We start from the raw sequence: 1153433 nt of genomic DNA, 5'->3' as shown, positions 1-1153433 counted from the left end.
GCATGAAATGGTCACAGCTCCAACTGACCCTGCACAAGCGATTAGAGTCCGGGCAGAAACACCCAGGTACGTTAATTATACACCTGGGAGGGAATGATTTGACCACTTTGGGAAGAAAGGTACTCCTGAATGACATCAGGGGAGCTATATGGAACCTTACCAGGCTTTTTGGGAAAACCACCATCATCTGGTCAGAAATAATCCCCAGAATCACTTGGCGGGGAGCAACATCAGACAAAGCGGTAGACAACTCCAGGAGAAAGCTAAACATCGCGGTCGCCAAGCACTGCAAAATTAACGGTTTGGAAAGCATCCGCTATGGCTTGATCCACCCCAGGTGACCAGAGATCTATGCGCCGGACGGCGTCCATTTTTTTATCGTCAGAAGGGATGGGAATTTTCTGGTCCAATCTAGCAGCAGCAATGGAGTAAAAAAAAAAAAAAGGGTGATTGTGGAAACTGGCGGAGCTGCCATGAGACGTGAGCCTCTCTGGCAGCGTGGCGTAAAGAAATGAGGTTTTACCAAATAATTGATCAGAAGACACACCTAGTAAGGGGGTGTGTGAACAAAAGCCAGACACCTGGGGATGCCTTACAGCAGGGTGTAAGATGGCCAAACATGGGGAGTAAGCGGAACACGGAACTCGCAGCCCAGACCCGCCAAGTCGAATGACAGGGCATAGGACACGCCAGGTAGCGAGTTGGGCCTAATCCAAAGAACTTGAAGCTACCCCCTAAACAACATGGTAAAGCAAAACTCTATTGGAGTGAGCCCCTCCAAAAAGAAAGGTGGGACTGCCTAAACAATCGAAGGGCAAAAGGAGGCGTGAGAAATGGAGGCCAGGACTTGAGGGCCCACCAGTCACTCACTGCAATTTGTGAAAAGTTTTGGACTTTAGATGTGTTAAAGGAATAAGCTGATTGTAGGAAGTTGGCTCTGTATGTGCTATTTCAAAGTAAGGAATAGCATGCACAGAGTCCAAGGGTTCCCCTTAGAGGTAAAATAGTGGTAAAAATAGATAATACTAATGCTCTATTTTGTGGTAGTGTGGTCGAGCAGTAGGCTTATCCAAGGAGTAGTGTTAAGCATTTGTTGTACATACACATAGACAATAAATGAGGTACACACACTCAGAGACAAATCCAGCCAATAGGTTTTTGTATAGAAAAATATCTTTTCTTAGTTTATTTTAAGAACCACAGGTTCAAATTCTACATGTAATATCTCATTCGAAAGGTATTGCAGGTAAGTACTTTAAGAACTTTAAATCATGAAAATTGCATGTATACTTTTCAAGTTATTGACAAATAGCTGTTTTAAAAGTGGACACAGTGCAATTTTCACAGTTCCTGGGGGAGGTAAGTTTTTGTTAGTTTTACCAGGTAAGTAAGACACTTACAGGGTTCAGTTCTTGGTCCAAGGTAGCCCACCGTTGGGGGTTCAGAGCCACCCCAAAGTCACCACACCAGCAGCTCAGGGCCGGTCAGGTGCAGAGTTCAAAGTGGTGCCCAAAACACATAGGCTAGAATGGAGAGAAGGGGGTGCCCCGGTTCCGGTCTGCTTGCAGGTAAGTACCCGCGTCTTCGGAGGGCAGACCAGGGGGGTTTTGTAGGGCACCGGGGGGGACACAAGCCCACACAGAAATTTCACCCTCAGCAGCGCGGGGGCGGCCGGGCGCAGTGTAGAAACAAGCGTCGGGTTCGCAATGTTAGTCTATGAGAGATCTCGGGATCTCTTCAGCGCTGCAGGCAGGCAAGGGGGGGATTCCTTGGGGAAACCTCCACTTGGGCAAGGGAGAGGGACTCCTGGGGGTCACTTCTCCAGTGAAAGTCCGGTCCTTCAGGTCCTGGGGGCTGCGGGTGCAGGGTCTCTCCCAGGCGTCGGGACTTTGGATTCAAAGAGTCGCGGTCAGGGGAAGCCTCGGGATTCCCTCTGCAGGCGGCGCTGTGGGGGCTCAGGGGGGACAGGTTTTGGTACTCACAGTATCAGAGTAGTCCTGGGGTCCCTCCTGAGGTGTTGGATCTCCACCAGCCGAGTCGGGGTCGCCGGGTGCAGTGTTGCAAGTCTCACGCTTCTTGCAGGGAGCTTGCCGGGTTCTTTCAAGGCTGCTGGAAACAAAGTTGCAGCCTTTCTTGGAGCAGGTCCGCTGTCCTCGGGAGTTTCTTGTCTTTTCGAAGCAGGGGCAGTCCTCAGAGGATGTCGAGGTCGCTGGTCCCTTTGGAAGGCGTCGCTGGAGCAGGATCTTTGGAAGGCAGGAGACAGGCCGGTGAGTTTCTGGAGCCAAGGCAGTAGTCGTCTTCTGGTCTTCCTCTGCAGGGGTTTTCAGCTAGGCAGTCCTTCTTCTTGTAGTTGCAGGAATCTAATTTTCTAGGGTTCAGGGTAGCCCTTAAATACTAAATTTAAGGGCGTGTTTAGGTCTGGGGGGTTAGTAGCCAATGGCTACTAGCCCTGAGGGTGGGTACACCCTCTTTGTGCCTCCTCCCAAGGGGAGGGGGTCACAATCCTAACCCTATTGGGGGAATCCTCCATCTGCAAGATGGAGGATTTCTAAAAGTTAGAGTCACTTCAGCTCAGGACACCTTAGGGGCTGTCCTGACTGGCCAGTGACTCCTCCTTGTTGCTTTCTTGGTTCCCTCCAGCCTTGCCGCCAAAAGTGGGGGCCGTGGCCGGAGGGGGCGGGCAACTCCACTAAGCTGGAGTGCCCTGCTGGGCTGTGACAAAGGGGTGAGCCTTTGAGGCTCACCGCCAGGTGTCACAGCTCCTGCCTGGGGGAGGTGTTAGCATCTCCACCCAGTGCAGGCTTTGTTACTGGCCTCAGAGTGACAAAGGCACTCTCCCCATGGGGCCAGCAACATGTCTCTGGTGTGGCAGGCTGCTGGAACTAGTCAGCCTACACAGACAGTCGGTTAAGTTTCAGGGGGCACCTCTAAGGTGCCCTCTGGGGTGTATTTTGCAATAAAATGTACACTGGCATCAGTGTGCATTTATTGTGCTGAGAAGTTTGATACCAAACTTCCCAGTTTTCAGTGTAGCCATTATGGTGCTGTGGAGTTCGTGTTTGACAGACTCCCAGACCATATACTCTTATGGCTACCCTGCACTTACAATGTCTAAGGTTTTGTTTAGACACTGTAGGGGTACCATGCTCATGCACTGGTACCCTCACCTATGGTATAGTGCACCCTGCCTTAGGGCTGTAAGGCCTGCTAGAGGGGTGTCTTACCTATACTGCATAGGCAGTGAGAGGCTGGCATGGTACCCTGAGGGGAGTGCCATGTCGACTTACTCGTTTTGTCCTCACTAGCACACACAAGCTGGCAAGCAGTGTGTCTGTGCTGAGTGAGAGGTCTCGAGGGTGGCATAAGACATGCTACAGCCCTTAGAGACCTTCCTTGGCATCAGGGCCCTTGGTACTAGAAGTACCAGTTACAAGGGACTTATCTGGATGCCAGGGTCTGCCAATTGTGGATACAAAAGTACAGGTTAGGGAAAGAACACTGGTGCTGGGGCCTGGTTAGCAGGCCTCAGCACACTTTTAATTGTAAACATAGCATCAGCAAAGGCAAAAAGTCAGGGGGCAACCATGCCAAGGAGGCATTTCCTTACACTGATGTTTTATTGGCATATTTACAAATGTTGATTGACAGTGATTTGGTCTCATTCTCAATATATGCAATCAGGGGCAGTCGCACGCTTGTCCATATTAATAAAGTGGCAAATTGTTATCCACTACATAAGATGTTGTCAAAGTCTGTTTTCATGCATGTAATGCAGTGTGACATATTTAAGGAATTGCATGATATCTGCTTACTCTGTAGTGTGCCATGTGCAGGAGTTAATGAAATGCTTGCTTTTGTCTAGACCACTTGGAGGCAGGCCCGAATTGCTGTTTTTTAAGACTGGGCATTTACCGAGTGAGCGACGGAGCCTTTTGAGGGCGGTTAGGGCAGATGCCACTGCTGACGCATCTTTAACGTATCTAGTTACCCCAGTGCATTAGAACAGGCAGAAAGGTTGCTTCAAGAAAAAGAGAGAGGAGAAAGAGAGATGCGAGCGTGAGGAGGACGGGAGCAGGGATAGTTTGACATTTTTGCCGGGGCTGCTCTTGGTTTCCATACCTGCCCTGCTTGCAGGGGAGTTGAAATGCACTCCGTTTGGCAGGGCATGACTAAGAGACGGCATTTCTAAGCATTGGTAAGTACATGGGTGACGTGCTCCACATGACAACGTCTGATATCACTAAATAAGTCACTGAGGGGCAGGCGGGCACAAGGCAGACACTTTTCTAAGGCGAGGAAATCAAGTTTGCGGAACAAAGCCGAGCAGAAAAAGTTGGAAAGCACAGACCGAGAGCTGCCGCTGGAGCCGGCACACCACAGGAGGAGCGCGTGGGCAGAGCTGTGAGGCAAGAGCTCTCCAAAACCACCAGCAGGCAGCACGTCAGTCTGCTCCAGCGCGCGCCGGAATGCGCACCTTCACCCCAGCCCTTGTGCTGCTGCACCTTCAGGCGCTCCTCTTGTGGAGCCTCGCGACTGGGAGGAGAACAGACTACACCGACGAAGAAATACAGATTTTGCTGAATTTACACAACACGTACCGAGCAAGAGTTAATCCTCCAGCTGCAAACATGCTAAAACTGGTATGTTGCTCCTCATACTTGTACATATTATAAATAACTAGTTTTCTTATATAACATTTCATACTGCACCCTACTCTTTTCTAGCACTGAAAATAACATAGCTCCCTATCATCACATTTATAGCACTCAATTTACCGACCTCGAAAGTGTGACAGGCTAGGTCTGCCTTGTCACGTTGGAGCTCGTGACCTCTGGATCACTGTGCCTGGCAGTGACGAGCGTCCCGCACCACGTACTCATTGTATTACCTTTTGTTTCAGAATCTTTACAAACGTTTAATTAAGAAATAGTCCTTGCCTTGCTGCTTTATCCCGCAAGATATTTTCTCCATAGAGGTTTTTAAAATACGATCTTGCAGAGGTTTTCCATTTCCAGTTGATTTGTTGTTGCTTAAAATTAGCAAGTGGTGGATAGTCTCATCATAGTACTCCCCCAAAATTAAATATATATATATATATATATATATATTTTTTTTACAAATATGAGTGTTTTGTACAATCTGTGGAAACGTTACCCTTCGGCAAATATTTCGTTATTTGTATGTCAAAGTGCGGCTCTTAAAGAGCAAAAAACTTCTGCTTCCAAAGTTTGAGTGTTTCACTGATGAGTCAACAGAGTCACACTTCCGCATGGAAATCACTTATATACCAGTGTATACATTTCACACATTAAAAACTGTGCTTGGGCAAAAAGTACAGTTTTTACATTTCTTAGATTCGTAAAATATATTGGTGCTAATTCATTGTGAAAAACGGAGCAAAACAACATCCTGGCGGGAAATTTAGTGCATGTGCTTCACCAATGTAATCAGCTCACAGAGTCGGCTCATAATAAATCCTTGCTTTTACACCTCTATGAAATAGAAACATTTGTAGCAGCTAGGACAGCTGCAGTAGTAGAGGAGTAGGGGGTAGCAATCCTACTGGTTTCCTTTCTAAATTCTGGTGCTCTTTTACACATGCCCTACCACCTACTAAACTTATTGTTTTTTCAACACCAGGCCTCCTCCGAGGTTTAGCCAGTAAGTGATATTTACCGCTCTTATTAATTGATGTAGATTATGGGTGGAGCCAGAAACACAGCCAATTATTTTGCGGCCACCGAATGCAGATTGGCTGGTTTGCAGTGTCAGTCACACTACGTTATTGTGAGAGAAGCACAGGGCATGTCATGCAGGGCCGAACAGGGAACCCACAGCAGCCCTGGCAAATTGTGTCTGATCTGCCCTCATAGGGTGCATGGTGAGCAAGACTCACAACTACAATGGAGCTTGTGAAGTTCTCCACTGCAAGAACATTTCGGAAAAATGGCAAAAACTGCGCATTGTACGACATATGTTTCATTGTATATTCAATTGTATTAATTTTGAAAGCACAGTAAATGATGACCTTGCAGAGCACCAGGATACAGCAATCTATACTGGGCTTTCAATGATTCCCTCACCATCACCCTCTAACAGTGCCTCCATCATTCTGTAGCCCTTCTCTCACATGTACAGTATTTCATTTATTTTTTATAGCACCTCTCTTGCCAGCCTCGGGTGTTGCAGCACTTTACATCACACACACTTACAGAGACAATGAATCGTACGTGTGTAAATCAGTGTATAGAAAATGTTGATGAAGGGGACTACAAGGTGTAGGATTGGGGAAACTCTGTGAACGATGACTCCGTAACAACGAAGTCGTGGACAACGAAAGCGGAACAACGCTTTCCTTAACCACGACTTCGTTGTTTTGTGCCTTAACCACGCATGTGCGTGGTTAAGGCACAGAACAAGGGAGTCGGCTGAGGAGGATGACGTAATGAGTCAGGTAAGTGGGGCAGGGGTGGGGGTTGGGGTTTTAGTTTTAGGGGCGGGGTGGGGGGTCAGGGTATTTTTAGTTTTAAGGGCGAGGGTGGGGGGTTGGGTTTTAGTTTTAGGGGTGGGGGTTGGGGTATTTTTAGTTTTGGGTTGGGGGTTAGGTTTTAGTTTTAGGGGAGGGAGCATCGGGGCAGTTTAGGGGCAGGGGAGGGATGGGCAGGGGAGGGATGGGAGGGGTATTTTTAGTTTTAGGGTTGGGGGTAGGGGTATTTTTACTTTTAGGGGCGGGGTGGGGCATTGGGGTTTTAGTTTTAGGGGCGGGGTGTGGGGTCAGGGTATTTTTAATTTTAGGGGTGGGGTGGGGGTCGGGGGGTTTTAGTTTTAGGGGCGGGGTGGGGGTAGGGGTATTTTTAGTTTTAGGGGTGGGGGGTCGGGGGTTTTTAGTTTTAGGGGCGGGGTTGGGGGGTCAGGGGGTTTTAGTTTTGGGGCGGGCGGTCGGGCTATTTTTAGTTTTAGGGGCGGGGGTGGGGGGTTGGGATTTTAGCTTTAGGGGAGTGGGCATCGGGCGGTTTAGGGGCGGGGAGGGAGGGGAGGGGTATTTTTAGTTTTAGGGGCAAGGGTGGGGTGTTGGGGTATTTTTAGTGTTAGGATTGGGAGGTCAGGCGGTTTAGGTTTGGGGGAGGGGTATTTTTAGTTTTAGGGGCGGGGTGGAGGGTCGGGTATTTTTAGTATTTGGGGGTGGGGGTCGGGGTGATTTAGGTTTTTAGGGGTGGGGTGGGGGATTGAGGTGGTTTCGGTTTTAGGGGTGGGGGTTGGGGTGGTTTTAGGGGCGGTATGTAGAACCTATTGGTCTATGAAGAACCTTTCTTTTTGGAATCGTGTGTGCAATTTTGATGTGCATTATATTGGGAACTTCACACACGGGACCAGGAGTCTTTTCTCCGAATATCCCTTTCTTTTGCCCCTCCTTTGTTGGTTTTTGATGATTTAGCGTAGTTCTTTGACTACGGGGCATTTTCAAGCACACTCCGATATAAATTATATCTGGTGGCGGACATGTCGGACCTACAAGGTCTTAGCTATGATGACAGTATGGTACAGGCCATACTACAAACTCCGTCCATTCTAGGAGAAGAAAATGGCGGTCCCTCTAGTGGCACGAAAGAAGACTGGACAAAACTGTCTGCTTTGAAGAAGGAACTTATAAAGACCGTCCTGCACGGTACAATAATGACAGAATACCTTAGGGCCAACATTTCACCGAATGGACTAATCGTCTCCAACGTCCCTAGGATCTTCCTACAGGACTTACAGTTTCGTCTCGATTGGTCTCAGATCTCATGGAAGTGTACTCGAGACTGGCTGATCTTGATTATTAACACTTCTAAACGTTTGGCCGACTCTATAACCATCCAGATTTCTATCACAGAAGCGGCAATGAAAACCACGATCCAACTGTCTCAGTTTAAGTCCCGACTGGCTGAGATCAATCTGGAACTTAATGAGACAAAGGAATATTTGACAAGACAGAAAATAAACAAACTACAGAAGGACATAAAACGTTTTAGTAGAGAAAAGATCTATCCCTACACGAAGGATGACTATCATTATGAAGGTACTTCAGAAACCTCAGATGACTCAGAGACCCCACAACGGAAATTACGCACACCACAATATAGCTCAAGCTCGGATGATTGGAGTGGCGATGAGGCACCAAGACAGAATCGTAACCGCTACATTCCTCCAACCCATTATAACCCTCCCTTCCCGTATCAACAGATCCCACCTTGGCAGTCTATGCCTATGCCTTTCTTTCAACCACAGCCACAGTATAACTTCAATCCTTTTTTAGGAAGAGGCCGGGGCAGAGGCAGAGGCAGAAACAGAAGGAGAGGAAGAAATGTCCATTGGGCACAGGAAGAACCTCAGATGGTCACCAGGAGCCGCGGGATGACAACACAAAAGAAACCCTAGTGGTCAACCTCTCAAAATCCATCCTTTTACCTTCTGAGATGGCAGTTTTGGAGAAAGGCTTGGGGTTTGTACCGACCCCCAAGGAGGACCAATTTAGATTAAATTGCGAACTATCAGCTTTATTTCGGAAAATCAGATTACATTTTTTCTTTAAGGATCGTCCAAAACCAGATGTGAGAGGCGATACTAATCTAAGGAATCCGTCCACCTTTACGCCACCCGCCTCTACGGTTCCACTAGAGGTCCTTACCTTTGAAAAAGCAGTTTGCCACGGAATCCAACTCCTTGAACCTACACGAGCCTTCCAGAATGTTTCCAAATTGGAACGTGCAGCCCTGCAGTCCTTATCACATAACCAAGACATCACCCTCAAACCCGCAGATAAAGGGGGCGCCATAGTGGTAATGGACACCATTGAATACAGACAGGAATGCCTTAGGTTGCTTAGTGACGAATCTTACTATCAGAAGATTACGACTGATCCTACTCCACGCCTACAACGTGAGATACGAGGAATGATTTTGGAAGCAGAGTCTGCTGGATGGATTACTCACCAAGAAGCAGATTTCCTGGATGCAAAGAACCCCAGGACTCTGTACTTTTATTGCCTTCCAAAAATCCACAAGGGCATTCCCCCTCCGGGTCGACCGATAGTCTCTGGCATCGGTTCATTGTTAGAACCTCTCTCTAAGTTTTGTGATTTCTTTTTACAACCCATCGTACAAGCAACTTCTACCTTTTTAAAGGACACAAAAGATACTTTAATTTTACTAGACAATATTAACAGCTCAGGGACCACTGACATATTGATTAGTCTGGACGTAGAGTCCCTTTATACCAATATCCCCCAAGAAGCTACTCTGATTGCGGTGGAAAACATACTCCTGACCGACACCTGGCCTCACAACACTCCTGTGAGTTTTATCATGCAATGTGCCAGCATAGCATTAAAAGAAAACTTTTTTCAATTTGAGAAATGTCTCTATCACCAAATACAGGGTACTTCCATGGGGAGTACCTTTGCTCCGAGTCTGGCATGTCTATATATGTTTTCTTTTGAGCGACATCACATCCTTACCCCTGACCAACCATTTTTTTCCAACATTAGACTATGGCGTCGCTATATAGACGACATCTTAGTGATTTGGAAGGGCAATATCGACCAAGCAAAGGCCTTTACACAATGGGTTAATACGTTGGACACGCATTTACGCTTTACTTCTACCATCTCTAAGAGTGATATATCCTTCCTTGATTTACAAATTACACTTAAGGACGGGCAGCTTCACTCTTCTGTGTTTCACAAAACCACAGACAGAAATAGTCTATTGCTCTATAACAGCCATCACCCAAAGGCTTTACGAGATAATTTACCTGTTGGCCAGTTCCTTAGGATACGACGAAATTGCTCTGACACCAGTGATTTCCATACCCAAGCAAATGTGCTATGTCAGAAACTTTCAGAACGTAACTATCCACTAAGGAACATCAAGCTAGCCAAGAAAAGAGCTAGTAACATTCCCAGAGAATCACTATTGACCAATTATGTCCGTCCTCAACAATCTAGGCTTACATGCGTGACCACATTCACTCCTTTGAGTACTCGGATTAAGAATGTTATCTGTAAGTCTTGGCCGATTCTCACAAGTGCTGGCGAATCTTTGGAACGTCCCTTATTTTCATTTAAAAGAACCCAGAATATCAGAGACTTGTTAGTTCACACCAGACCTGTGATGCACCACAATGTGGACCATACGAATCCTAACCAATGGCTGAGAGTCAAAGGACATTACCCTTGCGGCAGTTGCAATGTCTGCCCACTGACCAACAATATACAAGAAGTGGATTTAGGTGAACAAAAGATTTGGCAATTGAGAGCACACACCAATTGCCGCACCAAAGACTGTATCTACATGATCACATGCCCTTGCAAACTTAGATATGTAGGTATGACAACCAGAATGGTGAAAATCCGTATTAATGAGCATCGTAGCACTATTAGATGTAAGAGGTCTTCCACGAAACTGACCAACCACTACATCGATAAAAAACATACTGCAGATGACATGAAATGGTTTGTTTTAGAGACTGTCAAACATAACAGTCATTGTACGGCCAGACTTTTTGAAAAAGAACAGCGGTGGGTGTTTAGACTCCAGACCCACATTAATGGACTGAACGATGACATTCAGTGGACTAGTTTTATCCATTAACTACTGTTATTTATATGGACTGGTTTATATCTTGACATACCCTAAACATCCTTGGGTGCCTTATTACACTATTAGCCGAATCAAGTTAGTCCTTTGCTTTAGCGAAGTATTTGGATTACGTTTGCTGGATTTAAATCTTTACATCTACCCCCTCTTTCAATAATTTCTCTAGAATTTTTCAGGCCACATTGAGTTATTCGGTGACTTGATTCACCACTTAAATATGGCCGACACATATCTGGCCTCTTTTTGATTTTTACCTTTGTAGTCCTTCTTTTGTGTTAGTTTCTCTCCCTACTTATGGGCAACTACTGGCGTCCCTCCTGGAGTTCCAGGGAGTGTTGATACCATTAGGTCTTCCCACACGATTCTATCCATATCCAAGTAAGTGCCTTTGTTGTCTGTAGTTTATGCAGCTATAGTTATGTTGCTTCCAGTCATGACCGACGTGACTATACTATGGGCTCTTTCTAACTCCGTGTAAACTTTATTGTTCACGAGATGTGCGATCGCTCTGATCGCGACCGCGCTTCCAGCGCGGCTCTCCTCCAGCTCGGGCCGCCCTTTACAGGGCGGTACAATGCTTGTATCTACCCCGACACAGGCACCTTCCTTATCCCACACCCCGGTTGCGAGATTAGCGATCGCACTGATCGCGTCCGCGCTTACCCGCGCGGCTATCCTCCTGCTCGTGTCGCGCTTTATAGGGCGGCACGGTGCTTGTGCTCACCTCCATACAGGCACTCTCCTTATCCCCTCCCCGTTAGCTATTTAGCTACCCGGAGCAGGGTTTAGAGGCGCTGACTAGCGCATCTCTCTTCCAGCTCCGGCCGCCGTAACAGTGCGGTCCGGGGCGGCATTCGACCCTTATTCAGGTTCGCTCTCAGCCCCGGTTGCTTTTCGAAGCCACCTGGAGCCGGGTTTAGACACGTCGCGCTCAGATATTCTTTACTGGGTGTTTACATACGCGCTGCTATGCGCCACCCAGTGTTGACTTGAACCTAGCTGTTCTTTTGGATTTACGAGCACTTTTTTGGCTCGATTAATGTGGGGTTGTGACGGTGGTCACATCCATATACTTTGTTGTTATAAATCACTTTTATAGGCCCACGTGGCTATATTTTGTGAACCTTCATGTTTTGCAGTTTAAGATTAATTGTTCTGACTCAACCTTCTGGTCATAACCTCTGAATTTGTGTCTGATAAATGTCTTGATTACTAGATTATGATGTCCTCTTTATAATTTGTCTGTCTTCTCACTATGTGTCCATTTTCGATGTATATTTAGGGATAGCTTCAAGTTATTACTTTCCCTGATGAGGCCCTACATATAAATTATGAGGGTAAGCAGTGTGATATACGTTCTTGATTTATCCGTACTATTACACATCTGTTTGTTAAGCACATGGCACTTCTGGTATTTTTCACGAGTGGTTGTGGTGTTCCAACAAACAATGAGCACGAGTTATGTTTAATATTAATGATGTGCTTCGATCTCTTTTTTTCTTCTATTTCCTATAGGCTCTGTTCTCCCTAAATAAGGGTTTTCCAAATATCTAAAGGATTAGGTACGTTTATTAAGGTCCTGACGAATCGCACTAAGATCATTTTTGACTACCATTTAGCGAGAAACATGTTGACCTGTGATGTAGAGTAGCACAGGGGACCCTGTGTCTACTTGCTTCATTTATACTACTCCCCAATGTGAGAGTCAGTAATTGCTATTAATAATAATTTCTCTTTTTATGGGGAGCGTAGACATTATTTTACCATTTCCCTATTTATTGTTTTTAACCTTGTCAGAGGTATCTACACCAAATTAAAGACGTATTTATTTTCTACCTCTAGACAATTTTAACCACTACTATACCAATCCTCCACACTTCTTTTTGACCGGTTGTGCATTTCTCCTTAAACAAGATCTCCGGCAAAGAGCCCCCTCGTGGGGCCCGTCAGGCATTGCAGCGCCAGCCTGACGAGGAGCACAGCCCTATGATGAAGCATGTCACCGTAAGGTGAGTGAGGGCTTGTGCTTTAAAAGAAATAACTTTTTCTTTTCTGTGGTATGTAGAACCTATTGGTCTATGAAGAACCTTTCTTTTTGGAATCGTGTGTGCAATTTTGATGTGCATTATATTGGGAACTTCACACACGGGACCAGGAGTCTTTTCTCCGAATATCCCTTTCTTTTGCCCCTCCTTTGTTGGTTTTTGACTATGAAAATGTATCTGTTTCTCCACCATGCACTATCCCTCTCAGGATCCATATTTCTGGTGCACCATATACTGGGGGATTTCTGTATTGATGGGGCCCACAGTTTGCGTAATGGAGGCAAATTTTAAAATACTGTGCGCAACCACATTATGATACTGCCCATCCCTGCATAATAAAGTTTGTCTTGACATAATATTGGCAATACATAATTAGCATATTGTGAGCATTCATGGCATGATGGTCACCAACCCCGGCATGCTACAGCATGCCCTTGCATAGCAGTGATAATTCTTGGTGTGCTGTGAGCATCCATGGCATGATGGTGACCAACCCCAACATGGTACTGCATGCCCTTGTATAACAGTGATAATTAGTGGTGTGCTGGAAGCATCTATGGCATGATATGAGGTATTCCTGTATTCTTATGTTTATATTGTGTGTATTACACAGACAGCAGGCAGTAGTACAAGTGAGTAAATGATTCAAGCAAAACATGGATATTTTGGGATTAAACATTTATTTACTAAAAGTGAAAAACACCTATATGAAAACAAACCATTCATGTAAATGAAGTGCCTGTGCTAGGGGGATTTAAAAGTCTTAATTAGAGAGCAAAATGTCTATATTTCAATAAAATGACATCTTGATTTTTGGGGACAAAATGATTGCACTTCTAAAAAAATGTTTAACGTGATATTTCAGTAATAATTCATGCCTATTTTGGGAGAGTTATTGCTAGTGTCTCGTTGGTGCCCAAGCACACATTCAGTTATAGCAATTTTTTTATATATAATGTGGAAGTAGTTTATCCTATATATTATTGTAGATTTTAATGACATTATTATTGCTGCTGTTTGATGACCCGGGCCTGATTTGTGGTTTGGAGGAAAGGGAACTCCACTGGAAATGTCACAAGCAGATCATTGTCTGCCTAAATGACAGACTACCTGCCCATTTAGGGTCAGGAAGAAGATCAGCTTTCACTCGACAGAGCCCCAATTGCTTCCATTGACGGAAAGCTTCCTCTGACAGCCTGACGGTGTAAGACTCATCCTATCTAGCGTGGACAGTGTGATTCCTTTTTCTGTTTGTTACAAACAGGTAAATCCTAGTGGCCAGGGACGAAATAAAACACCAAATTACCTCAGCACCCAAGAAAACACTCACTGGGTGTCGGGGTCATTATTTTTTGGTAGATGGCCTTTTCTTTTTTACAGTCACAGAAATTGCCATGATGGCGATTCCTATTGCGTTAGAGAGATCACAGGTAATAAATTACCACATTTGGAGTTTTGTTTCTTGAAAGGCAACGTTTGTTAAAGTTTGGTGGGTGGCCTTTTTGTACCGTCACAGAAATTGCCATGATGGCGGTTCCTGTTAAGTTACAGAGATCACAGGTAACAGTGCTTAATCTGAGCCGGTGGTTTCCAGTGCTCAGCACCTGCATTTAATTGTCAACACTAGCACTTATGACAGTCTGCCACATGGTGGCGCTGTCTCTCTAACTTAGAGTTGAACACAGCAAGCATTGTTTATTAATCCAATTTACATTAAAATGGATAAACCTGCCGCCCAAACTGTCCTTATAGCTTTGGAGGACTGGACTAGTCTGAATTGTCACACTTGTAGGAGTGTGATAGTTAGAAGTTGTGTTGGGACAGTCATTGGCAGCGCTGGCAGAGGTATGGGGGATACAAGCTATAGTGGGCTCCTGACAAGGTCACTGACACCTACTTTTTCACAAATTAAGGACTACGTGGTAACCTCTAAATCTTGCAGATGGTAGTCCATCAGGGTGGCAGATGTAATGTCCTCTGCCACCCTGAAGGACGGAATAACATTCAGGAAACTCTGTATCTGGCCCGGAGTCTGTAAGATTGGTCTAAACTGTTGTCTGAACCTGTAAGGTCTCTGTGAAGTGAGGAGTAGTTTTGTTGTATGCGATTGTACTATCTGTCATATTGTAATATCTTCTTCTGTTGTCGATAGCCTGAGATTGTGAGTTTGATAGGTTATTATAATTTCTACCCTGCTCCTTACAATTGTGATGAAGAAACTACTTAAAAAGGGCAGTATGGAAACATGAAAGGAAGTGGAATGAAGATGTAAAAATAAATGCAATATACATTTTATAAAACTGTAAGTCGTGCACATGCAGACCGAGAGTGTTTGAACTACTTCTTATACCAATGGCTTCGAAGCCCATGTACATAGAAATTGTGCTGACAATGTGTGTTTTCATACAATATTTTCAGAGTTTTCATAATGAGAGTGAACCTGGCATATTCATACGGAGGGCTGTAGGAGGGTGAGCCTTGCTTTTTTAGAAGTTTAAGCTTTTTTAGACAATTTAGGTAACATTATATGCTAAAATTGTCAACTCCCTCAATTTTTACCACATTTCCTTTGGGGAGGCTGAGTAGGTAGAACTCAAGCTTACTTGGTGCGTTCCCTACATGCAGGCCTTTCCTGCAGAGTAAGTCCAATATAAATCATAATATACTTGTATTTAATTAATTACACTTGGCATTCATTAAATTACGTGTAATGTGCCCAAGACAGTCATTTAATGGATTACAAGTAATGTAATGCTTGCACTGTTAATGTTGTTAGTGATGCCATGTTGTGTACACAAGGATGATTGTTTTTCAGTTTCTCTCATTGTTTGGTTGTAATGCTTTTATCTCAAAGAGTCAGTCCTTTCTGATGCCTCTTTGTATAACTGTACGTAATTATTGCATTCGTTTTCCACTTTTTTTTTCCAGCATGCCAAAATCTCCAGGTATTATATTTTCTTTAGTCTCTCTACGTCAAACTTCTCTGAGACAGTTGAATCTAAGGGATCTCCTTGCACTGGAGTCGATCATCGTGGCCTTGGTCCCAATGGATTCATAATAGTGTAGGGTGACCAGATTTTGAGGAGCAAAAACAGGGACAGGTCAGACATAAAAGAAGGACTAACGACTTCACACTCACTTTTATATCTGGCATGTCCCGTTTTTTTGCGTAGCTTTGTGAATGTGTGCCTATACATGTGTGTATATATATATATATATATATATACATATATATATATATATACATGTATATATATATATACACATTTACAAGACTACACATATAAAATTAGTTATGGCTTGACCTCCCAACCTACATCCCCAACCCGCCCACCACCCACCTCTCTGTGCCCCCCACTCCTTCTCTCTGCTGGGAGCAGACAGTGAACTGTGTTGCCTCACAGTAACAGATAAAATACTTTAATTATTGCATACTCTGTAGGCGCCTGTTAAAGGAGAGCATACCTTGAATTTATGCTTTCCTAGATAATCTGACCTTTGTCCCAAAAACCGGGACATTTATGTAATAATTTGGTCTTTGTCCCAAAAACATGGACATTTGTTGAAAATTAAGAGAAGCGTCGGGACACCAGGACAGTCCTCTAAAAACCAGGACTGTCCGGGGAAATCCGGGACGTCTGGTCACTCTATAATAGTGCCATTACAAATCTATCATGTATTCCACATAACAGAGTGCACTTCAGAAAATCATGCTTTAGTGCTTACACATCTTGTAACGTCAACCAGCAAAGGTAACTCCCAAGTCCAGGCCCAGATCAGGCCCCTGAATATCCCTTGGCAGGATGGGTAACACTTGACAAACTAACACGTCTGTATGATTAAAACTAATACATACTCCTGACTTCCTATGCATTCATAGTAATAAACCATATGGGACTGATTCCCAACAGTAAACATACATGTGTAGATTTTCTGCTGCACTTAGGTGTAAATTTACATATTTTGCTATTCTTCATTTCCCAGTGTACATTTGCATCTATGTTTAGACCTACATGTCTCCAACCCCTCAGTTCAAAGGTGGAAACACTTAATACAGAATTTAGCAGTGTAACGTTACTACTACTAACTTTTCACAGGTATGCATAAATCTTTGCCACAATATTCCTGGAGTAAAGCAAAGAAAAATAACAGTTTGTTAATTTTTTCAAAAATATAAAAAATATTAAAATGTAATCTATGAATATTATATCAGATTATGCCACTACATGAGATGTTTAATAAATAATTAAATAATTCAAATGCATTAATTACATTTCTAACTATAATTTTTTTTCAAAATTAAAAAATAACACTACAATTTGTATTTTAATATTTAATTAATATTTAATAAATTTGATGTAAACTTATGCAATTTGTATTAATTTAAAATAAGTTACATTTTTATTAAAAGTTGAACAGTATAATTAATTTTCAAAGTAATACGTTAGTTATTTACAAAAAACTAAATATTTCCTTTTCAACAAACTATTTTTTTAACAAGTTATATCATTATATGTAGATATATTTAATTTAAAAATCTAAATATTTTAATTCATTTAATAATATTTCCTGCTGGGTGTTATATTAAGTTCCTGCCTCTATTATTTTCCATGGGGCGTGTGCTGCAGTACCTGTGAGTGACTTACTCCAAGACAGGGCTGGAGTACATTTACTACTGTTTTGGGAATTTTTTTAACTGTAGTAACTTTGAAAGTTCATTTTGTGAATAATAATGGTCTTACTCTTTTGTGGGTGGGTGATTTAGTAGCCTGTTTATTGCTCAGCTGCTCCGTACACTACCATAAACCCTTCCTTACTCCTACCTTAACCCATCCCCTTTAGTAGTAAATATTTTGTATTTTCCTGCCAATTCTCTTGATAGCTCCCACATTTACTATAAAAATGTAGGTTTATATGTATAGACATCTCCTCACATGTAGCATAGATGTCCATATAGGTCCTAAGTAACCCCATGAACATGAGGGTGATGTCAAGACGTTTAACAGGTAATATGGAAGAATATCTTTTCATGCACTCTGGGAAATCTAAAGATACACAAATATTACAAATAAATATACACAGGAGCACACCTCCTGGAACCAGCAACTGGGGTGGAAATTTCCAAAAACTGTTGAACAATGGTGTTCTTGACCTTAAATCATAAAATGCAATACGCTGTCAGAGGCAGATTGGGAAAGTAGGTCATTCCTCTTAGGGTGATAACCCTGGGCTACACTTGAAATTCCTGTCCTCTGTTAAGACAAAACAAGGAAACAAAACCTTGAGCTTTCAACAGCTCATCTACAAATCATATACCATTGCTCATTATTTAAACGACATGAGCAAAGGAGGCACTATCAAGTATCCATTCCTGTTGTGAAATTATAACTGTTATTGATAGCTCCTTTGAAATAAATAAAAAAGTCTTATATGGCCTGATGTAGATCTTGACGGTAATATCACCGTCCCACAGTGGTGGTGGTCACATATACTCTGTCAAGCTGTTGGAGTTCCGATCACCATGCCATCCGTGCTAATGGAGTGTACTCTGTTGCACCAGCTGTATACCGCAGCCGACACAGCGGACTCCAATGCTGGTGATTATTACTCCTTCACCTTTGGTATGGCGGGCAATGTCTGATCATAACCCTGTGGTATTAGAGATAGCTGAGACTAGCCTGGGGTCAAATATGCGGGATTGGACCTGTGAACGAGCTGTGCTCATAGATGAAGAGTATGCCCGACATATTGTTTGCTGGATTTCTAAGTTTATGGAGATCAATAGAGGGGTCGGGTCAGTTGGGGCAAGGTGGGATGCTTTTGAAGCAGGGGTGCAAGGGGAGACGCTCAGATTCAGCTTAAATCGTCAAAAGAAAGAGAAGCTTAATATAAAAGAGCTATACAGGATCATGGAAGAGGCTGAGCTACAATTAATCTCAGCTGCCTTTGGAGGACAAGATATTGATGAGGCTCAATTTTAAGTAGCATTAGCCAATGTGGCGATCAATAATTTCTCAGGTAAGAAGGCAGCGGAATAGTATGTAACTTGGAAGGGCGAGTGCCAAAAATATAGCAAAAGGGTAGGACATCTTCTGGCTGTGTGGATCAGGCAAAAAATTGTGCAGTCTGAGATAGTACGGATAAAAGATTCTTGTGGAATTTTGGTGTCCAACCCTGAGGGAGTCCAAGAGGTTTTTCGGGAGCACTACAAAAGGCTCTATAGAGAAGAAAGAGAAGAGGATGATTTAGAAAGGAACCTAATACAGTTCTTAGAATCAGTCCCTTTCAAGAGATTAAGCTTTGAAGATAGTGATTTTCTAGATGCCCCTATATCTTGGGAGACAGTGCAAGCCGCAAATAAAGATCTGCCCTCGGTGAAAGCAATTGGGGTAGATAAAATCTCATTAGAATTCTACAAGCTCTTTCCTCGCAGTTAAGGCAGGACTTGCTGTTTACCTTTTTCCAAATCCAGAAGGGGCAGCAGGCTCCAAAGTCGTGGTTTATCGCTAATGGAGTTGTATTCCCGAAAAAAAGGTAAACCATCGCAAAAACCAGGGATGCACAGGCTGACAGCCCTAATTAATAGTGACACATAGATTTATTCTAAAGTGCTCGCCACACGTTTGAGTTTAGTTATCAAAAAGATTGTCTCTCCAAGACAACATGGTTTTATGCCCGGAAAGGGAACCACGGACCACATTTATCACATTACTACGCTTTTTGATGCCTTGTCAGTATCTGGGAATCCTATGGCATTGCTTTTATTAGATGAGGAAAAGTGTTTGATAGGATTTCATGGAAATACCTATGAACAGTCATGAGTCTGTTCGGAATAGGATCAGGATATAGCAAAGCAAAAAGATCACTATATCATAGAACTATCGCCAGACTTCAACCGATGGGTGCACAGTCAGGGGAAATTCAAATACAAAGAGGCACCAGGCAGGGGTGTCCGTGTTCCCTCCTCCTTTTTGCGTTATATATTAACCCCCTTACATGGAAATTAGACGACCCCCCCCCCCCCATACACAGTCAAGGCTGGAAATTCTTGTCTATGCTGATGAAGTGGCCATAGTTACAATCAGCCCTGGGATTGCTATATCTGAGATTGAAAACGAGGCCCAGGCCTTTGGGAGCTTTTTCTGGGTATCTGTTCAATCGACGTAAAACCCAAGTAGTCCTTAATAGGTATGCTTGGTCTGAGGATGAAAGAGTAGTTGAAAAGGCAATGTATCTAGGGATTATTATGGTGACCAACCAGGATTTATTGGTCAAAACTAACTTAGACCCTGTCATTGGCAAAGCAAGTAGAGACCTGCATAAAATAGGTAATTTACACCGATCCATAGTGTGACGGAGCAATGTAATCAAGATGATCCTGCTGCCAAAAGTGTTACATCTGTTTCGGGCTATTCCCCTCAAATTTAACAATCATTGGTTTAAGGCTATAAATGGCGTGGTCACACATTTTATTTGGGTGCTCTCAAAAGCTAGAAGGGCGCTCAAATATTTAACTTTCCCCAGAGGTGGAGGGGGCTGGGCAGTGTCAGGCTTCAGACTCTATTACTGGATAGCAGCCTGCCAATACATGTGTCCATTACTGAGAAAGCAAAGGAGGGGATGAGGGGGTGGATGGGATTCCTATTATCTTTGAATTACTACTGGGGAGAAGGCCCGTGGCTGCTTTCTGTGCCAGGTATTTTTAAAAAGTACAGTTTAAGGCTCTGCAGGGGACTTTTAAGGTATGGACTTCACTTTGAAAAACGATAGGGCTAGGACAGGTTCATTACTATACGTCAGTCCATTGAAACCCATTACTCCTTGATCTTTTTAGGGGTCCCCCTTTGAGGGGCTGGGAGGATCAAGGGTTAAAGAGACCCGTCGGCTTTTTTTTATTACTGAAGGAATAGTTTTTTTCGACGAATTATGTTCTAATTTCGTGATTTCTCAGAAAGACATCACATTTGTGATTTCCTAATCAGGAAAGGTGGAGGCCCATGGAGATTCAAGAAAGTAGAACTGCTGGACCAGCTTGTCGGGAGCGAATATTGTACTATAAGCCAACTCTATAAAAATCGAAATACTCATTAACAAGATGATATGAAAAGGCAAGGTAAGAAGTGGCAGACTAATTCAGGGTCCTCAAATGGTTCTTTCTGGGAATCGCTGAAATTAGCTCAAAGTATATTACTCTCGGCCAATCTGCAATCCCAGTATTATAGAACTATTTACAACCTTTATTATACCCCGGGAAAATCGCTAAATGGTGGGGGGGAGTTGGTATTACTTGTGCAGGTTGTCAACATCTTAGGGCAGATTTGGTTCATATGTTCTGTAATTGCTCCAAATTAGAACTACACAGGGATGAAATTCCAAAGTTCTTTCCATCCTGCATATGAATTAATATCACTCTAACTCCTCAGCTGAATCTGTTAGTGGTACATAATGAATTGGTGCCAGACCCCGCTTAGAGATTTACATTTAATGCTATGGTGGTGGTTCATCTATGTATCGCTTCCACGTCTTGACAGCACCTCCTTGAGTTTCCATCAATAGCTAGCACGTTTGCTAACTACATATAATATGGAAATAGCTTTATATTCAAGCAGAGGAAAGAAGGCTAATATAAAGGGGAAACATATCTGGGCTCCTACCATAGGTTAGTAACCAAGGTTCACACACAATCCCTTAAATTATAACAACACCAGCTTCGGAAAACCAACTGCCTGGATGGTGGGTGCAGGAAAAATAGCAAATAAAGGGGGATGTGCGATTACACTTTATATTCTAATTTATGATGGGTTGTAATAGAATGTTTTAGAAATAGATTGTTGAAGTTTGTTACAGTCCTTAAATCCCGTGAATTTTAGTTGTGGTAATTGATTGGAATTAAGGTCTGGCACGGCTGCACTTTAGATACTTGGGATTTTGAAGACCAGGGCCCTGTGGGAAGGAATACAACGCTTTTCTACTGTACACTGTGGCAATAGTTAGATGATCTGTTTGCACTATTTGCACTTTATTTTGATGATTGGGATTGCAATTTATGAATTCACATATGATAAGATGAGACCCCGTTACTGGTCAAAATAACCTGTCATGTTTTATGTTGTATAACTTGCCTCGTATTTATTGGTGTAAATGTTATATAGCCCTTTTCTCTTGTATTAAATTTTTTGGCTTCAAAACTGCAATAAAAATGATTAAATAAATACATGAATATGTAGTGCTTGATTTAGATCTTGATGCTACTACCGCCTTCCCGCCATGGCAGCAGTCCCAAGTATTCCATCAAGCTGATGGAGTTCTGACCGTCATATTTAGATCTATTGCTGTTCAACCTCTATCTGCATCAATGGAGTGTACTCCATAGCAACAGCTGTATCCCGAAGCTGACACAACAGACTCCAACACTGCCGATTATTACTCCTTGGCCATTGAGACGGCAGCACTGCACTGACCATAATTAGATAACACAGTAGTGCTGGTGGTGTACCAGCAGCAGTCTCATGATGATGGGAGTCCATTGCGGGACCCGCTCAGCACTGTACTATGGCTGAGGCAATTGGATGGCTGCTAGCAGCCCACACTTGATGTCTATTGGACAAATGTGAACACCTGCAAAAAAAACTCTGTTTTAGGTTTTCATCATTTGCCATTCTACTGCAGCAGTGCATTTTGGTGTAGATTTTGAAGACAGAAGTCTGTATTGTGCAGTTTCTGTCTCCCTCTGTCTTTTTTCCTTTCCTTTGATTTCATTGTTTCTTCACAAACTTCCTGAGGAGGTTGTACTTGGCAATGCAATTAGGAGGCAAGCTCAGGGCCTTGAGCCCACTTGTCAAATTGTGAATTATTTGGAAATTGCTTTATATATATATATATATGTATATATATATATATATATATATATATATTGAGAGAGCAAGCAAAGTGAAGGTATTATATGGTACAGCTAGATGACACGACTCAATAGAAATCCGACACCAATTTAGAAAAATAGAGTCAATTTTAATCTTAATTTAGACACCAAAATGAACTTTGTAGCTTTTGTACAACCAGAGTTGTGAATTTTTAAATCCTACAGTACTTTGTAGGTGTAAAGGATTTCCATTGAAGTCAATAGGGGAAAATAGCAGTGTGCACTCGGGCACTTGTAGAATGAGTTCAGATGAACCCATGAGAACGTAAGGTTCTGCGGGGACCTAGACCAAGATTCAATAGTCCAACATTGGACGGTCTGACGTGGCTGGTGTGTTTTGCACTCCACTGCAAAACTGGACTTGGGGGTGGATGCACACTCTACCCTTTAAATGTAGAGGTTAGAGGTCTTTGGGGGGCCAGGACCCAGAATCGGCAGTTGGGTCTTCACCACCCCATCTGGCGGCTTCAGGTACAGAGGTGGCTTCTGGCCATCAATCACATGGCTGGTTGTGCCAAAGATGCTTTGCTGCTCCAGTTGAAGACACTTACATCAAGATGTAAACCCACAGGAGAGGGGTTGCTTGCGATGTTGGTCTCTATGCTCCGGGGGGGCGCCTGGAGTTGATGAAAGTCATGTGGCCATTGGTTTCCAGGCTGGTGACAGTCAAGCCTAGGTAGCTGCAAGGTTGGTCCACAGGTTTTCTGGCAGCTAGAGGTTGTTTGGTATGGAGTAGAGGCTTGGAACTTGACACAAGCCTGATTCCTACTTTTTAGATGCTGGGCACTGAGTTTCTTTAGGCTCAGGCAAACAAAGACTGTTGGGTCGCAGTTCTTCGATCTCAGTCTGTTTTTGCTCCTGCAAATTACAGGGCACTGGTAACCAGTCAGGGGAGTCTTCCTTGGATTGGATTATGGGTGTCCACTGGGGTCCCTCTTGCTGGGAACAATGAATATTCACCTCGGGCAACCGTCGGGCACTCGGTTCCAGTAATGGTCCCCTTAGGTCACTCTGGATCCTCTCTTTGCGCTGGGGCTAGAGACCAGGTCCTGTTGTCGGTGCCAACATCTCTTTGTGCTTCTTTCTTCTTTTCCAGGTAAGATCTGAGTTTTGGTGCCAGGGGAGCCCCTTAAATCCTGGTTTAGGGGGTGTTAAAGGGTGTGAGGGACAGAGGCCAATGGGCTACTAATCCCTGCGGCTAATCCGCCCCTTAAGTGATGACTTCCTGTGGGAATGCGTCATTTTTCCACCAAGAACACATTTTTCTTAGGGTCTGACAAGATGGCAGAACTGTCCCTCAGCTGTGCAGACCTCCTAGCCCGCCTTAAAGGTGTGGCGAGTCTTTGGGAGGTGCACGCCTCCTGCATAGCTAATTTTCTGCCTGTCTCGCCAGCAGGGTGGGAAGGGCTTTGTTCTCCACTGGAGGGACAGCTACGTACACATCAAAGGCGAGGGAAGTCCTTGAGGCTCACCACCCTGATGCTTTTCTCACTAGCCAGCCTGAGAGGGAGGAAGTGTGACCGATTTCCTGCTCAGGTCCTTTGTCTTGCATCCTGCCATGGTGCTAGCACCACCAGCAGGAGGCCAGACTCTTGTCTGTGGTGGCAGAGGCTGAGGAGAGCCTGCCAAAACAGTGCAGGACTCAATACCTTAGTGGGCACCCTCTAAGGGTGCCACCTGGGCATATGCTTGTTAATCCTAAACATGGGCATCTTGTTCAAGGTTAAAAAGCTCAGTGTTTGATACCAAACATGTTGGGATTCGGCCAGGCCATTGCAGAGCTGTGCATCTGAGCAGTGGTCAGGTGCCAGTCCATGTTATTCAATGAACCGCCACTTACTCTGACCAGCATCGCATTTTAAATGCCATCACAGGAGCATATGTGCTCCTGCACATATGTCCTCACTCGTGGGACATTGCACCCTGCCTCCAGGGTTAGAGGGGGCCTGCCTGAGTGATGACTGACCTGTCCATGGACAGTAACAGGGACTCTGCCTGCACCTGGTGTGGGCAAAGTCTCACTCGAGCAGGCGGATGCTTGTGCATGCTGACATGGCATCTCTGCAGTCTCTCCTTTACTTGGATTAATCAGGGTGGCAAAATCCGTGCTGCAGCCCTGGTGAACCCCTTTACCACCATTGTCCTAGGTGGCCTGGGTACCATTTACTAGGGATTTACAGGGGTCGTAAGGTCCTTGCCAATTGTCCTATGCAATTTGACATACAATTTAAGGGGAAGAGCATTGGTATTGGGGCCTGGTTATTAGGCCTCAGGGCACTGACAGGTCAGAAACAACAGGATCTGACAGCAAAATTCAAAAAGGGGTTTTATATATATATATATATATATATATATATATATATATATATATACAAACACTGCAAGAAGTATCTCATTCTCATAGTAAAAATGTTTATTTTGAATCCCTTTGTCCTGGCATTAATTTTAGATTATTAGTAATCATTTGCTGATAATGTTATTTCTGCTAATATGTGTGGCATGCTCTTATTCTCATTTCTGATAGTGACATGCACAGGTTATAGTTTTGACATATTTATATAGTGTATACATTAGTGTTGTACATTTCTGACATGTTAATTTTGGTGCAAGCGTTCATCATGTTACTAGACAGTTACACCTAAATTATACATGTTTCTATTTTTGTGACTTGAGAATGCATGTGTCATTATTCCAACATGATGCTTTACGCAGAGATTATGACACTTTAGAGTTAAATGACTTCTAATGTGTAACAGAAATTGCACAAAACAAGGGGGAATGTGACCTTAATGCATCTCTGACACGTTTGAAGTTTAGGGGATACATTGGTTGTACATTCTGTGTAAACCCACTTGTTTCATTATGTAGTGCAAATACTACATTATGTTGGCTTTATTTAGAATGATTTGTACTGTTTATATTTATGTTATGGTAGTTTGAGTTAAATGATTACACACACCTGTATGGTCACATTTAGGAACTGTTGTGACTTTTTGTGAAGGTGTCCATTGGCATGCGGGCAGTTGCCACCAGACTGATGATTGTTATTGATATGTCGAGGTGTTTTATTTTAAGTTTTTGTAACTACCACATTACACACATATGCAGTGCACATCATTGTACTATTGTTTACACGTTTTTAAACATGCACAAGTCCATTGCTAATGTACACACACAATGCCAAGGATGACTGGTATAACGTGACTTACCTTCAGTTAAAGAGATGCAGGAGTTGACTTTCGTCTTGTTCCAGTACCAGCAGCAAAGTTAGGACTTGTATGATTGGCAGGAAATGAGAAAAGTAGATAAAAGTTTAACACTTTTGTCCTTCCCAATTTGCCAACTCAGTTGTGGCAAGTTAGCTGCCACAGTTGCATTGTCGGGAAGGCACACCATGAATGGCTCGGCTGTAAAAGTGGTTGAAATCCGCTGCCAGCCTCTTTTGCCTATGGCACTGTTGACGCAGGTGAAGAATCCTGGTGGTGACTGTGGTTTGCCGCCTGTCTTTTGTCTATGCGACCTCTCACATCTATATAGAGCGGGCGGACCGCCAAGGCAGTGGATGAGAAATCCAATGGTAAATCAACAGCGAGACCGATTCCGCCAATATCTAAATCAGGCCCATAGTTTTAATATCATCTGTGGTGTAAATTAAAGGGCCCTTGACACCAATGCAAAATACATTAAAATGAATTACTTACTCTTTCTTTATTCTTCCTACATTTTTCTAAATATGACATGATAGTTTTCTAAATATAATATGACTATTGCCATTCTCCTATCATTTATATTTAGTGATCAAAAAATCCAAAATGATTTATTGTATTTCATATATATATATATATATATATATATATATGTATGTATCCAAGAAAGAAGTGACTCAAGTGACTCAAACAGATGGTCTTGCCAAAGAACAAAAATATATTTCCACTGCAACGTTTTGGCTTCCGCCTTCCTCAGATAGTACAGGATGGTTTGCTCTGTGGCTGTACAGCTGGCACTGCTGGATTTTCAAAAAGCATCATGAGTGAATAAAATGTGGAATCAATGCAGTCCTGAGAACTCATCAGATATGCAGAAATCAAGTGGTATTGTCCGTGATGTTCAGTTCATGTGGATGCAGTGACTTTAAATGGTACATCCAGAAGTTTTCTCTGATGTCCAGTAGTTCTTCCTTTAAGACACGTTCCACAGGGAAAATCTTCAAATCTGATAATAAATTCCCACAAGGTTAAAATGACTGGCTACAGGCTTGGCAAGTTTCTTAATTATTGCTGATTTGTGGTTCCTGAATCATGTATGAGGTCATTCACTGTTTGGCCTACATATTGTTGTTTACAGCTTTGGCGTTGGCACTGAATCACATAAATGACGCATGTGGACATGTAAGTGACATGTAAGATGTTGTCTTTTTCCATAGGTCCTTCTCGTAATGGAGCTAGTTACTGATGATGCTCGTAAAAGGTATTCACATGTGATGCACCTTTTAGAGTCATAGCAGTAAACCCCTGCATTTGTTACAGCTTGCTTAAGTTTAGCTCTCACAATAAGCGATCATCATCAGCAGCTGGCATCTGCGGAAAGGTCCTACAATGGATACGCACCTTCGTGTCTGGCCGAACATAGAGAGTCAGACTCACGCCTTACCTGTCAGAACCTATGGAGATCAGCTGCGAAGTTCCACAGGGCTCTTCCCTGAGCCCCACATTCTTCAACATCTACATGGCCCCTCTCGCATCCATCATCAGGGGCCACAGACTAAACATCGTCTCCTATGTCGACGATACCCAGCTGATCATCTCACTGACCGAAAACCACACTACTACCAAGAAGAATTTCCCCAATGGGATGGAAGTCGTTGCTGCCTGGATGAAGGACAGCTGCCTCATGCTCAACTCTGACAAGACCAAGATCTTCATCCTGGGACCATCCACATCAGCCTGGGATGATTCCTTGTGCCCATTGACCATTGGCATCCCCCTACCCCAACAAACCACGCACGCAACCTCAGCGGCATCCAAGACTCATAGCTCACCATGACCCGCCAAGTCAACTCAGCCATATCCTTCAGCTTTCACACACTCTGACATCTCCGGAAGATCTACAGATGGACCCCAAAGGACTGCCACAAAACTGTGACCCATGCCCTGGTTTCCAGCAGACTCCACTATGGCGATGCCTTCTATGCCAGTACCACCCAGGAGAACCTCAAGAAATTACAGCACATCCAAAATGCCTAAGCCAGACTCATCCTGGACATTCGCTGCCACGAACATATCTCCAATCACCTAAGAGACCTCCACTGGCTACCTATCGAGAAGAGAATTGACTTCAAGCTCCTTGTCCATGCTTACAAGGACCTCCACGACCCAGGGCCCACTTACCTTAACCACTGCATCACCTTCTACACGCCCACCAGACCTTTCCACTCAACAAGCACTAGCCACTATACCCTGCTTATGGTAGACCTCGGTTGGTGGGAGATCGTTTGCCTACCTCGTGGCAAAGAGCTGGAACACCCTGCCCTCAGGCAGTCACCATTGCTACCCCAATTCAGGAAGGACCTTAAAACCTGGCTCTTGGACTGAAGCTCAGAGGACAAACCCCCTTAGCGCCTTGAGACCCTTACTGGTGAGTAGTTGTGCTTTATAAACCCTGATTTGGGTTGCGGTTTTGGAAAAAACATTCAATTTTTTCACAAGGAAAAGGTTGTTTGCATTATATTTCTGTAGTTGGGAGCTGATGGATGATAGTCAACTACAAATGGGATTCTGTCACTTTTGTTTCTTCAGTTGGTATTCCAAATAAGTGCTTCCCTGGGTAACTGCGAAGACTTTGTTGCAGTATTATATGCAGAGGATTGCCTTGCTTTTTAAAAAATGTAACAAGCAACTGTAGATGGTCTTTACAGGTGACTTCATTGCTGCAGATGCGTCTTATTCTGAGTGCTTGGCTTTAGATGATGCTGAGTTTAGTGTGGCGTGGGTGACATGAATTCCAGTTTAGATACAAATGAACATCTGTAGGCTTGTAGAACAGATCAGTTATAATTGTTTGTTCATGAATGGTGAGTAGCACATCCAGAAAAGGGAGATGACTCTTCTGTTTAGTACTGCTGGTGAATTTGATGGTAGGATAGACACTGTTGATAAAAGCTGTAAATTGTTTTTATGTTCTGCTTCCTGCATTCCATATTATAAATATGTTATAAATATGTCATCAATGTATCGTAGCCATACCTATGGTTTGATGCTAGAACTCACAAGTATATAGTTCTCCAGTTTGCCAATTAAGATATTTGCACAGGAAGGAGCCATCCGAGTGCTCATGGAAGTCTTTTCCATCTGCAGATGGTGTTTACCATTGAAGTAACATTTTTGTATTTAAGGATAACTCTTGCAAAGTTTGTAAGCATATTTGTTGATGGTTTTTTCTCAGTTCTTTTATTAAGAGCTTCAGATAATCATGTGGTATATTTGTGTATAATGATGTAACATCAAATGTAGCCAGAAGAGTGTCATCATCATCATCATCATCAATTGTGTAGGTTTGGTTTAGTTTTTCAATAATCTGAAGTAAGTAAGTGACTGGTGTCCTTAACAAATGATTGAAGTTCCTGGACAATTGGCTGGAGGTGCAGGTCCACAAATAAAGATAGTCTCTCCGTTGCTGTTTCATTGCCAGAGACGATGGGGCGGCCAGGATTGTTCATTTTGTGAATTTTGGGAAGCATATAAAATCTCCCAGGTCTTGGTTTGGGATGAACAAGTATATCTGCTGTTGTTTCATCAATGAGGTTTAAGCTTCTGTTCTTTACAACCATGTTCTTAATTTCTTTGTTCAAGTCTTCTGTGGGATCAGTTTTTAAAGGTTTGTGAGCGTTCGTATCCATCAGTTGTCTCAATCCCTCCTCAATGTAATCACATAATTTCATGGCAACCACTGGGCCACCTTTGTCTGACATTTCTATAATGACATCTATTGTCTGTTGAAGGTGGTGGAGAGCTTTTCTTTCCTCTTTGGTAATGTTATCAAAAATCCTTTTAGGTATTGTTTCTTTGATGAGTTTGTTAATGGATACAATGTATGTATGAAGACCAGGATTTGTATCACATTGAGGAGTCCATGATTTGGGATGGCGGAACTGCTTCAATGAATCTGAAAGGTAGCTTGGCAGATCAACATTAGAATTATTGTAAAAGTAGTCTGCAAGTCTGCATCTTCTCTCAAAGATTTTTAGGTCTCTCATCATGTTGGTTGTATTATGGTCTTTAGGTAAAGGACAGAAATAGAGGCCTTTGTGCAAGAGGTTTAATTAATCTGGTGATAGCAGTCCTCCAGTTGAGTCAAAACCTATATCTGATGTATGTGATTTTTGTTCTTGGTGAGACCATCTGGTTGAGTTACTTCTTCCCTGGATATTTAATTTTCTTGTGACTCTTTGTATCCTTTGGGATCCGGATTTTTGCCCTGGCTGGCTGTTGTTTTGTTGTGATCCTTCAGTGCCACACAACATTTTGGACTTAAAAATACACTGAAATTGCCAGGTTATAGTTATCTCTAGTAACTATAAATCATGCCCTAAGGTAACTATAACTCACAACCCCGCCATGCACAGTTTTGTCATCAATGATGTAATTTCAAATTTTGCAGTAATGTTGTCAGTGATGTCATAGTACATGCCATGAGTGTTGTAATATGTGAGGGAATTAGCAGTGCAGGGTGAGGGCACACGTTATAGTTACCATGAGGCATGAGATATAGTTACTAAAGATAACATTGGCACTGACATTTTCACCTAACTAATACATCACCTTAACCCTTTATTTTTAAAGTGAATTTCTATGGTTATTTGAATGTTAGGTAATATTTTATTACCATACATAAAGCCATTCCCCTGACGTGCAGCAGAGGGTTGGCCACAGGGCCTGACCCCCACAACCTATGGCAATGTTCAGTGAGGGGTTGGCCACAGGGCCTGGCCAAAGGCCAGGTCCTTTTTCCAACACCCTCCTTCGTCCAACACTCTGTAGGCAGCCAACCTGCCACCAAGCAGCACAGTCCCCCTCTCCAAGCCCAAATGGGTCCCATGGGTCCCATCCTTGGGGCAATTTCATTTAATTATGAGAAGGGAATGTGCAGTCCTCTGCTCTGGCCTCTTTGGGCCCTGGAGACCCCATCCCTGGGCCAAAAACATAGCTGCGGTTGCATTCTTGGATTCTGTGGTGTGGCTGTCCTCGTGGTCCTGGAGGATTCTTTGGCTGGCTACCTGCAAAGAAAACGAAAAGAAAGTCAAAATCGGTCTTAACAAGGGGTAACACGCTGCATGCTTAAGAAAGTATACTTATCTGAGGATTCATTTGCCATAGGGTCTCTTGTGGTACTGGACAGCTTCTTGTGAAGGGCTACCTGTGGGACTTAAAAAGACTGGGATTAGTGACTGTTTGGTTCAAGGATTTAGCACATAAGCATCTTGTACAACAGAACATTGTGTTTTGTCCACAAACAGATTATTTATGTTATGCAAGTCTCAAGACAGAAGTTATGAACTAGGCTTTTGGATGTAATGCATTATGAAATATACACGGTTATGCATTTGTTATTATTTCTCCATTTGAAGTTGTGTTACCTTGCAGTTTACTTAGCAAAACATATTCAGAAGAGGCATTGAGAGAGTATAAGGTAGGCTCCTGTCTTATACAAGTCATGGTAAACCATTGTACCTATTGCGTTTGTTTTTCAAGTAACAAATGATTCTTCTTTTATCCTCAAATATGACAGTAATGCCATCATACCTCTATTCAAGTTCCTACAACGGGAGAGGGGGATCATCAGGTACTTAAAGTGAACTCAGTCCTGCACAAACTTAGGAAGGAACTAGGGGGTATATATATATATATATATATATATATATATATACATATATATATATATATATATATATATAAAATGTAGTTTATTTTTGATTTTCAGGAAGAGCACTTGACAAACGTGTGTGATAGACATGTAGCCATGTAGCCTGCAGGGAAGTCATCCATGATGTCATCAGTTTCTCTTATCCCTTCCCCTCTTCCCCATTGGGCAGGATTGGCTTTGACCTTTCTTAGGCCATCTTGTTTGATCAGGAGGTTGGGACCTTTCATCGTAGTCTTCACTCACTCCCATAGAAAACCCAGGTGAGCTTCCTGACAGAACAGAAATCCCATGCAGAGTTTTTGCCTGAGTGAGATGGAGGAGTAAGATATTACATTGGCAGACTTGGCCCACATGATATGCTACTTACAGAAGGAAACACAGGCATTGACTCAAAGTGTCAATGCGATACAAGAACTTGGGGCTGGTAGTTATTTTCCCCACACATTCACAGAAGGGACTTTTCAAGGTATAGAAGTCCCTGTCATTCATGTATCTGCCCTTCCCACCATACCTTTATCTTCTCCAGAATGGTTTACTTGGGAGTGTGTGAAATACACCACATTTATTAACCAATGTCAATTACATTTCATGTGTAAATCGGCCTGATTTCCCGATGAACAATTGAAAGTAGCATTTGTGTTATCGTACTGCAAGAGCGCAGCAGCTACTTGGTCCATTCTGTCTGTCGAGCGAGACGATCCCCTATTAAATGATTATTGAGCTTTTAAAACTGAATTAATAAAGTTTTTTAATCATCACTTGTTTATGCACTTGGTGGATACTGAACTGTTAAACGTACAACAAGGCAGCAAAGACCTTATAACGTATATCAACACATTTAACAGATTAGTTGCTTAAGCTGGTTGGCTAGAAAATGAAAAAATTACTCTATTCTATAAAGGGTTAAAAGATTAATTAAAAGACCTGCTAGCTAAGTTGTAGATCCTCCTGATACCCGTGGTGACTTAATAGATTTAGTAGTGTAGCTAGACCATTATTCTTCAGAACGACGAAGGGACAGAAGGTGTTCAGATACCAAACTGGTGATGTATGTGTGAAAAAAGGCTGAACCTGAGAAAACCGTTGATGAGCCCAAACCTATACAAATAGGTAGTCTTAAGGATTCACTGAGTGAGGAGGATAACAAAAACACAGGGACATGACATTTTGGGGGTCATTCCTACCCTGGCGGTCCGAGACCGCCAGGGTAGGGGATGGAGGAAGCACCGCCAACAGGCTGGCGGTGCTTCTGGGGCTATTCTGACCGCGGCGGTAAAGCTGCGGTCAGAAAAGGGAAGCCGGCGGTTTCCCGACGGTTTCCCGACGGTTTCTCGCTGCCCCTGTGAATCCTCCACGGCGGCGCTGCTGGATTCCGACCCCCTTCCCGCCAGCCTGGTTCTGGCGGTTTTCACTGCCAGAACCAGGCTGGCGGGAACGGGTGTCGTTGGGCCCCTGGGGGCCCCTACAGTGCCCATGCCACTGGCATGGGCACTGCAGGGGCCCCCTAACAGGGCCCCACATTGATTTTCAGTGACGGGTGCAACTGCACCCGTCGCACACCAGCAACTCCGCCGGCTCCATTCGGAGCCGGCTTCCTCGTTGCTGGTGCTTTCCCGCTGGGCGGGCGGGCGGCCTTTTGGCGGTCGCCCGCCAGCCCAGTGGGAAAGTCAGAATGACCACCGCGGTCTTTTGACCGCGGTACGGTCTTCTGGCAGTTCCCGCTTGGCGGGCGGCGACCGCCGCCCACCAAAGTAGGAATGAGGGCCTTTGTCTATATTGTGGTAAAAAGGGACACTTCTTGCAGGACTGTATGCTTAAGCCAAAATGAAAAAGGGAGTCGGGAAACTAGAATCCCCAAAACGTACTGAGACAAAAGTTTCGGTCACCAGAGTATTGCAGTCTCAAACACTTTGGTGCAGATTACTTCTATGCAAATGTATCATCATTTTGTGTTAGCACTCAGCTGACTTGGGAAGAACACTCCATTCACTTTCAGGTTTTAATTGATTCTGGAGCAACAGGAAATGTATGGATATTTCCTTAGCCTGCCAATTTGATTACCAACCTTGTCCAAAGACACTGTGGATGAGGTATAAACCATTGATGGTAGTGCCCTCAAGTCTGAACCCATTAGTCATTCCACAAGTGATTTATTTTTATGCATACAGGATACTCATAAAGAAATTTAATCTTTTTACTTAATACAAGTCTTGCATTCCAAGCAATTTTAGGGATATCCTGGTTGGAGATACATAACCCTGATATTGACTGGCATAGACACACCTTACCTTTTCACTCTGCTTTTTGTGAAGAACATTCTTTGACTTCTATTCGAGACAGGTGTTCAAGAAGGAATGTGGAAACCAATGAAGTTACAACTCCTTCTATGCCCATGCCCTCTTGTTAACACAATCTTGCAGATGTTTTGATAAACAGGAGTACTCTGTTTTCCCCCCCATCAGCTTTATGATTGTCAAGTTGACCTTCTACTGAGGGCTCGCATCCCATGTAGCAGAATATATGCTCTGACTGGAAAAGAAAATCTCCATCTTCGAAGATATCTTGACAAAATGCTTCACATAGGCTTCATCAGACCGTCTCGTTCTCCAGCCTCATCTCCCTTACCCTCTGTAATGAAGAAGAGGGGAACTATACACGTGCATTGACTTATCACTCGTAACAACGTGGTGTTTAACAACCAATACCCCTTGGCTTTCATACCAATGTCGTTTGATCAAGTCAAGGATGCTAGGGTGTTTACTGAAATTATTCTGAGAAGCACGTACCATTTGGGGCACATCAGAGAGGGAGACAAGGAGAAGGTTGATTTCCATACTAAATAGAGTTTATATGAATATTTAATTATGCCCTTTGGGTTGTGCAATGCAACAGCTGTATTTAAATTTAGTTATAAATAAGGTATTAAGGGACTATTGGTACATATGTGCTGTAGTGTTGTTAGAAATGGAGTCTCTAATTGGCTGTGGTTGGCACCCTGTCCAAGTAGGGACCATCACTCTAGTCAGGGTAAGGAAGTCACACAGCTAAGATAACCCCTGCCCACCCACTTGGTAGTTTGGCTCAAGCAGTCAGGTTTATCTCAGAGGCATTGTGTAAATTATTTGTGTACACACACACACACACACACACACACACACACACACACACACACACAGAGTAACACAGTGAAAACACTACAAAAGGATTCCACACCAGTTTAGAAAATAACCAATATTTATCTGAATAAAACAAGACCAAAACAACAAATATCCAACATACACAAGTAAAGATATCACTTTTTAAGGTTTAAATGAGTCTTAATCCCTAGGATTCAATGGTTGTATCTTTTTAACACACAGTACCTGGGATGCATCAAAAACAAAGACAATGCAGGCTGCAGAGGAGGTGCGGCGCTGAAAAGCTGCACAGGGGAGGTGATGCGTTGATTCTTTCCTTGCAGGGGAGGTGATGCGTTGATTCTTTCCTCCCAGAAAGGAGGAATCATTTATTTCCAGATATGCAGCCTCGGTTCCTTACTGTGGTGTGGAGTTGATGAAGAATTGATGTCCCAGGGATGATGCGTGGAAAATCCAGATGTGCTGCGTTGCTGGGGCGGCGGCAAAACAGGCACTGCATTGGTTCTGCACCCACGAGACAGGTGCTGCATTAATTCTTCAGCCGCGGGACATGCGCTGTGTCGATTTGTGTGCTGTAGCACGTCTGTGCATGCATTTTCTCCTTCAGGTCACTAGCTCCCACTTCCAAGCGCCCAGGGTCTTGAGTTGGAACCACTTGGCAAATCAGGACTCTCAGCAGAAGAGCCCAGGCACTAGTAGGTGAAGTCTTTGATGTCCCTGAGACTTCTTAACAGGAGGCATGCTCATTTCAAGCGCTTGGAGAACCTTGGAAAGCAGGATGTAGAAAGCAAAGTCCAGTCCTTTCACTCCCAGGACAGGAGCAAGCAGCAAGCAGTAGGCCTACACAGCAAAGCAACAGGCAGAGTGGCAGTCCATCCTACATCATCCAGCTCTTCTTCCTGGCAGAATGTCCTCAGTCCAGAAGGATTTTAACTTTGTGGGGTCAGAGGTCCAGGACTTATACTAATTTCTGTCTTTGAAGTAGGCACACTTCAAATAGAAGTCTTTTGTGTTACACAAGACTCTATCTTTCCCTACCCTGGCCCCAGACACACTCCAGGGGGCTGGTGGCTGCTTTGTGTGAGGACAGGCACATCCCTATTCAGGTGTAAGTGTCAGCTCCTGCCACCACTCTAGCTCACGAAGACCCATCAGGATATGCAGGGTATACCTCAGCCCCCTTTGTGTTAGTGTCTAGAGTAAATTCACAAACAACCTAACTGTTATCTTTACCCAGACATGTTTTCCAGAAGACAGGCAGAGGTAAAGAATGCTTAAGCAAGAAAATGCCAACTTCTAAAGGTGGCATTTTCAAACTTACAATTCAAAAACCAACTTCACCAAAAGTTGTATTTTTAAATTGAGAATTCAGAGATCCCAAACTCCAGATCTTTATCTGCTCCCAATAGAAAATTACACTGAAAAGATATTTCAAGGCAATTCCCATGTTAACCTATAGGAGACATAGGCCTTACAACAGTGAAACTCGAATTTAGCAATATTTCACTATTAGGGCAGGTAAAACAAATCAGTACATGTCTTACCTTTTACATACACTGCACCCTGTCCATAGGGCTACCTTGGGTCTGCTTTAGGGGTGACTTACAAGTAATAAAAGGTAAGGTTTGGGCCCGGCAAGTGGGTGCACTTGCCAGGTCGAAATAGCAGTTTAAAACTACACACTCAGACATTGCAGTGGCAGGTCTGAGATAGGGTGACAGGGCTACGTATGTGGGAGGCACAATCTGTGCTGCAGGCCCACTAGTAGCATTTGATTTACAGTCCCTGGGCACACATATTGCACTTTACAATGGACTTACAGGTAAATCAAATATGCCAATAATGGAGAAACCAATCAGCAATACAATTTGCACAGGGTGCACTTGCACTTTAGCACTGGTCAGCAGTGGTAAAATTCCCAGAATCCTAAAGCCAGCAAAAACGAACTTCAGCATTGGGTCAAAACCAGGCGGTCAGAAGCAAAAAGACAGGGGAAATCACACCAAGAGCGGACAGGGTTAGCAAGCATATATTGATGACATACTAGTGTACTCTTCTGCTATGAGTGAACATGAAGAACATATCACAGCTATATTACAAAGACTATAAGACTATAAGCTGTTTGTTAAGTTGGAAAAGTGTGAAGTTGATGTTCCAGAGGTTTCCTTTTTGGGTTATATACTGTCAGCACAAGGAATCAGAATGGATCCTCAGAAGGTGTCAGAGATTGCACAATGGAATACACCTCAAATAGTAATGGAAGTGTAAAGTGTTTTGGGATTTGCTAACTTCTACTGTAGATTTATTAACCACTTTTCCATCTTAGCATCTCCCATTACCAGGTTATTGCACAAAGGCGCCAAATTTCAGTGTAATGAGAAAGCAGAGAAAGCCTTCCAAGAGTTAAGGAACACGTTTATAAGTGCACCCATTCTACAATGTCCAGATCCCACACAGCCTTTTATCGTTGAAGCGGATGCCCCTCAAGTGGCCGTGGGCCGGATGCTGTCACAAAGAGACAAAAGAACAGGGAAGCTTAATCCAGTCCCATACTTCTCACACAAATTAAGTCCTACTGAAGTAAAGTATTCAGTGGGTCCCAGGGAATTGTTGGCTATCAACAGAGCCTTTGAGGAATGGAGGCATTATTTGTTGGGATCCTTACATGCTGTCACTATATGAACAGACCATAGAAGCCTGAAGTTTCTGAAGTCAGCCGAGCCTTGTCCATGTGGCAATTGATTTGGACACAGTTTCTTAATGATTATTATGTTGTTATACAGTTTAAGTTGGGCCGACAACATGGCAAAGTCAATGCTCTTTTTCACTTGCGATACAAAGTACATGAACAAGTAGTGGCACAGCCACATATTATTGCTGTAGAATGGATCCTTGGGGCTTTGTATTCCGAAGAAAGTTTTACAGTATAGGTGGCCAGGGCACAAAAGACCAGAGAGGCAGAAGCTAAGGGTTAATGATTTGGTTTGTATACAAGGGGTCTTTATGTTCCCATTAAGACCTCACAACAGCAAGCTCTAGAGTGGTATCATACACAAAAAATGGCAGGACACCTGGGGGAAAAATATTGGAGGTGCTTAAATTGCTGATGTCCATCTATCACTGCTGACACAAAACAGTATGTACACAGATGCACCATTTGTGTTTAGAATATAAACACTCATCAAGTGTCAACTGTGTTATTAACTCCTTTGCCCACTCCTTCCACCCCTTGGCATACCATCTCCACAGATTTCATAGTAGACTTGCCTAAGATGGAGCAGGGTTTTACCATGGTATTGGTAACAGTAGATCTCTTAGCCAAAATGTCTCATTTTACCCCACTGAAGGGTTTACCCATGTCTAGGGAACTTGCAGATATATTTTTGCGGGCAATTGTCCATAACCATAGCCTTCCTTCTGGTGTGATCTCAGATCGTGAGCCTCCATTCATTTCTAAGTTTTAGAGGGCACTTTGTGACTAACTGCAAATTGTGGTCCATCTGTTCTCTAGCCACCATCTTCAGACAGATGGATAGACAGAAAGGGTGAACCAATGTTTAGAACAATGTGTACAGTGTCAATTGTTACATAGCACAGCAGAATGGGATAAGTACTTATGGGTGGTGGAATTTGCATATAACCATGCTGTAGACAGTTCCACTAAATACTCTCTGTTCTATTGTACTATGTTTTTCACCCTCGCTTTGTATTATTCCCCTCCAAACCAACATCAGGGCTACCAGCAGTGCAAGACTTTATTGATCAGGTAGAGGAGATTCAAAAGATAGCACAAGAGAACCTAGATCAAGCCAAGGATGTCTACAAAAAGAATGCAGATAAACACCACTGATTTAGCCCAGACTTCCAAATAGGAGATGAAGTATGGTTATCCACACACCATATTGCCTTACAGGAGGCCACATAAATTCCAGCTGTGATTCCTTGGACCTTACAAGATCAGAAAGAAAATCAATGATGTAGCAATGAAAATAGACTTCCCCCTAATATGCGGATACATCTAGTTTTTCACATTTGTTTGCTGAAACCTGTTACCGCTGGAACTGTCTGCCCCAAGAACTCCTCTGCTATAATCATAAACGATGAACCTGAGTTTGAGGTTGAAGCTATTCTTGATTAAAATAGTATGCAATGTAGACTGCACTATCTGTTATATTGGAAAGGATATGGTCCAGAAGGCCACACCAGGAACTCACAATCCGTGTCCATACTCCCCGTTTACTGCAGCAATTTCATTGCAGATACCCAGACAAACCCAAACCAACAGGGGAACTATAGGAGGGGTGTACTGTCAGGCTTGCCTGGTGCTCAGCTCAGGTGCTTGTATTCCAATGAGGGGTGGAATGCGTAGGCAAATGTGCTACACCACAGGAAGTTGCTGGCTGTTCTACTGTTCATCGGCCAGCATCTTCCTGTTCTCATACATACCTTATGTTGCGTTCCTTTTGTTCCAGTGCTTTTGTAGGTTTCCTGGTCCTTTTGCAGCATCCTCCTTCGTAGTCGCGGTCGCATCCTTGGATTCTGCTGCATGGACTCCCCTCTTGTGGGCTTGTAGGATTTCTTGGCCAGCTACCTGCAAAAGAAAAAGAAAGTCAAAATTGGACTCAACAAGGGGTAAATTGGACTTAACAAGTGATAAAGAAAATATAATTATCGGAGTATTCATTTGTTGACCAGAGGGTCTCTTGTGGTACTGGAGTACTGGACAGCTTCTTGTGTAAGGCTATCTGTGGGGAAACAAAAAGACTGATATTGCTGACAGTTTGGTTAAAGGATTTAGCACATAAGCATCTTCTACAGCAAAACATTGTGTTTTATCCACAAGATTATTTATGCTATGCAAGTCTCATGACAGGAGTTATGAACCCGGCTTTTGGATGTAATGCATGATAAAATGCACAAACTTGTGTATTTGTTATTATTTCTCCATTTGAAGTTGTGGTACCTTGCAGTTTACTTAGCAAAACAGATTCAGAAGAGGCATTGCAAGAGTATAGGGTAGGGTCCTGTCTTTTACAGGTAATAGTCAACCACTGTACCTACTGTATTTGTTTTCCAAACAACAAATTATTCTTCATTTATCCTCAGATATGATGGTAATGCTGTTATACCTCTATACATATTACTAAGAAGGTAGATGGGGATTATCAGGTATTTAAGTGAACAATATACAGGTAGATAGATAGATAGATAGATAGATAGATAGATAGATAGATAGATAGATAGATAGATAGATAGATAGATAGATGGACAGAAACATAGGTTTGTAATGTTTTTTGTTTTTTATTTTAGGAATAGAACTTTAGAAACGTGTGTGATTGACATGTAGCCTGCAGAGCAGTCTTCCCAGAAGTTGTCAGTTTCTCTTATCCCTTCCCATCTTTCCCATTGGACTGAATTGGCTTTGATCTTTGTTGGGCCGTCTTGTTTGATCAGGAGGTTGGGACCTTTTATTATAGTCTTCACCCACTCCGGCGGAAAACCCAAGAGAGATTTCTGACAGCAATCCACTTCCCTGAGCCCAAATAGGCTCTGTGGACCCATATCCTGGCGCTATATATTAATTATAAGGGAGGGGGCGCATGGCTCCTTTCTGAGCCTTAAGAGGTCCAGGAACACCATCCTATGGGGCCAAGCATATATACATTAGGAGAGGGAGGTGCATGGCTTCCCTCCCTGAGCCCAAATGGGCCCTTGGGACTCCATCCCCTGGGCCCCAAACTAACTAAAGGGAAGGGGATGCTTGGTCCCTCTCCCCAAGCCTTATGAGGCCTGGGGGACCCATTCACCATGGCCAAAAACATTTTTGTCAGGGAAGGGAGGCACAGCCCCCATCCCTGAGAGCAAATGGGCTGAGGGATTTCATTCCCCGGAGCCATACATTAATAATAGGCAAGAGCATGGCCCCCTCCCTGAACCTTAAGAGGTCCCAGGTATCCCATCTCCTGGGGCCTAACATATTTACATTAGGGGAGGGGGGCACATGCCCCTCCTCACAGAGCCTAAATGAGCACAGGGGACCCTATCCCCAAGATCATAAATTCAATATGGGGGGCCCAGATGGCTCCCCACCCTGAGCCTTAAGAGACCCAGGGGAAAATATTCCCCTGAGCATAATTAAGTTGCAGTGGATGCCCCAGACCCCACCAAGGCCATTCACAAAATGAGGGCCCCTGCAGCCCCACCTGGTGGGAGCAGCTATTTGTGCATTTTCAAAGCTCATGCCAGGTGGGAGCACACATCTTTCCCTGCAGGCAGTCCTGCGGGCAGAGAACCGTACTATGTCTCAGGGGTAGGCTGCCCGGGACATTTTCAACAAGCCAAGCCCTTGTAAGGTTAAGAGAGTGGGATTGTGCTCTTCCTCTACTCTAAATAGTAAATGGCCTGGGGGAATGAGGTCTCTGCGGCCAGTATGGGCTTGGGAAGGAAGGCCATGTGTTCTCTCTCCTAAAAGTAAATTGTTTGCTCCCAGGGGATGGGGTTTCCGTGGCCTATTATGGTTCAGGGAGGGGGTCCGCGCACCCTCCTCCCCAGTTGTTGTTCATTTTGGGCCTGATGGATAGTGTCCCTGGGACCTCTTAATGCTCGGGGAAGGGAGCCTCATGTCCCCCTCCCCTATATAATTAATTTGAAATGCCAATGGTCATTTAATTATTTTTTCAAGAAAAGTCGCAATCCTGCGAGTCCTGGGGGTGCCTTCGGTACCCCTACTCCCACACGGCCTAGAGGACAAGGTATCCTTAACCATGCTCCCTTGTGTATTTATTAATTACATGCAGGACAGGGTACTAAGAGCCTGATTTAGATTTCAGCAGAGGGGTTACTCCATTAATATGGTGATGGATATCCCGTCTTCTGAAAACTAAGGGCCAGATGTAGCAAAATACCAAATTGCAACTTGCAATTTGCGAGTCCCTGCGACTCGCAAATTGCAAGTCGCAATTTGGTATGCAGAAAGGTGTCTCAGACACCTTCTGCAACTCGCAATGGGGTCGCAAAGACCCACCTCATTAATATTAATGAGGTGGGTCGCAGTTTGCGACCCCATTGCGAGCATGGGCACTCACGGGGATGGTGGCCTGCTGGAGACAGCAGACCACCATGTCCGTGACTGCTTTTTAATAAAGCATTTTTTTTTTTCTAAGTGCAGCCCGTTTTCCTCAAAGGAAAACGAGCTGCACTTTGAAAAAAAAAAACGAAACCTTTTGTTTCAGATTTTTTCAGGGCAGGTAGTGGTCCATTGGACCACTGCCTGCTCTGAAAAAATATTTTTTATTCCAGTCACAAAGGGGAAGGGGTCCCACGGGGACCCCTTCCCGTTTGCGACTGGGTTACCATCCACTTCAAGTGGATGGTAACTGCGATTCAATTTGCGACCGCTTTTGCGGTCGCAAATGGAATTGAATCGCATTGCGAGTCGCAAATAGGAAGGGAACACCCCTTCCTATTTGCGAGTCGGAAATGCATTTTGCGAGTCGGATCCGACTCGCAAAATGTATTTCTGCATACCGGTGAGGCTTTGCGACTCGCAAACGCTTTGCTACATCTGGCCCTAAATCCCTTAGGAAACAATGGAGTTTAGATTTGGGTGGATGGGATATCTGTCACCATTATGACCGAGTAACACCTCTGCCAAAATCTAAATCAGGCCCTAAGTCCCTCAATCCTGTAATAGTTGCCTGCAACATTTTTCCTCATGTTGCAGGCAGCTAATCAGAGCCTTGCTCCTTTGAGAGCAAGATTGGCCAAGGGCAAAAAAAGCCCCCTGGGACAATCAAAGGCTCCATTTTTTAAACTGGGTTCGAGCCCAATCATCCAGATATGCAAATTTTTTTGTAACCAATATATGTATCAAAGGCTGGTGAACAGATTTAAACCGAATCACGAAAAGCTCACTTTATGCAACATGATCCAGTTTTCTTTCAGATTTGCTGTAATTTCGTTCATCAGTTTTTGCTGTGGCGCTGTAAAAGAAAAGTCTATGGAAAATGCATGGGGAAATTTGTTTTAAGGACTTCCCTTTTTTCACTACCCTGGCTTGACAGATCACCACTCCTTTACAGGAAGGATCTGTAGCATCTTCCCCAGCCCTGGAGCACGCAGATAGATTATGTCACACACAGGGGCTGTGGTTGAGCATATCTTTATTCTTTAACATCCATTAACACACTGTGCATTGCATCATACTTCCCAGAACCACACCCTAGAACCTCCCCCATGTTGTTCCTGTTCAGAGTCTCCCGAGAACCACAGGAGTCCTAGTGCGTATTACATCAATATGCTAAATCTCCCCCTTTGTTAAATGAAAGGTGGCAGGCTTCATTTGAAATCATATCTCCGCAATCAGTCTGCGAGGAGCCTACACTGTCTGCTGATTCGAGTGATCTGAGGTGATCGAGGTCCACCCTTATAAGGTATTGGCGGCACTGGGTCAGGAGCTGGACCTGTGGGTGTGGTTGCCTCCACCGTAGTTGTGAGAGCTGGTGAGTCCTGAGGTAGGTGTTTAAAGTGTCATGTGTCCAAAGTGATAGACTTCTCAGGATGATGTGCTGTCACCATGTGTCCCTTGCCAAACATCACCTGTAACAGGTCAGAAAAAACCTTCTTGCAGGGTCACCCCCAAGCTTTTGCCTTCCTCCTCCTGTTTTTCTGAACTGTTTTTGTTGGCTCCAGGTCTCTGGGCACTTTATCATTGCTGCTCTCCTTTGATATGATTGGCGTATACCTGATTGGCACCTTTAATTTACCTATAAGTTCCTTGTATAGTGGTACTCCTGGTAACCAGGGCCTGTAAATTAAATGCTAATAGTGGGCCTGCAGTACAGCTTGCGCCACCTATAGAAGTAGCTATTCAAACCTGTCTCAGGACTGCCACTGCAGGGCCTGCATGCACAGTTTACTGACACAGTGGCTTGGCATCTAAATGTACTTGCCCGACCTGGAACTCCCCTTTTTCTACCTGCAGGCCACCCCTAAGAAGGTAGGCCTTGGTAGCCCTGTGGCCAGGGTCCTGTGTAGGTAAGAGGTAGGACATGTGACTTATTGTATGGCCTGTGCTAGTAGTGACAAACAGCCTATTTGGTTTCTCACTGCTGTGAGTGCTGCCTCTCTCATAGGCTTGCATTGGAAATTCCCTTTCATATGTTTAAGTGGTATTATCTGATCTTAGAGGAGCAGAGTGGGCATGTCTGGTATTGTTGGAATGCTAATGAGAAATTCTGCTACATGTGTATGTAGATTTGTTATTACCATTGTAGGAATGCCACTTTTAGAAAGCGGACATTTCTCTGTGCTTGTATCAAATCGACATCTGGGAGCCACAGTGACAGCTGTGCATGCTTCCCAGACAGCCATCACATAGGGATGGTGGAGGTGTAATAGGGGTACATCTGCATACTGAGTGGTCTTCCTGGGCTGGGTGAGGTAGAGGCTGAGTACACTTACATTTGTAGAGGCTGTGTCCTGCCCTGACACAAAGGGCTTGTTTACCCCTTACTGATGTGTAGGAAGTTGGCTCCGTATATATTATCTCAAAGTGAGGGATAGTGTGCACAGAGTCCAAGGGTTTCCCTTAGAGGTTGATAGTGGCAATAGTAGATAATACTAATGCTCTATTTGTGGTAGTGTGGTCGAGCAGGTGGCGTATCAGAGGGTAGTGTTAAGCATTTGTTGTACACACACAGGCAATAAATGAGAACACACACTCAAAGACTTAACTCCAGGCCAAAAGGTTTTTACATAGAAAAATATTATTTTCTTAATTTGTTTTAGAACCACAAGATTCATAATTCAAGTAAATACATAAATTGTAAGGCACTTGGCATTGGTAAGTATGGAACTTTGAAGTAAAACAGTAAGGTGCACAGTTTTGGAAAAAATGGCAATAAGCTATTATAAAAAGTGGACACTGCAAAAATCAATAGTTCCTGGGGGAGGTAAGTACAAGTTAGTTCAGCAGGTAAGTAAAGCACTTACAAGTTCAGTCTCTGGGGCATAAGCAGCCCACCGTTGTGGGTTCAAGACAACTCCAAACACCCAGCAGCACAGGGCTGGTCAGGTGCAGAGGTCAAAGTAGGGCCCAAATAACATAGGCGCCTAGGGAGACTAGGGGTGCTCTGGTTCCAGTCTGCTAGCAGGTACGTACCTGTGTCCTCGGGGAACAGACCAGTGGGGTTTTGTAGAGCATTGGGGGGGTCACAAACAGGCACACAAAAAACACCCCGAGCGGCACAGGGGCGGCCGAGTGCAGTGTGCAAAGTTGGTGTTGGGTTTTGTGTTGAAAGCAATGGAGGTACCCGGGGTCACTCTGGCGATACAGGCAGGGCACAGGGGGGCTTATCGGGCCAGCCACTGACTGGGCAACGATGAGGGCCGCCTGCTGGTCACTCTTGAACTGGTAGCTGGTTTCTCTCTGGCCTGGTGGATGCGGATGCAGTGCTTTTTCCAGGCATCGGGTTCTTTGTTACCGGTCAGGGAGAGCCTCTGGATTCCCTCTGCAGGCATCGCCGTGGGGGTGCAGAGAGGTCATCTGAGGGTGTCCACAGCATGGGAATCACCTGGGGGTCCTTGCTGCAGTGTTGGTTTCTCTGGACATGAGCCGCGGTCGTCAGGCTCAGAGTGTTAGGGACTCACGCTTCCGGAGCGAGGCTGGAGTCCCTTTAAGGATGGTTTCTTCTCTGTAGATTAAACAGAGCCGCTGTCCACAGGAGTTTCTTGGTCCTTTGGGTTTCAGGGCAGCCCTCTGATTCAGCAGAGGTCGCTGGTCCCGCTGGATGCATCGCTGTTGCAGGTTCTTTGAGTCTGGAGACAGGCCGGTAGGGCTGGGGTCAAGTCAGTTGTTGTCTCCGTCGTCTCTGTGGGGCTTTCAGGTCAGCAGTCCTTCTTCTTCTTTAGGTCATCAGGAAATCCAAAATCCTGGGTTCCGGGTAACCCCTAAATACTAAATTTACGGGTGTGTTAGGGCTGGAGGGCAGTAGCCTATGGCTACTGTCCCTGAGGGTGGCTACACCCTCCTTGCACCTCCTCCCTTTGGGAGGGGGCACCTTCCTATCCCTATTGGGCTAAATCCTCCAAAACAACATGGAGGATTTTCCAAGGGGGCGGTCACTTCAGCTCTGGTTTTTCTCATTATCTCCCCGGACTTGCCGCCAAAAGTGGGGGCTGTGTCCGGGGGGGGGCGGGCATCTCCACTAGCTGGAGTGCCCTGGGGCATTGTAACACAATGGCTGAGCCTTTGAGGCTCACTGCTAGGTGTTACATTTACTGCAGGGGGAGGTGTGAAGCACCTCCACCCAGTGCAGGCTTTGTTTCTGGCCTCAGAGAGTACAAAGGCTCTCACCCCATGAGGTCAGAAACTCGTCTCAGTAGCAGGCTGGCACAGTCCAGTCAGAAGGATTGGGTAAACTATAGGGGCCATCTCTAAGATGCCCTCTTTGTGCATTTTTTAATAAATCGAACACTGGTATCAGTGTGGGTTTATTATTCCGAGAAGTGCTGCACTTCCCAGTATTCAGTGTAGCCAATATGGAACTGTGGAGTTCGTATTTGACAAACTCCCAGACCATATACTTAATATGGCCACACTGCAATTACAATGTCTAAGAAAGGACTTAGACACTTTAGAGGCATAGTACTCATGCAGCTATGCCCTCACCTGTGGTATAGTGCACCCTGCCTTAGGGCTGTAAGGTCTGCTAGAGGGGTGACTTACCTATGCCACAGGCAGTGTTTTGTGGGCATGGCACCCTGAGAGGGATGCCATGTTGACTTTGCCTTTTTCTCCCCACCAACACACACAATCTGCAGTGGCAGTGTGCATGTGTTAGGTGACGGGTCCCTTAGGGTGGCACAACACATGCTGTAGCCCTTAGAGACCTCCCCTGGTCACAGAGCCCTTGGTACCACTGGTACCTTTTACATGGGACTTATCTGTGGGCCAGAGGTGTGCCAATTGTGGGAACAACGGTACATTTTAAGTGAAAGAACCCTGGTGCTGGGGCCTGGTTAGCAGGATCCCAGGGCACTTCTCAGTCAAGTCAGCATCAATATCAGGCAGAAAGTAGGGTGGGGGTAACTGCAACAAGGAGCCATTTTCCTACAGAGGCGGGGCACACTTACATTTGTAGAGGCTGTGTCCTGCCCTGACACAAAGGGGCTTGTTTACCCCTTACTGATGTCTGTAGCCAGTGTGGAAGAGGAGGGGCATTCCTGGAACTGGTTAGAGTTGGTTGGAACCTTCTCCCAACTTCTAGAAGCTGAGCAAAAATGAGCATAAGTACAGGGGATGTTCCCCATGTTTTAGGGACACTGGGACACTGTGTGGAATGGACACTAGATGCTGCTGGAAGGTCTCACTAGGAACCATCTTGGTTCTGTCCCGCTGTTGTGTTGACCTGTGACCTGCTAGGTCACTATAAGGATTGCCACTTGCTTTCATCAGAACCTTTGTGCTGGCCTGCTTGCATGGACCCTGCAGCATCATGCCCATCCACCTGTCTCTAGGGGCTTGATGGTGTGCTCCCTTTGCCCCTGTATTTATGTTTCCCTAGTGCAAGAAGAACACTGTTTTTTGTCTGTGGGCAGAGCACAGCAAGAGTAGAGCGCTCCTTGCTTTCTTGTTCTCAGTGTGTGACAAGCCACACGAACAGCTATTTGGAGCACAGGTGCAGCAGATATCCATTGTAAGGAAGATGGTGCTATGGCGGAGGATCGTGGACAGGGTCAATGCTGTGGGACAGCACCCCAGAACAAGGGATGATATCAGGAAGAGGTGGAACGACCTATGGGGGAAGGTACATTCCATTGCAGCAAGACACCAACTCGCTGTACAGAGGACTGGCGGTGGACCCCCACCTCCTTCCCCACAACTAACAACATGGGAGGAGCAAGTCATGGCAAAACTGCATCCTGAGGGCCTGGCAGTAGTAGCAGGAGGACTGGACTCTGGTAAGTCAAATCTCTATTACTTTCACCCCCCTACCTGCATGCCATCATATACCCCCACCCCTACCCTCACCCCCATCACCTCACCACCTTACATGCCAGCAACATCCAGTCCCCCCGCAGAAGAGGCCCACAGTGATGACAGCAGCTCTGGACACCTGGATCTGGATGACCAACCTGGCCCATCAGGGATCTCTGGACAGTCGGTTACCCAGTCACAATCCCATACCACCACAGAGTCTCCCCCGCAGGAAACCCCACCACAGTACCCACCCAGTGGGCCCATTTCTCTGTCCCCAGGACCCGTCAATCAGCAGTGTGTCCACCACTACAGGGACCCCAGGCAACCCCACAAACACAAGACGATTAGGGACCTGGGGTCAGTGGCAGTGGGCACACGGTTCAGGGGACAGAGGCACAGGATAACAGGGAAGCTGGGAGGACTACTGTGCGACAGGGGGAGGACAAGCCCAGGGAACCGACTCTCCAGAAGGCACTCACCAACATCCTGGGAGCTTACCACCATTCGCAGGAGACGATGGGCCAGATACTGGACAAGTTGCAGGAGACCCAGAGGCTGCAGGAGGGACAGTACCTGGGGATCAGGGAGGACCTGAAGGACATCCACACCACCCTAGTCACCATTGCAGGGGTACTGGCAGACATGGCCAACACCATGAGGGAGGCAGTGGCACACCAGCAGGCCCCTGACAGTAGCCAAACTGATGAACAGCCTTCTACCTCTCCGCTGCCTCTAGTGGACAGGAGGCCCCGCCACAGGACCAACAGGCCACCAGCACCCCTCCCCTGCAGAAGGAGAACCACCCCGCAAACCGTCCCTGCGACCCAAGTAGAAGACAGAGAACATTGCCAAGACCCCACCAGTAAATAAGACTCTCCTGATTGTCACCCTTGTGTCCTACTCTGTCACCCTGTCCACCTTGAACTGCCATTGTTCCACTTCCTATGCCCCTTTGGACAATGCACATGTAATACCAATAGACAGGACTCTATCCTGGACTTTCCTCCACCATCAACCCAGCCCATTCCACTACCCCCTCTACGTTTTAGCACTTAAATAAACACCATTTAAAAAATACAAGTATGGAGTCTGCCAAATGATTGAACAAAGTATTTGTTCAACAAGCTTTAAACACTGCAATACAACTGTACAGGAATAAATACATAGGAATGACCTGTAGTAGGCTGCAGTCAACAAACCAGGTGCCAGAGTGGGGCACAGATATCGGAAAATAGAGATGCTAAAGGGTACAGTAAGTGTCCATAGAATTGGGAGAATCTGCCTGCCATGTACAATGTCAAATACAAAACTGTCAATGTAAAATGAAGTTACAGTGTCTTACCTGTTTGTCACTGGAAGTACTGTTGTATAATAGCTGTTCTGTTGTCCTCATCCTCATCCTCTGCCTCCTCATCTTCACTGTCCACAGGATCCACTACTGCCAGACGCCCAATCTCCAGCCTCATCCTCCTGCAGAAAAGGCACCTGCCGTCTCAAGGCAAGGTTATGCAACATGCAGCATGCCACGATGATCTGGCACACCTTCTTGGGTGAGTAGTACAGGGATCCACCTGTTAGATGGAGGCAACGAAACCTGGCCTTTAGGAGGTCGAATGTCCTCTCTACTATTCTTCTTGTTCGTCCATGTGCCTTATTTTAACCTTCCTCTGTCCTTGTCCTGGGATTCCTCACAGGGGTCAGCAGCCATGAGAGGTTGGGGTAACCAGAGTCACTTGCAAATATCGATGGATACCTGTTAGCCAAACACTAACCCTTATGGCCAACACCATTCCCACATACACCAAAATATACTGGGTGGGAACCATGGGCTCACCTATTAGCCACACCCGGTGCCTCTGGAGTTGAGCCATCACATATGGGATGCTGCTATTCCTCAGGATAAAGGCATCATGCACAGACCCAGGATACTTTGCATTGACATGGGAGATGTACTGGTCTGCCAGGCACACTATCTGCACATTCATCGAGTGAAAGCTCTTTCGGTTTCGGAACACGTGTTCATTTCTCCCAGGGGTGGGGACAAATGCAATATGTGTACCATCAATAGCCCCAATAATGTTGGGGATATGTCCCATTGCATAGAAGTCAACTTTCACTGTGGCCAAATCCTCCACCTTAGGGAAAACAATGTAGCTGCGCATGTGTTTACTTAGGGCAGACAGCACTCTGGTCAGCACTATTGAGAACATTGGCTGAGACATTCCTGCTGCCAAGCCCACTGTCACTTGGAAGGAGCCACTTGCCAAGAAATGGAGCACTGATAGGACTTGCACCAGAGGGGGGATCCCAGTGGGGTGATAAATAGCAGATATCAGGTCAGGCTCCAATTGGGCACACAGCTCTTGGATTGTGGCCCTGTCCAGTCTATAGGTGAGGATAATGTGCCTGTCCTCCATTGTTGCCAAGTCAACCAGGGGTCTGTACACCGGGGGATGTCTCCATCTCCTATTCATCTGCAGCGTTTGTAATCTAGGGGGCAAAACGGTGAGTAGCTGGTCAGTATTACACATTTCCAAACAATACACTGCATTGCATGTTGTGACTGTAACAGTATGTCGTTGGATAGGCCCAAATGGTGCCTATGTGTACTGTGATGCAGTTAGGTGCCATGTCCTGCCCCACCCCTGAAATGGCATCCGCCTGTCCTGTGTGGATGGACATGTGGAAATGAGGTAATGCCGCTGACGTTGTGCTCCGTTCCGGGAGGTGATCGAGTACCGCTGTGCAACTCCTCATTGGTTGTCATTGGGCTCTATGGGTTACAGTGGCCAATTGTGATTTACGCCAGCGGTGACGGTATGCACTGCCGTGGACGTGACCGCCATTTTCTATCTGTTCACTCACTTGCTACTCGACCTTCAACAGGAGAGGACCTACACTGCAAGTGCTGCTGTGACCTGTGTCTGGAACCGACCATGGCTTGTGTCACTAGTGAAAGGGCCCCTGCCTTCACCGCTGCGGAGTTAGAGAGACTGGTGGATGGGTCCTGCCCCAGTACCGAAAGCTGTATGGGCCTCCAGACCAACACGTGAGTACATTGTGAGCACGTTGCATGGGGCATGAATGCATGGAGTGCTGTGTGTGAGGGCCACGTGTAGGGGGGTTGGTGGAAGGGTTCTTGGCAGCGTGATGCATGTATGGTGGGCAATGTCTGTGCTTAAGGGGATGTGAGGGCTATGGTGGGCCATGAGTGTAACAGGCTGGACAGTATGACTGATACCTTTTTCTATGTTTCTTTTTCTGCAGGTCAGCACCCATCAGAAAAAGGGTCTTTGGCGTGCCATCGCCAAGGACGTGCGGAGCCTAGGGGTTTACGGCAGGCGGAGCACCCACTGTCTCAAACGGTGGGAGGACCTGAGATGCTGGGCAAGGAAGACGGCGGAGGCCCAGCTGGGATGCCCGTTGAACCCTGATCCCCCTAATGGCCCGCTTACTGGTATTGGCCTATCTGGAGCTAGATGGGCACTTGAGGGCATCACAGCAGCCAAAAGGGGGTGAGTACAGTTTCCCAATATACTACTTGCGCGTGGTGGGGTGGTCACCGAATGGAGTATGTGGGCCTGTGGGTGCCCCTAGTCCAGGCTGGACATTGCAGGGTAGGTCCCATGCTGGGCAGGGTTCTGATGTAAAATGCTTCCAACCAGACTAGTAGGCATTCACTACTGGACAGGGGTCTGTGGGTCTTAGGCATGCTGCTATTGGCGTTAGGTATTCCTGTCCATGGGCTGGTGACTAGCATTGTGACTGTTAGTGCATTGCCTAGTGCGTAGGGCTGTTCCCTGTGTGTGTGTGTGTCGTGTACGCCAACGGTGGTGTGGTTGCTGCCATTGACCAAGTGTATCCTTTGTCTCAACCCCCCCCTTTTTGTTTTGTCACCCTGTCCTTATGTGCATTAGCATCATCTGGCGGAGAGCAGAGGCACTGGCGACAGAGGGAGCTGCATCACACAGGGGCCAGGAGGCCGAATCCACTGACGGTGAGGGCACCAGTGGGACAGAGGACGAGGGGAGCACCACGACAGAGACAGGTGGGGACAGTTCGGACAGTGATACCTCCTCTGATGGAAGCTCCCTGGTGGTGACAGACACCTCTGTGCCCACCCCAACTACAGGTACAGCCGCCACCCCGTACCAGCACCGCCCTCCCAGCAGCCCCTCAGCGGGTTTCCCATGCCTGCTCACCCAGGAGGGTGCAGTCACCTCAGGCCCTGCCCCAGTTAGCCCTGCTGCCCTGAGTGAGGAGGCTATTGACCTCCTGCGATCCATCTCTGTTGGGCAGTCAACCATAGTGAATGCCATCCAGGGGCTGGCAGGCCATTTGCAACAAACAAGTGCATTCCTAGAGAGCATTCACCCTGGCATGCGGCCCAACAGAGATCAATCCAGGCTCCGGCCTCCTCCCTGATGGCAGCCATTGTCCCTGTCTCTAGCCTCCCCCTCCAACTTCCTCTACCCAGTCGCATTCCCCTCAACCCCAACCTATCCCAAGCACGCATTCAGACCAGAATGCACTCAAGACAACACACAGGAGTGGCTCAGGCAAACACAAGCACCACACATTATCCCACAGGACCTCACACAAACACTATTCAGATGCAGACATAACAACATCCACTGCCTCCACTGTGTCCCCCTCCTCCTCATTCTCCACCACCCTCCCAGTAGCGTCTCCACTCACACCTGCATGCACTACATCCTCATCCACTACCCCATCACCGTCATGCCTATCACTACACACCCCTCACTGGCAGTCACCACCCCCACATCCATGCACACGCCCCCTGTGTCCTCTCCCACTGTGTCTGTGCCCCCTCCTCCCAAAGTACACTAACGCAAGCACTCAGACACCCAACAGCCATCCACCTCACAGCGGCATCCAGCCCATTCACCTGCACCAAAACACAGTAGACAGACACCTCCTACAACCACTCCCTCTTCCTCCACTCCCAAACCTTCACCCTCTTCCAGCCCCAGTGGCCCTAAGAACCTTTTCCTCTCCGCCGTTTACCTCCTCCCTACACACTGGTCCTTCACGTCGGGCCAGTGTGGTCAGAACCCAGGCGAGCACCTCAGCCACCCAGTCCACGGCCACAGTAGTATCGGCAACTACTGCAGGTGGGAGATGCTCCAGGGAACCAGCAATCAGCACTGACAGTGCAACTGTGCCAGCTCCCAAAGGGAAGGAGGCACCACCAGCTGCCAAGGGGAAGGGCAAGGAGGCACCACCAGCTGCGAAAAGGAAGGGCAAGGGGCCTTCAGGCAGGAAGGACAGGAGGCCTGATGCTGGGACTGATTCTGAGCCCCCACCATCAATCATGGTGGTACAGCTGTCCGAGGCTGCAGGGGGAGGGCTGGAGCCTCACCCCACAACTGGCATCCCTGACACCAGCACCGCCACCAGCACCACTGCCAGCAGCAGAAGCCCCAGTGGGCAGCCATGCGAAGCTGCAGGGGAAGGGCTGGAGCCTCCCCACACCGCCACCAGAACCACTGCCAGCAGCAGCAGCAGCCCCAGTGGGCAGCCATCCGAGGCTGCAGGGGAAGGGCTGAAGCCTCCCCCCACCACTTCCTGCACCGCCACCTGCACCGCCACCAGCACCACTGCCAGCAGCAGCAGTCCCAGTGGGCAGCCATCTGAGGCTGCAGGGGAAGGGCTGTAGCCTCCCCCCACCACTTCCTGCACCGCCACCAGCACCACTTCCAGCAGCAGCAGTCCCAGTGGGCAGCCGTCCGAGGCTGCAGGGGAAGGGCTGGAGCCTCTCTCCTCCACTTCCTGCACTGCCACCAGCACCACTGCCAGCAGCAGCAGTCCCAGTTGGCAGCCGCCTGAGGCTGCAGGAGAAGGGCTGGAGCCTCCACCACCTGCATCCCCGACACCAGCACCGCCACTGCCACTACTGAGAGGCCGTCACCGCCGGCGGGCAGTGTGTAGTCCTGTCTCCATGGGCTGTAGTTCATCCTGGACTCTGCAAATCCTGTAAGTGTGACACCCAGGTGAGAGACTGTGACCTTGCACTCCCCAGGGCTGCATTAAAGGGCACACGGTCCCGCCCAGAACCAGTGAAAGAAGCCGTCCGCTCAACCCCTCCTTGCCAGGATGAAGCACACTGGGCACAAGGCCCCCTCCAGAACCAGTGGAAGAAGCCATCCACTCACCCCCTCCTTGCCAGGATGAAGCACACTGGGCGCAAGGCCCCCTCCAGAACCAGTGGAAGAAGCCATCCACTCACTTGAGAGACTGTGGCTTTGCACTCCCCAGGACCAAGCAGTGGGCAAACCACCCACTTGAGAGACTGTGGCTTTGCACTCCCCAGGACCAAGCAGTGGGCAAACCACCCACTAGAGAGACTGTGGCTTTGCACTCCCCAGGACCAAGCAGTGGGCAAACCACCCACTTGAGAGACTGTGGCTTTGCACTCCCCAGGACCAAGCAGTGGGCAAACCACCCACTTGAGAGACTGTGGCTTTGCACTCCCCAGGACTAAGCAGTGGGCAAACCACCCACTTAAGAGACTGTAGCTTTGCACTCCCCAGGACATGGCATAGGGCATGTTGCCCCCTCCAGGGCCAGTGTTGTACCATCTTCCGGCTGAGGTGCCCTCCGTTCCCCGTCCCCCTGAGGTGCCTGTGTATTTTCGACCTGATGCCCCTGCAGTGTTCTCTCCGTGTTGTTGCAGGAGTCAAGTGGGGCCTTGGCCTATGTGTAGTGGCCCCATGGCCCACGCACATTCGAGGACTGGGCAGTGTCCCTCCATTTGTGTATATGTATATACTGTTTTGATTTTGAAGCACAAATTTCTAATGTTTTATCTTATTACACTCACTTTAATCTATTCCTTTTGTCCTTGCATTATTCCTGAGGGGTACAGGGTAGATATGTGATGTTATTGCCTCTGTTTGTGTGTATGGTATTGGGGGTGGGGGTGTTGCGTGTAGGTGTCACTCTCTTTTTCCCCCCTCCTCCCTTGTGTGCTAGGCGGCAGTACTCACCGTGGTGGTCTTCGCCGGCGTTGCTGTTGGTAATGCATGAAGAGGTATACAATCATTGGGAAGATGTGCAACTTGGTCTCCAAGGCGTCGTGGTTGTTCCCTGAGTCTCCAGAGGTGAGTCCTTTGCCTTCTGTGTACTGTTTCCGCCATACTTTTGATGTCGTAGGTACCGCCCCGGAAAAGGTGGCGGATAGGCCTGTTGTAATACTGTGGGCGGTACATTGTCTTCCGCCTTGCTGTTAGCGGTTACCGCTGCGGTGCTTGTTGCTACGGTGGCGGTTGGTGTGTTAAAGTGGCTGTCTGTGTGGGCGGTTTCCGCCGTGGTCATATTTCCATTGTTTTTACCGCTGGCCTGTTGGCGGTATTACCACCACTTTATCACCGACTGCCAGGGTTGTAATGAAGGCCTCACTTTCCTAATTTGTGCTCTTTTTTCATTTTTTTTTTTAGCATTAAACACTTTAAAAGGTTACCCAATTTTTCTAACTTCCTTGTTTTGGCTCTTATGCCTCACAGTTGCATGATGCCTTGTGATGTCTATCTATTAATGGCCAACACACACAAAATTACAACTTCCCCATTTCCCTCCCTAGCATTCAGATTCTGCGTGCAACGTTGAATGTTTCCATTTGGAGACTGATGATAGAACACCATCGCTTTTTACTTCTGTTTGCTTCGATATTGTAAAGCAATGGTGCTGCTGTTATTAAACGACGTGGCTTACTGGATATATGTCATGTGTATTCATTACTGGTCCACAAGCGCTTGCTACTTGACAGGTTATCCCACTGCGATTCATTAATAGGAATTGGCGTGATTAGGGCCTCCCTTCCTAAAACCGAATTGCAATGGTATGTTTGAATATTTTGCAACCGAAATGTGGTCACAAAACATTGACAGGTTACCACCAATTTCAAATCCCCAAGGTACTCCTTTCCCATAGCGAATGTCAGGAAAAACATTTTTTAAGAACAGGCAGTGGCCCCACTGCCTACTATTAAAAATCGAAAGAAAACATTTAATTTCCTTTTTAAACACATCCCATTTTCCTTTAAGGACCGCTGTGGCAGTAGCGGCCGCCAAAAGACCGCCATGTTGCCGCTCATAAAGACTGCTGTAATACGAGGTACACAGGCAGGACCCCCTAAATCCAGCCAAATGTCCAACAATGCCAGGACTCTGGAGGGCGGTAAAGAGGTGGTTCCACCACCAGTACTGCCAGCCCACCAAAAATCCTCCAAACCACCCGTTACCCACTCACAATACAGCACCCACACCCCACCACCCTTTTTTAGTACCTTAATGTGTTGTCCACCACTACCATGTCCCCACAAAAACATCCCCGCTTCACATATGATGAGTTGAGGGTCATGGTGGATGAAATCATCTTAGTAGAGCCACACTTATTTAGAGTACGAATCCCAAAAAACTCTATTTCCAGGAAAATGGAGATGTGGCAAAATATAGTCAACAGGGTAAATTCTGTAGGCAGCTATCCAAGCACAAGGGAGGACTTCAGAAAGAGGTGGAACGACCTCAGGGGGAAGATACTTTCCATGGCTGCCAGGCACCACCTGGCGGTCCTCAAGACTGGCGGTGGGCCCCCTCCTCCTTCCACAATGTTCACATCATGGGAGGAGAAGGTCTTGGACATTCTGCATCCTGAGGGCTTGACAGGAATACCTGGGAGAGTGGAGTCGGGTAAGTCACACAACTGAATATGTCATCCTAAAGTTCTGTCTTGCATGGTCACTGATCACCTTTCGATGTCAACGCAGCCAACACACTCACCACCCCTGTGTCTAACTGTCCAAATACCCCTCTTCGGCATACCACATGTCAACTTAACTCACTTGGGGGCACAGTGTCTGTGTATGGGGTGGGTAGTACAGGGACAGACAGCACTACATCTACCAGCAGGCACTGTTCTACCATTAAGAAAACCTGAACAGTGTACCATAATGAAAATAGCCTTGCATGTCAACTACACAATCGAATAAACCCACCTGAATGATCCACAATTTTAAAGTCTAGGGCAATGAAAGCAATGCCATGGGCATCTGCCAGTACAATCCCACCAACACACAGCTACAGGTGGGTCCTATGCTAAAATTGTCCTTTTACCTCCCATCACCCATCGAAAGCTCCTCATCTGGGGGGAAGACACATATCTGCAGTATGCTGTACTAGGTATAACCTGATATATATGGCCAGGTAGAATGGTTACTCCAAAGCTGATGTACAGGTCTGTTTCCCCTTCACATCCTGCAGCTGTCTGGTGACTCAATACTGAACTACTGCTAACTGAGAGGTAACATCGATAGTGTAAAGCTACACAGCAGACAAGATATGAGTTTATCAACAGACATTCAACTGTGAAGCTCATCTGAAATCCCGTAGAAAAGTGTATGTTGTAGGGATTTCCTGTATCCTATATAGCTGTACCCCAGATTTAAATGCACGTATCCCTGTCATATCAGGGAATCAAGCTCAGCCTTTCTGTACATGGCCCAAAGCATATTTACCTGCCAAAGTTTGATATCACATGTTGCATTACAATCTGTAACTGTCTGTTCCACTTCTTCAACAGGTCTCCTGCCCATTGTGACCAGGGAGAGGACATCTGAGGCAGGCAATTCCCCCTGGATGAAGTCCTCGGTGAGGAGAACATCCCTGGATGTGAGGACATTGAGGATGACTCTGGCCCATCTGGGACACCTAATCAGTATACAACTTTTAGCCTCACCCTACCTACATCGAACCCTCTCAGTCCTTTTGCATCTACATCCCAAGCAACCATTTGCTCCCAAACCTGTGTTCCAAGGTCAGTTACAATCATCATATGCCCCCAGTACAAGTACAGGGGTTACCACTATAAAACACTGACAATGAAAGACATGCCACCAGTGGGAGTGGGCAAACTGTGCCAGGGGCACAGGCATGTGGGGGGGTAGGGTGCATGGGACGGATGGTGTAGACCAGTGGTTTCAGGCTACTAGGGATACAACTGGCTAGGACACCATCTCCCAGGTCTTGGGAGCTTACCAACAGTCCCAAGGCATGATGGGCCAGATTTTGCCATGAAGGGCGAGATTAAGAAGCTGCAGGAAGTCATGCAAAAGTGAGGGGCCTGCAATGCCAACATGGCCTCCCTAACAGGGGTGTTAAGAGACATTAATACCAACTTAAGTAGGTTGTGTCCTTAACAGCAGAACCCTTATATTGGCCATGTAACATCAGTCCCTTCTACATCTGTGGCAGCAGTGGAATGGAGGCTCTGCAAGGGAAAGGACATGCTTCAGACACCCCAGACTTTGTAGCTGAAGCCCCCGCAAATGTGGATGTCCACCAACACATCCAGGAGGAGCAGATGCCAAGACCTCAACCACTGCCAGGAAGTGATCCTCTACTCATTGGTTCCCCTTGTGTGTCACAGATATACCCTGTTGACTGTGTTACAGCCACTCTCCATTTTCCAGTGGCACAGGAGCACTGGACTTGAGACTCCAAATGTTGTAGCAGCTACCTTGATGATTACATCCACCATGACTGAACCCTTCACTGTTTGCACTTAGGGCCAGATGTAGCAAGGGTTTAGCGAGTCGCAAACGGTGAAAATCGCCGTTTGCGAGTCGCTAAAGCCTCATTGCTATGTAGAAATGCATTTTGCGAGTCGGATCCGACTCGCAAAATGCATTTCCGACTCGCAAATAGGAAGGGGTGTTCCCTTCCTATTTGCGACTCGCAATGCTATGCATTTTCATTTGCGACCGCGATTGCGGTCGTAAATGAAAGCACAGTTACCATCCACTTGAAGTGGATGGTAACCCAGGCGCAAACGGGAAGGGGTCCCCAAGGGACCCCTTCCACTTTGTGTCTGGAAAAAAAAAAAATTATTCAGGGCTGCTTTGAACAGTTAACTGTGAAAGTTGTTGCTTACATATGATATTCACATTTGTTCCAAATGTGTTAAGTCCCATCTCACATGTACTGTCGAATATGGGTCAGAGATATGTACAATTACATACATGTACACACTCTTAATCCTATTTATTGCACTTTCCTGCATATAGGTTGACAACATGCCAAATATTACACAGTGGAGCTTCAAAATTGAATGCTTCAGCATAGGTGTGAATAACAAGCACCCCACAGACTATTGAAGTTAGAGACATGTCAGTCTTAGTCTGTACAAATAGGCAACATGTTCAATTAGTCATGAGATAAAGCCTTATTACATACCCATACTGTATCTCCCAAATGACCACACCCCATAATACAGACAGAGGTCAGTACAGCTGTCCCCAGTCAATGAACCTTCCACTTACCATGGACAGGTATCTGTAGGCATGCTACTTACCTATGTCAGTCTTGACACACATGCACAGTGGCCTGCAATGAGGAAACACAGTGACAGCTACACACAAGTTAAGTAGCATCATCATCAAACCAATTAAAAGGTTAAGGTTATGGATTGCACAGGATGACATGTGTCAGAGACACAAGACCACACATATAACACCCTTGGATCCAGATAACATGGCACACAGGTCAAATGTGTGGAACAGTACACTACCATCCCCACTGTCCTGACAGTCTGGGCATGGAACTCATACAGCACCAATATGATGCCATACAGTACCTTGATCTATCCATGTTCATTTCACATATCAGACCTGCCTATGACACAGTTCAGAATTGACCACATGAAGATGACCTTGTGAAGAAATCTACAAAGTAAAAATGTAATGCAAAGGGTATAGTCAGGTAATGGTAATGAAGACCTATAAAAACATATCCCAAATACAATAGTAAGACTGATTGTACAGTGTGACAAACATTAAAAAAGGAGATCTTCACGATAAGCACAACTTCAAGTACAATTTGGCATGCACACCTGAGCTATGTACTGCTAAGCAACTAATGAGCTGTCTAACAAAGACCCTTCTCAAACATCTATAAGCCCCCCAGTAACCCACTGAGTCAAGTATTTAATAGAACAATGCATACCTACAGTCATTTGAAGTACTGATAAATGAGATCTGCCCGGCTGTCTCCACCTTCCAGGGCCGGCTTTAGGGCAGTGCGAGCAGTGCGGCCGCACGGTGTGCTGACCTGAATTGTGGGCGCTGACCTCAGAGGGGCGTTGTGTTTAGCAATAACTTAGAAACTTGCAATTTAAAAGCACCTGCTGAAAAGTTTCTTATATGTCCAGCCTTCGGGAAGCAATTAAAATGTATAGGTACCTCTTTTGATTAATGTTCTTGCTAGAGAGAGATGTGAGTTTTGTCTAGAAGCAGCTTCGACTCTCCATAAAGTAGGGTAGAGGGTTATTGGCCTGGTGCAAAGAACAGAACTGTATTTTTATGTGGATAGCTGAGTGGATTAGTAAAGCCAGCCTTTACAAGCGCTTTAAAACAAATGAATGTATGTGAAAGGGGGCTATGGGGGGATGAGGGGCACATTTATCAGGGGGTAGTGAGAGAATCCCAGGAGATGGTCATGGAGTGGGGGGTGTCAAAAAAGACTGTCGCACAGGGCGCCACCAGCGCAAAAGCCAGCCCGGCCACTTTCATCCTCATCACAGTGATCCTCACTTGGTATTTCTGCATTCTTACCCGCTGGAACTGCTAGCTCCCCCTCTTCTATTATATATTGGGTCTGACGTCTCAGGGCTAGGTTGTGAAGCATGCAGCAGGCAACACTGATTTGACACACTTTGGTGGGTAAGTAGAGGAGGGCTCTACCAGACTTATCAATGCAACAAAAACTAGCCTTTAGGAGCCCAAAAGTCCACTCCACGCTTTGTCCTTCCATGGGCCTCATAGGAGAGAACTTCCCCTGCATGTTTGGGTACCTCACTGGTGTCAACAACCAGGGACAGTTTGAGGAATTGTTACCTGTGTGCAAACATAAATATTTGACATCCTTACAGTTGGCAGCAGACATAAGGTACTGACACACATCACATATATCACTTACCAACCAGCCAGGCCCTCTGTGTACTGTGGTGTCATCAGCAATGGGATTTTGCTGTTTTGCATGATGAAGGCATCATGAACTGAACCCGGGTACTTTGCACATACTTTGGAAAATGTAGATGTCCACCAAACAGACTACTTGGACATTTATGGAGTGGAAGTTCTTCCTGTTCCGATACACCTATTCATTGCATTTGGGGGAACCAATGCTACATGTGTACCATCAATGGCTCCCACCACATGTGGGTTGCATGCCAAAGCATAACAATCTGCCTTCCCATGGGCCAAATCCTCACGTTGTGGAAATCTAATGTTGCTGTCCAGGTGTTTTAACAATGCAGAGAGTATATCCTTCAAGACCAGACTGAACATAGGTTGGGACATGCTCACATTTAGGGCCACAGATTTCTGAAAGGACCCTGTGGCTAGGAAATGCAGCACTGACATGACTTGTACAATGGATGGTATGCTATTTGGATGATGAATCATAGGCATCAGATCTGGCTCCAACTGATAACAGAGATCCATGATTGTCTGCCTATCCAGGCAGTAGTTCTGGATGACATGTCGATCCTCCATGGTCTGCAGGTCTGCTAGTGGACAGTACGCTGGAGGTTGTCTGACCCTTCTCATTTCAGGGTAACTAGAAGAAGGAATAAAAGAAGGTATGTCTATCATTCAGTGTGTCCGTTGTAAGTGTGAAACTACATATGTCACACATCATGCTTGGACATGCCATCTGAAATAGTTAAACATGGTACACAGGACATCCCTACGGAAAAAAATGGCTAATTGCTGCATTGCCATCCCCTTACTTCGATTACAACTAGGAAATGGATACGCATGTCACTGAAAGTCTCAGTGATAATGACATATTATAGACACTAATACCATCTATCCAATTGCCATGGGGGTGCGGACTGTGCTACTAATAATATATTAATATATTACTCACATATCATGAATATTACAACATGTCTATTAACCAGATTTTAAATACCTGGCTGCTCAGAGCCAGCACTGAAAACTATGGCATAGCTATGTTTCTGACCTCGTGATGCATCTTTATTTTAACTGTTTCGACCATCTTAGGACCTTAAAATGGCAGCTGCCGGACCTACTTTACTGGACATTAGGAAATGACCTACATCCGCCGGCAGAAGTTGTCATGGCGGTAGGCAGATACTACCATGGTGGATATTTCCATTGGAACACAGTGCTGCCTTTGGCGGTCTTGGACCAATGGTGCGATGTCCGCCGGTAGTGACAATGTCATAAGTGGCAGATGTGCTGCCATCTCATACTTCATCTCTCACTTGACTCCTGATACTGCTGCCAGGAAGACCTCCACGATTGGGATGAGTTCCTGGTCATGTACTTATGTTTGGTAACAGATGGTGAGTCCTCAGACATTGTGAAGACAGTTTGATGTATCTTCCCTGACCCACCTTGTGACTGTTGCACAAGGTTAGTGGAGTTGGTATACCAGACACCTCCTGAAATACCATATTTGCACATGTGTTTGCTGTATGGTCATGTGTGATAACATGCCAGCTGGTGCTGGAGATGTATGTTGTCTGCCTGTTTCCTCCTCACCTCTGGCCTGACTGCATGTGCTCATCTATCAGTGGAGGGGATGTTAAAGACAGTATGTGTTTGTCTTGTTGTACTAACTAGTTAGTAACCCTGTTTTAGTATGATACATGTGGACTTAACATAATTTTTTATTTATGTCATCCATGCAGGTCAGTGCCCATCAGAAGAAGGGGATTTGGTCTGCCATCATGAAGAAAGTGCAGACCCTGGGGGTTCACAGCCAGTGGAACGCCCACTTTCGGAAGAGGTGGGAGGACCTGAGACACGTAGCCCAGATTACCGCAGAGGCCCAGCTGGGGATGTCCTCCCAACTAGGATGGGGTGCCCATTGGACCATGACGCCTCTAATGGCCCACATTTTGGCAATGGCCTACCCTGAGTTTGAACATTTGAAGGCAGCACAGCAACCACAAGGGGGTAAGTACAGACCTTACTCATGTTTGTCCCTTTACCAGGTGATTGAGTGAAGGAACAGAATGTTGGCTCTGACAATGTGGTAAGTGCAAAGTGTCACAGATCTCCTGTGTACATATTGATGTACCGTAGTCATCTATAGCACTCAGGTGTACACATACAAATTTATTTTGAGGCATGTTACTCAACTAAGTTGTCCCCTCAGTACAATAGCATATTATGGTGCACATATGACTGTGTCATATGTTCACCACTATGCAGCGTTTTCTACTCTTATGGTTGTTAATACCCACCAACAGGTCAATCCTCCCAATGTCATGGTGGTAAGGTGTGTAGGTCATTGATCTCTGTCCTCTGAAATGTCTCCAGATTCTTACCTATGGGCAACATAGAGTCTGACATATTCTATTCATCACTAGTTTTCTAATGATTTCTGATAAGTGACAGCAGCATCTGAGGCTCTGATGTCCATCTGACATGCCACATGACATACAAGATTAACATCTTCACACCTGTTATAAGGTAATCCCCCGTGGTAAGTGAGGGATGTACATAGACATTTGTGAAGACTTATCAGAGCAGACAATATGCATGTTGGATACCATTGAGGCATTCCAACATTTCTATGGGCACACATATATTGTTATCAGAAGCTAGGAATGTTACAACCTTGCTAATGTTCTGTTAGTGGAAAGTGGCCACACAGCATTGTCCCTGTCGTAGGCATAACACATAGGCAATGGTAGACTATTCACAATTACATTCTTGACAGATATGTATCAACATCATGTATCAGTTGAAAGGTTCAGTAATGAATCAACATTGCAAATATTTATGTCTACTTGCTGTTGCTATGAAGTATGTGGCAAATGAGTCCTGGCTGTCTGGGAGCCTAATGTTGGCAATGATACCTATGTGGTGCAGGAGTGGTAGTTCACATACACATGTGAGTAGTAGTGATGTGAATGTATCTGGGCTTGTGGCTTGCATCATGGTAGGTGTACCTGTCACATCACTTTGACCCTGAGAATCCTCCACAGACAGATGTAAGACCTGCCATGTCTGATGTGTGTGTAATGGTGTACCCATTCAGTCAGTGGCCCAGTGATGGACTAATTGCATGATTAGGTAGATCTGATTGTCATCTTTCTGCACAGTATAGTAGTCCATTTGTCAGGTACACTCTTTTTGACATCCTGTGGTTGACTGATGATGTGTTTTTTCAGATGACCAATGACCTAGATGACTTGGTTTACATCGTATTTTCAATCTTTGATACATCACTATTGGTGCATGTGTGTTTGACATGTGTTCTGACTCAATCTTAAATTGAAATGTATGGCAATTTGAGTTGTTACAGGTTTGCATATGTCCATTGTGTATGTGAAACGAAGAAGGTTTGGCATGTCTACAATAGAATTTCTTGCCTTTACTTTACAGCAGGTGTCATAGCCTGGTACATGACATCAGAGTAAAATATTTGTATGTGTTGAGTATGTGTTTTTGATTTGGGATAAGCAATTTCACATTCCTAAACTATTGTTTCATTGATGCTTGACCATGTTGTTGTGGATAGGGAAACTGTATCATGTGGCAAAGTCACCTTCTCATGGTATGGTCAGTGTGACTGGTCAACTTCATTAATGGTATTGTAGTTGTCAGTTAGGTAGCTTAGCTGGTGTTTAACAATGTCCATATTGAGGGGCATACATCATATTTTGTTGTGACATGATGTTGGCACTTTACTGGCACTACCTGGTGGCGTTGGTGAACAGGATGTAATGAGACTTATGTGTACTGTATGATGGAAGTGTTATCTTGGGAATGTGATGACGATACCTGACTTTCTGTTTTTCAGCACCAGCAGGTGAAGGAGACGTGGAACAGCTCAGTGGGGAAGATTCTGGCCACGTGACCTCCAGTCATGAGAACATCAACAGCGAGTGCCCGAGTGGCCACAGGATAGACAAGTTCCAGTACATTTTCTTCTGAATCTTCCTCCAGTAGACACTTCCTAGTGGTGGTGGACCCATCTGGGAGCACCCCAGCACCATCTCTGTCCACCACCCACCCCATTCTATCACCGCCCTCCTTGTCCTTCCCACCCAGTTGGCCGTGCCCACCCATCCAAGAGAATGGGCATCTCCTTTGCAGCAGGCATCTCTGCCTCAGCCCCTGTTAGCTCTGCTGCCCTCAGTGAGGAGGCTATTGACCTTGTGAGTTCGATCTCTGTGGGTCAGTCGACCATCGTGAATGCCATCCAGGGACTGGTAACTCAAATCCAACAAAGCAATGCATTCCTGGAGGGCATTCACGATGCACTGGCAGATCTACAGAGATCATTTCAGGCTCGACACTGTCGGCAGCCAGTCACCCTATGTCTACCGTCCCCTCTCTACCTTTCTCTTCCCAGTCCAAATCCCCCCTTCCCCGACCCCACCAAAGCACAGGAACAGACAGACATGCATCTACCTCAACATCTAAGGGTAGCACAGAGAAACATAAGCACCACAAGACACATCACCGGCATGCACACAGACAACAGCCACCTGCAGCCCCAGCAAGTCATGACCTGCCCTGACACCCTCACTACCCCCAGCATCACAGACACAATACCTGGCACACCTGCAGACACCACACCAACATTCAGTGGTCCAGCCACCACACCTATCCTACCGGCAGACAGCACCCCAGCAGACCATCAAAAATCCACCGTAGTCACTACTCCTGCAGACACCACAACCACTGACATGCCAACATGCAGCACATCCACCATATGTGCAGTCACCACCCCAACAGACAGCTACCCACCCACCACTGTATCCCCAGCACCTCCACCCCCTCTCACCCCAAGAAACATAAACGCCCACACTCACCCACCCAACAGACACCCACCACCCACAAGCACACCTCCCACAAAGACGCACCCAAAACATCCACACTGACACATCATGCAACCATTCCCTCACCCTCCACACCCAAACCCGCTTCTGATGACCGTCCCTGTGTGTCCCAAAAAACTTTCCTTGCCAAGTTTGACCTTTTCCCTATTCCTCCCCCATGACCCCCTCAAAGAACAGTTTCCCTCCCTAAGGACATCCCTTCCACCTCCAAGGCCTCCCCTACCCCCATGCCAACCCCCATGTCCCTCCCCCACCAAAAAGAAGTCCTACCTCCCAAAATGATCCTCCCCCTCCCAAGCCAAAGCCTATACACCCCCTCCCAAGCCTAAGCCCAAACCCCCCCTCCCCAAAACCCCCAAGGATCTCTGAGGTACATGCCTGCCCCTTTATGTCCCTACTTGTGGAGGTTACATGGCAGTCACGAGTCATGTAGGGGCACTCTTTAGTGCATTTGGTACTGTTTTTATACAGCAAAGGACTGGCCTCTGCAGTCTGTGAGGTTGTGTGCAGATCTTTTATCCCCCGGGATAGGGTGTGTTTGTGTGATCGGTATGTGTATGTAGCTGAATTGTTGTTGTCAAGGTGGTGTGTTGTGTTTGTGTTGATATGTTTTTGTGCTGTGTGACTTTGTATGTTTACACTGAGTCTGCGTGTATTGTGCATGGCATAATAGATTTGGTGTACTGTGTGCGTGTGTGATGTGTATTTCGATTGGTAGGTTGTATGATGGTGTAATTGTGTGTGTTTCCTCACAGATGGTTGTATATTGTGTTGTATGTGTGTGGAGTCCCTGGCCAGTGTCGGTTGTGAGTGTTTGACATGTGTTCGTATTTGTGTGATTGTGGTGTTGTTGTTACGACTTCGTATGTTGTATATGAATTTGTGAGGCCTGGTCCTCTGCTGTGTTGCCGTGCATACGTGTGTGTTATTGATGTCTGGTGTGTGTGTGTGTGTGCTAACTGCAGAGTGGGTGCTGTGTTTGCATGGGTTTATTTGCTGCTGTATGTGAGTGTGTGTCTCACTGTACTATTACGTGTGAGTATAGCCCTCGCACCTCCCTCTCTATGTTATGTAACAGTTCAAAAGTATATATTTTACAAATGTAACAAGTGAGTGTGTGTACTTACGGTTGTTGTCTTCCACGTCGGCGATGATTCTGTTGTCTTTCTGTGAGCAGGGGCAGCGGGATGACATCTTGTTGTGGTTCCATGGTGGCTCCGGACGAGTATGGCTTCCTGGAGGACAGTATCTCCTTTAATACTGTTCGTTTCCACCTGGTGTTCCATGGTGGTTCGACTGTGGCGGTTATGTTTGCAGTGTGCAACCTCGTAATGAGTCAGGCGGAAACATGGTCTCTGCCGGACTCTCTGATGGTGGCTCCAATCAAACACTGCGGTCTGTCCGCACTGTCGGTGCCAGTGGTGCCTTAACTCCACTTCATATACCCCAACAGCCTTTTTGCCTCTGCTGGGTGGCAGTCAGATTGAGGAGTTCACCCTTGATTTGCCAGTCTGGGGGAGGCAGAAAGCTCACTAGAACCAAGGATTATTACAAGTTAATAATAATAATAATCATGGGGTGAGGTCAGCATGCCCTGGCATCTGGCCTGACCACCACTAAAGGGCCAAATAGTCTTTCTGCCCTCTAAGGGGGAAGATTGAAGATTAGGGGCTTTATTCCAATCAGTTCCACCGGAGGACAGAAAGCCCACTAGACACCAGGGAATTTGTTTTTGTTATAAAAAAAGAAATAGGGTAGGGACAGCCCACCCAGTCTTCAGGCCATAGGCCACCATAAAGGGCCCAACTGTTTTTCTGCCTCCTGGGTGGGAGCAGAAATCCTAGTAGATACTAGGGAAAATTTGCTTCTTTATATTGGTTGGGGACTGGCTTGCCCTGACATTGGCCAGTACTCTCAGCTCTAAAGCCTTAACAGTTTTTCTGAGCCCCTATGGCATTTTAGAGGATTTACCCTTATTATGCCCTCTAGCACCAGGCCACATCTTGACCCCTTAAAGCCCCAACAGTCTTTCTGTCCTCCTGGGGCCAAGATCATCCCCAAAGCAAGTGAGAGAAAATGTTGATTATTTTGGATGCTATTTTGATGTATGGGCCAATAGATAGGGGCAAATCCCGATTTCCTCTCACTTGTCACAGTGAATGGCTGTGCTATTTGGGCTCCCAGTCACCCTGCGACCAGGGAACTCTACCAGTCCTGGGCATTTTTAAAACCTAGGGATGCAGGGGAATCGAGGCTGATGTATTGCGTGTGGATTCCAGCACACTGTTTTACCCCCAAATGCCCTGCAAATGTCAAAGTAAGGCTCACAAAGCCTATTTTTTTCCATATTGATGTGACAGAATTCTCAGGCACTTCCATATAATAGCCAATATTTTAACACCCTGCTTATCCACACTTCTCCCAATTCACATGCTGCCTTTCTTCTGTGGGTAGGCCTAATTTACGTCATTGGCATGGACTAAATCAATTCATTTTAATTCATGGACTAAACCAATAACTATGTGAAGACCTTATTGACTCCACACTGACTTCACATAGACTAAGGAGAAAATTAGGAGTCTGGTGGTTGGACCATCAGACCGCCATGGTGGCGGCCGGGAGGACGCCACCTAGCCGGCAACCTCCTGACCGACATGTTATGACATCACCGCGTGGCTGGTAGCGCAGTCAGTGCAGCCGGCATTGGCTTCAGCTGAAGGAGCCAACCGACACCAGTGGGTGCACTGTTGCCGTGCACCATGTCGTGCATGGCAGACAGTGCGTGCTGCGATGATCCTGGCAAAGGGGCCCATGCAATGCCAATAACATTGGCAATTGTGGTCTTGGGGCCCCCTGTGGCCCTCCTTCCCTGCCATTCCACTGACCTTTTCATGGAACTGTCCCCACCATGAAAAGGTTGGCGGAAAGGCAGGTCGGAATGTGAATGACAGTGCCACTGCTGGCACTGCCTCCATTTTCCCCAGCTCTCTCAACCGTCGCCACCCCGGTGAGGCAGGAGTTGATGGTGGTCTGACCGCCACCATCCAAATCAGGCAGTCGGACCACCAAGAACGTGGCCAAAGTTGGTAGGGTGGCCTTGGGACTGCCGTACTTGTGATTAACCCCTGTTCTGACTGGTTCCTGTGCTGATTTAGATCCAGCCACACAAATCTGTAACTTTCCCTCACAGAAATGTGTGATTTTAGCCAGAGGTTGTTTGCATGGAATTGTGAGTAAAAGAAGCTAGTGGGATCCTTACAAGTCACAGCACCCTGGACACCCCTGGTGCCTAATTTTCAGAAATGTTTGTGTTTGGTAAGTTTCCCTTCGTGCCAGCCAAGCATGGATCCAAATAATCACTGATGTCTCCATGTTGCATTTTTGGGCATTTCCTGATGTGGTCAATTGGACCAGCCATACAAGTGGTATACTCTTTTTATCAGTTTTATCAATTGAATTTCTCTCCATTTTGGCTTCCAAATATAAGCTAGCTTGCAAGAAAGAACACATTTTGCAAAATGCCATATGAATCAGATGAAAGTATTGGTAATTCCAAAGTTAGAGATGCACAAATTACTGCTATTCCTAAACTCAGTACCCCGGGAACATTTCAGAAATTCTTAGTTTTCCTTTTTAGAGATTGTTAATTTTTAATATTTTGCCAGATGAGCTGATACATGAACGATAAACAATGAAAAAAATGGAAGCTGAATCTCAGTTGTTGGCTCTGGGTACCACATGTTTTAGGACAACCCACAAACCTATGACCTGAAAGATCTGACTAACATAATGGTATATTGTAAATTGGCTATCAGGGCAAGCAATGACAGATGAAAGTGTTGTTAGGTATCTCTATTTTTTTAACTTATTTTAATTGGTTTTTTTTTCAACACTATGGGCCAGATTTAGATCTTGGCGGAGGGGAATACTCTGTCACAAATGTGACAGATATCTCATCTGCCATAGTTCGATTCCATTATATCCTATGGAGATCGTAATACTGCGGACGAGAGATCCGTCACATTTGTGACGGAGTAGCCCATCCACCTAGATCTAAATCAGGCAGACCCTTAGTTTTTAGAAAATAAATTGTATAGTTCCTAATTGAATATTAAAAAAACACTGACATTTTGCTCAATGGCAATCCACAGACCCTGAGTACCTCTAGAATACTAAACATGGGGGAAAAAAGAACGCAAATATGAGCTGGATAACTTTTGTGGAAAAAAGTTATGAAGGCTAAAGTACAAACTGCCATAAACATCAAAAAAGGCCTCAGCATTGGGTGGGGTTGAGGGACCCTCAACAGTTAAGGATTTATTTGGATATTATGGTTCAATGTATTAAAGAGACTATCATGCTTAGTGAGTAACATTGACAAGCCGATGAAAAGGAAGGACAAAGTGCAATATGATGTAACATTATGTGCAAGTATAGATAATGAAGCAAATGGCAAGGTCTTACTTAGCGTAAATGAATTCCCACACAATTGGTTGAGTTAAGTTGTTTAATCCTCTCAACCACCAACCGATCTGGGTAGCAACTAAAAACCACCGACCAACTGACCACTGTAGAACTTCTCTGCCCACAAGGTTCTGTATTACATATATAGATTTCACAACATAGTCCCCATAGCAACAGGGAACCCACAGCATATTTCCCAATAGCAAGTCATTATTTTGATTTACAATACTTTGCATTTAGGAAATTTTGAAAAACACTGCGTTTTGGATATGCAAAATACGATTGATTTGAAACAGGTGGTAACCAGGGGCAAAGTATAAATGCTGTTCAAAACGTCTTTCAGAATGGCTGACAGCATGTTGTAGTGAGGAGGATATTCAGATAGAAAGTGACACATGGCCTGATTTAGAGTTTGGCAGATGGGTTTACTATCAGCTGTATTACAATTTCATTATAGCCTATGAAGATCGTAATACAGCAGGTGGGATATCCGTCACGTTTGTGATGAAGTAATCCGTCTGCCAAACTATAAATGAGACCTTTAGTTTGAACAAACTGATGAAGACGGTTATGTCAGATACAGGTTTACCAAACAGGTCATTTTGAGCCTAATGAATAAAGTAAACCCTGTATTAACCACAGAGGTGTTAGAAATAGGGGTGCAGTATATGCTGGAGCGCCCCTGAAATAACCATACTTGAGTTTAGAATGTGAATGAGCAATGAAGATGCCTTTAAATATTATTTCTATCTTGTCACTGTTCAAAGACAGAGGTCCAATGTCAGGCTATGTCTTCTGACAAATTGCTGCTTATTATTTTAACATGTGGACTGGTGTTTACTTTTTCATCTCTGACTCCAACGTTAGAGGATTATGCAAAGAAAACTATCTAACAGTCTTGCTGGGGTACAGAGAGTGTGGAAAAAATGGCTTTGGGATGTCAGTTTTTTCCTAACACACAAAAAAGGTAAATATATGTAAATGAACAGTGCACACGTTTCAAAATATGCCATCAGTTGGAAAAGCAAAATGAAGCACATTTTTTGTAATTCTGAAGTGTGACAGGAGCAAAGATTTTAATACAGTCAAAACAAATCAAGACATATTACCTGATTATATTTGTTGAAACCCTATTTCCACACATAGGCCCTCATTCCAACCCTGGCGGTCTATGACCGCCAGGGTGGATGTCGCTGGAAGCACCGCCAACAGGCTGGCGGTGCTTCATTTGGCATTCCGACCGCGGCTGTAAAGCCGCGGTCACCCAGCCGGGTCTGGCGGTTTCCCGCCGGATTACCCCCGGCTGGGAGAATCCTCCATGGGGATTCCGACCCCCTTCCCGCCAGCCTGTTTCTGGCGGACGGGAACGGGTGTTGTGGGGCCCCTGGGGGCCCCTGCACTGCCCATGCCACTGGCATGGGCAGTGCAGGGGCCCCCTAACAAGGCCCCAGCATGATTTTCACTGTCTGCATAGCAGACAGTGAAAATCGCGACGGGTGCAACTGCACCCCTGCAACACCGCCGGCTCCATTCGGAGCCGGCTTCAATGTTGCAGGGACTTTCCCGCTGGGCCGGCGGGCGGTCCCTTGGCGGGCGCCCGCCGGCCCAGCGGGAAAGTCTGAATGGCCTCCGCGGTCTTTTGACCGCAGAGCGGCCAAGTGGCGGTTCCCGCCAGGCGGGCGGCGCCCGCCGGGGTTAGAATGACCCCCATAGTTAGTAAGCTATACAGTTTTATCAATAAAACTGCATCTCAGTTTGAATTCCTTTGCCAGTTTAATGCAAAATGTGCTGTCTATAAACAAACGTGTGCTACCACACCATGCCAATAGTACTATATTACCACACCATGCTAATAGTAATATATTTGCAACAGTGTACTTCAAAATGCACCACTGTCTGCATACCACACCTTTGCCACTCTTCTTCTGAATGGACATGGCTCATTTACTGTAAAAGTTCTTTGTGAAATTGTGGACTTTTTATAGTCCCTATGGCTTCAGTGATGTAACATTGATGGCAGCACCCCACTCTGAAAATTGTTCCCACACCACAAATTAGGCAGGTCTACCCACCGCAGTGTATCAACATCTACACATATTCAGGTATTGTGTAGTTTATGCCTTCTTACTTTTGTAGCTACCAAGGCACTGTGGCTGTGCAGGTGGAATTTCGCAAAGTACTTTATTAAGGGTTTTCAGGAGTTTTCTAGAAGCAATTAATTTCCACATTTCTTTCTGTAGCACGCCTTCAGAGTTAGAAAATATAAAAATTTTATTTTATGCAGTAGAACATTTCTGACAAGTCCTTAGTTGTGTAGGTGTTACTCATATTTTAATTTGCACACCCTCTGACGCAGAGTATGTGTGTCATAACCATAAAAGCCAACTTTCAATAAACATACAAGTAGCATGTATGTAATGCAAAACTTCTGACCACAGACCTAGATGCATGATACCCTGGAGGCACTCATGACTCCTATATATTTATTTACTATGGACTATATGAGTGGCTAACCAGAGGAGAGTTTGGAAATGACTGGTTGCTAGATAATTGTATTAAAATGAATAGGGCATATCTTTTAGGTGATAGTGCATACTCCTTAGGGCATTGGTTAAGGTATCTATATATACAGCCTAGAACAGCCTGAAACCCCTAGACAAATGATATACAATGCTGCCCACAGACACACAAGGAGCATTCTAGAGACAATGTTTGGACTTCTTAAAGGCAGATTCAGATGTCTCCATAAAAGTGGGGGTGCCCTTGAGATTGGCCTTACATTGTGCTGTAAAATATAGCCACACATACTATGCTACCAAACGTAGCTCTGCATAAAAGCCTACCCATGGGTGCTGCAGGAGCTACAGAAGGGCATGTACAATGAGATGATGTACTTATTTGTAAGGAAAATACATTTTTTTTTTTACAAATCTAAATAAAAACAAAAATAAAAACATTCTGTTCAGTAAACAAAAATCCTATGAGCTTGTCCACTACATTTTGTCCTTGTCCTTTGGAAGATGAGCTGCTGCAATCAGACACAGTTTGAAAACTAGGGGTATTCTTTGACAATAAGTTATCTCTGGAGAATCATGTGACCAAACGGCTGGCACATGCTGTGCGCTCCTATGTGGCCTTAGGAAGGTACTACCTCTGTTACCTACCCAAGCTAGAATGCTTGTAATGCGCAGTGTTATACTTAGTCGACTGCATTATTGTAATGCCTTGTTGCTGGGAGCTCCGGAGTATTTGTGTAAGAGGTTGTTTAGAGTCTAAGTGGCAGCTGCCAAGCATGCTTTAAACAGACCACGCAGATCCTCTGCAACCAATGCCTTGAGGGAGCTGCACTGGCTGCCCCTGAGGCAGAGAATTTTGTTTAACACCATGTGCATTGTTGTTAAAACGCTTGCAGGGTTCAGGTCCCTTACTCTTACAATAAAGACTGACGGTATACATCTCAGGACGACATCTTTGTTCCAGCACAGCGAATTTAGTCTGTATTAACAAGTTTTAGATATGGAGGATGAGCATTCTCAACCAAGGTGGCCCAAGCATGGAATAAGTTGCCACCATTTCTCAGGTCAGTAAAAGACCTGTTTCAATTTAGGAAGACCTTGAAAACCTGGTTTTTCCTTAAACAATAATGTCCTGTGTATCATTTTAGTAGCTATGTCGCTACTTTAGCTATCCCTCTTATATGTGTATCAGTGCCAGAATGCCAGTTTGGTGATAGCCACGCTCAATAGATAACATAAATAAAATTAAATAAATAAATAAAAAAACATAACTCAAGATATGTGATGCACGCTACTCAAAAGTATTCTGTTTGTTTTCAGACTATGATAAAGATGGACACAATGTACATTATAATTTTTTTTAATCACGGGCATGGCCAGGCTGGCTGGCAAGATAGCCGTCACTGTGTGAGGCTCTGCCGGGCTTTGGGCCTAATTTTTATAATTCTCCTTCTGAAGCGGCTGTCCGCACGCAAAACTTGCTTAGAGGCCCCTCGGAGCCTTGAGTGCTGCTTTCTATCTAGGCGGTGGGTCCCGGTGTGGGCCGCTTGCTGTGCTTTCCTCCGGCTCGGGATAGACGGGCCTTGCCACCAGGGTGCGGCCTGAGGCCCTGGTGGCCGCCCCGTCTCCTGGTCTTGTGGCCCTTGCTGGTGGGCCCTGCGGAACGACGCTGCTGCCCACTGTGCTAGTGTCTGTTGGAGGGTGGCGTTTGAGCCCTCCCCCGAGGCGTGATCGGCGGTCGATCGGACCGCGGCCTTGCCATCGCTGAGGCGCCGGAGCGCCGCGGATCTTGGTCGGAGTGCCTGGAGGGGCCGGCCGGAGGAGTGCGTCCGGGACTGGTCTCCTGGGAGCTGGGCACTTGCGGTGCGGGCCGGGGCCGAGGATCTCCGGAACGTTCCTGGGCCTGGCCGCGCTGGATGAGATCTGTCAGCTAGCTGTCTCCCCGAGTGGCTGGAGAGCGGGTAGACGGCTTGCGGGGTTCCTTTTGTGGGTTGGTGGCAGCGTGAGTATGCTGCTGTGTGGGCTCGGCGCCTGGCTCTGCAAGCTGGGTGGCCATCGCCGGTCAGATCGGACCGGAGGACTTCATCGGCGCTGATGGGACAGTGGAATCCTTTTTGGCCACGGGATTCCTCGGCTTGCTTACGGACCTGTTGTGGGCAGTTTGGTGCAGTTGAGAGAGGGATGTGTAAAGGGTGTCCCTGGCTGCTGGACGTCGGGCTGTTCATGAGGTTGCCCCATCTGCAGACCTCTGTGTGAGCCCTAGCTGTAAATTATTGGCTGGGGCTTGGATACCCCAGGCAGGCATGATTGGTGGGCCTGTGCTACGGACCGGAGGCCCGTTTTTGCTTGCCGGGATCGTGCCGTTCGGTTCTCCGGAGCTCCCGAGGTGGCCTTTTGGCGTGAGGATTTCCCGGGCTGACCACCTTTTGGACCTGTCGAGGGCAGCACAGATTCCCTTGGTGCCTGGCAGCTGCTGACATTGGCAAAGCCGAGCAAAGACAGTCTAAGCTCACCTTCAATGGTGGGAAGAAGAGAGGTGGCACTTATGCCTTTCTGCGCGTAGATGAGCATGTTGAGGAGGGGAGCCCGGATGCCTCGGTCAAGGCTATGTTCCTGGACCTTAAGATCAGTCTTGCAGGCATTGACACAAAGCTTGATCACATGACTGAGCAGCTGGACCGGATTAAGGCCAGGGTGGATGATCACGACTCCAGATTTGATCACTTGGAGTCGCGGACATCCGATCTGGAGGACCAATGTAATGGTGAAAGAGAACAATTACTTCAAATGGAGCGAGTATTGGAAGTTATACGCAATAAAAATGAAGATTTGGAGGCGCGGTCCCGCCGCAACAACATCCGTATAATTGGTTTACCGGAGTCTACGGATATGGGCCGAATGGAGGATTTTGTGGAAGGCATGCTCTTTGGCCTCTTCCCTGGAGAACTCTCCTGGCTGCTGGTGGTTGAGAGGGCTCATAGGTCCCTGGGACCTCGGCCCCCACCTGGTACTCCTCTGCATTCCATAATTGTCTGCCTGCTGAATTATCGTGATAGGGGTGCTCTCCTCAAGCTGGCCAGGGTGCGGAGACCCTGGTATTTAAGAACACTGAACATAACTTTTTTCCGGACTATACCCCTGGTGTGCAAGCTGCACGTCGTGTCTTTTTGCCGATTAAGCGAACGCTGAGCCAGACAGGTGCTAGATTTTCTCTTCTATACCCTGCCAAACTAAAGGTGCAGCATGGGGGAAAGCTGCTCTTCTTTACAGACCTGAAGCTGGCGGCCAAATTTGCCAAAATGGTACCCACGCGGCCGGAGGTTTCGGGCCCGGACGGTTCTGGGTCTGATCGCTCAGTCTTGAGTGACAATGACTGATTGGCATGGTGCTGTAGGCCGGGAATGCTTTAACGTGATTGTTGGGTGGTTTACATGATGTGCTTCTTGTACTTTCGGCCGCTCTGCTGTACAGTTTTTCTGTTTGGCACTTTGCCCTCCTTCCCCAGTCCTGTTTGGGATGGATGGCCTGGTACTCGCCCTTTGGATGAGTCCTTATTCCATTCTATTTGTTATGAATGGGTCTCTTGTTGCTCTGGGGGGTGGGACTTCTGCTCTGACCCGTTTAGGGGGTCAGCGTGGGTGGGGGTTAGGGCTGTTAATGTTCTGTTTTTTTCTTCCCCCTTTTCTTCTCCACTTTCTCTTTCCTTACTTGTTTGCTGCTGGCAGGCAGGTTGAGCCATTGTGGACGCGCAATATTCTTGTTGGGAAGTTGCGATGGAGTCGAGAAATGTGACAACAGTTCGTTGTCTTACCTGGAACGTGCGTGGCTTGAATGATGGACGAAAGGTGCGTCTCATGTCTGCTTATGTCAAATGCCATGAAATTGATATATGCATGCTACAGGAGACTCATTTAGTGGCTTCTATGCAAGGTAGGCTGAAGGCTGGCTGGATTGGTGAATGCCACTGCTCGGTGTTCTCGCGCTATGCTCGTAGTGTGGCAATATTGCTGCGTAAGGGGTTTCAGTGGTGCACTCAGAAGGTTTTAGCTGATCCTAATGGCAGATACCTCTTGTTAAGCGGCACTTTGCTGGATAGAACCTGTAGGCTCGTCTCAGTTAATGGTCCTAACACGGATGACCCTGAGTTCTCCGCGAGGTGTGGCGCTTGGTAGAGTCGCTGGGTAGCGGTGCCGTGATTTGCGGTGGGGATTTTAACGTGATTTTGGACCCGGCGGCAGATCGTAAAAGTTTGGCCAGGGTGCAGCACGTTATGGCGGCAAAGGCACTGATGTCGGTGATGGCTGAGGGTGCTTTGGTGGATCTGTGGAGGGCGAAACACGGAGCCGCAAGAGAGAGCACGTGTGTTAACTATGTCCATAGCAGCTGGTCCCGCATTGATCGGCTGGGTACAAGAGACGTGGAGCTCTGGACGCAGTCGGTGGATCATATGGCTAGCACCTTATCGGATCACTCGCCGGTGAAGTTAGTGCCGGCGGTGCCCTGTGGGTTGGAGCGCACATTTATGTGGATGCTGCCGCATGGGGTGCTTCGGGACAGGGCATTCCGTGAGGAGGTTCGCAAGGCCATAATTCACTTCTTTGCCGAGAATTGTGGGTCTGTGAGCTCCGCCGGTACTTTATGGGAGGCTTTTAAGGTGGTAATTCATGGTATGTGCCTCTTGAAACAACATGGTGTATTGAAGACGTTGCGCTGGGAACTGGCAGATCTGGAGGGGAAGATAGCGGATTTAGAGCAGAGCTTGGTGGGGGACTGGTCGGGCACAGTGCTTGCGGCTCTGTGGAGTGCTGTGTCTTTGGATGAGGAGGCCTCTCTCTGGGAGATTTGCTTTCTGGGTAAGTTTGCCAGGGTGAGGCGATAAGGAGGGGGGAGAGGGCCGGACATACGTTGGCGAGCATGCTGCATAGGCCAGGGGTCAGCAATTATGTTATGGAAATAGGCAGTGCAGAGGGCAAACGTGTGGCTGGGACTACGGGAGTAATGCAGGTTTTTACCAATTTTGTTTGCGAGTTTGTACGCCGAACCTTTCGGGCTAGATGCTGCTGCGGCCCAGGCTTACTTCTCGGAGATTGCTCTACTCTGGTTTGATGATGCGCACGGTTCTTATTTTGATGCCCCCTTTTCGGTAGAGGAGGCTAACTGCTGCGATTCGTAGTCTGCCCGGAGACAGGTCCCCTGGGCTGGATGGCTTGACTCCCACGTTTTACAAGGAGTACTCTAATATTCTTGCTCCTCATCTCTTGGAGGTATATGCGGAGTCTATGGAGACTGGGATCCTTCCCGCCTCCCTCCAAGAGGCCTTGATTGTTACGATATTCAAACCTGGCAAGGACCCATATTGCTGTGACTCGTATTGCCTGCTCTCTATGATCAACATTGATAATAAAATCTTGGCCAAGATGATTGCGGCGCAGTTACAGCCGCTGCTCCTGAAGTTCATGCTACCGGATCTGTCCGGGCTTGTGCCTGGCAGATCCACATCTCATAATTTGTGCACGTTCTTTGCGGTCGCTGGTTCTATCGAGGCCGAGGAAGATGGGGCGGTGGTGTTTTTGGATGCTACTAAGGCTTTTGACTCGTTGGCTTAGGAGTACATGTTTGCGTTGTTTGCAAGAGTGGGACTGAGTGCGCGCTATGTGAAATTGATCCGCTTGCTGTATTCGGCCCCCACCGCCAGACTGCGCTTAAACGGGAATATTTTGGAACCTTTCCCAGTAGCTCGGGGACTCGCCAGGGGTGCCCTTTGTCCTCATTACTCTTCGCTGTCGCGATGGAACCCCTTGCGGCGTGGCTGAGACAACACCATAATGGCAAGGGCCTGCCGTTCCGGCAGCGGCCTATGTTAATATCCATGTACCCTGATGATATTGCGCTGTACATTCGCAAGCCGCGTAAGAATCTTGATGTTCTGTTGGATGAAATAGTGCGCTTTGGCACCTTTTCTGGGATTGAGATTAATTGGTCCAAGTCAGTGGTGATGCCTTTGTCTGCGGGTGTGGCGGACTTCCCTTCCTGGTACCCAATCGGATGGTCGAGTGGCCCAGTACGATACCTGGGGGTTTGGTTGAGCTTTGATGTGGAGGCTCTCTGGTTTGCCAACTATTGTAAGGCTATATCGTGGTTGGAGGATAAAGTCGAGGCGTGGCGCTCGCTGCTGCTCTCGCTTATCAAGCGTATTGTTATTGCAAAAATGGTGGTATTGCCAAAATTCCTGTACCTGTTTGTAAACCTTCCTCTTCTTCTTCCGGTGAGCTTTCTGCTGCGTCTTCGCTCTGCTCTGATATGTTTGGTTTGGGCCGGCGGGCGGCCTAGAATTGCCTGGGAGAAGCTGACATTACCATTTGAGCTGGGTGGCCTTGCCGCCCCTCACCTGGAGCTTTATTATTACTGTGCTCAGGGTCACTTTGCGTATTATTGGCTGCTACTTACCACATCTCGCACCTGAGAGTGATGCGGTGTGGCCGGATGGCTTGCCCTGTGTCCTTGGAAATCCCTCCTGGCCTGGGACGCGGGGAGTTGACACCGTGATGTGTACCGCTCGAGCTTGGACTGCTTTGATGCATCGCTCCGGAGTGAGTGCACCCTTTGCCCCCTCAATGCCGGTTCTCTCTGTTGCGGATGTTGGGATGTTTCGCGATGTGAGGGTGCACGACTTCCTTCACGATTCAAATCTAACTGAATTGGGAGACTAGTTTGTGGATGGTCGACTGATCTCCCCTGGGGATGCGCTTGGTGACTGACAAGCTACTGCACTGCAGTGGTTGTATGTGCTACATGTCTGCACTATGCTGCGTGCTCGCGTCTCTTGCCTTCCAGAGATTCCATTGGTGTGTCAGGCTTTGGAGGTGCTGTGCCCCGCTCAGTCACCGTGTAAGCTCATTACTAAATTGTATAATTGTATGCAGGATCAGCAAAGTGGCACCAGAATGTCTGCTAGAGCTCGCTGGGAGGCGGATGTTGGAGAGACCATATCTGAGAAGGTGTGGCGGAGATGCTGTGCGCACATGAGAGTTTTTTCCCCTATATAGGTTGCGTCTGATTCATTTCAAGTTTCTGCATTGCCTATACTATACCCCACACGGCCTATGCTCTATGGGCCTGCGCGCAGATGCGAGCTGTGAACGGTGTCGCGCCCCTGATGCTGGCTTTCTCCATCTCGCGTGGGATTGCGCTGAAATGCATGACTTTTGGACGGAGGTAATACATATGATTGAGGAGATGACTGGTTTGGAGCTGCCCCTTTCTCTTCGATTAGCGCTGCTTGGATGTGTTGATGAGGTGCGGCTGACCTATTGGAGACTGGTGGGCCTGCTCCTCCTGTTGGCTAGGTGCAGGGTTGCAATGTGCTGGGGTCGGGGTCAGGCCCCCTGTGGATCTGATTGGCTGTGCGACGCCTCCTTTTGCCAAGAGCAATTGATGATTTTCTGGGAGTTAGCTCCTGAGGGGTCCCGGCCAAGGGATATATGAGCTCCACTGCACTCCTTTTTGGAGGCCTTATAGTGTGGCTGTGTATGTATCATATGTCTGCCTACGCGCAGAGTGGCTTTGATTGCCATCGCTCCTCTCCTGTGATGTGACCACTGTGTGAAGTTGGTTGGCTGTGGTGCGCCCCTGCGTCCCTTCTCTGTCTGCCTTTCCTCTTTCCCTTTCTTACCTTGTTGGTTCTGTACTAGGTTCCTAGCCCTATGAACGCTTTGTTTCATGGCTCTCGTCCCTGGATTTATGTTTTGTAATGTACACATTGCTGCGGTTGGGGCTCTTCCGGTGGCGCTGGATGACTCTGATGTAATGCGTTAGCAGGGATTAATGCCCGGGTACTCGGGCGGGGACCGAATCCTTCATTGCCTTTACTTTCTTGTTCTGCTGGCTTGTCTTTTGTTGGCATTTGTTGTATGTTTACCTTTATATAACAATAAATAAATACATTTAAAAAAAAAATCCTCAAAAATGTGTTCTTTCATTTTCAATAATAAAATTCTGCATTATTGCAATGCAAGGCGTTTCAAAGTTTATGTCACGATTTATGCCTAACTAACCTTCATTATCTGATGCAGGGAGAGAAGTATCAATAGTAGATACTCTAGAGATGGCTTCTGGTTACTCCACTGGCATTTATTCTGTCCTGTATCCAGGTCCATTTTTGTTTTCTGTAGACTCCGGGAGAGACAGGGAAGCCTTCCCAAAGAGCATAGCATGTTCTCACCCACTCTTCCACCAGAATCTCCAGATCTGCATAATTAAATTTGTGTTTCCTCATCTTTACCATCTCCTCCTGTGGGTCCTGGCTTGACATCTTCAGTGTTGAATGCGGTAGGCTGGAAGGCAACCGATGATTGTGCTCTGCTGCTCACAGGAAATTTGTGCTCTGCTGTTCACAGGAAATACACTTCCTGAATAGAGTGTTGTTTTCATGTCCTCCAGGTACCACACTCTCAATTTTAAAATATTGAATCATAACAAATCGCTATTTTCAAAAAGTAAAGTTACATAGATCATCTTTTTCATTTCCTGTTCTGCATATCGCTCTGAGCCACAATTTAGGAATGAGTTAATTTGGTTTTCTCAAAGCAGGCCCTAAATAAAGTCTGACAAAAACACTGCTAACTCCCTATTAGGAAGGGAGTTCACATTAGGATCGTTGTTGACCTGATTTTCTTAGTTGATTATTCAATCACGCCTTAAATGACAAAAATTAAATGACATATCAGCAATAGTTGTGTTATTATGTTGTTTAACCTTGAATTTGTCAGTCTCTACGATTTCTACAATGTTGCAAAAAATGCATGTTCTTCAGACTGAAGCTGATTCTGTTTGCCTTATACTGTAATACAAAGATTTTGGCCGATTCTTTACACCAGTGCAACGTTTACCATAATTGCTCTAGTAGTACTTGTTGGCTTTTAGTTTGTGCAATAACACCCCAGGGTTCTTCAGTGTCGGTCATGGAGAGCAGGATCCATGCCAGATTTTAAGATAACTACATTCATCTCAATGTGGATATGGTAAAACCTGGCATGGATTCGGCTCCCCAGGACCGATATTGAAGAACCCTGCACTAGACCACAAAAACTCTAGAGAATTGGTTCATTTTACTTCCTAATGTTTACAATTCAGAGATTAATGGAATAGTGTGTTTCTATTTACAGGAGTGGCATGACGACTTAGCCAGCATGGCGCAGGACTGGGCAGACCAATGTACCTTTGAGCATGGGCAGCCAGATCGAGACAACCCACCATTTGATGACATTGGGCAAAATCTGAATAAATTCACAAGTTCAGACCTAGATCGGCTTGATTCAGTAAGAATACCTTGTGAGTCTTTGCTTCAATTCCCGACTAACTAGAATTTTCACTGTTGATTGTATGCATGCTTGTTCATGAGAACATTTTAAATTAAGCCCCTATTTTAATCATGTCAACCTTTTGTAGCATACATTTCCTCAAGCATTTTGGCATATGTTCTAAATGAGGAGTGTGAATCTTTAGCATCTTAGAAGGTGAGAATTGTGTGGGAACATTCAGTGTACAATGGTAGGTCCAAAATATTTCCTACATTAAGGCCCTGATTACAACCTTAGCGGAGGGGTCACTCCGTCCCAAACGTGACAGATATCCTGCCCGTCGTATTACAAGTTCCAATATATCCTATGGAACTTGTAATACTGAGGATGGGATATCCATCACATGTGGGACGGAGTAATCCCCTCCGCCAAGGTCGTAATCAGCCCCTAAGTCTTTTAGCCTCCCGAAAGCCAAAGCAGACTGCATGTTTTTTTCTGCCAAACAACTACTTCTAGGAGAATGTAATGGGGTATGTTTTTGTACTGTATACCTTTTCTACATAAATACTCATGTTTTGTAAAACAAAAATTGTGAGTGTTCGATGATAAAGTTAAACCTTCCTTATAAAAACATTTAAAAAAATCTGAAACTTCATCTAATGTAAGTTCTTCAATACAATTGTATTCCTACCTCTTTGACAGTCACCTATAATGATGACAGATCTCATATTGTTTTTAGTCGCTAATGTGGTCTTAGAAAATCAATAGCTAAACTCTACCATGGCTTTTCAGATTACAAGTATTCTTATGATCCTTTGACTGATTTTAAAGATCAGATCATCAAAATACTTTAGCAATCAAATCAATGACACATGGCCACCAATACATACCAGTTATATTGTGACAGACTTAGCCAAATTGCCTTTTTGACATTTGGAGATACAATCTAGTCATACCTAAGAAATGTATTCCCTTTGCAAGAAAATTATTCCTTGTCCTTCCATAGCACTTGTATCTCAGGTATTAAAGGTTTTTTCCCAAGGCAACTACTTATAGACTTATCACTTGACCTCCCTCACAATGGTATGTGACCTCATGGCTGATAACCAATTACTCTCATCAATGTCTTGCTGAAGCAAACTTTAGGTATCACTTTAGGCATCACATGGTGATGCCACAACACAATCCTTAATTCTAACATGCTTATCCACTTGATCATCACAAACTGGTAAACAGGATGAGCAATAACGTAGGGATATATGCACTGAACTCATCAAGTTCATATAGTTTCAGCAAAATCCTGACCAATCCGGAGGTAGCTTTGGCAGTTGTACTGCTCGCCGGCATAAATGTTTTAAAAAGCTTTAAAATGTTTCACAGCCCAAGATCCTCTTCCTCTATAAAAGTGTATCTTTGTTCAGCTGACTTTGACACTTTTGAGGCAAAAGCAAGTTTCTCTATGCTAATGTTACAATCTTTCTCCCTTTTAGATAGAACAGCTCCAATACCTACTCCACTGGTAATAACACATAACTTCCCTTCTGAAAGTGGGAGGTAATGCTGGCACCATTTCAATTTTTTCCCTAGAACTAACATAAACACTGTCATACTGCAGAACAAAGCTTTGATAGGTTTAGTCAATGAAGCAAACGTATCCACAAATTACAAGTAAGAGAGATCTAAAAATGATACCAGATGCTCCTTGTTCTTAGTGCATTCTGTCAACACCAGGACAGTGCGCGCTCTACGGGCATCTAGAATGCAAAAACCCAACACTCGCAAGATAATGTAATTCATGCATTGTGATGATATGTTATTGTTTAACCTTTTTGCATTGCAGAATTCCATCCAAAAGATTCATTTTTAAGGTGCTTATAAATACTGTACATTTGCAATGTATTGCTGCAGACATTCAGAGTGTGTTAGGGTGTAGTCCCTTTCCAGGGCCTTCTAGAGACTTTCCCTGCAACATGCCTGGGCGTGGTTCTAGCCTGGGCCAAGACTCTATAAAAGAGAGTCAGCCCAACTTCCAGTGCTCACTATTCAGAGGTCCCGGTGCAGAGGAGCAGCTTCTTCCTGAGCTCCTGTCCCGGCGGCCTATTTGGATTTTCCAGTCTTCTGCACTCATCTCTCATTGGTGATCACTGTTTCCAGGCGGTAAGACGGTGTTTGGACATTTCCCAACACCGTAATTGAGAATTTTCATATTCTTGATTTTAATTCTTAAATGAATAACAGATTACTTGTGTGCTGCCATTTTTTTGACATTTGTATGGTGGTTTGCAAATAGGGAGGACGGGCAATTTATTCCATAAAGATTTGACTTCGTTATTACATTGTTGTTCATTGCGTGCTGATATTTCTTGACATTTACATGATGTTTTACGAGTTGGCAAGACGTGCAACTCGTTTCATGAGCATTTAACTTTGTTGTTCATTGCGCGCTACCTTTTCTTGACATTTACATGGTGGCATTCGAATCGGCGAAACGCGCAATTCACTTCTCGTGTGTAATTCATGCTGTTCATTGTGCGCTACCATTTTCTGGCATTTACATGGTGGCATTCGAATCGGCAACACGCGCAATTCTTTCCTTGAGTGTTTTTTCATGTTATTCATTGTGCGCTACCATTTCTCGGCATTTGCATGGTGGCATTTGAATCGACAAGACTCGCGATTCTTTCCCTGAGTGCTTTTCATGTTGTTCAATGTGCGCTACCATTTCTTGGCATTTGTATGGTGGCATTTGAATCGGCAAGACGCGCAATTCTTTCCTCGTGTATAAATAATGTAAATTACTGTGCGCTACTATTCTAAGACATTTTCTTGGTACCATTTCAAGTTGACACGTTGCGTGATTTATTCCTTGAATCTACGTTGTGTGATTTCATGGTGCACAATCTTTTATGGTGTTTAATACTCATATAAAAATCTGCAATGTGCGCAATTCACTTCCCAATGTTTTTTCTGAGATGAACACAACAATACCAGAGTTCTAGATGTAATGCTGTGTGTTCCTGATATATATTCTTAAAAGGAGATTCATATGGTTGTTTAGAAATTGCTCAGAGTGTTTCCTGATTCTCATGCTAAAGAAAGTACTCAAATCTGAAAGTCCTATTTAACTTTTCCTGTTTCCTCCTCAGGCATTCGGTCATCTAAAGCCTAGTCAGTTTTAGGACTATTTTAGGGTTGTTCATGTTTTTTTCGGAAAAGACGAAGCTTAGAGTTGTAGCATGTTACTGATTTCATGAGATATAATTTTGATGTTGTGTTTTAACCTTTTGCTTCCTTCAGGTCTCCTTCCCAGCTGTTCCCGTCCTAATCCCCTTTTCCCCACTTGGACTCTCTTAGACTCTGTGATAAATCTAATCAGAGTATTGGAGCTGTCTTGTGGTGGAAGTGTTGGGAACGTGCACAGACCCCGAGGATCTGGTGACTCTGACACATTCTGAAATATTCAACACCTTCTCATAAAAATTTGCATGTGTCCATTTGAAGAGTCATACTTTTGTTCTGTAACATTTCAAGCAATACATCATGGCGACCTGATCTTGTAGATTTCATATCCACTAAAATATCTTTGTTTAAAGGTCTCAAACTGTCACGTAAACTCAGTTTGCTAGTTTAGTTTTATGTTGCTGAAAATAACAGTAGAGGACACCCATTCAGTAGAATGAACCAGCTCTATTATTTCCCCCTTTTCACTTCTCTATCAACATTTTCATTAAGGGCTTGAGTTAGAGTATGGCGAGGAGAGTACTGTGGTTCACAACCTAAACCAGTCCCTAAATCATTACAAACACTCTTTAGTATAATAAGGACTTGTGTTACTGGTTGTGGGGGCTAGGCTCGCTCCTGTGGAAGCATGTCTCCTGTGAGAGTGAATTGGCCCAAGGGAAAATTGCCCCTTGGGCCAATCAGATCACTCTGTTTTTTAAAACTGGGTTTGAGGCACTTTTTCAGGAGTCCCTCAAACCCAACCACCCAGATATACAAATATTTTTGATTCCTAATTTCTAAAAAAAACCAATACTGAATGGATTTACACCAACTCACAAATAACATGCTTTCTGGACCAAAATCTGGCTTCCTGACAAATTTGGTGTCATTTAGTTCAGCAGTTTTTGTGGTAGTGCTGACCAAAAAACATCTATGGAAAATGCATGGGGAAACTTGGTTTTGGGGCCTTCCTTTTTTTCCCTGCCCCACTTCATGGACCACCCCAAACCTTTCCAGGAAAGAGTAGAGGTGGACAAACATGTTTTTGGAAAGTTTCCTGAAGATTTGTCAAATGGCGGCTAAGTTATAGGCAAATCACAAAGCACTCTTCCTATGAAAATGCAGATCTAGGTATAACTACCCAGTGCTGATTGCCTCTGGGTCGTCTTCCAAAATACACTTTTTAAACTTTGCGACCTGTTAAGCAACTATGATGGTATGTAGGCTGAGTAAACAGATGTGAAAGGGGATGCTGTACTTATGCAGCCGTCTCTCTTGCTAACTGTTTTCAGCCCCTTTAAAAATACATTATGCCTCAAAACCCATAGCCTCTCTACTCACTTTTTTAACCTTCTGGTTTCATACCTGCATTAACAACTCAATGCTCATTTACTCCAGCCTGCTCTACGGGAAAGGCTTTGAATTTAACAGCTGCTATCCCAACCAAATGGTGTTCACGAGTGCCTTACTTTTGGCTTGAATATAAAATGTTAGCGCTTTAATTGTTTGTTAGAAATCTGTGGTGATGCTGCATTTGATTTCTAGGGAATTAACTGAGAGACTACTCCTGGTGTTGGAAGTTCATGTTTCACTCTACATGTCAGACGTTTTTACTGAAATAGCTGAGGAAGACATTTTGGGCCAGATGTATGAAACTTTTTTGCATTCGCAAACGGTGCGAATCGCAAAAATCGGCCTTTTGCGAATGCAAAAACGTGGTCTGCGATGCATGAAAGGCATTCGCAGACCAAAAATAAGGAATCACAAAAATTTAGATTTTTTGCATTGCGACCTGGTTTTGCGAGTCACATTTTGCGATTCGGTATTTCCAGTAGGAAATTGCGAGGTGCAAAATGTGATTCGCAAAATCCAAGTCGCAAATCGATGCACCAAAAAATCGCAAATTGCGATTTTTCACAGAATGGCATTTTGCACATGCAAAATACCACTAAGTGAAACCAGGTGTTAACCAGGTGCAACCTATATAAAGAGGCCCAGAATGCCTCAGACTCTTTTCCACAATGGCTGCACTCTACGTCATGGCGAGGAGGATGAGGAGCTTGGCAGGTTTGAGGAGAGGAAGGAGGAGACAGGAGCACATTTTCAGAGTGTGCATTACACTTTTTGACAAGACTGAGGAGGAAATATTTGAGAGGTATAGGTTGAACTCAGCCATGATACTTGATCTGATAGCTGAGCTACAACCCATACTGCGCAGAACACATAGGACTCATAGTATCCCCACCCATGTGCAGGTATTATGCTCCCTCCACCTACTTGCCTCAGGGAGCTATCAAGGGGTCATAGCAGCAGCTGGAGGGGTCTCACAGAGTACCCTCTCTAGATTTTTCAATGCATTTATTAACGCCATGCTGAGCAGGATACACCAGTACATCAGCTTCCCCCACACCCCACAGGAAATACAGCAGACAAAAATAGATTTTAAGCAGATAGCACAGTTCCCCCATGTCCTAGGTGCCATTGATGGTACACATGTTGCAATATGTACACCATCAGCTACAGAGTATGTGTACCGCAACCGTAAATACCAACATTCCATGAATATACAGGTGATATGCAATGCCTCCTACATCATTACTGATCTCGTGGCCAGGTACCCAGGGAGCACCCATGATTCATACATCTTTCGCCATAGCGGCATTCACACAAGACTGCTAGCTGGGGAGTTTGGAGAAGGATATCTACTAGGTATTGTCCCTCTGTACACTGGCGCATTGATGGCGTGCTGATGTCAGGTGGCACAGTTACTCAATATACCCTCTGTCCCTTCCAGGAGACAGTGCCTACGCAGTGTGCACCTACATGATGACGCCCTATCTAAATCCTGCAACACCAGCAGAACGGAGAAACAATGCAGCACACAGGGCAACCCACAATGTGGTGGAGCGCCCCTTTGGACTGCTGAGGAGTCGCTTCCGGTGCCTCCACAAAAGTGGAGGGGCACTACAGTACAGCCCAGAGACGACATGTAGAATAGTGGCTACTTGTGCAATCTTGCACAATATAGTTACCACCAGTGGCATACCTGTAGAAATATGTGATTCTGAATCTGATGAGGATGATGATCCCATACCACCCCTACAGCCAGCAGACAGGACCAGTGCAGCAGAGGGAAGGCAAAGGCGTGCTGACATCACACGCAACCATTTCAGATGTAAGTATGAATATGACAAATGCACTGACAAATGTACCTGTAGTGAGTACATTTATTACCTTAATGTCAGGTAATGTTAGTCCAACGAATACCAACAAAAGTGAGTTAAAAAAAAAAACAATAGAAGTTCAGAGTAAAGCACTATTCCTTCATAGAGTACTCATTACCCCTCTGGCCACTACAGTCACTTCTTGCGGCCACGCACATCACTCGGGTGCCCAGTTGCCTCACTGGCACCTCGATTGTCTGCCTCAGTGGCAGTGCTGTGCCTGGCACTGTGCCGTCTGGTGTCCATTGCGGGCACAGTTAGGCTGCTGAGGCTGGAAGTGTCCTCCGTGTCCCCCAGTCATAGCTCGCTAGATGTGGCTGACCTGTGTCCCATGATGTTGTCAATCACATTTGTGATTTGGACTAGTCCGTGAGCCACATCCCTGCTGCTTTGTGCTGCCTCCACCTGTGCAGCCACTGCACGACGTGAAATTTGGGAGGTGGAATTAGCCAGCCTAGTGACAGAGCGACAAAATTCCCCGAACATGTTCATGAAGCGTTGCTCCTGCCTGCGGTGGCTTACCCTGTCATGGTGCAGCTCCTGACAGAGTTCCCGCACAGCAGAAGTGAGCTCCCTTGTGTCCTGCGATGCCTGGACCTGTCCCTCATGCAGCTGTTCAATATTTGCATTCAGCATGCAGGCCCCCCATGTTGGCATTATGTTGCTGCATCTGCATCTGTTTTTGTAAAGCAGTGATCTTTTTATTCTGCAGGCGCTGCTGCTGCAACATAGCCGATTCCAGTCCACCAAAGAAGGAGGTTCCCTCACCTGCCTCATATGCCTGTGCACCTGCATTTGTAGCCATCCTGCGGGGTGCTGTGGTCTGCTGCGAACTGGGCTCCTGCATCTGGGTGCATCTGCCAGTTGGTGATGGTGTATGTGGGCCTTCCTGCTGCTCATCGGAGTCCTGACTGAGCTCTGGCAGTGGCAGTGCCCTGGGCCTGCGTCGGAGTGGCGCAATGGTCAGAGACCCACTCGTGTTGGAGTCTGAAGCTGGATGGTTGTCTCCCCTAAGCTGGCACATGCTGTGGCTGCTGGGCCTGGCCCACCTGCAACAACAATATGCAGCATGTCAGTTATGTTTGTTACAATTACGGTCACACAGTGGTAATAAAGGTACAGACGCACTCTTCAATGTGTTGTGGGTTTTGGGTTCTTCTGGGTGCCGCTCTACTTAATTACATTGTATGTGCTACTTTCAGCTCTGGGTTGTGGACTGCCACTCCCATAATGCATTGTTGTGCTGCTTCTAAGATGTGTAATGGACTACTTCTCACAATGTTTTCCATTACTTGCTAATTCCTAAGGGGCTTTTGTGCATACAGGGAGTGCAGAATTATTAGGCAAATGAGTATTTTGACCACATCATCCTCTTTATGCATGTTGTCTTACTCCAAGCTGTATAGGCTCGAAAGCCTACTACCAATTAAGCATATTAGGTGATGTGCATCTCTGTAATGAGAAGGGGTGTGGTCTAATGACCTCAACACCCTATATCAGGTGTGCATAATTATTAGGCAACTTCCTTTCCTTTGGCAAAATGGGTCAAAAGAAGGACTTGACAGGCTCAGAAAAGTCAAAAATAGTGAGATATCTTGCAGAGGGATGCAGCACTCTTAAAATTGCAAAGCTTCTGAAGCGTGATCATCGAACAATCAAGCGTTTCATTCAAAATAGTCAACAGGGTCGCAAGAAGCGTGTGGAAAAACCAAGGCGCAAAATAACTGCCCATGAACTGAGAAAAGTCAAGCGTGCAGCTGCCACGATGCCACTTGCCACCAGTTTGGCCATATTTCAGAGCTGCAACATCACTGGAGTGCCCAAAAGCACAAGGTGTGCAATACTCAGAGACATGGCCAAGGTAAGAAAGGCTGAAAGACGACCACCACTGAACAAGACACACAAGCTGAAACGTCAAGACTGGACCAAGAAATATCTCAAGACTGATTCTTCTAAGGTTTTATGGACTGATGAAATGAGAGTGAGTCTTGATGGGCCAGATGGATGGGCCCGTGGCTGGATTGGTAAAGGGCAGAGAGCTCCAGTACGACTCAGACGCCAGCAAGGTGGAGGTGGAGTACTGGTTTGGGCTGGTATCATCAAAGATGAGCTTGTGGGGCCTTTTCGGGTTGAGGATGGAGTCAAGCTCAACTCCCAGTCCTACTGCCAGTTCCTGGAAGACACCTTCTTCAAGCAGTGGTACAGGAAGAAGTCTGCATCCTTCAAGAAAAACATGATTTTCATACAGGACAATGCTCCATCACACGCGTCCAAGTACTCCACAGCGTGGCTGGCAAGAAAGGGTATAAAAGAAGGAAATCTAATGACATGGCCTCCTTGTTCACCTGATCTGAACCCCATTGAGAACCTGTGGTCCATCATCAAATGTGAGATTTACAAGGAGGGAAAACAGTACACCTCTCTGAACAGTGTCTGGGAGGCTGTGGTTGCTGCTGCACGCAATGTTGATGGTGAACAGATCAAAACACTGACAGAATCCATGGATGGCAGGCTTTTGAGTGTCCTTGTAAAGAAAGGTGGCTATATTGGTCACTGATTTGTTTTTGTTTTGTTTTTGAATGTCAGAAATGTATATTTGTGAATGTTGAGATGTTATATTGGTTTCACTGGTAATAATAAATAATTGAAATGGGTATATATTTGTTTTTTGTTCAGTTGCCTAATAATTATGCACAGTAATAGTCACCTGCACACACAGATATCCCCCTAACATAGCTAAAACTAATAACAAACTAAAAACTACTTCCAAAAATATTCAGCTTTGGTATTAATGAGTTTTTTGGGTTCATTGAGAACATGGTTGTTGTTCAATAATAAAATTAATCCTCAAAAATACAACTTGCCTAATAATTCTGCACTCCCTGTACACATATGGGGTTACAAATCAATATTGCACTTACCTTTGCTGGTACTTGGTGTGCCGGAGGTGTCTATCTCTGTGACCCCACTGACCCCACTGACTGCTTCAGGGAGGAGTGTGGACTCCACTAGGTCCTCTAACAGGGTGGAGGGTGACTCTGTGGGTGGGCCACCTCCTGTGCTCCTGGCCTCCTGCAGTCGTCTTGCCACCCTCTCCTTGGCACGGGACCGCAGGTCGTACCACCTCTTCTTAATTTCTTCTACCGAGCGCTGTGCCACTCCAACAGCGCAGATCTTTGTTTGTATGTCTGCCCAGAGTCTCCTTTTCTCACTCTCAGGCACCTGGAGTGAGCTTTTGCCAAAAAGCCATTCATGGCTCCTGACCACCTCCTTTGTCAGCACCTCCAGCTCTTGCTCGCTAAATTTGAGCTTACGCTTTCTTTCTCCCTTCTCCTTTCCTTGGGCTGAGGTGTCCATGGTTGTTCTGGTGTGCTGCCTCCTTCAGAGTGTTGCTCAGTGTGGCTGGGCTGACTCTCTTTGGATGCTGGCTTGGGTGTGGCACCTGAAGCTGCCTGGGATGACTCACTTCCTGCTTTTGATGTCATCAGGCTCCTCCAGGTGTGCTTTTTTTGCAATTTGCGATTTTCAATTACCGAATCGCAATTTGCGAAAATGCAAATTGCAATTCGGTAAATCGGCCTCGAAAACCACAAATAGCGATTTTTAAGAAATCGTTAATTCCGAATCGCAACTATGATACATGGCCTACTGCGATTTGCAAAGCCATTTCTTCATACATCTGGCCCTTTGAGAGCTCATATAAAATGTATTCTTGTTCTAGCTTTCTTGAGCAGTGACCATACTACTAAGATAACAATAAATCCCTAATTTTGTGCATTTACGGCAGTATTCTCTGTAAGATGTTCCTTTCAGTTTCACAGTTTGACTTCCATCAAAATGTTTTTAAGGTGTGCCACACTTTTGTCACACATACTGTTAGACACTGGATTTCTGGTTGGTAGAGGTATGCACCCTGTCCAAGCAGGAACCACACTCCTAGTCAGGGTAAGTCAGTTACACACCATAAAGTAACATGTGCTCACCCTCCGGTAGCTTGGCACAGAACAGGCAGGCTGAATTCAGAGGCAATGAGTAAAATATTTGTGCACACAGTAATACATTTAAAACACAACACAAGAAGGATCCCACATCAAATTTAAAAAGGAGTACATTTTAATAAATAAAACAAGACCCAAAACAACAAAAATCCAATCAGTAGAACCGAAGATATGCAATTTTAAAGATTTCAGTTAAAATAGAGCCAAAAAGCACAAAGCGCTAAATATGGATAACTCATCGAGCTGGACTGGAAGAAATTTACAAGTTCAGGGCAACTGTGATGGAGTGTGGGACGACTTCAGGGACCCAGTTAGGCTGGCTAAACATGAGTACCTTATATCCTGTTTGTGGGACATTGCGAGGGCCTCTATCAAGGATACGTCCCGCAGCCAAGGCGACACGAGATTCAGGCCAGGCATGCATCACTCAGCCACATTTCTGGGGAGTTGCGAGGCTACGATGTGAGGTCCTGTATTGTCATTGAGGAGTCCATTGTACAGGGGCCTTGCAATGTGAAGTCCTGCATCGAAAATGCATTGTGTACCAGCTGGCTCTGAAGGAGCTGCGGAGCTTGCAATGCGGAGTCCTGCCTCGTAGTCGAGGATGCCATCAACGAGGGGCTACGATGCAGAAGCCTGGGTTGGAGATGTGTTGCACAGCGGCGGTTCCGATCGGGCTATGTCAGTGATGTGAAGTCCTTGCGATGGGAGAGTCCAGGCATCAGAGGTGATGCATTGGTTCTCCCTGAGGTTGTGCCGAACAGGAAAGGAGATGTGTTGGTTCTGCTACGTCCACAGATGTGATGGGAGAGCACTTTTAGGCCCACTTCCAAAGTCCAGGACTGGGGTGGCACCGCATGACAGGGTAGGACTCACAGTTGCTGAGTCCAGGTGTTGGTTACAAGAGACTAGCCCTTTTAGTCACTCTGGTGGTCCTGCATACAGGTTGCATGTCCAGTTCTTCTTACCCAGGCATGAGGGCAGCATGGCAGCAGTCCTTCAGGTCTGCAGTCCAGCAGAGTGGCAGTACTTTCAGCAGCACAATGGTCCTTCTTTCTGGCAGAGTCTTCATAAGTCTAGAAGTGTACTCAAGAGCTGGTTTCTGAGGTCCAATATTTATCCCTGGTATCTCCTTTCCTTAAGCTTCTAGAGGTTTTCCATTGAAGTGTACAGGTTTCCTGCCTCCCTTGCCCCTGCTCCAGACTAAGTACAGGGGGGTTGCAGCCCTGTATGTGAAGGCAGGATACTGCATCTTCAGGTGTAGGTGGGTCTGTGCTTAGCTCCGCCCCCCTAGCCTGTCAGAAATGGCCCATCCAGGCACACCTAAACATTCTATTGTATCCCTGTCTGGGAGGAATACACAAAGATCAATAGCCAACTGCACCTAGCCATGTGACAGAAAGACAGACTGCAGGCATTAAATGGCCAAGGCAGTAAAATGCCAACTTTCTAAAAGTGTCATTTTCAAAATTGTAATTTGAAATCCAACTTTACCGTAAAAGAGGATTTCTCATTACAATTCCAAAGACACCCAACATGAACTGTTTACCTCTTCCCATTTGGAAGTTACAGCTTATTAAATACAATAAAGCACCTCCAATGTTATCCTATTGGAGAGCTAGGCCTTGAAGAAGTAAAAAGTGAATTTAGGACTTTTTCACTACCAGGGCATGCACAACTTAAAAGGATGTGTCCTACTTTTTAAATACATGCACCCTGCCCCCATGGGCGGTTTAGGGCCTACCCTAGGGCTGATATATATGTATTAAAAAAGGATTTGGATCCTGGCAACAGGTTGATTTTGCCAAATTGAAATGACAGTTTAAACTGCACAGAGGCTGCAATGGCAGGTCTCAGACAGGTTTGCAAGGCTTACTTCAGTAAGTGTGACAAAACGTGTTGCAGACCACAAGTAGCATTTAATTTATATGTCCTGGGTATATGTAGCCCCTTTTCACTAGGGACTCATAGTAAATGAAATATGCCAGTTGGGGAGAAACTAATGTTACAATATTTTAAGGAGAGAACACACACACTTTAGCACTGGTTAGCAGGGGTAAAGTGCACAGAGTCCTTAGGCCAACAAAAATGAGATCAGAAAAATATGGAAGAGCAAGGCAAATTGTGCGGGGGAAGACCACCCTAAGGCTTTCAGGTCTAACAAGTATGTCATTTAGCTTGTTCTAGTATTGCTTTATCCTAACTTGATTTAATGTGAAAATCACCTCATACTACCAAACTCTTTGAAAATAGGTTTATACTTTTGAAAAACATGTAACACTTTATTGTTAACAGTAGAGACACAACATATCTGGGAAGCATTTTCTGGTCTTAGAGATTTACCCAAGTTACCTTGGTATTGTCAACTTAACAAATATTAGCCCTTTTTTGCTATGAAATTCTAGCCTTCTTCTATCATATATAAGAAAAGAAAAGATAATCATGTACTACCAGGATAAGCAAATGTTCTGACATCAATTTCCTCAAACTGTTTGCTCTTCCAATACTTTCTTAAATATGCATTCAAAATGGTTGTAAATGGTGAATCAGAATCAACTAATACTTATAGGGCTTTTTATCACTACATATGTTGCATTCAGGAGGAACAGATGTTTTTTCTCCAACACCATCCAACTTCTTAGTGTCATCCTGTATGTCTTCTTCATAGTCAGACATGCACAAGACTATGTTCACTTTAAATTCCCTTAATCATGCTCAACTTCTTGAACAACATTCACTTTTCTAATACTTCTGTGCATTTGCTTGAAAATGATCTACATTTTCACACCTAAACATTCTTAACTATAGGCTTGATAATTCCTGCTACTTGAGACATGGCATCTAGCCACAACTGTAAAAGTTTAGCTTTTGTGATGCTTTGATAACCAGTGTATCTTTTTCTTGACTCTGATTATCAAACATTTCTTGCACTTGCTTGATTCAAACAAAAAAAAATACCCAGAACTTCATGGATCTCACCACAATTTTGCCAGGTTGTGTGTGTACAAAAGTGTTTGGCTGTACTTGAAACTGAGAGTAGACAAAATGAAAGGGATGCCAAGAAATGCAGCACTCTTAGTCTGAGTAATGAATGTATTAAGGGACTTCTCAAGGTTTGTATAGGGAAAGTATAATATGAGCATTTAGGTCAAATGCAACAACCCAAGTTCACTTCTGAAAATAATCACAGCAGTGGAATTATAAAGAAAATACACTAGTTCAGCCATGGATAATATATCTACATATAGTGATTACATAATCATGCACAATGGAAAGCTAAAAATAAGGATTAAAAATGCATCACCATAGGGCTTGACATAGACATCATCTCTTTGCCAGCTTCAAGTCATGAACCCAAACGACCATGAAAAGAAAGAACTCCTCACAATGGGATCCGAGCAAGGCGTCCTCTCCCAGAAATGAGTTCTGTCTTCCCGGTCATCAAGCTTCCCTCTTATATACTTTAAACAAGCTGGAGAGGAGAATTCTAGAAACTTCCCCTCTCATACAGTAAGTTATTGTTCAAACACTGGCTGTTCCAGGTCATCGTAAAAAGAGCATATTTAGAGATTGACCACATCCCAAGGTGCGCTCCCAAGTCCTAACTGTTCCCTGCTGTACCATAAACATTCTCTGGTACATCCTTATCTCTCCCTCACTCCTCCATGTTATGTCCCTGCCTTGGTGAGAAAGAGATCGAAAGGAGCAAAAAACATGTTGCACAAGTTATGTGTGGAAAAATACCTGCAACACCAATATGACGGTGTTTATAGCTAAGCTAAGCACAAAATGGAGTCAGTGGTCAAGATGAAGCAGTATTTAAATACAGATAGCATTACAAACAGAGCGCAATGATAGACAGACAGGAGAACTCCAGGAATCTCCACACACCTTGCCACTGCTAACCTCAGTTGATCCAGGTGCACCTCAATGCAAGAACAACTGCTGACGCTAGAAGCATCTAGAATGTATATATGCCCTTGCACATAATGTTAAGGATAATGGAGGAATGGGTGGTGGCTGTCACCTGGTGCTCAAAACGCTTGTCGCCAAATATGAAGAGGAACACACATACAAGTGTGGAGAATTAAAATGTTAAACTGAAAAGCAAAAGCTTAACACCATTCAATATCAGCAAGACAAGCCATCTGACTCAAGCACTTTGGGGAAAGCTTCCATGATCTACATTCTAAATTTCACACATTAGAAGATGAAGAAGTAAGGATAGCACAGTACAGTCATAGGGGGTCATGATGCCGCTCGCCAAGATCTGACCGCCATGCGGCCGCCAATGCGGCCGCACACCCGCCGCGGCCATTTGGAGATCCCCGCTAGGCCGGCGGGCGGAAACCTGGTTTCCACCCGCCGGCCCAGCGGGGATCACGGCCGCAACATAGGAGGCGGCTCCAAATTGAGCCGGCGGTGTTGCGGCTGTGCGACGGCTGCAGTTGCACCAGTCACGCTTTTCACTGTCTGCATAGCAGACAGTGAAAAGCTGCATGGGGCCCTGTCAGGGGGCCCCTGCACTGCCCAGGCCAGTGGCATGGGCAGTGCAGGGGCCCCCAGGGGCCCCACGACTCCCCGTTCCGCTAGCCTTTTCCTGGCGGTGCAAACCGCCGGAAAAAGGCTGGCGGTCGAGGACTCGTAATCCCCTGGGCAGCGCTGCGTGCAGCGCTGCCCAGGCGGATTATCACCCCTGCGGTCGTAATACGCCTGGAAGCACCGCCAGCCTGTTGGCGGTGCTTCCGTCGTGTTAGCCCTGACGGTCCCGTACCGCCAGGGTCAAAATTACCCCCATACAGTAAAAACAACAACTACAACAGAACAGTAGATCTATTGTTCTAATCACCAACCAACCCGATCAGAATATGTAAAGCCCCAGAATTGTGGCAAACTGTTCATTTTTATAAGGCAGCAGACCCTTTTTTCCTAGCCCTACAGACATTTTGAACTAAACAGACAGTCACAAGTTGTGCTGAGATTGTTGGGGCAGTAATAATCATTCAAGGAGGCAGGGGCATAGTTTCAGGGGGGGGTTTGGGTTGCTACACCTCCTCCTAATAAATGTATTTTCTGATAAAAAGTTGGGTACATGTGCTTTGAATCGGGTATTGTGAGATGTCAGTTGGATTTCAGCAGGAATTTTTACATACCAACAGACAAAAACACACACATTCTCTCACTCTCTGCTTTGTAAATCATAAAATATATTGGTTATTTAACAAAATACTGTGGGGCAGATCTAAGAGCCCCTAGCCCCTTTTTGCGCCACATAATGTGGCCCAACGAGGCCAAAACCGCTGTGCCAAATTTACAACGTGGTGCAGTGCATGTAACCCTTTGTGCAACATTATGCCTGTGCCAGGCATAATGTATGCAAAGGGGGCCTTCCCCCTTAGAGCAGGCGTTAAATGAAGGTGCACCATTGTTTACTATGGGCCTCAATTGGCTTTGCAGGATTAGCATAAAAAATGCTGGCGCAAGTTCCCCTAACTACCACCATGGTGCGCAGTATCTTAGATACGGTGCACACATGGTGGCGTTAGGGGGGCGCTGAGGGGCACAAGTAAAGTGGCACTGAATTGGGTGCAGCGCCACTTTTCTTAAATCAGGCCCTGTGTTTTCTCTCTTAGTACTCCTACCAGTCCGTATTCCTCTCCCTTTCCAATGCCCCGCAGGCCCCTCTCATACACCCTGCTTGTTGTATAATGTATTTAAACATTATGGGGGTCATTCTGACCCTGGCGGCCACCACCGACCACGGGAGCACCGCCAACAGGCTGGCGGTGCTCCCACGAGCATTCTGACCGCGGCGGTTCAGCCGCGGTCAGAAGCGGAAAGTCGGCGGTCTCCCGCCGACTTTCCGCTGCTCGGGGGAATCCTCCATGGCGGCGGAGCGCGCTCCGCCGCCATGGGGATTCTGACACCCCCTACCGCCATCCTGTTCATGGCGGGAAACCCGCCATGAACAGGATGGCGGTAGGGGGTGCCGCGGGGCCCCTGGGGGCCCCTGCAGTGCCCATGCCAATGGCATGGGCACTGCAGGGGCCCCCGTAAGAGGGCCCCGCAAAGTATTTCAGTGTCTGCTTTGCAGACACTGAAATACGCGACGGGTGCAACTGCACCCGTCGCACCCCTGCAACTACGCCGGCTCAATTCTGAGCCGGCGTCCTCGTTGCAGGGGCATTTCTGCTGGGCCGGCGGGCGCTCTTTCGGAGAGCGCCCGCCGGCCCAGCGGAAATGTTTAAATGGCCGCCGCGGTCTTTTGACTGCGGTGCGGTCATTTCACGGCGGTACCTTGGCGGACGGCCTCCGCCGTCCGCCAAGGTTAAATTCACCCCCTATATGCCAGTCTATCTAAAAATCTGACGTTCACCCCCCACCCCCAATCTTACAGACCAAGCTACACCCCTGCAGAAGGGAACTTCAAATCCCATTTCTGAAGCTCCTGCCTGCTGTAGCATCTTGTGATAATTTGGACGGGTATGCATTTCTTCTCCCATGTTAGCTAAATCCAGCTTGGAACTGATTAGGTATCACCACAACTCATTTAACCACAGTCATAGAAATCACATACACTAAAGAAACTACATAGGCAACGCCTCCAGGCCTGCTTTATCTTGAAGACTCGCTGCATCACCAACATCGCTATCAGGACTAGCGCTCTGGCATATATGGGTATGAAACAAACCACCTCAGACAGAAAGAGATACACTAGCAGCCAAGACACTGCCAGAACGTAGATGAAGAACTGCAAGAAGAAAAGATCCAGAAGACAGGCCTTCTACACTTATGCAGCCAGGATCTGGAAAAATGTCTAATTTGACATCAGAACCAGTCTGACCCCCTGCAAAGTCTGTAAGAACTTCAAGACACACATCTTCAAAGACTGCTCCGAAGCAAAATAGGATCCTGCATGTTAGCTGCCTGTTGTAAATTATCAAAGATCGCATTGTAAGGCTATTACAGATTGTTTAGTGCTCAACTGGTCTCTATTTAGTTTCACTCTCTTCAAATACATTTACAATGGTAATTCATCAGAGCTGGGATGGAGTAAGATTTTATGGCATCCAAACCAGTATCAATGTTCAAATAAATCTGTGAGACAGTTAAACAAAGAAGCCGGGAAATGCACTTTTAGGATCTCAGTGCAAAGCGCTTATGCACTTTATATAAATCTATATAATTGTTCAAACAAATCTGTGAGAAAGTTAAACAAAGAAGTCAGGAAATTGATATTTAGGATCTCAGTGCAAAGCACCTATGCACTTTATATTTTTCTTAGGTCTGGGTTTGGTTTTGGCAGCACAGCAGCCATACAGATTTATTGCTAACAATGTAATTTCTCTATTCTGGGTTGGAATAAGGGGACCAGGAAAATCTACTGATCTGAGGCTGTAGGGTCAGTTATTGATCTTCCCATAAAAGTTGGATAAGTTGCAATTTAGATACTTTGGTGACCTTAGGTCTTTGGACTTGGCACAGAAGGGTTGTCACAAGCTGCATTGTAATGATGAAGTGGTATCTTGGCATCTGGGCTTATCGGTAGTGTATACAGTAGTATCACCCAGAGTTTACTATGCATTTTTTTAAGGTTGATGACACAATTTCGGGGAGTGACGTGCAAGATACAGAATTACCATGTGTGTCTCTGCATGTTTCCTTATTACTGGACCATTTGTCGGCCATGACTTCCACACGTTTTTGGTAGGTGGGACGGTGCCTGGGGTTTACTACATCCAATAATGCTGTATAGAATTTTTTTGAAATGTGTAATATAGATTTTGCTGGAAACTGAAGTTTATGACTGTGCTAGAATTACTGCTGCCCTCATGTCTGGGCCCTCAAGGGTGACAAACCAGAATGACGGAGGGCAGACAACTGTCTGAACTACAGTGATGAATGATGTGTGAACCAATAAGAAAAAAGAGCATACATTTGGGCCACTGGGATCCTTCTCAGGATCTTCTAATTCGGGTTAGTGTTCAGGCCAACTGAGTGTTGGCACTGACTATGAAATGGAAGGGCCAAGGGTTACAAAAACAATAAAAGATTATTGAATGAGGAAATGTGCTAGCCAGCTACTCCATTCACATTCGATCTCAGATGATTGTTAGGGTTCTATGCAATCAGCATGAAAGGTTTTTGCCCAATATCTCACGTGACTTTTCTGGGGCATACCTCACAAACAAAAGCTACTCTAACTACTGCAGTTTGAATGGTTCCAATGGAAAATTACTTCAACTGAGTCATTTTCCAATCAAACTAGTCTCTTACTGCCAAAAACCATGCAAACGTTCGAAACGGCAAAATCTTCGCATATTTCACGATGCAAAATTATATCAGAGTAATGAAAATGACGAATGACTTGACGACGTGCATGTAAGCTTCTTTCAGGCTTCTTTCAGGCTTATATTTTGTTTGACCAATACAACAGTCCACCTAAACACCCGAGGTACCCAACGACACACTCTCCCTGGGCATGATTTTCGAAGATTTTGCTTTGTATTTGGTGCTTTTCGAGAGTAAGTCACATCAAAATCTTCCAGATCAGGGCCCTAAATCACTTGGTCTGCACAGTAAGGAGGAACTATGAGTGGCAATCTCTCTGTTAAATGGGATCCAGCCCTAAGGCATCCACCAGAGTGTGCCTGAGACCTTGCCCCATATGGAAATACTTGAAACCCCTCATGTGTAAGAAGCAACTGTTTGAGGGGGTCCTGGTATAGCACTATTACTATCTATTTACTATTTAGGCTGTTTCTAGTTTTTTCCAAAAAATAAATAAATAGGTGCAGTGACTCAAAATGTTTTTAGGAGCCTGGTGCTAGAGGTGCCGTAAGCAAGTGCTGTGGAATGTCAAGGTCTAAATTAATTTATTTCACCTTGTGACTTTCTTCCATCATCCTACCTTTCGTCTTTAATTCACTCTTGTGGTTTCTTTTCATCCATCCTTTTAATCTTTGTCTTTGTTTTCCAATTTTTTTCTTCCTTCTTCTTTTTCTCTGTCTTGTTCGGAGCTGGTGCTGGACTTACTTCAGCTCTGAGCTAGAGTAATTTACTTCCGTTTTAGGTCCCTTGGTAGCTGTAGCAGCATTAAAAGGAGAGTTTGTGAATAGCAATGGGCTTACTGTTTTGTGGGTAGATGCATGTCCCTCCCTAGCCTTTCCTAAACTTATCCTCTTTACTCCTCTCTAATTCCCTTCACATTTGTTCCCCTCTGACTCTTCCAAATTTACTACTAAAACGTACTTCTGTGTATGGAGACTCCTCAGTTGGGGCAGAGATCTCAGCACAGAAGCATAACCTCTGTACGGAAGTTTGTGAATAGCATTTTGTGGAATATTTGTTGTACTGTTGTAGTAGTACAAAACATAATACAAAATAGGTTTGACTGGGCCTCACAGTTAATTATTTATTACTAGAAATATCAAAAGTGGTGCATAAGTATTGAAGCAGCCTCCTAAAAGTGACTGAATTTTAAGGTCTGTAAAATGTATAAAAAAAAGTAAAAAAATGAATATCTTTTAAAAGCTGTCTGAGAATAAAGCCTGCAACTAAATCTATATATCTGTGTTTGGTTCTCCTTTCAGTTATATTCTCGGACTTATATTGCTTTGAAGACCTGGTGGGATGAGGTCACCTGGTATAATTTCTCCAGTGGGCTCTGTTCAGGCCCTATTTGTGGACACTACACACAGGTAAAACGCCATAATCAAAAACTGCTGATGTCTTACAGTACATTATGTGTTAATCTTAATTGATAATGGTTAATTTCCTTTTTTTCCTTTGTAGCTTGTTTGGGCTAGGACACAGTATTTGGGCTGTGGGTATTTAAATGGGTCAAGATGTCCTGGAGCATTCACCTATGTTGTTTGCAACTATGGACCCACGTAAGTATGATTAACTATTGCTTTAAACAAAAGTGCCTGAATTAAAACACTATTTTAGGAAATTTGAAATACATTCATTCTGCTCTATTGCCGAGTTTGACGTGCAATGGCGCTTGCATCATCCAAGGCTAACTTATTAAATTCAGTAGAAGACCAAACAGGTTGTGCCTCTCCTTGATAAACCATTGGCTTGTTTGGAGCAAGAACATTTAGCCATTAGCTTCAGACATTGTCAATTACATCTTGAGTCAGCCCATAGGAGTAATTTATTCTTATTTTCTTTTTATTGGCTGTTACAGTGTATCTTTCCACCTCTATTGGAAAACATAAGGGGCTATTTCATAGTTGAAAAGTACACTCTGGCCCTCATTACGACCTTGGCAAGGTCGGACCGCCGGGCGGCCGCCAATGCGGCCGCACTCCCGCCGCAGCCATTTGGAAATCCCCGCTGGGCTGGTGGGTGGAAACCGGTGTTGCGGCCGTGCAACGGGTGCAGTTCCACCCGTCGCGCTTTTCACTGCCTGCCTGTCAGGGGGCCCCTGCACTGCCCATGCCAGTGGCACGGGCAGTGCAGGGGCCCCCAGGGTCCCCGCGACTCCCCATACCGCTGCATTCTTTTCCTGGTGGTTCAAACCGCCAGGAAAAGCCTGGCGGTAGGGGGACCCGTAATCCCCTGTGCAGCGCTGCTAGCAGCGCTGCCCAGGCGGATTACTACCGGCAGCCATTGTGGCGGGAAACCACCGGCCCCGGCGGTGCGACCGTGGCGCTTCCACCACGGTCGTAATGACCTGTGAAGCACCGCCAGCCTGTTGGCGGTGTTTCCATCATAACAGCCCTGGCGGTCTTGTACCGCCAGGGTTGTAATGACCCCCTCTGTCTTTACACACTTAATTCCCTATTCCATCCATGCATTGCATATATAAAACAATCCTTTTGAATTGTTTTTCACTGCAGCAGAGTTTTTTTGCTGTTTTCGGCACTCCTGAGAGAGCATCACACTTATTGGCTTTGCCAAAGCTTGTTTAAAGTAGCACGTATCAATATGTAGCATGTTCATGTCAGATTTAAATTTACAGCTACTTTATGAAAAGCTTGCCTAGTTTACCTTGACTATTGGCAAAATGGACATGGAGTTTGTTGGGAATGAATGAATCCATTGCACCCTACATCACTCACCTCTTGATGGACTGAACTTAATCTTATCTGATGTCTTGCATTTGCAAATCATAAATCTGTCTCTCTTCCATTGAATTTGATAGTATTTTTCAAAATCACAGTGGATTATGAAAGCCTGACTATAACTAGGGAGATGTACTTATTCCACACACCATTGGCAGCTGTTGAAAACCTGTGCCAGTATTACTTCTGAACTCAAAGTTGTGAAAAACCTTTTAATACTAGTTGGATTCTTTGTTATTATAATTTGACTCTCAGAAAAAGATTCAAGCTTGTACCTAGCACAGAAAATGTTTGGATGTACTTTCTGTGCCATATTTAGAGTAGGAGGACTGAGCTAATGCCAGATCTCTATTTCAGAGGAAATCATAGCTTTCGCTTAGCTTTGGAGCACTGACCACCAACTGAGAGATCTATAAGAAATATGATTCAGGTAACAGAAACCTCGAACTCAAAGGGGCCAATTCACAAAAGCACTTACTGAGTACAGGAAATAGTACTACTGAAGAACATTTTAGCATACTCTTACATGTCTTTGACTCCAAAGTTTCCAACTACCTATTAGAAAAAGTGCAAAGAAGGCACAGTCAAAGAGGGTACTAAATGTGTATAAAGATTCCATAAATATTTACATTTTATTTCCACTTGACATTTTCTAGGGCAAGCACTAATACAAACAGTGGATTATTGTGGATGCTTTTCTGCAAGCTCCTCAAAGTACTGTACCCAAAGGCTTGATTAGTTGACTTTATCCACACTAATATTCACCTGAAACCTTTGCACCAACAAATAAAAAGTCCCAAGGCAAACTTGTCAAACAGATTCAAATATTGCTGCATGCCAGTTCTAGTCTTGCCAAGCTCCATAGTCAGCCTTAGCTCCCTCAAGGGTTCTTTTCACACTTAATACTCTTTGTAAAAAGTTTTCACATCCTAAACTTTAATGGGTGCTATTTTATCATTTTTGGGAAATTAACCATTTAGATGGTGTATTTAAAAATGTTTAACAAATTATTTTGACTCAGAATTTTGTTTAATGTTTGCTTTCAGGGTACATTTGAGATATTCTGTTGTTATTAAGAAATATTTTAACATTATTTTTATTAAATTTTTAATTATTTATACATTCAAACATAAATTACTGTTTGAATGTATATCTTAATGGTTTTGAATGTTTTTAGTTTTAAAATATTTTTAATGTGATAAATGTATTATATGGTGTAGTGAACGTGAACCTTCAAGTATATACTCTTTGTTAGACTAGAGTTAGAATTATACATCTCCTGCTCCCCCCATAAATACACATTCCCCAATGTTTGTTGTACTGGAGGTAGAACAGTAATCACAATCCCATTCAATGCATGCACTTTCAGAAGTTGACTTGTGGAAATCGAAGAGATCTAGTTGCAAAGAATGGGGAGATAAGATCTCTGCTCCTCGGAGGTTTCTTATTATTCAGTGCTCTATGTGCCATGCAAAGGGATTTCGTTTTAATTGTGGCTTCTATAGGTAGCCAGTGTAACGTTTTCATAGCTTTGTTCACTGTTTCGCATCTGGGAATATTAGGAAGAGTTTGAGCGGCCATGTTTTGAACTACCTGTAATTTTTTTGTCACATTTTTCGGTGATCTGAGGTAGAGGGAGTTACCGTAGTCCAGGCGGGATAACACCAGAGATTGAATCACAATTTTTCCAGATATCTGACATCAACCAATCCAGTTCCTTACCCTTCACTCCAAGCTCCTTCAGTCTCTCAATTAATTGAGTGGTCTACAGTGTCAAAGGCAGCACTTAAATCTAGTAGTATAAGTGCAGCAGCACCTCCCTGGTCAAGTCGGTGTTTAAGTTCCTCCTTCACTGCTAGAAGAGCTGACTCCACACTGTGTTGAGCTCGGAAGCCCACCTGAGTGGGTGATGGGAATGGTTATCTTCGAGGAAGTTCACCAGTATTTGGTTGACATGTTTTTCAAGCTGCTTCCCCAAAGCGGGCAGGAGAGAGATTGGTAGATAATTGCCCAAGACACCAGGATCTAGATGGGATTTCTTCAAAAGTGGCCTAATCACTGCATGCTTCCGTTTCTTCAGAACTCTCCCTAAATTGGGGGAGAGATTTAATATTTCCTCAATAGTCTGGAGCAGTACTTCCCACCCCTTGACCAAAATATGTGAGGAGGCAGGGCAAGGGGTGAGCCTGATTCAACCTTACTCTGGTACGCCAGTACAATCTCTTTATTGAACCTTGACAAAGTTGTCAGAGTCACTGAGAATGCAACCATAGGGAATTATAATTTTGCGAAGAGAGTTGAGCTGGATTGCCTGAGAGGGATTCATAACTATCCATCACTTATTTTCTGAAAGAAACCTGTTATCTGATTAGAGTGCCTCAGAGAAGGCGGAGGAAGGGGACTCTCCTGGTCGGAGTTAATGAGGGAATTAACAATCTTGAACAAATCCTTTGAGGAATTCAAGGCCTGTCTTATTTTCTCCTCATAGTAACTATCCTGAGCCTTTTCAATGTTACTGTGATATTGTCTAATGGCAGATTTCTAGTCATTTTTTTGTTGTGGGTGTTAGCGCGCCCAGTCCTTAGTAAGTAAACTTACAAGGGGACGCGTATAGGTCGATGAACCTTTTGATTCGCATGGAGTATCCTAGTCATGCAGTGATCACTGAACCAATAATCAACATCAATAAGCAAGATAGACAATTATGAAACCACAATATAAACCATACTAATCAGAAATAACCACTACTCAGGAAAGGGTAAACAAGTTTTATTCCCTATTGCTTACAATTCTAAGTCATTTGCTAGTTCAAAGTTTATTCAAATCTACTCTTTATTAATTCATTAGTTAAAAGACATTGGGGGTTATTACAACTTTGGAGGAGGTGTTAATCCGTCCCAAATGTGACGGATATACCACCAGCCGTATTACGAGTTCCATAGGATATAATGGACTCGTAATGCGGCTGGTGGTATATCCGTCACTTTACCGTCACTTTTGGGACGGATTAACACCTCTTCCAAAGTTGTAATAACCCCCATTATCTCTTGTAGAAAACATATACGACAAAGCAACACCATAAGCTATGAATATCAGCATTAATAATGTAACTCAGCAATTAAGTTCGTCAGTCATTTTTCACCGTCAACGTTCCCCCCTAACAGCCTACCTAGCCAAGATTAGCATTATCATGTGGGTCTTCATGCAAAAACAATTTAGAGAAAACATTCATTTGGAAAAATCTACCTAAGTGTGAATCTCTGTAAAACAGCACAGTTGGTACCTAGAAGAAAAGGCACAAAATTGTCAGTCACATTTTCATAGCTACCTATCCAGGATGGATAAGCAACAAGTAAGTCCTTGTCGTCAGGTCATCAATAGTCAGCTACAGATCAGGATCACAGAGTATGAGCCTAATATCAGCACCTCGGACAGCGTCTCCTGACGTCATCAAATTTCTCCCCGCAGTTCTGATTCCTCACCCCTTCTCATGACTTTTTATTAGGGTCTCCCAGTCCATCCCACTAATTACTAATTGGTCACTCAGTCGGAAGATATGATTCTAACCTATAGTTTTTATTTACCACATCATATTCTTATATTTCACAAAATGCTGATTGGTTCTTCTTGCGATGAGGACATCATCAGGCTCTTCAGGTATCAAAATTGTTGCACAGGGTTCTCTAGTCAGTGATTCCATTGTTCATGTCCTGGGAAAGTACATTTAGCCTACATTACACATAATTGTTTCAAATTGTCTTCACCATCTCCTGCCCGTTGGTACATTTGCAGAATGTTCTAGCTAAGCAAGTTGAACTCTGAGCGGTTCAAGGTTGCAATCCCCGGTTATCAGTCCTTTGCAAAGTGTTTGAATTCTTCATGCTCAGAGCAAACAAGGCCCAGTGAAACTAGGCCTCTGGTACGGCTAACTTCAACTATTGAAGTAATACAAAACATAGGTTATACATCTCATTATGATATATTAGTACATTTTTCTCATATATTTTTCTTTATTTTACACGTTTAGTCACTTTAGTACATGTGGTGACCACTCCCCGAGGGCACATTTCTGAACACGCACATTATTTTCTGCTATTAATTTCTCTATGCATTTTCTCATTATTTTACACACATATAAGTAATTAGAAATTTCTTAATTAACATATCTGCTCCAACATGGGTCATAGGTTTTCCTCCACTTCCTCTCAAGTTGCTTACAGTTTTATCTCAAAGAGAAAAGATGCTCATTGAACCAAGGAGCAGATTTAGAGTGTTTTACCTGTTCTCTTGCATGGAGGGATATCTTCATGTAACACTTGCACTATCCAGTTTTCCCAGCATTCGTAGGCATCATCTATTTTTTCCCCTAAAATGGGTAGTGAGTTTTGAAGAGTAGCCATCCAGTCAGAGGGTGAGAGTTTGGCCCATCTTTGCTCTATTCTTGAGGTGGGCTTGATTGCATTTCTAGCCTCTGCTTTCTTCAATTTAAATGGGATAAGAAAATGGTCTGTCCAAGGAAGAGTGGTGGCCATGTAAATCAGGATCTTCAGGTCGTTACTAAAAAAAAGATCCAGGAGATGTCCCTTCTCATATTTGGGGGTGGTCACTTTTTGAAATAGTTGAATGCCCTCCAGATCTATAACCATTGGATATTGTTTATATTGAGTCACCAATAGTTATATGAAATCTGCCTGATTTCGTTTTTGCTATACTAAGGCCTCCTCATAAAAATTCTTTCTACTTTTTTGTACACAGGTGTGGGGTGGCAAGGGTAGGTGGGGTGCGTGGTCCTGGAGTTGAGATTTCACAGTGCTGTCTTATCAGATGACAGCACAGGGGAGGGATCATTCCTTTCTGTGGACACAGGTGGGAGGAGGGCTAAAGGGATGTGGGAAGGTATGCAAGCCATAAGTTGCTTGATGAATGGTCGTTGGTTTTGGGGGAGAGGGGTCTGCAGGGATAACAAGAGTCAAAATTATCAAATGTAATTTGTTTTATGGCATTGTTTGGAAGGTAGCTTAGGGGTGGCTGCATCAAGTACTTATGACATATGGCAATGGCTGGGTTGAAAATCATGTTCTGGAATGTGGCTGGTTTGAATCGAGCAGGCAAGCGCCAACTAGTACAAGAGGTAAAATACAAGGAAAAATTATTGTGTTTTACTGAGATGCACTTAGCATATAAGGATCGCTCATTGTTGAAACAATTGGGCTACAACACAGTCCTTAGCACCTCACAGCCTGTTTCCATTCAGGGGGTAGCAATAATGTCTGTCAAGTACATTGAGGCTAAGATACTTAAAATATCAGTGGATGCGAGGGGAAGGTAGGTGATTGCTCAGCTTTTGCCATATGGCTATATGTATGTTATCTGTGTAGTATATGGCCCGAATACTGATATTTTTGATTTGCTTTGTCTGGAATTATTAGATTGGCGGGATAGGTGACTTTAACTGCGTGATAGACGATGAGATAGATTCAATTGTCATGCACACCGACGCATGGCCAAGGCAAGAGCATCCATTCTGGAAATTGCCCGCTTAGACAGGTTGATTGATGTGCGGAGGGTTTTGCATCCCTTGAGTCTTGGGTACACCTTTCATTCTTCTCCTCATAAACAATATTCAAGATAGATATGATCTTTGCAGGGGCACAACTACTAGTCCAAGGTGCTGAGGTTGAGGTATTCCATAAGATTGCCTCTGATCATAATTCTGTTATTCTTACACTCCAGGCACTGGCTGGTACAAGGGAGAGCAGGAACTTTATGTTTTCTTGATCTCTCCATGCCAACTTAGATTACTGGAGCTAAAGGGCAGGTTTATAAAGAGGATTTAAAAGGCTGAATACTGGAACGGCCCCACTGCAGGTGGTTTGGGATGCTATGAAAGCATATATATATGGGGTCACCTTGCACTTTATTCTCACTAAGAATCAGGCTATGCAAGAGGGTGTAGATCAGTTGTGTCAGAGGGTGAGGGATTTAGAGTTTTGACATGTCCAGGCAATTGCAAATGGAAATTCTGGCGAACAAGCTGCATACCTTGAATTAATCGAGAGCTGCAGCCTCTTAGATTGAGGATTCAGGACAAAAGTGGCTGCTAGCTATCACAAAAATAAACTGCTTCTGTATGAATATGGCTAGTCTGTTGGGCGACTTCTGGCATTTCAGATTGCAGATAAGAAATCTAGGTGTACCATTCATAGTATTCAAGGGACAGACGGAGTGTTGAATACAAGCCCCCAAACAATTGCAGGGCAGTTTACACTTTTTTCTCAGGATCTTTATAGCCAGCCTCAATTATTCAACCAGCCTGATCTGTTAGAATATCTACAGGGCTGCAGACTGCCACATTTAGATGACACCCAGGATGTAGCTTTACATGGGACATATCTGTGTCTGAGTTAAAAGATGCTATTAAGGCTCTACCTTCTGGGAAAGCTGCAGGGGTAGATTCTAGCCCACTCAAATTTGATATAAAATTTAGAGATATTATAGTGCCAAAATTCATGAAGCTGATCGGGCATGTAGATAAGGGGGGGACATAAATACCCCGCACGTGGAATCACAATAACATTGCTGTTTTCCTAAAGAAGGGTAAGCCCCCGGTGGATACAGGCTTTTATTGTCCTATTTCTTTAATAAACTCAGACGCAAAGTTTCGTCTCTATATTGACCCTCATTTGAAGACCCTTCTTTTAAATGAAGGGATGGCGCCAGTAAGATCAAATGCTAGCCAGCTCATAAATTGCTGCCTATGTCGATGATGTTGCTGTCTTCTCATAAAACCGATGAAGCTAATAAGTTTGGTGCACCTTCTGGCTATAAACTAAACCTGGCTAAAACACATCTTTTACTCAATTTCAAGCTGGCAGATACAATTCTGGGGGTGGTTCCAACTGCTACTTATTTGGTAGTAAGGGTCGCCAGTCAGGATGATAGTATCTTTAAATTGAATTATGGGGCTCTACTACATACTGTCACTGATGACTTATGTTTTTTGGACTGGCTTTCTATTAGTATCATAGGCCGATGTAATATTATTAAAATGAATATCCTCCCAAAATTCCTGTACTTGTTTTGTACCATCGCACTTTGAGTTCTGAGTTTCATTCTTCAGGAGGGTTGAGGGCTCTTTAGGCAGTTTCATATGGGGGTATAGCTGGGCAAGGCAAGACCGGTCAGCTTCTGAAACTGCCGTACACTCAAGGGGGGGGGATTCAATTACCCGACTTAAAGCTCTATTTTGGTACAGGCTTTGAGGTCACATATGGAATTTGCTTATTGGTTGGGAGCTGCAACCAGTTATTTTAGGGTGTCAAATGGCTTTAGAGACAGGCGCAAAGCTCCTCCTTCATAGGCTCAATGATCCCAACTACTTCAAACAAGTGAGATTTAAAGTCATTAGGGACATTGCTTGCATATGGCAAGAGATCTGCGGTAAGTACTCACTTGCCACCTTAAATGCATATATTCCGCTTGTGGAAACCAAGCATTTCCTGAGTTTTTCCATAACCCAGTGGGGAAAGCTTGGGCAAGGTGGGGGTGCTGACTCTTAGACAGATATAAGATAGTGATGGAGGTTGCTCATTTGCCTGTCTGCAGAAGTTATATGAGCTTCCTCATCAGTTCATTTTTTAAATACTTGCAGCTCTGAGGCTACTTTTTGCATGTATGCAAGAAGAAAATCTTGATGAGTCGGGGATTCTGTCTTATTTGTATGAGGCACCCGGAAAAGCCTTGATCAGTGCGTTATATCTGAGGTTTAGTTCATATGGTAAAGATGATAGTGTGCTGCTTACTACCAAGTGGAGCAGGGTGCTTGCAACTAAGATTTATTTGGATAAAATTCAGCGTGCATTAGAGATTGTTGACAAATCGGCCCTGTTCGGTAAGTCTTAAATTATAGCAGTTCAAGACTACTTGTATGTCTCCTAAACAACCGGCCGCATTTCTAAATGGACAATTAACCATAATTCAACTAAGACTGTATGTCCGAAGTGCGGTTGTCATGCAGCTGATAAAGTACACATGCTTGTGAATTGTCCTGTGGTATGTGGATTTTGGTGTAATTCAGTTAGTCATAGACCACTCAGGCTATAATTTCGAGCTATCTGTTAAGGAGATCATGCTGGGCTATTAATCATGCACACTGATAGCTTTAGTACTCTGATGTTGATCATTATTGTTTTTGCTTGGCTATGTGTAGCTCCGACGTGGATATCTCCTTTATCCCCAAAGGTGGCGGCAATCATTTGTCAAATATATGAATGTGAATCAGCTATTGCTAAGACTAGAGGCCCTTGGGCAGTGAAATCACTTAGGAAAATCTGAGATGGCTTTAACTGGGATCAAGAGTGAATGGTAAATATGTATCTCGGGTACTACTTAAGTAGGAGGTCATTATCCTGAGGTGGGTATTTGTAAATGTAAGGCTAATTATGCCCAGATCAGTAGTTTTTCCCTCTTTTCTTGGTTTATTGCAACTACATGGGGCTGGGTTTGGTGCAACTTGAAGAACTGTTATGTAATATTTGGTGTTACATACCTGAGTTTGCTTGATTCTTTTTTTTCTTTTTGATATGATGCCTTTGCTGCATTTTCTATTGTCATGTATACACATTTTGCCACCATTAAGGTATTTAACTATGCTGTATACTTTTATAATATTTTGCTGATCATAACTGACTCTAAATAAAAATACTTAGATACTAGATTTAGTCACTTATTTGTAAAATGTATTTATACTTTTAAAGTTATATAGTATGGTTTAAAAAATAATTATACGTCTTTATATATTTTTTACTAATATCAATTGTTAATTATATCTTTAGTTTGCAGTTGTATTTAATTACTTAATACATTTATTTTATTTGTCATTTAATTTTTTAATGCATTATATCTAATAGCTGAGTGGTTTAAATATACAATTATAAAATTAATGCTTGCATGATTTTTTTAAATTGTATTACATGTGTTTTTTTTTAAATTGTGTATTTTTTAAACCTGCAATAATGTAGAATACATTTAAATATACACACCTAACCTATGTAATGTCGATATTTTGATCAAATAAATATTTGTAGCCAATAGTGTTGTACTTTACACATCAAGTATGTAAAAATTGCACTAGAGACAACTAGAGACTGGAGTCCTACCCCCCAAAAGGTTTGGTGCGTCACTGACTTGACCAGGGCCTTCTGCCTTTATTGTAAGATTGCACATGGACAGGAAAGTACTCCATGAAAGTCTGCACACACATTCGATGGCTAGATCTTTTCCAGGCAACCCCCTTCTCTTTATTGCAGATATGATTAGGACTTTGAAGTGGTTGGATCTCTAAACAGTTGGACGTTACTGGGATCATTTTATCCGAACATCTGTGATTGCGTCACTATCTGACTATCGTTATTCTGCACTTGGAATTTTGCCTTTCATTTCCAGACATCCAATATAAATAGAGGCTTACTGCCCTTTAAAACAATGGTCAGTAAGTTTCAATCTGCTTAACACACGTCCACAGTTAAAAGCATAAAGCAAACCTAACACTTTGTTTTATGAAACTCTCAGAAAGTGGCATTGAGCTCCATATGAATGCTTTGTTTTTTGCATCTGATTCAGTGCACATACCCGAAAATTAGACACCCACCAGCAGGACAAACTTGAAAGCTCGCTATTTGATTGAGACAAAACACCATGCTATATATATATTTCATCATGCTCACTTTCAGATAAAAATCATTTGTTTGTGTTCGTTAACCTTGTAATGCTTTTAGAAGTAAAAATCAATGTCCTACCTATTCAGGCAAGGGAGAGGCATTTTCAAACTATTTCACTAGGGAATTTAATTTCCATGGCTCATTTATTTCTCCACATTCTGAAAAGGGCATATTATCTGACAAAAAGAAGGCCAGTTATAAAGTATGGGGCATTGCTAACAATCAACTGGCTATTACAAAAACCCTATTAACATTAGTTAACCTAATGACAGGTACAAAAGCAACAGCCTTGACATCTGAAGGCTGGAGTTTAATGAATAAAATGAATGAAAGGCACTTGTAAAGCGCACTGTCACTCAGAGCATCGTGTGCTAAAACATAATGATGGAGTGACCGTGGCTTTTCCCATGATTCGTGAGGGTCTGATTTAGGGACTCTATGATGGAATTTCCTGCTCGCCATTGTGGTGGATATGCCCTCCATGCTAACGCCTCTTTCGCAGTTATCTGCTGAGGCACCAGAGTTTTGTCCACCAAAATTGTCTGTATCAGGTAGGGAAACAGCCAGTTTGGGATTGGGACCTCATGTGGAAAATCGGTCACTGGGCGTGGCAGTACACATACGGTGTAAAATAGAGTGACAGTTGCACTAGGTCATGTAATAGCGATGCGGTCCTTTAGCACATACGTGTGCATGTATCGCAATTGTATGCAGTGTGCAGTGCAGGTCATGCTCTTTATTGTCCGTTTCTCAGAATAACGAGTGCACTCCAATGAACTGATAGCCACCTTATAGAGTAGCTGTGGCTGGATTGTGCAGTACATAAGGGGGTCAGCAAACTACCTATCAGAAACTGGTCTTCTCAAGAGGCTCCCGCTCACTCAGAAGCTCAGAAAATCCTCATCGCCAAAAGTATTTCCCCCCATTATAAGGATTTACAGATCATATGTTACCTTTAATAATGAGATTAAAATCCTTATCTCCCAACAACACTTTCCAGATGTGACTTGCGGCCAGATAGTTCTATGAAATATTTTTGCAGGATAACAGTTTTGTGGCCAATTTTCTGTTATACCACTGCTATGGGCCCTAAGGTGAAGTACGCTGAATGTTTTCTCCCTCCCACAAAAATGTTTTCATACTGGCGATTTTCTGTCTTTCTGGGTGAGGGAACCTGTAACTCTGAACCTGAGAGGGGCCTGTAGCCAATGGAAAAACGGGCAATCACGTACCCCACCCCCAAGCCCCCCATAATCTTAAACCATTTAACTCCTCAAAGTAAGTTTCCAGTGATGACCTTCCTATCTTATCCAGCCCAGATAGCAAGATGCGTCCATGGAGCAGACAGTGGGAAGGCACCCTTGCAGCACATTTGCCGGGTTGGGAAATAATTAATCTACACAAGGAGGGTTCATATTACGTTTATTCAAGCGACCAGTATAATTCACAGTGTTCTTAATAAACTTGGACTCTTTGAGATCTCCAGTGTTATATTAACATTACTGTGAATATCACTGATCCCATTTTATTTATATTACAGATATTTATAAGATACTAAAACCGATAAAAAGGTCGTTTTGTGAAACAGTTATATGTCATCCGGGTGGTCAGAATTCCACAATGGATTGCTGTTGGAGGTTTAAAATGTGTAAGCACCCCGTATGTAGATATTTATAGGTATTATACAGAGTGTGAACCAAGCTGGACAGCAACGGAGCCTTCTATAGCATACTGAGACAGGCTTGGCCAGTCAGAATGCCTAAAATGCTTGTACTGATGGGTGCTGTTAATGCCCTGACCATAAACCAATAACGCCCGTTGAATTAATAGGTATGTTATCAAGAATTAAAATTAATTATTTTGTTGTTTGCTTGGGAAATCGTGGAGTAGGATATTTAGGGCCTTATTACAACCCTGGCGGTCATTATGCAGTGGTGGTCGGACCGCCACCAACTGCCCATGCAGTTATGGGCAGTGCAGCGCCCCGCGGCCAGCCCCTGTCGCAAAGTTAACTGTCTGCTTTGCTCCCTACACACTACAGCATTGCCGCCAGCTCTATTATGAGCAGGAGACAATGCTGTAGGCTGTTTCTCACTGGGCCACTGGGAAACTCTGTTTCCACCCGCTGACCCAGCAAGAAACCTGTGATGGGGCCGGCGGGGAGGCGGCTGAACTGGTGGCAACCTACCCGTCGGAACTAAAAAAGCCCATCTGCCGAAGTCGTAATGACCCCCTTAGTCTAAGAAAGAACTTGCAACAATATTTAAGTGAACCATGTACAATCTGAACTGTTAAATGTGGGGCTATGTTTCTATTGTGTTTGCAGAAAATTATGCCTTCCCATATATTTTCTGGATAAGGCTAATGAAAGTGACACACTACTAGAGGTCTCACACTTCTGTCTTCCTGTATCAAGGTTTGCGACAGTGTTAACTAGACAATTGTCTGTTGGTCGTATAAGTTGAGGGTAAACCCGGTTGTAAGCTAAAAGGAATGTTACACAGGCCGACATACTGAATAATCACTTCCTATTAGGCACCAGCTCATTATGATTGTATTAAGGCTTCATTGAGGTCCCTACTCTGAAATAAGAGTAAATATATCACTGATTTTCAAGCTGTTTCGCAAAATCATTTTTGCTTGTAAATGTACATTTACGTCTGAAACTGGCTGGAGTTATGCCTGCTAGGTAGTCACAGCAGTTGTACATCCTTTTACTCCTACATAATTGTACCCAACGACAACATACATTTATGCGGGACTTCATCCGACGTAAAAAGGACACAGACGCCCTGCAAACCCACAAGGTGTTTCGAGTATTTTATTCCTGTTTTAGTGCTAGAAAATTGTTTCAAATCTAAAGTTAAGAGTAAAAGTCCCATTTCATTGAATAAGGAATTGAAGTAACCAAGGATACCAACCGTAGTCTACCGGTTCTAAACTATTCTACTCACACATGCTTTCCTAAATCTGAACGACTGCAAAAAAAACAAAAAAACACTCTAGTTCCAGAAACAATCAAAATATCGTGTAAACTGTGAAACTGAAGTTAAACCATTTGAGGCCATATTCGTAAGTGTTTGCTACACGTATGAAACCACCAGATCGCCCAAGAGGTCTTAATGTGTTAAGAATCCATGACTGTTTTTCTCTACTAATATTTTCTATTTTCTAATTACTCACTAATAAATAGAAATGTTGAAGCTAAAATGTGAGTTAGCCAGAAAAATAAACGTAAAATATTTCTGTTGTAATTAGGTTTGAATCCATTGTTCTAGGCACAGTGCTTGTGCGATCTGGTACACCAAGGAACGCTCCAATGTGGCTCCTGCAAAGTGTATCCTATCACAGAATCATTTTTATTTTTTGCTTTGGTACAGTGGCAACAAAGGCTTGAAACCGATGCAACCCTATATCCCAGGAGAACCGTGCTCCAAATGTGACTCGGGGCACGGCTGGTGTGAACACAGACTATGCAGTAAGGAAATAGCAATTTATAACACAGTCAGTATTTTAATAAATGGTTTAATTTTACAAAATTGTAAGGTTTTACATCCACTATGTCAGCATGCTTTCTTCTTTCTTGTTTGTGAATCCTATAGAAATATCCTGTATCTCTTTGCTCTTTTTAGCATTTTAGCTCACATAACGTATGGCCTGATTAAGATCTGGGGGATGGAATACTATCCACTGGATTACGATCACCATAGGATAGAATGGGATCATGCTACAGTGGATGGGATATTTGTCACATTTGTGTTGAGATCTAAATCAGGTCCTTAGTCTCATCACAAATGTAGTGCAATACCCCTCAGGGGGAAACAATGCAGTTAGTTGGGCAGGTTCACTGATAGCCTTCTATGTCATGGGGCCCTATGTCTCAATCTGATGCTTTGTTTTTAATGTGATTGATGGTGCTCTGCATTATTGAGTGTGAAAGAAGGAACGAGCAATGCCCTCATGAAGCCTCGTTCCAACACCAAAGACACTTTTTCATAGTCCATGCACCAATATGCCTCTTCATGACATTTCTCACATTTTATTTTGCTGATGTGCTGCAGGTCTTTTGTTCTTTGACACACTCCTCCCCACTTCATTTTGATCATTGTCACTGTTTTTGCTCCTGATATGTTCCCACATTGCAGCCTTGGTATGACCCACCACCTACCACAGTCTTCATCAATGACTATAATGCTACTCTCCCCTTCCATGTGGCATGCTTATCAATGTTTCAAAACAAATTCGGGAAAGGGTAGAAAATGCTTTGTCAACAGGAAAGTAAGGTTTCATTTTCACACCAAAGTGATGAATGCTGCTTTATGGGTAAATACATTTTAAGTGTGTGTAATAACACTCTGCTTGTGTATTGGTTTTACATATAGTTCTTCTTGTTGTGGTGCCTCCAACATCCTAATCAATTATAAATCCATGTGCTTATAGGGTTACATGTAGACTCAGGTAATCATGGCAGTTCCAAAATCAGATCCCAGATCAACCACATTATTATGTGAAATTCCAAAACAGTACAGTACGGGTGTGCTGGACGTTCTGTATGGTAGTGACCTGAAATGAACAAAACCATGGCATTGGAAGGACATTCAGAATTGTTTAAATGATCCTCCTCTCCATCACGTAACTGCGTAACAGCGTAATAGCATAGAGCACTGTTTGTGTAAACTTTACTGTTACTTTTTATGTATATTCATCCATCTCTCTTGCAATTAGATTAGTTTCTCATTCAAGAGATACATTGTGATTGGTACTTTCCAGTTCATACTACTTGGAATCATTGTGGACAAATATATAGCTAGGCATTCCTTAACTTATCAAACACAAATGATGGTCATTACCAGTGATTGGAATGTAGAAAATATCATACTTGTAGTACAGAAAATTATTATTTGGGGTGGAAAAATGTTCACCTCAAACAATAAGGCCACTACCTGCTATATGTCACACAAATTACATAAAGTAAACCTGTGATTAATCCCTGATAACGTGACTGGAAGCAGCCAGCTTAAACCAAAGGCAATGTGTCAAGCATTTTATACCAAACACAATAAAACTCTGAATCCACTTTAGTATAAAGAGAAATAAAAAATGAGTAAAATAAGACTAACATGACAAACATCCAACAAAGGGAGCTGGCTGTATGGCTTTTTAAAAAAGAATTAAACAAAAAAGACCCATGAAAAATAAAGTGGCCCATGTAAGTCAATAGTTGCGAAAGACCGGGACGAAGGTGCAATTTCTGGCCGACGGTGATGGAAGCTCCATTAGATATGCCAAGTGGATTGGTCTTGTTGGAAGTCTGGAAGTCAAAAAACTCCAAAATGTTTCAAAGTCTCACTTCAGAAAGGGTCATGTCACTTTCTTGAAGAAAAATGTTAAAGCCGGTTGGTCCTGCTGATGGGAATTTATGACTTCACAAAGCATGCAATTACCACACATGCCTTTACCAGGCATGTTAAGTATATGTGAAGTGTATACTATTTGTATTTTTCACATTTTAAATAACTTAATTTAAATTATTGTCAGGGACACCCTAATCCCTATATATATATATATATATATATATATATGTATATATATATATATATATATATATATATTTATATATATATATATATCCACTGTGCACATCCCTTAAACTCTAAAATCACCCTTACCACCCATTATCACTACCCATCCTTAAAGTCTAAAATTACACTTACCTTCCTTTACCACTGCCCATCCCAAACCATAAAATTATCCTTACTTTCCTCTGCCATGAACCACCCCTAAAATCTAAAATTAACCTTACCTCTATTTATCACTACCCACCCTAAACTCAGTTTACTTAGCCCTCCCTTTACCAATACCCACACCATAATCTTTTTTTTAAAATCACATAATCATTTATGTTATTTAAAAAAATACCTGCGTGGTAAAGACATGTATGGTAAAGGTACAAATATTTACTTGTGTGCTAAAGGCCGTGTGGTAAAGGAATTGCATGGTAAAGACTGTGTTGTAAAGGCTGGTCCCTTGCTGGTGCACTGGATTTTTTTAGATTTCTCAATAAAAAAACTTTCAAGTCCTAACTCGGAATGGGACTTAGTTGTGTTTTTGGAGGTGCGGAGATCTCTGTATGGGATGGAGCTGAAAACTAAATCATTGCAGTAAAACTGCGGACCGGATGCTTTTTCTGGCACGTCCTGCTGAAGCTCTGGAGGAAAATGTTTTTAAAAATTACAAACTTACTTCTTGTGCCCACAACAAAAACATGCTTCCAAGGCTTCAGGAAATGTACTTGGAGATTCTCAGAGAGTCAGGCAGCAGCCAACAGCAATTTTCAGTCCTAGTTCAGTTGCCCTGGTTCACTGGGATTCTTCCCAATGATGTCCTCATCAACGTTTTATGTTTATGGAGCCATCCAGGGAGTCAGCATCATGATAATTGGGGCTATTTTTGTCCTTGGATTTCAAATGGAAGGGGGTCCAACCTCATTAGGCCCTTCTCACAGGTCACAGATTCTATGTGCAGCAGATCCAGTCTATCAAGTATCCTTTCATAAGTCAAGCAGTGTTATGAGGAAGGCTGGGTGAGGCTCTGACTTTGTAGGGTTTGACAGCCTAAGAGTGGAACACACCCTAGGACAGTTGTTGTCCCCTCTAACCAATCCAGTAAGTGCTCCCAGATCCTGGCCTACCTACATTATTGCAGTAGTTTCTGTTTTCCTTTCTGCAAACAGGCCCAAAATGCAATGTGTCAGGTCATACTAAAATGTCCAAAGCCTTCAGCCACACCAAAATTGGGCTTTGAGAGCTGGGTGTGTGTAGGGGAGTATACTATGGAAATTACTAGTGTCCTCCCTAATGTAACACTAAAATATCCAGTTTGAAGAAGGCCATAGACCCACCACATAACACAAGACAAACGTCTAGTAAGGCAAAGCAGAGTTCTGCAGTAACCAGGCAGGGGAAACACACCAATTGTGATATGGAGCTGTGACCCCTTTCATGAATGTAGATGGTTTGCATGTGCCTCAGAAAGGCGTGTCATGCAGGACACTATGGGGGCAGCAATATTCTACTAAGCTTAGATGGGTCTTTTCAGGTCAACCACCCAGTCAAAGTGGTACATTGTGCAAGTCCTGGAACAAATTTCACTCCTCTAGCCAGCAGCTACAGACTAAGGTAAATCAGCCTTTAGTGGCTCAAGCAAGTAAACATAACTTTCTGGAAGTTATATTTCATAACTATTTAAAATAAATTCAAATTTATTATAGAAATGTTTTTTTTTAAAACAGTTAGGAAAAGTTATTGGACGTTTTATGTATCTATTTCCTACTGGCTAATGCAGAAATGGTGATTTGTACATGTCACTCGGCAAATACGAGAGCTTGCATGCTGCAGGAGACGAGTCATCAGTATAGGTCTGTGTCATGATTTCATTGAACAATATAGTGCCTCAGTGCACATGTGACATTTAATTTTACATGCCATAAGTTTAATTTTAGTTGTCATATACAATGACCTTATAATAAAATTAAATATGCCAAATGGTGTTTTAAGCCATTTTCAACTTTGTTTTAGGTGTTTATAGCACATACACAGAGCGCTTGGCAGCAGTGTCAAAGTGTGTAAGAAATTGCGTTATTGTTTGAGGGGAGATGAAGATCCACTCAGGGAACAACCACAGTCCATGGGTCTCATTATGACTTTGGTGGTCTTTTCAGAAGTGGCAGGTGCCAAAAGACCGCCATGTTGCCTGTAACCCGACTGCCACATTATGACTCACACACCGTGAAAGCCGCCAAAAAAACAGCCACGAATCCAACACCACCAGGAGACAGGAGGGAAAGAGGCAGTTTCACCACCAGCACCACCAGCCCGACACAATTCCACCCACCAGATTACGAGCCACAAATCACCACAGCAGTTCTTTCATGGCAGAAAACCATTGGCGGTGTGAACCGCCGCACTCAGAAACCACTACTGTCAGAACAGAACACCACATTGGACAGTTTGAATTCCCCACAGCTGACACACATGCACATACCAGGCACACCTACTCTCTGCACTATGTAACACACCCCCACACAACCCAGAATCCTTTGCTAGAAGGTACAGGTACACATACACCAAGAGCAATCAATTACACTTATATAGCACCATTACACCATAGGCACGTATACACATCTCACTCAGCACACACCACACAACTGCACTACCAACACAAAACACATATAATGACCACACACACCACAAGCGTCCATCACTCACCACGCATCACCCACGCCCCATCAATTACCCTACACTGCACCCTTACACATACAACACCCCCACCCTCAACACAACCACTACCATGTCCCTACAAAAGCACCCACCGTTCACAGGTGACTAATGAGGGTCATAGTTGATGAAATCATCAGGGTAGAGCCACAACTGTTTGGAGCACAGGTCCAGCCAAATGTCGATTGCCAGTATAATGACGTTTTGGCAGAGAATAGTCGACAGGGTCAACTCAGTAGGCAACCATCTACGCACAAGGGAGGACATCAGGAAGAGGTGGAACAACCTACGCGGGAAGGTGCATTCCATGGCCTTTCAACAACAGATCACCTTGCACAAGACTGGCGGTGGACCCCCACATCCTCCCCCACACTTAACATCATTGGGGCAGAAGATCTTGGACATTCTGCATCCCAAGGGCCTGTCTGGAATACCTGGGGACTCTGGTAAGTATCTATAACTTCCATGTCACACAATTGTCATGTCCTGCATGTTTTCTAACCACCCAAATACTCCCAAATTCACTGTATGTCTCACTTCAACTCCCACCTATACACCCAATGCCCTTCTCCTGCATGCCACACCTCCACTCAGCCCAAATGCCCACTCAGCCCTTGGCAGAGGCACAGATGGCATTGGCTAATTCTATCACTACGACTCCCACAATGCACTAGACCATCTATGTGAATACCTGGAATGTGCACATCACATCATTTGCATGTATGACTATTGTACTAGCTATACCAACTAGATGCTACGACTGAGGACCACTAGATGGCAATGACAGCAATGCAATGACACAACACTGTGGTATACAAACCTAAACACAGATACAGCACCATGACTAATCCAATTGGCCACTAACCAGGATCCACAACCCAGAAAATGACCCACCATGGAATGGAATGTAAGATGGCAGCTCCATGCACACGCACAACATGCACAGACAGCACAATTAACCGTGCAGACACACATACCCTCCTCTCACTGGGACACCATGCTGCAATGTACAGACATTACTTCTCACAACTAGCAAGCCTGAATAGTCACTAGCAGAACAGTCATGTGAACTGTCAGACTGTACCAGAACCCATCCACAGAGCTAAAGTTACTAAACCTGATTGACACCAAGTAAATGGAGTATGGTACACACGTCACAGACCACTAACTACCACCAATGGTATGCTGTGCAACATCTGTCATTGTCATTGCTGGGAATCATGTCTAGCCACTGTATACATGTGATCAAGAGAGAATCAAACACACGTTCAACATTCAATTCCCTCTCTCACTCCATCTACAGGTACCCCTACCAGTGCCACCATGGAGATGATACCAGAGACTGCCAACCCTCTTTAGGATGATGGCCCCAGTGAGGACAACACGCCTGGATGTCAGGACACTGGTGACCTACCTGGCCATCTTGGGCACCTGGCCAGTCTACGACTCCCTGCCTCACCCTGCCCACATCTATCCCCCCCAACCCTGTGGCATCTACATCACAGCCAACCCTTCTTCTCCAAACCTGTGTCCCAAGGACTGTCCCAACTATTGTGTGCCCCACATTACAGGGACCTGAGTCGACCCCTCACATCTCAGACCATGAAGGTCCTGCAAACAGTGGGAGTGGGCACACTGTGCCAGGGGCACAGGTACATGGGGTCAGGGGGCATGGGAGGGAAGCAAGAAACCATCTCTCAAGTCCTGAGACCATACCAAAAATCCCAGGGCAGGATGGGCAAGATCATCACCATGTTGGGGGAAAACTAAAGGCTGCAGAGGGAATAATACTAGGAGGTCATGCAGCATTGGCAGGCACACAAAGCCACCATGGCTTCCATTGCAGGGGTTCTGATGCATATTAACACAACCCTGCGTGCTTCCATCATGCACCAGCAGACCCCTTCTGCTAGCAACATGACATGAGAGCCATCCACATCAGGGGCAGTTAGTGGAATGGAGGCCCTGCCAGGGGAACCACAGCCCTCAGACACCCCTCCCTCTGTAGCAGAAGAACCCCCCGCAAGCATGATTGTCCATCCAGACATTTGGCTGTAGCAGATGCCATGATCAAACTAATTGCCAGGAAGTGAACCTCACCTGATTTGTCTCCCTTGTGTGCCACTGAGACACCCGGTTGACTGTTCAGTGCCATAACTCCATCTTCCCATTGGCACATGGACATAGGGCCTTTGTAACCAACTGCTGTACCACCTACTCTGATTATTCCATCTACCATGACCACATTCATCACCTGTTGGACAATGTATGCACCATACGTTTTGTATCCACACATTCATAATATGCACAATAAACACCACTGGAACACAGCAACTGTATATTGTCATCATTAAAACCTCAACAAATGTAATTGTTGCAAATTGTGATGTGGCCTTGCCCCCCTACATTCAACAGGCAGTGTATAGGACAGCAGAGGGAGGCACCCTCAGCAGGAGACACAGTATAACAGAAATGTTCCAGTACAGATGTCAGAGAATCAAAAATCCAGGGCCACACAAGAGTTTAGTCAGTATTCCAACCTGCAAAAAGACAATGACAGATAGTACCATGAGGATGGAAGGCATGGAGCCACACAAAGCACATGCAGCTCATAGATGTCATGCCCAGTGTAAAATACCTCCTCAGCATGGGCCCCCAGAGATTACCTATACATCCCCAGTCACAGGATGTTCATCAAACATCACTTTAGCTGCCATCTGTCATGTACAGCCCTCAATCCTTAATTCATGTAGCAATGTCCAACGACTATGAATGCCTCAAGCCGTAGGTAGCATAGGCACATATTTCAATACCACAGTCAGTGGGTGGAATGTAAAGAGAACAGGAGGTTGCAGCAAACATGACTCAATAGTGGTCTGTACAGTGGAAATGTAAATGTAGGAAACTGCAGTAAGTTCACTTTTAAGAGTTGAAAAACGTTCACTGTGCATCTTACATGCAATCAGTCAGCTCCTCCCCCAACACATACAGAGGGATAGGACTAGAATACACCCCCACCGATGAGTCAACTCAGGAGGAGTATTCACAGTAATTCACGTGGATATACATGACTTGAACACCCACACTCACCATACCTGTATGTCACTGGAAGTACTGATTGATGAGCTCAGTCCTAGAGTCAGCTGCACCTTCCTCCTCTGCCTCCTTATCACTTGCCATGTCAGCATTACCAGCCTCTGGTCCAGCTCCCTCACCCTCATCAGCTAGCAATGGTATCTGACGTCTAAGGGCTAGATTGTGGAGCAAGAAACATGCTACTATTACCTGGCATACCTTTTGGGGAGAGTAAAGGAGAGCACTTCCAGATAGATCTAGACACCTTCATATGCATACATACCAAGGAGCCAGGCCTTCTCTGTGTGTAGTCGTTCCACCATATGTGGGACATTGCTGTTCCTCAAAATGTGGGAGTTATGCGCAGTTCCAGGAAACTTTGCTGTGACCTGTTTGATGTACTGGTCTGCCAGACACACCACCTGAACAGTTATGGAGTCATAGTTCTTCCTGCTCCTATACGCCTCTACATTGGCACTGGGAGGGACCAGGACTATAAGGGTGCCTTCAATGGCCCCTATCACATGAGGTATGTGTCCCATATCATAAAAGTATTCCTCCGCATAGGTCAGTTCCACACGTTGGGAGGACCTGATTTAGCTGTTTCAACAATGCACACAGTATATCCTTCAGCACAAGACTGAATATGGGCTGTGACATCCCTGCAGCCAAGGCCACTGTATTCTGAAAGGAGCCTGTGGAAAAAAAGTGTAGCACTGACAGGACTTGTACTGTGGGAGGGATGCTGTATGGATTGTGTGTAGCTGGTATGAGATCAGGCTCCAACTGTGTACACAGATCCATGATGGTCTGACGATCCAGACAATAGTTCTGGATGATATGCCTGTCCTCCAGATTGCAAGGTCAACTAGTGGATGGTACACTGGTGGTTGTCTCAATCTCCTCATGGCAGGATATCTAGGTAGAGAGAAGAGAATGTACATTGACAAAGGCACTCAACACATGTAAGCAGAACATGTAAATGTCACACACACCTAACACTGTATGACACGTGTAGCACTGCTGAGACATACTATACTGGGCATTCTGAAACCAATTGGACACTATCCTTGCAGCACATTGCTGAACTTGTAATTCAGATGAGACACATATCACATGTGAAATGTACCATATGTTGCACACTGAGCTGTCCTGCACTGATCAATTGAATTGTAGTGGGATTACCAATATAGTTCCACCGCCTATGTGCCTCCGAGTATCTAAACATGACCATCATCAGATATACTACCACATCATGTCACTGTGTCATGTATGTCACATGTCATTGCACTACCATGATGGCACAAAATAGGCTTACTCTGCCATTTGAGCAAATATGTGTATGGCACACTTATTTAGGCACATCAAATCATGATATATGCACAAAATGGCAGCCGCCTGTCACTGTGCATGTACATTTGATGAGCTCTGATTGCAATCATCATGCATTTCTAAGTGTTAGACTTGTGGGGATGAAACCTTGAAGCCAATTGGACAGTACTAGAGGTGCTGAGTGCCTAGGCATACCTGGTCATTGTCAATATGTTATGTATAAGTTGTGTATGCCAATGCCCTAGCAATTACAGTGCAACATAGCTTTGTTACTGCTTACATCATGTCACAATGGTTACTTGGGGGCATATCTGATGGAGTGGGACAATGTCTGCTACCCTTGGCCTAGCTGATGTGACAGATTATGACAGGATTGGGTATTGCAAGACTGATGGGATACAGATGTGATTCAAATATTGTATTTTCTTGCCTAAGGCTGCCCTATGTAGTAGTGGGATGTGCTGTCAGTGCAAAGGTAGCAATGTTGGTCTATGTGTCCATGATGCTTACATGTATTTAAATTCTGATATGTGTGTTGTCTGGACGTAGGTACAGATATTGACAAATCTGGAATGGTGTGTGTGAGGTTGGTGCTCGCATGTTGTGAAGTCCTGCTGGTGACACTGCATGTTTGGTGGTATTGTATATAGACCATGTTGTCATATGTGTGTTACTGACGTTCATCAGTTATGACACTGCACTCAGTGATTGAGTATGGATGTGTAATATGTGCAATATGGACTATTGTAGATGCAGTTAGATGTATGACAATTGTGACATATGCGTTCGGTGTCTGCAGATTTTCCTCTGTGATTGGGTCAGACTAATCACATGGCTATACCCCAGACGTGCATTGTGCACATCAGATGCCACCTGTATGGGTGTCTAACTTGTACTGACTAAATCAGTTATTAGATCTATATTGGCATTACTGTACAGAGTGTTAGGTCTGCCGTATAATATGGCAGGTGAATGTTGTGTGGTGTGTGAGTGGAGTAGTCTACACTGTCATGGACATTTATCAGAGGACATGGGCTGATCAGCTGTTGTAACTGTAGAAGCTTGATGTGTTATGTTCAGTCTGCTGTATTTCCAGTGGGTGATAGGGGTATGGAGAGGTTGATGTGAAATTAGGCAGTCATCTGTACTTCATCCAGGGCATGATGTGCATGCAAACATGGCTTTAGTGGTGATGATGTGGATGACTCCAGTTGTGCTGACCTACTTTGATATAGATGTAGGTGTGAGGGTTGGCATTTAGGGGTGGGTAGTAGTGATGTGTTATGACATGATGTAGGAAATGTGTATTGGCACCTGAGATGGCCTAGCCAGGATGTGTAGTCTCACATATGTGCATGTTTACATGTGTTTATGTGAGGTATATGTTAACCTTCTCTCTCCCTATCTCTCTCTCTATTTATGTGTCTCAGCATTGGCAGGGGAAGGCGAAGGGACACAGGTGAGTGGGGATGCTGCAGGCCACAGGACCCAGGGTACTGCTACCAGCGACAGCGAGGGAGCCAGTGGCACGGGGACAAGGGGAGTGCCACAGCGGAGACTAAATCTTCTACGTCATCTTCAGAATCCTCCTCCAGTGGACACTCCCTGGTGGTGGTGGACCCATCTGGTACCACCCCAGCACCATCTTTGTTCACCACTCCCCTTACTACCGCTGCCCTCCTTGTAGCTCCCCAGGCGGTTGCCCGTGCCCTCTCACGCAAGAGGGTGGACATCTCCTTCACCACAGGCACCACTGCCCCTGCCCCAGTCAGCCCTTCTGAACTCAGTGAGGAGGCTATTGACCTCCTGAGGTCCATCTCTGTTGGTCAGTCGACCATCATGAATGCCATCCAGGGACTGCCAGTTGAAGTCCAGCAGAGCAATGCATTCCTGGAGGGCATTCGCGGTGCACTGGTTGGCCTACAGAGATCCTTTCAGGCTGTGACCTCCTCACTGACTGCAGCTAGTCACCCTTTGTCTACATTCTCCCTCCATCTACCTCTTCCCAATACCAAACTCCTCTTTCCAAACTCAGGCAAAGCACAAAGACATACAAGCATACATCCACCTCAACATCCAAGGGTAGCGCAGACAAACCCAAGCACCATAGGACCCACCATTGGCATGCACAAAAACAACACCCACCTACAGACACACCAACACTCACTACCTTCACAGACTCCTCCACCAGCCCCACCTTCACAGACACTGCACCAGACACACCTGAAGCACCTGAAGCCACCACACCAACATTCACTGATCCAGCCACAACTCCTATCTTAACCACAGTCAGCACAATATCAGACCCGCAGACATCCACCTCAGTCACCACATCCACAGACACCACATCCTCAGACACCACAACACCTGACACACCCACATGCAGCACATATTCCATACCTGCAGTCACCTATCAAGCATGGCATCTCCCAGCACCTCCTCCCAAGACACATAAATGCTTGCACACACCACCCAACAGACACCCAGTACCCTCAAGGATTCCTCGCAGGCACATGCACCCAAAACATTAACCAAGACACCTTCTACAAAAACTCCCAAACCTTTTTGTCATGACCGCCTGTGTGTCTAAGAAGATGTTACTCTCAGAGTTTTCACTGTTCCCTACTTCTTTCGCACCCCATGATACCCTTAAATGGCCTGTCTCCCTCCCCAAGTCCAGCCCTTCCACCTACATGTCCTCACCCTACCCTCTGCTAGTACCCATGCACCTCCCCATGCCAAGAAGTCGACCCCTCCCAAGACCAAGCCCATGCCCAAAGCCCCCCTCCCATGCCCAAGCACAGAGACCCCCCTCCCAAACCCAAGCTAAACCTCCCCCATCTGACCCCCAATCTCTGAGGTGCCTGCCTACCCCTTGATGCTCCGAACCTGTAGAGGTAATCTAGCAGTCAGGAGTCATATGGGGCACACAGATGTGCCATTTGTACCTTGTGCACTTTAGAATTTAGACTGGCCAATGGCCTTATATTTGTACATAGTTATTTATTTATTATCATATTTTTATATTTCTATTTATTATATCTGGGCCAACCAGTTGTTGGTTCGATGTTAACATACTTGTCCTGCCTTTCTTTCCACATGGCAGTTTTGGTCTTGCCTGCTTTGGTTTGTGTATGAGTGATGTGTGTATGTGTTGGCTGTGCTAGTTGTTGTGTCTGGGCTGCATGTGTGGGTGTTGCCCTGCCATGTGACCCGCTGTGGTAGCTGTGTGTTGTGTGTAGGATAATGTTTGTTTGGAACATGCATGTATGTTGCTAAATTGTGTATTGTTTGTGTTGACATGTGTAATGGTGGTATTGTGTACTCCTTTGTGGTTGTCATGTGTCCCTTCGTGAATGTGGTGATGGGTATGTCAAAAGCTTTGTGTGTTGTGTTAGTGTAGTCTGACATATGCTTTGTATGGCTGTGTGATTGTGTATATTGGTTGTCAGATCTTATAACGTGTTGTTGTATATGCGTAGTGTCATGTTGTGCTGTGTAATGTGTTAGCTAGCCGTACCATTTGTGATGTTGCAGTTGTGATGTAGTTGTGTGAATCGGTGGTGTTATATATTGTTGTGTTGGACTTTGCTGAGACTGTGTGTGTGCGGGTTGGTGTGTGTATTGTACGTGTGTGTTGGCCGTGGTATGTGTAGGATGGGTGTGCGTGTGTGGGGTGTGTATGTGTGTGGTTAAGTGTGTGTGTCACTGTTGCCTACCATCCCGGATGTGTATGTTGTGTTGTGTGTGTGTGTACTTTGGGTTTTCCCTTCAGTGTCATGTAGGTGAGTGTACTCACGGTTGTTGTTTGTTGTCGTCATCACTGGTTCTAGAGTCATTGTGCAAGCAGGAGCAGTGGGAGGATGTGCAGTTCAGGTTTCATGGTGGCTCCAGATGGGTATGGCTTCCTGACGGTGAGTGTCTCCTTCTATAGAGTTGGTTTCTGCCAGGGTTTTCATGGTGGTGCAACTGCGGTGGAAGTCTTGGCGGTGTACAGCCTCGTAATATGCCCAGAAGGAACATGATCTCCGCCGGCCTGAAGATCGCTACCGCCATCCATGTCGGCATGACCGCACTGGTGGTATAGGCGGTGATTTAACTGTCTTCTGTTGGGAAGACCGCCATGGTCATAATTTTGGGTTCTTCTCCGCTGGGCCATCGGCGGTGCGGCTGCTGTCGCCAACATGGCGATCCTGGTACCGCCAAAATCGTAATGACCCCCCATGTCTGGGTGAACCACAAAAGTTACCAAATTAACATGTGCTTAACCCTCTGGTAGCTTGGCACAAATGCAATCAGGTTTAGCTTAGAGGCAAAGTGTAAAGTATTGTACAGCACACAAACAGTAATAAAGTGAAAATACAACACTAGAAAAATCCCAGATCAATTTAGAAAAAATAAAGTAAATTGTGATGACTAAGATGATACCGGACAAACAAACATCTAATTAGTAGAACTGGAAATATACAATTTCAAAGTACTAGGTAAAATTAGCACCTAACAGCACAAAGTGCCACTCACAGTTATCTGGCTGTGCCAGACTGGATAAAGGTCAAACGTTCAGGCCAACCGCAGTGGAGCATCGTTCCAATATAGTGACCAGGTTAGTTCCACTGACTTGTTACCTTCTGAGTCCAGTGCAAAGAGATCTGTTTATGGTGAAGGAGGCCAGGCTGAACAGGGAGAGCGTCACAGATGGTCATCACTGTAGCGCATAGAGCAGGCCAGGTTTTGCAGACTGTCATCGCTGTAGTGCAAAGAGCCAGTTAGTTGTTGCGAATGGTTGTTGGTAGAACTTTGTATTGTTGCTCACTGTGGGCTGTCGTTGCTGTAGCCCAAAGTGCAGATCTGGTGTTGCCAGACGTCGCTGGTCGTCACTGTAGCACGAAGAGTAAGGGTCACCAGAGCTTGGTGTTATCGGTCATTTCAGGGGGGAAAGTCTTGGCGTTAAACTGACCCATTCAAGGTTGCAAAGAACCGAAAACTTCAGGATTTGACCATTCTCCTTAGGAGAAGCTCAACTGATGCCATCCATGTCTTGGGGAGGCACTTCTTGGAGAATAGGAGCTCACTCCAACAGAGACCAGCAAGACTCAAACAGGATTAGTGCCAAGTTCAGGCAGGCCCAGTGCAGCAGGTTGGCTGGGCAGTTGCAGGGAGACCACCGGAGCTTATGTTCCTGTAGCTCAGACAGGAGGTCAGCCAACTGACCCTTGGAGTCACTCAGGTTAGCCTGGGATGAAGGGAGCAGGCCTAGTGTCCTTCTCAGAGAGAATAGGCGTCTTCCGGTAGCAGCAAAGCAGTCCTTGGGTGGCAGGGCAGTCCTTCTTTAACTCCCACAGGTCCATGAGTGTTCTAAAGAGTTGTTCTGAGGGTCCAGTATTTACACCTGGTACCAGCCTTTGTTTGTCAGGGGAACAATCTGTCTTACCCCCACATATGGTTTTGGAAAGTTCTTCTCTTCCCCTGTCAAGGATCCAGGAAGTCTGGGTTGACAAAAGGAAGGCAGGCCTGGTGTCAGATTTCTTCGTGTGTTCTGGAAGCAAAGCCCTTTGAAGTGTAAATGGGACAGAGCACATCTCCAGCCATCCTGGCAGGATGGCTCATCCTGCCCAAATCCAGACTCCTTTGTGTCAGTGTTTGAGAGGAATACACAAGTCCAAACAGCAGATACAATAAAATCAGATTTCCGAATGATTTCCTTTTATTGATTACTTTTTTATACCAACAGCATTAGTGTCCTACAACAATGAACTACAGGTCTCTAATATTATTTCATTGTTTGCTATAATCTAATAGGGTTTTGGTTTGGCTGTAGTTTCGTTAACTTTGAATCATCAGATTAGATTGCAGGGTGAACTTGACATTTTATTCATATTATCTAATTATTTGTGAGTGACTGTTGACCACATGTGTACTTTGAGCCTTGAGAATTGGGGTTTCAATAGTATTGTCAATCGTGTATTCGATTTCCACCCACTTGACAACATGTCTGGCTGACTTAGCTACATGCGATTTTCCCAAAATTGCATGTATTATTGCTTATGATTTCTTGAGCTAATATGAAAAGAGTTAGATTATTATTTCAGGAAAAAATCTATTGACTCAATTATTTCTGACTAGTCTTAGTTCCTCACATCGTAGAAATGTTTTGACTGTTGATTAAACAAGGTTTCTGATGAAGGGGCGCATAAAGCCTGAAATGCGTATGGTCCAGCTAGTTTAGCTAAGAGTCTTGCTTGATTGCAAAATTTGTAAAAAACACAGAATTATAACTAAAATTACAGATGATGTTGGAATAAAAATTCACCTTGGGCCTCCTTTTACTACATTGGTTGCCCCTTATTCAGTAAGACATTTTAATGGTGATTAGTCACATCTATCACATTATGATGCTCTGCCCCTCAGCACCTGATTATCCAAATAGCTTCAAGCTTGTATATTGTTTAATACATTGGTCTATCCATGTCTTCATTGCTTTGCATGTATATGTAAAAACAATTATTGTTAAATACTTCAAAAAGAGATTTTCATCATCATTTATTTATTTTGCTTTCTTCTCCCCCACAGTTAAGTGTCATGATCAAAACTGCGGTAAGAGCAAATTATTAATTTAAAACTGTTAATATGAACATTAGTAAAATAGCCCAAACACGATGTGAAGATGTTTGGACACATTAGTACATATTAAGGAAAAGACTAGGGATTTCAAGTGAGCCCCGCTTGGGGAAAAATATTTGTATTAAGAATTCTCTATTGGGAATACATTTTTTTTCATTTCTGGAAGAAGAGTAAAGTTGCAGAGCTTCACTCCTTCATCCAACAAACAGCAGAAATAGAAAGAGCAGTAGTTCTATGAGACAAGGAATCGCTGTTGCAGATGCCTAAAAAGCCAGATATGAAGAAGGAGAGACATTAGAAAAGTGGCCATTAGAAGAAAAATGCTGTCAATATTTTGTTTGCGATGCTTAAAATGTTATTTTCCTAGATGCTGACAATTGAATCCAACCAACTTTCCACCACTTTCCTTAGCTCAACTATGCCATTACAAAAAAAAGACTAAGTATATGTGACTCAGTCTTGCCGCCTCTTACTAGCAGTTGAGCCAAATTTCTAGTGAGGTACTCTGTAGCGAATAATTCTTTTTTTCTTCTAGGCTTCAAATAGCCTGTGGTTGTCACTTAATTGCTGTAAATGACACGTATTACTATGCCCAATTTAATGATATTCTGTTAAGTGCCCTTGAAGGATGAAAGTCTGAGTTAGTTTCTCTTTAATTGGAACTTGTGACCTGAACATCGAAGCAGTTGTCAGCTGCACATGTTGAAATCACTTAGCAATCCTGAGGACTGTCAGAACAAAGGGGAACAACAATAATCTACCCAGAGACCCTTCTTCTTCTATTGTATTTGACAGCAAGCTGTAGCTTGAGTCACTCTGTAGTGTGAGCAAGTAAACCTACATCTGGATACTTTGTCACAATGAAAGGTACAAAATACATGTCAGCATGCTATTTGTATAATTCCAACTTCTTACCTCTGTGTAAAAACGCTTTGAACAATATTTCATGTCTGTCTGTGGTCCAACTGTGCCTTTATGAGAGACGATCAACCATGTCACTCACTTTGGTCTGCCATATTTAGTTGTTTGGCCAAGCTGCCTGTCCCCGTAATAGCCAAACAGCATAGCAAGCACTCCCCATGCATTTGTGCCTCAATGCATATCATCAGTGAGAGACCGAGAATGATGCTCAAGGAAACCTTCTTTTGGATAGGTGCTCCTGGTCAGTAGTAGAAAACAAAAGTAAAATTGTGTTGTCAATTCTTGGGAACAATTTATACAAAGATAGCAGAGCTTCCTACACATAACAGTTCAGAACCCCTAATTAACTTCTTAAGAGAGGAGATGTCAATCCCATTGACTCTGTAGTTTCCTTCACCCTTGTAGGACGTTCCTGTGTATCACATTCACATTTTTATTTTATTCAAAGTGAACTCTTGGTTCAGGTATCTGTCATGGGTTTATCTTCAATGATAACACACTTTGGGGGTGATTCTGACCCCGGCGGTACAAGACCGCCGGGGCCAGGGTCGGCGGGAGCACCGCCGACAGGCCGGCGGTGCCCCGCAGGGCATTCTGACCGCGGCGGTTCGGCCGCGGTCAGAAGAGGCAAACCGGCGGTCTCCCGCCGGTTTACCGCTGCCCTTAGAATCCCCCATGGCGGCGCAGCTTGCTGCGCCGCCATGGGGGATTCTGACACCCCCTACCGCCATCCTGTTCCTGGCGGTTCGCCCGCCAGGAACAGGATGGCGGTAGGGGGTGCCGCGGGGCCCCTGGGGGCCCCTGCCGTGCCCATGCCAATGGCATGGGCACGGCAGGGGCCCCCGTAAGAGGGCCCCGCAAAGTATTTCAGTGTCTGCTAAGCAGACACTGAAATACGCGACGGGTGCAACTGCACCCGTCGCACCCCTGCAACTCCGCCGGCTCAATTCTGAGCCGGCGTCCTCGTTGCAGGGGCATTTCCTCTGGGCCGGCGGGCGCTCTTTTGGAGAGCGCCCGCCGGCCCAGAGGAAATGTCTAAATGGCCGCCGCGATGTTGAAAATTGTATAAGTACAAACTCTCTGTCTGAATATTGGATGTGAGTCTGAGTTAGGAACAAACTCCTACAACACATAACTTCATTCACATCAAGTTGTATTGGTGTTCCGTCTTGTGGGATGGCAAAGTACAACTTTTGTTCACTTCAGAGGCAGGAGACTGGTGTTTGAGTTTTGAGATGGACTATTCTTTTGGGCCAGGGTTCTGTAGGTTGATGTGACTTATGGCTACAACTTTAAGAACACACGTTTGCCCCACATAAGGGTGCTAGATGGCCATTCAGTGGGAAAACTATATAAGAAAGGATTAAATCCGTGGAGTGAGAAAAAACCTCAGTGTACAAATGTCCATGTGGTATGCTAAAATAGACCTTGAAACTAAGCTTCTGTATTCTTTATCAAACATGTCTTTTTCCCCCCACAAATAAGGAAACAGTTACAACGCTCAGAGCCTGTCACTGGGTATTTTTGTTGTGGCAATATAGTATCATCTGTGGGGACTTAGATAGATGAGTATACTACCTGCAACTTCAGCCATTCAGAAAAGCGAGAATTCGTGCACAGCATCCAATATCCTTGCCCCTTAGACCTTCGGACGCAGCCGAAACAGCTGGCTTTCCGCACGCAGTTGAAGAATTGGATGTTTGTGGGTTCAAGGATACTTTCTAGTTATCTCATCTTTGGATGACTGTTTTAAGGGCAATCAGCACTAAGACGTCTGTGGCTACTCGTGTGCTTTACAAACAAAATAGCTAACTATATAAATAAAACCAAAAATAACAACCTCTGAGATAACACAAATCGCTGGAATAGCGCATCACAAAATTTGAAAATGCAAACTACAAGGAGCATGTTTCAAAATTATACAGCTCCGTTTGGTGGGGGGACTAATGTAACTCTCTTGCATTATATTACATAATGTTTTTATTATCACTAGAAAAATTGAGATGTAACTATGATCAAATTACTTGTGGAGAATGTTAATAACTCTAAATGTTCTGCTTTTTCAAGCTTGTTCTCTGAAATGCAAGAACTGCGGGACCCTAAACAACAAGACCTGTACATGTGCCTGTGCTGAAGGGTGGGATTATGCCGACTGTTCAGGTACACACTGAAGGATCTGAGTTTCGGCTCCCCATAAATTTGTTGCAAATTATGTAGACAGACTTATCATTTCATACTGTAATATTTACATTGCAATTTATGGATAGTGAAGACAATGCCCAATTGCAAGATTTAGGGAGGCCATGAAAGTTTTTCAACTTTGTCACTTCTAGTCGTTAGCTTTAAAAGGTGCCCTTTTGTTAACAGCAGCAATTTTCCCTTTCTGCCGTAAACGCTCCCCAAATCAACCATCTTTGGTATGTGGTGCATTACGAAACTCCCTATTTCAGATCATCTTCGACTTCTTAATCTTAACTACTTTCACAACAATTACCTCCTGTATGAGCCAAAAACCAACGCATTTTACAATTAGTAATATACACCTGTTTGTATTAGGCAGTATTCGGTCTGCACAAAATTTCCATAATTCAGTAACATATTGCATGTCGATTGGCCTGCATGGTTAATAACAAAAGCCTTTATACCATGTAGGTAATTGTTCCTTAACATTCTATTGGTTACATTGCTTTTGTTGTCAATAACTAATGATGTCTTCCAGTAAAAATGTGCTCCGTTATCACCACAGCATCTTACTTGTTCATCAACAGGTATTTACTTGTAAGACTCTTTATTTGAATGGTCCCCAATTTAGCTTTGATCGCTTCCCTTTCTCAAATGTATTCCATTTCTGTTAAATAATTCGTTTGAATTTTAATTAATGTAGACCAGTTGGATTTTTTTCAGTTTTTTTTATTTATGAGGCAGACTATCCGTATCTACATTATCCTCATCCTAGACTTGCCCTCTTTGTGTTTTCTTTATTTCTTTTCTGACTCCTTTCTTGTCTCTTAGCGTTTACTGTTCATTTTACTTTAGGAGCAACACGTAGCTTTTTTTACTAGATAATGTTTTCCACACCATTTTTCCCAATTTTTTGTCCTGTAAACCTCACTTGCGTTTAAAAATGTAACTAATTATTTCAAAGCAATTGCTGCAAATCTTTCGCTGATTGCCTTCCCTCTACAAATGCTCTGAAATGTTATGGGTCGTTGCTTGAACTTGACACTTTAATGTCACACAGTGTGCCACATTTACAACCTGGCTGCATGTCCCAATTATGCATGTTTTCCGAGTGTAAGAAGAGTTAATAAAATGTACCTAACGTTTTTTACAGTGGCTTGTGAGAACTCGAACCAAACACTTTGCATGGGGATGCATCAAGCAAACTGTGCCCTGATACAACCGGACTGGTGTAGAGCGAAATGTGGGCATTGCAGTAAGTAGATTCTCATGTCACTTTTGAGTGAAGAGTGGTGCGCCACAGATGTGTCTTTGTCTTGCCACAGGAATATTCTTACTTGTGTACACATACAGGTATAGCTCTCTCTAGATATCTATATATATTATTCCTTGTGTACACATACAGGTATAGCTCTCTCTATATATCTATATATATATTATTACTTGTGTACACATACAGGTATATCTCTTTCTCTCTAGATAGATAGGTAGATAGATTGATTGATTCACTGAAAAACCAAACGTTGAAGGAACGCTATAGTTAGGTGAGATAAAAAAATCTTTAAAAAAAAAAAAAAACACGCCTTAGAAATTCCCTGAAAAAAACAAAGGTTAAAGCAACGTTATAGATAGGTAAATATGACAGTGACAACATTAACGCTTTGAACCAAAAAATGCACAGAAATTCACCAGTTATAGTTAGCTAAGCTAACTATAACTTGTGCCTCCGCCATGCACTGCTTAAGACCTCACATATCACATCACTCATGACATGTTCTATGACTTGATTTATGACATCACTGAGGACATCTCAAATGACATATTTGATGACATCACTTATGACATCAATGATGACATAATTCAAGCTTCTTTTGTACACATTGTTATATACACGATTATAGCATTAGAGCTATGAAAGTAAGTGTAAACTAGCTCAGAATAATATGAAGCACCATTACTACTGTCATACATACGGCTACTCTCATAATACAGCACTCTTCCCATGTCTTTTTGGGCCTTCTGGACCCTAGTCCGCAGGGATGAGATACTTATACTACCCCCAATGGGCTGAAGCTCTATTTTCATCTGTTTCTCTGCCCGCATCACTGCAGGCTGGAAAACAGAACAAAAGTCTGCTCTCAGTTGCCTAGAGCATTTTCAAAGCTTCCACCTGCTGGGAGAAGAATTGCTGTTTGCTCCCGTATGGTAGGAGATTAAAAAATGCTCCTGCCAAGCAGGAGCAAACACATGTTTCTGCCCGTGTGGGCATGGAAACTGCTGTGTCCCTGCAATGGGCTCCTCAGTACACAGCATGTGAGCCGGCCCGAGTGTAGGCCATAGAAGGTTCAGGGAGGGGGCCACATGCTTTCTCCCTCAGTTAAGGTAATCTTCCCCAGGGTTGGGAACCCGTGGCTGTTGAAGGCTTTGGGAGAATGTCCTTCCAGCCCCTCTCCTCCACTTCCCTCAACATTTTAGCCCTGGGGAGGGCTCCATGGGCCCTTTGATGGCTCATGGACGGGCCACATGGTCCCCTCCCCTTTATTAATGAAATCAGCCCCAGGGGATTGGGTGCCTAGGGCCTCTGGAGGCTTGAGGAGGGAGCAGTGCAGCCCCCTCTCCTTTTATGCAAATTTCAGTCCCAGGGGCTGGCTTCCCAGTGCCTTTGATGGCTTGGGGGGGGGCAGTGCAGCCTCCCTCCCCTTATTGAATAAGGCTCCAGGGGTTGGTTCCATGGGGTCCATAATTTAACAAAGTGGCCCTGGTCGCCATTTTTTTTTACCCTGCAGCAATCTCTGGGGATCACTACAATTATTGCCTTTTTTGTTTTTGGCCCCAGGGGGTCCCTCTGGGTGACCACCATGGGCCTGGGGGGTGGGGGGGGGCGGGTATATAACCTTGCTCCCTTATATTATTATTCTTTGTTTTTACAGGTTCAGGACAGGGGACTATGTTCCCGAGTCCTATATGGCTGTTAGCAAAAATTTTCTCATGTTGCTGGCAGCCAATCAGAGTGCTCCATTTTTAAACTGGTGCTCCTACAAGTGTCTCTCGAGACTATTGCAGACCCAACTGCCTAGATATCTATATTTCTTTTGACACTTAATTTCTCAAAAACTACTGAATGGGATTACACCACATCACAAAAAGAACAATCTTCATATCAAGACTTCCTGTCAAATTTGGAGTCATTCCATACAGCAGTTTTTGCTGTAGCCCTGTCTATAGGAATCTATGGGAAATACATTGACATTTTGGATTTTTGGATCCCCTTTTTTTCTCAGCCCTCACTTGATGGATACCCTAAAACCTTCTGTGCACAAACTAGTCAAAAAGTAGAAAGTTTTTGGAAAGTTTCATGGAGATTCATCATATGGGTCCAGTTAGTCAGTGATGTCATTTGAGATGTAATCAGAGATGTCACTGACCATGTCATGAGTGATGTAATAAGTGAGGTCATAAGCAATGCATTGTGGGGCTGTAAGTTATAGTTAGCTCAAGCAACTTTAACTTCTGAATTCGTATGGTTTTGTGTGTGTAAAATCTGAGCCTAACTATAACATCCCTGTAACCTTTGTTTTCTTTCAGTGAATTTCTAAGTTTAAAAAAAAATCTATTTCCTAACTATAATGTCCTTGTAACCTTTGTTTTTTTCCAGATTTTTAAGTTTTTTTAAATTCTATTTCATAACTATTACTTCCCTGTAACCTTTGATTTTTTCAGTGCATTTCACTGTTTTTTAATATATATATTGTGCTACAATTTCACCCATACGTTCAATTTAGTAATATACATTTTCACAAGTTTGTAAATACATTTTAACACACATATTCATATTATACAGTTTAAAAGTAACAATTAACAAAACTATGTACGGTAAATTATGTAAACTTTCTATAAATACAATAGAGCTAGTCATTCTCCTTATTATATTAATTTTATGGATCCACGAGTTCACTGAGATGCCACCAGAAATCTGCTGCAATTCCAGGATTGCTTCTAAACATGATCTTCTCATTGGATACATTAAGGCCCCCATTATGACATTGTCAGTAAATCCCGCTTACCGCCGCAGTGACGGCTGCCAACATACTGTTGCGGAAGCAAATATTTGTTCGCCATATTATGACACACACACACTAAACTGACAGAATACTGCCACAAACACATATTCGCCAGACCAAAGGTTACTAAACTGTATGTACAAACACCAACACCATTATGCCAACAAAACAACGCCCTCCACATTATGACCCACAAATCACCACGGCTGACAATCAACGATGGTAAACCATTGGCAGTACACACTGTCGCAGTCAGAATGGCCACCCAAATTTATAACAACACAACATTGGCCAAAATTAAAATCACACACCTGACACTGATACACACCCACCCACCCACAACACTATAAAATACACACCCACATTACCCACAACCCTTTACGAACACAAAAAAAAGCCAAGAGATAGCCACGCAAATCAGAGACACAACTACACACACACCACAAACACCCATCCATCCGTCATGCACCCCACACCCCACCACATTACTCAACACCCACTGCACAACACACACCACACAACCCACATGTTCCCACAAAGGCACACCGTTTCACAGATGAGGAGTTGCAGGTCATGGTGGAGGAAATAGTCAGGGTTGAGCCACAGCTGTTTGGAGCACAGCAAATCTCCATTGCAAGGAAGCTGGAGCTATGGTGGAGAATCGTGGACCGGGTGAATGCCATGGGACAGCATCCAAGAACAAGGGACGACATCAGGAAGAGGTAGAATGACCTAAGGGGGAAGGTATGTTCCATGGCAGCAAGGCACCAGCTTGCCATCCAGAGAACTGGCGGTGGACCTCCATCTCCTCCCCCCACAGCTGACAGCATGGGAGGAGCAACTCTTGGCAATACTGCATCCTGAGGGACTCACTGGCTTTGCCAGAGGACTGGACACTGGTGAGTCAATATTTACTACCTATACCCCCACATACCTGCATGCCACCACCACCCCTCACCCTGACACCCATCACTCCACTCCATCCCACACAGTGTACCACCACAATTGACTAACCTGAATGCCAAGCCCTGCATGCCATACCCACTGCATGAACATCCCTCCCAACCCTGCATGTACACCCACCACTGATGCATGCATTGCATAGCGAACTAACAATCCCACAAGACATCACCATACACAAACAAAGGTGGCAGGGCAACAGCAATGATATAGGGGAAGCTAGGGATGTATAAAATGTCACAGACATGTAGCATAATACACCACTTACATCCCCACAGGTGCCCCAGCCAATCTCAGTGGCGAGGAGGTACCACGGCTACCCAGTCCCCCATCAGAAGATGCCCCCAGTGATGACAGTAACTCTGGACTTCTGGATCTGGATGAACTTCCTGGCCCATCAGGGACCACTGGTCAGTCAGATACCCCAGCCCACACCCATTTCACCACAGAGCCTCCCCCTCAGTATCCAACACTACCACAGCCACCCAACGTCCCCACACCTCTGTCCCCAGGCCATGTCAATCAGCAGTGTGCACACCTGTACAGGGACCCCAATCCACACCTCACAGCCGAGACAATCAAGGTCCTGGGGTCAGTGGCAGTGGGCACACCGTTCAGGGGGCACAGGCACAGAGGGACAGGACACACGGAGGACAGCTGTGCGCCAGGGGGAGGACAGGCCCAGGGAACCGACTGCCCAGGAGGCACTCACCAATGTCCTGGGGGCTTACCAGCAATCCCAGGACAATATGGGTCAGATGTTAAACACCATGCAGGAGAACCAGTGGCTACAGGAGGAACACCACCAGAAGATCAGGAAAGATTTGCAGGCCCTCAACACCATCATGGTCTCCATAGCAGGGATGCTGGGTGGTATGGCCAACATCATGAGGGACTACACAGGAGACCAGCAGGCCCCTTCCACCAGCCAGTCAACTGAACAGCCCTCCACATCTGCTGCAGCTAGTGGACAGGTGGCCCTGCCACAGGACCCATTGGCCACCAGCACCCCTCCCCCTGCAGAAGGTGAACCACCCTGCAAACGTTCCCTGCGACCCAGACAGACACCAGGGACACTTGCCAAGACCAAGACCACCGTTAGGAAATGAGACCCTCCTAAATGTCCCCCTTGTGTTCCACTCTGTCACCTTGTCCACTTTGAACTGCCATTGCTCCCCTTCCTATGGCCCCTTGGACACTGGACCTGTGCTACAAACAGACTGGACCAATACCCTGGACTTACCACTACCATCAACCCATTCCATTGCACTGTTCCTTCTATATATTTCACTACAATAAACACCCTTGAACAGAACTTGAGTGATAGTGCTTTATGTGACAAAAATGTGCAATAATATTAGCAGTTTCATCTTGTGCAATTGTCCCGAACTTTCTGATTGCATACAAATAATGGCCTGTAGCTGTCTGTAGTCATCACATCAGTACACAGTTATAACCACACCAACATCTGCAAAATAAAAAGGCATAGGTGACAGTCAAATTGAGCCACACTGAAAAGATAAATAATCGGAGGAATGGTCAGTTCCACTGTCTTACCTGTGTGTTATTGGAAGTACTGCCGTATGACTGATGTCCTGTTGTCCACATCCTCCTCCTCTGCCTCCTCATCCTCACTGTCCTGAGGGGTCACTGCTGCCACAGGGGCATTTCCAATCTCCTCTTTATGCAGATAAGACACATGTCATCTGATGGCCAGGTTGTGAAACATGCAGCATACAACAACTATCTGGCAGACCTTCTCAGGAAAGTAGCAGAGGGATCCACCGTTCAGATGGAGGCATCTGAACCTGGCCTTCAGGAGGCCGAAGGTCTGCTCAATTATTCTCCTGGTTCGCCCATGAGAATCATTATACCTATTCTCAGCCCCTGTCCTGGCATTCCTTACAGGGGTCAAGAGCCACAACAGGTTTGGGTAGGCAGAGTCTCCTGCAAGAATTGAGGAATACACATTAGCCTTGAACAATGGTATGGGGGATGACTCCTGAAGGCATACACTGACATGCATTGGGTGGGGACTCAGGCTCACCTATTAGCCACACCCTGTGCCTCTGTAGTTGGGCCATCACATTTGGGATGCTGCTACTCAGCAAAAAGAAGGCGTCCTGCACCGACCCAGGATACTTGGCAGTGAAGTGGGAGAGGTACTGGTCAGCCAGGCACACCATATGCACATTGAGTGAGTGGAAACTCTCTTCAGATTCCTAAATTCCTGTTCATTGTGCCGGGGGGAGAACAAATGCTATATGTGTTCCGCCAGTGGCCCCAATAATATTTGGAATATGCCCCATTGCATAGAATCCAGCCTTCACAGTGGCCAAATATTCCACTTGGGGGAAAGAGATGCAGCTGCACATGTGTTTGAGCAAGGCAGACAAAACCCTTGCCAGCACTATTGAGAACATTGGCTGTGACATTCCTGCTGCCAAGCCCACTGTCACTTGAAAAGAGCCAGTTGCCAGGAAATGGAGCACAGGTAGCACCTGCACAAGAGGGAGGATCCCAGTGGGATGACGGATAGCAGATATCAAATCAGGCTCCAATTGAGTATACAGCGCTGTGATTGTGGCCCTGCCCAGTCTATAGGTGAGCATTATGTGCCTGTCCTCCAGTGTAGCCAAGTCCACAAGGGGTCTGTACACGGGGGCTTGCCTCCTCCTCCTATCCCTCCACAGTGGTAGGTACCTAAGGGACACAAGAGTGAGAAGGGAGTGATAAACTGAACAATGGAACCACCACATCAGTGTACATTGAGCTTGTATGTAGTTGGACTATGTAAAAGGCAATATATATACAATTGACAGCAATGACGCAGTTTTCAATATTAGAATGTTGACCAGCACCATAAAATGGCGGCCGCCTGTCCTGTATGTAGGGACAGGTGGAAGTGATGTAATTCCGCCGTCGTTGGACGTCATGCGGAAGACGATCTTGCACTGCTGTATTATTCCTCATTGGCTAAAATGGGGCTCTAGGGAGTACAGTGTCCAATGAGGATCACCGGTGGCGGTGACGGTGTACACCGCCTCAGACGTAACTGCCATTTTCTGACTATGACTTCACTTGATTCCGGACTTTTCACAGGATAAAACATCCACAGCGTGTGCTATTGTGACTTGAGTCTGGAGCCTGCCATAGCCCGTGTGACAGGGGAAAGGTCCCCTGCCTTCACTTCAGAGGAGGTGGAGCGCCTGGTGGATGGGGTCCTACCCCTGAATGTTCAGCTGTATAGGCCTCCAGACCAACAGGTGAGTACAGCATGGGGACGATGCATGCAACAAGGTTGCATGGAGATGTGTGTATGCTGGCAGTGTGTCATTTGGGTGGGGGGTATGGCTGGTGGTAGTGTACATGGAGGGCTCTGGGTGATGTGTGTGCCATTTGAGGGGAAATGGTATTTGTGGGCCATATGTGTGACAGGCTGGATTGTATGGTTAATGGTGTCCTCCTGTCTGTATTTCCTCTGCAGGTCAGCGCCCATCAGAAGAAAAGACTGTGGCGTGCGGACCCTGGGGGTCTATAGCAGGCGGAGCATTCACTGCAGGAAATGGTGGGAGGACCTCAAGCGCTGGGCCCGGAAGACCACGGGCCCAGCTGGGGATGACCTCCCAGTGAGGGAGGGGTGCCCTGTCGGAACCTGACCCCCTGATGGCCTGCATACTGGCGGTGCCCTGTCCAGAGCTGGATTGGGGCTTGAGGGCAGCACAGTGGCCACAAGGGGGTGAGTACAGTATGTGTAATAACCATCATTGTCGCCTGGCATGGGATTCTGGGGGTGGGTTTCAGTTAGTGGGTGCCCCTTAATGCCAGCTCAGACATTGCTGCGAGGTCCAGCTCAGGGTAAATGGCTGAATGGCAAAATCGTGTTAACTAGCTAGGTGGCATTCTATGTCAGATAGGGCTTAGTGGGTCCCAGAATGGGTGCAGATGGCAGTGGTTTGCTTTCATCTTGCTGTGGTACCTAGCCAATGGAATGCCAGTGCAGTGCATAGTGCTCAATCTTGATCCCTGTTTGTGATGGTAATGTGTATGCCATCTGTGGTGTTGGTGCTGTAATCGACCCAGTGCTCCCTTTCTCTTCCCCCACTATTTTCTTCTGCCATCCTGTCGATGTGTGCATTAGCACCATCTGGTGGAGGCGCAGGGGTACCAGCTACTGAGGGAGCTGCAGCCCACGGGACCCAGGAGACAGAGTCCACCGATGCCGAGGGGACCAGTGAGACGGACGGCGAGGGGAGCACCACAGCGGGGAAAGGAGGTGACAACACTGACTCTGATTCCTCCTCCGATGGAAGCTCCCTGGTGGTGGCGGGCACCTCTGGAACAGCCACCACACCCTGTACCAGCACTACCCTCCCAGAAGCCCCCCACCGAGTTGCCAGTGCCCCCTCAACCAGGAGGGTGGGCATCTCCTTCGCCCCAGGCACCTCAGGCCCTGCCCCAGTGAGCCCTGCTGCCCTCATTGAGGAGGCTATTGACCTCCTGAGATCCCTCTCTTTAGGGCAGCCAACCATTGTAAATGCCATCCAGGGGCTGGCATCCCAGATGCAGCAATGCAATGCCTACCTGGAGGACATCCACTGTGGGTTGGCGGCCCTACAGAGGTCGTTTCAGGCTCTGGCCTGCTCTCTGATGGCAGCTAGTGTCCCTGGTCCTACCATCTCCCCTCCATCTACCACTTCCCAGTCCCAGTCTCCTCAACCCCATCCGATCCCATGTACACATACAGACAAGCATGCACACAAAACATCACACAAGAGTGGCCCAGACAAACACAGGCAGCACACTTCAAGCCACAAACACTCATACAAACAGACAGTTGCACACACAACATCCAGTGTCTCCACTGTCTCCTCCTCCTTCCTCATAGTCACATCTGCACTCACACCTGCATGCATTGCATCAACAGCCACCATCACCATCAGCACATTGTGCAGCACACACACCTCACTTGCGGACACCTCCACAACATCCATTCACACGTCTTGTTTGTCCTCTCCCACCCTCTCTGCCCCCCTCATAAGAGACACAAACGCTCCCACTCAGACACCTAACAGTCATCCACCTCACACACACACTGTCCATGCACCTGCAAACTAGTCCAGCAGACATACACCTCCTACAGCTACTCCCCCTACCTCCACTCCCATCCCTCCTCCCACATCCCACCCCAACGTCCCTAAGAAGCTTTGTCCAACTTGACCTCTCCCCTCCCCCTCCACCCCCCGTCCTGCCTGTAAGAGCAGTGTCCCAATGGCCCAGCACCTCAACCAAACAGTCTGCCACTGCTCCCACCAAAAAATCAGCTGCTGGCACAAAGAGGCCCATGAGCAGCCACTCCTAGTAAGTGCACACCTCCACCTCAGAAAGGGAGGACTAGGGTGGCGAAACCCAAGGGACAGTGTCAGTGGAGGGGCACCTCCTAGACATGGAGGTAAGGACACCAGTCACATGTCAGAGGCCAAGGGGGCCGCCACAAGAGGGAAAACATGGATCCCCCTCCACCACCAAAGAAAGACAAAGTTCCCCCTCCACCACCAAAGAAAGCCAAGCAGCCCCCACCACCACCAAAGAAAACCAAGGAGCCCCCTCCACCAGCAGAGGGCAAGGAGCCTTCTCCACCAGCAGAGGCACCCAAGGAGCCTCCTCCAGCAGCTGAGGGCATGTAGCCCACCCTCCAGAGTCTGTTGGGCAAGGAGCCCCCTCCAAAACCAGTGGGCATGCCCCCCCCAACACCTCCTTCCCCATGAGGTGCCTGCCCATTTCTAAAATGATGCCCCTAAACAGTAGAGTCTGAGTCCGGATTATGGCCCTCATTCTGACCTTGGCGGTCTTTTCGCAAGACCGCCGAGTTACCGCCGCGGTGAAGACCGCCGACCGCGGCGGTATGCCGCTGTGCGCATTCTGACCGCTGGGAGCGTTCCGCCGGAAAACCGCCAGCAGCCACACTGGCGGTCGGCGGGAAAGTGGAGACTGGTCAACCTCCACCGCCACGCCAGCAGAACACCGCCCACAGAATTACGACCCACATTTCTGTGTGGCGGTCTTCTGTTGGCGGTCTTCTGTTGGCGGTCACCTCCCCATGGCTCCCGTCGCCTCCCGGAGGACCAACGCACAAGGTAAGTTGACCGTCCGTGAGGGGAGGGGGTGGGGGGGTGTTGTGTGATGTGGGCGTGCATGGGGGTGTGCGTGTGAGTGTGTAGAGGGGGTGTGTGAGTGCGTGTATGCGGGCGGGGGGTGCTGCTGTGTCTATGGGTAATGTGTGCTGTTCGGCAGGTGCGCATGTCTGCATGTATGTGTGCGGGTATGTGTCCCCGTTGTGTATGTGTGTGTAGGGGGTGTGTATATGTGCATGTTGGGGGTGTGTGCATGTCGGGGTGCATGTATGTGCATGTCGGGGTGGGGGTGGGGAGGGGGTTCGTACCACCTCTGGGGGGTGGCAGGGGGGTGGAGGGGGTGGGGGGAGGACTCGGGTGGGTAGTGGGGGGTGGGGGAGACCCCTATCAGTGCCAGGGAAGGAATTCCCTGGCCCCGATAGTGCTTACCGCCATGGTTCGCACGGCGGTTCCCGCCCGCAAGAAACCGCGGCGGTAGGCAGGGTCATAATACCCTTGGCGGTCATGGGACGACCGCCGGGCCGGAGTGCGCAAACTCCAGCCCCGCGGTCATGACCGCCGTGGCGGTCGGAGTGGAGAAGTGGCGGTCGGTCGCGGCGGGGACCGCCGCGGTCAGAATGCCATTTTTAATACTGCCGGTCTGTTCGCGGTCCGACCGCCGTCTCTCCGCCGACCGCCAGGGTCAGAATGAGGGCCTATGTCAGGAGTCAAGTTGGGCCTTGGACTGTGCCCTGTAGCCACGTGGGCCTTTGGTACTTTAGACTGGCCATTGGCCCAATCTCGACATTAACGCCTGCATTTACATTTCATGTTTTATTATGGTGGCTGTTGGCAGTAAATTACAGTCTTCGTACCAGTGCCTAATTTGTAAATAAAAAGGTGCTGGTGCTCAAAGCTCTCCTCTTAAACACGTGGCTGCTGCAATCAAAAGTGCGAGCACATAGTACTGAGGCAGCGTAATCCTGAATCCACATCGGGCCTCTTCAGTCCATCTATAGCCACTCCCTGCCCCTTCAACTCACTCTGTCAGCTTCCTGCTTTTCCCCTTACTGACGCTTATTTGTTTTTCTCTTCCTCCGTCTTTCCCACTTGTCTTTTGCTTGCAGTAAATTCTTGTGACAGAAGACTAAGCGCCGGCCCTCAGAATTAAGTGCCGGTGCTCCGCACCGGAAACAACAAGCACAAATTAAGCACTGGTTTGTATATCAGAATTGTTGTCCGTGCATTATTTCCAGCTGGGTCCTGTGACATTCATTTTGCTCTGCAGCTGGTTCTGTGTATGGTGTGTGTGTGAATGGTGTGTGTTTTGTGTGTGTGTGTCACACACGCACCCCCGACCCCTGAGGTGCCTGCCCATTTCCAACATGATGCCTCTGAACAGTGGAGTCCGGATTATGTCAGTGGTCAAGTTGGGCCTTGGACTGTGCCCTGTGGCCATGTGGTCCTTTGGTACATTGGACTGGCCATTGGCCCAATCTGGACATTGACGCCTGCATTTATATTTCATGTTTCATTATGGTAGCTGTTGGCAGTAAATTACAGTGTTTGTACATCAGAATTGTTGTCCTTGCATTATTTTCACGTGGGTCCTGTGACATTTGTTTTACTCTGCAGCTGGTTCTGTGTATGGTGTGCGTGTGTGTGTGTGAATGGTGTGTGTAAGTCCCTGGCTGACTGTGTGAGTAGGTGCAAATTAGAAAACTATTAAATTACATACTATAAACAAGAATCTACATGTAATTTTCAAACATATTCATTCATACTGGCTTAATAAAACAACTATATTTTCAGTATAACAATTCATCTTCCTCCTTTGCTGCTTACTATTTTTTAAATTAATGTTCTCATCTAACACCCCTTCTATGTTGCCTTTTACTGTAGTGTCTTGAAGCTACAAATCTTCTTTCAGCTTATGTACACTCATAGTTTTTGTAAACCTAATTCACATAACTGTAAAATCTCTTTGCTGTTGTCCATCTTTTAATTTAATATCTGTTAACATTTATTTTCCACTGCAAATCTCAATTCAGAAATGTGGCAATCCTCCTCCACTCTCTGTAGAAAAGTACCAATAATGGCGACCCTTCACACTGCGCTGTCACGTGTACTCTTGTACTTTTGTTATACCACTTCTAAATAGTCACTATTTGTAACCCTTTCCTGTAAAGAAGCCCAATTTGGTAGGTTTTTTTGCAGATTCATGGACCAGCCCTTAAAAACATTCAACAATCTGCTGTCAATGCTTTTCATTGATATTGTATTTTGTAATATTGTCAATTACAAGGCATACACTCACCACTGAGCAATTTTTGCTCACCAGTCTGCTTTTCAGATTTACACTGCAGTCTCTTTTGTTCCATGCCCCCTCACTTGTTTCCATATTTTTTCATATTAACCATGATTTCCAATAATCTCTGCCTACTAGTCAAAAGTACACAAGACTTTCTCTCAGCAGCATACTAGCTCCCCATTAGCTGCAGCAATTGTGGTTGACTGCAATTCCAGGTATATCCCAAACAGCATAATTTTTATTTATTTTTATTTTACCAAAGCCAATCACAGGGTTAGTTAATTATTTTCTTAAAGTCACTACCTATTATTAGTTCCCTGCACATCCCCACCATCCAATCATATATGTTCTGTTACATTTCACTTGCTGCCCTCCGTTTTAACGGCCTTTCATGTTTGAAATTGCCTCATTCTGCTGCAACCTTTTCCTATATGCTACTCCTGCTTGTCAATAAAATGGTCAGCATTTGGATTGTGGAAATAGTTTTGGGTTTTGGGTCAGAGAGAGTGCTAGAAAGAGTGGCATTGACAGTCAACTATGTTTACCTAATGTAGACATTACTTGGGTTGGCCATAGAGAGTTAAAGTGGCATCAGTTGATACCTTTGGTGTGTAGCCATTTTGGATGTAATTGTACACATGTTATTGTAGCAAACTAGGCCAGCCACTGTGCATTTCAACCCAGATATATTTTATTTAGCTTTGTTATATTATTTTAACTTTAGCCACATTTGTGGTCTTGTTTTATTTTCTCTATCTAGCTGTTCTTTTCCTAGGTCAGCACTGCTTTCTCAAACAAGACATTTCTTTCACTCTGTGCTTTTCTCAAGGCTGCAGTGAGATAGGTTGCTGGCAAAAGTGGTATGTTTTGTCTCCAATGTTCACAGAAACATACATACTCTTATGTGGGGATCCTTTCTTGGAGCATCAGATGTTTTATTATAAAAAACACTACTGTGACCCATGTACGTTAGAGGGAGATTCCAGCCAGATGACCACGACTGTATGCTGATTGCTGATTGTTTCGCAACAGCGGCTTATGTAGACTACAGGCCTTTTGCTCAGGTATGAGGGATGATGTCTTTCCATGGGGTACCTGAAAGGCAGAATTAGAGCTTAACATGCTCTGCTCTAACACAGCATAGGTAGGAATTATTTCTACAGACCTTGGTGACATTATGGTAGTGTTATTCTTGTGTTTTACTCTCCTTGTCACAATTTTGTTCTTATTGTGCTTCATCGTCCTGGTTATTGCAGTACATGCTTTATTATCTAACATGCAGTTACTTCAATAAAACCTTATTGAACTTTACTCTGCTTCTGATTGTCCTTGCATATGTGAGACTAATGTACCTGAGAGAAATGGATGAGATCTGAGTGACCATAATTCCCCTGAGGAGTCATGTATGTCATATGCCTGGTTGCCTTAATCATCCCTGCTCTGGGGTAGGGATGAGGCACTGCTAGTTAGCCGAAATAAACACGGATTAGGCCAACAGGTGTCACATGGTGTGGGATCAGACTCAGTCCCCACAGTACAGGTGATTCTGCCGCCCAAATCCAGTAGTCTCATTAGGATATAGAGAACCTACGCAGCAGGTGAAAAGCATTGTGAGTTGCCAACATCCAGACCTCATGATTGTTCCCTTTACCCACATACTGCCTTGGTGTTCTCCAACATCAGCCAAAGACAGAAGTGGCAGCGGTCAGGTGAATTTTGTCAGCAGATAGAGAAATCCAGCAAACATGTCAACAAAATTGTTTCTGCATTTCTCCGAGACCACAGCATGGGGTCTATAGAGCTTAACAACTTACGCTCCGATATGGACAGAATAAATTGAAAAGACAAAGTCCATTTCACAGACAGAGGCAACAGGGTGTTCAATAAGAATTTAAAATACTGAATCCTGTTCTATGTGTAATCATCATCTACACATCATAAACACAAACGGCCTCATTAGGAGTGTGTCGTTCTTTAGACTGCCACACTCGCGGTGACAGTCAGGACCGCCACTGTTGTGGCGGTCCGACCTCCAATTTAGAATCCTGGTGGTCAGACCACCAGGGTTCCACTAGCACTGCCAGGATCAATGGTCCCGGCGGACTGGCAGAGGCGGAGAGCATAATTCTCCAGGGCACCAAGTCATTGGTGGACTGCTGTTACTATTTGTTTATTAATGTGTCTGTGTCACTGAAGTGGGGTGCAGGAACTCGGGGGTTGGGGGGGAGCAGGAATCTGCATCTATAAAAGTATAAGTCAAAAGCCAAGTATGTTTCCAATGTCAGGTAAGAGTACCTGTAACATACTAGAATGTTACAAAGCACAGAAATATATACAAATGAACTACTAAATCCATATGCTATACAGGCAATAAAGAGTTTCAATTGTGTGAAATAACTATCATAAAGAGCAGAGGATAATCAGAGGATCTTGTCTAAGCAACAGTCAATGAACAGGATATGTTCTCTATTCTATGTTTTTGCATACCGGATAAGTTGTGTGCATATTAACGCTTCCATACTTAATGTAGGACATGAAACAGGATGAACACAGCTGCTTATCCCTGTCCGCGAGACAGGTGAAGTATTCTGTAACACTGAATCCTATTGCCTACCCAAAGGGTTTGTTCAGTATTTGAAGAGTGGTGAAAGTGAAATTTATGTGGCGCACCTCGTTTTTACAAAGCAATAACAGGTGAAATAGTAAAGTAGATGGGCACCTTGGAGTTCTTCCCAAATATCTCTGCTCTCTCCGGTGTTTTCAATGTGAGAACCCCTACTATGCTCACATTTCCCTACCCAACTAAGCAATCAGTGCATAAGTATTCAAGATGTAACTGTAATTACAGCGTTGCTCTGGGGATTAGGAGTCCCCATCCGCCAGCCTTTCCATGGTGGTTTACACCGCCATGGAAAGGTGGGTGGAATGGGCACATCGGGGGCCCCTGGGGGCCCCTGCAATGCCCATGCACTTGTCATGAGCAGTGCAGGGGCCCCCATGCACAGCCCTGTTGCGCATTCCACTGGCCGAATTACGGGCAGTGGAATGCGCGATGGGTGCTGCTGCACCCGCCACACCGCCACATTGGCACCGGCTCCATTAGGAGCCAACGCCAATGTTAAGGCCCTGTTCACCGCAGGGCCGTCGGTCAGAAACACTGTTCCCACCTGCCGGCCCTGCTGTGAAGTCCTCTTAGGGCCTTCGGGGTTCATGCCGCATAGGTGGTTTAAAGGCGGGAAGAGTTTGGCGAGCAGCCTCCACCGCCCGCAAAACTCTTAATGAGGGCCTATATATATATAGCAGGCATACACACACACACATATATTTATATATATATATATATATATATATATACATACACACACACATATAAGTGTATATACACATACATATTTTTTTCACTAAAAAAACAAAGGTTACAGGGACGTTATAGTTAAGTTCAAAATTTACATGGACAAAACTCAGTTATAGTTACAATTATCCCAAGTAACTATAACTCATGGCCTAAAGTAACTTTAACTCGCGCCCCCACCTTGCACAGTTTTCGCATCAATAATTTTACAGCAAATGTTGCACTGATATTACCAATGATGTCATAGAAGTCATGAGTGATGTAATATGTGGGGAACTCGCAGTGCATAGTAAGGGTGTGTATTTTAGTTACCTTATAGTTACTTGAGATAACTGTAACTATAACTGCTGAATTTCTATGGTCTTGTGCCTGTAAAATGTGAACCTAACTATAATGTCCTTTTAACATTGAGTTTTTTTAGCAAATTTTTAAAGTTTTGCATATTTCATTTTATAACTATAATGTCCCTGTTTTTTTTAACATTAAGTAATATTTAATTACCATACGTTACTCCAACTTCTGCCTGGCAGGCCTTCGACCATGTGCACTGGGAGTTGGTCGCAGGGTCTGCAACCAGGCCCTGCACCCGACCCTGCTCATGCAGCCAACCCCACATCGCACACGCCCCTTGGCTGTGCAATGTTGGGAGTTGGCCCCAGGGCTTGGCATGCAGCCAACCTCCAAAGGCAGTCAACACAGGGGGGCATGCATCCCTCCTCCCAAGGCCATTTTGGGCCCCAGAGACCAACCCATGGCCTGCTTCCTTTTTATAGGGGGGTATGTGGCCACCTCTCCCGAGGCTGTATTTGGCTCAAGGGACCCCATCCCCGGGGCTCACCACTTAAATTATGGGGGAGGGGGGCAGGCAGCTCCCCTCCCAAGACTGATTTCAGGCCCAGGGACCCCCAGCTCTTAGGGCCACGCCTAAATTATAATTGGGGGGCTTGTAGCCCCACTCCCCAGGCCAATATTGGCTCCAGAGATCCCATCCCCCAGGGCTCACCACTAAATCTTGGGTGTCCTGGGGGATGGGGTCACCAGGACCACTGATGGCTCTGGGAGGGGGGACGCATGCCTTCCTTTCCTTTCCTTGGCACAGCTAGGGCCTGGGGTCCCCAGGACCCTAAACAGCCGAGGGAAGGGGGCCACGTGCCCCTCTCCCTCTCATTGTGTATTGCCGGGCCTTGGGGTTGCAGAAAGTGGACTGGGAGGGGGGCTGAGTACCTCTCTCCCCCATTTTATTTAACAGTCCCCCTGGGACCTGGCCCACCCAGGGGGCATATACTAAACAAGCCCAGGAGCTTCCTGGGCTGAAGAAGTCTGCACAAGTGTGAGTACTGATTCATTCTTTATACCCTAGGTGCTTCCCCACACTGTGTCTCTCATTCCCACTCAGCATCATATTTTTTAAGGGGAAGCCGCCATATATTACTTTCTGCACTCTCTCTGCATTGATGGTGTAGTGACAGCCCTTCAAAAATACCTCTTTTTGAGCAACTCTACCATCCCTTCTTTCACATTACCGCTTCCATTGCCCTGTCACTCTTCTCCTCTTCTCCTCCCCTCCTACCTCCTGCCACAGGCCTCCTTGCTGCTTGTGCTTGCCCTGTGGCCTATTGCTTACCTTACCTTCTAGGTCTCCATTATCCATCTTACATCGCTGATACTTTTCTTAGTTTCCTGCCACTCTCCTCCTTTTCAGATGCCACTGTTTCTACTGCAAGTCTACCTGGAATTATGTGCAGCTCTTGTTCCCTTCTATTGGTCTTACTGATTGTTATAGAAACAGAAGTTTTTGACATTACAGTTTGCTATGCAGTTAAATTATATCATCCTTTTATTTCTTTGGATTTTTTGCAAGCTTTGGAGTCTTTTTATCCTTTTTGCCATTTTATTTGGAACTAGACAATGCTTTAATGTATTCTTGCTTTTGATTTCTAAGGCACAAGATACACCTATATGGAAGCAAGAACAGAGCACATTCTTAGGCTCATTTAGGGGAATAGTTGTACTCTGTTTGCACCGGATTCGCGTCATTTTTTTTTTTTACAAATCCGGCGCAAACTTAACTCTATATTTATATTTTGACGCTAGACCCTTCTAGCGTAAAAATATTGGAGTTAACATAATTTTTGCCTGTGGAAAACTACCTTGCGTCAATGAGATGCAAGATAGGTGTTCCCAGGCAAAAAATGACTCTAAGGCCTTTGCGCCTTATTTATCGTCCCCTGCATAAATCACGCACGGGAGGAGGAGGGCCTTATATAATGGCGCTAAGCTTGCTTAGCCCCATTATTTAACGCCTGGGTCAGTGCAGGCGTTAGGGGACCTGTGGGCTCATTTCCATTTCAGAGACCATGGAAGCAGCACACAGGTGCCCTTCCCTGCCCCCAAGGACACCCCCACCCACCCGACCCACACCAGGAGGACACCTAAGGATGGGGGACCCATCCTAGGTAAGTCCAGGTAGGTATTTTTTATTTTTCATTCATAGTGCCATAGGGAGGCCTAACTTGGGCCCCCCTACACGGCGCTGTGCCCAATGGCCATACCCAGGGTACATAAGTCCCCTGGGCATGGCCATTGGGCTGGGGGACATGTCCGGGGGGGGTGTGCATCAAAAAAATGACACTAGTCAGGTTAGAGTATTTTTTTTTACTCTAACCTGACTAGCGCCATTCTTTGACGCCCAACCTCCTGTTACCCCTACGCCTACCCCACCCGGTTAGCATCATTTATTTTGATGCTAACATGGCATTACTGCCAGCTAGCTTCATTCCTTAAATATGACGCCTGGCTGGCATCCAGGAATGGCGCTAGTTGGCGGTATATTTTTTGACGCAAACCTGCGCTAGCGCAGGTTTCCATCAAAAAGAATAAATCATGGCCTTACTGTTGACCATACACATCGTTGAGTGCTTGAACTATTCATTTCATTGTGCATTCTGGAGGCTAAAGGCATGCTTCAAGTATGGCAAGCAGCCTGCTGGATCCCCTGGCCCATCAGAGGTCTTGCATTTGCCCACTGGACACAGATCTGCCCTCTTACTTAGATATCACTGCATTGTTAGCCGGGATTGCCTTGCAAAATGTATACCTGGCAAGACATTAAGGGGCATATTTATACTCTGTTTGCGCCGGAATTGCGTCGTTTTTTTTTACGCAATTCCGACGCAAAACTAACTCCATATTTATACTTTGGCGTTAGACCCGTCTAGCGCCAAAGATCTTGGAGTTTGCGTCATTTTTTAGCTTGGACACCTACCTTGTGTTAATGATATGCAAGGTAGGCGTTCCCGTCTAAAAAATGACTCCGAGGCATGTGCGCCGTATTTACACTCCCGGGCAAAAATGACGCCCGGGAGTGGGCGGGTCAAAAAAAATGACGTCCAGCCGTTTTAGCGTCATTTTTTAACGCCTGGTCAGGGCAGGCGTTAAGGGACCTGTGGGCTCGGAAGGAGCCCAGAGGTGCCCTCCCATGCCCCCAGGGACACCCCCTGCCACCCTTGCCCACCCCAGGAGGACACCCAAGGATGGAGGGACCCATCCCAGGGAACTTAAGGTAAGTTCAGGTAAGTATTTTTTTTTTCTTTTTTTTTGTGGCATAGGGGGGCCTGATTTGTGCCCCCCTACATGCCACTATGCCCAATGACCATGCCCAGGGGACAGAAGTCCCCTGGGCATGGCCATTGGGCAAAGGGGCATGACTCCTGTCTTTGCTAAGACAGGAGTCATTTCAATGGGGGTTGGGAGTAAAAAAAAATGGCGCTAATCGGGTTGAGGCGAAAATTTTGCCTCAGCCTGACTTGCCCTATTTTTTGGCGCCCAAGCTCCATTTTCCCCTACGCCGGCGCTGCCTGGTGTAAGTCATTTTTTTTGACGCACACCAGGCAGCTCCGCCGGCTAACGTCATTCCATAAATACGGCGCCCGCATGGCGCTTTGGAATGGCGTTAGCCGGCGTTACATTTTTTGACGCACAACTGCGTTGGCGCAGTTGTGCACCAAAAAGTATAAATACGGCCCTAAGTTGTAGAGGTCCATTTAGCATTGTTTTTTTTGTTTTTCAGAAACAAGCCCCTGAAACAGCAATTTCTTTCTGTGATACAAAAATACCAGTCCTAATGTGAAGGGAGTTTTCTCCATGTGCAAAAGGGCCAATGCCGATTTGCGAGGCCCTGTTGAAATAGGGTGGGCTTCCTAACACTGTAAAGGCAGTGACTCCATGAAGTTAGAGCACTGTTAATTAGTGTGCCCCATTGGAACCAGTGGAGGTCTCACTGGCACACATTCAGGAGTTCCCCTATATCTAAATGGGACTGGTATGAACGGGAGGAAACACCATCAATTTATAGAGGGATTGCTACTCTGCCTCTGGAGAAGTGTCGCCCTCCCATGCTGCTAGCACAGCAAATATAAAAAATTAAATGATAATCAAATGAATTTATTACCATTTTATTTTTAATGCTGGCACCCGAGCCGAGTCTGATGGTGTGTCTAGTGCTGCTGATTGGCAATAATAGGAGGATTGGAGGGGACTCCGGTTTAAAATGTGCAAGTCACTTTGGCCGGCTGTCTTGCTACAGCCAGCCTGACATTGAACTTTAAATCGCTCCAACCTACAGTGTCTTAGACATCTGGATGGAGAGCAGGCACTGGCCTCCAGTGCCTGAAGAAGCAGTAATACAGCCCATGCCAACCAGTCCTGTTGCTTCTCTCATACTGCTTAACTTTATCAGCAGCATGAGCACAGTGGCTGGATAGGTAGAGGGGAGCTGGCTGAGGCTCTGGGAGCCTGTGCTGGAGCCACAGACTGCTGAGAGTAGATGGAGAGGAACATCGAGGCAGTGGGTAAGTAGACTTTTTTCTTTAACCTTTACTGAATTAAAGAAGCTTACTTTGACTCACTGATAGGCACTGTGAAAAACGTGCACTGCCTTTAGCCCAGCTCCATAGCTCTCAACTGTGGCACATTATAAACACTGTTTAAAATCGACCACTGCTGAGAGCTTTTGTCGTTGAGCCTAAGGGCCATGCTGTTTTTTTTATCAGTGCCTGTCAGTGGGACAGAATAGTCACCCCAACACTTTAATTTTTTAGCAGTCGCCTCTGATGAACACAGGTTGATAGTCCCATAAACATCTAATAAAGGGAAGGAAAGATTGCCCTAAAGTGAGAACCAGCTTACAGTGGCCAAATGGCCATCACCCTCTATTCTAATAAATGTATCTTTTAAGTTTGCTCAACTAAAAAGCATTTTTATTCAGTTATTTGTTTTCCTATCATATTTCTTTTTACAATAACTGAGACACAAAAGGAGAATTTTGTCAGGCCCATAGGACTGATATAGGCTCAGGTCCCTTTATGAAGATAAGTGAAAATAAATTAAACAGAAGCTAAAAATCTGTTGCTAGCAAGCCCCTCCATTGTGATGATATAGGCTGGGAATATTGAAGTCGAAATTTCAACGAGTCACAATATTGTGACCACACTATTAAATTACAAAATATTAAAGTTAAGTTTGCATACATTTTCTATACCTAAATCCACACATACATTCCTTGGCGATATATATATCTTTGAGGTATGTAGATGTTGAATTAAGAATAATAAATCCTTACAACTCTCTTTGCACTTACCTGGTCAGCATTTTGTCCCTCATATCCTGGTCATGCAATTGAGACCCGTGGACATTTCAAATTCACGGGTCAATTGCAAAATCAGCTCAATTGGTGTTCGGCACCACAATCGTTGTGATACTTGTATTACACTGAGATCATAATTAGTAGCATGTTTCATCAGGTAACCTTCTGGTTAACCTTCTTTTTGAATCCCATGACTCAACTTTTGTGATGCTGCTTGTTCTTTCATGCCATTCCTAGATATGTCATTATTTGGTATCAATAGCGTCTATCTGTCTGAATTAGGATGGCCACAATTTCTTTGCAGTTTATGAAAGAACAAAAATCTGGCCAACAGCCAAACCAGAAGATTTCTATGTTAATACCTTTACCCCATCAGAACAGTTTAATCCAGATTTTACCAAAATAAGAACTCAATACAACTCATCGTGGACACAGTCTACAACCACTAGTTAAATCTTGATCAGAATGACAAAACTTCATATAATACTGCCATGTGTGCATTCCAACGTCTCACATTCCAGTATTACTTTTTATGCCCTTGCATCTGTTCTTCATTTCCAGGTTACACTTTTAAGAATTCATAAAGAAACAACCCACAATGAGATCATCTCTATCACAGAATCATGATAAACATGATAATGGACAAATTAGCAAGCAGTGACATGTTTCTCAGTGCTTATTGTCTTGGTCTGGTACAAACTGATGACCTCCAGGTAAACTATCCTGCAGCACTATGCAAAACGACTCAGCTATCCAGTAACATTGTATTGAAAAAATTCATTGAAGCATTCCATACCAACCTAGTGCCAAAGCACTGAGCCATCCAGTACAAGTCCTGTGCCATAGAACCAACCAGCTCCAACATTGTACCGAACCATCGAGTAGCCCAGTTCCAAAACTGTCTCTAACCATTGAACAACGTAGTGACAACATTCAGCTAAACCTTTCACCCACTATAGCACTGTCACAGATCATTATATCTGTCCAATACCAATATTCGGCAAAGTATTATGGCATCTCGATTAAACACTGTGCTACACAGTGGAGTCATCTAACAGCAACACTGTCCCGAAACATTTAATGATTCAGTATTAATGCTGTGGTGATCATTGCACCACAAACTCAAGAGCCTTCTACTGTGACAAACCACGAACATATACCTTTATGTGTTTGATAATCCATTCTGTGATGTGGTATGAATACTGTGATTAACGTTAGGGGATTCTGTAATCAGAAACCAGTCAAGCTACTGTTGAGCCATCTAATGCCAAATATTGATAGATATTTGAGTGATTACAGAACTAAACTAAGAACATACTGGAACATCTGAGATATCCAATACAGTGCCAAACCACGGTCAATATTGACAATGCAACAAGTGGTTGGGCCATAAACGATATGTCAGACAGGCAGAACTTCTGTTTATTTTTGTATCAAAGTATTCTATTGCACCTACTGGCATTTACTATTTTAGGGTCTTTGTATTCAGGGACATCAAACATTGACAACAATCTTTGGTGTATGAGTCCCCCCAAGCATTGTTGTGTTCACTGAGAATTAGGCTCAATTGCTGTGCACACGTCCCTGAAAGTGACTTCTGCAAAAAATCAAACAATTATATATTTATGGAACAGCACCGTAGGCCCAGATGTATCAAGGGAAAAGTCACAAAAAGTGATTGCAAGTTGTGCAACCTCTTTTGCAACTAATCTTTATTTTTGAGATGTGATCTATATACTAGTAGGCCGCTTTGCAAAATGTCCAATTGTAGGAGGATGCAGAATAATCTGCCTAATGACTGTTAACTAGGCTATTCGTTATTTGTGACCCTCTGTGAATGACTACAAATACAGGGATGGTTCTATACCAGAACAACATACCACCATCCCTGTGTTTGCATTGGCTGCATTGGGAAAGTCTTTTTAAACCGTCTGTGTTACTTAAAGGAACCAATGACACTTTAAAAAGAAATCCCATTCAGGAATACATTCGGGGGAGTTGACATTAGTCCCCTAGACCACTGTCTACCTTCCATACCCCTGTGAAACTGTTGACACAATTACCCTTTGCAAATCAGTTACCACTTACTTTGAGGTGTCAGTAACAGATCAATGGTTTGCAACCGAAATAGCAGTCGCAAAACATAGAGACATACTGATATGACTCACAATTAGGAGGGGGTGACCACTTTCATGCCCCTTCCTAATTAAGATTCACAATAGAACACAACACCAATTTTGTGAGTTGGGAAGGCTTTTCTGGCTTGCAAAATGGGTTTTGTACATAAATAAACCAGTGGTAGCTCCTCCGCTAAGGCGGAGAAACGTCGCCCCACTGTTTTATGCAGTGAAGAAAAGGGAAAAATAAAATGATATTAATGCAACATTATTATCATTTTAATTTTCCTTCGGAGTTGGTTTAGAGTGGGTTCAGGGCTGTGCTGGAGGAGGAGGGCTAAAGCAGTGGTTCGGGCACATAAAGAACCGTCTCTCCCAACATAAAACGTAAGTGTTTTAAAAACATTTTATTTATTTTTTTATACCCCCCCCATTACTCTTGTTGAAAGTAGCGACCATTGAAATAAACCCTTTGGGGTTACAAACCCTGTAATTTTTCTAATTGCAGGGTTTGTGATTGCAAAAGGGTTTTGTACATCTGGCGCTTAGAAAAGACAACAAAAGGAAATGACAATGTAAATTGATGTTCTTTTTTTAGTTAAACATGAATTACTTTCTGAATTATTACAGCTTTTCTCAGGAAAGGACCAAACAGAGAAAAATGTTGTGGTGGGAAAATTTGCCATAATAGAGGATATCTCGACAGTGATCTTTGTGAGTGCGTTTGTCAAAGGGGCTACTATGGTAATTATTGCGGTAAGTATTCAGACCCTTGATACTAAATCCAAGCCTATACCTATCCTGCATGCTCAAGGATCCCTGCATTTTGTGGAAATTCAAAGTATATTTCTTGACATGGTCACTTACATTTACATTGAGAAGTTGTTTTTCATAAATTATTTTATCCATGATTGTGCACCAGCTACTTCTGTAAAGCATTGGTGAAGATTTTTAATTAGAATAATATTTTAAATAAGCATTTGAGATGTATATATATCATGACGATTAGCCAAGGGTTAAGTTAAACTAAATAAACTATATACATCACAAACAAATACCATGTAAAACAGCTGTATTCACCAAAAGTAACCCATTTTTTATGTTTTGCCAGAACAAAAAATATATATATTCTGACACCGTCTACATAAGGCCTCTTAATCTGCAGAGCATTAAGTGAAAGTGTGTTCTGCATCTGCACACTTTGCCTCACTATCACACAAATAAGTTTGGTCTTTTTGTGTTCCCTAACGCTTGCAGATTTAAAAAACATGTTTGTCTTACCTCCAGTTATTGTCATGAAGGAATTTTTATAACAACGAAAACTAATTCTTTGTTTTCTTAGTCACTTGTTTCACATACTTGTCTTATGAATAGTTTCTTAGTAAGAGTTCCAATAAGTAGGCAATTGTTAAATATTTCCTATGGTTGCTATATTAAAAGGTGTGACTGTTGAGTGCAGGCGAGTGTGGCCTGTAACGCAAAGAGGGAGACTTGTGAGTTTGAGCTCTTTGTCGGCTGCCCTACACTTTAAAAAATCCTACAATTCTAACCTGCCGGTTTATCCTCTTCAGCTGCAGACTGGCGGGCTGCTTGAATGGTGGAGATGATGGTGTAGAGTGTAGGAGCTGTCACAGTGTCACCTGCAGGATTCTTGGGGGCCTGGGCAAGACATATTTTGGGACCCTATGGTCGGAACAACATTGTATTTTATGACATATTGCTTAATAATTCAAACTTGCTTGATGCCAAAAACATTATATTATATTTAATTTGTCACTAAAAACAGCTGAAATGTTTCCTGTCTGAGGCCCAAAAACCCCTAAACTGACACTAGATAGAAACAGAGTCAGAAGTAAGGACAAGAGGTGAGAGGGTGAGGGGTTCTGATAGTGAAATCAATAAAAGTGATCAAAACAGAGAAATATCCCTTTACCAAGGGTCCCCTTAAAAGGTGGGGGTCCTGAGAAATTTCTCACTTTGCCCATGCTTTAAACATCTCAGGGAGCTCAACGAACCATTTGGCTGGAGACAAAGAACCTCAAAATGGTGGCACAAGCTGGGTGGGAACAACTGGACTGACTCCCCCACTGCAGCCCCATGGAAAGATAAAGAGGAACTGAATGCTGGGGCTGGTCCAAGGAGCAGAGATCTTCTGATGGTCATCTTGGTGATTGCAAGAGAATAAGGTTAGAATGACTGGGCTGACAAAAGAGGTGAGGGTGTTGTATAATAAAGGGACACCAAGCTAGTGAAGCAGAGCAGAGGAAGGTAAAGGAGCCAGGCGAGTGAGGCATCAGTTTGAGTCGCTTATGAGAGTCTGGAGAGTACTGGAGCCAGCGCAAAATAAAAATAAAAATTACTCTCCTATCTAATTTACCAAAAAATATCTTTTTTATTCATTACGAAATGCAACTTAAACATAAAAAACAAATCCAACAACTATTTACAATGGCAGACCAATCTTAAAGTTTCAAGATAACAAATAACATACAAGAGAGATAACACTATACATATAACAACACAACACAGACTTACACCAACAATCAGTCAGACAACATGTAACATAATCTATGCACAACAAACCAAACAAATCATAAATCCAAATACAATAACATATATATATACACACAACAAATAAATATGTTTGATAATATACAGAAAAATATCACATAAATAATTTTTGATATATGTTCATCAACATCAATTCTCTGTTGACCACTTTAGCACTCCATGGCCATCCTAAACTTTTTAGATCTTAAAGACAGCTCCACATCACAATGTTGTCTGTGCTTTAAATAGTCCAAGTATAACAGTCCGTCCTTGGATCTATCAAACATCAATTTTCCATTGACCGCTTTGGTACTCCTTAGCCAACCCGTGTTCGGTGGACTCCAATTTTCAAATGTGTATATGGTCACACAGCCACTTTCCTCAGGGCATGTATAACAAAGCACCAAAAACAAAATTTGCTTTATCTATACCAAAAGGATAAAGGGAATGTATTATTCAATAATATCAGAATTTAAGTAACAGCTGAGTTGTTAATCACTATAAACAAATAGTTCAAACTCTTCAAATTCAATTGATCACCCGAAAAAAGAGAGTAAATAAATGTGAGTATCCTTACCTTAGCATCAATAAGAAACAGGAAAAAATAAATTAAAATAAAAAAAATAAACAAAAAACCAGAGACAGAGATAGACAGTATAAACCATTCACCCTGTAGTGATTACCAATAAAAAAATACAAAAACCAAAGCAAGGTGTGAACAGCCCGAGAACCACAAAGACACCAAGTGTGAACAACATTGTGCCCCAAAGAAAAAACAACACTAACAAGCTGTATACTGTACCTGGCGGGATTTCGCCTTTCTAACTTACATAAGCATTCCTTTGACAGTCATTCTACAACAAAATTAGAAAATATAAACCGCACTGAGGCCAAGCCAGGTAAATCGCTACTCAAACAAGGGAAACTAATCAAAATCGAACTTTCAACTCCATTGAATGTCTGAAGCTTTATCTATATAATTTCGCTCTTAATACAAGAGAAAACGGATGCACTCACTCGCAGCTCTTAATTCACAAATATGCATGCCTGCAGAAACGATAAACATGCAGCTCGAAGTAAAACACTTATACGTTTCTGCAAAAGCGCTACCGTCAAGGACCCACTTGGAGTCCGTGAATCAAGCAAAGGAAACTCCCTAATGCCAGTTCCGATGCTAAGTGAAAACAAGGAAACACAGAAAGACACCCGCCGGTGATGCGTTGTGCTCTTCCCATTTTGCGCAGCGTGTCTACTCTGCCTAAATGTGAAAAAAACAAAACACTATACTATCTTCTAAAATAGCAGTACTCACCTTGTCATCAGAAGATGATAGAAGTTCTGTTATAGCCTGATAGAATACATTGGCGAAACAGCAAGAGTCTAAACTCAAGCCGCTTTTGTAGCAGCCCAAAAACACTACTCGAAGAGATCGAAAATAGAGAAAGGACTCTTCACAAACACAGGCTAACCAACATACAGACGGTGTCAGCATATTTAAACGGAGTAACCAGATTCACCTAATAGTAGCAAACAAAGGCAATTGCAAGTCAAAAAAGTTCAAAGAGAACTTTTAAGCATACAAAGACAAATGTACTACCTATATTGCACTTAAAAGGACAATACAGCAAGATACCCAAGGTGGATATTAAATATAAATACATTTCATCTAAGATAAAAGATTTAAAAAACCTTTGCTATAGGGTATTAGGCCAAGGAATATCCTCATTCAATCCTCTATTAAAAGTGTCCAAATAAAAAATCCAAAAAACTTCAAGTTTTTTTCTCATCCTGTCTGTATCAAATCCACTTTTATAGATGATCTTTTCCAAGATCTTCCATCTGATGTCATCCTCTTTATGGGCAAATTCAGTCCAATGTGCAACTAGTGGAGCATTATGTCTATGGGTCTTCAGAGATTATCTATGTTCGTAATACCTTGTTCTAAATTCTCTTGATGTTTCCCCAAAGTATCCCAAATTACATGGCCAGAGAATCAAATAGACCACATTCTTTGATCTACAATTTGACATTGTTCTCAAATCAATCGACTTGTTATTGTGTACAATTCTATCTGACACAATAGCTTCCTTGAATGCTAAGCAGTCTCCACATTTATAGTTACCAGTAATCAGTTTCAAACCAAAGAGAGACTTTTGTGTAAGTTCCTTACAGGTATTCATTCCTGACTTAACCAGAATATTTCTTAAATTGCTATTCTTTTTAAAGGCAAAGATGGGTTTCTCTATTTGTTCTGAGTCTGACCTCACATTGAGGATATGCCATTGTGAGCTGATGATGTATCTGATTTTATCATTGATGTTTGAATGACGAATAGTGCATACTAGCCTTTCATTAATCTTCTTGCTGTTCGTTTGTAACATGGATTGACGATCATAATATTTCACTCTTTTCAAAGAATCCTTAATCAATTTGTTAGGCTAGCCTCTTGCTAGGAATTTCTTGGCCAAACATTCAGAGTGTTCCAAAAAATCCTTCATATCAGTACAGTTTCTCCTAATACGCAAAAACTGGCTGAATGGAATTCCTTGCATCTGACTTCTAGGATGATAACTGTCGAAGTGTAAAAGGGTATTCCTAGCTGTAGGTTTAACATACAATGATACAACAAGACATCTATCCTTATGGATGATGCAAACATCCAGAAACTCTACCTGATTTCTGTCACTTTTCATTGTAAATATCAAATTTGGATCACATAAATTGAGCCACGTGAAAAACTATTCCAAACGTTCTTGTTCACCTGTAACTGAAGGTGTCAGGTAAGATAAATAACAGACAGGGAAATCAGGCCACCGAGAAATAAGGGCATGCCCTGCATGGTAGAGGAAAGAAGTTGTGCAACAGCAGTAAGAAGGTGGCCATTAAGACCACAAAAATCAGCCATTTGCCGGAAAGGCATAATGAACATACTGAAATGACCCAGTGCCAAGAGAAAAAAAAGCCCATCATTAATATGCAGGTGAGCTTTATCCATTTGGGAGAAGGTTTACTAATGAAGCTAACCGGAGGGAAAAAGACCACACAGTTTGTGTATGGGACCCATAATAATGATAGGCGGGGTTCAGAAACAAGCTAGTTGATAATGAAGGATTGAGTTTCTAGTTTAGAACACCCAGAAGTACAAATCCACAAATGGTGCCACGTAGTTAACTGAGTTGAGTGAGGGAAACAGCCCTAGGCGCTGTAACTAACACATTGTGAGCCACACGAAACACAAGATAAAGATATGGATCCCCTCTTCATAATAAAAATAGGAGGCAGGACTATATACTTCACAGTTTGATCCCCTACTGTCTATAGCATCATATCAAGAAGGCAGAGGACTCAATAGCACTACAGGCTACCACAGAAGATCTATGTTAGAAATGCAGAATTTGATGTACAGAGAAAAAAGTAAATCTTGGACTACATAGCTGAAGATCCAGAAAATGATGCTAGAAAGAACAATATTCACATTTCTAGCTTATCAGAAGGAGCCTAATGTCATGATATGGCACTGTACCTGGAAAATCACCAAATAATGAAGTGACCCCTCATGAAGTAACTAATTTCCACTCTATAGAAAGGATGCACAGGGTACAGATACAACTTCCAAAACTCACATTGCCCCCGAGGCCAGTGTTGGTCCTACTATTCAGTTATGGAGATAGAGACCTGAAACTACAATGATCAAGGGGGGAAACACATTTTATAGTAGACAACAACAAAGGACTGATATTTCAGGGTTACACCATTGCTGTACAAAACCAAAGTAACTATTTCACAAGAGTGAAAAGGAAACATAAGGCACTTGAGGGGGTCATTCTGCCTGGGGGGAACCGCCATTTGATCGCTCCGCGGTCAAAAGACCGCTGGCGGCATTCCGACCTTCCCGCTGGGCCAGCGGGCGCTAACAATGTTAGCGCCCGCCGGCTCAGCGGGAAGGGGGCCTGCAACATTGAAGCCGGCTCCGAATGGAGCCGGCGGTGTTGCAGGTGTGCGACGGGTACAGTTGCTAGGCAGACAGTGAAAAGCAGGCTGGGGCCCTGTTAGGGGGCCCCTGCACTGCCCATGCCAGTGGTATGGGCAGTGCAGGGGCCCCCAGGGCCCCCAGGACACCCGTTCCCGCCAGCCTCTTCCTGGCGGTGTAAACCGCCAGAAACAGGCTGGCGGGAAGGGGGTCAGAATCCCCTGGGCAGCGCTGCTTGCAGCGCTGCCCTGGCGGATTTGCCCAGCCGGGGGAAATCCGGCGGGAAACCGCCGGACCCGGTTTTCTGACCGCAGCTTTACTGCCGCGGTCAGAATGGGCAGGGAAGCACCGCCAGCCTGTTGGCGGTGCTTCCTCCATTCGCGGCACTGGCGGTCTTTGACCGCCAGGGTCGGAATGACCCCCTTGGTGTCCAGTACATGCTGTTATTCCCAGCTTAGTTAAAATTCTTCACTATCTCTTAGGAGGCTTAAGATTGAGCTAAATGACAGTAGTCAGAAAAAGGAGGGGTGTATTTTATTAGAAACATGCAGCAAAGATTGATAGAAAGAAGTACATCCGGATGCAAGATGCCAAAGAAACACATCCAAAAGAAAATGTAGGAGGAAAAAGATGTGGGGAATCCTTACATTCAGCATGATGAAGATTGTCGATCCTGAAAGTGGCAGTCATACTTAGATAATGCATCTTCATCACTAGACTCTGAATCAGAACAGTCATGGGTGGACAGCGATGCAATACATCAAGTGTCTTCTATGATAAAAGGAAATGTAGTAACAGGTAAACTGCAGCACATGGATGAAGGATACACTATAATGAAAGGTTGCTTACCTTCTATGTGAGTACAGTCGGTTAATGACACTGAAGTTATGAACTCCCACCCCATCCTACTCCACTAGATGGACTGAAGGAAATGGATAGTTTTATATAGTTTGTTATTGGATGGGATTATATTTTTTATGAGTTGTTGGCTCACTCTTATGGGGCATTTTACGTTTGGTCTACTAACAAGCTATTTGTTATAAACTGGCCATTCGGGGATAACTACCAATTACCTGGGAAGTGATATAAAAGGAAGAGGTTCATTCTGACTAGGCTCATATAGTTCTGCTATATCATGAGGTTTCATATGCACAGATGACACTAAACCCGAAATACGTGTTTCCCACATGGAATTTAAGGCAGATGAAGCACTCGACAAAGAGATTTAAGGTACATATATTTGAGAAAAGGGGCTTTCAGATTACAAGATACTCATATTCTTCCAAATAAAGACTCAGGCTAAACGAATGATGAATAGGGCAATTATATAAATGTGGATGTTTGGCATTTGCAAGAGGGAATGTAATATGCATAATCCCTGGAGTACCCCTTGCTGACAAGATAATTAACAAAATGAAACACATATAAGTCATAATAGAGAGTATGTTGGACAGGGAGAATGTATTACTAGTATGTATATGTGTTCCAAAGACAGATCAGAGTGGGTTTTGGACACACACACACACACACACAACATGACATACCTATAATTATGAGGACAGGCCATTGACCGTAATGAAGTGTGTATTTACTATTCTAACTCTATGCAGGCTTTGATAGTAGGGAAGGTTATCGAGCCGACCAAGGCAAATATAATACACACACACACACACTCAGTTGACGGGCTTTCTCTCACGATTCTGTCCCCCAACATAGAGGTGGCTCTCATGTACACCTTGTAAAGTCCTGCCTTTAGGCCTGACCTTGCCAGAACAGCTGCCATCACCTTGCTCAACATTAGATTATAATCTTGATTTTTTCACTTGTAGTTTCTTTTACTGCTAACCCCTACTCCAATCATGTCCTAGTGGTGAGGCTCGGTGCAGCATTATGTTTCCTAAGACCTACCGATATACTGACTTATTCAGACTTGCTTCATTAACTTGTCACAACTTTATTCACAACTTTATTCCACTCTCTGTTCCTGGTTTTCCTGTTCCCCTTTATGTGCCTGTGGTATTCTATAATCTTTCCATAGTCTTTCCTTTTCAAGGTTCCTGTGCAGTTTACACTTCATTTGTTGTTTCCTGAGTCACTGCACCTTTTTGATGCCAGCATGTCTCCCTCCAGCATGTGTCCCTCTTCCTCCAGCATGTGTCCCTCCCGTGAGCTTCTTGCTGTTATTAAAATAGGAGCTCAGTCTTTTTGCTGAGGTCCTGCTTGCATCAACTTAGCTTTGCTACCTTGTTTTCGTGCATGTCCCTTAATTTTCTGTGCTTTGGTTTGCCTTATCTCTTACTCCCCACTTCCTATTTTATTACTTTGACTTAACCGTTTCTCGTGCCTCTTTGTTCCTTCTATATATCAGTGTTTAGTTATGTCTGTACACACTCTCCACTTTGAGTTCAGTCCTGCTCCTCATGTTAGAATCTGGTTCTGCTTTTCCGTGAGCCCAGTTCCTGTTTTCTGTGATTCTTGTTCACTTCCCTTTTGTCTTTTGCTCTCTCTTGTAGTTGTATTGAAATATGTATTATTATTATTATTATTATTAATATTATTATTATTATTATTATGATTACCAGTGAGATTCGAGGCTTTGTGCCTTTTGCAATGAGACTCGCCCAGTGCTCTTCCTCCATGAAATCTGATGTGTGTGTTTGCAGACAACAGCAAATTAACTGCTCTTTGCCTTTTGAACAACCTTATACCCTCAGAGCTCGATCACTTTCCAAGGAGCAAACAAATTCTCATTTTTGATAGTTTGTTTATCGTTCTTCTGTTTGCAATGTCACATTTCCTTCTTATTGTTTAGCGGATTCTTTGCCTGTGTAGTTGTATCTTTGCAGGCATTATTCTATTAATTTCCATTGTCCCAATCCCAGCCCATTCCAACCTGTTATAGTTCAAAGTTTCTGGTGGTGTCCTTCTACTTACCAACTTTCAGGTATTGTCTTCAGTATACTAAGGCCCAGATTTAACAGGGCCTAGTGCCATTCAAACGCCACATTAGAGTAATTTCTTTGCGTCATTTTGTTCCCGGATTTCTAATGCCTGCTCAGAGCAGGCATTAAAAGGAGGCTCCCATTGACTTCAATGTGCCTCTGGGTGCTTTGCAGTATTAGCGTGAAAGAGTACTTACTTTACTGCCTGGTGTATGACCTACATGTCCTTCTAAGTGGGCTACTGTGCACAAGTCAACCTACATCACCAATCCATCATGCAGAGTACTTGGGGATACCTCTATCCATCCATAACCTATTAATTGTAATGCTGTGTTGGAGAAGCTACTAAATCAGTAATACTTCATGGCGGCTGCAAGCCATGAAGCTAGAATTCCCTGGATTCAAAGGGAGAATTAAAGATGGAATAGTATGGTACTTCATAGAGCATGAGCGCACAGTGAGTGACACTTGATAGAATGTGAAGCATTCAAGGTGATGTTTAGGCCTCATTGTAATAAAACAACATGTGGTGTACGTAAGGTACTGATAAGATAAATGCTTGCACTAGAAACCAACATCAGAGACTTGTTAAGAAAGACCACTCAAGACCCCACTGCACACGCATTGTTATTACAGGTCCAAGAAAAATATGCCACAAATGTAGAGAAATTAAGATGCTTAGAAAATGAGGAGTACTTAAACAGACAACACACTGAGGGAGATCAGACAGGAAGACTGCTGATGAGCTGGTAAAATCTAAACCAAAGGAATCCCTGTTAGAAATGGGGTCTTTGGTTGGCAGTCAGGTTGCATTCTGTCCAAGCAGGGACTCTCACTCAAGTCAGGGCACTGGAGAAACACACTTAGATAAACCCTGCTTAGCCCCTTGGTAGCTTGGCACAAGCAGTCAGGCTTATCTCAGAAGCACTGTGTAAAGTATTTGTACCAACATGCACAGTAATACAGTGAAAACACTACAAAATGGACACCACACCAGTTTAGGAAAATAGGCAATACTTATCTAAACCAAACAAGACAAAAATGACAACAATTCAACATACACAAGTCAAGATATGAATTTTCAAAAGAATAAGAGTCTTAGTCCATACAAAACAATGGAAATGTTCATTTTACACAGAGTACCTGGTTAGCATAAAACATAAAGCTGCACAGGCAATCGTGCATCGGAAAAGTCAGGGATGCGTCGATTCCTTACTTGCAAGTGAGGCTGTGTATCATTTATTCTCCAGTCGGGTCAGTGATTCGTCATTTTTTTCCCTCGCAAGAGAGTGATGCATTGATTTCTGGACAGGGCACCTCGGATCCATGCAGGTTCACAATTACTTTAACGCCCAGGGATGATACATGAGAAATCTGGTCACATGGTGTTAGAAAACCATGTTGCATGGGGTTTGCATCATTAGCTGCAAGTGGGTGTTGTGTAGTTTCTCCAGCCGTGATGCGTTGATCTCCCAGCCGCGATGCTGGTGGAGCATTGATTCTTGCCGTGAATCTGGTGGCACGTTGTTTAACAGCTGTGTTGCAGATGGTGCGTCGAAAATTTCCCTGCACGGTATTCTGTGTGTGAATTTCAGCTCTTGTTCTCCCAGCTTCTCCTTTCAAGGGCCCTGAGACTGGATAGGGCACCGCTTGGCAGGGCAGGAGTCTCAGCAGAGAGTCCAGGTGCTGGCAGAGGAAGTCTTTGATGGCCCTGAGACTTCAAAACAGGAGGCAAACTCAGTTCAAACCCTTGGAGATTCTTCTTCAAGCAGGAATGCAAAACAAAGTCCAATCTTTGGCTACTGCAGGATAGCCTAAAAAAGCACAGTCATATGCTGGGGCAGCACTTCTCCTCAGCTCTTCTTCTTGGCAGTGGTTCCTTTTGGTTCCAGCAGGGATCTAAAAGTCTGGGGTTTTGGGTCCACTACGTATACCCCTTTCTGCCTTTGAAGTAGGCAAACTTCAAATTAAAGTCTCTATTGTTCACAAAATCCTGCCTTGCCCAGGCCAGGCCCCAGACACACACCAGGGGGTTGGAGACTGCATTGTGTGAGGGCAGGTACAGCCCATTAAGGTGTAAGTGACCACTCCTCCCTCCACTCCAGCTCAGATGGCTCATCAGGATTTGCAGGCTACACCCCAGCTCCCTTTGTGTCACTGTCTCTGAGGAGATTCACAAACAGCCCAACCGTCACTCTGACCCAGACAGGGAATCCAGAAATAGGCAGTGTCACAGAATGGTTAAAGCAAGAACCTACTTTCCAAATGTGCCATTTTCAAACTAACAATTTCAAAAACTTTACCAAAAGATGTATTTTTAAATTGTGAGTTCAGAGACACCAAATCCCAAATTTCTATCTGCTCTCAAAGGGAATCTGTACTTCAAACATATTTAAAGGCAGCCCCCAGGTTAACCTATGAGAGAGATAGGCCTTGCAACAGTGAAAACCGAACTTAGCAATATTTCACTATTAGACATGTAGAACATGTAAAACACATCAGTGCATGTCCCACCTTCAACATACACTGCACCCTGCCAATGGGGCTACCTAGAGCCTACCTTAGGGTGCCTTACATATATAAAAAGGGAAGGTTTAGGCCTGGGAAGTGGGTACACTTGCCTGGTGGAAATGGCAGGTTAAAACTGTACACACAGACAGTGCAGTGTCAGGTTTGAGTCATGTTTACAGGGTTACTAATGTGGGTTGCACAACCTAGTGCTACAGGCTCACTAGTAGCATTTGATTTTCAGGCCCTGAGCACCTCTAGTGCAATTTACTAGGGATGTACTAGTAAATCAAATATGCCAATCATGGAAAAGCCAATTACCCATACATTTTACACAGGAGCACTTGCACTTTAGCACTGGTCAGTAGTGGTAAAGTGCCCAGAGTACCAAAAACAGCAAAAACAGAGTCCAGCACACAGTCAGAACATGGGAAGCTGAGGCAAAAAAGACAGAAGAGACCACGCCAATGATGCCAGGTATAACAAGCCCCAACTACAATTGAATACAATAGGCAAGAAGTAGTCTACACACAAGTTGACATAAACCAGGGCTGGGCATAATTTTCTTAATTTCACGTTCCACTCATTACACAAAATTCTTGAAATTACACCATCACACCATTTTGTGTAACTATGCACTATTTGCATTACAAATTTAGCATTCACAGCAAAAATTTACTTCAAAAGCATGGTGAACAACAGAACATGTGACAGTGTTCACAGTGCTTTTTTGCACTTTTTTAGTGTGAAATGCATTCTTATATCAAAAATTGACACAAGGGTGCTTTTTGTGCTAAAATATAGAGCTAAACCACAAATCTGAACTTCACATAATTATGCATAATTTTGCAGAATAGTTAGGGAATTACGCAAATGCAAATTATGCTAATTTTGCAAATCCCTAAAATAAACCTGGAATTCAATTATTATTATTATTATTATTATTATTATTATTATTATTATTATTATGACCTATACAGCAAGAATGATGAGGTTAATGTTGCAGAAAAAAGAGATATCTGTCACGTTGGCAACTCAAGACTGTGGAGATATTGAGGATCTGATTACCACAGTGGAAATTAAGAAAGCTATCTTGGCTCTAACGAACAGAAAGATCAAGGTACAGATTAATTACCATCCACATTTTATTATCTCTTACTCTGACATACAGGTGCCCTTTTGGAGGCCATGTATTTTGCACGGAGACAGGTAAGCTACCATGTATGACTAGGTGGGTACTTTTTATCTCACTCCTGAAACAGGGCAGATATGAGCAAACATTTTTATGGCCCTCTTCCCATGTTAAATGAGGATTACAAAATGATAAATAAGGGTTTAGGGGACTGAATTACTGGAGTTCTCCTATGCATGGTTTACATTGATCAGAGGGCATTTGGTTTGAAGGGAACACACCAGCCAATCTCTTGAGAGTGAATTACATGATCAGTAATATGCCAGAGGCTCTTACACTATGAGTGGCGATATTCATAGATGTGAAAGGTGGCAATACCTGTTTGCACTCCTAAGACGGTTAGGTATGAAATCTGAAATTTGGTCACAAATTTCCTTGCTATGTATTCTGCTGATGGCAAGAGTTAAGCAGGGGCAGATAGTATTCCACGAATGTGAGACTTGGATGAGAACCATGCCATGGTTCCCATTATCCACCCTACTGTTCACAATGACCATGGAGCCTTTGGCCAGTAGAATTTGAGCAGTTGGCACTTAATATTGAACAGAAATAGCAGATGTGATGAATGCCACATATTATACGAGCTGATGATGTTTTATTATATTTAAAGGATGTGGAAATCCATTAACAGATGTTTGACATGAGTTTGGCATGTTCCCAGGACTGAAAGTTAACTGGGATAAATCTTGTATATTTCCCATATGACTGGTCACAGACGTGGGTGACAAACATGTTCCATCAGATCTAAGATGGGAACATCAAATATTCAGAACTCTGGGTGTTCAGATATATCAAGGGGAGGAGGATGTCATATCAGGACATGTTTGTAGGACCACAGCATCACTGAATTATGTGAAAGTTAGCAACAAAAATGGTGGCACTCCGAACATTGCTTTGTTACTTTGTCACCCTTTCTGTGGTATTACCAACATTTTTAAATCAACTAGATTTAATAGTTGCTGATTTAATATGTAGCCCGGCTGTTGCTGGGCGGCAATAAGCTCACTTAAGCAGCTTACAGTTATAGGGAGACGTAAGAGCTGTGGACTTTGAGCTATGTTTTAGATCTGGGACAATAGCCCACTATCCTTCAGGACTCCACACTCTGCTCCAGTTTAATAAAGAACTAAAGACTCACTTTCTTAAAGAACACTGCATCATGATGCAGTAACAGTCCACAAACCGGCAACCTTCATCACATGTTGACTTTGCCTTTGAACCTATACAGCACTCCTCTGTCTAGATTTGTGGTATACAAATACTACAAACAACACTTACAAACATAGGATCTGGCTGCTGTTATAGCATGGTTCTTGATGGATATAAGAGATTCTGTCAGATGAGCTTCAGATGCTTCAGGCAGGAAATGGGGGTAACCTAGAAATGAACTGCTTCTAGCAAATAAACATATGGAACAGATTTATCAAGAGTTTGTGCCACTGCAAAATGACGCAAAATAGTGAAAAGTCTTGATATGTTATTCTCCAGGGCATAACTTTTGCTGTGTAACAGTGGTGAGTGTACGTTTAGTCACTAGACCGTTTTTAACTTTGTGTGGTTTTTACTGTCAGATATTTAATTCTGTTTTTAACAGGTCCCTGCTTTATGCCTTCCCATTGGCTGCTTTAGGGAGTTCTTGTTCTCGCTAACCTTGTTTGGAGTGTTATTGATTTTCCTACCAGGCGCCTTCTGCGTTATGATATTTTTGTTACTGAGCACAATTTTAAAGGAGTGTGGGCCTGTTAGATCCCTCCCTTTTGGAACATGGACAACTACCATTTTGAGGGAATACAGGTCAGCAGTCTAGCTGCTGACGTGTAGTTACCTGGTAATTGAGTCTGCAGCTCTTATTCGGGGGGAGATGCGGCCGCGCAGAAGTAACAGTGTGTGAGTGCATGTTTATTCACTAGACCGTTTTAGACTTTGTGTGGTTTTTACTGTCAGATATTTAATTCTGTTTTTAACAGGTCCCGCTTTATGCCTTCTCACTGGTTGCTTTAGTGAGTTCTTGTTCTCGCTAACCTTGTTTGGAGCATTATTGATTTTCCTACCAGGCGCCTTCTGCGCTCCGATATTTATGTTACTCAGCACATTTTTAAAGGAGTGTGGGCCTGTTAGAGCCCTCCTTTTTGGAACTTGGACAACAACCATTTTGAGGGAATACAGGTCAGCAGTCTAGCTGCTGACCTTTGGTCACGTGGTAATTAAGCCTGCAGCTCTTATTCAGGGGGAGATGTGGCCGTGCCTAAGGCAAGCCTGTCTGAGCGCATCCGCGACCAATCGGGCCTGGGGGCCGGAGGTTATGTTCCTTCTCGGCCAATCCTGGCCTGTATTTCTTACTCCTCTCATGCCCTCCTCTCATTAGCAGGAGGAAAGGGATGTGAGCATAGGGTTGGGGTCACCCAAGAGAATTTAGAAGGGAGGAGTTGTGAATACTGTAATTGGTCACTCAGGACAACATCTGGCACCACTTTCCCTCACAACATATTACAGGTGGTGCGTTAAAGCCACAAAAAAAAAGAGGTCATCAATATAAATTTTTGGATTTGTGCCCTGATCAGTGCATGCTCTTTGGTCAAACATAAGACTTAAATAGAAGATCTGATCGTCATTCAAAATTTAGATTGTCTTTTCATTTCTGAAACTTGGGCTAGAGAAGACTCTAGCCCTGATTTTATAGCAGCCACTCCATCCGGATATTCATTTCTAAAAATAAATAGACCTACAGGTAGATTAGGCGGGCTGGCAATCATTTTTAAGTCCAATTTCTGTTGTCAGTGGGAAGCCATAAACTTTGCATCAGAGATTTGTAAGGGTGTCTGCTTTAAGATTCGTCAGAAAAATACTGTGCTTTTTGATGGATTATTGGTCTACCGACCTCCGGGATCCTACTCTACTTTCCTTCATCACTGGCCAGAGATAATCGAGCCAATAACTATGACTTCTAAATGTATTGTATTGGGGGACTTCAACATTCAGTTCGATGATAGTCAGGACCCTCATATTAATGAGTTCCTGAATCTCATGCCGAACCTTGACTAGAAATTAAAAGTTACGACAGCCACACATAGGGCGGGCCACCTACTGGATGGGATATTTGCCCGTCATGATGATCTTGTTTTTCTACAGAATAGAGCTCTTAACTGGACCGACCACCATCTCCTTACTTTTAGACTGACTAATTTTTCTTCCCCTCAATATGTCAGTTCTTCTGTGAAACCAGTTAGACATTGGAACAGCTTTAATGATCAACAATTAAGACCGGCATTGGTTTCAGGCTGGAAAGCAGCAAAGAAACTCACCTTGTCGGCTACAGACAGGTTCAATCAGGGGATCAAAATAGCTATTGATCAGTTGGCCCGCTCAGAAATCCTTGCTTTTTAAGGAAGTTGCCCCTAGTTTACCAATGACTTCAAGAATCTACAGAGAAAATACCACCAACAATAAAAAAGGTGGAAACTAGACTCCAACTCTAAGGAAAAAGAAGAGCTTAGAGCCACCCTTAGTGTCTATAAAGACACGATTCAGAAAGCTAAAACTGAGTTCTATTCATAGAAAATTAAGGAAGCATCAAATGCCCCTAGAGAACTATTTAAAGTGGTATGTTCCCTTACGACTCCTTCTATACCTCCAGAGTTGGAGAATTCTCAAGAATTCTGCAATAAGGTTGCAAATTCAAAGCCAGCTTCGTTCACTCTGAGGGGATATTGGACCCATATGAGTTTTTAAACGGTTCTATAAATGATGACAGTCCCATGCTGACTAATTTTCAGCCGTTTCGGCCGGAGAGGATTAAAGAGCTCATGATGGGAATTAAATCAGGAATCAAATACCGAAAAGACCCCTGTCCTCCCCACATATTACAGCACGTCCCTGAATTAATATCCACAGCTCTCTTTCTGGTATTTCAGGAGGTCCTGACTACGGAAGTTTTCCTTCCTTTGTGGAAGGAAGCGACTGTAGTGCCTCTGAAAAAGAAATTAGATGGAGCAGCAAACAATGTTAAGAATCTTCGGCCTATTGCCTTGCTGCCTTTCCAGACTAAAATCTTTGAAAAACACATTATTGAAAATCTAGTCACATTTTTCCAAGATTCTGGCGGCCTAGATCCTACTCAATAAGGCTCCAGGAAAGCCCATAGCACAGAATCCGCCCACATTACTACATCAGACACTATCCATAGACTAGTTGATGAGGGGCAAAGAGCCATTTTAGTTTTATTAGACCTATCAGCTGCTTTTGATTCCATCTCTCCACACATTATGGCACACCATCTCTATCAAACGGGTGTCAGAGGCACAGCGCTGAATATTTTTAAGTCTTTTCTGGGGGAAAGATCTACCATGATAAGTTGTGGGGACTTTAGAGCATCCGCTTATCAATTACCGTGTGGGGTCCCTCAAGGCTCCTCGCTCAGCCCCACACTATTCAAGCTGTATGTAGCACCATTGGCCAGACTTATTCGATCTTTTGGTTTTCTGGCCACTTCCTATGTGGACAATACTCAACTACTCATTTCCGTCCATAAGAATTGGGAGGAAGTTGCTGATCGATTTCACCGCTGCATGAGTGAGGTTAATATATGGATGGGCTTGAATTGGCTTAAGATGAATGGCGACAAAACAGAGATTTTGCTCCGACTCGCAATTTGCAACCCGCAAACTGGTATGCAGAAAGGTGTCTCAGACATCTTCTGCGACTCGCTATGGGGTCGCAAAGACCCACCTCATAAATATTTATGAGGTGGGTCGCAGTTTGCGACCCCATAGCAAGTCTAGGCACTCACGGGGATGGTGGCCTGCTGGAGACAGCAGACCACCATGTCCGTGACTGCTTTTGAATAAAGCAGTTTTTTTTTCTTTTTGCAGCCCGTTTTCCTTAAAGGAAAACGAGCTGCAAATAGAAAAAAATACCAAAACCTTTTTGTTTCGGTTTTTTTCAGAGTAGGCAGTGGTCCATAGGACCACTGCCTGCTCTGAAAAAATATTTTTGTGTGCATTGACAAGGGGGAAGGGGTCCCATGGGGGCCCCTTCCCGTTTGCGAATGAGTTACCATCCACTTCAAGTGGATGGTAACTGCGAGTTGATTTGCGACCGCTTTCGCCGTCACAAATCAACTCTACATAGCGATGCGGTCGCAAATAGGAAGGGCACACCCCTTTCTATTTGCGAGTCGGAAACACATTTTGCGAGTCGGTACCGACTCGCAAAATGTGTTTCTGCATCGCGTGAGGCCTTTTTGCGCCTCGCAAACGGCCTTTTTCGCCAGGAGAAAGGTATGTTAAGACAGTTTGATGACATCAGATTGGAACATAGAACACTGATGGGGCAGTTCCTCTTGTATGTAACGCTAATTAGAAGGAAATACTCAGTATGCTCAAATAGTGTCCTACGTAAACTATTTAAACAAGGGGAAGGGCGAAAGGCAATGTCTTTTATATACAAAGTATTGGTGACAGTGACTTGTACTGATCTGGTAAATCAGAGAGAAAAATCATCTGAAGATTTGCAGGGTGAACTCACCTATGGAGCTTTATATTGAGTTGCGCACCCATGGTGACAGTGGAATGCTTAATTCAGATTGTTCCACTGTAACTACTGTCTACTTGAAAAGCCAGGTCTTCAGCTTTTTGAGGAATTCAAAAAGTATGGAGGAGGCTCTTATGTGTAGAGGATGTTTGTTGCACGCCTTAGAAGGCTGGATTGCTAAATCAAGTAAAAGTCCGGATGAGAGGTGTCTGGAAGGTCTGTGAAAGCATACGTGAGGGTTGAGGTATGCTTGGCCTGTGTTATTTAGTGTATTGAAAGTGTGGGTGAGGAATTTGAATTGTGCTCATTTGTGAATGGGGAGCCCGTAGAGCTCCTTCAGGTGTGTGTGATGTGAGTGAGGCATTGGAAGTTGAGGGTGATTCTGACAACTGTGTTGTGAATGGTCTGTAGCCTTCTGGTGATTTTTTTTGTTGATCCTGGCATAGAGGGTGTCCCCATAGTCCAGCTTGTTTGTGACCAGGGCGTGTGTGACGCATTTCCGGGTGCTGATTGGGAGCCACTTGAAAATCTTCCTCAACATCTTGAGAGTATGGACCCTCATATAAACTGGTTTATAACTATGATTACAACTCATATAAACTACTCTACATCTGATGCCCGCCTGTCTTAAAGTAATTTTTTTCAAATGATCTGCTTCTTACATAGCTCCCTGTAATGGTCACAAATAAGTTGGTAATGTGCCACAAAGAAACTGTAATGCATCGGAGGGTGTCCTTTAGCATGCACGACTATCCCCAATTACCAATGGACTGAGCACCAACTTTGGGCTCTCACGCAGTGTGCTGCTTGCCATAAAGCACTTCAATGCTTCGCCAGGGGTAGTAAGCACTATATGAATGCAATTTCAGTTTCAATTATGTGCACTGGGACTGATGCTGCAAATTATTTGTAGAAAATAAATGGTATTATAAACACCCACAACCCCCTGACAGGTAACCATAATGGTGTAAGGCTAGAAAACAATGATTCTGAACAAAAATACTTTCGAACGATATGAACACAATTGAAATCTCACGTTAATATCCTAAAACAGGATACCCTGTGGATTCAGAAATATAAATCATTTTCAAAATGAAATGAACACAGAAGTACACCCACACAGGTTAATTGTTTATTTGTTGATAAATTGTTTTTCAAGTACTAAAATGCTATTCACAGTGTAACGTTGTTCTTATGTCTTATAACTTATGGGATAAGTCAATTGTGCAGACCTATATGACTAATGAAATGTGTTTTAAAAACAAAAAGGTGTGCACATTTTATGACACAGTATACTTACAAGATTCAATCCAAGGAGTTAATTTGTGTACTGATGAAAACAGGAATTTGAAGGTATTATTTGCTAAATCAGCAGATTTGTTTGTGCATGATAAATTCTATGATAATTTTCAATTTTCGGAGTGGAACTGCAGAATTCCAGGGACTTGCACTAATACAATGGAATAATGTATAAATAATGTTAACTTATAAAAACTTTTTATATTTCGAGTGCTTGCGCATGAGGAAGGCTCATGCAGTGTGCAGAAATGATACCCAGGGAAGACACAAGCCCATGACCAATGCAAAGAAAGCGGGAAAATACGAGCAAATTGGACATATGCATTGAAAAGTGGATATGATATTTAAGGTTCATATCTAATGTAGCTCTAAAAAAATTTAGGCTGATCTTCAATACCTACAACCCTTTAAATGCGATTATCAAACACTAATGATTATAAATTGGATCCTTGTTTATTCTCTGATAGCAAAGAAGGCACCTTGATGGCCTTGACTGCCTTACCACACAACTCAATTTTGTGTTATTGAGCCTCAGAATTAGACCAGTTTGGATGTACCTCGAGTAATCATGAGCTCCCATGTTGTGTGGTTGAGCACACCCATTGATTAACCACACCATTGAGTTAATATGTGCCTGCGGACTCTGCGAAGTGTCCCACATGTTGAATACCTGCTATAGAAAACAAAATATATTTGTGTACATGAGTAGAGTAGAAGATCAATAGTGGGTGTGAGACAGGTCTGGCCATTTCGATAGTGGAGAGGACTGTGTTGGATATACGGTGGTGTCTATGTAAATGTAATCTCTTCAATGGCTGACAAAAATCTGCTAATTGTGATTGTGGTAGTGTTTGGACTGATTCCTGTGTGTGCTTTCTCGTGGCTGGGCCTGACTGCTCTGTCCCTATTGGAGGGCCTGTGGCATGGATCAAACCAGGCTTAGAGACGTAACTTTTTTTCAGAGATAGTTATCAGCCATGGGTGCACTTGGCTTTGGGGCGTGCAGCGGCTGCCCATTAGGGCTGAGCACTGCCCGAGACTGCTTTGCTGTAATAACATGGGTGACTTTCCTCTGCACTGCACCACACTGTGAGTGGGAGGTCTAAATCCCTGCTTAGTGCTGGAGGTGCTGAACTGTGGAGCCAAGCATGCCCCCAAACTGCACAGCTATTATTTGGCATCTTTTTTATGTTTGGGACTGGGTGGGCTGTTGCTGTTAATTCAGATTGCGCCGAGGCTGCCAGGTTGGGAGCCACAGTGTAACAAATCAGTCAGTGAAAAAACGGGTAACCTCACAACACCTCACATTGGATAAATCAGATTAATTAAAGTAACTCGTTTTTATAAAGCACTTCATGTCTCATTGTTTGCCATTTATAAATTCTTGTTTTAAAATATTTCTTCTCTCATCAGTTTTTACCATATAGAAGCACTGTGCTTAACTGGTATTACCAATAATGGTGCTCAGTGTATTGATCTTGGATGGATAACATATCCTAAAAGGGCACCAAGATCAAGAAATCTCTATGATGCAATATTAATGGTAGAAGGCTGTATGCAAAGGCTGATAACATAACATAACTTTGCCGGGATTCATTTTTGTGACCGCAGTTCCGTTATGCCTCCTCCTTTAGCGGACCTACCATCATGGACATTTCTTCCAAAATTTCTGTTGCAACGAAGGAGTTAGTCACTTTGTCAGGTATCTGGTAATGTGGTGCTGTGCCTGACAACTGCATCCAGTACATCTGTGGTTTGGAGGGACTGTGTAAGATTCTCATACTTTATATGGCACACGATTTAGCGATTTGTTGAACTATTTGCTACAGAAGTTTATGTAATCATAAATACGACAAAATACTCGTTTCTGACTGTAATCTTTTACTTTCTTCTCATACCAGCTATCTGACGGTTTATCTCGCAAATTCTTTTTCATCCCTGCTTTCTCCATTTGTCACTGTTTTCCCGTCTTTTTCTTACCCCTTATTTCTTTCTTTTCTGCTTTTTTCTTGTCCATGGAAGAATGATGAACAATAAGCGTCGCACCTCGAAAAGAGGTGCCAACTACCTACGATCACCAGCACAAATTAAGCACTGCAAATATTTTGCCATCTGTAGGCTGTAAAGCCACTTTACCCATAAAGCTACAGAGAAATGTCACAGGAAAATAAATGTGCTAATTAGGGATTTGCTGTAAACCCATCCAATCCGCATGGAATTTCCTGTTAAAAATGTGTGTCATGTAGGGTTTATATAGATCTCTATCGTAACACAACTTGTTTTCTCTTTCCTTTAGAAACATCAACTGGACAGAAACTCAGTAGTAACTGGATTTTGACACTTTTAGGGCTTTCTTTCATGATGATCACCAACTCAAATGAACGGAAATACTTGCACTAAGAAATGTGTCACAGTGTACCTGGCGTTTACAGCACGTTCTTGCAAACGCTCAGCTATGTGCCGAAACCTACTTCTTGGTCATCTGAAGAGTGCTCTCATAAAGACTCACTATTAGTCTCTACAGTGATTTCTTACTGAGACTTCTACAGTGGCTTTATTTAACTAAAGTCTTTGGACATCGCTTCACAGGAAGTGGAAGCACATGGCCATTAAATCTAACGATGGACCAATGTATAATTATTTAGCAATCCTAATTAACATCTGTGATTGATAAGGGGGACAGCCATCCAGCTTCAATGTCAAAACTAACAATGTCTAAAGTCAACTTTCAAAACGTCTGTGGTCAGTTTGATTAAAACACAGGGGTTTCAAGTAGCAACACCTGGGATCTCCATCTGCTTGACACTCCCAAGTAAAGCTCCCTGACTTTTACTCATTTTCAGAATAGGACTCAATATTCCTATTTTGGAATGATAATGTAATCAATAAATCATATATCACTGCAATCTTTAGAATTTCTGAAAATATGGAATGAAAGAACTTGGGTTTGAATTAAAATCTACGTAGGTAATTGTTTTGAAGTTTGTGTTTATTTTCTCTTGATAGACAGATTATGTCAAAATGTGCGACTGTACAGCATACACAGGAAGCCTCCTTAATCTTCAGTAAACTTCCAATCTTACTGCAATGTTGAAAATGTAACTAAAATGCTGGCTTTCGACCATGGTGAGCATGTTTGTATATTGTGGATGGTTGCCAGGTGCAAAGAGAAGAAATTATTTCAACATCAAAAGACATCTCTTGTCTTTGTCAATGTATTTGCTCTATAGAATATTGATGGTCCTGGAATGTCTGTAACATTTCAAAGGAATCAAGTGCTATTTACTGTTGAGGTGCACAACCCTGTTTACATTGTGTACCGGTGCTAATTCAGGTAACCCACGCCTGATATCAATTGTCCAGAAGGCGTCATTTTTTATTTTCTTGATTTTCTGCAAACTATGTCAGTGAGAAAAGAGTTTAATATCTCATGGTGCATGAGGGTTTGATTTGTGTTAGGTCCTCCAGTGGGTTGATTAGTCTGTGAAATGTACATTTGAAATGTAATTTAGGTCACTTCCCAATGAACATTTATAGGAAGGTTGTTTCTCTTATTTTTAACTGTAACCAGATTCTGAATTTCATTTAGTTCTACTTTATTACAAGTGTATATGCATTTCATCATACTGATTGAAATCCAGTGGAAATCTGGTTCTTAACTTTATTATGTATTTAGATTTTAATTGATGCAATTTTCACATACAATCTCCCCCACAGATGTTCTTCTTATCAACACCAATTACGAAGTACAGCACTGAGTTCACATTCCATTCATGGAACCTTTCATTATGTTATGCTACTGATAACTGTGATCATTTTTTATGGCACACATGTTCCTATATTCTTTTTTTGCAGTTTCCAAGTTGTTCAAGATATGCTTCCTACTTTTTAGTAAGTAAGAAAGTTTGTTATGGATAGTTCCTCATAAAAATCAGCACAATAAACAAACATATAAGTAAACGAATTATACAGCAGTAGTCTCCAAACAGGCAACAATTAATGATTAGCAATTAACAATTCATTTATTTTAGCTGGCATAGACATTCAATTACATTTACCACATCACCTGCATATAATTATTAGTTTGATCACATATTTCTTTCCATTAACTTCATATTCTGTTAAATCGTTTCTATGTTCACGTGCTTTGTATTTATTGCACTGCAAGAAGCCCTTCTGGAGAGCACTCAAAGTGTCCCGCATTTTAATGTTGTGGACTGATATCAAGAATTACACTAATGAAGTAGTAGGTGTCATAAGGATACAACATATTGTAAGAAATCTAGATAAAGAATTAAGAACTAAACTCCAAAACAAGAGATATAAAGAGAAATTGAGTAGATGCTAACCACACAAAAGAAGGAAAGCGATGATAAGAAATAGGTATCTGGATATTAGGTTACAACATGTCAAACTGCAATAAAATTATGAAATAAGTATGGTTCGGGCCACACCAAATTCATAAGAGAAATGTATAACTATCTACAAACACAATAGTGAAGGAAGGCTTTAATCATTCCTTTGAAAGCCAATAAAATCAGCGAGTAACATGGGCTCTGTGTGACTCAATACACGTTTATGAGGAAAGAGAGATCACAACTTTAGGTAGTAGCTTGAGCCCTTTGAGCAAAGTTACCTTCAAACTATCCTTTTTTAATAGCAAAATGTGTCTTCTTTTAAGAAGCGTTTGCCATGATGTTATCGAAAGTGTTATACTAGATTTCAAAAAGTTTATTAGTGTAAAGATCATGGCAAAAACATTTTAAAAAACTTCAGTTCTAACAAACATGTCCCTCAATTACAAATGATAAATGCAAGATTTGCTGTATGCGTGGGTCATTTTTCTTGGTTTGACCTTTCTTAATGGCTTTTATGGAGTTTTCCTCTCTTTAGCTGGCAGAGACATTAGGTTCATGCCAAGCAAGACTCCAAGGTATCAAGTATATCATGCGGGACACTGTGTCAGAGAAGCTGGGGAAAGTTGAAAAATATCTTGCCAGTTGGTGGAGCATGAGCAGGCCTTTGGCACCATGTCTTCACTGGGTTGGTGCAGGCACTGCACTCTTGTCGTGCAATGGAAAATCTCTCCAAATATGGAGTTTTGCACAGTATAATTTCTACAAAACATGCATGCACGATTATTCCACTTTTCTTGCACAGCCACCCAGGCAAAGGTCGTAAGACACATACATGTCCTCAAGGTTCTTAAGAGCTCACTACAGGTTGTGTGTTTTCTTTTTTAGTCTCAGTGCAACCGAGCCCCATAGATCCCAGGCACTTGGGTCTCCCGTTGCAGCAAGTAGTGTAAAGCAGCGGGCACGATCCCCACTGGTCTCAGGGAGAGTGTTGGGATCTGGCTGGCTTATATCTACTAGTCAGTTTCAGTTCTATAGGAACTTCTGCACATGACTGGATACTTCCTAGTTACCTCAAAGAAATCAGGAAAAGACTGCATGAAGTAGGACTGCTAAAAATTCATTTGGCGATAACAAGACACTAGATAGGCAAAAGCTGGAATTGCATTTTTGCATTTTCTAAACATAATGTAGAAACAGTACATTACAAACCTAACACCATGTTCACAGCAATGTGACCTCACCACATTCTTAGGATAGTTCCTCTCAGTCCACTAAAGTCTTCCATGTGGATCCTGTAATTCCAAGGTGGCAGAATGCTCAGCTGATCAACAAGGACTTCTATTTCACAATTTTCTTGTTATGCCTACATCTCACAAAGATCTGATGTGGTAAGGCAGAGCAGAGGAAGAGGCCTCTCAGTTGGACGTATAGTTAACAAGATTCACCAGCGTCCAGTGATCATAAAAGATGCCTTACTTATCTAATTAGAAATAATTAGTCTCCTGGCTGAAGCTACAAGTTTATGATACATTAACCCCTTGCTAACTGCACTCGCCAGATTATGGTAATCTTTATTCATCCCAGTTAGGGAGGCCCCAAGAAATGAAATAAAGATTTAGCAGCATAATCTTCCAAATGTTTTCTTAGTTCAAAAAACATCAATGTACTTTTCAAATTTCAAGATGTTTCTGGTATCATAAGGAAGATAGATATGGATGTTGACTTTAGTTGGTTTATATGTATCCTATGTATCTAAGTCTAGGACAAGAACTTTAGCAAAATGTCCTTGAAGTTTGAAGGAGAAGAATATTTTTTCAAGGATTTTACAAAGTAACACACTATTGTATAGGGCTTGTCATTTGACATGCACTACCCGCGTAGCTGTTCTAGCATTAAAGACAGAGGTATAATTAGGCTTTGGTCACCTGAATGCCAAACCACTGATGTAGCTTAGGCACCAACTCCACATACCAGTGGCGTCTGGAGTGACATGTCTAGAAATGCTCGCCCTTGGAACTCTCACATGCAATGGAGATATGACCACTAGGATATGGTGGCATGCCCAAACTGCTATTAAGAATGTGTGTCTTGAAAATACCCCTCCCCACATTAGGGATCAATTTCCAAGACCCACATACAAACTGTTTCTGATGCACTGAGGGTTGTCTTACAGTGCATGGTGGCTATTTTTAAATATTTTTGTATGGAACAACCATAGCTTAAATGATGGTCATGCACAGAAGTGCACCTTTACTGCTGGTGTCAATTCTGCCCATTGGATGTTACTGGAGAATGGGGCACCACCGTTTGTCACCCACTAAACAGGGGGGGTGAGCATACAAGAGGGCTAACACAACTGTTGTCTTTTTAATGGATGTCTTTTTACCTATAAACCAGGTCATTTGTCTTTATGTGCACACAAAGGTCTTGAAGTTCAAACTCACCTTTACCTTTGTGATTTGCAGATAAGAGAAGGGTTAGCCAACTAAACAGAAGCACTTTCAGTTATGAGGCAGGTAAACCAGTAGCTTTTGGGAGCCACAAAGTGATGACAACACATTACTACATACTCCTCTATGGGGAGCACTCCAGCTTGCAAAATAATGGTTTACCGGGAGGACTGAAATTCCAGACAAGTTCCCAGTAGGGATATAGGCATTTGGGCCCAGGGAAGTCAAAAAGTGAAATTCAGAATAGGCAGAAACATTAAGGATTGCCGAGAAAAGGAAGGTGGACTCTGTTATACCATCTGGCACTATACCTTATTTTGTAAAACGCATCACTACTGTGAAAGTGTTTTAAAATCTATATTTTTCTGCAATAAATAATGAGTATTCATGATTTTTATGATGTATCCGATATGTAAATGATGAATTAATATTATATTATTACAGTTGAAACAAATGTAATATGAGGTTTAAAAGAGTGATTACTAACATAAACTAGATATACCACACTTAAGTGAAAACTCCAGTTTGGATAAAATGGATTCTGATTCTGTCATTCACTCCTTTATTGATCCCCTCCCATCAGGTACCCCTGCTCATCTTCTCTCTAACAATCTCTGCAAGAGTGAAGACAGCTCATGTATTGTTTTCCAGACTGTTAAGAGTAGAAGCCTTATTAATGAAACTTCTAGTGTTCCAGATATGTTGACATGTTCACATTTTATTCCGATGTAGTTTAGTTGGATAAACAAGTTCTGATTATTTGTGTGAACTGATATTTTGAAAAGGATTCATATTTTTTTCGAGCCTCTCCGGGTGGTAGTAGCACGGAAGATGCAGGATCATTTATTTGAATTGGTATAGTGCTAACATATCAAGGAACTGAAGTTATTACTTCTGATTTGCTAAAGAGTTGTTACACTTGTGATCATGCTAGGATGAATCTGCAGTTTTAGGTCATTTGCCAAGCTAGAATTGTGTATAAGAACTCATTTATTCCAGGGTTGAGCCAGATTTTCCTGAAGTCTTTCCTGTTTTATTGGAGATGCTGTCTGACCATTTTTTGATTTTGCTTATCTTTTGCAACTTAGAATGCTTTCTGATTTTTTACTATTCTGTGATAATTTTGCATTTTAACCTTCATGGCATTTATTCTGTATCACTAGAATTTTGTAATAAAATCATTTAACTTTTCCTTCTGCTCTAGAACTCATTTATTGAGGGGTCCTATTTACTTATTTTGATACTTTGCTAAACCTATGTCAAGTAGGGAGCCTTTTGCGCAATTATTTTCCATGGGAGAACTGCAATAGGTAAAATGTAGTTGTTTTTTAAATTTGGGGTGCTCTAAAATATTGGGGTACAGTTTTTGCTCCAGACATAGAATACTGGCTAGGGGGTTCTCTGTGACCTTGCACTCCCCAGGACAAAGCAATGGGTATGATTCCCCCTCCAGAACCAGTGGGCAAGTCACCCACTGAGAGACTGTGGCCTTGCACTCCCCAGGACAAAGCAACGGGCATAGTGCCCCCTCCAGAACCAGTGGGCTTATTGCTGCAACCAGCTGAGTTGCCCCCCCGAGGTGCCTGACTATTTGCCACCTGATGCCCCAGCAGTGTTCTATCCGGATGTGCTCAGGATTCGAGTTGGCCCTTAGACTGTGCCCTGTATCAATGTGGGCCCTTTGAACTTTTTTTACATGTGTACATATTTGTTTAGTTGCCAAATCGATTTATTAATTATGATTTTGATCTTATTACAATCACTTTACTCAATTCCTGTTGTCCTTGCATTATTCTGCCGATTTTCGGGGACAAATTGTTTTTCGTGTGCAGTTGGTTGTGTGTATGGTGTGTGTGTGTGTCGGGTGTGTGTGGTGCATGTGTGTGTCACTCTCATTTTCGTCCCTCCCTTGTGTGCTAGGCGACTATACTCACCGTCTTCGTCGTCGTTGTTGTTCCAGGTGGAGCATGACGTAGAAGATCATCAGGAAAACTTGAAGTTCAGGTTCCATGGCGGCGTGGTTCTTCGCTGTGTCTCCAATGGTGAGTCCTTTCACTTCTGAACTCTGTGTCCACCAGGGTTTTGTTGGTGTTGGTACTGCCCCAGATAAGTTGGCGGTTTGCTGTGTCTTAACATGGTGAGTGGTACTTTGTCTTCCACCTGCCTGTTGGAGGCTACCGCTGTGGTGGCTGTTGTTTCCGTCCTGGCAGATAGTTTGGTACATTGGCTGTCTATGCGAGTTATCACCGCAATGGTCATAATTTGGAGGTAACTACGAACAGCCTGTTGGCGGTATTACTGCCACTTTATCACCCACCACCAGGGTCATAATGATGGCCTTAGTGTGCTCCCAGGCCATTCCTGGAATCTTCAGCCATCTGGCCGGCTGATCGTTGCAGCAGCTCCGTGGAGTTGAGGTGGACCTGTGGGACACTGGCTGGACGAAGATGGACCCATATATGGCTCAGTGATCGCTCCCATGGCAGCCTGCCAGCCTGAAGGAGATCCAACCGCTAGTCACATAATTGACCTGCTGGAGGCTCCGGTGACTGAAGAAACTGGGGACAGCTGTGAGCCCTTTGGGCCATGTTGGCTGTCTGAGACGTAATTGTTTCAAGCTGGTCTCTGGGGGCCTCAGACGGCTCATAGAGTAGACTGCCGGGAATTGGTGTGGCCCACCTCCTTCCTCACTCTCCCTCCCCTTCTGGATTTGAGGGTTTTGATGCCACCCTCCTGGGACTGGGGGGCTGCTTGAGGTTAAGGAACCAGACTTGCAGTGACATGACTGGATCTGAGGAATAGGAGGTGAGAGGTATGGGGGGTGTCGACTAGATGTGTCACATACCCATCTGGATTCTTGGCTGGCCTAGCAGGTTGGGTCTTGGAGGCTACCTGAGGCAGGCACCCCTCATTGGTTGTGCCAGTGTGGTGGGCACCTGGAGGCTGCCTGATGCAGGGGGCCATCTGGCAGTGTGGGGGGGCCTCCCCTGAATTTACTTGTTCTGCCTGCTGTGGAGGGTGGCCTCAGCCTGGGAGAGGGGACACTGCTTGGGGGAGCCAATGTGACATGGGGTGGGCTTGCTCCTCGTTTGGCCTTTGGCCTTTAGACCCCAATTGGTATGGGAGTGCACCATCCTGGTGCTACCTGAGGCATTGCCCACAGAGGGCAATTTCTTTCCTGGTGATGCCCACTCCCCTTGATACTTAGAAGATTGGATATTCTTGCTTCCTCCCTTGGCTGGCCTGATTGGATTCTCTTGACTGCTTGTGCTTGCCTCTGTTCTCTGAAGCAAGCGGGTGAAAAGGAGACCTGATCTTGGCTCTACCTTCCCCTCCCCCTCCCAGTAATGGACACCTAGAGATCCTTGATGTTCCCCTGAACTATCCAATTTGGATACTCTTGGCTGCTTGTGCTGCCTCCCCATCACCAGGGCACCAGGAGGCTGCTTCGCTGGCACAGAGGTCAATGGAGCCCACCAATATTGCAAGTATATTGCAGGCAATCCACCTCTCTGAAGACCAAGGTGGCCATGCTAGAATCCCTTACTGTCACCCTTAAAAAGCGGGCCAAAGATGCAGAGAATAGTTTTTGGCAAACAACCTGCGCTTTGTTGGATTTCCAGAAGGATCTGAGTCCTCAGATTCCATACGCTTCCTGCAGAACTGGTTGCAATCATGGCTTCCTGACAACTCCCTCTCATGGTTGTTTGCGGGGACGCCTCACCAGCCGCTGATTGCCTGATTCCCAAACTACTGCAATAGAGATGCCATTCTTTGTGAACCCTGCAAAATGAGGGAGCTACAGTTTCACTCATCCTGGCTACTACTATTCCCAGACTATACCCGGGAAATGCAAAGGCAGAGGAGGTCCTTCGATGTGGTAAAACAAAAACTCTTAGGTTTCAACCTGCAACATACACTCATCTTCCCGGCAAGGCTTAAGGTGATCCATGAGGGCCATTCTATATTTTTTTACACTCTGAAGGCATTGTGGGAGTGGGCAGCTGAACAGCCATTTCAGCAGGGTTCAGTGGCAGATCATGAGTGTAGGAAGTTGGCTCTGTATGTACTATTTCAAAGTGAGAAATAGCATGCACAGAGTCCAAGGGTTACCCTTAGAGGTAAGATATTGGCAAAAAGAGATAATTCTAATGCTCTATTTTGTGGTAGTGTGGTCGAGCAGTAGGCTTATCAGAGGGTAGTGTTAAGCATTTGTTGTACACACACAGGCAATAAATGAGGAACACACACTCAAAGACAATTCCAGGCCAATAGGTTTCTATATAGAAAAATATATTTTCTTAGTTTATTTTAGGAAACACAGGTTCAAGATTTACAAACAATACTTTAAATATGAAAGGTATTTCACTCAGGTATCTTAGGAACTTTGAATCACCACAATAGCATGTACAGTTTTGTCAAAAATGGCAATAAGCTATTTTAAAATTGGACACAGTGCACAATTGAACAGTTCCTGGGGGAGGTAAGTATTGGTTAGTTTTGCAGGTAAGTAAAGCACTTACAGGGTTCAAAGTTGGGTCCAAGGTGCTGAGTGAGGGGTCCCCAGGGTGGCATAAGACATGCTGCATCCCTTAGAGACCTTCCCTGGCAATCTGGGCCCTTGGTACCAGGGGTGCCAGTTACAATGGACTTACCTGGATACCAGGGTGTGCCAATTGTGGAGACAAAGGTACGGGTTAGGGAAAGAACACTGGTGCTGGGGCCTGGTTAGCAGGCCTCAGCAGACTTTCAAATCATAACTTGGCATCAGCAAAGGCAAAAAGTCATGGGGTAACCATGCCAAGGAGGCATTTCCTTACAATGAGGCTTTCCTGAGGTTGAACGATTCCATGAGACCTCAGGCTTTGAAATCTAAACAGTGACAAAGTACCAGGTGGAGCATGGCACATGGATGATCTGATGGTTCTCCAGACCTCTCCAGCATGGAGTCTTGGGCGATGGCCATCTTCTCTGAGCTGCAGTTGCTGGTGACTCATCTGAATGCTGAAGGAGGACCTGACATTGCTGAGGGCCATACCACTGGAGTTTCTGAGTGTAGGGAACTGAATTCTGGTTGCAGTACCACCCCCACATTTTTCCTGTTTTTTTAATGCAACTTTGACTGAGGTGCACTGGGTTCCTACTAACCAGGTCCCCAGTGCCAGTGTTCCATCCCCAAAACAAGACGCCTGGTCACTTGATCCCCAAGTGACCAGGAATTAAGCACCTCTGTAAGTCCGTAGTTAATAGTACTCCTGTTAGTTCATGGGTACTGAAGGGGGGCCCTAAGAGCTGCAGCACAACTTGTGCCACTCTAATGGACCCAGCATCAAACTCATGCAGACTGCCATTCAGGCTGTATGACAAGGTGCACCCTAAAAGTAAAAACATGACATGGCACACACTTTGGGTACCATGTCCCCTAAACACTGCACGTAATATTCCCAAGTCACCCCTACAGCAGGCCTTAAAGGCCTAAGGCAGGATGCATTAGATTACATGTGTGGGCATATGTAAGAGCAGATATGCCCCTGCTATGTCTTTGTTGATTCTTAGACATAGTAAGTGAACAGGGAAGTCATTTTAAATACATGTGCTGGTCACTGGTCAATACGAGTTCCCCAGCTACATGATGGCTTCTCTGAAGACAGGCATGTCTGGTATCAAACATCTTGTATTAATAAACCTTTGCTGATTCCAGTGACAGATTTATTAATACATGCACCCAGAGGACACCTTAGAGGTGCCCCCTGAAAAGTCTACCAATTGCTGTTGAGGTCACTGAACGATTCTGGCCACTCTGCCACCAACAGATGAGAATCTGACGGACGTGGCTTCCCAACCAAGATGGCGGGCACAAGTTCATAGTGCTCCGCGGTGACACCCCGCTTATCCTTCATTTTATTGATATTGGGGGGCAGTCCGGAGGCTGCAGCAGCGCATACCCGATCCCTCTGGAGCTGGGGGGGGGAGTGGCTGGGGGTGTGCTGGGTCCGCATGGTCGGCGGAGCGAGCTCCCTGCGTGGGACCCATGGAGTGCGGCTTAACCTGCTGACACTGCGCGGGCGGTCCGCAGGCGACTGGCCCCTTGTGGGGGTTCCCTCTGCTGCGCAGGTGACGATTCCCTTTGGCGAAGCCGTGGGTGCCACCTGCTGAACTGGGAATCGGGAGAAGACACCGGGCTTTGCCAGAGCATGGGGTGGGCGGCGGCCTGCCTGGCGGCAAGAACTGGATGTGGCATTACTGGGATGGGGGTGACTGGACGTGCGGAGCCTGTCAACCCAGGTTGCCCTAGATGACGAGGCAGCCTGGGAGACTGCAGTAAATCGGAGGGCGCAAAGTGAGAAGACCCTCGGATCTATTGGCTGGTACGGGCCTGCAGTGGTACAATTTATTACCCCTTCGGCGCCAGGAGGAGGGACAGCTGGGTTGGTACCTGCTTTGAGATCTAGAACTTTTAGTCGAGGTGAATGAACACTGCACTGACAATCCGACTTCTACAACCAGTGCATTTTTAACACACCGGCTGGTGTAGCAGGTCAAATGAGCGGCGAGCCTGTGGTGTTGGTGGACTGGTGGTGATCCTGTGCAACTGAACGGGACGGGGAGGGAGGCTGCTCGTGGTGCTGCGCCTGGACTGTCACATCGCGTACGCAAGCGGGCCTCCTATTTCTACGGTGAAGCGCGAGCAGGTTCCATGGCGCATAGCCTCCTTCTGGACATCAACATGGTGAGTACGGGTCACCTCCGCTCTGGTACCGGCCCCAAACTTCAGGCACCGCAATCGGAACCTATGTCCCTGGATGACACTAAATTGGAGGCAGTGCTGGCAGCTGTGAAGCGCATAGGCACCTCACTGGAACAAGCTCGGACCTCGTTGGAGGGCAAAGTCGACAAAGTGGCCAGCGATCTCACCCTCCTACACGTGGACCATCGCAAATTAGCAGATAGAACCCGCACGCTAGAGGAACAGTTTCAGGACCTCACGCCTAAGTCGAACCAACTGGAGGCCTCACTGCAAACTGCACTGGAACAGATAGAGACACTGGAGCACTGTGTGGAGGACGCAGAAGGTCGAACAACCTCAGAATATTGGGTCTACCGGAAGGTGGGGAGGCCCCATATGCGGTTGCTTTTGCTGAGTCCTGGCTCCGAGGGCTGCTGTCGGAGGGCTCGCTGACACCCTTTTTCTCGATTGAACAAGCCCACAGAGTTCCTACTAGGGCCCGGCCACCTGGCGCTGGACCATGTCCATTCCTCCTCCGACTCTTAGGTTATACGGATAGGGATATTATACTACGGGCGGTACGAACACTACCTCCGATTAGTGTGCAAAGTGCCCCGGTTATGAAATTCCCAGATTACACCATAATTGTACAAAAGGAACGGGCATCCTTCCTGGCAGTTAAACACAAACTCCGTTCGCTCAACTTGTCATACTCTCTACTATTTCCGGCTAGACTACATGTGGTGGCAGGCAATAAAATGCACTTCTTCAACACGCCAGAGGTGACATGGGACTGGCTGGAATCTTCAGAACTGGTCAATCAACGTGATGCCGTCATGGCAGAGCGGGTGACTCGGGACCTACAGCCCCGTAGACGTCAGAATCGCAAAAGGAGAGTAGCTGTGTTGGGGGAGGTGCGACACGCCCCTGACCTGGAACAAATTATACAGGAACGTCATTGTGCATTGCAAACCGCAGCAGCCATTAGTGTCCTCTCAGTGACTTCGGATGGTGAAGCAGACCCCGCAGACTCTATTGAAGATATGGGCTCCTCCCTTGAGACATCCTCTGAACTTGGATCATCCTGCCGCCCGAGGTGACGCCTCAGACAGCTGATGAATTACTTTGAACACACCCACACTTTGAACACTTTCATTGTACAGCAGTTTGTGTCTGGGTCAAATGTCGGCTATGCTGGTTGGCTGCCCGCCACGGATATACTGTGTGGCAGCCTGGAGGCCGCTGGGCGTTGTGCCACTCTGTGTCCTCTACACTTCATGCTGCGCTCTGCTGTAACTGCTTCCCCGCTTTCATGCTGGTTTCGGGGTCCCGACCTGAGTACTACTGCTTCTCTAACGCCTGGTCTACCTCATTCTCCCGCTAGAGGGGATTCCCTCCTTTTTCTTTACCCCAGAATTGTTTGTGCTTTATAAGCACATTACCTGGTTTGGGCAGACACCTGTTGTTCCTCCGCCCTTATGGTATTCATTCATTCATGTTACTATTGGGCCTGTTATTGGTCCTCAGTTGTTTTTGACATGTTTTGTGTGGAGCCTATGCCCGCCCTGCCTGCTCTCTCCTTGGGACCCAGCTGTCCTGCAGTTCACTCTCCCTATCCCTCGAGTTGGGCCACCGTCCTTCTGTCCACTTACTGATCCACCATGAACCCCTTCAAATTTGTTACATGGAATGTGTGTGGCATACACTTGCCAGCACGCGGATATTACATCTATTCATATCTTAAGAGGCATTCAATACACATAGCGTTCCTGCAGGAGACTCATCTGGCGCAACCGGAAGTGGCTAGATTACTACAGCGCTGGCGTGGGCACCTTTACACAATAGGTTTCTCCTCTTACGCCAGAGGGGCACTTATCTGGGTTAGACCGGGTACCGCATTTGCAGTTGACGATTATACTGTAGATGACCAGGGGCGCTATGTACTATTGCGCTGACGCCTTGCTGGCCGTGCTGTCCTGCTAGGATCTGTATATGCCCCAAATACCGACCAAGCCTTTTTCTTCCCCGCATTCTCTCCCCTCCTGGCGCATTGGAGCGACCTCCCCTGGTTTTTGGGGGGCGACTTTAATTGTGTTCTGGACCCCTCATCGGATCGCTCCTTCCCGCCATTGCCCACTGCTCCCACAGTTACAGCTGCACTGGCATTGCGCGACTGGCTTCGCCACTGGTGGATGGTGGATGTGTGGCGTCAACGTCATCCCACTACCAGGATATACTCATTCTACTCAGCACCACATAGTTTGCATGTCCGTCTTGAGAGGTTGGTGTGCACTGCTAATTTATATTCTGCGGTACAGTGGTCCGACTATCTGGGCCGTACCCACTCGGACCACAATCCACAACTACTGCATCTGGGATGGGACTCATCCCGCCCTGCCATCCCCACTTGGAGATTCCGTCCGGAGCTCCTGGAGGATGTGCCATTTAGGTCCTCGCTGGACAAGGCAATCCCGAATACTTTCGTCATAATATGGGCACTGCGTCCTCTGAATTAGTTGAATGAGAGGCATTTAAGGCATTTATCAGGGGCCACTGCATGGGCACGCAATGGAATCTGCGGAAGTCTATCAAGAGTGACTTGACTAGAGTGGAGAGGTCCCTGATGGGATATGAATGCAGGCAATCTCATTCTGCGCCCGACCCACAGCAATTAACTGAGGCCAGAACAGAACGCATCTCCTTGTTAGAGAGACTGCGCTGCTTAAACTATGCAGCTCACTCGGCTCACACCCATGCTCTGGCGGACTGTTTGGGAAAATTGCTGGCATGGCTTATCCGTCAAGACCATGATCGAAGCCCCATTATAGCGATCCATTCGGTAGCTGGGGATATGCTTCATACCCCCAGGAGATTCACTCTGAATTCACTGAGTACTAGCGGTCACTCTTTGGGTCTGCCATGGTAGATGACCGGGAGATGAGAGCTGATTTTTTTTTTGGCACTCACCCTACCCCGATTGTCAGATGATCAGTGGGCAGAGCTAGAGGCCTCCCTGACTTTGGAAGAGGTGTGCGAGGGAATACAAGTCCTATCAGCCGGTAAGACCCCCGGCCCAGATGGACTCCTGTCTGAGTTCTATAAGTCTTTCTCTGCGACGCTTGCACCCCATCTTCTCTCTCTTTATGAGCGGGCACTGCGAGGGGCGATATTGCCGGCTTTACAGCGCAAGGCACTGTTGGTGTGGCTCCCTAAACCGGGCAGGGATCAATCTGAACTGGGCTTCTATAGGCCATTGGCGATGCTTAATACGGACTATAAATTTCTGGCCAAGATTCTAGCAACTCGGGGAGGAGCCAAGATGGCGGCCGGGACGGTCGCTTGATCCCAGCGCTCCGTTCCCGGCCACTTCAAGATATCCTAACAGGCGCCCCCCCAGCGGCCTGGCAGTGACGGCCGGGACGGCGGCGAGGCTGGGGGAGACCGGGGCACTCAGCGCGCGCTACGAGCGCTCTCCGGACCTTGCGAGGCGAGTCTGGGACTCGTCGGTCTGCGTCGGAAGTAGCGCGAGGCGAGGGGAGCTGCGGCTGCAGCCCCGGTCGCGATCTCAACGGGCGCGGCCGCTGCCTACCTCCCCGCCTACCCGCGACTGGGAGAGCAGGGGAGGCGCGTCTGGAGGAGGCTTGAGCAGTGTAGTCCTGCTGGGCGCTCCGGGACATAGACTTGAAGAGGTCGGGCGCCATTTTGGATATCGGCGGCCGGCAGGAATGAAAGCGGCGAAGGAGCAGTGAGGAGGCCCGGTGGGGCAGACGAGAGGCGGCGGCGGCTCAGCAGGCAGCGGGGATTCCAGGACCAGAAATATTTCAACTTCAAAATAAAGGAAAAAAAAAAAAAGGGGGGAAATAAAGAAAAGGATAAATTAAAGACTACGGTGAGGAGGGCGCCTACGAGGAGGGGAACACCAATCTACACAGAGGAGGTAAACCTAGGGGGCGGCAATCGACCCCCCCCCCCTTTTTTCACTCCGCCGCTCCATCCACGCAACTGGACAAGACAGAAGCGCATTACGTGCTCCTGGGAGCACAGCTTATTCACCAAAGGCAGAATGGATGGCTGGGCCGGACTGTGGATGAGTGGACTGCCCTGGACTTCCTAGCGGAGGGTCCCTGCCGCAAGTGTTCCTAGCTGCTCAAGATATATTTGCAGCACCTCGCGTGCGCCTCCACCCAGGATCTTTCCCGCGCCTCGGCGCCTCACCTGGCCGCCCAGCAACTCTACCCTCTATCTGAGGGAAACCCCTGGCATCAAGCCCTACCGCCACACAAGAAGAAGCTAGTGTTCTCCCCCAATGACAGTATCCTCTACATACTTCAACATGCCCGGTGGACAGCTCCACGGGAACGCAGAGTTAGAACATTGAACTCATCAATGACTGTAGTATTTGTCACTGAACACACAGGCCATAATTAACCAAATTAGGACTGGATGCTCCTTTGCTTTGCTGCCTAACCGCAAGCCCATCAGTGCGAAATCCCTGTGGATCGGGAGGCAATCTCATAACAGCCAAAATGGCCGGTAGAGCCAAGTCAACCAAGAACCCAGATCGAACTACGCAAGCGATAACGCCTACGGATCAACAATTTGGCCCATCCTTACAATCTCTAGAAAACACACTTCTAGCGCATTCAGCCCAGTTCGAGAAAGTATTGCAGGCAATACTGGACACTAAGTCATCACTGGAGGGCAGAATTGATGCAGTCGTGCAAGACCTGAACCTCCTACGAGTGGATCATCGTAGCCTAGCCGAAAAAGTAAAAACAACTGAAGCTGAGATAGCGGAATTAACCCCAATGGCGCAAGGGAATCAAAAACAAAATCAGCGCATGGATGAAGAGCTGAAGATACTCTGGAGAAGATCCGAGGAAATGGAGAGCAGGGCGCGCCGAAATAACGTGAGATTTCTGGGATTTCCGGAAAGTATGCACCAACCGGAATCAGAAATTTCCCTAGAGCAGTGGCTAATTAAAGAGGTGTTAAGTGGGGCTCCATCCAAGTTTTTCTCAGTTGAAAGGGCTTACAGAGTCCCGGGTAGGCCCCCGGCCCCTGGCCAGTCCCCCCGACCATTGATCGCCAGGTTCTTAAATTACAGAGATGGGGACGCAATATTGCAACTATTCCGCAATAAGGGCCCGTTCAAGTATGAAGACTCGAACATCAATGCCTACCCTGACTTTACGCAGGAGGTGCAGAATCGGCGTAATTCTTTTGCTAAAATCAAGCAACGCTTACGAGAACAGAACATAAAATATGCCCCCCTCTTCCCAGCCAAGTTAAGAGTAGTGATGGAGGACCGTACCCATATATTCACCAGCACCGAGGACGCCTGGACATGGCTCCATGCCAAGGGCCTTGCACACCCCCGGGGAGACGCAGAGGAGGACGAGAAATGGGGGAGATCCACTGCACGGACGAGATCCAAACGGCGTACCAGAGGCCAGCCCAATGTCAGGCAAGCAGCAGAGGAAAGAGCAAAAGTGCTTAAAGAGACGCCGCTACACATGCAAAGCAGAAACATAACTCCCGGTGGGCGTGTGGAGCTGGAATTGAATTCAGACACAGCCAGCTCTGCATCCACAGTAACAGGAGAACTAGGTGGGCCGAAGGTCACCCCGAGATCTGCTGATGAACTATAACCTAGTGGATCAGATCCAGAGTGAACACAAGGGATGGCGATTGCAACTGGAAAATCTGCAGAGACTCCACGACACTGCCGAGCTGCGGGGATGGAGTGCTTCCAACAATATACATCTTTGATATAAACACTAAGCTAAGTGACTTGGGGCACAAACAGATGGCAAGTGGCGGGCGGGTGGGGCCAGAGGGAACGGAAACATGCCAAGGGGGGGCGCCTGAGGATACTGACAGACTTGGTCTGTGGCATGATGTGAGCCCCTTATAAGAGCCACATCTGTAAGATATGAGAATCCCACTAAGCAAATCCAACTGGATAAAAGTTATGTTACACATTTTTAAGTTTTGTAGTTTCACTGTAGTTGTAAGTAGCATAGGGGGTTTAACTAGGGAGGTGGGGATTAGTAGTTTAGTAGAAATGCAGCGATCGGAATCACTTAATGCATTAAAGATGGATTTGCACCCGCTATATCTAAATATTAGCAGCAGAAAGGCAGAGACCAGGTGGGCCAACATTAAAACCCAGGCCCACGACATAGCAACATATCTCCTGCAACCTACAAGATGTCTTCTAGAAGTAACATGGGGAACCAGTATATTATATTAACATGGAATGTCAGGGGCCTTGGGACGCCGAACAAACGGGCTAGAGTGCATGCTCGACTTAAGAGACTAGGAGTGCATATTGCTATTCTGCAAGAGACACATATGCTCGAGGGGGATTTACGAGACATGCGCGTGAAATGGGGGGGCCAGCTGATAGGCACAACATATTCGACCTTTGCGAGAGGGGTGCTGATTTGGATAGCAGCGGGAGTTCCATTCCTCATGTCAACACACAAGATAGACCAGGGAGGGAGGTACGTAGTAATGGAGGGCAGATTAGATGGTAGACAAATGGCTGTGGTCGGGGTATACGCCCCCAACAGTGGCATCATAGGCTTTCTCACCACCCTCACCCCAACGCTGCTGACCCACCCTATGCCCCTTGCCATCTGGGGTGGTGATTTTAATAGCACCCCAGTGGCAGCATTAGATAGAACTAGCGCCCATCAGAACGCATCAATTAACAGGAAGCTCGTAAGTCCCCTGCAAGAATGGGCAAATGTTATGGGCCTATATGATGTATGGCGGTTAGGCCATCCAGAGCAAAAAGAATATTCATTTTATTCGGTCCCACATAATACCCACACTAGAATTGACATAATCTGGGGCACTCGCGAAATGGGGGCGCTGATAACTGAATCCGAATACTTGGCAAAGACAGTCTCGGACCATGCGCCTCTGCGGGTAACCCTGAACTGGGGTAGGGCACGTCAGGTAATTCCCACTTGGAGATTCCAGGCGGAGGATCTACAAGACCAAGCATTCGCTGCTTCACTGGGGGAATCTATAGGCCAATATTGGGAAATAAACGCTATGTCTGCAACAACCCGGGCGATAGAATGGGATGCCCACAAAGTAGTGGCCCGTGGAGTATGTATGTCCACTACGTGGGGAGTGAGACGCTCCTTACAGACGGAAATTAGCAAACTCGAGAAGGAGCTGCGGATTGCGGAAAAAGCGGTAGCACGGGGGGAAATTACCAATATTGTCCTTAAAGAAAAGCGCTTAAAATACAATGAGGCAGATAGCAGGCTCCGCTGCCACGACTATAAATATTACTTAACCAGGTTGCAAACGGAAGGAGATAGATCAAGCAGAATGCTAGCGTGGCTACTCCGCGAGGATAGACAGCAGGCTCCGATAGGGGCCATCCGGGTGGGCGCGCAAGAAATGGCTACTACACAAACAGAAATAAACGAGGTCTTTAGGAATTACTACTCTAACCTATACACTAAACGCACTTCGTGCACGGCTACACAACTAGAGGCCTTTCTGGCGGACTCCTCCCTACCCCAACTACCACAACCAGACAGAGATGGAATTGAAACCCCTATAACAATAGCAGAAATAGAACTAGCCCTTGCACAGCTGCCCAGGAATAAAGCGCCTGGCACTGATGGCCTCCCCTCGGAGTATTACAAAGCCTATTTACCCAGTCTGAAATCCCATCTGCTAGGCGTGTTCCAAGAGGCGTGGACTACAGAAAGCTTACCCACATCTCAAAGGGAAGCTATGATAGTGGTACTCCCTAAACAGGGTCGAGATCACACGGATGTGAAATCTTACAGACCACTATCGCTGTTAAATACAGACTGCAAAATATTAGGCAAAATATTGGCCAACAGGTTAGCCCCCCTCATGCACTTACTGATACACGCAGATCAGAGTGGCTTCATTCCCAAGCGTAACACCTTTCTGAATATTCGAAGATTGCTGGGCATAATGGGAGACACCCCCAAGAATGCACAGGAGGAAATGGTGCTCTCACTAGACATAGAAAAGGCCTTTGATACGCTCGAGTGGGACTTTCTGTTTGCCACGATGGCCCGTATGGGAATAGGCCCTAATTATATCCGCTGGGTTCGGACATTGTACTCTAACCTGAACGCGAGGGTGAAATCAGGCGGGGTGATCTCTGATAGTTTTCCGATTTTTAGGGGGACACAGCAGGGATGCCCCTTATCCCCGCTACTGTTTGCCATAGCAATGGAACCGTTAGCGGCAAAAGTTCGCCTCATGGAGCACGAATGGGGAATTATTAGGAATGGGTTACATCACACGATTTCACTATATGCAGATGATGCGTTGATATATATCAGGAACGGTTGCGCAGCTATCTCACCTGTAATATCTTTATTGGCGGAATTTGGAGGCCTATCTGGCCTTGTGGTAAACTGGGAGAAATCGTGTGTCTTTCCCCTGGCAAAAAGGGCTCCCAATAATCACGATCCCCCGGAGATAGGACATTTTAAGTGGTGCCCTACAACATTTAAATACCTAGGGATAAACATATACCATGCCACGGAAGACTTAAGAGACGGGAACCTGGGGAAGGCGCTAACATCTATAAAAGGCTCCCTACAATTCTGGAACAAGCTCCCTCTCTCGCCACCCGGCAAGGTGGCGATTGCTAATATGTTGATTCTACCTAGGCTTTTATATTACTTTGCGGCCCTACCGATAATTATTCCCAAAAGCTTCTTCAGCAATCTAAACACAGCATTGCTGCAGCTCATCTGGGGAGGCGGCAGAGCGCGAGTGGCGCTACCCACACTACAACGCCCGCTGGATAACGGTGGCCTAGGAACTCCGAATTTTGAAAAATACTATGCAGCCGCACAACTTCAATGGGTCCAATATTGGATCCACAGACCAGAGCAAGCGGAACCTATGAGTCTAGAGCCTCGGCGGAACGGGACTCCCCTTTTGAATTGGCTGTCGACGAAGCCCCCCAAAGGGGCACTGGTCAACCCATTGCTTGCAGCTGCGTACGCGTGCTGGGCCAGATATGTGCAAAAAAGAGCGGATAAGCTCCCATACTCTCCACACGTACCGCTAAACTATTTATTGGTGGGAAACGCAGCCAGAATGCAAGCTGTAAAGCTATGGAATGAAGCAGGAATACTGACTGTAGGGGATTGCTATGAAGACGGTAAATTAATGACGTTCGAGGCCCTTCAGGCCCTCACGGAGATAAATCCGGGACAGTTCCTGACATACCATGCCGTATGTCACGAAATCAGGAAAATTTGGGGAATGGGCACCTTGGAACCAGAGATCTCCCCTGTGCTTCACCAGCTTCTACAACATAGCGATCAAACAAAAACAATATCCAATCTATATAGAATCCTCAACAAGACCCCTGATTCACAGACAGGGAAAGCATGGGATAGATGGAATGCAGTACTCCCCACCCCGATCCCACTGGAAGACTGGCCCAAGGCCCTGTCCCACATCAGAGGTGTGTCAAGGAATCCCAGATTTAGATATACCCAATTCAATTACACGCATCAAACATATCTTTCCCCAGCCAGAATAAAGCCCATGTTCCCCGATGCAGTATCAATGTGCCCCAGATGCAGATTGCCGTCAGCACCCTTTTTCCACATGGTATGGGATTGCCCGAATATACAAACGGCCTGGGTGGAGGTGGTAGAGGAGGTATCTGGACTTACGGGACTGGCACTGGTAGCAGACCCTGGGTCCTGCCTGCTGGGACTTAGGAAGAGACCAAAAAAACAAAGACATTTACATAAATTTATAGACCTGGCCTTTTTAATGTATAAAAGGTTAATAGCAATGCATTGGAAAGCCTCTATGGCTCCCGATCTGAAATCCTGGCACTCTCTAATAACACGCTGGGCGCGCACTGAATATCAAGTACTAAAAAGAATGGTGCGTGAAGGGCGACAACATACAGGATGCTCTACATGGGAGGATATGGTAACAAAGCTGGAGGCCAAAAACGATGAAAAGCCTCCTTGAATTGGGGTGCGCGTACTCGCAACAACCATAGCATAAATTCCCCTGCACCCCCCATCACGGAAACAGAATTTATAAGACACCCAGGCAACACAGTGCACATACATCATCTCCTCCCATCTCTCTAGTAACAATCGCCCACTTAAATTATGTCACCACAGTGTTAGCGCGGCACGGGGAGCAGTAAACCAGGGGAGCCACCCGCATACACTAATCTAGTTGATGCCCCCCCTTCAGACATTTAGGGAACCCATGCACGTAAAGTAAGGTTCACACTGGTCTCAAACGAATGCCTATATAAAATAAACAGTGTAGGATAAACCTATGGAGGGTGCAGCCAGGAATGATACTGCAAGATTAGAAGTGTTCCGTGATGTGCATATTGGGGGGGTGTGTATTTGTTTCATGACTTAGATAATTAGCCATTGTTTTGATTTATCCTGCGGTTGCAAACTGAACAATTTGTATCATATTTTGAAAAATAAAACCAATAAATATATTTGAAAAAAAAAAAAAGATTCTAGCAACTCGTTTGGCACCCTTGGTCCCACAGCTGGTGCACTCAGACCAAAACGGTTTTGTACCTTCACAGGTCACCTCAAGCAATATCCGGCAGCTCTTTAGAGTTATGCAATATTCAACGCGAGATTGCCCTTGTGCAGGATGCCTGATCCTTGATCTGGAGAAGGCCTTTGACTCCTTGGAATGGTCCTACCTATTTGATTTGTTGCGTCATTTTGGGATCGGCCCATACTTCCTACGCTTGACCCAACTGCTATATACTTGGCCACGCTCTAGGGTTAAAGTCGTCACATATATGTCTGAACTAATAGAGGTGGGTAGAGGTACCAGACAGGGCTGCCCCCTCTCCCCGTTGCTGTTTTCTCTGCCTCTGGAGCCTCTGGTGGTAGAGTTCCGTAGGGCGGGGCGAACCTGGGGTATCCCATTGGGTGATGGTCTGCATGTTATATATTTATATGCAGACGACCTCCTTTTATACGTCCGTAATATTGACAATGTCCCACCTGATATTACAGACATCCTACGCCGCTTTGCTGCATTTTCCGGCCTCTGTGTTAACTGTGCAAAGTCATGCCTCTTCCCTTTTGATCCGGGGCGGTCAGACCCGAAACTAAGAATCTCTGGCATAGATGTCCCCTGGCAGCCGAGCTCGTTCCACTATCTGGGCATACAGATATTCCACACAGAGAGGGACCTACATGATGGCAACCTCCGCAGGGCAGTGTCCTCCATCCGATCACAGATGACCTTCTGGCAGACTCTGCTGCTCTTGGTGGCCGGTAGGATCGCCCTCTTGAAAATGGTAGTCCTCCCTTGCCTTCTATACTACTTCTCCAATTTGACTCATTATGTTTCAGCTGGTTTCTTTCGTAATTTGGAGACTAGAATAAGTGAGTTTGTCTGGAATCGGGGCCGCTGTAGGGTGGCGTTGAAAAAGCTTTATTTACCCCATTCCAGAGGTGGCCTCTCGGTTCTGAATATGGAACATTACTACCTGGCCTCCCAGCTTCAGTGGGTGGCGCGTTGGCTAACGAACCTTCAACTGGCTGACACTGCAACCAATTCTCCGCCCTGGACACTAACCCGGATTGCACAACTCTTTCACCCCCTCACTAAACCGCGGCCCCCTGCGGAGCTCCTGCTGAATGTAGCTCATCGCTGCTAATGCAGAACCCTGCAGCTCACAAGTGACACTGTTCCCTACGCTCCAGCAATGGCGTTGCTGGGTACACAATGCAGCGCGCGACTCACGACCACTGCGAAATTGGGTCCTTGGCATGCGGCTGACGTACACACTGGGTGATCTATACAGGGAGGGTGGTCTGATTGGGTTTACGGGGCTCTCGCTGGAGGCGGGACTGCTGTCGGGACAATTTATTTTGTATAATTAATTGCTGCGTGCACTATCGCGCGGATGGGGAGATATGTCCTTTGAGCCCCCTATGCACCTATTGGTGCAATACTTACAAGTTATGTGGCAATGCGCTTAGAGCACTTGTAGCGGGGGGCCTCACTGCATTGCAAGCTACTTGGGAGGGTGATTTAGAGGGACACTTCACTGAGGCCACTTAGTCCGGAGCACTGTCCAGCCATACTAGTGTCCCCCGTAACGCCAGATTCCGTCTTATTCATTTTTACATACTCCACAGGGCTTACCTCACACCAGCCCTCATTAACAGGACTCCGCTTGCCCTCGCTGCAATGAAATTGGGGCGGACTTCCTCCACATGTTCTGGGCTTGTCCCTCCTTAAACGCTTATTGGCATGGAGTTACAACATCCTTATCCAAGTTTACATCATGCCCGCTGTTGTTAGATAGCGGCTCCTGCCTCTTAGGTCTTTCCCGAGAGCCAAAAAACTTAAAGCATCTACAAGATTCCTGGACTTGGGTCTTTTGACAGCTAAGCGTCTAATTACTAAAAGATGGAAGGACACTGTGCCCCCATCGGTACTAGCTTGGAGGCGCTCCTTTATGGTATGGGCGGAGGTGGAGGGGGCTGCACTGCGGCGAGAGGATGCGATGGGCTTGCGCACGTATCCCCTTTCAGCTAGTTGGGATGAGATGTTGACTCAGTTGCGGGGGAGGATCAAGTCGTAATCAATGGTGATCCACTGGCACTCGACAACGTGCTGGCGCCAGCTTAGCTATACTGTGACACACCACTATTACCAAGTCATCTATTTGTATGTTTTCTCCTCTAAGCTTCTGCTGCTCCCGCATGCTCCTTATTTAACTGATGTTCATGTATTGCTCTAACCGCAAATGTGGCTGTGGGAATACTATCTTGTGCTGGGTCCCTTGGTCTCTGGAGGCATGGGGGTTTTTGGATGGGCTCCAGTGTTTTGTTATCTGTTCTATTGGTATTATGCAATATTTTTTCTCTCATTATTGTTGCTCCTGTATACGTATTAAAATCTGCCTACATGTAAGACCTTACTTATGTTAGAGATGAGCTGACTCCAGACTTGCCGGAGATGGGATTACCCGGTGCATTTATTATCAATCTATTTCACTGCATGCAGGTTACTGGTCCATCCACATGGAATTTGAATATGCAAATTGTAATCCCATGATATGTGTTTGACTGGTGGCATTGCTACTACAAAACTATATAATAGTAGGACTGTTAAATGGATAAAATGAATAAAAAGATTTGCCCAAAAAAATACCCAGATAAGAATCTGACTCCCAAGGATGAGAGTCTTTTCTCTCTGGAGGTCAGAAACCAAAGAAAGCTCTAGCAGAGGTGTTAACACGCCTCTTCCAACAGGATGACCCTTAAATTTGCATTCAAAGGCAGGGAGTTTCAAAGAAGCCCACTATCTTTAGTATGCAGATCTGGCCTTCCTTAGAGGAAGATGCCAAACCCATTGCCCAGGGCCCTTCTGGTACCGGGACAGGCAGGAAAATTAGGTATGCAGGAGGTGTTGCCCCTGCAGGCCGGAAACACCCTTTGGGTGACCAGCCTGAAGTAGGCATGACTTAGGAAATTCCACCATCTTGTGTGTGGTGAAATTTAGGAACTTTGGACAGGGTGATGCCCACTCTCCAGAGGGAGTGTAGTGACCCCAAGGGCTAGTAGCCCATTGACTACTACCCTTCACTACCCTTAACGTCCCCTAAGTTGAGTATTTAGGGGAACCCTGGTACCAAGAAACCAGAATCTGCTGGACACAAAGGGAGTGGACAAGAAGCCTGCTTATCCCGAGAACCAAGGAGCACAACTGACTTGGTGCCAACCCTGTTGGCCTGCCTGCTGCACCTGACCCTCGAGGAGCAACTGACCTGTCCTGTAGCTGCAGCCTTCAAGAAACTGGGAGAGCTAACAGTACTTCTCAAATTACCAAGAGGAACTCCCTTGGAGAATAGGAGCTGCTCCCCTGCATCTGCAGGCACCCAAGAAAGAACTGAGGGGGCTGGGACAGTCACAAACCGGATGTCAGACATCACCACTGCACCCGAGGTGCCTAGCCCATGTTGAAGTAGGCTTATGGTGTCAGTGTGGTCCCTAGATTGTTTTTTAGATTGAGTTTGTCCACTGTGGTCTTTGAGACGGCGTCTGCAGCTTGTTTCTGCAGACTCCTTTGCAACCGTCAGTGACCAGGAGACAGAAACCCAACACCTCAGGACATCTCTGCACCTGTCTGCCACAGACCGAGGAAAAGAGACCCCAGGGTGTCCCCATGTCTCCCTGACTCATGAGACCCGAGCCCACTGGTTGGCTTGGTCGGACTGGACCCCCAGTCAATGCCTGCAGACTGTTTCTGCAGGCCCAACTGCAACCGCGAGGAATCCCAGCACCGGACCCGATGCCAGAAGACACCACTGCACCCGCAACCTAGAGCCCGAAGAGGAGTGGACCGATGGTGTTTAACGTGCCTGAGTACCTCAAGGGAGGAGATTCCCTGTGGGTTTCTCAGGACGGGCCTTCCAGTCCGTTCTTGCAGAAACTTTGTGACCGGACCATTGCCCATTGATGTGAATGGGACACCCAACACCGTAACACACCTCTGCATTGAGATCCACCAGAGCCTCTTGAAGTAACCTGTTGGTGTGGCCTTTGACCCTGGCCCATACTCACCTTAAGACTTGGAGGACAGTCCTTAAGTCACTGTGAAGTGTCCGAATGCAGTATATGTTTTCCCCCCATAGGATAACATTACAGCATCCAGAAATTATGGCCCATATTTATACTTTTTTTAGCACTGCATTTCTGTCATTTTTTGATGCAAAAGTGGTGCAAACATGCACAATAGAATTGTATTTTGTAAGTTTGCGCTGCTTTTGTGTCAAAAAATGACGCAAATGTGGAGCTAAAAAAGTATAAATATGGGCATTTGTGTGTCAACTTTTAAAAACTGTAAAAATGTCTATCTCGAAAAGTACTCACCTGATTCTGGTGAACCTGGTATCAAAAGTTATATAAAAACACGTGTTATTTTTTATAAACTGGTGTCTGATTTTTTTTATTGAGAGTATGTCTTCCTAACTGCATGAGTGTGTGCCTTACATGCTTAGCACTATCCTCTTATATACCTAACTGCTCGACCACACTACCCAAAAAGAGAGCACTTGGGATGTTGTTTGTGTCACTGTGATACTTCTGGGGATCGAACCAGTTTCCTACACTGAGGCACGGGATAGTGATCCACAGTAATTACTATGGAATCATCACCAGCCATGTTACGCCAGTGCTAGATACAAATGATCCATTCACTGCAGGAAGGCCACCATTTGCTAAACACCCAAAACTCTACATTTCTATTTTGATTCACATGTATGGTTTGTTTTCATTTGTTTGGGGTTTAAGGGTGACAGATGCTTCAAGGGAGGCAGTATGGGGGTAGGGAATTTTGTTCAGCTGGGTTATTGTTTGGTTTGTCTTGCCAAAGTGCTGCTTTTGACACACACTGCATATAAGAACCTGGGCCCTTAAATACACCTTTAGGGTCCCTTTCACTTAACCCCACCACAGTTGGCCGTCCCTCAGTGGGAGGGTAACGTACTTGCCAGTGAGCAAATCCCTATGACAGCTCCTTGGGGTTGTAACATGGAATGTTAATGGCCTGTTGGACTGGATTAAGGGATTGGCAGGCTCCGATATACTAAGCATCTCTGCTCCTTCATCCTTATGTTACAGGAAATGCACTTGATGGGATTGAACTTCTCCTTCCTAACTTAATAGGGTTACACTAGAGTTTACCATGCAGGGTTTGACAGGGGCTCCAGGGAGGTAGTCATACTATGCCTAAATCCTCTAATCCCGCTTTTCCCAATATGGTCATAGATCCCCTGGGTCTGTTTGTGAGGGTAAAGGCCTGCTTGAAGGGCACCCATACAATCTCTTGAGTGTGTATGTCTCACCTCATGCTCACCTAGACTCTTGCAGCTCTTACAGAGACACTTCCAGCCTTTGCTGCAGGCATCATCATTGTAGGAGGGGATTTCAATTCCATGCTCAACCCCGACATGGACAGTACAGGAATCCCCTAATAACACTGTATTACAAGGATGAACCAATTCAAAGGGTGACTGGACTCCCTGGGCTTCTAGGGTGTGTGGAGGGTATGGCATCCAAATGTGAGCACCTACACCCACACATCAGCGGCGTAAAATACCCTTTCCTGTATAGACTTCCTATTTTTGCCTGCCATGGACACCCTGCACACCACCAGAGTGGAAATCCTCCCCAGAAGCATCTCAGACCATTCACCCCATTGAAATTCATCTTTGGGCCATGGTAACCAGAGTATGTCCCATGTGGCACCTAAATGCCTGGAGGTTTCAGAATGAGCATTGCATAGATCTCCTAACGACCAAGCTGCAAGCTTATTTTGAGCTTAACAATGGGACAGGGGACTTGGCAAGCATGCTTTGGACTGCTAGAAATGCCAAAATTCAGGGAGTAGTCAAAAAATACATGTGCCACACTAAAAGGGACTGAAGGCAAATACTAACAGATCTGGAGGCCCGCATTGTTACTCAAGATTGCTGCCACACTTTCAACCCCTCTGAGGCCACACAGTGCCAGTTGGCACTCGCTATGTCTACTCTCGGGCAGACAGCCCTGGAGGAGGATGGGCATTGCTGGAGGGCCTCCACACAACCAGTGTATGAAAGCGGGTATAAGTCCTATAATGGCTGGCCACTAGAGACACAGCCCAACAGGATGATCCCTGGGGTCCTCAATCTAATGGGTGTTCTACGTTCTACCTTAGCGCAAATAGCGGTGACGTTCACCGAATATTATCGAACCCTGCATGAGGGCCGACCTTGTCCTCTGAACAAGCAGAGCCAGCCCCTCCTGGCGGACATACCATTCTCATGCCTCTCCTCCATGGAGAGTGGGGATCTGGACAAGTCCATCTTAATATAGGAAATTCAAGAAGCTATGTCTGGGCTACAATCAGGGAACACCTCAGGACCAGACGGATATCCTTTGGACTATTACCGTTGTTAGACTTTTCATCCTTGGCGTAGTCTCCCTTAACTTTTTGCCTCTATTTCCCAGGTTGTTGAAGTGTGCTGGACTCTGTTTTTGCTGTTCTTGTTACTCTGGGCACTTTACCACTGCACTGCTAACCAGTGCTTAAGTGCAAGTGCTCCTTTACAAGATGTGTATGTGATTGGTTCATCCATGATTGGCATATTTGATTGGTTCATCCATGACTGGCATACTTGATTTACTGGTAAGTCCTTAGTACAGTGCACTAGAGGTGCCCAGGGCCTGTAAATCAAATGCTACTAGTGGGCCTGCAGCACTGGTTGTACCACCCACATTAGTAGCCCTGTAATCATGTCTCAGACCTTGTGTTCAATTCGGCTTGACAAGTGTACCTACTTGCCAGGACTAAGCCTTCCCTTTTCTTACATGTAAGACACCCCTACTGTAGGCCCTAGGTAGCTCCATGGGCAGGGTGCAGTGTATGTTTAAGGTAGGACATATACTAATGTGTTTTATATGTCCTAACAGTGAAATACTGCTAAATTCGTTTTTCACTGTTGCAAGGCCTATCCTTCTCATAGGTTAACATGGGGGCTGCCTTCAAATATGATTAAAGTGTAGATTCCCTTTGGGAGCGGATAGACATGGAGTTTGGGGTCTCTGAGCTCAAAATTTTAAAATACGTCTTTTAGTAAAGTTGGTTTTGAGATTGTGTGTTTGAAAATGCCACTTTTAGAAAGTGTGCATTTTCTTGCTTAAACCATTTCTGTGACTCTGCCTGTTTGTGGTTTCCCTGTCTGGGTCAGTTTGACAGTTGGGCTGTTTGCACCTCTCTCTAGACAGTGACACAAAGGGAGCTGGGGTGTAGCCAGCATATCCTGATGAGCCATCTGTGCTAGGAGGGAAGGGAGGAGTGGTCACTCACACCTGAAAGGGCTCTGCCTGCCCTCACACAATGCAGTCTCCAACCCTCTGGTGTGTGTCTGGTGCCTGGCCTGGGCAAGGCAGGATTTCACAAACAAGAGACACTTCTTTGAAGTAAGTCTACTTTAAAAAGCAAAATGGGTATAAGAAGGGCACCCAAACCCACAGGCTTTAGATCACTTCTAGAAACCAAGAGGAACCTCTGCCTGGAGAAGAGCTGAGGAAGAAGAGATGCCCTGCATGTGACTGTGCTTTGTGGAGCTATCCTGAAGTTGCTGCTTCTGCCTGTGCAAGAGGACAAAGACTAGACTTTGTGTGCCTTCCTGCTTGTGAAGAACTCTCCAAGGGCCACAAATTGAGCTTGCCTCCTGTTGTTCAAGTCTCAGGGACAGCAAAGACTCTGCCAGCACCTGGAGCCTCTGCTGAGACTCCTACCCTGCCAAGTGGTGCCCATCCAGTTCCTGTGACCCTGAAAGGAAAAGCTGGCAGAACAAGAGTGAGAAATCCACGCACAGACCACCGTGCGGGGAAAAGATCCACGCAACTCCGAGACACGGCTGAAAAATCGATACGCTGCCAGCTTCGCGGCTGAAATTGACGCTTGCATGCAGCGCGGCTGTAAGATTGACGCATGCGGCTGGAGAAATGACACGCAGCATCGCTGACGGAGGGTGGTGAGTTCGCAACTCATGCTGTGTGGTTTTTTAATCATTGTGCGCCAGGATTTCCGACGCAAAAATCACTGGGTGTGTAAAAAAAACGCAAGGCCTGCCCGGACCCGAGGGTGCTGTTCGGATCAACACATCGCTCTACTGTAGAGAGAAGAAATGACGCACGCCGACCCGCCTGAAGGAGAAATGACGCACAGTCTCACTCGTGAGTGATATTGATGCATCGCAAGCCCCTTTTGACGCACACTCGCCCGTGCGGGGTTATTTTTGACGCGCCCAGGTACATTTCCATTCTTACAGTGTTAGCATTGTATTTAAAATCACATGAAGACTCTTTTGGTTTTTTATTGATAACTTGACTTGTGCATGGTGGATTTTTGTTGTTTTGGGCTTGTTTTGTTTAGATAAATATTTTCTATTTTTCTAAATCTGTGTTGTGTCATTCTGTAGTGTTTTCATTAAGTTACTGTGTGTGTTGGTACAAATACTTTACACCTAGCACTCTGAAGTTAAGCCTGCCTGCTCATGCCAAGCTACCAAGGGGGTGAGTGGGGGTTAGTTGAGAGTGTTTCCCTTTTACCCTGAATAGAGTGAGGGTCCTTGCTTGGACAGGGAGTAACCTGACTGCCAACCAAATACCCCATTTCTAACAACTGCACTTTCTCAATTTATACCTTGAGGTGTCATAAACAAGCCACTTCATCTCAGAACTAGACACAGTCACAATCATGGTGCTCCCTAAGGAGGACTGTCACGGGCTGCATTGCAATTCCTATATACTCATATCTCTCATTAACATGGAGGTTATGATCTTTATCGCCATTAGGCTCCAGTGGGTCATATCGAGCCTGGTCCAACGAGACCAGTGGGGCTTCATGCTTCACCGGGGTACCTGGCACTGTACACGCTGGTTGCTTATAGCACTGGCATGAGCTCATGCGATACCCAAACCCTTTGTGCTCTTCCTTGTTGATTTTGAAAAGGCCTCTGACACAGTTAACTGGAGCTTTATGAGGCTGGTCTTGGTAAAAATATTGCTAGGCTACAAAAAACATGGCTATACTGACCTTCGTTACTTGCAGCCTAGAGCTCAGGTGTTAGTTAACAGAGTCCTTTTTGACTCAGTTCCTATTAACAGGGGGACCTGGCAGGGGTGCCCTCTGCCTCTCCTCTTTTTTGCCCTCACTATCGAACCATTAGCTTGTTTGATGTAACGTGATTTATCTGCAGGGGTAGGAAAGGGAGAATTCCACGGAAGAGAGAATTGCGCTCTATGAGGATGACATGTTCATTTATTTAGTGAGCTCACATGTAACAGGGTTACAATGTCTCCAACTCCTTGAGCTCTATGAAGGGGCCTAGAGTCTTAGAGGGAATACACACATGTCCCTCCTAGTGCCGGTTCATGGCAATTGTTCCACTGTACAATAGCAATCCTCCATACCGTTTAAACAGTTGAGCTTCAAATATTTGGGACTCCATATCTCCCTACTGCCTGCGTTGACCTGGAGCCTTAATATGACACCACTGTTATCATGGACAAGAGCAGACCTCTAGCACTTGGCTTCCCTAACACTCAATATATTAAGGCGTATGGCCCTTTTCAAAATGGTGGTCCACCCATCGTTTCTTTATATCCTTCAGAACTTCCCATTAGTTATTCCAAATCTGTGGTTCAAGGACCTTTTCTCTATTACTCGCACCTTCTTATGGCCTTACCACCCACCCTGTATTGCCTTAGTCTAAGTGCCAACAATCGGTGTATGATGGGGGCATGGCAATGGTGGACTTCCAACTGTATTATTGGGCAGCACAGCTGCTGGTGGTCAATGACTTTATGACCAGTGGTTAGGTTAATCCTATGTATAGTGCCAAACTTGACATCCTGGACAAAATCATGAGGATCCTATACGGTGCCCCACTCCCTAGGCGTTTCCTGGAAATAACCAGGGTTATCTTCTTGACCTGGCATGGGGCGCTCTGCTTTATGGGGTGGCATGATTAAATCACCCAACTGACTCCGCTGTCACCATCTCTGGCACATGGCTGACCTTCAGGGTTTCCAAACCTGAAGGTCAGCCACAACCTTAGGTGATATTTGGCAGCAGAACTGCATTAAATCCTTTCAAGATCTTCAGACACACGTTGCCCTTGCCTATGCCCAATTCCATAAGTATCTGCAACTCAGACACTTCCATGCCATGTACAGGGAGCAGCTTGACACACTCCCAGAATTTAACCTGCTGGAGGCCCAAGTGCTGATGGGTAAAGTAAGATCCCACATATAACCACACCATGATGAACAATGCACATGATGCCCTTACCTCCTTGAGGTGAAAGTGGGAGACCTGGATTTGACCATTTAGATGATGTGGACTGGCAACTAGCCCATATGGCTTCTCACAAAACTGCCTTGTCCTCTTGACTGAGGCTAGTCCAATTGAACTACCTCCACTGTACATACCTCACTCCTAGGATGCCCTGGCTGGAGGGGAAGATGACTGTACCAACCTGCTTCCACTGGCCCAATACAGGCGCAGATTTCTTCTATATGATAGGGTTATCCCCACTAATTGCTACCTACTGGAAACAGATAATGTGCCCCCTGTACTGGATTTTGGGCTACATCCTTACAATGACTCCCAAAGAAGCCCTACTTTAGATACTACTACTTTAGATATTAGATGATCTGAGGTACACAAATTGGGAGAGGTACCTCAATGATTTGCTTACAATAATAAACAAAAGGGACATTGTCTGCAAGTAGAAGATGGCTACTGCACCTATGGTGAATGAATGGAGGGCTGGAAGGACTACTGTAAGCCTTGGAAAAGCCAATTTGTGATATTAGAGAATATGGGGAAATGGATGGACTACTATGGCCTGAAGTCTCTTAACTTAATGATTAAGTCTGTTTTATCACAAGGGAGCATGTGGGTGATTACAAATTATACTGGCAATTGATTTTTTGCACAGCCAATTTAATAAAATTGGTTATCAAAAAAGGGGGTTGGAAAAACAAGGAAAATATTAGTAAATTTTTGTGATACACAGTGATGGGGCCGATTTTAACCCTAGCGTTAGAAGACCATGCTTGAACAAGCCAGGGCTTCACCTATAGTATTAAGTTGGACATGTGTAAGAGCACAGAGCAATAGCAGTGAGAACTTGGATAAGGGATGGACAAATTACTTAAGTGGGGGGCCAAAGTGCAACTAAAGTTCTCTACCATGCTAAGAAGTATGTGGAGGAATGAGATGTACAGCTTCAGAAAGGTGCAGCAGGTAGATAGACTTTTAGAAGTTATATGCAATGCAGTTTAAGGGGGAGCATGATGTTACACAATGATTCATGTTTTAGGCATCCTGCAGGAAGGGCAGCCATTAAGTAAGCAGCAGGTCATTAGGGAACTAGAGTGTTTTAGGGTCAGCAGTTAGGTATTTCATATTTTGTGGGTAATACCCCATGGGTAGAAATGCAAATAAGCATAGAGAGGTCGGCAAGGTTGGATGGGTGGGTTCACATGGGAGGAGGAGTGGGTGGGGAGCATGACTAGAGAATACTTAAAAAATAAGAAGTTCTCATTCCTAACATAAAACTATGGCCATCTTAATAAAGAGGGGAGAACGGAAGAAGAAATAACCAGATGACATGAGATCAGGAGATAAAATGGTAGATGTTCGGTTCCTGACTTGGATTGTAAATGGGTTGCTCACCATAAGGAAACAGAGACTAGTTTGTCAGTATCTCAGAGACTGTTCAGCTCGAGTTCTAATTCTGCAAAAAAAACACCTTTTCTGTAAGCAGGAGTGGGTGAAACAGATAATGTCCTCGGACCAAGATGTTAGCTCTAGAGGAGCAGCGGTGGAGATAAAGAAGAACGCAGGAGTTGAGGTTTTAGATTATAGAACTGACATCAGGGAGATGGATAATATGAGACTTTCTGGGTCTCGGGCTATTTAGATGTATGGGCCTCTATAGTCCAAACTATGATGATACAACTCGCTTATTGAAATGGCAGCTAAACTTCTCGGTTATCCTCCCTACATTCAGGAGTAGACTGCAGGACTTAGGTTTATGTGACATTTGGCGTAAGAGAGTTGCCACCAAAAGATGGTACACATTTTATAGTAAGATGTATAGGCAGTTTTTTAGAATTGAGTTCTGCTTAGTAGACAGCACAGTTGCAGAAAAAGTAAGCAAGTTAGGCATATACCAGCCCACTGTTAAGATCACTCAGCCGTCATGATAATATGGCAGCAACACAGTACTTGAATGAGATAAACAATAGATAGATCCCTTTTATTAGACAACGAAGCATTGCATGTTTTGAAAGAAGAGTCCGAGCAATTATTTAGGCTCAATGAGAGAACCTCCACCTGAAGTGTTGTCTGGGATACTTATAAGGAATACTACATCAGAGGGGCCCTATGCAAGCTGAGAAGTCATAAGAATAAAATAAGGCAAGAGGAGGTCAGGGAACTGGAAGAAGCACTTGGGAAGTCTGAGAGGGAGTTAACCGAATCTACTCAGGATAACAATCAGGAGATATTGTGGAAATCAGTAGAACTGCAGTATTCCACTAAACAGGTAGTAGAGAGAAAATGTAGGGAAAGGGGAGGTCAAGTTAGCTAAGACATTTTGAGTACTGGGAAAGTAGTAGAAGGTTACTTGCGTGAAAAGCAAGGGCTGATAAGGTGAGGAATGCCATCACAAAGCTAATTATTGTGGACAAGAGGAATACACCCCATATTCTAGAAGAGATTGGGAAGCATGTCTGTAACCTATTCCAGTGATTGTGTACAGAGGAAACAGCACTTGACCTTCGCGAGATAAGAGAGTGGTTAGAGGTTATTCACACACACGCACACACACAAACACACACATGTGTAATCCTAATGTCATTGAATGAGGCCACTATGTCTCTGATCTTAAAGCCAAAAGAAATCGAATGGTGGCTGGAGTCATACAGACAGATCTGCCTGTTGAATCATAACTGCAAACTGGAGGCAAAGATCCTATATTGCTAAAGTAATCAGTCAAGTTATACACACATATCAGAAGGGTTTCATCCCAGGCAGTCAACTCAATGACTTTACTCACCTACTAATATCCTCAATAGACATGTCCACTGCGAATTCTAGCCCCTCACAAGACTAATAATCAATGCACCTAATGCATTTGATATGGTAAGTTGGACTTACCTGTGGAAAGTGATGGTAAAAGCTGATATACCTACAACATTTACAGAGAGAATAAGACAGCTGTATGAAGTGTCCAGAGTCAGAGATACTTGTCAAGGATGTCTGCGTCCCCTCTTTTGTCTAATCTCCTTATTGAAACGCTGGCACAGGTTTTCAGAAATTATATGGGCATTGTTCCATTTGTAAACTCGATGTTAAAAAATAAATTGCTTTGTATGAGGACTGCTAGACCGGGCATTCTTGGTGTGGTTTTACTCTAACTTTGTGCCTTCAGTCCTCCTGTTTTGGTTGACTTCATGTTTGTTGGCCTTAGGACTCAGCGCACTTTGCCACTGCTAACCAGTGCTAACGTGCTTGTGATCGCTCCTTGAAACATGGTAACATTGGATTATACCCAACTGGCATATTTAATTTACTTTTAGGTCCCTAGAAAAGTGACACTATATGTGACCCTGTCCTGTAGGTTTAATGCTGCTAGTGGGCCTGCAGCACTGATTGTGCCACCCACTTAAGAAGCACTGTAAACTTGTCTCAGACCTGCCATTGCAGCCTATGTGTGCAGCATAAACTGCAATTGTCGACCTGTCAAAATAAATCTTCTGCCAGGCCCAAGCCTTCTTTTTTAATACATGTAAGTCACCCCTAGCTTAGGCCCTGAACAGACAAGATGGCAAGGTGTGATGTATTTGAAACATGGGACATGCACTTTTAAGTTTTACATGTTCTGATAGTGAAAAAAGTCTTACATTTGTTTTTCACTACTGCAAGGCTCACCTCTCGCATAGGATAACATTGGAATTACCTTATTACATTTTATAAGTGTAATTTCCAAATGGAAAGAAGTAACTGGTTCATGATTGGTGCCTCTGGAATCCTAATTGAAAAAATAAGTTATGGTGGGACCAGATTTTGAAATACAGTTCTGAAAATGCTACTTTTAGAAAGTTGGCATTTTCTTGCTTTAAATATTTGATGCCTGCAGTCAGTCTCTGGCCACATGCCTTGGTGTAGTTGACAGTTGGGCATGTGTGTTCCTCCTAGACAACCACACACACTGGGGAGCTTAGGTGTGACTGGATGGGCCATCACTGGAAGGATGGGAGGGATGAGCTGGGCCCAGGCTCTGGAATATGTGAATAGGCTGTATACAGGGCCCACACAAAGGGCTGCATACCCCCCTGTAGTTAGTCTGGAGCCAGGGCCAGAAAGGTTGGGCATCTGTGCATTTCAAGGACATGCCTCTAGAAGCTTCTCTCCACTTCAAAGGCACACCTGTATATAAATACTAGACCTCAGGCACTGCTACTTTAGGACCTGTGGATACTCTGCCAGGAAGAAGGACTTTGGTGCTGCTACGAGGACTGTTGCTAGACTGTTGCTCTAAAGGAAGTACTGCCCAGCTGTGCTGACCTGTTGCCTGGTGCCCTCTTGCCTGGGGAAGAAGAACTGATCCTGCAACTTCATCTTCAACGCTAGCTCACTGGCCTGTTGATCGGAGCCTCAGGGACATAAAAGGCTCCCCAACCAGTTCCTGGACCCGGCTGCAGCAAGTTCCAGACCCCCAAGTGGTGCCCCTCAAGTCCTTGACCCTTAGTGTGGCACATAGCTCTTAAATCAACCTTTTTGGCTCTTTGTGAATGTAATTGGGTCTGTTTGCAATAAGACTGAGCTGCTTGTACCGAGCGTGAACCACCGCCAGCTCATCTTTGCACAGCAGCCTAGACTACTTGAGGGGGACCACCAACACGAGGCACACCCTGCTCTTTGTGCCACACTGATAACTGTCCAGTGGCATCCTAGATACCTATGTACAGAGATGGTTTGAAAATTAGAGGAAATTCCTAAAGTTATCTGGGTAGAATAATTGGAGAAATTCATATCCAACTAAGCAATTGGGAACACCTCAATTTAGCGATCTATTGTAGGGTGAGTCTTTTAATGAGCTTTTAAAGATGATAGTTTTGTCCAAGTTGACTGTCCATTTTGTTAACATCTCTTTACTTTTCCCAAAGGACTTGAGAGATAAGATCCAGGTGATGCTAGTATCCTCTATTTGGGCCTCAAAAGTTCTGAAACTGGTGTGGAGATAATGAGGGAGGAAACTGGAGAAGGGTGGGCTAGCATTTTCAGATGTACAGATATACTACTATACATTCCAGTTTAGAAATAGTAGTTTATTACTGGGAGTTCTCAATGACACCTGGAGGTGGAGGATATGCTCATGCATTGTAGGTAACTTGGGTCATGAAGGCTTTCTATACAAGTTTGGAAACCTGAAATCTTTCAAGAAAGGATGATTGAAGGTTCTCAGAGATTATTTAATAGTATGGAGCATTATAAGGAGACTGTTGGGTATTATATATTATTTAGCATTTGCCCCTATCTGGAAGTCACCAGTGACCCTTAAACTTCTAGATGACAATTTTAGCCTGCCATTGTTAAAGGCAGGGATATAAGAGTGAGACAGCTGAAAGAAGGACCAGATCTTATCTCACAGGAAGCTATAAGAGAGATGACCGATGACAGGATCTCTAGAGTCAAGTATTGATAGATGAAATCATGGTGGGATGATCAATATTGGGCCTGTAAAGAGACTTGGGAGTATGGGAAAGTATACATGACCCCAGGCCTCTATTTAGGGCAATCACAACCTGGTACTGGGAGCTGGTGAATGTTGACAACATGAACGGGTCGATTCTGGAACATGCATGGGAAGGATACTTGTCAACACCAGAGCAACAAAACTTATGGCAAGAATTCTTGAGACTCCTTTATGCAAATGGAAAATTCCCTACTTTAAGGAAAAAGCATTTCTACACTTTGCACAGGATCTACTGGATGCCAGATAAACTGTTGTGAATAGATAAGAATAATGCTCCAAGATGCTGAAGGGTTGGAGAAGTTGGTGCTAATGACATCCATAGGTTTGTAAGATTCCTTACTCTTGAGAACTACTTGAAGGTAGTAATTGATATAATACTGCAAATTCTGTTGTGGAGAATGACAAAACGCTTCAACTTAGTTGTTTTTGGCACTGATTTGCAACTAAACAGGCATATTCTGGCAAACTTTAAGAGGTTAGTATTATATTTAATGCTCATCGCAAGGAGGGATATCTGTGTAAAGTGGCTGCCATGTAATTCTCCTACTGTTCACGAGTGGCTGACCTTGGCTGATAAGATTCGTAAGATAGACAGGGGCATCCACACCAATAGGACAGCAATGGAGCTCTGGACTGGGGTAGCTGATGTGAAGGGAACTAAAGGACAATGGTTAAGCCAGTTGGGTTGGTATGGTTCGGGTACAGTGCACACATGTTTATGTGTAAGTAGCCAAATGCAACTAACCCTAGGTGGGTCACTGAAGTCTTATCTTAAGAGGCGGATACTGGAGGTAAACACATGAATTCCATTTACCATGTGATTACCATGGGTGAGACATAAGTAGTAAGACCCACCCACAATAAAAAGTCTTAAACCGGGTGATCAAGACGCAAACAAAAATCTGGGCACACTAAATGGGCGGAACCAATTTGCAACAATATCTTTGATGGTCTGGTAAAAAATTGGGCGGTCCACTGAAATCCAGAGACATTTTCTCCCACATGAATCACTAGCTATGGTATGTTATTCTTCATGTTCTGTTCCCAATCCCATCCTTGTTGGCAAACTGTAGTGGCAACAAATTACGCAGGTGTCTTCTGCTCACATTGAAGAAAATTTTAATTTCAGAGCAGGGAGTTGTGGCAGCCCAAAGTCAGGCACTACAATCCAGTTGACCCAAGATTACAAGTCAACACTCCAACGTTGAATAACACATTCAGCCATTTTAAAAGTGAACACTAGCGTTACCAAGACATCAGTCATGGTCAATGGTAGATATAACAGTACCATAAAGGGACTGACACTTCTAGCAATCTCCTGATATACTCAAGCCACCCAATGGTCAGGTAGCCCAATGTGACAGGGATGAGGAAGGACTAGGAATTAAGAAATAACCAATAAATAATGTGCCCATTACCTCCAAGTCCCTATTCCTTGCCCCAGTCACAACACTATGAGGAGTACCAAAGCAGAAGAGACTGGCCAGTGGGAACCTTCCTGAAGAACACACTACCAGAGACGCAGCAGCTGTAACACCAACTGCTTTTTTTGCAACTTAGATAGACAGAGAATATAAAAATCATGAGAGAATGAACTGAAGGATCCCCAACAATGAAATTCAGCCATTCTCTCCCAGACACTAATAAAAGTGTGATGTGAGGACAAGTCACAGAAATTGGAATCTGTCAATCTTCAGACCAACAGCTGCCACACCCCTGGTAGAGTTCCTGTGAATGCTTGCCTGAAGAGGAACATCTGCCAGAAAGTAAGCCAGAGAAACCATGGAATGAATCAAATAACTGATGGGGACTCCAAAAGCCTTCTGACCATGACCTGATCTAAACATCACAAATAAATGATCTTGCCTGCCAAATGGCCAGAGATGATCCTGATAGATCAATTCTGTCTTGCATAGATCTTGTGAGTGCTAAGTTATCTCCTCTGACAAAGAAGAGGAAGGAAAAAAGGATGGAAAGACCACCTCTCAGGAGTGATGAAAAGAGGACATAACCTTAGAAAGAAAAGGGGGGCCTCAGAACTACTCTGTAGGAAAATATAGATGACATGGCTCTCTACAGAGAAAAACACCCAACTCTCCATTGCAACTTGGTGATGTAATGGACACCAAGACGACCAGTATGATTTTAAGAAAGCTCGGATCCAGTGAAGACAGGAGTTCAACAGGGTGATCTTGAGGTGCTTGAGCGGTATGATTGTATGGGTGAGAAAGGTAGCAGACAACTAGCTGTGAAAGTGAGCTACTCTTCAACAAATATGAAGTCAACTGTTCTCAGGCTCCAGTCCACCCGAGGCTCCTCGTAAGGTGGAAACTGATGGATCCATATATAACATATGCTCAAAAAATTAAAGAACAGCCTGGAAACCAGAGGTTAGCAGAGAAATGTCTTTAGTAGTACGCCAATTCTAAACAATGTTCCAATGGTGTGAATAGGATTTCAGAGCATATGCTCTACATGAACAATGAATAAAAAAGCTAGGTGGAGCTGTACTCCTCTGCTCTGGAGCCCATACTTTCAACCTTGAGACCGATAGAGCTAAGTTCCTAAGATCCAAGAATGTCAGGAGAAGTGGAGAGTTGGCTGAGTTGGCAACAAGTGTAATAGAAGAAACCAAGATAAACGTTGCTAATAAGAGGCCACTCAGATTATCTCCACTAATTCCCCCAGTCCTAGCCAACAGTGGGGATAAATAGAAAGGGATAAAGTAATTTCTGGGGCCACAGAATTGATAGTGCATCCTCTTGTCATGCTGCTCAGTCCTAAAAGTGGAGCAGAACCTTTTCACCACCGTATTCCACCAATGGAAAACAGATTAAGGTTTGGGCTCCTGAACCATCTACAAATTCCAGAACACTGAAGGACACATGATCAAGTCCTGAAAAGCAGGGAACACCTTGATCTCTCACCCTAGAAAAACATTCTTAGAGCTTGAATGGATCTGCAACCCAGTAAGAGTCCTGTGCTAGAAAGCTGGTATCTATCTTGACCACTGCCAGGAGAGGAAGTTGGAGTGGAGCCCATTAGGTCACTGAAGGTGACATCAACATGGCAGTTGTGTGTGAAGTGATGGATTTACAGAGAGCACATGATTGTACATCTATGATGCTGGGTCCCACTGAGCATGAAAATGATTATGAATGGTGTACCTGTGCTGTCAGGTCCAGGCTATTCTAAGAATAGACAATACCATATGTCCTATGATCGTAGGCAAAATCCTTGCACACGCTGAGGCTGTAACCAATAGATGCCTTAACAAACCCTGTAATTGATCCGCTTTGTCATACGGAAAGAACACAAACCCCAGGAAGGTCCAGAATCGTACCCCTATGATTGTTGTTTCCTGGGAAGAGGTCAGTTTTGGTTTGAGCAGATTAAGTAGCCACCCATGGTTTGTTATACCATCAGCTCTGCTCCACTATTTCCATCAAGTATCCTAAGAGTAACCAATCCTCCTAGTAGGATTCAGGCACCATCCCTGCAGATGTAGGAGCAATGACACCGATCTATGACATTGGTGAAAACCACGGAAGCTGACCTAATGTAAAAGAGAAAAACTTTGAATTGGAAATGGGATCTTAAGTAAAAAACCTAAGATTAAGCTAACACTGTGGGGTTACAGGCACATGGAGGCTGGCAAACCTTAATTCCAAAGTTACCTTAAGTCCTCTCGAAATATCAGGGGATCGATTCATTGGAGTGTGACCATCTTGAAACATTATGCATTGTGCTCACTTATTCAATGATTTCAGATCTAAAACAATTCAGAATCTCACTGTTACCTTGTTAATGAGGAACAAAATAGAATACAACCTCTGACCTCTGTGCTTCCATGGAACATGAATAGCGGCATTATTGTCCAATAAGTTCTGTAGGGCCTGATTTAACATCAATCTGTTTTCTCCATTTCAAGACCAGGCAAAAGGAATGACCCCTGATTCTGAAGGTGGAGCAGAGGATTTTCTTTTACATCCTGAGCAAATCCCACTGAAAACCCTTGCGTCGGAAGTACATGTGTCCTAAACCTTAAGGAACCACTTGTTTCTGCTATCCTCCAACAAGTGAGGGCTAGACAGGAGTGCTGACCTTGAGCTGGAGATTTCAGATGCCATTTTTGAAACCCTTGAACAACTTTTGCTGTGTCTCACCTCTCTGACCTTTTGGAGCCTTCTGTTGATGAGACACTTGTCTGAAGGATAATTGTTGACCAGAGAAGGAAGATAAAAACCTTGACTGGTTCCCAAATGAATAACAATGTTTTGTCCTTTGAAAATCCTTTGTGAGAATTTATGACAGTTCTACTCCAAACGCATCGGTGCGTCAATCACATTGAGGCAATTGCATGATGAGTCACAATTAAAGCATCACCAGCCATGCTAGATGTCCTCACACAATCAAAGGCCAAAGGCTACAATAATTCCATATGTCTTCTCGTGCATTCCAGAATAATATAAACACATACTGCCCTCTTCAACTGCCTTAAATAAGACCTTGAAGTCTGATAAAAGATAAGGCAGTGCAAGCACCATAGACTGTTGCTCTCAAAGCTAGATGAGTCACGGGGAACACCTTGCACAAAACAGAATCCACTTTCTTTTTTTTAAAATATATTTTTATTAACATTTTGCTGTTACACAGTTACATACTTGTTCGTTTCACATGCCTGCCTATGTGCTTCCATCATTTGGTTCCATCCTCGGTGTGGATTGGATTTCACTGGTTTCTCCTACTGGGCTTGCCAGCCTCTTATTTATACTTTCCCAGCTTGTCATTAAATTCTCCCACCCCGGAGCTATAGGAACCTGGTGGATATTCCTGGCTTCTTCTGCTTTTAGGACCTGTAGTTCAGCTCTAGACCATGTTGATATATCCCTTTTCCAGTCGGTCAGCAGAGGGTGATCCGCGGCCTTCCAGCCCCTCAAGATTAGTCTCTTATAAAGGGCCAGGGAGAAGTCCAGAAAGCGCCCCTTCACTTTTCCGCAAAGTGCAGCTGGTCTGAGGCCCAGCAGGCACATCTCAGGGGTGGGTCTCAACTCAAACTCAAACAATTCAGTTAGGGTGGGCAATATTTCCCTCCAGCCAGTCTGGATCACCGGGCAAGTCCAAACCATGTGGTCAAAAAACCCCTGTATGCCTGGTCTTCTAATGCCGTCGGGAGCATTTTCCATGACGGTATGGGGGGTCTGTCCTGTGATACCCTCAGTGTCAGTAATAGGGGGTTGTGGTCTGATATTGTGCGGGCAAGGTACTCCGCATGGGTCATACTTCGGGCCAGTCCCGCAGTGCAAACTATCCTATTGATTCTAGTGTGTACCTGGTGGAGGCCCGAGTAAAACGAATAATCCCTGGTCATTGGGTGTTGAAACCGCCAAGCATCTACCAGCCCCCAGGCGTCTAGCCACTCAACTAGTTTTTTTGCTGTTTTGATTGATGTTGCTCCCTGTAGTGGGGGGTTAGATCTATCTAAGTCAATGTCGAGCACTGCGTTAAAGTCTCCTCCTATTAGTACTTCCCCCATGTGTTGACGAGTAAGGTGTCTAGACAGGCCCGTCATGAATGATGTTTGGTCCTGGTTGGGGACGTATATACAACTCAGGATCAACTGGAGCCCCTGTAATTTCCCGTCCAATACGACAAACCTTCCCTCCCTGTCTATGTTGGAGGAATCAATCACGAAGGGGACCCCCGCCCTAATCCAAATCAGAGCTCCTCTTGCGTAAGCTGAATATTCTGTGGCAAACACCTGTCCCCTCCATCTCCGCCTTAGTTTCTCTCCCTCTCCGGGTGCGAGATGGGTCTCTTGTAACATAGCTATCTGCACCCCTCTCCTTTTTAAAAAGGAAAGAATTCTATGTCTCTTAGCAGGAGTACCCATCCCCCTAACATTCCAAGTTATGATATTGTAGTCCGCCATCCTATTCTCAAAGCCTGTTGTATGTAGGGTCGGCACGCCCATGGCCCAACCGACTCCCCCATAAGCTTGTACCTTCATTATGTTCAGTCCATTTCACACATGTAGCCGATATAACTAGTAACAGCAAACCCCAAATCCCCATCCCCAGGGCACCTCCGGAACTGTAGGCTGCCCAATAAGTTCTGCAACGCTGCAAATTATACAAACACGTCAATGCAATACTCGCCAGTCAGGACCGACAGGCGAGAGGCAGGTCCGGGGGAGCGGCCAGGTCCGGAGGGGCCATTTCACTACTTATCTTGTCTCGCCTTTCAGCGCCGGTGCGGGTTCGATCTATGCAAGTTCGTCAGCGGTCTGAGGGGTCACTCTTGGTGCGTAAGTCGAGTCCCCAGAGCCATCAGGCGAGGACACCACCGTATCGTCCGATTCTTCTTCAGAGACTTCCCGGGGCGATGACTCTCCGCCCACCTTGGCCGCCGCCTCTAGGGCCTCTCTCTTGCCAGTCTCCCTCTGTGTCCGCGTAGGCACCAGTCGCTGGCGTTCCCTGGGCCTTTTCCCCTTCGGGGCACGCCGGGATCCGCCCGCCCCGCGATTCTCCGGTGCAGGTCGCGCCGGTCGTGTCCCAAATCGTTCGAGCGATTCCCATGCCTCCTCTGGAGTTTTGAAGAACGTGGTTTTCCCCTCCACAATCACTCGTAGCCTTGCTGGGTAGAGCAGCGAGTACTGTATCCCCTCTTCTCGCAAGGTTCTTTTAACGGCTAAGAAGGAGGCGCGCTTGTTTTGGACCTCCAAGGTGAAGTCAGGGAATAGTGTCGCTTCGCCATTGGCTACTTTAAACGGGCCCGTCTCCCTGGCTTTTTGTAAGAGGATGTCTCTGTCTCTGTAGTGCAGGAGTTTAGCAATTACAGCCCGTGGTGGCCTGCCAGGAGCGAGTGGTCTAGCTGGCACTCGTGTGCTCGTTCCAGTGAGTAAAAGGGGGTCAGACATCCTGGTGCGACAACTGTGCATAGCCATTTCTCCAGGAACTCCACTATATTCGTCCCCTCGGCCCCCTCAGGGAGACCCACCACGCGAATATTGTTCCTCCTATTTCTACCTTCTGCGTCTTCAGCTCGCTGTTCGAGCTTCGCCACTCTGCCAGCCAAGGAGGTCACCTCCGCTGATACGTCTTCTTGTTTTGGGACGACTTCCGCTAGCGTTGCTTCCGCTTCTTTTACTCTGTCGGCCAATTTATGGTGATCGGCTCTCAGAAGGCCCACCTCTATCGCCACCTGATTGATGTCGCGCTGTAATGTGGATTTGGTGTCCTCAATGGCACCCAGTATCTTGTCCAAGGTGTCTTGGTCTTTGATTTGTGACTGGCTTTGCATGGTCGGCTCATTGTCCCCCATTGGTGTCGGTGTCAGGGGGTCCATGGCTTTGTTCTTATGCCTGCCCTTGGGGGGCAATGGCTAGGCAGGGATGGGCGTCTCAGTGAGTCTGGCGCACAGTTCAAGTGCTTATGCTGTTTGCTGTTGATTTGTCCACTAGTCCAGGGCACTGTTGTTGCAGTCTCAGGGTCCGGTTGCTCCAGGGAGAGCCACAGGCACTCCGCCAGCTACTCCCAGCACGATAAGCTGAGGCAAGCGGCCGGGTCGAGGGCCTCCGCCAACGTTGCGTAGTCCGGCTCCGCCGAGGGTCCCTGCCGGCGCTGCAGTCAGGTCCCAGCAGCCCCCCCTCGTTCGCACGGGCCACCGCGTCCGTCCCTCGTTAGAGGGTAACCTGATCCAGTGTGCTCAAGCCTGGGTCCGCCGGTGGCCCCTCGCGGACCAAACGATCATACGTGTACTGTGCCCAGCCCCTCGGTCGTGTCCCATCTGCTCCATAGATGAGAAAACTGTTTTGGACTAAACCGGGGCTGGTGTGTTTTCGTAGAATTGCGTCGTTGTATGTAGAAGGGGTGGGTGCAGCAGGCCTTCAGTTCGGCGTTGTTCTGGTCAACCAAAGGGGGCCCGCACCTGGCAACAAGGGTACACGGTCTCCAACCCTGGCAGACGACGGCGACCGGCGCAGGGCGATTCCGCGTTGCCACGCCCCGCAAAGGACAATCAATGTGCATCCTGGGTTGCCCTGGGCATAGAGAGTCTCAACGTCGGCATCCGGGGGCTCCCAGGCAGCAGTCGCTGGCGCTCCGATTGTGCGTTCCCCAGGGGGCTTACCCAAAGGAGACTCCCCACCGGGCAGCGCCGGGGGGCCCCTCGTCCCCGCGTCTCTTCAGTGCATGTAGTCCCGTAGCCAGGAGGCACCAGGCCCCGCCACCCGAGTAGGAGGCCGATTCTTCAATGGCAGGCGCCCACACCAGACGCTCCGGTTTGCACCCCCCCCCCCTCAGGGTGGGCCCGCGTCCGACTCCGGTGCTGGGCGCAGCGCGCTGCCCAATTCTGGGTCGCGGCCGCAATCTGGCGGCGATTTCTTGGGTCAGGTCCGAACGAGTCCACCGGAGGCCGCCCCCGGGGTCGCGGCCGCGCTCGAGCGGCCGCGCCCGTATCAGCCACTCACCTTCACTGCTGCTCCGAATCGGGGAGCCTCTCGGTCCAGCACGTCTCGGCCCCGCCCGTCGACAGGGCCGCGGCCTCTCTGCAGTCCCGGGTAGCCCCAGTCACTCGGGTGTCCGCTCCAGGGGCGAGACCGCAACTCCGCAGTCCCCCCCGTCCGCAGCGGTCGTGTCACTCTTCTCCGAGTGCAAGACCGCCCGCCTCAGCGCGTCCAGGCACCAATTTAAAGTCGGCCCCTCCGGAGCCGATCAGTTAAGCGTGCGCCATGCTCGGCTCCGTGGCCACGCCCCAAAAACAGAATCCACTTTCGTGTTTGATGGGTCCTTTAAGACATCATCCTCCACCATGGACGATCTGTCCACCAAAGTTGTCACGAAAAGAGTCTATTGGCACAGGAAACCCCACATCACCATCCACCAGTGGATATACTGGTGTACCATTATTCCAGGAAGATTGGGCTTTACAGGATCTTGCAACTCCCACAAAACAACATCCTTAATATATTGGTGGATGGGCAGCCAAAGCTGCGGTTTCTGTTGAACCTGATTTATTAGCACACAGTATCTGTCTAATCGGGTACGGTAAAATTCACATTGTGGTTGTGTCAAGAGTTACTGCAAAGCCTCTTTTCCAATGTATCTGCCACCTTACTCAGAAGGATCTACACCAACATTGTCTTCTTATGACTCATCGGTGTTGCCTGTCTCAACCTGGCCTGTTTGCAACACAGCCAGAGGCTCTAACATCAGTTTTTATATTTTTGCCTCTATGGGAGAATCTATAACATACTTCTTCTTTTGGTGTCAGCGAGCAAACGGAGACTAAGAGGAAGGAAGTGACAACTTCACTTGTCATTGTTTACTAGAATGTTTGCCTATTATTGACAGAATTATGGAGCTAGGTTCCACCGGAGCAATGAATATCCCTCTGAAATGGTACTTAACTGTATGCCCCTACTTGGTCAAATGTCTTCTCTACCTGAGAAAATGAAAGTTCGCACATGGGCAATTCAGGCCAACACATTGCTTGCTTGTTGGCTCGCGCATGCTAGAACCATAACCCAAGCAACTGGGCATAAGACCCAGGGACAAAAGAGCCTTGCTAGACATATGATCTACCCAAACCCAAGCCCTCTACTCCACAGAAACCGGCACAGTGAAGTCCCTCCAAGCTAGGAGCAAATCAAATACTCCCATGCTGCTGTTCCCCTGTAGTGCTCCCAAGCCCAACAGGAGACCATTGCCCAGGGACAAAAGGCATGGTCAGTACCCAGCAGTGACCTCAGACTCTAAAATCTCCTTCCTTCAGTGACAGAAAAAACAGGAGGCTGTTGGGAGTGCCAGCCCTCTTGTGGCAATCACCAACTGGGTGGGGCTAGCACTCGCAGCATTTTAGACTCTGTAATTCCTGTTAGTGAAATGGAGCCAGCTCATTCGTTTATAAATGAGTTGAAGAAGAGGGATGTGGAGTAAATTGCGGTCCTAACCTATGCTTGGTCCCTGACAAATTCCTCCAAGTTGTACAAGGAGGAATTAGAACCCCGTTCCAACTTTCAGAGGCTGAAAGGAAGAAAATATAGTTTTTAACATGTTGTAAAACTGAAAACGCATGCAGAACTCACAGTGTGGAGGTAAAATAGCCCTGGTGAAAAACACACTGTTTTACTGCACATTAGTACCACAATCGTTCTCTCCTTCTGGCCTATTTTCTTCACACACCTTTCTCCAAGTAATCCATGAAATGATTTGCGAGGGAAAAATAGCAGGTCTATATATAATTTTGAGGCTTCTCAGAAAGCAGATTAAGGTGGAAGCACCATTTCCAGCCGAGTCTGTATTAACTGCAAACCTTTGAATATCTAACAATTTGAAATGATTATACAAAGGAACATTTTGAATTTCTGAGATCTGTGTGAGTGATTACCCAATTTGGGGTCGAGGGGGCTACAGCACACCAATTTATGATTAAGTTGTTTGTTAAATATGAGATTATATTCATGAAGGCTCTTCCCAGCAGAAAAATCGAAACCTCCTAGCATTTCTTTTAATAACGCCGCGGTGAAGGAATAAACGATTGTTAACCCAGCCAGGGCGGATTGGTAGGTTTCCTCGTGTTGGCATACAAAACACTTTTTCTTAAAAGAATAATCTATTACCGCAGTCAGTGAAGTATATCCTATTGGGATATGATTGCCTTTCGATGCTGTTTCCTTCCCTTCCCTGCACTGCTTGGATTGGTTCAGACACATTCCATAGGGTAGAGGAACCACCATTTGGCAATGCTAACATAAGATGGTGGTTTCTTTTGTTTGCACCTAATCACAGAGATTCGCAAATAGTCCCCTGCCTGATTAATATTCATTAGGCAGGTAGTTCTGCGACTCCTGACGATGGAGTTTTGCAATCCAGCCTATTCGTACACAGGTCGCATCAAAAAAGAAAACACTGGATGCAAAAATTCGGTGCGCAGTTTGTGACTATTGTTTTGTGGTCAGCCTCATAGTACCTTGGAGCTATAGTTTATTTAAAGAAGATCTGGTACTCTAAGGGTCTGATTTATACTTTTTTAGCGCCGCATTTGCGTCATTTTGTGTCTAATTTCCAAAATATTATTGAATTCTGTAAATTTGCACAGCTTTTGCGTCAAAAAATGACGCAAATGCGGCGCCAAAAAGGTATAAATCAGGCCCTAAATGTCTATGCCGAATCTTATTTAATAGTCTTGTGATTACCCATGCACTGTCTCTAAATGTAACTGGAGCACTCTAATGCTGGAATCAAAAAGCACACAACCGAAGCACAGGAGCCTTACTGTAGGCGCACCGTGCAGGACCTGATGCCTGCACACAACCGCATGTCAGAGCAATCTCCTGCCTAGGCCGTGGCAATACAGTCTGCTTGATGAAGCACAGTTAATGTAGGGAAATTGTTCATGTCTAGACATTTGCTATTATGCAGCAGTAATAGATGCACAGAGGTACGCTCCTCACTGACATGTTCTATTACTGCCGCTTCAAGCCAATAACTATTACAGCAGCAAACTTAGTTAGGAATGATTTTACAACCACTGGCCAATTACATTTTTCAGAAGTGGGGCGCTAGATCAGAAAGACTTTAATGCCATTATGGCAACGTGCTCAGCTTCACTGTGGCATCTATGAGCTGCAGTTGCGGATGTAATTTAACTTGCAATTCAACTCTGTCTGTATCCGCCATTGATCCAGTCTCTCAAACCCCAATGTGAAACCTTCGCAGGCAATGATTAATCTGATGTTTTATTTATTTTGCTTTTATATCGCTAAATTAGCACAACGGGAGGAATAACACTGAAAGAAGATGGATACAATTTCAGGATTGGACATACTTTGAACATCAATATACTTCTAACATTAGCGAATAGTTGCAGTTTGAGTTTTTAAGATACTTCAGAAGTCAATGAGGGAGCAAAGATCCACTGGCAATTTGAGCCCTCGGACCGTACCCTGAACATCTTAAATCCTTTCATTAAATCTTATTTTTCCATGCCATTGGAAATATTATTGAATTTAAAGATCTCACCTTCCTGCTCCTGTGCATGATATGTAGGTAATATGGGCAAGTGCTCAGTTAGACCTTTTGATAGCAAGATTCTGCACTTTTGGTAACCAGCTTTTTGATTTCTGAGGCAGTTTTGTTTGTTACCAGTTGACTAATTCATCACTATTTTGGTTGCAACCCTCTATACCAGTTGAAGTCTATTGGTGGTGAGCACCTTGAATATTGACCCAGAATACTGATGGGACAGAAAATAGAGGACAAAATATTGAAAACAAAATTGACTTCTCTATACTTAACTCCACATTTATGTAACTATGTAGTACATAAATCTTCAAGGTACGTAGATGTAGAATTAGGAATAGTGAATCTATACTTCCCTTTATGAACTTACCTTTGTTATTTTGTCCCACTATAGTCTGTTCTTGATATTTTCATACCGGAAAATTCTGGTGAGTTGATATTCAGTAGTATATTTGGTTTGGCTTGTAGGGTTTCCTTAGTAGACTGTGTACAGCAGTTCAGCCTTACCAGTAACATGAACCAGACACTTGCCACTTTCTGAATTATGTTCAGGATGGGCAACAGCTTTTACTCTATTGTTTTTATCTCAAACATAGTTGTTGCAGCTGTCTTTGTTTCATTTGTAACTCAAAAGACATATCTTTGTGAAGCAAAGACTGATGGTTTCTGATCTTGGGTACATTGGTGTTTTGAGGGCACATGGTTTCTGATCTTGGGTACATTGGTGTTTTGAGGACCATGGGCTCGGATCATTGAAGCAAAACTCTGTCTGTGTATTCCTGTGTCTGCCCACCACATTGGTGGCAATTCATGTAATTGTAATTTGAATGAAGACATGCCAACACTTGCTGGTAATGCGTTCATAAAATATATATATGCATATCTTATGCAAACATCTGAAACTGTAAATACAATTTCCTAATTAGATAAATCTTCAAACATATGCAAATCTTCAATTCTGATAAAGCTGAGTTTTTATAAACTCTGTCGGATAGTCAAGAACAATCAGATGTGAAGGTTCCTAGTCTGGGCTCTGGGTAGATGCAATCTCAGACTCACAGCAGCGACTAATCCTGGATACCAGCAAATGGGTCATCAAGCCCTTCAGGGTGGAATTCTTCTGTGAGCTGTTTTCTTGCTTTAGCCTGCGGGTTTGAAGAAAAGGTTTATGGGTGAGCATTGTAGGAAGGAGACATGGGGCTTCCAGGAGAGTTGGGGATTTTGGCAGCAAGATCTTTGAGAGCAGGTCTGTCTACATCCATTGGGACATGAAGGCAGTTACGCAGAGTTTGGGAAAGGCAACCACCATAGATTCTCATGGAGTGATCTGTATCCATGCAGGAGTGGGATAGTTTTAAATTCTGATGCTGACTAATGGAGCTCTGACTGTTTAAGAAATGTCTGGTTTCAGACTTTAAGGGGTGACGAGGTAATGGTGGAGGGCTGTGGTGGGTATGAGCCAGGGAGCTTGTAATTTAATTTGCGGCACTGGCTATGGCTTTACACTTATAGATGGCTAGTTGATAGTAGAGGGTTGTGAGGCTATGAGGTGGCATGCTGGCCCCGTCATTGCCATCACTAGTTGTGATTGAACTTTTGCTGGTATTGTCTTTATCCATGACAGAAACGTTCAGCATTTTGACAATGTCCAATAGTGTAGTACAGATCTGCAAGTTAATGCCAGAGTATTGGATCATGATCTCTACATTAGGTTTACATGAAAGCAACATTCCTGACTCTAGTAACCAGTGACGGTCACTTTTTGCAGTAGGAAATGTTAATATTTCTTGAGACCTAGGAAAATGAGAAAAGTACGTTGGTCCTATTTTTCTTTTTTAATAGCACCCAGGTTGAGACCGCAATACTGATGACTCATCAGAGTTTCGGTTTTGCACTCAAGAGTCAGGCCCAGATTTCAGAGGGCCTAGCGCAATCTACCGACACATTAGTGTAATTTTTTTAACGCTAATGTTGCGTTAGTTGGGCAAAAATGCTGTGCCAGATTTACAAAGTGGTACAATGCATGCATTGCACCACGTTGTAACCGCTTGCGCCACATTAAGCCTGCACCAGGCATAATGTATGCAAAGGCAGTGTTTCTCCTTTAGAGAGTTGAAAAAATAGCACAAAGAAATCTAAAAGATTTCTTTGCGTCATTTTTTTCGGCATTTCTAGCGTCTGCTCAAAGCATTTTGGAGAGACCAGGAGGGAAAAAGATCTCTGAGATGTTGTTGCCCAAAATCTATATCTGATGCTCTAGGACGAGCTCTTGGTTTTTAGTAGACTGGCCATGTTTCAATTTGTCTGGGGGACAGATTTTCCGAAATGAACGAGCGGATCCAATGGATCAAGTCACCTGGAGAAGCAAGTGACAAAGGAGGCAGATCACAGAGCAACCTATTACAGAGGAGAAGATCATGTGGAGGAGTCAATCACAGTAAGGACTTCACATGGAGGAGCAAATACCATGAAGCAAAAATACAATGAACAAATCACAACGGAGCACATCACAAGGGGCAGCAAATTACACAGAGTAGCAAATTATATGAAGCAAAATAACAATGGAGAAAATCACAATGGAGCAAAACACAATGGATCAAATCACAGTGGGGGATATCGCAAGGTGGCAAATCACATAAAGTAGCAAGCCACATGAAGCAAAATCATTGGTGGAGCAACAAATCAATTGATCTACAATCATTATGGAGCGGATCAAAGTGGACCAAATTACACAAAACAAATGACACAGTGCTGCAAATCACATTAAGCTAAACACAATGGAGTAAAGCACAAGGGAGCAAATCACATGGAGGTGCAAACCACAAAGGGCATATGCTTTATGAAGCAAATCACATTAGGGATTAGAGTTCTGATGTATGCACTGAGGGCAGAGGGAATAACAGAGTTCTGTGTACAAAAGGGAGTCGCCTACTGACCCTACTGTCCCAAACAGATTCAAGCAGGTAAGTTGCTCTTAGAAAGATGCCCTTTGATAGCCAGCGTGGCTATGTAATCCCTGAGGGTGGTATTTACATAGCAGAGAGACGCTCATGGCAGGAAGATTCCTCTGGGTAGGTTTGTGTGCTTCCGTTCGGCAGGCCAGCTGACATGAAAAGGGACATGGTGCTCATGTCTACCCCATGATGGCTGCAGCCTGATTCCTGGACATACAATCTATGTTATTTCTTGCCTCTGTGAGAGAGGAGGCTCCAGGGGACAATGGACTGTGGAGGGGGGCCTGGGCCTAATCCCTCAGTACTTTCTCCCTTTTCTTCTTCGGTCAGCTGGCCCACTTCATATGATCTGGATCCCAGTACCAATTCTTTTGACAAAGCCTTTACATCTCTGGTCCTCTTCATCCCAGATGGTGCTTGCCAAACATAGGTACAAAAAGGACCGGAAGCTTAGACAGTGCTTAGTGTATAAAGAAGTAAGTGCCAATTCCTAAAACTCTGCAATTAAATGTTAAAGTCCAGAATACCAAGCGGTGCCATCTTAAATTCACTTCATGCCTTTTAATTCACTACCATACACTCCAAGCGTTTTTATTTTAATCTTGCAGGTCTCTGCCTTGTCTTTTTGTGATGGTTTTTCCTAATTATCTTGCGTCGTCTTTCTGCTTTGTGTGTTTTTCCCAGTTTTGTCTTTGTAAACGTCTGGTGCAGAAACATAAACGTCTGATGTAGAAACGTAAGTGCTGGGGTAAACAATAAGTGCCGGGGGCCCCCACCAGCTACCACTGTCTCAAATTAAGCATTGGGCTAAGAGTTTATTTAAGTAGCACCATTTGACATACTAGCTGATATATGTGTCAGTAGGCACTAGTTATGCAGGTTTGATGTGTGGGCCATCTGTGCAGTGCCTTCTGTTCTGGTGGATGGCTGTACAGAATTTAGGGGGTCATTCCAACCCTGGCGGTCGGTGTTAAAGCGGCGGCCAAACCGCCAACAGGCTGGCGGTAAAAAAAATGCAATTCCGACCCTGGCGGAAACCGCCAACAGAGACCGCCACTTTAACACACCGCCCGCCATGGCGGGACAAACAAACAGCGCGGCGGTCACCGCCAACAGACAGGCGGGAGACAATGTACCGCCCACCCTATCACAACCCACCAATCCGCCACCTTTTCCGGGGCGGTAGCCCCGCCGATAAAAACACGGCGGAAACAGACATTTCAAATGGAAAACGCTCACCTCCATACACCCCACGAGGAATCTGGACAGCATGGAACCCGAACTACACATCCTACCAGCCATTGTCTTCCTGCTCCTCTACCAGGAGCACGAACGCCGGCGCAGAAGACAACGGTGAGTACTGCACCTACGACACAGGGGAGGCAAAAAATTATGGGGACACACATATGCGACACACCCACCCTCACCCTCACCCACTACAACACACACATCAATGCATAGCAACACATCACAGTTACATCCCCAAACCCCCCGGAAGAATGCAAAGGCAAAAGGAAATGATTATAAATATAGAATTATATTGTAAGACTGAGTATAAAATATATCACACATCTATAACTTAATATACATAAGTTGTCCAGTACGATATGTCCATCAGCCATTGTTCGTGGGCCACTGGGCCAAAAGACATGGGCAAAGCCCACACAGGATACCTGCCTCCAACGGAGAGAACACTGCAGGGCCATCAGATAGGAAAACTACAGGCACCTCAGGGGGAAGGGAAGGGGGGGCACCTCAGCCAGATGAGTCCACAACGCCAGATCCACGAGGGGCCTCCATGGCCACTGTGCCATCCTGGGGAGTGCAAAGCCACAGTCTCTCAAGTCTCTACAGTGGGAGGGGTGCCCACTGTGCCCTCCTGGGGGTTGCAAAGCCACAGTCTCTCAAGTGGATAACAGTCTCCACTGGTACTGGAGGGGGACTAGTGCCCAGAGTGCTTCGTGCAGCCCTGCTTGACACAGATGCGGGCCTGCCCCTTCCGCCAATGGGCCAGCGGTGCTTGAGATGAAGGGCCCTGTTCAGCGGTGCTTGAGACAGCGGTGCCCAGCGGAGCGGTGCTTGAGATGAAGGGCCCAGTTCAGCGGTGCTTGAGACGGCGGTGCCCAGCGGAGCGGTGCTTGAGATGAAGGGCCCAGTTCAGCGGTGCTTGAGACGGCGGTGCCCAGCGGAGCAGTGCTTGAGATGAAGGGCCCAGCGGAGCGGTGCTTGAGATGAAGGGCCCAGCGGAGCGGTGCTTGAGATGAAGGGCCCTGTTCAGCGGTGCTTGAGATGAAGGGCCCAGCGGAGCGGTGCTTGAGATGAAGGGCCCAGTTCAGCGGTGCTTGAGACAGCGGTGCCCTGTTCAGCGGTGCTTGAGATGAAGGGCCCAGTTCAGCGGTGCTTGAGACGGCGGTGCCCAACGGAGCGGTGCTTGAGATGAAGGGCCCAGTTCAGCGGTGCTTGAGACGGCGGTGCCCAGCGGAGCGGTGCTTGAGATGAAGGGCCCAGTTCAGCGGTGCTTAAAACGGCGGTGCCCAGCGGAGCGGTGCTTGAGATTGAGGGCCCAGCGGAGCGGTGCTTCAGATGAAGGGCCCAGTTCAGCGGTGCTTGAGACGGCGGTGCCCAGCGGAGCGGTGCTTGAGATGAAGGGCCCAGTTCAGCGGTGCTTGAGACGCGGTGCCCTGTTCAGCGGTGCTTGAGATGAAGGGCCCAGTTCAACGGTGCTTGAGACGGCGGTGCCCAGCGGAGCGGTGCTTGAGATGAAGGGCCCTGTTCAGCGGTGCTTGAGATGAAGGGCCCAGTTCAGCGGTGCTTGAGACGGCGGTGCCCAGCGGAGCGGTGCTTGAGATGAAGGGCCCAGCGGAGCGGTGCTTGAGATGAAGGGCCCAGTTCAGCGGTGCTTGAGACGGCGGTGCCCAGCGGAGCGGTGCTTGAGATGAAGGGCCCAGTTCAGCGGTGCTTGAGACGGCGGTGCCCAGCGGAGCAGTGCTTGAGATGAAGGGCCCAGCGGAGCGGTGCTTGAGATGAAGGGCCCAGCGGAGCGGTGCTTGAGATGAAGGGCCCAGTTCAGCGGTGCTTGAGACGGCGGTGCCCTGTTCAGCGGTGCTTGAGATGAAGGGCCCAGTTCAACGGTGCTTGAGACGGCGGTGCCCAGCGGAGCGGTGCTTGAGATTGAGGGCCCAGCGGAGCGGTGCTTGAGATGAAGGGCCCAGTTCAGCGGTGCTTGAGACGGCGGTGCCCAGCGGAGCGGTGCTTGAGATGAAGGGCCCAGTTCAGCGGTGCTTGAGACGCGGTGCCCTGTTCAGCGGTGCTTGAGATGAAGGGCCCAGTTCAACGGTGCTTGAGACGGCAGTGCCCAGCGGAGCGGTGCTTGAGATGAAGGGCCCTGTTCAGCGGTGCTTGAGATGAAGGGCCCAGTTCAGCGGTGCTTGAGACGGCGGTGCCCAGCGGAGCGGTGCTTGAGATGAAGGGCCCAGTTCAGCGGTGCTTGAGACGGCGGTGCCCAGCGGAGCGGTGCTTGAGATGAAGGGCCCAGTTCAGCGGTGCTTGAGACGGCGGTGCCCAGCGGAGCAGTGCTTGAGATGAAGGGCCCAGCGGAGCGGTGCTTGAGATGAAGGGCCCAGCGGAGCGGTGCTTGAGATGAAGGGCCCAGTTCAGCGGTGCTTGAGACGGCGGTGCCCTGTTCAGCGGTGCTTGAGATGAAGGGCGCAGTTCAAGGGTGCTTGAGACGGTGGTGCCCAGCGGAGCGGTGCTTGAGATGAAGGGCCCTGTTCAGCGGTGCTTGAGATGAAGGGCCCAGTTCAGCGGTGCTTTAGACGGCGGTGCCCAGCGGAGCGGTGCTTGAGATGAAGGGCCCAGCGGAGTGGTGCTTGAGATGAAGGGCCCAGTTCAGCGGTGCTTGAGACGGCGGTGCCCAGCGGAGCAGTGCTTGAGATGAAGGGCCCAGTTCAGCGGTGCTTGAGACGGCGGTGCCCAGCGGAGCGGTGCTTGAGATGAAGGGCCCAGCGGAGCGGTGCTTGAGATGAAGGGCCCAGCGGAGCGGTGCTTGGGATGAAGGGCCCAGCGGAGCGGTGCTTGAGATGAAGGGCCCTGTTCAGCGGTGCTTGAGATGAAGGGCCCAGCGGAGCGGTGCTTGAGATGAGTGTCCTGGTCAGCGGATCTGGCCCAGGCATGGATGTCACTCGCCACCTGACATGTGGCTGGCGGGGCCTTCCTGCCCATCTGTTTGGTGGCTTGCGGGGCCCTCCTGGGCTGCAGTACCGGGCCTGTGTGTGTCCTCCTGCACACCTGGGCTGGGGCTGGTGGGGCCCTCCTGGCCAGCTGGTCTGCTGCCGGACTTGTCGGGCGTGCTGCCCTTCCCACCCTTCCCTGCACGCTTGTGGCCCTTTCCCACCTTTGGCGGTGTGCCAGGTGGCACCTGACTTCCTGCCGGAGCCAATGTAGGGATTTTTGTCCCTGGGGTCTTTGGTCGCTCGCGCCGGGCACTGGCAATCTTAGGATGCTTTTCCGGTGGTGGGCTGGCCGTGCCTTGGCTCCTAGCTGAACTGGATGCCCTTGAGGGTGGGGGACTCCACAGTCCATGGACAACAGTCTTCACTGGTCCCGGTTTTGTGGTGGCTAAGGTGCTGATTGGAGTCTTATGAGATGGACGGGGTGGGGGAGTTGTAGGAAAGAGGTCAAGTTTGGAAAGGAAAAGCAATTTGGAAAGAGAGGGACGGGTAGGTGTAGTGGGTATGGGAGTGGAGGAAGAGGATGTGGTTGTAGGAGTGTGAAGTCTGGTGTCTTTGGGTGCAGGTGCTTGGGCTGGAGGCTGTCGTGAGGTGGATGGCTGTTGGGTGGGTGGCTGCCTGCGTTTGAGTAGTTTGGAGGAGGGGGTGACAGACACACTTGGAGAGGACACAGGGGACGTGCAAATGGTAGTGGGGGTGGTGACTGCACGTGTGCGGAGTGTTCTGATGGGTGTGCTGGTGATGGACGTAGTGGCTAAAGATGTTGTGCATGCAAGTGTGAGTGGAGACGTCACAGGGAGGGAGGAGGGAGACGAGGAGGATGGGGACACAGTGGAGGCAGTGGCTGTTGGTATGTCTGCATGTGGATGTTGCTTGTGTGAATGCTTGTGTGATGTGTGGTGCTGATGTCTGGATGAGCTTCCCTTGGGTGTTGAGGTGTGTGCATGCTGGTCTGTAGGTGTGTCTGGGATAGGCAGAGGTACAGGGGATTGGGTCTGGGTGGAGGAAGTTGGAGGGGGGAGGCTAGAGACAGGGACAATTGCTGCCGTCAGTGCTGAGGCCAGAGTGTTGAACGATCGCTGATGGGCAGCCTGACCCGAATGAATGCCCTCCAGGTATGCATTACTCTGGTGCACCTCTTTTTGTACACCCTGGATGGCATTCAAAAGGGTAGACTGCCCAACAATGATGGTCCTTAGGAGGTCAATGACCTCCTCACTGAGGGCAGCGGGGGAGACAGGGGCAGGGCCTCAGGTGCCTGGGGAGAAGGAGATGCCCACCTTCCTGGGTGAGCGTGCACGGGGCAAACGCTGAGGGGCTGCTGGGAGGGCGGTGCTGGTGCGCTGGGTGGTGGCTGTACCTGTTGTTGCGGGGGGCACGGATGTTGCCGCCACCACAAGGGAGCTCCCTTCAGAGGACGAGTCGCTGTCACTGACATCAGCACGAGTCCCCACTGTGGAGCTCCCTCGCCCTCCGTCTCACTGGTGAAATCCGATTCTGTTGCATGGCCCGGCATGGCCATGTGAGATGCAGCTCCATCGTGCTCCAATGCCACTTCTCCTCCGCATGATGATGCTAATGCACACATGAACAGGAAGACCACAAAAAAGGGGGGGAGGAGATATAAAGACATGTTGAGTGCATGGATTACCACTACCGTTGGCGGACAAGACAGACACAGAAGCCCCCTGCACTACACCGCGCACTTGGGGTCCACTACGCAATCCTTGGGACATGGCCTACAAGCCTATGGACGACAACTGCACACATAGATGACACAGGGCCATGGATACCTGTACTTGGCACCCTACAGAGGTGGGGGGCAGGGGCACAGGGCCATGCCTTACGGAGGGGCCTAGCCTACAGAAATCGCCCTGGCCTAGGGATACCCACAGCCCTCCTCCCCCACCAAGACACCTCCACTGCGCGCAAAGTCAGCAGAATGTATTTGTACTCACCCCCTTGTGTCTGCTGTGATGTCCTCACGCGCCCATCCAAATCGGGGTAGGCCACCGCCAGGATCCGGGACATCAGGGGGGTCAAAGTATGACTGGCACCCCTCCTACGTTGGGAGGCCATCTCCAGCTGAGCCTCTGCCGTCTTCCTGCTGCAGCGTCGGATGTCCTCCCACCTCTTCTGGCAGTGGGTGCCCCGTCTGTTGTGGACCCCCAGGGTCCGGACGTCCTTGGCGATGGCACGCCAAATCGCGACTTTCTGGTGGGCGCTGACCTATGTGACATGTACAGGGAGAGAAAAATTGTCATCACCTTCTGCATGCTCGATGTGAGTGGCCCCCCATTCGCACCCTTGCCATGTGGCACATGCTCTCATCTGTCGTTTGATGCATGCCTCAATCGCTCCCCTCCCCACCATCTTTCATCCACCCCACTCAACCCAGGCATTGCCCACTAAGCATGGTCCCAGTGTACTTACCTGTTGGTCTGGAGGACCGTAGAGTAGCGCATACTGGGGGAGGACCCCATCCACAAGTTTCTCCAACTCCTCCGCAGTGAAGGCAGGGGCCCTTTCCCCAGTCGCATGAGCCATTGTCTCTTCCAGACCGAGGTCACAGCAGCACTTGCAGTGTAGGTCCTCTCCTGTCGAAGATCAGGTATAGAGTGATTAAGCAGATAGAAAATGGCGGTCAGGCCCGCGGCGGTGCGTACCGCGACCGCCGGCGCACATCGTCATTGGCTCCTGAGACCCATAGGGTTCAATGTTAACCAATGCGGCATAGCGCCGCGGTCTTCGACCGCCTACTGCCGCAGTGTGCCACGCCAGCGCATTGACCTCACATCCCACTGTCGCACTTCACAGGTCAGGCAGCCGCCATTTCAAGGGCCCACATGGCCTAATTACCAACTGCGTCACACATACCTAGGCCATTCACCAACACTCATACAAGCCATTCAATGCATTGGGAATCGTGTTATGTGCAAGCTGTGGTTACGTACCTGTGGGTTGCTTGACTCTGTGCTCGCTGTTGTCCTTCATAGGCACCGTCCGCTGGGACATGCGAGGAGATGGAGGAATCTTCCCGTGTACAGACCGCTGGTGGACCTGTCGACAATGGAGGAACGACATGTCATACTGACATACAGGCTTTACCGAGCCACTATACAGGAACTGTGTGCCCAGCTGGAGCCAGACCTGATGTCACCCATCTGCCAACCCACAGGGATCCCCCCTCTAGAGCAGGTGCTGTCAGTACTCCATTTCTTAGCAAGTGGGTCATTTCAAACAACAGTGACCATATCATCAGGGATGTCCCAGCCTATGTTTTCCAAGGTGTTGTCCAGAGTGTTGTCTGCCCTGCTGAAACACATGCGGAGCTACATCGTTTTCCCTGAGGTGGGGATTTGCCTACAGTGAAGGGTGATTTCTATGCCCTTGGACATATCCCCAACATCATAGGTGCCATTAATGGGACACATGTTGCTTTGGTCCCCCCCAGCAGGAGTGAACAGGTGTACAGGAACCGGAAGAGTTATCATTCCATGAATGTACAGATGGTGTGTTTGGCTGACCAGTACATCTCCCATGTTAATGCCAAGTTCCCTGGGTCAGTGCATGGCGCCTACATCCTGTGGAATAGCAGCATCCCGTATGTGATGGGTCAACTCCAGAGGTACCGGGTGTGGCTGTTAGGGGACTCTGGTTACCCCAACCTGACCTGGCTACTGACCCCAGTGAGGAATCCCAGGACAAGGGCAGAGGAACGGTACAATGAGGCCCATGGGCGGACTAGGAGGGTGATCGAGCGAACCTTTGGCCTCCTGAAGGCCAGGTTCCGGTGCCTCCATATGACAGGTGGATCCCTAATGTACTCACCAAAGAAGGTGTGCCAGATCATCGTGGCCTGCTGTATGCTTCACAACCTGGCTTTGCGCCGCCAGGTGCCTTTTCTGCAGGAGGATGGTCCAGATGGTGGTGTTGTAGCAGCTGTGGAGCCTGTGGAGAGTGAAGAGGAGGAAGCCGAAGAGGACGACATAGAGAACAGTAACACAGTAATACAGCAGTATTTTCAGTGACACACAGGTAAGAGTAGACACCGGCATATTACATTTACTTAATGACTCCTACCTCTCTACTGTCTGACTTTTTCCCCCAGTGTATGGTAACTGTGTTGTGACTGTCCCTTCCGTTTTCAGAGATGTGGGCCCCACTGCGTGACATCTGCTTTGTTTCCCCATGGACTACAGCTGTGTGACAGCGGTTTGTTAGCATCACAATGTGAATGAACATTTTGGCACGGTCATGTCTAATACATTTGTTCTAAATCACAGCCAGACTCCAGATTGTTTTGTGCAATAAGTGTTTTTATTCAAGTGCTCTAAATTGGATGGGTGGTTGCAAATCGGTGAGGGGTGATGGTGGAGGATTGTCCATGGCAGAGTCCAGACTATCAGTTTCACAGGTGCATTGTCCAAATGCCTGTGGGAAGTGGAGCAGGGGCAGTTTAAGGTTGGACAGGGTGACAATGTGGGACAGTGGGATGACAATCAGGGCGGTATCCTTTGCTGGCGGGGGTCTTGACATCTTACTCTGTCTTCTTCCTGGATCTCAGGGCCCGCTTGCGGGGTGGTTCTCCTTCTGCAGGGGGTCGGGTTCTGGTGGCCTGTTGGTCCTGTGTCGGGGCCTCCTATCCACTAGCGCCGGCGGAGGTGGTAGGCAGTTCTTGGTGCATGCTAGTGTCAGGGGCCCTTTGAGGTCCCACAGTGTCCCGCAATGTCGTGACTACCTCATTCAGGGCCACTACGAAGGTACCCATGGTGGAACTGATGTTTCTTAGTTCCTCCCTGAACCCCATATACTGTTGCTCCTGCAGAAGCTGGATCTCCTGAAACCTGGCCAGGACCGTCGCCATTGTCTCCTGGGAGCGGTGGTATGCTCCCATGATGGAGGAGAGGGCCTCGTGGAGAGTGGGTTCCCTGGACCTGTCCCCCCCCTGTCGCACAGCAGCCCTCCCAGTTCCCCTGTTTCCCTGGGCCTCTGTCCCCTGGACCGTGTGCCCACTACCACTGCCCCCAGGTCCTTGTTGTTGTTGGGGTGGTGGGTTAGCCTGGGTTCCCTGTAGTGGTGGACACACCGCTGATTGACGTGTCCTGGGGACAGAGGTATGGGCCCGCTGGGTGGGTGCTGTGCTGGTGTTCCCAGAGGGGGGAAGGTCTACTGTGGCCTGTGGCTGTGTGAGGGGAACCGACTGTCCCGAGGTCCCTTATGGACCGGGCTGGTCATCTAGATCCAGGGAGACAGAGCTGCTGTCCTCACTGTGGGCCTCTTCTGGGGGTGGAGTGGACATTTGTGGACCCTCCTGCGCGGTGACGTGGCGTTCGGGTCCTGCAGGGGTATAAAAGTATGGTTATTGCTTCTGTGTGTGTCATAGCGTGCAATGGGTGGGTGCCCGTGTACCCCAGTGCTGGCATTCCTTTGTGGGTGCTGTTGTGACGGTGGTTGGGGGGGGTTGTATGTGTATGTGCAGTGGGCATGCTTAGGTGATGGGTGTCCATGCTTTGTGGACGCATGCAGGGCTAGGTGTTGGGATGGGTGGGTTGTGATGGTGAGACAGTTGCAAGGAGTTGGTGTGATGGGGGTGAGGGTAAGGGTGGGGGTATGAGTTGGCATGCAGGTGGGGTGGGGGGAAGAAGTAGTTAAGATTTGCCTTACCAGAGTCCATTCCTCCGCCTACTCCTGCGAGGCCCTCAGGATGCAGGATGTTCAAGACTTGCTCCTCCCATGTTGTAAATTCTGGGGGAGGAGGTGGGGGTCCGCCGCCAGTCTTCTGCACCGCGATGTTGTGCCTGGATACCACGGAACGCACCTTCCCCCGTAGGTCGTTCCACCTCTTCCTGATGTCGTCCCGATTTCTTGGGTGCTGCCCCACAGCGTTGACCCTGTCCACTATTCTGTTCCATAGCTCCATCTTCCTGGCAATGGTGGTGTGCTGCACCTGTGCCCCGAACAGCTGTGGCTCTACTCGTACAATTTCCTCCACCATGACCCTGAGTTCATCATCAGAGAACCTGGGGTGTCTCTGCGGTGCCATGGGGTGGTGTGGGTGATGTGTAGGGTGGATTGTGTGGTGCTAAGTGTGGTGATGTGTATTGTTGTGTTGTGTGAAGTGCGTGCAAATATTGCTGGGTGACAATGAATTGGGCGTCTGGGTGCTCGGATGTCTTTTCTCAGTGCGTGTTCACGAATCTCTAGGAGTGGAAGTTTGTGGGTGATGTGGGTGTGTATTTTATATTGAATTGGGTGTGTGGGAGTGGTGTGTGTATGTGTCTCAGGTGTGTGTATTTTGAATTGTCCAATGTGGTTGTATTTTGTAAGTGTGTGTGTATTTTGAGCGCGGCGGTCTGTACCGCCAATGGATTACCGCGGTTGAAAGACCGCCGCGTGGATTCGTGTGTCGTGATAGTGTGGGCGTATTTCTGTTGGCGTGACGGTGGAGGTTTGGTCATCGCCAGTTTCTCGCTGCCCTTTGGTGTGGCGGACTTTTGTGGATGTCTGTATTTTGGCGGTTTGCCTGTTGTGGGTCAGAATGACCGTGGCGGTTTACCGCGGCCGCGGCGGTGTTATGGCGGTCTTCTGAACGGCGGTAAGCGCCTTTTACCGCCGAGGTTGGAATGACCACCTTAGTGTCTAACTGCAAGTTTCAAAGGGACTGTCCCCTCTGTGAATATTGGTTCTGCCCAACCAAATCCTGAGGGAAAAGAGAGCTCCATCCAGCAGATGTCATGGTTACCTGAGAGAACAACCACCCCATTCCTAGTCTGTCACTGTGATATTGCTTGACCAACATTCTCCAAACTTTTCTTTAATGAAAGCTACGTCTGACTAATGGAAATAGTCTCGAGCAACTAACCTACTGCATCACTATTACACGTGCACATATCAGACATGATTACAATGGCAACCTGACATTGCAGAATTAGTTGTAGTGACTACCCAATCAGGTAAGATGCTCACCAGTGATGTCATATAATGTTTTATTGGCATGACATGCCTTTGCATGATTAAATAACAGCCATAGTAGCAAGTGCCTTCTGGGATGGAGGAAATATCTTCAGCAATAGGTCTACATAAGTCAGCGTGAATTATCATTCAGCGGCCTGCCTTAAATACATTTCGTAAATGCAAACATTTTGACTTCAAACATCAGCAAATTTGCGTATGAAAATACACACAAATTGCTATCAATCACAAGATTTTCATTTTTGATAAAATAAATTATTTTTAAAAAACAGCTTGTCAAAAAACTCACTATGGTTGCAACATCATACCAGTGTGCATTTAGATAACTACACGTTTGGTCCCCTTCCACCAGTTTGTTACATTCATGAAGTTCTCACATGTACAATTGCCTCCAAGGAGCGGATTCTGACTTACATAACCATGTATGATCCTTTAGTATCTGGAATAGACACCATATATCAAGGATGGCCACCATTATTTCAGGGTTTTCATTATGCCTGGCCTGGGCACTATAATGCCAAAGAGGACGGCAAAATGTCAGGAATGATGAAAATTATAACAGGATGACCACCACTAGCTTCTAGGAAAGTCAAGAATGCCTACAATTTACCAGGAATAGCCACCATTATGGCATGGCCATTATGATTCCTAGTCTCGACAATGCAGGATAAGTGACAAGATGACCATCATTCTGCCAGAGATGCACACAATTTTGCGTGATGTTACCACATTTTTCCCCTACCCACAATTAGGTCAAGGCTGCTCAAAGTATGGTGAAGATGCACATGGAAGCTCAAACAAAGCTAGTAAATATACATATTATGCAGTCCCCGCCAGCAGCAAAAGAAACTCGTGGAACGCATATTTAACCCACTGACAGGCACTGGTAAAAACAACCAGCAGTGCCCGTAGGCTCAGCGCGAACGTTTTCAATCATGGTCTGTTTAGTGTTTATAACGGGCCACAATTGAGAGCTTTGGAGTTGAGGCTGAAGGCACTACAAGTTTCTCACAGTGCCAGTCAGGAAGTTAAATCAAATTATTATTAAAATAAACAAAGATTTACTTACCCACTACTCCTCTTTGTATCGGCAATTGTGGCTCATCCAGCACAGGAAGCAGGCTCTCAGAGCCTCTTCTAACTCCCCTCTACCAATCCTGATGCTGCTCTCATGCTGCTCAGGCAGCATGAGAGAAGCACCGGGATTGGCTCATGCACCCTTGTCCGATGCTCCTTCAGTTCCTGGAGGTCTGTGCTTGCTCTCCACCCAGCTGTCTCAGACAGCTCTGGTTGGAGTGTTTAGAGTGCGCATGTCAGGCTGGCCGTACAAGAAAGCCGGCCAAACTGACATGCACACTCACTCTGAACTGAAGTGCACTGTGCCCACTGTTCATCCTTTCTGCAGAATACACCCTCTCAGACTCCGTCGGCCGTTGCCAGAATGCAAGGTAAAATGGTATTTCATTCTATTAGCATTTTATTTTTCATGTTTCCCTTCACTTTCAGCCGAGGGGCGATGCTCCATTGCCCTCATGGAGGCACGCTACTGCCATTATGCCAGGATCACCATTCTTCAAGAAGGTGTCAGCATTATGCCAAGGAGGAACATCCTTGTGACAGAGATAACCAATGTGTGGCAGCTTTAGTCTCTAATTGATACATTGGACTTCATGTGGAGACCTACTTCCTGGCAGCTATTGAGCACACTCAATCTAATGATCTAATGTCAAGACAAAGACTTCTCTTTCTGCTGGAGCGAGCCCTCTGTTCATGTGTGTTTGGCTGGCCCGAGACAGCCGGCACATGCGCTCTGAGGGGAGTGCACTGTGCACTCCCCTCAGCTCGTCACCCCCAATGCCCGCCACTTTCACATGGAAAGAATAATAAACAGAGGTTGTTATCCTTTCCATTAAAAGGATTTGCAGGGGTTGCTGCTGGCAGGGGGCGACGCTCCTCTGCCAAAACTGAGGAGCCGCGCCTGCTTAGAAGCCATATTTCAGTCACACTCACCTTTCGTCTTGCATTCAGGGCGAGTCTGCCCTGTGGTGTCTTTCTTTGTTTTCAGGGTGATAGTGCAGCTGTCAGGCAGGTACCCCTACAGGGTGGCCTATCCACATTTTTGGGGGTTGATCCTGGGGCTATAAAGCCTCTAACCTGCATTTCCACAAGGATGTCAGGAGTTATATACATACACCTCATCCGATCCAAAAGCTAGAATCAATAATAATTATTGGGTTGAATTATTTGTGAAAAAGGGGAAAGAGAACAGCAGCTAGTTGCAATTGGTGTGAAAGGTCAATATACATATACATATATATATATATATATATATATATATATATATATATAAATAAATATGTGTGTGTATATATATCTGTGTGTACACATAACATATATATATATATATATATATATAGAGAGAGAGAGAGAGAGAGAATGTGTGTGACAGAGGTGAACAAATTCCTGCCGATCCGCATATTCGTATTGCTGTTTTAAGAACTTGTGATGGTTCACACGCTTAAAGATGGAGGTGATATTAATTTTTGGGAGCAGTGATTAGTGTTTTGACCTTTGCCATTCTCTAGATAAACATTTGCACATGAAACCACAGGAGTACATTTATGGTCAATAAATGGAAATGGAAGAAAGAAAGCATAATATATCTGATAAATCTGATACAGGATGTGAAACTGCCTTCCCACCATCTAAGAAGAGTCTCCAAGGAGGGTCATAGTTCTTACAGTCCAGCAATCCTGCATCCGGTCTAAATGTAAAGCGCACGTTCTCTTCCGATCAATGTGGCAGAATCCATAATTCCCTTTCAGGAGTTATCCTTCGCTCATGCCTGTTTGCATACTGTACGATGTTCATGAGAACCTAATACCAGTATTTTACAATACATATGGATGTTTGCAGTAGTTTTTTTAAACAAACTTTTTTTATGCATTTTGTGGGTTTGGTTTATGACACAATAATGGGTCAGCGTCAGTTTCTTTAACAGCCTTTGTCATTATGTTGACTTGTTCGTAATGTCCTGCTGGACACATACTAGGGTTACACAGCCACTCCCTGACGGCTGGCCATAGCACCCACCCCACACCAATCCAACACAGGCGCCACCGGTCAGGTGTTCCTGCCAATCAAAAGAGCCCGAGTGCTCGTGGACAGTTGTTAATAGCATACATGTGTGTTTGTGTGGTCCCTTAGTCATGCATGAGGTTCCACGACATGACAATGGTTATGAAGTGTCTGACCTAACATGCTGTGCCACCTCGCATCTCAACTGCAGTGAAGGAGGAGGAAACATCCCCTTAGGCACTGCACACAACATCGACCCTAGAAAAGGGTGAACCTGGCCCGCAGGAGAAATAGGAATCAGAGACCCTCCAGCACCTAACTGTACATCTGCTGCCCATCTGCTGTGAGACTGTGAGGCGGACAGATCAGAGAAGAGCAACATCACTACACTCTAGCCCCTCGAGGTGAGAAAGAGCCATTAGTAAAGCTGCGTCAAGTGAGTGCAGTGGCCCCATGAATGTACAAAGCGCCTGGACTGCACCCAGAGTGCCGCAGCAGCTCCTGCAAGTCGGCGCTCATGGGGTGCCTAGCCATTGCCTGCTGCGGTGGCTGTTTGCTGCCCCGGCCTGCCATCCTTTTATCCCGGCGAGGAGGAAGAAGAATAACCTGGTGGGCACAAGGAGAAGCACTAACCGGTGCTGAGAGCACCACAGGTACTGAGAGCACCGCACAGCCCTGGCGGACACCTGCCTGCAGCTGTGAGGAAGAGAAACGAAAAGATCTCCCGCAGCAGCCCTTCTGGCTGAGAGCCGATCCTGTACTGTGCAAATCCCCGCACCAGCATCTACAGCGCCCATGAATCTACTCCCTAGATGATGGAGCACCGTTGGAAAGCCGGGAGAGTGCTGTGTGCACCTTCAGTTGTTCACCTACCTGAGTGACTCATGTGCAGCGCCCCTGGCCAGGACTAATGTTGCTCTGCAGGACCTGCATTTGTGCCCCCCTTCCGCACCAGCATCTCCACTGGCTGACAAGGCCTGTGGTCTGAAGAAACACTGCTGTGGCCATGTGAGGAGCGGTGTCTGCAGAACCACATAGTGGTCACTCGCTGCACCACAACCGGCCCCTGTGACTGCAACTTTGGACATGAAGCAGCCCAGAGGGTCTCACACTGTTGAAAAGACATGCCGCCCTGTCACGTGGCAGGAGAGCCGGCAATAACCCTGAAACTCACCTGAAGCATCAGACCACACACATGATGTGAGAGGCCCATGGTGCTGACACTAATTGCCCAACATCTAGAGGAGAAAACGCACAGTCCTACAGATAGGACACGACCAGTAAGTAGTCCACACAAAGGGAAGTGGCGACACGTGACCGGATGCCACCTCCCATGTTGTGCAGAGAAGACATTCCACATGTGGCTGGGCACCACATCAGAGCAAGCATTAAAAACTGACTATAGCACGATGACACATCACAGCAAGCAAGAAAAAAATGAAGGAAAAGAGAGAAGTGGGTCTGAACAGACCTTGCCAGAAGACGAAGAGACTATGGCACTATGCCACATCGCAAAGAAGAAATAAAAAGGAGAAGAGAGAAAGGTATGTGACAAACCTTTCACACTAAAGAACCTGACGACCACAGGTGTGCAGGAGAGAGGAACAGGGTGACAAGACTGAGGACTAGTACCAATACCTGAGAGTGCATCTACCAACACAAGCCAGCCACCAGGGTGCAGCAGTTGCACTGGAGACAGCCCAGAGGGAGTACCACGCTTCACAGTGAGACTGGCCAGCCACCTGTCACTGGCTGCTTGAAGCAGATGGCATCCCTGCTAGCAACTGCACATGTTGATGAGAAGAACTGCACCAGCTATGCAACGAGCCACGTGGCTGAGAAGTCCTTCCAGTCAACCTCAGTCCACCAAGTCATCCCCACCTGTCATACAGGTTGTCAATTGGCAACAACACTATCATTGCCATGTGCATCACCATAACCACCCAAGGAGCACCACACCACCAGAGTGGAGCCTTACACCTGCAAACCACCAGGACACCAATGATGCACCTGTGACATCATGAAGGACCAATTGTCCAGAGACTATCTGCAAGCCCCACCCGCACTTGGGTCCTGTTGCAAGCACACCTGAACATGTGTCATTCACCCGTTTGGTTGCACGAACAACTTGGCCACGATTTCTGTCGGTGATCTTGCAGTGGTTTCCATGTGACCCACATGCAACCCTGCACAGTCCCATGGTGACTCATTAAAAGGGCCTCAAGGAAATCCCTGCACGAGAGATAATCTGGAAGCTGCTCCACCGACAAGGTAGGAAGAGGCACTGGAACTCAAAGGAAGAAGTCTAAACATTGTCAATGTCATCACAGTCTTTGTGGGGTTGCCCTTCATGGGGTCCGGATACCCTCTGAGACACTTCTGCATCGGACTCCACCAATGTTCCTGATGCACCAAGGTTGAACTGTTTACACCAACCAGCAGCAAATGCACGGGTGCCCCCAGCTGCATCTGTCCTCTGCTTTTCTGCAGACTGCCTCTCAAGGCTGAGAGACTGAGTTGGTGTCTAGAGTGTTTTTGGTTTATTCTTAATGGTTGGACTTGTTTCATTTTTAAGAAAGTTTGGAGGAATGTAGTCTCCTTCTGGACACATTTTAGTGTTACCCAGCCACTCCTTGAGGGCTGGCCTTTACACCCACCCCACACCTATTCAACACAGGCGTCACCAGTCAGGTGACCCTGCCAATAAAAGAGCCTGAGTGCACGTGCCCTGGCCAGCTCTTGATAGCATAAATACATGTCCACGTGTTCCTTTTGTCATGCATTATGGCCCATGGCAAAACATTGTTTTGCATATAGTGAAACTACGGCCTTGATTTAGTAAGTTTTTGTATCGGCCTAACACCACTCAAGGGGACCAAACGTGACGCAAAACCTGGAAGAAGATTTATCAAGCCACACAAAGCCACCTGGCATGGCCATTCGTGGCTTGGTAAATCTGGAGTAATGCAAGGCAGGATGAGCCACTGCCTAAAGCTACTCTGCGTAGTGGGGGCAATACATGGTTGGAGTGTGAGTGTTCCCACACATCCACCCATGTATTCTGAAGCATTTCCAGATTTAGCAACACTGGCAGACCTGGGAATGTGTCAACACTGTATGACTGCCCACCAGAGGAGAAATATCTTTATGTGTCCTCATTGTTTTCTTAAAAAGAGGAAAAAGCAGCTAAGGATTGTTTTTATTGTGTAGGAAGGTGCTCCTTCCTGCCTAAATACAATCCTCCTTATAACGAAGGCCCCCTTGCTCCATGGCACAAGGATGCTTGCGTTGAAGCCAGACCGCAAATTGTGCACCAGCGCTGCCAGAGAGCAGGGATGCGACATATCTTGATAGATACGGCGCAGTCCTGCCCTCTCCTTTGTGAACAAATGTTAAATCTGGCCCTATTTTTTCTGCTCTCTGCCTTGTCTTTAAGTCCCATTGAATATGGTAAAAATTAAAAGCAGATATTTTTTTCCTGCTGCACTTCTTGTGGCACTAGCTGCCTGACAAATTACGGGCTAGTCTGGGGTTATTGGATTTGCATCGATTTTCACACAGCCAGACTGTATTCGTGCTTTTAGGTCTCCTGCCCTCCTTCCCCTCCTCACGCTGCCGGCAGGTTCGGTTTCCTGCCCTTCCTGTGAACCACCACAAACATATAAGTCTCAGTAAATTCAAATCAGACTTGCTTGTGTTCTCAGGTTGCAGCGTGTTACTTAAATCCAGGTATTGAACAATTTAACAATCCCTTTGAAATGTTTGACCAGTACCCCATGCTAGGGCCCGTGGACTGTGACCAAGGGCTATGATCTTAAATCAGAGGTGTAGTTGGTTCAATAACAAGCACTGACAAAGCCAGTAACGTCCGCTTTTGGACAGTGTAAAGCTGTTCTTGACTTAGACCGATGCATTTCAAAATGGCGGTTGTACGAGTGCCATTTGTTGCAGAGCTGTCTGAGAGAAGTGTCCCTGTTCAGGATTGGGAAACATTAACAGTGCTGTTTGTGTTTCGCATTAACAGCAGAGAGTGTAAGGCTTCATGCAGTACTTAAGCGATGCGGTAGGAGGTGAAGGTAAACTATACATCACAGTATTTGCTACTTAGGAAAAGTGCTGTCACTGTCCTATTAATTGCACAGCAGCTCTTGGAGAACTGCTGACACTGTCTTAGTAATTGTATAATCGCCCAATTAAGAACTGCTGATTCTATCCTATTAATTATAACAAAAGTTCTACCGCCGTCCTGTTGTACAATCAGCTGTTGAGAAGTGCTGGTACTGTCCTACTGTAAAGTAACCACTTTAAGAAGTGCTGCTATTGTTTTAAGAATTGTATCGTCACCCCTTTATTTAACAAGTATTGCTTCTGTCCTAGTAATTGTATAGTCTCCCCATTATGAAAAGTCGATATGTCCTATTAATTGAACGTGTGACACTTTAAGAAATGCTACTGATGTCCTGTTGTGCAATCGCATCTTTGAGACGAGCTATTCCTAGTTCCTTTAAGAAGTGCGGGTAATATCCTATTAATTGTGCAGTCCCCCTTTGGTCCTGTTAGTTGTACAGCTGGTACTTTAAGATGGACAGGTGCTGCTCCTTGAAACAGGCAGCTGCTCAGAGAATGATGGCTCATGAGCATCTACCTTCAGAATACAACGAATATTAAGCATAGCCTTGTAGACAGAGCCGCCTTCGCAGGCAGAAGACGCAGGACTACATTATGATATGTCAGGCATGAACAACCTTGTTTATTTTTATTAATACTTAACAAACTGAAGCTTAAACTAAGTTTAAGTTCTTCAATGTTCAGGTGCCTGACTGAAACAAATAAAGTTCTGTTTTGCAAATTAACATACTACTTTATTGTCACATTGACTTAAATGTTCAATTGTCAGGATAAGCGGTGGGTCTTGAACACCATAGAAATCCCCATGCACACCACATATACAGGCCCTGGGGAATTGTGGAAGTCCACCTGGCCTCCTTCCATTTTCATATGCAGCATAAAACCCTGAGACGTAAGACACTTCTGTTACTGGAGCCTAAACTAAAGCTTTTTAGGATTATAAATGAGGATCACATGGCTTTCTCAACTTTTCGTAGCACTGTAGGTGTCTGTTTGTACGGAGACTATGATACAACTACTCCAAGTTCAAAATAATGCAGAACTTTCTTTCTGGGAGGCACCAAGAGTGAGGCAGAGAGCTGCATTTGGACAAACTCAGATAACTTCCAAGTTGTCTGACGAGTCGACTGCTGAGAGGAAGATGAATTGCAAATGAGAGTGCTTAGCTGCAGTTACCCAGGGGAACTGAATAGCCACTTCTTCAGGTACCACCTGACCTGATCTAATATTTCTCACGTGGAACAGGCGGCTAAGGAACGAGGTTGTTTGCTATAATAGGTTATTCTTGTACCGTTTCTTGCAGTGGACACTCACGGGTTGTTTGGTGACAACAGGTGGGCATGTGATGAACCTAAGAGCGGTATGGAAAAGACCATAAACAATCTGGTAAGCTTCTTTACAGTAGACCTCTGTGCTTCCCTATATTGTCTCCAAAGCAGTTGTTTCTAACTTGATCATTGTGTAGACCTTTTCTCAAGATCCTAAGCACAAGCATGTGAATAAACTCTTTCTCGTGCTTTGTCCAGCTTATGTTTTAAAGTTCAAAAATGTGTCTAGGCTCAGGTTTGTTGCTCTGAGGTGTTTCTCGCGATTCTGCTTAAAGAAATGTCGTTCAGACTTGCAGGCTGCCAGAATACAGGCTCTTCTAGATCTAGAGGATTACAATTCTCTTCTTGATATCTTGACGTCTCTAATTGAATTGTGAGACCTACCTATGGATTTGTAGGTCCACTGGTAACTTCCCAGTCTCTGGGTATGTCTTTGCTGTACTCTATTGATCAGGAATACAGATGGTTTCCCGTACAAGGCCTCCCTAAGTAGGGTGACCACCCGTCCGTAAATTTCACGGACTGTCCGTAATTTCGCCCTGCTGTCAGTTGTCCGTGATGAAAGCTTTAACGGACGGCATTTGTCCGTCATTTTAGCCTTTCACCTAAAGGGCAACGGAGGCAGGGCGAAATTATGGGCAGATCAGTTTCCCCAGCTGGGCTGGAAGGCAGGGGGTCTACAGTGCTCTGAGGGAGGGGCAGACAGATAAGAATCAGACCTTATTGCCAGGGAGTCTCCTTCCCTAAAGACATGCAAATGTGCCCAACTGGTAAATCTGCAAATACAAAAGGGCTTGAAAACCTGCATTGACTTTACTAAAAGGAGTCACTTGAAGTTTTCTGATGGCAAAGACATTACTTTTAGAGAGGTGTTGTAATGGTGTTCCAAGGTGAGCTGTGGAGTGTGTGGTTTTAATGGAGTGTTATACATTTTTTTAGTATTAGGTATAAACTGTATATTATTCAAATCTGTATTTCAGAAGCACTTTTTTTTTATTTAACCAAAATGTAATTGCACATTTTGTAGTAGCCTTTATTATGATGTAATTGTATTTTTCACAGTTCTTTCAGGTACTTCGGTACCTCATAGTACTAACAAACATTGGCAAAGCAATAGGTCTCATCTACGAAAGAGTTATTGGCTTTGTTAATGTGTTTTAGCCATTAGCCATGTTATACACCAGAGTAGCTGCTGTTCAGCATGGCTTAAAGTTAGTGGCATAGTGGTGTGGAATAGAGTAGCATAGGAGCAGTGGCGTAGAGCCCAGTGGTGCAAAGTACAGTGCAGTGGGGTACAGTGCAGTTGTTTAGAGTGTGTTAGCATAGAGTGCAGTGGTTTAGAGTGCAGTGGCATGGTGTGGCGTGGGACAGAGTAGAGTGGCATAGAATGCAGTGGAGTAGAGTTGCATGCATTAGAGTGGCAGAGAGAGCAGTAGCGTAGAGTGGTGCAGTGGCATAGATTGCAGAGTAGACTCACGTTGCAGGGAATGCAGTGGCGTAGTGTAGAGTGGTGCAGAGTAGCGCAAAGTGCTGTAGAGTGGAGTGATGCAGAGTAGAGTGGCATAGAGTGCAGTGGCATACAATGCAGTAGTACATAGTACATCGGTGTATAGTACAGTGGTGGAGAGTGCAACGCTGCAGAGTAGAGTGTCAGTGCAGTGATGTAGAGTGGCACAGAGAGCAGTGGCGTAGAGTACAGTGGTACAGAGTAGAGGGCAGTGGCGTACAGTGCAGTTGTTTGGAGTGCATTGGCGCAGAGTGCAGTGGCATAGAGTGTTGAATGGGGTAGAGTTACATAGAGTGCAGTGGAGTAGAGTGGCATACAATAGAGTAGCAGAGTGCAGTAATGCAGAGTGGTCAGTGTCATAGAGTGCAGAGTAGACTCATGTGGCACAGAGTGCAGTGGTGTAGAGTGGTGCAGAGTGGAGTATTGTAGAGTGGTGTAGAGTAGAGTATAGTGCCTAGAGTGCAGTGGCATAGAGTAGAGTGGTGTAGGGTGCAGAGTTGCAGAGTAGAATGTCAGTGTAGTGGTGTAGAGTGGTACAGAGAACAGTGGCATAGAGTACAGTGGTGCAGTGGCATACAGTGCAGTTGTTTAGAGTGCACTGGTGTAGAGTGCAGTTGCATATAGTGGCTTTGGGCAGAGTAGAGTGGCATAGAATGCAGCGGAATAGAGTATATTGGTGCAGAATGCAGTAGTACAGAGCAGAGTGGTGTAGAATATAGTGGCGGCCAGTGCAGTGTTGCAGAGTGTCAGCGTGCAGTGGTGTAGAGTGCATTGAACTAGAGTGCAGTGGTCAGAGTGGTATAGAGTACAGTGGCATAGAATAGATTGTTTCAGAGTAGAATGCAGTTGCATAGAGTGGAGAGGTGCAGGGAGAGTGCAGTAGAATAGAATGCAGTGACACAGAGTGCAGTGGCATAAAGTAGATTATTTCACAGTAGAGTGAGGTGGCTTAGAGTGGAGAGGTGCAGGTTATAGTGGAGTTGCATAAAGTGGCATAGAGTGTGATGGCGTAAAGTAGTGTAGAGTGCCGTGGCATAGAGTGCAGGGGTGCAGAGTAGATTAGAGTGATGTACAGTGTATTGATGTAGAGTGCAGGGGCATAGAGTTGAGTGTTACAGAGTAAAGTGCATTAGCATAGAGTGTATTAGCTTCGAGTGCAGTGGCGTACAGTGCAGTGTTGCAGAGTGGCAGAGAGTGGAGTTGTGCAGATTAGATTGGTGTTGCCTAGACTGGAGTGGTATGGCGTGCAGACGAGCAGAGCGCAGTGGTGTAGAGAGGCATAAAGTGCAGTGGCGTAGAGTGGTACAGAGGAGAGTAGAGAGGCATAGTGTGAAGTAGCATAGAGTGGAGTGGTTCCGAATGGAGAAGAGTGCAGTGGCATGGAGTGGAGTAAAGTAGAGTGATACAGACTAGGGTGCAGTGGCGTGTAGTGGTGCAGAGCAGAGTGGAGTGCAGTATGGATGATATGCTAACACACTGCCATTACAGACAACACATTTTTTATTGAAATGACCATTACATTTGCACAGATTTACAGTTTTTCAAATCAAACTATACTGTGCACAGATGATGATGTGTGGAAATTGCATCACCTAATGCAATGATTTGTTTTAATCATGTAAAGGTATTTGTTTCCAGCACAGTTCAGAGTTAACAAAAATGTGCTTGATTTGTACTTCTAATTCTGATATATTCTGAAGTTTATTTAAATGTTGTCATGTGATAGAAAAAACTCTTTCATAACCCCAGTATCCATCAAGATTGTCGCATAAATCCTCTCACTTTGAAGTCAGAGAAAGGAAAATAAACACTAAGTTCCCCCCGAAGACAGAGCCTAACATTTGACTTTGTTCCTTGAATGCACAGCAAATATGATAAGATAAGAACAAGATTTACAGGCCTGTTAACAGAAAGGGAGCACTCGGCAGGATACTGTAAATAAGGTTTTGGCAAGGGAAGGGACGAATTCAAGCTGCATAGCCTAAAACAAATAAAGCCAGCAAATTGAAAGCAACAAATTGTGAGTTACAAACCACAAGGTCAATGGCAAGCAATGGGCAGAATGCATTCACAAGGAAGCACTATGAATTTACTTAAAGTGACAGCTGTGGAGTACTTTGTGGGGAAAGTCCAGTATTTGAGTCCATATCTTGCAGAGGTTTGGCTACATCAATCACCCAGGTAGTATGACGAGAAGACCTGGAGTGGTTTCCATGTTGCAGGATAGGTCTGTACACCCATTCTATCAGTCTGCCACCATTTCCTATGGTACAGAGATTCTGGCACACCTCTTGTAGGGTTAGTGCTAGGTGGCAGACACAAAATAGGGCATTTAATGATTATTTAAGGTGGTTGTAAGTAAGGAGTTGACCGGGGTGAAGATGGTAGTCTGCCACAAGGGTTTGGAAATTTAGTAGCTCACTGTTCAGAAACAAAGTCCCCAATTTTAAGACACCTGCAACAGGCCACTGATGGAGTTGCTCTGAGCACAGCCATCCTGTGCGAGTGGGAAGGCTTAGCAAAGGTAGTGCAGGAGCATAGGGTTTCTTCGTGTCAGTTTACAGGTTCTGGCAAGGCAAGAGAAAGCTGTGCATGATAACCCCGGATGGTGATCCGTAGAATGGTCAGTAGGAAACAATGAGCAGTGCATTAAGCCTTCCTTAAAAGTCTTTACTGGTAAACCCCATCTCATGCAGGGGGGTTGGCAGAAAGCCAGTGAGCCACCCATTGGACCTGTGCAGCTGAATAATAGCATTCTCAGTCCAGAAGACCTAATCCACCCGCAGTCACAGTTAGCTTTAGAGTGGAAAGAGCTCCCGATGGCGCCACAGTGACCAAATCAGATGTTTGGCCTATCTGAAGAAGGAATGAAGGACGAGCAGGGGAAGGTTTGCAAAATAATACTATCATTGGGGTAGCACACCATCTTCACTAGTGCCACGTGGCCTTTACAGAAAGCAGAAGAGAAGACCAAAAAGCAAACTTGGCTTGGAGGGACCGTTCGCTATGCCGAGATTTTCATTCTGGAAATCAGTGTAAGAATGGTAGATATTAATCACTAGGTATCAAAAGGTAACTGGTTCCCAGTTCAATCTGAGATCTAATTGTATATGAAGGTGAAAACAGTGCCATATGTTAAAGAAACACTAAATACATTTTACAATTTCTAAATTTTGTTTGTGCAATTTACATCCCAAATATTTTGAAGATTCTATGTGTACTTGACACTTAGGGAGAACCCAGATCTCTAGTTTGGCTTTTGCTCAATTTCAAAACCATATAAAGACATGGACAAAGCGGGCAATTGCCTTGCACAACCTTGCAAGGGGTCTGGCCCCTGCTCACCCTTCAAAAGCACTAACAGCAGACCATTGCACCAGAAGAGTTTGCCAAGGTGGATGGGTGTTGTTTGTTCAACCACTTGACAGTGCCCCTTCTGTTTCGCTCCTGTGTGCAGAGACAACTCCCCAGGTACCCAATACCTTCAAATAGTCTTGGTGGACCCATCTTGTCTGATTTTAGGAATTGTCCCACCTTGTTCTTCTCTTCTTTATTTATCCAGTTCTTAGCAACAACCCTTTGAATTACTTGCAGTGGATCTCCCATTTGATCTCAGTTTCATCCTCCTCTTTGATTATCTTTGATTGGTAGTCCGGGCTCCCATTTCTGAGATAAATGTAGAGTTCCATTCATACACTCTAGTGCAGTGAGACTACAGACAAGTTATGGGTACATCACTTCCTGACATTAGGTGTGAGACTGTTGCCCACACCATCTGCCCTGCCTCTTTAAAAAAAATTAGGTTGAAAGTCCATGGGCGGTTGGGGTAAGCCAGATGTTTTTGTTCAATTTGTTTAAACTAGCATAAGGTTAATTACCTTAATGTGTCCCAAACTGTTTGCCAGGGGTTTTAAAATGTTCAGAAACATAATCAAAATTTTGCTGTTACTTTCTCTTCAGGAAAGATCGGGTAGATTTGGGTAGGGGTGATGGCCTTGCCGCAGTACTGAAGGGCATTAATTTACTACTGAACAAGGACGTAATGTGACACCTGAATGTAGCATACCAGGAGGCAAACACAAAAGGTCCACAGTGAATAAATAGTGCTATGTTAAAAAATAGTAAATAAATGCACCGACAACATAGTGAGGCATGGCCTCTCTTGCGCGTGTCTGTAAAACTGACGTTTGTTCTTGAATTTATGTCCTGAATTTTGACCCTTTGTCCTGAATTTTTGTCCTGAATTTGGACCCTTTGTCCTGAATTTTAAACAGTCCTGTCCAGAATTTGCCTCAATGCCAGGTGGTCATCCTATCCCTAAGTAGGGTTCTCAATGTTAAAGTGAAGGTTACAGCAATGGGTGTTGTAGTAGTATTATGCTTCATTATCGCATTTGTCATTCTATCACACATCCTGAAAACTGGAAAACAAGAAACATTATTATTCCCTTTACAGCTTTTTTTCTAGTTTCATAAGCTTTTGGTGCACGAAAGCCTTAAAACACCAGCTTTGGCAAAGCCAAAAGGTCTGACTCTTTTACTAAAAGTGCATTGGTCGATTTGTATATGAGGCATTCCGTTGCAACATATGCCTTAACCATGCATACGTTACAATGCGAATGCCATTACCCCGCATAACCTTCACCAAACATATCCAACAACGAATATACTTTACCATGCATGCTTTTGCAATACATTTCGTTGTAAAAGCATGCATGTTAAAGGCATAAACATAGTTAAGGTTTTCCTTAGCCCCTGCCTTAAACACTAAAACCATACCTTTGTGCCCTCACCCCATCCACAGCACTTTGAAAAAAAACACTGGCTCCTGCCCTGAACCCTAAAACAGCCCCTTCAAATCCTAAAGCTGAACCCCCCAACCTGAGCCCTAAACTCTCACCCCAGCACGGCCCCCCTCCCCTTTAAAAAACAAAAAACCTACACCCCACCCTGATTCCTTACACCGCCCCCTATATCCCAAGCCCTAAAGACATACCCCCACCCCAAACCCTAAATCATAACCCCAGAGCGACACTTCTCCCCGACCCCAACTCTTTAAAAAAATATTGCCCCCCCCCACCCTGACCTTTAACACCGGCTCCCCTGCCCCAATACTAAACTATTATACCCTCCACCCCAAGCCCTAAAACAGTACCCCAACGCGGCATCTCCCCCTGACCACTAACCATCAAAAAATAAATACCCACCCCACCCTAACTTCAACCCTGCCCCCCCACCCCAAGCCCTAAAGCCTAACCCGACAAAGCCCTTAATCCATCCCTCCTCTCCCTTACCTCACTCTCCTCACAACGGCAAGTAGGCAGGTAACTGAGAAGCCTTTTCATTTTCTTCTAACAATGCTGATAGCCCAAAGGAGAAGGACCCTTGGCCCAAGCAATTGAGGGAGTCTCCAGTATACTGTGCTAGAGAAGAGGCGCCACCCCCATCATCCCCTCTCGGTGGCGATCAGGACTGGAGTTGGACACCCTGTAGAGGATCTGGTGCCTCCTGTCCTGTACTTGGGAGGAGACGGTGTCCCTTGGGGCCAGGTGAGGCCTGTGTGCCTGGTTGCGGGGGTGTAGAAGAAAATATACGTAAGGGAAACGGAAAGTCCGAGGTCATTGGAAATTAAGCGGAGCATCGCAATGACAGGATGCCCCCCAGCCTGAGGCCTGAGCTGAGTGAGGGGAGGGGAGGGGTCCCTTGACGGCAGGGGCCACACATAAGCTCTCCTGCAACGCATCAACTGTCTGAAACCTGCTGATGATGCTACGCTTTGCTGCCCTGGAGTAGGGCCCCCAGACGAACGGCACAGAGAGGAGCAGATGAGAGTCTGCTGTCGGGCGTCACTGCCAAACTTGTCAGTGAGGCGGTAAAGGTGCATAATAACAATGTGACGCAACAAGATGACCCTTGCCCCATCCCGCCTTGTGGACTCTGGACCTTACCAGGAATGGAGTAGTTTCTCAGCCTCTGGGGATTACATCCATCCTACCAATCCTTCTCCCCACACGGACAAACTGGACCTAATCCAGCAAGAAATCCATGAGTCGGGGTGGCCATTGAACACTGTCTGGACACCATTGCTACAGATCTTGGCATCTTAAAAGACGACCATAAGAAACTGGTAGATAAAGTGCACACAGCAGAGGAAACCCTTACTGAGCTGGCCCCGAGCACACCCGGAACTCAGACACCATTGCTGACCTCCAACGTCGTATCCAACAACTAAATGATCATGCAGAAGATGCTGAAGGCCGAGCGCAGCTAAACAACGTAAGGATAGTGGGCCTGCCTGAAGATGAAGAAGGAACCAATCCCACTCAGTTCATCGAGAACTGATTTTGCACAACTGTCGCACCTCAGGGCCTATCTCTCATATTTGTTTTTAAGAGAGGCCACCGAGTGCATTCGTGTTACCCACCCCTGGAGCGCTGCCCCGCCCCATTGTGGCACAGGTCTTGAACTTTCGTGATTGAGACCACTTATTGCGGATGGCGCAGAAAACCTCACACATCAAGGTGAACAATGCAACAGTTTCATTATTCCCGGACTACACTCTGGAAGTGCAAAGACACCATGCATCATACCAGTCTGTGAAGGAGAAACTCCGAGAGGAGGGCCTTAAATATGCCCTCTTATTTCCAGTATGACAATTGTTCACTGTTCTTTGAGACCCCTGATGCTGCCTGGGACTAGCTTGAACGAACATATCCTATGGCCTGCCGACAAGCGATAGATGGAAAAGCTCAGACCCATGCCCGCAAGAAATCTAGACAATGCAAACGCTGACAGAAAGGAGCATCAACAGTGGCCCCCAGGCCCCAGGAGGCCCATGAGGGTAGAGTGGCAGCACTGCAGTCGGGGAGAAACATAGAGGCCCGAGTCAGCCGATCGCCGTCGTGTCACTCTACTACATCCCTCTTGGATGCCGAGTCAAACTCTAGTATGGCCCTGTTCCCTTCAATTACCCCGCAGACCTCAGACACTATTATCTGACTGCACCAGTCCCTTGCTTTGTATCACACATGAATATAAATGATTTGGCGTTTCTCCCAGGGGGCTGAGGAATTACTCCATGGCCCATGCCTCTACACGCTGTGGTGGCAAAGGCCCTGGATTTCCAATAGATATGGACTCACCAGGGCAGATGTTGTGGAGCTGGATCACTGTTAACTCCATCAAGGGCAAGCTTGGGCCCATCTGACCCCGACTCTGCTTGCCCCCCCACGTGCAATTGCACCTATGGTTATACTCTTAAGTTATTTGGAGTTAAGATGAACGTTTGGTTGAACAGATGTTTCATGTCCGACCTAAAAGTTGGGGTTCATAAAATGTTGCTTTGCCTGCCACGTGGCACTCTGCTGAAGTTGAAGGGACGGTTAGGGACGCAACCGATCGTACATTAGAATGATGGCGGCAACGCCATATCATTATAAGATTATGACATGGAATGTTAGAGGTTTGAGTTCCACTCAAAAGAGACACAAGGTTCTAGCCCAATTACATCACCCTAAGGCATCTATTGTCTACCTACAGGAAACCCATTTATCATTACCAAGATGGCCTGGCTTAGATCAAAGTGGAGCGGTCAAGTAATAGCCACCTCCTACTCGGGCTTTACCAGAGGTGCTGGAATCTGGATTAGAGCAGGAGTCCCCTTCCAGGTCATGCACATGAGAATAGAGACCCTTGGTAGATATGCCTTTGCCATAGGATATCTGGATGGAATACAGATGGTTTTGGGGAGCATATTTTGCCCCAACACAGAACAAGATTTTTTTTGCAATTCTTATCCGCAACGCTAGGAGAAGGGGCACATATACCCTGGGTTATAGGAGGGGATTGTTATGCAGTGTTAGATATTACCCTAGATCATTCACATCCACCACTACCTCACACCAACCCAGTAAAGCAGGTGCAGGCCCTCTTGGCTTGATTTGCCCATTGGGATCTTGTAGACATAGGGAGAACACATCATGATGGGATGAGGGAATATTCTTTCTTCTCCCTCCCGCACGGTTTACCCACCCACTTGGACCGCATCCTCTGCTCAACCCAAATGAGGCAATTCACAGACACATCATATTCAGTTAAAACCTTCTCAGATCACAATCCACTAGAAATGACACTCCAATGGGGTCGCGTCCCCGCACCAATCCCCACATGGCACATGCAGCCAACCCAGATTGGGGAGGTGACCTTTCTCACTGCTGTGAACACAGCTGTAGCAAAATTCTTTACCATAAATGAGGGTACTGCCTCAACCACTTTGAACACCACAGGGAGGTGTTCAAAGTGGTTATCAGAGGAGTAGCCATTAAAACCATGGTGGGGTCCAGAAGCCAGATTTTACGAGAAGTGACAGATATAGAGAATCAAATGGGTAGTTTAGAGTGGGGGTCGACTGATGATCCTAATCGTTTACCCAATTTATTAGCAACTAAAAGACTGCATGCATAACTCATTGAGCAATTGTGGGTCTATGACTACAGAACATACACTCACCGGACACACGTAGACGGGGATAAGGCCGGGGCCTAACTACCGTGTATGATACAACCTCCCAGGGCCTCTACCCCAGTTCTTCAATTGATATTGCACTCAGGTCAGCAATGCTCCACGCAACTAGAGGTGAATCGGGCTTTCCAAGAATATTACAGATCCTTATTCACTGCCACCCACATTACCCCCCCTGATTATTGTGCAGAGTTTCTCCAAGACCTCCAACTTCCTCACCTGTCTAGTGACTGTTGAGCACAATTGGCTGGGCCTATAACAGACGAGTAGGTATGTCAGGCAATAAGGGAGATGCCACGCAATAGGTCCCTAGGTATAGATGGGTTGCCAATTTAAATCTACTCGACATTCGCATCACAGCTCACTCCAAGTTGGTTGCAATGTACAAAACTGCACTAGAACATAGGGAACTCCCCATCACCTTTATTCAGTCACTAGTCACCTCTTTATTAAAGCCAAGATGAGCACCCACCAAGCTTTTCTCTTACAGACCATTGTTGGTTTTAACAACTGATTATAAAATTCCCAGCAAAGTCCTTGCACAGAGGCTATTGCCGCTCCTTTCTCAATTGATCAACATTGATCAATGTGGCTTTATACCACATAGGAGCACTTCCTTAAACATTCGCCGTCTGTACCAGGTGATGGAGGTAACAGAGCCTGTCTACCCGAAGGTGGCATGCTATTCCCTAGATCTGCAGCAGACGTTTGATTCATTAAAATGGGAATATCTCTTCACAGTACTTAGGAAATTCAACATACCGGCTGGCTATATTAGATGGGTTAAGGTACTACACTCCCGCCCTGCAGCCAAAGCGAAGACAGGGGAGCATATGTCTCCATCTTAACAGATATCCCAAGGGGCACTCGGCAGGGCAGCGCGCTGTCCCCATCACTATTCACGCTGGCAATTGAACCCCTTGCCCAAAAGCTGAGACAAGAGGGAGGCGGATGGGGGATTCCTGACGGGTGCCGAATGCACACGGTGTCCCTATGTACGGACAACATGCTTCTATACGTACACAATATGAGCAGGGAGAATGAGCTAATAAGCCATACCCTTGAATAATTTGGTGCAATCTCAGTCCTGAAATTAAACAATTCAAAGTCACTTGCATTTTCATTCCAAGACAGGTTATTCCCCTCTGATACAGTCCCATTGGGCATGCTTGAGATCCCAGTAGCCCAACAGACATTTAGATATGTTGGTATACAGATATATCGCTCCCCTACTGCCCTACTAGAGGGTAATTTGAACAAAGTGATTTCATCATTGAGAGCACAGATCAAATTCTGGACCACCCTTCCCCTCTCAGTGGCAGGGTGCTTGGCACTTGCCAAGATGGTGATACTCCCCAGGTTATTGTATTTTTTTGTGAACCTCCCAATCCCAATACCGCAGTCGACCTTCAAAACACTGAACATCTTACTGACAGAATTAATAAGGGCCACAGGACATCACTGTATTAGTCTACAAAAACTACAGCTGCCCATGGATGAGGGGGGGATGGGCATGCCCGACTTTCAGACATACTACATTGCAACACAACTGCAATGGCTGGCCCACTGGCTAGCAGGTATTCATCTACAGGAGATAAACTACACATAGACACAACTAGATAGTGGGGAATTACAATCACTGCTCTTTTCTGGGAGACTGACACTCACACGGTGGCTGCCCCTACTATTGCAGAATGCACATTGGTACTGGGGCACGGTGCTCAGGTTAATCAAACTACAGCGCCATATGCACCCAATATCCCCCTATGTGGCTTTCCCACCCCAGCTAGAGTTCTCTCCACGACACAGCTGAGGTATTTAGAAGAGAGTGGATTCTCAACCTTGGGGGATCTCTTTGAGGAGGGTCACCTCTTTTCCCATAGGGAGTTTATAACCCAGATTCAGCAACCAGGTACCTAACGCAGGCCAATTTGTTGCATTTTACACACCAACAATGGACCCCATCTGGGGAACAGCCCCAGACACATTCCTTAGTACAAACACTTTATGATATGTGGTAAGGGAGGCAGCTGGCAAAATTGCTATATAAAGCGCAGTGCTCACATTATCGTATATCACTGTCCCCTCTGCGGGGAAAAAGGGAAACAGACCTAACACGCCCTTTACATGATAAAGAATGGAAATTCCTTACGGAACATGCATCCCATATACCACACAATGCACAATATAAATTTAGCCAGTTTGCAATTTTCCATAGAGCCTACTTGACTCCTCAAAGGGCGCAGTCTCTTTTTCCAAACACAAAATCCACATGTCCCCGATGCCATGAGGAGGGTGCCGATCTCTTCCACATGTTGTGGATCTGTCCGTCCCTGAGACACTACTGGAATGGCATTCGCAACACACTTCGTGAAATCACCGAGCCCTCTTATTGGGATTCGGCTGATCACTGCAGATTTGACCTTTATCCTAGGCACGAGAAAGCGATAGTGACTTCTAGTTTTGTTGACCTAGCACTTATACTAGGCAAGCGAGTAATCACAATTCTTTAGAAATCCTCGATTCCTCCGTCGGACCTAACATGAAGGACAGACTTGCTCCGTTGGAGGGAGGTGGAGGGTGCAGCCTTACATAGGGAGGAATACCGGGGACTGCAGAAACGCCCCATATCAGCAGAATGGGAGACATTGTTGGAACACCTCCGACAAAATGGTTTAGATGACACCCAAGAAACTGTAGAGGGTACAGGAATGAACCTGGCAAGCTGAGCTGTGATTCCTTAGGCTTGCAATTTATGAATGCCATCCCTACTCTACACCATGCACATTAAAAGTCCTAACCGACGGGCAGATCTGTTGGTTCCCCCCTCGCTCATAAAACGGTACAAATATAGATACTAATTCCAATGGAGCACAGGGCAGCTTAAGGCTAGTTGGGGGTGGGAGTAGAGGGCTATTTAATTCAACTTTAATTAGCAACAGGTGCCGCGGAAGGCATACATGACAGGGATTTGGAACACATGCAAGCAGCAATGAGAAAATAGTTGACCAGTTCTACATTCAGCTTCGATATGGGGTTAATTAATTGCTAGTGCACTCCAAATCTGTAATGGCTCTATGACAGTATGGAGGCGACTCTTTGCAGATGGACGGTTGTTTTTACAATACCACATTTAAAAAAACATTAGGTGGCACTTAGGAACAGTTGTAGAGAAAGGAATGTAAGCGGAACTGCCATAGTCAATGATTTATGTAATTACTCTTACCTCACTTGTTGGCTTGGGCAATGTTAGATTGTCAATTATGTGTATGTAGGTGAGTTCCGATGGGATATCAGTAAACATGTCTCTAATGCCAAATGTACTGCAATGTTGCGACCACACTGTAATAACTGTTTTAAAAAAGTTAATAAACATATGTTTAAAAAAAAACATAATACATAGATTGTGACATCAAGTTAATTATTTTCTCATCTATTGCATGTGTAAACTTGAGACCTCATTAATTCTTATTCAGGCGTTTACAGTAGATCCTTAAAACTACCATGTTTTTAATTTTATCCTAACCTTCTTTCACCACTACCCACCCTAAACCATAAAATTACCCTTACCTCCGTTAACACTACCATTGTGTCCCTTTACCACTGCCCACTCCTAAACCCTAAAATTACCCTTACCTCCGTTAACACTACCATTGTGTCCCTTTACCACTGCCCACTCCTAAACCCTAAAATTACCCTTACCTATACCTCATTTTACCACTGCCCACTCCTAAAGTTGCCCTTACCTCTACTTGTCCCCTAATCCTAAAAATACCTTTACCTCCTTTAACCTCTACCCACCTCAGAACCCTAAACTTATGCTTAACTCCTTTTACCAGTGCCCACCCTTAAATCCTAAAATTACCTTTACTTCCTTTTACTACTGCCCACCCTTAAACCCTAAAATTACCCTTACCTCCCTTTACCACTGCCCATCCCAAACCCTAAAATTACTCTTACCTTCATTTAGCACTACTCATCCCCAAGCCATAAAATTACTTAGTTGTCTTTATCACTGCCCACCCCTAAAGCCTTTAATTACCCTTACCTCTCCTCACCACTACTCACCTCTCAGCCCTAAATTACCCTAACATTTCTTTACCACTACCTACAACTAAATCCTTTTAAATAACATAATAATTACCTTATTAAAAATACATATGTGGTAAAGGTACAAATACTTATCTGCATGGTCCTTACTTGTGGGGAAACGCTGTGTAGTAAAGGCACTTTGTGGTAAAGTCTTTGCTGTAAAGGCAGTTTCCCCAGTTAGATTTGATCTTATTAATAATATGCTATAATTTCCCAAAGGCTGGACATCTTTGGAGGCATGTCCTCTCTGGTGACAAAGTGACAATACAAAATAATAAGTAGTTGTTTGTTCTTCAGCTCTAGAAGCAAGAGTTGTGCTGTTACTTTGTTAAAAAAAATGCATGGTTCAGATTTACAGATTTCTCCAATGACTAGCTCGTGAGCTGATGCAGCTCTCCAGCTCCCTGTAAGTAGCTCTCTTATGTGCAGCCCCGGGTTCTACATTAGAAGCTTTTGCTTGGTTCAAATAATATATCTCTACCAAAGTGAAAAGTGTGTATCCAAGACAAAAAAATTGTGTATTTTCAGAATTCATAAGCTGATGTTTAGAGAAAAATGGTTGAATTTCCAAAATATATTTAAAGCTGATATTTGAGTGATAAAAATCAAACGGTGTTGGGTAGACTATTACTAATATTATTAACTTAGTCATATAGGCATTGCAGGTGGCTAACTTGCCTTTACGACGTAGAGGCATTCCATATTGACAAAGTAGTTTGTACATTACTGCTGGCAACCATGTCTGATGCGTTGAGGGGATAGCTTCTGATAATCTTGCATATGGTAGCTACTAATGTAATCTTGTCTGATGATATCTGTTACAAAATTGGTAGCTCTGGAGGATTTATATTTATTGTAAGTAACTCTTATTATTACAGAAAAGGTTGGCGACCCCCTGGTTTAGAAACTGCAGGCCTGCTATTTTGTATCTTTGGTTACTCTGAAGCCCACTCAATATGTGTGAAAGGATACATGTTTTATTTCAGCAGACAAACGAATGTTTTTCCAGATGTACTGGATTATTTGTGTTTAGGTAAGCACTGAACACTAGAGGAATGTGTATTTTAGGTAAATGTGATAAAAATGTAATTTTCTACAAGATTTGGTTTACTGCATTTGGAACGTTAGGGGTGTTTTATTACTGCGCGTTTTTATTATTGTTTGATAGTCTTGTTCCCATATGCTGTGTTTGAAAGGAAGGGTTTAGTTTTTGCTTGGACAGAACCTTCTCCTTATGCTATAGTTTTGTTTTTAGAGTTTCCTTTTCAAATTGAAATAAACTTGATTGACTGATGGAGCCTAAGCAGAAGCATTCCAAATACCATAACACATTTGTGTTACTGGCCATAGTATCTTAATCATATTGAAAGTTGTATATTGTATTATGAAAAAGAAAAACTACCTCAACATTACAGCTATTATAAATAAATGATACATGTGCATACTGAATTAATTGTGGAACCCCCACACTACTCTGCAAGTGTAAACCTTGACTCTTTGACCTTCCTGCCCCCGGAAAGTCAAAGGTTAATTAGAAGATACTTTGCATTTCACTGAGTTCACAGTAGCATCAGGCTACTGTGTTCCCATCCTTTTCTCAAAGGTTGCCTAATTCTCTTGAGTTACAGAGGCCCTGGAGAATGGGCGTAACAGAAGCAGTGTCTGAAACCCTTGCAGCCTGGTCCTGGAAGCTCAGATGCTGTTGGTAGGACTTCTGCTGCCTGTATGCACACTAAAGGTAAAGCCATCAGTTCGGAGAGTAATAGTGAAACGGGATCTCACGTGGTGGAAACGGGTTGGTTTGTGGGAAAGAAAGCTTAACAGGAGACATTCCATAGATCAGTGATTTCATGGCGAGGTTGGCATTCCAAATCTAGTCATTTAAGTTCGGCAAGCCAGTGGAAGGCATGTAGAAAAAAGCCCCAAAGTGCTGCATGGGCAAAGATTATTGCAATGGCGCAACATTTGTCTCCAGGAGGGACGGGCAGCACACAAGTTGTTTTTTTCTCAGTGTCAGAAACCTGTATCAGAAGGATTAAGAATAAGGTCAGTGGGAATGGTAAAAAAATCTGAGCATAGAACAATACAATGGGGGGCCCCAAAAGAACCAGATGAGCAATGGGCAAGTAATTGAACATCAAACAACACTGTGCGACTGTCTATAAAACCACAGAATCCTTTCTATCTGAGCTACAAATGGTGACTGTCGGAAACAAACACTAGATAGAACTACCCCGTCAGCAACATGTGCTACATGTGGAAGCAAAAGTGTATAGTTGGCAAATCACTGTGAAATTGAGGCGGCTTTAATGCACACACCAAAATACACCTTAGAAATACACAGATAAAACTAGCATTAGCATAACACACCCTCATGGGCACATCAAATCATAAGGCACCAACAAGGGTTGTGATGCATATATAATTACCACTTTTCCTAGGCCTAGCAGTAGATATTTGATGCCACAACTGCAAGAAAAAACAGAAGATCCTTCACAACACTGAATAGATCTTCCCAGATATAACTCATTTTACTTTCACGCAAACAAATAATTTCAGAACAACGGTGGATAGTGTTATAAAAACGAGAATAACATAACAGGTGAAGATAGGGCTGGCTTTAGCACTGGTGGTGCCTGGTGCGATGATCACTTTTTGGTGCCCTCCCATGACCTCCTCCTCTGATTCCCCCACTACCAGCGAGCAAAAGTGCCCCTCATCTCACCACAGCCCCTCTCTCACCTACATTTTATTTATTTTAAAGCACTGGTAAACTCTGGCTTTACAAATAAGAAGGTATATCTACCCAAGCAAACCCTTTTTGCCAACATAAGGAACTGATAAGGAAGACTGGGAAAAAAACTAGGTGTGGGTGGAACTCCCGGAGTTTCACTACACGGAATTCCGCAGAATTACATAAAAACCCTGTGAAATTCCGCAGACTTCCCTAGATGGGCAGAAATCAGTACATTGCACCGTGTTTTAGCACCAAGAGCTTGTTCTGCGCTGAGAAATCAGTGTGAACTTCACCATGTGGTGAGCCAGAGGGCACTGCTGCTTGAGTTCGTTTTACTGCCCCTCGAGTAGATTTTCTAATCAAGCGGCAGCTTGACCAATGCGAAAGGTAGCAACCACCCGCATTGGGCAAATATCACTGGGTGCCCTCCTAGTGTCTGAAAATCATGCCATGGGAGGCCAACTCTCACTTGGGTTTGCCAACTTACCGCTGGCGAGCCGTGCTAAAAAAAACAACTCCTCCAAATGGCAGTCAGTGGAATTTGGACAGAACTCTGCATTACATGATTAACACAGTGGCATGATTAAACTTGAGGGGGAGGCCTGCAAAGTCCTTGATGGAGGACCTCTCCCCCTGGACCCAGTTAGAGGCTTGTCGCCTGTGCACAGTGTAGTGTGCTGAGGGGTCCCCCTGCACCAGGGGAGGCTGTGGGGGCCTTTGTTACACCACTGGCATAATGTGGAGTGGCCAAAACTCTGTAAACTCCACTGGCAGAGGGGGGTTTATTGCCAACCCCTAAAAAAAAACATAACATCCTAACCTATTTTATGGTGTTTGGATGCAGCTCTTTCATGATAGTTTGTAACAGTTACTGTTCTATAGTAGAGTTGTATCTTATGAACTGTGGTAACAAAAGAATCTTTGTGACAAAAGCAGTAATTCACTCAGTTATCACATAAAATACAGATCTGTGACCTGCATGGTAAGCACACTTTGCAGCAGGCATATTAACCTTCTACGCTACTTTATGGTGAGTCAAAACTGCAACTAGACAAACCTCCCCTCTAGCAGAAACATTAATCACAAGTTATCTTGACATTTTTATTTCTACCTCAAGGCTGGACGCACAAGAACTCTGGAGCAGCTGTTTTAAAATCATAAGGTATTGCTAAACAAAGCACCTCCTTGAGGTCAGCACCCCACTCCCCATGACATTGTCTAGTGAGGCTGCACCAGTCGCACCACCCTAAAGCCAACCCCGGCTGAAGATAAGCAGAGCATAAATTGCAAATGGTTGCAGGTGCACTAAGTTCCCTCCACTATTTTTAGGAAGGGGGTTCTGTTCCCCTTAGCCTGAGAGGTGTTGCATGACTAACCACAAATTTGAAAGCACTCTAGTGCTTTGCAGCTAACTAAACAACATCAGCAGGAAACAAATTCACGTTACCCCCAGGTCCCTCAGTCTTCGTCCCATTTATCACTAATTGGAGATAACTATCTCCACGACAGAAAAAAGAACATGAAGAATACTGGGATATCCCCCCACCAGCCCCTCCCTCTGGTAGTACATAAGCTGTACTTACCTAGCGTTACACCTGTTCTTTTTTCTGTCTTTGGACAGTCCATGGACGTGAGGATGTCGTCCCTGCTGGGCTTGGGTGACAGTTGTTCCTGGTGCGCTCTCTCCAGTCTGCTGGGCTTACTGGGGTGCACCGCTGTTTGCCTCTCGATGGCCGCTGGGTGGGCCCTTGTTTGGGATGGCTCGCTGGTGCGGTGCTCCCTTGTCCTGCTGGATCATATTGCTCCTGCTTCCGGGCTACGGCCCTCAGGGGCGACGTGGTCCTGTGAATGGGCCCTCCCATTGAGGGTTGAGGGTCCTGTTCCGGTTGGTGGCGTTTTGCTTTTCTCGTCTCCTGGCCAGCTGGGTGGCTGGGAGATGTGTGGTGTATGCAGGAAGCATGGAGCTTGTCTGACTTCCAGTTCGAGGCACTGTTGTTACTGCGCATGAGCGAGGAAGTGCGCTTTCTGGATGAGCTGCTGGAGGTTCGGGGGGTGAGTACCGCTTGGCGGTTTCTCTGTTTCTTTCCGGGAAGGCTCGCTTTTCTTCCATGCTGATATCCCCTGAGGCGTCTTGCTCCTGGTTCTGGACCCTTGTGTTGTGAGGTCAGGGTCTGTGCAGGGCGTCTCTAACCCTGTTTGCCTGCCTTCATTTATGCTCTCTGGCTGTTCTTGGCTGTTGTCAGTTCCTCCTGCTGCAGGTTGGGGGTTCTGCTCATGAGGTGCTTGTGTTCTTGCTTTTATGGGCCCTGCCTTGTGGGCACTGGCCCGGCAACCTTCATCCTGCAGGGTGGGCGGGCGTCTGCCAGGGCCCATGCCAAGCTCTGTCCTCCCCAGCTTGCCCCAGGCAGGGGCTCCCCCCCCACAGTGTGGTGCGAAGGTTGGTCCGTGGTGGGGGTGAGGCAATGCCTGCTGGTCTTTGGGTTCCTGGGCCCGGTTCTGGTTGCGGTATGCCTGTTGTGGTGCCCCCCCTTTTTTCTTTTGTGCGGCATTGCGCTTCTTGATGTGCCGCCCCCCCCCGTGGGTGCCAGTCCAGGCGCCTTTGTGGGTGGGGCGGTGGTCTCTCTGGTCTGCACTGCGGGTGCTCGGTCCGGGGTCATTCTATCCACGGTTCCTGTGGTCTCTCCCCTCCTTGTGGTGGTTGTGGCTCTAGTCACAGTGGCTTTTTCTGTGTTTGGTGGGCCTGTATCATGCCCCCCCGTCCATTTGTCTTCTTGGTTTTGTTGCCTCTTGCCTGGCCATTGTGGCTTTTCTTCCTGATCCTTTTTGGGGTCACGGTCTTTCCAGTATGGGAGGTGAGGGTACAAGGGTCTATGTCTGTGTCCCCTCCTTTCCCTCCTGTTGTTCTGGCGCCGTCTCTACTTCCTCCTTCCTGTTGGCGGATGATCCTGTGTATGGGTTTTTTCCTTGCCTTTTTTTGTTGGCGTCCTCTGGCTGGTCCCGTTTGCAGGCCCTCACACGGAGGTATGGGGGTTCTGTTACAGGTTTCTCTGTGGTTTTTCCCCTCTTGTGCTTTGCAGGCCACGGCTTTTTCCCTTGCTCCCAAGTGTTGAGCTGCCACAGGTGTTGTTTGCTTCCTGTTGTGGTCATGGGTCCGCTGTGAGGCTTCTGTCCTGGTCTGTTTTCAGTTCTCAGTCCCTCACGTGGGAAGGAGGGTTCTGTTCTGCCCCTCTCTGATCCTATATTTTCTTGCTCTTTTTCCCTGGAGCTTGGGTGGTTCCCTGTGGGGTTTGGCCCTTGGCCACTGTTCCTCGCACCTATAGTGTAGGTTCTTTTTATGGTATACTCAGTGGTTGCTCTCTGTGTTCCCCTTTTTTTGAGTGCTTTTTGCCCTTCCTGGGTCGCTTCATGTGACCTTCGGTTGGGCCTCCTGTGCAGCCCCTGGTGCAGTCTCTGCTTAGCAGGGATTGACAGGTCGCGCCTGGTATGTGCGGCCTAGGGTCACCTCCTGGGCATGCCTTGGGCTATTGTGATCCCTTGGCCTATTGTGTGGCTTTCCTGTCACCTGTGGCTCACTGTCCCAGCCTCTTTTGCTGTGTGTTTGTGGTTCCTCTTGGGTAGGCTTTCGGGGGGTTATGTACTTTTGTGGGCACTACTCCACTTCTTTCTTTTTCCCCTTCTCCTGGTTCGGGCTGCTTCCCAGGTGGTGCTTGCTGTGTGCACTGGGTTTGTGTCCTGTTATCGGGGTGCTGTGTTGTCGCCGGACCCCGCACCCGGTGCGGGGTCCAGCCCTCTGTTGGGGCACATACGGTGTGTGGTTGTCCTGGGTGGCTCCCCAGCATGGCTCTGTTCTTTTTTTATTTGTGGGTCATGTTGGCTTCCGTCACATCTAGGGTGCGTTTTGCTTCTTGCCCATCCTTCAGGAGACTTTTGCTGGCCCTTCCACATGGGGTTCTTTTTTTCAGTGGTCTCCTGCTATGGTTTGGTTGCCCACCTTGGTACGGGGTAGGGTGTTCGGCTCCATTCTTCTGGTGGGTCAGCCATTCTGTGTTGTTTTGTCTGGTTGCTGTTTGACAGCTATGGGCTTTTCTGTCAGCTGTGTCCCTTTCCGGTGGGGACTCTTGCACCTATTCTTCCCTGGCTGCTGTGGGGCTTTTCCAGGTGGGGATGTTTGGCTTGTTGCACATTTTTGGATTTCTCTGTGTCGGTCTCTGGTCTATGCCTCACTTAGCCGGGATTGGTGGTTCTGCTGGTGGTGCTCCTTCTCTGGTCCCATGGTTCTTTGCTGTGTATGGCTTCTGGGTCTGGTTCCTGTTGGTCCCTGTTTCTGGCTCCACCTTTGGTTAGAGCAGCTGTTGTATGGTTCTCCGTGCAGGGTTTGGAACCTCCTTTCTGGGCTTCGGTGGTTTGTTGGCCAGGGTCCTGTTCCTGCTGCTTCCTTTTTGTTTTTGGGCTGGTAGTAGGTTTTCCCTCTCACTTGTGGCTTCTTTTTTTTCTCGGTATGTGTCTGGCGCATTGTGGTGCCGGTCTTCTGGGATCGGTCTTTCTCTGTTCCACTTTTTTGTGCTCTGCCGTGCTGCTAGCGGTGGTTCTTCTGTTCCTTGGGTCTGGCCCTGTCGCTTCCCTACTGCTTCGCGCTTGGCCTCTCTTTTGGCCTGGGGTTTCGGTATGGGGCCTATTGGCTCTTTCTTTGTTGGGATTCCTGTGGTGGTTTGTTTGGCCTCCCTGCTTGGGGTATTTTGTTGTCTCTGTCCAGTTTTCAGAAGGCTGGTTTGGCCTGCTTGGGTATTCTCCAATTAGTGATGAATGGGACGAGGACTGAGGGACCTGGGGGTAATGTTCTATTACTTACTGGTAATCTTCAATACTCCTGGTCCTGTTGTCCTCGTCCCATTTATCACGCCCCTACCTCCCTCCCATGCTGCCAGCCTTTTGTTGGGGGCTTGATAGTGCAGGCAGAATGCTGGGTAAGTACAGCTTACGTACTACCAGAAGGAGCGGCTGGGAAGGGGATATCCCAGCATTCCTCATGTTCATTTTTCTGTCGTGGAAAAAGTTATCTCCAATTAGTGATGAATCGGACAAGGACAAGAGGACCAGGAGTATTGACGATTACTGGTAAGGAATAGAACATTAACATACATGCCAACACACCCGATTCTGCCAGCAGACATCTGATTTTTAAAGCCAAAAATATATTTTTTTAGCTGCCTCCCGACTGAAATTGCAGCCACTACAATGGAAGTAAATGGGGAAAATAAAGCCCCCTGATTTTTTTCTGCAAAAGATTGTATGCATTAACAAGTTTTTTTAAAGAATACACCCTGCTCATTTTGTTTAGTTACTAAAAGCAGCTTCAAATATTACTTACAAGTTCCAAAGACCTTTAAAAAAATATCGTCACTATCAGCCATTTCCAAAATGGCAGAATTAGGCATGTGATTTATAAAAATAAAAATAAAAAATGCTAAGTTGTTGTTTCTGTAAAATAGGCCCTTCACCTTTTAAGTAAACATTATCAGAAGGGCAGGGCATCACGTCTTATGACGTTACTTCCAGTTTCGCCATTTGTGCATGTCATATGATAATTAGTCCCCCCACTATTTCCTTAGGACTGCTGCCTGAAGATAAGACATGAATGGCATACGAATATAACAATGGGGACTAAAAAAAGAACAAAGGGAACAAGAAAAACAATATGTGCAGAAAACGACAGACGAGGGAAGCATGTTGAAACTAAAAGGCAAAACTATCGGCTGGTTGATAAATAAGTTTTTTAATTAGTTTGATTTTGTCAGGTTATGCAATACAGGTACTATTTAAAATATTAATATAGAGACTATAATTAAACTAACACGAAAAAGTTAAAAATTAAGAATATTTAAAGGAGACTAAACAAGAGCGGAAGAGGTTAAGGGCCATATGTACTAAAGCATCTTCCCATAGACACAGAATGGGTAAAATCCGTTGGTACATCTGGCCCTAAGAGACTAAAAATGTATAACATTCTGGCTTGACAGTTGGAAATAAGGGCAAAACAAAGATATGAAATCACCATCTCCGGCTAATATACTAAACCGAAGTCTCTAAAGCATTTGTTATCTAGGTTAGGCTTGTTTTGGGTTATTTTTTCTGAATTTAGGTTCTGTCTGATTTGTTTGGACAACCCATTGTGCTTGTTTTTGACAAGACTCGCTAACATTGACACTGCTACTGCACAGCGCCGAGGTGGCCACATGACTAATCCAGCAGCAGCACTGCTGCTCCAACCTGTGCAAGAGTGGAGGAAACCTCTGGGGGAGGGGGCGGGGAGACATCACCGTTCAGAAGGGGCGGCACGGGGGAAGGGGAGAGCAGGAAGAAAAGCAATGGGAGAGGGCGCGCGGGGGGAGCCGGGATATAGAAAGGGGATACGGGCACTCTCCGGGGGAGACACGGACACTCAGGGGGGTCATCTGCGGAAAGGAGGGAGACCTGGAGAGGGAGGAAAAGAAAAACAGCACTAGAAACAGCTGTATCGTGAAGTGGAGGCAGATAGAAAAGGAGGCAGAATGAGAGAGAGGTGAAACAAAAAAGGACCACCAGGGGCAGATTTGATACATTGGAGGGAGGTAAGGTAGAGGCGGTAACACACGGGAGAGGCGCGGTGAGAAGAAGCACATCTGAGGAAGCCGCAGGCAGGTCTCCGGGAGCCGAGCACGGAGCTCGTGCGATGCTAATACCCCTCGCAGCCGGCTTTGTCCCTCCTCCGGGCCCTCTGTCCCTCTGCAGGCAGCTGCGGGGACCGAGGCCGCGCGGCGGGGTCGCAACGGTGCCAGGTGCGGCTGCAGCCCATGATCCGGGGTCCCTTCGGTGCCCGGTGCTGCACACCTCATGATCCGGGGGTCGGAGCCGTGCGCTGCCGGGTGCAGCGGCTGCGTCTTTATCCCTGTGTGCCCCCACTCTGTGCACAGCCGCCGCCGGACAATAGGGCTGTTCATGTCCCGACGCCCCTCCCCAACGCATCCCGGCAGACTGGCGACCCACCAGCATGGAGAGCCTCCCCCTGTGCAGAATACTGCGGCTCACCCTCCTCTGCTGTGGTGAGTACCTGTGTGTTCTGGGTCACCTTCCATTGGGGGTACCTAGCTTTCTGTCTGTCTGCACTGGGTCGCTTTTGAGCAGGTCTGCTTCCTTTTGGTGCGACGAGTTCTTGGTGTGTGTGTTTGAGTATGTTCTATCCCTTTCTGCCTTGCTGCGGTGCTCACCTTTGTGCGGACAGTGGCTGCGCCCTGCTGATTCTCACCTTTACATCGACGAGTCGTCGGGGCCACAATACCATGACTAGCCCACCTGTCTCTGAGGTGAGAACGTGGGCATGTGTACGGCGGGGTTTTACCAGCATCTCACTCTCACCTGCAGCAGTGAGTAACCCTGTGTGTGTTTATAACAAGTTGATTCCATCTAGCTGTTTTATAGTTGTGTACGTGTGTGTACATTACGTCATTTTTGCTTCTCGTCGTCCTTTGCAGTGGAGAGCACCAGTTGGTGTACCCCAGTACGGCACAACCCACTGCAGCTTACCTTCAAGTACTTCCTCCTTAACTCAGGTGAGTACCTGTGTGAGATTATATTTACAATAGGCCAACTCCTGGATCCCGCATTCACCGGCGTTACTATTGCAGTTATGTGTACTGTTTCATAACCCTGACGGGGTAGTGAATTGCTTTGGCAGACCGGAAGCGCTTTGTTGGAAGTTTGTTGAGGTGCAAGGTGGCTCACGTTTTTGTGCTCTGCATCAGTTACCAACGTGTTACTCTTATCCTGTCTTAGGCCATTGCACCTAGACAAATAACAGTGGGTAGAGGAGCTAGAGATAGAACGCAGGCACTTTAGAGTAGTTTATCATATTACATGACTGGACGAGCCTGAGAGGTATCCACTCAGGAGCAGTCCACAACATGTGCTGGATACAAGCAGTCATGCCAGATGCTCCTGTGAAGTCCCCCGGGTGCCCCTCAGACATGGTCTGTAGACAGCTAGCCGTAGCAAATGAACATAGTCCGTCCATGAATGTCAGAGTGCAACCCACAGGAGAAATACAGCCCTGGTAATAGCTTTTTAGGACACACTGATGAGTGATAGGACCATGTAAGGACCCCCAGGAGAGCACTAGCTCCCGACAGCTAGAGTAGGAGTTCTGCGGGGCTCACCCACCCGTCCAAGCGCTACAGGTGAGCAAATCCAGGGCTTTCACTGCTTTCAGGCCCCAGTTGTAAATGATTCTGCGGGAGCCCACAAGAAAATTAGCCAGAATGAATGGTCTTGCGAGCGTAGGGTGACAGAAGGGTAACCCCCATTTGCGCACTGGTTACAGGCAGCCAGCGACACAAAGTCACAAAGGGGAGTTAAAAACCCACAAATAATCTGCTCAAACAAAGGAACAAAATGCCTAAAGTCACAAATCAAGGAGGTTATGGCTGAATGCTCTCAGCTTGTATTGATAACATTCACCGCTTTGTCTTCGAGAATTAGTGGTGCACGGCAAGTGTCAGCCTTTGTTTGCTAGGGCTCACCCCAGGAGCGAAGGAGAATCAGCACGTCATGCTCCACTGATGGAGAGCCCAGATAAATGCCCTCTTCGGTCCACCGACGAAAAACCGCAGTCAGTATAAGTGCCCTTTTGGGTCCACCCAGGAGTGACAGAAAGACAAACCACGGTCATGCACTGATTAAAGGCAGCCAGAGAATATTCCCTCTTCGGCACACCCACGAGTGACGGAGGTGATGCTCATTCACTGGCTACTAGCAGCAATAATTGGCTAAACTGGAGGAGGATCTTGGCACTTTCATTCAAGTGAATCAGCCGAATTCTGTATTCCTATTCTCATAGTGGCAATGGGTAGAAGATCTTGGTATCCTCGTCTATCTATACCCATTTAACATAGATTATGGCTTTGAACCAGACTGACAACGCTATATCTGGATTTGTATAATGTATAAAATATTGGTTGCACTTAACGCACCCTACAGAGACCACGCTGCACATCACACCTAAACGGGTAGTTTGGTAATGGGTATTAAAAATGGGAATTTGCTCCTGAAGAAATTTTGAGACTGTTTGGAGTTTACAAAGTGGCTGAAAAATGTTGACCTACAAAAGGGAGATTGTGCCCACCTGGTATATCTCACATTGCTTTAACTTTACAATAGGCAAACAGAAATAACCTATAATTGTCCATCTATATGTAGTTTTATTCACCATCAGTCGCTCCACTCCGATAAACAATCCGGGATATTATGGATTAGCGCTATAATATTAGTATCACCATCAGTCGAAAGTTCTCCACTTCTTTTTAGGAGCCCATCCTGGCGTGAAGACATCACTGTCTGGTTGAGAACAAGATCCAACGAGGAAGCATGTCACCTCTATGGATACGGGTCTTGTGTCGTTTTAATGAGAATTGAAATGCCGAATTAGAGTTACTAAGTAGTAAAATAAGAATCGGAACCCCTAAAAAAAATGTGTGCCTAGTGTCTTTACTCATTCTAACCTCAATAAATGTCTAAGGGTTCGTCCAGGAAAGACCAAGGTCATGACCATGTGCACAAATGCTATGCCGACATTTATTTGATGAGTGAGCACTTGTTTCTGTTGTAGATGGCTTTTGAGCTAGATTTAAAACGGACACATTGGATAGAGTTTAAATGCCATACATAAGAAAGTAGGCAACGAAGTGGTTATAATTAATGATGTAGATTATTCTTGAGGAATGAGGAGAAAACATTTAGAATTATTGATACTTCAATTGTCTGTGATGGCACTTGGTGCTCCGGGGTGGGAACTCCCCATTATTCATACCTACACATTTATAAAACTAGTGTGTCTCCCCCTCCCTCCGGGCTACCCCTGTAAACTGATCCCATGAAGTGGGACTCATGGGGGAGCTGTACACGTCATGGTATTCCTGGCCCTCTCCCAGCTCCATGAGGCTCCTTCCTCATTCACTCACTCACAGACCTCTCTGGCGCTCCTTGCCTTAAAAGCCTTTACAGAAATGCACATGGTGTTCTGCCACCCTTCGTTTCTTCCTTCTCTCCTCGTCTGCTTCCCCCTTCCCACGGGCTGCACTCTCCACTCTACAGGAGCTGCCGTATTGAAGCTGCTGCAGAGTATGGTACATATTTGCTGTTTCCTGAACCCTGTACAGTCCCACGGGCCAGTGTTAATGACACAGCATCATTCGCTATTCTTAGCTTATCTGGCCATGAGAAGACTTGAGCAAGGTGGAGTAGGGCTGGGAAAAAATGGAAGTGTTGCTTTCGTTACTGCTGTGACTTCAGTGCAGTGAATATCAGGGATATAGATATTTGGTACTAATTCCGTGAAAGTCATAACACTACAACATATAACAAGCACTAGCAAAGCCAATTAGTCTCAAGCCCTAAAAGGACCATGTTTTGGCTTTGCAATTGTTTTTGGCAATGGCCTACAAACACACATCTCAAGATGCATGCGCATGGAGGCCTGGTAGTCTTGTATTAGGTTTTCTATTAAAGAAAGCCCATTCCAAGATGTTCGCTGATGCACATGCATGTATTGTGATATGTGGGCACATGTGCGTCGCAACGCATGTGCTTGCTTCACAAAGGATTGCCAGCTCTTTTTAACATAGTGGACAACCATGTTAAAAAGGTATCAAAGACGTGTGTGCCAAAAATATAAAATATTTTAAACAACAAGCAGAGGAAGATATCATGTGGGAATGTGATGGAAATCCAATGGAGAAGCAGGGAAGAGAGGAAACATACACTCACGTGGACTTCTCATTGTAAACCAAAACAAGCATTTGCAATGCAATGGGTCTCGAGTTTGCTCGAGTTAGAGCTATTAGCATTGTAAGTTTCTAAATGGAACTTTCTTGCCACACAAACTGAAAATATAAAGTAAAACAATTGACATAAGCGAGACAATTCAAAGTGCTGCAGTGAGTGCGAAGAGAGAGACAAAAGGAAAAAGAAGTTCACTCGCAGTCAAAGTTATCAGCAATAGTGCAATTATCCATGTAGCAGGGTCGATGGCTAAGGCGGTAACAATACCGCCCTAAGGAGGGACAAACATAAAGTAGTTACAAACTAAAACAAAGGATTTTTGAAAGGCAAGCCCATGAATGAGTGATCACGGTGGGCGTGGTTAAAAGCCCATATACATACCAACATGTCAGTAAAGCAGCGCTTGCGGGCTGTTATGCTCTACCTAAAAAAGTCCCTGCAAGTCTGCATTGGAGGGCTAAACATCCATTCAGAAAACTGTGGGATTATAATGCTCCTGAATGGTACAAAAAACAAGAATAGGAATGAGAGCCCTCTAATTGAGGGCATAAGGGCTGACGCTAAACCCACTGTAAATATAGCTCACGCACTGGAAACAAAGTGCCTGCCCAAAGCCAGCTAATAGTATCTGTTGCCAAGACCTAATAAAGAATAGCATCTATAGCATGTTTACATTGTGGTGTAGGCCTAGATAAGGTCTCGGGCCTGTAGCCGAGAGTTTAGAGAAACTGAATGGTAGTGGTTCTTGGGGTCACTAATGGTAAGGCTCACCTGTGTAAGTTCTCAAGACTAAATAAGAGACACTTTATATCCACAATGGGAAGGTTTGACCTGAAGTTATGATTGCAGTGGAAGAGTTCCAGTAAATTAGAGGACCTGATCTTGGGTGTTACTCAGTGGTTTGTGGACTGCTATATGATTGATCACTGCGCTTGTGATACAACACGTCGGTAGAGGTCTTAAGAGGGCTGGTGGTATGGGATACCATTGCTTGCTTTGAAGACCAAGGGGCTAATTTGAGTTTGGTGGATGGGTTACTTTGCCACATCGTGATGAATATGCTGTCTGGGTTACTACAACTGCGATACCAAATAATGAACTTGGAGGCATCTATCATGTTTGTGAGAGTAACCTATTTGACACACTCTAAATCAGGCTGTAAGATAAGAAATACCAACAGTTATTTGCGATGGCTGGAAGAGTTGGACACATGTCAGGTGGAAAATGTAATGATTTGTTCAAGGGGGGGGGGGCGCATATTATGAGAAATCAGTAGCGGTGTTTGCAGATGGTCAAGCTTACTCATGACCAGAATGTTAATGTAATGTGTATTTCAAAAGGGCACCCACAAGGGTTTCCTGGCACTGAGCAGGTGTGTGAGCCAAGTTATGCCAAAGGTAATTTGGTTAGTTAAAAAACTAGGCCTACAGCGTCTTGTGTAATTCACAAAGAGAGGAGGAGGCCCTGATGTGGAGTGAGAGGCCGTTCCAAGTTTTAGGAGTGATGTAGGAGAATGCCTGTCCTCTTTATCTGGTTCAGTGTTTGCTTTGAGTGTGTGAGTAAGAGTGCTGTGGAGTGGTAGTATCTTGGTGGTTAGTGGAAGGAGATGTGACTGTTCAGGTAGGCGAGGCCTAAGCTGTGTAGTGCACTGAGTATAAGGAGTTTGAAATTAGCACATTTGTGTATCAGGAGGCATTGGAGCTCCCTGAGGTGTGTTGTTCTGTGTAGGAGGTTGAGGATGAGTCTGGCTGCTGAGTTCAGGATGAGTCTGGCTACCGAGTTCAGGATGGTTTGTAGTCTCCTAGTGAGTTGATTGGTGACCATGACGTACCGTGTGTTCCTATGGTCCAACTTGTTGGTGACTAGAGTGTGAGTGACAGTTTTGCTTTGGAGCGATTTTAAGATTTTCCTCAGCATCTTCAGGGTGTGGAAGCAGGATGCAGTGATGCCTTTGACTTGTGCAGCTGTGTCCAGTTTGCTGATGTTAATGATTCTGAGGCTCCGGACGTGGTGCTCGGTGTGGCTTGGCGTTTGGCTGACCATCATTTTGATTCCGATGGTGATGTGTTCTTGCCGACAAACACTACTCCTGTCTTGTCGATTATTGAGCGTGAGACAAATAGCTTTCATCCGGTTAGTGACTTTGATCATGCAGGAGGTGAGCTTGTTTCTTTAGATGCAGATCTTGTCTGTTAGGGAAAGTATGAGGTTTGTCATCTGTGTAGGAGAGGCTGTTGATGTTGTATGTGCAGATGACACGTTGGCCGGAGGGATCATTTATATGTTGAAGAGAAGAGGCAAATCTGAAGAAGCCACAGGCAGGTCTCTGGGAGCCAAACACGGAGCTTGTGTGGTGCTAATACCTCATGCATCCGGCCTTGTACCTCCTTCAGGCCCTGAGGTGTGTGGGACTGTCGAGCTGACCTGCCCATCAGGCTCTATCCTTCTGCAGGAAGCTGCCGGGACCCGGACCACGAGGTGGGGTCGCAACCGTGCCCTGTACTGCCGAAGTCCATGATATAGCTGTTGAAGTTCTTGATGACTTTCGGCAAGTTGCTGGTGTGCTCAGGCCAGTGTGCATAAAGGGCAGAAGCACAGTCCCCCCCCTCTGTGATGCTTTTCCAGCTGCTTCAGGCATGTCCAGTGATGGTAGGTCTGTGGTGTTGCAGGATGGGTATGCTGAAACTGACGAGGACACAGTCTGTCCAGGTCATAGTTGCTGACTTGTCAATTGTGCTGTTTTTATTGAGGAGAAATTTGGGTTCAATTGGTGTCTGGCAGTGTGGGTGGGTTTGGTAACATGCTCGGTGAAGCTGAGATTTCTGAAGTTTTCTAGAAGGACTGTAGAGTTTGTGTCGGTGTGGTCTTCTAGGTAAAAGTTAAGATCTCTGAGGAGGATAAAGGGGCTGGAATTGATGAGGGGTGAGATGAAATCTGTGATGTTGCTGGAGAACTTGGTGCAGAATCCTGTTGGTCTGTGTGCAAGAGTTCCACCTAGGGAGTAGTTGGCTGTGATACATATCTTGAATATGAGGTACTCCATGTAGCTGGTGGGATATCTGTGTAGTAGTTCAGCTAATGGTGACTTTGAATCTGATGGTGTCTCTGGGCTTGTGCTGATGGTCTTGCCTGATAATCTTGTAGCCTGCAGGGGTGGCTGTATCGCTGTCCGGTGCAGAGGTTGGGTTTAGCTGTAGAGTACAAGGCTTCACTCTGAAACACTGTAGATCACTGGTAGATAGTGCAAATTAAATACAATAATGTCCCAATGGGTAATTTTGACAAACAAAGGTATTCAACAGAAGATGAAAAGTAGATTATTATTATGACTGGAACTGTAAAAACCACACTTTGTTTCTGGTTTGAAGACCACCTCCCCTCTCCAATCAAAAGAAAAAGAGAATTAAGTATCTGTAAAGGAACTGTAGCAGAATGTTGATTTACTATCAAATATTTGTATGATGTGGGCTTCTAATGCCGATCCTGCATGATGAAAACCTGCAGGTACAGGGCACTCACTTCTACAGTACCCACAAACGAGAGGGTAGGTTTGAAGTGCAGTTAGATGGGCACCTTGTTTAATTTCTCCTGCCACAGCTATCTGTGCCTTTTCTAGTGAAGGGCAGTCTCTTGGTGTAGCAGGAAATATATTGACGGTCCATAATGTCTGCAAACCTGTTGCTTTGTTCTTTGGTCCTTCTTGATACTTTGAGAGTTGTGCTTCTAGCTTCGAAGTACAGCAGCACCAGAAACCTGCTGCGTAGTTCTTTGGTGGCTCTTCGTAGCTTGAGGTTTGCGCTTCCAGCTGCGGAGTATAGCACCAGCAGAAACCAGTTGAAGGTGTGGAGCTGTCTTAACCAACATTTTATTTTTTAGATGAATTAAATAGAGGACATGGTAGTAATGAGTCTTCCTAGAACATTATTTGCCAAAAAACAAGCTAAGGAAACTTGATTGAAAAACTCTTTTTGTTAAATGCTTAATACTAACAAACCCTCTTTAGGTTCACTATAATAAAACATTTACAATATTAATACCATGAAGTGATGTGTTTATTACACTTTATGGCATGCTGAAGACCCTTGTGATGAAGGTCCTGGAGAAGCATCTTTTCCCAAGTGTTATAGGAATAAAGTGACTATTAATTTACAAAATCTTGGAACATAACTTTGGAACGAATAGCTACGTTTCAAAGTAAATGTTTCAAACCAAAATGTAAATCCATTACCAAGTGATGTAGAGGATACAAATTCAGTAAAAAACGTTTTAATCAAGACATTTCACCCACTCCTTTCCGTAAAACACTGAGTTTCAAAGGTAGCTAGTCCTTCTGCCTTAGGAATACTTAGTTGTCATATTTATCAGGTAAAGAGTGGTCGAGGTGAAGCTGTGACCTTTACTGTGGATATCTCAGTGGCATAGACCTCCTTGTTGTCTCTGTAAATTGTAGTGACTCCAGGTACTTCATAAGACAGAAGCAGTTCCTGCTTTGTACATGCATTCCCAGAATGTGCTATGGCTTGGCATGTAGAACCATCTTTCCCCTGCAGCCCTCCACTCCTGCCATCCTCAGTGGCCCCATTCCTTGGTCTATCAACCCTTCCACTGATGTAAGACCCTGAAAAACTGCTACCCTCCTACCAGTCATATCAATGCAAAAGATTGTAGTAGTTCCCCTGGGGGCATTTCCAAGTACCATGGCACTTTTGATTATCAGCATGCCAACAAGTTACTGTGTAGTTGATTCTAATGTATCAAGATGATGTGTTGTTTAGCACAAATATACACCCCACTAGAAGCCACTTGGCACTCCAAAATCACTCACAGATTCTGCTGCAAACAAGACACTGCAAGTGCTCTCTGGATAAAAACAAGGTTTTAGCAATTTCTTTAACCTTAAACAGACTGGGTTCATTTTTCAGGCTTTGAAGGAGATTGCCCCATTATTGCCAATAATACTTTGAGTTTCCTAGAAATAGAGTCAAACTTCAGAAAACCAAAGACAAGTCCTGTGGCATTGTTTTTTATGTTGTAGCCTTTCCATGTATTTTTTCATGTATGAGTCAAAACAATGTTAATACTGGCACAGCATTTGCAGTCAGTGTGACCTAGGTAGAATTCATGTCATGCTGGTCTCTAGACTTCAGAAAGAGATTGACTGTAAAGCATATACTGTAAGAATAACCCCAACATTTAGATCATTCATTTCCACTTACAGCTCTGATCCTGTCTTCTGGAAATAAGAAATCATATCTACGGAAGCGTGAAGATTGTTCTTGACTGCCCCACAACCCATTCTTCAGGTGTGTCAAGTATAACTTGCTGCACATGCCCAGATTGCTTGATTCTGCAATATTCCTCTCAAGGCTCTTCTGTCTACAGGGTGGGGTTGGGGGCATACAAAGGGCAAAGAATGGCATTGCATAGGGAAGGTGCTGTGGAGGACATGTGTATTCTCCATCCTCGAAGCACCCACATACAAGCAGCACCATCTCTTGCTCACACAGTTCCTGTTGCTTTATGCTCATGTGAAGCAACATCAGATTTATCACTTCAGGTTCACATTGGGTACCCATAACTCCGGCAAATACGTGGAAGCAAATAATACAGAGGTGCAATACCTTTAAGATGCAGAACTATTAATAACTTTTTCCTTTTAAATACAACTTAAATACTATTCTGCCAGGCACCTGATTGGTCAAGCAAAACTATCAAACGTGCAGCACCCTCGCCCAAGACTTCCAGTAAATTATGTTCATGCCTGAGTGCCGTTTCTGTGCTGTGGTGGGGTCTAAAACCTGAGTGCAGATCACCCAAAAGATTATTTTCCTCCAAGTGTTGTCAGCTTTTTCAACAGTTTAATTTCAAAAGGGGTCCTAGCTGTGAGTCGGTTCCACAGTGCTCAAAGATGTATTTCTCAATTAAAAGGGTGATCTAAGAATGCTTGTGGCAACAAGTAAGCCATCCTTCAACAAAACAGATACTAGAAATTATTAGAGTAGGGATTACATATAATTGATCTGCTTATACATGCCAGTACGGGTGATTCAGTCAGTATACTCCTGATTTTTTAAGCCAAAAATAGCAGCTAATTTTAACTGTCTCATGCCTGAAATTGCCTTTGCTTCAATAGAAGTTGATGAGGAAAACAACCCGCCCCCGATTTATATTCAAGATCTCTCACTTTCCTGCTTTAAAATGCTGGCACGTATGCCTGCTAGTGATGACAGACATAGATTGCCCAGATGCTGCGAGGTATTCATACCACAAAATGGCCTCAATTTCAGCTTCAGCTATGTTGACCGGATCAAAGGACAGAGATGACAATGTAGCAGAAGACCTTACTGTCGGCGGGTGTCAATACTACGGCTATCTCTCTCTGCATCTATATTTTGTTAATTAAATAATTTCTCTAATTTCTGGACCTTTGTTTAGCAAAATGCCTTGCACTGTCTGGGCAGACTGCCTACTCCGTGGGCATTAGTATTCCTTATTTATTTTCGTGGTTGAATATCAAAGAATTCTCTTGTGCAGTGTCCTGCCTCTTGAACACAGTTACTTAAATACTGTTTGTTGGTTACTTTGATCACTTTGCTACAGCATAAACAGTTTTTTGGGCGGGATATTTGTCCTCCTGGAACTTATAGTTTTGCTGTTACTTAGTGGCTGCCTTTAACGTGGATTTCTGCCACTTTAACTCCTTGGTGTACCAACTCTGAGAGGAGTGAACCCTATCATGTGCTAGCCCCTTCTTTTGCGCAGAGACAATACAGATCTCTACCAGATAAGAGTTGTATAATTCAACCTATTTGTCAATTTGTGTTGGAAGATCTGTTGTAAAAGATTTTCTGCAGTTCAGCTTAAGGTCGAAATATAGACCTGAACAAATATTGTATCCTAAATATCTGCTTCTGCTATGTCATTGAGGTAAGAAGGTATGGGTAAGTTTAGATTTACAGTTCTTAACGCCTCATCTACTGTATGGCTATAGTTCATACTGTGAATGCATTATTTCTGAAGGTCGATATTTTGACCAAAGTATAGAGATGTAACAGTTCTTGGGGAGATCATTCTTCTTTTATTCTACCTCCAACCGGTCTTGTATCATTTTCAACCTCAATGCGGGACCTCTTGGAATCCTCCTCACCGACAGCAGGTTCAAGATCTGTCAATACCCTGATGACACAGAACTCTACATGAAAATCCCTTCTCCGCATGATATTCAGTGACTTAGAACTTGTATTGAGCTCAATTAGAAATGGTTGCCCAATGCCTATATAAAATGTAGGTTAACGAACACAAAGTTGAACCTGCTGGACAACAGCAGTGAAGAGGCACAGACTGAAGCACAGCTGTTTGAAATGAACCAGGATATCTTTACTTCTCCCCAACAAACCATCCTGGATGATATCCAACACGAAATCACTTGAATTCACCACCCAAATTAACTTCTCGTTCAGTGAACATATAGCCAAAAAAACACGACAGCGCTGTACCAATTCTCTCTTCTGAAGAAAATTACACCATTTCTCCCTAAATCGGACTTTAGAACAGCAGGTAACGCCTCAGTCATCTTTTACCTGCTTCCCTGACTCCACAGTGGTTCCCTGAAAGGTATACTACATGCTGCAGCACATCTCATCAAAGGCCTAAGTTCAATGACATCACCCCATTCCAGGAGGAACTTTACTACCTCATGCTCCTAGCCCACACCCTTTTCAAGAGCAGGGTTATCACAGGGCCTTCAGAAATAGCACCCCTACATATATGGCTTAGTAATTAACCGCGTCAGCAATCAGCATCACATACAAACTAGGACTTTGTTAGCAGTTGTGGCTGGCGACTTGGGAAAGTGGGGGGCAGGGGGAGGGGGGAGATAAAACTAAAGTAAAATGCAAATAAAAAAAAGAAACTTACCTGAACGTCGCCGCCGCTGCCCGCTGCACTGCAGGCTCCCAGCCTGCCCTGCGGCCAATCATGATGCTGCTCAAGCCTGGGACGGCTCTCTCCAACTCGGCAACATAGTACCCGGCTGGAGAGGGCCCTTGTGCGCATGTGTGTTTGGCCAGCCCAAGATAGCTGGACAAACATACTTGCGCACAGAGGGGAGTGCTCTGTGCACTTCCCTCACTGCTCGTCACCCCATGGACCCACCCCCTTTTAAAATAAAACAATAATAAACATAGTTTATTATCATTTCATGTTTAAAGGTTTGCAGCTCCTGCTGCTGGTGGGGGAGGGGAGGTGACACTCCCCCGTCCCTAATGGAGGAGCCATCCCTGTTTGTTAGGCTGTAAAGAAAAGAGGACAGACCTCTCAATTCATGCTTCTAGGATTTGGAAATACTCCAACTCCACTGCAATTTAGAATGGAGTTGAAGACTTGTCTTTTCAGCAAACACTACATTTGTACAAAAGAAATCACCACCCACTAATATTCTTCCTAATTGTGAATGATCCTATACATACTATTACTATACATTTTTACATGTATATATAGCATCATATCTCACCTTCCTCTGCTGTGGTAAGAGTGTGTGTAGGTATTCAATAGATCCTTGTACCCAAGCTCACTTGTCTCTGTTTCCAGGGGTACCACCTCCTGTGCTTCAGCCTTCTGAACGCCTGTTATTGTTTACAGATGTGCAGTGGAATGTCCCTGGCTCATCCTCTTCTCTTTCTTTTCCTTAAGAACCACTGCCCCTGAGAGTCTACCTTGTTGATCTACTTATCAAGCATATTGATATGCAATAGGCAATCCTTCTCGGGTGTGCCTTCGTTGAGTATCTGCAATGTATCAACACTAGCTGTATCCTGCAATTCATCCTTCACTTGAGTGAATTCCTTGTGTGTTTACATCAAACTAACCTACTGCTGCTCAGAAGACATATCTTCAGTGAATACATGTGTGTTTTTGTAAAAGTAATTTTAAACCAGTGCGCCCTTCTCGGGGTGAGCACTTGTATATACGAAAAGCTATCTGGTGAAATACAACCTACACATCTGATGAATGTGCAAACAAAGGCTAACGGAATGCACAGCCAGATGCTGATTAGGAGTGAGTACCCCAGCTTCTATGTGTGGGTGTTTCATAGCTGAAAGTACTTCAGTCCATCCTAAAATGCTGGCATGTGTATACCTTCACGAGCATGATAACACTTCATATGTCTGCTAAGCCTTGGCTCATCGGGCGAATAACTGCATACATGAGAAGCCGTTCTCCTCCGCGTACCCCTGAGCCCCATCTCCCTCAGCCTTCCTGTGCATGTTTGTGCAAAGCGCCTTCTAATTGCATTGGTGAGTGCCGACGCCGTTTGCCTTCTTTCATCATAATGGGCTGTCTCCTTCACCCTTAGATGCAAAATGGGCCGTTATATTTAAATCTGCTTCCTCGGGAGAAGTGGAGCACCTCTGCGTGTACATAAGCTCGCCATTATTTGCTGCAAGGGTATCTTTGTGCGTTCAGTAGTTTTTTTTACACTCAGGTATGTTTCATCAGAGTTTGGCAGAATAGGCCATTTTACAGCCGATACCCCTGCCGTGTGTGTGTGTGTATATGGCTCTATATATTCGCCGCAACCCCCTCAACACCCCCATTACAGGTCGCCTCCTGAAGTAATTAGTGCCTGTGAATGTATTAATCAGTTTTTTCTACTTAAGCTTACCTTTCACGTTGTTAGATCTGGCTTATCAGAGCGTGCCTCTGCATAACATATTCGTACCAGTTTTTTAACATACAGATAGAGTGGACTTTGGCTGCATCAGGAGTAGGACCTTTCACCTCCTGCTGTTGGATATATTGTGTATCATTCCGCCTTCCCGACAGTGCTCTCACTGGAATGTTCAAGGGACTTTTTTATATCTGAAATTATATAAAGAAAGCAATCCCTTTTTGTTACTTTTGCCCTGACCTTTGCAAAGTCAGAATGCCAGGCGGGACTGTGATAAAGAGCATTTGTGGGTTAAAGTCTGCATTCACACGGGGGGGGGCACATGGAAGCCAGACCCACTGACTCAGCCAGGTGCATTTGCAGAGGAAAGCTGCTCCTCACTCCTTCTCTGCCTCTGCTCTTGACTCTAAGACATGCAGAGATGGTGCACTGTGTATCCTTTCGAGGAGTGCTTGGACTGGTCCCTGTGTGGAAATATTTACATTGGAGAAGAAAACCAGATATTTCACTAATAATGGGGGTGCGTGCTCAGTAGCCGTCATTATTTTAGTTGTGGCAATGCATATTTCACACCCCTTGAGTTTCCTTTAATCGCGCTGTGTGCGCCTTTTTAGGCTTCAGGGAAAGCCGCACTCATTAGCCAATGATGTTGTTATTCGAGCAAATTTTTCAACGCAAGGGATTTCCTGCAGGCCTTGTTCTTTAACTTCACAAATAGCCTGAAGTCCGGTTGAAGGTATGCTGCAGAATACGTGATTAGTGCTCGCGTTTGCAACCAGGTGATTTATTGGGCAAGACTTTACACGAAAACCATTACAGCTTGAAAATGCCAGCCACGTTTAGCGCGAGGCTGCTCCCCCGCCCCCGTCCTTTCCGACTGATGTCTCCTGTGCTTGTGCTGCTGCAAGGCTTTGACTGAATGACATCATCCCAAAGTCTAGCGAGAAATCCACTCCGTTGAGAGCCGGAGCCGTGGCAACCGCACAGGGAGCTTTGTAAACAAAGATTACAAATCAATACATTTTAATGATGATTTTAAAAAGATACGTCATCTGTACGGATTCAGTGGGTCCATAAATGCTTCGTAGATGCGTATTTAGCTGTTGTTCAGTTTTATGTTTTTTAATCACAGCAAAATAAAAACAATTTCAGAACATTTTAACAATATTTTTAATGTCTGAATTTTAAGGGTTCATTCCAATACATCAAAAATATTTGCCATCTTTGGAGATCGTTTTGCGTAAATGAAAGATGATGTTTATTGGTTACTTGATTACATGTTTAATATGCAATAAACAAAAAAGTGTTGGGTGGAATGCTTGAATTATTCTAGTTACCGGTAATTATTTGGGACTGCTTCCTGGACCATTGTTGTTGTTTTTTTTTGTTTTTTTGTTTGCCCACAATGCCACCTAAGATTAGACCCAGCCATATGGAATTAGCCTTGACCCTGCTCCACTAGGAACAGCCCAACCAAGCCCAAATTGTCAAGCTAGGTTCCCTTGGAACCGAAACAAAAGCAACCTGAGATCGGTTTTGCCTTTGCTGGGGGCTCTTCAGTCTGGTGCAGCTTGGTTCCAGTGGGAAAGTGAGCATTAGAGATAGACTGCAGAGTGGCTTGTGAGGGTAGGCACAAATTCCACCTACTATCTCATGATGCTAAATCTGATGGAGTGCGCTCCCTGCATGCCATGTCAAAGATGGAATACCATGGCATGGAAGTACTGAGGACAAAATATTAACACTGACATATTAAAAGCCAAGTATAGGTTTTCCATACCTAACTCCACAAATATGTACCTCGTGTGTGTGTATTTTTTAATTTATATTTATATATATATAATATTCCAAAACAATCTTCCAATCCAGTAGGGGAATGAAGAAGTGGTACACCAAATTGTTGCGCTCAGGTTTATTGATTCGTGAAAGGACGACTCGTTTCGGATGTCCTGCAGCCTTTGTCAAGTTAAAAGTGTAAGCCCCAAGAGCATAAAAATAAATGCTCAAGTTCATGAGCAGGGAAGACCTAATTCCCATTGAAAACATACTCTACCAACTGCTTTTTTAATTAAATAAATGAATAGTGCGTGATACAATGGAGAAATAATAGTAACATAATTCATAGTGACTGCAATTAAATAAAAAATACAGTCAATATGTAATAATAATCAGACCGACTGAGATATACACACACGTCTCTGCGATCATCGGAAAAATTAACTGAGCCGCAGCAATCTCATGAACATAGAAGAAACCTATACAAGTAATCCGAAGAGCAAATACTAAAAATAAATGCATATTATTAACAAATGCATAATTTCATTCTGTTCATTAAATGTAATACAAAAATGACAAATCTGTAATTTGGGGTTATCTACTACATTTTCTGAGATAAATTTCCTCATGGAATGCGGTTTCTTCAAGCAATCAATATCCAAAAAATAATAATCAACAATAGTATAAATACGATTGCTCGGTTTTCCATCAACAGTATCATGCAAAGTAGAGCGATTGTACACAGGCCTCATCAATTGCTCAAGGGTGCATATAACTCGTGTTCAGTGCAAGTGAAAAATCCCACAGAATAACCACATGTGAAAAACAACATCTACACACAGTGTCCATTGAGCACCTAAATAGATACTTGATTACAATGAAGGGGAATATATGTATAAGAAAGATAAAATATTGAGATTTAAAGTATAAAATGGACTTTCAAATGTGCCAGTATTTGAAGGTAATTTATTCTTTTTTTTTTTTTAAGTTTAATTTTTTTAACCTTTTCCTCAATATTTCAATAGTGAAGTGATTGTAGATAAATAGTTGTGATAATGTTTACCTATTGTGATAGATCAATAACACTCTTAAGCATCTAATCAAACAACTTATATAGAAACTAAGCAATGACATGAACATATTAAGCACAGAATAATATTTATACATAAACACTTTCCTCCAACTGTAAGGAAGACAGGCACTCCGAGAGCGAGTATGTTTTCAGGAAAGTGTTTATTTACAAACACGATGGCGCACGTCACTTGACAGGCACCACCGGTGTTCAGGAGTGGAGAGGTAACGCTGACCAAGTGTTTATATATATATATATATATATATATATATATGTATATATATATATATATATATATATATATATATATATATATATTTGTTAAGGAGGCACAATGTTGTGCTTTGTGGGAGAAAGCAGCATTGGATGTCTTCGATGGTAACATAGGTGCGAAAGATACTAGGAAAGCAGCTAATGCAGGTCTTAGGACAGCGACAATGATGATCAAGGAGCTGAAAAAGCATGCATTTCAGAACTGAAGAAATGTGGGAAATTACCTCCTTAACTAAGTACTTGGAATGTGGTAGGTTACCTTGTGGACTACGTATGCTGATACTGCCCACTTTTGGCTATATGGATCAAGACTTATTTGAAGAATGGAGATCACACACTGCTGAATACTCCTTGAAAAGAATGGACACCCTCATTATGCATGCACAATGGCGCATGGATTATCAAACCAAGATCATTGAAGAGCTAATGACGGAACTCAAAATATCACCCATTGAAGAAGAGGTAAAGGTGATGTTGGCTAAAATAGAGGAACGTATCTGTAAGCAAGAAGAAGAAACCAGAGTACGCAAGGCACATAAATTCAGTAAAGGCAAACTGGATTATGAATATGACAGATATTAACATTTGTTAAAAGATGTGACGTATTAAGAGCCAAAGAGAGAATGAGCAGCACAGGATGACCTCATACCGCACTGAGTGACACTGAAGTCCGTTCAGATCTAGTATCCTCGGCTGATGAAGCCCCAAAGGAGAGATTGGATTTTAAAGAATAGATAAAGCTAATGTGAATGGCTACACTGCAACAACCAAGAGGAAGAGGCCAAGGACATGGTGGCACATTGAGGAGCAAAAGGAAAAAGGCACCAGGGGATAGCTGGTTCGTTCATGTCTATAAAGGAGTCTAATTCGAACACTAGGGTAGTCAGTATCTCCAAACTTATGTTAGCCATCATTCAAGAAAGGATCCTGAATTTTGGTCAGAATTTCTGCCCCACCGTGAGCCCAGATTATGCAGACATTCAATTTGAAACATACACATTTGTGAGAAAACTCAAACTTTGTAAATATCATGGTATGAAGACTTTGCATGATAGGGAAACATATAGGGCTAGTGACATTAGATACTCTGGGTTCACCACTATTAGCAACTTCAGATCCGTAGGGGATGCCATCTTCAACAGATTAAGATGATATGCCTTTTGCACATCTAGAGTCCAAGGGTTTCTATACGGATGCGTTTAATGCCAGCCACCTCAAACCTCCCAGTAAATTCAATCAACAGTTACCCAGTAGCAAAACGATTGACATCTTCCATGAATTTGGGGACATCAACAAATTATGCTCTACATCGAAACCCAAGGGAAGGAGCAATCTTACATCAAAGGACTGGCTGGTTATAAATGCACTTAAAAACAAGTCCATCATCATTAAGCTCTCTGACACGGGCTGGAACATTGTCATTATGGACACAGCTCAATATGTTAGAGAAGCCCACAAACAGTTACATAATAGAGATCACTATACAGAATTAGAATTGAATCCAAAAGGCATCCACCAGAAGCAGTATCATAACATGCTGAAAGGATGGTTGAATCAGTGGCTTCTTGAATTTGATGAAGATACATATTTAAAGATTGACCACCCTAAAACTCCAGTCATTTACTTTAACCCAAAGATACATAAGGATAAATTGTATCCTCCTGGGAGACCAATAGTCAGTAGGATCAACTCACTATTGGAAAACACATTGAGATTCCTGGATCTGTTCTTGTGCCCCTGTGTCACTGAACTTTCCTCATACTTGCGTGACCCCACAGACTTTCTGAGGAAGGTCAACAATGTCCCCTGGTTGAGCCCACCTCCTTATATACATCGATCTAACACAAATTCGGCCTGAAAGCATGTCAGTATTTCTTGAGAGCCCATTCCATTGAATATGTATGACACACTGAGACACTGATGTCCATGCTGCAATTCTGCTTGACACACAACGTTTTTCTGTTCAATAACAAATATTATCTTCAGAAGCAGGGTACTGCTATGGAGGCTTCATATGCACCGATATATGCCAACTTATATATTAGTTGGTGGGAAAAAGAGGTGGCATGGTCTGAAAAATTCAATAAACATATGGAAACTGTGATACTCTGGGTGCACTACATTGATGACTTATTCCTCATAATGGATGAAGAAGAGAGCCATTTACATGAATATATACAGCAACTAAATGACAATGACCTCAGTATCCACTTGACAGCAACTTGGAGCAAAACTAACATCAAGTTCTTAGCTATTTTATTGGAAGTGAATGACAACAAATTGGATACTTAGGTCTTTCGCACACCGACCACCTGTAACTCCATCCCACACTGGAACACTGGACACCCTAAAGCCTTGAAATGGAGTATTCCGTATAGGAAATTCCTGAGAGCTCGTAGGATTTGCTCCAATAAGATAACATTTGAAATAGAAGTCCCAATATTGAGCAGCAGGTTCCTTGAAAGAGGATATCCCTTAAAAGTACTTAGTGAAGTACATACGAAAGAAAAAGCCAAGAAAATGGGAGGACCTCCTTTGTGGTGGCAGACAGTCCAAAGAACAGTGATCAATTGAGGTGTCCCCTATCAGGTTCTTTCTGGAGTATAATCGATAACAGCAGTCAATTAGAACGATCCTCACCCAGAACTGGCATGTTTTGCTGCATGATGAACATCAAAACAAAGATTGTTGTCACCCCAGATAACTTTCTAAGTCAAGTCACTAGAGGACATTCTCACTAAAAGTATATTTATAAAGAATGACAAATCAGCGTGGCTATCGAAAAAAAAAGTCTGGAGTTTTAGTGTTGTGGACATTGCAAGCCATGCCAATATGTCATTAATAGACACACTAAGGATAATTTTTGGGGCAGGTCCTGCATCATCCATTAGAGAATAACGTGATACAGACTTTGTTATATATGTTCTTCAGTGCCCATGTCAAAAGAAATATGTTGGCAGTACCTTTCACAAGCTTAAAGTTAGCTTTCTACAACACTTGAGAGCCATCAAGAATCAGGACAGGACGTATCCGATGGGCAAACACTTTTGGGAAAAACATGGTGGCAACCTTAAAAGTTTGACATTCTGTGGTATCCAGCATATCAAACCAAAGTCAAGTAGGGGGGTCGCAAATGGAGTTACGAAAAGCTGAATATAGAATGAATATCTTGCTGGGAATAGAGGGGTCATGGGGACACAATCTTGACACAGAATTGCATGTGCAGCTATAGGCACTACACTAAGATGTGTTTCTATTACTAAATTGGGCTGCAAAGTCCTTGGCTTGTTTGAACTATTGATGCAACATTTGTGTAATAGTGAAATATAGGGACTTCTCTCAGTGGCCGTACCGCTATTATTTCGGCACTCAAGCACTTTAGAAAATAGAAAACTGAGTTTGTTTGCACAACTGGGCCTAGTTCTTTTATGTCCTTTAACGTGTTGTTGGGTGAAATAAATGGTCCCAAAATTGTCCCCATCCCTTTTCGCTTTGTTCTCATGCATTCATATTCATACATCTCCTGAAACCTTAGTTCTTTTATATCACTATTGGACTTATGGCTATGCTAGGTGTGGCCATGCTTGAGTCTTATATATGTGAACAACGATGATGTAATGAGATTTGATGCCATTATGGAGTCAAGTAGATGACTCAAGAGATGTACTAGCGACCTAGACATGACCCTGGTGTAATACCTCTTATGAAGTGAAAAGGGACTCTGCTTGAACAGTGAGACATTTAGCACCATTCTACCTAGTTGTCTTTTTAACAGTGCACACAGTTCTAACATTTGGACATTACATTTATTAGGAACATCCTTCAATCCCAGGGAATTTAGCACTTTACTTCCTAACTCCTATCATGACTGCTCTTCAATTGAGTGGGATGGGGAGTGGCATCAGTACTCTCAAATCAGTGTACCTCACATCCCAATATGGCATCTGATATGGGAGATGTGGCCTGTCGTTGGTTATACCAGCATTTCTGATACGCGATCTAGAACTCTGTGCTATCAGATGAGTAGATTGCTTTATATGTATGTATTTTGTTTGCATATAAGGTTTGCACAGCACATGGGACTTCACCCAATGCTTTATAATAATAAGAGCAGGCATTTGTATTGTTGAAACATATCTGGGAGAACAAACTGCACTGTATTCATAATCCAAATGAATCTGTGATTATTTTATACAATGATGTTTATATGTACGTTGAACTCGGTGCCATCAGATAAGGTGATTGCCACATGCCGCACATAGGATGACATATGTATTTTATTTGCATATAAGGTTTGCACAGCACATGGCACTGTATACACTTTTTTTTATAATAGATTAGGAATTAGAAATGTCAAAACGTACCTGGGAGAACAACCTTTACTGCACTCATAATCCAAACAAATCTGCTAATATTTATGCTTATAGGATGGCTCGAAACAATGAATTTATGTCTGTTCCTTTAGAGACATCGCTTTAGATCTGTACTTCTGGTTGATACATGTTACACCTCAAGATGGTGCTCAATTCAGGAGATGGGCTCACCACTTAGCTTTATTGATATAACACACATGCGTCAGAGACTCTATGCAATAGTCTTGATTAAGATTGCTCTCTTGCGCTTTTTGTGGACTATACCTATGAGGCTCTGACACGCTTTACACTCCAACTTGGTGCCTGTTATGACAGACATGCACAGGATGTTATGGTCTATTTTACCAGGTCAAGGGGTGGTGCAATAGAAGAGGGAATTTTTTTTACCATGGGGCAGATGGAGTCAGGGGTTGCCCAGTTGAATTTTCTGGCCAAATGTGTTGGCCTCCTACATGTGGTTTGGTGCACTGCTTAAGAATAAAATTAATGAAGTTGCCCTGCTGTGTCCTGTCTTCAGTGCTGCGGAGTGGCGAGACTGTCGATGGGGCTATGTTCGATGGGGAGAAGCTATAGCAACATGGGGATATATATTTAATTGTTAGCACTATATAACTTTGTTAAGCAGCTGTAAAGAGTGTGTGTGTGTGTGTATATATGTATATATGTGTGTGTGTGTGTGTATATATATATATATATATATTTTTTTGTTTTTTGTTTTTCCAAACATAGTTATTACACATGTTTGTACAAAGAAATACACATCATATCTAGATATACACATATAATCAAATTATAAATGTTTACATACACAGGGATATGCTGTACATTGCTGTTTGTGTATGGTGGTTATGTAGGAAAGAGCCAACTCTAGAGTAGTCTTCTGAAGATAAGACAGTTATCCGTTATCTAATTTGAAAGGTTGGCCGCTTGTACAGAGAAAATTGTACCACCTATTGTCTTTTTCCTGAATGATTGGGTTTGGAGGCGAGGTGCCAATCTTCAGTGGAGCTTCCTTTAATTAATGTATTTTGTGGTTTTATTCCTAATGAAAAGTGGTCTTGTTCCCTATATTGATTTGTGGGTGATACAAAGCAGCTTGAAAGTGGATCTTTTGGCAACCGGTAACCAATGTAGGGCCCTCAAGGCAGGGGAGGTGTGGGCTTGTGGCTTTACATGTCGGAGTAGCCTGGAAGCAGAGTTCTGAATTCGTTGTAGTCTTTTCATAGTTTATGGAGATTATCTGTGGTAGAGGCAATTGACATAATCCAGTTTAGAAAGTACAAGAGAGATAGTAGCCTGGATGGTGTGTGGAAATACCAACTGGGGGAAAATTCATCACAGACTTTTCATGGTGATGAAGCTTGATCTTGCAAATTTGTCCACTTGGGCATTCATTAACTTGAATTCCATGATAATTCCAAGGTTTCCTCCTTCTTTAGATACTTTAGGGGGTGGTCCCAGATCATCAGGCCAGGTGCAGTGTGGGTCATAATTTTTCCATTCGCCACTGGTGAGTATATGCAATTTGGATGCATTCAGTTTGAGATGGCTCCATGTCATCCACTGATCAACGGTTCTGAGGTAACTGAAGATTTGTGAGTTTCCTATGTCTTTGGGGCTTTCCAGTTTAAGGAGTATTTGTGTGTCATCTGCATAGTTGTAGCATGTATGCTGAAATTCATTGGTGATAATAACTTCATGTAGATTTGGAAAAGCATGGTTAAGACGATTGAGCCTTGAGGTACCCCAGCTTTCGTGAAGTATGGGTTGGATTAGAAAGGAGGAGTATGGATGACATTTGTTCTCTTTTGATGGTAGTATGTGATCCAGTTGAGAGCAGTCCCCTCTATGCCGGCTTCGTAGAGTCTTTGTATTAGGGTGTCATGGTCAACTGTGTCAAAGGCAACTGAGAGTTCCAAGATGTTAGAAATGGGGTTACTGGTTGGCTAGGGTATGCACCTCAGCCAGGCAGAACCTACCCACTCTAGTGAGGGCTTGGGAGTTACACGTCCAAGATAACCCCTGCTCACCCCCTTGGTAGCTTGGCACGAGCAGTCAGGCTTAACCTGGAGGCAATGTGTAAAGCGTTCGCACAACACACAACACATGTGACGCAAAATGTACACCACAAAGTAAACACAACACTGAGCTATGTAAAAATAATCTGTATTGCACAAAACATAATTAGACCAACATTACACGTAAGAATTCTGCCACATAAGCAGTAGTCAGGAAGTATAGTAAAAGGTATATGCACTTTTCATGAACAGTTCCTACACAAAAGAACCATTAGCGAATATATCACAAGTCATATGAATACATACCAGCTAGACATGCCCATAAAACGAACATTTAGCACATATATGCATAATCAGTAAACAGGCAGGAAATAGAAACAGCTGTGAGTCTGTATTAGGCTCCTAGAGCCTAGATTTTCTAAAGAGTACCTGTTTGCGGGAGGAGAAGGCACTCCCAGTGCCTAGAAACGGGCACGGGGGCCCACGGCGCTCCTGTGCGCAAAACGGGGGTGTCCCTCGGGGGGGGACCGGCCTTGGCCTCCTCACACCCTGTCCGTGGGGTGGGGGCCCGGAGTGGCCCAGCAACAATTGTGTAGAACAAGGAAAAAGCGGGAGGGAAAAGAGACCAAATTGCCCAGACTCAGGAGCGTCCCGCTCCTAGCGCAGCGACCGGGGGAAAGGGAATTCCCTTTCTACCTCGCATCCTGCGGGTTCGAGAGGCAGCCGCCCTTGTCTGCGGTGCAGCTGCCTTACAGAGTGACGGGGGAAGCAGGGGCGTCTGATGAGGCTCTACATCTGCCTTCCCCCAGGCGGCTGCACCAGATCCGGTGCGCGGGCCGCGCGTCTGCTTTCCCTTTCCAAAGGGAAACAGCGTGAGGAGTTGGGGCCGGAGTGTGCCCCGGGGGCACTCTAAAAAGTGCGCGTCACCCAGGGACATGGTAGGAGCGTACGAGCTCCTTTCCTTTCTTTCCTGAAGTGCCCCACGGGCACTGTAGTCAGCGCGAGCCTCGCGCTGGGATCCCAAATGTGGCGCCCGGGCCGTGGCGGTGATTTTTACCCCCTGTACTTATAGTCAGTTCTTACAGTGTTTTTCAATGGTAGGGAGAGGAGGTTCCAGACAGTTACAACTGGTTCTGGGAGTGCCCCCTCTCTCCTTTCAGCACAGGCTCCAAACATCAGTGGGGGGTAAATGACCCTATTGTGTGAGGCCAGGGCACAGTCTTTACAAATGCAGGTGTGCCCCGCCTCTCCCTTCTCTCAGCCCAGGAAGACTTTACAATATGTAGATGCACCTCTGTGTCACCCCCACCCTCCATGTGTCCAGGCTGTCTGAGAAGTATGCACAAAGCTCCAACTGTCAGTCTGCCCAGACGTTGATTGGAGACAAGCTGCAAAACACCAAAGTCATAAACACAGATAAATGCGCACTTTCTAGAAGTGGCATTTCTGTGATAGTAATAAAAAATACACCTACACCAGTAAGCAGCATTTCTTACCACTGTCACAACCATACCAAACATGCCTACGCTACCCCTCATAAATCAGACAATACCCCTTACACCTAAGGCAGGGCATTTCCAATGCAATCCTATGAGAGGGCAGCACTCACAGCAGTGAGACACCAAGTTAGGCTGTTTGTCACTACCAGAACAGGCCACGCAACATGGCACATGTCCTGCCTTCTACATACATGGCACCCTGCCCAAAGGGCTAGCTAGGGCGTACCTTAGGGGTGACTTACATGTAGTAAAAGGGGAGTTCTGGGCCTGGCAAGTAAATTTAGATGTCAGGTCCCTGTGGCAGGAAACTGCGCACACAGGCTCTGCGCTAGCAGGCCTTAGATAGGTTTGACAGGCTACTTCAGTGGGTGGCGCAAGCAGCGCTGCAGGCCCACTAGTAGCATTTAATTTACAGGCCCTGGGTGTAGGGATACCACTTTACAAGGGGCTTATAGGTAAATTAAATATGCCAATCAGGTATAATCCAATCATACCAAATTTGTAAGAGAGAGCAGTGCAGCTTGTCCATTGCGGTCTACTGTGTTTTAAGGTCATCCCAGATGGTGATGAGTGCAGATTCTGTGCCTCTTCCTGGGCAGAATCAAGTTTGGTAGTCTGAAAGTATGGAGTTATCTTCAATGATTTGTGACATCTGGGCAAATGCTGCTCTTTCTATCAGTTTGCCCAGTAAAGGCCCATTTGTAATTGGTTTGCAGTTGTTGGGGTCATGTGGTTCCAGGTTTGTTTTCTTTAATAATGGGCGTACATGTGCCTTTTTTGGATCTTATGGAAAGATTCCTGTAGTTAAAGAATTATTGATGATTCTTCTTACTGGTGTGAGAACAGAGGTAGATAAAGGAAAGTTCTTGAAAAGGTGTGGTGGACAAAGGACAGAAGGGCCGGAAGGCCTGCTTGCTTTGACCAGATCCGTAAAATCACTTTGTGATATTTGTTTGAAAGAAATCGAGGCTGGGTTTGCTTACTCTTGGAGGGGAATTTTGGAAATGGGTTGGAGCTAGTGGTTTTCTTTTGTTTTAAATCGGAGTCCAAAGTGTCTGCTTTGGTTGTGTAATGATTTGCCAGTGAATTCTTGTGTAATGGCTGAGTTCCTTCAGTGCATTTAGGTTGATGAAATTTGGTGAGAATTTTATATAATTCTGATGTGCACATTTAGCATTTTGAATTCTGTCTGAATAGCACTACTTTTTTGCATTTTTGGTGGTTGATTTGTAGATTCTGTTAAGTGTGCATAGGTGAAGTTTATATTGTTTGCTATTTGTTCTGAGCCATGTTTGTTCCACCTTTCTGATTTGTTGTTTTGTCTTTTTCAGTTCTGTGTTTCTCTAAGGTGTGTGTTTTCTTTTGTTCTTATTTGTTGTTCTTAGTGGTATTAGGATATCAAAACCTTCCTGTAGCCACTCAGTTTTTGAACAGAATTTATTGTGTCTTGATCTGTTAGTTGTTTTTCTAAGTATTCAAAACTGAGTTTGTTCCATGGTCAATAGGTGGTCTTGGGTGTGTTGATTTGTGGTGTTTTTATGTTAAAAAACTACCAAATGGTCAGTCTGACCATATGACTGAAGTAATCCTTTGAAAGGTAACTAGTTCTGGATTTGCAAATATAGGCCCTCATTCCGACCCTGGCGGTTTCAAACCGCCAGGGTGGAGGACCGCGGGAGCACCGCCGACAGGCCGGCGGTGCTCCAATGGGCATTCCGACCGCGGCGGTAAAGCCGCGGTCGGACCGGCAACACTGGCGGTCTCCCGCCCGTGTACCGCCGCCCATAGGAATCCTCCAAGGCGGCGCAGCTAGCTGCGCCGCCGAGGGGATTCCGACCCCCCCTACCGCCATCCAGTTCCCGGCGGTTCTCCCGCCGGGAACCGGATGGCGGTAGGGGGGGTCGCGGGGCCCCTGGGGGCCCCTGCAGTGCCCATGCCACTGGCATGGGCACTGCAGGGGCCCCCGTAAGAGGGCCCCTAAATGTATTTCACTGTCTGCTTCGCAGACAGTGAAATACGCGACGGGTGCAACTGCACCCGTCGCACAGCTTCCACTCCGCCGGCTCGATTCCGAGCCGGCTTCATCGTGGAAGCCTCTTTCCCGCTGGGCTGGCGGGCGGCCTGAAGGCGGCCGCCCGCCAGCCCAGCGGGAAAGTCAGAATCACCGCCGCGGTCTTTCGACCGCGGAACGGTATTCTGGCGGCCCCCGACAGGCCGGCGGCGACCGCCGCCGGCCAATGTCGGAATGAGGGCCATAGTGTCTAGGATGTGTCCACTGATGTGTGTGAGTCTGTGAACAATTTGATCTAGGTTCCGTGTGACTAGGCCAGTGACGATAGTTTTTGGATGGGGCATATTGGTATTAGGATATCAAAACCTTCCTGTAGCCACTCAGTTTTTTAACAGAATTTATTGTGTCTTGATCTGTTAGTTGTTTTTCTAAGTATTCAAAATTGAGTTTGTTCCATGGTCAATAGGTGCTCTTGGGTGTGTTGATTTGTGGTGTTTTTATGTTCAAAAACTACCAAATGGTCAGTCTGACCATATGACTGAAGTAATCCTTTGAAAGGTAACTAGTTCTGGATTTGCAAATATAGTGTCTAGGATGTATCCACTGATGTGTGTGAGTCTGTGTACAATTTGATCTAGGTTCCGTGTGACTAGGCCAGTGATGATAGTTTTTGGATGGGGCATATTGGGTTTGTCAAACCAAATGTTTAGGTCCCCAAGAATGCATAGGTTGTAGTGTAGTGTTTTAAGGTTTGAAACAGTGTCTAGAAATGTCTCTGGAAATGTTGCATTGCTAGGTGGTTGTCTAATAATGAGGAAGAAATTACAGGAGGAAGCTGGTGTAGGGTTGCGTCTGGTGATGAGGGTCTCACAACAAAGTATGGAAATGTTGTCCGTTTTGGTGAGATTCATTGTTTGCTTGATTAGAACAACTAGTCCACCTCATCTTTTGCCTATATGATGTTATGCAATAGTTTGAGAGCCTGGGGGAATGGCTTCATGCAACACTGGAGCCATGTAAGTCAGGTTTTGTGTCAGCGAGTATGTCGTAGATTTGGTGGTTGTTTTTAGAGAGTGATCAAGCATTTATTAGAAGGCAGCTTAGCGATTGTGTTTTGTGGTGGTGTGACTTTGCTTTGTAGAAGAGTGAGCAGTATATTTTGAACTTGTAGCGGATGTGTCATTAGTGCTGGTATTAATTGTATGAGAGTCACAATAGTGTTGTTTTTCTATATCCTGTTCCTCACCCAGAAGGCTTAGAAGGCATTTTGTTGGTTCTGCGTGTGTTGGTGGTGGAGATGGTAGTTGAGAGTGAGATGGTGATCTGTGGTGTTTTTGTAGAGTTGCCTTGTTGTGTAATAGACATGGGGATGTGAAGTTGTGAAGAATGGCATGTTGTTTATTTTGTTTGCGTCTGTTTAGGGTGAAAGGTGTATGGGATGGAGCTGGTGGTGGAGGATGTGGGTCATATTTTAAGGATCTAAAATGTGTAATGGATGAGAGGCGGGTGAAAGAGTTGTTGTGTTGCTGTATTTTCTGTTGGTGTTGATGAAGATAGAAAATTTGGGAGTAGAAATGTTTTATGATGTCTGTAATTTGTGTAGTCATGAGGGTGGGAGTGGAAGTGTGTTTCTGAATTGTGATGGGAAGTATTATACAAGTGTGTGTGTGTGGTTTTCTGAGAAGGATTTGCATGTATTGTACCGCTGGTGGTGTTGTGTTTTGGAGAAGAGTTGTATGTGGTGTTTAAGAGGGGATGGACAAGAGTTATGAGTGTGTTTGACTTGAGTCCTGGAAGAGGTAATATGTGTAGTGAGGTGGAGTGTAAGGATTGTTTGGTTGTGCTTTTTCTGCAAAACGTTAACTTGATGCATGGTGTTTGTAAAGATTTAGATATTGATAGCAGAAAATGTCTCTCTTAACTATGGCAAGCATGGATAGCTGTTAAAAGATTTATGCATGGAAAAAATAAATGCCATGTTGGAGGCTCTGTGACTTCAATGCAGGGGATTTGTGCTTTATAAAGTAAAATCTATTTTTTCCAAAAAGTGAGACCTTTAAAAAATATAATTAGGACGGTGCATATTTTGACTGTATTTAGTAATAAAGGAGGGCATGAAATTGATTTACCTACTGTAATATGAAATAACCTGTCCTGTAATTTGTGTTACAAAAGGCATTCATGCATCAAGGTGCAGCGTAAGGAAAATCCATCAAAGAAATGAGCGGTTTATCTTGTGTGATGCATAGGTTAGTTACGGGCCTGATGCTAGTTTGATGTAACTTGCTTAGCTAACCTTCAGGATGCTGGAGTCTATCAATGTTGGCACAAGGTAGAGGGGTTACATTGAGCCCCTCATGTATGATTGGCTTTGTCAAAATATTATGGAGTGCTGTCTTTGTTTACTCAGGAAAAGCTTAACAGTCTAGCAAGAGTAGTACAGTGCAATTATTTTAACGTTCTCCCTAAAAAAGTCCCCTAGCATTATTATGAATTGAAAGATCAGCATCATGGCCATAGTTTGGCTTACCAAAGTATTGTGCAGGGCTTTGTCTGTGCAGCCGTCTGGATTTGAAGTGGTCCTGGTACTGATAATTGATCACTACAACTTTACAGTCGGCATGACATGAAAGGTCCCATATGCACTTAGATGGTGAAGTACATTTTGAAAAGGTGTGTGATTGTGTCTTTCATGAGTTGTGCAAGGGCTGAACTTTTGGCAGTACAAGCATTAAGTAGTTCCACATTTTGGGGCTAGTTCATTACATGATGTTCCTATTGTGCAGAGTATTGGTAGGTAGAATGTTTTGCCAGGCAGTTAAGTATTGCGATGGATGGCACTGAAGAGCATGTAGACTGTCAAGAGGTTGGATTATGCATCATTGGGGAACAAAGGGAGGGTACCAAGATCGACTTGATGGTTGATTCCAGGTGGGCTTCCACAGTGGTTTAAGAGGTTTAGCTACAGCTTTCAGGAGATTACCTTCTGTTAAACATATTGTTGGTACTGATCTTGGCAGTATACATTCCTGCAGCACTGTTGCAGATGTTGCTCCTTCTTGTGTAGACTTTGCTTTTGCCCTAGGGAGAGACGGGAATTTGGGTGCTTTGTTTGGAGAAGTCTAGATAATATGCTATCAAGCAAGAAACCTAGGAATTTTGTATTGGTTACTAGATTGTGGGAGCTATGATAATCTCTAATGGTGTTAGACATCAGGTTTGGGCTTGGACAGGGTAGCAATATGTAATAGGAACTCTGTTTTTGGGATTGTTCTGATAGTTTTGAGTCTTTCACCCCATATTGCCATTTTACTTTGTACGTGTGTATAATGTCTTGTATAGCTAACGCTTTTAAGGTAAAGCTGAGTGTTTTTAGTGTAACATTGCACCGTGCTGCCCAAGAACCCCAGAGGATAAATGTGAGGCACATGGAGTAAAGAATTGGTCTCTCGGCTGCTCTGTATTCCATTTGGGACATGGTGGATTATGTTTGCTTCATTTTGCCTGGACTGGAGTGGCATAGACAGAATTAAATTATTTATTGTGGGCAATAAATAACACCTGTTGCAATTTTGTAGGGAATAACATGCACATTTTGGTGTACCAAAATGAGCATGTTGTGGTAAAAATCGTACATTTAACAAAGGTTGAGTTACTTAATGCATTTGATAATTATCGGATGCATTCAGTATCTTCAAACTTGGAATTCCGAGGGCCAGTCAAGTACTCTGCCATGAATGCCCACACAGGTCTTCAGAATCTTGAGAGATGCATGTGGCCAGTTGTTGGAAATTCTGTTTATAGTTTATAGATTAGGGGGCAGCTGTTCCCATGGTTGATTTCACTGAGCTTGCCATAAGAAAACAGAAATCTATTTTTTGTGGTGTGGCAAAGGAGCATATCCAATGCATCCAGAACTGTTTTGCTCACTGGAAAGGAGTCTATTTCTTTTGCGCTTTATCCACTACTTGAGTGGTAACAGCAATTGTTTTCTATGTTGTCAGTCACCTTCAACCATCGTGTACAAATGTCATCTCCCCATATACCTAAAAGCAGAGATTAACATATCCAAGGGTGTACATTTTACGGAGGTTGTGTGCTTTGTGGATTGTGGCTGAAAGTGCGCAGATTCTGGCTGGGGGTTTACAGAGCATGAATGAAGGCATGTACCAGATGGCTTAGGGTGCAGAGTACATGTAACATGATTGAAGACGTGCAGAACATGACTCAGCGCCGGCTTTAGTGCTGGTGGCGCCCTGTGCGACAGTCTTTTTTGGTGCCCACCCTCCCACCTTATTACTGCCTCCTCAGATTCTCTCACTACCACCCAGCAAATGTGCCCTCATCTCTCCATAGCCTCCCTTTCATATATACATACATTCATTTGTTTTAAATCACTTGTAAAGGCTGGCTTTACTAATCCACCCAGCTATCTACATAAAAAAATTCTGTTCTTTGCAGCAGTCATATTAACCCACTACACTACTTTATGGCGAGTCAAAGCTGCCACTAGACTAAACTCCCATCTCTCTTCCTACCAAGAACATTAACCACAAGAAGTATCTTGACATTTTAATTGCTTCCTGAAGGCTGGACGCACCAAGAAACTTTTCAGGAGGTGCTTTGAAATCACAAGTTCCTATGTTATTGCTAAACACAGTGCCCCCCTGAGATCAGCGCCCCCAATCCAGGTCAGCACCCGGTGCGTCTGCACCACTCGCACCACCCTAAAGCCGGCCCTGTAATGACTGATGGCATGCTGCTCCTGCATGACAGAGGATATGCTAGGCATTGATGAGCATAGTCAACTTGAAAAATATAACAGATGGACAAAAGTCAAGACAAGGTGGACTACCAGCAAGACACGTATGTAGCTGAACATATGCATAGATTGAGTGACAGTATACAGCACTCCTGAGTGTAAGAGTATGCTGGGTGGTATTAAAAAGATTTGGCAGACTCATGATAATTTGTTTTTGTTTTTTACGTCAAATAGGTTGTGCTCCTTGCTGTTAATTCAGGCTCAGAAAATGGAAAGAGAAATTATTTTATTTTCTAATAGGCCTGGGTGAAATTTTAACTTCACTGGAGTACTTGGAGTAATTACGCATTACTCTTGTGTTTTTGAAATTACCAAAGTTATGTGATTATGCCCGTTTGAGTAATTAAGAGTAACTTGAGGTGAGATTCCTACCGCAGCAGAGCAGGAACAACTATATAAGAGAAAGCGAGCAACTGCTAGCTACTGCTGTTCATGCCCTGTAGTTTTAAATGTTATTTTCTCAGTGTAGAATGCATCCTCTGGCCCAATTTAGGCATGAGGGTGCATTTTGCACTATGAAAATAGTGCTAAATGCTGGACTACACTGCTCACTTAATTACGCATACTAATGAGTAAATACTCTAGAGAGATTATGTGAGTTATGTGTTTTACTGTTAAGTATTCTTTTAAGATATGTTTCTCTGTTCACTTCATTTGAAAATTAATTTCAAGGGATATCAGGCTGACATTTGTGAGACTTTTTAGATAGTAGAATTTACTTGTGAATAGTTTGGTGGATATACCAGAATTCATCATTTGTAGAGGTGTTTTTGCTGTAGCAGTATTATTCACCTGTACTTATTCCTGTACATTGAGTAGCACTCCGATGCCTGCTTATTGTTACTTCTGCGGATCTGACTTCTTGTTTCATCACTTCCTTCTGTGGATGTTTTTTGTGAGGACGCAAAGATTCTGTTTTTATTGGGTTTGCTTCTTTTTATTGAGTTGAAGTTCAGTTCAAGTGGGCTAAGTTCAGATGGGCCCAGGTTCTAGAAATTTGCTAGGATCATCACTCTGCCAGTGATGTAGATGTCGATGGCATATCCCTTTGCTTCTGCCAGACTAATTTGTCCTCTATGTAAAAAATTTAGTTTTTAAATTGGTTTAAGGTTTGTTTCCAAGTATTTTCTTGTCACATTTAAATGTTATCTTTTTGGGCAGAACGTAGCATATTTTAACTCCTATTCTGAGAAGATTTGCAGTTTCCCATCTCTTTAACCTGTGTTTTCCCAAGGGAGATGATTGTTTAAAAAAATAAAGGGAGCATTTGGCATTTGTTTAAAAACCTTTCTCAGATAGGATGGGTGTGTTTTCGCTACAGCATCATTCTGCATCCTTTTTTCGATATTTAAGTCATAGCGTAGTTTTGACTTCAAGTATTTGCCTTACCTCAATTTGTCCTCTTTCAGTCTCTTTCTCTCTTACTCTTTCTTGCTCGCCTCCTCTCTTTTCCTTACCATTGGACCTTCCTTCTTTGTTACCCTCACACTATACCATCTCCTCTCCCTCTTTTCCTCCAACACCCTTCTCTCTTTTCCTCTTGTTCTCTCTCCCTCTCTCTCACTTCCTAATTCTGCCTTTCTTCACCTTTCTATATTCCAACCTCTTACTTTCTTGCCAACCTCTTTCATCGTCTCTTCTCCATGTCTCTTCTTATCTCCTTTCCACTGCCTGCCATTCCATCCAGGTCGGACCAATAATGATTTTGTTCACACTTTTCTTGCTTTCTATTCCCGAATCTCTTATGCTTTTCCTTTTCTATCTTTATTCATCCTTGCTCCTGGTATTACATTTTCCTTGAGCTATCTCTCACCTTCTCACGTCCTGTTACTGCACTGTTTATTTTTACTTCTCCCTTCTTCCAGTCTCTCCCTGACTTTGGCCTGTGTCCCTCACTTTTCAACATTTTGTGTTATTTTCTTTTTTCCCTCTTATGATTGTCCTATATTTCAGCATGACGTGTTTTGTCTATTTCTTCAATACAATGTTGGTATACCAACACATTAGATAACATGTTTGTAGGCTGCCTGTCACGGGTCTACTTTCATTTTGTTGCATGCTCATTTCCTTCTGTCTCGACTTCACACCTTGCCTAATATGTCTGCCTTTGAAAATGACTTAGAGATTGTAATCTAGCTATGTTTTGATTATTCGACATTTGTTCTGGTTTGCTGCAGTTTTTATTACTGACTTGTGTGGCTCCAGGTCAGTGGCTACTGTAAGGAAAAGTAGGTAAATACAGCTAACAGTCACCTGGTACTTGTTTTGCCTACCTTTCCAAATGGTTGAGAGCTTGCTCTATTTGTTCAGCTTCTTTCAAGTCAAGTCCAGTCACACAAGCTTTATTCGGTCTAATTAAACCATCAAAGCAATAACTTACAACAGTAAAACCATGTTCTATACCTAATAAATATATAATAAAGTTTAAAAGTAAATAATGAGGATAAAATGAGGATAAAATGAGAGATCTGCGAGTATACAAAAAAATGTTGATATAAATCTTCACCTATGTCTCCCATCCTGTATATGAGGGGAAACGTCAAAGTTTCTTTTTATTAGCTGCCTTTAATTCCCTCATCAATAATTTTATAAAAAATTCATTGAGTTAAGACTATCGTATAAACAGTAATTGAATTAAATAAATTTAAAATCAGGGTTCAATTAATAACAAATCACTGTGATTTTTTAAGAAATGTGTACGTATATGCCATGCGGACGCAAGGAACTTGCTGACCGCACAAGTTAGGAAGGAGGAGCAATCTCTCAACATCAACCTTAGGGCATCTTTGCACGTTCTCAACCCCATATTCCTGCAAGCGGGACAGAGCCATTTCCGCCAGACAAGGCCAATAGGCAGGACAAATAAACATAAAGTGCACTACAGTTTCCACAGAGCCGTTACAACTTGGGCATTGATCAGTTAGCGGGGTGGAGCACCATGAACTGGTAAGAGACTTCAGGGGGAGACATCCATAACTGAACCGGACATACAAACTTTTGCTTAGTTGATCAGTAATCAAATCTAAGAAGGGTTCAAAGTGGGGAAACCACTTGTAATCGAGAAATTGAGACGTCAACCTACCATGTGAAGTACATAACCAATATTTTTCCCTATCATGGGACCAGTAAACTGATTTTAAATGATCCTTGTGAACCCTCCTTAAATTATTTGGCTGGCTCCAAAAATCACTGAGTCCCAAAGTATGGAACCATTCCGAAATGTACTTGAACCAAGGGATAGAAAGTACGTTTGGTCTATCCAATAAGTCTTGCAAGGACTCTTTATATACGACTAATTCAGGGGTGGTCCAGATACGAGCCCAAAAAGTTAAGGGCCTTAGAGCTATTACATCAGAAATGTGGGGGAACCCTAAGTCCAAAAACACTGGAACCAAGGGCGTACTACGAGGACATGCCAAGAGCGATCTTACAAAGTTATTTTCCCCCACAGATAACTTGCTACTTTTGAAGCAGCCCCAAACCTCAGCGCCATAAACCGCGGTGCTCTGAGCCTTTGCTAGATAAATTTTAATAGCTGGGGAAACAACTTTCACAGTATTAGACTTTTGAAAACACAAAATTGCCCCTGACCTGTGTGCTAAGAGAGCTAGGCTTTTTCCTACCTGGGCCTGCCAGTTCATATCATTGCTGATTCTCACCCCTAGATAATCAATAGAGCATACCTTGCTCAGAGGAACCTCGTTATATAAGATGTTACAACGTTTTGTGCAACCAAGACCAAAGATCATAAGTTTTGTTTTACTAGAATTAAGTTCCAATCCATGGTCTGCACAGAACACACTGAACCTATCCAGGATGACCTGAAGGCCCATCGGTGTTTTAGAGATCAAGAGGGAGTCATCATCAAATAAAAGAATTGGAACTTTTGAATTGTTCAATGAAGGGGCATCATTTTGACAATCAGTTACAGCTTGCACCACCTCATTAATGAACAAGGAAAAAAGAGTGGGTGCCAGGACACAGCCCTGGCGTACCCCTGCCTGATATTAATACGATCGGTAAGTTCCCCCTGACTACCCCATTTTACTCGAGCATAGGTGTTCTTGTGCAATCTTTGAATTAGGTGCACCAAATTCCTTGGCACACCAAATTCTTTTTAGGACTTCCCACAATTTCTGTCTTGGAACGAGATCGAAAGCAGACTTTAGGTCAACAAAAGCAACATACAAGTTTTGTTTGGCCAAAGTAACGTATTTCCAGAGAAGCAGGAAGAATCTAAAAACTTGGTCCATAGTGCTAATTCTTGAGCGGAAACCAGCCTGGAGGGGAGATAGGACCTGATTGGCTTGGACCCAGTCCATAAGCCTGTCTAGGACCTGCTTAGAGAAAATCTTTTGGAGATTATCAATGAGAATAATTGGGCGGTAATTTACGGGCAGTCCCACATCTCCTTTTTTATAGATAGGGATAATTTCGGCTCGAGCCACGAATCCGGAATAAGGCCGCCTGCTGCGATGGCATTCGATAATGTATTCATATACCACGCCCAAATAAAGGGTTCTGACTTAAACAGGTTCCCCGGTATCTTATCAGGACCAGGAACCTTAGCGGATTTCAAAGAACTAATAGCTGCTGTGGTTTCAGCAATTGTGAAAACAATGTCCTCTGTAGGACCTTCAGTGAGAGGTCTGCGTTCAACGCCCCCGTGGTCCTCATGGTCCTGCTGCATGGGCATGGATGAAGCATAGATCTCGGAGAAATGAGCCACCCATCTTTCGGGCTGGATATGAAGATTTGGAGTGACATTACCCTCTCTATGCCTGTTGGTCAACAACCTCCAAAAAGAGCCCTCGTCTCGATTTTCGACTGCCTCCAGCAACTCCTGCCAGATCTCAAATTCCCAATTTTTCTTCGCTAGATCCAGTGCATTGGTGTAACTAAATCTAGCGGCCCTGATCTCCTCCTGTGAGTACTTGTGGAGGGCCAATTTGAGATTGAGCCTCGCAAGGTCGCAATCTTTATTAAACCATTCTCTAGATCGGATGGTATCAAGAGTATGCCTAACAGTGGTTTCTTTATAAAAAAAAAATCTGTAGAATGGTTGTCAATTCGACATGGATTTTCAAGATTGGAATACTATCAACCTTTTGCTTGTCAAAACCAGAGAACAGCTGTAGAAAGGAAGAATACATTTGTTTGATCGAGAATGGATTAGATGTAACTTTTGGCCAACTGACACGAGTTTGCCTAGAGTTCGGGCACGGGATCGGAACATCAGTGGTCTCTAGATGTTGTTTTCTCCCAAAAGCTTTATTGGATAGAGTAAGACATAGGAGGTGGTGGTCGCTAACATGGTGGGGTTCCACCTTCATATCCAGAGTGTTTGACCAGAGCCTGATGTCGACAACAAAATAGTCAATAATGCTGGAAGAACACCCACGCTTGAAAGTGGGGGCACGATTTGAATCAGATCTAGTCCGACCATTGCATTCCCTGAGTCCAAAACGTAGGCAAAGGGAGGCCATCTGTGTGGCAACACAAGAACCAATGCTAAGAATATCGTCCTTCGCTTGGGGGATACCCCAAGATTCATCTTCTTCAGTTGTCAAATTGCTTATAAGGTTCTTGAATACGAAGGAACAGTTTATATCACTAGATGGTTGGATGGATGCAAAAGTTCCATATGCTCAGCTAGCTGGGCAAGTACCCTCGATTCCATGCTGGGGGGGGGACGGACCTCGCGTACACATTGACCAATGTCACTGTAAAACCAGGCTGAAATGTAAGTCTGACACCCAATAGATCTAACGAATTAAGGGATAGTGCAGAATGGTCGCACTGCAATTTCTTATTCACTAAAATCATAAGCCCACGCATAGGTCTACCAAAGCCTCCAGAGGTAGGTTGAGCTGCGACAAAATAAGTTGTGAACCCCTCAACATATATTATCTCTTCCGCCCAGGTTTCCTGAAAAAGACATAAATCTTGCTTAGAGATAAGGTTGACCCATCCGGGATCTCCCATCTTTTTCTTTAATCCAGCCACATTCCAAGACATAATGTTAAGTTCAGAGAGCACAAATGTGCACCTAGCTCTCAGGGGTACGATGGAATTCAGAGCCCTTGGTCGTTTGCTTCTGTGAGCCGTAGCAACTGTAATGGGGATCACTGAGGGAGAAACATCATTTAGTCAGTCTAGATCAGATAACCGGGGGGAACGGATCTTGGTCAAAGCTAGTCGATTACTATTGAGTAGACCCTGGACCCCTCCCTCAAGGACATTAGATGGTCTATCAATCCTTCGTGTCTCCCCCTCCCCCCCCCCGGAGAATACATGCAGAGGCCAATTCCAATGTCTCTGCCAGATTTTAGAAAACTAGTCTGTGAATTGAAAGCCATAAGATTATCAACCATGGAGGTATTGAAAAAAAGAATTGAAATGTAATCAAAGTCTGAGTCTGGTTGAACATGTCTACGTACCTCCCGAATATCAGAACGGATGACAGACAGACATTTCCTCTGTATGCAAATCCAATAAATAACTTTATTAGTGAGAGATTCATGAGACTCTCTCTGACCAACAGACAACCTAGGGACCCCTGTCATGTAGATGTATGCATCCTTTCTACTCTGATCATGTCTCCCCTTTGGATCAGTCACCTGAATTAAATTAGATTGACCTTGACGTAAGACTCTGGGTGGACTTACGGGCGCCTGTACACCCTTCCCGTCCTTGACTTCCTTGGGCAAGGGATTTGTGCAGGGAAGACACTGGTCATTATTTTTTAAGGCAGGATTAAGCATACGGCCGGTATCAGTGGGGTTGTTGACGGGTAGAGATAGACAACTCCCCTTTTTATTCATTGCCATGTTCGTGGACTTTGCCCCCAACTTTAGGCATTTGGGGTAAGAGGTTAAGTTATCCCCAGTGTCTAATGTTGCTAGCGCGTTGGACCCTCCGGTCAGCTCAGGGATGTGGGCATTCGTACTGGGCAATTTACAATTACAAATTACCTTCTGATCAGATAGTCCAGAAATTTTACCCAAAATAACCATTACCAAGGATTTTAAATCATCCAGCTTCTGGGAAACAGTTTCCAGTTCAAGTGACCTCTTACGTTGGATCTGCCAGTCCAATTCTTCTGTACCAGGTTCCGCTGGAATTAAAGGTGGAGAGCAACCTGGGCTCTCACTAGAAGTAGAACTAGAAGTAGATAGGAGTTGAAATCTGTTTGAACAGGGGATATCACTAGAAACTACAGACTTGGAGCCTAAATGCAGAGAGTCCCTGGATTGGGTACATTCTACAACTTCAGCATTCGAAGTATGCCTCATTGGTGGTGAAAGAATTACAGCCTTAGATATGGGAGGCAAATGGAGGTCCGATTCCACAGACAAATGAGGTGTCCGCAGTTTTTCATTAAATAGATCCGGAATCTTCCTAAGGGTCGAAGTGGCAGGAATGGGGGGAGCGGTGATAGATGGGCTCCTCAATATTGCCTCTACTTCCTCAAACAAGGAGTAATTAGCTTGAAATTGATTCCCAATGGGCTTAGGAGGATCGTCTGCTTTCCTGCTAGCTCTCTTCTTGTGTTTTTTGGCACCAGAATATGGCGCAGGGACATCATCTGCCTTCCGCTTCCCCATTTTTGTCTGCGTGGTATCCGAGCCAAAAACAGGGGCCCCCAAACAAACAAAAAAAAAAAAAGAAAATTAAGAGGGATGCCCCGGCCCGGCCTCAGTCGGTCGCTGACGGGCGAAGGACCGCGCGCGTCCCACGCACTTTGTAGGGCCCACGAGTGTCCCCAGGTGTAGGGAAAGCACAGGGGTGCCTGGGACTTGGAGTCCCACCAGCCACTGTCAGGCAGCGGCAGCAGCGGTGCGCTTTGTAGCGCCCGCGAGTGTCCCCAGGTGTAGGAAAAGCACAGGGGTGCCTGGGACTTGGAGTCCCACCAGGCACTGTCAGGCAGCGGCGTTGCGCGGTGCACTTTGTTGCGCCCGCGAGTGTCCCCTGGTGTAGGGAAAGCACAGGGGTGCCTGGGACTTGGAGTCCCACCAGGCACTATCAGGCAGCGGCGTTACGTGTGCGCGTTGTAGCGCCCGCGAGTGTCTTGGATTCCCACCAGGCACTATCAGGCCGAGCACTCGTCTAGTGCTGCCAATCGCCATCTTGCCGGCCGCGCCCCCCCATCTTCTGAAATCCGGCTTCTTATTTGTCTCCCTTCGGTGTCGTCGTCGTTGGTCTGAGTCCGTGATGGGTGCAGTGAACCGCCGGACTACGTGTACCAGAATGCACTTGTGATAGCTCAGCTGGTTGCTGTCTGAAAGGTCCTGGTGCTAGGCGTCTGCTGGGCACTGGTACCACCTCAGGCCACGGATGCTGGTGACAGCGCCAGGGTCGCTGGCCTCCTCGCTTCCCAGTCCCAGGAGGGGGTTCTAGGACAACCCTGCGGTAGAAGCTGAAACGGGAATCCCGGGAGCCGGAGGAAACAGCTTGGACGCCGCCTCCCGAGGGGAGATCTAGCGGCTGAGCTGCGAGCGCGGGGAGGCGGGAGGCATTCACTCATTAACCCGGGTCACAGCCGCGCTGGAAGCACTCAGTGCAGCTCCGCGCCCCACTCTCCTCCCCTGCGTGAGGTGAGCTTCTTTCTTTCTTTTCCCAGTGCCGTTAGGTGGTTGCCTACTTCTCTTTCTCTTCCACTAAGTTTCCAGTCTTGCGCTTATAATTCCTGAATGGCTCACATGGAGTTAGGTCTCAGTTACTTCAATAGTTCATCTACTACTTTTTGTGACATGTGAACCCACAACCAACCACCCGGCCCACTTCTGCCAGATATGTCTTTCTGGGTGTGCCAGACTGTCAAGTGAAGATTTGAAAATTGACCTTAACAACATTGTTTTGTCATCTGCACGTGGAATTGTTGTATGGTTGCAGAAAGCACATTGTGTTGCAGATATTTAATTAATCTAACACTTAGTATTGTTGAAAAGACAGATGCAAAATGAAAGATGAACAATTGTTAGTTCTTTTTAGATGAAAGTACCCTTTTTCAGGAAGAAAATCGCTCTGTACATCCATTCTCTTAGTATAAGCTCCTGGTTTTCAAGAAACAGCGCCTTGCGTGCAATATTTTTGCACTGTCAACCTTCGACTAATTTTGGGCGGCCAATGGTTATTGGTCTTGATCGAAAATTGTGATAGGGGATGCAGCTTGTTTGGTCATGATTGTGCAGATTTCCTTCTGTCTCAATTTGTTTGTCTTAATGTAGCTTCGGGGGTACATGTGTGACAATCTCATAAATCCAGTTCATACGTTGGACCGAACATAGATATGTTTTGATCAGGAGACCCTGAATCATCAGCAGTGCTGCTGCCCTGTAAGCATAAGAATGTTCCTGTTGCCCAAGAATCTCACTTTATCATCCAGATAGATGATCGATTCACCAGTTTATGCCATTGCTATTAGGTAGGAGTGTCTGACCAAGCTGTGCTGGGTCCTAAGCCTTGTCCCTTCTCGTTGGCCCCTCAAATGCTCATCCATAGCTGGAAGGAGATTGGTGGGCTTTAAATCCCACCCCTTCTCCCTGCCCCACCTACCTCCAGTGCAGGCTGGTGCTGATGTGATCAACACCCTGCCCCCTCTCCAGAACCCAACGTGACTAGGCTATCCCCCTCATCTCCTACTGTGAAACGTTTTTCAAGGTTGCCAGGTCTGCTTTGTGGAAGCGCTTTGTTTGTCCAGGTACACTGAATTACATGCTCTTTTAAGTCTCTGTGTCTTCCAGCTTCACATAGACATTGGAACCGGAGTGATGGACAGAATAATCTTCTTCTTCTTCATCTTGATGGGGTGGAGAACTCGCATGGTTAACCCTCACATAATACTCTGAATGTTAGTCAGAAGACTTGGAAACCGCTTCTATAGTAGACACAGTGGCCTATTCAAACTTTCCTGTTAGCAGTAGCATCCACTAAGGATCAACATCGCTCTAACTCCAGAAATATCTGACAAAAATGGATGGATTGTTTTTAGGTACATGATGCATTGTATTTGAGGAAAACTGAGAAGATGGATAGCAAGTACTAAGAATTGCTGCTACTTTTTCCTCATACTCAGAATACTTATTATGCATTTTGTGCTAAAGAGTGCTTTCCTAATCCCCCAACAAGATGGCAGCTGCAATACCTTTCAGAGAAGCTGCAACTATTAGTATATTGGTATTGTGGTCTCATCTGGGTTCTTGCGGTCCCTTAAAGGGAAGAAGAAATGTTTTTTTGGAATGCATGTTTGAGTTTGGATAGCCCTAGTTAGAAGTGGGGGTCCTGATAAAAAGGGAATGAACTAAGTGTATTCCTATTTATGCAGTTTTTTAGGTTTGGAGTTCAACCCAAATTGCAATTAGACAAACTATAATACCCCTTGACGATTTTCAAGGTATAATGTAGTGACAGTATTGCAGTGCTCTTTCTTGACCCGTTGCAACTTTTGAATAGGGATAATAGGGATAGTATGCAGTTTTAACAAGCAGTAAAACAACAATTGCTCAGCAGGCTGACTGGGGCTATCTCTTAGCTACCTATAAGTACCTCAGGGAGGTATGTCTCAAATTCAGTTACTCGCAAGGTACTTCAGTATTTTCACTGGTCACCCTGACAACTCCGTAGATCTTCCCTACTCCTGTCTGTTTCATGTTGGAGGTGCGGATCATTGGAGGGAGTCAATGTTCATCTTCTTGGGACTTCCCGCTCTATTGGCCTATTGGTCTTCCATCACAACTACCATCAGACAGATGGTACTCCTCACAGAGGTGTTGAAAGCACAAACAACTCTCCTTCATGACTTTGCTGAATGCCCAGTTATCACAAACCGACGTCCAGGTGGCTAGCCGTGTCACTGGCCTCCACTAAGGTCTTCATCCTGAGACTTTGGAGATCGCCCCCATGAACAACACTTGATGAGTAGCTACGAGAACTGTATAAGGTGGCTGCTTTTGAAAGGATTATCACCAGGATCACCGTTCACTATGACACATTTCTGGACACATGGGGAGACTTTCTCCTAGACTCATGACTCATACTCTTACCACCACCGGGCCCTCCCTTCTCTACTTGCCGCTTCCTCTCATTCACTGGACCACTCATAGACCTATGCCTAGCTCCCCTAACTTTTCAGTCTCCTGTATCTCTCTGTAATTCAATCCATCAACCACCAGGCACGTTCCTATGATTCATGGTCTTCCCATCCACTGCAGCCTGCCCCTTTTTTTGATGACCCACAGACAAACCACTTTCAATGCATAACTCCCCTTCCCTCTGCCCACCGACCCCCCCCCCCCCCAGTCTGTACTTCGTAGGATATGCCCCCCCACCCCACAACCCACTTTCCCACTCTGGTTATACAAGAGCAAGGTCTTTATCACCTCCTCACCCGGATGCTGGCGAACCACCCCAATGACTGTAAATGTCTTTCCTGCTGGACTTCTCCCACAACCCGGATTGTGTTATGATTGTGATTGTGTTATGATGTTCTGTTATGACTTTCTGCCAATTTGTACTTCTGATCATGCTCTTTGAGCTTTCAACTTGTATCAACCTTGTTTCCTTCAACAAAGAAAAGTCAAAAATACAAACCAGCAACTGCATGGCACTCCATTCCAACCTGAAGAACTCAGAATGGGAAGGTAAAACCACAGAGAAACATCTATTTATGATAAGAGTTTTACCTTGGTCTGTTTTGCCCCCGGAGGTTTTATGGGCTGCACAAAATGAGGCACTCTGTATGAACAGCTATGTAGTTTGTTAATGAACAGGAAATCAAGACATTTGGTTTTCATTTCCGAGGGAACGTTTTATATGCTGCTTAACGTTGATTGGTTGAGGGGAAACAACAGTACCAAGTATAGCCTGTAACGGGTAGATTCACTAATCTTTTTCTCTATGTAAGGTTAATTTACTCTGAGAAAAGTCCACATTTACTCATACAGTTTTCAAAGCAAGAAACATTGAAGTGGATTTGAATAACATGTGGGTAAGTATGGGAAGTTGGAGTGATTCAAGGAGCAGAATAACCATATTCAAAGTGGGGTGTAAGAGGAATCGTCAAGGTCATCTAATGCAAACTTTCAGAACTTTAGCAAGTAAGTAGACTTTAGGAGCATCAACAAAACTTTGTAAATAGTTGTAATCAAATTTAAGGTAGTGTAGGTCAGGGGAAAAGGTGAGATAAAGTAAAACAAGTAATTTCAAATTCCCAGGTTGTGTGGCGGAAAAGGTGGACTTGTATGGAGGGGTGTGGAATTTAATAAAATATCTATTTGTCCGTGGGACAGTTTGCTTCTTAAACCTACCTATTCTTTGGTGCCATGTAGTGTGACAACAAATTATGGCAGCAATCTCATTACGTAAGGGCTCTGATAATAGCCTCTCTGAATATGCCAGTACTACTACTATAATAGGGCTTGAATACTTGCAATTTCAGTCCCTTCAATAGGAATTTTCTTATTTTGCCACCTTTCTGCAGATCTACATACTGGGGCTGGAGGAAGCAGTAAGCAATAGTTCTAGGACTGGAGTGCCTTTGAGTCTGCAAACCTACTAACTTGCATGTTTTAAGGATTTTTACCAGTTCTTCTCTAATCTTTTCTCATAATGAGAAAGGTTTGAAATGTACTCCTGACAATTGCAGAAGTAGAAGTTCTTCCAGAGTTGGGAAACAAGTGGTTGGAGGAAAAGTTAACTTGTAAACTCTCAATAGATTTTCACATGACCAAATCTTCACATGCATATTTACTCATGTTAAAATACAGTTCACAAATATTTTATGGCGTATGATTTCCAGGTCTACATCTGTAAGCTCTTGTGAATTCATGAAAGCCACTAATTCAGTGACGTATACAACGGGTGCTCTTTTGTGACTTTCTTTAAGAATCGGGTCCCTAAGTAGGTCTGGTGTTAACAAAGACATTTAGTTTTTAATAAACTTCTACTATTACTATGAGTGATCACATTCTGCTCTTCCACAAAGAGCATATTGGCACTCAAAGTAGTTTTGTTTAGTGCCAGGAACTACTGTGGCAATCAGTGTTGTAATGAAACTGGAGGGGACCCCCCTGCACAGAACATGGAGGGCCCCCCTCAAGACTCACTCAGGGCAGGTGCTGTGCTGAGAGGCCCCTGGAAGGGCCACCCAAGTGGCAGGGACTGCAGGCCTTTGTTACATCACTAGTGGCAATGTGTGCTTTTTTAGACCAAAAAAAAGTTTTGCTTTTTGCTAGTGTTTGTTACAATGTTGAGGGCCTGGCAGCTCCCACACCAATAAAGTGTTACAAAAGCCATGTCAAAAAAAGACACGCATTGACGAAATCAAAAGACTCACAACAAATGTCTGATTTGTTGGCTTTGCCAGTACTTGTTTATTTTCATGCTTCCCATAATCTTATTGAATATGGTTGCATTCATTTTCCATTAGAAATATTTTTGGGAAATACTAGCATGCATCAAAACATTTTACTAAATGACGCTTTAAAGAAATAGCACCTAAAATTTCATAGTAGCGAAACGTTTTTTAGGGGCAAGCAAAAAGCTCTCTATCTGATGTTGTAATCTCTCTTTGTGCTTCAAACCACACTCATGTCATGTCAGTCTCTTTCATTGGTTTGTGGGCTTGCCTTTTAAAATCTGCTTGCTTTCATTAGTGAAAGGCATGCATATGTGATGCCTTTTCCGGTGTTTAGCCCTCCTCAAGCGCACCGACCAAGTACTGAAAATTATACAAGGCTCCATGTTTTCCGACCGGTTTCTGGACTACTTTTTCTCTCTTTTCTCAGCACAGAAGTCGAGCACTTTGCATGACATCAGTCCTGTTACATAGGTAATTGCACTTTTGCCGGTTATGTAGATAATTGCACTGTTGCTGGTTACATGGATAATTGCACTTTTGCCGATAGGTTTGACTGCAAGTGGTGGCTGTCAGCTCGCTTATGTGAAACTTTTACTTTTCGGTTTATATGGCAAGAAAAGTCCAGTTAGTTATGTGAAACTGCTTTACTTTTCATTTTCAATTTATGTGGCAAGAAAAGTCCGGTTAGGAGTTTACAATGCTAAGTGCTCTAGCTTGAGCAAAAGCGAGACCCATTGCATTGCAAATGCTTGGTTTCCTACTTGCATTTTATTCTGAGCATTTTATTTTGAAAGCAAATAATCATCACTCTTGCTTACATGCTTCTGCAAACATTTGCATCTAATCAGAGAGCATTCTGGGAGCATTATACTTAGCCTCATTTTGTTAAACTTTTCAAACTTGTGTACACTTTCTTTTTGTCTTTACTGGAACCACTGTCAGTAGTGCAGTGTGACCTTAAAACTTTTATTTACAGCACTCACCCTGATAATAAATGCTTTTTTATTAATAAACCATAAATAAAAGTTCCAACAGCATTAACATATGGACACATATTACCTCAACTGAAAACAGTTCCCTTCTCTGTAAACTGGCAGCCAAAGGGTTTGTTCTGCAGGGGATTGGGCCTACTTGTCCCAAGGACAAAATAAACATGAAAACTTGTTTCCCTTGACCCCAAACAATATGTCCCAGGTGTCCGGCTATTGGAATTCCACATCCCTGCTGTCTGGAAACTTTTGGACTAATGCACGCTAAGTGGGAATTCCACAAGGTCAACAGTGGCCATATCCTCAGCTCTTCTTGTAGAGGATGCTCACCATATTTTGAGATCTGTGACAAGCAGATAGGGATCTCTGTGATTTTCAGCGGCGAGGCTGCTGCAACTAAACCCACTGAAGCTCTGAGGAGCAAGCGGCATGTTTGAAGTGATTGTTACGTAAAACATTATTTAGTTTAATAACTTCCAAAGCATGAGTATGTAGTCACTACTCCTAGCTGTAACAGACAACCCACACAATGTAGTGGGAGTTCTCAGTCTTTTATTTTAATATGTTCCTTGCCCCTGGTTTCCCTGACCACATGGTAAGTCCCCAGTCCTTGGGCCGAGAGGTTCCCTCTAGGCCTCTTTATCTCAGCTGTCATTTGAGAGGATAAGGGAGGAAGGCATATAGTGGCCCTCCAAAATAATGTATAGGAGTTGTATTGCTGGTGGATAGTACACTACACTAAGCTCCTTTTCCTTTACTGTCAGCACTTGTGACAGTCGCAGTGCCACTGTTAATTCCTATACCATCCTGAGTTACCTAGCACCTGTGCCTCATACTTTGGTGAATGCAACACCTGCACTGTGATTCAGTGAATCACAATACTTGGTGCCTTCAATTGACCATCCTAAATACGGCAAACATTCTGACGTACTTTGACAGATTGCCCTACTGTTCTGTGGTCTAGGGGCAGAGAGTCAAAACTTGCAGCACAAACCTTTTTGCTTTGTTCGGATCCTAGGGCAGGTGAGCCCCTAGTTTAGCAGACTGGCTGTTTGCTGTTGTCTGTCAAATTTAAATGAGGTGCATTGACTTCATGGAAGAAGAGCAGAATGAAGCAGACACAAATGCAAACCCTTTACATTCCTAACCAAATGCAGTTTCAGAACTTAAATTACACATTAGTCTTGTTACAGAAAGCGACAGAAAGCTACTTCTTTGGGGGTTCTAAAAATGTCATAGTAATTTATGCAGTGTGCAAGCTATGTATGCATTGATGAGTGACACGGTGCCATAGAAATGTTTGTAAATTAGGCAAAAGTGGTAATTACAGTGACATAAAATTGAATTTCTTAGAACAAATAAATGCACCACTGATGAAAGCTTCTTTTTTCCTTTTTATGTTTACAGCACATTGGATAACAAATGGAAATATCGAAAGTGTAGCTGTATCAGGAGGTGAGAACCCTTTCATGGCGATTTGTTTTGCTCATTTTTTTCATTTATATAGAGTGTATTCATTCCTCCATTATAAGTTTCATTTTTTAATACTTTCCATAAAATGTAAGCGTATATTTTGCAATTGGCATAATCCAAATTATTACAAAACTATGAAATCTAAAACAACTACATTATGACCACAATTCACAAGGACAATTCGGTATGTGAAGTAGGGCTCCTGTACTACTGCTTCACATATTATAAATGCCTTTGTTCATTGGTCCCAAACATAGAGAATGGGAATGATCAGGGAATGTTCCTAAACACTTATTACAAATATAAAGGACTTTGCCATCTTTACACTATTTTTTACTTGGGAGTTTGACGGTTCAGTGCTCCTGGGACACGTCTCCCTTAAATGTCTGTGAATTGGTTCCTATGTATGAAGGGTGAAAAGTTACCAAAAACTTTGTTTTTGGTTCTAGAGAAAATGAAAATAAAACTGAAATTTTGTAGGAATGCTTTCAAAGTAAAATGCGGTTAAAGCTGAAAATCTGAATTTTTATTTTTTTATTTTAAAAAGGTATACTAGGATTACTTTCCACATCTGTTACTTGGGCAACTTTGAAGGATCCATGCATATATGTGTCATTCATTTCTGAAGTATTTAATTCAGGTGAGGGAATGTGTTTTATCATAGTGAGCCAGTCCCCCTCACCGCTACCAGCCCACATTTTACAATGGAAAGGAAGATCTCTATAACCACCAGAGCTTGAGCCAAGAAGAAGCTAATTCCTACCAAATGAATGCTCTCACATGAATTTACTGGTGATTTAGCCCATTGAGTAGTGCATTATTAGTTTGAATGTTGAATGTGAACTAACCCATCTTATAAAATAAATAAATGTCTAGCACTATTAGCCTGAATAGACAGACTAACCCATGCTTAAGGTACTTTTGTCTTTGTGACTAAAAGCCCACTCTGAAATGATTGCTGTTAGAAATTGGGTTACTGGTTGACTGGGGTATGGGCCCTTTTCAAGCAGCAACCGCAACTCTAGTCAGGATGTCAGGCAAACCCTAAGGTAACCAGTGATCACCCTCTGGTAGCTTGGCACAGAGCAGCCAGGCTTAACTTTGAGGCAGTGTATAAAGTATTTGTGTCGTATATCAAATAGTAAAACAGTGAAAACGCCACACAAAAAGATTCCATACCTGGTTAGAAAAATGGAGTAAAATTTAATAAATTAAACCAGACAAAAATGACAAAAATCCCAGTAAGTAAAACCAGAGTTTGCAATTTTTTAAAGAATAAATTGCACCATAGCACATAAGGGCATAACGTGCTAAATTTGGCTGCCTGGTCACCTTGGACCTGGTGAAAGTCAAAAGTTCAAGCTGACTTAGATGGAGCACGGGTTGGATACAGTCCCAGATTAGTTCCGCTGAAGTTTTACCTTCTCAAGATTTGTGCCAAGAGTCTCATTTGCAGGACATAAGTTCGCTGGAAGTAAGGAGACTGTCACTGGCAGTGGTCTATGGGGCTTGAGGAGCAGGTTGGGTGTTGCGGACGGGCTAGAGACTCCTGGTCACGAGTGGCGATACTTGCTTGTAAAGAGATGAACATGTGGCTGTTTCACTGGATTTCTGTCTCCTGGAGTATACAAGCCTTTTTGCTTTTTCAAAGAGCCCAAAATCTTGAGTTAAAGAGCTGAAAAACCTCTTCCAAGGGCCTGGGACCTGAGAGGCACCCCTTGGTGGTCAGGAGCATGTTGAAGGTTGGGCCCAGGAGCTGCGGGGAGCCTTTTATGTCCCTTAGGCGGAGACCAGGAGGCCAACAGACTAGCTCTTTGAGTCACTCTGAGATCCTGGGTTCAAGATGGGTTCCAGGTCCAGTTCTTCTTCCCCCAAGCAGGAAAGCGCAAGGCAGTAGGTCAGCAGAGCAAGGCATCACCCTTTTTAGAGTTGCCGTCCAGCAAAGTGACAGTCCTTTCAGCATCACAGCTGTCCTTCTTCCTGGCAGAGTATCCACTGGTCCAGAAGTGTACTGAAGTGGAGGTGTCTGAAGTACAGTATTTATACCCAGTTGTGCCTTTGAAGTGGGGTAGACTTCAGAAGTGCACATAGACCCAGCCCTTACTGCCCTGGCTCCGGACTCACTGCATGGGGCTATGTATCCCTTTGTGTGTGGACAGGACACAGCCTATTCAGGTGTAAGTGAGGCTGTGCCCAGCCCCTCCCTCCGTTCCTCCCACGATTCCCCATCAAGTCACACCTAAGTTCCCATTGAGTGTGGCTGTCTAGGGGGAATTATACAAAGTCCAGGAGTCACCCACGGCAGACAAGTGATCAGAGGCAGGCAGTAGGCACCAAATAACTAAAGTAGGAAAATGCCAACTTTTTAATGTGGCGTTTGCAGAATTGCAATTTAAAATTCAACTTCACCATAAGTTGTGATTTTAAATTGCGATTCCAGAGACACCAATCTCAAAATGTATCTGTTCCAGATTGTGAATTACACTTATAAAATGTAATAAGGTAATCCCAATGTTATCCTTTGGGAGATATAGGACTTGCTGTAGTGAAAAATGAATTTAGGAGTTTTCACTACCAAGGCATGTAAAATGTACAACTACATGTCCCATCTTTTAAAGAACACTGCACCCTGCCCTTAGGGCTGCCTAGGGCCTACCTTAGGGGTGATATATATGTATTATAAAGGCATATTTAGGCCTGGCAAAGGGTTTACTTTGCCAGGTCGCAATGGCAGTTCAAACTGCACACACAGACTCTGCTGTGGCAGCCCTGGGACCTGCTTAGAGGGGTATTGAAGTGGGTGGCACAATCAGTGCTGCAGGCCCACTAGTATCATTTAATGTACAGGTGTAGGAAAGTACCATCTTGCCTGGCATGTTACCCCCATATTTCACTGTATATATGTTGTTTTAGTCTATGTATCACTGGGACCCTGTCAGGCAGGGCCCCAGTGCTCATAAGTATGTGCCCTGTATGTGTTCCCTGTGTGATGCCTAACTGTCTCACTGAGGCTCTGCTAACCAGAACCTCAGTGGTTATGCTCTCTCTGCTTTCCAAATTTGTCACTAACAGGCTAGTGACAAAATTTACCAATTCACATTGGCATACTGGTACACCCATATAATTCCCTAGTATATGGTACTGAGGTACCGAGGGTATTGGGGTTCCAGGAGATCCCTATGGGCTGAAGCATTTCTTTTGCCACCCATAGGGAGCTCTGACAATTCTTACACAGGCCTGCCAGTGCAGCCTGAGTGAAATATAGTCCACGTTATTTCACAGCCATTTACCACTGCACTTAAGTAACTTATAAGTCACCTATATGTCTAACCTTCACCTGGTGAAGGTTGGGTGCAAAGTTACTTAGTGTGTGGGCACCCTGGCACTAGCCAAGGTGCCCCCACATCGTTCAGGGCAAATTCCCCGGACTTTGTGAGTGTGGGGACACCATTACACGCGTGCACTATACATAGGTCACTACCTATGTACAGCGTCACAATGGTAACTCCGAACATGGCCATGTAACATGTCTAAGATCATGGAATTGTCACCCCAATGCTATTCTGGCATTGGGGGGACAATTCCATGATCCCCCGGGTCTCTATCACAGAACCCGGGTACTGCCAAACTGCCTTTCCGGGGTCTCCACTGCAGCTGCTGCTACTGCCAACCCCTCAGACAGGTTTCTGCCCTCCTGGGGTCCAGGCAGCCCTGGCCCAGGAAGGCAGAACAAAGGACTTCCTCTGAGAGAGGGTGTAACACCCTCTCCCTTTGGAAATAGGTGTGAGGGCTGGGGAGGAGTAACCTCCCCCAGCCTCTGGAAATGCTTTGATGGGCGCAGATGGTGCCCATCTCTGCATAAGCCAGTCTACACCGGTTTAGGGATCCCCCAGCCCTGCTCTGGCGCGAAACTGGACAAAGGAAAGGGGAGTGACCACTCCCCTGACCTGCACCTCCCAGGGGAGGTGCCCAGAGCTCCTCCAGTGTGTCCCAGACCTCTGCCATCTTGGAAACAGAGGTGTCTGTGGTACAGTGGACTGCTCTGAGTGGCCAGTGCCAGCAGGTGACGTTAGAGGCCCCTTCTGATAGGCTCTTACCTCTCTTGGTAGCCAATCCTCCTTCCTAGGTAGCCAAACCTCCTTTTCTGGCTATTTAGGGTCTCTGCTTTCGGGATCTCACCAGATAACGAATGCAAGAGCTCATCAGAGTTCCTCTCAATCTCCCTCTTCACCTTCTGCCAAAGGATCGACCGCTGACTGCTCAGGACGCCTGCAAAACCGCAACAAAGTAGCAAGACGACTACTAGCAAGCTTGTATCGCTTCATCCTGCCGGCTTTCTCGACTGTTTCCAGGTGGTGAATGCTCTGGGGGTAGCCTGCCTCCTCTCTGCACCAGGAGCTCTGAAGAAATCTCCTGTGGGTCAACGGAATCTTCCCCCTGCAACTGCAGGCACCAAAAGACTGCATCACTGGTCCTCTGGGTCCCCTCTCAGCACGACGAGCGTGGTCCCTGGAACTCAGCAACTCTGTCCAAGTGACTCCCACAGTCCAGTGACTCTTCAGTGCAAGTTTGGTGGAGGTAAGCCCTTGCCTCCCCACGCTAGACTGCATTGCTGGGTACCGCGTGATTTGCAGCTGCTCCGGCTCCTGTGCACTATTCCAGGATTTCCTTCGTGCACAGCCAAGCCTGGGTCCCCGACACTCCAACCTGCAGTGCACAACCTTCTGAGTTGTCCTCCGGCATCGTGGCACTCCCTTTTGTGACTTCGCATGGACTCCGGTTCACTCTTCTTCCAAGTGCCTGTTCAGGTACTTCTGCAGGTGCTGCCTGCTTCTGTGAGGGCTCCCTGAGTTTCTGGGCACCCCCTCTGTCTCCTCCTCCAAGTGGCGACATCCTGGTCCCTCCTGGGCCATAGCAGCACCCAGAAACCTCTGACCCGACCCTTGCAGCTAGCAAGGCTTGTTTGTGGTCTTTCTGCGTGGGAACACCTATGCAAACTTCATCGCGACGTGGGACATCCATCCTCCAAAGGAGAAGTTCCTAGATCTCTTCTTTCTTGCAGAACTCCAAGCTTCTTCCAATAGGTGGCAGCTTCCTTGCACCTTCAGCTGGTATTTCCTGGGGTCCTGCCCACTCTCTACACTGTCGCGACTATTGGACTTGGTCCCCTTGTCTTACAGGTACTCAGGTCTGGAAATCCACTGTTGTTGCATTGCTGGTGTTTGTTCTTCCTGCAGAATCCCCCTATCACGACTTCTGTGCTCCCTGGGGGTAGTAGGTACACTTTACACCTACCTTTCAAGGTCTTGGTGTGGGCTATTTTTCTAACCCTCACTGTTTTCTTACAGTCCCTGCGACCCTGTACAAGCTCACATAGGTTTGGGGTCCATTCGTGGTTTGCATTCCACTTTTGGAGTATATGGTTTGTGTTGCCCCTATACCTATGTGCTCCTATTGCAATCTACTGTAACTTTACATTGCTTGCATTACTTTTCTTGCTATTACCTGCATAATTTTGGTTTGTGTACATATATCTTGTGTATATAACTTATCCTCATACTGAGGGTACTCACTGAGATACTTTTGGCATATTGACATAAAAATAAAGTACCTTTATTTTTAGTACTTCTGTGTATTGTGTTTTCTTATGATATTGTGCATGTGACACCAGTGGTATAGTAGGAGCTTTACATGTCTCCTAGTTCAGCCTAAGCTGCTTTGCCATAGCTACCTTCTATCAGCCTAAGCTGCTAGAAACACCTCTTCTACACTAATAAGGGATAACTGGACCTGGCACAAGGTGTAAGTACCTCTGGTACCCACTACAAGCCAGGCCAGCCTCACATGTAGTGCCCTTTACTAGGGACTTACAAGTAAATGAAATATGCCAATTGAGGCGAAGCCAGTGTCGTTATGTTTCGGGAAAAGAGCGTAAACACTTTAGCACTGGTTATCAGTGATAAAGAGTGCATAAAACCAAGGCCAGCAAAACAAAGTCAGCAAAAACAGGAGGTCTGAAGTCAAAAACGTGAGGGGAAAAAACGCAAAGGATGCCAGGTTTATCAATTGCAAATAACCAAAGTATTAAAACAGTCCATGTAGTACCAGTCCTCTCATAAATGGGGCTAAGACTAACTGTGATGGAGTTTATGGCTAGGTTGGCAAAGCAATATAGTATCCTTTGCAATGCCACTGGCGATTGAAAATCAATCACATGGATTAAAGGTAACGTGTGTGGCTTTTTTCTTGTTGCAAATGGGCTAATTCACAGAGTCGGGCCATTTGCGACAAGAAAAAAGCATTTTAGTATCTGCAGACCCTATTTTGCGATTCGGTAATCTATTTACCGAATCGCAAAATAGGTTTGAAAGTCGCAATTAGGAAGGGGCATTCCCTTTCTAATTGCGAGTCGCAGTGCAATGTAGAATTGTTTTATGACCGTGAATGCGGTCACAAAACAATTGCAGCTATCACCAATTTCAATTTGGTGCTAACCCATATGCAAACGGGAAGGGGTCCCTATGAGAGGACTTCCCCTTTGTGAATGGTAGCAAAAGTATTTTTTCAGAGCAGGCAGTTGAAAAGAAAACTTTTCATTTTTGTTTTTCAACTGCATCCTGTTTTCCTTTAAGGAAAACAGGCTGCGTTTAAAAAAAAAATAACAGCTTTATTTAAAAGCAGTCACAGACCTGGTGGTCTGCTGTACCCAGCAGGCCACCATACCTGTGAGTGCAGTCATTCCCAATGGGGTCGCAAATTGCGACCTACTTCTGGAATATTAATGAGGTAGGTCATTTGCAATCCCATTGGGAATCGCAAACAGTGTGAAGTACACTGTTGTACATATGGTTTTGCGACTCGCAATTTGCGACTTGCAAATGAGTCACAAATTGTAAGTCGCAAAACTTTGGGTCGTACGTCTGGCCCTTAGTTCTTATCAATACGCTGACTGCTTTTCAGCATGATGCCATTGCTGTGCTGTCACTGCTCTTGATGGATGGAATTCTCTTATTTGGCAGCCTTCTATTTTCCTTCCTCCTTTTCTCCTTTGAGTTGTGTATCATTGTAGTTGTAGATTTGATGGTTTGTTGTTGCTGGCTGTGGTGAATGGATTGAATGAATCACTTTTTGGGTTCCACACATTACTTTAATCCACCCAGAACACTGGCCATGCAGAATGCCTTCATTTTTCCTTTCAGCAGTGCTTTCGCCCCAAAATGCCCCCTGATGGTTTTAGTTCGAATAGCAAAGTGTCTGGCACTCATCACTTAACATAGAGCTGTTGTGTTTTATTATAGAAACTGCAGGATGGTGGCTGTAGGGAGCCGCACGGGCTCTCCCTTACAATGTATCTAGAGGGGAGACGGTGGGAGGAGTTAACGTAAAAGATAAAAATGGATTGGAAATGGCTTGGCGCAGTTCCCCGGACCTCCAGACTACCAGTGTATGGTCTGTTTGTTGCGCTAACACAGTCCTGGCCACGCGTGGCCCGGGGACACAGGCCCACGCGACAGTGGCGAGTGATGCAAGCTGCTACGTCACTTCTGTCACCTGGGATGCTTCCCACTGTTGTGTCCATGACGCACATAGCCCAAAACCCTTTCACATGTAGCATTTTCAGAGCTATCCGTCCGTGAATGCACGTCCCTTGTATTGTCGCACAAAATCCTACTTGTGTTCCTATATTTACCATAGCAGGATCTAAAGTAAAAATGTACATGTGCGAATTAAATAATTATGTTTAGTGCTTTGGCAGCTTGCACGTACTCGATAAATTACGTTCTTTTTTCACAGCCTGAATGTAGCTTTAAGTGCCTGTTTGCAACATTCAGGTTATTTACCATAAAGCAACGCTCCCACGAGTCCACTATGCACCTGAAACACAGGAGCCGCTTTTGCTTAAAGGTCAAGGCATGGCAATCTTTTAATGTGGCAACCAAAAGATGATCAGGAACACTGTGAGATGGTACCCGAGGGCTTAAATTTGCCATTAAAATTAATGTAATTCCTTACATTTTCAAGCAGCATGTGTTCCGGCCTTTGCTGGTCGATCCTGCATTTTCATGACGGCAAGCATTTTCTTTTGATGTAATGTTCCCGCATGAAACATGCCCCACGAATCAGTGATGGTTCTTTTGTGTGAGATATGCTGCAGTCCAGCATGTCGGTCCTCCATAAACGTGCCAGATAAAAATAATAAATACCTTAGGATGCCTTTTACACGAGGGTTGGGGGGGCGGGAGATGTGGAGCCATTTTTTTTGCTTTTTTAGAACCATCCATCAACTGGTTTCAGTGGAAGCCTGGGGAAAAGGAGACTTTTAGTGCAGCACATACGTCTTTTTGGTTACATTCAGTCAGCTCTGTCGCTTAATGTTCCCATTACACCGTTCAGTTCCTTTTCATGACTGCTGTGTTGATGAGCGACGTGCAGCGACATTTGTTCAGAGTGAAGTGGGCCTTTTGTTGTAGCAGCCCACACTGCTTTGCTGACACATGGCTTCTGTTATATTTGATGTATTGAGAAACATTCCCTTGAGTTTGCTGCCTGTGAAGAATGCGTTAATTGTTAATTTGTGCTCTTCCAGAATGGTGGGTGAAATTGTTGCAAATGTAACCATTTCACTTCCGAGGATTTTAAATCCAGGATTTATGCTTTTCTTTCTTCCTTTCTTTCTTCCTTTCTTTCTTCCTTCCTTCCTTCCTTTCTTTCTTTCTTTCTTTTTTCTTTAAAAAAAAATATTTTTCGCAATAACTTGGGTCGAACACAGTTACCTTTTCTGTTGTTTTGTATATTTTCCCAATCTGGGATTGATGCAGCCCAAATATGCAATAATGACATATACTTTAAAACGCAAACATTTTAATAATTTATTTGCAAGAAAGTTGCCAAATGTCGTGCTCCACACTCGGGAACAGATACCCTATAGAAGGCATCCTAGTTCATGTTGCCTTTATTCTTCAGACATTTTCCAGATGCCAAAATCTGCAGGCAATTTGGACAGGAGGTCGGAGTGACAGGTTTATTAAGGAAAAACATCTACCATTACTTCCAGGTATGCATGTTTGCAAGAAAATAATGGTAATAACAGACTCACACATTTTGTTGGATCACAACAAACATTCCTTTCAGAATAACAAAAATCAAGAAATCACTTGCAAAAGGAAAGGATAATAACCAAAGGACTGAGACAGTACATTGCAAAACCCTATGGTTTGGGGTACTGTATGAAATCAATAAGTGAAAGTTGAGCCCTTGACCATTTTTAAAATGTATTACAGAAGTTAAGATTGTTTATTTTTCAAACATAGAAACACATTCAGTTAGTGGAGTTGTTGAATCCATATATACTATTCCTTGTGTCTTACACCCAATAGATTGGAATAGAGATGATCAGCACAGACAGTAAAGCTGTACAAGCGCTGATTGGTAAAGCCACGCACATACATACATAAAAAATACTCTGGCTGCCCCTCTAGCCTTCCTCTGCCCTGTTACCCCCTTCTCCTCCCACTGCTACCCCCCTCTGTCAGGTCAGTGAATGTTATATAATATAAGCCCTTCTTGTGGAGAGCTGAGTTTGTCCATTTGTGTTGCTCCAAACAATAAGCGGGTTATGTGAGTGTATACGCATGCACGCACACACACACACGTACACATGTTTCACTATCCTGTACTGACATAGTTATGGAAAGATACTGAAACTGACCTGTAGTCACTCAGTTCCTCTAAATTTCTCTAGGCCATTTGTTGGTGTGTGTGTCTAGAAGTTATGAATAAGAAAGCCCTCCGGCAGATAAAATTCTTTAGAACAGCAAAACACCTCTAAATTGATAGAAGCATGAAAGCAGACAGGGATATATATATATATATATATATATATATATATATATATATATATGGTTGTTACTGCAATAAAATACACGTTACTTGTACCTTGTGGAGTGCGGTGAAATTTCTTGGTATTATACAATTTCGAGACTGGTCTTCTCTGTCACTGGGCACCGGCAGTGGAGTGCGCCGCTCAGCAACTCTTTTACCACTTTCAATGATAACCTTGTGTTTTTTCATTTTATAAAAGTGTCCTCGTTGATAGAATTCTGTATCACTCTGTTGAGCGTGCACCTGTTTTATATTGATGCCACAAACTACATTAATAATTTGTCTGTTTTTACGTAAACATATGGGCACTCTTGCAGTGTTTGTGAGAGGAAGTATCCCTTTAGAGTAAGCAGTAATCCTACAATAATAAGTAAGATTTTAAGCCTCATCTGTGGCATGAATCAATTGAAGGAGTTTGGTCTCCAACCACTAATAACATGCAGAAAAAAAACATTTGAACTGATAAAATAAGAGAACCTTTGGGCATCCTTGGTGTTTTTGGTATTCTGTTTCACTTGATTGGTAAATTCAATTGGTGTAAGGAGACTTAGGTACTGAATTAACTATTAATACTTACGAACGAAAGAAAGGTGTGAAGTGAGTGAGGAACCAGATAACATTGCCTCTTTTGTATGTATTGTCAATAACACTTACCAAACATTTATCCAAATTTTGTTCCATGATCTTGTCATAGACAGACAGGAGAATAATGGGTATAGTACGTTTTCTTTTAAAAAATAAAAAGGGTCTAAATTGTGTTGTTTAAACATTTGTGTGGCCGTTACCTTTTTACAGGCCTCTGGCGCTAAACCTATGGTATGAGGTAAGGTAAGTTGTTATGGTTTTTAGTTATTTAAAACCATAACAATACAACAAAAACACATAAAAAGTTAAAACCAAGTAAAGTCAGATATCTCAGTTAATCTGTTTGTGTCTACATCTGTCAATTTAGTACATCGTAAAAATGCTTATACTTTACATCTTTCAAGTCAGTTCGGATCCTAATGTATAAAGTAGACTTCTGATTAAATGGGGCTCCATTCTGCCCGCTACATATACAAAAGGTTGGGCAAGATTGCTACATTAGAGATTTAGGAGGTTTTGGTGGGTAGCATCGTGGGGCATTTTGTACGCAGTTTCCTTTGGCAGGCCCGTTTTGGTATGGGCTGGCGTTACTAGCAGCAATACGTGACATCAGGGTAGGCTATGTTGTGGAATCGTATGGGTGGTGACTTAGAACAAGATTGCAAACCGCGATGTAAATGTCGGATCCTGCTAGGCCTACCATGGGCTGTTCCCAGCAGCCAGAAGTGTAAGGCTGGAGGGTGTCCCCACTAAACCTAGCATTGATGTAGCGATAGACTGCAGTCAGATAAATAAAGCGCAAAGAGCAGTCTGATTGGGCGTATGGAAACTGCTGCTGGTGACTAGAAGGATAAAGTGTGTTTGCACAGTTATATTCTTCTGTGCCTGTGATGTTAGCCCAGTTTGTGAGGTGCGTGTTGTGCAGTCAGATGGCGAGCCCAGTCTAATTTGTGCTAATCCTGACAGCCTGAGGGAACAGAGTCATAAGCTGATTAGTGACATATACAGGCAATTTCACCAGGCTTCAAGAACCCCGAAGATTCTCCTCAAATTCCTAATGTGCTTTATTGATGGTATAAAGGCCTGTCGTACATAGTCCCTGCTAGACCTAGTCAAAATGTGGTGGAAAGGCTAGGGGCTAGTTATTAAACAGCAGAGTACAGTCTCTCAGGCTGAGGGAGCTAATACGTAAACTAATTGGTAAACAAGCTCCTAATAGAATTGTTAGGCGTCAAGGGCAATTCAGTCAGATTCAAGGGAGTCACAGGTCAGTGAATAAAGTGCAGAGTGCAATCATATTGGGTTAAAGACATCTGATGATAACAGCCAGATAAATGACAAGCACTATGCAAGTTCATTGAACTTCTGAAGCAGGACTAGTTAAAAAAGTGCATTTTACAATATCGTGTGGCCTATTGGTTTCGGCTCACAGTAATCGTGGCTGTCCTGAAGCGGCCGACTTATAAACCAGTTGATAACATATCTAAAACTATTTCATTTGGCTTCAAGAGCCAGGATGATTCCCAGTCGGACCACAGAATACTGTGATAGCAATGAGCCTGCTGTGTCTAGTCCCCACTGGTCTTAGCCAGGCAATAGCAGCAGGCTGCATGCCGTGAGTACGAGTGGGATCGCATTGGGCTGTGATGTTTACATCAAGGTGAAGCAGACAGACTGCCACTTTTAACTGCCCATGGGGTTCGAGTTCAGTAACTTAAGAACGTGCCTGAGGAATTTCACACACCTAACTGAAAGCTGTACATCAGCTCCACCCATAGATGCAGTAATGGCATTGTTACATTGTGTTATGCCCAAACGTTGAAATATCGGCATGAGAGATGTTGATGGAATGACATAGAGAAGAGTTGATGACATGTACCAAGTCTTGTACTGTGGCCACGAGTTAGGGATCATCAGGGATATGCATTTAAGGCTAAGAAGGGGGCCCAACTAACCTTGGCAGAGGTCATCTCTGAAGACTTTCTTTGGAAGCTAAACCAGAAAAGCAAAGTTACCAAAAGTTATTTAACCTCTTCCTAAATATTGAAGGCCTTCTTCAGAAAGAAAGAAGCCAAGAGAATACGTAGTAGTTGTGAGGGTATAATGTGAGACAAAGAAAATGTGTAAGCCACAAGCAGGATTATTACAGTTGAGAAAAGCTCACAAGTCTGATTTTTAGAAGAGGAAAGATGAGTGGGAACAAATGCCTTTTTTGAAAGTATAAAGGCAAAATATGTTGATCTTAGGTTGGATTATACATTCATCATGTCTCCTGAAAATACCGTCTGCGCCAGTCATATTCCACCCGTCTAGTTGCAAAATGCTTTCTCTTCAAATCCACTTTGAACCACTGGATAGCATATCTTCCCTTTGAGAAACTGTAGAGAGGCTCACTTGTGCAAGCATGGTGTCCAACCCCTCCATTACAAACCATATTCACCAAATGTACTTCTGCAGCATCACTTGGTGTTGTACTCTTACACATGGTAAATACCAATAATGAGCAGAGAGTATTTACAAGGTGTGATATTAATGTATCCTTCTGTGTTGTACATCTCAGGATGGGGGTATTGCACAGTAACACCACGTTTTCTCACTTCCTGAAATCTTAAAATTGTTATTTTTTTCCCTGTAAAAATTGCATTAGTACATGTTATTAGCCCTTAAGTGTTCAAGGTACTTGGTGAAAAATTGCAGCAAAATGATTGTATTTGTGCACATTGCGCTGCTAGTTATGTTGAGAAGAATAACTCTCATGTGGAATTTAAAACATTAAAACTCAACAGAAATGTATTCACCTAAAATTTATTGGGACAGGCTTTTGCCCAGAATTCTGAACTATGTTCTTTGCACACTTTGCTGTCGGAGACAAGGGCGTTAGTAAATCACCTGTGGCTGCAGAGGGCATATACTCCTCAATTCTCATCTCAGCACTTTGATTGAATATGGTGGTCAATCAAGCGAGGGAGATTGGCTGCCTGTGGTGGGGCATGGTGATATATTTGTTGGGGCTATGAAACTACTGCCACTATATTTTTTAAAGTTAGTTCCACTGCTTTGCTTACCCTGTAACTCTTGTACTTGTTGCTCATTTAATTCTCTAATAGCCAAATGGGAAAACTTATAACTTGAATAGAAGATATACACTGCTCTTAAAATAAATCGTTACCCTCACAATTTGCTTGGGTATAATAGTCTCTTGTTTATTCAATCTTCTACAAGGCAACTGAAAATCAACAAGCCACAGAACCGTGCTGGGCTGAAACTATATTTACATGTGATTGGCTTCCATCGTGAGTGAATCTTGTCAATGGTATCACTCATTCATTAAAACTGGTCTTGTGTATGGTATCACTCAGTCATTAAAATTGTTATGCAACAATAATTTTCTCTGTTTGAGAGTGACTTTCAAGGCTACAACTTGTAAACTGATTTTTTTTTAAAACACTTATTTTCTCTCTAGTTCTGTGATGTTACTACTGGAGCAGGGATCTCAGTTAAATATTGGTTTACAAGGCAGAGCTTACAAACTCAGGTAGAGATCCCAGCGCCTTAGGCCAGTGGACCCTTGACATAAGATGAGATTAACCATGAGCTGTACCTAAAATAATCATCACGATTTCAAATATTCTTTTCAGTCAATAATGAGAGTTGGTGTGAGTTTAAAAGCTTTGTTTATCAGTATTTTTAATAGCGCATGTTTATTGAAATCAGCGTATGAAGTCATGAATATCAATCAGTATATCAAATAAACAATCAATATATCAGAATAAGTGCTTTAAGCATGTTCCATAAAGGAAAGAATCCCTGTTCTTAGATTAGCAATGGTTTTGGGGAGAATGAGGAAAAAGTGTCAGTCTGAACCCCTAAAGAGCTCCAAATAGATCAAAGCAAAAAGCTTTAGAATCCAATTTCAGTTATCAATGAAAGCAGAACTTTCTATATAGAGTGGTTCAAGAGCTACATAGATTCAGGCAAATGGCAGTAAGGAAAGGGATGAGACAACCTGCTCAATGAACACATTAATAGAAACACCATAACCTGAGCCTTTGCAACATGTTTCTTTTTCTTTCTCCAGTTAGCCAATCAGCTTTCAATGTCTTCATGGAAACAGGAGCACTTCTTCATCTCCTCACCAGGAAAACAATAGTCCATAGACATCAATGTTCAAGTTAATCATTTTTATCAACTACTTTGTATAAATCCACAAGGGTTCTTGTCATTTACTTTCCATAAGAAAACAACAGTTTCGTGTTTAAGCTTCTACATAATTTCACTAAAACACAAGCCATTTGTTGACTCTATTAGGTTTCTGTATGATTAGAAACATGTCCCAGAGTTAAACTAAAACATTTTAATACATTTATGGTATTATATGAAAAATATGCCTATGGGAAGGTCAAAACTATTTTCTTTTACATTGTCATTGCTTTCACAAGCATTTCAGCTGGTCAGAAATTAAACATTTTACATTCTTAACCTAGGTCAGTTTTACAGAAAATGCTACTTCAGCTATTCAGGGCTAATAAGTGCAAACGTGGGAGCCTTCTTCATGTCCCTGAATTTAAAAGCATCATTTTTTGTCTAAGGCGTACATGTTAATTTTACACAGTATTGCATTAATTTTCAATATTTGAAAGTGCTCTATCATTGCTATGAGTGAATGTGCTACCTCATGGGTTTAATGTATGTTCTGTTTACCTTTGTTCAGACTGTTCTACATCATTCTCTGTCACTTCTACATTTACATCTTTCAACCTGGTAATCCAAGTGATAACTCCTCTCTCAGTGCGGCACCCTGCTGTCAATCCTTGTGAATCATTCTAAATACAAGTTATCTTGGGGTCAGCAGCTCCTACCACTGAGGAATGGAAATTAAATCACTAAAACATATCTGGGCTTTCACCAGACTAGTTCTCTGAGGATAGCCTAGGTAGATCAGAAACAATGTTACTTCAGGTTCTGTCAGTGTGAAGGTTTCACAGATTTTACCTGGTATATCATTTCGCTCCTGCTTTCCAATCATTCTGCTTTACTTCAGACCTCCTCTGTCCTGAGATCCTGTTTTCTCGAATTCTTACTCCCAACTTTCTGATATGCTTCATCTCACTCTCTTCTCACGTCTCATTCTCATTCAATTGATGACATCCCAGGAGCGCAGTCTTTCTGGCTCCAGAATCTTCTGCACAGTAGCACTCGCACAGATCATTGCTGTACAAACCTACAAAAAATGTACAGGAAAACCTTGAAGTGTAACACTTGTTTGGTGTACAATCCAGTACTCCATAAAGGCTTTAGAGAAGAACTTACTTATTTAGAATTGGACAGGCAAGATACTTAAAATATGGAGATGTCTTGTCCACCATATTACAAGTGCATTATATAATGTGGCATATGTAATACGGCAGACTGTAAATCTGTCACATTCTGATAGATTATCCCATCTGCCAGTCTCTAAATAAGGACCTAAATAACATGCATACATTCTGTGAACCAGCATTACGCCTGCTATGCAAGTTACTTTCCTGGGAGCACTAGAATCGTTACCCTCACATGGTTTACACATAAACCCTGCTTCTGCCTTTTATTGGTTAAAACTGATAATTTTAGCTCTTTTTCAATAAAATGTGAATTGTATGCTAGCATCTGGGACCAAATTAGTGTTTCCTCAGAGTATGAATGATTGGGTATGCCCATACCGATCCACATGTACCTAATCACATTAACGAAATGAGGGATACTTAAAAAGTTATTAATTACCCATTTTTGTCAGACATTGAGATGAAGACTCATTGCGTTCTTCCATCCTACATTATGGCTTATGCATGCTCAGGAAGTACCTGAAGTTTGTGATGTTAATCTCACGTCACCAAGTACATATCCCACATTTTGATTTCGGCCTATCACACAACACCTTTTAAAGTATGTGATTGCATGAGCTGTTCATCGTTGAAGATTGGAAGTGTTTATTTTCATGGATGATTGAGTATACATTTATGTCCTCCTGATAAAGCCTTCAAGAACCATTAGTCATAGTCTACATTTTGGGTCTCTCAGTGATGGAAATAGCTCCATTAAAATCTCTGAGCAGACTTGGTTTCTTGCCTGTATTTCTTGATAGTGCTTGTGCATAAATACTCATTCCGGCGGGGAGATTTATTTTCAGAAATATTTTGCTTCAGTGAAATACATCTGCAAGGTCTTAATTAAGGTTTTGGTTGCTCTTGTCTTTTTGTGTTTCCCATATCAAGAAATAAGATGAGCCACATTTAGTGGTGCCAGCATTTTCTATTAGGTCTGCAAAAAAGAGATTCATGATTCATACCTTTCTGCTGACACTGTCACATGTTCCTTCAGTACGAAGTAACAATTGCTAATAACCATAATTTATCGCAAGTGTTTCTATATTCTTCTATTTTCATAAATCTGTATTTCGTCCATTGTTTTCCCCCCATGCTGCACAGTTCTCTATGGCAGGTGAGAATGATGGGCATGGGGCCAAACAGGTGTGTGTCCTTTGGCCATAGTGTCATTGGCATACGTCCTAGCTAGTCGAAATAAGTTGTAGTGAATCCTAGTTCGTTTTAATGGGATAACAGGAGTTAGCTTAGCCTCCGGCTTGCAGACTCGTGCCCCCGTTACCTAGTGATTTTTAACCCACTTAGCTTGCTCTGTCTTAGCCCATTTAATTATTTAATTCTTCTAAGATGGCTGCCTTGTTTATAGTTAGGCCACTTGTTATGAGTTACATTATCAGTGTCACCGCGCTAAGGCGTCAGGATCAAGCAACAAAGACAAACAGTAGGTGTTCACACTTAGGGATTTTCCCTCTCTATACTTTTGAGGGATTGTTTATATTAATTGCCGTCCCAAGCATGACTGTTATCTATTGTTTGGGAACACACCTACGTCAGGGGTCCTTGTAGATCTGTATAAATATATCACACTTTAGACAGATAATCAAATCAGAAGGATTCCGACCAGAGAGCATCGCCACCATCGCTGATATCGATGCTGCTGTTGTCTTGACGCTGACCCAGTCTTCGTGTCCCTGTTGAGTCTGAGAAAGAGACCTCATTCCAAGGTAACAAGGGTAGGGGGCTCCTCTCAGGGACATGGCATTGGCAGATTAGGTTTAACAAGCCCAGCTCTCCTTTAGGTATGAAGTTAGGCCTCTCACATTAGAGTATTAGGGCATGTTACATCTCGTATGTCTCTTCTATGCATTGCAAGATGGTGGGGGTCTTTGTAATAATGACTCTAGTCTTCACAATTCTGTTTCTTGCATTATTCATTATCCTAATCATTGCAGCCCATGCAACTTCTCGTAAATTGCAATTATGTTAAATAAAAACTATTGAAACTTTATTGCATCTTTGTCATTGCCTGTGTTTGTATGAGACATGATATATCTGTGAGAAAGGGGTTATCTCCGTTTAACCACAACACTTCCTGAGATGTCTTATTCTCGAGTCCATGCGAAAAGGCTGCCACAAATCACCTTTTTACTATTGTGTTTCTGGTGAGGTGCTGCTAGTGAGCTGGTAAGGTTGGGACAACAGTTACGACTTGTTGTAGGAAAGGCGTAGTCGCAAAAGTACTGTCATCCTTTAACCAGCAGTCTTGCCCAGAGCAAGAGTCCAAACAACAACAAAGTTCCATCTGTATTAGCACATATTTGAGCATTCTTTAACTTTGTTTGGCAACTACACCAGATGTTTATGATCCCAAGGCTCACTTTACCAAATTCAAGGCAACTACTGCTGCTTTCATCAGGCAAGTATGTAATGTTGGCACTTTTAAAGTTGCCAGTTGGCCTTTAGTTTAAACCTTCACCATGACTTACTGTGCGAATTCTGACACCAGAGCTGATAGCACATTTTACAAGACTATTCCCCAAAATCATTTGAGTGTAGTGGAAGTACCTTCCTCACACCAGCACCATCCAGGCTCCATGTTTGGCATCACTTCATTATACAATGAAAATGCCCTGATAAGCAGAAAATAATAGCGTAAAATGGCCAAATGTATGAGCTGATCTGACTATTACCATAAGAATGTGCTCATCTTTTCTGGCCTTTGATGACTGGCTCCCGGACTTGTCATAGTGGGTAGAATTGATGAGGTAGTCATTTATAAAGGAAGTACCATTGACCAAGGATGACATAACAGATACTATTACACTGACCACCCAAGTTCAAAATCCTGTTTTTCTGTTACCTACTAACTAAGGCAATTTTCAAGGTGACACTAGAGATGGCTGAGTCTACGTCTGCAACATTATATTTGGTATACTTTTTCATTTAGTAACAAAATATATGCAGTGTTAACCATATTAAAGCCTGCCGGTGAATTAATTTTTGTCATATGGTCCATTTCACCCCACTCTTTGCAGTGGAGATGCCTGGTGATTTTGCCTGTGAAACCAACACACCCTTTGACTTTCTATCTTAAATCAGTTCATAGATCTGATGTCAATTTGAGAATTCTATTCTGCAAAATGGATGTTAACAAAGGGTCTATCTTGTATATCTTTGCCTAATAGCTGCTTGCAGTGGAAAACTGGAACAGCGCACCGAAAGACGTGGGGTCATCTACAGTCCCTCCTGGCCCTTAAACTACCCGCCAGCTATGAACTGCAGCTGGTATATTCAAGGAGACCGTGGCGACATAATAACAATAAGGTATGATCAGCGTCCTTTTCATTATAGCAACTAATACACAGTAGACAGTTATATCTATTTATATACAAAAAATCTATATGTGTGTGTATATATATATGTGTGTGTATATATATATATATATATACACACACACACTCACTCTCTGACTCTAATTTCCTTATTATATTAAAGTTGTGACAATCTGATAGAGACTCCTCACCTTTTGAATTCTCCCCTGGCGTGGGACGGGATCTAGAAGATTTTCATAACCAGAACCCCTGCGTGCCAGTAGGTGGCATTGATCGGCTCCACGTCCATTATCGGCATCATCCACGCCGAAGTGACATCATGGTACCTATATATGGGACGCTTGGTGGGCTGACATCAGCTACTTTTTTCCACGGCAGCCAGCGCTGATCTGTTGAAGAACTACCCCTCAGTCAGTTTTTGAAGTTTTTTCTTCTGGTGTGTTGAGGATGTGACGGGTTTTAAGCCATGCGGAGCCTTTTACTGGCTGATGTCAGTGGTGAATCTGCACCTCGTCTGTCTGTGGTGTTTGGGGCATGCCCACCACCCAAAGTCGTGTTCCGATTGCTGGGCCATGCACCCAAAGGGTTTGAGGAAGCAGTCCCTAAAGCTCATGGTGGCCCGGCATGTGACTCCACACAAATCCACGCAAGTCGAAGTTCCAGTCGAGGGGAGGGTCCAGGGACCGGTTGTGGAGTACGAAGTCATCTTCATCATAGTCCAAGTCCTCAGGACAGTCGGGTAAGTTAAGGCACAAGAAGATGAACAAGAAGACGAATCGGTCTTCGACTTTTCTTGTCTGTTGGCTAATGCGACAAGGGAGAGGCTGCATTCTAGGCCTCATTGCTCAGATCCCGTGCCTAGACCGACTCTGCACCTCTCTGACTTTCGGGGAACTGGAGTGACCCCCGCCTAGCTTAAAGAGTTTTATGAAGCAGTGCTCCTCATTTTAGCGCAGTCTAACCCCATCAGTGCACCTTTAAGCTTTATGTGGTCAGAGGGGGCTCCATTGGGGTTCCCCGCTGGTGGCTCCCGTCCAGGAGGGTCCCTAAGGATCCAGTCCTGGAGCCTGTCCGGATGCCGACACTCCTGGCAGCGCCATCCCCATTGTCATCCCCGAATCTGACTCATAGTCAGATGGGTGTCGCTCAACTCCAGCTGCGGCAGGAGCTTTGCATCCTAGATTGGAGCCTAAGCCCTATTCCCCTGGGCCAGACTGCCAACCTTGTGAAGAACCAACAATACATGGACTGGTATGAGGATCTGGGTTCAGTGAGTGGACTGGATATTTCTCCAGATACTGGTATGCTTTCTCCCCCTACTGTGGCTGCGGAGGAGAGAGCTTCCTATGCAATGGTGACACAGTCAGTACCTGAGGTCCTAGAACTTCAGGTACCCTCAGTGGCAGTCAAGGCTAATCTAATCGGGACTACACATCAACCAAGCAATCCGACTGGCATAGAAAGCCATCAAGCGAAGGCTAGTGCAAATGTTCATGGACAAACACCACCCCCATGTGTTACTGCAACAAACAGGATGGGATGGGATTGTGGACCCTTTGTCAAGAGGCTTTGTGTCTCTTGGCATGGCTGGAACAGTAGCGCATATCCCTGGTGGTTCAACACCTGGTGGGCTCTTTGAACCCCAGAGCAGCTGAAATCAGCCAAAGATGCCTAGCAGATCACGGATCTTGACTCCACCCGGAGGCAGCGGAAGGTCTCTTTCAACAGTGGGGAGTGCCTTGGTTATATCTGTTCACCTCTGCTGAGAACATGTAATGTCAGCAGTTTTGTACGCTGGAGTTTCCAAGGAGGCTCTTGCTCGGCGACGCTTTTGTGTCTAGAGTTGAACTCAGCCCTCCTGTATGTCTTTCCACCTATACCACGCCTACCCAGAGTTCTCAAGAAGATCAGGAATGACCGTGCCCAGTCATTCTTGTTGCTGTTGACTAGGCATGGAGAGTCTGGTATCCTGAGCTACTGAGCATGGCCATTGATTCTCCGATCAGAAACTCTGCCTTCTTGCATGAAGATTGAGCAGTATCAGTTGACAGCTTCTGACCTTCCTCCTGAAGTCTGTAATGTCATCTTGGCAAACTGTCTTCCCTCCACCAAGACAGTATACACCTGCCATTGGAAGAAATTAGTTGCATGGTGTGCAGAAAAATCTGTCAATTCCCCATTCTGTCCCTCGTTCAGAGGTTTTACTCTTCATTCTTGCCCAGCAGGGCTATGTTTTGGGCACTCTTAAGGGCTATTTATCTGCCATTTCTGCCTTCTTGCAGTTGCCTGATCAACCCTCTTTGTTCAAGTCCCCTATTATACATAGGTTCCTCAAAGGACTTACTTATCTCTCCCCCCCTTACCCATTCATTATGCCCCAGTGGGATCTTAATTTGACTCTAACATTTTTGATGTGTGCACTTTTCAAACCTCTCCACATTTGTTCTCTCAGGCTTTTCACATTGAAAGCTGCCTTCTTTGTGTCATCTAAGCCACCTTACCTCTCTATGTATCCTGATGAACTGGTGTTTCACACATAGGCCTCTTTTCTACCAAAAGTGGTTACACCTTTTCATGTAGGTCGGTTAATCACCCTTTTATGCACCCCCGCTTCCTTCTAAGGAAGAGGAGAGATTCCACCACCTGGACCCATAAGAGCATTAGTCTTCTAACTTGACTGTACATGTAAGGTCTGTGTGGACGACCAACCCTTCGTGGGGTATGTAGGTGTGAAGAAAGGTTGGGCGATGCAGAGGTGAACCATCTCTCATTGGGTTGTATTCTACATCAAGATCTGTTATGCACTTGCCAAGAAGCAACCTCCAGAAGGTTCCACCAGGAGCTCATTCCACCAGAGCTGATGCTGCGTCCACTGCATTAGCACGTGCAGTTCCGGTCCTGGGCATCTGGCAGGCAGCAATGTGGGCATCTCTGCACACGTTTACAAAGCACTACTGCCTAGACAGTCAGGTCCGTGGGGATGGGCACATTGCTCGTTCGGTGCTGCCGGACTTCCTTATTTAAAATTAGTTTTCAGAGCCACCTCCGGGGATGGTATTACTTGTTTATCTATTCAAAGGTAAGGAATCCGCAACTAGAAGTCTCTATCAGATGAACAAGCTACTTACTTTTGGTAACGCCTTATCTAGTAGAGACTATGGCCATCATTATGACTTCGACAGTCTTTTTAGTAGACCGCCGAAGTCACACCCGTCATCAGACCACCATGATATGGCTGCTCTCTGCCAATATATAGCGGGGAAGACGGCAGCAGTCATGTCGGCAGTCTAGTGGAGCTTGCTCCATCGCCACTGCCACATCACCACAACACCGCCTGCTGTATTACAAAATTGTAGATGGCACGGCGGTGTTGTGTTTGCGAGGCGCTGGCAGCGGAGCAAGCGCCATGGACCCTGTTCCCTCCTGGATGACCACTGCGACCACCAGGTAAGGTGATCAACCGACAGGGGAGATAGGGGTGTTGAGTGTTGTGTGCGTGAATGGGTGTGTGTGTGTGTGAATGGAGAGGGGTTAGGGGTGTTGTCTGTGTGTGTGTGTGTGTGTGCAAGTGTCTGTGTGCTTGTGTGAATGCGTGTATGCGTGGGGAATATGTGTGCGTGTATGCAGGGATGGGGGAGTATCGTGTGTGTGAATGAGTGAGTGTCGATGTGTGGTGTGTGCATGCGTGGATCTGGGAGGGGGGTGTCGCTGCTTGGGGAGGTGGCTGCTTCTTCTAATGGGGTCAGGCGGGTGTGAGGGGCTCTACATGGAGAGGGGGTTTGGGGAGTTGTGTAGTGGCAACAGGAATGAGTATTCCTGTCGCCAGTATCCTTACTGCCAGGGATTTCCTGGCGGTAAGCATACTCATTATACCGCAGGCAGTGTTAGGTGGACCTCCGGGCCGAAGGTGGTCAACCTTCCACCAGGCAGTCCCACCTCCGCGGCGGAACAGGCAGTACATGCAGTGATCATAATTTGGGGGCCCTGCACAGCCACGCTGTTGGCTGTCTGACCGCCACTGCCGGCATGGTGGGGCAGGACCGCCAGGGTCATAATGACCCCCTATATCTGTCTGCAGATTCTTTACTGACCCATCCATCCTCCTGGCGAACAGATTTCTAGGGACAGAGATGACTCTTTTTAGGGCCCTATTTTATCACACACCAGTGGTCAGTGTTCTTAATGGCTCAGCGCTTCTGGCATGGAAAGTCGTGAAAAGAAAGTGACGTGCACATCTGGGTGGTGCCTGTATAGGTACTACGATGTCACTTCTGGCACGTATGATGACTGACACATAGCTCATCAAAGCTACCTACTGGCGCGCAGGGATACTGCTCACAAAAAATATTCCAGATTCAGTCGAACACCTGGGGAGAATTAAAAGCTAAGGAATCTGCAGCTAGATATAGTCTCTATCAGATAAGGCTTCACTGAAGGTAGCTAACTTGTTCTTCTACTCATTTGTTGTTAGACCTAGTAGCTTTTTGGCATGTCTCCCCTGTCTTTTTGCCTTCTGACCTCCTGTGTTTATGGTATACTGGACTCTATTTTTGCTGGTTTTTTGTCTCTGCGCAGATTACCACTGCTAATCAGTTCTAAAGTGCAAGTGCTCCCTATATAAATTGCACTGTTGATTGGTTTATGTATGATTGGCATATCTGATTTACTGGTAAGTCCCTAGTAAAGTGCACTAGAAGTGCCCAGGGCCTGTAAATCAAATGCTACTAGTGGGCTTGCAGCACTGATTGTGTCACCCACATAAGTAGCCCTGTAAACATGCCTCAGACCTGCCACTGCAGTGTCTGTGTGTGCAGTCTTGCACTGCCAATCCGACCTGGCAAGTGCACCCACTTGCCAGGCCCCAACCTTCCCTTTTACTACATGTATGGCACCCCTAAGATAGGCCATAGGGAGCCCCAAGGGCAAGGTGCAGTGTATGTTAAAGGTGCCAATATGAAAGGTGTGTCATGAGGCATCATTACAACTGCACATTTAAAATCTGATTTACATTAAACTGATTCAAATATGTTTTTGCAGCAAATGACTGTCTCCTTTTTGGTATGTTCAATTTTACACTACAAATTCCTCTTTTATTAATCAAGGCTGCAACTGTACTATCTCTTTCATTTGAAGGAGTAAGACACCAAAGAATTAAGCGGTTTGTGGGATGGGTGATTAAATAAAAATGTGTTACAGGGAATAAAATACCTCTGTTGTACTGTTTAAAAAGATGGCAAAAGCCACCTAAGAGTTCCGTGACCTAGTCACAGAACTCCTCAATGATTTGCAAAATCCTTATAATGTATGGCAGAAATGTATTGGCTATACAGTATAGGAAACTGTAGGAAAGTACCCTTTTTCTTGGCATGGTTATCCCCATTTTCTGCCTGTTGTCAGTGGCCCCCGGTAGTTTTGCTCTCTCCTGTAAATTGTACCTTTTTCTCCCCACAATTGGCATACTTGTCCCCCCATGTAAGTCCCTAGTATATGGTAACTAGGTACCCAGGGCATTGGATCCAGGGGATCCCTATGGGCTGCAGCAGTTATTCTGCCAATCATAGGAAGCCCAGGTAAAGGGTTCTGCAAGCCTGCAATTGCAGACTGCGTGAAACAGGTGCATGTACCCATTTTCACTACAGGTCACTGCACCAGGCCACTCTAAGTCACCCCTATGGCAGGCCCTCTCAGCCCAGAAGGCAAGGTGCAGGTACCTGTGTGTGAGGGCACCCCTGCACTAGCAGAGGTGCCCCCACAAGCTACACCCACTCTGCTGCCCATCACCACCGCAGGGGTGGTGTCCAGAGCTCCTCCAGAGGGTCCCTGGGTTCTGCCATCTTGTTTCCAAGGTTGGCAGGAACCTCTGGGAGCATCTGAGTAGCCAGGCCAACTGGTGACGTCAGAGACCCCTCCTGATAGGTGCTTGTCTGGTTAGGTGACCAATCTCCATTTCAGGGTTATTCAGGGTCTCTCTCTTGGGTGGGTCTTTAGATTCGGCTTGCAAGATTCCAGCAGGATTCCTCTGCAACCTCGACTTCAACTTCTGACCACTGGAACTGCGACTGGACCCTCCAGGAGCCGACAACGCTGCAATCATTGAAGAAGACTCCTCTGCAACTTTGTTTCCACGTCGCCTGCCAGCGACAACTGGCTGCGTGGATCTCCCCTCATCTTGAGCGGCGTGGATCCTGCATCATGGGTGGTGGTCCAGAGTAGTCCTCTTGGTCCTGTCTGCCAGCTGTCCAACTTTGGTGGAGGTAAGCCTTTACCTTCCCATGCAGGACAGTACCCCCATGCACCACATCTCTTGCAGCTGCCAAGGCTTGTTTGCATCTCCTCCAAGGGATCTTCAGGCGACGTGTAGCTCCAGCCCCCAGCACTCCTTCCTGCAAAGCACAGCCTACTGCGTGGTTCTCTGGCGGCGTGGGATCCTCTTTTATAGTGCTGCGTGGGCTTCTTCTGCGACTCCTGTGTCCCCATCCTGTAAGAGTCCTGCGGGCGCTGCCTCTGCTCCTGTGGACTCTCTGTGATGCTGAGGGTCCCCTGTGACTCTCTCTCCTGGGTTGATTCCTCCTGGGCCTTGCTAGTCCCTGGCAGCACTGCTTTTCCACTAACCATGAGTTAGCCTTTGCCAAGGCTTATTGGTGGAATTCCTGCACCCACATATGTCTGTAATCTTCACTCTGTAGGAGGCTGGACTGGCTTGTAGTGGGTACCAAGGGGTACTTGCACCTTGCACCAGGCCCAGTTATCCCTTATTAGTGTATAGGGTGTCTAGCAGCTTAGGCTGATAGATAATGGTAGCTTAGCAGAGCAGCTTAGGCTGAACTAGGAGACGTGTGAAGCTACTACAGTACCACTTAGTGTCATATGCACAATATCATAAGAAAACACAATACACAGTTATACTAAAAATAAAGGTACTTTATTTTTATGACAATATGCCAAAGTATCTTAGAGTGTACCCTCAGTGAGAGGATAGGAAATATACACAAGATATATATACACAATAGCAAAAATATGCAGTATAGTCTTAGAAAACAGTGCAAACAATGTATAGTTACAATAGGATGCAATGGGGAAACATAGGGATAGGGGCAACACAAACCATATACTCCAGAAGTGGAATGCGAACCACGAATGGACCCCAAACCTATGTGACCTTGTAGAGGGTCGCTGGGACTATTAGAAAATAGTGAGAGTTAGAAAAATAACCCTCCCCAAGACCCTGAAAAGTGAGTGCAAAGTGCACTAAAGTTCCCCTAAGGACAAAATAGTCGTGTTAGAGGGAAAATGCAAGGAAAACACAAATCAGCAATGCAACAACGATGGATTCCTGACTGAGGGTACCTGTGGAACAAGGGGACCAAGTCCAAAAGTCACAAGCAACTCGGAGATGGGCAGATGCCCAAGAAATGCCAGCGGTTGGTGCAAAGAAGCTCTTACTAGGCTGAAGAACTGTGAATACTGCAGGAACGACAAGGGCTAGAGACTTCCCCTTTGGAGGATGGATCCCCCACGCCTTGGAGAGTCGTGCAGAAGTGTTTTCCCGCCGGATGGACGCCAACAAGCCTTGCTACACGCAAATCGTGCGTTTGGCTTTTTTGGAAGCTGCTGGGGCCCAGGAGGGACCAGGACGTCGCAAATTGGACCTGCAGAGAGAGGGGACGTCGAGCAAGACAAAGAGCCCTCACTGAAGCAGGTAGCACCCGGAGAAGTGCCAGAAACAGGCACTACGAGGATGCGTGAAACGGTGCTCGCCGAAGTTGCACAAAGGAGTCCCACGTCGCCGGAGACCAACTTAGAAAGTCGTGCAATGCAGGTTAGAGTGCTGTGGACCCAGGCTTGGGTGTGCACGAAGGATTTCCGCCGGAAGTGCACAGGGGCCGGAGTAGCTTGCAAAGTCGCGGTTCCCAGCAATGCAGCCCAGCGAGGTGAGGCAAGGACTTACCTCCACCAAACTTGGGCTGAAGAGTCACTGGACTGTGGGGGTCACTTGGACGGTGTCGCTGGATTCGAGGGACCTCGCTTGTCGTGCTGAGAGGAGACCCAAGGGACCGGTAATGCAGCTTTTTGGTGCCTGCCGTTGCAGGGGGAAGATTCCGTCGACCCACGGGAGATTTCTTCGGAGCTTCTGGTGCAGAGAGGAGGCAGACTACCCCCACAGCATGCACAAGCAGGAAAACAGTCGAGAAGGCGGCAGGATCAGCGTTACAGAGTTGTAGTAGTCGTCTTTGCTACTATGTTGCAGGTTTGCAGGCTTCCAGCGCGGTCAGCGGTCTATTCCTTATCAGAAGGTGAAGAGAGAGATGCAGAGGAACTCGGCTGAGCTCATGCATTCGTTATCTAAAGTTTCCCCAGAGACAGAGACCCTAAATAGCCAGAAAAGAGGGTTTGGCTACCTAGGAGAGAGGAAAGGCTACTAACACCTGAAGGAGCCTATCACAAGGAGTCTCTGACGTCACCTGGTGGCACTGGCCACTCAGAGCAGTCCAGTGTGCCAGCAGCACCTCTGTTTCCAAGATGGCAGAGGTCTGGAGCACACTGGAGGAGCTCTGGACACCTCCCAGAGGAGGTGCAGGTCAGGGGAGTGGTCACTCCCCTTTCCTTTGTCCAGTTTCACGCCAGAGCAGGGGCTAAGGGGTCCCTGAACCGGTGTAGACTGGCTTATGCAGAATTGGGCACATCTGTGCCCAACAAAGCATTTCCAGAGGCTGGGGGAGGCTACTCCTCCCTTGCCTTCACACCATTTTCGAAAGGGAGAGGGTGTCACACCCTCTCTCAGAGGAAGTTCTTTGTTCTGCCATCCTGGGCCAGGCCTGGCTGGACCCCAGGAGGGCAGCTGCCTGTCTGAGGGGTTGGCAGCAGCAGCAGCAGCTGCAGTGAAACCCCAGGAAGGGCAGTCTGGCAGTACCAGGGTCTGTGCTACAGACCACTGGGATCATGGAATTGTACCAACAATGCCAGGATGGCATAGAGGGGGCAATTCCATGATCATAGACATGTTACATGGCCATATTCGGAGTTACCATGGTGAAGCTACATATAGGTAGTGACCTATATGTAATGCACGCGTGTAATGGTGTCCCCGCACTCACAAAGTTCAGTGAATTGGCTCTGAACAATGTGGGGGCACCTTGGCTAGTGCCAGGGTGCCCTCACACTAAGTAACTTTGCACCTAACCTTTACCAGGTAAAGGTTAGACATATAGGTGACTTATAAGTTACTTAAGTGCAGTGTAAAAATGGCTGTGAAATAACGTGGACGTTATTTCACTCAGGCTGCAGTGGCAGGCCTGTGTAAGAATTGTCAGAGCTCCCTATGGGTGGCAAAAGAAATGCTGCAGCCCATAGGGATCTCCTGGAACCCCAATACCCTGGGTACCTCAGTACCATATACTAGGGAATTGTAAGGGTGTTCCAGTAACCCAATGTAAATTGGTAAAAATGGTCACTAGCCTGTTAGTGACAATTTGGAAAGAAATGAGAGAGCATAACCACTGAGGTTCTGATTAGCAGAGCCTCAGTGAGACAGTTAGTCACTACACAGGTAACACATTCAGGCACACTTATGAGCACTGGGGCCCTGGGTTACCAGGGTCCCAGTGACACATACAACTAAAACAACATATATACAGTGAAAAATGGGGGTAACATGCCAGGCAAGATGGTACTTTCCTACATAACCCCCCCCCCCAAACGAAGGACAATAAGACTAGCCATTACCTGATGAGTCTTCATTGTCTAAGTGGAAATATCTGGAGAGTCCATCTGCATTGGAGTGGCTACTCCCAGGTCTATGTTCCACTGTATAGTCCATTCCCTGTAGGGATATGGACCACCTCAACAATTTAGGATTTTCACCTTTCATTTGTTTTAGCCAAAGTAGAGGTTTGTGGTCTGTCTGAACAATGAAGTGAGTGCCAAACAGGTATGGCCTCAACTTCTTCAGAGCCCAGACCACAGCAAAGGCCTCCCTCTCAATGGCAGACCAACGCTTTTCTCTAGGGGTCAACCTTCTACTAATAAAACAACAGGTTGATCCTGGCCCTCAGAATTAAGTTGTGATAGGACTGCCCCTACTCCTAATTCAGATGCATCAGTTTGGACATAGAATTTTTTAGAGTAACAAGGGCTTTTCAGGACAGGTGCAGAGCACATGGCCTGCTTCAGCTCCTCAAAAGCTTTCTGACAGCTTGCTGTCCATAATACCTTTTTAGGCATTTTCTTGGATGTGAGGTCATTAAGAGGGGCTGCAATGGAGCCATAGTTCTTAATGAACCTCCTGTAATACCCAGTGAGGCCTAGGAAGGCTCTCACCTGAGTCTGAGTGGTAGGGGGAACCCAATCAATAATAGTTTGGATTTTCCCCTGAAGTGGTGCAATCTGTTCCCCACCAACAAGGTGTCCCAGATAAACCACCTTACCCTGCCCTATCTGGCACTTTGAAGCCTTGATAGTGAGGCCTGCCTTTTGCAGGGCCTCCAAAACTTTCCAAAGGTGGACCAGGTGATCATCCCAGCTGGAGCTAAAGACAGCTATATCATCCAAATATGCTGCACTGAAAGCTTCCAGCCCTTGCAGGACTGTGTTCACCAACCTCTGAAAAGTGGCAGGTGCATTTTTCAAACCAAAAGGCATTACAGTAAACTGGTAATGTCCTCCAATGGTAGAAAATGCAGTCTTAGGTTTAGCATCTTCTGACAATTTGATCTGCCAATACCCTGCAGTCAAATCAAAAGTGCTTAGATACTTGGCAGATGCCAGTGTATCTATGAGCTCATCTGCCCTGGGTATAGGGTGAGCATCAGTTTTGGTTACCAAGTTGAGACCTCTATAGTCTACACAAAACCTCATTTCCTTCTTTCCATCTTTAGAATTGGGTTTTGGTACCAGTACCACAGGAGAAGCCCATGGACTGTCAGAGTGCTCAACCACTCCTAGTTCCAACATTTTCTGAACTTCTTGCTTTATGCAGTCCCTGACATGGTCAGGCTGCCTATAGATCTTACTTTTGACAGGTAAACTGTCTCCAGTATCTATAGTGTGCTCACACCAAGAAGTGGTGCCTGGCACAATGGAGAAGAGTTCTGAAAATTGTCCTAGGAGATTTATGCAATTATCTTTCTGCTCAGCAGTAAGACAATCAGCCAAAACTACACCTTCCACAAGAGCATCTTGTTCTGTGGAAGAGAAGAGATCAGGTAGAGGATCACTGTCTTCTTCCTGTCCCTCATCTGTTGCCATGAGCAGGGTGAGATCAGCCCTGTCATAGTAGGGTTTCAGGCGGTTGACATGGAGCACCCTAAGGGGACTCCTGGCAGTGCCTAAGTCAACCAAGTAGGTGACTTCACCCTTCTTTTCAACAATTGTGTGGGGTCCACTCCATTTATCTTGGAGTGCTCTTGGGGCCACAGGCTCCAAGACCCACACTTTCTGCCCTGGTTGGTACTGAACCAAAACAGCCTTCTGATCATGCCATTGCTTCTGTAGCTCTTGGCTGGCCTGAAGGTTTTTACTGGCCTTTTTCATGTACTCAGCCATCCTTGATCTGAGGCCAAGTACATAATCCACAATATCCTGCTTAGGAGCTTTTAAAGGTTGTTCCCAACCCTCCTTTACAAGTGTGAGTGGACCCCTAACAGGGTATCCAAAAAGAAGTTCAAAGGGGCTGAAGCCCACTCCTTTTTGGGGTACCTCCCTGTAGGCAAAAAGGAGGCATGGTAGAAGGATATCCCATCTCCTGCGGAGTTTTTCAGGGAGTCCCATAATCATGCCTTTGAGAGTTTTATTAAATCTCTCTACCAGTCCATTTGTTTGTGGATGATAGGGTGTTGTGAACTTGTAAGTTACACCACACTCCTTCCACATGGCCTTTAAGTATGCAGACATGAAATTGCTTCCCCTGTCTGATACTACTTCCTTTGGGAAGCCCACCCTGGAAAATATTCCCAGGAGGGCCTTTGCCACTGCAGGAGCTGTAGTGGTCCTTAAAGGAATAGCTTCAGGATATCTTGTGGCATGGTCCACTACCACCAAGATAAACCTATTGCCTGAAGCAGTAGGAGGGTCAAGGGGGCCAACTATGTCAACCCCTACCCTTTCAAAGGGAACCCCAACCACAGGCAGTGGGATAAGGGGTGCCTTTGGAGTGCCACCTGTCTTGCCACTGGCTTGACAGGTTTCACAGGACTTACAAAATTCCTTTGTGTCCTCAGACATCCTAGGCCAATGAAACAATGGTACCAATCTGTCCCAAGTTTTCATTTGACCCAGGTGCCCAGCTAAGGGAATGTCATGTGCCAGTGTTAGGAGGAACTTTCTGTACTCCTGAGGAATCACTAATCTCCTGGCAGCTCCAGGTTTAGGATCCCTATGCTCAGTGTACAAGAGGTTGTCGTCCCAGTAAACTCTGTGAGAGTCACTGACATCCCCATTAGCCTGTTTGACAGCTTGCTGTCTGAGACCCTCTAATGTGGGACAGGTTTGCTGTGCCACACTCAGCTCCTCCCTGGCAGGCCCCCCTTCACCCAAAAGCTCAGCAGTGTCTGCTTCCAGCTCCTCTGGTGTAGGTTCTGCACAGGGAGGGAATTCTTCTTCCTCAGAAGTAGAATCCACTGTAGAGGGAGAGATAGTAGGAAGTGGTTTGCTTCTACTAGCCCTAGCTTTAGGGAGCACTTGGTCCATTGTTCCAGGATCCAAGCTTCCCTGTCCTTTTTGCTTTTTGGCCTGAGCCCTTGTCAAAGCAAAAATATGCCCTGGAATGCCCAGCATTGCTGCATGGGCCTCCAACTCCACATCTGACCAAGCTGATGTCTCCAAATCATTCCCTAATAGACAGTCTACAGGTAAATCTGAAGCTACCACAACTTTCTTTGGACCAGATACCCCCCCCCAGTTGAGATTTACAACAGCCATGGGGTGGCTTTGTGTTATGTTGTGAGCATCGGTTACTTGGTACTGGTGTCCAAGTATGTGTTGTTCAGGGTGCACCAGTTTCTCAATCACCATTGTGACACTGGCACCTGTGTCCCTGTAGGCCTGGACCTCAACACCATTTATTAGGGTTAGTTGCTTGTACTTCTCCAAGTTATGGGGGCAAGCAACCAAAGTGGCTAAATCAATAGCCCCTTCAGAGACTAAAGTAGCCTCTGTGGTCTCCATAATCAGACCAACCCCAACTAAATTACCAAAAGTGAGCCCAGCTACTCCCTTGGATTGGCTATTAGTAGGTTTGCTCCCACCACCACTGCTATTAGTAGGGACACTAGGTGTAGCAGTAGGGGTTGTAGTGGTAGGAGCTGTGGTGCCTTTCTTTGGGCAACTGGGATCTGTTGTCCAATGGCCTTTTATTTTACATAAATAGCACCATGGTTTCTTTTCCTTGTTCTGATTAAAGGAGGATTTGGACCCACCACCCCCACCAGAGTGTTTTTGTGGGCCTGATGAAGACTCATTTTTAGATTTGTCCCCACCCTTGTCAGAAGACTTACCATCCTTCTTTTTGTTGCCATCTTTGTCACCCCCTGTATGAACTTTTCTGTTCACTCTTGTTCTGACCCATTTGTCTGCCTTCTTTCCCAATTCTTGGGGAGAGGTCAGATCAGAGTCCACCAAGTACTGGTGCAACAAATCAGACACACAATTATTAAGAATATGCTCTCTCAGGATTAAGTTATACAGGCTGTCATAATCAGTAACTTTACTGCCATGTAACCACCCCTCCAAGGCCTTCACTGCCTGGTCAATGAAATCAACCCAGTCTTGTGAAGACTCCTTTTTGGTCTCTCTGAACTTTATCCTGTACTGTTCAGTGGTTAAGCCATAACCATCCAGGAGTGCATTCTTAAGAACTTGGAAATTATTAGCATCATTTTCTTTTACAGTAAGGAGCCTATCTCTACCTTTTCCAGTAAATGATAGCCATAGGATAGCAGCCCACTGCTTTTGAGGGACATCCTGTACAGCACAGGCCCTCTCAAGTGCAGCAAACCACTTGTTAATGTCATCCCCCTCCTTATAAGGGGGAACTATCTTGTGCAGATTCCTGGAATCATGCTCTTTTGCAGGATGACTATGGGGAATACTGCTGCTGCCACCATGGGTTTCTAAACCCAACTTCTGTCTTTCCCTCTCTACTTCTAAAGACTGTCTATCCAAATCCAGCTGTTGCTTCTTGAGCTTCAGTCTGGTTTGTTCCACTCTTAATCTATTGAGCTCCCTTTCTAACAATCTGTCATCAGGGTGGGTGGGAGGGACATTTCTAGATACAGAGGTATGATGGGAATGAACAGAAGGAGACCTGTCCCTTACAGAGGGCACCCTAACAGCTTGGCTACCAGTATAATGTGAGAGCACACCATTAGTATGGTGTGATTCAACCTCTGTACCAACTATGCTAGACTGTCTAGTAATGGGCAGGCTGAGAAGTTTCTTTCCTGAACCTTTTCCTGGGGGAGTCCCTGGATCAGATTGAGAACCATTAGCTACTTTTTCTACAGATTGGGCACTTATGGCCTTGTCCTGTACTCTAAGCATATTAATTAACAGTTCTAAAGAAGGATTCTTCCCTACACTCAAACCTCTCTCTATGCAGAGACTCCTTGCTCCTTTCCAGCTAAGGTGATCATATGCAAGTTTGGACAGTTCAACATTTTGGCCTGTGCCAGACATTTTTTAGAGAGAGTTAAAGTGATAGACAAAGAGAAAAAAGTTTTCAGAACTTTTTTTGGAAAGACAGAAAAAAACTTTTTAAACTTTTAAGAACTTTTTGAAAGTTTAGAAGTACTTTTCAGCACTTAGAAAAGAGTGAAAAGAGGAAATGCAAAACTTTTTGGCTATGTGTATATACACTGACCTTGTTTTGTATATTTTTCTCTTATGAAAAGTACAATGACAAGAGTGGTAAGTAGTCTCAAGCACTTATCCCACCACTGCACAACCAATGTAGGAGGCTGGACTGGCTTGTAGTGAGTACCAAGGGGTACTTGCACCTTGCACCAGGCCCAGTTATCCCTTATTAGTGTATAGGGTGTCTAGCAGCTTAGGCTGATAGATAATGGTAGCTTAGCAGAGCAGCTTAGGCTGAACTAGGAGACGTGTGAAGCTACTACAGTACCACTTAGTGTCATATGCACAATATCATAAGAAAACACAATACACAGTTATACTAAAAATAAAGGTACTTTATTTTTATGACAATATGCCAAAGTATCTTAGAGTGTACCCTCAGTGAGAGGATAGGAAATATACACAAGATATATATACACAATAGCAAAAATATGCAGTATAGTCTTAGAAAACAGTGCAAACAATGTATAGTTACAATAGGATGCAATGGGGAAACATAGGGATAGGGGCAACACAAACCATATACTCCAGAAGTGGAATGCGAACCACGAATGGACCCCAAACCTATGTGACCTTGTAGAGGGTCGCTGGGACTATTAGAAAATAGTGAGAGTTAGAAAAATAACCCTCCCCAAGACCCTGAAAAGTGAGTGCAAAGTGCACTAAAGTTCCCCTAAGGACAAAATAGTCGTGTTAAAGGGAAAATGCAAGGAAAACACAAATCAGCAATGCAACAACGATGGATTCCTGACTGAGGGTACCTGTGGAACAAGGGGACCAAGTCCAAAAGTCACAAGCAACTCGGAGATGGGCAGATGCCCAAGAAATGCCAGCGGTTGGTGCAAAGAAGCTCTTACTAGGCTGAAGAACTGTGAATACTGCAGGAACGACAAGGGCTAGAGACTTCCCCTTTGGAGGATGGATCCCCCACGCCTTGGAGAGTCGTGCAGAAGTGTTTTCCCGCCGGATGGACGCCAACAATCCTTGCTACACGCAAATCGTGCGTTTGGCGTTTTTGGACACTGCTGGGGCCCAGGAGGGACCAGGAGGTCGCAAATTGGACCTGCAGAGAGAGGGGACGTCGAGCAAGACAAAGAGCCCTCACTGAAGCAGGTAGCTCCCGGAGAAGTGCCAGAAACAGGCCCTACGAGGATGCGTGAAACGGTGCTTGCCGAAGTTGCACAAAGGAGTCCCACGTCGCCGGAGACCAACTTAGAAAGTCGTGCAATGCAGGTTACAGTGCCGTGGACCCAGGCTTGGCTGTGCACGAAGGATTTCCGCCGGAAGTGCACAGGGGCCGGAGTAGCTTGCAAAGTCGCGGTTCCCAGCAATGCAGCCCAGCGAGGTGAGGCAAGGACTTACCTCCACCAAACTTGGGCTGAAGAGTCACTGGACTGTGGGGGTCACTTGGACGGTGTCGCTGGATTCGAGGGACCTCGCTCGTCGTGCTGAGAGGAGACCCAAGGGACCGGTAATGCAGCTTTTTGGTGCCTGCGGTTGCAGGGGGAAGATTCCGTCGACCCACGGGAGATTTCTTCGGAGCTTCTGGTGCAGAGAGGAGGCAGACAACCCCCACAGCATGCACAAGCAGGAAAACAGTCGAGAAGGCGGCAGGATCAGCGTTACAGAGTTGTAGTAGTCGTCTTTGCTACTATGTTGCAGGTTTGCAGGCTTCCAGCGCGGTCAGCGGTCGATTCCTTATCAGAAGGTGAAGAGAGAGATGCAGAGGAACTCGGCTGAGCTCATGCATTCGTTATCTAAAGTTTCCCCAGAGACAGAGACCCTAAATAGCCAGAAAAGAGGGTTTGGCTACCTAGGAGAGAGGAAAGGCTACTAACACCTGAAGGAGCCTATCACAAGGAGTCTCTGACGTCACCTGGTGGCACTGGCCACTCAGAGCAGTCCAGTGTGCCAGCAGCACCTCTGTTTCCAAGATGGCAGAGGTCTGGAGCACACTGGAGGAGCTCTGGACACCTCCCAGAGGAGGTGCAGGTCAGGGGAGTGGTCACTCCCCTTTCCTTTGTCCAGTTTCGCGCCAGAGCAGGGGCTAAGGGGTCCCTGAACCGGTGTAGACTGGCTTATGCAGAATTGGGCACATCTGTGCCCAACAAAGCATTTCCAGAGGCTGGGGGAGGCTACTCCTCCCTTGCCTTCACACCATTTTCGAAAGGGAGAGGGTGTCACACCCTCTCTCAGAGGAAGTTCTTTGTTCTGCCATCCTGGGCCAGGCCTGGCTGGACCCCAGGAGGGCAGCTGCCTGTCTGAGGGGTTGGCAGCAGCAGCAGCTGCAGTGAAACCCCAGGAAGGGCAGTCTGGCAGTACCAGGGTCTGTGCTACAGACCACTGGGATCATGGAATTGTACCAACAATGCCAGGATGGCATAGAGGGGGCAATTCCATGATCATAGACATGTTACATGGCCATATTCGGAGTTACCATGGTGAAGCTACATATAGGTAGTGACCTATATGTAATGCACGCGTGTAATGGTGTCCCCGCACTCACAAAGTTCAGTGAATTGGCTCTGAACAATGTGGGGGCACCTTGGCTAGTGCCAGGGTGCCCTCACACTATGTAACTTTGCACCTAACCTTTACCAGGTAAAGGTTAGACATATAGGTGACTTATAAGTTACTTAAGTGCAGTGTAAAAATGGCTGTGAAATAACGTGGACGTTATTTCACTCAGGCTGCAGTGGCAGGCCTGTGTAAGAATTGTCAGAGCTCCCTATGGGTGGCAAAAGAAATGCTGCAGCCCATAGGGATCTCCTGGAACCCCAATACCCTGGGTACCTCAGTACCATATACTAGGGAATTGTAAGGGTGTTCCAGTAAGCCAATGTAAATTGGTAAAAATGGTCACTAGCCTGTTAGTGACAATTTGGAAAGAAATGAGAGAGCATAACCACTGAGGTTCTGATTAGCAGAGCCTCAGTGAGACAGTTAGTCACTACACAGGTAACACATTGAGGCACACTTATGAGCACTGGGGCCCTGGGTTACCAGGGTCCCAGTGACACATACAACTAAAACAACATATATACAGTGAAAAATGGGGGTAACATGCCAGGCAAGATGGTACTTTCCTACACACTCCAGCATGGGACATCATCTGCATCCATCAGGAACTCTTCTCCGGCAGCAGTGCTGACCTGTTCATCACCATCGACCAAATCCTGCAAGTACAGCTGGGTGGGTAGTAGTTTCTTCTCTTCCTGGACTCCTGTGACTCTTGAACTTGGCCCCCTCTCTCCACAGGTCTTCTTTCTTTAGGGATTCACTGCTTGTTTTCTTGCAGTCTTGTTTGGGTGTCTTCTTTTCTTCTTTTTCCTCCCTTTGGGTGGTTTGGGGAAAACCCAGTGATTTACTCTTGCATTCCGGGTACTAGGGGGTGTTGTGCTACTTCTGGGTTTTCTGGTACCCCCAGCTCCCCTCTAAACATTCTACTTACCTAGGTTGGGCTTTTCTGTGTTCACATTCCATTTTTTTACAGTATGGTTTGTGCCCCCCCCAGGATCACTAGTGGTTATTGCTATTTGCACTGTTTTCTAACCTTTTCTATGCCTAGTTCTGATTACTAGTGTATATATTTAGTGTATTACTCACCTCCTATTGGGGGTTGCCCTTCTAGTAATTTGTGGCATTGTGTTCCAAAAATAAAGTATCATTATTTTTGTACAACCGAGTGTTTTCATTCTTGTGTGTAAGTGCTGTGTGACTACAGTGGTATTGCACGAGCTTTGCATTTCACCTAAGTAAGCCTTGGCTGCTCATCCACAGCTACCTTTGGAGAGCCTGGCTTCTAGACACTGCCTACCCTACACTAATAGGGGATACCTGGACCTGGTATAATGTGTAAGTACCATACGCACCCACCACACACCAGGCCAGCTTCCTACAGAAACTGATTGGAAATATACTTGTTACTTGAACCTGCATAATGCTGATATTGCACAAACTGGCTGAGTTTACACAGGCCCAACAAACAATTGTGATTTGGTAACATAATACTTAATTTCACTAGCTCTGAATGATGGGTGCCACAGTTTTTCCAGGTTCAGCCTGCTCAGTTCAGATAGTAGTCAGACCCCAAAGAGAGGGGGCATTTATCACGCATCGGGAATAGAAATGGTGGGTACCTGCTGTTTTAGTGGTGAGAGCGATTGTTGTTCTGAGCTGACATGGTGAAAATGGCCATTTACATTATTGTGTTATAACGCTTTTACATTTCTCTGAATAACTTAGGACCTGTTAATATTCCTAAGATGGTTGAGTGAGCCAAGTGTCTCTTGCAAACATCTTTAGGCAACCTGCTGGAGCCTGGTTTAAAACAGGTCTTCAGATTTCTTATGCCACTACAATTGCACCTTTTGAGCTGCTTTCCGATTAGTAATGCCGCTACAAGAATGCATCTTTCCCCACACTATTCAATAACACCTCATGCATACGTTTCACACATCTCCAAACCTATCAATTTTCAGTCGACACCTCCCGTATAGGTTTTGCACAACCAGCATCCCTGCTCATCCCTGCTCATCCCTGCACTCTGCAAAGGACGTCAAGGAGCCTGAGGCACTCGGAGCACTACGCAACCCATCAGGGGTATGAAGCATAATGTAAATGATACAATATATATAGGACTAGGAACAGATGTGTAGTTGGAAAGGTGGTCCGCACTTAATACATGGGCAATATTATAACATATGCATTGGTGAAAAACCAATTTCTAGGCATAGTTTACAATTTAAATGCTATTTTGCTGCAGTGATCGCCACAATTTAAAATGTACATAATTTACCATGTTTTGTAAATAGCATAAATAGCCCAGACCAACTTGTGCACGCTTCTTGGCGGAGCAGATGTCATTGTTTAATTTTGATTTGTCAAATGCAAATCACAACATGTAACAACGACACACAAATTGAGCTCCTGTGGCTGGTGAATGGAGTGCGGTGTGCTCCAGTGATTCCTCCTAATGTGAATTAACGCGCACATTTCTAGTGCGAGCAAAACTTCCCTGCTCGATGTACGAGAAGTAAAACCATCCAAAATATAACATTTAATTAGGTGAAATAATCTGTATAATAAAAAACATTAATAATTGTTATTGGTCACATTAGTGTGTCTGGTTCCATCTGCCTCGCCTAATACATCTGCACCAACGTTCATAATACCAACCACCACAGATTTCGAAAACATTTCCACAGATGGTTTGACAGAAGGGCTTGTCCTCCGTTTTACTAAATAGTTGTTATTTCCAAGAAAGAACTGCATAAGTAAAACAAAACTATTTACTTTTGTTTATTTGTTTGACTGAACCAAAGGCTCCAGTTAGGACGTTCCTGTTTCTCTGGATTGTAGATGGCTTTACCTAGAAAAGTAAATTGGGGCACACATGTTTTTTTTTTTAATTAAAGAACCATGTTTAATAATGAAAATCTCACAAATTCTCATTCAGTTCATTATATTTTGCATGTAAACGTTATTCAAATACATCCTTTTTGCTGCAGGAAATATAAATTGCCTATAAAAATGTAGACTTGGAATGGTTCTATGAAACAGAAAGCCTGGGACTGAAGCATATTTGTACATATCCATTGCTAGCGCGCCTGGTTCTTAGTAAGTAAACTTACAAGGGGACGCGTATAGGCCGATGAACCGATGAACCTTTTGGTTCGCATGGCGTATCCTAGCCATGTAGTGACCAATGTTATCAATAATCAATATAACCAATCAATAACCACTAAGAAAAACATTAATCATTAGTCAATAATGTCAACATTTCACGAATAACCATAACTCAATGAACCTTTTAACAATTTTTATTTCCCTATTAGTTACAATACTAATCTATATGGTTAATTCAAACTTTATTCAATTAGCTCAAATTTAATTAATTGGTGACCACCAATAACATAATCTAATAGAACTTGAGAAAACATGCATTATAATACTTTAGCATAAGCCAACAAAGATGAATATATTAACATTAATAGCAACATTCAGCAAACAGTTCGTCAATCATTTGTCACTGGTAGCGTTACCCATAGGAACCTTACCTAACCCAAATTAGCATTAGCATGTGGGACTTTATGCAAAAACAATTTAGATCATGAATTTGGAAAACCATCTAGCTAGGAGAAAAACTTTTAAACAGCGCAGTTGGTACAAAAGTTAACAGTCGCATTGCATTGCATTGCATTGCTACCTATCCACGGAATGGATCAGCACCAACGTCAGTCTTTGTCTTCAGGTAATCAATCGATCAGCAACACATTAGGCTCTCACGAGCATGAGCCCAATGACAAAGTATTGAATCTCTTCTCCCCCAGTATTTCATCAAATTTGGTATATGGTCTCTCCTCCGACATCTGCCCCTAATATCTCTGCTTTCTTCCCCTTCTGTCAAGTCATTATATCAAAGTTTGCCCAGTCCATCCCCTAATTTCTAATTGGTCAATTAATCACCATATGTGACGCTACCCAGTGCATTCAATTCTTCAAATCTATGAATTCTAATATTTCATCGCCCTCAGGTTATCGATTGGTTCACGATACGATGTCTTCATCATCCGGCTCATCAGGTATCGAAAATGTTGCATCTTCTTCTCAAGTCAGTGTCTCTATTGTACAAGTCCTGGGAAAGTACATCTCGTCTGTCTTACACCAATTTTGTTACATGCCCTAGTTCCATCATCTCCTGTTCCTCGGTTCATTGCCGAAAATTCTAGCTAAGCAGACTTTATTAACATCGAGTGGTTCAGGGTCAGTTCAACACATTAGCTTCTCTACAGTGCATGGTTATTCTGCTGCTGCTCGAGGCCTGGCAAAACTAGGCCACAACTTCAGCTAAGTTAACTCTATAATATAATGCAAAACAAATGTTGTACATCTCAATATGACATATTACTACATTGTTATTATACGTTTCCAATATTTCACACATGTTTAATCATTTTAGTACAACTCGTGTATGTTGATAGCCACTCTTCGTGGGCACATTTTCAAACGTGCACATTAATTATTCTATATTTAATCTTTTCTATCATTTTCTTGTTCACCAAAATGCATAAACATTCATGAATAATTTCTAATTAATATATCTGCTTCAAAAGTCCCTCCTCTGATGACTAGATATGTCATCACAGTATTCTTTGCCATCATTTCACAACTCTATCTCCTCTGTATTTTGTCTCCTTCTCAAATCTTCTCTATAGATTCTTTCCCTGTTTCGTTCTTCCCTCCTCTGATTATTTTTAGATCTTCCTAATTTAATCTTTTGACACAATTTACATGAACCCCATAATCCTAATATGCAAGCAATCACAATTAATATTCCCTGTATGATTTTTAATAATACCCCATTCCAAATTTTACTAAGCCAATTTCCCACTGAAGCAAATCCTTTTCCAACCTTTTCCCAAACACCTGGTTCCTTCAATTGTAACAAATGCTTACTTGAGTTAGTCAGGTTAGTGAGTAAGTCTCTTATCTCCTTACTATTGTTAGGAATATAAGAGCAGCAATGCCTAGAGTTAATCATTTTACAGACTCCACCGTTCTTCGCTAGAAGGATATTTAAAGCAAGGCGATTCTGAAGCATCATTGCTCTATCCGCAGCTAATTCAGTATCTATCAGGAGTTTTACCCCTGTAAAATTTGACAGCATGTTATACACAATAGTAGACAACTTTCGTATCTTGATTGAATTCAGGATGACTCCTACTGAAGGAATCACCGCACCAAAAATATCTCCCACAACTGCAAAAGAGGTTTCCCTCCTCTGTCGCTTATGATGTAATTCAGTCAATTTCAGAAACTTCTTTAAGTCATCTATCTGATAAATTTGAAGGAAAACTATCCCCAAATAACATGTCCCCTACCATCCTCTTGGAAGACGGTAATAAGCATTGAGTCCACAAATATATTAGATTCCAGGAATCGCAGGGTCCTGACCATTCAACATAAAGGTCCACTTACTCTGAAACAGAAACACATGCCTACATTCACTCGTGCCCACAAGTAAAGTGTCAGTGCATGATTAATCTAAGATGGAGTCGACATCCATGCGCAATGGAGCCGAAAGGGAGGAGTCCCTCGGTCTCGTGACTCGAAAAGACTTCTTCGAAGAAAAACAACTTGTTACACTCCGAGCCCAACACTAGATGGCAGGATAATGCATAGCATGTGAATCTGCAGCGTCTCATGCCACGAACAGATGTACACTGGGTAAGTGACATTTTCCATACAAAGCTTCCCTACATGTAATGCATCTAATGCTAATTTCCCTTGCGTTTTAATCGCAGTGTAAGTATAATCATTCTTGTAAGTCCTTTTATCTAATCCTTTTTCTACTTTTTCTTTTAATGCTTTGCTCCTGTCATCATTATGCCCAATGAAGCTCTTTTCTAAAGGTGTAAGCAAGCATGTAAGGTTATTTTTATGCGCGTAAGCTGTTCCAAATGTTAGTGTAGGCTCAAAGAATCTTCTAACTAATGCCATATCATGCTCTTTAGCTACTCTACTCAAATACCTAATAACAAACGAAAACACAAAATCGTAGTTAAAGTAAAAATACTGTATATACTCTTGATTATAGAACCTTGTTAGTAGCAGACTACAGTTTATTCTGAAGGTCAATGGTAAGCTGTGGTACATGACTCCTTCCTCTACTAATGAAGGAATTTTCGTACACACAAGACACTCCTTCACATCCATCGTCTCAACATATTCACTCAACAAGCGATAGAAAATATTAGAAGAAAGCTTTCCTTGAGCATAAGTATAATCATGCAAATATTTCCCATCTAACTTAAACTTCTCCAAAGCCGTTAGTGTAGTAGTCTCAGGAGCAGAGGTATGAATGGCTCCTTTCGCATCAAGACCAGACATTCCCACAATCACCACTATAAACAAGACTCCACACATAATTGCCAATCCAACACTCATATATCTACAGCGCCTAGCATTTCTTCCTTGATTATTTAACTCAGCCATGATCTGTAAAGAATCAGAAAGCAGAAGTAACTCTTATATAAGGTGCAAAAAGAAAAATTCTTCTCTCATAGTTCATTCTTACACTCAGGGACCCCTTTTCCTTTGTCAAAAAATCAATTAGCAGCTTGTCACATCTGTTTTTTAATGTCACATCAGGTTATTAATGTCTCTTCCGGTTTATTTTCAACAGTTTCTTTAAGGTTTCTCCAAATTAGCTCAACAATTCAGCTTCTCGATCACCTTCAGGTTACATCAAAGTACTGACTCGAACTTCTCTATCAAAACAAAAAGACATAAACTCATGTTGCCATTCATTTTTAGTTGCATTTGCTCATTCAGGACCTGCGTAGTGTCGACTTGCTATTCTCTTTCTTTTCAACTTTCAATCACCACTTAGTTCTCCTTCACTCAATTACTCTCTTCTCGTAGTATCTACTTTTCCTCGATTGTTTCATTTATGACCAATTCCTTTCTCTTCCCTATCTGCGACTCAGGCCAATTATCTCCTTTTCTCAATCTTTCTGTTAATATTCTTCTCAGGATTGGACTCTTCTCCTTTTCTTTCTCTGTGGTGTTTTCTCTTGATGGACCTGCAATGGGCTCATGAGGAGTTAGATCACTTTGACCTGTCTCAACTCTTTCCCCCTCTTGGTCCATCTGGCACTTGCTCTGTTTGCTTTTCAGCACTGTCTACTTCTGGGAGAACCTCTACTGAGCTAGGCTCTCCTGCTGTATCCGTTGAGATTGATTCTTCCGCACCCTCCTGTATTTCTTCGCCTTCGTCTCTTACAGGGGTTATAGAACCATCTTTCATAAGCTCTGGTTCAATTTCAGGCTCTCTTGGCTCTTTTTCTGGTTTAGGTGCAGCAACCTGTTTTGCTGTTGTTGGTGCTCTCAACAACATCTCTTCATGATCCTGCGGACATACCACTCTCCTTGTATGGCTCACGTGTGTCCAGTTCGGGAGTCCTGCACACTTCACAGCTTCACAGCTGTCATAGTTGTTAAGACCACGTGGTATGGCCCTCTCCAACTTGGCTCTAAACACATCTTGCGAACATGTTTTTGGACAACGACCAAGTCACCGGCTCTCAGATTGTACCCTGGATCATGCATGGGTGATGGCCTGCACCAGCTGAGAGAAAGAGCGAACCACATCAGCCAGACCCTTTCAGTAATCCAACACCATATCATCTGTATTATTCACAAGTGCATTGGCTGGAACTGCTGGTAATCTCATTGCTCTACCCATGAGGATCACATTAGGCGACAGCCCTGTCTTCTTGTCAGGTGTATTCCTCATCGACATCTATACCAAAGGCAATGCATCTGGCCATTTCAGATTTGTAGCTGGATACATCTTTGCAATTCTTGATTTCAAGGTACCATTCATCTGTTCCACTAGTCCTGATGCTTCAGGGCGATAGCTACAATGCAACCTTTGCTTAATGTTTAGTGCTGCACATAAGAGTTTAATCACCTTGTTCTTGAAGTGAGTTCCCCTATCTGATTCTAAAGAGATCGGAAACCCGAAACGTGGTATCAATTCCCTAAGTAACTACTTCGCTACTGTGAGAGTGTCATTCCTTCTTCTGGGGTACGCTTCAATCCAGTGACTAAAACGCACACAGTCACCAACACGTACTTCAAACCTCCACACACAGGCATTTCAATGAAATCTATTTGCATTCTGCTGAATCTTCCAATGTGGCTCAAATTCACCACTGTCCCTTTTCCCACATTTAGCTGCTGACAAATTATACAGTGCTGATATACTGCCTCTGCCGCCTGCCTAAACTTGGGATTGAACCAGCCTATTTTGAACCATGCCATCCCTCCCAATGTGTGCCTGGCCATGATAATAATGGGCCATTTGTGATAATAAACTATTGGGCAGGACCGTCTGACTGTCCTCAGAAACCCAAATCTCAACAGGTCTTTGGACACATTTTAATTTGGACCAGAGTCGTTTCTGTTCTTTGTCAACATTACTTTGCAATGTTTTTAATTCTTCCAAAGTATCGATCACTTTGAATGCAAAACTTGTGCATTGGTTATCTTCTTCTGACATCAATTCCCACTTATCTTTGAACGATATACAGTTCAATGCGCAGAACCTTGCAACTTGATCCGCATATCCATTTCCCAGTGAGATGTAGTCCTGTGTCTTTTAATGTGCACTGCATTTTACCACAGCAATTTCTTCAGGCAACTGTATTGCATTCAGCAATTCTTTTATTCTGTCGCCATTTCTTACTGGTGAACCAGTAGAGGTCAGGAAACCTCTTTGCGCCCACAATTGACCAAAATCATGAACAATTCCAAATCCATAATGGCTGTCAGTATAGTTTGTGACTCTCAATCTCACAGAAACATGGCACGCTCTAGTAAGAGCGAGCAATTTAGCTACTTGTGCAGAATATACACCTCGAAGCCAAGAAGCTTCTAATGTCCCTGTAATGCATACAGCATATCCTGCTCTCAAAGTTCCTGTACCATCTCTGAGACAAGAACCATCAACAAAGACAATCTGGTCATTTTCTTCCAATCGGGTATCTCTGATGTCTGGTCCTGGTTTTGTTCACAGTTCAGTTACCTCGAGACAATCATGCTCAATGTCTTCCCTTTTCAATTTCAACAGTATCACTTGGAAGTAATGTTGCCGGGTTCAGCACTGCACATCTTTTCAATGTTACATTTGGAGCACCTAATATGCTCGTCTCGTACCTTGTCAGTCTGGCACCAGTCAAATACTGTGTTTTCGTCCTTGTCAGTAAGATCTCAACAGAGTGAGGAACCATTACCGATAGAGGGTATCCCATCACTACTCCCTCACATTGAGATAGACTTTGACCAACTGCGGCAACGGCACGCAAACAACCTGCTAAGGCTGCTGCGACTGGGTCCCAGGTAGCTGAAAAATAGGCTACTGGGCAATAAGCACCTCCATGGACCTGTGTCAAAACAGACAAAGAACAAGCATCACGTTCATGACAAAACAATGTGAATGGCTTCGTGTAATCAGACATTCCCAACGCTGGAGCCCTGCACAAACTCTCTCTGAATTCAGTGAACGCTTTCATCTGATCCTGGCCTAGTGTAATGGGATCTGTAATTTCCTTATGTGTCAGCTGCTGCAATGGTTTGGCAATCTCAACAAAATTTGAAATCCACTGACAATAACCTACCATTCCTAGAAACATTCTGATATCTCTCTGTAAAGTTGGGGGACTTCTATGCAGAATCATTTTAATCCTTTCTCTGGAAATTCTCCTTGACCCCTACTCAATTTGGTGTCCCAGGTATTTTACTGATTTCTGACAGTACTGCAATTTCAAAGGTCACACTTTATGTCCAAATTTTCCCAAATGATTCAACAGGGCATTCAAGTCATACTTACACTTGTCCCTTGTCTTGGACGCAATCAGCAAGTCATCAATGTACTGCACTAGAGTTGATAGGTACGGTAACTCCAATGACTCCAGATTCTTCTTCAAAATCTGATTGAACAGAGATGGTGACTCCATGTACCCTTGAGGAAGCCTGCGCCAGCTGTAGACTCTGTCTAGGAATTTGAAACTAAAAAGAAAATGACTATCCTCATGAAGAGGCACAGAAAAGAAAGCTTGTGACAGATCAACCACTGTGATCCACTCTGCATCACATGGAATCTGAATCATTATTACTGCTGGGTTCGGCACTACAGGACAACACTTGACCACCATGTCATTCACTTTTCGCAAGCCTTGCACAATGTGCACATTCCCACAAGGCTTCTTTAAACCCATTATCGGTGAATTACATGGACTGCTCAACACTTCTTTCAAAGCTCCTTTGTTTCAGAAAATCTCCAATTATTTGTGCCACCTTCATTAAAACATCCTGTGCCATGTTATACTGTGGAAGCTGCGGGAATACTACATCCGGTTTCAAAGTAATCTTAATCGGCTTCACTCCCTTGATCAAACCCACTTCTTTACCTGTCAGGTCCCACACTTTCTCCTGTACTGTTCCTTGCAAGTCTGCATGTTATTCCTTCACAGTTAACATGGGGAAAAACCCAATCAATCGGTACTCTTTATTAGTGACTTCCTTCTCAGTTTCTGAAATGTATTCATCCTCTTCATCACTATTCGTCTGAACCTCTATTCCAGCAGTTGAACAACTTATTGAAAATCTGGTCTTAAACAATAAGGGCCACATGTAGCAAAATCGGATGCAGAATGGTGTCTCAGACACCTTCTGCGACTCGCTATGGGGTCGCAAAGACCCACCTCATCAATATTCATGAGGTGGGTCGCATTTTGCGACCCCATAGCGAGTCCCTTCACTCACAGGGATGGTGGCCTGCTGTAGTCAGCAGACCTCCATGTCTGTGACTGCTTTTTAAATAAAGCAGTTTTTTTTTTCATTTTGCAGCCCGTTTTCCTTAAAGGAAAACGAGTTGCAAAATGAAAAAGATACCGAAACCATTTGGTTTCGTTTTTTTCAGAGTAGGCAGTGGTCCATAGGACCACTGCCTGCTCTGAAAAAATATTTTTGTTGACATTCACAAAGGGGAAGGGGTCCCATGGGGACCCCTTCCCTTTTGCAAATGAGTTACCACCAGTGTGACACTGGTGGTAACTGCGAGTTGGTTTGCGACCGCATTCGCGGTCACAAAGCAACTCTGAATTGCGATGCGAGTCGCAAATAGGAAGGGAACACCCCTTCCTATTTGCGAGTCGCATTCACAAAATGCAAGTCGGTACCGACTCGCAATTTGTAAATGAGCATTGCAAAAGGCTTTTTGCATGGCGCAAACTGCGATTTTCGCAGTTTGCACCATGCAAAAAGCTTTCTACATCTGGCCCTAAGTCCCTTTCTAGTATGGATATTGGACTTGAGTCACAGACTACAAACGTATGCAGTCCCTGGAAGTTGCCAATCTCAACCTGTACTGGATCTGTGATCGGATTTACCAATTGTCTATTCGCTACCCCTACAACCTGAACTGCTCTGCCTGAAAGAGGTAAGTTTGAAATTTCTGCACTTCTCACTGTAGAGCGTGTAGCTCCTGTGTCCACTAAGAATGAAACTCTATGACCCATCACTTTCTCTTTCACAAAAGGTCCTCGTTGATCTACTTCTAATGAGGCTGCAAGCATACATGGCTCCTCATCCGAGCTAATACTCATCCATTCATCGTTTATTTCATTCTCACTATGTAATGGGAATTGGTGCACTGTGTCACTACTTCTGTCTTGTCTCTGACCTGTGACCTGCTGAGTAAGCATAATTTGTTGCTGTTCCATCGGGGCTTGATGTATCTGCATTTGCTGTCTAGGTACCATAGCAACCCGCTGCTGCATTGGTAGTAACTGTGTCACTTGTGCACGAGGCATTTGCACCTGCTGCATGGGTTGGAAATTCTGCACTTGATTCATGTTACTCTGAAAATTCGGATTAAGTCCTCTCATTTTAGGGACTTTCACAGTTTGAAATGTATTGACATCACCACTTTGCTGAACAACACCATCCTGCACCTTCATCGGACACCCCCGCTTCCGGTGTCCCATGTTTCCGCAAAGATGCCACGGTAACATCTTTTTTATTCCTTGCACATCATTCTGAGCCACTACAGTACTCAAAGCCGGACCACAGTTCATATTGACTCCACGACCCCTACCTCTCATCTGAGGTTGGAACATAACAGTTCCCTGCTGCTGGAGCATCTGTTGCCTTAGTATGGAGCATTGGTAATAATCTATTGTTCCAATGGATGTTTTCAGTCTTTGTGTAAGCTATCCCAAGTCAGGCATAGTTCTGGCTGCACACAACTGGGTATGTTGTTAGGCTTAGTTTCATAGATAGTTGCCTTCGATGTTAATATAGTTCAAAGTCTAGTCTACTTGCAGGCCATTTAGACTCTTGTTAAAATGAGCAGTGCTGTGGTAATGAAGTGGAGCACTGTGGGATAGCACAAAAGATGTTGCAACCTGACAGGATCGGTAACTTGGCAGTGCTGATGTTGCAAACTGTTGGTTTAGGAGTACTTAAATGACTTTAGGACATTTATAAGTTGGCTGAAGTGGTATACCTGATGGAAAATAGCACTGGAGCCAATTCTGAGTGGCCCAGTTTTTCCTCACCCTGCATTACTGGATGCTGGAACACTGGGCTTGGGTTTATGTGGTGTGAAAATGCACCTGGTAAAAACACCAGTGCTTCGGGTCAGCAGTAAGCAGAGGGTCAAGCCAGTCCAAACCTGCTCCCTAATCTGAGCAGCAGGTGAGAACATATAGTGCTTCTCTAGCATCAAAGGAGCACACCCTTTTTCCCCAACCTTCCCAAACCACGTTCCCTGCTAAACTCCCCCTGTGCCCCCTGTGCCCCTTACCCCATATTTACATTTATACATTGCCCAAAGAGGTTGCAGATGGGAGCATTCAACTCCCTGTAATTGGGCAAGATCTCTGTAAAAGGACCCAGTAATTCTGGGCTCAGTAGAATATTCCCAATTCTGGGAGTTTAAATGGTAATTGTTGTTGAATCAAGGAGAGGTGCCTACTGGTATTGTTAACTCGGGCTGTGATAACGCTCTGTGGATTAAATTGTGAACTGGTAATGATAACTTGGAAAGGAATGGTTTATTGTTTGTCATTTGTTGGAGAGTTTGGCTTTGTTTCCAGCTGGTATATGGTGGCAAACTGTTAAGCTCTAAGCAAACTCCACGGATAATCTTGGTATAAATGAGCGATCTAACAGATGTGCTGCAGAATGGTGGAAAGATGTTGCGAACAGGATAGGGTTGTAATCTAAGGGGATGATGTCTATGACCGCAGGTGCAGTAGCACTGAGATAGCCTTTGGGAGGGGATGATACCTGTTAGGATTTTGACAGCATGCCGGTGAACCTTTCTGTTGTTCATTGGTGGGTGTCTGATGGTCCCTCAAATTAAGTTAATGAATAGAGACTTTGTAATGAACACATTAACTCTGATAATTATCTTTATGGAACATTAAAGTCTGAAAATGTGACAAAATCTGCCCACAATGTTTGTCAGTGGCCAACAATCATGATCTTCATAAGCTCATCAAAGTGCTTTGAACAACAGAAGCCTTTGCAAGACAAAATGGGACAATGAACCTACCCCCATATATTTCATGAAAGTGACAAAGCACACAGATTCTCTAGCTACACTTTCAGTAGATATAGGTGTTGCATTCCACCTACTTTTGTTGTCAAAACCATTGCGTAAATATTTGTTTTGAACTGTTTAAGCACCAACAAGCCCCAACAAATGTTTTACTAACTTAATTTGTTGCAGATACCACCATTTTAGGTTTTTGGGGGTCATTACAACCCTGGCGGTACAAGACCGCCAGGGCTGTTATGACGGAAGCACTGCCAACAGGCTGGCGGTGCTTCACAGGTCATTACGACTGCGGCGGAAGCGCTGCGGTCGCACCGCTGGGGCCGGCGGTTTTCTGCCAGGGGATTACGAGTCCCCCTACCGCCAGCTTTTTCCTGGCGGTTTGAACCGCCAGGAAAAGGCTGGTGGCATGGGCAGTGCAGGGGCCCCCTGACAGGGCCCCAAGCAGCTTTTCACTGTCTGCATAGCATTTGGAGCCGGCCCTTGTGTTGCGGCCGAGATCCCCGCTGGCCCGGTGGGTGGAAACTAGGTTTACGCCCGCCGGCCCAGCGGGGATCTCCAAATGGACACGGCGGGGGTGCGGCCGCATTGGCGGCCGCCCAGCGGTCCGATAAGCCGCCCGCCAAGGTCGTAATGAGGGCCTTTGTCTATTGATTGCACATTAATGCAATATAGCATCCAGGATCCTTTGCTTTGTGACGCCAGATTGTCCAAAAATATGATGTTAACATACATCAAAGAAGGGATGTACTTCAGTTTTGGAAAAAACAAATGTTTGCAAAACAGCATTTGGTAAGTCTCATGAATAAAGACTGGCGTAGGGGTGGAAGAATGGGACTGGAATAAAGCCTAGACTTCATCACTTTACATGGTAGTATACTTCACTTGTCGAGTTGAGCCTTGACCTGGGTTTTGGATTACAGTGCTTTGATTTTTATTAGAAACTAAGGAAAGCTAACATACTGGACCAGCTTCAGCTTCTGCAATAATAAAGTGAGATACAATATATGAATCCAAAGTTGGTAATCAATTAAAACACAGTGCAGGGCTGGCAGTGTTTTGCATTGAACCTTGGAGATGAAAAGGTACATTACCAATGCATGAAGAGTGGTACCAGACTTGGCCCTAAACCAGTTTTGGAATTTAGGAATCAGTTTGTTGAAAGTTGGTGTGGGGATTGGAATATCTTGGGCTTGGGAAATGGCTGTGCACCCCTACCCTGAGATATTCACCTGCAAGTGAGCCTGGTATCCTGACTTTCTTGTGGCCCAGCACCCACAAAGTCCTTCTTGTGTGCTGAGGCATAGGCCTGATAATGGTCCTGAGACCCAGAGCCTTGCTCTGGGGTTAAGTAGGAAGTGTCAAAAATGGACTGCTTGAGCGACACACAAATACCATCTGCATCCCTGGGTAATGTGCAATGAGTGGTGGTGGCAGCCTACCGCTTCTGAATCTGGAATCCCTATTAGCACACTTGTAAAGTTCTTTTCATATGTCATGCCTATATCCTGTGCTGCCGTCTATGTGCTTATGTCAAGTGTGTGCTGCATGTATGGTCCCTGCAAATAGGACTCCATGTTGGTTGTGAGTAAATGTATGCTATAGCCAGTAGAATCTGGTTTTGGCACAACATGGAGGTGTTGATACAGCCTTCAGAGGTGGTGGAAGTACATCATGTGCATTCCTAAGCTTGAGTGTGGCACTACAGATACTGAAGTGTGGAGACAGGGAGGTAGGGATGCCTTTAGAAATTCCATGTGACCTATTTATCAGGGGGATTGTTATTTAGTCTTTCCCAAGCACTGCCATTTGAGTGTTGGTAGGGGAATAGAGGTTAGTCAGCAGAATAATTTGTTAAATGGAGATACGTTTCTATGCAGGGCCTTGACTTTTTGTCTTTATTAAGTGGTCCATCCGGAAATACTGGTCACAGCCAGCTGCAGTACTTCACACTCCTGGTATTCATCTTACGTGTAGTCCTGCTTGGAACAAGCATCATCACTACCTGCTTTGAGAGCCATCCCCTTACACAAATAATTGTTTGTACAGCAGAAAGATCAAGTTGTGAAAAGATCCACTCCAAACTGGTTCCTGAACTATAGGCAGTGGAGGCAGAGCCCCTGTCTGGAAACTTTATATGAGATTAGGACACACATTTTCCTATTTGTTTCTAATTTTAAGCTGCTTCACTGACCAAGGATGGGGCTACTATACTGTTACTCGAAGAGCTGCTGTGATCCAGGGCTGGTATTGCTGATGGTCTTTCAGAGGTGAGTGGGCATCACTGGAAAGATGAACATCTTCCTTGATAAGCTGCCTTTGGGGACCAGTGGTCTGTCTGTCTGCTAAGAGGGGGAGAAGGGGAGTTCCTTGACCTGCAGGAGCTGTCTGCTAGAGGAGGCGAAGCCCAGCCACTACATCTGGTAGAGGAGTGGACCAGAAGAAGCAGTTTTACCGAAGATGTACATCTGAAGATGATCTGCATGAACCCAAGGGTCTCTTGACCTCCCTTCTCAACTGAAGACCAAGTTTGTCAGTGACGATCCACCCAATCTTCCATGTCTGTGACTGCTACAGAGTAGGAATGGAGGACCCTGGCTGATGCTGTGCCCAAGGACTTTTTTTGCTATTTCTGCTCAAGTCCACTAGCAATTTGGCAGTTAGGAACTCTCTCTAGAGGTTTCCCCTTCTATGGAAAGAACACGAATAATAATTCCCCCGCAGTCCGTTCTCAGAAAAGGGGGAAGGAGAGGGTGCAATTGCAGTGGAATGCAGGGAGACCTCATTCCACCTCCTCTGCTTTCAGAGCTAATACAGCTGCCGCCAAGTGTGTGGTACAGCAGCTCTAATCACAGCCTTGGTTTTGTCAAAACGAGCCTTGATGCCCATGAAGGAATGTGGGGAGGAAGGTGGTACCTGCTCGCCATCTAGCCTAGGTCCTCCATGCTGCAGAAGCGAGCCTCCTGGACAGTGTCTCTTTCGGCAGTGATGATGGGATTACCACTTTCTGGCTCCGCTCGCCACGTCTCTCTAGCCCCTATACCATGCTGCTCCCTGCTGATGAAGGGATAAACCCAGAAACACGTGTACAGGGATATACAGCACTTGCTGCACCTACGGAGGTGAAAGACGTTATTACTTTTTGAATGGACTACGAATTTGACTGCATTTACCATGATGCTTTGGTGTGTAGTACTTTGTTGCTGGAGTGTAGGCAGTGTACTCTGTTTCTTTGAAACATGTCTTTTGGTGGCGGGCCCCATTAAGGGAGTTTCTGATGGTCGTGCACAGGGGGAAAACACATGCCCCTCTCCCTTGAGTATCTAAAGGAGGTGCCCTACACGCATTTCTGCATAGAGCACCCACCATGCGCTGGGAGACAAGAAGAAGAGCAGAAAGCAGCGGTCCCCACATGCTAGTTTTTTTCAACACAGAGCAGTTGTCCCCAGCTCCTTATGTAGCCTGCTGCTGCCGAACTCCCTAAAGGCAGAGTCCCATGGCAGAAGGGCTTAAGGCCACCAGTGGTGGCACTGAGAAAATACTTGGTGCAGGGCACACAAGAAAAGTAGTAGGCTGCAGGACAGCACATACGGCAGTGAGTAAAATGGTGGGTCCTCCTACCAGTACAACAGTCCCCTGGTGGTGTGCAAATAGTAGAACCAGCAGTGTTTGGTTACAAGTCCCATGAATTATCTGGTTAGACCAGAGTCAGGGATCAGCTGGCAGCAGGCCAACAGGCAGGAAAGCAATCCAGTGAATTCTGTAGGCTCCCCAACAAGTAGCAGGCAGCAGGGCAACAACAGAAAAGCAGTCCAGATGAGTCGTTTAACCACTTCGCTGCCAGACCTTTTCCCCCTCATGTGCCAGGCCTTTTTGTGGCTATTTGGTGCAGATTGCACTTAGTCCCTCATAACTTTTTGTCCACATAAGCTACCCACGCCAAATTTGCATCCTTTTTTTGTCCAACGTCCTAGGGATTCTAGAGGTACCCAGAGTTTGTGGGTTCCTCTGGAGGACACCAAGAAATTAGCCAAAATACAGCGAACATTTAGTTTAAAAAAAAACAAAAAAAACAATGTGGAACAAGGGTTGCAGAAGAAGGCGTGTGTTTTTTTCCCTGAAAATGGCATCAACAAAGAAGTGCAGTGCTAAAATCACCAGCTTTCCGGAACACGTAGATTTGAATCAGAAAACCACATTTTTCAACACAATTTTGATATTTTACTGGGACATACCCCATTTTTACTATTATTTTGTGCTTTTAGCCTCCTTCCATCTAGTGACAGAAATGGGTGTGAAACCAATGCTGGATCCCAGACAGCTAAACATTTCTAAAAAGTAGACAAAATTCTGAATCCAGCAAGGGATCGTTTGTGTAGATCCTCCAAGGTTTTCCTACAGAAAGTAACTGCTGAAATAAAAAAAAAAATTAAATTGAGGTGAAAAAACAACCATTATTTTCCACCTTTTACTCTGTAACTTTTTCCTGCAATGTCAGATTTTCTAAAGCAATACACCGTTACATCTGCTGGACTCTTCTGGTTGCTGGGATATATAGAGCTTGTGGGTTCAACAAGAACCCTAGGTACCCAGAGTCAATAAAGGAGCTGCACCTTGCAATGGGTTTTCATTGTATACCGGGTATACAGCAATTCATTTGGTGAAATATAAAGAGTGAAAAATAGGTATCAAGGAAACCTTTGTATTTCCAAAATGGGCACAAGATAAGGTGTTGAGAAGCAGTGGTTATTTGCACATCTCTGAATTCCGGGGTCCCCATACTAGCATGTGAATAACAGGGCATTTCTCAAATAGATGTCTTTTTTACACACTGTCTTACATTTGGAAGGAAAAAATGTAGAGAAAGACAAGGGGCAATAACACTTGTTCTGTGTTCCCCCAAGTCTCCCGATAAAAATGGTACCTCACTTGCGTGGGTAGGCCTAATGCCCGCGACAGGAAACAGAACACGGACACCTTTTCACAAAGAAAACTGACCTGTTTTTTGCAAAGTGCCTAGCTGTAGATTTTGGCCTCTAGCTCAGCCAGCACCTAGGGAAACCTAGCAAACTTATACATATTTGAAAACTAGATACATAGGGGAATTCGGAATGGGGTGATTTGTGGGGCTCGCTCTAGGTTCTGTTACCCAGAATCCTTTGCAAACCTCAAAATGTGGCAAAAAAACACTTTTTCCTCGGTCACAGAATGTTCTGGAATCTGAAAGGAGCCACAAAATTCCATCAAGCATTCCCGCAAGTCTCCCGATAGAAATGGTACCTCACTTGTGCGGATAGGACTAGTGCCCGCGACAAGAAATGCCCCAAAACACTACGTGGACACATCAAAATTATTAAATACAAAACTACCTGTTTTTGCAGGGGGGGACACCTGCATTTTTGGTCCTGGGCTTAGCAGCCATCTAGGGAAACCTACCAAACCCAGACATTTCTGAAAACTAGACACCTGAGGGAGTCCAGGGAGGTGTGACTTGCATGGATCCCCCAGTGTTTTCTTACCCAACATCATCAGGAAACCTCAAATGTAGCTAAAAAAATCACATCTCCCCACATTTCTGTGTGGGATCATCGCACGGGCACACATTTCCTACCACCCAACATTCCCCTCAGTCTCCCGGTAAAAATTATACCTCACTTGTGTAGGTGGGCCAAGTGCCTGTGACAGGGAAGAGCCAAAACCATGTTGAAAATGAGGGGTAACCTAAGCGGGTCCAAAAGGGCCGTTTTTAAGCTGACAAGTGGGGCAGAATTGTTATCGGTATAGATGCGACAATGCTGGGTGGTAGGAATTTTGTGGATTCCTCCAGGTTCCGGAAGGTTCCATCACAAAAATTTGGGATAATGTGTGATTTCAAGCAAAGTTGGAGGTTTGCAGTGCATTGTGGGTAAGAAAAGGGTGCGGTGTGCATGTGAAGCACACCATCCTGGACTCACCCAGATGTTTAGTTTTCAGATGTGTCTAGGTCTCGTAGATTTTTCTACATGGTAGCATCCCAAGGTCCAAAAAATACAGCACTCACCATTCCAAGTGGGATGATTTTGAGAGTTAGACAAGCTCTCATGGCCCCAATGTAAAACCTAAACCCAATCACATGTCCTCTTGCTTGCCATGGGATAGGATCTTTTAGTGTGTCGGGGGAGAGCTGAAAGACTGTTACCCCCTTCAGTTTGGGTGGTGGCATAACCATGCCCATACTGGTTGGTAGCCACCACCCCACTATTTTTTTTTTTTTTTTAATTCCCTGGCATCTAGTAGGCTTTCTGCCATCCTGGGGAGTGGATCGGGGGTAATTGCCCCATCTGGTGGCAGAACAACCTTGTCCCCATTTATTTGGGGAAGGGGTATGGCCATACCCTGTTAATGCAGAGAAACCCTAGCTATATTTTAGTAACATGAGACTAGATAGTGGATTTCACACACTAGGTCGATGAACCAAATCTGCTTTAAAGAAAATGTAATTCGAAATACGTCATAGACATCACATATAACATATGATAATCAATTCAACTTCAATAACCACACCAGTTTATTAAGAAGTTAATTATTTATTTTCCCTATATTCACAACGTTAAAGTCACGAAAATAATTCTCAAACACAAATGATACATGTAGAGAAACAACAAAGGCTGATTCGAACAACGGATATATCTAAGTTTAATCAATGCAAAAATGAACTCAACGGTTATTACACAAAACCATAGCAACAAGATCTGAGCAGGAGAAATTGAATACATCTGATAATGATTAAGACAAAAATATAAATGACCATTCATGAGCATGAGAATAACACCTCTCACTAACCAATGATTAGCATCAACAGGTTGGACTTCATGTAAAAGTTTTAGTAACACAAATTTAGAAAACATCTATACTATGGCGTTATCAAAAATAAGCAGCAGTAAATAAACACTGGTACCTGAAAAACAAAGGACAAATAAAAATTAACAGCTCATACATTTACCAAATCACTACGATCATCAGCAACACTGTGTACTTCGTCAGGGGGATCAGCAACATCAGGCACCAACATCAGGACAGGAACAGGTAGCATTAGGAATAAGAGTAGGGGTGATGGTTTTGTATTTGGACTACAAGATACACTGAAACATGAAAGCATAAGTTCAGTATTGAACAGACATAGTCTATTGACATTCTGGTACTTTATTAGTTTATCTTGAAAACATGAAATGTCAAAGTGATAGCTCATAAAGTAATTCTCTGAAACTCAGGAACCTGGAACATGGACAAAGAACATCTGACTCTAAGTCATGGTGACTGAACATTAAATTAAACTTGTTAAATGAAAATGATTGGCTAAAGCATAAAGTGAGAAAGTTATGACAAATCAAAACATTAGTAGATACCAAAATTATATAAACGCACAAACACACACCAATCCCTGGTGCCTATGTGGTAATAGAAATAGGCTGATCTCCTCCCAAAGGGGGACAGAAATGGCCTAAAATAAATTTGCCCCCCATGAGAGCGACCCTTGCCTAAGGGGTCACTCCCCATCTGTAAAAAAAAAAAATAATAATCCCGGGTGTCTAGTAATTTCTGCCCCCCTTACTCAACTAGATTACACGCTTATCATGCAAACTCTAAGTCATAAATATTGAGTATTCTTACATCTACAAGATCCCTTTCATGATAAGAGTGCTTTTTTTGCACCAGGAGTTCTTATCCCTAATTCAGGTGAACATCCCTGAATAAGAAATTATACAGAAAGAAAAAACATTTTCTTCAATCAATCAATCAGGGATTTGTAAACGTGCACTACTCACCCGTGAGGTCCTCGACCCAAAGGTCCATACTTCCTAATGAGAAAGCAATTGTCTGAAGATCTTTCATCATTTTATGCTCTGTGGAATGTCTAATACTTCAAACGTGTCCTTTTAGGAGTCTATAATTTTGCTGTTTGTTTGTGTTTTTCATTGACAGTTTTAAGAATTTTGATGTGGAAGATTCACACAGGTGTGATGTGGACTGGCTTATGATTGGCCCATCCTCCAGGAGAGAAGAGTACAAAGTGTGTGGGCCATCTATTCCGCCTGCCTTCATCTCTGCAAGGGATCACGCCTGGATTTTCTTTCATTCAGATGCATTAAGTTCAGGCCAATCTCAGGGATTTCGCTTATCGTATATACGAGGTACTTGATAAAATACTTTATGCTGCCTTCATTTTGTTGTGAAAATGTAAAAGTATTTGGCGTGAACTTTCTGCCTGAATTGCCACACATGCTAAAACTGCCTAGAGGTAGGTATGTGTTTTCATTTTGAAAAACATGGCCTTATTTAGAGTTTGGCAGGAGGCCTACTCCATCGCAAAGGTGATGGATATTCTATCCATCATATAACAAGTGAATTATAGCCTACAGTACTTGTAATACAGCACTTTTGTGACGCTGTATCCCATCCGCCAAACTCTTAATCAGATCCTTAGAATGGTTTCAATCACAACATGCAGCACTCCATGAAGTGTGGATCTATAAGTGGGGCTGTCTTGCCATGTGCCTTATGCATACCATCATGCTGCTTTTCTGGAAACGAGGCCTGAGTGAAATTAAAATGATTGACGTAATTTTGGGTTATGCTTGTTAAGAGAAATTCCTAAAATACACTGTTATGCCATGTGGCGTAATTACACTGCGTTCAAGCAAACTTATAGCTTGTGGAAAATACAAACAACCCGAACGTGAGCAGTTGTTTTTTGCTGCACTTGTATTTTAAGCACCACTGTATTAGCTCGAAATGTACCCTAACTTAAAAAATGGGCGCAAAAATGCATTTCGCTCTGAAATTTAGCGCTAAATGTCAGATTTGCACTTTTGTGTAATTTTCCTGAAATTTTGCTTAAAAAGCAAATTTTGCAAGCCCTTACGGGAAACGCAGGGCGAAAGGTGGTAGGTACCGCACAAACCTGCATCTGATTACCACGCTATCCCATATGACATCTGTCTCTTACATATCCTCTACTCAGCTCACCCCCTCTCTATTCCAAGCAAAATCCACCAAACTTGAATCCTGGCATCATCAATGCTATAAAAACATAAGAAGGAGCAGATGGAAGGCACAGTCAGTTACGAAAAAAACATACATATGTGGGAGCTGCACAATCATAATTTGAGGAAAACATAACAGGTGTTGATAATTATCTTTTGAAAATGTGCATTCTGTAGAATCTCTATAGTTTTCATATGTTTTCTCACCCTTTTCATAATTTATTATTCCACTTTTTGTAAGTTATTTTCTTTTCTCCTTTCTCCATCACTACCGTGCTTACCGTTGACTGATTTTCCCTTTTGTCTGTTTTTTTTTTACAATTGTTTTCATGATTGATTATTTATTGGGGTTTTTAAAAAACAATTGCAATTTTCTTTCTCGTACCCTTCCAATGGACAGCAAATACATAGTAAAATAATTTTATCTGTCACCTCTTTCACATACTAATTTACTGTACATTAATTCTAAAAGAAGGAACAGTGCTGATGATTCAACAGAAGTAGGCTGGCAACGTTGGAAAAAAGCATAAGCCTTAAGTGCAATTCAAGCTCTTTCATTTCTTCTCTTCTTCCGTAGCTCAACCTCTTTCCTGCTATTTCTTCACGGCTTTCCCAAAATATTCTGTGTTCCTCTCTTATTGTTTTACTGTCTTATAATTTTAACTGTTCCCTTTAATGTTGTCTCTGCCTTGCTCCTGAATTTTCCTTTGCTTGTGATCCATTGTTGGATGTTGTTCTTCTCCCATTTCTTTTTGCTGCTATTCTGCTGTGACACTTTTTGCTGTTGGTTGAACAATATTTTTTCCTATTTGTTTTTACATACTTTTTGCACGTGGTGCTTGACAGAAATTGGGTTACAAGTTGAGGGGGTGAAAACCTACTGAAGCAGCAGCCACAAGCCTTGACAGGGTGAGGCACAAGCAAAACCCAAATTAACCTGTGCTCAGACCTCTGATAGCTTGGCACAAAGCACTCACACTTAACTTGGAGACAAAGCGTAATGTATTTAGGCAGTATTTCAAGCAGTAATAAAGTGAAAACACAACACAAGAAAATTCCCACACCAATTTAGAAAAATAGAATACATTTTAATAAATAAAACAAGACCAAATGGCAAAAATCCAATCAATAGAGCCGATATATGTACATTTAGAGATTTCAGTGAAAATGGAACCAAAAAGCACAAAGCACCAACTGGATATCTGGTCGCACTGGACCGGTACAAATTCAGATGTTCAGGCAAACAGTGACGGGGCACGGGCCAGATAGAGGGACCCAGTTAGGGACACTAAACAAGGGTACCTTAGATCTTGGTTGCTGAGCTTTGTGAGGTCCCACACCAAGGTTACATCACACAGCTGAGGCAATGCGCCGGTTCCGAGGAGTTGCAATGCAAGGTCCTGCGTCATCAAGGATCCCGTTCATGAGGGCTTGCGATGCAATGTCTGGCGTTAAGGATACGTCACGTAGTTGAGCCGATGCTCCAGTTGCAAGATGCTTCATGGCTGTGATGCAAGAACCTGTATCATCGTTGAGACTGCTGTCAATGAGAGATTTGCGATGCAAGGGCCTGCACCAGTGAAGCTTTCCTCAGCAACATTTTTTACACCGGCTGCAGGGTCGATGTGGAGTCATTGTGAAGGGAGAACCCTAGCAGCAGAGATGATGCATCAGTCCTGCTCAGGTTTGTGACACACAGCAGAGGAGGTTCGTCTGTTCTTCTAGATCCACAAATGGGCTGATGCGGTCCAATCTTTCTCACTCTGGCAAGAAGGCCTCAATACTGCTTCTAGAGGTTTCCCTTTAATGTCTCCAGGCATCCTGCCTTCCTTGTCTTGGCTCCAGAATAACTGCAGGGGGTATGCAGCCCTTTATTTGGAGGCAAGACACAGCCTATTCAAGTGTAAGAAGGGCTGTGCCCGGCTCCACCCTCCCAACCTTCCAGTTATAGTCCACCCTGGCAACTGAGCTCCCTATTGTGTGTGTGGCTGTCTAGGAAGAATACACAGAGTCCAGCTGTCAGCTGCACATAGTCATGTACTCCAGAGATAGGCTGCAGGCACTAAATGGCTATGACTGGAAAAAAATGGCAACATTCTAAAAGTGGTATTTTCAGAACTAAATTAATATCAGATTTCGCCGTGAGAAAACATTTTTCATTACAATTGCAAAGACACAGGACATGAACTGGTTACCTGTTCCTATTTGGAAATTATCACTTTTTAGATGTAATAAGGTAACCCCAATGTTAGCCTATGAGAGAGGTAGACCTTGCAGTATTGAAAACCGAGTGTAAGGGTTTTTCACTACCTGGACATGTAAACCATAACAGTACATGCCCTACATTTTAAATAGTCTGCTCCCTACCCTCTGGGCTGTCCAGGGCCTACCACAGGGGTGACTTATATGTATTAAGAGGAAGGTTTGGCCCTGGCAAAAGGTTTATTTTGCCAGCTCGACATGGCAGTTTAAAAACTGCACACACAGGCTGCGGTGGCAGACCTCAGGCATGTTTAAGTGCTACTTAAGTGGGTGATAATGTGTACTGCAGTCCCACTAGTAGCTTTTCAGTTTACAGGCCTTGCGCCAGGTACTGCCACTTTACTAGGGACTTGCAAGTAAATTATATATGCCAATTGGGTATCAACAAATTCTACCATGTTTTACAGAGAGAGCACTTTAGCACTAGTTAGCCATAGTAAAGTGTGCTGAGTCAGAAAGTATGAAAGAAGAGGGTTGAAGGCAAAAAGTTAGGGGAAAACTACACCAAAGATGCCAGGTCTAAGACTGCCTGCATCTAATGACATCTGTTTGAACTTGGTCCATCTCAGTATTTGTTCTCATCCATATAAGTATCTAGTTCTTAGCTCAACAATGTATTTTCCTGCTTCTCCTTATTTGTCCAACCATTTGTTTTGCATTTCTGCTCATGAATTTGCGCTGCCTTTGCACTTTTCTTTTGCTCTGTTACTGTCTTTCATGTTAGCTTCAACCTCCACTCTTCAGGTCCACCCCTGGTTTTTGGGTGATCATGGTCTTTCCACTTTTTATTTGTTCATTTGTAGACTGTTTGCATACTGCTTTCCCTTTTTACATGTTTTTCCCACTTCTGGCTTTTAAGTCTCAACTCTCCAAAAGTCAGTCTTTTCTGTCCCACGCCATCTCATTATTTCCCTAACAGCACAGTGTTTATTATTTTTTAAACCTTTTTTCTTAAGTTTCTAGTTTATTGCTTTATATATTATATTCCAGCCAAGAACATTTGGGGTGCCGATTTATCTAAAAGAGAACTTATATTAAAACAGGGTATGAGAACAAATTAATTAAAAGACTAAACAAATAATTACATTTTAAAATCATTTTTGAAATACATCATACTTTTACTTGAGGAGGTAAGAAAAATTGAACGTAGCAAAAGGATGGTTTAATGTGTCAGTAGTCCATATGAACCAAACTAAAAGAAGGCCTCGGAGATTGACTTCTACATCTGAAGTAAATAACTAGAATGTGGTGAATTTTTGCACCAGTGCACATCCTGATGAACATGGTTCTGTACTATGCACCTCATTCCATTTAATCTCTCTTATACACACATTAATACTGTAAATTAGAAAATGCACTAGTGACAACCTCCCCATTACATTGTGCACAGTACTTTCTGTAATATGAATTGCACTGGTGCATAAAGTGAAGAAGGCATGCCCTCATTTGCATGGGGGGTGGTCACGAGGTAATTGGGTTGTGTTTGTCCAGGGTTTCGGGTCATTATATTGTGATCACCATTGTCCGGGATTTTTTGGACCACATGGGTTGCCCCAGTATGGCGTGGGCGCTACTTGCCTGCTTGATCCAGAACTCTTGGTGAAACTAGAAATTGGAACAGGCCTTCCAGTTTGTGCTAAGCCATCCTCTGGCCCGGATTTATGAATGTAGAACACATTGTTACAGACGTTTATCTTAGAAGTCTGAAAGTCAGAATAGTTTATTAAGGGCTTCGTCATGAGCTATACAGTTAACCTGCTTTGCATTTCCGCACCTGGAAGTATCAATACGTACTTCTGGGTATCAGCAGTTCTGGTTAGTGGCACTCTTAGTTATTGGAACTTTTGGGTATCAGTACATTTGGATATCAGAAGTACTGGCACGTTATGAGAAGACCACTGAGAAATGTGAAATAAAATTAAACCTGCGTTTCCACAGGGATACTCTATTGCGGGCAAACGATTTTGTGTGCTTTGAGCAGGTGAAAGGTCCAGGTGAAAAACCCATGTGCCACCATTTTCAGTGAAATAGGGAATTTTGGGTCACCTGTAATAGCAACCTACAGCGTTTACTTTCTGAGTATAAAGACTTGGTTAAGGGTGCTTTCAATGAGGTTTACTGGATAGTGTTTGCACTTCCGTAAAAAAAAAAAAAAAAGATTATGCAGTTCTGTAGTGCACGTCCTATGTTCTGAATACTGGTTTTAGGTCGTGATTCCAGGTCAAAGGAGATACCCTTTGTAGGATGTATAGACCATCACCCACCAAAGCGACACTTTATCATTGGGTTGGCTCCTTTTTGGAGGGGCACTGCAATACCCAATGGGCCCCTCCAAGAGGCTCTTTCTTAGCGATCTTTTTTCTGCTAGGTGGTCAAGGGATTACCTTGCCACCGACAGTCGCCTTTCATGCTACTGGGGCAACTTCTAGTAGTAGATGTGACTAAAGTAAATGAGTAAAAATAACTACGAGTAGCTGAATTTAATTTTTTCCTGTTGGATGCTTTGTTGACTGGTTAAAAACAAAATGGAACTCCTTTAAGTGATAATGACCCATGTGTTTATTTAAGAATTGGCATGTTACCTCACCGTGCTTGGCCCCAGAGGTAAGAGTGCTATGAAGTGTTATAAATATATTAATTTACTGATTTATTGTTAAAGTAATATTTTATTCTTCTCCTTCATAAATATAGCTTTAATGCAACAGTGTGCTGTTAAGATTACCTTTAAGAAAAGACTTGTCCTGTTACACACAACCAAGGAAGTGGGAGTAAGGTTGAGGAGGGGTTTAGAAAATTATCGCAAATAAAGATTTTGAGAAAACCCACGTATTTTCAAGCCTATCCAAAAATAAGGTAACATTGAGGAAACTAGACATAGGTACACTGTAAGAGGATCAAAAAGTCTTAGTTTGGAAGTGCTGGTTTTGTGACTTCTGCTGCAGAAGAATTTTCAGACCAAAGGTTAAGATGTCCAACATAAAAACAGCAACCAGGCATAGTTTGTGCTTGAAATAGCAGGATTAGCCACGACGGATCTCACTGTATGTACTGTAACTGGCTTTAGAAACGAGAGTAAAGAATTGAAGTAATGTGTTCTAACTGTCATGAACTCACATTTAGCTGTGTGCAGTGTGAAAGAAAGCATATAATGAATTAAGACCATACTGAAGTAAGCTGACCAGAAAAGCATTGTTCCATCAGTGTAAGAGAGCACTAACAGTTGAACGTTAGTCTACAAATTAGAAGGTAAGAATGGTTTTATATATATATTTTTTTTAGCACAATGGAGTTTCAAAAAGGCAGTTAGGATTTGCTTTAAAATATGGGTAAGTCAGTAGGGTTGAGAATGAAGAACAAAAGTAATGGATTTTTCTCTGTACAGTGATGCAATCTAGCAAAAACTGTTGCAACAATGTATAGATGAAAATCTATTTTTTTGTTGACTTTCAGCAGTAGTCTTCAGCAGGGCATCTATTTCTTTAAGTGGCTGAGATGGCCACCAATCTTGCAACTCCCCCCTCAATGATACCATAAGTTACAACATGGTGCATATTTCTGTACCATGATGACCTAGGGCCTGATTTAGAGTTTGGCGGATGAGATACTTCGTCACAAATGTAGATGGGCAACAGGTTTGGTGCTTTCGGCACTCTTTATGTTGCAGGTAGGAACAGGACATGAATAAGATAATTTTCACAAAATACCTTCCTCTGTAGGATATACCCAGTGTTGTTCTTCTCAGTCCGGATAGACTTGGACTAACTAGATAGATAGGTAGGTAGATAGATAGATAGATAGATAGATAGGTAGATAGATAGATAGATAGATAGATAGATAGATAGATAGATAGGTAGATAGATAGATAGATAGATAGATAGGTAGATAGATAGATAGATAGATAGATAGATAGATAGATAGATAGATAGATAGATAGATAGATAGATAGATAGATAGCTCTCGTTGCTAAAATCTACAGAGATCCAATACAGTCAAAAAATCTGAATTTTCACTGCCAAGCACAGGTAGAGAAACCCTCAAAATCTGTAACAAAGCTGTAGAGGTGCTACATTACAACATTACACTTCGCCATTCTAGATTAGGTGAAGTTGATGGACACAACACCTAGCTGTAGATGTTAGTTGGTCATGTTATTTGGTGAAAGGAGGTTATGTTTGCTGAAATGTGCAATACACTACTCAAAGTATAATGGTCTAATGCCGGCATATGTCAGGATATTCACTCTGTGTTTTGCCCTTTAGGGAAAGCAGACTTGACAGTTTGCCAACCGGATGAATTCTTGTGTAAAAATGGCAAGTGTATACCCAGTACCTGGAAGTGCAATTCAGCAGACGAATGTGGGGACAATTCAGATGAAAAGAATTGCACAGTTCCACCAACAGAGCCTCCGTCTGCCCTGTGCCCCTTTGGAACATTTCAGTGTAACATCGCCCATTCCACGCAATGTTTGTCCAATGAATTGAGATGTAACTCGGCAAAGGACTGCGTTGATGGCTCAGATGAAGAAAACTGTCCTGATCTTTCTTGTGGCAAGAAACTTGGTAATTTCTATGGGTCCTTTGCTTCACCAGACTTGTTCCGCTCCGACCACAGTCGGACAGATCTTCATTGCACTTGGTATGTCGATACTCAGGATAACCGCCATGTCATCCTACAGCTTGACTTGCAGCTTGGTTACAGCGACTACGTAAGAGTATATGATGGCATCGGAGAGAGAAGTGATAGGCTTGTACAGATGTTGTCTTACCACAACAACAGACGTTCAGTGAACATTGAGTCCACAAAGGGTCAGCTCACGGTGTCATATCATGCCCGAGCGAAGAGTACTGGCCATGGATTCAACGCAACCTATCAGGTAAAAGGCTATTGCCTCCCCTGGGAGCATCCTTGTGGGGATGAAGACCAGTGCTTCTCCGATAAGCAGCACTGCGATGGTTGGTGGCACTGCCCAAATGGGAAAGACGAAGAAAACTGCCCAGCTTGCCTAAAGAATGAGTATCCCTGTGAGGGCAGCAGTGGTCTATGCTACTCTATTCTTGACCGATGTAACAACCAAAAGAACTGCCCCGATGGTTCCGATGAAAAGAACTGCTTCTCCTGCCAACCAGGGAACTTTCACTGTGGCACCAATCTCTGCATCTTCGAGACCTGGCGTTGTGATGGGCAGGAGGATTGCCAGGATGGAAGCGATGAACACGACTGCCTGGTCATAGTGCCAAGAAAGGTCATCACTGCTGCACTAATAGGGACTCTGGTGTGCGGCCTGCTGTTGGTGATCGCTCTAGGATGTGCTTTCAAACTCTACTCTCTGCGGACACGAGAATACAGGTAAGAATTGCAAACACAGACAATTTAAATGAAATGTTATCAGTGTGCATCTTGTCTAGGTCTTGCTACATGTGAAATACACGAAGCATTTAAATGACAACAAGAATAATATATTTTAATATTTAATTGCTATCTCCGACTTCACCAGGGTACCTCTAGGGCTTTTTTGGCACAAGCCCTGCAATGGGCTGGTGTGTAATTAAACTGCTTATTACTACGAACTGAGCCGAAACACTGCCATATTTTCACTGTTAGAAGCAACCTGTCTGTAATCTCTGTTTACTACTACAACAACAGGAGGTATGATTGCATATTTCAGTGAACATCATTTTATCAACTACTTTGCACTGAGCATTGGTTACATGTTAAATCAGCTTCATTTGCTAAGAATGTGTGATTCGCGTTGGGTGCGTATTTAAATCGGCTTTTTTTCCCCCCACAACTTGTGCCTAACGCTGTGTTCATTTTTAAATCGGTTCAATTTTGTTCTCCACGTGAGCAGATCAATAATAGGGCTGAGTACTGGACCGTGGCCTGTATTGCTTATACAAGACAGTGCCATGCTGGATTGTGTCAAAAGCAGCCAAAAAAGAAAATGAGCAGCCCTTCACTGAACCACATAGTCTAACTACTTAAAGTAAACTATACAATTCTCTTTACTGTGCAGACAGGTTCTCAGACGTGGTTTACATTGGCTCAATCCGTTGGAAAACGAAGGACTGTTGCATTGTATTATATGGCATTGACACAGCGCTTAAAATCTGTGTTTTTTCCAGATGAGTTGCACGTTAGTCATAGGTACCCAGTATTGTACTATATTGCAACATTTATATAGCGCTAACTACCCCTATGTGGGGCGCTAAAGAGCTTGCCTGCATGGGTAGCATGCTGCACTGTGTAAAGTGTGAGGTTGGAAAGGTGTTGCCTTTGTTTTGATCCTCTTTAGGAAGTGTTTCTATATTGTGTGTGAGACCCATCAAGGTGTAGTTATCGTGTGTTGGAAAGCAACTGTTAGCAGTGTGATAGAGGAAGTGTGAGAGATAGGCGTGCAGTTTATGGTTTTCTTTAAGCTGACCGCTTTGAGCAGCTCTAACGGGCCCTTTATGGCATTTCTTATTTTCATAATCCACTTTTCCAGTGTTGGTTATTAGTTGTTAGGCGTGATTCACAAACTGCGTTTTGTAGTACGTAGGATAAATAGTACTTACTACAAATGGTAATTCACACACCTACAAGTGTAAATCTCTAACTCCACAGGCCTGTTTGTCAAAAAATGAGCAGATCAATCAAAGGAGTGACTCCTGCACCAGGGTCTATTGGGCTTATGGAAGACAATGACATGCTAGACAATACCAAAAGGCACCAGTAAACAAAACAAATTCAGTCTAAGATTGTCTATGATAGATATAAGAGTACACTTAGTTCTGCCTGCTGTTTGAACTCCGATTTGACTTAGGTCTCGAAACTGAATGTCTCCTGAAACAGCTGAGCATTGCGGAGTAATCGATTTTACCAGTAGGGACAGTAATAGAAGATTAGAAATATTAAACGATGAACCTGAAATCTTAGGAATTTGTGATGTAATGGACACAAATGAACGAATTCATTAGCCGCATTGGGGGTACTTTCTCACTACGTTTGACCATTTTAGCACGGGTCCTGACACTGAACCATGTATCGCTATTTCTTCCTCAAAAAAATGTAAGGCTGCTGCAGTCTTCTTACATATTGCACTCAAACTTTATGCCACACTGGCTACTGGTAAATGCTGAGGTAAGGTTTAATACCCTTTAAACTCTGATATCAGAAATTAGGACAATCTCTCTACCATTTTTTGTCTACCCCCAACCTTTATGTTCCTTCTGTACAAGTCTGTGAACGCCAACCACCATCAGCAATTTAGAAAGAACACTCCTCTACCTCTGGGCATGATGTCTGCAGATTGTTCTACCTGACCATCTTTTTACGGAAACTGCCTCCTATATTGCTGTAAACACGTAAAAACCCTTAGGGTAGATGGTTTGTATTTATCCTACTTGCCCCCAACCTTTGTTAATTGTGGTGAACATGTATTCTGCAAAGTGCTCTTAGAAAATGGGCTACCTAAGTCACTGAGCAAATAAATCTAAACAAGTTGAGCAAAGATTTGCAAACAGGTAGAACCAAAGTACATTGTAAGTGCTCCCCTGCAGTAAAATAATTTTCATTAACATAAAAAGAGACGTCAAATACAATGTAAGCAAGTAGTGAATTTCCATGAACAGACTAAAGAATAATTTATCAAGGTATTAGCAGTTTGTTGTTTTTTCAGTTTTTACAGGAAATGCTTAAACCTTGCCCTGAAATAGCAGCTACCTCTACTCACTAACAACTATTTTATTCTATTATTCACTACTATTATTAGAATTTTTCACTTCTTTCAGTGCCAAAAACAAAAGCTCTTCATTAAGTGTCTCCTGCTTTGGCCATTTCCACCTTCAGCCAATATTTGCTCCTGTTTGCCATGAGAACTGTGTTTTATTCTCATAAAGGTAGCAGGGATGGTATAGCTGTTGAAGTGACATAGCCAACTTTGAATGTGGCACGTGCCTCAGGTGTAGACTATGAAGCGTAATTAATTGAGAGGTATGACACTATTTTTCTAACCCCGCACCCCTGGTTGCAATGCAAGTTGAGTTTCTGCATGGAAATCATTCTGTAGATGGGTAAAGGAGTTGGGCATTCCCTCCTTTATGGGGTGACAAAGATTGGGCTAGTACAACAGGTTGGATTTACAAATGTTTAACCAATGTTTTCACCTCCCCAGGTTGAATTTATGTGTACATAATTTATAGAATCAATATCTGTGGAGATGTATGCCTGTAGGTGAATGTTACAACTTAACAAAATGAGTATACACTGTAGAGTGTGCTTGGTTAGGATAGAACTTTCTGGCTAGGGATGGGACTATGGATGCTCCCGCTAAGCAATAGAGGTGATCCCTGAGAAAGTGGTGAATGCCCATTGAGTAGTGACTTTGTGGGTATTTGCAGACAATCTTAGTGGATTGTGCCGCACAGCTTAAAATTAATTCTCTAAGACATTTTAAGTGTTGACCAACAGAGTGGAACATTGTCCCTAACAACCTGGCTGAATAGTGCATTATATCTGATAGGTCTGCCATTTCCCATCCTAATCTCTTAAACCCTAGAATGATGTCAAAGTGTGATGGTTGATTCACGTTTGAGCAGGCACATGCTAAAATGTCTCTTAAATTTAGATTTCAGCATATACTGAAACTAGGGAGTGCTCATCAGACATGAGGGACATGTAATCGTCTGGAATTTATTGTTAATAATTATATTGTGGTCCAAGGTGTTAATCACAATTTCCTACATCATTTTATTCAATAATGACTAAGTCCTTTCTTCATCATGTAGATTCTGCTGCATAGAGTGCGCTATACAAATGTCATCATCATCACCCTAGTTGTCAAATTCTCACATTCCCAATTCTTTTGCATTCTGCTCATGTTGCTGTTTTCTGCACAAATAGTAGTGTCGAAGAAGCTGACCAGCTTGTCAGTAAAAGGCCTTGTGGCTGGGAATTATTGCGCCTGATGTTTGAATTTTAGATGTCAGCTTTGTTCATGTATTTTTCATTATAACATTGTACATGTTTAATTAATGTTTTGAAGTAAAAAAAATTGATTAGATAATACCTTGTCACTAACCAGGTCATGAGGATGTAGTGGTGTAGCAGAACCAGTGGAAGTCCCTGAAATGAACCCATTTATCATTCATGTGTGAATAAACCATTGTTCTATAATTAGCCACAACTTGAGCCTGATGACCCTACATTGCTGTATCTTGGGTTTGATTGAAGCTACTGTCTTTAAAAATAAAAGCATTTTGCAAGGCAACTGTGAGAAGATACCCCACAGAACCAAGTTCTGTAGCGAGAAGTGTACGAGACGGGGCCTTTATGATTGGAATAAGGGCCCATAGTGGGAGGACAGCAGGGCCAACAAGAGGGAACACTAAGTTGTAGTATTCCAAAACACAATAAAACCTGTTCTAAAATGGGGAGCACAAACTCATGGGAAGGGAGAACAAGCAGGTTTCAGGAAGCCAGGAATAATCCGTACAGCAGGGATACATCAGAACGTCTGGAAAGCCATGCGCTGTTGGTAGGGAGAAGAAGGCAGGACCAGGAGGTTTGTTGGGGGTGGAGCCATGTGAGAAGAGGACCAATATCTGACGAGGAAGGAGACACCAGAAAGTGCATGAAAGTGCTTACACCAATGTGAATGGATGATGAGGGACAGAGATCAGAAGGTTATGGCTATAAAAGCCTGATGTCTGTTATTGAAAATGGAGACTGGCTATGAGACATCTCCCTTCCTTTTCAGAGGTCCTTCTTCCGAGGCAAGTACAAGAGAAGAGTGGAGGGAGATGGCTACGAGGTAATACCCTTTCTTACCAAAGGTCTTCTTATTTCTAGGTGGAAGGCAGTAGAGCCTGCCAGGTATTAGAGAAATATCAGGAGTGAGAAGCAAGGAGGAAAAGTCCAAATTCTGTGGGTCAAGGAAAGTGAAACGCCATTCATGTACAGGGTGAAAGCTAACTCCAAAGAGAAGCCCAAGCTCAGAGTAGGAGAGTTATGAACTAGGATTCATAAACAATAATACACTGACAACCCTAATTGTGCAGATTAACAGTGTGAGGAAAACACTCATGAACTAGAGATAAGCCATGAAGGGCCTTAAATGAATATGAACATTAATAAACATATTTATCATATCACACAACCTGTCACCATAGTTGTCATTGGCCAGTAGACAAATGGTGTCAAAACTGGCATTAACAAGAAGCCTTATTCCTGCAACTGGTGGAAGGGCGGGTTCAGTTGGTTTAGGCTATGTAAATCTTCCATCAACAGGGTCAAGAAGGACACCAACATTTGCAGCAGGTTTTACCAGCCCAGGGGTGGTGGCAAGTAGCAGGTCACTAAAGCAGCCATGACCCTATTGACAGATGTCAGCGCTGCATCCTGGGTACATCCAAATGTACCTTTCACAGAACTGCAGATATCTACTCCTGGGGATCCCTGTTATTTTTTTAAAGTTTTAAGCAAGTAACCAAAAACATGGTCTGGCCTATACAGCGATGGAGTGATTACATCACCCCACTACACACTGGCAAGATGCAGGTAGTCTTTACCTCGGCAGAATCCTCATGGAACCACTCCATAAGGAGAGATCAAAAAGAGCATTCTAGAGCACATGGGGTTTGATGAAGAGGGAGCAGTCTTTCCACATCCTCCATTTGAAGTAAAATGAAAACCAGAGGCAACTGTATTACATGTGAAAGATTTGGCTGATAAATGGCTTGCAACCAGTTCCACCAGGAAGGAAGACATGACGGATAAGGTTTTGTAGGAACAATTGATAGAAGCTCTGCTAGTTGTGATGCATGAATTGGTGAAGGAACATACTAACTCTTCATTCAAGGAAACTTTGAGCCTCGCCACAGCATTTCAAAAAGTTGGTGTGCATAAATTTTACTTCGGTCCTAATGCCTTCTTTACCGTTAACCTTGAATGCACAGAGAAGCGTACAGTAGGAAATCAGGAATGGCTTTAAAACCAAACTAAGGGAGACCCCCACTGAGAAAGTTGTGATCCCTTTGATAGAACCCCAATGCTTTGAATATGGAGAATGGGGTTTAACGCCAGAATGTGTCAAACTAAGAATGGACCAGAACTGATTGTAATAGGATTGGTTGAGGTAAATTTTGGTTAACTTTGACCTCATGGAATGCCAAAACCCCAGAAGTGAATATGAATGGAAACTAGGTTCAGGGTTTGATACATAGTGGCTCTAGCCAGAAACTAATGATACCTGAACTGGATACTCATTCATACTCTTAGGCACCATACCCATTATTGGTATGGTTTGGGACATAAAAACCTATCCAAGTACAAAAATTACATTGCGTGTAGGAACATCTCAGATTTCTTTAAGAGTTGGGAACTGATAGTCTCCAGTTTAGAGAACTATTTTTCCAAACTCTGCTGATAGAGGTCTGGGTTCCAAGAAGCCCCTTTTGTCTCTACCAACATAGAAACTACTACAGCATGGCAAAGAAAAGTAACAGGTAGCAAAGGAAAGAGAATTAAAATCAGATTCTAGACCCTGAAACTGGTACCAACTAGCTGGAATCTAGGGAAGAATCAGACCTTCCTATAAGAACAGTATCAGGACTGTATTTTTCTTTATGCTGTTCAGTATGACCTCTTCTCTTACACTTGTTCTATTGGCGAGGAACCTATGCAGAAACTGCTAGGTACTGTAAGCAATGCCAGTCTGTTAGCTGGCAACACCCGGTAATACTTCAAGAGCTTGCTTATAGCCTGTGCCAGTAATTACCAAACCCATTCAAAGGATTTGGAAGGACTTATTGGTCCCCTGGAGCTCTGTTGTAGAAGGCATAAGTAAATAATTGTAATAGTGAGATATGCAACCTCGTTCCCAAAGGGATTTTCCGAATGATGAACTTCAGATGCTCATATTTGTGGCATCCTAGTACGGTATATTTAATGGGTAGGACTACCAGAAGAGATTTTGACAGGTCATGACACCAATTTCATTTCAAAACCGTTGGCTCAAATATGTGACAGACCCCAGAATCATTATATCAAGACATTCGTGCATCATCCCCCAACAGATGGTTTGCTGGAATGTTTCAATAAAACTTCAAATCAGATTTTGTCAAAAGCTGTCAGTCCAGATAGGAAGGATTGGGATAACATATTGCCGCTTGTACTATTCATTCATTAAGGGTCCACCAAACCTCTACAAGGTTCTCCCAATGTGAATGACGTTTTGGCCAACAGCCTAGAACAATATTCAATAAGGCCTAAGTAGAGTGGGTGGAGTCATGAGAATAAACAATGCCACTAGTGGACTATGGCCCTCATAACAATGGCGGTAAATTCCACCTACCGCCACAGCGACGGCCTCCACAAGAGGTGTACGGTAGGTTGCCATGGCTACCTACCGTACACCATAATATGACCGTAGCTGGAATTCCGCCAGAAGGCTGGCAGACTTCTGGCTACGGTCATGGTGGCGGACGGCAGTAAGGTGGTGCTGCTGCCAGCAGCAGCTCCATGCCAATAGAACACCGCCGACCGTATCATGACACATGATACAGCCTTGCGGTGTTCCGCTGGTGAACGCTGCTGCTAGCAGCAGCGCCGTGTCCTGTCTCCTGCTGGAGGACCCCCTGAATCCAGGTAAGTCGGGTTCTCCAACAGGGGAGGAGGGGTGGGGGGTGTTCTGTGTTTGTGTGAGTGTGACTGTTTTTGTGTGCGTGCATGTGTGTGTGAGGCGTGTGGAATGCGTGTGTGCATGAATGCGTGTGAGTATACGTGTATGTTGTGTCGTGTGAATGCGTGTGTGCTTTTATGTATTTTAGTGTATGTTGAGGTGTGTGTAGAGTGTATGCATGCGTGGGTGGATGTGGGTACGCATGTGTGTATGAGTGTGTATGTCTGCGTGTGTAGGTGTCTGTATGTCGGGAGGCAGAGAGGGAGGGTGGGGGAAGACTCTGGGAGGGGGATGAGGGTGGGGGAGACCCCTATCAGTGTCAGGGAATTCCTTGGCACTGATAGTGCCTACCGCCATGGTTTTGGTGGTGGTAAAATTGGCACAAAAACCATGGCGGTAGGCGGGGTCATAATCCCGAGGGTGGGACTGTGACGGCCGCCTGGCTGGAAACTGAAGTCTCCAGCCTAGTGCTGTTACTGCCCTGGCGGATGGAGTTGTACATTGGCAGTACCTTTCTCAAAAATAACGCTGTCCGCCAGGGTCGTAATGAGGGTCTATGTGTCAGTTTTAAATGACTGATTATGTACATTCAGACAACTGGCTGACGAATATCTGCAAGACCCACAAACAACACATAAGGAACAGTATATTAGAGGAATCCACCGCAGTCCTCTGGATATAGGTGACAAAGTATTAGTATTCTTGTCAGTGTCTGAGAATAAAGTGCTAGCCAAGTGACTCCGTAGTCAAAAATAATGTCATAAGTGCATTAGGTGTCCTACCCTGACAGTAAACAGGAATACCAGATCTGCGACACTGATCTGGAAAAAATGGGAGGAGTCAGAGAAAGTGGGTATGGTTGGGATTGTGTAACAAACTCTAAATGTAGAGGATGGTATGCTCCTGGTATGGGGAAATGGTTATAGGAGGAGTTGATCAAGAGCATTGGTATCAGAAGATGAAAACATGGGATTGGTCAAACTACGTAGGAAAACAGGAACAATATGTTCAATGGCATGTGTGGCTGTAGATACACAGGCTTTACTTAAGTCTGCCATCTAGTGTTTGGTCCAGAGTTTTGCAAGTTGTTTTTGTTTGAAGAATCTTTTCGACTCACAGGATTAAGTGAATTTTCCTCTCGGTGATACTGCACATGGGCATTGAGTCTTTTGTTAGATTGTTTTCTCTCTTCTGTCGGGTTCGGACGCACCGGTATTTCTTTGGCTCAGTCTATTCCGAACTGTTCTCTTCTGTCTTTCTTTCAGCGATGGTATTGTAAATCAATTGTGTTTTCTATATATTTCGTGATCTGTCTGAATTTCCACACCAGGTGCCAATCTAATGCCCTTCAGGGCATCCGCCTAGGGCCTAATCTTCCACATGGTGTTTGACTATGCAGGGCTAATGGGACGTACTCCATTTTGCTTTTGCCCTTGATGCCATGTGAAACTCCCCCACACTGACCAACATCTGGTGTGTAATTTGTGTCTCTCCCCGGACCACAACGAACAAACCTGCAATGCCTGTCCATCCTTTCAGTCAAAGAAAACGCTCCGGGACCGAAGAGCTTGTAGGCTGGCCGATGGCGGAAGAGGGGTGTTTCCACTGCCAGCATGGCCACGCCAACAGAACACTGCCCGCCGTATTACGATACATAATACGGCGCAGTGGTTTCCTGAACGGCAGTGCAGTGCAGTGCTGGCGGTGGAAACGCCGACACCCATCCCCTCCCAGATGACTGCCTCGCCGAGACAGATAGGTGGACTGTCTAAAAGGGTGTGTGTGGCGGTAGGGTGTTGTGTGGTGTGTATGTGTAGCGCTATGGGTGTGCTTGAGTGTGTGTGTGTATGTGTGCGTGGAGGGTGTGTGTGTGTCCGAATGAAAGCGGAGGGGAGGGTGGTTGTCGGGGTGCAAGTGAATAAGTGTGTGTATCAGGATGCATAGGAGTGGGGGTGCATGTGTGGAAGTCTGCGAGTGAGTGAGGATGCATGTGTGTATGCATGCGAGAGAGTGGGGGTGTCTGTGTATGCATGCAGTCGGGCGGGGGTGTTTGTATGGTAGTGTGCAGATGGGGGATGTTTGTATGGAAGTGTGCGGAGGGGGTGTGAATGCATGCATGTGTGGAGGCGTAGGGTGTGCATGAATGCGGAGGGGGGGTGTATGTGTGAGTGGGGGTGTCTGTATGTCCGTTTGAGAGCGGGTGGAGGTCTTAGTATGGATGTGTTTGGTGTCTGCGTGTGTGTATAAATGCAGGGTGGAGGGGGTGTCTGTGTGTGCATTTGTAAGTGCATGTATGCCGAGGAGGGTGTTTTGTGTGTGTGTGTGTGTGTCTGAGTGTGTGTATATTTTTGTGTGAATGTGGAGGAGGGGAAGGGTGTGTCTGTTTGAGTGCGTTTGTGCGAGTGTATGTGTCTGAGTGCGTGTGTGAGTGTATGTGTCTGTTTGAGTGCGCGTGCAAGTGAATGGGTGTATCTGAGTACGTGTTTGGGTGTGAGTGTGTGGGGGTGTATGTAAGCAAATGCATGGGTCAGTGGGAGTGCATGAATGTAGGCGCGTGGGGGGCGTGTCTGCCGGTGACAGGAATGGAAATTCCTTTTGCCTGGTGCGGCTGCCACAAAAATACTGGTGATCTGTCAAGTCGTAATACCGATGGTGGTATTCCAGCTACCACTAGGCCGGAGGTGCTCACCTCCGGCCTGGCTGTCCGACCACCCTGGCAGAATGGCGGTGTTTTGGCGGTTTGGGTTCGGGCAAACTGCCAAAGTCATAATATGGCAGTCTTTACCGCTGGTTGACTCGTAATGAGGGCCAAAATGTCTAGCAGTAGTTGCTACATATCTCAGACGTCAACACATTCATGTCTTCCCTTACTTGGACGATTGGTTCATCATAGCCAGTATGTTACAACACTGTTGGCATCACACTAGGATCACAGTGGATCTCCTTCACACTCTGGGATTTACAATCAACTGTCTCAAATCTCATCTCCAACATTTACAGATACATCCTTATCTATGAGCAGTGCTCAATGCGCAGATCGGGTTAGCTTATCCAAATCCAGCTCGAATTCAAACTTTTCAAACTTTAATTTCCCAGTTACAGGAAGACCACACTTACACAGTTAAGACAGTAATGAATCTCTTAGGGATGATGGCATCTTGCATTGCCATCGTACCTCATGCCAGACTGCACATGTGTCCCCGACAGCTCAGTCACACGGTCATCTCCAAGACCTAGTGTTGTTGGACCGCTAGAATCACCACTCTTTGCAATAGTGGAACCCCATCAACCTCTCCAAGGGGAAGCACTTTCTGAACCCTTACCTCAGATCACACTTACTACAGATGCATCACAGACACGTTGGGGAGCTCATCTCAACAACCTCACAATACAAGGTCTATGGGATCCCATTCAACAAGTTTCACATATCAATTACTTGGAGCTTCAAGCAATTTTCCTAACAATGAAGACTATTCTTCCTTTCTTCCACAACTCTCCCACAAAGTGGTTCTAGTCCATACAGACAACATGACAGCCATGTGTTATCCTAAAAAACCAGTGGCTGGAAGGTATTGCTCAGGCAATATGGAAACGGGCAATTCACCACCACATTCACTTAGTTGCAGAGCATCTCCCAGACACGGACAACCAATTTGCAGCCCATCTCAGCATGATGCAGCAAAAAGTCCACGAATGTGACCTCCACCCAAAAGTCCTTCAACAGTACTTTCTAAAGTGGGGAACATCACAAATAGATTTCTTCGCCACTGCAGAAAATACAAAATTCCAAAACTTTGTGCCCAGATACCCACATCCTCAGTCTAAGGCCAATGCTCTATGGATGAATTCATCAATGATATTTGCTGATGCTTTCCCGCCTCTCCCACACATTCCTTCTCTAGTTCACAGATGGAGGCAAACCTCTCTTACCATGATCCTTATAGCTCCCACATGGGCACGTCAAGCTTGGTTCACAACACTTTTGGATCTGTCACTAGTTCCACATGAGAAGCTCCCCAACAGGCCAGACCTTCTCATCCAAAATCATGGACAGATCAGGCATCCAGACCCCAAAACGCTCAACTTTGTGATATGGCTCCTGAAGTCAGAGTTTGGTTACTTAAATCTACTGCCAAATGCATGGACATTCTAAAAGAGGCACGTAAACCTACAACCAGACAGTGTTATCCTGCAAAATGGAAACGTTTTCTATGCTACTGTCAACTTAAACACAGTGACCCACTCAAGGCTTCAGTCCAAGACATTGTTTGTTACCTGTTACATTTGCAGAAAGCAAACTTAGCATACTTGTCTATTCGTCTTCATTTAGCAGCTATAGCTGCTTACCTCCAAAACAGGCAGCACATCTCTTTATTCAAATTTCCAGTTATTAAAGCCTTCATGGAAAGTCTCAAAAGAGTCATTCCAATAAGGGTACCTCCAGCCCCATCTGGGATGCTTAATGTTGTTCTTACTAGGCTCATGGGTCCACCTTTTGAGCCAATGCATACATGCCCTTTACAGTTCCTTTCATGGAAAGTGGCTTTTTTAGTAGCTATCACTTCTTAAGACGTGTAAGTGAACTCCAGGCTCTAACCATGGAAGAACCATTCTTCCAAATAAACAGAGATAGAGTGGTTCTTTGAACAAACCCAAAATTCCTTCCAAAAGTAGTTGAACAATTCCATATCAACCAATCAACTGGATCACAATTCCATATCAATCAAACACTAGATGTTAAAAGGGCTCTTGTGCATTATATTGACAGAACCAAACAGTTCAGGAAATCTAAACAACTTTTTGTAGCATTTTCAATGCCTCATAAAGGCAACCCAATATAAAAAAAAATGATATAGCCAGATGGGTAATCAAATGTATTCAAACTTACTATGCTAAAGCCGAACAACAGTTACCTGCTTCCCCCAGAGCACACTCCACTAGGAAAAAGGGTGCTTCCCTGGCTTTTCTAGGTAACATCCCAATAGTAGAAATATATAAAGCTGCTACTTGGTCTACACCACATACATTTACTAAACACTATTGTGTAGATGTTTTAGCATGACAACAAGCCAATGTTGGCCAAGCAGTGCTCAGACCACTTTTTTCTAGTAACTCCAACTCCTACAGGCTAGCCACCGCTTCTTTGGAGGGACTGCTTTACAGTCTATGCAAAGCATGTGTATCTGCAGCCACACATGCCATCAAATGGAAAATGTTACTTACCCAGTAGACATCTGTTCATGGCATGTAGTGCTGTAGATTCACATGCGCCTCCCTCCTCCCAGGACACCTGTAGCCATTGTAGTTGTATTAGCATATAAATATTGTACATATGTAAATACATTACATGGCCATCTCTTCTCTATACACTCCTTAACTCTCCTGCCTGTGGGAAAACAATCTAACAAAGGGCTCTATACCCATGCAAGGTATAAGCGAGAGGAGGACTCACTTGATCCCGTGACTTGAAAAGATTCTTCAAACAAAAACACTCCGGACCCAACACTAGATGGCAGACTTATGCAAAGCATATGAATCTAGAGCACTACATGCCACAAACAGATGTCTACTGGGTAAGTAACAATTTCCTTTCATCTCGACAGGGCGATGTGGCTGTAGCAGAAACTGCTACTGTGACCCTACTAATAGTTAAAATGCGGGTGAAGCTATCATATTCTGGTAGCATGCAAAGAGGCTGTAAAAGAGGATATTGAGACCATGTCTTTGGATATAAAATAGCCACCCGGAGTGAGTAGTCATCACCAATTATATTGGTGCTGAAATGAAATGGAAATATCAAGTTCTGTCAGTATCTAGTTTTCATGGGTATCCTGTGCCCAGAGTGGATGGACTCTTTGTGCGATTGGGTCTGCCTAATACATTGACACTCTGGAACTCACAAAAAGATACTGCCAGGTTTCTTCGAGGAGCTCAAATAGACACAATACAGCTTTTTCGACACCATTTGGCATGTTTCAGTTTAAAGTATTTCCCTTAGGGCTGATTGCAGTTTTGGCAACATTCCAGTGGCTCATGGATCAGATCCTAAGACCTCACCCAAATTTGTCAGCTGCATTCCTGAATTATATTGTTATTTTCAGCCCAGATTGGGGGTCTAAATTAAAGCATTTGTGGTTGGTACTTTGAGCATTACAACAAGCAGGGTTAACAGCTCAATTGGCTAAGTTTACCATAGTGCCAATTCAAGTACAGTACCTGGGCTATTGTATTGGAAATGGAAGGGTTCACCCTAAGCTGATGAAAAATAAAGCTCTTAGTATAATTCTGAGACCTACAAATAAGCAGAATGTTCGTTCCTGTTTGGATTTTGTGGGTTACCGTCAGCGGTTTATTCGTCATTTTTCGAGTCGGTTATCTTGGGGACCGAAACAAGAGAATGCTTTCAGAGCACTGAAAACTGTTCTAGCTGCAGACCCTGTGTTAAGACTCACAGAATTTAAACAACGTTAACTTGCAGACCATAACTCCTGGGACTTGGCTCGAGGCAGTTTTGGTAAAGGAATTTGAGGATGGCGAGCACCAATTAATATACATTAGTAGGCCGTTATTGCTTCATGTTGTCTCGTATGCAACCATTGAGAACAAATGACTTGTGATTTGATGGGGCATGCATGCATTGAAATATTATCTCTTAGAACAACATTTTGAATCGTAACCGACAATGCTTCTTTGGCCTGGTTAGCCCAGAATAGGGATAAAGTCCATCAAGTGTAACAATGATTTCTATTGCGTTATAACCATTTTCCGTATATCAACGAGGAAAGCTAAAAGAGCACAGCAAACTATTTTTCAACGATGCATGAAGCTGCCCTGACTGTAATTCGGGGCTTAAGGGGGTTGGGGGCGAATGTGGGGTGGTTAAATCTGTGTATGAGCATTAATACACCTGTTTGCTGTAACACTCAGCCTGTCTCCGGATCCGTCATTGGCCAATCAACAGCAGCCAAACAGACATTTCAGTAATGTATTGGACAGTAAGCGCTTTCCTTATTGGAACAGTCCAGTGTCCAGTGCCCCAGCAGGCTACATGCAAAGCAGTAACCTACTTCCCCGGGGCCTCCCCCTGTCCCTTTTGTTCCCTCTCCCAACTCGGCAACCTCCCTGCCCCCTCCGTCCTCTCTTAGCAGCACTTCACGCCCCATCCCCTTGACTGTCCTCTGTATTGTCTGCATTTTTATGAACATTACTTTCAACTCAGCATTTTCATTCTTTTTTTTATTTGCGAGCCACACAATTTGCGAGCATCATTAATTCAGCCAACTTCTTAGTCTGCCACACAATGCAGAATGTCGTTAATTAACTCCAAGCACTCAGTAATAATCCTTTGCACCAAAAAAGCACCTGCGGCTTTCTGAGCCATCTCCATTGGACAGGCCATGCCTGAATACCTTTATAACACACTTTTTAGTCTGTCCAAATAATCAGCTGGTGTCTCATCCTTTTTTGTTTACAATTCGAGATCATACCCCAGTTGGTTTGCCCTGGCACACCCCACTCACAATCCAACAATGCATCCTTTGCTGAGCTTAATTGCCCATCAGTTCCGAAGCTACTCTTGGCCATGGTGCTTTCTGCATTAATTTTTCTCTCACTTAACTCGGCTCCACCAGTCGCAATAACTGATTCACATCTTCCTAATTAGGGCTATACACGTTAAACATACTTTGTAACTCCTCTAGGAATTGAGTGGGATTCTCCCAAATATTAAGAAATTGTTTCTATGTAATCATTAAATCAGAAAGGCATCTATGGACCGTAAACTATAATTCCATCCCTAGCCATAGGTCAATGCAAGGGAAGAATCAAAGATGAAGAGTAATCATCATTGCCATAACTTCTATATAGAGATGCGTGACGCTATCTAGATCTTTGTTCTGGAGTTTGTCTTTATCTTTCTAGGGCAATAGCAGGATTTTGTTCTCGCCAATCTCTATGTCCCGGGACAGAATGTGTGCTTGCTGTACTCCAATCACAATAGTGGAATAAGCTTCTTGTCCGCTTGCTCGTATCCCTCAGCCAGGCACCTTACTGTCAGTCAGTTATACTGCTGTACTCGCTTCTGCATTACCTACTTGTGCTTCAGTCACTGGCCATCCTAAAGCCATTGCTCTGTTTCTTGGTACATTAGCTACTTCACCTCCAGCCTCTCAGCTGGCACGGGGAACCTGTTGAACTGATCTAAATGCTTTTTGTTCTTGCTTTCTTTCCCCTTTAATTTTTTTAATTCTAAGTCATCTCCTACCCAGAAGACATCTATGCGCTCCCTTTTTGACAATACATTAGCCAGAAAATGGTGGAAGCCATGCAAAGCAAGCAAACAAAACACACAGATTTCCCACTTGCAACTTTAGCTAGTTCATCATGTCAAGAGCTATGCTATTCTGCACACCAATTCCTTTGGAGAAACGTCTCCCTTACCTCTGGTACCCGGTCCAGTGCTTTTTTTCTTCTTTCTTTAGGGGTGATTCCCATTGCCACGTGCACCATCTCAAAAACTCAACACGTCAGGAAGCCCACATTATACTGCGGTTAATGAAAAAATGGCAAGCAGTTTAACAAATAATCAATGCATAATTGCTACTTCACCTAACAGGAGTTCACATTTAAAAAAGTCAATTTGAGCTTGATTCTAAAATATATCAACAGGGTATTCATGTTTTCTTTCAATACAAGTCTATAGAATCCAATCACGAGTCAGAAACGTGTTACCTTAAGCAAAAAAAAATTCTAATGTGCAGGTGGCAGGATCTTCTCCTGGAGAAAGCATGATAAATCCTTGAGTAAAAGATAACATTCATTAATACAATACTGAGCTCAATATTCTTCTAAAATCCTGCTTCCACTTGCCAACACTGGAAACAAGGTTATGTGGTGCAGAAATATGCAAATATGCAACCCTGAACATTAATATCAAACGTTACATTCAGTAAGTTGGGAACTTTCAAGTCAACATCAATTATACAATTTTATTCATCATATTTCAATACCTAATTTAACAGGGAATTTCTCAAACGTTGATCCTCAAAATTATAATCCACAGCTGCGATATTGATACTAACTCTGACTTGTTCACACTGATTAATAGCTTTAGGGTGGGTGGTCTGGTGTTTGATGGAAGCATATGCAAACACTTGGTATTTTGCATGGCCTTAACAGTACATTTCCACTTAAGTGAGGTGTCTCCATTATTTATATATATAATATGCATTTATACTAAACCTTAGTCTTTTTTTGCCTTATTTTACTTACTGACCTGTTCCAGATAAGTCTAGTTTACAGTATATAATGTGGACTCTCGTGTCCTTCAAAGTCATCTGAGATTCTTTTACATTTAACATATTGCAAAATTGCTAGACCATATTTGTATCTTAACCTTTTTTCTTTGATAATTTAGTTGTGTGTGTCCAATTCATACATAAAAGATCGAATATTCCACAACTTAATTGGAGTTGTGCTCATCTGAATGTCCCTTGGAGCCACTAAAAAAGTATGTTTCGATGCGGGCAAGCCTCCATACCCGATAACATTGCCTATTTTATTCACATTACACTGAGTGTGTGCATGGTTCTGAAAGCTGCTGCACTCCAGGCAGCATTGTGAGACACAAAGGAACACAACTTTATTTGTGAAGAGGCAGAATATCTATCAGTGCCCATCTGTAAATAATCCAAACTGATTAGATGTTTTTCATAAATTCTGAAACCTAGGTAAGAAGAGACTGAAACGTGATAACTTGCCTCAGCTTTGGGAACTCCTCAACAATACATTACACGAGTCAGATTTTTACACATTTTTAAATCATGCAAAATTAATCATTTTTACATAGCTATTGATTTTATAAGCAGTGATATGGAATTTCTTTCTGCCTCACTACCTGCATTCATATCTTCCTTTCACGTTCTATATTTTATGACAGAACATGTTACAGCTTCTGCCTGGTGTCGATAATGAAAAAGAGAAGATAAAAAAAAGAACAATAAAGTTGATGATTACTCATTTTGCTGATCAGTGTTTTAATGTGAAAAATTCTTTATTGGAAATACATACAAATTTAAAAGTGTTAATTTTGTATTACATACATAAGCTAGTTACTATACCAAAGTTCTTGTTCAATAGTATTGACTATCTTTTAGTCTAGAATGATATGGATTCCATATTCATGAATGAAGTATATTGATCTGTTTTAATTTCCTATCTGATATCACAGTTGTGATTTGTGGAAGCAAGTCAACTTTTATATTTTCTAATTTGTGATATGGAATTTCTTTCTGCCTCACTACCTGCATTCATATCTTCCTTTCACGTTCTATATTTTATGACAGAACATGTTACAGCTTCTGCCTGGTGTCGATAATGAAAAAGAGAAGATAAAAAAAAGAACAATAAAGTTGATGATTACTCATTTTGCTGATCAGTGTTTTAATGTGAAAAATTCTTTATTGGAAATACATACAAATTTAAAAGTGTTAATTTTGTATTACATACATAAGCTAGTTACTATACCAAAGTTCTTGTTCAATAGTATTGACTATCTTTTAGTCTAGAATGATATGGATTCCATATTCATGAATGAAGTATATTGATCTGTTTTAATTTCCTATCTGATATCACAGTTGTGATTTGTGGAAGCAAGTCAACTTTTATATTTTCTAATTTTATTCGACTGACATTTCTGTATTTGTTTTTTTTATTATATAACTAGTCTCTCTCATTCATTCGCTTCCGTACTGCAACTGCTGTTCTCTAGTGCTTGACATCTCTGGCTTGATTTCTTCCCTTGTCTTATGTTGATAAAGAGCATTTGAAACACAAATGACACGTCTTGAAGCAGAGTTTGTGAGGCGTGAAGCTCCTCCTTCATATGGACAGCTCATCGCCCAGGGACTGATCCCTCCTGTTGAAGATTTCCCAGTTTACAATGCAACACAGGTAAAATGCAGTGGTACCTCATGAAATAGCCATTATTTATCCACTTATCTGTTTTTTGACTGCAGCTATTTAAATGTATTTTTGTTAACTCAGAGGCTCTATTCACAAAGGTAACTTTACACACTACTAAACTGACGTGTAGCATTTCTCCTACACTTTTGAGTAACTTTACTACTTGGGCTATTCACGACTTTAAAGCTACTCAAAAGTGTAGACGTGCATGCCCCACCTCCCTGAAATAAGGGGTGAAGCAGTAAAACATCAAATACCATTGTAATGTGACTATTAGTAGTTTACATTCCACATACTTGGAGACTTCAGTTGGGGCAGAGATCTCCTTATGGTAAATTTAGGGCAGATAATAAAAGTTTTAACAAAATTATGTGTTAAATAATCAAATATATATTTTAATGTAGAATGTGTTTTTAAAAATGCTATTGTGCTTAAAATGTAATTTGCAACTAATTATTTAATATATTTAAGGACATTACATTAAACTATTTTTTTAAATAGACCTACCTAAACCAAAAGTGTTTTTATCTATGTATTAAAAGTTATGTGTAACATCATTGTAATATTATTTGCATAAAAAACATTAAATAACATTTATTTTAAGATTGAAAAATAGTTATTGAAATATTTAAAAATAAAATGTCTTTATAATTTATATTTTTGTAACATTAATCTAAATTCAGATATATTCGAAAAAAATAACATAAAAAATAGTCAATTAACTTTAAATAAAACCCTGCAGGAAATAATGTTAAATTCCCTAACCCCTTTATTTTTTAAGAGAGGTGGGATTAGTATCATTTGAACTGTAGAAATTGAGTTTTTGAAAAGGAATGTGCTTACTGTTTTGTGGGTGGGTGCATGTCCCTCTCTAAACCCCTTGTTAGCCCCCCTTTAACTCTACCTCACTCTTCCCTAAACCCCTCTCATTTATTAATAAACATTCCTCATTTTCTAGTCTATCCCCCATCCCTCACATATTTACTACTAAAACATCCTAAGTGTGAATATCTTTGCACATAAAAGATAGGAGAAGGGGAGGCGTAGGTCTCTGCCTTTAAGTTAGCAAATAACATTTTGTAGTATGTTATTAGCACTACTAGATGTACTACAAAATGCAACTTGTCAATTGGCACCGTAGGCTTTGTTTTACTCTTCAGTGGTTGTGATAATTAAAGTGTGGGATTATTACATTTCAACTTGATTTGCAAAAAGTTTAACGTCCAGCTTAGCTTCTGACTCATTGTATGTAGCTGTTGGGTCTCCCTTAAGAACATCCCTCCTCGAGGGAACGGGGTTCTGAGGAATGGTTGTATGCATCTAATCTTATATTCTTGTTAATAGGCCTCTGTATTGCAGAACATCCGCACAGCGATGAGACGACAGATGAGGCGCCACACTTCCCGGAGGAATTCTTCCAGGCGGCGGTTGGGAAGACTATGGAACAGATTATTTCACAGGCCAAGAGTGAGAGGGCAGATTCCCCTCTTAACACATGCTTCCCAGTCGAATTTCAGTGGGGACCTTACCCATAGAACTGAGGTACGCTCCCCTAGTTCTTCAAGTACTCCAGAAGGGCAGGTTTTAAACTCTGATCCAGATGATTTATTAGAACGACTGCCAGAAACAGCTGTAGGTATTTTGCAGAGTGAGCTTGATGCTATAGAAACTACACCCTCAAATGTCTTAGTAAGCTCTACTGCAGATTCTGGTGGAGGTTGCATCGTGGAAGAAAGGAACAGTAGCTCGTGTTCTGAAGAGAGTACCTGCAGCAGATTTGAAGCACCATGCAATGTGGAGCCAGAGAAACATTTTAGAGATCCCTTGTCTGACGGTGTCGCAGCAACTCTAAGCAGTGAACTTGAGTCAAGAAGGAACACATCAGGGACCATCAACTCAACCAGTTGTCGTTCACATAGGAAAGAACCACATAGATTGCCTTTAAGAGAACAGAAGTCTGAATATTCTGACACTTCATTGAATGTTCATATTCAGGTGACAGTGCAACACCAGGCTGGCCCTTGTTCATGCCAGGGGGAGCCTTTGGGTGTCCATGCTGCTTGTTTCCATTCTACAGAAGTGCCAATGACAGATGAACCCTCCACTCCACTTTCAGAAATCAACACCAGTGACGACGAGTCATTACTTGTTTGCTAGAAACAATTGTGGTGATAAATCAGCTTTTTAGATTTGTATTTTTTGTAATTTGCACTCTGTACTTCAGTTTTCAGCCTATATTTTTATATGGTACCTTGATTAAATTCCCATGCACATATATTGACAGTTAAAGGTGAGAATGGAGTAGCAATTGCCTAAGAAAGGCCGGAATATCAAATGCAAGTAATTGGAGTAAGTAATTGTAAAAAAGGTCGCTACACTTCAAAGCTTCCTGTATATCTAACTCAGTTTTCAAGTACGGAATTCATGTCAGGATTTCATGGTATCCACTCACAATAAATTCGCATACAATGAATATAAATTGAAATTGTTTACATGCTTGGTGGGGATCCTGAGAGTCTTGACTAATTTTTCCTTTCAATAACAATGATTAGGCACCCATTGTGTAACCATGATTACAACCCACACAAATCCTAAACAGGTAAGCCGTTCAAAGACATACATTTGTAAAAGTGGCTGTACAAAAAAAACATATTGGATGAGCAATAATGTTTTTGAGTTCAGCGTTTTTCTCGGGTTTCATGGCAGAATACTTTCAAGGGTAAATTTTGACTCAAGTGCTAACCTAAAAATGAAATGCAAACTTGAAAATGCATGTAGAAATATGAAATATTCGTTTCCCTTATCAGAAGAAAAGTCTCTTCATGTAGGCTGCTCTAATTATTTCCACTAAATTTCCCTGCTCGACTCCCAACTTACTTCTCCATGAATTACAGAAGCGCATAAATTGGAGTGATTTAACTATCGAACCAAACTGACGTGCATTACAGAATTTATGGAGCTAGTGCTACAAAGCTACCTTTAGTACATTTGCCATCGTTAAAAAAAGGTACAGTTATAGAGGGTCCCACGGATGCAGTTTAACTTATTTCCAGTCACATGCCAGGTCGAACCTCTTTTCTGATAGCCATCTTGAGCATGCCTGTTTCTCAAATTATGTTGTTACACTAACTATGATGACTACAAGTCAGAACCAAGTTAGAAATGTTTCAATGAATTGTTGTTTTCTTTCATATCATTTTCCAGTGTTATATTCTGTGCATTCCACTGGCGAAAGTCGTATTTTAAAGTACAAACTTTCAAAGCTTTTTCATCTCGTTTGCAAAGTTTATTCTTTCCGATATGGTACTTTTTCAAAACATATTCATAAGATAGCAAACTGATCTTAAATGGAAAGTTGTGCTGTTTCATGATGAAAATGGTAGTGCTGTACAATTTTGGCATACAAAATGAAAACTTATTGAATTATTTAAGAGATAAACACTTCTTTCTAAAAAATAAACCACAATGAATCTGATATCACTGTTTACCTTTACACTTTTACAAGTATTTTAGAGAAAATGTACTTTGGAATGTTTGTGAAAATGATTGGCCCTTGCAATCGATATAGTTTTAGCTTTTGTGTTTTGTTAAATTTATACCAATTAAATGGTTTTGATTAATAATGTTAACCACACATTCCTCATCTTAGACTTCCACAGTTGCCGAACTGGCTGCAGAGATTTTCTTAACATTGCTCAGGTGTGCCACTAGGTGGCATTGTGCGGCTCCACTCTAGATCAATACCAGAGGAGAGTTGCATGTAAGTGTTACTCCTGCATCCTAACATCAATGCCTTTCTTTCCCATGACCGTTCCGTTTCCAGCATGAAATCTTACAGTAATTCCAAATCAAAACACAGGCATAAAAAAGCAAAGTGAGATTTGACACCATCATGGCCCTCTACTGTGAAGGTGTAAGTCCATCAAGATACAAGTCGCACCTCCATCGAGGTCAATTCAGCTGATCCCAGTGCTTCCTGAGCTTCCAAGATGGGGCTAACCATGCAATACATCGAGTCCTTTGTAGAAGCCATGCTGTAAACATTCAGTGCCTTTCCAGCTTGCTCTGGCGCATCTTTGGGCCCCGGGAACCTGAGAAGTCTCCAGTTAGGTTACTGGTGGCGAGTCCCTCCCTTGCATTGTGTGTCCCGTTGAAACCTGTAACTGTGTATGTCCAACTCTGGTGCAGATTTCCACTCTAGTACCACTATCCATGCCAGTTCCTTTCACCCAGATGCGGGAGGATAATTCTGTCAGCCAAAATCGACCAATGCCGAGCCATAAAATTACAAAAGTGCAACTGGTCTTTATGCAACCTGACTCTAGCCATAATCAGCTACTGCGTCACAGATGTCAGAAAAGGCTCCATTATCTTTTGGTTCTGACAGTGACCCTATGCCAGAGCAAGGTGCACTCCAGGATATTCATGATGATGATGGTGGGTAGAATGGCTTGTTACCTCCTCAATATGCTTTTGATGACTTATACTTCGTCTTGCAAGATACCAGTGGGCTTGACACCTCATGAGACAGCTCAATTCACTACATGAGCCACCATTGAGGAGGGTGCCTCATTCACAAAGGTGATTCTGTGGGCAGTTGAGGTGCTAGAGTTACACCTGTCCTCTAGACTAAAACAAACTTTTTGACTGCAGCCCTATAGCCTGGGCTGGCAAAGTCTGAGCCCTGTGTTCATTCATTTATGCTTTTACAAATACTCTGATGGCTTCCTGGTTGAAACCATGTACTTGTCCACTTACGAATAGGCAGGTGGCATGATTGCATAGACTGGCACCTGGTGGCCCTACTATAATTTCCTCCCTACCAAATATCCCTACCACACCAGAATGGATTTTAGTGTAGCATCTGCCCATCGTGCTACAGGAGCACTATTTCAGCATCCCAAAAAAGGATGGGGACCTAAGGCCTACCTTGGTGTTCTATCTCTTGAACACCTTACTGTGAAAGAAAAAATTAAAGATGCTCATATTGGCCAAGATCCAGTGTGCTGTGAACCCAGGCACCTGGATGGTCCTTGAACTTGCAGGGCATGTATTTTAATATTCCCATCCCACAATCCCACCAGCCTTACCTGCATTTCAGGTTGTGCCAGGAGCCTTTTCAGTTTACTGTGCACACTTTCGGGATCACCAGTTTTAGCGCATTAGACGTTAAGTAAAACTTACAAGGGAGTCACGTATAGGCCGATGGACCTTTTGACTGTGCTTCAAGTTTTTCCCACCTTATAAGCCCGTATCAATACACATCAATAACCATAACAATCAATGACAATAATCAATATGATTTAGTAATTTCCACACAGCATGACCTCCCGGCCATGAATAACCACACCTTTATGTAAAAGTTAGATTTTTTATTTCCCTATATTAACAATGCTAATGTCATGTCACGTAGCCTCAAAATCAAATGATAAACATACAGAAACAATACCGGTTGACCAAAGCGGCAAGAGAATCGCAATCTAATCAAAGCTTGAGCTACTACACATGCTAAAGTTACAGTCAAATTAATAAAAAGAATAATTGTGCAAACAAAATAACATACATTTAGCTTCAGCAAAGAAAAGACATCAACTATTTTTCAATGTAGTGAACTTCATCAGTGAGGACCCTAACTTACATCAGATTAGAATAGCATGTTTGGCCTTAATGCAAAACAATTTAGTCAACATGAATTTAGAAAAACATCCAACTATGGCTCTGTCAAATATAGCGGTTGGTACCTAGAAACAAAAGCAATTAGACATAACAATCAGTAACCTTGTCAGCATACCTGTCTTCAATATAGTTCAGCAAGCTGTGACAGTCTTTGTCAACAGGACATCAGTTTGGTCAGCAAGACATCCGGATTCAGCATCAAAGTTCAAAATAAGCAAAGTCTCTCTAAGCAGTTCGAAAGAATATAGCAAATGACCTAAACTCTCAGGAAGAATGGGGAGAATGGCTTCTCTCTTCTCTGTGCGGTCTGGCTAAGTTAGATTTCCTAAAACAACTTCCCACATCTTAATTGGTCAATGAATCGCATGTTCACACTTAGTCCAATGAAACTAAAGCCTAAAATCGACATTTTTACTACTACATGGTTCACATGTCAAGGATTGGCTCCTCTTCTCCTGCTGCCGTCATTCTGCTCGTCAGGTATCAATATTGTTGCAGCTTATACTCCAGTCAGTGCATCTATTGTCTTCTAGTGGGAAGGTCAGTCTTACACACATTACATTAAACATTGTTTCACTAGCAAGTACAGCATCTTCTAGCAAGCAGTTTCTCATGAGAAAGAACTTCAGCTATGAGCACGTGGTTAGTACCGTGGAAAATCACAATTTAATTCTCTAAGCATCCATTTTTATAAAACGCCTAAGAAATACAGCTTGACATGAGGCTGTGCAACTAGGCCAAGACCTCGCTGTTATGGCCTACATTAATAAAGCTAATACATAATGCATAACCTTTAATTTGAAACATTAATCAAACATAAGCTCACCTTTTCATATTAATAAGCCAAAAATAAGTACACTTCGTGAACATTGTTGGTCACTTTGGTGGGCTCACCTTCAAATGTGTGCATTAATTTTCTCTAAGTTAATACATTTTCTACGCAAATCCAACACTCAAAATACATGATTATTCATTAATAAACTAATTAATAACTCAGCATTAACACCAGCACCTCTCGGATGTTCACGTAAGTCATAGCAGTTGCCGCTTCTCACCTTTAGAAGTTGGAAGTTGCCGTATTCCCATCCATCAAATAATGTTTACTGGTGGCAGGCACACTGGCAGTATGGAATGACAGTGGATTTTTTGACATTATTGGGTTTCATCATAAGCAAGCCAAAGTCCCACCTGATCCCTTCTTAGTGGCATCCATTCATTGAGGTCAGCCTGGATACAGTGGAGTTCAAAGATTTCTCTCCACAGCAACAAGCACAGGACATTCCGTTTATTTTTCCTATATTCAGCCTCAATTCTGGATCCAGATGAGGGTGGCACTCCTCCTTGTCAATGACACCAGGTGGAACACGTAAGCCTTACAGTGTAACCTGAAGCCACAGTGGGCTCAGCACCATGGCTGCCTTTCCGACACTATCCATTGATCAGATCTGCAGTGGTAGCTAACAGACTACAATTTGTCATGCAGCATGCCATTCTTCCTTGCCTACCTCGAGCTGGAAGTGGTGACAGAACCATCACTGTTGGGAGAGGACGTGAAGATCAGACAACTCTGGTTTCCAGTGGAGGGATGACTCTGCATCAATATTGAAGGCCTTCATGCCATCCATGGGTGTATTGTTGCACATATATCGTTGGGCACAAATATATTATCAAGAAGATTGCAGATAAGAATATCATTTTTAGGTGCTGAAAGTCATTTTGTATTTATTGTATGTTTTATTACTTTTTGTGTTAGACGTTATTCTTATTTTAATGTGTTATGTGTAATTATTTTTTAAATATCGTTTTTGTATTTTTTTGTTAATATATTTAAATATTTTATTTGAGATAATATATTGACAATTTGTAAGGAAATAGTGTGATTTCTTTAATCTGTATTGTATAATTGTTTATAAACGGTTTATTTTGTACAGGTTTATTTGATTATTATTGTTAGAAATGGGGTCTCTAGTTGGCAGTGGATTGCACTCTGTCCAAGTAGAGACCCTCAATCTAGTTGGGGCAAGGGAGCCACACAGCTAAGATAACCCCAGTTCACCCCTTTGGCAGCTTAGCAGGAGCCGGCTGGCTAATCTCAGAGATAATGTGTAAAGTATTTGTGCGCACACACACACACACACACACACACACACACACACACACACAGAGTAACACAGTGCAACACACACTAAAAAAGGACTCCATGCCAATTTAGAAAAGAGGCAATATTTATCTGAGTAAAACAAGACCAAAATGACAAACCTCCAGCATACACAAGTCAAAATATCTCTCTTTAAAAGTTTAAGCAATTCTTAATCTGTAGGAATAAATTAATGTATCTCTTTAGCACAAAGTACCTTGGGTACATCAAAAACAAAGATGATGCATGCCACAGAGGAGGTGAGGCACCGTAAAAGCAAAGTGTTGTGTCGGTTCCTTACAGCGCAGGTGAGGTGATGCGTGGATTCTTTCCTGCACGGTAAGACAATGCATCAGTTCCTTGCTGGCAGGGAAGGTGATGTGCCGATTCTTTCCTTGCAGGAAAGGTGATGCGTCAATTTCCGGACATATGGCCTGGGTTCTTTACTGTGTTGCGGGGTTGAACAAACATTGGCACCTTGGGATGATGCATGGGAAATCCAGACACGTTGTGTTGATGGGGCCACAGTAAAACAGAAGCTTTGTCAATTCTACAGCTGCAGGACAGGCTCATCATCGATTTTTTTTTTTTCCATTAACGAGACAGACGCAACGATTCTTCCGGGTCAGCATGTTGATGCGTGTATTTTCTCCTTCAGATCACCAGCATGCAATTTAAAGGGCCCAGGGGCTGGAGTTGGTACCACTTGGCAAGCCAGGACTCACAGCAGAAGAGCCCAAGCACTGGCAGATTAAGACTTTGATGTCCCTGGAACTTCTTAACAGGAGCAAGCTCAGTCAAAACCCTTGAAGAACCTTTGGAGGCAGGATGTAGAAATCCAAGTCCAGTTTTTTCACTCCCAAGACAGAAGCAGCAAGCAGCAGGCCAGCACAACAAAGCAACAGGTAGAGTGGCAGTGCCTCCTACAGCATCCAGTCCTTCTTCCTGGCAGAAATCCCCAAGTCCAGAAGGATTTTAATTGTATGGGATCAGAGGTCCAGTACTTAAACCCATTTGCTCCTTTGAAGTAGGCAGACATCGAAGAGAAGTCTTTGTAGTGCACAAGACCCTGCCTTTCCCTGCCCTGGCCTCAAACACACTCCAGGGGGTTGGAGACTGCTTTGTGTGAGGACAGACATAGCCCTCTTCAGGTGCAAGTGTCAGCTCCTCCCACCACTTTTGTTCAAGAAGCCCCATGAGCCTGGTGATAGGCCACATGGTATGCAGAGCACACCTCATCTCCCTTTGTGTGACTGTCTAGAGTGAATGCACCAAAAGTCCAACTGTCATCCTGACCCAGACAGGTATTCAGCAGACTGCCAGAGGCACAGAATGATTAAGCAAGAATATGGCCACTTTCTTAAAGTGGCATTTTCAAACTTACACCTTTTGGTGTAGCTGTTATTATTATTATTTTTTAATTTTGTTCAGAGACCCCAAACTCCATATTTCTATCTGTTCCCAAATGGAAATTATATTTAAAAGATATTTCAAGGCAATCCCCGTGTTACCCCATGGGAGAGATAGGCCTTGCAATAGTGAAAACCGAAATTAGCAGTATTTAACTATCAGGACATGTAAAATAAAACATTACATGTCCTATACCCTGCCCATGGGGCAACCTTGGGCCTTCCTTAGGGGTAACTTACATGTAATAAAAGGGAAGGTATGGGCCTGGCAAGTGGGTGTACTTGCCAGGTCAAAATAGCAGTTTAAACCTACACACACATACACTGCAATGGCAGATCTGAGACATGTTTGCAGGGCTACTGATGTGGGGGGCACTATCAGTGCTGCATGCCCACTAGTGGCATATGATTTACAGACTGTGGGCTCACCTGGTTCTCTATACTAGAGACTTACTATTAAATAAAATATGGCAAACATAGAGAAACCAATACATTTTAGACAGAGTATATGCATTTTAGAACAGGTTGGAAAAAATGGGTGGAAGAAGACAAAATGTTTGGGGATAACCCTGCAAAAAGGGCCAGGTCCATCTAGTATGTAAATTGTTTTATAGACAATTTAAAAAATGATGCTTAATTGTTTAACTAGTTTAATTTCTGCAATTGTGTCAATTATTTATGTTCTTAATTTTTAGATTCATTAATTGTAATATGCTTTAGTATTTATATGAAATTAATTTTATAGTATTCGTAGTTTTCTAAATAGTGTACACAATTACATTTTTTCTAGTATTTGTTTTTGTGAGTATTATATTTTTAGGATAATAGAGTGGAAGTGTTTTAATGGTTTTAATTTGTAAATTCTTTATCATATTTTATTTGTAATCTTGATAATGTAATCTTATTTTTAAATATTTATATAAATTATATATTGTTAAAATATGATATAGTTTTAATATATTTGTTGCAATATATTTTATGTTTTCTTATCAGTAGTTATATTTTGCAACTTCGAAGTGGCAGGAATAAAAATGTCAAACACTTTTCCTAGTGGTGCTCAAGTTGGAGTAGGAATAATAAATATGACCCATTCATTTTACAACACTCTACCTACTGTTGCACAGGTTGGAGTCTGAATAGTAATTTTGAACCCTCCACAATTCAGTGTTTTAAACTGGTGTTTAGTAAATAGTAGGAATAGTGAATTTAATCCTCCAAGTCTAATTATTTAAAATTTGGAACATTGATCTTTCTGTCCTCATTATTATTGGTGATATTTTACATTGTGATATTTTGTAGGCAATAGTATGCCATATAGTTCTATCCATCAAGGGGAGGCTGGTGCAGGTTCTGAAAGACAACACCACCTCCATGTGGTTTTACAACAGCCGGAATGAAGTGGGGACAGGGGTTCTCAGCAAGGAAGCTATGTGCCTCTGAATGTGCCTTGAGTTCCAGGATATCTTTCTGGTTGCCGACCATCTGCACAGTCTCCGAACACAAGAGCAGAAAATTGAGCAGGTGTCATTTGCTGGATCAAGAGCGATGCAAAGTGGCACAAGGTGTCTGCAAGAACATTTGTTAGGAGGTGTTTTCCAGCAAGAATGGAAGACAGGACTCCTGTATGTCTTCCTACCAGTTCCTCTTTTGCCCGAGTTCTGAAGAAGATCCAGAATGACTGGGCCAAGTCACCCTTATGGCCCTGGATCGGGACAGGAGAGTGTGGTACCTGGATTCCTATGCATGAGTACGTGTCCTCCGATGAAGTTGCCACTTTTGGAAAAACGTCCTATTTCAGCAACAGGTCAGGGTCCTTCTCCGAGTTTCTAAGCTACTTATACCTCCAGCATGGAGATTAAGTGGTGACAATTGCCTGCATTTGATTTGCCACCTGAAGTAGTGGAAGTCATCTGTGCTGGCAGACTCCCCTCCGCAAAATCCTTTTATGCCTGATGCTGGGACAAATTTGTAACCTGGTGTGGTGCCCAAGAAAATTATCCCTCACAGGCAAAGCTGCCAAATTTTCTTTTTTTTTTTGTCTTTATCCCAACAAGGCCTTGCGGTGAGCACCGGAAAAGGCTATTTTTTTTGCCTTTCCGCTTTGCCAAACCAGCTGTCCCTGTCCGAATCACCTGTTTTAATAAGATTTATTACAGGTTTGATGGACATGTTATCCCTCAGTCCCTTAATGATGATAGAGTAGACCGTAACTTAGTATTACCAATCTTCAAGGTTACACCCTTTAAGCCGATACATTTTTTGATTGCTGCATCTCCTTACTTTAGACTGTCTTCCTCATAGTGATTACGTCAGCTTGTCGCATGGGTGAAAAACAGGCACTTTCAATGTAACCTACCTGCATCAAATTTTCCCAAGACAAATTGTTGCTAAGGACTTGGGCAGACTCCTCACCTAAACATTTGACTTCGATGTTGTCCAGTCCACTACCCTACCAATGTTATGTGCTCCCCCTTATCCCTTCAAAAAGAATGAGTGGCTCCTTAGGTTGGACACAAAATAGGACTTTATGCTTTTACATCACCTGTACCAAGGATCATCTGACCGAATATCAGCATTTTGTGGGGGTTCTCTGAAGCAGAGAAAGGGAAGGCTGTGTAGAAGAGGACATTGTAGAAGGAGATAGTCATCTGCTTTAAAACCTACTTTACACTGGCCAAGAATCAGCCCCTGGAAAGTCTAACAGCCTATTTCACCAGGGCTAAGGGTGCTACCACTGCACTGGTGCAAGGAGTGCCTGCCATTGACACTTATCCATGCCATGTGGGTGGAGGTGGTCTATTCACAAAGCACTACTGCTTTGACAGCTAGGTCAGAAAAAAGGACCCCTTTGTCCTCTCAGACCAAAATGTCTTGAGAAACTGAGTCCACTTCACTGACATTTAACCTTGGGTGGGTATGTTAATGCTTTGGTACCTATTATAAGTTGAAGAATCTGGGTTAGAAGTATCCATCAGAAGAGCAAATTACTTACTTTCAGTAATGCTGTTTCTAGAGGATACTCCATCGGCAGTTAGGAGTATCCATAATAAGTCTTTTTCTTTGTAGTTACTCAACATCATTTATATTTTTTCAAGTCAAGCTAAGTTATGATCTTGAACTAAGTAAAACAGAACTATAACAATGTGCTAACAATAACCCTACCTTAGTCCGATAGGCAAGTCTCACACCACCAATTATACATTTTGTTTCCTTTTTCCCTTTTTTGCCTCCCTTAGTTGCCATGTATTCCTTGGTTCACATCCATTTATATGATATTAACAGTGCATTAGTCTAACAGCCTTTTGTTATGGTAAGGTTCATATGGGTAGTTCGTAGACTGTGCAATGTCCAACAGTCAAACTCGTTCACATTGTGCCATATTAATCTAACTTGGCCCTCCCCCTTTCTGGCTCATTTTGCTTGGTCTGTGGTGTCTTTTCCTAGCACCTACTATCCATAATAATGGTGGCATTACCCACCTTTATTCATGGAGGTCTGGTTCCTGGTGGGTCAGATAGGTAGCAGACCACCTCAGCCCAGTACAACTTTATTAGCCCTCCTCATTTTCTTAATTAGTTTCCTCTGCTGCAGCCTATTCCATTTTATCCCAAACCCAGCTATCAGTGGGCGACGGGGCTATAGCCCAACTAATGCATAGCAGTTGCTCTCAGTCAGTATTGTTCCTAATATATATCATTTTGCAACAAATATTGTTTCATTTTGGGTGGTCATTCACCTCCCAGGCAGCCTCCTAGTCTGCAGGTAACAACCTTCCAGAACCTACATGTAATTATGCATTCCCATTTAACATGTAAAATTTGCTCCCTCAGCAGTACATCTGGTGTATTTGAAAGACCTACGTGGGCAAATTGCACTAAGTTGGGTCAGGGTCAGGTACATCATATGAACATAGTTATGCTGAATTAATTTAAAGTGTGCATTACTTGATGCAGTCTTTACACTCTGACGCACTGCTACCAGTTCCCTGTCAGTGAGAACCTCATCTATGTGCACCTGCCATTTCTCACTCATATTCAGGGTTTCTGACGTCCTGTCTGCTCTCAACACGCTATCAATGCTAGAAGCTAGTTTTCTACAACATGGCAGAGCACTCGGTGTTACCATCATTTGTGTAAGCTCAGGTCTCTGCAAATGTGGTCCATATATCTCTCATTCTAAGAGCTATGTGGGCAAACTGGAGTAACTGATCTCTACCTACACTAAAACTCTTGCACCCCCTCAAATGTCACAAATCTGTTTTTGTGGTACAGATTAGCCAGCATCAAACAGACTCCCTTTATCTACTCTGGTGATTTGGTTAAAAGGATGAACACTCCATATTTCTAGTGCAAACAACTGACAATTCAATACTGTTTAACTTCTCTATTCCAGATTATACAGATATGTCTGATTGCATAGTGGAAATTAATTTGTGCTCTGCAGCCCCTCATTAGCAATGTCGACAGAGGTTCACACACATATGCTCCCTCCAAAAGCCTTTTTTCCCATTTCTCGCCTTTGTTTAACCAGTTCGCTGCATGTTGGAGTTGAGTGGCCAGGTAATAGAGCTGCTTACCTGGCACCTACAACCTTTGCCCTTCTCTTATACACATTTGAGGGTGGCAAGTTTTTCCTGGCTTCTTTTACCTGACCAAATCAGTTCCACCAATAGTTTGTGCAAGACCCTAAATACTGTTCGTGGGATCATGTGTATTGGTCATTGCAACACATATAAGCACTACGAGTGAAACATTGTTTTGGCTAAAGCCACTATGTCCATGACACGTGCAATGTATTCCAGAACTTAACTGAGGACCAAAGACCCTCTATCACCATTCCCTTATTCTATCTCTGACTATCGTCTGCATTCAGTGTGATCCCAACACCCAGGCACCTAAAGTCTATGGTCACTGATGTTACATCATACTTCGATAGGGAGTTGGTTGTTCAGTCTCGCCTATCGGGTAGAGCTTGGATTTATTCTGGTTAATGCACAGCCTGACACTACCCCAAGCTCAGATAATGCATGTAATACCGTGAAGGTGGAATAGACAAGTTACCTAAGACAAACCAATGTGTTATCTGCACATAACACTCCTTTGAGGTAAGCTCTCACCTCTTTTCCCCAGTGTTGGAGCACTTCACTCAACCTGCAAGCCAATGGCTCCATCACCAATTCAAACAGGGCAGGGTCGGAGGGCAGCCCTGTCCTGTGCCCAGCTCCATTTTAAAATGCTCCAAAACTATACATTCCTAGCACGTGTTGGCCATAGTTACATATACTTAGGATACTCCTGCCATCTAGTATTGGGCTTGGAAGTCTGAAACTTGTTTTCCTTTGAAGAAGTCTTTTGAGTCACAAGTTATAATGACTCTTCCTACAGTCCGTGTTGCACATTATCATCCGCTCCTTAGTTAGATTTTTTTTTTTTATTGCACTGGGTTTGGATGTCGATCTTGGATTTCTGCCATAAGGCCATTCCAGTGGAATGATTTTTTATCACCCTTTGACGGAAACCTCAACAGCGACTGCACCTTGTGGTGTTCCTTCCATTTTTCAAACGGCCCGGGCTTGGGCCCTGTTGGACTTCGTTCTTTTCTTCAGATGTCATCTTCTTTACTAGACGAGGACGAGGGATGGAAAAGACTCCTTTTAGTTTCTGTTCGAAGTGCCACACCAAGTACTTCAAGCAGGACCAGCACTCCATTTGTAATTTTTGCTTGTCCCCGGACCACGACGAGGTGTTGTGTGAGGTGTGCCTGACCTTCCATTCCAAAAAACATTTTGGCAACACAGAGAATGTCATTTGGCCTCTCAACCATGCAGTCACAGCAACGCAACAATGTACTTGATATTTTCAGGGATGAGCTGGGTGGATGTACCCATACTGATGAAGAGCAGTGGTGAAGGCTCTGACCACAACCCTGACCACAACCCTGATCACTCCATGACACAAGGTACCTGAGTACACCGGTGAAAGCGACTCATGGAACCCCACTGCCCTGGAGCCATATTGGTCTCTAAAACAGACAAGGGAGCAGGCACAAGTCCCTCAACCGCCAAAACGCTTGGCAGGCATTGAAAAGTCAAAGTCTTTAAAGTCTCTTTGGTGCCGATACCCCAAAAATCACATTGACTCCTTTAGAGCACTATAAGACATTTTAGCCAAAAATGCCACCTTCAGCCCACTAAAACACCTTCAGAATTGAAACTCCCTCAGCCATCAGAACTATCTTCTGTGTCCAATCTTGTTGGTGCAGAAACTGACCTTAGCTCTGAAACTACCCTCAGCGTCGAAACAGACAAAGATTGTGTCAGAGCCCAAAGAGATGCCTGTTGAGCCAATTCTCGAGAAACTCCAAGACAAATTGGACAAAAGAACAAAAACTTTGTTTATTCATCTAGAGACTGTCAAAGTAGTGGCTGAACCACCACCAGCTGCAACAGACACACTTTAAAAAAAGAAGAAGACATTTGAAGAGGAGATCATGCAGGCAAATCCACCTAAGGCTTCCAAGAAAAAACGCAAGGATAGTGGCACCAGTCCTATTCATTTTTCACCAACTCCACCTTATCTACCTGTCTCTACACCTACAACTCGCTCTTTCCTCCACCTCTGTATTGCCACCACCTGCAATATCACCAGCTCATACAAACTTAACAGAGCACCCTCCTAGGAGCAGCCACATACATCACCGCACCATCTTCCGTGGGTGACATTGATACCGGAAAGGATATATAACCATATATGCCATATTTTGCAGATCCACAGGGAGACCCAGACAACACCCAGGATCCATGGGATCAATATGATGTAGACCCTGTGGATGACACTAACCCAGACCTCTAAACCCTCACCACCAGATGATACCACAACCTATCCTGAGGTCATTAGTGCAGCACAATATCACAAAATCGATTTCCATAGTATACAGGATGAGGATGACTTCCTTGTAGAGACACTAACTAGATAGCATAGGACAGTACAATTCTTGCCTATGTTGAACGGCATGCTTAAATCCACAGAGGATATTTGCAAGCAGACCGTCAAATCCAGGGTAAGAACTCTAAAGGTGGACAAAAAATACAAGCCATGTCCATTGGTACCTCCATGCATCAGAGGTCAAGTCCCCCCTGATTCCTTGGTAGTTCACATGACTAGGAAGAGGGCTAATTCCCAAGGCACTGGAGATGCCTCTCCAACAGACAAAGAAAGTACAAATTTGGCGATGCAGCAGGAAAATGTGTTGCTGCACAAGCAGATAACCACCTCCACATAACTAATTCAGTAGGTTTACTTTACGTTATAATAGAGCCCAATGGGATGATATACAAGAACTACTGCAGCATCTTCCTGAAATTTACCATTAGGAGCTGATTGTGAAATGGAGTTTGGTGTCGCTGAACTCACAATTTACAAATACATCTTTTGGTAAAGTTGTTTTTTAAATTGTAAGGTTGAAAATGGCACTTTTAGAAAGTGGGCATTTTTTTGCTTAACCATTCTGTGCCTCTGCCTGTCTGGGTCAGAATGACAGTTGGGCTGTTTGTTAATTAATTCTAGACAGTCACACAGAGGGAGCTGAGGTGTGCCCTGCATATCCTAATGGGTCTTCCTGGGCTAGAGTGGTTGGACACTTGCACCTGAATAGGGCTGTGCCTGTCCTTACACAAAGCAGTCTCCAACCCCCTGGAGTGTGTCTGGGGCAAGGGCAGGAAAGACAGGGTTTTGTGCATTACAAAGACTTTCCTTTGAAGTTTGCCTACTCCAATGGCAGAAACGAGTATAAGTATTGGACCTCTGAGACCACAACTTTAGAATCGTTCTGGACTGAGGACATTCTGCCAGGAAAAAGAGATAGATGCTGTAGGGGGGACTGCCACTCTGCCTATTGCTTTGCTATGCTGGCCTGCTGCTTGCTGCTTCTGGCCTGGGACTGAATGGACTGGACTTTGCTTTCTGCCACCCACTTCCAAAGGTTAACCAAGGACTTGGACTGAGCTTGCCTCCTGTTAGATGTCTCAAGGACATCAAATACTTAATTTGCCTGTACCTGGGCTCTCTTGCTGAGGGTCCTGACTTGCCAAGTGGAGACAAATCCACTTTCTGGGCCATTGGGAGTGAGTTCTGGTGAACCCAAGAAGAAACCAAGTACATCAACTTCATAGCGACTTCGAAACTGGTGTTACTGAAAGGACTCTGAGCCTCTATCAGCATCAGAGCCATGGTCCCTGCTGAGTGCAACAACTGTGACAGACACCGCAGGCACAACGCTGCTGCATCGCCTCTGAAGTCCAGTCACAGTATGAGCCCTGAGTGTTGTGTCATCTGACTTCGACTCCATCGCAGCATCTGTGGCCCCGTGGTGTGATCGTGACACTGCAAAGTCGATACCTTGCATCTTGACCTGTTGGATTCATCGACCCCACCGGATCGTAAGGAACCACTGCCTTGCTACTGATGCTGCATCACCTCCCCAGCAACAGTAAGGAACTGATGCCCCACCTCCCCTGCCTCGCCTCCCCGGTAGCAGTAAGGAACCAATACCGAATCGGCTCCAGCGGCGCCTCACCTCCTCGACTCCATGCAAAGTCTTTGCTTCATCATTGTTTTCAAAGGTACTGCGCATGGGGTCCTTGCAACTCCGTGACCAGCCTGCACTCCCTTGCAAGTGACGTCCAACTGTTGGAAACAGCTCCATCAAGAAGTCGTGATAGCCTCTGTTGGTGCTATTGTGTTTCTAAGTGCTTTACTGAGATGTAATATTTAAAAATTCGTATTTTTGCTTGTGTCTTTTGGATTTTTGTCATTTTGGTATTGTTTTACTCAGATAAATATTGGTTTTGTTTTCTAAACTGGTGTGGAATACTTTTGTGGTGTTTTCACTGTGTTACTGTGTGTGTGTACAAATACTTTACATATTGCCTCTGAGGTAAGCCTGACTGCAAGTGCCAAGCTACCAAGGGGGTGAGCAGCGGTTATCTTAGCTGTGTGTCTCCCTTACCCTGACTACAGAGAGGGTCCCTTCTTGGACAGGTTGCAAATCACTGCCAACTAGAGACCCTATTTCTAACAACCTCCCTGAGGAAAGCATGGATTTTCTGAAACAAGCATGTAGTCCAACTACACAGGCATATCATGCAGCCAAGTAGACAAAATGTGTACATTACAGTCTAAACAAACAAGTTCAACCACTATCACCAACAGTACAAGACTTCATTGGTTACCTGCTTCATTTACAACAGCAGGCCTTGCATATACATTAATTAGGTTACATTTAGAAGCTCTAGTGCTTACATGCAAAACAAACAACACATCATTTTTCCAGTTATCAAAGCATTTATGGAAGGTCTAAAGCATCAATCCTCCTTCCACACCACCAGCAGCAGTTTGGAACCTTCATATCATTCTCACTAAGCTCCTGGGACCTCCATTTAACCCACTTCATTCTTGTGATCTACAATTCATCACATGGAAGGTAGCTATCACATCCCTTAGAAGGATAAGTGAACTATAAGCACTCACATTGGAAGAACCTGTTTTTCATGTATATCCATCAAAGTTACTACTCCGTACTAACCCAGAGTTCCTACCTAAAGTGGTATCCCCTTTCCATGCGAACCAAACAATAGAGCTTCCAGTGTTCCTCCCAAAACTGGATTCAGTAGCGGAAAGAGCTCTCCACACAATAGATGTTAAAAGAGCAGTCTGTATTCCATAGAAAGAACTAAATCTTTTTGCAAGATGCAACAACTCTTTGTTGCATTTGCAAAACCGCAAGGTTCCTCTATAGGGGAATAGCCATGATGAATAGTTAGATGTATTCAGACATGCTATCGCAAAGCAAAGCGCGTCCTACAACTCCAAGCACTCATTCTACACGCAAGAAAGGAGCTGTAATGGCCTTTTTTTTAATTCTTTTTTTTAGAAAACATCCCACTGGCAGACGTTTGTAAAGCAGCTACATGGAATAACCCACAGACATTCAAAAAACACTATTTTGTTGATGCCGTAGCTTTATCTACTACTTTATTCTAATATTTACTTACTCACATGCTCATCTTTTCTCTTGCACTATTGCTCCTATCTTAAGCTCACCCGATGAGCTAAAAAAGAATCTAACAAAGGAGCCGATGATCATGCACAACAAGGGCGATAAAAGACTTTGCGATAACTATCAAGGCTAACACATATTTTTCTTCCTCTGTACCCACCATATGGATAGTATGTGATAGCCTCCGTAGATTACGCAGTGTTTCCCTGTGGCAGAAATTCCCATTGATCATCGTGAATCAAACCCAAAATTATTTTGGTTAACCTCCTGGCCAGTACGTAGCTAAGTACTTGGGCATCAGCATTGTATATTGATAGTGGTTGTACGCTGAAAATTCCTCTTGAGTTCCTATCAGAATAAGGGCTATCTGGGCCTCTCTCCCGAATTCGGGTAACACTCCTGTGTCATATGCTTCATTATAGACCTCAAGAAATTTCTCCTGTTTGCCCTACATAGTTCTGTTAGAGTTCTATCAGTAAGCCATCACCTCGTGAGGCCTTGGCCTTTTGTATATCTTTGGTTGCTGCTGTCACATCTTCTCGACTGAGTGGTGCGGCAAGCATCTCCTGCTGTTCTGGAGTTACTTTTTTGAGGGGGAAGGATGCAGTGTAGGCTGTAACCTGTTTTTGATTGGTTATCTGATCTTCACTATATAGGTTTTCAACTGTTGAAAGAAAGCATGCTTATAACCTCCTTGGTGAGGCCTTCTGTCCCTACCTATCTCTAGCCCTTAATATCTGTGTGTGCGGCAACTCTCTTTAGTAGCTGTACCAGTAACCTACTTGACTTGTCCCCTTCATCTATAATCTCTGCCTATATGTCGTGTTGGTGTGCTTTTCAAGTCTATTGCAGGTGTCAATATTTGTGGCCTTTAAAGCTGCTCATTCTATGATTTCTTTTGTGGATGCATGGTTTACAGACACTTTTCGTGGCTGGTCAGTGAGCTCTCCATCTGTTTCCTAGTTCCAAACGTTTTCATACTTCATTACCCTCCTAATTACAACCTTCATCGACACCCACTCAGTGAATCTGTCATTGGCTATGACTCATTTGTTCGTAAAGTAGTGTGTGATAGTTTCCTCAAATGTCTGGCAGGCTTCTGTTTTCAGTCACCACAACGGAACCCTGAGGGCATTACAACTGTGTGTGCATCAATCTGGTTATATGTATATATATATATATATATATATATATATATATATATATATATATATCTCGATATCTAACAAAGGTTAATGCGTTTCGGCCGTGAATGTGGCCTTTCTCACAACCCACCATGATCACTGAGTGCTGTTTCTCTATTACATAGCGTGTCGCAGCCAAATGACGTGCACCCAAGCATAAAACCAGTAAAAACACTCAGGAAAGTACGGGCTGAATCTTTTGGAATTTTTTACACCAATTACACCACACATACCAGATTGTTAAGCAATGGATCATATTCAACTAGCACCTTAAATAATACAGTTCATTTTACCAGCTTGTTCAAATTCCATACTTTAAATGCAGATGAAAATGTAAAGCTAAATATCATATAAATAAAATACCGAAAATTGTTGACCAACAAGTAAACTCACAGTGCTCATATCAAGCCTGCGAAACACTAGTATATGTGTATATAAATATATATATATATATATATATATATATATCCACTACTTTCCCCCATTCCAAAGCAAGACGGCACTCACAGACTTGACATTTTTATTAATTTAATGAAAAGCACAAGTGGAAACAGGAACGCGTTTCGACTGTCTCTGCAGTCTTTCTCAACCTGAAAGTGCGCCATTTTGTATATCATTACACTCTCTCAGTATCACTCCCAGTTATACACACAAACAAATACTTCCAAATGTCCACTTGCAGAGAATGGTATTCACAACATTAAAAACCGACCTTTGACAAGCACACAAACCTTTCAAAATCCATTGCTTGAGTGCATGCAATATTGTAATCTTTTGCCATTTCTGAACTCACACAGTTCAATTTTGCCAAAATAGGCTTACTTTCACTATGGTTTCTATGCCCAGAATTCTTAATCACAGAGGCCCACATCGCACTGATTGCACAGTTTTTCTCAGTAAACATTAATGTTGTGGTTGCGGTCGCGGCTACGCGTGTCCTACATGGGTGGGGCGGGGCAGCGTGCAGGGGGTTGCACGGAGGGAGGAATGTTAATACAATTTAAAAAAAATACGAAAATAAACTTACCTGAATGCAGGCCGCGCCCCGCTTCTGTCTGCTGCAGCCGGCTGCAGGCACAGGCTCCCAGCCTTCCCTGAGGCCAATCCTAACGCTAATTCCGACGCTGCTCAGAGCAGCGTCTGAATTGGCAGAGAGCACCCATCCAGGACGTTCCCAGATAGACTGGGAGCCCTGTGCGCATGGGTGTTTGGCTGGCTTGAGACGTCCGGTGAAACACACATGCGCTTTGAGGGGGAGTGCTCAGCACTCCCCCTCACACTCGTCACCCCTGTGGCCCCTCTGCTCTAGAAGAAAATGATAATAAACTAAGTTTATTATCGATTTCTTTTAGAGGTTTTGCAGCTGCCGCTGCTGGCGGGAGGCAACACTCCTCCCCCCTAATGAAAGAGCTATCCCTGTGTACTTGTCTGAAGTAGAATCCTTTGTAAGTCCATTAGTGCCTCAAACAATTTCTTTTGACTACCTCGTATTGTCAGAGAATGGCACACTTCACATTTCTTTTAAAAGAGCAATTTTACAGTACCTTAGCTCCAATGTGTCAAAATCGGCAAAAGAGTTCCCAGTCTGTAATGCCGAGCAGTGGGGAGTGGTCCAACAAACATCTAGCTGAATAGATTATGGGGGTCATTCTAAGTCTGGCGGGCGGCGGAGGCCGCCCGCCAGACTTCCCCCCTCCAAAATACTGCTCCGCGGTCGCAAGACCGCTGAGGGTATTTTGGCTTTTGCACTGGGCTGGCGGGCGACCGCCAAAAGGCTGCCCGCCAGCCCAGTGCAAAAACCCTTCCCACGAGGACGCCGGCTCAGAATTGAGCCGCGGAGTGGGAAGGTGCGACGGGTGCAGTTGCACCCGTCGCAAATTTCACTGTCTGCAATGCAGACAGTGAAATTCAAAGTGGGGCCCGCTTACGGGGGCCCCTGCAGTGCCCATGCCATTGGCATGGGCACTGCAGGGGCCCCCAGGGGCCCCACAACACCCCATACCGCCATTCTGTTCCTGGCGGGCGAACTGCCAGGAACAGGATGGCGGTAGGGGGTGTCTGAATCCCCATGGCGGCGCAGCGAGCTGCGCCGCCATGGTGGATTCAGAAGGGCAGCGGAAAACCGGCGGGAGACCGCCGGTTTTCCTCTTCTGACCGCGGCGGAACCGCCGCGGTCAGAATGCCCTGCGGGGCACCGCCAGCCTGTTGGCGGTGCTCCTGCCGACCCTGGCCCCGGCGGTCTAGTACCGCCGGGGTCAGAATCACCCCCTATATCCGTTAGTTTATGGCTATGTCTAGTTTCTATCAGTAAGTAATCTAGCCTGCTATGTTTCTGTAGCATGGTTTTAACACAAATATACCTCTTCTGTTGGGTATTGGACCCACCACACAATCAGCAGGCCCATCCACTCCATTATGTCTCAGAGCCTTCTGGTATTGTTAGGTTTAGTGCTCTCTTTAGGGGGATGTCTGTCTAGTGTTCCATTCAGTATGCAGTTTAGATCACCCCCCCATATAATCTCAGTGTGTAGATTCAGGACCATTACACATAGAATTACGCAAAATGTCCTCTTTTTAACATCTAAAACTGTCCCAAAATAGTTTTGAGCACACTGTAACTAATTGTTCATGTTCCTCATTTGAGGGCGTGGAAAATGAAAAAGAACAGAAACTGACGCCAGCACTCAGGGGTGGCACATATGCAGCTCTAAACCATTTCCTGAAGAGTGGTATGTATCTAGCATGGAGCCACATAAAGCCACCTAGAGGTACGCTGGTATGAAAAATCTATGGATGTAGTAACCTGCTATTTTCTTATCTTGTGCCTTGTGTTGCATTTTGAAGACTCCTAAATTAGCATATTCTGTTCCTGTCTAGCAAATGCCCACTATTTAGGGCTACGCATGCATGCTTGCATGATATCAGGCACACTCAGATCCCTGTACATATGGGAATCACCACTTCCATTTTTTCTGCACAGCTGTTTCGATCGGAACCCACTTCTCTTGTGCTCATTGATGGGTTTTTTCCTGCGCAAGGTTTAACCCTAATGCCTCAGCTATTTTTGTCCTGCTTTTCCACCTTTATCTTTCTTCACATTGGCTACCTTATACTACTACTCTACCATTCCAAACAATGCTTGTTTTGCTACTGCCTGTTTGCACCAGCTGTCCTACACAATATCTGTCTTTTATGCTTGGATAGTAGTTATCCAGTGCTGAATATGTACAAGGTGTACCAGTAAAAGGCTCTTCCAAAATCACCTAGCTGGCTTGCGGTGTGAAGATGCACCAATATCTTAAACAACTTTGAATTTCACAAAGTAGGTTCAGGGTCTCAACCACAAGCTGTGCCACTGAGGTACACTTGTCCCTCTCTTTAAGTACCATGCACTGTACCTGAAAAAGCTTTTGGGCCTATCCTGGGACTGACCCACAAATGTAAAAAAGGAACGTGTAGGCCTGGCAAAAAGCCCCAAAGCTGGGGAATAGGCTGCAGTGGCAGGCCCAAAACACATTCTGCAATGCTGCTGTAGTGGGCGTCACTAAGTGTGCTGCAGCCGCTTGCATTATTTAGTTTAGAGGCCCTGGGCACACGCATCATCATTCACTGAGAGTCTAGAAGTAAATTAAATGTGCCAATTGGGTTCAAGCCAGTTTTACCATGTCTAAAGGAGAGAGTCACTGTATAGCAGGGGGAAAGTACAGAGTCCCAATGCCAACGAAAGTTCAACAAAAACAAGTTCAGCTAAAATCAGGGACTGAAGGCAAAAAGTCTTGGGAGAATCCACACCAAGGATGTTAGGTCTAACAGTTCCATATTTGTTTCTTTTTAGGCACAGGGAGATTAGGGGCCTTGTTTGGATAGCTGCAATGTTTGTGATGGAGTACTCACCCGCCAGCCTCTAAATCAGGCCCATAGTGATTTGCCCAGATTCAGGCCTGGATTGCAGCATGGTTCACAGTGTTCTTAGGTCAGCATCTCTAGCCACTAGGTCATATCTCCTCCCAAATCTGTTTGCGGTCAGAGACTGGGAAGCAGGTATTTCAAGTGTAGGATAAAGTTACCTTTATGGTGAGACTGTGACTCTAAGCTCATAGCTCTAAGCGTGTAGGTTTTTTTTCTCCATTATCTATAGGATTACACCAACTCGTTTGCTATGATTCATAGAACATTCAACCATTGCCTCCTTCTGGCAAGGGAGCACACAGGCACGCATTGTCATAAGTGTGTGATATGTGACATGAATTTGTGGGAAGTACAAGTCTACAAAGCATTGTATTGGCATGACCAGTATTCTTATGTTAGGTCTGACTGTGCGGGTCAACCATAATGTGGATTCTTCGTCATCACTATATTGTACATTTGCAAGCCCGTGAGACGGGAAGGAGGAGAGAGCTCACACTGGTGGGCCTGGAGTACTCAAACAAGATCATTTTTGTCAACTTGATCAGGTTAAGGGATGCTTAGCCTCCACTTCCCCATTATCTCCAGAATTATGTCTAGGTCTATCCTGTTCTCTTATCTTTTACTAAATGGATTCTCTATTTCCATGTAAACACAGGTGGTAGCCATGCTGGAGATGAGCAATCAACGAGGTGAAGGTTGTGGGTAAGGGGCTGATGAGGTGGAAGGGGAGTCGTTTAATTCCCAGGCTGTGCGAAATATGAAAATTAGATCCTTACCGTAAAAATATAAAAAGTGTTGAAATATTTTTTTTAAGCTCTGTGATTACTAGGCCGGGCCTAGCAAAGAAGATGCAACAATCTAAGTAGCGGCCAGAGATGATATGGTAGGGGTTGCAAAGCAGCAGCAGAGTGAGTTGGGGCATCACAAGTTGCATATCAGAGGTATTTATTGTTTACCATCATTGCTGTACAACCAGTTTGGGTGTTTCTCCTTTCTAATGTTCCTTCCAGGCTGCTCCCCAGACACAACCTTTGTTGTAGTGATTGGTGCCACTCACAGGAGGGTAGCCTTTGTCCTGGGACACCCACAACAGGCACAAGGGGGTGTGAGATTTCTGCACCTGCCTTTCTTTAGCCCCGCTGACAGTGTGATCAAGAAAGACAAAAGGCTGTGCATCGCTTTCCCCTTGCAGAACATTATCTACCAATTTTCACCTCAATGCTTGGATCACCACCTTCCAGGCACATGAATACACTGCCACTGTCTAGGGAAGCTGTCCTTTCCTGCCTTGTCAAACCAGAAACATCCAAAATTACCTTGTAATTAATAGTGTGAGCCAAACTTGAGGATGAACATCAGGAGACCTACACTCTCGCATATTTCTTTATATGCTGAAGCCTTTAACCTTTGTTCTATTTACTCAGATATTTTCTCACATAGTTATGATCTTCAATTTACTGCTATTGCTTTCTTTGACCTCAGCCTAAAGCTGTCCATATATATTTGTCCAGCCATTGATATATGCTTCCAGCTCCTGAGGTCATCAGCTGACTTTACTGGAGAGGTGGCCTAGTGGATGCCTAGCAGTGAACAGACTGTTGGCTTAATTGTAGTGCCTATCAAAAGTACCTAATATACCACTATCTTTACAGACTTGCATCCTCATATTGAAGGGAGTCTCAAAAAAAGCATCCTCTATATTCCTAAAAATCTGTCATGAAAAACTGACTTTTAAATAGAACGTCTGATTGTCACCCCTCCTTTTTTCTTTCAAATACCTTCTCTTTACCTTTCTTGCTGTGCAGTCACATGCATGTGTGCCTTGATCTCTACTAATTCACTTCTTCAATCTGCCCACAACTCTTTTCAAAGATCTAAACTGTTCCTAGTTTGAAATTTATATCCCTGCAACTTCCCAATACCTAATCTACACTAGCCTATCTAGTAACCCCACAACCATCTGCATGAGCTCACGCATTCCTCCCTCCCACACTAATGCTAGCACCTAACACTTATTAATTTTATCCACCACAAAGAAACTGGAGTTATTGTATGGAATGGTTTGCTGGAGAGCACAAGACTAATCCCAATAACAAACAATAATGATTGGATTAGCCACTAACATTGGGTTACGGAGCAACATGCTGCCCGGCATAAAGCGCCTCAACCCCACATCAGGGGAGGTAAACGTTATGTAAATGTAATTACAATAAATATTAAAACAGCTATAACAATGGTGTATAACAAGGTGTCACAGTTAGGAACAGGTTAGTAATTGGGGAAACGACTAAGGACACGTATTCACCATAAAGGTAACTGTAGAATTGTAACTTGTTTGTATGTGGCACTTATGCCATTTCTAAGTTCTGCAATTCTTGTCTTGATTGACGACAGGTTAACATTATGAGAGCAAATTAATAATGTCATTTTGTCATCCTTTTATATTTTACGCATTATAAAGAAAATTGTTCAATTTCTGCCAGCTGACCTGTTAAAGACAGTTGTTATTTCACTAATTTTGTCTAGAGTAGATTACTGTAATAGCCTTTATCAAAATTTTTAGAAAAAGTCACTAAATAAACAGCCCGGCTGCTAAAAAAGAATCCCGAGGTTGCTATCAGAAGGCTACACTGGTTTTCTATTAAGAAGCAGATTATTTTTAAGGGCCTTTGTATTGCTTTCAAGGCTCTCCATGGTCTAGGCCCAAGATATCTGAAGGATAGATTCCGGTGATACCAGCCCAGAAGGACACTTCGCTCAAGCTCTGCAAGGAATCTGGTAGTATCCCCGCACAGGTACAGATTGTCCTCCTGGGGAGGCAGAAGATTCATTATGTGTATTGCTCATAAGCGGAACGGTCTTCCTCAGGATTTGAAAGAGTCTATTTCTATATCAAGTTTCAAGAAATCACTGAAAACCTGGTTGTTTAATCATGATCAGTTGTATAGGCTGTTAATTCACTGGTCACTGGTAAGCGCCAAGACGCCTCTGGGTAGAAGTTGCGCTCTATAAATTTAAATCTAATGTAATCTGCAATTAAGAAGTGTGTTTTAACCTCTTTTCATGGTACTTGATTTAGCCACCTTGGAAAACGGAAAAGCCTAGTTGGGTTTACTGGGGTCGAATATGAGACCTGACAATTATAGAAGATGTCTGCAGATAGTGTTTACATTTTTGAGGCATCATACACATGTTTCTTTTCACACTCACCTAAGTATTTGTAACCATCCTCTTCAGACTACATTTTGACAAGTTGTCTCAAAAGTCAGTGGATTTGTATTTGTGCACTTGTGTATAAAGGCTGTTTTTGAGATGCTACACAACCTTCACACTCATTTCATGCATTTTTTTAAATCAGTTCTCCAACCAAGGTCTGAACTTAAGTTCGGTTTAAGTGCTTTGCCTATTTAGGGTCTCCCACCCATTGTGCTTTTGGTTTTGTGGCACAATCGATGGCGTGAATACGTCTATTTTCAGACAGCACGTACCAAACCAATCACAAGAGGTGTTTTCCACTTACTATGTAGGCTGCAGAATGCAGCACACATAGTAAAAGGAAAAACGAGGAGAAATAAATAAGGGTATTTCTCCTCATTGCGCCTCTCATGCCTCCCTGGAGAGGCATAGGCTTTCCACCCATTTCCAGGTTTACGAAATCTCGTAAGTCTGAGAATGTGTTAAATGCCATGGGTGCTACGTGGGAACACCCACCGTAATGCCCATGGCACACCTCCCTATCGCAGGGTGAAGCAACGCAGGGCAAGCCCATATCTACAAGACCATGAAAAGCCACACAGGGTGGCTGTAAGTGACCTTGTAGAAATGGCCCTGCAGTGTGTGCTGCCAGACTGTTACTAAAAGTGATGTTCCGACAGAGCACATGGGCTTGTAAATAGCCCATGAGTATCTGGATGCATACTTATACCACAGATCCATACAGAATACAAACAGTGGCAGTTTTAAGGGGCACCGCGCATCACTGTGTCCACCTTATGGACTGGACACCTCTAAGTTGTGCTGGACGTTAGCTGTTAGATTGAAGCAGCACTGAGCCAAGGAGTATGTGACATTACCTTCTTAATTCCTGTACCATACTGTACAAGCAATTACACTAAACCCCCTGGACCATTTCTTGACTGTGACAGCAGGTACCAGTACTCAAGATCTCATGACTTCAGGGTTGTCCACTTCTCCACTATCTGTCCCTCTTTCTGGAAGGGTCTCTAGTAGTGAAGGTTGAACCAGACCTTCCATTCAAAAAGTTTGATTTTGACTTGAACCAGCATGCTTCATTTTCATCTGTTTTGCTTAAATGATTCACCAACATGCTGCCATACTTGCTGGTTCCACACTGCCTTCAGTGCCAAGTTGAAGGCTAGGCATTTGGCTGTGACTGTTTGTTGCACCATCCACTCTGCAGACTGCAGTGGTTTTAGAACACCTACCGGTACCACAAGACCTTTCCTCCAGTCACCTCCTGAGTTGCTATTCTTGCTGCATTGTTGCTTTTAAAACTATTGGTACCTACTGTGCAGTTTTTTATTGGGCTTGCTTCTGGACTCTCTTGTGATTCCAACAATAGCAAGGGAATCTTCAGCTTATACTTCTTCATAATCGTCAAACCATGCTTGGTGGATCAGATACTAAAGCAAATACTGACCATGATGTTGTTACCTGTGGGCACATGGAGTTGCACCATACCAAGCAGTACATCTTGGGTTTGCTAAAGTTTTTAAAGTGCAGTTCATTGAAATGCCTGCCACCCTGCCACAGCCGGAGAGAATCTATGCCTTGATAGGAAGCTCAGCTTCTCTTTGTTCAGAAGGAGGGACTCTGAAAAAACACAAAGCTTTTTGACACTAAGGACACTCAGAAGGTGGTTATGTTTACTCTCGAATTAGCAAACTGCACAATGGAGGGACATCCTCTTAGGTATGTAAATGAGTGCAAGTGTTTGAGAGATCTAAAGATAGGGCATTGTACTGATGAAAACCAAAGTGATAGGTGGAATGCTTCACTTAATTGCAGTCGTTGGTAATTACTGTGGACCACACCCCAGTCCTCTATAACACCTTACTTAGGAACCAGACATATACAGATCAGCCTTGATCCTGTTCAAATTGACCACCCCAAACTGCCAGGACCTGAGAACTCAGGTGGCTGCAGCCTAGTTTAGGCTTAGTTAAGCCTCGTCATTGAGTTATATCTTAAGTCCTATGACACAGTAAGCACATCTGAGTGTGCCCAGATGTGAGTCCCTTGTTGACTGTGCTACAGGATCCAATGTACCTCTCGCTGCTGAGGGTAATTACGCCAAAATTGCTCTGGAGTTGCTTCTGTTCCCTTCTGGAGGAGGCCTCTCCTTGCAGTTCAAGATAGACTGTTCGTATTAGGAGCAGGGTCAGTGCTGATTCGCAAAATGTGGATGTGTCTCTAGAGAGAACCTCTGTTACTTAGTTGAAGTCCGGAAATAAGTCCCCTACTCAAGCCCGGATACAATATTACCATCAGGACATGGGATTAACTGGGTTCCTCAGGGAAATTTGTCCATATCTCACGGATCGTGTGGGAGATGCTCTCATACTGCAGGAACTACCCCGGTCCTACTCCAAAAAGTATCTCTGCATCTGCAAGTGTTACAAAAGAGTCATTCAGAAACAGGTCTCTTGCCCTATGACATCCACCATTCAACCAGTAAGAGACATCCATTGAGTCACGGGTGTGTATTCAAGGGTGCAGCCACCATAAGGGGATATTAATGTTGATGTTTCTTTAGAGATCACCCTTCTTACTTAGTTGAGCTTATCCCCTGGAATAGAAGGAGGCATCCTACCGATTTAAAAAAACCAGAATAAATAAAATGTGTCAAGACTTAAAGTAAAAGGACCGGTTGTTCTGAAAGTTGCACACCCTTACAAAGGACATGTGAAGACCTTGAAAAAGTGACAAGAGCCAATAAATACATCTTCATGTTGGTGTAGAAGGAATGTATATATATCATGTAATCACTTCCGCTAAAAATAAAATATATTTTTTCCTCCAAATGTTTTTGTTGTCATTTGTGAACATACAACATTACATTTCCTTACTGAGCCTTGGTCCGTAACTGTTACTTAGATCGGTCCTGGAGCACATCATCTCTCCACTCTGGCATCTCCTAATGATCATGCATGTTCCTCTCAGGGCCAGTGGCTCAGTGCCCGGGAGTCGCGTGCGTGTGTGCATATTAAATTCAGTGTAGCATACTGTTGAACAATCATCTGGCGATCAGCCGGCATCCTTGATTCGAACCCTCTAAAACATCTTACGTGGTACCTAGATGCTAATTCATGGGAACACCTTGCAGCGGGGGGGCTCTCACCTTCCTAAATCAAACCTGGGCCACCTTCCACTTCCCTAGGGGCCACCGAAGGGTCCATGGCTGAGGTTTGGATCGAGTCATCATCTGTCTCCCCTCTGCCCCCTCCCAGATGTTCCACCATCATGCCCCACATCTCCAAATCCCTCTCTTCATTTTCATCTGTCCTTACCTTTTCAAGCAGACATTCTTCAGCCACTGCCCATTCCAACAAGTCAGCTTATCATGCATCAGTGGTTCTGGAGTTGCCCATTGAATGGTGATACGATAAACTGGCCAGCACCAGGCCCAGTTACGCAACTTCTTACCCCGTCCTGCACTCTCTGGCATATCTCATAGATCATGCGGGAGATGCCCTCGTACTGCAGGAACTGCCACGGTCCTACTCCAAAAAGTGTCCCTACCTCTGCTAGCATTACAATAGAGTTATTCAGAAACAGGTCTTGCGCTCTCTGACATCCACCATTCAACCACTGAGAGACATCCATTGAGTCATGGGTGTGTTTTTAAGGTTGCAGCCACCATATGGGAAGCAGCTTGGTAAATGGGGCTTGCTTCAGGACATGGGTTACTGCTTTCTCCCACTCCTGTGCAAACTGTCTCACTATAATGTGAGTGCCCTTCTGTACCCTGTGGTCTCCCGTAAGCGATCTGGGGAGGTCCTCTGTTGCCAGTCCCTTCCAGAGTTTCTTCTCCCAACTGGGGCCATCTTCGCACCACTTTGCTGCATACTGTAGGAGCCCTGTGAGATAATATAATTGGGTTCCGGGAGCCCCAGCCCACCCTCTGCCAGATCTAGTTTTAAGATACTGAGTTTAACTCTACTGTTCTTTCCTGCCCATGTTAGGGACTCCAACATTCCATTGAGTTGCTGGAATAAGGAGTCCGGCACAACACAAGATGAGTTCTGCATAGTGTAGAGACACAAGGGCAGCATTACTATCTAACTTAACGCTACTCTGTCCATGATGGACAACAGCAGGGTATTCCAGAATTTTACCGATGTGGCTAGAACTTCCACTGCCCATTCCATATTGAACTCGTATTGCTTCCACGGGTCCTGAGCCACCTGTATTCCCAGGTAGAAAAATTGCACCGTCTCCCAGGGTAGCTCTACCTCTGGGAGATCAGCCACCCTTCTGGGTGCTAAGGACGCCAGGCTAAAGAGCACTGTTTTGTGTCTGTTGACATGTAGCTCAGGCACCCTCCCGCAGCCAGCCATGAGTGCTAGGAGGAGCGGCACCTAACGCTCCGGTTTTGTAACATATACAAGGGTATCATCTCTTTACTTCGATACAATATGCGTCGTGTTCCGTACTTGTATTCCCCAGTCCCGAACTGCACTCCTCAAGTACACTGCTAAAGGCTCCATGGCCAACGCAAAGACAAGTGGGTACAGGGGTCCTCCCTGCCAAGTTTTTCTTCCTACATGTATGTCTGATACTTCCTCTCCAGTTCTCACTCTCGCTGTGGGTTCAGTGTATAAGAGGTGCACCCATGCCAAATATGTTGAGCCCATCCTCCGCAGTCCCCCCTCATCGATACTCCCACAACAGGGTATTGAATGCTTTTTCCATGTCTAGGGCCACCAATAATGCCTCTGCATCTGTTTCCTGGGTGATGTGTAGTACATGAGAGAACCTTCATAGGTTTATATGGGTGACCCTCCCTGGCATAAAACTGCACTGGTCATCGTTCACTAAGTGTGTGACTATGCTGCCCAGGCGCATCGTGAGTACTTTCACAAGCAGTTTAACATCAACATTAGGCATGGACAGTGACCGGTAGGACCTGATGTCTCTCAGATCTTTGCCTGGCTTTAGGAGCATTATTATCAGTGCCTCCCATAAGTGGAACAGCAATGTACCACTCAACTTTACTTCCTGGAGTGTTTCCATTAGCTTGTGGAGCAACTCAGCAGAATATGCCTGGTAATACTGTATCAGGAGGTCATCCGGTCCCGGGTACCTTCCACAAGCCATGTCTCTGAGGGCCTCCTGCAGTTCATCCAATCATATATCTTCCTCTGGGCTGTCCCTCTGATCTACTGATAGTTAGGATATCGTTACCTTATTCAGGAATTCCTCTACTTTGTTCCCTGTGTCCCTTGGACGGGCTGCGTATACTCTCATGAGGTGGTCTCACTGTGCCAAATGTATTGCTTCCTTCCCACCACTGTCTCACCATCTGCCAGAGTCAGAGAGAGAATTGTTGGCACCGGCTGTGCACATTTGAGCACCCAGGATAGTAGACATCCAGATCGGTCTCCCTCCCTATGTAATCTCTGTTGGTACTCCCACTGTACATGGCAATCCAATGTATCCGATGTGCTTGCGACCCGTTGGTGTGCCTCCAATATCGCTGCCTCACCTATCTCCAGGACCGCAGTCTGTCTGTGAAGGCGTGACAGGTGGTCCTCCTCATCCCATAGCTCAGCCAACTATTGTGAAAGAAGCCCTGTAGCACCAGTCACATTGCTGTTTTGTATTCGGGTGCTCCCAGAATCTCAAGCCGGAGCTGCCACGGGGATGCTTGGCTGGTGGCCCCCCAAACCACATTCCAACAAAATGGGGTGCATAGTCTGACAGAAAGCATACCTGAAATCGTACTCCCTGAACATTTAGTGCACCATCATCGGATACTAAGAACCGGCCTAATGGACTATGGGCTCGGTGCATGGACGTGCAACAAGAGCATTCCTGGGCTGTGTGGTTAAGTTCCCTCCATATATCTACACACTGTAGCCTGGTCTTGGTCCCCTGCAGTCTCAATGTCATGTTCGGCTTTGTTCCCTGTGTAGATGGGTGTCTATCCAGGCAACCTTCTAGGACACAGTTAAAGTCTCCGCCCAGACTATTGGCATCCACACGTATCGCAAGGCCTCTGCCTCCAGTGCTCCAAAGAACCCACCGTCATCTGTATTTGGTGCATATATGTTAAGAAGGCACAATAACATGCCATCTACAATGCCACGAAGTACTCTGTATCTCCCTTCTATGTCTGCTGTGTGACCGAGCTGCTGAAATGGGTCCCCATGTGCAACCCTGATAGAGACCACCCCTTGCGTATGACGAGCATGTCCACCCTAATTTTTCTGTAATTTCTGTGCTTCCCTGTCCATCATGTGTGTCTCATGCAACATCGCTATGTGGACGCCCATCCACTTCAGGTTGTTATGTGTCCTGTGCCATTTGACAAAGGAGTTCAGACCTCTCACCTTCCAAGTGAGAAAGCTCTTGGGGCCTTATTAAAGTCTGCCATTGTGGGTCTACAGACCCATCCAAACTCCCCTTCCTCAATTTCTCTGCCCTCTACCTCCCCACCCACTTCTCCCACATTGCCAACAGGAGCTACAACCTTCAGCAGTAAAACAAATCCCACACAACAGCCTCCAACAACGCTGCGCCACCCGGTAAACACATTCAAATCTAACTTGCCTATCCCCAGCCATGGTCTATGCCCATCCTCCCTTAAGTATAACTACAACCACTCATGGCTGTATCAGTGTGTGTCTAAACCTGAGCTCCTCTCCCCAACTGGTTAAGTATATCCTAGGGGTGAGGTGCGGCCCAGGATCAACCAGATGATCAACCAGAGTCGCAGTCTGACCCCTGAGTTGTCCCTATAGCTCCTACATGCACTCCATCCATAATACAGACACTCCTCAGCCAAGATGGGGGAGGAATCTCTCGATTGTGGGCCATGCCCGCACTATGGTACTTTCCTGGTGGTTCCTGCAGTGGCCCCTATAGGAGCAGTGTCCCCATGCATGACATGAGGTTAGAGTCTGAAGAGTCATCTCCACTGGTGTTGGGCCATAACTGGACATTGGTACAATACCTTATCTGTCGTGTTTTTGTCTCAAGTGGGAGGATCTGCTCGCCCACCCTAACAGAACACTTGTTTAGCTATAGGGGGGTGACAATAACCAGGCTCATTCGGTCAGATCAAGATCTGCACTGTTGCAGGAATTGGCATATCTTTCAGTAGGTCCGACCCACTTTCGGTGGAAACGGGGGAGGTGACCATCTCCACCAGTGCACTGACCTCCTCCCTTTCCTGTTGTTGTTGCTTCAGATCCAGAGTGCCATCTGTGTGCACCACCACCTTTGAGCTTGGCGTTGATCGTTTCCTGCTTCTACTTCTCATATTCGCCACTGATCCCTTCCATTGTCTCATTCAACCCCATTCATGGGAGCCCTTTTGGGGCAGAGCTGGTACTCGGCAGTCTCCCCAGATCTTCAGACAGTCCCAGAAGTCTTCCGGCTTAGTGAAGAAGTGTGAACGGTGTCATGTTTCACTTTCAGTTTGACAGGATACAGCAACATATATTTAAGATCTATTGCTTTCAATTATTGTTTAACCTTGTTAAATGATTGCCCCTGCTGTTGAACAGTCCGTATGTAGTCTGGGAATATACGTATGACATGGATCTCAAAAGAGGGGTCTCTTTTTCACTGCAGGATGGCATCCCAAACCTTATAATTGAGGATTTTCACTATAATAGTATTCAGAGGGGCCGCCGGTGGCTGGGTCTGGGATCTGTGAGCCCACTCAAACACAAACATCTACCCAAAGCTCTTTTCTGGGATCGTCTGCCGTACTCAGTGCTCTAGGACCAGCTCCGGTGCACTGCCCTCAGCCCTTTTTGGGAATCCCACAAATCTCAGGTTGCATCTTCATGACCATCCCTCTGCAGCTTCTGTGTGCAGCTCCAGCTTCTGCGATTGGGCTTGGAGAGTGGCCACTGGGAATTTCAGTGTCAACAACTCCTCTTGTAGTTTGGACACCTGTTCCATTACAACAGCACATTCAACCTCCTTACGGACATCTACGATTAGCAAGCTGATAACCAGTGCTATGGCTTCAATCTTTGCCTGCACAGTCGCGCTTGACCATTTACTGCCAGGATGCAGGCACCATTAGGGATTTGCGGGTCTTGAAGTCCCCCATTTCCATCAGTCGGTGGGCCCCCGCCTGCTCCAGGTGCTGTAAATTGGTCTAATTTTGCTTGCTGCATACTTCTGGGTGCTCTGTCTTTGCCCATTGTCTGTGTAGTCTTTGTCACACTTGTGTTCCTTCCACCGTGTGGCTATATGAGTTATTATGTCGTTCCTGAGTATCCTAAATATCCACTTAGTCTTGTCACAATCAGCACAAAATTGAGGGGTTCCGGGTGCATCTAGTTCACCTTTCTGTGGCCCTTGTCAGGGTTCATGTTCATCGGGTTGTACTTCTGTTGCCACTTCCCACATGAGTCCATTCACCAGACTGGGGGGGGTGTGAGTTGCAGCGGGCTTCTCGACTCAGGTGACTCCTCCCTATCCACCTGTGGTTTGCCGCACCAGGGGCCCACTAGTGACTTCTATGTGTGGGGCTCCCCTTCTGCATTCCGGGTTCTGCAATTGATCCCCAATTGAGGTATGGAGGGAGTATCCCTGGGCCTTACTTCACCTCCAAGACCAGCTCTGCCACCCAGCCATCGGCAGTCCGATTGTGGCCGTAGATTCCTTTTGCTATTTGTGGGTGCCCGACGTACTTGCTTAAGGGGGGGCCACAGAGCAGGTGTGCATTCACTGATTTGCAGAGTCTGCGCTGACTGAATCATGTCTTCTTCCAGACCCCCAGCTACTCAGCTCCCCAAGCTTCCAGCACAGTCACAGATACAGCAAAATTACTGCTCTCGGACCCCAGCTACTAATACTCACATTGTGACTCACAGCCAGTCTCCCTCCGATATGCCAATGGACAGCCTGGCAGTTGCCTCAGTCTTCAATACCATGGCCCCCCAAAGCAGAGGAGTGCACTTTAGATCTGGGGTCCGGGTGCCCCGATTGGGCAGGTGCACAGGAGGCCCTCCGCTATTTCTTAGGTGTTTCCATTTGGTGCTGGAGCCCTTGCCTCAATCCTCTGTCATGTGTCCCTTGGGCTTCCAGGTGTGCTGCACCTGGTGCGCTGCAGCCTCACCTCCCACTTCCACCACTGCAGCAGTAGTATGTGCTGGACAACCGCTTCAGGTCCTAGGGAAACTGCACACATGGTGGGCTTCGCAGACAGGCCCCTCCCAAAAGGTCGGCGAGCGACTTGGCAGGTGCCATAATACACAACACTCGGGGCCATCAAGGCAGAGAAGCGCTCATCAAGCCGGGAGTCCAGACGCACCAAGTGGACTGGTGCATATGGGGATCCCGAGGGCCGATCTCACCTCCACGGTGCTCCACTGACAGCATCATACGGTGTGGGAGTCTCTGCCTTCAGGCTCCAACTGGTCCACAGTGGTCCCTCTGGCACCCCAGCTGCAGTCGTGGCCCGTGGTCTTGGGCCCACCACAGCAGACTCCAAGTAGCCTAGCTCCCTCTCGCACATCTCTGTTCATAGCTGATACTGCTGTGCCACGAAAGCCCCGTGGCCTGCTCAAAGGCTCTCCACCATCTGGGCCCTGGCCATGGAACTGGGCCTGTATCAGGGCCTTACATAATTCTCTGGCACCGCTGCCAGGAAGGCCTTGGAGCTGACACACGAGGCTTCTGCAATCCTTCCCCCTGCATTGCATGCTTTCCAGGCTCTGCATGTCTCTCGAACAGTAGGATGTTTTGGGATTTATTGTGCAGGCAGGGAGCTTCTGTTTAGTGCTGCCAGTTGGCCATCTTGCCAGCCACCAATTGAATATAAAATGTAACTGGATGTTGCCATAATGTGAAAATGAAAATATACATTACGGTCATCAAACCTGAAAGAAAAATAAATGTACTTAAAAATAACCACTAATATGTACAAAAATGTTTATTCTGGACAAGAAATATTATAAGAAGCTTGTCATTGGATTTTGATTGACAGGATATGGGTGCCCCTGAAATCAGTGTTTGTAATTTTGATTTGAAGATCTGCTGTTGATGGTGAAAGTGTACTCCACAATTAGGATAGTGTCTGTACAGTTGTGGATCAGAATTGGGAATCTTTCAATAATATTCTGTTCTACACAGTGGTGCTGTGTACTTAGCACACTGGGATGTTTAATAAACTATTTCAAATTGTATTCGTTTTTATTATCGGTGGTTGCTGATTGCCCTTATTTTATTGGGTAAGGCCTTCCACAGTTTGCAAGATTTGAACCGAAAAGCATCTTCCACTTGTATGGTTTCTTCTTAAAGCAGGTATGATTCGTAGCAGTACCATTCTTGACCCAAGGTTCTTCCTTTGGGTGTAGAATTTGGATTACCAGTGGAGAAAGATCCTCCTATTGGTATGGAATGCCCTGTGGGCAATGCAGTGGGTTTGGAACGAAATTCTTCTTGTCACTGGTAAGCAGATTAGGTCCTTCAGGCCGTGTCATGTAATTACTGGTCACAATTTGTAAGTATTTATGCAACCATATAATCATTTTCCGAACCTACCTATGTGCAAATCAATCGGTTCAGATAGTTCAGATTCATACTGGGTCATCTATCGACCTGCTTCATCTTGCCATTCAGTCCTATTAGAGACCATGCACTATATATATGGCAACACAAAACCTAACACGGGCCGCACACTCCCCTGTAGAATACAAATTGTAATGGACAGTGCTCATACACAGGAAAACATATTTGTTGCCCAATATGTATACTGAGATAAGAATACTTACATTAGTAAATGCATACATATAAGAATCATCCTGTGGATCACAAAAAAAAAATGTAAATATTAAGTATGTCAATGTAATGGATTCACACACAGTTCTTGATATGTTTAAACCGTCATAAATTTAGAAAGAATGTGTTCAATGAGGTATATGTGGCAAAAAAAAAATATATCCAATATTTAATCATAAATAAACATATAAATCATACATATGAATCATATAAACAGAAACCAAGCTGCGACAAACAGTCAGAAAACTAATGATTTATATATAAAACAACACATGTAGACACCCTGTTTGGTACATACAACGTGGAATTCACCATCCACTTATTTGACATGTGAAGTATAAGACTCCAAGTCCAAGAAGACAATTTGCAAAGTCCAGGATCAGTCCATCATATAAGTCTCACACTCCTACTTGTAGATAGGAAGTTCCATTTCTTAGTATGGTTGTTGGACCTGGCTTTTTGACAGGGTCATCCCCAAACTTTTTGGCTCCTTCCTCCTATTTCTTCTGACTTGTTGTTGTTGGCTTTTGAACTCTGGGCACTTTACCACTGCTAACCAGTGCTAAAGTGCATATGCTCTCTGTGTAAATTGTACTATTGATTGGTTTATCCATGATTGGCTATTTAATTTACTTGTAAGTACCTAGTAGAGTGCACTATATGTGCCTAGGGCCTGTAGATTAAATGCTACTAGTGGGCCTGCAGCACTGGTTGTGCCACCCACTTTAGTAGCCCCTTAACCTTGTCTCAGGCCTGCCATTGCAAGGCCTGTGCGTGCAGTTTCACTGCCACTTCGACTTGGCACTTAAAAGTACTTGCCAAGCCTGAAACTCCCCTTTTTCTACATATGTCACCCTTAATGTGTGCCCTAGGTAACCCCTAGAGCAGGGTGCTATGTGGGTAAAAGGCAGGACATGTACCTGTGTAGTTTATATGTCCTGGTAGGGTAAAACACCTAAATTCGTTTTACACTACTGTGAGGCCTACTCCCTTCATAGGCTAACATTGAGGCTGCCCTCATACATTGTTGAAGTGGCAGCTGCTGATCTGAAAGGAGCAGGAAGGTCATATTTAGTATGGCCAGAATGGTAATACAAAATCCTGCTGACTGGTGAAGTTGGATTTAATATTACTATTCTAGAAATGCCACTTTTAGAAAGTGAGCATTTCTTTGCACTTAAATCTTTCTGTGCCTTACAATCCACGTCTGGCTAGGTTTAGTTGACAGCTCCTTGTGCATTCACTCAGACACACCCCAAACACAGGGTACTCAGCCTCACTTGCATACATCTGCATTTTGAACTGAAAGGGGACCTGGTGCATTTCTTAGCCACTCTTTGAAGTCACCCCCACTTCAAAGACACAATTTAGTATAAAACAGGGCCTCTGCCCTACCTCATCAGACACTTGCTGGAGAAGAAACCTGGACCAGAACCTACATCCTGCTAAGAAGAACTGCCTGGCTGCTCAAAGGACTCACCTGTCTGCTTTCTACAAAGGACTGCTGCCTTGCTGTTGGCCTGCTGCCTTTGCTGAACTCTTGTCTGGCTGTAAAATTGCTCTCTATGGGCTTGGATAGAGCTTACCTCCTGTTCCCTGAAGTCTCAGGACCAAAAAGACTTCTCTTTTTCATTTGGACTCTTTGCGTGCCAAAATTTTCGACGCACAGCTTGTTCCGCAGTGAAAAATTCACTGCACGCCGATCCAGAAAGACGCAGGTCGACGCGATGCCTGCAGTGCGACCGGAACTTCGACGCACGGCCTCGCATGGACAACGCCGCCCGACTTCCAGAGGGGAAATCGACGTGACGCCTGCCGTGAGAAAGAAAATTCCACGCACAGCCTCCCGGAACGATGCGCAGCCGGATAACAAGCCGAAGAATCCACGCACAGACCCTGGGACATCTGGTAATCCTGCGATCCATAGAAGGAGACGGTCCGCGTGCCGGAAAACGATGCACGTCTTCCCCGAGTGAAAAATAATGACGCAAGTCCGTGTGTGAAGGGGCGCAACCGACGCACACACCATTTTTCCTCCCGTAGAACAACGCACGTCTCCTCACGTGAAAAATAACAACGCAAGTCCGTGTGTGAAAGGGCGTAACCGACGCACACACCATTTTTCCACGCATCTCCTCTTCTGCGGCCCTCTGCGTAGATTTTCCACTCCAAACCAGGTACTTTGTGCTTGAAAGAGACTTTGTTTACTTTTTAAAGACTTAAGACACTTCATATCACTTTTTAGTGATATCTTTACAAATTCATATTGCATCTTTGATCGTTTTGACCTGTAAATACCCAGATAAATATTAAATATTTTTCTAAACACTGTGTGGTGTATTTTTTGTGGTCCTACATAATGGAAAACTAGAGGTAATGGCCTAATTTTTTGCTTTGAAAAAAAACTTTATTGCCTTTTTATTATTTTAGTACATTGGCAAACCCAATACAGTTATGTCCAGAGAGATACATTTTACCCTTAACTTCTAGGTGAGCTATTTGGACAGTATGATGTTGAAGTTTCTGAGAATAGCATTGTGAGCAATGCTTTATCTGAAATAGTAAAGCAGATGAAGCTCATACCATGGGAAGTGTCAACTTCATTAAGATTATCTAAGTCTGAGCAAGAACAGCACAAAAGACAGAGGTGAACGATGAGGAAACTGGGGCTGAAGGGAAGAGGAAGACAGATAGCCTACTAATCGGTGGAGCCAGATGCTGCGCTTGTTTGTTAGGTTGAGTGGACAGAACTCACTGTGTGGTGGGGCTGATAGCTTGGGTAAAATGCTGAACCGTCGAGTCAGGGAGGGTAGGATCGTCTGGCAATAGATTACTAGGGAAAGGCCAATAGAACCGCTTAGTGGGGAATCACATCAGGGGGAGTTTTAAGTGATGCACTTTCGGCCATATAGTTGTTAAGCGCTCTAAGAGGGAATCCTAGGATGCTGCAAGGATACCTTTTTGAAGCCCTCTGGCTTCCCCTCCTTCATAATGCTTTAGAAAGGATCACCAGCTTGGTGCTCATTTCTAGATTATACAGACGACATCTCCATCAAGGCGACAGAGTAATTTACTCTGTCATTCTGGCGGAGAAACAGGCTGCCTGCCTAAATATAAATTGTGCCCTGAAATTTCAAACAAGCAGTGATCCATGAAACCACCGCTCTAACACTGAAGTCCATTTATCTAAACAGTTGATTGTCAGAAATGTTGTTTTCATTCTTACCTCCCACCCCCTCAACATCCATGTGATGTTTTGAGAGTGGTTTAACACCCAAGCATAAAGCACATAGGATTCAGTGATTTATCCTTTCCCTGGATTATTGTCCTATGCCCTACGTGAGAGCAGTGAGCACTTGCCCTTTCCATCTACAGTCCCTCATTGCAATGCAGCACTTGTCCAATTGAAAGCATGCATCTGCTTCCCTTCACGTCCCTCAACAATTTGTCTCTTCCCTCTAAGGTCAACATTCATCTACTGTTTCAGTAATTCGGTTATTGGTAGTTATATTTGTCAGGTAATGGGGGAAAAATAACTGATTCAATGTAGCTCAGTTTTTTGATCTTGACAGGGACATTGTTGCATGACTTGGTCATAACCACCCACATCTGAAGGCCCTACTTGTGAAAGGAGTTGACTTGTACATCCAGGTCTATGGTGCAGAGTTGTTCTGCATAATAACATGTGAACAACACTCCTAACAGAAAAGCAACACTCTGTGCCTTTCTTCAATTGCTTTTGATGGGTATAATCAGAAGCTGAGATTATTACCAGAGCACCATTGAAGCTAACTCGCTTTGTTCTCCTATGACAAATACAGGTGGTGGGAAGGGTCAGCCTATTGTGATTCTTTATTCTTCAATGTCCTCCTTCTATCTTGGCCATAAGGCTTGTTTGCTCTTGCGATGCTCTGTTTTGTTTATTCAGACTGAACTAATATTTGATTTGTTGCGACCAATGATTATTTCAATACAATTCAAAGTTAGCAAATTGATGTCTTCCATTTAAATTTATTGGCCTGATGATATATTGTGATGGATACTTCTAACGGCAGGCTCCTCACATTTTAAATATTCCTCAGGCGCTATAATGGAACTGAAAACATTTCATAGCAATGCTCATGTGCACCAGTAGGTAGCTGTGTGTGACACTGTATTGACCTCATAGGAGAAGGAGTGGAGCAGCATAAAAGCAGCAGCCCTATGTGTTGATTTCAGTTCCTTTCCTTTGAACTCAAATTTGGAGCTCTTCTCCTTTCTTGTCAATGTTTAATGATTTCAAATCAAAATCCATTGTGCAAGGGAATGATGTTGTCCAATTCTAAAACTACAGGGATCAAACCTTGACATGACTTTAGGAAACAGATGTTGGTAAAAGACCTGCAAGATGCGTATCTTCTGTGTTTGGACACGAGGCACTGCTCCAAGACGTGCAGTGAGTGTACCCTTATGCACCCAAAGGTGATCACTAACCATGATGTGAAGTTTTATGTTGCCAAACATGCACACGGTCTGTGACTTCTTCCTATGTTCCACTAGCAAGCTGAGGCCACAAGCCCACTCCTGCTATTCTGTCCGATCGCACAACAGGTCTTCTTCATGGTCAAAGTCATCTGGTAAGTTAAGGTTCAAATTGAAGAGGAGCCATAAGAAGTTGGAGCAGGACACGACCCATCCCACCTCTCTAGCTGAAGAGAAGTCACTAGGGGGTCAATGTGCCAATTGTTCATACTTCCAATCCCTGATGGAGTTGATTCTGCAGTTCCCAGTACACTACAGTTCCCTGGCCCATTGGTGACACAGATCAGGTGTAGGAATTTAAGGAGGCCATGCTGCGTATTGTTGGCACTTTGCCTCTTCTACGTCTTTGGTCCTCAAGGATCATAGGAGGTTTTCAGTCAAGTCACAGCCAGCAGACCCTCCTTCTGTATCTTGTGACCACATAGAACCTGCCCTGTCTCTAGTTCAGCACTGACCCGGGTGCTGACTTCATTCTGGCTTCAAGACTTTCACTGATCTCTCTTTTGTTGATGCTGGTTCCAATGCTGTTGATGTCGGAGAGGTATCCTGTGCAGACTCCAATGTCTGATCTCAAGCCGAAGTTGTCTAAACACTGATTGAGGTCATGTTCCGACTCCACTCCATTACAACCAGATCCTGTACAGTGTGATTCACACAATATACTTCCACTAGCATGGTGCCGTACTCAAAGGCTCCATCATCTTTTTTGTTCTGATTCTAACCACAGTTTGTTGATGATGGTGGTGATGATTTACTCCCACATCATGATGACAGCTTATACATGGATTTACAGGATGACGATAGATTTGATACTAACCCTGATACAGGGATTCAATTCTCCCCTTGGGCTGCGAATGGAAGAAAGTACTTCCTTTGCTGTGGTATTTTGACATGCTGCTGAGTTCTTGATTTTACAGTGATTTCTGTTGAAGCCTGGGTCTGCTCCCCCTGAGCCCTTGCTCTCATTCAATGAATCTCTAACTGATACTTTGGTGAGCACTTGCTCCAAGGCTTGTTCTTGTCCACCGATGAATAGGCAGGTGGCCAGATGCCACAGACCGGCACCTTCCAATCATGATTTCTTGCACAACATCCTACTTCTGAGAGTTTGCTATTCCAAGCTTCCACCAGCAAGATGAGCCCTGATTCATTTCCCACAACCCCCTCCCAGACAAGGAGTTGAAAAGGATGGAGGCATTCAATAAAGAAATGCTGTCTTCGGCCAGATTTGCCTTGAGGTTGGTCAATGCAGTATGTCTCTTGGGCCAATAAGTGCACCCCCTTTGGGATAGGGCCAACAAGATCTTGCTGGTGGTCCCAGGAGAACTTAGGGCTCAAACCATTCAAGATGGTCAAAATGTGTCCAAATACATCATTTGTGGTGGTCTGGGTACTACAGAATGCTTGGGGTGAGCAGTTCACACTAGTGTGCTTTGCCACTATGTGTGGATGCTATCCACATTCTTTTCAGATGTGCAGGCATTTCTTATGGGTATGCCTTTCAACCGAACCCACCATTTTGCCCCCCCAAAAAAGAAGCTGACTCTGCCATCGAACGCTTTAAGGAAAGTTGGGCCACAGCTTGTTCTTTACCTCTCGACGTCTGCCAGAGAGTAATCCAATCAGTTCTGGGCTTTTCAATGCTACTAAAGAGGGTTGGTGTACAAGCCATGCCAAGGCCTTCTGTCCCTACTGCAGTCACTCGATTCCTTCTGTGGTCGGGAACAAGGCTTTGGCAGGCAACGTGAAGATCACCTGGAGCTCCAATCTTCTGAGTACACCTCCCCTGCAGCATCAGCGTCCAAGTCACTTTATTTTACCTTTACTTGTGCACATCTGCACTGTGGAGGTAGGATCAATCACTCTCTCCAACCTTGGAAATCCATCACATTTGACAGATGGGTCCTCTAGGTCATTCAGCGAGGCTACACCCCTCCATTCATATCTGAACAGCTACAGCTCCCTTCTACACCAGAGCAGCTCTCAGAGCAGCTCCATTTCCATGTTACTGCAACTGGTATAAGCTCTACTGTCTAAAGGAGACATTGACAGGGTTCCGAACTTGAAAATAGGGACAGGTTGTTACACCCACTATGTCCTTGTGCCAGTGAAGGTCTTCATCCTATTTTAGATCTCTGCTCTCTGAATGCCTTCCTGCAGAAGGACATATTCATGATACTCACAATGGCCCGGTTTCTGTCTGCCCTGGATCTGGGTGACTGGATGGTAACCTTGGATCTGTAGATGCATACTTTCATGTACCTGTCCAGCAGTTTCACAGAAGTTAGCTGCAGTTCAAGGTTTGCTTTTTCAGTGGCATTTTGAGTTTGCCATCCTCCTCTTCGGCCTTACCAATGCCCTTTTGGAGGTTGAGAATTCGGGTTTTCTCCTACCTCCACACTGCCTGTTGAAGGCGACATTGCCAATGCCAGACATAGACTATCTCCAGACGATTATGAGTATCCTGACATCATTTGGTTCTCGATCTATGAGCTAAAGCCACACCATATTTCTTCATAGAGTATTCCTTTTATAGGGACTGTCTTGAACATGGCACAGTTAATGTCCTTTTTCTCCATTGTGATGGGTCTCATTATTGGATCTCAGTGAGAGCAGCTCAAAGGCTTCTGTGCTTGATGGTCTCATAAATCGTGCATGTTCACTGTGCTAGGTGGTATATTCGGACTCCACAGTGGGATCTGAAGTCTGAATGGGCCTAGCACCTAGGAAACTTGGCAGATGTAATTACAGTTTCAGAGGGGACTGCTCAAGATCTGCAGCGGTGACTGCTCAACCGCAACCTGACCAGCGGCAGACCCCCTCTTCATCCCCCACTAACCCAGAGGAAACAGTGATGATGAATGTGTCACTGCTTCGTTGGGGAGATCATCTGGTAGAGGTGGAGATTAGAGGACTCTGGTCTCCTGCATAAACCCAGATATCAATCTGTTGGAGTTGCTGGACATTCATCTGGCATTGAAGGCCTTCCTAAAGTCCATCAAGGGGAGACTGGTACAGGTTTGTATGGACAAGACCACCGCCATGTGCTATTGTAACAAACAGGGTAGAGTCTGGTCCACTAGCAGTAGATTTTGAAACTTTTGGAGTGTCCATCTTACTGATTGTGAACCACCTGCCAAAAACCTTTAACGGCATGCTAGACGAGCTCAGCCAGTGGTAACTGGTGAATCACAAATGGCAGCTACACCACAAGGGGGCACAGAGCATCTTCCCACAATGAGGGGCGGGGGAATCCTGGCTACATCACTTTGAAACCATCAAGAACTTGCAGTGTCCAGCCTTTTGCACGTTAGATTCCCCATAAAGGTCTCCATAGGAGATGCATTTCAGCTAGACTCCTATATGCTTTCCACCTTTGCCTCTCCTCTACAAGGTTCTGAAGGAAATTAGGAATGATTGAGACCAAGTCCTTCTAGTGGCCCCTGATTGGGCTGGGAGAGTGTGGTACCGCGACCTTCTCTACATGTGTGTCTGCCCCCCAAAAACGCCACCACTTCAGGGGGATCTTCTGTCACAGCAGCAGAGCAGGGTTCTCCACTCAAGCCTGTACAATCTACACCTTCATTGATGGAGGTTGAGCAGAGCAGTTGACTGTATTTGATTTGCAAACTGAAGTTGTGGCTGTCATTCTGGCTGCCAGACGTTTGTCTACGAAGACTATTGAAGTTGGGTGCTAGGACACATTGGTAGCCTGGTGTGAAGTCAGCATGACAAATCCATTGCATGCCAAATTATTTAATATTTTATTATTCGTCTTGTCTTTGGTCCACTAAGGCCTTTCAGTGGGCAATATTAAAGGTTATTTATGAGTTTTTTTGGCCTTTCTGCATTTACCATACCAAATGGTTTGCCATACAAGTACCCTCCCAGATCGTTTGTGATGCCACATTGGGACCTTAATTTGGTTCTGAAATTTCTGTTGTGTATTCCTTTCAAGCCAATGCACAGCCTCTCATTGCGTATTATAGCCCTCAGGGCTGTCTTTCTCATAGAGGTCACTTCAGCACATCACATGAGGGAGCTTCAGGCTCCCATGGTGCAACCGTCCTACACCACCTTTCCCCGGACTAACTGGTGCTGTGGACCAAGGTGACCTTCTTGCTGAAAATTCATAACTCCTTTTCACGTAGACAATCTATCACCCTCCCATGTTCTTTGCTCCATCTCACCCCTCAAAAGGGGAGGAGTTTGTGCATCAATCGCATTAAAGATCTGGGTAAAAGAAAGGTTATGCAGTGCATTAAATTAATCTGCCACAGTTGCTAGTTCTTTGTATTAGGATCTGCTACACATTGGCTAGAAAGAGGCCACTGGAAGGACTAAAGGCAAAGTCCATTAGGGCCAAGGCTGCCACCGCTGTGTTGGTCATCAGAGTGCCTGTCCTCGAAATCTGCCAGGCTGTGGCATGGGCGTCTGTGCGCATTCATGTAGCACTACTGTCTTGACAGCTATGTCTAATGGGAAGGGCATTTTGCCTGTATAGTCCTGCATGACTGCTTGGTCTCAGAGTACTTCACATACCCTGCATCTTTGAGAGGTGCTGCTTTGGTATCTATTGCAAAGGTGAGGCATTTGCGATTAGAAGTATCCATTAGAAGAACCAGTTATATAGTTTTGTTAATGTGCTTTCTGATGGATACTCTTTCTAAATGCAGGCTCCACACTGACCTCCACTGCCCTTTTTTGTGGCGTGGTCTCTTCTTACCAACTAAAATGATTCAAAATTAGTGACCTGCACACTGGCACCTCTAATTGTTTTGATATCCGCTTCTGAGGGTGCGGAAAGAGTCAAGCCAGAAACTGGCATTGGTGCATGTGCAATGATGAGGCTCTATGGATTTTTGGACAATACGAGGACAACACTGAGCCACAGGGGGTGTTGGAGCACTGTACTAGAAAGGTTCCAGATTTAGCTTGGCACCTCTGGGAGATTCTGATGGTGAGAGATCTTCAGTTAGAGTATCCACAAGAAAGAACGTTACCAAAGGTGTGTACCTTGTTCTTCTCTTTGTAATAATTCCTTGAGTTCTCTTGTTTGTGCTTTGAAAGACAGTGTTGAGAATTAAGTTTTACTTTCAAGATGCACACAGTTTTCTTCATGTGAACATATTTTACTTTGACTGCAGATGCTTACATTAAAGATGGAGTAGATGTGGAAGCTTACCCAATCGAATTCATAATGATTCAAACCTAATTGAGTTGGTCCCTGTTGAATTTCACAAACCAGAGTCTCTAGTGAGCTCCCATGCGTTGCACTTGAGCTTTACAAGTACCATTTGGCACATTTAATTATTGTTTTGGCCACCATCTAGGTGAAAGATTAGCTATGAAAAGTATAGTAGCGTGAGCACACATTGGCAGCTTCTTTGGTTGGAGGGTAATCTCTGTCAGTACAAATTTCTTCCTTCACCTGAATGGGCACACACAAAGTATACTGGACAATCCTGATCATAGGATAAGTTTATCTGCACTTTCAGGAAGTGGTTTTCTACCTATGTTTGTATAATTGGCTGGTGGCAGCTCTGTTTTTGCAACAGCTATCCCTCATTTCTTTTTATTTTCCCCCGCACATTTTATTAAATGTTTTGTTTGTAAGAAATAGGTGTTACAGTAAAAATAAGTAACCAATAAAGGACACATTTGCAAGATGACCAAAATACCAGGGCTGTTTAGCCTTGCAAAATGGCCGATATCGACCACTGTCATCAACACACTAAAAGAGAACAAACATTACAAAAAAATAACACCCATAAAGCATCCAATGTTAGCATTACCACCAACAAGAAGTTGGGGCAAAAGAAAAGAAAAGAATGTGTACCACCCGCCTCGACCCTCAACTCCCAACCTCACCTCGAACAACATCTAGGATACAAAAGCTCTGATTTGAAGCACCCAGGGAAATCTTCATTAAAGGGCATGGTTTGAACTGTATTCCATGGTACTCTGCCCAGCATTTCCAAATTTGATGATATTTCTTAGGACAGCCCCGAGTGATGGAAACAAGAAGTTTGATGTTGAGGCCTTTCTTTCAAACCTCCAGTGAAGGGGCTTGAGTCTTCTTCCAGGCCCTTGTGATGCTGCACTTGGCTACAGTATGGCCTAACCACAAGATTGCTCGTCGGTATCTATTTCCATCCACACTGTCCAAGATGTGCAATAATGGGATTCCAGGAGATCACGACAAGGAAACTCCCATCAACCCCTTCAAAGACCCCGCCCCAGAAAGGGCAAGAACAGCATAGTCCCAAACAATATGCATAAAGTTACCCGTTACACTCTGACATCACAAACAATTGGCAGATGGTATAAGGCCCTTCCTCCACAACCTCTCCACAGTGTAATAAATCCTGTGTAGATATCGCAGCCGAATGAGGCGGTACTGAGAAGCAATGGCCATCTTGTGCCCAGAAGCCAACTCCTCTCTCTAGTCATCAACTTCCAAGGGGCCCACGTCATGGACCCAAGCCTTCCTGAGGGTCGGAAGGTATCTGGTACATGACTGAAATCCTCTGTTGGGGGATGTTGGTCAACAATATTCTGACTTCTGGGATATCTTCCATATGTGCGAAATAGGGCACAAGTTCATGTCTGAGCTGTAGATATTTGTAAATGTGGGTCTGATGAAACTGATATTCTTTTTGAAGGGTGTCAAAGGATTTAATCCCATCAAGAACATCGCCCAGCTTGGAGATTCCAATTAGATCCCAGTGCCTGAACACCTGCAGCTCAGTCACCTATCGCAGGGCTGTACCTTCCCATAAAGGGGTCTTTCTAGTGACCACCCCCGTCCCATGGACCCACTTGTCACTCTCTATGTCTCAAGGATTACCCTATTCACCCGGATAGATCGTGAGGGATTGGACCTCCATATAGCAGATGCAACAGAATCTGTGAGCCCAGTGCCCATCCCTCAGACGCATATGCAGGATCATCGAAGCCCCCAGACCATCTTTCATTCAAGACAGTCAGCTGCACGGAGGGGCAATGCCGCTATAATAAGTAGATTTATAACATTTGGAGAGGGTGAGATGGGATGGACCAGAATACACTAAAAACCCCACATAAGGGAATCAAAATGGGAGAAGAGCTATGTGGGGATGGGAACCAGAATGTTTTGGAGATGATGCAAGAGTCTGGGAAGGGCCACAATCTTAAAGATGGTCGATCTGCCAAGAAGTGAAAGAGGCAACATTGCCCATGTTTCAAGTCTGCTGCCTGTCTGTCCAGTTGTGGTTGTGTATTCAGGGCCCACACCCGGGTCTTGTCTGTAGTGACATACACTTCCAAATATTGAAACCCCTGTGTGAGGACCTGGAGCCACGAAGGCCAAGATAGCCCGGCCAAGCAAAGAGGAATGGATAGAGGAGACACCCCTGATGCGTTCCCCACTCAACCGGAAAAGGGGCAGAAGTAGTCTCATCCACCCTGACCTGAGTGAACAGCTCAGTGTAGAGAAGTTTTACATAACCAATGAACCCGGGTCCAAAGTTCATCCTAGAGAGAAGAGGAAACCGAAACGGCCATACGATGGAATCAAAAGATTTACAGAAGTCCACCTGTAAGAGTGCTCTGTCAGCATGATGACACTGCAAGACAGCAATAGCATTGTACACTCGCTGAATGTTGTGCCTTGTAGCGCAGCCTAGCATGAAGCCCAATTGGTCTGGGTGGATCAAAGTGGATATGACCTTAATCAGTCTAATAGCCAATGCCTTGACCCACACCTTGACCTCGATGTTCAAAAGTGAAATTGGGTGATAAGACCCACAGCACTCCATTAGTTGATGCAGTTTGAGAATAACTATAATAGCTGTGGTCCTATGGTTCAGAGGCAGCAATTGTCCTGCTGTAGCCTAACAGGAAACCCCTTGCATGTCGGGGCCTGTGAGCGCCCAGGTTGCCTTATAAAATTCAGCCCGGAGGCTGTCCGGACTTGGCGACTTTCCCGCATGCAGCTGCATCAAGGCCACCCCCAGTTCCTTCACTGTGATTTCCAGCTCTAAGGTTTCCTTGTCTTAAGGTGAGAGAGTATGGGCAGGGAAATCCCGGACAAACAACTCCACCTCTGAGGGGCTCTTAGTGTCCCGGCGGGGGGCATATAGTTTACTATAGTAATCAGCAAATGTGCTGGCAATCAGCCGAGCACAGGATACACAGTTCCACTGGGTATTGAGGATGCATGGGATTGGGTTCTGTGAGAGCGCTTCAGAACCAAGCCACTGAAGGGTTTTGCTGAATTTGTCTCCACATTGATAAATGTGACTCTTAGTAACCGTCCAAGCCAAGTGCACCTCCTCCATCAGAGTTCGACATAAGATGGTTCTGGTGTGCAGTGAGTCTCGTAGGGTTGCTGGATCAGGGGAGGCCAGATATTGGACTTCCAGCTCAAGATGGCTCGCCTCTAACTCCATCACCTCACTGTCTATGCAGTTGTGATGGGCTACCCAATAACTATAATTGAAACCATGCGTTGTGGCCTTCCAAGCTTTCCACAGGAGCCCGGGGGAGGTAACTGAGCCTAAGCTGTGATGAAGGTATTCACGTGTGGCATCCTGATGGGCCAACTTAAACTGGGTGTCTACTAGGGTTCAATTGCTTTGCTACCACTGAGGCAGGCCCCTGTACTCTGCTGTCGCCATTTGCAACTCAAAAGGCAAGTGATCAGACAGTCCACGAGGCCAAAATTGGATCTTCCTGAGTATGGTACATAAGAATGCCTCAAGTAAGGTGTATGGTGCATACTCGTTGAGGATGGAAAAGAGTTTGCCTCCATAGAAGCCAGTGATCGTGATGTAGTGATCCTGGGCGTCATGCTAGGTACGAACATGACACATATCTCCTAATATATATCCTCTTTCCCTGTCGTGGCAGGAAGCATGTGGAATCAGATGCCTGGTCATCTGAGATCTATCACTGAGAAAGCTAGGTTCTAAAAGAGCTGAAAGCGTACGTATTAAAACTGTAGAGATTGGAGGCTTACTGATGAACCTTGCCACTCTTTCCACATCTCTGAATGGCAAGTGCCGGGACACTGTCTGAATAGACAAGTGCGATATAATAGCTATTCATCTACCCATGAAGATCCATGAAAGGCTGTCCCCAGTAGATCTATGACTCCTTCCCTTAGTCCTGGCACAATAACCGGCCTTCTCCAGCTGACAGATCTGCAGTCCACAGAGACAGGGAGTTTGAAGTCACGCAGCCTGTCTTGTGCTGTCCAACTGGGACAACAAGCAGAAAAATCCTCCAGGACGAGGCACAAACAGGCCGTGGCCCCAAGCGCCAGAGCCACAAAATTGCCACCGGACACACACCGTGACCAGCACTAGGGCATGAAATCACTACTGACCAATAAGAGGACCAATGTAGGGGATCAGGGGGAGATCACCATTCCCCCTACATGGCCACCAATCTCAGAGTTAAAGCATTAGATATATTGAGGAGAGTGAAGGGAGGGACCTCAGTTCATGCCTGTGGCCCAACTCAGCCAACGATTCCAGCTGGGGGGTGCAGGGGAGACAGCAACTGTGGAAAATTCCCCCTAACTCTGCGGTCCGTTCCAATGCCCTGGTCAAATGAGGGGCCGCAGCCCCCATCTACATGAGTGGAACATGGTTTGTGGCCTGACCTGGCTGTTGGTCCTCAGGCTGAACACAAAGAAGATGTGGGGAGTACCCACAGGGTAACGGGGGATTCAGGAGAACCTGCCCCATGGTCCAGCCTTCAAAGTCTAAGACAGGGTCCCCTCCTCATGGGGGCCTGGGGTGCACTGTGACAAGATCCGGTTGCTGATCTGCGACCAGAGCCCAGTCACACAGCAGGCCTCAGTGGTGAGCCCCTCTCCCCCAGCTGCCCCACAGCCATGTGGTGACACAGCAAAGGTGCAGGAAAAGGGTACCCACCAGCCTCCTTCCGCGTAGGAGCCAAAACCCGAGCCAGGGGTCCTCTGTGGTCACACCCAGCATCAGTTAGGCTGCAGGAGTGTGAACAGTCACCACGGGCTGCCTCGTTGTCCCCGACAGTCCTGGAACCAAAAGTGGGCAGCCAATATTCACATGCAAGAACTGCAGTCCAAGCAAGCCTGCTGCATTGTCAAAGCAGCCTGTTACATTGTGGATTATGCTGTATTCGGTGCGGGCAGCTGGAGCTCTTCACAGAGACCGCCATCTTTCGCAGCCAACCCACGCCCCCCAGTCCCTTGTTTCTTAACATCTCACTTTTGTTGATGTCTTCTCTAAACAATGCCAAGTTATGCATTAAATTGGGAACAACTTCCAGTTCATGTGAGCCATTGTGACAATTCATAGGACAGTGCTGTTTACCTCCACCAAATGATGTTTAAATCGACAGAGCTCTAACTCCCAATGGCCTCATGCATACCTGAAGTCTCACCAGAAAGCTCAATATGACTGACTTACAGATCCCTTCGTCCTCACATTGGAATTGATAAACAGAGAAACAATCAAAGGGAGTTGGTCATAGTAGCAATCATCCACTCAGTAATTGCCCAGTTTGCCTTGAAGAATCACCTTTTTAAAGTGAACTCTAGATGAACAGACCTTGGGGATTAACTACTGTCACATCAGCAAGCTTGATAGGAATAAACCTTGTCATCAACTTAACATATGCATAGTCATGACTTATTCAATCTCAACCACAAATAATACTATGGAATGCACCCTGACCGGTACAGATTAATTTAAGCATTTTCAGCTCTACACCTTTTTGCTGTCTAAAGGAGTCACCTCAAGCCGGACATGGCTCATTTACCCTTCTAATGCTGCTTGGATTCTAATCAAGCGGCATTAATTCTCTCTATCACTTTTTTTTTGCTATTACATCAGCCTGTCATATCTATGGCCTGGTCAATTTACTGGTCTGACTCCAGTTGTAGGAATTCGGACACTAGATCCAGGTCAATGTCATGACCATTTTGGTAGTAGTGCTTTTGGTGGAAGTGTTAGTTGTTGGCAATATACGTTTCTGTAAATGGTCAATATATAATGGTAGTGAATTTGTCCACCGCAACTAACGTATCAGAGTTGTTAGAGGTGCCTTATTCTCCATGAATTCCTAGGGCCCATAATAAAAGGAAGTGCTCCTGTCCAAGAAACTCTTTTTCACTTTTCTATTTGAAAATGGTTCTAGTGTTCACTGAAAAAACGACTGCATTGCTCTACCCCGCCATGTGGCATCCAATCTAGCTGGTTTTTATGCCTGTTGTCACAACATCTTTAGATCTTGGTTCTAAGCAAGAACATCATCTGGTGACTGTCCAAGTAATGAGTAAATAAAATGGCTTTGGAAAGACTGGATTAAGGTGAACATAATAAAGCACACCGCATCGTCTGAATTACAAAGAAACAACCATTCCCATATATATTATTTATTACATTTGTCACCAATGCTCACTGTTTGGGGTTGCGAGGTGTAGTGTGACCCTTTCTGTCACCCCACCCGACATACCTTTGGAAGTCTCACCTGCTCCATCCCTCTGTGTCTCCACATTCTTTGTTGTGATTTTCTTGGTCGTTTCGTCAGGGATTATGGATTTCTTGGTACTCGGGTAGTGTTTTCCACGTAATGCCTGAGAGACTGTGAAAATGGACTCTGTCAATCAGCATAGCTTTAGGTGGCAGGGCTAACCTTTGCAAGGAAGAAGTGTTCGAGGCTGCGGTTTAATGGTTAAGTTACTGACTTTGGATTTGGGAGACTTGGCCTCTATTTTTTTCATCTTTGTGGCTCTATTATCGTATCAGGTACAAAGAGCAGCATAGCACGTTTAAAATTTCAGCTTTGATTACACAAATTTACAGCTTTTATTATGATAGAGATCTGAGGTAATGTGGATTTCACTCTTAAGACGAACTCTTTTTGAACAGCTTCTTCGCCTGTTGTATTTGGAAGGTATTTTCGAAAGCCTTGTCCCTAAAGCTCGGGATTGCAATCAGTAGTAAGTGCATAGTATCAGCTATGTTATTTGGTTTTCAAGATGAAAATGAGCTCACACTTGGACCTGGATGCGATGTTCTGTTCTTGTTTTCTTACTGATTTCTTTGTACTATCCTGATTCTGTTTTGAGGTTCCAAGTGGCAAATAATGAGACCACGTCCTCATTGCTCATCAGGCAGACGAACGGCACTTTAACCCACTTGGACATATTCTTTATTCCTGTGAAGGTCCTCAGCCTCACTGTGATTTTTTTTGTCTTTTACTGAAAATATGGTGCGTGTGTCATAACAACATGCTTTGTGTTCTCCTACTATTTACCCTATTATGCATTTAGTACCTATTTGTATTATTCCGTTTTTTAAAAACCTTTCTCAGGCCTGTGATCTTATGCTGTGTTTCAGTCATGTAGAAGAAAGACGTCGACAGGAAGGGAGTTATAAGATTTTACTTCCAACAAAGGGGGGGTGGGGCAGTGTCCCTTCAAGAACGCCAAATGCCCGCTTCATAAGTGCCAGATTTAATTGCCAATGGAAGCATGTGCCAAACAAACACATCTTCTGGGCAACTACCTGGTATTTGCCATTTGCTTTTTCAAAAATACTACTTATTGAACAATATAATTTAGAGGAGGGGGCCGTGCCTTGGACAGCAGTCCTGCATCCCAGCTGCTGCTGACTATCTTAGTTTCTAACGTCCTGTATTTTTTGCTTTTTATTTTACCTGCACATTTGCAACGAAAGGGGCTGGACAGAATATTAAAATGACTTGCCTCTTTAATCTTCCGCCCATGTACTCTTTTTTTCTATTGTTCTAGCAAATTTGCGACACATTCTTGTTGGTTGATAAGGGCTAGGAAACACAGTTGGAAAGCACAATGGATAATTCTTTGAAGTAATCGTCACTAAGGGCCAGATGTAGGTAAGTATAGTTTTGCGACTTGCAATTTGCGGGTCATAGCGACTCGCAAATTGCAACTCGCAAAACCAAATGCAGAAAGGTGTCTCAGACACCGTCTGCGACTCGCTATGGGGTCGCAAAGACCCACCTCATGAATATTAATGAGGTGGGTCGCAATTTGCGACCCCATAGCGCGTCTGGGCACTCACGGGGATGGTGGCCTGCTGGAGACAGCAGACCACCATGTCTGTGACTGCTTTTAAATAAAGCAGTTTTTTTTTGTCAAAGTGTAGCCCGTTTTCCTTAAAGGAAAACGAGCTGCACTTAGAAAAAAAAAAACGAAACCTTTTGTTTCGGATTTTTTCAGGGCAGGTAGTGGTCCCTTGGACCACTGCCTGCTCTGAAAAAATATTTTTATGTCCAGTCACAAAGGGGAAGGGGTCCCATGGGGACCCCTTCCCGTTTGCAACTGGGTTACCATCCACTTCAAGTGAATGGTAACTGCGATTCCATTTGCAACCCCTTTTGCGGTTGCAAATGGAATTGCATAGCATTGCGAGTCGCAAATAGGAAGGGAACACCCCTTCTTATTTGCGAGTCGGAAATGCATTTTGCGAGTCGGATCCGACTCGCAAAATGCATTTCTGCATTCCGGTGAGGCTTTTGCGACTCGCAAACGCTTTGCTACATCTGGCCCTAAGTGCCATGCTAAATGTTTAGAATGTTGTAGTGTATTAGAAGTAATAGATTGTACTGAATACATCATTTTCTAGAGTAGTCTTTTGCTAAATATGCATTTGCTGGAGTTGATGAATACTAACATGCATTATTGGATGGGGCAAATAATGTTCACAGGAATACTTTGATGGGGTGGGGATAACTAAACATACATAGGAATCCTTTTTTGGAGCAGAAGACAGGCATGTCTGATTTAACAGAATAGCTGAGCCCTGGTATGTTCGTTTTGTTGAAGCAGCCAGAGACCTTTTTACTGATAATTACATCAACATACTATCACAAATCTGGTTGAAGGCAGCTAAATATTAGTATAACAATTAATGGGACAACAAAATCCTTGCATATAAAGTCATGGAGCAAATAAATCCCAACACCAATAACTTATGTGAATCCTGATGGGAATGCTAATCGCGGGCTTCATTCTGACGGATTCTAGTTGAAGAATTAATTAGTGACTAAATTCTGTAGAAGCAAGCCATCCATGCACAAGCCCTGATAGCAATGCAGTGGCATAATGGAAAGAGATGGCCCACCCCTGCAGAATATGAAGCGGGACCCATGAGTCTACCATTTTTCACAGATAGTTATTGGACTTGGGTTAAATAGGGTAAACCTGATGTATTTTGGACTCAAGGAAGGGTTGGGACCCCTCCTGTGCTGCAGGGCTTGGGTTACACACCTGCACAAATGTAAGCAGACATAAATGGTTACATGTAGGTCGAGATTACAGACGTGCGTGGTGTATACTGGCCACAAATTACATTCACGCACCCAGAACATTTATTTGTGGTCAGAGCTACATAATCTTTAATGCGGGTGTATGAACGCAGGTGGAATACTTCTGCTGGAGAAGGGTTTCGTCAGATCCAATGTGGCTGGTGTTGGCACGATTACTGGCACTGAGTGATGAACTGTGAAGGGGAATCATTATTGGAAAATGTACTGTGTCAGGGGATCTCTTCTGGAATAAGAATAAAATGAGGATGCAAGAGAACCGGCACTACAACTTATGACACACTTTCTTGAGAAATAACTGCCGTGCCATTATCTTTTGGATAAATAAATTGTATTTGAGCATTGCTGCGTCTACACAAATAATTCTACTAAGTCTGTGTGGCATGTCTACTGAAATAGTACATTATTGGCAGTTTTCTTTTTTGCAGTGAACATTTGCCAGGAGAAGGGTTTTACTTTTCCTGGCACAAGAGGCATGGTGAGTATTATTTTTCCACTGACACCAAAACTACCTTGAGAATCTATTATTTATACGAGTGGCTGACTAGAGATAACCCCGCTGACCCAGAACAATATTGCTTTCCTTTCTTCTATGAAATCATGGCATATTGGCTAATATCCCTCTTTAGGCCTTTAAAAACAATTGTCAGCTGAGCCTCTATACTGAGGTATCATATTTTAGAATACACAAGTGCCACATTTTCAAAACCAATCGAAAGGCGGATAGGCCCTAAAATGCTAGCTTTCATAGACTCCACTTACCTGTTAAGAGACAACATCTTTTGTGGCTGGAAGGAGTTGTGACTGAGGCAGATTTATCAACTGCAGCCATGTCATCTCCAATGCACTAATAAGATGCAACTCTTTCTCCTTGTTTGACGCTCTTACGTAGTGGCCACATGTAAATCTCCGATTCAAAAGTCGAAATAATAAACAACTAGTTCTGGTTTTATTTTTAGGAAATACCAAGAGCATGTTGGTATTCTATAACACGAGTTCTAGGTACAGGAGTGCCTTACCTTTTGTATTTCTCTGTCCTAAAAACATTTTCAAAGAAGTACTTTATAAAAATCAACATGTAAACAAAATGCTACTTCTATTAGAATATTTTATTTTTTCTTTAGTGATATTTCATTTTCTGCAACTTCTGAATGATTGTAAGGTACGATATCTTCTGTTGGTGCGTCGTCCTGGGGATATACCACATAGCAAATCTTCTGCCCACAGTATGTCATGGACTCTACAGAAGAAGGAAAACACAAAGAAGGCAGCACTGTAATTTTTCTTATTGAAGAAATTAATACATTTGGACTACGCAATGGCATTATTGGGATCAAACACCGAACTTCAAAGGCTGTGCCCTGTGATATTCAACTCAAACCTCAACTCGAGTTAAAATAAGGACTTTTAAATGTTAGATTTGATATGCAAGACAGTGCATTCTGAAAGATGAGTCTTTTAAAGATTTATTAAAATAGGCAAATACATTTGACTTTATGACACAGAATTTGGACTTAAATAAATATGTGAGATTGTTGTGTCCTCCTTCAAGAAATTGCAATGTACTCTTTCATTGTTAAGAAGTAAACAAAAATATGCGTTACCAAAAATGGACATTGCTCTGCTAGGTGTAGTGTGTCATCAAAGCTGATTGTTGCTTGAAATAGCCTCACAACAGTAATATCAACACAGTAGTCATAACACAGAGTGGACACAGAAAATGGAAGCGCATTGGTTCAAGTGTGTATACATCACTTTACTTATGTGATCCAAGTTAGGCCTCCACATTGGTTTGAAACCATTAATCTGTGGATACAAGCCTACATTACACTGCTGTAAGAGGAGATTAACAAATATTAAAAGGTCTATATATATTTTGTTTATAGATTTTGCAGAATTGCCCATTAAATATGACAGGTTTCTCGACATTTTCTAAATTCTTTAAAACCACTCAATGCAGAGTCAATCTTGTTGTTTCTCTTTTTCAATGTTTAGCTTCATTGAGCTATACAACCAATACCGCTTTCGTCCTGTGGTTTTAGAAAAACAGCATTATAATGGTTTAAAAGATGCAACCGTTAATCTTAAACAAAGATCTTGATTCACTGGAGCATACATACATTTACACAGTGTATATTTCTGCCTATTTAGTGTTCATGTTAATTTCTGACTTTCGTTTTTGGGATGTACAGTGTGTTTTGCTTAATATTGTATTGTTTGTCTTACGGTTCCATATATGCACAGGGCCCCACATTGTAAAGACGTGGTACTTTTCTCTGAGTACCATTGTAATGTGACCAGCAGAAGATGCAGTTTGTGTTTCATATGACTAGCAATCTACTGAATAGACACAGAACATGAGAGGATCGTTACACAAAACATTTGACACGCTTATGTGAAGGTGCACAAAGTTGGATTTGAATCCTCAAATCTCGAGTCACAGAATAAGGAATTCCTGGCTGCAAATTCCACTTTCGACGTGGAAATCGGGATTTTCAAACCAGAAATTAATTTTACAACTGGGTAATAGTGAGAAGAATGTCAGAGTTTCGACACTTGCAAGGTTAGGGGTGTGGATAAAATGAGGGAGGTTGGGGAGTGTTGGCAGGTGTGACAAGCTCTCCAAAATGTTTGGAACAACTACAAAGTAGTACAATTGTTAGTATTCCAAAACATTACACATAGTCCTTCCCACTTTGAAAATGCTTGTGAGGTTACTCTTAGTGAAGTTAGGAACAAGTGTTTGAAGAATGAGAACATGTTTTTAACACCCCCTTTTTTCCGTTCGCACTAGGCAATGGGTTTTTTCCACGTACAAAATTATTCTACGTGAATAAAAAGTTTGCACGTGCTGATGGGCATATCTGATGTATGTATACCTTTATGTAGCACGTTCTGTGCTATATGGGCCAGTAAGAATTTGCGTGGAATTTTCTGATTTGTAAAACCCTTATTTACTTCAGTGGATTTTCATAATTTTTAAGGTCGTCAATTTGCACCACTCGTAGGAGGAAATCTACTGCATTTATTTTTGTGAATCATAATTGACATGTTACTATGAATGTCTGCATTCTGGAACAGTTGAACAGCACTCGTTAAGCATTCCTTAGCTGAATAAGGTGTTAAAATATGAACTCATTAGGCCTTGAAGTAACTATGGTAATTGACAGAACACGTTGAGAAGAGCTGCTCTGGTAAACTTTATTAAGGTTTTGATAATTGATCCTAAATGGCATTTTAAACTTTCTGGTTTGATTTCTTGCAGCCAAGCAAACTGTGGCTTGCTGCTTCATGGTTGAATCTAAAGAGACTATATAGAGGGACTCTAGTACTGCCACTTAATTCCCAGTGGAAAACAAGCTTGGGTTCTGTTTAGAAAACGTGTGCGCAACAAAATAAATTAAAACAGTTAATAAAGACTCATCATGGTGGCGCTGGAATGGTGGCTGCGTGCTGATAATATGCAAGTGGAGTAGATGCCTGTGTGGTCGATCTGATCTGATTGTCCGTCACTCCCCTGGTCGTACAATTAACTGTTAGGAGATGTGCTAAGACACATTTTAAGGTTGTGTGAAGTTGCAGAATTTGATCTCATACCCTCTTGAGGTCTGTAGACAATTTGCACTCTCTCAGTTTCAATAAATACCTTTCCCCCACATTTGTGTGAAAAGGTGTTCTTTTGCAACACAACACCCCACATAAATAAGCTTGCAAGCATACATTTGACTTATTTTTCCGCACTGCATAGAAAACACTGATAGACTTTGATAGAAACAGTCTATGTAAATTTTCCATCGTTGCTGGATTAAATTAGAGTGAAACGTATCTCACAATGTGATGAAAAAAACTTTGCACTACACAAACTATACATGGATAAAGGTGACACTTTACCCGAACACTTCGCAAACTTCAAAAATTAGGAAAATTGTAAACTTTCCTGACATAAAAATACTACATTGATATTGATAACCCAGGGGCGGTGAGGATACTGGGCAATCCCTTGCTTGGTTTATAGCATGCAAATAATAAGCAAACTCATACATTATGCTCCAAACGTTTTCAAGTATTGAAGTATCAAAACAATGCATTACACTTCACATTCAGAATGAAAGAGATTGTATAATGTTTTGTACAGTAAAGTAAAACTGGTCCTCACCAATAAAACTATTTATACATTTTGGTTTGTTCCTCCAATACACGCCCAGAAAAAAGACAGGTACTCCTGTCAGTATGATAATAAGGCCAACTCCACAGACGACTGGTTCTGAGTAAAAACTGAAGATGAGCAGAAATGCCCAAAATGCCAGATACGTAATTGGAATAATCAGGTTAATCTAGAGAAAGAATAGACATGTTAGCACATTGTACCTATAAGCAGTAAAAAAAAAAAAAAAAAATGATGCAATTCTATGTAATCTAGGATATGTGTGTATATATATATATATATATATATATATATCTATATATATATATATATTCCTTTTTTTGTATACAACTCTATTTGACAAAAACATATATATATTCCTTTTTTTGTATACAACTCTATTTGACAAAAACTTGCATTATTATTTTGTTCAGTCCATTCTGTTAAAGACAATTTATAAACTGTGCTTTATTGACTTTGTATTTGATTACTCCTTTGTCCTTCTTCGGAGACCCGATCTGCATCAATTGAACTGCCTTTATTGTTCAGTAAATCCTGAGAGAGTTTACCCCTCCACTGATCACTTTGCTGGTACATGCTTATTTTTTTGTGAGATATATTAGATTCTTTGCCAACCAGTCCCTTGACATCTCCCTCATTGAATGCTCTGATGGCTTCTTGGCAACCTCTTGCTCCACTATTGCTATTCTCAAGGAAATTCTTGAATCATCTTCACAAATCATCTGTAGCACTAAAAGAGAGGTCGACAGATAGCATGTTTACTTTATGTGAACAACCATGTAATTATGGATAGGAACCAGATTTGCCTTCAGATTAAACTGGATGCATTTGCTTGTTACTGTGGGAAAAAAAGGTTGAATGTGGGTAAAACTAAAAGACCGATGTTTGGGTACCAGAAAAATAGATTTAAGTGGCATCTAGGTACAACAAAGATTGATGAAGGAATGCCTATAGATATATGGGTATGCGCTTCTCCTCCAATCTAAGCTGGAAAACCCACTGTGAAATGGTAAAAGTGAATGCCCTTCAAAAAATAAAGGGTCTATGCAAATTGAGGACACAGTATAAGGGGGTAGATACTAGATCAATTCTAACTACTTTTCAGGTATTAATTTTATATAGATCAGGCATTTTATTTTTGGGTGGCATGCAGAATTGGGAAAATATTGAAAGCCTGTCTCTTAAACTTGTATTGAATTTACCCAAATCAGCTACACTCCAAGCAATAGGGTTGGAGACTGGGCTGACGTCATGGTATAACATCTTGGAGAAAGCCACTTTGAAATTTTGGAACAAGTTGTTAGTGTCAGGTGAGGATGAGGCAGCTTCTTATTGTATAGATGGCATGGTGAAAAGTGAGTTAAGATGTGCTGCAAGTCCAAGAAGAGATATTCTAAATGTTGAAGAATACTTTTTCTGTGACTTTTCCATGATCTCTGTACCTGTAAACCTCTAAAAAATGAATTGCATCTAACAAGGGAAAAGATCTCAAGTTAGGGATCTTAGGTATATGTTAACCAAAACACCCACTATCCACTTCTGGAATGCTTGGTGTAACCACCGCCAACTCCCACCGTACACGTCCAAAGGGCTGTGAGTTTGGGTGGATTAACGTATAGTAATGAAAATTACTTTACGTTAAAAAACCATAGAAATTGACCCAAAAAACGAAAGGTTACAGAGGCGTTATAATTAGGAAATGGAATAAAAAAAAAACCATAGAAATTCACTTAAAAACACGAAAGGTTACAGGGACATTATAGTTAGGCTCACACTTTAAATGTACTTAAACTCGTGCCCTCGCCACACACTGCTTATTACCCCACAAATTACGGAATCATGACATTTTTGATAACATCATTGATAATATCAATGTAATATTTTCAGCAAAATGTTTGAGGAATAAACTGTGCATGGCTGAGGTGTGAGTTATAGTTACCTTAGGGCACGAGATATAGTTACTTGAGATAATTTATTTGCAATATTGTTGTTTTAATAACATGATTCAGAATGTAAATATTTGTCTATATCATACTGCTGTGCAAGGGAGTCAGCGATAAATATTTGATAATCATTAAGTACTATGTTCATGTCCTATTTAAAGATGGCATTGATGGTTCCATGGTATTATGTCCTCTCTCTGACTTTGTACACGAAAATTACACCAACAAAATGATTTTTCTCATATATGAAACTAAATGCTTAGTAAATATTGATATATGAACATACACTGCAAAAAAGAGGAAGGACAGCGAATACTAATCCTGTATTTTTCATTTTGTTCAGAGTGATAATTGTATTTGTTGCGCAAAGAACTGTTATAAGATGGTTCCCAATTTGTAAACTATGCTTAGTCTTTTGTTTTACTTATGTGTTAAATATGGTGTTTGTACGGAAACCTTGATGTTTAAATTTGTATGATTTGTATGTACCACCACTTTATATGCTATTAAATCAAATTATGTATATATTCACTTAAAAAAACAAAGGTTACAGGGACATTATAGTCAGGTTCTCAATTTAGTCATACAAAAACATAGAAATTTGAATACAATCAACAACACCTCTTATACATCAGTCACCTGCTGTCACATTCTTTCCCCCCATGGCATCAGGCCTGGTGCCATACTGTTGTTTTTCCAATCCCAAGTAAAGCCTTTCCATTTTAGTGGCAATCCAGGATTCTTCCCTTAACATTTACCAGGCCTCTGCTGCATTACGACCGCAATCTACAAAAACTCCAGATGCATAATATTGAATAATAAGTCTCAAATCCCACATAGTCAAAACAAGTGACTGTCTCCTCCAGTTATTCAAGTAAAAACTCTCTTCTTTAAAAGTTTAAAAGTCGGAGCAGAATCAGATGCATTGCCAATAAATGTACACTTTTCCTTGTACCTCTCTGTTGTCACTGGATACCGGACACATATAGCTTCAGAATCATGCCTTAATTCAGCCATCAAAAGTCCACTATAGATGCAGCCTTGCATGTGGACATGGTGAAATGGATTACACTATCTTTCTTTAGGTGACCAATGACCCAAATATAACATGTCTATGTTCAGCTGAACCGGAATGAAGAAATCTCCCTGACAAACTTCTAGTTTTGACACCCATCTACAGTTTGTCTTCTTTTTGTTGAGCACACGATTTGATGTAAGGCACAATAGACTTCAAAGTCATTGCATACTCCTCTAGCAATCGAATCACCTACCTGCTAATTTTAAAAACATTATTTGTAGCTTGTATGTGGGATACTAACATTCCTTAACATAGATGGCTAAGGGGAGAGAGCCTAGTAAGAACCCTTGATTGATTTCCTTTCACTCTACAATTGGCGCTGTTTACGCTACATGTTGTCCATATTGGACCCTCACCGTAGTCTTCACATTTAAGGCAATTATACTGTTCAACAATGTTGGTTGCACATAAGGGAGTCTACCTTGTATTAAAATAAAAGTGCCTAATTTAGGTTTGCTCACTAGTCTGTATTACAAAAGAGTGCATGTTCATTTTGCTGTGAACGAGCTGTGCACATTAGTGTTTTATTTTGCCTTCAGAAAATCATTTAGGTTCATCTGTAAACCGTGGTCTCTATTTGCATGTAACAAAATAATGTTTCACTAGCTTTTCCAGTAAAGGATGTTCTGATGTTGCAAAATTTCAGTGCTGCTCAGCTGAGCCTCCGTTAACACTTTAATGTTTTCGTATGTGGAAAATAAGTTCATTTTTTTTCCTCCTGTTTTGCATTAACAAAACATACCATTTCTTATGTGCAACAAATTATTTGCACTGTTCACCAGTACAAATAATGTACAAGTAGAAGTTGGTTTTAAATTGATGGCTGATTGGGTCACTGTAATATTTCAGTGCTGCTTTTACTTAATGTTGTGCTATGCAAATTGTGTGTTTTCATTCTCCAGAACATTATAAAAATAAGGGCTTTTGGGGAAAAAACAGATATCTTTTGTACTTTCGGCTTGTTCCTTAAAGAGGCAAGATGTGTGTGGTCCATTCTGTTTTTAGAACCCATTTACTATTATTTGATTGACTTCCAGATGTGCAGTGGCATACATAATTTGTTAAAGAAACATTGCATTATTGCATTTGTTATGGTTTTGGTTTATGCTAATTCCCATGATTAACTCATGTATTTTACTTTCTGTAATGAAACTGTTATTTGAATAAATTTTCAAAAACTGAAAAGAGGAATAGCTTTGTAGTAGATGTTTCCTTTTTGCTCTTTATTGAGCTTTATTGAGTGTTAAAGTTCAAGATTCTCCCTTTTCCTGCCTATTGATCCTCCTTAATTAATTGTGGGTGGATGCTTGATCCACGCTTAATGCGTTACATCCCTGCAGAAATTATTACATTATTAGATTGAAGATTTGGAAAAGCAATGTTTACTTCGATGTGAGGAACTCATGGACTTACTTCCCTTTCTAATTAATTGTATTTTCATATTGTAGCTCATAGGTGATACCTGTGCACCCACATATATTAATCAGGATAGTTACACCACAATGAAGACAAGTCCTTGGGTCCATGTATGCTAAAGTTCTATTTGACTTGGTTGTACACAGTGCTTTGAGTCAGCCACATAGAGTAGAGTCTGTTGACAACATTACTTCTAGTTTTGTACCATCACAGGTATTCCTAGATGTGGTGATGACCATTTTTTCATTTACTGTGACCTGGAGTAATCCCTTCACGAACTGTTACCACACAGGGACTTTTACAAAACTGACTAACTGCCTTTCATTTTGTTATCAGACCAAGAACCTCTGAAGGCTGGAAAATTCCAACACCAAGGGGGCAATTATTGTCAAATCAGACCATTTATTAATACCTCAACAATTATGTCTACCACTATTCATGCTATTTAACATTTTAAAATACAGTTGTTTTTGATAGAGTAATTGAACTAAAGTAGCCCATTCTACATCAGTCACTCAGTTTTTTGCACCAAACTCACTCAATTGCATTAGTCTTCCAAAAGTCAGGTTCACTTTACAATTTAGATCAAATAGACCCCTGAAAACTGGAAATTAATGTTGAAAAGGGTGAATAGCAACAGGTCAAAGTTCAACAGTAATCAGTCAATGCAGAATTTTCAATTGACATTAATTGAATGTAAAGTTTGGTCATGTGGATATTATGAACATCTGGTACAGCACCAGCCCTTCTGGAGGGTACTTTTATAAGTGCAGAAGTGATAGAATAACCAAATTTGATTGCTGTCCCACAAGGAAGCAATATATCCGGAAGCAAAAAGCTGTTAAACACTTGTGTAAACTGCTGAACTATCCATCTCTTTAGAGTTGTACCTTATGTATACTATTTACTTAAACATGGAGGGATTTCACTTTCAATACCACTCTCTTCTGCTGTTTTCCAAGCACCTCCCATTCCCCACCTGAAATTGTCCCTCTTAGTCCTTCTGCCAGTAAGCAAAGCAAAGAATCAAATTCAAAGAAAATTAGTATCTTTAAGAGGGATTAATTATTGATTGGAACATAAGAAAGATAATTTTTCAGTTAGCACAGGTATTATCCTTTGCATTTGCACTCCACAGCATTGCTTACCTTTATAGGGCGGTACAGGTTTGGCTTCCTGAAACGTAGCACAATCAAGCCCATGATCGTCACTCCATAGCAGAGGTAGTTAATGAAAGACACATAATTGATTAGTGTGTATGTGTCACCCACGAGCATGATTACAATGGTGGTGCCACACTAGAACAAAAATAATTCAGAAGGATCTGGTCAATGACATGGCATGAATGATCATCAGAAGCATACAAAGATATATTGAATGACAAGTTAGGTGCTTTGATTGTGATGCTGTTGTCGTTTCTGTCAGCCCTTGTGAGTGGACAGTTACTAAGGGGGTTATTCTAACTTTGGAGGAGTGTTAATCCGTCCCAAAAGTGACGGTAAAGTGACGGATATACCACCAGCCGTATTACGAGTTCCATAGGATATAATGGACTCGTAATACGGCTGGTGGTAAATCCGTCACTTTTCCGTCACTTTTGGGACGGATTAACACCTCCTCCAAAGTTAGAATAACCACCTAAGTCTTTGGAATCAGAGAGATTGAATAGTTTTATGTTCTAGGCTACCTTCAAGAAAAATTGCCTTGTCTAGTCACTTATATTAAAAAGCGTTGTTGAGGGAGATAAATACAAGTCCACTAATTTGATAATTTGACAGAGTCACTTTGGCACCTTTCAGTTCTTGGCAGAGCTGGCTTTGTTTTTTTTTTTGCTCAGTTGAGAAGCCCAGCTCATGTAAGCAAGAGCTGGGTGACTTTCATAATCTGTGAAAGTTACTACTAAGTTTTGTATCTGGTTGAAAGTGCTCACCACCACCAACGAAACCCTGTGGGTGATAGACCCCACGTGTCTGCTGAGGTTATTAGTACTAGCTCTCATAAACCATGTGATTTAAGATCCACATTGGCAGTCACCCTTTATCATTTGAGTAGCATGCATCCGTTGTTGGGGTGGAGGTGGGAAGATGGCAACAAGCAGCAATTGTTTCAAGCATTATGTAGGATTTGGATTGGGCGCATGGTTTTCCCCGCACTCTACTATCAAGTTTTATTGTAGGCTGTCTTTGCACTGGTAAAAGTGCTGCAGTGAGGTGCGAAGAGAAAATGCACATTTATTGTAAAAGCTTTTCTTCGTTAATATAAATTACACATCCTGAAGTTCTTACATGTTTCATGGCATAGGAACTCAACAAGACCCACAAGAAGTAAATATTCATTAAGCAATAGGACAGAGTTATTTTATTTCCTTGTAGCACTATAAATGAGAGAATAGAGCCAAGCCACACCTTGAATAAACTGATGGTTTTACAAGTCAGGGAGGTTTAATAATGATTTGCACACAAACCCTTTGGGCTCTCTGCTTTTGATAAGTCTAGGTCTTCAAGTTAATGTTAGATGTAGCAGTTTAAAATGCAGCTTGTGCTGCAAAATGAAAATAAAATTCCACTTTGGGAAATATTTGAACACAATATACTTTTCTACATGTCCCCATCTATACTGCAAGCTACAGCCACACAACTGAAGCAATATGTCCTGCATGACTTTAGAGTTCAGTCATGTTACATACATTTGTGTGTCGCTCTTAGGAGGGTAACTCACTTAAGGACACTAGGAATTTTTCACTTATTGGCCGGTATCCTGTACTTTGTTTTGTCCCCAACCAAATGTGACTTTCACTCTGCACAACAAATAAGGCTGTGCCCTCTGGTTGGTGACACTAATATACTATAGCAGCCGTTGTGAGTCTTTCTGGGCATTTTAGTGTCTGGCTACAGACATATACAACATATTGCTGATATTGAAATGGTGTAATTGACACCACTATGTCGCAAGTGAAGCAGCCACAGTTTCTGCACCACTATTTTGCATGCACAGAGTACTAGTATCATCATGTGTCTTATGTATGTATGCCAGGCAAGTCAGGTGTGTTAGTATTGCCAATGCTGCTTTCTAGTTTGTATCCTAACATGTGGAATGGTTGGAGTGTCTATGCAGTTGTTTGCAGCATGCTTATTTAGAAACACATTTTGAGAGAAATTTTAGCATGAACATATTGCAAGCTACTGTATATCGACAACATCGGAAGAACAAAGAACGTTACTGTTGGTGGAAATGTGTACAAACGATATAAAATCTAACCACAAGAATGACTCTGTGACAACATCACAATATTACAAAAAATCTTCCATATCAACCTTTTCTGATTTTCATTAAGGAAAATAGCAAACTGATTTTGCTTAGTTGTTAATTTACAAAAATTAGACCATTGTTTGCATATATTGTAATCAATGCAATTGATGCAAACATCTGCTCGTCTATTTCTGTGACTATGAATACATATCCATTGCTTTATATTATGTTAAGTCAGAATATATGCCAAAGGGAGGCAATTTTTCATAGTAATAAAGGTAACATCTTTATGATAATGTGACACGTGTTGTCTACAGAAGTTATTACATACGATGTAGCAGGATGTAATTACATTTGTGAACAATTTTGTAAGAAATATCTTTCCAGTTGACAAATATTTATACACTCTTGTAAAGAGTAGTTTTTGCTTAAATTATCAATTAAAAACTTAGTATCTTAAATGTGTGGCTGTAGCTTTCAGCGGAGATACAGTAAATTAGGATAAAACTCAGGACAAATATACATCGTAGGCTACGAGGCTATCAGCCTCTGTAAAATATAATAAACAATGTCAACATATTACTCGAGTTAAGAAAATTGATAGTGGGTTCACACTTGAAAAGCTATATTTTATTTAAATGTCATGGAAGATATTTGAAAGGAGTTCATTGTCAGCAAGAAACAGACCCCATATTAGTCTGCAGGGAAATCTTTTATCTAGGTTCTCTCAGCAGAGATTTTTCTTGCAAAGATTGTAATTGGGTCCAGTGCTTATAAACAAACAAAGCGGGTGTTATACAAATAAGGAGCAGCACTAACGAATATCCCTCCCAAGTAACAATCTCCAATTATTAAATTACAGTGCTCCTGGAGGGGAAGAAAACACCCCACTCCCCCAAAAATGTCCACAAGGAAAACAAAACAGAATAATGTCCAAGGCACACGTATTTGTTAAATAATTGCAGTCCACAGGTCCATAGATGAAAAGTTATTGTGTATTTAATGTAGTTTCCTTCTCCAAACACATCCAAAGCAGCCAATACGTGTTTCGTCACGCGACCAATCCTCGCATTGACTTCATCAAGTCTGCAATTGATAAATAAAATTGCCTATATAATATCAAACAACAAATAATCAATGAATATAAAATATACAATGATAATACCCAGTGCTAACATAATAGTGCTCACGATCCACTAGTATGATGAAAAAAATGTGAAGAGAAAACTGTGAAGAAAAAAATGGTGGGGAATACACCCATTAGTAATACCAAGTAATATTTATAGACAAAAAAAACATTATACCAGAATATTGTTCACGTGCTGAATCTGTGAAACAATGGCACCCCCTACACCAGATTGCTACAAATCTTTTAAGTGTGAAGTTAAGCCAAACAAAAATTCAAACTTTGTGAACTTGCCTCCACTGATTGAGTCAATTTGAAAAAAACCCTTGTTGCCAAAATTTCCAAAAGAATCAATTCACCGATCTCTTGCAAAAACTATCTGGTAGATGGTCATTGGAAGTCCAGTAATTACCTAAAGGCCATACCAAAATTTAAATAAATACGAACTACATCACAATCTAAACAAATAAAACTCAAATAAATATTTGTGCACTTTAATAAATTACAGGAATAATGCCAGACGTATAAACATTTCCCATTGCACCAAAAAGAAAATACCACGGAAACAATTGACAAGTAATACAATATCCAAATTAAGCCCAAAATGTAGAGCAAGACACCCTACCTATAGCCTGACATTCAATTAAACATTTCATTTAGGCCAATAATAAAACTGTAACTAAAATATGAATCGTAACAATAATATAAGTAACTTACTAAACAGTATATCAGAAAACCTAAAGAGCTCCATCGAAAACAAATATTTGCATAATAACCAAAAATCAAACAAAGTATAATAACTCACTTACCCCCAAAGCCGATAACAATACATCACATCCCAAAATTCAACAGCGTGTACGCTACTAGATCCATGAAACTGCACTCACCCCCCATGTAATCCACTTATACGTGAGGATGAGGCAAACTAGAAAGCGGACTGCGTAAGTGGAAAGTGTCCGCCATTATTGTAGTTCCACTATACGCGAGGAACGAAAACCGAAACCGGACTAATGATGATCAATATGCGCCATTATTGAAGTTCCCAATTAACCATCTAGACGCGTACATAATTATCTAGAATACAGAAATCGAATTAAAACCAGACAAACTGGTCAAAGTAAATTAGTAAATTAGTAATAATACTTGAAAAATAAAATTCATCCGAACCAATACATTTTAATGTAAGGGAAGCACAAAAGGATCAATAAAACATAAATCTCACATGAAACAAATGTGTTAGTATACACCTAAATAAAATAAACAGACTACAACCACAAAATAACGGAAAAACAAACCTAAATGTTGTGAGGAGGCAACAAATTAAAAAACGGACTACGTAAATAGACATGTCCGCAATTATTATAGTTCCACTGCACGAAAAGAGCGAAAAAACGTAAAGCGGACTAGTGATGATAGATATCGGCCATTGTTGAAATTCACAATTCACCATCTAGAGATATACGCAATTGTCTAGAATACAGTAATCAAAATTGTAAACAGAGTGCGTTTTAATGGATCTAGTAGCGTACACGCTGTTGAATTTTTGGATGTGATGTATTGTTATCGGCTTTGGGGGTAAGTGAGTTATTATAGTTTGTTTGATTTTTGGTTATTATGCGAATATTTGTTTTTGATGGAGCTCTTTAGGTTTTCTGATATACTGTTTAGTAAGTTACTTATATTATTGATATGATTCAGATTTTAGTTACAGTTTTATTATTGGCCTAAATGAAATGTTTTAGTGAATGTTGTGCTATTGGTAGGGTGTCTTGCTCTACATTTTGTGCTTATTTTGGATATTGTATTATTTGTCAATTGTTTCCGTGGTATTTTCTTTTTGGTGCAATGGGAAATGTTTATATGTTTGGCATTATTCCTGTAATTTATTAAAGTGCACAAATATTTCTTTGAGTTTTATATCTTTAGATTGTGATGTAGTTCGTATTTATTAAAATTTTGGTATGGCCTTTACTGGACTTTCAATGACCATGTACCAGATAGTTTTTGCAAGAGATCGGTGAATTGATTCTTTTGGAAATTTTGGCAACAAGGGTTTTTTTCAAATTGACTCAATCAGTGGAGGCAAGTTCACAAAGATTGAATTTTTGTTTGTATTTGTCTTAACTTCACACTTAAAAGATTTGTAGCAATCTGGTGTAGGGGGTGCCATTGTTTCACAGATTCAGCATGTGAACAATATTCTGGATTAATGTTTTTTTTGTCTGTTAATATCACTAATGGGTGTATTAACCACCATTTTTTTCTTCACATTTTTTTCATCACACTAGTGGATCGTGAGCACTATTATGTGAGCACTGGGTATTATCATTGTATATTTTATATTCATTGACTATTTGTTGTTTGTTATTATATAGGCAATTTTATTTATCAATTGCAGCCTTGATGAAGTCAATGCGAGGACTGGTCGCGTGACGAAACACGTGTTGGCTGCTTTGGATGTGTTTGGAGAAGGAAGCTACATTAAACACACAATAACTTTTCATCTATGGACCTGTGGACTGCAATTATTTAACATATACGTGTGCATTGGACATTATTCTGGGTCCAGTGCTTAATTTGTAAAAAAATAAAAAATGTAAGTGCCAGGGCTCTCGTCAGGAGGAGACCGCAGCTTGCCCAACCCATTTCCTCTGTCAGAGCTGCCAATGACAGTACCATTACAACTACTAACCATCACACGTTTACAAGTGTGACAATTCAGACTATTCTAGACCTCCAAAGCTATAAGAATGGCTTGGGGGGGCAGGTATTAGTCATTTTAATGTACAGTGTAGTAATATTCAACTGTTGTGCTCATCTCTAAATTAGATAGACAACGCCATCATGTGGCAAACTGTCATAAGTAGCGGTGATGAAAATTAAATGCTGATGCAGAGCACCAGAAACCACTTGCTCAAATTAGGAACTGACTGTGTCTTTAGTGAACTCTTTGAAACAGGGGTCTCCAATATGTGCAGATGATATCGGTATCCATGCCATATCTATATGACAACCACTAACCATACAAATTAGGTTAATTTAATTTAATTGCATGTAACTTTATTCTATGTGATCTCCTAACATTCTGGTGTGACTGCAGTCCCTAAACCTATATTGGTGACCTATGCTTCAGAAGGTCTGCTACTCATTTGTGATCACCCGAAGGTAGCTTCAGGCTTGCTTAATACTTGTTTTCAAGTGCACAGTGACAACTTTCACTCCTCTCTTGCTGTACAGAGCAGAACAGAGATGGTAGCAACTTCCCTTTATATGATTTTTACGTTTCATGTCAAAATATGAGTTCAAACATCACTGTGCTGTGGGCTTTTGTAAAAATGCACTGCTACAAATACTTGTCAGGGATGAACAGAAGGGCGCAATAATGCCTTCAGTCAAAAACAAGATGGAGGCCCTGGAACTGTAAACAAGATGTACACCCTGGAACTGTAAACAAGGTGGGCGCCCTGGAACTGTTAACAAGATGGGCACCTTGGAACTGTAAACAAGACGTGTACAATCCATCAGTTATTTCTTGGCATCGAGTTAAAGGCCTCAAGTACACTGGTAGCAGAGATAGTAATACACCTCTGTACTAAGGAGGGATATGACTTAATTGTTGGGGTGGGGAACGCTGCACAGCTAATCAGTTGCACTTTAGTCTACATAAGCTGGCCTGTCAGTCCTATGCATTATACTGGTACCTTTTAATATCACACCAACAGTAAAAACGTTCTTTATTTTTCCGTTTATTACTTCACTTTTTCCCCCGTTCTGATTCCAACAACAGGTTCATCCAATCACTCAATTTCTGGTGACAGTGTGACCCTCTGGATCCCGCACTGTAAGAGGACAAGCAATTGGAGCTAGACAGAAAACAGAAAAAATTACGTCTTTTAATACTGGTGAAAATTATTTGTTAAAGAAGCGTGTGTCATATGTGAAATCAGACCCAAGAAACAACTTTGTTGATCAAAATAGTACCTGTATTTCAAGTGCCATTTTTCGATTTTTTTCCTAAAATTAAAGTCTTTTGTGTGTGGACGTGTGCATTCTAAATGAGTACCTGCTTCTAACTTCAGTAAAGTACCTTAAAGGGAGAGGCATTTGTGAAACAGCAGCCCTACCGCGAAGTTAAGAATTAAAAAACCCTGTAAAACTTTCTTTGATCTTAAACTGAGTATACTCTTAATGCTTTCTAGATTTCAATTCGGGTCCTAGTTTAGTCTTGGGTGGTGATGAAAAACCTTCAGATTTTTGGAGATAGTGCTAAATTCAAAGGAAAAATCCACTTGTGAAATTTCCTTTACCTTATGGTTGGTATTTTTAAAAAATTTTATGCTGGACTAAAAATGCTTCATGTAGCAGGGCAAGAGACAGAGAGGGTGGTTACAGAAAGAAGTAGCGGTACAAAATAGTCTCCTCAACTTAGAGAAAATCATCAACAGATGCCTTGCCGAATACCTCATTGACCACCAACTCCTCAACACCACTCAGTCTGGTTTGAGACTCAACCACAGCATGGAAACTGCACTCATTGCCACTATGGATGATATCTGCATGAACTGGGATGGAGGAGACACTGAAGTCCTTATCCTTCTGGACCTGTCCACAGTGTTTAACAGGGTCTCCCACCTCATCCAACACCTACACAACATTGGAGTCCAAGGACAAGCACTCCAATGGATCTGCTCCTTCCTGACCTGAAGGACTCAGTCTTCAGCATGGCACCATGCACCTTGGATGTCTGGAACCTCTTCTGTGGAGTTTCACAAGGAACCTCACTGAGAATGACCCTCTTCAATCCCTCTAGCATACATCATCCACTCTCTCAACAGCAATTTCCTCTTCCATGCCGAAGAAATGCAATTCATTCTGTTCCTCATGAAAAGATGACAAGCACCTGGCTCAAGTTCAGTGCTTGCATGACTGAAATTGCCCACTGGATGAAGACCAACTGTCAGACGCTGAGCACCAACAAGATGAAATTGTGATCGTCTGGGAGAGCACTTCACCATAGGACTCTACCTGATGGCCAGAAGCGGTTAGGCTAACACTCATCCCTACCAATCACATCAAGATCCTCTGGATCATCATCACCAGCAAACTTGACATCACCATTCGAGACAATGCTGCCACTGTTTCATTCTTTCACACAATTCAGACTCTTCACCCACACTGTCAAGCGCTATAAAACACTGTCCCAGCATACCTCAACAATCGCATCTACTTTCATAAACCTTCCAGACACCTCCACTTGCCAGAGCTCCAGCTTGCACCCATCCCAAGCATACAGAGCACCAGATCCAACTGTTAAGCCTTCTTCTACATTGCTCTTAAAGCATGGAATGACCTGCGGCTACAACTAAGCGGCTCTTTCTCACTTCTTGAATTTCACAAGAAGCGGAAGACCTGACTTTTTGAGCAGTCCCACTAGGTCCTATATTTTGCTAAAGTCACACGTGTTCAGCACCAGGATACCCTCTCGGGTGATAGTGCACTTTACAAATCTGCATAACATAACATGTTATATTCGATTTTAGTGATGCAGCACTAAATTGAGCCATCAGTCTTAATGTAATCCAAAGGCATGCCCCAACAGATGCAACTTCAGTTCTTTCCTAATCTCAGGAGTTCTGGTTCAAGGTGGTGGCGGTGAGGTCCTGAGTTACAGAGGTCAGAGCCCATTATAGGGAAATATTTTGCTCCCAAAAAAACGATATCCCTCCTGATGGGTGGAGATCCTATTTGAGAGGGTGACCATTGACATTTGGCTTGACTGTACTAAATCATCAACTTTACAAGGTTGTATGGTGCACATCCATTGTGAGCCTTGTCTGGAATTAAGCACATTACTTAGTTGTGCTCTAATTTATGGCCGGTAGAGCAAGAGAGATATCTGTGTACCTCAAGGCAAGGATGAGTTAGGCAGCATGGTTTTTCACTGTTTACATTTTATCCATTGTATGACAGGCGAACGTACATAGAATCTTTTACACTGTTCATTGATGAGATAACCACTTCTAGGATTTTTTGAGGCATGGTTAGTAATGGCAGAATTCCACAGAGAATGGAAATATGACAGCACACATTTTTGATGATGGTGTTCACTTGTAGATTCAGTCACAGCTTTGTGTCTAAGATAACTGCTGCATTGTGCACCATGTATTTTATTGATATAGGTGGAAGAAGTTGCTCCATTGAAATATCAACCTGATTTGTTATTTGTTTTAGAAGTCAGACGTTTGTATATTACTTCGCAGATGTAAGAATGAGGACAAGCGCATAATGATGCACTTTTTGCGGCAGTGTGGTGCGGGAAATGGTGCTATTTTAAATATTTTGTTTACTTTACCTTTGCCTGATTCTATTTTACTTCACTTTAATTTGGTGGTACCTTGTGCGATTTTGCACCAAAGTATTTACTTAGGGCCTTGTAATCAGTTTCCTTATTTGCAGATTTCTTGCGAACTTCAGAGGGTGCCTGGCCTCTACTTCTTGATCTAAAAGGGCTTGCTTGACCTTTTTGCTCAGCCACGTCCCTGCAAGCAAATGGACTAGCTGCAGAGTTTAAGATGTGGCACGCATTGTGGTGAAGTGGAGCAGTGACTACTAGTATTTTAAAATCTCAATTTACTTTACTTTTTGTGAGTACTTCTCTTTTTTTTCTTATGAATTCACATTGCTGGCCACTGCCTCACTCCATACTATTTGAGTTGGGGCACTTTACTTTGTAATCAGTTGCTCTCCTTATAGGCTATTTGTGGAGTCTTGAGTGTGCCTTATCCCTGCCTCTGCCTTGGGCACGTACCTGGCCATCTTGCTCTACCCTTTCTAACCTGACATCAATCATACTCGGCGTTTCTGCCACAGAAGAGACAATGCCACTCTTGTTGCTGCATGGGGTGGACCTTCTGCTTATTTTACTTTTAAAGATTGGGTTCCTTGTGATTTGATGTCATAGGCCATCACTTCACTCCAAAATGCTTTACCTTGTAACATGCTGCTTTCTTTATAAACTCCTTGTAGAGTCCAGCAGGTTCTTGGCCCTCCTCCCATGGCCTGCTGGGATTTGCTGACCTTCTTGCTGATTTCCTTTCGGGCTAGCATCATTCACACTCAGATTGTATGCCAGTAGGTAGTGTGGTTCAGCCCAATTATGCCAAATCTCTGCAAGTGGGGTAGGGCGTTAGGGTTTAAGTACATCCCACTCCAACACAATGGTCATCTGCGGCCCTTCAGCTGAGAAGGATTGTATTTACATTAGTGAACCGATGTGCAGTTGACACCTTAGCTAGATAACCTCTTTGGAAGAAGTTTCCCTAATTACTTGCAAGTGACTATTCTCTGTTCAGTCTATTCTGCCATTCATGCAACCCCCATTGTCACACACCTTCTGGAAAACAGGTGTCACACCTTAAAGCAGCTCTTCCAAACACTTGCTCTCTTCCCCGTCATCAAGGCATATTGATCCTACTGCTGGGAGAGGATAGGAGGACATAAAGTGCCCGAGGGAAACATGGCTTCCAACTGCGTCCTTGTGTAGCCTTCCAACGGCCATTCCTGAAGGTGACAACGTCCTTCGTTTTGACCACAGACTGAAACTGACTTTATTCACCAAAGTACTCCAGGCAAGCCAAAATCCATCATCCTGCCAAAGTATGTTATTCATCCACTTTGCAAAAAAAGTGATACTGATGATCCGGAAAACTAGTGTCTCATCGCATTATTGGATATTGAAGGGTAGTTCTGCTAAAATTCATGTTTGACTTGCCAATTAATAATAATTCACTACTGTTCTAGTCAATTATTCATTAGTTAAAAAGCTGCCATTATTTGTTTGTTGTATAGTCTATTCTGCTTTTAACAATGTCTATCGGCCCAAAGGTTTGGAAAAACTTAAGATCTGGGGTATTAACCATTCATTGCTCCAATTCTTGGTGGCAATACATAACAACACCTGGCTACGAGTCAAACTCCACAGATTAAAACAACTTCAATGGGTTTAAGCAAGGTTGCATCATGTGCCCTTCCTTTTTTTAGGTTGAGCATGCAATCTCTCTGACGTGTTGTAATCTATCTGTGGGCTTTTAACCACGTCCACTGCACGCCCATCCCTATCACTCGTTCATAGGCTTGCCTTTCAAAAATCCTTTGTTATTATTGGTAAATGCTTTACATTTGTCCTGCTTTGGGTCGGTTTGGTTACCGCCTTGGACATCGACCCTGTTACATGGATAATTTCACGTTTGCCAATACATTTGACTGCAACTGGACTTCTTTTTCCTTTTGTGTCTCTCCTTCATGCTCACACTCATGGCGGCCGTGGCATTGTGAATTGGCTTGCTTATGTCAACTGTTTTACTTTTCATTTTCGATTTATGTGGCAAGAAAAGTCCAGTTAGGGATTTACAACGCTAATATCTCTAACTTGAGCAACGCTAGACCCATTGCATTGCAAATGTTTGTCTCTTTATATTTCTGACCTGCCCTCTAACTCAATGATCCGAACAGGCTGACTCCTAAGCTTGGTGGAAAATGCATCTCATATTTATCATATGCAGATGACATCGTCATTTTCTCTTTAACACATGTTGATCTACAGTTTCAGTTACAAAACCTGCAGGAATTAATGACATCAACATTTGGAAAATGTATAGCAGTATTATAGAAGAAGTAAGTAAATAAGACTACCTTGGTGTAACAGTGTAACAGTAGATCACAAACTTGCTTGGACAGGCCAGGTTATAAATAAAGGAAAAAAGGCCAATATTGTTTGTGAATTCTATAAAATCGTGTCTCTGATCTACAGTGGCCGAGCAAGTGTTCAGGCTTTACAAATTTTGAACCTCGTATTAATTCCATCCCTTTTATATACTTGTACAATTTTCAAAAACAATGCAATTTTGGCCCTGACAAAAATATATGAAGGGGATCAGATCCTTACTAAATCTTCAGTCATCTACACCTCACAGTCAATAGCTCTCACTTCTGTCCCTATTGGCTCTTCGTGCAGGTGCCTTGATGAATTTTGCCTGTGATTGTGCCTTCGCAAAGGAAAACTCCATTTAAAAGCTCAAATGCCTCAAAGAAATTGAGTCTCGTGCAGGTTGGGGACCTCATCAAATTTCATAATTTACCTCCTCTGGCTGAGAATCTATCCTTTCCTCCCCTTCAATGCATAGCCCTAAAAAAGGAGTAGTGGAGGACCAACAATAAATTAGAGGATCTTTTGTGCATACAGTCCTATAAGCATGTGGATTACACCATGGACTTCTATTACATGGTACAACAGGACTTCTTGTCCTCCTTGTGGAGTCTGCTTGTAAACAGAAGGACCTGCGCTTCTTTCTATTTTACATTCCAAGTTTTCAATATGAGGCCTTATGGAGTGCTCCGTGCTCATGTAACTGTAAACTCTGTGGGTATAAGGAAGAGACCATTGAACATCTGATCTGTATATGCCCTGCTCTTTTAGACCTAGGAAAAAAATATCTCACCAATGCTTTTATAAACGTCAACATCAGGACAATCAAACAGGCTGTTAAATTATGTTTTTCAGCAGAAGATTTGTTGGCAAACTGATGATATGTTCAGATCTAGCAAACTCCAGGCGACTGTAATGTTGAAACTTGACTGCCAGTAATTTGCTTTGAATGGTCTGTTGTTTTATACTGTCTCTGTTATGTTAGGGACTGGTATGTAAAGAAATATGTATTTATTCATGAAGTAGAAAAGTTACTTTACTTACACAACCTAAAGCGTGGTGGCAGAGTAGCTGTTTTTAAGGAATAGCTTTATGTGCATGTGCTGGAGAGTTCAGATACTCTCTGCTAAAAGCACTGTTTGCGGCTTCTCTCCTTCTTTTAACATTTTCCTATATTATAAGTTACCTGCCTCTTGGATTGATGGTGAGATTTACCCCCAAAATATTCTCTATCTTGTTAGTCGTGTTGTTTTTGGGCATGACCTCATTCTGACCTTTGGAGACTGATACCAGAATGGACAACAATAATCTTCCTTCTTCAATGAACAGTGTATCTGAACTTGTAAACTATGCCCTACTCAGCAAGGTAATTCATACACAGATGCACAGAAACTATGTTTCAGATTCTATTGTTAGGTCCCCTAACCTGACAGTTCTCCAGCGACCGTGCCAGGTCATCATTTAGGGACTGATTGCTTGTTGTGTGGAGTCAAGTTCCCCTCTAGAATTTTGCTCTGCAAAATTATAAAAGGGCCGATATTCCCGCACTCAGATTGTCCATGTGCAGGAATAACAGATCTGGTTTTACAGGATAGAAAATCCAGCCAGTGGAATCACCAATGGATTCTTTCTTAAGCGTCGTGCTGAACAATTTACTGGGTGTTTACAGGAGCTTCAATTTGTCTTATGCAATATGTTAGTAGCAGCTAATATATTCCTATGCTTTTAGGTTTGATTTGACAGCTTTCTGTTCCTTGATCTCATGTAAGCACTACACAGACATATCACATACACAATACATACATACTTATACGAAGGAGATCTGGATCACTGACTTGTACAACTGAGCCACCTTCAGGCACTGGCTTGATTCATTCTAGGATTTGTAGGCCTGTATTTCAAAGCGCGAAAAGCAAAGCTGCTGGCATGAAATAAAGTCTGGATTGGAAAAGCTTCTTAGGATGTTTCAAATCCGCAGTCTACGATGGCTTTTTTGCCAACTTCATTTTGCAATTGCATGCTATTAGTGTCACATTCATGCTGCACTTGAGATCAGCAAAGCTTCAATACATATGCTCTAAAGAGGTGTCACGTAAAAAGCCAAGAATGGCTCAAGATGCCACACATTACATGAAGTTATTTAGCAATATTTTTATCTAATGTAAGACAATATTTTATTTTACTTTTTTTCTAACTCAGAGAGCTGATAAGTTGTTTGTGGCTGCTTAAGGCCAAGCAGGTTTAAACCGTCTGCTTTAAAATCTGACTTCTCACTTAAGTTAAAGGCAAATTGCTTCGAAGGGCTCAAGACACGTGACCCAATCCCTGCTCCTTCAGCATACTAATAGAGAAAGAAACCAATACACTGGCTACCAATCCCAAATTTGCATTCTTTGCTTGTGCCTTCAACTCAGTTGAAATCAGCAATGGGGTTAGTGAGCAGGCTTGGGTACGTGCAACTGTCATCATTGTGGGTGAGTTTCTGGAAGTGTTTGAGGAGATAATTCCAAGCTGCTGAAATTGGCTGCTTACGAAGGTGCCTAATATCTGTCCTTCCCCATTTCCACAGCACTCCGTGCCAAGCACTAACCAGAGGGGTCTGTTCAGCCATCACTGTAAGGTTAGGGTTCTTTTAGCCAGCAGGAGGACCAAGCCGACGAAATGTGCATGCACCCTATGTTGCTTCCTATGCTTAAAAATACAGAGGACAGAGATCTCCCACGTTTCGAATCAGTGAGTTCGGTGACCTCTATCAACAAATCGCAGACAGAGTGCCAATAGGAGGAGTGGGCAGGGCAAGATCCCAGCATATGCTGCAGATCAACTGATACCGAACGGCAGAGCGGGCAGCAAAGATGTGTGGTTGGTAAGTAACGGTTAAGTTGCTCAGGTGTCAGATTGGCCAGGTACAGGATAGAGAACTGAATGTTTTTGAAACTGGCATTTCTAGGCATTCATTGGAGAAATTCCAGAGCCTGTTCCCATTTGGAGTCTTACAATACCCTACGGATATCATCCGCCCATTTGCCTCTCAAGGCGACAAGTGGAATCCCAGTGTGATCTTATATGGCCCTACAGATCCATGTTATCAGGTGGCGCCATGCCCCCATGTGTAGAAGAGTCTGCATAATGGGGTGGTAAGGATTGCTCATGCTGGCTTCACAGAAAAATAGCTGACTAGGGACCAGGAAATCGTGGAAGGCCCTAGGGGCTGGGGGGGGGGTGCTGGGGCATAAGGTGGGACATGGCGTATAAGAAAAGAGACTCTGGCCAAACACCTGCGGGCGATTATGACTTGCAGTGACCATGTGGACTGCAGAGTAGCTTTGGGAGAAAGGAAGTTTTTGACTATGGCTGGCTGGAGCGGACCAGATACATTGTATGTCTCCCCTATGTGCCACCCTGCTAACCACCATTGGACCCACTGCAACTGCGCTGCCAGGTAGTAAGCTTCAAACAATGGGGCTTCTATCCCTCCTCTGCCCACCAGTAGCTGCAGGTTCTTTAGTGCAATTCTATCTCCAGATAAGTTTTCCCAGCAGAGTATCCAAATCCTGGAAGAAATGCTGTGGAGAAGTAAGGGGAATGTTCACAAAATAATAAAGGAGCCTTGGTAAAAATAATAATTTAGGACAGGGCTATATCCCTGTCATAGCTAGAGGTAGGTGTTTCCAGAACTACAAATGAGATTTAGGGCAGAAAGGGCTTTTCTCAGGTTACCCTCATACAAGTCAGCTGAGGAGTGATAATGGTGAATCCCAAGATAACGGACAGTAACCTCCTTCCACATTAGAAGGGTGCCATCCAAGTCACACTTTGTTGTGCTGTGCATCACAGCTAAGGGAATACACACAGGATTTGGCCAAGTTGACTTGGAGACCTGATGCTGAGCAAATGTGTGAAGCGTGCTTTGTACTGGGGAGAGGTCTGAACAGACATCACAAAGGTATAAAAGCAAGTCGTCCCCGAAGATTTGAAACACAACGAAGTCCACCCCCTCCTGAAGAAACCCACAGCCAATCCATCAGAGCTCAAGAACTTCCAACCCATCTCGCTGCTACCCTACCCAGCCAAAGTCCTGGAAAAAGCCATAAACTCGCAACTGCGACATCTCCTTGAAGATAATAACTCTCTGGATACCTCCCAGTCTGGAGTCTGCAGCAACCACAGGACGGAGACAGCTCTTCTTGCAGCCACTGATGACATCCACACACTACTCGACAGCAGACACACACTGCAGCACTCATACTCCTCGACCTCTCGGCAGCCTTCGACACGGTCTCCAACATCACCTTATGCACCAGATTCCACGACGCAGGAATCTGCAGAAAAGCCTTGCAATGGATCCACTCCTTCTGCACCGGAAGAACACAGAGGGTCAGGCTTCATATCCAAACCAATAGAAGTCAGCTGAGGAGTCCCTCAGGGATTGTCCCTGAGCCCAACGCTCTATACATGGCCCCACTGGCAGCCAGAGACCACGAAATGAACATCGTGTCATACACCGATGACACACAACTCATCATGTCCCTCACTGAAGACTTAGACAAAGCTAAGAGGGACTTTCACAATGAGATGAAAGCTATAGCCACCTGAATGAGGGAGAGCTGCCTCAAGCTCAACTCGGACAAGACCAAGCTCATCATCTTCGGAAACTCCACCTCAGCCTAGGACGACTCCTGGTGGCCCACATCGCTCAGCACACCATCTACTTCCACTGACTATGCCCACAACTTAGGAATCATCCTCGACTCCTCCCTATCAATGACCCAACAAATAAATGCAGTCACCGCTTCCTGCTGGCACACCCTCTGCCAACTCTGCAAAATCTTCAAGTGGATCCCAGTCAGCTGCTGTAAAACAATAACCCATGCTCTTGTAACTAGCAAGCTCGACTACAGCAACGCACTCTATGCCGGCACCACAACAAAGAACATCAGGAAACTGCAACTCATCCAAAATGCCACCAGAAGACTAGTCTTGAACCTCCCCATTAAGAACACATCTCCCAAAACCTGAGGACCCTCCATTGGCTTCCAGTAGACAAGCAAATCAACTTCAAACTACTCACCCAAACCTACAAGGCCCCGCACAACATCGGACCGGCCTACCTGAACCATCGCATTTCTTTCCATAACCCCGCTAGACCACTCCACCCCACCCAACAGGCACTAGCTACTGTCCCACGCATACGGAAAACCACCACCAGAGGAAGATCTTTCCTACACCTCGCAGCCAAGAGCTGGAACAACCTGCCCACGCATATCAGACAAAGCCCATCTCTCACCATCTTCAGGAAGAACCTCAAAACATGGCTCTTCGAATGTGGTCCAGACTCCCTTCCCCGCGAAGGTCATAGAAAAGATAGTAAACAAACAACTGTCCCACTTCCTGGAGGGCAACAACATACTCGACGTCTCCCAGTCTGGATTCCGCACAAACCGCTGCACCAAGACCGCCCTCTTCGCCTGCACGGACGACATCAGGACCAGACTGGACAAGGGTGAAACCGTCAACCTCATCCTTCTAGACCTCTCTGCAGCATTCAACACCGTATGCCACCAGACCCTTGGCACACGCTTCTTCGACACCGGAATTCGCCACAAAGCTGTGGACTGGCTTACCTCCTTCCTCTCCGAAAGAACCCAAAGAGTTCGCCTCCCTCCATTCTGGTCTAAAGCTACCAAGACCATTTGCGGAGTCCCCCAGGGATCCTCACTCAGCCCCACCCTCTTCAATATCTACATGGCTCCGCTTGCCAGCATCGTCCGCCCCCACGGCCTCAACATCATTTCATATGCCGACGACACCCAGCTCATCCTCTCCCTCATGAGGAACCCATCTACCGCCAAGAACAACCTACACGCCAGACTCCTCGCCATCGCTAGCTGGATGACAGCAAACCACATCAAACTGAACTCAGGAAAAAACGAGATCATCATCTTCGGACCCAACAAGACAGCATGGAACGACTCTCATCCTAGGACCACCCCCGACACCCATCACCCACGCACGCAATCTCGGCATCATACTAGACTCGTCTCTCTCCATGACTCAGCAAATAAACGCCATATCATCCTCCTGCTTCAACACCCTCCGCATGCTACGCAAGATCTTCAAGTGGATTCCAATAGAAACCAGAAGAACGGTCACCACGCCCTCATCAGCAGCAGACTGGACTACTGCAACGCCCTCTACACAGGGACCACAGCCAAGCTTCAGAGAAAACTCCAGTGCATGCAGAACGCCGCCGCACGTCTCATCCTCAACCTCCCTCGCCACGAACACATCTCCGCCCACCTCAGATCCCTACACTGGCTGCCCAACAACAAAAGGATCGTCTTCAAAATCCTAATCCATGCTCACAAAGCCCTCCACGACACCGGGCCGGCCTACCTCAACGAATGAATCAACCTCCACATCCCAACCTGCCAGCTCCGCTCCGCCGACCTCGCCCTCGCCACAGTCCCCAGCATCCAACGCACCACCTCTGGCGGCAGATCCTTCTCCCACATTGCCTCCAAAACCTGGAAATCCCTCCCCACCAACCTACGCAAGATCCAGGACTTCTTAACTTTCAGAAAGCCCCTCAAAACATGGCTCTTCGAGCAGTAACACTCCCCCCACCACACCCAGTGCCGTTAGACCCTACCGGGTGAGTAGTGCGCTTAAGAAATTTGATTGAATCAGATTGATTGATTGATCGGATGCCCACTGTATTTCAATGGGGATTGGTCTCCATGGATTTAGGTTGCAGGGTCTGGCTAGGGGGCCAGTCGGGGACAACCAACAGGTAGGTCACAAACATGGGGTGCTCCGTGACATAGGTGCACCCTTGGTCCTCTTCTCCAATGCTCAGGTGCTATGGATGCAGGGGTGTCCTTTGGCATCAGGTTTCCTAGTAAAGGAGCACTTGCGGTTGCAAGGTCCTGTGGTCTGAGGCTGCAGGCATCTCCGGGGTCTCCAGGAGGTGTGAAACCACAGTGGACTCGAGCTAAGGAGAGCTGGTGGACATCGTTGACACCAAGGGTCAACTTCAACTCAGGTCGGCGGTGACGAGTGGGGTGGTTGCTTTAGGTGTTGGGTTTCTTTCACCACAGAGTCTGCGGGAGACTTCAGGGAGTCCACGAGGGGTGAAACCATGATGGACTCAGACTCTGAACAGCTGGGGGACCTTGCTGGCACCAGAGGTATACCCACTCAGGCCGGTGACAGCAGGTGCAGCGGTGCTCTCAGGTTATGGGTCTTTGCTGTTCCAGAGGCTGCCGAGTCCTTTCTGTAGAGTTGGTTGAGGAGCAGGTCCGCTGCTCACTGGAGACTTGAGTATTTTTTCGAAGGCAGGCAGTCCTCCCAGGTTTCTGGAGGTTCAGCAACAGGATGGGGCACCTTTTGGTACAGAGTCCATCGAGGAGTGCAGACAGGCCGACGGGGTTCGTACCAGGTCAGCTGCTCCTTCTCCTTTTTTGTGGGTGCATCTCTTCTTTGTCGTTTTCTTCTTAGGTAATCAGGATCTGAGTTCTAGGGTACAGGGGTGCCACCTAAATACTCAATATAGGAGTGTTAGAGGGAGTGTCAGGTGGCAGCCAATGGGTTGCCCACCTTTAGGGTGACTGCACCCTTTCTATGACCACTTACACTGGGAAGTGGGCATAGCTCTAACCCTAATGGCCTAATTCCTTCCAATCAAAGATGGAGGAATTAAAAAATCTGCCTAGTTTTACCCCCTTTTTTGCCATTAAAAGTGGGGTCGGTCATCTCTGCCATCTGGAGAGACCTGGGTAAAGGCGGGTAGGACTTTGAAGCTTCCCGCCCTGGAATGCCCATCCTGCCTGGGTGAGGTGCTAACACTCCCACCCAGTGCAGGCTTTTGTCTCTGGCCCTTGAGAACACTGCCTCTCACCTTAGGGGGTGTTCAGAAACGTGGCTTGGGTAGCTGAACTGATCACGACCAGTCAGTAAACACACATGTAGTTGGTAGGTTTTCAGGGGACACCTCTAAGGGGCCCTCTGGGTGCATGTATTGGTAAATCCCACACTAGCATCAGTGTGGGCTCATCAATTCGAGATGTTTGATACCACACAACCCTATCTTAAGTGAAGCCATCATGCAGCGGGGGAACTCGTAGTGACCAGTGTCCAGCATATCTACTTACTATGTCTGAAAAATGACAAAGACATAGCAGGGGCATATCAGGCTAGGTGCCATGTCGTGTTTTCACTTTTGTCTGCACCAAAACAGACAGGCTGCCATGTGCTTGGTGAGGGGTCCCTTAGGGTGGCACAATTTGTGCTGCAGCCCTTAGGCACCCTCTTTAGTACCCCAGGCCCTAGGCACCAGAAAAACCATTTAGTAGAAACTTACAGTGTGTGCCAAAGTTTTTGCCAATTGCCAAAAATGACAGTAAAGTTTTGGGTAAAGAGATCTGGCCCGGGGACCTGGTTAACAGGAACCCCATGCACTTTCAATCAAAATCACACCAGAAACCAGGCTAAAAGTTGGGGACATGACCATGTCAAAAGAGACACTTTCCTACACCACTTCTTCACTGCCAAGAAGGAAGGACATTGGTGCTGTACCGCCTGGGTATAGTCTGGGAACAACATGACAGTGGTATTTTCGAGCTTTAGCAGTTTGGCTAGTCTGGCAGCTTTCTAGATGGCACTGTGGTGCTTAAAGTGTAGGAGCCTGACCAGCATCGCACTTGTTGCATGCTCCCAAAACAGGGCAGTGCACCAGCACACTCTGGTTCTTTTCCGGTGAGAAAAATGGCATGAGGTAGAAGGTGGAGACAAAGGACTTGAACCAGGTCTCTAAGAAGGCCAGTGAATTATGGCCCACAATCCCTTCCGTCAATCCCAGGATTCGGATTTTGCTCCTGTGAGAGCATCCCTCAGCATCTTCAGCCCTCCTCTCCAGCACCCTCACTCTGTCCTGGGGGCTTTCAGAACTATTGTTGGTGGATCAACTGCTGGGTGCCCTTGGAAAGGCACAGCCATTCTCAGGGGACCTGTTACAGGAGGAACAGAAGCACCCATGAAGATCCAACGATGGCAAAACAAAAGTAGATTTGCCGTTGTCCAGCCCTGATGTGTTGGGAGAAGAGGGTGCAGTTGCCCAGCCCCGTCTCCGCAAGACATACTGCTCCAACAATCCATGGACCGGGTGTCCCACAGCCACCACATCCCTCAGTGGCAGTGCAGTATGGCAGGGAGGCCTGTATCAGCTCTTCAAGACACCTATGGTCGTGGCCTAGTGGGTGCTGGCAGAACAGATTAGGCACAGATAGAGGCACTCCCTCTTAGCACCAGTCGCTGCCCTGGCTCTGGGGAGTCTGACAGAAGAGATACCCGGGGCGCCAGTCTACATTACACAGCTGATGTCCAGCTCCTCGTCCCAGTTAGAGCCCCCGTCGGCCCCCAGCAGGCAAGTGCAGCCCTGGTGTAGTGCTGGAGCAGAGGAGATCTGAACCTCCCCGGAGCAATTCAAGCTCAGAGGTGACATCTCAACTCATAGAGCAGGTGTGCAGCAGGCCTCAGGAGTCTATGGCAGTGTCCATGGAGGAAGGGGGTTAATTAAGGGCTCCCCCACTGTGGCAGTCTGCCAGGGTCCCTAACCTGGCCTTTTTTCTGCATAGAGCAGGGCAAACACCCACCACGCTGAGAGTTTTGGCTACACTCCCACCCGGGATTAGGTGATACACTGGGCATCCCCAGGAAGTCCCAGTTTCCCTTGCTGTCCCAGGAGAGCAGACCTCACCCCCCAGGTGAGAATCTGGCACAGAAGGTCCCCATGTTGCAGGTGGTGGGCCTGTCATGTCAGGCCATTCAGTTTATTTCCTCTGCCTTCAGCACTGTACCTCTTTGCAATGGGTGGGTTCAAGTGTGGGGGCAGGGAAGTGGGCCCCACCCTCCTCCTCGTTGATCGCTGCCCCGGTCCTGGGGGCAGGGCAGCAGGCCAGTAATTGCAGCAGGTTCCCCTCTGACAAGTTTCGACTGGCCAAGGACCCCGTAAGGCTCCCACTTGTCCTTGCCTTGCCAGCCGCACTCACAGGGGTGAAGGAGGGTGCTTTCTGTCACTGGGGTTGCAGGCCCTGAAACACAGAGGGGGGAACAATCTCTGCAGTGCCTCCGATTGACTCACTCCACCGAGGAGTGTCAGGCGCTGGCGAGCCAAGCGGTCCAGTGCTTTCTCCCTTCAGGCTGGCACCCTCGGAGTAGGCCACAATTACGCTGACCCCCGCTGTATCAGGAGGGCCCCCGGATGGAGCAGGGGAACAGGATTTTGGCACCCAACCGCCAAGGGTGCAGCAACCAGATGGCCTCCGCTACAGATGCAGGCCTCCTATGTTTAATTGAGGTGGATGGTAGGATGAAGGTGTGGAGCTCTAACAAAGAGAGACCGCCATGTTGGCTTGCTAAGCCACACCCCCAATTTCCCCTTTGAGTGAAAATGCAGTATGCTTCTCCCACCAACCAGTGGTTACCTACCCTTCCACTTAGCTACTTCCTCTTGTTTGTTTTTCTCTTCCAGATTGTTCAGCTGAGTGGCAGGCAGAGGCTGCAGTGTTTCATTGTATTTAGAGTCTTGGAACTTTGTGGGGCTTTGCGAACTCTGTGGGGATTTGGCCCGGGTTGGAAGTGGTGTGCAGACGCCAAACCTGTTGCAGTGTGAGAGGGCTACTTGCATATAAGTTAAATGTTTTTTGTCCAATATTCCTGGAAATAGGCTTTGGCCATATAGCAGTCACTTGGCTTGGAGAGGCAGTGATTACGGGCGTAGTAGCTTAGGCTTTCTGCGGTTATATCGGACAATTTGCTAACAATACTCACTCCACTGCAGTCATGAGGAGATTGATGTTTCCCAAGTAAGTAGTCCTTCACTCTGAGATTTGATAAAGGACAGGTGTTTAAACCAGTGCAGTCTTCTTTGTCCAAAGGTTGCTACACATTGGTGCTCTAGCCCATCTATTCACTTACTCATGCATGTAGTGGATGCAGTAGATGTTGCAGGCATCCGTAGGAGCTGCATGGAGCTCGAGGTAACGATCTTATCACATTGTACTCAGTTGTTCTGGATCACGTCAGATCACACTGAGGAGGGAGGAGCCAAGCAAGCAAGCAAAAGGCCAGCTCTTTATGGTTCTACCCGTGGCGTTAGGGATCAGGCAACCGGGCTTCCAAATGCCCGAACTCCCTAAGCACTCATCCGGCCGCTGCAGTCAGATGCCAAAAATCAACAGTTGGGAGGCTGTATGGAAGGTGCAAGGGATCACCCTTCTCGTCAACCTGGTGAGCCTGGTGTTCAAGCAGTTCCGCAGGCTGAGGGAGACGCTGTAAATGTTCAACGGGCTCAGTTAGGCCCAGCAAGTGCATGGCAAGAGAAGGGGCGCTATTTAAAACTGCCAGGAGTTTCATGTGCTTCATGTGGGAAGACTCTTGTCATGATCTCGTTTTTGTTGTATGGAGTTCTCCAGAAAGCTAAGTACATTTAAAAGTACAATTAAAAGTAGATCCTGCATCGCTTTGAACCGTTTTTCTACTATTTTGACTACCCCAGGCTTTCCTGGGTATTTACCACCTCATTGATTTTCAATAATCGCTTTCCCTAGCACCCTTGTCAAGTGCCTAGTCAAGCGTCTCACCCCCAATATAGTAAGCTACACTACTTGTGAACCGAATCTGCCTTTCCAAGAGCTGGCAAGGGGTTGCCAGAGCGCTCCATGTAATTTGCAAGGATATTGCGAGGATATTTGATACACAGCAGATTGGTACACTGTCAGGGGTGCCCGTGTCAGCTTGTGAACCATCTTAGCGAGCTTAAGTAGTATGTAAAAAGTTTCACATCTAACCTGCAATTGATATCTTCTAAAGCAGACTGTAGTGTTTAATTCCCATCATTATCTCCCGTGTTTCTCATACCATGGGTATTTGAGGCGGCTCTGTAAGGGTACAGTTGGCATTAGACCGCTTACAAGTAGGTTGAGCCTTGTTACCGCAGAAGCAGCCTGACTAGGTCTGGGCGCAGCTTGCGGTTGGGAGTCCCCCCTCCTTCTTGATCCTCATACCCTTGGTCTAGAAGATTCCTTCTTGGCTGGCAGCCCACAATTCAAATACAAAATACAAAACAGATGGGAGATTCATCAATCTAAGGAGGATTCTGCAGAAGCCGCAAGGTGTGGTGATTCAGGAAAATGAGATCTGGAAAATCCCAGCATCCAGTGCCAAACAAAGTGCATAAGAGACCACCTCTGAAGCATTTACCCATAGCCAGCAAACAAGTAAAATTCAATAATAGCAGCCTGGTGGAGGTTCCTTCACCGAGGATGGCACCTTTGCACTTTGGAAAGTTAATCTTTTCCTTTTTGAATGAACCAATGGCTGTAATATATGCAATACCAGGTGATGGCTCGGGCCTCCCCTGACCCATCACTCCTTTTAAAATGGACAGTATAGTGGCCGTAAAGAGCACAAGTCATGTGGCCCAATCAGTACTGACAACTAGAAATCCCTCTGTAGCAAAACTGGAGCTTACATCACAACATCATCCTCTTCCTGGTACCTTAGCACACATTGCCAATGACGTACCTACAAAAATTCTCTAGAAGTTGTTGTACAAGTTCATGGGCCATCTTCAACATTGAGCAAAGACACTGCTGGCCCTCTTCCAGTTCTTGGTCCTGCTTCAGAGTCTACCACCATTCACCACCCTCCTGCGCCTAGTCCGAGGCATGAACCTCACATGGACGCATCATGGTCTTGCTCACTTTCGATCTCAAGCAATGCTGACCTGATTCAAGCATTGGAAGTCAAAACAATCAATATTGAGGGCTCTGAAACACCCAAGTCCCCCGCACAATTGGGAGGTTTGGCATTAGGTGATATACCAGCATCACAGTTGCAAAGCAGATGTGACTCAGTACAAAGCACAAGAGAATGAGGACAAAAAGGATGTCCCAGCCACGGCCAGTGGAGGACCCTCACTTAAGAGAAGCTCTTTCTGTGTGTTCTCCAATGCAGCTGCCAGTGAGGCTGGATTCAGAAGATGTGTGCCAATACAACCTTAGGCAAACCTCCTCCCCTTTACGGCATATTAAAACAACCAATGCAAAGGCTCCCAATCAAGCATTCAATTAAATATCCAGCACTCTGTATTAGTGGGACAGTTTAATAACAACATGACAATCATCTGTTGAAGTCCTGAACTTCCAGTCTGATAAGCTGGAAACACAGATAGACATCATGAATCTAATGGCCGAACACACTGCAGTCACTAATCAAAGAATGGAGACATTACCTCACTGATTGTAAGGGCCCAAGCAGTTCACATGCCGGCTTTGGTGCAATGCTCCTGTGGCCCCATCATTGATAAGCTTTCCATTTTATGGAACTCTTGTTAAGTATCCTAAAATTCATACAGCCTGTCAGCAAAAACAAATTCAACTTGAGGCCACAAGTCACCATTTCTTGTCACAAGTCAGGTGGGGATGAGACACAATCTGAGGTGTTGTGTGACGTATTAAGCTGTATGGATCAGATCAAGCCAGTCCACCAGCAACGAGCTAAGGAAATCCTATTTGATGCATCAAACTTAGTGAGCAATATGCCATCTACTCCGAAATTAACAAAAAGGCAACATAAATGTGTGAGTAAGGCCAGAAAGAGCAGACAGAACACAATGAAAAAGCAGGAACAAACTACCCAATATTTATCAAGTTAGCTGGGAAGCATGACACCAAGAACGTTAAAAAGGATGCTGCGCCTTATAGTGCCTCAGACTTGGCAGAAACATCTTTTGCTGCTTCAATGTTGGCTGTCGTATCACAGCCTGATTCCTATGTCACAGCACAGCATCAAATCCAGAAGGCCAGGCAGGATGTAAGTCATCCCCAGACCTTAAGTGAATTAAATCCCCAACAGAATCAAAGGTTATGAAACATTAAGACCCAAACGCGAGTCTCTCGATCGGAGTCACAAGGAGTAAATTCAATTGGAGAACACAGGAGCTGGAATCAAGATAACCCCTCTTATCAACAAACAATAAGAATGAGAACAGTTACTTCCTCCTTGGCAGAAATAGCTCGAAGGTCTTCAACTTAAAATGGTGGTGCATCATGCATTAATAACGAGAAATTAGAACAAGCAAATGCCCCACACAGACTGTTAGTAGTTAATGCAGGTAGCCATGGACACACTGTTTTGGTCAAGCCGGCCGTAGAGGTAACCCTGGAGTCAACTGTACCTAAAGTACCAACCAAGAAAATATAAACTTTTTAAAATCAGCTCTAGGTGAGCTCCAACAAGAATCTCATATAGAATTAACATGCCCTTACAACCCTCCCGGTCAAAATCCATTGTGTAAGATTAATGTCCAAAATCTCATGGAGTGGCAATTCCTGTGTTTAAGATACAAAGGCTCTTTTTCTAAATTATTGTTTCAGCCACAATATACCTCGCAGGGGTGTCATAATTTCCTCACCAAAGATAATATTTTGAGATTTCTAAAAGAAATCCCAGAGCTTAAAAGTCTGGCTTCAGGGGAATTAATAGCGGTTGAATTCCTACGAGCCATTGGTAGTAATCAACAGAAATTACTTTAACAACAAGCAAATCAGCAGAAATAGTAGATTCAATCTTGTCTTCTGCCTTATTCTTTGAGGCTTGGGGGATAGCCATAAGTAGACCTAAGCCGTCCAGGTACCCGCTCCCGCTTTCAAGTCACACATCGTCCCCATTATCAGGTAAGCTGGTCAGATCAGTCTTAAGGGGCTTGCTAGTCACCTCTCCCAACCTGCCAGGAAATGAAAGTGTAAATCAATTGCACAAAGTACTGCTGACTCTTCATAGGACTGGCTTCCTCAGGCCTTGAATGGCCCACATAATGTATGAACAGAGTCCTCATACAAGGCTTGCCCTAAACAGGAATTCCTAAGGCTCTTATCTTGGAATGTTGCTAGTACAAAATCATTACTGGAAAATGGTATTCCACCCAAAGGTTGGCAACATATGGATATAATCGCTCTTCAGGAAACTTGGTCACAGCAGGATGTCCCGTTGATTTGTTTCACGTGTTATCAAATCAAGGCAGTCAAGCACAAGCAACATGGCAAACCTCGTGGAGGACTAGCGGTCTACTTCTCATTACACCTAAATATAGCCACGGAGGAGCTTCCGCAGGTGGACTCGGACTTCCAACTAGTAAAACTAAGTAACTGGGCCTCAACTGACAGACCACCGCTGCTGTTGGTTAATTCATATATTCATCCTAGTTCTCTTCGTAAGAAGATGGCAATAGAAAGGTTACTGGTGAGTATGGGGATATCATTCTGACTGGTTATTTTAACTCATATTCAATCAATACACAAGAGGATGATGAAATACTTAACACTGATAATTCATGTTGGAATGTCCCGACACAGGTGACAGTGAATGTTAAACGGCGTGACCGGCCAGGGGAGCAGCTAGTAACTTCATTGGAAAATTTAAGACTGCAAGTCGTAAATGGGAGATTTTCAGGTGACTCCTATCCAAGCTACACATGCCATGGTCCTAAGTCCCAGTCCATCATTGATTATACTCTAGTCATCTTACCTCAGATTCCTCTGGTATGGCAATTCGAAATAAAATATAGCACTTGCAGCAATCATTCATCTCAAATACTAACTTTGGGGTTTTCCCTGCCAGTACATACTCAAGGTCCGGCACAGGTGGGTGTTATTGAATCAACAAATCTAAAGCGACTACGATGGTCATTGGAAACAATAGCAGATTTTGCATTGTCTGCTAGACTGATCATGTTGGAAAGTTTAAACACCAAACCCCATGTGTTGGAAGCCTGAGAATTGTTTGGAAAGAAATTTTTAGATCTTAATTCTAAGCCAATATCATCCCGGCCTCTCAATAATTTCAGTTAAGTTGGCCCTGTTTGTCTTTCAAAATTAAGTAAATCTCTCAAAAAAGGGCCAAAAGAGGTTGACAAGGTGTCTGAATGAAAGTCCAGGCAGTCTTCACCTTTGGGAGCTTTTGAAGAGTTCCAAAAAAGAATATAAAAGGCAAATATCGAAGGAAAAAACTGAAGGAAAAGGACTCTTCTGGTCAAAGACAATATACGGCGCTAAGGGGAAAACCCCCAGGAAATTCTGGGAAATTATTAATCACCTGAGTGTCAGGGGAACCCCGATTAATAATTCAAATAATACAGAGAAAGACTGGGCGAATTACCTCAAGGCTACCTTTTCGATAAGTCATCAAACCAGTGAAATCAGTATTCCAGCAACATCGCGACCAGTAACTCTGGGAAAAACATCCCGAATTCCAGTTGATGGTGAAGAGACCAGTGACACCAGTCTAACTCCTGTTACCATACACAAAGTTCTCAGAAAGGCCCGCCAGGAAGGGGTTCCTTGCCCAAACGGCTTACCACAAGCCATTTTTAAGGAGAAAGCAGTCTTTTGGTCTGAGATGCACCCCGCCTGGGAGTGCTTCCACTAACCCATCTACTGTATACGGACGATCTGGTCTTGTTCAGTCATATGAAGGTGGGCCTCCAAAGATCTCTAAATATAATGGCTTTTTATGTCAACTCCAACCAACAAAAAATGAATGTGGCAAAATGTCAAATAATGTTGATCAGCTCACTGCAGATGCAGCCTATTAGGATGGCCTTAAACAACGTTTTGCTGGAGTTGGTGTTATATTATAAATATCTGGGGATATACTTAGATGCTTGAGGTACCTTCCTTCAGCAGAAACAACACGGTGAGAAAAAAGCTGCAGCTCTCATTTAAGCTTTCACCCTTTTGGCAAAACAGTACGATAGTTCCCTGTTTCAGCTGCTGCTAACAGAAATCTCCTCTAGGCTGCTCCCCTCAATCATCTATGCCAGAGTGGCGATGCACAGCTTAGAAGCATCACTTATAGACACAATCCAGCTCAATGTCTGTAGGCGAGTGTTTAAATTACCACAATAGGCCTCTCCTGTGCAACTCTGCTCGGAATTTGGCCTAATGCGGCAAGCTCTGGCTTCAAAAGTTGTGGCAGTAAAGACCGACAGTAATCCTACAATAAATATTTATGGTCCTCCATCAGTCAATTGCATCTAAAGGAGCTGTGGGATGCAGCGCCCTTATATGACTCATTCAAGAGGAGTGCCAACAAGGCCATCAAGCTGTTGTCTTTTGCTGAAGATAAAACTATGTTTAGCGCCCGCTCCCACGCATGGATGGTCATGAAGTATTATATCAATCCGGCTCCGGCTGCCTATCTTTCTATACCACTCTCGCCACGAATTAATGATATTCCACCTGCATTTAGGCATCCGTACCAAGGAGGCATTACTGTTGTTGGGCGTACAAGCGTAGCATAAACAATTTGGGCTGTTTTTAAAGTCTAGGGGTTTATATGAATGTGGTGTTGTTATTATTCTGCGATCGCACTGTAGGCCATTGATGCTGGGCACCCCAGTGTTTGACACAGGATTGGAATGGATGGTCTTGGAGCACTCAAAAAAGGTAAATCTAATTGTGCAGCTTTTACAAGGTAGTTAGCAGTTCAGAGCACTTTAGGCTTACGTCCAACGAGGTACCATCGTGGCTGGGTACGCAAGCATAGCACAAGCACTTTTTGAGCTGATTCAAATTCCAGGGTTTTAATGAATGTGATGTTATTATAGTTCTGCACTTGCACTTTAGGCCATCTGTGCCCAGGAGGTTTCTTGCTGCAGGCAGCGCAAGTGTTTGAAATGGGATTGGAATGGATGATCTTGGTGCGTTTAAAAATTGTAAATCTAATTGTGCAGCTTTAACAAAGTCATTCGTAGTGCACAGCACGCTTTAACGACATAGAGAAATGAAAAGCTTTACTTACCTCCTTTTGGTTCTATGGATGTATATCTAGTGATTCATGAGGTGTATCTTTTAATTTTAGCAAAATATATTCATGGAATGTGATGAGTGTACAATTGTTATGGATTTCACTAACTGAAACAATAAACTGAACTGAAATGTAATGATCGTCACACCCACGCTCAAGATGACAGAGGTCCTGGTCGGTGGCCCTGCCTCAGTGGTCTAGGAAGTCTGTGGAGCCTCTGGCCACCATGAAAGCAGTGAAGGCCAAAAAGTTAATTCAGTGACAACAGCCTGGTTTGCCACAGAGGTAGCGGGGTGAACTTGTGCCACCTGGTGTTAGCAGCAACTCCTTTCGCTGCTCTCAAGTCTCATTAGTGGGCGGAGGCTGCGATGGGTTCTATCAGCAGAGCTGATAGGGTGAGGGTGGCTGATATTCCGGTGAGGGTGGCCCCGGTGCAGCTGTGTCCCATCTTAATCTCAAAGCTCCCCAAGGGACTTTCTGCTTGTTTGTTTGCTTGTTTTGAACATTGGAGCTGCAGAGGATTGAAGTTACACAATGGCGGTTTCTGCCTTTCTCTCTCAGACTGTTGTCTGCCATCTGGAAAATCACCTGTTCCCCTTGCCCCCATAAATAACTATACATATTGTCACATAGTGCAGACACACCTGGTGAGACAAATGGACGCCATGAAACCTGATTGTGTACCCAAGGGCGAATGAAACGGTAACCAAACTGAAATAAACTACAATAAACAATGAAAAATAGGTGCTCCCAAGAAACGTGGGAAAGCAGAATTTGGGTTATTGAACACTGATGAACATCAGATACAAGGAACAAAGGTGGTCATTCTGACCTCGGCGGTAAAAGGCGCCTACCGCCGGTCAGAAATCCTCCATAATTCCGCCGCGGTCGCGGTAACCCGCCACGGTCATTCTGACCCGCAGCAGCCAAACCTCCGAAAATCCGACAGCCACAACAGACCGCCAGACCAGCGGTCGGCGGAAAAGTGGAGGTGACCAAACCTCCACCGTCACGCCAACAGAAATACGCCCATGCCATTACGACCCACGAATCCACGCGGCGGTCTTTCAAACGCGGTTTTCCATTGGCGGTACACACCGCCGCGGTCAGAATACACACAAACGAACAAAACTCAGCCACATTGGCCGATTTGAATTCCACACACCTGATACACATACACACACCACTCCCACACACACAATACAATATAAAACACACACCCACATCACCCACAAACCCCTTCGACCAAAATCCAAAAAGAAGCACTGAGAGACACAGCAGCGATCACAGAACACCATCACACAGAGGCACACTACACCATCACCCACACAATATCCACACACAAAACAACACACACCACCACACTCAACACACTTAACTACACATACTCCACCCCACACATCATACACACCACTCCATGGCACCCCAAAGACACCCCCGCTTCTCAGACGAAGAACTCAGGGTCATGGTGGAGGAAATCGTTCGGGTAGAGCCCCAGCTCTTCGGCACACAGATCCAATACACCAGCATTGCCCAGAGGACGGAGCTATGGCAGAGGATTGTCGACAGGGTCAACGCTGTGGGACAGCACCCCAGAAATCGGGAAGACATCAGGAAGCGATGGAACGACCTACGGGGGAAGGTGCGTTCCATGGTATCCAGGCACAACATCGCCGTGCAGAAGACTGGCGGAGGACCCCCACCTCAACCCCCACAATTTACAACATGGGAGGAGGAAGTCTTGAACATCCTGCATCCTGACGGCCTCGCAGGAGTCGGCGGAGGAATGGATTCTGGTAAGTTGAAGCTTCACTACTGCTTCCCCCCCACCTGCATGCCAAATCATACCCCAACCCTCACCCCCATCCTCGAACCCCACCCTCACCCCCACCCCCATCCTCACCCCCACCCTCACCCCCACCACCATCCTCACCCCCACCACCATCCTCACCCCCACCCCCAGCACACCTATTCCCTGCCAATGTCTCACCATCACAACCCACACATCCCAAAACCTAGGCCTGCATGCGTCCACTAAGCATGGACACCCATCACCAAAGCATGCCCAATGCATATACACATCCCCCCCACAAGCCACCCTCACCAAAGCCCCCACACACGAATGCCAGCACTTGGGGACACGGGAACCCACAGATACACCCATATGGCACACATTGAAACTATAACCATACCTCTATACCCCTGCAGGACCCGACCGCCAACACACCGCCACGGAGGGCCCAGAATTCTCCACACCCCCCACCCAAGAGGCCGTCAGCGATGACAGCAGCTCTGTCGACCTGGACACTGATGACCAGCCCGGACCATCGGGGACCTCTGGACAGTCGGTTCCCCTCACACAGGCACAGGCCACTACAGACCCAAACCCCTCTGGGAACACCAGCACAGCTCCCACCCAGCGGGCCCATGCCTCTGTCTCCAGGGCGCGTCAATCTGCGGTGTGTCTACCACTACAGGACACCCAGGATAACCCACCACCCCAACAACAACAGGGACCTGGGGGCAGTGGTAGTGGGCACACCGGCCAGGGGGCAGAGGCCCAGGGAAACAGGGCAACTCGGAGGGCAGCTGTGCGACAGGGGGGGGACGGGCCCAGGGAACCCATTCTCCACGAGGCCCTCACCACCATCATGGGAGCATACAACCGCTCCCAGGAGACGATGGCGACGGTACTGGCCAGGTTCCAGGAGATCCAGGTACTGCAGGAGGAACACTATCGGGGGTACAGGGAGGACATCAGAGCCCTCACCTCCACCCTGGATACCATGGTAGGGCTGCTGCAGGAACTCATCAACACCAGGACGGACACTCAACAACAACAAAGGGCCACTGCCACTAGCCTGGACCAAGAACAGCCAACCACCTCCGCCGGCGCTAGTGGACAGGAGGCCCCCGCACAACAGCAGCCCACCAGACCCCCACCTCCTGCAGGAGAAGAACCACCCCGCAAGAGGGCCCTGAGATCTCGCAAGAAGACAGAGTAGGATGTCAAGACCCCCGCCAGCAAAGGATACCACCTGATGTCATCCCACTGTCCCACATTGTCACCCTGTCCATCCTTGAACTGCCCATGCTCCATCTCTCCACAGGCCTATGGACAATGCACCTGTGTGACTGTTACTCTGGACTCTGCCATGGACATTCCTTCACCATAGCCCCCACCCACTTGAAACCACCCATCCCATTTTGAGCACTGAAATAAACACCTATTTTGCACAAAACTATCTGGAGTCTGGCTGTGAATTCAAAATATTGTAATTGACATGACAGTGCTAATATGTCCTTGTACATAGTGAAGTCAACAAACAGCTGCCACAAAGCTGTAGTCCATGGGGAAACGAAGCACAGGACTCGTAGTGGGGACACCAGATCTGAAATAGGGAGGGAAAAGCCACAACTCAGTCATCATACACTGGGGCAAATAGACAGGCAGCAGAGATGCAGGAGAGTATTTTACATTTACAAAATTATGTTTGAATTGTTACCTGTGTCCTATTGGAAGTACTGTGCAATGATTCTGTCCCTGTTGTCTGTTTCATCCCCGTCGTCTTCCTCCTCTTCACTCTCCACAGGTTCCACAGCTGCCACAACACCACCATCTGGACCATCCTCCTGCAGGAAAGGCACCTGGCGGCGCAAAGCCAGGTTGTGAAGCATGCAGCAGGCCACGATGATGTGACACACCTTCTTAGGTGAGTACATTAGGGATCCACCTGTCATATGCAGGCACCGAAACCTGGCCTTTAGGAGGCCGAAGGTGCGTTCGATCACCCTCCTAGTACGCCCATGGGCCTCATTGTACCGTTCCTCTGCCCTGGTCCGGGGATTCCTTACTGGGGTCAGTAGCCACGACAGGTTGGGGTACCCAGAGTCCCCCAATAGCCATACACGGTGTCTCTCTAGCTGTTCCATCACGTAAGGGATGCTGCTATTCCTTAGGATGTAGGCGTCATGCACTGACCCAGGGAATTTGGCATTTACATGCGAGATGTACTGGTCAGCCAAACACACCACCTGGATGTTCATGGAATGGTAACTTTTTCTGTTCCTGTACACCTGCTCCCTGTCTCTTGGGGGAACCAAAGCCACATGGGTCCCATCAATGGCACCAATGACGTTGGGAATATGTCCAAGGGCATAGAAATCACCCTTCACTGCAGCCAATTCGCCCACCTCAGGGAAAAGGATGTAGCTCCTCATGTATTTCATCAGGGCCGACAACACTCTGGATAACACCTTCGAAAACATGGGCTGAGACATCCCAGAAGCAATTCCCACTGTTGTCTGAAATGACCCACTTGCCAAGAAATGGAGTACTGACAGGACCTGCACCAGAGGGGGAATCCCTGTGGGTTGGCGGATGGGGGACATCAGGTCGGGCTCCAGCTGGGCACACAGTTCATGTATAGTGGCACGGTCAAGCCGGTAGGTCAGGATAATGTGGCGTGCTTCCATTGTCGACAGGTCCACCAGCGGCCTGTACACGGGAGGATTCATCCGTCTCCTCGCCAAACCCAGCGGACGGTGCCTAGGAAGGACAACATGGAGCACACAGTCAAGCAACCCACAGGTACGTACTCACAGCTTGCACAGTAAACAATTCTCTATGCAGTGAATGGCGTGTCTGAGTGGCTATGCAAGGCCTAGGCCTATGTGACGCAGTTGAAATTGAGCCATGTGGACCCTCGAAATGGCGGCTGCCTGACCTGTGAAGTGTGACAATGGGATGTGAGGTCAATGCGCTGGCGTGGCACACCGCGGCGGTCGGCGGTTGAAGACCGCGGCGCGAAGCCGCATTGGTTAACATTGAAGCCTATGGGTTTCAGGAGCCAATGGCGAAGGGCGCCGGCGGTGGCGGTACGCACCGCCGCGGTACGCACCGCCGCGGGCGTGACCGCCATTTTCTATCTACTTATTCACTTGCGACTTGAACTTTCACAGGAGAGGACCTATACTGCAAGTGTTGCTGTGACCTCGGTCTGGAAGGGACAATGGCTGCTGCGCCTGGGGAAAGGGCCCCTGCCTTCACTGGAGAAGCGTTGGAGAAACTTGTGGATGGGGTCCTCCCCCAGTATGCGCTACTCTACGGTCCTCCAGACCAACAAGTGAGTTTAATTCAATATGGATTTGGGGCCACTGGCTGGCTTGGGGGCCTGGCGGGGGGCCTGGCGGGGATGGGGGGCATGTTGGGCCTGGCGGGGGGCCTGGCGGGGATGGGGGGCATGTTGGGCCTGGCGGGGGGCCTGGCGGGGGGCCTGGCGGGGATGGGGGGCATGTTGGGCCTGGCGGGGGGCCTGGCGGGGATGGGGGGCATGTTGGGCCAGGCGGGGGGGCCTGGCGGGGGGCCTGGCGGGGATGGGGGGCATGTTGGACCTGGCGGGGGGCCTGGCGGGGATGGGGGGCATGTTGGGCCTGGCGGGGGGGCCTGGCGGGGGGCCTGGCGGGGATGGGGGGCATGTTGGGCCTGGCGGGGGCCTGGCGGGGATAGGGGGCATGTTGGGCCTGGCGGGGGGGGCCTGGCGGGGGGCCTGGCGTGGATGGGGGGCATGTTGGGCCTGGCGGGGGGCCTGGCGGGGGGCCTGGCGGGGATGGGGGGCATGTTGGGCCTGGCGGGGGGGCCTGGCGGGGGGCCTGGCGGGGATGGGGGGCATGTTGGGCCTGGCGGGGGCATGGCGGGGGGCCTGGCGGGGATGGGGGGCATGTTGGGCCTGGCGGGGGGCCTGGCGGGGATGGGGGGCATGTTGGGCCTGGCGGGGGGCCTGGCGGGGGGCCTGGCGGGGATGGGGGGCATGTTGGGCCTGGCGGGGGGCCCTGGCGGGGGGCCTGGCGGGGATGGGGGGCATATTGGGCCTGGCGGGGGGCATGGCGGGGGGCCTGGCGGGGATGGGGGGCGTTGGGCCACTGGCAACGAAAATGCAGACAAACTTGAACGTGGTATTTCTCCCTCCCTGTACGTGTCACATAGGTCCGCGCCCATGAGAAGATCGGGATTTGGCGTGCCATCGCCAAGGAAGTCCGGACCCTGGGGGTCCACCATCGACGGGGCACCCACTGCCGCAAGAGGTGGGAGGACATCCGCCGCGGGACCAAGAAGACCGCTGAGTCTCTGCTGGGGATGGCCTCCCAACGTAGGCAGGGTGCCTGCCGTCAACTGACCCCCCTGATGTTCCGGATCCTGGCGGTGGCCTACCCTGATTTGGATGGGCGCGTGAGGGCAGCACAGCAGACACAAGGGGGTGAGTACAAGCATAATCTACTCTGTTGTCGCGCAGTGGAGGTGTCTGGGTGGGGGAGGAGGGCTGTGGGTCCCCCTAGGCCAGGGCGATATCTGTAGGCTGGGCACCCCGTAAGCCCCTGTGTCCCCAGCCACCACCCTCAGTAGTGTGCCAGTACAGCCATCCCTGGGCCGTGTCATCCATGGGTGCAGTTGTCAACTCTAGGCGTGTAGGGCATGTTCCACGGAATGCGTAGGGGACCCCAAGTGCGCAACTTAGTGCAGGGGGCATCTGTGTCTGTCATGTCCGCTAACTGTACCGGTGATCCATGTACTCAAAATCTCTTTATTTCTCTCTCCCCCCCCCTTTTTGTTTGTCTTTCTGTGCTTGTGTGCATCAGCATCATCAGGCGGAGGAGAAGTGGCATCGGGGCAGGAGGGAGCTGCATCTCACATGGCCCAGGAGGGCCATGCCACAGAGTCTGACTGGACCAGTGAGACGGAGGGCGAGGGGAGCTCCACAACGGGGACGACTGGACCCTGCAGCGACACGGACACGTCCTCGGAAGGGAGCTCCCTTGCGGAGGTGGCACCATCCGTGCCCCCCGCCATTACAGGTACAGCCGCCACCCAGCGCACCATCTCCGCCCTCCCAGCAGCCCCTCAGCGTTCGCCCCGTGCCCGCTCTGCCAGGAAGCCGGGCATCTCCTTTGCCCCAGGCACCTCAGGCCCTGCCCCTGTTACCCCCGCTGCCCTCAGTGAGGAGGTCATTGACCTCCTCCGAACGCTCATTGTTGGGCAGACTACCCTTTTGAATGCCATCCAGGGGGTGGAGAGGGAGGTTCATCGCAGCAATGCGTACCTGGAGGGCATTCATTCGGGTCAGGCTGCCCATCAGCGATCGTTCCAGGCTCTGGCCTCAGCACTGACGGCAGCCATTGTCCCTGTCTCCTGCCTCCCTCTACTAACTCCCTCCTCCCAGTCTCCTGTTCCTCTGCCTGTCCCACCCACACCATCAGACCAGCCTGCACACACCTCAACACCCAAGAGCAGCTCATCCAAACATAGGCACCACAGATCACGCAGACATTCACACAAGCAACATTCCGATGCAGACGTGCCAACAGTCACTACCACCTCTGTGACCCCCACCTCCTCGTCTCCCTCCTCCCTCCCTGTGACGTCTACACTCACACCTTCATTCACCTCACCATCAGCCAGTGTTTCCATCACTAGCACACCCTCCAGTACAGTCCGCACACGTGCAGTCACCACCCCCACTGCCATTTACACGTCCCCTGTGTCCTCTCCCACTGTGTCTGTCACCCCCTCTTCCACACCACACAAACGCAGCCACCCACCCACCCAACAGCCATCCACCTCACGACAGCCTCCCGCTCCTGCACCCAAAGACAGCAAACTTGTCTCGCCTACAACCACATCCTCTCCCTCCACTCCCATACCCACTGTACCTACCACTATCCATTGTCCCAGGAAAATCTATCTCTCTACTGCTACCTTCTTTCCTGACCCTGAGCCCCCCCCTCCTTCTCGTCGGGGTAAGAAGAGCACCTCAGCCACCACCAGCCCTGCAGCCCCCTTGACAAGGGTGCAGGGGTATTGGAGCCCACCAGCCCGCAGGTCTGGATCTTCGCCCAGCAGCAAGGGGACAGCCAGCCCACCCCCTGGGAAGAGGAGCAGAAGGCGGAAGGGCCGCCGCAGGAGCCCGGGTTCTATATCCCCCCAGGACACTAGCCAGCCACCGTCAACAGCCACAGCTCCAAAGGGAGGAAAGGGCCACAGACTCCCGACTAAGGAGGGCAAGGGCAGCAAGGCGGAGAAGTCAGGCAGCAGGCCTGCTGCCCATGGAGGACCCGTCACAGCTGCCCAGGAGGAGCCCGCAACCCCCATAGCCGCTGCCCAGGGAGGAACCGTCACAGCTGCCCAGGGAGAGACCACCACCCCCATAGCCGCTGCCCAGGGAGGACCCAGCCCAGCTGGCCAGGAGGGCCCCACCACCCACAGCCCAGGTGGGCATTGAAGGAGCACCATCCCCGCTGCCCAGGAGGGCACCACCAGGCAATGAGCAGTTGGCCATAGAATGGCCGCCGTCTCCAGCACCGCTCCGCTGGGGACCGCCGTCTCAAGAACCGCTGAACTGGGCCCTTCAAGGCAAGAACCGCTGAACTGGGCCCTTCAAGGCAAGAACCGCTGAACTGGGCCCTTCAAGGCAAGAACCGCTGAACTGGGCCACGCCGTCTCCAGCACCGCTCCGCTGGGGACCGCCGTCTCAAGAACCGCTGAACTGGGCCCTTCAAGGCAAGAACCGCTGAACTGGGCCCTTCAAGGCAAGGACCGCTGAACTGGGCCCTTCAAGGCAAGAACCGCTGAACTGGGCCCTTCAAGGCAAGAACCGCTGAACTGGGCCCCGCCGTCTCCAGCACCGCTCCGCTGGGGACCGCCGTCTCAAGAACCGCTGAACTGGGCCCTTCAAGGCAAGAACCGCTGAACTGGGCCCTTCAAGGCAAGGACCGCTGAACTGGGCCCCGCCGTCTCCAGCACCGCTCCGCTGGGGACCGCCGTCTCAAGAACCGCTGACCTGGGCCCTTCAAGGCAAGAACCGCTGAACTGGGCCCTTCAAGGCAAGGACCGCTGAACTGGGCCCCGCCGTCTCCAGCACCGCTCCGCTGGGGACCGCCGTCTCAAGAACCGCTGACCTGGGCCCTTCACGGCAAGAACCGCTGAACTGGGCCCTTCAAGGCAAGAACCGCTGAACTGGGCCCTTCAAGGCAAGAACCGCTGAACTGGGCCCTTCAAGGCAAGAACCGCTGAACTGGGCCCCGCCGTCTCCAGCACCGCTCCGCTGGGGACCGCCGTCTCAAGAACCGCTGACCTGGGCCCTTCAAGGCAAGGACCGCTGAACTGGGCCCTTCAAGGCAAGAACCGCTGAACTGGGCCCTTCAAGGCAAGAACCGCTGAACTGGGCCCCGCCGTCTCCAGCACCGCTCCGCTGGGGACCGCCGTCTCAAGAACCGCTGAACTGGGCCCTTCAAGGCAAGAACCGCTGAACTGGGCCCTTCAAGGCAAGGACCGCTGAACTGGGCCCCGCCGTCTCCAGCACCGCTCCGCTGGGGACCGCCGTCTCAAGAACCGCTGACCTGGGCCCTTCAAGGCAAGAACCGCTGAACTGGGCCCTTCAAGGCAAGGACCGCTGAACTGGGCCCCGCCGTCTCCAGCACCGCTCCGCTGGTGACCGCCGTCTCAAGAACCGCTGACCTGGGCCCTTCAAGGCAAGAACCGCTGAACTGGGCCCTTCAAGGCAAGAACCGCTGAACTGGGCCCTTCAAGGCAAGAACCGCTGAACTGGGCCCTTCAAGGCAAGAACCGCTGAACTGGGCCCTTCAAGGCAAGAACCGCTGAACTGGGCCCTTCAAGGCAAGGACCGCTGAACTGGGCCCTTCAAGGCAAGAACCGCTGAACTGGGCCCTTCAAGGCAAGAACCGCTGAACTGGGCCCCGCCGTCTCCAGCACCGCTCCGCTGGGGACCGCCGTCTCAAGAACCGCTGAACTGGGCCCTTCAAGGCAAGAACCGCTGAACTGGGCCCTTCAAGGCAAGGACCGCTGAACTGGGCCCCGCCGTCTCCTGCACAGCTCCGCTGGGGACCGCCGTCTCAAGAACCGCTGACCTGGGCCCTTCAAGGCAAGAACCGCTGAACTGGGCCCTTCAAGGCAAGGACCGCTGAACTGGGCCCCGCCGTCTCCAGCACCGCTCCGCTGGGGACCGCCGTCTCAAGAACCGCTGACCTGGGCCCTTCAAGGCAAGAACCGCTGAACTGGGCCCTTCAAGGCAAGAACCGCTGAACTGGGCCCTTCAAGGCAAGGACCGCTGAACTGGGCCCTTCAAGGCAAGAACCGCTGAACTGGGCCCTTCAAGGCAAGAACCGCTGAACTGGGCCCCGCCGTCTCCAGCACCGCTCCGCTGGGGACCGCCGTCTCAAGAACCGCTGAACTGGGCCCTTCAAGGCAAGAACCGCTGAACTGGGCCCTTCAAGGCAAGGACCGCTGAACTGGGCCCCGCCGTCTCCAGCACCGCTCCGCTGGGGACCGCCGTCTCAAGAACCGCTGACCTGGGCCCTTCAAGGCAAGAACCGCTGAACTGGGCCCTTCAAGGCAAGGACCGCTGAACTGGGCCCCGCCGTCTCCAGCACCGCTCCGCTGGGGACCGCCGTCTCAAGAACCGCTGACCTGGGCCCTTCACGGCAAGAACCGCTGAACTGGGCCCTTCAAGGCAAGAACCGCTGAACTGGGCCCTTCAAGGCAAGAACCGCTGAACTGGGCCCTTCAAGGCAAGAACCGCTGAACTGGGCCCCGCCGTCTCCAGCACCGCTCCGCTGGGGACCGCCGTCTCAAGAACCGCTGACCTGGGCCCTTCAAGGCAAGGACCGCTGAACTGGGCCCTTCAAGGCAAGAACCGCTGAACTGGGCCCTTCAAGGCAAGAACCGCTGAACTGGGCCCCGCCGTCTCCAGCACCGCTCCGCTGGGGACCGCCGTCTCAAGAACCGCTGAACTGGGCCCTTCAAGGCAAGAACCGCTGAACTGGGCCCTTCAAGGCAAGGACCGCTGAACTGGGCCCCGCCGTCTCCAGCACCGCTCCGCTGGGGACCGCCGTCTCAAGAACCGCTGACCTGGGCCCTTCAAGGCAAGAACCGCTGAACTGGGCCCTTCAAGGCAAGGACCGCTGAACTGGGCCCCGCCGTCTCCAGCACCGCTCCGCTGGTGACCGCCGTCTCAAGAACCGCTGACCTGGGCCCTTCAAGGCAAGAACCGCTGAACTGGGCCCTTCAAGGCAAGAACCGCTGAACTGGGCCCTTCAAGGCAAGAACCGCTGAACTGGGCCCTTCAAGGCAAGAACCGCTGAACTGGGCCCTTCAAGGCAAGAACCGCTGAACTGGGCCCTTCAAGGCAAGGACCGCTGAACTGGGCCCTTCAAGGCAAGAACCGCTGAACTGGGCCCTTCAAGGCAAGAACCGCTGAACTGGGCCCCGCCGTCTCCAGCACCGCTCCGCTGGGGACCGCCGTCTCAAGAACCGCTGAACTGGGCCCTTCAAGGCAAGAACCGCTGAACTGGGCCCTTCAAGGCAAGGACCGCTGAACTGGGCCCCGCCGTCTCCAGCACCGCTCCGCTGGGGACCGCCGTCTCAAGAACCGCTGACCTGGGCCCTTCAAGGCAAGAACCGCTGAACTGGGCCCTTCAAGGCAAGGACCGCTGAACTGGGCCCCGCCGTCTTCAGCACCGCTCCGCTGGGGACCGCCGTCTCAAGAACCGCTGACCTGGGCCCTTCAAGGCAAGAACCGCTGAACTGGGCCCTTCAAGGCAAGAACCGCTGAACTGGGCCCTTCAAGGCAAGAACCGCTGAACTGGGCCCTTCAAGGCAAGAACCGCTGAACTGGGCCCTTCAAGGCAAGAACCGCTGAACTGGGCCCGCCGTCTCCAGCACCGCTCCGCTGGGGACCGCCGTCTCAAGAACCGCTGAACTGGGCCCTTCAAGGCAAGAACCGCTGAACTGGGCCCTTCAAGGCAAGGACCGCTGAACTGGGCCCCGCCGTCTCCAGCACCGCTCCGCTGGGGACCGCCGTCTCAAGAACCGCTGACCTGGGCCCTTCAAGGCAAGAACCGCTGAACTGGGCCCTTCAAGGCAAGGACCGCTGAACTGGGCCCCGCCGTCTCCAGCACCGCTCCGCTGGGGACCGCCGTCTCAAGAACCGCTGACCTGGGCCCTTCAAGGCAAGGACCGCTGAACTGGGCCCTTCAAGGCAAGAACCGCTGAACTGGGCCCTTCAAGGCAAGAACCGCTGAACTGGGCCCGCCGTCTCCAGCACCGCTCCGCTGGGGACCGCCGTCTCAAGAACCGCTGAACTGGGCCCTTCAAGGCAAGAACCGCTGAACTGGGCCCTTCAAGGCAAGGACCGCTGAACTGGGCCCCGCCGTCTCCAGCACCGCTCCGCTGGGGACCGCCGTCTCAAGAACCGCTGACCTGGGCCCTTCAAGGCAAGAACCGCTGAACTGGGCCCTTCAAGGCAAGGACCGCTGAACTGGGCCCCGCCGTCTCCAGCACCGCTCCGCTGGGGACCGCCGTCTCAAGAACCGCTGACCTGGGCCCTTCAAGGCAAGAACCGCTGAACTGGGCCCTTCAAGGCAAGAACCGCTGAACTGGGCCCTTCAAGGCAAGAACCGCTGAACTGGGCCCTTCAAGGCAAGAACCGCTGAACTGGGCCCCGCCGTCTCCAGCACCGCTCCGCTGGGGACCGCCGTCTCAAGAACCGCTGAACTGGGCCCTTCAAGGCAAGAACCGCTGAACTGGGCCCTTCAAGGCAAGAACCGCTGAACTGGGCCCTTCAAGGCAAGAACCGCTGAACTGGGCCCCGCCGTCTCCAGCACCGCTCCGCTGGGGACCGCCGTCTCAAGAACCGCTGAACTGGGCCCTTCCAGGCAAGAACCGCTGGCCCTTTGGCAGACGTGGCAGGGCAGGATCTGTCTCGGGCAGGGCTGCAGGATGTCCTCTGGCCAACATGCCTCCTCCAGTGGCAGTGGAGTCTGTTATGGACTGTTTGGACTGTGGCTTTGCACTCCCCAGGATGGCCCAGTGGGCAGGCCACCCACTGTATGGACTGTATGGACTGTGGCTTTGCTCTCCCCAGGATGGCCCAGTGGGCAGGCCACCCACTGTATGGACTGTATGGACTGTGGCTTTGCACTCCCCAGGATGGCCCAGTGGGCAGGCCACCCACTGTATGGACTGTATGGACTGTGGCTTTGCTCTCCCCAGGATGGCCCAGTGGGCAGGCCACCCACTGTATGGACTGTATGGACTGTGGCTTTGCACTCCCCAGAATGGCCCAGTGGGCAGGCCACCCACTGTATGGACTGTATGGACTGTGGCTTTGCTCTCCCCAGAATGGGCCAGTGGTCATGGAGTCCCCTCGTGGATCTGGCGTCGTGTACTCAAGTGGCTGAGGTGCCCCCCCCCTTCCCCCTGAGGTGCCTGTCCTTTTTTCTTTCTGATGCCCCTGCAGTGTTCTCTCCGTGGAGTTCTTGTCGTGGGACTGGGCCTTGCCCCTTTGCTCAGGACCCCTGTGGTCCACGGACAGTGGTTGGACTACATATAGTAGATGTATATATTTTGTACATAGTTTATTTATTTATTTGGATTACTGCTGTCCATTTTTCAATATATCTGCCCGTTTAAGATCTCTTCTTTTGGTCTTTGCATTATTTCGGAGGGGGGCGTTTGTGGGTTGTGACAGTGATCTGTGGGAATGCATTGATGTGTGTGTTGTAGTGGGTGTGGGTGGGTGGGTGTGTGCCGGTAATCTTTTCCCTCCCCTGTGTCGTAGGTGCAGTACTCACCGATGTCTTCCGCGCCACCGGGCGTGCTCCTGGTACAGGAGCAGGTATAGGAGTGCGGGGATGACCTGTAACTCGGGTTCCATACTGCCGGAATCTCGCGTGGAGTATGTGGAGGTGAGCGTTTTCCCGTTCGTAGTCTGTTTCCGCCGTGTTTTTATCGGCGGTGCTCCCGCCCCGGAAAAGGTGGCGGATTGGTGGGTCGTGATAGGGTGGGCGGTACATTGTCTGCCGCCTGGCTGTTGGCGGGGACCGCCGCGCTGTTTGTTTGTTCCGCCGTGGCGGGCGGAGTGTTAATGCGGCGGGCTGTGTTGGCGGTTCCCGCCAGGGTCAGAATTGCATATTTTGGACCGCCGGCCTGTTGGCGGGTTGGCCGCCGCTTTATCACCGACCGCCAGGGTCAGAATGAGGGCCAAAGAATCCTTTTCCCCTAATTATTTGATTATATTTCCTGTAAAACTTTCCTTATAAAACGAGTTTTCTACAGATGTACTTGTGGTAGGCTCACCGAATAAACACCAAGAATGACACATTGAGCTAGAGGAGCTTTAATGTACACAGTCACAACCCAGGCAGTGACAGGAGCAACTGCCACTTATGGAGCCTTAAACAATGAAACCCCCTTAACATTCTTTATTCTACTGAATGAACATTCCACAATGGCATAGAGATATGTGGAAACATATTGAATTGAAGTTCATAGAGACATCTGCATAAACATATTAAAGATAACATCACCACAGTACTTTTAAGGTCACATGTTTTTGCTTGCTACTGGTTATACATCTAAACAGCACACCAGAAACAAAACCAGGAAGTCTTACCTACTCAAACAAAAACTCTGGTGTTACAGATCTCGGATGGCAACTGATGAGATAAGACCTATACAACAGGGACTCTTGAGGATAGCTGTAAGACCACATTATTCATTCTGATCAATCTAAACCCAGCTAAGACCACATAAAGGAATGAAAGTCAGGTCTTGCAACTAAATATGACTTCTCAAATAAAGAAAACATCTCTCCTAAGGAAAGAAGCCCTGTAAATCCAAATGATGTTGAAATAGTTTGTGATCTATTTGACCTACAAGAAGCACACACTGCTCTTATAGATAAAGGTTCAAATGATAATAAAATACTAAATCAGAGCTTAAATTGGAGTGCTTTACAACCATCAGACCTACAACACCAGTCAGTAACCAAGCTGCCTGCGAGTCTCAATCTGCAGCATTAAAGATTGAAAATCTGACGTTAGCCATAACTTTCTTAACCTTACTCAATAGCACAATAGTTACCACAAAGCAAATACATTGTTCACCGGATCCTAAGCATGCACTAGACCTGAACTATGACATACATTTAACTTTTATATGGATTGGTAGTTTTTGAAAAACAAATGAACAAAGCTGAAAATGTTATCTTTGTTAAAATTGTTCAATAAACCTTTAATTTTAGAACATCAACACCTTGTGCCCAGATCAGATTAGAATTGGGTTTTATTCACTTGGCAGCCTTAAATCAGATCAAAGTAATTTAAGTATCTATGTGACTGTCATAATACACCTTTGACAAGACTGATGAATTTAATCAATAAAGAATTAAACATCCTCACTAGAAATTGAATAGTGGCTGCAGAAGCAGAGTTAAAGATATTCCTACAAAACTGTAGTCAGTGTTAAAAATTGGATCTCTGTATGGCAGAGGTACTCACACTGTCCAAGCAGGGAAAACAATCCTAGTCGGGGTGGGTCACAACACACCCTAAATTATCCTGTGCTCACTCTCTGGTAGCTTGACACATAGCAGTCAGGCTTAACTTAAGAAGCAAGGTGTAAGGGTTTGTGTAATACTTAAACAATAACAAAGTGAAAACACCACATAAATACTTCACACCAGGTTAGACAAATAGGTTATGATTTCACAAATAAAGCAAAACCAACACTACAAAAATCCATCCATTACAATATCAAGATATACATTTTTAAGTCTTTAATGCAAGTATAGCGCTTAGAAGTAAATAGTGCTCAAAGAGATAATGAATCGCACTGGACTGCAATAAAGTCAGGAGTTCAGGCCACCCACAGTGTGGCACAGGCCAGAAACAGGGCCCATGCAGGACCTGGCACAAAGTATCTTGATCCTAGTTGCAACAGCAAAATGCATCAATCCCCACACAGGTGAGATGTTGCGCCATATTTCTCCACGTAAATGTGGCAATGCGTTGGTTCCATGAACGAGGCATTGCCTCTGAAGTGCAGTAGTTCCAAATGCGATAGGCCGATCTTGTTCCCGCCACAGAGTCACAAGTGTTGATTCTAATCTCGTAGCAGAGGATGCGTCGGTTCTACTGGAGCAAACCCGTAGGTCCCCTTCCAACGGTCCAGGACTGAAGTTAGCACTACTTGGCAGGACTGACTCACAAGCAGATGAGTCAAAGTGTTGGAGCAGGAGGGTATTGACCCCAGTGGGGAGTGGTAATGTGGCGGTAATACCGCCAACAAGCTTGCAGTACATACTGCCACATTATGAGATTGGTGGGTTGGCTGCAGCCAACTCGTCACTTCTCCACTCATACCGCCATGGCGGTAGGAGCTGCCAGGCTGGAGATGCCTATCTCCAGCCCGGCGTCCGGCATAGTATCACCGGTGGTATTATGAGCCTACCTACCACCATGGTGTTTGTGGCGTTAGCAGTGCCATGAAAACCATGGCAGTAGACCCTACCGGTGACAGGGAATTCCTTCACCTCCCCAATACTCACCTGACACCCCCTCCATCCAAACTCCCCCCACCCCCTCCGATCCTCACACCACACCATCCCACCCCCTCCGATCCTCACACACACCACCCCACCCCCATATATTCACAAGCCCACAGACACACACCACGCATATACCCAATCACTCACACTGGCATACACGCATTCATACACACACTGGCATACACGCATTCGTACATGCATACTTCAAGACATGCTCACACCCATTCTTACAACGATCACACTGACATGCAGACACGCACTCACTTCACCATTCTTACACGCATTCACTCACACGTATACAACCACGCAAACAACACAACACACACAGACACATTCACACACTCACACATTCATGCACACACTCAGACACACACACACACAACACCTCCCCGCCCGCCCACCCCCAAGCGCTTCCCCTGTCAGACGCCCGACTTACCTTGGTTGAGGAGGAGGTCTTCCAGCAGGGAATGGGAAGGGGCTCTGCTATCGCCACCGGTGTGCCGCCGCAGAACACCACCAAGCCACATTACTGGACATAATACGGCTGACGGCGTTCTACTGGTGTGGTGGTGCTAGTGGTAGCAGTAGCAGCTTACCACTGTCCACTAGTATGATCACTGCCGGATTTCCACCCTTATTGTGGCAGAAGTCAGGCAGTGCTCATAATATGGTGGACAGATGGTAGCCGCGGTGACGCTATGTTGGTGGCTGTCACCGCATGGGTAGGCGGTTTTTACCGCCAATATCAGAATGATGACCTAAGTATTTTGTGTCTTTGAGACTTAGGCAACAGGAGGCAAGCCAGCAAGCCCTTGGAGACAATCTGGGTTCAAGTGATGTGGGTCCTGTCCGTCTCACCCAAGCAGGGGAACAGCAGGCAGCAGGACGGATCAGCAAGGCAAAACCGCAGTAAGGAAGAGTCCAGCAAAGCAGCAGTCCAGCAGAGTAGCAATCCATTCATCACATCAGTTCTTAATCCTGGCAGAGTATTCACAGGGCCAGAAGTGTACTGAAATGATGGTGTTAGGGGTCCAGTACTTATACCTAGTGGTGTCCTTGAAGTGGGGGGGACCTCCAGAGAAAAGCTTTGACATGCACTAGGTCCCTGCCCACCCAGCCCATGCTCCAGACTCACTACAGGGAGGTATGCAGCTCTTTGTGTCGGGACAAGCCCAACCTTTTCAGGTGCAGGTGTCAGCTCCTCCCTCCCTCCCATCCAGCCCAGGAAGAATCATCAGCCTAATGATCGGACACCAGAAAATAAATGGCCTATCAGGCCTACCTAAGCTCCCTTTGTGTGGCTGTCTGGTGGGAATGCACAAAGCCCAGCTGTCACCCACCCCAGACATGTATTGGTGACAGGCAGGGGACGCGCATTGGAGGAGCCGGGTGCCGGGAGGAGGTGCTGCAGGGCAAGGAAGGAGCCCTTTAAATTTATGTTGCGCTCCCGCCGTCGCGGGACGCGCGTTGGAGGAGCCGGGTGCCGGGAGGAGGTGCTGCAGGGCAAGGAAGGAGCCCTTTAAATTTACGTAGCGCTCACGCCGTCGCGGGACGCGCGTTGGAGGAGCCGGGTGCCGGGAGGAGGTGCTGCAGGGCAAGGAAGGAGCCCTTTAAATTTACGTAGCGCTCACGCCGTCGCGGGACGCGCATTGGAGGAGCCGGGTGCCGGGAGGAGGTGCTGCAGGGCAAGGAAGGAGCCCTTTAAATTTACGTAGCGCTCCCGCCGTCGCGGGACGCGCATTGGAGGAGCCGGGTGCCGGGAGGAGGTGCTGCAGGGCAAGGAAGGAGCCCTTTAAATTTACGTAGAGCTCCCGCCGTCGCGGGACGCGCATTGGAGGAGCCGGGTGCCGGGAGGAGGTGCTGCAGGGCAAGGAAGGAGCCCTTTAAATTTACGTAGCGCTCCCGCCGTCGCGGGACGCGCATTGGAGGAGCCGGGTGCCGGGAGGAGGTGCTGCAGGGCAAGGAAGGAGCCCTTTAAATTTACGTAGCGCTCCCGCCGTCGCGGGACGCGCATTGGAGGAGCCGGGTGCCGGGAGGAGGTGCTGCAGGGCAAGGAAGGAGCCCTTTAAATTTACGTTGCGCTCCCGCCGTCGCGGGACGCGCATTGGAGGAGCCGGGTGCCGGGAGGAGGTGCTGCAGGGCAAGGAAGGAGCCCTTTAAATTTACGTAGCGCTCCCGCCGTCGCGGGACGCGCATTGGAGGAGCCGGGTGCCGGGAGGAGGTGCTGCAGGGCAAGGAAGGAGCCCTTTAAATTTACGTAGCGCTCCCGCCGTCGCGGGACGCGCATTGGAGGAGCCGGGTGCCGGGAGGAGGTGCTGCAGGGCAAGGAAGGAGCCCTTTAAATTTACGTTGCGCTCCCGCCATCGCGGGACGCGCGCGGGCGGCGCCCGGACGAAGCCCGGGCCAAGGGCGGGCCCGTACTTAGCCCGTCAGAGACCGGAGGAGGCTGGGCCCCCTCTCTTTCCCCTGCAGTAAGAGATCTACTTGTTATTTAAGAGAGTATAGATTATAGCACTATTCTACATTTCCTAAATTGAGAAGCCTATTTTTTACTCAGCCCTTCCTTCATTAGTCCCTCCTCTAAGTTTCCCACTGCAACTGCAATTTGGTCATAATTCGGAGGGTCCCACTAAACAAGTACATAGAAGCGCGTCATTCGAGGGGAGGAGCAGTCAGGGCAGGAGCCCTTAAACTTTGCTCTGCGCCCGTCCTGAGGACGGAGGCAGGGCCAGTTACTCCAGTGACAGGACACTGAACTCAAAAGAAAGGGAGCTGTTTTCCCTTTCTTTTTTCTTTCATCACTGTATTTGTGTTTATTTTATTTTACTGGCATCTTCCCAATATGGGGAAAAGGAAGGCTATAGATTTACCAGCGCAATCCAAGGGCACTAAAATTGCAAAAAATTGCCCAAGTAGACCCTTGAATCTAGGTATACCCAATGGGTCTAACCCATTGGATGAAATAGACCTCCTAGTTAAAGAAGTTGAATCTATGTTAGGTACACAAACAACTATAAGGGCAAATAATTCAAAGAGAGGCCCCCCTAAGGATAGGAAAATCCCAGATATATTTAAAAAGAAGGGTTCAAGGGATTCTATAGACACCATAACAGGGGCTGATGGAGATGGAGGCCCGCATAACTGTAGGGGCTCCTTCCCAAAACCCCCTAATAACATAGCGAGTCCTCCAGTATCCCAGTGGGGTCTCCTACATGTACCACATACACCAACTCTCCCACCACTGACACCGGTGATCAAGGTGGTCCCTAGCTTATTCTGTACTAACCGCTTTGAACCTCTATCAGCAATAGAGGATTCGCCCGTGCCCACAAGTGTGCCTAAGTACAAGCCAGTAGTTGGCATACCCAACCCTAGTGTTATCTCACCGATCCCCCAGTTCGAGTCGGAAGGTAAAGAACCTGCAGCTAGTAGAGACAACCTGGCTACAGTCCTTCAGAGAGTCGATGAAGTTAAGGGATTGGTTTTAGTACTAATAGATCTTATGAAGAGCAACCGTGTTTGTGCAGGGTTTTGTAAAGTTTGTGGGGAGGTTAGGGGGGAAGAAGCTTTCCCATTATCTGCCCCAACAAAGGGGATGGAGTCAAGGGAGTCAAGGGATAATTTTTGTCTCCCCAATAGAGGGGGGACAGCTCCTCAAGGGAGGGAAGATTATCGCTGTGATCCCAATATTGACAATATGAGGCCCAGAAGGAGGTCTACAAATGTACCTAGATACGGAGACCGCCAAGGTAACTGGTCAAGTAATTTAACCAGTGACAGAGCTAGAGGTGGGACCAGTAGACCCGACCCACCGGGAATAGTCCAAGATTCCAGTTTTACACAAACCCCCAACAGGTCACACAAGATCCCCTATAATACCATCACTCTCTCTTGCCACAATATTGAGAGTACAGTTAATAAAGAACAGGACCTGCTTACAAGTCAGGGAACAAACAAAATCTATTTGACTAATGTTCCAAAACTATTGTCAGGGTTAGCTGAGAACCAAGCTTCCTTGATTAACAAAGTCATACACTGGATACGCTCCCGACGAAGTTGTCTTTCTGTTATTCGTTCTGACATAATATCGGCCAAGAGAAGCAGCATCACAGGGACCAATTTTGACACAATAACTATCTATTTTGAAGATAAGTATATGGTGACACAACTAATGGACTTTGATTCTCGTACCCACTTGGATAACGCAACAACCAGGGGGGGAATAAGACTCATGTTACACCCACATAATTCTGGACCAGCCATGGGACCGGCAGGATTCGATGGTTTAATTAATTCCCGTGGAGGTGCTGCACGGAAGGAAGCTAATCCCAGGCCGCTGCCTAATCCTGTATGACTGACTACTGAACTAGTAACTAATGTGATGACCCGCTCCAAGGCCTCACATTTGATGGGGGATGATAAAGCATCATCATTAAATATTTGCAGTAATGACTCGAGCGCGGTAGATGCTGGATGCACAACCGTGGCGATAAACCAAGATAAATGTACGTTAGAACTTATGTCATGGAACGTTGCCGGCCTGGCAAAGAAACTAGATGATGGTGAATGGGCCTCTTTTATTAAAAAAATAGACATATGTTTGTTTCAGGAAACTTGGGCGGAGGATGCTACTTATATAGATGGATTTCTCTCATTTAGTCCACCTGCTATACCTCCAGAGAAGGGGAGGGGCCGGGCAAAAGGTGGGCTCTTATTACTTGTTAACAAGAATCTGCAGTGTGACTATAAGCCTTTGGAAATTGATTCTGTAGATCTAAAAGCCATGTGTATTACGTTCAACAGAAGATTATCAATTGTTATTGTTAATGCTTATATACGATCGGTCCCATATGGCTCCGAGTCCCACACCCTGGCTATTCTGTCCGAATTTGTGGGAAGCCTCCACCCCTCAACTATTTTAATCATAGCTGGAGATTTTAACTGTACCTTCGAGCCTTCTATTCTCATAAGTGGTTTAACTGATGAAGAAGATGAGCAGTGGGGGATCCCACAATTATCTATTACCCGGCCTTGCAAAAAATCTCGGGTGTCCATGCAACTAGCCACATTATGTTTAAACCATGGCCTTAGGGCCTGTAATGGTAGAACTCCATCCGATATGAACAGCGCACCTACTTTTAAAAGGGGCATGTCGATAAGCACTATTGATTACTTCTTGGTCGATGTTAGGTTGTGGCCCCATTTGGTAGACATGAAAGTAGAAGTTAGATGTGATAGTGACCATTTCCCCTTGCTCCTTACCCTTTCTGGAGAAATGTTCAGGAGAACACTTAACAACTATGCTACAACAATTCCGCCACCTTGCTGGAACAATAAATTCACCAAGATTACTTGACCAAAAGTGATGTCCAACCCTCACCATATTAGGGCAATATATCAGATTTTCTTAAATAGTTTGGCTGAGTATGAAGATCAGGCAGTGGGGAATATTCCGATTCTCGAAATACACGACAGCATGACTACTCAGCTACGGGGGTTCTTTTATAAAACAAGGCGGTCAAAGTCACATGACGGGAAAGGGGCACGCAAGGGATGGTTTGACGAGAGGTGCTCAAAGGCTAAGTCTGGGTTAAGAGTAGCAGTAATGTCTGGCTCCCAGGGGGAAATTAAACAAGCTAGGTCCCTTTACAAAGTAACTTTGTCTAACGCAAAAAAGCGGTGGGAGGATTCCCTGTGGCAGGAATTATTAGACGCTTCCAGAGAGAAGAATAACAAGCGTTTCTGGGAACTCCTGTCCAAAAGAGAAAATGGAGGTAGGAGTTGTCCCAGCAACCATATTCAACCAGAAAGCTGGGTAGAGCATTTTACTACTCTTTACGCCCTACCAGAGGGCCCAATGGACACCAATGTGGTCCACTCTCCAACAAAATTGTTGGAATCAAATTCCAGCATGGCCCTCCAAGTGGAGGCCCAGTGTGTTCCTGAGGGTTGCCTCATCTTTAAAGTAGAAGAGACCCTTGAGGCTATAAATAGCCTAAAACCTGGTAAAGCACCTGGACCAGACAAGCTTCCTGGAGATCTTTACAGATCGGAACCATACATCTGGTCCTGGTATATTAATGCCATTTCAAATAGCATAGCTGCAGGGGGCAAATTCCAGGTACTTGGAAGGGGGCAGAGATCATACCCATTTATAAAAAAGGAAATGCTAATCTTCCAGCTAACTATAGGCCAATTAGCCTTATAGACAACCTACAAAAGATCTTTGCTAAACAAATTTTGCAGAGGCTAATCAATTGGGTTGAGGAGTATCAAATCCTTTCCCATTTACAGGCAGGGTTTCGTGCAAAAACTAGCACGATAGACCAGGTCTTCCGATTGGCCATATTGCATTGGAAATATGTTCTTGTGGCCAAGCAATGCCTGTATGTGGTATTTATAGACCTGCGATCGGCTTTTGATCTGGTCCCGAGAGCCAAACTGTGGGAAGTGCTGGGTAGATTGGGAGTCCCAGAGGATCTATTACTCCTGTTAAAACGACTACATGAGAACACTTATGCCCAAGTGAGGTGGGGTGAACAAGGCGAACTGACAGAGCGGATCCCAATCAGAAGGGGAGTTCGCCAAGGTTGTGTGCCAGCCCCCCTACTGTTTACCATATTTATCAACGAAGTAGTAAAGGCTGTGTCCATAGGCCAGAATGATGCCCCTTCCCTGAATACACAAAAAATCCCCATCCTGCTCTTTGCTGATGATTCACTCCTCATTTCTAAGACACCAATGGGGTTGCAAACCCTTGTTGACCGGTTTAACCAATTTTGTAGCGATCATGGGTTGGAGGTTAATATTAACAAAACCAAACTGATGGTGTTATCCAAGGGACCTAGGAAAAAAAATTCCATTCATATTGAGGGAGTACCGTTGAAGGAAGTAAGCTCTATAGATTACCTGGGAGTTAGGATAACCAGCAAACTATTATGGGAAGAGCAGATCACAAAAAGTGCAGGGCTCCTACAACACAGAGCCTCATCTATATTGCGTTTCTATCAAAGCACCTCTACCAAAGTTGTTTCCCCAGCAATAAAAATGTATACAGCTAAGGCTCAAAGTGCAGCCCTGTACGGAGCGGAGGTATGGGGTTGCGCTAACTGTAACAAGATCAGTGTGGGGGAAAACAACTTTGCAAGGGCCTTAACTGCATGTCCACGCACTACACCCTTGCTTCCATTATTTCTAGATCTGGGGTTAAGCCGAGTAGCAGATCTAGCTACTCTAAGACCCCTCCTTTATTGGATCAGGTTATGGATAACCCCCGAACTAGATATATATAAAACCGCATTACTCGATCTATTGAAATGCCAGAACGCTAATACTCTACCCTGGATTCGCCACGTGGCCCATTGGCTCCGGCTATTGGGTCTGGGTGATTATTGGAAAAATCCCCATAAATTAGAGAGACGGCATAAAAACGTTTTAAAGTTAACCTATTGGTCTTATGTCAAGGACAACTACATAACCCACAAATCCCACGGCCGCTTAACTAATTCCTTCATTGATATTAAATGGTCCCCAAAGTTTGAATCCTATTTGGATGTTATACCGGATTTGCAGGGCAAGAGCTTATATGCAAGGTTTCGTTTTGGCTCTCTGCCCCTGATGTCATTGATTCATAGGTGGGGGTCGATTAATCTTCCCGATATATGCCCTGCCTGTGGCAGTACTTTCGAAACCATTGAGCATTTCATGTTCTTTTGCCCAGCCTATGCGATTCCGCGACTAAAATGGATCCGCAATATTTGCAGGGACATGGGATTCAAGAACTGCTCTTTGGCTCTACGGGTTCTAAAAAGCCACAATTCAACCGACGTAATTCTTTCAGTAAGCAAGTATTTAGCAACAGCTTGGCGCATACGATGCCATCTCCAAAAAGTAATTTAAGGTCTCATCTCTTCTATAGATAAGTTTTAGAGTCATATGTGCAATTTAAGTTATTGTTCTAATGTTTCTACACCAATTTATAGATGTGTATTTATTTATTTGCTTAAGAATTATTTATTATCTTGTTTTATGTGTTTTATGGTCATTGATCGAATAAAGTTGATGATGATGATGATGATAAATTATTGACCATGTGGTCTGGACGGGGCTTGGAATAGATTTTTCTCAAACAAATATGTGGGTAATCATCCTGTGTTTCTGCTATTTTTTTCACTAGTGTTAGCCGCAAAGAGTTATTTTTATGCACCTGTCTGGTATTCGTGCCATCTTAACATGAATCCGATATCCATTTTAAGTTATTATATAAGCTTTTTATTTCACTGTGCTTGTGTCTCTAATGACTTGGCAGTGCCTAAATTTGCCTATATGATGATTGTGCCGGGAGCAGGCTCTTCATGACAAAGTATGCTATCTAAATTATCAAGGAACTGTATCATTATGTAACATCAACCTAGCACTTAAAATTTTTAAATCTTGGGTCGGATTTTGAAGGTTTTAGAGAAGCTATTTTTATTCTTAAATTTATTTTAAGCCAGTGTGAAAGCATAATGGAACAAACGCACCCTTTTTGTACGATTTAATGTGTAACTTTTTATGACCTATGGTTGAATAAAGTATATGATGATGATGACAGGCAGAAGGCATATAATAGTTTAGGTAAGGAAAATCCCCTCTTTCTAAATGTAGAACAAGTAGAAATGTCAACAAGGGACTTATTTGCAACTAAATGCTTATATAGCTAAATGTTTAAAAAAATGTAAGCTCTCCAACAGTAACATCACAAGTAGATTAAACAGGTAACTTAGCCTGGCATAATTCAATCAAGCAAATCAGAGCAGCAGGTGTAAGAATTTAAACAATTGTATTTCAGAAACACAACAGTAGCATAAAGATTTTTCCAAATACAGGGGTTCACAATTTGTATCGCACATATACATAGACAATGTTTAATATATGGTGCAGTCACACTATTCTCCACTATATGTCCATATATATATATATATACACAACCCACTCAATATATATCACATGAGATTGACCCTAAACACAACAGAGATCCAGAACTTCAGATTTCTATACATTTCACTTTACATTTTGAAAACTTCTCGTTGAACTCAGCAGACAAAAATAGTGTCGCCTCTGCAATATATCCCTAGAAAAATTAGACCACATTTTATACTTATTTTCAATATTGCAGAATTTGAGGCGTACGAATTTAAAACCACTTTCCTATGAAACCAGTGTAAGAACAATCAAGGATGCCACATTATTATGCTTCTCCGGCATAACAAACAAAATAATTAGCTGCACAACCAAATTTCTCTCAGTTACGGTCTCTCTATAAAGGACTATTCTGGCTACATTGGTTGAATAATGATACATTTTTTATGGTGTTAAACAATTGGCAAATGCATTTTCCTAATGCACTTGATAAAGGTGCATTTGATGTCTCAAAACAATGTTTTTTTCCCCTTGCAAAAAGAAGGTGTTTTGTAATAATTGCCTTTATTTTATTGTATTGTGTTTTAATTTAAATTACACATTAAAAGTATTATCACTACTTCTGCTGGTGAAGAGACACATCAGCAAGGAAAATGCTGCATGGCCTAGTGGTTAAGGTTTTAGACTTTCAAACTGACAGTACATAGTTCCAGACTTGATTAAATGTTTAACCTCTGGCCTGGGGAACACATAACAAGGGTGTTTTATAACCTCAAGCGAGTTCAGCGGTTAAAGAAAAAGAAAAAGGGGAAAAGTGAAGGAAATTGTAGTCCATCTTCTATTTTTTATAGCAAAAGAACTTAAAGTGGTTTAGTTAAAGATATTTCTTTAACAGGACCAGGCACAAATTATATAGTGGCTGGCAATTACAGTTTCGGAGAAGAGGTCTGGCGGGTCCTAAAGCATGTGAGAAGTAATCTAGCATTTCCTGATGTTAATCAGTTGGATGAGGAGGACGGTCTTTTTCTACTATGTACAATACCATAGAGTTTGATCATGACCCGACATGACAAAACGTAGAGCTTGATTCTGCATGAGAGAAAGGATCTGGAGCACATATATTTCTTCTGAAAAAGTGTATGTTAGAAGAGGCAGGCAATCATCTTGCTCATGTTTTATAAATTAATGTCATGCTCGCTACGTTATTGGACATACTTATGGGAACCCAGTGGATTGTACTGCTAAAGATCGAGTTGATAAAAGATTTGAAATAGGTATTGGTAAAACGTCTGAGGCAAATATCATGGCATTGAGTGCAGGACGTTATGCAGCCTATATGACACCATTTTAGTGAGCGAGTATGAAAATCTGGCGGCAACAATGTATGAAGGAGAAGATTGTTCTGAACTGTTCACCATCATGGAGCAACAAGCCAGATTTTTGTTGGTAATTAGTGTGACTTGATTAAATCTTCGGCATTGGCAACAGGGGCTTCATTTCTGGCTAGGAGATACAAGTGGCTTAGAGACCAGAAAGCAGACTATACAGAGAAAACCACTGTAATGAAAAATCAGTTTCAAGGGAAAAAGTTATTCCGAGAGCAATTGGAGCAAATGCATTTCCAGAGAGGAAGCCTGCCTTACCAAATAAAGGCAGAACATCTTCATGATCTGAGGATGACAAGAAATAAAATACATACACCGACAGTTCTTCCTGTGGATGGCATTTTCAGCAACAACAACAAAAAAAACGTACCTTTCAAACCAGTACAAAAGCAGGAAATAGCCGTGACGTTTCACAGAGAGAGATGCTTCCAGTTAGAGGACATCGGCAGCATTTCCCACACAAATGGGAATACGATGTGAAGGATCAATGGATTCCGACCATAATCTGCAGAGGTTATGTAAAAGAATTCGAATGCAAGCCTACAAATTCAGAAAGTATTCTTACTCCTGTTCCGAAGGAGAAGCGAAAAGCTTCATCATTGATGGATGGAGCTCTGGCACTGCTACACAAAAAGGTGATTGTACTAATACTGAGGGAGGAGAAAGGTCAGGGTTTTTTAACTTGATTCTCGTTCTAGTTAAAAAATCTTCAGGAACCTCCGTGCATATTCTGGGTTTGAAAAGAATCAATCATCGTAAAAAAAGTATGCATTTCAAAATAGACAGCCTACAAGTGGTTGTTCCAATGGCCTAGCCAAAAGTTTTTATGGTGGCTATAGACTTAAAAGACACTTGGATTGATTTTCCAATTTTTCAAGACCATCAGAAAGATCTAAGATTTGCAATGCAAGACCAACATTTTCTTTTTGCAGTTTTCAAATCGGTGACAAGAGTCTTCACAAAAGTTCTTGCAAGTTTGGTAGGTATTTTTCACAAAGAAGGGGTGATATTCCATCCTCATTTGTATGACTGGCTTGTTCATGCAAGATCAGAAAATTAGATCATTAAAGAAAAAGACAGTGCTAGAAATGTTACGGTCTCACGGATTCCTTCACAAGTTCTGAAATTTGTTGAAGAAAGATTTCTGACAGTTGTGGTATTAGTCTGTCTTCCACCCAGGAGCCTCACATCTTTGTAATGGCTTTGCTAATATCAGACCTCGTCTTAAACCACATTTATCTAGTTGGGATTTGTTTTTGATTTTGGATCTGTAAAGAAACCTCCTGTGATACCATCTGTATATTAAAAAAATGATAAAAGAATAGGAGAACTTGTATCTTTATCCTGCAAACATTGCTACCAGAGGAATTCTTCAAGTGCATTGTTATAAAATGAGGCCCTTCTTTCATTCCAAAGATCTCATAAAAGTTTAATTTGGAACAAGAGACGATCTTGACAGTTATTTTTCTAGATCCTTCTACTGAGGAAGACATAGATTTGAAATAATTGAAAGAGGTGCTTCATTCAGTCAGAATTAACTTTTGGCAAATCCATCACACTTTCAGCCATGGAAACCTTTGGCTACACTAATGGTTCTAAACTTTTGGGGACAGTTTCTTGAGACTAAGCAAGAAATTGTTTTGAGACAGGATTGGGTTGACAATGCTCCTTTATTTTGGAGAGCATTGTAAACCACATCTTTGACTTTGATAGTCAGGGAAGGACACAAACTGGCCCCTATCTTCATGTCGAGCAACAGAGTCAAATACAGCCATGCCACCAAACTAGCCTGGATGAACCACTCCATTGTCCACTTCACCATCTCAGGTGCACGCACACCACCTCCAACCCGCCCTCAACACCACCTAACCCAATGCCGCAACTGACCTGGATTAAACACTCCAGAACTTCAACACCTGGATCACCAATGCCGCTGACCTAGTCACTTCCATCAAACCATACAAAACCCACAGATGCACCAAGGAAGCCAGCTGGTACACACCAGAACTCAGTCGTATGAAATACAACTGCAAACAACTGGAGAGAAGATGGCGTGCCAACAAAGATGCTACAAACAGAGCCACATTTAAGTTAGCCCTCAACCAATACCACCAATGACTCAAAGACGCAAAAAAGGACACCCTCACAAATCACATCGAGGCAAGTTCCAACCACACCAAGTAACTCGTCAGCATGGTCAAAGAGTTCATCTGCCCAACAGCCACTGAGATCATAGCTCCACCATCAAAGGAACTCACCAGCGCTCTAGCAAATCACTTCCACAAGAAGATATCTACCATCTACAGGAACTTCAATTGCCAACCCACTAACCTCCTCAGCCCCCTCCCCCCAAAGGAAGCCTCCCCTGCCCAGCAAATCAGCAAATGGAAACAGCTCACCACACCGAACACCACAGTCATCATGGACTCCATTAACTTGGGAGCACCCATGAACCCTTGCCCTCATCTCCTCTTCAAACTAGGAAGCAACAAGATCAGCCACTAACTCACCACAATCCTTAAAGCATCCATTGTCACAGCCACCTTTCCCGATGCATGGAGACAAGCAAATGTCAGACCTCTTCTTAAAAAACCCTCCGGTAACCTGAGCAACTCCCAGAATTACCACCCCATCTCGCTGCTCTCTTTCCCTCCAAAGTCCTTGAGAAGGCCCTCAACCAGCAGCTCACTGAACACCTGGAGAAAGGCAACCTGCTAAATACCTCCCAATCTGGTTTCCATGCCAACCACAGCACCAAGACCACCCTGATTGCTGCTACTGACATCTGCACCCTTCTCAACAGGGGAGAATTGGGGACCCTGATCCTCCTTGGCCTCTCCGAAGCTTTTGAGACAGTTTCCCACCAGACGCTCATCAAGAAGCTGCACTGAATTGGGATCAGGGGAGACGCACTCAAGTGAATTGCATCATTCCTCACAGGATGAACGCAGAGGAACTTGCTACCTCCATTCACTTCGGAACCCATGAGCACCACCTGCAGCGTACCTCAAAGTTGGTCCCTCAGCTCCACCCTCTTCAATACCCACATGACGCCCCCACCAAACATCATTAAAACCCATGATCTCAACATCATATCCTATGCAGACAATACCCAGCACATCATTTAACTCTCAGCAGACCCAACCACCACTAGGACCAACTTTCACAACTGCACGAAGAATGTTGCGGACTGGATGAACGACAACTGTTAAAAGCTCAACACTGATAAGACCGAAGTGCTCATCTTTGGCAACCACGCCTCCCTTTGGAATGACTATCGGTGGCCTGCATATCCCGGACCCACTTCCATACCAAAAGACCACTCCTGCATTCACAGCATCAACCTAGACAGCAAACTCACCATGAAAAGACAGGTCAACACCTTCTCCTCCACCTGTTTCCACACTCTCCGCCTACTGCGAAGAATCTTCAAATGGCTCCCCATCAGCAAGAGAAAAACAGTCATGCAAGCCTTACTCACCAGGTGGCTGGACTGCAGCAATGCACTGTACACAGAAACCACCACCAAACTCATGAGAAGGCTCCAGAGAATACAGAACTCAGCCTCCAGACTGATCCTTAACCTGCCTAAACAAACATACATCACCCAACACCGGAGAAACCTCCACTGGTTCCCATCCAGAAAAGATGCCAATTCAAGTTACTGACACATGCCTACAAAGTCCTCCATGACCAAGGACCAGCATATATTAACCACCGCCTGAACTTCCACCAACCTTCCAGAAAGCTTTGTTCCACCTCCCTCGCACACACACCCGCATCCGTCATAGCCTTAGCAGAGGCCACTCCTTCTCCCTTCTCGCTGCCAAATCTTGGAACGCCTTCCCCCTCCAAACATCACCCTCGCTGACAGAATTCAGGAAGAGACTCAAGACCTGGCTCTTCGACTAAGCCCAGCAACCCAGCACCTGTATACCCTCATAGGTGATGAGACACACTCTACAAGTACTGATTGATTGATTGATTGATTTATTGAAGGAACTGGCTCTTAAGCCCTGGAGACTTTTGATGATCATAGAATTAATGCCTTGAACTTTTTTTGGAAAGTCATTTAACAGTCGCCACAGGTAAACACTGATGTCACTGCCATACTGTAACACACTTGAAGATTGCAAGTGTTGATAAGCATGTGCCTTAATATTGTTGTTGATTTACAGAGTCTCAGCTCTGACTCCATCTCACCTCTCTTCCACTTTGCATCCCTGCTGGAGGGTTCAGATCTCCTCTCCCTCTTATCCGGTAGGCTTAGGATCTTATCTTTCTGAGATAGGAGAGTTTACTTACCTTACATGAGCCGTTAAATGTATACTGACTGCAACCTCGAATATTTAGGTCTAACCTCTGTCCAACAATTGCAGGTCCCCTTCCTAGCTCCCTCCCCTTTGTCTTGTTGAGGTTTTTTTGCCTTTGAGTTTATTTGTGGCTACCACAGCAAGGGAAGAGTGGCAGCCGGTACCAAATAAGCATACCAGGGTTGTGACACTGATGCATTATTTGTTACTTTTGAGCCAGCAAATAAAGGGGGCCATCCATTATTTCAGACTTTGGGCAGGTGGCTTAGTTCAAGAATTGTTGTGGCTTGCCAGAATCAGGTGCTTGCTCCACCATCTGATAATCAATGTAGGCCAACCAGAAGCATGTCTACCTAATGGCAGAATATCAAGAGGTTTCTTTGTGAGAGACACACAGGGCTGCCACATGGACAAATCAGTCTACTTTTGTTAATTGCTACAGGATTGCTAATGTTAGCCAACAAGAAGATGTTTAGTGTTTCTGCTATTAAGTTAATAGTGGAAAAATAAGCAGATGTTAGTGCATGATATTCATCAAAGCACCATACTTTTCCACTGCAGTAATTTGCTTTATAGCTTGAGCACGGATCATATGTAATGAAAAGAACAAAGAAGGGGACAAGGAGGTAATGTTTCAGTTACTTACTGGTAATTCCATTACTTTGAGGCCATACTTTCTTGCTCTGATCATTACATAATTCAGTTTACTCCCTTCAATTTATTCAACATTTTCTAGTGGCAAGAAATGTAATTTTGACTAGCTTGGTATAATTCAGGAGGAAGCACGTAAGTGGAGGATATATATGCACTGCTTCAGAGAGGAGCTTGCTGCATTTTTTACCTCAAGGGGAAACTGGGGTCGGAAACTTGCCTGTTGTGGCATTAAGCATCAAGTGTACTGATCAGAACAAGGAAGTATGGACTCAGAGTAATGGAATTACTGACAAGTAATTTAAGCATTACCAGGATCTATACCACGTTCTCTGGTCTTTATGAAAACAGCTCATCTGTGTTTGACTGTGAAATGGTTTTCTGTCTCATTAGGCCTCATTGTAAAAGGAAGAAATGGCATTCAACAATCAACACTTAAGATCTAATTCTGCGATGGATGTATTTCTGCCCAGTACTCCACCCTGACTATCTCATCTGGGTTACCAATGCCAGGGACATCAGTAATTCTAGGGGCAGAAATAATCCTGATTAGGCCATTTTGTGAAATAACACACAGGAATTGGTATTGTTGAACTTAGTTCTACATATTTTAGGCTCTGACTGTCGGACTGCCAATGCCAGTTGGGAGGATGCTGCCAAGCCGGTGGCTTAACACCGTATTATGACACTGCCGCCTGGCTGACAGTAGAGTCTGTGGCAGTGTTAATGCGGCAGTATGCTTCGGCTCAGAAAGTGAGTCTGAAGCACATGCCGCTGCAGTGCTGCGCCAGAGGCACCTCAGGCGCATTGTTTCCATGCACAATGTTGTGCATGGCAAAAGTGTGCACCGACAGTGCAGGCATGGGGGGCACAACATGTGCACTCAGCCACACTGCCCAGTGGGCTTAAAATCGCCCTTGGGTCCTGTTTGGGGGCCCCTTCCCTGCCTTTCCGTCAAGCTTTTCAGGATCGTTGCCATAAAAATCTTGGCGGAAAGGCAGGTCGTAATCAGAATGGTGGTGCCAACATCGGCACCACCGTGATTGACCATGGCTTTGCTTACCGCAGCCACTGCAGGATTCAAGATCCTGACGGTTGCGTTGGTCTTGTGGTGATCCCACCAACATCCTCATCATCTGGCAGTCGGACTGCAGAGGATACAGTGGTAGGACCGCCACCACGGGTATGGCGGTCCCAGGATCGCCGTACTCGTAATCTGGCACTTAGTCTGATAGTTTACCTTTAGATTATGACTGCATTTAGTCTTTCAGCAGAAAGTTGAATATTAACATAAAAATGTTTTAGACAAATACAGGCAATTGATTGAAATTGGTATTCTTAAGCAATGAATGTGACAAAATAGTGCCTCTGATAGGGCAAAATTTTAATTGCAAGCATGTTAAATGTGTTCTTTGATCTTTAGTTTCAATTTATTTCTTTGTTTCTGTCACAGTAGATAGAATTATCATTAATCTATTTACTATCCTATCTCTTATGGCAAATGCAATCCATGTTTCACTTGAATATTCTACTACTACAAATGGTTTCCTCCAACCCTCTGTCAACTGGGAAAGTTAGATGATTTCATAAATTGTTAGGTTTAATGAATTGTTCGTAGGCCACCCTTGTGATCATCCTAGATGTGATTAGACTTACTTAGGTTCACAACATTGCTAAAAATACTATATATTTTTGGAAACTTACACAAACTAGAAGAGCTGGAATCGGAGTGCAATATTTAAAATGAATCATAGCAAGCAAGCTCGGCAAATGACCTTCTCGTGCTCCCGAAAAGCATAACCTTAACAAACAAAGAAAAAATAAAACTCATTTTAACTCATGCATATAACATTTTAGCATTTCAACATGAGTGGGGTGGAGTTAAATGTTGCCCACTCATCAAATATTTAACACAGCTCAAGATTAATACAGTGCAGTATTCTAGCATTTATTCACTGATTGGACTGAGTACCTGCTTAGTCTCTAGATAAGCACAATTTCAATTGACTATTTCTCACAGACCTTACAATTCTTTACCAAGCTCCTCCCTGTGTTTTCCAATGGACCAGCCTTTGCTACTTGTATTTCAAAAAGAAACAGGGATTCGACTCTACTCTATTCTTTTTTTAAAAAAAATTTGGGGGGGGGGGGTTGCATGCAAAGAAACATAACTATTTCATCAGTAAAAGAAGGAGTATCATGACCATCTAATATTTGTAGTACGCTGTTGATACATTAGAGTGAAGATCGCATGGAATAATATAAGGTAGGAGGTTGTAGACAAATGAGATATGGGAGTTGCAAATATTGCAAGAAGGTTCGGTTAATCCTTGCAGTAAGCCTGGGCTAATTAAAAAAAAGGCTGACTCATCAGGGCCTGATTATGTAATGGTATTACCTGAGTCTGTGTGGCGCAATGCTTATGATTTGGGGGTATTCTAGGGCCCTGCACCATTCAGTGTAATGGAGAGGTCTTCCCAGGTCCTCTTCCCATAATTGTTGAATATGTGCCAGAGGAAGGCCTGTGTGCCCTTCCCCATGATGTACAAGTAGGAATCACAGCATGTGTTGGAGATTCTTTGACTGTTACTCCCCAAAGTGAGTGCAGTACTGCTAGCAGTTTCCCATGTGTCAGGAATTTACCAGGGGGAACATTATACTCAAGGTGCAACTGTTCAATTGTGAGAAGCTGAGAATTATGGAAAAGGTCACGAACTGTGGTTAAAGAGTAGGAGTGCCACTCCACAAGTTGTTCAGCCACAAAGGGTTACTGAGGTCCAGGCAGCCCTGGAGGGGGACAACTGGGGAGTATGGAATGATCTGCTTGGTCAACTGCGAGGCCCTTGGCAGACAATTCTGGGTGACCCATACATGAAGGGACCAAGACTGTTGCTTTTGAATGGTAGGATGAAGAAGTTGGTGAAGTATTGGATGGGAGAGAGGCTAGGGACAGCTCTACTGCAATGGCGGAGTAGCATCGCTCCCCTGGATAAGAGTCAGCAGATGAAAAATAAAACAATAGCCTACTATCATTTAATTTTTCATCTGCTGGCTCAGTCAGTAGTGCAGGCAGGGGCAGGGCTGGGCACCGGTGGGGTGAGAGGCGATGGGGAGGAGGAGAGAGTACACCTAAGTACACATGTGTGTTTGGCTGGCCATTTCAGGCTAGCCAAACACATGTGCATGCTTAGGTTTCGCAAACCTATGGTTGAACATCTGGGCTGGAGAAACTGGATAGACCCCATGGCAGTGTCCGATCGGCAGTCCAAGCTGCTCAGACCAATCCTGATGCTTTCATGCTTGGTTTAACATGAGAGCAGCACCAGGATTGCTGGGGAGCCTGTGAAGATTTCACCAGAAGAGTAGCAAGGCAGCAGGAGGTGGCGGCGAGAACGGTGTTTTTATTTTTTAGTTGTTTCCCCTGTCCCTGTCCACCCACCCCCCCACTCCCTTGACATTTGCGGCGGCTGCCACTGGGTGAGACCCATCTCCTGTGCTTGCCTCATATAGGTTTCTACCTGCTAACTATCAGGAGACCCATTGTAGTTGTGCCATGAGATAGTAGTTTTCGAAGGATGGCGTGCCCAGGCCTCCTTGGCCCACTGACAGTGGTAGTTTGTGAAGGGACGCTCGTTGCCTCCTGCCGTCCCACAGGAGGTCACTCACTAATTGGTCTAGTTCCTTGAAGAAACACCAGGACATTAACAAAGCAGTATAGAAGATGGGGAAGAACAATCATTTTTGACAATGCGATCCTACCTGTCAGAGTAAGTGGTAGTTTTTGCCAGAACCGCATCTGTGATTTAAGGACTATTAGAGCTCAATGTAAATTACCAGGTCTCTTTGAAAATTATAAAGTCTGATCCCTAAATAGTGGACTGCCACCGTTGTCCAGGTCAGGGAGATGCCTCCCAGCCGAATCTCCTGTGGTGGACGCATCATGGTATATTGGAAAAACACATGCCTTCTGTCAGTTCACCTGAAGGCCCATAGCAGTCACAAAGTCTTGGTAGGTATGTTGCAATGGATGACATGTCAAAAGCTGTGTTGCAAATGTATAACAACAGGTCATCTGCATAGAGTGACACTGCATGTGTGATTCCATCAAGAAGAATGCCCCATTGTTGGCTCTCCTGGAATAGACGGTGGGCCAGTGGCTCCATAGCAATGGGACAGAGGATGGGAGAGAGGTGGCAGTCTTGACGGGTCCCACAAGGAATTGGAAACGGGGGCAAGATTAAGTGGCCAATACACACCCTGGACGATGGGCTTGTGTACAGTAGCTTTGTATATGAGAGTGGACGCTAGCCTATGTCCACTGCCCACAGGACCTCAAAGAGGTAGTCCCAAGACAAGGAGCCAAAAGCCTTCTCATGGTCCAGTATGAGGTTTACCACCCGTGGAAACAATAATGAGGACTTGTCCATGAAATGGAATAGGCATCTTATATTATAGGATGTGCTCCACTCCAGTATGAGGCCATTTGGATCGGTGTGGATCAGGGTGGAAAGCACTTCCAGGTACCGGTCCCACAGGACCTTACTTAAAATTGTATGGTCAGCACCTAACAGTGCTACTGGTCAGTAAGAGGAGAGATGGATGGGGTCTCAGTCTGGTTTTAGTAGGGAAATGAGAAGAGATTCCTGTTAGGAATATAGGAGGGTGCCAGTAGTGAGAGCCTTGTTATATATTTTCACCAGTCTGGGTACAAGGTGGGTTGAGAACCTGTCATTATTCTCGATGGGGACCCCGTCTAGACCAGGGATTTTATAGTGGGCTGAGGTCCTGATTTAGAATTTGTTGGATAGGTTACTCAATCACTAACGAGACAGATATCCTGTCTGACATCTTATGATCCCCATAGGCTATAAAGGGATTGTAATATGGCAGACGGGATATCTGTCAGCTTTGTGACGGAGTAACCCCCTCCGCCAAATTAAACCTCTGGCCCTAAGTCATGTACTGCCTGTTTTATTTCAATCGCTATAATTAGGCGCCTAGTTCCTCGTGTTCCACAGCATTAATGGAAGGTAGGCAATGGGGTGCAGAAAACATTAGGCTGTTTCTAGAGTAGAAACAGTAGGTGCCCTATAAAAGTCTGCATAATGGGAGCTGAAGGCTTGAAGTATCGCTGACTGGGACTGCAAGTTTGGTCCGTGGCAGTAATAATATCGGTGATAGGGGGACTGTGCATGCCTGGTGGGCTAGCCATGTAGGAAGTCAGCTAAGTTTGTCCACTGTAGTGTGGATGCAAGCTGTATATGCCGTAAAATTGTAACATCTGAGGTGTTCCACGACCGCTGCCTGTTGTTTTTTGGTATTCACCAGGGCCCACCTCACCTCGTCACCCCGAGGGTGGGCGATTATCTAATGTAGCGTCATCAGCGTAGAGTATCTCGTCAGCATCAAGAGAAGCCCTTGTCAGTTCAATGAAAACTCCTGCAGGGTTTTGTATGCCCATAGTGACTACCTTAAAGGCATCCCACTCAATGGCCTGTGTGGTGGCTGTTCCTTGGTTCTCTTCAAAGTATGAGGTGAGTTGGGCATGGCAGAATGTAGGGTCATCTAATGTGTCTTTGGAGAGTCTCCAGGTGGGAATGGATGGATGTGGGGCACCCCACTGGATGTTGGTTATATGTGTAGCGCATCCGAGAGGAGGCGGCCCAGTTAATCTAATTGTTTGCATTGTGGAAGTAAGTCTGAGGAGCACAGGAAGCAGTCTAAGCAGACATATAGATTATGGAGGGCAGAGCAGTGGGAGTATAGAGGAGTATGTGGGATCTCCATATATCTAATAAGGACCACTCCTGGGTCATTCTGATGAAATTCTGGGAGTGTTGACATGTTGGGGCATGGAGACGAGCGGTGGGAGCGGTCCAGAGTTTGATCCAGAACATTATCATGGTCACCCTCCAGGATCCATGGAATACCCAGCCACCAAGAGAGGATTCAGTATTAAGCACCCAGAAAAATTTCTGCTCCAAATTAGGAGCATAGATACAGCTAGGAGAATGGGGTCACCCTCTAGATGCCTCTCTGCAAAAACATATCTGCCCTCCTTGTCTATGACTGTATTAAGTGTTTCAGATGGCGGGGCCTGGGTGTATCCACAGCAAGGTACCTCTAGCGAAGGCAGAGTATGACGTTCCATGAATTTTGCCCCACCATCGTCTGGTGAGGCGTAGGAGCTCACTGAGGGTGAGGTGGAGAAAGCTAATGTGGGCCTGTTGTTGTTTAAAATTGGAATATACTGCATAGTGATGATGCGCTGAGTGCATATCCCACACATTTAATGTGAGGAATTATGTAGTGAGTATGGTGGCCATATGGTGGTATCAAATGGCTTTGTGAATAGGGGAAGGGGTGAGAGCAAAATAATATCAAATGTGCCTTTTTCTGCCCGCTAAGAAATGAAAGGCATGTTGCTTGTGCAATAAAGAAAAGAACAATAGATAACAAATAATGTCGAAACAACAACCAGAGCCTGTGGCGGAGCACCACACACCCAAACACCTGCTCTAAACTAAAACTTGGAATGGGAGTGGTAGCTGATTACAGTCCTTTGTCTCAGAATATAGAGCAAAGGGGTTGCAGGTATGTAATCCAGTCGGTAGTTCAAATGGGCAAGCTCACTAAATAGGATAATGCGATCCATCAGTGGGGTTTTGTTTTGCCCCCCCAAATAGCAAGGACCCTGGGGGCTAAGTCCTAAATCAGGTCATTAGCGATCTGTGTTGTGAATAGAGGACCGGTAGGTAACCCCTCATGTTCCAGGTCACTCATGACAGTGTCTTCCTCGCTCCTGGAGGCACTAGTGTCTGTATGCTGAGGTGGAGAGGATTGTTGTAGAGCAAATACCTTGTCTATAGCTGATTGCTGACTTTGTTGCAGTTTATGTTGCAAAGGAGCTCCTATAATCCCACGGGATCTGTTTTGTTGACAGCTGTGGTAGCTTCTTTGTGTTCTGGGAATCTGAGCGTTATTGAGTGTGAATGGTGGGTGTTGGCTTCCTGCAAAGTGGGACTCCACCTAAACCCAAGCTGATTCGGAAGTAATTTTCCTGATTGTGCAGAACCTTCAATTTGGCAGGAAAGACCAAGGAGTATTGTACATTTAGGCCTCCCAGCTGACAATTCACAGCCAGAAAGGAGGAACTCTGACACTGGGTTTCCACAGTGTAGTCTGGGAATACCGAAATCCTGTGATTTTCATGTTCAAAGGACGCCACTCGCCTCGGCGCCTGCAATATGGCATCTCTGTCCTTGTAGTGAAGTCGTTTAGATGCTACTGGGCACAGGGTCTCCTGTGGGGCCTGCAGGCATGAGGAAATGGGGCAAAAGGGATTGGGTCGGTGGGAAGGATTTTACCCTTTTTCTAAAAATTCAATCATTGATCAGGAACCTTCTGCTCCTTCTGGCATACCCACTATGCAAATGTTATTTCAATATGCCCACCCCTCTGTGTGCTCTGCTTTATGCTCCAAATGTTGCATTCAGTCAAGTAGATCCCATATTTTCTTTACTTGATCTGTTAAGTGGGGTTTTAACTCTGTACTGGTACGCTCGGTCTTTGTAACTTTTGAGACCCATTTTCATTGGTCTTCATGGAACAGTTCAAACTCCCCTCTAATCTCTGATGCATGTGCTTCAGCTGATGTGCATGAGGATTCAATGGCTTGTAGGTTGATGTTGAGTTTTGTCACAGAGTCTTGAGGTCAAGGCAGGGGAGAGTTCCCTCTTTTACATCCCATGGGTGAAGGGGAATCGGTAAGTGTGGGTGTGACTATGTCTTCATAGTTTTTTTGGCTTCCCATGGTAACTGGCATTAGGTGCTGCAGGGCTCTCTAGGTATGACAGGCAGCAGCAAGTATCCTGCTCACCAGGGAGGCATACCTGAGTTGGCTTTAGATTTGATCTGTGTGGTGCTACTCGATGGTGACAGGAGCCATGGAATTCTGTAGGCGAGGAGGGGTAGTACTTAGACATTGGATTCTGGTGCTAGGTAATTAACAAGTAACAACAAAATTCACACATGGCTGCCTCAGGGATGCCCAGTGCATGGAGTACGTTACATGGGCTGAGAATTAGTTCACCAGAGATAATTAGGCAGAAAAAATGGCAGGTTCACGCCTCTTGTCGCAGCTGCAGGTCTAGCCGACTGCTGGCTCTCTATAGGTAATTAGAGGACAAAGAGCGGATGTAAAGCACCTTACACAGAACAGAGGGCAGCTGGGAGCCTAGAGTATTCCGTCTTGCCTCTCCACTGATGTCGGTCTCAAAGTGGTGCAATGTAGGGTCACAGAAGTTCGCAGGAGTCCTTGAGCTGGGCAACGGTTACTGTTGAGCTGGGCCCAGAGACACCATCAGGAGCCACTGCATCATGACCGCCCAATGGTGGGGATCCTAGTGTGTTGTCCAGCAGAGTTCAAACTGGCCTTTAGTTGATCAGCAAGCAGCCAATGCTGCTGGACGACACACCCATGGGACATTCACTGTCCTCAGTGATACGGGGGTGATGAAGTTGAACCGCAATACACTAAAGTGTGGCCCACAGGTCATGATCCCCTAGCGTGGCCACGAAGCAGCAGTGCCAAATGTTTATTTGTTGGGTGACACCCGCAAGAGAGTCTTGGCAGAACTTAGGATGTGCCAATGTTGGCTGCCACTGTGCCACTGGGCACACCGAGTATGTTCCTGCTGCTGACCAGCTGGGCCCAGTGATAGCACCAAAGGTCCCACTCGCCGATCGCCCACCGGTGCGGGCCTCAGGTCTGGTATGGTGCAAGTGTGCCATGGTTCTGCCAATTGCTGGGAACGTGTTAGTGAGGAGAGGGCCTGTTCTTATAATGGATGCAGTCTACAGCGCTGTGAGTCGCAGGGCTCCCTACTCGCCAAGATTGTGTCATGTCACTGTATTGGTGGTCCTTGGGTCGTGCTGGCCCCAGATTGGTCCCACAGGTGGCAGGTGTCGTCGGTGGCCTCCTAAACCGGGATAGCTTGTGCAGCTTAGCCTCCAGGGCACCTGACTCCCATCCAGGCAGCACCTCAGGAGGTCCTCTGGATAACGCAGATGCGGTCTCAACCTCTCCTCAGCGCTGGCCCATGCTGCTTACCGTATTCTGTCTCCTTGATCTCCAAGTATGGCCTTTACGGCTGCCCGGCCCCCAGCACCTGGGCTATTATGGTTACTCTTTCCCGGGTGGCTGCTGTGTAGGTGGTGGATAGAACAAGTAGTAGGGTGCAGTGGTTATTAGGCATCCCTCATGGTTCACCCGAGAAAAAGAAGTTCACAGGACCTTGGCTGCAGTGTCACAGGAGTGTTAAGTGGTCTCTGGCCACAGCCTGCCCAACCGGGTCCGATGGCCATTCCTAGATATTGCTGTAGCTTCAGGAGTTCATGGTTCGACATGCCCCACATAATAGCAGGATAAAATATGGAGTCTGCCTCACCAGAGCTCTCCTACAAACATTGGCAATCTTCGGTGTTTGGGCCAGGTCCCACTCCAATCTTTTGCTGATGAGTATCTGAATGGAATTTCTGGCTCATAGACTCTGTAAAACTTCAGTTTTTAACCTTCCAACTTCCAAGCTTAGACTGAGTTTAAGATCATTCACAATCCTCATCATTAACAGTGAAATGAGCACTAGTTGCTGCTTTTATTGCATAACAGGATATCACTTTTGAATGTGGCCTTCAGTATTGAGATAAAATTCATAAAGATAAAACAGAGACACAAATATGGAACGTTGATACATCTTTGCTGAAGTATATAACTCTCTGAATCCCTTTATCTTGATCATTTTGAGAGTCAATTACATCAAAATGATGGTGTTCCCCAAGATTCTATTGTTTTTCAACATGTTTTTATCCTTTTTGAGAGCCACATCTCCTCATAATTTGAGCAAAGCCGAGATTCTGGATTCTGAAAGTTTAAGACTATGGGGCTGATGTATATATTGGCAGTAAGGGTACTCTGTCTCCATGACAATGGGGTATACTTATGGTCAACATAATGGTCCCGCCCCCCAAGTTTAAAAGCGAGGAACCATAGGTTTGATGACGATGAAGATTGTAGAGCCCTGTGTCACTGTTTTCTCTATTACCTCATTCCTCGCTTACACCTCTGGCCACGTTTGTTAGTGTACCTGGTAATTTTTGATAATGGCGAATCATAGCAAAAACATTGCTTAAGTTGGATCTTTTACTCAAGGTTAGTACAAACCTGTCAGAGAATGGTAAGTCATTTCTCTGGCAGATTGTTGGAGGTTTTCTCAGATGGTGTATTCATGCAAAGGATCCTTGAGTACAGGCAAGGGCTGTGATTATCGAAACTTTGGGCTACAAGCAGGAGTGTAAATATTAGTATGTTTCAGAGTTGCAATTCTTGCCATGCTCTTACCCCAACTTTTAAAGGCGCAGAAGAGACAGTGTATACACTCTACAGGCTGTAAGAAGGACTCAGAGGCAAATTAAACCATAGCTGTTGTGCAGGAGGCCTGGTAAAGATAGGGTTTTATTATTCCAAAGTAAGGAATTATTTAGTAATTCTCCATCAGCCTCTCAAACTCTGGATTTTCTTTCCAACAGCCCGATTTAGAGTTTAGCGATGAGTTACTCCATCACAATGGAGTACCCTTCTCTGCCATACTAAATGTCTGCCCGCCTCATTTATAATATTCATTATGTCAACAGCAGAGACTACTCCATTTCCATCGCTTCAGCCATAAACCTTTGTTTGGCAATGTGTCTGCCCACCCGACTTAGAGTAGGGAAACACATGGCCAGTTTTTACTGTACATCACCACCAGTTAAGGGGCAGAGAAATCTGCCATGATAAGGGTTGGGGGATTTGTTTTTTTAATTCCAAAACAAAATCCCACTTTGGGTTTTTGTTTTGGAAAGTTAAAAAAATATTGTAGGTTTGCACTTCAAAGGGTAAAACAGCATATCTGATTATTTACCGGAGGAAATTGTCTGGTGATAATCCTGTGAAGGATCGAAAAAACATCATACAAATGTCTTTCAACATGGTAGACCTTGCATTGTATCTTACTGTTCATCATACCCTGCAGCGTTAGCTCAGATGTATACCTACCTTCATATTCAAGTCACGGAATGTCATTGGCAGCTCCTGTTAGTTCCAGTGAGGACATTCACAATTAGTTTTAAGGTCTTGGTTTTCATAATCATGTTATCAATAAATTCCTGACTCCAGTTGTTGTCCTTTTACATATGCTGGGAAACTCTGTATTCCCAGACCTGGATAACTGAATAGTCTGGGCTCTTTTGGAGAAGAAAGTGGCACAGGACAAGGTCTGTGCATGCTGAAATCTCCTCAGGTAGGATTCCTAAACAGTGGGCAGAACTACCAGTTACTTTCTTCATAATATCTGATTTAAAGTAGAGCCAAATGCAGGGCATGGATGATGATGATGTACTGGGCAGAGGAGGAGTCCCCAAATGTTTGGTCTCACATGATTAAGCTGTTGAAATTCAAATAGGTGTTGGTGCATCAATAGCTCTGAGTCTAGGAACATGTGACCACATATGAGACCTTGGGCCCACTCACACCTCAGAACTTTGATATGGTGGCCCATATTCATGCACACTCTAAACCTTGGAGGTACAAGGCCAAAAGCCCAGTCTAGCTGGAAATTACAGATGTCATACAATTGTGACTGATTTCTGACAACCTGACAAATGGAATTCTCCTGAACCTAGTCATCTGACATTGGAGCTGATGTGATTGTATGTGTACAGAAAAATCAGCACTTGTGGGATCTGTAAGAGAGACAAAGTTTCTTTAAGCAGAAATAGTTAGCAGTGTTGTTCAGAGACCTCCAGACCTTCTTGCCACAATGCAATCAACATGTAGCCAAAGTAGGACAGACAACATAACAATGCCTTTTCACAGGTAGTAAGCACTATGTAAATACATTAGTCAACAGTGGGGAAGAAGATCAAGTCATTTTGGAGATGTGGAGCTGCCAGTGAGTGGCTAGAGAAATATGTATATTCTCTTTAAGCAGTACAAGTGAGGTGAAAATAACAGACAGAGGTGTGCCTTTGTCATCCAGAGACGGAAGTCAGAGATAACAGAGTTTGTGCTGGTAAGCCCTTTTTGTCTGAAGAAATGTTATTTTGCTTGCTAGTCCAAATGTCTATTCATCAAGTGAGGTTGTCTCACTTTTTATAGAAGAAACCCATCTCCCACTGAAGGTGTTTCCAGGTTTGGACCGTGATCAGATGGGCCTGCAGAAGAATGTCAGCAATACCTAGTAAAGAGTCGTTTTAGTGTGGTCTGTAGATGACAGAAAGAAAGTGTGTGCCCAAGCTGCATAAGGAGGCCAGGGGCCAAATAAAGTGAGGGTGAAGCGAGAATGGAGATCAGTAACAATTTGTTTTAGGGAGGATGTTTGTATTCTGTGCATATATATCTTTATGTGTGCATACATCTGTACATACGTATGTGCGCATTCATCACAGTGGTGTCTGTATGCCATGCATTGTGTTTCTCTCTGATAGACCATGTCCTATACTTGAAGCTACTCCTCTAGTCAGAGACCACCAAAGGTATCAGGTGCCCCATCTTAAACGTGTCTTTACTGGCTCAATGGTGTTCACTCCTGATGTAATGATGGCCCTGGCATATTTATAGACATTCTTGACATATTGTGGGCTTCCTTTGGTCAGTAATGGCATAAGTAGCCATACTTGGTATAATAAGAGTATCCTTAGCCTAATTGTGCTCATCCTGGCAAAATGGTGACCACACCAGCATACCAATGTTCGTGATTGACATAGATGGTCACCATTGACATTATGAGGGCAAAACCTGGCAGAAATTTGGCCTGACATAGTGTTGGGCATTCTTGGCAAAATGTAGACATCATTGGCATTATGTGATGATAATACCTGGGGATGTCTGACCGTCAATTTAGGACTTTGATCTATGTGAGTACTAGATGAAGTGACAAGCTGGTATTGGGTGACCATGCCATCAAAATACTTAATTATTAAAATAATATTTTGACACAAATGCCATAAAAGCACAATACATAAGACACATATAGTCATTATAAAACTTTAAAAACAATGAATTAAAGTGAGGAACTAAAATACTTGAATATAGCAAAGATAAAAACCTTATGAATCTCAACAAGCACATGAACATAATTTGGGGGTAGCCTCCTCCTCCAATAAAGGATCTGTGTCAAACCTAGTTTGTCTGTAATGGGCCTGAGGCCTAGATCCAACTTTAGGTGGAGTGGAGGGGTGCTAATGGGCAATACGGAGTCCAGACAGACATTTTAACAATTTCCCGGCTACTTGTTCCATTGAGAGCCTACGCTAAGATACAAGGGTTTGCCAGTAGAAGTGTAATCTCCAGGTAATCAAAGGTGCATACATGCTCCAAAGGGGTCCCCATTAACATAGGATTAGGTCTGGTAGGGGGGCAGGGGGTCAGAACCATGTACTTGTTTTTCCCAACATTTTCCTTCAAACCCCTCTGCTTGTGAAAACATTCAGAATGGTTCTGTAATTTTTGAAGGCCCATAAGTGATTTTGAAAGAAGTAGAGTATCATCCTCAAACCTGAGGGTAGGAACCCCCATGTGTGCTAGACTAGGAGTGTTGTTGTCACAGACATCCAAAAAATGGCCCAGAGCATTGATATATAGTGTGAACCCTGTCGAACGCCTCTTTTAACTAGGATTGGAGCGGTCACCCTCCTGGTCACATTTAACCTGCACATAATTATTTTCATGGAGTCTTATAATGACATGCAGCAGGTAGTTGGGGAGCCAAAATGTCAGAATGTACTTGCCATAAAGGGGATATTGCGACCAAATCAAAAGCAGAACGCAGATCCACAAAAACAACATAAAGACTGCCACCTGTTAAAGTGACAGTTTTCCAAAAGAAGAGCTGAAGCCTACACACCTGAACGATAATGCTTGTGCGCTCTTGAAACCCCGCTTGCAAGGGCATCAGAAATTCATTGGAAGACAGTCACTTCTGAAGTCCATTGAGTATTACCCAGCAGAACAACTTCTTTAAGCTTTCAATTAAGCTTACAGGTCTACAATTGGTCGGTAGATCTTGGGAACCCTTTTTAAAAATGGCAATGATTTCGGTCCCTACCAAGGTAGATGGGATGCAGAGCCCTCCCATTATTGAAACAAACACCACAGCAAAATAGGGACTCCGGATATCTACTTGGTCCAGGAGCAAGTGCCCTGGGATCTGGTTTCACCCTTGGGCTTTCCCTGGCACAATGCTCTTGATAGCCTGTCTTAATTTCGAGAATGGAATCCTGGTCCCTGTCTGCTGCACCGTCATCGAAAGGTACATACAACACTATCAAGGGATCACATGACGGATTTAAACCACTATTTCTAGAATGCCGAGTGAGTGATGACCCTACCCCAGCCCTGGCGGTGACATCTAACCTCCCAGTCTGGAGTAGAGTTCTATGAAATGGGCAACCCAGGCACTAGCTTGGATGTTGTTCTCCACAAGGCAAAAACCATATTTGCTTCCGGTTGCCACTATATTCCAGAAGGATTGGTGGTCCTTTCTCCTGGGTGCAGCTAACAAACCTTCCCACTTACCTCGCTCCCAGCCCTTTTTTGCCTCAGTAGTGGTTTTTCTATAAGCACACATAGTAACTTGGATTTGGAATCTATCTTGCTTCTTGATAGCTAGGGTCGGGGCTGTCCTAGCTCCTCTTCAATCCTTATCAAACCACAAAGGCAGGGTCAACCTTTTTGCAGTTGCCTTAGCCTCAGTCAAAAAAATGGCCCATAAGTTGAGGAATAACCTGTTATGTACTTTGCCTGCCACTCACAGGATCTCCTAAGATTCCCTACTCGCATCTCAAAACAATAAACCCTCAGTGCTATCAGCTACAAGCCTATATACCTCCCCAGAATGGATTCATTGGAATTCAGTGCAGTACACCATGTCATTCAGAGCTGATATTAGCCAATCTAAACCCCCTATTGAAGGACTCTGGGCAATATTTGAGAATGGTCTGAATAGGGGTTCTAATAACTAAGACAAGGGAATTATGATCACTATCATGTTGCGTTACTATGCTCACATCCTTTAAATAGGGCCAAGTCTTACATCCAACAAAATATAGTCAATAAGGCTTGCATTGTGTGAGTCATTAAAAGAATGACTACCATTTCTGTCATAGGGTGGCTACCATTACATGCTCAAACTCCCTGGCTGAGTGTAAGTGCAATTATTTGTGCAACCAGTGGCGACCATCTCTTAATGGGGGGGAATATCAAGCCTCGGAATGGACCCGCTGTCCTCCTTAGCTGTTATGGCCACACAATCTGCGTCCAAAGGTTCAAATTGACTATTGAGATCCACCCCTACAATTTTCATCACGGAGGCAAGGAGAGCAGCTAACTGCTCATTCAGCAATAAATATTGTATATATTAAGAACCTCCTTTGAGCGAGTAGTAGTCAGACTGACATACAGGATAATGGGGAACCCAGCTTGATCTCCTTAAGATCACAGGTGACAGATGTCCTAACCCAGACTGTGACCCCCCAGCCCCCCCCCCCCAGGCTTCGACCCCCTCCCTCCCAGGGTTCGACAGACTGGTGTCCAAGCCAGCTATACACCACAACACTAGCTTAGTAGTTTGTGCTGATTTTGATGGAACAAGGCCAGTAGCAACTGAGATGGCACAGGATAACCCAGGGAACTCTATTAAACTAATAGACTGGAGATTCACATCTCTGGATGCGCTAGGGGGTGGAGTATGATCTACACTTGTGCTCTCAACCACAGTTTCTATGTGACCAGGCATTTATTGAAAATTAAAGTTGGTATTTTGTGGCAAAAAATGGGCTTTTTGTCCAGAAATGTTTTTCTTCCAGGAACTGACTCCATTTAACAAAAGCAGAAGGTATCCATTTGATAGAAAAAGGTGCATTTTCACAAACATTTGTGCTAATGTTTATAACAAAGTTTATATGTTTCTAAAATATATTTAAAGCTAACATTTAAATTATAGTTCATGCTGAGTTGGGGTGATTTATTGCTATTGTTATTTGTTTTGTGCGAGAGGACACTTGCTGCTGTGGCCATTATTAAGTTAGCCATGCAGAGGCATTTTTTTTATTGATAAAGGTTTTGCTGACATTATTGTTGACAACCACACCTGATACATTGGGGTGTTCACCACTAGTAGTCCTGCATAGGGTACCATTATTGTAACCTTAATGGATGGGGCCACTTTTGTAATGGTGGCAAATGTTGTAAGTGGCTCTGGATGATATTCGTTGGTCATAAGATACTCTTTTTACAGAAACAGTTGGAGGCCCCTGATTTGCTAAGAAGGAAAATCTGTTTCAGATAAAACAGTGGGTTAGTTGGGTGCATGGAATAAAGTGCCCTCAAAAGAAAAAACGGATGGGTTACTGCTTCATAAACTCTATAAGAGTTAGAAAGCAAAAGCAGTTCTAGAGGCCACCACACTGGTAAGATTAAGATACACTGTAAGCAGCCCCGAGACATACTAGTAAAATGATGTGTTGTTGAAACCACATGCTCTGCTGTGTGGGAAGAGCCTCAAGAATTGAAGGTTTTCAGGATATAGGAAAAGAAGGTGAGATCCACGAGAAATGGGCAGAGATGTTCCTTAAGTGAATAACCACTGTATCTAGGCAAGTGGTTTGAACCTCCTAGAAGTTCATGAGATGAGGTAGAATATGGCAGAAGTAACAATAACACATATTTATGTAAAGGAAAAATAATCAGTCAGTCACCAAGCAGAATATATGGAAAGCAAACCAGAGAGCTGATTAATTATATCAGACATGCACAGAGCAACGGTAGTAGGGAGAAAGTGAGAGTGACGTTGTGAGCCCATGCAGTCTGCATAAGTCAAAAGTTGATGTAGGAATGGTTAGCCTTGTGTTAACTATGTTCTGTCAAACACAGTGTGTGACTGCCTCTGTGCACAAAATCCAGAAAACTAGCACTGTTTCATTATTCACAAGCAGAAAATGGTCTGAGAAAATCTCAGCCTCACTCATCAATGAAGCAGGGTCGCTTTGATCAATTGTTGTGCTTATCCTTAACTGCAAAGTCTATAACAACAATGTATCTCTCCAGTTGGATCACACCCAATCTCCGTATGTACGTTTGCTTCTGGGAGCCTCAGAGACCTCTTTGTCCTTGGTCACATGATTACTGTGAAATCATCCTGAAAAATCTCCTCCTTGGTGGCAGAGGATGAGTTTGACAGGAACAACCCCGTGGAAAGCTCTGCCACAGAATCTGGCAGCACCCCAAACCTGCTTTCTTTCTGGGAAACTAAATAATTGGTTAATACCCAAAACCCCAGAATAATTGTTTCTGCTCTTGATGAAGCAGAAAATGAAGGTTTTGATTTATTAGCGCTTAAACGTAGTGTTGAAATAATCATGTGTGACTTTAACCGAACTAATAAAGATTGTACGGGGACAAAATGTACCCTCAGAGTAGTTTGCCAACATATATATGCGTGCTTTATATAACGTGGTGTATTAGAATTGCACTAATCTGACATAATCATAAACGTGTGCTACGATTTGCTTGCTTGAAATGCTTTAGCTTAGCATAACTTTAGTAGAGGCTTTGGCCTAGTTGCCGGGTCTCACGGTTCAGATGCTCGTATTTTTCCAATGTGCTAATAAACGTGTATTTTTGCTTGAAGCTGTACTTTTCCACTGAGATCGTTCACATGCTTATCTTAAAGTTTCGTGCCAGCCTGGCATATTTTCTCTTTACTCCAAGGTCGATCTGCAGGTGCGGACAATGGAGGCTCTGAAAGTGAGTTAATTGGTATAAAATGTTGCAACTTGCGTACCCATCTCCAAGGATAATGTATGCTTAAGTAAAAGCTTGAGAACTGTCGTTTTTGATTGGACAATTTGAAGCTAACCTATGAACCCTCCAATGGAAGACCCTACTGGATTTGAACTGTTGTCTATAAAAAACCAGGTGCACGAGAAGAAAGCAGCCATTACGAGCCATTTGCCGAATCATTACGGCCATTATTGGACATCCCGCCATTTTGCAGACTTCGTAGCTATTATGGCCCACCTTGCTGCGACGCCATTTTGAGAGATACTTTGATGCTTTCTCTAATCGAGAGAAAGAGACTTTAAATGATTCTTGCCCTAGAGACTTTAACTTTGATCCCCTTGCATGAAGTAGTAGTTTTACCTTGCCGCCGTGAGGCAATTGCCCTGTCCACCCCTGCCCCTTTGCCCCGTCCCATGCCGATCGAAACGGTACCCATGCTGATCGAGAAACGGTACCTGTGAGACGAAGACTTCCTTGTATGCTGATCGTAATTGGTAAATATGAAAGGAAATTGTAAAATTGCATTGTGTTTCTTTTAGGTAACCAACTGCTGATTTTTGATAAGAGCCCTAGCTAGGAGTTTTTCTAAATTTATGTTGCTAAATTGTTTTCGCATGAAGTCCCACATGCCGATGCTAATTTGAGGTTAGACGAGGATTCCATATGTCGCACGATGCAATTTGAGATCTTGTTATGCTGACTAAATGTATGCAATTAGTTCATTACAGATTATAGTATTAGTGATTTGCATTGCTATTATCGAATGCCTTGTGATTCAAATGCTGCATAGATTGCACTTGTTTTGCCGCTATGGACAGCTATTAATGTTCATTTACGTTTATCATTTGGTGTTGAGACACATCTATATTGTGCTAGCTTTGTTAATATAGGGAAATAAATTCACTAACCTTGCAATAAACTGGTGTGGTTATTCCTGACTGAAAGGTCGGGGTTCGCCGAAATGTATTCTGGACTAATTGTTAAGTGTTATGTTGAGCAGGGTATTGCTTATGTTCGTTATTGATTATTGATTTGATGCAACTGAGTGATATAAGAGTACAGAGAGTTCCCACTTAGTCAAAAGATTCATCGGCCTAAAGAGCGTCCGAATACAGGTAAATTATTAGTACGGACCGCTCTATCAGTAGATGGTAGCAGAGGACGGTTTCGTCTTTTGGGACCCTGTAATCTTAAAGTACATGGTGTTGAATTAACGGTTTCGACTTTTGAGACCCCATTTGAGAAGTTGAATTAGATTTTTCTTGGGTAAAACTGATTGACAGAATGATGATGGGCTAGGTCCACCGCGACTTTCCCGGGATCTCGGAGCTTGCGAATGAAGAGAATGGAGGTGTGGAATCGGCGTTGGCAGTACTAGTGATGGTATGAGTGAAGTTAGGGTTTTGCGCTTGCACAGCTTATTGCCGCAGGGTGTGTGAAAAAGTTGCGAGGATTTTTCTTCTTAGAGGATAGCGGAGGTGCGACTCCGAGTGTAGAGGTAGAGAAGTCGTCGAACTTCATAGAAATAGCGGAGGTGCGGCTCCGAGTGTGAGAGTAGGGAAGTCGTCGAACTTCACGTGTATGTGGCGCTTTGTGCATAAAAAGGTCCATGTGGTTGTTGTTGTTGAGACGGGCCCTGCGAGGTCAAGAGACTCCGGAGTATGTTGATCCATGTTGTGGTCTGGGCGGTTTAGTAGGTTGATCGGGCGTGGTCAACGAGTCGGTACGTGTGTTAGGGAGTGAAAGGAACTTCGACTTCGGGCTTTGACAAGATTCTAAGTGCACTAGAATAGATCATTGACAAGTTGAGAGTAGGTCTGCGGGTCAGATTTACTTGCGAACGTGGGGACCGAGAAAGACGGAATAGCGGCCGAGGCTAGTGAAAAGTCCCTAAGGTCCTGAAGCGACTGTGTTACCCTTCCTGTAGTAAACCGACAGATCTGTTTTATTTTTGGTAGCTCGCGATACATGCAAGAAGTTGTTACGAGAGGAGGTGAGTGAAGGAGGACTAGCCGCGAGGCTTTGTCAGCCGCAGTGTGTGTGAGTGTGACGTCACTAGGAGCCGCGCTGGGATAGGTTGGTTGGAGAGAAGGGTCGCGCACGGATTGGACGCAGTCCGTGGGGCTCGTTTGGAAGGGGAAAGGCAAGCGAAGAGTATTCCGGGAATTAAAGTCACCTATTGATTACAAATTTTGTGAAATAAAAGACGAGAAAATGAAATTCTTTAAAGCATTCAGGAGTGCGATGAAGGGGGAGTCTTACATTAAAGCGAGCGTAGGAGAGGAGACGCCGCCCGAAGGCACACCAGCTTACATTGTAATGGAGGAAAAAGGGGTAGCTCCGTGCCTTTGGCTAAAGCAATGGCACAAGCTGACAGAGAAGCATGGGAGCGTAGCGTTCCCGATCCATGGGACATTCAATATAAGGATACTAGAGAATTTGAGATTCACGATGTACGACATGAAGGTACCTCCAAGGCCAGCACAGTTTGAGGCTCTAGCAATTTGGGAACTGATGGCTAGACAGCAACAGCAAAATAAGTTCGAGAACAGGATAAGGAAGGTAGAAAAGACACTAGCGGACGCTAGGTGGGATAATGCACAGAAGGTGTGGAGGTCAGATGTACTGCAGGGGATAAAATTGTTCCCGGCAATTACTAAGGAAGAAGAGGAGACAGGTAAGAAAGCTACCTGTAAGACAAACAGGAAGTGTTCCAAGGATAAAGAGGACGAGGAAAAGTTGAGAAGAGAAGAGGAGTTAGAGGATGAGGAGTTAATAATGCAATTGCTGAACGACCGTCCACCACCTTATGCAGAGAGTGGAGAAGGTTCAAGTACCAGTTCTGCCCCTCCAGCATCGGTACAGAATAATGAAACACAGAGTTCAGGAGCTTCATCGGGATCTAAGGACCCGAGTCTACTGTTCACCCCGCAGATACCGCAGGTTAGGAGAATATATCCAGATGTACCCATGCTGAAACCAGCAGAAAATTATCAGCCGCAGATCCCAGGATACTACAGCAGTGACAACGGTGCAGGAATGATTTTAGATCCAACCGTAAGGGGAGGACAGAATGGTCACAATCCAACAATGGCACAAGCTGAACCAACTCAGTTTCTGATGCCCCAAAAGCAGATGCAGGGGGGAAATGCACATGCTCAGATGGCGGGGAGTCAGATGGGCATGCCGGCAATGATGACCCATGGTGTGGGAATGAACATGCCTCAGAACATGGGGAATGGAAAAAAAAACAGATGCGATATCACTACCCATTACTGTAGGTCCACCGGTACCTCTGTACAGTCAGCCTAACTTAGGTATGAGCAGTCAGGGATCAATGTTGCAGAATGGGACAGAGAGGAGGTGCATAGAAAACACTCCAGGGATAACTCCGATAGCGGCTCAGCCAACTGGATCTGGGACTTTGATGGAGTTTAGTCCTATATGTGCTCAGTCGACACTGGTGAGGTCGAGTCCCCCACTGATAATACCTGTGTCATCGAACACTGAAAAGTTGCCGCAACCATCAATGGCAGTCGATGTGAATGCTACACTGATGGGGTTGAATGCGCAACAGCTGACACAGTGGTTCAACAGTCTAAATTCCACACAAAGTTCAGATAGTGGGAAGGGAGAAGATTATCTGAATAGGGTCAGGTTGAACATGGAGGCACAAGAATTGGTGGAAGGGACTATGGGTGTGAATAGGTTAGAGTCCTACTCGGAAGAAGAGCTGAGGTATCTATGTCCCCGGATAACAAAAGAAGTGAACAAGGTACACAAAAGTTTGCAAGAAGTAGCTGACAAAAACGGGGTTGATATAGACAAGATGAAGCACTTGAGCAGGAGCTATAGGTTCGATTTTGGGACCACAGATTTTGAACACATGAGGTCAGCAGGCATGAAGGCGCACCTTAGAGAACTGCTGCAGAGTGCACAAGTGTGGAGGTGCTTAGACAAGTGGGAAAGCAGGTGGGTAAAGAGAAAGGAGAAGAGGAGGGACAGTGCTACAGAGCTCAATGAGAAAAGACCACAGAATAGCGAGGCAGTAACCATGTTACCAATGAGGGAGACAGCAGGGGGAAAATTAATACATGTACCATGGCACAGAAGAGACATTCAGTCATTTACGGATGATTTTCCCAAACTGAGAGCGAAACCGATTGAATGGTATCAACAGACTGATAGGTTTGTGAAGCTTGCAAAATGTCTCTGGGAAGACCTGAACACTCTCTTTGAGATTGTGGTTCCAGCAGATTTGTGGGAGGATTGCAAAAGAGCTGTAGGTTGGCCGACGAGTGAACCAGAAAGAGACAGGGAGACGGGTGCACCATCACCTATGGTGATGAGCTTGTACTACAAGGTGATTGAGCATTTGAAGACGAAGGTTGCCGCGAAAAATGTGGATTGGCAGAAGATCGATCGAACGGCCCAAGAGGCTAAAGAGTCGATTCATAGTTACTATGAGAGATTGTTGAAAGCGTTCAAAAACTACAGCGGCACGGAAACAATAGAGGCGAAGGATATGCTTCATTTTGTGTTCAGATTTGTGGAAGGGCTGAGGCCAGAAATAAGTCAGATGATAAAGTCGCATTTGATTTGTTGGCAGTCGAAACCGATTGATGAGGTGTTGAATTATGCGAAATACTGTAGCGACGAAATCGAAGTGAAACAGAAAAAGTTGAAAGAGAAGGTGATGATGATGCAACTTAAAGCAGCTCAGACAGGTCTGCAAGGTTTACAAGGGATGCAAGGGTTCCAACAGCAGGTACCGCAACCACAGCCGCAGTTGCAGGGAAACATGGCGTTTCAGCCACAGGCCAGAGGCAGAGGCAGAGGAGGTTTTGTGAATAATGGTCCGGATTTGAACACTGTTGTGACTGGTGTGCAGGCAATGAAGAAGGTGATGCCGTGTCACGTGTGCGGAATTGTTGGTCATTGGAAACGCGAGTGCCCGATGGTGGTGCAGGAAGGTGCAGGTGCAGGTGTTGGTCAGAAAAACAATGATGTCAATGCATTTCAGACAATGAGGGGACCGAAAATGAGAGGTCCAAACCCAAATTTTCAGACCGTAAATCAGTTGCAGGGATTACAACCTATGCAGCCGCAGCAGATGCCTCGTATGCAGATGACGCAAATGCAGCCGATGCAACAGCAGTTACCCATGGTACCTAATCAGCAAATGCAAATACCTTTGGCACCAATGAGTCAGCAGCAAGTGATGGTTCCTCCACAGGTCTCGGGTCAGGTAATGAGTACAAATGGCACAGTACAGCAGTTCCCACTACACAGTGAGAGTGGAATAAACAATGTATGGGAGAGTGAAAGTTCAGAAGAAGAAGGAGATTGTGTGCTTGCAGCATCCTTGGAAGTTGATCAAAAGGGTCCGTACGTAGAGGGAAGAGTAATGGGTCATCGTGTCTCATTCTTGGTTGACACAGGAGCCACACGTTCAACTGTCAAGAGCAGTGAAGTACCAAATTTGCCACTCTCAGGGAGGACAGTTCAAGTGGTGGGAGTAGCAAACAGGCACCTGACGAACCCAATAACAGATCCGGTACCAGTCAGCATCGGTAACTATCAAGGGGTGCATCAGTTTGTGATATGTGACTCAAGCCCGATAGCACTGTTAGGGAGAGACCTATTGTGCAAATTGGGTTGTTCGATCATGTGTTCGAACGAGGGAATAACAATCCAGACGAGCAGTGATGGGGAAGAAGAGGACAGTGTAGAGGGGGATGAGATGGAAACTGTCGATGAAGAGTATCCTCTGATTTGTCTTTTCCCGATGATAACTGAAGAGGATATTCCAGCCGAATTACGGGAAACAGTCGGAAAGGAAGTGTGGGATATGACAGGGAAAGAGGTGGGATTGATGAAAGGAGTGGAACCAGTGAAAGTGACTGTAAAGCCCAATGCAATCTTTCCCCAGACCCCACAATACCACATGGCACAAGACACCCTCATGAAAGTTGCCCAACTTATTGACGAATTTGTAAAGCAGGGGGTACTGAAAGAAGTGTTGAGCAGTCCATGTAATTCACCAATAATGGGACTAATAAAGCCAAGTGGAAAGGTCCGACTTGTGCAGGACTTGAGGAAAATAAATGACATCATAGTCAAGTGTTGCCCTGTCGTACCAAATCCAGCTGTGATAATGTTTCAAGTCCCTTGCGATGCCGAATGGTTTTCAGTCATGGACTTGTCACAAGCATTCTTTTCTGTGCCTCTTCATGAGGACAGCCAATTCCTCTTTTGTTTCAAATTCCTAGACAGAGTGTACAGTTGGTGTCGAATTCCTCAAGGGTTTTCTGAGTCACCGTCCATCTTCAATCAGATTCTAAAGAAAGATTTAGAAGCATTAGAATTGCCATTCGAGTCAACCCTAGTACAGTACATTGATGACTTACTGATCGCATCAAAGACAGAAAGTGGCTGCACAGCCGATACCATTGCTCTGTTGAACCATTTGGGGAGGAATGGACACAAGGTGTCTCCTTCCAAATTGCAGTTCTGTCAGAAGAAAGTGAAATACTTGGGTCACCAAATAGAGAAAGGGTCACGGAGAATAATGAAGGAAAGAATAACGAGCGTACTCCAAATGAGTCCGCCCAAGACGAGAAAGGAGGTGAGGAAGTTTTTGGGAATGGTGGGCTACTGTCGCCAGTGGATTCCCAACTTCTCGACCCTAGCAAAGCCTTTACTGAAACTGACCCAGAAGGATGCCTTGGATCAAATTGAGCTGAAAGGAGATGAGATGGATGCTTTTGTTGAATTGAAAGAGTGCATGTGCAGGGCTCCAGCTTTAGGTATGCCTGATTACACAAAGCCTTTCACATTGTTTTGTCATGAACGTGATGCATGTTCTTTGTCTGTCTTGACACAAGCCCATGGTGGCGTAAACAGACCGGTAGCGTATTTTTCAGCTACTTTGGATCCGGTTGCAGCAGCACTCCCAGGGTGTTTGCGCGCCGTAGCAGCAGTTGGTATCAGCCTCACTCAGAGTGAAGGAATAGTGATGGGACACCCAGTAATAGTCATGGTCCCTCACTCAGTTGAGATACTCTTGACCCGCTCCCGAACGCAACACATGACCGGAGCAAGACTCACAAGGTATGAAACGATAATTCTGGGCTCACCGAACGTGCAGCTCAAAAGGTGCACTACGTTGAATCCAGCAACCTTGCTTCCTGGAGAAAATGCTGAAATTGAGAACGCTGAAGACGTCGAGCATGACTGCCTTCAGGTGACTGAATTTTGCACAAAACCTCGACCTGACATTAAGGATACTAAGCTTGATGAAAATGACCAAATTGTTTTTGTTGATGGTTCATGTCTAAGAGATGGGATGGGAATTTTAAAAGCAGGATATGCTGTATGTACTGTAACAGGTGTCTTGGAAGCGGCCTGGCTCCAAGGAGTCTATTCTGCACAAGTAGCGGAACTTGTAGCCCTTACAAGAGCATGTCAACTGTCTGCATTGATGAAAGTCACCATTTACACTGATAGTCAGTACGGGTTTGGGATTGTGCACGACTTTGGCCAACTATGGTCACAGAGAGGTTTCCTGACTTCTTCAGGATCCCCAGTGAAAAACGGGGAGAGAATAAGGGAATTGTTACACGCCATTCAAATGCCAGCCGAAGTTGCAGTGGTAAAGTGCAGTGCTCATACAAAAGGACAGGACTATGTTTCTCTGGGAAATGCATATGAGGATCAAGTCGCAAGATTTTGTGCCTTGAACTGTATATTACTCAGAGATGAATGGAATTCGATAAGTGAGCCAGAACTCGAACCAGCTGAAGCATTTGCTTTAAAGGTTGTAGATACAATAGATGAATTAAAAGCACTACAGAACAACGTCAGGGAGGATGAAAGAGATTCTTGGATTAAATCACAATGTATAAAGAGACCAGATGAGTTATGGGTTTCAAATGAGGGAAAATTTGTTTTGCCAAACAGTCTCTTATCACAGCTTGCGCGGTTCTATCATGGGCAAGCTCACCTAGGGAGAGATGCCATGATAAGATTGTTCAAAACTGATTGGTTTAACCCCAGATTTCGTCAAGCTGCAGAAGCAGTTTGCCATCGATGTGTCACTTGCCAGCAGATGAACCCAGGAAAGGGAACAGTTGTGAACGCCAGCCACATTGGCAGGGCCAGTGGGCCATTTAGTCGTATGCAGATAGATTTCATTGAGATGCCTGTGCATGGAGGTCTAAAGTATGTGTTGGTGATTGTGTGCATTTTTAGTCACTGGATTGAGGCATACCCCACACGTAGAAATGACAGCCTTACAGTTGCAAAGCTATTGTTGAGAGAGTTGATACCACGTTTCGGATTCCCGATCTCTTTAGAATCAGATAGGGGAAGTCACTTCAATAATGAGGTGATAAAGTTACTTTGCGAAGCGCTGAACATTGAGCAAAAACTGCATTGTAGCTATCGCCCTGAAGCATCAGGATTGGTGGAGCAGATGAATGGTACACTGAAATCAAGAATGGCGAAAATATGTGCATCGACAAATTTGAAATGGCCTGACGCATTGCCCTTGGCGCTAATGTCAATGAGAAACACCCCTGATAGAAAGACTGGATTGTCTCCGCATGAAATTCTCATGGGCAGGGCTATGAGACTTCCTGCAGTTCCCGCTAACGCGCTTTTGAATATTACAGATGATATGGTGTTAGACTACTGCAAGGGTCTAGCTGACGTGGTTCGCTCTTTCTCTCACCAGGTGGAAGCAACCACCTTGCCACCGATCCAAGGTCCAGGACACGCACTGAAAGCAGGTGACTGGGTCGTGGTAAAGAAGCATGTGAGGAAGTCGTGTCTGGAACCCCGTTGGAAAGGCCCTTTCCAAGTGATCCTGACGACAACTACCGCTGTGAAGTGTGCGGGGGTTCCCAACTGGATTCACGCCAGTCACACAAAGAAAGTGTTGTGTCCCACAGATGAGGAAGTCGAAGCGCTGAAACTGCCAGTGCCTGATAAAACAGTGCTGAGTGCTGAGACAGAACAAAACCAAACTAGAAGCGAACAGGCAGAAGCAGGAGAGAGAGAGATATTATTGGAGGGCGAAGAGTCCGACTCACTTGGGGAAGACCAAGGAGAAAGTTCAGACAGCGACGAAGAAGCTGAAGGTGACAAAGAGCCTGAAGCAGCTGAGGGTAGCAAAAAGCCTGAAGCAGCTGAAGGTGACAAAGAACCTGAAGCAGCTGAAAGTGATACAGAGCCTGACGAAAGTAAAAGTGACGAAGGGCTCGAAAAGGGTGAAAAAGCAGGAGAGCCTGATCAGAGGAGGGCTTTCCCAGAAGCAGACGATACAGGAAAAGAAAAAGAGAACGTGATTGGTTCCCCAGAAGGAGGGGACAAGGCAGAACAGAACGAAACAGTTCACGCTTCCACAGAAAAGGTCGCAGGTCCGTCAAATGGACATGGTGCAAAGAGGAGACTAAGTATATCACCAGTAAAACAAAGGACTGGAGAAGGTTTGAACGACGGAGAAAGGCCAAAAGTGAAAGAGAAAAGAAAGGAAGTGTCTGTCGTGGTACCAACCTCGAGTGAAGAGAAAGACTTGACAAAAGAGGAAAGTACCAGTGAGGCAGAATCGAAAAGAGAAGCAAAATTGAAAAGGAAAAGGATACCGAATAGGAGATATTCCGGTCCAGAATGGGCATATGCAGTCAATGATGATTGGACTCACGAGTTTGTATCTCTAAGCATCGAGAACGAAGAAGAAGAGATACCAATAGAAAAGAAAAGTTTTATGGACAGTGTTGATTGAAAGGGTGATAAATGACATTGCCTGCTACAATCTAAAGTGAAACAAACAACCAGCTGAGACATTGCTAAACCGGATGAGACATTTGCTAAACCGATAAAGACTGAGTTATTGCCGAATTGAGACAAATGCTGCTAACCGATAAGTGACTTGGCCTCTTGAAGAAGACGGTGTGAACATTGCGCTCGTTCAGCTTTGTAACTGAATTGCTAAATAGTTTCATTTATAGGTGCTTCTAGCTCTCTGATTCTATACAGATCATGACGCAAAACAGTAGAAAGAAATATTGTAAATATGTGTGTATAGGCTTGATAATTGCATGTGTATTATTAATAATGGCAATTGTACTTGGAATGCATGGTAAGGGTGAGAATGAGAAAATTGATGCTTCTACTTTTGCTCCTGTTACTGTCACTGAACTAACCGCACTGAAAAGATTAGAAATAGATGAGAGACTTTTGCATGATAAGAAAGAGCTTTCATATAATGTTTTCTATCGCTTGCTAACAGAATATGTTGAGACTATGGATGCGAAAGATTGTTATGTGTGTACACAGATACCGACATCAGTAAAGGAAGGGGTGACATATCACCACATGCCTCTTACATACGGGATTACATGTAGTATAGTAATGTCTAGATTTTATGGTCAAACTAACATACAGTATTTTTACTCGAATTATGATGTTACCTTTGCATATGTTCCTATAATAGCGCAGCTAAGCCAGATTGCTAAGGATTGGGATGCTAAAATAATGAGGGAATTTTTCGAGCCAATGCTACCTTTTGAAACGGCTCACGCTCATAGGGAAAATCTTACCTGCTCGCTCTCTGCAGTAGAAATAAGCTTTTTAGATCGCACAGATGATAGAAGAGCACAAATGAATGCGAAATTAGAAAAAGAACTACATAAGAGGACTTCAGTAGATAATTATGATTTTGCCGCAATAAAGACACAAGGGAAAATTGCTTTAGATGCTTGTCATGTAGGGAAATTTTGTATATATCGAGGTGAATGTTATTATGACAACATTTTTGTAGGGGCGAGTGAGTGTAAACACACGTTTATCTTTAAGGCCAAATGGACATTCATGATGAACGGACTTGACCCTGTCATTCCAGGTGTATACTACATTTGTGGGTATAATGCCTATTATCGTCTTCCGAAAGGATGGTGGGGGAGATGTTATTTGGGTATAGTGTTCCCAAAGGTTTATCAACTGGATGACCTATCGATGCTTCAAAAGACATCTGGATCCCATCGTATCCAGAAAAGAGAGACCGCAGCTGCTGTGGTAGGAGATATATTTGGAGCCATGATTCCTTCATTAGGAGTTGTGTTGAATTCCATCAAAATAAGAAAGTTGTGTACTATAGTGGATAACATGTTGACAAAGTTTTCAGGTGCTATAATCCTGATAGATGCTGAACTTGCAGCGGAAAGAGCTATGACTCTTCAAAATAGGCTTGCTTTAGACATTCTTTTAGCAAAGGATGGAGGCGTTTGCAAAATGCTTGGTCCACGACACTGTTGTACTTATATTCCCGACAATAGTGTGAAAATTAAAACTATGCTTGCTAATCTAACAAAAGAAAGTGCAGATTTGAAGGAACTGAAAGAACCAGGAGTGTGGGAGAAGGTTGGAAAAGGTCTTGCTTCAGTAGGACATTGGATTGGGGGAATTTGGAATGGAATATTGTTAAAAATAATAGAGGGAATTTTAATAGTTATAATTTGTATATTTGGAATTTGGGGAATAAAAAGGGGAATAATAATGATTATGGAAAGAATTAAAAGAAGAAAGGAAGAGAAAATAATGAAAAGAATGGCTGAAGAATACAAAGCGACAACAAGGGGAATTAAAAGGAAAAGAGAATTGACAGAATTTTAATGGAATAAAATTTGTGGGCGTGGTTTGGTGTGATGACTAGTAGTCATCAGAGGAGGGATTGATGAAGCAGAAAATGAAGGTTTTGATTTATTAGCGCTTAAACGTAGTGTTGAAATAATCATGTGTGACTTTAACCGAACTAATAAAGATTGTACGGGGACAAAATGTGCCCTCAGAGTAGTTTGCCAACATATATATGCGTGCTTTATATAACGTGGTGTATTAGAATTGCACTAATCCGACATAATCATAAACGTGTGCTACGATTTGCTTGCTTGAAATGCTTTAGCTTAGCATAACTTTAGTAGAGGCTTTGGCCTAGTTGCCGGGTCTCACGGTTCAGATGCTCGTATTTTTCCAATGTGCTAATAAACGTGTATTTTTGCTTGAAGCTGTACTTTTCCACTGAGATCGTTCACATGCTTATCTTAAAGTTTCATGCCAGCCTGGCATATTTTCTCTTTACTCCAAGGTCGATCTGCAGGTGCGGACAATGGAGGCTCTGAAAGTGAGTTAATTGGTATAAAATGTTGCAACTTGCGTACCCATCTCCAAGGATAATGTATGCTTAAGTAAAAGCTTGAGAACTGTCGTTTTTGATTGGACAATTTGAAGCTAACCTATGAACCCTCCAATGGAAGACCCTACTGGATTTGAACTGTTGTCTATAAAAACCAGGTGCACGAGAAGAAAGCAGCCATTACGAGCCATTTGCCGAATCATTACGGCCATTATTGGACATCCCGCCATTTTGCAGACTTCGTAGCTATTATGGCCCACCTTGCTGCGACGCCATTTTGAGAGATACTTTGATGCTTTCTCTAATCGAGAGAAAGAGACTTTAAATGATTCTTGCCCTAGAGACTTTAACTTTGATCCCCTTGCATGAAGTAGTAGTTTTACCTTGCCGCCGTGAGGCAATTGCCCTGTCCACCCCTGCCCCTTTGCCCCGTCCCATGCCGATCGAAACGGTACCCATGCTGATCGAGAAACGGTACCTGTGAGACGAAGACTTCCTTGTATGCTGATCGTAATTGGTAAATATGAAAGAAAATTGTAAAATTGCATTGTGTTTCTTTTAGGTAACCAACTGCTGATTTTTGATAAGAGCCCTAGCTAGGAGTTTTTCTAAATTTATGTTGCTAAATTGTTTTCGCATGAAGTCCCACATGCCGATGCTAATTTGAGGTTAGACGAGGATTCCATATGTCGCACGATGCAATTTGAGATCTTGTTATGCTGACTAAATGTATGCAATTAGTTCATTACAGATTATAGTATTAGTGATTTGCATTGCTATTATTGAATGCCTTGTGATTCAAATGCTGCATAGATTGCACTTGTTTCGCCGCTATGGACAGCTATTAATGTTCATTTACGTTTATCATTTGGTGTTGAGACACATCTATATTGTGCTAGCTTTGTTAATATAGGGAAATAAATTCACTAACCTTGCAATAAACTGGTGTGGTTATTCCTGACTGAAAGGTCGGGGTTCGCCGAAATGTATTCTGGACTAATTGTTAAGTGTTATGTTGAGCAGGGTATTGCTTATGTTCGTTATTGATTATTGATTTGATGCAACTGAGTGATATAAGAGTACAGAGAGTTCCCACTTAGTCAAAAGATTCATCGGCCTAAAGAGCGTCCGAATACAGGTAAATTATTAGTACGGACCGCTCTATCACTCTCACACCCGTTGCCCTACTCTCACATCATTTTGCTCAGGCACCTTGAAGCATTCGTAGTATGTTGAACCATAAAATAACCGTAATAAAAATACATTCAAACAATTCATTATGCGTATAGTTTAAAAGGAAGGCTGTGTGAACCCATTACAATAAGAAAATCCCACTTACCGTGATGAGGTAAATAAGTATCCATTTATTCCACCAAATGTGGACAGCGCGACTGAAACCGGCATGATCCACGAAAAATAGCCCAGTAACTTTTCACCGAATGTCTAAAGTGAGAGAAGGCAGAGTTTTGAAAATGCAGAGAAAGATGTAGCACAAATATAATGACTTGTTTGAGGGGCGTGGGGTGCCATACTTACAACTGCTACTGCATTTGAAGACAGGAGCTCTTGAGGCGACATGGCAGTGAAATATGCTATATTCGTGAACGTGTACACAAATGTCACCAGTGGAATGGATATAAATATGGCACGAGGCAGGTTCCTACCAAAAGAATGCAGAGTTTACACGCATAGCCGAAAACGACTATTAACTTTTCATCAGGTTTTACTGCTAATGTTTACAGTACATTCTACAGAATCTATATGAAGACAGGAACTATCAAAGCAAATAGGCCTTGCGTTTTGTTGAAGTGTTGGATAACAGGTATGCAGATGTATGTGTTGACTCCAGCTGTCCTAGAAGAGAAAATCCCTTAATTGAGGGAACATATTGGGTTGCAACAATATTGAATATGGAGTTTTTCTCTTTTGCTGAACAGACTGCATTAGCAGAGTTCGTCTTTACCCCTAAGAAAGTGTGCTATGAAAAGGAGGAGAGAAATGGCATTTGTGTTGAAAGAGGTACACTTAAAAGGCATGTACAACAAACGTTGCCTCGCAGATACTTTTGACAATACAGTGTTTTATTATATCTTTAGAAAGCCTATATGTGTGGGTGCATGCCTTAATTTATTCACAAAAACACAAGCAATCCAATAACATGTTATCCTAACAGCAAAGTAAACCACATAAATGTGCAATGGCAATTAGTGCATAGCACTGTTACTTCACAACAGGCAAAGGCAGCCACATAGTAAGTACTTTCTACACAACATTGTCATAAATAAGCTGTTAAAGTGTAACCACGTCAACAAAGTAAACGCATCAAAGAATACACACTGGGCCTTAATTAGAAGAAGAACTTCGTGCCACATCTGCCATCTAACAAAAAACTAGTTGATGCCATCAACCTAATGGATACACAAATGTGTCAATGCAACTATCAGCGAAATGCCATCGGCTTGATTTACTGCTCATACGAGCAATGGCAAACCGTGAAAAACACATGAAAATAAATGGCTGAAGGGAGCGGATCACTCTTTCTTTGCAATTAATTTTCATGCCCTTTTCTTGGAACGCACTGGGTGCTAATGCCGAGGCGTGCAGCCCCAATGGTGCTGAGGATGCAGCACCGTCTCGTCCACGCACACTCTTCATGGAATTTCTCTGGTGCTCGCCTAAGAAGGATTTCCTTTTCCATTTTCAGCTCAGGCTACTACAGAAGAGTGTCCCCGGCAACTTTTTGGTTTTGTAAAGATGATCAACGAGCATGCCATGCAGATGTCATTACAATGACAGTGAAAGTAAAATAAGCCAATCGGCTCATTTACTTACACTTGCACTTTGCATATCTCATCCCCCTGAGCAATGATTTACATGTGAGGGGGGTATCTTTAGGAAGGGCAGAATCTGCCCTCTCAGCTCGTACCCATCCCTAGTGGGTCCTTGCTTAGGGATTCATGCATGAGGGCTTTCCCCAAGCAGGAATCCATGCAATAATAGTTTTGGAGTGGAGGAGCAGCCCCCAGGTAAAGGGCTACTGCTCCCTCCTCTACCATCCTCAAAAGTTTCTCTAAATAACATGCCCTGGGGGCAGATTTAAGATTATTACCTCCAATCTGCGCAGGTGTGGTATTTCTTTTATTAAAAGTGGGTGAGGCGGCTCACCCAGGCATTGGGCCTAGTCCCCACCTCACCCAAATCATCCACAATAGTCTTTCTGAAACTGTAGCTATTACCTCCAATCTGCCCCAAAGGGGGCAGAAAGCCCGCTAGACTCTAGGGATTTCTTTTCCTTTTAAAAAGGGATAGGGGCAGCCTGTCCAGGCATCAGACCTAGATGCCATCTTACAAATTATCCCCAACAGTTTGTCTGCCCCTCCCGGTGGAGGATGGGTTGTCCTTATCACCAATCTGTCCCCAAAAGAGACAAAAAGCCCACTAAGCCCCAGAGAGATATTTTGGAGTCGGGTAGCGCTCCTTCTGGTAATGGGCTAATGCTTCCCCTAACCCAGGCATAGAAGTCTTTCTGTCCCCGGGGTGCATATAGGAGATCTTTACCTCCAATCTGCCCTTTGGGGTGGGCAGAAAACGGACTACACATGAGGGATTTTTTTTAGAAATAAAAAAGGATGTGGGGTGGTCCAATCAGGTACTGGGCCAAACACCACCACCCACAATATCAAAACTGTGTTTCTGCCCCTACAGGTGGCCAAGAGGGTGTTTTCCCTATATAGCCCAGTAGGGGTAGGGGTAGAAAGCCTTCTGGATACCAGGAATCATTTTTATAAAATAATAGGATGGGGTCCGGCCCATCCTGATATCAGGTTCCACCTCTAATCAATCAAAAGTCTTTCTGCTCCCTTGGGGCCTAAAGCATCCCTATCCTTATTGCAAGGGAGAGGTAATTTTGATAGGTGTTGATAGATGTTGTTTTTCTTAATGGGTCAACAGAGAGAGGCTAAAGCCCAGCATTGCCTTACTTGCCATGGTGAATGGCTGCATTTCTCAAGGTCAGTTCACCCGCCACCTGGGGAAGCCTACCAAACTCAGACATTTCTGAAAAGTAGGAATTGGGGTGGGAGAGTCCAGGGTGGTGTGCCTCACATGGATCTCAGGACATTATCATACCCACAATATCCTGCAAACCTCAAACTTTGTCTAAAAACGTGCATTTTCTTTGCATTTCTGGGATGTAAACTTCCAGAATCAGTAGGGATCCACAAAAATGCTACCAACCAGCGTTCCCCCACTTGTTCTGATAAAATTGCTACCCCCACCTGTTTGGCTGGGACTAGTGCCCACGACAAGCACAGCTATCACCATGGTCAAGGGACATTCCCTGCTGGTAGCACTGCAAGTAGGTTGAAACCACAAAAATTTGGAAAGATGCAGTGCTTCTTAGAAAATTTCAAAGGTAAAAGCTATATTTGGCTATGTCCTCGATGCCCACTAGGGAATCCACAAACCCTGGGTACCTTTAAAATCTCAAGGATGTTGAAAAAAAAAAAAAACAATACAAATTTGCCATGCATACCTTATGTGGAAAAAATGTCACGAAGGCGTAAGCATGAAGTTTGCAGCACCAAGACACCCCTGGGTATTCGCACGCATTAGAAATTCAGCTCATTCATTCAAGTACCCCAAATAGCAAAACATGGCTTAGCATTATAACGGGAAAGGGCCTAGCAGGAAAGGGGTAAAAGAATTAACAAAATGAAGCCTGCCACAAAGCTAAAACTGCTTTTACCCACACCTAAAAAAGAAACCCGCTCTTCACAAGAATGTTGGCACAGTTTAGCCTCTAACTGCTTAACCATTGGCATACGCTGCTGTTGCAGGTACAGTGGTGTTGTGTGAGTGCATACTTGCCTGCGGGGGTCTACCATCTCCTCCGTCACGTAATTGAGGAAGTTCCATCCACTAAATGCAAATGACCCCTGGAGAAAGGCTAATGCCAAATGTCCTACTGTGGGGGTCATCCAGAAGTTTAATGCATTACTTGGTTTCAGCTCTTCATAGTGCCCTGTAGGAATCATACAAGGGAGAAGTTACAAACATATCTAGTCAGTTAGGTTTGAGACAAATTCCAACTTTCTACAAAAATCCCACATGAAAGCTGAACACTGGAACAATATGGAAGATCATTAGTTACAACTTTTTTTTTAATAATTGAGGAAAAAATTGGAAATGTTTGTTATATCCTCACACATTATTTTTATAATCTATTAATAAACACTCCCAAAATTACTTATAACAATGCTTGCATTGGTGGGTTTGATAAAACTATTTTCAACACCCATTGAATTAGAAACCTTGATGACAAATTAACTTTATTTTCTGCACATATTCTCAGTAAAAGCAGTATATGGCACTGTTAGATCCTCTCGTCTTCATCCAGAATAATACGCAATGCAGTTCTTCATTAATGGAAGTTTATTTTCGTAAGTACAATCTATAATAAAACCCCTGACCCAGCTCCGTCCTTTCTAACCGCCTCCTCTCTCTTCACGCTCTGCTTCCTTCTCACAAATCCCCGTTACCAGGATACCGCTAGGTTCTATCCTCTTAACATTCTCTTTCCTTAAAGCCCTATTACCACTATACTACAACATAACACATCCCCTATTCTATATAACAATTGAGTGGAGCCCCTAATAAATATTAAAAATAACAAAATCCTAAAACTAACATCAGTGCTATATCTATAACCCTAATAACACACATAGGGGGTTATTCTAACTTTGGAGGAGGTGTTAATCCATCCCAAAAGTGACGGAAAAGTGACGGATTTACCACCAGCCGTATTACGAGTCCATTATATCCTATGGAACTCGTAATACGGCTGGTGGTATATCCGTCACTTTACCGTCACTTTTGGGACGGATTAACACTCCTCCAAAGTTAGAATAACCCCCATAGTCTTCCAATTTCCTTGGTCTTTCCTTAACTCTGTCACTAGACTTTTTACTCATGCTATCTTCAATCCATACATCCTTCATTTCCTTTCTCCTGAACCATTCTTCCTTCTCCACGTCCGAACACCTCACTATCCTCCTCACATTCCACCAGTTACCATTCGACAATTTAACACAGTTTCCCTTGACTTCAATCACGCACTTAGGCTCTGATAATTTAGATTAACCCTTCCTTACCATGTTGCCTGTGCTAGCTCTTACCCACATGCCCTTTTCATACACTTCCTGTTTTCTTTTAATCTTATCGTTGTGCCTTGACACATACTGCTGCTGATACTTCTTCACCCTTTGGCAGATCTCTTCAGAATCTACTACAGTTTTCCTATTCTTTACCACCCATGCTGGTACCGCCACAGTACAAGGCACTCTCCCTCTTAACAACAAAAACGGCGTTTCACCAGTCACACTGTGTGGTGTTGTCCTATAATTCCACAACATATCTCTAATCTGAGTTTTCCCTGAAGAGTTACTGCCCACAGCCAACTGGATGTTTTCCCCTAACATTCGATTAAATCGTTCAACCATACCATTTCCCCTAGGATGGTACACCGGAGTCCTGTGGTGCTTAATCCCCCATTTCTTGAGAAAATTCTCAAACTCACCAGAAATAAATTGTGGCCCATTGTCACTGACTATTTCTCCAGGACAACCTTCTCTCCTAAAAATTTCCTCGCAGAACGTTATCACATTACCCGCTTTCACCTCCCTCACAAACGCCACTTCCGGCCATTTGGAATAATAATCAATCATAACAATTGCAAATCTGTCCGTCCACCCCAAACTTTCAAAGGGACCACATATGTCAATGGCAACCTTTTCCCACGCTCTCTCTGGAAATTCATTCAATTTAATGGTTGTTTCCGACAACACATGTGACTTATCGCTGCATGCGCAGGCCACACAATCTCTTACATACCTCTCAACATGTTTGTCCATTCCTGGCCACCAATAATCTGCCCGAACTTTCCTCTTCATGGCGGATATGCCCCCGTGTCCTTCATGCATTAATTTCAACACTCTTTCTCTTAAGCTATCTGGTACAACCAATTTGTCCCCCCTTCTCAGTATACCATTAATCACAGACAATTCCTCCCACACATTCTTATATTCAGCCAAATCAATATTCAATTTTCTTTTTTTTATCTCCGGTAACTGTTCTATTATCTTATTCAACACTATGTCTTCAGGTATGGCGGCTTCCCACTCCTCCTTATCTACCATTCAGACACTTCTATTGGCTCTATCACGCCCTCTCCGTATAACCTATGAAGCTCTTCCTTCACTTTACTTCTTAATGCCAATGGTACCATCCGTGCCTTGTGTATCTTGGGTACTGCTTCCTTCTTTAAAATGATCTGATGTTCAAAACCCCTGAGACAACCCAATCTCTTGTAAAACAACTTAGGAAACCTCTGCACCCATTTCTCTTCCCTACTTTCCTCCGTCAGCAACACTTGTTCAGGATGATTGGGATCCAGTATAATTCCTACAAAATGACACAACACAGGTTTAGAAAAATAGAACATATTTATCTAAACAAAACAAGACCAAAATGACAAAATCCACAATACACAAGTCAAGTTATCAATTACAAAGCAAAAAGAGTCTTCATGTAGTTTTAAACACACACTAACACTGTTAGCGTGAAAATGTACCTTGGGTGCGTCAAAAATAACCCCGCACAGATGAGTGTGGGTCAAAAAGGGCTTGCGATGTGTTGATTTCACTCACGAGTGAGACCTTGCGTTGTGTCTCCTTTTGTTGGGTTGGGGCGTGTTGATTCTTCTCTCCGCAGGAGAGCGATGCGTCGATCCGGTCAGCACTCTCAGGTGCGGGCAGGTCTTGTGTCGTTTTTACATGCCCAGTGGTACTTGTGTCAGAAATCCAGTCGCACGATGATCCGAAAACCACGCAGCGCGGGTTGTGATCTCACCAGTCTCCGTCAGCGATGCTGGCCGTCATTTCTCCAGCTCTGTGCATCGATCTTAGGGTCGCGTTGTAGGCGAGTGTTGATTTTTAGCCACGAAGCCGGCGGCGCGTCAATTTTTCAGCTGCAGATCGGAGTTGCGTCGATCTTTTCCCCACACGGCGTTCTGTGCATGTATTTCTTCCTCTTAGGTTGCCAGCTTCTCCTTTCAGTGTCCCAGGAACTGGATGGGCACCACCTGGCAGAGTAGGAATCTCTCCAGAGACTCCAGGTGCTGGCAGAGAGAAGACTTTGCTGTCCCTGAGACTTCAAACAACAGGAGGCAAGCTCTAAATCAAGCCCTTGGAGATCTTCACAAGATGGAAGGCACAAAAAGTCTAGTTTTTGCCCTCTTACTCTGGCAGAAGCAGCAACTGCAGGATAGCTCCACAAAGCACAGTCACAGGCAGGGCAGCATTTCTTCTCAGCTCTTCTCCTGGCAGAGGTTCCTCTTGATGTCAGAAGTGATCTAAAGTCTGTGGTTTTGGGTGCCGTTCTTATACCCAATTTCTCCTTTGAAGTAGGCCTACTTCAAAGCAAAGTCTCTCTTGAATGTGAAATCCTGCCTTGCCCAGCCCAGGCCCCAGACACTCACCAGGGGGTTGGAGACTTCATTGTGTGAGGGCAGGCACTGCCCTTTCAGGTGTGAATGACCACTCCTCCCCTCCCTCCTAGCACAGATGACTCATCAGGAAATGCAGACTACACCCCAGCTCCCTTTGTCTCACAGTTCAGTGTGAGGTGCAACCAGCCCAACTGTCAAACTGACCCATACAGGGAATCCACAAACAGGCAGAGTCACAGAAATGGTATAAGCAAGAAAATGCTCACTTTCTAAAAGTGGCATTTTCAAACACACAATCTCAAAATCAACTTTACTAAAAGATGTATTTTTAAATTGTGAGCTCAGAGACCCCAGACTCCATACGTCCATCCGCTCCCAAAGGGAATCTGCACTTTAATAAGATTTAAAGGTAGCCCCCATGTTAACCTATGAGAGGGACAGGCCTCGCAACAGTGAAAAACTAATTTAGCAATATTTCACTGTTGGGACATATAAATCACATTACTATATGTCGTACCTTAACCATGCACTGCACCCTGCCCTTGGGGCTACCTAGGGCCTACCTGAGGGGTACCTCACATGTAAGAAAAGGGAGGGGTTAGGCCTGGCAAGTGAGTACACTTGCCAAGGCGAATTTACAGTTTAAAACTACACACACAGACACTGCAGTAGCAGGTCTGAGACATAATTACAGACTACTTATGTGGGTGGCACAACCAGTGCTGCAGGCCCACTAGTAGCATTTGATTTACAGGCCCTGGGCACCTCTAGTGCACTGTACTAGGGACTTACTAATAAATCAAATATGCCAATCATGGATAAGCCAATTACATACACATTTTGTTAAGGAACACTTGCACCTTAGCACTGGTTAGCAGTAGTAAAGTGCCCACAGTAACAAAAACAGAAAAATCAGAGTTCAGCATACATCAACAACCTGGGAAACAGAGGCAAAATGTTAAGGGAGACCACGCCAAGGATGAAAAGTCTAACACATACAATGAAAAAACAAGCTACTTGTGGAAGCAGGGATATCTTGCATGTACACAGTGTCCAGCTCAGGATTACAATCATCCCACACAAACATATACATACAAGTGACTTGTCAAAGTAGAAATGTTTTTACATTGTTCAGCTCATAGGCTGTCAATGTGTCTGAAACATAGCAAATCATAATTGATTGACTCATACCTGGTAAATAATCAAATTTACAGGTATAGACCTCCAACCCATGGAAGGAAGGGATATATCAGACATTGTTCTGTAGAATAGGCAAGCATGAAGTTAGTTTCTCTTCTCAAAATGGCGCCTGACTAAAACGCCGTACCGCACATCATGGGTTTTATTCCGTAACTTGTTAAATCAACTGATCGTATTAGCTCAAGAATGGAAGGTCTACAGTGAATATACTTTTGCCTTGAAAAAGCCCCAGGTGAACTAACCAAAACAAAAGGGGACGAAACACATGTCGGCTGTTTTTCACCATATGTTCAACATTTCTACGGTTGTTTTTTCATTATATGTGCAAGATTTCTACATGGAATACTAAGACACTTAAGATTAGTTACTACCAATAAATGAAACCTTTTTGAAAGCATTGATTGAATAAACTTCATGATTGATTCCAATTTGATGAAACTTTGACAATACTGACCTTTATGAGTGGGCTATCTATTTCTTGGAACATGAAATTAGTTGATGTAATCAGCTGGAGCCACATCGCCTACCTCACAAAAGTAATCCAACATATTATAATACAGGACTCAGCCAGATGGCAGTACAACAGTTTATGATCACTTGGTCATTACAATCCAGTGCTTCTACAAATGTCAGTGATGTGCCACAGGCACTTTGACCTACAATGATGAAACACATCAACAGCTTCATACAGTTCATACAAAAAAAGTGTTTAACCAATGTGATGGGAAACTAACATGAATTCAGCCTAGGACTACATATTTTCTGACCACATGATGACATACATGATGCATCAAGCCACCACACGACAATTAACAAGTCCAATGGAATCTTCCAAACTTCCATCCTATCACTGTGCAAGCTGTTTTAGCACAGGTCTTGTACACCCAAAGTTTGTGACGTACATTCCCAGGAACAATCCATGTCCACTACGTACGTCCGAACAGCATCATATACCTGCTAATGTCACAACTCAGAATGGGTCCAATGAAGATGCATGGTGAAGGTACCTAAATAAACGCAAAAACAAGCAGTATAACTAGGAAACCGTACATATGACACAATTCATATAGCAAACATCTGGATTATGCAGTCCATGTTATAAATCTCACACAAACAAAGCAACATCTCTTAAATGTTAGTGTGTCAAAAGCTTCCTCATCAGACACACTTTGGCTCAAATCCCTGCTCTGGGATTTTGAGTAGAGAGGGGCTCCCCCAGTCTTGTCCAAACAGCAAAATCTGTCCTTCAGAAGCCAAAAAACCCGCTCAACTGGCCACAGTGTTCTTCCATGGGCCTCATTAAGGTGGACTTCCCCTCGCGTAGTTGGATTCCTCAGCTGTGTTAACAACCAAGGTTGGTTCCGATATGCTAAGTCTCCTGTTTTGTAATGAGACATAAGTGCAACAATGAGTCACACACTTCCTGATTGTAGCACCTGACATTGCACACACAAGATCACAACAGATGTAACTTACCAACAAGCTAGGCCCTCTCCAGTTGCAGTTGTGATATAGCTGGGATATTGTGCCATTTCGCATTACAAAAGAATCATGGGCTGAACCAGGGAACCGAGCAGACGATTGAAATGTACAGATCTGACAAGCAGACAACTTGCGCATTGATTGAAAGGAAGTCTTTTTTGTTGCGATAGACTTGTTCACTGGCATGCAGTGGCACAAATGCAAAATGGGTGCCATCATTGGCTCCCACAACATGCAGGAGGCTATTAACTCCATAGATGTAAACCTTCACATTGGCTAAATCCTCACGTCTGGGGAACCTGAAATAGGTGTCAGTGTGTTTCATCATTGCTGATAGCACGTCATTTAAAACACCACTGAACATAGGCTCTGACATACCACCGGATCTAGCCACTGTATATTGGAATGACCCTGTGGCCAGGAAGTGTAATACTGCCTTGAGTCTTACAATGGGTGGTATACATGTTGGATTAGTGCTTTTAGGCATCAGATCTGGCTCCAACTGATTACATAAATCTTGGATTGTTTGCCTATTCATATGGAACTGCTTTATTATGTCACATTCTTCCATGGTCCGGAGATCTGGAAATGAATGGTAGACTGGGGATTGTTGCATACTCCCTCTACCAGGGTATTTATCTGTGGAATGAAATGGTGTCGAGCATTAGTCACTGTCCAGACCAACATATCTGATGATTAAGATCAAAGTCATGTGACAAAACATTACTGACTGGAAGTACATTACACCCATTACACATCTACTACTCAAGGTCCAGCTATGGTCTCCATGGTTGTCTAGTCATGTGTCTACTATATATATGTCCACATAACACACCCATCTGCCCCTCTTGTGCCCCTTGATATTCTGGAGTATGTTCCAGCCTCCAAAATTACAGTCACAGGCGGGGTACAGTGCACTGCAGTTCTATGGCATCTGTGACCAGCAACCCACTACACTGAAGCCTGTGTAGGAGAATCAACATATCAAGGGATCATTACATCTGTTGAAATGTTACTACACATTAATAGATGTTGTGATGTATTTAAAAGTCAACAATACTGTAGTTTCAACTGCCAAAATGGCAGATGCCTGACCTCGTTCTTTGGACTTTAGGAACCTCCTGCCACTTGTAGAAGTCGGTTCCAAATGTGGCAGACACATCCATAGGCTAAAGTTGTTGACTGTGACAGTCGCAGTCCAATGGATGTGCCCATCGGTGATGACCGTGTATGAGGCATACATGTAAGCCACAGTTTGGAAAGTAACTCACTTTCCTCCTGACACTGCTGCCATCACCACCTCCACCACTTCAGCTGCTGTGGGCCACCTCTGGGAGCAATCATGCCAGGACAAGCCAGTAAAAGGGCGCCTACCTTCTCTCCAGAGGAGCTGGAGAAACGTGTTGAAGAGGTCCTTCCCCTGTATGATCAGCTCTGTGGCTCACCAGAGGAACAGGTAACTATCTCACGTACATATTTGACTATGTTCAAAACCATCCTTTCGTTCCTTACAGGCTAAAATGTGCCTCTGAGTCCCAGTATGTCAGCTGGGTGCCTGTTGTCACAATCTGCCGTAGATCATCCTTCTGTTGCATTCAAATATCTATGCAAGTAAACTTTACTGCCAAACAATGAATTGTCTGATGATCTGATGATGTTAAACAACATAGTGCATGTATTTGCATTACATCATGAGCTGTGTATGTATACCGTTTGAGTGAGTTGAGGATGTTGTTAGCGAAGTGTAAAGTCCCACAAATCCCTCAGCCCAGATCAGGCTTTGGAAAACTGTAATATGAGATGCAGTTAAAACTCACTGAGCCTTTCAGAGTGCCACACAACCCTGAACTCCCATATAGAATGGCCACAGGATGAACAGTCATACATGAAAGTGATGGTAATGTTTTGTTCATGTAGGATCTGTATGCTCAGCCTGCAGAGAGCAAGGCTAGTCAAAGTCTTTTCACACTATGGGACATAGCACAGGCTGGTGCACAGTAGCCCAAGCTGTTGCCAAGTAACTGTGGCTATGCAACTGAGGCACTGGGCCCTCCTCTCCCTGTAGACCTTCTGATCCTTGGATTAGGCCAAAATGAATATTCTGAAGCAAGATCTGGCCTGCATGCTTTTACATTGACTACATTAGGAATGGGGACTGAGGTAACCACCTGACCTGGTACTTATTCTCATTGACCCTCATTGTCAGTGTGTGTCATTGCCTAATGGCAGACACCTTACTCTCACAAGTCTGTTGTTACCTTTCCAGAAGTCATGTTTGTACAGGACAGGCTAACTGCACAAGTGAAAAACCCATAGTGAAGATAGTTGGTTGATGCAGGGGAGATCATGACATGTGAATCACTAGCTTTGTTTCATGCAACCAATCAGACCAAACATACCTTGGTATGTTAAATGTCATCGCTGTAGGAGTGCCACATATGGGATTAGATGTTTCCTTTGGTTCCAGTACATACTATACAAACCCACTCAGAATTGGGATGACATTCCTTTATGTAGACCATATGTCGACACATCCACAGAGAAAAAGCTTTCTGTGACACTCATGCCAGTCATTTCATGGTCACTTAAGTCTTATTGTGTAGTCTGTACAATGGTAGTTGCCTGTATGGACCATATGCAGTGAGTCAACGTGCCTGGATGTAAAGGTGTTTCTACAGTCATCCACAAGTAGTTTACCCTTCACAAGGTCACAATGGTGTGTTGTGTTTCCTTGTGGCTCACATCACAGTACATGTTGCTTGGCCCTCGGCTAAAATATGTCAGTGGGCTTGCCTAGACAGTGTAGGTCATGCCAAGGTTTGTGGATATTCAGCAGATGACACCAAAAGTGTGTATTTATGTCCCTGTACTCATCACCATGTGTGTTTTACACATGTTGTGTGTTGATAATTACAAAATGCTTTTGCAAGGTGTTACAAAAGTGTGTGTTACACAACCAGTTACTCTAAAAACAGTGTAATCCTGACCTCTTCATTTGTCTATTACATCCATACAGGGCAACGCCTATCAGAAGTAAGGGATTTGGAGAGCCATCACTTGGAAGGTGTAGATCCCTGGGAGTCTACGGCCGGCGGAGGTCCACTGTCGAAAAAGGTGGGAGGACCTGAGATGCTGGACCCAGAAGATCGCGGAGATCCAGCTGGGGCTGTCCTATCAACACTGGTGGGGTGCACACCAAATCCTCACCCTCTGATGGCCTGCATACCGGTGGTGGCTTACCTCGAGCTTGGTGGGTGATTGAGGGGCACACAACAGCTACAAGGGGGTGAGTCCTGGGCTGACTCATACCAGTTACATTGCCAGGTTGACGTGTTAGAGGCAGTCATCTCCCCATGAATATTGGAGATGTCCAATGTGCGAGAAAATGAATTATTGTTTGTATCGATATGGTAGTTGGTGCATGGTGATGTGCCTTGACTCTTGTCCTGTACTGGTGACCAGGGAAACAACAGAGTATGGTCCACAACCAATGTTCCCTCTAATTTTTTTCCACTGTGTGCGGCAGTGTGCAGTCTCTGTGCGCTGCAGCCAAGGATACGTGCGCCAAGAAATTGACCATTCACGCGCGCGCAGCAGCATAATTATTATTCAAAGGCTAAACAGGACTGGTCTTTTTGTTCTGATTAGTCACCTTCAGGCTCATGGCTTTGCGCTTTAAAGCGGCTCCCTTATGTGAAATTGTATTACTATTCATTTTCAGTTTATGTGGAAAGAACAGTCCGGTTAGGAGATTACAACGCTAATAGCTCTAACTCGAGCAAACGCGAGACCGATTGCATTGCAAATGCTTGTTTCTGTTGCTCCTGTAAACTGTGCTCTGGAGTCTGATGATAGTGTGAGTGTACGAGTGTGCGGGAGTACCAGGATCTGTGCCCCTAAGATACCCACTCTGTCCTAGAGACTGCATTGTTAAGAGAATGTGTGTTTATAGGACTGCTCTTTTCTAAAGATGCTCGTCGGCGCTGTGCCTGGAGCAGTGCAATAATCCAAGTGTCCAGCCTTAAAGGCCCAGCTGGTGGACGCTCAGTGGGGTACGGATTTAACAGAAGATGAAAGGGAGAATCTGTCACGTCCCCTTGTTGGATGGAATGGCCCCTTTAATAGAAAAGTGAAACTAAACAAAGGGACGACACGATGTTCAGATTAAATGTCACTACTTGCAACTCCTCTCTGTTGCGAGGGTAGGTTTAAAGGAGACACGAATAGCTCAGTCATCATCTCTTCGAAGCTCCCCAGCTAGAAAAACATGAGTTTGATAAAAACACAAGAATGGCCCCGCCCTACGTAGAGAGCACTCACCATTCCCCCCTCGCCCGCCATAAGTAGTGCTCAACACCCATCCCCAGTGTATATCGGAGTGATGACTGAAGCCTTTACCTTAAGCCAAAATGGACTGTGAGCCACCAAAGTAGCCGAACTGAGCATGCACATTGAGGCGAACGGACTAGCACTCACTTATTCAGTAAAAATCAATATATTGAGACTACGGTATCAAGGCATCAAGCATCTTAATGGAGAGAGGCAGAGACAGCTTCACTGATTGCCCTCGGCCGCTGAGCTATCACAGATGGCCACTAGGTGGCAATATACACACACGAAATATATCCTTACCGTTTAATTTCCCTCTTTCCAGGATCTTTATGGGACACAGTGCGACAGAAAGAGACGAGGAAAGAGATATGTTCCCAACAATCCAATTAATCATTGTAAGGTTAGGTCCGTGGACGTCGGCTTGAGGATTAAATTTGGGACATTACTCCTCACTGCATTTAAACGCTGTTTTCACAACGTGCGCGCTTGCCAAAGGGGCCTGCGCGATGGGGGAAGGAAAGGTGCGCGCGCGCTCGCGCGCGCGCCTTACAGGGAACATTGTCCACATCCAATATACTCTCTGGAGCAGACACATAGCTGAGTGCAGTGGTCAATCATCTCATGTTATTATGTTGTGGGTGTAATTTGTACCCAACAGTCCAATTGCCTTCAGTGTGTCCGCCCCAACGCTAAACACCACGAGGTAATACACCACTGTACTCAGCCATGTGTCTGCTGAAGAGAGTATATTGACATCTATACCCAAAAGGCTACTTGTCTTCAGTGTGTCAAGAATGCTGGTGCCTTAATACTGTCTCTCATGTGGTAGAGGCCATCACACATGTGACATAGCAGACATTGTCCTTTGTGTGCAGTCACTGAGCAATAAATAGGGCATGTAAAGTTAAATGATTTGGGTAACATCACTGTTGGCATCAGTATTTGTTCCTACATGTTAGTATGTGTACCTTGCACTTTTGTAGTATCATTTCCACTACTGTTTCATATGTGAGCTACCTGTCTTCTTGGGATGATGTCTGATTCCATCACATGTGTGCATGCCAAACTATCTTGGAAAATAGTTCAATATGATGGGTATACAGTTCATGTGGTACCACAGACAGGAGTATGCCAACATTGTTTGTTGGGTCACACATACCCTAACCCGTTACTCCATGTCATTTATCACGAACAATTGCTGAAGCAATGATAGACTTGACAGGTAGACCTACAGTACTTACTCACAATGTGCATTGCCATGCCACTGATGTAGAATCATTTGGCTAAATGATTGGCACATGTAAATTGTTGAAGGGCCATTACCTGACTGTTGACATGCATCAGGGAGTGACATACAGAAATGTTGGTATCATATGCAAGTGTGTACACTCAGTAATCCATTGGCATCTGTGTTTGCATGGCATAAAGTACAGAGATGCGCCTTCCCATTCAGAAACATGTTAAAGGCCCTGTTGGACCTGGCCCTTTTACAGGGTCATTCCCCAGACTTTTTGCTTTTTGCCTCCTTATTTTTCTGACCTTTGTTGGCTGACGTTTTGACTCTGAGCACTTTTTCACTGCTAATCAGTGCTAAAGTGCATGTGCTCTCTCTTACAAATTTGGTATGATTGGATTATACCTGATTGCCATATTTAATTTACCTAAAAGACCCTTGTAAAGTGGTATCCCTATACCCAGGGCCTGTAAATTAAATGCTACTAGTGGGCCTGCAGCGCTGCTTGCACCACCCACTGAAGTAGCCTGTCAAACCTATCTAAGGCCTGCTAGCACAGAGCCTGTGTGCGCAGTTTCCTGCCACAGGGACCTGGCATCTAAATTTATTTGCCAGGCCCAGAACTCCCCTTTTACTACATGTAAGTCACCCCTAAGGTACGCCCTAGCTAGCCCTTTGGGCAGGGTGCTATGTATGTAGAAGGAAGGACATGTGCCATGTAGCGTGGCCTGTCCTGGTAGTGACAAACAGCCTAACTTGGTGTCTCACTGCTGTGAGTGCTGCCTCCTCATAGGATTGCATTGGAAATGCCCTGCCTTATGTGTAAGGGGTATTGTCTGATTTATGAGGGGTAGCGTAGGCATGTTTGGTATGGTTGTGATAGTGGTAAGAAATGCTGCTTACTGGTGTAGGTGTATGTTTTATTACTATCACGGAAATGTCACTTCTAGAAAGTGCGCATTTATCTGTGCTTATGACTGGTGTTTTGTAGCTTGTCTCCAATCAACGTCTGGGCAGACTGACAGTTGGGGCTTTGTGCATACTTCTCAGACAGCCTGAACACAGTGAGGATGGAGGTGACACAGAGGTGCATCTACATATTGTAAAGCCTTCCTGGGCTGAGAGAAGGGAGAGGTGGGGCACACCTGCATTTGTAAAGACTGTGCCCTGGCCTCACACAATAGGGTCGTTAACCTCCCACTGATGTTTGGAGCCTGTACTGAAAGGAGAGAGGGGGCACTCCCAGAACCAGTTGTAACTGGCTGGAACCTCCTCTCCCTACCTTTGAAAAACACTCTAAGAACTGACTATAAGTACAGGGGAATTTTCCCCACAATTTGAACACTTGGAACTGGAAACTGGACACAGAACACTGATGCATGGACTCACCAGGAAACCACATTGGGACTGCTGCTGTTGTGCTGACCTGTGACCTGCCTGATCGCTAGAAGGAACTGCCACCATATGCACCCCTTGTGCTGGCCTGCAGCTGGGCCCACCAGCCCTGTGCTTTCTCTTGCCTTATTGTTCCCAGGGGCAGGGTGCTGTGGTCCCTGCCACGATCTCCACAGCTTGGTTTGTAGCGCTTGGGAAAAGCGCTCTTGCTGAAATCCTGCAGAAAGATCACCGCCGCAGCCCAGGCTTTTAACTTTGCCCCCAGCGCTCTGAAAAGTGATTTACTTCTGCCAAAGGACACCGCCGCAGCCCGGGTCGCAAAACTTACTTTAGCGCTTTGAAACGCGCTTTATTTTCGTCCCCAAATCACCACCGCAGCCCGGGTTGCTGGGCTCTCATTAGCGCGAGGTCCGCGCTAATCTAAGAGCCCCCGGGGCATGAAGATACACCAACTGGAGCAGGCGTGCTCCTTACGGTGCCCCCGGGGCACAGTCCGCTCCCAGGACCGCCCCCGGGGCACTAGCCGCCTCTTCTTTCTGTGGGAGTGTCCCGGCAGCCGGGAATAGCTTCCAAACACTCACGCACCACTTCAGGTGCGAGCGAGTGTCGCCTCGGGCCTCCGGAGGGGTCCGAGCTCACCAGAATCATCCAGCAGGACGCGGGGAAGGTGCGGGGAGTGCCCCTTCTACTGTCTCTGCCCAAGGAGCAGAACGCTCCTGTGTTTGGGCATCTTTTCTTCACACCGGCATTTTTTCTGTACTTCAGCCGGAATCTGGAAGGGAGACCTCGCCAGAGGTCCCTTCCCGCTTGTACCCTGCAATTGTTGCTGGGCCACGCCCGGCCCCCACCCCACGGACAGGGTGTGAGGAGGCCGAGGCAGGCCCCCACCATGAGGTAGGCCCCCGTTTTGCGCACAGGAGTCCCGGGTGCCCCTGTGCTCGTCGTTAGGCACTGGAAGTGCCTCTCCAGCCAGAAACCAGGTACTCTTTAGGAAATCTAGGCTCTAGGAGCCTAATACAGACTTTTGGATGTTTTCCATTTCCTACTTGGTTACTGTGCCTACATATATGTGCTTGTGTTCCTTTTATGGGCATTTCTAGCTGATATGTAATTATATGACTTGTGATATATTCTCTAATGGTTCTTTTATTTAGGGATTGTTCATGACAAGTGCATATATCTTTTACTCTAATTCCTGACTACTGCTTATGTTGCAGAATCCTGAGTACTTACGTGATCTAATGTGACAACTGCATATTCTTGCAGAGTATTTGTAACTTGTGTAACATTCTGACAACTGCTAAGGTAGCAGGGTATTACTTACTTGTAATGTTGGTCTAATTATATTTTGTGCAATACAGATTATTTTTACATAGCTCAGTGCTGTGTTTACCTTGTGGTGTACATTTTGCGTCACGTGTGTTGTGTGTGCTGTGCAAACGCTTTACACATTGCCTCCGGGTTAAGCCTGACTGCTCGTGCCAAGCTACCAAGGGGGTGAGCAGGGGTTATCTTGGGCGTGTAACTCCCTAGCCCTGACTAGAGTGGGTAGGTTCTGCCTGGCTGAGGTGCATACCCTAGCCAACCAGAAACCCCATTTCTAAAAGGCCCTCTTTAGATTTTATTTGATGTATTATTGTTTAGACACGTCTATAAAACAATAAATACACATAGACAATAAAAACACCCTACCCCAGCAACCCTCCCGGTCCAATATTGAATCATTAAGACAACCTATTCATGCACCCTACGTCTAATCACATTTTAGACGATAAACCACATTTTCACCTATTAACAGTCTGACACTTCCACTCCTCCACAGAGTCAACACAGGGCTTGGTCAGCATTACCCAATACTAATCTTTATCAGTAATTTTAGTCCAACCTTGTTAGGGGTTGAGTGCGTGCAAGCACTCTAGCCCCTGTGATCTCTCTGTGGGCTTTTAACCATGCTCACGTCATGCCCATGAGTTTGGTTGGTTCGTGGGCTTGCCTTTTAAAATTCGCTTGATTTCGTTAGTGGAAGGCATGCATACGTCATGCTTTTTCCGGTGTTTAGCCCTCCCCCTAGAGCATAGGTAAAGTACTGAAATCTTGCCAGGCTCTGTGTTTTCCATATGGCTTCTGGACTACTTTGTCTTTTTAGGTCATAGGCTGCACGATCTCACTGGGCAGTAGTCAAGCGCTTTGCATTATATCGCCCCGTTACATGGATAATTGCACTTTTGCCAATATGTTTCACTGCAAGTGAACTTCTTTTTCGTTTTGTGTGTGTGTGCTTCGCGCTCATGGCAGCCATCGGCTCGCTTATGTGAAAGAAACTGTTTTACTTTTCATTTTCAGTTTAAGTGGCAAGAAAAGTCCGGTTAGGAGTTTACAACGCTAATAGCTCTAAGTTGTTTACTGCATGAAATCTCTAGTTTTTCGTTTTCAACAATATCGTGCTTTCTAAAATGACAGAAATGAAAACATGTTCAAGGTAATTACTACCAAATGCTTTGCTGATTTCAAAGAATAGACGCTGCGAAGTAAACAGTCATTAAGAAACAGTGGTGGGAAGATGCAATAAGTCTGTTGCAACAACGGTTCTTTGCAGCTCGCTACTGATTCATGAATAAAATAATTATACGAGCACCTGGGGCTTGCTTGCATCATTCCCTAGATTAAATATGTTGATTAAGAGTGTATGCAGAAGCTCTGAGTTTTGCAGAACAGAGTAGAAATGTTACTGTACTTTGTTTGTTGCATAAGAGCACCATCCATGATCAGCTTTCATTAAATAAACTACCGAGCTCCTCTTAAAAGCACCAGTAGAGTTTCAAAGTACTCTCTGTCTGTGCTTTCTCAGTGCCTTAAGTTTGCCATATTATTTATAAGCGCAGTAAGGATTAAGGAGATGGCGGTTTGGGGGCCGGAGTGAAGAATTTGTTCAGAAAGTATCCCTGTCATTGTCCTGGATGTGAATCCATGCGGTGGCGGTCACTCTCCAGCCCGAGAGTAACACTGTTAAATGCATTGGGAGCCAGTATTGTTCATCTGCCCTGGGATCAATAGCGTTCATTAATATTGGGGCCATTAATGCTCATTATTACCTTGGGCCAAAGCTGCTCGATACATTCTATGGCCCGTATTGATCAAACTGCCTGGACTAAATAGTGCTTATTATTGTTGGGCTATTACCGTTGTTTACTGCCTTAAATCAGAATCATCGACATATTCTGTGTCAGTGCTGAATTTGAGCAACACACAAACGGGAAAGACAGATGAAGACAAAGACATAAAAAAGGACAAAGCAGAAAACTGAAAGAGTGAGCTAAAGAGGCAAGGAATGTCTGTTAGTGGATTAAAGAGGTATGAGGTGGATTTAGGAGTACGCTGCCTTGGTATTCTGTGCGTGCACATTTAATTGCACAGGCTGCGTGTTTCAGAGCAGAGCTTTTTGCACCAGCACGCTTTCCTTACAAATTCAACACTGTTCCGTATCCAATATTGCTCCTCAAGCCTAGGATCAATACAACTTCTTACTATTGGGGGCAAGTACTGTTCATCACCACTGGAGCTTACAGATGTGCAATGCATCCTAAGACTGGTACTGTGCATGCTGCGAGGATCAATCGTGCTGAGTGTTGTCCAGGACTTTAATGGTGGTTAATGCTTGACACGATGTTATCACTGAAGTCTGTGGCCATACTGTGAATACTGCACACTATAATTGTCTGAGACCGGAAGGATGTTATATTTTACATATTTAATCCTGGTGCAGGCATATACTCAGTGAAAATTAGGCAACATGGCTTTATGAAGAAATGTATTTTATGAAATGTGTGTTCTTTGTGGGTATCGGTGTTGTCAATCCCTGAAATGCTGCAGTGATGTCACTTCCTCTAATTTTATTAAATGTGCAAATCAGTGCTAATTCTGATGAATTCTGAAAACTCAAGGGCTCTGAATTTGCCCTTGTGATTGGGGGTTTATCTTACTGATGTCCTTAGTGTTCTTGCATTCTTCTTGCTCGATACCACATCCTATCCCTTTCTGGACGTGAAAGGGGTAGACTCCGAGCGAACCTCTGTTTCCCCAATATTTACTGTTTTAGAGACCTGAGTGTATCGGTATAATAGTGTGTTATTCCCCAACCACCCCACAGTAAATGTAAATAAAAATGATTTTTTGGACGGCCCGTTACTTCCACACAGTCGCTTTTATGTGAAACTTTTACTTTTCAATTTCAATTTAAGTGGCAAGAAAAATCCAGTTATGAGCTCACAACGCTAATAGCTCTAACTCGAGCAAATGCGAGAACCATTGCATTGCAAATGCTTGTTTTTAAGAATGTTGCCAATGCACAAGCCACATGTAAAAACTTCATATTTGTGAGAAGTACCAGTGACTCATTTTGATGGTGAATATTATATTTTTTAAAAGGCTTTTTTTAAATTGTACATCGAGTACAAATGAAAATGCAAACAATCTAATAGATTAACCCGCCTGTTAGACTTCCTGAACCCAATTTTGTTGCCTGCTTTAAAAACTGCTGTAATTCACCCACTTATGATAATTCACCCACCAGCCGGGTCTTCAGAAAGCAAACAATCATATTTTCCTCCCAAATTCGAGTTAGATCTATTGTTCTGCCTAAATGTTCCAAATCATGAATGTTCCATAAAAAACACCTAAGCTGGCAGGAGGATCCTCTACTTAGTCCACCCGCCCTCTCCAGGAGCAGACACTCTCCCTTTCAACACCCAAATGTGTAAATCTAGTGCGGAGAGGGGTAGAATCCACCACCCCATTTCTTAAGTTTGCTGCTAAAGTAACCTCTAAGCTCCCATGGTTATATCTCACTAGATGGGAGAGGGCGAGAAGCCATCTATTCCTATTACCAAAGGTAGGAGACTTGGGGCCAGATGTAGGAAGATTCCGAATTGCAACCCGCAAATTGCGAGTCAGAGCGACTCGCAATTTGCGAGTTGCAATTCGGAATGTTGGATGGTGTCCCTGACACCATCTGCGACTCGAAAGGGTGTCGGAAAGGCCCACCTCATGAATAATCATGAGGTGGGTTGCAATTTGCGACCCCCTTGCGAGTGGCGGCCCTCACAGGGATGGTGGCCTGCTGCGGACAGCAGACCACTATGTCTGTAACTGCTTTTTAATAAAGCAGTTTTTTTTTTGTAATGCAGCCCGTTTTCCTTAAAGGAAAACGAGATGCATTACAAAAAAGAAAAATGAATCATTTAGTTTAATTTTTTCAGAGCAGGCAGTGGTCCATAGGACCACTGCCTGCTCTCAAAAAATGTTTGCAGTGCCATTCTCAACGGGGAAGGTGTCCCATGGGGACCCCTTCCCTTTTGCGAATGGGTTACCACCCATTACAAAAGGGTGCAAACTGCTATTGGTTTGCGACCACGTTCATGGTTACAAAGCAATCCTGCATTGCACTGTGACTCGCAATTAGGAAGGGAACACACCGTCCTAATAGTGACTCGCAAACCCATTTTGCGATTCGGTAACCAGGTTACCGAATCGCAAAACGAGGACTGTGCATTGCAAAGTGGATTTTGCAGGTCGCAAACAGCGAAATTCCCTGTTTGCAACATGCAAACTGCTTAGTACATCTGGCCCTTGGTCTCTATGTAGTGTGCAAAGCTGGGCACACTATTCAGAGAGTCCAGACAACCACACATTGCTTCACAGAGGTAAAAACTAGACCACCTAATGCTCTAATTTTTATGGTTGCTTGGTTGAGCAGTTAGGCCAATCTTGGAGAAGTGCAAAGCATTTGTTGTACTCACAGTATCAATAAAGCAAGACACACACTCAAAGGAATAACTAGAGACCAATTTACAAAAACACTTCAGATTTTTATAAGGATTTTAAGCGCAAGATCGTCAAAATTAAGTACATAATTCTTAAGTTATGATTTTTCAAAGTTTAGCAAAAATAATCTATTGTGTATAATTACGCACCATTAGAATCAATAGGAGAAAACTTATAAATACATATAAAATCAGGCAATTGGCAATAGACATGGGATGGAACTTTGTCTCATTGTCAGCATTGGTGACATAGTAAGACTTCCCTACTAGGAACTGATGGGAGTGGGCCAAGTGCTGGGTCACCATTGTGACACTAACTCCTGTGTCCCTCAGGGCTTCAGCTTTTTCCCCATTTACCAAAGGGTGCTGCCTCTATTTTTGCATATTACTTGGCCAGACAGCACAGAATAATTCTACCTCTCCCCCAATGACTAGGAATGCCTCTGTGGGTTCACTGACATGGTCATGCCACAATTGTGATTCCCATCTGCAGATTAGCAACTGCATTTACTGCAGACTGACTAGAATCATTTTTCTTGTTTTTACAGCTAGAATCTCCAGATTGTGGCCCTCAGTTATTGCAATCGTAGCACCAAGATTTGTTGGGATCAAAGTTATTTCCTCTGTACCCACCCCTAGACTGTGAAGAGTCTCTGGGCCCAACCTCTTGCAGGTTTTTGGGGACCTTAAGAAGATGCTTTGGTTTGTCTCCCATCTTTCCCTTAGGGGGGATTTTTGGCCTCTCTCTTTTGGTCTAACCAACCAGTGGTAGTTTTGGTCACCCTTGCCTTGACCCAATGGTCTGCCTTCCTCCCCAACTCTAGAGGAGAAAGTGAATCTAGGTCTACCAGGTAATGATGTAGCTTTTCACTGTAATAATTACTCTGCAGATTCTCTTTCATGAACAGGTCATACAGCCCACCATAATCTTCTACCTTGTTACCAGCTACCCAACCACCTAGCATTTTTACTGAATAGTCCACAAACTCTACCCAAGTTTGGCTCTGGGTTTTTTGAGCCTCCCTGAACTTCATGCGGTACTCTCTAGTTGTGAATCCAAAGCCCTCAATCAGGGTACCATTCATAAGGTCATAGGAACTAGGATCTGCCTCATTCAGTGTTCAGGAGCCTATCTCTGCACTTTCCTGAGAATAACTCCCACAACAAGGTTTCTTCGTGTTTTTCACAATTTCCCACCCAATACAGGCTCTTTCAAAGGCTGAAAACCATTTTACTATATCATCCCCTTCTGGGAAGGGAGGGACAACTCCTTTTGGGAGCTTTAGACTGAAGGGTCTTTCCTTCAGTACTTGTATGCTGCCTACAAGGATGGGTCCTAGACCCAACTTTTTTCTCTTTGTCTCAATTTCCAAAAGTTGACTCTCTTAAGTCTGTCCTTTGGTCAATCGGGTTAAGGCAATGTCTTCTTCTGTGGGTGCACTAATGCGTGGGGTAGAGGAGCTACCCTCATCTCCATTGTCCACATCAATTTCCTCTCCACCAGAAGCTTCACCATCTAGGTCTTCTATGGAGTGGGCTTCCTCATACTGGGCCACCAGATATCTAAGCTGGTCTAATTTGCCATATTTTCCAGTAGGGATTCTGTACAGCTTACAGAGATTCCTTAACTGGGCATAGTTATACTACATGTAAGTGTTACGACTCGGTCGTCCCATTTCCAGGGGGCGTTGTAAGGGGACTGTCAGAAGCCTGGGAATCACCTTGAACACCTATCTAGAGGCCCTTGCTGACTCCTGTTTGTTTCTCTTTTCTCCATGGTACACTTGTGTAGGACTACATTTGCTTCTTGGGACTGCAAATCCCATAATGCACAGCTTGGTTGTCAGGAAAACCCGGATTCTGTTTCCCATTGTTTTCAATGGGAGAAGTCCAGTTGCTCCTTTTCACTGGATCCTCTCCTCCAGGACTTGCAAGTGTCCGAAATTACACACACCTGTGACCACTCCTGTGCAGCCCAGCTGGGAACTGCTTATAAGCAGCCATTTCCTCAAGCTCCCCGTCGTGCATCAGACTTCAATTCCTTTGTGTTACAGACCCCTTGTCGGATGGTGTTCCAGTTTTGTTCCTGTTCTGTTCCAGCCTGATCCTGTTTCCTGTTTCTTGTTTCTCTGCCCTGCTCCTGATTGTTCCAGCCAGAGTCTGCTCCCTACTTCTTCGCCTTGTACCTGTTTGTTTCTTCCAAAGCCTGCTCCCTGTTTCTCTGCCCTGCTCCTGCCTTGTTTCAGCCTGAACCTTCTCTCTGTTTCCCAGTCCTGTTTACTGCTCATTTCCTACTCCCTGTATTCCAGTCCTGTCCTTGCCTGTTCCAGCCAGAGCCTGTTCTCAGTTTCCCAGTCCTGTCTCTGTCTGTCCCAGCCAGAAGTTTGCGCCCTGTTTTCAAGTCCTAGTCCCGCCTTTGCTTCAGCCTGAGCCTGTTCCTAGTTCTTGCCTCTGCCTCTTTGTTTGTTCCCTTCTGTTTCTGTTTCTTCTTGGTTCTTTGTGTCTGGTAAGTGTTCTATCAGTCTTCACCAGTGTATACGTGTCCTCCTGTGTACTGGGGTTGGCTCCTGGTTTCCAGGAGGCAATTCCAGCCCCCATCCTTGTCCAGTGTTATACGTTGTATATCGTGCCTAACAGTGACAGTGTGCTATTGCTGTTTTCTCAGGAATCGCCACTGTGTTTCCAGCTGGACCCACAAGAGCGTGTCCTGTGTATGTAAGTACTATCCTTGTTTGTGCTCTAGGGTACAGAGACAGAATCACTTCTGCCGCCTCCTTTCTATGGGGCTGGCAGGGTGACTATCTGTAAGAGCAAACTGCACAGAGGCATTGAGATTCCCTGTCACTGTGGGAGGTTCTGCGCCTTACTCTGTGTACAACCCCAGCGTGTTTGTCCACTGGTAATCTGTTTCCTGTTTGTTCGCACAAGGGTTGATCTGCTTTTACTTTCCTGTTTCCTGTGCCTATCCATAGCTGTCCTTTCCGTGTATGCCTTTAGCTGCTCCTCTGCCCCAGTACACTACCTCTGTAGGATATTCGGTGACCTCAAGGGGTGTCCCAACCAAAGTCCTGATCAGACCCGCCCGAAACCGTGACAGAATGCACGAACCAAACTTTTCAAGCTCCCCTGGCAGTAAAGGCACACACAAACCTAAAGGGCTTTCCTATCATGTTAAGACACCCCTTTCTAAGCCTATACATTCTCTGAGATCCTCTAAAAAAGACCTTAGTTTAAAGGATAGACTTGTTAAAGAAAACCATAACCTGCAAGTTCAGTACTATACTGAGTGGCTTGCTAATCTTTCAATGATAGACTATTATGTTATTTGTGGCTATGACCCCCAGTCCCTGTCTGTAGAAGAATTACAAGGACGTAATGAGTTTTTGCAATATCTATTAGCTGAAGCCAGTAAGAATGTTCGTAACCGTGGAAGTGCTTTTGCTACCTCTGCACAAGACATTTACTCTCAAGAAAAGATGGTTAATTCCTCGCCTCATGCTAGTGCATCCCACATTCACTTCCAGGACTCTGTCAAAACAAAGAACCCTGACACTGTTCAAGAAGTCACACTAGGGATTCCCTTGTTTTCTGTTGAGTGCTTCAGCCCATCTAGGCCAGTTTCTCCAAATTCAAAGTGCAGTGCTGACTCTTATAAAGACCTTTCAGTTCCTCAGAGCTTTCAAGTCAGCAGGCTAGACCCTGTATCTAAGGAATCAGTAAAAACTGTGGGATTCCTTAGTTCACCTCAAATGGCTTCTGCTCCTCCCAAATTGGATGACAGTACATCAGTCTCAATTCCTAAGTGTTGTGCTGACTCGTGTAAGGATCTACCAGTCCCTCAGTGCTTTCAAGTCAGCAGGATAGAACCTGTATCAAAGGAATCAGTAAAGACTGTGGGATTCCTTAGTTCAACTCAAAAGGCTTGTGCTCTTCCCAAACTGGATGATAATACACCAGTCTCAATCCCTAAAAGCTCTGCTAAACCGTTTTCTATTCTGAGTGGGTTTGATAACAATATGGACATACACACACTAAAAGAGCAGTTTTGGCAGATTAAAAGGCAGATATCGGACTTCTATGATGAATATGTTGTAACATACACAAGAAATCTTGCACATGGGCTCTTTTCATCAATACATATTTCACTGTTGCCAGAACCAGACATTCTGTTTATCTGTAAGGTAGAAAAAGTAACAGAGCAGCTGATGGAAACTACTGCAGGGCAATTTGAAAACCTGAAAAAAGAAAATGATCACCAGCTTTGGCTTAAAGAACAGTATGCTACCTCATGTGCCTCTCCAAAGACTGCTATAAAGCAGATTTTCCCTGCTATGAATGAATGTCAAAAGACTGCTCCAGTTATAAATATATCAGCCTCTTCTTCAGACTCTCTCTCAGCTTGTAGTTTTCCAGAGAATATCCCTGTGCAGCTGACTGAATCTCTGACATCTCTGAGAGATTTGACACCTCTTGATTCAAAGGATGGATCAGAGTCTTCAGAAGGAAGTGTCTCAGCCCCTCTATCAGAACAAATAAAGCCAAAGGACGAAGAGAGTTCTGATGCAGACTCCAATAGCTGCACCTTAAGAAACCAAGATATGACTTTGCTGGAGATTAATGGCAAGTTGTGCAACAGTGTTGAAGAATCTGAATCGAGTGATGACAGTGGTTCCTGCCTTGCCGTGAATAAACCTGCAGATAGTGCTGTTCAAATGGCGCATACACCAGAATTTTTTGATTGTGGGGATACTCCTGCCCTTTCAAACAATATCATAGAATTTTCAGATAATGAAGAGACAGTTCCTGTTTCGAGTGAACTAATGGAATTTTCTGACCATGAAGAAATACCCGCAATTACTAAGAATGTAATGGACTTCTCAGAAAGTTTAAAAATCTCTTCTGTGTCAAAGCAAACCGTGGATATTTCAGACAAGGAAGAAAGCCAGCAATCTGAAACTAAACAGCCTGTCATAAGAAATGAGAGCCTTCTCCTAGAACTGGACACAGTTGCAGCCTCAACCACTGATCCTGACCCGCTGATCCCTGCCAATGTGTATCCTGTTTCCAGCTCCACCATTAGTGAAGACAAGATCTCTGAGCTACCGGTATCTGATCTTGATGTAAAATCAGCCACACCAATGCCACCTGCTGTGTCTCTGAAATTAAAGACTCCTGAAAACCAGCAATCTGAAACTGAAGCTCAAGTACTGAAAGATGTAATATTTCCCACTAAAACTAAAGACTTGAATTTTAATCTTGTATTCGAAGATCTGATGATAAGTACTGTTCTTAGTGTTTTATTGCAAGAAACCATAATCAATTCAAAGGCTAGAGCTGAAAATTTAGATAACAGTGTAAAGGTGATTTCTGAAGAGACTCCAGTTCTATTTCTTTCCAAAGAACAACCTTTCAATGTTAACAGAGTTGAAGATCAACTACCTGTAGTAGAAACGCCTTGCAAAGAAACCATTTCTGATACCACGAACACACCACAGAGCACTTGCAATGAAGAAATCTCAGTCTTATCAGAAGATCACCCTAAAGAATTAGTTTGTGGAACTTCTACATTTTCAGATGTTAATCCAGTTTCTAAAGACTTGAAAACTATTGTTGTTCCTGAATTTGATACTCTGAAGTCATCCAAGACGAAAGAAAATTCTGACTTTTTCATTTTTACTTTGAGAACACCAGTTACCCATGTCTCCCAAGTCTCTATGCTTTGCAAGCCTCAGACCACAATCAATGTAAATACTGCTGCAGAAACAGACAAATCCTGCTTGTCAGAAGGTGTTACAGACCTGACAGTTACTAATACACAAATCAGCTCCTCCAAAGAAGAAAGTATTGAACAGGAAACTAATGTCATAAAGAATACCGCCCATAATGCCATTCCAGATCTCCTTGCTCCTGAATCCACTTCACCAGAAACCAACTCCATGCACTCCTCCCGTATCACTCGAACAATAAAGAGGAAAGACATCGGAGCCCATATGGGTATTAATACATGCTTTGCTCATTGGATGATTCATCTGTGGCAGGACTGTAAACTTATCAACCAAGGTTGGTGTTGGATTTTCTTGCTTTGGCTTTTCCTCTTCAACTTTTTTCAGCCAAAGGATCGCCTTCTCTTCTTGAGCGGACTGGTGGGAGGGGGTATACTGTTACGACTCGGTCGTCCCATTTCCAGGGGGCGTTGTAAGGGGACTGTCAGAAGCCTGGGAATCACCTTGAACACCTATCTAGAGGCCCTTGCTGACTCCTGTTTGTTTCTCTTTTCTCCATGGTACACTTGTGTAGGACTACATTTGCTTCTTGGGACTGCAAATCCCATAATGCACAGCTTGGTTGTCAGGAAAACCCGGATTCTGTTTCCCATCGTTTTCAATGGGAGAAGTCCAGTTGCTCCTTTTCACTGGATCCTCTCCTCCAGGACTTGCAAGTGTCCGAAATTACACACACCTGTGACCACTCCTGTGCAGCCCAGCTGGGAACTGCTTATAAGCAGCCATTTCCTCAAGCTCCCCGTCGTGCATCAGACTTCAATTCCTTTGTGTTACAGACCCCTTGTCGGATGGTGTTCCAGTTTTGTTCCTGTTCTGTTCCAGCCTGATCCTGTTTCCTGTTTCTTGTTTCTCTGCCCTGCTCCTGATTGTTCCAGCCAGAGTCTGCTCCCTACTTCTTCGCCTTGTACCTGTTTGTTTCTTCCAAAGCCTGCTCCCTGTTTCTCTGCCCTGCTCCTGCCTTGTTTCAGCCTGAACCTTCTCTCTGTTTCCCAGTCCTGTTTACTGCTCATTTCCTACTCCCTGTATTCCAGTCCTGTCCTTGCCTGTTCCAGCCAGAGCCTGTTCTCAGTTTCCCAGTCCTGTCTCTGTCTGTCCCAGCCAGAAGTTTGCGCCCTGTTTTCAAGTCCTAGTCCCGCCTTTGCTTCAGCCTGAGCCTGTTCCTAGTTCTTGCCTCTGCCTCTTTGTTTGTTCCCTTCTGTTTCTGTTTCTTCTTGGTTCTTTGTGTCTGGTAAGTGTTCTATCAGTCTTCACCAGTGTATACGTGTCCTCCTGTGTACTGGGGTTGGCTCCTGGTTTCCAGGAGGCAATTCCAGCCCCCATCCTTGTCCAGTGTTATACGTTGTATATCGTGCCTAACAGTGACAGTGTGCTATTGCTGTTTTCTCAGGAATCGCCACTGTGTTTCCAGCTGGACCCACAAGAGCGTGTCCTGTGTATGTAAGTACTATCCTTGTTTGTGCTCTAGGGTCCAGAGACAGAATCACTTCTGCCGCCTCCTTTCTATGGGGCTGGCAGGGTGACTATCTGTAAGAGCAAACTGCACAGAGGCATTGAGATTCCCTGTCACTGTGGGAGGTTCTGCGCCTTACTCTGTGTACAACCCCAGCGTGTTTGTCCACTGGTAATCTGTTTCCTGTTTGTTCGCACAAGGGTTGCTCTGCTTTTACTTTCCTGTTTCCTGTGCCTATCCATAGCTGTCCTTTCCGTGTATGCCTTTAGCTGCTCCTCTGCCCCAGTACACTACCTCTGTAGGATATTCGGTGACCTCAAGGGGTGTCCCAACCAAAGTCCTGATCAGACCCGCCCGAAACCGTGACAGTAAGGGCCAAGGTCAAGCTCCTGGCTCTGGTTGTCTGAATCTGACATGTTTATGCTACTAAGTTGGGACTTTTTTTATAAATTTGGAGCCCCTTTTTGGTTAAGGCCAAATAAAGTAAGGACTTATTAAATCTAACTATTGTTGTAAGGACATAACCAGGGACCTAATAGCTAGTTTAAAATGTTGCAAAAATTCTAGCCAATTGAAAAAAAAACAATTAAGCTAAAGACAATCAATTTGAAGACTTATTCATGTGCTCACAAATTGACAAAGTGGTATGAGCAAATGCAAAGTTTCCATCCCACCGCTGAGATATCAAATGCAGGAGGCTGGCTCTCTATACAGAGTGCAAGGCTGGGCACACTATGCAGAGAGTCCGGGCAACCACACGTTGGTTTAAAGAGGTAAAAACTAGACCACCTAATGCTCTAATTTTTATGGTAGAGTGGTTGATCAGTTAGGCCAATCTTGGAGAAGTGCAAAGCATTTGATGTACTCACAGTATCAACAAAGCAAGACACACACTCAAAGAAATAACATGAGAGCAAGTTACAAAAATACTTCAGATTTTTATAACATTTTAAGACCAAGAGCATCACAAGTGGGTAAGTACTTCTTAAGTTATGATTTTTCAAAGTGTATCAAAAATTGTCTTTTTGTGCATGCCATAGGAATCAATTAGAGAAAGCTTTAAAATATATATAGAATCAGGCAATGCGTTTACCAATATCTCCTATTGATCTTAGGTCAAGACCATTGAGAAGTCCTGTGGGCACACCTGAGTATTTCAGGTCGTTCCCAGGTTTAGTGGGAAGAGCTGCTGGAAAATCCTTTGAGCTTGTACAGGACCACTGTGGGTGACCACTTAGAAAAGCAGTGCACAGGTGGACTTTAAGGTGAGTCCGGTGGGTCCCCTTGGAATGTAGAGGTCGCAAAGGGTGGGAGACCCTTAGAGCACAGCTGGTTCACTGGTACAGAGCCCAGGGGGGGCGGGTGCAAAGCAGATAGATGAGCGAAGAGCTGTACACAAATGTGCCCTTGAAAGCAGGAGGTAGGTCACTTTCAGGGTCGCTTGCAGGTCAGCAGGTCCACTCTGGTGGGTGTTCTGGAGGTTTCTAAAGTCCTTTGACTGGGGTTTCCTCCTGCTCATTTTGGAGTCCATAGTTTGCTTTCCTTCCTGGTGTCCAATGTTGAGTGATGAATACTTAGGGCTACTGCATGGTTCAGCCACTGGAGGTTGCAGTGCCACCAAACTTGGCACACTAGCAGGTTTTGTCCTCATGGTCTATTGAGTGAAATTCAGTCTAGCTGTGGCAGCAGCCAGTCAGTGAACTAGACTTCACTGGCATTTTGCTCTTTGTAGCTTTTATGGCTTCACTCTGAGGGAGATCTTCTGCAATGTTTAGAAGAGTGGAGGTCCTCTGGGGATTTTTAGAGTTCATCTGATGTCTGAGCAACCCCTCAGCAGTGATTGTCGAGTACTGGGTGCAGCAGGCAGGGTTTGCCGCCTTTTTGTGTGCAGCAGGAATACAATTCTTGTGCCTTGGGGCTTCTTTATTGCTGGTCTTCTTGGAATCTGAACTTCAGGTCTCAGGGTGCCCACTAAATACTGCATTAACTGGGCATTTAGGGGAGCACCTAGTAGTGACCAAAGGATCATCTACCTTAGATTGGCTACACCCACTATGTGACCACTTCCTAAGGGCAGGGGTCACTTCCTTATCCCTGATCGGATATTTTCCTACCATGCAAGATGGAGGATACCTTGCATGCAACATCTTAGTGGTGGTGCAAGCTGGTGGTGGCCACTCCCCATGTCCTTTGTGTGTTTTCCTGCCGTTGCTCCCACCAAAAGGGGGGGTTGCAATGGGGTGGTCATCTGCTGCTAGTAGAAGCGCTACGTTTCGAGATTCAAAGGCGGTAAGCCCTTTGAAGCTCGCTGACAGGGCAGTGCACTTTCCTGGGGGAGGAGGTGTAACATCTCTGTCCAGGAGGGGCTTTGTTCTTTGGACCCAGAGAGCACATGCTCTCACCCCAGGGTACCAGAATCCTTTCTGGTGGTGGCAGAATGCTTAGGACTGTCCAGCAACCATGCCAGGGTAGTTAGCTTTTGCTGAGGGCACCTCTAAGGTGGCCCCTGGGTAAATGTTTTAATAATTCCAATACTGGTACCAGTTTGGATGTATCATTCTGAATTGTTTGATAACAAACAACCCAGGGTGCAGAGTGGGCATCATGTAGCTGTGAAAGTCATACTGACCAGTGTCCAGCACATGCATGTAACATGGCTGATCTGTTTACTTACCATGTCCCAGTTTTGGCAAGGACACAGTAGGGGCATATTGCTCATGCATCTATGCCCACACGTGCAATTTAGTGCACCCTGCCTTACAGCTGGAAGGTCTGCCAGAGGGGTGACTTACCTATATTGCATGCATGTCTAGTGGACAGGGCACACATATTGTGTGCTATGCCAGTTTTACAATTTAGGACTGCACCAGGACACTCAGCCTGCAATGGCAGTTCTGGGGTGCACTAGGGTGCATGGTCCCTGAGGGTGGCACAACCAGTGCTGCTGCCCTTAGGGACCTACCCTTAGTACCACATGCCCTGGGTACCTTACTACCATTTACTAGGGACTTATAGGGGCACCTAAAGGTGTTTCCAGTTGTGCCAATGCATCACAACAGTTTTTGGGAAAGAGATCTTGCCCAGGGAATCTGGTTAGCAAGGGCCCTGGGCACTAACAATTTTGAAACCACATCAAATACCAGGCAAAAAGTGGGGGGCTAACCATGTCAAAAGAGGCACTTTCCTGCACTGACTTAAGCCGGCATAGTTTACTAGTAATGGCATCCTAGGGAGGTAGGGTCACAACTTCTCATTCTGGCACAATTCTTACCCCTAAATCTCTGACATCGTCTTCAGCTTTTACTACCAAATAAAAAAAAATGGAGAAGTAAAGCAGACTTTCATAATTTCCCTCTCAATTACTGATTCCCTTAAGGCCACCTGATCAATATCTCTAGCTGAGATCGCCTCCGAAGCCTTACACCAAACAAACACATTCAATAGATTAAACCTATTCAAAGGCTTTCACTTATTTGCTTTCTTTCCCTAATGCATGACATCTAGATGCATATGCCTTACTCTTTGAGTCGTGTGAGAGGCCTGTATCATTGCCTGAGGAAACAGGATCAACTTGACTGCCCATCTTAATGTCAAGAGGGTTCATGTGCTTTAAGCTCTCAACCCTACCTGTGGGATATTTCTAATAATCCCACCAGCGGAACTCCACTCTACTTGCATTCTTTGGCCTCTTACAGTTTAGGTTTCCCCTTTGGTTGTTATTCGTACCCTTGGGGCCCAAGTTCATTGGGGCATGGGCCCTTTCTATCTGCACCTGATCTGTATCCCAAGTAATTTCCCCCCTTCCTTTAACCTTCTGCTTCTTCTCTTCCTATCCACAACTATTGGGGATTTAATCAACACATCTGCAGGGCATGTATTTCTGGCCTCGGGCCAGATGTTACTCAATCTTTTGCCTCAACATGCGCCTTTCCATGTCTTAAGACTTGTTATACAATCTTTTTACCAATATTGGCCTTTTTGAGATATACACAGAAGGGGTTTCCCTTTTTTCCCCACCCTCCGATGCCTCCTTGCCAGGTGCGGGAGTTAGAGAGGGCATTGGTCTAACAAGGTTAGGCAAACAGGAGTTAAATGATATTAGTTCACAAATGATCTCCTTTTGGATATGGGTTTGTGCTCTCAAGGATTAGTTAGTAGAGAGGGATGACTCCAATAAGCCATGTCCAATATCAGGGCCAGACAGTGAAGAATCTATATTCACAGTAGATGATGAAAGGTTCTCTTTACCCTTCCTTGGTGAGATGCACCTGCCCGAGCAATCATGGCAGCAGTAACTCACTTGGGCCTGTAGCTTCAGGCGTCTCCCTACTACTCCCACTCCCTCCTTTCCCACCATGGCCGCCGACACCTTCTCAGAGCTTGCAAAGTTAAGCTCCGAGGGGCGGAACAAGCAGGGAGAACAAGACAAGCGGCAATGGATCTTTTCAATGTCCATAAATAGATCCAAGGATTCCCTCTCCTAGGCGTCCAGGGCTTCCCTCTCCGGGGTATCCAATGACTCCAGTTTATCTCATATTTGTGGAGCCCAAGGCTGGTAATCCCAGAATCTTGTTGGACTATGGTGGTCATTATGAACATGGCGGGAAACACGGCCCCGCCGTCGGTGGCGGTAACCACCGCCAACAGGCTGGCGGTCTGGCCCGCCAAATAATGAAGCACATGAGAAACAGCCAGTGTGAAATCCACCCACCGCCAGCATAGGAGTGCCGACATCGACAGAAGAGGCCACCCACAGGCAAACAGAAAGGACCCAGCCGCCTAGCAAATAATGAAGCACAAGACTGCCGTCAGTTCTGGGGCGGGAACCACCGCCACGTGGCAGAAACAAACGAAATAAAAGGAAACACTCAGCATAAGCACACACAACACGCCGAAGCAGACATGGAGAGATAATTGGAAATCATGCCAGTGCTGCTTCTTGCCATATACCTCCACGACCGTGACCGCCGACCAAGACGACGACGGTAAGTACCGCAACCTACCAAACAAGGGAAGGAAAGGGCACAGTTACACACCCAGCCACCCCACCCACCCTGCAACGCACCCCCAACCCCTCACACCATCACAAGCCATACACACCAGAACAAGAGGTACTTACCAGACACAAGGCCATTACAACCTGCCCCAAGCACACACATGTGCACACCACACCCCCACAATAAAACGATAAACCACGTCTTCAGAGTGTGCCAACAGCAACACTGGGCACACAAACTTTAATGAAGAAACGAAAATTTAAATGTCCAAATAAGGCCATTGGCCAGTCCAACTGTAACAGGCTGAAGGGCCCCAATGACCTGAACTCCCACATGTGCACATGGTACTCCACCATAAAGGGGCATCAATGGGGCAGCCAGGCACCTTAGGGAACAGGGGCAGGGGGTGGCGGGGCTTGGGCTTACGTTTGGGAGGTAGAGGGGGCTTGGGTTTGATCTTGGAAGGTGGGGGAGTGGGCTTGGATGGGGGTGGCAGATGGACCTGGGCCAGCTCGGGGCTTCTTGCTCTCTGGGGAAGGGGCATGGGAAAGGGAAGGGTGGACTGGGGCAGACATTGACGTGGAAGGAGTGGACAGGGAAAGGAGGTGGGCACGTTTAGGGACGCTAGGGTGTGGGCCAGTGGGTCGAAAAGGTCGACACGGGACAGGAAACGTTTTTTGGGTCAGTTGGGGTGGACATGGAGGAAGGTGTGGGAGTAGAGGTAGAGGGAGTGATAGTAACTAGTGTAGGTGTGCTGGACGTGGATGCAGGTGCATGTGCAGTGTGCTGAGGTGTGGTGGATATGTGTTGGGTGGGTGTCTGGGAACGTTTGAGTGTTTTGGGGGGTGGGGGGTGGACACAGTGCGACAAGACAGGCTGCTAGTGTAAATGGATGTTGTCTGGGTGTCTGCAGGTCTAGTGAGCGTGCTGAATGTGTCAGTCAATGTTGTTGTGGTGAGTGCAGGTGTGGTGTCTGGGGTGAATGACTGAATGTCTGCTGTTGTGGTGACTGCAAGAATGGGGCCAGCAACAGTGACTGAGGTTGTAGTGCTTGTGGATGTGCATATTAAGGTGACAGACAGGGAAGCGGGAGAGGTGGACACACTGGGGAAGTGGATGTTGTCGTGTGTGCCTTTGTATGTTGGCTGTGTGTATGCCTGTGGAGGGAAGTGTGGTGCTCAAGGTCTCTTTGTGTGCTTCTTGTGTGTTGAGGTGTGTGCATGGCTGTCTGAACGTGTGCTTGGGATGTGTGAAGGGAGTGGGGTGCTGGAAGAGGCAGAGGTGGTTGGAGGGGGCACAGAAAGACCAGGGACACTGGCTGCCATCAAAGAGGAGGCCAGAGCCTGAAAATATCTCTGTAGGCCAGACATGGCACCGTGAATGCCTTCCAGGTATGCATTGCATTGCTGCATCTGGGATGCTAGCCCCTGGATGGCAATCACGTGTGGTTGTCTGCCCTACAGAGATGGGCCTCGGGAGGTCAATAGCCTCCTCCGTGAGGGCAGCAGGGCTGACTGGGCAGGGGATGAGGTGCCTGGGGCGAAGGAGACGCCCACCTTTCTGGGTGAGCAGGCACGGGCAACTGGGTGGGAAGCAACTTAGATGGCGGTGATGGTATGGGGGTGGCGGAAGATGACACAGAATGGGTGGGTCCACTAGGGTCCGCAACCACCAGGGAGCTCCCATCGGAGGAGGTAGAAGAGTCACTACCTCCAGGGGTAGTAGCTTCCCCAGTGGTACTCCCCTCGCCCTCTAACCCACTGGTCGACCTGTAGACTCTGCTTCCTTGGAACCGTGGGCCGCTGCATCCCCACTCGCCGGTGCCACTGCTCCCTTGCCAGATGATGCTGATGTACACAGACAACACAAGAGTACAGGGGTGGGGAGACAAAACATGAGAGATATCTGTAAATACCTGAATGGATGTACAAATTTGGTGCACACACACTTCCACCCAGCTTACACACCTACACGCAGTACCTACAACTATAGTCATGCCTATGCCCCTGACTAGTGGACACAACACTACATACAACTCTTCTCCCACATGACAAAAGGACCTGATGAACTGCAGACCTGCCCTTAATAATCTCAGTGCCCATTGGGGCAGGACTGCTGGTAGAGACCTGTCAGAGTTCCTGGCACTGGCAGCATACATACTACAGGACCCTCAGACATCCATCAAAGAGACATGAAATGGTGTTGGTACTCACCCCCTTGTGGCTGCTGTGCAGCCTTCAAGCGCCCTTTCCAAATCTGGATATGCTACCGCCAGAATGCGGCACATTATGGGGGTCAGGGTCCGACGGGCACCCCTTCCTCGTTTGGAGGACTTCTCTAGCTGGGCATCACAGGTGTTGCTGGCCCAACACAGCAGGTCCTTCCACTGCTTCCTGCAGTGGGTGCTCCACTGGTTGTAGACCCCCAGGGTGTGCACCTCTCTGGCGATGGCCTGCCAGAGTGCCCTCTTCTGATGGGCGCTGACCTGTATGGGACACACAGAAAAGAAAAACAGAGTTCAGGACATGGCCATGTGATACCACTGACTATACATCCCCTATGGGACAGACACTTAACAAGATAATTTCACCACTCACTAACGGTACTTGCCACACAATCTACAGGGAGTGCAGAATTATTAGGCAAGTTGTATTTTTGAGGATTAATTTTATTATTGAACAACAACCATGTTCTCAATGAACCCAAAAAACTCATTAATATCAAAGCTGAATATTTTTGGAAGTAGTTTTTAGTTTGTTTTTAGTTTTAGCTATGTTAGGGGGATATCTGTGTGTGCAGGTGACTATTACTGTGCATAATTATTAGGCAACTTAACAAAAAAAAATATATACCCATTTCAATTATTTATTATTACCAGTGAAACTAATATAACATCTCAACATTCACAAATATACATTTCTGACATTCAAAAACAAAACAAAAACAAATCAGTGACCAATATAGCCACCTTTCTTTGCAAGGACACTCAAAAGCCTGCCATCCATGGATTCTGTCAGTGTTTTGATCTGTTCACCATCAACATTGCGTGCGGCAGCAACCACAGCCTCCCAGACACTGTTCAGAGAGGTGTACTGTTTTCCCTCCTTGTAAATCTCACATTTGATGATGGACCACAGGTTCTCAATGGGGTTCAGATCAGGTGAACAAGGAGGCCATGTCATTAGATTTCCTTCTTTTATACCCTTTCTTGCCAGCCACGCTGTGGAGTACTTGGACGCGTGTGATGGAGCATTGTCCTGCATGAAAATCATGTTTTTCTTGAAGGATGCAGACTTCTTCCTGTACCACTGCTTGAAGAAGGTGTCTTCCAGGAACTGGCAGTAGGACTGGGAGGTGAGCTTGACTCCATCCTCAACCCGAAAAGGCCCCACAAGCTCATCTTTGATGATACCAGCCCAAACCAGTACTCCACCTCCACCTTGCTGGCGTCTGAGTCGGACTGGAGCTCTCTGCCCTTTACCAATCCAGCCACGGGCCCATCCATCTGGCCCATCAAGACTCACTCTCATTTCATCAGTCCATAAAACCTTAGAAAAATGAGTCTTGAGATATTTCTTGGCCCAGTCTTGACGTTTCAGCTTGTGTGTCTTGTTCAGTGGTGGTCGTCTTTCAGCCTTTCTTACCTTGGCCATGTCTCTGAGTATTGCACACCTTGTGCTTTTGGGCACTCCAGTGATGTTGCAGCTCTGAAATATGGCCAAACTGGTGGCAAGTGGCATCGTGGCAGCTGCACGCTTGACTTTTCTCAGTTCATGGGCAGTTATTTTGCGCCTTGGTTTTTCCACACGCTTCTTGCGACCCTGTTGACTATTTTGAATGAAACGCTTGATTGTTCGATGATCACGCTTCAGAAGCTTTGCAATTTTAAGAGTGCTGCATCCCTCTGCAAGATATCTCACTATTTTTGACTTTTCTGAGCCTGTCAAGTCCTTCTTTTGACCCATTTTGCCAAAGGAAAGGAAGTTGCCTAATAATTATGCACACCTGATATAGGGTGTTGATGTCATTAGACCACACCCCTTCTCATTACAGAGATGCACATCACCTAATATGCTTAATTGGTAGTAGGCTTTCGAGCCTATACAGCTTGGAGTAAGACAACATGCATAAAGAGGATGATGTGGTCAAAATACTAATTTGCCTAATAATTCTGCACTCCCTGTATGCCTGTGCAGGTACATACCAACCACACATGCATACAGGCATCTGCCACCATCATACACATCCATGCACGCCATGCCTACTCCTGCACCTCTGGTCACCCATATAACTTGGCAAACAGGGGTAGGACCCCGTCCACCAGCTTCTCCAGCTCCTCTGTGGTGAAGGCCGGGGCCCATTCCCATGTGACTCGTGCCATTTGGGTAACCAGTGTCAGGACGCAGCAGCACAATCAGTGGAGTACTTCCATGCACGGGATCTGGGAGTCAAGTGAAATTGAGGTGACGGCCTGGCGTACGCTCCGCGGCGCTGTGCACTGTCACCGCCAGCGGCTATCATGATAGACCTAGGTTCCCCATTGACAACCATGTTAACTAATGAATGGGTACACAGCGGTAGACACTGCCTTATGCCATGACAACAACTGCCAGCGGAATGAGGTCACTTCCACTCCTACATACCTGGATGGCAGGAGGCTGCCATTTTGCTAGCAAGACATAGCTATTTCCTGGTCATGGTGCCAACTCAGGCCCTATGAACCCCAGCCCTTAGTCGCATGCCCACATGAATGTTTGTTCCCCACAACAGTCCAGACGTATTACTGCATACCTGTCCCTACAGTTGTACATCATACATCGCTTGTGTGTGTAACCTACATATTGTACAGCAGTTATTCACACACAACGTGTTTTGCATGTGTTTGTATGTCCCTCATATGTGTTCTCACCTACCCCTAGGTAGAGACCCATGTTGCGAGGGAGGGCCCCATAAGTGTGCAGACCTCTTGTTGATTTGGGTACCATGGTGGAACGTCACATCATTGTCACCTACAGACTCATTCATACAACAATCCATGAGCAATGTGTATTACTGGATCATGTACTGAGACCGGCTAATTGCAATCAGCATGCCATCCCTACTGAAGTGCAAGTGCTCTCCGTACTCCATTTCTTGGCTACGGGCTCATTTCAGGTGACAGTGGGCATGGGTGCAGGGTTCTCACAGCCAATGTTTAGCCTCATCCTGTCCAAATTCCTGCATTTGTACTACACCTGCAGACATATGTCAAGTTTCCCCAAAGGGCTGAACTCCCAGCCATCTAGTCTGACTTTTATGTCTTTGCTAACATTCCCCATGTGATAGGTGCTATCGATGGCCCCACATAGCTCTCATCCCCCCAAGACTCAATGAACAGGTATATAGAAACAGGAAGAACTTCCACTCAATGAACATACAATTGGTGTGTGCTGCAGACCAGTACATTTCACATGTGAATGCCATGTTTCCAGGATCAGTCCATGATTCATATGTCCTGAGAAACAGCAGTGTACCACACATGATGGATCAACTACAAGGGGACAGAGGATGGCTTGTAGGTGAGTGCGTATGACACTGGATCAGTACATAGCTGACAGCCAGGCTATCTGCAAGTAATGGCAGTTTGTTACAGTCCTGTTCCAAACACTTTTGCAGGTGATTCTGGCTACCCCAACATGCATTGACTCCTGACACTTGTGAGGAATCCCAGGACAGATGCAGAGAGGAATTACAATGAGGCCAATGGATGTACTAGGAGGGTGATAGAGCACACTATAGGTCTCCTGCAGGCTAGATTCCATTGTCTCCATCTCTCTGGGGGTTCCCTGTGCTATGGCCCTGAGAAAGTGTGTAGAATAGTGGTAGCCTGCTGCATGCTGCACAACGTGGCTGTGAGGAAAGCTATCCTCCCTACCAGAGGAGCAGGGTGCTGTATATCCAGACCTGCTTCCCCTGAGAGGGGATGAGAGTGATGGTGAGGATGAAGAGGGGGAAGATGTCCACTCCAGGGACCAGCTGATCCAACTATACTTCCAGTGACTATGATGTATTGTTCACTGATGATGTTGTCTGCACAGCATAACGTCTGTCTGACTCATTCCTTATGGCCATGTGGGGTCTGTATTCATGGACACTGTTACCTGAAGAATAAGGTGGCATGTGCCATGGAAACAAACATGGTGGACATTTATGTTTACTCCAGACAATGTTGTGAATGGGGTGCCATTCCTGCCATAAAGGTCTGTTATGGAATTGACTGAACAATTGATTCAACATTATGACAGGGGACATACAAATTGGTGTACATGTGTTTTATTTGGTGTCATAAATTCATTGGTGCACTTTACAGAGATAGGGAGTGGGCTAATGGTGGATGTGCATACTAGGTACAAGGGCTCAGCGATTGGTGGCAGTGGGTATAGGTCCATCTGTCCCATGCAAGTTGTTATGTTGCTATTGGCGGATGAGGATGGTGGCACAGTGGAACACTTGGGAGACAGTCCATGTCAGAGTCACTATTTAGTGGGGGTACTGGTCTTGGCAAGTGTTCCTGTGCCTTTCTGGGTCTGAGGGACCGTTTGAGTGTCTGGTGCTTGGCTGCACGGGTAGGGGTGCTGGTCTCCTGTGTGTCCTCTGCCAGTGCCACCAGTCCAGTTGCTGCTGCTGATGTTGAGGGCTGGTCTGTGTCCTGGGCAGTGGTAGGGACTTCCAGGTTTGTGGGGGTCTCAGGCTGGGTTAGGTAGCGGTGCTGCAGCACCCCTGCTATGGTGCCCATGACGGCATTTAGTTGTTTCCACTGCTCCATGGTCTCTTGATGTTGGGCTATCTACAGCCTTTGACTCTGTTCCAGGGTGGCCAGGATCTGGCCCATCCTGTCTTGTGTATGGTGGTATGCTGCCAGGACCTCAGAGATCACCTCTTGGGCTGCAGCATCCATCTTTTGCCCCCCCAGGCCACTGAGAGCCTCCCACTGGGCGTAGCCCCCTGTGCCTGTGTCCCCTGCACAGGTCTGGCAGTACCAATTGCACTGAGGCCATTGTCATCCTGCCTGTTAGTAGGTGGAGACTCTGGCCTTTGTACTTGTATCCCACCAGTCTGTGGCATGGAGACACTGGTGTGGGGTCGTTTGGCCAGAGCTGTTGTTGGTGGCTGGGTGGTAGGGGTGACAGTGGTGTCCTGGGTGGGGCTGCTGGAGGGTGACAGTCCAGGACTGTGTGACGGGCCAGGGTATTCCTCATTGTCCACACTTCCCTCTCCAGTGTCCTGAGTGGGGCCTATGTCTCCATGTTGGGCGCTGGCACTCCTTGGCCTTTCCGTCAGGGTGGCATGGGTGGTGGTGCCTGTAGGGGGGAATAGACATGTATGTTACATGTGCAAATTCAAATAAGGATGCACAGCCCTGCTGTATTTTGTGCTGTTTATTCCCCTGTTGGGCCATGCAGGGACCTATTGTGGGGTTGCCATTGCATTTTGCATGGGATGTGGAGGTGCATTGTGGGTGGTGTGGTGCCATTGTGATGCCTTGCAGGGGTAGGGGGCTGTGCACTGGGGGAGGGATGTGGGCCTGTTGGTGGGTGTGTGGGCATGTAGGGTGACTGAATGTAGTGATTGCGGTCTGGGTGGGGTAATGGTCCTGGTGGTAGTTGGAGGGGTGGGGTGGTGCATGCATTACAGGTGTGGCGGATATGGAGTAATTGTAGATGACTTACCCAAGTCCATTCCTCAGTGAGTCCAGTGAGGTCCTCAGGGTGCAGGATGGCCAGTACCTTTTCCTCCCAGTCGGTGCATTCGGTGGGTGTAGGTGGGGGTTCTCCCCCAGTCTTCTGGACCGCAATGTTGTAGCTGGATGCCATCAACCTCACCTTCCCGTGCAGGTCGTTCCATCTCTAGTGGATGTCATCCTTCGTGCGTGGATGGTTTTGCACTGCGTTGACCTTGTTTACAATCGTCTGCATAACTCCATCTTCCTGGCGATGGGTGTGTGCTGGACCTGTGCCCCGAAGATTTGTGGCACGACCTTCAGTATTTAGTCCACCATTGTTCTTAGCTCCCTATCTGTGAAGCTTGGACGCTTAGGGGGTGCCATGGTGTGTGTTGTGGGTGGTGTGTTGTGTGGATATTGGTGAGGGTGCTGTTGTGTGGTTGGGTGTGTGACTTGTGTGATGTTGCGTTCAGTATATGGATATTGTGTTGTCAGTCTCAGTTGTCCTATTGGCGATGCAAAGGATTGTGGAGTGTGTATGTGGGTGTTTTATAGTGTTGTGGATGTGTGTCAGGTGTGTGGGTTTCGAACTTGCCAATGTGTGCATTTCTTGCAGTTGGGTCCCCTTGCTGGTCGTGGCAGTTTCTGTTCACCGCCAATGGCGGTCTTCTGTTTACAGTCGCCACGGCGGGCGACGGTGTTTACCGCCATGTTCATGATGAGGGCCTATGTTCTTAGAATGTTTCCCGATAATGTCCTTAATTGAGGCAGCTATGTCTGAAGATTGCATAGACCCATTTCCTAGTGATCTATCCACTTGGTGGAGATCTGTATGATCCTTGAAGACCGCCTTGAGACTGCTGCAACCCCCTTTGCGCCCCATACACTTTTCATGATCCTAGCTTGAGCCAGGGGCTTTGTGGCTCTTTTCTTTTGAGGAAGCATCCTGAACCAGTCCAACAAGAATCTGGGACCTTATTTAGATTAACTGTGCAGTAGAGGTCAAAATAGAAAAGCGGCATAAGCAGTGGGCTTACCAGGCCCCATTACATCACTAATCCAAAACACTTACCTCCTGAACACTCGTGTCACTCTGAGTTACACCTGCCACCACCCAAAACAATAGCTTGATTGTGCTTGCTCACTCAGTACAGGTGTTACCCAGGGGCCAAAGGTGACTGACCACTGACTACTTTCCCCACAATTCCACGCCGCAGTTCCTTATTAGCTGAAATCCATTGTCGAGTCATCAGCAAAAATCATGGCTCCATACTCCACAGGCTGTTCCCCTGGGCTTCACTAAGCTCTAAGCATCTCCTGCTCCGTCAACAGCAGTCAGACTACCTACTGGACTGATGCTTCTGGTTCAAAGCAGCCGTGTATTGACCAATATGCCTATTCACTTCAAGCCATTTAGGTTCCAGGAAGCCTGTGATGACAGACTGGTGGCGGCAGGCAGTAGGCAGCTGATGAACAGATAGGAGCAGGGAGAGTGATGGTGCAAGATCATGGGCTCAGAGAGCTCATGTCAGCGTCATGAGGTAGACTCCATTGGCTAAGTCAAAGCTGCAGATAAGACACTTAAGTGCTAAGATTGAGATGGTTTCGGCCTCAGTGCAGCCAGCCCGAATGTGCTGTGGATGAGGCCATCATAAAATGAAATTCCCATTATCCTGCAAAAACTTTGAAATTTCTCTCCACTATGTTCTCAAAATTGCCAATCAACAAATGATGTTCTTTCACCATAAAAAGTTTTAGAAACAAAATTAGGTGACTTAAATTCAACACAAAGACACTTAGGCATAATCAATGAGGCAATGTCACATGATGCCACTTTACTTCATGAGCTCCAAAAGGATTAAGGTGGTCATTACAACCCTGGCGGACGGTGTTAAAGCGGCGGTAAGACCGCCAACAGGTGGCGGTAAAAAAATAGCAATTACGACCGTGGCGGAAACCGCCAACAAAGACAGCCACTTTAACACTCCGATCGCCATGGCGGTACAAACAAACAGCGCGGCGGTCACCGCCAACAGACAGGCGGAAGACAATGTACCACCTACACTATTATGACAGGCCAATCCGCCACCTTTTCCGGGGCGGATACACCACGGATAAAAACACGGCAGAAACAGGAATTTTGAAGGGAAAACGCTCACCTCTACACACTCCACGTGGAACGAGGACACCATGGAACTGGAGCTCCAAATCCTACCTGCGATAGTCTTCCTGCTCCTCTACCAGGAGCACAGTCGCCGGCGGCGAAGACCACAGTGAGTACTGCACCTACGACACAGGGGAGGGAAAAAACAGGGACACACACACGCAACACCCCCACCCTCACCCACTACAACACACACACTAATGCATATCAATACATCACAGTTACACCCCCCAAACCCACCCGGAAGAATGCAAAGACCAAAGAAAATGAGTGTAACCATCGGAATATATTACAAACAAGTAGGCAGAAATATATATATACACCATTAACAAAATATATACCAGGCATAGTAGTTCAGGTACTGCACAAAGAAAGTCCGTGGAACACTGGGACCACACGGTATGGGCGAGGCCCACACAAGATCCCCGACCATGAGGGAGAGAACACTGCAGGGGCATCAGACAGCAAGAAAACAGGCACCTCAGGGGGAGGGAAAGAGGGGGCACCTCAGCCGCTTGAGTGCACAACGCCAAATCCACGAGGGGGCCACATGCCCACTGTTCAATCCTGGGGAGTGCAAAGCCACAGTCTCTCAAGTCTCTACAGTGGGTGGGTTACCCACTGTTCAATTATGGGGAGTGCAAAACCACAGTCTCTCAAGTCTATACAGTGGGTGGGTTGCCCACTGCCATATCCTGGGGAGTGCAAAGCCACAGTCTCTCAAGTCTCTACAGTGGGTGGGTTGCCCACTGCCATATCCTGGGGAGTGCAAAGCCACAGTCTCTCAAGTCTCTACAGTGGGTGGGTTGCCCACTGCCATATCCTGGGGAGAGCAAAGCCACAGTCTCTCAAGTCTCTGCAGTGGGTGAGTTGCCCACTGCCATATCCTGGGGAGTGCAAAGCCACAGTCTCTCAACTCTCTGCAGTGGGTGGGTTGCCCACTGCCATATCCTGGGGAGTGCAAAACCACAGTCTCTCAAGTCTCTACAGTGGGTGAGTTGCCCACTGCCATATCCTGGGGAGTGCAAAGCCACAGTCTCTCAAGTCTCTACAGTGGGTGGGTTGCCCACTGCCATATCCTGGGGAGTGCAAAGCCACAGTCTCTCAAGTCTCTACAGTGGGTGGGTTGCCGACTGCCATATCCTGGGGAGTGCAAAGCCACAGTCTCTCAAGTCTCTACAGTGGGTGAGTTGCCCACTGCCATATCCTGGGGAGTGCAAAGCCACAGTCTCTCAAGTTTCTACAGTGGGTGGGTTGCCCACTGCCATATCCTGGGGAGTGCAAAGCCACAGTCTCTCAAGTGGATAACAGTCTCCACTGGTTCTGGAGGGGTCATGGTGCCCAGAGTGCTTCATCCTGTGAAGTACAGAGGTAGTGGATGGATGTCTCCACTGGTTCTGGAGGGGGCATGGTGCCCAGAGTGCTTCATCCTGTGAAGGACAGAGGTAGTGGATGGATGTCTCCACTGGTTCTGGAGGGGGACTGGTGCCCAGAGTGCTTCATCCTGTGAAGGATAGAGGTAGTGGATGGATGTCTCCACTGGTTCTGGAGGGGGACTGGTGCCCAGAGTGCATCACTCACCCCGTGACGGACCCAGTTGCGTCAGTGCCCCTGCCACTCATGGGCTAGCGGTGCTTGATTTGGCGGTGCCCTGTTCAACGGTGCTTGAGTTGGCGGTGTCCTGTTCAGCGGTGCTTGATTTGGCAGTGCCCTGTTCAGCGGGGCTTGTGCTGGCGGTGCCCTGTTCAGTGGTGCTTGAGTTGGCGGTGCCCTGTTTAGTGGTGCTTGAGTTGGCGCTTCCCTGTTCAGCGGTGCTTGAGTTGGCAGTGCCCTGTTCAGCGGTGCTTGAGTTGGCGGTGCCCTGTTCAGCGGTGCTTGATTTGGCGGTGCCCTGTTCAGCGGGGCTTGTGCTGGCGGTACCCTGTTCAGTGGTGCTTGAGTTGGCGGTGCCCTGTTTAGTGGTGCTTGAGTTGGCGCTTCCCTGTTCAGCGGTGCATGAGTTGGCGGTGCCCTGTTCATCAGTGCTTGAGTTGCCGGTGCCCTGATCAGCGGTGCTTGAGTTGGCGGTGCCCTGTTCAGCGGGGCTTGAGTTGGCGGTGCCCTGTTCAGCGTGGCTTGTGCTGGCAGTCCTTCATGGCCCAGCGGGGCTTGTGCTGGCGGTTCTTCATGTCCCAGCGGGGCTGGCGGTCCTTCATGGATCAGCGGGGCTGCTGCTGGCGGTGGCCTCCTGGGTAGCTGTGCTGGGGTTGGCGGTGGCCTCCTGGGCAGCTGGGCTGGGGCTGGCCTCCTGGGCAGCTGGGCTGGGGCTGGCGGTGGCCTCCTGGGCAGCTGTGCTGGGGCTGGCGGTGGCCTCCTGGGCAGCTGGGCTGGGGCTTGAGGCGGCCTCTGGGTCAGCTGGGCTGGGGGTGGCCTCCTGGGCAGCTGTGCTGGGGCTGGTGGTGGCCTCCTGGGCAGCGGGGATGATGGCGGTCTTCTCCGCCGTGCAGCTCTTCCCAGACTTGCTGGGTTGCTTGTGGCCGTTCCCCACCTTGGAAAGTGTCACAGTTGACTCCATACTCCCAACAGGACCCCTGGGAGCAGCTTTGGTGGCTGGAGTCTTACCCCTCTCCCGCCGGGCACTGGCCAACTTCTGATGCTTCACAGGTGGGGACTGTCTGTGCTGTGGCTCCGTGCCACACTGGCTGTCCTGGTGGCCGGTGCACTCCACTTACCGGTGACTACAGGCACCACTGGTCCCGGAGGTGTTATGGTTGAGGTGCTACTTCTGGACCTATGAGATGGACGGGGTGGGGGAGGTGTGCGAAAAAGTTCAAGGCTGGACATGAAAAGTTTTTTGGACACACTGGGACAGGTAGCTGGAGGGTGTTTGGGAGTGGAGGAAGAGGTGGTGGTATTAGGAGGTGTATGTTTGGTGACTTTGGGTGCAGGTGCATGCGCTGGAGGCTGTCGTGAGGTGGATGGCTGTTGAGTGGGTGTGTGCCTGCGTTTATGTATCTTGGGAGGGGGCGTCACAGACACACTGGGAGAGGACACAGGGGACGTGTGAATGGTAGTGGGGGTGGTGACTGCACGTGAGCGGAATGTGCTGGTGGGTGGGCTGGTGAGGGACGTAGTGGCTGTAGAGGTAGTGCAAGCAGGTGTGAGTGGAGACGAGACTGGGAGGGAGGAGGGAGACGACGACGAGGAGGACACAGTGGAGGCAGTGGATGTTGGTGTGTCTGCATGTGTGTGTTGCTTGCGTGAGTGCCTGTGGGATGTGTGGTGCTTATGTTTGCCTGAGCTTCCCTTGTGTGTTGACATGTGTGCAGGCTGGTTTGATGGTGTGCTTGGGATAGGCAGGGGTACAGGGGATTGGGTCTGGGTGGAGGAAGTTGGAGGGGGGAGGCTAGAGACAGGGACAATGGCTGCCATCAGTGCTGAGGCCAGAGTTTGAGAATCTCGGTAAAGGGCCGCCTAACCAGAATGAATGCCCTCCAGGAATGCATTAGTTTGTTGCAACTGCCTTTCTACACCCTGGATGGCATTCAAAATGCTAGACTGCCCAACAGTGAGGGACCTGAGGAGGTCAATGGCCTCCTCACTGAGGGCAGCAGGGGTGACTGGGGCAGGGCCTGAGGTGCTTGGGGCGAAGGTGATGCCCACCCTCCTGGGTGAGCGGGCACGGGGCGAAGGCTGAGGGGCTGCTGGGAGGGCGGTGCTGGTGGGAGGGGTGGCGGCTGTACCTGTAGATGCGGGGGGCAAAGATGTTGCCACCACCACAAGGGAGCTCCCATCACAGGACGAGTCTGTGTTGCTGGTGTTAGCTCCTGTCCCCGCTGTGAAGCTCCCCTCGCCCTCTGTCCCACTGGTGAATTCCGAGTCCGTAGTCTCACCCTCCAGGGTCATGTGGGATGCAGCTCCCTCGTGCTCCGGTGCCACTGCTCCACCGCCTGATGATGCTAATGCACACAAGAACAGGGAGACCACAAAAAGGGGGGGGACGACAGAAGAAAGACATGTTGAGTGCATGGATTACCGCTACCGTTGGCGGACAAGACAGACACAGAAGCCCCCTGCAGTACACCGCGCTCTTGGCTCCACTGTTCAATTCCTGGGAAATGGCCTACAAGGCTATGGATGACATCTTCACACATAGATGACACAGGGGCATGAATAGCTGTACTTGGCACTCTACAGAGGAGGGCTGGGGTGCCACATGGCCTGCCTTACGGAGGGGCCTTGCCTATGGAACTCGCCCTGGCCTAGGGAAACCCACAGCCCTCCTCCCCCACCCAGACAACTCCACTGCGCGCAAAGTCAGCAGAATGAGAGTGTACTCACCCCCTTGTGTCTGCTGTGATGCCCTCAAGCGCCCATCCAACTCTGGGTAAGCCACGCCAGGATCCTGAACATCAGGGGGGTCATGGTGCGACGGGCACCCCTCCCACGTTGGGAGGCCATCCCCAGCTGAGCCTCTGCCGTCTTCTTGCTCCAGCGGCGAATGTCCTCCCATCTTTTCCGGCAGTGGGTGCTCCGTCTGTGGTAGACCACCAGGGTCCGGACATCCTTGGCGATGGCACGCCAAATTTCTTTCTTCTGGTGGGTGCTGACCTACATGAAATGTACAGGGGAAGAAGAGAAGTCATTACCAACTGCACCGTCAAAGTGATTGTCCCCCATCCCTACCCTTGCCATGTGGCACATGCATTCACCGTCTTTCATGCACGCAGCACTCTGCCCCCTTCCTTCTTACATCCAGCCCTCTCCACACAGGCATAGCCCATACAACATGCTCCCTGTGTACTTACCTGTTTGTCTGGAGGACCGTAGAGTAGCGTGTACTGGGGGAGGACCCCATCCACGAGCTTCTCCAACTCCTCCGATGTGAAGGCAGGGGCCCTTTCCCCAGACGTACGAGCCATTATCTCTTCCAGACCGAGGTCACAGCAGAACTTGCAGTGTAGGTCCTCTCCTGTCGAAGATCAGGTATCGAGTGATTGAACAGATAGAAAATGGCGGTCACGCCCGCGGCGGTGCGGATCGTCACCGCCAGCGTACATCGTCATTGGCTCCTGGGACCCATAGGGACCAATGTTAACCAATGCAGCATTGCGCCGCCGTCTTCGACTGCCTACCGCGACGGTGTACAACGCCAGCGCAGTTACCTCACATCCCATTGTCCCACTTTACAGGTCAGGCAGCCGCCATTTCAGGGGCCCACATGGCTTCATTTTCAACTGCGTCACACATACCTAGGCCTAGTCTCAACACACATATAGGCCACCTTTTGTGTATGATTAGTGTTCTGGGTAAACTGTGGGTACGTACCTCTGAGTTGTTTGACTCTGTGCTTGCTATTGTCCTTCATAGGCACCGTCCGCTGGGACATGTGAGGAGATGGCGGCATCCTCCGGTGTACCGATCGTTGGTGGACCTGTCGACAATGGAGGAGCGGCATTTGATAATCACCTACAGGCTTGACCGTGCCACAATCCAGGAACTGTGTATCCAGTTGGAGCCAGACCTGATGTCAGCAATCCGCCATCCCACAGGAATCCCCCCTCAAGTGCTGGTGCTGTCAGGGCTCCATTTCCTTGCAAGTGGCTCTTTTCAAACAACTGTGGCCATGGCATCAGGGGTGTACCAGCCTATTTTTTCCAACGTATTGTCCAGAGTGTTGTCTGCCCTTCTGAAACACATGCGGAGATACATCGTTTTCCCTCAGGTGGAGGATTTGCCTACAGTGAAAGGTGATTTCTATGCCCAGGGACACATCCCCAACATCATAGGTGCCATTGATGGTACTCATGTGGCTTTGGTCCCCCCCCCACAGGAGTGAACAGGTGTACAGAAACCGGAAGAGTTATCATTCTATGAATGTACAGATGGTATGTTTGGCATACCAGTACACCTCCCATGTGAATGCCATGTTCCCTGGCTCAGTGCATGACGCCTACATCCTGCGGAATAGCAGCATCCCTTATGTGATGGGTCAACTCCAGAGGCACCGTGTGTGGCTAATAGGTGAGCACCTGGAAGCAAGTCAGTGGGAATGGTTGTCTGGGGTTATCCCTCCAGGTTAGTGTGTGTCTAACAGTTGCCCCTCACCATTTGCAGGTGACTCTGGTTACCCCAACCTGTCATGGCTACTGACCCCAGTGAGGAATCCCAGGACCAGGGCAGAGGAACGCTACAATGAGGCCCATGGGCGAACTAGGAGGGTGATCGAGCGGACCTTCGGCCTCCTGAAGGCCAGGTTCAGGTGCCTCTATATGACAGGTGGATCCCTTTTCTACTCACCAAAGAAGGTGTACCAGATCATCGTGGCCTGCTGTATGCTTCACAACTTGGCTTTGCGATGCCAGGTGCCTTTTCTGCCGGAGGATGGTCCAGATGGCGGTGTTGTTGCAGCTGTGGAGCTTGTGGTCAGTGATGAGGAGGAAGCAGAGGAAGAAAACATGCACAACAAGGACTCAGTGATCCAGCAATATTTCCAGTGAGACACAGGTAAGAATACAATCCTACCTAGTACATGTACTTTAACACTACTACCTCTCTCCTGTCTGTCGTTTTCACCCAGTGTATGGTCAGTGAGTTGTCACTTTCCCTTACGGTTTCACAGATGTGGGTCCCACTGTGTGACTTCTGCTTAGATTCCTCATGGACTAGAGATGTGACATAGGTATGTTGACATTACTATTTAAAAAACATTTTGTCACTGTAATTGCTAATATACTATTTCGAAATCACAGACAGACTCCAGATCATTTTGTGCTTTAGGTGTGTTTATTTAAATGCTCAAAATTAGAGTGGGTACTGAAATGGTGAGGGGTGATGGCGGAGGAGTGTCCATGGCAGTGTCCAGTCTATTAGTCTCACAGGTGCATTGCCCATTTGGGCATAGGAAGTGGAGCTGGGGCAGTTTAATTATGGACAGGGTGACAAAGTGGGACAGTATAATGACAATCAGGGTGGTCTCATTTCTTGGCAGGGGTCTTGGCATCGTTCTCTGTCTTGTTCCTGTGTCTCAGGGATCGTTTGCGGGGTGGTTCTCCCTCTGCAGGGGGTGGGGTGCTGGTGTGGTGGTCCTGTGGCGGGGCGTCCTGTCCACTAGCGCCGGCGGAGGTGGTGGGCAGTTCATCATCCATGCTAGTGTCAGGGGCCCCTTGGAGTGCCACAGTGTCCCTCCTGGTGTTGAGTAGTTCCTTCAGCACCCCTACAATGGTGCAGAGGGTGGAGCTGATGGTTCTGAGTTCCTCCCTGAAGCCCATATACTGTTCGTCCTGCATGCGCTGGGTCTCCTGAAACTTGGCCAGTACCGTTGCCATCGTCTCCTGGGAGTGGTGGTAGGCTCCCATGATGGAGGAGAGGGCCTCGTGGAGAGTGGGTTCCCTTGGCCTGTCCGCCCCCTGTCGCACGGCAGCCCTCCCAGTTCCCCTGTGTTCCAGTGCCTCCGTCCCCTGGACCGTGTGCCCACTGCCACTGCCCCCAGGTTCCTGCTGTTGTTGGGGTGGTGGGTTATCCTGGGTTCGCTGTAGTGGTGGACACACAGCTGATTGACGTGCCCTGGGGACGGAGGTATGGGCCCGCTGGGTGGGTGCTGTGCTGGCGGTGGCCTCCTGGGTAGCTGTGCTGGGGTTGGCGGTGGCCTCCTGGGCAGCTGGGCTGGGGCTGGCCTCCTGGGCAGCTGGGCTGGGGCTGGTGGTGGCCTCCTGGGCAGCTGGGCTGGCGGTGGCCTCCTGGGCAGCTGTGCTGGGGCTGGCGGTGGCCTCCTGGGCAGCTGGGCTGGGGCTTGAGGCGGCCTCTGGGTCAGCTGGGCTGGGGGTGGCCTCCTGGGCAGCTGTGCTGGGGCTGGTGGTGGCCTCCTGGGCAGCGGGGATGATGGCGGTCTTCTCCGCCGTGCAGCTCTTCCCAGACTTGCTGGGTTGCTTGTGGCCGTTCCCCACCTTGGAAAGTGTCACAGTTGACTCCATACTCCCAACAGGACCCCTGGGAGCAGCTTTGGTGGCTGGAGTCTTCCCCCTCTCCCGCCGGGCACTGGCCAACTTCTGATGCTTCACAGGTGGGGACTGTCTGTGCTGTGGCTCCGTGCCACACTGGCTGTCCTGGTGGCCGGTGCACTCCACTTACCGGTGACTACAGGCACCACTGGTCCCGGAGGTGTTATGGTTGAGGTGCTACTTCTGGACCTATGAGATGGACGGGGTGGGGGAGGTGTGCGAAAAAGTTCAAGGCTGGACATGAAAAGTTTTTTGGACACACTGGGACAGGTAGCTGGAGGGTGTTTGGGAGTGGAGGAAGAGGTGGTGGTATTAGGAGGTGTATGTTTGGAGACTTTGGGTGCAGGTGCATGCGCTGGAGGCTGTCGTGAGGTGGATGGCTGTTGAGTGGGTGTGTGCCTGCGTTTATGTATCTTGGGAGGGGGCGTCACAGACACACTGGGAGAGGACACAGGGGACGTGTGAATGGTAGTGGGGGTGGTGACTGCACGTGAGCGGGATGTGCTGGTGGGTGGGCTGGTGAGGGACGTAGTGGCTGTAGAGGTAGTGCAAGCAGGTGTGAGTGGAGACGAGACTGGGAGGGAGGAGGGAGACGACGACGAGGAGGACACAGTGGAGGCAGTGGATGTTGGTGTGTCTGCATGTGTGTGTTGCTTGCGTGAGTGCCTGTGGGATGTGTGGTGCTTATGTTTGCCTGAGCTTCCCTTGTGTGTTGACATGTGTGCAGGCTGGTTTGATGGTGTGCTTGGGATAGGCAGGGGTACAGGGGATTGGGTCTGGGTGGAGGAAGTTGGAGGGGGGAGGCTAGAGACAGGGACAATGGCTGCCATCAGTGCTGAGGCCAGAGTTTGAAAATCTCGGTAAAGGGCCGCCTAACCAGAATGAATGCCCTCCAGGAATGCATTAGTTTGTTGCAACTGCCTTTCTACACCCTGGATGGCATTCAAAATGCTAGACTGCCCAACAGTGAGGGACCTGAGGAGGTCAATGGCCTCCTCACTGAGGGCAGCAGGGGTGACTGGGGCAGGGCCTGAGGTGCTTGGGGCGAAGGTGATGCCCACCCTCCTGGGTGAGCGGGTACGGGGCGAAGGCTGAGGGGCTGCTGGGAGGGCGGTGCTGGTGGGAGGGGTGGCGGCTGTACCTGTAGATGCGGGGGGCAAAGATGTTGCCACCACCACAAGGGAGCTCCCATCACAGGACGAGTCTGTGTTGCTGGTGTTAGCTCCTGTCCCCGCTGTGAAGCTCCCCTCGCCCTCTGTCCCACTGGTGAATTCCGAGTCCGTAGTCTCACCCTCCAGGGTCATGTGGGATGCAGCTCCCTCGTGCTCCGGTGCCACTGCTCCACCGCCTGATGATGCTAATGCACACAAGAACAGGGAGACCACAAAAAGGGGGGGGACGACAGAAGAAAGACATGTTGAGTGCATGGATTACCGCTACCGTTGGCGGACAAGACAGACACAGAAGCCCCCTGCAGTACACCGCGCTCTTGGATCCACTGTTCAATTCCTGGGAAATGGCCTACAAGGCTATGGATGACATCTTCACACATAGATGACACAGGGGCATGAATAGCTGTACTTGGCACTCTACAGAGGAGGGCTGGGGTGCCACATGGCCTGCCTTACGGAGGGGCCTTGCCTATGGAACTCGCCCTGGCCAAGGGAAACCCACAGCCCTCCTCCCCCACCCAGACAACTCCACTGCGCGCAAAGTCAGCAGAATGAGAGTGTACTCACCCCCTTGTGTCTGCTGTGATGCCCTCAAGCGCCCATCCAACTCTGGGTAAGCCACGCCAGGATCCTGAACATCAGGGGGGTCATGGTGCGACGGGCACCCCTCCCACGTTGGGAGGCCATCCCCAGCTGAGCCTCTGCCGTCTTCTTGCTCCAGCGGCGAATGTCCTCCCATCTTTTCCGGCAGTGGGTGCTCCGTCTGTGGTAGACCACCAGGGTCCGGACATCCTTGGCGATGGCATGCCAAATTTCTTTCTTCTGGTGGGTGCTGACCTACATGAAATGTACAGGGGAAGAAGAGAAGTCATTACCAACTGCACCGTCAAAGTGATTGTCCCCCATCCCTACCCTTGCCATGTGGCACATGCATTCACCGTCTTTCATGCACGCAGCACTCTTCCCCCTTCCTTCTTACATCCAGCCCTCTCCACACAGGCATAGCCCATACAACATGCTCCCTGTGTACTTACCTGTTTGTCTGGAGGACCGTAGAGTAGCGTGTACTGGGGGAGGACCCCATCCACGAGCTTCTCCAACTCCTCCGATGTGAAGGCAGGGGCCCTTTCCCCAGACGTACGAGCCATTATCTCTTCCAGACCGAGGTCACAGCAGAACTTGCAGTGTAGGTCCTCTCCTGTCGAAGATCAGGTATCGAGTGATTGAACAGATAGAAAATGGCGGTCACGCCCGCGGCGGTGCGGATCGTCACCGCCAGCGTACATCGTCATTGGCTCCTGGGACCCATAAGGACCAATGTTAACCAATGCAGCATTGCGCCGCGGTCTTCGACTGCCTACCGCGACGGTGTACAACGCCAGCGCAGTTACCTCACATCCCATTGTCCCACTTTACAGGTCAGGCAGCCGCCATTTCAGGGGCCCACATGGCTTCATTTTCAACTGCGTCACACATACCTAGGCCTAGTCTCAACACACATATAGGCCACCTTTTGTGTATGATTAGTGTTCTGGGTAAACTGTGGGTACGTACCTCTGAGTTGTTTGACTCTGTGCTTGCTATTGTCCTTCATAGGCACCGTCCGCTGGGACATGTGAGGAGATGGCGGCATCCTCCGGTGTACCGACCGTTGGTGGACCTGTCGACAATGGAGGAGCGGCATTTGATAATCACCTACAGGCTTGACCGTGCCACAATCCAGGAACTGTGTATCCAGTTGGAGCCAGACCTGATGTCAGCAATCCGCCATCCCACAGGAATCCCCCCTCAAGTGCTGGTGCTGTCAGGGCTCCATTTCCTTGCAAGTGGCTCTTTTCAAACAACTGTGGCCATGGCATCAGGGGTGTACCAGCCTATTTTTTCCAACGTATTGTCCAGAGTGTTGTCTGCCCTTCTGAAACACATGCGGAGATACATCGTTTTCCCTCAGGTGGAGGATTTGCCTACAGTGAAAGGTGATTTCTATGCCCAGGGACACATCCCCAACATCATAGGTGCCATTGATGGTACTCATGTGGCTTTGGTCCCCCCCCCACAGGAGTGAACAGGTGTACAGAAACCGGAAGAGTTATCATTCTATGAATGTACAGATGGTATGTTTGGCATACCAGTACACCTCCCATGTGAATGCCATGTTCCCTGGCTCAGTGCATGACGCCTACATCCTGCGGAATAGCAGCATCCCTTATGTGATGGGTCAACTCCAGAGGCACCGTGTGTGGCTAATAGGTGAGCACCTGGAAGCAAGTCAGTGGGAATGGTTGTCTGGGGTTATCCCTCCAGGTTAGTGTGTGTCTAACAGTTGCCCCTCACCATTTGCAGGTGACTCTGGTTACCCCAACCTGTCATGGCTACTGACCCCAGTGAGGAATCCCAGGACCAGGGCAGAGGAACGCTACAATGAGGCCCATGGGCGAACTAGGAGGGTGATCGAGCGGACCTTCGGCCTCCTGAAGGCCAGGTTCAGGTGCCTCTATATGACAGGTGGATCCCTTTTCTACTCACCAAAGAAGGTGTACCAGATCATCGTGGCCTGCTGTATGCTTCACAACTTGGCTTTGCGATGCCAGGTGCCTTTTCTGCCGGAGGATGGTCCAGATGGCGGTGTTGTTGCAGCTGTGGAGCTTGTGGTCAGTGATGAGGAGGAAGCAGAGGAAGAAAACATGCACAACAAGGACTCAGTGATCCAGCAATATTTCCAGTGAGACACAGGTAAGAATACAATCCTACCTAGTACATGTACTTTAACACTACTACCTCTCTCCTGTCTGTCGTTTTCACCCAGTGTATGGTCAGTGAGTTGTCACTTTCCCTTACGGTTTCACAGATGTGGGTCCCACTGTGTGACTTCTGCTTAGATTCCTCATGGACTAGAGGTGTGACATAGGTATGTTGACATTACTATTTAAAAAACATTTTGTCACTGTAATTGCTAATATACTATTTCGAAATCACAGACAGACTCCAGATCATTTTGTGCTTTAGGTGTGTTTATTTAAATGCTCAAAATTGGAGTGGGTAATGAAATGGTGAGGGGTGATGGCGGAGGAGTGTCCATGGCAGTGTCCAGTCTATTAGTCTCACAGGTGCATTGCCCATTTGGGCATAGGAAGTGGAGCTGGGGCAGTTTAATTATGGACAGGGTGACAAAGTGGGACAGTATAATGACAATCAGGGTGGTCTCATTTCTTGGCAGGGGTCTTGGCATCGTTCTCTGTCTTGTTCCTGTGTCTCAGGGATCGTTTGCGGGGTGGTTCTCCCTCTGCAGGGGGTGGGGTGCTGGTGTGGTGGTCCTGTGGCGGGGCGTCCTGTCCACTAGCGCCGGCGGAGGTGGTGGGCAGTTCATCATCCATGCTAGTGTCAGGGGCCCCTTGGAGTGCCACAGTGTCCCTCCTGGTGTTGAGTAGTTCCTTCAGCACCCCTACAATGGTGCAGAGGGTGGAGCTGATGGTTCTGAGTTCCTCCCTGAAGCCCATATACTGTTCCTCCTGCATGCGCTGGGTCTCCTGAAACTTGGCCAGTACCGTTGCCATCGTCTCCTGGGAGTGGTGGTAGGCTCCCATGATGGAGGAGAGGGCCTCGTGGAGAGTGGGTTCCCTTGGCCTGTCCGCCCCCTGTCGCACGGCAGCCCTCCCAGTTCCCCTGTGTTCCAGTGCCTCCGTCCCCTGGACCGTGTGCCCACTGCCACTGCCCCCAGGTTCCTGCTGTTGTTGGGGTGGTGGGTTATCCTGGGTTCGCTGTAGTGGTGGACACACAGCTGATTGACGTGCCCTGGGGACGGAGGTATGGGCCCGCTGGGTGGGTGCTGTGCTGGTGTTTCCATAGGGGGGAAGGTCTGTGGCGGCCTGTGCCTATGTGAGGGGAACCGACTGTCCAGAGGTCCCCGATGGTCCGGGCTGGTCATCTAGATCCAGTTGGACACAGTTGCTATCATCACTGTGGGCCTCTTCTGTTGGTGGTGTGGACATGTGTGGACCCTCCTGTCCGGTGACGTTGGGTAGGGGTCCTGCAGGGGTATAAAAGGATGTTTAATACTTTTGTGTGTGTAATGGTGTGCAATGGGTGGGTGATCGTGTACACCAGTGCTAGCATTCCTGTGTGGGAGCTTGTGTGATGATGGTATAGGGGGGTGTATGGGTATATGTAGTGGACATGCTTTGGTGATGGGTGTCCATGCTTTGTTGTTACATGCAGGGCTTGGTGTTGGGATGTGTGGTTTGTGATGTTGGGACATTTGTGAGGAGTTGGGGTGCTGGGAGTGAGGGTGAGGGTGGGGGTATGTGATAGCATGCAGGTAGGGTGGGGGATGTAATAGTAAAGCTTTGACTTACCAGACTCCATTCCTCCACCTACTCCTGCGAGGCCCTCAGGATGCAGAATCGCAAGACCTACTTCTCCCATGTTGTTAGTTGTGGGGGAGGAGGTGGGGGTCCGCCGCCAGTCCGCTGAACCGCCAGGTGGTGTCTTGAGACCACGGAACGCACCTTCCCCCGTAGGTCGTTCCACCTCTTCCTGATGTCCTCCCGATTTCTTGGGTGCTGTCCCACTGCGTTGACCCTGTCCACGATTCTTCGCCATAGCTCCATCTTCCTAGCTATGGAGGTGTGCTGCACCTGTGCTCCGAATAGCTGTGGCTCTACCTGGACGATTTCCTCCACCATGACCCTGAGCTCCTCCTCCGAGAACCTGGGGTGTCTTTGCCATGGGGTGGTGTAGGTGATGTGTGGGGTGGAGTGTGTGGTGATAAGTGTGGTGATATGTAGTGGTGTGTTGTGTGAGGTACGTGGAAGTTGTGTGGGTGATGGTGTTGTGTGCCTGTGGATGCTGTTGTTTTTGCTAGTGGTGTCTCTCTCTGGCCTTCTTTCGGAATTTTTTGTTTTGGGGGTTTGTGGGGGATGTGGGTGTGTTGTGTTTTATATTGTAATGGGTGTGTGGGAGTGATGTGCGTATGTGTATCAGGTGTGTTTATTTAGAATTGTCCAATGTGGCTGTGTTTTGTAAGAGTGTGTGTATTTTGAGCGCGGCGGTGTGTACCGCCAATGGAATACCGCAGTTGAAAGACCACCGCGTGGATTCGTGTGTCGTGATAGTGTGGGCGTATTTCTGTTGGCGTGACGGTGTCGGTTTTGTTTTCGCCAGTTTATCACTGACCTTTGGTGTGGCGGACTTGTGTGGGTGTCTGACTTTTGGCGGATTCCGAGCTGTGGGTCATAATAGCTGTGGTGGAATTCCGTGGCCGCGGTGGTGTGTTGGCGGTCTTCAGCACGGCGGTAAGCGCCTTTTACCGCCAATGTTGTAATGACCACCTAAATGTCAATTGAGCCTAGATTAATGTTTATACTTGGCATAATACTAGGTGAACCTTGACGAAGAGCCCTCCATGTATCAACTAGCAGAATATAAAATCTGATTCCTCTCTGAATGTAGGAAGACTGATATCTAAAGGGCTCATGGAGTGCCAACTAGTATACAGAAGCTGGTCAAAATCTTTTTGTTCTTTGTCCTTGGCAAGGCCAAAAATGTTTGCTATAGCCAACACAAATACACTATCTCATTTACCATTCACAAAAAGATCTGATGTATCAAGAGAGATTGATGAGAGGAATTTTCAGACTGTGGCCCTCATTATGAGGCTGGCAGGCATCAGACTGCCAGCCTCACTGTGGCGGTTTACCACCACGGATCCGGCAAGACCGCCACATCAAAAGTTGTGGGGGTTGGCAGATGCCAAACCTGCACAACGCCGATTGGCCCGCCGGTGTGGTTGCACTGCTGCGGCCGGCAGTGAGGACCTCGAACTCTGCGGCAGGCCTGAGCCTGCCAACCAGATTACCGGACTGCAGACCGCCAGGATTTCTGTGGCGGTCACCCCGCCATGAAAACCCTGGCAGAAACGCCCTCCGGCAACAGGAATCCCGATTCCTGTTTCCGGCACACGCACCCCCACAAGTCCATACATATGCAGACACCCCCCACCCGTCGACACACTTACAAACACCCCCCCTCCCTCCTTGCATGCATGCATTCACATACACAGCCCTAGGCATTCGCATACATTCACAGAGATACCACCACTCACTCGCATACTTGCAGACACACATACCCACGTGCTCGCAAACATGCCGACATGCACCCCACTCACTCGCAAACATGCACACATTCACATTCAATCACATCCATGCACACATTCACCACTCCCCATCCCCCTCCGCATACTCGCACTCATGCACTCACACACGCAGACACACACACACAGACACCCCCTCTGCACCGCTTACACGCACCCACAAACACACCCCCAACCGTACACATCCATTTACACCCATGCTCACACATATGCACCCCCATCCGCACACTTGCACACAGACACCCCCACTAACTCACAAACACGCACTCATACACCCCCATTCGCACACATACACGCACACACCACACACATTCACCCAACTCTCCCCCACCCTCCCCCCCTTTTTTGGACATTCACTTCCCTTTTCCATTGAGAAGGTCATCCGGGAGGGGATGGGTCCTGGCGGTCTTGCATCGCCAGCACCTCCACGCCAGCAAGACTCCACCATGCCGTATTACAGCTCATAATACAGCGGGCGGAGTCTTGCTGGCATGGCAGTGCTGGCGATGCAACCGCCTCTTCGGAGTCACCATAAATAGGTGGAAGTCCTCCAATGACTCCTAATATGTCAGCCAGCAGGATGGATTGTGTAACTCACCAGAGCATTTAATCAAGTAATCAGGTGACTGCAATCATGTGCTCAACCCAAGCATTTGGCCTGTGACCAAGGACGAGGTGTCTGAAAAACGCAAGGCCTGGAAAATGTGTAAAGAATTCTTTGAATGTTACTGGCTTTACCACTTTCCAAAATAAACTGCAACCTGTTGAGAGTGCACTTTTGTCCGGAGGACAACTTTGTTTTGCACATAATTAACGGCCTATCCAGCCGTGAAAGCAGCATCACTGCAGATAGAAAGCACGTCTGTGTGACTTTACTACATCGTCATACAAAGAGCAACAGGATAGAATAATTTGAGCAAAACTTGATAACTGTACTTTGAATTCACCTACTAAGGTTTTTAAATGTACTTTAGTGTGTGTTTGGCTGCAGCAACCTACCAAGGAAGACATTATTGTCTACTAAAGATGTAATATAAATGTGCAGGACTACCACTACCAGGATGCATTGTGTAACTCACCAGAGCATTTAATCAAGTAATTAGGTGCCTGCAATCATGTGCTCAACCCAAGCATTTGGCCTGTGACCAAGGACGAGATGTCAGAAATGCGTAAGGCCTGGAAAATGTTTAAAGAATTCTTTGAATGTTACTGGCTTTGCTGCTTTCCAAAATAAACTGCAACCTGGTGAGAATGTTCTTTTGTCCGGAAGACAACTTTGTTTTGCACATATTTAACGGCCTGTCCAGCCGTGAAAGCAGCACCACAGCAGATAGAAAGCATGTCTGTGTGATTTTACGACATCGCCATACAAAGAGCAGCAGGATGGAATAATTTTAGAAAAACTTGGTAACTGTGCTTTGAATTCGCCTACTAAGGTTTTTAAATGTACTTTAATGTGTGTTTGGCTGCAGCAACCTACCAGGGCAGAAATGACTGTCTACTAAAGATGTAATATAAATGTGCAGGACTACCACTACCAGGATGCATTTAATCAAGTAATCAGGTGCCTCCAATCATTTGCTCAACCCAAGCATTTGGCCTGTGACCAAGGACGAGATGTCTGAAATGCGTAAGGCCTGGAAAATGTGTAAAGAACTCTTTGAATGTTACTGGCTTTGCTGCTTTCCAAAATAAACTGCAACCTGTTGAGAGTGCGCTTTTGTATATATATATATATATATATATATATATATATATATATATATATATATAGATATATATCTATATTAGCAGTAGAAGGTACACACGTATATCCATTCCAGATCCTACAAAGACTGAGGGCCTGATTTAGAGTTTGGCAGATACAGTACTCCATCACAATTGTGACAGAGTAGCTTCTCTGCTAAACACTGAATCTGCCTGCCTGGTTTAAATGTGTGTGGGGGGACATTCAGGTTTGGCTTCATCATTGAGATAATGATCCAATGGCCTGAAGGAGCATGGGCCATCAAAGTTTTGGGGATTCAACCATTCCTCCTTATTTAGAGTGGGCATTGAATGGCTATTTTCGCTGTAAGTCTCTGCTGGGTAAAACCTGGTGGTTAAGGCCACTGAAAATATGTAAATGACCCTCCCACAGCATGGAAGACAAATTCCATGATGTGGGGGCCATTAGTTTTTGATTTTTAAAAAACAAACTCCCGCTTCGGGAGTTTGTTTTTGAAAAAACAAACACACTTTAAAAGTTTGATTAACGCCCATCAATGTGACTGTATCATCCATCAGACTTTTAACACATTGATAGGGACTGCCATGACAATGGCATCTTCCAATGAGTAGAGATGTCTGCCAAGCCGTTGGATGTCTCTAAATGTGGATGATAGGTACTCCATTGAAGATATATAGTATTTTACTCTGTCACTGTACAAACCATACTAAGTACGGAGTACAAACCATACTAAGCACTGCAAATTAGGCTTAAACTCTTCACTGTTACTGTCATGGTCATTATCAGAATTTTGTTTGCATTTCAAAGCTGTGAAGTGCTTAAAGTTTGAGGACATTTTTTTTTCCATCTTCACCTAGTAAAATATCACTTGATACCCTTATTAGCGGATAGCTTGGGCTTCTTCTTTTGAGACTGTAAACTTGTTAAAGGTCTACTTGACAGTATTCACTCCTGTCCCTTTGAATTTGAAAATGTTACTGCACTTGTACTTTTAAGGGTCAGATTGCCACAGCAATTTCAAACTCTTCAAATATTAGCAGGACTGCCGGGTAAAAAGATAGTATTTTGGCTATATTTTTTAGAGTTTTTGTTAGACTTAAATTCTTGGATGTGATTCACAAACCACTTTGTAGTATATTTTGTTGTACTACAGTAGTACCACAAAATTTACCACAAAGTGTTATTCACAAACTGCACTTTTGTAGTTATTTATACTTCTGAATAGGTTTACTACTTTTCGGTATTCACAAACTGCAGTTTTGTAGTAACTTACACTTTTGTAGTAACTTACAATTTTGAAGTAAGTGCCTACCTTCACTATTTTCTGTGGAAGGGTGTTGCAGTACTAGTGGCTGGCCGTGTGTAGTGCTGGGCTCACTACAAAAGTATAAGTTACTACAAAGTTGTAAGTTACTATAAAAGTGCAGTTTGTGAATACTAAAAAGTAGTAACTTTATTCAAAATGTAAACTTACTCAAAAGTGTGAGTTACCTTTTTGAATCAATCACTTGGTGTGTTGATGAGATATGAGAGGACACTGAATAAATAGATTTTCAGGAAAAGTATAATTCACATCAAGAGTTGCATCTTCATTATATCCAGTCCTCCTCACTCTACTCAATGCCCTCATACCTCTTGAAACACCAAAAAGTGCTAATGTTTCCAATGCTTTTCTTCTTCTCCTTCCCCCTTGTTAGACATGTAATTCTTGGCGTGGTCTTCCTTAGATTTTTGCCTTTGTTTCCCAGGTTGTTGATGTGAACTGCACTCTGATTTTGCTCTCTTTGTTACTCTGGGCACTTTACCACTGCTAACCAGTGCTAAAATGCAAGTGATCCTGCACAAAATGTGTATGTAATTGGCTTATCCATGATTGGCATATTTGATTTATTAGTAAGTCCCTAGTACAGTGCACTAGAAGTGCCCAGGGCCTGTAAATCAAATGCTACTAGTCGGCCTGCAGCACTGGTATTGCCACCCACATAAGTAGCTCTGTAATCATATCTCAAAACTGCTATTGCAGTGTCTGTGTGTGCAGTTTTAACTGTAAATTTGACTTGGCAAGTGTATCCACTTGCCAGGCCTAAACCTTCCCTTTTTTTACATGTCAGACACCCCTAAGGTAGTCCCTAGGTAGCCCCAAGGGCAGGGTGCAGTGTATGGTTAAGGTAGGACATATAGGGGGTCATTACAACATTGGCGGTAAAAGCCGCTTACCGCTGCGCAGAAGACCGCCAATATACCGCCGCGGCCATGGAATTACGCCACAGCTATTATGACCCACATCTTGGAATCCGCCGAAATACAGACACCCACACAAGTCCGCCACACCAAAGGTCAGTGATAAACTGGCGAAAACAAAACCTCCACCGTCACGCCAACAGAAACACGCCCATGCTATCACGACCCACGAATCCACGCGGCGGTCTTTCAACCGCAGTATTCCATTGGCGATGCACACCGCTGCGCTCAAAATACACACACATTTCCAAAACACCGCCACATTGGACAGTTACAAATACACACACCTGATACACATACACACACCACTCCCACACACCCATTACAATATAAAACACACACCCACATCACCCACAAACCCCTACAACCAAAAATTATAGACGAAGGCGAGAGAGAGAGCACAGCATAAACAACCCCACCACACAGAGGCGCACAAAACCATCACCCACACAACATCCACGCACAAAACACCACACACCACTACACATCACCACACTCATCACCACATACACGACCCCACACATCACCTACACCACCCCATGGCACGGCAACGACACCCCAGGTTTTCGGAGGAGGAGTTCAGGGTCATGGTTGAGGAAATCGTCCGGGTAGAGCCACAGCTATTTGGATCGCCTGTGCAGCACGCATCCACTGCAAGGAAGATGGAGCTATGGCGAAGAATAGTCGACAGGGTCAACGCAGTGGGACAGCACCCAAGAAATCGGGAGGACATCAGGAAGAGGTGGAACGACCTACGGGGGAAGGTGCGTTCCGTGGTCTCCAGGCACAACATCGCGGTTCAGCGGACTGGTGGCGGACCCCCACCTCCTCCCCCACAACTAACAACATGGGAGGAGCAGGTCTTGACCATCATGCATCCAGAGGGCCTAGGAGGAGTCGGTGGAGGAATGGACACTGGTAAGTCAAATCTTAACTATCATATCCCCCAACCCTACCAGCATGCTATCACACACCCCCACCCCGTCCCCTATCACTCCAACTCCTCACTAATGTACTAATAACACAAACCACCCATCCCAACACCAAGCCCTGCATGACACAACAAAGCATGGTCACCCCTCACTAAAGCATGCCCACAGCACATACCCATAACACCCCCCCAACCATCATCACACAAGCCCCCACACAGGAATGCTAGCACTGGGGTACACGCTCACCCACCCATTGCACACCATGACACACACAGATGCAATAATCATGCCTTTACACCCCTGCAGGACCACTCCCTAACGTCACCTGACAGGAGGGTCCAGACATCTCTACCCCACCCACAGAAGAGGCCCACAGTGATGACAGCAGCTCTGGCCAACTGGATCCAGATGACCAGCCCGGACCATTGTGGGCCTCGGGACAGTCGGTTCCCCTCGCACAGGCACAGCCCAACACTGACCTTCCACCCTCTGGAAACACCAGTACAGCACCCACCCAGCGGGCCCAAACCTCCGTCCCCAGGGCACGTCAATCAGCTGTGTGTCCACCACTACAGGGAACCCAGGATAACCCACCACCCCAACAACAACAGGGACCTTGGGGCAGTGGTAGTGGGCACACAGTCCAGGGGACGGAGGCACAGGAACACAGGGTAACTGGGAGGGCTGCTGTGCGGAACCCACTCTCCACGAGGCCCTCTCCTCCATCATGGGAGCATACCACCACTCCCAGGAGACGATGGCTACGGTCCTGGCCAAGTTTCAGGAGACCCAGCGCCTGCAGGAGGAACAGTATTTGGGGTTATGGAGGAACTCAGAACCATCAGCTCCGCCCTGGGCACAATCGTAGGGGTGCTGAAGGACATACAGAACACCATGAGGGACACCGTGGCACTCCAAGGGGCCCCTGACACTAGCATGGACGATGAACTGCCCACCAACTCCGCCGGCGCAAGTGGACAGGACGCCCCGCCACAGGACCACCACACCAGCACCCCACCCCCTGCAGACGGAGAACCACCCCGCAAGAGGTCCCTGAGATCCAGGAACAGGACAGAGCACGATGGCAAGACCCCTGCCAAGAAATGAGACCACCCTGATTGTCATCCCACTGTCCCACTTTGTAACCCTGTCCATATTGGAACTGCCCTAGCTCCACTTCCTATGCCCATATGGGCAATGCACCTGTGAGACTAATAGACTGGACTCTGCCATGGACATTCCTCCACCATCACCCATCACCATTTGACCACCCCCTCCAATAATTAGCACCTCAATAAACACCCTTGAAGCACAAAAATATCTGAAGTCAGTCTGTGATTTTGAAAATGTGTATTAGCTATGACAATGACAAAATCGGTTCGAAAATGTAATGTCAACATACCTATGTCACACATCACAAGTCCATGAAGGATGCAAGCAAATGACACACGTTGGTAACCACACCTGTGAAACCGTAATGGAAATGTACAACTCAGTTACCATATAGTGGTTGAAATTGACAGACAGGATAAAGGTAGAAGTGTGAAAGTAAATGTAGTAGTCAAGAAAGTGTTCTCACCTGTGTGTCACTGGAAATATTGCTGTATGACTGAGTCCCTGTTGTCAATGTCTTCTTCCTCTGCTTCCTCCTCATCACTGTCCACAGGCTCCACAGCTGCCACAACACCGTCATCTGGACCATCCTCCTGCAGAAAAGGCACCTGGCGTCGCAAAGCAAGATTGTGAAGCATGGAGCAGGCGATGATGATCTGGCACACCTTCCTTGGTGAGTAGAATAAGGAACCACCTGTCATATGGAGGCACCTGAACCTGGCCTTCAGGAGGCCGAAGGTGCGTTCGATCACCCTCCTAGTCCGCCCATGGGACTCATTGTAACGTTCCTCTGCCCTGGTCCTGGGATTCCTCACTGGGGTCAATAGCCATGACAGGTTGGGGTAACCAGAGTCCCCTAATAGCCACACCGGGTGCCTCTGGAGTTGACCCATCACATAAGGGATGCTGCTATTCCGCACGATGTAGGCGTCATGCACAGAGCCAGGGAACATGGCATTTACCTGCGAGATGTACTGGTCTGCCAAACATACCATCTGTACATTCATTGAATGATAACTCTTCCGGTTCCTGTACACCTGTTCACTCCTGTGGGGGGGACCAGAGCTACAAGGGTCCCATCAATGGCACCTATGATGTTAGGGATATGTCCAAGGGCATAGAAGTCACCTTTAACAGTAGCCAAATCCTCCACCTGAGGGAAAACGATGTAGCTCCTCATGTGTGTCAGCAGGGCAGACAACACTCTGGACAACACGTTGGAAAACATAGGCTGGGACATCCCTAATGCCATGGCCACTGTTGTTTGAAATGACCCACTTGCTAGGAAATGGAGCACTGATAGCACCTGCACTTGAGGGGGGATTCCTGTGGGATGGTGGATAGTTGACATCAGGTCAGGCTCCAACTGGGTACACAGTTCCTGGATTGTGGCACGGTCAAACCTGTAGGTGATGATTAAATGTCGCTCCTCCATTGTCAACAGGTCCACCAGCGGTCGGTACACCGGAGGATTCCGCCATCTCCTCACATGTCCCAGCTGAGGGTGCCTAGGAAGGACAACAGCGACCACAGAGTCAAGCAACTCAGAGGTATGTACCTACAGCTACACAGAACACGAAACAAAATCCCAAAAGTTGTCTGTATGTGTGTTGAGTCCAGGCCTAGGTATGTGCGACGCAGTTGAAAATGAAGCCATGTGGGCCCCTGAAATGGCGGCTGCCTGACCTCTTACCTGGTACAATGGGATGTGAGGTAACTGCGCTGGCGTTGTACACCGTTGCGGTAGGCGGTCGAAGACCGCTGCGCAATGCTGCATTGGTTAACATTGGATCCTATGGGTCCCAGGAGCCAATGACGAAGTGCGCCGGCCGTGATGATACGCACCGCCGCGGACGTCACCGCCGCAGACGTGACCGCCATTTTCTATCTGTTCAATTACTCGATACCTGATCTTCGACAGGAGAGGACCTATACTGCAAGTGCTGCTGTGACCTCGGTCTGGAAGAGACAATGGCTCGTGCGTCTTGAGAAAGGGCCCCTGCCTTCACTGCACAGGAGTTGGAGAAGTTCGTGGACGGGGTCCTCCCCCAGTACACGCTACTCTACGGTCCTCCAGACCACCAGGTGAGTACATAGGATGCAAGTTGTATGGGCTATGCCTGGGTGGAGAGGGCTGGATGTAAGAAGGAAGGGGGCAGAGTTCTGCGAGCATGAAGGCCTGTGAATGCACGCGCCACATGGCAAGGGTAGGGATGTGGGCCACTCACTTCGACGGTGCAGTTGGTAATGACTTCTCTTCTTCCCCTGGACATGTCATGTATTTCAGCGCCCACCAGAAGAAGGATATTTGGCGTGCCATCGCCAAGGACGTCCGGACCCTGGGGGTCCACCAGAGACGGAGCACCCACTGCCGTAAAAGATGGGAGGACATTCGCCGCTGGAGCAAGAAGACGACGGAGGCTCAGCTGGGGATTGCCTCCCAACGTGGGAGGGGTGCCCGTCGCACCATGACCCCACTGATGTTCCGGATCCTGGCGGTGGCCTACCCTGAGTTGGATGGGCGCTTGAGGGCATCACAGCAGACACAAGGGAGTGATTACACTATCATTCAGCGGACTTTGCGCGCAGTGAAGGTGTCTGGGTGGGGGAGGAGGGCTGTGGGTTTCCCTAGGCCAGGGCGAGTTCCGTAGGCTAGGCCCCTCCGTAATGCAGGCCATGTCCCACTCCACCCCACCTCTGTAGAGTGCCAAGTACAGGTATACATGCCCCTGTGTCATCTATGTGTGCAGATGTCCACCATAACCATGCATCTGTAGAGCCCAACAGCGCGGCGTAGTGCAGGGGGCTGCTGTGTCTGTATTGTCCGCCAACGGTAGCGGTAAGCCATGCACTCAACCTGTCTTTCTTCTGTCGTCCCCCCCTTTTTGTGCTCTCCCTGTTCTTTTGTGCATCAGCATCATCAGGCGGAGGTACAGTGGCACTGGAGCACGAGGGGGCTGCATCCCACATGGCCATGGAGGGCCACACCACGGACTCTGAATACACCAGTGGGACGGAGGGCGAGAGGAGCTTCACGGCGGTCACCGGATCAGCAACCAGCGACACAGACTCGTTCTACGATGGGATCTCCCTTGTGGTGGCGGCAACATCTGTGCCCCCCACTTCTACAGGTACAGCCGCCACCCCCCCTACCAGCACCGCCCTCCCAGCAGCCCCTCAGCCTTCGCCCCATGCCCGCTCACCCAGGAGGGTGGGCATCACCTTCGCCCCAGGCACCTCAGCCCCTGCCCCTGTCACCTCTGCTGCCGTCAGTGAGGAGGCCATTGACCTCCTCAGGTCACTCACTGTTGGGCAGTCTACCGTTGTGAATGCCATCCAGGGTGTAGAAAGGGAGTTGCAACACACTAATGCATTCCTGGAGGGCATTCATTCTGGTCAGGCTGCCCATCATCGAACCCTGCAATCTCTGGCCTCAGCACTGATGGCAGCCATTGTCCCTGTGTCTAGCCTCCCCCCTCCAACTTCCTCCACCCAGACCCAATCCCCTGTACCTCTGCCTATCCCAAGCACGCCATCAGAACAGCCTGCACACACGTCAACACACAAGGGAAGCTCAGGCAAACATAGGCACCACACATCCCATCCCACAGGCACTCACACAAGCATCACCCACATACAGACACAGCAACATCCACTACCTCCATTGTGTCCCCTCCTCCTCGTCTCCCTCCTCCCTCCCAGTCTCGTCTACTCTCACCTGCATGCACTACCACTACAGCCACTAGGACTCGCACCAGAACACCCACCTCCACACCCCGCTCACCTGCACTCACCACCCCCACTACCATTTACACGTCCCCTGTGTCCTCTCCCAGTGTGTCTGTGACGCCCCCTCCCAAAGTACACAAACACGGGCACACACACACCCAACATCCATCCACCCCACGACAGCCTCCAGAACATGCACCTGCACCCAAATCATCAAAAGTTACACCTCCTACAACCACCTCCTCTTCCTCCACTCCCAGACCCCCTCCAGCTACCCGTCCCAGTGTTCGTCAGAAACTTTTCCTGAGCAACGTTGACCTCTTTCCCACCCCTCTCCAATTCATAGGTCCCGTACTAGCACCTCAGCCAAAAAATCTCCGATACCAGTGGTGCCTGTTAGAGGTATGTGGAGTGCACCGGGCACCAGGGCAGCCAGTGTGACACGGAGCCAAAGCACAGCCAGTCCCCCCCCTGTGAAGCACCAGAAGTTGGACAGTGCCCGACGGGAGAGGGGGAAGACTCCTGCCGGCAAAGCCGCTCACAAGGGTCCCGGGGGGAGTGTTGAGTCAGCTGTGACTCCTCCCAAGGTGGGGAAGGGGCAGAAGAAAGCGCCAAAGTCTGGGAAGAGCAGCACGGCGTAGAAGGCCGCCATCATCCCCGCTGCCCAGGACACCACCGCCAGCCCGATCGTCAGTGGTCAGGAGACCACCGCCAGAGTCAGTGCCCAGGAGGGCAGTCCATTCGTCAGTGGTCAGGAGACCACCGCCAGTGTCAGTGCCCAGGGGGGTAGTCCAATCGTCACTGGTCAGGAGACCACCGCCAGAGTCAATGCCCAGGAGGGCCCCAGCAGCCACAGCCACAGCTGGGCAATGAGGGACCGCCATGGCAGACACAGCTGCACAGGTCAGAGACAGCAAAGTCAAGCATCGCTGAACAGGGCAAAGACCGCTGAACAGGGCAAAGACCGCCATGGCAAGCACCGCTAAACAGGTCAGAGACAGCAAAGTCAAGCACCGCTGAACAGGGCAAGCACTGCCATGGCAAGCACCGCTGAACAGGGCAAAGACCGCCATGGCAAGCACCGCTGAACAGGTCAGAAAACTGCAAAGTCAAGCACCGCTGAACAGGGCAAGCACCGCCATGGCAAGCACCGCTGAACAGGGCAAAGACCGCTGAACAGGGCAAAGACCGCCATGGCAAGCACCGCTGAACAGGTCAGAAACTGCAAAGTCAAGCACCGCTGAACAGGGCAAGCACTGCAAAATCAAGCCCCAGTAGCCCATGTGCGGCAGGGGCAGTGACGGAACTGGGACCGTCACGGGGAGAGTGATGCACTCTGGGCACCAGTCCCCCTCCAGACCCTGTGGAGAAGAGCATCCACTACCTCAGTCCTTAACAGGATGAAGCACTCTGGGCACCAGTCCCCCTCCAGAACCAGTGGAGAACAGCATCCACTACCTCAGTCCTTAACAGGATGAAGCACTCTGGGCACCAGTCCCCCTCCAGAACCAGTGGAGAACAGCATCCACTACCTCAGTCCTTAACAGGATGAAGCACTCTGGGCACCAGTCCCCCTCCAGAACCAGTGGAGACTGTTAGCCACTTGTGAGACTGTGGCTTTGCACTCCCCAGGATGGTACAGTGGGCAACCCACCCACTGAAAAGACTTGTGAGACTGTGGCTTTGCACTCCCCAGGATAAAGCAGTGGGCAACCCACCCACTGTAGAGACTTGTGAGACTGGGCTTTGCACTCCCCAGGATACATCAATGGGCATGGCGCCCCGTCATGGATCTGGCGTGGTGCTGTCATCCGGCTGAGGTGCCCCCCCTTCACTTCCCCCTTAGGTGCCTGTTGTATTTCGATCTGATGCCCCTGCAGTGTTCTCTCCGTTTCTGGTCAGGTATCTGATGTGGGCCTCGCCCATGCATTTAGGGCCCAGTGGTCCACGGACATTGAATGGTGCATACCTGCACTACTAATCGTGATGTATAATTTTTGGAATGTGTATATATATCTGTATGTGTTTGCTTACTGTATTTTGTAACATTACAAAGGTTGAACTCATTTCCTTTTGTCTTTGCATTCTTCTGGGGGTTGTTACTGTGAAGTTTGGAAATGCATTGGTGTGTGTGTTGTAGTGGGTGAGGGTCGGGATGGGGGTGGGGGTGTTGCATGTGTGTGTCCCTGACTTTTGCCTCCCCCTCCCCTATGTCGTAGGTGCAGTACTCACCGTTGTCTTCGGCGCCGGCGTTGCTGATGATCGTAGAGGAGCAGGAAGACTATCGCAGGGAGTATTTGGAGTTCCGGCTCCATGGTGCCCTCCTTCCTCGTGGAGTGTGTTAAGGTGAGCGTTTTCCCATTGAAATGGCTGTTTCCGCCGTGTTTTTATCCACGGTGAATCCGCCCCGGAAAAGGTGGCGGATTGTCCTGTTGTAATACTTTGGGCGGTACTTTGTCTCCCGCCTGTCTGTTGGCGGTGACCGCCGCGCTGCTTGTCTGTACCGCCGTGGCGGTCGGAGTGTTAAAGTGGCTGTCTTTGTTGCCGGTTTCCGCCACGGTCATAATTCCCTTTTTTTTCTGCCGGCCTGTTTGCGGTCTTACCGCCGCTTTAACACCGTCCGCCAGGGTTGTAATGACCCCCATAGTAATGTGTTTTATATGTCCTGACAGTGAAATATTGCTAAATTCGTTTTTCATTGTTGCAAGGCCTCTCCCTCTTACAGGTTAACATGGGGGCTACCTTTAAAAATGATTAAAGTGTAGATTCCCTTAGGGAGTGGATGGACATGTAGACTCTGGGGTCTCTGAGCTAACAATTTAAAAGTACATCTTTCAGTAAAGTTGATTTTGAGATTGTGTGTTTGAAAATGCTACTTTTAGGAAGTGAGCATTTTCTTCCTTATACCATTTCTGTGACTCTGCCTGTTTGCGGATTCCCTGTCTGGGTCAGTTTGACAGTTGGGCTGGTTGCACCTCACACTACACAGTGAGACAAAGGGAGCTGGGGTGTAGTCTGCATTTCCTGATGAGCCATCTGTACTAGGAGGGAGGGGAGGAGTGGTCACTCACACCTGAAAGGGCTGTGCCTGCCCCCACACAATGCAGTCTCCAACCCCCTGGTGAGTGTCTGGGGCCTTGCCTGGGCAAGGCAGGATTTCACATTCAAGAGAGACTTTGCTTTGAAGTTGGCCTACTTCAAAGGAGAAATTGGGTATAAGAAGGGCACCCAAAACCACAGACTTTACAACACTTCTGGAAACCAAGAGGAACCTCTGCCTGGAGAAGAGCTGAAGAGCTGAGGAAGCAGAGCTGCCCTGCCTGTGACTGTGCTTTGTGGAGCTATCATGCAGTTGCTGCTTCTGCCAGAGAAAGTGGGCAAAGACTGGACTTTTTGTGCCTTCCATCATGTGAAGATCTCCAAGGGCTTGATTTAGAGCTTGCCTCCTGTTGTTTGAAGTCTCCGGGACAGCAAAGACTTCTCTATGCCAGCACCTGGAGTCTCTGGAGAGACTCCTACTCTGCCAAGTGGTGCCCATCCAGTTCCTGGGACCTTGAAAGGAGAATCTGGCAGCCTAAGAGGAAGAAATCCACGCACAGAACGCTGTGTGGGGCAAGATTGACGCGACTCCGATCTGCGGCTGAATAATTGACATGCTGCCGGTTGCGCAGATGAAAATCGATGCTCGCCTACAGCGCGACCGAAGAATCGATGCACGGAGCTGGAGAAACAATGCGCAGCATCGCTGACGGAGGCTGGTGAGATCACAACCTGCGCTGCATGGTTTTCAAATCATAGTGCTGCTGGATTTCCGATGCAAGTACCGCTGGGCATGTAATAACACCGCAAAGCCTGCCCGGACCCAAGAGTGCTGACCTGATCGACGCATCACTCTCCTGTGGACAGAAAAAACAACGCGCCCGACCCGACGAAAGGAGAGAGGATGCAAGGTCTTGCTCGTTAGTGAAATCGACGCATCGCAAGCCCTTTTTGATGCACACTCGCCTGTGCAGGGTTATTTTTGACGCACCCAAGGTACATTTTTACGCTAACAGTGTTAGTGTGTGTTTAAAACTATATGAAGACTCTTTTTGCTTTTTAAAAGATATTTCCTATTTTTCTAAACCTGTGTTGTGTTGTTTTGTGGTGTTTTCATTAAGTTACTGTGTGTGTTGGTACAAATACTTTCCACCTAGCACTCTGAGGTTAAGCCTACTGCTCGTGCCAAGCTACCAAGGGGGTAAGCAGGGGTTAGCAGAGGGTGATACTCCTTTACTCTGACTAGAGTGAGGGTCCTTGCTTGGACAGGGGTAACCTGACTGGCAACCAAAGACCCCATTTCTAACACCACTCCTCCCCCATTCTTACCTCCTTCCACAATCACAGGAGCCAGGAAAGTTGCCAGGAGGAAAGGCCTGGGAATGCTATGAGTGGGCAGAATATGGTGCCACAAAATATCCAAAACCAAACACAAACCAAGGGTCTATGAGAGGGACACACAATAGTATTACTCAAGGTGGAAACAAAGAAGCGGGCTAGAAAAAGTGCTGGCATGCCTCCACATGACTGTAGTAGGAGAACGCAAAGCCACGGATGAGTAAATGCAGGGACCAGTATTAGTGGTAACATCTTCTCACTCTTCACAGGCAGTTCCCCAGTCTCTGGAAGAATTATAGATGTGTGCCCCAGCAGTCAATCTGCACCTAACAGGGTGGGCTCTGGTACCTCAGATCTTTCCAACTTCACAAGAACAGCCAATCGTGTTCACAATGCCCTCCTTGAAAACAGATCAAATAAGTGCTGTTGGCTGTGTTATCCTTTAGAGTAAATGGCGAGTACAGTTGATATAACACATCTTTACACCACTTCCATCTGCTGTTTTCATTGGCACTAGTAATATTGCGAAATATATGTAGAGGTAATCAGCTGTACACTCGAGCATAGCTGATTGCATACATTAAAGATAGTTATTCTGCTTTAAAGATTCTTTTTAAAACGTGTCCTCGCTATTTTACAAGAAAAGACGTTGGAAAGGTCCAAGCAAAGAACAAAGAGTTTATTTGGAATGGGATTGTCTCCAAAACAACTTGGAAATACCCTGAAAACATAGGATGGCTAGTACTTGACATGCAGCGATATTGTTTTGCTTTCAAATTAAAACACGTAGGTGCTAGTGGCGCAGCGCAAAGCCATTTTAGAGCCAGAAGTGACATGTTTGCACCTGCAATTCTGTTATATATTGTCTAGAAGTTATATTTTATTTAATTTACAGTTAGACACAGAGCACTAAACTGCAGAAAACCATTTGAAAATAATTATGCTCGGATTAAGAATGGAGAAGGAGGACATAAAAAGTATTAGGATCTATGTATAAAATCCAGGAGCATTTGTACGAACGTATTGACAAGAATCATATTCTTATATAAAAATAAAGAAACAATGGCTCGACGTACAAGACGTTGTTTCCCTGTGCAAGGCGTTTATTATTCCATGAAAGTGAAAAATAAATATTTGTTTATCTCTTCCACTCCATATGACACATGGTTTTTAGACCAAGGCCCTCATTACAAGATGTGGTGTTTCACCTGGAGCGACAAATCTGGGTGAAATTCCGTAACTCGCAATGTCAAGTGTAGGGACCGGAAATATTGAGCTACTGAGTCTGTAAACTCGAGTCCTGATAATTCCAGGCCACGAGGCACTAGTGCCTTTCATATGCTGCGAGCAACGGCAACATTCAGTCCAGCCTCCCTTTACAACATTCTGAGGAGGAGCATGCAATGCTCCCCAAGACAGGCACAAGTGTGACCTTCACCAGTGCTCCCCCATCCCACCCCACCCCACACCACCACACCCACCTGCCCTCCTGCGGGCATTTTCTGCAGGGCAGGAGAAAATGTCTGTTTTTTACGCCAGGATCGGGCAAAACTGCCCCGTTAAGGGACTGGTATCGCTGGGTCTGAACAGTGACTCATCATTCTCAGGGAAAAACTCAGACTAACCAGAATTGGTGCAGGGATACTAGCAGGAACTGGAGATGTAGGCTCCCTGGTATTCAAGCAGTAATATCTGGCCAACTCATAATGAGATCCTAAATGTTGTCATAAACATACACTCACACACTTATTCATATCGTAAAGTGTAACAGACATTAGAAATCACTGTAAAATGATGTGATAGGTGGAAATAATTCATAGATAATAGTCACACGTTACCAATGTCGTAAATTGATCATGTATTCCTGTTGTGACCAAGACAAGAAGCCGAAATGTGTTAACTGTCAGAATAAGATTTAATGGTTCAGAAGAGTGTGTGTTGTATTTTCTGACAGTGTTATGGCTATATATATATATATATATATATATATATATATATATATATGTGTGTGTGTGTGTGTGGATCTGTACACACATTACCTACTGGCAGTTAATTTCCATTGAAAAAGCATTTTTGACGTGGCTATCTTTGGCACTGCTTGACTAATCTTCATGAAATTTTCCAAAGAAGGTGTGCTCAAGAGTCTTTTACATAGAAGGTTTTTCAGGGTGATCCGTCAAGCGGGGGCCGAGAAAAAGGGGGGTAAAAAAAAGTGTGTTTCCCATGTTGATTCCCATAGGGATTTTGATCACGACTGCAACGTGAACCGTTGGATGGAATGACACCAAATTTGGCAGAAAGGTAGCTCTAGGTCCAGAAAGAAGCCCTTTCGTTATTTATGGTACATCCATTCAGTAGTTTTTTAAATATTAAAAGAAAACCAAATTTGTACATCTAGAGGCGCGAAGGCTTCTCCAATCCTCTTGATCTCATGTAGAGATCTGATTGGCTGCCAACACTAAACAGAAAGTGTTGGCAGCCATTTTAAGATTCGGTTTCAGACTAGTCTCAAACACAAATAAAAAAAAAAGAAACGGTAGCAGGGTACGTTTACCGTAATGCCCTGGCTTTGGTGCAGGGGTACCCCTGTTACCACCTGTGCAAAAAAGCTTTTTTTTTAAACAATTAACAGTGAAATTTGCGACTATTCTCAAATTTTGCCATTAGTTTTTTTTTGTAAAAAGCAAGCGCGGTCTCCTACACTTGTTTTTAATTTTGTCCCCTGGTGGGCCAGGACCAGGGGACATGAGGGCTTCTTAAAAAATTCAGGGGGCTGCCACTTCCCCAGGGCAATGAATGATAAAGTATGTGGGGGCCTGCACATTCCACTGCGCTATATCGAATGCCACCTTCCCGGAGCAATGGAAGTTAAAGTATGCAGGGGGCCCGCTTGCCCCCCGCACCCTGGGGACCACCACCTCCATGGGGCAAGAATAAACAGTAATGCGGGGTGCCTCGAGGTTCCCAATGCCACAGGGACCACCAACTCCCTGGGGCTACAAAATGTAATCATTAGGGTGGTCCGGGGGAACCCCCCGGCCCTGGGGACTGTCACCACCTTGGTGCTCCAAAATTAGGACCATCACGGGTTCCAGGGACCGCCACTTCCATGGGCTACAATAAGAAACGATTAGGGATTCTGCACAGACCCCCGGGGACCACCACCTCCCCGGGGTGAAGTTGATAGCTCCTGTCAAGCAAAAGCAAACATAATTCTGCTCTCAGCAAGCAGGAGCTGTGGTGGTCCCCTGGGTCTGGGGGGTGCACACAGCCCCCACCCACATACTTTTAAAATGTTGTAGCTGGGAGGTGGTGGTCCCTGGGACCCGAGGGAGGATCTGTGGGGGCTCCCCTGATTTTTTTTAGTATGAAGTTCCAGGGAGGTGGTGGTTCCTGGGGGTGTCTGTGCACCCCTTCTAAGTTTTTTAATTGTGTAGCCCCGGGGAGGTGGTTGTCCCCGGGGCCCCATGCGGCCCTACTTAATGATGCCTCCTTTAAGCTCCAAACCCCTTCGGCCGTGCATGGCACAGGGTTTGAGATTAAAGGGGGAGGACCGCATGCATACATACCCGATATGTATGTGTGTGTATATATATATATATACATATATGCATGGATATATATATATAACTAGAGAGAGAGAGAGACAGAGAGAGAAACAGACAGACAGAGAGAAGCTTAGATTAAACCGATAAACCAGACTTTAAAAAAAACAAAAGTCCCATTGTGGGTTATATCATACAGACCTCTTTCTAACTTTGGGTAACAGCTTGGTCTGGCACATGTTCTATGGGTGATCTGGTTGAGACATTTATTTTTTTATAGACAACATAGGAAATTGCTTTGGGTCTCATAAGGGTTATCAAAATTGTTATACAAACAATAATAAAATAAAGTAAAATAATGGAAACATATGCCTGAATTTGACAGGGCTATTCCTCCAAATGAGGTGCGGTGCATAATCATGGGTAATACGTGCTTCCTCTAAAAGTCCAGAGCCTTCTGGACCACCTTCTCTGTTTAGAGAATGCTTGGTCCGGCATATGTCCATTGTAGTAACATGCATAGGGCCATGCAGGAATCCCCTCCTTTACATCCAGCAGGGTACCAAGGAAAGTTGCTGCTTTTATACGACTGCAAGCCCAGAGAGCACATGCTCCTCTTTGGACATGTGCAATAGGTTTGGTAACCTAGCTGACGGTGTCAAAATATGTTTCTATATATATGGATGTCACAAATGTATGTGTATCCCCATGTCAGCCCCCTGTTGTCAGCTGAAGAAGAGAACTGAAGAGAAGTGAATACAATCATGAGCCATTGTTTGGTTGGAGGACTATGTATGAGAGATGCACATTATGTGCTGGATATCTCTAACACCATGGAATCTAATCCATTGAGAATTTTATGGACTCTTTGTTACTCATAGCCCAAACTGTACCTGGATATAGAAGTACATGATGAAAATTGTTTCCTTCCGCAACTTTAAGTATTACATCAGCTCTCACTGGCTAGCTGACCTGACCCAGTTGCCACTGTTTATGAACTCAGGTTGACCCTTTTCTGACCTAAAGGAGAAGGAAGCTCATTGTTCTAAATGCTGAGAACCTGGTTTGCATATGCTCAACAGTTACAGGCCCATCAGGTGCATCCACAAGGACCACTGACAAGGGATGTGTGGCCTGAAAAATCAAAATCTCCAGCATCAAGAGTAGTGTATTCCCTGCTTCCCTATGCCTCCCCGAAAGAGAGGAATGTAATCCTGTTGTGTCCTGCCACCCGCATAAGGAGCAAGAAGGAAGAGTTCAAGTGGCATTTGGGCAAATCCTTTTTCACTGAGCATTGCCTGAGGAACTATTTCTTCACATGAGAGTGTCCTCCATTCAGGCGTCATCACCGCAGAGATCAAACATCCTCACTGTGTGTTGCTGTGAAGGGCTTTTTCCCTTTGCAATCATGGCTATGTATTTTCTTTATGTAGGGACCAGTTTACTCTATGTGCTGAGGCCTCTCTGCACACTGCTGTCTCTAATAACCATTCAGGGGACTTTTCTGCACCAGATGGCGTCCAGTAGTTGCACAAGAAACCATGGCCCTCATTCTGACCCTGGCGGTCTTTGACCGCCAGGGCGGAGGACCGCGGGAGCACCGCCGACAGGCCGGCGGTGCTCCAATGGGGATTCCGACCGCGGCGGTAAAGCCGCGGTCGGACCGGCACCACTGGCGGGCTCCCGCCAGTGTACCGCCGCCCCATTGAATCCTCCACGGCGGCGCAGCTTGCTGCACCGCCGCGGGGATTCCGAACCCCCCTACCGCCATCCAGATCCCGGCGGTTCGACCGCTGGGATCCGGATGGCGGTAGGGGGGGTCGCGGGGCCCCTGGGGGCCCCTGCAGTGCCCATGCCACTGGCATGGGCATTGCAGGGGCCCCCGTAAGAGGGCCCCTACATGTATTTCACTGTCTGCTGTGCAGACAGTGAAATACGCGACGGGTGCAACTGCACCCGTCGCACAGCTTCCACTCCGCCGGCTCGATTCCGAGCCGGCTTCATCGTGGAAGCCTCTTTCCCGCTGGGCTGGCGGGCGGTCTGAAGGCGACCGCCCGCCAGCCCAGCGGGAAAGTCAGAATTACCGCCGCGGTCTTGCGACCGCGGAACGGTAATCTGACGGCGGGACTTTGGCTCGTGGCCTCCGCCGCCCGCCAAGGTCAGAATGAGGGCCCATACTTCCAAAATAAAACAGTGTGAGTTGCTTTCCAATTAAACATGTTTGTGAATAGTATAATTCTGTGTTAGAAGACACTGAACGTAATAGGAGACCCCGCTTGAAACTTTTCATTAAAACATGTAGGCGGTCATTCTGACCCTGGCGGTCTTTGACCGCCAGGGCGGAGGACCGCGGGAGCACCTCCGACAGGCCGGCGGTGCTCCAATGGGGATTCCGACCGCGGCGGTAAAGCCGCGGTCGGACCGGCACCACTGCCGGGCTCCCGCCAGTGTACCGCCGCCCCATTGAATCCTCCACGGCGGCGCAGCTTGCTGCACCGCCGCGGGGATTCCGACCCCCTCTACCGCCATCCAGATTCCGGCGGTCCGACCGCCGGGATCCGGATGGCGGTAGGGGGGGTCGCGGGGCCCCTGGGGGCCCCTGCAGTGCCCATGCCACTGGCATGGGCATTGCAGGGGCCCCCGTAAGAGGGCCCCTACATGTATTTCACTGTCTGCTGCGCAGACAGTGAAATACGCGACGGGTGCAACTGCACCTGTCGCACAGCTTCCACTCCGCCGGCTCGATTCCGAGCCGGCTTCATCGTGGAAGCCTCTTTCCCGCTGGGCTGGCGGGCGGTCTGAAGGCGACCGCCCGCCAGCCCAGCGGGAAAGTCAGAATTACCGCCGCGGTCTTTCGACCGCGGAACGGTAATCTGACGGCGGGACTTTGGCGGGCGGCCTCCGCCGCCCGCCAAGGTCAGAATGAGGGCCGTAATCTTTTATTGGGAGTAATGTTGCAATTTAATCAATGTCCTTGTGTCATTCATATCTTTGTAGACATGGCTAAAAATAAAGTTGTTTATTCATTTGTGATAACCACAGTCCCAAACAGTGTGATTAACTATAAAAACATGTCTATGCCCTTAAGCAACAAATTGCTTTTAAATTATTGACTGCCTTCTCTTTAGCCTAGCTTTTGCATTCAGTAATCTCACCATTAAATGCGTTTCATATTGTAAGAACTAAGAAGAAATTTAATGGTAGAAATAAAATAATTATAATGCACTATTTGAACAAAGCAAAGGTCATAGTTGTGTGGGTTAGTAGTACCTTTAAAGATCTGCATCAGTCCCACAGCGATGATGAGCGCGAGGGCCAAAAGCTTTCCAGCCGTGAATATATCTTGAATGCGAGTAGCCCATCGAACGCTGGAACTGTTCACCCAGGTCAGAAGCACTGCATGGAACAGAAGCATGTTCAGTGGAGCAGGCTGGGGTGTGTGCAATTTACGACAGAAAAAATTGCCACATACTTGTGGATGGTGCAACAAACATGGTGGCTTTAAACCACAGAACAATTCACATTGCAAGTTTTGTAAAGGTCTGCTTCATCATCACTCACAGCACACTGCCAACTAATCAGTGAAAAAAATAACAATTAGCGCACGCTCAATAATAAAACATAAACATAGTTGCTAAAGCAGAGGAAGGTCTATTTTATTTATTAACTGGCGTAATATGCCACTTGTCTTTAAATTGTATGTGTTCCATGTGTCCTGATATTCCATGAGTTCAACCTTGCTGTGTCACAACTGCAGCCATCTTCCACCCAGAGAGGGATCATATCCCACAGCACATCACTGACTGAACAGTTGCAATATCACATGTCTAGGCACAGGGCCAGATGTCTAGGAACGGCTCTGAATGCTCAGACAAAGCGCTGGAGCACAGCCTTCAAGAAGTACCAAACACAGCACCAGTGCCAAGCCCGAGCCCCAACGCCTAGTGCTCTGGTGCAACTCCCAGTGCACTAATACTGCTTCAAATACAGACACCATTATTGGAAGTCACAACCAAACACGAAGTAGGTACAGCATAGGCTGCAGTGGAGTAAGTAAAGTGGACAAAATGACAAAATAAATATAAAATGAATAAGAATTATTTTCTTTGGAAGTCGTCTCATTGGTAGATTTGTAACTCAGCGAACAAACAAGGGGGAGGAACCCAAACCGAGTGGGGATCAGGAAAAATATGTTGTGGAGAGCAGGAATAAGTGTGCCTTTGGTTGTTTCAAGAACTTGATGAGGGTTACCTGAGTTCTGAAATGTTTTATTCCACACAGTGAAGCAGCCCCTGAAAAAAGTTCTGATTTGGTCTAAAGTCTTTTTGAATCTGAGGGCTTCAGTTCTCAGGTCCTTTTCACTAAGGAGATTTCCTTGGCCCCAAATATGAGAAGAAGAGGTATGAGTCGGATTCTTAGCCCTTATTGCATTGGAGGACAGGCAGCACAGATGTAACTGTAGCCTCAGTTTTAGTGGTAACCAGTGTAGTTCCCATAATATGAGGAGATGCTGCTGAACTTTCTTGAATACTTTGCTAGCCTAGTTGCTGAGTTCTGTACTGCCTTTAGTGGGGCAGGAAGCGATTGGGAGATACCAGGAAAAACAACATTTCCAAAGTCTAACCTACATATCACTAAGACATGAACTGCAGTTTTCATTTGATCCTTTGGGAATGATGTATCAACTTTTTTGACACAAGAGAGACAGAAAATGGTGGTCTTGGCCACATTGTTAATGTGAGGAGTAAGATGAGTGAGGAATCTAAAGTCCAAAGATGTTATGGTCGGTTTGGAAGTTAGGAAGGAACCTATATATTTTCACAGAATCCAAACGACTGGTACCTAGCTTGCTCCTTGGGGGGCATGGGAATCGGGGGCAGTAACCATTCAGCTTTATTTGAAATCATTAGGAGAAAGTTTGTTGATATCCAGCTTCCGATTGAACTGAGGCATTAATGGGCAGGTATCTGAGATGGTGTAGGTTTTAAGGTAAAGTTGTGTGTTGTCTGAATATTGATGGATGGAAACACCTGCCTAGCTAAGGATCATACTAAGTAGCTTAAGGTATGAGGTAAAAAGGGTAGGTGTGAGGACAGATGCTTGAGGAACCCCAAAAAACACTGCATTTGCTTAAACTTATTCACCTACAATTAAAATTGGTCAGTGCAAACGTACGTTACATATGAATGTTATGTTCAATCAATCAATCAATCAATCAGTCTATTTGTAGAGCGCACTACCACCCAAGAGGGTCTCAAGGCGCTGAGGGGAGGGGAAGGGGGTGCTGCTACTGCTCAAATAGCCAGGTTTTGAGCCGCTTCCTGAAAGTCAGCAGGTCTTTGGTCTGTCACAGGGGCAAGGGAAGGGTGTTACAGGTCTTGGCAGCGAGGTGGGAGAAGGATCTGCCTCCGGTGTTTGCTCTTCGGATGCGGGGGACTGTGGCAAGGGTGAGGTCGGCTGAGCGGAGTTGGCGGGACGGGGTGTAGAAGGTGAGTCGTCTGTTGAGGTAGGCTGGACCGGTGTTGTGGAGCACCTTGTATGGGTGGGTGAGGAGCTTGAAGGTTATCCTTTTGTTGACAGGGAGCCAGTGTAGGTCTCTCAGGTGGGGAGTGATGTGGCTGTGGCGGTGGGCATCGAGGATCAGGCGTGCGGTGGCGTTTTGTATGCGTTGCAGTCGTTTGAGGAGTTTGGCTGGGGCTCCTGCGTAGAGGGCGTTTCCATAGTCAAGTTTGCTGCTGACGAGGGCTTGGGTGACTGTTCTTCTTGTATCTGTGGCGATCCATCTGTAGATCTTGCCGAGCTTGCGGAGGGTGTTGAAGCAGAATGAGGAGTTGGCGCTGACTTGCTTGGTCATGGGGAGAGTTGAGTCGAGGATGACGCCCAGGTTGCGTGCTTGGTTGGTGGGTGTTCGGACTGCTCCCAGAGCGGTCGTCCACCAGGAGTCGTCCCAGGTTGAGGGGTTGGCGCCGAGGATGAGGACCTCGGTCTTGTCTGAGTTGAACTTCAGTTTGCTGTTTCTCATCCATTTGGCGACGGCCTTCATTCCTTCGTGGAGGTTGGATTTGGCAGTGAGGAGCTCCTTGGTGAGGGAGAGAATCAGTTGGGTGTCGTCGGCGTAGGCGATGATGTTGAGGTTGTGTGGCCGGGTGACCTGGGCGAGCGGGGCCATGTATACGTTGAATAGTGTAGGGCTGAGGGATGATCCTTGGGGAACGTCGCCGATGATCTTTGAGGCTTTGGAGCGGAAAGGGGGGAGGCGGACCCTCTGGGATCCCTACGTTGTGGAGGCGTGTGCGTAGGATGTAGTGGCAGACGGTTTCGAAGGTGGCCGAGAGGTCCAGGAGGATGAGTGCTGTGGTTTCGCAGTTGTAGAGCAAGGCCCTAATGTCGTCGGTGGCGGCGATGAGGGTGGTTTCGGTACTGTTGTTGCTGCAGAACCCTAATTGGGATGGGTCCAGGATGTTACTTTGGTAAAATGTTCTAAAAAATCCAAAGTTTACAAAAACCATTGCGATTTGTGCAAGCTACAGTGCTAAAGGCAGTGCTTAATTTGTGCTTGTTGTTTCCGGTGCTGAGCACCAGCACTTATTTTTGAGGGCCGGCACTTATTCTTCAGCCTCAAGCGTTTACTGTGAGCAAAAGACACATATGGGAAAGATGGAGGAAGGAAAAAATGAAAAAGCGTCACAAAGGAAAAAAGTAGAAAGCTGCTTGAGTGAGCTGAAGGGGCAGGGAGTGGCTTTAAATGGATTGAGGAGCCCAAGATTGCTTCAGGATTACCTGCCTCAGTATTCTGTGTTCGCTCATTTAATTGCAACAGCCGCACGTTTAAGAGGAGGGCTTTGAGCACCGGCACGTATTTATTTACAAATTAAGCACTGGCTAAAGGAGCATTCTGTTCTTTTACCCAAGCTGACAAATGTTATAGAATCGTGCAACCTTGTAAAATCATAAAAAATAAAAACTGAAATGTGCTATTAAAAAATGCAGCGGGTGACCTTGCTTGGAATCTGAAAAGGAGAGAATCAAATACTACTCAATATGAAACGTGTATCTTCAGTTCACGATAACTCAAGCGCATGACCTTTATAACAATATTTGTACTGAGCCTCTCTGTGTGTTGGAATAGAGTCCTGGGAGAGTCCTCTGATGTCGCAAAGAAAAACCTTACATTTAAGGATTCACCAAAAAAACCTCAAAGTGAGACTTGAAAAGTTGCGCCTAAATTTGGGTAAATTCTGGAAACCTCAAATAATTCCTGGCAGTCATAGGACACTTTTACAACCATAGCTTTCAAAACTCAATCATAAGCAGTTACTCATGCGCAAATGTGTATTCCGTGAAAAATATGTTGTAAAAATGCTTGCCAAAAATGCATTTGCACTTTCTCAGTCCGAAGTAATCTGCAACCATTTACAGGGTGACAATAGGCTGAAAACATGTTTGTGAATGCCCACAAAGTAACAGTTTTGAGGTGGCGGGGGCCATCTGTCTATCTTTTTCGGTGGCTGAGAGGGACTCATTGCCCACTCGGAGCTCTCGTGGGACAGAGAAAGTGCAGGGCTGGCACGTATGAAAGACCCTGAGAGAGGAGGCCTCCAGGAGAAGGTAGCGCCAGAGTGCTTGTTCCCTCTCTTTGCACTGGAGAGAACCCATAGGGTGCCGGTCTACCCACCACCTCCTGAAGGGGTTGCCTAGGCCTGTAGTAGCTGGCCTTTTGAACTTCAGGGTCAGAGACCATATTCTTAAATGGGCCAAGGCCCTAGGGGAGCTGCAGGTTGATAACAACTAAGTATATATATAAACGTTATTTCGGTCAATAGACCATAAATGTACATCATATAGTGAAATACGAAGAATAAATAAGTCAATAAAACATATAAAAAGAACACATACACCATTCATAAAGCAATACTCACTAGTTATACCATAAAAAACAGCCCACATAGCAATCCCTCCTCCTGTATGTACTATTGTACGTACCCCTTTACAATATAAAACCTCTAATTGAACCTAAAGGAGTGATACACAAAATCCATTATGTTTTTTCAATAGATCCAATTGGTAAGAGGTTATGCATATGCCTCAATCGAACTACTTTTCAATCTAAAACCCAAATAAAATCCTGGTGTTTCCGCAAAACATAATATCATATAAATTCTATTTGTATGTGTTTTAACACCTACCAACATTACCCAACATTTTAAATGTTCGGAGACAATTAGAGGTTCCAGATACGGAGCCCTTTTCTTCTGAGCCCAATTTAGAAATCTTGCTACTGCGAACACCATTGAATCCTTTAAATCACTTTTAAAGAATCTTAGAGCCTCCCAGTCGTGTCTTACACCCTCCAGTTTGCAGACTGCAGTTATCAACTTCTCACGTGGTCGTGCATAACTGGGGCAGAATAACAGGAAATGTTTGTTTCTCTTTGCCAGCAGGCAGAAGGGACAGGGCTCTAGGGAGCAGCCTGTTTTGACCCATTTAGATGTAAATGCTCTCAGAGGTAGTGTACCACATCTAAACTGGACATACAAGCGTTTTGCTAAAGGCGGGTAAATCCTGTCCATGTAAGATTCAAAGTTGGGTGAGCATTTAAAACTCAAAAACTGCTCTGTTACGCTCCCATCACTATAATCAGCCCAAATCCGAAATAAAACATTTTCCCAATAAGCTGTTTTTCATTTATGTTTAACACCCTTTGCACCATTAACGGCTACATCAGGCGAGTTCCAAATGTCTTCCATTTTCAGCAACTCGTGTTGTTTTTTTAATGTTTTTTAACCAAGGGGTACGAACTTGTTTATCGCAAGAAATTAAATCTGTTAGTGAGTCCCTGTATGGAATTAGTTCTGGAGTTGACCAAATCCTCACCAAGTATAAAAGGGGCTTAAGGGCAACCACTGACTGGATAGAGGTTAATGCTAACTCCAGTCTTGGCAGAACTAAGGGTATCCCTATTGGAAGAATTAGACAGACTTCTAATAAATGGATTCTCCACAGGTACGAGGGTAGTTGCATCCATGTACCCCCATATCTCTGCGCCATATGTAGAGGCTGCTACTGCTGTGGCTCTATAGATTGCATGGGTCGGGGAGACCGCACCGCCTCTTGGGGCCTTATGTTTCCTTCCAACAAAGAGTGCTTTTTGTTTGGGGGCTATTATATTCTTTTCCATTCGATGGACCCAGGTCATATTATCGAAAATCTTATTCCTAAATGGTAAGATTGTTTAACCTGTTCTATCGGGAACCCCTCAATTGTCATTTTAGTTCTAAAAGACATCTATGGGGTTTTTACAATGTATTTTATTTCCAAACCCCTCACTTTTAAAAAATCAGCAAAAGAGTCCAGTTCCGCCTGAATGCCCATAAGTGTTCTTGAATTAAGCAGAGTATTCTCTGCAAACATTCCGATTGGGACTGCTAACAGGTGCATCATGCTCCACACTTAGATAACCATTTAACTGCCTGTTAGAAATGGGGTTTTTGGTTGGCAGTCAGGTTACCCTCTGTCCAAGCAAGAACCCTCACTCTAGTCAGGGTAAGTCACACACAATCCAAATTATCCTGTGCCCACCCTCTGGTAGCTTGGCACGAGCAGTCAGGCTTAACTTAGAAGGCAATGTGTAAAGCATTTGTGCAATAAATCATACAATAACATAATATAGCACCACAAAAATACACCACAAAGTGTTTAGAAAAATATATAATATTTATCTGGGTATTTGCAGGTCAAAACGATCAAAGATGCAATATGAATTTGTAAAAATATCACAAAAAAGTGATATGAAGTGTCTTAAGTCTTTAAAAAGCAAACAAAGTCTCTTTCAAGCACAAAGTACCTGGTTTGGAGTGAAAAATCTCAGCAGAGGGCCACAGAAGAGGAGAGGCGTGGAAAAATGGTGTGTGCATCGGTTACGCCCCTTCACACACTGACTTGCGTCGTTATTTTTCACGCGGGGAGACTTGCGTCATTCTGTGGGAGGAAAAAGAAAAGGGTGTGTGCGTCGGTTGCGCCCCTTCACACACGGACTTGCGTCATTATTTTTCACACGGGGAAGACGTGCATCGTTTTCCAGCACGCGGTCCGGTCTCCTTCTATGGATCGCAGGATTACCAGATGTCCCAGGGTCTGTGCGTGGATTCTTCGGCTTGTTTTCCGGCTGCGCTTCGTTCCGCAAGGCTGTGCGTGGAATTTTCTTTCTCACGGGAGGCGTCGCATTGATTTCCCCTCTGGAAGTCTGGCGGCGTTGTCCATGCGAGGCCGTGCGTCAAAGTTCCAGCCGCCCCATAGGCGTCGCATCGAGCAGTGTCGGTGTGCGGCGATTTTCTCACCACAGAGCAAGTTGTGCGTCGAAATTTTCAGCGCACGAAGAGTTCAAATGAAAAAGAGAAGTCTTTTTGGTCCTGAGACTTCAGGGAACAGGAGGCAAGCTCTATCCAAGCCCTTGGAGAGCACTTTTACAGCCAGACAAGAGTTCAGCAAGGCAGCAGGCCAACAGCAAGGCAGCAGTCCTTTGTAGAAAGCAGACAGGTGAGTCCTTTGAGCAACCAGGCAGTTCTTCTTGGCAGGATGTAGTTTCTGGTTCAGGTTTCTTCTCCAGCAAGTGTCTGATGAGGTAGGGCAGAGGCCCTGTTTTATACTAAATTGTGCCTTTGAAGTGGGGGTGACTTCAAAGAGTGGCTAAGAAATGCACCAGGTCCCCTTTCAGTTCAATCCTGTCTGCCAGGGTCCCAGTAGGGGGTGTGGCAGTCCTTTGTGTGAGGGCAGGCCCTCCACCCGCCCAGCCCAGGAAGACCCATTCAAAATGCAGATGTGTGCAAGTGAGGCTGAGTACCCTGTGTTTGGGTTGTGTCTGAGTGAATGCACAAGGAGCTGTCAACTAAACCTAGCCAGACGTGGATTGTAAGGCACATAAAGATTTAAGTGCAAAGAAATGCTCACTTTCTAAAAGTGACATTTCTAGAATAGTAACATTAAATCCGACTTCACCAGTCAGCAGGATTTTGTATTGCCATTCTGGCCATACTAAATATGACCTTTCTGCTCCTTTCAGATCAGCAGCTGCCACTTCAACAATGTATGAGGGCAGCCCCAATGTTAGCCTATGAACGGAGCAGGCCTCACAGTAGTGTAAAAACGAATTTACGAGTTTTACACTACCAGGAACTTTAAAATACACAGGTACATGTCCTGCCTTTTACCCACGCAACACTCTGCTCTAGGGGTTACCTAGGGCACACATTAGGGGTGACTTATATGTAGAAAAAGGGGAGTTTTAGGTTTGGCAAGTACTTTTAAATGCCAAGTCGAAGTGGCAGTGAAACTGCACACACAGGCCTTGCAATGGCAGGCATGAGACGAGGTTAAGGGGCTACTGAAGTGGGTGGCACAACCAGTGCTGCAGGCCCACTAGTAGCATTTAATCTACAGGCCCTAGGCACATATAGTGCACTCTACTAGGGTCTTACAAGTAAATTAAATAGCCAATCATGGATAAACCAATCAAGAGTACAATTTACACAGGGAGCATATGCACTTTAGCACTGGTTAGCAGTGGTAAAATGCCCAGAGTTCAAAAGCCAACAACAACAGGTCAGAAAAAATAGGAGGAAGGAGGCAAAAAGTATGGGGATGACCCTGTCAAAAAGCCAGTCCAACACTGCCCCATTAATATAGAGACTGAAAAGTGTCCGGGCTAGTACACATCCCTGCTTTACCCCCTTTTGATGGGAATTCTATTAGTTAGACCACCACCCCTGTTCCACCTCACCTTTGCATTGGAATTAGAATGAAGGATTCTAAGGATCCAAAGGAGGTTACCTGGTATCCCATAGGCGTCCAGTACCTTCCATAAATTGTCTCTCGGTACTAGGTCAAAAGCCGACCTTAGATCTACAAATGCGATGTACAAGTTACCCCTCTTCAAAGTGACATACTTCCAGTGCATCACCATGAAATGAAAGACCTTGTCTATGGTACTGGCTTTTTTTCAAAGCCTGTCTGTGTATCTTCTAAGATGTTATTTTCAGGGGCCCATGTATGTAGTCTTGCCAGGACCTGCCTACAAAAGATGTCTAGCAGGCTTATGGGTCTGTAAATAGAAGGTGAATCTCTGCTTCCCTTTTAAAACATTGGAACTCTAATAGCACCAAGCCAAGTAGGCAGAATTTTGCTTCCCCTCATAATGGCATTACTCAGCAAATTGAAATACGGAACCCACATTTCAGGGTGTGACAAAAAAAAGGTCCCCTGGAATGCCATCCAGCTCGGAAGCCTTGTTTTCTTCATTAATGTTAGGACATCCGCTGATTCAGTCGGAGTGGAAGATAGAAACTCCCCCACAGCATTGACCTCCTCCCTTCTCTATGACTTGGATTTACTTGCTCTTTTGGGAAAACTTTCCCATTATTCTCACCTGGTTCCTCCTCTTGGCCCCACACACTATAGAGGATCCTAAAATGAGGGACACACTTCTCTGGCAATACAACTGCCTTTAAGTGATTGTCAATTACCCTTGTGCCTGCAGGAACTAATTTCCAGAAGGTCCTTGGTTTCTCATTCTCGAGTTCATGAGTAAGCTCAGCCCACTGATCCATCTCCTAACACCTTTTGTTTTAGTCAAGACCATCTTATAGTTTTTTTCCTGGCCGAGGTTGTTTCCGTCTTACCACCCTTCTTCATAGCTTCCAGAAGATGAGTTTTTGCCATTCAACACTCTTTACTATACCAGCTGATCCACTAATTGGCAGTGCAGTGTAACAATTTCTGTCTCTAGCATGTTTGAGATATCTAGTGAAGATAGGTCTGCCACAAATAACTCATATATTTGTTTTTGTACAGCCATGTCAGAGGATACTACCGCCCATTTGATATTTCTCTTATTATTGACTATCTCAACTGGGTTTTGAAAAATAAAAGATTCCAGATTTAAGTTCATAAAAGAAAGAATTGTAAATTTTGCACACACTACTTGATGATCGCTGTCTGGTCTTGGAACAGCAACCATATCAACCAGTGAGGCCCATAATTCGTGATCCACTAATATGTAATCAATATGACTTGTACTTTGGCCTCCTATGAAAGTTGGGCGGGGGGTATTAGTGTTACCATTAACAATTCCTAAACCATGTTCGACAATTAAATCACCCAACTGTGCTGCCACTACATAATGTTTTGCAGTGAGTTTCTCTGGGATTCTTGATCTAACTAATACATCAAGAGATTGCAGTATTTGAACTAAATTCATATGTTTCCCCCTAAGACTTGTGTTACAATCTCCTGCAATAAGTTTTAAAACATTGCTGCGTAGATGATCTAACATATCTGTAAGGCAGCCCATTATAGGAGCTACTTTCACTCTATGGAAGAGGCCCATCAGCCAGATCAACAGGCCACCTCAGGCTCTTCCCGATGAAGATGGAACCGCATTAGAACAGAATGTAATAAAGCCACTTTTAAATATCGGTGCTACCGCCCGATCTCCAGTAAAAGAACAATATGATGTCGGTCAATAAACTCCCTTCACTCAGGGTCTAGAAGCTTAGCTCTAAAACTCACCAAGTTCCATGATAATATTCTAAGAACCTTTTGTCCTGCCTCCCCCTTTCTTTGCTCAACCTAATTGAGGCACAAGACTGATCTTCCAGTTCAAGCCCATTTGCCTATCACCTGTGTGATTGCCTGGTACCCCCCCCCCCTTTTTTGTTTAGCATCTAGATCCTGTGCTAGTCCATATGAGGTAACAGGTATTCCCTGTATCACTGTACTAATAACTGTCATGCCCCCCAGACACTCCTTTAGTCAGTCGATCTCAGAGAAGTTGGAACACTCAGCTGGATTAGAAAAGCATTGTGGGGGAACAAGAGGTTGAGAAATCACTACATCCACGGGCCTTGTATGAATATTGAGGCATTGAGCTTAAGTCTAACTTGTGACTGTACACTGGGTCTAAACCTCAGTTCGATTTAAATTAAATTGTTCGTCATATTGTGGTTCTGGAGATCCAGCCCTATTTAATTAAATTGTGGGTTGTTATCAATACACCGTACAGCAAGCACAATGTCATTCCTAATTGTGGATCTACATCCTCTTGTGTGTCATAACCAATGGATCACCTTGTTAATACAGGAGCCACGGGGTTCTTTCCCACCTTTTGATTTTTTGGGAACATTTGTCATATAAATGTCACAGGAGTTACTAGATGCCTCTTTAGATTTTATATTATTCAAAGTCCAACTCTGGTTCTAAGATTTATATGTAGGTGCTATATATTTAGCTGGTGTCCAATCCTGCTTAGGTATGTACATACCTTCAGTCAATAGCCTTCTAGAGTGGTCATTAGTTAGGGCCAGTTCCAGACCTTTCCCCCACTCTCTTTCTAATACTTTGGGGAGTGTCTCCTAAACAGTGTAATACTGGGGGGGTGCTCTCTATATCAGCTAGAGCGTTACTGACACACAACCATACCAACAGTTTATCCAGTTTCTCATTTAACACTTTGGCCAGTTTGCCCATACACTCACGCAAGCTAGTAATCTCCCCCTTAACTAAAGTGGTTGTGCTGCTATTCCCCCATCACCCACTTGTGTGATCCCTTTAGGACACTCGACTATCCTCACTATACACTATACACTGGACCGACCACAGATGTGTCCACTTCACCTTCCGACGCGAGACTCGCCACCTCCGCACACAACCCATCCCACGTCGACAGTGGAACAAAATCCCCGAGGAACAGCTTCTCTCCACTCTCAACAACAACCAACCCACCTTCTCCTCCGACCCCAACGACGCAGCCCTCAGCCTCACGAATTGGATCACCAACTGCGCAGACAACCTCGCTCCCCTCAGACGCCTCCCAAGACAGACCAACACCAAAAAACCTCTCTGGTTCACCGACACCCTCAAGGAATCAAAGAAAACCTGCTGCACCCTCGAGAAAGCCTGGCGCAAGGACCACACCGCAGACAACATGACTGCCCTCAAGAACGCTACCCGCGAACACCACCAACTGATCCCCGCCGCCAAAATAATTTCCTTCACAGAAAGACTGGACAAAAACAGCCACAACAGCAGAGAACTCTGCAACATTGTCAAAGAGCTCTCCAACCCTAACGTCAACGCCATCACGTCCTCACAAGACCTCTGCAACTCCCTCGCCACCTTCTTCCATCGTAAGATCACCAACCTACACGACAGCTTCGGACACCAGACCCAGCCAACCACCACAGAACCTACAACCCCAGCCATCACCCTCAACGCCTGGACTCACATCAACACGGAAGAGACCAAAGCCACCATGAACTCCATCCACTCCGGTGTCCCCTCGGACCCCTGCCCACACTTCATCTTCAACAAAGCCGACGACATCATCGCCCCGCACCTCCAGACCATCATCAACAGCTCGTTTTCATCTCCTACCTTCCCCGAGAGCTGGAAACACGCTGAAGTCAACGCCCTACTGAAAAAACCTATGGCGGACCCAAGCGACCTGAAGAACTTCCGCCCCATCTCGCTCCTCCCTTTCCCCGCCAAAGTCATAGAGAAGACCGTCAACAAGCAACTTACCAACTTCCTTGAAGACAACAGCCTACTCGACCCCTCTCAGTCCGGATTCCGAGCCAATCACAGCACAGAAACCGCCCTCATCTCAGTCACAGATGACATCAGAACCCTGATGGACAACGGAGAAACAGTCGCCCTCATCTTCCTCGACCTCTCGGCTGCCTTCGACACCGTCTGCCACCAAACCCTAATATCCCGCCTCCGCTCCACCGGGATCCAAGGACAGGCCCTTGACTGGATCACCTCCTTCCTCTCCAACCGCACCCAAAGAGTCTACCTCCCACCTTTTCGCTCAGACCCCACCGAGATCATCTGCGGCGTCCCACAAGGCTCCTTGCTCAGCCCGACACTCTTCAATTTCTACATGAGCCCCCTCGCTGACATCGTACGCAAACACAGCATCATCATCACCTCCTACGCCGACGACACTCAACTGATACTTTCCCTCACCAAGGACGCCACCAGCGCCAAGACCAACCTGCAAGATGGAATGAAAGACGTCGCAGATTGGATGAAACTCAGCCGTCTGAAACTGAACTCAGACAAAACAGAAGTCCTCATCTTCGGAAACACACCGACCACCTGGGACGACTCCTGGTGGCCCACGGCCCTTGGCACCGCACCGACCCCCTCAGACCACGCATGCAACCTCGGTTTCATCTTGGACCCACTTCTCACCATGACCAAACAAGTCAACGCCGTATCATCCTCCTGCTTCCTCACCCTCCGCATGCTCCGAAAGATCTTCTGTTGGATCCCCGCCGACACCAGAAAGACCGTGACCCACGCCCTCGTCACGAGCCGCCTGGACTACGGCAACACACTATATGCAGGAACCACCGCTAAACTCCAGAAACGTCTGCAACGAATTCAAAACGCCTCCGCCCGCCTCATCCTCAACATACCCCGCAACAGCCACATCTCCGCCCACCTGAGACACCTGCACTGGCTTCCCATCAACAAAAGGATCACCTTCCGACTCCTCACCCACGCACACAAAGCCCTCCACAACAAGGGACCCGAACTCCTCAACCACCGCCTCAGCTTCTACACTCCCACCTGTCCTCTTCGCTCCGCCAACCTCGCTCTCGCCGCCGTCCCTCGCATCCGCCGCACCATGGCGGGTGGGAGGTCCTTCTCCTACCTGGCGGCCAAGACATGGAACTCCCTCCCCACCATCCTCAGGACCACCCAGGACCACTCCGCTTTCTGGAGACTACTCAAGACCTGGCTCTTCAAGCAGCAGTAACTCCTTCCCCCTAGCGCCTTGAGACCCACACGGGTGAGTAGCGCACTTTATAAATATTTATGATTATGATTATGATTATGACTATTGGTTGGTCAGGCACCAAGTTGTTACCTGTAGTTTAATTCAGTTCAATGCTTTCTAAGGTTTATATAGCGATTCAAGCATTCAATACTGTGAGAATTATGTCTTTATGCGTTTGTTCCATAAAGGAGCCTTTTGGAGGGACAAGAGGAGCACAGGCTAAAGAGTTCTCCAAAGGAGGCATGATAGTACTCTCATCCTTTGCGCTAACCCCATTAATAGGAATTAAGTTTGATTCATTCAAATATGAACGAATACCCTTCTGCAAAGGCCTTCCCCTTCTTCTTCCTGATTCCTTTGAGGCGACTAGTCCCTTCACTTCCTCTATGAGATTATCTATTTCACTTAAAGTGCAATTTTCTTCAGAGTGGCTAGGCTACTCGCACCTTCAACTGCAAGAGGTTTCTCTAAGGCTTTCCGCTTGGCTATAATAAGAAACCAAAGTTAACAGCTCAAAGAAAGCTATTGGGGCTGTGACAATAAATGTAAACCCAAAAGGCTGTCAAAAGTCTCTTAAAATACCCCACGGGTTAAGGCTGCTGATTATATAGCAAGTTGGAGCCAGAGAGATCACTTAAACAGCCCCCAATACGGGTCTGTACTAGTGATAGCGCGTCCAGTCCTTATAAATTACTTATGCTTGGACACGCTGGAGGTCGGACACGAGCTTCTCCAACTCTTCGGAACTGAAGGCGGGGGCCCTTTCCCCAGTCGCAGCAGCCATTGTCACTTCCAGACCGAGGTCACAGCAGCACTTGCAGTATAGGTCCTCTCCTGTGGATGCTCAGGTCTCGTGTGATTAAGCAGAGAGAAAATGGCGGTCACGCCCGCGACGGTGCGTACCGTGGCGGTGCGTACCGCGACCGCCGACGCACATCGTCATTGGCTCCTGAAACCCATAGGGTTCAATGTTAACCAATGCTGCTTTGCGCCACGGTCTTCGACCGCCTACCGCCAAGGCGTGCAACGCCAGCGCAATGACCGCACTTCACATAGTCACACTTCACAGGTCAGGCAGCCGCCATTTCAAGGGCCCACATGGCTTAATTCCTACTGCGTCACACATGGCTAGGCCTTGCATCGACACTCATACAAGCTATTCAATCCAGAGAGATTTGTGTACTGTGCAGGCTGTGGGAACTTACCTGTGGGTTGATTGACTCTGTGCTCCATGTTGTCCTTTCTAGGCACCGTCCGCTGGGACTTGCGAGGAGACGGAGGAATGTTCCCGTGTACAGACCGCTGGTGGACCTGTCGACAATGGAAGAACGACATGTCATACTCACCTACAGACTCAACAGTGCCACTATACAGGAACTGTGTGCCCAGCTGGATCCAGACCTGATGACACCCATCCGCCAACCCACAGGGATTCCGCCTCTAGTGCAGGTGCTGTCAGTACTCCATTTTTTGGCTAGTGGATCATTTCAAACTACAGTGGCCATTTCATCTGGGATGTCTCAGCCTATGTTTTAAAGGGTGTTGTCCAGAGTGTTGTCTGCCCTGATGAAATACATGCGGAGCTACATCATTTTCCCTGAGGTGGGTGACTTGCCTACAGTGAAGGGTGATTTCTATGCCCTTGGACACATTCCCAATATCATTGGTGCCATTGATGGTACCCATGTGGCTTTGGTCCCCCCAAAAGACAATGAACAGGTGTACAGGAACCGAAAAAGTTATCATTCCATGAATGTCCAGGTGGTCTGTTTGGCTGACCAGTACATCTCCCATGTAAATGCCAAGTTCCCAGGGACAGTGCATGACGCGTACGTCATGCGAAATAGCAGCATCCCTTATGTGATGGAACAGCTACAGAGACAGCGTGTGTGGCTGATTGGTGACTCTGGTTACCCCAACCTGCCTTGGTTATTGACCCCAGTGAGGAATCCCAGGACAAGGGCAGAGGAACGGTACAATGAGGCCCATGGGCGTACTAGGAGGGTGATCGAGCGGACCTTCGGCCTCCTGAAGGCCAGGTTTAGGTGCCTGCATATGACAGGTGGATCCCTAATCTACTCACCAAAGAAGGTGTGTCATATCATCGTGGCCTGCTGCATGCTTCACAACCTGGCTTTGCGACGCCAGGTGCCTTTCCTGCAGGAGGATGGTCCAGATGGTGGTGTTGTGGCCGCTGTGGAGCCTGCGGAGAGTGAAGAGGAGGAAGACGAAGAGGACGACACAGACAACAGGGACAGAGTGATATTGCAGTATTTCCAGTAACACACAGGTAAGAATCTACTCCTGCATTTTATTATATCTGTAACAGTACTGGCTCTCTACTGTCTGACCTTTCACCCCAATGTATGGTAACTTAGTTGTGAATTTGCCTTCCTATTTCAGTGATGTGGTCCCCACGGAGTGCCCTCTGGTTTATTTCCCCATGGACTACCGCTGTGTGACACTGGTATGGTGTCATCACAATGTATTTGGACATTTTTGGTTGGTTATATCGAATACATTTGGTTTAAAAAAATAAATAGCAGACTCCAGATGGTTTTTGTGCAATAATTGTGTTTATTGAAGTGCAAAAATTGGTGTATAGTTCAAAAAGGGTGATGGGTGATGGTGGAGGCATGACCATGGCAGAGTCCAGACTCACGTTCGCACAGGTGCATTGTCCATATGCCTGTGGAAGGTGGAGCAGGGGCAGTTCAAGGTTGGACAGGGTGAACAAGTGGGACAGTGGGATGACATCCGGGGGGATCCGTGCATGGCGGGGGTCTTGACATCCTACTCTGTCTTCTTCCTCGATCTCAGGCCTTTCTTGCGGGGTGGTTCATGTTCTGCAGGGGGTGGGGTCCGGGTGGGCCGTTGCTGTTGTGTCGGGGCCTCCTGACCACTAGCGCTGGCGGAGGTGGTGGGCTGTTCTTCCTCCATGCTAGTGGCAGGGGCCCTTTGGGGGGCCACATGGTCCCGCAATGTGGTGACAATCTGGTTGAGTGCCACCACGATTGTACCCATTGCGGAACTGATGCTGCGCAGTTCTTCCCGGAACCCCATGTACTGGCCCTCCTGCATGGCCTGGATCTCCTGGAACCTGGCCAGGACCGTCGCCATCGTCTCTTGGGAGTGGTGGTACGCTCCCATGATGGTGGTGAGGGCCTCTTGGACAGTGGGTTCCCTAGGCCTGTCCTCCCTCTGTCGCACAGCAGCCCTCCCAGTTCCCCTTTGTTCCTGGGCCTCTGTCCCCTGGACGGTGTGCCCACTACCACTGCCCCCAGGTCCCTGTTGTTGTTGGGGTGGTGGGTTGCCCTGGGTGCCCTGTAGTGGTAGACACACCGCTGCTTGACCTGTCCTGGAGACAGAGGCATGGGCCCGCTGGGTGGGTGCTGTGCTGGGGTTCCCAGAGGGGGGTAGGTCTGCTGGGGCCTGTGGCTGCCTGAGGGGAACCGACTGTCTAGAGGTCCCCGATGGTCCGGGCTGGTCATCAGGTTCTAGGTCGACAGAGCTGCTGTCATCACTGGGGGCCTGTTCTGGGGGTGGGATGGACATTTCTGGACCCTCCGGGCCGGTGTGTTGGCGTTCGGGCCCTGCAGGGGTAAAAGAGTATGGTTATTGCTTCTGTGTGTGCCATGGCGTGCGATTGGTGGGTGCCCTTGTCCCCCAGTGCTGGCATTCCCTTGTGGGAGGAGTTGTGAGGGTGGTTTGGGGGGGGGATGGGTATGTGCAGTGGTCATGCTTAGGTGATGGGTGTCCATGGTTTGTGTTGGCATTCAGGGGTTGGTGTTGGTTTGGGTGGGTTGTGCTGGTGAGACATTAGCAGGGAGGATATGTGCTGGGGGTTGGGGGTGAGGGTGGGGGTGGGGGTTTGCATGCTGGTGGTTGGGGGGGGAAATGTTGAGATTAGACTTACCAGAGTCCATTCCTCCGCCTACTCCAGCGAGGCCCTCAGGATGCAGGATGTTCAAGACCTCTTGCTCCCATGCTGTGAATTCGGGTGGAGTGGGTGGGGGTCCGCCGCCAGTCTTCTGCACAGCGATGTTGTGTCTTGGCACCATCGTCCGCACCTTCCCCCGTAGGTCGTTCCAGCGCTTTCTGATGTCTTCCCGATTTCTGGGATGCTGTCCCACAGCGTTGACCCTGTTGACGATCCTTTGCCATAGCTCCGCCTTCCTGGCTATTGTGGTGTGCTGCACCTGTGTGCCGAAGAGCTGGGGCTCTACCCTAATTATTTCCTCCACCATGACCCTGAGTTCTTGGTCCGAGAACCTGGGGTGTCTTTGGGGTGCCATGGGGTGGTGTGGATGAGGTGTGGGGTGGTGTTTGTGGTGATGAGTGTAGTGGTGTGTGGTGTTTTGTGCGTAGATGTAGTGTGGGGGATGATGTTGGGTTCCTGTGTGTGTTGTGGTTTGCGTTCCCTGTGCTCTCTCTCTGTGTATTGCGCCTTGTCTCTGAATTTCGATTTGTGGGGGTTTGTGGGTGATGTGGGTGTGTGTTTTATATCGTATTGATTGTGTGGGAGTGGTGTTTGTATGTGTATCAGGTGTGTGTATTTTGAATTATCCAATGTGGCTGTGTTTTGTAAAGGTGTGTGTATTTTGACCGCGGCGGTGTGTACCGCCAATGGGATACCGCGGTTGAAAGACTGCGGCGTGGATTCGTGGGTCGTAATGGCATGGGCGTATTTCTGTTGGCGTGACGGTGGAGGTTTGGTCATCCCCAGTTTATCGCTGACCGCTGATGTGGCGGCCTTCAGTGGAGGTCGGGTTTTTGGCGGTTTGGCAGTTGTGGGTCAGAATGACCCTGGCGGGTTACCGCGGCCGCAGCAGTGTTATGGCGGTCTTCTGACCGGCGGTAACTGCCTTTTACCACCAGGGTCAGAATGACCCCCTTTGTGTCCATTCCTTCCCAAATGGTTCAGTAAGGCAATAGTGTCAACTGTACAGTCATTTTCTGTTTTGGATGCAATCAGTAAATCGCCAATATACTGTACTAAGGTTGATTCAAAAGGTAATTCCAATGATTCCAGATTTTTCTTTAGAATCTGATTGAAAATTGATGGTGACTCTGAAAACCCTTGAGGAATTCGACACCAACTGTAGACTCTGTCCAGAAATTTGAAACAAAAGAGAAATTGGCTGTCCTCATAAAGAGGCACAGAAAAGAATGCTTGTGACAAATCCATGACTGTGAACCACTCTGCATCACAGGGAATTTGAAACATTATTACAGCTGGATTTGGTACTACGGGACAACATTTGACTATTATGTCATTTATTTTTCTCAAATCTTGAACAATTCGGACTTTTCCACTTGGTTTTATTAGTCCCATGATTGGTGAATTACATGGACTACTTAGTACTTCTTTCAGTACTCCCTGTTTCACAAATTCGTCAATGAGTTGGGCGACTTTCATGAGGGTATCTTGTGGCATATGGTATTGTGGAGTCTGAGGAATATTTACATTAGGTTTTACATTCACTTTTACTGGTTCTGCTCCTTTGATCAATCCTACTTCTTTCCCTGTCATATCCCACACTTCCTTTTCAACAGTTTCTTGTAAATCAGTTGGAATATCTGCTTCAGTAAGCATAGGATAAAGAGTAATCAGGGGATACTCTTCATCAACAGTTTCTATATCTAAACTGTCCTCTTCTTCCTCATCACTGTTTGTCTGAATTTTAATTCCATTATGTGAGCACATAATCGAGCATCCTACTTTGCATATTAATCTCTTCCTAATAGGGATATTGGACTTGAGTCACACACCACAAATTTATGTAACCCTTGAAAGTTACCAATTTTGAGTTGCACTGGATCTGTAATTGGGTTTGTCAGATACCGATTTGCTACTCCCACCACTTGAACTGTTCTCCCTGAAAGTGGCAAATTTGGTACTTCAATACTTCTAACTGTATAGCGTGTAGCTCCTGTGTCAACCAAAAATGAAACGATGTGACCCATAACTCTTCCTTCCAAATATGGTCCCTTTTGATCAACTTCCAAAGATGCTGCAAGCATACACTTTCCCTCCTCATCTGAACTTTCACTCTCCCATTCATTGTTTATTCCATTCTCACTGTGTAACGGGAATTGGTGTACTGTGTTACTTTGATTCATTCTTTGACCTGTGACCTGTTGAGGAAGCATTACTTGTTGCTGATTCATTGGTGCTAAGGGTACTTGCATTTGCTGATTAGGTACCATAGGAAACTGCTGTTGCATTGGCTGTGATTGTGCCATTTGTACACGAGGCATTTGCACCTGCTGTTGTTGTATAGATTGTAGACCCTGCATCTGATTTACATTATTTGGGAAATTTGGGTTTGTACCTCTCAATTTTGGTCCTCTCATATTCTGAAATGTATTGACATCATTGTTTTGCTGACCTACACCTTCCACACCAACATTGGGCACTCCGTTTCCAATGTCCGACGATTCCGCACGTGTGACATGGCATCACTTTCTTCATTGCCTGTATACCATTAGGAATCATGACAGTGTTTAAATCAGGACCATTATTCACAAAACCTCCTCGGCCTCTGCCTCTCATCTGTGGCTGAAACATAGCATTTCCCAGCTGTTGCTGCTGCAGCAACTGTTGTTGGAAACCTTGCAAACCTGTCTGAGCTACTCTAATCTGCAACACCATCACTTTTTCTTTCAACCTTTTCTGCTTTGTCTCAATCTCATCACTGCAGTATTTTGCATAGTTCAACACTTCATCGATCGATTTTGACTGCCAACAAATCAAATGTATTTTAATCATCTGGCTAATTTCTGGTCTCAATCCTTCCACAAATCTGTTATACAAAATGGAGCATGTCCTTTGCCTCAATCGTTTCAGTGCCACTGTAATGTTTAAATGCTTTCAACAATCTCTCATAGTATGCATGTATCAACTCTTTAACTTCCTGTGCTGTTCTGTCAATTTTCTGCCAATCTACATTTTTCGACGCAACTTTTGTTTTCAAATACTCAATCACTTTATGGTATATGTTCATTACCCTAGGCGATGGTGCGCCTGTGTCCTTATCTCTTTCTGGTTCACTCGTTGCCCAATCTACAGCCCTTTTGAAACTCTTCCCACAAATCTGCTGGAACTACAATTTCGAATAAAGTATTCAGGTCTTCCCAAAGACACTTTGCGAGTTTCACAAATCTATCTGTTTGTTGATACCATTCGATCTGTTTCTCTCTTAACTTAGGGTAATCATCCGTAAAAGGTTGAATGTCACACCTGTTCCATGGTACATGGATAAGTTTTCCTCCTGCTGTTTCTCTCATTGGTAACATGGTTATAAGATCACCATTCTGTTGAATTTTATCATTCTGATCTGGGGCACTTTCTTTCTTCTTATCCTTTTTCTTAACCCACCTACTCTCCCACTTGTCTAAACATCTCCAAACCTGCACGCTTTGCAATATTTCTTTAAGGTGTGTTTTCATTCCTGCAGACCTCATGTGTTCAAAATCTTTTGCCTCAAAGTCTAGCCTGTAACTTCTGCTCAAGTGCTTTGTTTTATTTATGTCTATTTTGTGTCTGTCTGCAATTTCTTGTAACCTCTTATGTATGCTGCTTACTTCTCTTGTAATTCTAGGGCAAATGCATCTCAGCTCTTCTTCTGTGTATGATTCTAACCTGTTCAGACCCATCGTTCCATCTACGAGTTCACCTGCTTCCATGCCCAATCTTATTTGATTAAAATATTCTTCTCCTTTCCCCTTGGGTGTACTCTGTGGGGTATTCAGACTATTCAACCATTGTGTTAACTGTTGTGCGTTTAGTCCCATTAATGTAGCATCTACGTCTACTGCTACTGATGGTTTCTGTATTGTTTCTGTTTTTGAGGTTTGCGGTATTATTAGTGGTGGATTTGACCTTACCACAGTTGACGGAACACAAATTGGAATTGGACTAAATTCCAACAGAGACCCAGATCTATTTGAGAGTGTTCATACGGGAGTCATTTCTTGTGTATTTTCTATGTATCTCCTTCCTGTCTCATTCTGTGTCATTACACCTTGATCACATACACTTGGCTTTGCTTGTATATTTAATGGTACTGGCGTACCTACAGTGATAGGTAAAGATATTGCGTCCGGATTCTGTCTGTTATCCGATTTCTATGGCATGTTAATTCCCACATTACGGTTCATCATTGCTGACATGTCTAACTGTGTTTCTGCTGTTTGAATGTACTTTGGCATTTCTTGTATCTGCTTTTGAGGCATCAAAATTTGTGTTGGTTCGGTTTGAATCAATGTTGGTCTTTGGTAATTCTGTCCTCTCTGCACCATTAAATTAAAAGTTATTTCCAAATTATGTACATCATAATAGCGTCTTTGGACCTGTGGCTGATAATCATTAACAGGTTCCAGTTTAGTCATGTCATGATATATTCTCTGAACTTGTGGTATTTCTTGTGTAAAAGGCATATCAGGACTACTCTGTCTCTGCAATTTTCTCTAATTCGGTATTACAGTACCCTGTATCGGTTCTGGAGGGGCAGTAATAGTGCTTGGGCCATTTTCGTTTTCCACATATGGTGGTGGACGGTCATTTAACAATTGCAGAATGAACTCCTCATCGTCTGATTCGTCTGACCTTTTCGAGGTTCTCTTATTTTCTCTATCTTTGGACTGACTCCTGTTTGTTTTATGGGTAGCTTTCTTTCCTTCCATCTCTGCTTCGTCAGTAATTGCTGGAAAAATTTGACTCCCTGCAATATATCTGATCTCCAAACCTTTCGAGCACTATTCCATCTAGCATCCGCTAGTGTCTTTTCTACTTTTCTCACTCTTGGCTCAAATTTCTTTTGTAGTTGCCTTCTAGCCATTTGTTCCCAAATTGCTAATGCTTCAAACTGTGCTGGTCTTGGAGGTATTTTCATGTCATATTTCGCAAATCTTAAATTCTCCAAAACTCTTAGATTAAACGTCCCATGGATAGGAAACGCTACACTTCCATGCTTTTCTGTTAATTTACACCATTGCTTTAACCAAAGACATGGTGCAACACCCTTTTCTTCAATTACGATGTAAGCTGGTGTACCCTCAGGCGGTGTTTATTCTCCTACATTTGCTTCAATATATACATCTCCCCTCAAGGCACTCTTAAATGCTTTGAAAAATTTCATCTTTCCATCTTTTATTTTCTCAAAAATGTAATCAATAAGTGACTTTAATTCCCAGAATACTCTTCGCTTCCCTTTCCCCACCAATTGCGCTTCACGGACTGCGTCCAATCCGTGCGCGACCTTCCTCACCAACCAACCTATCCCAGTGCGGCTCCTAGTGACGTCACATTCACACACTGTGGCTGACAAAGTCTCGCGGCTTGTCCTCCTTCATTCAGCTTCACTCAAAACTAATTTCTGCAATATATCGCGAGCACTAATCAAAAAGAAGAAAACAAATCTGTTGATTTACTACAGAAAAGGTAATACAATCGCTTCAGAAACCTTAGGGACTTTTCACTAGCCTCTGCAGTTATTCGATCTTTCTCGGTTTCCCACTTTCGCAAGCAAAATTTGACCTGCAAACTTTACTCTCAACTGATCAATGAACTATTCTAGTGCACCTTAGAATTCGTCAAATCTCAAAGTCGAAAATTTTCTTTTATTCCTCAACATTCGTACTGACTTGTTGACCACGCCCGATCAACCTATTAAACCAAACAAATTACAACATCAATCAAGTGTCTCATACACTTTTCAACATACTCTGGAGTCTCTTGACCTCGCAGGGCCCGTCTCAACATCAACAACCACGTGGACAATTTTTTCCTGCACAAAGCACTACACACATATGAAGTTCGACGACTTCCCTACTTTCACACTTTGGAGTACCACTCCTCTAAAATTTTAATTGGAGTTCATAACCCCCTAAAATCCTCACAAACTTCACAATTCATCTGCAGCTTAAGCTATGAAGCGCAAAACCCTAACTTCACTCATACCGTCACTAGAAACGCCGAAAACATTCTCACACCTCCCTTTCCTCCATTCGCAAGCACCGAGATTCCAGGAAAGTCATTGGGGATTTAGGGCATCATCATCTCTCCAACTTGTTTTATTAAAGAAAATTCTAACTTAAATCCATCTATTGTTCGGATGGGTTCCCAAAGGGCCAAACCATCCACTGCTACCATCTGCTGATAGCGCGTCCAGTCCTTATAAATTACTTATGCTTGGACACGCCGGAGGTCAGTGAACCTTTTGACCAGGTTGAGTTCTCCTCATCCAAAGAATTTTCGGATCCCTCAAATCAATAATCAATAATCATTTATAATCAATAACCAATACTCGATTAGTAATCAATCAACAAATTAGCTAAACAGAAAATCAGTAATTAGAAACACCATGACCTTTCAGTCATGAATAACCACACCTTTTTATTAAAAGTTAATGAGTTTATTTCCCTATATTAACAAAGCTAACACAATATAAGTAAGTCTCAAAATTAAATGATACACATATACGAACATTACTGGCTGTACATAACGACGGAAGAAACGCAATCTACGCAAAACTTGGACTATAATGCACTCGGCTATAGCAATGCAAATCACTAATAAAAGTAACTGGATTTGACTAATTGCATACATTGGTCAGCATAATAAGATTTCAATTCAGCATGGTGCATCAAATGAATACCTCATCTAACCTCTGATTAGCATTGGCATGTGGGGCTTCATTCCAAAAATGAATTTAATCAACATAAATTTAGAAACCTTCTAGCTTAGGCTCTGTCAAAAATAAGCAGTTGGTACCTAAGAAGGAAAATACAATGAATAATACATTTATCTTTTTATAATTACCAAATACAATCAGCATTCAAGGTAAGTCTTCGTCCTTCAGGTACCGGTTCGATCAGCATGGGGCAAACTTCAAGAGGGCAAAGTTTAAGGCAAGTTTTCCTTGCAGCAGCAAGGAATACAGGGGCAAAGGTTATCGTATGGGCAAGACGGGGTAAAGCTAAAGTTAAAGTCTCTATGGTGAGAATTCTTTAAAGTCTCTCTCTCTGGGATAGAGAAAAAGCATCAAAGTGTCATCAAAGTGGATTCTCAAATCTGGCTTCAAAATGGCATCAAAGAAAATGGCTGGTTTCTCTCAGTCCGATGGGATTAAGTAAGAAAAGTTCAAAATTCTTCAGGTTCTTCCATTGGAGGGTCCATGGGGTGTTTTCTCTTTGACCAATGAATAGCGTTTTTTCTCTTAATACTCATCTACGCATAAGGTGTCCTTGGAGTTTTGGAACACAAGTAGCAACAAAGTTGCCAATTAAATTCTGCATCAGTGTCTTTATTGTCTGCACCTGCAGAAACTGACCTTGCTTCAAAGGGGATGAAAGTTGCCTAGCACGCATCCTTGAGATAAGTGTATTAGTCATTCTACTGGAAAAATACAGCTTTTAAAGGTTTAAAACACGTCTTTGTTAATACAAGTGAAAACTTACGCAGTTAAAATTGAGACCAGGCAACTAGGCCAAAGCCTCTGCTAAATTTAAGCTAAGCATATAACAATTTTAACAAGAAAATCATAGAATATAGCTGCAATTATGACATTTGAATATATTTGTCGGTTTTCATGATTAATTAAGCTTGTTTATACTAATGGCGATCTACTTCGTGGGCACATTTTCTACATACATTATTTTTCTTTGCTAAAATCACATTGTCTTATACGATTTTGTTACATGATATATAAATGTTTGTTAGTCTTTCTTTTTCTGCTTCATCACTAGCCCCCACAACTGTAACAAATAGAGTTGGCGTTACTTAGTTATTTGCATACGCCAATCAGTGTAAATACAATAATAGCTGAGTAATGCTGTTCCTGAATTTCACACTTACACTTCAGAGACGACAGGCCTCATTCCTGGAAGCCAAACATAAACTCTGTGATCGCAATATAAAAAATGTCATGCTTTAGGCTGCATGCCTAAGGGTGGTCACTGATCAGGGCACAGCATTTTTTCTGCAGCCAGACGATGTGTGGGAGTGGTTTGCCCTGAGTCCAGAGACATGGGGGAGTAGTAGACGCCCTCAGAATCGGCCCCGGGACAGAAGTGAACCGGGTGGGGCCCCAATGTCAGACCAGGTGCATAGGGATTGACAGGTGCTGTTGCTGCTGCATCTAACCTCATGACTTATGGACAGTCACTAGAGAAGGATGCAGCAACCAGTTGTCCTGACATGGGCTCGGAGTCTGACTCTGCCCTGCACACCCACCGGAGCTAGGACCCGCCTAAGATCACTTCCTAGACTGCAAATTTGGTATATTAATACACTATTCTCTTGCTGCTGTCCATTTATACCCTCTGCAGTTTTCTCTCTTGGTCATTCCCTTTTTTCCCTTGGGTGCCTTGGTGGGTAGGGCATTACTCTCTCTCTATTGCATGTTGGCAGCTTCCCTACCTTGTTGAGTTCCTGGTGGTCCCCTATCGATTTGTTGAAGGACGTAGTGTTAGGATACATTGTCGGGGGTCCCTTTCCCTTCGTGTGGATTCTGTCTCTCTTCAACCAATCCTAAGTCTAAACTGCTAGTGTATCTCTGGCACCGGAGGACTGTTTAGTTGTCTTCTTTAGTTTGAAAGGGAGTTGTTGCCTTGCTGTCCTGGAGTTGGGGTGTCAGTTAGTTTTGTTGCATGTTTGGGTTACTTGGGGTCCCGCAGCTGGCTGCTCCCCCTCCTCCTCTGCCTGGATACGGCTCCATGATCTTCTCCTGATGTACATGTGTAGGAGGCTGGCCTGGTTTATAGTGGGTACCTGATGGTACTTACAGCTTGTGCCAGGTCCAGTTATCCCTTATTAGTAGATTAGTAGTGTTCTAGCAGCATAGGCTGATAGAGGTAGCTATAACAGAGCAGCTTAGGCTGAACTAGGATGTATGCAAGGCTCCTACTATACGACATATCATATGGCACTATATCATAAGAAACAAAATAATCTTAGTTACTAAAAATAAAGATACTTTCTTTTAGTGACAATTTGACAAAAATATCTCAGAGGATGTACTCCCTTACGAGGTAAGTGAAATACACAAAATATACACACAAACCAAAATCAGGTAAGTAAACAGTTAGAAAAGTAGTGCAAACACTGTAGAATACAATAGGATGCAGTAGGCCTAGGGGCAACACAAACCATATACTAAGAAAGTGGAATGCGAATGACTTAGGGACCCCAGGCCTAGTGTAGTGTGTAGAGGGTCACTGGGAGTGTAAGAAAACACTAAGGGTGTCGAAGATACCCCACCCCAGACCCTGAAAAGTAGGAGTAATGTTACCCTACTTCTCCAGAAACACACTAAAGTTGTGATAGGAGATTCTGCAAAGGCCACAACTGGGGGTTCCCTGAACCAGTGTAGACTGGCTTATGCAAGGAGGGCACCATCTGTGCCCTTCAAAGCATTTCCAGAGGCTGGGGGAGGCTACTCCTCTCAGGCCCTTAACACCTATTTCCAAAGGGAAAGGGTGTGACACCCTCTCTCAGGGGAAATCCTTTGTTCTGCCTTCCTGGGACTGGGCTGCCCAGACCCCAGGAGGGCAGAAGCCTGTCTGTGGGTTGGCAGCAGGGGTAGCTGCAGTGAAAACCCCAGAGAGCTGGTTTGGCAGTACACGGGGTCCATGATGGAGCCCCGGGGATACATGGGTTTGGCACCCCATTACCATATTTGGCATGGGGGACAATTCCATGATCTTAGACATGTTACATGGCCATATTCAGAGTTACTATTGTGAAGCTACATATAGGTATTGACCTATATGTAGTGCACGTGTGTAATGGTGTCCCCGCACTCACAAAGTCCTGGGAAAATGCTCTGAACTATGTGGGGGCACCTTGGCTAGTGCCAGGGTGCCCTCACACTTAGTAACTTTGCACCTAACCTTCACTAAGTGATGGTTAGACATATAGGTGACTTATAAAGTACTTAAGTGCAGTGTAAAATGGCTGTGAAATAACATGGACGTTATTTCACTCAGGCTGCAGTAGCAGTCCTGTGTAAGAATTGTCTGAGCTCCCTATGGGTGGCAAAAGAAATGCTGCAGCCCCTAGGGATCTCCTGGAACCCCAATACCCTGGGTACCTAGGTACCATATACTAGGGAATTATAAGGGTGTTCCAGTGTGCCAATTAGAATTTGAAAAAATGGTCACTAGCCTGCATTGACAATTCTGAAGGCAGAGGAATCATAAGCACTGAGGTTCTGATTAGCAGAACATCAGTGACACAATTAGGCACCACACAGGAACACATTCAGGCCACAGTTATGAGCACTGGGGTCCTGGCTAGCAGGATCCCAGTGAGACAGGCAAAAATAAACTGACTCACAAGTAAAAAAGGGGGTAACATGCCAGGCAAGATGGTACTTTCCTACAACACAAAACCTCATTTCCTTTTTACCATCTTTAGTGTGAGGTTTTGGGACAAGCACCACTGGGCTAGCCCATGGGCTCTCAGAAGGCTCAATCACTCCTAGATCCAGCATTCTCTGTACCTCTTGTTTTATGCAATCTCTGACATGGTCAGGCTGCCTATGAATCTTACTTTTGACAGTTAAACTGTCTCCAATGTTGATTGTGTGCTCACACCAGGTAGATGTACCTGGGATCAGTGAGAAGAGGTCAGAGAATTGGCCTAGGAGATTTATACAGTTGTCCTTCTGCTCAGCAGTAAGGCAATCTGCAAGCACCACTCCCTCCACTAAGCCATCAGCTTCAGTGGTGGAGAAGAGGTCAGGGAGAGGGTCACACTTTTCCTCCTGCCCCTCATCAGTTGTCATGAGCAGGGTTAAGTCAGCCCTGTCATAGTAAGGATTCAGGCGATTGGCATGGAGCACCCTAAGGGGACTCATGGCACTGCCCAGGTCTTGGGGCCACAGCCTCCAATACCCACACCTTCTGTCCTTGGTGGTACTGGCTCAGGGCAGCCTTCTGGTCATGCCATTGCTTTTGGAGCTCTTGTCTGGCCTGAAGGTTTTTACTGGCCTTTTTCATGCACTCAGCCATTCTGGATCTTAGGCCTAGTACATAGTCCACAATGTCTTGCTTGGGAGCTTTTAAAGGTTGTTCCCAACCCTCCTTCACAAGAGCAAGGGGACCTCTCACAGGGTGCCCAAAGAGGAGTTCAAAGGGGCTAAAGCCCAATCCTTTTTGGGGTACCTCCCTGTAAGCAAAAAGGAGGCATGGCAACAGGACATCCCATCTCCTTCTGAGTTTTTCAGGGAGTCCCATAATCATACCTTTGAGAGTTTTATTAAACCTCTAAACCAGACCATTTGTCTGTGGATGATAAGGAGTAGTGAACTTATAAGTTACACCACACTCCTTCCACATAGCTTTGAGGTATGCAGACATGAAGTTACTACCTCTGTCTAACACCACTTCCTTAGGGAAACCCACTCTGGAAAAGATTCCCAGGAGGCTTTTGCCACTGTAGGAGCTGTAGTGCTCCTTAAGGGTATGGTTTCAGTATACCTAGTGGCATGGTCTACTACCACAAGGATAAACCTATTGCCTGAAGCTTTTGGAGGGTCAAGGGGGCCAACTATGTCAATCCTTACCCTTTCAAAGGGCACCCCAACCACTGGCATTGGAATTAAGGGGGCCTTGGGTGTGCAACCAGTCCTGCCATTGGCTTGGTAGGTCACACAGGAGTGACACAACTCCTTAGTGTCCTCTGACATGTGAGGCCAGTGAAACAATGGAACAAGTCTGTCCCAGGTTTTACTCTGGCCCAAATGCCCAGCCAAAGGAATATCATGTGCCAATGTCAGAAGAAAAATACTATACTGCAAAGGGATGACCAATCTCCTGGCAGCTCCAGGTTTAGGGTCCCTTGACTCAGTGTAGAGGAGGTTATCTTCCCAATGGACCCAATGGCTATCAGTGATCTCCCCATTCTGCTGTTTGACAGCTTGCTGTCTTAAACCCTCTAGTGTGGGACAGGTCTTCTGTGCCACACTCAGCTCTTACGTGGCAGGCCCCCTGCACCCAAAAGCTCAGCAGTGTCTGCTGCCAGCTCATCTGGTGTAGGTTCTGCACAGGGAGATGATTCCTCTTCCTCAAAAGGGGAATCTTCTGGAGAGGGAGGGATAGTGGGCAAGGATTTAGCCTTTCTACCCCTAGCTTTTGGGAGCACTTGGTCCATTGTTCCAGGATCCAAGCTTCCCTGTCCTCTTTGATTCTGGGCCTGAGCCCTTGTGAGAGCAAAGATATGCCCTGGAATGCCCAGCATTGCTGCATGAGCCTCCAACTCCACTTCAGCCCAAGCTGATGTCTCCAAATCATTGCCTAGTAAGCAGTCTACAGGTAAGTCAGTGGCTACCACAACTTTCTTTGGACCAGTAACCCCCCCACCCCAGTTGAGATTCAAGACAGAAATGTGGGGGCTAAGAGTGTTGTTATGAGCATCAGTCACTTGGTACTGCTGACCAAGTAGGTGCTGATCAGGGTGAACCAGTTTCTCAATCACCATAGTGACACTGGCTCCTTTACTCTTACATAAATAACACCATGGCTTCTTTTGATTGTTAGAAGAGTATTTGGACTCACCTCCCCCAGAGGATTTTTGTGGGCCTGAAGAAGACTCAGAATGCTTTTTATCTTTGTCCCCACCCTTGTCAAAAGACTTACCAGCCTTCTTCTTGCCATCCTTGTCACCACCTGTATGAACTTTTCTGTTCACTCTTGTTCTGACCCATTTGTCTGCCTTCTTTCCCAATTCTTGGGGAAATGTCAGATCTGAGTCTACCAAGTACTGATGTAACAAGTCAGACACACAATTATTCAAATTATGCTCTCTCGGAATAAGATTATATAGGCTTTCATAGTCAGTCACCATACTGCCATGTAACCATCCCTCCAAGGCCTTCACTGAACAGTCTACAAAGTGTGTCCAGTCTTGACAGGACTCTTCTCTGGTATCTCTGAACTTTATCCTGTATTGTTCAGTGGTTAAGCCAAATCCATCTAAGAGTGCATCTTTCAAAACTTTGTAGTTACTGGCATCACTTTCTCTGACAGTAAGGAGACTATCCCTACCCTTCCCCGTCAATGATAACCATAAGATAGCAGCCAGCTGCCTTTGAGGGACCAACTGTACCATACAGGCCTTCTCAAGTGCAGCAAACCACTTGTTGATGTCATCCCCCTCCTTGTAAGGGGGAACAATTGTGTGCAGGTTTCTTGAATCTTGTTCTCTTACGGGATTACTATCAAGAATACTTCTGCTGCCACCATGGGGAACTAACCACAACTTCTGTCTCTCCCTCTCTACATCTAGCGATTTCCTGTCTAAAACTAACTGCTGCTGTCTCAGCTTCAGTCTGGCTTCTTCCAACCTCAGCTTTCTGAGTTCCCTGTCTAGAGTGTTATCCTCAGGGTGGGAGGCTTGTGAATTATGAGACACAGAGGAAATATGGGAATATGCAGAAGTGGACCTGTCTCTAACTACCCGAACCCTAGTTACATGGCCTTTTAGAGTGAAAGGTGCCCTACTAGTGTGTGACCCCCTCCCACTACCAGTGTCACTAGGTGGTTTGTCAGCTGACAGGTCTTTGGAGGAACCCTCCCCAGAGTCCTCAGGGCCCTCCCCTGAATCTTGCTGGGTACCCTTCTCCTCTACCTCCTGATCCTGGGATGGGCCAGACTGGTTCTGGTCACTTTTTAGGAGAAGGCTAAGGAGAAGATCTTTGGTAGGGTTCTTACCAATGCTTAAACCTCTTTCTATGCAGAGACCCCTTTCACTTTTGATGCTTAAACAACGATAGGTTGCCTGAACAAGTGTGGGAGTGAGCTCTACTGCAGACATAGTTGTAAGAAAGAGATTAAAATAGAGAGAAAAACGTTTTTAGAACTTTTAAAGAAAAAAGAAAAACTTTTAAAACTTTTTCAAAACTTTTGAAAACTTTTTAGAAACTTTTTAGAATTTTTTTTAGAAAGAGAGTTAAACTGTTCAGGGAAACTGTATATATTTTTAAGTATTTGGAATATGTTTTTTCTTATGAAAAGCACCAATGACAAAGTGGTAAAGCAGTTACAAGTACTTATCCCACCCCTGCACTACCAATGTAGGAGGCTGGCCTGGTTTATAGTGGGTACCTGATGATACTTACACCTTGCGCCAAGTCCAGTTATCCCTTATTAGTAGATTAGTAGTGTTTTAGTAGCTTAGGCTGATAGAGGTAGCTATAGCGAGCAGCTTAGGCTGAACTAGGAGACATGCAAAGCTCCTACTATACCACTTATATCATATAGCACTATATCACAAGAATCACAATACTCAGAGTTACTAAAAATAAAGGTTCTTTATTTTAGTAACAATGTGCCAAAAATATCTCAGAGGATATACTCCCTTAGGAGGTAAGTAAAATACACAAAATATACACACAAACCAAAATCAGGTAAGTAAACAGTTAGACAAGACCTCAAGACCCTGAAAAGCAGGAGTAAGGTGACCCTACTTCCCCAGAAACACACTAAAGCTGTGATAGGAGATTCTGCAAAGACCACAACAGACTGCAAAGCACTGAAGACGGATTCCTGGACCTGAGGACCTACAAAGGAAGGGGACCAAGTCTAAGAGTCACAAAAGTGTCCGGGGGGGGGGGGTCAGGAGCCCACTAAACCTCGGATGAAGGTGAAAAATGGCTGCCTCTGGGTGGAAAAAGCGGAGGATTCTGCAACAACGGAAAATACCAGGAACTTCTCCTTTGCACAGAAGATGTCCCATGGAGGGCTGGAGGATGTAGAGTTGTTTCTTTGGAGAAAGACTGCAAACAAGCCTTGCTAGCTGCAAAGGTTGTGATTAAAGAAACAGGGTGCTGCCGGGACCAGGAAGGCTTAGGAGGTCGCCACTTGGAAGAGGAGACAGAAAGGGCCCTCAGCAAAACAGAGAGCTCACGTACAAGAAGGCAGCACCCACAGAAGTACTTGCACATGGGTTCAAGAAAACTGAGCACAGCGGTCATCTCAACACTAGAAAAGAGGGTCCCACGAAGCCGGTGGTCAACTCAGCGAGTTGAACAATGCAGGACGGAGTGCTGGGGACCTGAGCTGTGCTGTGCACGAAGGATTCCTTGCAAAAGTGCACAGAAGCCCTAGCAGCTGCAGTTCACGCAGTACACAGGATTACCGTCTGGAGAGGGGAGGCAAGGACTTACCTCCTCTAAATTTTGACAGATGGACCACTTGGATCCACCACCTGTGTTCCAGGGACCACGCTCGTCACGATGAGAGGGGACCCAGAAGTTTGGTGCCTGAGTTAGCAGGGGGAAGACTCCGTCAACCCCCTGGAGATTTCTTCTTGACTTCCAGTGCAGGGTGAAGGCAGACAGCCTCCAGAGCATGCACCACAAGGAAACAGTCAAGAAAGCTGGCAGGATTAGGTGCTAAAATGTCGCTGCCAGTCTTCTTGCTACTTTGTTGCAGTTTTGCAGGCGTCCTGGAGCGGTCAGCAGTCGATCCTTGGCAGAAGTCGAAGAGGGAGATGCAGAGGAACTCTGGTGAATTCTTGCAAGTCGTTATCTGAGGAAAAGCCCACAGGAGAGACCCTAAACAGCCCTCAGAGGAGGATTGGCCACCTAGTCAGGTAAGCACCTATCAGGAGGGGTCTCTGACGTCACCTGCTGGCACTGGCCACTCAGAGGCCTCCATTGTGCCAGCACACCTCTGGATTGAAGATGGCAGAGGTCTGGGACACACTGGAGGAGCTCTGGGCACCACCCCTGGGGTGGTGATGGACAGGGGAGTGGTCACTCCCCTTTCCTTTGTCCAGTTTCGCGCCAGAGCAGGGACTGGGTGGTTCCCTGAACCGGTGTAAGCTGGCTTATGCAAAGTCTGTGCCCTTCAAAGCATTTCCAGAGGCTGGGGGAGGCTACTCATCCCCAGCCCTTAACACCTATTTCCAAAGGGAGAGGGTGTAACACCCTCTCTCAGAGGAAATTCCTTGTTCTGCCTTCCTGGGACTGGGATGCCCAGACCAGATGAGGGCAGAAGCCTGTCTGTGGGTTGGCAGCAGCGGTAGCTGCAGTGAAAACCCCAGAGAGCTGGTTTGGCAGTACCCGGGGTCCATGGTGGAGCCCCGGGGATGCATGGGATTGGCACCCCAATACCAGATTTGGCATGGGGGGACAATTCCATGATCTCAGACATGTTACATGGCCATATTCAGAGTTACCATTGTGAAGCTACATATAGGTATTGACCTATATGTAGTGCACCCATGTAATGGTGTCCCACACTCACAAAGTCCATGGAAATTGCCCTGAACTATGTGGGGGCACCTTGGCTGGTGCCAGGGTGCCCTCACACTTAGTAATGTTGCACCAAGCCTTCACTAAGTGAGGGTTATACATATAGGTGACTTATAAGTTACTTAAGTGCAGTGTAAAATGGCTGTGAAATAACATGTGCGTTATTTCACTCAGGCTGCAGTGGCAGTACTGTGTAAGAATTGTCTGAGCTCCCTATGGGTGGCAAAAGAAATGCTGCAGCTCATAGGGATCTCCTGGAACCCCAATGCCCGGGTACCTAGGTACCATATACTAGGGAACTATAAGGGTGTTCCAGTGTGCCAATTAGAATTGGTAAAAATGGTCACTAGCCTATAGTGACAATTTTAAAGGCAGAAAGAGCATAAGCACTGAGGTTCTGATTAGCAGAGCCTCAGTGACACAGTTAGTCACTACACAGGGACATATATCCAGGCCACAAACTATGAGCACTGGGGTCCTGGCTAGCAGGGCCCAGTGAGACAGACAAAAACAAACTGACATACAAGTAAAAATGGGAGTAACATGCCAGGCAAGATGGTACTTTCCTACAACATGTACCCTATTAATTCGGATGGGATTAGGACACCGGTTTGTTACTTGGACCATCTTGCTATATACAAATCCAGTTGCCTGGATCCGTACTAGCTGCACTATGTCAGATCAGTGTGTGGTGGGGTGGGGCACCCGTCAGGGCTGCCCACTATCTCCTTTACTTTTTGCCCTCGCAGTAGAACCACTGGCGTGCAGGGCACATATCACTTGAGGTGGATTTGGGCCCTAATGTTCTTTGAATGTAGCATTACTGCAGGAAACTCACCTAAATGCTAAAGAGGGGGCAGCCTTGTGCAAGAGGTGGCCGGGGCAGGGAATATACACCACATACCTTTGGACGAGGTATCTTAATATGGGTAAAACCTAGGGTCCCGTTCCAACTTACTAGGAGCTCGACTGATCAAGGGGGCCACCATTCTGTTTTGACGGGTTGGTTAGAGTCAAGATATTTCAGTGGTTAATGTGTATGTCCCTAATACCGATCAATCTCTGTTTTAGATGGACTGTCCTGAATTTTGGCTACTCTGTATCCTCAGGCATTATTATTGGCAGAGATTTCAGCTGTGGGTCAAACGTTGACTTAAATAAATCCCATCCTCCACTCTCTGACTCCCCAACTATTTGTCAGGCCTAGAGACTCACTATTTCCAGAGCAACTGGGGCCTGGTCGATGGCTGGGTGCATTGCCATCCTCTAGATAGAGACTAATCCTTTCATTCAGTCCTCCATGCACTCTATGTTCCACTGGATGCCTTTTTATGTTCTTCTGATGTTTTTGGAGTCTATTTCATGCATTGAAAACCTTGCCTGAACTATCTTCACCCATAAGCCCCTGTTGATGACATTGAAATGAGGAAAACATGCCCCTGTATTCGTAGATGGCACCTGAAGGCAGTGAGCCTGGAAGACCCTGCATTTTGTGAGGCAGTCTGAGAGACTATCCAACATTATTTTGACGAGAACCCTGGCTCTGCTTCATCTCTGCTTGTGGAGTGGGAGGCCTTTAAGTTGGTTATTAGGGGTTCCTGTTTGCCAGAATCTGTGGAGGTCTGAAAGAACCTGTTGCAGGATATTATTGTCAATTAAGGAACCTCAGGGATGTAGTGTGCCTATGCCCGGGAAAGGCCAGCCCTGCAGCAAGAAGACGCCAACAAAAGAGTAGCTAAGCATGTGGTTCAGTTACAAAGCCTATATGGTCAGGGGACATGCTGAAGGAAATAAATCTGGCCCCCTGCTTGCTTCATTGGCAATTCCCACTCACTGTGGATTGACAATTCTGGAGTTGGTGACTCAGACTGGCACCCGCCAAAACACCCAAGGGGAGATTATTCACTCCTTTGCAGACTACTATTCCCACTTATATGCGGTCCGGGCAGTGCCATGGGACTTCATTACTGGTGACTCCTTAATGGCTTTACTACCTTGTGAGTTGACCTGGGAGGTGGTGGATACACTGGGGGAGGATATCACAGAGCAGGATTTTCGAGCTGCAGTCTGCCGCATGGTCCACGGGAAGACTCCGGGGACAGACTGTCTACTGGTGGAGTTTTATGATGCTTTCCTTGACATTCTTTCTACCCCGTTAGTGACTCTGTATCAGCATGCATTGGCTACCAAGTCACTGCCCCCACTCTGTGCAAGGTCCTTATTGTCCCTTTGCTTAAGCCGGGAAGCCTGTCAAAGATGTGACTGCTTACCGGCTGAACGTTGACTATAAGATCCTTAGTAGCATACCGTTTACCCCCCCCTTTTTATGTCTGGGTTTATCATCGCTGACCAGTCTGGATTTATACCAGGCTGCTGTACAGTCCTCAGTGTCAGGGACCTGCTGGCAATCTTAGGGGATGGGCCGCAACTGCCAGAATGGACTGGGTGCATGTTAATAGACATTGAGAAGGCTTTAGACAGTTTAGATTGGGGCTTTCTCTGCGCAGTCATGCTTCAGATGGGATTAGGACTCCTGTTTGATTCTTGGAACTTCTTGCTGTATATAAATCCAGTTGCCCAGATCCATACTGGTTAAACTGTATTGGATCAGTGTGTGGTGGGGCAGGGCACCTGCCAGGACTGCCCAAAATCTCCTTTGCTTTTTGCGGCAGAACCACTGAGGTGCGGGGATGTAGCAGTCTGTCCTTTGATTGTATTCAGATTGGCGGGATGTCTCATTTGATTTCCCTCTATGAGGACAACATAGTGCTTTATGTGAATGACCTGCATATGGAATCTAACCGGATGGATTCTTTTCTTACTTCCTTTGGGGAGGCCTCTGGCCTTCCAGTGAATCAGCAGAAAACTAACTTCTTCTCTCTCCAAGCTGATAGAGATGAGCCCCCGGACTTCAACAACATGCTCTGGGAGCCGATAGTGGTGCAATACTTTGGAGTTAGGGTGTATCGTACTCTCCCTGACCTTCTAGAGGGCATTATAGGTACTGTGGTGACCACACTGTCTGCAAGCATATGCTTCTGGAAGACCCTTCCTCTCTTGGTAGCAGGCCGCATCCCCCTGGGTAAAGTGGCTGCACTACCCCATCTTCTGTATTTCATCGTGTTACTCCTGATACTAATACTTCATGCTACCTTCTGGGATCTCAATTTCATCTTTATTGATCTCATATGGAATATGGGGCAACAGTGAGTTGCTTTGGCTAAATTGCAGCATGCAACAGCAGATAGTGGGATGAGATGCACCCGATTTCTATTCATATTATTTGGCAGAGCAGCTGCAGTGGAGCTTGGGCTGCAACAGCTCTAGACCCTCATACTCAGTCCTAAGCGGGAAGTCCCAATGGGTCGTAATGATAGTCCTCCGGGTGTGTTGGTTGAGAGTTCTTGGGTGAGTGAGGATATGTTTCCTGTACGCTCCAGCTATTCCTCTTTGGGCTTTGGTGACCCGACTAGATAGGGTGATAAAGGGACCACTCTTAGACTGGGAAGCCGCAGGGTTAGACACAGTGGGTGTGCTGTACTCCGATGGAATGACCATTTGCTGACCTCTGTACAGGGTTTGATATCCCAGCAAGCCAGTTTTTGCTCTATGAAACTCTGACTGCCATTATGCACACGCTCTGGGGTTAGAGCCCAAGCTTCTCGGTAGATGCCACTTCTTTTGCGACACTGCTAACACATACCGTCTGGTCTTGAGGGTGTATAGCACATTACCAGAGGGCTTGTGTTCCCCCCTTGTGGTGCTGCGTGATCGTTGGGAGGCGGACTTGGATACCCCCTTGACTGACAGAAATTGATTTAAAGTGTGGGAGGCAGCACCTAAGATTTCCCAGAATGCCTGTCTCTGGCTAACACATTTCTACATCCTTCCTCAGGCTTATCTAACACCCCGGGGACTCAGTGTTTACTTCCCTCTGACCCCACCTGATTGCCCACACTGTTGTGCTGATTCAGCAGACCTGCTCCATATGCTTTAGGGATGCCCTCGCTTGACTTTTTGTTGGACCGAAGTTGTATATCTTTTGGCAGAGGCTAAGGATTGTGCCCTTACTCCCACACCCTGGATCTGCCTTCTGGGTTTCTATCCTCGCCCTGTCAAGTATAGGGTCACCTCCGAGGTTAATTGACCTAGCTTTGGTGCTGGCTAAAAGTAATCACTATGCTTTGGAAGCAGGCTGATGGTCCCCATCTGGAGGGCTGGAAGGCAGACATGTTGTGCTGGGTGACATGGGAGGGATTACCTTGCTCCGTGAAGCTCATTAGGGTAGAAGACCTATAGAGTTTGTGAGAGCGTGTGACACTATGCTGGTGGACTTTAAGGGGGGTGAGAATGAAAGCAAGGATGATTTTGCTGACTAAGGTGGTCATTACAACCCTGGCGGTCGGTGTTAAAGCGGCGGTAAAACCGCCAACAGGCCGGTGGAAAACTAAATTGGAATTATGACCATGGCGGAAACCACCAACAAAGACAGCCACTTTAACACTCCGACCGCCACGGCGGTACAGACAAACAGCGTGGCGATCACCGCCAACAGACAGGCGAAGGACAATGTAGCGCCCACAGTATCACAACAAACATAAGCATCGTGCATCGTGGCATCGTGCTCTGTCTTGTTCCTGGATCTCAGGGACCGTTTGCGGGGTGGTTCTCCGTCTGCAGGGGGTGGGGTGCTGGTGTGGTGGTCCTGTGGCGGGGCGTCCTGTCCATTAGCGCCGGCAGAGGTGGTGGGCAGTTCATCGTCCATGCTAGTGTCAGGGGCCCCTTGCAGTGCCACAGTGTCCCTCCTGGTGTTAAGTATCTCCTTCAGCACCCCTACGATGGTGCCCAGGGCGGAGCTAATGGTTCTGAGTTCCTCCCTGAAGCCCAAATACTGTTCCTCCTGCAGCCGCTGGGTCTCCTGAAACTTGGCCAGTACCGTTGCCATCGTCTCCTGGGAGTGGTGGTAGGCTCCCATGATGGAGGAGAGGGCCTCGTGGAGAGTGGGTTCCCTAGGCCTGTCGGCCCCATGTCGCACAGCAGCCCTCCCAGTTCCCCTGTGTTCCTGTGCCTCCGTCCCCTGGACCGTGTGCCCACTACCACTGCCCCCAGGTCCCTGTTGTTGTTGGGGTGGTGGGTTATCCTGGGTTCCCTGTTGTGGTGGACACACAGCTGATTGACGTGTCCTGGTGGACGGAGGTATGGGCCCGCTGGGTGGGTGCTGTGCTGGTTTTACCAGAGGGTGGAAGGTCTTTGGTGGCCTGTGACTGGGTGTGGGGAACCGACTGTCCCGAGGCCCACGATAGTCCTGGCTGGTCATCTGGATCCAGTTGGACAGAGCTGCTGTCATCCCTGTGGGCCTCTTCTGTGGGTGGGGTGGAGATGTCTAGACCCTCCTGTCTGGTGACGTTGGGTAGTGGTCCTGCAGGGGTGTAAAAGCATGATTATTGCATCTGTGTGTGTCATGGTGGGCAATGGGTGGGCGAGCGTGTACCCCAGTGCTAGCATTCCTTTGTGTGGGCTTGTGTGATGATGGTTGAGGGGGGTGTTATGGGTATGTGCAGTGGGCATGCTTTAGTGATGTGTGTCCATGCTTTGTTGTGTCTTGCAGGGCTTGGTGTTGGGATGGGTGGTTTGTGTTATTAGTACATTTGTGAGGAGTTGGAGTAATAGGGGAGGGGGCGAGGGTGGGGGTCTGTGAGAGCATGCAGGTAGGGTGGGGGATATGATAGTTAAGATTTGACTTACCAGAGTCCATTCCTCCACCGACTCCTGCGAGGCCTTTAGGATGCAGAATAGTCAAGACCTGCTCCTCCCATGTTGTTAGTTGTGGGGGAGGAGGTAGGGGTCCGCCGCCAGTCCGCTGTACCGCGATGTTGTGTCTTGAGACCACGGAACGCACCTTCCCCCGTAGGTCGTTCCACCTCTTCCTGATGTCGTCTCGATTTCTTGGGTGCTGTCCCACTGCGTTGACCTTGTCGACTATCCTTCACCATAGCTCCATCTTCCTAGCTATGGAGGTGTGCTGCACCTGTGCTCCAAATAGCTGTGGCTCTACCCGTACGATTTCCTCCACCATGACCCTGAGCTTCTCCTCAGAGAACCTGGGGTGTCTTTGCCGTGCCATGGGGTGGTGTAGGTGATGTGTGGGGTGGTGTATGTGGTGATAAGTGTGGTGATATGTAGTGGTGTGTGGTGTTTTGTGCATGGAAGTAGTGTGGGTGATGGTGTTGTGTGCCTGTTGATGCTAGTGTTCTTGCTGGTGCTGTCTCTCTCTGGCTTTCGTTCATGATTTGTTGTCGTAAGGGTTTGTGGGTGATGTGGGTGTGTGTTTTATATTGTATTGGGAGTGTGGGAGTGGTGTGTGTATGTGTATGAGGTGTGTGTATTTCGAATTGTCCAATGTGGCGGTGTTTTGTAGAAGTGTGTGTATTTTGAGCGCAGCGGTGTGTACCGCCAATGGAATACCGCGGTTGAAAGACCGCCGCGTGGATTCGTGGGTCGTGATAGCATGGGCGTATTTCTGTTGGCGTGACGGTGTCGGTTTTGTTTTCGCCAGTTTATCACTGACCTTTAGTGTGGCGGACTTGTGTGGGTGTCTGAATTTTGTCGGATTTCGAGATGTGGGTCGTGATAGCTGTGGCGGAATTCCGCGGCCACGGCGGTGTGTTGGCAGTGTTCTGCACGGCGGTAAGCGGCTTTTACCGCCAATGTTGTAATAACCCCCTAGGTGTATTCAGGATCCCCCTGTCTCCCTTCTATGATTCAACCTGGGTATCCAATATGGACCACAACTCCCATCAGAATTTCTGACCACTAGCGCTGTCTGTGACTTCTGCTACGCTGTAGAAGTGCTACCTTTCCTTTCTACTGTCATCTGGACTATTTGGGTTGGGGGTTTGAGGCTGTAGAATGGGTGGGAGGTAACTGGTTACCTTGTGTTTTGACTGTGGTTCGATTTGTTTCATCAGACCACTTCATGTCTATTGTTACTGTTCCCTCCTGCAGACTACTCAGACCGTTGGCTACGTACTGTTTTCTCTTTTTCCAGTCATATATGCCCTACTGTTTAAGAGCTCTGATACCTTTACAACGTATAATGTGTTATCGCTGGTCCACATTCTACATAGAACATGTTTTTGCTTTTATTTTATGAACAACAATGTAAAATTAATGTTTTATGATTATATCAATAAAATCTATCTAAAAAAATAATAAGTGAAAAATTTGCTTTAACCGTAATGAGATAATTGTATTTTATTTTGCCAGAGTCAGCAATTTGTGTGTGCGAAAATATAACAGTTGAAAAACTATCTCTCTCTCTCTCTCTCACACACACCCACATACACACACACACACACACACACATTCTATTTCTCAACTTCCACACTCCCACACACTATTTTTCAACTTCCACACACTATTGTTCAGCTCTTTGTCATCTGACAGGATTTAACAGTCATTTATATACAAGACATTCAGCAAGAGATGTAGTTTGCAATGTAGAGCTTTTGTACAATCTTGTCAAACTGTCCCAATTAAAAAATAAATGATAGCCCTTAGTACTGTGAGGATCGTGGGTCACGTTTTTCAGGAGGGATAGGTAGGACTGAACGAGGCTAGGAAAAGCTATTTCAGTAAAGTTTAACCATAGTGATACCAACATCTTCGACACAATATTGTTCTAATGGAGTAAAATGCAAACTCCATTATACCCTCTCGGGCGAAATAAGTCCATGATAATCTAGAAATGCATCACAACTAACTGCTAGCCTTCAGGGAATTTGATTAGTTTGAAAATTACTTTGATGTGACCATTAAAACCACATAATGTAGCGGGTAGAAGCAGTACTATGCGACCAGCGAGAGGACCACATTAAAGACTGTTTGTGCTCTACATGACAAAAACAATTCTACAGCATCTTTGACTTGGGTTTTTTAAAGGCTGAATATTCATATAAATGTTGTCACCATATCTACAAAGTTGACTCTGGTCATCAGTGTGACATGCACTTCAAAATGTGTCAGATAGGTGTTTAGTGGACTTAGGTAAGAAATGTATGAGGCCAACGATGTATTGGATTCTGGTGGTCATAAAATTGTGTAATCAAATACCGACATATTGCAAGCATGGTTGTCAATTCACCAAAATGTCGGGGTAGCGGAAATGACATCACACGCCCTTGGACCTCCACTTTCACTCACACACACATGCTTACCCGTACACACAAATTCATCCTTATACATACACACTCTCAAATAAACACACTCTCACCCACAATCATGCATTTACCATACATTTTAAAGCATTTTTACGTACCTCAGCCGCCATGGAAGGGCATATTCCCACCTAATGGTACTCCATTTTTATTACACTAATAGTGAATATTACATTGTTATTCACTATTGGTGTAATGAAAAGGACATAGAGCAAAGAGAGTAGAGCCCAAGCTGATGTCCATAAGGAAGCACTGCCATTGTGTTCGTGGCACTGACTTTACCACCTCTGAAGCTAGGGGGTCACACAGTCAATGTCAGGGATCACCAAGGGCAAGCCAGGGGTGGCAGCTGTGGCCCCTGGCGACCCCTGAATGACTAACATGATTGCAAGCCAGGCCCAATTCATGGCCTCACAAAACAAATACTTGATGTGAGTGCTATATGAGGACAGATCACAAGTGCAAAGGGATGACCTATGTAATCCACCTTTCTGTGAAGAATGATCATAGTGCTATATGACCACATATGATCTTGATACAAAAACCACAAAAATGTTAAAGTTTATTTGATATATATTGCACCTAAGAACATCTGGGGCACAAGCCTAATAACATTCTTGCTCACCACTGAGCATTTGGTGAAAAATGGGGAGATTGTAGGTGTTGGAAACCGGGTTATTGGTTGAATGGGGTGTGAGCACTGGTCAAGCAGCAACCACACTCCTAGCCAGGGTAAGGCACAAGAAAACCCTTATTGAAACTGTGTTCAACCCCCTGGTAGCTTGGCACAGAGCAATCAGTCCTAACTTAGAGGCAATGTGTAAAATATTTGTGAAGCACTTTGAACAGTAAAGCAGTGAAAACAACACACAAAAAGATCCCACACAAGGTTAGAGAAATAGAGCAAAGTTTAATAAACTAAACAAGATCACAACAACAGAAATACAATCAGTACAACCAGAGTTGAGAATTTCCAAAGAAAAAAACTTCAATCTGTGCCTAAATGCATAACATGTCAACCGTGGATTTCTGGTCATGCTGGTCTTCGTCAAAGTCAGCATTTCAAGCCGACAGCGATGCAGTACGGGTCGGATACAATCCCAGATTAGTCTTGCTGATTTTGTACCTTCTCAAGTTTTGTGTCAAGAATCCTGTTTGCATGCAAGAAGTTTGCCGGGAGCAAGGAGAGTGTCACTGGTGATGGTCAATGTGGCACGAGGAGCAGGCTGGGATTCGTGGACGGGTGAGCTGGAGCCTCATGTTGGTGATCCAAGTGGGGGGATGATGCTTGCTGTGCAAAGACATACACTTGTGGTGGCTCACTAATTTTCATTGTGAGTGACAGTTCTAGTGCAAACTGGCCCATTCAGGGTCACATAAAGCCTGAAAGCTTGATTTAAAGAGTTTGAGAGCCACACCAAGGGCCCAGAACCTGAGAGGCACCTGTTGGGGGTCAGGAACTAATTGAAGACAGGTCCAGGAGCTATGGGGAGCCTGGTATGTCTCTGATGCACAGATTAGGAGGCCAACAGACTAGCTCTTTGAGTCACTCTGGGGTCCTGGATTCAATATGAAGTTGCAGGTCCAGTTTTTCCTCCCAAGACAAGAGGTCAGCAGGGAGCAGGTCAGCACAGCAAGGTAGCAGCTCTTTCAGAGTAGCCATCCAGCAGAGTGACAGTCCTTTCAGGAGCACAGCGGTCCTTCTTTCTGGCAGAGTATCCACAGGTCCAGAAGTGTACTGAAGTGGTGTTTGAGTCCATCTTTTATACCCTGGTGCCCTGGTTCTGGAACGTGGGAGACATGTCGAGACAGTGTCCTTGAAGAGGAAGAAATTCCTTGCCTTACCTGCCTTCACTCCAGCCTGGCTGAAGTGACAATGCAGGGTCATTAACCCCATTGTGTGGAGACAAGACACAGTCTACTCAGGTGTAAGTGAGGCTAAGCCCAGCTCCTCCCTTCCATCCTGGGAGTGATGGTCCATTAAGTCACACCTAGGCTCCCATTGTGGACGACTGTCTAGGAGGAATAAACAGCCCAACTGCCAACTACACCTAGTCATGTTACCAGAGATAGGCTGCAGGCACCAAACGGCTAAGGCAAGAAAATGCCAACTTTCTAAAAGTGGAATTTTCAGAATTGGAATTTAAAATCAATTTAAAATCCAGCTTCACCATAAGTTAGGATTTTACATTTTCATTACAGACACCAAACTCGAAGGAGTTATCCCTTCCCATATGGAAAAAAATACACTTATAAGATATAATAATATGGCATCTCTAATGTTATACTTTGGGAGAGATAGGCCTTGCAGTAGTAAAAACAAATGTAAAAGATTTTCACTACCAGGACACACAAAACTTAAAAGTACATGTCCTTCAATTTAAATACATTGTACTCTGCCCTCTCGCCTGTCCAGGGCCTACTCTAGGGCTGACATACATATTAAAATGGAACGTTTGGGCTTGGCAAAGGGTTAATTACGACAGGTCAAAATGGCAGTTTAAAATGGCACACACAGGCTCTGCAATGGCAGGCCTGATGTAGGAAAGTCCCCTCTTTCTGGCATGGGTTCCCCCACTCTTTGCCTGCTGTCAGTGTGCTTAGACTGTTTTCACTGAGATCCTGCTAATCGGGACCCCAGTGATTGTGCTCTCTCCTCCAAGTTTGGTTGTTTTGGTACTTAATACATCCCACAATTGGCATACTGGTGTACCCCTGTAAGTTCTCGGTAGAAGGTACTTACGTACCCAGGGCATTTGTAGACCAGGGGTCCTTGATGGGCTGCAGCATGTATTATGCCATCCAGGGGAGCCCATGCAAACTGTGTCTGCAGACCTGCTATTTGCAACCTGGGTGAAATGGTGCATGCACCCTTTCACAGCTGGTCACCACATCAGGTCACTGTAAGTCACCCTATAGTAGGCCCTTTCAGCCCGAAAGGCAGGGTGCAGGTCCCTGTGTGTGTGGGCACCCCTGCATGAGCAGAGGTGCCCCTATGGACTCCAGTTTCAATTCCCTGGACTTCGTTAGTGTGGGGAAGCCATTTTATCTATGTACTGGCCACTGGTCACTGACCTGTGGTCCAGCTAAATGATGGTAACCCCGAACCTGGGCATGTTTGGTATCAAACATGTCAGAATCATACCCCAAAACTGATTCCAGTATTGGTTGCATGATTCCATGCACCCTGGAGGCTCCTTAGAGGATCCCCTAGTTCTGCTCTTACCAGGCTTACAGGGTCTGCGGACAGCCCTCTCTGCTGCAGCCCTCCAGACACGATTCTGCCCTCCTGTTGCTTGACCAGCTGAAGCAGAGGACAGCATAACAAAGGATTTCCTGTAGGGGAGGGGTGCAACCTCCGCTGTTTTGGAAATAGGTATTACTGGGCTGGGGCGAGGTAGCCTCCCAGCACTACTGGACTACATTGAAGGGCACAAGTAGTGGCCTCCTTGCATAATCCGGTTTGCACCAGTCCAGGGACCACTGGCGTCCACTGCGGCACAAAACACACATAGGAAAGGGGAGTGACCATTCCCCTGTCAATCTCCACCCCTAGGGTGGAGCCCAAAGATCCTCCAAGTGGCCACTAGGTTCTGCCATCTTGGAACCAAGATGTGGAAAAGCTTCGGGGAGCATCTGACTGGGTAGGCCATGTAGCTGACGTCAGTGACCCTTCCTGATAGGTGGTCACCCAGAGAATGACCACATCCCCTTTTTGGGCTATTTAGGGACTTCCTTGTGGGTGGGTCCCCAGATTCATTGTGCAAGATACTGGAAGGAACTCTGTGCAAGACATCTTCTGCTCCTGGCCTCTGGAACTGCTGCTCAGCTACACAGGAACCTGACAAGACTGCACTGCCTGGGAAGATTTCTCCTTGCTACATTGTTTCCACGGCTCCTGTCAGCATTCTTCAACCTCTTCAAGGCTGTGTATCTTCTGGGGTCGGCAAGACTTCGACTGCACCAAGAAGATAATAGGAATCTTCCTTGGAGTGAAGGATTCATTTCCCTGCATCCGCAGGCACCTAAGACAATGACATCCGACTATTGGGATCTTCTGTCCGGCAGATCTGCAAAGATTCTCCAGCATAGGTGGTGGTTCTGAGGGATCTCCTGGGTCCTTTCTGCCTTCGTTCCAACGTGGGAGATGGCGAACCCTTGCCTCCGCCACTGGCACAGAACCCCTGTGCACCGCAGCTGTTGCACCAACAAAGGCTTGTTGATACTGATCAAAGGGATCTTTGGGCTGCAAGTAGCCCTGGCCTCCAGCACTCTACCTCTGCAAGGACAGTCTCCTCTTTGCTACTCCAGCGACGTGGGACTCCTCTTCAGGTGTACTGCCTGTGCCTCACTGTGACTTACTGTGCCTGCTGCCAGTGGGTTGCTTGTGGGGCTCCAGCTGCTTCTTCTGGCTCTCCTGCCTCCTGATGGTCAGCCCAGACTCCCCTCCAAGGGTCGAGTCTCCAGGACCTTGCTGTTCCTCCACAGCTCTGCAAAACCTCCAACAGCTCATTTTTAATTTGCATGTGCTTGTTGGTGGTCCTCCTGACCACTAACCCATCCGCAATCCCACTACTGTTGACAGACAGCTTGTAGGTGACTTCAGGGTCTCCTCTAAGGCTCTTGGACCCTGCAGCTGGAGTTCATCCATCACTGTCGATCTGGATCTTCAGCTACAGAATGGTCGCATTGGCTCCTACCTCACCTGGACACTCCTGTGCGAACTGGACTCTGTCCCCTTCTTTCACATATCTTCCTCACCCAAAATCTGCCCTCGGGTTACACCGGCCTGATCCTGTTTCTGTATTTCTTCAACCACAACATCCCCATGTTAGCCTATAAGAAGACCATGTAACTTACCTCTCTGCACCCAGCCGCTGAGGATCTTCTAGGTACTTACATTTAGGGGTTCCAGTATTCCCCAGTCCTTGTCTGCCTACTCCATACACTCTGGTGGGGGACACCCTTTCACATTCCATTTTATTTAGTATATGGTTTGGCCCCCCCGTAGGGTCCTTGCTAATTTATGCTTTTCCTGAGTACTTATTACTCATATTTTGTGTGTTGATACCTCCAGAGGGAGGTATACCAATGATAGTCTAGGTTGGTGTGCCTATGATAAAGTACCTTTATTTTTTGCAACACTGTGTGGTTCCTTTCATGTGTGATAAGTTTCTGTGTGACTACTGTAGTATTGCAATTTCTTCACATGCCTGGATCCAGTATAAGTTATAACACCGTAGGTGTCCACCACACACTGGGCCAGCCTCCTAGACCTGAGACATGTTTAAAGATATACCTATGTGGGTGGCACAATAAGTACTGCAGGACCACTAGTAGCATTTAATTTGCAAACCTGGGCATATGTAGTGCACTTTACTAGGGACTTATAAGTAAGATTAATATGCCAATTGGGGATAGCCAATACTGACATGTTTAAAGGAGAGCGCGCATGCACTTTAGCACTAGTTAGCCGTGGTAAAATGCTCATAAGGACAACAAAAACGAGTTCAGCAAAAATAGGAGGAGGAGGGAAAAACAGTTTAGGGATGACCGTGCAAAAAGGGCCAGGTCCAAAAGTAGATCTTCACTGTGTGAAAAGCTTCATTGGTATAGCAAGACTTTTGGGGCCTACACACTGTTAGCTCACCACCCAAAGGCTGATGAACTCTAGTTCATCTTGCTCCAGCTTACTATTAAATGCATTGAAACAAAATGTATATCTCAAGTTTCAAAACGGATGCTGCACATGTTAAGACCTCTATGTGTAAAGTACATTGATGCCCTACTTTTTACCTGTGATACTTAAGTAAACTTCCAAAGGTTTTTACTTTTCCTTTGTCTAAAAGTCATTTTCCACACTGTTAAAACTTTATAGTCATTACGTTTTAATGTAGTCAGGGGCGTAGCTTCAGGGCCGGTGTTTGGGGTGTGACACCCCGTCCCAATTAAATTATTTTCTGGATTGGTATTTGGGTCTGGAGGGGGGGACTGAGTGGGATCTGCTATGTCTGATTGTTCTCAAAGTAGTTACCTTGAATGTAAAACAGGAAAGAGAGAAAGTGATAAACATCTAGTGGCTGAATTTAAAAATGTGAAACCAGATTACATAGTATCAATGCCAGCTTTCCTGATTATCCAAATTGCATGAGTCTAGGCAAAGATTTTATTTCCAGAGTCTTCTTTTTTTATCATCACATCTGAAAGAAGTTTTAAAATAGTTCAGGATTTGCGCTGTGCAGGCGGCACCTCTTATGTTTGTTTAGTAATCTATAATGTTGCACCAATGTATTTAGGCCCATATTTATACTTTTTTAGCGCCGCATTTGCGCTGCTTTTTGACGCAAAAACTGCGCAATCTTCCAAAATACAATTGTATCTTGCAAGTTTGTGCCGTTTTTGCATCAAAAAATGACGCAAATGCAGCGCTAAAAAAGTATAAATATGGGTCTTAGAATCTAGGCTACAATTAAAGTTTACATGACTACAGACTTGCCTCTTAGTTCATCAATGGTGTTGTTGCTGGGGGCAAGCCAATCATGTTTTTAAGTTCATGTTTAAAAGCTATCACCTCTAACAAATGTCTGTCTTTGAATTTTGACTGTAGCATATTTTTACATTATATTTGTTGCATTGTATGCATGCCAAGAGTTTTAATGGCTCGGCTTGTGCATTCACTCTTAGAGCCAAGCCAGGCTCTCAGCCATATTTGCTGGTGCGCCCTTCTCTAGTTGCAACTTGTGGCTAGTACAAGGGACTGTCAGTCACCTGAAAAAATAATACGTAAAAGGTGAGGACTAGAAACATGAAGCCCTCCCTACATGCACTGTTTTGACAACTCTACCATCACGGTTTCGTGTAGGAGAGACGAAAAGAAGTGCATGCAGTGAAAATACATTTAAAATTAATAATCCCATGACAAGGACTACAGGTTGTTGTGTTGTATGTGACCCGAGTCATGAGTTCCCAGGGAGAACTACCATGCCTAAGTGGAATAGAAAGGGATGTAGTTTCATGGGGAAGGGGCGATTGAGGTGTGATACCACCCAAAAGCTTTCTGGGCTTGATAGTTGGGTCTGGCAGCACTGAGTCGGTTTGCTAAGTCTGTGCCGGTTTTTCTCATCATTCTCATTTCGGTCTGAGCTTTTAACTTTAAAAAATATATATTTTATTGATTTTACAGTAAACCATAAAGAAGATGATCAACAGTGACAGACTTTTACGTATTTGACATTTGACATGAAATCAACGGCGTGGTATGCTTGGACAGCAAGGTTGTTATTTACATTTACAGAATCTGGAAGACATCAAAAGAGATATTGGTGGTCATTACAACCCTGGCGGTCGGTGTTAAAGCGGCAGTAAGACCACCAACAGGCTGGCGGAAAAAAAATTGGAATCACGACCGTGGCGGAAACCGCCAACAAAGACAGCCACTTTAACACTCCGACCGCCAAGGCGGTACAAACAAACAGCGCGGCGCTCACCGCCAACAGACAGGCGGAGGACAATGTACCGCCCACCCTATCACAACCTACCAATCCGCCACCTTTTCCGGGGAGGATTCACCGCGAACAAAAACACGGCGGAAACAGGACTTCGAAGGAAAATGCTCACCTCTACATACCCCATGAGAAACCAGGATGCCATGGAACCAGAGCTTCACATTTTCCCTGCCCTTATCTTCTTGCTCCTCTACCAGGAGCACAAACGCCGGCGGCGAAGACCACGGTGAGTACTGCACCTACGACACAGGGGAGGGGGGAAGAAAAACCAGGGACTCACACACGCAACACGCAACACCCCCACCCTCACCCACGACAACACACACACTAATACAGCATGATACATTACAGTTACACCCCCCAAACCCCCTGAAAGAATGCAAAGACAAAAGGAAATGAGTGTAACCATTGTAATCTATTATAATCCAGTACGCAAAATTATATATATACACTATTAACAAATATATATACCAAGAATAGTAGTCCAGGTATTGCTCCATTGAAGTCCGTGGAACACTGGGCCCACACTGCATGGGCGAGGCCCACACTCAATACCCAAACATGACGTAGAGAACACTGCAGGGGCATCAGATGGCAATAAAACAGGCACCTCAGGGGGAAGGGAAAGGGGGGGCACCTCAGCCAGTTGAGTGCACGAAGCCAAATCCACGAGGGGGCCACATGCCCACTGTTCAATCCTGGAAGTGCAAAGCCACAGTCTCTCAAGTCTCTACAGTGGGTGGTTTGCCCACTGTTCAATCCTGGGGAGTGCAAAGCCACAGTCTCTCAAGTTCCTCCAGTGGGTGGTTTGCACACTGGTCAGTCCTGGGGAGTGCAACGCCACAGTCTCTTAAGTCTCTACAGTGGGTGGTTTGCCCACTGTTCAATCCTGGGGAGTGCAAAGCCACAGTCTCTCAAGTCTCTACAGTGGGTGGTTTGTCCACTGTTCAATCCTGTGGAGTGCAAAGCCACAGTCTCACAAGTGGATAACAGTCTCCACTGGTTCTGGAGGGGGCTTTGTGCCCAGAGTGCTTCATCCTGCCAAGGACTGTGTGAGTAGATACCTTTCTCCACTGGTTCTGGAGGGGGATTTGTGCCCAGAGTGCTTCATCCTGCCAAGGACTGAGGTAGTGGATGTGATACTCCACTGGTTCTGGAGGGGGCTTTGTGCCCAGAGTGTTTCATCCTGCCAAGGACTGTGTGAGTGGATGCCTTTCTCCACTGGTTCTGGAGGGGGCTTTGTGCCCAGAGTGCTTCATCCTGCCAAGGACTGTGTGAGTGGATGCCTTTCTCCACTGGGTCTGGAGGGGGCTTTGTGCCCAGAGTGCTTCATCCTGCCAAGGACTGAGATAGTGGATGTGATACTCCACTGGTTCTGGAGAGGGCTTTGTGCCCAGAGTGCTTCATCCTGCCAAGGACTGTGTGAGTGGATGCCTTTCTCCACTGGTTCTGGAGGGGGCTTTGTGCCCAGAGTGCTTCATCCTGCTCGTGGCGGACTCAGTAGCGGCAGTGCCTTTGGCGCTCATGGGCCAGCGGTGCTTGTGGCGGAGGTGTCCTGTTCAGCAGTGCTTGTGGTGGCGATGTCCTTGGCAGTGGTGCTTGTGGCGGAGGTGTCCTGTTCAGCGGTGCTTGTGGCGGCGGTGTCCTTGGCAGTGGTGCTTGTAGCAGAGGTGTCCTTTTCAGTGGTGCTTGTGGCGGCGGTGTCCTTGGCAGCGGTGCTTGTTGCGGCGGTGACCTGTTCAGCGGTACTTGTTGCGGCGGGTCCTTGGCAGCGACTCAGCTGCTGGCGGTCCTGTCTGGCCCAGCGGGGATGATGGCGGTGGCCTCCTGGCCAGCGGGGATGATGGCAGTGGCCTCCTGGGCAGCGGGGCTGATGGCGGTGGCCTCCTGGCCAGTGGAGCTGATGGCGGTGGCCTCCTGGCCAGCGGGGATGATGGCGGTGGCCTCCTGGGCAGCGGGGATCATGGCAGTGGCCTCCTGGGCAGCAGGGATGATGGCGGTGGCCTCCTGGCCAGCGGGGATGATGGCGGTGGCCTTCTGGGCAGCGGGGATGGCGGTGGCCTCCTGGGCAGCGGCGAGGATAGCGGTGGCCTCCTGGGCAGCGGGGATGATGGCAGTCTTCTCCGTAGTGCTGCTCTTCCCAGACTTGCCGGGTTTCTTGTGCCCCTTCCCCACCTTGGAAGGTGTCGCAGCTGACTCCACACTCCCACCTGTACCCCTGGGAGCGGCTTTGGTGGCTGGAGTCTTCCCCCTGTCCCGCTGGGCACTGGCCAACTTTTGATGCTTGACAGGTGGGGGACTGTCCATGCTGTGGCTCCTTGCCACACTGGCTGCCCTGCTGCCTGGTGCAATCCAGAATCCGGTGACTACTGGCACCACTGGTCCCGGAGATGTTGTGGCTGAGGTGCTAGGTTGGGACCTGGAGAGTCGGCCCTAGGAGACTGACGGGGTGGGGGAGGTGAGGGAAAGAGGTCAAGGGTGGACAGGAAAAGTTTCTTGGGAACACCGGGATGGGTAGCTGGAGGGGGTTTGGAGTGGAGGAAGAGGTTGTGGTTGTAGGAGGTGTACGTTTGGTGACTTTGGGTGAAAATGCATGCACTGGAGGCTGTCGTGAGGTGGATGGCTGTTGGGTGGGTGTGTGCCTGCGTTTGTGTATCTTGGGAGGTGGCGTCACAGACACACTGGGAGAGGACACAGGGGACGTGTGAATGGTAGTGGGGGTGGTGACTGCACTTGAGCGGGGTGTGATGGTGTGTGTGCTGGTGATGGAAGTAGTGGCTGTAGATGTGAGTGGAGACGAGACTGGGAGGGAGGAGGGAGACGAGGAGGAGGGGGGCACAGTGGAGGCAGTGGATGTTGGTGTGTCTGCATGTGTGTGATGCTTGCGTGAGTGCCTGTGGGATGTGTGGTGCTTATGTTTGCCAGAGCTTCCCTTGTGTGTTGAGGTGTGCTTGGCGTAGGCTGAGGTACAGGGGTATGGGTCTGGGTGGAGGAAGTTGGAGGGGGGAGGCTAGAGACAGGGACAATAGCTGCCATCAGTGCTGAGGCCAGAGTCTGAAAAGCTCGCTGAAGGGCTGCCTGACCAGAATGAATGCCCTCCAGGAATGCATTGGTTTGTTGCAACTGCCTCTCTACACCCTGGATGGCATTCAAAATGGTAGACTGCCCAACAGTGAGGGACCTGAGGAGGTCAATGGCCTCCTCACTGAGGGCAGCAGGGGTGACTGGGGCAGGGCCTGAGGTGCCTGGGGCGAAGGTGATGCCCACCCTCTGGGTGAGCGGGCACAGGGCAAAGGCTGAGGGGCTGCTGGGAGGGCGGTGCTGGTAGGGGGGTGGCAGCTGTACCTGTAGATGCGGGAGGCACAGATATGGCCGCCACCACAAGGGAGCTCCCATCAGAGGACGAGTCCATATCACTGGTGTCAGCTCCTGTCCCCGCCGTGGAGCTCCCCTCGCCCTCCGTCCCACTGGTGAATTCTGAGTCCGTAGTCTCGCCCTCCAGGGCCATGTGGGATGCAGCTCCCGCCTGCTCCGGTGCCACTGCTCCTCCGCCTGATTATGCTAATGCACACAAGAACAGGGTGAGCACAAAAAGGGGGGGACGACAGAAGAAAGACATGTTGAGTGCATGCATTACCGCTACCGTTGGCGGACACAACAGACACAGAAGCCCCCTGCACTACGCCGCGCACTTGGGGTCCACTCTTCAACCCCTGGGACATGGCCTACAAGGCTATGGCCGATATCTGCACACATGGATGTCACAGGAGCCTGACTAGGTGTATGTGGCACTGTACACAGGTGGGGTGGGGTGCCACAGGGTCTGCCGGAAGAAGGGGACCTAACTAGCACACTCACCCTGGCCTAGGGAAACCCACAGCCCACCTCCCCCACCCAGACACCTCCACTGCATGCTGAATCAGCTGAATGAGAGTGTACTCACCCCCTTGTGGCTGATGTGATGCCCTCAAGCGTCCATCCAACTCCGGGTACGCCACCGCCAGGATCCTGAACAGCAGGGGGGTCATGGTGCGACGGGCACCCCTCCCACATTGGGAGGCCATCCCCAGCTAGGCCTCCGCCGTCTTCTTGCTCCAGCGGCGAATGTCCTCCCATCTCTTACAGCAGTGGGTGCTCCATCTGTGATAGACCCCCAGGGTCCAGACGTCCTTGGCGATGGCACGCCAGATGTCCTTCTTCTGGTGGGCGCTGACCTACAGGAATTGTACAGGGGAAAAATAAAAGTTATTACCAACTGCACTGTCACAGTCATTGGCCCCCATCCCTACCCTTGCCATGTGGCACATGCACTCACCGACGTTTCATACACGCCTCAATCTCCCCCCACCCATCTTTCATCCACACCACTCCACACAGGCATAGCCCATACAGCATGCCCCCAGTGTACTTTCCTTTTTGTCTGGAGGACCGTAGAGTAGCATGTACTGGGGGAGGACCCCATCCACGAGTTTCTCCAACTCCTCCATGGTGAATGCAGGGGCCCTTTCCCCAGACACACAAGCCATTGTCTCTTCCAGACTGAGGTCACAGCAGCACTTGCAGTGTAGGTCCTCTCCTGTCGAAGATCAGGTATCGAGTGATTGAACAGATAGAAAATGGCAGTCGCGTCCGCGGCGGTGAGTACCGGCACCGCCGGCGTATATCGTCATTGGCTCCTGGGACCCATAGGGTCCAATGTTAACCAATGCAGAATTGCGCCGTGGTCTTCGACCGCCTACCGTGACGGTGTACAACGCCAGCGCAGTTACCTCACATCCCATTGTCCCACTTTACAGGTCAGGCAGCCGCCATTTCAGGGGTGTCCACATGGCTTAATTTTTAACTGCGTCACACATACCTAGGCCTTGCTTAAACATTCATACATGCAAATTTCGGATTATGAATCGTGTTCTGTGTAAGCTGTGGGTACGTACCTCTGAGTTGGTTGACTCTGTGCTCGCTGTTGTCCTTCATAGGCACCCTCCGCTGGGACATGTGAGGAGATGGCGGCATCCTCCGGTGTACAGACCGCTGGTGGACCTGTCGACAATGGAGGAAAGACATGTGATCATCACCTACAGGCTTGATCGTGCCACAATCCATGAACTGTGTGCCCAGTTGGAGCCAGACCTGATGTCAGCTATCCACCATCCCACAGGAATCCCCCCTCTAGTGCAGGTGCTGTCAGTACTCCATTTCCTTGCAAGTTGGTCATTTCAAACAACAGTGGCCATAGCATCAGGGATGTCCCAGCCTATGTTTTCCAACGTGTTGTCCAGAGTGTTGTCTGCCCTGCTGAAACACATGCAGAGCTACATCGTTTTCCCTCAGGTGGAGGATTTGCCTACAGTGAAAGGTGATTTCTATGCCCTGGGACATATCCCCAACATCATAGGTGCCATTGATGGGACACATGTAGCTTTGGTACCCCCCGCAGGAGTGAACAGGTGTACAGAAACCGGAAGAGTTATCATTTGATAAACGTGCAGATGGTGTGTTTGGCAGACCAGTACATCTCCCGTGTGAATGCCAAATTCCCTGGCTCAGTGCATGGCGCTTACATCCTACGGAATAGCAGCATCCCTTATGTGATGGGTCAACTCCAGCGGCACCGTGTGTGGCTAGAAGCAAGTCAGTGGGAATGGTTGTCTGGGTCTGGGGATATCCCTACAGGTTAGTGTGTGTCTAACAGTTGTCCCTCGCCATTTGCAGGTGACTCTGGTTTCCCCAACATTGTCATGGCTACTGACCCCAGTGAGGAATCCCAGGACAAGGGCACAGGAACGCTACAATGAGGCTCATGGGCGAACTCGGCGGGTTATAGAGCGGACCTTCGGCCTCCTGAAGGCCAGGTTCAGGTGCCTCCATATGACAGGTGGATCCCTATTCTACTCACCAAAGAAAGTGTGCCAGATCATTGTTGCCTGCTGTAACTTAGCTTTGCGACGACAGGTGCCTTTTCTGCAGGAGGATGGTCCCGATGGAGGTGTTGTGGCAGCTGTGGAGCCTGTGGACAGTGAAGACGAGGAAGCAGAAGAAGAGGACATCGACAACAGGAACTCAGTGATCCTGCAATACTTCCAGTGAGACACAGGTAAGAATACAAACCTGCCTACTACATGTACTTTAACACTACTACCTCTCTACTGAGTTGTCACTTTCCCTTATGATTTCACAGACGTGGGTCCCACTGTGTGACACCTGCTTTGTTTCCTCATGGACTAGAGCTGTGTGACAGAGGTATGTTGACATTACAATTGAAAGAGCATTTTGACACTGTAATTGCTAATACACTATTTCAAAATCACAGACAGACTCCAGATTGTTTTGAGCTTTAAGAGTGTTTATTTAAGTGCTCAATATTGGAGGGTGCTGTAAAATGGTGAGGGGTGATGATGGAGGAATGTCCATGGCAGAGTCCAGTCTATTAGTCTCACAGGTGCATTGCCCAAATGGGCATAGGAAGTGGAGCTGTGGCAGTTTGATGATGGACAGGGTGACAAGGTGGGACAGAAGGATGACAATCAGGGTGGTCTCATTTCTTGGCGGGGGTCTTGGCATCGTTCTCTGTCTTTGTCCTGGATCTCAGGGACCATTTGCGGGGTGGTTCTCCATCTGCAGGGGGTGGGGTGCTAGTGTGGTGATCCTGTCCACTAGCGCCGGCGGAGGTGGTGGGCAGTACATCATCCAGGCTAGTGTCAGGGGCCCCTTGTAGTGCCACGGTGTACCTCCTGGTGTTGAGGACTTCCTTCAGCACCCCTACGATGGTGCCCAGGGGGGAACTGATGGATCTGAGTTCCTCCCTGAAGCCCAAATACTGTTCCTCCTGCAGACGCTGGGTCTCCTGAAACTTGGCCAGTACCGTTGCCATCGTCTCCTGGGAATGATGGTAGGCTCCCATGATGTTGGAGAGGGCCTCGTGGAGAGTGGGTTCCCTGGTCCTGTCCTCCCCCTGTCGCACAGCAGCCCTCCCAGTTCCCCTGTGTTCCTGAGCCTCTGTCCCCTGGACCGTTTGCCCACTGCCCCCAGGTCCCTGTTGTTGTTGGGGTGGTGGGTTATCCTGGGTTCCCTGTAGTCGTGGACACACTGCTGATTGACGTGTCCTGGGGACAGAGGTATGGGCCCGCTGGGTGGGTGCTGTGCTGGTGTTTCCAGAGGGGGAATGCTCTGTGGTAGCCTGTGACTGTGTCAGGGGAACCGACTGCCCCGAGGTCGCAGATGGTGGTGTGGACATGTGTGGACCCTCCTGTCCGGTGACGTTGGGTAAGGGTCCTGCAGGGGTATAAAAGGATGTTTATTGCATCTGTGTGTGCCATGGAGTGCAATGGGTGGGTGACCGTGTACCCCAGTGCTTGCATTCCTGTGTGGGACCTTGTGTGATGGTGGTTTAGGGGGGTATATGGGTATGTGCAGTGGCCATGCTTTGTTGATGGGTGTCCGTGCTTTGTTGTTGCATACAAGGCTTGGTGTTGGGATGTGTGGTTTGTGATATTGGGACATTTGTGAGGAGTTGGAGTGATGGGGGTGAAGGGGAGGGTGGGGGTATGTGATGGCATGCAGTTAGGGTGGGAGATATAGTAGTAACGCATTGCCTTACCAGAGTCCATTCCTCCATCTGCTTATGCGAGGCCCTCAGGATGCAGAATCACCAAGACTTGCTCCTCCCATGTTGTTAGTTGTGGGGGTCCGCCGCCAGTCCGCTGAACCGCAAGGTGGTGTCTTGAGACCACAAAACTCACCTTCCCCCTTAGGTCGTTCCACCTCTTCCTGATGTCATCCCTATTTCTTGGGTGCTGTCCCACTGCGTTGACCCTGTCCACGATTCTTCACCATAGCTCCATCTTCCTAGCTATGGAGGTGTGCTGCACCTGTGATCCGAATAGCTGTGGCTCTACCCGGACGATTTCCTCCACCATGACCCTGAGATCCTCCTCAGAGAACCTGGGGTGTCTTGGCCGTGCCATGGGGTGGTGTGTGTAGTGATAAGTGGGGTGATATTTAGTGGTGTGTTGTGTGAGGTGCGTGGCAGTTATGTGGGTGATGGTATTGTGTGCCTGTGGATGCTTGGTAGTAGTTTGTAGTGTCTCTCTCTGTGCTTCTTTCTCAATTGTGGTCGTAGGGGTGTGTGGGTGGGTGTTTTATATTGTAATGGGTGTGTGGGAGTGGTGTGTGTATGTGTATCAGGTGTGTGTATTTTGATTTGTCTAATGTGGCTGTGTTTTGTAAGAGTGTGTGTATTTTGAGTGTGGCGGTGTGTACCGCCAATGTAATACCGCGGTTGAAAGACCGCCGCGTGGATTCGTGGGTTGTGATAGTGTGGGCATATTTCTGTTGGCATCACGGTGGATGCTTTGTTTTCGCCAGTTTATCACTGACCTTTGGTGTGGCGGATTTGTGTGGGTGTCTCAATTTTGGCGGATTCCGAGCAGTGGGTCATAATGACCGTGGCGTAATTCCGCTGCCGCGGCGGTGTGTTGGCAGTCTTCTGCACGGCGGTAAGCGGCTTTTGCCGCCAAAGTTGTAATGAAGGCCTTTGTCTGTAACTCACATGTTCACAGTTGCTGCTCAGTATATTTCACCTGCTCTCATCTTTAACAAGTGACCCCTTTCCAACTGAAACTCCAATATAGTCAGGCGCTGTGTATGTGCATTACTCAATAAAATAGAGATAAGTCATGTCCATGGGAGAGTGTGCTCAAAATTCAAATTCACTTATGGACCACCAGGTGGGAAGGAGCTGGACATGTCCACTAGTTACGTTTCCCTGTACGTAGGGAAGTCAGCACTTATGAAGCACCTTGCGTCCTTTGCAATCTGAACTGTTCAAACATCATGTCCCACACCATAGAGACTGGTCACTTACGTAACCCCCTGTATTCTTCTCTGCGCCGTGCCGTACTTTCTGCAGACCCTCACTGGCACACCTCCTCCCTCCACTCTAACACCAAGGGAGTGAATGGTGATTTCCAAAGATGTGCTATTTGTCGCTTAGCCAGTAGTAATGCCAGGTCTACAAAGCGAGCCTCAGTGCGGGCACTTTTCGATCTTGGGTAGAGCCCTCGATTACAAGGTTCCATTGTATAAATCGCAATATATATTGGTGTGCATGAGGAAGAGGGTCCCAGGTAGAGCATGTGCTTGTATGAATTCCTGATTTGTAATTAGTAGCCCTTCCTCAAATAAGTTCCCTACTGTTGATACACCTTGCTCTTCTCACTACCGGAACCTAGCCATTGACAGAAGACCTGTAGGTGTGGGCATGCCACATAGCCAGATATCAGGGGCATATGGGGTCGTGGCTCACATTAGGCAAAGTGCTAAATGCCAGTACATCAGGGCATTATTTAGTAGCAATGGTTAAGTTTGGGGACGACATGCCTTCCCGGGTGATAACAGTGAGTGTAGGTAGCCATTTCACAAGTGAGGTGCCGTATAACCTATTTCTTGCAAATCTATACCCGCTAGCTAGTAAGAGAGCCACTGTAGTTATGCTACTAAACAGTAAGATCTAAAATCTGGTGTACCCATCCCCTTCTTGTCAACTGGTAGCTGTAATTCGGCTCAAGGCCCATTTGAGGTTGATTAATAGAGAGTTCAGCGTTCAAAAACTGTTGACAGGAAAATGATGGGGTGATTAACAAAATAATATAGTAGCTTCGGGAACATCACCATCCTAGCCAGGGCCAGACAGCCAGCCACCAACAACGGGAGGGTAACCCAGAACTTCACCTGAGCTTGGAGAGAAGCCATTGCTCTCAAGAGGTTCCCATCAAGCAAGTCTGTGTGGGACTGGTAAATCTGAATGTAAAAGTATCGAAAGGTTTGGTGGGCTACCGGGATTTGGTGTGTCCCCAGTGGAATCGTACCAGGGGGTAAGATTTCCAAGAAGGAGAATCCTTTTGATTTGGCTTGACTGACCCGCAGTCAGATACATCTCCTAATAATTGTAGGGTTCTGTCTACAGGTGTCAGGTCTATTGTCATATCAAGTGTGTATATAAGCATGTCGTCCTCACATAAGGAGAATGTGTGTGCCTGGCCCTCACCTGGGATGCTCCGTCCCGTCCCTTCCTGGTGCAGTCTTTACGCGAGTGGTTCCATTGTCAGGACAAATAGCAGTGGAGACAATGGACAACCCTGTTGTGTGCCCTGGGATATGAGATATTCAGAAGAAATGTATGACCCTCTTCTAGTTCTGGCCGTTTGGTGTGCGTAAAGAATCTTGACCCAATTTAGAAAAGGCGATCAGAGCTTTTAACTTGTTCATTTTTAGGAGCAGAAACTTAAATGTGTGACTGGTTTACCAAAATAATTGTAAATCTATACCCATAGGAGCCCTCCTTAAATGGGACAAATATACTATTTTTTTCAATTTACAAGCATTCAGAAGCTGAACTGGTGTCAGGTTTCCATGTGTATTACTCTCAATCAAACACCCAAAATGTCATGGGACGAATGCTTGCAAATAGTCTAACCAGTGACAGTCACTTGGGTGGCTTTCCATCCCATAGTTGTTCACCCACTGAGCCACTATAGACAGAGGCACACCTAATGCAAATCAGTACTGACCTTGTTCTTCATGGAATCAAATTCAGCATACTGTAAAAGGCACAAAATATCAGGAGGGCATGCATTGCACAAAGGGATACTCTGTACAAATGGAGACTTAACAGTTGATCTTAGCGCTGATGCATCCGGGGATAGAGGGGCAGTAAATGTATCACACAGTAGGGTATTAACTTTGAGCAGCTGTCACAAATGGCAATGGTAAATACACATGTGGTTGAGAACCACCACATTATTGTAAGAACTTTGTGGGAACATGAACAACTATAAATGTTATGAAAATTAAAACAAAAATATTTGAAGGTCAAGGGCCTTCTACAGCCCCCAGAGCCCTGTGATGCTTTAAATTTGAATGTACAAATGTTCTACTACTAATTAACACCGTAACTGAAGGGAAAATGCCATGGACTGCTAATTACGTCCCATATTACATCACTCATGACATGTTCTGTGACACCATTGACAATATTGCTGCCGCATCTGAAATGACATAATTGATGACAACACTGTGCATGGTGGGGGCAGGAGCTATAGTTACTTTAGAATATGAGTTATAGGTACTTAAGATAACCGTAACTAGTGAATTTTGGTGGTTTTGTTCATTTAAAACTGAATGTTTTACTGAGATTTTCACCTATCATATCCCTTTAACCTTTAGCTTTTGCAGTGAATGTGCATTTGTGTTTTTTCACATTCTTCTTCCTTTCTGTACTAAAATACATCATTTTTGTTAAACATATACTTGAAAACTGTTACACCTTTCCAGATAACACATTTGAATTTTTCTGCTTCCTTTTCCTTTTAACCCTTGATTGTTCAGAATTGAAATTCAATATGAACTGCTTTCAAAAGTAATTGCTTGCAGTTTGCAATCAGGTCAGGAGACATTCATATATATTTTATGACATGGTGAAGAGTTATACTGGCATACTGTTAAGGGCTTGGGGCACTTTACTATGGTATGGCGATCCTCTGTGTCACTTTCTTCAGTGTCACTTCCTGTGATTTGCCTGGTGTAACGGTGCAAATGTGACTTTTCAGGATGTTGGGTCACTAGTTACGCCACATACTGCACACAGCATTACAGGAAAGATTGAAAAATAAATGTGGTTTGAACCCTTGGGACTTGGAAGTTAGGGGTTGCCATTTATATCACTTTCTGCAGGTTGACTGCTCTGAAGGGGTGAAGAGGTAGTGTGGTTTGACACATTGGGACTTGGATACTTGGTCAGAAGTCGGAATACTTCTTCAGCATTGCATTGTAGAAAGGGTTAAATGATGAATGTTGCTTGACCTTCTTGGACTAGGATATTTGGTTCACCAGCCACATCACTTCCTGTGCATTACATGCAGGTATGGTTGAAGGATGAGTGTGGTTTGAACTCTTAGAAATTAGTTGCTTGTCTCACCCACTAAGTATGTTCTTATACAAGTGAACGTTTTGCAGGCTTCCTACCACTTTGTGCCTCCATTTGGACTACTAGCTGATGGTTATGACTATGAAAGTGCACTGGTGCTGGCCAACGAGACCCAAGTGCCAGTGCTCTCTCCCTAAATATGACACATGTGAATTGGTAACCCCAATTGGCAAGCTCTTTAGCCCCCTTATAAGCCCCTGGTAAATGGTACTAGTGGTACCCCCGGCAGAGGAGTTAAAGGGATCACTATGGCCTGAAGCACAGGCATAGCTTCAAGGGGGTGTTTGGAGTGTTACACCTCCCAAATAAATGTATTTTGAATGAAATAGTTGGGTACAGGTTCCTTCAACAGGGTATGGTGAATTGTCTCGGATTTCATCAGGAATTTATACACACACACAGCCAAAAAAGCACACACATACTTTACATTTCTGTTTTAAAAGTCTTCGTAAATGTTGGTTATTTTACAAAATATTTTGTTTTCTCTCACTTAGTACCCCCTACTAATATAAATTTGTCTCCCTTTCCACTCCCCTTGTAGCACCTCTTGTGCACCCTGCGTGGCGTGTAATGTATTTTCACAGTATATGCTAGGGCGATAGTTGGAAAATCGGAAGCTCACCCCCCCAATCTTACTGGCCTGAAGCACTGATTGTGCCACCTGAGTGACCCAAGAAAACAGATGACAGCAGCCCTGCCATTGCAAACTGCATGAGCAGTGCAAACAGCTCAAATTCGTCTTTGCCCTCACCATGAGTGGCAATGTCACAGCACTATTTTATTATATGTAATTGGACCTTGCCTGCTCCGCAGGTTCACACCCAAAGTTTAAGCCTTTTACCCTCCAAATTTTGCTTAATTCATTTTTGTTGGCCTTGGGCCTCTGTGCACTGTACCACTACTAACCAGTTTTTAAGTGCTTGTGCTCTCACCCTAAAACATGTTCAAATTGGTTTATACCCAATTGGCATATTTAATTTACATATAAATCCCTTGTAGAGTGGTATACCATGTACCCAGCATGTGTAAATGAAATGCTAGAAGTGGACCTACAGCACTTATTATATCCCCCACCTAATTATCCCTCTAAAACTTGTCCGAGACCTTCCATTGCATCCTGAATGCAGTGTCACACTGTCATGTCGACTTGCCATTTAAACCCACTTGTCAAACCTTAAACTCCCCTTTTATTACATATATCACCCCTAAAGTAGGCCCTACATAGATCAGAGTGCAGTGTAATTAAAAGGCAGGATATGTACTTTTAAGTTTTACATGTCCTGATAATGAAAAAAATCCAGTTAGTTTTTCACTACTGTGTGGCCTTTCCCTCCCATGAGATAACACTGGGGACTCCTTAATGCATTTAGTAAGCTGTCATTTCTAGCTGAGAGGAGATAGATAAGTCATGTTTGGTACCTTTGGCAATGTAATGATAAACACACTTTAATGGTAAAGTTGGATTTATTATTACAATTTTGAAAATCCCACTTTTAGAAAGTTGGCGTTTTCCTGCCCCTAGCCCTTTGTGCCTGCAGCCTGTCTTGGGACACGTGACTGGATACAGCTGACAATTAGACTTTGTGATTTCCCCCCAGACAGTCACACAATAGTGGGATTAGCTCAGCTTCAATTGGACTTCAAGTGGCAGGATCGGGGCGGAGCTGAGCATAGCCCCACTTGCACCTGTATAGACTGTGCCCTATATCCTCACAATAGGCATAAAGACCCTTCATTGTCACTGCAGCAAGCCTGGAGCCAGGGCAGGGGAGTCAGGGTACTCCAAGAATTTCAAAGAACCTTTCTAGAAACTCTCTCACCTTTAGGTGCGGGGCACAAAATATGAAAATAGGACCTTCAGACCCATTCTTCAGTTCACTACCGGACCTGCAGAAGGAGTCTCAGAGGACTGCCTACTGCTGTGAGATGCTGTGCACTCTGCAACACTGCTGCTGTACCTGGAAGGACTGCTTTGCTGTCTGAAGCCTGCCTTGAGCCTTAAGAGGCCAGCCCTGCTTTTTAGCCCTGCATCTACACTGCACCCGCACTACCAGACATAACTCTAAAGGCTAGTTTGCTGGCCTCCAGTTCAGAGCCACAGGGACATAACAGGCTCCCACCATCTTGAACGCAAACCTGGACTCAGCCTGTGTGAATCCCGAATCCCCAAGAGGTCTCCATTCACTCCTGGACCCTTAGTTTTGGCGCTAAGGGTGCCCAGATGGCCATTTTCTAAAACTGAGGACTTAGACAAAATTTGGCCAAAAAGTGCTTTGAGAACCAGAGGAGACCAGGACGAACCTTCTCATCTATCGTCCCGAGGTGCATTGGTTGGACTGACTTTGCAGCTTCTCCCACTATGTTCTTCTCCACAGCAGCAAATCAATTTCAGCAGTCCTTTGCCAAAGGGATATTCCACCTTGTGGAACTGTCTTCAGCTACAGCCTTCTGCTTCATCTCACTGGAGATTTTTTACTTCCATTTTGATGACTAATTCTGAAGGTAAAAACCTTCACTGAGGTTTCACTTCATGGCCATCCGAGGATGACGCTCCGTTCTCAGACACTCCTGCAGCCTTGCCCCGCTGAACTTCTACCTTCTCAGACAATTTTCTCTCAATGTTTTAAAGTCCTAACATAAGCCCTGACTGGACCTAATCGACTTCTTGTATCCGAATTGCAGTCTATTGCAGTCTGCCTCAACTTTTGACTTTGACCCAGTCTCACATTATAAGATATCGCGGTTGGGATTTTTACACTTTAGGAGCTATTTTGCACCTTAAACTTTCAAAATTCATAACTCCAGTTCTACTGATTGGATTTATGTTGTTTTGGTGTCAAATAATTTATTAAAGTTAAAGTTATTCTATTTTTCTAAATTGGTTTGGGATTTGTTTTTTTTTCACTTTCTTACTGTTTGTGTGCTTCATAAATACTTTACACATTGCCTCTAAGGGTAAGCCTGACAGCTTTTTGTGCCAAGCTACCCAGGGTTAAGCACCGGTTAATTTAGTGACTTTTTTGTGGTTCACCCTGCAAGAGATTGTGGCTGTTACTTGACCAGGGCCAACACCCCAGTCAACCAACAACCCAATTTCTCACATATGTCAGCCCCCCCCATAGTAGGTCCCCCAAGTCCAGGAGGCAGGGATCATTATATTAAAGGTGTGGTCATATAAGTAAAAGCTAGTATGTCCCTGTAGTGGCCTCTTTCCATTGAGGGCTACTATGAGTGTTGAGGGGGCCATAGGCTAACATGGGCTTGCACCTGGGTATCTCAAGGTCGCCAGCTTCAATATGGTCCCACTGAAAAGTGTCATGCTTGATATCAACAACCTTTCTCATCAAACCTGACTTGTTCCCCAAGTTGGATTTGATGTGGCATGCACCCGGGTTGCCCACCTGGTTTCCCCAGCCTTTCATGTGTCCTGGCTGACAGCCTGCTGCCGTCGAGAAAGGGGCGAATTAGCAGCTCGGGCTAGTAGCCCATTGTCCCATTGTTTACTAGCACGCACACCCCCAACACCCCTAAATTTAGGATTTAAGGAGATCCCCTGGCACCAGAACCTCAGATCCAAATTACTTGCAACACAGGACAAAGAAGAGACCCAAGCCTGCGACTTCAGGACCTGCAGAAAGAAAATGCATGAAGGGCAACCACCCTGCAACTGCACGACTGCAACTCACCCTGGACAAGACCCATTTCAGAGGAAAAATAAATCCCCTCTGCACGCCAAAAGCAACTCCAGAACTCCCTTGGACAAGTCTCCTGCAGGCAAATTGCACTCACGGGACAAAAGAATCACTGGCCAACAGGCCCCCCAAGAGATTGTTCAAAAGTAAACAGTCTACGGCATTGTGGGAAACATAGTCTTGACCCCCAGCAAGTTTCAGGTGGCTACTGTTTTCTCCTGGACTCCAGGACATCGAAGTGACCAAATGCTGAGCTTGTTGTTACCAAGGCTTGTTTGTGGCCAGCCCAGCTACCTCTTTTTTTGTTCTATCCTGCAGCACCTTTGACCCGTTGACCCAGAGGCCTCAATCTCGAGATTTTGCATCCCTTACCTCAACAGCAAAACCAGCATCCATGGCTCCACTGTTCCTGTGTCGAGCACCAGGGACAGTCAAGACAACTTTGCACCCAGGCCCTACAAGTCGGGTATAATTAAACTGACTGTCGGAGCCTGGTCATGGGACGCGCCTCACTTTACCACCCAATGGTTTCCAGTGAACTCGACCTGTAAGTGACCGATTGTCACTAGTGTGTTTTCCCATTGACCGCAACATTATTGTTTTGTAAGAGTTAAATACCCTGGTTTATTTTTTCTTTGAAAATCCAGAATTCTGGTTATACTCATCTGATTGTTTTCGTTGTGGTGTCTAAAATTAAATAAAAATCAGCTTTATTTTTCTAAATTGATGTTGGATTTCTTTCGAGTCGTGTCAATTACTAATTGTCCATGTTGAATATACATCATAACAACGCATGCTGGAACCACGCATGCCTGAACAACACGGTCGGAATAACGACCATGTTGTTACGACTAATGCCTTTACCATGAATGCCTTAACGATTTTTCATTGTAAGGGCATATCTGGTAAAGGCATGAGTGGAACGGCACGCATGGTTCCAGCATGCGACCCCCCCTGACTTCCCACCCCGCCCTTAAAACTACTGCTACCCCCCACCCCACCCCTAAAACCTAAAACTACCCTGACCCCACCACCACCACCCCTAAAACCTAAACTACCTCAACCCCCACCCCTAAAACTACTCTGACCCTCCACCCCCACTCTGAAAACCTAAAACTACCCTGACCCCACCACCCCCACCCCTAAAACCTAAACTACCCCAACCTCCCACCCCACCCCTAAAACTACCACGACCCCTGACCCCGTCCCTAAAACCTAAAACTACCCTGGCCCCCCACCCCTAAAACCTAAACTACCCTAATCCTCGCCCCTAAAACTACCCCAACCCCCACACTGCCCTAAAACCTAATACTACCCTGCCCCCCTCACCCTGGCCCCTAAAAACTAAAATTACCCCGACCCCCAACCCACCCCTAAAACTACCCCAAGCCCCCACCCCGCCTTTAAAACATAAAATTACTCCGATCCCCTACCTCCACACCTAAAAAACTAAAACTTCCCAGACGCCTCACCCCCGCCCTTAAAAACTAAAACTACCCCCACCCCGCCCCTAAATATAACCCCCAACGCTTTCGTGGACAAGGCACCTTGTTGTTCCCGAGTCGCTGTTTAGGCCGTTTTCTGTCCATGTTGGTTCTTTGAAATGCTTAACACATGCTCCTCTAGCAAAGCCTGACTGCTCTACCAGGACTAAGCTAGGGATTTGTTAGTGTGAATTTAAAGGACCAATTGGGGGAATCGTAAAGGTATTGCATCGTGAAGCCAAACTAGCCTCCCTGCATAAAACCACATTTTCCTGCAACTTTACATGGTTGAAATGTGTTGAAGAGTCATTGTAATTAGACCCCTTGAGATGTAGCTGTTGAGGGTCACCAAATACATGAATACTTCTCTGACCACTTTATACAGCATCAATTCCTACTGAGTTACTTCCAGAGCAAGCCACAGGCAGGCTCATAGGTGACATCACTTCTGGGGTGGAACTTCCAGGTCATGTCTCGTGGGTGACATCACTCCTAGGACAGGTCATGGAAGTCTGGATTAGGGTTCATGTGGTGTAGTGTGACCCAAAAAAGGGGCGTGATCACCAGCAAACTACACCAACTTTTAGACTGATGAAAGTTGGATGAATTTTAGAGTGTTGTCTTTGCTTTGTGGGAGCTTCCGGGGCAGCATGTGGAGCAGAGATAGGTGCTGGCACTCCACGTGCATAGTGGTATAACTAATGTACCATGTGGTTACTTTATGTAATTGCAAACAGGACTACTTTAGGCCCTACTAAAGTCTTTCTGGAATCCGACGTCCCTGTGCACATCATCTGGCAATGCTATTAATACAATTTTGACCTGACTGCTGTTGAAAATTGTAGGACTTGTGACATTATTTGCAAGAGACATAACATTTTTTCTATTAAAACGTTTGGCTGAAAACACATATTGAGCAATCCGGAAGGAAGTGTAAGTGACCAGATGCAATGAGTGTGGAGAGGATGAAAGCAAAGTGGAAGGGATAAAAACACATAAAAACATCAGTAACATCTTTGGAGATAATTTGCAAACTCTTTCCCACGTGAGCTATTAATGTATACAATGAAAGAAACTGAAATTATTTTTCAGAGTCACTTTTTCCATTTTGTTTTATGTTAATATAAAAGTTAACATTATACTCCCCTTTAAAATGCACCTACACGGTAATTGGCACTTTTAAAAAGAGAGGTCACTCGGGCCCTCCTGACATGAATGTCTAAGTCACAATGTTACCGCTCCAACGTGAAGGAACAGGTCAATTGAAAGTTAGTGCAACAATCGTATTTACTGGTGTCAACAGACAATTGTTGAAGCTTCTTAGACTCACATCTCTTTCTGTCGCTAGTAAGAGGATAACATACATAATGAGTACTTACATAAGCAGACGATGGAAAGCACTCTTGAAGCATTGTAAGGTGGGATACAGTCAGGGAACACAGGTTGCAGAACATAGTTTGAAAATGTCAATGTGATCACAGCCAGGCTAGTGGGATACATGATAAGTACCGTACTCCATAGCAGCAAAAAACTGTAGGCAGAAAGAGACAAAATGGGTAATGTGTTTCCAGACCAAGGTACTTTTAGAACAATATTATCAGTTATGTACTTTTCCAATTTTCTGAAACAAATGTAAAACATTTCTATTTTCAATAATTACTTGATATCCGTTTTTGAAGATCAGCTTTTACAATGCAGCACTGATGGGTAGTACCTCACAGCTTTCTGTAATACATGGCTGAAAAAAAAGCTTATCAGTCATTGTGAAGTTTTTTTTTTTACTAGCAGACATAATTAACTGTGAGCACCAGCTGAATTTAATTGGCTATTTCATCAGTTCGAGTATCTCTTCTGCTCACATGGGCCTATTCACAAAGATACTAGGAAAGGTTGTGTAATTTTCACCCAAGGAGTGGTCTTGTGTTTGAAGCTGATTTCTTTCTTTTATGGGATTCACAAAGTATCCCAAAAGTAACTCCTGGAAATCATAAACAGTTGAAGATTTTCAGAAGTATTCAAGTGTGCAAGATTTACCAGTTTGAAATATCACGTGCTGGAAAATGTAGCATGAGTAAAACAAGTTAAAAAATCGCGTCGCACTTTATTGTTTTTGTTTTTTGTATTTGTATTCATGGAAAAATCTCCTATCTCTTATTCCACACCCTCATGAAAGATGAAGCTGTGTCCTCCATTTTATCATCCCTCTAACAGCCACATACTCCTACCTTAAACAGGAACATACATGTGTGCATTTCCAACATGGCAAATTAGCTGCAAGGGCCAAGTGAACCTAGGAGTTTAGCTGCTCCTATAGAAACCCCTCTGAGAGACACCTTCAATTAATGCTCCTGTATTTATGGTTGTGGAAAATTCACAATACTGGCAAACTTCTGTGTTTGTAAACGCACTTTGTGATACTAAAATTACGAGAATTGTATCTCTTTGAATTAGGATATGTGTAATGTATGCTTCCAAATGCTGCCTTTGTGCGTAAAACATTTGTGTCACGAATCCCCAAATATCCACTCTGGTGTGATTCAGCCTAATGTTTATCAGTAGCTTTTGGAGTTTGATTTAGTTAGATTTTGGGTTGGTTAAAGGGCAACATTCACCCTTAGGCATTTTGGATCTAGAGATCAGGTTTAGTAGCCCTCACCAGATTCAAAAGATTTTAATGTCCATGTCCAGTATTTGTGGTAAGGCTCCCGAGTTTATGAAGTGAGTGCTACAAGGCTGTTGCCAAAACTAAAAAAAACTCTCCATGTGTTCTTTTCTTTCTATACTGTGGAATACATAGGTCTATTTTATAAACTGGGTTGGTCTGGAAACCAAAACCAACCCTGGCAAAAATCCAGCCCTCTGGTGTGAGAGGCAGCAATTAGAAAGGGCTAGGAGAGCATGGTTAGGTCATGACAGCCCATCCTGCTCTGAGAACTGCTCTGTAGCCTGCAGTCTACCAGGGAAATACCAGGGTGTTAGAATGGCCAGTCTGGCCAAGTATGTAGCTCACTTATAGGTACTGATAGAAGTAGATTTCTTGAATTTCCACTACTTGAAAGGGGGATCGAGTTTGAGCTTCTTGAAGGACACAGTGAATCTCATTAGGGGCCTGAATTAAAACTCGGCGGATGAGTTACTCTGTCACAACAGTGACGGCTATCTTATCCCCTGAAATCTAAATCAAATAGGACATAATGGGATTCAGATTTCAGCGGATGGGATATTCGTCACCTTTGTAACGGAGTAACCTGTCCACGAGTTCTAAACCAGGCCCTATATCTGGTACGGACAGATTGGCATTTCAAGTTTTGCAAGAATACCGCATGTCTGGGGCACTTCACCTCAGGGATTTGCAATGGAAAGTGTGATATCGATATGTTATTTACCAAAAAGGTAGATATATTTAATCCTCAATTGGCAGAATAACTGGATCCCCAGATTCACTGATTCCAGGGGCTGTAACAGGTCAAATTTCAGGTCACTCGTAATGAAGACTCAAGTGTTTTTCAAATTAAAACCTTTGGGATAAAGGAAGTCAATGCATATCAGCTTGCTTTACAAATGTAATTAAACATGCTTATGAATGTTCAAGGCGTTAGGCAAAATAACTCCATACTTTCTCAACGATATTGTTGTGGAATGGAATATGCCTATGCCTCCTCCTTTCTTAAGAATGTGATGATCTTGCAAGTAATCCAGCCAAAGACGGGGAGAGAAGTGGAAGTTCAGCCATATGAGTGTGATTGCAGGTAAAAAGGGCAGGTCTAGACTAATGTTGGCACTATTCAAAACTCTAATCGACGGTCCTTATTTGGTGTTTAGCGGACGTGATACTCCATCTCAAATGTGGTAGATGTCCTGCCCGCTGTATTACATGTGCATTATAGTCTATTGCACATGTAATGTGGTAGCCAAATTATTTTCCATGGTTTGATGGAGTATCCAGTCATTCAAACTCTAAGCTTGCTGCTTTCCCATTTTCTAAAAAGGTGTGTGGTAGGTAGCCAATCACGTTTTTTTTCCTTACTTTATTCATCATTTAGATTTATGAGTGGAAGGGTAGTTTGATTTTAGCTACTTTCAAATGAAAAAACATAGTTGATTCACAAAGAGTACATGGTTGCAAATGAATCATTTCACTAGCAAAATAAGAAGTGGCAATGCCAATAGTTATGCCATTGGCCACCAGCGGTTGTATCATAACATCATATTTTTGCAAAACTTTACTGTAGAAAATTCTGTCTGTCCCTCATCAATCTAGAAAAAGAAAAATTGGCTTAAAACAAAAAAAAAAATCAAAAAAATCACACATTGCCATAGTGGTCTCTGGAAACTAAGCAAACTACTTTGTGTGGATGGGCTCCTTGAGGAAGAATGTTGTCAAGGACAGGAGAATTCTTACGTTTCAAGAGGAAAGCATACCGTCTATGGGGCTCTTCTCCATGCAGATCCTTTGCCATAGCAAAAGCAGTCTTGGGAAATAAAGTAATCATACTGCAGCATTATAGATAAATACAGGTTTTAGTTTTGAGTATATGCATTTTTTTTATAGATTTCAATGATCAAGCACCATCTTTCTATCACAGTTTAGTAATTAATCCGTTAAGGTTAACACTTACCTTTTCCATGTACTATGAAGCATCTGCTGGGATACCCTGGAATCAAAGAGTATGCTCACTGTGTAACTTTAATTCTCTTAGAACCCAATCTCTGCCCTATCTTTGCTTGACAACAAACTTCCATCTTTACCTTTTCCATGTTGTTCACAATCAAGTGGTAACTCCAAGTAGCCTGCATGACTCTCTTTGAAAAAGTCATTGGCATAGAGCAAGAGTGACACCATAAGTGCAAACATCATCTCATTTTTTTTCTCCAACACATTTACTTACTGAGGCGAAAGTTTACGAAAGGGCACCAGAAGTATGGTCAAATAAACCAGAATCATCTGCACAGAAAGAGCAGGTGTTAGACCTGACATCCTTGGCATGGTATTACCCCAGACTTTCTGCCTTTATTTTGCTGAACTCATTTTTGTTGGCATTAGGACTCTGTGCACTTTTCCCCTGCTAACCAGTGGCTAAGTGCTGCTCTCTCCCTAAAAGATGCTACGCCTGGCCTACATATCATTGGCACATTTAATTGTGTCCCTAGTAAATAGTACCAAAAGCACCCAGGGCCTGTAAAGTAAATGCTACAAGTGTACTGCAGCACTCGTGCCACCCACTAAAGTAGCCCTGTAAAACATGTCTCAGGCCTACCACTGCCATTTCCCCATGGGAAATTAAACCTTTTTGCTAGGCCTAAACCATCCTACTTAATACTTATAAGTCACCCCGAAGGTAGGCCCTAAAGACTCATTGGGCAGGGTGCATGGTATTTAAAAAGTAAGACGTGAGTTTTACATGCCCAGATAGTGAACCACTCCTAAAGTTCTTTTTCACTGCTGGAAGGCTGTCCCTCACATAAACTAACACTGGGTACCTTTTACACTTAATAAGCGATAAATCTAAATTGGGACCTGATAGAGAAATGCTGTTTACACTCAAATGAATTGTAATTTAAAATTCTCTTTAATGATAATGTTGAGTTTTAGATCAATGTTCTGAAAGTGCCACTTTTAGAAAGTTGGCATTTTTCTGTCTAAACCAAATGTACCTTTCTCTCAGTGTCAAGGTCACACGACTGTGAATGGCTCTATTGTTGTGGGTTGTGTATTTCTTCCAGACATTGGGTCAAAGGAGGCCTGTGTGTGGAGGCAGAGTGTCTTCCTGACAGGATGACTGGAGAGGCGTTTTTCGCTGCCATGATTAAACTCCAAAGGACCCTGCCTGCAGCACACACAAAGGAGCCTAACACCAGTCCTGTCTTAGCCCTGTTTCTCAAGATAGTTTGAAACCAGGGCCAGGGGAAGAGGAAGAACTGAAGAAACAGTTTTGAGGGTACGCCAGGGATTTTCCCCCACACATGGGCTAGTACCATGTATAAAAGCAGCACCTTCAGAATCTCTCATCAGAACACTTCTGGACCTCTGGAAGATTTAGAAGAACCAGTGGCTAAGTGCTGCTCTCTCCCTAAAACATGCTACACCTGGCCTACACATAATTGTCACATTTAATTGTGTACCTATTAAATAGCACCACAAGTACCCAGGGCTTGTAAAGTAAATGCTACAAGTGGACTGCAGCACTCGTGCCACTCACTAAAGGAAGATTTAGAAAAAGGTTTAGAAGAAGGACTGTCCTGTTGCCTGAAGAAGGAAGACTGGATCTGTTTGGCTTAAGCCCAGGCTCCCCAGAAGTGACCTTTTTAAGCTACAGGGACACAGCAAGCTTTGAGAGCCCTTTTCTGCTTCCCAGCTGACCAGTCCCAACTGGGCCTGACCTAGTCCCCTCTGCTGGCCTCTCTGGGAGTGTGTCCTGACACCGCCAAAGTGCTGTCTTCAAGGTACTGGACCCCTGGCTGCTGCCGGTATAGCTGAAGCTTTCACCATGATTTGATACAGCGTGGCACAGACCGACAAAGGACCTTGCAACACATCATCGTTCAGCTCCTGATTGGCAGCTTTACAAGAATCAACACAGCACTGTGCAGACCGATGCAGGACCTCGCACCATAGCATCTCACAGCTCCTGGGGTAGCTTCACCAGAACCATCGCAGCACGGCACAGACGGATGCTGGACCTCAAACTGCAGGACCTCACAGACCTGTAGCTTCACCAGAACCAACAAAGCGTAGCGCAGACCAATGCAGGACCTTGCATCACAGTTCCATGCAGCCACTGAACCAGGAACAAAAGATACAACTCCCAACATGTCGAACTCAGTACTATACCCAGCCCACTCTCCATTATGATCAGCCTAAAGATGTGTCTTTACCCTGGTCCAGCGCAGCCTGAGAACTGCTGTTCCTGCTTTGTGCTTTTTGGCATTATTTCCACTATCCTTAAAAACTCATAACTGTTGTACTGATAAGATGTTTGTCATTTTTATGTCATTTGATGTATTAAAGTTTACTCTAGGTTTCTAATTTGGTTTGTATTTTTTACTTGTGTTGTGTTCTCACTTTATTACTGTTTGAATGCTGCCTAAATGCTTTCATATTGTCTCAAAGTTAAGCCTGTTTTGTGCCAAGCTACCAGAGGGTTAAACACAGGTTTATTTAAAGACTTTTGTGACTCACCTTGACAACGATTGTGTTTATTACTTGAGCAGGTCTCACACGCATCTCAACTGATTATCCAATTTCGCACAGCAGAGATGTGTGTTTTACAAATGTGGAGGATTCTCTGAGGCACTTCCAAACACCTTTGCAAAATCAATTTCAGAAATATAAATACCAGCTCAGGAAGTTCATGATCCCGCATAAGCTACAAGTGGACAACATTGTGAGAAGATGCAATCTACTTGGGATGCTGCTCACCACAAACAAGGTTTCAGACCATGACCCACTAGTAATCAATACCAGCCTTTGGGTGGCATCCCCTCACAGTGGTTCCCAATCTGTGCGCCGCAGCACCCAAGTGCTCCGTCAAAACTAGCCACGGGCACCACACACCTAGCACACAGTTTGGGAACCACTAATGGTACTGAATTCTACACAAGGAATATTCCCATTCTTAAAAACAGGAAGAAAATGGGACATTTTGCTCTCTGATTTTGTTTGAGTGATTTCCCAAAGCAAATGATAAAGTCGTGGCGGGGTGCAGAATTTTTTGCCACTCACTATTTGCTCATGTTGCCTAGCTCCTGCATGTAACTTCTGCAGTGAAGTTTTATAAGGGCATCAAGTGAAATACATGTAAGACTCAATCAAATGTCACATGTGCAGATTAGATGCCCCCTTTTACCTCATCTGTAAAACTCCAAATATGACAAGGATCTCATCGATACATTTCTCGACTTCCTAACCTCATCCATCTAGCATGCCCATACCACTATCTTAAGTGACTTCATCCTCCCAGGCAACTCAATCATGTTCACCAATAAGAGACATAGACCCTAATTACGAGTGTGGTGGTCTTAAGAGTGCCACATTCGCCGTGGCAGTCAGACCGCCGCCGAAGTGGCAGTCCAACCTCCACATTATGACCATGGTGAAAACTGCGTGGTCGGACCGCCGCACTGTCACTTTTAGGCCAGCCGATGGCCTAAAAGTGCCAGTGGTTTAAATCCACCAGGGCAGCGCTGCAAGCATCGTTGCCCTGGGGATTACAACTCTCGTGTTCGCCAGCTTTTGCATAGCGGTTCCACCACCATGAAAAGGCTGGCAGAGGAAGGGTGCTGGGGGGGCCCATGGGGACCCCTGCACTTGGCACAGGCTGTGCAGGGGCCCCCATAGACTGCCCCACCTCACTTTTCACTGCCTGATTTACAGGCAGTGAAAAGCGTGACAGGTGCTATCGCACCCAATGCACCGGAGCATTACCGCTGGCTCGATTACAAGCCTACGTCAATGTTGTGGTGGGTTTCTTGCTGGGCCAGAGGAAAACCCATAATAGGGCCAGCGGGCAGAAAACCGGAGTGGCGATCTTCTGACCCAAAGAGTTTGACGGGCAGCCTCTGCCTCCCGCCAAACTCATAATGAGGCACGTACTCTTTAAATTTATTGAAAAACTCATCTTGGTACAGCATCCAACTAACAAACTACGAAGGCTAAGTCATTGCGATGTTCTTCTTGATATCACCAACTATCTAATGCAAACCACACTCCTGGATTATCTTTCCATCCCCACCATCCTGCTCAGCTTCTATCCAACACACCAAGGTAAATCCAAAAGAGAACAACAAATCTCCATATGTTTCAAATATGTCTCCATCAACTATGTGAAGCTCAAATGCATTTGTCACCCTTCCACCTTCACATCTATGTCACTTCAACACATTTCTGGAAAACCATGTAAACACCCATGCATTAACTAAACTGTGCAAGTGCAAGCTGAACACTTCAGTGCTCTGGCACTCCAAGGATCTTGCCAAAAACAAATGCTCAGTCCACAGACAAGAAAAATGATGGAAGAAAAACAGAACCTCTGACATGGCACTGTAGTTGCTCTGCTTGCCACACAGGAATAAACACATCAGCCAAAGTCAAGAGCTATACCAACACCATTAATGACTCCTCAACAGAAGCAGAATGCTGTTGACAATCAAGCAGTGCATCAAACCCCATTCTGACCCTCCAATCCCACACTCCATAAACAAGCAAAATAACTTACACCTTTTCTCCCACAACAAGAGACAGCACATTCAAAGCACAAAGCCTGCTTCTATAATGATACTCACCCCACAGCACTCTATCCCTCAATGGTCACCTGCAAACCTGTCTCTCTCAGGCTTTGCTGACATTTTCAACTCCCTAAGGCAACCTCCTAGGAAGAAATTGTTTTATCAACAAAGTCTTCTCTAGACAAGAAATCTTACCCCTACTCAACATTGACAATACCCCCTCACCCATTGGCATCTTCCCAGAAACTCTCAAGAAAGTCAGAGTCTCCCACTCTTGAAGAAACCCAAAATAGACTCTGATGACCTCACCAACAATTGGCTCACCACTCATTTGCCCTTCTTTACCAAAATCATTGAAAAATGAATGTGCTTACAAATCAAATATCACATCATTGCCAACCACAATCTGGCTTCATATCACACTACAGCATTGAGACAGCAACATTAAACATCAGAGATGAGCCATCCTGAACACAGGCAAAGATGATCGCTTCTGCCTCACATGAATAGATCTCTCAGCTGCCTTCAACAGAGTTGATCTTACTGCTTTCCTCCATACCTTGAAGTCTTGAACGAGATTCACTGGCAATGTGCTGTATTGGTTTCCTCCTACCTCTCAAACCACCACCAGTTCATTCACAGGGGTACCTCTAGCTCCCAAAAAATTCCCCTTCACCTCTGGGTTCCATTGTGTTCCCCATCATCTTCAACCTCCAAAATTAGTAGTGAAACCATCTCTAAAATCATATGAGTTGTGAAAACCAAAGTGACACACAAAGTAATAGTGTAGCAAATGAGCCACGTCGATTCAGCAGGAGAGTGGTAAGGATGTGGTATAGCCCGTGGTGCACTTTGGAGCACACAATCACATATTTTACTGAAGCTTTGCCAAAGCACACTGTCATTTACAGGCAGCACATTTTCCATAGAAGTGGCCACTACATTTTCACATATATGCAGTTTTATTGATAATATATAGTGCACATACAATATGGGGAAATTCGGTTTCAGTAAATATTTAGCGTTTGTGCATTACCAACAAAATGTGTCTTGATTTGTTTTGATCCTGTTAAAATCTTTGTTTCCGTCACAATTCAGAAATTAAAGAAAAAGTTTGCTGGTGTGCTTTCCTAATGGCTGATAAAGTTTGAAAATGTTTGTATAGTTCGTTTACAGGTATTAAAATGTTGTTATGTGTTAGAATGAAATTGACATCCTACAGCCTTTCATTTCACACTAACCTGGTTCTCAAGCAATCATAGTTTATTTACAAAATCCTCTCACATTGCATTCAGAGAACAAAAAGAAAAGTAAACACTGACTTCCATGTCTGAAGGAAAGTAGCAATTTGTCAGACATAGCCTGACGTGACCTTTTCTCTTAATGCACAACAAATATACCAAGATTTAAAAAAACATAAATGTAAAGTGTAGTGTGGTTAGTTTTACGTATTCATTGCGCTTTAATTTCAGGCTTTAGGCATTTGTGCACTTTGCCCTGAATATATTTGATTCATTTGCTGACAGCTTAGAGCCTCTGTGCACTTTGCTCTACATGCTTTTTATTAGGCTTCGTACTGTTATTTTTCAAATAGCCAGTTCTACGGTGTTGTTTTTTTATTCATATCACACTGTTTTGCCTACTTCAGCACTGGAGTTCTCCATAACATATTTACTCTGTGCTTCAGTCAAGGATACAGTCTTGTACATTGCCGATAGACGTGGTAAGAGTTTAGACTTGGCATTCCTACGTTCGGACATTTTGTGATCACGATGACATATTAGTTATAAAATCACTTCCTTGTCCCAATACACGCAAGAGGGAGATTCCGACCAGGGAACCACAACTTGACGCTGACTGCCTCGTTGCAGATGCTGAACCAAGATCACAGGTCTTTGCTCAGGTATGAGGGCTGATGTCTCCACAGTGATTCTAATAGGCAAGCTAGAAGCTTAACATGCTGTGCTCTAGATAGAACAAGCAGAGGGAGAGTAGAAACTGTTTGACAATATGATAGCTTTGTTTTTATGTTTTACTCTCCTGGTAACTATTACAATCCTACTGTGTTGTATCGTTCTGGTTATTGCGGCTCACGCCTTACTATCTAAAATACAGTCGTTTTATTAAAACATTATATAAAACTTATACTGTCTTTGTCATTTGTATATGAGATCATATTGGAAATAAGAGAGTTGGTTTGGATCTGAGTAACCACGACTTCCCTGAGAAGTTCCAAAGATGTCATGCGCTCGGCTGCCAAATCATTCCTTCCACATGGGAGAAACGAGGCACTGCTAGTTAGCCGGAGCAAAAACCGGATTTAGGGTGACAGAGTTCTTTACACGTGGGTCAGACTCAGTCCCCCACACCGTCATAGATCCTGCTACCTAGAAATCCAGTAGTCTCATTTAGAATAATGAGAGCCCACGCGACATGGCGCCGCCAACGTTTGGTCTGGCTCTAATGATTAGGTCCGACTGACTCTCTTGGTCTCATATATTTTTTGACTCCTCGGTTCCGTATACGGAGACGTCCGTGGGGCTGAGGGTTTCCGCCGCCACGGCATTGGTGCTTCCTGTTGCTTAGTGGTTGGTTGTTCAAGCTTGAACTTTGAAAGGAAAAACCCCGATATTGGTGTGCCTTCTCTGACCTGAAGCCGTTTTTTATAAAATGGCGAATCTTAATGTAGTGAACATAGCAATTAATATGCGACATCCGCTCACGGGACATCTGTTGACACATGGACTGACAGTCCAGGGGGGTCCAGTCACTTTTGTGGTGGACGCCCATGCAGCCTATAGAACGGAACTTTTTTATTCTTGGGTCGGATTTCCAGCAGTGGATGGGGGAACAAATACTTTTCACGAATACACAGTTGCGAATGTCCCTGGACAATACAAGGCTTACGCTTATTTCGAAATACCTCTATCTTATCAAGAACACCATAATTGGCTTGATGGCGCCCTCCCACACTCAGTAACACAAGTTAGGTTAGGTCCACTGAGTAATGATGGTCCTACCTGGCTTTTATTGGCTACATATACACCACATCCTGCAGTTGCTCAATTGGCAGTGGTTGAAGTTCGTCGTTTATATACAGAATTAACGGCTACATATAGACGATTAGTTCAGTTTGTCATGCAGTCACTAAATACGAATGCAGCGCGTGCTGCTCCAGCGCACCCACAGGCTGTGGTTCCGGGTATTAATCCGGCCACTGTGCACTCGGTAATGGGTAAGGTGCCGGCTAAACGAGAGGAGACTCCATTTTGGCTGGCGCAAAAAATTAATACGCTGGAAGCAGTATTTCCCCATACGGGACCTCAGGATAAACATAGAATTTTGACAATGTGTTTGCCGTACGGGATGGTTCCTCCGGTGGACCTTTGTAATACCTGGGGCACAGTGTTTGCCGCACTCTACTCTACGGCACACGGTACACTGACATTAGCTAATTTACCGGACGTACTTAAACAGATTCAGGATGAATATGGGGCTGCCCCTGCCTTGGATTTGGGCATGCAGTTGCTGGGCAATTTTGCCACAGTTTCTTCTATTATTTTGAGTAATCTCAAAGGAGAGGCGGTAGCACTAGCGGTGCGAATGCGTCTTCGGGATGTTCCGCTGCTTAATCAGGAGCGGGAGCTTCCGCGAATAATAGCGGAAACATATTCTAGTATTGGTTGTGATAGCCTGGGGGCTAGACCACAAAAACCCCAGTTACAGGGTAAAAATAATAAAGACAATGCTAAACAGCAACAACCTGAGGGTTCGAAAAAGTGCTGGGACAAGAAACAGCAAACACCAAAGAAAGATGGTGGGCAGTCTCCGCAACCGGAGACCCCACAGAATAAGTATAATCTCAGGAATAGGGATACTTTGAAGACGCCTGATAGATATCAATATACTGATACACGCCAATCTCGTTCCTTTCAGGACTCCTCAGAAAAGAGAAGTGAGAGAGGTGGGCGGTCAGAGCGGAGGACGGAGTACGTGAAACCGAGACAGGATTCACAACGCTCAGCGGAGGTTTCTATTAAACAAGAAGAGAAACCGCTGCAACAGAAACAGCAATTTAAAAAGAAGAAAGTGGAAGCTGTCTCAGTCAGACATGCCGCTCAAGAAGAGAGTTCTCTTGACGAACAAGACATGGGCGTTAGCACTGTTAGACAGCGCGGCAGAGGTCACAATAGTTCGCCGGAGTCTTCTAGAGCATCTGGAGGTGAAAGCAACTGATGACTTCATACAAGTCGAGACGGCGGATATGCGAGTCTCTGATCCTGATAGAGTATATGAAGTGACTCTACGATTGGAAGGGGACATTGACCGTATTATAAACGCCATTTTTTGGGACCATGTGGTAAAATCATATGATGTTCTGCTGGCCGAACAAGATTGGCCACCTGACTTTGTTTGCGACTGTCCAGTTGGGGAGGAGGTTATTACACCTTCCTTCTCACCACTTGTTCCGAGAGAACTAGCGGAGTCCTATAGTAAATCATGGGCTCTAGCACAAGCTCCCGCCTTGTATAGAAATAATGTGGGGTGGGACAGACAATCACCTTATCATGTAATTCCAATAAAGGGCGAACCTCAGCCACAACCGCAGTATCCTATCAAATTTGAAGCAAGGGCATCGGTTAGGAAAATTCTTACACAATTGGAGTACCAGGGTGTAATTGAGCCCTGTGTCTCGCCGATGAATAATCCCTTGTTTCCGGTTGCTAAACCGGACCATTCCTATATGATAGTGGTGGATTACCGGCATTTGAATAGTCATACACGCACATATGCAATACAAAATTCACACAGCGCAGCACTTATGAATAATATAGTGCGTAAAAAATACAAGACAACATTGGATATCTCGAATGGATTTTTCTGCCAGAATATAGCACCCGAGAGTCGGGACTATACCTGTTTCAGTGCGTTTGGCTCTCAGAAAATTTTTTGTCGTTTGCCTCAGGGGTATAAGAATAGCCCAGGACTGTTTTCGGCTCGTGTAACTGAAATGCTGCATGAGTTCGACCCTGAAGCATTATCATATGTTGATGACATATATCTGACAGATGATGAGATTCTGCAACATCTGAGGCGTGCATCGCGCATTGTTGTGGGGTTTGCTGATATTGGCTATAAGTTTAATTTTAAGAAATCAAAGATTGCCTTCCTCAGCGTCATTTTCCTGGGATATGAGTTGTCGAGTGAGGGCAAGAGCCTAGCGCCACATTTTTTGGAGAAATGTGCTTTATTGCAGCCTCCTAATACGGTTCGGAAGCTCCAGTCATTGTTGGGGTTTCTGAATTTTGGCAGAACTTACATTCCTGAATATGCGACGCGTATAAAGCCCTTATACGAGTTGATTCGCCCACATTTTTCGAGTAGATTTTGGATGATTGAACACACACATATACTGCGAGATTTACAGAGTGATCTCTTAGCAGTTAAACACTTACACACACGGGACAATAAGACACATTTAGTCATCAGGGTGTTACCTGGGGCTGTTGGGTTTACTTATGTCACCTTTAATGAAGGGGAGACAGTCCCGATTGCATACAAGTTTCACTTGTATTCTGCAGCAGAGCAACGTTTTGCACAAACTGAGAAAATTCCCACTGCAGTACAGATGGCTGTTATTAAAGAAAGACCGCTGGCCCAGGGTCAACGCATCGTTGTCGTTTCCCCGATTCCGGCCTTAGAGGCTGTTACAAAAGCGAGTGTTCCAAATTCAAAAGCTTTACACCCGCGATGGATACAATGGGCTACGTCTTTGACAGCCACTGATGTAGATTATGTATTAGACCCTAAACTGCAGACTCAAGAATTTCTTCAATATAAAATGGAATACCCTGTTCCTGCTGGTACGTTGCCTATTGACCAATATCAAGTGGTCATGTATACCGATGGCTCTGCGCAACCAGCGGTTGGAACTAAACAACAGTATTCTGCTGCATGTGCAGTGGTGAGCGCCACTATGGAGGGGGAAGTGTTCTGCCCCGACATACTTATACTAAAACCTTGGGAGATTGCACGGCACAGCTGGCTGAGCTCAAAGCTCTATTGTTAGCGTTGGAGCACACGGATCCGGCGCTTTTAACCTTGCTGGTCTGTGACTCCTACTACTGTGTGCAGTCTTTCAACGAATATCTACACTATTGGAAGATGAATGGGTTCAGAGATTCTAAGGCAACACCATTAAACATAAAATGTTGTGGGGTAAGGTTGCGGATCTGAAGGAAACGCTTCCTAACGTCCATGTTGTGCATACACTTGGACACCAGCGCGTTGGAATACACGTTGCTGGGAATACTTTGGCTGATGAAGCCGCGAAATCGGCAGTGGCTGTCGCCACTGTGGCCGCAGTGACTCGTTCGAGTTTCAAACCAGACACAGAAATTTCGGCTGCCATAAAGGCTAGAGCTGCTGGCACGCCCTTTCCTAAAGGATTTCCTTCAAAATATAGTTACTGCTTGAATTGTGCGCTGAATGCTACTGTTACAATTCCAGGCATTGGTGTACGTGAAATTCCCAATAAAATTGAGAGACCTCGATTGATTTCTGCAGCACATGAGGGGGTGGCTTCTGCACATGCTGGGGTGGCTGCCACGATTTCACTTTTACAGGCTCGTTACTGGTGGCCTGGTCTCTATAAAGAGACTAAGCAATATGTCCTTTGTTGTGACGTTTGTCAACAAATTAAAGCATCGTCGGCTAGACGCCCGCAGCAGACGCCCCTTCTGATTTCAAATAAACCATTACAGTGTGTGTACTTGGATCATTGTGGTCCGCTGACACCAGATAGTGCATTCAAATATATTTTGGTTGCTGTAGATTCGTGCTCCAGATTTGTATGGGTATGGCCACAACGCTCGGCTGACGCTCGAACTGTTATTAAAGATTTGCGCATCTTTGTCGATATATTTGCAGTTGCGGCTTTTCATTCGGACCAGGGCCCTGCTTTTGCCTCTAAGGCCTTCAGGGACACCATGGCTTCGTTGGGGGTCCAACTCCAATTCTCGTCTCCATTTCATCCCGAGGGAAATTCTGTCGTGGAGCGTTTAAATCGTGATTTAAAGCAGTCCTTAACGGCCAGAGTTATAGGTACGGGTCGTGGTTGGCTAGCCCACCTATATGGAGTACAGAGAGCACTTAATAACTTGCCTAGAAGGTCACTGGGGGGTCGTACTTCATATGAGTGCCTGTTTGGAACACGAATGTATGTTCCTGATCTAGATGGTCCTGGTGTGGAGGCGGCAGATACGCCCTTTGACATAAATGATCGTGTCACTGTTTTGCCGGATTTACAACAATTCTGTGAAGATAACTCTTCTGCCAGTGCTGCCTCCTCAGGAATTAAGGATGAGCCAGTAACACCTACTGGTTGGATACCCAGGATTGGGGATCTAGTGCGTGAAAAGGTCGCAGTTAAAAAAGAATTTGGTCCTTCTTATCGAGAACCTGTCCCTGTGTTAGGGGTGAGCGGCACGAGAACTGTGATTTTACCGCCGCTGCGAGGGGCCAAAGGAAATCGCTTTGTTTCCATTGATAATGTCAAGTTACAACATGTGGCCGATTCTGCACAGCAGACCAAGAGGGACACCCAGTAGTTCCGGAATCCCTCTCACTACTGGGGAAGAAGTCCCGCTGCAGGTGATTTTCACCGACACTGTTTCCTCTCCGAGCTTGGGGAGGGTGGATGATGATCTTGCGATTGTTCCACCGACGGCGATTAATATGGAATCTTGTGATCAAATTGCTGTACGTTCTACTGACGTTTCTGAACATGTGGTTTATAGCGTGCCACGGCGAGAGCCTTCATCTGCTTCTTCGTTCACAGTTGCACCTTTTGCTAGAACTGCTTCTGGCTGCTTCAACAACGCTGATAATGATGGGTCCGGCTCCTCGTCCTCGATGTCTTCTGTCCACGGTCCACGACGGCTGCTGGGTTGGCTTAAACGCACATATTTTGTTTTTCCTTGGAACTATTTTTGGCTGTTTTTGGCCGTGATGACTATTTTATTATGGTTGGGATTTGTGGTTACTTTTTTTCTGATCATACATGGTCATTTTCTTCCTGATCGATCTGACATTGAGCACGTGGAGACTGTGTTAAAACCGCATTTTTCGTCTCATATGGTTCGAAGAGACTTGTCCACAGTAAACATTTCTGCTATACCAGTTCCGGATGGAATTGTGTGGGATAAAGTAATGTTTGATATATATAGTCCCACTGAATTGATTCAAATACCGTATGTCCTCAAATTATCAATGAATGATATTGTTATACCTGGCATTGTTTCTGATGATTGGGATGTGAAGACAGTAGATTCTATGCTAACGGATTTGCAATATTATACTGTCTATGACGATGAAGATGCTTACCAGTTTAGAGATAATCATGGTGACATGTTTTGTTACAACTATTATGGACACCACTTTATTCATAAAGCTAGTAGCCCTAAGCCCATGTTTAATTATGTGCAATGGGAACATTGCTCGACTCCTCCACAAGGGAGTTCGAAAACGTATTATGATAAATTTGCATATTTTTCTGGGCATGATCAACGAAATGCTAAGTCCTACTATTTTAAAGTTGCACCGTATTCTAATAAGCAAATGTTATTGACCGATACTAAATTACTGTATTCCAATTTGTTTGTATCTAAACTTTCGGTCGAGGGATATGAATACTGGTTTAAAACTGTTGACTTGAAAAGTGTTTGGGGTTCGAAAAATTGGCACATGCAAGGCAGGGACACGCTATTTAGAGCATGCATTATCCCTGTACAGATGATTTTCCTCAATGACACAGTACAACAGACTAGCTGTTTGGGCTTAGCGACAATTAGGGAGTTGACTTTGCCTAGTATACCTGTCCCTTCTAAATTAAAAAATTGGCAGCACTATGTGAATGCTACTTTTAGTGACTTTACACATTGGGTCCAGAATGGTACGCTTAACACTTCATCGTTACATCCTGGCGGGTGGTTATTATGGCCTGTGGACACTAATATGTGTCATCAACGTTTTGTCACCTCTTCAGGGGGGTTCAGGAGTAGTAGGGCAGACCCTCGTTACGTTTCACCAGAACATACTGATATTATAACTACATACAGTGTGGGGAAGCTTTGTCAGCAATGGTTGAAGTCATCCACGCTGGATGCAGTTAAGTCACATCTCACGTTACTGTCTAATGATACTGATTTACAAGATTTTTTGTCAGGACCCAAAGTACCACGAAAGAAAAGGTTCTTATACGAGGTTTATAATGAGATTTGGAAGCTTTCACAACAGGAGGCTGCAGCCCGGTTGAGGCAGATTGATCAAGAAAATCTGATGCAGACTTTGTTGTTGATAATGGCATGCATACCCTTTCTGACCGTGTTTACACGATTCACAGCATTGTTTCCTCTGCCATTGACATTATTAAATCGGACATGTCTTCTTTATATCATGGGCAGAGTCAGACACGGTCCATCATGCAGCTGGGTTGGACTCTTCAGACCTTGAAGGTGGGTCGCGTTCCATGGCAGCACGTTCATGCCAGAGAGATCTTTATCTCTTTTAATTTGACTCGTCAACAACAACTGATGGCTAAAAAGGAAGCGACATATGTTATGTTAAATATTGAGAAATTAGAGAAACTGCCTTTCACGGTAGCTGAGATTCCGTCAGCTGAATGGTTGATTCATGGGGTTATTAATTTGCCTATCTCTACTTTGCAATTTACTTCGTGTTTGAAGCACATTCCGGTGGGAAGACATGAACTATTGGGAGACAGTTACATACACGAGGTGTGGGACCTTCCCTTTCAGTACATATGTGTTAATGGTTTGAAGGAGGTTTTTCTTAGCGGCAGCGAATGCGAAGCTTCTGTCAGCCATTCAATGGTTTGTAAACAGCTGTCCATGCACGGGGCGTGTAACGCTTCGATTGCTAACTTAGCTTGTTATCTGAAGGGAGTTCCAGTCCCGGTTATTAAAAACACTTTCCAGGTGCTTTCTAACGGCAGTTACATTGTTCTTAACAGCGAACGCTGCTGTGGCATGCGTGCCGGAATAGTTTACATCGTCGTTGTCAACAAGGCCGTTACGTGCTGCGGGAATGTGTTGTTTCCCCCCACTCAAATTAGGGAGGTAGCGGACATCTGGCCTCATATTGCTACTTCCAAGGTTGACTTTGACAAATTGAGTCAGCTAAAAGCTTTATTGTTTCAAAAGCATGTGGCCCTTACATCTGCTAGCGAGACCTACGCACTTCAGGAGGCAAGGTCATCGGCGGAGATACAGTCCCTTTTGAATACTAACTTTCTGAATCACTTCGGTGAACTTGTGGGACGTATATTTAATGCATCCAGCACTGCTGGTATTGCAAATTTTTTCAAAGTCGTTGGTGTTGGTTTTGCTCACACCTTCTCTTCCATATTCGGTTTGATTCCTTCGGCTATACATTCTATTTTCGGAAGCATTTTTGGGGGTTTCCCGATTACTTTGGCTTTATTGGCTGGAGTCTTGCTGTTGTTGCTATTTTTTCGCAATGGCTGTCCCGTCACGATGAGATCCTGTATTGCTGCTCCCGTCAGCGCAGCTGTGTCGTGAACGCATGATGCAGCATTTTGGAGCAACACTCCTGGGACATTTGGAGTGTGACTGGTCTCTGTCATTCAGACCGGTTTTGGATTGTGTGCAACCCGTGTTTCGGTGCCTTTGGTGCTCGTTTGAACATGCACTGGCTCTCTGTCTCTCATTGCAGCGCCCTCCAATGGTCGATACTGATCTGTTGATGTTCCCGATTAGGGCTCATTCCCAGACTAGTGCACTACGGATGCGCTTGCTTCGTGAGGCAGTTTATGAGATTCCCTTCCTGGAGGAAGATGGTATTGTCTCTTTCATAGGCCCTGCACGGGGTGCCGCCCTGAATGGTTTTGGGGCTTTGGATCACACCTGCTCCATGGTGCTTTGTGGCGTGGATCTTCCGATATTGACATATATCGAAGTGGAGGAACTCCTGCGTTCTATTGCTTCTATCTGACGATTGGATTTGTACGAAATTTACACTATATTGAATTTGGCTTTATGGTCACATGTTACCTAAATTTATGACTTTGTTGTCTTCTCACTTTGTCGAAATAATTGTTTTAGGTATTGTTTATATTTGGGGTATCCTTTTATATTATTGGAACCACTTGCTACCGACAAGGGGAGGGTGTAGTGTGGTTAGTTTTACGTATTCATTGCGCTTTAATTTCAGGCTTTAGGCCTTTGTGCACTTTGCCCTGAATATATTTTATTCATTTGCTGACAGCTTAGAGCCTCTGTGCACTTTGCTCTACATGCTTTTTATTAGGCTTCGTACTGTTATTTTTCAAATAGCCAGTTCTACGGCGTTGTTTTTTTATTCATATCACACTGTTTTGCCTACTTCAGCACTGGAGTTCTCCATAACATATTTACTCTGTGCTTCAGTCAAGGATACAGTCTGGTACATTGCCGATAGACGTGGTAAGAGTTTAGACTTGGCATTCCTGCGTAGGGACATTTTGTGATCACGATGACATATTAGTTATAAAATCACTTCCTTGTCCCAATACACGCAAGAGGGAGATTCCGACCAGGGAACCACAACTTGACGCGGACTGCCTCGTTGCAGATGCTGAACCAAGATCACAGGTCTTTGCTCAGGTATGAGGGCTGATGTCTCCACAGTGATTCTAATAGGCAAGCTAGAAGCTTAACATGCTGTGCTCTAGATAGAACAAGCAGAGGGAGAGTAGAAACTGTTTGACAATATGATAGCTTTGTTGTTATGTTTTACTCTCCTGGTAACTATTACAATCCTACTGTGTTGTATCGTTCTGGTTATTGCGGCTCACGCCTTACTATCTAAAATACAGTCGTTTTATTAAAACATTATATAAAACTTATACTGTCTTTGTCATTTGTATATGAGATCATATTGGAAATAAGAGAGTTGGTTTGGATCTGAGTAACCACGACTTCCCTGAGAAGTTCCAAAGATGTCATGCGCTCGGCTGCCAAATCATTCCTTCCACATGGGAGAAATGAGGCACTGCTAGTTAGCCGGAGCAAAAACCGGATTTAGGGTGACAGAGTTCTTTACACGTGGGTCAGACTCAGTCCCCCACACCGTCATAGATCCTGCTACCTAGAAATCCAGTAGTCTCATTTAGAATAATGAGAGCCCACGCGACATGGCGCCGCCAACGTTTGGTCTGGCTCTAATGATTGGGTCCGACTGACTCTCTTGGTCTCATATATTTTTTGACTCCTCGGTTCCGTATACGGAGACGTCCATGGGGCTGAGGGTTTCCGCCGCCACGGCATTGGTGCTTCCTGTTGCTTAGTGGTTGGTTGTTCAAGCTTGAACTTTGAAAGGAAAAACCCCGATATTGGTGTGCCTTCTCTGACCTGAAGCAGTTTTTTATAAAATGGCGAATCCTAATGTAGTGAACATAGCAATTAATATGCGACATCCGCTCACGGAACATCTGTTGACACATGGACTGACAGTCCAGGGGGGTCCAGTCACTTTTGTGGTGGACGCCCATGCAGCCTATAGAACGGAACTTTTTTATTCTTGGGTCGGATTTCCAGCAGTGGATGGGGGAACAAATACTTTTCACGAATACACAGTTGCGAATGTCCCTGGACAATACAGGGCTTACGCTTATTTAGAAATACCTCTATCTTATCAAGAACACCATAATTGGCTTGATGGCGCCCTCCCACACTCAGTAACACAAGTTAGGTTAGGTCCACTGAGTAATGATGGTCCTACCTGGCTTTTATTGGCTACATATACACCACATCCTCCAGTTGCTCAATTGGCAGTGGTTGAAGTTCGTCGTTTATATACAGAATTAACGGCTACATATAGACGATTAGTTCAGTTTGTCATGCAGTCACTAAATACGAATGCAGCGCGTGCTGCTCCAGCGCACCCACAGGCTGTGGTTCCGGGTATTAATCCGGTCACTGTGCACTCGGTAATGGGTAAGGTGCCGGCTAAACGAGAGGAGACTCCATTTTGGCTGGCGCAAAAAATTAATACGCTGGAAGCAGTATTTCCCCATACGGGACCTCAGGATAAACATAGAATTTTGACGATGTGTTTGCCGTACGGGATGGTTCCTCCGGTGGACCTTTGTAATACCTGGGGCACGGTGTTTGCCGCACTCTACTCTACGGCACACGGTACACCGACATTAGCTAATTTACCGGACGTACTTAAACAGATTCAGGATGAATATGGGGCTGCCCCTGCCTTGGATTTGGGCATGCAGTTGCTGGGCAATTTTGCCACAGTTTCTTCTATTATTTTGAGTAATCTCAAAGGAGAGGCGGTAGCACTAGCGGTGCGAATGCGTCTTCGGGATGTTCCGCTGCTTAATCAGGAGCGGGAGCTTCCGCGAATAATAGCGGAAACATATTCTAGTATTGGTTGTGATAGCCTGGGGGCTAGACCACAAAAACCCCAGTTACAGGGTAAAAATAATAAAGACAATGCTAAACAGCAACAACCTGAGGGTTCGAAAAAGTGCTGGGACAAGAAACAGCAAACACCAAAGAAAGATGGTGGGCAGTCTCCGCAACCGGAGACCCCACAGAATAAGTATAATCTCAGGAATAGGGATACTTTGAAGACGCCTGATAGATATCAATATACTGATACACGCCAATCTCGTTCCTTTCAGGACTCCTCGGAAAAGAGAAGTGAGAGAGGTGGGCGGTCAGAGCGGAGGACGGAGTACGTGAAACCGAGACAGGATTCACAACGCTCAGCGGAGGTTTCTATTAAACAAGAAGAGAAACCGCTGCAACAGAAACAGCAATTTAAAAAGAAGAAAGTGGAAGCTGTCTCAGTCAGACATGCCGCTCAAGAAGAGAGTTCTCTTGACGAACAAGACATGGGCGTTAGCACTGTTAGACAGCGCGGCAGAGGTCACAATAGTTCGCCGGAGTCTTCTAGAGCATCTGGAGGTGAAAGCAACTGATGACTTCATACAAGTCGAGACGGCGGATATGCGAGTCTCTGATCCTGATAGAGTATATGAAGTGACTCTACGATTGGAAGGGGACATTGACCGTATTATAAACGCCATTTTTTGGGACCATGTGGTAAAATCATATGATGTTCTGCTGGCCGAACAAGATTGGCCACCTGACTTTGTTTGCGACTGTCCAGTTGGGGAGGAGGTTATTACACCTTCCTTCTCACCACTTGTTCCGAGAGAACTAGCGGAGTCCTATAGTAAATCATGGGCTCTAGCACAAGCTCCCACCTTGTATAGAAATAATGTGGGGTGGGACAGACAATCACCTTATCATGTAATTCCAATAAAGGGCGAACCTCAGCCACAACCGCAGTATCCTATCAAATTTGAAGCAAGGGCATCGGTTAGGAAAATTCTTACACAATTGGAGTACCAGGGTGTAATTGAGCCCTGTGTCTCGCCGATGAATAATCCCTTGTTTCCGGTTGCTAAACCAGACCATTCCTATAGGATAGTGGTGGATTACCGGCATTTGAATAGTCATACACGCACATATGCAATACAAAATTCACACAGCGCAGCGCTTATGAATAATATAGTGCGTAAAAAATACAAGACAACATTGGATATCTCGAATGGATTTTTCTGCCAGAATATAGCACCCGAGAGTCGGGACTATACCTGTTTCAGTGCGTTTGGCTCTCAGAAAAAAATTTGTCGTTTGCCTCAGGGGTATAAGAATAGCCCAGGACTGTTTTCGGCTCGTGTAACTGAAATGCTGCATGAGTTCGACCCTGAAGCATTATCATATGTTGATGACATATATCTGACAGATGATGAGATTCTGCAACATCTGAGGCGTGTATCGCGCATTGTTGTGGGGTTTGCTGATATTGGCTATAAGTTTAATTTTAAGAAATCAAAGATTGCCTTCCTCAGCGTCATTTTCCTGGGATATGAGTTGTCGAGTGAGGGCAAGAGCCTAGCGCCACATTTTTTGGAGAAATGTGCTTTATTGCAGCCTCCTAATACGGTTCGGAAGCTCCAGTCATTGTTGGGGTTTCTGAATTTTGGCAGAACTTACATTCCTGAATATGCGACGCGTATAAAGCCCTTATACGAGTTGATTCGCCCGAATTTTTCGAGTAGATTTTGGATGATTGAACACACACATACTGCGAGAGTTACAGAGTGATCTCTTAGCAGTTAAACATTTACACACACGGGACAATAAGACACATTTAGTCATCAGGGTATTACCTGGGGCTGTTGGGTTTACTTATGTCACCTTTAATGAAGGGGAGACAGTCCCGATTGCATACAAGTTTCACTTGTATTCTGCAGCAGAGCAACGTTTTGCACAAACTGAGAAAATTCTCACTGCAGTACAGATGGCTGTTATTAAAGAAAGACCGCTGGCCCAGGGTCAACGCATCGTTGTCGTTTCCCCGATTCCGGCCTTAGAGGCTGTTACAAAAGCGAGTGTTCCAAATTCAAAAGCTTTACACCCGCGATGGATACAATGGGCTACGTCTTTGACAGCCACTGATGTAGATTATGTATTAGACCCTAAACTGCAGACTCAAGAATTTCTTCAATATAAAATGGAATACCCTGTTCCTGCTGGTACGTTGCCTATTGACCAATATCAAGTGGTCATGTATACCGATGGCTCTGCGCAACCAGCGGTTGGAACTAAACAACAGTATTCTGCTGCATGTGCGGTGGTGAGCGCCACTATGGAGGGGGAAGTGTTCTGCCCCCGACATACTTATACTAAAACCTTGGGAGATTGCACGGCACAGCTGGCTGAGCTCAAAGCTCTATTGTTAGCGTTGGAGCACACGGATCCAGCGCTTTTAACCTTGCTGGTCTGTGACTCCTACTACTGTGTGCAGTCTTTCAACGAATATCTACACTATTGGAAGATGAATGGGTTCAGAGATTCGAAAGGCAACACCATTAAACATAAAATGTTGTGGGGTAAGGTTGCGGATCTGAAGGAAACGCTTCCTAACGTCCATGTTGTGCATACACTTGGACACCAGCGCGTTGGAATACACGTTGCTGGGAATACTTTGGCTGATGAAGCCGCGAAATCGGCAGTGGCTGTCGCCACTGTGGCCGCAGTGACTCGTTCGAGTTTCAAACCAGACACAGAAATTTCGGCTGCCATAAAGGCTACGGCTGCTGGCACGCCCTTTCCTAAAGGATTTCCTTCAAAATATAGTTACTGCTTGAATGGTGCGCTGAATGCTACTGTTACAATTCCAGGCATTGGTGTACGTGAAATTCCCAATAAAATTGAGAGACCTCGATTGATTTCTGCAGCACATGAGGGGGTGGCTTCTGCACATGCTGGGGTGGCTGCCACGATTTCACTTTTACAGGCTCGTTACTGGTGGCCTGGTCTCTATAAAGAGACTAAGCAATATGTCCTTTGTTGTGACGTTTGTCAACAAATTAAAGCATCGTCGGCTAGACGCCCGCAGCAGACGCCCCTTCTGATTTCAAATAAACCATTACAGTGTGTGTACTTGGATCATTGTGGTCCGCTGACACCAGATAGTGCATTCAAATATATTTTGGTTGCTGTAGATTCGTGCTCCAGATTTGTATGGGTATGGCCACAACGCTCGGCTGACGTTCGAACTGTTATTAAAGATTTGCGCATCTTTGTCGATATATTTGCAGTTGCGGCTTTTCGTTCGGACCAGGGCCCTGCTTTTGCCTTTAAGGCCTTCAGGGACACCATGGCTTCGTTGGGGGTCCAACTCCAATTCTCGTCTCCATTTCATCCCGAGGGAAATTCTGTCGTGGAGCGTTTAAATCGTGATTTAAAGCAGTCCTTAACGGCCAGAGTTATAGGTACGGGTCGTGGTTGGCTAGCCCACCTATATGGAGTACCGAGAGCACTTAATAACTTGCCTAGAAGGTCACTGGGGGGTCGTACTTCATATGAGTGCCTGTTTGGAACACAAATGTATGTTCCTGATCTAGATGGTCCTGGTGTGGAGGCGGCAGATACGCCCTTTGACATAAATGATCGTGTCACTGTTTTGCAGGATTTACAACAATTCCGTGAAGATAACTCTTCTGCCAGTGCTGCCTCCTCAGGAATTAAGGATGAGCCAGTAACACCTACTGGTTGGATACCCAGGATTGGGGATCTAGTGCGTGAAAAGGTCGCAGTTAAAAAAGAATTTGGTCCTTCTTATCGAGAACCTGTCCCTGTGTTAGGGGTGAGCGGCACGAGAACTGTGATTTTACCGCCGCTGCGAGGGGCCAAAGGAAATCGCTTTGTTTCCATTGATAATGTCAAGTTACAACATGTGGCCGATTCTGCACAGCAGACCAAGAGGGACACCCAGTAGTTCCGGAATCCCTCTCACTACTGGGGAAGAAGTCCCGCTGCAGGTGATTTTCACCGACACTGTTTCCTCTCCGAGCTTGGGGAGGGTGGATGATGATCTTGCGATTGTTCCACCGACGGCGATTAATATGGAATCTTGTGATCAAATTGCTGTACGTTCTACTGACGTTTCTGAACATGTGGTTTATAGCGTGCCACGGCGAGAGCCTTCATCTGCTTCTTCGTTCACAGTTGCACCTTTTGCTAGAACTGCTTCTGGCTGCTTCAACAACGCTGATAATGATGGGTCCGGCTCCTCGTCCTCGATGTCTTCTGTCCACGGTCCACGACGGCTGCTGGGTTGGCTTAAACGCACATATTTTGTTTTTCCTTGGAACTATTTTTGGCTGTTTTTGGCCGTGATGACTATTTTATTATGGTTGGGATTTGTGGTTACTTTTTTTCTGATCATACATGGTCATTTTCTTCCTGATCGATCTGACATTGAGCACGTGGAGACTGTGTTAAAACCGCATTTTTCGTCTCATATGGTTCGAAGAGACTTGTCCACAGTAAACATTTCTGCTATACCAGTTCCGGATGGAAATGTGTGGGATAAAGTAATGTTTGATATATATAGTCCCACTGAATTGATTCAAATACCGTATGTCCTCAAATTATCAATGAATGATATTGTTATACCTGGCATTGTTTCTGATGATTGGGATGTGAAGACAGTAGATTCTATGCTAACGGATTTGCAATATTATACTGTCTATGACGATGAAGATGCTTACCAGTTTAGAGATAATCATGGTGACATGTTTTGTTACAACTATTATGGACACCACTTTATTCATAAAGCTAGTAGCCCTAAGCCCATGTTTAATTATGTGCAATGGGAACATTGCTCGACTCCTCCACAAGGGAGTTCGAAAACGTATTATGATAAATTTGCATATTTTTCTGGGCATGATCAACGTAATGCTAAGTCCTACTATTTTAAAGTTGCACCGTATTCTAATAAGCAAATGTTATTGACCGATACTAAATTACTGTATTCCAATTTGTTTGTATCTAAACTTTCGGTCGAGGGATATGAATACTGGTTTAAAACTGTTGACTTGAAAAGTGTTTGGGGTTCGAAAAATTGGCACATGCAAGGCAGGGACACGCTATTTAGAGCATGCATTATCCCTGTACAGATGATTTTCCTCAATGACACAGTACAACAGACTAGCTGTTTGGGCTTAGCGACAATTAGGGAGTTTACTTTGCCTAGTATACCTGTCCCTTCTAAATTAAAAAATTGGCAGCACTATGTGAATGCTACTTTTAGTGACTTTACACATTGGGTCCAGAATGGTACGCTTAACACTTCATCGTTACATCCTGGCGGGTGGTTATTATGGCCTGTGGACACTAATATGTGTCATCAACGTTTTGTCACCTCTTCAGGGGGGTTCAGGACTAGTAGGGCAGACCCTCGTTACGTTTCACCAGAACATGCTGATATTATAACTACATACAGTGTGGGGAAGCTTTGTCAGCAATGGTTGAAGTCATCCACGCTGGATGCAGTTAAGTCACATCTCACGTTACTGTCTAATGATACTGATTTACAAGATTTTTTGTCAGGACCCAAAGTACCACGAAAGAAAAGGTTCTTATACAAGGTTTATAATGAGATTTGGAAGCTTTCACAACAGGAGGCTGCAGCCCGGTTGAGGCAGATTGATCAAGAAAATCTGATGCAGACTTTGTTGTTGATAATGGCATGCATACCCTTTCTGACCGTGTTTACACGATTGACAGCATTGTTTCCTCTGCCATTGACATTATTAAATCGGACATGTCTTCTTTATATCATGGGCAGAGTCAGACGCGGTCCATCATGCAGCTGGGTTGGACTCTTCAGACCTTGAAGGTGGGTCGCGTTCCATGGCAGCACGTTCGTGCCAGAGAGATCTTTATCTCTTTTAATTTGACTCGTCAACAACAACTGATGGCTAAAAAGGAAGCGACATATGTTATGTTAAATATTGAGAAATTAGAGAAACTGCCTTTCACGGTAGCTGAGATTCCGTCAGCTGAATGGTTGATTCATGGGGTTATTAATTTGCCTATCTCTACTTTGCAATTTACTTCGTGTTTGAAGCACATTCCGGTGGGAAGACATGAACTATTGGGAGACAGTTACATACACGAGGTGTGGGACCTTCCCTTTCAGTACAGATGTGTTAATGGTTTGAAGGAGGTTTTTCTTAGCGGCAGCGAATGCGAAGCTTCTGTCAGCCATTCAATGGTTTGTAAACAGCTGTCCATGCACGGGGCGTGTAACGCTTCGATTGCTAACTTAGCTTGTTATCTGAAGGGAGTTCCAGTCCCGGTTATTAAAAACACTTTCTAGGTGCTTTCTAACGGCAGTTACATTGTTCTTAACAGTGAACGCTGCTGTGGCATGCGTGCCGGAATAGTTTACATCGTCGTTGTCAACAAGGCCGTTACGTGCTGCGGGAATGTGTTGTTTCCCCCCACTCAAATTAGGGAGGTAGCGGACATCTGGCCTCATATTGCTACTTCCAAGGTTGATTTTGACAAATTGAGTCAGCTAAAAGCTTTATTGTTTCAAAAGCATGTGGCCCTTACATCTGCTAGCGAGACCTAAGCACTTCAGGTGGCAAGGTCATCGGCGGAGATACAGTCCCTTTTGAATACTAACTTTCTGAATCACTTCGGTGAACTTGTGGGACGTATATTTAATGCATCCAGCACTGCTGGTATTGCACATTTTTTCAAAGTCGTTGGTGTTGGTTTCGCTCACACCTTCTCTTCCATATTCGGTTTGATTCCTTCGGCTATGCATTCTATTTTCGGAAACATTTTTGGGGGTTTCCCGATTACTTTGGCTTTATTGGCTGGAGTCTTGCTGTTGTTGCTATTTTTTCGCAATGGCTGTCCCGTCACGACGAGATCCTGTATTGCTGCTCCCTTCAGCGCAGCTGTGTCGTGAACGCATGATGCAGCATTTTGGAGCAACACTCCTGGGACATTTGGAGTGTGACTGGTCTCTGTCATTCAGACCGGTTTTGGATTGTGTGCAACCCGTGTTTCGGTGCCTTTGGTGCTCGTTTGAACATGCACTGGCTCTCTGTCTCTCATTGCAGCGCCCTCCAATGGTCGATACTGATCTGTTGATGTTCCCGATTAGGGCTCATTCCCAGACTAGTGCACTACGGATGCGCTTGCTTCGTGAGGCAGTTTATGAGATTCCCTTCCTGGAGGAAGATGGTATTGTCTCTTTCATAGGCCCTGCACGGGGTGCCGCCCTGAATGGTTTTGGGGCTTTGGATCACACCTGCTCCATGGTGCTTTGTGGCATGGATCTCCCGATATTGACATATATCGAAGTGGAGGAACTCCTGCGTTCTATTGCTTCTATCTGACGATTGGATTTTTACGAAATTGACACTATATTGAATTTGGCTTTATGGTGACATGTTACCTAAATTTATGACTTTGTTGTCTTCTCACTTTGTCGAAATAATTGTTTTAGGTATTGTTTATATTTGGGGTATCCTTTTATATTATTGGAACCACTTGCTACCGACAAGGGGAGGGTGTAGTGTGGTTAGTTTTACGTATTCATTGCGCTTTAATTTCAGGCTTTAGGCCTTTGTGCACTTTGCCCTGAATATATTTTATTCATTTGCTGACAGCTTAGAGCCTCTGTGCACTTTGCTCTACATGCTTTTTATTAGGCTTCGTACTGTTATTTTTCAAATAGCCAGTTCTACGGTGTTGTTTTTTTATTCATATCACACTGTTTTGCCTACTTCAGCACTGGAGTTCTCCATAACATATTTACTCTGTGCATCAGTCAAGGATACAGTCTGGTACATTGCCGATAGACGTGGTAAGAGTTTAGACTTGGCATTCCTGCGTAGGGACATTTTGTGATCACGATGACATATTAGTTATAAAATCACTTCCTTGTCCCAATAGACGCAAGAGGGAGATTCCGACCAGGGAACCACAACTTGACGCTGACTGCCTCGTTGCAGATGCTGAACCAAGATCACAGGTCTTTGCTCAGGTATGAGGGCTGATGTCTCCACAGTGATTCTAATAGGCAAGCTAGAAGCTTAACATGCTGTGCTCTAGATAGAACAAGCAGAGGGAGAGTAGAAACTGTTTGACAATATGATAGCTTTGTTTTTATGTTTTACTCTCCTGGTAACTATTACAATCCTACTGTGTTGTATCGTTCTGGTTATTGCGGCTCACGCCTTACTATCTAAAATACAGTCGTTTTATTAAAACATTATATAAAACTTATACTGTCTTTGTCATTTGTATATGAGATCATATTGGAAATAAGAGAGTTGGTTTGGATCTGAGTAACCACGACTTCCCTGAGAAGTTCCAAAGATGTCATGCGCTCGGCTGCCAAATCATTCCTTCCACATGGGAGAAATGAGGCACTGCTAGCTAGCCGGAGCAAAAAACGGATTTAGGGTGACAGAGTTCTTTACACGTGGGTCAGACTCAGTCCCCCACACCGTCATAGATCCTGCTACCTAGAAATCCAGTAGTCTCATTTAGAATAATGAGAGCCCACGCGACAAAAGGACTCTTTATTGCTCATTCACTTTGTATACTCCAGCATGGTTACTTTGGGGGTTCTGCTGCACCCTCACACACCTCTAGTTCCAGCGCCTATACTCTAACTGGAGCCCCTTGGAACTCTACTCATTGACAACTGCATCAAACTCCATCAAAAAGCTGTCGGCATACAACTGTACTTGAAAGTCTCTTCTAGTCCAGAATTATAATACCTCACACACTGCCTGAACCTGATTCAGACTTGGAGGTCCAGCACAAACCTAAAACTCAAATCCACCAAGACATAATTCATAGTATTCACCAAGAACAACATGCAGCACCTAGTCCAGATCTGGCTCAATGATATGAATTCGGACGAATTTGAACCCCAACTTTCATTCAGGGCCAGGGCACTGGGGTTCACCGTAGACACTGATCTAACCCTCAAGAAACTCATCACCAAGATAACCATCATTTTCTTCTACCAGCTTTCTCTAGAGAAAGTAAACCCGATCCTGCCTGGAAGTTACTTTAAACTGCAGTTCAAGTCCTTGTACTCTATCATCTTGTGGTGCCAATGCCCTGCTCCACACCCTTCCAGAATCCGCATTGCTTCTCACATATCCTATGGGGTTTGTAATAAGACCTTCCCCACTGTTTCCAACTTGTGCAGTTGAAGACTAGGTGCCAAGTACATTAACAACGGCACTATTTGCTTGTTGTCCCATTCTCCCATAGCTCTATTTTGTAACAACCCATTGTTTCAGAACAGGTCTATTGTAGATTCAATGCCAGTGATCTTGTTATAAGAATTGTCCCCTCAGTCCTCCAGGTGTGGTTTTAAACTTAAAGTGGTACAAGAGGGGCTACTGTCTTATGTAATAAGTGTAAAAACACCCACCACCCCAATAGGCAAGACATCCATTACTCAGACATTGAAACCATACCTCAGTGTAATATTAGTAATATTCTTGCACCATCTGCATACACACAAGGGGGAGTACATCAATTCCATATAATCTGAAAAAGCACTGATATGCCCATGTAGAGGCCTTCACGCATCAGCTGGCTGAAGGATTTCACATACCTGTATCCTAGCAATCATATCTCTCTCCAAGCAATGATCACAGATAAAGAGACACCTGGGTGGGGCATGGAAATTGGGCCCACTGTGCTCAGTGATGGAGGCATTTTAGAATCAAGTCCTCTGTTCTATTCTATGCATTTCCAGAACAAGCCTTCCTGCCCTGAGCTCTGATAACTACACATGGTTAAATCTTCTTTTCTTTGGTACTCTCTGCAATTCCAGCATTGTGGATATTGCTGCAACTAGAGCAACACTCTGTATCTTCTTCCTTTGTCACTAGTCTAGTGATACATATTAACATTTAGTGACAGTCGCCTTCTCCACACCTCCCATTTAGACAGAGTAAAAAGAGTAAAAATCTGCAGTCATAGGACTCATTTTGTGTTCCAGTCTGTTCCTCTACTCCATCACAGCAACCAAGACATCAGCTGTTCCAGGCTCTGTGGCATGTCACCCTCATGGCTGTCTGATGTCTGAGTCCACCATCACCTATATTTCAGTGTACAACATCATATGGTTCCAATGTATTCTGATGCAGTGAGCAGACTATAGGACTTCTTCCAATCCCTGACCTCTGTCCCTTTGTATGGTATCTGCTTCTATGACACAACAATAAAGGCTCAGATATTCATTTAGGAGTGCAGGGAAGTTTATCCCTGGGAGGAGTAATTCTTCCACTGGCCCCCATATGGTGTCTTCTGGGAAATTAATGACTGTACGTGCAGCATTACTACAGCCTGATTTCATAAATATGATGTACAGTAGAGAACTATTGTGCACCTTCTGAGCAGTAATGACCAGTTTGTTCTACAATGGTTCAACCTTTAGGATGCTCCCAAGTCCCCTTCTACTCGATTGAACCTGCACCTTACCCCCTCCAATACCAGAACCAGCACATACATGGAGAGTTTGTACCTCCAAAGCTTTGCAAGCACGGGTCCTACAAAGGTTTCCATTTATTATCCAGGTCCAAGGCACACAGGGGCGGTATCTTGAAGGTCATTCTGAGGTGCTAAAGCAGGTCATACCTGACCAATGCCGCCACTGCCTTGCAGTGTCATCTGGGGCCTACCCTTGCAGGTTCCTTCTCACAGCTGCCCAAATATTCTTTGGGTCTGGTTCGTAACTATATAGGCCTCGATCTCAGACTTGTGACTGTGTGCACCAGTGCCTGGCCTCCTCTTCGGTTAAAACTATTTTACGTGCCTTGGGCACCCTTGGGGTCCTCAGTGCCCCTCCCTATCAGCAGTCCCAAACTAGTCATCGTTGTAGAGCCCTTTATCTATCATTTCCCAGAATGGGGCTACTCCACTGCTCTCCCCAGGAATCATGCACGGTAGGATCATAGCAGTCACCATGGGCCAAGTCCGTCTTCATATCTTGTGCCCTGCAAGGGCCTCTGAAGACATCTGTCATTGCAAAATTTGGTGGTCCAATACCTTCGGACAGCTATCCCATTTCTTTGCCCCCCATGGGATGCATTAGAAGTCAGGGACGGCATCAGGATGCTGTTTGATTTGGTACAACCAGATGCTCAAGATCAGGGCAGTCAATATTTTCACCACTCAGTTTAAAGCTACCAAAAATCTGGCTTTATTCACGGCAACCACCACTGTCATATTGAAAGCTGTCATATCAACTATGGTGGAAGAGGAGTGGGCCTGTCTGCATACAGCATAACACAATGAAAATGAGTTCCAGCCATCCTTGGGAAGTGTACGATCTATGGTATCCTCGTCTGGCTGAGACCCATACAGTATTTGAGTTAATACTCAGTGCCTTATTTGTAAAAACAAACAAATAAATAAATAAATGCCTGCACCCAATTTGTCTTAGAAGATGGCCATTTCTACATTCTACTGTTGAAGCTTTCCTATGTAACCACTGCTGCCGCTTCCATTGTTTCAACCTTTTCCCTGACTAGTTCTAATCTGAGCCCTATTGCAATGTACTTAGATTTCCAGCTAGATTTGTTTTCTGCCATTGGTTTCAATCAATCAATCAATCAGGTAATTTATAAAGCGCGCTACTCACTCGTCAGGGTCTCAAGGCACTGGGGGGGAGGGAAGCTACTGGTCGAATAGCCATGTCTTGAGGCGTTTCCTGAAAGTCAGGAGCCCCTGGGTCTGGCGTAGGTGGAGCAGTAGGGAGTTCCAGGTCTTGGCGGCGAGGTGAGAGAAGGATCTTCCTCCGTCAGTGGTGCGGCTAATGCGGAGGCGAGGGTGAGGCTGGCAGAGCGGAGCTGGCAGGTGAAGGTGTGGAAGGTGAGTCTGTCGTTGAGGTAGTTCGGACCTGTGTTGTGGAGGGCTTTGTGTGCGTGGGTGAGGAGTTTGAAGGTAATCCTCTTCGATACGGGTAGCAAGTGTAGTTCTCTGAGGTGGACAGAGGTGTGGTCGTGGCGTGGGACATCGAGGAGGAGTCAGGCGAAGGCATTTTGGATATGTTGCATTTTTGTTTCTAGTTTGCCTGTAGTTCCTTCATAGAGTGCCGTGCCGTAGTCCAGTCGGCTGCTGACCAGGGCGTGGGTGACTGTCTTTCTGGTTTCGACGGGAATCCATTTGAAAATCTTGCAGAGCATACAAAGGGTGTTGTAGCAGGAAGAGGAGACTGCGTTGACTTGCTGAGTCAAGCTGAGTACTGAGTCCAAGATGATTCCCAGGTTTCCTGCTTGAGTGGTGGGTGTGGGTGCGGCTCCCAGGGAGGTAGGCCACCAGGAGTCGTTCCAAGCGGAGGGGTTGCTGCCGAAAATGAGGATCTCTGTTTTGTCTGTGTTTAACTTGAGGCGGCTTGATTCCATCCAGCTAGGGATGTCGTGAAGTCCATTGTGGAGGTTGTTTCTTGCAGTTGTAGGGTCTTTTGTGAGGGAGATGATCAGCTGATTGTCGTCTACATAGGATACTATGTTGATGTGGTGGGATTGTGCGATGTTGGCGAGAGGAGCGATGTAGATGTTAAAAAGTTTTGGGCTGATGGAGGATCCCTGGGGGATGCCACAGATGGTTTTGGAGGGTTCTGGCAGATACGGTGGTAGGCGGACTCTCTGGGTTCTGCCGGAGAGGAATGAGGAGATCCAGTCGAGAGCCATGCCACGGATCCCGGTGTTGTGGAGGCGTGTTCGAAGGGTGTGGTGACAAACGGTGTCGAAGGCTGCGGAGAGGTCCAGGAGGATGAGTCCTGCGGTCTCGCCTTCATCGAGCATGATCCTAATATCATCTGTAGCAGCAATGAGTGCGGTCTCAGTGCTGTGGTTCTTGTGAAATCCGGATTGGGAGGTATCAAGTGCTTTGCTGTCTTCCAGGAAGCGGGATAGTTGGCTGTTCATGATTTTCGCAGTGACCTTCACTGGGAAGGGGAGGAGGGAGATGGGCCGGTAGTTCTTGGGGTCATTTGGGTCCGCTTTGGGCTTCTTCAACAGGGGGTTGACCTCGGCGTGTTTCCAGCTCTCTGGGAAGGTGGCTGTTTCGAAGGAGCTATTGATGATGGTGCGGAGGTGGGGGGCGATGATGTCGCTGGCTTTGTTGAAGATCTGGTACAGGCAGGGGTCTGAGGGGGAGCCAGAGTAGATGGAGGCCATGGTGTTTATAGTGTCTTTGTTGTTGACGTGGGTCTAAGGCGCATTGGACGTTGGTGTTGCTTGGTGTGTTAGGTTCGTGGTTGTCTATGGTTGGCTGGTGGGTCTGGGGTTTGAAGCTGTTGTGGATGTCTTCGATCTTTCGCAGGAAATGGGTGGCGAGGGAGTTGTAGAGTTCCTGTGATGGTGTGGGTTCGTTGGAGTTGGAAAGTTCAAATAAACAGAATTAGGCAGAAACGGATTGATCCCAAAGTGTACCATATCTAGAATTCGTAGTTTGCCCATTACTGTTTTCTATTTGCTTTCTGGTGTTTGCGGTCCAGCATTTAGAATACAAAACAAACTGCATGCATGAGCATCCGATAAAAATGGTTACTTGACTGTCCTGGGGCAACTTGAAAGGTTTTATTGGTTATGGAAGGTTTTCTAAATGTAAATCTACATTTGGCCACATCAATGCCTGATTAGCTAGGTGGTCACTCCACAAAGTGATTCAGCTAGAGGCAAGCAAGGTAAGAGGTATGGACCAGGTATTCCTGGCTGATTTCAGCCAATGGGACACAACCCTTTCCTTTGTGGGGTGTGATGGAGCTTGGAAGAGACCTCTTGTAGCATTGACACAGTTGCTCCTTTCCTGTATTTGTCTTGAAGTAACAGTGTGTGTAACTGAGCAATGACCATGTTGCTGTAGCAACAGCAGTTCATATTTAGATCATGTTTAAGTGCCTGGCCACTGCACAGTCGGTACACTGTCAATTGAAATACCTCACTTAAAATGTGGCACTCAACCATGATTTCTGGTGCTGAGACTTGGCAAGCACCTGCTCAAATTGAGCACTTGCTACTACCCTTTAAGTATTGAGGGGGATTGCTCACCCTCAAAATCACAAATAAGAATCTCTTTTTGACACAATATTGAAATATTAGAGATGCGTCATTATGGACGAGATTGGATTATCAGTAAAATAATGAATCATGCAGCTTTGATGTATGTGACATCTAGCGCCGAAATACTATCTATGTATACATCGGAATTATTTTGTGTAATGGACGCATACTCTCTTTTTTATAATCTATGTGAGAGACTTAAGAAATGGCTTGCTTGAAACAATGAGTTTAACAGTTAATGGAGCAGAGTCACAAATACGATAGAAAATTCACTATTTTCAAAGTTGCACCTCAATGTAGATCTTAAGCAAAATGCACACAATAATTTAGACACAGCATCATGTGGAAACTACATTTAAGCTATTTTGTTGGACAAAAATAGACCGATTTAATGGTGTCATTAGGAAAATAACTATATGCTTTTTTTGGTTTGAGTTTTTGAGAATAGAAACTAATATGTCCTTTCATCAATAAATGTTCGTTTTGATATCAGATTGTCTTCTGGCCAGATACCTAGGAAATGTGTATAGCTATCGCTTAATACCACAGAAATGCAGCTTGAGAGCTGTATACTTAAACGTTTTTAAATTGTGATTGTAAGTGTTAATCAAATAACATTCAAATACTAGTGCATTATGCACGATTTGTGAAATCGCATTGATCTGGCACCTTTGCTATTTCAGAGCTATACAACGCAGGTCCCTAAAGTCTGGCCCCATGTGAGCTTTTATTTTACGATAGCCACACGAGATAAGACATCTACAATATATTTCAACATGTTTTCAGAGTACATCCTAAAACCCAGACAGGACAGATATGGGAAGCCGTTCATGTCGAAATTACAACTCCCCATATGGGACACCTCTTGAAATACACAGCGGGTTGCAAAATGAATATGACACACGCCAGAATGAATGTACTAAGTGTCAATATAAATATGATAACTGGCAGAGTGAATCTGACTTGAACCAAAACAAACATGAAACCTGGCTGAGTGAGTATGTTACTTAGTGATTAATATGAATAACTTACACTCCGAATTGAATAAGAGATTTGCTGAAATATATATCAATCATACTGAAATAAATATGGCCCACACTGTAAACAATAAAGCAATCACTGAAATAAACAGAAAATTCATCAAAAATAATGGGACATTTCTTGAAATGACTGACATTTGCCAAGAGGAATATGACATACATTGGAATTAATATGACATATTGAAATGAATATAAGTACTGAAATGAACATTTATTATTCTGAAAAGAATATAATGTGCATTGAACATTCCATTTATCAAAGTGAATATGGTTTGCATTGAAAGAAATATGATACACATTGACATGATTATGATATGTGTTGTAATGGGTATGATTCATGTTAAATTTAATATGATGTGTTAATATGAATGAGACATCCATTAAAAGGAATATGACACATGCTAAGATGAATATGACATGCATTTAAATGAATATGAGCCCCTTCAAAATTTTCTCAATATGCCCTAAACTGAATATGACCAATGCTGAAATTAAAATGAAACTTGTCAAAATGAATATGTTATGCTTTGAAATTAATATGGTACACATCAAACTGGATATTACCTATATTGAAATGAATATGACCTATGTTGAAATGGATATGACCCATGTTAAAAATATTATGTTAGGTGCTAAGGGGAATGTGAATTCAATTAAAATGAATATGACATTCATTGAAAGCAATATGGCACATGTTATGATGAATATGAACCACTTTGACATGATTATGACTTCTGGTGAAGTTAATATGACCCATATCAAAATGAATATGACATTCATTAAAATGAATATGACACTTTTTTAAATGAATATGAAACTATGTCAGATACATGTAGCATGCTTTGAAATGAATAAAGCACATATCAATATGAACACAAACCATGTTTAAATGAATATTACCCAGTTTAAAAGAATATGGCTTGCATTGAACTGATGTTGATTTGCTTTAAAATAAATATTACATATTAAAATTACATATTCTGAAATGATATGATATGAACACAATTTGAATTACCTAAAATTAATATATTTTTTTGACTATGTGCTGCATTTAGTTTTTGCCAGCTTCAGGAATCTGAGCACTTTACCACTGCTGACCAGTGCTAAAGTGCAAGTGCTCTCTATCTAAATTGTATTGATGATTGGCTTATCGACGATTGGCATATTTGTTTTACCTGTAAGTCCCTACTATAGTGCAACATGTGTGCCCAGGGCCTGTAAATCAAATGCTACTAGTGGGCCTGCAGCACTGATTGTGCCACCCACATGAGTAGACCTGTAAACATGTCCAGACCTGCTACTGCAGTGGCTGTGTGTGCAGTTTTAAACTGCCATTTCAACCTGGCAAGTGCACCCACTTGCCAGGCCCAAACCTTCCCTTTTACTACATGTAAGTCACCCCTAAGGTAGACCCAAGGCAGCCCCATGGTCAAGGTGCAGTGTATTTAAAAGGTAGGACATGTACTGGCATGTTTTACATGTCCTGATAGTGAAATACTGCTAAATGTGGTTTTCACTATTGCAAGGCTTGTCTCTCCCATAGGGTAACATGGGGATTGCCATGAAATATCTTTTAAGTGTAATTTCCCATTGGGAGCAGATTGAGATTTGGAGTTTGGGGTCTATGAACACACAATTCAAAATTACATCTTTTAGTGAAGTTGGTTTTTAAATTGTGAGTTTGAAAATGGCACTTTTAGAAAGTGGGCATGTCATTGCTTAACCATTCTGTGTCTCTGCCTAGCTGTGGAATACACATCTGGGTCAGGATGACAGTTGGGCTGTTTGTGCGTTCACTCTAAACAGCCACATAAGGGGATCTGAGGAGTGCCATGCATAGCCTGATGGGTCTTCCTGAGCTAGAGTGGTGGGCGAAGCTGACTCTTGCACCTGAATAGTCTGTGCCTGTCCTTATAGAAAGCAGTCCCCACCCCCCTGGAGTATGTCTGGGGCAAGACAGGAATATCAGGGTCTTGTGCACTAGAAAGACGTCTCTTTTAAGTTTTCCTACTTCAAGGCAGATATGGGTATAAGTACTGGACCTTTGACCCCACACATTTATGCTGCTTGCTGCTTCTGTCCTGGGAGTGAAAGAACTGGACTTTGCTTTCTACATCCTGCTTCCAAAGGTTCCCTAAGGGCTTGGACTGAATTTGCCACCTGTTAAGAAGTCTCAGGGACATCAAAGACTTCATCTGCCAGCACCTAGGCTCTCTTGCTGAGAGTCCTGACTTACCAAGTGGTGCCAAATCCAGTTCATGGGCCCTTGGGAGTGAGTTCTGGTGCATCCAAGAAGAAACCATGTATATCTACTCCAGATCAACTTTGGAATAGGTGCCGCTGTCTGACTTTGCCCAGCTGTCTAGACCTGACCGATGCCGCAGGCCTGACACCGCTGCAGTGCCTGCAAAGTCCCACCATAGCATGAGTCCCGAATGCAGTCTCACTGACGCTTGTGACACTCAACTCTGACTCCACTGTAGCACCTGTGACCCAATGTCATCATCGTGACATCGTGAAGTCGAAGCCTGTGTCTTGACCTGCTGGATTCATCGACCCCACCTTGTCAAAAGGAGCTGATGCTGATCCACCGATGCGGCATCACCTTTTCTGCAACCATAAGGAACCAATGCCTCACCTCTTCTGCCTAACAGTAAGGAACCAATGCCTCCCTTCCCCAGTAGCAGTAAGGAACCGACGTCACACCGACTCCAGTGACGCCACACCTCCATGACTCCCTGCAAAGTTTTTGTTTCCTAATTTTCCAAGGTACTGTACCTGGGGTCCGTGTGACTCCATGACCAGTCCACACTCCCACTCGAGTGTCGTGGGACTGTTGGGAATGACTCCATCAAGACGTAGTGATAGCCCCAGTTGGAGCTATTACATTTCTAAGTGCTATACTAATATTTAGGGCCTGATTACGAGTTTGGTGGTCGGGCCGTCAGACTGCCATGTTGGCGGTCCCAAAAGACTGCAGCGCTGGCGGTCCCCAGACCAACATATTATGATTCATACAGGCAGGACCATCATCACCAAGCAAAAAAGGCAGACTGCCAAGCAAAAAAAGCAGACCTCCAGCAGCGCGGCAGCTTGGATTTAGGCAGTCTGACCTCCAGTGCCTTGAGCACCGTGGCCAAACACCAAGCCTACTACAAACACACAGTTGCTGTGGCGGTCAACCACTGCGGTTCGCGTTCAGCAAAGTAACAGACACGTGCACACTGAATAGTCAAAACAACACAGCTGACACACATCGGCCAAGCGGACACACTTGCAAAGGACACTATAAAACACACCCCTTCACAGACCACAATCCTTTGCACTGCAGCACAGCAAGACATCATTTTGTCATTTTTTTGTCATTGGTCAGCCCTTTTTTCCCCCATCCCATTTTACACCTTTCACACACATCGTCTATTTTTTTCCCCATATTCGCCTGTCTTGTTTAGTTAGTCACTGCCACCCCCCTTTAATTTCCAGGTATGTCATGGGCCAAAAACCCATGATTTCCAGAGGATGAGTTGAGAGCCATGGTGGATCATTAGAGTAGAGCCACAGTTGTTTGGAGCCTAAGTCCAGCACACTCCTCTCAGTGGGGAAATTAAAATGTGGGACAAGATAGTCAACAGAGTGATTGCTGTAGACACCATCCTGCGCACAAAGGAGGACATTAGGAAGAGGTGGAACAACATCAGGGACAAGGTCATTTCCCAGGTCACCAGGCAGCAGCTGGAGGCCAAGAAGTCTGGCAGTTGCCCTCGCAGTGCCCTGTTAAGACTCTTTCCCTGGGAGGAGAAGGTCTTGGCCATCCTGCATCCACAGGGCTTGAAAGGAATAACTGGGGGAGTGGGGTCTGGCAAGTCACAACACAAATAATGTCACAAAACTGAAATGTCATGCATGCTCACAGCTTAGCTGTTGCCACTGTCTTGTTCATGTACCTCAACAAAATTCAATACCCAGAGTATCTGAGTTGTAACACTGTCAATCTGTATAACTGGATCCAATATCACATCTACCAAGGCCCATCACATGCCATATGTCAGAATGTTGTCTGGAAATCTCACAATAACAAAAACACATTCCAGGTTTCATGGTATGTCCAAAATGAAAACTTATGCTCAAACCTAAATGCAAGCGTTGGAGAGTAGAGAGAGTGGCCTGACTGCAACTCCCCAGACGCACTGTTCCAGTAACTCTAAACACCAGCCCAGTGGTTACTTGTCCAAATACCCTTGATTGTGAACTCTCAATTGAAGTGTACTCACCTGGGAGGATCAAATTTGTCAAGTGTGTATAGTAGAGGGAGTGATTGGACTTCAACACCCAGGAGGCATTGTTTCAGTAACTCCAAACACCAGACCAGTGGTCACTTGCCCAAAGAACCCTGTTTGTGAACTCTCAATTAAAGTGTACTCCCCCTGGGAGGGTACCATTTGTTTAGTGTGTGTAGTGTAGAGAGTGATGTGACTGCAAAGCACAATAGACCCTGTTCTAGTAACTCCAAACACTAGCACAGTGGTCACTTGTCCACAAATGCTAGTTTGTGAACTCTCAATTAATGTGAACTCACCTGGGAGGGTGACATTTACCAAGTGTGTATAGTAGGGGGAGTGACCGGGCTGCAACTCCCAGGAGGCACTGTTTCAGTAACCCCAAACACCACCCAGTGGTTACTTGTCCAACGACCCCTCTTTGTGAACTCTCAATTGAAGTGTACTCACTTGGAAGGATACCATTTGTTAAGTGTGTGTAGTAGAGGGAGAGACCTGACTGCAACTTCCAGGAGGCACTGTTTCAGTAACAACAGTGATCTGACTGCAAGGCACAATAGGCCTGGTTCCAGTAACTCCAAACACCAGCCCAATGGTCACTTGTCCAAATACACTCGTACTTCCCCAGCACCATACCCCAGGTGATGTCAAAACTTCAACAAGAGAAGGCCTGACTGGTTGCTAAGTCACATCTGTACTGATTGTGTGTGAGCAATGTCAGGTGCTACAATCATGAAGTGAGTGACTCGGTGTTGCACTTATGTCCTGTTCCTTAACAGGAGACTTAGCATATCCAAACCGTACTTGGTTATTGGTGCCGAATGAGTCTGCATTTGGTAGGCCACATGTCCATACATGCACGGGGAAGACACTTTCCGTACCCACCAAACCAGCCCTTTCATTGTCACTCAAGTGTATGGGTGAAGTCTGTACTATGGTAGTTGCCTGTAGGGACTGTATGCATTGAGTCAATTTTGCAGAGTGTAAATGTGTTTGTCCATTCAGGCCTAAGGAGTTTACACCTCACATCACAATACATGTTGCTGGAGCATGGGCTATCTGATGTCAGTAGGCCTACTTAGTCATTGTAGGCCTTGAGCAGGGTAGTGGGTTAGTGTGCAGATGAATCATCAAGTCTGCAGTAAAGTCCCTGTACTTATTGACATGTGTGCTTCACACTTGTGGTATGTTGACAAATTGCCCATTTTATGCTTGGTGTTTCTAACATGTGTGTGACACAACCATTTAGGCAAAAACTTGTGTTTGTAATCGCTTGATTTATCTCTTGCATCCATACAGGTAAACACCCATCAGAAGAAGGAAATTTAGGGAGCCATCACCCAGAAGTTGCAGACCCTGGGGGTCCATACCAGACAGAGAGCCCACTGTTGCAAGAGGTGGGAGGACCTGAGATGCTGGGCCCGGAAGAGCGCAGAGGTCCAGCCTGGGCTGTCCTCCCACTGTGGCAGGGTGCACATTGGAGCATGAGCCCCCAAGAGCCTGAATTCTGGCAGTGGTGTACCCAGACCTTGATAAGCGTTTGAGGGGAGCACAGCAGCCACAGGGGGTGAGTACAGGGCATATGCCTGCCTGTCACATAGCCAAGATGATGTGTTAAGTTCTGACATCTCCTCCTGATGACTGAGGATGGGCCATGTATGACACACAAGATGAGTAACTGTTTGTGTAGATAGATTCAATATGGTGCATACTAATGTGCCTTGCCTATTAGCCCAGGGACCTGGGACACAACTGAGTACAATCCACAAAACAATTGCCCTCCAGGGACAACACAAGGCTGTGTACAGTGATCAATCAAGTAAGGTTTGTTGCTGTAGTGGGTCTAAATCATACTCAACAGACCACTACTCCTCAGTGTTACAGCCCAAAGAAAAAGAAGTGATGAATCACTGTCCTCAGCCATGTGTCTGGCCAAGTGAGTAAATTAGCATCTGCTCCCCAGAGGCCACTTGTTTTCAGTGTGTGACGAGTGCTGGTGCCTCACTATTGTCTGTCATGTGAAGGTGGCCATCATACATGTGATAGAGCATACATTGTTCTTTGGGTGTAGCTACAGATCAAAACTTTCCTTTGGTAAGTGGAGAATGTCCATTGGCATGATTTATGGCCTATCACTGTTGCCAAAATTCCTTGTGTCAACATGTTAGCATGTGTCCCGTTCGCTTTTGATAAAATGTGTACACTTCTGTTTTATGCATCATTTACCTGTGTCAAGGGGATGATTTTGGTATTCCCTCACATACATTTGCATGCCAACCTGTCTTTGGAATTGGACATATGCAATGGGGCTACATTTCATGTGATGCCACAGACAGGAGTGTGTCACAATTGATTGTTGGCTCACACATACTCTCTCCCTTCATTGCAGGTAATTTGGCTGCAGTAGCAATGAGGGGCATGAGAGGTAGGACTAGAGTTTTTACACACAATGTCCATTTTCATGCCATTGATGTGGCATCATGTGGCAAAGTGCACTGCACATGTGAAATGGGGAAGATTTGTTCCCTGACTGTTTGCATGCATCATGGAGTGACTTGCAGTTATGTTGGAATCACATGTGGTTGGGTATAACCATTCATTCACTGACATCTGGGTTTGTAGGACCAAAATGGAGACAGTGGTATAGCTTCCCATTGGGCAACATGTTGAGGGCCTTCTACAATTAATTGCAAATCCCTGGGCCTCTACAACATACAAAGGATTAATGGAATCTACTGATGCAATCAGACTATGTTGTAGTAAGGGGTGCCAAGTAGTATCTAGATTTCCCTGAGGCTAGCTGATTCTTTGTGTTGTGGATTTTAGAGACATATCTCCCTGACAGTTTGCACATTTTGTTTACAGTAAACATTTCCATGCCAAATAAGTAGTTATCTGAGCAACATTAGTACTACCTCCATGACTCCATTAGGACAATTTACACATGGTGAAGTGTGAATTGTTGGTATGTTTCCAGTTTTACATGAGCATTTCCTTGTCATCTCCTTCAGGATACTGTACTGCTGTTAGCAACATGGCAGGATTTCTTATTGTTGTTTTATTGTGATTGTGACAAACTGATGTCTGCATGACCTTGAGTGGGATCTGTTGGAATGAACTTGGCATTGGCCTACTATTGTATGACAACAGGTGACAGGTATGCTCCACAAGGCAAAGCATTGATTGTGATATGGTATCCTACGTGTTCAATGGTTACTGAGATTGCACAACTTCACCCATGCAATTGGATTTGTCTGAGATCCTGTTTTTCCTTTGGGCAACTGTTGACAGTTCATGTGGCATGCATGCATATGATATGGTACATTTAGGAGCAACCTTGATGTAGTTTGTTGCTGGGGCCTACTTGACGTCATGGTAATGTTTGCTAATCACAGCTGTTGTTTAAGTGTGATCAGTAACATGTGGTGACCCTTTTCCCCTTTGCATTTGCAGCATCATCCCAGGCAAGTGAAGGAGACAGGGTGCAACCAAGTGGGGAAGCATCTGGCCACAGTACCTCCAGTCATGACACCACCGACATGGAGGGATCCAATGGCCAGGAGGGTGAGGGGAGTGCCACAGAGGACACAGGATCGACCTCGTCATCTTCATATTCTACCTTCAGTGGCCACTCCCTAGTGGTGGGGAACCCATCAGGACCTGCTCCTGTACCCTCCTTGCCACCACCCCCAGTTCTATCACCACGCTCCATGTTGCTTCCCACCCAGTTGGCCATGCCCACTCACCCAAAAAAGTTGGCGTCTCCTTTGCCCCAGCCACCACACACCAGCCCCTGTTACCCCCTGCTGCCCTGACTGAGAAGACTATTGACCCCCTGCAGAATATCTCTGTGGAGCAGATTGCCATTGTGAATGCCATCCATGGGTTGGCAAGCCAACTTCAGCAGACAAATGCTTTCCTAGAAGGCATTCATAGTGACATGTCTGGCCTACAGAGATCTTTTCAGGCTCTGGCCTCTTCGCTGATGACAGTCATCTACCCCCTAATCCTCCCTCCTACCACCTCTCTCTTCCCAATCCAAATTGCCTATTCCCCTACTGGTCCTAAGCACACAGACACATCTGCAGGCACCTACCTTAAAACACACACAAGCAGCAAACATCGGCACAAGACACACCGGCATGCAAGCACTCAGCATTCACCCACAGACACCACATCAGCCACCATTTCAACAGCAACCCCACCTACCCACACACCTAATCCACCATACCCACAGACACCACCACCACACCCAGTGACACATCCATCACACCCACCATACACCTAGACAACAGCTCACAACCCATGGACCCTCACTCCTCAGACATCATACGCCCAGAGACCACCACAACACCCACTGACACATCCACCACATCCACCATACCCACAGACACCACCCCAACAGACACACACACATCCACCAACCCGCCATCACCCAGCCCCGCCACCTGCCACCCCCCTAAAACACACAAATGCCCACACCCACACACACAATAGACACCACCCAAACACAGGCACACTCCACACATGCACACACCCGAGGCATCTACACCCACAGACAAGCCCAACACTCCATCAACCTCCAAACCCCCAACCCCTTCTGATGACCCTACCTGTTTTCCCAAGGAGAGTATTCTTTTCGACTTTGCCCTTTCCCCTGTTACCTCCAAACCCACTCCCAAAACCAAGAGGCCCCCACCTACAGCCCAACCCATCCCTTCGACATCCAGGTCCTCTCCTGTCACACCTGTTCCCCTGCAAGCACCCACACCCATCCCCCCACAAGAAGCCACCCACCCCTCCGAAGAAAAAAAAAACACTCCCAAACACACCCATCCCTAATCTGACCACACCACACAGAAGATTGAGCTCTGAGGTGCCAGCCTGCGACTTGATACCCCTTCCTATGGAGGGTCCCTGGCAGTGATTGGAGTCTAGGTTGGGCACAGTTATGTGCATGGACTCATATCGTGTGGCCAATGGTCTTTGCTTTTCAGCATTTGAATTGTATAAACCCAAGCTGTTATTTTATTGGGTTCACATTTGCCCTGCCATTACTTTTCTACCTTTTTGTTGTTCCTGAATCACTTGTGCTGTATGCCTACAGTTGTGTGTGTTTCACCCTGATTGCTGATCCAGTTGCTGTTGTTTGCAATATCTGACTTAGTGGGCAGTGCTGGTCACATAAGACAAAGGTACATGTTCACTGTATGGATTTGTGGGTATTGATCCAATTGGGGTGTCATTGCATTGTGTTATGTTTGCTAGGGTAAGTATTTCATCTGGTGTTGGCCAATTTCAGCATGTATGGTGTTAGATGTGTCCCCCTGATATGGACTGTACTTTCATCTCATGTGTGGGAGATAGAGTTTTGTTTGTCCACACATGGAGGGTGTTCAATTGTGATAGCTTCCTTTGAATTTGACTGAACCTGTGTCCATTTTGATGTTTGTACCTTACAGCTACTTCATCTAGATGTATTGCCCATGCTGTTGCTGTTGTGAGTGCTCTCTTGACTTACACTTACACATTGGAAAGATAGGCATGTCACTTTGCTCAAATATTGTTTGTCCCAGAGATACATGAAGGGCCAGTTCCTGTGCAAATGCAGTTTTAGGGGCATGTGCACAGCGCAATGCGTCCCAGAGCAGCCTCCTTCCATGAATGCTCCTGATCCTGCCATGCCCATTCTGCAGGTATTGTTTGCATTGTGAGCTTTGGATATTTCTTTCACAACCTATTGTGCATCTCATTGACCTTCCATTGTGTTGCAATGTGGGTGCAGTGTCGGTCCATCGATGAGCAGCACCTGCTGCAGGACATGTGTGATGGGCTCCATGGCGGCACAGGCTGTGTAACACAGCCTGTAGGTTAATTGCTTCCTTTATTCTCTCCGTTTCCACCTTCTGGGATGTGGTGGTTGGACTGCTACATCACATTGGTGGTAGGCAATATCATAATGTTTCCAACAGAAGCACTGGCTCCATCGGCTTGTTTGGCCGGCCTCGCCACCCCGGTGGTCTGCGCTGCCTGGTGGTGCTGGTGGGACATCAGCAGTCTTTCATCTATGGACTGCCAGCATCGTAATACGGTGGCCCAACAGCCAAGCAGATGGTGGTCGGACCGCCAAATTTGTAATGATGCCCTTAATCTTTGAAAATATGTATCTTTGCTTGTGTATGTTGAATTTGTTGCCGTTTTGGCCTTGTTTTATTCAGATAAATATTGGCTATTTGTCTAAACTGGTGTGGAGTACTTTTGTGGTGTTATCACTGTGTTACTGTGTGTGTGTGTAAAAATACTTTACACATTGTCTCTGAGATAAGCCTGACTGCTCATCTCAAGCTACCAAGGCTGTGAGCAGGGGTTATCTTAGTTGTGGGAGTCCCTTAGCCTGACTAGAGAAAGGTTCCCTACTTGTACAGGGTGCAAACCACTACCAACTAGAGACCCCATTTCTAACACCTCCCTTTACCTCTACGCACACATTAAAAAGTGTGGTATTTAGAAAAATACTTACCTATGTGATACAGTACTGTGTGCCAAATGTGGAAATACTCACCTGCATTGTAAATGGATGCATGTAATGAATGCGTGGTAAAGGCTGGTTCCTTGTTTTATATACTGTTAAATGTGTGGTATATTCATTTCAGCTAATTCATTTTAGTACATACCATACCCTTTGAGAATATGTAATATTACATGTACTATGTAATATTAATTTTAAGGCAAATCAACATAAGGTCAGTGCAAGCCATATTAATTTAAACAGCGGTCATATTCATTTAAGCATGGCTTCTGTTCATTTCAATAAATGGTTAATTCGGTTCAAAGCATGCTACATTTATCTCACAGTTTCATATTTGTTTCAAAAAGTGTCATCTTCATGTTACAAAATATCACATCAATTTTGATGTGGGCAATATTAATTTCACCAGGTGTCATATTAATTTCAAAGTGGCTCATATTCATCTTAACATGTGTCATATTCCTTTCAATGAATGCATCCATTTCAATGGATGTCATTTTCACCTTAACACCTGTCATAATAATTTTGACACCAGTCATATCCATTTTAACATAGGTCATATTAATTTCAATATATGCAATATTAATTTTGCTGTGTATCGTATTAATTTCAAAGCATAACATATTCATTTTGACAAGTTTCGTTTTAATTTCAGCATTGGTCATATTCAGTTTAAGACATGTTGGCTTCATTTCAGTGGAGCTCATATTTGTTTCAATGCATGTCATATTCATCTCAGCATGTTTCATATTCCTTTCAATGGATGCTTCATTCATATTAACACATCTTAATTTTAACATGAATCATATCCATTGCAATACATATCATAATCATGTCACTGTATATCACATTACTTTCAGTGCAAGCCATATTCATTATGATCAATGTCATGATCATTTTAACATTACTCGTTTTCATTTGAAAACATATCAAATTCATTTCAATGAAGGCCCTACTCATTTCAACTCATGCCATTTTCATTTAAACATGTGTTATATTCCTTTCAATCAATGTTATTTTTAGTTCAATGAACGTCATATTCATATTATCACCTGTCATATTAACGTTGAGCTGTGACTTATCAATTTTAACATGTATCATATTCATCTGAATATGTGTCATATTAATTTCAAGGCGTGCCATATTAATTTTAACAACTGTCATGAGTATTTCATCTTTTTGAAGGCATGTCAGCTTCAATTCAATGGGGTTACATTAATTTCAACACAAGCAATATTATTTTTCAATCATCTCATATTCATTGCCATCTGGGTATAATTCACTTCAACACAATTCAAATTTATTGCAACATGTTTAATGTTCATTTCAGTATACGTTATATTATTTTCAATGTGCATTACTTTCTTTTCAGAATATAAAATGTCAATTTCCGTACCTTATACTCATTTCAATATGTCATATTCTTTTCAATGTATGTCATATTCCTCTTGGCATATGTCAATCATTTCAAGGAATGTCCCATTCTTTTTTATGAATATTATATTCGTTTTAGTGATTTTTTTTATTGTTTACAGTGAGAGCCATATTAATTTGAGTATGACTGATATATATCTCAGTAGATTTCTTCTGCAATTTGGTGTGTGTGTTATTCATATTAATCACTAAGTAGCATATTCACTCTGCCAGGTTTCATATTTGTTTTGCTTCAATTCAGATCCACTCTGTAAGGTATCATAATTATTTTGACACATAGTACATTCATTCTGGTGTGTGGCATTTTTATTTTGCAGCACACTATGCATTTCAGAAGGTGTCCTATATGGGGAGCTGTAATTTTGACATGAACGGTTTCCCATAGACCTCTGTGGGCAAATCTGATCTATGGAAATAGTGAACTCTTGGACGTAGTGACCTAAGAGCAAACAGGGCAGAAAATATTAAATGGAATTTAAAGGGATCGACAAGTGTAGGTATTGTGGAATGTTTCTTTGATTATGCCGAATTGTGCTTTGAAATCGATTGTGATATCAGTGACTGGACGGCCGTTTAACCTGTAATGGCAGCATTATGAATGACCTAGCCAGTGCAGCTGATCAGGCAAATAGGAGCAGACGAGCAGCGGCCTTCTCAGTGTACTCCACAAAGTGTGAACAACTCACCCACATATAACAAAAGTATAATGTGCACTGTTGTATGTATTGGCAGCTGCAACTGAAATATTCTTATGAAGGGCAGCTGATCAGAGCAATGTGGATTTGCAAATCCGCAGCCGAATCCACAAACCCACAGTGGACAACAGAAGCAATTGCTATCTATTCCAATGATGTGGCTTTATTTTTAAACAGGTTTCACAAGTCCTCTATGTATGTTCGAATCAGTGGAGAATTCCCAACTTGATGGTGAAGCTATTTTTTAAATGTAACCTCTTTATGCCCAGACTGGAACGCATTACAAATCCTAATTTCTCCAGATTTACTAAATGCATTTAGACCAAAACTAGCAAAGGCGTTTTCTGGAGTAATGTGTTATATGAACATAAAATGCTTGGTATGATTCTGTTCAGTTGTTTTTTCTGTATCAACCAGCAAATTATCCTATGGGAATTAAAATGGGAAATGCAGCTTTCGCCTCCACTCTTCTCTCTGGCCCCCGCTTGATGGATCAGCACAAAATGTGCCACGAAGAACTAAAAGTGGATGTAATTTGTTTTGGAAAGTAAAGTGCAGGTTTGTCAAATTACTCCCCAGTTAGTAACAAAACAAAAATTCCCTTCTGAGTGGAAACTCCTAAATAACCATAAGTACACAAGTGCTATCCCACCTGTATAACACACGCACATATAAATTCACTGACAAAAACAAAGGTTAAAGGGACATTATAGTTAGGTAAAAATGTCAGTTAAAACATACAGTTAACAATCCACTGAAATTCACCAGTTATAGTTATCTCAAGTAACTATAACTCCTTTCCTAAGGTAATATAACTCACAGTTTTGCATCAATGTTGCAGTGATGATATCAATGATGTCATAGAACATGTCATGAGTGATGTAATATGGGAAGTAATAATTAGCAATTTGTGGCAAGGGCTTGTCCAACACCCTGCAGGCCGCCAGCCTCATGTTGCGCATTACCTTTAGTTATATGTGGCGTGGTGTTGGTCATGGGCCAGGCCCTACCCTCAATGCTCAATTGTGCTCATCACAGTCTGTACTTAAGCGATGGACAGCTGGAGGGTTGGGCACAAGGCCTGGTGCTCAAAATCCCACTGGTGCTCATGACCGAAAATATGAGGGGTTTCATGTTAAGTAAGCAGAGCTACTGACTTTGTCTAAGGTTCAGAACACCAAAATATAACAAGCATTGACAAAACCAAAAGGTTTTGCCTTCATTTTGTTTTGGCATTCTATCCAACTGGATTATAAATATTACTAAAAAGGTTATAATAATGTTTGTTTTAAATTTGATAAACCGTTCATACTTGTTTATGTTGTGATGTGTGTTGAATTAATAAACAACATACAGAACTATTAATGGTTTATCAAATTTAAAACAAAGATTTTAACCTTTTTCTAATACTTATTATACAGTTAGATAATAAGATTAAATGTAAAAGAAAAAACAAAGGTGAAACCTATTTGCTTTGCCAATGCTTGTTAAAACGTGCAACAAACTCAACAAATTATGTTTATTATCCTTCCGTTCTGAAAAGGGCGGGGCCTCGGGGTGACGTGCACTGAGGTAGAGTGCTCAGCACTCTCCCTCTGAGTGCATGTGTGGTTGGCCGGCCGTATTGGGTTGACCAAACACACATGCGCAGTAGGCTGTCTCCAGCCCGGCAACACAGTTGCCAAGCTGGAGAGAGCCTGCACAAGCTCCCACTCTGTCTGGGAGTGCTCTGGCTGGGCGATCCCAGCCAATCCTGATGCTGCTTCGAACAGTGTAAGGATTGGCGCAGGGAAGGCTGGGAGCCTGTGCCTGCGGCAGAGGAGTGATGCGAGGCGAGTTAAGGTACGGTTTTATTTTATTTGTTTAATTAATTTACTGTATGCCCCCTGCTCCCCCCTCCCCCTGCCCCCATTCCTCTCCACATCGTGCCGCACCCACCCCAACCCTTTTAAGAGCTGCGAGCTGTGACTGCTTTGAAGACAATACACATTGCTTTAAATATGTTTCTTTCCTTCACTGGTAGCCAATGAAGCTCTCTTAAGGCACCTGAGGCCGAATCATACCTGGATTTATTTAATCCTAGTTTTGCTGCCATTTTTGTATTCTTTCCAATATTTTAATTAGGTAGTCGGGAATACCTAGCAGCAATGCACTGCAATATTCTAGTCTGCTAAGTACTGCACTCTGTATCACCAGTTTCCTTGGTGGTTGAGGTAGCAAGCCAACAATTTTCTTCAAGTTCCTCAGCAATCCGTAACAAGTTGTCACTGTTTTATTTACATATGTTTCCATTGTGAGATTTTCATCTATTAGGACTCCCACATTCCGGACGCATTGTGGACACTCCATGGTTTCTGAGATGTACCAGGGCCAAAGGTTACCTGGAAGAGAGAGTGACATTTTCTCCGGTCTACAACATAACAATTCTGTTTTATCACTATTGAATTTTAATTTATTCAGTTTAAGCCATCTTGCCGTATCAAACTAGTAGGTAAGCAGTCTATCTAAATGGGAGGAGCTGTCATTAACCAAAGACAAGATGATTTGTGCATCATCTGCATAATGAACAAGGTAATCCCATAAAATCTAACCAATTGCAGTAGTGGCTCCAAATATACATCAACAAGGATAGGACTCAGCACCGATCCTTATGGGAATCCATGGCGCATCTTTTAGATTTTGATTGAAAGGGGGGAAGTGAAATATCCTGGTATCTATCACTTAAATCTGAAATGACTCAGTCCAAAAATAAACCATTCACCCTAATTTCCTTCAATCTGTCAAGTGGAATTACAGCATCGAAGGCGGCAGATAGTTCTAGAAAAATTAATACTGCCACCTTACCATTATCAACAATCATTGTTAATTCATCCACTACATATATTAGCGCCTTTTCGGTCTCTTTTGCAGGATTAAAGCCTGTCTGTTCACCAGCGAGAATTTTGTTATCTTCTAAAAACTTTGACAACTTCCTGCTAACATATTTCTCAACAATCTTTGCTTGATATGGAAGTTGTGAGATGGTGATAGTGGTTTAACAAGTATCTTCTTCATGCCAGAAGGGACCTTACCTGCCCTTAGGGACAGATTACACACCCTTGGTAAGCCTGGTTATGACATCTGCCATACCTTTCCAGACCTTACATAGATTTGGGTCAAGTGAGGAACCAGAGGAGATGGACATAGCTAGTTCCTTGAACACCTTGCTCCTCATCGGCTCTATAATGAACTAACAAAGGAAGCATCTCATGTTCCCCAGTTCACAGATTCGCTTTTGGATTTTCATGTGGGTCAAGGAAAAGAACTTCCTTATTGAACGAGTACTGGCAATCCCAGCAATAAACTGAGACACCTGGTATTTTCGGTGCTAGGAGGCATCAGCTGAATGTTGTCCAGCATTCCCAATTCAGCAAAGATCACAATACTGGCAACGAGGGTGGTACGGTGAGACGCTGCAGTGAGCTCCCCCCTAACCCCTTAAGAAACCCCCAGGTTTTTTTAAAGGGTGCTGTAACTCGTCATCACCAGTACAGCTCACACTCCTCCTACAGGACAGTGCCACAAAAGATATGAGGAAAGGTGCAGCAGAGAGGGGGAGAGAGAGAGTGAGAGAGAGAGAGAGGGAGAGAGAGAGAGCATACCGCCACAAAGCAAAAGAAAAAAACATGAAGTACCGTCAGCGTGGTGCTACAGAGGAAGAACACCAGCTACAGTCCAATTAGAAGTCACCGAAAGAAATACTTGGTCCACAGGCACCCCGATGGCAAAGAAGACAGGAAGTGAAGCAGGACAATGTGCAGAGAGCGTGCTGGCCAATCACAAGGACCTAAATGAGAATGATGTTGGACTAAGCCAATGGTAAGTACATGTAAGTAGGGGACTGATCCTAAGCCCCTTTTAAGTTTTTTTTCCCAAACAATAGATTTCGCAAGCAGCGTGCAATCGCGCATGCAGGCAAAACCTAAAAATGTGGGCCTATTGGCTTTAAGAAGGGGTCAGAATATCAACATATATGAAGCCCATGTATTGCCGTTGTAAAAAAAGATTACCAATAATCATGATAGACCATACATTTCATTAATTCACACATTTCAATGTTTAATCAAACTGAATTAATAAATGGATAAATTATTACATTAATAAATACACGAGGAATACTGGAGTAGTACAGCTCTGAGATCAGTGCACTTTTTGCACTGATCCGTTTGTACCTTGCAGCTCACAGAAACTCAGTAGATTGATAGATCTTTTGTTCTCAGACTCATTTGAGAGCAGTAAGATACAAGTAATCCAGTGTTTAGGCAACACCAACATTCAGAGTTACCTAGGATGAACATATTTCCGCTCCTTAATCCATTTAATTTAACATTCAAGCCTCTCGTTTGTATAAATAACGATCTAAATTAGTGCAGCAGCACAGCTGGGTTCCTCTAATGATTTGCAATATTAAAAGTACAGTTCAGAATCCTGGGGTGTGTTAAATTAGCAAACATATTATCACTTCATGAATCCGTTTGATTTCCATCCCAGAATGCATCCGAAATTAGGTTTGCATAATTACAGAGCAAAATACATTTATTTCATGAATGGATTCATTTCTCAGACTAGGTACTGCCTTGTTAGCATCTAAGACAGAGCTGTTGTTACTGCACTTCTACCTCTCACCATACACTGGTGAATAGTTAGCTTCTGATGTATAACCTCTCATATGCAGATCTCATATGCAGATCTCTTCAGCTTACTCTTTCGCCATCTTTGTCGCCTATTGAGGGTCTGACATCACATTACCACCACTCTCTGCGATTTAATGTATTAGTCGAAAAGTCCAAATCACGGCCACTAAGAGGCAACTATGAAACTTAGCCTAGGGCATATTTAAAATGTCCTGGACCCTTCCTATGCTAAAGATAATACTCTTGACCTGGGACCCTAGGTAGGTATATTTTGGACAGGCCAGTGACCCGTTTGAAAATTCTGATATTATTTTGCAGTGCAGCTCTTTAGAGTGAAAGAAACATATATCCCACTACTGACGTAAGGAAATCTATGTGCAGAGACCACCACACAGGTAGAGGTCTGCAAATGCCTGGACACAGAAAACCACACAGAAAGCTCTGACCTGAATGGTATCAACTAATTGTGGGTGGATACATCTGCCCAGAAGTAGGAGTATGCCTGCCTCTTCATCTCTTCGCACAAGGGGCTGGAGACATTTAAAACTGAAATTACGTCTGTGAATTTGCTTTACGATTTGATTTCAGACACATATCTATAAACGGAGTTCTCCCCAGTGGAGGAAGAGCTCTTGGTTTCTGCTATATAGAACTAGGAATGGAAAAGAATAGGGAAACAGCACTCATCTCAGCAAATACACACACCTGACAAACGTTAATCCTGCAAGCACATAAAGAGCAGAGCACACAAGCTGTGCTCTGCACTCTTTCCTTTGTACTGGTGGTTGCCACATGCTAGCACTAGCCTCCACGATACGGCCCACCGCACTCAAGAGGAAGAAGAACTTCACTGAGCAAGAGGCAGAACTTGTACCTCTTGTTGAAGGCGGACCCAGATCCCACTTCTGTCTCATCCCCCTCAATGAATGTATCCTCCCCATACACGGCAGCATTTTAGAAGAGAAAAGTGTGACATTTCTAGAAAAGAACTGGGAGAAAGTTTTTCCTTATTGACTTCTATTGGGGCCCGAATCGGGTTACTGTTATGTATGGGATTTGCAAGTCTGCTGCTGCAGGATCGGATATTAGATACACAAATGTACGTTTTTTTCCTTATCTGTCAGGAGGATGGACAAACGTGCTAAGGCAGGCAGAGAGAGTGTGATGCAAGTGCTGTGTACTGGCCTGCAGGAGAAGGTTACTGGCAGTGCATGCACTGAGTTAAAAAAGACTAGGCCCTTTCAACTGAAGCCAACAGAGGAATCAGGTTTCAACATGCAGGAATGGGGAGAGTAGCCTTGATATCAGTAGTCCAGTAGTCTCTGGTCTGAATCGGAAGGGTTGGCTTGTATGCCTCCCCACCATGAACTCTGCCTGCTTAATGAACTGTCTGGTCTGAGGAATCCTAGCATCATACCATGTAAATACATTATATCTCTACATTTTAACTACATCGTAACTCTCCACTCACAGTGTTGTAAAAAAGCACACATCTTCGCCCTCACAAATAGGCACACATCACACACACATCATCTGCAGAAAACCTACTCCACGCCCAAGAGCGAAAAATTATGAAAATAATGGTCACTTTATTCAATCCCCATGTCTCATGTCTGACAGCTGGAGCAGCGGTAGATCCTCCTGTATTAGGTTGACATCTAGGATCCACATCTCAATGCACCCTTCCACCCAATCAGGTATACCTCATAGGTATCAGTTCCTAACACACTTTCTTGAGAAATGTATATATATTTCATAGTGATAGCTCAGCACTGGCATTAATGTATCTTGTCTGCATATGCTGAGAAAATGTACTCATAACATCCTTATATTATTTTCAAATAGGCCAGAAGTTTTCTCATCCATATCATGTCATCTTTTACATCACAGGTTCTGATTTGTCACCTGCTCTACCATCTGCTACTACCACCCCCTTTGCTGCTGAACTGACTGCATCAGCATGAGGACTGGCTTCAGATACCAGATAGATGGTATGGCCAGGTAAATGTGCCTATATGACAAATGGGAATTGTTTATGCATATCTATTTCTGCACAGGTATGAGCACAGTGATAATGAGATTCTGCAACATGATAAGGACTCAATATTCAGCATATCCCACCAACGGGTCTAATGGATAAACTTGTATGTCTGATGTCTATGTCCGTTTGTCACAAATGTCAACCTTCAATTGTGCTTCTTCAAAAATAAGTTTAGATATGGTCAGCAAATATTTAATTTGGACATAAGTGAGAAAATGGTCGGGGGAATTGAGAAATCAGTCAGAAGTGTATCAAAAGACAGTAATTCACTGGCTGAAAATATGTCAGCAATAGTAATAATGCCCCAGTCAGTCTAACCTTCAAGGTGGGACCGAGGGTAGTGGTTTTTGAGAGCTGCCACTCATATGAGAGAGATTGCAGGAGCATATAGGGATCTGTATTTATGGAGCACTCATTAACATCGCAAGCAAAATAATGCAGTGAAAAGTAATGGTGGGATACTGGAAAGGGGAGCCAACAATGTTAGCATAACTTAGTGTAATTGGCCAAACAGTCTCTCCATGGGAGGGTGGCCTATCTCAGAGAGGGAGTGACATGATCGCCAATAAGCTGGCCATTGAAGTTGTGCTACTGAATATTATTGTTCAAAATCCTAAAGTCCCAAACTACCTAACTAGGGTCAATAATGCCTCCAGTCTATGACCCTTGTGCCAGATGAACTAACTGAGCATTGTCTCAGGACGTGAAGAAAGAGTGCAGGAGTAGTGAAGGGAGATTGACAAAACAAGGCAATAGATATAGGAGCACAACCATTTTAATTAGCTCTATTCTTCCCTTAACAGATAAAGTCAGTGTCACCCAAAAGGATTATTGATCTTTGAAGGACCGGAGTACTCTGTCCAAGTTACCATTCCATAAATCTTCCAGTAAATTATATATATTAATCCCAAAGTATTGGAATGTCGGCAGCTCATGACCAAAGAGAGGGTCGAATTGGAGGGGAAGTGGAAGAGTAAAAGCAGTGCAAAGAGGGAAGATGCAGGATTTGGACCAGTTAGTGCTAGGTCGGAAATCTCAGCAGAATCTGCCAAAAGGCAATCAATAGGTGTGGGATCAACCTGGGAATCCCCAACATATAGAGGAATGTGATCTGCATAAAGAGATGCAGCATGCAGGGCGGTTCTGAGGGATACCTGTTGCCTCAACTGGATCGCAACAGGTTTCATTGCGATCACAAATAACAAACACAAGAGAGGACAACCTTGACTGGTTCCTGTGCCTATAGTGAAGGATCATGAAATAGAATGCCCCGTCATAACTTTGAAATCCATTTGCACCAGTTCAGGCCTACACCAACATCTTTTTCATGACCTCAGGCATGTAGTCCCAGCAGAGAGAGTCAAGTGCTTTTTCAAAGTCTAAGGCAATGGAGGCAACTGATGGGAATTCATCTTATATGCTACACATGACATCCCAAAATCATTGCAGTTTATGAGAGGTGATGTGCTCTGGAATAAAGTCTGATTGGTCGGGATAAATCAAAAGCAGGAGGTTTGGAAGTAATCGACTAGCTAACAATTTAGTAAGGATTTTAAAATCAGTATTAAGAATAGATAATGGGTGATAGGAAGGCATGCATGTTGGATCCTTAGGAGCTTTGAGCATCGTGGAGACATTAGCTTCATTTAAGGAGTTGAGAAGGTGCCCTCACTCGAGACAGGTGGGTGCCAGTTAAGGGGCATGGAGTGTATAGAACTCAGATGGAAGTCTATCCACTCAGGGGGTCTTTCCTTGGGGTAGGTCCTGTAAATACCCATTAAGCTCTTGCAGCATCAAAGGAAGATCAAGTTCCCACCTACTTGTAGCTGAGAGGCGAGGAAGAGGAAATAGATTAAAAAATAGCATCCGTACCCGTGTGAAAGAAGGTAGTGGGGGTTTATAATCGGTTGCATAATGGGTACAGAAAGTGTCATTGATGGCCTACTGGGTGTCGGCACCCCACCAGAGGAAAGAGTCAGTCTGTGTGGAATGGAAATGGAAGCTCTCTGCTTCTCCAATAAACCAAGAGTAGATCCATTCTATTGTCTCTGTTGTGAGCATTAGCACTGTGTGTAGCATAATCAAAGCATCACAATTTTTCTAGGGTATCAGAGAAACAGGGTCTGGCCGAGGTGACATCTGTGGTCCTCTCTGGTCTGACCAGCAACAACTCCTCAGGGGATCACAATGAGGTAAGCTCCTCTGTTAGTATTTGTTGAATCCCCACCACTGGGTTAGTAGAAAATGCCCAGATGACAATCTGAAACGCCTCCCACTCCGCTAAGAAGGAGGAAGCAGTGCCCTGGTTATCTGCAAAATAGGAATCAATATTGTCAAGTAAGGATTTACGAAACCCTATATCATCCAGTAGTAACAGTTGTAAATACCAGGCTGGGATTGGTGTCAATTGCCTTCTCCTAGCCAGCTCTCCTTGCAAGAGGTTATAGTCAGATAGTGACCGAATGCAATATGATATGGCCACCAACCACAAGTGGATGTCTCGGGTGCCCACAAATCTATTGATTCTAGAGTGACCGTGGTGTACTGAGGTGTGAAAGAAATAGTCCTTTCAAAGCAGAAATGTCAATCCCCAAAGATTTCCAAGCTGCTAACCATCAAGCCAGGTGCAGAGCGTTCAAACTGCTGTAATGACCGAAGAATGTGGGGGTGGAGACGTAGAATAAACTAAAAAAGTATCAAGCACACCATTAAAACCTCTTCCTAACACCCAAGGGGTTGTGGCCCAGTTAAGCATGCAATCAGACAAGGAGGCCCAAGAACTAGTATGACCTACTTGGGAGCATACATACCTCCCCGTACTAAGGACAAACCATCCACGTGGCTCCACAGCAATACATCTTTGCGATCCACATTAATCTTAGTTTCCTCTGTCTCAAAAGGAACTCCCGGTCTAATCCAAACCATAACTTCCCTTGCATAGGTAGAGAAACTAGCCCCAGCCACTTGTCTTCGGTACGGTGAGATAACTAGTTAACAAGCCCAGACGGGGTTGAACTGAGACACTAGGTTGGCCAGGATACAATGATATGAAGTGTGTGAGTGTGGTAAATGTACCAAGGCTCAACAAAAAACCCCACTGAGATTAGTTCCTCAGCCAAAAACAAGCAGAGAGGCATCATATGGAGTGCTAGGTGGGACAGTGGAGGAGCTTGCTGGTCCCCGTGTTAGTCAGTAATGTGTGAAGAGAATATCTTATTTCATCAGCAAGTGAGGAGTGGATTGCAACCGGGAGCGAGGAGCAAACGTGGTCCTTGTGGCTCACCAAGCGGAAGAACGGGTCCACATAGTCAAGGCATCTCAATTGGAGTATTCTTATCTGCTGTTCCAAGCCTGAGTATAAACCCGAAGAGGCAGAGTGCAGGGCGCGTAACAAAAAGGTCTATAGAAGGTCATCTGTTGTTTGCAGGGTGATGACGGGATGGTCAATTGTCTCAAATGTAACCACTCCTGAAGATGCAACGTCACAGGAGATGCTAGAATCGAAGTGAAGAGTCGAGGAGTGATAGAAAAATTCTGCAATGACCTCAGACCTTCGTTTGCATGACGTTGTTTGCCACATGCATAGGTGGGGTGTGGACCCTTGTGCGTCTGGCTCTGGGGGTGCAATTTGTGGACTGTCGTTGAGACCTTATTCAAGAGAGGCAACATACTATCCTCATGAGAAAACTTTATCCTCCTATCTACTAATCTCTCTTTTCTCCTCTGCAGCAAAGAAAGAGGGGATTGTTGGACCCATGCACGATGACACCACCAATACAATTCCATGGCCGGCCAGCAGTCTCCGTCTTAGGATACTCCTCCATAATAGAAGTCCCTGGCGACCAGCAATGGTGCTCATGCCCACAGGTATTTCAGTTGTCTCCTCTATTCCTTTCTGCCGCCTGACATTGCTAGATTGTGATATTCCACAACAAGCCTTCCTGCCACCCTTCCAGTGATACAACAGATCCCAAGTATCTGCATTGACAAAAAAAACATAAAACAGCTAATAGAAGTGAAGTGTAAGGAGCAAATGCTAGAGAACCAACTTGAGAGGATCACTCCAATTACCATGCCTCATTTTTATTATTTTTCTCCATCAAAGTGTTAACAGCACTTGCAACCCCTTCAGAGATCTAGGAGCCTTGTCACAAATTGTATTTTGTAGTATGTTTTGAAATACTACATTAGTACTACTCAAGTTTGACAAAATGCTACTCACAACGCACATACAGAGACCTCTGGCTCTCCGACCTTTTCTATGCAGAAATCTGTACCCCAATTGCAGAGTTCTCTGCACAGGTAAGCCTACATTTAAGTGGTAATGTGAGAGGAACAGCAGAGTGGCTAGGAAATGGGGAATACTTATGTAATGGGAGGGGTTTAGACAAAGGTAACTAGGGGCTAGGAAAGGGTTAAAGAGGGGTTGAGGGAAGGGCAAGCAACCACAAGCAGATTACTATTCACAAACTGCACTTCTAAAATTACTACAGTCAAAAAGGTCCCGAAACATATACCTAAATGTACTCCTGCTTCGAAATGGAGTGTATCCAGCACCACACATAGCCAACCATTTGATCTGCAAAACCTTCCATAAAACAAATGGAGACAGGGACTTTAAAAAACCAAAAGGAAATAATGCTAAAATACATTGGGCCTGATTATACATTAATTAAATATATTTAAATTCATTCATCTTTTAATACACATTTAAGATAATAGGGCTGTAGATTTTCTGTTTTTGGTTTTAATCTTTATATATTATTAACATTGAAATATTTTCACTAAATTATTTTAAATTTTAATGAACAGTTTTTTTTACTTTTTCCAATTTTTTACCATAAGGATAGCTACACCACAGTGGCAAAGACCTCTGCCTACGTGTGAAAAGTTACCAAAAGTAACTTTGCATTAAGAAATGGTGGATAGCCAAAAATAGCAAAGTTACTACAAAGTGCAAGAGTAAATTTACAAGGGACTTATTCACCAACTGCATGCTGCAGTATATTTGGTAGTACTACAAAAATATTACTCATGTAGTAGAAAATACTGTTCACAAACCTACATGTGGAAACCTCTACCTCTCGTCTTTTCTATGCAGACATTTGTGCCCTACCTCTGGAGATCTCTACAAACGTATGCCTACATTTTTGTAGTTAATGTGGGAGTGACGGGGAGTGGCTGGAAAATGGGGAATACTTACCACTAAATAGGAGGGGTTTTGAGAGGACTAAGGAGGGATTAAGAAAGGGCTAGGAAGAGGTTTGGGGGGCACATGCACCCACCAACAAACGTGTAATCCCACAGTAATAAACAAACTGCACTTCTAAAGTTACTACAGCCAAAAAGGGGCCAAAACAGCAGTAAATAAGCTCTGGCTCAGACCTAGAGTCGGTCCAGCACAACACATGGCCAATCACTGATACTGCAACACTTTCCTTAGAAAATAATGAAATAATGGAGGCATGGACTTTAACAACACCCCATGAGAAATGATGTTAAAATTAATTTATTTATTTAGATTGAATTTTGTTCTTAAATGTGTGAAGTTAGGCTCCATTCCCTGCTTTCAAGGGTTAGAGACATGTAAGCCTACACTTTGTAGTAAAATTTGCCTTGTCAATGTGAATTGCCAAACTAGCATATTTACTACAAAGTATGAGAGTAAACTTACATGTACAAATTTACTTACATGTAACACTACCTTTCTGGAAATCCCTGAATAGTCAGTGAATCTACATGTATAAAATTACTGTGGTATCTAGGGTTACATGTAATAGAATGTTGGCATAGTGGAATGTGGAACGGTGGGTCTCTGAGAGGTTCTGAGGAAAGAAGTTGGAAATTAAGGAAGTTGGAGGTTGGATGAGGTGTTGCTGGAGATATCTAAATTGAATAAACATTATTTATGAACCCCCAGGAGAAGGCTCTTCATTACAATTACCTTTGTGAATATGGCCCCCTAAATATTTTATGAGGACAATTTGAGGTTTCATGTGAAAAAGTGTCTTAGAGGAATGTTGGACGTGGCCCTTTTTGCAGGGTGTCCCCCAGACTTTTACTTGAACCCGTGTTTGTTTGCTTTTAGGATCTGTACACTTTAACACTGCTAACCAGTGCTAAAGTGGTTGTGCTCTCTCCTTCAAACATGGTAAGATTGGCCTATGCCTAATTGGTACATTTAATTTACTTGTAAGTCACTAGTATATGGTACAACATTACAGGGCCTGTAAATTAAATGCTACTAGTGCGTCTGCAGCACTCCTTGTGAACCCTTCCAAAATAAAGTAGCCTTCTAAAACATGACTCAGGCCTGCCACTGCAGCCTGTAGTGCAGTTTTAAACTGCCATTTCGACCAGGCAAAATAAACCTTCTGCAAAGCCTAAATCTTTGTTAATACATATGCCAACCCTAAGATAGGCCCTAAAGGCTCATAGAACTGGGTGAATGTATTAAAAAAGTAGAACATGTGTTTTTAAGTGTTACATATCCTGTCAGTGAAAAACTCCTAAAGTTGTTTTTCACTGTTGTAAGGCCTCTCTCTTCCACTGACTAACAGTAGTTTAACTGACTACATTTAATAAGTGATAACTTTACATTGGGAGCAGATAGAGATAAGGTGTATGCATTCAAATTATTTGTAATTTAAAGTCCTCTTTAATAATGAAATCTGATTTTAAGTCACAATTCTGAAAATGCCACTTTTGGAAAGTTGTAATTTTCTTGTCCCAACCATCAGTGCATTTTGCCACTGTCGTGGGTCACAAGACTGTTAATGGCTCTACTGTTGGAGTTTCTGTATTCTTTCCAGACAACAACACAAATGGGACTTAGGTGTGGACAGGATGGGCCATCCTGGCCTATGACTGGGGAATGAGCTGTACCCTGCTTCACTTATACTTCAAAGGGCTTTGCAGGATCAGTTCGCTGACATCCTGTTTGATCCACAGGGACATAACCTGGGCTTGCCTGGATCTGCACCTGGACTTGTTGACCTCTGTTGGAGTGAGTTGCTCATCTGCAAGAGGTGTTCCCCAGGAATTGGACCCATGGCAGCCATCAGGCTGATCTCCTTCTAAGCAGAAAAGGAGAAATTCTGATGTTTGGCTCTCTGCAACCACTACATACCATGGGACTGCTTGCCCGCAATGAACACTAACTTGAAACTTAGGTGAAGACCTGCACTCCATGCTACAAAGACCACCAGGAATGGCTGGTAATGCAAGATCTGCCCTCCACACTGTAGCAACGACAACCCATGGTGTCCACCAATGTGAAGTAGCAGCAACAACCGATCACGATGCCCAACCGTCTTTTTGCTATACAACAATGACAGCCCAAGGCACCTGGACTACTCTTTGTGACAACCAAACATGATGCTCTACCTGCTCATTGTGCCCTCCTCCACCACAAACAAAACTTATCTGCCCGGACTTTGAGAAGGTCTCTTTCAGTAGGACTAACCTGGTCCCTGTGTCCGACCCTCGCTCCATCGCAGTTGGCCTGAACTTGTCACTTTCCTAAGGTTAACATGACCGACAACCTCGAGTGGCGTTTTGTGCTTTTAGGCACCATATTTACTGAAAAGTTCAAAACTGAATATCTCTGGTTCTACTGACTGGATTTTTGTTGTTCTGGTGTTATTTTATTTATTCAAAGTTAGTCTATTTGCCTAAATTGGTTTGGTATTTTTCTTGTGTTGTGTTTCCACTTTATCACTGTTTGTGTGCTGCATAAATACATTACACATTGCCTCTACATTAAGCCTGACTGTTTTTATGCCAAGCTTCTAGAAAGTTAAGCACAGGTTAATTTATTGACTTTTGTGGTTCACCCTAACAAGGACTTTGGTTGTTGCCTGAGTAGGGCTTCCCTTCGTCAACCAATAACCCAACTTCTTACAGGGGATGCATCCAAATATACCCAAGATTAACATTGCATAAAGACATTTCTGGCCTATGATTCCTTTTTCCACATTATTGAAACAATAAAATCTCACACACACAGAGACACACACACACACACATACACATATATGTATCACACTATGATACTGTGTCTTAGACTTGATGTGTCAATTTTTTATATGGCACGTCTTTTATTCTCCTTACTAATGTCTTCATCCTGAAGCCTACTTTTCTCATTAATTGATTTTCACTCTGGTCTGCAAAGTGCACCCGTTAAACTTGAGATAGTCAAGTTGGATTGTTTAAACATTCAATCCTACCTTTAGCTACTGTTCTTGGGGAGAATGTTTGACATGATGCCTCTGAGGGTTGTCAGACATGCAATGCTCAGATACTATTGTGACTGAATGATTCAGGACTGATTGGCGAGTTACTCTCCTCAGCATGCTGCATGAACCATGGATCTTGCCATACCTGTTTACTATGTGTAGGTGGCCTGGGTGCCTGGCAGTTCTAAAACTCCACTTTATCACTGTTTGTGTGCTGCATAAATACATTACACATTGCCTCTACATTAAGCCTGACTGTTTTTATGCCAAGCTTCTAGAAAGTTAAGCACAGGTTAATTTATTTACTTTTGTGGTTCACCCTAACAAGGACTTTGGTTGTTGCCTGAGTAGGGCTTCCCTTCGTCAACCAATTACCCAACTTCTTACAGAGGATGCATCCAAATATACCCAAGATTAACATTGCATAAAGACATTTCTGGCCTATGATTCCTTTTTCCACATTATTGAAACAATAAAATCTCACACACACAGACACACACACACACACACATACACATATATGTATCACACTATGATACTGTGTCTTAGACTTGATGTGTCAATTTTTTATATGGCACGTCTTTTATTCTCCTTACTAATGTCTTCATCCTGAAGCCTACTTTTCTCATTAATTGATTTTCACTCTGGTCTGCAAAGTGCACCCGTTAAACTTGAGATAGTCAAGTTGGATTGTTTAAACATTCAATCCTACCTTTAGCTACTCTTCTTGGGGAGAATGTTTGACATGATGCCTCTGAGGGTTGTCAGACATGCAATGCTCAGATACTATTGTGACTGAATGATTCAGGACTGATTGGCGAGTTACTCTCCTCAGCATGCTGCATGAACCATGGATCTTGCCATACCTGTTTACTATGTGTAGGTGGCCTGGGTGCCTGGCAGTTCTAAAACTCACTACTCTTTGTGCAATGAATTGATTCCAACACTTACAATGTAGTAGATCTTAAGGGCCAATTTCAGTCATTTTATTTAGACTGGTCAATGATATGTAGAAAGGCCTTCTTTAATTGCCACATTCTGGAGCCCATACATCTCAAAGAGAGTTTAAATATACATTTTCCTAACAGGGTTGTGGTTCTTTTGTCCTCAGCAACTGTAGGTTTCATCAGCTGGACATGACTGAGGAAAGGATAGAGAAGCTATAATCCTCACATATGGATTGACAAAGCTGTAGTGAGGTTACCAAGCTCCTACAAGAGGACCTGTCCACCCAACTGTTAAGTGAGACCAGGAGAACTTTGGATAAAGGGAGGGAGGTAAATGTTAAAAGTCAAATAGACAGGAGATGGTGTTAGCCTAGTGCTGTACAGTATACCTGGTCCTGGAGGTCGACCAACCGAATGACACAGGCCTCCACACAGATCCAGGGCATGGGCAATCTAAAGCAGGATGACTTGACTTTGCCACCAAATTGTAACCCTTCATTAGGGACTCATGATGGGAAAATAAGTCATTAAATTTTCCAATCTAGCCCAAATTCAAACTGAAATTTGGATAGTCTGATCCAGTCTCAGAGATCAATGAATGTCTCCAAAATCCTGTCAGAAAACCTTTTTCCTTTCTGTGAAATGCCAAGCAAAAACGTTCACCCTGCCCCCATGCTTTAGAATTAATTTCCTACGATTAAACCCTACCAACATTTAGATGACACAGTAATTTGGACGATGAGGTTGCTGTTTGAAACCACAAGCTCAAAATTCTAGGATTCTGATGCTTGTATTTCAAGAAACTCAAAGAATGTATTGATTCACAATGCTAACATTTGTGAAAGATAAACTTCAAAATCACACTTACTACTGAACTGTATAACTTAGGCAGCCTTTTTAGCATCTTACATTTAATGCACATTTTGTGTTGTCTTCTTTGTGAATTGTAAGGAATTGATTTGTAATGTATGCAATGTAGTCTCACTCACTGTAAGTGCTATTTTGAGATGGATTTGCACTGTAGCCTCCAGTGCGCACCTTTCAAAATATGGTCCCCTGAGGAGGAGCTGGAGAAAGAGAATGTGCAAGAGCTATATATGAAGCATGTACATGCATGTGCACACAATTGCAGACTAAACAAGGTAAACTATTGCTTAGCCTAGTATCTGGCTCACAGATAGAAATTTGTCAGAACAGTCCGAGACTAAGTTGGTTGTGGCTTGCTTAAGTCATATAATTAAACTGAGAATCAAAAAAGAAATGTCACATTTGTTATTTGATGATGTGTAAATTTGTAGTGTTAACATTGCTTTGTAATATGGGTAGTGTGCCTAAAATGTAACTTCTGATTTGCGAAAGGTAGAAAAGTAATTGATGTGTCCTGTTTGATAATTGCTAGGTCATGAACTCATATCAAGAGCAGTTTTTATTCTACATGAGATCTTTCTTATACCTTTATATCTGGCATATTTTCTTGTGGCAGTCTTTAGGGGGTACCCTGCTGGGAGGGATCATATACTCTGCTGTCCCTTTATGAATGGTTTTAATTGGTATGTTCACCTGTCAGTTTGGAAATGTTTTTAATGTTATGTGTAGTATTTAGTTATGTGCATATTACTGTGTTTTTTTCTTTTAAAAAGAAAAAGCCCTGACTAGACAGTGTTATTTGCTGCGTAATGAGTTTCTAGCTTACAGTCCCTGCCTGTGTCAGCCTTAGACTGCTCTGCCTTTTTTAACATGAGAGGGTAATAATCACAGGGGTACTTGGCCCACTATTGAGGATACACAAAACAGGGGCGCTAAGATAACAGAGGCGAAATATTCCAGTTAACATCGTTGAGGTACATCAACTTCTGATTTCCCTTTGACCTCCTGATCTAGATACCTCACTTTGATACCAGCAGTATAGGGTCACTAAATTCCAGTTCCATCACCCACTAATAGTCTTTAACATGTCGGGTTAGTTCCTTAGCTGAGTGACGCGCTGTAATGCTTCCATAAGGGATCTTTATGGTCCCTAGTGGTCCCCACTTTGGTCCTTGGACACATGAAAGTTGTTGGAGTTTGGGATAAATCAGGAGAGGCCTGCACAGTGCTTAGAGAAACTCCCAATTGAGCCATTGGGCTGCATAGTTCCTCAATAGGAGACCTGGATCTGTACTTGTGGGAGCAGGTGAGTTATTGTCCCCGTGATGGTTCTTATGGGTGGGTTGGATAGGGCTAACCAGTAGAATGTGCTGGATGCTCCATAAAGGGTAACATCAGCCCTCCTGAAATCACCAGCTTTCTGGTAAAGGCTGTGACCTGATGGATGGAGGCAAGTGTTGGTCTCTGGTGTCCCAGATAGGAACCAGGCCAATGACCCTGGGGTAGAGTTCATACTCAGGAGGTTGAGTGGACTGTTCTTCCAGAAGAGGAACAGGTAGCAACATTTGTGACAGACACTGTCTGTGCTTCTGTGCTGGGCCACTGAAAACTTGCCAGAGAGAAGTCGGGCACAATTGTGTAATCATTGGCAGAGAAGAACATGTAACTGCTGTTGCCATAGATGTGCTTAGTGTTTTGATCCATCTAATACAGAATAAGTGTGGTTCTTAGTGAAATCCATTCTTCCCGAGGCAGAAAGTGTCTTTATTTCTAGGTGTGGTGGGCTGATCAAAATTTAAGGAGGTCATGTTAGGATACCAGGTTGTGCGAACAAAAGGTGTGTCCTATGAAATGCTAGAATCCATTCATTTATCTATGCAGGTCTACTTAGTGGAACATGGCCCAAGGGCAACGCAGCTTTTTACAATAAATAGATGGAATGCAGTAAATTTTGGTAGCAATACAGAATCAGACAAGTTGCAGCACAGAGCAATGATGCAGAGTCATAAAAAAATCAAAACTGAACAGTGGACGGGAAATATATAGTATTACGTTTTCCATAATAGTGCAAGGGATATTTTTCAGGGTGCAGTAGAATAAACATGCAAAAGCTAGGGCAGTCTTAGGAGTGCATTACGGTGATAACAAAAGTACTATACTAGTAAGCAGCCATATATAAAGCAAGAAATGGAACAAAACAAAATACTTTGATAGCAAAATAGATATAGAGTTAAAGTTAAATAAATTATAACAGACAATCTAAAAAAAAAATCCATGGGCAAAGTAGTAGAAGCTTCAGTAGTAGAAATATCTGTACTTAGAGGGAGCTACAAGATGAGTTACCACAACGCTACTAAAGGAGTGGGAAGCATCATATGAAGAACGAGAATAGAGTACACGGATTAAAGTGAACACAACCAGAGACTTGGCCGTGTTTAAGGTTGGCAGAATGACAGGCAATGGTGGTAAAGAAATAAATGGAATAGTTGGGGGAAAGGACGGGGGATGTGATTTCGGAGACCAAATTGGAGCAGAACGTTAATCCCAATTCCCTTGTGATTGTTTGCTTGGGAGAAACACCCAAGTTGTTGGCTTGGCTATTCCTATTCTGGGTGGCAAAAGAGCTTTATATATTAAAGTTTTTGCATTAACATGATAGTAAAGCATAGATATATTACTGGCATTATTTCTCGGTTAGCTGGAGGTCTAATGCTGCTGAACACAATGTTCTTCTCCCTTCTTTCCCTTATGAATAAATGTTTTCTTTGTTATAATCATAGAATTTTTTAATGAATAGTGCATTGAAGAGACACCTGAAGTGTCAGATGAATCCCTGCACCTTATCCTGTTACAGATAGCGCAAGTTTGAAGAGCGCAGAGAAAAACTGGCACTGTGAGAAACCATGAGAACCTAATGAGTATGCAATTAAATAATTTCTCTTTAACCTGATTGGACAATTTTATGTGTAGGTGTGTAAAATGTGGGAGGTTGTGTGCTTTTAGTTTAGCAGTATATCACTTCAGAGCAGCAGAATGGAGAGGAGAAAAAGAGCAGAGCAGAATAAGAGACGTTTAGATTGCTCGCTCAGAGAGAGGACTGACTTTCCTTTGTTCTTCCTTTGAGGCCCCTCAATACTTGCTCCTCCTCTGAGTTATATGATTTTGATTTACGTGAACTGTTTTTTAAATGAAGCATACTAATTGAAGGTAATGTGAGTATTGCATTCTGTAAACCTTTAGTCTTTTAAAAAAACCTTCATGGTTTGAAACTAACATATTTTCTGTTCTTTTTGTGGAGCCTAGTGTGCTTCACATAACGTTAAAGGTATTTATTTGTTGACCAGGCTCAGTAGTGCAACTTGATCCATCAACTAGTGCCTTATAATCCCTGAAATTAGCACACATGGAAGAGCTAACAGTGGCATGTGTGAGGTCTAGCCATTTTTTTATTTTATATCTCTGTTTTCTTTATCTTTGCTGTGGTGTTAGTCCCCCCCAACAGGGTTTCACTCACTGTAAGCTCTATTTGTAAATGGATTTCACCTGTAACCGCATGGGCCCACCTTTTAAAGTAAGGACCATTGCTGTGCATCTGGGGTAAGAGACCCTACGAAGGCTATTCATGAACACATGCATAGAAACATGCACCCATGGAGGCCGAGCAAAGAAACCTGTAATCTAAGCTAGTGTTTGCACTAGTATCAGCACAAGTGCTGTTTTCTATACCATCTTGCTGGATTGGTCCCTTCCTCTTTTGTACTTTTTATGGAGCTGTTCACACTTGGATTTGGAGAGGAGGCTCAATATTACTACTACTACTATAGGTGGAATTTGAATCTGAAATCATATTCCAATTTTATGTTAATATGCCTCTAGTACTCCACAGAAACTATCAAAGTTAATAAGATTTTGAACCTGGCATGACGGAATCACCCATTATAATTCAGTTGAAAATTAATCTAATCACGATGAAAACCACAACCCACAGTTTATTTATATTTCATTACATTGTGTTGTACACACAAAATGATCAAACACAGAGATGTAGCATCCGGTTTATATACATAGGAGAATGCTTGAATCTTTAGGCTGAAAAAGACAAGGTAGTCCGGGTCTCAGCATCTTGTTTTAATTTAGCTTTGATTTTACGTCAGTTTTTTATGCAGTTTAGTTGTTATCTTGTCATCTTAACACAGGCAAATTGTAAACAGTTAATTGTCAATACATTTTCCACATAATTCTTCCACCATTGCTTACTCATCCGCATCTTTGAACCATTCCTCTAATATGGGTGGCTATAAACCTATGCATTGTATGGAGATTTTGCGCGTGTGCAGTAGTAATGCAAATAGGCAACCTTTTTGAGCTTCTTAGCCTTAGTTTTAAAATGAGCTATGCAGAGCAGAGCATTATCAGTGCCTGTCCTGTCAATCCTATGTTTTGTGCGAGTCTGTTCGGGTATGGCCAAATCAGGTGTATAAATGTTGCACAAGCCCTTTGGCGTTTCAAATATTTGACCTACATGAATCTGTTCAACATAGGTGTCACTTATTTAGAAAGCAAAATCTTAAATGTATTATTCAAAATCTTGTGTTACTTGGTGAACTTTTATTATTTACCTGGGCTTCAGTCTAGTATTTGGCTGAGATTTCATCACTGCAATCCCTGTCTTACTTACTCTTCATCTGTAATGTCTTCTTCAGTAGTTCTTCCCTAAGAACACTATATAGTGTCATGACAGTTGATCTACACCATTGCAAGCCTATTATTGCTGCGAATGTATTAAATGTATATTTTGCCAATATAAGCAATTGCCACGTATTTCTGGATGCTTTCCAGACTATGATATGTTGCAAATATTGAGTCCTAACCTCCTCAAATATAAAAAAGTATATTTCTCCAATTTCCATACAGACCCATATAGTCCATTTACACATGATACTATCCATCATTGCTTTTCAAGCACCGTTTTGGAAGTTCTTCCAATAATTCTGGTTTTAGGACCTAGTCTTTCTAAACCTGGTTCCTCAGAGAGCAGGTCTACTTCAGAACATAGGGCAGGATTTAGAGTTTGGCTGTCAGGGCATTCCGCCACAACACAGTGAAGCACTCTTCTATTCAAACCAATAGTCTGCCCGCTCTATTTAGAGTCAGGTGGACTGTCATGTATCCAGCAGCAGTGCCCCTGGCAAGTGCAAACCTTACACTGACAGCTTGACTGACTTGGGGCTGTGAGTGCACATATATCAGACAATCAGACCTATTTAGATCTGGAGGTCAGTGGCATTATTTTTTTTGTTTTTGAGAAACAAATTGTTACTTTGGGACTTCGATTTTGTAAAACAAAAAAAGTTTGCTGAGCAGGCACATGCAACATGGCAGCCACTTTGCAAATGTTCAGAGCCGTCAGACGAGCTGCTGTAGTGGCATTTTGCTTTCCCTTCTCTTCCTCAAATACTTACACCTGGATCATTATGCATTATTCGTTCAGAAGGTTCTTCATACAAAGAGCAGTGTGGAGGTGGTCTGCAAGATAACAAGATGAAAACAATCCCTCATGAGATAGAGCACTTTCACTTCTCATGCTTAATTTGTAAAACAAAAAAAAAGAAAACTAAGTGGAGGTTTTTTTTCCAGGTTCCTGCTCAGCAGAATGCCTTAGTAGCTGAATATCAGGTGCCTAGTCTTGATTCCACCTCATGCCTCTATCTTTTACCACACTGCAATCATCTAAATGCATCTCACTTTTGCAGATTCTGTTTTCATCCCTGGTTTCTCCCCTTGTGATTGTTTTCCTATTTTCCTTTTTCTCCTTTCCCACATTTTTGCCTTTCTCTTGCTTGCTCAAAGACTGATCATGAAAAACAAATCCAGATCCTCAGAAATGGGTGGCAGTGCTCACCAAGAGCAAATACCAACAACAATCAAGCACTACTGCTTCCTTCATAGTATATAGCTTCATATCATGCTCAGGGCATGCACCATACTCCTACGACTCTCAAAATGTGTTTGTTATTGCCCTGCTCCTGAGGAGACTCTTGATTGCAAGAAAGTCAGCTGATCCATAACCATCATCTTTTGTAGAAGGGTGGAAAGAACTGCTTCATAACTGTTATACACAAAAATGTCTAGTCGAATAATGGACATGGAAAGGCTTTTGCCTAAGGCATAGCGCTTGATACAGGAATCCAAGTTTGATCAAATGTTGATTGAAGAATTTGCGAATGTTTTAACTATGCTGTTTTCTAACTTTATGAGTTTGTTACTTAATGAAATTAAATAAAACAAAACACCCATCAAACAGAATTATTTAATTCAGAAATTAATTATACTTTCAGGATATCTGACTTTTCTAAACTTTAAAACCTATTGGCAGTTGAAGTCACCTGTCTTGTAGGGATTTAGGGCCAGATGTACGAAAGGATTTTACCCATTCTGTGTCTATGGGAAAAAGCTTTCGTACATATGGCCCTTAGTACCAATTAATACAAACTGAAAAGAAACCAGTGCTGTAGCTCCACATCAGCAACACAGGTCTATGCGCAGAAAGTTGGAAATTGATTACTAATTCTTGGCTAGATGTTCGCCGATTCATGCTATACTTATGGAAACTGGAATAAACCAACCTATTTCAGTGAGAAGTGAAGAGAATAGTGAATCACAAACTTTTTAATAAGTAATTACAATACTAATAAACATATGGTGTACTCCATGAAAACTTTGCGAGCCACTATTTGCAAAAAATAACAAACCACAATTAAAGAACGGCAAAGCAGTATGTACGTATATTTACTGTAAACGCAATTCATTAGTTCCATTTGTATTAATAGTAGTCCCAGTGTAGCTGTCCTTCATCAGCCATGATATATAACAAATGGATTCAGGATGGGCAGATGGAGGGGGTAGGGACAATACTGGAGGCTTTCATGCACTGACAATCCTTTCTCCTATTGGGTTGATATTTTCAGAAAAAATATCAATGGGTGTCCTACCAGTCCTTCCTAAAGAATCACTTTTTACAAGGAGATGGTTTGCAGTCTTTTCCTGAATGCACTAAACAAGCTCTGCTTAGGTCTGCTGGTTAAAATGAAACAGTAGAGGGTGTGGCCGAACCCCCCCCTTCATAAGATGGCCGCTGGAATCTGAGTCTCTGTGCAGCTTCGAAGCCTCTCATGGAGCTGTACCTTTCTATGAAAAGGAAGCAGAGACAGCAGAATGTGCAGAGGGCGGGTAGGTTTATTTTTAGACCCCTTCTTGTTCATTTTGGCATATTTTAACCTCCCACACGGTTTCCCTCATGCTGACTGCTGCACCGCCATTTTTGATGCGACTGGTTCATCAGTGCACTTCACAATAATGTGCCTGTTGTTTCCAGTCTCATATTCATGTTGGGGCCAACAAATATTGAAATAAGTCCTGCATAATGTGATGGCACCTGGAATTTTTTTTATTCTACATGATTAACAGGCCTTCTTATTAATTTAGTATATAACTAAGTAATCCTGTAGATAAATAAACAAGCAAGGAGAGAAGCAATACAAAGGACTTTATATATATTTTGGAAGTTTGTTTTTCCACATACATAGTTTGCATCTCCCGTCTGTGGACATTTTCATATTAGTTTAATATTTTCCGCGGAGTGGATTACAACAATGTTCCTTTTCTGCCAGTCTTGAATAGATGCTGGCATGGACATGGCTACTTCTTCTGTGCAAAAGTCTACTACTCCACCTGGGATGATGCCTATGCCCCATAAGGATTCTAATAGTAATAGTAATAAATGACAACGAAGGAGCCTGCCTTGCCGACAGAGGTTCCATTGCCTCTAACACTTGAAGACTTAATGGAATAAACAAAGCATTCAAAATCTTTTGTAATGGAGACTAACACAGTGGTTCAAAGAATTGACGAGAAATGGTCTAATCTTGAATCCAGAATTCTGAAGTGGAGCAAGGGTACAGTTACTAATGTGGAAGCCATGTCTAAAAGCAATTCTCTTCTAAAACAACAAAATTGAAGATTTGGAAAATCATAATCGGCATAATAACCTGTAAATTTATGGAATTGCGGGGGGAAGTTCAGTTATGGAGGCTTTCCTCACATTGCATATTCCAAAAACTGTTGGCCTCAAAGAAGGAACTACCCTCAATATACAAAGAGCTCACTGAGTGGGTCCTAAATTCTCCAACGCTTCCACATCAGCTCATCTAAGAGGCATAATAGTCCTTTTCTTACAATATACGGATTTGACAAAGGTTATGATAGCAGCTAAGCAGAGAAAATAGATGCTTTGATCAGGTCAGAAAGTCTTCTTTCACAGGATGTAGCTCATGCTATAGCTCTTTGATGGAAAGTATTTTTTTGACTTCGTCCTGCTCTAAGATCTATGAATGCTCGTTATGGTCTTATTCACTCTTGTATGATCAAAGTCACATACAAAGAACAAACCTTTTTCTTTGACTCTCCAGAGAACTAGAAGACATTCATACTCCAACATAAAGGTGAAGAAATGGATCTTGGGAAAACTTGATCTTTTAATGATAATTTTTGGGATGTGTTTGCTCATGATTGTTCTTTTGTCTGAGGTTTCTCTTATTCTGTCATCCTTATGTTCTTCTTTACCTTCACAGGTGTCATTCGCCTTACCAGGATGTGTCTCCCAGGTGTTCCTCATTTCCCTCCCCACAACCCGGTATTATCATTGTGTTCCCCTGATATTGGTAAGTGGTAAACTTTTATAATGTTGTTAACTATGTTTTTGTCTCATTTTCTTTTACGTGGTATTGATTTTGGCTTTTTCATAGTTATTTTAGCGGTCTTCTTGCTGGCTCCTGGTAGACTCTGTCCACTGTCTGTCTTCCTTTTTGTGTTTCACCACCCCTTCATTGCATTTATGTTGGCCTTTATATCCTCCAGGTCAACATGATTAACGCTTATGTGGCTTCTTACCATCTTCTCATCTCCTGATTCTTTAGCAGCTATTCTTTCTCTCTCTGTTTTTCCTCCTTTTCGAACTTTCTCTCTTCTGTTTCTTCTTCTTCTTCTTTCATTCTTTAGCCCATTTAAATAGTACATGTTTAAGTCTTACTAGTTTTATTGAATGTGTGTCATATGTGTTTCATTACAGCCCATGAAGACGTCCTATGTGAAAGTATGAAATGCATTGGCTGTTGCTGTTATGAATTCATGTACTATTGGATAAGCGAAAAAAAGAATAAAAAGAAGACTTGTATAATTTCAAATCGAAGAATTGGACATTTTAGATTATTGGTGGTAGTGTGCTCCCATTGTTCTAAACTGTACTTTCCCTTTAGTTTAAAGGAGTACACCTTGGCAGCAGGTGTCGGTTTGAGTGCTCACAAGAAGGACAGATAACTTTTTTCTATATCTTAGGGACTTTTGGGTTAGGTGTGTTGTTTTGTAGCCTGGTGCTGTGTTTCTTGGAGAATATTAAATACATTTACTATATATAAACATTTTTTTAGATGACAAATAACCTTTGTATTGTTTTCTAGTATGTCAAAGGTCTGCACAATCCTATTAAGAGACAGTGAGTTCTTGCACATTTATCTAGACTAAAATGTAAAATTGCCCCATAGAAGAAACTCATCTTTTAGATGAGGGTATTAATTAATTACGGAAGCATTGGGCAGGTCACCTATTCTGTGCTCCTGCTTGTAACAACAAGAATGGGGTTGAGGAATTATGTCATAAATTGCTCCTTGTGGTGGTTCAGAAAGAAGAAAGAGATGACAAGGGTCGGTGGCTTCTCCTTCACCTCACTATAAACCATGTACCAATTTCAATTCTCAACATTTATGGCCGGACAGGAGTTGGTGTCCAATTTTGGAAAAATATGGGTGACACGTTACAATCATGCACGAACACAAATTTTTTAGTGGGTGGAGATTGTAATCAGATATTGGATCCCCTCACTGATAGGAAATCACTAGATAAATACAGCCCTAATACAATGCCAAAACCATTTAAACAATCTCTTCATTCTACAGGAATGGTGGATGCTTGGAGGGTTTGTAACCCAAATTCTTAAGAATATACTTTTTACTCTCCTACTCAACAGTCCCACTCCAGAATAGATTACACGTTCCTCACACCTCATTTATCTCCACATTAATTAATGCAGAAATTGGTTCCATTCTAATCTCTGATCACACATCAGTTATAATAGATTTGGAGGTTTTGCCTGACACGTTAAAGTCTAGTAGATGGCGTGTTAATAATAGCTTGCTAAAAGGTACAGTTTTTGTGGAACAGTTTGAACGCTACCTTAATGATTTTTTCACATCTAATATGACTCCTGATCTTCCTTTCTATGTTATCTGGGATGCATTTAAGGCATCTGCTAGAGGTTTCATAATAGATTATGTCACACCTAAAAAGAAAAAGGTTCTCAAGGAATCATCCACTTTACTCACTTTTATTAAACACCTCAAACATTTATTTCATACATCAAATGATATAGATATTTTGAAGTGACTTAAAAGATCTACATAAGAGGTTTCAGGGGTTTTGTTAAGGGTTAATTCTAAATTTTATGAAAGTCATATTAAAGCTGGCAAACTACTTGCTACCTATTTGAAAGTTAAATCACAACAATCCAAAATACTTCATATTACAGGTGATAAAGATATTTCGCACTTCAAAGATTCTGAAATTTTTGAATGCTTTGCAGATTTTTATCAAAATCTGTACACCTGAGCAGTCACCTTCAGATGAGGTGCTCAATACTTTCTTTAACTCTCTTCTACCACTCCAAAAACAATCATTGGATGATTTTTCTTTCCTAGAAAAGGACATTTTTCTGCCAGAATTAAAAGCAGTCTTAGCTAAATTGCCTTAAAATAAAGCCCCCAGACATAATGGTTTCTCTGTTGAATTTTATTCCAGGTTCTCTCATATTTTGCTCCTGCGGTTACAGTCATTATACCAATATTTTCTCTCTAATAATGAGACTTGAGGCACATTTTTAGAAGCCATGATATGTTTCAATCCTAAAAAACATAAAGATCTTTTCTCCTGTGCCAACTATAGACCTGTATCTCTCATCAATTTAGATTCTCAATGTTTTTGCAAAACTTCTAGCACTTTGAATCACTCAATTTGTTCCAGACCTCATTGGGTTGGAATAAATAGGATTTGTCAAAGGCATACTTATGGTGGATAACTCTAGAGCCTTTTTGGACATTTTACATTGTGCATCTCACAGCACTATACCCATTGCTGCCATTACACTTGACGCTGAAAAAGCTTTTGATAGGGTTCATTGGTGCTTTATGAGGCATGCTCTTGAATGGCGTGGATTCGGTCCAGTCATATTAAAATATATTCAGCTTCTTTTTTCTTCCCCAAAAACTTCAGTATTTGTCAATGTTCTCCAATCTTCTTATTTTTCTCTTTCTCAGGGAACCAGACAAGGATGTCCATTATCACCTCTACTTTATATTTTGTCTCTGGAACCCTTTCTACATACTTTATGCCATTCGTCATCTTTTAAGGGTTTTCCATACAAGGACACTTAAGTCAAATTTACTGCATATGCCTTAATGTGGTCATTTTTGTATCAGATCGACAAACCTCATTTCCTGCTTTTATAAATCACTTAACTACTTATTCTAAATTATCTGGGTATAACATAAACTTCCATTAAATAAATATTGTTTAAAAGGCATGTTTATAGATATTTGGTTCTCAATATATTAAGTGCTTGGGGATCAAATACTCTAATTCTATTACTAGTACCATACAGGTGAAAATGACTGATGTTCACAATAGAGTTAGACAAATGACTGAGAAGTAGCCCCTGTTATATTTTTCTTGGTGGGTTAGACTAGTTACAATTGAAAGGATGATGCTACCAGTCATTAATTTGTATTTATCAATGTTACCGGTGAAGCTCCCTCTGAAGTTTTTCAAATCTCTTATTAAATATCTTATATTTTTTTGGTGGAATGGACACAAAGATCACAATTCACCAAATTAATTATGTAAACCCAAAGAGTCGGGGTGTTAACTTCCCTGCAGTATCATTCATCATGTGTTTAAAAACAAGTTTTACCTCATTTAGCCACAAGCACAATTGCACCTTCTAGTATCTGGTGCAAACTAGAGGACTCACTAATACTGTCTTTTCCTTTTCACTCTCTGGCATACTCCTCAAGCCCTTCAAGATCTTTTTCTTATACCACTATTAAACATTTTGTCCTGTTTACGTTTTTCGTCCTTTCTAAGTCACTGACATCACTGCAAATGTTTTTTGAATAGTCCATTTGGCATAACAAACATATCAAATTGTTCAGTCTTACAAATCTTTGGAAGTATTGGGTGACCAATGGAATATTTCAGGTTAAACAATTATACAAAGAATTGGTTCCCCTCTCTTTTCAGGAACTTCAAAGTCAATATGGCTTCTCTACAGCTTCTGGGCATAAAGATGAATCTCTAAAAATTGTTCTTTGTCCATATGAATCTACACTTACACCTACATCTTCTCCCACTTGTCCTCAGATTTCCGAGCAATTTAACTTTTCCTTAACTTTCAAAGCATCTGATATATATATATATATATATATATATATATATATATATATATATATATATATATATAATTATAAGCATTTATTTCACTTGTCTCCGACTCGATCTAAATCTAAAATTGAATTATTAAGGGAATCTGATCTGCAATGCTCATTTCACTTGAAAACCTGGAATTTAATATGGTCCAAAATACACCACATTTCTTGCAATGCCAGCACTAAACAAACAATATATAATTTTTATAATAGGTTATTTCTAATCCCAATGGCTCTTTATAAATATAATCCAGCCATACCAAATTCTTGTTGGTCTTATAAAACTATCCCTGGTACCTATAATGTCCATCAAAACACAACTTCTGGATAGCAGTATTTAAACTAATATCAACAATCTTCCATTACTTTTCCATTTCATACTCACTTCATATTTTTGGGAAGTTCTTCTCATCTTTGGATTGGCACACGCAGATTGGGTAAATTTGTTGATTTACTATTTGCCAGTGCCTTACAAATATTAACCTCCAACTGGAAAAATGTGAATATGGTTACAGTTACTGGATGGTAGAACTAACTCTGTCATCAACACAGACTAGACAGAGCATCTGCTATGTCTATGCAGCATGTACTTAAAAAGTACTTATTTTGGTCACCCCTTACAAGTTATTTAAATATGATCAGATTCCAGACAACTCCTTTCTATTCCAGCCACCATGAACGTATTCATTGTTGATTCATAATAGCAATTTTGCTATTTGGGTAATATATATTAGCAAACATATTTCTTATTAACTTCATGTAAGGTTGACTGATTTTATTGTGTCATTTCAATTTTCCTTCTTTTCCCTTCTCTTTTCCTTCCTATCTTATACAAAATTTAAAATATAAAATGCTACAGTATCAGGTACGGCTCACTATGGGGGTCATTCTAACCCTGGTGGTCGGCGACCGCCAGGGCTAAAATGAAGGAAGCACCGCCAACAGGCTGGCGGTGCTTCCTTGGCCATTCTGACCGCGGCTGTAAAGCCGCGGTCAGAAAAGGGCAACCAGCAGTTTCACGCGGGTTTACCACTGGCCCAGGGAATCCTCCATGGCGGCGCTGCTTGCAGCGCCGCCATGGGGATTCCGACCCCCTTACCGCCATCCTGTTCCTGGCGGTGAGGATGGCGGGAACGGGTGTCGTGGGGCCCCTGCAGTGCCCATGCCACTGGCATGGGCACTGCAGGGCCCCACTAACAGGGCCCCACTAAGATTTTCAGTGTCTGCAAAGCAGACACTGAAAATCTCGACGGGTGCCACTGCACCCGTCGCACCCCTTCGACTCCGCCGGCTCCATTCGGAGCCGGCATCCTCGTAGAAGGGGGTTTCCCGCTGGGCCGGTGGGCGGCCTTCTGGCGGTCGCCCGCCGGCCCAGCGGGAAAGCCAGAATGGCCGCCGCGGTCTTTTGACCGCGGTGCGGTCATTCGGCGGTTCCCGCTTGGCGGGCTAGGAATGACCCCCTATATCTTTACTAGCTATCTATAGTCTTGCAATGCATTGGTGTTTTGTATTCTCATGGTTTCATGGTTTAACGATGTGTATTGTTTCATTGCATTGTGTTTTGAAATAAGATTGTCTCATTTTCAAAGACATAATTAATATGTACTTCCTATCATTCTAATAAAGCATGCTTAAACAAAAAAACTGTATATTTTCTAAACCTTCCTTTCCAAAGCAATAACTGTTTCCTATACATTCCTTTGTGCCATATATTTTTCTATATCCTCAATTGGCTCTTCATCTGTCTCCAACGTTGTGTATATTTCCTTATCTCATAAGAAAATAATTGGTTTTTATTTTCAGTTGTTTAGGTGCTTATTCCTTTGCTGATGTGAGAGAGGCTCATGCCTCCTGTGATGTGAGAGAAACTCATGCTACCATGAAAGTGTCATGAATTTCAGTATTTGCTCCGACCACCTCCAGTTTTGCTGAAACTGTGATGTTTACGTTACCCCATTAACTAAATAGGTTGGTGTTCTAGACAGTTTATTTAGAGTGTATTTATTCAGGAAGGCAAATTATGTTCAGTGTAAAATAGACAGAAGACAGTCAGTTTGGAAAAAAGAGTATTCTGGGATAGAAATGGGTTCTATTCGTTTGAAACACGTCTAGAGATATACAGCACTGGCTGCACCAGCAATGGGGAATACTAAAGTATGTCAACTAAAGTGAGTATTATTATGCACTACATATTCCACAATGCATCTGGGAAAATTGTATGCTGATGTGCCAGGTAGTGTGTGCTCCCTCTCTTTTGTGATTGCATTCTTTTTGAGTTGCTGGGCTTCTGAGCTCTGGGATGCACCTGCCCTTTGGGTTGGTATAGAAACCTGAGAAGACTGAGCAGCATTGCTGCATGCCATCACATCCACATTTAGGCCCTCATTATGACATTGGCGGTAAATCCCACTTACTGCCACGCTGACTGACTGATAAACTGGCAGTATCAAAACCCACAGCATTATTCCAACAGAACAACACCCACCACAGTATGACCCACGAATCACCCCGGCGGACATTCAACGGCAGTAAACCATTGGCAGTACATACCACCGTGCTTAAAATACACACACACAAACAAAAAAAAACCACATTGGACAATTCAAACAACACACACCTGACACCCATACACACACCACACCCACCCACTCACACCACTCTAAAACGCACACCCACAGTACCCTCAACCCTTTACCATTACAAACAATTGCCACCAGAGAGAGACAGCAAGACCACAGACACAACCAGAGCCACTCACTACTCACATCTATACACACTCATGCACCCCACATCATACACCCCAACACACCCTCACCTACACACCTCACACAACACCTATGGCACCACAAAGACCCCCCCGATTCACAGAGGAGGAGCTGTGGGTCATGGTGGAGGAAATCATCAGGGTAGAGCCTCAGCTATTTGGAGCACAGGTGCAGCAGATATCAATAGCTAGGAAGATGGAGCTATGGTGGAGAATCGTGGACAGGGTCAACGCTGTGGGACAGCATGTAAGAACTAGGGATGACATCAGGAAGAGGTGGAACGACCTACGGGGGAAGGTACGGTCTATAGCAGCAAGACACCAACTCGCGATCCAGAGGACTGGCCGTGGACCCCACAACTCTCAGCATGGGAGGAGCAAGTCTTGGCAATCCTGCATCCTGAGGGCCTGGCCGGAGTGGGAGGAGGACTGGACTCTGGAAAGTCAACTCTCCACTATTATCAACCCGCCCCTACCTGCATGCCATCACATACCCCCACCCTCACTGCCATCACTCCACCACTACCCACGCCACCCCACCAGCACATCTCACTCATCCCAATGCCAAGTCCTGCATGCTTCACCAATGCATGGACACCCCTCACAGCCCTGCATGGACACTCATCACTAAAGCATGCACATTATAGAGAACTAATCACCCCACCATACACCAACGTACACAAGTGAAAGCTGCCAGGACGAATACAACCAAAGAGGGCAAGTCACGGATGCACAATATGTCAGACACAGAAACCATAACACATCATTTACAACCCCACAGGTACCCCAGCCAATGTCTCCAGAGTGGAGGTGCCAGCACTATCCAGTCCCCGAACTGAAGAGGCCCACAGTGATGACAGCAACTCTGGTCTTCAGGATCTGGATGACCAACCTGGCCCATCAGGGACCTCTGGACAGTCTGTTACCCAGGCCCAGTCACACACCAACACAGAGCCTCCCCATCAGGAAACACCACCACAGTATCCACCCAGCATACCTATACCTCTGTCTTCAGGACACGCCAATCAGCAGTGTGTCCACCTCTACAGAGACCCCAGGGCACACCTCTAACCCATGACAATCAGAGACCTGGGGTCAGTGGCAGTGGGCACATGGTTCAAGGGACAGAGGCACAGGCCAACAGGATCACTGGGAGGACTTCTGTGCGCCGGGGGAGGACAGGCCCAGGGAACTGACTCTCCAGGAGGCACTTGCAGAGATCCTGGGAGCATATCAACATTCCCAGGACACGTTGGGCCAGATCTCGGACAATGTGCAGGAGAACAGGGGGCTGCAGGAGGGATAGTACCAGGGAATAAGGGAGGACTTGCAGGCCATCAACAACACCCTGATCTCCATAGTAGGGGTGCTGGCAGACTTTGCCAATATTATGAGGGAGACAGTCTCACACCAGCAGGCCCCTGCCACTAGCCGGACATCTAAACAGCCTTCCACCTCAGCTGCTGCTAGTGGACAGGAGGCCCTGCCACAGGACTCACAGGCCACCAGCACCCCTCCCCCTGCAGAAGGAAAAACACCCTGCAAACTTTCCCTGTGATCCACACAGAAGCCAGAGACTATTGCCAAGACCCCCGCCAGGAAATGAGACTCTCCTGATTGTCACCCTTGTGTCCCACCCTGTCACCCTGTCCACCTTGAACTGCCATTGCTCCCCTTCCTATGTCCCCTTGGACAATGATTTTGTGCCACAAATAGACTGGAGCAATACCCTGGACTTTCCTCCATCATCACCCCATCCCATTGCACTTGCCCTTTACAATATTAGCACTTCAATAAACACCCTCGCAAAAAAAAGAATTTTGGAGTATGTCAAATTTTTCAAGTATGTATTCATTTAAACGGGTACAAACATTTCAATTCAACTGTACAGAAAATGAGCATAGATTAATGACCTGTGGCTGGCTGCAGTGATCACACAGGAGCATATGTGAGGTCACCAACATCTGCAAAATGAATTGCCAAAGGGTACAGTAAGTGGGCATAGAAGTGGGAAATAGCAGCATGCCAGTGCCACAGAAATTTCAACAAATACAATAGAAATGTGAAGTAACACTGTCTTACTTGTGTGTCATTGGAAGTATTGTCTGATCACTGATGTTCTGTTGTCCTCATCCTCATCTTCTGCCTCCTCATTCTCACTGTCCACAGGGTCCACTGCTGCCACACAGGCATCCCCAGCCTTCTCCTCCTGCAGAAAAGGCACATGGCATCTCAGGGCAAGGTTGAGCAACATGCAGCATGCCACTACTATATTGGCAGACCTTCTTACGGTGAGTAGCACAGGGATCCACCTGTCAGATGGAGGCATCTGAACCTGGCCTTCAGGAGGCCAAAGGTCCTTTTTATTATCCTTCTGGTTCGTCCATGAGCCTCATTATAACGTTCTTCTGCCCTTGTCCTGACATTCCTCATAGGGGTCAGCAGCCATGATAGGTTGGGGTAACCAGAGTCACCTGCAAATATTGAGGGACAACATTTAGCCATACACTATCGCATATGGCCAACGCCATACCCATACACCAACATATACTGGGTGGGAACCAGGGCTCACATATTAGCCACACCCTGTGCCTCTGTAGTTGGCCCATCCATTTGGGATGCTGCTATTCCTCAGGACAAAGGCATCATGCACCGACCCAGGATAATTACCATTGACGTGGGAGATGTACTGGTCCGCAAAGCACACCATCTGCAAATTCATTGGGTGGAAACTCTTCCGATTTCTGAACACCTGTTCATTCTGACGGTGGGGGGACGAATGCAATATGTGTTCCATCAATCGCCCCAATTATGTTGGGAATATGTCCCATTGCATAGAACTCGGCCTTAACTGTGGCCAGATCTTCAACCTGGGGAAATACAATGTAGCTGCACATGTGTTTAATCAGGGCAGCCAACACTCTTGTCAGCACTATTGAGAACATTGGCTGTGACATTCCTGCTGCCAAGCCCACTGTCAATTGGAAAGAACCAGTTGCCAGGAAATGGAGCACTGATAGAACTTGCACAAGAGGGGGGATCCCAGTGGGTTGACGGATAGCAGATATCAGGTCCGGCCCCAATTGAGCACACAGCTTTGTGATTATGGCCCTGTCAAGTTTATAGGTAAGGATAATGTGCCTGTCCTCCATTGTTGTCAAGTCCACCAGGGGTCTGTACACAGGGTATGTCTCCATCTCCTATTCATCCACAGCGGTAGCAATCTATGGGGCAAAAGAGTGAGGAGCCGGTCACAAACTGAACAATGTGGCCACAACAGAACTTTGCATGCTGTTAACTTGTAATGGGTAAGTGTGATTTGTACAGTATGCCAAATCACCAGTGATGCAGCAAATATCCAGGGCTTGCCCCCTTCCTGAAATGGTGTCTGCCTGTCCTGTGTGGAGGGACAGGTGGAAGTGAGGTAATTCCACTGACGTTGTGCACCCTGTCGGAGGTGGTCTGGAACCGATGTGCAACTCCTCGTTGGATAACATTGGGCACTATGGGTTACAGTGGCCAATGGTGATCTACGCCGGCAGTGACGGAATGCACCGCTGCGGACGTGACCGCCATTTTCTATCTGATTCCTCACTTGCTACCTGATCTTCAACAGGAGAGGACCTACACTGCATGTGCTGCTTTGACCTGTGTCTGGAACCTACCATGGCTCGTGTGACTGGGGAAAGAGCCCCAGCCTTCACGTCGGCGGAGTTGGAGAGACTGGTGGATGGGGTCCTACCCCAGTACTGACTGCTGTACGTTTCTCCAGACCAACAGGTGAGTACACTGTGGGCATGATGCATGTGGTATGGAGGCATTGAGTGGTGTGTGTGAAGGCCTCGTGTAAGGGTGGGTGGGTGGATGTCCTCTGGTCAGCGTATTGGTTGCGTGCTGGGCCATGTGTGTGCAAATGGTGATGTGAAGGGGTATGGTGGGCCATAAGTGTAACAGGCAGGACTGTTTGACTAATTCAATTTTTCTGTGTGTATTTCCTCTGCAGGTCAGCACCCATCAAAAGAAGGGTATATGACGTGCCATCGCCAAGGACATGCGGACCCTGGGGGTCTACAGCAGGCGGAGCACCCACTGTCGCAAACAGTGGGAGGACCTGAGACGCTGGGCATGGAAGATGGTGGAGGCCCAGGTGGGGATGGCCTCCGAATGAGGAAGGGGTGCCTGTCGAACTCTCACCCCCCGGATGGACCGCATACTGGCGGTGGCATATCCTGAGCTGGATGGGCGCTTGAGGGCATCACAGCAGCCACAAGGGGGTGAGTACAGTGGCCATCATTACTACTTAAGCCTGGTGGGGGAATGTGTGTAAGTGGTTGCCCCTAGGGCAGGCCTGACATTGCACCATAGGTACCCTGGTGGCTAGGGTTCAGAAGGGAAAATCTTGCTACCTAGCTCATAGGCATTCACTACTGGTCAGGGATGGGTGGGTCTCAGGTGTGCTGCATTTGGCGGTGTGTGCCACTCCCTATGCCTTGGCTGCTAACTGTTTCTCTGGTAGTGCTATGGCATATTGTGTAGGGCTCTTCTGTGTGTGTGAGGGTGCTGTGTATGCCAACGGTGGTGTTGAGAAGGAGGCTATTGACCTCCTGAGATCCATCTCTGTAGGGCAGCCAACCATTGTGAATGCCATTCAGGGGCTGGCAGCCCAGATGCAACAGACTAATGTATTTCTGGAGGGCATTCACACTGGATTAGCGGCCAAACAGAGATCGATTCACGCCCTGGCCTCCTCTCTGATGGCAGCCATTGTCCCTGTTTCTACCCTCCCCCTCCAACTTCCTCTACCCCGTCCCATTCTCCTCAACCCCAACCCATCCCAAGCACACAGGCAGACGAGCATGAACACAAGACAACACACAAGAGTGGTAAAGGCAAACAAGAGCACCACACTTCAACCCACAGGCACTTACACAAACACCATCCAGATGCAGACACACCAACATCCACTATTTTCACTGTCTCCCCTCCTCCTCCACCTCCCTTTCAGTTCTGTCTACACTCACACCTGCATGCATTACATCATCATCCACTACCAGCATCATCACCACACCAAGCAGAACACACACCTCATTGGCAGACACCTTCACACCAGCCATGCACACGCCCCTGTGTCCTCTCCCACTGTGTCTGCCTCCCCCCCAAGGTACACAGACGCAAGTACTCAGTCACCCAACAGCCATCCACATCACTACAGCATTCAGGCCATGAACCTGTACCCAAAATCAGCAGACAGGCACCTCCAACAACCACTCCCTGTTCCTCAGCTCCCATTCCTTCTCCCTCTTCCCACCCAAATGTCCCTAAAAAACTGTTCTGATCCCCATTTGAGCATTTCCCTACCCCTCCCCCCATCCTGCACGTATGGCTAGGGTGGGAAGAACCCAGCCAAGCACCTCAGCCACCAAGTCCACGGGCCCAAGTGTCACCACACCCACTTGTGGTGGAAAAGGGTCCAGGCCACATGTCCTGAAGGTGAAATAGCCAGCACCAGGCAGCCTCAAGGGAAAGGAGCCTGTCCCAGCTGCCAGAAAGAGAAGGGAGCCTGCCCCAGCAGGCAAGAAGGTAAAGGAGCCTGCCCCAGCTGCCAGGAAGAGCAAGGAGCCTGCACCAGCAGGCAGGAAGGGCAAGGGGCCTGTGGCAGGAGTTGTGACGGAGCCCCCACCACCAACCATGGTTGTGCAGCCATCCGAGGCTGCAGGGGATGGGCAGGAGCCTCCCCCCACCAGCAGCACCACCACCTCCAGTGGGCAGCCGTTCAAAGCTGTAGGGGATGGGCAGGACCCTCCCCCCACCAGCAGCATCACCACCACCTCCAGTGGGCAGCCGTCAGAGGCTTCAGGGGATGAGCAGGAGCCTCCCTTTACCAGCAGCAGCACCACCAATGAGCAGCCATCACTGCCGGCGGACGGTATGTAATCCTGCTTTCATGGGCTGCTGTTCGGCCTGCCTACTGTAAATCCAGTGGGTATGACACCCACCTGAGAGACTGTGACCTTGCACTCCCCAGGTTCAAGAGCACAGGGCACGAGGTCCCCTCCAGAAGCAGTGGGTAAGACACCCACATAGCCAAGATACCCCGAGATCACGAGCACAGAGCACAAGGCCCCCTCCAGAACCAGTGGGTAAGACACCCACGTAGCCAAGATACCCCATGATCAAGAGCACAGGGCATGAGGCCCTCTCCAGAACCAGTGGGAAAGTCACCCACTCAAGAGACTGTGACCTTGCACTCCCCAGGACTAAGCGCAGGGCATGTTGCCCCTCCAGAGCAAATGGGCAAGTCACCCAATCAAGAGACTGGCCTTGCACTCCCCAGGACCATGCACAGGGCATGTTGCCCCCTCCAGAGCAAGTGGGCATGTCACCCACTTATGAGAATGTGGCCTTGCACTCCCTAGGACCAAGCACAGGGCATGTTGGCCCCTCCAGAACCAGTGGTGTTGTTCCATCTCCTAGATGAGGTGCCCCTCCGCTCCTCGTCCCCCTGAGGTGCCTGCCTATTTACCAACTGATGCCCCTGCAGTGTTCTCTCCGTGGTGATGCAGGTGACATGTGTGGCCTGGGACTTTGGCCTGTGGCCATTTGGCCTACGGACATTGTGGACTGTGCTGTATCCCTTTTTATGTACATATGTATATACCTATTCTCTTGCCTAAATTATTTTTCTAGATTTGTTGCTCTCAATACATTCACATTTTCAAAATCGTTTTGTCCTTGCATTATTCATTGGAGTTGCGGGGTAAAATGTTTTAGTAATGCAGCTGACTGTGTGTATGGTGTTGGGGAAGGGGTGTGTGTTGCGTGTGTGTGTGTCACTGTTGTTTTCCTCCCCCCCTCCCTTGTGTGCCAGGTGGCTGTACTCACAGTTGTCGTCTTCGCCGGCGTTGATGCTCATGGTGGAGCAGCACGTAGAAGATCATGGGGAAGACATGCAGCTCGGGCTCCATGGCGGCGTGGTTGTTCCCTGTGTCTCCAATGGTGAGTCCTTTCCCGTCTGTGCTCAGTTTCTGCCAGGCTTTTGATGTCATTGGTACCGCCCCGGAAAAGGTGGTGGATTGATGTTTCTTAATATGGTGGGCAGAACATTGACTTCCGTCTGGCTGTAGGCGGCTACCGCCGTGGTGACTGTTGTTTCCGACCTGGTGGTTGGTGTGGTACATTGGCTGTCTATCGGAGACCTTTCCGCCATGGTCATAATTTGGCAGTAATAACCGCCGGCCTGTTGGCGCTATTACCGCTACTTTAACACCAACCGCCATGGTTGTAATGAGGGCCTTAACGTGTTACTCTTTTCTGAAGAAGGACAAATATCCTGGAAAATGTCTAGCGATACATATCACTTGCTGCACCAACAATGGTGAATGCTAAAGTCTTTGAAGTAAAGTGAGTGTTATCATGCACTGCATTTACCACAATGCATTTGAGCGCATTTTGAACTGGTGTGCCAGTCACTGTGCACCCTCCCTCCATTTGTGATTGACTTCTTGTTGAGTTGTTGGCAGTAGCGGGTGGGTGGGGTGGAGAATGGGGGCAGCACACAAGGCAGGGGGTCGGGGGGACTAATAGTAAAAAAAAATTAAAAAACAGACCTGCAGCCTTGGTGTTCCATCTCTCCTGCCCCACTACTTCTTGACTTCTTCTTCTCCTCCCCACCCAATACGATGCTTCTCTTATGCTGTTACCAGCATGAGAGAAGCACCAGCATTGTCCTGAGCCTGCTGAAATGCCGCTCAGAGAGGGAGTGGGAGCATGCGCTTGGTCTCCACCCAGCTGTGCAACACAGCGGGGTGGAGAGTTCTAAATACACATGTCAGTGTGGCTGGTCTCAGACGGGCAGCCAAACTGACATGCACACTTGAAAGTGCAAATACCACTCCTCCTTCCTGCTGAGGTGAGGGTGGCTGGCACCAACCCACACTTACTAAACAGTAAAATAAAGAGATAATAAAATACTTTTCATATCGTTTAATTTTTCTGCTTTCAGCAGCAGGTCGACACTCCTCCATCACAGCGGAGGGGCCGCCCCTGGTTGTTGGGCTGACAAGCTCTGGATGCACCAGTGCTCTGGTAGTGGTACAGAAACCTGTGAAACTGATCACCATTGCAAGCACCCCTAAATTTAACTTGTTACTCTCTACTGAGAAAGACAAGTATCCTGAAACTCATGTTCAGAGATACCAGACCTCCAACTAAAGTGAGTGTTCTCATGTACAGCATTTACCACAATGTATGTAGGCAAATTGTTTGCTGGTGTGCCAGAAAGTATGCTCCTTCTCCGTTTTCGGTACAGAAAGGAATGCCCTTTTGCTACTTTTTTTTCAAGCTGATGGAACAGCAAATGGTGCACGCATTTAGACTGATATACAGCACTGTGCATGCAACACAAGTAAACGGCAAATTAATGCATTCGGAACCGCATCTGATAAGTTGATGGAGAGGTAATGAGCATTGTACTTGGTTTGCTAGTTATAGTATGCATGGCTGTTGTGTGATCACTCTGTAAAGACCACCAGTATTTCCTACCCTGAGAGGTACTCAGTGTGAGCAGGTTTAAAGTATTGCTTCCCTGCACATGAATCACACTAAGTGGTAAGCAATACATCCAAAACTGCTTCCTGAAATTATTGACTACCAACTAGTGGACCCACTTTATATGTCTACCATACCTGTGCTAATTTGTTGCAGCTTCTGCATATTCAGATTCCAAATTCATCTAGGGAGGCCCTACTTGCCCTGGGCAACTTTAGGAAGGTGGCATTAAATCCATAATTCTGGTCTTCGGCTGATGATCCAAGTGAATCCAACTACTACATCGCCAAGCTGATTGAGCAAGAGTATCCACATAATCTTTGATATATATGCCCACTCACATAGCAAATTTCTATCTTTATTACACCTTCCCTTGAAAACTGAAAAAGCAAACAGTGATTTGTTACATGCCTAATACAAGTTTGTGTTTTTTGCAACATATTTTATTGAGGTTTTTTCATTAGAAGTACATCAAAGAGAAAGCTAATAATACCACCCCTGATACCAATCTTGTAACAGGACTATTGACAGTAATGTCCATGATACACTAAATAGCAAAAAAATGAGACATGATCCAATGCACAGTGTGAGAAAAGAAGACACAACAATCAGGATTGTGTAGCTGTAGCTATGATAACTATATAATCATTGCACATGGGCTATATGAGGGTGTGTGGTAATAACAGATTAGGGAGTGAAGGGGTACTGTGGAACAGAGTATCAAACAAGGGAGTATAACAGTGTGCAACTTGGGTGTTAGGACAGACTAGGATTATGCGCTAATGTAGTGTGCACGGATGGGGTGGAGGCTGAGTCTTCAGAGGCCTATGCTGTGACTCCTTACCAACCACTGTGAAACGGGACAGTGGGTGCTTGATGAGGCCAGGACCCTACGTGAAATCAACCATTCCTAACCCTAGTCAGATCACCCGTCATCCTAAAAGGCAAGGAGTCCGTGATCTTCCACAATGAGCAGGCAGTCTTGTAATATTCAGTCCATGATTGTGCAGGCTTAGGGTTACGCTGACCCCTCTGTGCCTCCAATTTCAGCAGGGCACTTTCAAATTCAGACAATTTGGATAGCTTGGGTCTCCATCCTTGAACGGGAGGCCCCGTGGGCGACCTTCAGTACATGGGTATGTGACATTGTGCCAGGACGAGGGTTAGATCAGCAGAACTCGAAGTAATTATATTAGTTTTGGGTTTAGAGGAATAATCCAAAGAGACAGACCAATAGAGGCTGATCTGGATTGCGGCTTGATCAAAGTCAATGAGGCGCAGCACCATTTACCAATATGGCATGAAGGACGCGGTGTTTTTCTGATACATGTAAATTCTTGCTGGATGTTGCACACCTTATTTGCGAGTTTTCTGTTCGGGGTGTTGTCATGTGAAAATGTGGTTTATTATCTGTTGGGGTGAAAAAAGTGTGTTAGTTTGATTTTAAATGTTTGTTTATTGGTAGTTAGTGGGGGTTGAGGTAGTTAGGTTTTATTGTATAATCGTTTTATGGTACATTCCTGTTTAATAGTATTATATTTCATTTACTGTTTGTGTGTCTTTTTCCAAGTGTGCAACTGGCTGTGTTTTTTGGTAGATGAGCAGTTTCTCGATTTTGTAGTAATTTTATTAACTAAACATAAAGAGATAGAAATAGAGTGTTTTGTTAGTTATTTGTTCTTTTACATGTCTAACTGTAATTAATTTTATACATATATTTTTTAATTTTATATTGAAATGCTGTGCAAGGAAAGCAATAACAATCACTTTTACAAAATAACAGTTGAGTAGAAAAATAAAACATTCCCCCTAAAACCCAGCTGTACTAAAATGAATTAAAATGAATAAATGAAATGAAGCATCTAACTAGGTAAAAGGGCACAGGCTGCAGGCCTAAGCTAAAATACATTTGTCTAAGCAAGGCTCTAAAATGAACCCACGACATTATTTTGTATGTTTTACTTTATTTGGAAGCTAGTTCTGGGTGTGTGTGTGTATATATATATATATATATATATATATAGAAAAAGCATTTTTTGTTTTGGCGCCGTTTGACAAATCTTCACAACATTTTCAGAACTAGTACGCAAATCACTTCAGCTGCTGTCCTGAAAGTTTTGCGGTGATTCATCAAGCGTGGCTGAGAAAAAGGGGTGTCCCAAAACACATTTTCCCCATGCAGTTTCTTATAGAGATTTTAGACATCACTACAGCACAAACTCCTGAATGGAATTACACCAAATTTGGTAGAAAGTTAGATCTTGGTCCAGAAAGAGGGCTTTTTGTAATTTGGTGCAAACCTGTTTGGTAGTTTTGGAGCTATTAATAAAATATAGATTTCTAGGGGCGCTGATCCTTTGCGGTTTCCCCCTCAGATCCAGGCAAAAGAAAGGCCCTGATTGGCCCTGATTGTCTGGCTGAAAACTGAAAGGTAAGTTGCAGCTGCCATTTTGTTTCTCAGTCAGCCTGGGGCATGGGGGGGGACAAAAGTGAAAAATAACATAAGGTGTCAGGTTAGAGGTATTCTGACCCCCTGGACACATGAAGTGGTTGCTAAGGGACCCTCTCATTGGAAAAAAATACCCCCTTTTTTGGGGGGCCAAACTGCAGATCCATTGATTCATATTTGTGCTCAGCGTGGTCTTTAGTGTAAACCTAAGATGGATCCACGCATCCAAACCATAAGGAAAATAATATACCCACTCACACACTATACCACTGGCTGTGTGTGGTGTAGGGTTTGATGCATGCAGTGGGGGGTCCTGCGGCCAACCCCGCAACACACAGCTGAAAGACTTGTGCGGTGGTGGTTGTATTAACGTATAGAAAATATATATTACTTTATGTTAAATAGAACTTCACTGAAAAAAACAAAGGTTACAGGGACGTTATAGTTAGGTTGACAGTTTAGAACAAGAAACTATAACTTGTGCCTTTAAGAAACTTTAGGCCACGAGTTATAGATTCTTAACATAAGTGTAACTATAAGTATAACTATAACTGCTGAATTTCTATGGTTTTGAATGGGCAAAATGTCAACCTAACTATAATGTCCATGTATATATATATATATATATATATATATATATATATATATATATATAGATAGATATAGTTATTTTAAATAATGATTAAACATTTGTAGTCATTTGAATTTGTATTATTAAGTTTATGTTTTGAAGTTTAAATTTGTTTTAGTCATATAAAATGATTATAATGTTAAAATATTTATATATGTTCTTTAATGTTTATTGTTATTGATATGAGTGAAAATTGATATTTTTTACAGTGATATTTTGTTTCTCGAGATATGTGTTTTTATTAGTTAAAGTGTAGGAAGGTGATATTTTTGTGAACGATGTTTATTTTCCAATACTTTTGTTAATTGATATTCTGTGCATTGATCCAGTGGTAAGCAGCTGCATACCATATGATAGAAGTTAGCTTCAAGCAATTGACATTTGAAGCTGGCCGTCTGTGCTCCTGTGAACATAATGTTAATACGCTTTGAGGACAGTTACACCCTGTGGAGATAGTAATACTGAATTAGCCTAAATTGGCGAGTGGTGCATGTGGTGTGAGTCAGGATGTTTGTCCAATTTTCATCTGTAAATTCTTGCCCCATATTGTGGGCCCAGTGCTCTCAAAGGCCGTAAAGAGTGCATTTGGCTTTTGAGAAGAGGGTCCAATACATGAGGGAGATCACTTGTGTATGTCGTATTGTAGTACAGATAGCCTTCAAACAGGTATATTCAGAGAGTTCTAGTCCGTTGCTACTCATGTTCCGCATAAGGCAGCCTACAGCACACCATAAAATAAGAATTGTTGCGAGGAAGGGGTGAAGTCCTCAGTCCATTCCTGGAAGCTTCGCAACTGACTGTTCGCATACCAGTCAACCATAGTGGCCATGGCATTGTGTGTAAAGTGAAGAAGGGATGTCAAGGGGAGGTACTGCACGTAGGGCAGTTTTATCCTCATGCATTGCAGCTCATGGGCCTGTGTAATTTGAAGGGAACAGAGCACAGGTCTTTCACAGCCATCATGTAGGTGCGGTCCAGGAATAAGCTTGAGGTATAAGCAACAAGGATAGCAGTGTGGTGCACATGGAAAGAAGTCTCACAGCAGCAGTTGATCCACTCCATTGAACATCTCACCAGAGGGCTGCCCATTTCAGTTGCGCAGCAAGATAATAAAGTTCAAAGTCCGGAACCGCCAACCCACCCTCATCCATGGGTAGGTGTAGTTAACTGAGGGCGATGTGGCAAAATTCTGACCCTCAGTCAACAGGCTGTCCACCCCACTGAAAAAAGTTTTGGGGAGAAATACTGGGAGGCTGATAAAGTAATTAAGAAGGCGAGGAAGGTGTATAATTTTCAAAAAAGTGATTCTACCCATCATGGAGAGTGGGAGGGCATTCGCCCGAAGGTAAAGAAGGAGATTATCCATGTAAAGGAAAACACAAGTGGTGTGTTGTCAACAATAACCCTCTAAAGTGGGCAAGAGAGTCAACATACATGGAGTAAAACGCAATGGGCAGACCTTAATCATTACCTCTGCCTCCAAGGAGGTCGCCTCGAGAATGGGTAGCCTGGTGGTTTTGGTGGCAATAACATAATCATGCATGTACTGGGTGTGGGATATCTCTCGCCATGCATAGAGTTGTGTATAGTAATCTGACAAGACTCTTAATATCAAGTGCATGTATACCAACCCGTTGTTAGCTTGTACGTAGAGGACCTTGGCACAGCGTCTGCCAAGGTTAATGAACCACAATAATAATTTTCTGTCCTTGTCACACTGGTCATGAGCCTTGGTAATGTAGACTCAACAATCATACATTTTAAGCTGTTCTATTAGGGATTGGTGTTTCTCTTGTTCCAAACTTACACAGTACCAGGGTAGTCAGGGAACTAGTGGGACGAAATTCAATTATGTTAGGAGGTTCTCCTGGTGAACGATCTAAGCATGTAACTGTGCTTAGATGCCAGATATTTGGGTAATATAGTGTCCCTTAATAACTAACTTAAATTCCTCCCATTCAACCAGGGGAGAGGACATGGTTCCCTCATTCTCAGTAAAATTGTTGTAGGTTGCATCAGACTGAAAAACTGGGTTGTCAAGCATGGCAACATTTAGATGCCAACTCGGAGCTCTTCAGGAGCAACAGGTTTTGTTTGGGTGTGCTTTTGTGAAGTATTCAGTCCTAATCACCTAGTCAGGAAGAGGTAGTGTGCATAGTACCTTATTGAGGCAGACAGAGGGATCATGATGCCAGAATAATAGGATATTCTGTAATCCTCGGGTTATGGGCCCTCCAGGATTCAATGAGGCCCCACTCTGACATCCAGTTGCAAAAAGTCTAGCACCCTTGTGTGTTAGAGACATGGGAAGGGGGACCTCTCAGGGTTGACATCCTATACAATTGAAGTCCCTGCCCACCAACAATACATAATGTAGTACAGAGGCCATGTGTGGTGCAAATGAGGACAGGAAAGATGATTAGTCTATGTTTGGGGCAAATACATTAATGAGAACAATATCTTTCCCATCGAAATTGCCCCTCAGCACCACAAACCAAACCTGTGGGTCAATGATCTCCATTTGGGGCAGAAAGAGAATGCCAAGGAGCACCCATATCAGTGCTGCCCTTGAAAAATGACAAGTGAGTGGTATTGTAAACCTTTCCCCATCAGTGCCTCTGAAGCATCTGGATCTCTGCTGTAAACAGGTAGGTTTACTGGAGAAATGGTATCTGTGCCTGGCGTCATCTAAGGAAGGCTTAAATATTATGGGGGTTATTACAACTTTGGAGGAGGTGTTAATCCGTCCCAAAAGTGATGGTAAAGTGACGGATATACCACCAGCCGTATTACGAGTCCATTATATCCTATGGAACCGTCACCGTCCCACCGTACAAGACCATTGGCTGTATGCAGCAGGGTGGGCACAGAGCCTGGCAGGCAGCCAGGCACTATATTTTTCTCTCTGCAAATGCCCATTCTCACTGTGCATGGTCTTTGGACATAAAAGTGTCTTAAGGGGTCATTCCGACCTTGGCGGGCGGCTACCGCCGCTCGCCAGGCGGAAACCGCCATGCGGCCGCCAATGCGGCCGCACTCACGCGGCCCCCATTCCGACATTCCCGCCGGGCCGGCAGGCGCAAACCAAGTTTGCGCCCGCCGGCCCAGCTGGAATGAGGCCGCAGCACAGGAGCCGGCGGTGTTGCGGCCGTGCGACGGGTGCAGTTGCACCTGTCGCGCTTTACACTGTCTGCTATGCAGACAGTGAAAAGCTGGCCCCAGGACACCCCTTACCGCCAGCCTCTTCCTGGCGGGGAAAACCGCCAGAAACAGGCTGGCGGTAAGGGGGTCATAATCCCCAGGGCAGCGCTGCTTGCAGCGCTGCCCTGGCGGATTATCACCGCCGGGGCAGAAACGGCGGAAAACCGCCGGCCCCGGCGGTGCGACCACGGCTTTACCGGCGCGGTCAGAATAGGGAAGAAAGCACCGCCAGCCTGTTGGCGGTGCTTTCAGTCATTATAGCCCTGGCGGTCTCGGACCGCCAGGGTCAGAATGACCCCCTTAGTCTCATGGAATGCTAATTTCTTGAAAGCTTTTGTAGTATCTCAATCACTCCCCTTGTCTCCTCCAGGGTGCTTTTCTCCTTGCCTTAATTAGTGCCTCTCAAAGTGTTACTCAAGCCTTTTTTCTCCCCACATCTTCTGAAATCTTCAGTCTGCATATCTCATGTGCCATCTTATCAGCTTCATCACTGACTTTTCACTCTGTCCTTCTGCATGTACTTGATTCACCTTCCACTCATCATGTCCTCCCTCTCTCTCTGTCACCACACGGGTACTGTGCTGTAAATGCACTGCCTCCAGTCTCAGATCCAGAGCTCTCACTCTTCTGCTATTGTGCACACTCACCCACATCCTGAAATCACCCTAGAAGTGAATCAGTCCACGATAAACACAACATCTGATAAAAGCAAACACTTTTGGGAAAGCAAGGTGAAGTAAGACATGACATGTAAACAGAGATTGCATCGCTGACGTTGATTAACTAAAGAGTCTTACAGTCATTGTTGAGAAACCCAAACTGCCTTTAAAGTTAAAGACATTAATATAGGGCCCTATAGGGACCTGTTTCAAAGTAAGTTATTAATTACGGAAGGATCTAAAAACTAGCACGATCCTCCACATTTCAAACCTTGCCCATGGGGCTTCTTCAGCTGTTTTCTGGATACGGGTGTAAATACTTGCATCCTTTAATAGTTTCTCGCAGCCATCCAATCAGAGCCTTCCAGTGCAGGGACCTATGTTTGGGTTATCAGACACAAAGTGGGTCATAGGAGAAAGAGCCCCTTCTCTAATCATTTTGTTTATTTTTTTAGTATGGGCCTTCGAACTGTCCACGAACCTGCATTTGAGGATGGTTCAAGGATGCAGAGGCCAAGTTAAAGGTATTACATCCTCAGAAGCCAATCTGGCACTTTTTGTGTTAAAATACATTGAAAATTACTGTACAGATTTCCAATAAACCAAAAAATTCATGTTTTCTGCATTACATTCTACATTCATGACACCTTTGTTGTAAATCGATTTTTGTTGGGGAGGTGAGCTAAAATGAGAAAATATTTTGAAACCACCCTCCTCCCCCACTCGCCATATCTTATCTTGCAAGGAAATTCGCAAACCAGATCCTTTTTGTGTAAGCTAAGTGGGTGTTCCAAATTTTGCGCCAATCCCTCCATGGCCTCCGCACCAGTGAATGCCAGATGTACGAGACTTGGCATGAAAGTTGAACTTTACTCAGAAAGCATTCTTTTATTGGTTTGGTGGAAATACATTTAGTTTGTTAGAAATTGATCTTTAGAAAAGGTGACAGGTGTGAACGTATTAACACTTTTGTGAATCTAGGCCACTTTAATCCTCAAAGGCTTAAGGACTAGGTCCCATATTTATACTTTTTTAGCGCTGCATTCGCGTCTTTTGTTGACGCAAAAGCGGCGCAAACTTACAAAATATCATTGTATTTTGTAAGTTCGCCCTGCTTCTGCATCACAAAATGACTCAAATGCGGCGCTAAAAAAGTAAAAATATGGGCCTAGGTCTCAGATTAAAGTTAAAAAGCATAAATGTCTCAATTAGCTGAACGAGCTTTCTGCTTCTGTGGCGATTTTGGACAAAACCCCAAAGCTGCATTCCTGACAGCACCATGTCAGTAAAAATGTGTCTTGCGGCTGCTATTACACATGCGGGGAGCCGTCCCTCACATCCAAAAGAAAAAAGCAAGTGCCTCATAACATTTTGGGATTCTGATTAGCTGACAGCTAAGGTAAAAGAAAAAGTGCCATTTTTTTGGCAGCTATATCGTCCTCCCCAGCCAGGGTACCCTCCAAAGACTGTGCCACACACAGAGCTGTAAATTACACATCTTTACTCCTCTGAGCCTACCTGTGAACTCAACTTTCTAAACTAAGCTTTAATTACATTCCACTCTAATGATTACGTCAGACTGCTATGGAGTCAATTTGGAGACAAAAGTGTTCCGGTACAAAACTCTCAAGACACTACAGCAACTAGTGGCATGGAAAGTTTTTGCTGAGAAGCTGGAGATCAGAGAGCGTGTTTCAGCAAGCCACTATTTGCCCCACCATGTTACAGTTGGGACCGTCAAACAAACCAGGACCTCCGGCTGAAAAGGAGGAGAAGGAAGATTTAAAAGAAAGAGAAACAATCTGACTTGTAGGGAGTCTTCAGCCATCTAGAATTTGAGAAAAACATTGCAGAATTACGCGCAAACTCTGCAAGATAAAGCTGAGCCTGAAACAAGGTGCATATACTCCTTCAGCACTGCAACCATTTGGCGAGATCTAAAGTCTTAGCATGACAAGGTGTACAATAAGTGGCAGAGTGGGAGTGTTTGCTGAGGTGCATTAAGGCACAGCAACGCTGAGTGTGCGTGAGGAGATGCGTCAAAAGCAACAGAAAGAAACCAACCGGCCACTAAGAGCGTTTGCATTCTGTTGCGTAGAGTTCAAGGTGCACACCTAATGTCAGGAGCAGAACAAAGGGTTAGTTGAGTATCAGATGGAGTAACACTATCAGAGATTCTACAGCGGTTGTTGAAGAAAGTGAAAAAAACACAACCCCACCACACAAGGACACAAAAATCCCCCTCAACACAAAAAATGTTATTTTAAGAGCCACCCACAATATACTAAAAAAATAGCTTGTCTCTATTAACTCATAGTCCCTGTGAATTTGCACATAGTGGGTGTGCCAGGCTCTATGTCCAAAACCAGCTGTGCAAGGGTAAAAGCCCAGATACCGATCCTTGCTGCACATGTCTTGGCTAAAGCTCTGAGTATCTGGGTTGTCCACCGTTAGCAATTTGGGTGCGGGGTTGGCTTCAAACCAGGATCTGTGGACAGCTCCAGCTGTGCAATGGTCAAACTCATGTGTAGTGAGGGTTGTCCACTAACTACAGATTGGGCCCTGCTGCAGGCCAGACCCTGTGGCCATCCTCTACTGTGCACTGATGGAGGCTGTAGCAGAGGCGGTTGGATGCCTGTGGTGTGTTTGGCACAGGGTTTGGTGCCTGTGTTGTGGGTTCAGTGTAGGGACTGTCTGCAGACTAGGCCCCAAAGCGAATCTTCACTGCCACGCACATCAGGAGTTGGATTCTTGTGATGGATTGGGCACAATGCCTAGTCACAGGTCATGCTCTGCAGCCAACCCCTGTTGTGTACTACTGAAGGCCGTGTGCAGCCTGAGTTGGATGCCCGTGGAAGGGGGAGGGCATGGCCTAGCCAAACGCTATATGCAGCTGGTGTTAGGAGCAAAGTGTATCATAAAATATTCCAAGAATTTCAAAGCAAACATCACTGGGTTATGATTCTGGCTCAAACACGAAAAAATACTGAAATTAGCCACTTGTGGAATACAATGCACCCATCGAATGCCATAAGGTACACTGCCCCCCGCTCAAATGACACATTTGGAAATAGCACAGGAAAAAAATCACTCTAGCAATAAAAAAACATACCAAAGCTGATGAATGTCAGTGTTTCTTTGTGTTTGAGCCACAACCATAAGGCATTTCGTAACTGTTTTTTTTTCATTGAAACACTAGTTTAAAGGGCAATATTTAAAAACTCAGTATCCTGGAAGCAAACCATATTTGTACTGTAACAAACGGGAAACGTATCAGCTTTACACACACATTAAGTAAAATGTTGTTAAAATATGTAAACATTTATAGGGGCATTGCCGTTTTATGCATTTAAAGTTGTTTGTGTCATTGGTATTTTGTGTTGAGGTATTTCTAGGCAATAGTACGTGGAATGGGCAGTTTCGATTTATAGTGGAAAGAATTTGCTGTGGTAGATGATGAATAGATGATTGAAAGTTGGGTAATACATACACGACTTACCAAACGGACAGCAGCAGCCAATGCTTATTTCAGATATACAGAGAATCACTGCTGCTGCGCCTATGGTACCTGCTCAGTCTGTGTGGGGGCGCACATGCTCCTGAACCCCGTGCTTTAACTAGTCTTTGTTGTAGAAAGACCTGCACTGATGCTGTCCAGGTTGTATTTCTGTTTCTTGTTAGTGAAGCATGCTTGAACCTCATTCTACTGTCCAAAAGCCTGTGATAAAGGTACAGGTCTAGAACAGGCAGCAGAGTTCTTGCAGAACAGGCACCGCCTGGGTTACAGCAGTGTAAGTGTGCCTGATGAGCACTGATGTCAGTATATGTCTTGCTAGGTTGTATATATCAAAGGCTGAATCAGTGTTGCTGTCTTTGCCCATATGTGTACATACAAGTTAAATGCTTCTTAACAGTGCACAGCAAAATTGCATGCGACTGACTCTGCCATAGCCGTAGAGGCCAGTGCAGAAGATCACCTAGTATTTAAGTCACGCCTGACGTGACTGACTGGCCAAGTCTACTCATTGGCTTTTCAGAAGCTGTGGCCTGTAGGGAGTTCTCCTAACCCCGAGGCCTGTCTTCGATAGCTCACTATTTGCACCCAACACGCAAGTACTCTTGTGAACGACATCTCATGCTCATGTAGTGTTAAAATTCAGACCGGTATCTCAACATTCTGTGTGTTTGTTTCAAATAGCAATAGAATATTTTATGAGCACATTTAGTCATGTTGTCTGGTCAAAAAAAACTCACAGATTCCTGGAAATGTTTTCCCAACTGAGAAAACGAAAATCAGCTGCACAAAATAAAGAAAATAGGACACCTCTTTGTTGTGGTTCTATCTCACTGCTGGATAAATCAAGGTATGTGTGCAAATGTAAAACTCCAATAGCCAGGAATAACAGGGGCACTCAGCCAATTGCCAATTAATGTGTTGAATGATACGTAAAACAACAAATACCGTCCTTTATATAGATGACATTAGCTCCAAACAACAGATAAAGCTGTCTACTAGACCTAAAATTGAGGGCAAATATTTCATGATGTCACTGCTCCATTCCGAACCTACTATGATAAAATAAATTCTTCGGAGAGACATAGATTTTGTCATCTGTTCGGAAGAAAAACTTGCCTAATATTCCAACATTCTGTGGCCTGACACAGTATCCAGGAACATTGTATCTCCAAAGCAGCAAATATTTGAATGCCCGTCGAAAGACTGTGCCTGCTACCTTAAGGCTGAATAAACTATGGATCGCTCAGTCCCTCCAAGTCCTGAAATCAGCCTATCATTCCTCAGACAATTTGGGGGTTCCCTGATCTCAAAAACAGCAATCCAGCGTGCAGCAGAACCAGCACATTATTTGGTATTCTTATAAGACCTAATTGTAAAACACATCATACCTAACAGGAAATACAGTCAATGTTTAATTTTTTTTTCATTGCAGGCATTCATTTTTAATTTAGACGTTTGACATGATGTGAAATAATCAAGTAACAAGGAAATAAAATGTGAGTATATAGTACTCACCCTGCTAAACCACCAAAGATCTCTGTGACGTAAGAATAATCTCCACCTGATTTGGGGATCGTTACTCCAAGTTCAGCATAACACAAAGATCCAAGGGCGGAAATCCCCCCTCCAAGAACCCAAACAATCAACGCTAGTCCAACTGAGCCAGTGTGTTCAAGAACTCCTTTGGGTGAAATAAATATTCCGGAACCAATAATATTACCTGCAAGAAAGCAGAGGATTGGAAATGGTTAAAGGGGCAAAATGAAATTGTATTTACTGCAGCCACCATTGTTAAGCACCCACACAGTAGAGGTGATGGTACAACCATGAGGATAGAATGCATGCTGATCTGTTAAATGCCTTTCATATATTATTCTAAAAATGTGTGGTTTTTATCTCAGCATTAGAGTATGATGCAACAAGGAACAACTGAATTTTCTGCACAGCTACTTTTTCCTATATTTGTCAAAATGTGCAAGACATGTATATTTAATTAAAAAACAGGTTTGCTTCTTAGTTTAGGGTGCAGAAATAACTTAGGCTCCATGTAAAAAAACGTGTTTGCGACTGCAAAGCTCTTGAATCACAAAAAACAGGCTTTGTTACTGCAGAAAAAGAATTAAGCACAAAACTCGTTGTAGGAACTTAAAAAGTATTTGGGACTCATAAAGGATTTTCCATTCCAACAGAACATATCAATTCAACCACCATTGTGGTAGCAAATCATGGATCAGCTACAGATATCTCAACAGGGTTGGTGTCTGATTCGAAAATGGGAAATTAACCCTGCTGTAAGAATTGGGTTGTTGGTTGATTGGGGTTTGAACCTTGGTCAAGCAGCAACCACAATCCTTGTGAGAGTGTGGCATAAGCCAATCCTAAATTAACCTGTGCTCAACCTTCCGGTAGCTTGGCACAGACTAGTCAGGCTTAACTTAGAGGCAATGTGTGACAATTCAAACAGCAATAAAGTGAAAAACACCACACTAAAAGGATACCACACCAAGTTAGAAAGACAGAGCCCAAGACCGCCAGGACCGCGGGCAACGGAAGCACTGCCAACAGGCTGGCGGTGCTTCATTGCCCATTCTGACCGCGGCGGTAAAGCCGCAGTCAGAAAAGGGGATCCGGCGGTTTCCTGCCGGATTTCCCCTGGCTGGGCTGAACCTCCATGGCGGTGCTGCAAACAGCGCCGCCATGGGGATTCCGACCCCCTTCCCGCCACCCTGTTTCTGGCGGTTTTTACCGCCAGGAACAGGATGGCAGGAACGGGTGTCGTGGGGCCCCTGGGGGACCCAGCATGATTTTCACTGTCTGCATAGCAGACAGTGAAAATCGCGACGGGTGCAACTGCACCCGTCGCACCCCTGCAACACCGCCGGCTCCATTTGGAGCCGGCTTCTGTGTTGCAGGGCCTTTCCCGCTGGGCCGGCGGGCGCTCCCTTGGCGGGCGCCCGCCGGCCCAGCGGGAAAGTCAGAATGGCCTCCGCGGTCTTTTGACCGCGGAGCGGCCAAGTGGCGGTTCCCGCCAGGCGGGGTGCACCCGCTGGGGTCGGAATGACCCCCAGAGTTTTTTAAATAAATAAAACAAGACTAAAACAACAAAATCCAATCAGTAGAACCGGAGATATGCAATTTAAAGATCTTAGTGAAAGCAGCGCCAAAAACCTTGAACCGCTAACTATGGACATGTGGTTGTTCCAGACCAGGACAAAGTCACAAATTCAGACCGACTGCAATGGAACATGAGTCAGATATAGGGACCGAGTTAGGCCCACTGAACGAAGCACCTTAAATCCTGGTTTGTGGAGCTTTGCAAGGATCCACGTTGAAGATGTGTCACACAGCACCATTTCCTTTGGCTTTTATTTATTGATCCAAGATTGCGGACATCATTTGTACCGGTAAATAAAAACATTAAGGCTATTTAAGCACACGAAAAACCAGTGTTGAGTGGCAGTAGAGGAATGGGTGGAGGGGAGGGGGAAAGCAGCACATGAGAGAGACAGCAATACTGGGGCAGGGTTGAGAAGTGCACAATGGAGAGAAGAGTACAAAGTGCACAAAAAAGATTGAGTGACAGCAACATGGGATAGGGAAGAGGCAAACGAGGGTGAGAGCAACATGGAAGAGAAGCACATGAAAGAGAGAGCAACAGAGAGCTAGGGCCGGGTGAAAAGTGCACAAGAGAGCAGTAACTCGTGACAGCAGCACATCAGCAAACAGAACAAGAGGCAATGGGGAAGCATGTAAGAGCTGAAAACACATGCACTTTCATAGAGTGTTACAAATAAGGAGGAATTTCCTAAAAGCGAGTAGTGATAGATTCCAAATCAGCCAGTCAAAGAGATGGTAAAGATGGTATGCTCCAATTGAGGGACAAACACTAAATGGGCAAGCTAGGGGCAACAAAAGCCATCAAATCAGAAGAAAACAGATTAGAATGACAATAAAGTAATCAATGGTATGCAGTGGGTGAACTTTAAGCCTCTGCAACTCCTTGGTACGCTCACAATAGGTCTTTCGCAAGCAGACAGCTTGCGCTGTTTGGTGGGCATGATTTGAAAAACTTTCCCATTTGGTAAAGTAAGCGGAAGGGTGGTGGTCTGCTGCTCCATACAGGCCACCATCCATGCATTTGTAAACAGTGACGGGAGTCGCAGCGTGACTTACCTAATATTAATTTGGTTGGTTGTTTTTTGATCCCCTGCGAATGGACACATTAATATGGCACCTTATAATTGATACACTGGATTACAAATTGCATACCCATTCTCAAACCAGTTGCTCTCCAAGCTGCACATCATGGTGACGAATGGATCTTTGTACCCCTAATTTGTTTCCTCTACCACTGCTCATTAGTGTGCCTCATGTTTTTGAGACAAGCATATTGAAAAACACAAAGAACATATGCAGAGGGGAGGGTGGGCAATAACAACAGAAATCCCAAGACCAATTTAGCTTTTGCCCCATTTGACTATTGAGCTAATGGAGAAGATATTTACCTATGCTTTTACATTTTATCATAAAATGCCTAGCTGGGTGATAAGTACATCTAACATAAGTCTGTACAGTCAAATATGGTTAACATTGGATCAGTGCTCATTAAAATGTAAGGGCTAGACAGTGCAGTAATTTTGTAAAACTTTTATTCACACATAGGTTGAATAGATAAAATGACAGTGCCCCTCTTAGAGTATTTCTACGTATAGTGGCCCCTAATACTTTAGCCATCAGACTTAGTACACACCAGGTCTAGCAGGGCAGTACCTGCGTGTTCCTGATAACCTATTGCAGCCTAGGGGTCATGTGTGCAGTCTGAGGGAAAGATTAGAGTTCTCTGTGAGTCGAAAGTGGTTTTTCTTTTAGGGCGGAGGGGCTGTGCCCCTCTGAAATTCCTACACATTCATATAAAAAATATTAAATAGATCGATTTGTTTAGAGATATGATCATATCTCTAAACAAATTGATGCATTTAAGTCTGGACTGTCTCTCCCAGGCTGCCTACCCCACCTCGCTTTGAAGCATTAGACAGAAGCCAGGGCGTAAATCAACTTTCTACACTGTGATGCATGACGCAGGGCTGACTGCTCTGAAGCCCTTAATTTCCATTTTGGTGTATGGCAGTATCCACTATGGGCCAGTGACGCATTTACCGTCATGATTTTGGGCATCGGAGTCTTCGTCCCTGCATGAGGGCAGCCATCTGTCATAAATAGGCATCCCACACTTTCCACATTTGTCACGCAGTTGGAGTGGATGCAAGCACGTGTGATTTAGTGCCTTGTCTTCAATTACTGTAATTATTATAATGCTAATCTTGTGTTATTTTTATTGTACTGAGACCCCTTGTCACGTTAACATTCCTCATGTGACACCCCAGGCCCTGGCTGCAGATTGCTGGCTCCTTTAGAAGTGGAGCTGCTGTATTTGTTCCTTGTAAAACTGTTCCAGATGAGCAGGGTTCTTGCTCCCTTGCAAAATGAATCTATATATCCGAGTCAAGCGCAAGGGGAGAAAACGCATGCTTACGGTAAAAACACTGGCCCTATCTTCATGCCCTAAATATCACAAACATGGACTGATATGCGAACAATGAATGTTAAAATGTGTGTAATGTGTGTCAGCCATTTAGTTCCATTTATTTTGCATGTTTTACTTAATGTTGCATTCCCCAAGAGAGTTAGCTGTTTCATCATGCTGTGTTTCTGTGCATTGTATTACTTTTGCATAGTGCATACTTTTACTCGTGCCAGGTGTTTATGAGGGGCTTTGATTGAGAGCGCTGGTGCTGAGACTGAAGGCAGTGCAAAGTGCCTGACAGTGTGTCGGTCTCTCTGAAGAGTACACAGAACAATGGCCATGTATTCTAGTTGCAAAAGAAATTCAGTGTAAATGCACATTAAAGTAACTGTTGAATGTATGAATGCAGTAAGATATGGGGCAGTTTTTAATGTGATTAGTATTTAAAGACCATAGGTTCCCACTGCTTTATTAACCTTGTTTTCTCACGCAATGTATTTTGTTAGACCTGACAGCCTTAGGGTGGTCACCCCTAACTTTTTGCCTGCCTACCTCCACTTTTTGGACACTGTTTTTGCTGGCTTTTAGACTCTGCGCACTTTATCACTGCTAACCAGTGCTAAAGTGCATATGCTCTCTCCCTTTAAACATGGTAACCTTGGATCATACCTGATTGGACTATTTAATTTACTTATAAGTCCCTAGTAATGTGCACTATATGTGCCTAGGGCCTGTAGATTAAATGCTACTAGTGGGCCTGCAGCACTGGTTGTGCCACCCACTTAAGTAGCCCTTTACCTTGTCTCAGGCCTGCCATTGCCAGGCCTGTGGGTGCAGTTTCACTGTCACCTCGACTTGGCATTTAAAAGTCCTTGCCAAGCCCTTACCTCCCCATTCTCCACATACAAGTCACCTCTAATGTGTGCCCTAGGTAACCCCTAGAGCAGGGTGCGGTGTGGGTGAAAGGCAGGACATGTACCTGTGTAGTTTACATGTCCTGGTAGTGTAAAACTCCTAAATTCGTTTTTGCACTACTGTGAGGCCTGCTCCCTTCATAGGCTAACATTGGGGCTGCCCTCATACAGTATTGAAGTGGTAGCTGCTGATTTGAAAGGAGTAGGAAGGTCATATTTAGTATGGCCACAATGGTAATACAAAATCCTGCTGACTGGTGAAGTTGGATTTAATATTACTATTCTAGAAATGCCACTTTTAGAAAGTGAGCATTTCTTTGCACTTAAATCTTTCTGTGCCTTACAATCCACGTCTGGCTGGGCTTAGTTGACAGCTCCTTGTGCATTCACTCAGACACACCCCAAACACAGGGTACTCAGCCTCACTTGCATACATCTGCATTTTGAATGGGTCTTCCTGGGCTGGGAGGGTGGAAGGCCTGCTCTCACACAAAGGACTGCCACACCCCCTAATGGGACCCTGGCAGACAGGATTGGACTGAAAGGGGACCTGGTGCACTTCTTAGCCACTCTTTGAAGTCTCCCCCACTTCAAAGGCACATTTGGGTATAAAACAGGGCCTCTGCCCTACCTCATCAGACACTTGCTGGAGAAGAAACCTGAACCAGAAACTACATCCTGCCAAGAAGAACTGCCTGGCTGCTGAAAGGACTCACCTGTCTGCTTTCTACAAAGGACTGCTGCCTTGCTGTTGGCCTGCTGCCTTGCTGAACTCTTGTCTGGCTTCTCTTTTTCACTTGGACGCTCCGTGCGCCGAAATTTTCGACGCACCGCTTGTTTTGCGGTGAGAAATACGCCGCACACCGATGCTGATCGACGCGACGCCTTCGGGACGACCGGAACTTCGACGCACGGGCTCGCAAGGACAACGCCGCCTGACCTCCAGAGGAGAAATCGACGCAACGCCTGCCGTGAGAGCGAAACTTCGACGCGCAGCCCTGCAGAACAACGCGCAACCGGAAAACAAGCAGGAAAATCCACGCACAGACATCTGGTAATCCCCGCGATCCACAGAAAGAGACTGTCCGCGCGCCGGAAAACGACGCACGACTTCCCCGTGTGGAAAATAACAACGCAAGTCCGTGTGTGCTGGGGAGAAATCGACGCACACACCATTTTTCCACGTATCTCTTCTTCTATGGCCCTCTGAGTAGATTTTCCACTCCAAACCAGGTACTTTGAGCTTGAAAGAGACTGTGGCGGTCATTCTGACTTTGGCGGGCGGCGGAGGCCCCCCGCCAAAGTTCCGCCGTCAGAATACTGCTGCGCGGTCAGAAGACCGCCGCGGTAATTCTGAGTTTCCCGCTGGGCTGGCGGGCGACCGCCAGAAGGCCGCCCGCCAGCCCAGCGGGAAACCCCCTTCCATGAGGATGCCGGCTCCGAATGGAGCCGGCGGAGTGGAAGGGGTGCGACGGGTGCAGTTGCACCCGTCGCGATTTTCAGTGTCTGCTTGGCAGACACTGAAAATCTTGGTGGGGCCCTGTTAGGGGGCCCCTGCAGTGCCCAGGGGCCCCGCGACACCCGTTACCACAAGCCAGGTTCTGGCGGTCAAAACCGCCAGAGCCAGGCTGGCGGTAAGGGGGTCGGAATCCCCATGGCGGCGCTGCCTGCAGCGCCGCCATGGAGGATTCCCCAGGGCAGCGGGAAACCGGCGGGACACCGCCGGTTTTCCGTTTCTGACCGCGGCTGTACCGCAAGGCGCAGAGAGGATGTCCCACTCTAGAGGGTCTGAGGAAGCAAGCCTCAGACCAGGCAGCAGGTGAAGCCTCTGGCGATCACCACCTATATTGGGAGAATGATCTCCTCTACAGTGAGCCTAAGGTTCCGGCCATGGGGTCAGCGCGTGTGCTGGTGGTCCCCCAGTGTTACCGAACCTTCCTACTGGGTCTGGCTCACAACATTCCCTTGGCAGGACATTTGGGGCAAGGCAAGACCTTTGACAGGCTTGTCACCCACTTTTATTGGCCCAGAATGAGGACAAACTCAGATAAGTTCTGTAGATCTTGTCCTACCTGCCAGGTCAGTGGTAAAGCAGGGAAAAGGGTTAAACCCCCCCTGATTCCACTTCCTGTCGTTGGCACCCCCTTTGAAAGGGTGGGCATCGACATTGTTGGTCACTTGGACCCCAAAACTGCCCTAGGCAACAGGTTCATCCTGGTTTTGGTGGACCATGCCACCCGTTACCCAGAGGCAATCCCTCTGAGGACCGTAACTGCACAGGTGGTGGCCAGAACTCTGATGGGGATATATACCCGTGTGGGATTCCCAAAGGAGATAGTGTCTGACAGAGGCACTAACTTCATGTCTGCATACATGAAGTCTCTGTGGGATGCATGTGGTGTAACCTACAAGTTCACCACACCCTATCACCCCCAATCTAATGGTCTTGTGGAGAGATTCAACAAGACCTTGAAAGGCATGATTGGTGGCCTCCCTGGGGCCATGAGGCGTAAGTGGGACGTCCTCTTACCATGCCTTCTCTTTGCTTACAGAGAGGTCCTCCAGAGAGAGAGCACTTTATCACTGCTAACCAGTGCTAAAGTGCATATGCTCTCTCCCTTTAAACATGGTAACCTTGGATCATACCTGATTGGACTATTTAATTTACTTATAAGTCCCTAGTAATGTGCACTATATGTGCCTAGGGCCTGTAGATTAAATGCTACTAGTGGGCCTGCAGCAATGGTTGTGCCACCCACTTAAGTAGCCCTTTACCTTGTCTCAGGCCTGCCATTGAAAGGCCTGTGGGTGCAGTTTCACTGTCACCTCGACTTGGCATTTAAAAGTACTTGCCAAGCTTATACCTCCCTATTCTCCACATATAAGTCACCTCTAATGTGTGCCCTAGGTAACCCCTACAGCAGGGTGTGGTGTGGGTGAAAGGCAGGACATGTACCTGTGTAGTTTACATGTCCTGGTAGTGTAAAACTCCTAAATTCGTTTTTGCACTACTGTGAGGCCTGCTCCCTTCATAGGCTAACATTGAGGCTGCCCTCATACAGTATTGAAGTGGTAGCTGCTGATCTGAAAGGAGTAGGAAGGTCATATTTAGTATGGCCAGAATGGTAATACAAAATCCTGCTGACTGGTGAAGTTGGATTTAATATTACTATTCTAGAAATGCCACTTTTAGAAAGTGAGCATTTCTTTGCACTTAAATTTTTCTGTGCCTTACAATCCACGTCTGGCTGGGCTTAGTTGACAGCTCCTTGTGCATTCACTCAGACACACCCCAAACACAGGGTACTCAGCCTCACTATGATACATCTGCATTTTGAATGGGTCTTCCTGGGCTGGGAGGGTGGAAGGCCTGCTCTCACACAAAGGACTGCCACACCCCCTACTGGGACCCTGGCAGACAGGATTGGACTGAAAGGGGACCTGGTGCACTTCTTAGCCACTCTTTGAAGTCTCCCCCACTTCAAAGGCACATTTGGGTATAAAACAGGGCCTCTGCCCTACCGCATCAGACACTTGCTGGAGAAGAAACCTGAACCAGAAACTACATCCTGCCAAGAAGAACTGCCTGGCTGCTCAAAGGACTCACCTGCCTGCTTTCTACAAAGGACTGCTGCCTTGCTGTTGGCCTGCTGCCTTGCTGAACTCTTGTCTGGCTGTGAAAGTGCTCTCCAAGGGCTTGGATAGAGCTTGCCTCCTGTTCCCTGAAGTCTCAGGACCAAAAAGACTTCTCTTTTTCACTTGGACGCTCCGTGCGCTGAAATTTTCGACGCACATCTTGTTCTGCAGCGAGAAAAAAGCCGCACACCGATGCTGATCGACGCGACGCCTTCGGGATGACCGGAAGTTCGACGCACGGCCTCGCAAGGACAACGTCGCCCGACCTCCAGAGGAGAAATCGACGCGACGCCTGCCGTGAGAGCGAAACTTCGACGCGAAGCCCCGCAGAACGACGCGCAACCAGAAAACAAGCAGGAAAATCCACGCACAGACCCGGGACATCTGGTAATCCCCGCGATCCACAGAAAGAGACTGTCCCCGCACCGTAAAACGACGCACGACTTCCCCGCATGGAAAATAACGACGCAAATCCGTGTGTGCTGGGGAGAAATCGACGCACACACCATTTTTCCACGTATCTCTTCTTCTGTGGCCCTCTGATGAGATTTTCCACTCCAAACCAGGTACTTTGTGCTTGAAAGAGACTTTGTTTGCTTTTTAAAGACTTAAGACACTTTACATCACTTTTCAGTGATATCTCTACAAATTCACATTGCAACTTTATTCGTTTTGACCTACAATTATCCTGATAAATATTATATATTTTTCTAAACACTGTGTGGTGTATTTTTGTGGTGCTATATGGTGGTATTGTATGATTTATTGCACAAATACTTTACACATTGCCTTCTAAGTTAAGCCTGACTGCTCGTGCCAAGCTACCAGAGGGTGGGCACAGGCTAATTTTGGATTGTGTGTGACTTACCCTGACTAGAGTGAGGGTTCTTGCTTGGACAGAGGGTACCTGTCTGCCAACCAAAAACCCCATTTCTAACATATTTGCTTTCAAATGTGCCATTTGTCAACCTTTTTCAATTTTTTCCTGGGAGGAGGACTCACCTTGGTCCCCATGTTTGTCCACTAAGCTTGCTTGCTTCACTCCCTATAAAAGTCATACTCAACATTTACACCACACCACTTTCAAATGCCACCAGCCACCACTGCTGTGAGTGTTCACAATTATTGTTTCCACATGTGCTGTCACTGACATTAGGGTATCATGTTTCATTGCCCTCTCCAGTTCAAGCAGTGGCGGCTGTCATGGAGGCAGAGGGGGGGGTTGGCAAACGTGGTTTTGGTGCATGCGTGCATGCATGCAAGGTGAGTGGTTAAATAAAAAGAAGAAAAAAACGCTTGCTGCACGTCGTTCGACGTCCTCCTCCACCCGGTCTCCTCTCTGGCTCCAGAAAATTCCCTGAAGCAATCCTGGCGCTTGTTTTATTCTGGTAACCAGCATGAAAGAAGCATCAGGACTGGAGGGAGCAGCCTTTCTCCACGCTCACAAGAGCGCTAGAGGCCTTAGCTTTCTCTAAAAGAAAGCCTGTGCTTTCTCTAACCCAGCTGTCTTAAGACAGCTGGGTTAGAGAAGTTCAAAGTGCGCATGTCTGGCTGGCCGTTGCAAGACAGCCAGCCAAAAAGACACACACACTTTAAACTTAAGTGCACAGCTCACTGCTGCTGCAACAGCGGCCCGCAGGACAGGAGGATGGAAATGAAAATAGTAATAAACTTTATTACCTTTTTATTTTTCATCCCTGGGGGGCATTTTCAAACTTCTCCAACGGTCCTGGGGAGTAAGGGTCGTAGGCGAAATGGCTGGATGTCTGCCTGTCTGCCCGTCCAATTTAAATTTGGCAGTGAGGAGCAGTACAATTGTAATAATCCCTCATATGACTGATCTTGTGTTTGTCTAGGAAGTGTTGGGATTATTTTCTTTTTGACTTTGAGAGGCTGTTCGGCAACCTGGAGTAAAAATAAAGATATATGTTGAAATGTGCATTGGAGGAAATGTTTATTTTGTTATTATTGAAGTTGTGGCATAGCCAATAGGTTTTATCTCTTCCAGAATGGATGATCAATATCACAGGGTTGTGTTTATTTCATAGGCAAATGTTTTTATTAATGGATTGGTGATTGCCAAAGGCTGTTTTTTGGATTGTTGATGTGCAATGCTGAGGCCAATAGGTCTGGATTTTTACTATTGAATATCGAAGGCTGAACATTAGCTTTGGGGATTTATAATGAACTTTACGTGTTACATTATCGTGTCAAAGGCCGTGGTTCTATGTTTACATTTTTGAGCCTCCTTTAGGAAAAAGTCCAGTTGTTTTTCCACTCGCCAGTTTGTAAATACTTGTAATTTTGTAAGTAGTAACTAGTTGTGTATGTAGTATAGTATGTTTCACTGACTGCGCAACAATTTATTGAGTGCTATTGGTTGCGTGGCCACGTTCTGAGTTTCAAACCCACAGCCCTACTCTGGGCCACTCTGCCTTCTTATTGTCAAAGTCAAGTGCTCAAAGGGCTATTTGTCCCCAATGTGAGGGCCTGCAGTGTGGTGGCCCAGGACACCACAGGCAAAAGATTCCAATTGACACAACTGGAGCTAAGTAACTTCTCATTACACTAGGACCTCCCAAACTGAATTTCATTTCTCACACCCCTAATATAGGGAAATGATAACAGTGACTTTTCCTCCCAAACTGAATTGCATTTCTCACACCCTTAATACAGAGAAATTATAACAGTGAATTTTTCAATAGATAAAGTTACTTTTAAAGGTTCTTTTCACATTTTTTTGTGTGGTAACATCTCATTTGTTTGTTGTATTGAAATCAGAGCCTGCTTCAGAAAACTGTTAAATACAGCACTAGGGGCCAGAATACAAAAGTATTTTATGGTCCCAAAGCCTACAGTTCCAAAATCATAGGCTGTGCGCTACAAAATACTTTTGCGCAATGTACAAAGTAATTTTGCCAGACGGAAAGGTCTTCTCCACAGACAAAATGGCATTTGTGAACTTTTCTAAATTGCAAATAGGTGGGGTTGCAAAAGAGGCTTCCTCTTCCTATTTGCGAGTTGCACAGGAGTGCATCATCGGTTTGCACTTGCAAACTATTGATCAGTCACTGACTCCTAAGAAGGGGTGGAGACTGATTTGCAAAGGGGGTGTTGTCCATGTGGGACAGCCTCACCTTTGAGAATCATTGTCGGTAGCCTCGGGGTGAGTAGACATCGGTCCAGGGTCCATTGAATGCTCCACCCCATTGTTTTATGTGCCTGAAAGATTTTTATAAAACAACATCCGTTCCTGCTACTTAAACCAAAATGTTACTAGGCAGGGAGCACAAGTGCAGGCATAGAGTTCTGCTGCAGACATCTCGGTATTGACAGCCCTTCGCATATGTTTGAAAATGACCTCTTGTCCTGGTAATGTTTATGAGGCAGGAGGCTTTGCAAGTTCCTGTGAATATACATTTTGCGATGCCACTGATTAGTACATCAGCGGTGTTGCAAAATGCAGCTTTGTTCTCAAATCAATCGGTGTGAAATGTACACCTTCTGGTTCGGAACATGGCTACACGCTTTGGGGCCCTAATAACAAACCTCTGTGATTCTTGGAGAGAAAATTGCACATATGCCCAGTGGTGAGCTCTTCAGCGTATTCCATTTCTATGCATTTGACATGACACATGATGAATACCTGTTTAAGTGCATATCAGGTATCGCTGCTCCTTTGCAGTGACAAATGAAAACGTTGATTACCATAAACGTGTGGTTTATATAAGACCAGGACAAATAGGCATTATACATATACTTGCTTAAAAAATATAATAGAGTACCTGTAGGTGGCCCCTGGCTGAGACAAAGAAGACAATTACTAACACTAGAGGATCCCTCAAAGGCGAGATGCATTTATCCAAGGGGAAAGGTTACATGCCACATCTATACACTACTCCTACAGAGTGGGTAAATAAGTGAGACAAAGAAGATTCCACTTAGTGGCAACCTGGGGACTCTTCCAAGTGCAGAGTAGTAGGCTGCCTGGTAGGATGACCTATCCTTAACTTTTCGTATGTGATGAAGTGACTAATGAAGCAGTCATACACCTTTCATTTTTTTGCTCCACTGATAATTTAAGAAAAAAGGTCATGGTCCATATATAGTTTTATATTTATTGAGTTTTAGTGACGGCAATAAAAAGCGTACACAATCAACAACAGGTGTGCGGGAATTCATTTGGAGTACAGTGCCATCATCTCACCCCAACCTGCCCTAAACGAGCCGCACACCCCCGCCAAGCAGAGCTGATTACAAAAAAACTTCTCTACATTTTAAAAATCAAGGATCATCACATAAAAAAGAAACAAATGTGTTCAGTAATTGTAGGGCACTTGGTACACATATAAATCTAATAGACAATAACTTGCTCAAGTGTTCAGTCTTCTCAGGAGCCGCACTTCGCACTACATCCACTGACTCAGCCCCAGTTCCGTCGATGGGTGATGCAGCAGCAAATAGTTATGCAGTGGGTTCCAAATGTCATGAGGTCTATATAGGGGAGGCAACAGGATGGCATATAAGAAGAATTGTTCATTACAATAAGTAAGGTAGGAGAGCCAGTCTTTGAATATCAGTGCTCTTCCACAGCCTCATCTACAAGCGACTCTACGCCTAGCCAATAGAAGGGCCATATATTTCCTGAAACCAGCTTCAATTTCCACTGTGTGTCCCAAGAGTGCCAAGAGTGGGGTAAGTGTTTAGGCCTGCCTAATCACGTCAGTAAGCGCAGTGTTTACCTCACCCCAGTAAGCCTGTATCGGCCCACAAGACCACTCTAGATGGAGGAAATCTGTCCCTGTCAACCAATACCTGCACACTTATCATCTGAGCGAAAATAATGGCGATATAGCTGGGCAGGGGTATAGTATATTCTATGGAGGAACTTATAATAAATTATGCTGAGTCGACTACTAGGAACTATCTGCTCAGTTTGTGCACAGCAATATTTCCAGTGTTCATCTTGGCCCATATTTAAGAACAAAACCAACACACAGTAAATAAAGTCAATCCATGATTGTGGAGACTTTAGCGAGTGCCTAAGAGTAAACCAACTACACCCACAATATGGAATCTGTCATAGTTTGATGCTTCACTGATCAGATTATCTTCTGAGTCTTTGATAGAACTTAGAAATATATCCTTAATTCCCCTAAATACTGCACCAGGCACTTTGAATGTTCCCTTGGCTCTGTATGATGAAATATAGGTACCTTCACATGTTTAAGTGTGTTTCTTATCTGAGAGTCCAAAAGGGTGGTCATGATCACGAAAGAGAGGAAGTTATGCCTGTAGTTATGATACACACATTCAGAATGTACAAAGAGTAATCCAGAAATGTATTATATACCTTACACTTTTGTTGTTTATGTTCATGCTACTGTTTTAACTAACCTTACAAAGTAGTACTGTACTCACGCCTAATTATCTTACTTGTTGCGTTATAAGGAAATGCTGCATTACAATGTTTTTTGGTAATATAGAAAGGCTCTTTCATCAATAAAGATTAATTGATTGCTTGCATGTCTAATATGTATATACATAACAAAATGTGAAGTTCAAAACTGGCTAAAAAAATAGATGTAGTCCTATTCAAGTGAAGGGTGAACAGGGCTGTTGCATGTCTTCCTATGAAGAAGCAATGTTCTACATCGTCTAGGCTAATTAATCCCACCACTCGTATTTTTAGGTTTTATTCCCCACTTTTTGGTTTCAAGATAGGGCAGTTAGGGTGTCTGATGCTGGTCTGTTGGTGCTATGAAAAAGTAATAAGTTGTTGTTTATGCATTGTTCTCGGGATTCAGGCCCAAAAATCTGGGCATCCAACAGGCCGTGCAATAGTTGGTGCTATGAAGACATCTGACAAACGTAGGCTCTGTATTGATCTAAGGTCTCTTAACAGACACATCTTACTGAGTTGCTTTCTGCTCCCTAGGACCCAGGAGATGTTGGTGAAGTTGGTGGAGCTAAAGTTTTTTTCTACACTTGATTTGGAGCTGGCTACCATTAGGTTGAACTCAGTAAAGATTAATGTTTCCTAACTGCATTTTTGTTGCATTCAGATTCCTACACATGCCATTTTGCCTAGTTTTGGCTGTGTTGGTCTTTCAGAACTTGATGTATCAACTTGGAAAAGACATGGAGTTCATCCTACTGGGAAGATATCCTGATTTTTGGGGATTCTGAAAAGGCCCACTTGCAGGCACTTTACAGGGTGTTGTGCATCCTAAAAGGTTATGGCATTACAGTCAAAACTGAAAAATGCAAATTTATGGTGGATAAGATTCAGTTTTTGGGGCAGAAAGTTTCTGCTTAAGGGATCACCCCCAAAGATGATCTAATACAGGCTATTAAAAAAAAAAAGACTGCCCCCCCAAGGATAAAGGACAACAAAGGTCTTTCTAGGTTTGTACGAGTATTAATCATGGTTTGTGGAGACCTTTGAGATACAAACAGAACCTCTTAAGGAATTTGTTGAGGAGTGGTATAAAATTTGGGTAGGAACATGAGCAGGTATTGGCCTTTTTGTGTTAAAATCTCTTACAATCAAAGCACCAACTCTTCAACCATTCAGAAATTATGTAGCATCCATGGTCACAGTTGACAATAGCAGTAAGGGAATTCTGGCTGTGTCAAGTCACATGCTGGAGGGGAAATAAAACACTATTGCATTTGCTTTGAGATGCATAACAGTAGCAGGGAACAAGTATAGCACTATAGAAAGGGCTGTATTGGCCTGAGTTTGGGGATTTGCAACAAATTTGTGGGGAAGAGAATTCTATCACTAAACAATCTTCTGGTGTTGCTTTTTAATGAAAAGCGTTAGGAAATGCCAGTCCCAGATTAATCAGATTGCTTTCTAAAATGTAAGCATTTAACTTCAAAGTGACACATATTACAGGAGGGAGAAATTGCTGAGGAGATATACTGTCTGGATGCCCACCAGAACAGAATCAGGATGGTGTCATTGTTGAGGAAGAGGAGCCTGTGATCAGCTCAATAGATAGTGTAGGAATTTCTGAAAGTATTATCACACAACGTGAGTGGAATGACAGTGCAGACAATGTATTTCAGTGGTTGCTTAAGAAGGTAATCAATCAAGGGTGTCCAAGAGAAAGATCTCTAGCCAGTGAGTTGAGAGTGTTTTACGAAGTCAAACATGAATTGAGTTTAGATGATGGGCTGGCATTGAGAGTTATTTTATTTAATCCCTCAGGTGACATAAGAGCAAGTTTGGTCAAGATGGCTCACCAAGGTAATGTACTGGGGGGCAGGAACTAACAAAAGGCAAAGATTATATTACCTGTGGCCTAGAATGGATGCTGATGTAGATGCACTAGTAAGTGGATGCTATTAATGTATGTAGGCGGGTAAGTCCATATACATGCACAGTGTAACTTGTGTCTGGTAGAGTTCCCAAATCCTCTATGGGAGAAGTTGGATATTCATTTTATTGGCCCTATCTTTTCTATAAATGAAAGCATGAGATTTGCCTTAGTAGAGGTTGACTACCACTTAAAGTTGGTGTCATATAAGTTCATCAGAAATCCAAACACCTATAATGTAAGAGTTTAAACTCTAATACTTGAAGTAGGGTGATTTATATGTTTGGGGGATCTCCATGTGAGACTGTGAGAAGTGTGCCTGGTAATTCTCAAGGAACATCTTTTATGAAAGAGGATAATAGCGGTGATAGTGGTACGTGAAACATTTATGGAAGTCCCAGGTCCGAAGGAACACTGTTCTCTTGATATAAATATCTCTGAGGGGTCTTGTCTTGCTGCTCTCTTGATGTCAGCGCTTCAGAAAGCTCTTATGAGAACATGAATAGATACACAAAAACCAAGAGAAATATACGTAGACCTAAATATTTGGGTGATTATGTTTTGTTTTAATCATGTTTTGTTTATTTTCTCATTTTTACTTTCTATAGCTTGGTTATTCATATATTGATTTGATTGGGTTGAAAGGAGGGAGGTGTGTTGTGGCCTTTTCTCTTTTGTTTTTGGAATGCTTAGTATTGTTTTCCGACATTGCTTGGTGAGTTTTAAAGGCTCTTCAGGTACTGCTGAGTCTGGGGTGATCACAGAGAGATGTTGTGTACGGTCAAACTCAGTCGTTACCATTATGTACCGCTAGAGCTGGCTGCATTTACTCACTTTCCTCCTACTAGTTTAGGTGCCCTGATAAACTCACTCTGCACTCTATATTCTAGATGTAAGCACCTCTAGTTCCTGCATTTCCCCAAATTCTGAATGAACTTTTAATAATTACTTCACTTTCATTTGTGCATGTTCATTTGTGAATGTTGGAGAGACCACGTTCGAGACTCGGTGTCACCTCCATATCATATAATTCTGGGTAAATCACTCAATCTCCCCGTGTCTAAAAAACTGAAATGAATCTGAACCTGAATCGGACCTTGTGTAGTCTAACTGGTGCTCATGATGTAAAGTGCTCCAATATCTTAGGGTTGAATTTGTGCTATGTAAAACTGCAAAAAAGAAACAAACATTGGCAAAGCCAATAGGTCTGGTGTTGGCCGCCAGCCATTTGGCAATTCTTGTTTTTGCTTGGTCATGGTTTTGCACAGAATATGGTAGAAGTTTATAGAGCCAAATGCATCCCGGCCGCCATGTACGGATCAGGCATCTGGCGATATACCAACTGTAACCTGATCCAAACGGTGGAAAATGACTTTTTGAGATATTTGTTAATGCTACCAAATGGCACCTCGTCATTCATCAGCCATGCTGAATTAGGGGTCCCCTTCCTAGTCGATCTAATAAAGATACAGCCATTATTATAATGGCAGAATGTTTGGACTTCAGAATATACTGGTCTAAATAAGTCAGTTTTACGGGATTGCATGGCATCAGCTTATTCTTAAAGAGTCCCATGGTTGAGGTATATTATGACCTTTTTTGGAAACATGGGCCATAAAGAGTACTACACAAACCCAGAATCACTGGAGAGACTGACTGGGAAGGAATTGAGGTCCTTGACCTTGAAGCACTTAGAAGATCAGAGGTGGGAAGTAGAGTAAAAAAAACATAGGGAGTCATTCCGACCCTGGCGGTCCATGACCGCCAGGGCAGGGGACCGCGGAAGCACCACCAACAGGCTGGCGGTGCTTCCTGGGCCATTCTGACCGCGGCGGTAAAGCCGCGGTCAGAAAAGGGGAACCGGCGGTTTCCCGCCGGTTTTCCCCTGGCCCAGGGAATCCTCCATGGCGGCGCTGCTTGCAGCGCCGCCATGGGGATTCCGACCCCCTTCCCGCCATCCCGAAAACCGCCAGGAACAGGATGGCGGGAACGGGTGTCGTGGGGCCCCTGGGGAACCCTGCACTGCCCATGCCACTGGCATGGGCAGTGTAGGGGCCCCCTAACAAGGCCCCTTAATGATTTTCAGTGTCTGCTTTGCAGACACTGAAAATCGCGACGGGTGCCACTGCACCCGTTGCACCCCAGCAACTCCGCCGGCTCCATTCGGAGCCGGCTTCATCGTTGCTGGGTCTTTCCCGCTGGGCCGGCGGGCGGCCTTTTGGCGGTCGCCCGCCGGCCCAGCGGGAAAGCCAGAATGGCCGCCGCGGTCTTTTGACCGCGGTGCGGTCATTCGGAGGTTCCCGCCAGGCGGGCGGCTACCGCCGCCCGCCGCAGTTGGAATGACTGCCATAGTGTCATGTCTAATCAATTCATTCTGTCTAAGGAGGGCATGCAGCCCTACATGGTAAATGTGGTAAAACCTCGGCATCGTTTTGTCCTCACAAGACTACGGCTAGATACGTTCCATCGTTTAGTACCTTTTCCGATTATGAATGACTGGAGTTCAATTTTAGGGGCATGTACTTGTGATACAAAGGCAGTACAAAGTACGATACATGTGGTCCTTTTTTGTAAATTTTACGAAAAACAGAGAAAGCGCTTGTTAATGCCTTTTTTAAGATTCACTAATGCGCAACAGTGTCGCACCGCGTATATTAATTTACAGATGTTACCTTCCATTGAAATATGTGGAATTTTAGCACATTTTTTATGTTCTGTAATAACAGTAAGAAAGTCCCTGGGTGGACTGGTATTAAGTTAACTAGGTTATTTAAATATTCATGACTGGATTAATTAACATGACATTGCATTTTTTTGACCTTTTGTACTTATTGTTATATTTAAATGTGTTTTATATATAAGATTTGTTTTTATGTGTTGCTTTTATGACTTGTTGGAAAGTCAAATAAAGTTTATTAAATATTTTTTTTAAATGGCTGAAGGCAAAAGTGATTGTGAAAAAATGAAAAGGCAAAACAGAAAGAATGAATGAAAAAAGGAAGGAAGGTAAAAAGTAAGAAAAGAAGAAAGGAAAGACAGAAGGAAAGAAAAAGGGAAGAAAGCAAAAAAGAAAAAGGAAAGAAAAAATAAAAGACAAAAAAGAAAAACTGAAAGAAGAAAAGAAGGCAAAAAGAAAGATGGAAAAAAGAAGGCAAAAATTAAAGAAGGAAAGGAAAAGAAAAAAAGGAAAGATCAAACAAAGAAAGAAGATGGAAATAAAGAAGGAAAGACGTTCACGTTCACACTGGATACTAAAACCCAAATTACACCCACCTATGTTTACGTAAAACTGTTCCAAGTGTGGTGCAAACTTTGATTTTATTCCTAGGCAAAGTTTTCCAAAGAACCATTGGTGAAGCCGAGCTCAGGAACACAATATTGAATGCTGTGAAATAGCAGCAGTCCACTTTAACAAATTTACAACAGTATTGGAAGGAAACAGGAACTGGTAAACCTGTGCCCTGTGCTCACTTCAAATGCATCCTACTATCACAACAGACAACACTAGCACTAAAGAGAACTGCTTGTGTGTGGATGTGTACCTTGTGAAAGAGCAAAATGCAGTCAGTGGAAGTGACATCACCCAGAAGCTTAAGTGGGCTGAACCGTTGCCCCATGCTCCATGCTGTAGAGGGCGGGAACAAAATGGGAAGGGCATGCCAGCAGACAAATAGGTAAAGAGAGGTGGCTGAGAACCCCTTTAACTAAGTATATTATTCATGTTATTGTGGTAAATTCAAAATGCCATTACTAACGTCAGACCTAAAAATCTTGCGAAGCACTGTGATCAGCATCTCCTGAAAAACACATCAGGTAGGACAAAGCGACAGCAAACACATTTAGAAAGAAACATAGGAGATTTGTAACCGTTTTAAAGGTACTAATCTCATTGACAGAAAGCAAATAATGTTTCCAAATGTTTAAATATTTTTATTGCTACTGGCTCCAAAGTGTTTTTACAGTTGGTTAAGCACATACTGTTTTACTCTGTTAATACTTTCATAGTAGAATCGGAGCGCGATATGGACCTGCAGACTCACCTCATGAATAAAAGATTGGCTACAAACATAGAGAACAGACAAGTGAATACATAAGCTGGAAGGGGCTTGCCCACGGGCCTCGCAGTGCCATGGAGTTCCCACAGGGGACTAAACTCGGTGTTGTCTGTAAACCTTGTAAACGACTTTTTGAAGCAAACTGTAAACTCATTAAAAATAGCACATAATTAGAGAAATTGGATTAACAACGCAGGCACGCCGAGAAAAAAGGACCCGTTTTGCAAATGAGCAGCATAATTTGTCCCAGATTTCGTTGCTAGAAGACAATCTTTCGTGTATTCAGCAAAGCTCCTATTATACAGCAAAAGGCTTTTAGCTCAGTGGCACAAGGTCAAACCAACACCCCCTGCCACATTTCCAGCCTTCCCTTCCCCAGGCAACCACACTGAGAACTGATGTCGTTGTTTTAAGTGCTTCCTGCTTACCATGCAGGCCTGCAGCCAGACTTTCAGACTTGTGGGGCCTGAAAGAGTTTGGGACAAAGGGACACCATATCACCATGAAATGCTCTGGTGACTTATTTTGTCCAATCCTGCCCTCTTTGGACTTGCAGACTCCGGCTCTATGATATGTTGTCCACTTTGGTTGGCATTGGATAAAAAGATTGTGCTAGTTCACAGAAATGCGTCGTTAATGCAGAACTGATTGAGCCTTTACTGTTCAGGGGCCCTTCTTTTGCGTTGACAGTCGATGCATAATGCACCTATTTAGTACGAGCTATAGGGGTTAGGGTTTCAGGTCAAGCAGAGTAGACCTATATGGGAGCCACGGATGTCACTGGGGGTTTGCCGATAGCTTGTTGTGAATTTGTATTGGTTTGTTTCCATGTACCAAGTATACTTATGAGATGTCAGCGACGAAAAAGAAACCAGTGACCCAACCAGGGTAGGCGAAGCACTGCCCGTCAGTGCATTCCTATTTTTTGCCATTAAGATAAATGTTTAAATTGAGACAAAGAGACATGCATACATCCATTAACGAAAACATGCACTTAAAAAATACAAGCATCTGCCCACTCTAACAGCCCTTTACTACTCAAGCAGTTGTGCTTAAACAAAGGCAGCTGCAAGCACCTACCAGCGAACTGTGACTGCCGTGTAAACATTCTTGATTCTACTCAGAAACTAGGAGAGCTATTTACAAATGCAAGCAGTTGTGAGTACACACAAACAACCATGTGCAAATGTATGTACGTGGTATTTATATACTGCGAACATGATGGAGAAACGCATCTACGAGCAAGTGCTGACTGCCCTGTAAACATGCTTGCTTCTGTGAAGGAACGGGGACAGCTATTCTTGCGCCCAAGCCCGTATTACATTTACTTGTTTACATAAGATTTATAAAGCGCTTAACAGGCCTTCGGGCGTCGAAGCGCCGTTCATATGAAAGCAATTGCAATTCATGACAAACTTGATAACAGAAAGCAAGAACAGTCACTAAACTGGGAACAATGGAAGACGACGTGGCGTGTTAATGTGATGCACGCCTTTCAAGACAGTGGTGCTGTAATACACATTTAAAAGTGAAGAACACGTTTTTGTGTTGGTGTGATACATGTCCGACAAGACTGCAGTGCTTTAATATGAGTTTTTCGAAATACGTACAAAAATGGATAGTGTTGGTATAGAGGAAGAGAAGAAAGCTCATATAGATGCTGGACTGCTGCCTACTCCCCATAAAAGTATTACTCTGCAAATAGGACCCCACCCCAGATTGGGAGCCATTAACCTTTCAATTGTTTGTGACGGAAAACCTACAACATGCCCCTTACAAATTGCAATTTGGTAAGCTTTTGGAATCCCATTGTAATCATTGATATACGTTTACTGACTCCTAAAATGGGAGTCGTACATCAGCAACTCCTATTTAGTGTTTGCAATTAGAAAATAGGTGAGAAGATCACCTCAAGAGTGGTGGTCTGTGGTCTAGTGGCAAACCAAGTGCCCCCTCCTTTCTTCAAAGTGATTACTTTCCCTTGGCCAGGTTGAGAAATGCTGGAAGTAGTGGCAGCAATTGGTTATGGATATAGGAATAAGACCTTTTCCTGTTATATGTATAGAGTATTACCGCACTCAGAGCCTGAAGGAGCGGGATTGTCACAGTCTGCATTTATAAAGAGCCGCAAAGGGTGATTATTGCTTCCTACTCTCAGCGCAGGCGGCCACACACTACCCTGATCATCCTCCGTGCAGCCTCCCTGCATGTGCCCCTGACCAGCGGAGCCAGACCCAGAGTGGTGCACCTCAGTGAGAAAGGTGGGACATTGAACCAAGATCCCATTACTTAGAAGGCCCCGGGGAGAGTTACTTCTTTGAACAAGGAGTACAGTGATGGGTAGGAGGGCTGTCCTAACTATTACTATAACTGGTAACGCCAATAGGTTTCGCTTTTGTCTTTTTTTTCCTATGTAACCGGCTTACAAATATTAGAGAAATGTAATAATAATGTTTGTTTTAGTAAATGAAAAACAAACATTATTATAAAAAATTTCTAACATTTGTAAGTCAGTAACTTAAAGACAAAGGCGAATCGTATTATCATGCATGTTAGAAGAAAGAAGACTGAAGAAAACTGAAGATGGGAGAAGACAGAAGATGGGAGAAAACAGAAGAATGGAGAAGACAGAAAATGGGAGAAGGCGGAAGACGGCAGCAGCTGGAAGAAGACAGAAGGCAGAAGGCAGAAGAAGACAGAAGAAGGAAAAAGACAGAAGGTGGAAGAAGACAGAAGATAGAAGAAGACGGCAGGTGTGAGAAGACAAAAGACTTGAGAAGACAGAAGACAGAAAAAGAGAGAAGACAGTGGAAGACAGAAGACGGCAGAAAACAGAAGGCATGAGAAGACAGAAAATGTGAGAGGACAGAAGACGTGAAAAGAGTGAAGACGTGAGAAGACGGCATACGGTAAAGAAGACTGTAAAGAGAAAAGAGAGAAGACGGTATGCAGAAAGAAAAAAGAAAACAGATGGCAACAAAGAAAGAAGACAGAGAAGAAGGCATCGAAGAAAGAAGACGTCAGCAAAATAAGATGACGGCATACTGGAAGAAAAAAGAAGACAGCAAAGAAGAAAGAAGACAGAGAAGACAGATGAGAAGAGAGAAGATGTCAGCGAAGAAAGAAGATGGGGTGCAAGAAGAAAAAAGAAGTACCTTCAGCGTTGCAGCTAGAGGAAGGGCACTGGCCAGTGTCCAATAGGAAGTGACCAGCAGTTACCGCCTTTAGCCTCGCAACCCAAACCTAGTTCATATATTGTTAGGGTTTCTGCAGGGCCTATTCCACCAAACTCTCCCGTAATCCCCATATGCTGTAACATGCAAGCCCAATAATATAATGTAAAGTTGGGAACTGACCACCCCCCTGCAATCTTGGGAGAACCATACATTTAGCTGCTCTCCCTGCTCTCCAGTACTACCACAAGAAGCTAAAACATGCATTTCCGAATCAGTCAACCATCCTTTGTGAATTTCAAGAGGAAGAGCTCTTAAGAGATAGAGGGCCTGATAATTAGTGTGACCGTCTTACGACCGCCACACTCGCAGTGGCGGTCTGGACTGCTATGGATGTGGCAGTCTGACTGCCACAAAACAACCCTGTTGGTCAGACCGCAAGGCAACCACCAGCTTCACCAGGATCTTGGATCCCGGCGGTCTGGCGGTGGCAGAGATCCTAGTCCACGCAGTGCTGCCCTGGTGATTAGAATCTCATTCTCTGGCAGCCTTTTCATGGCGGTAACACCACCATAAAAAAGGCTGGAGGAGAACGGTGCAAGGGGCCACAGGGGGGCTCCTGCATTGCCCATGCACCTGGCATAGGCAGTGCAGGGGACTCCCTGCCCAGCACCATCACAATATTCACTGTTCCGAGGGTGCTGGTGCACTGTGTTCGCTACAGCATTTCCGCCGGCTTGATTACGTGCCAGTGACAATGTTATAGCCTGTTTCCCGCTATGCCAGTAGGCAGAAACATAGCTTTTCGCCCGTCGACCTAGTGGGAAACCCTTAATTACTCTGGGGGGGAGGTCACTGCATAGTTGGCGGCCACCCTTTCGGGAGTTCGGCGGACGGAGTTGTCCATCAGCCAAACTCAAAATGACTCTCAGAGTGTTTTCAGCACAATGGTCATTTTTAAACATTGCAGCTCCCCAAGAGTAAAATACGTAAATGATTGATTCTGCCCAGCTTCTGTCTAATACCTCCCAACAATGGTACCAAATTTATCTCAACCAAATCATCAGTGGCTGGAGTGATTCTGATTCCAAGATATACAGCCTCTGACACTACCCGGTAATCACTGCATATAGTTTCTTTAGTGCGTAATACATGTGTCTTTTCCTCGTTGAGCTTATAACCTGACTAGGCCCCAAACTGTTTAGCCATCTGTTCAATTGTAGGAAGGTCTGTCGAGGGATCAGCTGATACTACTGCCACATCATCCACATATTCCAACACCTTCTATTCTACTTGATTCACAACATATGGTTTGCTACAGGAGCTATTCTCAAGTAGGGCTATGAAAGCAATGCCATATGCCAACACCTTATATTCTACTTGATTCACAACATATGGTTTGATACAGGAGTTATTCTCAAGTAGGGCTATGAAAGGGTCAATATATAAAGCAAATAGCAGAAGTGAGCATGGACACACGTGTCTTGAACCTCTTGAAATTTGAATAATATCTGACTCTACCCCTGTTATTCTTAGTTTGACCTTAGGTGCATTATAGAGTGCTTTGATAGCCCTAGTAAAGCTCCTCCCAAAGCCCTTCCCCTCCAAGACAGCCACTTGGCATCGAGTAAAACCAACCCCATTGATGTCCCTATAGCTCTGCAACATCAAACAGAGATATGACCCATTGAACATGGTCAACTGTGCCATGTCCCGGAATAAAGCCATGTTGTTGTAATGAGACCAGCCCTGAGATGACCATGATAAGCCGGTTAGCCAGAACCTTGGTTAGATTTTACTGTCACAATTGATCAGGGAAATCGGCCTATAAGAGCCAGGCTTTAATGGAGATTTGTCCTTCTTAAAAATAACTATATTGCTCATTTTCCATGAAGGTTGAATTGCCCCCTCTTGTGCCCGTAAAAAGACCCAAAGCATATCTTGTCGAAGCTCCCCAAAAAGACTTAAAAACATTTGAGGGATTATCTGGGCCTGTGGCTTTGCCTGTAGCAGGGGAATTCATAGCTTTCCAAATCTCATCAATGGCAATTGGTGCATCCAAAAAGGCACAATATTCTTCAGTTATACTGAGCCTTTCTAAGCCAGCCAATAAGCCATCATACCCTTCCTCGGGGGACTCCAAGTCTTTCGTATAAAGAATTTTGTAAAAATCCCTAAAGACCCCCACAATATCAGATGGAGTTTTACGGCTGATATACCCCTTTCCTCCTCCTTTTGCTATGTATCCTCTCAGTATTCTCACCATACTCATAGCAGTCTGATCTATATTGACAATATTTAGCGGTAACCTCTTCGCTGAAATATTGATTAGCTCTGGGCTTCAAAATATTTATCTTTTGCTGTGCCCCCAAAACATCTAAGTCTTTAGGCAGAAGTTGCACCAAAATTTCCTCCGCCAGAGCTACTTCCCTAAATAACTCCCAAATCTAATTTTGTTTTTGCTACTGTTGGAATAAACCATAGCTAACCACTTCCCCTTTGATACCAGCATTGAAGGTGTCCCATACTAGACCATCCGAAGCTGATCCTTTATTAATCTCCAGAAACTCAGTAATACATTTACATATCTGGTCTAAGAACGATGTATCTAACAGGTGTTTTCAATCAAAAGATCAAGAACTCCGGGACTTTGGATACAGGAATCTCAAAGATCAATGGGCTATGATCAGAAAGAACCCTTGGATATTTCTCTATAGAAACCTGACTAGTCAAATTCCTAGACACAAAGAAATAATCAAGTCGCACCATTCTGTTTTGTGGAGCAGAGGAAAAAGTGAATCCCGGATCTGGTGCTATGCACCTACTCCACACAGCTACACGCCTGTAATATTTTTAAGCCACTGGAGTGCCCTATGGACAATGGGCTTCCTTCCCATATATCCAGGGATAATTGGCCATCCAACACTTCCAAATGAATATTAAAATCCCCACACAGAATAAGAGGAAGGGGCCATCAAGCCAGTTCAGTATTTAGAAAATTAAAAGTACCCGCTTCATCAACAATAGACCCATAAACCGAACAAAGTGTAAACCAAGCATTACTAAAACCACATTCTAGGATAGCCAGTCTGCTGAGCTTATCAACCAAATAATGACCAGTTGAATACCCTGGCTTATTTGCGTGAATAGCAACCCCTTGAGATGTCAAACCCTGACATGAGCACACCAAGAGCACCAGAACAAGTTCCTTCAACAATGTCCGCAATCCCAAGAAATATGAGTCTCCAGAATGCACACTTGATCAGGTTTCATAGCCTTCAGACCTAGCAACACCCTTCTCCATTTAGATCTATCATTAAGACCACAATTATTAGTTGAACAAATTCATAATTTATTATCAGCCATTTGCTATCTTCTTCTAAAAACCCCACCCCCAACATCCTCTCCTCTCCCACCCCCCAAATCTCCCTCCCAAACAACCACCCACTCTCCCCCCTTTCGTCAACTCCATGGAGGCACCCATCCCCCTCCCCCACAATCGTCGCCTCTCCCACTCCCCAACCCACCTCCCCTCTCCAAACCACCTTCTCCACTCTCCCCCTCCTCCACTCACTAGATGCAAATGGACCAACCAGGTCCTCTAATGGAGATGTACCCCCCTTCCAATCTGAAAATAAACAGACCTGTGACAACCCACCAATACTGCTTCCACATCTAAGGCCAACACCCCCGCCCAATACACCTCAAGCCATCCCCTTTTTAGATTACAGAGAAAAAAGGAAGAAAAAAACACAAAACAACCAGGCACCCTAGTGCCCCATAGCTCACCCAAGAACCATCAGCTATCTCACCCATTACTGCCAATGTCCTGCCACAGAATTCATGACCCCAAGAGGCCAAAAGGAAATACAGCCATGCTTTAATACCCAGAGTAACCTAACCAGGACCCAAAGTGTCTGGAAACTCCTTGGCCCTAATTTCAGACGTAAAGAAATGGACCCACCATCTTCTTTCAACAGTAATGTGACAAAAGTCAGGTCTAATAAAGAACGTGCAGCCCTCAAAAGATCATTTCCAATCCAGCCAAGGCGAATCAAAAACTGTCTGACGCAACAAAAAATTGCCAAAAAAGACCAATACTGCCTTCCACTTATCCCCCTCCTGACACCTTGACTTCTTGACTTGAAGGGCGATCTATGGGCTTGTTGAATCTCTGTCTCCCAGTTCAATTCAGACAGTCTGGGAAACAATCCCTTGAAGAACCTAACAATGTATTTGTGCACACCCTCCTCTGCCAGACCTTCAGGGATACCTAGGAAATTATTCCACCTAAGCCAATTTTCAAAATGTTGAGAATACACCTTAACATGGCAGTCTGTCCACTTTCTAGTTTGTTTGAAAGTACTTAGGGATCTCTCAATATGGCAGGCAGCTTGTTGCCAAGGGGCATTGTGATACACCATGTATCAAACTCAAAATTGAGGCCCTTCTAGCCTGATCTAGCTTGGCGGAGAGGACACTCCATCAAACGGCATACTCTCTCCAGCAAACTGAAGGTCCACACACCGAGAGTCGAGAGGACCTTCAGTGTGTCAACGGCAGAGAATACTCCATCTCTGCCACAAACAAACATGTCCGACAGCCCAGAGTCAGCAGAAAAAACGGCAAGTTTTGACTGTCCATCACCTCGAGGTAAAAACGGGCAGCAGTGGGCAGTAAAAACTACAAAATGACTCCCACACCATTGTCAAAAACTCCCATGGAAAGGAGGTCATTCCATTTTTTTATTTAAAAAAAGAAAATACTGCTTTGTACGTAGAGTGGGACTTGAGTCAGCCCCCTTCAACCATTTCCTTATTATTATCAGTGTCTTTCAGCCATTTTCTTGAGGCAGTGTCAGTTACATCTTAGATCAAAACATCAGAGACCTTTTCTCTCACCATCTTGTTTGGTGTCCCATTTCAATTCCTGTGGAATGCTTACTGTAGGAAGCTGACTATCTATGTAGTGTACCAATGTAGGGGTACACCATGCAGATAGTACAGATGACCCTTATTTGCTTGCAGGGTTTAAATTAATAACCACCAATGCTCATTTTGTAGTAGTGTGGGCGAGCAGTTTAGGCTTATTAGAGGGTAGTGTTCAGCATTTGTTGAACACACAGTTAATTAATGAGACATACACTCAAGATGAAACTAAAGACAAATTTAGAAAAATAACAGATTTTTATATTAACTTAGACTCCAAGATCTACAAGATCAGGCAAGTACTTTTCAAGTTAGCGATTTTCAGAAACAAGGAAAATACAGCTCTCAGATTTGAGGCAGGAGTCTCGAGAGTAGTAATATTATACTTTGAGGAAAACACACACTCTATTGGGTCACTTGCAAACAACTTACAGAAGTGTTCTTCTTGACTTAAGGCAAGTAGAGGCTAAAGTCCAAAGAGGCACCAACAGTTCAGGTTTACCTGTCCTGGTGTGTCCTGGTGCAGAGGGTCTTCCATAGGTCGTAGCATTGAACGCTATACATTCAAGTAAATGGGAAAAGTACTTGTAGGAAAAAGGCTGCAAGTGGGGACCTGTCCAGCAGAACCCAAAGGGGGGCTTGGCCCTTGAGGGCCTTAGGGCCACAGAGACACTGTCAGTTTCAATGGACTTGGACTGGGGGCATAGATCTTTTGTCAGGCGGGTTGGTGAGTTTGAGGCTCTCACGGTTCTCAAGGTACCTGCAGAAGAGGGGAAATAAATACAACAAGATGACTTCTAGCATGGGGCTGGCCTCTCAAAGTCCCATGTCATACAGGTACGTTTTGGCAGCTGTGGTGTCCGGACACAACACAAACAAGCTGTTGTGCTTGCGAATGGTGGTGGTACCTCGGGTATTGGGGCAGGGAGGCTCCAGGCAGGTTCAACGTCTCGAAGACTTGATGGGTCAATGGGACTGCACTCCTGGACATGCAGGATCCTCTTACTGTCAAGTTGCTCCCTTGGAAGACCCGATGGACAGCAAAACAGGGAACAGGCCAGTCACAGTTGGTGCCTGCTTGTGCAGGGAAGTAGCTTCTTCACTTCAAAGGAGATGCTGGCTGAATGACGAAGTGCTGCTAGGCCTCTGAGGCTTTTGGAGGATGCACAGCTGCAGGACGAGTCGGGTCTTTGCAATTGTTGGGACAGGAGCAGGTAGGCAAGGTTTAGCCCCAAAGTCCTCAGCGAGTCCACAATTCTTGCGCTGGTCAACTCTTCTTTGTCCTTCTTCTTCTTGTAGTCAGATGAATCTGCATTCCTAGTGTCAGGGGGCCACATAAATATTACATTTAGGGGCATTAAGGGGAGTGTAGGATAGTAGCTAATGGGCCACTTACTCCTGGGGTAACTACACCCCCTAAATGACCACTTCCTGTGGGGAGTAGGCATTTCCTGACCCAGAGTGCCGAGTTCTATCAAAAACAAGATGATGGAACCCTTCCTTCGTGGAGCACCTCAGGCAGCCCACCTAAGGCGCGTGACTAGCTTGAAGGTGCAACACGCCTACTGTATAGCCAATTTCCCACCTGTCCAAGTGCCAAATGGGCCTCAGGGCAAGGTATGGCATTCATCAGGTCTGGGGGAGGCCAGGGTTGCATAGCAAAGAGCGGCAGAGGATTTGAAGCCTCCGACCCAGATATGCTGATTTACTAGCCATCCTGCTGGAGGAGGTGATAACACCTTCCTCCAGAGCAGGCATTATTTCTGGTCTCTGAGAGCGTGGGCTTGCACCTCCAGGAGGCCAAAAACTCATCTGTGGTGGCAGGCTGGTCAATACCAGTCAGCCAGGACACTAGAGGACTAGTAGGTGTTCAGTAGGCACCTCTACGGTGCCCTATGGGTGCTGTCATAATAAATTCAATACTGGCATCGGTATGGCTTTATTAGGATGAGGTGTTTGATATCAAACCCCAAAGGTTTCAGTGAAGCTATTATGTAACTGGTTAACTCGTAATGACCAGTCCCCAGTACATACCTTAATATGGCTTCCCTGTTCACTTGCAATATCTAGTAATAGAATTAGACCTCAGAGGGGCATATCTGCTCATGCAGATATGCTTTCACATGTGTTATAATGCACCCTGCCTTAAGGCTCTTAAGGCCTGCTGTAAGGTAGACTTACATATAAGACAGGTAGTGTATTTGAGCATTGCACACAGGGTGTGTGAAATAGTTCATGTTTCTGCAATGGTAGTCAGAATGCAATTTGCATGTGGGTCCCTTAGGGTGGCATAACACATGCTGCAACCCTTAGGGACCCTCTCAAATGCCCATGCCCTAGGTATCAGGGGTACCATTTACAAGGGCCTACTTGCTAAAGTGTGTGCCAATTGAGTGCTTTGTTCTTTGGGAAAAGAACACTAGCACTGGAGCCTCATTAGTGGGTTTCAGTGCACTGCCAGAGACAAAAAACAGTATCCAATAGTTCGAATGGGGGCAAAAAGTGTGTGGGGGGGGGGGACCTGCAAAAAGCATGGTTTCCTACACTTATAGTATATAGTCCACTGCACAAGGGACTGTTTTGAATATGAAAAGAATATTTACCAACCCAACATCTTAACATATTTAGGAACATATTTATACTTGCAATTATATTTTGTAAGTTTGCACCGCTTTTGCGTCAAACAATGACGCAAATGCGGTGCAAAAAAGTATAAATATGGGTCTTAGGGCCAGATGTAGCAAAGTTGGGAATTGCGACTTGCAATTTGCGAGTCGGAGCGACTCGCAAATTGCAAGTCGCAATTTCCAATGCAGAACGGTGTCTCAGACACCGTCTGCGACTCGCTATGGGGTCGCAATGACCCACCTCATTAATATTCATGAGGTGGGTCGCAAATTGCGGCCCCATAGCAAGTCTAGGCACTCGCAAACATGGAGGCCTGCTGTAGTCAGCAGACCTCCATGTTCGTGACTGCTTTTAAATAAAGCAGTTTTTTTTTTTTAAGTGTAGCCCGTTTTCTTTAAAGGAAAACGAGCTGCACTTAAAAAAAAATCCGAAACCTTTAGTTTCGTTTTTTTTTCAGGGCAGGTAGTGGTCCCTTGGACCACTACCTACCCTGAAAAAATATTGGTGGGTCCATTCACAAAGTGGAAGGGGTCCCATGGGGACCCCTTCCAATTTGCGAGTGGGTTACCATCCACTTGAAGTGGATGGTAACTGCGACACCATTTGCGACCGCATATGCGGTCGCAAATGGTATTGCATACCACTCCGAATCGCAAATAGGAAGGGAACACCCCTTCCTATTTGCGATTCTGAAATGCATATTGCGAGTCGGTACCGACTCGCAATATGCATTTCTGCATAGGGAAACGCGATTAGCGAGTCGCAAACGGCAATTTTTGCCGTTTGCCAGTCGCTATCCGTTTCCTGCATCTGGCCCTTAATTCTTTAACTTTGACAAGCACCCTGGACAGAGAACAATCTATTTTTTTACTTCATTTAATTATTTTGCCAAGACTTAAGTGCAATTTTGACAATAACTTCGACTGTTAAATGCTTTTTGTTTATCACTTTGGATGTTAATCCTGGGATCAGTCCATCCGATCTGATAAGCCAAAAGCAATTAGGAGGTTATGAAATGTACTCATGTTAAAAAGGGCGCAATTGATAGTAATACAATGACACAGAAAAGAAGAAAGACTCCTGATTTAGGTCTGGCTTGACAATAGAGCTGTCAGTATTGTTAGCAATTTCTACAGTATACGTAGAGTGGGCTTTAGCTCTAACATCAGAGGAGTATTACTATCTCACCCCATGCTATTTGCTATTAGGTGTATCATTCTCCCATGGAGTGCTTGCACTGGAATCTGTGAGGGAATATTTTACAACTGAAAGTACACTCAATCATCAGCTTTTAATTACAGTCTATTCATGTTCTCCTACATGCATTCTATATGGTAATCAAAACCCCTTTTTGGTACTTTTTCCCTAGCATCTATGTCTGCAATGAATGTAAACAGCAATTTTGAATGCCGGTGTTTACATGCACTGGAACATTGAAGTCAGACTTACTAGTATTGCCAATACCTGTTGTTTCTATGATATAGGAACAAAAAAAGGTCTGCAATGAAGGTTTTTGTGCCATCTTCACATTGGAACAAACTCAGGACTATAATTAGAGCCACTGAAATTATGTGATTCTGTAGCTGCAACGTTTTCCCCATAATTATGGATTTGTGATACTTGCCACATAATTCACCATCTTCTGCGTAATGTGTACATTTTAACAAAAAAATGTTTATTGCTCAAGTGGATCAAAGGTTACTTTATATGCTGCCACATGTGTTGATGTGCAGCAGCAGACACTTTTTCAGCGTAATGGCAGATAACTTTTCAGTTGTTGATTGATGTATTGAGGTGTTAAGCTGACACGAATGAAGTGAAACCTTTGCCCATGCCGTGTTAACATGTAAAAAGTGAAAATAGTAAAGTAATACTACCACAAATTCTGCTGTATTATACCTCATAATTTATCTATTCATGCCTCATAATGTAGTCCTCCCGTTGCATAATTCTAGTGCCTCTGACTAAAAATGAAGGCTACAGATAGAAAGGAAACTTTCAGAGTAGTCCTGCTTCTGTGACTGTGAAACCAAGGGGCATGCTGAAGAGCCCCTTGCACCGCCTTAGCGCTGCCGTAGCGTAATTTTTTATGATAAGGTGGCCTTTCCCCTGCGTCAAGTTTATGAAGTGGCGCAATGCATGCATTGCCCCATTTTGTAACTCATTGAGGCACATTATGCTTGCTCCAGGCAAAATGCATGCAAGGGGGGAGTTCCGGCGCTAGGAGGACTGTCAAAATGGCACAGTGAAATTTAACAGATTTCACTGCACCATTTTTGGCACCTGCTCAGAGCAGGCATTGCAATGATGCATACATACACACCCATGGGCCTCCTTGCACTTTGCTACACTAGCCTCAACATTTGTGATGCTAGAGTAGCAAAGTGCCACAATAGAGTCAAAAAGTTTGATGTTATTGGGCTAATGACTGCCATGATGCGCCATGTTATAAATATGGCGCAACCATGGTGTTGTTAGGTGCCAATAAGGGGGTGCAGAAAAAGAGGTACATCAGCTTTAATGGGACACTTTTTCATAAATGTGGCCTAAATGTGTACTTTGCAGCCAATTTGCAGAATGCTAAGCACTCATGTTTTTCTTGGATACTTTGGCCTGTCACCATTATTCATGTCTCTTTCTGCAACAGCTAATCAAAGAAAAGCTTTGCCAATACATAGACTTTGTGAGCAAACTGCAGGCCACACAACCACCACTACAAATGCAACACCACAAATCATACCACATAACCACCACCACTAATACAACACCGGCACCAATACCACCACCAGCACCACTAGTACTATCACAAGACAAACAATATCATTACTACCACTAACAGCACAACCAATAACAATACCTCCACCAATATCAGCATCAACAATACCACCAACAGCAACACCATGAATACCAACAAGATCACAACACAAGCCACAGTACCATTTGATCTCAAGCAATGCCAACACCAATACCAATTCCACCACCATCACCAATACCAAAAATTAGGACACCACCAATTTCAGTAACAGCACCATCACAAATACTACCTCTGAAACTGTCACCAGCAATACCACCAACAATAATGCCACTAACACTACCACCACCAACACCACTCCATCAACACTAACAATACCACAAAAGCACTTCCCCGCAGCACCAATGATATGATAAATAACAGCACTACCAATATGCCCATCTGTATCTTCACCAATAAAAATGCCACAACCAATACTTGAATGGCCACCAATAGTGCCCCACCGATTCCAGATCAAGAATACCACCACCAAACTACCTCACAATGCCATAGATATCACTGCTGATGCCATCTACATAAATACTAATTCCAGAAATACCAACACAACCAGCATTAAACCCAACTTCACTACCTCAACTAATGCCACCACCAATATCACTACCATCACCATCACCACCAACACAACTGAATTTTACCACCTCACCGTCCAAACCCACACCAGCAAAGATACTACACCCCACCAATGTTATCACCACTAATACATCACCTACAATACTACGACCATAGAAACAACTTACACCTACTTGTACTGATACCATAGGCCACACCAGTACCTCTACTAGTTCCACCATCAATAGCACCAACAATACCAATGGCACCAACACCATCTGACACAAAGTCATTACCATCACTTATACCACAAGACGTCCACCAATTCCACCACTACCACCAGTCCCAAGACCATCAATTTCACCAGTACCAGTATTTCACCACCATTACTACAAATGCAACCTATACCGATAGCACCACAATACCACACCACACCTCCAACACTGTCAATGGACAATAAGTTTAAAGTCAGGTGACCCAATCTTCAGGAATGAGGCTCATGTGTGGAGACTGTGAAGGTCACTATTGGGTAATAAGGGGAAACAGGCTGCATGAGCCAGGCCATCCTGTGTTACTGGTTGTAATGTCTGGGCAATTTAGATCATGTGAACACAGGTAGAACAAAGTGTACTCATCAAGACTCATAATACCCTGAGTTAACATATTGCTGTATATTTTGGGGTGTCTCAGTTCTGAGTCATGTTTTTTTTTAAACAGCTCAGATTTTAATAGTCTCCTGAAGTTAGATAATACTTTTCTGCATTCTGTTGGTTAGAGGGAAGATGTACCAGAGATGAAGGCCATTTACTTTCACAGATTTTTCCTAAAGTTTTGCTCATTTAAATATTTTTTTTAAAAACAACCAATTCTACGATGACTCTATGTGGTTTATGATGATCAAAGTGGGATACATGGCAGAACACATCTGTCTATTTTGATCTGGTCCAATCTTACTGATTGAGTAAATTCTTGATGCTGACACTCATATCCTCCTGCATTAGGATCTGGAAACAACACTGGTTGGTTTGACACATTAACCCGGGATTCTATTCCCAAGACTTATTCAATTAGTAACCATGATGCCAGTTGAAGGAGTCTCACAGACCAAGAGGAGATGCTCACATAGACCCTTACTAATTACACGTGTACTAGCGACAAGACCTGTACCTCAACAGTAACAAAGTAATGAACAAGCGTTTGAGAACCTCATGAGGCATGCTTGGTTGCTTTTCCAAATCACAACCTGTTGAGATGCATGCACAACATAAGGAGGGACACAAATGCTATGCTGCACACACAAGTGTGCTCGCCAGGGATGCCACTCAAGAGATCATGAAAGTTAATCAATTGGCTTAAAAGGCTACTAAACCTGGGGTTTAACCAGTCTATATAAGAGGCATATATATTGTAAAGCTGCACCATGCATTAGCAGATAGATTAATAGTTAGATCAATGACATAGTTAGGGTACGGACCTGCCATAGAGGCAAATTCCGGGCTAAAACTGTTAAAATTCAAGACAAAGATTCTATATTTAGGACAATAATTCAGGACCAAATGTCAGTATATGGACACATGTTAATGGCAGGCCATACCTCACTAGTTTACGAATGCATTAATCTACTATATTTTATTTTGCATTGCTTATTTACTGCACTCTGTATGAGACTGGCTCTAGGCATATTTCTTTCATGTAGTGCATTATGTCCTTGTTCCATAGTAAATTGGGGCCCTTGAGCACGATGTCAAGGGTATCACTCATACCATAAGCTATGGAAAGGGCCCTATTCACAAAGGTAAACTTACACTTTTGTTTATTTTTACTATGTTTTTGCTATTCACAAACTACAAGTTTTTGAAGTTTACTATTGCGGAAACTCCTCAGTCAGGGCAGAGAACTCTGCACATGAAGAGATCTGCAAGGACTGCAGAGCCTCAGCAGTCCTATACTTACTAGGATCTCATCGTTTGTGAATAGCAATGCCCCACTTTGCACATGCATTAAAATAGCTCTGCGGCTGAGCTCATCCCTATGAGCCAAAGCACTAGCAAACCATTCAAAATATTTGGAATGTTAATTACACAAGAAACAACCTGTAAACCTGATAAAAACTACCTTAAAGTGCCAAATACGTTTCTTAAGCCTTTGGAACTGTTTCATTGTAGTATGATAACTCACAATAGTATGTTGACAGTATTACAAGTGTAAGTTTCTAAGCATGTGCTGAGAAACAATACCTTACCTCCTGAGGTATGTATTGTTTAGTCAGGGGGAACTTTGCACGCTGGGGTGTTGAACCCATAATTATAGTATTCAAAACAAAACTACAGCCTCACAATGCAACATGCTGTTGGCTGAAATGTCAGGAATGGCTGATAGTATATGTCATTGTGCCACTTGGCTAACTTGAAAACTACAAAATATTATTTAGTTCCTGTTTTTCTGCCTTTCCCGTGTAGGCAATCAAGGGTTAAACAGCCAAATGGCTGAGTGTGCAGGGATAGCTGTTCAAATCCAAATGTATCACATTGCTAATGGGCTAAAATAAACACTGCTTGGAAAAATAAATCAATATATTAAAAAGACATTATGTACCAGAACGATTCAAACAGTGGTTAAATGTACCTGCAGAGACACTGAGTCAGAAAAAACAATGTGCTGGCTTCACTCTTCCTGCGCCCATCCTCGGTCTAGACGATGGCATGTTTAGGTAGAGCGGGGGCAGCACCACTGTGATGCACCCTGCCTTTGAGCAGGTGTGGCATGTGCTGCCCTATGAGGGCTATCAGTGAATACATGACAGTCTCTAGAAGAGAATGCTCCAGGAGAGCAGTTTTTCCTTAAATTAAAATTACAAACAAATGCCAGCCATTGACAAATGTATAACAGACACAAGGCTTAGTTTATAGGCAGCCTATTTAAATAGCGTACAGATAGTGATGCCAGACAAGGTACCTGAATCATTCTTTCCATACGTTAGTCAATCTGCTTAAGTGGCAAGAGCTGATGTACCACTGAAAGCATTATGACTAAAATGGAATAGACAGACCATTCAATGTTGTCCCATCCCTGTGAACTTCTTCAGGGCACCAACAGTTCAGCCAGAGGGGCTCATTACGAGTTTGGTAGTCCCAATTCAGGACCGCAAAACTTGCAGGGACGACACCACCGCAATGGTGGTGGCGCCCCCCCACCCGTTTACAAGGTTTCCACCGGCCTGACCTGGCTGACTGGTGGAAATCTTGAAATAGAGCATTCCAGCTGGTCAAACCGGCAGGAGCAGTGCAACGAGATAGCAATCGGCTCCCTTAATGGAGCTGAGTGCTATTTCATACCACAGAGGGGGCCGACCAGCACCCTCGAAACGTCCACTGTTTGCAAAGCAGATAGTGTGCATTCCGAGGGTGATGTGTAGGGGGGCACTGCGCTGACCATGCCATGAACATGGGTAGTGCAGGGGCTCTCCAGTGACCCATTGCACTTGTTCTCCACCAGCCTTTTCAGTGTAGGGAAACCGCCATGAAAATGCTGGCAGAGAACATGGTTGTAATCAGCAGGACGGCGCTGAGTTCAGTACTGCCCTGGCTGATTATAACCAAGACCGCCTTAACCCCGTCGGGATCTGTGATCCTGGTGGGGAACGGTGGGTCTGCCCTCCTAACTCATAATGTGGCAGGCAGACCTCAACAGCTTCGGCTGTCTGACCGCCAGCCTCGTACTGAGGTCGTTATTCATTTCCAAAAGCAAGATGCCAACGCATGTGTCTCAATAATTTTGGTAATACAAATTTGTTACTTACTTGTCATGACATCGACACACTGTAAATTGTACTTTTATTGCTTTGCATTTTATTCCAATGTGTGTCACTGCCATAATAAGATTTATCACCAAGTCAGTTAGTGAATGTCACTGAGAAAAGTGTCTATCTCCACAAAAAAGGCATACCCGATATTTGTTTGTGTGTGTGCATGTCTGCCATTTAGGCATGGTGTAGAGACAGTCCATAAAAAATCATTAAAATATAAAACAGAAGCTTTGGGGTAGCCTTCTTCAAGGGGATTTCACCTCAATATCGACTCCAAAATATTGTACAACCAGAATATCATCGATATAATATAGAGGGCCAAAATATCATTAAAGTAAGAATTTATAAGTAAGTATAGGTTTACTTTACGTATCGCTGTACAACCAGAATATCATAGATATAATATTGAGGGCCAAATTATCATTAAAGTAAGAATTTATAAGTAAGTATAGGTTTACTTTACGTATCCTCACATAAATGTACCTTGAAGATGTATATAATTTTTGATTATGTGATAAATGTAAATTCTGGGTTGTGGGAATTATTGGGGGGCAATGTCTTAAATTAAACATATTTACATCTATATATATCTATACACACAAACATAAATACATTTATATATATATATATATATATATATATAGAGAGAGAGAGAGAGAGAGAGAGAGAGAGAGAAAGAGAGAGAGAGAGAGGGAAAGAGAGAGAGAGATACATATCTGTAGAGCTATATATATATGTATCTATATATACATATATATATTGTTGGACCTGGCCCTTTTTGCAGGGTCATCCCCAATCTTTTTGCCTTCTTCCTCCTATTTTTTCTATTGGCTTTAGGACCCTGTGCACTTTACCACTGATAACCAGTGCTAAAGTGGATATGCTCTCTGTGTAAATTAAATTGTATTGTTGATTGGTTTATCCATGATTGGTACATTTGATTTACTCATAAGTCCCTAGTAAAGTGCACTAGAGGTGCCCTGGGCCTGTAAATCAAATGCTACTAGTGGGCCCGCAGCACTGGTTGTGCCACCCACATGAGTAGCCCTGTAATCATGTCTCAGACCTGCCACTGAAGTGCCTGTGTGTGCAGTCTTGCACTGCCAATTCGACCTGGCAAGTGTACACACTTGCCAGGCCTAGACCTTCCCTTTTATACATGTAAGGCACTCCTAAGGTAGGCCTTAGGTAGCCCCAAGGGCAGGCTGCAGTGCATGTTAAAGGTGGGACACGTACTGATGTGTTTTACATGTCCTAACAGTGAGATACTTCTAAATTCGTTTTTCACTGTTGCAAGGCCTATATCTCTTATGGTTTAACATGAGGGCTGCCTTTAAATATTATTAAAGTGCAGATTCCCTTTCAGAGCAGATAGAAATTGGAGTTTGGTGTCTCTGAACTCACAATTTGAAAATACATATTTTAGTGAAGTTGGTTTTTAGATTGTTAGTTTGAAAATAGCACTTTTAGAAACTAGGCATTTTCTTGCTTAAACCATTCTGTGACTCTGCCTGTTTGTGGATTTCCTGCCTGGGTCAGTTTGACAGTTGGGCTGTTTGTGAATCCGCTCTAGACAGTGAGACAAAGGGTGCTGGGGTATAGCCTGCATATCTTGATGAGCCACCTGTGCTAGAGTGTAGGGAGGAGTGGTCACTTACACCTGAATGGGCTGTGCCTGCCCTCTCCAACCCCCTGGTGTGTGTCTGGGGCCAAGTCCGGGCAAGACAGGATCTTGTGAACAATAGAGACTTTCCTTTGAAGTTCACCTACTTCAAAGGCAAAAAGGGGTATAAGTAGTGGACCCAAATCCCCCGCCTTTAGATTTCTTCAAGATCACTTTTGGATTCAAGAGGCACCTCTGCCAAGGAGAAGAGCTGAGGAGAAGTGGCCCCCTGCCTTTGACTGTGCTTTGTTGGGCAATCCTGCAATTGCTGCTTCTGCCTGTGATAGGGGACAAAGACTGGACTTTGTTGTGCATTCCTGCTTGAGAAGAATCTCCAGGGGCTTGAACTGAGCTTGCCTCCTCTTTGGAAGTCTCAGGGCCATCAAAGACTTCCTCTGCCAGCACCTGGACTCTCTGCTGAGACTCCTGCCCTGCCAAGTGATGCCCTATCCAGTCCCTAGGCCCTTGAAAGGTGAAGTTGGCAGAGCAAGAGCTGAAATCCACGCACAGAACGCCCTGCGGGGACATTTTCGATGCACTATCTGCAACGCTGCTGATAAACGATGCGCCACCAGCTTCCTGGCTGAAATCAATGCTCCACTTGCATCGCAGTCTGGAGATCAATGCATCATGGCTGGAGAAACAACTTGCAACACCCACTTGCGGCTGCTGATTACGACGCAAGCCCCACGCAGCATGGTTTTCTAACACCATGCTACGGGATTTCTCACGCATCGTTCCTGGGCATCAAAGTCATCGTGAACCTGCGTGGATCTGAGGTGCCCATCCAGAAATCAACGCTTTGCTCTCTTGTGAGGGAGAAAAATGACGCATCGCTGACCTGACCGGAAAAGAAACAATGCACAGCCTCGGTTACGAGTAAGGAATCGATACATCGCTGACTTTTCCGACGCATGCTGGCCCATGCGGCTTTATTTTTGACACAAACTAGGTACTTTGTGTAAAATCAAAGTTTCCATTGTTTTCTATGGAGTAAGGCTCTTTTTCATTTGAAAATTCATATCTTGACTATTGTATATTGGATTTATGTCATTTTGGTCTTATTTTATTTAAAAAAACATTGCCTATTTTTCTGGTGTGGTGTCCAGTTTGTAGTGTTTTCACTGTAATACTGTGTGTGTTGGTACAAATACTTTACACATTGCTTCTGGATAAGCCTGCCTCCTCATGCCAAGCTACCAAGGGGGTGAGTGGGGGTTAACAAGGTGTGTTTCTACTTTGCTCTGACTAGTGTGAGGGTCCTTGCTTGGACAGGGGGTAACCTGACTGCCAACCAAAGACCCCATTTCTAACATATATATATATATTTATATATATATATATATATATATATATATATATATATATACTAATGTAACAGCCCGCACGCTCAGCAATTTTCTAATCTTCTAAGCAGGCTCCGACACTCGAGGGCTTCAATTCATCGACTTTATGCTGTATGAGGCTGTGATAACGCGTTTCGGCCAATCACCCCAGGATGCCATTATTGCACAGCTAAAAAAGGGTCACATTGTACACCATGTAAAATGAACAAAGACATAAACACTGAACAGTTACTTCTTTCATCGTCTGCAAACTTCACTGAATTCACCAACAAGGAAGTGAACGATCCAAAAAGTAAAATGCTTAGTAAAATAATACTATGAATAAAATGCTGCATTTAAATTAAATCAATTTACTTCAAATTAATCCAACAAAACATTTGCAAACTGACGTTTTAAATGGATGAAGAAAATATTCATTGAATGTCCAATTTCAAAGCTACAAAAGTTAAACAAATAGCTGCCTTAAATGCACTACATCACGGGACACAGTGTTAAATACAACTGTAATCAATAACCCACCATTTGGCATAAAAAGCAAATTCCAACAAATTAATGATGCGCCCCAGGTGGGTATTTATATAAAACACTTTGATATAACGCCTTTCCATGTAACAGCACCAATTCCATACAATGGCTAATCCTCTTGCTGCCAATGTGGAACGTAATTCTCCTGTTCCGCCCCATAAAGCACACAATTCAACCATTAACCCCACATATCCATGCATCTCCCTGACTCACTAAAGGATTCCGGAGTCTGGTCAGCTAACCCCTTATATGATCTTCACAAGTGTACACTCGATTCTTCGTCCATGTTCAGTCCCACAGGAACCTTATCTTTCAGTCTCAAAGTGTACCTAGACTCCAATTGTCCACGTTGTTTCTCCCTATGCCTCCCTTGATGTTAATGGGTACAGCTTCAATAGCAAAATAGCTGAGAGCTGCACCACCACTGTTATGTTCCTTCTTAAAATGAGGGGCCCCAGATAGCCTTTGTCCTTGTTTTTAATGGGTCTGATATTATGGCTATATATATATATATATATATATATATATATATATATATATGTCCCATTGGGGGCAGATCAGACATTTTTTTTACACCAATCTGCCCCCAAGAGGGGCAGCAACCACTAGACACAAGGGATTTATTTATAAGGGTGATTTGTGTGTTTGGGGAGCGGCCTCTTGGGCAAGGGTCGCTCCTTTTTGGGGGCAATTTGATTAGGCCATTTCTGCCTCCTATGGAGGCAGATCAGCCTTTTCTTTAAGCCTATCTGCCCCAAGGGGGGCAGAAATTACTAGGCAACCAGGGATTTTTATTTGGGGCATTTTATTTGGAGGGGTAGCCCCTTGGGCAAGGGTTGCTACCCTGTAGGGTGCAATTATTGTGCCTGTTTCTGCCCTCCTTGGGGGCAGATCGGCTATTTATTTAGGCCAATCTGCCCCCAAGTGGTGCAGAAAACCACTAGGCACCAAGGACAATTTCTAAATGTTTGGTGGCGGGGTGTTTGTCGACTGGTGCAGTATTTGCATTTGTGATCATAATGTTTTATTTCTCCTTTTTGTTCTAGTTCAAATCTTTTGATTCCTTTGCTGTGACTCCTGCCTGCTGTTTTAGCAGTGGTAGACCTGCAGTTTGCGTAGTTGCATGTGCTTGGTAAGAAAAAGCTTTTTGTACTATTTGCTCCAAATGAGTATCGTTACTAAGCATATTTAGCTTATGTTTTATTGTGTATGAAATTCTCCTTAGATTTGTTCACGGTGAGAATTGTGTTGTCTTATGTGTAATTTTATTTTGTTTTTCATTTTTAGTGGGATATCATTGGTGCTTGCTGTGTCTGCAGAGTAGGTGCTGGTGAGTCTAGTTTTCTCAGTCAAGTGAGTAATATTGTTTTTGAGTATATAGGTCTTTGTGATAAAGCCACACTTTGTTTATTACTTTTTTATGTAGTGTTGGTTGTTGTGGACGTGTTTGTCAAGTTACTTTTATTAGGAAGGATCATAGCTAGCCAATAGTTGACCGCTCAGCAGGTTGTTGGTGTGCTTTTTGAGTCTTCTTCTGACCATGATTATGCTCTGCATCTGAGGCAGAGGAGGAAGTGCAGGATTCTGGCAGTGAATTTTCTCTCTGAGAGAAATCATCTGATGATGAAGCCACTCTCAGTATGGATGAAGTGCCTGTTTTAGAGGCAGTCACTGGTATGGCAATAGTGCAGCAGTCTAGGGCTGAAAGGCTTCCCACTGAAAGACCTGAAGTCTGGGTTGCCCAAAACATGGTGCAGCCGGCGTTGCCTGCCTTTACTGCTCTCCCAGGGTATTTAGTGAATACGGAAAACTTTTTACCTATAAATTTGTTTGAGTTGTTGATGGACAATTTATTTTTTGTGAGATTGTTGAGCAGACTAATTTGTATGATGAACTTTATTTGAGGGACAACAGTGCCAGACTTGGGACCCACTCTAGAGCTACCAGTGGACCCCCACATATCTGGAAGAGTTGAAGAAGTTCTTTGGTTCAACTTTTTTGAAGGGCCTGATAAGGAAGCCGTCACTGTCTTCATATTGGTCTACTAGTCCCTTGATAGCAATGGCTATATTTCCTGCAACCATGAGTCGTAATCGGTATTTGTTTCTTTTTCGGATGCTGCATTTTTTGTGACCGTCTTTTTTTTAGATTCGGTCTGTCCTTGATCACTTTGTAGATTAGTTTTCAGAGATCTATGTCCCAGGGAAAGAAATAGCTGTGGACAAGTCTTTGGTCCTGTTCAAGGGCTGTTTAGTTTTTAGGCAGTACATTCCTAGCAAGAGGGCACTTTATGGAGTCAATATGTATATGCTGTCTGAGAGTAGTACAGGATATAGCTATAATTTCTGGGTCTACACTGGTAGGGATTCCAGTACTGACCCCTATGGTTGTCTGTCCACTTTTGGAGTTGAGTTAGTGAGAAAATTGTGTGGAAACTTGGTAGATGACTATTTAACAAAGGTCACAATTTGTTTCTAGATAACTTCTACAGTGGTGTGCAATTATTCAGGGAACGGTTCAAAGTGGACACTTTTGCTTATGGTGCAGTCCTCTCTAACCGTGAAGCTGTGAGTCATTGGTTCAGTTTTTTGGCCTTTCAATTATTAACAGTGTATTTCATTTTTGTGAAATCTCTTCTTAATAAAATTTGATCTATTAAACCATCACTCTCCCTTGTGCTAAAGCCCATTCAGTACATCCATTTTCATGAAATCAAACCACTCTGCTGTAATTAGGCGTCAAAGCACACCCCTGACATGCTAGTTGTCTTGGTGGGACCAAAATGATGAAGTATGCCACCAACTAGGTTGGTGGGTGAAGAGTCTTTTTAACAAAACATAAGGATGTTTTTTTAACAATTTTTTTGTTTTGGAGATCACAGACATAAGAGACTTGGTAACATGTTCGCTTCTTGTCTAGGCAAAACCTACTGACTCTAGATATGTTCGAAAACTAGACACCCAGTGGAGTACAGGGTGCTGTGCCTCTTGTGGATCTCAACAAATTTCAGTGCCATGCAAACTTAAAAATGTGACTAAAATTACACATTTTCCACGCATTTCTGTGCCATATTCTGCCAGAAACAGAAATAAAAACAGAAACTTCCTACCACCCAGCATTGCCCCTGGTTCCCCAATAAAAATACTACCTCACTTGTGTGGGTGGACCAACTTCCATGACAGGGAAGCGCCCAAAACACAACATCTACACATCAAAATTATTTATCACAAAACAACCTGTTTTTGCACAGGGGCATCTGCATTTTTGGTCCCGGGCTCGGCGGTCATCTAGGGAAAGCTACCAAACCCAGACATGTTTTAAAACTAGACTCCGGGTGAGTCCAGAGAGGTGTGGCTTGCGTGGATCCCCAACATTTTCTTACCCAGAATTCCCAGCAAACCTTATATTTAGCTAAAAAAAAGCACATTTTCCTCACATTTCTGTGCAGGATTACTGCACCGGCACAAATTTCCTGATCTAGCCACACACAGGTCTTTCTTCACACCCGAGCCGGTCACAGATTAAAGCACACAAGCTTTTCATGTGCTGCAGGGAAAAGAGTGGAGCGCTCTACATGCTCCAATAAAGAGAAAGCCATAAAGTGCTCTTCAGGTTCAAGATCACACAAGACCAGCGCTCCCCTCATGCTGAAGTAGTAAAACACAAAGCGCTCTTCGTGCTCTGGAGTGATCCAACAGGGAAAAGGGGGCACACCACCTAGCCTCTGGAGACACCTGAGGGGGCACCAGGCTGTAGGGCCTAGGCAAGCAGACCAGCACAAGGTTCCAGAGAAAAGCGGTGGCAATCCTGACCTAGAATGTCATAGGTCAGTCCAACAGCTGAGCAGTCCCCAAGGTGGTTCTTGGCGAGTCCTTCCAGCAGCTAGTGTCCAGTCCTTGTCCATCAGTGTCTAAAAATATGGGGGACAACCTCCTGTACTTATACTCATTTGGCACAGCTTCCACAAAGGTGGAGAGGGGGGTTCCATCCCGTTCTAACCAGTTCTAGGAATGTGCCCTTCTCCTGCAACAATGGCTCCAGACATCAGTAGGGATAAACAAGCCCTTTGTGTGAGGCCAGGGCACAGCCTATACAAATGTAAGTGCACCCAGCCTCTCCCCTTCCAGCCCAGGAAGACCATTCCGTATGCAAATGTAATCCTTTTACACCTCCACTCTCCCTGTGTGATGGCAGTCTGGCAAGTATGCACAATGCCCAGCTGTCACTCTACCCCAGACGTGGATTAGAGTCAAGCTGCAAAGGCACCTGAGTTATAAGCACAGAGAAAAGGCAACTTTCTAAAAGTGGCATTTCTACAATGGTAGTAAAACTCCACCTACACCAGTAAGCAGCATTTCCCACTACCATTCCAACTATACCAAACATGCCTATGCCGCCCCTCATAAGTCAGACAATACCCCTGAGACAAATGTCAGGGCATTTCCAATCCAATCCTATGAGAGGAACAGCACTCACAGTAGTGAGGAACTAAATAGGCTGTTTGTCACAACTAGGACATGTAGTACATAAAGACATATGTCCTACCTTTCACATACACAGCACGTTTCCCACAGGGCTATCTAGGGCCTACCTTAGGGGTGACTTAGGTGTAGTAAAAGGGGAGTTTAGGGCTTGGCAAGTAGTTTGACTTGCCAAGTCTATGTGTCATTAAACTGTGCACGCAGGCCCTGCAGTGGCAAGCCTAAGACATGTTTAAAAGGCTAGTTCGGTGAGTGGCACAACCTGCGCTGCAGGCCCACTAGTAGCATTTAATTTACAGGCCTTGGGTATATAGTATACAACTTCACAAGGGACTTACAGGTAAATTCAATAAGCCAAACAGGTGTAAACCAACCATACCAAGTTCAGAATGGAGAGCACATGCACTTAAGCACTGATCAGCAGTGATAACATGCTCAGAATGATAAGGCCAACAAAAAGAGGGTCAGTAAAATAGGAGGAGAAAGGGAAAAGTTTGGGGATGACCCTGCAAAAGAGCCAGGTCCAACATTTTCCTAAGTGCTGGCTGAGCTAGGGCCCAAAATCCACAGCTAGGCACTTTTAAAAAAACGTTTCTGTTTTCACTGTAAAAATGTGATGTGTCCACATTGAGTTTTGGGGAGTTTCCTGTTGCAAGCACTAGACCAACCCACACAAATGAGGTACCATTTTAATCGGGAGACATGGGGCAATGCTGGGTGGAAGAAAGTTGGTGGCTCTCCTCAAATTCCAGAAGTTTACATCACCAAAATGTGAGGAAACGGTGTTTTAGCCAAATTGTGATGTTTGCAACGGATTCTGGGTGACAAAACCTGGTGGGAGCCCCACAAGTCACTCCATCCTTGATTCCCCTACATATCTAGTTTGTAAAAAATGTCTGGGTTCAGGAGGTTTCCCTAAGTACCGGCTGATCTAGATCCCAAAAATCAGCAGCTAGACACTTTGCCAAAAATGCATCTGTTTTCAGTGTAAAAATGTGATGTCTCCACGCAGCGTTATGGAGCACGTCCTGTCGCAGGCACTAGGCCTACCCACACGAGTGAGGTACCATTTTAATCTGGAGCCTGGAGGGAACACAGAGTAGGAGAACAAGTGTTATTGCCAATTACCTTGTTTTAAATTTGTGACTTCCAAATGAAAGACAGTGCGTAAGAAAGAAGTAATTTTGAGAAATGCCCTGTAATTCACATGCTAGTGTGGGAATCCCCAAATTTAGAGATGTGTAAATAACCACTGCTACTGAACTCCATATATTGTGCCCATTTTGGAAATACAGAAGTTCCCTTCAAACCTATTTTTCACTCTCTGTATTTTACCAAATAAATTGCTGTATACCCAGTATACAATGAAAATCCATTGCAAGGTGCAGCTCATTTATTGGCTCTGGATGCGTTCGGTTCTTGATGAACATACAAGCCCTGAATACCCCCATAACCAGAGGGGTCCAGCAGACGTAACAGTATATTGCTTTAAAAAATCTGTCATAGATGGAAAAAGTTACAGAAGAAAACAGAGACAGCAATTACTGTTTTTTCAACTCAAGTTCAATATTTTGTTTTTATTTCAACTGTAACTTTCTATAGGAAAACCTTGAGGGATTTACACAAAGGACCCCTTGCTGACTTCAGAATTTTGTCTACTTTCCAGAAATGTTTAGTTGTCTGGGCTCCACCATTGGTTTCACATCCATTTCTGTAACTAACTGGAAGGGGGCTGAAAGCACAAAAAATAGGGTATGTCCCAATAAAATGCCAAAACTGTATTGAAAAAAAAAATGGTTTTCTGTTTCTAGTCTACCTGTTCCTCAAAGCTGGTTACGTGGTGATTTCAGCACCACAAAACCCTCTGTTGATACCATTTGCAGGGAAAAAAACATGTTTTCTGCCACACTTTTTTCCCATGTTTCCCCAAAAATCTAATTTTAGCTGTATTTTGGTTAGTTTCTCAGTCTCCTCAGGGAAACCCATAAACTGTATACCTTTAGAATCCCTGAGATGTTGGGAAAAAAAGGACACAAATGTGGCGTGGATAGCTTATGTGGATAAAAAGTTATGAGGCCTAAGCACAAACTACCTTAAATAGCCAAAAAAAGGCTTGGCACAGGAGGGAAAAAAAGCCTCGCAGGGAAGCGGTTAAATGCCCAGCGTTCTGCCACTACCTCACCTAAATACACAGTGAAATGGAATTTCATATGGCTATTCACATTGCATAGGGTATCTGAAACATTCCATGCTTGTAAAACTGCCCTGTGCCTAGAAAAGTGAAACCCATAATGCAATACAAATTGTATATCGCAAAATGTGAGAACATAACCTCCCATATCCCACATGGGAGGTGAGGGGAATCCGTGCTTAAAATGAAGAACGAGAAAGTTAACTGATAACCATAAACGGGAGTACTAAATAAACATGGGCAAATTATAAGAAAAGTATTGTAGTTTGAGTGCTTTTCATCCGTCAATGGCCTATGAGTCTCCGTAACAAAATGAATGAATGCAACAAAAATGACGGAGTTCGTTCCATGAGATTTCATATAATGGGCTCAAACAAATCTATAAATATTCAGATCCTCCAATGCTAAAATAACAAGATCATGTACGCTTGTTGTAGACATTTATGACATATTGACACCCCCAAGAGAAATGATTAAACCACGATCCCATTCCGTGCCATATATGCCAAATAGTGCCAACACAAACAACAAACGTTGTAAAAAGGAAATCCTGCAAAATCTTATCTTGATGTGCAACCACGCAGTAGTTTATGAGCTACTGGTATATATGAATATATATAGATATAGATATAGGAACATTTATAGATATATACGGTTGAAACACGTTGGGGGCGTTTGGAGTGATGCTGATGTCAGTTAAATCAATCTGAAAATCGGAACCCCCGGGAGTGCTGCGTCATTAGTGTTGGTTCTGTAATTATCTTGGGGATACTGTATCCCAGTGACTGCACCAGCAGCGAGAGCGTGCTGCTTTCATGACCGCTTACTAATCCTGGCGTGTGTACTGTACACTTGACGACTAGGAAGGACTGGAATTGTGTGGATTTCAAATATGCTTGTTAATTTCTGCAATGGAGGAACCAGGGACAGCTTCATGAGAGACGGTGAGCTTATGTCCTTGGCAAATGTGCTTTCATTCGATGTGACCCCATACATGGTTGGGATCCGGGGACTTCGTGTACTATGTTTGGCATCGAACAGTTGTGATTTCCCATCTAAAGAGATTGGGTAATTTGAAACCATCCATTAGTTCTTATTACTGAAAAGGTTGGAGACTCATTAAATTGTTGTACACCACTTATTTCACATTTGGCCACTACTTGCCACTTCATAGCTGTTCTTTTATAACGTATATTGATGTAGTAGTTGGTATCATTAAATGGCGTGGCTTTGACATCACTTGCATTTTAAACCTGTTGACTGGCATTGGCGTGCTGTGTGTTATTTTCATTTGTGTCTGAGCCCCTGATATAATGACTTTTTCATCAGCATAAACATTAATTTCAGTCAGTCGTTTGTCACACCACGTAATAACGTTTTGGAATGTTCTTTGTACAAGGTGGTAGAACTGGCCAGAAGACAACTGTAAAATTCAAGTTTAGCCGAACAGATAACCCTTTTAATGGATGCACCAAGTTAAGACCTACACCAGTCATGCTCTGCGAAACACGATATAAATCTTTTTTATAAAAATCTGATTTTGCAGAAGTGTTGCAGGTTTATCAAAGTTATGTTCGATGCGATTGGAGGGGCTGACTGTGGTGTGCATGCGCTTCAGAAATTGGCTAAACAGTGAAGACTAGGAACTATATGTCATCCTCAATGGAATAATGCATGCCTTTGTATGTTCCTGTTGGCAGTGGCAAGTGACCCACTGATCTTGTCCCAGCTTCTTTTCTTCAAGTACCCATGAACAGAAGGACTCCAGGCATGAATCGCAAATGACTCTACTAGGTGAGGCAAGCTGAACCAGGGAGAATATCTCCTTTCCCCACACCGGGGTGGTGCCTTTTCCAGCTCACCTCCGAGAGTTAGTCGCTTAAAACTAGCACTACTCCCTGAGTAAGCCTCTTTGCCCTCTTTCCTGAATGACCAGCAGCCCCACGTGCCTCGTGTACACAACAGAGGTGAGTGCCTGGTGAGTGGGAGCTTGACAGAGCAGATCAGACTGTTGAGGTTTTGAGACATAGTGAGATCCGTGTGGTTCAACTTGTCGCATATCTGTATGAATGTTATGCGAGGTTGCAGAATGAATGTTTAAGCAATTCTGGAGCATTTATGTCTGGCCAAGCAATCTAACGCCATGGTATTAGCTGGCAGTTCTGGGAGACGTGTGCTCGAATTCTATCCTGTGATTCTCAGCGAATCACTTAGGTGGTCATTCCGAGTCTGGCGGAGGTGTTATGACTGCTGCCAGGATGGGGGTGCAGACCGCCATATAACGAATAAGGTGGTGAACCCAATGTAACACAGACAACTCATCACCAGCACTGCCGACGAGCTGCATCTGGCGGCAAAGCCAACTTCAGGCTGACGGGAGCCAATGTCCCATCCACCATATTCCGAGTCACCACACCGCCAGGATATCCGGAGCGGACTGGCCGCTACGAAAAACCTGGCAGAAACATAAAGTACAAAAGGAGACACCCACCTCTAGGCACAGAGATGCCTCGCTGCCGCCATGGCAAATGAACTGCAAGTCTTCCCAGCATTGTATCTCGCCATACACCTTCAGGGCCACCGACAATGACGAAGACGACAACCGTAAGTATGCCAGCACAGAGGGGAGGAAATGCCAGTGATACACTCCCACACATAACACACATTCCTTGCACAGACAGCGAATGCCACACACAGGCACACACAATATACGTCAATGCCAAATACCCAATACACACACAAAGCTCAGCAGATATGTGCCAAACATACAGCACAACACAGACAAACACTACCAACACACCCCATAACCACACAATGACAACTAGACCACAAAATCCTTGATGCAGGCATAGACAGGCACATTGTGCAACACCACACACACACACACCATGAACTGTATGTAGCAATGACTCACAATCAATAGCAGTGAACACATATCCAAACAATGACACAGGTGGCACATCATGTGAAACCAACAATCAAGGAATCACATTACAACATGCCCATGGTACAACCCATCTACCCAGCACCTGCAACAACACAGACACAACCCATACACAAACTTCACACACCGTTGCACACAGATGTCATACCACCATGTAGAAGGAAGCCAGGACAAGCATCTTAACTTGACAACCACAGCAATGTGGGCAGTTGTGTTCAACTACAAAATGTTAAAATACACTATATACAATATGGGTCAATGGCAAGTCCAATGTCCAGAAGTTCAGGACACATTGTCCAAAAATCTTGGCCCCAACTTGACTCCTGACAGCAAATAGGCCTCCACGTCATAGGGGCATCAATGGGACAGGCAGGCACCTCAGGGGTGTGAGGGTGGTGGGGTAGGCTGGGATGTGGAAGGGGCATGTTGCGATTTGAGCTTGGCTTGGGTGACTTTGGCACTGGGAGGGGTGTATTTCTTGCTGGGTGGAGGAGCAGAGGAAACACCAGAGGGGCACCTGAGGAATGGGAGGTGTAAGGGCCTGAGATGGGCAGCGGGACACCACGTTTATGGGGAACACGGGGTGGGAGAGGTGTGGGGAAGAGGTCAAGGGCAGCAAAGAAATCTTTCTTAGGTACACAGGGGCAGTCACCTGATTTAGGGTTGGGAGTGGAGGTAGAGGGAGTGCTCGTCTGACATGTTTGTGTGCTTTACGTGGATGCAGGTGTGTGCAATGTGTGCATGTGTGTGGTGGGTGAATGTGGGGTGGGTGAATAAGTGTGTGTGCATTCTTTGGGAGGAGGGGATATAGATGCAGGGAGAGGGAATGGGAGATGTGTGAGTGAATGTTGCGGTGATGTGAGCAAGTGAGGTGGATGTGCTGCAGATGGCAAAGACGGTAGTCGTGGTGAGTGCGGATGTGGTGTGTGGGGTGTGTGTCTGTGTGTCTACTGTTGTGGTGATTGAGGGTATGACAGGAACACTAGCAGGAGCAGTGTTTGATGATGCAATGCTGGCAGGTGTGAGTGGAGATGTGACTGTAAGGGAGGAGGTGGAGGGGGAAGTGTCTGTGGTTGTGTTTGCAGATGTGTGTTGTGCATATGCATGACTGTGTGAACATGTGTGATGCCATTGACTGTCTATGGGCACCTTGTCTGTTTTAGTGGGTGTATTCTGGTCTGTAGGAGTGCTTCGGACGGGTGTAGGAAGAGGGGTTGTGGATTGGTAACAGGTAGCTGGAGGGGGGACGGAAGATGAAGGGACACTAGCTGCCGTCAGTGAGGAGGCCAGAGCCTGAAATGATCTCTGTAGGCCAGACACAGCACCTTGAATACCTTACAGGAATGCATTGGACTGCTGCATCTGGGATGCCAGGCCCTGGATGGCATTCACAATTGTTATCTGCCCCACAGAGATGGACCTCAGGAGGTCAACAACCTCCTCATTGAGGGCATCAGGGCTGACTGGGGCAGGGGCAGAGGTGCCTACAGCAAAGGAGATGACCACCGTCCTGGATGAGCGGGCACAGGCAACTGGGTGAGGTGCTATAGGGAAGGCAGTGCTGGTAAGGGGGGTGGCGGACAACGATGGTGCTGGGGTGGTCCCTATGGGTCCGCCACCGCCAGGGAGCCACCATCGGTGGAGGAATCTGAATCAGATGTGTTGGTTGCTCCAGTCTCCCCTGTGTTGCTCCCCTCGCCCTCTGTCCCACTGGTCCCCTCGGCTTCACTGGTGCCCTTCCTCCTTCGCCAGATGATGCTAATGCACGCATAGGCAGAGGTGGAGAGAGAAGGAGGGTGGGCGAAACAGAAAGGGTGGAAATGTTGATAACCCACACATCTACTTCACATACAAACAATACATATTACAGCCCCTGCCGGGCAAACAAGAGAGCATTATGCAATCATTTACAATTGAGTCATGCAAGCGATACTCAAACTCATCTGAGATCACCCCAACCCTGCAGCCTAAACACCTGAAGGAAGACCACTGCATGCCTATTAACTGCATGAATGACTTATACAACAATCCAGCCCAGGAACATACCCAACCACATTTCATCCATTACGGGATGATACAAATCTGAGCTCAGAGGGACTGAGCACACTAAGGGGGTCATTATGACCCCCGGCGGTCGGTGTTAATTTGGCGGTAGTACTACCAACAGGCTGGCGGTACATAGCGCCACACTATGACATTGGTGGGTTGGCTGCAGCCAACCTGCCAATATACTACACCGACTGCCATGGTGGTAGCAGCTGCCGGGCCAGAGATAACAATTTCCAGCCCGGCAGCCGCTAATTTACCGCCGGCGGCATTTTGACCCTGCCTTCTGCCATGGTTTTCTTGCTGTTCGTAACGCCACAAAAACCATGGCGGTAGGCCCTACCAGTGACAGAGTATCCCTGTCAATAGCAGGAGGACCACCCACCCTCCTAACTCTCCCCAGACACCCCCCAGACCCCTTCCATCCACGCTCCCCCTTTTTATTCCCCCACCCCCATACACACACACTCGCAGACACGCACCACGCATTCACACACTCACTCACACAGGCATACATGCATTCATACACGCATGCATCCATTCATTCACACACACATCCTTACACACATTCATACTGACATGCAGACACATTTCCATTTCCATTCATACAAGTATTCTCACACATGCACACACACACGCAAACAGCACTACACACACATTCGCATTCGTGCACACACTTACACATTCATGCACATCCCCCCCACACACACACAAAATACCCCCCACCCCCTCCCCTGTTGGAAACCCAAATAACCCCCATCCAGGGGGTCTTCCGGCAGGGGACGGGAAGGGACGGGGCGCTGCTATGGCCAGCAGCGCCCACCAGCAGAACACCGCCAGGTTGTATTATTTGACATAATACGGCTGGCAACGGTCTACTGGCGTGGCGCTGCTGGTGGTAGCAGTGCCACCTTAACACCATCCGCCAGTATGGCCACAGCCAGAGTTCTGCCCTTCTTCTGGCGGAAATCCAGCTGTGGTCATAATCTGGCAGCCGGATATTAGCCGTGGCGACGGACTTTTGGCGACCGTCGCCGTGGCGGTAGGCGGAATTTACTGCCATTGTCTTAATTAGGGCCTAACTAACTGACAGGAATGTGTGGAGTTCATGTGGTACAGAGGTACATTGCTGTAGCAAGTGAAGCAATAGCAATGTTCACGTAACATGCCTGTCATTACCTATATGCAGTGCAATATGACCACCTTGTACTACTACAGTACACGCAGAGATGGAGGATGCAGCCAATGACATGATAGCATACTTGAGTGACCCATACATACAGGTGAACGTGTGTCACTGTACCACCACTTCTTTTCCTGCATGGCTCAACATAGCTAACGTGACACACTCCTACATGATTGGTGTAACAATCAGGACTGTACATTGCCTAAATTTCATCTGACCACGTACATTCCAAATCCAGTGCGGGTCACAGTACACAACCAATCTGAAGTCTCCTGACAGTCAACACTTACCCTCTTGTGGCTGCTGTGCTGCCTTCAAGCGCCCATCCAACTCTGAGTAGGCCACTGCCAGTATACGGGCCATTGAGGGGGTCAGGGTCTGACAGGCACCCCTCCCACATTGGGAGGCATTCTCCAGCTGGGTCTCTGCTGTCTTCCGGGCCCAGCGTCTCAGGTCCTCCCACCGCTTCCTGCAGTGGGTGATCCGCCGGCTGTGGACCCCCAGGGTCCGCACTTCCTTGGCGATGGCTCTCCATAACCCTTTTTTCTGGTGGGTGCTGACCTGCATGGGAAACATTCCAAAAGTAGGGGACATGATGTAAATAATACCAATACAGATGTAAACATTTGCCACATACAACAAACACGGACCATGCACACTGCCAATATCCCACACATATCATGTGCATGTAAAACACCTGATCAGTCATGACATGTCAATGTGCACACACATATATCGTCAAACACCATCCGACATGCTGGACAAAGGACGTTGTACTGACCTGTTGCCCTGGAGCACCGTACAACCACCCATACAGGGGTAGGACCCCTTCCACTAGTTTCTCCGGTTCCTCTGTAGTGAAGGCTGCGTCAGCGTTGATCGTCATTGGTCCCAGTCTCCCATAGACGTCAATGTTAAACAATGAGGAGCTGCATGGCTGTTCAGACCGACTTCAGCCATGAAGACTTCCGCCGGCGGAATAAGGCCACTGTCAGCTGTCCAATGCATGCCGGACAGGCGGATGCCATATTAGTCTGTAACATGACTGTACTAGGTTCACACTGCATAATTACCTGCATGTCATCACAAATAGATACATTAGGTCACACATTGTGGATAATGACACATGTAGTGAGTGTCTGGTGACATCACCACACTTGTCACTGCAGTTGTCAGCATATATGATTCATATAGTGGAACACATGGAAAGTGTACGTGTACATGTCCTGTATACGTCCATTGTCACAGGGATTAGGTGCCAACGTCTGGTTAGGAATGTAGTGTGGAGTAATGTGTCTTCCCACAACATGACAGCCAACTTGCATGAATAAAACTATGTGAATGTCATATGTCATACTTGGTGCCCTACATTGTGAGAGGTTCCCAGATTACTGTTTGTGTACCTGCACAGATATTGCCACAATGGAGTGATGAGTAATGCACCAGTTTACAGTCCACTTGTAGATCTTGAACCATGGAAGAGCGCCACATCATCCTAGCGTATTGACTTAACCGTTTGTGCATCAGGGAACTGGTCGTCTAGTTGAAGCCAGACCTCCTGCCGAGTTTGAGAAATCCCCATGCCATTCCTCCAACAGTCCAGGTGTTTTCAGTCCTTCATTTTCTGACAAGTGGCTCTTTTCAGGTTACAGTGGGACTGGCTGCAGGGTTTTCACAGCCCCAGTTCAGTAAGGCGTTGCAGGATGTGCTGGATGCCCTACTCACTGGTACATTAGGTTCCAACGATGTCCTGAATTGCCCACTGTAAAAGAAGCCTTCTTCAACATATCAAATGTTCCACATGTAATTGGGGCCATTCATGGGACTCACATAGCCTTGGTACCTCCGAGGACCAATGAACAGGCCTACAGAAACCAGAAGAGTACATATTCGCTCAATGTACAAGTGGTGTGTCTTGCAGACGAATACATAACACATGTAAATGCTAATTTCCCAGGATCAGTACATGATTGCTGCATCCGGAGGAACAGCAGTGTCCCGGCATTGATGTCATAGCTACAGGGAGAAAGGGCCTTGCTCATATGTATGTGTACTGCTCTCCATGTCAGAAGTTTGTACCCCTCCAAACACAGTCAGCACTCTGCCCAGCATTGTTACCTATAGTCATGTTCCCTTTTCCACACAGGGGACTCCGGATACCCAATCTGCCCTGTCTCCTGACACCTGTGAGACATCCAACTACAGGAGGGGAGAACAGGTACAATGAGGCACATGGCTGGACGAGGCGAGTGATTGAGAGGACTTTCGCTAACTTGAAAGCTAGATTTCATTGCCTCCATGTGTCCGGCGGTGCCCTACAGTACCGACCAGGAAAAGTCTGCAAGATCAGTCTTGCATGCTCCATAATCTGGCCCTCAGAAAGCACATCCCACTGTTGGAGGAGGGGAACATTGATGCTGGAGCAGTGTTTGGGTCCGGTGACTCTGATGCTGAGGGGGAGGCCGATGAGGATCAGGCACATGACAACAGGACTGACATGATTCATCACCACTTTCAAGGATGTAAAGGTATGTGTGAATTGTATGTCATCTGCAAATGGAAGATGTATTGCTGAAGCCAATCTGTAGCCAGTATTTGCATGCATCAAGGTGTGTGTGGGGACTACAGCATTTCATCTTGCTTTCCAACCCTGAAAGGTAGGTGACTTACCATAAGGGGTAGTGGAAATGCACTGCTGCTAAGGACATGTGTGTTATGCTGGTGCCATTGTGGTACAGCCTTATAGTTGTACCAGAGGTTCAGGGTCCGCGGTCCACCCGTTTTGGGAAATGTTAGGGGAACTTATCAGTCTTGTCCGGCTGCGTAGGCATGTCATGCTGCAATGTCAGCTGATGTGTGGCAAGTACCTGTTCCTGACTACTCAGGGAGGTGAACAATAGAGGATGTTACCTACGTTACATCTTTCCTGTGTGTGAGTGCCTATGCATGCCCTTACATATGTGGTATCATAGGTGTTGGGCAAGTCATCCTGTGTATGTGTTCAAATGCTGTGTATGTATGACTGTGGTTCACATGCCTTACAAGATTGTGCCTGATTCCATTAAATTTTCAATCTTCAGGTCACATCTCTGTCTGCAAGCTGTTTACTGTATTGTCTGTTGCCGTCATTGACACTGGATATCATTACGATTTGGATGTACTTACACACCTACTGGGGTGTCCCACTGCATCTGTCACTTCAACATTGTTGTGGTGCCGACGTATATATATTTGCTGGTTTGAAACAGGATTGCCACTACATACAGTGAAGAGACGTGCACCCTGACTTGTGTTAAATTATGTTTATTAAGTGTATGACATCACATTCCAGAGGAGTGGGGTAATGGTCTGGGTGCTGATCAGAGTGGGTGGTACAGCTGTTTGTCTCACTGGTCCTGTATCCATTTGCCCGGTATGATGTGAGCTTGGTTTTGGACACCCAACAGGGTGTAAAAGTGGCACACAAGGGTAACAGTTCAGAAGAGGGATCACTTTCTGGTGGGTGTATTGGTCTTGGCCTCAGGTCCTGCAGGATGTCTGGATGGGTGACCTCTTTTACGAAGGGGTTCCTCAGCTGCAGGGGTAGGGGTGCTGGTGGCCTGTGGGTCCTCCTGCTGGGCCTCCATTCCAGTAGCAGGTGCTGATGTTGTTGGCAGTGGTGTAGCCTGACTACTGGATGGAGCCTGCTGGTGGGTGGAGGATGTCTGCAGAATATTGTTCAATTCCTGGAACTCCCCTAATATGGAGACCATGGTGGCATTGAGTGCCTGCCACTGCTGCATGGCCGTCTGGTGGTATTCCCCCTGCAGCCTTTGGGTGTCCTGTAAGGTTGTGATTATCTGGCCCATCTTGTCTTCGGTTTGCTGGTAGGCTCCCAGGACTCTGGTGACGGCCTCCTGGCCAGTCGTGTCCTGTACCTGCCTCATCCCTTGGCCCACAATTGCCCTCCCACTGGCCCTTGCCCCCTGTGCTGGTGCCCCGGGTACAGTGTGCCCCCTCCCACTGACACCAGGACCGTCATTGTCTTCGGTTTGCACCGTCAACTCCTGCCTCTGTCCTGTGGGGCACACTGATGTTTGATGTGACCTTGGGACACTGGTATGGGAAGGTGGGCTCTGTTGTACATTGGCTACCACAGGGAAGGTGGTTTCACTTGTGGGCAGGATGAGGCTGGTGGTGGTGGACTGACCACTCATGCCTGATGGGCCAGGTTCGTCGACCATATCCAGACTTCCAGGGGATTCCTCTGCTATTGGACCTGCTTTCAGGCCTGGACTTTCTATCACTGGGCTCCTCTGCTGTCTGGCAGTACTTGGGAGACCTGTGTAATGAGAGGTATTGTGTCAGATGATGGTATTGTAGCAGTGACACACATGGTTGTATTTCATCATTGACTGGATTTCCAGGGCAGTAATGGCATTGACAGTTACCAGTCCACTGCTTGAGTTACCATCAGTGGAATGTTGCCATGGGGCTATTTTGGAGAATAGTTGTTTGTCTTGTGACTGTCATTGTCATGTACTGATATGCATTCCTTATACTTTTAGGTGATGGGGAGTGACATGGTTAACGTGCAATTGCAGAGTTGTGATGTGGATGTAGCAATCATGCAAAAATAGGGAGTGTTGCAGTGTGGTAATTGTGGTACTGATGTCAGAAGGGTGCTGTGGCATGCAAGTGTGGGTATTGGGTCCATGGTGGGCTTGTGCACGTTAGGGTGGTGTGAGGGGGGGAGAGGGTGGTCGGGGTACATGTTGTGCACGGGGACATGTTGGCCAGGGAGAATAGTTGACTTACCAGTGTCCAGTCCACTAGGTATTTCCATCAGTCCTCTGGATGTAGAATGGCCAGGACCTTCTACTCCCATAATGACAATTCTGGGGGAGGCAGTGGTGGCCCACCACCAGTCCTCATGGCAGCGATTTGATGCCTGGAAGCCATGGCCCGTACCTTCCCCTGTGGATTGTTCCACCTATTCCTAATATCCTCCCTTGTGCGTGGAAGGTTCTCCACTGCATTCACCCTGATGACTATCCCCCAGTGCAGCGCCACTTTTCTTGTGCCCCTTAGCACCCCGCACCACCACCATGTATGTGCCATGTTTAAAATACGGCGCACCATGGAGCAGAGTAAGGGGCAATAGCATCAAAATGTTTGATGCTATTGACATACTGTTCAGGGTTAGCACCAAAATTGTGGTGCTAACCTTCAACAGCACATAGGGACCCACCATAACCAAGGAGAGCCCCCTTTTCATGCCTGCTCTGAGCAGGCTTTAAAAATGCAGCAAAAAATGATGCAAAAAAATCTCTTAGATTTATTTGCGCCATTTTTTCGCCCCCCCTCCCATACATTATGCCTAGCGCAGGCATAATGTGGCGCAAGGGGTTACAAAGTGGAGCAATGCATGCATTTGCAGTGATTTTGGCCTTTGTTGAGCCACATTAGCGTAAAAAAATGACATTAATATGGGGCAAGGAGGCTCTAAGCCCTCTTAAATCAAGGCCAAAATATATTCAGTACTCAGTATTTGCCTTGTTGCCTGAATTGCAGTTGGTATTGCACCCAGACAGATGTGCTATCTGGCTTCCGAGTAAGGAGCAAAGCTGAGCTGCACATTTCTGGATTCTGTGTTGTCAAGGGGTAAGTTAGTAGTAACTTCTTGTAAGCAATTTTATTGTAAAAGTCTTAATAGCCTTAGCGTAGATGTTAGGCATTGGAAGCCTGACTTACAATGGTAAGGTTCACTTTTGTGTATTTTACACTTTTGAGTAAGTGTACTACTCTTTGGCTATTCACTAAATCCGAGTGGAAATTTGTCTCCACCAAATCAAAGGGCATGGAGTCTATACAAGTTTGAGTAATTTACAATTTTGACTAAGTTCACTACTGTTAACTATTCACAGATTCCGAGTGCAAGTTAACATTTTGAAGTAAATTACACTTTTTGATAAATTTACACTTGTATTTTCTAAATAGCCAAAGAAGTAGTAAACTTACTTAAAATCAGCCGCGACCCATCCTTTAGGGCGGAGGGGCCACGCCCCTTCACCTTTTGCACCTCATGATGAGTGTCTGTCAGGCTGAGCCTGACAGACACTCTTCATTTTCAGATCAAGCAGCCAGGAGCGAGACATGCGCGATTTGCGCCGACTCCTGGCTGCCTGAGCTGAACTTTGCTGGGCTGAAGGGGTCACAGCTCCTATGGGCATGACCTCCTCGTCTCAGCAAAGGTGCTGGAGGCCCTCCCCCTCGGTGATTAGGGGAAGCGTCACCCATTGACTCTGACCTGGGCACTTCAGGTTTAAGCCCTGAAGCGCCCAGGGTGAGTGTCAATCAGTGACACCTCTTCACAGAGAGGGGTGGGGTCAGCAGTCTGACTGACCTCATCCCACTTTGTGACAAAGCTGGGACTGCTGCCTTCCCTCATTGGCTGACCTAAGGCCAGCCAGTAAGAGAAGGCAGCAGTCCCAACCCTCCTGGGACCTCACAGAGAGAGAGAGAGAGAGAGAGAGAGAGAGAGAGAGAGTGCGTTTGTATGTAAATGAATGTTTGGTGCGGGCGTGTTGATGAGTGTTGTTAATGGATGTGCATGCATGTATGAATGAGTGTGAGTGTGCTTCCGCCTGCCCCCTCCCTCCTAAAATTACCGGCTGCCACTGCTCAAAATCTTAAATTACACAAAAGTGTATAGAACTCAAGACCCTTCAACTTGATGGAGACATGTGAGTTGCATTTTTTTAAATTAATTTACGCTCTGTTTTGTAAATAGCCAAAAAGTAGTAAACTTTCCCAAAAGAGTGAATTACTCAAAGTTGTAAGTTACCTTTGTGAATCAGGCCCAGGACATTCATTTTAATTTGGCAACATAGGTATGATTCCCTTAAACATGTGGTTTACCATAATTAAAATAATCTGCATTTCTTGAAAGCTGAATATGTGATATTGACTAAGGAATGGTAGTCATGCATCTGATTGAATTATAAGTGACTCTTCTTAGTCCTTTTGTTTCAACCCACCAGGCCTCAATCATTTTGTTTTAGTATATATTGGAAGTGGCAAACTGAATGCAATATTTCTGGCCAGTTATTAGCGTCCTGCTGAGGCCTTCTTTCGTAGTTTAGATGGTGAGGCATCACAGAAAGGTGTGGGGAGCCGGAAGCAAGCAGGAATTGGTGCAAATCGAAGTCAACTGCAACAGTGCTAATCGTGGAATCGATCCACAACACTGAAGGAAGTGGAACAAAATGTCACCAGCAGTCACCAGCAGTTGTCAGTCATGTGTCGGCAAATGAGGCATTTCAGTATCTATAGTTTCTGTTGCCAGTAACAAGGTTATGTAATTGATGTATTTTCTTGCTCTGTGGTGTATTTAATGTAGTTTTCTTGGGGGTAGTTGTGTGTCATGTTGCTAAACCAGGGCCTTCATGGAGTACACACAAGTATTGTGAGTCAGTTAGTTTCCGTATGAGCACAGCACTTTTAGCAATTTCGTAGTATTTCGCCGCAAGGCAGGGAATTCAAATTGCATGGCTGTCAAACGAATCCTTACATGCAATTCCTTTCTAACCTGTGTTTAGGAGAGTGACACGGGCCACCAACGCGAGGAGATGCATTATTTGCAAAGGGACTCAAGCAAGAGGAAAAGGAATGCACCCTTCCTCTTTCTGTCAGGCACACTTTCTTGTTGATCTTATTTTGCTACAGCTACGTTTATCCGGTGCATCTTCCTACCTCCGAGGGTGCTCTGAAGTGCTTCTCAGGACACGTGTGTCTTAAAGGCATTGATATGAGTTCACGTGGCCAATCACGGCAACAGGAGTCCCTCCCTAAACCCACCCCTTGGGTTATACAGCAGGTGGAAATCAACATTGAGTTGCATTTATACAGCACTTCCTGCCTCTGATGGGGCACAGAAGCATCCCATTGCTCACTTGTGTCTTATAGGCGCCGATATTATTGAGTAGAGTCTTTTATGACTTCATGACATATGTAATGGATTGGTTCAAGCTCGGTCAACCACAGAAGTATCCACCCATCCAGATGCTTATATTTGTAGAGAGCCACCCGGCCTCTGTAATAATTTGTATCTGGTTCCGCGTGTCCGGACGGAACGCGGAACCGAGGTGAAGAAATAAATGAGGGTCTGCACTGACGCAGTCCCGTATTCTACCCACCACGGAGTGCACACGTTTTTCCTTTCTGGGCCCAGGACTGGTCGAGGCCTGGCGCCCAACGAAGTCCACATTGGCGACGAGGCGGGATTCGGAATCCCCGCATCGAACGCAGGAGCCGGACGGAGCGCAGCGAAGACGGGCTGAGGTCCCGTGCCCGGCTGTGCGACCGACAGTAAGAAGAGAAAGAGGCAAGTGGCGCGAGGCGCTCCAACTCGGGAGGCGCGCCCCGCCTCTGTGCAGTGAGGGACACTTAGCATCCCACACATACGCAGAGCTGAAGAGCGGTGCTGCCGCTCGGAGGCGTGCATAGCATCAGCAAGCTGCACGAGCAGCTAGAAGAAAGAAAAAAAAAAAAAAAAAAAAAAAAGGAGAGGTAATACAAGTAGACACACCTTGAGTGCCCCAGCACAAGAAAACTCCCAGGCGCACGTGCAAGCAAGCCCCAGGGCCCACTCGGCTGTAACCCCACTGCCACCGTTTAGCCAACTAATTGACCCCGCCACCGCCGCGCCAAGATGGCGCCTCTGGCTAAATCGATTGGAGAATTACTTCTGCGCCACAAGGGAGACAGACGGGGCTGTGCGCAGGTCTCTCATGCTGTTAATGGGAGGGGATGAGCTGCAAGAATTGTTTGATGCACTCCCCGGCACCGGTGATAAGTCGGACTTCAATGCAGCGGTCGAAGCTCTGAACAAGCATTTTGACCCACAACTAAATTCAGACTTTGAGCGTTTCAAACTTCGGCAAGCTCAACAAACTGATGTCGAGTCAATGGACATGTTTTATGCCCGATTAAGAAAACTAGCAAGCTCATGCGTAGGCCTCAATCAACAAGAGGAGATCAGGGCGCAGATCATTCAAGGATGTCGTTCAAATGCGTTGAGGAAACTCATCCTACGCCAGCAGGGTATGCCCCTTGATGACATCTTAGTGCTAGCGCGCTCACATGAGTTGTCAACAGTAATGGCAGATGCCATGGCAGCAGTATGGGGACCATCCCTGGCAGCTGCATCGATGGCTCACCCGGTTCAGGTGAAGGAAGAGCATGTGGAGGCCATCCAAACACGCCAGCCATCTGGAAGGAAGGTGAACGTTGGAGGACAAAGTGCCCGAGCCTGCCGAAGCTGTGGAAACGATCACAAACCACCCATGGTGTGCCCAGCAAAAGGAAAGCAATGTGACAAGTGTGGCAAAGATAACCACTTTGCCAGAGTATGCAGATATGGCAAAGGCTGGCAGGGGTACCAAAGAAGAAGAGATACCAGGGTCAGAAGCGTGACGGCTGAAGCTGACAATCCTAGCGAGATGATGGCTCAGAAAACCCCCATATTCGAAGAGGATGAAGATGAAGATATCTTTGTCATCTCATTCACTGGTGAGAGACTACAGAAAAAACGTCCACCCCCCATGAGCAAAGTCCACATCAATGGCAAGTCCGCGACAGTCCTCATAGATACCGGAGCGTCAGTAAACGTGATGGATGAGACTCAGGTCAGACAGCTGACCCCACACCAGTACTCTCCCCAACTACCACCGGAATCTACAACTATGGGGGCAGAGAACCGCTTCCTCTGAGGGGCACGGTGGAGGTGTCCGTGTCCAGCGAACAGGTGGCGGCACGGGCAAAATTCTACGTGGTGGCCGGAGACCGAGGCACACTACTAGGATGCCACACCGCGGAGGAGCTTGAGTTAGTATTTTTTGCGTGGCAAATTTATGACTCTCATGCCGAATGTCTGGTCAATGAGTTTCCGCAGCTCTTTGAAGGCCTAGGGCGGCTTAAAGACAAGAGTATCAAGCTTCACATAGACCACAGGGTGACACCCGTTGCCCTCAGGCATCGACGGGTTCCATTTCACCTACGCCCCGCCGTGGAAAGGGAACTACAACGGGAAACATCCTGAACAACTAGGTCTAAACCACTACTTGCTTGAACCACTACTGCTAAACAACTAAAATGTCTCTACAACTAAGTACTGAACAACTACTGTCTAAACAACAATTGTGCCTGAATAACAATTGCCTAAACAACTAATTTTAAGGTAAGGTTTTTTTTTTGGTTTTTATGGTTTATTAGTTGTTTAGAATATATATCAAAATTAGTTGTTCAGGCAATTGTTATTCAGGCACAATTGTTGTTTAGACAGTAGTTGTTCAGTACTTAGTTGTAGAGACTTTTTAGTTGTTTAGCAATAGTGGTTTAGGCTATAGTTGTTTAGGACCTAGTTGTTCTGTCACATATTCAACTACAACTACTGGAGGATCAAGGAGTGATCGAGAAGGTAGAAGGGCCCACACCGTGGGTGTCGCCATCGGTAATAGCACCAAAACCCAAGCAGCCTGGTGCCATCTGTCTGTGTGTCGACATGCGCCTGCCCAACAAAGCAATCAAAAGTGAGCGGCATATAACCCCTTCAATGGATGATATCATAGCAGACCTGAACGGCGCACAGTGGTTCTCGAAGTTGGACCTCAATGAGGGGTATCATTAGCTGGAACTGGAGCCTGATAGTAGAAACATCACTACGTTTTCAACGCACGTGGGACTGAGGCAGTACAAAAGACTGAGCTTTGGGGTATCCTCAGCCACCGAAGTATTTCAAAACGCGATAAGAGAGACGCTCTCAGGACTGCAAGGGGTGATCAACTTGAGTGATGACATCCTCATTTACTCCAAAACCCGAGAAGAGCATCACCGACACCTAAGAGCTACATTGCAAAGGCTGTCAGAGTCAGGCCTAACACTTCACAAAAAGAAATGTGCGTTCTATCAGACGTCAGTAGAATTATTTGGATACATCTTCTCAAAGAATGGTCTGCAAGTTGACCCTCGGAATGCAGGCGCTATCCGCCAGGCGCCGATCCCCAAAACCACCACTGAGGTGAGAAGCTTCCTGGGCATGGCCACATACTGTGGTAGGTTCATCCCGCAGCTTGCGACCATGGCTAAACCCCTCAGACAACTCACCAAGACTGGACACCGGTGGGTATGGAGCCCAGAGGCAGACAATGCGTTTGCCGACATCAAGGCAGCGTTACTTGACAAGTCAACGATGGTATATTTTAACCCTCACCGGCGAACGGAGGTCGTGGTAGATGCGAGTCCAGTAGGGCTAGGGGCCGTCCTTCTGCAGGAGCAGAACCCGCAGGAGTGGGTTCCGGTTGCTTATGCCAGTAGAGCATTGTCATCGGTGGAAACACTCTACGCCCAAATAGAACGGGAGGCTCTGGCAGTTCGGTGGGCATGCAAACACTTCCACTTATACCTGTACGGCCGAGAGTTCCGGGTGGTGACGGATCACAAGCCTCTCGTTGCATTGTTTGCTGGCTGTCCTCGTCTGGCACCCCCACGGATAGAACGGTGGACCGTCTTATTGCAACCATACCGATTCACCGTTGTCTATCGCCAGGAGTGAATAACCCTGCAGACTATCTGTCTCGTCACCCCTCCGCAGATACATCCAGTGACTCTCAGGAAAATGATGAGGAGAGCACAGAGATATTCGTTAACATGGTGGTACAGTCGGCGTGCCCTAAAGCCCTGAGTATTGTAGATTTTGTGGACACCTCTAAGGAGGATGCTACCCTCAACCAGGTTAAAGAAGCGCTTCAGCACAAGAGGTGGAAGCTGTTTCTGGAAAGAACCAAAGCAGCAAATCAGGAGTGTAAAGCCGTGATGCAAGGAATGTGGAGGGTGCGTGATGAACTATCCACGGATGGGCAAGGACTGGTCCTGAGAGGAAGGAGAATTGTGGTGCCCCAGAGTCTGTGGGCCAAAGTAGTGGAGCTAGCACATCAGGGCCATCAAGGCGCTGCTAAGACCAAAGCAAGGTTGAGGGCAAAGGTATGGTTCCCTGGGATGGACAGCCAGGTAGATGAACTGGTGGGGAAGTGCCATTCCTGTATCATCACATCAGGAGAGCCACCCTGTTGCCCCGTGGTCACAGAGCCAGCGAGTGTGAAGCCGTGGGCAAAAGTGAGTATGGATTTTGGGAGCTTCCCGGATGGGCGACTGACGGTTGTCATCATGGACTCGTGCACTAAGTTCCCGGTTGTGGATGTTGTGTCTTCCACAGCGTTTGAGAATGTGAGACCGGTACTGCAGAAGACTTTTGCCATGTTTGGTCTTCCCGACGAAGTCAGAACAGACAACGGGCCGCCGTTCCATGGACAGGAATTCCGGTCTTACCTAGAGGGTTTGGCCATACGTCATCGCAGGATCATGCCATATTGGCCGCAGGCCAATGGAGACGTTGAAAGGTTCATGAGAACTCTAAACCGAGCCCTCAGAATAGGGGTGGAACAAGGAGAGGACAGCGAGAAGTGTCTACAAGAGTTCTTGAGTGCTTATTGTCAGACCCCTCATAGCACTACAGGGTGTGCCCCGTCCACACTGATGTTCAAGGTCCCTCCCCGGGATTACATTCCATCGGGTCCTCAGTGGGTCACACCCGAGCTTGATGTTGAGGCCGCACAACAACGCAGAGAATCCACTAATCGGAAAGCCACCGAACGACGGCGAAGCAGATATCGAGGTTTTCAAAAGGGGGACGAGGTGGTAGTGAAGAATCGCCGGCCAGGAGGAAAATTCCAGACCCCGTTTGAACCTGAACCCTGGCGGGTTGGCAGTGTGAGAGGCACCATGGTGACGGCAGCTCGAGGCAGTCAGAGGGTCACCAGAAACGTGTCACATTTTAGGAGGGCTGGTGTCCCCGTCGTAAGCCAGGAGTAGGAGGTCGAAGACACCACGGTAGAGCCTACCGTCGAGGAAGCCAGGAATGGAGACATTCCGGTGGTGATGCCAAGTGCCCAGTCACATCCAAGTGAACCCAACGATTCTGAGGGACCTTCCCCTAGGGGCGGGCGATATGATCTACGCCCTAACCCGGCACCGAACAGTCAACTCCGGGACTTCGTATACTCTCTGAGTACCTAGAGAGATGTGACAGACCCTGGCTGTTGTTGTCGTCAGAAGAGATTTGGTTTCAAGGCGATGCCTGTCATCTTGTCGATGTTTTGACATTTTCATGTTTATATATATATGTTTGTGTTTCTTTTGTTGATGGGTGTTTATCCTCTTCTGTGTGAAGTAAAAAATGGGTGGGATGTAGAGAGCCACCCGGCCTCTGTAATAATTTGTATCTGGTTCCGCGTGTCCGGACGGAACGCGGAACCGAGGTGAAGAAATAAATGAGGGTCTGCGCTGACGCAGTCCCGTATTCTACCCACCACGGAGTGCACGCGTTTTTCCTTTCTGGGTCCAGGACTGGTCGAGGCCGGGCACCCAACGAAGTCCACAATATTCAGCAATAGTCTGCCAGGCATGGTGGCGGTAATTTTGCCCAAAGCAGTGGAGTAACAAAGGACCCTGCAGCTCCCGCGGTGCAGGGGGGAGGGGCCGAGCTCGAGGGCCCCCCCCTAAGCACAGTACACTGTGCACAGGTGGCAGGCCCCTGACTGAGCCCGGGGGTACGGGGCCCCTTCTAAGTACTTTGCAGGGGGGCCCCCCAGGTTTCCTTACGCCAGTGGCCCAAAGAGAGAACGTTTATGACTTAGAACCCCATAATTTGATGTATCTCAACCCTACTCATGAGGTTTGTGCTAAGTGCATGGCTGGTTAGAAGGGGCAGATCCTCTAGCCCTACCCATGGTTGCCCACATGGTGTGATTGGTGTTAGTCACGTGGATTCCCGAGCAGGCACCGTTGGGAAGCAGTTCTCTGGTTACTGATTCTTCAAATATAAAACTCTGTGTTCAGCTAAAGGTCATGCACGTGCTTCATTGGCTTTTATATTATGTTTCTTGGCTGCGGGGCCTGCCTCACAAGCGAGATGCAAATATAGGTATGTGTGAACTGCTAATTAAGTCTTATGCATGTTGAAAAGGTGTAAGAAGATATGTTATTTGGTGTCGGTATTTGCAAAACAATTTGTACAACTTGTAACATGCAATTTACTGATGTGTTTTGAAGTAAATCTAAACGACGTTCTACTACTGATTACCTCAAACCTATCAAGTGTACTTCTTTCATAATCAGTTGTTTGTAGGGTAGGGCATATATGCAATTAATATTTTAAAATAGAGCAAGGGTGGAGTGAGGGACCCCGAGCCTTGAGGTGACCCCCAACTCTTCAGTAGGCCCCCATAAGCCTATGCCAATGCATATCCCTGAGATATGGGAGACTCGGGGCCCTCTCTATACATTCTGCAAGGGGGGGCCATCATTTTGTCTTAGGCCACTGGGACAGAACTGCAACATAGATAAGCCCTGCGTTCTGTAGTCTCTAAACCAGTCTAATCTTGCCCATAGTTTTCCACCAAACAACTACTTGCGTACACAAGCATTACGTTTTGCTGCAAAATTGTTTTACTTCGCAATAAAAAATTGAAAGCTAATAAAATTTTGAAATAAAGTTTTGCTTGCAACATGTTTACTTTTTCTTTTAACTATAAATGGTAAATGTAATAGTGAATGAGAAGTGTTTTTTACTGATTTTTCTGATTAAGTTGCCTACTATTTCCAGATTACTAAATTGGAAATGCTCTGTGGAAGAAACATCCGTACAATATGTACTCTGTTAAAAAATATATAGAAAGCGATTTCTGAAAAATACTGGATCTATCTTGAACGAGAAATCTTAAGTACACTAATGGAATTGGTTCACAATATGGTAGAGAATGCTACGGCCAGTGTGACTTGAACCTGCTTGAAATTGTTACATTCCAATTCTTAGCAAGTAATAACATGACTAATCATTGTGCATTGTAATTCCAGCATTCCTGCTGGATTTCGCTCTGGATTTCGCTTTGCTAAACCTGGAATCGGATTACACTTTGCCGAACTTTAAAGATCTTTAAAATTAGAATGCTTAATTGACAAAAGTGCAATTTTCAAACTTGTGGGTACACAAGTGGAAAACCATCTTTTATGTGCGGTTTGTTTGAGAGCTTGTTGGTTTTTCTGAGTAGGAGATGACGGAGAAGGTACCCAAGATGCAATAAACAAAACTATGTCGATGAAGCTGGCAGGGTGAGAAAATAAGCAAGGTCTTCAAGAAGTAATGTCAATGATAAATCCAAAAATATAATCTTAACTCTTTAGCAACAACACACCTCCTCTTTAATAAGTAACACTACAACACAATACATGACCCACCAAAAGACGACGCAGTGGGTGAGTTGCAGTGGTACCCCTGCACTTCGTCACAGTAGTATTTCGATACCATGGACTCCACATTTCACGACATTTGAGGCTTCATATGTATTTTTTGAAAAAGCACATCAATGCATGTTATTTCACTTAATTTCTTTAAAGTCTTTTGGGTGGTGACCACTCTTTCCTTTTCTCTCATTGAGAACATTTATTTCCATCTATTTATTTTCTTAATTTAAAAAAATATGCAGGGAGAGAGAGCAAGTATATGTAGCACGTCACCATATGTGGATGCTATGACAGATCTGGGTCTGTGGGTCACCACTATGTTAGTCTGAGAGATAATGTGTGTGCGCGCGCGCATGCACCTACATGAGCGTGTGTGCGCATGTTGTTTATTTGCTGTAAAAGAATATGTACTATTTACTGCTTGGTAGTATCGAAAGAGCAGCTCTTTGCCAAGTAATCAATTTTTGAACAAAGTACCCATCACATCTATACGACAAGAACCTATTTGCAAAGAGGCGCCGTGCTTGGACAGTAATCAACTCTTACCACAGTTTGAGGCCTCAGGTATACGTGACATCCCACTTTTCTTCTGGTTTGAAAGGATTGTTCATGTTATATCGCTTTGGGCCCCTCGATACTAAAGACTTCGTTCTAACATGGAAGGGCAGACTGCCACACCCAAGATGCATGCACTTACAAATCAGGGACCATACCCTACATCTTCTGCCTTGTCCAGTAGTCACGGACCAAAGGAAGACATTACTTATTCCATTATTTTTGAAACTCCATATTTTCGCACCTGTAGGCAAGCTGCTACCACCTGGTTGAGTGGCGTTTCTATTCCCCTAGCTTGTGAGGGAACACCATTTTTAAATCTGGTGAAGAAGAATCTTAGTGCCACTGAGACTGAGGCCTGACAAGGCCTTACTGCACTTTAAAACTGACATTTTGCACAAAGTGTATGCACTTTGGAGTCAAAGACAAGGGACCAAAAAAAAAAGAAACAAAAAGCACCTAAAGGGCAAATGAGGTACCTTTTGCACTATGCCTAGACACTTTAGGAGTATGCTCCCAGTGTGAAAAAGAAAACTTAACTACTCTACCAGAAACTGAAATACAATGCCCTAATATATATAATAAAATGGAGTCATAAATGTACATTAAATGACTGTTATGTAAAACATTGACCTTCCCTAAATCTTTGGCCAACTGATTTATATTTTATCCATGAGCAGTAATCAGTAGGCTTTTAAAAGATATTTTAGCTGAATGCCGCACAAAATTATTGCACGAATCGTTAGCACTTTTTTAGTTCAACTAGTTTTTATTTCATACAACATACAGGAAAAAGGAAAAAACACAAAGGAACAGGGACCAAACAATCCAGCAATATGCAATACACTCCAGAACTCAGAGAATGAAGACAAAGACAATAGTAACACAGTATTACTAAAATAATCTGTACATAGTGGGCATTGGTTGTTAAGCATCTCAAGGCAAGCATGATGGTGAGTACTTCTGGCAGTTGGTGCTTTCTGGTAATGGGCAGTAACAGTGTAATTTCATTGATGTTTTCCTATCGTTTCTGTACACGTAATTATTTCCGGACATGTGAAAGAAGGACTGTTAATAGGAGGTTTGATTGGTAGCATTTTCTGAGTTTGTCTTGTATGCAGTTTCAATGCTGTTTTTTATTTGACAGCATTTCCTATGTGTTTCTTTAGGGCATGCGTGCTGTGGTTGATTGGTGCCGGAGGATGCAGGCGGGGTCCAACTGCACTAGTTTTTGGTGACCAACATTTTTTTTTTTTGTGAACAGACCTTGATCCAGAGCAAGAGAAAGAAACACAAAAAGGGAGAAAAGAAGGAGGAAGAGCAAGACAAACAGTGTCATAGAGAGAAAGCAGGGGTGAAAAACGGACCCACAACAGCAAGATAAAGAGGCAGGAAGTGTTTGGTGGTGGATAAAAGGGGCAACGGATGGAATCATGTTAACATTTGGGCCCTGGCACCTATTCTTTTGCAAAGGAAGTACTGCATGAACGTATGGAACTGAACTGTGCTGGTCCCTCAGGAAGAAGATTAGAATGTTCAGTGAGGCTGGCTGCATTGACAGGACGCCCAGGACCTTTTTTGACCCGAAGAAACCCCTGACCTGATAAGAGAAGCACATCCTTAAAGCCCTATCTTGGGAACTCTCTATACAACATATTGAGGGGGTGCTAGTCTTCGATTCCATTGCATAAAACTGGAAGTGTTATCTCAGCCGTACAGTAGAAGCACTGGGTGAATGGTAGAGTCTGGATTACAGGCAAATTACAGGAATGTAACAAGATTACAGGGTGCACTGTTCCAACATGTGAGGGTTATGTTCGACTTCTCTCACAGGCACACACTCGTTCAGAAGCAATAGCCCTCATGTATCATCATCGGGCTCCGCTCCATATCAGATTGGCACTGCAATGTCTGAACTCGGGAACTATTCCTCGTAGTTCGAGAACGTGAGCAGGTTACGGAGTGCAGCGTTTTAAATTTGACAGTGGTCAATATCCAGACTGATGGTGGACATATGTCCTTGTGGAGGTAGTTCCTTCCCGAACCATGGTCACCAGTAGTTCTTGTACTAATATGCACAGAACCGTAGTGAGTAAACACTTTTTTACTCCTCATAAAGTTGTAATTTGAACAAATTATATACATAAATGTGATACTCTGGAGTTAGATTACTGTTTAGTCCTGATGAAGCTCCGCGAGATCCTTGTGGACAAGTTGAAGGCGCAAAACATGTTGACTTTTTTCTAGAGGCAGAAGTCATTGTACTTTTCCCGGTGATTATAGAAAGTGCGGATCCATTATTTTCCCTTCACTTTCTTTTTGTGTTTTTAATCTTGACCGGGTCCTCGTTTATTCATTAAACATTTTTTCACATTGAGGAGGCACCTGAGCCAATTTTATTTTGTTCTCTCCAGTTGCCTCTTAGTAACCTAAGATTTCTGTTAGTGCTGAGATAAACAAAAAAATGTTTTGGCTTGTTGGTCCCTTGTAGACCCCGGTCAGACATTGCAGTGCCAATCTGATGTGGAGCGGAGCCCGATGATGATGCATGAGGGCTATTGCTTCTGAAGGAGCATGTGCCTGTGAGAGAGGTCGAACATAACGCTCACAGGTTAAACTGTAAAAAACTGTAAAACTGTTGGAACAGTGCACCCTGTAATCTTGTTATATTGTAGATTGGGAGAACGTGCACTGGACCAGTTAATCTCCCAGTCCCCCCTTTTTTTTTCCTAAAATTTCAGGAATGCACAATAGTAGTGCTGGAGGAATGGAGTTATTTTTACTAACTGTTCTATAGGTAGGACTATTCGAATGTAGAGGGGGGTGTTCTTTAGCTTAAACGGATAGTGAGTTCAGTAGCGGCTAGTGACTTTTAAAAGTGGTGGGGCGTAAAAGTCACTGTTGGCTGTCACCAAGTTAGCAAAGCCTGAGACTCCAACTGACCCAAGGGGGTTTCAGCCTAAAGGACATTGTCTTTGCATTCACTAAACAGGCAAATGTTTGCAGATGGCCTTTACATTAGCGTAATCCTAAACATAAATTGAGATGACATAAGTCTGAAGGGATGGGAATGCAAATTATATTTACTATATAAAAGAACTCAAGTAAATGATGGATAACATTTAGCCTTTTGTCATGATTTACTCAGTTACTACATGCTCACAATAGTGTCCTTTCACTTGCCCATTCATTGCATAACATATTGGTACTGTGCGCCTAGCCAGCAGTGAAGCCGCAGGCGCCTTACTTGTCTGCAGTGTCACCCCAAAGAAGCATTAGAAGGAAGGCAAGCAAAGCCTGCACACGTGCTCAGAACTGCACACACAACACACACACGCATGCGCACACACACAGCGACTCCAACTGCAAATATAAGTATACATTTAGTATTGTTCAAGAATCTTGGTGGTTCAACCTCCCGTGGTCCCTCTAATTGTGAAATAACACAGCACGTTATGACAGCTTTCCCTGCATGCACATTTCTGGTAGGAATCCGTGTCAGCATTTTCCACTGAACCCTTTCTGAGGCATGCCTCTTTGATATGACCTATTTAATTGTGAGTTTCTAAATTTGATTATTCCTATCTCACCTAATAAATACATGAGATATGAGGACGCAATTAGGAGACAGCAATGATATGTGAAGTGCTCAGAAAATGCCATTTGAACTCTCTCCAGTTGTTTGTATTATGCTATGGAGGGGTAACAATGTTTAAAGAATATAGTGCCTCATTTTGAAGATTATTGTATTGGATTAAAGGAATACCTGTCAGCTTGGACAGAATTGCCAATTAACAGTTATTTTTTCCCCCAGTTTTTATGTAGGTCCACGCGACCAGAAGGTACTGGAGTGCTTTACATGAGCATCAGTTCCATTCCACAAGGTCACATTCATTATTTTTTTCAGGTGCGGGAAGATTCAACGATTCGCACAGACTCATAGAATGTCGAACCGACGCCGAGACTCGTGCCTAGTGTCCCCACCCCAAGGTCAGTAGCTCTAATCATGACGCCACACCCTCTTATTGTTGTACAGGTTTATCTCCTGAAGAACATAAGCTTCAGACAAGGAACTTTCCCTCAATGCAGCTTTTATATAGCGCGACACGCTTTAGAAGAGCACCAGTTACAGCAGACAAGGTCGTGTTGATTTTTTAAGAAACAGGGAGATTACATTATTTGCACAGATTCATTGAACGTCGATCCGACGATAGACTCAAACCTCGTTCCCCTACTCCAAAGTCAGCAGCTCTGACGATGATGCCACACCCTCTTATTGTTGTACAGGTTTGTCTCGAGAAGAACTTGAGGTTTTATAAAAGTCACTTTACCTCATAATTTCCAACTGGACTTTGAGCGAGAGGGCCGTTGTAAATTGCCAGCACGCCCCTGCCCAATCCATATCTTCACAAACACTACGAAGAAGGAAGCCATAGCAGAAGATATTCAAAACAGCCAGTCGGGTGTGTGCTTTTAAATAAAGTGGCATCATAATTGGCCATGTTGCATGATCTACCCTCCCCCTGCGCTGTCTGGAGCCACTGTTTGAGAGCTTGGGGTTGCTTGGCAAGTCAGGAGCCAATCCCAGTGTAGTTCTTAGGAAGTTTAATATGTTCTATTGCATAAGAACAGGATTGAATAGGCACGTCAGCACAGCGCCCCAGGGAAGACATGGAAAGGTGCCCATGGACTCAACACAGAGTAAAAAGCCTGAAGTACACATGTCAGTCTGGACGAGTCCAAAGGCCCGGTCAGTCTGTCGTGTGTGCACTTCATCTACATAGTGCTGAGGCTTTCCATAGCATTAGCCACGATCCCTCAGTTTGTTTTGCTATTTAAAAATACAATTGCAATCCTGTCCTGCCACGGTATGAAGCCACGCCAACCATGTATTTTATAAATGCCAGGTGGGTGGCAGATCAACACAGTGGGTCAACACCCTTCTGCCCCTATGCAGGAACCACCTCTGATGTGAGTTGCTGCTCATATCAAAGTCCTAGACATGCTAAAGTCTAAGGTGCTCTGATTTAGAAAGAGGGGTTGAAAAGATGTGTGGTCTTCAACTTCAGCTAACTCTATCACAGTTCTCAGGTTAGAGAAGTGTTACCACATTGGAGGATTTGAATTCCATCACTTTCCCGTTCACATCAGCACATTGATGCAGTAATACTATGTCCACTCCGGTTCCCCCTCCGACCCCTGCCCACACTGCATCTACAACAAAGCTAGCCCAACCATCGCCCCAATACTCTACAACATAATCAACTCCTCTTTAGACTCCGCCACCTACCCAGACCCCTGAAAGCAAGCGGAAATCACCGCTCTCCTAAAAAAACCAAGCCAACCCAGAGATCCTCTCCAACTACCGCCCCATCTCCCTCCTCCCTTTCCCCGCCAAGGTTCCAGAGAAATTAGTCAACGCCCGCCTATCTCACTTCCTCGAAGCAAACAACACTCTTGACCCCTCACAATCCGGGTTCCGCAAAAACCACAGCACAAAAACCGCCCTGAATGCATGCACTGATGACATAAGGACCAAAGTCGACAAAGGCGAGACCGTCGCACTCATCCTCCTAGACCTCTCCGCAGCCTTTGACACCGTCTGCCACCACACACTCCACACATGCCTCCACAACATAGGAATTCGCCACAAAGCCTTAGACTGGTTCACCTCCTTCCTCACCGACCGGACCCAGAGAGTTTCCTTCCACCCTTCCACTTCAACACTACCAAGATCACCTGCGGAGTCCCCCAAGGGTCCTCCCTCAGCCCCACACTCTTCAACATCTACATGATCCCCCTAGCCAACATCCTCCAAGCACACGGAATCACTATGCTCTCCTATGCAGATGACACCCAACTCATCCTCTCCCTCACCCGCAACCCCACCACTGCCAAAACCAACCTACACGCCGCTCTCCTCGACACCGCCAACTGGATGACCACTAACCACCTCAAGCTCAACTCAAACAAAACCAAGATCATCATCTTCGGCCCCAACAAAACCACATGGGACGACTCCTGGTGGCCCACCGCCCTAGGCCCCGCACCCACCCCCGCAAACCATGCACGCAACCTCTGCACCATCCTTGACCCCTCCCTCTCCATGACACAGCAAATCAATGCTCTAACCTCCTCCTGCTTCCACACACTCCGCACTCTAAAAAAATCCTTCAAATGGATTCCCCCAGAAACCAGAAAGACAGTCACCCACGCACTCATCAGCAGCAGACTGGACTACGGTAACGCCCTCTATGCCGGCACCACACTCAAACTCAAACGCAAACTCCAGAGAATCCAGAACACAGCCGCAAGCCTCGTCCTTGGCCTCCCCCACCATGAACGAATCTCACCACACCTCAAATCCCTTCACTGTCTCCCCATAGACAAGAGAATCACATTCAAGATCCTCATCTACGCACTCAAATCCCTCCACAGCACCGGCCCAACCTACCTCAACGAAAGAGTGAACTTCCACACGCAACCTCCGATCAGCCGACCTCGCCCTAGCCACAGTCCCCCGCATCCAACCCATCACCACTAGAGGCAGGTCCTTCTCCTACCTCGCCCCCAAAACCTGGAACTCCCTCCCCACCGACCTTCGCAAAACCAAAGACCCCCTGGTCTTCAGAAAGAACCTCAAGACATGGTTGTTCGATCAGTGATCCTCCCTGCCCCCCATTTGATTCCCCACCCCCCAGCGCCTTGAGACCCTCACAGGTGAGTAGCGCGCTCTACAATTATTTTTGATTGATTGATTGATTGATTGATTGAACCTTGACGAAATGAAAACTACACTATGAATAGCATTTCTGACTTTTACTATGAGCTAGAGCTAGTGTCGTGGAGTAATGACACATGGACCCACAAAAGTGCTCCAATAAAGTGCAGCTTATTAACTGGTTTTATAGTTGTATTAAATATTTAAAACATATTGAGCACTCGAATTTGGCTGGTCTGTGATGGCCACACTCCGAATTTACACTGAAAATATAAGGTTTTTTTTAGGTACTTAGTTTTACTATAAACAAGTGTTCAGTTTTCATACACCTGCACTATTATACAAAAACAGTAATGATGAAGACAACTTACATGCTGACACCAATATCCTGCCCAGACCAGTGAGTTGCTTTTGTGGGACCTTGCAAGCACACGTGTGTCAGAATAAAATACAAAAATGGTAAAGCGGCGGTAAAACCGCCAACAGACCGACGGTAAAAAAAATTGAATTATGACCATGGCAGAAACCGCCAACGTAGACAGCCACTTAAACACTCCGACCGCCACTGCGGTGCAAACAAACAGACAGGCGGAAGACAATGTACTGCCTACACTATTATGACAGGTCAATCCGCCACCTTTTCCGGGGCAGATTCAACGCGAACAAAAACACGACGGAAACAGGACTTGGAAGGGAAAACACTCACCTCTACACAACCCACAAGGAACCAGGATGCCATGGAGCTTGAACTCCAAATAATCCCTGCGATAGTCTTCTTGCTCCTCTACCAGGAGCACGATGACGACCACGGTGAGTACTGCACCTACAACACAGGGGAGGGGTGAGGGAAAAGAGAGTGACGCACACACGCAACATGCAACACCCCCACTCCCACCCTCACCCACAACAACACACACACACACCAATACATGCTGAAACATTACATTTACACCCCCCAACTCCCCCTGGAAGAATGCAATAACAAAAGGAATTGATTGTAACCATTGTAATCTATAAACATCCATTAGTCCAAAATGTATATACACTATAAACAAATATGTACACCAAGAATTCAAGTCCAGGTAATGCACCTATATAGTCCGTGGACCACTGGGCCCAAAATGCATGGGCGAGGCCCACACAAGATACCCGATCGAAACGGAGAGAACACTGCAGGGGCATCAGATCGAAATAAAACAGGCACCTCAGGGGGAAGGGAAGGGGGGCACCTCAGCCGGATGAGTGCACAACGCCAGCTCCACGAGGGGGCTCCATGCCCATTGATGTATCCTGGGGAGTGCAAAGCCACAGTCTCACAAGTCTCTCCAGTGGGTGGTTTGCCCACTGCTTTATCCTGGGGAGTGCAAAGCCACAGTCTCTCAAGTCTCTCCAGTGGGTGGTTTGCCCACTGCTTTATCCTGGGGAGTTGAAAGCCAAAGTCTCTCTAGTCTCTCCCCTGGGTGGTTTGCCCACTGCTTTATCATGGGGAGTGCAGAGCCACAGTCTCTCAAGTCTCTCCACTGAGTGGTTTGCCCACTGCTTTATCCTGGGGAGTGCAGAGCCACAGTCTCTCAAGTCTCTCCAGTGGGTGGGTTGCCCACTGCTTTATCCTGGGGAGTGCAAAGCCACAGTCTCTCAAGTCTCTCCAGTGGGTGGTTTGCCCACTGCTTTAACCTGGGGAGTGCAGAGCCACAGTCTCTCAAGTCTCTCCAGTGGGTGGTTTGCCCACTGCTCTATCCTGGGGAGTGCAAAGCCGCAGTCTCTCAAGTCTCTCCAGTGGGTGGGTTGCCCACTGCTCTATCCTGGGGAGTGCAAAGCCACAGTCTCTCAAGTCTCTCCAGTGAGTGGGTTGCCCACTGCTATATCCTGGGGAGTGCAGAGCCACAGTCTCTCAAGTGGATAACAGTCTCCACTGGTTCTGGAGGGGGCTTTGTGCCCTGAGTGCTTTATCCTGCCAAGGACTGAGGTAGTGGATGAAATTCTCCACTGGTTCTGGAGGGGGCTTTGTGCCCAGAGTGCTTCATCCTGCCAAGGACTGAGGTAGTGGATGAGATTCTCCATTGGTTCTTGAGGGGGCTTTGTGCCCAGAGTGCTTCATCCTGCCAAGAAGTGAGGTAGTGGATGTGACAGTCCACTGCCGGTGGGGCAACATGGAAGCTGCCCAGGCCCCTGGAACTGACCACCAGCCACGTACGGAGGACCACTGGGGATGGCAGCCATGTCTGCGGTGGTGCCACTGACTCAGGTTGTCGCTGGTCCGCTGGCGGGGCTGGCGGCGGTGTCATTAGCGGCGGTGCTTGCGGCAGTCTTTGTGGCGGTGGTGCTGGTGGCGGCCTCACTGACTGCGGTGCTGGTGGCTGGCTCACTGACTGCAGTGCTGGTGGCTGGCTCACTGACTGCTGTGCTGGTGGCTGGCTCAATGACTGCCGTGCTGGTGGCTGGCTCATTGACCGCGGTGGTGGCAGCGGTGTCAGTAGCGGCGGTGCTGGTGGCTGGCTCACTGACCGCGGTGCTGGCGGCGGTGTCAGTAGCGGTGGTGCTGGTGGCGGGCTCACTGACTGCGGTGCTGCTGAAGGGCACAGTGTCTGCAGTGCTGGTGAAGGGCTCAGTATGTGGGCTGCTGGCGGCGGAGTCCCTTGCGGCGGTGCATGTGGCGGTGCCGGTGGCGGTCTTGTCTGCCGTGCAGGTTGGCGGCGACGTTGACTTGCCTTTATTCTTCAGGCCCTTCCCCACCTTGGATGGTGGCGCAGCTGTCTTGCCACTCCCCACAATTGTCTTGTCTGAGCCCTTGGTGGCAGGTGTTTTGGCCGTCTCCCTCTCGGATGTGGGCAACGTTTTCTGTTTTGGAGGTGGGGGAATGTCCTTGGCCTCACTCCTTGGGACACTGGCAGCCCTGTTGCTTGGCACACTCCAAAATCCGGGTATTGCTGGTACCACTGTGCCCAGTGATATGGTGGCTGAGGTGCTGGGTTGGGACCTGAAAAGGCAGGTCCTAGGGGACGGACGGGGGGGAAGGTGTAGGGAAGAGGTCAACATTTAAGAGGAAATGATTTTTAGACACACTGGGACGGGTAGATGGAGGGGGTTTGGGAGTGGAGGAAGAGGTAGTGGTTGTAGGAGGTGTTTGTTTGCTGACTTTGGGTGAAGGTGCATGGGCTGGAGGCTGTTGTGAGGTGGATGGCTGTTGGGTGGGTGTGTGACTGTGCGTGTGTACTTTGGGAGGAGGGCTCACAGACACACTGGTAGAGGACACAGGGGATGTGTGAATGGTAGTGGGGGTGGTGAGTGCACGTGAGCAGTGAGTGGTGATGGGCGTGCTGGTGATGAAGGTAGTGACTGAGGATGTAGTGCATGCAGGTGTGAGTGGAGATGTGACAGGGAGGAAGGAGGGAGAAGTGGAGAAGGGGGACACAGTGGAGGTAGTGGATGTTGGTATGTGTGCATGGGTATGATGCTTGTGTGAGTGCTTGTGGGATGTGTGGTGCTTATGTTTACCAGAGCCACCCTTGTGTGTTAAGGTGTGTGCCTGCTGGTCTGATGGTGTGCTTGGGATAGGCTGAGGTACTGGGGATTGGGTCTGGGTGGAGGAAGTTGGAGGGGGGAGGCTGACACAGGAACAATGGCTGCCATCAGTACAGAGGCCAGAGCCTGAAATGCTCGCTGTTGGGCTGCCTGGCCAGAATGAATGCCCTCCAGGTATGCATTTGTCTGTTGCAACTGCCTCTCTACACCCTGGATGGCATTCAGAATGGTAGACTGCCCAACAGTGAGGGATCTCAGGAGGTCAATAGCCTCCTCACTGAGGGCAGCAGGGCTGACTGGGGCAGGGCCTGAGGTGCCTGGGGCGAAGGAGATGCCCACCCTCCTGGGTGAGCGGCCACGGGACACACGCTGAGGGGCTCCTGGGAGGGCGGTGCTGGTAGGGGGGGTGGCGGCTGTATCTGTAGATGCGGTGGGCACAGAGGGGCCCACCACCACAAGGGTGCTCCCATCAGAGGAGGAGTCGGTGTCACTGGTCTCAGCTCCTGTCCCTGCCGTGGAGCTCCCCTCGCCCTCCGTCCCACTGGTGAATTCAGACTCTGTTGTCTGGCCCTCCTGCTCCGGTGGCACAGCTCCTCAGCCTGATGATGCTAATGCACACAAGAACAGGGAGACCACAAAAAGGGGAGGTAAGAAAGAAGAAAGACATGTTCAGTGCATACAATACCGCTACCGTTGGGGGAAACTACAGACACAGCAGCCCTCTGCACTACGCCATGCACTTAGAGTTCCCTAATTAATCACAGGGACATGGGGTACATGGCCTGTGCCCGAGTGCTGCACACATGGAAGTCACAGGAGCCTGACTAGGTGTAGATGGCTCTTACCACTGGTGGGGGTGGGGTGCCACTTAGCCTGCCTCACAAAGGGTCCTTGCCTACAAAGCTCGCCCTAGCCTAGGGGAACCCACTGCCCACATCCCCCACCCAGACATCTCCTAATGCGCGCAGAGTCAGATGAATGAGAGTGTATTCACCCCCTTGTGGCTGCTGTGATGCCCTCAAGCACCCATCCAACTCCGGATACGCCACCGCCAGGATCCGGAACATCAGGGGGGTCATGGTGCGACGCACACCCCTTCCATGTTGGGAGGCCATCCCTAACTGGGCCTCCGCCATCTTCTTGCTCCAGCGGCGAAGGTCCTCCCATCTTTTTCGGCAGTGGGTGCTGCGTCTGTGGTGGACCCCCAGGGTCCGGACGTCCTTGGCGATGGCATGCCAAATATCCTTCTTCTGGTGGGCGCTGACCTAGAGGAATAGTACAGGGGAAAATGTTAAACTTTTACCGTCCGGACCATCACAGTCATTGTCCCAAGTTCCCACCCTTGCCCTGACGCACATACACTCACCGTCCGATCATGCAGGCCGCATCTCCCCCCACCCGTATCTTCCATCCACACCACTCCAAACAGGCATTGCCCATACAGCATGCTCACAGTGTACTTACATGTTTGTCTGGAGGACCGTAGAGTAGCGTGTACTGGGGGAGGACCCCATACACTAGTTTCTCCAACTCCTCCGATGTGAAGGCAGGGGCCCTTTCCCCAGACACATGAGCCATCATCGCTTCCAGACTGAGGTCACAGCAGCACTTGCAGTGTAGGTCCTCTCCTGTCGAAGATCAGGTATCAAGTGAGTGAACAGAGAGAAAATGGCGGTCACGTCCGCGGCGGTGCGTACTGTCACCGCTGGCGTACATCGTGATTGCCTCCTGGAAACCATAGGGCCCAATGTTAACCAAAGCAGGATTGCTCTGCGGTGTTCGACTGCCTACCGCGACGGTGTACAACGCCAGCGCAATTACGTCATATCTCCTTGTCCCACATTACAGGTCAGGCAGCCGCCATTTCAGGGGGCCACATGGCATCAATTTTTAATGCGTCACACATATATAGGCCTTGCATATACACAGAGACAGGCACATAGCGTATTGACAAATGTGTGCAATAAAATGATTGTCTTACTACCTCAGTTTTGGCTGACTCTGTGCTCGCTGTTCTCCTCCATAGGGCACGTCCGCCGGGGCATGTGAGGAGATGGCAGCATCCTCCGGTGTACAGACCGCTGGAGGACCTGTCGACAATGGAAGAGAGACATGTAATAGTCACCTACAGACTTGATCGTGCCACAATCCATAAACTGTGTGCCCAGTTGGAGCCAGACCTGATGTCAGCTATCCGCCATCCCACAGGAATCCCCCCTCTAGTGCAGGTCCTGTCTGTACTCCATTTCCTGGCAAGTGGGTCTTTTCGAACAACAGTGGCCATAGCATCAGGGATGTCCCAGCCTATGTTCTCTAACGTGTTGTCCAGTGTGTTGTCTGCCCTGCTGAAACACATGCGCAGCTACATCATGTTCCCTCAGGTGGAGGATTTGCCTACATTGAAAGGTGACTTCTATGCCCTGGGACATATCCCCAACATCATAGGTGCCATTGATGGGACACATTTGGCCTTGGTACCCCCCGCAGGAGTGAACAGGTGTACAGAAACAGGAAGAGCTACCATTCAATGAATGTGCAGATGGTGTATTTGGCCGACCAGTACATCTCCCATGTGAACGTCAAGTTTCCAGGCTCAGTGCATGACGCTTACATTTTGAGGAATAGCAGCATCCCTTATGTGATGGAGCAACTCCAGAGCCACCGTGTGTGGCTAATAGGTGAGGACAAGGACCCTATACCCTGTGAATAGTTGTCTGGGCCTGGGGTTCTCCCTAAGGGTTAGTGTGTGTCTAACAGTTGTCCCTCGACATTTGCAGGTGACTCTGGGTACCCCAACCTGTCATGGCTACTGACCCCAGTGAGAAATCCCAGGACAAGGGCAGAGGAATGCTACAATGAGGCACATGGGTGAACTAGGAGGATTATTGAAAGAACCTTCAGCCTCCTGAAGGCCAGGTTCCGGTGCCTCCATATGACAGGTGGTTCTCTGTCCTAGAAAATCAACAAAGGGGTGGAGGGACCCGGAGGTTAAAGGTCCAGTGTACGGTCTCCCATATACGTCATAAACACATTAAGAGTACACTGTTCCTAAAGAGCAAAAAAGTTCTGGACAGCCAAGATGTTCTAGAGCAAAGCTTGGCTGTCCAGAACTTTTTTGCTCTTTAGGAACAGTGTACTCTTTATGTGTTTAGGTTCTCTGTACTACTCACCAAAGAAGGTGTGCCAGATCATCGTGGCCTGCTGTATGCTGCACAACTTGGCTTTGCGACGACAGATGCCTTTTCTGCAGGAGGATGGTCCAGAAGGAGGTCTTATGGCAGCTGTGGAGCCTGTGGACAGTGAAGAAGAGGAGGCAGAATAAGAGGACATAGACAACAGAAACAACCTGATCCAGCAATACTTCAAGTGAGACACAGGTAAGAAGACATCACTGTCTCCTACATCTGATAAAATTGTTAGGCCTATCATCTGTCTGTCACTTTCACCCAGTGTATGGACCCTGACCTGTCACTTTGCCTTTCCATTTCACAGATGTGGGTCCCACGTGTGACCTCTGCTGTGTTACCTCATGGACTAGAGCTGTGTGACATAGGTAGGTTGACAATAGAATGGACATTGCTATTTTCCTCAGTTATTGCAAATACACATTTGTGAAAGCACAGACTGACTCCAGATTGTTTTGTGATTCAAGGGTGTTTATTTAAGTGCTAAATAGTGGAGGGGGTTTTAAAATGGTCAGGGGTGATGGTGGAGGAATGTTCATGGCAGAGTCCAGTTATTAGCCTCACAGGTCCATTGTCCAAAGGGGCATAGGAAGTGGAGCTAGGGCAGTTTAAGGATGGACAGGGTGACAAAGTGGGACAGAAGGATGACATTCAGGGTGGTCTCATTTCTTGGCGGGAGTCTTGGCATTGTTCTCTGGCTTTGTCCTGGATCTCAGGGACCGCTTGTGGGGTGGTTCTCCATCTGCAGGGAGTGGGGTGCTGGTGTCGTGGTCCTGTGGCTGTGCCTCCTGTCCACTAGCGCTTGCGGAGGTGGTGGGCAGTTCATCGTCCAGGCTAGTGTCAGGGGCCCCTTGTTGTGCCACAGTGTCCATCCTGGTGCTCACAAGGTCCTTCAGCACCCCTACAATGGTGCCCAGGGTGGTATTGATGGACTTGGGCTCCTCCCTGAACCCCAAATACTTATTCCTCCTGCAGCCGCTGGGTCTCCTGAAACTTGGCCAGTACTGTTGCCATCGTCTCCTGGGAATGATGGTACGCTCCCATGATGTTGGAGAGGGCCTCGTGGAGAGTGGGTTCCCTGGGTCTGTCCTCCCCCTGTCGCACAGCAGACCTCCCAGTTCCCTGGTTTTCCTGGGCCTCTGTCCCCTGAACCGTGTGCCCACTGCCACTGCCCCCAGGTCCCTGCTGTTCTTGGGTTTGTGGGCTTGCCTGGGTTCCCTGTAGTGGTGGAGACACTGCTGCTTGACGTGTCCTGGGGACAGAGGTATGGGCCCGCTGGGTGGGTGCTGTGCTGGTGTTTCCTGAGGGGGGATGCTCTGTGGTGGCCTGTGACTGTGTCAGGGGAACCGACTGTCCTGAGGATCCAGATGGGCTGGGCTGGTCATCTAGATCCAGTTGGACAGAGCTGCTGTCATCACTGTGGGCCTCTTCTGTGGGGGGGTGGACATGTCTGGAACCTCCTGTCCGGTGACGTTGGGAAGGGGTCCTGCAGGGGTGTAAAGGCATGATTATTGCATCTGTGTGTGCCATGGTGTGCAATGGGTGGGTGACCCTGTACCCCAGTGCTTACATTCTTGTGTAGAACCTTGTGTGATAATTGTTTTGGGGTCTGTGTGGGTATGTGTAGTGGACATGCTTTGGTGATGGGTGTCCATGCTTTGGTGTTGCATGCAGGGCTTGGTGTTGGGATGTGTTGTTTGTGATAATAGGACATATGTGAGGAGTTGGAGTGATGGGGGTGAGGGCGAGGGTGGGGGTATGTGTTGGCATGCAGGTAGGGTGGGGGATATGGTAGTTAAAGATTTGACTTACCAGAGTCCATTCCTCCTGCTACTCCTGCGAGGCCCTCAGGATGCAGTATAGCCAAGACCTGCTCCTCCCATTTAGTTAGTTTTGCGGGAGGAGGTGGGGGTCCGCCGCCAGTCCTCTGCACTGTAATGTGGTGTCTTGAGACCACGGAACGCACCTTCCCCTGTAGGTCGTTCCACCGCTTCCTGATGTCATCCCTTGTTCTTGGATGCTGTTCCACTGCGTTGACCCTGTCCACGATTCTGCGCCATAGCTCCATCTTCCTAGCTATAAAGGTGTGCTGCACCTGTGATCTGAATAGCTGTGGCTCTACCCGGATGATTTCCTCCACCATGACCCTGAGCTCCTCCTCAGAAAACCTGGGGTGTCTTTGCAGTGCCATGGGGTGGTGTGGGTGATGTGTGAGGTGGTGTCTGTTGTGATGTGTGGGGTGATGTTTTGGGGTGTGTGGTGTTTTGTGCGTGGATGTGTATGAGCGATGGTGTTGTGTGCCTCTGTATGCTGGTGTGGTCTTTGCTTTTCTGTCTCTCTGCTTCTTCCCAATCTTTTGTTGTAAGGGTTTGTGGGTAATGTGGGTGTGTGTTTTATATTGTATTGGGTTTGTGGGAGTGGTGTGTGTATGTGTATCAGGTGTGTGTATGTTGAATTGTCCAATGTGGTTGTGCTTTGTAAATGTGTGTGTATTTTGAGCACGGCGGTGTGTACCGCCAATGGTTTACCGCGGTTGAAAGACCGCTGCGTGGATTCGTGGGTCGTGATAGTGTGGGTGTATTCCTGTTGGCGTGACGGTGAAGGTTTTGTTATCGCCAGTTTATCACTGACCTTTGGTGTGGCGGACTTGTGTGGGTGTCTGGATTTTGGCGGATTCCGAGCTGTGGGTCGTAATAGCTGTAGCGGATTTCCGCTCACGCGGTGGTGTGTTGGCGGTCTTCTGCACGGCGGTAAGAGGGATTTACCACCAATGTTGTAATGAGGGCCTATGTGTTTTTCGCAAAACTTGGAAAGTATCAATTTTGAGGAATCATGAACCCACGCGTGTGAGAAATCCACCTCATGTTACATCTACGCAGATTTCCCAAGGTCCACATAAGAGCGCTTGTGGGAAAAGGTTGCCAACTTCAGTATTGAAATTACAAGGAAAGTGATTTTCTGAAACCACACCTCCCTTCCAGGGTTTATGTTTTTTCTTTACATTCCAATGGCTGACTTGGGACAAAGAACCTATGGGGCTCAGGCAAGCATATCTCAGTGCACAAGTCTCCTGAATATCATTTCACAGTGGGTGGCTCATTTCCATAAGAAGTCCACCTCATATAATCTCAAATGCCTTTACAGTAATGAAAGGATATACATTGCCTGCATATAGTTGGCCACAGCCCAAGCAAGTTCTGCTTATGGGTCTTTCAAACAGCCAACTCTCATGCTTCTCTTTATCCGTTTTCAAGTTATTTAAGTGCGAAAGCTACTTAAAACATTATTAAAAATACATTGTGAATGCTAAAATAATACATGCTTTTAGTTGCTCCATTCCACACTTGGACTATGTGCATTAGAATGTTTAATTCCCCAATGTAATACGTGCATTTCCTGCTGAAAAAACATATTTGTATTTTTAATATAGTATTGTAGGAAACAGTTGGTACTAAAAGGCACTGGGTGACTGTAAAGACATTGAGTATAGAGTATAGATCCACAGCCGGCTGTGATAACAGTCAATTTCAAGGCTCTATGTTATAGGAGACTGGCTGGCTACAATCTCCTGAGCAGTTCCTTAAATACTGATAACTTTTTGGTATTATTTGCTTTAAACAAAGTAGGCGCTGGTTTCAATTTTGTGACAATTGTGCTTCCATGTGAATCCTTGTGCTTGTATCTTCCAATTATTGACATGGAATGGTAAATGTAACTTCATGTGAATATTTGAGTTTGTATTTTATAGCTGCTTCTCTACCTTGCCTTAAACATATGGGTGAAAGTACCCTAGACTGTATATTACAAGGATATTGCAGATCACAGAGGGGTTCTTTGAGTAAACAGAGGAACAATGATGAAGGCTGAGTAGTTCAAAATGTGACTGATCATCTCTTTTACGTATGGTAGGGGTACTGTATTCTTTATAATATACCATGAACCTTCACTGTAGGAAATTCACCTTTGCTGTCTGTTCACCCACAATTTTTCAACTTTTGCGGGATCCTATATTTATTGTTGGTTTTTGACTTTGTACATTGGAGCATTGCTGTCCAGTGCCCTGTCACTAAAAACACAAATTGTCTGCTCCCCGACTCTTATATCTAACTTTCTAAAAGCTCACATTATATGGTGTGGAAATACATCCATGGCATGAATCATTATCAATCACCTGTGCACTGCAGCACGTATTTTGCCATCTACTAGTATGATCAAAGAAAATATGGCTTCAGGACAGCCATTGCAATCTGACTGCTGCAGTGTTAAAAATGCAATTCGACCTGTTAAAATATTCCTTTTGTACACAACAAATTTTATTGAACATTGACAATGACCTATGGCCTTGTGGGCCGGCAAATAAACACAGAATGATAATTTCAACATATCCATAAGCATGAACAAGAACCTGCACATCTGACACCACTACGCCCCCCAAATACAACACAACATATAGCATTGACATCAACTTGAACACTAGTCACCTGCCTTATCACCCCTCCCCCACCCTCATACATTTGAATCTCCTTATCCTTCGATGATCTCAAGGAGCGACTAGGGTCCAGCACAAACCCTCTATAATCCTCCCACCTATCCAAGTCTTGGGGTGACAGCCCCTCGCCTGGTACACCTTAACCTTCAGGACCCATGCAGTGGTCCATCCCCTTTTTCCAGGTTGCGGTGGAAGAGGGGCCTCGCCCTTCCATGCCTTGGCTATGTCCAGATTTGCCAAGGTCAATCCCAAAAACAAGTATGGTCTTTTATATCTATTCCCTCAGAGACCATCTGTGACATGCAGGAGGATCAATTTCGAGTCTAGTGGGATTAGCCAGCATAAGCCTTCACCAAGGCAGGACATCACTACGTGCCAGAATTGGTCCAGCACAGAGCAGATCCACGCTGTATGTAGGAATGTACCTTCTTCTGTGTAGCAGCGAAGGCAAGCTGGGGAGGCAATCACCCCCATATGCCATAGGCGGTGCCATGTGTAGTCTGCCCTGTGGAGATATTTGTGTTGTATTAGACGGAGGTGGGCAGATATAGCAGCCTCCCAGGGTGCCACTAGGGCCTTAGTTCAATCTTCGTTGTCTGGGGTTCCAATATCCACCTCCCACACCCCTCTGAGAGTGAGAAATGTGTATGGGCTGTTAGAAATGTGAGGCTGATATACTTTCGCTATTTTGTGGTTGCCCAGATCGTCCAATGAGAGTTTACCCTCTAATGCACTGAATTCAGGGAGATCAGGTAGATTTGTTATATAGGTGGTCAGTTCATGACGGAGCTGCAAATATCGATGAAATTGGCTGCAATGGAGCTGATACACCATCTGCATATCTTGGAACAATTTCAGGACCATACCATTCATTACGTCCTCTAGAGCGGATATACCAATGAGGTCCCACTTTCGAAAGCTCTCCAGCTAGGTTGCCTGCTGCAGCATGCATACCTGCCAGAGCGGTGTCTACTCCATTAGTCTCCCCCAATAACCCATCAGACTAAGGGACCATTTCCACAGAGTCAGGACCACTTGAGTCGCCAGAGGAAGGGCATTGACATCACCCCCAAAACAACCCCTCTTAACAGGTAAAAATCTCCCTTTACAATTTAAGTCACTCCTTACTTGTAGCCCATAAGGTAGGCAGTATGGTATCTGAAAGTGAGACTTTTCATAAAGAAAAGTAATATTACGAAGTCCCAACCGTGACAAGGCCCACAAATCTATTTTCACTGCAGCAAGCCTAGCTGCCCTGTATAGAAAACCACAGTACAGAAAATAGAAATACTGTATCTAAGGAATGGCACCAACTAGAAAAAGTATTGAACCACAACTTTTCTAGTTATTAAAAGTTAAATGGTGAAGTCAGATGTTTAATAAATAGTAAGGAAAAGTAAAACCTAGAAAATTACCCTTTACCTGCCTGAACTTTCAGAAGGCTAAATAGCATAAGCCTCAGCCAGCTCTCAGCCTTGAAAGGTGTGAACGAGGTGTGAAATACGTTCCAGGAGTACACAATAGGCTGACCTCAATGGGTAGAGATGACTTCTCTAATATCCACACAATATTGAGTGAGGGCTCTGGGCATCCTATAACAACACACTTCCAAATCCTGCTTATCGGGTCTGTTGAGCTATTTGTCACACTTGAGACACACGTGAAAGGGAGAGAACAGGATGCCATGATAATCCCTGTGGATTGTCTGTCTGCTATGCGGCTACAGCAGACAGCAACCCACCACCTTCTGAAAATTTGGCATTGGGAGGGTGGTAGGAGGCTCGAGGCTACACCAGCCGGTCAGCTTATCCCTTCACCCCACTCACATGGTGGCGGCCAAACAACTGGTGTTGTCCTACTGTAAACCGCTACTTCCCTTGGGCAAATCTTGGCTGGCAGCACAGGTGGAGTTTTAGCCCTAGGTGGACATTTTCTTCCCAGAAAGCCTCAGCACTGACCTCTGGGAAGGTGATGAATATCCCTTTCCAGGATGACCACCTTAATACTATGTTTCAGGCATCGTTTCGCAATCCAAGATAGAGGCACATTTTTTCACAACTCTTCTTTTCTCTGGCCTATAAAGGGAGGTTAGCTCACTACTCCTGATGTCGCAACGCTTCAAGTAGTAGTATTGGTATGCTCCTTGCTCCCGGCCCAGTCCTGGGGTTTGATTGCACTCTGGTGACAGGTTTTCTTCTCCTCCTAACCTTTCTTACTTCTTATTTCCTCTGATGTTCAAATCCTCCATACCTGCTTTGCCTGCTGGTTTCTCCTTACTGCCCTGGGTGTTTAAGTTCCATATTTGTCACTAGCATCGGGTTCCTTCTGGCATCCTCCAAGTCTTCCAGCCAACTCCTGAATCTTCACCATCAGTTACCATCAGCCATCAGGAGTTTTTTGACTCATTGCTTTTTCCTCCTTGGGGCTCCTTCCGGCAGGCACTACTTGCTAGACACTATCTGTGTCAGTGGCACTGTGGCTAATGGAAGAGGTTGCTCTTATCTCTGTCAGACCAAGTCTATGAAGACTTGGCTATCCAGCCTCAGAAGCAGTGCCAGAGATCCTTCCAATTGCTGAATCATTAACATTGTCTGGTTGAGAAAGGACCCTGTTTTTCTCCTACCAGACTTCTGTCTCTGGGTTTGTTGTGGGTACAGTGCTTGTTTGTAATTGGATGTTAGTTCTATATGTAAGAGGACACTAGGATTACTATAGCAAATTAGCCACACACACCCTCAGCACTGAGAACCCAAGTTTAGTGTGGCTGCAGACTTTCGCCGTCTTGAAAATACCCTGACACCTGGCATTGTGGGTCTGTTTGTAATAAAACAACAGGGAATGCTGCAAAAGTGGGTAGAGTTACCCCTGTGAACTTTTACCACATTGATTATGTAGGAGCCAGGAGTAACCCCAACCACTTGCTGATTCCAGGTATAAATGTTGCATTCCCAGACACTCTCTTCAGAACACATCTGGACCTGTTGAAGATCAGAAGGGGACTGGACCTGTTGTCTGTAACCTGAGAGGAGCCCTGAAGGACTGGACCAGCTTCCTCTTACACCCAGGACAAAAAAGTGGACCTTATGGGTCAGTCGACTGACGTCCTTTGTGGCTACAGGGAGACAACAAGCTACAAGAGGCCTTACCCTGGAAGTACCACACTGAACAGTGACAACTGGACCTGGACTGAACCCTGATGTTGTCCTCTGCATGACACCCCATGAGCCTTTAAGTTCCTCCCCTAGGGTGTGAATTAAATACAACTCACACTTGAAAGAGTATTTCTGCATTACTAATTGGACTATGGTAGTTGAAGTTGTTTGATAGATAAAACATTCTTTGTTCATGGCTCTCCAATTTTCTTTTTTCACCTTGACTACTCTTTGTGGTAGGCAGTCGCCCCCCACCAAATATTAATCTAATTTCTTACAATCATTCTTTTTATCTCCTCCCATCAATACTGCTCTCCTGCCCTGCCTGATGCAAGAGCTTTTTTGGTCTCAAGTGACAACTATAAGTGTGAATTACATTCTTTGGAAATAAGAACATCAATATGATGATGGTTATGTGTTGCAAACATTTTACACAGTTTTTTGCATGTTAATGTTGAAGTCAGCTTTGTGACTTTAAATGCTTGTTACATGCATAACGATTTCTTCACGAATATGCCAGATGTGCAATAAAAAGACATACTGCAGCAAATATCTCCTTACTGGGCAATGGTTGTATATTTTCAGTTTATGAAAGTTAGTAAGAAAGCCTCTAAAGAGGTATTCATCCTTTTAATCCATATATGCAGCTGCCGGTGTTCTGCTCATGTACTGACTGTTCATAAGGGCAACAGGTTTTGTGACATCACAGCTCTATTATAGCAGGTTTTTATATCGTACATTAGTCCTGTTATCAGTGAGTCCCTGATTGTAAGTCTCCAAATATAATATGGTTCAAATTATCCCTAAATTCTAATTGACTATGGTCATTTGTTCGTTGCTCAAAGACATGACTGTGAGGCTCTCTTCACCTCACCTTACGTGCTGATTTGCAATTCCTTGTCTAGCCCCATATCACTCCTTTTTTAATAAACTTTGTTTTATTAGTTTTACTTTTTAGATCAACAAACAACACTGGTCAGGTATTCAATACCTTTTCCCATTCTTATCGTCCAGTATATCAGTCAAAAGAACCTGAAAACTTGCAGGATGTATACATAACTCATAGATACTGTGAAAAATTGGGTTGTTGCTTGACTGCGGTGTGAGCCCTGTTCAAGCAGCAACCACAATTCCAGTCAGGGTAAGGCACAATCAAATCCCTAACTAACCTGTGCTCACTCTCCAGTATCTTGGCAAAGAGCAGTCAGGTTTAACTTGAAATCTATTTCATTAAAGGAACTGGTTGACAACAGAAAACCTAATTTATGGCCGCACTTTCCTATATTATAGGGTATTGTACTGGTGCTCAATACATTCTAGACATGCCTGTTGTCAAGCATGTGTAACGGAACAAGAGAACTTGTACCAGCAAAATATATTTCTATCTAAAGTGAGAATGGAGCACACCTGAAAAGTATTCATAAATTTTCGGTTATGTTCATAGGTCCTTAAATTGTATTAGAGAACTAAAACAACAAGCATAATGTGATCAGATGTGATATCAATATAATATGAGATAATTTCAGAGAATGCATTATTCAGTTAACAAATTTAATACACATAATGCAAATATAGCGTAATTTCATGAAGAGGTGTACAGAAATTGTAACAAAGCTATAGTAGTACAACACAAAACTAATGTTACATAAAGTGTTAACAATATTTTTTCACAAATTGCATGGTTAAATCAAAAGCAAAACAATTCATCTCTAAAGCACTCATAGTCAATAGAAACAGATTCAATCAATCAATGGTGTGAGTGGAATTTATCCACTCTGATGACTTGAAGCGGAAACATTTTCTTTTCATCCAATGAAAGAATTGATTGTAAGGTTCAACCAGATTCAGCCAATTGTACAAAGTCAAATTTTCACTCTGACTACGATGGAGCATGGACTGGCTACAGGCACCCAGCTAGGCACGCTGAACAAAGGACCTTAAATCCTGGTGAGTTGCATGGGTCCAAAACAAAGATGTGTTGACGAGCTGGGGCATTGCAACGGACCAGAGATGCAGCAAGGATAGAGTCTGATGCATTGATGTGGAGTATTCTGTTGATAAGGCTTGTGATGCAAAGACCGATGTCGAGGATGCCAGGTGCAGTCGAGCTGATGCATTGGTTCCGATCGTGCAATAGCAGCGATGTGGAGGCTTGAAGTTTTCATCGAGGCTGCCGTTGAAGAAGGATTTCAAGGACCTTGTGCTGAGGAAAGCGTCACACAGTGGCAGCTCCAAAGGTAATGGGCCAGTCCCAAGATGCAGCGATGGAAGTCTGTTGTGTCTGTCTCTCCCCACGCAGTAGCGATGATGCACCGGTTCTGCTCCATACAACAGCAGCAATGCGTCAGTTCTGCACCTGCAAAAGAGAAAGCATCGGTTCTGCTGGAGAAAGCACCATCGGCCCGCTTCCAAGGGTCCAGATCTGGCGGCACAACTTGGTAGGGCAGATAACAGAGTCCAGTTACAGAAGTAGGGCAATTGGAAATTCTCTATGTCCCTGAGACTTCAGATCAGGAGGCCATCCAACAAGCCCTTAGGGTCACTCTGGGATCCGGGTTGGAGAGAATCAGGTCCAGTCCTTTTAATTCCCAGGCAAAAGGGCAGAAGTCAGCACATCAAAGCAGGAGTTCAGCAGAGTAACAGCCCAGCAGAGTGACAGTCCTTCATCAGCGCAGCAGCCCTTTTTCCTAGCAGTATATCCACAGGTCCAGAAGTATCTTGAAGTGGCAGTGTAAGAGGTCCATTACATATACCCAGCTGTGCCTTTGAAGTGGGGGAGACCTCAGAGGCATGCCTCCAAGAGCACAGAGTCTCTGTTCTTCGTATCCTGGCTCCAGACTCGCTATAGGAGGTTATGCAGCCCTTTGTGTGTGGAAAGGACATATCCTATTAAGGTGAAAGTGAGGCTGTGGCCAGCACCCTCCCTCCCATCCAACCCAGGATGGCCCAACAAGGCACATCAGGTCATACCTAAGCTTCCATTGTGTGTGGCTGTCTAAAAGGAATACACAAAGCCCAGATGTCACCCCACCCCAGCCATGTGAGCAGAGACAGGCAGTAGACAGCAAATGGCTAAAGTAAGAAAACACCAACTTTCTAAAAGTAGTAGCTTTAGAATAGCAATTTAAAATCTGACTTCACCATAAGTTGTGGTTTTAAATTGTGATTCCAGAGACACCAAACTTTGAATATCTATCTATTCCCAATTGGAAGTTATACTTATAAAAGGTTATAAGGCCAGTGGCATAACAAAAGGTGAAGATCCTCCCTGCAAGATATGCTGCAGGGTCCCCCCACACTCCCATCAGTAGTTGCTGACGGGGACCCCTCCGCTATGGGTAAGCCTGGGGGGATCCCCCACACCGCAGGGGCTGCGGGGGCCTCTGTTACCCCTCTGTATGCGGCAACTGCAATGTTATCCCATGGGAAAGATAGGCCTTGCATTAGTGGGAAATTAATTTAAGAGCTTTTGACTACCAGGACATGTAAAACTTAAAAGTACAGGTCCAATTATTTAAATGAGCTGCACCCTGCCCTAGGGACTGCCTAGGGCCTACCTTGGGGGTGTTTATATGTATTAAAAAGGAAGTTTTGGGCCTGGCATAAGGGTTATTTTGCCAGGACATGGCAGTTCAAAATTGCACACACAGGCTCTGCAGTGGCAGGTCTGAGTCATATTAAAAAGGGCAACTTAAGGGCGTGGCACAATCCAGTGCTGTAGGCACACTAGTAGCCTTTAATCCACAGGCCTTGGACACATGCAGTGCACTTTACTAGGGACGTTTAGGTAGATCAGATATGCCAATTAGGTATATGCTAATCTAATCATGTTTTAGGGAAAGAGCACAAGCACTTTAGCACTGGTTAGGAGTGGTAAAGTTTGCAGAATCCTAAGGCCAGCAGAAACGAAGACAGGAAAACAGGTGCTCTGAAGGCAAAATGTTAGGGGAAACCTCACCAAGGATTCCAGGTCTAACAGATACTAACTATATCACACCCTTATGCCCAAGTTTCCATTGTATTCTACATGTGAGTACTCCCACCATTAACACATGTTGTGCTTGTTGTTTGAGAAAACATTGTGTCTTGTAAGCCAGTTCTTCTACTTTGGTGCAGTAGGCCATGACACTCACTCATTCCCCTAGGCCCATATCATATCACTCCTGTTCTAATGGCCACAATGCTTCCAGGTTTCATTTTCAAAAGTAATCAGATTATTCTTGAACTATAATTGCGCTTCCCCTGTTCAGTCACTTTTTCACATAAAACATTGCCACTTGTGTATCTGGCTTAAGCATGCCAAAAGTGAATTCCTACAAGATCTCGAAAAAATCACTTTGTCTCATTTTTCTTCAGTTTCATTGGCAGTCCAATACAATTGTAGTTCTTAGAAACTACTGACTGCCATATCTTTAAGAAGAATTATATAATTATATAATGAACTAGAACGTTGACCTTTTTCTCTTGCAGTATGAGTAGAACCGCATATCTATAGGGCCCAATTTGGGGAGGAAAGTGGCAAATATGGGTATTATGCCCATATTAAGTATACCTTTCAAATGTTTGGATTTCAACTTCCCATCCTAGCTTGATTTAGAATAAGGTTATTAGTTCTATTTTGCTATGTCAATTATAAGATGAAAGTGTTGCACACTTTTATTGTCTTACTTATCCCATAACACAGAGTGTCTTACTTTTAGAGGCAAGGAAAGCAGTCTAGCAAACATATATTACTGTTGTCATTTCAGAAGAAACTACCCAGGGGACATATAGTAGGATGAAGATCAATCAGATTGTTAGACTTGGCATCATTGGCATGGTCTCCCCTAACTTTTTGCCTCTACTTCCTAGGTTGCTTCTGTGTGCTGGACTCTGTTTTTGCTGTTTTTGTTTGCTCTGGACACCTTACCACTGCTGACCAGTGCTAAAGTGTAAGTGTTCCTTGTATAAATTGTATGTGTACATTGGCTTATCCATGATTGGCATATTTGATTTACTAGTAAGTCCCTAGTAAAGTGCACTAGAGAAGCCCAGGGCCTTTAACTCAAATGCTACTAGTGGGCCTACAGCACTGGTTGTGCCACCCACATTAGTGGCCCTGTAAACATGGCTCAGACCTGCCACTGCAGTGTCTGTGAGTGCAGTTTTAAACTGCCAATTCGACTTGGCAAGTGTACCCACTTGCCAGTCCAAAACCTTTCCTTTTATACTTGTAAGGCACCCCTAAGGTAGGCCCTGGGTAGCCTGTGGGCAGGGTGCAGTGTATGTTAAAGGTAGGACACATACTTATGTGTTTTACATGTCCTGACAGTGAAATACTTCCAATTTCGTTTTTCATTGTTGCAAGGTCTATCTCTCTCATAGGTTAACATGGGGGCTGCCTTTAAATATCATGAAAGTGCAAATTCCCTTTGGGAGCAGATAGACATGTGGAGTTTGGGGTCTCTGAACTCACAGTTTAAAAATACAAGTTCGTTTTTAGATTGTGTGTTTGAAAATGCCACTTTTACAAAGTAGGCATTTTCTAGTGCTTAAACCATTCTGTGTCTCTGCTTGGTTGTGGATTCCCTGTCTGGGTCAGTTTGACAGTTGGGCTGTCTGGACCTCTCGTCTAGACAGTAACACAAAGGGAGCTGGGGTGTAGCCTGCATATCCTGATCAGCCATCTGGGCTGAGGGGAGGGGAGGAGTGGTCACTTACACCTGAAAGGGCTGTGCCTGCCCTCACACAATGCAGTCTCCAACCCACTGGTGTGTGTCTGGGGCCTGGCCTGGCCAAGGCAGGATCTTGAAACCAACAGAGACTTCTCTGTGAAGTAGGCCTACTTCAAAGGCAGAAAGGGGTATAAGAAGAGCACCCAAAACCCCTGAAAATCAGATTACTTCTGGAACCAAGAGGAACCTCTGCCAAGGAGAAGAGCTAGAAGCTGGAGGAAGAGTACTGCCCCTTTGCCTGTGACTGTGCTTTGCTGGGTTGGCCTGCAGTAGCTGCTTCTGCCTGAGAGAGGACAAAGACTGACTTTTGTGTGACTGCCCACTGGTGAAGAATCTCCAAGGGCTTGAACTGAGCTTGCCTCCTGTTGTTGAAGTCTCAGGGACATCAAGGACTTGTCTCTGCCAGCACTTGGTCTTTCTGCTGAGAGTCCTGCCTGCCAAGTGGTGCCCTGACCTGTCTCTGGGCACATGAAAGGTGCAGCTGGTGGAAAAGGACAGAAATCCACGCAAAGACCGCTGTGGGGGGAAACTTTTGACTCACCACCTGCCTCTTGGCTGAAAACGACACACCACCGGCCTCGCGGCTAATATCGGTGGTCCACCTGCATCGTGGCTGGAAGATCGACGCAACGTGGCTGGAGAAATTATGTGCAATACCCGCAGTGGCTGCTGTAAACGATGCAAGCCCCCATGCAGCACGGTTTCTTGACACCGTGCGACCGGATTTTGACGTAACATTGCTAGGCACGGAAAATCAACGCAAAGCCTGCCCGGACCCGAGGTGCCTGTCTGGATCGATGCATTGCTATCTTGCGGGAGAGAAGAAACTATGCACTCCGACCCGACTGGAGCAGGAACAACGCACGTTCTCGCTTGCGGGTGAGAAATCAACACATCACTGGCCTTTTTCGACACACATTCCCCCGTGCGACTTTATTTTGATGCTACCCAGGTACTTTTGTACACTAACAACGTTCTCACTGTTTTCTAAAGGATTTAAGACTTTTAAAATTCATAACTTGACTTGTGTATGTTGGATTTTTGTCGTTTTGGTCTTGTTTTGTTTAGATAAATATTACCTATTTTTCTAACCCTATGTTGTGTCATTTTGTAGTGTTTACACTGAGTTACTGTGTGTGTTGGTACAAATACTTTACACCTTGCGTCTGAAGTTCTGCCTGCCTGCTCGTGCCAAGCTACCAAGGGGGTGAGCGGGGGGTCAACTGAGGGTGATTCTCCTTTACCCTGACTAGAGTGAGGGTCCTTGCTTGGATAGTGAGTAACCTGACTGCGAATCAAAGATCCCATTTATAACACAGATGATAGATGTCACAATTAGATAATAAAAGGAGTGATAAAATCATAGTGAGTTGATGTAAGGCTTCAAACGGGTTTGGTAGGATTGGATGACAGGAGAGACTACGTTTTACAAAAAACATCAAGAGGCAGGTTTCAACACTTCAGAATGAGTGTTCACAATTTAGAATTTGACCTAAGATGATCCAGTACTCAGCTGGAGATAATTAGGGTGAAACATATGTAAAGATATATTTAATAGACGATGTAGTTCAACAGCCAGTACTATGATGTGGTATATCTTTGATTTAGCCTACTTAGCTTTTGGCAGGCTATACTCAATTCCACCCGTCCAGCATAAGGATGTACTCAATTGCCCTAGTGGACCTGACATATTTAGAGATCACCACCAGGCAGGCAGAGTTCTCTCTGTCTTCAGTAGCGTTGCTGGTACAATGCCTATTGTAGGCACTGAAACTTTGCAGTGCGGCTATTATGTTCAATGAGGCAGTACAGCAAAGTTGTTTTTTTTTGTTATACAACAATTAAAAAAACAATGACTTTGACATGTTGGGGGTTTTCTCCCAGAGCTTGGGGAATCATTTCTGTGTTTTGTCCAGGTCAGAAACCCCAGGCTTTCTCTGGTGGTTCAAAACAGGAAAAAAACATGACTTCTGTATTACTGCCCTCAATGTGGCAAACAGTCTGAAGTGCATTCGCCAACAACGCAACGTAATTTGCGATGTTAGTCAAAGGTTTCGACCTGCAGAGCCAGCTTGCACTCAGTCATCAGAAACATGGCAGTTCCACTGACTCTAAATAGAGTGGAGGAATCATGAGTTTGGTGAAGAGGATATTCCACCAAATATTTGGTAGTTGGTAAATAATCCTGTCCGACAAGCTATAATGAGCAATCCTCCAATTCTGACTGATAGAAAATCTTATATAAATCATAACTATTGGTGATCAATCCTTTACAATGTTTTCAAAGTGACTTTATTCATTGCCTCTTTCTGCATCATATAAAATAGGAGCATTGTGTAACTTACATTTTTATATTCTGCAGGTTCGATTTTTAGTGACACTTTCTAAATAAAGTTTTGGTAAAACATTTGAATAAATATATAAATAACTGGATGGGCTCTTGTCTAAGGAAACACATATTTCTACATAGAAGTAAATTTCAGGAGACTTCTGGTATCAGCATGAACAATTTAATGAGACGGCAGTGATCATAGGGTAGCATCCGGTAACAAAGTTCCAAATAGATCTATCGATTACATACATTATTACATTCTTATGCATTCTCAACAGAATACATTTGATTATTATACAGCAAATCAGCTGCAATCCAATGACAATAGTTTGCAGACAAGCATTACTGAAACAGGTGCTGTCCACTTGCTAATCACTTGTTATACTGATCATCATTGGTTCACAGACAATGAGGCAGTTTTCACCACCATGGAAATAATATTTCCTTTCCATAATTTGATATTAATTTGTACATTATGTGTGTGTCATCCTACTAACCCAGTTCCAGTAAGGCCTAACTGCCCCATGACCTAGATCTTGGGCTTTCTTCTCATTAAGGGCCTTTCTTGTAAACCACAAGCCCCTCCATCCAATTTTCAAAGGACTGTTGTTCTAGCGCCAACCTCAGCTTCTGCTCATTCTTGCATAACCCTAGCTTGCAAGCATGCAACGCTTCTGTTCTTGCCTTCAAACACATCCTCCAACTTTGCATACACTAGGGGGGTGATTCTGATTCTGGCGGGCGGCGGAGGCCGCCCGCCAGAATCCCGCCCCCAAAATACCGCGCCGCGGTCAAAAGACCGCGGCGGGTATTTCAAGTTTTCCCCTGGGCTGGCGGGCGACCGCCAAAAGGCCGCCCGCCAGCCCAGGGGAAAACGACCTTCCCACGAGGATGCCGGCTCGTAATCGAGCCGGCGGAGTGGGAAGGTGCGACGGGTGCATTTGCACCCGTCGCGTATTTCACTGTCTGCCAAGCAGACAGTGAAATACTTGTAGGGGCCCTCTTACAGGGGCCCCTGCAGTGCCCAATCCAGTGGCATGGGCACTGCAGGGGCCCCCAGGGGCCCCGCGACCCCCCCTACCACCATCCGGTTCCCGGCGGGCGGACCGCCGGGAACTGGATGGCGGTAGGGGGGGTCGGAATCCCCTCGGCCTAACTGCCCCATGACCTAGATCTTGGGCTTTCTTCTCATTAAGGGCCTTTCTTGTAAACCACAAGCCCCTCCATCCAATTTTCAAAGGACTGTTGTTCTAGCGCCAACCTCAGCTTCTGCTCATTCTTGCATAACCCTAGCTTGCAAGCATGCAACGCTTCTGTTCTTGCCTTCAAACACATCCTCCAACTTTGCATACACTAGGGGGGTGATTCTGATTCTGGCGGGCGGCGGAGGCCGCCCGCCAGAATCCCGCCCCCAAAATACCGCGCCGCGGTCAAAAGACCGCGGCGGGTATTTCAAGTTTTCCCCTGGGCTGGCGGGCGACCGCCAAAAGGCCGCCCGCCAGCCCAGGGGAAAACGACCTTCCCACGAGGATGCCGGCTCGTAATCGAGCCGGCGGAGTGGGAAGGTGAGACGGGTGCATTTGCACCCGTCGCGTATTTCACTGTCTGCCAAGCAGACAGTGAAATACTTGTAGGGGCCCTCTTACGGGGGCCCCTGCAGTGCCCATGCCAGTGGCATGGGCACTGCAGGGGCCCCCAGGGGCCCCGCGACCCCCCCTACCACCATCCGGTTCCCGGCGGGCGGACCGCCGGGAACTGGATGGCGGTAGGGGGGGTCGGAATCCCCTCGGCGGCGCAGCTAGCTGCGCCGCCTTGGAGGATTCAACAGGGCAGCGGTACACTGGCGGGAGACCGCCAGTGTTGCCGGTCTGACCGCGGCTTTACCGCCGCGGTCAGAATGCCCTGCGGGGCACCGCCGGCCTGTCGGCGGTGCTCCCGCCGACCCTGGCCCCGGCGGTCTAAGACCGCCGGGGTCAGAATCACCCCCTAGTTGTTTTTATGCTCCAGGCCAGCTGCAAAGGTCACACTACAAGTAGCACTGTAATTTTCATCTTCAACAGCTTTTTCCTGATCACTATAAAATGCTTACATCTATTGTTAAGCTGTTGAGAGGGCACCTTTAAGTGTATATGATAAAGTACTGTTTTCAAGATCCAGCAAGGTGGCTAACATCTCCTAAATATGGACAATGAGCCTGATATTCCAATCTTATCCCTATTCCTAACCAGTCTCTTGCTAAAGTGAAACACCTAACTAAGTGGTCAACAATTACGCTTTCTTGCATCTGACTGCCCATATGGAATGCATGGAAATATAGACAGTGGAAACTGGCATTTTCCGACAGTGACCTCCTTTTGTTCTTCACTTAATGACAGCCCAAGTTTCTATCTCCACTGCTATCAGCGAAACTTAATACACTTCTACTCCAAATGCTGGTAAAATCACAAGACAGGTAGAACAGAGGCTATCCTTTTCAGTTTTAGCATGGTATTGTCAGTCCATGAAGACATATGGACAAGTACACTGAGGCATTTATGAGTATGGGTAGTAGTATTACAGGTGCACTATTTTACGTTCTCTTACATGCCTTCGCCTTTTTTATGCCGTCTTGACTCAAGACTGCGAACCATGAGTGCCATCGTAAGTGTGTTAAATCTGTTTTCTAGTTGTAAAATTTGCAGTCTATGACCTGTGTGTTGAGTCCATATTCTAGTCATTGAGCCATCTTAGGTATGTCCGGTCTACTGCCACGTTGAGGGGCTGCATAAAATTAAAAAAAAGAAAACTTTCACAATTTAAAATGTCCTTCTTATAAATGCCCTGCACTGCATTCAAATTTATTTTGACTCAATTTTCTTTTTAGTATGCTGATTCAGTGGTCTTTCTCGCAACACTGAGAACCTGGTGCACATTGCAATGAGGGCTGGACTTCTTGTGTAGTCCATAGACGCCTGCAGACTGTTTTGCATTGTAAAGGGCATTCTGGGGTTGCCATTGGTCGAGAATTCAGGTATCTGCATAACACACAAAAAAGTGCCTATTTCTTGGCAATAACAGGCACAGACAACATTTTCTGAGGGTATGAAATCAGATAAGGTGCTGCTCAGATTCACAGTTTCAGCTTCATTTGGCTCCACTTGATGACATATGGAGAGGGCAAGATTGCAGGACCATCTTTTGCTGCTGCACAGGTAGAGAATGAAGATGTGCTATATCTTCGTGAAAGTGTATGAGCTCCACTTAATGGGGTGCAAGGTGCACATATTGTGTGGTGAGCAAAACTTCCGAATACACAGGGAGACGAAGGAAAAACATTTCCAAAAATGTTTGAAAGTAGGCCTTTGCCACAACAGCTGTTTAGAAAAAAAATTAAAATACAAAGACGCCCTAAAATAAAAAAAGAACAAAAAATTGTTTTTTTCACACATAAGTCAAAGACCGTGTATCCATTAACTCTTAGGCCCTGCAAGGCTACCCATGGTGGAATGAAAGCAGGACCAGGCCGAAGGCCAGGCTCTAAGAAAGACCACCACTGCACACTATGAGCAGAGTGCACTAACTAGTTGGGAGAAAGTAACTGTTGAATGTGGTATATGATTAAGAGAGCTGAAAATGTGCTATAAACAACAAAGCTTGATGTGAAGGTATGGTTACATTTGGGTACAATAAATTGTCTGACACAATTTTCTATAGAAACAATGTTTTGTTGAAATCTGCAAATTATACGGTAAAATATGTGGCATGTGTAGTTAAGCCACAATTATGTGGCATGTGTCTCACTGCCTCCCTCTGACCACTATCCATTGCTTTATCGGCTATCCATTCATGAACAAAACAAAACTTTCTAAATGCAACCTGAGTCATTTCATCTTCTACAGAAAGATCAAGTTTTTGTGGTGAACAAAGTTGCTGTTTTTTTCTAAAATTATATATGTTTACCTACTTAATTAAGTATTGTTCCCTTCATCTTACTGCCTAAAACCAAAACGTATAGCCCAATATTTCACATACTATAATCAATATATATTTTCATCTGAAAGGTAATCATCTCAAAATAAACATTTAATATAAAAATCTAAAACAAGTAACAGATATAACATGAACCTATACTGTGCACAGTTTATTATGCCATCAGAAAACCTCGTGGGCATTATTGGGCCACACTGCAGTTACCAGTTTAGCATCTTTAAGTATATTCCACAAAACAGATTGGACACAAGTTGGTGAATATTCCCATACCTTCTTGGGAGATGTGTATTGATGTATAAGTCAGGTTTGCATCTAAACAAAGGGCTGCTCACAACACAGCATCAAAGGGACTATTAGCTACATGGGACGAGAGCAGCTAGATGGATGGAAGGGAAGAGGCAGGCTAAGGCTGGAACAGCATGTGGGCAAAAGTTCAAGAAGTGAATAAGACAGGAATGCATAGGCACTTGTGAATGTGAAAGTGACAAGTGCAAAGGCTTTGAAATATCTTTATTGGTTAAAGCATCAACTGCAAAGTCCTGGGTGGACCTTCCATGGAACATTCAGCAGGACTAGTCGGGCAGATGAGACTGTTGAGAACTGCCTGTATTGATGTAAGCTTTATCCCTAAATCACAAGTTAAATAGCGAAAGCAACATTAAAACAGCTTGGAGGAATTGCACATCAGCTGCAGAAATGTATGTGTTACTTACAGGTCACACGTTTCTAGTTTCACGTCAGGTTTTACATTAAAACCAGCACAGCGCTTTGAAAGACAGTTTCATGAGTTACAAGAGCAGGAATATGTAGACGATCTAATGTCCTCAATATGTGGAATATATACAATGGGTCCTTATCCAACAAACATTTGACGTTTCAAACTTTTCTTCACACTTTTGGGAAGTTGATAATGTCTAAATCTCGAGCAAGAACATAAGCTGGATTTATCAGGGTGCTCTTCCTTGGCTTTGCAATAAATATTGCAAGATGGACTAGCATCAGAATATACTAAGTAGAGAGATGTAGAGGAATTCAAGTCCATGAACAATCAGTTTATCCCAAGTGGAATAGCGGAATCAAGTTGTTCAGAACACAAAATATCTCCACCATTCACACCAGAAAATGTACATTTATACTCAATATAGTTGGTGGTCAAATTTGAGAGGCAGATCATACAATAAAGGGTAATACAAGTAATATTCAGTGTTACATTGATCATTTCTGCATTGATCCATGCTACAATGAAAACCAAATAGGATTCAGAACTAGAAAAACATTGTACATTGACTCTTAGGATTCATGGGAATTTCAGTTGATAATGACCATGGAAGGAATCCATGTATAACATCTAGACTTATAACAGAGCTTTTTCTAGAGAAGGCACACCAAGGTCAAGTTGCGTATAATGAAACCTGGAAAGCGGTAGAAACTCCCTGTTATTAACATCTGCCCAGCTACAATTTTATGTTGAGTAAACCCTTCTATTACATTATTTTGCATGCAGGCTAATCAGCTCCATAGAGAGAGTTAGGTACTGGGTGAACCAGACACAAAAGCCATTCCTCACCTCCTCAAACCATTTGCAGGCTTCCTAAAAATCGAATAAATTAAATAAAGATTTGGTATCTTGCCATGATCCCAGGACTCCCAAAAGCACCCTACTCCAAATATTAGAAATAAAAACCTCACATAATGCCACTCTCCCACAGCTCCTTCAGTAATATCACTTTGCAGATTAAGAACAATAAAGTGCCTTTATGCCAGTCTGCCACACGACACTGAATAACCCCAACCCACAGTTACATGCAACCTGGTGCTCATGCACTTAATTTATGAAAGAATAATTGCCATGACCCAAAGTATATTTAAGAAGCCTGTGACCATCCCTATCAAAGATCAGGGTGCCGTACACCAAGGCTGCACAATCTTTATTCCACCTGATGCCTCTTTAATCCACCACCAGACACTTCCTGCCTTCTTATCTCAGTCTTCCAGGTTCTTTTTCAACCCTGATTTCTCCCTTTGGCATTGTTTCTCCGACTTTGTCTCCCTCCTACTTTCCCCTTATGTGCTTTTCTGTCTCTTGCTCTGGATCCATGTCAGTTGAGGGGAAATAAGTGTTGGTCCTCAAAAATGAGTGCTGGTGGGCCACACCTGCAACCACCTGCTCAAATTAAGCACTGGGGTACTCTCATATATGCTAATGATGTAATTAGAACATATGAGAGACTCTTGAAATACGTGAGCTCAGGATGTGTGCTGTATAAAAGTATTTCTTTTTGTACAACACACATCCTCAGCTCGTGTACTTCAAGGCACTTTCATATGAGAGTGCATTTCAAACGTATGATAAATCATATCAGTAGCAATACTTTTGGAGGCGGCCCCTCCCCCTAGATCTTCATACCTTTAGATCTTCAATGACTTATGTCATAAGCACATTTAATTCTGAGATCCTACGTTTCAAGGTACTCTCATATGTGATAATGACCTCATTAGCACACATGAAAGCGCTTTGTGTGGAGAGCAGTCACCATCTCTCAGCAGGAACCGTTTTACTATGCAACAAATAGTTAATTAATTGCGTGGAGCAGGCCTCAATGGGCTTCAGAGCAGTGTCTAAAATAAACTGTATAAAGTTGATACACGGAGGCAAGAGCAAGTCTGCAACAATGCAATGCTGTGAAACAGCATAGTACGTTCAGACGTGTGAAACGGAGAATGCATCAAACAGCATTGCCCAATCAGAAAACAAGACCATGTAGTGAGAGAGCAATTAAGGAAATTCTAGTAACTGGCGATCTCACTCCCCATTACCTTCAATGCTTTCACCTCAATGGCCTCACTGCACTGACTACGTTCACCTCCCTGGTTGCCCGACGACGATGCCATTAGTGAATCAAGAGGCAAGTCATGGGGCCTATTTTATGTATCTTATACTGTAAAGACTAGATCCCAAGGTGTCCTGTCTGGCTCCCACGCCTTTTTGGAGGTTAGGCTTGCTCCGCAAACAAGAAATTCTTCAAAATCCTATACGAATTTTCTTTTAAAATGCCCATAAGGATTGTGTTTTTGGTTCACTTATTACAGAAATTGTGCCTGAAATTGAACCGTTACACACAAATTTTCTTTGTCTATAAGGACTTAGGGCCTCATTTACGAGGCCCTTGTGCCAAAGTAGCATCACTTTTAGCGATGCTCTGGTAGTGCAATGACCTACGCCATATTTACAAGGCAGCGTAAAGCCACTTTTTGTAGCTTCACGCCGCCTTGTAAATATGGCCCTTTACACGAATCACTTAGCATGAGACCATTCTACTGCAAAAAAGAAATCATAAACCTGAGACAGCGCCAAAAACTAACGCCGCCTCAGGGGTGGAGTTAGCATGGTGCAACAAGGGGAAACACTTTTAGTTCTCCTTTTTTCTTTTTCTGTGTGCTGCATTCTGCAGCACGCATAGAAAGAGCAAAATGCCATCAATGATTGTTTATGTGCAGGAACCTGTCCCTTCCTGCACATAAACAATCATTAAATAATGACGATTTGCTACTTCTACATTTGCTGCAGAATGCAGCACACATAGAAGTAACAAATTGCCATTATTGATTGTTTATGTGCAGGAAAGGGCACCTTCCTGCACATAAACAATCATTCCCTACAATGCAGGCACCCTTGCACTATGGTGCAAAGGTGCCTGCGTTGGCGCCAGGCAGCTAATTTTAGCACCAGCGTTAGGGGAACTACAGGAGTGTGACGTATTTTTGTAAATACGGAGCATCCCTGCGTTTTTCTGAAGTGACGCAGCGTGGTGCTGCCAATTTTGTCGCAGTGCTGCGTCATTTTCTTGTAAATGAGGCCTTATGTTTTTGGTCCACATATTACAGAAACTTTGCTGTAAATTGCACCATCATTCACCACTTTCCTTGTGGGGAGACAACCCCCCAACCTGAATCCCTCGGTGTAATGTCCAGCCCGCTTAATTTGCTTATTCGCATGCCAACATTTGTTCATTAGTCTTAGGCCCCTTCACTTTCAAACCCCACCAGCCGCTGGTGACACCTACTAGGAGGTACAGTGGATTTTGTTTTGCAAACTGTGCATTACAAATATCTAACATATCGTTGTAGGAAAGTACCATCTTGCCTGGCATGTTACCCCCATATTTCACTGTATATATGTTGTTTTAGTGTATGTGTCACTGGGACCCTGCCAGCCACGGCCCCAGTGCTCATAAGTGTGCCCTGTATGTGTTCCCTGTGTGATGACTAACTGTCTCACTGAGGCTCTGCTAGCCAGAACCTCAGTGGTTATGCTCTCTCTGCTTTCTAAATTGTCACTAACAGGCTAGTGACCAATTTCACCAATTCACATTGGCATCCTGGAACACCCTTATAATTCCCTAGCATATGGTACTGAGGTACCCAGGGTATTGGGGTTCCAGGAGATCTCTATGAGCTGCAGCATTTCTTTTGCCACCCATAGGGAGATCTGACTATTCTTACACAGGCCTGCCAGTGCAGCCTGAGTGAAATAACGTCCACATTATTTCACAGCCATTTACCACTGCACTTAAGTAACTTATAAGTCACCTATATGTCTAACCTTCACCTGGTGAAGGTTGGGTGCAAAGTTACTTAGTGTGTGGGCACCCTGGCACTAGCCAAGGTGCCCCCACATCGTTCAGGGCAAATTCCCCGGACTTTGTGAGTGCGGGGACACCATTTCACGTGTGCACTATACATAGGTCACTACCTATGTGTAGCGTCACAATGGTAACTCCGAACATGGCCATGTAACATGTCTAAGATCATGGAATTGTCACCCCAATGCCATTCTGGCATTGAGGGGACAATTCCATGATCCCCCGGGTCTCTAGCACAGAACCTGGGTACTGCCAAACTGCCTTTCCCGGGGTTTCACTGCAGCTGCTGCTGCTGCCAACCCCTCAGACAGGTTTCTGCCCTCCTGGGATCCAGCCAGGCCTGGCCCAGGAAGGCAGAACAAAGGATTTCCTCAGAGAGAGGGTGTTACACCCTCTCCCTTTGGAAAAAGGTGTGATGGCTGGGGAGGAGTAGCCTCCCCCAGCCTCTGGAAATGCTTTGATGGGCACAGATGGTGCACATCTCTGCATAAGCCAGTCTACACTGGTTCAGGGATCCCCCAGCCCTGCTCTGGCGTGAAACTGGACAAAGGAAAGGGGAGTGACCACTCCCCTGACCTGCACCTCCCAGGGGAGGTTCCCAGAGCTCCTCCAGCGTGCCCCAGACATCTGCCATCTTGGATTCAGAGGTGTGCTGGCACACTGGACTGCTCTGAGTGGCCAGGGCCAGCAGGTGATGTCAGAGACTCCTTCTGATAGGCTCTTACCTTTCTTACTAGCCTATCCACCTTCCTAGGTAGCCAAACCTCCTTTTGTGGCTATTTAGGGTCTCTGCTTTGGGGAATTCTTCAGATACCGAATGCAAGAGCTCATCAGAGTTCCTCTGCATCTCCCTCTTCACCTTCTGCCAAAGGATCGACCGCTGACTGCTCAAGACGCCTGCAAAACCGCAACAAAGTAGCAAAGACGACTACTGCAACCTTGTATCGCTTCATCCTGCTGGCTTTCTCGCCTGTTTCCTGGTGGTGCATGCTCTGGGGGTAGCCTGCCTCCTTCTTGCACCAGGAACTCTGAAGAAATCTCCTGTGGGTCGACGGAATCTTCCCCTGCAACCGCAGGCAACAAAAGACTGCATCACCGGTCCTCTGGGTCCCCTCTCAGCACGACGAGCGTGGTCCCTGGAACTCAGCAACTCTGTCCAAGTGACTCCCACAGTCCAGTGACTCTTCAGTCCAAGTTTGGTGGAGGTAAGTCCTTGCCTCCCCAAGCTTGACTGCATTGCTGGGTACCGCGTGACTTGCAGCTGCTCCGGCTCCTGTGCACTCTTCCAGGATTTCCTTCTTGCACAGCCAAGCCTGGGTCCCCAACACTCTAACCTGCAGTGCACAACCTTCTGAGTTGTCCTCCGGCGTGGTGGGACTCCCTTTTGTGACTTCGGGTGGACTCTGGTTCACTCCTCTTCTAAGTGCCTGATCCGGTACTTCTGTGGGTGCTGCCTGCTTTTGTGAGGGCTCCCTGACTTGCTGGGTGCCCCCTTTGTCTCCTCATCCAAGTGGCGACATCCTGGTCCATCCTGGGCCACAGCATCATCCAAAAACCCTAACCGCAACCCTTGCAGCTAGCAAGGCTTGTTTGCGGTCTTTCTGCGTGGGAACACCTCTGCAAGCTTCTTCACGACGTGGGACATCCATCCTCCAAAGGAGAAGTTCCTAGTCCTGTTCGTTCTTGCAAAGCTTCTTCCATCCAGTGGCAGCTTCCTTGCACCCTCAGCTGGCATTTCCTGGGCTCCTGCCCACTCTCGACACTGTCACGACTCTTGGACTTGGTCCCCTTCTCTTACAGGTACTCAGGTCCGGAAATCCACTGTTGTTGCTTTGCTGGTGTTGGTTTTCCTTGCAGAATCCCCCTATCACGACTTCTGTGCTCTCTGGGGGTTGTAGGTGCACTTTACACCTACCTTACAGGGTCTTGGGGTAGGCTATTTTTCTAACCCTCACTGTTTTCTTACAGTCCCAGCGACCCTCTACAAGCTCACATAGGTTTGGGGTCAATTCGTGGTTCGCATTCCACTTTTGGAGTATATGGTTTGTGTTGCCCCATACCTATGTGCTCCTATTGCAATCTATTGTAACTTTACACTGCTTGCATTACTTCCTTTTGCTATTACTGCATATTTTTGGTATTGTGTACACATATCTTGTGTATATTTGGCATCCTCATACTGAGGGTACTCACTGAGATACTTTTGCATATTGTCATAAAAATAAAGTACCTTTATTTTTAGTATATCTGTGATTTGTGTTTTCTTATCATATTGTGCATGTGACACCAGTGGTATAGTAGGAGCTTTGCATGTCTCCTAGTTCAGCCTAAGCTGCTCTGCTATAGCTACCTTCTATCAGCCTAAGCTGCTAGAAACACCTCTTCTACACTAATAAGGGATAACTGGACCTAGCACAGAGTGTAAGTACCCCTTGGTACCCACTACAAGCCAGGCCAGCCTCCTACAATCGTCTATACATCAAGCAAGTCCCAGCATATTTAAAAGACCATCTGATTCTCCTCCTTGCATTATACTGACTTCTACTCGTCCTCAAATGCCCCCAGGTCTCCTCACAGCCCTAGGAACCTGAGCTGCTCATCTCTGTGAGTGCAGAGGGAGCAGTAGTGTGTTGTTTGGTCAGGGGAATGAAGGAGAGTTGTGGAGAACAAACTTGGAATGACTCTTTCCTTTGGCTCTGTGGAAGTGCAAGACCACCAAATAAGAAGAAGAGCATGACTGAAGAGAGCATGAATAGCATTCAGGCAGAAACTTCAGAAGAAAGGGGGCAGGCTCTGATACACATGTATTTCTAAAATGCCCCTCTTTCTTGCTAAATATTTTATTTCTCTATATTGTTACCTTTAACAAGGTATTACGATTATGTCTCAAGAAAATTTATTTGAAAACGTTATATAATTGGCTCATTAGTCGGCGTGAGGTGGTTGCACACCTGGATGCGCAATAGGTTAAGTTGCAAAGTGACGGAAGGAGATGAGGTGTGGTGCATGTATGTCATAACCAAAATATTGTCTGCCAGAAATATTTTGTCCTAAATTTTGTTTAAAAAATATCACCCCATTTGAGTTAATGATGGTAGTAACATCATGTATACAATACACCACTATGTAGAACATCTCTAGCCACTATGCAGGTATCATTGATGGCTCTGAGTCATTCCCAACATTTAAAGAAGTAAAAAGTGAGAATACCCATACAAAGATATGATGAATATGGTTAAGTATATTCATCGACCTGCTTCAGAGCATATACTATAACATTACTGTAATTTAATTGTGTTGATAAACAACTGATTTACTGGTTAAGAGGGGTCTGAGTCTCAGTGAATTACCATACCGCTGTAATGAAGTTTCTGTCTGCGCAGTCCACGAATATGTGAGTTCTATCCTTTGCTGCTGGAATTAGTAGTTGTAGTGTAATGAGCACTAATTGCCAGCCGCTTCAATAAACAAAACCCTTGTGCCACTAAAACTAAATGACTCCCTGGCACAGAACAGCAGGCATGGCTTTGCATCTAAGACCTCTGGCCTAATAAAGATTACACTGCAAGTGAAATAATGTGAAAAAGATTATTCTTAGCTGCTGCAAACATATTACACAGCCAGAGCATGGACGAGCTTCTTTAAGACTTTCAAATATATGCATTACATGAGAAATAATTAGACGTCATTAGAGCAGTGGTGTTTTTTTTTTCCTATTTGTTAAAATGTGTTCTACTTGTTGCACTGGCTGTCTCATACTTGTGACAAACCAAAAAGGAGAGCAATAGTTAAGTAGTGAAAAAGTGTAACCATTTAAGCAGCTGTTTCGGGTCTCTTTGAGAGTGATTGCCTGAAAGACATCTTCTGTGTTCTCTGTCTAATGGTCCAATATTTCAAGTTATGTATACACGTAAATGAAACTCAGGTCTGTAAATGGCCTGGTTGCTGAGAGTAAATCCTGGTTTGGTATTCATAAAACGTGAATTCAAAAAAACATTTACTTTATTTAAATCTGGCCACACATAAGGTGGTTTGCTAACCCTAGAAGGTGATCATCCCTATGATGGCCTCTAATCAGAGTGAGGCACAATTTGTGACCTACTTCATTAAAACATAGGAGGAGGCATGGATTTCATCTCACTTTGAATGGGAATTTTGTAAACCTACCTATATGTACGTAGATTGGTTTGCAAAATCAGAATGAATTTGCAAAAAAAACAGTGCAGAATATGCAGCCCCTTTGCAAATCAGTTCTTAATATAGCTTGGGATAGCAAGAGGGAATAATGAACATCATTCATCGGTGGAAAGGAACACCATACCCCTATCTATAGCTCACTGGGGCAGATGTCACCTTTTGGGATTAGATGGCCACACAGGAGGGACCTAATCCCCCTCCAAAGGGTAACTCCCCCACTTTGGATCAAACCTTATACTTAGGACGTGTTTTATTGTATTTTATCTGTTCTTGATGTTTTTTTACTAATTTGTTTGTAGGGGGAAAATATATCTTTGTAGTCTTGCCTTCAAATGTCTGGTTTCCAGTGCATTCCCTTACCAGATGTTACCTATGACTATCAAGGAGAGGGTGGACAGTGTTCTGTGTTTTAAGGGAGCGATGGGGGTAACTCACAGGCAATTAGAGCTGATCTCCCTCAATGTGTAGGTTTCCACTGGTAAATGTTACCTGCCTTAGCCCTCTCTTTAAAGGAACGTGATTAAGGCGTTCCCTGAAAGATAAAAGGCCTGACATAATAAGTATACAGCAAACACGTTTGACACATATATACCTCATGCAAAAAAAGTACAGGATCTCCCTCCCAGCCTTCTATTTCTCATCAACTGCGAAACATGATAAGGTGGTTATCTTTCTAAAAAGCAATTCCCACTTTCAGATCACTGGCTTTAATAAAGATAAGTAGGAAAAGTATCTAATGATTTGCTATATACACTATTAAGGATCGCCAACGTCTACTCACCTAATGCACATCAGGATACTTTTTTACTTGATTTCCTTGACTTTACGGAAGACAATATATTCCTGACAGGGAATTTAATGCAGACTGGGACACAACAATTTGGAGGAAATAGGGAATATCTGAATGCTTCCCCTAAAAAGTTGAAATTACTTAAAATGATTGGACTTGAACAACATATGGATGAAGCATAACCCTGCTTAAAGGACATATTTCTCATGTGTACAGATATTGCTAAAAAATTGAATGCACCTTTGTTAGCAACCAGCTAGCCCCACTGGTCCACTATGTTGTATTTACCCTCCCTCAATCTCTGGCTATGCCTCAATCTCCTTAATCCTTGCTATGGAGCTATTTGCCCTTATATCTTGAGTGATATCATGCTCAGAGAGGAAGGTGAGTTCCACGTTATCAATTATTTTGAACTTAATAAGAATAACACATAAAAAGTAATTTATACACGTAAATTAAACTCAGATGTGTAAATGGCTTGATTGCTGAGAATAGATCCTGTTTTGATATTCACAAATTTATGCCCACAGGTGTATGGGATGCCTTTCAATTAGTTATACGTGCAAGTTCAGTGTTTCTTAGTCAAAGACTTGGAGAATAAGGGGACTGGAAAACAGAGATTAGAAAGGTAACTTGAGACGGTGAAAAAAGACTATGCAACAGTGCCCTCCCTCAAGGTCCTTCAATATCTAAAAAGCAAAGTGAATATCACTCTTTTTTACCTTAAAATACAATCATTTGAATAGCGTGGGGTCTAGACTGGCATTATAGTTGTGTGAGAAAGTTGAAAGAAGCAGCATATGTTAAAGAGATTATATCAGAGGATGGTACCCTTGTGATAGATGAATTGCTAAGGCAAAAGGAATTCAGGTACTTTTACAAGACCTGTTACAAGGTAGAAAAATACTTTGAGAAGGATTAGATGGGGAATATAATTTGTCCAGACTGATGCCCTTGACCAGGACCCAATCTGAATTACTGGAAGTTCCCATAACAGAGGAGGAGGGCTGCATAGTTATTAAATCCATAAGTATAACTGAGATGCCTGGCCTAGAAGGACTTTAAGTGAATTTTACAAAACCTGTTGCAAGCCACTGCTACATAGAGTGACAAGTTTATACCAACATATCGCTGCTGCAGGAAAGTTGATGCTCTGAATGTCAAATGATGATACTGTGGTTATCTTGAAACATGGCGGAACCCAAACCTTGCTCATCACAAAGACATGTAGGTCACCTTAATATTAATGCAAAAATCTATAGAAATATTTTAGCTTATAGAATTAATTTATTATTGCCAGGTGTAGTACACCTACTCTAGTTAGATTTAGTGCAGAACAGACTAATGGATGACAATAGTAGACAGGCTATGTACTTGAGAAGACACGCATGAAAAGTATCCAAGCCATCTTGGTGCTTAAGATGCTGTGAAGACCTATGATCATGCTGATTGGTCCTTCCTTAAGCAGGTATTGGGAGACATTTGAATGGTTTAAGATACATTCCCATAGTGATGGCTAACCATGAAAATCCTATGTTAGCCCTGACAGCCTTAGGGTGGTCATCCCCCAACTTTTTGCCTGCTCCATCCATTTTTCTAACCCTGTTTTATGCTGGTTGTAGGACTCTGCACACTTTACCACTGCTGTCCAGCGCTAAAGTGCATATGCCCTCTCCCCTAAACATGGTAACATTGGTTCCTACACAACTGGCACATTTAATGTACTTGTAAGTCCCTAGTAAAGTGCACTAGATGTGCTCAGGGCCTGTAAATTGGTCTGCAGCACTGGTTGTGGCACCCACATAAGTAGCCCCTTAACCATGTCCCAGACCTGCCATTGCAAGGCCTGTGTGTGCATTTATACTGCCACTTCGGCTTGGCATTTAAAACTACTTGCCAAGCCTTAAAACTCCCCTTTTTCTACATATAAGTCACCCATAAGATAGGTCCTGGGTAACCCATAGGGCAGGGTGCTATGTAGGTAAAAGGCAGGACATGTTCCTATGTGTTTTACTGGTCCTGGTAGTGAAAAACTCACAAATTCGTTTTCCACTACTGTGAGGACTGCTCCTCTCATAGACTAGCATTAGAACTGCCCTCATATACTTTTAAGTGGTAGATTCTGATCTGGAACGAGTAGCCCTGTCACATTAAGTATTGCCAGAATGGTAACAGAAAATCCTGATAACTGGTGAAGTTGGATTTAATATTACCATTTTATAAATCCCACTTATAGAAAGTAGGCATTTCTCTGCACTTACTGCCATCTGTGCCATACAGCCTGTCCCCAATCCACGTCTGGTCTATGTGTGTTGACAGCTCCCTTGGCGCATGCCACCCAGACAGCCATAAACACAGGACATACTGTTACATCTGCATTCATCTGCACACTGAATGGGTCTCCCTGGGCAGGAAGGATGGAGGGGCTCGCTCTTACATTGCAAAGGCCAGGGGCCTTCTCTCACACAAAGGCCTGATAGGCAGAGAGGGGAACAAGTCACTCTTTGAAGTTTCCCCCACTTCAATGGCATTTTTGGGTATATAAACTGGGTCTCTGACCCCACCAAATCAGACTCTTCTGGACCTACACCTGAACTCTGTCAGAGGAACTGCCTGGCTGCCCAAAGGATTCATCTGGATTGCTTTGCTGAGAAGTACTGCTGCCATGCTGTTCTCCTGCTGTCTGCTGGCTTCTGATTCTGCTGGAATGACTCTTCCTTCATCAAAAGTGCTCTCCAAGGGCTTGGATTGAGCTTGCGTCCTGTTTTGAAGTCTCAGGGACAGCAAAGACTTCACCAACTAGCTTTAAGCTAGCTTTTCGACTTCAGCGATGCCAGGAATGATTTCAGGAATGCCAGCACTGATGCCACAGCCTGCTCCCACTCCATGGACATCACTGCAGGCAACAACTGTGGACTGCAACGCATGCCCGATGTTGCCACGACACAGCTGACGTCATGCAGGGTCATTGCAACACTGTGAAGTCGACAAATCATGTTGTGACCGCGCTGGGTCACCAGGAACCAAGGCATCACCACCAATACCGCACCAGCTCCCCCTGCAACCGGACAGAACCAACGCCATGCCTCCCCAATCTTGCAGTGCAGAACTGATGCCTCATCTGGACGGATGCCGCAAAGGACTGACGTTACACTGGCCCCAGCAACGCCGCATCTCCCCGACTTCGCTTCTTCGTTTTTAAAAGGTACTGTAGCTGGGGGTCTGCATGACTCTGTGACCGGCTCCTGCGGCCCTGGATTATTGGAAACGACTGCGACAATGACGCCATGATAGCCCAAGTTGGAACTATTGTGTTTCCAAGAGCTTTAGTGGGATTTAATCTCTAAACATTCATAACTTAGCTTGTGTACATTAGATTTTCATTGCTTTGACCTTATTTTATTCAAAAATAATAATATCTATTTTTCTAAACCTGTGTGGTGTTTTCACTGTGTTACTGTGTGGGTTATTGCACAATACTTTACACATTGCCTTCTAAGTTAAGCCTGCCTGCTCTGTGCCAAGCAACCAGAGGATTAGCACAGGATAATTTGGGTTACCCTGACTAGGACTGACTAGGACTGTGGTCCCTACTTGGACAAGGGTGTATACCTCTGCCTGCCAACTACAGACCCAATTTCTAACATCCTACCACACAAATATCTCTCTTAAAGGATGATCTTGAGACAGGAATTTCCATTCTTCTTTGCATTTTCCCTTAGTCTAGAAAATGTTGCAGGGCATGGTGCAACAACCTCATTAAAGGCAACTAACCTTCTTTGATCTAAAGATATGACTATGTTGTCCTCACAAACTTTGGCAGAACATATGTGGTAAAATGCATAGTCTTCTGAGAGTCCTGCATGCTCTCCAGGCCATTGCTCCTGATGTTTATTTAAACTTTTTTGAAGTGTTACAGAAGGTTATTGTACAGTTCATTTGGGGACATGGAGGTGCAAGGCTCAGGGTTCCATTCAAACTCTTGGAACATCCTACATCGTTTAAACCATACTATAAAGTGGGCACATTATAGACTTTGTTTAACTGTCCAGTGCTCGAAACAACCAAGATCTGTGCATAAGGAGAAGTCAGTGGTGAGCTAATCCTTCTGAGATACGTCATGGCTCCTTAAGCATAAACAGTCCTCAGAGTTTACAGTGGGGTGTTGATCAACCTGGGATCTATCTTCTGTTAATACTGTCTGGTTTAATTCGATATTTATCCCAGAAGTTAAAACAGAACCGTTTGACAAATGGCATGAGGGAGGGTGCAGAATTGTAGACATGTTTCGAGAAGGTAGCATCATGTCCTTTCACACATGCAAGCAGGACTATCATCTTCATGAGAGTGAAGGATTGAGATACAGGCAATTTATCACTGGGTACTGCAGCCAGGAATAAAGTTGGCTGCCACTAGAGAGCATATACAATCAGAGAAAATATTCAGCTCCATCTCAGGCTCTAAAGGAGCAATACCTAAACCTTAATCTGTACTCTTAAATACAAGGGCAACACTCCACTTGTCTGAAAGTTTGAAATAGGATATTTGTATATCATGTAAAGAGTGGTACGTCCTTCAAGGTGTAGGAAATTGGGTTACTGGTTGAGGGGGGAACCCCACTCAAGCAGCAACCACAATTCCTGTCAAAGTGAAGTCAAAATCAACCCAAATTAACCTTTGCTTAACCTTGTGGTAGTTTGGCACAAAGCAGACAGGTTTAACTTTGAGGCAATGTGTAAAGTATTTATGCAGCACACAAACAGTAATAACATGAAACAACACACAAGAAAAGTCCCACACCAATTTAGAAAAAAAAAGAGTACAATTGAATAAATGATTTGAGACTAAAAGGCCAAAAATCCAATTGGTAGAGCTAGGGATATGCAATTTTGAAGGTAAAAATAGTGCTGAAAAGCACAAAGCGCCAACTGTGGTTATCAAGCAGTGCAAGACCGGGAAAAAGTCACAAGTTCAGGCCAACCACGATGGAGCGCAGGACAGATACAGGGACCAAGCTATTCCCCCTGAAAAAAGTACCTTAAATCCTGGTTGCAGAGCGTTATGAGATCCCGCTTTGAGAATGCTTTGCAAAGAGGCAGTTGCAATGGGTTTTAGGGTGCAATGCAAGGTTATGAGTCGATATTTTTAGTTGGTGACAGCTTTGAACTACGGGAAGGTTCAGAATGTTTCCACCCCAAAGGTATTTGGAATTTCCTGCCTCTCTGCCCTGACCCCAGCCTGTCAGAGTCCACAAAACACCAGTGTGTAACCCTTTGGGAGGGTGCTGAGTCAGAGCCTTTGTGTTGTGCAAGTGCAGTTGGTGACAGCAGTGCCCCCCATCTGACCATCAGGTCAGAAATGACATCCTACCAAACCTATTTTCCCTTTGTCTCACTGTCTGTGGACAATACACAAAGGCCAACTGCCAGCTACACCTAGTCATGTGAGCCAGGATACAGGCTGCAGGCACCAAATGGGTGGGACAAGAAAAATGCCAACTTTTTAAAATCAGTGCTACAGACTCACTAGTAGCATGTAATGTACAGACTCTGGGTACAGGTAATAGTACTGCACTAGGGATTTATAGGTAAATTAAATATGCTAATTGGGTGTAAGTAAATTTTACCATGTTTAAAGGATGTAACACAAGCACTTTAGCACTGGATTGCAGTGGTTAAAGGTGCAAAGTTCTAAGGCAAACAAAAGAAATTCAGTAAAAACAGGAGAAGCAAGGCAAGATGTTTGGAGGAATACCACTCTAAAGCTGACAGGTCTAACAATAGGGATTTGAATCAATCCACAAATTATAAAACCCATTAAAAACTACCGTTCCCAATGAAATTACATTATATGCGTCCTATAATAAGTCATGGTTTTTTGGAGAGGTTTTGGCCAAGATCAAAATGTATTGCATATATGGTAGTCTCATTGTAGGAGTCTGACATGGTGTGTGGTAGACACCTATGGCGTTGGCACCTTATACCATTTCCAGGCAACCCTTATTAGTAAGTGTTACAGTGTCTAGGAAACCAGGACTCTCTAGTGGTAGCTGTGGTGAGCAGCCAAAACATTTCTAGTAGGAGTGTGAACCACTCGCAAACTCCTATTCCCAGAACCGGTGGAAGAATGATGGTGAGGAATGCTCCTGTCTACAGGCTCCTGGTTGATCCTGCCACCATTGAAAAGCCGCACATCATCCAGTGCTATTGGCTAAACCGTCAGACCATCATGGAGCTTGTGAGGCTATTGGAGCCGGATCTACTGCCTGTTATTTGCCATCCCACAGTACAAGTGTTGGCAGTCCTCCACTTCCTTGCCTCAGGGCCTCACGGTCCTTCCAAATTACAGTGGGCTGGGCTGCCAGAATGTTCCAGCCCATGTTCAGCCACGTCTTGAAGAATGTCCTGTGTGCCCTACTCAAACATATAGGCAGCTATGTCAAGTTCCCCCAACGTGATGATCTCCCGATTGTGAAAACAGCCTTCTACGCTGTAGCACATGTGCCACATGTGATCGGGCTATTGATGGGATCCACATTGCCCTGGTGCCACCCAGAAGGAGTGAACAGGTGTTTAGGAACCGTAAAAACTTCTACTCAACCAATGTTCAGGTGGTATGTCTCGCAGACCTCTACATCACACAAGTGACTGCCTGGTTCCCAGGTTCAGTGCATGATGCCTACTTTCTGTGGAACAGCAGCATCCCACACCTGATGGCAACACTGCAAAGGCATCGTGCCTGGCTCATCCCTTGGACCACTGATCCCCTCCCACTAGCCCTAGCCCTCTGTGAATGTGCCCCTGGCACAGTGTGCCCACTCCCAGTAGCACCAGGGCCTTCATTGTCTGGGGTGGGTGCCCTTGACTCAGGCCCTCTAATTGAGTGGTCCCTGAGGCACAGGTTTGGGGAGGAAGGGCTAGCTGAGGTGTTGTAGCCACACAGGAGGGTGAGTCCGGGGTGTCCAGGTTGGGGCTGCTTGGGGTGGACTGGCCAATCGCCCCAGATGGATCTGGCAATTTGTCATCCTCCAGACATCTACTGGGGCCTTCATCCTGGGGGGGGCTGTCTGACCCTGGCATCCTCTGCTGGGTGGCAGTAGCAGGGTTAGCTGTGGATGGAAAGGGTGAGAGTTAGTACATGGATATTTGGTTGTAGTGTCATGGTGTGTTGCTTGCAGTGGGTGAATTCATTACCCAGGGATGGCAATAACATTTGCAGCAATCCAGACACTGCATGGTCAATGGGCTTTGGGCCATGCTTGTCATATCATATGTAGTCTTGTGTTTGCTGTTTGACATTGCTGTAATTGCCATAGGTAGTGAGGCCGTGTTGGCTAGCAGTCGAGGTGGGCTGTGGGACGATTGTCTATGCAGGTGCTCCATTGTGAGGTATGAGTATGACTTGGATCCGGCATGCATAGTGATGGATTGTGGGAGTAGTTGAGGAGATAGTGAAGGTTTAGCATGCGTCGTGCAGGGCGGGGTGGGTGTGTGGATGGTGGGAGAGGGGTGGTGTGGCGTGCAGAGTAGGAAGGTGGGGTGATAGTGGGGGTGCATTCTTGTGGTTTGTGATAGAATGGGGAGTGGTGGGTGATTGGGAGGCATGCAGGACTGGAGTGGTTAGTGCTCATGGGAGGTGTTGCTTCCTTACCAGAGTCAATCCCACCAGTGATTCCAGTCAGGCCCTCAGGATGCCTGATGTCCAAGACCTTCTCCTCCCAGGATGTCAAGTCAAGGGGAGGAGGTGGGGGTCTGCCGCCAGTCTTGTTGAGGGCAATGTTGTGCCTGGATGCCATGGAACGGACCTTCCCCTGAGGTCGTTCCACCTCTTTTTGATGTCCTCCCTTGTGTGTGGGTAGCTGTTGACTGCGTTCACCCTGTTGACGATCCTCTGTCATAGCTCTGTTTTTCTGCCATAGATGTTTGCTGAACTTGTGCTCCCATCAGTTGGTGCTCTGCTCTGATGATGTCCACCATGACTCGCAGCTCATTGTCAGTGAAGCGTGGGTGCTTGTGGCATGACATGTTGTGGGGGTGCATGCACTGTGTGAAGTCAATGCTCAATGTGCAGTGGTTTATTGGTTGTGTGTCTCTGGGTCATGGTAGTATTCTCAAGGGTTTGAGGGGGGTGTATTATGGTGCAGTGAACATGTGTGTATAGTGTCTGTATGTGTTTCAGGTGTGGGGTATTCGAACTGTCCAATGGTGTTGGCGTGGTGGGCCCGGCGGGCAGACAGTCGCTCTTTCGCCATCAGTGGCACTGGCCGTGTTAGATTTCTGGCTATGTTTTGTCGGCTTGGTGATTGTGGCTCGTAATACTGTGGCCATTGTACTACCATGTTGGCGGGATGGTGGAGGTATTTTCCATGGCGGTCTTGCCCGAAGACCTCCAAACTCGTAATGAGGACCTGACTTCCGCTGGAAATGCTACTATGTTGGAACAGCCCCTTCAAGCCAAACTTTCATGTAGCGTTCAGATCTCAACCTCACAAACTCTTGCTTTATCTGCTCCATCAAGGAAAGCCAGTCTATCAAGCTTAGCCACAGTGCGAGTTATTAAACTCCCTCCTGCTGCCTGCCCATTTGTAGGTGGCTTCTTAGGGGTTCCCCCTGTTCCCAACAATCAATGGGAATCTTACAAGGAGCTGTTTAACAAGACTTTACACTGGCTAGCCGCAATAAGGCTAGCCCCACTATTATGCTAAAGATATTATCCGATGCGCATATGTGCGTGGGTAGGGCCAAAACTGGTGCACACTTTTTCTCAGGGGCCCATAGATTCTGCAGTGAGTCTTATTAATTCCCACCCAGTCTCATTGTCAAATAGATTTGATGGTCTTTTGGACCTTGATTGACTTTCGCCAATGGACACTATGGTTTTTAATTTGGATGAAAGAGTAAGTATGTCCATAGCAAAGCCAGTCTCTTTCACTCCATGTCAAGGTCAGCCATTCTCAATTCTTAGCTGGAATGTGACCAGCCTTAGAGACAAAATAAACATTCCCGGGTGGCAGGCTTTTGTTTCCAAGTATGATATAATTGCTTTGCAAGAGACTTGATCTGTTACACCTGTTCATTTTTCTGAATATGCATGTTATTCTAATTTAGCTACCCCCTCTGTTAGAGATCAGGCAAAGGGTGGTCTTATGGTCTGGATTAGTTTAAATCTTCAGGTGGAAGTTTTAACCATAGAAACTGAATCTCCAGCCATATTAGCTTTAAAAAGATGTGATGGTATATCACACTTTGGGGGTCATTCTGACCTTGGCGGTCTTTTCGCAAGACCGCCGAGTTACCGCCGCGGTGAAGACCGCCGACCGCGGCGGTATGCCGCTGTGCGCATTCTGACCGCAGGGAGCGTTCCGCCGGAAAACCGCCAGCAGCCACACTGGCGGTCGGCGGGAAAGTGGAGACTGGTCAACCTCCACCGCCACGCCAGCAGAACACCGCCCACAGAATTACGACCCACATTTCTGTGTGGCGGTCTTCTGTTGGCGGTCTTCTGTTGGCGGTCACCTCCCCATGGCTCCTGTCACCTCCCGGAGGACCAACGCACAAGGCAAGTTGATCGTCCGTGAGGGGAGGGGGTGGGGGGGTGTTGTGTGATGTGTGCGTGCATGGGGGTGTGCGTGTGAGTGTGTAGAGGGGGTGTGTGAGTGCGTGCATGCGGGCGGGGAGTGCTGCTGTGCCTATGGGCAATGTGTGTAGTTCGGCGGGTGCGCATGTCGGCATGTATGTGTGCGGGTATGTGTCCCCGTTGTGTATGTGTGTGTGTAGGGGGTGTGTATATGTGCATGTTGGGGGTGTGTGCATGTCGGGGTGCGTGTATGTGCATGTCGGGGTGGGGGTGGGGAGGGGGTTCGTACCACCTCTGGGGGGTGGCAGGGGGGTGGAGGGTGTGGGGGGAGGACTCGGGGGGGCAGTGGGGGGTGGGGGAGACCCCTATCAGTGCCAGGGAAGGAATTCCCTGGCCCCGATAGTGCCTACCGCCATGGTTCGCATGGCGGTTCCCGACCGCCAGAAACCGCGGCGGTAAGCAGGGTCATGATACCGTTGGCGGTCTTGGGTCGACCGCTGGACCGGAGTGCGCAGACTCCAGCCCGTCGGTCATGACCGCCGTGGCTGTCGGAGTGGGGAAGTGGCGGTCGGTCGCGGCGGTGACCGCCGCGGTCAGAATGCCATTTTTAATACCGCCGGTCTGTTCGCGGTCCGACCGCCGCCTCTCCGCCGACCGCCAAGGTCAGAATGAGGGCCTTTGTATCTTATTTAGTTAATGTTTATAATAATTATTTTACAAGTATTGCAGGTATACATTTTAAATATTTGTTCACATTTCTGTCAAAGATTTGATTAGCTGGAGTGGCCCTGTTTGTGATGCTAAGGGGGCTATGCTGAACAAATATTTAGTAAAGTTTGATTTTGTGGATTGATTCAGCTGGGTAGGAAGGGATGCCGCTTTTTGCCATCTTTTAAGGGGGTTGGGGGCTCTACTTCAACTATTGATAATAGATTTGTGAACTTGGATTTTTTTAGTTGGTTTTCAAAGGGTGAAGCTTTACAGACAGAATGGGGCAATCACAACACCATTTGTGTCCTAGGTCAGTTGCGTCTGGGTGTGTCCCAGCGTGATATGAATACAATCTCTATTTCCAAACATTCAAATAATGCTCTGAGGCTTGTTTAGCATCTTAAGATTCCAACTGTCACGATGGAGGTGCTTTTAAAAACCTGTCAGGGGATGTTTCTCAACTGCCTAGCTGATGCAGGGAATTAAGCTATGCCATTACAATATAGAAGTTTAATCCTGCAAGTAAAACAAGCTCTGCTTAAACCTTTATTACCTAATAAAAGGGCACCCCAGTGGTTTAATGAACAGTGCTCTGTGGCCAACCTCAGACTGAGAAATGTGCTTGCTGCTGTTCCAAGGGTTGGTGTTGTGGTCTGAGATGCACGTCGAGTATATAAATCTGCCATTAAGTCCAGGAAAGATGTATTACATAACAAAGACTGGGAGCTATTGGAAAGTGCAGCAGTAAGGAATAATAGTAAGCAATTTTGGAATTTGGTCAGTGCGAGGAATGCCCCTGTTCATTCTCTTTTGCAGTGTAACATCCTTGGTTCTGATTGGGCCTCCCATTTTCTGCAATCTATGACCTGAAGGAGGACCATATCTTGGTACGTGCACTTGGTGCTAGGTTGTTGGATTCCTCTTCCTTGCATATTTCACTATTAAAAGATGTTTATCTATGCAGCAAAGGTAAGGAGGAAGGTGTCTGTTCCCGATGGGGTCCTAATCAATCTTTTTAAATGTATGCCTGACTCATGAGGCCCCCTGATTACTAATGTATTTATTAGCTCCTTAAATGTAAACATTCCTCGTTCTTTGACTTTGTCCACTCTAGTCCCAACATTAAAAAAAGGGTGACCGCTCATCCCCAAAGTGCTATTGTGAGCACTGAAACTTTTACTAATAAATATTTCATGTGTTCTGTAATTTGTATTTGAATAGAAAATAAATTAACATAGAAAATAATGTGCAACTTGAAAATGTGCCCACTTGAATGGCTGCCATGTATTATGAAAATGTTTATTAAGCAGCTTATTAATGTTTATTCATAACTTATAATAATGTAAAATGCAGTCTTGGATTATACTTACGATTAAATGCTATGTTTTTGCTTAAGTTAACTGTAGCCCTCAAAACTACTGAGGTCTGAGCTTTAACATTGCACTGCAGTTTATTAGAAAAATGCAATGTCAGAATAAAATATGATCTCGTGCTTGCTAGATAAAGCTGTATTGTTCTAACTGACGGTTGACCCAAATCATAGCAGTAGCAAAAATTGTTTTTCCTGTCTTCACTAGAAACTGTTTTAGGTAATGTGCGTAGAAACCTGAATGTACCAAACTTGTTACAAATGTTAACATGAAGCATATGAGAAAATGATTTTCCCAGGAACTAACAATGGATGTACTGACAGAAGGAAGTAAGAATATAAAAGTTACTTCTTGATGAGTCGAACGATGTGCAAAAGAAGAGAAAGCCAATCATCAACGCGCGAAAGACTGTTTAGTTCTATCTTAGATTTGAAATATAAATTTGTATTGGACTAATGGCTATCGCCTGATTCCTCGATCAATGACAATGTGAGACAAATTTAATTTAACTGCATTGCACTAAGAGTTTCATTCAGATTCCCAGATTCCCACTCAGCCAGATTTTCAAGATTTGCAGATCTCTATTCTTCGCCATTTATTCTATACTTGTGCTCCATGTGTAATGCTGGTGCTTACTTTTGCTCTCAATGCCTAGAGCTTGTCGCACCTTTGCTGCCTGCCCTAGATTTTTCTTTCTAATGGATCAGTGAGCTTACAGTTCCACATTCTGAACCATTTCCCTTGCATTGCCCCGATGCTGATGCTGCTTGAACTGATGCCCGCCTGACGAAGACTGTTCACCACTTGCTGATTCATAAGGACAGGTATAACAACTGCAAATGTCTGTACTGTTGATTTGTCTTTTGTTTCTAGGTACCAACTGCTGCATTTTGATAGAGCCATAGTTTGATGTTTTCCAAATTTGTGCTGACTAAATTCTTTTGCATGCAGTCCAAACATGCTGATGCTAACCTGACGTTAGCGAGTTTTTCCTTCCCTGAACTAACTGCTATTTGATGTTACTCAGTTGCTGAAACACAAATGTATGCTATTACCATTGCTCAATTACTCTCATTGTTGATTTGTACTTTGGCATTAGAAAACTTGGTTATCAACGTATTAGTTAAATTGAGTTTTTTAGGAGATTTGGTCAACCAGTGTTAGTCTTATACTTATATCATGTGGTGTTGAGACTAATTTACGTGATACTAGCATTGTTAAAATAGGGAAATAAATTTTCTAACTGATACCAAAGGTGTGGTTATTCATGGCCTAATAGGTCATGGTGCATGAGAATTACTGTCTCTAAAGAACTTCCTATTATTTGTTTAATGGTATTTATAAGTGGATCACTTAAGGGTGTGAACATCTTAATTGAGTCAAAAGGTCCAAGGGCCTAAGAACGCGTCCCCTTATCAATTAACATATAAAAGGTGAACAAGATAAGACGCGCTCACACTATCAACATGTCTCACTTATTGACAGCACAATTAAAATTATTGGACAAGTGGTCTACAATCATTTGATAGATTGGGTGCAAGTTAACAATATCCTTTCACCTCTCCAGTTTGGTTTTTGCACAGGAAGGGACACTATTTATCAGTGCCTAAATTTGAGCCTGATTGTCAGTAAATATACCTATGCCAGGGGTTCTCCTGTCTATCTGGCATTCATGGATTTGCCCACCGCGTTTCACTCGGTTAATAGGACCAAGCTGTGGGTCATGTTGTTGGACTTAGGGGTGGACATGCCATTAGTGAATTTCCTGTTTTCAGTGCACCATGGCCTAGCAGCTAGAGTGCGCTTAAATGATTAAGGTGAACTGTCCTGAGTTTTCTTTAAAGCTGGTAGCCAGAAAAGGATTTATCATTGCACCTTTGTTGTTCATTCTTTATATTAATGATTTGTGTGCATTTTTGATTTCCAAACCAGTGGATACTCGGAGGATTACAGGCGAGCAGCTGCCCGTGTTACTCTATGCCGATGAACCGGTCCTGCTAGCTCGCACCCCAAATGCAATGAAGGTGCAGTTTAATCGCTTTGTCCTGTTTATGAATAGCCTGGACCTTACTTTTAATTATGGAAAACCACACATCATGGCTTGTGGTCCTGGGAAATCAAGGTTAAACAGCCTTATAATGAATGCCCAGACCCTAGTTAGCATTAGCGATTTCAGCTATTAAGGCATAACATTTAGATCTTCGGGGTCGTGGCAGTCTCATCTCAAGAACTTAAACTTAGTAGATCTGTGCATGCGCTGCACAATCTTATTAGAGTGAGTGCTAAAGGTCCATTCTGCCACTATTAAAAGTATACAATGTGCAGTATGTTACCACTGGGGTATACAGGGCTGGGGTATGGGGCTTTCATAATACTTCACCTCTCCAAATGGAGAAAAGTCCAATCCTCAGTAGGCTACTGTATTTGCCCCCGCACACTTCCAGTTTCATTATTCATGCAGAGAAAAAACAAGATTACATTTCAGGCAAGGTGCAGTTGGCTCCTCTGTTGTTGTGGGTTAGTGTATGGTCCAATCCAGAGGCTAAACTTTGCAGAGATATAATCTCGGACTGTGCTAACCTGGAGAGTGGTTTTAAAATTCGGTGGCTGAATTATATAAGTAAAACAACAGATGCTTTGGGTCTGACTTCTTTATTTACTGACCTTGGAAGCATAAGCAAACTGGAAAAGTCAAAGGTGACAAATGTCCTTCTCAGGTTTCGTGAGGAAGAGAGACTAAAAGTAGAGCTATCAAAGAGCACCGTGTGGACATACTATAGATTGTTAGCATCTGTGGAGTCAGCCCCCATTTAAATCTCCCTTTTTCACACTCGGATAAAACGCTTCTTTTTTGCTTCAGATCAAGTACAAACTGGCAGCTTTTTAGCTTTAAAAAACTGTTTGACTTAGAAGGGGACGTGGCATTGTTTTGCCCTTGTGATAATGTATCAAAGAAGTCCTTACTACATTTTTTTTCTTTTGTCATTTTTAAAATTGCCCTCGTAAATTTTTTTTGAAGACTCTACTAATAAAGCTAGGGCATCGTCGGTGCAGAGTCGTGCAATATTATCTGCAATTGCTTAATTCTCCCGAAGTGTGTTTTTGTGTAAGTTCCTTTTTCAATTCAGCAATTGTATGTATTCACACACTTTGAGGATGGAATTTGAGTAGGGATTTGCAGTCTGTTTTAATATATTAAGTTATTGACTATTCTGAGTGAATTTAGATTACGTTTTATATTATTTTATGTTGAGTTTTGTTTGTTTTATATATTTTATTGTGTATTGTGATATTGTGTTTTCTTCTTTTATTGACGTATTGTAGGTTGAATAAAGATGTATTATTATTTTTATTTATGCATATGTATATCTCTTTTTAAAACACCAAATACATTTTCAACAAAACTATAATTATAATAACTATAAAATAGTAAAAGTGTGTGCATCATCAAAGGTTATAGATGAAATGATTAGCATTCAGATTTCAACTTTCTTACCACATGTCCTACAGAATAAATTTCTATTAACAATCTGAGACTAGTCACCAATAAGATCAAGTGCTGAAATTTGATGCAGTTAAAAACTTGTAAAGGTGTATTGTGTCTCCAACCTGCGCAACTCAATCAGATATTTCTGCTCATAACCTTAGTTTGATAATTTTACTTAAGATATCAAGGCTGGCTGCACAGCCACTGTTAGACCTGTCAACCTTAGGATGGTCTTCCTCCAAACTTTTTGCCTACTTGCCTTATGTTTTTGATTAATCTTTTTGTTGGCCGTAGGACTTTGAGCACTTTACCAATGATAACCAGTGCTAAAGTGCATGTGCTTGCCCCTAAACATGGTAACATTGGTGTATACACAATTGGCATATTTAATTTACCTGTAAGTCTCTTGCAAAGTGATATACCATATACATAGGGCCTGTAAATTAAATGCTACTAGTGGGCCTGAAGCATTGCTTGTGCCACCCACACAAGTAGCCCTTTAAGTATGTCTCAGGGCTGCCACTGCAGAGCCTGTGTGTGCAGTTTTACTGCCACTTCAACTTGGCATTTTAAACCCTTTTCCAAGCCTTAAACTCCCCTTTTATTAGACATAAGTCATCCCTAAAGTCAGCCCTATGTCGCCCATGGGGCAGGGTGCTGTGTAAGTAAAAGGTAGGGCATGTACTTTTAAGTTTTGCATGTCCTAGTAGTGAAAAACACCTAAATTAATTTTTCACTACTGTGAGGCCTACTTCTCTCATAGGTTAACATTAGGAACTCATTACTCTTTTAAGCTGTAATTCCTGATTGAGAAGGAGTAGCTATGCCTCAGTTTGAGTTAAACTTTATTTCGGTCATTGACCATAAAAGTCACAGTGCTAAAATACAATACATAAGTGCAGTACGAAATACAATTAATAAATAAAAACATTTAAAATACAGTGTGAGTGCACTAAATTGACAACATAATGTTGTCATAAGAATCTTGAACCCATAAATTAGAGTGCTAATTAAAAATGATCATATAATAAGTTTAAAACATCCTTAACGTTAAAATGACACGTTAAATATGCCTAAATGCTGTAATAAGATGCGCTGTGCAAATTAACAGGTGATCAGAACCCTAAGCTGCAAAGTTGTAATAATAAAAAGTTGGGCTCAGCTAATAGGTGGTGGATACAAAATAACTTTGCACCACTCTCTAGGAACTTGAAGATCGAAAAAACAATAGAGGGCGAGGTGTTGGACCTGCAAATCCTCAACGCAACCCTATGTTGGCACATTACCAATGAGCTAAGCAAGGGGACTATCCAGCACTTACGCTGCTTCAAGTAGAAGGAACAAAAAAACAACAAGTGGTCATTGGTTTCCTCACACTCTTTACATGCTGTACAAAGTTTACTTTCCCCAGACTGCTTTTTTGAAAGTAAATGAGGCTAAAGGGAGAGTGCCCAATCTAAACCTTAAATAAAGGGCTTTAATGAAAGATGGATCAATATGGTCCATATAGGCTTCAAAAGCTGGGAAGGGTTTAAACCCTAAAAAGCAACCACTATAGAACCCATTGTTTTTTGTTGGTTAACCAGCTTCATCTCCTCATATTCCCAGCAAAGGGACTTCCACTTTTTGGCAGATGTGTCTACCCAGAATGCTTGCAACCCTAATGAGCGGAGGGTGTGCTTGATATAACTCAGTAATGGTAACAGGGGTTTGAACCATACTAGATAAGAAATAGAGTGAATACCTAAGTCTTGCTTAAAGATCAAAGGGATGATTTGGGGTAGTTTCAGGAACAACCAAATAAAGGGATTTTCTGCTGTACCCAATGCATCTATTTTACTATGCCCCCAGAGCTCTGCGTCAAAGACAGTGGCTGCTACTGCCTTGGCTCTCCAAACTTCTAGAAGTGGGGAAATTGGGTGGAAGGATGTTTTGCTGGCAAACCTTAAAATAGCAGCTTCCCTGTGAGCGTACTCTTGGTGACTTCACTGTCCCATGAGTTGGCAGTAGATAACCAGATTCTGAGATAAACAAAATCAAGGACACTCTCCAATTCAAACCCCTCTAAAGTCAGTGCTCCTCGATATCCCCTATGAGGATTAATTGCCCTGAACTTGGTTTTCGATGCATTAATAGTTAGGCCAGAGGGAGCACAAAATGATTTAAATCTTAGGAGGAGAGTCTTAACACCCATGGGGGTTTTTGAGATCAACAGCGTGTCATCTGGAAACAATAATGCTGGTATTTTTGTACCCGGAATCATTGTTGCAGTCCATAAGGAAATCAACACAGCTGTTGATAAAAAGAAGAAATAAAGTAGGGGCAAGAATGCAGCCCTGCCTAACTCCCCTGTCGAGCATAAAATGGTCATTGATTTCCTAGTTTACTGTCCAGCAGACGTGGGTGTAATTATCATTATAGAGGCATATTATGACGTAATACAGGGCGTCAGGTAGACCTAGATCTTTAAGGATGGACCAAGTAGCTATGTCATGTTTTATGCCATTGAAATGGTAATGATAAATCCTCTTTACTGGCTGGTAAAGTTGGATTTAACATTACTATTTGAGAAATTACACTTTTAGAATGTGGACATGTATCTGCTCTCACAGCTCTGTGAACCTGCAGTCTGTCTCCAATACACATCTGGGGTGGGTGACAGCTACACTTTGTGCATTCCGTCTAGACAGCCACACACACAAGAAGATTAGGTGTGTCTGAGCACTTATCTGCATTCTGATGGCTCTTACTGGACAAGAAGGGGTGAGAGAGGCTGACACTTACACCTGAATAGGCAGCGCCTGTCCCCACACAAAGGGCTGATTACCCCCTACTGACAGTCTGGAGCTAGAACTAGGAAGAAAGGACCTCTGTGCAGTACTCTGTTAGTGACTGTGACTACATGTAAGAACTGTTTGTGACTACGTGTACCATCCTACTATCATGCATCTTTTAAAGACTGTTTGTGGCTATGTGTACCATCAAGCAGTTGGGGAGGACTGGAACAATCTGTGGATACTCATCCACTCTGAATACTTGCATCAGCTGGCTGGCATCCGTACGGACACTTGTGCCCTTCACCGTCCATGGTCATCTGTGTTTGAAATGTACCTGGGAACTCCTTTGAGTCACCTAGGCGTGTTCTGGTGTCTTGTGGCGGCTACTCTTCACAACATAGGAGCATAAATTCATGAGCTGTGATAGTGCTGGCACTCAAGATCCATTTCACACTTCAGACCTTTACAGGTAAGCCGCCTTGTGACTTACGGCCACCTCTCCACCCACGGTTGCAAACTTTCGTATCTCATTTGTAGCCAGGAGTTTTGGGAGGTGTAGTGATTTCAGTTACTAAAAACAGCAAGATAATGATTCTTAGCATTTGGGAAAACTTTTTTTTACATTATATTTATTGAGCATATATGAGCAGGTAAAGACATTTAAGTATCAAGATTACAAATCAAAATTACGAAATATTCATAAACATCAATGCAGTGCAATACTTTGTGCTGAGTTTTGTTTCGCTCTTTGCATAGTAATGACAGTCTAGTATTTCTTTAAGTCATATTGGTTTGTTATACTTTTTAATTCAATTTTGGATCAAGCTGAGGATGGTGAAGTCTTTTCCCAGAGATCATATGACGGAGGCTGGGGAGTTTTCCATTGTTGTAAGATCAAAGATGTCGTAGTCAGTGTTGCAATGAAGAACTATTGCTTTGAATGTTTTGACAAACTGGAATGGTCAGATATGCCAAAAGGTGTCCCAATTGGTTCTGGTGATAACGACACCTGAAGTCTCACACTGATCGACTGAAACGTTTTGACCTAGAAGTTGTTGGTGATAGGGCAAAGGTAACAGATGTGAAGCCAATCCCCAACCTTGCAATGACATCGGAAATAATTGATCAAAATTGCTGGAACCATCTTGTTAAGTTGTACGGGTATATAGTAGAGCAACCACTTTATGAAAAATGACATTCTCTTAAAATTAGCACCTCTTAAAGCATTAATGGAATAGATATCATAATGTTTCCATGACTGAGGATCAATCACACAAGCTGTAGCAGCAGTTATCCTGCTTAGCGCAGGAGGAAGAACTTTGGCTGGCAACTGTTCTTGAAGAATACGATACCAGTTACCAACCCTTGTCCGTTTCTGAACCCACATTGCTTGTGTAATTTTAAAAGAGAGTGATTCGGATGAATAGTGGGCTACAGAACTCATTGACTGAATAAAGTAAAATATTTGAAAATAAGAAAAGCTTAAACATGCTGAAATAGCTGGATTATTGACTTTGAGTTGGCCCATGTTTTAAAATTATTTCCTATCATGAAATTCTGGAGCTTTACTAACACCAAATTGTCCCAATTGTTTATAACTTTACTGGTGATGGGGAGCCAAAATGCTACAGCTTCTTTTAGGGAAATAGTTGGATGAAAATGAGTAAAGTGATAACTTTGTTGAAGATCTGCACCTTTAGACCAAAGAAGGTTTGGGATCTTATATCTGGTACGTTTCGGGAGCCATGACATTTTAAGAAAATGAGATAGATTGATGTTATTTTCCAAAAGCATCTGTTTCAAATAAAAATTAGAACCCACATGGTGTGTATTAGCAGTATTTACAATCCAATCTATATAGGTTGCCTCGTAATATTTTTTTTAATGGGGTAAAGCTAGGCCTCCATCCTCTTTAGTCAGCTGGATTGTCTCCAGCTGAACACAAGGTTTTTTATTTGCCCAAATAAATCCGCATAGCATTGTAATAAGATCCTTGAAAAACTTTTGGGAAGCCATGACCATAACGTTGGAAAATATGAATAGGAATAAGGGTAGTATCATTATCTTGATCAGGGCGATGCAACCAATCATTGTTAATGATGAATTCTGCCATTTGCGCATAAGAACCTGTGCTTTCTTGAGAGTGGGGAGATAGTTCAGCGAATAAAGATCAGACATATTTTGAGAAACATAAATACCAAGATACCTGATAGGGTGGGGAGCCTGGTAATTAATTTTCATCTCAACTGGCAATATTGTATCTTGAGTGTTAAAAAGCAGTAACTCAGATTTCAATTAATTAATCCAATAGCCTCCCAAATTAGTGAACGTTTGGATTTTACTGAAGGCATTCTCAATATTGTGAGATTCGGCCACAAGATACAAGATTGCATAATTCGCAAAAAGTTTTAGTTTGGGTGTGCCTGTCATCGGGCGTTTAATAGAATTATCTTGCCTCAAAGCCAAAGCCAATGGTTTGATAAAGAGAGAGAAGAGGACCGGAGACAAGGGACATCCCTGTTGAGTCCCAAGCCGTATCGAAACCTTGCCAACTACTCATGAGTTAACTAAGATGTTGGCCTCCGCCCCTTTCTGAAGGTTTGAGAGAAGTTGGACTATTTTATTGGGAAATTTGAATCTTCTGAAGATTGCAAAGAGAAGTTCCCTTTTCACTAGATCAAAAGTTTTTTCCGCATCAAGCATTATAACAGCTGCCTTGATATTATTCTTAGAATAATAGTGAATTGACTGGAGCAAGAAATTTGTGTTAGTAGAAATCTTCCTGGGAGAAACCCACACTGAGCAAAATGAAAAAGGCCCTGGGCTAAGGGTGTAATGCAGGCTGCCCAAATTTTCATTGGGATCTTATAGTCATTATTAAGAAGGCTAATAGGGCAATGGGAGTCCGGTTTCTCGCCAGGTTTATCTTTCTTGAGGAAGCTGACTATGATCGCCTGGGTAAACAAGCTAGGTACTTCTTGTCCATTGAGTACTGCATAGAATAATGCGGCTAGGATCGCTGTAATCTGCTCAGAGAAGGCTTTGTACAATTCTGCAGGAAGACCATCTTCGCCGAAAGCTTTGCCATTTGGAGAGCTATTAATGGCTTCAGCTACTTCTAATTTAGTGATTGGCTGCAATAGTGCAGTCTGGAGCTGTTCATTTAGACTCAGTAGAGAAACTGATTAACAATACTTATTAATAATTTCGTCGTGTACTGCTGTCTTGGGAGTATAAAGAGTTGTGTGCTACAAATACCTTTCCTATCTCCTTGGCCTGATCCACAGTACGCCCATGGGACTCATCAAAAATGGATTTGATTAACAAGACGTGCTGATATTTTTGGACGTAGAGTGCCAGAAATGTCCCTACATGCTCACTCTCTTCGTAATACTGCTTAAAAAATATACTGTTAATGACTGCCTCTTGTGATAAGAAAAAATTCTTCAAATGGATTTTTGCATCATGCAGATGAGTCCATGACTTATGATCGTGGAGTAACTGATGAAGGCGCATAGCATGATAAAGTTCCTGCTGAACGCTAGTTAATTTTTTCTTATTTGTTTTTCTAACAAAGGCGTTGAAAGCGATGGCTTCCCCCTCTAAAATGTGCCTTGCATGACTCCCAGATAGCAAAGATAGATGCAGTTGCTTCATTTCTGGGTAGAAATTCAGCAACTCAGAGCAGAGATCCAGCCCTCATTGGTTAATAAAGATTTGTCTAAAGACCACCTGGGTCAACCCTGTCAATCCTTGAACAGGCAATCCTTGAATCTGGGTTGAAACGTTTTGAAAAACAGGTAGGACATTGGTCTTGTGGATGGTCCAATCGCCAAGGATCCTGCAGTGGCAAATCGCGGATAAATTTTGCCAAAAAACTGGAGGCTTGCGGCTTATTTTGTGAACAATTTTTATGGGAGGCATCGAGATTCGTTTCTTGAATTATATTGAAGTTGCCTCTGACTATCAAGAGACCAGAAAGAGTGTTCAAAAGCTCGTAAAGACTCTGCAGAGAGACAAATTTGTCTTCTACTGGACCATAAAAGCTTTTAATATGCATTAACTGCCTTCTTCCCTTAACGCTAAGTACTACTCATCTAGCTCAGGGATCACAGTGAACCTTAAGAACTTCTCCTTGGAAGACCTAGGTAAAAAGAACTGCAACCCCACAGATGGCTGCGCAAGTGGAGGCGAAAAAGGAATGGGAAATAAAGCTAGGAATGCTAGGACAATTTGCCTGATGTTCAATGCCTCCCATGCCGGGGACGAGCTGGTCTTGTCCAGGCACACAATTGCCGTGTGCCTGGGATGAGACCAGCTCGTCCTGCACCCAGGCCACAGGGGGAGCGCTAGCGCTCCCCCATGGGCCTCCCTTCCACACCCCCAGTCGGGGATGAAAGGGGAATCACTTCCCCTTCCACCCTGACCCCCTCCCAACCCCCAGTGACGTCTGATGATGTCAGCGTGCAAATCGCGCACTGACCTCATCAGAGGTCACAGAGCGATCCTGGAAGAGAAATGCTTTTGCATTTCTCTTCCGACCTTTCCGTTCCTTTCTTGTCTCTCACAGCATTGCGATCGGGCAGCAGAAATGCCGACTAGACACCAGGGAATTCTTTTTTTTAGGGATTTTCATTAAAGGGAGCGGCCCCTTGGGCAAGGGTTGCTCCCTAGGGGGCCATATTATTTTTAGGCCATTTCTGCCCTTTCAGGGGGCAGAATGGCCTAATATAATTAGGCCGATCTGCCCCTGGGGGGGCAGAAAACACCTAGACACTAGGGATTATTATTTTTCTTTTTTTCTTTTATGTGTAGGGAGCGACCCCTTAGGCAAGGGTCACTCCCCGGGGGGCCAAATTATTTTTAGGCCATTTCGGCACCCCCGGAGGCAGAAACCACTAGACACCTTATATACTTACGCATAAGGGGAGTGGCCCCTTGGGCAAGGGCCACTCCCCGGGGGGGGGCAAAATATTTGGGGGTCATTTCTGCCCCCCCAGGGGAAGATCGGCCTAACATAATCAGGCTGATCTGCCCCCGAGGGGGCAGAAAACCCCTAGACTCCAGGGATACATGTTTTTTTTGTTTAGTTATTTATTTTTTATATGTGGGGAGCGACTGCTTAGGCAAGGCCATTTCTGCCCCCGGGGTGCAGAAGCCACTACACACTAGGGATTTTTCTTTTAATACTTACGCATAAGGGGGCGGCCCCTTGGGCAAGGGCCACTCCCTGGGGGGCAAAATATTTGGGGGTCATTTCTGCCCCCCCGGGGCAGATCGGCCTAACATAATCAGGCTGATCTGCCCCGAAAACCCCTAGACTCCAGGGATACATGTTTTTTTTGTTTAGTTATTTATTTTTTATATGTGGGGAGCGACTGCTTAGGCAAGGGTCGCTCCCCAGGGGCCAAATTATGTTTAGGCCATTTCTGCCCCCGGGGTGCAGAAGCCACTACACACTAGGGATTTTTTTTTTCATACTTACGTATAAGTGGAGCGGCCCCTTGGGCAAGGGCCGCTTCCTGGGGGGGCACATTACTGTTGGCCATATCTGCTGTTTATTTTTGGAAGGCTCACCTGCCCCCAACGGGGGCAGAAAGCTCATCAGAGACCAGGGAAGATTTTTTTTTCAAACCAAGAGGGTGGGTGTATGGCCATACCCCCTCCCCTAATAAATGGGGCCAAAGTTGTTCTGCCCACCAGTGGGCAGATGGTGCAATTACCACCGATCCACACCCGGGGGGCAGAAAGTCTACTAGATGTCAATGAATTTTTTTTAAAATAGTGGGATGGTGGCTATCAACCAGTATGGGCCTGGTTATGCCCCCACCCCAACTGAAGGGGGTAACAGTCTTTCAGTCTTTCAGCTCTCCACCGCACACTAAAACATCTTATCCTACGGCAAGCAAGAGGACATTTGATTATTTTGGGTTTTGGTTTTACATTTGGGCCATGAGAGCTTGGTAACTCTCAAAATCGTCCCACTAGGAATGGTGAGGGCTGCACTTTTTTGGCTTTGGGACGCTGCCATGTAGAAAAATCCACAAGACCTAGAAACATCTGAAAACTAAACATCTGGTTGATTCCAGGGTGGTGTGCTTCACATGCACCCCGCACCATTTTCATACCCACAATGCTCTACAAACCTTTCCAACTTTGCTGGAAATCACACATTTTTCCCACATTTTCGTGATGGAACCTTCCGGAATTTGCAGGAATCCACAAAATTCCTACCACCCAACATTGTCTCATCTATACCGATAAAAATTCTGCTGCACTTGTCAGCCTAAAAATGCTTTTTTTCAAACTGCCCCTTTGGACCCGCTTTGGTTCCCCCTCAATTTCAACATGTTTTTGGCTCTTCCCTGTCACAGGCACTTGGCCCACCTACACAAGTGAGGTATCATTTTTACCGAGAGACTGAGGGGAACGTTGGGTGGTATAAAATTTGGCCCGGTGCAGTGATCCCACACAGAAATGTGGGAAAAAAGTGTTTTCTTAGCTACATTTGAGGTTTGCTGAGGATTCTGGGTAAGAAAACATTGGGGGATCCATGCATGTCACACCTCACTGGACTCCCTCGTGTGTCTAGTTTCCAGAAATGTTAGGGTTTGGTAGGTTTCCCTAGATGGCAGCTGAGCCCAAGACCAAAAACGCAGGTGCCCCACCCCAAAAAAAACAGGTCGTTTTGTATTTGATAATTTTGATGTGTCCAGATAGTGTTTTGGGGCATTTCCTTTCGCAAGCACTAGGCCTAACCACACAAGTGAGGTGCCATTTTTATCGGGAGACTTGGGGGAACGCTGGGTAGAAGGAAAGTTGTGGCTTCTCTCAGATTCCAGAACTTTCTGTCACCTAAATGAGAGGAAAAGGTGTTTTGGGCCAAATTTTGAGGTTTGCAAAGGATTCTGGTAAAAGAACCTGGTGAGAGCCCCACAAGTCACCCCATCTTGGATAACCACTGCTTCTCAACCCCTTATCTTGTGTACAGAGTAAAACGTGGAGAAAAATGGCTGTTTTCTTACCACAATTTCAATATTTTTTTATTTAAGCTGTTATTTTCTGTAGGAAACCCTCGTAGGATCTACACAATTTACCCATTGCTGAGTTCAGAATTTTGTCTACTTTTCAGAAATGTTTTGCTTTCTGGGATCCAGCAATGGTTTCACACCCATTTCTGCCACTAACTGGAAGGAGGCTGAAAGCACAAAAAATCAGAAAAATGGGGTATGTCCCAGAAAAATGCCAAAATTGTGTGGAAAAATTGGGTTTCCTGATTCAAGTCTGCCTGTTCCGAAAAGCTGGGAAGATGGTGATTTTAGCACCGCAAACCCTTTGTTGATGCCATTTTCAGGGGAAAAATCGCAAACCTTCTTCTGCAGGCCTTTTTTCCCATTTGTTTTAAAGCTCTGGGTACCTCTAGAATCCCAAGGATGTTGGAAAAAAAAAAGGACACAAATGTGGCGTGGGTAGCGTATGTGGACAAAAAGTTATGAGGGCCTAAGTGTAAACTGCTTCAAATAGCCAAAAAAGGCCTGGCACCTGAGGGGGAAAAGGCCTGGCGGCGAAGGGGTTAAAATAAGTTTCCTGTAATAAAATCACCTGGACCTGAAAGGATCTTAACCAATGGAGTACAGCTCTGAATTTATGGGAATTGTTCAGCCCATTCGCATTGCATGAAACAATTTTGAAGAAGCTGGAGGGGCACGTATTGTTTTGGCTATCAATGATTTGATAAGAAGATAGGAGTCTTTGAAGGCCTGTTGGCCCTGAGCCAGACCTGGCAGCCTATTGATGGATACGCAAAGTGTGTCCTTAATGACCTTTGTCCTCAACATACCATCTTTCCTCAGCACAATAGACTTAAACAAAAAATGTCCAGCCTCCTTGTACTTGTCACCTTCTCTTTTCACCCACCCTAGTGCAAGGATCCACCCGCCAAGTGATCCCACTCCCATCCACGAAAAGGGGCCCTACCCGTCATGTCCTCGTCTTCCCGATGTCCCCAGATCCTCCCAGTGACCAAACCCCTGATAGGAGTGCACTGACATGGCACCCATTGAATCTGTGTCTGGAAAAAACAGCAGGTGTAGGCCGGTGAGAATGCACATTGAGTAGATGCAGCAGTGGAGACATCAGAAAAGAAAGAGCTTGAAATTGAATGATTGAGGCTATATCACTAGTCTTCTCTTGCCTAGCAACCTAGGTGAAATCTTGACTCGCTCTTAATATCTTCCTAGCACCTATGTTACTTCTTGAGGGAGTCCAGAAAATCTCTTGTCTGTTGGACACTTTGAAAGATATGGACCTGGCCCTTTTGAAAAGCCTCCAAATGTATAAGTTGCACTATGCTAGCAGGGGCCCCCAGTCTTTTAAAGTCATCAATAAGGCTGGCGAGTTCACCGCATTGATGCGCTGTAGCTATGGACATGTCAGAGAAGACGCTTTCTACTTTGAACGTTCTCATTTTTATAGCTTGAGATAAAATCTGTTCCTTTATACCGCAATCAACAAAATTGACGTGCGTGGATATTTAGAGTTCTGGGACCGTGCTGAAGGAACTCTATGAGCCTGCATGATCATGAGGTCTGGATATGCTGTGATCTTGCCAGGAAGAATGTTTTTATGGATTACGTCTGTTATAACTTTTGAGACTGAGGACACAGCTTCTAGCTCTTTAGGGATTCCACTGAATCTCAAGTTAGAATGTCTAGATCTATTTTCGATGTCATCCAGTTTGAATTGGAGTTCCTCAAGCTCTGCTTGAGTCATGCTTGCTGCTGTTTCATGCCTGCTGTGAGCATCTTCAATGTCAGAGACCCTCAGTTCCACATGGGGGATCCATGACTTCAAGTGCGATAAGTTGGAATTGAGCTGGGCTAAGTGATCATTGGTCTTCTTATGTGCCTCTTCATGAAATACTTTCAAGTCATGTAACTCCCCATGGATCTGATTCAACATGGTCTCAACCATCAGGCCAGTCGGTGCTGCTAGATGTAGAGGATTTGAGCTAGATGAGCTAATGAGTGAGATCAGAGTAGGGTTGTCATCCCTGTCATCCATGTCGGACGTTAGGTCTGATGCCAGGGGAGAAGGATCGTAGAATGGCAGGAATGATTGAAGCAGCTGTGTTGTCAGTGGTTTGATTATTCAATGCTTCCTCAGCCACAGAGATACTCTTCTCTTTTGCACACCCCTTATTACTATATATTGAAAACAAGGGATAGGAGGGCTTTCCTGTAAGATGGGCCTCCATGGAGGATGGGGCAGAAGGTGAAAAGATCTCCATATTTGTAGAGGAAAGGCTTGTCAGTTTGTCGGAAGAAGGAGAACCCCCTCTCATTTGAGCTAGGGAGGGTGGTGGTAGTCCTCGGCTCGACGGTATCTGGATTGCCCCAGACTCTTCTTGTTGCGTAATGCAGGATTTTGCTAGAGGTGATGACATAAGCGTCATAGATGCATTTGCTTTGTCCTGGGGCTTTTTCATGTGATCCATGTGGCCCTGTTTTTGGCCAGGCTTTTGCTTTCCTAATAATAGGGGAGTCAAACATTTCACTCTGCTTGTTTTTAAGGATTTGCCAGCTGCACGTGTTTTAGATGAAGCATCACGGGTAATGCGATTCATACTTGCCGAGAGAAAATTTTAAGGGGAAGGTGGAGCGAAATTAGGGTGCAACGGAATGCATCTGTGCTACACAGACCACTTCCACTACTGCCCTAGGTTCTTACTCCACCTCAGGAACTGCCTACAGCAGAAACCAGAGGCTATTACACCCCTATATAGCCCTGGATCCTTAGTCCTTGGAGGCAGGCAGTGATGCAGTTAGTCAGCAAGTTCGCAAAATTCTGATGTCCTGTCAGCTATTAATTAGGCATTTGGTCAACACGTAGATAGCCAAACATTTTATAATGTACTGCTGTGTGGTCTCCCAACTCCTGACTCTGCTGTAGGTCTGCACACACGGATGGATTTGCAAAGCCAGCTGGGAGGGGGAGGGCGCAGAATATGCCAGCGAATGGTAATAGTTCACAACCAAGATGGTCCCCTCAGAGTCTATTACTCATAACTTAAAATTGTAGGTACAAATTATTCAAAGTTCCAGAGGTTTTTTTTTTAACGTCACTCCCAGTTGTACATTGTTTCTCGCCGATTTGCTGAAGATACTGCAGTGCCTTAAAACAGAGTGACTCCCCTGCCTCTCTTCAATTCCTTGAAAAATCTGATCCTTCTCACAGTTTGGCACCAATATACCAAAGTCATATACCTGCAATCTGGTGCTGGAGGGGGGACTGAGAATTAAGTGTGCCTCTCTGAAGACTCACCTTCCTCCCCCCACGCACATGACAAAACGGTCACCTCCTCCTCATCCTCCATCTTCGAGCGCACCCATCCATCCGCCCGTTACCTGCTGCTTCAATTCAGCTTGATGCAGCGCAACCGTATCGATGTGGAGACAAAGAAAAAGTCAGGCCCGTCTCCTCTGTCACATCGTCCTGCTTCAATGCCCTGCTCCGACTCTCCCCCGAATTAATCAATCGTCTCCTCCATCAAGTGCGGCTCACGGAGTACAAGTGCCGTAAGAGCCTGGCTCCACTGAAGCTCACCGGCCGGTCATCTTGCCACTGACCCAGACAAAGACTCAGTCACGTAGCATGACGGGAGCTCCATGTGACCTGCTTCCCACACCTCAACCGTTTCGTGGTCAGCATCTGGGAAAACTTGTGCCTGCACTCCATAGTCACACCACTGCGATAGGTGCTCCCTTCAAAGTGTGTTTTACTCATAAAAATGCAGAGTCGTAAAGGGGAGTTGATTACAAAATTATGAAAATTACAGTCGATCTTCAAATGTGTGCATGATCCTTTTAGTGTACACTGATTTGACGTGACTTTGTGAGGAATGTCACTCTAAAGGGGTGTTATAACTGAACTTATCATTGTGTTTAAATCATTACTGGGCTATTCACCAAAATAATTGCAATTGGGAACTTTAGCTAGAATGCTGGTAATGGAGAATTACTTTGATTAAGGTTAAGGCTGTGGTATGCTAAAGAGTAACTAGGACAACTTAAAAAATAACATTGATGATACGAGGACGAGAAATAAGTGCTTGGTGTCATATTAAACCATTGTGATTCATCTATGGCAAACTGAGGAGCATGTTAATTTGTCATTATAGTAGGCCTCATGCTAAGCGGTTCTTTACTGGCCGCACCCCTTTTTTTTTTTTTTGCAGGTCAACGATGAACAGGCGAGATGCTGATCTGGCCGCTGCAGCATGTTTTTATAACTCAGAACACTGCAAACCCATGTATCTGGTGCATTAAGCCTCATTGTAAATTACAGAGCACTTTTGCATTACATATCCACCTATGCGCGTTTATAAGGTTAGAGAGTTTCGCATGCAGAAGCCATATCTTCATATGTTATTGGCCATGGGAAATGAATACCTTATACACAAAATAGAAACCATAAATGCCTTGAGCACATAGTAAAAACTTAAATTTATTGCGCACAAAGTAGAAGTTTCAAGTAATCCTTGTGCTTGGATGGAAATTAATCAGCATATGTTTTTAAACCTTAATATAGCAGCCTTGTCCAAAATAACATATATGTGTATCAATGATGTGGTTCGGACTGTGTAGAAACATGCAGAGATTCTATATTTTCTGTAGCGCCCTGTGGCGATGGAAAAAAGCACATTACAGTTAACGTACAGAGTGGCATTTATCGTGGAATTGCACGCCCGTTGTACGCTAATGTATATATATATGCACACTCACACCCAGATATTACCCTCCTAACAACTCTTATTTGAAAAGTTTCAAACTATGCGCGTTATATTTTAGAACCCCAGACAACAGTGTTAAGTCCTCTGCAAATCTGCGAGTAATACCATCTCATTTTTGGGTCACGGTAGAGGAAGTAGAAAATACATTAAATCTATTTATCTGAAAACACTACATATGTCAGTGAATAGTCGAGAAATTCAAAAGGAAAAACTCTCTTTCACGTGGTACTAATTAGGGTATTTTGGAAACAGGCATGATATAATGAGCGCAAATTACATTGATTTGCCACTGCTTTTAAAACAAAACATTAACTGTTGCGCGGGTCCAAATTTAAAGAACTGAAGGAGTATTACAAAGGTACAAACCGTACTATGAACCCAGCAATTTCATCTGTTTGTGATCTCTGTGGGTATATTCTTTGCAAACCCGGTGGAAATAAAGCCACTTAATTTTCATTCACAGCAGTCCTGGTCACAGAAACTATGGAGGTCTCTGTTCTAGGGGTTGCACTCACATAACTGATACTGTTCTCTGGCTACAAGCTTCACAGAAATCCTTCAAGAAACCCATTGTGATAAGCACATTATTTTAATATCCAACATTCTTGGCTCTGGAAGAAAAGCGCGCTGAAGAAGATCCGGTATCGGTAAGTAGAGGTTTTTTTTTTATTTACCAGAAATTAGTTTGAAAAGGGAAGGAGTTCAGCCATTGTATTTTTTTATAGTTACTCTGGCTCCCTCGCTAATCTCCTGTGGAAGTACAGAGAGTCTCCAAAATGGAACTCTAAATGTCAACACTAACTAATGTGCATTCTTCAACTATGTTGCTGTCCAAATTGGTTGACTTTATTTCACTATTAGGTGGGAAACTGGGGGCAGAGACGATATTTTAACAAATGCTCTTGGGAACTACCTTTTGTGTTAATGTCCCCACTGTGGCATAAACATTTTGGGGTATGGGTTCTCCAGGGTAGATTAATTGCCCTTATTCATCCTGAAGGGGTGAGAAGGTCGACATTCTAATGACACATTAGCGTCATTTTGTTTACGCTAACGTGGCATTAGATGGCCAAAAACGCCACGCCATATTTACAAAATGGTACAATGCATGCATTGTGCTACTTTGTAACCGTTTGTGCTACATTATGTCTGCCCCAGGCATAATGTATGCAAAGGGAGTATTCCCCCCAAAAAATGGCGCAAAGACATTCAAGAGATTTCTTTGCGTCATTTTTTTCAGCACTTTTAACACCTGCACTGCTTGACGCTAATCATGCAAAACGCTGAACTAGGGTAAAAAATTCTGACGCTAGTTCCCTAGCTACTGCCATGGTGCGCTGTATGTTAAATACGGTGCACACATGGTGGCGTTAGGAGGGCGCCAAGGGACGCAAGAAAAGTGGCACTGCACTAGGTGCAGCGCTGCTTTTCATCAATATGCTGCTTAGTTTTGAGGCTTGTACATGATAACGGCTTGGACGTTCAGAGAAGTAAATGGAATCCTGGTGAAGTAAAGTAAAACATGAAGAAGTAGTAAAACGCAGAAGTTAATAACCGGACTCCTGGAATTTTTTCAGATACTTGAAAAAAATGTAAAACACTACAGAAGTGCTATTAACAACACTTTTGTGAGGGCATTTTTTAAGTCCGGCCTAAAAGACGGCTTTACCTTTCTTGCCAGGAGCTGGGCATAACTCAAGCCCCAGCACCTGCTGTGGCCCCCTATTCAGCGGAAGGCCAATGAATATCTGTAAGACATAGAAGACTCAGAACACTTCATCACATTCTGTATTGGGGAGAGGGGCCATTTTGTGTTATACCACTGGCAAGAATATTATTTTAAAAATATATATATGTATGCATGTATGTATATATATAGAGAGAGGGAGAGTGAGAGAGAGAGAGAAAGAAAGAAAGAGAGAAAGAGAAAGGGTGAGGATTTTGGTCAGTAGGGTTCATCCATTGGTCTGTTAAATTGTCACACATTTTGCTTTTATCCACCTCAGCATCTAGCATAGGCCAGTCGGTCCACCTACTTCAGTCATAGGCTACCTTCACTGTGAGTGACGGCACTTGTCTGTGCACATAGTGGCCATCCCCAAATTAAATAGTGCACTTTGATGCCAGGGTGTAGGAGGCTGGACTGGCTTGTAGTGAGTACCAAGGGGTACTTACACCTTGAACCAGGCCCAGGTATCCCTTATTAGTGTATAGGGTGTCTAGCACCTTAGGCTGATAGATAATGGTAGCTTAGCAGAGCAGCTTAGGCTGAACTAGGAGACGAGTGAAGCTCCTACAGTACCACTAGTGTCACTTGCACTATATCATAAGAAAACACAATACACAGATATACTAAAAATAAAGGTACTTTATTTTTACGACAATATGCCAAAAGTATCTCAGTGAGTACCCTCAGTATGAGGATAGCAAATATACACAAGATATATGTACACAATACCAAAAATATGCAGTATAGTCTTAGAAAACAGTGCAAACAATGTATAGCTACAATAGGATGCAATGGGGACACATAGGGATAGGGGCAACACAAACCATATACTCCAAAAGTGGAATGCGAACCACGAATGGACCCCAAACCTATGTGACCTTGTAGAGGGTCGCTGGGACTGTAAGAAAACAGTGAGGGTTAGAAAAATAGCCCACCCCAAGACCCTGAAAAGTGAGTGCAAAGTGCACTAAAGTTCCCCAAAGGACATAGAAGTCGTGATAGGGGAATTCTGCAGGAAAGACACGAACCAGCAATGCAACAATGGTGGATTTCCAAACGAGGGTACCTGTGGAACAAGGGGAACAAGTCCAAAAGTCACAAGCAAGTCGGAGATGGGCAGATGCCCAGGAAATGCCAGCTGTGGGTGCAAAGAAGCTGCTACTAGGCAGTAGAAGCTGAGGATTCTGCAGGAACGACAAGGGCTAGACACTTCCCCTTTGGAGGATGGATGTCCCACGTCGTGAAAAGTTGTGCAGAAGTGTTTTCCCGCCAAAAGACCGCCAACAAGTCTTGCTAGCTGCAAATCATGCAGTTAGGGTTTTTGGATGCTGCTGTGGCCCAGGAGGGACCAGGATGTCGCCAGTTACGTCTGGGGACAGAGGGGGCGTCTAGCAAAAAAAAGAGCCCTCTCAGAAGCAGGCAGCACCCGCAGAAGTGCCAGAACAGGCACTACAAAGAGGAGTGAAACGGTGCTCACCCGAAGTTGCACAAAGGAGTCCCACGCCGCCGGAGGACAACTTAGAAAGTCGTGCAATGCAGGTTAGAGTGCCGTGGACCCAGGCTTGGCTGTGCACAAAGGATTTCCACCGGAAGTGCACAGAGGCCGGAGTAGCTGCAAAAGACGCGGTTCCCAGCAATGCAGTCTGGCGTGGGGAGGCAAGGACTTACCTCCACCAAACTTGGACTGAAGAGTCACTGGACTGTGGGAGTCACTTGGACAGAGTTGCTGGATTCAAGGGACCTCGCTCGTTGTGCTGAGAGGAGACCCAGGGTACCTGTAATGCAGTTCTTTGGTGCCTGCGGTTGCAGGGGGACGATTCCGTCGGCCCACAGGAGATTTCTTCAGAGCTTCTAGTGCAGAGAGGAGGCAGACTACCCCCACACCATGCACCACCAGGAAAACAGTCAAGAAGGCGGCAGGATCAGCGTTACAGAGTTGCAGTAGTCGTCTTCGCTACTTTGTTGCAGTTTTGCAGGCTTTCAGCGCGGTCAGCAGTCGATTCCTTGGCAGAAGGTGAAGAGAGAGATGCAGAGGAACTCTGATGAGCTCTTGCATTCGTTATCTAAGGAATTCCCCAAAGCAGAGACCCTAAATAGCTAGAAAAGAGGGTTTGGCTACTTAGGAGAGAGGATAGGCTAGCAACACCTGAAGGAGCCTATCAGAAGGAGTCTCTGACGTCACCTGCTGGCCCTGGCCACTCAGAGCAGTCCAGTGTGCCAGCAGCACCTCTGTTTCCAAGATGGCAGAGGTCTGGAGCACACTGGAGGAGCTCTGGGCACCTCCCAGGGGAGGTGCAGGTCAGGGGAGTGGTCACTCCCCTTTCCTTTGTCCAGTTTCGCGCCAGAGCAGGGCTGAGGGGTCCCTGAACCGGTGTAGACTGGCTTATGCAGAAATGGGCACCATCTGTGCCCATGAAAGCATTTCCAGAGGCTGGGGGAGGCTACTCCTCCCCTGCCTTAACACCTTTTTCCAAAGGGAGAGGGTGTAACACCCTCTCTCTGAGGAAGTCCTTTGTTCTGCCATCCTGGGCCAAGCCTGGCTGGACCCCGGGAGGGCAGAAACCTGTCTGAGGGGTTGGCAGCAGCAGCAGCTGCAGTGAAACCGCTGAAAAGGCAGTTTGGCAGTACCAGGGTCTGTGCTACAGACCAGTGGGATCATGGGATTGTGCCAACTATGCCAGGATGGCATAGAGGGGGCATTCCATGATCATAGACATGTTACATGGCCATGTTACATGGGTTATTAATTTACCGGCCTCCGGGCTGTGATTCTGTTTTTAGGGCTACTCTTCCTGAGTATATTAGCATAGAGGCACTAGGATGCGCAAATTTTAATGCTGTGGGAGATCTTAATCTCCATTTGGACTGTCCTTCCTTACCTACTATTAGGAGCTTTTTGGCGGATCTTGAGGCTTTACAGCTCTCGCAGATGATTACCTTCCCCACACATAAAGGTGGTCATATTCTTGACCCGTTCTTCACAAATTTAGAAGGTCTCAGAGTTCTTGGTTCCTCTCAGTTGGTCTGGACAGACCACATGCTGGTGAAAATGGCATGCTCTCTGTCTGACTCTCCTTTTGTATCTCAGGATAGATTTGTTCTTAAACGACACTGGAACAAATTAAGTCTGGAGGATTTTTATCATCAGCTCGAGAAGGCTCCTTTAGGTCCGCTCACTGAGGTCGATTGTGGATACGACTCCTTCTGTGAGTGGATTTCTGGTGCCCTCGATTCTCTGATTCCTATGTGTTGGTCTAAGTGTCACCGGAAGGAGCCGAGCCCTTGGTATTACACTTCCTTGGCATCTCTTAAGAGGGTCTGTAGACAGGCCGAAAGATTATGGAGGAAGTCATATGACTCTGATCTGAAAATATGTTATCTTGCTAAAATCAAGATTTATCACAGGGCAGTGTGTCAAACTCGTGCCTCCTTTTATGCTCAACAGTTTCAGAATTCTACCAATCCATCGAAACTTATTTTTAAAGTATTAAAGGACCTTATGGCGAAGAGAGTAATTGCAGGGGAAATATGCTCGGATTCACATTGTGAGGGTTTGGCCTCTTTCTTTCATGAAAAAGTGCAAGCCATCTATCGCACTTTCCCAACGGGTTCCCTGATGCTAGAGCAGGTTGGTTGCACCTTAGGTGAGGGGGAATGTCTTTCCATCTTACCCCCCCTTATCTCTGGAGATGTTTGACTATCTCAGCGCCAAAATTAAGTCTGGCTCTCCGGCTGACCCGTTGAAACCCACCCAACTTAAGACTCTGGCACCGGTTTGCCGCTCCCCGGTACTGTCCGTGATCAACCTGTCTCTTTCTTCTGGAGTGGTTCCCGTTAGATGGAAGCAGGCAGTAGTTACGCCAATTCTGAAGAAGGCGACCCTTGACCCCCTTAAACCTGAAAGCTACCGCCCTATCTCCCTTCTTCCTTGGGCCACGAAAATAGCAGAGGCCCATGTGAATGCCACTCTTACAGACCACCTTGGTAGGTTTAACATTCTTGATCCTACCCAGAACGGGTTCCGCGCGGGTCATAGTACGGAGACGGCCCTCCTCTCGATGGTCGAGCATCTGCGCTCCGTGATGGATTCCGGTCGGACGGCGGCACTGTTGTTATTAGATCTTAGTGCCGCCTTCGACACGGTCTCCCACGGAATTCTGATTCGGCGTCTTGAGGAGGTGGGCGTTTCTGGCTCCGCCTTGCACTGGTTTCGTTCCTTCCTTATGGATAGGTCATTCCAGGTGGCGATCCCGCCCGGTAAGTCGTCACTCTACCCGTTAGACCAGGGAGTCCCACAGGGGTCTTCACTGAGTCCCACCCTTTTCAATCTGTATGTGAGACCGTTGGCTGCGGTCGTCAAGCGGTGGGGCCTAACCATGGTATCCTACGCAGATGATACGCAGCTGGCGGTCACACTGAGTGGGGACTCAGACCTGGAGGCTCCCAGGTTTTGTGATGGTCTGCGGGAAGTGGCTAACTGGATGAAATCCAACTGTCTCCAGTTAAACACCAAAAAGACGGAGATTATGGTGGTTGGTAAACAGGTGGTTTTGTGGGATGATAAATGGTGGCCTTCGGAGTTGGGTGTGACTCCCCTCCCAGCGGCAGAGATAAAAAACTTGGGGGTATGGTTTGATTCTTCTCTGAGTTTCATCTGTCATACCAAGAAGGTGGCGGCTTCTTGCTATGGCATCATCAGAGGACTTCGACCTATCCTCAAATTCTTTGATGCACCTACAAGACAGCTGGTGGTTCAAGCATCAGTGCTGTCTAGGTTGGACTATGCCAACTCCCTACTGGCGGGGATAAACCAGTCAGAATTTCGGCGGCTCCAGCGGGTTCAAAACGCTGCGGCCCGACTGGTGACTGGTCTCCCCAGGCGATGTTCGGTGTCCAATACTCTGCGCTCTCTCCACTGGCTCCCTGTGCAGCAGAGGATTAGATTTAAGGTTCTCTGTTTTGCATTTAAAATCTTAAAGGGTACTTCCCCGCAAATCATGGAGAAATTGCTGATTCCTTATGTTCCCTCTCGCACTCTTAGATCGTTAGGCCAGAACTTAGCAGTGGTTCCGCGCTTTAAGCTGAGCAGAATTGGGGGCCGCTCTTTTCGAGTCCTGGCAGCGAGTTGGTGGAATTCTCTTCCTCCACAAATCCGGGCCATTGATGAGCTCCTTCAGTTTAGGTGGGCTATTAAGACCTTTTTATTTGTCTAAGCTTATCTGTCGTGTTTTGTCTTCTTTTGCCCGCTTTTAGTGCTGTGTTGTGTTTACCTTCTCAAAGCGCCGGGACGCCCCTTTGCTGGGGCAGCTGTGCGCGGTACAAATAAAAATAACATAACATAACATATTCGGAGTTACCATTGTGAAGCTACACATAGGTAGTGACCTATGTGTAGTGCACGCGTGTAATGGTGTCCCCGCACTCACAAAGTCCGGGGAATTTGCCCTGAACAATGTGGGGGCACCTTGGCAAGTGCCAGGGTGCTCACACACTAAGTAACTTTGCACCTAACCTTTACCAGGTAAAGGTTAGACGTATAGGTGACTTATAAGTTACTTAAGTGCAGTGGTAAATGGCTGTGAAATAACGTGGACGTTATTTCACTCAGGCTGCAGTGGCAGGCCTGTGTAAGAATTGTCAGAGCTCCCTATGGGTGGCAAAAGAAATGCTGCAGCCCATAGGGATCTCCTGGAACCCCAATACCCTGGGTACCTTAGTACCATATACTAGGGAATTATAAGGGTGTTCCAGTATGCCAATGTGAATTGGTGAAATTGGTCACTAGCCTGTTAGTGACAATTTGGAAAGAAATGAGAGAGCATAACCACTGAGGTTCTGGATAGCAGAGCCTCGGTGAGACAGTTAGTCATAACACAGGTAACACATTCAGGCACACTTATGAGCACTGGGGCCCTGGCTAGCAGGGTCCCAGTGACACATACAACTAAAACAACATATATACAGTGAAAAATGGGGGTAACATGCCAGGCAAGATGGTACTTTCCTACACAACCCCCCCCCCAAACGAAGGACAATAAGACTAGTCATTACCTGATGGGTCTTCATTGTCTAAGTGGAAATATCTGGAGAGTCCATCTGCATTGGAGTGGGTACTCCCAGGTCTATGTTCCACTGTATAGTCCATTCCCTGTAGGGATATGGACCACCTCAACAATTTAGGATTTTCACCTTTCATTTGTTTTAGCCAAAGTAGAGGTTTGTGGTCTGTCTGAACAATGAAGTGAGTGCCAAACAGGTATGGCCTCAACTTCTTCAGTGCCCAGACCACAGCAAAGGCCTCCCTCTCAATGGCAGACCAACGCTTTTCTCTAGGGGTCAACCTCCTACTAATAAAAGCAACAGGTTGATCCTGGCCCTCAGAATTAAGTTGTGATAGGACTGCCCCTACTCCTAATTCAGATGCATCAGTTTGGACATAGAATTTTTTAGAGTAACAAGGGCTTTTCAGGACAGGTGCAGAGCACATGGCCTGCTTCAGCTCCTCAAAAGCTTTCTGACAGTTTGCTGTCCATAATACCTTTTTAGGCATTTTCTTTGAAGTGAGGTCATTAAGAGGGGCTGCAATGGAGCCATAGTTCTTTATGAACCTCCTATAGTACCCAGTGAGGCCTAAAAAGGCTCTCACCTGAGTCTGAGTAGTAGGGGGAACCCAATCAATAATTGTTTGGATTTTCCCCTGAAGTGGTGCAATCTGTTCTCCACCAACTAGGTGTCCCAGATAAACCACCTTCCCCTGCCCTATCTGGCACTTTGAAGCCTTGATAGTGAGGCCTGCCTTTTGGAGGGCCTCCAAAACTTTCCATAGGTGAACCAGGTGATCATCCCAACTGGAGCTAAAGACAGCTATATCGTCCAGATATGCTGCACTAAAAGCTTCCAGCCCTTGCAGGACTGTGTTCACTGAAAAGTGGCAGGTGCATTTTTCAATCCTAAAGGCATTACTGTGTATTGGTAATGTCCTCCAATGGTTGAAAATGCAGTTTTAGCTTTAGCATCTTCTGATAATTTGATCTGCCAATACCCTGCAGTCAAATCAAAAGTGCTGAGATACTTGGCAGATGGCAGTGTATCTATGAGCTCATCTGCCCTGGGTATAGGGTGAGCATCAGTTTTGGTTACCTGTTTGAGACCTCTGTAGTCTACACAAAACCGCATTTCCTTCTTTCCATCCTTGGAATGAGGTTTTGGTACAAGTACCACAGGAGAGGCCCATGGACTTTCAGAGTGCTCAACCACTCCTAGTTCTAGCATTTTCTGCACCTCTTGCTTTATGCAGTCTCTGACATGGTCAGGCTGCCTATAGATCTTACTTTTGACAGGCAAGCTGTCTCCAGTATCTATAGTGTGCTCACACCAAGAAGTGGTACCTGGCACAGTAGAGAAGAGTTCAGAAAACTGACCCAGGAGATTTATGCAGTGGTCTTTCTGCTCAGCAGTAAGACAGTCTGCTAGTACAACACCTTCCACTAGAGCATCTTGTTCTGTGGAAGAGAAGAGATCAGGGAGAGGATCACTGTCTTCTTCCTGTCCCTCATCAGTTGCCATGAGCAGGCGATTGACATGGAGCACCCTAAGGGGACTCCTGGCAGTGCCTAAGTCAACTAAGTAGGTGACTTCACCCTTTTTCTCAACAATTGTGTGGGGTCCACTCCATTGATCTTGGAGTGCTCTTGGAGCCACAGGCTCCAAGATCCACACTTTCTGCCCTGGTTGGTACTGAACCAAAACAGCCTTCTGGTCATGCCATTGCTTTTGGAGCTCTTGGCTGGCCTGAAGGTTTTTACTGGCCTTTTTCATGTACTTAGCCATCCTTGATCTGAGACCAAGTACATAGTCCACTATGTCTTGCTTTGGAGCTTTTAAAGGTTGTTCCCAACCATCCTTAACAAGTGTTAGGGGACCTCTCACAGGGTGACCAAAAAGAAGTTCAAAGGGGCTGAAGCCCACTCCTTTCTGGGGTACCTCCCTGTAAGCAAAAAGGAGGCATGGTAAAAGGATATCCCATCTCCTGCGGAATTTGTCAGGGAGTCCCATAATCATGCCTTTGAGAGTTTTGTTAAATCTCTCCACCAGTCCATTTGTTTGTGGATGATAGGGTGTGGTGAACTTGTATGTCACCCCACACTCCTTCCACATGGCCTTTAAGTAAGCAGACATGACATTGCTTCCCCTGTCTGATACCACCTCTTTTGGGAAGCCCACCCTGGAAAAGATTCCCAGGAGGGCCTTTGCCACTGCAGGAGCTGTAGTGGTCCTTAGAGGAATTGCTTCAGGATATCTGGTGGCATGGTCCACTACCACCAAGATAAACCTATTGCCTGAAGCAGTAGGAGGGTCAAGGGGGCCAACTATGTCAACCCCTACCCTTTCAAAGGGAACCCCAACCACAGGCAGTGGGATAAGGGGTGCCTTTGGAGTGCCACCTGTCTTGCCACTGGCTTGACAGGTTTCACAGGACTTACAAAAATCTTTTGTGTCCTCTGACATTCTAGGCCAATGAAATAAGGGAACAAGCCTGTCCCAAGTTTTCATCTGCCCCAAATGTCCAGCTAGGGGAATGTCGTGAGCAAGAGTTAGGAGGAACTTTCTGTACTCCTGAGGAATCACCAATCTCCTGGCAGCTCCAGGTTTTGGATCCCTTGCTTCAGTGTACAAGAGGTTGTCCTCCCAGTAAACTCTGTGAGAGTCACTGACATCCCCATTTGCTTGTTTGACAGCTTGCTGTCTTAGACCCTCTAGTGTGGGACAGGTCTGCTGTGCCACACTCAGCTCCTCCCTGGCAGGCACCCCTTCACCCAAAAGCTCAGCAGTGTCTGCTTCCAGCTCCTCTGGTGTAGGTTCTGCACAGGGTGGAAATTCTTCTTCCTCAGAAGTAGAATCCACTGTAGAGGGAGGGATAGTAGGTAGTGCTTTACTTCTACTAGCCCTAGCTTTAGGGAGCACTTGGTCCATTCTTCCAGGATGCAAGTCACCCTGTCCTTTTTGCTTTTTGGCCTGAGCCCTGGTCAAAGCAAAAATATGCCCTGGAATGCCCAGCATTGCTGCATGAGCCTCCAACTCCACTTCTGCCCAAGCTGATGTCTCTAAATCATTCCCTAATAGACAGTCTACATGTAAATCTGAGGCAACCACAACTTTCTTTGGGCCAGTAACCCCCCCCAGTTGAGATTCACAACAGCCATGGGGTGGCTAAGGGTGTTGTTATGAGCATCGGTTACTTGGTACTGGTGACCAAGTAGGTGTTGTTCAGGGTGGACCAGTTTCTCTATTACCATTGTAACACTGGCACCAGTGTCCCTGTAGGCCTGAACCTCAACACCATTTATTAGGGGTAGTTGCTTGTACTTATCCATGTTAAGGGGACAAGCAACCAAGGTGGCTAAATCATAAGCCCCCTCAGAGACTAACACAGCCTCTGTGGTCTCCCTAATCAGACCAACCCCAACTAAGTTACCAAAAGTGAGCCCAGCTACTCCCTTGGATTGGCTATTAGTAGGTTTGCTCCCACCACCACTGCTATTACTAGGGGCACTAGGTGTAGCAGTAGGGGTTGTAGTGGTAGGAGGCTTGGTGCTTTTCTTTGGACAACTGGGATCTGTTGTCCAATGGCCTTTTATTTTACATAAATAGCACCATGTTTTTTTTTCTTTGTTTTGATTAGAAGAGGATTTGGGCCCACCACCCCCACCAAAGTGTTTTTGTGGACCTGATGAACACTCATTTTTAGATTTGTCCCCACCCTTGTCAGAAGACTTACCATCCTTCTTCTTATTGCCATCTTTGTAACCCCCTGTATGAACTTTTCTGTTCACCCTTGTTCTGACCCGTTTGTCTGCCTTCTTTCCCGATTCTTGGGGAGAGGTCAGATCAGAGTCCACCAAGTACTGGTGCAACAAATCAGACACACAATTATTAAGAATATGCTCTCTCAGGATCAAGTTATACAGGCTTTCATAATCAGTAACTTTACTGCCATGTAACCACCCCTCCAAGGCCTTCACTGAATGGTCAACAAAATCAACCCAGTCTTGTGAAGACTCCTTTTTGGTCTCTCTGAACTTCATCCTGTACTGTTCAGTGGTTAAGCCATAACCATCCAGGAGTGCATTCTTAAGAATTATAAAATTATTGGCATCACTTTCTTTCACAGTAAGGAACATATCCCTACCCTTTCCACTAAATGATAGCCATAGGATAGCAGCCCACTGCCTTTGAGGGACATCCTGTACAACACAGGCCCTCTTAAGTGCAGAAAACCACTTGTTAATGTCATCCCCCTCCTTATAAGGGGGAACTATCTTGTGCAGATTCCTGGAATCATGCTATTTTGCAGGATGACTATGGGGAATACTGCTGCTGCCACCATGGGTTTCTAAACCCAATTTCTGTCTTTCTTTCTCCACTTCTAAAGACTGTCTATCCAAATCCAGCTGTTGCTTCTTGAGCTTCAGTCTGGTTTGTTCCACTCTCAATCTATTGAGCTCCCTTTCTAACAATCTGTCATCAGGGTGGGTGGGAGGGACATGCCTTGAAACAGAAGTATGGTGAGAATGAACAGAAGGAGACCCATCCCTTACAGAAGGCATCCTAACAGCTTGGTTAACAGAAACATCACTTCTACTATGATGAGAAGGAATACTCTTGCTATGATGTGAGACAACACTATCAGTATGGTGTGAATCTACATCAGTACCAACTATGCTAGGCTGTCTAGTAATGGGCAGGCTAGGAAGTTTCTTTCCTGAATCTTTTTCTAGGGGAGTCCCTGGATCAGATTGGGAACCATTAGCTACTTTTTCAACAGATGGGGCACCTCTGGCCTTATCCTGTTCTATAAGCATGTTAACCAACAGTTCTCTGAGGGGATTCTTCCCTACACTCAAACCTCTATCTATGCAGAGACTCCTTGCTCCTTTCCAGCTAAGGTGATCATATGCAAGTTTGGACAGATCAACAGTTTGGCCTGTGCCAGACATTTTAGACAGTGTTTAAGTGACAGAAAAAGTGAGAAAACGTTTTCAGAACTTTTGGAAAGACAGAAAAAAAAACTTTTAAAACTTTTTAAGAACTTTTAGAAAGTTTAGAGGTACTTTTCAGCACTTAGAAAAGAGTGAAAAGAGGGAATGCAAAACTTTTTGGTTAGGTGTACATACACTGAACTTGTTTTGTATATTTTTCTCTTATGAAAAGTACAATGACAAAAGTGGTAAGTAGTTACAAAGCACTTATCCCACCGCTGCACAACCAATGTAGGAGGCTGGACTGGCTTGTAGTGAGTACCAATGGGTACTTACACCTTGCACCAGGCCCAGGTATCCCTTATTAGTGTATAGGGTGTCTAGCAGCTTAGGCTGATAGATAATGGTAGCTTAGCAGAGCAGCTTAGGCTGAACTAGGAGACGAGTGAAGCTCCTACAGTACCACTAGTGTCACTTGCACAATATCATAAGAAAACACAATACACAGATATACTAAAAATAAAGGTACTTTATTTTTATGACAATATGCCAAAAGTATCTCAGTGAGTACCCTCAGTATGAGGATAGCAAATATACACAAGATATATGTACACAATACCAAAAATATGCAGTATAGTCTTAGAAAACAGTGCAAACAATGTATAGTTACAATAGGATGCAATGGGGACACATAGGGATAGGGGCAACACAAACCATATACTCCAAAAGTGGAATGCGAACCACGAAGGGACCCCAAACCTATGTGACCTTGTAGAGGGTCGCTGGGACTGTAAGAAAACAGTGAGGGTTAGAAAAATAGCCCACCCGAAGACCCTGAAAAGTGAGTGCAAAGTGCACTAAAGTTCCCCAAAGGACATAGAAGTCGTGATAGGGGAATTCTGCAGGTAAGACACAAACCAGCAATGCAACAACGGTGGATTTCCAAACGAGGGTACCTGTGGAACAAGGGGACCAAGTCCAAAAGTCACAAGCAAGTCGGAGATGGGCAGATGCCCAGGAAATGCCAGCTGTGGGTGCAAAGAAGCTGCTACTAGGCAGTAGAAGCTGAGGATTCTGCAGGAATGACAAGGGCTAGAAACTTCCCCTTTGGAGGATGGATGTCCCACATCGTGAAGAGTCGTACAGAAGTGTTTTCCCGCCAAAAGACCGCCAACAAGCCTTGCTAGCTGCAAATCGTGCAATTAGGGTTTTTGGATGCTGCTGTGGCCCAGGAGGGACCAGGATGTCGCCAATTGCGTCTGGGGACAGAGGGGGCGTCTAGCAAGACAAGGAGCCCTCTCAGAAGCAGGCAGCACCCGCAGAAGTGCCGGAACGGCACTACGAAGAGGAGTGAAACGGTGCTCACCCGAAGTTGCACAAAGGAGACCCACACCGCCGGAGGACAACTTAGAAAGTCGTGCAATGCAGGTTAGAGTGCCGTGGACCCAGGCTTGGCTGTGCACAAAGGATTTCCACTGGAAGTGCACAGAGGCCGGAGTAGCTGCAAAAGACGCAGCTCCCAGCAACCAGCAATGCAGTCAAGCGTGGGGAGGCAAGGACTTACCTCCACCAAACTTGGACTGAAGAGTCACTGGACTGTGTGAGTCACTTGGACAGAGTTGCTGGATTCAAGGGACCTCGCTCGTCGTGCTGAGAGGAGACCCAGGGTACCGGTAATGCAGTTCTTTGGTGCCTGCGATTGCAGGGGGACGATTCCGTCGGCCCACGGGAGATTTCTTCTGAGCTTCTAGTGCAGAGAGGAGGCAGACTACCCCCACAGCATGCACCACCAGGAAAACAGTTGAGAAGGCGGCAGGATCAGCGTTACAGAGTTGCAGTAGTCGTCTTCGCTACTTTGTTGCAGTTTTGCAGGCTTCCAGCACGGTCAGCAGTCGATTCCTTGGCAGAAGGTGAAGAGAGAGATGCAGAGGAACTCTGATGAGCCCTTGCATTCGTTATCTAAGGAATTCCCCAAAGCAGAGACCCTAAATAGCCAGGAAAGAGGGTTTGGCTACTTAGGAGAGAGGATAGGCTAGCAACACCTGAAGGAGCCTATCAGAAGGAGTCTCTGACGTCACCTGCTGGCCCTGGCCACTCAGAGCAGTCCAGTGTGCCAGCAGCACCTCTGTTTCCAAGATGGCAGAGGTCTGGAGCACACTGGAGGAGCTCTGGGCACCTCCCAGGGGAGGTGCAGGTCAGGGGAGTGGTCACTCCCCTTTCCTTTGTCCAGTTTCGCGCCAGAGCAGGGCTGAGGGGTCCCTGAACCGGTGTAGACTGGCTTATGCAGAAATGGGCACCATCTGTGCCCATGAAAGCATTCCCAGAGGCTGGGGGAGGCTACTCCTCCCCTGCCTTAACACCTTTTTCCAAAGGGAGAGGGTGTAACACCCTCTCTCTGAGGAAGTCCTTTGTTCTGCCATCCTGGGCCAAGCCTGGCTGGACCCCAGGAGGGCAGAAACCAGTCTGAGGGGTTAGCAGCAGCAGCAGCAGCAGCTGCAGTGAAACCCCTGAAAAGGCAGTTTGGCAGTACCAGGGTCTGTGCTACAGACCAGTGGGATCATGGGATTGTGCCAACTATGCCAGGATGGGATAGAGGGGGCATTCCATGATCATAGACATGTTACATGGCCATATTCGGAGTTACCATTGTGAAGCTACACATAGGTAGTGACCTATGTGTAGTGCACGCGTGTAATGGTGGCCCCGCACTCACAAAGTCCGGGGAATTTGCCCTGAACAATGTGGGGGCACCTTGGCTAGTGCCAGGGTGCCCACACACTAAGTAACTTTGCACCTAACCTTTACCAGGTAAAGGTTAGACATATAGGTGACTTATAATTTACTTAAGTGCAGTCGTAAATGGCTGTGAAATAACGTGGACGTTATTTCACTCAGGCTGCAGTGGCAGGCCTGTGTAAGAATTGTCAGAGCTCCCTATGGGTGGCAAAAGAAATGCTGCAGCCCATAGGGATCTCCTGGAACCCCAATACCCTGGGTACCTTAGTACCATATACTAGGGAATTATAAGGGTGTTCCAGTATGCCAATGTGAATTGGTGAAATTGGTCACTAGCCTGTTAGTGACAATTTGGAAAGAAATGAGAGAGCATAACCACTGAGGTTCTGGATAGCAGAGCCTCGGTGAGACAGTTAGTCATAACACAGGTAACACATTCAGGCACACTTATGAGCACTGGGGCCCTGGCTAGCAGGGTCCCAGTGACACATACAACTAAAACAACATATATACAGTGAAAAATGGGGGTAACATGCCAGGCAAGATGGTACTTTCCTACACAGGGCTCGTGAAACAATGGTTTATTTGTTTTAAAAAAACCTTTTATATCAATGGTTTGAAAGGGCCCCACAGCTCTACACCCAGTGCTGGCAAACCCCTTAACTCTCATCATGCAGATGGCACCCCAAACATACATTATTATCATTTTAATATGCCATAATGGCTGTCTTTTATTGCTACCATTTGCAACACAACAGACATTTTGTAAGCAATAATAAAATATTTCTAAAACATTCAAAGATGGATGCCTGATCCAACTTTGAATGCTTTTGAAATACTTTATTGTTAACCAAGAAAGGCTGATAATAAAGGAGGGAGAAGTGCACAGGAGGCACAGACCGGGAGGAGTCCTCGCAGCCTGGCTCACTAGAGTTCCAGCCTTATGATGGCTGAGTGTGTTATTTGTATGTGCTGTATTTTACTATGCATTTCTAAATACAATTTCACTTTTATCATAAAAGCTTAGAACTGGCTGGACATATATTGTGGTTGATTGATGTAGTTTGAGTATTGTACTTATATACACCTTCTGCCAACCTCAAACCAGTTCAACCCCGCTCCAGGTGCTGAAGGGGAACCTGGACCAGTGGCTCAAGACCCATAGTAGGTCGGGCCCGAGGAATTCAAGAGTAAAAGGCCTAAACTCCCACTGTTGGGCCCCGCAACCACCGCTTGCACAATGGCCCTCTAGAAGCAGTGATTACTAAGATCGTTGCTCTCTATTGCAAGTGCAACGGAAAAGCCCAAGTCCAACTTTGAGAAAGCTAAATCCAGTGAATTACAGATAAAAGTAACCAGGCCATCATCAGGGTGGCCTTTTTGCCTTTCTGCTTCTGGGAATATTGAAGCTTTTAAAAGCAGGCAATATAATATTGTCTTGGCGCCATGATTCTTGAATGCAGACAGTGCCATTTGCAACCACAAAGCCCAAGGCTTTCTTATCTAACACAATCTTGGCCCAGCCAGCCACATTCCAAGGAATACTTTTAATGGAACATACTAGGAGTGACACCTAAGCATGGCATGACTATTTGAGCATTATGTGACAGGATTAATAACATGAGCGGGTTACATGTTCTGTCAGTTGAGAGCACAGAAAGGTTGTATATAGAACTGGTAAATTTGTCTTGACCCGAGGCGCTTATATGGGTCATCTTTTGCTTCCCCGGTGTGTTGTAATGAACTTTAACTTGGGGTACGGCCTGTCCAGTGCTGATTCCTCTTGTGGGGTGGTCCTTATGCCAAAAAGGTCTCTGCCCTATTATTTAAGACAGACTTCACCTAATCAGTGGTTTTCAAGTTGTTACACAAAGAGAGATGAGAACTGTACAGTACTGAAAACCCTGAAGGGCTGACCAATTTCGAGGATACGCTATGGTATCAGAGATATGATTTTGTGGTTGCTGTGCAAAAGAAGTTGCTGATTCTATTTAAATACATGTTGGATTTACTTTGGAGGAGGGCACTTGTGTATTAAATCGTATTATTTTCAGCTGCCACCATCAGTGTGGTCTGCTTTTCATGTGAGCTAGGAGGACCGATTCCAGTTGTGACCTCTGTTTTTTAGCAGACAAATCTTAAAGAGGGCTAATCTCATGCAACTCCAGAACAACTAACCTACTCAATCCTTCCGTTAAAAACTGGGTACATTGTGGGATGTTTAACTTTGCTGTTAAACTGTGATAATCTGAAGGGCATGTGGAATGAAATGTAAACTGCATTAAACATCAACGCTTTTTATGGGCTTAACTTCCTGGATCGTAAGTGAAGGGCTTGCGGTGGGTGGGGGAATCTCTGTGGTCATAAACACAGTGGCGTTAGTAGAATATTTAGAACCATTATGGTTAAAAGCTGAGTTTTGATCCCTATGTGCCCCGGATAGATTTCGTTGTATCTGCTGGATCCTGATAATGTTGGAATTTGACCTCAGTTCTGACCTTCATTCATCTAAAATTGACTGCATGGTAAGACTTGCTGACAGAGTAGGGATTTGCACACAGGTAGATAGAGGACGGAGGGTTCCAGTAAGAGTAAGATATCAGGGGGAATGGAGAGTGTAGCAACAAGGACACAGTGGAGACTGTCAATGTTTGGTCAGTTTGGATCCCACTGCAAGATAGTGTGACTTATTTAAAGAGCCATTGACTTTTATCACACTAGTACCCAACCCAAGATGACATCCTTCTCTACAGATATTGATATCACTTCAACTTCTGGATCATTCCAGGCAGAAACACTACAAAAAGGTGGGCAGATGCACTCATTGCCTGGTAAACTTGTTTCTTGTAGGGTTCCTTGACTCTCACATTAATTTGCATCCTCCTGTCTCCCCAGCTGCACCTTTGATGTTCATTCCGGCTCCCCTTTCAGTTCCCGTTGCATGGGCAATGGAAGTTCTCTTGACTTTAGTCCTTTGCAGATCTTTTGGACACTTTTACTGAATCTCCGTCTTCATGCCAACAACCCCCAGGCTCTGGAGCAGGTAGCGGTTTGTTTGCAATGTCTTTGGTGCAATATCTATACTATTGTTGTTAGATTAAATATGAACAAAATTCTCTCACTTTACAGGATTGATGTGCACAACAGTGATTGGATCACTAATATCCCCACTTAACCTTGCTTTGGGTTGAGGGAAGCTGGAGGTTTGACACTGGAAATCTTCATTAAAACTAGACATTGGAACCTGCAGGAACGTAAGAAAGTCTGTCTATTATGAGTGTACAATTACAGATGGAGGTGAGGAGTTCGATTCTGCCTGTGCATTTTTTATTAGAGCATTAAGCCCTTCCAGATTACCACCTATGGGTGTAAATGTAAATGAACTAGCGATTTCTGATAGTAAATCCACTTGCATTTGAAACGAAGTAGAGCATTGAGACAAAGCTATAGTTAACACATCCATACCAGCAGCCAGTGAGCACCATGTAGAGGAGTCCTCCTGCAGATTTCCTTGCCCCAGAATCAGGATGAGCCGCTCCACTCCCTGTTAAATCCTCTGTGAAGGAGCTGGAATTACAGTCTTCCTTAATTCGCACAACTGGTAATGTATTTTGAAAGCAGGATTTGTTAACTGACGGAGCAGGCGCTGTGTAATCTTTAGAAGACAGCTTGTAGGATTAGCTGTGATTGGGTACTCCTTGAGGGGGTTGTCATAAGAGGGACTCGAAGACACTTTAGGTGGAATACAGAAGAGCTCCTCATATATAAATGGAAAACTTAAGTGCTTAAGTGATTGTTGACTTGATACAGGAGCCTCTAGGCTGCAAAAAGCAGTCATGCACTTTTTACTTTATTTCTGCTTTCCTTTGCATGTCGATTGAAGGTTTTGAATTAAGTCCCCCAATTGCAATTTCAAGTGATGTGTCTTCTCACTACTTTGTGTACCTGGTTCACTAGTTACTCCTGCTGTTGTCCACATTTTGAAGTAGTGTCACAATGAGATTAATGAGTGGTAGAGGGCTGAAGTTGAATTTTTGAGAAAACTGGCCTGGTGGCCTCCTTCCTCCCAGCATCTGTGTGCAACACGTGCACTGTCTATGTGACCAATAAGAATAAGCTTAGCTTTGGGAGCACTTGCTGTACCTCACGTCACTGACTAGTAGTGGCCCTCACAAAGGGGTGGCGATGCTTGAATTGAGATCAGAGACAAAGGTAAAATAAAGTCAAGGTGTCTTTTTCCTACGCAAACCATTAGTTGAGATTTATTAGTATAGTTAATATTTACTATTTACCTATCAAATCTTCTTTTTATATAATTCTACACCCTGTCTCTTTTGATATCTTGCATGTGCAAATAACTACTTTTTTAAAGCTCTTTTTAGTCCTTCTGTTAGATACGCGAAATTGTATTATATATGTATGCATGGGGAAAACCTGTAACCATAAGACTCTGGGTATAGTAGGAGGTAGTTAGGACAGAGATTAGCTCAGAGAAAATCTTACTGAAAGCACGTAATAAGTTTGAGGTAAGATGATTCTATCCCAATACAAATAAATGTAATTAGAAAACTTTTACAATATTCAATAAATTATTATACACTAAAAATCGTCAAAAACAAAGCCATTCTGTGCTCCAAACACAGTGAAGTAGTTAAGTGCACATGGGTAACCATTAAGTGAATAAACAATTAGGAAAACAACTCAAAGTTGAGCATTGTGACTTTGGCTGCCAATGTCAAAAATTGCAAGAATTAAATCAAACCTGTCATCCTCAAGCTTTCCCTGTCAGAAGATCTGATATTATAAGCCAAGCTTCATTTAGTTTACTGAAATACATGTACCAAAATGCAAAGACAAAGAGCACACTGTTTTAACTGCTCACATGATCTTTCGGAGACAGAGTTGCGACTGAGAGAGTCTCAAAATAAATTGACTTTTCCCAACCACAGTGTACTCAAGGTGTTGCACAAACAATGAGAGTAGCACACCTAGTATCGACTTTTTTGTAACGTTGACCTAGAGACAACTTTATTTATTTTTAAGAAATCACCATAGTACACAGTGGAGGTTGCTTCTGTCTTGTTATAGCTAGGTCAGTGTTTTCTTAGGAAAAGTGTTTTTTGTTTCACTAATAATGTTGGCACTATGTGATGAATATTCACAAACCTTTCCCCAAAAAATAATCCATCTCATCTCCTTCCTCAAACGTTTTGTAGTGATCAGTCAAGTGGGGCAAAAAAGAAGAGAGAATTCTAAAACTCATTTTCCCCATGCAATTTCCCATTGGAATTTTAGACTGTGATACAGAATAAAATGGGTGAAAAGAATCACACCAAATGTGGCATAAAATTAGATCTTTGTAAAGAAAACATGCTTTTTGTGATTTGGTGTAAATCCGTTCAGTGTTTCTTTAACAATTAATGTTTAAAATATAGTGCTATATTGACAGTTGGTCCAGCGGGAGTCAAGTGTGAGTCCCACTGGACTGCAAATTAAAAAATAAAGCCTTGTGATGAGCCAAGAGGGGCTTTTTCACAATCAGTCGCTTTAGTCCTGTGAGACCAGTCTTGATCCTGCAGGACTGAGAACTCTGTGTGCCTGGCTGCAACACTAAGAGAAATGCTATGGCTACCATTACAGGATATGGGGACTTGGTCCTCATGACCAGAAAATTAAAGGAAACTGCATAAAGGGGCATTTTAGGGAGTACCCTAACACCCTGCCTTTGTTGGGGAATATCCTACAATTTTTTTTTTAAACGGCTCTCCTAAAAATTCAGTGACTGTTAGCAAGGAGCTGATGAGTAGCTCTGCCAGTGCTTAATTAGTAAAATAAAAAAGTAAGTGCCAGGGCCCCAGTTATTACTCATTGGTCCACTGCAGTTGGCACAACCCACCTCATTTTTAACTGCAGATTTAAGATCACGTTTTATAATTTTCTAAAGATATATTAAATAGTTTAATGCTCCACTATTGAACATTACTTAAAAATACACCCCAAGCACCACCATGTTGTGGTTCCTCAGAAATATGTACTGGTGGTTACAAATAAGTTGTGCCACAAATAAAGCACAGGTCTCCATCCTCCTCACTTCAGTGTCTATCTCTCTGCATTTCAGCCACAGGAATAAAAGCAAAACACTTCCACTGTCTGAAAAAGATGTCCTTTTACACACATACACACACACACACTTTCTATACTGCTGGCCACTATAAGTCACAACACACACAGTACGCTGCCAACACTGCTTTATGTCTTATACCTAGGACAGAAAAAATAACCCTCAGCCCACCACAAGCACAACTGGTGTGCCTATCCCGTTCATAGGAGAGGTACTGGACTCCCCAATCTCAGAGACAGGCCTAGGCCACTATACACAGCCTAGAGTATTATGACGCCGTGGCCAAAATAGAAGTCAAGAACCAGATTCACATGCATTCAGGCACCCAGGGCAGAGGAACAAGCCTGTACACCATGCAAGGGACTTTCCCAAACCAACATCTTATGACCATGTATATTACATCAACTTGTTTCTTCGCTATGTAATTTCCTTGTAAATTAGTCAATCTTTAATGAACTTGCTTATGAGTTTTACTCAGCGATTTCCAAATTGCAGGTCATATGCCTTTCCATTATCAAACATGTTAAGTGCTTGATGCTTTTTATTGCAGTCTGCAGACAGAAGGTAAGATGCATTACGCCTTTGGATGCATGAGAAATTTGAAACCTTAATAACAAGTGATGACACCATTTTCTATTCACAATGAGGCAGCAGTGGTATGCGGATTGCAAAGAGTAACATTCTTCTGAGATACTGATGATCTTCCATGAAATAAACGTATTCCTACGAACATATACATACACTTCCGATTCAGATATATTTCTTTTGAGTCTGACTGAAAATGGCACAATATGTAAGCCTTTGAAAACATAGACCTCTTCTTCAAATGGCTTTCAAAAATAGTTCACGAGGATTGAAGCAGCCCCTGTTAGCAATTTGTGAATGTCATCTGAAGAAGACGTATGAAGGTTCTCGAAATCTAAAGTATTGTAGTACCTTGATAGTATTTTGACAGTTAGTCAAATGCTTACGGCTAAAACTGGAGTGTTTTGATCTGTAAACCATAGTTCCAAGCTGTTCAATCTTTCTTGGCACATAAATACTTGCAAAAAATAATAACATCTCAGACTGCACATGCAGGTGCACAATTAAACCAACTTTAGCTAATTACTAAGAAGGAATGAAAATCTTCATTCAAGTCTTTCTCAAGAGCATTAACACGCGCTGCTTTGGTAATGTTGCCAACATGAGGACAAAAGGTACTTGTGCCTTTGAGCCCTTTTGCGGATCAAGAGCTGTGTAAATTGTGCATGCTCTGATTTTACGCTTGCATTTACAACAAGCTTTTAGCAGTAAAGGCATGCGCAACGTGCTATAAATGTGGAAATAAAATGTACAAGACGAATGGAAATAGTGCTGTCGCACGTTATTCCCCATTTTTGCCCACGTGTCCTGTACAATTTGGCAGTAAAAACACATCCAATACTTATAATGTGCTCGTAGGCCTGATTCACAAAAGAGAACCTACACCTTTTTATAAGTTTGTAATTGTTCGCTAGTCACAAAGGTGTTTTACTAGGAGTATTGTTACGAATGGGGAGTGTCTACACATAAATAGATAGAACTGTCCTATCTTTTCATGGGCAGAGACTCCGCAGTCGTGAAGATTCTACTAGTAAAATGCATTTGTCAGCAGGGACAATGTGTTCAGTGCTTTGTAACAACGCCTGGCACATACGCCTCTCCTGTGCATATTTGCCTTTCTATGCTTGCGTGTCATAAGCTTATTCAATGTGACTCATACCAACAATATTTACATTACTTCTTTTTATTTGTACAATTGTTTTTAGACGAGCAGACCTTGTCAACAAGTGGGACACTTTAGTGCAGTGGTCTCCAAACTTTTTAATGCCGCGCCCCCCCCCAGTTAAAAAATAAAAATCATTGGGCCCCCCCTCAGAACTTTTCACAATTATTTTATAAAGATGGCAATGTTTAAATATGTCTAGACCTATTTAAACATTGCAGTTAAGTACTGTTGCCTTTTTAAAAGGGCAATTACACGTTTCTGCTTAAAACAAAGGCCTTTTATCTGTATAATGCTTCTTTTGGCCAGAGTCTGGCGCCCCCCCTGGAACCAGCTGAGGCCCCCCTAGGGGAGCCTGCCCCTCAGTTTGAAGACCTCTGCTTTAGTGTGAACGCCAGTCACATAAAAACATAACTTACAGCATAAGAACAACAGACAGGGGAAGACGGGGTGAAAGGAGGCTCAAAGTAAGTGTAAGTGAGCTTGGAAGAGCAGCACTTTACCCAGGGGAAGCATGGAACACCCGCACTTTATGAAAGGGAGGCAGGGCAAGTAAACACGGAATGGCCCGAGAGGCGGTGCTCCCCATCTTAGGATCAGCCGGGGAGAAAGGTGATTTTAGAGGCTATCTGAGTCACAAGGAGTTTAAATATTGCTGTAAGCCTGTGTTGTAGGCCATACCCAGATTGTTGACCAGTCTCAGAGCAGTGAGAAAATAATTCACCTTCATAGGCCCATCTGCATAGATATTGTGGTCAAAAGAAGCTATGCACAGAATTAAACATTGGATCAGGGAAGTCTTAATATTCAGAAAGAGGTAATATACTAAATCTGCTGCAACTTGTCAACTTCTTCAAGAGTTGTGTGAAAACACATCCTTTTCTGACCCGAATGACATGCGCATAGTCCTGGGCTGGCTTAGGTAGCGGCAGCCAATAGTCGCCTTCTCTGTTAACTGCTTTAAACAATGTAGCACATCAAAAAAGAGTCTATTCCATTGCCTAACTGCCAACTTTGTCAAAGAGTGCTCCTAGGGCAGGGGTTGAATCTTCTTTACTATTCTGTCCCTGAACTGTTTGCTTACATGTCGTAAATTGAAATAATAAATACAATAATAAAATTAAAACTTTTTGGATCTTGATGTAGGTCATTTATAGACTGAAAAAGGGTCTACAACAGCTCAATCTTATTCTGTAGACAAATCCCCCAACAGTTTGAGACTCTCCTTGTAGGACAGTTATTTTACAATGAGGGCATGGAATAATCAAAAGGATCGATCAGACCTTCAGCCTAATTTATAAAGGCCACACATCCTCCAGGTTGCTGAGGCATTCTCTCAGGTCCAACGATGCTTGAAGAGATAAGGTGGAAGGATAGCTCAACCAATAGCTCAACCCCACGTCGGGTGACATTACTGTAGCATAATGCTCTGCTAGACTTCAGTTCTATATTTTTTTATAAAAGACCACGCATGGTTCATTGGAATACTGGTGGCCGTTTCAAGAATAAAAAATGCACACCCTTTGTTCCAAAAGGGTCACAGACAGAAAATGAAATCAGATATTGATAGAAAACGATGTCCTGGTCTTACATAAAATACTACTGTTTAGAACTAAACATACAACGTCTTATGTAATTCTGAAAACTCCAATTAGCAATACTGGGCTCGCTGTACTTTTTTTTTTTTACATTGAACAGTTTCTTTCAATTCCTAGGAGCTGCCATGGTCCTGCTGGACACCATCTCTCAAACCCATCCAAAAATCCAAATACACATACCATTCGGGCCTTCGGAAAAGGTCATACACCTTTACAAATCTAGACTTATTTTTGCCTATTCTACTAATTCTCCATGCAGTGTAAGTTATGCTAATGAACTGTCTGAAACGTACTTGATTTAACAATTGGCCTACACACACATACTCCGAAGATATAGGCGCATATACAGTTAAAAGAAGACAGTGAATAGCCCACTTGCCTTCCTTCTCTTTCGCACGGTTACAAAACCACATCTGATTTAAATTCGTAGTTCTTTAAATATCTGAGAGCATTTAACACATAAAGTATTTTCACCGATAATTTGTGAGTTTCAAAATAAATCTACAACTTTAACCATCCTGTCACCCTCTTTGCACACAGACACACTTTTTGTAAATGACATTCAGCTACCATCCGTTGTACATTGTCATCAGTGCCGGGAGAAGGATACCATTGAGATCCTGAACCCTGCAGCTATTGGTCAGCCAAATCCTGGCAAGGGTGGAATCCTATTGGATTGTCGCCATGGAATCCTATTGGCTGTTAGCTGTACACCATACGACACTGGGTCACATGCTGCAGACAATCCAGCTTTGCAGCTCTTGCCTAGGGCGGTCACTAAACCCCTTTGTCGGTCAATTCAAAAAAGCGTGTCACTTCATAAGTTTCTACGAGACACAGTGACATTTGGATACTGTTTTTTGGCACCCTAAAGCTGTGCTTGTAAAATGCGTAGGTCTTTGTAGATGTACCTGTCTATGTATGTAATGACCGGGATTAATCGGCAGTTAATTTACTACTGCCATACCCTGAAACCTATTGGATGCACATACATCTATGAAAAAGGTGCATTAACACCGATGTTTGCATAGGGAGATCTTGCCTGTGCACCACACCGGCAGACAAAACAAGCAATGGCAAAGTCAACAGGTTTAACCTTTTAAAATGAGACAAAGACATGTTAGCTTTCCCAGTGCTTGTTTACATAGCATAAACTAAATGCCAAAATGGTCACCTGTGCTTCAATACACACATGCAAGCAAGCTCATATACAGCCATGCCTCTTGGAATGCTTTATCTTTGTGATAAAAACACCTTTCCAAGATCCTATATTGACTCACCAGTAGCCATTCTGGAAAATGTTTAAATGTTAATGTACCAGTCCGAAGCAGCCGACGACTATTTTGAAATGGTAAAATGTGAATGCTGCACAAACTAAAAGTTGTGAGTGGTCCAGATGCATTGCCCCTTGGAAGAAAATAATGACTATAGAAAGGATGGGACAAAAGAGCAACTGACAAGCAGGGAAGACATTGTCCCACAGCAATATATACCAATCAAAAAGATTGTGAAACCGCAATGCTCCAATGCAGGGCAAACTCAGGGCAAGGGAGAAAAGCCACTAAATCAAGAACAGAGAACTGAGATGTATGAGACAACTACTCATAATGTCCAAGGACTTAACATTAAATACATACAATCTATGTATTATATTGTTCATGATAAATGTTTGCAACAGCCATCTTTGACTGTAGGCAAGATCTAAAAACACAGGAGATGTTAAGAGTACCTACTGGGCTCTATTATTCTATCCTATACAACTCCCCATTTCCAGCTTAAAAATTAGGAAGGAGGAGAACAGCTAGCAGGAGTGGCTGCTCCACCAGAAGTACTATAACAGTCAGGGAGATCAGGATTACTGTGACCATGAAGACCAGTAGGAAAAGCAGGAACAGAACCATGAGAATCAAGAAGGCCAGCACCAAGAGGACCAAAACCAAAAATGCCAAAATAACTATGATCAGGAGGACTATGACCATGTAACCAGGGTGGAAAGGGCCAAGGCCAGGAAGACCAGGGTACCAGGATATGGAAGCGCAGATATTCCGTGGCCAGGTCGATCAGTGCCACGAGGAAAAGGAGCAGAAGGCCCGGGATCATGGCATCAGCACCAGGAGGACTGTCATCGTGGGTGTTAGGAATAAGAGGACCAAAACAGAAAGACAAACAGTAATTGAACCAGGCCTTGAAGGTGCAGGAACTGGGCCCGGGGAACCAATAATAGGATGAGGGCCTGCAAGAGGACTATGACTATGAAAATCAGGAACAGGAAGACCAGAGAAGCAAGGAATACAAAGATCAAGTGGACCAGGACAATCAGAGCAGGGGAGAATGGTGAGGATCAGGAGGACTAGGACAACAAGGAAAGGCTGGACAAGGAAGACCAAGCCCCATTACACCATATTCAGAACCAGGAGCCTAACCAAGATCTGGAGGAGTATGAAGACCATAAGGATCAGGACTGAGAAGAGCAGGATGATTAGTACAAAGAAGATATGGGGAACCATCATCTGGTAAAACAAAAGGAGCAGGAGAGTATGAGACTAAGGACCACCACAGCTTATCCTAAACCATAAGTGGGAGAACCAGAATGATGAGAAGCAAAGCCATAACCTGGATAAGGAGGAGGATTAGGAGGTGTTTTTAAATTAAGAGGAAGACCAGGTGCCTGTCCAGGAAGGTGTGGAGCAATACTGAACCACAAGAAGGAGGATCAGGAGGATGGGGATAGCTACGCCCAGTGGAACCAGAAATAGAAGGATCAGGTGCATCGGAAGTACCAGGAGGATGTCGGTCAAGACTAGAAGGGATAATGTAAGGCACCAGAGGAGGATGATGAGCATGAGGAGCACCAGGATGAAAAGGACAGACAGGATAAAGCCAAGACCCGGGCTCAGATGAGGACCAGGACAAGCATGTAAGGGAAAGCCAGGAGCAAGAGGATCAGAAGTAAGAGGAAGAGGCGAAGTACAGGAGGAGGCCAAGGACCATGAGCATGAAGCCCAGTATGAGGAGGATGATGACGAGGGAAAGAATCAGGATGGAGAGGAGAGCAGAAGGAGGATGGTGAAGCAGAGCAGAAGGACCAGGAGCGGGATGCGACCAGAGGAAGAGTAAGAGGACTGGGAGGACCAGGAAGCCAATATGATTCTACAATCGTATGTAAAAATATCAAGCACAAAAATATTGAGCCACCAAAAATTTTAGCCTAAATATGGACTATCTAAATATTGCGAAGATAAGTATTTAGAGGTAAGTATACTATGTTAACTCCACATATACCCACCATGACGATATATATACATGTATAAATGTGAATTTGAGTGCAATAAATCAGCTCACTGCTAATTTAATGCTAATGTATTGTCTGGTTCACAATGTCTTTGATGCACAGTTTGTAAAAAATAACGTAATGGTTGGGCGTCTTTAGTTCGCACCACATGACACTGGTTTGCAGGTCTTTGCTCCTATTGACTTTACCCCATTTTGCTGCACCCAATCCATCTATCTGTCTTTTCCCATTTCCAATATTGTACGTTATGAAATACCTGAAACATGAAAGCACATGATGCCTGCCAGACTCTGTGGGCGAACGAGCTTTAACAAACAAGATGTCACAACTGCAGCTAAGTAAGTGAGTGCTTAATCTGACATGGGTATCAAACAATCACCGCCTGATCGCCGCCTAGAAGGACTATCAGCCAAGAGAAGAAGAACTCTAGATATACATAGTTGCTTCGACATTGGGTGCTACATAACTCAGGCCTTATGGTCATTACACACCCAACGTTTAATTGCAGCAGGGCGTCTCGAATAGGTGGTGTGGCACATACAACAGTGGTGTATGTTTCTGTGTGCGTGGGGTGGGGCTTAATGGGTGAACACTGGTATACAGTACCTAACCCAGTATACATGGATATACAGTGCTAGTAATCGACTGCACCCAGCAGCAGACGCCGTCATTTTTCACAAGTTTTCAGCTAATGGCACAGAAAAAGAGAGTATTTTCCCAGAATCAAACGGTTTAGGACAAGTCACGAAACTGGGATTATTAACCAAGCTTTCGGGCTCCGACATCAGCAATATGAGCTCTAGATCATCTTTCCTCCAAGTCTTTTCACAGTGAGAAGTTAAAAAGTTGCCCTAAATATTTCTTAAATGCGTTGGACCAAATGTGACAGCCTTTTAAAAGTACTTAATTCAATCATTTAACACTGTCAGATCGATTATTTGAAAGTTTACAAAATGTCTTAAGTCTTAATACCTTTTATTACACAAACGAAACATGCTAAACTCCTGCAGTGCTTGAACTTCCCAAGTCACGCAGACTTCTTGCAAAGTTTGCGCTGCGGCAAGCCGTGATCCACACCCTCCAAGCACCTTACCTATAATGATGGCACACGCACTGACGAGTCCGATCTCCTTTTTCAAAGTCACTTTTTCTGAGCTGCTGTCGCGGGTGTCGTTGGCTGTCGCCGACAGCTGGCTGGGCGCTGACCGGTCCGGGTGGTGCGTGCTGTTCGTACTCAGCTTTTTAAGCTGATTTTCTCCAGCCATTTCTCCGCTCCACTGTATCCCTCTGCCCGGCTCTGCCAGCCTGCCAATGCATAAGGCAAGGGGGTGAACTTGGCAATGAGCAAGGCCTCCCAGGCAGCGCTGTCTGCACAGTAGATAAGTCCCCGTTGTTGCCAGAAGCCACGCCCCCTGCCATCAATCTCGCTCAGCCCCATTCATAAGGACTCTGTTTGGGTCTGGCCTTGGGATGCATTCAGCGATGGGACACGCCTCCTGATTCGCATATTCACACCTCTTGTACAGCATACCCCTGTCACTTTGTTCAGTCAGCTTCTGTTGGTTATTTCACTACCACTTTCAAGCACACAAAAAAGTTTTTAAACCAGGAGCACCGCGGGCGTCCTGTTTGGCTATTGCAATTGCTTTGTAACCAAAACAGGACACTTTTGACTGTGGTACGGTAACATTTCCACATTTTGTGTATATTTATTTGAGATACAGTTTATTCATTGCCAAATGTACCCTTCAGTTGGAAATAGCACACAGCTTGCTCGTCATATAAAAAGTAAGAATGCTTTCTATGATGAATCTGATCCTTATTTTCGGACTTTTTTTTTTAATAACTTTTTGACTTTTGTACAGGACTCTGCGCCTGAATGCTCTAGTCCTGCAGAAGCGCCACGGAAAACCCATTAATTCATTCTGTCTGCCACACTCTTATTTGGTTACATTAATCAGAAAAAATGACTATTTTAATTACTTGCAAGATGTGCTAGATTTTTATCATCGACATGATATATTGTTGCTTTGAATTAATTTTTAATGTGGTCCGTTAGCTAAAAGCATTTTGAAAGCTCAAGCCTCTGTCCACTTCTTGCAAGTTTTAAACACGTAACACTTTAAACACGTGCTGCTAAACCAGAATTATACTGAGGCTTTTGTAAGGAAAGTGGCGTTTGTGTTTCAAGGACTGAGGATGTTAAAATAAGCCCAATACCCACAGCGACACCTTACTTAGAACCAGACGCTGGAAATAGGCGGAAAGAGACAACCATGTGTGGAAGAGTTGACTAAATTATGCGGAAAGACAGGGCAAGTTGGGCAACAGAATGCAGCACATTCTGTGTCAGGACTTTTTCACAATTTCGATTTTTTACCATTCCAGTAATCCTACTCGTTTCAATTCAATGTATTTATTTAACAGACACATACAAAGTATTGCATACATAGAAGCACTGATTTATCAAGAAAGTTGCATCATGGCAAAAAATAAAATAAAACATATATAACCATCAACAACATTTTATTGATTAAAAGAGGTGACCGTATGTGATCCCAGTTCTTGACTACCTCTTAAAAATCATGCACGATAAAATAAAATGCCCAAAACTCTCCACACAACAGATGACTGACATTTACAAACAGGGTTGTATCTTGGTCAGAAATATTGCGTGAGTGTGAGCTTAAGATTTCCCAACTATCACACAGGCATATACAGTTAAAATGCAATACTACGACAAGCAGGGCATGGGGGGTGCTTAAGGGCCAGTGGAGATGGAGAGAAATGTTGGTTGTTAGGGGTAGTAAGTGGCAGGTAATCTAAGATTTTGCAAGACAACCAGCAGAAAATGTGCTTTTTATCTGTGTATATATTTAAAAACCCATGTGAAATTTGACAGAGCACTCACAATACCCAATAGAGCATCTGTACCCAATGATTTACTTCAGAATACATTTATTGGGAGGGGGGGGGCTGCAACACCCCACTCACAGCTACATCCCTGTGTACAAAGGTGCAATGTGCATTCCTAAAACATTATTAAAATACTACGTAAAAGCTTTGAAACTTGGCTCACGCCCAAACTTTTTACCTTCTTTTCTGCTGTTTTCTGAACTATTTATTTTGGCTTTTAGGACTCTGTGCAGTTTAGCACTTCTAACAAGCCACATTTACTTTACTTGTTAATTCCCTAGTAGGGTGGTAGTACATGTACCCAGAACCTGTAAAGTGCCACTAGTGGGCTTAAAGCACTCATTATGCCACCTACTTAAGTAGAACTTCAAAACATGTTTGGAGCCTGCAATTGCAGCCTGTGTGCAATTTTAAACCATAATTTCAATCAGGCAAAATAAACCTCTTGCCAGGGCTAAACCTTTCTTTAAATACATAGAAGTCACCTCTAGGGTAAGTCCTGAATAGTCCATATGGCAGAGTGCATTTTAGTTATAGAGTTGGACATGTACTTTTAAGTTTTACATGTCCTGTTAGCGAAAAACTCTTAAATTTGTTTGAACTACTGCAAGCCCTATTTGTCCTATAGGATAACATTAGGTTACATTAGAGTGTCACTGATGTTGCAGGGTGCTCCTTACTGGAGCTGCTCTCCACCTAAACTTGGGAACTACCCAGAGTTCTCTCTTCTTTTTTGCATAATTTATGCATTACTCTAACCCTGATAGGGATTTGTTTTGATATAGATCTCTCTTTCTCTCTCTCTCTCTCTCTCTCTATATATATATATATACATATATATATATATATATGAACACTGACACACTCAGGTTCACCACACCAAGAGTTTAGTCCAGCTACATGGCAAACACAGTAACACATTTCGGCCATCAGATGTGGCCTTCCTTCACAGTACCATGTCAAAACATACAAACAATTTTATAGTGCATGAGTTGCACCAAAATGACGTAATGCTTGACACATGGACATAAAAAACATACTAAGCAAAATATATGATACCTCATCCAAATTGCAATTCATTGTTGAAAGTAGAGCAGTTAAACATAACAAATAAATACAATAACAAAAGATAACTTAAATGATCTAGCCTAAATATGCCATGTTAATCAACTTTAAAATTTAAAATTTATAAATTATTTAAATTAGCCCTGCCCTCCGCTTAAATAGAAAATAAATCATTAGGGATATATGGTCGCATAGCACAATGTTCATGCATTTCATTCAAATTTTATGATCACTTGATTGGGCCCATGAAAATATGCATGCAGAAGTCCCACATGCTGTACACACACAACAGTAAATACATAGGTTGCCACCTATCATACCATTGTGTTTCATCTCACGCCTCCCCCTGCCTGCCAACCCAAGTGGGTAGACACTTGATTCACTCTTCTCAAGAACAAAACATATAAACCACCAATTGATCAGGTAGAACCTCACTTAAATCAATAAAATAATGCTCTTTATATCTCCCTACTCAATCCCGTTAAACAATATTGTTACCCTCAAAATATCCTAAAACAAAATACTAAACTCATACATGGGACTCGTCAATTCCATGAAAAATATGACTCATCTATGGCTGTATTCAGTGTGCCAAATCTAGTACAATAATCTACACAACAACTATACTAGGTCTACAGATGGACATGTAAATCTTCCTCTGCATTCAAACCCCTTGGGGCCTTACTGTCAAGCATGAGAATGTATAGGGATTCCTTCCTTCTCAGTTGCTGTTACCCATTTCCACCCTGAACTTTCATTGGTACTGAATCAAGGACAACATCACTTAATTCACCCTCCCAACCACCATGACAATCCTCAAAGTGATGAACCACAGGGTAATTCTGATCCCTGTTTTTGATTGCTCCGATGTGTTGTAATACACGAAGGTGGACTTTCTAAAGTAGTACTTACTACATAAAGTTTGGGACAGGAGCATTTAAGAACATAAACAGCAAAGTCTGTTTTACATTGCAGGCTCTTGTTAATACGTATAGGAGTCTCCATTAATGGTGATGATACTTGAATTGTATTGACTCCAAAAGCACACACCTTGCATTGATCACACTTCCTAAATCCAGGGTTGGATGTAAGCCACATGTTCCCTCTCATTTGTTCAGAACTGCTAACTACAAGCTCTTGCCTCATAGATTTAGCTCTTCGAAAGGTCAGCAACAGCTTGTCCGGCATCATGTCTCCAATTACAGGATCCAATTCAGGCAGCTCCTTAAAGATACATCCGATACCTATAGATTTACTCCACATTCCTGTACACATGAGGGAGTGCTCTGTCCAAATGCAGATTTAGTTGCATAGACTTTTTTCAACTTGATTTTCCTCACAAATTTAAAAAGATCAAGTCTATTTTGACTGTAATTAAACCTAGCTGGTGCACAATAGGTTAAACCCAATAACAAAATGTTTTGTTTTTTCTCACTTAAAGTTATGTCTGATAATTTAATTATACTCCGTTCATTCTCTCCTATCACTTCCTCACTGGTTTATTTCGCATTCTGAACCCTTTCTTTGATCTTGCCATGTCTTCAGTTATTTTCTTTGTCTAATGCAGTTCCTCATCCTTTGGGGTTTCTTTCCCTGCTTGGTAGTGGTCTGAGACTGTGAGTCCAAACTAAGCATGAAAAACACATATCTTCCAATGATGGGACATTTTGAACTCCCCCCCTTCTTCAACATCTGTTTCATCTTCAGAACTAAATTCCGAACTGGACTCTTTGTCTGTCCATTTCACTCCAATCCAAATACTATCCAACATTCTCTGTGCAAATTACCAAACCTCCGTGAGACAGTAAAAATTTGCCCTCTTTGGTAGTTCAATTTATCCTTCTTGAATTGCAAAGCTTTTCTGTTCTGGATTGATTGATCATATTTCTCAAGTCGCCCTTTTATCTCGGTCTCAATTTATTCACCAACTCGTGATTTGTACTCTCATCCATTTTAGTTCTTAGACTCTCTATTTCTCCCACAAGCGAATAACGATCTATGTCTGCATATCTAATAAGAATTTCCATCATTCTTCTTGAGGACTCCAAATTATTCTCATCCACTCCTTCAGAAAATTAGGATTGGGGTTCTCATACGTTGGTGCTTTTGATATGCACAGCCCTCTCGGTATGCGCCCTACATCCAAGTAGCCTCTGAGAGACTTGATCTCCCACCACTTCCATATTTCCTTCTGCAACTTTTCTTCTTGCTTATAAATATCCTTCACATCGCTCAACAATATTCCTTGCATACCTGCATTAGTCGAGGCTGCATCCTCGGTTACATTCTCATCCCAAAACATCTTCTCTGTGGCACTTTCTCTTTCTTTTAGCCATTGTGCCACCTTGATTTGCAGTAAAAAAAAACAAAAAAAATATGTATATTACCTACTGCCGATTGCCAGGAGGTAGTTATAATCAGGAACATGTTTCCATAGAAAAAGCTTTTTTGACTTGCCTATATCTTTGGCACCATTTGATGAATCTTCACAATTTAAAAAAAAAAAAAAGTGCCCTGGTGATTCTTGTTGCGCATGGAAAGTTTCATGCGTTTCCCATGTTAATTCCCAAAGGACCTTCGAACATAACTGAATGGAATTACACCAAATTTGGCAGAAAGCTAGCTTTCGGTACGCAAATTACACTTTTTGTTATTCGGTGTAAATCTGTTCTGAAGTTTAGGAGAAATGAAAGGAAATCCAAATTTGTAAATCTGTGACTGCGATGACTATGCGAATAATGACAAACTTGTGCAGGGAAATGCAGAGCTTTGATTGGCTGCCAACACTTCAAACCAGAAAGTGTTGGCAGCCATCTTAGGCCTCAGCTTCAGCTGAGCCCCAGAAAAAAATATTCAAAAATAAGAGAACGGTCCAGGGTAGAATCACCCTGACCCCTTAGGTCTGGTACTAGGGTCCCAGAGTGACCACCCCCTCTCTGGGGCAAAACAATAATTTATAATGGAGAAGGCCTTTATGCCCCCCCCACAGCCCTGGAAACCACCACCTCCTCGGGGCTGACAGAACGTGATGAAGGGGGTTAGTTGTGGACCCCTAACCCTGGGGACCACAACCTCCCATGGGCTAAGTTAAACTTTGGAGGGGGGCAGTGTGGCACCCCTCTTGGAGCCAATAATGGCCCTAGGGACCGCCGCCCACCAGGTCTACCTCCTGCTATGTCCCAGGTTGCCCACTCCTGGACACAGCTATTTGTTCTGGCTTGGCAGGAGCTTTGACAGCTCCTTTCAAGTCAGGGCAAACACTCTGCCTCCAGTGGGCAAGAGCTGTCAAAATGCTCTTGCTTGCTGGAAGCAGAGGTTTCATCTCTTGCCATACCTACAGACATGCGGGTAGGGAATGAGATGAGATGATTGCTGTTGCAGACAGGGGGCTGCATGTGTAGCAGCTAGCTGTGTGCAAAAGTAATGCCAGCTCTTGCAGGAGGTTGGGAGGCAGCCGAGACTGCGGGGGCCTTGAGGCTTCTCAGGTGGTTCCATTGCACACTGGGTGCCCTATGGGCTTCCAGGAGAGATGGACGGGCCCCGGAAAGCCTCACCATCTCTCCTGATAAGCCTGGGGATGGGGCCATGTGCCCCCCATCTTCTGTTTACTGAAGACCGGGCCCTGGGTGATGAGATCCCTGGGTTGAGACCAGCCCAGGGAGGGATGGCACGCAGCCCCCCTCCCATAATAAATGAAGGATGGGTCCCGGCGGATAGGGTTCCCGGGGCCAAATTTGGCCTGCGGAGGGGATCCGCGTGGCCCTCCTCCTCCTTTTATTTATGGACAGGCCTGGGAGATGGGGTCCCTGGGGCCAAAATCAGTCTGTAGAGGGGGGCGCGTGGACCCCCACCCCCATTAAATGAAGGCCATGCCCCAAAGGGATGGGGTCCCTGGGCCCAAAATCCACCCCGGGAAGGGGAGGAGTTGCACTACCCACTCCCCTAGAGACCATGGGTCTCCCTTCAAATTGTTACAAGTATACAAATGTGCGAATCACCTGAAAACTCCTCACACTTGTCCCCGCACTGTCCACCTTAGTGGTATACAAAGGTCTTCTTGCCTTTTGCCAGGATGATGGACAGCTCACCAAAGGGTGCGTTTACCGCTAATTTTAGTGGTGCATTCTTGATGCTGAGAAGACTGAGAACTTCTCCTCAAAACAAAGAAGCACTTAAGTCAAATAGGTAAGTGGAAGGGTCCTGGTTTGGTGTAGATTTACATATTTGTAGTCTTGTTGGCCTCTCTATAGCAGGACTCATGTTATCACAGAATTGTTTAGAAAGAAGCATGAGGAACAATCACATTGCTAAACGCACACACAGTCGCCTGGAGACATTTCCTTGTGGTCCATTATGCAGCTGTAGTGTAGAATACACAATGGACATTTACCCAACGAGGTAGTATTTACTAACTAACCAGTAGAAAGAACTTCAGTTTGGGTAGACATTTTGTGCAAACCTGTGGACTCTTGTTGGATGAACATGCAGGTGCGGTACCTTTGTGACTGAGTCACTCACAGAGCTACTACTGACACACCTACATAGACATTCAAAGACCCACTCATGCTCATGCATCCACTCACAGACCCACTCAGAAACTCACGCATCCACTCAAAGACCCACTCCGACTCACAGACGCACACAGACATTTGCACACCCAGTCACAGAGACACTCTCACACCAGAGACTCCCTCTCACACCTAATCTCACACCCAGAGAGAAAGGCCCTGCAGCCAACCCTTGCCACACAGGGCCGAAAGCCATGCTCGGCAGTTGTTGGATTAACGTATGGTAAGTAAAATTACTTTACATTAAAAGAATAGAAATTCACTGAAAAAAACAAAAGGTTACAGGGCCTATAATTATGTGTTTTAGCCAGCATATTGGTAATTTATTTTAATATTGTGTTTGTTTCAGGTTTTCCATTGATTAAAATTCATAAACATGAATGAAGCAGTTGGAAGCAAAGGATCTTTACCTCCTGACAGAGTGTTGCTAACTACAAAATCTGATGACTCCTGCAAAAAAGACAATGTGCCATATGCCAAACTAATCCAAAAGAAAAGGTAACATTAACTGCGGCTGGACAGAAGGTGTTTCCAGATGCTGATGAAACACATCAAGAGGAAGTTCACAGATTGAAACTGATGAGTGAAGTGGATCAAATATTTTATCATTGTAACAATGAGTGCTACAAGTTGTATACAATGGAAAAAAGTCGTTGACAATGGCAGAAATCAGTGAATCACAACAAGAATCCGAGTCTTCTGAGAAATCAATTATGTTTTAAAGCCACTCTTGAGTGCTGGCTACGGGTTCACAGTGTAATAAGAGAAATAATGGTCAACATCGATGAAACTGTATTGATCCATAATAATACAATTAAGATTTTTCAGGTGAGAATTTACAATGATAGAAATTGGTTTTGTCAGTCTAACAAAAAGAATGAGCCACTTATGGTTTTCTCAGCTAATTTGACTCCTGAAGTTCTTGCAGTCAAAATATGATCACTGGATGCAGTAAAATTAGCAGGAACCATTTTAAGAAACACCCTGAAAGATTAAGATTTTAGATTTAATGACAAATGTTGTGATGCCCCACAGCTCCACATATAATGGGAGTCAACAAGAATGCCTAATGTCTTAACATGGTTTTGAAGACGTAAGCAAAGAAGAGGAAGCCAGTCCCATGAACCAACAGGTTTATGCTGTGCAAATGTACTGTCTTTTCCAAATCATGTTTTATGAATTACATCACAGCAAAAAGAAAACTCTGATGCACATGATGACTGCCCACACAATCTATGACAAGTGCAAAAGTAGAGAGCTAATCACTTCAATGAATAGGACTGGTGTATAAGTTATAATGACATTGGCCCTCATTACAACATTGGCGGTAAAAGCGTGCAGAAGACCGCCAACACACCACCTCGCCTGTGGAAATCCGCCACAGCTATTATGACCCACAGCACGGAATCCGCGAAAATTCAGACACCCACACAAGTCCGCCACACCAAAGGTCAGTGATAAACTGGCGAAAACAAAACCTCCACCGTCACACCAACAGAAATACGCCCACACTATCACGACACACAAATCCACGTGGCGGTCTTTCAACCACAGTATTCCATTGGCGGTACACACCGCTGCGCTCAAAATACACACACACATACAAAACACAGCCACATTGGACAATTAAAAATACACACACCTGCTACACATACACACACCACTCCCACACACCCAATACAATATAAAACACACACCCACATCACCCACAACCCCCTACGAGCACAATTGAGAAAGAAGCAGAGAGAGAGACACCACCATCAACAATACTAGCATCCACAGGCACACCAGACCATCACCCACATAACTTCCACGCACCTCACACAACACCCCACTACATATCCGCATACTTATCACCACACACACCACCCCACACATCACCCACACCACCCCATGGCACGGCAAAGACACCCCAGGTTCTCGGAGGATGAGCTCAGGGTCATGGTGGAGGAAATCGTCCGGGTAGAGCCACAGCTATTCGGATCATAGGTGCAGCACACCTCCATTGCAAGGAAGATGGAGCTATGGCGAAGAATAGTGGACAGGGTCAATGCAGTGGGACAGCACCCAAGAAATCGGGATGACATCAGGAAGAGGTGGAACGACCTAGGGGGGAAGGTGCGTTCCGTGGTCTCAAGACACCACCTTGCGGTTCAGCGGACTGGCGGCGGACCCCCACCTCCTCCCCCACAACTAACAACATGGGAGGAGCAGGTCTTGGCGATTCTGCATCCCGAGGGCCTTGCAGGAGTATATGGAGGAATGGACTCTGGTAAGTCAAATCTTAACTATTACATCCCCCACCCTACCTGCATGCCATCACATACCCCCACCCTCACCCCAATCACTCCAACTCCTCACAAATGTCCCATCATCACAAACCACACAACCCAACACCAAGCCCTGCATGCAACAACAAAGTATGGACACCCATCACCAAAGCATGCCCACTGCACAAAATCATACACCCCCTCTAAACCATCATCACACAAGGTCCCACACAGGAATGCAAGCACTGGGGTACCCGGTCACCCACCCATTGCACACCATGGCACACACAGATGTAATAAACATCCTTTTATACCCCTGCAGGACCCCTACCCAACGTCACCGGACAGGAGGGTCCACACATCTCCACACCACCAACGGAAGAGGCCCACAGTGATGACAGCAGCTCTGTCCAACTGGATCTAGATGACCAGCCCGGCCCATCAGGGACCTCGGGACAGTCGGCTCCCATCACACAGTCACAGGCCACTACAGAGCTTCCCCCGTCTGGAAACACCAGCACAGCACCCACCCAGCGGGCCCACACCTCTGTCCCCAGGACACGTCAATCAGCAGTGTGTCCACCATTACAGGTCACCCAGGCTAACCCACCACCCCAACAACAACAGGGACCTGGGGGCAGTGGCAGTGGGCACACGGTCCAGGGGCTGGAGGCAAAGGAACACAGGGGAACTGGGAGGGCTGCTGTGTGACAGGCCAAGGGAACCCACTCTCCACGAGGCCCTCTCCAACATCATGGGAGCCTACCACCACTCCCAGGAGACGATGGCAACGGTACTGGCCAAGTCTCAGGAGACCCAGCGCCTGCAGGAGGAACAGTATTTGGGCTTTAAGGAGGAACTTAGAGCCATCAATTCTACCCTGGGCACCATCGTAGGGGTGCTGAAGGAAGTACTCAACACCAGGAGGGACACTGTGGCACAACAAGGGGCCCCTGACACTAGCATGGGCGATGAACTGCCCACCACCTCCGCCGCCGCTAGTGGACAGGAGGCACCACCACAGGACCACCACACCAGCACCCCACCCCCTGCAGAGGGAGAACCACCCTGCAAACGATCCCTGAGATCCAGGACAAAGAGAGAATGATGCCAAGACCACCGCCAAGAAATGACACCACCCTGAATGTCATTCTTCTGTCCCACTTTGTCACCCTGTCCATCCTTAAACTGCCCCAGCTCCACTTCCTATGCCCATTTGGGCAATGCACCTGTGAGACTAATAGACTGGACTCTGCCATGGACATTCCTCCACCATTACCCCTCACCATTTTGCAACCCCCTCCAATATTGAGCACTTAAATAAACACCCTTGAAGCACAAAACAATCTGGAGTCAGTCTGTGATTTCGGAATAGTGTATTAGCAATTACTGTGGCAAAAAGCTCTTTCAATTGTAATGTCAACAGACCTATGTCACACAGCTCTAGTCCATGAGGAATCAAAGCAGATGTCACACAGTGGGGCCCACATCTGTGAAATCATAAGGGAAAGTGACAACTCAGTGACCATACACTGGGTGAAAACGACAGACAGTAGAGAGGTAGTAGTGTTAAAGTACATGTAGTAGGCAGGTTTGTATTCTTACCTGTGTCTCACTGGAAATATTGCAGGATCACCGAGTCCCTGTTGTCCATGTCCTCTTCTTCTGCTTCCTCGTCTTCACTGTCCACAGGCTCCACAGCTGCAACAACACCGCCATCTGGACCATCCTCCTGCAGAAAAGGCACCTGTCGTCGCAAAGCCAAGTTGTGAAGCATACAGCAGGCCACGATGATCTGGCACACCTTCTTTGGTGAGTACAATAGGGATCCACCTGTCATATGGAGGCACCTTAACCTGGCCTTCAGGAGGCCGAAGGTCCGCTCGATTATCAGCCATGTTCGCCCATGGGTCTCATTGTAGCGTTCCTCTGCCCTTGTCCTGGGATTCCTCACTGGGGTCAGTAGCCATGACAGGTTGGGGTAACCAGAGTCACCTGCAAATGGCGAGGGACAACTGTTAGACACACACTAACCTGTAGGGATAACCCCAGACCCAGACAACCATTCCCACTGTCTTGCTTCCAGGTGCTCACCTAATAGCCACACACGGTGCCTCTGGAGTTGACCCATCACAGAAGGGATGCTGTTATTCCGCAGGATGTAGGCGTCATGCACTGAGCCAGGAAACTTGGCATTCACATGGGAGATGTACTGGTCTGCCAAACATACCATCTGCACATTCATCGAATGATAACTGTTCCGGTTTCTGTACACCTATTTCACTCCTGCGGGGGGGACCAAAGCCACATGTGTCCCATCAATGGCACCTATGATGTTGGGGATATGTCCCAGGGCATAGAAATCACCTTTCACTGTAGGCAAATCCTCAACCTGAGGGAAAACGATGTTTCTCCGCATGTGTTTCAGCAGGGCAGACAACACTCTGGACAACACGTTGGAAAACATAGGCTGGGACATCCCTGATACTATGGCCACTGTTGTTTGAAATGACCCACTTGCAAGGAAATGGAGCACTGACAGCACCTGCACTTGAGAGGGGATTCCTGTGGGATGGCGGATAGCTGACATCAGGTCTGGCTCCAGCTGGGTACACAGTTCCTGGATTGTGGCACGGTCAAGCCTGCATGTGATGATCACATGTCTTTCCTCCATTGTCGACAGGTCCACCAGCGGTCTGTACACTGGAGGATGCTGCCATCTCCTCACATGTCCCAGCGGACGGAGCCTATGAAGGACAACAGCGAGCACAGAGTCAACCAACTCAGAGGTACGTACCCACAGCTTACACAGAACACAAATCATAATCCGAAAAGTGGCCTGTATGTGTGTTGAGGCTAGGCCTAGGTATGTGTGACGCAGTTCAAATTTAAGCCATGTGGCCCCTGAAATGGCGGCTGTCTGACCTCTAAAGTGGGACAATGGGATGTGAGGTAACTGCACTGGCGTTGTACACCGTCGCGGTAGGCGGTCAAAGACCGTGGCGCAATGCTGCATTGGTTGACATTGGACCCTATGGGCCCCAGGAGCCAATGACGATGTACGCCGGCTGTGACGGTACGCACTGCCGCGGACGTGACCGCCATTTTCTATCTGTTCAATCACTCGATACCTGATCTTCGACAGGAGAGGACCTACACTGCAAGTGCTGCTGTGACCTCGGTCTGGAAGAGACAATGGCTCGAGTGTCTGGGGAAATGGCCCCTACCTTCACATCGGAGGAGTTGGAGAAACTCGTGGACGGGGTCCTCCCCCAGTACACGCTACTCTACGGTCCTCCAGACAAACAGGTAAGTACACTGGGAGCATGCTGTATGGGCTATGCCTGTGTGGAGTGGGGTGGATGTAAGAAGGGGGGGAGATTGCGGCATGCATGAAACGACGGTGAGTGCATGTGCCACATGGCAAGGGTAGGGATGGGGGCCAATGACTGTGACGGTGCGGTTGGTAATAATTTTCTCTTCCCCCTGTTCAATTCGTGTAGGTCAGCGCCCACCAGAAAAAATATATTTGGCGTGCCATCTCCAAGGACGTCTGGACCCTGGGGGTCTACCACAGACGGAGCACCCACTGCCGGAAAAGATGGGAGGACATTCGCTGCTGGAGCAAGAAGACGGCGGAGGCTCAGCTCGGGATGGCCTCCCAACGTGGGAGGGGTGCCTGTCGCACCATGACCCTCCTGATGGTCAGGATCCTGGCGGTGGCGTACCCAGAGTTGGATGGGCGCTTGAGGGCATCACAGCAGCCACAAGGGGGTGAGTACACTCTCATCCTGCTGATTTAGCGCGCAGTGGAGGGGTCTGGGTGGGGGAGGTGGGCTGTGGGTTTCCCTAGGCCAGGGCGAGTTTAGGAGGCAAGGTCCCTCCATAAGGCAGGCCATGTGGCACCCCACCCCACCTCTGTAGAGTGCCAAGTACACCTAGTCATGCCCCTGTATCATCCATGTGTGCAGATGTTGTCCATAGCCTAGTAGGCCATTTCCCAGGGATTGAACAGTGGAGCCCAAGAGCGCGGCGTAGTGCAGGGGGCTTCTGTGTCTGTCGTGTCCGCCAACGGTAGTGGTAATGGATGCACTGAACATGTCTTTCTTCTGTCGTTGTCCCCCTTTTTGTGGTCTCCCTGTTCTTGTGTGATTAGCATCATCAGGCGGTGGAGCAGTGGCACCAGAGCACGAGGGAGCTGCATCCCCGATGGCCCTGGAGGGTGAGACAACGGAGTCGGAGTACACCAGTGGGACGGAGGGCGAGGGGAGCTCCACGGCGGGGACAGGAGCAGACACCAGCGACAGGGAGTCGTCCTCTGATGGGAGCTCCCTTGTGGTTGCGGCAACATCTGTGCCCACCACATCTACAGGTTCAGCCGCCACCCCCCCTACCAGCACTGCCCCCCCAGCAGCCCCTCAGCCTTTGCCCCGTGCCCGCTCACCCAGGAGGGTGGGCATCACCTTCGCCCCAGGCGCCTCAGCCCCTGCCCCTGTCACCCCTGCTGCCCTGAGTGAGGAAGCCATTGACCTCCTCAAGTCCCTCACTGTTGGGCAGTCTACCATTTTGAATGCCATCCAGGGTGTAGAAAGGCAGTTGCAACAAACCAATGCATTCCTGGAGGGCATTCATTCTGGTCAGGTGGCCATTCAGCGAGCTTTTCAGACTCTGGCCTCAGCACTGATTGCATCCATTGTCCCTGTCTCTAGCCTCCCCCCTCCAACTTCCTCCACCCACACCCAATCCCCTGTACCCCAGCCTATCCCAAGCACACCTTCAGACCAGCATGCACACACGTCAACACACAAGGGAAGCTCTGGCAAACATAAGCACCACACATCCCACAGGCACTCACGCAAGCATCACACACATGCAGATACACCAACATCCACTGCCTCCACTGTGTCCCCCTCCTCGTCTCCCTCCTCCCTCCCAGTCTCCTCTACACTCACACCTGCATGCACTACATCTACAGCTACTACTGCCATCACCAGCACACACACCACCACACCCCGCTCACGTGCAGCCACCACCCCAACTACCATTCACACGTCCCCTGTGTCCTCTCCCAGTGTGTCTGTGACGCCACCTCCCAAGATACACAAACGCAGGCACACACCCACCCAACAGCCATCCACCTCACGACAGCCTCCAGCGCATGCACCTTCACCCAAAGTCACCAAACGAACACCTCCTACAACCACAACCTCTTCCTCCACTCCCAAACCCCCTCCAGCTACCCGTCCCAGTGTCTTAAAAAAACTCTTCCTGTCCAACCTTGACCTCTTTCCCACACCTCCCCCACCCCGTCCGTCTCCTAGGGCCCGACTCTCCAGGTCCCAACCTAGCACCTCAGCCACAACATCTCCGGGACCAGTGGTGCCTGTAGTCACCGGAATCTGGAGTGCACCGGCCACCAGGGCAGCCAGTGTGGCACAGAGCCACAGCACGGACATTCCCCCACCTGTCAAGCATCAGAAGTTGGCCAGTGCCCGGCGGGAGAGGGGGTAGACTCCAGCCACCAAAGCCGCTCCCAGGGGTCCCGGTGGGAGTGTGGAGTCAGCTGCGACACCTTCCAAGGTGGGGAAGGGCCACAAGAAACCCATAAAGTCTGGGAAGAGCAGCACGGCGGAGGAGACCGCCAACATCCCCACTGCCCAGGAGGCCACCGCCATCATCCCCACTGCCCAGGAGGCCACCGCCATCATCCCCGCTGCCCAGGAGGCCTACGGCCATCATCCCCTCATGGACAGAGAGGACCGCCAGCACAAGCCCCGCTGGGACAGAGAGGATGGCCAGCACAAGCCCCGCTGGGACAGAGAGGACCGCCAGCAGCTGAGTCACTGCAAAGGAGCTCGCCGCTTCCAGCACCACTAAACAGGGCACCGCTGCCTCAAGCACCTCTGAACAGGGCACCGCCGCTCCAAGCAACGCTGAACAGGGCACTGCCGCTCCAAGCACCGTTGAACAGGGCCCCGCCACTACAAGCACCGCTGAACAGGGCACCGCCGCTCCATGCACCGCTGAACAGGGCACCGCCGCCACAAGCACCGCTGGCCCATCAGCGCCAATGGCACTGACGCTACTGAGTCTGTCACGAGCAGGATGAAGCACTCTGGGCACAGAGCCCCCTCCAGAACCAGTGGAGACTGTCCTCCACTACCTCTGTCCTTAGCAGGATGAAGCACTTTGGGCACCATGCCCCCTCCAGAACCAGTGGAGACTGTCATCCACTACCTCTGTCCTTAGCAGGATGAAGCACTCTGGGCACAGAGCCCCCTCCAGAACCAGTGGAGACTGTCCTCCACTACCTCTGTCCTTAGCAGGATGAAGCACTCTGGGCACCATGCCCCCTCCAGAACCAGTGGTGAGATACATCCACTACCTCTGTCCTTAGCAGGATGAAGCACTCTGGGCACCATGCCCCCTCCAGAACCAGTGGGCACTGTCATCCACTACCTCTGTCCTTAGCAGGATGAAGCACTCTGGGCACAGAGCCCCCTCCAGAACCAGTGGAGACTGTCCTCCACTACCTCTGTCCTTAGCAGGATGAAGCACTCTGGGCACCATGCCCCCTCCAGAACCAGTGGAGAGATACATCCACTACCTCTGTCCTTAGCAGGATGAAGCACTTTGGGCACTATGCCCCCTCCAGAACCAGTGGAGACTGTCATCCACTACCTCTGTCCTTAGCAGGATGAAGCACTCTGGGCACCATGCCCCCTCCAGAACCAGTGGAGACTGTCATCCACTACCTCTGTCCTTAGCAGGATGAAGCACTCTGGGCACAGAGCCCCCTCCAGAACAAGTGGAGAAAGGCATCCACTTGAGAGACTGTGGCTTTGCACTCCCCAGGATTGAACAGTGGGCAACCCACCCACTGTAGAGACTTGCGAGACTGTGGCTTTGCACTCCCCAGGATGGAAGAGTGGGCAAACCACCCACTGTAGAGACTTGAGAGACTGTGGCTTTGCACTCCCCAGGATGGAACAGTGGGCAAACCACCCACTGTATAGACTTGGGAGACTGTGGCTTTGCACTTCCCAGGATTGAACAGTGGGCATGTGGCCCTCTTGTGGATTTGGCGTCGTGCACTCAACCGGCTGAGGTGCCCCCCCTTTCCCTCCCCCTGAGGTGCCTGTTTTCTTGCTCTCTGATGCCCCTGCAGTGTTCTCTCAGTCATGGTTGGGGATCTTGTGTGGGCCTCGCCCATTCCGTGTGGGCCCAGTGTTCCACGGACTTCATTGGAGCACTACTTGGACTACTAAGCTTGTTGTAGTAGGAAAGTACCATCTTGCCTGGCATGTTACCCCCATATTTCACTGTATATATGTTGTTTTAGTCTCTGAGTGGCCAGTGCCAGCAGGTGACGTCAGAGGCTCCTTCTGATAGGCTCTTACCTCTATTGGTAGCCAATCCTCCTTCCTAGGTAGCCAAACCTCCATTTCTGGCTATTTAGGGTCTCTGCTTTGGGGATCTCACCAGATAACGAATGCAAGAGCTCACCAGAGTTCCTCTGCATCTCCCTCTTCACCTTCTGCCAAAGGATCGACCGCTGACTGCTCAGGACGCCTGCAAAACTGCAACAAAGTAGCAAGACGACTACTAGCAACCTTGTATCGCTTCATCCTGCTGGCTTTCTCGACTGTTTCCAGGTGGTGCATGCTCTGGGGGTAGCCTGCCTCCTCTCTGCACCAGGATCTCTGAAGAAATCTCCAGTGGGTCGACGGAATCTTCCCCCTGCAACCGCAGGCACCAAAAGACTGCATCACTGGTCCTCTGGGTCCCCTCTCAGCACAACGAGCATGGTCCCCGGAACTCAGCAACTCTGTCCAAGTGACTCCCATAGTCCAGTGACTCTTCAGTCCAAGTTTGGTGGAGGTAAGTCCTTGCCTCCCCACGCCAGATTGCATTGCTGGGTACCGCGTGATTTGCAGCTGCTCCGGCTCCTATGCACTCTTCCAGGATTTCCTTTGTGCACAGCCAAGCCTGGGTCCCCGAAACTCCTTCCTGCAGTGCACAACCTTCTGAGTTGTCCTCTGGCATCGTGGAACTCCCTTTTGTGACTTCGAGTGGACTCCAGTTCACTTTTCTTCTAAGTGCCTGTTCAGGTACTTCTATGGGTGCTGCCTGCTTCTGTGAGGGCTCCCTGAATTGCTGGGTGCCCCCTCTGTCTCCTTCTCTAAGTGGCGACATCCTGGTCCCTCCTGGGCCACAGCAGCACCCAAAAAACCTCTACCGCAATCCTTGCAGCTAGCAAGGCTTGTTTGTGGTCTTGCTGCATGGAAACACCTCTGCAAGCTTCATCGCGACGTGGGATATCAATCCTTCAAAGGAGAAGTTCCTAGTCCTCTTCTTTCTTGAAGAACTCCAAGCTTCTTCCAACAGGTGGCAGCTTCCTTGCACCCTCAGCTGGCATTTCCTGGGCTCCTGCCCACTCCCGACACTGTTGCGACTATTGGACTTGGTCCTCTTGTCTTACAGGTACTCAGGTCCGGAAATCCACTGTTGTTGCATTGCAGGTGTTTGTTCTTCCTGCAGAATCCCCCTATCACGACTTCTGTGCTCTCTGGGGGTAGTAGGTGCACTTTACACCTACCTTTCTGGGTCTTGGGGTGGGCTATTTTTCTAACCCTCACTGTTTTCTTACAGTTCCAGTGACCCTCTATAAGCTCATATAGGTTTGGGGTCCATTCGTGGTTCGCATTCCACTTTTGGAGTATATGGTTTGTGTTGCTCCTATATCTATGTGCTCCTATTGCAATCTACTGTAACTTTACACTGCTTGCATTACTTTTCTTGCTATGACCTGCCTAATTTTGGTTTGTGTACATATATCTTGTGTATATAACTTATCCTCATACTGAGGGTACTCACTGAGATACTTTTGGCATATTGTCATAAAAGTAAAGTACCTTTATTTTTAGTACTTCTGTGTATTGTGTTTTCTTATGATATTGTGCATATGACACCAGTGGTATAGTAGGAGCTTTACATGTCTCCTAGTTCAGCCTAAGCTGCTTTGCCATAGCTACCTTCTATCAGCCTAAGCTGCTAGAAACACCTCTTCTATACTAATAAGGGATAACTGGACCTGGCACAAGGTGTAAGTACCTTTGGTACCCACTACAAGCCAGGCCAGCCTCCTACATGTGTATATTTTGTTTATGGTGTATATATATATTTTTGCGTACTTGATTTTAATATATTACAATGGTTACACTAATTTCCTTTTGTCTTTGCATTCTTCCGGGGTGGTTGGGGGGTGTAACTATACTGTATCATGCTGTATTAGTGTGTGTGTTGTATTTGGTGAGGGTGGGGGTGGGGGTGTTTCATGTGTGTGTCCCTGTTTTTTCCCTCCCCCCTCCCCTGTGTCGTAGGTGCAGTACTCACCGTGGTCTTTGCCACCGGCGTTCGTGCTCCTGGTAGAGGAGCAAGAAGATGAGGGCTGGCAGGATGTGCAGCTCTGGTTCTATGGCGTCCGGATTCCTCGTAGGGTGTGTAGGGGTGAGCGTTTTCCCTTCGAAGTCCTGTTTCCGCCGTATTTTTTGTCCGCGGTGAATCCGCCCTGGAAAAGGTGGCGGATTGGTAGGTTGTGATACTGTGGGTGGTACTTTGTCTTCTGCCTGTCTGTTGGCGGTGACCGCCGAGCTGTTTGTCTGTACCGCCATGGCGGTTGGAGTGTTAAAGTGGCTGTCTTTGTTGGCGGTTTCCGCCACGGTCATAATTCCAATTGTTTTACCGCCGGCCTGTTGGCGGTCTTACCGCCGCTTTAACACCGTCCGCCATTGTTGTGCAGGAACTTGTTAGCTGCTCAAGCTGTAAAATCTTGTGAATCCGATAGCACTCCACTTCCAAGTCACTTTACCAGGAAAGGATTTACAATTGCTACTCTTGATAAATTTGATTTTGAAGACAGCTCTTCTTTGTCTGGAACATTCTGGATAGATGATACTGGCATGGTGCTTTTTCGAGACTGTACCAATGAAGTAGCTGCTGGAAAACAAGCTGTGTCAGCTGTAGGCATGAACAAGCAAAGCTGCAAACTCATAACCCAATTGCCTTGTCAATGTGTGCAAAATCACTACAAGCCATCAACACACCCCAGACTACCAGAACGTTTCAAAGTGGCTGAGGACATGGATCTTCTTCTATCTAATTCTGCAGTGCACAAAGCTGATTTAACAGAATTTATCATATTGCTTCTTCGGTGCGCAATGAAGGATGAATAAAAGCCAGTTCCTGTATGGGCTGGAATTCATGCTCTGATTTCCCAGAATACTGTCCCACTGAAAAAGGTTGGATTTTTACCAAGAATACCATCTCCAGTCACAAACTACCCACCAGTGTACATAGCTCTAAAGAATTTCCAAAATGTGCATGCTGAGCTTGAAGACCAGCGTATCCTGCCAATTTTCTGTGATGAAGGTGTTTTCTGTATTGTGGCTGCCATTTTTATGAGCAATCCAGTAGAATTTGGTGATCTTTATCCAGTGATGGCCGTTTTCCACATGACAAAAGTTGCACTGTGGTATACAGTGGATGTGCCATAGACGATGCACTTATTGAGGTTTAAATCTATGGAAGCAAAACTGTCTCGTCCATATTGAGCGGAACTCTTTATATTCATTTGTTACAAGGTATGCTCATCATATCTGAGGCTATGGAAATATTGCATTGGAATGCTTTCTGTAACAAGAATGACAAATTAGGTTTTGCATATCTTATCTCAGAAGTGAACAAGGGTTAGGGTGCACTTCATTCAAAAGACTTAGGGGGTTATTCTAACTTTGGAGGAGTGTTCATCCGTCCCAAAAGTGACGGTAAAGTGACGGATATACCACCAGCCGTATTACGAGTTCCATAGGATATAATGGACTCGTAATATGGCTGGTGGTAAATCCGTCACTTTTCCGTCACTTTTGGGATGGATTAACACCTCCTCCAAAGTTAGAATAACCCCCATAATGCAAAGCCAGGCAATGTTCAATACACTCACTTCAAAATCAGAAAACCTGAAAACCAAGTGTTTAGAGTTTGTCAAAGAATTTGAAGAATAATCTGAACTTTGCAAGTACTCGGGAAATGTATACGCATGATAGCTGTAGTCAAAAACGTGGTACTTGCTGATCAGGAAGGTGATTGGGAGCTGCATGTGAAGACTGCTGAGTCACTGATTACTGTGTTTCACAAATTCCATTGCATAAACTACCTGTGATATGGGCTCTAGCATTTGGAAAGAGTAAAGAAACTAGAGGTAGAAAAACCATACATCCACAGAAAATTCACACAAAGACAATTTGTGGTGAATGACAGAGAGGGAAGGTTCAATGCTGTGGCTCCAGATATGCAACTGGAACAGACGATCTAGAGATCACAGAAACTCTCCAATGGTATTGTTGGGCAGACACGCAAAAGTGGATATGTTTCTCAAAGATAACAAGTTTACCATGAAGTCCTTTCTATTTGCAATGTTTTCAGAGAGATGACAAATTCAAAATTAATGGACCATCATGAAACTGTTCCTCACCATGACCATGTGGGAAAGAGAGGGCTACGTTTTAATAAACATGTTGACAGCCTTTTTCATTTCATGCAGCAGCAAGGAAACCCCTTTTGAAATGACTGAGCCTGTGTGACTACACAACTTTGTGACCAAACAATATGTTAATAACAATATAAACACACGTCAACTAGATGTCCTGAAACATGGATCGAAACTATATGCAGAACCGAAGCAGGAGAAGTTTGTATTGAAAGACAAAAAGCTGTTTGACATAATCACTAAAGCTAAACTTCCGCATTTTAATTGCTATTGTAAGAGTTTCATCTAACCAGCCACTACAAAACAAGATACAAAAAACAACTTTTGCAAGCACATAGAGAGATGGATGTAGCAAAAGAAAGGGATGAATTTATCAAGGATTTTCTCGTGCATGATCGGCTTCCAACAAATGCATTATTTGATGGAGATGCTGTAACCAAACCAGTGAAGGACAAACTCGTAGAAGAGCTAAAAAAAGTCACTGGAAGAATTTCGATTCGAACAAGTGTCCTCATTGAAAACAGCTGTTGCTGTGGACTACATGTCACAATTGTGAATGGTCAAGATTTCATCCATGCAAAACTTCATATAGGTCATTCAGACTGTTCTACAGATATCAAAGTCAGTGTGCACCTTGCAAGAACAGCACATTGTCTTTGGTAGTTATCTTGAACCATCTGCCAAAGAATGTAAGATAATCAGACAAATGTCTACAAGTGGAACAATTGACCTTGCCTGCATCAAAAATTCTACACCTTTACCTGTGCAACTTGATAAATTCAGGTCAACAACAACGAACAAGATAAACTTGGAGATGTTAACTTATCAAAACATTGCTAAGGCTTCAGTGAACACTGAAGTTCCAATTATTGCAAGTGGAATGATTGCCAATGAGGAGTTGGTGCCTGCAGAGGTATAATCAAAAGGTACTGCCCATATTGTTCAAGAACTCAATAGAAAATTGGAGGAAACTGATCTTCGTGTTGTGCCACATGTTGAGTGGGCTGTTCGAAATGGTTCCAATTGAGTCATTGTACTGTCAAATGACACAGATGTTATTATTGTGTAACTTAGATTTGTTGCAATGTTCATAAGTCAAGAAGTGTAAAGTTATGGATATGTTAAGGAACAGACGAGAAAAGACACTTAGGGGCAGATTTATGGAAAGTGGCGCTGCCCCAAGCACAGCGCCACTTTCCCTGCACCCCTTAGCACCCCCTACCACCACCATGTGAGAGCCATATTTAAAATACGCTCCCTTTCTGTCCCTTGGATGTAAAGTGATTGTGGACTAGAGGGGTCACCAGTGCATTTGTATAAAAACACACACAGAAAAATCTATTTGCTGCTTCACTTATTGATGGATGTTAGAAAGGGGGTCTTTGGTTGGCAGTCAGGTTACCCCCTGCCCAAGCAAGGACCCTCACTCTAGTCAGGGTAAGCCACACACAATCCAAATTATCCTGTGCCCACCCTCTGGTAGCTTGGCACTGAGCAGTCAGGCTTAACTTAGAAAGCAATGTGTAAAGTATTTGTGGAATAAATCATGCAATTACACAGTGTTCCACCACAAAAATACACCACACAGTGTTTAAAAAAAATGTAGAATATTTATCTGGTTAAATGCAAGTCAAAACGACTAAGATTTGATAAGTACACGTTAAAATATCACTTTAGAGAATGATAAAAGGAGTCTTTAGTCTTTAAAAAGCAACAAGTGTCTCTTGCAAGCACAAAGTACCTGGTTTGCGTTCAAATTCTCCGCAAGGTACCACAGAGGAGGAGATGCGTGGAAAACGGGGAGGTGCGCGTTTGTTTCTCGGGGCACATACGGACGATGTGTCGATAATTTTCCACACATGCGTGCTGACTTAGATCCTCTTCAGGTTGCGGGGTTTTCGGATGCCCTGGGGATGATGCGGAGAAATCCTGGGCGGTGCAGGACGAAGTCACAGGAGCTGTGTCGATCCGGTGGGCAATGTGGGGAAATTTCTGTCGCATGGCAGGTTCTGCGTCGATTCTCCTCACAGGAAGTCAGGCTGCGTCGTTCCGGCTCGGCTATGCGGCGATCTAGTGGGCCGTGTGTTGACATTCCGCTGTGCCGATCTCCTCTCTGGGAGCCGAGCTGCGTTGTTTTGGTTTGGCGTCCGTTTTCTCACCGCGGTGCAGGCTGTTTCTGGCAGGCTGTGCATCAGATTTTCGCCACACAAGGAGTTCTTTGCAGGAGGAAGTCTTTTTGGTCCTGAGACTTCAAGGAACAGGAAGCATGCTCTAGCCAACCCTTGGAGAGCACTTCTCAGCAGAGCCAGAGGGCAACAAAGCAGCAGGACAACAGCAAGCAGCAGTCCTTTGCAGAAAAGCAGTCAGGTGAGTCTTTTGGGCAGCCAGGCAGTTCCTCTTGGCAGGTTGCTGGTCCTGGTTCAGAGTTTCTTCACCAGTGGTATCTTGTCCAGAAGGGCCTGAGTTGGTAGGGTCAGAGGGCCTGTTTAAATACCCAAATGCGCCTTTGAAGTGGGGGAGACTTCAAAGAGTGGCTTAGAAGCGCACAAGGTCCCCTTTCAGTTCCATCCTGTCTGCCAGGGTCCCAGTAGGAGGTTTGGCAGTCCATTGTGTGAGTTCAGGCCACTGTCCTTTGACATGTAAGTGTCAGGCCCTCCGCCCTTCCAGCCCAGGAAGACCCATTCAGTATGCAGATGTGTGCAGGTGTGACCCAGCATCCTGTGTTTTGGGTTGTCTGAGTGAAATGCACAAGAGAGCTATCAAGTAACTCAGCCAGACGTGGATTGTAAGGCACAGAAGGAATTAAGTGAAGTGAAATGCTCACTTTCTAAAAGTGGCATTTCTAAAATGGTAATATTAAATCCAACTTGACCCGTCAGCAGGATTTTGTATTACCATTGTGGCCATACTAAATTTGACCTTGTTACCCCTTTCAGATCAGAATCTACCACTCAAACAGTATGTGATGGTAGCCCTAATGTTAGCCTATGAAAGGAGCAGGCCTCACAGTAGTGTGAAACAAAGTTAGGAGTTCTACACTACCAAGACATATAAACTACACAGGTATTTGTCCTGCCTTTTACACACATAGCACCCTGCCCTATGGGTTACCTAGGACCTACCTTAGGGGTGACTTATATGCAGGAAAAGGGGAACTTAAGGCTTGGCAAGTACTTTTAAGTGCCAAGTCGAAGTGGCAGTGAAACTACACACACAGGCCTTGCAATGACAGGCCTGAGGCATGGTGGGGCTACCTATGTGGGTGGCACAATCAGTGCTGCAGGCCCACTAGTAGCATTTAATCTACAGTCCCTGGGCACATGTAGTGCAATTTACTGGGGACTTACAAGTAGATTAAATAAGCCAATTGGGTCTGAATCAATGTCACCTTGTTTTAAGGGAGACAGCATTGCACTTTAGCACTGGTTAGCAGTGGTAAAGTGCGCAGAGTCCTAAATCCATCAAAAACAGTATCCAAAAAGTGGAGGGAGGCAGGCAAAAAGTTACAGGTGACAACCCTAAGGCTGTCAGGTCTAACATGTCTCCCCCAGCTGAAAGTGGGGAGAGCTACCCAACCTCCTGAGAGCTGTCATCTCTAAGGCGGAAGCATCTGGAGAGACCATCAACATTGGCGTGGTCAAACCCCGGGCGATGCTCCACCGTAAAGTCCATCCCCTGTAGGGAAATGGACCACCTAAAGAATTTAGGATTCTCCCCCCTCATCTGCATGAGCCATCTGAGTGGCATGTGGTCTGTCTGAACCCGGAAGTGAGACCCAAACAGGTATGGTCTCAGCTTCTTTAGTGCCCAGACCACAGCAAATCCTTCTCTCTCAATAGCACTCCACATCTGTTCCCATGGTAATAGCCTTCTGCTAAAAAAAACTACTGGTTGGTCTAGGCCCTTCTCATTTAGCTGTGCTAGAAACGGCCCTATGCCATGCTCTGAAGCGTCTGTCTGTACAATAAACTCCTTGGAGTAGTCAGTTGCCTTGAGCACGGGGGCCGTGCACATGGCTTCCTTCAGGGGGTCATAGGCTTTTTGACAAGCCTCTGCCCAATTCAGCAACTTAGGTTTTTTCTTGGATGTCAGTTCTGTTAAGGGGGCAACTATGGTGCCATATCCCTTCACAAATCTACGGTATTATCCTGTGAGGCCTAAGAAGGCTCTCACCTCTATTTGGGTTCCAGGTGGTTGCCAGGCCTTGATAGTTTCAATCTTGGCCTGGAGAGGTTGCACCTTGCCACCACCTACTAGGTATCCCAAGTGCAACACGGAACCCCGCCCAATCTGGCACTTACTGGCCTTGATGGTCAGGCCTGCCTGTTGCAGGGCCTGAAGCACCTCCTTGAGATGGAGCAGGTGTTCCTCCCAGCTGTAACTGTAGACGGCAATGTCGTCTAGGTAGGCTGCGCAAAAGGCATCCTTGCAAGCTAGGACCCCGTTAACCAACTGTTGGAAGGTAGCGTGGCATTTTTCAATCCAAAGGGCATTACTCTGAACTGGTTATGGCCCTCAGGAGTAGAGAAAGCGGATCTCTCTTGAGCCCCTTTAATCAAAGCGATCTGCCAGCACCCTGACGTGAGGTCAAAGGTACTAAGGAACCTGGCAGCGCCGAGTCCGTCTACGAGCTCATCAGCTCGGGGGATGGGGCGAGCATCTGTCTTTGTGTCAGAGTTGAGACCCCGTAGTCCATGCAGAACCTAAGTTCTGGCTTGGCACCAGAAGCAGCAGCCTTGGGAACCAACACCACTGGGCTGGACCAGGGACTACTGGACTTCTCTATCACCCCAAGAGCCAGCATCTTGGAAACTTCATCCTCGATGCTGGACCTCACTTTGTCTGACACCCTATTAATTTTGGTCTTCACAGGTGGACTGTCTCCTGTGTCAATGTCGTGGACACACAAGTGTGTGAGCTCAGGAGTGAGGGAGAACAGAGAAGAGAACTGCTCCAATAACTCGTAGCAGTATCTCCTCTGATCTAGAGTCAGGGAGTCAGAGAGATTAACATCCTCCACTGACCCATCACCTTCCTTGACACAGAGGAGGTCGGGGAGCGGTTCACTCTCCTCTCCCATGCCCTCATCTGTCAAAAGAAGCATACTGACATCAGTCGTCTTAAAATTAGGCTTCAGTCTGTTGTGGTGGAGAATCCTTAGGGGGTTTCTAGGGGTCTTCAGGTCCACCAGGTAAGTGGCCTCCCCCTTTCACTCCTCAACTTCAAATGGGCCAGTGCAGTAGTCCTGGAGAGCTCTAGGCTCAACGGGCTCCATCACCCATACTTTGTCTCCAGGTGAGAATTCTACCAGAGTGGCCTTCTGGTCATACCACTCCTTCATCACCTCTTGACTGGCACTGAGGTTGCTCTTGGCCTGTTTCCAGAAATGCTGTGTCTGGTTGCGGAGGGCCAGCATGTAACTGACCACATCCTGGGGGGTTTCTTGTGATCTTTCTACCATCCCTCTTTCACTATGCTTAGTGGTCCCCTGACAGGGTGACCATAGAGAAGTTCAAAGAGGCTGAACCCCACCCCTTTCTGGGGCCCCTCCCTATAAGCAAAGAGAAGGCATGGTAAGAGGACGCCCCACTTACGCCTCATGGCCTCAGGTAGGCCAGTGATCATGCCTTTCAGGATCTTGTTGGATCTCTCAACAAGCCCATTGGTTTTAGGATGGTAAGGGGTGGTACCCCACACTCATCCCACATGGACTTCATGTACGCTGACATGAAGTTGGTGCCTTTTTCAGACACAACCTCCTTTGGCAACCCCACACGGGTAAATATCCCCATCAGAGCTCTGGTCACCACTGGTGCAGTCACTGTCCTTAGAGGGATTGCCTCTGGATAGCGGGTGGCATGGTCCACCAAAACCGGGATAAACCTGTTGCCTAGGGCTGTTTTGGGGTCCAAGGGACCAACAACATCGATGCCCACCCTTTCAGAGGGGATGCCAACAACGCAGAGTGGGATCAGGGGGGCCTTAATCCTTTTCCCTGTCTTCCCACTAGCCTGGTAGGTTGGGCAGGACCTGAAGAACACATCTGAGGATACCCACATTCGAGGCCAATTGAAGTGGGTGACAAGCCTTGCAAAGGTCTTGTCTTGCCCCAAATGTCCTGCCAGGATGATGTCATGAACCAGGCCCAGTAGGAAGGCCCGGTAACACTGGGGGACCACCAGCACACGTGCTTCCCCAGAGGCAAGTACCTTAGGCTCACTGTAGAGGAGATCATTCTCCCAATATATGTGGTGATCACCAGAGGCTTCACCTGCTGCTTGGGCTGAGGCCTGTTACCTCAGACCCTCAAGAGTGGGGCACTCCTTCCGTGCTTTGCAGAATTCCGCCCTGGTTGGCCCGCCCCCCACTTGCCAGCCAGCAAGCTCAGGCAGGTTACCCAGGTCGGCAACATCCTCCCCAGTTAGCTCAGGGGCCTCCTCTTCTGGGACCCTGTCAACCACTGTGGGAATATCTGGGGCTGGTTTCCTGCACCCCTTGCCCTTCCTCTGTGCAGCTGTCTGGACCATTGTTCCAGGCTCCAGACGCCCTTGACTCCCTTCCCGGGCAACCATGGATCATGTGGTCATGCAGAGCCATTCAGGCAAACCTAACATCTCCAGGTGGGATCTGAGCTCTACCTCCTTCTAGGCAGTGTGCTCAAGATCTTTGCCTAACTGACAATCTACAGGCATGGCAGGACTCACAGCTACTTTTAGAGTACCAGAGACCCCACCCACTCAAAGGGAACCAGAGCGACCGGTAGGTGGCTCTCACAATTGTCAACTACTATGACCTGGTGGAATATATTAGGGATGACTTGCTCTGCTGACACCAGCTGACCCCTGACAGTGGTCATACTGGCTCCTGTGTCACACAGAGCATCCACCCTTTGCCCATCAATGGTGGCCCACTACCTATACTTGGAAGTGTTGGCAGGCATGTGGGTTTTTGGCACTGTTTCCTTATCTCCCAGGGACACTAGTGATACCTCTTCTGTTCCCCCAAGCTAACTGGGACCATCTCCCCCCGAGTGCTACACGAGCCAACCCAGGTGTCTGCCCTCCAGTGGTGGGCTGTGCCCTCTTGCAACACTGGGAGTCACCCTTAGAGTTTCCAAACTTGAAGCACTTTAAGCATTTGGTGAAGAACTTCCCTTTCTTCTTGTCAAAGAATCCTGGCCTCTTCTCAGACTCAGGCTGGGACTGGGTACCACCACACCCCTGGGAATTATTTTGGGGGCCTTTTTAGAACTCCTTGTTTTTAAGTTTTTCTCCCCCCTCTTCCTTCTGGTAGGAACCCTGACCACTTTTGTGGGTGTCCCCCCACCCCCAGATACCTTCTTGGACACTCTGGTGCTTGCCCAGAGGTCCGCCTCCTCAGCAAGCTTTCTAGATTCAGTCAGCTTACTGTCTACCAAGTGCTGGCACAACTCTGTATAACAAATACTGAGCATATGCTCTCTTAGAATCAAATTATATAATCCTGTGTAATCATTTACTTTGCTGGCTCACACCCATCCATTCAGTGCCTTACTGGAAAAATCTAAAAATTCTAGCCAAGTTTGTGTGGAGAGTTTGGTGCTGTCCCTGAACCTCTGACGGTATTTCTCAGGAGACAGCCCAAACTCGGCAAGTAAAGCAGTTTTCATGGGTGCATATACATTTTGATCTTTTGGATCCAATGTAAGAAGTCTGTCCCTCCCCACTATTGGTACATACCCCCACAAGGCCGCCCCCCATTGCTCTTCAGAGACCACATACAACTTCATAAGTAGCCAACCACTTCAATGTCATCTCCCACCACATAACTTGGCACTAAAAGTTTGGGTATACGAACTTTCCTTTCCCCAGCAGGTCCTGCATGTATGCTGCCACCATCACTGCTGGACTCAAACTGTCTCGCCTTGATATCCAGCTGCTTGAGACTCAGTTCATGAGCCAACAAAAGTTTATTTTCAGTCAAGGCTCTCTCAGCTTCTCTCTGTGCTTTCCTCTCCTCTGCTTCCATGTTTAACTGAGCCATTTGTAGTTTAAATTCTCTCCTCCCTCCTTTCCTCTGCAGTCAGGCCATGGCTAGAGACACTGCTCCCTGGTTTACTAGGGGGCACAATTCCAGGGGTAACATCCCCCACTACTGGCAAAAAATCCTCTGAGGGGCCTCCTCTGGACCCTCCTCCTCAAATTCTCATCTGAATGGGCTTCTGCCCAGGCTCTGTGCCTTTCGGTATGCCTCCTTTTTGGAGGCACCCTGGCTAGGTACCCCAATCCCCTTGCAGAACCCTTTCAGCTGGTTAACAGTGTATGTCTCCAGCTTGGCTAGGTCAAAATCTTCTGCTCCTGCTTGAGACCCAGCCAGAGACATGTTGAATGAGGATTTAGTGAAAATGTCAGGCAGAAAAAGAAATTGCAGAAAAAGACAAACAAAATCAAGTGGACCTTCAACTGTGGGTAGGTAGTGTACACATACCTATTTTATGTCAATGCACAAATACAAGTCCTATCCCACCACTGCCACCAATGTTAGAAATGGGGTCTTTGGTTGGTAATCAGGTTACCCCCTGTCCAAGCAAGGACCCTTACTCTAGTCAGGGTAAGTCACACACAATCCAAATTATCCTGTGCCCACCCTCTGGTAGCTTGGCACTGAGCAGTCAGACTTAACTTAGAAGGCAATCTGTAAAGTATTTGTGCAATAAATCATGCAATAACACAGTATACCAGCACAAAAATACACCACACAATGTTTAGAAAAATGTAGAATATTTATCTCGTTAAATGCAGGTCAAAATGATCAAGATTTGCTAAGTACAAGTTAAAATATCACTTTAGAGAATGATAAAAGAAGTCTTTAGTCTTTAAAAAGCAACAAGGGTCTCTTGCAAAAAGTACCTGGTTTGCGTTCAAATTCTCCGCAAGGGACCAGAGAGGAGGAGATGTGTGGAAAACGGGGAGGTGTGCCTCGGTTTCTCTGAGCCCCCCCATAGATGATGCGTTGATAATTTTCCATGCAGGGAAGGCTTTGTGTAGATTTCCGGCACACTGACTTGGATATTCTTCGGGTTGCAGGGTTTTCGGACACCCCGGGGATGATGCGTAGAGATCCTGGGCATGTAGGACGAAGTCACAGGAGCTGTGTCAATCCGGTGGGCGATGCAGGGAAATTTCTGGTGCACAGCAGGCACTGCGTCGATTCTTCTCTCAGGAAGACAGGCTGCATCATTCTGGCTCAGCTACGCATCGATCCAGTGGGCCATGCGTCGAAGTTCCGGTCGCAATGCTGGTGCTGCGTTGATCTCCTCTCGGGTAGCCGGGCTGCGTCGGTCCGGTTCAGCGTGCAGTGTTTTTCTCACTGCGATGCAGGCTGTACGTCATTTCTGGCAGGCTGTGCATCGCATTTTCGCTGCACAAGGAGTTCTTTGCAGGAGGAAGTCTTTTTGGTCCTGAGACTTCAAGGAACAGGAGGCAAGCTCTATCCAAGTCCTTTGAGAGCACTTCTCAGCAGAGCTCGAGGGCAGCAAGGCAGCAGGGCAACAGCAGGGCCGCAGTCCTTTGCAGCAAAGCAGTCAGGTGAGTTGTTGGAAAATGGGTTATTGGTAAGGGCAGGTAGATACCTACACCAAGCAACAAGCCACTAACCTCCACTTAGGTCCAGTTAGGTCTCAGTAAATTAATCCCAGCTCAACCCTTGGTAGCTTGGCAACGAGCGTCAAGGCTTAACTTAGGAGACAGAGTGTAAAGCATTCAAATATCACAAAACAGTAATTAAATAAAACACAGGAAACAGTTTAAAAATCCAAAACCAATTTATGAAAATAGTTTATATTTTTATCTTTAAAATGACACCAAAACGAATAAAATCGGATAAAGGGAACCGGAAATATGAATTTTTAAAGAATTATTATTTTTCTAGCGCTTAGAAACAAAAAGCGCCAAGCGGGTCATCTGGTTGCACCTCGACCGGGGCAAAGTCAAAGTTTCAGGCCGACCGCGATGGAGCCCTGCTCGGCTACAAGTCACTGGAGGCCTCGGTTAAAAAGTTACCTTCTGACTTAGTCTTTATTTTGAAGATTTTCTTCAGCGGGACGAACCTGCCAGTCGAATCCGACCTCCTGGAGCCTTTCTCCGGATACGCGATGCTGGATTCCTCGGTGGAGATTTTTACCTTCGGACTTAGTCGTTTTTTCGAGGTGAAAATCCTTCGACCGGGGTAAACCTGGATCTTGATCGGACGTCCATGGAGCCCTTCTCGGATACGATGGCTGGGAGGTCCCGGTCAACTTTTTACCTTCGGACTTAGTCTCTTTTTCGGAGGTTTTTCTTTACCGGGACGAACCACCAAGTCAGGCCGGGTCGCGGTTGAGGCAAGCCGGCTAGAATTTCCGCTGCGGGTCGGTCCCTCTCTGGAGCTTTTTTACAAAAATTCTCAAATCTTCTCCAAACTTCTGGGGCTTCACGCAAATGTTCTTTTAAGGTTCTTTTGGGGTCCACAGCTCACCCCAAGGGTCCAGAAGTTCTGAGATGGTCCTTGGGGGGTGCGGACTACAACTCCCAGAATGCACCTGGCGCAAACTCCTTTTTGGCCACTGGACAGAGGTCAGCTGGTCACTTTCTTCAGGAGTTGGTGCAGGGGACTCTGGTTAGCAATTTTTCACCTGTAACAAACAGGGAGTCCCTCCTTGAACCAGTTGAAGCCAGGCAAAGTCCTTCTTGTGGTGAAGCCCAAGTGTGCAGCTGGTGCAGTCCTTCTGTGTGCAGGTTCCAGGTGCAGGCCAGGGGTACAGCAGGGCAGTCCTTCTTCTCCTTTAGTTCTTTTCTTGTTGAAATCTGGTGGGGATCTGAGGTGTGGGTGCAGGTCTGCCAGTTTTATGTTTGCTCCTGGGTGAAAAGCAGGGGGGTACTGGTTCTCCAATCAGGTACAGGGTCGTCCCCCTGTGATGACCACTTCCTGGGAAGTGTGGCAAAAATCAATCCCAGAAGGCAACATTCTCTAAAAATCCAACATGGCTGAATCTGATTTTTGGAGGTTACATCTGGCTGAGCCCACCCACTGGTGTGGCTAAAAATCATAAACACACCCCTCTCCTGCCCTCTCCTAATCTAATCAAGGGGGCACCTAGTTGTCTGGGGTTGCAGGATGTGGGGGTGTTGCTGGGTGCTTCAAATGTCCTTCTCTGCCTTTGAAGACCAGTTTGGCAGCCCTCCCCCTTCCTGCCTCACCATCTGCTGAGGGGAGCTTCTCTCCCACAGGCACATTCCTTTGTGTGAAGCCAGGCCACTTCACACCTCATCAAGGCAGCTTGGCTAAGCTGCTGCAGGCTGGCCAATCAGAGCACAGCAGCAAAAACAATGCAGGGCTGAAATTGGCAACTTTTTAGGTAAAGTCTAAAACTTTTTACCTGAACAAGTTATATTAAATCCAACAACTGGAAGTTGTGGGATTTATTACAACAATTAATTTGATACCAAATTCTTGGTATGCAACATTTAAGGAGACTTTAAAATTTAAAATAAAGTATCCCCATTCTAGCCTATGAAGGCCATTTACTTCAATGAGGGAAAAACGAATTTGGCTGTTTTTACCTCACCAGGGCTTATAAAACTATTTGTATAAAGTCCCTGCTTATAGTTACATGGCACCCAGCCCCAGGGGCACATAGGGCACACCTTAGGGGTGACTTATATGTAAAAATAAGGTAGTTTAAGACTTTGGAACTACTTTTAATTCCAAAGTCGAATTTGCATATAACTTAAATTTAAAAGCAGCCAGCAAGGCAGGCCTGCCTTTAAAATGACACTGGGCACCTCAGCAGTGCACCTATGGGTGCACCACCTATGCTGTGGTCCCTAAACCTACATGCCCTACCATATACTAGGGACTTATAGGTAGGTTAACTTAGCCAATTATAATTAGCCTAATTTGCATATCCATTTTACACAGAGCACAGGCCCTGGGACTGGTTAGCAGTACCCAGGGCACCATCAGAGTCAGGAAAACACCAGCAAAAAGTGGAAAATGGGGGCAAAAAGTTAGGGGGCCTCTGCAATCAGCCCTGTTTTCTCACATGAGTCCTTTGGGCAGCCAGGCAGTTCCTCTTGGCAGGTTGCAGGTCCTGGTTCAGAGTTTCTTCACCAGTGGTATCTTGTCCAGAAGGGCCTGAGTTGGTAGGGTCAGAGGGCCTGTTTAAATACCCAAATGCGCCTTTGAAGTGGGGGAGACTTCAAAGAGTGGCTTAGAAGCGCACAAGGTCCCCTTTCAGTTCCATCCTGTCTGCCAGGGTCCCAGTAGGAGGTTTGGCAGTCCATTGTGTGAGTTCAGGCCACTGTCCTTTGACATGTAAGTGTCAGGCCCTCCGCCCTTCCAGCCCAGGAAGACCCATTCAGTATGCAGATGTGTGCAGGTATTACCCAGCATCCTGTGTTTTGGGTTGTCTGAGTGAAATGCACAAGAGAGCTATCAAGTAACTCAGCCAGACGTGGATTGTAAGGCACAGAAGGAATTAAGTGAAGTGAAATGCTCACTTTCTAAAAGTGGCATTTCTAAAATGGTAATATTAAATCCAACTTGACCAGTCAGCAGGATTTTGTATTACCATTGTGGCCATACTAAATTTGACCTTATTACCCCTTTCAGATCAGAATCTACCACTCAAACAGTATGTGATGGTAGCCCTAATGTTAGCCTATGAAAGGAGCAGGCCTCACAGTAGTGTGAAACAAAGTTAGGAGTTCTACACTACCAAGACATATAAACTACACAGGTATTTGTCCTGCCTTTTACACACATAGCACCCTGCCCTATGGGTTACCTAGGACCTACCTTAGGGGTGACTTATATGCAGGAAAAGGGGAACTTAAGGCTTGGCAAGTACTTTTAAGTGCCAAGTCGAAGTGGCAGTGAAACTACACACACAGGCCTTGCAATGACAGGCCTGAGGCATGGTGGGGCTACCTATGTGGGTGGCACAATCAGTGCTGCAGGCCCACTAGTAGCATTTAATCTACAGTCCCTGGGCACATGTAGTGCAATTTACTGGGCACTTACAAGTAGATTAAATAAGCCAATTGGGTCTGAATCAATGTCACCTTGTTTTAAGGGAGACAGCATTGCACTTTAGCACTGGTTAGCAGTGGTAAAGTGCGCAGAGTCCTAAATCCATCAAAAACAGTATCCAAAAAGTGGAGGGAGGCAGGCAAAAAGATACAGGTGACAACCCTAAGGCTGTCAGGTCTAACATGTCTCCCCCAGCTGAAAGTGGGGAGAGCTACCCAACCTCCTGAGAGCTGTCATCTCTAAGGCGGAAGCATCTGGAGAGACCATCAACATTGGCGTGGTCAAACCCCGGGCGATGCTCCACCGTAAAGTCCATCCCCTGTAGGGAAATGGACCACCTAAAGAATTTAGGATTCTCCCCCCTCATCTGCATGAGCCATCTGAGTGGCCTGTGGTCTGTCTGAACCCGGAAGTGAGACCCAAACAGGTATGGTCTCAGCTTCTTTAGTGCCCAGACCACAGCAAATCCTTCTCTCTCAATAGCACTCCACATCTGTTCCCATGGTAATAGCCTTCTGCTAAAAAAAACTACTGGTTGGTCTAGGCCCTTCTCATTTAGCTGTGCTAGAAACGGCCCTATGCCATGCTCTGAAGCGTCTGTCTGTACAATAAACTCCTTGGAGTAGTCAGTTGCCTTGAGCACGGGGGCCGTGCACATGGCTTCCTTCAGGGGGTTATAGGCTTTTTGACAAGCCTCTGCCCAATTCAGCAACTTAGGTTTTTTCTTGGATGTCAGTTCTGTTAAAGGGGCAACTATGGTGCCATGTCCCTTCACAAATCTACGGTATTATCCTGTGAGGCCTAAGAAGGCTCTCACCTCTATTTGGGTTCCAGGTGGTTGCCAGGCCTTGATAGTTTCAATCTTGGCCTGGAGAGGTTGCACCTTGCCACCACCTACTAGGTATCCCAAGTGCAACACGGAACCCTGCCCAATCTGGCACTTACTGGCCTTGATGGTCAGGCCTGCCTGTTGCAGGGCCTGAAGCACCTCCTTGAGATGGAGCAGGTGTTCCTCCCAGGTGTAACTGTAGACGGCAATGTCGTCTAGGTAGGCTGCGCAAAAGGCATCCTTGCAAGCTAGGACCCCGTTAACCAACTGTTGGAAGGTAGCGTGACATTTTTCAATCCAAAGGGCATTACTCTGAACTGGTTATGGCCCTCAGGAGTAGAGAAAGCGGATCTCTCTTGAGCCCCTTTAATCAAAGCGATCTGCCAGCACCCTGACGTGAGGTCAAAGGTACTAAGGAACCTGGCAGCGCCGAGTCTGTCTACGAGCTCATCAGCTCGGGGGATGGGGCGAGCATCTGTCTTTGTGTCAGAGTTGAGACCCCGTAGTCCATGCAGAACCTAAGTTCTGGCTTGGCACCAGAAGCAGCAGCCTTGGGAACCAACACCACTGGGCTGGACCAGGGACTACTGGACTTCTCTATCACCCCAAGAGCCAGCATCTTGGAAACTTCATCCTCGATGCTGGACCTCACTTTGTCTGACACCCTATTAATTTTGGTCTTCACAGGTGGACTGTCTCCTGTGTCAATGTCGTGGACACACAAGTGTGTGAGCTCAGGAGTGAGGGAGAACAGAGAAGAGAACTGCTCCAATAACTCGTAGCAGTATCTCCTCTGATCTAGAGTCAGGGAGTCAGAGAGATTAACATCCTCCACTGACCCATCACCTTCCTTGACACAGAGGAGGTCGGGGAGAGGTTCACTCTCCTCTCCCATGCCCTCATCTGTCAAAAGAAGCATACTGACATTAGTCGTCTCAAAATTAGGCTTCAGTCTGTTGTGGTGGAGAATCCTTAGGGGGTTTCTAGGGGTCTTCAGGTCCACCAGGTAAGTGGCCTCCCCCTTTCACTCCTCAACTTCAAATGGGCCAGTGCAGTAGTCCTGGAGAGCTCTAGGCTCAACGGGCTCCATCACCCATACTTTGTCTATAGGTGAGAATTCTACCAGAGTGGCCTTCTGGTCATACCACTCCTTCATCACCTCTTGACTGGCACTGAGGTTGCTCTTGGCCTGTTTCCAGAAATGCTGTGTCTGGTTGCGGAGGGCCAGCATGTAACTGACCACATCCTGGGGGGTTTCTTGTGATCTTTCTACCATCCCTCTTTCACTATGCTTAGTGGTCCCCTGACAGGGTGACCATAGAGAAGTTCAAAGAGGCTGAACCCCACCCCTTTCTGGGGCCCCTCCCTATAAGCAAAGAGAAGGCATGGTAAGAGGACGCCCCACTTACGTCTCATGGCCTCAGGTAGGCCAGTGATCATGCCTTTCAGGATCTTGTTGGATCTCTCAACAAGCCCATTGGTTTTAGGATGGTAAGGGGTGGTACCCCACACTCATCCCACATGGACTTCATGTACGCTGACATGAAGTTGGTGCCTTTTTCAGACACAACCTCCTTTGGCAACCCCACACGGGTAAATATCCCCATCAGAGCTCTGGTCACCACTGGTGCAGTCACTGTCCTTAGAGGGATTGCCTCTGGATAGCGGGTGGCATGGTCCACCAAAACCGGGATAAACCTGTTGCCTAGGGCTGTTTTGGGGTCCAAGGGACCAACGACATCGATGCCCACCCTTTCAGAGGGGATGCCAACAACGCAGAGTGGGATCAGGGGGGCCTTAATCCTTTCCCCTGTCTTCCCACTAGCCTGGTAGGTTGGGCAGGACGTGAAGAACACATCTGAGGATACCCACATTCGAGGCAAATTGAAGTGGGTGACAAGCCTGGCAAAGGTCTTGTCTTGCCCCAAATGTCCTGCCAGGATGATGTCATGAGCCAGGCCCAGTAGGAAGGCCCGGTAACACTGGGGGACCACCAGCACACGTGCTTCCCCAGAGGCAAGTACCTTAGGCTCACTGTAGAGGAGATCATTCTCCCAATATATGTGGTGATCACCAGAGGCTTCACCTGCTGCTTGGGCTGAGGCCTGTTACCTCAGACCCTCAAGAGTGGGGCACTCCTTCCGTGCTTTGCAGAATTCCACCCTGGTTGGCCCGCCCCCCACTTGCCAGCCAGCAAGCTCAGGCAGGTTACCCAGGTCGGCAACATCCTCCCCAGTTAGCTCAGGGGCCTCCTCTTCTGGGACCCTGTCAACCACTGTGGGAATATCTGGGGCTGGTTTCCTGCACCCCTTGCCCTTCCTCTGTGCAGCTGTCTGGACCATTGTTCCAGGCTCCAGACGCCCTTGACTCCCTTCCCGGGCAGCCATGGATCATGTGGTCATGCAGAGCCATTCAGGCAAACCTAACATCTCCAGGTGGGATCTGAGCTCTACCTCCTTCTAGGCAGTGTGCTCAAGATCTTTGCCTAACTGACAATCTACAGGCATGGCAGGACTCACAGCTACTTTTAGAGTACCAGAGACCCCACCCGCTCAAAGGGAACCAGAGCGACCGGTAGGTGGCTCTCACAATTGTCAACGACTATGACCTGGTGGAATATATTAGGGATGACTTGCTCTGCTGACACCAGCTGACCCCTGACAGTGGTCATACTGGCTCCTGTGTCACACAGAGCATCCACCCTTTGCCCATCAATGGTGGCCCACTACCTATACTTGGAAGTGTTGGCAGGCATGTGGGTTTTTGGCACTGTTTCCTTATCTCCCAGGGACACTAGTGATACCTCTTCTGTTCCCCCAAGCTAACTGGGACCATCTCCCCCCGAGTGCTACACTAGCCAAACCAGGTGTCTGCCCTCCAGTGGTGGGCTGTGCCCTCTTGCAACACTGGGAGTCACCCTTAGAGTTTCCAAACTTGAAGCACTTTAAGCATTTGGTGAAGAACTTCCCTTTCTTCTTGTCAAAGAATCCTGGCCTCTTCTCAGACTCAGGCTGGGACTGGGTACCACCACACCCCTGGGAATTATTTTGGGGGCCTTTTTAGAACTCCTTGTTTTTAAGTTTTTCTCCCCCCTCTTCCTTCTGGTAGGAACCCTGACCACTTTTGTGGGTGTCCCCCCACCCCCAGATACCTTCTTGGACACTCTGGTGCTTGCCCAGAGGTCCGCCTCCTCAGCAAGCTTTCTAGATTCAGTCAGCTTGCTGTCTACCAAGTGCTGGCACAACTCTGTATAACAAATACTGAGCATATGCTCTCTTAGAATCAAATTATATAATCCTGTGTAATCATTTACTTTGCTGGCTCACACCCATCCATTCAGTGCCTTACTGGAAAAATCTAAAAATTATAGCCAAGTTTGTGTGGAGAGTTTGGTGCTGTCCCTGAACCTCTGACGGTATTTCTCAGGAGACAGCCCAAACTCGGCAAGTAAAGCAGTTTTCATGGGTGCATATACATTTTGATCTTTTGGATCCAATGTAAGAAGTCTGTCCCTCCCCACTATTGGTACATACCCCCACAAGGCCGCCCCCGTTTGCTCTTCAGAGACCACATACAACTTCATAAGCAGCCAACCACTTCAATGTCATCTCCCACCACATAACTTGGCACTAAAAGTTTGGGTATACGAACTTTCCTTTCCCCAGCAGGTCCTGCATGTATGCTGCCACCATCACTGCTGGACTCAAACTGTCTCGCCTTGATATCCAGCTGCTTGAGACTCAGTTCATGAGCCAACAAAAGTTTATTTTCAGTCAAGGCTCTCTCAGCTTCTCTCTGTGCTTTCCTCTCCTCTGCTTCCATGTTTAACTGAGCCATTTGTAGTTTAAATTCTCTCCTCCCTCCTTTCCTCTGCAGTCAGGCCATGGCTAGAGACACTGCTCCCTGGTTTACTAGGGGGCACAATTCCAGTGGTAACATCCCCCACTACTGGCAAAAAATCCTCTGAGGGGCCTCCTCTGGACCCTCCTCCTCAAATTCTCCTCTGAATGGGCTTCTGCCCAGGCTCTGTGCCTTTCGGTATGCCTCCTTTTTGGAGGCACCCTGGGTAGGTACCCCAATCCCCTTGCAGAACCCCTTCAGCTGGTTAACAGTGTATGTCTCCAGCTTGGCTAGGTCAAAATCTTCTGCTCCTGCTTGAGACCCAGCCAGAGACATGTTGAATGAGGATTTAGTGAAAATGTCAGGCAGAAAAAGAAATTGCAGAAAAAGACAAACAAAATCAAGTGGACCTTCAACTGTGGGTAGGTAGTGTACACATACCTATTTTATGTCAATGCACAAATACAAGTCCTATCCCACCACTGCCACCAATGTTAGAAATGGGGTCTTTGGTTGGTAATCAGGTTACCCCCTGTCCAAGCAAGGACCCTTACTCTAGTCAGGGTAAGTCGCACACAAACCAAATTATCCTGTGCCCACCCTCTGGTAGCTTGGCACTGAGCAGTCAGACTTAACTTAGAAGGCAATCTGTAAAGTATTTGTGCAATAAATCATGCAATAACACAGTATACCAGCACAAAAATACACCACACAATGTTTAGAAAAATGTAGAATATTTATCTCGTTAAATGCAGGTCAAAATGATCAAGATTTGCTAAGTACACGTTAAAATATCACTTTAGAGAATGATAAAAGAAGTCTTTAGTCTTTAAAAAGCAACAAGGGTCTCTTGCAAAAAGTACCTGGTTTGCGTTCAAATTCTCCGCAAGGGACCAGAGAGGAGGAGATGTGTGGAAAACGGGGAGGTGTGCCTCGGTTTCTCTGAGCGCACACAGATGATACGTCGATAATTTTCCATGCAGGGAAGGCTTTGTGTAGATTTCCGGCACACTGACTTGGATATTCTTCGGGTTGCAGGGTTTTCGGACACCCCGGGGATGATGCGTAGAGATCCTGGGCATGTAGGACGAAGTCACAGGAGCTGTGTCAATCCGGTGGGCGATGCAGGGAAATTTCTGGTGCACAGCAGGCACTGCGTCGATTCTTCTCTCAGGAAGACAGGCTGCATCATTCTGGCTCAGCTACGCATCGATCCAGTGGGCCATGCGTCGAAGTTCCGGTCGCAATGCTGGTGCTGCGTTGATCTCCTCTCGGGTAGCCGGGCTGCGTCGGTCCGGTTCAGCGTGCAGTGTTTTTCTCACTGCGATGCAGGCTGTACGTCATTTCTGGCAGGCTGTGCATCGCATTTTCGCTGCACAAGGAGTTCTTTGCAGGAGGAAGTCTTTTTGGTCCTGAGACTTCAAGGAACAGGAGGCAAGCTCTATCCAAGTCCTTGGAGAGCACTTCTCAGCAGAGCCCGAGGGCAGCAAGGCAGCAGGGCAACAGCAGGGCCGCAGTCCTTTGCAGAAAAGCAGTCAGGTGAGTTGTTGGAAAATGGGTTATTGGTAAGGGCAGGTAGATACCTACACCTAGCAACAAGCCACTAACCTCCACTTAGGTCCAGTTAGGTCTCAGTAAATTAATCCCAGCTCAACCCTTGGTAGCTTGGCAACGAGCGTCAAGGCTTAATTTAGGAGACAGAGTGTAAAGCATTCAAATATCACAAAACAGTAATTAAGTAAAACACAGGAAACAGTTTAAAAATCCAAAACCAATTTATAAAAATAGTTTATATTTTTATCTTTAAAATGACACCAAAACGAATAAAATCGGATAAAGGGAACCGGAGATATGAATTTTTAAAGAATTATTATTTTTCTAGCGCTTAGAAACAAAAAGCGCCAATCGGGTCATCTGGTTGCACCTCGACCGGGGCAAAGTCAAAGTTTCAGGCCGACCGCGATGGAGCCCTGCTCGGCTACAAGTCACTGGAGGCCTCGGTTAAAAAGTTACCTTCTGACTTAGGGGGTTATTCTAACTTTGGAGGAGGTGTTAATCCGTCCCAAAAGTGACGGAAAAGTGACGGATTTACCACCAGCCGTATTACGAGTCCATTATATCCTATGGAACTCGTAATACGGCTGGTGGTATATCCGTCACTTTACCGTCACTTTTGGGACGGATTAACACTCCTCCAAAGTTAGAATAACCCCCTTAGTCTTTATTTTGAAGATTTTCTTCAGCGGGACGAACCTGCCAGTCGAATCCGACCTCCTGGAGCCCTTCTCCGGATACGCGATGCTGGATTCCTCAGTGGAGATTTTTACCTTCGGACTTAGTTGTTTTTTTCGAGGTGAAAATCCTTCGACCGGGGTAAACCTGGATCTTGATCGGACGTCCATGGAGCCCTTCTCGGATACGATGGCTGGGAGGTCCCGGTCAACTTTTTACCTTCGGACTTAGGGGGTCATTCTGACTCCCGCCGGGCGCGGTCATCGCGCGCCCGGCGGGAGCCGCCAAAATACCGTACCGCGGTCGGAAGACCGCGGTGGGTATTTTGAGGTTTCCCCTGGGCTGGCGGGCGGCCTCCAAAAGGCCGCCCGCCAGCCCAGGGGAAAACGTCCTTCCCACGATGAAGCCGGCTCGTAATCGAGCCGGCGGAGTAGGAAGGTGCGACGGGTGCTACTGCACCCGTCGCATATTTCACTGTCTGCTAAGCAGACAGTGAAATACAAGCGGGGCCCTCTTACAGGGGCCCCTGCAGTGCCCATGCCATTGGCATGGGCACTGCAGGGGCCCCCAGGGGCCCCGCGACACCCCCTACCGCCATCGCCCGCCAGGAACAGGATGGCGGTAGGGGGTGTCAGAATCCCCTCGGCGGCGCAGCAAGCTGTGCCGCCTTGGAGGATTCCAACGGGCAGTGGTAAACCGGCGGGAGACCGCCGGTTTACCCTTTCTGACCGCGGCTGAACCGCCGCGGTCAGAATGCCCTCGGGAGCACCGCCAGCCTGTTGGCGGTGCTCCCGTGGTCGATGGGCCTGGCGGCCACCGGCCGCCAGGGTCAGAATGACCCCCTTAGTCTCTTTTTCTGAGGTTTTTCTTTACCGGGACGAACCACCAAGTCAGGCCAGGTCGCGGTTGAGGCAAGCCGGCTAGAATTTCCGCTGCGGGTCGGTCCCTCTCTGGAGCTTTTTTACAAAAATTCTCAAATCTTCTCCAAACTTCTGGGGCTTCACGCAGATGTTCTTTTAAGGTTCTTTTGGGGTCCACAGCTCACCCCAAGGGTCCAGAAGTTCTGAGATGGTCCTTGGGGGGTGCGGACTACAACTCCCAGAATGCACCTGGCGCAAACTCCTTTTTGGCCACTGGACAGTGGTCAGCTGGTCACTTTCTTCAGGAGTTGGTGCAGGGGACTCTGGTTAGCAATTTTTCACCTGTAACAAACAGGGAGTCCCTCCTTGAACCAGTTGAAGCCAGGCAAAGTCCTTCTTGTGGTGAAGCCCAAGTGTGCAGCTGGTGCAGTCCTTCTGAGTGCAGGTTCCAGGTGCAGGCCAGGGGTCCAGCAGGGCAGTCCTTCTTCCCCTTTAGTTCTTTTCTTGTTGAAATCTGGTGGGGATCTGAGGTGTGGGTGGTGCAGGTCTGCCAGTTTTATCCTTGCTCCTGGGTGAAAAGCAGGTTGGTCCTGGTTCTCCAATCAGGTACAGGGTCGTCCCCCTGTGATGACCACTTTCTGGGAAGTGTGGCAAAAATCCATCCCAGAAGGCAACATTCTCTAAAAATCCAACATGGCTGAATCAGATTTTTGGAGGTTACATCTGGCTGAGCCCACCCACTGGTGTGGCTAAAAATCATAAACACACCCCTCTCCTGCCCTCTCCTAATCTAATCAAGGGGGCACCTAGTTGTCTGGGGTTGCAGGATGTGGGGGTGTTGCTGGGTGCTCCAAATGTCCTTCTGTGCCTTTGAAGACCAGTTTGGCAGCCCTCCCCCTTCCTGCCTCACCATCTGCTGAGGGGAGCTTCTCTCCCACAGGCACATTCCTTTGTGTGAAGCCAGGCCACTTCACACCTCATCAAGGCAGCTTGGCTAAGCTGCTGCAGGCTGGCCAATCAGAGCACAGCAGCAAAAACAATGCAGGGCTGAAATTGGCAACTTTTTAGGTAAAGTCTAAAACTTTTTACCTGAACAAGTTATATTAAATCCAACAACTGGAAGTTGTGGGATTTATTACAACAATTAATTTGATACCAAATTCTTGGTATGCACATTTAAGGAGACTTTAAAATTTAAAATAAAGTATCCCCATTGTAGCCTATGAAGGCCATTTACTTCAATGAGGGAAAAACGAATTTGGCTGTTTTTACCTCACCAGGGCTCATAAAACTATTTGTATAAAGTCCCTGCTTATAGTTACATGGCACCCAGCCCCAGGGGCACATAGGGCACACCTTAGGGGTGACTTATATGTAAAAATAAGGTAGTTTAAGACTTTGGAACTACTTTTAATTCCAAAGTCGAATTTGCATATAACTTAAATTTAAAAGCAGCCAGCAAGGCAGGCCTGCCTTTAAAATGACACTGGGCACCTCAGCAGTGCACCTATGGGTGCACCACCTATGCTGTGGTCCCTAAACCTACATGCCCTACCATATACTAGGGATTTATAGGTAGGTTAACTTAGCCAATTATAATTAGCCTAATTTGCATATCCATTTTACACAGAGCACAGGCCCTGGGACTGGTTAGCAGTACCCAGGGCACCATCAGAGTCAGGAAAACACCAGCAAAAAGTGGAAAATGGGGGCAAAAAGTTAGGGGGCCTCTGCAATCAGCCCTGTTTTCTTACATGAGTCCTTTGGGCAGCCAGGCAGTTCCTCTTGGCAGGTTGCAGGTCCTGGTTCAGAGTTTCTTCACCAGTGGTATCTTGTCCAGAAGTGTCTGAGTTGGTAGGGTCAGAGGCCCTGTTTAAATACCCAATTGTGCCTTTGAAGTGGGGGAGACTTCATAGAGTGGCTTAGAAGCGCAAGGTCCCCTTTCAGTTCCATCCTGTCTGCCAGGGTCCTGGTAAAGGGTTTGGCAGTCCATTGTGTGAGGGCAGGCCACTGTCCTTTGACATGTAAGTGTCAGGCCCTCCACCCTCCCAGCCCAGGAAGACCCATTCAAAATGCTGATGTATGCAAGTGAGGCTGAGCATCCTGTGTTTGGGGTTTGTCTGAGTGAATGCACAAGGGAGCTGTCAAGTAACCCACCCAGACGTGGATTGTAAGGCACAGAAGGATTTAAGTGCAGAGAAATGCTCACTTTCTAAAAGTGGCATTTCTAAAATGGTAATATTAAGTCCAACTTCACCAGTCATCAGGAGTTTGTATTACCATTCTGGCCATACTAAATATGACATTGTTACTCACTTCAGATCAGAATCTACCACTCAAACAGTATGTGAGGGTAGCCCTAATGTTAGCCTATGAAAGGAGCAGGCCTCACAGTAGTGTAAAAGGAATTTAGGAGTTCTACACTATCAGGACATTTAAACTGCACAGGTATATGTCCTGCCTTTTACCTAAATACCACCCTTCCCTATGGGTTACCTAGGGTATACCTTAGGGGTGACTTATATGTAGAAAAAAGGGAGTTTAAGGCTTGGCAAGTACTTTTAAATGCCAATGAAACTGCACACACAGCCTTGCAATGGCAAGCCTGAAGCATGGTTAAGGGGCTACTTATGTGGGTGGCACAGTCAGTGCTGCAGGCCCACTAGTAGCATTTAATCTACCTGCCCTGGGCACATGTCATGCACTTTACTGGGGACTTACAAGTAGATTAAATAAGCCAATTGGGTATGTACCAATGTCACCATGTTTTAAGGGAGAGAGCATATGCACTTTAGCACTGGTTAGCAGTGGTAAAGTGCGCAGAGTCCTAAATCCAGCAAAAACAGTATCCAAAAAGTGGAGGGAGCTAGTCAAAAAGTTAGGGGTGACCACCCTAATGCTGTCAGGTCTAACAATGGATATATTATTAGTGAGTATATAAAAATTCTTCACTTTCCCAGAAACAAATTACATGCTGTTTGAAGATTTATTCCTTTACATAATTTGATCTGTGGTTAATTACAACATTAATAGTGTTTAATATCGCTGAAATATTTGTATGCAAATGATTCCTCCATGAACATTGTGTGTTTTACAGTATTTAAAATACGGTGCACCATGGTGCAGGGTAGGGGGAAATAGCGTCATTTCTCATGGCTCTATTGATGTACTCTGCAGGAGTAGCACAAAAATATTGCAGAGTACATAGGGCCCCATTCTAAAGAATGGAAGCCCCTTTTTAACGCCTGTTCTTCAGCAGACATTAAAAGTGCCGTAAAAATGGCCCAAGGAAATCCCATAGATTTCCTTATGCCATTTTTCCAGCTATCCTAACGGGGCAACACCCCCTTTGAATATATTATGCCTGGTGCAGGCATAATGTAGGGCCACTCTGTAAATACAGCTCGGGGATTTAGACCTACTTGGGCCACATTATTGTAAAAAATAATGACGTTAATGTGGTGCAAGGTGGCACTAGGACATTATAAATACGTCCCTTAATCCCTCTTCATATTCTGTACAAGAAACTTGACCCAGAGATGCCCAGTGTTTTTATCAAGGCACATATTCTTACGGTTGATGACACTATGAGCAAAATTTAAACAAAGCTTGGAGCTTTAACTGTGAACCTGTAAAAGTTTCTAAAAGGACTTGCTGAGACAGAAGAATGTGACTTTAAAGACATAGAGAAATACCTTGTGCATGTGTGGAAAGCAAGTTCTGACTGTCACACATTTGATGATCTTCAGTACAGTGAGTTCAAAAGATCTGTCCGCTAGGTGACTTTCCACAAATGTCATATTCTGTGTGTGGATACATTAAAAGAACGTCCTACTTGATCAGAAGATGTGTAAATCTTTTGAATCGTGCATATGTAGATAAGATCCATGAAAATTTGGTTGGGAAAATATTGATGGGGTGCTAAAACCCATTACATTTCTAAAGCCTCTACCCACAGAACTTACACGTAATTGTGCTTGCAAAACCTGTGCTTCAAAAAAGTTTCCCTGTTGATATGCTCTTCTCAAATGTTCATCATTCTGCAAATGTAGGTCCACCATGTAATACTCTACAATGTGTGCCTAACATGAATAACAATGTTTGTTCACAAAGCTTGACAAATCAGCAATTAACAGAATGGTTGGAGAAAGTGAGTGGAGCATCAGCAATTAAAACAGTTTCTGATGGGGAGAGAATACTGAATCTAGCAAGATTAAAATTAGAATTGAATGAAATGATTGAGGGAACACTTGAATTAAATAGAATTGATTTGTATAATAAATATCGGTTACGCTTTTTGTAGGGAGCATTAGATAAATGGGAAGGCAGATGGGTAAAGAAAAGACAGCAGAAGAAAAGAGAGTCTGCGACTTCGAACTCTACTGATACTCAGTAGACTGATAGTCCAGTAAAAATATTACCAATGAGACAAATTCCTCCTGGAGGGAATTATATTCATGTCCCTTGGAGCAGAAGTGAAAATGTGTCATTCCCAAATGATTACTGAGAATGAGAAAAAAGCCAGTGGAATGGTACCACAGACAGATAGGTTTGTGAAACTTGCAAAATGTTTATGGGAGGATTTAAATACCCTTTCAGAAATAGTGGTCCGAGCTGAATTATGGATTGAATGTAAAAGGAGCGTTGACTGGCCAACAAGAGAGCCTCCACAAGATCCAGTTACATGTGCCCCATCTCATGAAGTAATGAAAAGCTATTACAAAGTGATTGAATTTTTGAAAAATTTGAATTTCTCCTAAAGAAATGAATTGATAGAATAGCTCAGGAAGCAAAAGAGTCAAAACATGCATAATATGAATAATTGTTGCATGCATTCAAGCATTATAGTGGTACAGAGACAACTGAGCCCAAAGACATGATTCATTTTGGGTTCAGGTTAGTGCAAGGGTTGAGACCTGAAATTAGTAAAATGATTAAGAGCCATTTGAATTGCTGGCAAGCAAAACCGGCAAATGAAGTCTTGCAATTTGCTAAATCTTGCAGTAACGAAATTCACATGAAGCAGAAAAGATTGAAAAAAAGGCAATGTTGATGCAGATGAGAGCAGCACAATCAGGGATGCAGGGAGTATAACAACTACAGGGAAACACGAAACTGGTTCAGGGCCAGGGACAAGCAAGACATGGTGGTGGTGAAAATGGAAATCATGTTGCTCTGAATACTAATGTTAATCCAGGTGGTGGACAGGCAATGAAGAAAATGTTACCTTGTCATGCATGGGGGAGTTTTGGACATTGGAAGTGGGAATGTCCTTTGATGGTCCAGGAAGGTGTTGTGCAGATGAATGAACATAAGCTTTTTCCAAATTTGAAAGGACAAATACATTGAAATCCTAATGTAAATGTTCAGAATATGAACAATCAAATGCAGATTCCACAAATGCAAATTCCCCAACAGCAAGTGCCACGTTTTCAGGTTTTCAGGTACCACAGCAGCAAATGCAACAGCAGATGCAAATGATACCACAGCAACAGCAATACAAATACCTTAAGATCAAATGGCACAGCAGCAGCTAGTAGTTCCTCAGCAGAACATGGGTCAAAGTCAAAACAGTCAGCAATTGATTACACAATACCCATTACACAGTGAGGATGAATTGAGTGATGAAATTATGAGTGAGAGTTCAGATGAATAAGAATGTGTGCTAGCAGCTTCATTAGAGGTAGACCACAGTGGCCCATATGTAAATGGGACAGTTATGGGTCATGAAGTTTCATTTTTGGTTGACACAGGAGCTACACACTCCCAATGTGCCACTTTCGTGGAAAATAGTATAGGTTGTAAGAGTAACGAATCAACATCTGACAAATTAAATTACTGAATCGATTCCTGTTAAAATTGGTACTTTTGAAGGCATGCACACATTTGTAGTTGATGATTCAAGTCCAGTATGTTTGCTGGGAAGAGATTTGTGCAAATAAAGATGTTCAATTACTTGTACAAATGATGGAATTGCCATTCAAACAAAAGTGATGATGAGAAATCATGCATACCAGATGGTTGTAATTTAATTAATGAAGAGTTTCCACTGATAACTCCTTTCCCTGCATTTACATTACAGGACCTGTCAATTGACCTACAAGATCCAGCCATTCTTATAGTGCGGGATCTTTTTTGAAAAGATATTGGTCTAATTAAAGGAGTTGAACCAGTCAAAGTCACAGTTAAACCTAATGCAGTTTTTTGCAAAAACTCCCCAATATCATGTGGCACCAGATGTAATTGAAGGAGTTACTCCTTTAATTGCAGATTTTGTTGAGCAAGGGGTTTTGAAAGAAGTGCTGAGCAGCCCATTTAACATACTTATTATAGGTTTGCGAAAACCTATTGGAAAATTTCACATATTTCAGGACTTGAGAAAAATAAATGATATAGTAGTCAAATATTGTCCAGTGATACCTAATTAAGCAATGATTTTATTCCCAATTCCATGTGATACAGAATGGTTCACAGTAGTGGACATGTAGTGGCTATATCACAAACATTTTTCTCAGTGCCTCTACATGAGGATAGACAGTTTCTCTTTTGTTTTAAATTCTGCAATTGCGTGTATTCCTGATGTAGAATTCCACAAGGAGTTTCAGAATCCCCATCAATATTTAATCAAGTGTTGAAAAATAATTTGGAATCATTGGAAATGTTGTTCCAATCTATATTGGTTCATTACATTGAACTCAGTGATTGCTTCAAAGACACGAGAAGCATGCAGGCAAGGTACTATTGCTTCATTGAATCATCTGAGTGAAAATGGACATAAACGTGGTGATTACAACCCTGGCAGTAATACAACAGGCTGGTGGTAAATACTGCCAAATTATGACCATGGCGGAAACAGCTCAAGCAGACAACCACTTTAACACACCGACCACCAGGGAGGAATCAACAGGCAACACGGCAGTAACCGCCTACAGCCAGGCGGAAGACAATGTTCCGCCCACTGTATTAACCCCTTCGCTGCCAGGCCTTTTCCCCTCCTGTGGCGAGCCTTTTTTTGGCTATTTGGGGCAGTTTGCGCTTAGGCCCTCATAACTTTTTATTCACATAAGCTACCCACGCCAAATTTGCATCCTTATTTTCCAATATCCTAGGGATTCTAGAGGTACCCAGACTTTGTGGGTTCCCCTGAAGAAGACCAAGAAATTAGCCAAAATACAGTGAACATTTTGTTTTTTTCAAAAAAATTGGAAAAAGGGCTTCAGAAGGCGGCTCGTGGTTTTTTCCCTGAAAATGGCATCAACAAAGGGTTTGCGGTGGCAAGATCACCATCTTCCCAGCTTTCAGGAACAGGCAGACTTGAATTAGAAAACCCCATTTTCAATACAATTTTGATATTTTACTGGGACATACCCCATTTTTACTATTTTTTGTGCTTTCAGCCTCCTTCCAGTTAGTGACCGAAATGGGTGAGAAATCAATGCTGGATCCCAGAAAGCTAAACATTTCTGAAAAGTAGACACAAATTTGAATTCAGCAATGGCTCATTTGTGTAGATCCTACAAGCGTTTCTTACAGAAAATAACAGCCGAAATAAAAAAATATTGAAATTGAGTTGAAAAAAACAGCCATTTTTCTCCACTTTTTACTCAGTAACTTTTTCCTGCATCAGATTTTTGAAAGCAATATATCATTATGTCCGCTGGACTCTTCTGGTTGCGGGCATATATAGGGCTTGTAGGTTCATCAAGGACCCTAGGGACCCAGAGCCAATAAATGAGCTGCACCTTGCAATGGGTTTTTATTCTATACCGGGTATACAGCAATTCATTTGCTGAAATATAAAAAGTGAAAAATAGGTATCAAGAAAACCTTTGTATTTCCAAAATGGCCACAAGATAAGGTGTTGAGAAGCAGTGGTTATTTGCACATCTCTGAATTCCGGGGTGCCCATACTAGCATGTGAATTACAGGGCATTTCTCAAATAGACGTCTTTTTTACACACTGTCTTACATTTGGAACAAAAAAATGTAGAGAAAGACAAGGGGCAATAATAGTTGTTTTGCTATTCTGTGTTCCCCCACGTCTCCTGATAAAAATGGTACCTCACTTGCGTGGAGAGGCCTAGCACCAGCGACAGGAAATGCCCCAAAACATAACGTGGACACATCACATTTTCACAAAGAAAACAGAGCTGTTTGTTGCAAAGTGCCTAGCTGTGGATTTTGGCCTCTAGCTCAGCCGGCAATTAGGGAAACCTAGCAAACCTGCGCAGTTTTAAAAACTAGACACCTAGGGGAATCCAAGATGGGGTGACTTGTGAGGCTATGAACAGGTTCTGTTACCCTGACTCCTTTGCAAACCTCAAAATTTGGACCAAAAAACACTTTTTCCTTTCATTCCGGTGACAGAAAGTTCTGGAATCTGAGAGGAGCCACAAATATCCTTCCACCCAGCATTCCCCCAAGTTTCCCGATAAAAATGGTACCTCACTTGTGGGGGTAGGCCTAGTGCCCGCGAAAGAAAATACCCCAAAACACAACGTGGACACATCAAATTTTTCCACAGAAAACAGAGGTGTTTTTTACAAACTGCCTACTTGGGGATTTTGGCCTCTAGTTCAGCCGGCACCTGGGGAAACCTAGCAAACCAGCACATTTTTGAAAACTAGACACCTAGGGGAATCAAAGATGGGGTGACTTGTGGGGCTCTGACCAGGTTCTGTTGCCCAGAATCCTTTGCAAACCTCAAAATTTGGACAAAAAACACTTTTTCCTCTCATTTCGGTGACAGAAAGTTCTGGAATCTGAGAGGAGCTCAAATTTCCTTCCACTCAGCGTTTCCCCAAGTCTTCCAATAAAAATGGTACCTTACATGTGTGGGTAGGCCTAGAGCCCACAAAAGGAAATTATCCAAAACACAACGTGGACACATCACATTTTTTCACAGAAAACAGAGGTGTTTTTGATGAAGTCCCTACCTGTAGATGGTGGCCTCTAGCTCAGCCGGCACCTGGGGAAACCTAGCAAACCAGCGCATTTTTGAAAACTAGACACCTAGGGGAATCCAAAATGGGGTGACTTTTTCACCCTGCGTTCCCCCAAGTCTCCCGATAAAAATGGTACCTCACTTTTGTGGGTGGGCCTACTGCCTGTGAAAGGAAATGCCCCAAAACACTATCTGGACACATCAAAATTATCAAATACAAAACTACCTGTTTTTGCACGGGGGCACCTGCGTTTTTGGTCCTGGGCTCAGCAGCCTTCTAGGGAAACCTACCAAACCAAGACATTTCTGAAAACTAGACACCTGAGGGAGTCCAGTGAGGTGTGACTTGCGTGGATCCCCCAATGTTTTCTTACCCAGAATCCTCAGCAAACATCACATTTAGCTAAAAAATCACATTTTCCCACATTTATGTGTGGGATCGCCACACTGGGACACATTTCATACCACCCAATGTTCCCCTCAGTCTCCAGGTAAAAATGATACCTCATTTGTGTAGGTGGGCCAAGTGCTTGTGAAGGGGAAGAGCCAAAAACATGTCGATATTGAGGGTGAACAAAGGGGGTCCAAAAGGGCAGTTTGTAAAAAAACTGTTTTAGGCTGACAAGTGCAGCAGAATTTTCATCGGAATAGATGAGACAATTCTGGGTGGTAGGAATTTTGTGGATTCCTGCAGATTCCAGAAGGTTCCATCACAAAAACGTGGGAAAAATGTGTGATTTCCAGCAAAGTTGGAGGTTTGCAGAGGATTGTGGGTACAAAAATGGTGCGGGGTGCATGTGAAACACACCACCCTGGAATCACCCAGATGTTTAGTTTTCAGATGTGTCTAGGTCTTGTGGATTTTTCTACATGACAGCGTCCCAAAGTCCATAAAGTGCAGTCCTCACCATTCCAAGTGGGACGATTTTGAGAGTAAGCCAAGCTCTCATGGCCCAAATGTAAAACTAAAACCCAAAATAATCAAATGTCTTCTTGCTTTCTGTGGGATAAGATGTTTTAGAGTGCGGGGGAGAGCTGAAAGACTGTTACCCCCTTCAGTTGAGGTGGGGGTGTAACCAGGCCCATACTGGTTGGTAGCCACCACCCCAATATGTTTTTTTTTTTTTTAATTCCCTGGCATCTAGTAGACTTCCTGCCCCCCGGGGTGTAGATCAGGGGTAATTGCCCCATCTGCCCACTGGTGGGCAGATCAACTTTGGCCCCATTTATTTGGGGTGGGGGTATGGCCATACCCCCACCCTCTTATTTTTAGAAAAAAAAAAATCTTCCCTGGCCTCTGGTGGGCTTTCTGCCCCCCCCCCCCCCTTGGGGGAAGATGGGCCTTCCAAAAATAGGCCCAAATGGGGGCAGATATGGCCAACAGTAATGTGCCCCATGGGGAGCGACCCTTACCCAAGGGACTGCCCCCCTTAAGAAAACACACGCATACACACACCAATCCCTGGTGCCTAAGTGGTTTCTGCCCCCATGGGGGCAGATTGGCCTAACAAGGGGGGCAGAAATGGTCTAAATACAATTTGTCTCCCAGGGGAGCGACCCTTGACTAAGGGGTCGCTCCCCACCTCTAAAAAAACACAACAACATTTTTTTTTTTTTCCCCTGGCGCCTAGATGTTTCAGCCACACCTGGGGGCAGATCGGTCTAATAACAATAGGCCGATTTTCCCCCCGGGGGGCAGAAATGGTCTAAATACAATTTTCCCCCCAGGGGAGCGACCCTTGCCTTAAGGGTCGCTCCCCATCTCTAAAAAAATAAACAAACAAAAAAACAACACACCAAAAAAATTCCCCCCACCCCTCCAACCCCCGGGGGACCGACCCTTGCCAACGGGGTCGCTCCCCTTGCATGAGATTGCCTTGGGGGCAGATTGACCTAAAATCGGCCGATCTGCCTCCAAGGGGGGCAGAAATTGTCTAAATACAATTTGCCCCCCAGGGGAGGGACCCTTGCCTAATGGGTCGCTCCCCATCTCTAAAGAAAACAAACAAACAAAAAAACAACACACAAAAAAAATTCGCCCTGGCGCCTAGAGGTTTCTGCCTCCCCTGGGGGCAGATCGGCCTATTAACAATAGGCCGGAAATGGCCTAAAATAAATTTGCCCTCTGCCCCCCACCCACCTGGGGAGCGACCCTTGCCTAAAGGGGGCAGAAATGGCCTAAATACAATTTGTCCCTCCAGGGGAGCGACCCTTGCCTAAGGGGTCGTTCCCCATCTGTAAAACAACAACAAACAAAAAAATCCCAGGTGCCTAGTGGTTTCGGCCTAAAAAAAATAGGCTGATCTGCCCCCCAGGAGGGCAGAAATGGCCTAAAATAAATTTTCCTCCAGCGGAACGACCCTTGCCTAAGGGGTCGCTCCCCTTGCGTGAAATTCACGAAAGAAAAAAAAACTCCCTGGTGTCTAGTGGTTTCAGTCCCCCTTGGGGGGAGATTGGGGGCAGTAGGAATTCCTTTTCTTCCCTTTGAAGCCTCTCAGGCCTCCTCCACGTGATCGGAAGAGAAATGCTGAGCATTTCTCTTCCAATCGCGCTGGAAGCTGAGCTTCCAGCGCGATGGGAGGAGGCCTCTGTGATAGCGTGCAATCACGCGCCGACGTCACGGGGGTAGGGGGGTAGGGGTGGAAGGGGAAGGGCTTCCCCTTCCATCCCTGCCTTGGGGGCTTGGGGGGGAACCCCAGAGAGGGAGCGCTAGCGCTCCCTCTGGGCTCTGGGCTCTGTGCCCAGGACGTAATGGTTACGTCGTGGGCACAAAAGGGGTTAAGACAGTCCAATCTGCCACCTTTTCCGGGGTAGTACCAACAACATCAAAAGCCTGGCAGAAACAGAGCTCAGAAGGGAAAGGACACACCTGTGAAGACTCAGGGAAGAACCACGCCACCATGGAGCCCGAGCTGCACACATTCCCAATGTTGATTTATGTGCTGCTCCACTACGGCCACCAATGACAGCGAAGATGACCACGGTGAATACAGCCGCCTAGCACACAGGGAAGGGGGGAGGAAAAAGAAAGGGACACTTACAGGCAACACACACTCCCCCAACACCATACACACAAGCGGATGCAGTAACATAACATAACATATTTACCCCGTACCCCACAGGAATAATTCAAGGACAACTACAATAGATTAAATAGAGTGTAATAAGATAAAATAGAAGCAGTATATGCATCCAAATCAAAAAGTATATACATATTTACAAATGTAGAGACACTGCCCAGTCCTCAATGTTTGTGGGCCACAGAGCCACATTACAAAGTCCAAGGCCCCACTTTACTCCTGCAACAACACGGAGAGAACACTGCAGGGGTATCAGGTTGAAAATAGGTAGGCACCTCAGGGGGACGGGGAACGGGTGGGTACCTCAGCCAGAAGATGGTACAATGCCATTGGTCCTGGAGGGGGTAACATGCCCTATGCTTGGTCCCGGGGAGTGCAAGGCCACAGTCTCACAAGTGGGTGACTTGCCCACATGCTCTGGAGGGGGCAACATGCCCTGTGCTTGGTCTTGGGTAGCGCAAGGCCACAGTCTCTCAAGTGGATGACTTGCCCACATGCTCTGGAGGGAGCAACATGCCCTGTGCTTGGTCCTGGAGAGTGCAAGGCCACAGCCTCTGGAGTGGGTGAATATGCCACTGCTTCTGGACGGGGCATCATGCCCAGTGTGCTTCATCCTTGGGAGGATGGGGTGAGTGGATGTCATCTGCACTGGTTTTGGAAGGGGCATCGTGCCTTGTGTCCCTCATTCTAGGGAGGATGGGATGAGTGTATGTCCTCTCCACTGGTTCTGGAGGGGGCATCATGCCCAGTGTGCTTTATCCTGGGGAGGATGGGGTGAGTGGATGTCACCTCCACTGGTTCTGGAGGGGGCATCGTGCCCTGTGATGCAGATCTTGCAAAGTGCAAGGTCACAGTCTCTCAGCTGGGTGTCATAGCCGCTGGATTTGCAGGGGGCTGCCCTCACAACAGCCCATGGACACAAATCTACAGAATGCTCGCCGGCGGTGATGGCTGTTCAGTGGTGGCAGTGGTGCTGCTGCTGCTGTTGAGGGCAGCTCCAGCCCATCACCTGCAGCCTCGGATGGCTGCTCACTGGTGCTGCTGCTGGTGGTAGGGACGTGAAGGACGGGAGTGGAGGGTAGGGAAGAGGTCAGTGGTGGAGAGGAAAAGCTTCTTAGGGACATTGGGGCGGGAAGAGGGAGAAGGTTTGGGAGTGGAGGAAGAGGGAGTGGTTGTAGGAGGTGTCAGTCTGCTGTGTTTGGGTGCATGGGCTGGATGCTGTTGTGAGGTGGATGGCTGTTGGGTGTCTGAGTGCTTGAGTTTGTGTACTTTGGGAGGAGGGGGCACAGACACAGTTGGAGAGGGCACAGGGGATGTGTGCATGGATTTGGGGGTGGTGACTGCCAGTGAAGTGTGTGTTGTGATAGGTGTGCTGGTGATGGGGGTAGTGGATGAGGATGAAGGGCATGCAGGTGTGAGTGGAGATGCTACTGGGAGGGAGGTGGAGGATGAGGAGGAAGGGTCCACAGTGCAGGCAGTGGATGTTGGTACGTCTGCATCTGGATGGTGCTTGTGTGAGTGAGTGCCTGTGGGATGTAGTGTGGTGCTTGTGTTTGCCATGTCCACTCTTGTGTGTTGTCCTGTGTGCATGCTCATCTGCCTGTGTGTTTGGGATGAGTTGGGGTTGAGGGGAATGGGATTGGGTAGAGGAAGTTGGAGGGGGAGGGTGAAAACAGGGACAATGGCTGTCATCAGAGAGGAGGCCAGAGCCTGGATTGATCTATGGTGGGCCGCCAAGCCAATGTGAATGCCCTCCAGAAATGCATTGGGCTGTTGCATATGGGCTGCCAGCCCCTGGATGGCATTTACAATGGCTGACTGTCCAATAGAGATAGATCTCAGGAGGTCAATAGCCTGCTCACTAACGGCAGCAGGGCTAACTGGGCAGGGCCTGAGGTGACTAGGGCAAAGGAGATGCCCACCCTCCTGGGTGAGCGGGCACAGTAAACTCGCTGAGGGGCTGCTGGGAGGGCGGTGCTGGTACAGGGGTGGCGGCTCTACCTATAGCTGGGGTGGGCACAGAGGTGTCCGCCACCACCAGGGAGCTTCCATCGGAAGAGGTATCTGTGTCTAAACTGTCTCCTCCAGTCTCTGCCTGGTGCTCCCTTCGTCCTCCATGCCACTGGTGCCCTCACCGTCAGTGGACTCGGCCTCTTGGGTCCTGTGGGATGCAGCTCCCTCCATCGCTAGTGCCTCTGCTCCTCCGCCAGATGATGCTAATGCACACAAGAACAGGATGATACACTTGGTCAATGGCGGCACCAACACCACCGTTGGTGTACACAGCACACTCATACACAGGGAACAGCCCTATGCACTAGGCAATTCCCTACCAGTTCCAATGCTAGTCACTAGGCCATGGGAAGGGACACATACCACCAACTGCAGCATACCTGAGACCCACACACCCCTGCCCAGTAGTGGATGCCTTATAGCTAGGTTGGAGGAATTTCACATCAGAACCCTGCCCAACATGGGACCTACTCTGCAATATCAGGCCTGGCCTAGGGGCACCCACAGGCCCACATCCCCCACCCGGGTACCTCCCCCCACCAGGAGTAAGTAGTAATGAAGGGCACTGTACTCACCCCCTTGTTTCTGCTGTGATGCCCCCGAGTGCCCATCCAGCTCCGGATAGGCCACCGCCAGTATGCAGGCCATCGGGGGGTCAGGGTTCAACGGGCACCTCTTCCTCATTGAGAGGCCATCCCCAGCTGGCCCTCCTCCGTCTTCAGTGCCCAGCATCTCAGGTCCTCCCACCATTTCCGACAGTGGGTGCTCTGCCTGCTGTAGACCCCCAGGGTCCACACGTCCTTGACGATGGCACACCATATACCCTTTTTTTGATGGGTGATGACCTGCAGAGAAATACACACAGGGAAAGGTATTAGTCAGTCCGTTCTTCCTATTACACTTATGGCCCACCATGCCCCTTCCCATCCTCATTTGCACAGACATGGCCCAGCATACATGCTGCACGCTGCCCAGGGCCCATTCACCAACCCCACCCCCTACACGAGGCCTTCACGCACAGCACTCCATGCATTCATGCCCTATGCATAGTACTCACAGTGTACTCACCTGTTGGTCTGGAGGCCCATGCAGCAGTAGGTACTGGGGTAGGACCCCATCTACTAATCACTCCAACTCCGCCGAGGTGAAGGCAGGGGCCCTTTCCCCAGTCACATGCGCCATGGTAGGTTCCAGACACAGGTCACAGCAGCACATGCAGTGTAGGTCCTCTCCTGTTGAAGTTCAGGTAGCAAGTGAGTGAACAGATAGAAAACAGCGGTGACGTCCGCGGCGGTGCGTACTGTCACCGCCGGCATACATCACCATTGGCCACTGTACCCCATAGGGCCCAATGATGACCAATGAGAAGTTGCATGGCGGTTCCCGACCGCCTCCCGCAACGGCGCACAACATCAGCGGAATTACCTCATTTCCACCTGTCCCTCCATACTGGACAGGCAGACGCCATTTCGGGGGGGGGGGGATGGGCAGGCCATGGATCCTAACTGCGTCACAGATCGCAATTTCACATTCTGGACATATTCCCCTAAAATATTGTAATAATCAAATACGCATTGAACTGTAGTGGTTACAATGTACAGATAATGACCAGCTGGTCACTCATTTACCCCATAGATTGCAACCGCTGTGGATAAATAGGAGATAGAGACATCCCTGCGTGTACAGATCCCTGGTGGACTTGCCAACAATGAAGGACAGGCACATTATCCTCACCTATAGACTTGGCAGGGTCACAATCACAGAGCTGTGTGCCCAATTGGAGCCTGACCTGATATCAGTCACAGAATGGTTTAAGTAAGAAAACGTTCACTTTCTAAAAGTGGCATTTTCAAACACACAATCAACGTTATTAAAAGATGTATTTTTAAATTGTGAGCTCAGAGACCCCAAACTCCACATATCTATCTGCTCTCAAAAGGAATCTATGCTTTAATCATATTTAAAGGCAGCCCCTTTGTTAACCTATGAGAGGGATAGGCCTTGCAACAGTGAAAACCATATTTGGCAGTATTTCACTGTTAGGATATATAAAACACAGTAGTATATGTCCTACCTTAAACATACACTGCACCCTGCCCCTGGGGCTACCTAGGGCCTACCTTAGGGGTGTCTTACATGTAAGAAAAGGGAAGGTTTAGGCCTGGCAAGTGGGTAAACTTGGCAAGTCGAATTGGTAGCTTAAAACTGCACACACAGATACTGCAGTGGCAGGTCTGGGACATGATTACAGGGCTACCTATGTAGGTGGCACAACCAGTGCTGCAGGCCCACTAGTAGCATTTGATTTACAGGCCCTGGGCACCTCTAGTGCACTTTACTAACTATGCCAATCATGGATAAACCAATCAACAATACAATTTACACAGAGAGTGGTACTGCCAGACACCAGAACTGGTGGGACGCTTCCTATAGCCACCCCCCCCCCCAAGTTCTCCTGACACTGTGGGGTCTCCCTCAGCAGATGGCCATATGATACAGGCTAGGCTCCCCTCCTGGTGTTCCCTCATGGAACCTTCCAGGACCTGGGACTGGATCTCGGGCACCCTGGGCCTCAGCCCATCCCCATCCCTTCTCCCAAGACTGTACGTGGGGTCCCTCACCCATCCCACTTCACTGGGACCTACCTGGGACACTGTAATCCTTCCTTGCCTCACCTGGGTGGGAAATACCTAGACCATTCCTCTCAGGAGCACCCCCAAATGCCTCTTCAAACTCTTTGGTACTCACCCAGAGGTCTGCCTCCAGTGTAAGTTCCCTGGGGTCAGAGAAATCACACTCCACCTGGTGCTGGAGTAGCTCTGGAAAATAAAGACTAGACATGTGCTCTCCAGCAATTACATCACTCAGCCCCTCACGTGAATTAACCAAACTACACTTCACCCAACCATCCAGTGACTCATCCTTGAAAAGGCACCCCACATCACCCTCCTAAGACTGGAGACATTACCTGACTGTCCCTGACACTCAACCCACACTTTTCTGGGATGTCTCCACACTCCATAACCAGGACTTCTACCTGGGGGGAACCCCTCTCCCTGTCACTCTCACCTAGAGTCAGTAGAGTGTCCCTCCCACCAGTAGGAATATGACTCCCCATGCCAGTTCTGCAATCCGCCTCAGGGACCCTGTGCATCACTGGAGCTACCTCATACCCCTGAACCTCATGGTGTGTGTTAACTCCCTCCTTCAAGTAGGGCACCACAGCTCTGGGCATGTGCACTTCTTCAGCAGTACTGGATAAGAGATTTTTGCTGCCACCATCTGAAATGGACTCAGTCCTCATGGCCTACAGCTTCAGCTCTTCACAGCTCAGCTCTTGAGCTGCAATCCTTTCTTTTTCCAGGGCTAGGGCTCTCTCCTCCTCAGCCCTCTCAGTCTTTGCATCCAGCTCTCCCAGCCTTTGGATTTGAGCTAGGAGCCATTCATCACTTTCTGTTCTCTCCTCAGGGCCACTACCCTCTTCCTCAGAGTAGTCATCCTCCTCAGACTCAACTGTTATGGTTGCTTCCCAGCATTTCATCTCATACTGAAACAGGCCTGTCTCAAAGACCCACCTCGGGGACCTTCTCTTCACAGCCAGCCTCTTGTCCTTGCAGAAAGCTTGTAGCTCCCTCTTTGAATAGAAAAACTGTATGTGGTCACGTAATGGTCTGCACTGAAAACAGTAGTGTACACTCAGGTGTTTTGGCTGTAAGGTTGAGATGAGTTTAGACATTGCTTGCATGACTTTATTTGGAAATGAATGCTAAATGGTCAATTGTTTCACAAGCAATGACTGTTATATGCATTGTTTGTATGTGAAGTCGATGTGTGGGTTCTCATCAATTCCTCCCTTTCTATTGCTCCCTCCCTCCTTTTCTCTCTCCTCCTCTTTCCATGTGTGCATTAGCATCCTCTGGCAAAGGAGGAAGGGCACCAGCGAGTGGGGATGAAGCAGCCCACGGAACCCAGGCGGCTGGCACCAGCAAAGCAGAGGGGACCAGTGGGACGGAGGGCGAGGGGAGCACCACGGGGGAGACTGGAGCTACCAACACATCTGATTCAGGTTCCTTCTCCGATGGCGGCTTCTTGGCAGTGGTGAAACCTTCTGGAACTACACCAACACCATTGTTGTCCACCACCCCCCTTACCACCACAGCCCTCTCTGTAGCACCCCACCCAGTAGCCCGTGTCCACTCACCCAGGAGAGTGGGCGTCTCCTTTGCTGCAGGCACCTCTGCCCTTGCCCCAGTCAACCCTGCTGCCCTCACTGAGAAGGCTATTGACCTCCTGAAGTCCATCTCTGTGGGGCAGACGACGATTGTGAATGCTATCCAGGTACTGGCATCCCAGATGCAGCAGACAAATGTGTTCCTGGAAGGCATTCAAAGTGCCTTGTCTTGCCTTTAGAGATCGTTTCAGGCTCTGGCCTCCTTGTTGACGGCAGCCAATGTCCCTTTTTCTTCCGTCCCCCTCCAGCTACCTGTTCCCAATCCATAACCCCTCTCCCTACACCTGTCCAAAGCACACCTACAGACCAGCATACACCCACTACAACAGACAAGGTTTGCAAAGACAGTCATAGGCATCACAAACATTCACACAGGCATGCACACATACAACACACATCTGCAGACACAACAATAGACATTCCTCTTACCACTTCCTTCCTTGCAGTCACAGCTCCACTCACACCTGCCAGCACTGCATCATCACAAACTGGTCCTAGTACCATTCCTGTCATACCCTCAATTAACACAACAGCAGACTCACAGACACATACCCCACACACCATATCTGCACTCACCATGACTACCGTCCCTGCCACCGTCAGGACATCCACCTCACTTGCACACACCGCCACAACATTCACTCACACTCACACATCTCCCCTTCCCTCTCCCTCCATCTCTGCCCCCCTTCTCCCAAAAAATGCATATGTACCCACTCACCCCCCCAACATTCAGCCACCACACACATACAGACATTACATACACCAGCATCCAGGTACAGCACACAGTCCCCCTGCCCCTCTCAGGCCCTTCAACCTCCCATTCCTTGGGTGCCCCCTCTGGTGTTTCCCCTGCTCCTCCAACCAGCAAGGATTCCAGTCCTCCCAGTGCCAAATTCATCCCTCCCAAGCCTAAATGTGCCCCTTCCACATCCAAGACTTCCCCACCACCCCCACACCCCTGAGGTGCCTGCCTGTCCCATTGCTGCCCCTATGACGTGGAGGCCTATTTGCAGACAGGTGTCAAGCTGGGCCCATGTTTGATGGGCAATGTGTCCTGCAGTTGTGGGCACTGGACTTGCCATTGGCAAATTTTGTATATAGTTTCTTTCTTTTGTATATGAATACACCTGCCCACATTGCTGTGGTTGGCAAGATGAGATGCTTGTCCTGGTTTCCTTCTACCTGGTGGTGTTACATCTGTGTGCATAGGTGTGTGAGGTCTGTGTGTGGATTGTGTCTGTGATGTTGCATGCACTGGATAGATGGTTTGGGCCATGGGGTTGTTGTGATGTGTGTGACTGCTTGCTTGATTGGATGGGGTGTTGTGTGTGTCCGTGTGTACAGTGCTGCATGTGTGGATTTCCTTGTTTGTTGTTTGTACGTATTGTGTATGATTGTTTGGATGTGTGTTCACAGCTATTGATTATGTGTCAACGCTACATAGAGTTCATGGTGTGTGTGTGTGTGTGTGTATGTGTGGTGTCTCACAACATGCCTGTCCATGCCAACATTGAGGTGTTTGTGGTCTAGTTGTCATTGTGTGGTTATGGGGTGTATTGGTGGTGTTGTGCATTGTGCTGTATGTTTGGCATGTGTGTGCTTGGCTTTGTGTGTGTATTGGGTACTTGGCCTTGACGTTTGTTGTGTGTGTCTGTGTGTGGCCTTCGCTGTCTGTTTGAGGTATGTGTTCTGTGTGGGAGTGTATCACTGCAATTTCCTACCCTCTGTGCTAGGTATACTTACGATTGTCATCTTTGTCGTTGTCGGTGGCCCTGAAGGTGTATGGCGAGATACAACGTTGGGAAGACTAGCAGTTTGTTTGCCATGGCGGCCGCTGAAGCATCTCTGTGCCTGGAGGTGGGTGTTTCCTTTTATACTTTCTGTTTCCGCCAGGTTTTTCATGGCGGCAATGCCGCAAAAGTATATCCTGGCTGAACGGTTACTCGGAATATGGAGGGCAGGACATTGGCTTCCGCCTGCATGGAGTCGGCTTCCTCTGCCGGATGCTGCTCGTTGGCGGTGGCAGTGCTGGCGGTGGGTTGTCTGTGTTGCATTGGGTTCACCGCCTTACTCGTTGAATGGTGGTCTGCACCGCCACCCTGGTGGCAGTCCAAAGCCCTCCTCCAGCATGGCGGTTCAGTTACCGCCAAACTCGGAATGACCACCTTAGTGTGCATCCTTCAGCCACCTATATTAACCATCACCCTTTTAAGCAGATGGTAATAATTAATACTAAAAAAAAAAAGTTACTGTGTCATGTTACACTCCTTAATTCTCCTCATGCCTTCCACCTCATAACTGCCTCTCTCTAGCTCTATGTACCTACACTGTCTCTCCATATCTCAATAATCTCTACCTCACGTATGTTTACCTCATCTAGCTCATCTCTCAATAGACTGCTCTCTGTTCCACTTCTCAACCTCTCTCTTATGACCCTACCTCTCTCTCTACCATTCTCTTTGCATACCTCCCACACTACACTGTCTCTCCAATTTAGCTCTCTCAATCCGCCTCACACTTCTCCTTGTTGCCCCCTTCTCTGGTTCCATCTCTCTTTCTTCACCTCCTCCTCTCTCTCAGCCCTCTTTCTACCATACCATTTTCTTACTCACTTTTTTCTAGCTCGTTTTTCTAACTTGCATAACGCTCACTACGTCATTCCGCTCCACCTCAATTCTCTTTGACTATCTGACTTCTCAATTTTCCCCACCATTAGTTTGCATTCTCTCCAATCCACCTCCCCTCTCTCTTTCTACCTCCATTCCTTCAGCCTCACCTGTTTCACTCTTCTCGTGCTACCTCTATTTCTCTACCTCTGCCTCTTTTTCTCTGTCAGCCATTAGCTCCTCTTGTTCTCTCGCTTTTCTCTCTACAACCCTACTCTGTCATTGGTTTCTACTTTTCTCTCTTTATACATCACTCTGTCTCGTTTCTCAGTCACTATCTCTAACTCAGTTCTCTTCTTCATCGTCTCTCTATATCAACTTCGCCTCTCTTTCTCTGCTTCACTTACACTTCTCTGCTTCACAACACTTCACTCTTTATCGCAATTCACTTTGTACCCTTCATCCCTCTCCATACCTTTCTCCCTGCTTCACTAGACTATTTACTATACCCATTTTTCCCACACCTATTCTCATTTCACCCCTCTATCCCTCATAGTTCTCTCTCTCCCTCTACCTTGTATCTTTCTGTTTCTCTTTCTGTCTTAAATATCACCACTTGTCTCTGCCTTTGCTCCTGTTTAACATTGCATGTCTTTCTACTTTACCTCTCACTCCCTCTCAGGGTCTCCTGGTGTACCCCACTTCTCTTTCTCTCTTTACATTTCCTTCTCCCGATTTCGAGTTCTTTCTACCATACTCTTAAACCTTGCCTATCTCACTATCTCTTTCTATACCCATCTATACTGTCTACCTCTTTATAATTCCTTCTGCTTATCTCACCTTTCTGTTATTTACCTTACATGTCTGCCTACTTCACCTTTCTCTTTACCTAATCTCTATCTCCTTTCTCTCATTACTTAACCCCTCACAGTATACTGTTTACTCTTTACCTCCTCTCATTCCTCTGTCTCCCGCCCCTCCTATGTCTGTTAGTCATTAGAGTCAGAGGTACAGCCTATCTAGGTAAGTGCACACGTTGAAAGAAGAGATAGGGAAAGAGAAGAGAAATAAGGAGAAAATGATCAGATTTCACCCATTGGAAAGTTAAAAATCCCCTGTACAGTGTAATGATTGCCACTGTTGCAGCTCGGTTTTTAACATGTCTCACTGTTTCCTTTAGTCCCTGGCTTTTCTCTGACTCCTGCCCTCTTATATTTATCCTACTCCGCAGAGTTTGGAGTGACTGACTAGCCAGATGAGTGCATGCATTCAGAGAAGATTGCCTCGAGTCTGACAGTTAACTCTCTTATGTATGTAGAGTGATCGTTTACAACCTTTTGGTGCTGTATACCTTTGGTTTTGCCGTTCTCGAAGGACAGTGGCCTCTATCTATGCCTCAGCTCTGTTTCCCTTCAATGACATAGGCATTAGGTATGGCTTTGACAAACAGGTTTGATGGTTGTCTTCAGTAAAAAAAATGCAACCATGAGCCACAAAATAAAAAAGAAGGAAACAAAAGTATGCCGTCACCTAAACGAAGCAGCCATGTGCTTGCAATAGAAATAGTAAATTCTTAAAACAATATCTTATGTGTATAATATTAATTGAAGAGTATGAGTGCTTCCTCGCAGGCAGGTGTACATGTATCAAAACTCTTTCCTGCAATCTACATTGCAGCAAAATATGATTCGTATTTGCACTAATGAGACTATACCAGTGTCTTTAAATTACTATAACATGAAGACCATGATTAAACATCCAAGAATGACTAAACAATAAAGGATAACGAATGAGAAGAATACATTATAGAAGGACAACTGCATTGTTCAAGTAAAGTGTTGACCTACCTTTGCTGGCACTGAAGTGAACTTAACCTAGGAGGATGTGCACAAGTGATCAGGCACAATGACATCACTCACAGTGAATGGGAGACAATGCCTGAATTTGACTGACCCATTGCACAATGGTGTATGCCAGTGATACTGGACGTATGGTCCAGTGGGTGCATGCGGCCCGCCTGACCTTTACATGCGGCCCCCTAGTCAACATCAGAACCAGGCTGTTGTTTACTCAGCTCAGCAATAACATTCACAAAGATGTTAAGTAAACAAGCAAGCCTTGATTTATAGATTACCTAAAATGAAAGAAAATAAATAAAAGGTGTCCCACACCATTTAAGTTTAGGTCACCTTCATTTTTGAAGACATCTTTCAGCTAATGTGTAAAAATATGAAGTCTCTTCAAAATTTAAAAACTGCTTTTAATTAACATGCAGAACTTTTTCACTGTGGTACATCAGACTATATCAGTGCATTGAGAAGTTTTTTTCTTAAGTGATAGTTTTCCAACATGATTTTAGAAGCTAGCCTAGCTTTTTCAGCCCCCTTCCTTCCATTTCACTTCCTCCCTTTCTCTCATCCAAGCAGTCCCTCCTGTGCTTGCGGCCAATGTCTTAAATGAACAATAGTTAATGACTTCATTATAATTCTCTAATGGGCAGAGCGGTTCTCAATCGTCCATGAATGTGTTTGTGAAAAAAACACCTTACTGCTGTCCTGCAATGTATTTTTTGCTCAGAAAAAATCAGGAAATGCACCCAGATAAACTTGTGAATTCAAATTATGCGCCTTGAGTTTGCAAGATGTAGAATTACTTTGTATATCATATATTCTGCTACATTAATCCTTTTCAGTGCTGTGATGAACAATGGTGCTATTTATGTTCACATTTGTTCTGTCTCACAATGACAATGTTATGGTGATGTGGATCTGGATTAAATATTACTTTTGTGTGCATCATGTACAAAAATAAGAGTGTGTATTTCATTTGGAAACGTCATGGTCTCTGCATAAATTATGATTTGCATTTGTTCTTTTCTCTGTGTGCACTGAATTCAACTATCCAGAATAAATGTACAGTTAGAAAAGACACTTTTGGGTTTCAGTTTCCACTTGTGTTAATTCTCTTGGGGACTTCAGTTTTTCCCAGGTTATTTGGATGGTAGTATGTTAGTTTGTGAGTTAATGACATTCTGTCAGATTTCTTTGCTCCTGTCAAGGTATGTTTGGAATATATCTATTTTATCTGTTCCTTTGTTATGAAACACATTGTTCCCTCACCTCAAACCTTGTGAGGGCCCCTATTCGTTTTATTCCTCACTATGTTTTGGCACAGTGGAACCATTGGTGTGTATTCCTTCACTATGTTTTGGCACAGTGGAACCATTGGTGTGTATTCCTTCACTAAAATGCTTGGGAGGGGGATGTTTGGGGAGTCCCCCCCTAATAAAATGTATTTTGCAGTAAATTGTTGGGTACAGGTTCTTTCAGTCGGGTATGGCGGGTATGGTGAGGTGTCTGTTGATTTAATTCTGGATTTTTCCATGCACACAGACAAAAACACACACATACACAACATACTCTCTCTTGTCTCTGCCTTAAAACTGGGTTAGTTTGAAACCAAATGTGTTTTAAGTACCCCTAAGAATCCGCATTCCTCTCTCTTTCCACTGCCTCTTAAGCCCTCCTCATATCCTGCGGCTAATAATGTTTTTTTTACATGGTATGCCAGCGTGATTGTTGGGAAATCTGAAGTTTACACTCCCCAGTCTTGCTGACCAAGCTACGACCCTGCACTCAACAGCAAGCATTTGAGTCCACCATATTTTGCTGCATTTAGAAAGCGTGAACAATGGGGATCAGTCCGCTTGGAAGTTTATCTCTACCGTACGTGGGGAGTTTAAGTAGCAGAGAAATCCTATGAACATCATGACATCATTTAGGAACTCGCTACAGATATACAAGTATATAGTCTGCCTGATCCTCACTGAGGTAGCTTGACGACTTCTTCTGCGAATCATACAAAAATAATTAGTACCTGGCTCATCCATATTCTCTGCTTTCCTTTGTGGATTCTCTCCTGTTTAGAGTATTGGCTCAGTTTAGGTTTCGCTACAGATAGCTTTAGTTGGCTGGGAGGCCTAATGTTACCAATACTTTAAACAATAATTGGCAAAGGCAGATTTCACTTTCTTTTTCTATACGGTTTTGCTGATTCTCTGTGAATGGCTTTGGGGCTATAGGCGCTTTCCCTCTGTGAATACAGTGTGAAAGTGCGTGTGCCTTCCTACCTATGCCAGGAAAGTGGTGATGATCAGTATGTGCACATATGCACACTGGGGTGCTCCTATGCACTTGGCCAGTAACAGCAGGCCTGAATGGGTGCTTCGTGCAGCCCCGCTGAACTTGCATCTTTTGTATGTGTAGCTGGATTGCCTGGTGTGACTCAAGTCATCGCACACCAGACGTTGTGCCTCATTCCAGGGAGGCACAGAATAGGAATCTTTTCTGTGCGTGGTCAAGGATTTTCTCATTGGACTCAGGTCATCTCACACCAGACAGTGTGCCTCATTCCACGGAGGTATGACATTGAGCACTTTGATTGGGTGAATAGGATTGTCTGGTGCAACTCAATTCATCCACGCCAGACATTGTGCCTAATTTCAGGAAGGTATGACATTGTACATGTTGTATTTGCAAACAGAAGTGTCTGGTGTGACTCAAATCATCACACACCAGATGTTGAGCCTCATTCCAGGGCGGTATGACATTAAGCACTTTCTGTGTGCAATCAGAACTTGTTTGGTGCAACTTAAGTCACTGCACACCAGGCGTTGTGCCTCATTCCAGGGAGGTACAGCATTGAGCACTTTGTGTTTGTGATCGGAATCGTCCGGTGTGACTCAAGTCATAATGCACCCAACGCAGGACCTCCATGTAGGGAGGTGCGAATTGGTATCTCTATGTGTGCAACCAGGACTGTGTGGGGCATCTCAAGTCATTGCGCTCCAGATGTTGCACCACCTCCCATGGAGGGATAGGATTTGGTAACTATTGTGTATTAGCATGCCTAGCTCAGCTAGGTGTCACTGTAACCAGTGTGTGTCCCACAACAATCGCTTTGGAGATCTACGCCTGCACCAAAAGACATGGGGGGTCATTACAACATTGGCGGTAAAAGCCGCTTACTGCCGTGCAGAAGACCGCAAACACACCGCCGTGGTAAACCGCCACGGTCATTATGACCCACAACTCGGAAACCGCCAAAATACAGACACCCACAGAAGTCCGCCACACCAAAGGCCAGCGATAAACTGGCGATAACCAAACCGACACCGTCACGCCAACAGAAATACGCCCACACTATCACGACACACGAATCCACGCGGCGGTCTTTCAACCATGGTATCCCATTGGCGGTACACACCACCGCGCTCAAAATACGCACACATCTCCAAAACACCGCCACATTGGACAATTCCTAATACACACACCTGATACACATACAAACACCACTCCCACACACCCAATACAATATAAAACACACACCCACATCACCCACAAACCCCCACCTCCAAAAAATCGGGACGACGCACAGAGAGAGAGACCATATAGAAGAATCGAGCACCCAGACGCACATATTACCATCACCCACACAAATACCACGCACTTCACACAACACACCAATACACATCACCACACTTATCACCACACATTCCACCCCACACATCACCTACACCACCCCATGGCACCGCAAAGACACCCCAGGTTTTCGGAGGAGGAACTCAGGGTCATGGTGGAGGAAATCATCCGGGTAGAGCCACAGCTATTCGGATCACAGGTGCAGCAGATGTCCATTGCAAGGAAGATGGAGCTATGGAGCAGAATAGTCGACAGGGTCAACGCAGTGGGACAGCACCCAAAAAATCGGGATGACATCAGGAAGAGGTGGAACGACCTACGGGGGAAGGTGCGTTCCGTGGTATCCAGACACCGGATTGCAGTGCAGAAGACTGGCGGCGGACCCCCACCTCCTCCCCCAGAATTTATGACATGGGAGGAGCAGGTCTTGGCGATCCTGCATCCTGAGGGCCTCGGCGGAGTATCTGGAGGAATGGACTCTGGTAAGTCACATCTTCATTACTTCATCCCCCCACCCCACGTGCATGCCAACACATACCCCCACCCTCAGCCTCACCCCCATCACTCCTACTCCTTGCAAATGTCCCACCATCACAACCCACCCATCCCAACACCAAGCCCTGCATGCGACCACAAAGCATGGACTCCCATCACCAAAGCATGCCCACTGCACATACCCATACCCCCCAAACCACCGACACAAAAGCCCCCACACAGGAATACAAGCACTGGGGGACACGGGCACCCACCCATTGCACACCATTCCACACACAGATGCAATAATCATGCTTTTATACCCCTGTAGGACCCCTACGCAACGTCACTGCACAGGAGGGTCCACAAATGTCCACCCCCCCGCCAGAAGAGGCCCACAGTGATGACTGCAGCTCTGTCGACCTTGATCTAGATGACCAGCCCGGCCCATCGGGGACCTCGGGACAGTCGGTTCCCCTCACACAGCCACAGACCACTGCAGACCTACCCCCCTCTGGAAACACCAGCACAGCACCCACCCAGCGGGCCCACACCTCTGTCTCCAGGACACGTCAAGCAGCAGTGTGTTCACCACTACAGGGCACCCAGGTTAACCCACCACCCCAACAACAACAGGGACCTGGGGGCAGTGGGCACACGGTCCAGGGGACAGGGGCCCAGGGAAACAGGGGAACTGGGAGGGCAGCTGTGCGACAGGGTGGGGACAGGCCCAGGGAACCCACTCTCCACGAGGCCCTCTCCTCCATCATGGGAGACGATGGCTACGGTACTGGCCAAGTTTCAGGAGATCCAGCGCATGCAGGAGGAACAGTATTTGGGCTTCAGGGAGGAACTCAGAACCATCAGCTCCACCCTGGCACCATCGTAGGGGTGCTGAATCTGGTAGTGACCACTTTGAGGGACACTGTGGCACCACGAAGGGCCCCTGACACTAGCATGGACCAAGAACTGCACACCACCTCCGGCAGCGCTAGTGGACAGGAGGCACCGCCACAGGACCAACAGGCCACCAGCACCCCACCCCCTGCAGAAGGAGAACCACCCCGCAAGCGGTCCCAGAGATCCAGGAAGAGGACAGAGTAAGATCCCAAGACCCCTGCCAAGAAAGGATACTACCCTGATAGTCATCCTACTGTCCCACTTTGTCACCCTGTCCATCCTTAAACTGCCACAGCTCCACTTCCCAGACCCATTTGGACAATGCACCTGTGAGACTAAGAGACTGGACTCTGCTTTGGACATTCCTCCACCATCACCCCTCACCAATTTACAACCCCCCTCCAATAATTAGCACCTTAATAAACACCGTTATTGCACAAAACAATCAGGAGTCTGTCTGTGAATGTGAATATATTTATCTGTAATTACAGTGCCAAAATGCTTATTTACATTGTGATGCCAACATACCAATGTCACACAGCTGTAGTCCATGGGGAAACAAAGCAGATGTCACACTGTGTGACCCAGATCTCTGAAATCGTAAGGGAAAGTGACAACTCAAGTACCATACACTGGGTGAAAGGGACAGACAGTACAGAGATAGTAGTGTTTAAGTACATGGAGTAGGCCGGTTTGTATTCTTACCTCTGTTCATTGGAAATATTGCAGTATCACCGTGTTCCTGTTGTCTATGTCGTCTTCTTCATCTTCCTCCTCTTCACTCTCCACAGGCTCCACAGCTGCTACAACACCACCATCTGGACCATCCTCCTGCAGAAAAGGCACCTGGCGCCGCAAAGCCAGGTTGTGAAGCATACAGCAGGTCACGATGATCTGGAACACCTTCTTTGGTGAGTAGAATAGGGATCCACCTGTCATGTATGGCTTGTATGAATGTGGATGCAAGGCCTAGGTATGTGTGACGCAGTACAAAAAGTAAGGCATGTGGGCCCCTGAAATGGCTTCTGCCTGACCTGTAAAGTGTGACAATGGGATGTGAGGTAACTGCGCTGGCGTTGCACACCGTGGCGGTAGGCGGTCGAAGACCGTGGCGCAATGCTGCATTGGTTAACATTGGACCCTATGGGTCTCAGGAGCCAATGACGATGTGCGCCGGCGGTCGGGGTACGCACCGCCGCAGACGTGACCGCCATTTTCTCTCTGTTAATTCACTCGATACCTGATCTTCGACAGGAGAGGACCTACACTGCAAGTGCTGCTGTGACCTTGGTCTGGAAGGGACAATGGCTCATGCGTCTGGGGAAAGGGCCCCTGCCTTCACATCGGAGGAGTTGGAGAAGCTTGTGGATGGGGTCCTCCCCCAGTACGCGCTACTCTACGGACCTCCAGACCAACAGGTAAATACACTGGGAGCATGCTGTATGGGCTATGCCTGTGTTGAGTGGGGTGGATGAAAGATGGGGGAGGAGGGAGAGATTGAGGCATGCTTGAAACGACGGTGAGTGCATGTGCCACATGGCAAGGGTAGGGATGGGGGGCCACTCACATTGATGGTGCAGAAGGTAATTACATTTTCTTACCCCCCTGTACATTTCATATAGGTCAGCGCCCACCAGAAGACGGATATATGGCGTGCCATCGCCAAGGACGTCCGGACCCTGCGGGTCCACCACAGACGGAGCACCCACTGCCGGAAGAGATGGGAGAACATTCGCCGCTGGAGCAGGAAGACGGCGGAGGCTCATCTGGGGATGGCCTCCCAACGTGGGAGGGGTGCCCGTCGGACCTTGACCCCCCTGATGTTCCGGATCCTGGCGGTGGCCTACCCCGAGTTGGATGGGCACGTGAGGGCATCACAGCAGACACAAGGGGGTGAGTACACTCTCATTCTGCTAACTTAGCGCGCTGTGGAGGTGTCTGGGTGGGGGAGGAGGGCTGTGGGTATCCCTAGGCCAGGGCGAGTTCCGTAGGCTAGGCCCCTCCGTAAGCCACGGCCCTTTTCCCCACACACCCACCTCTGTAGGGTGCCAAGTACAGCTATTCATGGCCCTGTGTCACCTATGTGTGCAGATGTCGTCCATAGCCTTGTAGGCCATGTCCCAGGGATTGCAAAGTGGACCCCAAGTGCGCGGCGTAGTGCAGGGGGCTTCTGTGTCTGTGCTGTCCGCCAACGGTAGCGGGAATGCATGCACTCAACATGTCTTTCTTCCACCCCCCCCCCTTTTTGTGGTCTTCCTGTTCATGTGTGCATTAGCATCATCAGGCGGAGGAGCAGTGGCACCGGAGCACGAGGGAGCTGCATCCCACATGGCCATGGAGGGCCACACTACCGACTCTGAAATCGCCAGTGGGACGGAGGGCGAGGGGAGCTCCACGGCGGGGACACGAGCGGACATTAGTGGATCGGACTCGTCTTCTGATGGGAGCTCCCTTGTGGTGGCGGCAACATCTCTGCCCCCGCAACAACAGGTACAGTCGCCAACCCCCGCACCAGCACCGCCCTCCCAGCAGCCCCTCAGCGTTTGCCCCGTGCCCGTTCACCCAGGAAGGTGGGCATCTCCTTCGCCCCAGGCACCTCAGGCCCTGCCCCAGTCAACCCTGCTGCCCTCAGTGAGGAGGTCATTGACCTCCTCAGTTCGCTCACTGTTGGGCAGTCTACCATTTTGAATGCCATCCAGGGTGTAGAAAGGGAAGTGCACCAAAGTAATGCATACCTGGAGGGCATTCATTCTGGTCAGGCGGCCCTTCAGCGAGCCTTTCAGACTCTGGTCTCAGCACTGATGGCAGCCATTGTCCCTGTGTCTAGCCTCCCCCCTCCAACTTCCTACACCCAGACCCAATCCCCTGTACCTCTGCCTATCCCAAGCACACCATCAGACCAGCCTGCACACACCTCAACACCCAAGGGCAGCTCACGCAGACATAAGCACCACACATCCCACAGGCAGTCACACAAGCAACATCCACATACAGACATACCAACATCCACTGCCTCCACTGTGTCCCCCTCCTCCACGTCTCCCTCCTCCCTGCCAGTCTTGTCTCCACTCACACCTGCATGCACAGCATCTTCAGCCACTACGTCCCTCAGCAGCACACACACCAGAACACCCCGCACACGTGCACTCACCACCCCCACTGCCATTTACACGTCCCCTGTGTCCTCTCCCAGTGTGTCTGTTCCGCCCCATCCCAAGATACACAAACGCAGGCAGCCACCCACCCAACAGCCATCCACCTCACGACAGCCTACAGCCAAGGCACCTGCACCCAAAGCCACCCCACTTACACCTCCTACAACCACAACGTCTTCCTCCACTCCCATACCCACTACACCTACCCGTCCCACTGCTCCCAAACTTTTTTTCCTGTCCAAACTTAACCTCTTTCCCTCAACTCCCCCACCCCGTCCATGTCATAGGCCCATAGCTAGCACCTCAGCCACTACATCACCGGGCCCGGTGGTGCATGTCGTACATGGTCACTGGAGTGCACCGCCCACCAGGGCAGCCAGTCTGGTACGGAGCCACAGCACAGCCAGCCCCCCCCCCCCCTCAGAAACATCCAAAAATTGCCAGTGCACGGCGGCAGAGGGTCAAGACACCAGGGACAAAAACCCCTACCAGGGCTCCCGGCGGGAGTGTCGAGGCAGCTGGGACACCGGCCAAGGTGGGGAAGGGCCACAGGAGAGCAGGAAAGGCTGGGAAGGGCAGCACGCTCGACAACACCGCCATCAGCCCAGCTGGCCAGGAGGGCCCCGCAAGCCCCATCCCAGCTGGCCATGAGGCCACCAAAAGCCCCAGCACAGCTGCCCAGGAGGGCCCCGGCACCCACAGGACAGGTGGGCAGGAGGGCCTCGCCAGGCCCAGGCCAGATGGCACATGAGCGCCCCGGCATGGCCAGCACTGCTGAACAGGGGACGCCATCTCAAGCACCGCTGAACAGGGGACCGCCATCTCAAGCACCGCTGAACAGGGGACCGCCATCTGAAGCACCGCTGAACAGGGGACCGCCATCTCAAGCACCGCTGAACAGGGGACCGCCATCTCAAGCACCTCTGAACAGGGCACGGCTATCCCAAGCACTGCTGAACAGGGGACCGCCATCTCAAGCACTGCTGAACAGGGCACGGCTATCCCAAGCACTGCTGAACAGGGGACCGCCATCTCAAGCACCGCTGAACAGGGGTCCGCCATCTCAAGCACCACTGAACAGGGCACGGCTATCCCAAGCACCGCTGAACAGGGGACCGCCATCTCAAGCACCGCTGAACAGGGCACGGCTATCCCAAGCACCACTGAACAGGGGACCGCCATCTCAAGCACCGCTGAACAGGGGACCGCCATCTCAAGCACCGCTGAACAGGGCACGGCTATCCCAAGCACCGCTGAACAGGGGACAGCCAACTGAAGCACCGCTGAACAGGGGACCGCCATCTCAAGCACCGCTGAACAGGGGACCGCCATCTCAAGCACCGCTGAACAGGGGACCGCCATCTCAAGCACCGCTGAACAGGGCACGGCTATCTCAAGCACTGCTGAACAGGGGACCGCCATCTCACGCACCGCTGGCCCATGAGTAGCAGGGGCAGTGCCGCATCTGTGTCGGACAGGGCTGCACGATGCACTCTGGGCACCAGGCCCCCTCCAGAACCAGTGGAGACATGCATCCACTACCTCATTCCTGCACAGAAAGAAGCACTCTGGCCAACAGGCACCCTCCAGAACAAGTGGAGACTGTTATCCACTTGAGAGACTGTGGCTTTGCACTCCCCAGGATGGAACAGTGGGAAACCCACCCACTGTAGAGACTTGAGAGACTGTGGCTTTACCCTCCCCAGGATGGAACAGTGGGGAACCCACCCACTGTAGAGACTTGAGAGACTGTGGCTTTGCACTCCCCAGGATGGAAGAGTGGGCATGGAGGCCCCTCGTGGATCTGGCGTTGTGCACTCATCCGGCTGAGGTGCCCCCCCTTCCCTTCCCCCTGAGTTGTCTGTAGTTTTGCTATCTGATGCCCCTGCAGTGTTCTCTCCGTTTAGGTCAGGTATCCGGTGTGGGCTTTGCCCATGTTTTTTGGGCCCAGTGGTCCACGGACAATGCCTGGTACAATGCCTGGACTTGTAAATTTGGTGTAAATAATAGTTTTTAGTGTGTATATATTTTTGATTGCTGTATTTCAATATATTTCAATGGCTACAGTCATTTCCTTTTGTCTTTGCATTCTTCCAGGGGTTCTGGGGGGTGTAACTGTGATGTATAGATATGTATTAGTGTGTGTGTTGTAGTGGGTGAGGGTGGGGGTGTTGTGTGTTGAGTGTGTGTGTCCCTGTTTTTTCCCTCCCCCCTTCCCTGTGTCGTAGGTGCAGTACTCACCGTTGTCTTCTGCGCCGGCGTACGTGCTCCTGGTAGAGGAGCAGGAAGACTATAGCTGGGAGGATTTGGAGTTCCGGGTCCATGGTGTCCTCGTTCCTCGTGGGGTGTGTAGAGGTGAGTGTTTTCCCTTCGAAATGCCTGTTACCGCCGTGTTTTTATCAGCGGTGAATCCGCCCCGGAAAAGGTGGCGGATTGGACTGTTGTGATACTGTGGGCGGTACTTTGACTCCTGCCTGTCTGTTGGTGGTGACCTCCGCGCTGTTTGTTTGTACCGCCGTGGCGGTCGGAGTGTTAAAGTGGCTGTCTTTGTTGGCGGTTTCCGCCACGGACGTGATTCCATTTTTTTTCCTGCCGGCCTGTTGCCGGTTTTACCGCTGCTTTAGCACCGACCGCCAGGGTTGTAATGACCCCCATGGTGTGGAAACCTTCCTGAGTTGGGGCCAAACCTCCATTTGTTGACTATTATCTTCTCCACTGGTATCTCTTCTTTTCCTCTCATTTGGTCACCAAGTGCCTCTGTCCATGTCCAAGTATTACTCTGGCCATGTGCGGCCTAGCACTCGCAGAAAGTGGGAGGCAGGGTAGCAGGGCTGGCTGACTTTCAACGTGTGGCTGACTTTCTAGTTAATTAACAATTCCCAATACATAAAGCAAAACACATACAAATGTATCATTAACACAGCTAACATTTGCATTAACCTTAAAAATATAATCCTGTGCTTACATTTCTATAAAGATTTAATTGAAAAAGTGTATTGGGCTGAGCTGAGATAGTGTCTGCAGTCTCTCTTCTCAGTACTTCCTGACATTGTCAAATGACAGTACGAAGGTACACAGAGAACTGCATACATTACTCTTGATCACCAGCCTTTGTCAAGTTATGCTTTTCACTCTGTGACCATGTTGAACTGACATAGCAATGCTGTTTTATGTACACTAAAACAGCGGCAATATGACAGTTACATGGTTGTGGTACTTTACTTTCTAAGGCTTTGTGATGAGTGATACAGTTGTCATATTTCATACATGGGCACTGTTTGTAGAGCACCATTGCTAGGTTAGGTCTCAGAATGCCCAGTAAGCAAAGCACCACACATGTCAGTATCCACATTGCCCCAGCATAAGCATGTAAAGGAACCATAGCCAGGACAATATCGCCCCAGTTTTATTTATATTGGGTCAGTACTGGCCCCAAAATAGTGCTTTACATGCTGAAGCTTTGTGGTATCTTACTTTGCTATACTTACATACTGTGTAGTGAGAGAACATGTCTGAATATGCTGATCTACGCTAGGGCCTAGCTTGGTCAGCAAGTTTGGGGGGAGGCTTCACATTACCCAACAATGTTTCTTGCATGTCTTGTATAACTACATTGTATGAGAAGCAGGACATGAGGAGGGCTTGAGCAGGCAGTGGAAATGAGTGCAGATTGTTAGGAGTAATTAAAACACAATATTTTTCAATCTAAGCAAGTTTTAAGGCCTTCATAATTGAGATGAGAGAGCGTCTGTGTCTGTGTATTTTTGTCAGCGTGGGCATGTAAAAATACAGGATGAAATCCGACAGACACCTGTACCCAACTGTATGCAGAATACATTTTTTAAGGGGGGGTGTAACACCGCAAACGAACCCCACCCTCCCCACCCCCCGAAGCTATGATCCCGGATCTACATTGTGAAAACTAGTCTACAAATATACCTTTACATAATATGGTTTCAAGAAAAGTGCCAGGCTACAATGCATAACATACTGGAGCAATGGATAGCGGGGTGGCCAGGGTGCTTTACATACTGTGGTATTACTGGCCTGATGTAGGAAGGTAGCCTCTTTCTAGCATTGTTACCCCCACTTTTGGCCTGTTTGTGAGTATATGTCAGGGTGTTTCTACTGTCTCACTGGGATCCTGCTAGCCAGGACCCCAGTGCCCATAGTGGAAACCCTATTTGTCAGTATGTTTGATATGTGTCACTGGGACCCTGCTAGCCAGGACCCCAGTGCTCATAGTTTGTGGCCTATATGTGTTCCCTGTGTGGTGCCTAACTGTATCACTGAGGCTCTGCTAACCGGAACCTCAGTGTTTATGCTCTCTCTGCTTTTAAAATTGTCACTGCAGGCTAGTGACCATTTTCACCAATTCTGATTGGCACACTGGAACACCCTTATAATTCCCTAGTATAGGGTACCTCTGTACCCAGGGTTTTGGGGTTCCAGGAGATTCCTATGGGCTGCAGCATTTCTTTTGTCACCCATAGAGAGCTCAGACAATTCTTACACAGGACTGCCACTGCAGCCTGAGTGAAATAATGTCCATGTTATTTCATAGCCATTTTACACTGCACATAAGTAACTTATAAGTCAGATATATGTCTAACCCTCACCTAGTGAAGGTTAGGTGCAAAGTTACTAAGTGTGAGGGCACCCTGGCACTAGCCAAGGTGCCCCCACATTGTTCAGGGCAATTTCCCCAGACTTTGTGAGTGCGGGGACACCATTACACGCGTGCACTACATATAGGTCAATATCTATATGTAGCTTCACAATGGTAACTCCGAATATGGCCATGTAACATGTCTAAGATCATGGAATTGTCCCCCCATGCCAAATCTGGTATTGGGGTGCCAATCCCATGCATCCCCGGGGCTCCTGCATGGACCCCGGGGATGCCAAACTAGCTCTCTGGGGTTTTCACTGCACCTACCGCTGCTGCCAACCCACAGACTGGCTTCTGCCCTCCTGGGGTCTGGGCAGCCCAGTCCTGGAAGGCAGAACAAAGGATTTCCTCTGAGAGAGGGTGTTACACCGTCTCCCTTTGGAAATAGGTGTTAAGGGCTGAGGAGGCGTAGCCTCCCCCAGCCTCTGGAAATGCTTTGAAGGGCACAGATGGTGCCCTCCTTGCATAAGCCAGTCTACACCGGTTCAGGGATCCCCAGCCCCTGCTCTGGCACGAAACTGGACAAAGGAAAGGGGAGTGACCACTCCCCTGTCCATCACCACCCCAGGGGTGGTGCCCAGAGCTCCTCCAGTGTGTCCCAGACCTCTGCCATCTTGAATGCAGAGGTGTGAGGGCACAATGGAGGCCTCTGAGTGGCCAGTGCCAGCAGGTGGCGTCAGAGACCCCTCCTGATAGGTGCTTACCTGGTTAGGTGGCCAATCCTCCTCTGAGGGCTATTTAGGGTCTCTCCTGTGGGTTTCTCGTCAGATAAGGAATGCAAGAGCTCACCAGAGTACCTCTGCATCTCTCTCTTTAACTTCTGCCAAGGATAGACCGCTGACTGCTCCAGGACGCCTGCAAAACTGCAACAAAGTAGCAAGATGACTACCAGCAACATTGTAGCGCCTAATCCTGCCAGCTTTCTCGACTGTTAACTGATGGTGGAGGCACCTAGGGTTGTCTGCCTTCACCCTGCACTGGAAGCCAAGAAGAAATCTCCTGTGGGTCAACGGAATCTTCCACCTGCTAACGCAGGCACCAAACTTGTGCATTACTGGTCCTCTGGGTCCCCTCTCATCTTGACGAGCATGGTCCCTGGAACACAGGAGCTGGATCCAAGTGACCCCGACAGTCCAGTGGCCCTTCTGTCTAAACTTGGTGGAGTTAAGTCCTTGCCTCCCCACGCCAGACAGTAATCCTGTGTACTGCATGATCTGCAGCTGCTAGGGCTTCTGTGCACTTTTGCAAGGGTTCCTTCATGCACAGCATAGCCCAGGTCCCCAGCACTCCGTCCTGTATTGCTTAACTTGCTGAGTTGACCACCGACTTTGTGGGACCCTCTTTTGTAGTGTTGAGATGACTGCCGTGCTCAGATTTCTTGTATGCCTATTCAAGTGCTTCTGTGGGTGCTGCCTGCTTTTGCATGGGCTCTCTGTATTGCTGAGCACCCCCTCTGTCTCCGCTTCCATGGGGCTACCTCCTGGTCCTTCCTGGGCCTGGGCAGCACCCATTTTCTTTAACCATGACTCTTGCAGCTAGCAAGGCTTGTTTGCAATCTTTCTGTGTGGAAACAACTCTGCATCCTCCAGCACGCCATGGGACATCTTCTGACCAAACGAGAAGTTCCTGGCACCTTCTGTTGTTGCAGAATCTTTGGCTTCTTCCACCCAGAGGCAGCCCTTTTGCACATTCATCCGAGGTTTAGTGGGCTCCTGCCCCCCTGGACACTTGCGTGACTCTTGGACTTGGACCCCTTCCTTTACAGGTCCTCAGGTCCAGGAATCCACCTTCAGTGCTTTGCAGTCAGTTGTTGTCCTTGCAGAATCCCCTCTCGACTTTACTGTCTTTCTGGGGTAGTAGGGTAACTTTACTCCTACTTTTCAGGGTCTTGGGGTGGGGTATCTTGGACACCCTTTGTGTTTTCTTACACTCCCAGCGACCCTCTAACAGTACACGAGGCCTGGGGTCCATTTGTGGTTCGCATTCCACTTTTGGAGTATATGGTTTGTGTTGCCCCTAGGCCTATTGTCTCCTATTGCATCGTATTGTATTCTACAGTGTTTGCACTACTTTTCTAACTGTTTACTTACCTGATTTTGGTTTGTGTGTACATTTTGTGTATTTTACTTACCTCCTAAGGGAGTATATCCTCTGAGATATTTTTGGCACATTGTCACTGAAATAAAGTACCTTTATTTTTAGTAACTCTGAGTATTGTGTTTCTTATGATGTCATGCTATATGATATAAGTGGTATAGTAGGAGCTTTGCATGTCTCCTAGTACAGCCTAAGCTGCTCTGCTATAGCTACCTCTACCAGCCTAAGCTGCTAGAACACTACTAATCTACTAATAAGGGATAACTGGACCTGGCACAAGGTGTAAGTACCATCAGGTTCCCACTATAAGCCAGGCCAGCTTCCTACACCTGACTATAGTACTTTGTATTCCAGGAACATACTTGCTAGGTGCTTGTACTTTCCATACCCAGGAAGCCTGTAAACTGGCCTGGCTCCGGTGCACCACACAATGAAATATTGTGGAATCTTGCCTATTTACATTATATATTTGGGATAGGGGACAATATGGCAATATGTGCCTGTTTTGGTGCTTGTTTACAGTATGGTTATTGTGAAACCTACCATCAGTGCACTATCTGTACCCTGATCAATAGTTTTATAATATGGGAGTGGAGTCTGGGAAATCAGAAATCATTAAGTTGACAGCAAGCGGGAACATAGGACTGCTGTACAACATATGATATAGTGTACCAAAATGCTAAATTTTTTTAATTCATGGAACCTGAGGAGATGTTTGGCCAAAAGCTCCATCTGATCCGTCCCAGAAGGCTCCCTTAATCGAATATCAGGAGGACATGGTCAGTAACATGATGGATTTTGACATGTGAACACAAATGGAAGTCAGCAATGCATGGGGGAGACTGTGCTGTGAAATTGAAGTCTTCAGGAGCAGCTTGCAGCCTACTCTCAACTATCTCCATCATTCCAGAAGTGCAGGAAAGGCAATCTCTGGTGGCTCAGGTACTGAGGAAACCTGGGAGGAAAGGGGAGGAGCAGTCTGGTTAATTCATACTGCCTCACATAGGTGCCTTGTGTGAGGAATAACCCCTATGAACCACTGGCTCTGAGATTTGAGGAACGCTGACGCAGGCCAGTAGACAGCTACACTTCACCTCTGCACCAGCCTGTTCTATAAGTTATTTTCCTGAAACTATCCTCTAAGCACAAGGCAGGATTATAAATGAATGCCTTTTGGGTTCACATTTGCTTTCAGGCTAGCCCTGTGATTATACTGAACAATGTGTACCTTTTTAGCTTGTGCATGCTGGGGTATTTATTTGAAAAAGCATGGGGTTCAGGTTTGGAAGGAGATGTTCTTAGGAACGATTGCTGGATAAGAGGTGAACTCAGCCCTCCTGCTCATTCAGACCAGCAACTTAACTATACCTGAGTACACCCACAATAAAAGAAATTAGACACTAGTTTTTGTGTGCATGGTGGAGGGCCATGCCCAGCTGCTGACCATTCAATAACTCTTCTGCATGTGATAGGGAGCATTCACTGCTGATGTCCATGTAGCCTCTGTTCTCTGAGTACAACAGAAGCAAGTGCGATCTGTTCTCTGTATGTGATAAAAACCTACACCCTGCTACCTCATCTGAGTGCAAGCTTTTAGAACAATATAAACAAAAACACACAGAGCCAGGAAAATCCTATGCAGTAGCCATTCAAGATTCACTTGTGTGAGAAATACACATCTACTACTGCTACCCAGGATATGCCTGAGCATCTCTACAAAACACTTGACATTGACAATTGTATGAAATCAATTTATTAATTGTAGAGGTTGGAAACCCTTTTCACACAACAACTACAATACTTGCCAGAGTGAACCACAAAAGGCAATAAATTAACCTGTGGACATATCTCTGTTAGCCTCACATATAAGCAGTCAGGCTGAACTTAGAGGCACTTTATTATCTAATTATGCAGCACACAAACAGAAATAAAGTGAAAACACAACACAAGAAAAATCCCACACCAATTTAGAAAAGTAGAGTAAATTTAGTTTTAATGAATAAAATGGTACCAGAATGACAGAAGTCCAATCAGCAGAACCAGAGATATGCACATTTTTAGGTAGATATAGCGCCGATAAGCGCAAAGCCCACTTGCACTTATCTGGTTATGCTAGACTGGTGAAAAATCACAGGTTCAGGCAGATCACAACTGAATGAGAGCTGGATACAGGGACCTGGCTAGTCCTGCTGAAAAAGTCACCTTCTCAAAGTCTGGTGCAAAAGGTTCAGTTTGTGATGGAGACGGCTGTGAGGAGCAGGGAGGGTGTTGTGGGTGGTCGTCGCTATGGCACAAAAAGCAGTCTTGGCATTGCAGATGGTCATCACTGTAGCGTGAAGATCCAGTTGCATGTCCGATAGTTGTTTCTGGTGGGCACTGCAGGCTGTCGTTGCTGCAATGCAAAGATCAAATTTTGTGTTGCCCGTCATTACCGCCGTTCACTGTAGCATGATGAGTTGGGTTCACCGTAGCTTCTCCTTTGCGGTTGTCATGGGCAGCAGAGTTGTGGCACAAACGGGCATGTTCATAGTAGTAAAGAGCACAAACTTCAGGATTTCTCCTTTCTTCAGAGAGGGGTACACTCTGATGCCAGTCAAGGGTCCAGGACCTGGGGCGGCACCACTAGGGGATCAGGGACTCATTCAGCAAAGGCTAGCAGGGCGCAGACAGGTCCAGATGCAGATCCAGGGAGGTCCTGTTGTGCAGGTCAGCTTGGTAGTTTCTGGGAAAACTCTAGAGTTTGTTATATTCCTGTAGCTCAGAACAGGAAGTTAGCCTACTGACTCTGGGAGTCACTTGGGGTATCCTTGGATGAAGGGAGCAGGTCCAGTCTTCCTTCTCAGAAAGCGTAAAGCGGGGCAGGCATCAAGCATCAGCATAGTCCTCTGGGGAACAAGGCAAGCATTAACCAGCAGAGCATTCCTCTGGTAGCAGCATGGAGGTCCTCTGACAGCCGCAGGTTAGTCCACTGGGGAACAGGCCTACTGCAAGCAGCAGGGCAGTCCTCAGGGGAATAAGGCAGTTCTCCTTTAGTCCTCATGTCCAGGAGTGTACTGAAAAGGCAGTCCAAGAGTGTACTGAAGAGGTGGTCTAGGAGGTCCAATATTTATACCTGGACCAACCCTTGAAGTAGGAGTGGCATCCTGGCTACCCCACATCTGGTTTTGGAAAGTTCTTCTCTTCCCCTGCCAAGGCTCCTAATAGTCTGCCGTGTTAAAAGACAGTTGTCAGGTCCCCTAGTGTGTATGCTGGAGACAATCCTTTGCAATGTAGGTGGGGCAAGCAATAGATCGACCCCACCAATCCTGCCAACACATAGTCCCCTTTTAGCTCACTGTCTGAGAGGAATACACAGAGGCCAACAGCTGAGCTTTTTAGAGTCAAATAACCCAGGATACAGGCAACAGGCACCAGATGAATAGGATAAGAAAATGCCAACTTTCTAAAAGTGGCATTTTCAGAATTGTGACATAAAATCCAATTTTACCATTAAAGAGAATTTTAAAGTATGATTAATTTGATTCCAAACCTGGCATTCCTATATGTCACTAATCAAAAGTTAGCACTTAATAATTGTTATTAGGTAACTCAATGTTATCCAGTGGGAGAGATAGGCCTTACAGTAGAGAAAGATAAATTTATGAGTTTTTATCTACCAGGACATGTAAAACCTAAAATCACATTTGCAACATTGTAAATACACTCCATCCTGCACTATGGGATCTTTAGAGCCTACCTTATTGGTGAGTTATACGTATTAAAAAGGAAGGGCTAGGCTTGGCACAAATGTTAATTTTATCAGGTCAAAATGGCAGTTTAAAACTGCAATACAGGCTGCAGTGGCAGGCCTGAGACATGTTTTAAAAGGCTTCATTAGTGGGTGGCACAGTGAGTGCTACAGACCCACCAGTAGCATTTAATTTACAGGCCCCAGGTACATGTAGTACCACTTCACTAGGGACTTGCAGGTAAATTAAATGTGCCAATCTGGAACAAGCCAATTTTACCACATTGTAAGGAGGGAGCACAAGCACTTTACTACTGGTTAGATATAGTGCCAGAAATATATTAAAAATGGCTAATCTCACAGTATAGTGCTTCTCAGAGCATTTTAACTTTCTTGCCGAATGTTCTAACATTATGGAATTGCTGTGTATTAGCTCAAACAAGCAGCTAAATCTCCTCACCCTGATTCACAAAAAAACAGAAAGGACTTGGATAGGAGGCAAGCACTTACCTGAGCAGGCCCTCGTATACCCCTTCTACACCCTCTCACCCCTCAATGAAACAACAGCAACGTTTTTTTACACTAATTTCTGTGTGCCGGGGAGAGTGGAAACTGCCCTGATGGGTGTCAGCTCTGCAGAATCTCCGCACAGGAGCTTGAGACCCTCTCAGTGTTAGGGTTTCTAGTTCACCTCCCCCCTACCGTTTGATATCAATTTTTCACATTGAGATTACGGGAAGAGAGCCAATGTTGTGTGACATGATCTAGCACCACGTGTTAGATCTGCACAAGGAATGTCAGGTGACATATTGCCTAGGATCTGATTTGCCCAGTGCCTAATAGCACATGATACCCCTGAGCTTTTTATTATTTTGTTTTTAAATGGCAGTCTGCCTGTGAAATCTACCTACTCCCTCAAAGCCAATGCCTTAAGATACTGCTGGAAAAAAAAATAAGAAACTGACTACCTCTTGTTCATTTTCTTTAGTTGCTCCTTTATATTATGAATACACTACCTGCATTAAGAAGCACGCTAAAAAATAAATGTCACAGGGAGAATGATTCTTTTGTTTTTAAGCTTAGCGCATTACTCCTCCAGTGTACAATTCCATTTGGTTTTCCACCTACCCAGAAGGTCCTGGATGGGCACAGATCAGCATAGTAGGTATTGTCATCGGGCTGATAGAGAAAACATGGACAGATGTGCCTCACTTATTACCCCTGCCGCCTCTCCAGATTCTGCCCAGCTGCGGTATGAATGTGCTTTAGTGAAAGATCAAGAGTGAGAATGCGAGGCACGTCTTCCTAAGGTCGTGCTCTAGACAGCTTTAGCTGCCTTTTGTTGAAAGACCTATTGTATACAAAACCAGTGTGGGTTTTGGAAATCCCATTGCTAATTGGTTGAGTTATTGTCAATCTCTTTGTTTTGCTTCTTACTTGATGCTTTTCCTACCTCTTCTTGTGTTTGTCCCTTCTCTGCTGCATAGCTTCTTTGCTATCTCTTTTATTGGATCTATTTTTTTTATTTAGGTTTCAGCACTCTACAGGAGTACATATGTTTTCCTGACCACTCTCATTTGTACTGGTGCCTTCGCACACCTCTCACTCTCAATGTTGCCTTCTCCCAAGCTCGTATGTTGCTTCCTCAACCCTTACTCTCCCACTCAGCTTTCTTTTTATTTTATTTTCCTTCCCTCCTTAGTTCCTCCGTTGAACCACCACCCCTCCCTGCTTTGTACTTTTTGCCATTTTCTTTTCTCCATGTCTCTCAGTGGCATTAAGTGGCTTCCCTTGCCCCTGCTCCTCTGCTGCTCCCCATTCAATTTATATTTCTTTTTGTGTTTCTGAAATTTTCCAAGAGACCACTCCTTTCTTTCTATACAGTGCTTTCATGCATTTTAAAAATATTTTTTAATTTATCCCTCCAAGATGGGCATTCACCATCTTAGAATTGCTAATGTTAAAGAAGGGGCAAACATGGTGGCACAATCACATGAATACTTCATCATGCAGGAGAGGGCATTTTGGCTTCTTTTGTTTGCCAATGCTGTTCAGCATCTGACCATTCTAAATGTTGGCTAATGCCTTTTAAAGGCAACATCTATTGTCTTTGTCAATGCCTGTTTTATCTGTGCTGCACATCATTTACCTTTGTTTCTTATGTGGTGAAAGCATGACTATAATAAATCGTATGCATGACTTTCAGGATGGTTAAATATGCAAGTTTGTTGCGGTGCTGAAAAACACAACTTATTCAAACCAGTTATTGTTGAATGTTGACACTATTACTAAAAAGGCATTGGAAAAACTAATAGGTCTAGCTTTAATGTGCTCCACGCTCACAGACACACTATTTATCCTTCTCACACACAGAAACACCGCTCACACTACACACTAGTCACCCAACACTAGCGCAGACACATTGCCCAGCCTTCACTCACAAAGGCTCACCACTCAACCTGCACTCACACAAGCCCACCGATACCCTACACTTACAAGTAACCCCTCACCCTGCACTCAAACAGGGACCCAACGCACTTAGCACTCATTCGGGCATTGCCATACCCTGCACTCATTTATTTATTTGCTGTATTGATAAAGTGCTACAATCATCCCAAGAGGATATCCTGGCACTGGATCAAAGATTACATAGTAGCCAGGCACTAAGAACATTATAGGGGAAATAGTCAAGTTTTCGACCGCTAGTGGAACAGGATGAGATCAGAGGTAAGACGAAAATCAAGAAGCAAGGCATGACAAAGTATTGCTGCTAGATTGTTGAAGGAGCGTCTATCCTTTCTGGCTTTTTTAATGAGTTTAGCCTTTACCGTGGCTAAATTTGCAGATAAAAGTGCATGTGTAGGCTTGTGAAAAGCTACTCGATCATGTAGTATGGCTGGCACAGAATTGTAGAGTGCCCTGTGAACATGACATAATAGCTTGAATTTGACCCTCTTATGTACTGGAAGCCAATGGAGATTCAAGCAGGCGTATGTGAGCTACTTCGTGTACTTTTACAAATAAGTCTAGCTGCTGCATTCTGAATAGATTGCAGGTGGGTGAATAGGTAGTCACCCATTCCTAGATACAGAGTGTTCCAGTAGTCCAGTCTACTCATAATTAGTGCTTGAGTGACTGTCCTATGCCAGTCTACCAGGATCCAATGAACAAGCTTGTGAAGCAAGTGAAGGAGACTAAAACATTTTCCACATGTTGCATTTCCCTGATCTTGCATCATGAGAGTGTTGTCTAATAAGAAACCAAGATTCTTAGCTGCCAAGAGTAATTCCAAGATTCATAATTATATGCCCCATCAAAGAACAGTATCTCCATTTAAGATTATCTTGTATCTCTATCTAACTTTTGGAGATGATAAACTGAATATCATTGGCATAGGAGAGGATCTCAAAGCCCCAAGCCCTGACAATACCCGCTAAAGATGACACATAGATATTGAACAGGGTGGGGCTAAGTGATGAGCCTTGTGGGACCCCACATTTGGACAATCGAGGATCATACCTAAAAGGGGCCAATTGAACTGACTGATCTAGTGTTCAAAAAGATCAGATACACCGCAAGGCTTCCGAATGTAGGCCAATTTAATGAAGTTTCTGCATTTTTACGCTATTGGAGACCGTATCAAAAGCTGTAGACAAATCTAATATTATCAAGGTGCAGCCTTGCCCTTGTCCACCTTCGATCTGATACTATCCAATACTGCCAGAAGAGTAAACTCTGTGCTATTTCTGGTTCTGAAATGATCTGACTAGGATCCAGCATGTTATTACTTTCTAAAATGTGGGTTAGCTGGGCATTAACCAACCTTTCTAGCTTAGACATATATACATGTACTGAGATCAGTCGATAATTTGATAAACTGGAAGTGTCTATTCTCACTTTCTTTGCCAAAAGCAGGACCATGGCATGCTTTCATATGGAGTGCTATTTGGCCCTATTGAAGGAGAGGGGTAGACCCTGGCTAAAAGAAGTCTTTAGGATAGGTGCCAGACGAGCAAAGATTAAATGAGTGCATGGATCCAAGGGAGATTTAGATTTCACATCTAGCACAGCTTTTTCAACCAATTCTGCTATGAAGTTCAAAAAGCTATCAAATGGGCCAAAGCCCCACCATGAGGGCTAAGATTCCTGAAAGGGTTCTCGAAAAAAGGATGTTGATCCTCAAAAATCACATAGATATTCTCTATTTTGATAATGAAAAATATAGCCAGCTCTTCACACTGATGAACCAAAACATTAATTGATTGAAAGAAGCTTTCAGGGTGGGCCAGTTCCTCCACAATTTTGAATATCTCTCTCAAGGAGCCACTATTATCCTCCTGTCTCATTACAAAATACTGTTTATTCCTTTGCCTAACCATCTTGTGATAGGCTTTCAGAGCAGTTCTATGCACCAACCGAATTTCAGGGCACTTCGATAGTCACAGGACTTTACAGTTCCTCTTCACTGTCCTTAGCTCATTAGAGCCCCAGTTTTCCAAAGGTGATGCTCTGGAATAATTGCCTGACTTCCAAGGAGTGAACACATCAAGCACCTTAGTTATTGCTAAGTTTCTAGGGGAGCACTATCTCTAGTCCCTGGTGGACTCAAATTGCCTGTGAAGTACTCTAGATTGACTTTCCTCCAGGCACTCCTGGGAGCAGAAATAGGGCCAGGGTTTTTGGCAGGCCACCAGTGAATGGGGTCAATGTCGTGGATCTTAATCGTGCTTATACTATAAAATAACATGTCCAGGGTATGTCCTGCCTTATGCGTCGGGACCTTTATGAATTGTTTTAATTGTAAGATATGCATCTTATTATCCAACATTGTACCTAAGGAGTCAATCTTGTCCGCCAAGTGAAGATTACAGTCACCATTTAGGAAGAAGTGGTTAAACTTTAAAACCAAAGGGGACAGTAGAGCAAGTAGATTAGTTGTCAGCTGAGAGTTAGAACTGGGAAGTCTGTAGAGAATAGCTCAAACCTAATATAACCAAGGTAGTTTGTGAAAGCTGGAAAGATAAAGGGCCTGATTTAGAACTCAGTGATGGGTTAGTCTGTCACAGCAGTGATGGATATCCCGTCTTCCAAAATCGAAATCTCGTAGGATAGAAAGGGATTTAGATTTCGCCTGACATGATATACTTCATTGTTGTGATGGAGTAACCCGTCCGCCATATTCTGAATCAGGCCCAAAACATTGCAATCCCCTATGGGAGTATTATGCACTTCCGTGAATTGATAGAAGTCCTTATCAATTACTCTTTTGACTCCTGTAGCCAGCAGGCACTGTTAATGTCAAATTGGGCATTGAATGGCTGTCAATCCATCTTTCTGTTGCAAATGCCAAGTCCAGTTTGACGCTACTAATTGTATTCCATACTTCCATGCAGTATTTGGGAAGGGATCTAGCATTGAAATTAAAACAACAGAACCGAGCTCGGTACCGAGCCCCATCATTCCAGAGCTGAGATTGGAAGTAAGAGGGACCATTTCTGGACTCCCTTGACTCTTGGGGTCCCTCAATATTTTAATTGACTCATTCTAACATTCCCATTTACAGCTAGCACAGGAAAATGGGACAGCTGCAGTCCCAGGAGCTCTTATTCAACACTTAGGCCCTCATTATGAACATGATAGTCCGTTCCGCGCCGCTGGCGGTTGCGGTAGAAGCTGCCAACAGAGGAGCGTGCCGGGCCGCAAAATAATGAACCAAATGAAAGACAGGCATCCCGCAAACCACCCACCGCCAGCAGAGGAGTGCCGACGACGACGGCAGAGTCCGCCCATAGGCCGACGGAAAGGCCCAACCCGCCCATCAAATAATGAACCACCAGTCCGCCGCCAGTTCCGGGGCGGGAACCACCGCACTCACCGGAGGCCCACAGAACGAGCTGAAGCAGACATGGATAGAGAGCTGCAGATCATGCCAAACCTGCTCCTTGCCATTTACCTCCACGACCGGGACCGCCTACGAAGACGACGACGGTAAGTACCGCAACCTACTGAACAAGGAAAGAAAGGGCACGGTCACATATCCACCCACTCTGCTACGCCCCCAACCCTTCACAGCAGCACACGTCATACACCCCACAGCAAGAGGTACTTACCCGACACAAGGCTAATCCAACTTCACCATAGTACATACAAATGCCCCACACCCATTAACAATGAAACAAAAGACCAGGGTTCAACGGTGTGCCGCCAAAACACAGGCAACACAGAAACTTTAATGTGAAGCTCAAAGAGCCAAACAGTCCAAACAGGGCCAATGGCCAGTCCGTATGGCTACAATTGCCATGGACCACAACGGACCCAACCTGACTCCCACAAGTGCATGGTACTCCATCTAATGGGGCAACATACGGGCATCCAGGCACATCACAGAACGGGGGCAGGGGGTGGGGATTTGCGATGGGGGTGGGCCTTGGACTTTCGTTTGGAAGGTGGAGGGGTTGGGTTTGTCCTTTGAAGGGGGGGGGCTGTTTAGATCGGGTGGAGCTAGATGGACCCGGCTCAGTCCGGGCCTTTTTTTTATCGGGGGAAAGGGCACGGGAATGTGAAGGGCGGACAGGGATGGGCTGTGATGTGGAAGGAGTGGAAAGGGCAAGGAGGTGAGCACGTTTGGGGACAAGACGGGGTGGGCCAGTGGGTTGGAAGAGGTCAGCATGGGAGAGGAAACGTTTCTTCGGAGCAATTGGGGTGGTCCTGGATGAGGGCGTGTGCGTAGAGGCAGAGGGTGTGGATGTATGTGGTGTAGGGGTGCATGTAGTGGCTGCAGGTGACTGGGCAGTATGCTGTGGTGTGGTGGATGTCTGATGGGTGGGTGTCTTGGTGGGTTTGTGTGTTTTGGGAGGAGGGGGGTGGACATACTGGGAGAAGACAGACAGCTATTGCTGATGTATGTTGTGTGGGTGTCTGCAAGTCTGGTGAGTGTGCTGCATGTGTCAACTATAGTAGTTTTGGTGAGTGCAGGTGTGGTGTATGGGGTGCATGTATGGATGTCTGCTATTGTGGTGAGTGCAGGAAGAGGAGCAGCAACAGTGACTGAAGGTGCAGTGCATGAGGGTGTGGATGTAGCTGGGACAGACAGGGAGGCGGAAGAGGTGGGCAGACTGGGGGAAGTGGATGTTGTTGTGTGTGCATGTGTCTGTTGGCTGTGTGAATGCTTGTGGTGGGAGGTGTGGTGCTTGTGTTTAGAAGTGTGTTTCTTGTGTGTTGATGTGCTTGACTGTGTGTCTGAATGTGTGCCTTGGACGGATGAAGGGAGTGGGGTGCTGGAAGGGGTAGAGGAGGTTGGGGGGGACGGAATTGCCAGGGAAATTGGCTGCCGTCCAAGAGGAGGCCAGAGCCTGGAAAGATCTCTGTAGGGCAGACACGGCACCGTGAATGCCATCCAGATAGGCATTTGTCTGCTGCACCTCTGATGCTAGCCCCTGGATGGCATTGACAATGGTTGTCTGCCCTACAGATATGGTTCTCAGGAGGTCAATAGCCTCCTCTATGAGGGCAGCAGGGCTGACTGGGGCAGGAGAGGAGGTGCCTGGGGCAAAGGAGACGCCCACCTTTCTGGGTGGGCGGGCACGGGCAACTCGGTGGGGAGCAGAAGGGAGGGCGGTGATGGAATGGGGGTGGCGGAAGATGTCACAGTAGTGGTGTGGGCACTAGGGTCCGCCACCGCCGGGGAGCCCCCATCGGAAAAGGTCTCGGAGTCACTACCTCCTGTGGTAGTTGCCTCCCCCGTGGAACTCCCCTCACCCTCCCACCCACTGGTCCCCGGGCATTGGTTGTCTCTGCATCCGAGGATCCGTGGGCCGCTGCCTCACAACTTGCCGGTGCCTCAGCTCCCTTGCCAGAAGTTGATGCTGTACCAAACCAACACAAGACAACAGGGATGGGGAGACAAAACAGGAGAGACACTTGTAAATAGCTGAATGGAGGTACATAATGGCCAGACATACACCCACCCAGAAGACCCACCCAACGTTCACTATGCCCATGGTCATGCCCCTGACTACTGACCAGAGTACTGCTCTACACCCATCCCCTGGAATACATAAAGAGGCGACATATGGGAGACCTGACAAAGACACCCCTACACCCTTTGGGGACCATAAAGTAGATGGACACCAGTAAAAGTCCCTGCCTCTAAGCAGCATGAACTCTAATGCACACCCAGACATCCTTCCAGACTGAAGTATGTGAAATGAGTACTCACCCCCTTGTGACTGCTGTGCAGCCTTCAAGTGCCCATCCAGATCTGGGTACGCCACCGCCAGGATCCGTTGCATGAGGAGGGTCAGTGCCCGATGGGCATCCCGTCCACATTGGGAGGAGTTCCCCAGCTGGGCTTCACTGATCTTACGCGCCCAGTGCCGCAGGTCCTCCCACCTCTTTCTACAGTGGGTGCTCTTCCGGTTGTAGACCCCCAATGTCCGCACCTCCTTGGCGATGGCATGCCAATGTGCCCTCTTCTGGTGGCTGCTGACCTGAAAGGGCGACACAGAAATGGAACACAGAGGTCTGTTTCGCTGCTGCGCGTGGCACGAGCCGAACATTTGGTTCGGGCCACAGCACGCGGTCATAAGACGCGCCGCGCCGCGCCGCGCCCCCAGCCTGCTCTGTACCTTACGAGGCCCCAAATTGGGCATGGGGCCTCGTTCTTTTTTAGCGCACCGCGTGTCTAGGCAGGTCTGACCCCCCACTCACCTGTTCTTTTCTTTTCTTCTTTTTTCTGGACATCTGGTTGTGCCTTCTTTTATGTTTTCCCCCTTTCCCATAGTACCCTTCTCTTCCCAGCATTCCTTGTTCCCTACTCTCTATGGTTCCTAGTCCATTCTGTTCTATGTGCTTTTCCCTATATAAGATGGTGTCCTTTTACTTCCTGTTGGTCGTTTCCTGTTTGTTGGTATTTAAGGGCTGTGTTTCTTTCTCTCCTTGCGCTGCAACACTTTCTGTTTGGATGGTGTCTTCGCTACTGCTTCCTTGTATTCCTGTGCTGGTTCTCAACGGTTCCAGTGTATTTTCCTGTATTTTGTTCCTGCTGTTTCCTATTCTTTTTGTTCCTGTTGCAGGATTCTATCTTTTTGGAGTTTTTTTTCCCCTTTCAGGGTTTTTTTTCCCTCTGGCACTACTTCTGAGGGACACGGCCTGCTCTTGGCGTACCCATTGCCTGCAGCATCATGGCTACCAGAAAGAGTCGCCCCTACTTGGGCCAAGGCCGAACATTCCAGAACAGGATCGACGCCACTCGCTGTGCGGCCTCCACGGTAAAGCAGCACGTAAGTTTTGACAAGGTCAGGCACTTGCCCGATAGGAACAGCTGGCTAATCGTCCACTATGGGACGGACAGTACTGTCAGACATACAGGACATAGGCATGCAGCATGACATGCACCATGGCCAATGCAGGCTCAGAGGTGCACGCATATGTCCAATCAACACCATCCATTACACAGACAGTGCCCCCGAAACCCAGACTCACCTGTACCTCTGGCCGTCCGTACAGTTTTGCGTACAGGGGCAGGACCCCGTCCACTAGCTTCTCCAGTTCCTCCTGGGTGAAAGCCGGGGCCCTTTCCCCTACAACACGAGGCACATCCATAGCCAGAGGCAGGTCACAGCAGTACACACAGTGGAGTACCTGTCCCCACGAGATCAGGGAGTCAAGTGATTAAACGATAACGAACGCGCATACGTTCCACGACGATCATGATACGCCAGGATTCCCCATTGGCATCCATGTTAACCAATGAGGGTGTGAACAGCGGTAAACACCGCCTTACGCTGTGACGTCAACGGCTAGCAGTATGAGGTCACTTCCACAACGAAAGGGCAGAATTATAGTGGGCAGACATTTTGCCATGACCTACGCATCTAAAATAAATTACTTCTCACAATGCAGGCCCTACAAGCCACATGAAGCACCTAGGCCTCTGTCCATTCAGTATTGTAGCACACATGAAATACTCTGTTCCCTCCTTGTGATGTACATGTATATCTGTCAGGTAGAAGTTACTGTAGAGACACTACAATGAACAATGCAGTGCAAAAATGAGGACAAGTGTCCCTATGTATGTGTCTTCATCACACCTTTTTGAAACCCCTCGTAGGTACCGACCCTTGTGGCGAGGAAGGGCACCATCGGTGTACAGACCACTTGTGGATTTGAGGACCATGGTGGAGCGTCAGATCATAATCACTTACAGACTCACAAGTGCAACAATTCAGGAACTTTGTGCATTACTAGATCCTGCACTAACTCCGGGAAATCATAATCAGCATGTCATCCCAACTGAAGTGCAGGTGCTCTCCGCATTCCATTTCCTGGCCACGGGCTTATTTCAAGTGACAGTGGGCAGGGGTGCTGGATTTTCACAGCCAATGTTCAGCATGGTACTGACAAGATTTCTGAATGCATTTGTACGACATCTGCAGTCCTATGTGAGGTTTCCCCAAAGTACTGACCTCCCTGCCATGAAGTCTGAATTCTATGCCTTTGCCAACATACCCTATGTTATAGATGCCATCGATGGCACCCACAGACCGATCATACCCCCCATGAGTGAGTGAACAGGTGTACAGAAATAGAAAGAACTTTCACTCCATGAACATCCAATTGGTATGTACTGCAGACCAGTACATCTCACATGTGAATGCCATGTTCCCAGGTTCAGTCCATGATTCCTTTGTGTTGAGGAACAGTAGTGTGCCACAGAAGATGGAACAACTCCAAGAGGACAGAGGGTGGGTCACAGGTAAGGGTGCCTGTCACTAACTGACACATTGCAGAGAACCAGCCTGTCTGACTAAGGGGCATAACAATGACGACTCTGTATTGCACCATTTTCCAGGTGATTCTGGCTATCCAAACTTGCGTTGGCTCCTGACACCAGTGAGGAATCCCAGGACGGATTCATATAGGAATTACAATGAGGCCCATGGACGATAGGAGGGTGATAGAGCGAACTATAGGTCTCCTGAAGGCTAGATTTCGTTGTCTACATATCTCTGGGGGTTCCCTGGCCTATGGGCCTGATAAGGTGTGTAGAATAGTGGTGGCCTGCTGCATGCTGCATGCTGCACAACGTGGCAGTGAGACATTCTATCACCCTCTTGGAGGTGGAGGGTGCTGTAGGTCCTGATCATCTACCTCAGAGAGGTGAGGAGAGTGATGGTGATGATGAGGAAGGGGAAGATGTCAATTCCAGGAACCAACTGATACAACTCTACTTCCAGTAAATGTGTGGGACTTGGGCCTGACATTGGGGTTTGTAACAAATACTGTCAGTGTGCTCAGTCATGTGGGGGGGTTGGTAATGATAGGGGAAACATGGCCCACTTCTGCATGGTACAGACTGAAATTATATGCATTTCCTCATTGCCACCATTTCGGCACACAGGACTCCCTTCATGCACAGATTTGACATTAAAGTAGTTCTCTGCCAGTTGCATCCATACTTCACTTTGTTCACAATTTAACACAGGTGACAGTGTTACAGGTGTGATATGTGTTTTATTGGTTGAAGTGAGTGAATAGTGCTATTTACAGTGATGGCAAGTCGTAAGGAGGGTGTCCTCAAGACCAACATGGTGGCAGCCTTGTTGGTAGTATTGATGGGTCCATCTCGTCTTACAGTAGTTCATATTGCCTCCTGGCAATGTGTGGTTGGTGATTGGGTGGGATGGTTGCTGTGCATATTGTTGCTGAGTTACTTTTTGAAGGGGGCCTTGTTCTTAGCTGGGGTTCCACTGCCATATCTTGGCCTGAGGGTTTGTTTGGGCGCCTGCTGTTGATCTTCAGCGGATGACATCGTAGGCCCTTGGGTTTCCTGTGAGGGTAGTTCCTGGGATGTTTCTGCTGATGCGGTAATCTGATGCTGGTTGTCCGGTGCTGTTGAGGGGGCCTCTTGTCCTGTGTGGGTGTCAGACTGGTTTTAGACCAGCTGCAGCAGTGCTCCTGCTATGGTGGCCATTGTGGCGTTGTGCTCTTTCCACTGATCCATGGCCTGTTGGTGGTGTTCCTGCTGCATCCTCTGACTGTGCTCCAGGGTGGACACAATCTGTGCCAACCTGTCATGGGTATGCTGGTAGGCCCCCAATACCTCTGATATCATGTCCTGGGCTGCTGCATCCAACCTGTGCCCTCCCACCTGGCCCACTGCCACCCTTGCACTTGCCCTAGCCCCTGTGCCTGTGTCCCCTGCACAGGTCTGGCAGTTCCACTTGTACTGGGGCCCTCAATGTCCTGCATGTTGGGAGTGGGAGACTGTGGCCTCTGTACCTGTGTTCCACCAGTCTGTGCCTGGATACACTGGTGTGGGACGCTTGCCCTGGGCTGCTGGTCTTGACTGGGTGGTAGGGGTGACAGTGGTTTCCTGGATGGGGCTGCTGCATGGTAAGAGTCCAGGACTGTGTGATGGGCCTGCCTGCTCATAAGTGGCCAGGGATCCTTCACCAGTGTCTTGTGAGGTGCCTCTGTCTCCCTGGGGGGCAGTGGCACTCCTTGTCCCGTCCGTTAGTGTTGCATAGGGGACATAGACATGTCTGTTACAGCTGCATGAACGTTTGAGGTGAACAGGACGTTGCTATTTTGTGCTGGTGTTACTTTCAGTGTCCTTCCAGGGTACCTTTGTGAGGTTGACATTGCATTTAGCATCAGTGTGGGGTTGCATTGTGGTGGGGGGTGTCGTTCCATTGTGGGTACGTGCAGGGGTAAGTGACTGTGCACAGCGGGAGGGATGTGGGCCTGTTAGTGGGTTTGTGGTCATGCAGGGGGGGTGGATGTATTAGCTGATGCCTGGGTGGGGTGTTGGTCCTGGTGGGTGTGGGTGGGGTGGGGTGGTGCATGCATTACAGGTATGGTGCATATGGGGTATATGTTGATGACTTACCCGAGTCCATTCCTCCAGTGAGTCCAGTGAGTCCCTCAGGGTGCAGGATGGCCAGTACCTTTTTCCCCCAGTCTGTGTATTCTGGTGGTGTTGGTGGCGGTACTCCCCCAGTGTTCTGCACTGCGGTATGGTGCCTTGATGCCATGCCCCTGACCTTCCCCCGCATGTCATTCCATCTCTTCCGGATGTCGTCCCTGGTGCGTGGATGCTGTCCCACTGCATTGACCCTGTTCACAATGGTCTGCCACAGCTCCATCTTCCTTGTGATGGGTGTGTGCTGCACCTAGGCCCCGAAAATTTGTGGTTCCACCTTCAAGATCTCGTCTACCATGGTCCTTAACTCCCTTTCGGTGAAGCGTGGATGTTTGGGGGGTGACATGGTGAGTGTGGTGAATGGTGTCGGGGCTGGGACGAGGTGACGGTGCTCTGCTGTGGGTTGGTGTGCGTCTCCTGTATGCTGGCGTTCGCTGTCTGCCTCTGGGGCTCTCCGTCTTCTTAGCCTGGTTTCATTGCAAAGGATTGTGGGGGGTGTCTGGGGGTGTTTTATTGGGTTCTGGATGTGTGTCAGGTGTGTGGGTCATACGCCTATCCAATGTGTGCACTTTTTGCTGTTGAGTCTACTTGCCCCCCGTGGCGGGCGCAGCCACCCAAGGTCATCTGGCCTCCACTCTCTGCCAAGGAGATTTGTGCATCATTATTTGGAGGGCGGGATGTGGGTGTGCTTGGCGGTGGCGGGGTGGGGAGGACCGGTATTCCCGCCAACAGGGTCATGGCGGGGAGTGGTGGTCTGGTGATTTATGGCAGGGTTGGAATTTACGTTCATTATATGGCGAGTTTCCATTCACCGCCAACAGCGGGATTCTGTTCAATGCCGCCACGGCGGTCAGCGGTGTTTCCCGCCGTGTTCATAATGACAGCCTTAGTCATATTCTTATTGTTGGTGGCCATATCTAATAAGGTCTCTTGTGTATACTTTAAAGTGTGCTGCTTACTCTATTAAAATGTGCACCATCTAGGGATGCCCTCTGTATTTAACCCAACCCTCTAGTGTAGGGCTGACCAGTCTGTGACAGCCTGCCACTAACAGTCAAGTTTCGGGCCCTATGGGGTGAGAGCCTTTGTGCTCTCTGGAGTCAGGAACAAAGCCTGCTATCGGTAGAGGTGCTTCACACCTCCCTCCTGCAGGAACTGCAACACTTGGCAATGAGCCTCAAAGGCTCAGACCTCCTGTTACAGTGCCTCAGGGCACTCCAGCCAGTGGAGATGTCCGCCCCCTGGACCAAGCCCCACTTTTGGCAGCAGGTCCGGTGGGAAAAAAAGGGAAGGCAAGGAGGAGTGACCACTGCAGCTGGGCCCACCCCTAGGGTGTCCAGAGCTGAAGTGACCCACTCCATACAGAATCCTCCACCTTGCTTTGGAGGAGGTGACCGATATGGATAGGAATGTACCCTCCTCCCCAAAGGGAGTGGGCACAGGCAGGGTGTAGCCACCCTAAGGGACAGTTACTACTGGCTGCTGCCCTCTGACCTCTGTAACACTACTAAATATAGTATTTAGGGGCACACCTGAACCATGCTCTTCAGATTCCTGGCAACCTCAAGAAGAAAGACGTAGGACTGATGAGCCAACCCCAGCAGTGAAGACTCTAGATGCAAACTGACTTGGCCTAAGCCCTACTGGCCTGTCTGCAGCTTCAAAGACTCCTGCTACAAAAAGGCAAAGCATCCTGCAGGACCAGCGACCTCTACAAACCCCCAGAGGGCTGCCTGCTCAGCAGAGGACGAAGAACTCCAGAGGACAGTTGCCCTGGCCAGAAGAAACCTTCCAAAAGGACTCCAGAGCCTCCCTGGATCCGTGCGTCCTGCCCATTCAGCACTTGGTGCCAACGTCCCATGTCCAGGTGGTCCAAAAGTCCAGAGGAGGTCCCCAGGTAATTCTGACCCCGAGTCCACCCTTGTTTGACCCCTCCTGGCTAGCACAACGACACCTGGAGCTTAAAGGAGGGCCCCCCTGACTGGATCCAACGAAGATTCCTGGTGCCTAAAGGTACCCTTGCACCTGCGCCCCCCTGACCTTGAGAAATCTAACAGATGGTCCAGCAATGTCCAGCGGGCTCCTCTCCTACCTGTCCAGCCTTTGGTTTTCCACAACCGACTCCCTGGACCCAGCCTGTAGAATTTTTGTGACCTCTGGGGTTCCCCCATTGAAAAGCATTGGGAGTCCAACACTGCACCTGGCCACCCCTGTGCCGCTGAGGGTGTGTGTTTGGTCCTGACTTGTGGTCCCCTCAGTGCTCATCTAAACCCCCATGTCACGGGTACTTACCTGCAAGCAGTTATTTTCCAGGTGCTCCCAATCCTCAAAGGATTCCATTGAAAACCCAACACCAAATTTGACCTCTGCACCCGACCGGCCTTGTGCCCCGAAGACTGGGATCATAAGTCGAGTACTTACCTGTAAACTGTGCTAACACTTTTTCTTCCCTAGGACTGCATTTGTTCCTATGAGAAATTGCACTCTTCTTTTGAAATTGAAAAGTGTTACTTACTTGTAAACTGTTCTATCTGCAAAACCTAAACAAAGTGCATTTGATATATAATATTATAACAAACGTATATCTGTACTTACCTGCAACAAAGATCTTTTTGGTTCTAGAAGTAAAATAGAAAAGCAAATTTTTGCCATATAAAAACATCATTGGTCTGGAGTTAGTCATTGAGTGCGTGCCTCATTTCTTGACTGTGTGTGCAAGAAATGCTTGGCACTACCCTCTGATTAGCCTAAGTGCTCGACCACACTGCCACAAAGAGAGCATTGGTATTATCTACTTTAGCCTCTGTAAACCCTCTGGGGACCCATTGGACTTGTGCACACTATACCTCATTTTGGTATAGTATATACAGAGCCAGCTTCCTACATCATGCAGCCATACAATGTACACACAATGTACACTACTCACATTCAATTCTCCTAGATACTATAGTCATCATGCATTCAGAAAGGCACACCCCTCATCCTGTACCCTCCCTGGCACATTCCTCTCCCTACATTCACAATACACACACTGCCGGCCCTGACGGTATACAGGCACACACAGGGGGACAGTCCCCATCCAGTGCTCACAGAAGCACACACCTCACTTTGCATTCATGCAGGCACATCCCTCATCCTGCAAGTTGGGCACTTCCCCCGTGAATCTCCTGGCCATGGCTCATGTTAAACCTTTTCCTACAGCCATACCCCAACAACCCATGTATATATTTCCCAGTTATAAGGGGAGAAGCCGAGGAAGTGTGTGTGACAGGACACCCCAAAGCCAGTGCACCATTATGACCTACCATTTGTCTCCTCCAGCCAGACCCAGGGTATTGCCAGAGACACTGGCTTCAGCGGTCCTCTGTCTCTCCTGCTGGGGCAAAGTATACAGTGGGTTAAGGGTGCAGCTTTAGGATGACGGAGGCTGACAATGGTAGCAGACAACACATACTATTCCATGCTGTGAGGCTCAGGAATTAGATCAAAATTCAGCATGATAAAGCAGAGACCACCACATCATTATGTTTTGACACAGCAGTTGGTGGCTGCCTTAGTGGAAGGGAATGCCTTTGCCATACAATAAGATTCCTCTTCAAGTCACATGGAAAAGCAGCCACGTCATTACACTTGAGCATAGCAGCCATGTGAGGGACAGGAAATCTGCTCACCAACTAATGAGGTTTTTTTTTAAAGCCAAAGGGAGACTTAACGGTCTAGGGTTTGTGCTGCTAATCAGCTGGGTAGATGCTGCACAAGTCTTGCTGCTCTCACCACAATTGGAGCTTGCTGTGCAACCAAGTCATAGGATGATCCTTTATCAGCAGGTTAGTTTCGGCTGGAGTTGGGCAGAAAACATATAATAACATTTCCTCAATTGCAGTGCATGGACACGTCCCTGTCCATGGAAGTGTCTTTGCACTGCCATGTAGATACTCTATAAGCACTCTAAAACAACTGCTGCCCATACAAATGCCTAGAATGAAGCAAATGGAAAGACGTCAAAGCCCCACTTTGTATATTACTTCTTAATACTCTTTTTTCCATGATTATCTGAGCCCTGGCCAACAGATCCACTGTCAAGTAAGATCTAAAAATGGACCTGAGATATCCAGCCAAGCTGCTGAATTTCAATAGGCTCTGTACTCCCAAGACACATTGCATTTTTTAACAGTCCACCCTTTCCTTGTTGCTCTATCTGTTTTATTTCAATATCATGTGCTGGCCTCCTTGTGGTGTCTTGTATTCATCACAGATCTAGGAGCAAAATGACCCATCCTAAATCTCATCAGTGAGGCATTTTTAACTACATGTAAACATAAATTGGTATTGACAACATTTGTTACAAATAAAGAATATCACTAAATATCTTGCCTCAAAAAATGCAATAATTTGCTTCACATTTACATGGTTGTGCCACAAAATGTTCTAATCTATTGTGCATTATCCTGGGTGGTTTGTTCAACGTGCAGTTGCACATTTTTAGGTCAAGCCTAGACAGCGCGCACGCACTGTCTGCTAGACCTGTTGGAATGAGTAAAGGACTTTTCTCCAACCTGCTGCTGCCTGCCACTTACCATAGGTGGAAGGCAGTGTTGCTCTTGTTTTGCAGCCTCCTAACTGGTCTGGCAGCTGATACGTCACTTCCTGTTCTTGACTGAGGAGCACTGGCCAAATGCAGTTTAGTTATGCCTGAATTGTTTTTCTGTTGTTTGTATGGACTATTTTTTAGTTTCTTGCCCGTATGGCGCTTTCAAGTTTTATACAGCAGGACTGCCGATCGAGCTACCATTGTATAACACTTGAAAGCGCCATGAGCATATGACAGGTATATTGGTAGTTACTTGTCATTCTTTTGATTTTCAGTCGCTCTCATAGCTTTTTCAAGTTTTATACAGCAGGACTGCCCGCTGTACAAAACTTGTTCACTTTTCCTTTCCAGCTTCTCCTCCCATCACCTTTTCTTTTCTGCCCCATCTCCCCCCCTACATGGCAAGAAAAGTCAAGTTAGGAATTTACAATTCTAATAGCTCTAACTCAAGCAAATGCAAGACCCATTGCTTTACAATGCTTCTTTTCCTTTTCTTTCTTTTCTCCAAGGAAAAAAGTTTTCCCCATGGCAAAACTCCTTTCCTTACATCCCGTATAAGTTCAGAGATGATCCATTTAAATAGCTTTATTCAACAGTTAAGTCATAAAAGCACATCAAATGTACAAAATACCTCAACGCAAAGATACTATAACATTTGAGTATAACAACCTAGGCTTAATAAAACAATTAAAACCACATCTCTGTATACCCATGAAAACACCAAATGTTACATGAAATAAAAATAACTCAGTCTGCTCGGCATAGCAAGTAGATTAGGGCACCTAAACAAGTACAAAGAGAATTATTCAAAAGTACAGTTGCGTTCGGGTATAAAGTATAAGAGTCAATGCTTTGCAATGTACAGAAGCATTATGATGTAATAGCACAATCAATGCTTCATCTGTAGGCACAAAAAGAATTAAAATAAAGGGATGTGTAATGGTTACGCCAGGGCTACCATCTTAACCTAATGCCTACACCAAACAATATTACACATATAGGGAGGTTTGACAAAATAAAGCATATGCATTCAGGTATGAGAGCCAGAACATTGCACCATACGCAGAAGCATTATAACATGCTAAAACAATAAACCTGCAACTCCATATCATATACCAATAGGATCGCAATTTATAAAGGTGCATAGGGAAAAGAGGAATATAACTCACAGTACTGTGACCTCAACTTACAATTCAGGATACCATTGTTTGTAAACGAGGATTAGAACATTAGGGTGCGCTAACAGTCCTGGCTCTTAGAACCCAAATCCATACCAAAAACTTTGCAACAGCACAAGTAAATATGAGTTTAGGGTCAGCTCTAAGGATCCTAAGTGCTGACCAGCTACTACGAGTACCCACTAGCCTACAAAGTGGCTTAATCCAATTTGACTGTGCTAAGGTGTAACCGGGACAGGAAAAAGTGCATGGCCAACTGATTCGGTAGAAATGTTACAGATTGGACATAAAAGATCGCCATTTGAAACCTATTTAGTGGTAAATGTCCTCAGGCGAAGGGTGCAAACCCTAAATTGAAAGTATAGTTTCCTATTTAGGGGAACAGTGACGGCATCCAAATAGGACTCAAAGTAGCTGGTATTTTTTTAATCTAAAACTTTCTTGGTTAAGAAAAGACTAGCGGCTGAATAAACCTCAGTTTGCCTGACCCAAAGCCAATGGTATTTTTTGATCGTAGAGAGGAATAGCCTGTTACTAAAATGGATTTTCCCATAGGGGCTGGAGACCAATAGTTATTAATTGCTTTTTGACTTGTCGAAGCCAGAAGATTTTATTGTATGTATCCTAGGGAGCCAATTCAGGTTGACACCACAACGTTCGCCAAAACAGTAGAGGACAAAGTCTGGCTTTGTAGGCAACTGTTCTCCTTCCCAAACCAAGCATTAATGGTACCAGTGGAGTGCTAGCAGGGAGACTGGTGAAGTTCCTCAAAAACATATTCTCTGCATTTGTAAGAAGGAGAAGATTAGCAAACCCCCACAAGTTCAGAGCCATACAACACTTTGTTAACTGCTTTTGCTTCATACATTTGTAAAGCTGGAGCAAGGGGTTTAGTAAAAGAGGAACTGAGTTCTTTGTTTATGGCGCCTGCAATCTGCTTGTGCTTTAAAGTCATTAAATCAATTTGCGGCTTGCAAGCCATTCGACAATAAAGTAACGCCCAGATAGCTGAAGACATTTACTATTTCCAATAGAGTGCCCACAAGCTCATGTCTTCCCTTAAACGTTTTTTGTTTACTAAGAACCATAAACTTGTTCTTTGCCGAATAAATCTCAAGACCTTGGGCAGTACAAAATTCCTCAAAGCGAGATAACAGACGCTGAAGGCCACTAGGTGTTTTAGAAATGAGGAGAGTATCATCTGCAAATAAAAGAATGGATGTCTTTTTACCTGCCAGCATAGGAGCATCTGAGGGTACACTAGAAAGGAAGGAGCCAACATCATGAGGAATAGGGAGAATAAAGTGGGAGCCAAGACACAACCTTGGCAAACCCCCTTTAATATTGAAAACGATCAGTCTGCTCTCCCTGCCCATCCAACGTACCTCAGAATAATTGCCATCATGTAAATAAATGGATTAGGACTGTGAGAAGATCCTGAGGCATACCCATTCATGAGAGAACCCAACAGAGTTTATTCCAGTGGACAAGGTCAAAAGCTGATTTGAGATTGACGAAGGCAACACACGCGCTACCTCCACCAATCTCCTCCATCCTCCAGAACAGGAGCAAAAAACGAAAAAACCTGATCTAACTAGATGTAGTAGTTTGTCAGGAACTGGAGATGGCATAATTTGTCCAGATTGAGAACATGCACAAGGGTGCTGCTGAGATAAGGGCTGTGTCAATTGGGTAAGGTGAAGAAAACAATTACTATTCGGTATAGAATATGATTGTGTAACATCATTCTTGTCGCTCAAGGCATTATCTGTGTCTAAAGCAGATGTTTGACTTTAAGGTAAATCATTGGCTTTGGCTTTACAAGAATGGCCTTTCAAATATTTATGTATACTCAGGGTCAGGGAAATACGCTTGCTAGTCAATCCAGCATTTGTGTTGGCTTCTTGAGGAACTACTATTTTAGGAATTGCACCCACGGTATTAGAAAGGGCGACTTGGTTGATGCAATTCTCACTAGACTCTGATTGTACTTGAGGCAACCTGCTGGGCCAATAAGAGAATCCACTTCCTCTATCAGGAGATCAATGCACAATTACCAGCAGTTGGTGTATTTTTAGTTGTTTAGCAGTACCATGCACTACATCTTGTGGTTTCCTTTGCCCTTGGTTGAATGGGATGTAACTAAATAATTTTAAAACAATGTACAAGACACCAACACCAGTGATGAAAGGGGCAAACAATGTGAAAGCTAAATACAAAACAAACAGGCGCAATTAAACAATGGCATATATACCTACCAGGTAAACACACAAGTTGTCTTAGGTCTCCACAACATAGACAGCAGCTAGCACGAAACTTAGTGAAAAAGGACACAAAATAATTTCACAATGAATACCTTGGTAGTCCAAGCTCCATTAAGGCAGCCGGGGGAGGGGGGGGGGGGGGCAGCCCAGTTTCCTTTGGGCTCTGACTGGCATGGACCGGCCCGTCCTTGGTCGGGGCTTCGCTCAGGCGTGGCCAGTGGGCTTCTCACGCTGCAGTACTGCAGCGCGCCTAATTTCGTGCTGATGGAATGCGCCTCGGGTGTGGTGAAGCAGGGAATTATGCGACGTGTTGTCCTCAACCACAATGGGAATGTCCACAGTGGCAAATCCCAGAGTCCCTTTATCCGGTTGAGGCAGGGCTGTGCAAATCCGTGCAGCAGGTGCCTTTGGCCGGATTCGAGCAGTGCTGTGCAAATCCGTGCACAGATCTTCGGCTCTTCGTACCAGCAGAAACAGTCTCGCCCCAAAGCAGAGGGCACAAAGTCAAAAGCAGCCCCCCATCCATTCATCTTCTCACCATGGAAGGGGAGTTACTCCATCACTTTGCTCGAGAAAACTCCTCCGATCATTCCAGGTTGGGAAAGTGTCAGATCAGAGATGGCGAATGGCCAGACACTCACATGTCTGTTAGTGTACGCAAACGTACAAGACGAACTGCCCCTTGCTGGGGTTTACTTTAGTGTTAATTTTACACGCCAGTGGCAGAGAATTAAGCAATACAGGGAGTGCAGAATTATTAGGCAAATGAGTATTTTGACCACATCATCCTCTTTATGCATGTTGTCTTACTCCAAGCTGTATAGGCTCGAAAGCCTACTACCAATTAAGCCTATTAGGTGATGTGCATCTCTGTAATGAGAAGGGGTGTGGTCTAATGACATCAACACCCTATATCAGGTGTGCATAATTATTAGGCAACTTAACAAAAAAAAATATATACCCATTTCAATTATTTATTATTACCAGTGAAACCAATATAACATCTCAACATTCACAAATATACATTTCTGACATTCAAAAACAAAACAAACACAAATCAGTGACCAATATAGCCACCTTTCTTTGCAAGGACACTCAAAAGCCTGCCATCCATGGATTCTGTCAGTGTTTTGATCTGTTCACCATCAACATTGCGTGCAGCAGCAACCACAGCCTCCCAGACACTGTTCAGAGAGGTGTACTGTTTTCCCTCCTTGTAAATCTCACATTTGATGATGGACCACAGGTTCTCAATGGGGTTCAGATCAGGTGAACAAGGAGGCCATGTCATTAGATTTCCTTCTTTTATACCCTTTCTTGCCAGCCACGCTGTGGAGTACTTAGACGCGTGTGATGGAGCATTGTCCTGCATGAAAATCATGTTTTTCTTGAAGGATGCAGACTTCTTCCTGTACCACTGCTTGAAGAAGGTGTCTTCCAGGAACTGGCAGTAGGACTTCGAGTTGAGCTTGACTCCATCCTCAACCCGAAAAGGCCCCACAAGCTCATCTTTGATGATACCAGCCCAAACCAGTACTCCACCTCCACCTTGCTGGCGTCTGAGTTGGACTGGAGCTCTCTGCCCTTTACCAATCCAGCCACGGGCCCATCCATCTGGCCCATCAAGGCTCACTCTCATTTCATCAGTCCATAAAACCTTAGAAAAATCAGTCTTGAGATATTTCTTGGCCCAGTCTTGACGTTTCAGCTTGTGTGTCTTGTTCAGTGGTGGTCGTCTTTCAGCCTTTCTTACCTTGGCCATGTCTCTGAGTATTGCACACCTTGTGCTTTTGGGCACTCCAGTGATGTTGCAGCTCTTAAATATGGCCAAACGGGTGGCAAGTGGCATCGTGGCAGCTGCACGCTTGACTTTTCTCAGTTCATGGGCAGTTATTTTGCGCCTTGGTTTTTCCACACGCTTCTTGCGACCCTGTTGACTATTTTGAATGAAACGCTTGATTGTTCGATGATCACGCTTCAGAAGCTTTGCAATTTTAAGAGTGCTGCATCCCTCTGCAAGATATCTCACTATTTTTGACTTTTCTGAGCCTGTCAAGTCCTTCTTTTGACCCATTTTGCCAAAGGAAAGGAAGTTGCCTAATAATTATGCACACCTGATATAGGGTGTTGATGTCATTAGACCACACCCCTTCTCATTACAGAGATGCACATCACCTAATATGCCTAATTGGTAGTAGGCTTTCGAGCCTATACAGCTTGGAGTAAGACAACATGCATAAAGAGGATGATGTGGTCAAAATACTCATTTGCCTAATAATTCTGCACTCCCTGTAGTTCAAACTTTTATTACTGTGAGGAACCTTTCTGTGGATTTCAAACTGACACAAATAAAGCCATTTCAAGTAATACATTTTAGTCTACATTTGAAAATGCCTTTGCGATGTGTGGCTCATTTAGAAAGCCTCTGTCGTTTATTTTAGTTTCTGAAAGTCATAACTCTTTGCTATGACATCACAACAGTTGATAACAAAACCGGTTATAAACCGTTGTGACGTCACAAAGGCCTTTCAGGCCAGGTGGCAAGGCTCTCTGAGGGCCTGTCAGTGCAGTGCTGCCTGACTGCTTTGACTGAAAGCAGGAAGCACAGGTACAGGAGTGGGAAGGAAGGCAGGAGAAGTATTGTGCTTCAGTTAAGGATAGCAGGTAAGATATTTATTTATCACATTTCACTCTAAAGAGGGATTGTTATGTATAGCTCTCCCATTATCCTCTGCCCCAGCGCAGCAGTAGTTGAAGGCAGGGGTACATGATTTTGGGGTCCATGCATTACATAAAAGAATAGATGGGAAAAAAGTAAATTACGGGGATGTTTTTCATTTTGGGGTTCTGAGTGATCAATAGGCAACTCGAGCTTAGCTGTCATTGTCTAATTGATGCCACTCAAAATCACTCAGTGAAAAACATTCCTGTATTTTATTGTTACCCAACTATAATTCTATATGCTAATTAGGAGACCAGTATATACCTTCTGTGATATGACACTTTTAATCAGGGTCAACAGTCATTCTTACGATTGTAAGTATCAATTCATTTTTATAAAACCTAATCAGCAGCTGCAACTTCTATTGAATCACAGTTACTGCTCTGGGTGGGCTTCAGCAATGGGGTGAATGCACCCTCACCCCGTCTCATCCACCCTATGTGTCTGCAATGTAGCGTAAAACACGTTTATGGGATTTTGGAGTAAAATACCAAATGATAACTATAATATTTCTTTCATATTTTAGCAATGCATTTTACTGAGCTGAATTACAAACTGCATAGAAAACAGTCCAGTTTTCGAACTCTTTGAATTAGACGAGGATGAAGAAATTAGAACCTGACATGAATGCAGATATAGCACTGTTACAGGTTATTATTGACCATAAACTAAAACGTAACTGAAGATTTCAAGGAAATAAATATCTTCATAGAGGAAAACACAGCTAGGTTGAAGGATGCCTCCTACCCATTCCTACAGGGAGTGAAAGCCACATTTGAACCTCCTTATCCTTCTTGTCTCTCTACCATCATCATGACTGTAATAACAGATTTACGTTTGGTTCATTTGATCATTTTATGCTTATTTTGCATTGTTGACTCATTATATACAATGCGGCTGGAGTCAAGGCACTTTACAGAATTGCTTCATCATAGGGCTATGCTCCTCGTCAGGCCGGCACTGCAATGCCTGACGGGCCCCACAAAGGGGCTCTTTGCCGGAGATCTTTTAGGCAGTTGGTGTAGAGCCGGTCAGATGAAAAAAAGAAAGAGGATTGGTATGGAAGAGATTAAAAATGACTAGGGGTAAAAAATGTATTTATTCAGATATTTAAACCCCTGGCATAGTTAAAAACATCGTTTTAGGGATATAGTAAGTTAATGTATACAATCCCTCGAAATTATAACAATTTTCACTAGAAATTCAAGTAAAAAAAGGGTACAAAAAAGAGTATACAGAATCACTGTGATACTCAATCAAGGGGTCAACATGTTTCTCGCTATATTGAGTTGAAATTTGATCTCATGCGATTCATCAGGACCTATTTACGTACCTAATCCTTTATGAAAACTGCTTTGTGCATTAATTTATTCAAAACCTAAAAGGTAAAACAAAGAAAACCAACGTCAAAGGATAACCTATTCAGCAACAGTTATCTTAATCACCGTACCTGATGGGTTGTTACATAACCTCGTGAAAGCGCCCCAAATGTGCCTTAGTGAATACACACAAAAACATCTAGAGTGCTGATAGAAAACTTAAATTTTGCTCACCCTCCAAGTATTACTGGTGGGCTCCCTCAGGGAGGTGGCAGGCTCTAAATTCCATTATGAACTGAATATATGCATACACAAAGAGAAAAAGAACAGTTTAAAAAAACCGTATGATACTTGATAGGATTATTACCTCATCATAGACATGTCACTCATTGCCTCTCATGCAAAAAATATATATAGTGGGTGAATTGTATTCAAACCGCTAGAAAAAATACAAGATAGAGAAAACGCACGATTGTAAAACCGAGGGTAGTTACAATTAATATTCAGTGAAGGAAAGTTCTTAAGTACACGGTAACCTCTAGTTGAAAAAACAAAAAACAATAAACTGCAAAAGCAGTATCGGTCAGTCGCCGTCATATCACTTAATTAGTGAAACCAAATGCTAATGGATTCGGAGTAAGAAAGAATAGGAGAGACGTTTACAGTCTTATCCCTCTTGTGTGTATAATTTCACACAGGTAGTCGGTAGATAGCCCCACTGAGAGGAAAAACCTGTTGGGCGGGGGCGTATCAAATCAGGAACGCGTCCCGCCCGTGTCTGCGAAGGCGCGGAGCTCGCGTGTGCCGGCTAGTGCCCGAACACTAAATAATGCGGCTTAGTACACAATTATGAAGCTCAAGACAGAGGTATCTAAGCGTGTGTCAATAACGGCGATCGTAAAACGCCGAAACAGCACTTACTTGATATCGAACCACAAAAGTTGGTTCACCTGTGAGCCGTCTCCTTCCCCGGAACACAAAGTAGCGTTAGAATGGGGTTCTTTTAAATGCCCTGGGATAATGAAGAGTGAAAGGGGACTGTAAGCCTCGACAGGATCAAAGACAAAGACAAACACAAAAGAAGGACTAAAACCAAGTCGGCCATATATAAGAGGGAAATGTCCTAGGATCTAGAAGACTAGGAAAAGATGGAGTCATCTCGGTGTCATAATTGATGCAAAGGATTGCCAACTATACAAAATAAAGTACGCTCACCGCGCGTACGACATGAATTATGCAAAAGTTACCAAAGTAAAAAAATTATTTATAGAAAAATCATATGGAAAGTGATTCACATAATAATGCAAAAGGTTCATCGGTGGTCTGAAGGGACCCGACGTTCAACGGGTAAAACAAGCCCACGGGATTTCATCGTTGAGCCCATTCTCATGGGTCCTTAGCCTAAAGACCCATCGTTGTTCTTTTTCAAAGAGTCTTCTTGTACAATCATTGTTGTCTTTAATAGTCTCCAATATTAGCCATCTGATGTTGTCTGCAGTATGTTGTTTTTCCAAATAGTGATTTGTTAATTTTGTTGCAGACCTCTTACACCTGATAGTGCTACGGTGTTCATTGATGCGTGTTTTCACCATTCTTGTTGTCATTCCTATGTACCTCAAGTCACAAGGACAAGTGATCATATAGACACAGTTTTTTGTGCGACAATTGGTGTGTGTTTTCAATTGCCATTTCCTGGGTTCACCGAGATCTACTTCATAGGTGCTTTTAGTCATTGAGCATACGTTACAACACCCACATGGGTGATGGCCTTTGACTTTCAACCACTGATCTTGGTGGACATCATCCGTGGTTTTATGTACAGGTCTGGTGTGAACCACCATATCTTTTATGTTGTGGGTCCTCTTAAAGGCAAACAGAGGGCAGTCCAAGGACTCTCCTGCACTGTTGAGGATAGGCCACTGTCTCCGGATGATCTTCTTAATCTGATTACTCAAAGGCGTGTAGGTAGTCACACAAGTAAGTCTAGATTGAGAAGTGCGGATATTGTTAGTCAGAAGAGTCTCTCTTGGAATATTGCTGGCTCTTTTCTTTGCTTGTCTCACGCATCTAGCAGGATAATTACGAGCACCCAGTTTACTGCAGAGAGTTTTTGCTTGAAGATGAAAGTCGTCTGTATCTGAACAGTTTCGTCGTATCCTTAGGAATTGTCCAAAAGGAAGATTGTCCCTTAATGATTTAGGGTGATGGCTATTGTAGAGTAATAAACTGTTTCTATCTGTGGGTTTTTGGTATACAGAGGAATGCAAATAACCATCTCTGAGTGTTATCCGTAAATCAAGAAAAGCCACCTCTTGATCCGAAATGTTAGCACTGAAACGGAGATTGGTGTCAAGGGTGTTAACCCAATTTGTGAAATCTAATGCCAATTCATAACTACCCTTCCAAATGACTAGAATGTCGTCAATGTAGCGACGCCATAGTCTTATGTTGTTGAAAAATGGTTGCTCAGGAATTAGGATGTGGCGTTGTTCAAATGCAAACATGTACAGGCATGCCAGGCTTGGTGCGAAGGTGCTTCCCATGGAAGTACCTTGTATCTGGTGGAAGAGACGTTTCTCGAACTGGAAAAAATTCTCTTTCAGTGCCACACTTGCGCATTGCATGATGAAACTGACTGGCGTGTTATGGGTCCACGTTTCTGCCATCAGCAAGTCTTCTACTGCTGTTAAGGTTGCTTCTTGTGGAATATTAGTGTAAAGGGCTTCCACATCCAAGCATATCAGTATATCTGTGGGACCTGCATTGTTAACATCATTAAGTAAGATCAAGGTGTCTTTAGTATCTCTAAGGAAGGTAGGTGTGTTATGAACCATGGGTTGTAAAAAGAAATCACAAAATTTTGATAAAGGTTCTAAAAGAGAGCCTATACCAGACACTATGGGGCGGCCCGGAGGTGGGGTGCCCTTGTGAATCTTAGGTAGACAGTAAAAGTAAGGTATTTTGGGATTTTTAGTGTCCAGAAACTCTGCTTCCTGTCGTGTAATCCATCCTGCTATTTCTGCTTCCATTATCATCCCGCGGATCTTACGTTGTAGCCGGGGAGTAGGATCTGTCTGTATGTGTCTATAGTGGGTGTCGTCACTCAAAAGTCTAAGACATTCCTGTCTATAGAAAATAGTATCCATAACTACTATTGCTCCCCCTTTATCTGCAGACTTTATAGTGATTTCAGGGTTATGCGCTAGAGATTGAATAGCCATACGCTCCAAGTTGGACACATTTTGAAAGGTGCGGATGGGTTCTAGTTGTTGAATCTCATGACGGACCGCCTTCTCAAAAGTCAGTACCTCTATAGGAATTGAGGTCACAGGAGGAGTAAAAGTAGAGGGGTTCCTTAAATTCGTGTCACCTCTAGAGACCTTCGGTGGTTGATCTTTAAAAAAGAAGTGCAATCTAACCTTACGGAATAGTGCTGACATTTCACAATTCAGTCTAAAATGATCTTCTCTGGGGGTGGGAACAAAACCCAAACCTTTCTCTAAGACCATCATTTCAGTCGGGGTCAAGGTTGAGCAGGAAAGGTTGACCACTAGTTTTTCTTTTGTGCTATCACACTCCGGCTCCTGGTCATCATCTGGGGCTCTTCTTGTGCCCAGTGCACATTTCTTCCTCTCCTTCTGTTTCTGCCTCTGCCTCTGCCCCGGCCTCTTCCTAAAAAAGGGTTGAAATTATATTGGGGTTGGGGCTGGAAAAAAGGCATAGGCATAGGTTGTGGATGCCAAGGAGGAATCTGCTGATATGGAAAAGGAGGATTGTAGTGCGGAGGAGGGGTGTAACGGTTGTGGTTTATCCTCTGTCCCTCGTCACTACTCCAACCATCAGAGCTCGAGCTGTAGTTAGGTACCGAGATCTTGCGTTGTGGAGCCTCTGAGTCATCTGAGGTCTCAGAATTGACCTCACAATGGTAATCGTCTTTTGTGTAAGGATAAATCTTCTCTTTGCTGAAACGTTTAATATCTTTTTGTAGTTTGTTAATCTTCTGTCTCGTGAGATATTCCTTGGTCTCATTAAGTTCCAGATTGATTTCCGCCAAGCGGGACTTGAACTGAGCGAGTTGAACTGTAGTTCTAATGGCTGCCTCAGTGATGGAGATCTGTACCGTGATCGAATCTGCTAGGCGTTTAGATGTATTGATAATCAAGATCAACCAATCACGGGTGCATTTCCATGATATCTGTGACCAGTCTATTCTGAATTGTAGGTCTTGTAAGAAAATCCTAGGAACATTGGTAACAATGAGACCGTTTGGTGAAATATTGGCCCTCAGGTATTCGGTCATGATAGTGCCGTGTAAGACGGTCTTAAGGAGCTCTTTTTTCAAGGCCGATAGTTTCGTCCAATCTTCTCTTGTGCCACTAGAAGGACCGCTATTCTCGTCCCCTAGTATGGAAGGAGTCTGCAGGATCTCCTGCACCACACTATCATCAAAGCTGAGCCCTTGTAGGTCAGACATATTTACTACCAGGTATAGTCAACCAGGTTAGTCTTATATGAAAAGCCCCGTAGCCAAAGGCTACTCTAAATCATCAATTTCAAAAAAGGAGGGGCAGAACGGGAGATTTGGAGAAAAAACGAATATCTCCTGGTCCAGTGTGTGTTTCTCCCAATTATATACTCCACAAAGTTTACACACAGTTCCAAAATCAGAGAAAAAAAGAGATCGAGGGTTATAGTGGTAAGGACAGGTTTCCAGAGACAAAAAAAGGGGGGGGAAGCAATATGCTTGAAGCAAGAGCCCTCACTCACCGTCCGGTGACATGCTTCATCATAGGGCTATGCTCCTCGTCAGGCCGGCACTGCAATGCCTGACGGGCCCCACAAAGGGGCTCTTTGCCGGAGATCTTTTAGGCAGTTGGTGTAGAGCCGGTCAGATGAAAAAAAGAAAGAGGATTGGTATGGAAGAGATTAAAAATGACTAGGGGTAAAAAATGTATTTATTCAGATATTTAAACCCCTGGCATAGTTAAAAACATCGTTTTAGGGATATAGTAAGTTAATGTATACAATCCCTCGAAATTATAACAATTTTCACTAGAAATTCAAGTAAAAAAAGGGTACAAAAAAGAGTATACAGAATCACTGTGATACTCAATCAAGGGGTCAACATGTTTCTCGCTATATTGAGTTGAAATTTGATCTCATGCGATTCATCAGGACCTATTTACGTACCTAATCCTTTATGAAAACTGCTTTGTGCATTAATTTATTCAAAACCTAAAAGGTAAAACAAAGAAAACCAACGTCAAAGGATAACCTATTCAGCAACAGTTATCTTAATCACCGTACCTGATGGGTTGTTACATAACCTTGTGAAAGCGCCCCAAATGTGCCTTAGTGAATACACACAAAAACATCTAGAGTGCTGATAGAAAACTTAAATTTTGCTCACCCTCCAAGTATTACTGGTGGGCTCCCTCAGGGAGGTGGCAGGCTCTAAATTCCATTATGAACTGAATATATGCATACACAAAGAGAAAAAGAACAGTTTAAAAAAACCGTATGATACTTGATAGGATTATTACCTCATCATAGACATGTCACTCATTGCCTCTCATGCAAAAAATATATATAGTGGGTGAATTGTATTCAAACCGCTAGAAAAAATACAAGATAGAGAAAACGCACGATTGTAAAACCGAGGGTAGTTACAATTAATATTCAGTGAAGGAAAGTTCTTAAGTACACGGTAACCTCTAGTTGAAAAAACAAAAAACAATAAACTGCAAAAGCAGTATCGGTCAGTCGCCGTCATATCACTTAATTAGTGAAACCAAATGCTAATGGATTCGGAGTAAGAAAGAATAGGAGAGACGTTTACAGTCTTATCCCTCTTGTGTGTATAATTTCACACAGGTAGTCGGTAGATAGCCCCACTGAGAGGAAAAACCTGTTGGGCGGGGGCGTATCAAATCAGGAACGCGTCCCGCCCGTGTCTGCGAAGGCGCGGAGCTCGCGTGTGCCGGCTAGTGCCCGAACACTAAATAATGCGGCTTAGTACACAATTATGAAGCTCAAGACAGAGGTATCTAAGCGTGTGTCAATAACGGCGATCGTAAAACGCCGAAACAGCACTTACTTGATATCGAACCACAAAAGTTGGTTCACCTGTGAGCCGTCTCCTTCCCCGGAACACAAAGTAGCGTTAGAATGGGGTTCTTTTAAATGCCCTGGGATAATGAAGAGTGAAAGGGGACTGTAAGCCTCGACAGGATCAAAGACAAAGACAAACACAAAAGAAGGACTAAAACCAAGTCGGCCATATATAAGAGGGAAATGTCCTAGGATCTAGAAGACTAGGAAAAGATGGAGTCATCTCGGTGTCATAATTGATGCAAAGGATTGCCAACTATACAAAATAAAGTACGCTCACCGCGCGTACGACATGAATTATGCAAAAGTTACCAAAGTAAAAAAATTATTTATAGAAAAATCATATGGAAAGTGATTCACATAATAATGCAAAAGGTTCATCGGTGGTCTGAAGGGACCCGACGTTCAACGGGTAAAACAAGCCCACGGGATTTCATCGTTGAGCCCATTCTCATGGGTCCTTAGCCTAAAGACCCATCGTTGTTCTTTTTCAAAGAGTCTTCTTGTACAATCATTGTTGTCTTTAATAGTCTCCAATATTAGCCATCTGATGTTGTCTGCAGTATGTTGTTTTTCCAAATAGTGATTTGTTAATTTTGTTGCAGACCTCTTACACCTGATAGTGCTACGGTGTTCATTGATGCGTGTTTTCACCATTCTTGTTGTCATTCCTATGTACCTCAAGTCACAAGGACAAGTGATCATATAGACACAGTTTTTTGTGCGACAATTGGTGTGTGTTTTCAATTGCCATTTCCTGGGTTCACCGAGATCTACTTCATAGGTGCTTTTAGTCATTGAGCATACGTTACAACACCCACATGGGTGATGGCCTTTGACTTTCAACCACTGATCTTGGTGGACATCATCCGTGGTTTTATGTACAGGTCTGGTGTGAACCACCATATCTTTTATGTTGTGGGTCCTCTTAAAGGCAAACAGAGGGCAGTCCAAGGACTCTCCTGCACTGTTGAGGATAGGCCACTGTCTCCGGATGATCTTCTTAATCTGATTACTCAAAGGCGTGTAGGTAGTCACACAAGTAAGTCTAGATTGAGAAGTGCGGATATTGTTAGTCAGAAGAGTCTCTCTTGGAATATTGCTGGCTCTTTTCTTTGCTTGTCTCACGCATCTAGCAGGATAATTACGAGCACCCAGTTTACTGCAGAGAGTTTTTGCTTGAAGATGAAAGTCGTCTGTATCTGAACAGTTTCGTCGTATCCTTAGGAATTGTCCAAAAGGAAGATTGTCCCTTAATGATTTAGGGTGATGGCTATTGTAGAGTAATAAACTGTTTCTATCTGTGGGTTTTTGGTATACAGAGGAATGCAAATAACCATCTCTGAGTGTTATCCGTAAATCAAGAAAAGCCACCTCTTGATCCGAAATGTTAGCACTGAAACGGAGATTGGTGTCAAGGGTGTTAACCCAATTTGTGAAATCTAATGCCAATTCATAACTACCCTTCCAAATGACTAGAATGTCGTCAATGTAGCGACGCCATAGTCTTATGTTGTTGAAAAATGGTTGCTCAGGAATTAGGATGTGGCGTTGTTCAAATGCAAACATGTACAGGCATGCCAGGCTTGGTGCGAAGGTGCTTCCCATGGAAGTACCTTGTATCTGGTGGAAGAGACGTTTCTCGAACTGGAAAAAATTCTCTTTCAGTGCCACACTTGCGCATTGCATGATGAAACTGACTGGCGTGTTATGGGTCCACGTTTCTGCCATCAGCAAGTCTTCTACTGCTGTTAAGGTTGCTTCTTGTGGAATATTAGTGTAAAGGGCTTCCACATCCAAGCATATCAGTATATCTGTGGGACCTGCATTGTTAACATCATTAAGTAAGATCAAGGTGTCTTTAGTATCTCTAAGGAAGGTAGGTGTGTTATGAACCATGGGTTGTAAAAAGAAATCACAAAATTTTGATAAAGGTTCTAAAAGAGAGCCTATACCAGACACTATGGGGCGGCCCGGAGGTGGGGTGCCCTTGTGAATCTTAGGTAGACAGTAAAAGTAAGGTATTTTGGGATTTTTAGTGTCCAGAAACTCTGCTTCCTGTCGTGTAATCCATCCTGCTATTTCTGCTTCCATTATCATCCCGCGGATCTTACGTTGTAGCCGGGGAGTAGGATCTGTCTGTATGTGTCTATAGTGGGTGTCGTCACTCAAAAGTCTAAGACATTCCTGTCTATAGAAAATAGTATCCATAACTACTATTGCTCCCCCTTTATCTGCAGACTTTATAGTGATTTCAGGGTTATGCGCTAGAGATTGAATAGCCATACGCTCCAAGTTGGACACATTTTGAAAGGTGCGGATGGGTTCTAGTTGTTGAATCTCATGACGGACCGCCTTCTCAAAAGTCAGTACCTCTATAGGAATTGAGGTCACAGGAGGAGTAAAAGTAGAGGGGTTCCTTAAATTCGTGTCACCTCTAGAGACCTTCGGTGGTTGATCTTTAAAAAAGAAGTGCAATCTAACCTTACGGAATAGTGCTGACATTTCACAATTCAGTCTAAAATGATCTTCTCTGGGGGTGGGAACAAAACCCAAACCTTTCTCTAAGACCATCATTTCAGTCGGGGTCAAGGTTGAGCAGGAAAGGTTGACCACTAGTTTTTCTTTTGTGCTATCACACTCCGGCTCCTGGTCATCATCTGGGGCTCTTCTTGTGCCCAGTGCACATTTCTTCCTCTCCTTCTGTTTCTGCCTCTGCCTCTGCCCCGGCCTCTTCCTAAAAAAGGGTTGAAATTATATTGGGGTTGGGGCTGGAAAAAAGGCATAGGCATAGGTTGTGGATGCCAAGGAGGAATCTGCTGATATGGAAAAGGAGGATTGTAGTGCGGAGGAGGGGTGTAACGGTTGTGGTTTATCCTCTGTCCCTCGTCACTACTCCAACCATCAGAGCTCGAGCTGTAGTTAGGTACCGAGATCTTGCGTTGTGGAGCCTCTGAGTCATCTGAGGTCTCAGAATTGACCTCACAATGGTAATCGTCTTTTGTGTAAGGATAAATCTTCTCTTTGCTGAAACGTTTAATATCTTTTTGTAGTTTGTTAATCTTCTGTCTCGTGAGATATTCCTTGGTCTCATTAAGTTCCAGATTGATTTCCGCCAAGCGGGACTTGAACTGAGCGAGTTGAACTGTAGTTCTAATGGCTGCCTCAGTGATGGAGATCTGTACCGTGATCGAATCTGCTAGGCGTTTAGATGTATTGATAATCAAGATCAACCAATCACGGGTGCATTTCCATGATATCTGTGACCAGTCTATTCTGAATTGTAGGTCTTGTAAGAAAATCCTAGGAACATTGGTAACAATGAGACCGTTTGGTGAAATATTGGCCCTCAGGTATTCGGTCATGATAGTGCCGTGTAAGACGGTCTTAAGGAGCTCTTTTTTCAAGGCCGATAGTTTCGTCCAATCTTCTCTTGTGCCACTAGAAGGACCGCTATTCTCGTCCCCTAGTATGGAAGGAGTCTGCAGGATCTCCTGCACCACACTATCATCAAAGCTGAGCCCTTGTAGGTCAGACATATTTACTACCAGGTATAGTCAACCAGGTTAGTCTTATATGAAAAGCCCCGTAGCCAAAGGCTACTCTAAATCATCAATTTCAAAAAAGGAGGGGCAGAACGGGAGATTTGGAGAAAAAACGAATATCTCCTGGTCCAGTGTGTGTTTCTCCCAATTATATACTCCACAAAGTTTACACACAGTTCCAAAATCAGAGAAAAAAAGAGATCGAGGGTTATAGTGGTAAGGACAGGTTTCCAGAGACAAAAAAAGGGGGGGGAAGCAATATGCTTGAAGCAAGAGCCCTCACTCACCGTCCGGTGACATGCTTCATCATAGGGCTATGCTCCTCGTCAGGCCGGCACTGCAATGCCTGACGGGCCCCACAAAGGGGCTCTTTGCCGGAGATCTTTTAGGCAGTTGGTGTAGAGCCGGTCAGATGAAAAAAAGAAAGAGGATTGGTATGGAAGAGATTAAAAATGACTAGGGGTAAAAAATGTATTTATTCAGATATTTAAACCCCTGGCATAGTTAAAAACATCGTTTTAGGGATATAGTAAGTTAATGTATACAATCCCTCGAAATTATAACAATTTTCACTAGAAATTCAAGTAAAAAAAGGGTACAAAAAAGAGTATACAGAATCACTGTGATACTCAATCAAGGGGTCAACATGTTTCTCGCTATATTGAGTTGAAATTTGATCTCATGCGATTCATCAGGACCTATTTACGTACCTAATCCTTTATGAAAACTGCTTTGTGCATTAATTTATTCAAAACCTAAAAGGTAAAACAAAGAAAACCAACGTCAAAGGATAACCTATTCAGCAACAGTTATCTTAATCACCGTACCTGATGGGTTGTTACATAACCTCGTGAAAGCGCCCCAAATGTGCCTTAGTGAATACACACAAAAACATCTAGAGTGCTGATAGAAAACTTAAATTTTGCTCACCCTCCAAGTATTACTGGTGGGCTCCCTCAGGGAGGTGGCAGGCTCTAAATTCCATTATGAACTGAATATATGCATACACAAAGAGAAAAAGAACAGTTTAAAAAAACCGTATGATACTTGATAGGATTATTACCTCATCATAGACATGTCACTCATTGCCTCTCATGCAAAAAATATATATAGTGGGTGAATTGTATTCAAACCGCTAGAAAAAATACAAGATAGAGAAAACGCACGATTGTAAAACCGAGGGTAGTTACAATTAATATTCAGTGAAGGAAAGTTCTTAAGTACACGGTAACCTCTAGTTGAAAAAACAAAAAACAATAAACTGCAAAAGCAGTATCGGTCAGTCGCCGTCATATCACTTAATTAGTGAAACCAAATGCTAATGGATTCGGAGTAAGAAAGAATAGGAGAGACGTTTACAGTCTTATCCCTCTTGTGTGTATAATTTCACACAGGTAGTCGGTAGATAGCCCCACTGAGAGGAAAAACCTGTTGGGCGGGGGCGTATCAAATCAGGAACGCGTCCCGCCCGTGTCTGCGAAGGCGCGGAGCTCGCGTGTGCCGGCTAGTGCCCGAACACTAAATAATGCGGCTTAGTACACAATTATGAAGCTCAAGACAGAGGTATCTAAGCGTGTGTCAATAACGGCGATCGTAAAACGCCGAAACAGCACTTACTTGATATCGAACCACAAAAGTTGGTTCACCTGTGAGCCGTCTCCTTCCCCGGAACACAAAGTAGCGTTAGAATGGGGTTCTTTTAAATGCCCTGGGATAATGAAGAGTGAAAGGGGACTGTAAGCCTCGACAGGATCAAAGACAAAGACAAACACAAAAGAAGGACTAAAACCAAGTCGGCCATATATAAGAGGGAAATGTCCTAGGATCTAGAAGACTAGGAAAAGATGGAGTCATCTCGGTGTCATAATTGATGCAAAGGATTGCCAACTATACAAAATAAAGTACGCTCACCGCGCGTACGACATGAATTATGCAAAAGTTACCAAAGTAAAAAAATTATTTATAGAAAAATCATATGGAAAGTGATTCACATAATAATGCAAAAGGTTCATCGGTGGTCTGAAGGGACCCGACGTTCAACGGGTAAAACAAGCCCACGGGATTTCATCGTTGAGCCCATTCTCATGGGTCCTTAGCCTAAAGACCCATCGTTGTTCTTTTTCAAAGAGTCTTCTTGTACAATCATTGTTGTCTTTAATAGTCTCCAATATTAGCCATCTGATGTTGTCTGCAGTATGTTGTTTTTCCAAATAGTGATTTGTTAATTTTGTTGCAGACCTCTTACACCTGATAGTGCTACGGTGTTCATTGATGCGTGTTTTCACCATTCTTGTTGTCATTCCTATGTACCTCAAGTCACAAGGACAAGTGATCATATAGACACAGTTTTTTGTGCGACAATTGGTGTGTGTTTTCAATTGCCATTTCCTGGGTTCACCGAGATCTACTTCATAGGTGCTTTTAGTCATTGAGCATACGTTACAACACCCACATGGGTGATGGCCTTTGACTTTCAACCACTGATCTTGGTGGACATCATCCGTGGTTTTATGTACAGGTCTGGTGTGAACCACCATATCTTTTATGTTGTGGGTCCTCTTAAAGGCAAACAGAGGGCAGTCCAAGGACTCTCCTGCACTGTTGAGGATAGGCCACTGTCTCCGGATGATCTTCTTAATCTGATTACTCAAAGGCGTGTAGGTAGTCACACAAGTAAGTCTAGATTGAGAAGTGCGGATATTGTTAGTCAGAAGAGTCTCTCTTGGAATATTGCTGGCTCTTTTCTTTGCTTGTCTCACACATCTAGCAGGATAATTACGAGCACCCAGTTTACTGCAGAGAGTTTTTGCTTGAAGATGAAAGTCGTCTGTATCTGAACAGTTTCGTCGTATCCTTAGGATCTTTTAGAACCTTTATCAAAATTTTGTGATTTCTTTTTACAACCCATGGTTCATAACACACCTACCTTCCTTAGAGATACTAAAGACACCTTGATCTTACTTAATGATGTTAACAATGCAGGTCCCACAGATATACTGATATGCTTGGATGTGGAAGCCCTTTACACTAATATTCCACAAGAAGCAACCTTAACAGCAGTAGAAGACTTGCTGATGGCAGAAACGTGGACCCATAACACGCCAGTCAGTTTCATCATGCAATGCGCAAGTGTGGCACTGAAAGAGAATTTTTTCCAGTTCGAGAAACGTCTCTTCCACCAGATACAAGGTACTTCCATGGGAAGCACCTTCGCACCAAGCCTGGCATGCCTGTACATGTTTGCATTTGAACAACGCCACATCCTAATTCCTGAGCAACCATTTTTCAACAACATAAGACTATGGCGTCGCTACATTGACGACATTCTAGTCATTTGGAAGGGTAGTTATGAATTGGCATTAGATTTCACAAATTGGGTTAACACCCTTGACACCAATCTCCGTTTCAGTGCTAACATTTCGGATCAAGAGGTGGCTTTTCTTGATTTACGGATAACACTCAGAGATGGTTATTTGCATTCCTCTGTATACCAAAAACCCACAGATAGAAACAGTTTATTACTCTACAATAGCCATCACCCTAAATCATTAAGGGACAATCTTCCTTTTGGACAATTCCTAAGGATACGACGAAACTGTTCAGATACAGACGACTTTCATCTTCAAGCAAAAACTCTCTGCAGTAAACTGGGTGCTCGTAATTATCCTGCTAGATGCGTGAGACAAGCAAAGAAAAGAGCCAGCAATATTCCAAGAGAGACTCTTCTGACTAACAATATCCGCACTTCTCAATCTAGACTTACTTGTGTGACTACCTACACGCCTTTGAGTAATCAGATTAAGAAGATCATCCGGAGACAGTGGCCTATCCTCAACAGTGCAGGAGAGTCCTTGGACTGCCCTCTGTTTGCCTTTAAGAGGACCCACAACATAAAAGATATGGTGGTTCACACCAGACCTGTACATAAAACCACGGATGATGTCCACCAAGATCAGTGGTTGAAAGTCAAAGGCCATCACCCATGTGGGTGTTGTAACGTATGCTCAATGACTAAAAGCACCTATGAAGTAGATCTCGGTGAACCCAGGAAATGGCAATTGAAAACACACACCAATTGTCGCACAAAAAACTGTGTCTATATGATCACTTGTCCTTGTGACTTGAGGTACATAGGAATGACAACAAGAATGGTGAAAACACGCATCAATGAACACCGTAGCACTATCAGGTGTAAGAGGTCTGCAACAAAATTAACAAATCACTATTTGGAAAAACAACATACTGCAGACAACATCAGATGGCTAATATTGGAGACTATTAAAGACAACAATGATTGTACAAGAAGACTCTTTGAAAAAGAACAACGATGGGTCTTTAGGCTAAGGACCCATGAGAATGGGCTCAACGATGAAATCCCGTGGGCTTGTTTTACCCGTTGAACGTCGGGTCCCTTCAGACCACCGATGAACCTTTTGCATTATTATGTGAATCACTTTCCATATGATTTTTCTATAAATAATTTTTTTACTTTGGTAACTTTTGCATAATTCATGTCGTACGCGCGGTGAGCGTACTTTATTTTGTATAGTTGGCAATCCTTTGCATCAATTATGACACCGAGATGACTCCATCTTTTCCTAGTCTTCTAGATCCTAGGACATTTCCCTCTTATATATGGCCGACTTGGTTTTAGTCCTTCTTTTGTGTTTGTCTTTGTCTTTGATCCTGTCGAGGCTTACAGTCCCCTTTCACTCTTCATTATCCCAGGGCATTTAAAAGAACCCCATTCTAACGCTACTTTGTGTTCCGGGGAAGGAGACGGCTCACAGGTGAACCAACTTTTGTGGTTCGATATCAAGTAAGTGCTGTTTCGGCGTTTTACGATCGCCGTTATTGACACACGCTTAGATACCTCTGTCTTGAGCTTCATAATTGTGTACTAAGCCGCATTATTTAGTGTTCGGGCACTAGCCGGCACACGCGAGCTCCGCGCCTTCGCAGACACGGGCGGGACGCGTTCCTGATTTGATACGCCCCCGCCCAACAGGTTTTTCCTCTCAGTGGGGCTATCTACCGACTACCTGTGTGAAATTATACACACAAGAGGGATAAGACTGTAAACGTCTCTCCTATTCTTTCTTACTCCGAATCCATTAGCATTTGGTTTCACTAATTAAGTGATATGACGGCGACTGACCGATACTGCTTTTGCAGTTTATTGTTTTTTGTTTTTTCAACTAGAGGTTACCGTGTACTTAAGAACTTTCCTTCACTGAATATTAATTGTAACTACCCTCGGTTTTACAATCGTGCGTTTTCTCTATCTTGTATTTTTTCTAGCGGTTTGAATACAATTCACCCACTATATATATTTTTTGCATGAGAGGCAATGAGTGACATGTCTATGATGAGGTAATAATCCTATCAAGTATCATACGGTTTTTTTAAACTGTTCTTTTTCTCTTTGTGTATGCATATATTCAGTTCATAATGGAATTTAGAGCCTGCCACCTCCCTGAGGGAGCCCACCAGTAATACTTGGAGGGTGAGCAAAATTTAAGTTTTCTATCAGCACTCTAGATGTTTTTGTGTGTATTCACTAAGGCACATTTGGGGCGCTTTCACGAGGTTATGTAACAACCCATCAGGTACGGTGATTAAGATAACTGTTGCTGAATAGGTTATCCTTTGACGTTGGTTTTCTTTGTTTTACCTTTTAGGTTTTGAATAAATTAATGCACAAAGCAGTTTTCATAAAGGATTAGGTACGTAAATAGGTCCTGATGAATCGCATGAGATCAAATTTCAACTCAATATAGCGAGAAACATGTTGACCCCTTGATTGAGTATCACAGTGATTCTGTATACTCTTTTTTGTACCCTTTTTTTACTTGAATTTCTAGTGAAAATTGTTATAATTTCGAGGGATTGTATACATTAACTTACTATATCCCTAAAACGATGTTTTTAACTATGCCAGGGGTTTAAATATCTGAATAAATACATTTTTTACCCCTAGTCATTTTTAATCTCTTCCATACCAATCCTCTTTCTTTTTTTCATCTGACCGGCTCTACACCAACTGCCTAAAAGATCTCCGGCAAAGAGCCCCTTTGTGGGGCCCGTCAGGCATTGCAGTGCCGGCCTGACGAGGAGCATAGCCCTATGATGAAGCATGTCACCGGACGGTGAGTGAGGGCTCTTGCTTCAAGCATATTGCTTCCCCCCCCTTTTTTTGTCTCTGGAAACCTGTCCTTACCACTATAACCCTCGATCTCTTTTTTTCTCTGATTTTGGAACTGTGTGTAAACTTTGTGGAGTATATAATTGGGAGAAACACACACTGGACCAGGAGATATTCGTTTTTTCTCCAAATCTCCCGTTCTGCCCCTCCTTTTTTGAAATTGACTTTACAGAATTCCCATGGTAGGGTGTCAATGTCCAGTAGTTCTCATGAAATTTCCTACAGCAGTATGGTGATGCCTTAACCAGAGTCCCTTGACTAGGCCAGACTGGGAGCTCAAAGCAGCTCTGGCCATTTTGTCAGATCAGGCCCCCGGTCCGGGAGGGGTGGGGATCGTGCAAGTGCTAAGCACTGCTACTTTTGTTATGGGGGCACTGCTGCAAAACCAGCTCGCAGTAACAAAACCGACCCCCACCGCTGCAAAACCAGCCCCCATCCTTCCAGCCTCCCAGGGAAACACCCGATGCCCGCTACAGCCAGTCTTGCCCTGGCCCATGGATATCAACTGCACTCCTGTGGGACAAATGTGGCAGAGAAGAGATGCAAAGAAAGTCCAGCTAAAGCCAGGGGAACAATATTGACTGGTACACCAGCAGGCAACCACGCTGCAGTTCTATTAAAACTATAAAGGACACATTGACATCTTGGTGTTGAAGTACAGATATTTATTGTTACTCAAGTTAATTGTCCTTATTTTATCAACCTCAGAAGAATGAAAGGATGAGTGGACCCACCAACATTTCCACTTTTGACCATAAGGGCAAACACAGATCCTTGGAGTGATTGACGCCATTGAGCCACCAGGCCCAGCACTCCACTCACTCTCAGTAGATGTAAGAATACATGTAAAAGTTCTTTGTATCATGCACAAGACTTACTGGAATGTACAGGAAACCTACAGAGATTGACACCCTCTTCCCCCCCCAACAGAAATCGGTGGCCAGCCGTGAAAAACCTCATCTCCTAACAAGCCTTGAGGGTGAAGAAACATGAAGGCAGGCCTCCGGGAGTCTAGGGACACCGTGGCACTCATCTAAACGAAGCCAAGCCTCAGGGCAGAACCTAAATACCTAATACAAAAAAAACTGAGCATTGAGATGTTTCAGGGTGTCTTTACCAAACCCAACGCCTCTGAAGAAAAGCAGGCCAGAGTGCTTCTCTGAGCTATTAGACTGTATATGCCCTATTCTGTAACTTACCTAGCGCTCCAAAAGTAACTGGAATGAGACATTCGTCGCTTTACCACAACTCTAAATAAGAAAATAATTAAAGACAAATAAAAACAGTGTATGGTTGTGGTAATATTCAATGTGCAAGGTTTACAGTAAGACCCTTGGAAACGCAGAGGATAAAAGAACACCTCGAGAAGTGTCCCACTTGGCACAAGAGAAGGAATTACTGGTCACATGAAGGATTTCGACTCAGTCAGATTATGAACTTAATGAATTGCTCTAAAAAGGAATTTCTTAAACAGCGTGAGCCCCTTTTCATTTACACTTTGGCCTTTCCATTGATTATGCGAAGCTCAGCTATTTCAGGAAAAAGTCACGGGTGACTGCTGTAATAGTTTGATTTGTGCTGGTACTTCTCTTCTGTGACAATGTGTAAAATAGTGTCTTAATATTTAACTGTACATTAGGTACAAATCTTTTTCTTTTGCTCTCTGGGTCAATTTCTAGTCCGAGAATAGACCAAGTTAGGTGAGAGTCAGAAGCCGAGTGAACTTAGTGCATGCTCCAAGCCACGCATTGTGTTTTATGAGGCCCCTATTTATTTGATGATGATTTTATTGTTGTTATAATAATAATAATAAATATTTGTAGAGTGCACAATTCTATGCAGGCTCCTGTTGGTAGAAAAGGAGGTGAGGGAGGTTGGTGGGTGGCGTAGGTGTGAGAAGACAGGAGCACTGTAGGAGAATGAACCCAAGCCTCACGTAATTTTCCATCCGAAATTGAGGCTGGAAAAATTAAGGATGGTTCTTCCACACCCAGAAAAAAGCAAGCATCAGCAATGCCAAGAGCTATGGCTTGTGAATGCACTGCCAGGACAGACCTAAAAATCCATGTGCGTTGACTATCCTCCTCTTATCTGTGCTGCTACCTGAGAGAAATGCCATTAATCATCTAGTTATCTAAGATACTATAATTCCATTGCAATGGCATGTATGTGCCCCTGAAATGGGAAGCTCAGGCAGGTAGATACATAAACAAAATAGCCACACCTGTGTGAAGGACAAGCACATTTTTGTGGAAGCACACAACTTCTTCCCAATCAAAATAGATACTCCTAGCTCTTAACGTGGGCGGAGCAAAAGCCCCTCTCCTGGTGATGCTCACATAATTATCTGGCTGTGCTGTCAACCCAGACCATATCGAGCGCAGATAAAAACAACTGATTGCGGCAATGTATCAATCCAGCACGCATGCATGTAATAGGAAATAAATTAATTCCTACATGTTTAAGTGAAAGGTTTTAAATGATGTGCCAGTGTGTATTTCATGATGCTCAGATTTGGTATTAAGAAAGCAATATCTCTTCACAGTATTTTTTCAAATGAAATGGCTTCTCAGTTCATATTGACTCGACAACAAGAAACTGAGAGGCTTCCTGAAAGTATTTCAATGAGAGCCTGGTTAAAGTAGGAGATGTTTATGTGTAATATCCTGACAGCGTGAGAGGGCTACAGCATATACAGCCAACTGTGGGAAGAGTAGTGTATTTTTCTGTCAATATAAGTGCAAGAAGGACATGTCTGATCGGGATTATGTCAGCTGTTTGTTTTATGCATAAAAGTAATTTTGTGCATAATATCTCAAAGCATAACAGAGTCCATGACATACATGCTATGTTTTAAATGTACATGCCCAATTTATTTATAAGTAGGTGTAGCTTACCTTTGTGTAGGGAGGCTACCACCTCTCTTGCCAAGATTAAAATTGGCACCAAAGCTACAGCGACAGCAGCAACTAACAACTTTGAATGTTTTTCAGTGGAAACACCCACCCTGAAGAGCAGCGAGGAGTCAAGCACTGCAAGCACACAGACTCGGGCGGGATGGCACATCCAAGAGTGACAAAGCAGTATCCATGTGCAAAAGGCCGCTTTAATGAGACATGTGGTCTTTCATTAAATCAAAACCTTGGCTCTAACACCTTACAACCTAATCTTATCCAAACCTCACTGTACATTTCAATAACTGTCCAAGCTATCTCCCCCTTCCATAAGTAGCCCTTCAAAACCCACAAAAGGCAACCGTCCAATCACCACTCTCTCCACTCAAATCCCTGTGCCCAAACTTTGTACCTCCAAAATTGTTTACTTTATTCCGTTCCTCAAAACATTTGCTCTCCCCTCCCCCAAAACTCTCAAATGTTCTTTAAACTGTTTAACGTTTCTCTTGTAATAACTTATTAAACTTATGCAGATATGCCACATGAAAAACCCTGAGATTTTCCACCCCAGCCTCTCTACATGCCCACAAGTAAGTGTAGTATCTCCACCAACACATTTTTAAACTGCATGAGAACAACTATACCCCGAAAATGGAGAGGTGAACTCCATGGTCCCTGAAAAATTCCACCATCTCGTAGATGTCACTGTGCTCCAAAAAGAAGAAGCCTTCCACCTTGCAGAACCTTCTCAATTCTCTATTCCCTTTTCTGCAGGCCCTATTAATTGCCCCCGGCTTCACTGCCCCCGCCAGATTCTCCTGGCACAAATTAATTTAGGATCACTGTAGTACCAGCTCATGCTGCCTTAATCTCCAGTAATTTACTCTTCATTGTCTTTATTAGTACCAAACCTTTCAGTTTCACCAGATCATTTTCTCCTAGGTGCGGGAGCAAAATGCCCAGACAAGGCTTACCGTTCACCAGAGGATTTAGCTTTGGTAGCAACTCGAGCCATCTCATGCCACCTCTCCTAAACCATTTCAGGTGAACTACAGTATCTGGCAGCTCCAACTGACGTCCTCCTTTCTGTGTATCTGCATGCCACGCTGCCTATTTCATGAAGGAATGCTCAAATATCCAAACCTCAATGCAGTCCTTCATTGGACCCACAATGCAACCTAGGAGAAAACAAGCTTGTGTTACTAATGCTTCTGAAATACCCACCCAAAACGTAAATAGCACTGATGGCAGTCCGATCTCCACCAGCCCACCAGCTGAATGTCCGTCTGGGACCATCCCCTAGATTCCACCTTTGTTGCCATCCTAATCCTGATTGAATGAGTCCCGAATTCCCCGCCCTGTAATCTAAGGTTTTCAGCGCCTTGCACAACACTCGCATGACCTGAGTCAAGGAGAAACGAGATCCAGCACTATGGAGGAAGACCTCCCCCAAACCCACCCCTCAACTGCATAATCTCACCCATCAAGCGAAAGAGCAAACCTGGAGTCCCGATAGGCCTTCATAGTGACACACGTGCCCTTGCCTGACTGATCTTTCTTCGACCTGGGGATCCACACTTGTATACACTATCATGAAAAGAGGCAACAATGGTCTAAAGTAATCCTGCTTGTCTTCCAAAATTTTCAAAGTTTAGGTGCTCATACGTCACAACACACCTGTTGCCCTGATGTGAACAATCTAGCCAGAAAAAATTCTGCTTAGATTATTCATACTAACATAAAGTAGTGGAGCACTCTGATTAAAGATGTATTAATAATAGAAAATCAAAAGTATAAGTAAATATTTTACTGTAATTAAATTGACATATACATTGAAATAAAATGACACAGTATTATAATTCTATAGAAATGCATCATCCACATAGAATCCAATGTTCTCCTACATTATATTAACATAAAACATAGTCCGGGGCGTGGCCTATCAAGATGGCCGACGGGACGTGCTCCTAGTGAGCTCCTGCTGTCCCGGCTCGATCCTGAGGTGATCCTGCGGTGCTCTGGGTGTTTGGAGACCCCCCATCAGCGAGGTTCCGCGCCCTGGGGGTAGCGTGCCTTCTGACAGCGATTTGGGGCTCTTCGTCCCCAGATTATTCCCTTGTGGAGGGCCCGCATCGAGCCATGAGAATTTCGGCTAGGCGGGACGCGGGAAGGGCTGCTCCGTGCCCCCGTTTGTGGATCTTCTGCCCTATTCCTGGGGGCGATGGCTGTTCCACGGGCCCCCGGATGCAGAATTGGGGGCCTGCATCTCTTTTGGTATATGTCATTTTGCTGTTTGGTTGGGGCAGCCTGGCGTGTGCAGGCCTCCTACAGAGCTGAAGAGGATTCTACGGATCGGGGGCTTGATACGGTTGGGGCACGGGTCGGCTCCAGACAAGCACGGTTTGGCGGCACTGAGGGGGTGCTTGGCTGGCGACTTCGGGGGGAGGCCCGGGTGCTACCTGGTGGACTTAGCTGCGGCCCTGATGAGGAGGGCTGGGGTGCCCTGTTGGTGAGCCGGCCTGGAGGTGCGCATTTTCTGCCCTGATTGTGGACCCCTTGGAGTGTGGAGGTGTCCGCCCTGCTGTGTGAAGATTCTGTGGGGCGGTCAGACCTTCTGGACCTGGAACGCCCTGTGTGCTGTGGCTGTACAGTCATTTGGTGTGAATCTTCAGCGACTTTACGCTTGGACTGCACTGTTTAGGAGTGTGGCCCTGGACCAGGCACTGTTGCCATCCTCTAAGTCAGGTACAGTGGTGTTGCATTTATTGTCATTAAGTGGATAATGAGATGGGGAGGCATTGGCAATCCACTACCTCGCAAGGGAATTCTACGGAGCAATATACTACGCCTGCCCAGTTGCTGCAGTGCCAGACTCATATGGGGGGGGTCCTGAGGAGGTTCGGGAAACCCCTGCCCTGGTGGAGGAGCCTTCTTGTGCTGAACTACTGGCTGCAAAACAGGCCTTCTGTGTGGTCCTCGAGGGGAAGATCGAAGCTGTGACTGTGGAGGTGAACCTTCTTCGGACGGACCTTCATAAGGTTTCTGATAAGGTCAAGGTGGCGGTCTATTGTGGACTTACAGATGGAGGTAAGCACTCTGCGCAAGCAGATGGCACAAGTCACTTCCACGGTTGGGATGTTGGAGGCGAGGTTGGAGGACTCGGAGGGCAGATCCCGTAGGAAGAACATGCACCTCCTTGGGATTCCTGAACGAGCGCAAGGCTCCTCGGTGGAGGGCTTTGTGGAGCAATGGAGCACGGATGTGCTGAAACCTGAGGGTTTGTCTAGGGTGTTTGTGGTGGAGCGAGCGCACAGGGCTTTGGTCGCCCCTCCTAGATCTGGAGCGGCTCCGAGGGCCATCATCACATGCCTCTTGAACTATAAAGATAGGGACTGTATCCTACGGGCTGCTCGAGAGACTGACAGAGCTGTGTTCGAAAATTGCAAGATCTCCATCCACCCAGACTACACAAACAAAGTCCAGACCTCCAGAAAGGGGTTTTTGGAGGAGGCTATGAACATCCGACATATGTTATTATACCCGGCGCGTCTGAAGGTGCTTTCAGGGGGCAAGTTGCACTTTTTCGAAAATCCTGAGGAGGTTTGGAGTTGGTTGGAGATATGGGACAAGGCTGGCATGGGGTGCTCTGTGCGGTCCACCAAGGGGGCTGCTCATGCTTCTGGTGTGGACAATATGGACTGGAGGAAGCGTAGGGAGAGCCAGACACAGATCTCTGCCCAGAGAGCTGACATTTCCAATGGCAGAGTTGAAATTCAACAGAACGGCACCAGGGCTGTTGTGGTTCCTGAGATGGCTGTTGAGAGCATTGAGCCATCGGATGCACAAGTGGCATTGGTTTCTGTTGACACTTGATATTGTTTGGTCCTGGTTCGTGCTGTCCAAATGGGAACGCTGGGAGGTTTGGGTTTGTGTCTGAGGGGCGCGCTCTGTATGGTCTGGGGTTCCGGGCACTGTGAGGGGCATGGATATCAGGGGGCACTGTATGGAACTGATCAATAAGATGAGATAAGGGGGGGACTGTTCTTTTTCTAGCTTATAACTGATAAGAGTCCTAGGCACAGTGACCTCTGTTTACAGGATGGGGGTGGTTGCTTCCACTGTTGTGGATGGGAGTGGGACGTTGGGGATTAGGCTGTTGTCCTGGCAGCATACATATATACGGATCTACAGTATATTTTGATGTATCTGTTTTACTGTTTATCCTGGGTGGGTTCTGGGAGTTGGGGTTGGTTAGTTTGTTCATGTTTGCATATGTTTGTTCATTGCATCAGCAGTGCATGGATGAGTGTGAGATATGATGAGTGGACTTGCAATGTATTTTTTCTACTCTGGAGGGAGGAGGCGGGAGGAGAAGTAAGGGGGATGGAGTTTTTGCACCACTCACATGGGCAGACAGATTAACACACTGACATGGAATGTCAGGGGGTTGAAAACCTATACTATGCGTTACAGGGTGCACTCTTTTCTAAGGTGACATAAGATTCACATAGCGTTTCTCCAGGAGATACACTTGACTGAGGAGTTGACAAACTGGCCAAAAAGTGGCAGGGGCAGGTGTTCTCCTCGTCCTTTTCCTCCAATGCAAGGGGTGTGATGGTTTGGATTGCACTGGGTGTCCCATTTATGCATAGCTATAGCGAAGTGGATGTGGATGGGAGATATATACTTGTACAGGGCACACTGGATAGATTACCACTTACTATTCTCAACACTTATGCACCTAATATAGACTAACTACGTGTGGGTGTATTGTACTGGGAGAAAACTAGGCGCTCTGGGTAGCGAGGTGAATATCAACGAAGAATGTTGAATCTCGAAATGGTGCACTCTTGAAAGACCACACCCAAAAGGTCTTGATAGATGCTAAAAGCACTATTGCAAATATAAAATACAAGAGTCACTCATTATAACATGAAAAATAATAGTACTCATGAGTCAGTTTACATAGCCAATGTTTTGTCATATATTTCTGAAAATTAATAGGATTATTTCCAACATAAACCCCAATTACAGTATCACTGTCCAAAACAAAATAGTAGAATTAATTGATCTGTTGTTCCAAGTTTGCTATGATCCAAAGTCCATGTCCAGATTTCTCTAATCAAAGTTCAATCATATTCTTCAAAAGATGATATAGCTTATTATTTAAACTTTAGCAGCCGCATCCAAATTGATAGCCATTCCAGATTTTCTCAAATCAAGGTTCAATCATATTCTTCAAAGGATGATATAGCTTATTATTTAAATTTTAGCAGCCGCATCCAAATTGATAGCCAACACGTGTTTCGTCCGGGAATTTCCCAATGACTTCATCAGGGCTAAACATATATGTAGATGCGTCCTATATCATAAGTATTCTTTACAAGCGAATCCCAGAATAATTCCGTTAAGCAACTTATCTGCTGATATCAGTTATATCAATCCACCTTCCAATGAGTCAAAACGTGAAGCGCGAGTACGCATGTGTATCGATGAAGTATCAAAATAACCTAATATAGACGACCAAGCTTTTTTTTTACTATATCCCTGAGGTGCTGGGGGAGGGTGTTGGTGACCCCCTAATAAGGGCAGGAGATTATAATTGTATATTGGATGGTGAAAGAGATCGCTATCCGACTAAACTGGGCACCAAGCCTTTGATGGTGAGGTCTCTCAAGAGGTTATTCATAATTTAGGGCTCTGGGATGGATGGAGGGAACTGCATCCAGCGAGCAAGGAGTACACTTGCCACTCTAAGTACTCGCATAATACATATAGTCGTCTGGACCGTTTCCTCTTGGGTGGCTTAACTCGTTCACAGGTGAGGAACATCAAACAGGGAGGTTTTTATCTGATCATGCACCAGTGTTACTGCAAATGCAGTGGGAATCTGATACGGGGACGCGCTTACCTGAATCGAAGGGGACTACATATCCCAGACTGCCTAGAGGCCCCTGGAGGCAGCCATCTTTGCATCACCTGCTCCCACTCTCATTCCAACGAGCGCTATAAAGCGCAGGGGGACAAACCGCAGCATGGGACGCGCTTACCTGAATCGAAGGGGACTACATATCCCAGACTGCCTGGAGGCCCCAGGAGGCGGCCATTTTTGCATCACCTGCTCCCACTCTCATTCCAACGAGCAATATAAAACGCAGGGGGACATACCGCAGCACGGGACGCGCACGGGTCGTGCCCGGGCAAAGCCCGGGCCAAGGGCGGGCCCGTTCGCGCCCGTCAGAGCCTGGGCTGGGCCATGTCTCTTTAATTTTTGATCTGGTATTCCAGATCGATCTAGATAGTTCCATCAGACAAGAGTCCAGAGCGCTAGGCTTTGAGAGCAATCCTGAGCAGGAAGGAAAGCCCTTGCATTAGACCTAGTGGGGGAGGAGGATTAAGTTGTTAGATAGACAGGCATGGGGAAACGTAAGGCATCAGAACCCCCATGGGGAAAGGAGAAAATTACAAAGATGCAGGCGAAAAATTGTACGATATCTGAAATTGACGACCTAATAGAGGAGGTAGAATCTTTACTAAGTAATAGATCCAACCCTTGGGAGGGCTCTGATAAAAAGATAACTTCCTATTATACAAAGAAACCAGAATTAGGGAAAGGGAAATCAATTGATAGGAAAGAGAACGACGGCCAGCAAGAGGAAAACCCACACCCTGATATTAGCTTAGTCAGGCATAAAGATGATGCTATACGGGCCTCATGCCATTCCCCAACTCCAACAGGAAGTACTAGGAAGAAGGGCTATGTGCAGGGGAGTTATATTGTGTGTTCTAATAGATGCGCAGCCCTGGCAGATCCCGTTGTAAATAAGGTACAGAAGGATCGGGAGGGGAAACCCACGGGCAAGCACGACCAAACTACCCCCTTAGCACAGTAAGTCATAGAGAAGATACCACCGGCTAACCAAGATCCAGAAAACTGCCCAAAATGCAAAACTAGGAGTTTAACAGATCTTTATGATCTAAAGGTTAGACTAATGCAGGAAGTCAGGGAGCTAAAATTTGAAGTAGGAACCCTATCAGCTGTTGTGGGAAAAGGGGGCGGCATGGGAACCCGTAGAGACCAGTGTGCAGAAGGGGTCCCAACTGTATCACTGCACTTACAAGGAAGACCCATATCCCCCCAGAGGTCGAATGCCCAGCACAACTCTACTGTAACTAAAGCTAGTGCTCCCTGTGCACCGCGAGGGTGCGCAAAAGGGGACAATAATTGCAATATTGGGTCACGCAACATCCCAACAGTTAAGGTAGGAGAGTTACGACAAGAATCTGGGAATTCTGTATTGGAGAGTCGCCCGAAACGAAGGTCACAAGGAGAGAAGGTGGGACGTACACTTAAACCTTATACCTTATCATATAATGACAGCGTGCCCACTACTACATGGGGCAGACACCTTGAAGAAAATCAAAGGTCTCCTAGGGCTGATGTAATTTATTTGTAAAATGTCCCGAAATTGGCCCAAAATAGTATGGAGGACGAGGACTCCCTAAAGAATAAACTTCTATATTGGATCAGATACAAACGTCATTGCCTATCCCTAATCCCCTCAGATATTATGAGGGTGGAAAGAATGCCGGGAGAGACTGGGAAGCAAGATGTTGTCGCTGTGACACTAAGGGATGAAAGATTAATCGAAGGCTTGATTACTGTAGAAAAGAGAGCCAGTGCTCCCCAAAAAAATGTCATGAGATTTAGTTTGGATCTGCTTACCTGTAAGCTTATAGCTCAGAGGAGCAACCATAGAAATGGGGGAGCGCAAATGATAAAGGGAGATTCTGACCTTGAAGCAGTTGATTGACTAATCCAACCAGATCAATCATACTTGGGACTGATTAGAGATCCAATAGTAGTAGAGACTCATGAAGAAAATAACCAACAAGTTACAGGGGTAGGGAGTATTGAGGGGCACTTGCCTGGTAGTAAGGAGCCGATTATATCTCAGAGCCCTACTACTAATACTATGACCTCAACGGTGAAGATTTAGCAAGAGCAGTCCCCCTCCTATCTACTGAAAAGGCAGTTCCCGGTACGGTTGCTGCCCTGCAACTCATGGGCCTTACACTAAAGTATGGATTGAGGGCTTGTAATGGTAGAGTGGGACAATGTGGTCTTAATATGGACACTTTCCAGAGAGGTAACGTAGGTTCAAAACTGGATTATATTATGCATAGCACGATTACATCGGAGAGAATAGTGACCTTTAAAATAGATAAGAGGAAAGAAAGTGATCATTTTCCGTTAGTAATTGAATTGAGGGGCTACCTCCTAGATCTAGACAGTATGAAAAAGGATAAGGTGGAGTTTCAACCTACCCTTAGTAATAATCGTAGGGCAGTAAAATGGTCAGCGATATTGGGCTATTTGGGTGTTATGAAGAATATCTGTTATATATGCTCAGAATTGCTGGAACCCCATGCCCATAAAAATTGTATTGACATTCCCATTATAGATATTCATCAATCATTGAGCACTGCTTTGAGACCCTATCTTACTAAACAGATACAACAAAAACACATTCAGGGTAGGAAGCAAACTATTTCATCTAATCCCTGGTATACCCCTGAATGTAGAGAAGGAAAAACACTACTGGTAAAGGCTCTAAATCAGAAAAATCCAATGGCAGTGCAAAAGGCAAGGGCCGGTTGTAGGAAAATCCTGTCTGCAGCGCAGAAAAACTCGGAAGACCAAAAATGGCATGACCTCTTAGAGGCAGCCAAATGCAATGATGTAGTAGCCTTTTGGAAGATAGTTACTCACTGTAGGAAAGAGGGGATATTTAACACCGAACATCATATAGATCCCTGTGCGTGGGTTAAACATTTTAAGAACCTCTATTCAGATTCTTCCGAGCATGATTTACATCTTTCCCTGCATATAGAATTACCCTCCAGGGGCAATTTACCTGACATACAATTTAGCCTGGAAGAAACGGTGACTGCCATAAAAGCGATTAAAATAGGCAAGATAAAATCCCTGGGGATCTGTTTAAACATAATATAGACGTATGGGCACCCTACGTAAATCTACTTAGCAATGCTATAGCAAGGGGAGACCCAGTTCCTGAGACATGGGAAGGAGCGGAAATAATCCCAGTCTATAAAAAAGGATCTAGGGAGGACCCGGGGAATTACAGGCCAATTAGCCTAATTGATGTTATGCAAAAAATATACGCTAGGCAGCTGCTGAATAGGTTAGCTAGCTGGATAGAGGAAAATAATATTTTGACAATAAACCAGGCAGGTTTCAGGCAGAAGACAAGTACAATTGACCAGGCCTTCAGGCTATTATCCATGATGTGGAAATATTCAAAACTAAAGAAGGGTCATCTCTACATCGAATTTGTGGATTTGCGCGCGGCCTTCAATTTGGTCCCAAGAGACACTCTATGGGCTGCGTTAGGGAAACAGGGTATGCCGGGGAATCTTTTGCACCAGATAAAGAGGCTAAACGAAAATACATATACAAAGGTACGGTGGGGCCCAAATGGAGAGCTGACAGATCCAATACCCATTAAGAGGGGAGTAAAGCAGTGTTGTGTTCTTGCCCCAACCCTCTTCTCACTATACATCAATGATTTGATTGAGTACCTTAAACAGAGCAATCATGACTCACCAAGATTAAATGGAGACCCAGTTCCTGCTCTCCTTTTTGCAGATGACACCATCTTATTATCTCAAACTCCCATGGGCCTACAGACTCTTTTGGGAATGTTTAGTAAATATTACATATTGAAGGGGCTAGAAATAAATGCAAACAAGACAAAATATTTGATTGTTAAACCCCCACAGAGCACTTAAAAGAAGCATCCTGATCAATGGGAATGAATTGGAACGAGTTGAAAGTTTTAATTACCTAGGGATATTGCTGGATGCAAGGTTGTCCTGGACGCCGCATATTAACAAAGCTGTAACATCTCTGGTCCACAGCTCCACGGTGATAAGCAATAATCACATAACTCAAGAACTGAAATTGTCTCACCAGTGTTCGAGGTCTATAGATATAAAGCGCAGGCCGCTGCTTTATATGGCGCCAAACTCTGGGAATTGCAAACCTAACCTTACTAGTATCCCAAGAAAACAGTTTAATGAGGGGGTTACTGGGACTGCCACCATCGACTCCATTGGTCCCTCTTTCTTACGACTTAAATATGAAGCAAATAGGTAACATGGCAGTTTTGAAGCCATTGCTTTATTGGTGTAGGCTTTGGTCAACTCCAGATTTGATTCATTATAGGCAAGCACCAATTGAGATAATGGATCTTGATAAATCAGTTTCCCTTCCTTGGCTTCACCATATAAGGTCCTGGTTCTATAACCTAGGGCTTAATTCCTTTTGGGACGAACCCCATACACTCACAACACAATCTAAGATTCGGTTAAAGCAAGTATTCTGGGATTATTCTTAGATTAGTCTTTTCCATAGTAAGGATCTGGGTAGATTGACCTCAAAATTTTGGGATATTACGCCAACACCAAGATTTTAGGAATGGCTAGATACAATTCAGCCTAGGCGAGCAAAAGCACTATTCATGAAATTTCGATATGGAATCCTCCAGATCAAGGCGTTCCCCACCAAATGGGGCCCCCAGAGCGAGACTATCCATGATTCCAAGTGTGGATTCTGTATTATGGAGACTACTGAAATGGTGGAACATGTTCTATTAATTTGTAAAGCCTATGATAAGCCAAGGAGAAAATGGATTCGACCTATTTAACGTCTAGTACTACTCTATCTATTGTTTTTGGAATAAGCCGCTTTCTCCTAGCAATATCATATATTTGGGACAGGGAGGGCCTCAGGTTCGGGTGAACCTAGATGTTTTAAACACCCATAGACAAACTTATTGATGTAACAAATGGCTAACGGGCTTCCCTTCCTGTAAGCTAATAGATTACTGGTATTTAAGTTGATTGGGATGTAATTTTAGAATTTTCTAATATAAGGAATGAATATAAATATTTCCCAATTTCAGGAATTTTTATTCTACACCATGTAATTGACTTTATCAAATGGCCAAATGGCTTTCTATCTTGAAAGTTAATATAACAGTGGTATTCCATTGAGTTTGGCCTTAATTTTAGATTTTTTAACTTTTTAGTATAAGAAATTATTATAATTGATTACTCTTTATTGATTTTAGGAGTATTACTTGTTATTTATGCAACTGATTATAGTATCTGTAAGATTATTTGCTATTTTATGATGTTTTGATTGTATTATCCTTTTATGGCTAATAGCCGAATAAAGGTTTGTTTGATGATGATACGGAGGTAAGGCGCAGTTGGCCATTGCCCATGAACTTCCTGATGGATGCGTGCTTTAATGAGAAAATAGCGGTGGCTCTTGGAGACTATATGGATCACAATTGGGGGATGACAAACTCCTGGGGAGTGGAATGGGAGGCCCTGAAGGCTGTTTTGAGAGAGGTTTGTATAGGCACGGTATGTGGTGTACACAAGCAGATGTAACAGGAGCTATCCAGATCTGAGGGGGAGCCGGTGGCGATGCCACACCGAGTGACATTAATTGGGGGAGGTAGAACCAGAGCAGCTCAGATTGTATAAGAAGGTTAGTAGCTGGTGGGACACATTGGATAAGGTCACACTCAGATCGGATAGGCAGCGGCTTCATAGGGAGAGTGATAAGTCTGGTAAAATACTAGCGTGGATCCTCAAGCGGGAAGTTGAATCTCCTCCCATTTTACGTATTAGGAATGTGGATGGTGCGCAGATCACTAATCAGAGGGATATTTTTCAAGTTTTAGTGGAGCACTTGCGGAGCGTGTCCAGCGCTGGAGTACCTGTCTCGGACTTTGATTTAGAAGGGGTTCTGCAGCGAATGTGTCTGCCGTGGCTAGAATCGTAACACATGGAGAATCTAGATACCGAGATAACATTGGAGGAGGTGACGGCGGCAGTGGAGGCACTATCAAAAGTGAAATCTCCGGGTGGGGATGGATTCCCGATTGAGCTGTACCAAGTGTTTTCCTCCCAGCTAAGGGAGCGGTTGTTGGAGGTGTTTGAAGAGGCTCGGGTGCAGGGTTTTTTCCCGGAAACCATGCGTCTGTCTAATGCTTAAGCCTGGCGGGGACCATTGTGACCCCTCCTCTTATTGCCCGCTTACCATGCTGAATAGAGATATAAAGATTCTATGTAAAATACAGGCCACTCCGATACGTGGAGTGATTCGGGGCTTGGTGCCTAATGATCAATGTGGTTTCATACCTGGTCATAGCACGACTTACAATTTACGTTTTTTAGCACACGTCATGCATGAAACTATGGGGGTTGGGGAAGATTTAGCTCTGGTGTCATTGGACCTAGAGAAGGCATTTGACACAGTTCAGTGGGGCTACTTTCTGACGGTGTTGCGGGGAATGGGATTAGGCCCTCAATTCTGTTCTTGGGTCCATTTGCTGTACACTGCACCTACTGCACGCGTCCGGGTGGGCGGGGAGCTCTCAGACTCCTGGGTAATCGGGAGGGGTACCAGACAGGGTTGCCCTCTCTCACCGCTTCTTTTTTCATTGGCAGTGGAGCCACTGGCGGTTTGGTTTTGTGGGGAACTGGTACCCTGGGGCGTGCAGGTGGGACGGGTCACTCACATTGTCTCTCTGTATGTTGACGATGCGTTGTTATATATACAGGAGCCGGGGTGTTTCGGTGCCTCTGTTGTTGTGGTTACTGCAGGAATTTGGGTTATGTCTGGTCTTCGGGTAAAGAGGAAGAATACGCTACTATTTCCCTTAGGGTCCTCATGTGGTTCCCCATTGGAGGATTTGCCAGGGGTGGGGCTCAGGTGGGAGATCGAAAGTTTTAGATATCTTGGTATCTGGGTCACTCATACAGTGGAAGCGCATTTGAAGCATAATGTTGAGCGGGTGGTGACTGGGCTGGAGCGCTCTGTGTCATTTTGGAATAGGCTGCCTCGCTCAGTTATGGGGAGGGCGGCGGTGGCCAAGATGGTGTTCTTGCCACGGTGCCTCTATCTTGTGCAGAATTGTTTATTTCATTTAGCAGCTCAACTATTCAATCGGCTGGATAGTTTGTTGATCTCATTGGTTTGGGCTGGGCGTCGTAACAAAGTGCCATTGTCCACACTGCAGAGAGAAATGGTGCACGGAGGGTTGGCTATCCCCAATATCATGCATTATTATTATACAGCACACCTACAACATGCTGCAAAGTGGATGACTCCGTCTGATAACTGGGAGAAGCGACTTTTTTGGGGTATAATGGTAGGAGAGGAATTGGTGCATGCCTTGATGGCGGGAGGTCGATCGGAGACTGCTGTTCCTTACTTGGTTAGAACTGCTGCATAGATTTGGGAGCAGGCAGTTAAGAAAGTGATTCACCACGCTCCATTTGATAGGGAATTGAAGATCTGGGATTTAACCCCTTTCGTGAATATGGATACTTTAATATCAATGGATGCCTGGAGAGCGGGAGGTTGCCTATTAGCGGTTGACTTATATCCTAATGGGGAGTTTATCTCCTTTCAGGATGCGCAAGATACGTTTGGACTGAGCCCTGGTTAGTTTCTGCAGTATTTCAAGATGGAGAGCATGGCTTGAGAGGTTTGGTCTGGATTTCTGGTCGCCCTTCATGCATCACAGGTGATGAACGGATTGATAAACTGGAGGGAAAAATCTCACTTGATTACCCTGTTTTATAAAGCGCTCCGGGTGGATCAGCCGGGTTTGGAGTGTGTGGGGCATAGGGCATGGGATCGAGAACTAGAAGACCCTTTGGAGGACGCGGAATGGGATATGGCTCTTTCATTGGTGTGCACAGTCTCCTGTAATAATAGATTTAAGCTTTTACATTTTCATTTTGTTCATCGTGTATATCTTATGCCTGCCCGTCTTAATAAGATTGACCAGACAAAAGTGGTTGGGAGTCCTAGATGTGGGGAGATAGGTGCTGACTTTCTCCACTTGGCTTGGTCCTGTAGGGAGGTGCTGCACTACTGGCGGGAGGTGATCCGGATAACTGGATATTTTGCGTGCCAGAGACGTGCAGGCTAATCCTGCTGTGACACCTCCTGCAGACTGCCTGTGGGGCCTCTAATGCCCCGACTTCCCCAGGGCCTGCTCCACTTTTAAGTCAGCTCTCCCTTCTGCTCATAAGGTTCCCATTTCCTGCCTCACCATTTCCTCTTGCAAACTCACCAGACTCAAACCACTGATATTTTAAACGACAAAAAACGATCCTGCAAGCTCACACTGCCCCAGGCACAGCCTTGCATGGTAAATAAAATGGCACCTCAGGCTCTAACCTTATTCCTAAAATGGCACCTATAATCCCTTCTGCATATTGTTTGACCAATCAGGGGCCCCACGCCCTTGGACCCATTACCCACCCAAAACTCTCAGGAGCGCAGAGCCTTCTGCCCACCCCCCCCAAGACCAGCATTCACCCAGTGAAGTTCAAGATGTTCTCTACCTGAAAAGAAATAAACAAATTGATCCAAAGTGTGTGTTATACTGAGCAATTTTCAAATAGGTTCAATAAAAAAAATCATTGGTTCTGAAAGAGCATTTTGAAAAATACCACTACTTTAATGGCGTACTAATCAATCCTGATCCTCCTCAGGAGTGTTGGGGGCACAGTCAACCCAAGCAAAGTTTGAGGAAACAATGGATTTTTTTTTAATTTTTTTTAGCATAAACAGCTATAGGTGATAAGGTATATCCAGAAATTGTGTGTTCTGATGGCCTTGCTGCAGATTCCAAGCAGATTTCCATTCTTATGTTAAGACTGACAAACATCATTGAGGGGCTAAGGGATGAAAAACTGTATGTTCGGATAACAGAGACCAGGTTACAATATACTTACAGATTAGGGTGTCAGAAAACAGTAGTAATTAGGATGGAAATATAGATTTAGAAATGTAATTATTTTATAAACAAAGTTAGTAAATTTACGAAAATCCCCACATTTCGCTATCAAAAACCAGCTTTCTGTTTGAAAAACGGAATGAAGTTCCCCAACAAATGTTTATCAAAAACGTGTTTATATTTAAATGGATGCTATTCATTTAAATAAAATAGCTATTTGGTCTATAACATATGTTTGTCACTTTCAACAAGTAGTCACATGTACTGCTGTCGAACATGGATACTGATAGAAATTAGGTTACTGATTGACTGGAGTGTGAGCCCTAGTCAAGCAGCAACCACAATCCTAGTCAGTGTAAGGCATGAGCAAACCTTAAATTAACCTGTGCTCAGCCACCTGGTAGCTTGGCACAAAGCAGTCAAACTTAACTTAGAGGCAATTTGTAAAGTATTGGTGCAACACTTCAAACAATAAAACGGTGAAAGACTTCACAGAAAAGATCCCACATCAAGTTAGAAACATATGCCCTGATTTAAGAGGGCCTAGTGCCACTTTTGCGCCTCCTTAGTGTCATTTATTTTATGCTAAGGCAGTGCCAAGGTGACCTTTACCCCACCCCAGATTTACAAAGTGACGCAATGCATGCAATGCATGCATTGTGCCACTTTGTAACCCTTTGCCATACATTATGCATGCGCCATGCATAGTGTATGCAATGTATGTTCTCCCTTTAGAGGGGCTGAAAAAATGGCGCAAATAAATCTAAGAGATTTCTTTGGGTCATTTTTTTCACCACTTTTAATGCCTGATCAGAGCAGGTGTTAAAAGGGGGCACACCATTGCTTACAGTGGGCCCCTATGTACTGTTCAGGGTTAGCGCCAACATTTTGGTGCTAACACTGAACAGTACATCAATAGCATCAAAACATTTGACGCTATTGCCCCCTATCCTACGCCATGGTGCAACAGCACTTTCCTTAAATTTGTCCCATAGAGTCAAATTTAATAAACAAAACAAGACCAAAATGACAAAGTTCCATCCAGTAGAACCATAGTTATGAATTCTTAAAGAATAAATTGCACTATAGCACCTAACACCGTAAAGCGCCAATCGTGGCTATCTGGTCGCACTGGACCAGGTCAAAGTCAAACGTTTAGGCCTGACTTCAATAGAGAGCAAGTCAGATATAGTCTGACGTTTTACCTTCCAGAGTTTTGTGGCAATGTTCCTATTCGTGTTGGAGAGGGTGGTGAGGAACAGGGAGAGTGATATGAGTGCCACTCGGCATGGCATGAAACGCAGGCTGGGTGTCATAGACGGGTGGGCTGGAGCTTTGTGCTGGCAGTCCCCTGTGGGCTGATAATGCTGCTGTGCAAAGAGAGGGGCTGGTGGCGGCTCATGTTTTTTTGGGAGTGGGCAGCATGGTTCCGATGTGAACGGTCCCATTCGTGAAGAGCCCAAAAGCTTGAATTCAAGATCTTGAGAGCCACACCAATGGTCCAGAACCTGAGAGGCAATACTTGGAGGTCAGGAGCTTACTGAAGATGGTTCCAGGAGCTCTTCTAGAGCCTTTTATATCCCTAGACTCAGAGCAGGAGGCCAGCAGACTAGCTCTTTGAGCCACTCTGGGGTCCTGGGTTCAAGAGGAGGTTGCACATCCCATTCTTCTTCCTTGGGCAAGAGGGCATCAGGCAGCAGGTCAGCACAATAGGGCAGCAATTCTTTCAGAGCAGCAGTCCAGAAAAGTAGCAGCCCTTGTAACAGCACAACAGTCCTTTTTCCTGGCAGAATATGTACAGGTTTAGATGTGTATTGAAGTGGTGGTGTCTGAGGCCCTTCTTTGATATATAGTTGTGCCTTTTAAGAGGGAAGAAGCTTCTAGAGGCATGCCTTTGAAATGCGGAGATGCTTTGCCTTCCCTGCTCTGGCTCCAAACTAGCTACAGGGGCAGTGCAGCCCCTTGTGTTGAGACAGGGCACATCCTCTTCAGGTGTGAGGCTGGGCCCAGCTCTTCCCTCCCATCCTGCCAGTGATGGCCCATCCAGTACACCTAAGTTTCAATTGTGTGTGGATGACTGAGAGGAATACGCAAAGCCCAACTACCAACTACACCCAGTCATGTGACCAGAGTCTGGCTGTAGATATCAAATAGCTAAGGCAAGGAAATGCTAACTTTCTAAAAGTAGCATTTTCAGAATTATAATTTAAAATCTGACTTCACAATAACCTAGGATTTTAATTTATGATTCCAAAGACACAAAACATGAACTGGTGATTACTTCCCATTTGGAAATAGCACTTATAAAATGTAATAAGGAAACTCACATGTTATTCTTTGGGAGAGACAGGAACTTTGCACTCTCAGGACATGTAAAACTTAAAGGTACATGTCTAAGTTTTTAAATACACTGCACCCTGACCCTGGGGCCGTCCAAGACCTACCTTTTAGTTGACTTATATGTAATAAAAAGGAATGGTTGGGCCTGGCAAAAGGTTTACTTTGTCAGGTCGGAATAACAGTTTAAAACTGCACACACAGGCTACGCCGTGGCAGGCCTGAGACATGTTTAAAGGGCTACCTACTTAGGTGGGGCAAGCAGTGCTGCAGACCCACTAGAAGCATTTAATTTAAGGTCATGGGCACGTGTAGTGCCACCTAACTAGGGACTTACAAGTACCACGTTTACCATTCTTTAGGGAAGGAGAACACACTCTTTAACAATGGTTAGCGGTGGTAAAACGGGCAGATTTCTAAGGCCAGCAAAAACAAAGTCAGCAAAAACAGGAGGCCTGAAGGCACAATGTTAGGGGGAGACCACTCCAAGGGTGCCATTTTTAACATATACTTTCTGCCTTGCATGCCGATGTACCACCATCTTTTATCATTTATGCTCAAGTTGGCCAGTAATTACACTCACTCTGCCAAGGATAGTATTACATCAGTGATGGCCATCACCTTGCCATAGGTGCCAGAATATGACAAAACCTATCACCAATATTCAAGGGACAGCACTTTCAACAGGTACTGGAAAGGGCACCCTCACACCGTGGATGCCAAAAATATGTCAATGATTCCTATGATTATGCCAGGGCTAGAGTTATACCAAGAGTGGGCATAGCACAACAGAATCATGCACTCATGCATACACAGATACATCAATACTTTTATTGATTTCATCTCATATTATTCTGGCTGGTTAGAGTTGTCTTTAGTAGTTGTGTTTCATCTTCTGTTTGACAATAGGTCAAGGAAAACTGTTGCTCAGTTTTCATTTATGACACATTTGCAGCCGTTGGTGGCATGGTTCAGATATATATAATTCTTTGTACATCACCCTTATAGACTGGTAAATGATGTGATGCATTTGACTATTTTTACAAAAAATGTGTGGATGTTCACAGTTTAAATGATGTACAATCTTTACTGGTGCAAGGCACCCAACTTTGGGCAAGGTGTGCGCAACAAACAACGTATCGCTGGATGGCCTCAAATAACCAAAACGTTTGATGATTAATTTTTACATGTAAATCTAAATCAGGCGTTGTATTTCGTTCTGGGCGATTTGTTATTAGCTATAATTTTGATCTGTGACAAGTGACTCGAAAAAACCTTGTCACCCTGTCAGTAGTATTGTGCATAAAAAGTATCAAACATGTAAAATTGAGTGACCCGTTGTTTTGCACAGTATGGTATTCAATTGTTTACAGACCTTGCCTACCAACAGCTTCTAGCTGTCTTTTTCTTGAAAGTCATCTTGTGGATCATACCAAAGACTTACAGTGGGTTGGCTGCCTGGCAACTGCTTATCATTGGTTGACTTTCCTGTCACTCTCATTTGCTTGCTTCTTATTCAACTACTTTCTTTCCTATTCTTGTGTTTGTCTCTCCCATGGAGCCTGGCCTCTTTACCATTCTTTTGACTGAATTACATGTATCCTCCACTGATCAGATCAGGGAACTCCATCCCTCTTCTTCGTTTAAAATGTCACCCAAGTGCATATGATTTTTAGCTCTCTCTGCCATGTACTGCTTCCACCATCACATCTCTCAGAGTTGTGCAGGCTCCTCTCTGATTTGGCTCTGTTTTATCCCCTGCATTCCATATGTTGCATTAAAGCTCAAGCCTTTTATGCACTGAATTGGATGGGATTCTGCACTCACTTATCTGGCATTTGAGGAAGCAGGTGTACTTAGCATGCCTGCAAAGGAGACGACTCTTCTCATGGAGGCCCATAACCCTTCTCTGTGGGCTGCTGCTGAGTGCCAAATGTCCATGTAATTTGCCAGTTGCTTCGGTTCTGACTCCTGGAGAAAGTATATTAGGCCTTGGCAAGACGTTTCTCACTAATACGTATCCTTTTTAAATTCCGTTTCATTTTGCAGTGTGATATGTATCTGAAAGGAGAACTATGATGGTTATAAAGATAGAAAATATTGACTTTTATATACAGTTTTGAGATACATCAAAATGGGTGTTTGCATTTCATTCGCAATTGTATTTTGTTCATTTTACTTTTTTTGTACCAATGCTTTGTAAATATGCATTAGCTAAACCCCTACATTGGCACTCGCCTTATAAAAGCAGCACCTCTTGGCGTTTCCAATGCTTGTTTACACAGTGCTCAAATAACCTTAGGCGCCTCAAGACAGTTCACCGTGCCAACTGACGATGGAGAGATTAAGTTGCAAATGGATAGGCTTCTGAATACAAAGACTGCACAAAGTGCAGGAGAAAGACATTCTTGACAATAAGGGCAGAGCAGAAAACGTGTGCCCCTCCTCAAACTTCTTCACCTGAAGCAGAGGAGAGAATAGTTGACAATAGCTAAAGGAATTTCAAAATTGAGCCATGAATCCCACTTCTTTACTCAACTGTGGCAACAAATGAAATTCATCCTTTCTCTCTGGTGCAAACAGCCTGTGGAATATTTGTCCCTACGTTAACCCCGTGATGTACACACTTTATTACAAAGCTTGCATATAAGCATTTAAACATAGTTAGGACCAGCCACTGCGGTCTTGTGCTGAGTACTATGACCCTGTAATGTCCATTTATGTGGAGCAGTACACTATTTCTCATCAATGGTGGCACTGAACCAGTTATTGACACTCTCCTCTACAAGTTACGCATCAAAAAGACAGGCTTTCAATACTTGAGCAATGTGTGTCCAGATTATCAATTCCGAACAGCTTTCAGTGGAGAATTTTGCCATTTACAAAGAGATACTTTCCTTTTGAACCATTGATATTTACCGGAAAATGCAGAAGAAGAGCAGTTCATAGAACCATTAGCACTAAGTCATGGAACAGTTATTTTGACATTGGTCAGAATATCATTAACTATGCATTAGAAGGCATTAAATCACTTAAGAAAATCTTTTGCTGAAGTGTGTTTTAACATGTTTATGAACCAGAAGAAAGGTCTAGCTGTTAGTTAATTAAGGTTTCAAATATGTGTAAGTTCATTAGATTGATTTATATAACTCTTGCCTCCAAGGTACAGAATAAATGCTATGTAGCTCGAAGGTATACATAGCTAGGACTGCATGAAACTCAAAAGCAGGAGATACTTGAGGAAGGTGCGAGAAAATAAATGATGTATAAAGAGCTTTTTGAACAGTGGTAATGATAGAGGCATTTAAGGGCATATTTATAAGCCCCTTGCGCCACCATGTGCCACATTAACGTAAATGTTTTATTTTTACGCTAATGTGGCCCGAGGCCAAAATCCTTGCGCCATATTTACAAAGTTGTGCAATGCATGCATTGCACCACCTTGTAACCCTTTGTGCTACATTATGCCTGTGCCAGGCATATTGTATGCAAAGGGGGTGTTCCCCCGTTGGGGGGGGTTTGAACAAATGGCGCAAGGAAAACAGATTTCCTCACACCATTTTTTACGGCACTTTTAACGCCTGCTCAGAGCAGGATTTAAAAGGGGGCTTCCATCATTAATAATGGGCCCCTATGTACTCTGCAGGAGTAGTGCCAATATTTTGGCGCTACTCCTGCAGAGTACATCAATAACATCAATAAAAACAACGCTATTGCCCCCTACCCTGTGCCATTAGATATCGTGCACACATGGTGGCAGTAGGGGGGCACTAAGGGGCGCTAGGAAAGTGCACTTTACTTAAATATGTCCCTTAGCCTGCATTACCATTGAAAATACATTTTTCTTTTTAACATTCGGGAAAAGATGGAGACCCAGCACTAGTGGTCATAAAAACTTAATCATCCCAACTGATTGTCTTGCACCAGATGTACCTATTACAGCACTGCCAGATGCAGAACCAAGAAGAAATCAAAACTGAGTGCTAACAGTTATGCTCACATAAGTACAGGCAGTAATAGTTACATCATTGCCTACCATTTTTAGGTCAAGGGTAAGTGTACGGCCTCTTGTATACTGCTTGTGGGCTTAAAGCGATTGCATTTGTTTGTTTCAGTGTTGTTTAAAAATTCTTGCTTGCTAGTGGTCAGTCCTGCCTCTTTGTCCCTCCTTTTTCTCTTTCAGAGCAGGGATTAACTACTGTATCATTCCATGTTGGTTCTTTATCTCTTGCTTTGACAGGCTACTTTATAATTTCTTTGTTGTTCCTGTTACACTGTGGGTGTTTCAGGCCCATTGCTGCTTGCATTTTATTGCAGCATTCGTCCCTCCCACTCCTCCCATGTCGCTGACATTCTTTTGCATTAATTCTTATGTTGTCCTCATCTCCCTGTGGCTCCTCGAATATTTGCTCGACAATTAAACCCTAAAAAAGGCAGCTCCCAGGCTTGTTTTGAGAAGCAACAAGGCTTGATTCTTCCATTGGCAAACATGAAAAGAATTCATAGTCAAGGACCACTGCTGCTTATAGGGGAACACTAAACCAAATAGAGTGACTGCGCTGGATTAAAAGAAAGAGCAATGAGCAAAAGACTATATTTAAATAGACAGTAACAAGATAAATAGAACCTCTGGTATCCATTTGTTTTTTCAAAGAAAGAGGACTTGAGTGGTCTTTTACTTTCCATGCTAGTTTAGCATTCTAGTCTTTATTAGACCTCTTTAGACACTACTGATGTTAACCTGCAACTGTCCAATCTTTAACTTTTCAATTCCCTAAAAACATTTGTATACACCTATTTTATTGGCTGTCTTCCTCAAGCCATGCCACTTGCTGATAGATTGCATTTTACAATGTGATTGGCCGTACTTCGAGCTCCTCCCCTCTGCGTCATTCTGTGCATGCTGCAATATGATCGGCTGTGAGACATTCCTTCTTCCTTTTCTGTGTCCCTGAGATGAGTGGCGGCCAAGATGGCGAGCTTGTAGTCTGATTAAAGTGTTCACGATCTGCTAACCATTGTATCAATCCTGATCCCACGTTGCATTTGTGTGATTGCTTAAACTCTTGTGTCTGTATCCTAGGCAATATTGAGGTGTGACACATCTCTTGTATAGCACAGTTTAGTGCCTAAGGCATGCCTAGGCTCTTGTCTGAATTGATTTGTAGTGTAGCAACAATCCCACTATCGTCTCCCTGGTCTAACCTCAGGTGGATTTGGGAAGAAGAGGAGCTGGGGTCAGTAGAAAAGCTTACCTTGTAGTGGCACTAAAGTCTGATTTATTTTAGGGGCCAGAATGTTGGTTAGGAAAGGCTTGTCATGTTGGGGTGTAAAGACATGCTAGGTAGAATAAATGGCACCTAAGGCGTAAGGTTTGGTGTGATTGTAGTGATACTGTGATATAAATGTTGTAGGGTTAGGTTGAGCGTTTAACTTGATTTATGTGTGCTGATAAATTCATTAAAGAGGGTCACCTCGGACGCAGCCCTAGCCAAAATACCACAAATCTTTCACAGTGTGAGAGCCACAACAGACCTTCGATATCTTTGGGAGCTTAATGTTAAGATTGCATATTTTTGAGCGATCTAAGCATGGTGTGCTGTGCCACATAAATCAATTTCCCCACTGATCCAATGTTTTAGCTCTGTGTTTTTGTTTCCCTTCATATCATTATTATGTGGTGGGTTAGCATTACTAAGTTAATGAAAACTAGGCCTGGGAGAAATAGGAGCTGTGCCGTAATAATTTTGCTATGTTGGGGGTTACATTTTTATGCTAAGGTTTGTAATTGTGCTTTTTGTGCTAGTTGTTAGCATCAAATGCATATTCACATCCAAACTTTTCGAGGTCAGGACGTCTTTCATACCACAAAGTAACACCATTTGCTTGTTTTGTATGTCACATAATTTTCCTGTTAGCACAGGCCACGGTTTCTGATAACAAGGATTCTACCTAGTACTTGTTTCTAGTTGTGGTCTTCCTTTCCGATTACAATTTAACTTTGATAATTCATTAGAATTTTTACAGATAATGTAAAATCAGTCATACCAGTGCTACACTATTTGTTTTGTAAAATACTTCATATATCGCAGAACTAGCCTTCGTGTAATGAGCGCTTTAAGAATTACATATTATCCCCCAATAAAATGTTACTGTTTTTTTACATATACAGTTGTAAAAGATGCCATTGGGGATCAACTTGGAAGCATTCTGAAAAAGTTTGTGGTTAGTCCAAAGCAGTGAAATATAGGCTGAGCCAGGGTCTGACTATATAGTTACATAACCATGTTTCTTACAAATGCTATTTTTATTGTGGTGCCCTATAGAGGCTGTTTTGAGCATTACAGTCAAGATACCACAATATTTGCTGCACTTTAAAAGTCGTCCCATAATTATTTGTCGGGCATTCCTTTTACAAAACATTTCTGCCCATAACTCACCATGTGGTGGTCTGAAGACAATGGGACTGCCATCAAAACGGTCAGCACAAGATGCTCCTTCTGTCTAGGTCATCTCTGGGTCCTAACACTAGTTTGGGGGGGCGCAGAATATAATATAAATAAATATAATAAATATTGGCAATAATTTCATTCTTTGCTGCAGATAGAGGAAGAAGGTAAATGGACGGGCTTTAGTTAAATGCAAGGTCACTGGAATTATATGGCAGAGAACTAAATATATACGGCAGAGTTCACCAATTTATGTGGCAAGAAAAGTCTGGTTTTGCACTTAAAACGCCAAAAGCTCTAACTCAAGCAAGTGCTTGAGTTAGAGCTATTGTTGTTATCTTTGGAGTGCTACTCACAGCATTCTGAAAAATGATGGACTCTCAAGCTTCTCACACATGCCAACCTGCTGGTAGTGAGCCTTAGACAGAGTGACATGGAGGTGGAGGCAGTGCTGGAACAGTGGTATTTGAAAGGAAGAACCAAACCTCAAGACAAGGTTGGATTGCATCTCTCAAGACACTCCGTTTACTGGCAGCTGCCAGGAGTTTGAGTTTGATCCAGACGCTGACTGGGCACCACAAGGAAACTCTAACCCTGATGCTTGAAATATTGATGAAGATGGCACAGGATACCCATGCTCAGTTCTTGCTGGTCTCCCAGTTCCTCAAAGTATCAGTCCAGGTTGTGGTTGGTAGTGTCAGGAAATAGCAGAGGTACAGCTTCCAAAAGCAACTCATCAGTGACCCCATAGTGCCAGGATAAATGCTGAGGTAGTGGAGAGAAACACAAGGGTAAAAACATAGGGATCTATGAAATTCATTTCTCACGACATTTCTGATGATAATAATAGGGGTAATTACAGAGATGATAATTGTACTGACAGAATCAATTTGCATAATATACTAAAGAAAACTTGTTTTCTGGGGAGGATATAAGACCTGTTGCTGAGGGCAACAAATGCCATTACAGAGGACATGCTGAGATAGATGATTCATTCTTGTTTTTTCCAGCATCCATTGTTCCACAAGTAGAACAATGGGACAGATGTAGAATCACAAGGATGTAAGAGAAAAATACCAATGTAGCTGCAGCATCCGCTTTGCAACTGAACAGTAAATGACATGCACAGATAAAGGTGTAATTACCAATCCAAATAGTGAACTCACTGGTAGCACTAGACCTAACAATACAGATTCAGACATCCAGGTTACAAAATACAAATTAAATGAAAAAAGCCACAATGGTGAACACAAAGGTCTGAAAATTGATAGAGGCGAAAACTGAAACAGACCAGTAGGACCTTGGTCTAAAATGTACCTTCAGTATGTCCAAAGATGATCAAGAATGTTGGCTTGGATCAACAGTATATTAAATCATCTAGTCCTCCTTATCACAGTGATCTTGGTTTACACAATGGCGTAGGGCTGTAAGATCTCTCATCCAGAAAAGCAGAAAAAAACTGTAAAGAAGTACTGATGCAAGAAAGTGAACTGCAAGGTAAATATTGTGATGGATCAATGTGCTGTAGAAAATGAGGAGGTCACTGGATGGCTACAAAGTCAGGCAGTAGAGGACCCCCTGGATCAACTGGGAACTATGACACAAGATGCAAGTGGCGATAACAACAGTACTGAACATACTCTTGCTCAGTTGTCATCTAATAGAAAGGCACAGAGAGAAAACACATTTTCATTCCAAAGACATATTGTTTGATCAAGCAAAAACTCAAAAGACCCTGCAAGCAATTGCCAATACCATTGGTAAGATCATTGATTGACACAGAGTTAGATCAAAGAATGACTGAGACTGAAGACAGTAATATAACCATTGAAGAGTGTGCAGAAGAGCAAGTTCAAATGGTGCAGCAGTTAAAAGGATAAGTTTAAGATTTAGAGAATCAACAATGCCTAAATGATCTGTATGAAAGAGGGAGTTGGGGGCGGAGACACATGTACTTTTATAGTAGACATGTTCAAACAAGCATTTCCAGATTTATCAAACTGGGACCCACAAATTGAGTAGTCACTTAGATTTCAATTTTTTAAAGAAACCCCCAATAAAGGGCGCAAGGAAGGACTATCCTAATATATGTCAGGAAATTGATTGTATGTGAATGCATCCTTTCTAGAACAAGCCTCACTGGACCAATCTCAGTCGGAAATATTACATTTTGTGCTATATCTGATGTTTATCAAGTAACTCCTGAACATCGGTGTACGTTCAGGAAATAGATCTCGCAGCTGCAGAAATTGGCTGTGCAGGTCTAACTGCAAGAGCCATCCAGGCTGAAAGTAATTTGGCATGGTATAACACATTTTTCTAATTAGGAACCTGAGGACAAAGAGATGATCTCAAAATGGACTAACAAGTAACGATCCAACCAAAATTCTGACACACAGCAAAATTACAATTTAAGTGCAGCAGTTGAGTGCAGAAGTCTTACCTTAAGGGACGTTAAATAATTGAGAGTACGATTGGAAGAGAGTTTGGCATTCTAAGGTCAAATTGATATCTGAAACTTTAAAAGAAACCTATGATGTAATGATGAGATGATGTGGTGTTGTGTATTGGTAGTCAAGGACGGTGGTCTATAATTCAAATTTAAAGCTGAAGCAATGTAAGTATAGTATTTGGGCAGTGTATTGGCAAAATAGAGATGGCATATATGCATTTAATCTCCTTCCAATAAAACTAGCCAACCAGTTTGGTGAGATGATACTGATTGGTGATTTTAATAAGTGTAATGGACTATAAGCTTGATTCCTCCAATAAGGTGGCCTCATCAAGAATGAATAGAACTTGAAGTGCTACTTTAAGGCTTACAAAATACAGGGGGTCAGAGATGTCTGGAGATCGCTGAAACAAGATTAAATGGATTTTTCTATTTTTCACCTTCTCATAGGCATTATTCTCACATCAATAAGCATTAAGCTCAACATGTACACCTGCTAAAACCCAAAAACTGAGATATGTCCCAGTTTTGTATCTAAACACAACTCATTATTATTAGAAGATAAGGGTAGTTATAAAGATAGTGTTTTAAACTGTACCTATGAGAGAACTCTTTTGGAATACCAATCGTATCGTCAATACCCACACTATATGTGATGTTTTGGAAAATAAATTAAATAGTGCATCCATCATGATGGTTTGAGATGTGTTACACACATAAACCTGGGGGATAATTTTGCTATATGTTAATACCAAGAACAGGATCTAAAACTGAAATAATAAATTCAGCAACATAAGTTAGATATATTACATACAGTTATCCAGAAACCACATTATAGTAGACAAGATATTTGTAGATAGATGTTTGTGTGTGGGCACAAAATTGGTCATGGCTTAAGAGAGAAAGATGCAGTTGCCTATCTGGCAAATTTAGGTTGCAGGCAATAGAATATAAAACATCAACAGGAGATATATTAGCATATAATATAAAAAAGGAAATAAATAATATTGAATCTTTATTAGAAATTAAGGAATATATTGGTCAGATCTTCAGAAGCTCTCTTGCTATTTTGGAGCAAACCTTCAATAGAAACTAAATTTATGCCTGGATATTTATAAAATGAATAATCATGTTAGTAACAAAGACAAATCGTAAGAAGAGATAATCAATCAGGTGATGTTACTATACAGGAAATTAAAGATGCAAAACAAGCTCTCCCTAGCGGGAACGTTGTGGATGCATGTGTAATTCCAATGGAAATGTATAAAATATTTTCAGTTGTGTTTGCACCTGCATTGGTAATTGTGGCTGCGAAATCGACAAATGGATGAAGTCCCATAACAATAAACAAAAATATATATATATTTTTTTAAAAGAACACAACTCTCTGGTGATTGTACATATTATTAACCAATAGTGTTGATCCACAACTATGTGATAAAGTATGCAAACATGTTAGTCAAATACCTAGCATTTGTAATTAACTAATTGGTCGGCGCTGAACAACATGGCTTTATTCCCATGTGGGGAACTATTGTACATATAAACAGTGCAATAGCCATGTTTGATATGGCCAAAAGTTGCCACAAACAGCAGGTATGATTCTGCTTAAAGTTGAAAATCCTTTTGATCGGCTCTCCTGGAAATTTCTTTGGTATATTATAAAGAAGATTAGGTTTGATCAGTAATATGCTTAGAGAATTCAATCACTGTAAGCAAATCCAGTTGCAACTGTTGAAGCTATGGGGAAAGGTCACAATGCATTCTCTGACTGTTGAGGCACACAGCAAGGGTACCGAGTATCACCTCTATTGTTTCCGCTATACTTGGAACCATATTTACAGCCATAAGAATAACACCTGTTATTATCAGTGATATTAGCATTACGGTGCAAGTGTTTTAACAGGTCCTACTAGTGATGGTGTACTCTTTGACCAGTATGAGGTGAGCAAGCTAGTCATTCACTACTCTGATGCACACTTATCTTCAATACAAGGCTTTTATGTAATTCTTCTGTTTTTGTTTTGCAATTTCAATGTTTGTGAGCATTTTATTGTCCATTATAATGCTGCCTTTGATGTGATGGGACTTTGTATTGGCACAAAATGAAAGTAAAAAAGTTACAAAAAAGAATGCATTAGTGGACATAGTCAATCAATAAATCAAATAAACTTTAAGTGCCATTATAAAATCGCAAAATCACAAGGAAAATGGCATCACATACTAAACCAGCATAGTACTTTAGAGGCCCTAAAAGAGGCATCAGTTTGTTAAAGCTACCAGTTCTGGGCATCATATGCTATTTCAGACATTATAATGACTAAACACATGAAATCAGTTTAGATGAATGCCACCAACTGATACTAAGTGCACCTCTAATAAAATCAATAGCAGCGCTGCATTTGTCAGTAGAGTCCAACTGCTGAAGATGTTGAAAACTCAACCTATGTGACAAAAAATTAATAGGGAGCAGAATTGAAGAAAGAACATGAATACAAACAGACTTAAACAATTAACAAAACAACATTAGATGAACGGTAGATTGAACAGAACAATTGACACAAGGGCACAGTGGAAAATTATTGGACCATATACCTTGTTAAAAACACAAAGAAAAATGTAATATGATCAAATGAAGCCTGGTGAAAAAAAATCTAAATTGACTGTTTTCTACAAACTGTACATTAAACCCAAGCTTGAATGCAGGATCTAATAAAAAATATTTCTCCAAAGAGGGCATCTTTAAAGCATCAGGTAGGTGAAAGCTCTGATGATGGTCATAAAAAAGTGACTTAATCAGAGCCTTCTTAACTGAAACTATCAACTCCGAATTATTATGTACTTCAGGTAGTTTCAGAGATAGACAGGTATTCCTAATGTAGAATAACCAGGGAATCTTAGCCCCTTTTCCTAGGCCATACAGTCATAGATAGTGCTTTTCATACGACCAATATCACTCAACTGCCATATGTTAGCCCATAACAAAAGAGGGGCAATTCCAAGAAGATCTTCAAGGTAGGGCAATCAAACCTCTGAGTGACAAAAAAAAGATGGCTGTACCTGCCGGATCCAACAATAATCTTTTGAGGAAGCTATTTTGTATTTTCTTAAGATTATCAGTGCTACAATGCCCCCACACACCTGCCATGTAGGACACCACAGAAATACGTTTTGGATTTAAACAGCATCATCATTTCTTATATGGGTTTGTGTCCCAAAGTGCCAGCAAATTGAAAAATCCCTTTGAAAGCTCTAGAAAACTGGATGGCTCTCTGTGTCAACAGAGGTGCTCAGATGTGTTTAGGATCAAAAAGGATACTTGAATAATTAAAGTTATCAACCTTTGGGACCAGAAGTCCTTTTGTATAAATGTTTTTTGATTATGTGCTTTCGGCCCCACAAATTAGTAAATCCATTCAGCAACCGCTGAAGGCATTTGGCAGTTCTAGCTAAGAGTACTGCATCATCAGTGTAGAGAGGAGTTGGGATATGGTGATTTCCAACCCACAGGATGGCTATCTTGTTCTGCAGAAGATGGTCCTCTAAGCCATTTATATCAAATAAAAGCAAGAAAGGGGCTAGAATACAACCTTGGTGTACGCCCTGTAGACATTTTGTAGGTGAAGTAAGATCTCCAGTTGTCCAGTAATTAATCTTCCAGGAGGGACCCCAGTGAAGTCTACGTAACAGTAAAAATAACAGTTCCCTTCCTCCCCAAGTCTTCCAGCATGGTCCATAACTTGGACCTGTTTACAGTATCAAATGCACAAAGCTAAGTGCAAAGCAGACTGTGACAGGCTATATAGTATAAACCAGACGGGAAACGGCGTAATATAGTAAGTAAACAGAGTTTTATTGTAATTAGGTCTTTTCTTTACTCTTAGGACTCTTTCTATAGGTATTCATAAATGGTAAGTATCTGCACAGTCTATGGTTTGTAATCCTTCTCTCTCAAATCTTGTTGTTCTTTCCCCGTTCCTTCCTTAGGTCAGCGTCTTCAGGAAACGCGAGTGGCTCCCGGGAGAATACCGGCAAGAAAACAGAAAAAATACCCCACGGTAAGTATTTAGGTCATTTCCTGGGGTTTATCATTAAGTAGGAAAAAGGGGAAGGGCAAGTGGGGTGAAGAGGAGAAGAATGTATGACACCCGTGCACCATGCAAAAAAACAATGTGCTGTTGTTTTACAAACAAACAGTGCTCCCAGGCTTGAGGGGACAGTCAGGCTCCCTTCTTATATAGAGTCCTTCCCTTCTTTTTCCCCTCCCTCCTCCTCCCTCTCAACCCTCCCAGCTCCCTTCCCCTGTGGATTTTCCCTTTTCTTATCTGTTCCTCCGAAAAGGAACCGTACCTTGGCAAGCCACGACCCTCCAGGGTCGTGGCTGGATTGTAAGCTCCTCGTCTCTGCTGCTACGTTTGGGAAATTCTCCTTCTCCCCTCTGTAGTCTCCGGATCCGCTCTCTGGGTCCTGCGTGGTCCGCTCCTGGCCGCCGTCACTCGTTTCCCTTCTCTGTGCTTCCGTGGTCCGGCTCCTCTCCTCCTTGCCGCCGTTTTCTTTCCCCGGTGTCCGCTCTCCTTTTCTCTCCATCTTGTCCCGGAAGAGCTGATGCATTTCCCTGGAAACAGGGAAACGCCCCCAGGATGCCGCGGCTGTTTCCACAGGAACGGCTGAACGCGGAAGTGACGTGTCGGGGCTCTCCGACACGTCACAAGCTGTTCCATCGGGAGGCGAGATCGGGAGCGCCCGATCACACCCCCCCTCCCAAGAACGATCCTGTTCGAGGATTGAGGAAGAGGTGGGAAATCTTGATAAGTAATCTGCAGGGCCTTGGTGGGAGCCTGGAATATGACGGACCTGGAAGGAAAAAGGCTGGAGTTCAAGGAACCAGCGTAGGATCCGAGAATTGGAATCTTTGTGAGAGGCTAGCCAAGTAAGAGGAGCATGATCCGTATAGAGAACAAAAGGCCTGCCTAAAAGGTAATATTGCAGATTCTCTATCGCCCACTTAATGGCCAAACACTCCTTCTCGATGATGGGATAATGACATTCCCGGGGAAGCAATTTTCTACTGATAAAAACGATCGGGTGATCCCTCCCGTCCGGATCAGGCTGGGCAAGCACCCCTCCTAGCCCCACATAGGAGGCATCAGTATACAGATGGAAGGGCTGAGAGAAGTCAGGGCATTGTAACACAGGTTCTGTTGTAAGAATAGATCGCAAATGATCAAAGCTAGCCCTCTGAACCCCAGAAAAAGGTGCCAACTTGTTAGGATGATGTTTAGATAATAGATCTGTAAGAGGGGCTGCGATAGTGGAGTAGGCAGGAATGAACCTGCGGTAGTAGCCCACTAAACCCAGGAAGGAACGTAGATCTTTTTTTGTTTTTGGGGTGGGGGCGTTACTAATGGCTTCAACCTTTGAAAGTTGGGGTTGTAGTGTGCCGTTGCCGATTGTATATCCCAAGTAGGATATGTCTGTCTTCCCTAATACACACTTCTTAGGATTAGCGGTCAGTCCTGCCGCCGTCAGAGTGTCCAAGATTTGGCATAGATGGTCTAGATGCTCTAGCCAGGTGTAGCTAAAAATAATGACATCGTCCAGATAAGCAGCTGAGAAATTATGGAAGGGTTTCAGTAATCGATCCATTAACCTTTGAAATGTGGCCGGGGCTCCATGGAGACCAAAAGGTAATACCGTAAATTGATATAGGCCAGATTGAGTAGAGAAGGCTGTTTTCTCTTTGTCTTCGGGGAACAGGGGAATCTGCCAATACCCTTTTGTGAGGTCTAGTGTAGACATATACTTAGCTCTCCCTATCCTCTCCAGGACGTCATCCACTTGGGGAATAGGGTAAGTATCAAACAAGGATATCGAGTTGAGTTTTCAAAAGTCTATACAAAATCGGACTGATCCGTCGGGTTTGGGAACCAGTACCACAGGAGAGCACCAGGGGCTAACAGATGGTTCGATTACCCCTAAGTTTAACATTTTGCTTATTTCTTCCTCTATGAGGTGCTTCCTTGCCTCTGGGACCCGATAGGGTCGTAAGCGGACAGTTTGTCCTGGAGGTGTTCTAATTTGATGATAAATCAAAGATGTTCTTCCCGGTATGTCAGAGAAGACTTGGGTATAGTGGCGTAACAGGGTATGCAAGTGTTGCTTCTCTGTTATAGACAGGGAAGGGTTGATACCGGGTCTTGACTCCTGTTGTGGACTTTCACCTGGGAATAATTCAATATCTAATTCCTTGCAGGGAGATATAAAACGACCCATCTCAATGGTCTCAGGACCCTCATCTCCGGGTTCCCATTTTTTAAGGAGATTCACATGATAGATTTGGGTTTTTCTTGGGTTGGTACTGAGTTCTATGAGGTATGTGACCGGGTAGACAGCTCTAATCACCTTATAGGGCCCTTGCCATCTAGCCAACAGCTTCGGTTCAGATGTGGGTCTCATAATCAGGACCTGATCATTTGGGAGAAATGTACGCAACTTACTCCCCTTATCATAATAATGCTTTTGAGTTTCTTGTGCTTTTTCCAGATGTTGTTGTACATCTTCCCAAAGATCCTGTAAGTGCGTTTTCAGTTTTTGTACATATTCTAACAGGGGTCGTCCTTCTTCTTCCTCATCTTCTTCCCAGGTCTCAGCGGCCATATCCAGTAGAGAACGGGGTTGTCTGCCAAACACCAGTTCGAATGGGCTATGTCCCGTTGAAGCCTGTTCG

The 1153433-nt window shown here is 45.4% G+C and overlaps 3 protein-coding genes across 5 annotated transcripts; 2 read left to right on the top strand and 1 right to left on the bottom strand.

The window, feature by feature from the left end:
* Positions 1-4074: 4074 nt before the first annotated feature.
* Positions 4075-188010, top strand: LOC138267525 (cysteine-rich secretory protein 2-like). Of its 2 annotated transcripts, none has more exons than XM_069216535.1 (10): positions 4075-4195; positions 81688-81840; positions 101860-101967; positions 102062-102159; positions 116438-116535; positions 132311-132334; positions 135350-135442; positions 136617-136718; positions 160652-160777; positions 182308-188010. In XM_069216535.1, exons 2-10 carry the CDS (start codon positions 81712-81714, stop codon positions 182409-182411), a joined length of 882 nt encoding a protein of 293 aa, XP_069072636.1. In that variant the 5' UTR covers positions 4075-4195; positions 81688-81711; the 3' UTR covers positions 182412-188010. The 2 variants fall into 2 exon arrangements, with proteins under 2 accessions (XP_069072636.1, XP_069072635.1); XM_069216534.1 differs by lacking the exon at positions 4075-4195 and adding an exon at positions 4332-4640.
* Positions 188011-277677: 89667 nt separating this feature from the next.
* LRP3 (LDL receptor related protein 3) lies at positions 277678-414165 on the top strand. Of its 2 annotated transcripts, none has more exons than XM_069216533.1 (7): positions 277678-278581; positions 325582-325629; positions 344660-344798; positions 383748-383956; positions 391330-392416; positions 410546-410678; positions 412050-414165. In XM_069216533.1, the coding sequence occupies exons 1-7, from the start codon at positions 278530-278532 to the stop codon at positions 412845-412847; spliced, it is 2466 nt and encodes an 821-aa protein (XP_069072634.1). In that variant the 5' UTR covers positions 277678-278529; the 3' UTR covers positions 412848-414165. The 2 variants fall into 2 exon arrangements, with proteins under 2 accessions (XP_069072634.1, XP_069072633.1); XM_069216532.1 differs by having other exon boundaries at positions 277688-278581; positions 412035-414165.
* Positions 414166-469004: 54839 nt separating this feature from the next.
* On the bottom strand, positions 469005-993691 carry SLC7A10 (solute carrier family 7 member 10). Its single transcript, XM_069216530.1, has 11 exons — positions 993393-993691; positions 821559-821763; positions 719580-719731; positions 651487-651612; positions 574057-574210; positions 570724-570847; positions 570527-570630; positions 540818-540914; positions 477665-477814; positions 472071-472248; positions 469005-469154 (listed from the first exon to the last, which is right to left on the bottom strand). Exons 1-11 carry the CDS (start codon positions 993562-993564, stop codon positions 469024-469026), a joined length of 1593 nt encoding a protein of 530 aa, XP_069072631.1. The 5' UTR covers positions 993565-993691; the 3' UTR covers positions 469005-469023.
* Between the last annotated feature and the right edge of the window lie 159742 nt (positions 993692-1153433).

This window comes from Pleurodeles waltl, chromosome 12 (assembly GCF_031143425.1).
Source record: "Pleurodeles waltl isolate 20211129_DDA chromosome 12, aPleWal1.hap1.20221129, whole genome shotgun sequence".
Taxonomy (NCBI): domain Eukaryota; kingdom Metazoa; phylum Chordata; class Amphibia; order Caudata; family Salamandridae; genus Pleurodeles; species Pleurodeles waltl.
The sequence above is the reverse complement of the archived record's forward strand: the minus strand, read 5'-3'. Positions and strand labels throughout refer to the sequence as shown.

Excerpts from the sequence above, each read along its gene's own strand:
- LRP3 (XM_069216532.1), top strand. The coding sequence starts at position 278,530 with ATGGAGAGCCTCCCCCTGTGCAGAATACTGCGGCTCACCCTCCTCTGC. Across the intron at positions 278,582-325,581 it reads GCTCACCCTCCTCTGCTGTG|CACATTGGATAACAAATGGA; the intron begins GTGAGTACCTGT and ends TTATGTTTACAG. Across the intron at positions 392,417-410,545 it reads CTGCGGACACGAGAATACAG|AGCATTTGAAACACAAATGA; the intron begins GTAAGAATTGCA and ends ATGTTGATAAAG.
- LOC138267525 (XM_069216534.1), top strand. The coding sequence starts at position 4,467 with ATGCGCACCTTCACCCCAGCCCTTGTGCTGCTGCACCTTCAGGCGCTC. Across the intron at positions 132,335-135,349 it reads GTGTCATGATCAAAACTGCG|CTTGTTCTCTGAAATGCAAG; the intron begins GTAAGAGCAAAT and ends TGCTTTTTCAAG. Across the intron at positions 135,443-136,616 it reads GGATTATGCCGACTGTTCAG|TGGCTTGTGAGAACTCGAAC; the intron begins GTACACACTGAA and ends CGTTTTTTACAG.
- SLC7A10 (XM_069216530.1), bottom strand. The coding sequence starts at position 993,564 with ATGGCTGGAGAAAATCAGCTTAAAAAGCTGAGTACGAACAGCACGCAC. Across the intron at positions 570,631-570,723 it reads CTTCAAATGCAGTAGCAGTT|ACATTCGGTGAAAAGTTACT; the intron begins GTAAGTATGGCA and ends CTCTCACTTTAG. Across the intron at positions 540,915-570,526 it reads TACTTATTTACCTCATCACG|GTTATGCTTTTCGGGAGCAC; the intron begins GTAAGTGGGATT and ends TTGTTTGTTAAG.